This window comes from Budorcas taxicolor, chromosome 4, assembly GCF_023091745.1.
Source record: "Budorcas taxicolor isolate Tak-1 chromosome 4, Takin1.1, whole genome shotgun sequence".
NCBI lineage: Eukaryota > Metazoa > Chordata > Mammalia > Artiodactyla > Bovidae > Budorcas > Budorcas taxicolor.
The window spans coordinates 102,686,209-103,800,583 of record NC_068913.1 but is presented as its reverse complement, the minus strand read 5'-3'; the positions used below and the strand labels follow the sequence as shown (position 1 = coordinate 103,800,583).

General features: G+C 41.5%; 3 protein-coding genes across 3 annotated transcripts; 2 read left to right on the top strand and 1 right to left on the bottom strand.

Moving 5' to 3' along the window:
* Positions 1 to 345,609: 345,609 nt before the first annotated feature.
* AKR1D1 (aldo-keto reductase family 1 member D1) lies at positions 345,610 to 395,781 on the bottom strand. The gene is made up of 9 exons (XM_052638483.1): positions 395,689 to 395,781; positions 375,631 to 375,798; positions 372,144 to 372,260; positions 367,479 to 367,556; positions 364,215 to 364,337; positions 355,700 to 355,809; positions 353,367 to 353,532; positions 347,609 to 347,691; positions 345,610 to 345,652 (listed from the first exon to the last, which is right to left on the bottom strand). The coding sequence occupies exons 1-9, from the start codon at positions 395,779 to 395,781 to the stop codon at positions 345,610 to 345,612; spliced, it is 981 nt and encodes a 326-aa protein (XP_052494443.1).
* Positions 395,782 to 430,003: 34,222 nt separating this feature from the next.
* On the top strand, positions 430,004 to 554,783 carry CREB3L2 (cAMP responsive element binding protein 3 like 2). The gene is made up of 12 exons (XM_052638653.1): positions 430,004 to 430,477; positions 505,234 to 505,450; positions 523,071 to 523,246; positions 524,761 to 524,848; positions 529,570 to 529,754; positions 532,018 to 532,164; positions 533,310 to 533,368; positions 535,240 to 535,308; positions 548,843 to 548,942; positions 549,222 to 549,348; positions 551,007 to 551,223; positions 553,499 to 554,783. Exons 1-12 carry the CDS (start codon positions 430,376 to 430,378, stop codon positions 553,572 to 553,574), a joined length of 1,563 nt encoding a protein of 520 aa, XP_052494613.1. The 5' UTR covers positions 430,004 to 430,375; the 3' UTR covers positions 553,575 to 554,783.
* Positions 554,784 to 589,454: 34,671 nt separating this feature from the next.
* DGKI (diacylglycerol kinase iota) lies at positions 589,455 to 1,094,021 on the top strand. Its single transcript, XM_052638497.1, has 34 exons — positions 589,455 to 589,849; positions 771,800 to 771,908; positions 787,148 to 787,243; positions 812,895 to 812,969; positions 813,377 to 813,433; positions 823,631 to 823,696; positions 841,896 to 841,967; positions 845,954 to 846,070; positions 855,747 to 855,821; positions 856,317 to 856,415; positions 872,133 to 872,215; positions 874,060 to 874,120; positions 885,618 to 885,731; positions 887,407 to 887,544; positions 890,832 to 890,910; positions 896,503 to 896,558; positions 897,704 to 897,766; positions 901,982 to 902,055; positions 904,093 to 904,204; positions 924,739 to 924,938; positions 929,197 to 929,259; positions 957,760 to 957,860; positions 989,346 to 989,425; positions 991,677 to 991,721; positions 1,000,773 to 1,000,842; positions 1,003,334 to 1,003,374; positions 1,004,261 to 1,004,388; positions 1,007,152 to 1,007,274; positions 1,027,712 to 1,027,737; positions 1,062,651 to 1,062,688; positions 1,066,720 to 1,066,840; positions 1,087,181 to 1,087,217; positions 1,088,945 to 1,089,044; positions 1,093,849 to 1,094,021. Exons 1-34 carry the CDS (start codon positions 589,455 to 589,457, stop codon positions 1,093,963 to 1,093,965), a joined length of 3,231 nt encoding a protein of 1,076 aa, XP_052494457.1. The 3' UTR covers positions 1,093,966 to 1,094,021.
* Positions 1,094,022 to 1,114,375: the final 20,354 nt, after the last annotated feature.

Sequence of the window (1,114,375 nt, the reverse complement as noted above, 5' to 3'; positions counted from 1 at the left end):
CTGTGATAAGAGGGGAGGTTCTTTTGAAAGTCCGAAAATTTTAAAGGTTTTCCTCGTGAAAAAGGTGAAATTAATTTTTAAATAAAAGTGATTTGCTTTTTAGGTGAATAAAACTGATTTGTTCTTCAAGGGATTAACGAAGACTGAGTGTTTTATTGCATAAATATGGCATCATTACAAGATATGGAAATGTCAATACTGATATCCAAATAATTCTAAAATATTCTTTTTCATTTCTCCAAACCCTCACCACCCCTCCACAAACAAACTTTGATCAGAAGTTACAATATTTTCACTTTAAAAATGGCCAAGCTTTACAAAAGTATAGAAATAGGGTAGGGGAAACGAGCCTCTGTACCCATATGATTGTAGAAGTGCCATTTTAAAGAATACATGAAGTGATGCTGCACCTTTGCAGAGAGTAGGATGGGGTCAGAATAGGCTTTGTTAAAATGGAAATGATCCTGTGTTAGAGAAATAGTAAGTAGCCAAGATGGTGGTAGTCAGGCTCTCTTGCCCTACTTTGTGTGAAAAACAACTTTGCATGGTTATATAACAACTGAGATCATCTATAACAATGCACACGTGCATTGTGATGCAATAGCTTGTCAAATTGCCACCTTTATTTCTGTATACCAATATTAAGCCCACCTGAAGCATCCCTTGCTGCTGCGTCACCCACTGCAAATAAAGCATGTCTGCAGTTCCTATGGCTCCTCGCATTTTCTTCCAGCTTTGTTGCTCGCACCTTGCCTACCCTGGATTCAGTGATCAGCGAAACAGTTGGCATAGTGGGCAGGATACCTAGCAGGAAGGGAAGCCTGAGGCTCCAATAGATGGAGGAAGCCAGTGGCCACAGCATAGCATGTGGTACTTGGTCAGCGTGGTCCTCTCGGTGTGGGCCCTGGTGGAAGACTGGGAGGCGGCAGACAGGTCGCTGGATAGCCTTGAAAAGGTGTTACAGACGGTGAGTTCCCATTTGCCAGACAAAGTGGCATGTACTGCTGCTGGCACTATGTGGTAGATTTTCCTGACTGCTCAGAAGTCTAATATGGATAGTGCCTGCAGGCAAGCTGTCCAAGTATCCAAATTACAGAGACGAGACAGGAGGAAGAACTAGAGCAGAGTACATGCACACTGGAGTAAGAGACGTGTGGCCTTGATGAACCCAGTGCCTAGGGCAGTGAAGAGTTAAGAGACAGTGATGATGAATGTTGTGAGACCTTGGGTCCCTGCTTGTTAGCTAGGCCCATTGTACAGCAGAAGGTGAAATATGAACAGCCTGTGGCCCCCAGTGGGGCGGGGGGAGGGGGGCGGACATCCTCAAGGGGTCCCCAATATGACTGAGTTCACAACTTGTCCACCATATACCCAGGTGGAGTTTGTTAACTTGGGTAAGCAATTTCGGCAAAGCAAGGGGAACCCTTGGCCATGCGGCTTTTGTGACTCTGGGACACAGGGGTGGATGGTATTATTTGTTCTGGGGGATGACATAGAATGATTGGCATCTATAACCACTCACCCCTTGTTAGGACAAAGATTATAGAATGCTAGGAAACTCATGCAGGGGACACCTAGCCAAACACCCTGGTGGAATGGATTAATGCTGCCATCCGCACTGTGTAGACGAAAGCAGCAGAACTCCTAGACCCTGTAAGTGGCATACTTTTGCTGAGTTAACCCAAGTTGTGAGACAGCTAGGCATGAAACAGTCTATGTTTAACCTAAATACTCGAGGTCTAGCTGATGAGCATTTTACAGGCAGCATGCAAGATGGCATTTTGAAAAATGTGCCCCAATGGGGACATAGTGAACAACGCCCTATCTACCTCTTTTGAATCCCTGAATGCTATTCTTGAGACCTACGTGGGACACCCCACCTACGAGGAAGGACTTGAGAAGTGGAGGGGCAACACCAGGCAAAAGGCCTCAGGAATGTGAAGACCCCAAAGAAGGGCCAAGCTGGTAAAGTCCCCATCCAGGCCACATGGTTACAGATGTAGGCCAATTTTCTGGCAGTGGGAATTGACAGAAATAAAATTGGTAAATAGCCCAGTGCTACTCTCCTAGAGTTATGGAGGCAACTGAGACTGGAGCAGCAGCTTACCAAGTGTGGGAAACACCCACAGCAAGAGATACAGTTCAGTTAAAGATTATATGGTGCCCAAGGATGTTCCTTCAGATGTCCTTTTCCACTTTGAATAGGGCTCAGGCCAAGGTGCCTTCTTGAAGTGGAGGGCAGAGGCCCCAAGAAGAACTTGCCATTCACTGGTCGATTCATTAGTACAGAGAGTAATGGCTCTGGTTGACAACAATGCTGAAGGCAGCCTTCTTTATGGCAAGCTGGAGCAGTTCCTTGGTCCTAGTGCACAAATTGATGGCTATGGCAGCCAAACAGTTAAAGTAAAGGCTGTGTCCTTACCTTTGGAAATTGGACAGCTCCTTGTGTGGATGTATACTGTGTGTATCCCCGATTACAGAACATATTTTTGAGATACATGTTCTACAAGGCCTAATGTTGCAAACCTCTGTGTGGGAATTTTGTCCCTGAGTGTGTATGGTGAAGACCATTGTGAGGGGATATGTGAAGCATCCCTTACAGTTATTGCCAGCACCTCGGAGAGGAACAGCTGTGAGACAGTATTGTCTACCAGGTGGCCTGAAGAAATAGGTATTACCATCACTGAGCTGGTGAAAGTGGGCATTGTACAGCCCACTCATAGTCCCTTTAACTCCCCGCTGTGGTCTTTTCAGAAGCCTGATGGCTCATGGCGGATGATGGACTACAGAGAACTCAATAAAATCATGCTGCCCTTGCATGCCTCCATACCACTGACCTGTGACTTCATGGACACATTGACCACAGTGTTGGGCACTTATCACTATGTGGTGGACTTAGCTAATGCTTTTTTCTCTATAGCTATAGCTGATGAGAGTCAAGGTCAACTTGCATTTACTTGGGAGGGAAGACAGAGGATGTTTCAGGTCCTTCCCCAAGGATACCTGCATAGCCTAACTATATGTCACTGGCTGGTTGTGGAAGACTTAGTGAAATGGAAGCACCCAACATCAGTGAACCTGTTCCATTATATTGATGATATGTTATTAACCCCCGATTCTCTTGAAGATTTAGAACAGTGTGCACCAGAGCGCATTTGGAATCATGTGGGTTGGCTGAGAATGCCACAAAAATCCAAGGGCCTGGATTGTTTGTCAAGTTCTTGGGAAGACAAAAGTGATATCGGAAGGTGCTGCTGCTGCTAAGTCACTTCAGTCGTGTCTGACTCTGTGCGACCCCATAGACGGCAGCCCACCAGGCTCCGCTGTCCCTGGGATTCTCCAGGCAAGAATACTGGAGTGGGTTGCCATTTCCTTCTCCAATGCATGAAAGTGAAAAGTGAAAGTGAAGGTGCTCAGTCATGTCTGACTCTTTGCGACCCTGTGGACTGCAGCACAGGCTCCTCTGTCCATGGGATTTTCCAGGCAAGAGTACTGGATTGAGTTGCCATTGCCTTCTCCAGATATTGGAAGCAGTAATTGATAATATACAAATGTTCCTGCAACCTACTACTGTGGCTCAATTGCAGACCTATGAGGGACTTTTAGGATACTGGAAGGCATTATACCTCATCTTGGCCAACTGGCATGCCCCTTATATACTCACTTACAAGAAAGTGGGTGGCCCGGAATGGTTGGATACCATAGAACAAGCATTCTGAGCTACTAAGTGGACACTGTGGCAGGCCAAGGCATTTCAGGTTATAGATGCCATTAAGCCCTCTGAGTTAGATATACACATTACCCTTGAAGGGTTTGGATGGGTCTGTGGGAACAGCAAGAGTAGCTATGTGCCCCTATGGGGTTTTGGTCTCAATTACGGAAAGGGGCAGAAATGAGGTACTCCTTGATGGAGAAGCAGCTAACAGCTGTGTATGCCACTTTATTATCCACAGAAGTGATCACAGGGAAGGCTCTGGTACATATTAAAACAACCTACCCAATAGAGGGCTACCTGGGTGTGATGATCTTGGGTGTCATCTCCCAAGACCAGAGAGTGGCAAGACCCCAACCTTGGCTAAATAGGGAGCATATCTGGAACAAAGGAGCTCCCCGTCTGCCAGTCCTTTGTCACAGAAGCTGCAGCATATTTTAGAGCCTGTTACATTTACAGTAGAAACGTTGGGAGACACCCCGACAATGATGGAACCAGGACACTTACCATTTAAAGAAGGTAAACCACCAATACATGTTCAAGCCGGATACATTGATGGGTTCAGCAGAGGCCAGGCCTCCTTCTGGGCTGCCACTGATATCCAGCTGGTATCCAGGGATACCATATGGTTTGATTCCAGAGTTGGTCAAAGTAGGCAGTGGGCTGAATTACATGCTGTCTGGATAGTGGCCAAGAATGAAGCAGTGCCCCTCACTATCTGTACAGATAGTTGCATGGCTTATAAAGGTCTAATGTTATGGATCACCACATGGAAGGCACAGCACTGGCTGGTAGGCCATAGACCCCTGAGGGAGCAAGCCATGTGACAAGATCAGAGGGACTTAGGGCATGAGAAGGACATAACAATAATACATGTGACTGGGCATTTGCCTATGGCGAGCCAGAGGAATGATAAGCAGACACATTTGTGCATGTCTACGGGTAGAACAGGCTCCGCCCAATGAGGTAGCAGCTTGGGTACACCAGTGCCTGCACCATGCAGGGACAAAAACCGTGTGGGCAGTCCCTAAAAGATGGGATCTTCTCATTTCATGGAAAGAGATAGCAGATGCCTGCCATGATTGCCCCACATGTGACCAGGAGGAGACCTCTATCCCCATAGACTGGCAGCCGCCAATGGACAAGTGGTAAGGAGAAGGGTCCCCTTGACTCAGTGGCAAGTGGACTTGATAGGGCCTCTGCCAGCATCAGACAATGCCAGCTTTGCACTAACAGCTGTAGACCCAGCCACAAGTTTGCTTTTTGCCTGACCATGGAAGGCCACAGATCAACTCTGTAGATTCGAGGAGCTTAAAGCCATCCTCTAATCATAGAGAGTGATCAAGGTACCTATTTCACCAGAAAAAAGGTTTGGGAATGGGCACATAGACTGGGAATACAATGGATATTTCAAGTCCCAAACTATTGCAAAGGAGAAGCCAGTTCTGACTTCATGTTGGAACTGTTTCATTGACCTGCTTTTTGTTGCTTTTGTTTTTACAATCAGACATAATGACCTGCCTCAGAGGACTCTGTCCCTCTGCCTGACTGTAAACTGAAGTGCATTTGTTCAGCACATAGATAATCTGACCCTGCCCATCTGTGAATGTTGTTCTTCAGTCACTCAGTCGTATCCAACTCTGCGGCCCCATGGATTGCAGCATGCCAGGCTTCCCAGTCCTACCATCTCCTGGAGCTTGTTAAAACTCATGTCTACTGAGTCACTGATGCCATCCAACAACCTCATCTGTATTGTTCCCAGCACCTGTGAATAGCTACAACAAAAAGAACACATCCTTTCCAAAGGCTGGCCATCCCCTTGAAGATGTTTTGCAAGACTGAAGACCATTTCATCATTCAGTGTCCTATCTTTTTGCCTTTTCATACTGTTCATGTGGTTCTCAAGGCAAGAATACTTCAGTGGTTTGCCATTCCCTTCTCCAGTAGACCACATTTTGTCACTTTGTCAACAAACTGTGGAAAAAGCCAAGAATTTCCCCCCTCTCCCGCATCCCTCTGTGCTAATGTTAGCCTTGATCAGGATTATCAAGAAGCCTATAGTGTAATTCCTGTCCCTCATGGAACCTTGGGTATGTGGGCCGTATGGATGGCATACTTGCCCGGGACTGTAGACATGCATTATTCGCAGTGGACATATTCTTGGGTCTGACCGTTCCTACTCACCTCAGTGTATGTTACGCTTGCACACCTGCTAATAGGGCTGTGCATGGTACCATGTGAAATGGACGCCCTGGTGATACTATCTGCAGGCCATGTTTTTGCCCCAACAGGGAGCAATAGTTACTGAAGCACAAGTGACTGCCCTTGCCTTGCATGCTACCCGTGGTCTGAATTACACGCACCAGGACTTAACTCTGTTAGATGAAGAAGTATACCACATGAGGAAAACAGTCTTACTGAGCCCTAGACTTATCAACTGCTACACAGGACAGAGTGTGTGCATTACTATGTATGGGATGTTGTGTGTATATTCCAGATAGTCATAAAAATGTTACAACAGCATTATAGCACATGACACAGGAAATTCATGAGGTATAACAACTTACTGGAGACGCACTGCAGGAATGGTGGGCCAACCTGTCCAGTACCTGGCATTCGGTTTTGCTATGTACTGGGGTGGGGCGGGGGGGCGGGGGGGGATAGTTTGAGGCCTGGTAGGTGGTTGTTGTAGCCTCTACTGCTGTTGTGGGATGTGAGTTCCTGTGGCTGCATTATGTACTAAGAGGATGCCACAGAAGATGGAAATAGTATAGTTAATGCAGCAAGAAACCCTGAAGGGCTGGAATGTAGACAAATAGCAGTTAGCCAAGATGGCAATGGTCAGGATCTCTCATCCACTTCCTATAAACAATGACTTTGCATGGCTATGTAACTAAGGGCTGCAATCATTCATAGCAATGTGCACTTGCATCATGATGTGATAACTTGGCAAAGCGCCTCCTTTGTTCATATATACCTGTATTAAGTCAACCAGAAATATCCCTTTTTGCTGCATCAGCCACTGTGAATAAAGCATGTCTGCAGTTCCTGCAGTTCCTCTCATTTTCTTCCTGCTTCCTCACTCATGCCTTGCCTATCCTGAGTTCAGTGATCAACAAGACAACTGTGAAAAAAGAATTGTATGGAAGTGCCGTTTTTACAAATAAGTGAAGTGATGCTGGTTTTGTGCATGTGTAGAGTTTTCTTTTGTGTTGTTGGAAGACCAGGAGCTGACTGTGGTTCAGATCATGAACTCCTTATTGTCAAATTCAGACTTAAATTGATGAAAGTAGGGAAAACCATTAGACCATTCAGGTATGACCTAAATCAAATGCTTTATTATTATACAGTGGAAATGACAAATAGATTGAAGGGATTAGATCTGATAGAGTGCCTGATGAACTATGGATGCAGGTTCGTGACTTTGTTCAGGAGGCAGTGATCAAGATCATCCTCAAGAAAAAGAAATACAAAAAGGCAAAATGGTTCTCTGAGGAGGCCTTAAAAATAGCTGTGAAAAGAAGAGAAGCAAAAGGCAAAGAAGAAAAGGAAAGATACCTATTTGAATGCAGAGTTCCAAAAAATAGCAAGAAGAGATAAGAAAGCCTTTCTCAGCGATCAATGCAAAGAAATAGAGGAAAAGAACAGAATGGGAAAGACTAGAGATCTTTTCAAGAAAATTAGAGATACCAAGGGAACATTTCATGCAAAGATGGGCTCGATAAAGGACAGAAATGGTATGGACCTAACAGAAGCAGAAGATATTAAGAAGAGGTGGCAAGAATACACAGAAGAACTACACAAAAAAGATTTTCACGACCCAGATAATCATGATGGTGTGATCACTCACCTAGAGCCAGACATCCTGGAATGCGATGTCAAGTGGGCCTTAGGAAGCTTCACTATGAACAAAGCTAGTTGAAGTGATGGAATTCCGGCTGTTCAGTTCAGTTTTCAGTTGCTCAGTTGTGTCCAACTCTTCACGACCCCATGGACCACAGCATGTGAGGCCTCCCTGTCCATCACCGACTCCTGGAGTCCACTCAAACTCATCTCCATTGAGTTGGTGATGCCATCCAACCATCTCATCCTCTGGCATCCCCTTCTCCTCCTGCCTTCAATCTTTCCCAGCATCAGGGGCTTTTCCAATGAGTCAGTTCTTCACATCAGGTGGCTAAAGTATTGGAGTTTCAGCTTCAGCATCAGTCCCTTGAATGAACACTCAGGACTGATCTCCTTTAGGATGGACTGGTTGGATCTCCTTGCAGTCCAAGGGACTCTTAAGAGTGTTCTCCAACACCACAATTCAAAAGCATCAATTCTTCGGCGCTCAGATTTCTTTATAGTCCGACTCTCACATCCATACATGAACACTGGAAAAACCATAGCCTTGACTAGACGGACCTTTGTTGGCAAAGTAATGTCTCTACTTTTCAATATACTGTCTAGGTTGGTCATAACTTTCCTCCCAAGGAGCAAGCGTCTTTTAATTTCACGGCTGCAGTCACCATCTGCAGTGATTTTGGAGCCCCCAAAATAAAGTTAGCCACTGTTTCCACTGTTTCTCCATCTATTTGCCATGAAGTGATGGGACTGGATGCCATGATCTTAGTTTCCTGAATTTTGAGCTTTAAGCCAACATTTTCACTCTCCTCTTTTACTTACATCAAGAGGCTCTTTAGTTCTTCTTCACACTCTGCCATAAGGATGGTGTCATCTGCATATCTGAGGTTATTGATATTTCTCCCTGCAATCTTCATTCCAGCTTGTACTTCCTTAAGCCCAGCGTTTCTCATGATGTACTCTGTTAAATGTACTAAGTTAAATAAGCAGGGTGACAACATGCAGCCTTGATGTACTCCTTTTCCTATTTGGAAGCAGTCTATTGTTCCATGTCCTATAAAAAAAATCTGAGCACTGAAGAATTGATGCTTTTGAACTGTGGTGTTGGAGAAGACTCTTGAGAGTCCCTTGGACTGCAAGGAGATCCAACCAGTCCATCCTAAAGGAGATCAGTCTTGAGTGTTCATTCAAGGGACTGATGCTGAAGCTGAAACTCCAATATTTTGGCCACCTGATGTGAAGAATTGACTCATTGGAAAAGACCCCAATGCTGGGAAAGATTGAAGGCAAAAGGAGAAGGGGACGACAGAGGATGAGATGGTTGGATGGCATCACCGACGCAATGGAGATGAGTTTGAGAGACTCCAGGAGTTGGTGATGGATAGGGAGGCCTTGAGTGCTGTGGTCCATGGGGTAGTGAAGAGTTGGACACGACTGAGAGACTGAACAGAGATCAACTGAAGTAATGCTGGAACTTTGAAGAGACAGGGATGGGGTCAGAAAATCCTTTTTAAAATAAAAATGATCTTGGAAGAAGAGATGTCATTTGGGGAGGGCAAACTAGTAAAGTAATGCTCAAAATTCTCCAAGCCAGGCTTCAGCAATATATGAACCATGAACTTCCAGATGTTCAAGCTGGTTTTAGAAAAGGCAGAGGAACCAGAGATCAAATTGCCAACATCCGCTGGATCATGGAAAAAGCAAGAGAGTTCCAGAAAATCATATATTTCTGCTTTATTGACTATGCCAAAGCCTTTGACTGTGTGGATCACAATAAACTGTGGACAATTCTCAAAGAGATGGGAATATCAGATCACCTAACCTGCCTCTTGAGAAACCTATATGCAGGTCAGGAAGCAACAGTTAGAACTGGACATGGAACAATAGATAGTTTCAAATAGGAAAAGGAGTATGTCAAGGCTGTATACTATCACCCTGCTTATTTAACTTATATGCAGAGTACATCATGAGAAAAGCTGGGCTGGAAGAAGCACAAGCTGGAATCAAGATTGCTGGGAGAAATATCAATAACCTCAGATACGCAGATGACACCACCCTTATGGCAGAAAGTGAAGAGGAACTAAAAAGCCTCTTGATGAAAGTGAAAGAGGAGAGTGAAAAAGTTGGCTTAAAGCTCAACATTCAGAAAACGAAGATCATGGCGTCTGGTCCCATCACTTCATGGCGAATAGATTGGGAAACAGTAGAAACAGTGTCAGACTTCATTTTTTTGGGCTCCAAAATCACTGCAGATGGTGACTGCATCCATGAAATTAAAAGATGCTTACTCCTTGGAAGAAAAGTTATGACCAACCTAGATAGTATATTCAAAAGCAGAGACATTACTTTGCTGACTAAGGTCCGTCTAGTCAAGGCTATGGTTTTTCCTGTGGTCATGTATGGATGTGAGAGTTGGACTGTGAAGAAGGCTGAGTGCCGAAGAATTGATGCTTTTGAACTGTGGTGTTGGAGAAGACTCTTGAGGGTCCCTTGGACTTCAAGGAGATCCAACCAGTCCATTCTGAAGGAGATCAACCCTGGGATTTCTTTGGAAGGAATGATGCTAAAGCTGAAGCTCCATTACTTTGGTCACCTCATGCGAAGAGTTGACTCATTGGAAAAGACTCTAATGCTGGGAGCGATTGGGGGCAGGAGGAGAAGGGGACGACAGAGGATGAGATGGCTGGATGACATCACGGACTCGATGGACGTGAATCTGAGTGAACTCCGGGAGATGGTGATGGACAGGGAGGCCTGGCATGCTGCTATTCATGGGGTGGCAAAGAGTCGGATACGACTGAGCGACTGAGCTGAACTGACTGATCCTAGCTTTTCCTCAAGATGTTTCCTTTCCCAAATTATTCCTCTCTGAGCAGCCTCTTTTCCAAACAGGTCCTTAAATCCAATCTCCATAAGCCTCCCTGGTGGTTCAGTGGTAAAGAATCTGCCTGCAATGCAGGAGACATGGGTTCAATCCCTGGGTCAGGATGATCCGCTGAGGAAGGAAATGGCAACCCATTCCAGTATTCTTGTTTGGAAAATTCCATGAACAGAGGAGCCCGGCAGGCTTCGGATATGACTTAGGGACAAAATAACACCAATAGGCCTCCAGAGTGAAGTTTCCTTTTTAATGACTCTCAAAGGCTATTTATTTTGTATAGTAGTAGTTTCTTAGATATTAATTTGCATAAGAATCATCTGGCAAATTTACTTATAAGATGGTCCTTAGACCCCTCCACAAATTCAATTTTAGTAGCATCTCCTGGTTGTGACGTGGATGTCCCAGGAATACCTTTACCTTCTGGTTTTGTTTGGTTTTGTTGGTTTAGTTTGAACGTGCAGAGATCTAGTACAAACTGCTCAAGTTAAAACAGGAATTGCTCCCTCTAAGTTTCCACACCCCAACTGGGAACCCCTTGGAAAAAAATTTTTTTTAATGGTCAATCTATAGCTATGATCTAATGACAAGAAAAATGGCCTAAAAATATTAGATCTTTATTGACATAGGATAGAAAAATGGACTGAATTTCCTTATGTTCAGGCTTCCTTGGTGTCTCAGACAGTAAAGAATCTACCTGCAATGTGGGAGACCTGGTTTCAATCCTTGGGTTGGGAAGATCCCCTGGAGAAGGGAATGGGTACGTACTCCACTATTCTTGCCTGGAGAATTCCATGGAAAGAGGAGCCTGGCAGGCTACAGTCCATGGGTTCACAAACAATCGAACATGACTGTGCAACTTTCACTTTCACCTTTAGATAAACAAATTTCTTAACCCATCTGTCACCCCTCCGTGGTTTCATCTCCATAGACTACTCAGGCTGAAGCTCCCACTACTTTATGCTCAGCAATTTTAACTCTTCCCTGCTTTGCACATGCTTTTTCCTTTGAGATGCCCTTCCCTTTTTACACTATGTTTTTGAAACTGTACCTTGAAAAATTTCATATAGTAGGAATGCAAACTCTGTATTATAAACTAATGCTTTTAATATGCTAATAATTCATTATAGAGGTGGTATAGAAGGTTCACTGGAGGCAGGCATGGTAACTCACTCCAGTATTCTTGCCTGGAAAATCCCATGGACAGAAAGGCTCCTGGGAAGTCTACAGTCCATAGGGTCGCAGAGTCAGACACAACTGACTGCCTGGCACACACACACACACACACACACATACAAGATTTAAGCAGACTGAAAGACAGGTGCCTTTTATTCCTTCAGATGATGGTGGTTTAGAAGAAAAAGGAGGTAAATAGGGAAGTCTTATTTATAGAGTGTGTGTGTGTGTGTGCTCAGTTGCTCAGTCACGTCTGACTTATTGTGCCCTCATGGATTGTAGCCCACCAGGCTCCTCTGTCCATGGGATTTTCCAGGCAGGAATACTGGAGTGGGTTGCCATTTCATACTCCAGGGGATCTTTTTGACCCAGGGATGAAACCCATGTCTCCTGAGTCTCCTGTATTGAGAGGTGGATACTTTACCACTGAGCCACCTGGGGAGCCCTTTGTTTGGAGAGAATAATAAATAATAAGAGTTCAGTTTAGTTCAGTTCCTTTCAGTCACTCGGTCATGTCCAACTGTTTGTGACCCCATGAATCGCAGCACGCTAGGCCTCCCAGTCCGTCACCAGCTCCCGGAGTTCACTGAGACTCACGTCCATCGAGTCAGTGATACCATCCAGCCATCTCATCCTCTGTTTTCCCCTTCTTCTCCTGCCCCAATCCCTCCCAGCATCAGAGTCTTTTCCAATGAGTCAACTCTTCGAATGAGGCAGCCAAAATACTGGAGTTTCAGCTTTAGCATTATTCCTTCCAAAGAAATTCCAGGGCTGATCTTCAGAATGGACTGGTTGGATCTCCTTGCAGTCCAAGAGACTCTCAAGAGTCTTCTCCAACACCACAGTTCAAAAGCATCATTCTTCGGTGCTCAGCTTTCTTCACAGTCCAACTCTCACATCCATATATGACCACTGGAAAAACCGTAGCCTTGACTAGATGGACTTTTGTTGGCAAAGAAATGTCTCTGCTTTTCAATATGCTATCTAGGTTGGTCATAACTTTTCTTCCAAGGCATTAGCATCTTTTAATTTCATGGCTGCAATCACCATCTGCAGTGATTTTGGAGCCCCAAAAAATAAAGTCTGACACTGTTTCCACTGTTTCTCCATCTATTTCCAATGAAGTGATGGGGCCAGATGTCATGATCTTCATTTTCTGAATGTTGAGCTTTAAGCCAACTTTTTCACTCTCCTCTTTCACTTTCATCAAGAGGCTTTTTAGTTCCTCTTCACTTTCTGCCATAAGGGTGGTGTCATCTGCATATCTGAGGTGATTGATATTTCTCCTAGCACTTGCTTCCAGTTTGTGCTTCTTCCAGCCCAGCGTTTCTCATGATGTACTCTGCATATAAGTTAAAAAAGCAGGGTGACAATATACAGCCTTGACGTACTCCTTTTCCTATTTGAAACCAGTCTGTTGTTCCATGTCCAGTTCTAACTGTTGCTTCCTGACCTGCATATAGGTTTCTCAAGAGGCAGGTCAGGTGGTCTGGGATTCCCATCTCTTTCAGAATTTTCCACAGTGTATTGTGATCCACACAGTCAAAGGCTTTGGCATAGTCAATAAAGCAGAAATATATGATTTTCTGGAACTCTCTTGCTTTTTACATGATCCAGCGGATGTTGGCAATTTGATCTCTGGTTCCTCTGCCTTTTCTAAAACCAGCTTGAGCATCTGGAAGTTCATGGTTCACATTGCTGAAGCATGGAGAATTTTGAGCATTACTTTAGTAGCATGTGAGATGAGTGCAATTGTGCGGTAGTTTGAGCATTCTTTAGCATTGCCTTTCTTTGGGATTGGAATGAAAACTGCCCTTTTCCAGTCCTGTGGCCACTGCTGAGTTTTCCATATTTGCTGGCATATTGAGTGAAGCACTTTGACAGCATCATCATTCAGGATTTGAATCAGCTCCACTGGAATTCCATCATCTCCACTAGTTTTGTTCGTAGTGATGCTTTCTAAGGTCCACTTGACTTCACATTCCTGAATGTCTGACTCTAGATTAGTGATCACACAGTGATTACCTAGGTTGAGAAGATCTTTTTTTTACAGTTCTTCTGTGTATTCCTGCCACCTCTTCTTAATATCTTCCTCTTCTGTTAGGTCCATACCATTTCTGTCCTTTATCAAGCCCATCTTTGCAGGAAATGTTCCCTTGGTATCTAATAATTTTCTTGAAGAGATCTCTAGTCTTTCCCATTCTGTTGTTTTCCTCTATTTCTTTGCATTGATCACTGAAGAAGGCTTTCTTATCTCTTCTTGCTATTTTGGAACTCTGTATTCAGATGCTTATATCTTTCCTTTTCTCCTTGGCTTTTCACTTCTCTTCTTTTCATAACTATTTTAAGGCCGCCTCAGACAGCCATTTTGCTTTTTTGAATTTGTTTTCCATGGGGGTGGTCTTGATCCCTGTCTCCTCTACAATGTCACAAACCTCCATCCATAGTTCATCAGGCACTCTGTCTATCAGATCTAGTCCCTTAAATCATTTTCTCACTTCCACTGTATAATCATAAGGGATTTGATGTAGGTCATACCTGAATGATCTAGTGGTTTTCCTACTTTCTTCAATTTAAGTCTGAATTTGGCAATAAGGAGTTCATGATCTGAGCCACAGTCAGCTCCTGGTCTTGTTTTTGCTGATTGTATAGAGCTTCTCCATCTTTGGCTGCACAGAATATAATCAATCTGATTTCAGTGTTGACCATCTGGTGATGTCCATGTGTAGAGTCTTCTCTTGTGTTGTTGGAAGAGGGTGTTTGCTATGACCAGTGCATTTTCTTGGCAAAACTCTATTAGTCTTTGCCCTGCTTCAATCTGCATTCCAAGGCCAAATTGCCTGTTACCCCAGGTGTTTCTTGACTTCCTACTTTTGCATTCCAGTCCCCTATAATGAAAAGGACATCTTTTTTGGGTGTTCGTTCTAAAAGATCTTGTAGGTCTTCATAGAACCGTTCAACTTCAGCTTCTTCAGCATTACTGGTTGCAGCATAGACTTGGATTACTGTGATATTGAATTGTTCGCCTTGGAAATGAAGAGAGATCATTCTGTCAGTTTTGAGATTGCATCCAAGTACTGCATTTCAGACTCTTTTGTTGACCATGATTGCTACTCCATTTCTTCTAAGTGATTCCTGCCCGCAGCTGTAGATATAATGGTTATCTGAGTTAAATTCACCCATTCCAGTCCATTTTAGTTCACTGATTCCTAGAATGTCGACGTTCACTCTTGCCATCTCCTGTTTGACCACTTCCAATTTGCCTTAATTCATGGTCCTGACATTCCAGGTTCCTATGCAATATTGCTCTTTACAGCATTGGACCTTGCTTCTACCACCAATCACATTCACAGCTGGGTATTGTTTTTGCTTTGGCTCCATCCCTTCATTTTTTATGGAGTTATTTCTCCACTAATCTCCAGGAGCATATTGGGCACTGGGGAGTTCCCCTTCAGTATCCTATCATTTTGCCTTTTCATACTTGTCATGAGGTTCTCACTGCAAGAATACTGAAGTGATTTGCCATTCCCTTCTCCAGTGGACCACACCCTGTCAGACCTCTCCACCATGACCTGCCTGTCTTGGGTGGCCCCATGGGAATTGCTTAGTTTCACTGAGTTAGACAAGGCTGTGATCCTAGTATGATTAGATTGACTTGTTTTCTGTGATTGTGGTTTCAGTGTGTCTCTGCCCTCTGATGCCCTTTTGCAACACCTACCGTCTTATGTACATTATGCCTAAAATAAATAGTATGTACATATTGATCCCAAACAATAAATATTAAAAAGCAATGGGGGTATTAAAATATGTATATTTACCGCAATTCACACTCTTATTCTTCATTAATTACAGCTGTCTCTATTGCCCTCTGTTTTTCTATAATTTCTGTGGCTCACCACTGCATCCAAGGCTCTCCATAATTTCATTCCTTTCTGATATCCTTATCTAATCTTCCTGATTGACCCTCACTGCTTTCTCATACTCATTCTAAGGTTCAGCCTAACTGGATGGCTTGTCATTTTCTACACAGCACCAGGACCACCTCTACCACCACTTCTGAGAGAGGAGATATGGGTTGCCTGTGCTGGAAGAAAAGGGAGTCTCCAAGGAGAGCAAGAGCATTAGATGCTGGTGAGGATTTCTCATGACCACATCTTAAAAGATAGCAATGGACAGAAATTCTTGAACTTACAAGAAATTTAACAAAATTATTTTGAATAGAACTCTCAGAGTTTGTGACACAAATTTGAACAAGGAGAGGTTCAGATAACCCCCTCACTCAATCCCCTATAGATTTAAAGGAATAAAGAAAAGATTACTGTATCTTCATTAATAGCCCAAAGGCTTGGATAACTTGAGCTTTCATTGTTAGGACAAGGAGGATGCAGTGTGCAGGGATTATTTCAGTGACTTCCAGAGAGATGCCCGCAGTTGAGAGCCAAAGGAGGCAAGGCACATTCTGAGTATGCCAATATAAACCAAGGATGCCCAAGGACCAGTGTCTCTCCCACTTATACCATGACCCTATTATACCTGTGGTTCTTCCAACTGGCCCTGGATAGAAGGAAGAATGAATATTGTACTGATCGACTTAAATCTGAAATGATGACCAAAACAAAAATAGAAACAAAAACCTAAAGTAACTGAGAATTTGACTAGATTAGTTTTCTACTCAGAAAAATTTTTATTTTTTTAAATTAATTAATTAATTTTAATTGGAGGATAATTACTTTACAATAGTGTGGTGGTTTTTGCCATACATCGACATGAGTCAGTCATGGGTGCAAATGTTTACCCCAGTCCTGAACCCCACTCCCAACTCCCTCCCCACCTCATCCCTCTGGGTTGGCCCAGAGCACTGGCTTTGAGTGCTGTGCTTCATGCTTCAAGCTTGCACTGGTCATCTATTTTACATATGGTAATATACATGTTTCAATGCTATTCTCTCAAATCATCCCACCCTCACTTTCTCCCACAGACTCCAAAAGTCTGTTCTTTATATCTGTGTCTCTTTTGCTGCCTCACATATAGGATCATCATTACCATGTTTCTAAATTATATATATATACATTAATATACTGTATTGGTGTTTCTCTGACTTACGTCACTCTGTATAATAGGCTTCAGTTTCATCCACCTCATTAGAACTGACTCAAGTGCATTCATTTTTTATAGCTAAGTAATATTCCATTGTGTATATGTACTACAACTTCCTTATCTAATCTCCTGATGGACATCTAGATTTCTTCCATGTCCTAGCTATTGTAAACAGTGCTACAATGAACACTGGGGTACATGCGTCTCTTTCAGTTCTGGTTTCCTTGGTGTGTATGCCCAGCAGTGGGGTTGCTGGGTCATATGGCAGTTCTATTTCCAGTTTTTAAAGCAATCTCCACACTCTTCTCCATAGTGGCTGTACCAGTTTGCATTTACACCAGCTGTTTAAGAGGGTTCCTTTTTCTCCACACCCTTTCCAGCATTTATTGTCTACAGACTTTTTGATGGCAGCCATTGTGACCAGCATAAGATGATACCTCATATTGGTTTGCATTTCTCTAATAATGAGTGATGTTGAGCATCTTTTCATGTGTTTATTAGCCATTTGTTTGTCTTCTTTGAAGAAATGTCTGTTTAGTCCTTTGCCAACTTTTTGATTGGGTTTTTCCTTTTTCTGGCATTGAGCTGCATGGCCTGCATGTATATTTTGGAGATTAATCCTTTGTCAGTTTTTCATTTGATATTATTTTCTCACATTCTGAAGGCTGCCTTTTCACCTTGCTTGTAGTTTCCTCTGCTGTGCAAGAGTTTTAAGTTTAATTAGATCCCATTGTTTATTTTTGTTTTTATTTCCATTACTCTGGGAGGTGGGTCATAGAGTGTTCTGCCTATGTTTTCCTCTAAGAGTTTTATAATTTCTGGTCTTACATTTAGATATTTAATCTATTTTGAGTTTATTTTTGTTTATGGTGTTAGAAGTGTTCTAGTTTCATTCTTTTACACGTGGTTGACCAGTTTTCCCAGCACCACTTACTAAAGAGATTATCTTTTCTCCATTGTAAATTTTTGTCTCCATTGTCTAAGATAAGGTGTCCATAGGTGTGTGGACTTATCTCTGGGTTATTTGTTTCACTGACCTATATTTCTGTCTTTGTGCCAGTACGTACTGTCTTGATGAATGTAGCTTTGTAGTATAGTCTGAAGTCAGGAAGGTTGATTCTTCCAGTTCCACTCTTCTTTCTGAAGATTGCTTTAGCTATTCAAGGTTTTTTGTGTTTCCATACAAATTGTGAAATATTTCTTCTAGTTTTGTGAAAAATATTGTTGGTAGCTTGATAGGGATTGCATTGAATCTATAGAATGCTCTGGATGGTATACCCATTTTCACTATATTGATTCTTCCAATCCACGAACATGGTATATTTCTCCATCTATTTGTGTCATCTTTGATTTCTTTCACCAGTGTTTTATAGTTTTCTGTATATAGGTCTTTTGTTACTTTAGCTAAATTTTATTCCTAAATATTTTATTCTTTTCATTGCAATGGCAGATGGGATTGTTTCCTTAATTTCTTTCTGTTTATTCATTGTTAGTGTATAGGAATGCAAGGGATTTTTGAGTATTAATTTTATATCCTGCAACTTTACTATATTAATTGATTAGCTTTAGTAATATTCTGGTGGTATCTTCAGGGTTTTCTATGTAGAGGATCATGTCATCTGCAAACAGTGAGAGTTTTACTTCTTCTTTTCCAATCTGGATTCCTTTTATTTCTTTTTCTTCTTTGATTGCTGTGGCTAGGATTCCAAAACTATGTTGAATACTAGGGGTGAGAGTAGGCACACTTATCTTTTTTCTGATTTTAGGGGAAATGCTTTAAATTTTTCACCATTGAGGATAATGTTTGCTGTGGATTTATCATCTATGACTTTTATTACGTTGAGGTATTTTCCTTCTATGCCTGCTTTCTGGAGAGTTTTGATCATAAGTGGGTGTTAATTTTTGTCAAAGGCTTTCTCTGCATCTGTTGAGATAATCATATGACTTTATTTTTCAACTTATTAATATGGTGTATCACATTGATTGATTTGCAAATATTGAAGAATCCTATGTATCCCTGGCTGTCTGGGGGAGGCCCTACAAATACCTGTGAAAAGAAGAGAAGCAAAAAGCAAAGGAGAAAAGGAAAGATATAAGCATTTGAATGCAGAGTTCCAAAGAATAGCAAGAAGAGATAAGAAAGCCTTCTTCAGCGATCAATGCAAAGAAATAGAGGAAAAGAACAGAATGGGAAAGACTAGAGATCTCTTCAAGAAAATTAGAGATACCAAGGGAATATTACATGCAAAGATGGGCTCGATAAAGAACAGAAATGGTATGGACCTAACAGAAGCAGAAGATATTAAGAAGAGGTGGCAAGAATACACAGAAGAACTGTACAAAAAAGATCTTCACGACTGAGGAATCATGATGGTGTGATCACTCATCTAGAGCCAGACATCCTGGAAAGTGAAGTCAAGTGGGCCTTGGAAAGCATCACTATGAACAAAGCTAGTGGATGTGATGGAATTCCAGTTGAGCTGTTTTAAATCCTGAAAGATGATGCTGTGAAAGTGCTGCACTCAATATGTCAGCAAATTTGGAAAACTCAGCAGTGGCCACAGGACTGGAAAAGGGCAGTTTTCATTCCAATCCCAAAGAAAGACAATGCCAAAGAATGCTCAAACTACCGCACAATTGCACTCATCTCACATACTAGTAAAGTAATGCTCAAAATTCTCCAAGCCAGGCTTCAGCAATACATGAACCGTGAACTTCCTGATGTTCAGGCTGGTTTTAGAAGAGACAGAGGAACCAGAGATCAAATTGCCAACATCTGCTGGATCATGTAAAAAGCAAGAGAGTTCCAGAAAAACATCTATTTCTGCTTTATTGACTATGCCAAAGCCTTTGACTGTGTGGATCATAATAAACTGTGGGAAATTCTGAGAGATGGGAATACCAGATCACCTGATTTGCCTCTTGAGAACTCTGTATGCAGGTCAGGAAGCAACAGTTAGAACTGGACATGGAACAACAGACTGGCTCCAAATAGGAAAAGGAGTACGTCAAGGCTGTATATTGTCACCGTTTATTTAACGTCTATGCAGAGTACATCATGAGAAAAGCTGGGCTCGAAGAAACACAAGCTGGAATCAAGATAGCCAGGAGAAATATCAATAACCTCAGATATGCAGATGACACCACCCTTATGGCAGAAAGTGAAGAGGAACTAAAAAGCCTCTTGATGAAAGTGAAAGAGGAGAGTGAAAAAGTTGGCCTAAAGCTCAACATTCAGAAAATGAAGATCATGGCATCTGGTCCCATCACCTCATGGCAAATAGATGGGGAAACAGTGGAAACAGTGTCAGACTTTATTTTTCTGGGCTCCAAAATCACTGAAGATGGTGACTGCAGCCATGAAATTAAAAGATGCTTACTCCTTGGAAGAAAAGTTATGACCAACCTAGATAGTATATTCAAAAGCAGAGACATTACTTTGCCGACTAAGGTCCTTCTAGTCAAGGCTATGGTTTTTCCTGTGGTCATGTATGGATGTGAGAGTTGGACTGTGAAGAAGGCTGAGTGCCGAAGAATTGATGCTTTTGAACTGTGGTGTTGGAGAAGACTCTTGAGAGTCCCTTGGACTTCAAGGACATCCAACCAGTACATTCTGAAGAAGATCAGCCCTGCGATTTCTTTGGAAGGAATGATGCTAAAGCTGAAACTCCAGTACTTTGGCCACCGCATGTGAAGTGTTGACTCATTGGAAAAGACTCTGATGCTGGGAGGGATTGGGGGCAGGAGGAGAAGGGGACGACAGAGGATGAGATGGCTGGATGGCATCACTGACTCAATGGTTGTGAGTCTGAGCGAACTCCGGGAGTTGGTGATGGACAGGGAGCCTGGCGTGCTGCGATTCATGGGGTCACAAAGAGTCGGACACGACTGAGCGACTGAACTGACTGACTGATGTATCCCTGGAATAAAGCCTACTTGATCATGATGTATAATATTTTTAATATATTGTTAAATTCTGTTTGCTAGAATTTTGTTAAGGATTTTTGCATCTATGTTTATCAGTGATACTGGCCCCTAGTTTTCTTTTTTTGTGGCATCTTTGGTTTTGGTATCAGGGTCATGGTGGCCTCATAGAATGAGTGTGGTAGTTTGCATTCCTCTGCAATTTTCTGGAAGATTTTGAGTAGGCTAGGTGTTATCTCTTCTCTAAATTTTTGGTAGGCTCAAGTGTGAAGCCATCTGGTCCTGGGCTTTTTTTTGTTGGAAGATATTTGATTACAGTTTTGATTTCTGTGCTTGTGATGGGTCTGTTCAGATTTTCTATTTCCTCCAGGTTCAGTTTTGGAAGGCTAAACTTTTCTAAGAATTTGTCCACTTCTTCCAAGTTGTCTATTTTATTGGAGTATAGTTGCTCACAGTAGTCTCTTAAGATCTTTTTTATTTCTGTGTTGTCTGTTGTGATTTCTCCATTTTCAATTTTATTGATTTTATTCTTCTCCCTTTTTTCTTGATGAGGCTAGCTAATGGTTTACCTATTTATCTTCTCAAAGAATCAGCTTTTAGTTTCGTTGATCTTTCTATAGGCTCCTTTGTTTCTGTTTCTTTTATTTCTGCTCTGATTTTCTTGATTTCCTTCCTTTTACTAACTTTGGGGTTTTTCTGTTCTTCTTTTTCTAGTTGCTTTAATGGTAAAGTTAGGTTGTTTGTTTGACATATCTCTTATTTCTTGAGGTAGGCTTGTATTGCTATGAACCTCCCTCTTAACACTGCTTTTACTGAATCATATAGGTTTTGGGTTGTCGTGTTTTCATTTTCATTTGTTTCTATGCATATTTTAATTTCCTTTTTATTTCTTCCATGATCTGTTGGTTATTTAGAAGTGTGTTTTTGGCCTGCATATGTTTGTGTTTTTTATAGGTTTGTTTTTTTTTTCCCTGTAGTTGATATCTAATCTTACCTGCATTGTGATCAGAAAAGATGCTTGAAAAGATTTCAATTTTTTAAAAATTGACCAAAGTTAGATTTGTGGCCCAGGATGTGCTCTATCCTAGAGAAAGTTCCTTGTGCACTTGAAGAAAAGTTTAAATCTATTGTTTTTGGCTGAAATGCTCTGTAGATATCAATTAGGTCTAACTGGTCCATTGAATTATTTAAAGCTTGTGTTTCCTTGCTAATTTTCTGTTTGGTTGATCTCTCCATAGGTATGAGTGGAGTATTAATGTCCCCCACTATTATTGTGTTACTGTTAATTTCTCCTTTCATACTTGTTAGCATTTGTCTTACATATTGAGGAGCTCCTATGTTGGGTGCATATATAGTTGTTATATCTCCTTCTTGGATTGATCCCTTGATCATTATGTAGTGTCTGTCCTTTGTCTTTTATCATGGCCAATATTTGAAAGTCTATTTTATCTGATATGAGTATTGCTACTCCTGTTTTCTTTTGGTCTCCATTTGGATGAAATATCTTTTTCCAGCCCCTCACTTTCACTCTGTATGTGTCCCTAGGTTTGAGGTGGGTCTCTTGTAGACAGCATATACAGGGGTTTTGTTTTTGTATCCATTCAGCCAGTCTTTGTCTTTTGGTTGGAGCATTTAACCCATTTAAATTTAGGGTAGTTATTGATAAGTATGATCCCATTTCCATTTACTTTGTTGTTTTGGGTTCATTTTTATAAACCTTTTCTGTGTTTCCTGTCTAGAGAAGATCCATTAGCATTTGCTGAAGAGCTGGTTTGGTGGTACTGAATTCTCTCAGCTTAGCTTGTCTGTAAAGCTTTTGATTTCCCTTTCATATCTGAATGAGATACTTGCTGGGTAGAGTAATCTTGGTTGTAGGTTTTTCTCTTTCATCACTGAAGAGTTTCTATTGAAAGATCAGCTCTTATCCTTATGGGGATCCCCTTCTATGCTATTTGTTGCTTTTCCCTTGCTGTTTTTAATATTTGCTCTTTGTGCTTGATTTTTCTTAGTTTGATTGATACGTGTCTTGGGGTGTTTCAGCTTGGGTTTATCCTGTTTGGGACTCTGCGTTTTTTGGACTTGGGTGGCTATTTCCTTCCCAATTTTAGAAAAGTTTTCAACTATTATCACAAGCATTTTCTCATGCCTTTTCTTTTTGTCTTCTTCTCCTGGGACACCTATGATTTGAATGTTGGGGCACTTAACATTGTCCCAGAGGTCTCTGAGGATGTCCTCACTTCTTTTTATTCTCTTCTCTTTTTTCCTCTCTGCATCATTTATTTCCACCGTTCTATCTTTCATCTCACTAATCCTCCTGTCTGCCTCAGTTATTCTACTATTGGTTCCCTCCAGAGTGTTTTAAATCCCAGTTATTGCATTGTTCATTATTGATTGACTATTCTTTATTTCTTCTAGGTCCTTGTTAAACATTTCTTGCTTCTTCTTAATCCTTGTCTCTATTTATCTGTAACTCCATTTTGTTTTCAAGAGTTTGGATCATCTTTATGATCATTATTCTGAATTCTTTTTCAGGTAGACTCTCTATCTCCTCCTGTTTTGCTTGATTTGGTGGGTTTTTATCACGTTCCTTTACCAGCTGAATATTTCTCTGCCTTTTCATTTTGTTTAGATTGCTGTGTTTGGGGTGCCCTTTCTGCAGGCTGGAATGTTGTGGTTCCTTTTAATTGTGAAGTCTGCTCCCTGTGGGTAGGGTTGGACCAGTGGCTTCTCAAGGTTTCCTGGCTGTGAATACTTGTGTCTGTGTTCTGGTAGGTATAGCTGGGTCTTCTCTCTGGAGTAGAATGAAGTGTCTGGTAGTGATTTTAGGGGTGTCTATGGGTTTGGTAGGAGAAGGGAATGGCAACCCACTCCAGTATTCTTGCCTGGAGGATTCCAAGGACAGGGGAGCCTGGTGGGCTATGGTCCATGTGATCACAGAGTCAGACATGGCTGAGTACACAGCACATGGGTTTGGTATGGCTTTGTGTAGGCTGTTTTTTAAAAATGTTTTGAGTTGTGTTCCTGTTTTGCTGGAGAATTAGCATGGTGTGTCTTGCACTGGAACTTGTTGGCTCTTGGGGGGAGCTTGGTTCAGGGTAGGTATGGAGAATTTTGGGTGCACTCTTGCCTATTAATATTCCCTAGAGTCAGGAATACTCTGATTTTCTAAAGTTCTGGAGTTGAGCCTCCTGCCTCTGGGTTTCAGTCCTCTTACAGTAGCCTTAAGACTTCTCCATCCGTACAGCACAGAAGATAAAACCCCTAGGTTAATGGTGAAACAATTCTCCACAGCCAGGAACACCCAGAGAGATTCACAGAGTTATATAGAGAAGAGAGGAGGGGAGAGGGAGATAGAAGTGACCAGGAAGAGAAAAGGTAGAGTCAAAAGGAGAGAGAGTAATCAAGACAGTAATCAAATCCCTAAGTGAAAATGGATATTGAAGATTAGCTTCTTAAGGTACAAAATTGATAACAAATATTAAAAAGCAAAGATTAAAAACATAGAATTGAGGTTAGACTCTCAAAGATACGATATACAATGTATAAAAAAATATAAAAATACAAAAAAGCAATCACAAAAATTTAAAAAATATATGGAATTTGTTTTTTTTAAATAGGGGTTTTTAGAAATGTAATAAAATAGTAGGCTATAAAAATGAAAGTTAAAGGAGCAATAAAGAACTAAAATTTTGTAAAAATTAAAAAGTGATAACAGTAAAAATATATCTAGGAATTTCTCTGGAGCTGTTGTGGGCAGTGTGGGGTCAGTTCAGTGTCAGATAGTCCCTTGTTCTGGCTTGTACTTGTTCTCAGGGTCTATAATTGCCCCTCAAATGCACAGTCTCAGCATTAACTGCAGGGTTTTAGTCTGTGTCACCTGTCACTTCCAGGGCGGTTCCCCCTTCTTTGTTTATTTTGGCTTTCTCTCTTTGCAAGTCTTTTCAGTGTCTAATTTCCACTGACACAAGGGAGTGAAGGTGGCCACTTATTTAGGCTCACTTGTTGAGTTGTGCTGTGGAGAGGGAGTGAAACTGGAAATACTGCTGGCATGTGTAGGGAGTGTGTGCAGTGGATGGACCACACTGTGTTTGCAACAGCCAAGGCAGCATTTATTTCCCGAGTCCACACTGCTCAGGGGCCAGGGTGATCACAAGGACATTGTCCCAAGTGGGCCCTGCGTATCATGCTCTTCCCAGGGCTAAGCCACTCAGGTTCTCAGCTGCTCTGCAACAGCACAGTCCCTGATGGGCTGGGCATTTTGTGCTGTTCCCAGGTCCAAGCCACTCAGGCAACCAGGTGCTTGGTGAATGCACTGTCCCAGGTGGCCTGTTTTATGGACCTCCCTGGTCCCAGCTGCTCGGTTTCCCAGGTGCACTGTGAGGGCACAGTCCCAGGTGTACCATGTGTCTCCTCTGGGGAGTGATCTCAGGCTGTGACACTCCTGGTGGCTGTGAACCATCTAGGATCCCAGGAAGACATGGTGAGCAACAGGCAGCTTGCTCATAGTTTGGTGGAAGATGTGGTCTCTGGGTCTGATTGCAGTGGCCCCTTGCCTTCTGACTCTGGCTGTTGCACACCTGCCTCTCTGCTGCTGGGGAGGGAGGGCCCTAAATGGCAGCTGGCTTACTCTCCTTTGGTACTTGCTAGGGCACAATCCTTAGTTCTGTGATTGCACCAGGGGTCACCATGTGGTGTTAGAGCCTTTTGTGAGAAAGGTCTTTTTTTTTTTTTTTTTTTTAATCTCTCCGGCGATTGCAGTGTTTGGGTTGCTATCTCATATTAGCTTCCTCAGATTGTCCTCAGGGCATTCAGGCCCAGTTCTTACCCTACGGACCTATGACGCAACCTGCACCTCCCTGCCCAGCCCCCACTTGCTGCTGGTAGATGCGAGTGTCTGAGCTGCTTCTCCACTGGTAGTTGGAGTTAGGTACATATTGTGTGTGTGTGTGTGTGTGTGTGTGTGTGTTTCTGGTTAGGTTGCCCTCTAAAATTCAAAAGCTCCCCACTGATATGCCTGTGAGAGGGTTTCCTATTGTATGGAAGCTTCTCCAGCTTCACGACTCCATCCCCAGGACAGCTCTCTGTCCCTAAATCCTTTGTATCTATTTTCATCTTTTATATTTTGTCCTACCTCCTTTTGAAGAGATGGGGCTGCCTTTCTGGGTGCCTGGTGTCCTCCACCAGCATTCACAAGTTATTTTGTGGAAGTTGCTCAACATTCAAATGATCTTCTGATGAATTTGTGGGGGAGAAAGTGGTCTCCCTGTCCTATTCCTCTGCCATCTTGGGCACGCCTCCCAGAAAAACTTCAAATTCAGTGCAGTTCAGTGCTTAGGACTCCTTGCTCTCACTGTCAAGGGACTATTTTTGATACTGTTACTGAGTCCAGGCTCATTCTGCTCACCATGCAACAGTCCACTTAACCAAGAGATGAGGTGTTGAGTCAAAGAATACAACTTTATTTGGAAAAGCTGGCTGACTGAGGAGATGGTTTATTAATGTCTCAAAATAACCGTCTTGTTGGGGTTTGGATGCCAGGTTCTTTTAGAGAACACAGAGGCTGAGGAGCTGAGGAAATAAAGGCCATTATCTTGCAAATATCTCCTGGAATGATCAACTTCATTCCAGAAACACATCTACTTCATTGACTACACTGAAGCCTTTGATTGTGTGGATCACCACAAACTATGGAAAATTCTTAAAGAGATGGGAATACTGATCACCTTGAGAAACCTGTATGCAGGTCAAGAAGCAACAGTTAGAATGATACATGGAACAACTGGCTGGTTCAAAATTGGGAAAGGAGTACATCAAGGCTCCATATTGTCACCCTGATTATTTAACTTACATGCCGAGTACATTATGTGAAATGAATGAATCATAAGCTAGAATAAAGACTGCCAGTAGAGATAACAACATCAGATATGCAGATGATACCATTCTTGCTGGGAGCCAGCACAGGAGAGCCCACCCATGACAAGGTCATGTGGAGAAGACCTGACAAGCAATGTGGATCAGGACTCGAGGGACTCCCTGGACCTGCTCGAGCATCTACCCCAAACCAAAATCTGTCTGTCTACTGTTTACTATATTATGCCTTTCACCAACTCTTCTGACATTAACAGGGGGCTATCCCTGACCACCTTTCTCTGGAGAAAATCAACTTAGGGCTCTAGTTGATAAGTCTCCTGGGCATGAAAGGAGCATTTCAATTCAACCCCCTCATTAGCATTCTAGCTTGCTTGGCAGGTTTATCCAGATTCTTGCAACTACACATATGCTTGTTCACAACATCCCAACCATGACATGGGAAGCCTAAGCATTTTAAAAATATAGAGCCCTTCAAGGGGTGAAAAAGTTTTATTAAAATAATACTGGTGAAGGGTTTCATTGTTGAGCCAATGCTTGCTGCCAAGTTCCCATATCCCTTATCCATTGTGTGCCTGGGAGTGCATTAGTTAATATAGTTGGAATATAAGAAAAACAAGTAGTAGCCTTGGTATTAACCACATCAGACCTTTGAGCTAATAAGTTCTTTTTTTTTGTTATAACCCACTGCACCTTTGCTCCATGAGAATGTAACTTTGTTTAGTACTTTCTGAGGCTGACACAGATTAGAGGTATAAAGAAAAAACACTTCAAGGGAAAACAAGTTTTCTGGTTGATCAACCTTTATCAAAAAAGGGTCATAAAATGTCAACAGGCCTCCAAGGCCAGAAGATAATGTACACAACATAGGACCCTTGTTTATGGGAAAGGTATGCAGAAAAAATCCTGGTTTCGATAGGGCAAAACTGCTGGAGTGTTTGAGCTAACTCTGCATGACCTTGCATCTTTCATTTTCCTCTATGTACAAGTCAGGGTATAAAAGCCCCTTTTGAAAATCAAGTTATGGGCCTCGCTCACCGAAGCTTGGTCACCCCGTGTCATTCATTCGTTCACCAACGCCATTCATCCTGAGGGTATCCCTGGACTCTGCTAAGGCTGGACCCCAGCACATTCTAATGACAGAAAGGGAAGAGGAACTAAAGGGCCTCTTGATGAAGGTGAAAGAGGAGAGTGAAAAACACTGGTTTAAAATTCAAGTTTTCTATTACTGAAGGTGAGGCCCTGAGAGGTCCTGGGGCACCAGGAGCCCAAGTTCTGCTGCACTTTCTCCCACTTCCTTTTCGTTGCCCAGGTTTCCTGGCCTTGAGGTTCCAGGCCTGAGGTGCCATGGACAGAAACTCGGCATATTCTGTTTTCTGTTGGTATCCATGAAACAGTAACAGGCTCCAGTCTCTTCACATATCCTGAAACTACTTACCTAACTAAGAACTTCAGCATTATTGGCATAATCTCCACCTCTCTATTCCTTTTTTCCCATGGAAGGAAGCTGAAAGAAGGGATGAGTCAACTAACATAATAAACTTCTGAGAAGAGATCAAGCCCTGAGCATTTGGAGTGGGATCACTGACTCTAAGACCCTAGACCAGAGAACTAACCCTGCTGCTGCTACTGCTGCTAAGTCACTTCAGTCGTGTCTGACTCTGTGCCACACCACAGATGGCCTCCTACTAGGCTCCCCCGTCCCTGGGATTCTCCAGGCAAGAACACTGGAGTGGATTACCATTTCCTTCTCCAATGCATGAAAGTGAAAAGTGATAGTGAAGTCACTCAGTAGTGTCTGACTCTTAGCAACCCCATGGACTGCAGCCTACCAGGCTCCTCCGTCCATGGAACTAATCTTAGGGAGCATCAAACAGTGAGAACTCACACAAAGGAAACCACTTGAATACAAGACCCGGCATCGCCCAACCACCAGTAGCACCCTGTGCAGGATGCCTCAACCAAACAACAAACAAAACAAAAATACAAACCCAATCACTAGTAGACAGGATTACCACCTCACTCAACTTTGCCCATCAAAGGAAACAAACAAGAAACTCAGCACAAATCTCACCCTATAAGAAGCTTACACAAACCACTGAATTAACCTTAGAAGGGCAGAAGCCAAAAGGAAGAAAGAATTCAACCCTGAAACCTGTGAAAAGGAGACCTCAAACACAATAAGTTAAAAAAAAATAATGAAAATGCAGAGAGATACTGCACAAATGAAGGAACAAACTAGAAACACAGAAATTCAAATAAATGAAGAGGAAATAGGCAAACTGCCTGAAAGAATTCAGAGTAATGATAGCAACAGAATGGAGAAAATGCAAGAATCAATTAGCAAAGACCTAAGAGAATTAAAGAATATACACACAGAGACAAACAACACAATTACTGAAATTAAAAATACTCTAGAAGGAATCAATAGCAGAATATCTGAAGCAGAAGAATGAATCAATGAACTGGCAGATAAAATGGTGGAAATAACTTCTGAAGAGCAGAAGTAAAAGGAACTGAGGATAGTCTCAGAGACCTCTGGGACAAAATCAAATGCACCAACATTTAAACTATAGGGGTCCCGGATGAAGGAGAGAAAAAATGTGATGAGGAAATTTTTTAAGAGATTATAGTTGAAAAGTTTCCCCAAAGGAAAAGGAAATAGTCAATTTTACCAAGAGGTGCAGAGTCCCATACAGGATAAACCCAAAGAGAAACACACCAAGACGTACTAATCAAACTAACAAAGATTAAACACAAAGAATACTAAAGGCAGCAAGGGAAAAGCAAGAAGTAACACAATTGCACTCATCTCACTTGCTAGTAAAGTAATGCTCAAAATTCTCCAAGCCAGGCTTCAGCAATATGTGAAACGTGAACCTCTAGATGTTCAAGCTGGTTTTAGAAAAGGCAGAGGAACCAGAGATCAAATTGCCAACAACCGCTGGATCATCAAAAAAGCAAAAGAGTTCCAGAAAAACATCTATTTCTGCTTTATTGACTATGCCAAAGCCTTTAACTGTGTGGATCACAATACACTGTGGAAAATTCTGAAAGAGATGGGAATCCCAGACCACCTGACCTGCCTCTTGAGAAACCTATATGCAGGTCAGTAAGCAACAGTTAGAATTGGACATGGAACAACAGACTGGTTTCAAATAGGAAAAGGAGTATGTCAAGGCTGTATACTATCACCCTGCTTATTTAACTTATATGCAGAGTAAATCATGAGAAACGCTGGGCTGGAAGAAGCACAAGCTGGAATCAAGATTGCTGGGAGAAATATCAATAACCTCAGATATGCAGATGACACCACCTTTATGGCAGAAAGTGAAGAGGAACTAAAAGGCCTCTTGATGAAAGTGAAAGAGGAGAGTGAAAATCTTGGCTTAAAGCTCAACATTCAGAAAACAAACATCATGGCATCTGGTCCCATCACTTCATGGGAAATAGATGGGGAAACAGTGGAAACAGCATCAGACTTTATTTTGGGGGGCTCCAAAATCACTGCAGATGGTGACTGCAGCCATGAAATTAAAAGACGCTAACTCCTTGGAAGAAAAGTTATGACCAACCTAGATAGCATATTGAAAAGCAGAGACATTACTTTGTCAACAAAGGTCCGTCTAGTCAAGGCTATGGTTTTTCCAGTGGTCCTCTATGGATGTGATAGTTGGACTGTGAAGAAGGCTGAGTGCCGAAGAAATGATGCTTTTGAACTGCGGTGTTGGAGAAGTCTCTTGAGAGTCCCTTGGACTGCAAGGAGATCCAACCAGTCCATTCTGAAGGAGTTCAGCCCTGGGTGTTCTTTGGAAGGAATGATGCTAAAGCTGAAACTCCAGTATTTTGGCCACCTCATGTGAAAAGTTGACTCATTGGAAAAGACTCTGATGCTGGGAGGGATTGGGGGCAGGAGGAAAAGGGGGACGACAGAGAAAGAGATTGCTGGATGGCATCACCGACTCGATGGTTGTGAGTTTGAGTGAACTCCAGGAGTTGGTGATGGATAGGGAGGCCTGGCGTGTTGCTATTCATGGGGTGGCAGAGTTGGACATGACTGAGCGACTGAACTGAACACACAAGGGAATCCTTATATATTTAACAGCTGATCTTTCAGCAGAAACTCTGCAGGCCAGAAGGGAATGGCAGGATATATTTAAAATACTCAAAGGGAAAAATCTACAACCAATATTACTCTACCCAGCAAGGATCTCACTCAGAATTGATGGAGAAATCAAAAGCTTTGCGGACAAGCAAAAGTTAAGAGAATTCAGTACCACCAAACTAGCTTTACAACAAATGTTAACAGGACTTATATAGTTCAGAAATATGAGAAGAAAAAGATCTATAAAATCAAGCCCCAAACAATTAAGAAAAAGGCAATAGGAACATCAGTTCAGTCACTCAGTCGTGTTTGACTCTTTGCAACCCCATGGACTGCAGTATGCCAGGCTTACCTGTCCATCACCAACTCCTGAAGCTTACCCAAACTCATGTCCATTGAGTCGGTGATGCCATCCAACCATCTCATCCTCTGTTGTCCCCTTCTCCTCCCACCTTCAATCTTTCCCAGCATCACAATCTTTTCCAGTGAGTCAGTTCTTTGCATCTGGTGGCCAAAGTATTGGAGCTTCAGCTTCAGCATCAGTCCTTCCAATGAATATTCAGGACTGATTTCCTTTAGGATATACTGGTTGGTTGGAAATAGGAACATATATATTAATAATTACTTTAAATATAAGCAAATTAATTGCTCTAACCAAAGACACAGACTGAATGGATACAAAAACAAGACCCATATATATGCTGTCTACAAGAAATTCACTTCTGACCTAAAGACACATATAGATTGAAAGTGAGAGGATGGAAAAATATATTCCATGCAAATGGAAAGCAAAAGAAAGCTGGAGTAGCAATCCTCATATCAGACAAAATAGACCTTAAAATAAAAAATATTATAAGAAATAAGGAAGGACACTATATAATGATCAAGGGATCAATCCAAAGGGAAGATATAACAATTGTAAATATCTATGCACCCAACATAGGAGTACCTTAACACATAAGACAAACTCTAACAGACATAAAGGGAGAAATTGACAGTAACATAATAATAGTAGGAGACTTTAACACCCCATTCACACCAATGGACATATCATCAAAAGAAAATTAACAAGGAAACACAAGTCTTAAATGATACATTAGATGAGATAGATCTCAATCTTCAGGACATTCCATCCAAATGCAGAAGAATACAGCTTCTTCTCAAGTGCACATGGAGCATTCTCCAGGATAGACCACATCTTGGGTCACAAATCAAACCTCAGGAAATTTAAGAAAATTGAAACCATATCAAGCATCTCTTCTGACCACAACTCTATGAGACTAGATATCAATTACAAGAAAAAACTGAAAAACACAAAAACATGGAGATTAAACTATGTTTCTAAATAACCAACAGGTTACTGAAGAAATCAAAAGAGAAATAAAAAAATTTCTAGAAAGAAATGACAATGAAAACATGGCAACTCAAAACCTATGGGATGCAGCAAAAGCAGTTCTAAGAGGGAAGTTTATAGTAATACAAGCCTAACTCAAGAAGAAAGAAAAACATTGAATAGACAACATTTACACTTAGAACAACTGGAAAAAGAAGAATAAAACCCCCCCAAAATTAGCAGAAGGAAAGAAATCATAAAGATCTGAGCAGAAATAAATGAAAAATAAACAAAAGAAACAATGCTAAGAAACAATAGTAAAGATTAATAAAACTAAAAGCTGGTTCTTTGAGGAAATAAACAAAATTGACAAACCCTTAGCCAGACTCATCAGGAAAAAAAGAGAGAAGAATCAAATCAACAAAATTAGAAATGAAAAAGGAGAGGTTACAACAGACAATGCAGAAATACAAAGGATTATAAAAGACTATTATAAACAACTATATGGCAATAAAATGGTTAACCTGGAAGAAATGGACAGATTCTCAGAAAATTTCAATCTTCCAAGACTGAACCAGGAAGAAATAGAAATTATGAACAACCCAATTTATAAGAACTGAAATTGAAGCTGTGATCAAAAATTTCCCAAAAAACAAAAGCCCAGGACCAGCTGGCATCACAGGAGAATTCTACCAAACATTTAGAGAAGAGCTAATGCCTATCCTTCTAAAACTCTTCAAAAAGTTGCAGAGAAAGGAAAACTTCCAAACTCTTTCTACGAGGCCACCATCACCTTGATACCAAAACCAGACAAAGACAACACACAAAAAGAAAACTACAGGCTAATATTACTGATGAACATAGATGCAAAAATCCTCAACAAAATTTTAGCAAACAGAATTCAACAACACATTAAAAAGCTCATACATTATGATCAAGTTGTGTTTATTCCAGGGATGCAAGGATTCTTCAATATATGCAAATCAAACAATGTGATACACCATATTAACAAATTGAAAGATAAAAACCATATGATCATCTCAGTAGATGCAGAAATAGCCTTTGACAAAATTCAGTACCTATTTATGATTAAAACTCTTCAATAAATGGGCATAGAAGGAACCTTCCTTAATATAGTAAAGGCTGTATATGATAAGCCTATAGCAAACATTATTCTCAATGGTGAAAAACTGAAAGCATGCCCCCTATGATCAGGAATAAGATAAGGGTGTCCACTTTCACCACATTACTCAGCATAGTTTTGGAAGTCCTGGTTACAGCAATCAGAGAAGAAAAAGAAATCAAAGGGATCCAGATCAGAAAAGAAGTAAAAGCTCTCACTGTTTACAGATGACATGATACTATTCAAAGAAAACCCTAAAGATACTACCAGAAAATTACTAGAGCTAATCAGTGAATTTAGCAAAGTTGCAGGATACAAAATCAATACCCAGAAATCACTTGCATTTCTAAATACTAACAATGAAAAATCAGAAAGAGAAATTAAGGAACAATCCCATTCACCATTGCAACAAAAAGAATAAAATATCGAGGAATAAACTTACCTAAGGAGACAAAAGAACTGTACACAGAAAATTATAAGACACTGATGAAAGAAATCAAAGGTGACATAAACAGATGGAGAGATATTTCATGTTTCTGGGTAGGAAGAATCAATATTGTGAAAATTACTATATTACCAAATGCAATCTACAGATTCAATGCAATCCCTATCAAATTACCAATGGCAGTTTTCACAGAACAAAAAATGTCACAGTTCATACGGAAACACAAAAGACCTTGAATAGCCAAAGCAGTCCTGAGAAAGAAGGAATCAATCTTCCTGATTTCAGACTATCTACAAAGCTACAGTCATCAAGACAGTATGGTACTGACACAAAAACAGAAATACAGACCAATGGAACAAGATAGAAAGCCCAGAAATAAACCCATGCACCTATAGGTACCTTATTTTTGACAAAGGAGGCAAGAATATACAGTGGGGCAAAGACAGCCTCTTCAATAAATGGTGCTGGGAAAACTGGAGAGCTACAAGTAAAATAATGAAATTAGAACACTTCCTAACACCATAAACAAAGATTAACTCAAAATGGGTTAGAGACCTAAATGTAAGACCAGAAACTATTAAACTCTTAGAGGAAATATAGGCAGAACACTCAGTGACATAAATCAAAGCAAGATCCTCTACGACCTACCTCCTAGAGTAATGGAAATAAAAGCAAAAGTAAACAAGTGGAACATGATTAAACTTAAAAGCTTTTGCACAGCAAAGGAAACTACAATCAAGGTGAAAATAAAACCCTTCATTCAGTTCAGTTCAGGCGCTCAGTAATATCCGACTCTTTGCTACCCCATGAATCGCAGCACGCCAGGCTTCCCTGTCCATCACCAACTCCCGGAGTTCACTCAAACTCACATCCATCGAGTCAGTGATGCCATCCAGCCATCTCATCCTCTGTCGTCCCCTTCTCCTCCTGCCCCCAATCCCTTAGAATGGGAGAAAATAATAGCAAATGAAACAACTGACAAAGGATTAATTTCCAAAATATACAAGCAGCTCATACAACTCAATGCCAGAAAAACAAACAACCCAAAAAGTGGGAAAAAGACTAAACATACATTTCTCCAAAGAAGACATACAGATAGCTAGCAAACACATGAAAAGACGCCCAACGTTGCTCATTATTAGAGAAATGCAAATCAAAACTAAATGAGATATCACCTCACACCAGTCAGAATGGCAATCATCAAAAAATCTACAAACAACAAATGCAGGTGAGGGTGTGGAGAAAAGGGAACACTCTTCCACTGTTGGTGGGAATGTAAATTGATATAGCCACTATGGAAGACAGTATGGAGATTCCTTTAAAAACTAGGAATAAAACCACCATATGACCCAGCAATCCCCCTCCTAGGCAAATACCCTGAAGAAACCAAAATTGAAAAAGACCCATGTATCCCATTGTTCATTGAAGCACTATTTACAATAGCTAGAACATGGAAGAAACCTAGGTTTCCATCGACAGATGAATGGATAAAGAAGTTGTGGTACACATACACAATGGAATATTACTCAGCCATAAAAAGGGATGCATTTGAGTCAGTTCTAATGAGGTGGATTAACCTCAAGCCTATTATACAGAGTGAAGTAAGTCAGAAAGAGAAAGACAAATATCATATATTAAGCATATATATGGAATCTAGAAAAATGGTACTGAAGAATTTATTTGCAGGGCAGCAATGGAGAAACAGACATAGGGAATAGACTTATGGACATGGGAAGAGGGGAGGAGAGGGTGAGATGTATGGAGAGAGTAACATGGAAACTTACATTACCATATGTAAAATAGATAGCCAATGGGAATTTGCTGTATGTCTCAGGAAACTCAAACGGGCTATGTATCAACCTAGAGGGGTGGGATGGCAAGGGAGATGGGAGGGAGGTTCAAAAGGGAGGGGATATATGTATACCTATGGCTGATTCATGCTGAGGTTTGACAGAAAACAACAAAATTCTGTTAAGTAATTATCCTTCAATTAAAATATAAATAAATTTTAAAAATTAAACTTAAAAAATCTAAGATCATGGCATATGATCCCATCACTTCATGACAGACAGAAAGGGAAAAAGTGGAAGCAGTGACAGATTTTATCTTGTTGTGCTCCAAAATCACTGAGGATGGCAACTGAGGCCATGAAATGAAAAGATTCTTGCTCCTTGAAAGGAAAGCTATGACAAATCTAGACCTAAAATGAAGGGACATCACTTTGCTGACAAAGGTCCATAGAATCAAAGCTATGGTTTTTCCAGTAGTCAGGTACAGATGTGAGAGCTGGCCCACAAAAAAGGCTGAATGCCAAAAAAAAAAAAAAAAAAAAAATTAATGCTTTCAAATTGGGGTGTTGGAGAAGACTCTTGAGAGTCTCTTGGATTGCAAGAAGATAATACCAGTCAATCCTAAGGGAAATCAACCCTGAATATTCATTGGAAGGACTGATGCTGAAGCTGAAGCTCCATTATTTTGGTCACCTGATGCAAAAAGCTGACTCACTGGAAAAGACCCTGATGCTGGAAGAGAATAGGGCAGGTGAAGAAGGGGATGGAAACTGACTTTTTCCAGTCCTGTGGCCACTGCTGAGTTTTCCAAATTTGCTGGCATATTGAGTGCAGCACTTTCACAGCATCATCTTTCAGGATTTGAAACAACTCAACTGGAATTCCATCACCTCCACTAGCTTTGTTTGCAGTGATGCTTTCTAAGGCCCACTTGACTTCACATTCCAAGATGTCTGGCTCTAGATGAGTGATCACATCATCATGATTATCTGGGTCGTGAAGATCTTTTTTGTACAGTTCTTCCATGTATTCTTGCTACCTCTTCTTAATATCTTCTGCTTCTGTTAGGTCCATACAATTTCTGTCCTTTATTGAGCCCATCTTTGCATGAAATGTTCCCTTGGTGTCTCTAATTTTCTTGGAGAGATCTCTAGTCCTTCCCATTCTGTTGTTTTCCTCTATTTCTTTGCATTGATCCCTGAAGAAGGCTTTCTTATCTCTTCTTGCTATTCTTTGGAACTCTGCATTCAGATGCTTATATCTTTCCTTTTCTCCTTTGCTTTTCGCCTCTCTTCCTTTCACAGCTATTTGTAAGGCCTCCCCAGACAGCCATTTGGCTTTTTTGCATTTCTTTTCCATGGGGATGGTCTTGATCCCTGTCTCCTGTACAATGTCATGAACCTCCATCCATAGTTCATCAGGCACCCTATCTATCAGATCTAGACCCTTAAATCTATTCCTCACTTCCAGTGTATAATCATAAGGGATTTGATTTAGGTCATACCTGAATGCTCTAGCGATTTCCCCTGCTTTCTTCAATTTAAGTCTGAATTTGGCAATAAGGAGTTCGTGATCTGAGCCACAGTCAGCTCCCGGTCTTGTTTTTGTTGACTGTATAGAGCTTCTTCATTGTTGGCTGCAAAGAATATAATCAATCTGATTTTGGTGTTGACCATCTGGTGATGTCCATGTGTTGAGGCTTCTCTTGTGTTGTTGAAAGAGGGTGTTTGCTATGACCAGTGCATTTTCTTGGCAAAACTCTATTAGTCTTTGCCCTGCTTCAATCTGCATTCCAAGGCCAAATTTGCCTGTTACTCCAGGTGTTTCTTGATTTCCTACTTTTGCATTCCAGTCCCCTATAATGAAAAGGACACCTTTTTTGGGTGTTAGTTCTAAAAGATCTTGTAGGTCTTCATAAAACCGTTCAACTTCAGTTTCTTCAGCATTACTGGTTGGGGCATAGACTTGGATAACTGTGATACTGAATGGTTTGCCTTGGAGACGAACAGAGATCATTCTGTCGTTTTTGAGATTGCATCCGAGTACTGCATTTCAGACTCTTTTGTTGACCACGATAGCTACTCCATTTCATTCCAATTCCAAAGAAAGGCAATACAAAAGAATGCTCAAACTACCACACAATTGCACTCATCTCACATGCTAGTAAAGTAATGCTCAAAATTCTCCAAGCCAGGCTTCAGCAATACGTGAACCGTGAACTCCCTGATGTTCAAGCTGGTTTTAGAAAAGGCAGAGGAACCAGAGATCAAATTGCCAACATTTGCTGGATCATGGAAAAAGCAAGAGAGTTCCAGAAAAACATCTACTTCTGCTTTATTGACTATGCCAAAGCCTTTGACTGTGTGGATCACAATAGACTGTGGACAATTCTGAAAGAGATGGGAATCCCAGACCACCTAACATGCCTCTTGAGAAATCTGTATGCAGGTCAGGAAGAAACAGTTAGAACTGGACATGGAACAACAGACTGGCTCCAAATAGGAAAAGGAGTACGTCAAGGCTGTATATTGTCACCCTGCTTATTTAACTTCTATGCAGAGTACATCATGAGAAATGCTGGGCTGGATGAAACACAAGCTGGAATCAAGATTGCCAGGAGAAATATCAATCACCTCAGATATGCAGATGACACCACCCTTATGGCAGAAAGTGAAGAGGAACTAAAAAGCCTCTTGATGAAAGTGAAAGAGGAGAGTGAAAAAGTTGGCTTAAAGCTCAACATTCAGAAAACAAACATCATGGCATCTGGTCCCATCACTTCATGGGAAATAGATGGGGAAACAGTAGAAACAGTGTCAGACTTTATTATTTTGGGCTCCAAAATCACTGCAGATGGTGACTGCAGCCATGAAATTAAAAGACGCTTACTCCTTGGAAGAAAAGTTATGACCAACCTGGATAGTATATTCAAAAGCAGAGATGTTACTTTGCCGACTAAGGTCCGCCTAGTCAAGGCTATGGTTTTTCCTGTGGTCATGTATGGATGTGAGAGTTGGACTGTGAAGAAGGCTGAGCGCCGAAGAATTGATGCTTTTGAACTGTGGTGTTGGAGAAAACTCTTGAGGGTCCCTTGGACTTCAAGGAGATCCAACCAGTCCATTCTGAAGGAGATCAACCCTGGGATTTCTTTGGAAGGAACGATGCTAAAGCTGAAGCTCCAGTACTTTGGCCACCTCATGCAAAGAGTTTACTCACTGGAGAAGACTCTGATGCTGGGGAGGATTGGGGGCAGGAGGAGAAGGGGATGACCGAGGATGAGATGGCTGGATGGCATCACGGACTCGATGGATGTGAGTCTGAGTGAACTCTGGGAGATGGTGATGGACAGTGAGGCCTGGCGTGCTGCGATTCATGGGGTCGCAAAGAGTCAGACAGGACTGAGCGACTGAACTGAACTGAGAAGGGGATGATGGAAGACAAGATGGTTGGATGGCCTCACCAACTCAATGGACATGAGTTTGAGCAAAGTCCCAGAGATAGTGAAGGACAAGGGAGCCTGTTGTGCTACAGTTCATGGGGTCCCAAACAGTCAGAGAAGACTTAGCAACTGAACAGCAACAACATAACAAAATCAGTGACAATCAAAGGTTAAAGTCAAGGAAATGGATCCATTATGGAGTCAGAATTGGCTCTTCTCTGGTACAATCCCTGCTTGAAGAACTAAGATCCTACAATCGGAGAGGAAAGACCAAAATAAAAATAAATAAACAAATATTATTTTAATTTGAAAAGTTAAAAAATATATTTATGGTCTACATACTACTTGGGGATGCAGTAAAGGGTTAAGTCAGTGTTGATGGGTTACATAATCCTGCACATTCCAGAAAAAGCACTGGCCCTTGAGTAACTTCTGGGAGATGATCTCTGAACTGTTATCTTACCCAATAAGAGTAGTTTTGTACACTTGAAGTTTTGGGTCACACTCTGTGAGTTTGATCAGATAGTTTTTGCTAACAATGGGAACACCAATTTTTTGCATACCCATGGCCCTGGGCCATGCTGTGTCAGTTTGACCTCTAAAGGGCTGGATACTAAGTAGCTAAAGTCAGTCACATAGGGGCTGCATGTCTTTACAACTAACCCCCAATTAAAATCCTGGCTATCAGGGCTTGAGTGAATTTTGCTGTATTAGCTTTCCTGTAGCTCAGATGGTAGAGAATCTGCCTGCAATGCAGGAAACCTGGGTTTGATTTCTGGGTCAGGAAGATCCTCTGGAGAAGCGAATGGCAATCCACTCTAGTGTTCTTGCTCGGAGAATCCCATGGACAGAGGAGCCTGGCAGGCTATAGTCCATGGGGTCGCAGAGAGTCGGACATGACTGAGCGACTACTACTGTTAACTACTGGCAACATTTTGCAGGTGTTATTTCATAGTTGGCTAGGAGAACTAAGGCTGTGTTTGGGATGCCAGTGTGAGAGGACAGCTGGAATCTTGCGGCTGGTTTCTCCTGGACTTTGCACCTTTCCCCGTTGCAGATTCTATGCTGTATCCTTTTGCATAATCAACTATAACTGGTAGTACAAAAACTTTCTGAATCTTGGGAGTGTTTCCAGCAAATCACTAAAACTGAGGGTGGTCTGGGGATACCCAGTGCAAAGGGCATGCTATTTCTCCTACTAGGTTATAATTCCTTGAAGTTAAGAACCACTTCTTCTCTTCTGTATTCCTTTAATATCTCACATATTTCATGGAGGCCAAAAATCTAGACCTTGCTGTTTACCTATTTTATATATAGTACTATGTATCTGTTAACCCCTAAATCCTAATGAATCCCTCCCCTACCACTTACCCCATTGGTAACCATAAGTTTGTTTTGTATGTTGGTGAGTCTATTTATGTTTTGTAAATAAGTTCATCTGTATCATTTTTTTAGATTTCACATGTAAATGATATCACATGATATTTGTCTTTGACTTACTTCACTTAGTATGATCATCTCTTGGTCCATCCATGTACTGCAAATGGGATTATTCATTCTTTTTGATACTTGAGTAATATTTCATTGTATATACATCCAAATCTTCTTTATCCAGTCATCTGTCAATGGACACTTAGGTTGCTTCTAAGTCTTGGCTATTGTAAATAATGCTGCTATGAACACTAGGGTACATATTTTTTTTTTTCAAATTAGAGTTTGTGTCTTTTCAGGATATATGCCCAGGAGTGGGATTTCTGGACGATATGATAATTCTATTTTTAGTTTTCTTAAGAAAACTCCATACTGTTTGCAATTTACATTCCCACCAGCAGTGCAAGAGCATTCCCTTTTTACCACATCCTCTCCAGAATTTATTATTTCTAGACTCTTTTATGATGGTCATTCTGACCAGTGTGAAGTGATACCTCATTGTGGTTTTGATTTGCAGTTCTGTAATAATTAGCAATGTTGAGTATCTTTTCATGTGCCTGCTGGCCATCTGGATGTCCTCTCTGAAGAAATGTCTATTTAGGTCTTCTGCCCATTTTTTGATTGGGTTGTTTGTTGTTTTTTGATATTGAACTATATGAGCTGTTTGTGTATTTTGGAAATTAATCTCTTGTCAGTTGCACCATTTGCAAATATTTTCTCCCACTAGGTAGGTTGTCTTTTCGTTTTGTTTATGGCTTCCTTAGCTGTGCAAAAGCTTTTAAGTTTAATTAGGTCCCATTTGTTTATTTTTGCTTTCATTTCCATTACTTTAGAAGATGGACCCAAAAAATATTGCTGCAATGTATGTCAAAAGCTGTTCTGCCTTTGTTTTCCTTTAGGAGTTTTATAGTATCTGGTCTTATATTTACGCCTTTAATCCATTTTGCATTTGTTTTTGTATATGAAGTTAGAGAATGTTATAATTTCATTCTTTTACTTGTAACTGTCCAGTTTTTCCAGCACCACTTATTGAGGACACTTTCTTTTCTCCATTGTATATTATTGCTTCCTTTATTGCAGATTAATTGACTGTAAGTGCATAGGTTTATTTCTATCCTATTGATCTTTGTGTCTATTTTTCTGTACTGAGTTTTATTATTAGGTTAGGGATTGCAAAGGGGAAAAAAAAAGAAAAAAAGCAATTAACAATTTCGTAGATCAGGAGTAAGTCAATAAGAGGACCAAGAAAAAGAAAAGACAGTGAGAATAAAGAAGACAATAAGGGAACACATGAAGGAAGACAAACAGAATAAAAAGGCTCAAATCCCTCAATTCCTTCAATCCAGATCCCTGGAGAAGGGAATGGCTACCCACTCCAGTATAATTTTGCCTCGAGACTTCCATGGACAGAGGAGCCTGGCAGGCTACAGTCCACAGGGTTGCAAAGAGCTGGGCATAGCTGAGTGACTAATGCACACATTTGATGTTGGACTTTTTAGTCTCTTGAACTGTAAGAAATAAATTTTTGTTATATAAACCATTCAGTCTAAAGGATTTTGTTATAGCAACTCAAGCAGACTAAGAAACTCAACAATTACATGTAGACATCTACAGATTTATAAAGCCACTTTGAGGATTGCCCATGATTCCATTATTAAAAAATAATGGGAAAAGAACTATGTTGACAGACATTTAAACTTGTATTAGTTATGGGTTAAGTTGTATTAAAAGTTTGGTGGCTCAAACAAGTTATCTTTCTTTCATATAACAAATCCTACAACTCTGCTGCTCAGTCATACAAGAGTAGATTCTTTCTAGCTTGTTATTCTGCCTTCTCTCAAAATGTTGTTCTTGTCTACATGGCTAGAACTGACCCAAGCATCATGTTTCCACTTGGGAGAAGAGCACGCTTAGTCACTCAGTCATGTCCAATTCTTTGAGACCCCATGGATTGTAGTGCACCAGGCTCCTCTGTCCATGGGATTTTTCAGGCAAGAAATACTGGAGTGGGTTGCCATTTCCTTCTCCATGGGAGAAGAGAGGAACTGGCAATTGCCATCAGGTGATACAGAAGTTTGGAGAAGGAAATGGCAACCCACTCCAGTGTTCTTGCCTGGAGAATCCCAGGGACAGCGGAGCCTGGTGGGCTGCTGTCTATGGGGTCGCACAGAGTCAGACATCACTGAAGTGACTTAGCAGCAGCAGCAGCAGATACAGAAGTTAAGCACTTACTTCCACTGATATTATGTTACAGGGCCACATGAAGCTTCAGGGTCAGCTGGGAAATGTCTTCGGCAGTGGAGTAGTCATATATCTTCTCAGGGGAGTGGAGATCCTATTAGTAAAAGGATAAAGGAAGGTTGCGTGGGGCAGAAATTAGTAATCTGACATACAGTTTTTTGTTGCATTCCATTTATCTCTGTGACCTTAGGTTACATTTCTAGAAGTGAAATATTCAGATCAAGGGTTGCACAATTAGTTTCTTTATATATGTACTGATTGTCACACTGCCCTTCAGAAATAATTTATATTACATTCCCACTGACATTATGTGAATACCGAATTTCTGACATCTCTGCCAATTTTCGAGTTAATCTTTCCAATCTGAATGTCTAAAAAAGGTAAGTCATTATTAATTTTATCTTCATTTCTTTTATTAGTGCTGAGACAGAACTTATCTTCATATATTTAGGGGTCATTTGTATCTTTTTCATTTCAGATTGCCTGATCATGGTCTTGGCCTCTTTTTTTCCTATGGCATGCTCATCTTTTTTCCTATTGTTTTGAAAGGAATCATTGTTTATCACACACCATATGTTGCAAATTTTTTTCCAAGATGCCATTTGGGTTTTAATCTTGTGGATTTTTTTCCTTCTAGACAAAACTGTAAACTTTTTACAGTCAACTTTATCATTTTTTAATGATTTGATTTTGTCATATTCAGAAATGCCTTCCATCTCAAGATTATACAAGTATTCATCTGTATTACCTTCTTCCATCCTAAAGGAGATCAGTCCTGGGTATTCATTGGAAGGACTGATGTTGAAGCGGAAACTCCAATACTTTGGCCACCTGATGTGAAGAGCTGACTCACTGGAAAAGACCCTGATACTGGGAAAGATTGAGGGCAGGAGGAGAAGGAGACGACAGAGGATGAGATGGTTGGATGGCATCACCGACTCGATGGAGATAGATTTGGGTGAACTTCGGGAGTTGGTGATGGACAGGGAGGCCTGGTGTGCTGCGCTTCATGGGATCACAAAGAATCAGACACGACTGAGTGACTGAACTGAACTGAAGGTATAATTTTAATAGATACATATTCATATGGCTAAGAAAATAAAATAAATCCTCATAGTACAAAAATTACTCCTAATCTCTTCTGTCTCATCAACTTCATGACCCTCTTCCTCTTTCACTATAAACTTATGATAGAATGAGAACAACAAAGGCAAGTAACATATTAGCTTTTTTTTTTTTTTTTTCATTTATTTATTTGTTTCTGGCTGTGCTGGGTCTTCATTGTTGCTTGGGCTTTTCTCTAGTTGGAGCAAGCAGGGGCTACTCCCTAGCGTGACTGGACTTTTCATTGCGGTGGCTTCTCTTACAGTGTTTCAGAGCACAGGCTCCAGGGCATGCGGGCTTCAGTAGTTGTGACCATGAGCTCAGAAGTTGTGGCTCCCAGGCTCTGGAGCATAGGCTCAATAGTTGTGCGCAGGCTTAGTTGCTCCAAAGCAAGTGGGATCTTCCTGGACCAGACATCAAACCTGTGTCTCCTGCACTGGCAGGCAGATTCTTTATCACTGAACCACCAGGGAAACCCTAACATATTAGCGTATTTTAAAAACTGTTTTGACCTCACGGCTCCATTGAAAGGGCATCAGAGACCTTTCAGAGTCAGACTACGTTTTCAGAACCACTGTGCCAGCCTGATGTGTGTATGCTAAGTTGCTTCAGTTGTGTCTGTCTCTTTGCAACACCATGGACTGTAGCCCACCAGGCTGCTCTGTCCATGGTATTCTCCAGGCAAGAATACTGGAGTGGGTAACAGATTAATGCACTAAATAATTACACACCTTTTTTAGTGATTTAGAATTTTTACAACCTTTCTAAATAGCTGTTTTGTAGTATTATTTATTTTTAACTTAAGCAATTATGGAAGTTTGGAATAAAGAGTAATGGCTCCCACATATATACTACTTCTCCTTATGGTAACAGTGGTAGCAATTTGTTGTATATACTTCTAGATCCCTTTTCTATAAATGAGTATTCATATATATGTGTGTATTGGGGCTTCAGGTTTCAGGGGTGAGGCCCCCTTCCCAAACACACATATATAGGATTGTGTTGTATAGATATTTTTTCTGTAACTTGTCCTTTTTACTTTACAGTCTGGAGATCTTTTCGTATTGTTACATATAAATGTTCTTCATTTAAAAAAATAAACACAATATAGTAATAACTCTGTGACAGGGACATTTTATTAGTTGTGGGGAGGAGAGGAGGGAAAACCAAATTCATTCTTGTTTCCATATGGATGACCAATGTAACCAACCATAATCGTTTAGATTAAATGAATAATTTAATCTAAATGATTCATCCATTTCCTCATTTAAAATGCTACCTGCAGCTTATATCAGATTTCCACATATGCATGGATCTGCTTCAGATACCATTTTGTCTGTTCCTGAATACTAATTTAATTTCTATATCTTTATAATACACATTGCTATCTAAGAGGGTAAGTCCACTTTCCCTTCTCAACTTGTTTGTCCTTTTTTCTTTTACATGACTATAATTTATTGAGCAGATATAGCCATGAAAGTGAAAGTCTCTGAGTCATGTCTGACTCTTTGTGACCCCATGGCCTATACAGTCCATGAAATTCTCCAGGCCAGAATACTGGAGTGGGTAGCCTTGCTCTTCTCCAAGGGATCTTCCCAACCCAGGGATGGAACCCAGGTCTCCCACATTGCAGGTGGATTCTTTACCAGCTGAGCCACCAGGGAAGCCCAAGAATACTGGAGTGGGTAGCCTATCCCTTCTCCAGAGGATCTTCTTGATCAAGGAATTGAACCAGGGTCTTCTGCATTGCAGGCAGATTCATATAGTCATAGTTTCTTCTAATTTAAAAATTTTTTAAATTTGAAATATAGCTAGTGTACAATATTATGGTAGTTTCAGGGGTATTACATAGTTAGTTGATATTTGTATATATTCAGAAATGATCACTTCAGTAAATCTAGCAACCATCTGTCCCTATATGAAGTTATTGTAATGTTATTGATCATATTCCTTAGGCCATATATTATATGGCTGTGACCTATTTATTTTATAACTGGAGGGTTGTATCTCTTAATTCCCCTCACCTTTTCTGTCCCCACTCCCACCCACCTTGTTTATACTATTCTATGTTCACTATCCCATATACATTTTTTTCACAAGGAAATGAAGTACCTTTATTATCTTCCATAATGTATTTAAGGAGTTTTGCTCTCAAAAGCAATTTGAATATAATACATTTATATTCTAGTTAAGACCTATTGGACTTCCCTAGTAGTTCAGTTGGTAAAGAATCTGCCTGCAATGTAGGAGACCCCAGTTTGATTCCTGGGTTGGGAAGACCCACTGGAGAAAGGATAGGCTATCCACTGCTGTATTCTTGGGCTTCCCTGGTGGCTCAACTGGTAAAGAATCCACCTGCCATGTGGGAGACCTGGGTTCGATCCCTGGGTTGGGAAGATCCCCTGGATAAGAGAACCCACTCAAGGGGGCAGAAAACTACCCATTCCAGTATTCTGGCCTAGAGAATTCCATGGTCTGTATAGTTCAGTTCCATTCAGTCGCTCAGTCATGTCTGACTCTTTGCGACCCCATGGACCACAGCACTCCAGGCTTCCCTGTCCATCACCAACTCCCGGAGTCCACCCAAACCCATGTCCATTGAGTTGGTGATGCCATCCAACCGTCTCATCCTCTGTTGTCCCCTTCTCCTCCTGCCTTCAATATTTCTCACGATCAGCACCTTATCTTTCTTTCTTTTTTTAAGGGCCTTTTCTAATACATTGGCTCTTGGCATCAGGTGGCCAAAGTATTGGAGCTTCAACTTCAGCACAGTCCTTCCAATGAATAATCAGGACTGATCTCCTTTAAGATGGACTGGTTGATCTCCCTGCAGTCCAAGGGACTCTCAAGAGTCTTCTCCAACACAACAGTTCCAAAGCATCAATTCTTTGGCACTCAGCTTTCTTTACAGTCCAACTCTCACATCCATACATGACTACTGGAAAAACCATAGCCTTGACAAGATGGACCTTTGTTGGCAAAGTAATGTCTCTGCTTTGGGTCACAAAGAGTCAGACGCAACTGACTTTCACTTTCACTTTTCAAGACCTATTGTGTAAACTTTAAGCAAACAGGAAGCAGTTTTTAAGGATATCAATTCTGATTATTCATTGAAAGGATTGATGCTGAAGTTGAAGCTCCAATACTTTGGCCACCAGATGCCAAAAGCCGACTCATTAGAAAAGGCCCTTAAAAAAATAAAGAAAGGAAAGTCCCTGATGCTGGGAAACATTGAGGGCAGGAGGAGAAGGGGACGCCAGAGAATGAGATGGTTGGATGGCATCACTGACTCAATGGACATGAGTCTGAGCATGCTCCAGAAGGTGGTAAAGGACAGGGAAGCCTGGTGTGCTGTGGTCTGTGGGGTCACAAAGAAGTGGGTATGGCTGAGTGACTGAAAAACAGCAACAATCATATGAAAAAGTAAAAAGGGTATCATATCACTATCCACATACATTTTATACATGGCTTATCAAGTTGTATAACAAATCTAATTGAGACTTTAAAAAATTATCTTTTTTAAAAATTTTGCTTTATTTTATTTTACAGGAAATGCATGGGCCTGATTCAAAGTGTATTTGTACATATTGGAAAGCAGTCATAGCAGATAGTATGTGGATGCTAATGGCTAGTAGAAAATTAATTTATGATTGTCATACCCTTAGTCTGTGACATGACCATTATTCTGGCTTTGGTTTGCACCTGTAGTTTTCTCAGTCTTATTTGTATTGCAGTTAATTATGTATATAATTGTATCTCTTCCCAAAAGAAGTATGGGCTTCCCATGGGCAGCATTTGTGTTGACTTCTCTTTGTAGTCTAGGGCCAAGAATATAGCCCAGATCCTTGTGATGGCATTAAAGAGAGAGAAAAAGATTGGTTTTCATGTGTAGGAAGGTGAGCTTTATTAAGACTGGGCACAGCAAGAGTAGACACTGAAAACTGAAAACTATTGTCATTTGAAATACATAAACAATCATCCGCCTCCTAGAGGGACAGACTTGATTTACATCAAGGTCAATCATCCCTGAGTTCCAGGAAAACCTTTCTAATGTTGCTTTACTTGTGCAAAATGCAAAGTGTTTGGAATGGAGCTGTGGTCTAGGAGCTAGAATACTCCTTGTAATTTTATAACACTTGTCTTATTGCCAGGCAGAATTGGTATTATGTTTCCTTTAGACTCTTATTTAGAGAAATGTTTGTTTCCTAGATTCCAGTTGTCCCACGTAATCACTTCTGTGTATTCTTGTGCCATTCCTGTAGTTTTATCATTTATGCTCTTATTTGCCCACAGGAAATTACAGAGACCCTGAAGACTGTTGAAACAATATTCAGGCTTGGTCATCCTTTCATGCTAGAGGAGAAACTGTCCAAGGAACTGCTCTGATTTTGATGCTATTTGACATAAACTAGACTATCTATTTCTGCTTTATTGACTATGCCAAAGCCTTTGACTGTGTGGATCACAATACACTGTGGAAAATTCTGAAAGAGATCGGAATACCAGACCACCTGACCTGCCTCTTGAGAAACCTATATGCAGGTCAGGAAGCAACCGTTAGAACTGGACATGGAACAAAGACTAGTTCCAAATAGGAAAAGGAGTTTGTCAAGGCTGTCTATTGTCACTCTGCTTATTTAACTTCTATGCAGAGTACATCATGAGAAACGCTGGACTGGAAGAAGCACAAGCTGGAATCAAGATTGCCGGGGGGAAATATCAATAACCTCAGATATGCAGATGACACCACCCTTATGGGAGAGAATGAAGAGGAACTAAAAAGCCTCTTGATGAAAGTGAAAGAGAAGAGTGAAAAAGTTGGCTTAAAGCTCAACATTCAGAAAACGAAGATTATGGCATCTGGTCCCATCACTTCATGGCAGATAGATGGGAAAACAGTGGAAACAGTGTCAGACTTTTTTGGGGGGGGAGGGGCCTCCAAAATCACTGCAGATGGTGACTGCAGCCATGAAATTAAAAGATGCTTACTCCTGGAAGGAAAGTTATGACCAACCTAGATAGCATATTAAAAAGAAGAGGCATTACTTTGCCAACAAAAGTCCGTCTAGTCAAGGCTATGGTTTTTCCCAGTAGTCATGTATGGATGTGACAGTCAGACTGTGAAGAAAGCTGAGCACCGAAGAATTGATGCGTTTGAACTGCAGTGTTGGAGAAGACTCTTGAGAGTCCCATGGACTGCAAGGAGATCCAACCAGTCCATCCTAAAGGAGATCAGGCCTGAGTATTCATTGGAAGGACTGATGCTGAAGCTAAAACTCCAATACTTTGGCCACCTCATCCGAAGAATTGACTCATTGGAAAAGACCCTGATGCTGGGAGGGATTTTGGGCAGGAGGATAAGGGGACGACAGAGGATGAGATCATTGGATGGTATCACCGACTCGATGGACATGAGTTTGGGTAAATTCCGGGAGTTGGTGATGGACAGGGAGGCCTGGCGTGCTGCGATTCATCGGGTCGCAAAGTGTCGGACACGACTGAGTGACTGGACTGAACTGAACTGAGACTGTTGATAGCACATGTTTTTATTCAAGACTGAATATTCTGGACTTTGATAACTTTGCTAATATTGAATTATTGTATTCTTATGTACTATAATATCAAACATTCAGAAAACATTAAATATTTCTCAACTAATTAAATAAATAAACTATGTTTAGAGAAATGAAGAAGCAAGACCACATCTATATCTTAAAATAGAGATGGTGGTCACAGATTCTGTAGTCTCTTGGAACAACATCTATCCTGGGAAAGAAAACAGGAATATAGGATATGGGTGAAGGGAAACTGAATTCTACTCTGAGGGGACTTTCTTGGAGGCCTGATGGTTAAGACTTCATTCTTCCAACACAAGGGATGTGGGTTCTATCCCTGGCTGGAGATCTAAGATCCCACATGCCACACAATGTGGCTAAAGGGGAAAAAATAAAGATTGAATTCTGCGCTGAGCTTCAAAGAATTTGATGTCTGGACTGCAGGCATTAGTGTGTTAGAGCTTTCTGGCTAGTAAGAACCCATTGCTAGGGGACTTACCTGGTGGGCCAGTGGCTAAGACTCTGCATTTCCACTGCAAGGGGCCTGGGTTAGATCCCTGGTCAGGGAACTAGACCCCACATGTCGTAACTAAGAGTTCACAGTGGCCGTTAAAGATCCCTCATGCCACGACTAAGACTCAGTGCAGCCAAATAAATAAATATAAATATACATAAAAATATTTTTTAAAAACAAACAAATGCTAAATTTTCAGAAATCTTGTGAGCTGATTGTTAAATTGTCAGTAGCTAAAAACTGGACATGGTCAGAGTATTTACACCATGGAAATCAGCAGACACATAAATGGACACACTCCTGATTCCCCCAATCCCCAAGCCAGTTAGACCTGTACGAGCACGTCTCTTACTCCAGGTAAAGGAGACAGACTGACAGTATGGTGACATTCTAGACATTCCTCATCTGCTTGGGGCAGTCTCCCCAGTGGACACCGATTTCCCTGGTGTCATTATTAATAGTTCCCCTTCCACTGTTGAAAGTATCTAGTTTGGACAGTAAATATTTGTTTATTCTAGCTCAAGGGCTGTCCCTTCAGGAGCAGTAGGATGGCCCTGCAGTCTGGCAGATGGCCAGGTTCTGGGACTCCTAGTTCAAGGCCCAAATTGGGACTTGGAAGTGCAGAGTTTGAGAAACACTATCTACCACTATCCTTTTGTTTAACATCTTTTAATTCATTCCTTCAAACACTGGTGCTAATCAAAAATGCATTTTCAAAAAACCTTGTTTCATTCATTTTAAAGGGAAAAATTGTAACGCCTGAAATTTTAACCCAAGATCCCATATAATTTTTGCAGAAAACTATAATAACCAGGATTCCATCCCTGGGTCAGGAAGACTCCCTGGAGAAGGAAATGGCAGCCCACTCCAGTATTCTTGCCTGGGAAATCCCATGGACAGAGAAGCCAGGTGTGCTACAGTCCACAGGGTCACAAAGAATTAGATACGACTGAACAACTAACACTAACTATGATAACTAAGTAATACAAATAAATGAAAAAAAAGTAATACAAATAAATATAGATAAGTAATAAAAAACAATTTGAAAATATAGACACATGAATTGTATATAAAGTTGAAATGTAATGAAAGGTTATTGCACTTGCCCAAAGATGAATTAAGGATCTGGTGGTGGATGGCAGAGGAGGAAGCAGGGAAGCATTTCTGGGAAGGGAGTGAAGAGGGGCTAATGAACTTTAAGATATTCAAGATCATGTTGCAGGGAGGAAGCCAATTCTGACTCCATGTTGGAACTGTTTCTTTGACTTTCTTTTCATTGCTTTTGTTATTATAATCATACTTAATAGCTTCCCTCAGAGAACCCTGCCCTTCTGTTTCACTGTAAACTAAAGTGCCTCTGTTCAGCTCATACAGAGATACTTTGTCTCTACTTAACTGTGAGTAGAAGAGAGTTACAAAAGCTGGCCAGGGGGGCGGTCCTAAGATGGCAGAGGAATAGGATGGGGAGACCACTTTCTCCCTCAAAAATTCATCAAAAGAACATTTCAACGCTGAGTAAATTCCACAAAACATCTTCTGAATGCTGGCAGAGGACATCAGGCACCCAGCAAAGCAGATCATTGGCTTCAAAAACAGGTAGGAAAAAATATAATAAGACAAAAAAAGAGACAAAGGAGGTAGGGAGGGAGCTCCGTCCCAGGAAGGGAATCCCGTCCCAGGAAGAGACTCTTAAAAAGAGAGGTTTCCAAACACCAGGAAACATTCTCGCAGCCGAATCTGTGGCGAGCTTTGGAAGCACAAAGGGCAACATAACAGGAAGGAAAAATAAATAAATAATTAAAACCAACAGATTACGAGCCCAACAGTAACTCCCCCAGCAGAAAAGCAGCGCAGATGCCTGCATCCGCCACTAGCAAGTGGGGGCTGGGCAGGGAGGAGCGGGAGGCGCAGCCGGCAGTGCTTTTTAAGAATCGGGCTGCGGGAGGTGCAGGCTGCAGCGCTTTTTTGAGAATCGGGCTGCAACGCCCTGCGTGTGGACAGAGCGAACTAACTTGGGCTAGCAAACCAGACTGTGGGATAGCTACCACACAAAATGCTCGAACATAAGACGCCGCCAGGACCACGCACAGAACAAAGGATGGATGGGAAATAGCCAGCTGCAGACCATCTCCCTCCAGTGACAGGCAACCAGAGCCTTAAGGGCTGGAAGGGGGCAATCGCAGCCCAAGAGAGACATTACCTACCAAAATGAAAGCAGGCTTCTTTGTTAACTAAGACTTCTGGGGGTTCTGGACAGTCATCATCCACCTGAGAAGGAACGCCAGCAGTACACCCAGAAAACTGAGCAGCAGGGAAAGGCCATAGTCGCAGTGATTGCGCTCGCCAAACTCCCCGAGATACTCGGACCTGGGAAGGGCACAAAACGCAGGCCCAACCAAATCTGCACCTCTGAGGGCTTCCTGAGCGCCGAGCCTGAGCGGCTTAGACTGGGGAGGTGCATGAAGCCTAGGGCCGGCCTCAGGTGGTTCCCCGGCGGAGCTATGTAAGAGCCTGAGCGGTGTGCACCGTGAGCAAGGGCAAGCCCAGAGTGGATGAGACACTGCAAGCACACACCAGTAATATTTGTTTGCAGCATCCTTCCCTCCCTACAGCGCGACTGAATAGTGAACCTAGTGTGTCCACCACTGCCCTCCCTGTGTCAAGATGGAAATCAGACAATGAGAAGACCAGCAAACAGAGGAAGTTAAACAGAGGAAATGGCCTTGGAAATGACCCCACACAACCCACAACACCAGAGAAAGGGCCAGATATACCTTTACTACTTTTACAATCTTTTTTTTTTTTTTTGAGTTGATGGGGTTGCGTGATTGTTTTTTCTTCCTTTTTTTTGGTTTTGTTTTTCTTCTTTTTTTAAACTTTCTTAAATTTTTAAGTGCTCTATTTCTCTAATTATTATTTTTAATAATTCTTGTGCTTTGTTTTTGTTTTTTTGTTTGTTTTTTCTTTCTTATTTTCCTCTTCTTGTTCTTTTCTTTAATATTGTATTTTTGAAAATCCAACCTCTACTCTAGATTTTTAATCTTTGCTTTTTGGTTTTTGTTGTCAATTTTGTACATTTAAAAACCCAAACTTCCCTACCCAATTTTACCTGAGAGCAAGATTACTGGCTTGACCACTGTCCCCTCCTTTGGACTCTCCTTTTTCTCCACCAGGTGTCCTCTGTCTCCTCCCTCCCCCTTCTCTTCTCTACCCAACCCTGTGAATCTCTGTGTGTTCCAGACGGGGGAGAACACTCAGGAAACTGGTTACTGGCTGGATCCCTCTCTCTCCCTTTCATTTCCCTCTTATATCCTCCTGGCCACCTCTGTCTACTTCCTCCCTCTCCTCTTCCCTGTATAACTCCATGAACACCTCTGAGTGGTCCAGACTGTGGAGGTAATAAGGTTGTGATTACTGGCTAGCGTGCTCTCTCCTCTTTTGATCCTACCTCATCTCATTCCAGTCACCTCTAACTATCCCCTCCCTCTTCTCTTCTCTGTGTAACTCAGTGAACCTCTATGGGTGACCCTCAATGTGGAGAAACCTTTCATCTTTAACCCAGATGCCTTATCATCAGTGCTGTATAGATGGAGAAGTCCTGAGGTTAGGGTAAAAATAAACTGAAAACCAGAAACAGGAGGCTTAAGTCCAAATCCTAAGAACATCAGAGAACTCCTGAATCCAGGGAACATTAATCAATAGGAGCTCATCAAATGCCTCCATACCTACACTGAAACCAAGCACCACCCAAGGGCCAAAAAGTTCCAGAGCAAGACATACGACGCAAATTCTCCAGCAACATAGGAACACACCCCTGAGCTTCAATATACAGGCAGCTCAAAACTACTCCAAAACCACTGACATCTCACAACCCATTACTGGACAATTCATAGCACTCCAGAGAGAAGAAATCCAGCTCCACCCACCAGAACTCCAACACAAGCCTCCCTAACCAAGAAACCTTGACAAGCCACTGATACAACCCCATCCACAGTGAGGAAACTCCATAATAAAGAGAACTCCACAAATCCCCAGAATATAGAAAGGCCACCCCAAACGCAGCAATATAACCAAGATGAAGAGACGGAGGAATACCCAGCAGGTAAAGGAACAGGAGAAATGCACACCAAACCAAACAAAAGAGGAGGAGATAGGGAATCTACCTGAGAAAGAATTCCGAATATTGATAGTGAAAATGATCCAAAATCTTGAAATCAAAATGGAATCACAGATGAATAGCCTGGAGACAAGGATTGAGAAGATGCAAGAAAGGTTTAACAAGGACCTAGAAGAAATAAAAAAGAGTCAATATATAATGAATAATGCAATAAATGAGATCAGAAACACTCTGGAGGCAACAAATAGTAGAATAATGGAGGCAGAAGACAGGATTAGTGAAATAGAAGATAGAATGGTAGAAATAAATGAATCAGAGAGGAAAAAAGAAAAATGAATTAAAAGAAATGAGGACAACCTCAGAGACCTCCAGGACAATATGAAATGCTCCAACATTTGAATTATAGGAGTCCCAGAAGAAGAAGACAAAAAGAAAGACCATGAGAAAATTCTTGAGGAGATAATAGTTGAAAACTTCCCTAAAATGGGGAAGGAAATAATCACACAAGTCCAAGAAACCCAGAGAGCTCCAAACAGGATAAACCCAAGGTGAAACACCCCAAGACATATATTAATCAAATTAACAAAGACCAAACATAAAGAACAAATATTAAAAGCAGCAAGGGAAAAACAACAAATAACACACAAGGGGATTCCCATAAGGATAACTGCAGATCTCTCAATAGAAACTCTTCAAGCCAGGAAGGAATGGCAAGACATACTTAAAGTGATGAAAGAAAATAACCTACAGCCAAGATTACTGTACCCAGCAAGGATCTCATTCAAATATGAAGGAGAAATAAAAAGCTTTACAGACAAGCAAAAGCTGAGAGAATTCAGCACCACCAAACCAGCTCTCCAACAAATACTAAAGGATATTCTCTAGACAGGAAACACAAAAAAGGTGTATAAACCTGGACCCAAAACAATAAAGTAAATGGCAACAGGATCATACTTATCAATAATTACCTTAAACATAAATGGGTTGAATGCCCCAACCAAAAGGCAAAGACTGGCTGAATGGATACAAAAACAAGATCCCTATATATGCTGCCTACAAGAGACCCAGCTCAAAACAACGGACACATACAGTCTGAAAGTGAAGGGCTGGAAAAAGATATTCCATGCAAATAGAGACCAAAAGAAAGCAGGAGTAGCAATACTCATCTCCGATCAAATAGACTTTAAAACAAAGGCTGTGAAAAGAGACAAAGAAGGACACTACATAATGATCAAAGGATCAATCCAAGAAGAAGATATAACAATTATAAATATATATGCACCCAACATAGGAGCACCGCAATATGTAAGACAAATGCTAACAAGCATGAAAGGGGAAATTAACAATAACACAATAATAGTGGGAGACTTTAATACCCCATTCACACCTATGGACAGATCAACTAAACAGAAAATTAACAAAGAAATGCAAACTTTAAATGATACAATAGACCAGTTGGACCTAATTGATATCTATAGGACATTTCACCCCAAAACAATGAATTTTACCTTTTTCTCAAGGCTCACGGAACCTTCTCCAGGATAGATCACATCCTGGGCCATAAATCTAACCTTGATAAATTCAAAAAAATCGAAATCATTCCAAGCATCTTTTCTGACCATAATGCACTAAGATTAGATCTCAATTACAGGAGAAAAACTATTAAAAATCCCAACATATGGAGGCTGAACAACATGCTTCTGAATAACCAACAAATCACAGAAGAAATAAAAAAAGAAATCAAATTATGCATAGAAATGAATGAAAATGAAAACACAACAACCCAAAACTTGTGGGACACTATAAAAGCAATGCTTAGAGGAAAGTTCAGAGCAATACAGGCATACCTCAAGAAACAAGAAAAAAGTCAAATAAATAACCTAACTCTACACCTAAAGTAACTAGAAAAGGAAGAAATGGAGAACCTCAGAGTTAGTAGAAGGAAAGAAATCTTAAAAATTAGGGCAGAAATAAATGCAAAAGAAACAAAAGAGACCATAGCAAAAATCAACAAAGCAAAAAGCTGGCTCTTTGAAAGGATAAATAAAATTGACAAACCATTAGCTAGACTCATCAAGAAACAAAGAGAAAAATCAAATCAATAAAATTAGAAATGAAAATGGAGAGATCACAACAGACAACACAGAAATACAAAGGATCATAAGAGACTACTATCAGTAATTATATGCCAATAAAATGGACAACGTGGAAGAAATGGACAAGTGCTTATAAAAGTACAACTTTCCAAAACTGAACCAGGAAGAAATAGAAAATCTTAACAGACCCATCACAAGCACGGATATTGAAACTGTAATTAGAAATCTTCCAGGAAACAAAAGCCCAGGTCCAGACAGCTTCACAGCTGAATTCTACCAAAAATTTTGAGAAGAACTAACACCTATCCTACTCAAACTCTTCCAGAAAATTGCAGAGGAAGGTAAACTTCCAAACTCATTCTATGAGGCCACCATCACCCTAATACCAAAACCTGACAAAGACGCCACAAAAAAAGAAAACTACAGGCCAATATCACTGATGAACATAGATGCAAAAATCCTCAACAAAATTCTAGCAATCAGAATCCAACAACACATTAAAAAGATCATACACCATGACCAAGTGGGCTTTATCCCAGGGATGCAAGGATTCTTCAATATCCGCAAATCAATCAATGTAATTCACCACATTAACAAATTGAAAAATAAAAGCCATATGATTATCTCAATAGATGCAGAGAAGGCCTTTGACAAAATTCAACATCCATTTATGATAAAAACTCTTCAGAAAGCAGGAATAGAAGGAACATACCTCAACATAATAAAAACTATATATGGCAAACCCACAGCAAACATTATCCTCAATGGTGAAAAATTGAAAGCATTTCCCCTAAAGTCAGGAAAAAGACAAGGGTGCCCACTTTCACCGCTAGTATTCAACATAGTTCTGGAAGTTTTGGCCACAGCAATCAGAGCAGAAAAAGAAATAAAAGGAATCCAAATTGAAAAAGAAGAAGTAAAACTCTCACTGTTTGCAGATGACATGATCCTCTACATAGCAAATCCTAAAGACTCCACCAGAAAATTACTAGAGCTAATCAATGAATATAGTAAAGTTGCAGGATATAAAATCAACACTCAGAAATCCCTTGCATTCCTATACACTAATAATGAGAAAGTAGAAAAAGAAATTAAGGAAACAATTCCATTCACCATTGCAACAAAAAGAATAAAATACTTAGGAATATATCTACCTAAAGAAACTAAAGACCTATATATCAAAAAATATAAAACACTGATGAAAGAAATCAAAGAGGACACTAATAGATGGAGAAATATACCATGTTCATAGATCGAAAGAATCAACATACTGAAAATGAGTATACTACCCAAAGCAATCTACAGATTCAAGGCAATCCCTATCAGGTTACCAGCGGTATTTTTCACAGAACTAGAAAAAATAATTTCAAGATTTGTATGGAAATACAAAAAACCTCAAATAGCCAAAGCAATCTTGAGAAAGAAGAATGGAACTGGAGGAATCAACTTGCCTGACTTCAGGCTCTACTACAAAGCCACAGTCATCAAGACAGTATGGTACTGGCACAAAGACAGACATATAGATCAATGGAACAAAATAGAAAGCCCAGAGATAAATCCACACACCTATGGACACCTTATCTTTGACAAAGGAGGCAAGAATATACAATGGAGTAAAAACAATCTCTTTAACAAGTGGTGCTGGGAAAACTGGTCAACCACTTGTAAAAGAATGAAACTAGATCACTTTCTAACACCGCACACAAAAATAAACTCAAAATGGATTAAAGATCTAAACGTAAGACCAGAAACTATAAAACTGCTAGAGGAGAACATAGGCAAAACACTCTCCGACATAAATCACAGCAGGATCCTCTATGATCCACCTCCCAGAATACTGGAAATAAAAGCAAAAATAAACAAATGGGATCTAATTAAAATTAAAAGCTTCTGCACAACAAAGGAAACTATAAGTAAGGTGAAATGACAGCCTTCTGTATGGGAGAAAACAATAGCAAATGAAGCAACTGACAAACAACTAATCTCAAAAATATACAAGCATCTTATGCAGCTCAACTCCAGAAAAATAAATGACCCAGTCAAAAAATGGGCCAAAGAACTAAATAGACATTTCTCCAAAGAAGACATACGGATGGCTAACAAACACATGAAAAGATGCTCAACACCACTCATTATCAGAGAAATGCAAATCAAGACCACAATGATGTACCATTTCACGCCAGTCAGAATGGCTGTGATCCAAAAGTCTACAAGCAATAAATGCTGGAGAGGATGTGGAGAAAAGGGAACTCTCTTACCCTGTTGGTGGGAATGCAAACTAGTACAGCCACTATGGAAAACAGTGTGGAGATTCCTTAAAAAATTGCAAATAGAGCTGCCTTATGACCCAGCAATCCCACTGCTGGGCATACACACCGAGGAAACCAGAATTGAAAGAGACACATGTAACCCAATGTTCATTGCAGCACTGTTTATAATAGCCAGGACATGGAAACAACCTAGATGTCCATCAGCAGAGGAATGGATAAGAAAGCTGTGGTACATATACACAATGGAGTATTACTCAGCCACTAAAAAGAATACATTTGAATCAGTTCTAATGAGATGGATGAAACTGGAGCCGATTATACAGCATGAAGTAAGCCAGAAAGAAAAACACCGATACAGTATACTGACACATATATACGGAATTTAGAAAGATGGTAATGATGACCCTGGATGCGAGACAGCAAAAGAGACACAGATGTATAGAAGGACTTTTGGACTCTGAGGGAGAGGGAGAGGGTGGGATGATTTGGGAGAATGGCATTGAAACATGTATACTATCACGTAAGAAACGAAGTGCCAGTCTGTGTTCGATACAGGATACAGGATGCTTGGGGCTGGTGCATGGGGATGATCCAGAGAGATGATATGGGGTGGGAGGTGGGAAGGGGATTCAGGATTGGGAGCTTGTATACACCCATGGTGGATTCATGTCAATGTATGGCAAAACCAATACAGTATTGTAAAGTAAAATAAAGCAACAACAACAACAAAAAAAGCTGGCCAAAGGCTGGCCATTACCCTCTGACTCTTGGTGACCCTATGGACTATAACCCACCAGGGTCCTCTGTTCATGTGATTCTCCAGGCAAGAATACTGGAGTGGGTTCCCATGCACTTCTCCAGGGTATCTTCCTAAGCCAGGTATTGAACCTTTGTCTCTTACATCTCCTGCATTAGCAGGCAGGTTCTTTACCAATAGCACCACCTGGGAAGCCCATCTAGCTCTCCCTAAAAACATTGTTAGCATTTTTTTTTTTTTTTACTTTTTCATTCTGTTTACTGCACAGCTCTTTGTTCAATGGCTAGTGTTCTTTCCCCCTTCTTTCTGCACCATTACACCCCCACCCCCACCAGTATTTGAACCATTTGGAGGTTCATACTACTTTGGACTCAATATGTTCTTAAAAATAAAGTTATGACACAAAAAACCCCTAGGACAAAATAAAAGCTAAAGGTAAGTGCCCTTCAAAACAGACTGAAGAATCCCTCTCCCTGAAAGCACATGAAATCATATGCAATACAAAAGTCAAACATAGCATACAATTCAGATTTGTTCCATATGATATTCTTTAACTAGAAACTGTTGTGTCACGTGTATTAGTGAGTTGGTCTTTGTCTGAAATCATAATGTCAAAATATTGCTGCTTATAGAATATTTCTTTAGGATTTTTCTTTTAACATCCACACACTGCTGTATTTGTTTAATATTTTTTTATTTGTGGTTTCACTGGGTCTTTGTTGCTGCATGTGGGCTTTCTCTTTTTGCAGAGAATGGGGGCTACTCTCCAGCTGTTGTGCTCAGTCTTCTCCTTGCAGTGTCTTCTCTTCTTGCAGAGCAGGGGATCTAGGCACAGGGGCTTCAGTAGTTGCAGCATGTGGGCTTGGTAGTTGTGACTTGCTGGCCCTAGAGGGTGCAGGCTTCAGTAGTTCTGGCTCATGCACTTAGTTGCTCCAGGACATGAGGAATCTGCCTGATCAGAGATTGAGCCTGTATCCCCTGCATTGGCAGGCCAATTCTTATCCATTGCACCACCAGGGAAGTACCTCTTTAGGATCTTTTTGAGTGAAAAAACATTATACTGGAGAATGAGTTGTCAGGCATTATGGTTGCTGTGGTGAAATGTTATAAACTGAATAGCCTCTACAGGTTAAGAATGATAAATACAAAAAATTTTGCCTGTATAAAATAATGGCACTGATATGTTGCCATTCCATTTTGAAATCTTTCAGTATTTAGTAAAGACTTGTTTAAGGTGCCAGGCAAGTCTTAGCTTTCACCGCTGGAAACAGAAGGAAGGGATGCATGCCCATTCATAGGATAGGTGGGGATGGGGACTCTACAGAATACGAGGGTGATGAGACATGCTTTAAACTTCTAAAGAGGAAAAAAATCACACTTTTCAATAGCCACGAGAGAAGTTCTAAGGCAATGGGGGACAGCCTTTAGAAATATGATGAAAAATTATTCAGTTTTTCATCAATTATTCATTCACTCAGTTGTGTACGACTCTCTGCGACCCCATGAATCACAGCATGCCAGGCCTCCCTGTCCATCACCAACTCCCAGGGTTCACTCAAACTCATGTCCATTGAGTCAGTGATGCCATCCAGCCATCTCATCCTCTGTCATCCCCTTCTCCTCCTGCCCCCAATCCCTCCCAGCATCAGGGTCTTTTCCAATGAGTCAACTCTTCGCATGAGGTGGCCAAAGATTTGGAGCTTCAGATTCAGCATCACTCCTTCCAGTGAACACCCACGACTGATCTCCTTTAGGATGAATTGGTTGGATCTCCCTTCAGTCCAAGGGACTCTCAAGAGTCTTCTCCAACACCACAGTTCAAAAGCATCAGTTCTTTGGCGCTCAGCTTTCTTCACAGTCCAACTCTCACATCCATACATGACCACTGGAAAAACCATAGCCTTGACTAGACGGACCTTTGTTGGCAAAGTAATATCTCTGCTTTTTAATATGCTATCTAGGTTGGTCATAACTTTCCTTCCAAGGAGTAAGCTTCTTTTAATTTCATGGCTGCAGTCACCATCTGCAGTGATTTTGGAGCCCAAAATAATAAAGTCTGACACTGTTTCCCCATCTATTTCCCATGAAGTGTTGGGACCAGATGCCACGATCTTCGTTTTCTGAATGTTGAGCTTTAAGCCAACTTTTTCACTCTCCTCTTTCACTTTCATCAAGAGGCTTTTTAGTTCCTCTTTGCTTTCTGCCATAAGGGTGGTGTCATCTGCATATCTGAGGTTATTGATATTTCTCCCTGAAATCTTGATTCCAGCTTGTGTTTCTTCCAGCCCAGCATTTCTCATGATGTACTCTGCATAGAAGTTAAATAAGCAGGGTGACAATATACAGCCTTGACATACTCCTTTTCCAATTTGGAACCAGTCTGTTGTTCCATGTCCAGTTCTAACGGTTGCCTCCTGACCTGCATATAGGTTTCTCAAGAGGCAGGTCAGGTGGTCTGGTATTCCGATCTCTTTCAGAATTTTCCACAGTGTATTGTGATCCACACAGTCAAAGGCTTTGGCATAGTCTATAAAGCAGAAATAGATGTGTTTCTGCAACTCTCTTGCTTTTTCCATGATCCAGCAGATGTTGGCAATTTGATCTCTGGTTCCTCTGCCTTTTCTAAAACCAGCTTGAACATCTGGAAGTTCATGTTCATGTATTGCTGAAGCCTGGCTTGGAGAATTTTGAGCATTACTTTACTAGTGTGTGAGATGAGTGCAAGTGTGCGGTAGTTTGAGCATTCTTTAGCATTGCCTTTCTTTGGGATTGGAATGAAAACTAACCTTTTCCAGTCCTGTGGCCATTGCTGAGTTTTCCATATTTGCTGGTATATTGAGTGCAGCACTTTCACAGAGTCATCTTTCAGGATTTGAAATAGCTCAACTGGAATTCCATCACCTCCGCTAGCTTTGTTCATAGCGATGCTTTCTAAGGCCCACTTGACTTCACATTCCAGTGCGTCTGGCTCTAGGTGAGTGATCACACCGTCGTGATTATCTTGGTCGTGTAGATCTTTTTTGTATAGTTCTTGTGTGTATTCTTGCTACCTCTTCTTAATATCTTCTGCTTCTGTTAGGTCCATACCATTTCTGTCCTTTATTGAGCCCATCTTTGCATGTTATGTTCCCTTGGTGTCTCTAATTTTCTTGAAGAGATCTCTAGTCGTTCACATTCTGTTGTTTTCCTCTATTTCTTGCCATGATTACCAATTCTTTAACATTTTTTATATTATTTACTTTATTTTTAAAAAGATAACATCAGTTCATAATTTTATGATTATGTGTATTCCTAATCACTCTCCACGCTGAAAAGTATTCTCATGGTAACAAGGTCTCTGTCCTGTTTCTAAGATAATAATCATAATGTTTCCTGTTAGGGCTTGAATGACTAGATGCCCTACAAAGTTATGAGGTCTTTCTTGAGCAGCCCCACCCCTTCTCATACCTGTCTCCCAAGAAGAGTTTATTCTCCTTTCCAGAACTCCAGTGTTACTTATTTTGTATTATGTCTCCTCATTGTATTATGAGGGTCAGAAACTCAGTTTAATTGCCTTGCTACACTCACTTGCCAGCACAGGACCTTGAAACTGGTAAGTGTTGAATAGCTCTGTGTTAAAAGTTTCTGCACCTTGAGTAAGTTTATATCTTTGGAAATCTTTCTAAAAATTCTTCCATTATTTCAGACTCCCTCTCCAACAACATTCCTACCTCAAAGTAAAAAGAGAAAAAGTTCTTGCAAAACCACAGTTTCCTATCATTAGTTGCATAGAAAAAAAAAATCATGTTGAAATCATGAGGTCCAATCATATATCATCCCCTGAGAATATTTTCCTTCTTTCACATAAGTATCAATCATTATCAAGAGAAATAACTATTTATTACACTCAATTCATTATTCATTACTCATAAATATTTGAGTTGAATCACTCCAGATGAGATTTGGTAATAAAAAATGCAATTTGAAGTCTCACTTTCTGTTGGAATCCTTGATTTCAGAACTTCTTAGAGCTTCAAGTATACATTTTTTTTCTAAATTGTACAATGAATGAACCCAGTTTGTCCCTTACACTGGTGACCATCCATTCACTGGAAATGGAAAACAGTATCTATTTAGCTCCTCTAGAAGCTATCAGCTGCAAGATTGGTAGTTGCTATTTCCTATTTTGTTTTATAAAATCTTAATATTATTTTTAAAAGTATTAATTTACTGGTGGAAGTATAAATCAGTCCTATTTGAAATATGTACATTTATACATTTGACCTAAAAATTCTACTGTTAGGACTTTATGCTACATCTTAATGATGTGTCTATGTAGGTTCATTGGGGGATGTTAGTAACAGGGGTTATTAACGTGCATCTGTAGAGAGTTTGGTACATATGGAAGCTCTCCATGCCTTATGCTCAATTTTGCTGTGAAAGTAAAACTGCTCTAAAAACGAAAGTCTGTTAAAATAAATAGAAATGAATAAATAGGAAAGACTACAAGGGGAAGTTAAAGCATTAGTAATAGATGGCAAAGTAATGGATTCAGCAACTCATCTCCAGATTTTGTGAATCACCTCTATCCTTTTTCTTTCTTAATTACATCTTCTTTAAAATATTGGAAATAAGCATAATTATAACACATGTGTGTTCTATAAAACTAATATAAGGCTATCCTGCCTTTCAGGAAATTTATGTGGGAAAAATCCTCTTTATAGAAGAATTCTAGATTATAATACAGAAGAATTGATAAAATTAGTAGTACCACACATTCCTTAATGAGTGAATCTAGGAAATGATTGTCAATAGCTGCTAAAGCCATTAGGTGGAAAGTTGATGGGAAACTATAATGAATGGATTAGGTCAATAGCACCAGAAACCAAAATCAATCTTAACATCAGAAAAAGAGAGAAGATTATTACATGCCTTTTGATGTAATGCAATAGGGAATGTATAGTGCCACCAGTAAACTGTTTGGGGGAGGAAAAGTCAGACTTGAATCTGATCAAGCCCCTGAATCTACCTACCAGTCTACAGGAAATTCAGAGAATTGAAGAACATGTTAGGGGAAAAACATGGAGATTCTGTTGGCCAAATCCAGAGTATGGGAACTTCTATACAAATATAAACAACCTGGGTTCTTCAACATTAACAAAAATGAAGAGACAGAGAGAGAAGAGGAGAGAGAGACAGAGACAAAGAAAGAGAAAAAGTAGGAGAAAGAAAAAGAGAGAGACTATCTTAGGACATCAGACACATTTCTGTTGGGGAGGAAGCTTTTACTCTATCCTCACAGCTTCTCTAGCAGGCTTTACAAAATTTTCCTGTTAATCTAACAACAGATTAACAGGAGAAAGGGCATACACATTTATTTGATGTTAGAAGTTTTATGTGGCTTGAAGAGACTTCATAAAGAGAAGAGAAAACCCCTACAAGAAGCAGCTAGGCTTGTAAACATTTATACAATTCTCCAAAAGAGATTACATTAAAAGAGAAATGACAAGACAAAGGAAAGGGACTTTGAGCTTCAAGAGGTGGCAAGTTGTAGGTAGGCAAATATACAAGGCCACTAGTGGTGGATAAAGGCTAGTTAATAAGATGTGTTTATTGTAGACAGTTTTTTTTTCAGCTCCATCTCATCTTGGATGATAAGGTTGTTGTTTTCATCCTTGTATGGGAAGTCTTTCTTTGTCTCTGTCCCTTCATTTCTTGTTAATGTTGAAGAACTCAGGTTGTTTGTATTTGTATAGAATTTCCCATACTCTGGATTGGGCCAACAGAATCTCCATGTTTTTCCCCTAACATGTTCTTCAATTCTCTGAATTTCCTGTAGACTGGTAGTTAGATCCAGGGGCTTAATCAGATTCAAGTCTGACTTTTCCTCCCCCAAAGAGTTTATTGGTAGTACTATACGTTTTCTATTGCATTTATTTCAGAAAGAGAGGAGGATGCTTGAGAGCTCATCCTGTGTTTGCCTTTATCTCAAAATAATCCTCATGTCAGAGGGACATATTATGGGGTGATATATTCTGATCTTCTATACATCTGTAGACGAAATCTGGAATTCACATTAAAATTATCCAGTTTGGGAGGGAGTAGACAAGAATGTACGTGAATAAGATTGTGTATTGATACCCACTAAAGTAAGATGGACAGGGAGGCCTGATGTGCTCCAATTCATAGGGTCACAAAGAGTCCGAGATGACTGAGCGACTGAACTGAACTGAACTGAAAGTAAGATGATGTGTCTATTAGCTTCAATTTTGTATGTTATTGGCTTGAACAACACAAGCTTGAACTGCATGGGTCCACTTATACATGATTTTTTTTTTTCAATAAATATGTTCTGTACTGCAAAAATTGGGCTTCCCAGGTGGCGCCAGTGGTAAAGAACCCGCTTGCCAATGCAGGAGACATAGGAGAGGTAGATTCAATCTCTTGGTTGGGAAGATTCCCTGGAGGAGGGCATGGCAACACACTCCAGTATTTTTGCCTGGAGAATCCCCATGGACAGAGGAGCCTGGGGAGCTATAGCCCATAGGGTTGTACAGAGTAGGACATAACTGAAGTGACTTAGTACATGCATACTGTGAGATTTGAAGTTGGTTAAATCTGAAGATGTAGAATTGCAAATATAAATTTATACTTAAATTTTCAACTGCATGGAGGGTCAGTGCCCCTAACCCTGCACTGTTCAAGAATCAACTGCATATTTGGACCACAATAAGATATTTTAAAACAAAGAGTCTAGGTAATATTAGATTTCCCCACCCAGTTTTGTGAGAAGTAACTTGCACACAAGGAGCCTGAAAAGCTGTACCCAGATGTTTTTCCTTGTATTTAGTCTAAAAATGTCTAGCTATGTATTCTTGTTAGAAAAAATTTCTATGAAAGAAATCTATGAACTGACTTTCTTCAAGTTCCCTTGAGTAAGATTGAAAGAAACTTTGACTATGCTTGCAATAAATTGTTGCCTTGACAATTATTTGAACAACCCTGAGAGACAGGTAGTGTAAATATTAGCATGCCCATTTTTTAGATAAGGAATTCTGAAATTCAGAAAAGTGGACTTTCCCCAGGTCAGAGAGTTCTACCTGAATAATCGGAATAATGATTAGTCATGTGATACTTAGTTGGGTGGTATATCTTCTGCTCAAACTGCTTCTCCACTGCCCTCCACTTCCTTGAAAAATGGAGGGAGATGTCAATTATTTTAACCCCACAGAAGCCAAGCTGTCTGTGCTGCTGAGTATTAGACATCCTCTTTTTTATCTTGACACTATTGATTTGAGTTTAGATGTGCACAATCAAAGAACCATCCTCCTTTCTTTGTGGATCATTCTGACATATGATCACTATAATATCATACTACTAGAGCTTTACTAGGGGCTTCTCTGATAGCTCAGCTGGTAAAGAGTCCACTTGCAATGCAGGAGACCCTGGTTCAGTTCCTGGGTCAGGAAGTTCCCCTGGAGAAGGGATAAGCTACCTACTTCAGTATTCTTGGGCTTCCCGGTGATTCAGGTAGTAAAGAATACACCTCCTGTGGGAGACCTCGGTTCAATCCCTGGGTTGGGAAGATTCCCTGGAGGAGGGCATGGCAACCCACTCCAGTATTCTTGCCTGGAGAATCCCCTCGGACAGAGGAGCCTGGCAGGCTACAGCCCATGGGGTTGCAAAGAGTTGGACACAACTGAGTGACGAAGCACAAGAACCTTACTATAAGAAGATTGCTTCATGTATGAGAGGTTATTTTAAGGCCACTTAATGTTATTCATTTAGAGGAAAATACAGTACATTTCTCAGACTGGATGCGAAAGGAATATAAGACACTGGCTTGCAAACTATGATGTCTCTTCTTTGTCAGTCAGACCACTGGTATTCCTCGTATTCTATGCTCATTTTCCTTTTGTAAGTCATCTAAAATATTTTAGTCTGTTTCAACTCTATCTCAAAGAAATCAAAAAAGGCTTTTGTCCATTCTTGTTCCAGAAAATTAATGTGAAAGCAGAGTAGCCTTCTGGGTGAGGATGATGGTAGTTGTAACTAAAGTCATGTCAACTTGAAAAAACACAAAACACCACACAGCACAAGGGTTGTGAATTTCAGTTTTATTCAGGGACCTAACTGAGGACTATAACCCAGGAGACAGCCACTCAGTAGCTCTGAGGAAGCTGTTCCAAAGAGGTGGACAGAGCAGCCAGTTTCTATGTGAGTTTTGGCTGGGGAATGTGTGCAGTCAGGGATACCTCTTGGCAAAAGATGCTGCTAGTCACAAAGAACAAATATCTCAAGTTAATGATTTTAGTGCTTTTCTATGTATGGAAAGATACAAGCAACTGGATTCATTAAAATTGATCCTGAGATATACATCTAACCCTCTAAGGGGCCTGCTTGTCCCAAGCACAGAGAACTCTGTTCTCATCTTCATTTTCTCTGCCTGGAGCATAGAGTGTAATGTTGGTCAGAGACTGACGGGGTTAATCTTTATGTAACTGGGTGGTAAACAACACCTTTTGTTTTTTGTTTACAGTTTTTAAGACATAAGTAAAAGTATAACGCAAAAGGAAGCTCACACACCATTTAATTTTGCGACACCAAATTCTTTAAGTAGCACATAGGAGAATGAAATTGAAATGGAGCAGAACTCTATGGTCCTTGTCAGCCATGTCCTCTGCCTGCCTTTTGTCTGTGGAAAAGCTTTAGCCAAAGAATAAGTTTAATCGGAGAAGTGAGAACATGCAGAAACAAAGGAAAACAGTCAAAGGAGACCAAATAATAATGTTGTTTAACTGCTTAACTTATCCAGCTCGTTTGCAACCCCATGGACTGTAGCCTGCCAGGCTCCTCTGTCCATAGGATTTCCAAGGGAAGAATACTGGAGTGGGTTGCCATTTCCTTCTCCTAACCTTGCCTATTTATTGGCTTTTGAGAAGCATGCAGCCAGACCCCGGTTTCGGTTACAAAATGACATGTATGGGCTGTGAGTAGGCTTTCTCAGGGAATGCTTTTTCATGTGGAAAGACTAAAACATGCCCTAAGTATAAAGATAATAACAGAGCTTTCAGTCTATTAGCAAATATTGATTTTTGACAGTACCACGTAGGTCAGCACTCTGGCATTAGATCTCTATAAGCTGGAGGGAAACAGAATAGAAGCACAGTAATAACTTACTTCAGGTTATGAAAGAAAGGCCAAGAAAGGGTGAACTTCAGCAAGAAATGAAAAACCAGTTCTCCACAATCAAGGCAACCAGATTCTCTTCCAAATTTTACTATTTTATATATATATATATATATATATATATGTATATATATAATTTTTTTTTTTTTCCGCCACATGGCTTGCAGAATCTTAGTTCCCTGACCAGCGATTGAACCAAGGTCCTCAGCAGTGAGTGTGGAGTAATGATCACTGTACCACCAGGAATTCCTTCCTGCAATGATTCTGATAGCAATCTATTAGATACTGGTAAGTTTGAAGCAGAAGCAATGGAAGGATTATAACAACTTGGAACTCTAAACTGAGTTAATCAGTACTTAAAAAGATTAAGCAATTGAGAGGATAAGAGGGGGGAGAGGTAATATAAATGCTTTAAATTCTCATTTAACACTGCCGAAGTCAGTACATCTAAAACTAATTAATGATAAAAATAATAGTATAATGAAAATACTAGCAGCCAACCTTTTTTAAGTATTAATGGGGTAAGGGTGGAAAAATGAGTGAAAGGAGTCAAAAAGTATAAACTTTACTTATAAAATGAAGAAGTCCTGGGAATGTAATGTACAGCATGGCTACTGTAGTTAATACTGCATGGCATGTTTGAATGTTGTTTAGAGAGTAGGTCTTAAAAGTGGAATGGTATTACTATTGCTACTGTTCTTTTTAAGTTAATCAATGATGATTGTACAACATGTGATTATATTTATTGTCACTGAATCGCATACTTAAAAATGAATAAAATGATTATCCTTACATATATTTTATTATAATTTTCTGGGCAACTGATCAAGATTATTTCAAAATTTTATCAAAGACTTTATGAATTTAGGTTGGACTTCAAAAAAGAAAGCCATGGACTTGCCTGGTGATCCAGTCGTTAAGACTCTACAGTTTCAATATAGGGGGCACCGGTGCAAACCCTGGTTAGGGGACTAAGGTCCCATATGCCATATGATGTGGCAAATAAATACATAAGTAAACCATGATTTAGAAAGAAAAAAATCTGCAGAGTTTGGAAGACTATGATAAGAAATATTTGGAAGATAAAAGTAGGAATGTTGTATAAACATTTAATATGATCTGATTGATACAAACTGTTAACTAGTATAAAAAGTCTTATAGGTAGTAAATGGATTTGGAGGAAAAGATAGTTTACAAATAATATAAAATATAATTATAAAATACCCTAGCTTCAGGGCTATTATAACAAGAGTATTTTGTCTATGGACCACAAACAAAGTGCTAATAGAAGATAAATGAATCCTTACATCATACACAAAAATTGACTCAAAATGGATCAAAGACTTAAACATAAGACCTGAAATTATAGAGCTCCTAGAAGAAAACAAGCAAACCACTTCTTGATATTGGCTTTTGTAGTGATTTCTTGATATGACACCAAAAGCACAGATGACATTAGGTAAGTGAGACTATACTAAATAAAAAAGATTCTGCACAGCAAGGGAAACAATCAACCAGATGAAAAAGCAAGCTATAGAAAGGGCAAAAATATCTGGATATCATATATCTGATAAAAATTAATGTGCAAAGTATGTAAGGAACTCTTACAATTCAATAGCAAAACAAAAAAAACCCCACAGAAAACCAAAACAACAACAAAAAACACACTAAAGTAAAATAACCTGATTCTAAAATGGACAAAGGAACTGAACAGATTTTTTTTCCAAAAAGAAGACATACAAATGGCCAACAGATTTATAAAAGGTACCCAACATCACTAATCATCAGAGAAATGCAAATCAAAACTGCAGTGAGATACTGCCTCACACCTGTTGGGATAGCTATTATCATAAAAGACAAAAAATAACAAGTGCTGTGGAGTTGTAAATAAAGGAATCCTTATATACTGTCAGTAGGAATATAGATTTATATAGCTCTTGCCAAACCAGATTCACCTGTTGGATGTGCAGCAAGCTAAATGCAGAATCTTCCAAGATTTGCAGCAGAGGAAAGGTTTATCCACAAGGTAATTGAGCCAGAAGACAAAAGAACACATCTCAAACTCACCTCTCTCAAGGCTGGGGGCTCAGGGTATGTATGAGAGAAAGCTAAGGTGTGGAGGTTATGGAGAAAGGTGATTGAAGATAAGAAAAAGGTGAAATAATCAGCAGTCTTCACTCTTTCCTGGTGGCTCAGAGGTTAAAGCGTCTGCCTGCAATGTGGGAGACCTGGATTCGATCCCCGTTCAGGAAGATACCCTGGAGAAGGAAATGGCTAACCCACGCCAGTATTCTTGCTTGGAGAATCCCATGGATGGAGGAGCCTGGTGGGCTACAGTCCACGGGGTCGCAAAGAGTCGGACACGGCTGAGCGACTTCACTTTCACTTTTCTTTTCACAGGGCAACAGATGCACCTAAGCTACAAGCTTCTTCATAGGATGAAAATGTGGTGTTAGCATGTTCTGAGGGTGGAGTTTTTGGCTCTTTGACATCAGAAGGTCACCAATCAGACACTCATGCATGCCCAGTTGAAAGAGTGATGGTCTCAACAAGTCTTAACTAGCTCAAGCCCAAACTAGACACAGCTGACTCCAAGTTCCTGAAAAATAACTTGGGCAAATACCTTATTGTTTAGGCTTGGAGAACATGCAAGTTTCTGTTAAAATAATTAAAGAGAGCTTGATCAGCAAAAGCAGATTATAGTTCATTCTTTCTTCAGCAAGTTATGGTTAAATGGATCCAACTACTGATGACTACCCTTAGTAGTCACTATGGAAATCAGGATGAAGCTTCCTCAAAAAAAAGAAGGAAAAAAATGGTGATAGAAGACAGACACATTTGAACCTTATAATGGTAATGTGAGCACCTGGCACATATAGCAGAATTTTTAGGGAAAAGTCTACATATGGAAGGTGGCAAAAAGCCTGGTAATTTTTTACCCACACTAATGAGCAAAGACTTTCCACCATGAGTTCCCTCTACATAAAGGAGAAGTTTCATTTGCAAAAGATTCCAAAGAAGAATTTGTGGTTCTAAAAATGATTTAAGTATCTAAGGCACTCAGTTTAACAAGAATAATGGAAACAGGGAGCTCCCTGGTGGCCTGCTGGCTCGGATTCAGGGCTTTCACTGCTGTGGCCTGGGTTCAGTCCCTGATTAGGGAACTGAGATCCCATAAGCCAAACCAAAAAAAAAAAAAAAAAGAAGAAGAAGAATGAAAAGAGAAAAATATAATAAAATGTAGGCAGATAGACATTTCTAAGTATTTCAGGATCATAACCATTCCACAAATGCCCTGAGACACTATCACCCTAAGTAATAAAATTGATTCACTATTGGTCTTTTTCACCAACCTCTATAAAGACTTTGAAAAACCTTCAGGTTTATTGGTCTCCTAATATGATAAAATTTAAGTTTCATTCAGTTTAGAGCTTCAATTTTCTGTAGTTTGACTTGAAAAATAGACTTGACCCCCCAAAAAAGTCTACCTTTTATTATAAGAATGACTGAAGGATTTAAACTATTCATCTGGAAACTAATATAGAGTAAGAGCATATAGTAACTAATTGTGTATATATACATATATAGTAGATATTAGGACTTCCCTGGTGGCTCAGACAGTATAGCGTCTGCCTACAATGTGGGCGACCTGGGTTCGATCCCTGGGTTGGGAAGATCTTCTGGAAAAGGAAATGACAATCCACTCCAGTACTCTTGCCTGGAAAATCCCATGGATGGAAAAGCGTGGTAGGCTACAGGGTCACAAAGAGTTGGACACGACTGAGTGACTTCACTTTCATAGTAGATATTATTCAGACATGAAAAAAGCAGGAAATCTTGCTATTGGTGACTACGTGGATGGAAACTGTGGGCATTGTCATAAGTGAAATCAGTCAGGCAGAGAAAGACAAACATCGTGTGATATCACCTATACATGGAATATAAGAGAACAGGCAAACAAACAAACAAAAACAAAACAAACATAAAAAACAAAAGTCACAGATACAGAGAACAGGTTGGTGATTGCCAGAGGTAGAGGGTGAAAAGTTGGCAAAATGGATGAAGGGGATCAAAAGGTACAAACTTCCAGTTAAAAAATAAATGTCATGGGGATGTAATATACCACATGCTGGCCATAGTTAATAATACTGTATTGTATATCTGAAAGATGCTAAGACAATAGATCTTAAAAGTTCTCATCACAAGAAAAAAATTGTAACTATCTATGGTGACAGACGTTAACTAGACTTGTGGTGGTTATTTGGTAATATATATAAATGTTGAATTGAAATTTTTTTCAAATTAATTTATTTTTTATTGAAGGGTAAAAAAGAATTAAAAGAAAAGAAATGCCCACTGGTCAGATAACAAATGATATACAAAAATCTGCCCAGGCACTACTTAACTGAATAAATTCAGATTCAACTCCCTATAGGAATGACAAACAGAAAAGTCTGTTATAGAAAAAAAAAGTTATAGAAAGAACATGGACCCTTATATGTCTGAAACAGTAGTTTTAATGCACTTTTAGCTGGGTAGATCTTTTGGCAATATAGTTTGTGGGCAATCACTGAGTTGCAATTTTCTTTATCTTGAGAAAATTAAACAGCTTCCCACTCTAAATTTCAATAATTCTAGTCATTTAAAAAATAATGTATTTGATGTTCAACTTAGTTATAAAATAAAGAGGTGCTCTATTTTTGTTAAAGCAACTAGATGAATAAACTTCTAAAATTAGAGTTAGTTTATGCACACAAATGCCTCAAAATATTGAACATTTATAAAGTTTTTATAGCTGATGAATAATTAGTGAGTGTTTTACTTTAATAAGAAATTTAAAAATGGTTAAATCTTTTCATTTGTAGCTTTCATGAAATGCAGACTAGAGAGTATATAATTTAATACACATAATAATCTCATGGACAGCTGGGAAACCCAAAACTCATCTAAGAGATTGCATTTTTATTCATGTACGTGCAATTTACTCTAGCGTAGATTATTTTTTAATTGTATGTGTTTGAAGGAATTTAGTTATATCAAAAGAGATGAAACAATAACATATGCTTCACTCTGCAAGCTTTTACAAAAATACAGCAGACAATGAGATACTGCATTGTAGGCTTAACAGTTCTCTTTTTTAATGCTCCACAACCATCTGTCACATATTTCCTAGGACAGATCTGTTGTAATATCCTTTCTGATCATCTCCATAAACTTGTACAGTTCTCTAGGAATGCAAATATTTTAAATATTTTGGCAAGTGGGAAATGAATAAATCAAGTTAGTATCAATTAAAATGAAAACATACATCTATCAAAAAAGAAAACCCACAGGAAGTCCCAAGGGACATGGAATAACAGGTTTAGGAAACATCTTGGTTGTTTACAGGAGTGCATGCCTGCCGGTTAAGTATTTACATATAGCTAAGGGGAACAGGCCCTAATTCTGCTCAGCCCCTCAAATCTCCAGACACACTTTCTCAAATAAACATGGTTCCACATCTGTTAGTTGCTCCATTTCCGTCCATCTGTTTTGGTAATTGCTTTTCCTTCCTCATTATAGTTTCCAGTGTCTGGACAGGCTTATCCTGTTTCCTCCGGATGGTGTTTTTGTTTGTAGTCAGTTCCTGATTCCTCTTCCTGTTCCCTTTTATCCAGTTTTGTTTGACCTCTCATTTGCACTGTAGGCTCCTTACACAGAACATTCTAAGCATGATTCCAACAACCATCCAACTTTAGGCAAAATGGCTGGAATACTCTGGGATTTGACTTTAATATCATAATCATTACATACATAATCATTACATACATTACATTACAATGCATCATTACATACATACACACAATCTTGGAAAATTGAGAACAGGGTAGATGGGGGAGTGGCTAAATGCTTTAAAAGTATTATGGCATCTAAGTTGTATAGCTACATATAGACAACAATAGTCGATAAAATTCTACTTGAAAAGTCACAAAACAAGAGAGAGTATTTAACTCTGTTTTAGTGTTGGGACAATAGGGTGGAAAGGATATACATCACTCTGAAGTCCAGCTAATAAGCTGTGAACTAAAAGGGAAGGTATCAAAAGCTGAAAGAAGTCACTAGCAAAAAGTCCAACTTGCTGCCAGGAAAAGGGGAACTCGGTTATAGCTATGGAGATAGGAGGAAGAGTCACTGTAAAAGACTGAGGGACTTGTTGAGACAGGCTATTCTCCAAGGGTTTCTTGCATTTCTGCACAACTTGCAAACAGGGTACTGATTGCCCTTTGTTCTAAACTACGTTTCCAAGGATATTTGTTTAACAAACTGCCTTGGAAGATAGAGACAGTGTTTCTCTTCAGAGCAAAGGATAAGTTGGCTTATTTTCCAGTGTAGTAAAAATAATGTTTTCTTCTAGAAGGTCATGTGTGCTTATAGTTTTATAGTGCATTTTAAAAGAAATTCCTGTTCCCTAAGCCCAAGGTTCCTTTCCTATAAAGGAACCCATTGTATGCATGGGTATAAACTGGCCCTCATGTCATTCTGTGAACACTGGGATTTGGGCAAATGGTGCAAAAATGCCTTACTCTGGCTACTGCTTTTGCTGCGAGTAATAAACTACCTGCAGTCCCTACACAGGAGTCTCCTGTCTTCTATAAGCATCCATGAAATTGCAAAAGCCTAACTAGATAACTAGCACATACAGTAAAATCTCAGATCCTCTCAAGTTCTTGATAGGGGGCCAAGCTCAGATTTTAGGATTATATGAGCCCCTGATCCAGGGGAATCAAAGTAGGAGATAAGACATGGAGCCAGAGGATTCAGCTTCCAAATCAGTCAAAGAGGAACAGTTCTTGAGCCCTATTTCCTCATGAAATGGACACACAAGACTCCAAACAAGTGCCAATTCTCTTACTTGGAGTTGGCAGTGGTTTGGTGGTAGTCATGGTTAGAAACCCCAGGTATCCAAGAAGTCTGAATAGAAGAGTTCAGATAGCTCTGTAGACATCTCCATGGAGAATTCATGGGTGTTGCTGTCCTATCAGTTCAGTTTGGTTCAGTCCCTCAGTCGTGTCCAACTCTTTGTGACCCCATGAATCACAGCATGCCAGGCCTCCCTGTCCATCACCAACTCCCGGAGTCTACCCAAACCCATGTCCATCCAGTCGATGATGCCATCCAACCATCTCATCCTCTGTTGTCCCCTTCTCCTCCTGCCCTCAGTCTTTCCCAGCATCAGGGTCTTTTCCAAAGAGTTAGCTCTTTGCATCAGGTGGGCAAATTATTGGAGTTTCAGCCTCAATATCAGTCCTTCCAATGAACACCCAGGACTGATCTCCTTTAGGATGGACTGGTTGGATTTCCTTGCAGTCCAAGGGACTCTCAAGAGTCTTCTCCAACACCACGGTTCAAAAGAATCAATTCTTCAGTGCTCAGCTTTCTTTATAGTCCCACTCTCACATCCATACATGAGCACTGGAAAAACCATAGCCTTGACTAGACGGATCTTTGTTGGCAAAGTAATGTCTCTGCTTTTCAATATGCTGTCTAGCTTGGTCATAACTTTCCTTCCAAGGAGTAAGCATCTTTTAATTTCATTGATGCAATATAGCGCCATAGAAATCCTTGACACCTCAGTCTGTGGACATTAGTGGGTTGATAATTTCCAAGTTCTTCTCATCTATAGCTGTAGGCTCTACATATGCCCCACAAGATTTCTTAAAGGAAGAGAGGATCAAGATGAGCCTGCTGAGTGCCCATTTTGAATAGCAATTATGGGACAAAGACTGACATCAGACACTAGAGCAGGAGTCGGCAAACATTTTAAGGGCCAGATAGTAAACAGTTTAGTCTGTGTGGGCCATTCCCTCTCTGTGGCACTTATAGAGCTCTGCTATTATAGGGCAAAAGTAGCCATGAGCTACATTCCAACATAACTTACAAAAATAGGAAGCAGCTGAATTTGGACTGTGGGTGGTAGTTTGCTGACTATTGCACTAGAAGATTGCTCTCTGTAGGCTGACTTCCACAGTGTATGACCTCCGTAATCCTTCCGGTTTGATGCTCTGCTTTCACTGTCTTAAAATTCCCAGTACTTTTCAAATGAGGATCTCTATATTTGCCTATATCCTATGTAGCTGGTCACTGGTTATACACAATCTTTTTGCTATCATATCTCTGTAGGTCTGAAGAAAACCAAATCGATCTGAAATACAGAGAGTATAATCATGAGATAAGGTCAGATGTATGATATTAGTTATGTGCCAGAGGAGCCTTAGAGATAAAATATTTCCTGGTCTAGCAGCAAGAAAATTAAGAACCTGCCTTTTATCATAATAATACTGGCATATATAAAGAAGAAATGTGTCTGTCTGAAGAATGACTATCTAGGGGTCCAGTAGGCAATATTCCAGACTGCTGTGATGAAGGATTCTATGTGCATGGATTCAGAACACTTCCTAATACCATAAACAAAAATAAACTCAAAATGGATTAAAGACTTAAATGTAAGGCCAGATACTATAAAACTCTTACAGGAAAATATACGCGGAACACTCTTTGACATAAATCACAGCAGGATCCTCTTTGACCCACCTCCTAGAGTCACGGAAATTAAAAAAAAAACAAACAAACGGGATTTAATTAAACTTAAAAGCTTTTCCACAGTCAAGGAAACTATAAACAAGATGAAAAGACAACTCTGAGAATGAGAGAAAATAATTGCAAATGAAACAACCGACAAAGGATTAAGTTCCAAAATATACAAGCAGCTCATGCAGCTCAATATCAGAAAAACAAACAACCCAATCAAAAAGTGGGTGGAAGACCTAAACAGACATTTCTCCAAAGAAGACATACAGATGGCCAAAAACACATGAAATGATGTTCAACATCCCTCATTATTACAGAAATACAAGTCAAAACTACAATGAAATATGACCTCACACCTGTCAGAATGGCCATCATCAAAAAAATCTACAAACAATAAATGCTGGTGAGGATGTGGAGAAAAGAGAATGATTTTGCAGTGTTGGTGGGAGTGTAAATTGATAGAGCCACTATGGAGAACAGTGTGGAGATTCCTTAAAAAAACAGAATAAAACTACCATATGACCCAGCAATCCCACTACTGGGTATATACCCTGAGAAAATAAAAATCCAGAAGACACACATACCCCAATGTTCGTTGCAGCTATTTACAATAGCTAGGACATGGATATCTATTAATGAATGACTGAATAAAGAAGATGTGGTACATATATACAATGGAATATTACTCAGCCATAAAAAGGAATGAGTTGCAGTCACTTGTAGTGAGGTGGATGAACCTAGAGCCTGTTATACAGAGTGAGTAAGTCAGAAAGAGAAAAACAAATATAGTATATTAACACATATATATGGAATCTAGAAAAATGGTACTGAGGAACCCATTTGTAGGGCAGGAATAAAGACACAGATATAAAGAATGGACTTTTGGACACAGAGTGGGACAAGAGGGTGGGACAAAGTGAGAGAGTAGCAATTATGTACATATACACTACTATGTGTAAAATAGATAGCTATTGGGAAGCTGCTATATAACACAATGAGCTCAGTTTGGTGCTCTGTAATAACCTAGAGGGCTGGGTGAGAGGGAGGCTTAAGAGGGAGAGGATATATGTGTGTGTGTGTATATATATATATATATATATATATATATGTAGCTGATTCACATTGTTGTACAGAAGAAACCAACACAACATTGTAAAGCAATTATCCTCCAATTAAAAATAAATTTTAAAAACTATATTTAAACAATAAAAAGTACTCTAGTACTCTAGAGGGGCTATAACGTACTGCATATGAATATACTCAATGATATTGCAACAACTTTGTATAGAGACAGACGGTTACTAGACTTATTATGGTGACCAATCCATAATGTATCTAAATGTCAAATCACTAAGTTATATACCTGAAACTAAAATAACATTGAATGTCAACTATACTTCAATAAAAAAATTAAAAAAAAAAAAAGGATTCAATGTATAGTAAGAATCTGTTGCTAAAAGGTCAAGGCTAAAGTCAATCGGTTCCTAAAACAGATCACTTCTTGCCTTGTGTCCAAGTACTATAATTTCAATTATAATATGGTTTCTCATATAAGTCTCTCCAAGAATTTAATATTGAGTTGGTCAGAATAGCCAATCCTCTTGCCAGTTAAATTTCTCATTGTAGTTAAATACATTGGTACTGCCATTTACATATCAATCTGATACTTCAGTGAGCCTGGGCTCTTGGCAAATTGAACAAAATTAATCGAAACGAAGACCCTACAACAGAAGTGATGACTTCAGCAAGGCAGATGCTATCTTGAGAAACCATCTTCTTCACCATATGCCTTCTTTTAGTTTTCATAGTAGGTTTTATCCAGGCAATGCTAATCCATTAGAAACCTTTATGCAGGGAAGTTATAGGATTGACTCCAAATCTGGTGATAGTTTGAAAGAAGGAATGGATAGAGATAGATTGGTGGGATAGAGTGAGAAAGGAAAGTAAGGAGGGAAGTGAGAAGGGGGTGGGGATCGGAAACATTCCAACATGTTTGGGTCTGATAGTTTACATGAATTCTCTAAGAGTTAGCCTTTCTACTCAACCTAGTGATAGAGAGTGTAGAATTACCTCACATGTACCCTTCATCTCACCAAATGATCAGTGTGAAGACAGAATGAAAGGTAATCTTTTTCATATGTGGTGAGTTTGCCCAAGGACAGCTAAGATTTAGAGCAGCATACTTTAATTATGAGGAATGTTTCCTTAAAGATATTTGATTACTATTAAATACATTCCATAAGATCAATGTTCAATTTTAAAAAGGAAGTTTGCTTTTGATTCTAATAGCTGTAAAATTCTGTTAAAGAAAGAAATCAGAAGAATTTACTCAAATCCAAGCTTGCATAAATGAGATATGGAAAAGTAAGATACAAGAAAAACATTGTAAATGAAAACACATTTTCAACTTAAGTATGTCATTTTCTAAAAAAACATAGGATGACTTTCATAAAAATAAAAAGTTAAAAGATTATTTAAAAGTAAGTTACAAAAACCAAAGGGTAATTTACAAACACTGGTGACATGGCAAAGAATAAAATGAGCTATAAATATCTGGATTAGTATCTAAGAACCAAACAGTTGTTGAAGACTTTATATAAAGCAACCTACAATGCATGCTTTTTTGTTACTAAAAAGAAACTGTAGAAAGGTTCAAAAACTGCTAATTGATTACCTACATTGTTTAAAGGAACTATTGTAGGGAAATTAGAATATCCATATTATATTATGATGGAGTCTTTCCCTCAACTTTGGAATCTAGTTGAGGGAGAAAGGGCGCTCATAAAAACCAAATGAATTTTATGCAATACTGGATAAGTAAAATCATAAAAAGCAATGCTGATAAAAATTTAGCCCTTAAGCATTTTTATGCAAATAGAGCAATTTTTTTTTTAATTGAAAAATCACACGAGACTATTGGAGAGGAAAAACTCTCGTTTGACTTTTCACCTTTGTGGTCATGAGAGTTAAAATAACAAAAAGAATAACAGGAGAAAAGGCACATAATTTTTATTTATATTTACATGCATGGGAGTTACAGGAAAGAAGTAAAACTCCAGAAGTTAGACTCAGGGCTTATAAATCAAGTTAACAATAAAAAAGCAGGGAGGGTTTGGGCTTCAAGGGATGATAAATTGTGAGAAAATGACTAGGAAAATATATGAGGGAACTGAGAGAAGATAAGGGCTGTTTTAGTGAGGTCTATTTATGTTTCAAAAGTAGAGACATTACTTTGCTGACTAAGGTCCGTCTAGTCAAGGCTATGGTTTTTCCTGTGGTCACGTATGGATGTGAGAGTTGGACTGTGAAGAAGGCTGAACACCAAACTGATCCTTTTGAACTGTGGTGTTGGAGAAGACTCTTGAGAGTCCCTTGGACTGCAAGGAGATCCAACCAGTCCATTCTAAAGGAGATCAGCCCTGGGATTTCTTTGGAAGGAATGATGCTGAAGCTGAAACTCCAGTACTTTGGCCACCTCATGAGAAGGGTTGTCTCATTGGAAAAGATTCTGATGCTGGGAGGGCTTGAGGGCAGGAGCAGAAGGGGCCGACAGAGGATGAGATGGCTGGATGGCATCACTGACTCGATGGACGTGAGTCTGAGTGAACTCTGGGAGTTGGTGATGGACAGGGAGGCCTGGCGTGCTGTGATTCATGGGGTCATAAAGAGTTGGACACTACTGAGCTACTGAACTGAACTGATTTATGCAAAGGGGAACTAAGCGCGGGTGGCTGCGACCGGCGCACTAAGCACGGCCGAGAGGAGCTATCCCACGTCCGAGGTCAGGAGCGGCGGAGAGTAGTTACCCTGCGTCCAAGGTCAGGGGCGGCCAGGAGGAGCCATCCTACGTCCGAGGAGTGGTGGCTGCATGGGCGCAGGAGGGCCTAGAGGAGCTATCCCACCTTGAAGGTCAGGAAGGGCGGTGGTGAGGAGATACCCTTGGTCCAAGGTAAGGAGCAGCGGCTGCGCTTTGCTGGAGGAGCCGTGAAGAGATACCCTACACCGAAGGTAAGAGAAACCCAAGTAAGATGGCAGGTGTTGCAAGAGGGCATCAGAGGGCAGACACACTGAAACCATACTCACAGAAAACTAGTCAATCTAATCACACTAGGACCACAGCCTTGTCTAACTCAATGAAACCAAGCCATGCCTGTGGGGCAACCCAAGATGGGCAGGTCATGGTGGAGAGGTCTGACAGAATGTGGTCCACTGGAGAAGGGAATGGCAAACCACTTCAGTATTCTTGCCTTGAGAACCCCATGAACAGTATGAAAAGACAAAATGATAGGATACTGAAAGAAGAATTCCCCAGGTCAGTAGGTGCCCAATATGCTACTGGAGATCAGTGGAGAAACAACTCCAGAAGGAATGAAGGGATGGAGCCAAAGCAAAAACAATACCCAGCTGTGGATGTGACTGGTGATAGAAGCAAGGTCTGATGCTGTAAAGAGCAATATTGCATAGGAACCTGGAATGTCATGTCATGAATCAAGGCAAATTGGAAGTGGTCAAACAAGAGATGGCAAGAGTGAACATTGACATTCTAGGAATCAGAAAACTAAAATGGACTGGAATGGGTGAATTTAACTCAGATGACCATTATATCTACTACTGCAGGCAGGAATCCCTCAGAAGAAATGCAGTAGCCATCATGATCAACAAAGGAGTCTGAAATGCAGTACTTGGATGCAATCTCAAAAATGATAGAATGAAAAAAAAAAAAGATAGAATGATCTCTGTTCGTTTCCAAGGCAAACCATTCAGTATCACAGTAATCCAAGTCTATGCCCTAACCAGTAACACTGAAGAAACTGAAGTTGAACGCTTCTATGAAGACCTACAAGACCTTTTAGAACTAACACCCAAAAACGATGTCCTTTCATTATAGGGGACTGGAATGCAAAAGTAGGAAGTCAAGAAACACCAGGAGTAACAGGCAAATTTGGCTTTGGAATGCGGAATGAAGCAGGGCAAAGACTAATAGAGTTTTGCCAAGAAAATGCACTGGTCATAGCAAACATCCTCTTCCAACAACACAAGAGAAGACTCTACACATGGACATCACCAGATGGTCAACACCAAAATCAGATTGATTATATTCTTTGCAGCCAAAGATGGAGAAGCGCTACACAGTCAACAAAACAAGACCAGGAGCAGACTGTGGCTCAGATCATGAACTCCTTATTACCAAATTCAGACGTAAATTGAAGAAAGTAGGGAAAACCGCTAGACCATTCAGGTGTGACCTAACTCAAATCCCTTGTGATTATACAGTGGAAGTGAGAAATAGATTTAAGGGCCTAGATCTGATAGATAGAGTGCCTGATGAACTATGGAATGAGGTTTGTGACATTGTACAGGAGACAGGGATCAAGACCATCCCCATGGAAAAGAAATGCAAAAAAGCAACATGGCTGCCTGGGGAAGCCTTACAAATAGCTGTTAAAAGAAGAGAGGCGAAAAGCAAAGGAGAAAAGGAAAGATATAAGCATCTGAATGCAGAGTTCCAAAGAATACCAAGAAGAGATAAGAAAGCCTTCTTCAGCGATCAATGCAAAGAAATAGAGGAAAACAACAGAATGGGAAAGACTAGAGATCTCTTCAAGAAAATTAAAGATACCAAGGGAACATTTCATGCAAAGCTGGGCTCAATAAAGGACAGAAATGGTCTGGACCTAACAGAAGCAGAAGATGTTAAGAAGAGGTGGCAAGAATACACAGAAGAACTATACAAAAAAGATCTTCACAACCCAGATAATCACGATGGTGTGATCACTCACCTAGAGCCAGACATCCTGGAATGTGAAGTCAAGTGGGCCTTAGAAAGCATCACTATGAACAAAGCTAGTGGCGGTGATGGAATTCCAGTTGAGCTGTTTCAAATCCTGAAAGATGATGCTGTGAAAGTGCTGCACTCAATATGCCAACAAATTTGGAAAACTCAGCAGTGGCCACAGGACTGGAAAAGGTCAGCTTTCATTCCAATCCCTAAGAAAGGCAATACCAAAGAATGCTCAAACTACTGCACAATTGCACTCATCTCACATGAAAAGTAACGCTCAAAATTCTCCAAGCCAGGCTTCAGCAATACATGAACCATGAACTTCCTGATGTTCAAGCTGGTTTTAGAAAAGGCAGAGGAACCAGAAATCAAATTGCCAACATCTGCTGGATCATGCAAGAGAGTTCCAGAAAAACATCTATTTCTGCTTTATTTTCTATGCCAAAGCCTTTGACTGTGTGGATCACAATACACTGTGGAAAATTCTGAAAGAGATGGGAATACCAGACCACCTGACCTGCCTCTTGAGAAATCTGTATGCAGGTCAGGAAGCAACAGCTGGAACTGGACATGGAACAACAGACTGGTTCCAAATAGGAAAAGGAGTCCATCAAGGCTGTATATTGTCACCCTGCTTATTTAACTTATATGCAGAGTACATCATGAGAAACGCTGGACTGGAAGAAACACAAGCTGGAATCAAGATTGCCGGGAGAAATCTCAATAACCTCAGATATGCAGATGACACCACCCTAATGGCAGAAAGTGAAGAGGAACAAAAAAGCGTCTTGATGAAAGTGAAAGGGGAGAGTGAAAAAGCTGGCTTAAAGCTCAACATTCAGAAAACGAAGATCATGGCATCCGGTCCCATCACTTCATGGGAAATAGATGGGGAAACAGTGGAAACAGTGTCAGACTTCATTTTTTTGGGCTCCAAAATCACTGCAGATGGTGACTGCCGCCATGAAATTAAAAGACGCTTACTCCTTGGAAGAGAAGTTATGACCAACTTAGATAGCATATTCAAAAGCAGAGACATTACTTTGCCAACAAAGGTCTGTCTAGCCAAGGCTATGGTTTTTCTAGTGGTCATGTATGGATGTGAGAGTTGGACTGTGAAGAAGGCTGAGTGCTGAAGAATTGATGCTTTTGAACCGTGGTGTTGGAGAAGACTCTTGAGGGTCCCTTGGACTGCAAGGAGATCCAACCAGTCCATTCTTAAGGAGATCAGCCCTGGGATTTCTTTGGAAGGAATGATGCTGAAGCTGAAACTCCAATACTGTGGACACCTCATGAGAAGAGTTGACTCATTGGAAAAGACTCTGATGCTGGGAGGGATTGGGGGCAGGAGGAGAAGGGGATGACCGAGGATGAGATGGCTGGATGGCATCACGGACTCAATGGACGTGAGTCTGAGTGAACTCTGGGAGTTGGTGATGGACAGGGAGGCCTGGCGTGCTGCGATTCATGGGGTCACAAAGAATAGGACACGACTGAGTGACTGAACTGGACTGATTTATGCAAACTCATCTTGGTGTTGATTCCTTGTACTTCTCTCTCTCTGATGATGCTGGGGGGCTACCTTCCTTAAAGGAAATTTTATGCCTTGCTTTTAAGCAAATAAAGAGAAGGCAGAAAACTCTTCCCTAATCTGTTTGTTTATTATTATTATTATTATTGTTATTTTGGCCACATGCATGGCTTGTGGGATCTTAGAACCCTGACCAGGGATTGAACCTGGGCCCCAGCAGTGAAAGCACCAAGTCCTAACTACTGGACTGCCAAGGAATTCCCCTAAACCTGTTGATTCTTAATTGCCTTCAGCTCTAATTAATCCTCATTCCAAAGTGGTTTATAATGAGGTTACTCTTGCAGATTAAGGCAGTTCACCCAGATGGCTAGGCTAAATATTTGTGATAGGAATATTGACAAGAAAGATTACTCTTTGGGCTTCATGGACACAGGAAACTTTTCCTCAGGAAGCGATAACAAAATTGCTATTTCCTATTATGAAATATTGAAACAAGTTTATAACAGTTTTTTACTGATTATAAAGTATTACATGTTGCTCAAAATGGAAAATTAAGAAAGTTCAGAAAAAATAACTCCATCATCCAGAGATACCATCATTGTGACATTTTTTTCCACATTAATTTTTAATCAATTTTAATTGTTATATTTTATATATGTAAGAACATGTAGCTGGGATGGCAGAAAAATCCCTCTTGAATGCCAAGTCTAATTAGTATGTACTGAAGTATGGAATGGAGAAAGCAATTAAAGCTCAGTCCAGTTCAGTTCAGTTCAGTCACTCAGTCGTGTCCGACTCTTTGCAACCCCATGAACCTCAGCATGCCAGGCCTCCCTGTCCATCACCAACTCCTGGAGTTAACCCAAACTCATGTTCATCTAGTCGGTGATGCCATCCAATGATCTCATCCTCTGTCGTCCCCTTCTCCTCCTGCCCTCAATCTTTCCCAGCATCAGGGTCTTTTCAAATGAGGCAGCTCTTCAAATCAGGTGGCCAAAGTACTGGAGTTTCAACTTCAACATCAGTCTTACCAATGAACACCCAGGACTGATCTCCTTTAGGATGGACTGGTTGGATCTCCTTGCAGTCCAAGGGACTCTCAAGAGTCTTCTCCAACACCACAGTTCAAAAGCATCAATTCTTCGGCACTCAGCTTTCTTTATAGTCCAACTCTCACATCCATACATGACCACTGGAAAAACCATAGTCTTGAGTAGACAGAACTTTGTTGGCTAAGTAATGTCTTTGTTTTGTTATATGCTATCTAGGTTGGTCATAGCTTTCCTACCAAGGAGTAAGCACCTTTTAATTTCATTGTTGCAGTCCCCTTCTGCAGTGATTTTGGAGCCCAGAAAAAAAAAGTCAGCCTCTGTTTCCACTGTTTCCCCATCTATTTCCCATGAAGTGATGGGACCAGATGCCATGATCTTTGTTTTCTGAATGTTGAGCGTTAAGTCAGGTTTTTCACTCTCCTCTTTCACTTTCATCAAGAGGCTTAGTTCCTCTTCACTTTCTGCCATAAGGGTGGTGTTATCTGCATATGTGAGGTTATTATTTCTCCCGGCAATCTTGATTCCAGCTTGTGCTTTCCCCAGCCCAGCGTTTCTCATGATGTACTCTGTATATAAGTTAAATAAGCAGGGTGACAATATATAGCCTTGACATACTCCTTTGTAGCCGCCACCAAGAAAGCTCAGTCCAGTCTATGCTTTTTCATGACGAAAAATGCATCTTGTTGTTGTTCAGTCACTAAGTTGTGTTTGACTTTTTGCGACCCCATAGACTGCTTATCAAATCCTTGTTTTAAATGCTTGCCAAGGGGAGAGGTCAACTGATTCTCATTCCTTGTTAGAAACTTCTTGATTATATTGTAAACAGCTTTATTCAAATATAATTCACATACTATACAACTGACCCTCTAAAAACACGCAGTTCAATGGTTTTTAGTGTATTTGAGCTGTGCAACCATCACCACAACTAAACATAGAACATTTTACCTCAGCCCCAAAAGAAACCCAGTACCCGAGTAAGAGTCATTCTCTCTATTTGCCCCAATCCTAACAGCCTATTCTGTACATTTCACAGGAATGGTATTGTGCATTACATAGTCTTTTGTGACAGGCCTCTTATACTTGGCATGGTGTGTAAGATTCACTCACATTGTAGCATATATCTGTACTTCATTTCCTCTCATTGATAAATAATTTTCCATTGTATGGATATACCACATTTTATTTATCCATTCATCAATTGATACACATTTGGCTGGTTTCCACTTTTTTGCCAGTAGGAGTAATGCTGCCAGGATTTCCCTGATGGTCCAGTTCTAAGACTCTGAACATCCAAAGCAGGGCCCCAGGTTCAATCTCTGGTCAGGGAACTATATCTCACATGTCTTAATTAAGAGTTAGTGTGCTGCAACTTAAGGATCTTGCATGCTGCAATGAAGATTGAAGAGCTCGAGTGCTGCAACTGAGATAAATAAATATTTTTTAAAATATTTTTAAAAAATAGTAATCCTGGCATCAATATTTGTGCGTATGTTTTGTATAGACATATGTTTTCATTTATCTTGATAGATACCTAAGATTGAAATTACTAGGTCATTTGGTAACTCAATATTTAACATTTTGAGGGACTGCCAGACTATTTTATGAGGGAATTGGGCCATTTTACATTCCCATACAATGTGTAAGGGATCCAATTTCTTCACAACCTTGCCAAAATTTTTATTATCTGTTTGATTATAGCCATCCTAGTGGGGGTATGTGGTTTTGATTCTGCACTTCCCAGATAGACAATGATGTTGTGCTTCTTTTCATGCACTTTTTGGCCATTTGCACACATCCTCTGAAAAAATGTCTTTTAGATCACACCTGTCAAACAGTTTCAGCAAAAGGACCACAAATAACAAATGTCAGTAAGTGTATGGAGAAAAGAGAACGCTTGCACACTGTTTGCTGGTTGGAATGTAAATTGATGCAGCCATTATGGAAAACAGTATGGAGATTCCACAAAAAACAAAAAATAGAACTACCATATGATCTAGCAATTCTATTCCTGGATATATACCTAAAAGACACAAAAACACAAATTCAAAAAGATACCTGCATCCTGATGTTCATAGCAGCATTATTTAGCAGCTAAGATATGGAAGCAACCTAAGTGTCTGTCAACATACGAATGGATAAAGAAAATGTGGTATATATACACAATGGAATATTAGTCATAAAAATGAATGCTTCCATTTGCAGCAACATGGTTGGACCTGGAGGGAATTTGCACGTGTGTGTGCTGTCGTCTCAGTCATGTCTGACTCTTTGTGACCCTATGGATTGTAGCCTGTCAGGCTTCCCTGTCCATGGGATTCTCCAGGCAAGAATACTGGAGTGGATTACCATGCCCACCTCCAAGGGATCTTCCCTAACCAAGGATGGAAGTTCTCCTGCATTGGCAGGTGGCTTCTTAACCACTAGTGCCATCTGGGAAGCCCCTAGAGGGTATTATGCTTTAGCGAAATAAGTCAAACAGAGAAAGACAAAACGTACATGTTATTACTTATATGTAGAATCTAAAAAATAAAAGAAATGAATAAATATAACAAAACAGAAGCAGACACATAGACATTGTCACTACCAGTGGGGAGAGAAAGGGGGAAGGGCAAGATAGAGGTAGGGGATTAAGAGGTTCAAACTGCTATGTATAAAATAAATAAGCTACAAGGATATACTGTAAAACACAGGAAATATAGCCAGTATTTTATAATAACTTAAAATTTTTTTATTTTCAACAAATGAAAATTTGTTTTATTTCTGCTTCTTACTTTTGATCATTTCTAGGTTTGCTTTTGTTAACTTTTTAGGATTTTTTATGAATACTTATGAAGAACTAAAGAGCCTCTTGATGAAAGTGAAAGAGGAGAGTGAAAAAATTGGCTTAAAATTCATCATTCAGAAAATCAAGATCATGGCATCTGGTCCCATCACTTCATGCAAATAGATGGGGAAACAATGGAAACAGCGAAACTTTATTTTTTGGGGCTCCAAAATAGCTGCAGATGGTGACTGCAGCCATGAAATTAAAAGATGCTTGCTCCTTGGAAGAAAAGTTATGACCAACCTAGATAGCATATTAAAAAGCAGAGACATTACTTTGCCAACAAAGGTCCATCTTGTCAAAGGTATGGTTTTCCCAGTAGTCATGTATGGATGTGAAAGTTGGACACTAAAGAAAGCTGAGCACACAAGAATTGATGCTTTTGAACTAAGATACTGGAGAAGACTCTTGCAAGTCCCTTGGACTGTAAGGAGATCCAACCAGTAAATCCTAAAGGAAATCAACCCTGAATATTCATTGAAAGGACTGATGCTGAAACTGAAACTCCAATACTTTGGCCACCTGATGTGAAGAACTGGCTCATTGGAAAAGACCCTGATGCTGGGAAAGATTGACGGCGGGAGGAGAAGGGGATAACAGAGGATTAGATGGTTGGATGGTGTCACTGGCTTGATGGACATGAGTTTGAGTAAGCTCTGGGAGTTGGTGATGGATGGTGAGGCCTGGTGTGCTGCCATCCATGGGGTGGCAAAGAGTTGGACACAACTGAGTGACCGAACTGAACTGAAAGATGATTAGATAATTGTTTAATCTTTCTCTTTTCTTCTAGAATCTCATTACCACAATTAACCCACCATATATTTAGCTCACTTTCTTTGTGATAAATGTGAGCAAAAGTTTTATTGGTTCAGTTCAGTTGCTCAGTCGTGTCTGACTCTTTGAGACCCCATGGACTGTAGAAAGCCAGGTTTCCTTGTCCATCACCAACTCTTGGAGTTTGCTCAAACTCATGTCCATCGAGTTGATGATGCCATCCAACCATCTCATCCTCTGTCATCCCTTTCTTCTCCTCCCATCAGTCTTTCTCAACATCAGGGTCTTTTCTAATGAGACAGTTCTTTGCATCAGGTGGCCAAAGTATTGGAGTTTCAGTTTCAGCATCAGTCCTTCCAATGAATATTCAGGACTGATCTTTAGGATGGACTGGTTGGATCTCCTTGCAGTCCAAGGGACTCTCAAGAGTCTTCCCCAGCACCATAGTTCAAAAGCATCAATTCTTCAGTGTTCAGCTTTCTTTATAGTCCAACTTTCACATCCATACATGACTTCGGAAAAAACCATAGCCTTGACTAGATAGACCTTTGTTGGCAAAGTAATGTCTGTGCTTTTAAATATGCTGTCTATGTTGTTCATAACTTTTCTTCCAAGAAGTAAGCGTCTTTTAATTTCATCAGTGCAGTTATCATCTGCAGTGATTTTGGAGCCCCCCCAAATAAAGTCTGTCACTGTTTCCACTGTTTCCCCATCTATCTGCCATAAAGTGATGGGACCAGATGCCATGATCTTAGTTTTCTGAATCATCTTTAGAAAAGAGAAAAAAGAATGTCTAGATAAGGATCATTAGAATATTCATTGATTGGATGAATACATACTTTCTCAGAGGTCTTTAATTCCATTAAGGTTTATTAGAATTACCCAATCCTTTTATCAGGACTGCTAATTTCTTCCTAGGAGAAGACTATGAAGGAGTAGAAATTTTGCCCTAGACTTGGTTTAGGATTAAAAAAAAAACTATTGTTGTTATTCCTATCTCCTCAAACTTATTCAAAGCAAACAATTCTACATACAGCCAGACAGAAGTCATCTGATAGGGAAATCCATCAGCCTGGACTAAATTTCTCAAATAATATTTGAACACATAACAAATTCCAAAAAGGGGTTCTCCTGCTCAGTAGTTAAAAGCAAGAGAAAGATGTTCTTTTATGGGCAAATCCTCTAAAAATGCCCTCAGGACCTTTCCTTTAGGAACAAACAACAAAAACTGAACCACACTGTAGGGAAATACTTTTTAAGAATTTACATAATAAATTATTTAAAATAATTTTCCCTCTGCTATTCTGAGTTCTTGGCTAGAATCTTTGTAATAAAAGACATTAACAAATGAAAAAGAAATACAAGTTTATTAAATGTACACCTGCTGCACACATGGTTCATAGCCAGGAAAACTGAATAACTCCCTGAGATGGCCCAAGTCACCATCTTAAATACCACCCTCAGCAAAAGACAAAAGAAAATATTGAGGGGGTAGGGTGTGTGTAGGGAAATAGTTTCGGGAAGTTATGAGGAAAATTTCGGTAGAGAAGGGTAAGGTTTGTTCTGCAGATTTAAGTAGGTGTCCTCTCTATTGACCAAATTCTCTTGCGGTTTAGAGTCAACCTTCTGTTCCTAGTGAGACAGGAATTGGAGTTCTTGTCTGTGGAGCCAAAGAATGGAATCCACAAACACCCAGACACTCATGGTAGCAAGCGAATACGATTTACTACAAGAAGGAAGTACAAAGCTCTCAGCAGAGACACTGAGAGGGGTAAAGTGTCCCCCAAGGTGGGACTTAACGCAGTTTTTACATCCTTTCTTAAATCACATTATTTCTAACCTATCAATTTAAAGGTCAAGATACTTAACATCTTTGTGGCTTCTCTTGATCCTTGGATTAAATCACCAGCCTTTTTCATGCCCTCTGGCCATTTTACCAGGGACCAGATGTATGATCTTAAGATTAAGGATCACCAGTTGTTTTTCCCTCAAGTATGTGGAATAGAATTTAATTACTGCCCTTCCCTAGATCTGAGGGCTGATAATTTATCAGACTAAAGAGCATTACAAGAATTCAGGACAATGGAGTAGGAGGTTTACTGAAAATAAAACTGAGGGTGGGAGCTCTACACTGACTGTCTAGTAATTTCTACCTCATTGGGAGAGAGGGAGACACTTACCAATGGAGATTTCCTTTATAAATGCACATTTCCCTCACAAAAGGGTAACTTCAGTTCTTTTTTCAGAGCTTGTCCTGTGTCTGCAGTTTCTCAAAATAATCCTTATGCCAAAGAGGTACATTTTGGAGGTAGCACATTCTTCCACTCTTCAGCACAACCAACTAAATGACATAACCCAACAAGGAGAAGATGGGCACATAGAAAAGACAAGAATGGGAGAAAATTATGAGAAAAAAGGGTCTGTGTGTAATTGACGTACTTATCCATTGAACTTAGTCTAAATAGATATTTAGACTAAAAGGAAGTATATATGTTATGATTTTTGAAAGAAATGAAAGATGAATGAGAGCAGGGGTTATTATAGATTTTGTTTACTGCTGTGTCTTCAAAACATGGTAAATGCCCTCCCTCCCAACAATCAGTGGGCAAATTCCTTTAAAAGGGAGTTTCAGAGGTGTCTAGGCAGAGGAGGGGCTACATGCAGAAACAGCACAGTCAGCTCTGACAGTCATCTTGAATTGATGGTGCACTGATCAGAGTCATCTTGATTGTTTTAAGTACAGTTGGTCTTTAGTTCTGAAGTTGGTTTGTTCCCATTTCTTTAAGGCCAGCTCTCAGAATTGTGGCAGCTTATGTCACAGCTACAGTCTGATAGTTATGCAGTTAATTTCTTCCTTTTGGTAGGGGTTTAAGTATGCATAAGTCAGCTCAAGGGACATGGGTCAAAATATTATAGCCCTTGTGGAGGAAATAAAGGTCCTTGACTTTGTTTAATGAATAAACTATTACTATTTCATCTTGTTTGACTGCTTTATTTTGCTTCAACATTTTCTCACTTCTCTGATTAAGCTTGTTCTTTGGCTTAAATTTTTCTATAGACAAAAAGCAGGTGGAAGACATGAGAGGGGAGGACCATAGGGTCCTTCTCTATTTCAATATCTCAGGATACTTTCCCTTCCCCATCAACGCCCTTGCTTTAATGGAAATGTCCAGCACTGCAACTCTGCAACCCTTACAGTCTGGTCATGGCATTAGTCCTTGACAGTGACCAGTGAAGGATGTGAGGGACTCCTCACCACAGTCTTGGAAGCTTTCTAGTTCTCTTTGTGTTCTTAGTTGCATATGCATGGCTTTCAATATATCTTTGTCCTCTGGCATCAAAAGATGCCAAGTGACTTCAGTCTTTAACATCATTATTATTGTCATAATGACCAACTACCCAGTGCCTTCCCTTTCACTTGAATTCAAACATCTAAAAGATAAAGTAAGATACACTAAGTTTTTAAGAGTTTAAAATCAGTTGAAATCAGGCAGCACCAAACCAGAGGGCGTTACAAGTGTTCTGCCCACAGGAACCAGGAAAAGAGACTTATATAGAGAAAATGGGGAGGCAAAGAAAGGAAGTTCACTGAAAGAGGAAATGGCAAACCACTCAGGATTCTTGCCCGAAGAACCTCAGGAACAGTATAAAAAGGCAAAGAGATAAAAAGGCAGAAGAGCTCCCCAAGGTGGAAGGTGTCCAACATGATACTGGGAAAGAGCGGAGGGCAATTACTAATAGCCCCAGAAAGAAAGAATCTGCTGGGCCAAAACAGAAACAATACTCAGCTGTGGGTGTATCTGGTGGTGAAAGTAAAATCAGACGCTGTAAAGAACATTACCAAGTAGGAACCTGGAATATTAGGTCCATGAATCAAGTTAAGCTGGATGTGGTCAAGCAGGAAATGGCAAAAATGAACATAGACATCTTAGGAATCACGAACTGAAATGAACAGGAATAGGAAAATTTAATTCAGATGACCATTGTATCTACTATGTGGGTAAAAATCCCACAGGAGAAATGGAGTAGCCCTCATAATCAACAAAAGAATCCAAAATGGAGTATGTGGTACACTCTTAAAAATGACAGAATGATCTCAGTTTGCTTCCAAGGCAAACCATTCAACATCACAGTAATCCAAGTCTATGCCCCAACCACTGGTGTCAAAGAAGCTGAATTTGACTAGTTCTATGAAGACTATGGCATCCGGTCCCATTACTTCATGGGAAATAGATGGGGAAATAGTGTCAGACTTTATTTTTGGGGGCTCCAAAATCACTGCAGATGGTGACTGCAGCCATGAAATTAAAAGACTTACTCCTTGGAAGAAAAGTTATGATCAACCTAGATAGCATATTCAAAAGCAGAGACATTACTTTGCTGACTAAGGTCCATCTAGTCAAGGCTATGGTTTTTCCTGTGGTCATGTATGGATGTGAGAGTTGGACTGTGAAGAAGGCTGAGTGCTGAAGAACTGATGCTTTTGAACTGTGGTGTTGGAGAAGACTCTTCAGAGTCCCTTGGACTGAAAGGAGATCCAACCAGTCCATCCTAAATGAGATCAACCCTGGGATTTCTTTGGAAGGAATGATGCTAAAGCTGAAACTCCAGTACTTTGGCCACCTCATGCGAAGAGTTGACCCATTGGAAAAGACTCTGACTCTGGGAGGGATTGAGGGCAGGAGAAGGGGACGACAGAGGATGAGATGGCTGGATGGCATCACTGACTCGATGGACATGAGTCTGAGTGAGCTCCGGGAGTTGGTGATGGACAGGGAGGCCTGGCGTGCTGCGATTCATGGGGTCACAAAGAGTCAGACATGACTGACTGAACTGAACTGAACTGAACTGATGTAGACTTACCTCCTAGCTCAGTCAGTAAAGAATCTGCCTGCAGTTCAGGAGACCCAGGTTCTATTCCTGGGTTGGAAAGATCCCCTGGAGAAGGAAATGGCAACCCGCTCCAGTATACTTGCCTAGAGAATCCCATGAATAGAGGAATCTGGGGGGCTACAGTCCATGGGGTCGCAAGAGTCAGACACGACTTAGCAACTAAACCACCACCACCACCATGAAGACTTACAAGACCTTCTAGAAATAATACAAAAAAAAAAAGTCCTTTTTTCATCATAGGGGATTGGGATGCAAAAGCAGGGTATCAATAGATAGCTGGAGTAACAGGCAAGTTTGGCCTTGGAGTACAAAATGAAGCAGCAAAAAGGCTAACAGAATTTTGCCAAGAGGATGCACTGGTCATAACAAACACCCTTTTCCAGCAACACAAGAGATGACTATTGTGATGACACAGACCTCACCAGATGGTCAAAATCAGACTAATTACATTCTTTGCAGCAGAAGATGGAGAAGCTCTATACAGTCAGCAAAAACAAGACCTGGAGCTGACTATGGCTCAGATCATCAGCTGCTTGTAGCAAAATTCAGGCTTAAACTAAAGTAAATGGGGGAAACCACTAGGCCACTCATATATATCTTAATCAAATTCCTTATGATTATACAATGGACATGATGAATAGATTCAAGGGATTAGATCTGGTAGACATAGTGCCTGAAGAACTATGAATGGAGAGGCAGTGATGAAAATAACCTCAAAGAAAAAGAAAGGCAGGAAAACAAAGTGGCTGTCTGAGGAGGCATTACAAATAGCTGAGGAAAGAAGAAAAGCAAAAAAGAAGGGAGCAAGGGAAAAATGTATCCAGCTGAATGCAGAGCTCCAGAGAATAGCAAGGAGAGATAAAAAGGGCTTCTTCAATGAAAAATGCAAAGAAATAGAGGGAAAAAATAGAATGGGAAAGACTAGAGATCTCTTCAAGAAAATTGAAGACATCAGGGGAACATTTCATGCAAGGATGGGGATGTTAAAGGACAGAAATAGTAAAGACTTACGAGAGGCAGGAGAGATTAAGAAGAGGTGGCAAGAATACACAGAAGAACTATACCAAAAAGGTTTTAATGACTGGATAACCACCATGGTGTCATCACTCATCTAGAGCCGGATATCCTGGAGTGTGAAGTCAAGTGGGTGAAAAAAAAGAAAAGCATTATCACCAATAAAGCTAGTGTAGGTAATGATTTAAATTCCAGCTGAGGTATTTAAAATACCAAAAGATGATGGTGTTAAAGTGCTGCACTCCATATGTCAGCATATTTGGAAAATCCAGTGGCCATAGGACTGGAAAAGATCAGTTTTCTTCCCAATTTCAAAGAAGGGCAGTGATAAAGAGTATTCAGATTACCAGACAATTGTGCTCACTTCCCATGCTAGTAAAGTGAAAGTGAAAGTCACTCAGTCCTGTCTGACTCTTTGTGACCCCATGGGCTGTAGTCGGCCAGGCTCTTCTGTCAGTGAAATTCTAAGGTTATGCTCAAAATCCTTCAAGCTAGGCTTCAGCAGTATTTGAATTGAGAACGGCCAGATGTACAAGATGGGTTTAGAAAAGACAGAGGAACCAGACATCAAATTGCCAACATTCTTTGGATCATGGAGAAAACAAGGGAATTCCAGAAAATATATCTGCCTCTGATTCACTGACTAAGCAAAAACCTTTGACAATGTTGTTGTTGCTTGTGCTAAGCCTCTTCAGTCATGTCCGACTCTGTGGGACCCCATAGATGGCAGCTCACCAGGCTCCCCCTTCCCTGGGATTCTCCAGGCAAGAACACTGGAGTGGGTTGCCATTTCCTTTTCCAATGCATGAAAGTGGAAAGTGAAAGTAAAGTCGCTCAGTAGTGTCCAACTCTTCATGACCCCATGGACTGCAGCCTACCAGGCTCCTCCGTCCATGGGAATCACCAGGGAAGAATATTGGAGTGGGTTGCCATTGACTTCTCCGTTTGACACTGTGGATCACAACAAACTGTGGAAAATTCTTACAGAGATGGGAATACCAGACCATCTCACCTCTTTCTTCAGACACCTGTTTGTCATCAAGAAGCAGTGGTTAGAACCTTACATAGAACAACTAACTAGTTCAAAGTTGGGAAAATAGTAAGACATGGAACAATGGATTTTTCAAAATTGGGAAAGGAGTACATCAAGGCTGTATATTGTTACCCTGCTTATTAACTTATAGGAAGAGTACATCACGCAACATACCAGGCTGGATGAATTACAAACTGGAATTAAGATTTCTGGGAGAAATATCAACAACCTCAGGTACGCAGATGATACCACTCTATATGGCAAATAGAAGGGGAAAAAGTGGAAGCAGTAACAGACTTTATTTTCTTGGGCTCCAAAATCTCTGCAGATGGTGACTGCAGCCATGAAATCAGAAGATACTTGCTTCTTGGAAAGAAGGCCTAGGCTGTATATTAAAAAGCAGAGACATCACTTTACCAGCAAAGATCTGGACAGTCAAAGCTATGGTTTTTCTAGTAGTCATGTAAGGATGTGAGAAAGTGAAAGTGAAGTCACTCAGTCATGTCCAACTCTTTGCGACCCTGTGGACTGTAGCCTACCAGGCTTCTCCGTCCATAGGATTTTCCAGGCAAGAATACTGGAGTAGGTTACCATTTCCCTCTCCAGGGGATCTTCCTGACCCAGGGATCGAACCCAGGTCTTCTGTATTGGAGGCAGACGCTTTAACCTCTGAGCCACAGGGAGCCCCAAGAACTGGACCATAAAGAAGACCGAGTGCTCAAGAATTGATGCTTTTGAATTGTGGTGCTGGAGAAGACTGTTGAGATTTCCTTGGACAACAAGGAGATCAAACCAGTCAATCCTAAGGGAAATCAATCCTGATTATTCAATGCAAGGACTGATGCTGAAGCTGAAGCTTCAATACTTTGGCTACCTGATGTGAAGAACTGACTCACTAAGAAAAGACTGAAGCTGGGAAAGATTGAGGGCAGGAGGAAAAGGAGGTGACAGAGGATGAGATGGTTGGATGGCATCATTGACTCAATTAACATGAACTTCGGAAAACTGGAGATGGTGAGGGACCAGGAGGCCTGCCGTGCTTCAGTCCATGAAGTTGCAAAGAGTCAGACACGACTTAGCAATTGAACAACAACAAAAAGAAGGAAATGGGGGCAATTAGCTGTATAGTTGGCTGTTTGTGACTGGTTGAACTTAGTGCTTTGATTTAGAAAACTTGAGGCATTTTCAGGCCTAGATTTTGGTTTGGTTATGTAGGCTGTGTCAGACAGTTCAGTTCAGTTGCTCTGTCCTGTCTGATTCTCTGAGACCCCATGGACTGCAGCACGCCAGGCTTCCCTGTCCATCACCGTCTCTTGGAGCTTGCTCAAACTCATGTCCATCGAGTCAGTGATGTCATCCAACCATCTCATCCTCTGTCATCCCCTTCTCCTCCTGGCTTCAATCGTTCTCAGCACCAGGGTCTTTTCCAATGAGACAGTTCTTTGCATCAGGTGGCCAAAATATTGGAGCTTCAGCTTCAGCATCAGTTTTTCCATTGAATAGTCCGGGTTGATTTCATTTAGGATTGACTGGCTTTATCTTCTTGCAGTCCAAGGGACTCTCAGGAGTCTTCTCCAACACCGCAGTTCTAAAGCATCAATTCTTTGGCACTCAGCTTTCTTTATGGTCCATATCTCACATCCATACATGACTACTGGAAAAATCATAGCTTGGACTATATGGACCTTTTTTTGACAAAGTAATGTCTCCGCTTTTTCATGTGCTGTCTAGGATTGTCATAGCTTTTCTTCCAAGGAGCAAGCGTCTTTTAATTTCATGGCTACAGCCACCATCTGCAGTGATTTTGGATCCCAAGAAAATAAAGTCTCTCACCGTTTCCATTCTTTCCCCATATATTTTCTATGAAGTGATGGGACTGGATGCTATGATCTCTGTTTTTTGAATGTTGAGTTTTAAGTTGGCTTTTCAGTCTCCTCTTTCACTTTCATCAAGAGACTCTTTAGTTCCTCTTTGCTTTCTGCCATAAGGGTGGTGTCATCAGCATATCTGAAGTTATTGATATTTCTCCTGGCAATGTTGATTCCAGCTTGTGTTTCATCCAGCCTGGCATTTCACATGATGCATTCTCTTATAAGTTAAATAAGTAGGGTGACAATATGCAGCCTTGACATCCTCCTTTCCCAAATTGGAACCCCCTGTTCTTCTATGTCTGGTTCTAATTGTTTCTTCTTGATCTGCATACCGATTTCTCAGGAGGAAAGTGGTCTGGTATTCCTATATCTTGAAGAATTTTCCACAGTTTTTTGTGATCCACATAGTCAAAGGCTCTGGCATAGTCAATAAAGCAGAAGTACATATTTTTCTGGAACTCTCTTGCTTTTCCAATGATCCAACAGATATTGGCAATTTGATCTCTGGTTCCCCTGCCTCTTCTAAATCTAGCTTGAACATCTGGACACTCTCGGTTCACGTACTATTGAAGTCTAGCTTGCAGAATTTTGAGCATTACTTTGCTAGCGTGTGAGATGGGTGCAACTGTGCAGTAGGTTGAACATTCTTTGGCATTGCCTTTCCTTGTGATTGGAATGAAACCTGACCTTTTCCAGTCCTGTGGCCACTGCTGAGCTTACCAAGTTTGTTGAGCACATTGAGTGCAGCACTTTCATAGCATCATCTTTTAGGTTTTGAAATAGCTCAGTTGGAATTATATCACCTCCACTAGCTTTGTTCATAGTGATGCTTCCTAACGCCCATTTGACTTCACATTCCAGGATGTCTGGCTCTAGGTGAGTGATCACACCATCGTGATTATCTAGGTCATGAAGATCTTTTTTGTATACTTCTACTTATTCTTGCCACCTCTTCTTAATATCTCTGCTTCTGTTAGGTTCATACCATTTCTGTCCTTTATTGTGCTTGCTTTTGCATGAAATATTCCCTTGGTATCTCTAATTTTCTTGAAGAGATTTCTAGGCTATATAGATGAGTAGAATTTGCCACCCCAAAATATGTCTCTGGCATGAGGGTTATTTTAAAGCTGGTTATTTTTTAAGAAACTATAGATACAGGAAAAACTGCAAGCTGAGTAGTAGAAGTTCCTCTTTTGTTAGATACATTTACACCTGTAAGGGTGATCTCCATTTCTAAAATTGTGTCTCTTGCTTTAAGAGAAAGAAGATGACATTATTTTTGAAACTCTTATCAATGCAGAAGACAAAGAATTAAGTTTACATAACAATCTTATCCTTTACTGCACTTTTTCTGGTAGCCTCCCATAACTGACTCCACCCACCTTTAACATTCTTTCTTTCTTTCTTTTTTTTTTTTTTTTAGCAAAACAGTGTTTTTAAAGTGATTGTGGAACAGGAAGGAAGGGAGCTGGGCGCAACCTTTGAAAGACTGACACAGCCTGAGGACACAAAATATACTGAGTAGAATCAAATGGAACCAAGATGGCAGCCAAATCTACTTGACTAGACCTTGATAATCAGTAACACTCATAGGAACATATCAGCACCAAGAGATGCCATGACAATTTCTAAGTGGTTTAGTCACTAAATTGCATCCAACTTTTGTGACCTCATGGACTGTAGCCTGTCAGGCTTCTCTGTCCATGGGATTCTCCAGGCAAGAATACTGGAGTGAGTTGCCATTACCTTCTCCAGTGGATCTTTCCAACCCAGGAATCAAACCCAGGTCTCCTGCATTGCAGACAAGTGCCGAGGCCTAGCATCAAAGACCAAAAAGTGGGTGGTGGCCAATTCCTGGAAATCTCTGCTCTTTTCCCAAAACAGAATAATCCTATCACTCATTAACCTGTGAAATTATCCAGTCCATAGAAGCTAACCATACCAGTTTTCAAGGCCACACTCAGCCCTCTGTGATGGCCCACACCCTGTCTATGGAGTGTTTCTCTCTAAATAAATCCACTTCTTACCTATCATTTTGTCTTTCACTGAATACTTTCAGTGATGAGACATTAAGAATCTGAGCTTCATTAGGTCCTAAAACCAGGTGTGTGATCTCAATTGGAAGACCATGGATTTTGGCAGAGGGGGTTAGAGTCCCACACTGGATTTTGTCCAGGTTTGGAGTCCCAATCTGAGGTGAATGGTTTCAGTGGTTTTCCCCAATTGGGGGAGTTAGTTTTCCTGAATCTCTCCCATGTACATAGGAGGTATATATGTTATTAAACTTTGTTGTTTTTCTCCTGTTAATCTGTCTCATAGAAATTTGATTTTTTATTAGGCCAACCAAAGAACCTAGAAGAGTAGTAAGTGTGAAATAAAATTCAGATTTGATGGCACGATGAGACACACTTAAACATAAAAATTTTCTCTGCCCTTTGGCCCCCTTTTTCTCTTCTACTGTTCAATGTGTATCTGTATCACCCATTGATCAAACCTCCCCATGGGCAGAAACACCTGCTCAACCATATAGAGAAACATTCTTTTAGCATCAACATGACAACACCTTAAAAGATAACATTCCTTTTTCGTCTTGTAAGGAGTCACAACGACACACCACTCTGTACTTGCAGATCTGGATTGTACAAGGTGTCAATAATAATGTTGAAAGCTTGGCTTCTCTGCACTGGTGCTGAATTGAATCTTTGAGACAGAACTTGGGTGAAGTAGAAAAGGATAGCTTTATTGCTTGCCAGGTAAAGGGGGCCACAGTAGACTCCTGCCTCAGAAAAACTATGTATCTCAACTCAGAAGGATATGACAAGCAGTTTCATAACAATATTTCAAGGGTGGGGTTGCTGAAAAGATTAGGGTGTGTGCAGTGTTTCAGGCGATTTCAGTTCAGGTCAGTTGCTCAGTCCTGTCTAACTCTTTGAGAACCCCTGGACTGCAGCACACCAGGCTTCCCTGTCCAGCACTATCTCCTGGAGCTTACTCAAAATCATGCCCATTGGGTCGGTGGTGCCATCCAACCATCTCATCTTCTGTCATCCCCTTCTTCACCTGCCTTCAATCTTTCTCAGTCAGGGTCTTTTCTAATGAGCCAGCTCTTTGCACAGGGTGGCAAATGTATTGGAGCTTCAGCTTTAGCATCAGTCCTTCCAAAGAATATCCATGGTTGATTTCCTTTAGGTTTGATCTCCTTTCACTTAAATGGACTCTCAAGAGTCTTCTCCAACACCACAGTGCAAAAACATTAGTTCTTTGGCACTCAGCTCTCTTTATGGTCCAACTTTCACATCCATACATGACTACTGGAAAAACCTTAGCTTGGACTATATGGACCTTTGTCAGCAAAGTAATGTCTCTGATGTCTAGCGATGTCTATGCTGTCTAGGTTTGTCAATAGCTTTTCTTCGAAGGAACAAGCACTTTTTAATTTTATGGCTACAGCCACCATCTGCAGTGATTTTGAAGCCCAAGAAAATAGTCTCTCACTATTTCCATTGTTTGCTCATCTATTTGCCATGAAGTGATGGGACAGGATACCAAGATTTTTGTTTTTTGAATGTTGAGTTTTAAGCCAGGTTTTTCACTCTCCTCACTCACTTTCATGAAGAGGCTCTTTAGTTCCTCTTTGCTTTCTGCCATAAGGTTGGTGTCATCAACATATCTGAGGTTATTGATATTTCTCCTGGCAATCTTGATTCCAGCTTGTGCTTCAACCAGCCCAGCAGTTTGCATGATGTACTCTGCTTATAAGTTAGACAAGCAAGGTGACAATATGCAGCCTTGATGTACTCCTTTCTGAATTTGGAACCAGTCCATTGTTCCATGTCTGGTTCTGAATTTTGCTTCTTGACCTGTATATAGATTTCTTAGGAGGCAAGTAAGGTGGTTTGGTATTCCCATCTCTTGAAGAATTTTCCACAGTTTATTGTGGTCCACACAGTCAAAGGCCTTAGCCTAGTCAATGAAGCAGAAGTAGATTTTTTTTTTTTGGAGTTCTCTTGCTTTTTCTATGATCCAATGGATGTTGGCAATTTGATCTTTGGTACTGCTGCCTTTTCTAAACCCATCTTGAACATCTGGACATTCTCAGTTCATGTATTATTGAAGCCTAGCTTGCAGAATTTTGAGCATTACTTTGCTACCATGTGAAATGAGTGCAACTGTGCAGTAATTTGAGTATTCTTTGGTATTGCCTTTCCTTGGGATTGGAATGAAAACTGACCTTTTCCAGTCCTGTGGCCACTGCTGAGCCTTCCAAATTTATTGAACATGCTGAGTATAGCACTTTCACAGTATCATCTTTTAGGATTTGAAATAGCTCAGCTGGAATTCCATCATCTCCACCAGCTTTGTTCATTAGTGATGCTTTCTAATTCCTAAGGGCCACTTGACCTCATATTCCAGGATGTCTGGCTCTAGGTGAGTGATCACACCATCGTGGTTATCTGGGTCATTAAGATCTTTTCTGTGTATTCTTGCCACCTCTTCTTAATATCTTCTGCTTCTGTGAGGTCCATACTGTTTCTGTCTTTTATTGTGCCCATCTTTGCATGAAATGTTCCCTTGGTATCTCTAATTTCCTTGAAGAAATCTCTAGTGTTTTCCATTCTATTGTTTTCCTCTATTTCTTTGTTTTGATCACTTAGGAAGGCTTTCTTATCCTTCCTTGCTGTTCTTTGGAACTCTGCATTCAGATGGATCTATTTTTCCTTTTCTCCTTTGCCTTTTGCTTGTCTTCTTTGCTCAGCTATTTGTAAGGCCTCCTCAGACAACCATTTTGCCTTCTTGCATTTCTTTTTCTTGGGGATGGTTAGTTTCCAAATTTTGATGAGTTTCCCTCGTTCCTTTAATCTTGCCTCAGGTGGTTTCTTGGTTGCTCCTCCCTTGATAAGTCAAGCTTTGGAATCTGCCCTTTGGGACTCAGGGATTGTCATGGAGGTTGAAGTCTTGCCTACAAGGAACAAGGTGTCAAAAAAGGCTTCTGTCCCCAGGAGCTCTCAGTCCACTAGTTTCAATAATATGTTATTTAATATAGAGCCCTTTGTCTCAAAAAACTTACATAACCATGCTTTGACTTCTAACAGGCAGTTCTTAGAGCTTTCTGAGATGCTCTTTCCAAATTATAATACTCAGTTTGGCTTGAATAAAATTTTCCATTTCTTTCTTAGATTGACTGATTAATTTTTCATGAACAAAGGAAAAAATTTTTCCAGTAGCTATAGTGGCATTAAAACCACCTCAATCTAATTGCTTCCTTGTTTAGTTAATTTCACAACCCTAAGCTAATACTGATGATAACTTGAATCACTTTGATACAGTATCATGCAACGAATTACTAAAGTTCCATGCCTTCATCTGCCACTCTTCTCCACATCAGGAATCAGACTGGGTGCATTTACTGTTGGCCTGACCCTGAGAGTGAAGAAAGTTATTCTGACGTTCCTCAGATATATGAGCAACCTAATATAGATGTCTATTTTGAGGGTATATTTTCTGAGGTCACTCCTGGCACCTATTAATTCCACTGAAACAGGAGGAAGTGGGCAAGGCACAACCTTTCAAAGAATGACATAGTCCAAGGACATGACATAAACTGATTAGAAAAAAAAAACAGGTCCAAGATGGTTCATGAGTTGGCTTCTACTAGAATTTGAGCCTCAGTATACATGCCAAAGCTTCCCTAGTGGCTCAGAGGGTGAAGCGTCTGCCTGCACTGCAGGTAGACCTGGGTTTGATCCCTGGGTCAGGAAGATCCTCTGGAGAAGGAAATGGCAACCCACTCCAGTACCTTTGCCCGGAAAATCTCATGGATGGAGGAGCCTGGTAGACTGCAGTCCATGGGGTCACAAAGAGTCAGAGACGACTGAGCGACTTCACTTTCCTTTACTTTCCTATACATGCCAAAGAATGCTCAAACTACCGCACAATTGCACTCATCTCATACGCTAGTAAAGTAATGCTCAAAATTCTCCAAGCCAGGCTTCAGCAATACGTGAACCATGAACCTCCAGATGTTCAAGCTGGTTTTAGAAAAGGCAGAGGAACCAGAGATCAAATTGCCAACATCTGCTGGATCATCAAAAAAGCAAGCGAGTTACAGAAAAACATCAACTTTTGCTTTATTGACTATGGCAAAGCCTTAGACTGTGTGGATCACAATACACTGTGGAAAATTCTGAAAGAGATGGGAATACCAGACCACCTGACCTGCCTCTTGAGAAATCTGTATGCAGGTCAGGAAGCAACAGTTAGAACTGGACATGGAACAACAGACTGGTTCCAAATAGGAAAAGGAGTATGTCAAGGCTGTATATTGTCACCTTGCTTATTTAACTTCTATGCAGAGTACATCATGAGAAATGCTGGGCTGGAAGAAGCACAAGCTGGAATCAAGATTGCTGGGAGAAATATCAATAACCTCAGATATGCAGATGACACCACCCTTATGGCAGAAAGTGAAGAGGAACTAAAAAGCCTCTTGATGGAAGTGAAAGAGGAGAGTGAAAAAGTTGGCTTAAAGCTCAACGTTTAGAATACTAAGATCATTGCATCTGGTCTCATCACTTCATGGGAAATAGATGGGGAAACAGTGTCAGACTTTATTTTTTTGGCCCCAATCAGATGGTGATTGCAGCCATGAAATTAAAAGATGCATACTCTTTGGAAGGAAAGTTATGACCAACCTAGATAGTATATTGAAAAGCAGAGACATTACTTTGCCAATAAAAGTCCATCTAGTCAAGGCTATGGTTTTTCCAGTGATCATGTAGATGTGAGAGTTGGACTGTGAAGAAAACTGAGTGCCGAAGAATTGATGCTTTTGAACTGTGGTGTTGGAGAAGTCTCTTGAGAGTCCCTCGGACTGCAAGGAGATCCAACTAGTTTATCCTAAAGGAGATCAGTCCAGGGTGTTCATTGGAAGGACTGATGCTAAAGCTGAAACTCCAGTACTCTGGCCACCTCATGCAACGAGTTGACTCATTGGAAAAGACTCTGATGCTGGGAGGTATTGGGGGCAGGAGGAGGAGACAACAGAGGATGAGATGGCTGGATGGCATCACTGACTCGATGGACGTGAGTCTGGGTCAACTCCGGGAGTTGGTGGTGGACAGGGAGGCCTGGTGTGTTGCAATTCACGGGGTCGCAAAGTCGGACCTGACTGAGAGACTGAAGTGAAATGAACTGAACTGATACATACATTGTAACATATCATCAAGTTAAATGACACACCCACAGGCACTATGGAAGTTGTAAGGCTGACCATAAAGATCAAAAACTGGATGGTGGCCCGTTTTCTGGAAATTCCCACTCCTTCCCCAAAATAGTTGGAATACTCTTCCCACTCATTAGCCTATGAAATGAACCACTGTTTCAATAAATTCACTTCTAATCTATCACTTTGTCTCTCACTGAATTCTTTCTGTGATGAGACATCAGGAACCTGAACTTCAATAAGTCCTGAGACCAGGTGTGTGATCTCAATTAAAAGTCTCAATCTGGGTTGCAAGATTTCACTATCACCCAGAGTCCCAGGAGGGAACAGATGTTAAACTAAAATTAGAATGACTTGAAAAGGACTATTTGCAAATGTGAGGGCAAAGTTTAGAGAAACCACTACCTTCAGAAAAATGACTGCATGGACCTATTAGCATGGAGATCTAAATGGGTAAAGGGAGGGACAGAGAGGTTACCAGAGACAGGGAACTAGAGCTGAGAGGGTACCTGACAAGTTCCTAAGCTCTGATCAACTTCTTAGTGACCTGGCAGGGAGGGAGCCAAGGGAGTGAGTGCTCAGACCACTCCCTCTATGTGAAAATGAAAGACAAGTTGCTCAGTCATGTTGGACTCTTTGGGACCCCAGGGACTGTAGCCTGCCAGGCTCCTCTATCTGTGGGATTTCCCAGGCAAGAATACTAGAGTGGGTTGCCATTTCCTTCTCCAGGGGATCTTCCTGACCCAGGGATTGAACCTGCCTCTCCTGCATTGCAGGGAGACTCTTTTACTGTCTGAGCCATCAGGGAATCCCTCTATATACTGATGTGTTATTGGTTTTCCCCACTGGCCAGCAAATATTGATCAGCTTCCTGGAGTGGGTGTAGAAATGGGGAGAGTAAAATGAGTGGAGTGAACAAAGTATCTCCATCACAAGTGGCTAAAGTGAAAGTGAAGTCGCTCAGTCATGCCCGACTCTTTGCGATCCCATGGACAGCTCCACCATCCATGGGATTTTCCAGGCAAGAGTACTGGAGTGGGTTGCCATTTCCTTCTCCAGGGAATCTTCCCGGCCCAGGGATCGAACCCAGGTTTCCCACATTATAGACGGACGCTTTACTGTCTGAGCCACCAGGGAAGTAAGTGGCTAACTATATGCCAAGTAAAAGAGTATCAAAGTAACACAAGGAAGAGAGGGGTCATTGTATTCATATCAAAGTTGAATACAAGGAAAAAAGTGACAAATAAAATAAAGTAACTCAACAATAAGCCCCATACCACCTTCATGGACACTTTTTTTTTTTTTTTTTTTTGCATCTAATAGCATAGCTACAAAAATATGAAAAAACAGCTGCAAGAAATCTAAGGAGAAATCAACAGATGGAATATAGTGATGTTCAGACACACTTTTTGCAAGACAAGGAAACTTTAAACAAATTTTTTTCTCTGCCCATTGGGCCTTTTCCTCCCCTCTAGTGTGTATTATGCATCTGCATTAATCAGACTTCCTTAGAAGATAACTTCTTTCTCAAGCTTGTGTGGGGTCACAATGACCCACTACTGACTTTACAACTGTGCTTTTCCTGGTAACCTCCTATAACTTTTTTGTGTGTGTATAAGCCGTCAACATGTCCTTTGGCGTATAATCCTTTGTTTCAAAAAGGTGTTTAACTGTGCTTTAACCTCTGATGGGTGGAACAGTCCTCAGAGCTTTTTGGAAGACTATCTCTTGGGTTATAATCCTAATGTTAGCTTGAATAAAATTTTCTATTTCTTCCCTAGATTGACCAGTGGTGAATTTTTTTTTTCAACAGTGAGAGGCATTATACAATATTAATAGGAAAACCCAAGATACTTTTCTAGCTATGATTAGGCTGCAAAACTGGAAGACATACCGTAGAACAGGAGCTGGAGATCTCCATAGAAAAGATGTAACATAGACGTGACCAGAGTTACAAGCTAAGATCCAAGCACTGGTCTAGAGAATTTGTAGTATTACAGCTTTAAAAAGAGATGTTTATCAATTAGGATTCAATTCAGCTGCGATTAGCAGAAAGTCCCAAATCACATAGACTTAAACAGGATATAGTTCAATGACCAGAGGAAGGCAGTCTAAGGTTGGTATGGTGGCTCTACACAAAATCCTCAGGAACCCAAGCTACTTTCACGTTTCTGCCTCACTGTGTATAAAAGGTGGCTTTTAGCTTACAGTTAAAGATGGAGTCATGGACTTGTTCATACTGTGGTCAGCAAGGAGGAGGAAGAGGGGAAGAACGGATAAAGCAGAAGAGAAGGGAAGCTCTTGGGAGTTGCCCTACAATACTTTTGCTTATATTCCTGGGGCTAGAACTTTCATACTTCCATGTCTACATCATATAAAATATAGAATTCTTTTTCATGTTCTGGCTGGCTGAAAATCTATGACTAAGAAAAACGGTGAGAGAAGATACTGAGAAGCAACCAGCTGTTAGTCTCAGCCACAGCCAGCCCTTCACACACTTCCTGAAACACAGTCAACATTTCTTCTTTGTGGGAGAAATGTCAATGGTTTTTATTAGGTGAATATATGAGAAAAGAAAAATGAGAAAGTTGGAGTTAAGTTGGAGTTATATCCTCAAGTTCTGTTTTCAGTTTGAGCCATAAAGTTGGAAAACCAGGTGGCAAGATAGTGCAAGACCAAGCCTGAATTTTCTTCTCTTGTTAAAGTACCTGTCTCTGGTGTAGTAATACCAGATAATGGACATGAGAGTGATTGTGCAGTGGCCTGCCCAGTTAAAGACCAAGTGTGTTGGTTTTTTACTCTTCTTTATTGAGATGGTGCCAGAAATGACTTTGGACTCATTGATGGGACCTCTCTTAATGGTTCAGACACCCTTTTTCATCATCTGTCTTAAAAAAGTAAATAATTTTACTTGGACTAGGAATAACTCTTGGCTCCTAGTTTAGTAGTCAAGAGACCAATGAGTCTTATATGTACAGGTATATAAGAATTACCCAGTACATTTGTTGAAAATTCTTAGTAATGGACCTCATTACCCAGATATTCTGATGCAATGTCAAATATGGGTTAGGACTTGCAATCTATGTTTAAACAAGTTTTTCAGATAATTTCAACACATATACTTGAGTAGCACTATCAGAACTATATTGTGAGCCACATGTCATTTTAAATTTCCTAGTAATCACTTTAAAAAAAACAAAAAGAAATTGGTAAAATTAATTTGAATAATATATCTTATGTGGTGGTTTAGTTGCTAAATTGTGTCGATTCTTGCGACCCCATGGACTGTGGCCTGCCAGGCTCCTCTGTCCATGGGGTTTCTCCAGGCAAGAATACTGAAGTGGGTTGCCATTTCCTTCTCCAATATCTTATGTAACACAATATATCTAAAACATTATCATGTAGACATGTAATCCACCTAAAAAGTGATTAATGAAATATTTTACATTTTTTTCTACTAAGTCCTCAATACCTGGCCTGTGTATTTTATACTTAGGGTACACCTCATTGGGACCTGCCACCTTTCAAATGCTCCACCACCATGTGAGGCAATGGCTTTTACATTGGACAGGGCAGTTTTCGAGGATTAGACAGCACTAGATTGAAACTATGGAGGTCAGAAACTACATTTCATTCTTATATTTGTAGAGCCTAGCAAAGTGCCTAGAACACAGGAAGTGTTCAAAAAATGTTGGTCGGCCGGTTAGTTAGTCACAGTAACGGTCTGAGCTATAATCACACGAAGCTATGTGCCAATGGCTGTTACTGTGGCAGGGAAAGAGCCCCAAGGTTTTTTTTGGGGGTGGGGAGGTGCAGAAATTTCTAGGGTGTTCAGAAATCTGCTAGGACAGTTAATAGGTGGTATTTAGAATTCTATTAAGAATAACTTCAAAGGCATGAGGGAGGAGGAACTCACTTCAAAGGCTTTAAGAGGAGAAATAGAGCAAGTTAGCAAAGACTGTTGCTAGGACAACCTTCTTAGGATTGAAAGAGGAGATTCGGATACTGTAGACTGGGATTGGAATGGCTGTGATCTCTCCTTTTGTAATATACTCTCCTTTTGCCTGGCTCGAAGGAAGAACAGTGGCTATTAAAAGTGCAATTTTAAAATGGCTATTTAAAAGTGCAATTTGGAGCCACAGGGCTGTGTGGCACTAAAAGGGTTTAAGTGCAAAGAGAAGGAAAAAGGACTGAAAGTTGATTGGTAAAGGGCCACCCGAAGTGAAGCACAATCACAAGGGTTCCTATTAAATTACTGGAATATGCAGTTCAAGAAGAACTTTTATCTCCCAGTTGCTGGGAGACTCCATTTATGGGAATCAAAGATAGGGAACAAAGTAAGTTTTTCCTGGGGCTTCTCTGGTGGCACAGAAGGTAAAGAATCTGCTTGCAATGCAAAAGATCTGGGTTTGATCCCTGGTTAGGGAAGATGCCCTGGAGAAGTGAATGGCTACTCACTCCAGTATTCTTGCCTGGAGAATCCCATTGACAGAGGAGCCTGGTGGGCTACCATCCATGGGGTCTCAAAGAGTCTGACCGACTGAAGAACTAACATTTTCACTTTAGAATATCATTAGATCAAGCAGTTTAAAATTGTTAAGAAAGTAATTATTGGGAACTAAAGTGATTTTATTTTCTTAAGTCTTATTCTCAATTCATCATTGAAATGTTTATAAAGGTATTAGCTAATAATTAATATTTAAGTTTTTAAATAAATTCTAAATAGTGAGCTTTTGTTGGGCAATTATTATATGCCTGGTATTCAGCTGAAGGCTTTCCATTTATTTAATTTCCAGAAAAAATGTTTTCTTTTCTATCTACAATTTTCTGATTTTTTAAAAAAATATTGAAATTAAGAGAGATTAAGTGATTTGTCTAAGAACTGTTTTTATAGGAACAATAGAACTAGGGATAATTTTTATAGTGTGCTCACTTTAGGAAATACTTGTATTATTGCTCATAATAACCTTAACTAAGCTGTAAAATTCAAATTTGTACCATGACGGTAAATTCGTAGGGCCTTAGAGGTTCTGATATTAACAACAGGCTACAAACATATATAGTGAAAGTGACATTTGAGAAATCAGTTCAGTTCAGTCACTCATCGTGTCCAACTCTCTGCGACCCCATGAACCACAGCACGCCGGGCCTCCCTGTCCATTATCAACTCCTGGAGTCCACCCAAACCCATGCCCATTGAGTTGGTGATGCCATCCAACCATCTCATCCTCTGTCATCCCCTTCTCCTCTTGCCCTCAATATTTCCCAGCATCAGGGTCTTTTCAAATAAGTCAGCTCTTGCATCAGGTGGCCAAAGATTTGGAGCTTCAGCTTCAAATTCAATCCTAATGAACACAAGGGACTGATCTTTAGGATGGACTGGTTGGATCTCCTTGCAGTCCAAGGGTCTCTCAAGAGTCTCCTCCAACACCACAGTTCAAAAGCATCAATTCTTCGGCGCTCAGCTTTCTTTATACTCCAACTCTCACATCCATACATGACCACTGGAAAAACCATAGCCTTGACTAGATGGACCTTTGTTGACAAAGTAATGTCTCGGTTTTTTAATATGCTATCTAGGTTGGTCATAACTTTCTTTCCAAGGAGTAAGTGTCTTTTAATTTCATGGCTGCAGTCACCATCTGCAGTGATTTTGGAGCCCCCAAAAATAAAGTTGCCCGCTGTTTCCACTGTTTCCCCATCTATTTCCCATGAAGTGATGGGACCGGATGCCATGATCTTCATTTTCTGAATGTTGAGCTTTAAGCCAACTTTTTCACTCTCCTCTTTCACTTCCATCAAGAGGCTTTTTAGGTCTTCTTCACTTTCTGCCATAAAGGTGGTGTCATCTGCATATCTGAGGTTATTGATATTTCTCCTGGCAATCTTGATTCCAGCTTGTGCTTCTTCCAGCCCAGCATGTCTCATGATGTACTCTGAGTATAAGTTAAATAAGCAGGGTGACAATATACAGCCTTGATGGACTCCTTTTCCTATTTGGAACCAGTCTGTTTTTCCATGTCCAGTTCTAACGGTTGCTTCCTGACCTGCATATAGGTTTCTCAAGAGGCAGGTCAGGTGGTCTGGTATTCTGATCTCTTTCAGAATTTTCCACAGTGTATTGTGATCCACACAGTCAAAGGCTTTGGCATAGTCAAGAAAGCAGAAATAGATGTTTTTCTGGAACTCTCTTGCTTTTTCCATGATTCAGCGGATGTTGGCAATTTGATCTCTGGTTTCTCTGCCTTTTCTAAAACCACCTTAAACATCTGGAAGTTCACGGTTCACGTATTGCTGAAGCCTGGCTTGGAAAATTTTGAGCGTTACTTACTAGCATGTGAGATGAGTGCAATTGTGGGGTAGTTTGAGCATTCTGTGGCATTACCTTTCTTAGGGATTGGAATGAAAGCTGACCTTTTCCAGTCCTGTGGCCACTGCTGAGTTTTCCAAATTTGTTGGCATACTGAGTGCAGCACTTTCACAGCATCATCTTTCAGGATTTGAAATAGCTCCACTGGAATTGTATCACCTCCACTAGCTTTGTTCGTAGTGATGCTTCCTAAGGCCCACTTGACTTCACATTCCAGGATGTCTGGCTCTAGATGAGTGACCACACCATCTTTATTATCTGGATCATGAAGATCTTTTTTGTACAGTTCTTCTGTGTATTCTCGCCACCTCTTCTTAATATCTTCTGCTTCTGTTAGGTCCATACCATTTCTGTCCTTTATTGAGCCCATCTTTGCATGAAATATTCCCTTGGTATCTCTAATTTCCTTGAAGAGATCTCTAGTCTTTCCCAATCTGTTGTTTTCCTCTCTTTGTTTGCATTGATCACTGAGGAAGGCTTTCTTACCTCTCCTTGCTATTCTTTGGAACTCTGCATTCAGATGGGTGTATCTTTCCTTTTCGCCTTTGCTTTTCACTTCTCTTCTTTTCATAGCTATTTGTAAGGCCTGCTCTGACAGCGATTTTGCTTTTTTGCATTTCTTTTTCTTGGGGATGGTCGTGATTCCTGTCTCCTGCACAATGTCATGAACCTCCATCCATAGTTCATCAGGCACTCTGTTTATCACATCTAGTCCCTTAAATCTATTTCTCACTCCCACTGTATAGTCATAACGGATTTGATTTAGATCATACATGAATGGTCTAGCGGTTTTCCCTACTTTCTTCAATTTGAGTCTGAATTTGGCAGTAAGAAGTTCATGATCTGAGCCACAGTCAGCTCCTGGTCTTGTTTTTGCTGACTGTATAGAACTTCTCCATCTTTGGCTGCAAAGAATATAATCAATCTGGTTTTGGTGTTGACCATCTGGTGATGTCCATGTGTAGAGTCTTCTCTTGTGTTATTGGAAGAAGGTGTTTGCTATGACTAATGTATTTTCTTGGGAAAACTCTATGCACATTTGCCCTGCTTCATTCTGTACTCCAAGGCCAAATTTGCCTGTTACTCCAGCTGTTTATTGACTTTCTACTTTTGCATTCCAGTCCCCTATAATGAAAAGGGACATCTTTTTGGGGTGTTAGTTCTAAAAAGTCTTGTAGGTCTTCATAGAACCATTCAACTTCAGCTTCTTCAGTGTTACTGGTCAGGGCCTATGCTTGGATTACCATGATATTGAATGGTTTGCTTTGGAAATGAACAGAGATCATTCTCTTGTTTTTGAGATTGCATCCAAGTACTGCATTTCAGACTCTTCTGGTGACTCTGATGGCTACTCCATTTCCTCTAAAGGATTCCTGCCCACAGTAGTAGACATAATGGTCATATGAGTTAAATTCACCCATTCCAGTCCATTTTAGTTCACTGATTCCTAGAATGTCCATGTTCACTCTTGCCATCTCCTGTTGACCGCTTCCAATTTGCCTTGATTCATGGACCTGACATTCCAGGCTCCTATGCAATATTGCTCTTTACAGCATCAGACCTTGTTTCTATCACCAGTCACATCCACAATTGGGTATTGTTTTTGCTTTGGCTCCATCCCTTCATTCTTTCTGGAGTTATTTCTCCACTGATCTCCAGTAGCATATTGGGCACCTGCTGACCTGGGGGTTCATCTTTCAGTATCCTATCTTTTGGCCTTTTCATACTGTTCATGGGGTTCTCAAGGCAAGAATACTGAACTGGTTTGCCATTCCCTTCTCCAGTGGACCACATTGTGTCAGACCACTCCACCATGACCCGTCCATCTCGGGTGGCCCCACATGGCATGGCTTAGTTTCACTGAGTTAGACAAGCCTGTGGTCTGTGTGATCAGATTGGCTAGTGTTCTGCGATGTGGTTTCAGTCTGTCTGTCCTCTGATGCCCTCTCTTAGTGCCTATTGTCTTATTTGTGTTTCTCTTTCCTTGGAAGTGGGGTAAGATGTATTTGAGAAATACATTGCCCTAATGATATTAGGAGAAATTGAAATAAGCAGAGACTGGAGGCAAATGCAGTACTACAAGTTATTTATCGTAATCCCAGCAGGAGGTGGACAGAGCCTGGAGTATAAAAAGGCATTTAGGGGACTTGCCTTGAAGTCCAGTGGTTAAGACTCTGGCCTTTCTCTACAAGGCGCGCAGATCCAATACCTGCTCAGGGAACTAAGATCTCACATGTGTGGCACAGCCAAGAAAAAATTTTTTTAAGGCATTTGTACACAGAGAAGGGAAGGTGCTGGTGATGATCTTTAGTGACTGGTCTCAACTACTCTTTTCTCTTTTATTTTCTATAGGGTTCTCTAATCAGATCAGTGTGATTATTTTTTCTATTCCATTTATTGCCACTTTGGTATTGAATACTGATTTCTCCAGCCTCATGTACCTTCCTTGTTTTCTGTAGAGGAATAATTGGGTGAAGAATAGATTAATTCCACTCCCTTTGTCGAATGTGAAATCAATTTGCCCATTTTGTAAGATAATGCAGAAAAGATTCAAAATTCAAGGAGGTAGACATGAGTCAGAGGATTTTTCAAAGGAATATTTTCTAACCTAATAGTAAGCCATCATCAGAAGTTATCTGTACTTCTCCTCAACCCTTCTTGGTGAGGGTGGCTTTTTTAATTTGAAAGTTCTAATAGTGAGGACAACCCTCTTCACCTCTCCTCCACCCCAAGTTCTCCTTCTCCCATCTAAGGAGAAGGAGCTTGAGAGTCCTCCAGAGTCAAATTATACAACGAAGGGATTGAATACTCTAACTTTCTTTTCTGATCTAAATGTTTTTATCCTATTTAAAATTTTGTTTTGTTTTTGACTGTGCCACACAGCATGCAGGGATCTTAGTTCCTCAACCAGGGATCAAACCCATGCCCCCTACAGAGGAAGCATGGACCACCAGGGATTTCCCAGGCCTAAATTTTTGACACTGATACCCATTTATGGTATTCAAATGTTTCTGCCAAAATGAAAAGGACTAGAAAATCTAGAAATTTGGGGATTTATAGGCTTGGAGAACAGATTGCTTTTCAGCCTGATGACATAAAATTTAGATATAAAGGCTGATAACAATCCTCTTTTCAAGGATTAAATCAGAGATGTGACCATCACACCATTAACAAAACTCTTTACCATATTAAGGTGAAGTCAAGCAAATCTTTTTAGTTAGACCAAATGGCCTAGGGATGGTAGTGGGTGAAGTAGGGATATTAAAGGTATGGTTCTGTCACTGGAGCTTGATAGTTAAGCCAGACAGAAATATGTGGTGAGAAAGCCAAAAAATATAGAATGCCCCCTCCCCCCAAAAAAGTATAGCTAGAAGTAAACTGTGTTTGGCATTATTGGTGCTTTCAGTTAACTGTAATCAGAAAAGAAGCTGACTGGAGTAGGTGCCAGAAGAACTGCCATCATGGACTAAAAAGATACAAATGTTGAAGATATAAAATCATACTTAGCCCCCAACCTTCTATCAGCAGGAAACAGGTTAAAAAAGTTACTCAGTCCCTAAGGAAGACATATTCTCCAACTCTCTTTTCAATTATAGCTGAGGAGCAAAATAGAAAAGGAAGGAAATTCCAGTGGGTGGAACTGCAGAAAGTCATGGACGGTGGAACCTTACCAAGGAGTAAACAGGAGCTAATATGGACCTGTCTCTGCAGTGTATCTCCTATTCATTCCCTTTTCAAATGAGAGTATTTTGTATGTATACTGCATCTGTTCCCCCATGGTCCCTTAGTTGTATAAGGGATAAATATTTTGTACTTTTAATTCATAGGCATGATGTCTCAGATTTTTGTTCATCAAATATTCACTCCTCTCCACTCTTCTTTGTGTGGCAGTGTATTTCCATTCTTAACACTTTAAACATGACCTTCCTTTGTGACTTGTAAACCTCTAACTTGCTTTGGCTAACAGAATGCAAATGTACGCAAAGTCTTCAAATATTGAGCATTTATTTGGTTTGTGCTCTCTTGTGCTTAAAAACTGCCACTAATTGAGCATATTTCTTCAACCAAGAATACACGAAGACACCTGGAGAAGAAGTGAACCAAATCCAAGAAAACCAGAAATGTTTGTTTTAAACTACTGAATTTAGGAGTGGTATATTACACATCACTATTGTATTAAAAGCTGACTAATACATTCATTCTTTGAAGGAAGAGAAGCTATATCTGGATATGAAGTAAAGAAATAGCAACAATCTCAGATATGCAGATGATACCACTCTAATGGCAGACAGCAAAGAGGAACTAAAGAGCCTCTTGATAAGGGTGAGAGAGGACAGTTCAAAAGCTGGCTTAAAACTCAACATTAAAAAAAACTAAGATCATGGCATCCAGTCCCATCACTTCCTGGCAAATAAACGGGGAAAAAGTGGAAGCAGTTACAGATTGTCTTTTCTTGGACTCCACAATCACTGTGGATGGTGACTGCAGCCAAGAAATTAAAAGATGCTTGCTCCTTGGAAGAAAAGCTTTGACAAATCTAGACAGTGTATTAAAAAGCAGAGACATTACTTATAAAACAAAGGTCTGTCTAGTCAAAGTTATGGTTTTTCCAGTAGTTATGTATGGATGTGAGAGTTGGATGTAAAGAAAGCTGAACACCGAAGAACTGATGCTTTTGCACTCTGGTGCTGGAGAAGACTCTTGAGAATCCCTTGGACTGCAAGGAGATCAAACCAGTCAATCCTAAAGGAAATCAACCCTGAATATTCATTGGAAAAACTGATGTTGAAGTTGAAGTGCCAATACTTTGGCACCTGGTGTGAAGAGCTGACTCGCTGGAAAAGATCTTGATTCTGGGAAAGATTGAGGAGAGGAGAAGGAGGTGGCCGGGGATGAGATGGTTGGATGGTATCACTGATTCAATGATCATGATCTTGGGGGAATTCTGGGAGATGGTGAGGGACAACAAGGCCTGATGTGCTGTAGTCCATGGGGTTGCAAAAAGTTGGACACAACTTAGTGACTGAACAACAACAATGATGTTGAGAGACCACATATCACGCCATATGTAGAGTCTATCCTGACTTGAGGTTGATACTCTAACTAGTGCAGACTTTCAGACTGTTAACTTGGGGAGGCTGTGAATGCACTTGGGGTTTAGGAAGAAGAGTGAATTAAATAGTTAATGACCATAAGGTATACGGCAGTTGTCTGTACCGCCTCCTCCAACTTGCAGGCACACAGTAGAATTGTATTTCCTGACCTCTCGTGATTTTGAAGGGTCAAATAACTAGTTCTGATAAATGAGTTGTGACCAGAGTGACATGCACTTGCTAATATGAAAACCTCCAGGGCTTTCAGGCTTTCTTTTCATTTTTGCACAGCGATTGGTATTCTAGATTATGGATGCTCTGTCAGCCTGGGGCCTGACTAAGAACATAGATGACGTAGACCAGAGCCCCAAAAACACTCAACAGAAGTGTAGTGTTAGTAAGAAATATTAGTCTTTTCTGTGTTAAGCTCACAAGGGTGCTGTAGTGGGAGGTAAGATCTTTCCCATCTATTTTTGGATTTGGATTTGCTGTCTGGATGTGGAATAGCTGGACTGATATTTTCCTAGCATTCATACTGAGTTTTTGTACTGCCCATTCACATTCTACTTGTTCAATGCCCTTGTTCTGCTAGTTATTGAACAATTTGAGAGAATTCCCTAATGGTTCAGAGTTTAAGACTCAGTGCTTTCACTGAAGTAGCCTGGGGTTCAATCCCTGCTTGGAAATTAAGATTCTGCAAGCTGCACTGCGTGGCCAAAAAAAAAAAAAAAAAAAAAAATTGAATACCATCCCCTTGGCTGGCCAAAAATAATGGGAAATGCACAGGATAATGTTGCAACAAACATTTTGATTATGGAGAATATTAATTTATTCATAAAAATTTTAATTCTTAGATTACATCACTGGTACAGACTCCCCAAAGAAAGCATATGATCTTACAGTATCATTGTACTGTGCGAGCATGCCAAGTTGCTTCAGTTGTGTCTCACTCTTTGCGACACTGTGGACTATAGCCCACCAGGCTCCTCTGTCCACGGGATTTCCCAGGCAAGAATACTAGAATGAGTTGCCATTTCCTTCTCCAGGGCATCTTCCCAATCCAGGGATTGTACCAGCGCCTCCTGCAGCTCCTGCATTGCAGGCATGTTCTTTACCACTGAGCTACCAGGGAAGCTCCTGTCATTGTACTAAGTAAGGTAAATATTTGCCTGAACCAGGAAATGCCTTATGAGTCAACTCATGTTTATTTATTTAGACTAAAATATACAAGTCAAGACTCACTTGCCTCACTGTGCCCACCAATCCACAGTTACTTTGTGATGAATGATGCCCAGTCCTCAACAATTCCTCACCTTGTAAGATCTGCTTTAAAAGTCTCCAAGACTAAAACTCTAAAAATCAGTTCAGTTCAGTCAATCAGTCATGTCCAACTCTTTGCCACCCCATAGACTGCAGCATACTAGGCATCAGTGTCCACCACCAACTACCTGAGCTGCTCAAACTCATGTCCATCCAGTCAGTGATGCCATCTAACCATCTCATCCTGTGTTGTCCCCTTCTCTGCCTGCCTTCAATCTTTTCCAGCATCAGTGCTGGGAAATGAGTCAGCTCTTCACTTCAGGTAGCCAAAGTACTGGAGCTTCAGCTTCAGCATCAGTCCTTCCAATGAATATTCAGGGTTGATTTCCTTTAGGATTGACTGGTTTGATCTCCTTGCATTCCAAGGGACTCTCAAGAGTCTTCTCCAACACTACAGTGCAAAAGCATCAATTCTTTGGTGCTAGGTTTTCTTTATGGTCCAAATCTAACATTCATAAATTACTACTGGAAAAACCATAGCTTTGACTAGACAGACTTTTGTTGGCAAAGTAATGTCTCTGCCTTTTAATATGCTGTCTAGGTTGACCATAGCTTTTCTTCCAAGGAGCAAGCATCTTTTACTTTCATGGCTGCAAGTGATTTTGCAGCCATCTGTAGTGACTTTTTAGCTCCCTAAAATAGAGGCAATCACTGTTTCCATTGTTTCCCCATCTATTTGCCATGAAGTGATGGGACTGGATGCCATGATCTTGGTTTTTTGAATGCTGAGTTTTAAGCCAACTTATCCATTCTTCTCTTTCACTTTCATCAAGAGGCTCTTTAGTTTCTCTTTGCTTTCTGCCATAAGGGTGGTGTCATTTTCATATCTGAGGCCATGGATATTTCTCCTGGCAATCTTGATTCCAGCTTGTGTTCATCCAGCGTGGCATTTTGCATCATGTACTCTGCATGTAAGTTAAATAAATAATGTGAAAATATACAGTCTTGACATCCTCCTTTCCCAATTTGGAACCAGTCCATTGTTTCATGTCCAGTTCTAACTGTTGCTTCCTGACCTGCATACAGATATCTCAGGAGGCAGGTAAGGTGGTCTGGTATTCCCATCTTTTTCAGAATTTTCCACAGTTTGTTGTGATCCACATAGTCGAAGGCTTTGGCATAGTCAGTAAAGCAGAAATAGATGTGTTTCTGGAACTCTCTTGCTTTATTGATGATCCAACACATGTTGGCAATTTGATCTCTGGTTCCTCTGCCTTTTCTAAAACCAGCTTGAGCATCTGGAAGTTCTTGGTTCATGTACTGTTGAAACCTAGCTTGGAGAATTTTGAGCATTGCTTTGCTAGCGTGTGAGATGAGTGCTACTGTGTGGTAACCTGAACATTCTTTGGCATTGGCTTTCTTTGAGATTGGAATGAAAACTGACCTTTTCCAGTCCTGTGGCCACTGCTCAGTTTTCCAAGTTTGCTGGCATATTGAGTGCAGCACTTTCACAGCATCGTCTTTTAGGATTTGAAATAGCTCAAATGGAATTCCATCACCTCCAGTAGCTTTGTTTGTAGTGATGCTTCCTAAGGCCCACTTGACTTCACATTCCAGGATGTCTGGCTCTAGGTGAGTGATCGCACCAATCTGGTTTTCTGTGTCTTTAAAATTTTTTGTTTAGTTTTTCTGTGTATTATTGCCACCTCTTATTAATACCTTCTGCTTCTGTTAGGTCCATACCATTTCTGTCTTTTATTGTGCTCATCTTTGCATGAAATATTCCCTTGGTATCTCTAATTTTCTTGAAGAGATCTCTAGTCTTTCCCATTCTATTTTCCTCTATTTCTTTGCATTGGTCACTGAAGAAGGCTTTCTTATCTCTCCTTGCTATTCTTTGGAACTCTGCATTCAGATGGATGTATCTTTCCTTTTCTCCTTTGCCTTTCATGTCTCTTCTTTTCTCAGATATTTGTAAGGTCTCCTCAGACAACCATTTTTGCCTTTTTGCCTTTCTTTTTCTTGGAGATAGTTTTGATCACCACCTCCTGTACAACGTTGCAAACCTCCATCCATAGTTCTTCAGGCACTCTATCAGATCTAATCCCTTGAATTTATTTGTCATTTCCACTGTATAATCATCAGGGATTTGATTTAGGTCATATCTGAATGGTCTAGTGATTTTCCCTACTTTCTTTAATTTAAGTCTGAATTTTGCAATAAGGAGTTCATGATCTGAGCTCAGCTCCTAGTCTTATTTTTGCTGACTGTATAGAGTTTCTCTGCCTTCAGCTGCAAAGAATATAATTAATCTGAAATCAGTGCTGATCATCTGGTGATGTCCATGTGTAGAGTCATCTCTTGTGTTGTTGGAAGAGGGTGTTTGCTATGACCAGGGTGTTCTCTTGTTAACCTGTTAGGCTTTGCCCTGCTTCATTTTGTACTCCAAGTTCAAACTTGCTTGTTATTCCTGGAATCTCTTGACTACTTACTTTTGCATTCCAGTCTGCTATGATGAAAAGAACAGCTTTTTTGGGTGTTAGTTCTAGAAGGTCTTGTAAGTCATCATAGAATCTTTTAACTTCAGCTTTTTCAGCATTAGTGGTTTGCATAGATTTGGATTACTGTGATATTGAATGGTTTGCCTTGGAAATGAACAGATGTCATTCTGTCACTTTTGAGACTGCACACAAGTACTGAATTTTGGACTCTTTTGTTGACTATGAGGGCTACTACATTTCTTCTAGGGGATTCTTTCCCTTAGTAGTAGATATAATAGTCATTTGCATTTAATTTGCCCATTCTGGTCCATTTTAGTTCACTGATTCCTAAAATGTCGATGTTCACTCTTGTGATATCCTGTTTGACCACTACCAATTTACCAGTTTCCCAAATAGATGGGGAAACAATGGAAACAGTTACAAAGTTTATTTTCTTGGGCTCCAAAATCACTGCAGATGGTGACTGCAGCCATGAAATTAGAAGATGCTTGCTCCTTGGAAGAAAAGCTATGACAAACCTAGACAAGAATATTAAAAAGCAGAGACAGCACTTTGCTGACAAAGGTCCATCTAGCTAAAGCTATGATTTTTCCAGTAGTCATGTATGGATGTGAAAGTTGGACCACAAAGGAAGCTGAGCGCCAAAGAACAGATGCTTTTGACTTGCGGTGTTGGAGAAGACTCTTGAGAGTCCCCTGGACTGCAAGAAGATCCAACCAAAAGGAAATCAGTCCTGAATATTCATTGGAAGGACTGATGCTGAAGCTGAAGCTCCAATACTTTGGCCACCTGATGCAAAGAACTGACTCACTGGAAAAACCCTGATGCCAGGAAAGATTGAAGACAGAAGGAGAAGGGGATGACAGAGGATGAGATGGTTGGATGGCATAACCACCTTTATGGACATGAGTTTGAACATGCTCCTGGACATAGTGATGGACAAGGAAGCCTGGCGTGCTGTAGTCCATGGGGTCACAAAGAGTTGGACACGACTTAGTGACTGAACTGACTGAATTTACCTTGATTCACGGACCTAATAGTCCAGATTCCTATGCAATAGTGTCCTCTACAGCATGGGACTTTGCTTCCATCACCAGTCACATCCACAACTGGGTGCTATTTTTGCTTTGGCTCAGCCTCTTCGTTCTTTCCTGAGCTGCTGCTCTGCTGTTCTCCAGTACAATAATGGGCACCAACTGACCTGGAAGGTTCATCTTTCAGTGTCGTATCTTTCTGCCTTTTCACACTGTTCATGAGGTTCTCAAGGCTAGAATATTGACGTGGTTTGCCATTCCCTTCTCCAGTGGACCACATTTTGTCAGGAGGTTTTTTAAAAGAGTCAACTCTGAATATTGCTTTATTAAATGTGATGCTTCTTGTACATGCACAAGGCTGATAGTAGCCCTTTATCGCAATAATTAATATCGAGTTAGGAAATCTTTGCTTATTTGAGGTGGGGGTGAAGGGAGTAGTATTGTTTTAATTTTGAACTTAGGTTACTCGTAAGTTTGAACGTATTTCAAGTTTTAAGTATTCCTTCTATTAAGTAATGCATGTGGTTGTACTTGTTGTTTTAGCCACTAAGTTGTGTCCGACTCTTTGAGACCCCACAAACTGTAGCCTGCCAGTCTCCTCCATCCATGGGATTTTCCAGGCAAGTATACTGGAGGGGATTGCCATCTCCTTCTCCAGGAGATATTCCTGACCCAGGGACTGAACCCCTGTCTCCTGCATTGGCAGACAGATTCTTTACCGCTGAGCCACCAGGGAAGCTCAACACATGTCGAGTAAGTCCTAAAATTAAGGTGCAGTATAATGTACTGCTTTGAAATCTAGTGAAATTGAGAGGGCTTTCAATGGCCTATCTGCAAGTTCCCCACCTGGCTCTGTTCTCGGAACTAGGTGTCTTTGCCAAACAACTTTCCTTTTCAAAAAGACTGGGGACAGTTGCTGCTTATCCCTGAGTAGTGGGACTTTAGTTCCCTGCATATAATTGGAATTATTCAAACAAACCAGTTGCATCCTTCCACAGGAACTGTGGGCACTCCACCCTCATGATCCTACAAGCCTGCTTTGCAGAGCACTGGTTGTTCACCCTGTTCCCAAGTACCAGCCTTGTGTGGCCTTGCCTGGTATGTCCTCCTTCCCAGGCTGTGATTATACACACTAGTAAACTGCTGTTGATCTCATCTGTCCCGTGTTGAGTGTTGTGTCTTCAGCCAACCTGTTAATCCTAAGGTAGGAATCCCTTCTTCACCAACCAGAAGAGGAGGTCGGTGATTAAAGAAATTAGACAAATATGTGCCTGCAAAGTGTGAAGCAGTATGTCAGTTGGTGAGGCCACCAGAGTGAACAAAACAGATTTACTCTGCCCTCAGCAAGCTTACTGGAGAAGGCAATGGCAACACACTCTAGTACTCTTGCCTGGAAAATCCCATGGGTGGAGGAGCCTGGTAGGCTGCAGTCCATGGAGTCGCAAAGAGTTGGACACGACTGAACAACTTCACTTTCACTTTTCACTTTCATGCATTGGAGAAGGAAATGGCAACCCACTCCAGTGTTCTTGCCTGGAGAATCCCAGGGACAGCAGAGCCTAGTGGGCTGCCGTCTATGGGGTCGCACAGAGTTGGACACGACTGAAGCGACGTAGCAGCAGCAGTAGCAGCAGCAAGCTTACAGTTTTTTGAGGGAGACAGACATTAAACAAATAGCCACATGATAATATTATAATCGTTGTTGTTGTTCAGTCACTCAGTCATGTCTGACTCTTTTTGACCCCAAGGACTACAACATGCCAGGCCTCTCTGTTCTTCACTATCTCTTGGAGTTTGCTCAAACTCATGTCCATTGAGTTGGTGATGCCATTCAACCATCTCATCTCACTCTTTTTCATTCTGATTTTTTTGTTGTTAGTTTTACTTTTAGATTTCTTCCCTGTCAGAAATTTGGTAACTATTCATTTTTGCACATAATTTTTTTTAAAGAAATACATGCACATGTGTTACATGCCCATGCAAAAAATGTCAATAGTGCAAAAGAATATAGAATGAAAAGTAGATCTCCTCTCCAAAACAAACCTCCACAATCTATGGATCTATGTTCTTTTAGAATTTTTTATGCACATACCCACGTATAGCCTTTACAAACTGTCTTCTGTCCCTTGTTCCTTTTACTTAAAGATATATATAGAACTTTCAGATTAGTGTGTGTATTGTAGCCCATTAAAAAAAAATAGCTACAGAATTTTCCACTGAGCATCTTAGGATAAAAAACTCCACGTCCTGTTTACTGTGTTACATATAATGTTGCAATGAACAATATGTTTCTGTGCACATATGCAAAAGTTTCAATGGTTAAGTTTTCAGAATTTGAATTGTTGGGTCAAGGTAATTGTTTATTAAGAACTTTCTATATATTAAGAAAAGTAGTATTTTGTCAAATATTTTGTAACTCTTTTTTCTCAGTTTGTGATTTAAGTTTTTGTTTAGACCATACAGAAAATTTAAATGTTTATGTCACCCAATTTGTCAATCTTTCCCTTTATGGTTTCTGTATTTTGTTTAGAGATATACCAAGATTAATTGTGTTTCTTTTCTACTACTTTAAAGGTTTAATTTTTACATCAAATTTTTAATTTATATGAAGTTTAATTTGGCACAAAGAATGAGCCAAGTCAGTTTTTTTCCAGATGGCTTCTCAGTGGCCCAATACCACTTATTACAAATCAGTTTTTTTGTTTACTATTTTGGTATGCTGTCTTTATCTTGTATTAAATTCCCATTTACCTTTAAATTTAGTTCTATAGTTTATACTTTGTTCTAGTGATCTGTTTGTTTATTCATGCATCAGGGCCAAATCTCTTAAATTACTATACTTTATGTGATATTCTATACAGTCATTTTTATTCCATCTGCAATTGATTTTGGTATATGATGTTATATGAGAATGTAAATGTCAAATAAAGTTGCTCTGCAGACAGAAAAAAAATAGAAGTTGAAGAAAATGGAGATGGTAGGTATAAGACCTCTCAAAGCTTTATGGATAATTATTTCATGAAAGGTGGAAAAAGAGAAAGGATAGTTTACAACTATGGTACTTTTGTCATTTTATTCCTAAAAATATGCTATGATATTTAATATTATTAACAGTATAATAGATAAATATTGTTGTTAATATATGACCCTTTTGATCATTATTTTCTGTCCTTGTAGTTCTTTGAAACCATTAAATTTTGCTATCTGAATAAATTATGGAAGGCCCTATTCTGTTATTACACTTCCCTACCCTTTTCCCTTTATGCTTTTTTCTTTCCTGTTTTTACAATTCTTTTTTAAAGATTTAAATACAAAATAATATGTTTGAATTTTGCCACAAGACTCCAGAGAGGAGCAGTACCATGAAGTGACAAATATCTGGAGCAGAGCCCAGCATTTTCCTGCCACAGATTAGACTTGACTATAATTATAAGCGTTAGCTTCCTTTTGGTGAAATACAAAGTGAACCACATCTCTAAATAATACAGAAGTTTTAAACACGGATGGGGTTTAAAAGTAAAACTACAAAAGAAAATGACACTTAGGTCACCTCCTCCTGTATGTATCTCCCAGAAATAGAGCTTAATTTCACAAGGAACACAACAATTTGGGTAGATTTCAGCTACAATTTTGTGGCAGACACAGTTCATGACAGCTCCTACCACAGAGACTTGAAAAACCAAATACTGCCTTCCTTAATCTCACTTGTAGCCAGCTGTGGTTGGTGTGACACATTGACTGTTGGTGAATACTGGATTTTTTTTTTTTTTCCTATGAAGGAGACAGCTACAGATCCAAAGTTTGTGCCTACCAACTTCCATATTGTTGCTGTTCAGTTGCTCTGCTGTGTCTGACTCTTTGCGACCCATGGACTGCAGCACACCAGGCTTTCCTTTCCTTCACTATCTCCCAGAGCTTGCTCAAACTCATGTCCATTGAGTTGGTGATGCCATCTAACCATCTCATCCTCTGTCGTCCCTCCTCTTGCTTTCAATCTTCCCTAGCATCAGGGTCTTTTCCAATAAGTCGTCTCTTCACATCAGGTGCCAAAGTACTGGAGCTTCAGCTTCAGCATCAGTCCTTCCAGTGAATATTCAGAACTGATTTTCTTTAGGATGGACTGGTTGGATCTCCTTGCTGTCCAAGTGACTCTCAAGAGTCTTATCCAACACCACAGTTCAAAAGCATCAGTTCTTTCTCACTTGGCCTTCTTTATGGTCCAACTCTCACATCAACGCATGACTACTAGAAAAGCCATAGCTTTGACTAGATGGATGTTTGTTGGCAAAGTAATGTCTCTACTTTTTAATACACTGTCTAGGTTGGTCATAGCTTTTCATCCAAGAAGCAATCTTTCCCAGTATTCATAGGCTTAAATCTAATCCCCAGTGTGGTGATATGAGAAGATGAGGCTTTTGTGAGGTGATTAGGTCAGGAAGATGGGGCCCTCATGAATGGCATTAGTGCCCCTATAAAAAAGGACCCAGAAAGCACCCTTGTCCCTTCTATCTTGTGAGGATATAGTGAACAGTCATATATGAACCAGAAAGTGGGTACTCAGACACAGAATCTGCCAGTGCCATAACCTTGGACTTCCCAGTCTCTAGAACAGTGAGAAATAAATATCTGTGGTTAAAGTCACTCAATGTATGGTATTTTTATTACATCAGGCTGAGCAGACTAAGACAGAACAGATGTGGTTGACACCATCTTTTCTTCCCTCTTTTTCTCTTGAAAGCCGTCTTGATGTCCAGAGTTCTGAAAACTATTTTTAAACCATGAGTTATATTACAAGAAAGTCTCAGAGCCTTACCCTGAACTTAGATGCCAGTACTTCTTATCTCCAAGTTTCTTGTTGTGATGAAACAAAAACCCTTTTGTGAGTCCATGCTGTTGTGAAGTCAATAACTCGTACCTGACTCTTTTGCAACTGCGTGGACTGTAGCCTGCCAGGATCCCCTGTCCATGGGATTTTCCAGGCAAGAATACTGAAATGGGTTGCCATTTCCATCTCCAGGAGTTCTTTCTGACCCTCTGGGTTTGAATCCCTGTCTCCTGCATTGACAGCTGGATTCCTTACCGCTGAGCTACTTGAGAAGCCCAGTTAACTGTTCTATAACATGCTGCCAACAGACTGCAAGGAGATCAAACCAGCTAATCCTAAAGGAAATCAACCTTGAATATTCACTGGAAGGACCGATGCTGAAGCTGAAGCTCCAATACTTTGGCCACCTGTTGCAAAAAGGCAGCTTATTGGAAAAGATCCTGATGCTTGGAAGGACTGAAGGCAAAAAGAGAAGGGGGCAGCAGAGGATGAGATGGTTAGATAGCATCACTGATTCAAGGACATGAATTTGAGCAAATTCCAGAAGATAGTGGAGGACAGAGGAGCCTGATGGGCTGCAGGACACATCATTGCAAAGAGTCTGACACAACTTAGCCACTGAACAACGATAAGAACAACAAATGTGGAACCAAGAACAGTAGATGATAAAGTCTTATAACATATGAAATGAAGCAATAATTTAAAGAACACAGTCCAGTAATAAACTTGTTGTAGGGAGAAGTCAATTCTGACTCCCTGTTGGAAAAGATTTCTTTGAGTTGCTTTTCATGGCTTTTTAAAAAATTACAATCATACATAATGGCCTACTTCAGAGGACCCTGCCCCTCTGCCTGACTGTTAAACTAAAGAGCCTTTGTTCAGCTCATAAAGAGATAATCTGACCCTGCCTGCATGCTAAGTTACTTCAGTCATGTCTGACTGTGCAACCCTATGAACTGTAGCCAGCCAGGCTCTTCTGTCCATTGGATTCTCTAGGCAAGAATACTAAGAATACTGGAGTGAGTTCTCATTTCTTTTTCAATGGGATCTTCCTGACCTAAGGATCAAGCCCATGTCTCTATGTCCCTTGCATTGGTTCCTTACCACTCACATCACCTGGGAAGCTCACTGCCCACAGATGAATGGCTTTAGGGAAAAAAAGGAGATTAGTATAACCTTTCCAAAGGCTGGCTATTCCTAGAGATGTTTTGTGAGACTGAAGACCCTTTTACTTCCTCACTGGCTCTCCCTTTCTATTCTCCCTTTTGACTTTAGTTCCTCATTGCCTCTCTTTCTCTGACTCTATAAAAAACCTGGCATCCAGACCCTGACAAGATGGTTATTTTAAGACATTAGTCTGCCATCTTTTTAATCAGCCAGCTTTCCAAATAAAGTTGTATCCCTCGCCTCACCACTTCATCTCTCAGGTTCATTGGCCTGTCATGCAGAAAGCAGAGCAATCTTGGACTTGGTAACAAATTGGCTTCTTGTCTACATAATTCAATGACTTTTTTCAATAAAGATTTTTTTCAACTGATATTCACAGGAGATGAGGTCCTATGAGAATAAAAACAAAGTGTCACTATATTTTATTTGAAGATTTAAATATGAAAACCCTACTCACAGGCTGTAGGTGATAATATTCTCTTTGAATTATTGAAGGTAAACATTAGTAGAATTCACAGTGCTGATGCTGAGTAGGATGCCTTGGGGCTCCTGGGCACAAAGCCTTTCTGTGCACCTCATTTCTTTGATTATAGTAAACAGCCTTCAGTCAACCTCCATGACCTTCCCTGAGTTCCAGTGGGTAGGTTCAAGCAGTTATTAATTTGGGATGAGAGAGGATGCAAGATCAAGGAGAAACAAACAGTCAAGAGCAGCCTTGGGGCATGATCCTATTTCCCCATCAAAGGATACACACAGCAATGTCTTTGAGCTATTTTGCAGATACTGAAACCCCTTCCAGGTGGGAGAAGTTAACGAGGGTATTCTGCCCACATGCATGTAGACCCCAGACCAGTTGGACCAGAGGGCTGATGATGCTGACTCCTACTTACCTCACCATCAACCCATCAGAAGAATGTCCACAAGCTGATTATGCCCTCTTTGAACAATTACTTTAAAACTTCCCACTATCTTCTCCAAGTTGGCACACCTGGTTTTGAGGGCATTAGCCCACTGTGGCCCCCATCACCTGGCAAAGTAATAAAGTTATCCTTTTTTACTTCACCTATAACTCAGTCTCTGAAACTTGATTCAGTACTGGTGTACAGAGAAGCTGAGCTTTTAGCATCAGAACTAAAAAACATTTCAAGAAACACTCTGTTCTAGCCACTCATTTTCTGTCTGATGCAGAATGAAATAAAATTTCTTTCTTTTTTTTTAAACTAAAGCTTAAAAAGTTATTCATCCCCAAATTGTAACAGACATTTGTCTCTTTTATTATTACTATTATTAATTAATTTATTTTTTGGCAGTGCTGGGTCTTTGCTGCTTTGTGAGGGCTTTCTCTAGCTGCAGAAAGCAGGGCTTTCTCTTCATTGAGGTGCATGGGCTTCTCATTGTGGCTGTTTCTCTTGTAGAGCACTGGCTCTGGGCACTCAGGCTCAGTAGTTGTGGCACATGGGCTTTGTTGCTCCACAGCGTGCGGAATCTTCCCAGACCAGGGCTTGAACCCATGTCCCCTGCTTTGGCGTGCATATTCCTATACTCTCTTATGTGTGCAATAGTCAACAGCATTATGTCTAATCAATGTACATATCTTAATTTAAAAATAATACTATTGGGAGAATGATGCCCATAGACTTGCTCCAAGGCAGAGTTGCCATAAACCTTCAATTCATAAAAAACACAGTATCTTAGAAATACAATAAAACATATACATGTGTATATATATAAAGTATATTTATATGTCTATGATCATTTTTACCCTTAATTATATACATGAGTACATGTACATACTGACATATTTATACACACATAAGTTACATATGCATGTATATGTATATATTCATTTATACACTCTGTATATATACTCATATGTATGAGTCTGCAATTACATTGCCACAATATAATTATATATTTGCAGGCTTCTATAATGTCATCTTGGGCTTCCCAGGTGGCTCAGTGATAAAGAATCTGTCTGTTAATGCAGGGGATGTGGGTTTGATCCCTGGGTCAGGAAGACCCCCTGGAGAAGGAAATGGCAACCCACTCCAGTATTCTTGCCTGGGGAATTCCAGGGACAGAAGCACCTGGCAAGCTTCAGTCCATGGGTTTGCAAAAGAGTTGGACATGATTTAGTGACTAAACAACAATTAAACCATCTTAGCCACTGTACCTTTGTCTTTAGCTTTCAGAAGTTAACATATATCTTGGTGTGGATTTCCTTTTTTGGGAATTCTCTTGGTTTCTTTCATCTGTAGATGTATATCTTTTCTCAATTTGTGAAGTTTTCAGCCACTATTATTTCTTTGAATTTTTCAACCATTCCCCCCAACCCACTCCACCCCCATTCTTTCTCTTCTTTCGAGAATCCAGTGATTAGATCTTTTGTTACTTTTCCACAAGTCCTCTAAATTTTATTTGTCCCAGAAAACTTTGTAATTCCACATAAGAGCAATTTTTGGTGATAGCTGCTCTAAAATCTTTGTCAGATAATTCTGTTTCATCTCAGAATTGGCCGTTGAATTTCTCTTCTCATCCAATTTGTGATTTTTCCTGATTGTTGGCATGATGGATGATTTTCTATTGCATCCTAGGCATTTTGGATAATGTTAGGAGACTCTGAACCCTATTTAATCATATTTTAGTAGGCAATTAAGATGTAGCTCTTGGCTTACTTTCATGGGCTGTGGTTCCAAGGACAATTTAATTTTTCTAGCTCTTGAAGTGCTGCTATGTTCTCCTGAGTTCACTTGGGGCCGCCTTGCCCTTCTCTGGTCCTGGTATTACCAGGTGTGTGGGGGAGGCATGAGCAGAACCTCAGGAAGGAGAGCAGTCCCTGGGCTGCCCAATGATGGCAGGATCCTGGATTCCATTTGTTTGACTTAGTATGGATAGAATGCTAGATTTCTAATTAAAAAAATAGATATGCAACAAGCAACAAAAGTTTACTGTATAGCACAGGGAACTGTAGTCAATATCTTTTAATAACCCATAATGAAAAATAATCTGAGAAATAACATATGTGTGTATGTGCAACTGAATCACCTTGCTATGCACCCAAAACACTGTAAGTTGACTATTCTTCAATAAAATATATACATCAAGAAAGAAAGATAACTGAAAATGGAGGTTTAGAATTTCAGTTTATACAGGATCTTCAACAAAGAACAACAACAATAAAAAGTCATAACAGGGCTTCCCTGGTGGTCCAGTGGGTAAAGAATTCAGCTTTCAATGCAAAGGATACCGGTTAGATCCTGGTCCAGGAAGATACCACATGCCATGAGGCAAGTGAGCCCATGTGCCACAACTAATGAACCCATGTTCTGGAGCCTGCGAGCCACAATTGTTGAAGCCCGAGTGCCTAGAGGCTGTGATCTGCAGCAAGAGAAGCCACTGCATTGAGAAGCCCTTGCACCACAAATAGAGAGTAACCTCCACTCACAGCAACTAGATAGAGAAAGCTGCCTCACAGCATCGAAGACCCAGTACTGCCAAACATAAATAAATAAATAGTACTTAAATAATAACGAATTTAAAGGGAAATGACAGCACAAAGGAAAGCAGTTCAGGCTTCCAAGGGCCACAGACTGGGAAAGTAAATATATGGGAGGGAACTAATGGACCAAAGATTGTTTGGGGATTCCTCTGTTGCCATCTCTGGGCTGATTAGAGTCTGTCTTTAAGAAGAGGAAAATTTAAATTTTGCCTTTAGTCAGACAAGGGGAAACACTTTCTGCCTTTCTTGATTTTTAGTTGCCTTCATCTTAAAAAACAAAATTCAGCTGAGTAAATTTGAAGCTCCAGTTGGTTGTATTAAGCAATTCATGAACTGGGCAGCATGCTGTGCAGCAACTAGAAAGGTACAAAATTGAAGGCATTGGTAGGCAGAAGGGTGGGAGTGGGGAGCTATTAACAAGGAAGAGAAGATTATTTTTGGCCGGGATGTCTTCTTCTGTGGGGATGCAGACTGCCTGTTCTTCTCCCTCTAAGATGGAGAGGGCCATGTGACAGTTGACTTTGCTGGGGCTGACAAGAAAATTTCATAGTGGTTGATTAAGACGCCATTTCTAATGAAGGTCGAAACTGCAAATTAGGCCAGCTCCTAAATATAGGTTTGGTATCATTGGCTTTAGCACAAGTGATGCCATTTTGGACCTGTGGTTTTCCTTTCACAACTTCAAAACAATATTTATGTCAATGAGGCATATTTTGGGGTGACGTTCTGGTTTCCTTCACGTGGAAAAAGTTGGGAAACACCAGGACTGGATTGCCTTATGCCAGAAGTGGGGGCTGGAAAAGTGGGAGCTCGGAAATGCCAGGCCTCCTCTGTCCTGTCTCCCCTGACAGCCCACCTGCTGCCAGTGAGTTTGGAGTCATGGGCGGGGATCTCTGTTAGGTGTCTGCTGGGCTTCCCTTTCCTGGTCCTTGGGCCAGAGGCAGCTTTTCTCAGGATTTCATTTTGGTCTGTCCTGTTTTCCCACATCCAGTTTAAGATACTTGGGAGAAAAAAGGTCGAACCCAGGGAACTCACGGCTTGTTGTTCCTCAATTCCTGAGGTCCTTAGCCAGTTAGCCTTCTCTTTTCCATTTTTCAGAGTCCTATTATGATTGTTTATTTTTATGGTTGTATTTAGAGGAGATGAGAAGAGCTTCCCTGGTAGCTCAGCAGTCAAGAACCCAGCTGCAAAGCAGGAGGTGCGGGAGACTCGGGTTTGATTCCTAGGCTGGGAAGATCCCCTGGAGGAGGGCATGGCAACTCACTCCAGTATTCTTGCCAGAAGAATCTTGGACAGAGGAGCCTGGTGGGCTAGGATTCATGGGGTCACAAATAGTCAGAAACAACCGAAGTGACTGAGAACACACACACATAGAGGACAGGAGCAGAGAAATGTATGTAGAGGAAAAAAGTCTGCCATCCAGGTTAATTTAGACTAGTTACTTTTAAGGTCCCAGGGACTTAGGAAGAAACTTTGACCTTCCCCTTAACTGTCTAACAGAACATAGACAGGACATGTTGAGGAAGTGTGGAGACAGGAAGGAACTTAGCAAAGTCCCTCTGTCTCTGGAAGGCCCAGGAAACATTTGTTGATCCAACCTTTGCTTTTCCATCTCTCTATGAACTGCCTTCCTCCCCTTGGGAAGTCACAAACCACTACCTCCAACAACCTCTTTTGTCTTCAGCTAAAGGTGGTATTTATGTGAGGGTTTCAACTATTTTGGTAGTTACTCAGTTTTCCTGGGTCTCTCCCATGTATATATGTTGTCTTGTTTTTCTCCTGTTAATCTGTCTCACAGCAGTTTAACTTTTAGACCAGTCCAGAGACCCTAGAAGGGTTAAGGGAGAATTTTCCTTCCTGACAAATGGAGGCATAAAGGAGTCTCTGGGAATTACTCCAAATAGTCAAGATAAAAATTAGGTGCATGACAAAGCCAGTGGACGTGATGGAATTCCAGTGGAGCTATTTCAAATCCTGAAAGATGAGGCTGTGAAAGTGCTGCACTCAATATGCCAGCAAATTTGGAAAACTCAGCAGTGGCCACAGGACTGGAAAAGGGCAGTTTTCATTCCAATCGCAAAGAAAGGCAATGCCAAAGAATGCTCAAACTACTGCACAATTTCACTCATCTCACATGCTAGTAAAGTAACGCTCAAAATTCTCCAAGCCAGGCTTCAACAGTATGTGAACCGTGAAATTGCAGATGTTCAAGCTGGTTTTAGAAAAGGCAGAGAAACCAGAGATCAAATTGCCAACATCTGCTGGATCATCAGAAAAGCAAGAGAGTTCCAGAAAAATGTCTACTTCTGCTTTATTGACCATGCCAAAGCCTTTGACTCTGTGACCCACAACAAACTCTGGAAAATTCTTAAGAGATGGGAATATCAGACCACCTAACTTACCTCTTGAGAAATCTGTATGCAGGTCAGGAAGCAACAGTTAGAACTGAACATGGAACAACAGACTGGTTCCAAATAGGGAAAGGAGTCTGTCCAGGCTGTGTATTATCACCCTGCTTATTTAATTTATATGCAGAGTACATCATGAGAAATGCTGGGCTGGATGAAGCACAAGCTGGAATCAAGATTGCCGGGAGAAATATCAATAATGTCAGATATGCAGATGATGCCACCTTTACGGCAAAAAGTGAAGAAAAACTAAAAAGCCTCTTGCTGAAAGTGAAAGAAGAGAGTGAAAAAGTTGGCTTAAAACTCAACAATCAGAAAACTAAGATCATTGCTTCTGGTCCCATCGCTTCATGGCAAATAGATGCAGAAACAGTGGAAACAGTGTCAGACTTTATTTTTGGGGGCTCCAAAATCACTGCAGATTGTGACTGCAGCCATGAAATTAAAAGACACTTACTCCTTGGAAGAAAAGCTATGACCAGCCTAGACAACATATTAAAAAGCAGAGACAGTACTTTGCCAACAAACGTTCGTCTAGTCAAAGCTATGGTTTTTCCAGTAGTGATGTATGGATGTGAGAGTTGGAATATAAAGAAAGCTTCAGTTCAGTTCAGTTCAGTCCTCAGTCATGTCCGACTCTTTGCAACCCCATGAATTGCAGCACACCAGGCCTCCCTGTCCATCACCAGCTCCTGGAGTTAACCCAAACTTGTGTCCATCGAATAGGTGATGCCATCCAGCCATCTCACCCTCTGTTGTCCCCTTCTCCTTCTGCCCCCAATCCCTCCCAGCATCAGGGTCTTTTTCAATGAGTCAACTCTTCGCATGAGAGGGCCAAAGTACTGGAGTTTCAGCTTTAGCATCAGTCCTTCCAATGAACACCCAGGACTGATCTCCTTTGGATCTCCTTGCAGTCCATGGGACTCTCAAGAGTCTTCTCCAACACCACAGTTCAAAAGCATCTATTGTTTGGTGCTCAGCTTTCTTCACAGTCCAACTCTCACATCCATACATGACCACTGGAAAAACCATAGCCTTGACTAGACGGACCTTTGTTGGCAAAGTAATATCTCTGCTTTTTAAATATGCTATCTAGGTTGGTCATAACTTTCCTTCCAAGGAGTAAGCGTCTTTTAATTTCATGGCTGCAGTCAACATCTCCAGTGATTTTGGAGCCCCCCTGCAAAAAAAGTCTGACACTGTTTCCACTGTTTCCCCATCTATTTCCCATGAAGTGATGGGACCAGATGCCATGATCTTTGTTTTCTGAATGTTGAGCTTTAAGCCAACTTTTTCACTCTCTTCTTTCACTTTTATCAAGATGCTTTTTAGTTCCTCTTCTTTTTCTGCTGTAAGGGTGGTGTAATCTGCATATCTGAGGTTATTGCTATTTCTCTCGGCAATCTTGATTCCAGCTTGTGCTTCTTCCAGCCCAGCGTTTCTCATGATGTGCTCTGCATATAAGTTAAATAAGCAGAGTGTCAATATACAGCCTTGACGTACTCCTTTTCCTATTTGGAACCAGTCTGTTGTTTCATGTCCAGTTCTAACTGTTGCTTCCTGACCTGCATATAGGTTTCTCAAGAGGCAGGTCAGGTGGTCTGGTAATCACATCTCTTTCAGAATTTTCCACAGTTTATTTTCATCCACACAAAGACTTTGGTATAGTCAATAAAGCAGAAGCAGATGTTTTTCTGGAACTCTCTTGCTTTTTTGATGATCCAGCAGATGTTGGCTTAACACTGAAGAATTGATGCTTTCAAAATAGGGTGTTGGAGAAGACTCTTGAGAGTCCCTTGGACTGCAAGGAGATCCAACCAGTCCATTCTGAAGGAGATCAGTCCTGAGTATTCATTGGAAAGACTGATGCTGAAGCTGAAACTCCAATACTTTGGCCACCTGATATGAAGAGCTGACTCATTGGAAAAGACCCTGATGCTGGGAAAGATTGAAGGCAGGAGGAGAAGGGGATGACAGAGTATGAGATGGTTGGATGACATCAGTGACTCAATGGGGATGAGTTTGAGTAAATTCCAGGAGTTGAAGATGGACAGGGAGGCCTGGCGTGCCACAGTCCTTGGGGTTGCAAAGAGTCAGACATGACTGAGTGACTGAACTGAACTGAGATAGTTCTCATTAATACTTAGTCCAAGCTATGAATAATTCAAAAAACAATTTTTTGATCAATTATGCAGAAAAGATCAAATTGTTTTCCTCTTCTCTTTACAAACATATTATAAAATATGAAGAGGCATTCAAAACATATATAACCATGTATTTTGAAGATATGCTGTTGTCTGGAAAATCTGGGACTGAGAAATCATTTTATTTTTCAATCTAGCAAGTCCTGAATATTTTATATTTCCTCTCAGTTTTCTGAAAAAACTGGAGAGTTCCCTTTTAAGCTGCCCTCTTTCTACCTGTTATAGGCAGGCACTGACAGCTTCCTCCAGGCTCTCAGCTCTCACATAATAGTCTACTCAATGTCCTTCAAGGAGATCAAACCAGTCAATCATAAAGGCAATCAACCCTGAATATTCATTGGAAGAACTGATGCTAAAACTTAAGCTCCAATACTTTGGCTACCTAATTCAAAGAGCTGACTCTTTGAAAAAGACCCTGTTGCTGGTTGGATGGTTGGATGAGTTTGGGCAAACTCAGGGAAATGGTGAAGGATGAGGAAGCCTAGCATGCTGTAGTCCACGGGGTTGCAAAGAGTTGGGCATGACTTAGCAACTGAACAACAATAACAAGGTCCTTCTACCTTCCTCCTGCTGCCCAGTCTTTAAGTCAATACGGTGTGTTTTTGGTTTTTGTTACAGGAGCACTTTACTTTTAGGTAAAAGTTTGCTCTGTTTATCCAATGCTGTGTAACAACTGAGAACTGCAAACTGCAAAAGAAACTCCATGCCTACTCCCTCCCCACTCCACTCTCTCCTCCAGACTCAGAGATCTGACCAAACTCAACCTGGCTTCCAGCAGCCTAAAGCCATGTCTTTGGGACAACGCTACATGCCTTAAGTTCCAGCCTGGAAAAGCTCAAGGCTGCCAGAAGAATAGGTTGTTTCTTCCAGTCAAAACCTCTTCATTTTTCTTAAATCGTTTGTTTTAGAAAATTTGCACTTTGCAATTTTAAGTCCTTTCTCTGTTCCTTTGAGATGTATATATTTCTTCTATAATCCAGGACTGTCTTTCTAGAGGACTCCCTTTGCAGTGTAATAGTCCAGAAGGTTAGGGTCTTAGCAGACAGGGATGGTCTAATCACATTCCTTAAAATCTTTAGCATGCCTCCTTTATCACAGCACATGTTTTGGGGGCTGGGGCGCAGGGCTGAAGAATCCTGGAGGGCTTGCTGGTTGGGTCTGGCTTGGAGTCTCTCACGAGATGCTGGCAGACAGTGGCTAAAACTGGAACAGCTGGGGGCTAGAGCAGCTGGATGAGATGATTGAGTCCATCATCGACTCAATGGACATGAGTTTGAGCAAATTCCAGGAGATAGTGAAGGACAGGGAAGCCTGGCGTGCTGCAGTCCATGGGGTCGCATAGAAGCAGACGTAAATGAGCGACTGAACAACAAAGAGCAGCTGGGGGCTGGGGTAGATGGGCAACTCACTTTCTGTGGTCACTGGGTCTGGCTGAATGAGCTCTCTGCACGGCTTGATCTGGGCCTCAGGACAGCTGGTTGACTTACATGCCAGCTGCAGACGTTCAAGGGCTAGTATTCCAGTGAGTAGAGGCAGAAGCTACCATGCTTTTTCTGATCTAGTCTTGAAATTCAGCATCTATTCCAGGCATTCTAAATGTTAATAGAATGTTACAAATGTTCCATGTGAATCAAACTACCTGGGGTAAGGGGGAGGAAAAGTAAAAAAGCAGACCCCATTTCATGATAAGAGGGTCAAAGTCACATAGCAGATAAACCCAAGGAATGGGGCCATTTTGGGGAAACACAGTTTGCCACAATTATCTACATTTAAAGGATTCAGATTGAATATGCTATAGTCTTCTATGCCCATAAATAGAAAAATAATTTTGTCCCTGTATTTTCTATTGGAACTTTAGATTTTCTTCCTGATTGATGAGAGTTTGCAAAATTGTAGACATTCCTACAAGGCCTCTCAAGCTGGGAGAAATAGGCTTTATAAACAGTTAGGAATCTGTGCTTTTGAGACTTTTCTTACCCAATTCATGCTCTGGGCAACTATGACTGCCAAACCACCTTCATTGTTAATGCTGGCATTCAAACCCAGGGATTTCAATCTCTTATGATTTTTTTTTTTTGGTTGCCATTTAAAAACAAAGAAATAAAAATTGGTAGTGAGATATAAAAAATAATAACACTGATCTTTCTATCCTTGAAAGTAATTACATGCTCACTGAAGAAACTTGAAAGAATAAAGATAAGTAAAAATGGAGAAAATAAAATCAGCCATGTGCAGTTTGAACTTCAAAAAAACTCTAATCTCAACAATTGCTGATAAAAGGCAGGGTTTTGGGGTTTTGTTTGGTTTTCTCCTGTTAAGCTATCTAGGGAAATACAATAATAACCAAAAAGTGCTTTTTTTTGCCCCCTGATGATGATGATGATGATGATGATGATTGGTCACACTGCTGCATGTGGGAGTTCCCTAATCAGGGATCTGTCTCATGCACCTTGTAGTAGAGGCATGGATTCTTAACCCCTGGACCACCAGGGAAGTCCCCCACTGATTTTAAAAATTCATACTCACTCCTGTCTTTAATTATTCAGAAAGTGTCAACAAAAGCAGATAAAGATAGTCACCCCCACACAGATAAAACCCCAAGTCCAAGTCTGAGCAACTTTGGGGAACTTCTAAGCAGATGAGCATACCTGGAAGGGTGTTTTCATGGATCTTGAGGGAAAAGTAGCTGTGAAGCCAGTTCACTTTACAGGGATCAGGATGTTGAGATGCTTAAACAGCTTCCTGCTTAGCTGGATGCGATCTATATATGATGGGGCTTCCCAGGTGGTGCTAGTGATAAAGCATCCGCCTGCCAATGTAGGAGGACACAAGAGATGTGGGTTGGATCCCAGTGTTAGGAAGATCCCCTGTAGTAGGAAATGACACCCCACTCCAATATGCTTGCCTGGAAAATTCCATGGACAGAGGAGCCTGGCTGGCTACAGTCCATAGGACCACAAAGACTTGGATATGACTGAGCAAACTACATATGATATGATGGACAGAAGCCTAGACTCTGAGGTGCAGCAGTTGGATCCTCACGTGGGATGGAGGTCTGAGCCTTCCCTATCTCCATCTGTCTGTGTCATACTCTGTGCTCCCTATATAAGAGTGTTAATTGGCACTACAGTTAGTCTCTTTTCAGCACTTTCTTCATTCTAGAGTCAGTTCAGTTCAGTTCAGTCGCTCAGTCATGTCTTACTCTTTGCCACCCCATGAACTGCAGCAGGCCAGGGCTCCCTGTCCATCACCAACCCCCAGAGTCCACTGAAACCCATGTGCATTGAGTCGGTGATGCCATCCAACCATCTCATCCGCTGTCATCCCCTTCTCCTCCTGCCCTCAATCTTTCCCAGCATCAGGGTCTTTTCAAATGAGTTAGCTCTTCACATTAGGTGGCCAAAGTATTGCAGTTTCAGCCTCAGCATCAGTCCTTCCAATGAATACCCAGGACTGATCTCCTTTAGGATGGACTGGTTGGATCTCCTTGCAGTCCAAGTGTCTTCTCCAACACCACAATTCAAACGCATCAGTTCTTCGGCGCTCAGCTTTCTTCACAGTCCAACTCTCACATCCATACATGACCACTGGAAAAACCATAGCCTTGACTAGATGGACTTTTGTTGATAAAGTATTGTCTCTGCTTTTTAATATGCTATCTAGATTGGTCATAACTTTCCTTCCAAGGAAGAAGCATCTTTAATTTCATGGCTGCAAAAAACATCTGCAGTGATTTTGAAGCCCCCCAAAATAAAGGCAGCCACTGTTTCCACTGTTTCCTCATCTATTTCCCATGAAGTGATGGGACCAGATGCTATGATCTTCATTATCTGAATGTTGAGCTTTAAGCCAACTTTTTCACTCTCCTTTCACTTTCATCAAGAGGCTCTTTAGTTCTTCTTCACTTTCTGCCATAAGGGTGGTGTCATTTGCATATCTGAGGTTATTGATATTTCTCCCGGCAATCTTGATTCCAGCTTGTGCTTCCTCCAGCCCAGCATTTCTCATGATGTACTCTGCATATAAGTTAAATAAGCAGGGTGACAATATACAGCCTTGCCGTACTCCTTTTCCTATTTGGAACCAGTCTGTTGTTCCATGTCCATTTCTAACTGTTGCTTGCTGACCTGCATACAGGTTTCTCAAGAGGCAGGTCAGGTGGTCTGGTATTCCCATCTCTTTCAGAATTTTCCAGAGTTTGTTGTAGTCTACACAGTCAAAGGCTTTGGCATAGCCAATAAAGCAGAAGCAGATATTTTTCTGGAACTCTCTTGCTTTTTCCATGATCCAGCGGATGTTGGCAATTTGATCTCTGGTTTCTCTGCCTTTTCTAAAACCAGCTTGAACATCTGGAAGTTCATGGTTCGAGTCTTATTGAAACCTGGCTTGGAAATTTTAAGTATTATTTTACTAGCATGTGAGATGAGTGCTATTGTGTGGTAGTTTGAACATTCTTTGGCATTGCCTTTCTTTGGGATTGGAATGAAAACTGCCCTTTTCCAGTCCTGTGGCCACTGCTGAGTTTTCCAAATTTGCTGGCATATTGAGTGCAGCACTTTCACAGGATCATCTTTGAGAATTTGAAAGAGCTCAACTGGAATTCCATCACCTCCACTAGCTTTGTTCTTAGTGATGCTTCTAAGGCCCACTGGACTTCACATTCCAGGATGTCTGACTCTAGATGAGTGATCACACCATCGTGATTATCTGGGTCATGAAGATCTTTTTTTGTACAGTTCTTCTGTGTATTCTTGCCATCTCTTCTTAATATCTTCTGCTTCTGTTAGGTCCACACCATTTCTGTCCTTTATTGAGCCCAGCTTTGCATGAAATGTTCCCTTGGTATCTCTACTTTTCTTGAAGAGATCTCTAGTCTTTCCCATTCTATTGTTTTCCTCCATTTCTTTGCACTGATCACTGAAAAAGGCTTTCTTATATCTCCTTGCTATTCTTAGGAACTGCTTTCAAATGGGTATATCTTTCCTTTTCTCCTTTGCTTTTTGCTTCTCTTCTTTTCACAGCTATTTGTAAGGCTTCCTCAGATAGCCATTTTGCTTTTTTTGCATTTCTTTTTCTTGGGGATGGTCTTGATCCCTGTTTCCTGTACAATGTCATGAACCTCCATCCATAGTTCATCAGGCACTCTGTCTAACAGATCTAGTCCCTTAAATCTATTTATCACTCCCACTGTATAATCATAAGGGATTTGATTTAGGTCATACCTGAATGATCTAGTGGTTTCCCCCAGTTTCTTCAATTTAAGTCTGAATTTGGCATAAGGAGTTCATGATCTGAGCCACAGTCAGCTCCTGGTCTTGTTTTTGCTGACTATATAGAGCTTCTCCATCTTTGGCTACAAGGAATATAATCAATCTAATTTCGGTGTCCACCATCTGGTGATGTTCATGTGTAGAATCTTTTCTTGTGTTGTTGGAAGAGGGTGTTTGCTACGACCAGTGCATTCTCTTGGCAAAACTCTATTAACCTTTGCCCTGCTTCATTCTGTATTCCAAGGCCAAATTTGCCTGTTACTCCAGGTGTTTCTTGACTTCCTACTTTTTTTCTAAGGGATTCCTGTCCACAGTAGTAGATAAAATGGTCATCTGAGTTAAATTCACCCATTCTAGTCCATCTTAGTTCGCTAATTCCTAGAATGTCGATGTTCACTCTTGCCATCTCCTGTTTGACCACTTTCAATTTGTCTTGATTCATGGACCTAACATTCCAGGTTCCTATGCAATATTGCTCTTACAGCATCGGAACTTGCTTCTATCTGCAGTCCCATCCACAACTGGGTGTTGTTTTTGCTTTGGCTCCATCCCTTCATTCTTTCTGGAGTTTTTCTCCTCTTATCTCCAGGAGCATATTGGGACCTACCGACCTGGGGAGTTCATCTTTCAGTGTCTTATCTTTTTGCCTTTTCATACTGTTCATGGAGTTCTCAAGGCAAGAATACTGAAGTGGTTTGCCATTCCTTTCTCCAGTGGACCACATTGTGTCAGACCTCTCCACCATGACCTGTCCGTCTCACTGGTTCTAGAGTCAGTTCAGTTCAGTTGCTCAGTCATGTCCAACTCTTTGTGACCACATGGACTGCAGCATGGCAGGCTTCCCTGTTCATCGCTATCTCCTAGAGCTTACTCAAAATCTTGTCCATTGAGTCAGTGATGCCATCCAACCATCTCATCCTCTGTCATCCCCTTCTCCTCCTGCTTTCAATCTTTCCCAGCATCAAGGTCTTTTCCAAAGAGTCAGATCTTTGCATCAAGTGGCCAAAGTATTGGAGTTTCAGCTTCAGTATCAGTCCTTCCAATGAACATTCAGGACTGATTTCCGTTAGTATTGTAAAGTGAAGTGAAAGTGAAGTCACTCAGTCGTGTCCGACTCTTTGCTACCTCATGGACTGTAGCCTACCAGGCTCCTCTGTCCATGGGATTTTCCAGGCAATAGTCCTGGAGTGGATTGCCATTTCCTTCTCCAGTATTGTAAACTCAGACTTAAATTATTTGGCAAGCATAATTTTCTCTCATCATTTTAGTAGTCTGTTACAGAGCTAAATTTGTATTACATATAATCTCTATATTTTGACTGTCACAATAAATCAGTAACATTTTTACATATAACAACCAATATAAACAGTCTTTGTACGCTGGTATTTCTGACCCAGAGATGCAGTCATTGAAAAATATTGGAAGTAGGAAATTTGGTGCCTTCAGGGTTTTCCCTAAATATTTTTCTACTACAATACTCCTAACTCCAGCTACAAATAGAAACATTGTTAACATTTGGTTCTATATTTTTCCACTCATTTTTTTCTCTGCAATTTTCTTTTTAACATAATTGAGATTATATTGAGTATACTATTTTGTAGCCTGCCCTTTTCTATGTCTTATATATACATATACACTTTGACAATAATTTCAATGGCTTAATAATAATCTGTTATGATATATTGCAATTTATTTCACTAATAAACTATTATCAGACATTTTTGATTACCTCCAGTTTTCACTATTTTCAAAAATAATGAGATGAACTTATTTGAAAAGGAACATTTTTGCACAGTCATGATAATTTCTTAGAATAATGTTAATTTGTTGATCAAAGAGAAAATTTAAGGCCTTTAATTTGTATAGCTAAATGGCCATCCAACTTGGTTTCATCATTTGCCCTTGCCTGTTGATACCTCCACGTGTCAATGGTGCCACATATTACAGTTAACAAACCTTTCTTTTAGTTTGATGAAAAAAAATAATCACTGAAAATTAAATCCAGTTCTTGTAAAGTTATATAGTCTTGCATGTTCTATATCATGCATGGTCCAAGTTCTGCCTGTCTCTGTTTATCTCTTCTATTTCATCTTATACTCTTCACTACCCTACTCATTGTTGTTCCAGCTACACTGACTTATTTTATGTTTTTGTTTCTGCTTTTTAGTTTATTTGGAGTTTGGCTGCACCACAAGGCATGTAGGATTGGAGTTCCCCACAAAGTATCAAACCTGTACCTTTGCAGTGGAAGTTTGAAGTCTAAACGTTTGGACCACCAGGGAAGTTCCTCCACTGACATCTTTTAATTTTCCAAGGGACCACCTCTTTCCTGCATCATGGTGCTCCTATATCTCTGCTCCCTCGATGTTGAATACTCACATCCCTTCCTTGAAATCTCAGTTTCACATTCCTCTGGTGTTTTCAAGTTTGATGAGGAAGATGACTAGGATGAGGGTGATATGACTAAGCTAATCATCTATTGTTGCAGGAAATAAACGTTACAATTAAAAATAAAGTTAGAAATTTGGCTCTTCTCTGCTCCCCATGGGCTTCATCTTCCAAAAGTCTAGTCCACATGGGCTTCTTCACATGATGTCCCTGGGATTCCAAAGAGTTGCAGGAAGGGGCAAGCCCCAATGCAGTGTTTGCTTGCATCTCATTCACAATGGCCTATTGCCCAAAACAAATGGCAAGGTCAAGCCTAGGTTCAAAGGATGTAGAAATAGACTCTACTTTTTGATGGGAGGAAGCTCAAAGTCATTACAAAGAGAGTGAAAACAGAGATCTGAGAACCTGTGGCTATTTTGTAAAGCATTGTGCAAATATTGCCATTTTGTAAACAATCTGCCTAGCTGTTTTTCTCCTCTTCCTTTTCCTTCTTTGTTCGTCTCCCTTGCCCTCCTTCTTTCTTTTGCTTCTGGGTATTTGTTTTTAAAACTAAGAGCTAGAAGGTTACCTTATTTGGTGTAACATAAAATAGTCAGAAATGGCCTGTCAATACTCTGCTGGCAAGAGTCATGGGGAAAGTTTCTTCTAAGTTCCTTAAAACAAAGCATCAGAAGTTCTTTAGGAGATTGAAAAGGTTATTCATAAATTTAGGGAGGCCCTTCTGTCAACTCAGTCTGTTTAGTGGCTTAAATTAAACTTAGAGTAACAATGAAGTTTTAAGCGGTCATTCTCTGTGACGATCTCAGATACCCACTTCAATTATGAGAGTGAGAAAAGAATAGCCATTAAACAATGCTGATCTTTAGCTAGCAAATATAAGGCTTTCAGTAAATTTGTTCTGAAGTCATTGTTCAACATTATTTCCAGTAAGTTATGTTTGGATAAGTGGATTTTTAAAAAGTTTCCATTTTGAATTATTTAGCTATTTCTTTTTTTCCTTTCTTTTTTAAATTTTTTGTATTTTGGCACATGGGATCCCAGTTTCTTTCTTGACAAGGTATCAAACCTCGTCCCCTGCATTGGAAGCTTGGCATCCTAACCCCTGGACCTTCAGGGAAGTCCTAGCTATTTCTAAAGTAGCATTTCTCAAAATGTTTTCAGATAATGCTAAATATAAGGCATTTATGCTGCTTGCAATAAAAATCAGTAAATTATGGAAAAGCTATATAGGACACTCCTCATTTTAAGATTCACAAATCTTTTCTAATCTTCCATATTAAAGTTTTAAGAAGTCCTGATGTACCTTTTAACTGCTTCACTTAGTGTTTCCTAAACTTATTTGACCATGGATATCTTTATTTTTCAAGTCACATGCAACAATATTCTTCTGAATACAATTTAAGAATTAATTCTGTAGAAGAATGGGCCTTGGACAAGCAGTATACCTTCTAAAATGATTAAGAATAGAGACTAAGTAATGTCATTACTTATCTAAGGGTTGAGATCTCCAGAAATATTAGTCATCAGAGTTTAGAACACCTATAAATAAAGAAAAAGATCATAATAAATAGTGCACTGCTTGGCAGGAAGTGTTTATTCAATAAGATATACCAAATTCTTTCCCAAGGAACCAAATAAGGATGAAAAGAAACCAGGTCTTACAGATGAATCATGGAAAATTTTTAAACGAGTCCCCTGAATTAAGAAAGATAAACATGTCTGATTCTTGCTGTATTCAAACAATAGTTTATCTCCATGCTGTTGGAAAATAAAAGGATGAGAGATTTAGAATGAGTGAATTGATATTCTAAAAATATAGATCCATAAAGGCATAAAGGCAGATATTCTTATGGCTCATGAGGGTGAGATCTTTTTGTTTAGAAACCCATCCTGTCATGTTTCCAGAAGGGGAATTTCAAACTGGAAAAATGTTACTCTACTGATCAAGTGATTATATGCTACTTGGGTAATATCGACATAATTAAATGGTTCCGGTTCATTAGAGTTAAACAGTCTGCAGGATATCAGCAGTTTCTACAATCTTCTTTGGGAATGAAATTGTGAGGGGAAGATGGGATGGCTATGGAACAACTTAATTCCTCCAAAGTGGTTTTGTCTGAAAGAGATGGTGAGAACAGGCCTGGATAGCAGATAGTAGATAGGATGTTGATTTAAAAAAAAGAAAAAAGGAATAATTTATATAGAATTAGGAGAAATGTAAATATTTATTTTTTAACACTATACCAATGTTTCTTTGCTTTAGACATATGAGTCAAATCTATCTGTCAGTCTTCTCCAGCATATTTTCCTATACATTGTAAACCTGGAGGAACTGATAAGCTGTTGTGGGGATTATTTTCTTGACATATCACACATCCCTTAACAATTTGAACTACAGTTTTTATTCATCCCTTTCCTTTAAAGAGACTTTTAGCAGGTTGGTCCAGTTCAGTTCAGTTCAGTCGCTCAGTCGTGTCTGACTCTTTGAGACCCCATGAATCGCAGCATGCCAGGCCTCCCTGTCCATCACCCGCTCCCAGAGTTCACTCAGACTCACGTCCATGGAGTCAGTGATGCCATCCAGCTATCTCATCCTCTGTTGTCCCCTTCTCCTCCTGCCCCCAATCCCTCCCAGCATCAGAGTCTTTTGCAATGAGTCAAGTCTTCGCATGAGGTGGCCAAAGTACTGGAGGTTCAGTTTTAGCATCATTCCTTCCAAAGAAATCCCAGGGTTGATCTCCTTCAGAATGGACTTGTTGGATCTCCTTGCAGTCCAAGGGACTCTCAAGAGTCTTCTCCAACACCACAGTTCGAAAGCATCAATTCTTCAGCGCTCAGCCTTCTTCACAGTCCAACTCTCACATCTATACATGACCACAGGAAAAACCATAGCCTTGAAAGTATTTTCAATTCCCAGACAGAATGTTTGATGTAATGTTTTAAGAACCTTTCATTAGCCATTGGAGAGTAATATAAGCTTTTGATGTTCTGTTTGAAGCCAACCTGATGGGAGTAAAATATCTCCTTGAGAAAGGGAATGTTGAAGTTCCCCAGGAGAACAGTGGGGTTTTATGTCAGTGGGAATTCTGTCCCAGAGGTGGGGAGCCTGAGTATTAAAAGCCTATGTTTCCATTTATGCTTGTTGATCTGTCGTCCTATTTCCCTCTGCTGTTTTCCAGAATCATCCATCTGATGACCTCGACAATGTATTACTGCCACCTCCTTGGGTAACCTTGCATCTAGGAGGCACATAATTTCTTGATAATATTTGATGGGACTGCCATCTGAAGTTTTAAAGGTCCTCTTTTTTCCAAATGGCAGCATGTGCATGAAGAAATAGGTAAGCACATTTGGAGTCAGTATATATGTTTACTCTTTTATTAGTCCCCAGTTCTAAAGCTGTGGTTAAAGCAATTAATTCAGCCAATTGAGCACTAGTCCCAGGAGGTAGGGAGCAACTTTCTAAGGTTCCAAATAAAGTTACCACTTCATAGACTACATTCTCCTTTCTCTATAAAGGAACTGCCATCAGTAAACATACTTACATCTGGATTTTCTAATGGCGTGTCTTTGAAGTCCTCCCTTGCTGAGTAACTTAAAGCTAGGACTTGATGACAGTCATGCTCTGATTTTTTATCTAATGACTCAGGAAGGAATGTAGCTGGGTTTAAAGTTGAGCAAGTTTTTAGCTGAGTTATGGGTCCTTCTAAGAGCAGGGATTTTTATCTGAGAAGCTGATTGTCTGATAACCACAATCCTCCCTTAGAGTTTAAAATTCCAGTGATATCATGTGAAGTAAAGACCACCAGATCTCAGTCTATAATTAATTTAGTCATTTCAGGAATGAATAGAGCTACTGAGGACACTGTTTGCAGACAATGAGGCCATCCTTGAGCAACAGAATTGAGTTCTTTCCTCAAATAAACAATAGGTTGTTGTGAGTTTCCTTTGGGTTGTGTTAGGACTCCCAGTGCTATTCCTGATCTAACTGTTATAAAAATGTTAAATTGGTTTCCTGTAGGCAGGTTGAGAGCAGGCCTGAAAAGAGCCTGTTGTAAAGGCTTGAATGCATGTATTTCTCCAGGTTCCCATTGTAATACCTTTTGTCCTAATTGTTTAGTCTCTTTTCATAACTTATGTAGAGGCTGAGCTAGCCCTCCATATCCAGGAATGCAAATTCAGCAGTAGTCAGTTATACCAAGGAAACCATGGCGTTGTCTAATAGTACTAGGGAGAGGATGTTATAAAATGGGCTTTATTCTTTCCTTCCCTAAAGCTTGAGTTCCATGTGAAAGTTTGAGTCCTTAATATTTAACTTCCTGCTACATATCTGAGCTTTAGATTTTGATAGTTTGTAACCACACTGGGCGACAGAATAAGACAATCACAGGTAGCTTGGTCACATGGTTCCTTTGAGTCACCGCAAAGGAGAATGCCATCTACATTTTGGATATTTTTTATAAGCTATGGTGCCTAAAAGGCAGTTAGGTCTTTAGCCAAAGCCTGCCCAAAGAAGTGAGGAGTATCTCTAAATCCTTGAGGCAACACTGTCCAAGTTAATTGGGTAGAGGAATCAGATGGATCCTCAAAAGCAAACAAAAATTGTGAACTTTGGGCTAGAGGAATACAAAAGAAGGCATCCTTTAAGTCTAGCACAGTAAACCAGGCTGCCATTTCTGGGATCTGGGAAAGTAAAGTATAGGGCTTAGGCACCACAGGATGTAATGGAATTACAGCCTCATTAATGGGACAAAGGTCTTGTACTAGGCTCCATTCTCCACTTTGTTTTTGTACTCCTAGAACAGATGTGTTTCAAGGGCTGTTGCATTCAATTAGGAAAAAGCCCTGTTCTTTGAGATTTTTAATTAGGGGAATGAATCCTTGTCATGCCTCCAGTTTTAGGGGATATTGTTTTTGATGGGGAAATTGATTAGAATCTTTAAGAGTTATCTGTGTTTGCTGAGCAGAGATTGCTCTTCCTATCTTTCCTCCAATTACCCAAAGCTCAGGGTTAATATCTATTTCTGTTAGGGGTAAACATAAGTTTTCTGTGGGTTTCATTTCATATGGCTTGAAGCTTGCATATTAGATAGTATATCTCTTCCCAGGTTGGGAGTTGGGCTTTCTGGTATTATCAGGAAGGCACGGGAAAAGAGAATGGACTCTCAGTTACAACTCAATGGTTGTGTAAAGAGTTTTGTAATCGACTTCCCGAAATGCCGCATATAGTGGTTGATTTAGTTGAGGGAGGTCCTGGATTAGAAAGGGGGGCTGAAAAAGTGGCTCTTAGATCAAGAGGAAAGTTAACAGGGCCATCTCCTACAGTCAGAATTGCCTGAAGCTCCTGTGCTGTGATGAGGACAGGAGCCAAAATGGGAAGCCCTGGACCCCATCAGTCTTGATTTTGGGTCTCAGGAACTGATTTCTGAGATCCTATGTCTCTGAGGGCAATTCCTCTTCCAATTATTACCTCAACAAAGGGGGCATGGCTTAGGTGGCTGTTTCTTAGCCTGGGGGCATTTTCCCTCCTTGCCACAGAGGAAACAGGCTCCAGGCTTTAGCTTTTGTCCTCCTATTTTGGAGCTCTAAAGTTAACTCCCTGTAGAGACGTAATGAGCAGAGAAGGCCATGGCACCCCACTCCAGCACTCTTGCCTGGAAAATCCCATGGACGGAGGAGCCACAGTCCATGGGGTCGCTAAGAGTTGGACACGACTGAGCGACTTCACTTTCACTTTTCACTTTCATGCATTGGAGAAGGAAATGGCAACCCACTCCAGTGTTCTTGCCTGGAGAATCCCAGGGACGGGGGAGCCTCATGGGCTGCCATCTGTGGGGTTGCACAGAGTCGGACATGACTGAAGCGACTTAGCAGCAGCAGCAGCAGAGACATAATAAGAGTTTCAGCCTTTTTCTTATCTCTCCTCTCTTTCTCCTTACATTTCTCCTGATCTCTCTTATAGAACACAGGCATGGCAGTCTTTAGGAGGCTCTCTAGATATTGTTCAGAAATTTTTGGAACTTCATCTTAATGAATGGGGCTGATTGAGTAATAAATTTATCCTTGAGAATAATTTGGCCCTACATAGATTTCAGGTCCATTGGAATATGTTCCTTCATTTTCTCCCTGAGCCTTTTCCAGAAAAGTTGAAGGACTTTGCTTTTCTTCCTGATTTACTTTGGGAAACTAAGTAGTTTAAAGGCTTAGTTTGTGCCTTCAAAATTTCCATTGTTGTTCAGTGGCTCAGTCGTGTCCGACTCTTTGCAAACCCATGGACTGCAGCACACCAGGCCTCCTTGTCCTTCACTGTCTCCCAGAATTTGCTCAAACTCATGTCCACTGAGTCCTTGATGCCGTCCAACCATCTTGTCCTCTGTCGTCCCCTTCTTTTCCTGCCTTCCATCTTTCCCAGCATCAGGGCCTTTTCCAATGAGTCTGTTCTTTGCTTCAGGTGGCCAAAGTCTTGGAGTTTCAGCTTTAGCATCAGTCCTTCCAATGAATATTCAGGACTTATTTCCTTTAGGATTGACTGGTTTGATCTCCTTGCATTCCAAGGGACTCTCAAGAGTCTTCTCCAATGCCACAGTTTAAAAGCATCAATTATTTGGCACTCAGCCTTCTTTATGGTCCAACTCTCCCATCCATACATGACTACTGAAAAACCACAGTTTTGACTATACAGACCATTGTCAGCAAAGTAATGTCTCTACTTTTCAACATGCTGTTTAGCTTTGTCCTAGGTTTTCTTCCAAGGAGCAAGTGCAAACACAATGTTTAACTTGACATTTGTATGTTTTCTTTTGATCCTCATATTCTCAGTTTTCTTAGGCATTAAGTCACCATCCCCTGACCATTTCTCATGACCCTGGGCCATTTTACAATGGACCAGATATATAGGCTAAAAATTAATGATCACCAGTTGCGTTTCCTTCAGGCATATGGAGCAAAAGTTAATTACTACCCTTTTCTGGCTCTGAATGCTGATAATTTATCACACCAAGGACACATTCCTCTGAGAGCCAGGAAATCAGGACAAAGGGTATAATTTCAGGTTAGTGGAGTGGGATGTTTATTGAAACAGAACAAAGTCTCAGAGTTCCTACACTAATTGCCTAACAATTTCTAACTCACTACCCCATAATTGCACTCATTTCATATGCTACCAAGGTAATGGTCAAAATCCTTAAAGCTAGGCTTCAACAGTGTGTGAACAGAGAACTTCCAGATGAACAAGCTAGACTTAGAAAACATAGAGGAACCAGAGACCAAGTTGCCAGCATCTGCTGGATCACAGAAAAAGCAAGAGAGTTCCAGAAAACACCTACTTCTGCTTCATTAACTATGCTAAAGACTTTGACTATGTGGATCACAGCAAACTCTGGAAAATTCTTCAAGAGATGGGAATACCAGACCACCTTACCTGCCTCCTGAGAAATCTGCATGAAAGTCAAGAAGCAACAGTTAGAACTGGACTTGGAACAACGGACTGGTTCCAAATTGAGAAAGGAGTATGTCAAGGTTGTATATTGTCACTCTGCTTATTTAACTTAAATGCAGAGTACATCATGTGAAATGCTGGGCTGGAAGAAGCACAAGCTGGAATCAAGATTGCCGGGAGAAATATCAATAACCTCAGATATGCAGATGATACCACCCTTACGGCAGAAAATGAAGAGGAACTAAAAAGCCTCTTGATGAAAGCGAAAGAGGAGAGTGAAAAAGCTGGCTTAAAACTTAACATTCAAAAAACAAAGATCATGGCATCTGGTCCCATCACTTCATGGCAAATAGATGGGGGAAAATGGAAACAGTGACAGGCTTTATTTTCTTGGACTCCAAAATCACTGCAGATGGTGACTGTAGCCATGAAATTAAAGATGTTTTCTCCTTGGAAGGAAACCTGTGACAAACCTAGACAGAGTATTAAACAGTAAAGACATTACTTTACTGACAAAGGTCCGCATAGTCAAAGCTATTGTTTTTCCAGTAGTCATGTGTGAATGTGAGAGTTGGACCATAAGGAAGGCTGAACTGAAGAATTGATGCTTTCTAACTGTGGTGTTGGTGAAGAGTCTTGAGAGTCCCTTGGACTACAGGGAGATCAAACCAATCAACCCTAATGGAAATCAACCCTGAGTATTCATTGGAAGGACTGATGTTGAAGCTGAAGCTCCAATACTTTGGCCACCTGATGTGAAGAGCTAACTCATTGGAGAAGACCCTGATGCTGGGAAAGATTGAAGGCAGGGAAAGAAGGGGATGACAGAGGACAAGATAGTTGGCTGGCATTGCTGACTCAATGGATATGAGTTTGCGCAAACTCTGGGAGATGGTGAAGGATAGGGAGGCCTGGTGTGCTGCAGTCCATGGGTTTGCAGAGTCAGATATGACTGAGTGACTGAACAACAACAAATTCCTTCGTGATGACGTCAGATCCTCCTGACTAGCAGAAAAGTTTTGTAAAATGGGTGCTTAACTGTATTGAACTCCCCCTTCACCAAAACCTTATATACTGACCTTCCCCCACTGCCTCTTTGGATCAGTCTCTCAGAGCTATCTGAAGTATTACCTCCTGGGCTGCAGTCCTCATTTTGCTCCAAATAAAACTTAACTTGCAACTCTCGACTTGTGTATCTTTTTTAGTCAAAAAAGCCTCTTCATTGAGGTATACTGAAGGAAAGATGGATGACATCTAGTCACCTCACTGGAAAAGACCCTGATGCTGGTAAAGAATGAGGGCAGGAGGAGAAGGGAGCAACAGAGGATGAGATGTTAGGATGGCATCATCAACTCAAAGGACATGAGTTTGGCACGCTGCAGTCCATGGGGTCACAAAGAGCATGAGCAACCGAACAACAGAGAGGGAGAGGCAGTGAGGAAGTAAAGAGAAAGGGTCTTAAGTCTTGCAAACCATCGAAGGGTCAGCATTTGGAAGGGGTGTGTGAATCTCTTCTGTTCAGATGTGGGCATGGTCAGATATCCTATGAGCTGAACGAAAGTACTTCTTCAGTTTATAGTCAGGCAGAGGAGCAGGATCCTCTGAGGCAGGCTCTTATGTGTGAGTATAATAACAAAAGCCACAAAAACAAGTCAAAGAAAGTTTCCAGCATGGAGTCAGAATTGGCTTCTTCTCTGCAACAGATGGCCATTCCAGGATATATCTGCATGATAATGGCCTTTTTACTTTATTTCCTCAACTTCTGTCCCTCTCTATTCTGTAAAAGAACCTGGCATCCAGACCTAGAGGGAGATGATTATTTTGAGACATTAGCCTGCCATCTACTCAGTAAGCTGGCTTTCTGAATAAAGTTGTATCCTCGCCTCAACAGCTCATCTCTCAGTTAATTGGCCTGTCATGCGGGGAGCAGAATGTGCTTGGACCCAGCAACAGGATATCTGAGACTGGATCATAAGAAGCCTTGCATCTTCCAAGTGGACATCTTGGAATGATTGCTCTGAGGTAAGCCAGCTACCACAAAAGTCTATCCTACATATAACCACTGTGCTGTGTGATCACCCAAGCCAGTCATGTGGCGATGCTGTGTGAAGAGAGGTATTTCTATACCTCTACTGTTTCCAACCCAGCCCAGTTACCAGACAGGCATAAAGATGCCATTCTGGCCATTCAGCTCTATCAGGCTCAACATGGAGGACAACTGAGGAGCCACTTGACAATCAAAACTGGAGGCCAGAAATATGACCCCACCCCAATTCTCCCTGGGCATTTTAGCCACCTAAAGTCCCAGTCATTATGCAGCAGAAGTGAGATATTCCCACTTGCTCTGGTTAAATTCCCGATCTAAAAAATCATGAGCATAAAGATTAAAAAAGAAAAAAAGAAAAGATCGTTAATTTACACCTCTAAGTTTTGGAGTAGTTTACTTGTGCATTCAGACTGTTCTCACAAAACGCCAAAGGATGAGTGGATGGGTGGGTCATGAAATGTAGAAATTTCTTTCTCACAATTTTGAAAGCTTGGAAGTCCAAGACCATGGCACTAACACCTTTGGTGTTTGGTAAGAGCCAGCTGCCTGGCATTTTCCCCTGTAACCTTTTATACTAGAAAGGGGCAAGAGACATTTATTAGGCCTTTTTTACAAAGGAACTAATTTTGAGGTAGGAGACAGATTAGCCATCCCAGGGTAAGCAGTTGGAGTTCATTCCCTGTGGACAGAAACTCCAAAATATGGATAGCAAGACAATCAGGGAAGGAGGCTGGGCCCTGCCCAGATAAAAGAGAAGAGACCACATATTTCTCATTCTTGTAGTTAAGGATGACAAGAAAACTCCTTCTTGACTAGAAATGTCATTGGAGATCAAAAGAGGAGTGATGTCAAAGCTTTTTGCTGGAATCCATGTTGGCTGACAGATGCACACTCACATGGGGGGGATCCTGAGATATAACAAATACAGACTCAGAATCAGGCCAATCAAAATGATTGGCTAAAGGAAACCCAGAGGAGATGCCCTAATATAAGTGATTTAAACTACCATGAGGGCGTGAATTTCTCTCTCTGAGTCCACTTGTGCATCTATCCATAAATACTGTACTCTTTTTCCTCCTAATAAACCTTTGTTTAATGATTTTCTGTCTCTGTGGGCATTCTTTTCTGCAAAACAGAGTGCCAGGGACTTGTCACTGACCTCTGATCTAGTGGCTAGGATTCAGCTCTCTCACTTCCATGACCTGACCTCAATCTCTGGTTGGGAACCAAAAGCCGGCTTAAAGCCTATGCAGGCCTAGGCCACCCGAGATCAATCCCACTCATGAGGGCACTAAGTGCTCATGATTTAAGCACTCCCTTAAAGCTCCCACTACCTAATACCACCATCTTGGGGGTAGGACTTCAACTTGTGAATTTTAGGGGGACACAAATGTTCATTGTACAGCAGCTACACAGCAAAAGATGACTGGATCAGGGAGAATGTTCTCTTACCTCCACTCATGCTGTCTGATGTTAACCAGGCTAAGAGCTGGTTCCCTGTGCTCTCATTGCTCTTCAGAGATTTTAAAGGAAACAGCTGTCCTGTGACCTCTGGCATGAGTCCCTGGGCTGGGGGCCGAGAAAAACTGGTTACAGAAGATATGAGTGACACACATCCGGTTTTATTCAAAATTGTTCAACTAGAAAATTACCCTCCAAAACAAGGAGAACCAGAAACACAAGTTCTAGAGAGTAAAAAACAAGTCATGAAGAAATGGGAATTAGAATGTCACCAGACTTTTCAACAATATTGGGGTAAGCTTGAAGGCAATAGAAGAATGTCTGTAAAATTCTGAGTGAAAATAGTTCTCAACTTAGAATTTCCTTCACTTGGGTGGGGGCCTTAGTTCCTGCAGAAGAAATCAAAGATATTGTTCTGTATATCCCTTGAGGAGGAACCAGGATCCTACTTTAATCCCTGTACTATAGTTTCCTGACTGGACATGGAACAACAGAGTGGTTCCAAATAGGAAAAGGAGTACGTCAAGGCTGTATATTGGCACCCTGCTTACTTAACTTATATGCAGAGTACATCATGAGAAATGCTGGGCTGGAAGAAGCACAAGCTGGAATCAAGATTGCCAGGAGAAATATCAATAACCTCAGATATGCAGAGGACACCACCCTTATGGCAGAAAGTGAAGAGGAACTAAAAAACCTCTTGATGAAAGTGAAAGAGGAGAGCGAAAAAGTTGGCTTAAAGTTCAACATTCAGAAAATGAAGATCATGGCATCCAGTCCCATCACTTCATGGGAAATAGATTGGGAAACAGTGGAAACAGTGTCAGACTTTATTTTTCTGGGCTCCAAAATCACTGCAAATGGTGACTGCAGCCATGAAATTAAAAGACGCTTACTCCTTGGAAGAAAAGTTATGACCAACCTAGATAGCATTTTGAAAAGCAGAGACATTACTTTGCCAACAAAGGTCCATCTAGTCAAGGCTATGGTTTTTCCAATGGTCATGTATGGATGTGAGAGTTGGACTGTAAAGAAGGCTGAGCACTGAAGAATTGATGCTTTCTAACTGTGGTGTTGGAAAAGACTCTCGACAGTCCCTTGGACTGCAAGGAGATCCAACCAGTCCATTCTAAAGGAGATCAGTCCTGGGTGTTCATTGGAAGGACTGATGCTGAAGCTGAACCTCCAGTACTTTGACCACCTCACGTGAAGAGTTGACTCATTGGAAAAGACTCTGATGCTGGGAGGGATTGGGGGCAGGAGGAGAAGGGGATGACCGAGGATGAGATGGCTGGATGGCATCACTGACTCGATGAACATGAGTCTGAGTGAACTCCGGGAGTTGGTGATGGACAGGGAGGCCTGGCGTGCTGCGATTCACGGGGTCACAAAGAGTTGGACACAACTGAGTGACTGAACTGAACTGAACTGATAGTTTCCTAATTGTTCCTCCTTTGTTTATGCATTCCCTTACTTCCCCAATTAACAACTGTTTGAATCTGTTCCTTGCAACCAAGGGAGGTCTAAGAGGCTTAGGACTCAAGTGGGTCTTAGGAAGCACCACAACAAACAAAACTAGTAGAGGGTGAAGGCATTCCAGCTGACCTATTTCTGTTAAAGTGTTGCATTCAACATGCCAGCACATTTGGAAAACTCAGCAGTGGCCACAGTTTTCATTCCAGTTCCAAAGAAAGGCAATACCAATGAATGTTTAAACTACCACACAATTGCACTCATCTCACAAACTAGCAAAGTAATGCTCAAAATTCTCCAAGCCAAGCTTCAACAGTACATGAACTGAGAATGTACAGAAGTTCAAGCTGGATTTAGAAAAGGCAGAGGAACCACAGATCAAATTGCCAATATCCATTAAGTCATAGAAAAAAAGCAAGAGAATTCCAGGACATCTACTTCTGCTTCACTGACTACGCTAAAGCCTTTGACTGTGTGGATCACCGCAAACTGTGGAAAATTCTTCAAGAGATGGGGATACCAGACCATCTTACCTGCCTTCTGAGAAATCTGTATGCAGGTCAAGAAGAAACAGTTAGAACAGGACTTGGAACAATAGACTGGTTTCAAATAGGGAAAGGAGTACATCATGGCTGTATATTGTCACCTTGCTTATTTAACTTATATGCAGAGTACATCATGTGAAATGCTGGGCTGGATGAAGCACAAGCTGGAACAAAGATTGCTGGGAGAAATATCAATAACCTCAGATATGCAGATGACACCACCCTTATGGCAGAAAGTGAAGAGGAACTCAAAAGCCTCTTGATGAAAGTGAAAGAGGAGAGTGAAAAAGCTGGCTTAAAACTCAATATTCAAGAAACAAAGATCATGGCATCCTGTCCCATCACTTCATAGCAAATAGATGGGGAAAAAATGGAAACAGTGACAGACTTTTTTTCTTGGGCTCCAAAATCACTGCAGGTGGTGATTGCAGCCATGAAATTAAAAGATGCCTGCTCCTTGGAAGAAAAGTTATGACCAACCTAGATAGCATATTAAAAAGCAGAGACATGACTTTGCCAACAAATGTCCATCTAGTGAAGGCTATGGTTTTTCCAGTAGTCATGTATGGATGTTAGAGTTGGACTATAAAGCTGAGCTCCAAAGAATGGATGCTTTAGAACTGTGATGTTCAAGAAGACTCTTGAGAGTCCCTTGGACTGCAAGGAGATCCAAGCAGTCAATCCTAAAGGAAGTCAATCCTGAACATTCATTTGAAGGACTGATGCTGAAGCTGAAGCTTCAATACTTTGGGCACCTGATGAGAAGAACTGACTCATTGGAAAAGACTCTGATGCTGGGAAAGGTTGAAGGCAGGAAGAGAAGGGTGTGACAGAGGATGAGATGGTTGGATGGCATCACTGACTCACATGAGCTTGAGCAAGCTCAAAGAGTTGGTGATATACAAGGAAGCCTGGCGTGCTGCATTCCATGGGTTCGCAAGAAGTGAACATGACTGCCTGACGGAACCGAACTGAACTGAAGAGGCTCAAGTCTTTATCCTGCAAATAAGTGACAGGGACAGGGAAAGGCCTTTGGACTCTGGAGGGCCCTGGAGGGTCCTGCTCAGTTTCACTATCAGTCAAGTATAAAAGCAGAATAAAAAGTTTCAAAATAGAAAAATCAGAAAAAAATTGTGATGCAAATTTTTTCAAGAAAATATTGAAAGATACTCTATGAAAACAAAGAAAAAGATAGGGTGCAAGAAATAAGAGATTCAAAGGAGAAGAGGTAAAGTCTTAAGACTGTGCATCTTCTAAGAGAAACAGTCTAGATCTAAGTTCCAGATCAGTTCAGTTGTCACTCAGTCGTGACCAACTCTTTGCCACCCCATGGACTGCAGCATTCCAGGCTTCCCTGTCCATCGTCAACTCCCAGAGTTGACTCAGACTCATGTCCATTGAGTTGGTGATGCCATCCGACCATCTCATCCTCTGACGTCCCCTTCTCCTCCTCCAGTTCAGGTTAAAAAAACATGTCTGTATTGGGGAGGGAGGTGGTTTAACCACATTAAAAAATGTATTGAAGGTATTTTACAGAACTACTGGAAACTATACGAAGAATTAGTCAGTCAAAGAGAATTAGCAAATTCACTCCAGATAAAAGAAAAAAATTATATCAGAAAAAAGCATAGTCTTAATATACCCTCTGACTCACCAGGGAACAATATTTACATTGTCACAGTCAGAAGAGGAAAAAAAGTAAAAATGGGGACAAAAACCATAAAGAGTGGAGGTGGGGAAAGAAAGCAAATATTGGAAATCAGTTAAATCTTTGCTATTATAATATACAGAGTTGTGGATATTGTTCAAAATAGATGACTCAGGATTTCCTTGGTGGCTCAGTGTTAGAGAATCCGTTTGCCAATGCAGGAGACACAGGCTTAATCCCTGATCCAGGAAGAAGCCACATGCCTTGGAGCAACTAAGCCTGTGCACAACTATCGAGCCTATGCTCTAGTTTCCAGAGCCGCAACTACTGAGCCAGTGCTCCGCAACAAGAGAAGCCATCACAATGAGAAGCCCATGTACTGAAACTAAAGCTTAGCCCCCCACCTCATCGCAGCTAGAGAAAAGCCCACACAGCAACGAAGACCCAGTACAGCCAAAAAATAAAAAAATAACATTTAGAAAAAAATACATGACTCAAAAGGCTATATGTATTTTATTTAGAAATAGGGACATTATTACCAGAAGAAACAGTTAAGTTGAAAGTAGTTTGTTCTATAGAGGGGAATGAGGGAAGAAAGGCAGAGGAGAAAAAAGAAATGCTGAGTCCTGTAAGCTTTCTGGTACTATATGAATTTTAAAATCATTCGTGTGATACTTTTATAAATGTAAAAAGTCTTTAGCTTGGGCCCTTGTTCAGTTCAGTCACTCAGTCATGTCCGACCCTTTGCGACCCCATGAATTGCAGCACGCCAGGCCTCCCTGTCCATCACCAACTCCCAGAGTTCACTCAGACTCACGTCCATCCATTCAGTGATGCCATCCAGCCATCTCATCCTCTGTTATTGCCTTTTCCTCCTGCCCCCAATCCTTCCCAGCATCAGAGTCTTTTCTAATGAGTCAACTCTTCACATGAGGTGGCCAAAGTACTGGAGTTTCAGCATTAGCATCAGTCCTTCTAAAGAACACCCAGGACTGATCTCCTTTAGAATGGACTGGTTGGATCTCCTTGTAGTCCAAGGGACTCTCAAGAGTCTTCTCCAACACCACAGTTCAAAAGCATCAATTCTTCAGCGCTCAGCCTTCTTCACAGTCCAACTCTCATATCCATACCTGACTACTGGAAAAACCATAGCCTTGACTAGATGGACCTTTGTTGGCAAAGTAATGTCTCTGCTTTTGAATATGCTATCTAGGTTGGTCATAACTTTCCTTCCAAGGAGTACTGTACCCTTTTCCTCCTAATAAACAGTTTTCTTGTTTTACTACTCTCCATCTTTGTGGCAATTCTTTCCTGCAAAGCTGAAGGGCCTGGGCCCCTGTCACCCATCACTTTGGTGCTCTCATCATCGTGACCTGGCCTCAATCACTGGCTGGGGAACTGACGCCCCACTTCAAGTGGTTGGAGGCTGAGGACACCCGAGATCACTGTAACTCAAAAAAGATTCCCCATGTCGCAACAATGGTGAAGATCCCACATGCCACAACTGAGACCAGCTAAATAAATGAATAATACATAAATACATAAATACATAAATAGATAAATAAAGTAGTATGTTTGTTGCTTATCAAAATGAAAACTATGAAACTGCCCACTGCAGAAAATAATCATCACCATACAGAGTATTTTTACAGAATATTTCCTAGTTTTCTTTTACTTTTTAAAAATTATCTGGCTGTGCCGGATCTTCGTCACCAGGCTCAGGCTTTCGCTAGTTGTGATGAGTGGGAGCTACTCTGTAGTCGTGGTGCTTGCGCTTCTCATCCTGGCGGTTTCTTTTGTTGCGGCTCGAGGGCTCTAGGGCTCAGGCTTTCGTAGTCGTGGCGCACTGGCTTAGTTGCCCCATGGCACATGGAATCCTTCCGGACCAGGAATGAACTGTGTCCCTCCGCACTGGCAGGCAGATTCTCAACCTCTGGAGCACCAAGGAAGTCCTGTATTCTTCTATTTTTATTGTGTACATAAATATTTTTATCTTATTACTATTTATTGAACAGTGTGAACCTGGGGGAGTCAAATCCTGCCCATGCTATTTTGAGTTATTTTTTCCCATCCCTGACTTAATAAGACCTTGAAAGATGCTGCAGTTCTCAACTTCAGTTACTACATCAACTTCCATTTCATTTTTCTTCTAAGGCATTATCTTTTTCTGTCTGGCTTTGACTTGAGAATTTGTAGAGTACAGGAAGAGGGATCCTCTCTTTCACTCTTTCTCCTCTCCTGTTTCAGTTCTTTCTTCTCCATTACTGGGGTCAGGAAAGAGATTTAGAGAAAAGGAGGAAGGGCACTGTATCTAACTGGATGTATGATGCTCTCTCTTCTCTCTTGCTTTCCTTGTATTGTGGTCAGCAGTTGATTCATGGCAGAAACTAGAGCTCTCCTGTGCTGGCTTTCCTGTGACAAAGATACAATTCCAACATGTTGTATATGTTGGTATTTTGAGAGGGAATACTTATATTACCTTTAAAAATTGCATATCCAGTGATACCTAACAACTGATATACAATATCAATCACTTTTGAAATATGGGACCAAATAATTCTTTAGCAGATCTTTTAAACCATTCCTTTTTTCTCCATTGACTCACTGTCATTCTATGTCAGAATAAAAGGAATATACACAGAATTTATACTATTGTAATATATTTTATGTTTAAAGGCCTTTTACTAATTGTAATACATATGTATATCTGTATGTGTATGCACAACCATCCCTTGGTATTGGAAGGGGATTGGTACCAGGACCACCCCCCAACAGACCACCCCCCAGCACCTCCATAGCTACCAAAATCTGAGGATGCTCAAGTCCCTTATATAAAATGGTATAGCATTTGTATATAACCTACACGCATCTTTCCATACACTTAACTCATTTCTAGATTACTTATAATACATAATACAATGTAAATCTATGTAAATAGTTGTAAATACAATGTAAATGCTATGTAAATAGTTTTGGAGTGATAAATTCAAGTTTTGCTTTTGGAAACTTTCTGGAATTTTTTTTCTCAATGTTTTTAATTTGTGGTTGGCTGAATCCATGGATGCAGAACCTGCGAGAACAAAGGATTGACTGTATATACATATATATAAATAATTTTTAAAGATTCTGATGATTTAGCTCTTAATGTGAAAAAACTCTTCTTGATTGGGTTATCATCTATAAATTCACAATCAGAGCAACATAAATATTTTACATTTTGATGAATAATTATCAAATATAAAAAGTAAAAAATTAATGGGAAGGAATCTCTTAATAAGATGGATGGTGCTCCTTCCCCAATTACTTCATTTATCTGTGTCTAAATTGCTACCTATTGCTAAAATGAGTGAGGGCTCAGCATCAATCCTATGCCTATTTTTTATCTTTATAGAAATAACATTGAGAAAATGTGATTACATGAATATGTAGATGAAAATGGAAGGGTTTTTTTTTTACAGTGATGCCAGTTAATTCTTTGGATGCTTTCTGAGTTATTTTTGAAAAAGTCATACAGGTCTCTTTGTTCTAAATTGTTTTTGATGAGTTACCAGTTGGCAACTCAATTAAGCGTTCTAATTTTGTTAGGTAAATAATTGGAAATCATCTGACTTGCTAAAAGATTTTTCTGTTTGTATTTGTTGAGTGCATCTAAGCTACTGTCCTGTAGACTATTCTATCTATTTGATTTATCTGACTGCTTCCTCATGTCATTTAAACTGTTGTACCCTGACCTCCATTTAGATCTGAAAGTTGTGAAGACTTGACTGTTTTTAGGTGAAATATAGTTGGGGAGAATAATTCATGAGAGATGCCATGCCTTTCACATTGCATCACGTCGAGAGGCCCATAATGTTAGGTGGTCACACTCTAATATGCCAATGTTAATCATGGATTAAGGTGATGACTTTGCAGTCCTTCATTGTGAGCTGTCTTTTCCTTGAAACTAGCTAGTAAATGGAGGAATGATGCTTTGGAATTATGGAATTATCCTTTCGGTCTATTGAACATCATTGATGATTCCTTCTTGAGTCAATTGCTTCCTTTTCTGGGCCTCTTTGCTTATTCTTAAAAATAAAATCCTAATAAAAACAGAAGAAAAATACTTTCCACGTTTCCTTTCATTAGGATAAGGAGATGATACAACAGTTCTCTCCAATGGTGATAAGGTTTTAATGTGCCTTTAGCTTTGTTTTGTTTTTAAATTTGCATTTTGGTTTTTTCCTTTTGAGTATTTTGATCAATTCAGTAGATTTTCACATATTCAAAAACAGTTAAATCAAGTACACATGTGTGCTAAATTGCTTCAGCTGTGTCTGACTCTGTGTGAACCTATGGACTAGAGTCTGCCAGGCACCTCTGTCCATGGGATTCTCCAGGCAAGAATACTAGAGAGGGTTGCCATGCCCTCCTCCAGGGGACCTTCCTGACCCAGGGATGAAACCTGCTTCTCTTATGTCGTCTGCATTGACACGCAGGTGTTTACAACTAGCGCCACCTGGAAAGCGCTTAAAAGAATCAAGAAAAATTGTCCCAATTTTAACCAGAGGTAGCTGTTAATCAGGTTTTCATAAAGTTTTGATATCACCTCAGTCCTGAAGAGAAAGTGTTAGTCTCTCAATCGTTTCTGACTTATTATGACCCCATGGACTGTAGCTTGCCAGGCTCCTCTGTCCGTGGAATTCTCCATACAAGGGTACTGGAGTGGGTAGTTCCCTTCTCCAGGGGATCTTTCTGACCAAGGGATAGAACCTGAGTCTTCCACATTGTAAGCAAATTCTTTACTGTCTGAGCCACCAGGGAAGCCCAGTCCTTGAACTCTTCTTTGTTTTTTATATCAACAAAATGTCTTTGGCATCAGTTAGTAATATTCCCTAGAATCAGTCATTTCCCTAAGGAATACTGGTTCCCTTTAATGTAAACCTGTATTTAGACAACAAACTCTGGATCCTGGAAATGCCCAGTGCTATGAGAGTATTATTGCTTCTTGGACTTTTAATTGGACAAATTAGGAAAAATATATATATAAATCATAAATGTATAGTAGTGCAATGAAAATGAACAAATGAATATATCTTTTACCTCTTACACTGAAAATAAAATTTGGTTTTATTTTACTTGCTTCCAAATAAAATTAACATTTGCTTTTTCTTATAATATGCATAAAACTATTTTATGCATATTTATATTATTATACATGATAATATGAATAATAATAATAGTAATAGTAGTAGTAGTACAACTACTGGAAATTAAACTGTCAAGTAAAATTTAAAGTTTCTTTGCAATCCTTTTTCTCTTCCTACTCTGAATATACATTCAAAGCACTGAGTATTAAGATATTTCAAAATAATCATTTTCTCATCAGAGTTATATTAGCAATTTGATTGGGAGTTAGGACAATTTATTTTAATTTGTTTTCAGCTTTAAGAAATGCCTTTTGTCTCCTGGTTTAATTTGGTTTTGGATTTTTTTTGTTTTTTTTTTTGCCACATTTTGTAGCTTGTGAGATTTTAGTTCCTCAACCAGGGACTGAACCCAGGCCCTTGGCAGTGAAAGCCCAGAGTCCTAACCACTGGAACACCAGGGAATTCTCTGTTTTTGGATTTTTAAAGCATTTAAGCATTCCAAGGGAGAAGGCAATGGCACCCCACTCCAGTACTCTTGCCTGGAAAATCCCATGGACGGAGGAGCCTGGAAGGCTGCAGTCCATGGGGTCGCTAAGAGTTGGACATGACTGAGCGACTTCACTGTCACTTTTCACTTTCATGCATTGGAGAAAGAAATGGCAACCCACTCCAGTGTTCTTGTTTGGAGAATCCCAGGGATGGGGGAGCCTGGTGGGCTGTTGTCTATGGGGTCACACAGAGTTGGACACGACTGAAGTGACTTAGCAAGCATTCCAAAGGTTGAGATAATATAAAAAAGATTTAGTCAAAGAAGACTTATTTTCATATGTGAAAGTGAAAGTGAAGTCACTCAGTTGTGTTTGACTCTTAGCAATCCCATGGACTGCATCCTACCAGACTCCTCTGTCCATAGGATTTTCCAGGCAAGAGTACTGGAGTGGGGTGCCATTGCCTTCTCCATATTTTGTATTAACTATCTTTTGCTGCATAATTAAGTACCTGAGGTTTAAGACAGCAATTATATTGCTTCTTGTCATTTTGTGAGTTTCTTTGACAGTTCTATTGTACTTGGTTTGGGATTGGGTCACTCATATGATAGCACTAAGCTAGCACTGTGCTGGGCTGGAATCTATAAGAAGTTCTCTCTTACATGTCTCAGGTCAGTTGCTCAGTCATGTCTGACTCTTTGCGACCATATGGACTGCAAAATGCCAGGCTTCCCTGTCTTTCACCACAACCCAGAGCTTGCTCAAACCCATGTCCATCCAGTTGGTGATGCTGTCCAACCATCTCATCCTCTGTCGTCCCCTTCTCCTCCTGCCTTCAATCTTTCCCAGCATCAGGGTCTTTTCCAATGAGTTGGCTCGTCACATCAGGTGGCCAAAGTATTGGAGTTTCAGCTTCAGCTGAAACTGAAATCAGTCGTTTCAATGAATATTCGAGATTCATTTCCTTTAGGATGGACTGGTTGGATCTCCTTGCAGTCCAAGGGACTCTCAAGAGTCTTCTCCAACACCGCAGTTCAAAAGCATCAATTCTTTGGTACTCAGCTTTCTTCACAGTCCAACTCTCACATCCATACCTGACTACAGGAAAAATCATAGCTTTGACTAGACAGACCTTTGTTGGCAAAGTAATGTCTCTGCTTTTTAATATGCTGTCTAGGTTGGTCATAGCTTTTCTTCTAAGGAGCAAGTGCTTTTTAATTTCATGGCTGCAGTTACCATTTGCAGTGATTTTGGAGTCCAACAAAATAAAGTCTGTCACTGTTTCCATCGTTTCCCCATCTATTTGTCATGAAGTGATGGTACTGGATGCCATGATCTTTGTTTTTTGAACTTTGAGTTTTAAGCCAGCTTTCTCACTTTCCTTTTTCACTTTCACCAAGAGCCTCTTTAGTTCCTCTTCACTTTCTGCCATAAGGGTGGTGTCATCTGCATATCTGAGGTTACTGATATTTCTCCTGGCAATCTTGATTCCAGCTTGTGCTTCATCCAGCCGGGCATTTTGCATGATGTACTCTGCATATAAGTTAAATAAGCAGGGTGACAATATGCAGCCTTGATGTACTCCTTTGTAGTCCATTGTTGCATGTCTGTTTCTAACTGTTGCTTCTTGACCTGCATACAGATTTCTCAGGAGGCAGGTAAGGTGGTCTGGTATTCCCATCAGTTTAAGAATTTTCCACATTCTGGGGCCTTGGAAATAAATGGAGGCTTAAGTACTTCAAATTTTTCTCCAAGTAGCTACTTTCTCCCTAAGATGATGTCACCTCTCACAAGTTTTCCCACACGGCTCTCTTCAGTGTAGTCTGGACTTCTTTATAACATGGCAAAAGAATTCCAGGAAAGCAGAATCTTGTCAAGTCTCTTAAGTTCTGGACCTGGAACTGACACAGTGTCACTTCTGTCACATTCCACTTGTCAAAGTAGGTCAAAGGGCATCCCACCTCTTGCTGGGAGTAACAACCTCAGTGTCCAGAGAAAAGAGGAATTGTAGGTGATCATGTTTAGAGACCACTGACCATATCATTCAGAGAAGGCAATGGCACCCCACTCCAGTACTCTCGCCTGGAAAATCCCATGGATGGAGGAGCCTGGTGGGCTGCAGTCCACGGGGTTGTGAAGAGTTGGACACGACTGAGAGACTTCACTTTCACTTTTCACTTTCATGCATTGGAGAAGGAAATGGCAACCCACTCCAGCGTTCTTGTCTGGAGAATCCCAGGGATGTGGGAGCCTGGTGGGCTGCCGTCTATGGGGTCACACAGAGTCGGACGTGACTGAAGTGACTTAGCAGCAGCAGCAGCAGCAGACCACATCATTGTTATCTTCTTCACCCTATCCCTCCACCACAAACATTTTTAAGATGAGTTTCTGATTTATCCTTATTATGACTCTTTTCACAAATACTAGCAAATGTATTTTCATATCTTGACTTCCTGTCCTTTTAAAATAAAAAGTCAAATGATACAGCAAGTTTGCAGCCCTTACTTTTTTCATTCACTATATCCTAGGGCTTTTTATTCTCCATTGTACATAGTGATCCTCTTCATAAAGGTAGTTTACAGAAAGTCAGAACAGAGCCTCCTAGATTGTACTTGGGGAACATTATAACCTATCCCCATACTAAAGTATGCTTTTAAGAGGAAACTTTAAATTACTTCATGGCACTTAACAGCAAAAAGAAAATTATTGGACCATTAGTAATTAGTGGAAAAGTGTAAGTAGTAGAAAAGTGTGTTAATTATTGCTGACATAGGGGAAGAGAAAGTTTTTTCCTTGACCCTCTTAGTTACCCTGCATGGGTCTAAAAATTAAACTGATGATAAAATAAATTAACAGAGAATAGCATAAAAATTCTATGAAATTTTTATACATATATGGGAGTCTTCCCAAGAGAATGATGACCCAAAGGAATGACCAGAGTATGAGCTTTTATACGTTCTAGACAAAGAAGCAACTCATTTGTGATGATTTGACAAGACAAAAAGGTTCAGGCTAGAGGCGATCAATGGTGAAGAAGTAACTAGAAAGATAATAGTATAACACGATTTGTTCCTTGGCCTCGAATTCCCTGTCTCTTATGATAAGAATGTCTTTCTGCTTCCTGGTAGAGGGAAGGTGCCTCTCACATGGGAGATTAATGACTTGTTTCAGGAAAGAAGGGCTAGCTAGGTAGCAGAGGTCAGTGTGACCTTCCTGCTTCTGCTATTTTCTCAAAATTCCTCAGCTATTTATATTCAATATGCCAGGGTACCATATTTGGAGATAGTGTGTTTTGAACACCATCACTGTAAAGTGCATTATTTACCACAAAATAGACAGCCTATTCCCCTTAAGATCCCTTAAATCCAAGAAGAACATGTCAGAATATCTCTTCAAGAAAATCGGAGATATCAAGGGAACATTTCATGCAAGGGTGGGCACGAAAAGAATAGAAATGGTAGGGACCTAACAGAACCTGAAGAGATTATGAAGTGGCAAGAATGCACAGAAGAACTGTACAAGAAAGGTCTTAATGACCCGGATAACAATGGTGGTCACTCACATAGAGCCAGACATCCTGGAGTGTGAAGTCAAGTAGGGATTAGGAAGCATTACTGGGGCTTCCCTGGTGGCTCAGACAGTAACGAATCTGTGTATAATGCAGGAGACCTGGTTTCAACCCCTGGGTCAGGAAGATTTCCTGGAGAAGGAAATGGCAACCCACTGCAATATTCTTACCTGGAGAATTCCACAGAGGATCCTGGCAGGCTCCAGTCCATGAAGTCACAAAGAGTCGGACATGACCGAGTAATTAACACAAACACTACAAACAAAGCTAGTGGAAGTGATGGAATTCCAGCTGAGCTATTTCAAATCCTAAAAGATGATGCTGTTCAAGTGCTACACTCAATATGTTAACAAATTTGGAAAACTCACCAGCGGCCACAGGACTAGAAATGATCAGTTTTTATTTCAATCCTAAAGAAGAACAATGCCAAAGAATGTTCAAACTACCATACAGTTGTACTCATTTCTCATGTTAGCAAAGTAGTGCTCAAAATCCTTCAAGCTAGGCTTTAGCAGTACGTGAACCAAAAAATTCCAGATGTACAAGCTGGATTTCAAAGAAAGAGAGGAATCAGAGATCAAATTGGCAACATCCATTGGAACACAGAGAAAGCAAGGGAATTCCAGAAATGCATCCATTTCTGCTTCATTGACTATGCTAAAGCCTTTCATTGTGTGGATCACAACAAACTGTGGAAAATTCTTCAACAGATGGGAATACCCAACCACCTTACCTGTATCCTGAGACATGTGTATTCGAGTCAAGCAACAGTTAGAATCAGCCATGGAACAACTGACTGGTTCAAAATTGGGAAAAGGATGCAACAAGGCTGTGTATTGTCACTCTGCTTATTTAAATTCTATGCAGAATACATTATGAGAAATGCTGAGGTTGGATGAATCATAGCTGGAATTGAGATTGTCAGGAGAAACATCAACAACCTCAGATATGCTGATGATATCACTCTAATGGGGCTTCCCAGGTGGCTCAGTGGTAAAGAATCTGCTTGCCAAGCAGGAGACTAGAGTTTGATCTCTGGGTCAGGAGGATATCCTGGAGAAGGAAATGGCAACACACTCCAGTATTCTTGCCTGGAAAATCCCATGGACAGAGGAGCCTGGCGGGTCACAGTCCATGGGGTCATGAAAGAGTCGGACATGACTAAGCAACTTAACAACAACATCCGTTCTAACGGCAGAAAGTGAAAAGGAACTAAAGAGCCTCTTGATGAAGGTGAAAGAGGAGAGTGAAAAATCTGGCTTGAAACGCAACATTCAAAAAACCAAGATCATGCCATTTGATATGATCAGTTCAGTTCAGTTACTCAGTCATGTCCAACTCTGCGACCCCATGGACTGCAGCATACCAGCTTCCCTGTTCATCATTAACTCCCAGAGCTTGCTCAAACTCATGTCCATCGAGTCCATGATGGTATCCAACCATCTCATCCTGTCATCCCCTTCTCCTCCTGCCTTCAATCTTTCTCCGCATCAGAGTCTTTTCCAGTGAGTCAGCTCTTCACGTCAGGTGGCCGAAGTATTGAGCTTCAGCTTCAGCATCAGTCCTTCATGTGAATATTCAGGACTGATTTCCTTCAGGTTTGACTGGCTTGATCTCCTTGCTGCCCAAGGGGCTTTCAAGAGTCTTCTTCAACACCACAGTTCAAAAGGAGCAATTCTTCAGTGCTCAGCTTTCTTTATGGTCCACCTCTCACATCGATACATGACTACTGGAAAAACCATAGCTTTGACTAGATGGACCTTTGTCAGCACAGTAATATCTCTGCTTTTTAATACACTGTCTAGGTTTGTCATAGCTTTTCTTCCAAGGAGCAATCGTCTTTTAATTTCATGGCTACAGTCACCATCTGCAGTGATTTTTGGAGCCCAAGAAAATAAAATCTGCACTGTTTCCATTTTTTTCCCCATCTATTTGCCATGAAGTGATGGGACCAGATGCCATGATTTTTGTTTTTTGAATGCTGAGTTTTAAGCCAGCTTTTCCACTCTCCTCTTTCATTTTCATGAAGAGGCTCTTTAGTTCCTCTTTGCTTTCTGCCATAAGGGTGGTGTAATCTGCATATCTGAGGTTATAGATATTTCTCCCAGCAATCTGATTCCAGCTTGTGCTTCATCCAGTCTGGTATTTCACATGATGTACTCTGCATATAAGTTAAAAAGCAGGATAACAATATATAACCTTGAGGTACTCCTTTCTCAATTTTGAACCAGTCCATTGTTCCATATCTGGTTCAAAGTGTTGTTTCTTGACCTGCATATAGATTTCTCAGGAGGCAGGTAAGGTGGTCTGGTATTCCCATCTCTTTAAGAATTTTTCAGTTTGTTGTGACACACACAGTCAAAGGCTTTGGCATAGTCAGTGAAGCAGAAGTAGATGTTTTTCTGGAATTCTCTTGATTTTTCTATCACTTCGTGGCACATAGAAGGGGAAAAAATGGAAACAGTGACAGATTTTATTTTCTAGGGCTCCAAAATCACTGCAGACAGTGACTTCAGCCATGAAACTAAAAGATGCTTGCTCCCTGGAAATTAAAAGACGCTTGCTCCCTGGAATATTTATTGGAAGGACTGATGCTAAAGCTGAAGTTGCAGTACCTTGGCCACCTGACATGAAGACCTGACTCACTGGAAAAGACTCTGATGCTGGGAAAGATTGATGGCAAAAGGAGACGGGGGTGGAAGAGGATGAGATGGTTAGATGGCATCACCGACTCAATGGACATGAATTTGAGCAAACTCTGGGAGATAGGGAACAACAGAGGGGCCTGGCATACTGCAGTCCATGGGGTCTCAGAGTCAGATGACTTACCTACTGAACAACAACAAGCAGAGTAGTGGGATTGCTGGATCATATGGAAGTTGTATTCTGTTCTCAGTGGCTATATCAATTTGTATTCCCACCAGTAGCTCAAGAGAGTTCCTTTTTCTCCATATCATCACCAGAATTTATAATCTGTAGATTTTTTGATGATGGCCTTTCTGACTGGAGTGCAGTGATACCTCGTGGTAGTTTTAATTTGTGTTTCTCTAACAATGAGGGATGTTGAGCATCTTTGTTTGTTGGTCATCTGTAAGTCTTCTTTGGAGAAATGTTTGTTTAGGTCTTACACCAACTTTTTGATTAGGTGTTTGTTTCTCTGATATTGAGCTGCATGAATTGCTTGTATATTTTGGAGCTTAATCCTTTGTCAGTTGCTTCATTTGCAATTATTTTCTCTCATTTTGAGGGTTGTCTTTTCATTTTATTTATAGCTTCCTTGCCTGCACAAAAGCTTTTAAGTTTAATTAGGTCCCATTTGTTTATTTTTATTTCTATTACTTTAGGAGGTGGGTAAAAGAGGATCTTGCTGTGATTTATGTCAAAGAGTGTTCTGCCTATGTTTTCCTCTAGCAATTTTATGGATTCTGGACTTGCATTTAGGTTTTTAATCTATTTTGAGTTTATTTTTGTGTATGGTGTTAGAGAATATTCTGATTCATGCTCTTTTTAAAATTTTTTATTTATTTTTAATTGAAGGATAATTGCTTTATAGAATTTTGTTGTTTTCTGTCAAACCTCAACATGAATCAGCATATATATCCCCTCCCTTTTGAACCTCTCACCCATCTTCCTCCCCAGCCCACCCCTCTAGGTTGATACAGAACCCCTGTTTGAGTTTCCTGAGCCAAGCAGCAAATTCCTGTTGGCTATCTATTTTATATATGGTAATGTAAGTTTCCATGTTACTCTTTTCATACATCTCACCCTCTCCTCCCCTCTCCCCATTTCCATAAGTCTATTCTCCATGCCTGTTTCTCTGTTGCTGCCCTGTAAATAAATTCTTTAGTACTATTTTTCTAGATTCTGTATAGGTGCATTAGAATACGATATTTATCTTTCTCTTTCTGACTTACTTCACTCTGCATAATAGGTTCTAGGTTCTTTCACCTCATTAGAACTGACTCAAATGCATTCATTTCTATGGCTGAGTAATACTCCATTGTGTATGTATACCACAACTTCTTCATCCATTCATCTGTCGATGGACATCTAGGTTGCTTCCATGTTCTAGCTATTGTAAATAGTGCTGCAATGAACAGTGGGGTACGTGTGTCTTTTTCAATTTTAGTTTCCTCAGGGTATATGCCTAGGAGTGAGATTGCTGGGTCATATGGTGGTTTTATTCCTAGTTTTTAAAGAAATCATCATATTGTCTTCCATAGTGGCTGTATCAATTTACGTTCCAAAGTGCAAGAGCCCTTTTCTCCACCCCCTCTCCAGCATTTATTGTTTGTAGACTTTTTGACTAGCCATTCTGACTAGTGTGAGGTGATCTCATTGTAGTTTTGATTTGCGTTTCTCTAATAATGAGGGATGTTGAGCATCTTTTCATGTGTTTGTTAGCCATCTGTATGTCTTCTTTGGAGAAATGTCTGTTTAGGTCTTTTTCCCACTTTTTGATTCAGTTGTTTGTTTTTCTGGTATTGAGTTGTATGAGCTGTTTGTATATTTTGGAAATTAATCCTTTGTCAGTTGTTTCATTTGCTATTATTTTCTCCCATTCTGAGGATTGTCTTTTCACCTTGCTTATAGTTTCCTTTGCTGTGCAAAAGCTTTTAAGTTTACTCAGGTCCCATTTGTTCACTTTTGTTTTTATTTCCGTTACTCTAGGAGGTGGGTCATAGAAGATCTTGTTTTGATTTATGTCATTGAGTGTTCTGCTTGTTTTCCTCTAAGAGTTTCATGGTTTCTGGTCTTACATTATGTCTTTAATCCATTTTGAGGATGTTCTTTTACATGTAGCTTTCCCCTTATTAAAGAAGTTGTCTGTATCATGCAAAACAGCAGAAACATGTACGGGGATATTCACCAAGCTCTTTCTTGTCACTGAAAATATGAGGATGTGCCTTGTAACATATTATTATTTCCCTCTATATTTTAAAATTCATAAATGTTAACTATTGTAATTCTAAGATAAAAAGATAGATGGACAGATAGTGTATGGAGTCAGGCCAGCCTTTGATGCCTAAATAATGCATTGCCTTCACTATCTCTTGCTGCATTGTCTTTGTTCTCAAAAGTTTTCTCCCTGGGAAGTGACACATTCTTTGAGAAAAGGAAAAGGCATGGTCACTATACAAAGATCAGAGCTATTTCTAGCATCTTCTTTTAAAATATACCTAATTTCAGGGCTTCCATGGTCACTCGGTGGTGAAGAGACCACCTGCCAATGCAGGGCTTGATCCCTGATCCAGGAAGATCCCATATGCCATATGCCGCCAAGCCGCCAAGCCACAGCTGTTGAGACTGCGCTCTAGAACCTGGGAGCCGTGACTGAGCCTACGTGCCGCAGCTCCTGAAGCCTGTATGCCCTAGAGCCTGTACTCTGCAGCGAGAGTAGCCCCGATCGCTGCAACAGAGAAAAGCCCGCAGAGCAACGAAGACCCAGCACAGCCAAAGACCCAGATAAACAAATAATAAAAGTACCTGATTTCAGAGCAGAGATGAGAAAAAAATCTCTTCCTCTCTCCATCCAGTGCTAGGGCCCTATACATTGAACTGACATGTGATAGATGAACGAGAGAAAAACAAACAAGTTTATAAACATGTGTCATACATGTAACACATGGGAGTTTTCAGAGATCAGTAACTCAAAAGGTTTGAAGTTGAACCTATAGAGCTTCTTAGCAAAGGGAAAAGAAATTCTTAGAGAAGTGACAAGACAAAAGAAAAGGACCTTGAGTCTCTAAGGGAAGATTATGAAGGCAAATATGTGGGAGACTAAGGATAGATCAAGGCTAGTTAGTAGTTTGTTAAGTAAACTCCTCTGGTGCCATCTCCAGCTGAAAAGGGTCTAAGTTGTATCTGGTGACAACTTTTATCCTTCCTGGTAGAAATGGAGGAGGGACACCTTTATAAATTTATGTCTTCCTCTAACACAAGAGGAAGGTAGAGAATTTTTCCTGTGTTTGCTGCTTCTTAAATGACATTAGCTAAAATAATTCTTACATCAAAGAGGAATATTAGACTTCCCTGGTCATCCAGTGGTTAAGAATCCACCTTTCAATGCAAGGGACGTGGGTTCAATTCCTGGTCCAGGAAGACCCCACATGCCACAGAGCAAGAAAGCCAATGTGCCACAACTACTGAGTCTGTGCCCCTAGAGCGGGTACTCTGCAGCAAGAGAAGCCACCGCAATGAGAAGCCTGTGCACCACAACTAGAGGAAGACTGCTTGAGCGATGAGGACCCAGCACAACCAAAAACAAATTGAAAGAAAAAAAAAGAGGACTATTTCAGGATGTGTAAAGCAAGATTAAAAAAGAACATTTTTGCTCTTTGCCCAATACTACAAGGATTAACCTGTTACAGTCTCTGACCAACAGTAGTAGTCTGTGCCTCAGACAGAGGAAGTGGTGAGAACAGAGTGCCTTGTGCTTTGGATAAGCAAGCCCCCTAGATAGTTAGATGTGTATTTCAGGAAAAGGTGGGTTTTTTTTGTTTGTTTGTTTTGTTTTAATACTGATTCATTTATTTGGCTGCATTGCGTCTTGGTTGAGTCATTGGGATCCTTCGTCATAGCACATGGACTCTCTAGTTGTAGCACCTGGGTTTCAGAGCACACAGGCTCAGTAGCTGTGGTGTGTGGACCTATTTGCTCTATGGCATATGTGAATCTCAGTTCCCCGACCAGGGATTGAACCCTTGTCCCTTGCATTGCAAGGCAGACTCTCAACCACTGGGCCACTAGGGAAGTTCCTCAGGAATAATTTTTAATGAACCAAGATACCTGCATTATCCCACGCATAGAAAAACACTGAAATCATCAACTAGAGATATCTGTGCTTTGTAACTAGCAGTAATCTGTACCAAGATATATACTTTATTATTCATTTCAGTTCAGTTCAGTCGCTCAGTCATGTCTGACTCTTTGGGACCCCCATGAATCATGATACTCCAGGCCTCCCTGTCCATCACCAACTCCCGGAGTTTGCTCAAACTCATGTCCATTGAGTCGGTGATGCCATCCAGCCATCTCATCCTCTTCATCCCTTTCCCATCTAGCCCCTAGTCCCTCCCAGCATCAGGATCTTTTCCAATGAGTCAACTCTTCACATGAGGTGGCCAAAGTATTGGAGTTTCAGCTTCAGCATCAGTCCTTCCAATGAACACCCAGGATTGATCTTTACAATGAATTGGTTGGATCTCCTTGCCACCCAAGGGACTCTCAAGGGTCTTCTCCAGCACCACAGTTCAAAAGCATCAATTCTTTGGTGCTCAGCTTTCTTCACAGTCCAACTCTCATATCCATACATGATCACTGGAAAAACCATACCTTGACTAGATGGACCTTTGTTGGCAAAGTAATATCTCTTCTTTTTAATGCGCCATCTAGGTTGGTCATAGCTTTCCTTCCAAGGAGTAAGCGTCTTTTAATTTCATGGCTGCAGTCACCATCTGCAGTGATTTTGGAGTTCCCCAAAACCAAAGTCTGACACTGTTTCCCCATCTATTTCCCATGAAGTGATGAGACCAGATGCCATGATCTTAGTTTTCTGAACATTGAGCTTTAAGCCAACTTTTCCACTCTTCTCTCTCACTTTCATCAAGAGGCTTTTTAGTTCCTCTTCGCTTACTGCCATGATCTTAGTTTTCTGAACATTGAGCTTTAAGCCAACTTTTCCACTCTTCTCTCTCACTTTCATCAAGAGGCTTTTTAGTTCCTCTTTGCTTACTGCCATAAGGGTGGTGTCATCTGCAGATCTGAGGTTATTGATATTTCTCCCGGCAATCTTGATTCCAGCTTGTGCTTCTTTCAGCCCAGCGTTTCTCATGCTGTACTCTGCATAGAAGTTAAATAAACATGGTAACAGCATACAGCCTTGACGTACTCCTTTTCCAATTTGGAACCAGTCTGTTGTTCCATGTCCAGTTCTAACTGTTGCTTCCTGACCTGCATAAAGGTTTCTCAAGAGGCAGGTCAGGTGGTCTGGGATTCCCATCTCTTTCAGAATTTTCCACAGTTTATTGTGATCCACACAGCCAAAGGCTTTGGCATAGTCGATACAGCAGAAATAGATGTTTTTCTGGAACTCTCTTGCTTTTCCGATGATACAGCAAATGTTGGTGATTTGATCTCTGGTTTCTCTGCCTTTTCTAAAATCAGCTTGAACATCAGGAAGTTCATGGTTCACAAACTGCTGAAGCCGGGCTTGGAGAATTTTGAGCATTACTTTACTAGCATGTGAGATGAGTGCAATTGTGGGGTAGTTTGAGCATTCTTTGGCATTGCCTTTCTTTGGGATTGGAATGAAAACTGACCTTTTCCAGTCCTGTGGCCATTGCTGAGTTTTCCAAATTTGCTGGCATATTGATTGCAGCACTTTCACAGCATAATCTTTCAGAATTTGAGAGAGCTCAACTGCAATTCCCTCACCTCCACTAGCTTTGTTGTAGAGACACATGACTTCACATTCCAGGATGTCTGGCTCTAGATGAGTGATCACACCACTGTGATTATCTGGGTCATGAAGCTCTTTTTTGTACAGTTCTTCTGTGTATTCTTGCCACCTCTTCTTAATATCTTCTGCTCCTGTTAGGTCCAGACCATTTCTGTCCCTTATGGAGCCCATCTTTGCATGAAATATTTCCTTGGTATCTCTAATTTTCTTGGAGAGATCTCTAGTCTTTCCCATTCTGTTGTTTTCCTCTATTTCTTTGCATTGATTGCTGAGGAAGGCTTTCTTATCTCTCCTTGCTATTCTTTGGAACTCTGCATTCAAATGTGTATATCCTTCCTTTTCTCCTTTGCTTTTCACTTCTTTTCTTTTCACAGCCACTTGTAAGGCCTCCTCAGAGAGCCATTTTGCTTTTTTGCATTTCTTTTCCTGGGGATGGTCTTGATCCTTGTCTCCTATACAACGTCATGAACCTCCATCCGTAGTTCATCAGGCACTCTATCTATCAGATCTAGTCCCTTAAATCTATTTCTCACTTCCACTGTATAATCATAAGGGATTTGATTTAGGTCATACCTGAATGGTCTAGCGGTTTTCCCCACTTTCTTCAATTTGAGTCTGAATTTGGCAATAAGGAGTTCATGATCTGAGCCACAGTCAGGTCCCGGTCTTGTTTTTGCTGATTGTATAGAGCTTCTCCATCTTTGGCTGCAAAGAATATATCAATCTGATTTCAGTGTTGACCATCTGGTGATGTCCATGTGTAGAGTCATCTCTTGTGTTGTTGGAAGAGGGTGTTTGCTATGACCAGTGCATTTTCTTGGCAAAACTCTATTAGTCTTTGCCCTGCTTCATTCCACATTCCAAGGCCAAATTTGTCTGTTACTCCAGGTGTTTCTTGACTTTCTACTTTTGCATTCCAGTCCCCTATAATGAAAAGGACATCTTTTTCCGGTGTTAGTTCTAAAAGGTCTTGTAGATCTTCATAGACCAGTTCAACTTCAGCTTCTTCAGTGTTACTGTTTGGGGCATAGGCTTGGATTACCGTGATATTGAATAGTTTGCCCTGGAAATGAATAGAGATCATTCTGTAGTTTTGGAGACTGCATCCAAGTTCTGCATTTTGGACTCTTTTGTTGACCATGATGGCTACTCCATTTCTTCTTGGGGATTTCTGCCCACAGTAGTAGATATAATGGTCATGTGAGTTCAGCTCATCTATTCCAGTCCATGTTAGTTCACCGATTCCTAGAATGTCGATGTTCACTCTTGCCATCTCTTGTTTGACCACTTCCAATTTGCCTTGATTTATGGACCTGACATTCCAGGTTCCTATGCAGTATTGCTCTTTACAGCATCAGACCTTGCTTCTATCACCAGTCACATCCACAACTGGGTATTGTTTTTGCTTTGACTCCATCCCTTCATTCTTTCTGGAGTTATTTCTCCACTGATCTCCAGCAGCATATTGGGCATCTACTAACCTGGGGAGTTCCCCTTTCAGTATCCTATCATTTTGCTTTTTCATACTGTTCATGGAGTTCTCAAGGCAAGAGTACTGAAGTGGTTTGCCATTCCTTTCTCCAGTGGATCACATTCTGTCAGACCTCTACACCATGACCCTCCCATCTTGTGTGGCCCCAACGGCATGGCTTAGTTTCATTGAGTTAGACAAGGCTGTGGTCCGTATGATCAGACTGGCTAGTTTTCTGTGATCATTGTTTTAGTGTGTCTGCCCTCTGATGCCCTTTCACAGCACCTACCATCTTACTTGGGTTTCTCTTACCTTGGTCATGGGGTATCTCTTCATGGGTGCTCCAGCAAAGTGCAGCCGCTGTTCCTTACCTTGGACGAGGGGTATCTCCTCATGGTCGGCCCTCCTGACCTTGAACGTGGAGTAGCTCCTCTCGGCCCTCCTGTGCCTGTGCCACCGCTGCTCCTTGGACATGGGGTTGCTCCTCTCGGCCACCTCCCCTGACCTCAGGCATGTGGTAGCTCCTCTCGGCTATTAATATACTTTATTAAAGTAATAATATACTTTATTATTATTATTATTTTGGTCATGCCACCTGGTATGCGGGATCTTGATTTCCTGATCAGGGACCAAACACCAAACCTCCTACAGTGGAAGTGCAGAGTCTTAATCACTGGGCTGCCAGGGAATTCCCATACAAAGATGCATACCTGACTACATGATTCCCTAGCCAGAAATCATGTATAAACTGGCCTCTGTCCTACCTCTTCTGAACAGCTTCCTCAGACCTTCTAAATAACCCATCTCCCAGGCTATAGTTCTCAGTAAGACCCTAGGAAAGACTTAAACTCACTGTTCTTATGTTGTGCATTCTTCTTTCAGTTGATAGGTGACATTCTTGTTTCCTTTAAGAGCATCCCAGAGTGGGCCAAAATACCCTGTGTGGCTGAACCACTCTGGGACCATTTTGTCAGCTTTGTTTCAAGCCCATAGTCCTACCCTCTCTCCTTTCTGCATGACTGAGCTTTAGCCTACTCACAAGGAAAGCACCCAAGCCTGATAAGCCCCTTATCAACCTCTACCCTTGCCTTCACCTGATGTGAAAACTAGGAGAATGCCCACTGCTGATGCTGATGGCTAATGGAGGCATGATGGTCGTGAGATCCCTGAGGGGGAAGAAGAAAGCTCAGTTCCCATGGGTGTGAACATGCTTTCCCCAGTAGTCAGATTCTATCTTTAGCTTTGGCCCCTTTAAATTCCCCTGTACCTACTTTGTGTGGCTTTTAGGGGTGCAGAGTGCAGCTGTGAATGCCTCTGGATTATCCTTCTCCTGATCCTTCCTATATGTAAATTACCCCAGATAAAGTACACTTCATGGAGTTGCCTGTTTTGTTTTTCAGTCTTAAAGTTCCTTCTCAGTCTGGAGCATAAATTCAATGCCCATGCTGTCCAGCATACTCCATTTCTCACACCATTTTTCTTTCTTTCCTAATATAAGTCAAGAAAAGACATGATGCCCTACTATGGGTTCATCATACTTTTGTTTAAGGACGTTTCACCAAGACCAATATTATAACTTGTGCCTTTCTTACATGTCCCATGGGTTTTCACATGCAGGGTAAGATTCAGGTATGCCTGTCCTTTCTAAAGCTGCAGAAGGAAGATTGTGAAAAGGAAAGCAGAATCACCTTGTCTGTGGGTACTTTCTCAGTATGAATCAGTTTAGGAAGTGGTACCTATGGAAACTGAAGATTCAGAAGAGCTTCGGAGGAGCTTATTGTATCTTTAATAGCATATGCCCTCCTCTAAAGACTAGCTCTGGAGTGAGGCAGCTTCATATATTTAGTGGGACTACAACAGGTCTGCCTAGTTATTAGGTTGATGTTTCTTCTAAAAGGGAGGCATATGAGTTGCCATTCTTAAGACAGATAGCCTCACATGAAGTTTTTCTATGAACTATCACCTCCTTTCATTGTATATTTTTGTACAACGTTCACTGATAGAAAAAATATCCACAGCTTCACCTAGGTAGTTTCTTCATGGACCAATAACCCATCAATTTGCTGAATGTGTTTCCTATTAATAGTGTTTCTTTCCTAAAATCCAATTGTTTCATTCACTTTAACACACATACATTTTTCATAATAAAATTAATTATAGCAACATTTCAGAGAAGCTGAACTCTTTCTACTTAAAAAATACTTGATTAATATTATACCTTATACTCTAATTGCTTATGTCATTTTTAAGATGGGAAATTATTCATCTGCCTCCAAATTACTGGCCTCATTAAACTGTTGAAATATCTTGAAATAGCATGTTAATCCTGCCAAGAAATTATAAAATTTGGCTTCTAAATTAAACATTTAGGATGGAACCAAGAAAGCAGTCTGTAATAGTGGGTAAGAGCAAGTGCTCTGAGAGACTGATATATGTCATTCAAATACCACTTCCACCACTAACTATTATAGTTATGCGAACGTGGGCAAGTGATGTCAGCTCTCTGAATCTCAGTTTCATCAATCGTAAATATGTAGCTAATCATACATATATAATGAGTTAGTTTTGAGGGTTAAATGAATATTTAACATATAAAGTACCTGATATATTGGAAGCATTTATTAGATATCTGGTAGACAGTAGTAATGTATCAGTGGAAATTCTTGCTACACTCTATCTCACTGAAAAAATGATTGACATATTTGTCTCATAATATTCTTAGATCTCTCTTTTTTTTTTTTTCTTTTTAGATCTCTTTATACTCTTTCATTTTAGTAACAGGAACTTTCTGTTGAATGAAGTTGTACAGCAGAAGTGAAATTGAATCCGTTACTACCTGAATACTTTTGCCAAAATGAAAGTGTACTGGGGACTTCCCTGGTGGTGCAGTGGTTAAGACTTCAGGATCCCAGTGCAGGGGGCCCAGGTTCAGTCCTTAGTCAGGGAACTAATCCCACATGCCACAACTAAAGATTACCCAGCAAGAGAGTGAGCACATTTACACTCTCCCAGACTCACAGGCTGGCAAGGGGCAGGGGGAATGGGCCACCACCTCTGCAAACTCTTTACCACCTGTTTCCACCTCACACAGTTGTCTACCTTGGATCCTGCCTCCCCGAAACCCATTGAGGAGTTTGGGCTTTTTGAGTATGGGCTGACCTAGACTCCTTGTGTGGCGCCTTAAATAAACGTTCTACTTTCCTTCACCAGTGTCAGCAGCAGACAGGCTTTATTGTGTGCTGGCAATTGGGACCAAGTTCAGTTTGGTAACACTATTATAGCACATACCACCTGGTTTTAGCTGCTCAGTTCTGTTCTCAACCAGTGACTAAACAGGAGCTTCTTGAGGGCAAGGATGATGTCTTTTTTATCTCTATTTTTCTGAGAGGTGCTTTGCAGTGCAGCCCAGGAGGTGACAGTGGAGGTTAGGTAGAGGTTATTTATGGAGTCTGTGGAAGAAAACTGCACATGTAGCTCATGTTACACAGCCTATTACTTAGCAAGGATATATCAGGAAAGCATTTACACAAGGCTGCATTGTGCATGTGCCAAGGCTGTTCATTAGCTGAACTGCTGAAGCATGAAAGGCAGGTTTATCCAGACATGAGCTATAATCTATGCTACAAAATCAGCCATGGAACAGTCTTCAGGTTGTCTGCAGCAGCTGAGGCAGCCTGGCCTACAGGCACATCTAAGAGCTGACTAATCCCCAGAGTGAAGCTCAGGGTCCAGGCAGATGACTCTGTGAGGTGGAAAGAGGCAGTAAAGAGTTTGCAGAGGTGGTGGCCCATTTCCCTTGCTCCTTGCCAACCTGTGCATCTGGAGATTGTGTGTGTGGTCATGCTCTTGCTTGGGGAGCTGGAATAGTTTGCTGTGCTTGGCAGAGTAACTGCAGTTAATTCTCAGTCACTGGCTACCATTGGACACACCTGTTTATAAATCTGTTGCTACCACATTGCTCGATCTTTTCAAGTCTTCCTATGCAGTTGGCACCACAAAATAATTCTTTTCAAATTTGAAGACTAAAAGGAAACTAGTAACTGTTGTATGTTAGTCAGCATTTTCCAGAGAAACAGAGTCAATAGGATGTGTGTACACAGTGAAAGAAGGAATTGCTCATGTGATTACAAAGGCTGACACGTCAATCTGCAGTGCAGGCCTGCAGTCTGATCACCCGGGAGAGCTGATGCTGCTGTTCCAGTCTGGAGGCAGTCTACCGAAGAATTTCCTGTTCCTTGGAGAGGCTGGTCTTTTTACTTTATGTAGGCCTTCATCTGATTGGATGAGGCCCATTTATATTAGGGAAGGCAAGCTGCTTACTCAAAAAGCTGCATACTGATTTAACCTCATTCCAATCACTCTTCGAGTTGACACATAAAATTGACCAACACATGTTAAATAACTTTTATGTGTCAGACTCTTCTAGATGCTTTGTCATCTAGTTTAATTTCCACAGAAACCCTATGAAATGTGTATCTTGTTTCATCTGTGAGAAAACTGAGGCTTACATGGCTTAATTCCCTTATTTAAGGATATAATGGGTAGGAATTAGAAGAGTATTCTAGGCTTCATTTATCTGCTTAAAAGCCTGTATTCCTCCCACTAAAAAAAAAAAAGCAAAAAACGATATATTGAGAGGTCTTGTCTGTTCTGACACTTTTTGCTTCAGGAAAAATACTCCAGTTTCAACTACTTTTTCAGAGGACTCCCTACTTGGGCTTCATTGGTGGTTCAGATGGTAAAGAAACTGCCTGCAATCAAGTGACCTGGGTTCAATCCCTGGGTCAGGAAGATTCCCTGGAGAAGGAAATGGCTACCCACTCCAGTATTCTTGCCTGGAGAATTCCATGGACAGAGGAGCTTGGTGGGCTACAATCCATGGGGCTGCAAAGAATCAGACAAGATTGAACAACTAACACTTTCACTTTCCACCTCCTTTAAAAAATCTTTTATATATTTGTCATTTATTTGGCTGCACCCAGTCTTGGTTGTGGCATGTGGGATCTAAGTCCCTGACTAGGGATCCAACTCCCTGCATCGGGAGTGCAAAGTCTTAGCCACTGGACCACCAGGGAAGTCCCCTCACCTCCTTATTTCTCCACGCACCCACACCCCACCTATATACCAGGTTTTTGGAGGCAGTCAGTTCAATTCAGTTCAGCCGCTCAGTCGTGTCCGACTCTTTGTGACCCCATAGACTGCAGCACTCCAGGCTACCCTGTCCTCACCAACTCATGGAGGTTACTCAAACTCATGTCCATTGAGTCGGTGATGCCATCCAACCATCTCATCCTCTGTTGTCCCCTTCTTCACCTTCAATCTTTCCCAGCATCAGGGTCTTTTCCAAGGAGTCAGTTCTTCACATCAGGTGGCCAAAGTATTGGAGCTTCAGCATCAGTCCTTCCAGTGAATATTCAGGACTGATTTTCTTTAGGAAATTTTCAAATCTCCACCCTCACCATCATATACTATAGATATGTATTTCTAGATGAAGTATCAGGGTTATTGTATTCAGTTCAGTTCAGTTGCTCAGTCGTGTCTGACTCTGCGACCCCATGAATCGCAGCATGCCAGCCTCCCTGTCCATCACCATCTCCCGGAGTTCACTCAGACTCACATCCATTGAGTTCGTGATGCCACCCAGCCATCTCATCCTCGGTCGTCCCCTTCTCCTCCTGCCCCCAACCCCTCCCAGCATCAAAGTCTTTTCCAATGAGTCAACTCTTCTCGTGAGGTGGCCAAACTACTGGAGTTTCAGCTTTAGCATCATTCCTTCAAAAGAAATCCCAGGGCTGATCTCCTTTAGAATGGACTGGTTGGATCTCCTTGCAGTCCAAGGGACCCTCAAGAGTCTTCTCCAACACCACAGTTCAAAAGCATCAATTCTTCGATGCTCAGCCTTCTTCACAGTCCAACTCTCACATCCATACATGACTACTGGAAAAACCATAGGCTTGACTAAACGGACCTTAGTCGGCAAAGTAATGTCTCTGCTTTTGAATATGCTATCTAGGTTGATCTTTTTCTTCCAAGGAGTAAGTGTCTTTTAATTTCATGGCTGCAATCACCATCTGCAGTGATTTTGGAGCCCAAAAAATAAAGTCTGACACTGTTTCCACTGTTTCTCCATCTATTTCCCATGAAGTGATGGGACCGGATGCCATGATCTTCGTTTTCTGAATGTTGAGCTTTAGGCCAACTTTTTCACTCTCCTCTTTCACTTTCATCAAGAGGCTCTTTAGTTCCTCTTCACTTTCTGCCATAAGGGTGGTGTCATCAGCAGATCTGAGATTATTGATATTTCTCCTGGCAATCTTGATTCCAGCTTGTGTTTCTTCCAGTCCAGCGTTTCTCATGATGTACTCTGCATAGAAGTTAAATAAGCAGGGTGACAATATACAGCCTTGACGTACTCCTTTTCCTATTTGGAACCAGTCTGTTGTTCCATGTCCAGTTCTAACTGTTGTTTCCTGGCATGAATACAGATTTCTCAAGAGGCAGATTAGGTGGTCTGGTATTCCCATCTCTTTCAGAATTTTCCACAGTTATTGTATTATACAGCTGATATCCTGAAATGGCTTATAAAATAGACTGTATCTTATAACATTTTCCTCCCCTGCCTTGATAGAATTTCCTCTGCAATTATCCAAGGAAGTCAGGTCCATGGACTGGAGGTGAGGCAGGGTCCTGCAACTTCCAGCAACTAAGTATAATCAGGTATATGTGACTCCATCTGAAATTCCATTTGGTTATACCTTAGCCTTTAGTGTTGCATAAAGTCTTCCATCTCCTTTTAATAGTGTCGTGGGCTATTAAGGGCAGTTCCAAATGGACCAGAGTGTTAGAGCTGCAGCTGTGTGAGGTTGGCAGCTCTAAGTAATGAGTGATTGCCAGGGAGAGGGCTAATCTTGGAGACAGAGCAGAAGTTCAGATCCTAACTGCAGCAAACCACGCTGAGGATCCATTTCCACTGCCTTATTTGGAAGATCTTCATTTTCTGTCAGTAAGACAATAGCTTTCTTATATTTCTCCTATTATTAGGTACATAGGTCATCATATCCTGGGAAATAAAACTCCCAACTTTCTGTTCTCATATCATATTATTGGTCTCAGAAATGGCCAATGATAACTTGTCTTCTCTCTTGAAATTTCCCAGAAGGACCTCTTAGGAATCATAGCACGGACAGCAAGAGCTTATGCTACAGATTTGTCTTTAACTTGAGTATTTTCAAGTTAATAAGAACAAAGAAAAATGAAATTTGCCCTTTAACTTCAACTATTTTTCTCTGCCTCATACAATTAAAATCGATGACCAACCACGGTCTTTTTTTTTTTTTAAGGGAATTTTATTTATTTATTTTTGACTGTCCTGGGTCTTCATTGCTGTGTGGGTTTTTCTCTAGTTGTGGCAAAAGGGAGCTACTCTCTAGTTGCAGTGCATGGGCTTCTCATTGCAGTGGCTTCTCTTGTTGCAGAGGACAGGCTCGAGGGCATGCAGGCTTCAGTAGTTTCAGCAGGTGGGCTCAGTAGTTGTGGCTCCCAGGCTCTAGAGCACAGGCTCAGTAGGTGTCACACACAGTCTCAGTTGCTCCATGGCATGTGGGACCTTCTGGGACCAGGGATTGAACCTGTATCTCCTGCATTGTCAGGCACATTCTTTATCACTGAGCCACCAGGGAAGCCCCTAAGAACAGTCTTATCATGGCTTTTAATTCATGTCATTAGAATTTGTGAAATCATTAGGTTTGTGAAAACAAAGTCAGGCGCAGACATAAGAAATTCACATCATTCATTTCAATGTACTATGAATCTAAAAATCTTATCTTACCAGATGGAAAGGACATGGAAATCATTCAGAGTAGAATAAAAGAGTAAACTAGGTTACCTGAATCCAAACAAGCTTAAATTATCAATTTTGGTGGAAACTATAGACAAATCTGACCTGGTAATTAGGTAATGTAAGTAAGTGAGACTGGGAGCCAGGGCTGTAAGTTTACCCATCCAAATGGCGTACTTTTAAGGGTCCCTATTGACTTAGAGACAACAGAGAAAGACTCAAAATGGCAGTGCAAAAAGTGGGAAAACTTTCTCCCAGGTATTTGAAGCTCTGCATCTCATGCATCTTATGGCAGAAAACAAAGTAGAACTAAAGAGCCTCTTGATGAAAGTGAAAGGGGAGAGTGAAAAAGTTGGCTTAAAGCTCAATATTCAGAAAACTAAGATCATGGCATCTGGTCCCATCACTTCATGGCAAATGGATGGGAAAACAGTGGAAACAGTGACAGACTTTATTATTTTGGGCTCCAAAATCACTGCAGATGGTGACTATGGCCATGAAATTAAAAAAAAATACTTGCTCCTTGGAAGAAAATTTATGACCAACCTAGACAGCTTATTAAAAAGCAGAGACATTACTTTGCCAACAAATGTCTGTCTTGTCAAAGCTATGGTTTTTCCAGTAGTCATGTGCAGATGTGAGAGTTGGACTATAAATAAGACTGAGTGCTGAAGAATTGATCCTTTTGAACTGTGGTGTTGGAGAAGACTTTTGAGAGTCCCTTGGACTGCAAGGAGATCCACAGTCTTGAATATTCATTGGAAGGGCTGATGCTGAAACTGAAACTCCAATACTTTGGCCACCTGATATGAAGAGTCATTGAAAAGACCCTGATGCTGGGAAAGACTGAGGGCAGGAGGAAAAGGGGACTACAGAGGATGAGATGGTTGGATGACATCACCAACTCAATGGATGTGAGTCTGAGCAAGCTCTGGGAGTTGGTGATGGACAGGAAGGCCTGGCATGCTGCAGTCCACAAGGCCGCAGAGTAAGACACGACTGAGCGACTGAACTGAACTGATCTCATGTTACAGTTAAACATCTTGTTGATATAAAATCTCAGCCAGCCTCGAAGATAACACCAAATGTGTCTCCTCGGTGTGTACTGACTTACCCCATGAAGACACAGAGTTAAACATAGAGCGGATGAAGTAGACCAAATCAAATACAGTGAACATTTTTGTCTTAAGTTTGGAAATTATATATGCATATGCACTGTTTTAATAACTTATTTGGTGTTTTAGAGAGTAATTTGGCATATCAGCTTTGGGATTACAATTTAAAATATGTGATTGTGTACTTTCTTGGTATAATTGATAGGATTTAAGAGTACATTCCAAACATGTAAAAATTTACAATATTAGATTTATAAATTATAGGGGTGCTTAGAAAGTTTGTTTTTATCAGACAGTTGAAATCCTTTTTTAAAAAGTGAAAAATACTGATTGTAAAAGGGCAGTTAAAATGATTACAATATTAAGTGTTTTTAAAAAATCCTTAAGTAATTGCTTAAATTTGTGGATTTATAAATAGCATGATAAGATTTACAAATTTAGGTCTAAGAAGCAACTCAATTTTTGAATTTGTAGCTTTAAAAAATAAACGTTGAATTTGAAATAGAAGTGACCTCTGAAGTAATCTTTTCACAAAAGCTACCCTCAAGGGCACCAAAAAACTCACATTGACTTTATTGGAGATATTAATCTCATCTTTTCATAGAATACATTGTCAGGCCTAACATATTGTCAGAAAGATAAAACTTAAAATTTCCTTTTTCCTCACTCCTTTATTTTGAAACTTGACCTTCAGTTTCCTTCAAAATCTCTATTTCTGAACTTTCAATATAAACATGGCTATGTAAGTCACATACTTGCCCTTCTATTTCTGAGAATAATAAGAAACACAACAGGAGAATAAAACAAGCTCTATAAATTACATTTTCAGTGAAACTATGGCTCAGACAGTAAACAACTCACCTGCCAATGCAGGAGACTTAAGAGACATGAGTTCTATCCCTGGGTGGGGAAGATCCCCTGGAGGAGGGAATGGCAGCCCACTCCAGTATTCTTGCCTGGAGAATCCCACGGACAGAGAAGCCTGGTGGGCTACAGTCCATGGGGTTGCAAAGAGTCGGACACGGATGAACTACTAACACTTTCACTTTGTGAGACATATATAATTGGCATACCCTAAAATACTCTAAAATTCTGAAAATAATATAACTTCCTAAACTTAGGAGGGGAAGTGAAAAATGAAAGTCGCTCAGTTGTGTCTGACTCTTTGCAACCCCATGGATTGTGCACAGAATTCTTCAGGCCAGAGTACTGGAGCGGATAGCCTTTCCCTTCTCCAGGGGATCTTCCCAACCCAAGGATCGAACTCAGGTCTCCTGCATGGTGATTCTTTACCAGCTGAGCCACAAGGGAACCCCAAGAATACTGGAGGGGAAGAGGGGACAGAAATTCTGAGGTAGTGTAAGCTTAGTGACTACCTTATCCATGTTCACTAGGAGTCATGCACATAATTTAAAGATGACAAACCAAGTAAGAAAATTATAAGCATTAAAATAGCAGATATGTTAGGAAAGGTAAAACTGACTAATATTAGCAGTAGAAATGGAATGGGAGAAAAGAAGGAAAACACAACAACAAATTTATTATCTCACATTTTAGGTATATGAATCAAGTAAGAAAAAGGAATTTTCTCTATGTATTTTTAAATGTATATTTAAAACCAAAGAAATGAGATAAGAATTTGAAATGAGATCATTTAAGTAGGTGGTCAACTTCACTAGTTATGAGAAAAATGCAAATTTAAATCATGATGCAATGCTACTACATACACATAAAAATGGTTAAAATGAAAAAGGGAGGCAATACCAAGTATTGGTGAGGATGTGGAGCAATTGGAACTTTCATCACTGCTGATGGAAATGTAAATTGGTATAGCCACTTTAGTAAAACCAGCAGAATACGCTAAATTGCACATAAGCATATCTGTGATTTCAGCAGCTGCACTCCTAGATATACAGTCTCAAGACAAATGCACAGTATGGTCACCAAAATAAATGTACAAGAATGTTTATAGCAGCACTATTCAAGCCCAAACCTGGAAACTACTCAAATATTCATGACCCAGAGGATGAATAATTGATGTATTCACACAATTCTATACTATATAGCAGCTAGACTGAACAAACTACAAATAGACACAATGCTAAATCTTACAGGTATATTTCTGGGCCAGGAAGTCAGACACAAGAAAAGAACATAATGTAATCTTCAACTTATATAAAATAAAAAGATGGGTGAAGTTAATTTATGGCCTTAGAAGGATAACCTTAGCAGAACGGTGACTGCAAAAGGACCAGTGAGGGTTTTCTGTGATGTTGATCATGTTTGTGATTCTTGATCTGGATGATGATTACATGGAGGTGTTTTCACTTGGTGAAAATTCATCAAGCCTAGGATTTTGTACTTTTCTGTAGGTATGTTACACTTTATAAACAAGTATAACAACAAAATAAAAGGAATGTAATGCAGGAATTTGATTACACACGTGATGGAAGAGTTGAGAAACCAAAGGCTGGTGAGGTAACTCAGAGACTAGCAACAGCATGAAGCAACAATGCCTCCACAGCTGGAGGAACAAAGGCAGTATTATTAGCGTCTAGTTATGATTTCCTTTGAACTTATTTTTGACTAGTTCTCCACTTGGTCTTCTAAGTCTTTGGCCTGCTAAGCCAAGTTTTAACAAGAATTTTGTTAAATTAGTCTATTGATAATCCTTCACAGCTGATCAAATTCTCCAGTCCTCATTTGATAGCTAAGTCCTTGGTCTGCCTTTAACAAAAATTCTATTAGGCCAGTTAAGCAACAATTCCCCCTACCAGTTGAGTAAGAATTCCCCCATCCTTTTCCTTTTAGTACTTTTCCATTCTCTATTCTTTTGGTTACTCTTCCATTCTGCTTTTTGGTTATAAATCCTCAGTTGTCTTTGCTGTATTTAGAGTTGAACTCAGTTCTATATCAAGGTCTCTGTATTTCTACTGCAGTAGTTTGAATAAAATCTGCCTTACCATTTTTAACAAGCATCTGGTGAACATCTTTTCTAATTTTCCTATGTACTAGGGTCAGGCTGCAGAAGCTGAAATTATAGCAGCTAGATTTGGAGACCCAGAGGAAATGAAGCCAAAGCCAGAGCTACTGCAGATAGGAGAGAGGAAAAAAGTATTTTTCTTCCCACTCTCTTAGATTTTCTAGCTGTGGCCCTGTAAATGAGACTGGCCAAAAACAGATCAATAAAGAAAAACAAACATAAGTTTATGACAATATGCATGGTTCTTACATTAGGGGAACCACTGACCGAAACTACTCGCCCTGGGCAGACAAGATAGTAACCACTTGCATGAGTTATCTTACAACAGGAGGTCTTGGTAAGAAAGAGGGAACTAACAAGCTACCACCAACTGGAAGAATTTGGGAAAGGTCAAAACGAGAGAAGAGATGCCACTCTGCATGTCCTCCTGAAATGGGAGGGAAGGGGGCATGGCACAACCTTTAAAAGACATAGCCACCAGACATGACAAAGATTGGTTAGCACCAACTAGCTCCAAGATGGCGGAAGATTTGACTTTCAGTGGACTTTGTGCCTCCTTATACACTCATTGCAATACATTAGCATAAGCTAAGTGACATACCCATCAGTGCCCGGACAGTTCAGAGATTGACCAACAAAGATCAAAAAGTGAGCGGTGGCTCAATTTCTGGAAATCTCCACCCCTTTCCCAAAATACTCCCACTAATTAGCCTATGAAATTATCCACCGCATAAAAGGTAACCACCCCGTATTCCAGGGACTCTTGCCTCTGACATGGCCCCCACTCTGTGGAGTGTATGTCTTTCTAAATAAATACGCTTCTCACATAGCACTGTTTCTCACTGAATTTGTTCTGCAATGAGACGTAAAAAACCTGAATTTCATTAAGTCTTGAGACCAGGTGTGTGATCTCAATTAAAGGTCATGGGTTCAAGTCCCAGTCTGGGTTTTGGTCACGTTTGAGTCCTGGCACATGGTTCAAGTCCTATTTTGAGTTGCACAGTTTCACTGCCAACCCCCCCAGAATCCTTCTCACTGCACTCTATCCTGGTTGAGCCATGTGCGTGCCACCAGGAAGGACCCTGAATCAGCACAATTAGCCAGACACAGCCTGGAAACTATCCCTATTATCATAAAACCTGAGACTGACAACCATGGCAGAGTAGCTCTTCTGGGTTCCCCTATACTGCTGCTCTGTCTGGGTGCCCCTTTCCAGTAAAGTCTCTTGCTTTGTCAGTACATGTGTCTCCTTGGACAATTCATTTCTGAATGTGAGAATGTTGGATAACACCCTGGAAAGGTTTCCCTTACATAGGGAAGTGCCTAGTTCAGTCAATCATCAGTCGTGTCCGACTCTTTGCAACCCCATGAATCACAGCATGCCAGGCCTTCCTGTCCATCACCAACTCGCGGAGTTCACTCAGACTCACGTCCATCAAGTCAATGATGCCATCCAGCCATCTCATCCTCTGTCGACCCCTTCTCCTCCTGCCCCCAATCCCTCCCAGCATCAGAGTCTTTTCCAATGAGTCAACTCTTTGCATGAAGTGGCCAAAGTACTGGAGTTTCAGCTTTAGCATCATTCCTTCCAAAGAAATCCCAGGGCTGATCTCCTTAAGAATGGACTGGTTGGATTTCCTTGCAGTCCAAGGGACTCTCAAGAGTCTTCTCCAACACCATAGTTCAAAAGCATCAATTCTTCGGCGCTCAGCTTTCTTCACAGTTCAACTCTCACATTGATACATGACCACTGGAAAAACCATAGCCTTGACTAGACAGACCTTTGTTGGCAACGTAATGTCTCTGCTTTTGAATATGCTATCTAGGTTGGTCATAACTTTTCTTCCAAGGAGTAAGCGTCTTTTAATTTCATGGCTGCAGTCACCATCTGCAGTGATTTTGGAGCCTAAAAAATTAAAGTCTGACACTGTTTCCACTGTTTCCCCATCTATTTCCCATGAAGTGATGGGACCAGATGTTATGATCTTCGTTTTCTGAATGTTGAGCTTTAAGCCAACTTTTTCGCTCTCCACTTTCACTTTCATCAAGAGGCTTTTCAGTTCCTCTTCACTTTCTGCCATAAGGGCGGTGTCATCTGCAGATCTGAGGTTATTGATATTTCTCCTGGCAATCTTGATTCCAGCTTGTCTTCTTCCAGCCCAGTGTTTCTCATGATGTACGCTGCATATAAGTTAAATAAGCAGGGTGACAACATACAGCCTTGACGTACTCCTTTTCTGATTTGGAAGTAGTCTGTTGTTCCATGTCCAGTTCTAACTGTTGCTTCCTGACCTGCATATAGGTTTCTCAAGAGGCAGGTCAGGTGGTCTGGGATTCCCATCTCTTTCAGAATTTTCCACAGTTTATTGTGATCCACACAGTCTAAGGCTTTGCCATAGCCAATAAAGCAGAAATAGATGTTTCTCTGGAACTCTCTTGCTTTTTTGATGATCCAGCGGATGTTGGCAATTTGATCTCTGGTTCCTTTGCCTTTTCTAAAACCAGCCTGAACATCTGGAAGTTCATGGTTCACGTATTGCTGAAGCCTGGCTTAGAGAATTTTGAGCAGTACTTAACTCGAGTATGAGATGAGTGCAATTGTGGGGTAGTTTGAGCATTCTTTGGCATTGCCTTTCTTTGGGATTGGAATGAAAACTGACCTTTTCCAGTCCTGTGGCCACTGCTGAGTTTTCCAAATTTGCTGGCATATTGATTGCAGCACTTTCACAGCATCATCTTTTAGGATTTGAAACAGCTCAACTGGAATTCCATTATCCTCACTAGCTTTGTTCCTAAGGTCGCTTGACTTCACATTTCAAGATGTCTGGCTTCTAGGTGAGTGATCACACCATCGCAGTTATCTGGATCATGAAGATCTTTTTTGTATAGTTCTTCTGTGTATTGTTGCCACCTCTTCTTAATATCTTCTGCTTCTGTTAGGTCCATAATATTTCTGTCCTTTATTGTGCCCATCTTTGCAGGAAGTATTCCCTTGGTATCTCTAATTTTCTTGAGATCTCTAGTCTTTCCCATTCTATTATTTTCCTCTATTTCTTTGCATTGATTGCTGAGGAAAGCTTTCTTATCACTCCTTGCTATTCTTTGGAACTCTGCATTCAAATGGGTATATCTTTCCTTTTCTCCTTTGCCTTTAGCTTCTCTTCTTTTCTCGGGTATTTGTAAGGCCTCATCAGACAACCATTTTGCCTTTTTGCATTTCTTTTTCTTCTGTCTTTAGGTATCATTATTTATTTTAAAACTATGGTTATTATAATAGTGTGGTGTTAATGCTATGTAGAGAATGGGAAAAATGATATAGAATAGAAAATTTAGGCATAGACTCATATATATATGGGCACTTGATTTGTGAGATAGTTGGCACTGAAGAATTGGTCCATTTAATAAATAGTACTGGGTCAATTGCATAGCCATAAAAAATGAAATAAAATTGAACCCCTACATGGCATGATACCAAAATTCAATTTTAGGTGGATTATTGACCCAACCATGATGAGCAAAACTAGAAAGCTTTTAGAAGGTGATATAAAAGTAAATCTTTATGACCTCAGCATTGGGAAAGTTTTCTTTAAAATAAAAAGAAAGAAAGCAACAGAAAACACTCACTATAAATGTTAAATTTGATTTAAAAGGACACAAAATTTGATAAAATATTTAAAGACTTAAAACTGACAAACAGTCATATCTAAAAGACATGGCCTTCTGTAAATTAATTAAAAAAAAAAAAACTAGTTAAAAAAGAATGAGCTAGGGCTTCTGGTGGTCCAGTGGTTAAGAATCCACTTTGCAATACAGGGAATACCAGTTCAATCCCTGGTCCAGGAAGATCCCAGATGCCATGGGGCAACTAAGCCTGTACACCAGAACTACTGAAACCTGCATGCCCTAAAGCCTGTGCTCCTCAACAAGAGAAGCCACCACAATGAGATGCCCATACACTGCAGTGAAAAGTATCCCCAGTCATTGCAACTAGAGAAATCCCTTGCACAGGAATAAAGACCCAATGCAGCCAAGAAATTAAAAAAAAAAAAAAAAAGAGCTCCAGAAGATCCAGAAGAGAGGTTCTTAACTGAAAAAAAAAGGGGGGTCGGGAGGAGGGGACTAAATGTGCAGACGGTTTCTTCCTGAAGAAGAAATTCAAATGGCCAACGAACATATGAAAATATGCTCTCTCTTTATTAATCACAAATATGTAAATGAAAACCACAAGGATATACTACTGTGTACCTACTCAATTGATGAAAATTGAAAATCTGACAATAACATGTTGAGTGAGGAGATTTGAGTAACTGTTAGGGGACGTTCAACTTTAAGGGATCCAATATGTTTTTTTCTTTCTTTATGTGCCATTTCTCAAGGACTCTCTGTTTCTTATTAGTTCCTGGATAACAGGAATGAGCAGAGCTGCACGCAGTTCTCAGGACTGACATCATGGGAAAGGGCACCTGCTTGGACTCCCTTCAGTGACTCCCTTCAATGACCTTTTAGGACTATCCATTTTGCTGCAACTGGTGGAATTTCATTCTTTTTAATGGTTGAGTAATCATTTCATTGAAGATATATAAGCATGCATTTCTGCAAATAAAGTACCCTTGTTTCACTTGAGACTTGGGTCCCCTGCGTCCTTCTTCTTGTCGACTCCAGTCTCCAAGTCCCGGTCTATGAAGACCATGACAAATAACTACTTTGGAAAACCATTTTTCATTACCCTGTCAAGTTGAATATGCTTGTTTTATCTTTTATAATGGCTTTCAGACTAGAAATAACACAGATGCTTATTAATTGTATATTCATACAATGAAAATGAACTACAGATACAGGGAGTGTGGATGAATCTTACAAACGTAATGTTGAGAAAAGATATCTAGATATGATTGAATACAAAGAGACTGTTTCCATTTTTTGTAAAGTACAAAACAGGTAACACTAAACCATGGATTTTGGGATGGCTTCTGTGGTAGGCATAATAATTCTTCCCCAGTCCCCAAGATGTCCATCTGGTTTCCCAGAATTAGTAAATATGTTACTTTATGTGTCAAAAGCAACCTTCCAGTCATTCTCAAAGGTAGCTGTCTTGAGATGGGGCAGACTATCCTGGATTATCTAGGTAGACTGGATGTAATCAAAAGGGTCTTTTGAAGTGAGAATTGATAGCCAGAGAAAGAGATGTATGGACACTCTTTGGAAGGAAGACAGAGGGATGGTACACTGCTCATTTGAAGAAGGAGGAAGGGAGCTGCAGTCGAAGAATTTGGACAGCTGCTAGAAGCTGGGGAGTCAAGGAGATTTTCCCTGAGAGCTTCCGGAAAAGAACACAGCCCGGCTGATACCTTGACTTTACTCAGCAAATTGCACTGGACTTGTAACTTACAGAACTCTCAAATGATAAATTTGTACTGTTTTAAACCTTCAAGTATGTGGTCATTTGCTACAGCAGCAATAGGAAACTAATACAGGTACACAAATGATAAAATTTTAAATAAAAGTAAGGAAGTGATTGCTGTAAGTCACAATGGAGATTGCCACTGAGAAGGGGTTGAAAAGGCAGTGTGAACAGGAAAGGGTCCTTGTAAGGGTGTTGGGTGTTGGCAGGGTCTTGTCTTTCCTGATCTGTGTTGTAGTTACCTGGAACTTTGTTTTCTAATTACATTGTGTACTTTATACACTTCTATTGTGTGCCCTTTTGTGCTCATGGGTTATATATTACAATTAAAGGGGAGAAAAATTTTCTACTTTCACAGGTTAGAAATAAAGTTCTTTTTTTTTTTTTTAAAAAAAAAGAAAAGATGACCTTAGATGCTGAAAATCTTGAGAATGCTTCCTAGCAGAACCTTGGAAAGCTCCAGGCATTATTACTCTTGTGCTCCTAGAAGTGCTAAAGAAGAGTAAAGGCCATCAGTTTATCCAAGTAGGCTATTCATCTATCCACTGACTGCTCAGTGGTTCTTATGCTGTAAATCCTCTAGCCAATATATGTGCTATATATTTTAGCACATATAGGTTTGATGCCACCATCCTGCTGAATGTAGCTTGGAATGGTCCTACTCCTGCTTCTTTGAATAGTGTTTTCACTGGCCCTTGTGATTGCAGCCTTTTTCTATTTCAACAGACTCTATTTTGGTAACTGCTTAGTTTGCAGAATGGTTGGCTTCAGTAGTTAAGGTTCATTCATTCTTCCCTGTAGTATCCTCTCTGTTCCAGGGACCCTGTCCGGTTCTTGGATACACAGACGAATAGACCATAGTCCTTTCCTCATGGGAACTCTTGAGTCATGGAAGGAGATTTAAGAGTGGATAAATGGTCATGTGAGAATTTCCCTTTGAGTAAGACTCTACAGGAACACAGAGGAAAGAGAATCTAATGTTACCTGAGAGATTAAGACAGGCTTCCTATAGGTGACAAATGAAATTAAAGAGTCAGTGTGGGCCCACTAGGGCTTCCCAGGTGGCTCAGTGGTAAAGAATCCACCTGCCAACGCAGAGGACACAAGAGACTCAATTTCAATCCCTGGGTCGGGGAGATCCCCTGAAATAGGAGATGGCAACCTGCTCTAGTATTCTTGCCTGGAAAATTCCACGGACAGAGGAGCCTGGTAGGCAATAGTCCATGGAGTTCCAAAGAACAGGACACGACTGAGCAACTGAGCATTCACATGCATGTGGGTTAACTAAGAAGACTAAGTAGGAAAGAAGGTATTTCAGGCAAAGGAAGAGTTTGTGACAAGTCAGTGAGGTAAGAAGAGCACGGTCCATTTGGGGATCTGTTTAATTCTGCTGGCTAGCTGGCACTGAGAAGCTGGAGGAGAATGCAGGGAAGAAATCTAGGCATCAGGATCCTAATCAAGGTTTCAGTGCCAAAGCACTAGGCACAAGAGAATACTGGTTAGAAGGAGAAGCTAGAGGCATTTAACATGAATCTGAAGTCAATATCAAACATGCAGCCAGGAGAATTTTTATAAATATCAGGGGTCATATAACAACAGACACAGAGCCTTTTCTTCAGAGATGGTTTTCTAGCTATTTACATAGCTCCCTTTAGTTTTCCCTGGCTTACTCATCCAACAAATATTTGTTGAATGTGTTCTGTATACTAGGCATTGAAGTCGCTAAGTCGTGTCTGACTCTTAGCGATCCCATGGACTGTATAGTCCATGGAATTCTCCAGGCCAGAATACTGGAGTGGGTAGCCTCTCCCTTCTCCAGGGGATCTTCCCAACCCAGGGATCAAACCCAGGTCTCCTGCATTGCAGGTGGATTCTTTACCAGCTGAGCCACAAGGGAAGCCCAAGAATACTGGGATGGGTGGCCTATTCCTTCTCCAGTGGATCTTCCCGACCCAGGAATCGAACCGGGGTCTCCTGCATTGCAGGCGGATTCTTTACCAACTGAGCTCTGAGGGAAGCCCATGTTAGGCACTAGGCACTGGATATACAGTTCATGGGGTCACAGAGAGCTGGACATGACTAAGGGACTGAAAAACAACTGGATATACTGTAGTGACTGAAGCATTGAGCATCTATTCTTGGGCCTTGCTTTTCATTTTGTGCAACTGTGGGCCATGCTGGATTTGAACCCTATGAGGATGGAATAGAGGCTTCCCTTGTGGCTCAGATGGTAAAGGGTCCTCCTGCAATGCTGGAGACCCAGATTCAATCCCTGGGTTGGGAAGATCCCCTGGAGGAGGGTATGGCAATCCACTCCAGTATGCTTGTCTGGAGAACCCCAGGGACAGAGAAGCCTGGGAAAAACAGAGCAGACTGGTGGGATACAGTCCATGGGGTCACATAGTTGAACATGACTGAGCAACTAACACACACAGGATGGAACAGGTGTGCCAAATCTAAAAATGCTGATGAATCAGCTTCCACCAGTGAATGTGGTTATTTTGAAAGCAGTGATGTTAGCATTAAAAAAAAAATAAACCTGTTGTGTATGCATTTGGTCAATAATTTAACAGTGGGTAGAACCTAATCATAGTAACTATGATTCTAATACCTGAGATCTCTGGAACTGCCTTTCTTCTTCAGAAGTGTCAGCTTAATTGGGAGATCCTGTAAGATAGGATCTTGTTTTGTAGGGCTAGCAGAGGGGATCTTGGGCACCTCAGCGAGTACTGAAGATAACTCTTGAGAATTGAGGAAGTTGTTTTTACTCTGAATGCAATTTAGTTAAGCTAGCTACAAAAAGGGGATACAAGGATACAGAGAAAAAGGTTTGGGTACTTTTTTTTCCCACACCACGCACCTTATGAAATCTTAGTTACCCAACCAAGGATTGAATCTATGCCCCCTGCATTGGAAGCACAGAATCTTAACCACTGGACCACCAGGAAAGTCTGGTTTCAGTACTTTATACATATCTCCTTTTTTTCCCCTTTTTCTCTTCCAGTGCATAAGGAGAGTATAAACCGTTGACTAAACTTCAAACTGAAGCGTTGTAGGTTAAGCAATAGGAAAGACTTTTTTTTTTCAGTACCATTTAAAATGTCCTGTCATAGGGAAGCTATCCATTTTAGATAAGATGGTTACCATTGGCCCAACTGGCAGGCAGAGTAGACAGTGGAGTGGGCAGGACTAGGATGATTTATATTGAACCAAATGACTGCCAGGAATCCACTGCTCTCAGTGGAGCTTGGAGAGGGTGGGGGTGGGGAGGAGAGTGGAAAAAGAGGGTAATAGTATCTCAAGCTCAGTCCACAGATCTCTTTTATAGTAACTCTCTTGGTGATGCTCATCCTTCTAAATGATATTAAATATCATCAGTGGACTGACAATTTCCGTGTTTATAACTAAGGCTCTGATCTCTCTTTCAAACTCCAGACTCATATTCAACTTCAACATCTCACATGGATGTAATAGACATCCTAATCCAACATGTCCAAAACTCAACTACTGCTCTCCTCCACCTCCCTGCAAAAAGTCCCCCACTTCGCTTTAGCCTTCTTTATATTCTCCATTTCCTATGTCATTGTTCCAGTTGCTCAAACCAAACCCTTGGAGTTATTCTCCTGTTCTTACTTTCCATCAGACTTCACATATAATTCATTCATAAATCCTGCTTACTTTTCCTTTGCAGTGTATCTAAAGTCTGATTACTTTTCATGACCCACTGCTACTACTCTGGTCCAAATCCTATCGTTTCTTGCTTTATTACTATTTCCTCTCCTTCTCCTCTTGTCACTCCACCCACTCCTCAGCCACCCTCAGCCCAGCTAGAGTAACTTTTTTCAACCACTGAATTAAGTCTTGTTATTTCTCGGCCCCAAATCCCCCTTATACTGGTTCCCCTGGTCTTGGATAAATTTGCAACTCCCTTACCTTTCTGTTATATCTTCTGGACTCTCCCTTTTGACTCCTTTGTTTCCGTCATAGCAACTTCCTGGCTGATCTCAGATCCCGTCATTTCCTCACATGCAGCTTTCAGTGGTGACTTGTATGACATACTTTATTAATCAGCTTGGGCTGCCATAACAATATACCATAGACTGGCTAGTATACACAATAGGAGTTAATTTGTTCACAGTTCTGGAGGCTAGAATTCCCAAATCAAAGTGCTGACTAACCTGATTCCTGATGAGAGCTCTCTTCCTGGCTTGCAGCATCTGCCTTTTTTGCCAAGTGAGTCATCACATGGGTTTTCCTGTGTAGTGCACACACACAGAGATGCACACACACACACAGTGAGGTCTCTTCCTCTTCTTATGAGACCCCAGTCCTAGAGAATTAGGGTGGGGCTAGTGGTGGAACCCGCATGCCACTGCAGTAAATGCTGGAGACTTGGGTTCAATTCCCGGGTCAGCAAGATCCCCTGGAGGAGAAAATGACAATCCACTCCATTATTCCTGCCAGGAGAATCCCAAGGACAGAGAAGACTGGTGGGCTACAGCCCATAGGGTGGCCAAAGAGTTGGACATGAATGAAGTGATATAGCACACATGCCTTATGACAAAATTTAGCTTTTCTTACCTCCTAGTGACCCAATCTCCAAATACAGGCACATGAGAGGGTTTTAACACATGAGTGGTGGTGGGTATGGAGAGGTTGGTGGGCAGAAACCAGTCCACAGCATTAGCAGGAAAAACACCAAGCCCAGAAACCTGGGGGCCTTATATGATCTAGTTCTTTTTTGCATCTCCAGGTCTCTCCCTTAACTCTCCCTCAGTGTTACTTCACAGAGGCTTGTTGTTGTTCAATCGCTCAGTCATGTTCAACTCTTTGTGATCCTATGGATTGCAGCACAACAGGCATCCCTGTCCATCACCAACTCCCAGAGTTTACTCAAACTCATGTCCATTGAGTCCGCGATGTCATCCAACCATCCCATCCTCTGTCAGCCCCTTTTCCTCTTGCCTTCAACCTTTCCCAGCATCAGAATCTTTTCAAATGAGTCAGCTCTTCACATCGGGTGGCCAAAGTATTGGAGTTTCAGCTTCAACATCAGTCCTTACAATGAATATTCCTGACTGATTTCCTTTAGGATGGACTGGTTGGATCTCCTTGCAGTCCAAGGGACTCTCAAGAGTCTTCTCCAACACCATAGTTTGAAAGGATCAGTTCTTTGGCGCTCAGTTTTCTTTATATTCCAACTCTCACATCCATACATGACCACTGGAAAAACCAAAGCTTTGACTAGACTGATCTTTGTCAGCAAAGTAATGTCTCTGCTTTTAATATGCTGTTTAGGTTGGTCATAACTTTTCTTTCAAGGTATAAGTGTCTTTTAATTTCATGGCTGCAGTCACCATCTGCAGTGATTTTGGAGCCCCCAAAATAAAGTCAGCCACTGTTTCCCCTGTTTCCCCATCTATTTCCCACGTAGTGATGGGACCAGATGCCATGATTTTTGTTTTCTGAATGTTGAGCTTTAAGCCACCTTTCTTACTCTCCACTTTCACTTTCATCAAGAGGCTCTTTGGTTCTTCACTCTCTGCCATAAGGGTTGTGTCATCCGCATATCTGAGGTTATTGATATTTCTCCTGGCAATCTTGATTCCAGCTTGTGCTTCTTCCAGCCTAGCATTTCTCATGATGTGCTCTGCATAGAAGTTAAATAAGCATGGTGACAATATACAGCCTTGACATACTCCTTTTCCTAATTGGAACTATCTGTTGTTCCATGTCCAGTTCTAACTGTTGCTTCCTGACTTGCATGCAGATTACTCAAGAGGCAAGTTAGGTGGTCTGGTATTCCCATCTCTCAGAATTTTCCACAGTTTATTATGATCCACACAGTCAAAGGCTTTGGCATAGTCAATAAAGCAGAAATAGATGTTTTTCTGGAACTCTCTTGCCTTTTCAATGATCGAGTGGATGTTGGCAATTTGAGTTCTTGTTCCTCTGCCTTTTCTAAAACCAGCTTGAACATCTGGAAGTTCACCGTTCATGTATTGTTGAAGCCTGGCTTGGAGAATTTTGAGCATTACTTTACTAGTGTGTGAGATGAGTGCAATTGTGTGGTAGTTTGAGCATTCTTTGGCTTTGCCTTTCTTATGGCAACCCACTTCAGTACTCTTGCTTGGAAAATCCCATGGACGGAGGAGCCTGGTAGAGTACAGTCCATGGGGTGGCGAAGAGTTGGACAGGATGAGCGACTTCGCTTTCACTATTGCTTTTCTTAGGGATTGGAATGAAAACTGACCTTTTCCAGTCCTGTAGCCACTGCTCAGTTTTCCAAATTTGCTGGCATATTGAGTGCAGCATTTTCACAGCATCATCTTTCAGGATTTGAAATAGCTCCACTGGAATTCCATCACCTCCACTAGCTTTGTTCATAGTGATGCTTTCTAAGGCCCACTTGACTTCACATTCCAGGATGTCTGGCTCTAGGTGAGTGATCACACCATCGTGATTATCTGGGTTGCAGCTAGTGAAGTCCTTTCTCAGCAACTCCCTCAAGGCTCTGGTTATGGAACAGTCACTAATGGTTTTCCATCAGTCACATCAGTACTTCAACATCTTGTTTTCAAGATGTCTTTCCAAGATGTACATTTTACTGCTCCCAGCCCTTTGCCTGGTGGTGATGAGAAAGTCATTCTTATTTTTCAAAGAAGCTCTTTTAATTATAGTACAGGCCTGTGCATAGCATATTCCCTTCAAGTGTTAGTTGCTCAGTTGTGTCTGACTCTTTGCAACCCCATGAACTGTATGTAGCCTGCCAGGCTCCTCTGTCCCTGGAATTCTCCAGGAAAGAACACTGGAGTAGGAAGCCACCCCTTTCTCCAGGGGACATTTCTGACTCAGGAATTTAACCTAGGTCTCCTGAATTGTAGGCAGATTCTTTACTGTTTGAGTCATTAGAGAAGACATTGCTTATAAATTATAAAGTACCAATATGTTGGAATATTTTAGTCACTGAAATAAAAAGTATGATTATTGTATGATACATGAAAACATTTTTGAAACAAATCTAGATGAGAAATAAACTTAGAACTCAAAGCATAGCTTATATTATATTTCAACCAAGTAAAAACTCTATATACTTTCATAGTGCTAATGGTACCAGCTGCACTGTGGCAGCTGCCGAGAGGAGCAACCCCACGTCCAAGGAGTGGCGGCTGCACGGGCCCAGGAGGGCCAAAGGAGCTACTCCACATTCAGGGTCAGGAGGGGCAGCCGTGAGGAGTACTCTCATCCAAGGTAAGGAGCAACAGCTGCGCTTTGCTGGAGCAGCCGTGAAGAGATACCCCACGCCCAAGGTAAGAGAAACCCAAGTAAGATGATAGGTGCTGTGAAAGGGCATCAGAGGGCAGACACACTGAAACTGTACTCACAGAAAACTAGCCAATCTGATCAGATGGACCACAGCCTTGTCTAATTCAATGAAACTAAGCCATGCCATGTGGGGCCACCCAAGACAGGAGGGTCATGGTAGAGTGGTCTGACAGAATGTGGTCCACTGGAGAAGGGAATGGCAAACCACTTCAGTATTCTTGCCTTGAGAACTCCATGAACAGTATGAAAAGGCAAAATGATAGGATACAAAGGGGAACTCCCAGGGTCAGTAGATGCCCAATGTGCTCCTGGAGATCAGTGGAGAAATAACTCCAGAAAGAATGAAGGGATGGAGCCAAAGCAAAAACAATACCCAGTTGTGGATGTGACTGGTGATAGAAGCAAGGTCTGATGCTGTAAAGAGCAATATTGCATAGGAACCTGGACTGTCATGTCCATGAATCAAGGCAAATTGGAAGTGGTCAAACAAGGGATGGCAAGAGTGAACGTAGACATTCTAGGAAACAGCAAACTAAAATGGACTGGAATGGGTGAATATAACTCAGATGACCATTATATCTACTATTGCAGGCAGGAATCCCTTAGAAGAAATGGAGTAGCCATCATGGTCAACAAAGGGCCCGAAATGTAGTTCTTGGATGCAATCTCAAAAACAACAGAATGATCTCTGTTCATTTCCAAGGCAAACCATACAATATCATGAAGTCTATGCCCCAACCAGTAACGCTGAAGAAGCTGAAGTTGAACGGTTCTATGAAGACCTACAAGACATTTTAGAACTAACACCCAAAAAAGATGTCCTTTTTCGTTATAGGGAACTGGAATGCAAAAGTAGGAAGTCAAGAAACACCTGGAGTAACAGGCAAATTTGGCCTTGGAGTACAGAATGAAACAGGGCAAAGGCTAATAGAGTTTTGCCAAGAGAACGCACTGGTCATAGCAAACACCCTCTTCCAACAACACAAGAGAAGACTCTATACATGGACATCACCAGATGGTCAACACCAAAATCAGACTGATTACATTCTTTGGAGCCAAAGATGGAAAAGCTCTATACAATCAGCAAAAACAAGACCGGGACCTGACTGTGGCTCAGATCATGAACTCCTTATTGCCAAATTCAGAATTAAATTGAAGAAAGTAGGAAAACCACTAGATCATTCAGGTATGACCTACATCAAATCCTTATGATTATACAGTGGAAGTGAGAAATAGATTTATTGAAGGGACTAGATCTGATAGAGTGCCTGATGAACTATGGACAGAGGTTCATGACATTGTACAGGAGACAGGAATTGAGATCATTCCCATGAAAAAGAAATGCAAAAAAGCAAAATGGCTGTCTGAGGAGGCCTTCAAATAGCTGTGAAAGGAAGAGAAGCAAAAAGCAAAGGAGAAAAGGAAAGATATAAGCATCTGAATGCAGAGTTCCAAAGAATAGCAAGGAGAGATAAGAAAGCCTTCCTCAGCAATCAATGCAAAGAAATAGAGGAAAACAATAGAATGGGAAAGACTAGAGATCTCTTCAAGAAAATTAGAGATACCAAGGGAACATTTCATGCAAAGATGGGCTCGATAAGGGACAGAAATGGTCTGGACCTAACAGAAGCAGAAGATATTAAGAAGAGGTGACAAGAATACATAGGATAACTGCACAAAAAAGATCTTCACGACCCAGATAATCACAATGGTGTGATCACTCACCTGGAGCCAGACATCCTGGAATGTGAAGTCAAGTCGGCCTTGAAAGCATCACTAAGAACAAAGCTAGTGGAGGTGATGGAATTCCAGTGGAGCTGTTTAAAATCCTGAAAGATGATGCTGTGAAAGTGCTGCACTCAATATGTCAGCAAATTTGGAAAACTCAGCAGTGGCCACAGGACTGGAAAAGGTCAGTTTTCATTCCAATCCCAAAGAAAGGCCATGCCAAAGAATGCTCAAACTACCTCACAATTGCACGCATCTCACACGCTAGTAAAGTAATGCTCAAAATTCTCCATGCCAGGCTTCACCAGTTCATGAACTGTGAACTTCCAGATGTTCAATCTGGTTTTAAAAAAGGCAGAGGAACCAGAGATCAAATTGCCAATATCTGCGGAATCATGGAAGAAGCAAGAGAGTTCCAGAAAAACATCTATTTCTGTCTTGTTGACTATGCCAAAGCCTGTGACTGTGTGTATCATAATAAACTGTGGAAAATTCTGAAAGAGATGGGAATCCCAGACCACCTGACTTCCCTCTTGAGAAACCTATATGCAGGTCAGGAAGCAACAGTTAGAACTGGACATGCTTCAGTTCAGTTCAGTCCTCAGTCATGTCCGACTGTTTGCGACCCCATGAATGGCAGCACGCCAGGCCTCCCTGTCCATCACCATTTCCCGGAGTTCACTCAGACTCGCATCCATTGAGTCGGTGATTCCATCCAGCCATCTCATCCTCTGCTGTCCCCTTCTCCTCCTGCCCCCAATCCCTCCCAGCATCAGAGTCTTTTCCAATGAGTCAACTCTTCACATGAGGTGGCCAAAGTACTGGAGTTTCAGCTTCAGCATCATTCCTTCCAAGGAACACCCAGGACTGATCTCCTTCAGAATGGACGGGTTGGATCTCCTTGCAGTCCAAGGGACTCTCAAGAGTCTTCTCCAACACCACAGTTCAAAAGAATCAATTCTTCAGCACTTTGTTTTCTTCACAGTCCAACTCTCACATCCATACATGACCACTGGAAAAACCATAGCCTTGACTAGATGGACCTTTGTTGGCAAAGTAATGTCTCTGCTTTTGAATATGCTATCTAGGTTGGTCATAACTTTCCTTCCAAGGAGTAAGCAGCTTTTAATTTAATGGCTGCAATCACCATCTGCAGTGATTTGGAGCCCTCCAAAATAAAGTCTGATACTGTTTCCACTCTTTCCCCATCTATTCCCCATGAATTGATGGGACCAGATGCCGTGCTGCTAAAAGCTCATGGACTCATCCCAGTGAAGTCAATGGTATATAGAATGATGAGAAGTTTCCCTGGAGAGGTTGATATGTGTGCCCTGAAATCTGGGAGCATCCATGAGTCTAGAAACTTGTGCCTCCTCCACTGGAGAACAGACAGAAGGTAACAGAATGGTGAACTACATATCCACCATCTTGCACTACAAGTTTGCATGTGTTTCCCTTAGGTTAAATTGACCTCAAAGAATGGTGACAGAATTCTGGGTGACCATCTAATTATTCTATCCCAGCAGGAAGCCTTCCAGGGTGAAGGGACCATAGCAATAGGAGACTTGATTTCCACCACAACAGGCACTTGCTTAGGGGGAGGCCTTTACAAGACCACAGGTAGACAGTACGTGGCTGGTGTTAGGATCCAAGCAGAGTCTTTTATCTTTAAGATGCAGTTCATAACCTGCATCCTAGCAAGAAAGCCAGTGTTTGGGCTGCACCGGATTACACAGCACCAATTAGGTAAGTTATTAGCCCCCTATTTTCTAATTCTCCTTCCTTGGAGAAGGAAGAAGAAGCCAGAGGCTGCAAAGGGGATAAACAGATGTATTAGTTATCTATCCCTGCCTAACAAATTATTCTAAAACTTGCAGCCTAAACCAAAAATGTGTGTGTGTGTGTTATTCACTCAGTCGTGTCTGACTCTTTGTGACCCTGTGGACTGTAGCTCACCAGGCTCCTCTGGCCATGGAATTCTCCAGGCAAGAATACTGGATTGGGTTGCCATTCTCTTCCCCAGGGGAATCTACCTAACCCAAGGATCAAACCTAACCTCCTGCATTGTAGGCAGATTCTTTACCATCTGAGCCACCAGGGAAGCCCAAATGAAAACTAAATATGTCTTATCTCACAAGTTTCTGTGGATCAGGAATCTGAGAGCGGCTTTGTTGTTGTTGCTCAGTTGCTAAGCTGATTCTTTGCAATCCCATGTATTGCAGCACACCAGACTTCCCTTGCTCAAACTCATGTCTATTGAGTCAGTGATGCCATTCAACCATCTCATCACCTGTCATCCCCGTCTGCTCTTGCCCTCAATCTTTCCCAGCATCAGGGTCTTTTCTAATGAGTCAGCTGTTTGTATCAAGTGGCCAAAGTACTGGAGCTTTAGCTTCAGCATGTCTTTCCAATGAATATTCAGGGTTGATTTCCCTTAGGATTGACTGGTTTGATCTCCTTGCTGTCTAAAGGACTCTCAAGAGTCTTTTCTAGCACCACAGTTTGAAAGCATCAAATTTTCAGTGCTCAATATTTTTTATGGTCCAATTCTCAGAGAGTGGCTTATTTGTGTGTTACTGGCTCAGGGTTTCTCAAGATATTATAGTCTAGATGTTGGCAGGGGCTGCAGTTATCTGAAGGCTTGATTGGGTTTGGAGAATCTACTTCCAAGGTGTTTCACTCATGTGTCTGGTGAGCTGAGGCTGGTTGATAGCAGGAAGCCTCAGTTCTTTGCCACATGGAACTCTTCATAAGGGTGCTTGAGTGTATTCAAGACAGGGTTGCTTGTATTCCCAGAGCTAGTAGCAGTAGTAGTTTAGTTCCTAAGTCATGTCTGACTCTTGCAACCCCACAGACTGTAGCCTACCAGGCTTCTCTGCCTATGGGATTCTCCAGGCAAGAATACTGGAGTGGGTTGCCATTTCAAAAGGAACCAGTCAGTAGCCAAAATATCATCCTTGAAATTTATGTGGGAGGGGGTTGCACAAGTTTATTGAATACCAGGAGGTGAGAATTACTGAAGGGAGGTATAGTTACTACAAAGTTAAACGTGGAAGAGGAGAAAGGCTTTGAATAGGACATGTGACTAAATGTGTGATTTATTTTTTAATATTTATTTATTCTGTGCTTGGTCTTAGTTTTGGCATGTGGGAATCTTAGTTCCCAGACCAGGGATTGAACCCAGGCCCCCTGCATTGGGAGCTCAGAGTCTTAGCCACTGGACAACCAGGGAAGTCCCTAAATATGTACTTTAGACTGCACTGGATTTTTTTAAGATCTGAGAGTGAACATAATTATTGAAATGGACTTATAGCTGGAAGTAACTGAAAAAACATGGCTGGAATGGCAGCTAGTATTGAGGTCAGTCTGTAGGAATAGAAGTCTTGGCACTTTGACTGAGATTCGCTCCTGAACATGTATAGAATCTCCTCCAACTATTACAGTAACATTATCTAACATTTGAGTGACATGGTAATGTTGTATAATATTTGCTACCAAGTCACACAGTTTAAGTTGCTTGTATGTAGCATTTTAGATGATTTAGGCTCCTGGCAATGTGATATGGCTACTGTCTTCCAATGTCCAGCACCAGTAAATAGAAAGAGATATGGACTCCTGGTGTATGGATTGGAAGCTTATGGAGACCCAACTGTTGTATGATTACTGCCTGGATGGGAAGTTGGTCAGGAAAGTAGGGCCTATGAAAACTGAGAACCAGTCAATAAAAGGAAGGACCATCCAGAAGCTAAGAATTAGCAGCAAAGTAGGAAGTTAAGATTCAGTTGGTCATGTCTATTGGAGGTTGTCACCTATAGGCTGGATGATCCCTTAGACTGCAAATTGTGCTGGACCTTCCTCCATTGGAATCTTGACCCTCTTGTCTCCAAGCTTCAGAGACATGCATACTCCAAGGAAACAGCATTTAATATCTCCAACCAAAGAACAAAGGAGGGATATTTGCCTAATACTTGTGTAAGTACAGAAAGTACATCAGCAAAATCTATTTGTTTCCACCTCAGAAATAAATCAAGCCCCACAAAGTCAGAGTGGTTCTTTGAAAACACATCCAGATCCTGTCACTGCCCTACTAAAAATGCTTTCATGGCATTCCTTCACACTTAATAAAATCTAATTTAAAAAAATTTTTTTTGGCTGTGTGCGTTCTATAGGATCTTAATTCCCTGACCAAGGATTGAACCTGGAGCCTTCACTGTAAAAGTGTGAAGTCCTAACCACTGGGCCACTAGGGAATTCACCATAAAATCTAATTTTTAAAATACCACTCCTCAGGGGATATCACTGGTGATCCAGTGACTAAGACTCCCTGCTCCCAGTGCAGAGGGCCTGGGTTCAATCCATAGTCAGGGAACTAGACCTCACAGCTAGGAGTTCACATGCCATAACTGAAAGATCTCACTGTTGCAAACAAGAACCCATACAGCCAAATTAATAAATTAATTAAAACAAATACTTAAAACATACCATTCTTCTGATTCAGAAAGGGCTACCCAGGTGGCTCAATGGTAAAGAATCTGCCTGCCAATTCAAGAGGCACCAAAGATATGGGCTCAACTGATCCCTGAATCAGGGAGATCCCTTGGAGAAGGGAACTGTATCCTGCTCCGGTATTCTTGCCTGGAAAGTCCCAGGGACAGAGGAGCCTGGCAGGCTGCAGTCCATGGTGTTACAAAGAACTGGACATGACTAAGCATTCACTGACTCAGAAATTCCACTTCTGGGTGTATATGCCAAAGAATTGAAAGCAGAGATCCAAACAAATATCTGTACACCGATGATCATAGTAGGATTATTCACAAAATTCAAGAGGTAGAAGTAATCAAGTATTCATCAACAGATGTGTGGATAAACAAACTATGTGATACACACGTAATAGAACAGTATTCAACCTTAAAAAGGAAGGAAATTCTAACATGTGCTGCATCATAAATGAACTCTGAAGACATTATGCTAAGGGAAATAAGCTAGTCAAAAGAGGGAAAAAAAAATGTTACTCTCTAGCCAGAGGAAAAAAAAATTTCTTACCAAGTACCCTATTACACAACCCTCTGTCAAAATCTTTCAAGAAGAAAACTGGACAATATATTTCTGTTGCAATGCCTCATCAATGATCAGAAAAACTTTAAACCTTAGAAATCAGGCAGAAAGCCACTTGCATGATTTTTTTCAATGTCCAAAAAGCCCACTGAAGGATCCTTAAGCTCTGGGATTACAATGCATGTTGATTTAGAACCAGTCTTTTTACAATTCTGTCAACTTGCAAATTAATTTATAGAAAACGCCAGATAAGGTGAGGTTCTTCAAAGGTTTGGGTTAATTTCTTTGTAGCTCATTAATCAGTTTTGTATCTTATACAACAGTATTATTTTTGGCATTCCTTCTTTCACGTAATCCATTTCCTCCTGTTCCCTGAGAACTGGCATTGCCACCCAGCTGGTTCTGTCGTTAATAAATTGATTAAAAGTTTTATGTGGGCTATTTGTATGAGAAGTGTGTTTATAACATTTTTTCTAATCACCTAATTTTTATTTTCTGTTAGATTTCTGTTAGAAGTCAAAGACTTTTCTTAGATTTATTTAGGCATAGTTTTTTATTTTATATCCCTCTGGATCAGACACAAAAGGGAAATATAAGTGAATGCATTTGGTTAAGGAATTTCTGAATCCTTTTTATAGTCAAACGCTAGATCTACTAAACTTTCCAATGCAGTGTAAATGTCTGTGTTTTTCCACAGGCAGTGGTGATGTAACATTCATTAGAACTGTGCTCCTGAATTCAGTTGTCTCCTGAATATTCCAATTCAGCAAGTTTGGATGCTTGCATTTTCTTGCTTCACATGAAAGGTTTAACTCTTATTCAAATTTATCAGTAACAAGGTATAATACAGCTTCATCTGGTGGCTCAGATGGTAAAGAATCTGCCTGCAATGCAGGAGACCCAGGTTTGACCCCTAGTTTGTGATAATCCCCTGGAGAAGGGAAAGGCAACCCACTCCAGTACTCTTGCTTGGAAAATCTCATGGACAGAGGAGCCTGGTGAGCTACAGTCCACAGGGTCGCAAAGAGTCGGACACGACTGAGCAACTAAGAAGCAAACACAGCTTCAGCTATAAAATCTTTTCTTAGGTTCTATAAAGCATTTTATTATTGCTTTGCAGAAAAATATGAAATTGTCTTTTTTGTTGTTGTTTCTCAAAAAATTTTTTTGCTTCATTATCATTGTTAACTGAAAACAAAACTCACAATGTGAGACTTGTGATTTAAGTTTTATTTGGGGCCAAATGAGGACTATAGCCCAGGAAACAGCCTCTCAGATAGGTCTGAGAGATTGCACAAAAGAGGCAGTAGGGTCAGTATATGCATGATTTTAGTGAAGGAGGGGATACATGTAATTAAATACACTAGTGGCAGAAAGTTGCCACTAGTCATAAGAAGGTTGCTGCTAGTCACATGGAGCAGATGTTTTCATTAAGATTTTAGTGTTTTTCTAGATAGGAGAAGGTGCAAGAAATTGGGTTTATAAAACCTTCTCCTGAAAATAATAACTACAGTATCTGAAAGCCTGTTTTGCCAGTGCTTCCTGGAGGACAGAGTGACTCATACCTGGTTTCTGCCCTGAACTCCTTTCAAGCTGTGTTGGAGATCAGCCACTGCAGTGGCTAGTGACTACGTTCTTATAGAAACAGATGGAGAGTGACAATTTTTAGTTGGCACAGGCCAGGAATCCCTTGGGATTATGGGAACCATAGAGTCACCAAGAATGCAGAGGGAAGTGGGGCAAAGCCTCTGTGTCTAGGTGGAGTGGTTTCTGTTGGTGACTAGTTCTCAGGTATAGACGTTGAGGGTAAGACATTTCTTCCCCAAGGAAGACTCCATTCTAGCCTTGGATGTGAGGAAGGAGATAGATGGGCTCCAGACTGGACACTTACAACTAACCTCCTGTTTGCATTTCCTGATACAGGAGTTAGGCGGGCTCCAGGTTAGATATTTACAACCAGTCTAACTCTAAGTGAAGAGGAACTAAAGAGTCCTCTTGATGAATGTGAAAGAGGAGAACTAAAAGCTGGGTTAAAACTCAACATTCAAAAAACTAAGATCATGGCATCTGGTCCCATCACTTCATAGTAAATCAGTTTCAGTTCAATCACTCAATCGTGTCCAACTCTTTGTGACTCTATGGACTGCAGCACACCAGGCCGCCCTGTCCATCACCAACTCCTGGAGTTTACCCAAACTCCTGTCCATTGAGTCAGTGATGCCATCGAACCATCTCATCCTCGGTCGTCCCCTTCTCCTCCCTCCTTCAATCTATCCCAACATTAGGGTCTTTTCAAATGAGTCAGTTCTTCGCATCAGGTGGCCAAAGTCTTGGAGTTTCAATTCAACATTAGTCCTTCCAATGAATATTCAGGACTTATTTCCTTTAGGATGGACTGGTTGGATCTCCTTGCTGTCCAAGGGACTCTCAAGAGTCTTCTCCAACACCACAGCTCAAAAGCATCAATTCTTCTGCACTCAGCTTTCTTTATAGTCCAACTCTCACATCCATACATGACCACAGGAAAAACCATAGCCTTGACTAGATGGAACTTTGTTGACAAAATAATGTCTCTGCTTTTAATATGCTGTCTAGGTTGGTCATAACTTTCTCCCAAGGAGTAAGCATCTTTTAATTTCATGGATGCAATCATCATCTGCAGTGATTTTGGAGCCCCCAAAATAAAGTCAGCCACTATTTCCACTGTTTCTCCATCTATTTGCCATGAAGTGATGGGACCAGATGCCATGATCTTTGTTTTCTGAATGTTGAGCTTTAAGCCAACTTTTTCACTCTCCACTTTCACTGCCATCAACAGGCTCTTTAGTTCTTCTTCATTTTCTGCCATAAGGGTGATGTCACCTGTATATTTGAGGTTATTGATATTTCTCCCAGCAATCTTGGTTCCAGCTTGTGCTTCCTCCAGCCCAGCATTTCTCATGATGTACTCTGTATAGAAGTTAAATAAGCAGGGTGACAATATACAGCCTTGATGGACTCCCTTTCATATTTGGAACCAGTTTCTTGTTCCATGTCCAGTTCTAACTGTTGCTTCCTGACTTGCATACAGATTTCTCAAGAGGCAGGTCAGGTGATCTGGTATTCCCATCTCTTTCAGAATTCTGCACAATTTATTGTGATCCACACAGTCAAAGGCTTTGGCATAGTCAATAAAGCAGAAATATATGTTTTTTTGGAACTCCCTTGCTTTTTTGATGATCCAGCAGATGTTGGCAATTTGATCTCTGGTTCCTCTGCCTTTTCTAAAACCAGCATGAACATCTGGAAGTTCAACATTCATGTATTGTTGAAGCCTGGCTTGGAGAATTTTGAGCATTACTTGACTAGTGTGTGAGATGAGTGCAATTGTGCGGTAGTTTGAGCATTCTTTGGCATTGCCTTTCTTTGGGATTGGAATGAAAACTGCCCTTTTCCAGTCCTGAGGCCACTGCTGAGTCTTCCAAATTTTCTGGCATATTGAGTGCGATGCTTTCACAGCATCATCTTTTAGGATATGAGATAGTTCAACTGGAATTCCATCACCTCCACTAGCTTTGTTCATAGTGATGCTTCCTAAGAACCACTTGACTTTGCATTCCAGGATGTCTGGCTCTAGGTGAATGATCACACCGTCATGATTATCTAGGTCGTGAAGATCTTTTTTATATAGTTCTTCTTTGTATTCTTGCGACCTCTTCTTAGTATCTTCTGCTTCAGTTATTTCCATAACATTTCTGTCCTTTATTGTACCCATTTTTGCATAAAAAGTTCCCTTGGTATCTCCCTTGGTATTTTCTTGAAGAGATCTCTAGTCTTTCCCATTCTGTTGCTTTCCTCTATTTCTTTGTATTGATTGCTGAGGAAGGCTTTCTTATTTCTTCTTGCTATTCTTCGGAACTCTGCATTCAAATGTGTATATCTTTCCTTTTCTCCTTTGCTTTTCACTTCTCTTCTTTTCACAGCTATTTGTAAGGCCTCTTCAGATAGCCATTTTGCGTTTTTGCATTTCTTTTTCTTGGAGATTGTCTTGATCCCTGTCTCCTGTACAATGTCACAAACCTCCATCCATAGTTCATCAGGCACTCTGTCTATCAGATCTAGTCCCTTAAATCTATTTCTCACTACCACTATAAAATTGGGGGTGGGGAGGTTGGGGGAGGGGGGCGGAATTGAAACAGTGACAGACTTTATTTTCTTGGGCTCCAGAATCACTGTGGATGGTGACTTAGCCATGAAATTAAAAGATCCTTGCTCCTTGAAAGAAAGATATGACAAACTAGACAACGTATTAAAAAGCACTTTGCTGACACAGGTTTGTCTCCTCAGCACAAAACAGGCCAATGAATCCAGGAGATAGGTGTTGAGGCAAGGAAAACAACTTATTCAGAAAACTGGCTGACCAAGAAGATAGCAGACTAATGTCTCAAAGTAATCATCTTGTCGGTGTGTGAATACCAGATTCTTTTACAGAGCCAGAGAGAGATAAGCAATTAAGAACTAAAGTCAAAAGGCAGAAAAGAGAGGAAGAGGCTGTGAGGAAGTAAAGGGCCATCTGTCTTGCAAAACATCTCTGGGAAGTGCTAAGCCTTTAGCAGCGTTTGTTAATCTCTTTCTCTCACTCTTTTTTTTTTTTATTTTTAATTTTTGTAGCCTTTCACATGTGGGCTGAGAAAAGAAGAGAAGCAACGGACAAAGGAAAGGGAAAGATATATTCATCTGAATGCAGAGTTCCAGAGAATAGTAAGGAGAAATAAGAAAGCCTTTTCAAGTGAACAATGCAAAGAAACATAGGAAAACAATAGAATAGGAAAGACTAGAGATCTCTTTTCAGCAGTGGCCACAGTACTGGAAAAGGTCAGTTTTCATTCCAATGCCAAAAAATGGCAATACCAAAAAATGTTCAAACTACCATGCAAATGGTGCAAGGTAATGCTCAAAATCCTTTTTAAGTAGACTTCAACAGAACATAAACCAAGAATTTCCAGATGTACAAGCTGGATTTAGAAAAGGCAGAGGAACCAGAGATCAAATTGCCAACATCTGTTGGATCATAGAAAAAGCAAGGGAATTCCAGAAAAGCATCTACTTCTGCTTCATTGATTATGCTAAAGCCTTTGACTTTGTGTATCACAACAAACGGCGGAAAATTCTTCAAGAGACAGGAATATCAGACCACCTTTCCTGCCTCCTGAGAAACCTGTATGCAAGTCAAGAAGCAAAACTTAGAACTGGACATGGAACTGTGGACTGGTTCAAAATTGGGAAAGAAGTCCTTCAAGGCTGTAGATTATCATCCTGCTTATTTAACTTATACACAGAGTACATCATGTGAAATGCCTGGTTGGATGAAGCACAAGCTGGAATCAAGAGATATTGAAGGCAGGAAAGCCTGGAATGCTACAGTCCATGGGGTTGCAAAGAGTCAGACACAACTGTGTCTGAACAAGAACAACAGGTGGGCAGGGTCAAATTATCTCTCTGTGTACTAAACAGAAGCACTTTAGTTTAACAGTCAGGCAGAGGGGCAGAGTCCTTTGAGGCAGGCTAGTATGTATGATTATAGTAATAATAGCAACAAAAAGCAAGTCAAAGAAAGAGTTCCAACATGGAGTCAGAATTGGTTCTTTCCTGCAACATGATGAAGATTTCCCCTTCCATTAAAAAAATTGTGGTTATATATATATATATATATATATACACACACACACACAAGTTAAAATTAACCATTTAGCCATTTTAAGTGTACAATTCAGTGGGATTAATTATATTTACCATGTTGTGCAATCACCATCACTATCAATTTCCAGAACTTTTTCATCACCCCAAATAGAAACTCTGTACCCATTAAGCAGTAGCACCCCCTAACCCCTCTTCTTAGCCCCTGGTAAAATCTGAGCTTCCCAGGTGGCTCAGTGGTAAAGAATCCACTTGTCAATGCAGGAGACACAAGAGACATGGGTTAGATCCTTAGGTCAGGAAGATCCCTGGAGGAGGAAATGGCAGCCCATGCTAGTATCCTTGCCTGGAGAATCTATGGGCAGAGGAGCCTGGTGGGCTACAGTCTATATGATCACAAAGAATTGAACATGACTGAGCACACCCACATGCAACTTCTGATCTACTTTCCGTCTCTATGAATTTGCCTATTGTACCTATTTCACTTGTGGAATCAGACAGTATTTATCCTTGGATATCTGGTTTATTTCAGTTGACATAATGTTTTCAAGGTTACAATGAGTCTTTTTCTTTTCATTTTTACTTGTTTTTTGCCTTTTTTTTTTTTTAATATGAGGGGAAATGTTTGGTCTACTACCCACTTAGAAATAAATCAGTGCAATGATGTCTTTTATTTTTGTTTTTGCTTGAAGCATCTTTTATAACATGGAGTAAATGCTTAAAAATCCTAGTTGTGTTTTCTCCTTCCTTTGGTTTTGGCTCATGCACTTTCTACAGGCACCTTATTCTATCTTCCATACCCCAGAGTTTCCCCTGCTCCAGAGATGTTTGCATATACTTACCAGAGTAACAAGAGCTCTTGACCTTGCATCTGGTGAAGCAGATGACATTATTTCTTGGATATCTTGTTCTTTCTCCCCAAATCTGGAATGGGAATATCTTGAAGCTTGGGTGTCAGGAAGCATTTAACAGGCGGCTTCCTGTGTGCTGTTTTGGATCTGTCAGGAACTCTCTGTTCCTTACTAATTCCTGAATATTCAGAAATTAAGAGGAGAGGCAAGCCTCTCCTGGGGGCTGAGGAATCCAGGCATTTCCTTCATTAGTTTTTCTATATGGTGATAAGTAACCTTTCCCTTTTTATGAACCATATGGTAAAAGTGATAATTTACAACTCTCTCTCTTTCATATGGATGACCTCATGTTTCCTTGTAAGTTTTGATTTTATCTCAGCTGAAAATAGCTATCTTGTAAGACAGTATAAATACCTATACAATGTTGAATAAAACACCTTTGCTCCATCAGAGCTCTGGTCCCCGTGTCTTTCTTTCTCTCTCTCTCTCTCCCTCTCTCGCTTTTTCAGGCTGATCCCCTGGAGTGCAGGGGCTCTCTGAGTTCACTTTCCTGCCCAGGCTTCTAAGATCCTCTCGAAAAGGCGTTATGCACCTTCACCCCATAGAGAGGGCGCCTGAGGCCTTTGTGAGCAGAGCAAGCCCTGTTCAGGGGCTTTATTGGCTTTCTGTGTAAACCAAGGACTATCAGCCTCTTTCTCTCTCCTTTTCTTTCTTATTGGTCAACTCCAGACCACCAGGTTCCAGTCCATTAAAGGACCTCAACACTGGGGTAAGAAAATATTTTGGATTGCCTGTTGTTCACTGCCTTCTAGTTTTATTTCATATTCAGTCATTATTTTTCTCTCAGTGGTCATAGGCAAGATTGTGACTATTCCTTCAAGTTCCCCGATAGCTCAGTTGGTAAAGAATTTACCTGTAATGCGGGAGACTTCAGTTTGATTCCTGGATTGGGAAGATCTGCTGGAGAAGGAATAGGCTACCCACTCCAGTATTCTGTCCTCGAGAATTCCCGTAGGGTCGCAAAGAGTTGGACAGGACTGGGTGACTTTCCTTTCAAGTTCCTCAGTTCCTTTTAAATATTTTATATCACTTTTCATAAGCATGGCCCAGCAATGGCTCAGGTTCCTCCATGGCTCCTTCTCAGTTGGCTTACCCTGGCCTCTGCTTTCTTTATCTCTTTTGGCAACATCAACAAAATAATAGTATTGTTGAGGAGAAAGACAATGTTACTCTTCTAGGTTCTTTTGGCTGGTCTAAGAATTAAAATGCCAGGAAAAAATCAAATCTAATTTCATACAGACTGAAGCTCCACATACATGAGCAGGTCAGAGAACGATATACTTGACAGGTTTAAAGGCAGAGAGATAAAATGAGGCATATATGTGATTCTAAAAACTAAGGAGCCTGAGGCTTACAAGGACATTCCAAGATCACTCACAGGATGATAAAGAAGATCACCAGATATTTGGTGATTAGCTATGTGCCCTGCCATACTGATGGGGCCACATAGATAATAGTTATCTCTGGTAATAATTCTTCCCTGGGCGGGGAGGGAATCCCCAATTTAAATTCTTTTGGGTAGTTAAGGGAGGGGTAGCTGTTTCTCTTGAATCCTCAGGGTCTTGATTCAGTTCAGTTCAGTTCAGTACCTTTAGCTAAAAAATAATCTTCATACAAAAGTGGCACATTTGGTGAAGACTGGTTCTGAACCCTAACAGTTTTATAGTTGTATAGGGGAAGCTACTGGGGAAGGCAATGGCACCCTGCTCCAGTACTCTTGCCTGGAACATCCCATGGATGGAGGAGCCTGGGAGGCTGCAGTCCATGGGGTCACTAAGAGTCTGACATGACTGAGAGACTTCACTTTCAATTTTCACTTTCATGCATTGGAGAAGGAAATGGCAACCCACTCCAGTGTTCTTGCCTGGAGACTCCCAGGGACGGTGGAGCCTGGTGGGCTGCCGTCTATGGGGTCGCACAGAGTCAAACACGACTGAAGCGACTTAACAGCAGCAGCAGCAGGGGAAGCTACACAAACTCTTGGCTCAAACACCACCCCAGATTATAAAGGACAGATTAATGAGAGAAAAACAAAAGTTTAACAAACATGTACACTTCATGTATACATGCGAGATATCTAGGAAAACTGAGTAAGGCTCCCTGAAATGGTCCAAGACACAAACTTGAACAATATTTTCAGCTAAAGACAAAAGAAAGATGTAGGGGAGGGTGGCAGTCTAGATGTAGGAGGTTAGCAGGAAAGAAAGGTAAGATTTGTTATGCAGATTTAACTGGGTGCCTTCTCCATTGACAAGGTTCTGCTATTTAGAGCCAATCTTTCCCCCCAGTACAGAGAAAGAAAAGAAAGAAAGAAAGCAAGTGAAGTTGCTCAGTCATGTCTGAATCTTTGCGACCACATGGACTGTAGCCTACCAGGCTCCTCTGTCCATGGGATTTTCCAGGCAAGAGTACTGGAATGGGTTGCCATTTCCTTCTCTAGTACAGAGGAGACACAAATAGAGACTTCCTTTGTAAGTATAAATTTCCATATAAAGAAAATGCTTTTAGGAAGTTTCCTGGTGGTCTAGTGTTTAGGATTTAGAGCATTCTTTGCTGTGGCCTGGATTCAGCCCCTGATAGGGGAGAACTTAGATCCTGCAAGCCTCATGGCATGACCAAAATTAAAAACAAAACAAAACAAAGCAAACAAACAAAAACACCAGTTTTTATAGTTTCTCCTGTTTCTGCTTTCCCTCAAAAATAATCAGGTGAAAATAATCCATATGCCCAAAGACATATTTTGGGATTGCATACTCTGTTACCCTTCAATACCCATTTATTTTATCCTCAAGACAATCTTGCAAAAGAGATAGGGGTGGGGTTTATTTTTCTCACTTTACAAATGAAGAAACTTAAGGTATAGAGAATTTAGATGATGGCACAAATTCATGGCACTAATAAGTGGCAGAGCAGGCACTGCAACCATGATTAGTGATAGGTTGCTAGGCCGCATCTCAGCCTGACAAAGAAAACACTCAATAAATATTTGTTAAATGAATGAATGATTTTCTTGTATTTGTTCTTGTCTGATTAGCCATTCTGTTGACAGGCTTGACAAAAAGCCAGCTATTTCTCAGAGTAAGCAGAGTTTTCCCACACCTACTTACTTCCAGGTGTCTCAGTAAGGCTATTGTTATTTGGACAAATTTTCAATGGATAATTTACTTTATCCAAGTGTAGGAGATCTTTAATTTATAAACATTCTCAAAATAATGTTAGAGGAAAATAACACGTGAAAAAGTGGAGGACTTGGTTCACTGTTCATTCACAAAATGCATATTTAGTTACATTTATCTAGCACATTAAAACAGGAAGGAAGAGGGATGATGAAAATTGAGTTTGGGCCTAAAGGATGAAATATTTTTATAATTAAATAGAAGAAAGCCACTCATGGATTTATGGTGATAGTGAACCATGAATTGAAGAATATGATAAATTCTTTTGCACCTGAGATTCAAAAAGAAAAAAATATTCTACAGTATATATTTCTTTCCATGCAGTAATAGAGGAGACAAACAAAAGATCTAAGCCCTTCTAAAGAAATGTAGTTTTTGAATTTCACTTTAATTTTGTAAGTCGCATTCTTTTGGAGAAGTGCAATCTCCAAAGAAAGAAAATTCTTTTCAGAGTTGCAGTCCTCAAATGCAAGCCATTTCTGCCAGTTGCTTGCAGATCTTTTCTGCCACCCGGGGAGTTGCTCTCAATTGTATTGATTTTCTGTGACCTTCCTTTATCATGTAAACCAAGGCAGTCAAATTGGCTGAGCTGGGTCCTCCTCAGTCCCCAGCAGATGGTCATTACTCATAGCAAGTGAATGGTAGGATTATTGCTGGGCTCTGGTTCTGCCCATCACTCTATAAACCAGTACACAGGTTCAAGGTCCCAAGATTAGACTGATATTTGCCACGGCTGATGTTCTGTCATTGCCTCTGGAATGAATTCCTAGTTTGAAAACTTTAAATGTTTCCACATCACAAGTGAGGGCTGATCCAAAATATTATGCATTATGTAGCAGTTGGTTTAAGTTCTTAAATCACTTACATGTAACAGGAAAAATGCTATTTCAGTGCTAGTCATGAGAGAAATAGAAAAAATAAAACTTGTTAATAAAAATATCTTGAAAGTTTTTTTTAATGAAAAGCCATTTTTTTTTATGTAAAGATAATATTTTCTGATTCTAAAATATTCTTTAGGAAAACTGGAAAAGAAATTACAATAGAAAAAATCTGTTTAAGAATCACATCTCCCAGAGATCAGACAAATAACTCTTGGTTGAATTGTATTTACTTCCAATCTCTTATCTGTACACTTGCATTTTCACTAAATTAGGACTTGATAAATATACATTTTTAATTTTTGCATTATTTCACTGAATAATGTTTCGCAAATCATTGGCAAATTTCATTACTAATAATTCCATCAAAGTGTTTTTGAGTACCAATATAATTTGTCATATAGATGTCTAATTTTAAAAAAATCAAGTTATAAGGTGTGAAAAGAAAAATTTCTATAGACAATTTACTGATCTGCTAGCTTTTACTCAGTGATTCATAGTCGGGAAGCATCCATTCTGGCAGATAGGAAGGGGCTGCAAAAAGCTGTAAAACAAGAGAATTTAATAGCCTAATGTGAGCAGAAACAAGCACTGTATTCTGGGCATGTGCTGATTGGTTAGAACAGGGTTACTTCCTTATTTGTAGCCAAGGTAAGTTTCAGAGTAGGTTGGATAAACTGTGCTGAGGAGGCAAGCACTGACTCGTCAGTCTGGACCTTCCTTCTCTGGGAGCAGAGCATAGAAAGTTAAATTTTAGTTTATCGTGAGTGACTCCATCCTGGGCCTACTTTAGATATTTTAACATAAGGGGAATTTCTGTGCAACTGTTAAGGGCTTTAGAGTTTGATAATGGTACACATTTATTACATCTAACTTCAGTTAAACATTTATGACTTTAATTTTCACCCTTTTATTAATTTTTAAAAAATAGAATAGTATAGAGAATAACAGAACCAATATCTTTGTATTCATAACTCAGAATTAACTAATTCCAATATTTCATCATTTGTCTCTGAAAATTTTAATAAATAATTGGGACATTACTGAGGCAGCTGAATTCTGCTTTATATCTCCCTGCATTTCCGCATTACAAACCTTATGAGTAGAGTCAATCTTTTTTTTTTTTTTACTTTCTGTATCTATTGTCAGCATTGTCTTTTGAGATCTTTTGATCCATACAGATTGATTCTTTCCATAGAAATGGTAATCCATATTCTATTCTGTTGTTGTTTAGATGCTAAGTCATGTTGGACTCTTTTGCAACCCCACAGTCTGTAGCCCGACCAGGCTCCTCTGTCCATGAGATTTCCCAAGCAAGAATACTGGAGTGGGTTGCTGTTTCCTTCTCCAGGAGATCTTCCCAACCCAGGAATCAAAATCCGAGTTTCCTGTTTGGCAGGCAAATTCTTCACCACTGACCCACCAGGGAAGCTCATTCTACCTTGTGAACATGCCAAAGTTTGTTTATCCATCTCCCAAGTGACTGATGAGCTGTTTTAAAAAGAAATTCTCTTGTTGCAATTTAGCATATTTAAGTCTCCTTGTATACATATGTTAGAGATAATAAAGAGTGAAAAAAATTCTGTGTTGTAAGGTATGCTAATTTCAAGTTAATAGCTATTATTCCAACAATTTTTCAGACAAGTTCTAGCAACTTACATGTTTCTGTTTCCTCACATCCTTGTGAATACTTGATACTATATGACTTTTAAATTTTTGTCAGTCTGATAACTATAAAATATCTAATTACATTTTATTGTGTACTTTCCTGAATATTGAAAAGATTGAAAACTTTACTGCATGTTCTTTGGTTATTCTTCATTTGTGAATTGCAAACTCAATTCTTTATCTTAAGAAGAAACACAAACCACGACTTTCCTGGTGGTCCAGTGGCTTGGACTCTGCACTCCCAATGCAGAAGGCCTAGGTTCCATCCTTGGTCAGGGAAATAGATTCCACATGCCACAGCTGAAAATTCTACATGCCAGAACAAAGATCAAAGATCCTGCAGGCCACAGCTAAGACCCAGCACAGCCAAAATAAAACAAATGTTATTTTAAAAAAAAAATGTAATTTCAATGTTCTCTTTGGCTCTTTTCATTGATTTGTTCTCTTTATATTCTGAATACTAACTGTGAAAGAAAATTCATATTTTATGGCAAGACAAAGATTTAAACATAAAAATTTTTCTCTGCCCTTTTGCCTTCTCTTTCCTCTCTGCTGTGCATTGTGTATCTGCATTATATATTGACCAGACCTCTCCCATCAGCAGAAATACCTGCTCAAACATAAACAGCAACATTCTTCTGGCATTAACAAGACAACTCCTTAAAAGATAACATTCCTCCTTAATCTTGTAAACGGCCAGATCTGGATTGCATAAATTGTAAATAATACATCATTTATTACATAGCCCTTTGTCGCAAAAACTTATACAATAACTGTGCCTTGACTTCTAATGGGCAGAACAGTTCTCAGAACTTTCTGAGATTATAATTCTCTATTTGGCTCAAATAAAATTTTCCATTTTTTTAGATCAACTAATTTCTTTGTTGACATAATTTTTTGTGGTTTGTCTTTGAATAAAAGCTTATGACAATGATTTTGTTTGAAAGTTTTAATATTGAAGTACCAAATTTTATATTTTTTTTATGATTTCTGTTTAAAAAATTTTTTATTTTGTTTTTAAGAAATCCATCATTGCTCCAAAGTTATAAAAATATTCTACATTTTCTACTGAATTTTAATTTATATTATTTTTATGAAAATGTAGTTGATTTATAGCATTGTATTGGTTTTAGGTATACAGAGAAGTGATTCAGATATATATATACACACACACACATATATATATATATACATACATACATATATATATACATACATATATATTTTCAGATTATTTTCCCTTACAAGTTATTATAAAATATTGACCAGAGTTCCCTATTTTACACAGTAGGTCCTATTGGTTATCATTTTATATATAGTAATGTATATGTATATATTAATCTCAAACTTCTAATTTATCCCTCCTTGAAATTTTTAAATAATTATTTTTACAATTAAGTTTGAAATTCTTTTGGACTTTTCTCATGAAATGAAATCTAACTTTACTTTTCCCATATGGTAATCCAGTTGACTCAGTGTCATTTACTGAGTTATCTATTATTTTCCTAGCAATTTGCTTTAACATCTAACACATTAGAGCCTCATATGATTGATTGTGCTTCTGGGGCCTTTTATATATTTGTTGGGCTTCCCTGGTGGCTCAGTGGTAAAGAATTTGCCTACAATGTAGGAGACCTGGGTTTGATTCCTAAGCTGGGAAGATCCCCTGGAGAAGAAAATGGCAACCCACTCCAGTATTCTTGCCTGGAGAATTCCATGGACAGAGGAGCTTGGTGGGCTTCAGTCCATGGGATTATAAAGAGTTTAACATGTCTGAGCGATTCAGTCCCTATATAATATTGTCTTCATTTATATGGCTTTATAGTAAATTTAAGTATCCCCTCTTTTACTTTTCAGTATTATTTTAGACTTTTATTCTTTTACATGAGTTTACTAAACTGTTGACCTGAAACAAATAGACAACCAGATATTTTTCCAGTAAATATTTGTTTATCCTGGATAGCAGAGAATTGCAATTCAGGGTCTGTAATTATGGTGAGTCACATGCAAGTTCCTGAAAGACAAAGATAGGAACATGCTTTTTATAAGGAGGAAAAGGAAGATGGGAGGGCTATAGTAACCAAAGAACCCATGGCTTTTGATTGGCTGAGTCCCTGCCAGGAAAGGAGTCTTTCTTTTTCCCGTTGGCCTCTGTTACCATCATAGAGCATCTGGTCTTCTAATTCTATTTAATTCAGGTTTCTGTTGATTAATGTTTTACAAAACCATTGAGGAGTTTAAAGATGTTGTCTTCTATTCCTACTTTGCTAAGAGCTTTTATCATAAATGAATATTGAATTTTATGATGAGTTTTCATCTAAATCTATTGAAAAGATTTAACAAAGACTTTCTTTTTGTTAAATCTAACATGGTAAATTATACTGATGGTTTTTAAATATATATATAGATAGTTTTGTGTTAATCATCCTTGAACTGACAAGAGAAAGTTTGCTTGATCATGATATATTGTTTTGTGGCCACACACACCATATTTATACTACACATCCTTCTGAGTTATATTGACTGCTCGCCTTTGTTGTTATCTATTTCGTTAGTTTTCTTGAATGTTTTTATTCTGTCATTTTCCACATTTTATTTTAGTTTGCTTCCTTATTGTTATTGTTATTATCTTGAGAGGAAATCTTAATTTATGTCTTCAAATTAGAGCCTTCAAGACTACAGATATTCCTCAGAGCAATCAGTTCAGTTCAGTTCAGTCGCTCAGTCGTGTCCAACTCTGCGACCCCATGAATCGCAGCACAGCAGGCCTCCTTGTCCATCACCAACTCCCGGAGTTCACTCAGACTCACGTTCATTGAGTCCGTGATAATCATGGCATATTTCACAACTTTGAAATGTAGGTTTTTCAGGTTGTTTTTTTTTTTTTTAATTTCAGTGTTAAATACTGTCACTTTGGTTTTCTTTTCAAATCATGTCTTTTCCCAAAAAAAAATATGCAATTATCTCTTTTTTAATTGGCACTCTCCCTAACACATACACAAAAATAAACTCAAAATAGATTAAAACCTAAATGTGAGACCAGACACTATAAAATTTTTGTGAAAAACATAGGCAGAACACTCTTTGACATAAATTACAGCAATATCTTGTTTGACCCATTCAAAACAAAAATAAACAAATGGGATTTAATTAAACTTAAAAGCTTTGGCACAGCAAAGGAAACCACAAACAAGATGAAAAGACAACCATCAGAATGGGAGAAAATATTTGCAAATGAAGCAACTGACAAGGGATTAACCTCTAAAATATACAAACAGCTCATGCAGCTCAATATTTTTTAAAAAAGAAAACCAGAGAGCCAAATCAAAACATGGGCAGAAGATCTAAATTGGCATTTCTCCAAAGAAGACATATAGATGGTCAACAAACATATGAAAAGATGCTCAACACCACTAATTCAGTTCAGTTCAGTTCAGTCGCTCAGTCATGTCCGACTCTTTGTGACCCCATGAATTGCTTCACGTCAGGCTTCCTTGTCCATCACCAACTCCCGGAGTTCACTCAAACTCATGTCCATTGAGTCGGTGATGCCATCCAGCCATCTCATCCTCTCTCGTCCCCTTCTCCTCTTGCCCTCAATCCCTCCCAGCATCAGAGTCTTTTCCAATGAGTCAACTCTTTGCATGAGGTGGCAAAAGTACTGGAGTTTCAGCTTTAGCATCATTCCTTCCAAAGAAATCCCAGGGCTGATCTCCTTCAGAATGGACTGGTTGGATCTCCTTGCAGTCCAAGGGACTCTCAAGAGTCTTCTCCAGCACCACAGTTCAAAAGCAACAATACTTCAGTGCTCAGCTTTCTTCATAGTCCAACTCTCACATCCATACATGACTATTGGAAAAACCATAGCCTTGACTAGATGGACATTTGTTGGCAAAGTAATGTCTGTGCTTTTTAATATGCTATCTAGGGTGGTCATAACTTTCCTTCCAAGGAATAAGTGTCTTTTAATTTCACGGCTGCAATCACGGTCCTCCTGCAGTGATTTAATTAGAGAGATGCAAATCAAAACTACCACAAGGTATTACCCCATACCAGTCAGAATGGTCATTATCAAAAAGTCTACAAACAATAAGTGCTGGAGAGAGTGTGGAGAAAAGGGAACCCTCTTATATGATTGGTAGGAATGTAAATTGGTTCAGCCACTATGGAGAACAGTATAGAGGTTCCTTAAAAAACTAAACCTAGAACCACCATATGATCCAGTGATCCTACTCCTATTCCCAGTGTATACTCCGATATATACTGGGCATATACTTGGAGAAAACCATAATTCAAAAAGATACATGCACCCCAGTGTTCATTGTAGCACTGTTTACCATAGCCAGGACATGGAAGCAAACTCAATATCCATAGATGGAGGAATGTATAAAGAAGATGTGGTATATATATACAATGGAAAGTTATTCATCCATAAAAAAAGAAATAATGCCACTTGCTGTGACATGGATGGACCTGGAGATTGTCATACTGAGTGAAATAAGTTAGAGAAAAATATATGATATCCCTTATATGTGAAATCTAAAAAAATGATAAAAGTGAACTTATTTACAAAATAGAAATAGACTCATAGATATAAAAATCAAACTTATGGTTACCAGAAGGGAAAGATGGGGGTTGTAAATTGGGAGATAGGGATTGACATATGCATACTACTATATATAAAATGGTTAACTAATAAGGATCTAATGAATAGCACAGGGAACTCTTCTCAATGCTCTGTAATGTTCTATATGGGGAAATAATCCAAAAAGAATCTAAAAATGTATATACATACGTATATGTATCATGTACAAGGCATTATCACAACATTGTAAAGCAACTATAACCAATAAAAAAATTTAAAAAGAAATTGGGGGTGGGGGGTGGGATAGGGAAAGGTGTTCTTTACATCAGAATGCCAGCTAATAAATGCAGAACAACTGATTCAATTAGAAAATTGCCATTTGACAATGAACATAGAATAATTACCTTAGAGGAGAGTCAAGAAAGGAGACTAAAATGAATGGGTAAAATGTGATGACAAACAGGATTCTCACATAGTGTCAAAATATCTCTCTGGGAGTGCTAAATCACTTCAGTCGTGTCTGACTCTTTGCAACCCCATGAACTGTAGTCCTAGTCCACCAGGCTCCTCTGTCCATGGGATTTCTCAGTCAAGGGTACTGGAGTGGGTTGCCATGTTCTCCTCCAGGGGATCTTCCTGACCCAGGGATCAAACCCACATCTCTTATATCTCCTGCATTGGCAGACAGGTTCTTTACCACTAGTGCCACCTGGGAAGTCCAAAATATCTCTCTAAAAGGTATACATTATGTCAACTGAAAGAAAAACACACAACATAAAAGCTGTAAGTTTAAGTTTTTTCAGGGTTTTACTGAGAAATATAGCCTGGGAGATAGCTGTTCAGTACCTCTGGGAAAGCTGCTCTGAAGAGGTAGAGAAAGAAGCCAATTTAACTGTGATTTTTGGCTGGGGAATACAAGCAGTCAAGGATATATATAGTGAAGTTGTTCAGTCTTGTCCGACTCTTTGTAACCCCATGGACTGTAGCCTACCAGGTTCCTCTGTCCATGGAATTTTCCAGGCAAGAGTACTGGAGTGGGTTGCCATTTCATTCTCCAGCAGTCAAGGATACATTTTGGTAAAAGATTTCTATTAGTCACAAAGAACAAATATCTCAACTTAATCATTTTAGTGCTTTTCAATGAATGAAAATATGCAAGAATCTAGGCTCAATAAAATTCCTTCTGAGATTATATGTCTAACTATCTAGGGGAACTGCTTGTCCAAAGCACATAACATCCTGTACTTACCATCTTCTGGAACCAAAATCTTCATCTTGTTTCACCTTAATTTTCTGTCAGAAGCCCAATGTACACTATTCGTTAGAGACTGCAGTAGGTGGATCTATGTAGAATTAGGTAGTGAGCAAAAATGCTCTTTTGTTCTTTGTTTACAGCTAAAAAAGGGAAAACAATAACAAGCGGAGAAATTTGGCAGATAATTGTCTTAACCATGGAAGAGCCCCTGGAGGAAGCAATGGGAACCCACTCCAATATTCTTGCCTGGGAAATCCCATGGACAGAGGAGCCCGATGGGCTACAGTCTATGAGGTCGCAGAGTCAGACACGACTGAGCACACACAAGCACTATCTTAACCATGTGATCAAGTTGAGTTCATAGAAATGGTATGGGGCAGGTGGGGGGTGGGGAGGGAGGAACTTCCCTGGTGGTTCAGTGGTTAAGATTCAATCCTTTCTGTGGAGGGGCATGGGTTCAGTCCCTAGTCAGGGAACTAAGGTTCCATGTGTGGCAGAGTGAGACAAAAAAAAAAAAAAAAAGAAAGAAAGAAAGAAAGAAAAACGGGATAAATCAATATTTTGTCAACTAGGTCATGAACATCTGCAATTTATAATCAGATGGTTTTATCCATTACATAACATTTTCCCTTGTCCCATGGATTCCTGGCTTGTTTATCAGAAGCAATCCAAACCAACCAGCTTCTTCCTGTTAGAAGCATTCCATAGATAAGGACTCTTTTGATAGCAAACCCCTTTAGCTCTTTTGTTAGGAGGTAATTATTAGCATGTTTACAAGGATATGTGGTCTAGTCTTCTGCCTGACTATGTGCCTGACTTCTGCCCTCACCCTCTTTCCCCCCAATCAGAAAAGAGGAGAGACTACAGGCTTATCACTTAACCCTTTCTTTCCCATTTGTGCTAAGTAGGTTCAGTCGTGTCCAACTCTATGCAACTCCATGGACAGTAGCCTGCTAGGCTCCTCTGTCCATGGGATTCTCTAGTCAAGAATACCAGAGTGGGCTGCCATTCCCTTCTCCAGGGGACTTTTCCAACCCCAGGATAGAACCCACATCTCTTACATCTCGTGCAATGGCAGGCAGGTTCTTTACCACTAGTGCCACCTGGGAAGACTTTCCTTCATAGACATCACAAATATATTAATGTATTCTCTTCTATTCAGTTTTCACCCTAGCTTGCTTCATTAAATAGAAATTCTTGGTCTAGATATAAGAGCGTTTATCAATAGTTTGCTTTTAAGTTTCTACTTTTGAAAATTATGTTTATGAAATCGCTTCCAACCTCCAGTCACAAAGATATTCTGCTTTATCTCTTTCTAGGATCTATATTGGATTCAGTTCAGTTCAGTTAAGGCCCTCAGTTGTGTCTGACTCTTTGTGACTCCATGAACTGCAGCAATGCCAGGCCTCCCTGTCCATTGCCAACTCCCAGAGTTTACTCAAACTCATGTCCATTGAGCCGGTGATGCCATCCAACCATCTCACCCTCTGTCGTCCCCTTCTCCTGCCCTCAATCTTTCCCAGCATCAGGGTCGTTTCAAATGAGTCAGCTCTTCAAATCAGGTGGCCAAAGTATTGGAGTTTCAGCTTCAACATCAATCTTTCCAATGAACACCCAGGACTGATCTCCTTTAGGATGGATTGGTTGGATCTCCTTGCAGTCCAAGGTGCCAGAGTCCAGCTCCAGCAGCCAGGGAATCAGCCTGAAAGGATGGGCAGTGTCGGTGAGTAACGATGTAGCCTCTCATTTAGTTTTCTTGGACTGCATATTTATTTCAAGCTTTAGGTTCTCTTTTATACTTTGACAAAAGCATTAGGTCAGAGGTTTGACATTTTCAATTTCCTCTCACCCAGATTTATTGTCTCCATAAATCATTGTTGTCCTTCAAGCAGAGTTTCTGCTTCATCGGTTCTCTCAGAATTGCGTTTACTTTAACTTGCGATTACATTGTAACTCATGGTTATATCTGGGCTGCATACCACAAACCTCAGTTTATTTCTTATTTTTATAAATCCTGTTTGCCCCTAGTATCCTGACCTCACTATCTCTTAAAAAGGCTTCTAGCTATTAATATCTCTAAAATTCCTAATCTCTATAAGCTATAGTAAAATATTCTAACATTACAACACTCCTTAAATCATTAGCTTCTAACTATTTCTAATTATTCCTAACTCTTAAATTCAGCAAACTCCTTTGCTATAAACATTTCCTTCACAAATAAGTTTCAAATAACAATCCTTCCCACGGCCTCCAGCTGGGGCTTACGTGCTCATCCTGGAACACTCTTTTGTAAAGATCCTTGAACAAATGTCAATGATTAACTTTATGAATTATTCTCTGAGCACAACTGCAGAAGGCTTTGTGCCTTCTCACGCTCCTCTTAAGAACAATAAGCACCTTAATATTCTTTTCAGTCAACTCAGCTGAGGAAAGGAAAAAAACAAATCAGAATCACAAAACCTAGCTCCTTCATCCCGGGTCCATGCCTGTGGGACAAGGAGAGGGAGTTGGGGCTGTGCCTCCATTTTGTCAGTAATGCCTAACGCGGCTCCCGACACCAAGGGACTCTCAAGAATCTTCTCCAACACCACAGTTCAAAAGCATCCATTTTTCGGCACTCAGCCTTCTTTATAGTCCAACTCTCACATCCATACATGACTACTGGAAAAACCATAGCCTTGACGAGATGGACCTTTGCTGACAAAGTAATGTCTCTGCTTTTTAATATGCTGTCTAAGTTGGTCATAACTTTCCTTCCAAGAAGTAAGTGTCTTTTAATTTCATGGCTGCAGTCACAATCTGCAGTGATTTGGGGGCCCCCAAAAATAAAGTCAGCCACTGTTTCCCCATTATTTCACATGAAGTGATGATCTTAGTTTTCTGAATGTTGAACTTTAAACCAACATTTTCACTCTCCTCTTTCACTTTCATCACGAGGTTCTTTAGTTCTTCTTCACTTTCTGCCATAAGAGTGGTGTCATCTGCATATCTGAGGTTATTGATATTCCTCCCAGCAATCTTGATTCCAGCTTGAGCTTCATCCAGCCTGGCATTTTGCATGATGTACTCTGCATATAAATTAAATAAGCAGGGTGAAAATATACAGCCTTGATGGACTCCTTTTCCTATTTGGAACCAGTCTGTTGTTCCATGTCCAGTTCTAACATTGCTCCCTGACCCGCATACAGGTTTCTCAAGAGGCAGGTCAGGTAGTCTGGGATTCCCATCTCTTTCAGAATTTTCCACACTTTATTGTGATCCACACAGTCAAAGGCTTTGGCATAGTCGATAAAGCAGAAATAGATGTTTTTCTGGAACTCTCTTGCTTTTTCAATGATCCAGCAGATGTTGGCAATTTGATCTCTGGTTCCTCTGCTTTTTTAAAACCAGTTTGAACATCTGGAAGTTCATCAAGTACTGTTGAAGCCTTGATTGGAGAATTTTGAGCATTACTTTACTAGCATGTGAGATGAGTGCAATCGTGCAGTAGTTTGAGCATTCTTTGATATTGCCTTTCTTTGGGATTGGAATGAAAACTGCCTTTTTCCAGTCCTGTGACCACTGCTGAGTCTTCCAAATTTGCTGGCATATTGAGTGCTACACTTTCACAGCATCATCTTTTAGGATTTGGAATAGCTCCACTGGAATTCCATCACCTCCACTAGCTTTGTTCATTGGGTAATGTTTTCTAAATAATCTCAGAGGTGGAACAACCCTCCAAAACTCTTAGGTTTATGCACAGGTCCCTGGTCCAATTATCTGTGCATAGAGCATGGGCTAAAGGATCTTTCCTGAGATTTTGTCCTCACTTAAAACTCAACATTCAGAAAACGAAGATCATGGCATCTGATCCCATCAGTTTATGGCAAATAAATGGGGAAACAATGGAAACAATGACAGACTATTTTGGAGGGCTCCAAATTCACTATATATGGTGCCTGCAGCCATGAAATTAAAAGATGCTTACTACTTGGAAGAAAAGTTATGATCAACCTAGCCAGCTTATTAAAAAGCAGAGATATTACTTTTCCAACAAAGGACCATCTCGTCAAAGCTATGGTTTTTCCAATAGTCACGTATAGATGTGAGAGTTGGACTATAAGGAAAGCTGAGTTCAGAAAAATTGATGCTTTTGAACTGTGGAGTTGGAGAAGACTCTTGCGAGTCCCTTGGACAGCAAAGAGATCCAACCAGTCCACCCTAAAGGAAATTGGTCCTGAATATTCATTGGAAGGACTGATATTGAAGCTGAAACTCCAAAACTCTGGCCACCCGATGTGAAGAGCTGACTCATTTGAAAAGACCCCGATGCTGGGAAAGATTGAAGGTGGGAGGAGAAGAGGACGACAGAGGATGAGATGGTTGGATGGCATCACCAATTCAATGGACATGAGCAAGCTCCGGGAGTTGGTGATTGATGGGGAAGCCTGGCGTGCTGTTGTCCATGGAGTCGCAGAGTCGGACAGGACTGAGTGAGTGAACTGAACTGGACTAGCCCACAGCGTTTAGGGAGCCATCCAACTCCAAGAACTCTGTGAGCCATTTTGGCTTCAGCTTCCTCATGCTCTTTAGACTTTCAGTTCACTCTCTTTTTGGCATCCGGGTTTTGTTTATAGCTTGACTCTGTACCCCACCCCCACCCCTCATTTTTTTAAAGTAAAACATTTGCAGCACTTCTAGTATGCAGCCTTGGCGATAGGCCATCTTTTTACCAACCTTGTCTTCTGTGTTAACCAAGCAGTTATAATTCCTCTCCCTTGTGATGACATGTTTAAGATAACTTAATAATAGCAATGGAAGAACTATGGTTCAGGCATCCAAAATGCAGCAGAGTGGCCATTGTGGGTGTGGTTTCTGATACTTTCTTGCATCAATTCCTGAATTTTCTGAACTGTATCAAACTCAAGGATACCACAAGCCATTTTTCAAAACAATATCTTCTAGCCAATTATAGTCTTATGGACTCAAGTTGTCCCTTTGTAACTATGCAACAATTTCAGACCCTGTTGGAGTCCAGCTCAAGTAGTCAGGGAATCAGCCTGAAGGGGTGAGTGGTGTCGGCGGACAATGATGTAGCCTCTGACTCACAGTACAGAACTACATGTTTATTTCAAGCTTCAGGTTCTCTTTTATACTTTGACAAAAGCATTAGGTCAGAGGTTTGACGTTTTCAGTTTCCCCTACTCAGATTTACTGTCTGCAGAAGTCATTGTTTTCTTACAAAGAGAGTTCCTGCTTCAGCGATTCTCTCAGAATCTGCTTTACTATCTATTATCTATTTATTCTTATGTGTCCTATACTTAACTTGTGATTACATTGTAACTCATGTTACATTCCTCAGTTTATTTCTTATCTTTCTAAAACCTGTTTGCCCCTAGAATCTTAAGATCAGTTCAGTTCAGTTCAGTCACTCAGTCGTGTCCAACTCTTTGTGACCCCATGAATTGCAGCACACCAAGCCTCCCTGTCCATCACCAACTCCTGGAGTTCACTCAGACTCACGTCCATCGAATCAGTGATGCCATCCAGCCATCTCCTCCTCTGTTGTCTCCTCTCCTCCTGCCCCCAATCCCTCCAAGCATCAGAGTCTTTTCCAATGAGTCAACTCTTTGCATGAGGTGGCCAAAGTACTGGAGTTTCAGCTTCAGCATCATTCCTTCCAAAAAAATCCCAGGGCTGATCTCCTTTAGGATGGACTGGTTGGATCTCCTTGCAGTCCAAGGGACTCTCAAGAGTCTTCTCCAACACCACAGTTCAAAAGCATCAATTCTTCAGTGCTCAGCTTTCTTCACAGTCCAACTCTCACATCCATACATGACCACTAGAAAAACCATAGCCTTGACTAGACAGAACTTTGATGGCAAAATAACGATCACTATCTCCTAAAAAGGCTTTCAGCTATTCTTAATTATTTCTAAACCCTAAACTCGACAAACTTCTTTTGCCATAAATATTTCCCTCACAAACAGGTCTCAGATAACAATCCTTCCCATGGCCTTAAGCTGTGGCCTATGTGCTCATCCTGGGACATTCTTTGTAAAGATCCTTGAACAAATGTCAATGGTTATTTTATAGATTTTTTCTGGACACAACTGCAGAAGGCTTTGTGCTTTCTCATTTTTCTCTCAAGCACCTTAACATTCTTTCCAGCCCACTCAACCGAAGAAAGGGAAGAACAAGTCAGAATTACAAGGCCTAACTTCTTCATTCCAGGACCGTGCCTGCGAGATGAGGAGAGGGGGTTGGGGCCATGCCTCCATTTTGTCAGTAATGCCTAAGCAGCTCCCAACAAGACCCTAAGGAATCCTTGCTAAACAAGCACCCTTACTTCTTATCAGCTATATTCCTAATTTTTTTTCCCCCTGCACTGCATGGCATACAGGATTTTAATTGCCCAACCAGGGATTGAACCTGTGCCTCTTGTTGTGGGAGCTCCGAGTCCTAACCACTGGCCCTCTAGGGGATTGCTTCCAATTCTAATTCTTGATGAACAACATACTAACTTGGCAGTTTTTGCCTATTAAGCCTCCTTCATTTTGTAAAGGATCAGAACACAACTCAAGTGTTTCATGAATCTGTCTCTTCCAGGCTATAGCCCTCAGCTTGAATAAAATTCTGTTCTCTCCTTTATTATGGAGTGCACATTGATTATTTGCATTGCTACTTGTAACATCATAGAATAGAAATCTCTGAGGATAAGAAACTTTTGCAGGGATAACAAATACCTAAAGAAGAATTTTACTAAGGTTTTGCCTAATGTTATATGTGATATGAATTTTCCTCAATGTATACTTTAAATTGTCAGTAAAATATTATGTTTTGTTTTGCTCTTTTTGGTTGCCTGTCATATGGGATCTTAGTACCTGACCAAGGGTTGAACCTGCACCCTCTGCATTAGAAGCAAGAACTCCTAACTGCTGGACTGCCAGAGAAGGTCCAAAACATTCTCTTCTTATCAATGCCTTTCATCAGTAGTCTGAACTTGGATATGGCTAAGGATTGAGGCTGCTCATGGAATCCACTTAGGTTACAATTTGAGATTCAAATTCCTCTTCTTATAGTATCTGTGTGACCTTGGACAAATTATGTAACTCCTCAGAGTCTCAGAAGACTCTGCTTTCTCTTTTTCATTAGAGTAATATGTATCTCACAAGACTGCTGTGTTGAATGAAGAAGGTTATGCATGTGACTTTCTTTCCTCTCCCACCTTGGAGAAGAATAGTAAGATGGAGAGATTTCAGGGAGCACTGATGGACTTAAATAACTCATGCTCCAAAACTGGGTAAATAACTCAGCCTCAATGTACCTTAGTCTCACTGTGTATGAAATAGTCTTTAAGATTTATTTCAAATAAAAAAGTTTATAATTTAAGATTCTGCAACTATATTTAGGATAAAAGCTTGATAAGGCTTCTGGGCAGTTGTTTTTCTTTGCAAATGTTTAATTAGATTTATAAATTTACAAAATGAAAGAAGTGATTTATGAATTAAATATTTCACAAGTTAGCATAGGATATTTCTTAAATTATCTGCCTTATCTTTGAACACAGTTATGTCATAACCAATGACAAGAGATGTATCAAATAATTTAGTCCTAAAATGACTAATTTGAGTGGTAAATACAATGGAAGAAAAGAGGAAATCCAGAAGAGGAAGATCAGAATTGTTGGAAAAATGTTGAGGGTGCATTGATACAATCTGTTTTTACTTTGGAAGTTTATTTATACATTTATTTCTTAAAAAGCAACAGTAGACTAACTTAAATCTTCTTTTGTTAATCTGCCTAATTTGATGATCATGGGAAATTTATAGTTACTAGTAGAGACCAGTTTTATTCCTCTAGCTCAAAATGACAAAGAACCAAGGAAAGCAGAATGGATAAAGGCTCTCTCTGAGTATATTTTTACTTTTTTACAAGTCATTGATCTTCAATAAGCTTCTTTCTGTTACAGGCAATCTAAATTGATCCATGGTGAATGGAAAATAATAGTCTATTCTTAAATAACTGTGAACAGGAGGTTCAAAACTAGCTCTTGTTGGAAGCAGTTGCAGAATGTTGAAGAAATCTGTACAGGCACACACATAAAGAGATCTCTCTCAGCAATGGAGGAGCAGCTGAGCTACGTTGCTACAGAAGGCCATCGATCACATTTATTATACTGCAGACAGCAGCAATTTTAAGTGAGGCTGGGCTTCCTGAATGAATTCTAATAATTCAAGTTATGATTCCTAAACTGTGTGTCAGACTAATTCAATATTACTTTTAGGCTAAATAAATAAATAAAGGTTAAAATTATAAGCCCCATAATATGGGTAAAAGAACATGATTTTATTACCCTAATCATTAATAACAGCATTACAAACCAAGTGATGATTTTTTTAAAAAATGAAATAATGAGAGAAATTGTGCAAATCCAAATTACTGCATTACAGTTTCACAAATGGTAAGTTTTTTGGTTTGTTTTTACATTAGAAATAAATTTATTTTGGAGTATTATTTGAAACTTGAAAAATAACTATTTTTTTCCAAAATGGAAATGCTTTTCTTTTGTTTTTGTTGATTTTAAGTCATTCATGGTCATGAAAAAGAAACAGAATTTCCCTCACATAACACCTTTTGGGGATGTGTTTTTAAAAAGTTATATATTTTTCTGACTTTTAATACAGAGCTTTCTTTCCTTCCTTCTATCTGTCCATCCATCCATCCATGCCATCTTTTCATATTTAGAGGTAGAGAGGTGGAGTTGAGGCAGGACAGAGGAGTTTCCTGTTCCCAGGAAGTAGAAGACTCACAAAACGTATCACCAGGGCACTGTTCAGGCTCCCCTGAGGACAAAGGCAGGCAGACCTGCTATAGGGTAGGGAGAGCTAAGTGCTGGGAGTTTGGGTCTGCATGCCCTTATTTCAGGTCAGTTTCTGACTAATGTGAGACTATGGGCAAATCATCCCATCCTCATTTATAAAATATATGTTCTTTGCATGTTAGTATACTTTGAATTAGATTCTGCTTTATAACTTTGTTTTGAAAAAGGGATCATTAACCTTTGATAAAAGGTAATTTTTAAATTTATGGAACCATTTCATTGGTGGATGCTCTGAAATACTCTAGCCAATATGTGACACTGTATATATGTTTTTAAGCCCCGTAATGACCATTTAGCTAGCTTCCTTTAGGCCTTTAAAACACTTAAATTTTGTTTTTGAGGAATAGAAATGAAACAGATGTTTCTGTTGGCTCTGAGAAAATGCTTTAAACAACTGATCATGCCTTGTCATTGATAAAATGATACTAGCACTGGGATCAGTAACACAGACAAGAGCTTGGGAGTGGTTGTCTATGCATGCAGAATTTCAAAGATGTGGGCTTCAGGAATACAGGGGGTTTTGTATGGAGCTGAATGAACCTTCCACAGTCTGAAAGACCATCTTTGGGAAACAAATATCTGGTTGCCATGGAGACACTCAAGGTGGATGAAGGATGGATTAATCAAAATACAGTAAATCCTTTTTACGAGCTTCCTAAGAAATCTAGTATGACGTGCACCCTCTGGTCTGTCTCCTCTTATTCTTCCCTCCATTGCACAGGAAATCCACCATGGACTACAATGACATACATTGATTGTTCTGAGTTCTATGTACACACTAACAATACTCTCTCTTGCCTGAAACGCATGATCAAACAAGCACAAGTGCTCTTCAAACATTTATTTTTTAAAATAGTTTCTGAAATTTAAGGAAAAAATCATCCTATCTTCTCTGCTGTAAAAAGAAAAGAGTGGTTAGAAATAGCCTCTGAAAATTGATTATTTATTAACTGAACTACATTCTCTGGGAAATAAAGGATATGAAATAATTTGTGCCGAGATAGACGCTGCATCCAGATTGAGTCTAAATGCACAACTGATCTGATAAATTTAGCTTTTCAATTCAGTAAAAAAAATTTTTTTTAAGCCTTATCAGTCCCAGTATCAGTTAAATAAAGCAATGAATCTAAATAAATTATTAAGTTGAATAAATTAAGTGAATAAATAAATTAAATGGCTATTCCCCTTCCTTCCCAACAAACTGACAGGCCAAATTAATCAAAATAGTTAATCCAGTTGTGGGGGACATTTCCAGAAGCCTCCAGTAAATCATCTGGGGGCAGCCAATTCAATTTTAAGCCTGGTCTTGAATAGTCTCTGCATCAAGTAGATTGGATAAGCTTGCACAGAATCAAGACAATGTAAGTAGGTTTTGGATGCTCTCCAAGAAAAGATAGAAGTTCACAGTGAGGATGTCAGTTACTGCAGGTGAGGTACCCTGTACCTCTGTACCAGTACAGGGTACAGGCAGAGAGATTTTCCACATCAGCATACCATATTTGAGACTCCAAGTGTTCTCACAGACTGAAGGGAACCAAAGATGCAAATTCCAAAGGAACTCAGCACAAAGTAGAAAAGTGATTCTCCATTCAGGTTGATTTTGCATGATTAGGGTTAGGGAAGGCTGGGAGTGGGTGCTACTGAACTCTGGTGGGTAGAAGCCAGGGATGCTGCTAAATATCCTACAGTGCACAGGACAGCCTCTTGAGGAAAAGAAAAATGTTGACAGTGCTGAGGTTGAGAAATCCTGCAGAAAAAGAAATAGTTAATAGATTCTAAGCAGTACCTTAGAGTAAGCACAAAATCATGGATGTACATAAATTCTGAGCTAAGCAATAGGAATCAGCTCTGAGCTTGGAATCTGAAGACCTGAATCTCAACTGAAGCCTTGCTATTTATTTTTACCTATGACTTGTCAAGCCTCTTTGAACCCAGTTGTTTAATTTGTTAAATGTTGATAGTAATATCAGTAATTATAGCAAGGATTGAGAGAGATAACAGATATGAAAAGATGGAACACAGGGTTAGTACCCAGGAAATAATGATTGGAAACAGACCAGCCAGCTTATCTTTTATGTTTTTTTTTTTTTTTTTTTTTTTTTTTTTTAGGCAAGGCTGGTCAGTTTTGGCCAACAGTGACAATAAAAAGAAAAAAAAGTTGGAAATTTATTATTCATTTTGGCTCTTGATGTACTACAGAGGAGGAAAGTTTTCTTCAACACTCTTAGGGTCCCTGGCTAGGTCTGAAAATTAAAATCAGGTACTTTGGCCACCTCATGCGAAGAGTTGACTCATTGGAAAAGCCTCTGATGCTGGGAGGGACTGGGGGCAGGAGGGAAAGGGGACGACAGAGGATGAGATGGCTGGATGACATCACTGACTTGGTGGAAGTGAGTCTGAGTGAACTCCACGAGTTGGTGATGGACAGGGAGGCCTGGCGTGCTGCGATTCATGGGGTCGCAAAGAGTCAGACACGACTGAGCGACTGAACTGAACTGAAGACAGATTAACAGGAAAAACATACACATTCTACTGAATTGTTACAAATACATGGGCTCCTCTCCTAGAGAATGAAGACCCAAAAAAAAGGACCAGAGTAGGAGCTTCTATACTTTGTAGACAATGAAACAATAAATTTGTGATGAATTGAGAAGACAGAGATATTTGCACTATGAGTAGTCAATGATAAAGGAGAAATTAGGAAGATAAGAGTTAGTTTTCGAGGCTTATTTATACATATTTCTCAGCCTCCATTTCCCTATCTATGGTAATAAGGGTGCTTTTCTTCCTCCTGGTACAGGGAGGGTACATTCATGTGGGGGATTGCTGACCTGTTTCAGAGAAGAGTAAGACAGGGGAGATCAGAATGATCTTCCTCTTTCTGCTGTTTTTTTCCCCTCATACTCCTGTTTAAGATATTCAATACACCAAAGTGCCATATTTCAGGGTCACATGTCTTTTCTTTTTTTCTGGCTATGTAGGTGATATGTGGGATCTCAATTCCCTGACTAGGAATCAAAGCCACTCTCACTGCAGTGGGAGCATGGAGTCTTACCCACTGGACCCCCCGGCAAGTCCCATGGGGTCCCATATCTTGAATCCCACTAGTATGACAGAGAATGAGATGGTTGGATGGCATCACTGACTCAATGGACATGAGTTTGAGCCATCTCAGGGAGATAGTGAAGGACAGGGAAGCCTGGTGTGCTGCAGTCCAGGGGGTTGTGAAGCACACCCAAGCAGACACAAGCAACTGAACATTAGTAAGAAATGGTTTTTTTGCTTAAAGCCTGCTGGATGTGAGGCTACAACACAGCAGAAGGCTTGTGTATGGCTGAACCACACTGACTCCATTTTGTCAGCTCAGCCCCTCCCCTTTCTGCATGACTGGGCTCTAGCCTACTCACTAGGAATGTGATAAGGAGCCAGATTAGTTCTCTATCAACATTCAGCTTTGCCTTCATCTAATATGAAAAGAGCAGGAATGGCTTCTGCTGATGTAGATAGTTAATGCCCTGCAGGACATGATGGTCATGAGACCCTCCTTAGGGGGAAGGGGAGGAATAAAACCCAGATCCTATGGACGTGTTCCTCCCTCAGTAGTCAGATTAAATTTTTAGGTTAGGCCCCTTAAATCCTTCATACTTCTTTCAGCAGCACAGAGTGCAGCTTCAAATGCCTCTGGATCTTCGTCAGCCTGATTCTGCCTGCATATGAGTTACCCACAATAAACTGTAATTGCACTTCATGGAGTTGCCTGCTTTGTTTTTCTGCCTCAGAGTTTCTTCTCAATTTGGAGGATGTTACTCAATATTCCCTCCATCTAACACTTTGCTTTAAAAAAAAGAAGAGCTAAGAAAGGTGTTAGGGGAGAGGCAATGTGGAGGAGTGTACCTTAGGAAAGATAGATAGGAAGTATGGCATGCAGGTATCTGATGGAATTTCAAAAATGAGGTTTTGCTGTGAGACAGGCAATGTAGAGAGAAGCCTGGAGGGCCACGGTCCATTGGGTCACAAGAGTCAGATACGACTGAAGCGACTTAGCATGCAAGCATCCATGCAGGCAAGGTAACCCTCTCTTTTATATCACTGAACAACCTTTAGTAAAGTGTTACTCACTCCTTTGTGAATTGTGGGTTTGAATTCTTTTTGTTTTGTTTTTGATACAACAAAGTGCAGCATCCTGCTCCAGAGTGAATATAAAGGACTGACACTGCTGCTGCTGCTGCTACTAAGTCGCTTCAGTCGTGTCAACACTGAACTAACGTTAATGTGGACACTAGTCCATGTTAAAAAAAAAAAAAATTATCCCAAACTTGGATATAAGTCAAACAGTAATTAATGTCATGGGCTACCCTGGTAGCTCAGTGGTAAAGAATCTTACACTGAGAACTTAAGCTTGTTGGTACAATTAATTAGAGCCCAGAGATTTAATAATTTATAATTTTTAAAGCTAATCTCTGGCAATTATTTTCTTTTTTGCTTGATAGGAAAGACTAACCTGAAGGTGATGGCTTTATTACCCTACAGGATTTTAACCACTGTATATTTTTATCTAGCTTTGTTGTTGTTGCTGTTCAGTTCCTCAGTGGTGTTCGACTCTTTACAACCCCTTGGGCTGGAGTATGCCAAGCTTCCCTGTCCTTCACTATCTCCTGGAGTTTGTTCAAACTCATGTCCATTGAGTCAATGATGCCATCCAATCATCCCATCCTCTGTTGCCCCCTTCTCCTGCCCTCAATCTTTCCCAGCATCAGTGTCCTTTCCAGTGAGTCTGTTCTTCCCATCAGGTGGCCAAATGATTGGAGCTTCCACTTCAGCATCACTCCTTCAAATTAATATTCAGGATTGAGTTCCTTTAGGATTGACTGCTTTGATCTCCTTGCAGTCTGAGGGACTCTCAAGAGTCTTCTCCAGCTGCACGGTTTGAAAGCATCAATTCTTTAGTGCTCAGCGTTTCTTACTGTCCAAATCTCACATCCATACATGACTACTAGAAAACCCATAGCTTTGACTATTCAAATCTTTGTCAGCAAAGTGATGTCTTTGCTTCTTAATACTCTGCCTAGGTTTGTTATAGCTTTACTTCCAAGGAGCAAGTGTCTTTTAATTTCATGGCTATAGTCACCATCTGCAGTGATTTTGGACCCCGGGAAAATAAAGCCTGTCACTATTTCCATGTTTTCCCATCTATTTGCCATGAAATGATGGGACTAGATGCCATGATCTTACTTTTGTGAATGTTGAGTTTTAAGCCAGTTTTTTTTCACTCTCCTCTTTAACCTTCCTCAAGAGGCTCTTTAGTTTCTCTTCATTTTCTGCCGTTAGGATGGTGTCATCTGCATATCTGAGGTTATTGATATTTCTCCCTGAAATCTTGATTCCAGCTTGAGCTTCATCCAGCGTGGCATTTTGCATGATGTACTCTGTATATAAGTTAAATAAGCAGGGTGACAATATACAGCCTTGATGTAATCCTTTCCCAATTTGGAACCAGTCTGTTGTTCCATGTCTGGTTCTAACTGTTATTTCTTTACCTGCATACAAGTTTCTCAGGAGGCAGGTGAGGTGGTCTGGTATTCCCATCTCTTTAAGAGTTTTCCACAGTTCATTGTGGTCCACACAATCAAAGACTTTATCTAACTTAGCAATTTTATTTCAGCATTAACTTCCCATTTATCATAAAATTCTCAGTTTCTTAAATTCTCCTTTGGTTTTATTCTGCTAGTTCCTTTATAAGTCTGATCAATCTCTGACATGTGCTGAGTAAGAATTATGCTTTTTAACATTTTGAGGCTATACTTTGGCACCTACATACTGACTTTGTGTGTTAGGAAATTTGTTCCTTCCTTCAGTTCAGTTCAGTCACTCAGTCATGTCCAACTCTTTGCTACCCCATCAACTACAGCATGCCAGGCCTCCTGTCCATCACCGACTCCCGAAGCTTGCTCAAACTTTTGTCCATCAAGTCAGTGATGCCATCCAACCATCTCATCCTCTGTCATCCCCTTCTCCTCCTACCTTCAATCTTTCCCAGCATCAGGGTGTTTTCCAAGTAGTCAGTTCTTCACATCAGATGGCCAAAGCATTGGAGTTTCAGCTTCACATCAGTCCTTGCAATGAATATTCAGGACTGATTTCTTTTTGGATGGACTGATTGGATCTTCTTGTCGTCCAAGGGTCTCTCAAGAGTCTTCTCCAACACCACAGTTCAAAAGCATCAGTTCTTTGGCACTCAGCTTTCTTTATGGTCCAACTCTCATATCCACACATGGCTAATGGAAAAACTATTTTCTTCAAGTACAATTTCTAGAAGGTACTATATTATTTATTTTTAATAACAAAATTACAATAAGCCTGAGGTCATCCTATATAAATTCTACAAATTAACACCCTTATATTCATTGTGGCATCATTTACAATAGCCAAGATATGGAATATTCCAAATGTTCATTGATGAATGATTGGATAAAGAAGATGTGAGATATATATAGATATAAACATATATATATATATATCATATACATTTGATACCACTAAGTCATAAAAAGGAGTGAAATTCTGCCACTTGTGACAACATGGGTAGACTTTGAACATGTCATGCCAAGTAACATAACTCAGACAGAGAAAGACAAATACTGTGTGATCTCATTCATATGTGGAATCTGTAAAACAAACCAAACAAAAAACTTATAGATATGGAGAACAGATCAGAGGTTAACAGAAGGGAAGGCGGTTTGGTGGTGGGTGAAATGGGTGAAGGGGGTCAACTGTATGGTGATGGATGATAACTAGACTTGTGGTAATCACTCTGCAGTGTATACAGTTGTTGAATTATAACACTACATCTGAAACTTACATAATAATTCTGAAAATCTACAAATTAAATTCCTGAACATACAATAAAGCACAATTTTAAATCACAATTATTTCTAGAATACTCAAGGTATTATGACTTAATAGTATGCTACAAAATATTTATACATTTTACTTTCACAGAGACAAAATTTGTTTTATACCAATTTCAATGCATACTTCCCTTTGTCTTATATCCTATAGAAATGCAGTTTTTTTGGTGACTGTATACTTTAATAAGTTTTATTTTTGTGAAGCTATAAAACTTCATTGACAATTATAACTGTAAGGTAACATTTATCCCAAGAGCTACAAAAAGTTATTGGAAATGTGTCCTGCAAATTGTTACTGCAAATATACTGCAATTCTTAAACTGGAGTATTATAAGTATAGATTTTAGAAATCAGTTTAGGATTTTACTCTTTATACATTGAATTTCCATCAGTATCATTGTACTTACTTTGTTCACCAATTTCAACTATTAGAATTTACATAGTTGCAGCAGTTTATTCTTTAAGTTGTGTTTGCCATCTATGACACTGAAAGGTATATTCTTTCAGTAATTTAAAACTCTTCTTTAAAAATAATGTTGTTGTATGTAATAGAGAGAAAAGAAGATTGAATTTGTATTTTAGTTTTGAATGATAAATGGGATTCTCAGTTGAATTGAAACTTCTTACTCTTTCTGGTCCTGGAGAAGGGAAAGGCTACCCACTCCAGTATTCTTGCCTGGAGAATCCCCAAGGACAGAGGAGTCTGGCAGACTTCAGTCCATGAGGTCACAAAGAATCGGACATGACTGAGCAACTAAGAACAACACTCCTTTTTGGTATTGCTGATATTGGGAAAGTTATCAATGTCAAGAGATTCTGCAATTTGTTTAGTATCAACATATTTTTCATAAATAATATTGCTTCATTTGTCTTTCAAAAAAGTATTAATTCCCTTGATGCTTCTAAGTGCATCATGTACTTGGAATTTTTGTTCCTGCATCATTTTTAATTTAATGTTGGCTTTACCAAAGCTATTACAAGTTAGTAGTAACAAAATAAATGTTAAAATAATTATTTTCAAAATCATACCTTTGACTTGTGTTGCAGAAAATGCACCACCATAATGGTTTTTAACAGAACACTGCATTTTTCCTTTAAGTAAGTTTCCAGTGTCATGACAACTTCACTTTCTCATGTGTGTTTTTTTTCCCCCAAATGGCTTCAAATTTCTTTCCTAAAATTGCTTTCAATAAACTCCAATATTGATGTCAAACAAGTTGTATGTTTTCTATCAATTTTAAACAAAACAAACAATACAGGATGCTTTCTCTTTTTTTTCAGGGATTTGTTGCTATGATCCCTTATGTTTTCCATGTGTAGTTATGACACTGTCATACTTCTAGTCATTCAAATTATTTTGTCTATTTTGTTTATTACTTGTAGATTTGTCTAGATTATTTTTGTAGGCATTCTACTGAGAATTGATAATATCTGTGTCAATAGAGCTTAACTGTTTTTACTCAGGAAATTCTAGCCCAAGGAGATAAGATTGCTAAACAGTAAATAACTAACTTCATCATTTGCTTCAGGAAATTTCTGCACACCAATTTATCAAGGCAAACAGTTATCTCATAGTGGAAAAGAGCAAGTCATAGTGAAAAGAACTGTGTGCTCACATGGGCAAACAGTTTGCTTATCAGAACAAGAGTTTGTGCTTACAGACTTGATTCAGTACTTTATTTGCCCACTAACCCTAAACTATTAGGTTACAAAGTTTGTCTAATCCTTACCAGTTCCCTATTTGGAAGAGCTTGCCTTAAGTTACTTGAACACAGACTGTTGAGACACTAACATTCTGTCAAGATGGTGCTCTCACTTGATGCTGTAAGTCCAATACGCTTGGTTTCCCCTGACCAACAGATCTTTCTGATAGTTCTTGCGGAAGGAGTCAACAGTGTAGGGAATATGCTATGCACAGGCCTGTACTAAAATTAACAGTGCTTCTTTGAAAAATAAGAATGACTTTCTCATCACCTCCAGGTGAAGGGCTGGGAGCAGTAAAAAGTATATTGTGGAAATACATCTTGAAAACAAGATGTTGAAGTACTGATGTGACTGATGGAAAACCATTAGTGACTGTTCCTGGAAAACCAGGGCCTTCAGGGAGTTGCTGAGAAAGAGTGTCACTAGCCAAAGGGTTAAACAAAGTCATGGAAGGCTTGAAGGTTTGACATTGAGGACTGTGCATTGTATATCTTTATCCCCGATCTATAGGCAATGCCAAAGAATGCTCAAACTACCGCACAATTGCACTCATCTCACATGCTAGTGAAGTAATGCTCAAAATTCTCCAAGCCAGGCTTCAGCAACGTGAACTGTGAACTCCCTGATGTTCAAGCTGGTTTTAGAAAAGGCAGAGGAACCAGAGATCAAATTGCCAACATCTGCTGGATCATGGAAAAAGTAAGAGAGTTCCAGAAAAACATCTATTTCTGCTTTATTGACTATGCCAAAGACTTTGGCTCTGTGAATCACAATAACCTGTGGAAAATTCTCAAAGAGATGGGAATACCAGACCACCTAACCTGCCTCTTGAGAAATCTGTATGCAGGTCAGGAAGCAACAGTTAGAACTGGACATGGAACAACAGACTGGCTCCAAATAGGAAAAGGAGTACATCAAGGCTGTATATTGTCACCCTGCTTATTTAACTTATATGCAGAGTACATCATGAGAAATGCTGGGCTGGAAGAAACACAAGCTGGAATCAAGATTGCCTGGAGAAATATCAATAACCTCAGATATGCAGAGGACATCACCTTTATGGCAGAAAGTGAAGAGGAGCTAAAAGGCTTCTTGATGAAAGTGAAAGAGGAGAGCAAAAAAGTTGGCTTAAAGCTCAACATTCAGAAAACGAAGATCATGGCATCTGGTCCCATCACTTCATGGGAAATAGATGGAGAAACAGTGGAAACAGTGTCAGACTTTATTTTTGGGGGCTCCAAAATCACTGCAGATGGTGACTGCAGCCATGAAATTAAAAGACGCTTACTCCTCGGAAGAAAGTTATGACCAACCTAGAGAGTATATTCAAAACAGAGACGTTACTTTGCTGACTAATGCCTGTCTAGTCAAGGGTGTGGTTTTTCCTGTGGTCATGTATGGATGTGAGAGTTGGACTGTGAAGAAGGCTGAGCGCTGAAGAATTGATGCTTTTGAACTGTGGTGTTGGAGAAGACTCTTGAGAGTCCCTTGGACTGCAATGAGATCCAACCAGTCCATTCTGAAGGAGATCAGCCCTGGGATTTCTTTGGAAGGAATGATGCTAAAGCTGAAACTCCAGTACTTTGGCCACTTCATGCGAAGAGTTGACTCATTGGAAAAGACTCTGATGCTGGGAGGGATTGGGGGCAGGAGGAGAAGGGGAGGACCAAGGATGAGATGGCTGGATGGCATCACGGACTCGATGGGCGTGAGTCTGTGTGAACTCCGGGAGATGGTGATGGACAGGGAGGCCTGGCTTGCTGTGATTCATGGTGTCGCAAAGAGTCAGACACGACTGAGCGACTGAACTGAACTGAACTGATCCCCGATCTGAGAGTGTAAAGAACAGATATCTCTAGAGCACCAATAAGGAAGCAGAGTTAACAATAAAAGGCATGCAAGGATTAGGATCTGGGCTTTTGCCTGCGAAAGGCATCAGCCCCATTTCTGAGTCTTATTTTTCCTTATTCTTCTGCAGCACTGCTCCCTCAGCTTGGTTCCAACAAATAGTCAACATTGTTAAAAATATATATACTCTTTTTCTAGTCATATAATGTGCTGAACACATTCTTATAAAATTTTACATACGTGTGTGCCTTTTTGAAATAGAAAAAATTTATATAATCTATTCTACATCGCGTGTATCAGGGGTTGTATCTAAAATAGATGAGAGACTTCCTTGGTGGTCTAGTGGTTAAGAATCTGCCTTGCAATGCAGGGGATATAAGTTTTATCCATGGTCGGGGAACTAAGATCCTACATACATGGAGCAAGCCTGTGTACCACAACTACTGAGCCCACGCGTCACAACTAGAGAGTCTGTGTGCTGCAGCAAAGGATCCACATGAACCAACGAAGATTGTTGCGAGTGAAATTACACAAAGACAAAACACGAGACATACAAGAGACAGACAATACACACTCCAGCTGGAGGAACAGAACTGTGCAAAACTAATTGCGGTTTATTATTATAAAAGCCCCCTAGGCAGAATTCCAGACTGCATGAATAATCCTTTTCAGTACAGCACAGGTGCATACATGTTATCGTACAGCAAAGGGGAGTGAAATCCCTGTCTGCTGCAGAGTCTGTCCAAAGCCCTCTTCTCCTTATCACAAGAAGGGAATGCTCCCTCGTATGCAAGGGACCATTAATCTCAAGGCTGTGTCCGTCTCCCTGGCAGAACATCTTGTTTGCAAGCAGCACATCTCCACTTTCCCTATTATGGCTGCATTAACCCTTCATCTCACCCTTTTTTAATTTTATTTAAGCCCTTGAGACATTTGTATTGATGTTCTGTAGAGCAAGGCGTGAAGCTGTAGGCGGCCAACCTCCAGCCTCGCCAGCCCCTCTTGCGGCTGTGCCTGTCTTAGGTTGCCCTCTTCTGAGGATCTTACCCATCATTGGCTATCCAGCCACCTCCTGGGGGCTAGGTGGAATCTGTCTAGATGATGGACATCTAGAACTCTTTTTATTTATATGTCTCAGTTAATCTCTTGAAGGGCTCATGTTAAATGGTACAGGTGTTATACAAAACTGAGAAGAATTCCAATCACATTTCAACACACTTCATGTAGATGAAACAGCTAATTGATCTCCAAGCCAGGAAACGGTGTGTTGAAGATTGAGCACGTCGGTAGCAAGTTGTGCATCCAAATCTCGCTGTTGTTGCCATAACAAATGAGAGTCTTTATGCCAGTCCTGAATAAAATCAGCTGTTTGAATTCCTTGGTGTAACGCAAGACCTGCTACCACCGCTGTTGCAGTTACTGACGTGACTGCTAGAATTGAAGCAATGACCACACCAAGCATACGTCGAGATCGGTGTAGCAAAGTCTGTACAGCGGTTACTATATGAGAAACAGCAAAAGAATCTGACCACGGCTGAGTAAGATTTATAGGTAACCATACTTCTGTCTGAGCCTTAACAATTACTAACGAGAAACTGGAGTTATAGGCTCGTCTTTCAAATTCTTCCCACCAAGACTGATTTACACATTGAGTTAGATTACAATAGTCACATGACACAGACCCCACAGTATTATTCCAGGTCCAATTCCCATATAACAATGCAAAAGGGTATTTTACACATGCCATTGCGGAATAAGATTTATTAACAAGTAAATTAACATGGAATGGACCCAAAGAGTCACCACTGTCCAAAGTATAGTTTCCTGACCAGATAGCAAGATTACCAGAAAACTGCCCATAGTTTCCAAATATCTCCTTGAATGTGCGGATATCCTTGCAATTGTAATTGAGGAGGGACAAGTGCAAATTGCTGCCATTTAACTGTTTCATTACCATTGCCCATCAAAGTGCTATTTGCACAATGCCACCTAAGAGATTTATTTGACCATTTTTCTAAGAATTGCCCATGATCTGGACTCCAATCTACAATAATGTCCCCAGAATAATTCATGACTTTAAAGGGTCGATGACCTCAGCAACATTCCCACTCCAAAGATTCTAGAGAAGGAGCAAAAAAGTTAACAGGACACAGCGACATGTGTTTTCCATTATGAATGTCTATCGGTTCTGTCGAGGTGTTAAATCCCCTGGTGGAAACAAGCACAGTAAAAGTAGCAAAATGGTAATAATTATACTTTACCCCCCATGTATTGTAAGAATGATGAGAATGTTCCTTGGTGGACAAACAAAAGGGGTGTCCTCCTATACACAAAGGAATACCTTCCACTGCAATGGTCAAATTACTAATATTATATTGTTGTTTATGATGAGATAGTTGTTCTATTCCCCCGCAAGCTGGTGGGGGAAAGAAGGCAGTCTCATTAGTATATACCTGCACTTCTGGTTCCCCCCAGGAAACTGCTCTTACTAATGGGGGATTAGGTATATATGCCCAATATGTATGATTACTTGCCGATACACCGATTACCTGACATGTCACCACCGCCATCATGGCAAGCAAAAGATTGGTAGGATTCAGAGGTTGCCCCGCCTTCATTAACGTCTTCTCTGCTTCCTGGGTCAACCTCTTCATTTGACCCCACGTAGGAGGTGTTGCTTCCCTTGTACGGAAAGTAAAGCTTCTCTGCATAGTAAGCTCTTCAAATTTTTAAACAAAGGGATCAGCCATTGTTGATTTTGATCAATCTTGCTGGGGTCCAAAACCTGTAATTATTAACAGAAATGAAAGCATACCCTCATCCCAAATATATTAATGATGCTGGGATACAACCTTTCTCTTTCTCTTTATACCAAATAGGCGTATTCAAGATCTTCTTATCCTCTTCTTTCCCTTGAAAATGCAACTCCGCTGCTGATAGATTTCCCTTGCTCCAAACATTCAAAAAATTTAGAGTAAGTAAGGTTTTATTCAGAATGTCTTTAGGTTTCATAAATCTCTCTTGTTCTCCCTTTTTTATTTTTTCAAGATAATCACACAAGGTATGATTAGCTCTTTCAATGATAGCTTGCCCTTGACTATTATAAGGAATACCAAAAGTATGAGTTATATGGTATTGAGATAAAAAGTGAGCTAATTTTGCGGATTGGTAGGCAGGTGCATTATCAGTTTTCAATTCAATTGGCAATCCCATAACTGCAAAACAAGATAACAAATGAGTAATAACAGCGTCAGCCTTTTCAGAATGTAATGCAGTGGCCCATTGAGAATGTGTGCAAGTATCTATAGTATGATGCACACATTTTTGATGTCCGAAAGAAGAAATGTAAATTACATCCATTTGCCATATCTGATTTGCTTGTTGTCCTCTCATGTTGACACCTGGTGGGGTAAATGGCAAAGCGAAGTGTGCACATATGGAACAAGAACGAACAATATTTTGAGCTTGTTTTTGAGTAATAGCATGAGATTTTTGTAACCCTTTGGAGTTGGTATGCTATAAGAGATGTTCTCGTTTTGCTGCTTCTATAGGATAAAGTAAGGCATCAATTGTAGCATTTCCAAATGATAAGGGTCCAGGAAGGGCAGAATGTGCACGGATGTGAGTAAAGAAAATTAACTCTGAACGCTGCAAGAGCAATTGTTGTACTTGGTAAAGTAATTTATCAATAGCTGTTTTAAGGGTCAGTGTAAGGGAGACATGGGGAAGCTGTAGGCAAGAGAGAACAGCATATCGAGAATCTGAAACAATGTTAATAGGAAGTTGGGGAAAATCTTGCAAAACTAAATAGCCCACAATTCAGCGGACTGTACAGAAGAAAATGAGTGGGGGAGAACCTTGGAACTTTCTGGGGTCCAATATCCAGCAGTATTTTTATTTGCATCTGTAAAAATAGTGGGTCCCTTAACTGGAACATCTGAAGTTGGGGAATGAGATATCATAGTGTTAGTCCAGAGAAAATCAATCAATTTAGATGATGGATAATGATTAGAAAACAAACCAGGATATGAGGCAAGAGAAATTTGTCAGTTTTCATTAAATTGTAAATATCGAGATATTTGAGCAGTTGTTAACTGAGTAACAATCTGGTGTGGTTCACATCCTGACAGTTGTAAAATATGATGGTGACCTTTTTGTATAAGGAAGGCTAATTTATCCATATATGTAGCCAATTTTTTGGAAAAACTGTTAGGTAAGAAAACCCATTCTATTAATCCTTTTTCTTGAGCAGTTACACCAGATGGAGAATAAGGGGTATGAAATAAACGAAATAGGTTGAGACGCATGTAAGTAAGTCAAAAAGCTGTCATTTAGTCGTTGCTCAACAAATTGCAGTTCCTGTAAAGCCAATGGTGTTAAGGTCCGGGGGCTATCCAGAGCTGTATCTCCTTCTAAAGTAGAAAACAAATGTCGTAATTGGTAAGTAGGAATCCCAAGTACCGGGCGTAGCCAATTAATATCTCCCAATAACTTTTAAAATCATTTAAGGTTTTGAGACGGTCTGTTCTAATTTGCAACTTTTGGGGCCTTATTCTATGTTGTTCCAATATTGTCCCCAAATACGAAATAGGAAAGTCCTTTTGAATTTTTTCTGGGGCTATTTGCAAATTGTATAGTCTTAAAGCCTCCTGTACTTTTAAAAAGAATTCATCACGTTCAGCAATACTAGGAGCTGCTAATGGGAGATCAACCATATAATGATATAGAATATAATTGGGGTATACTCGACGGAGGGATTGTAAAGAGTGAGCTACGAATTCTTGGCATAAGGTAGGACTATTTATCATTCCTTGTGGTAAGACTGTCCATTGATAATGCTCAACAGGCTGAGCATGATTAAGAACAGGAACTGTAAAAGCAAATTTATCTCTATCTTGCAATTGTAGGGGGATGGTAAAAAAACAGTCTTTAAGATCTAGCACCATTAAGGACCAATTCTGAGGAATAAGAGCTGGAGAGGGGAGTCCCAATTGTAATGCTCCCATAGGTTCAATACATTTATTAACTTCTCGTAAATCGGTTAACATTCTCCATTTTCCAGATTTCTTTTTTATAACAAAAACAGGAGAATTCCAGGAGGAGGTAGAGGGCTCTATATGACCAAGTTGGAGTTGTTCTTGTACTAATTGTTCCAACGCCTCGAGCTTCATTTGTGGTAATGGCCACTGCACAACCCGTTTTGGAGTATTAGTTAACCATTTTAATGGGAGTGCTCAAGGAATTTGAGCAGTGGCTACTAGTTTTCCAATGGAATGGTTACAGAAGCCCCCAAAGGAGAGAGAAGATCTCCTCCCCATATATTAATAGGTATGTTTACAATATAAAAGGTAACAGACACTGATCTTCCATTATGGAATTGACATTGCAAGGGATGGGTACTCTTCCAGACATCTGCAATGGAGCCCAATCCTGTCAGCATTAAAGGGCTTTTTTCTTTTTCCCAATCTTCGGGTCATTGTTGAGAAGAAATGACTGAAACATCCGCCCCTGTGTTTACTAGTCCCTCAAAGTTGTTTCCTTATATAATCAAGGAGAGAACAGGGTGAGAATCTTTGATAAGCATTTCCCAAAATATATGTCGCCCAGTACTTCCAAATCCTCCTGTTTGTTCATTAGGAAGAGCCAAAAAGGGGTGATAAAGTAGGAGAAGCGTTTGAGCAATACGTTCCCCAGCTAACAGTGAAAGCGTGGTAGAAGTAGAGATCATAATTAAAATTTCCCCAACATAGTCAGAGTCTATTACCCCAGGAATTATGGTTAAACCTCTCAAAGCTGCGCTGCTACGGCCTAATATCAAGCCAAAAGTGCCCTTTGGCAGTGGTCCAAATACATTTGCTTTTAATTTATAAATGCCTCCCCCTGGTGACAAAAGAACATTATCAGCTAGTGGCAAATCAGCAGCAGCACTCCCTGAAGTAGCAGACCATAAGTCCAAAATCATCATCTGAGGTCCTTTTAATGGGGCATCAACTCGTAACGGTTGCTGGGAGGGAACAGGGTTGGGGCAGGTGGGATGGCAGGAGGGCAGGGAGGAGAAGTCCCGGTATTGTTCCTGGGCCCCAAGGACTCAGGCCTGCAGGATAGTTTCCTGGTATCGGGTTGCCCATTTTGTCTGTTTTAGATCTGCATTCATTAGTCCAATGAAACCCCTTCCCACACCGATGGCAAAGTCCAAGAGGAGTCTTATTCTTCCCAGCAAGAGATCTGTCTTTAGGAATTGCACCTTGATCAGCTTTTAATTTCTGACACTCTCTTTTCATATGACCAGGTTTTCCACAATGGAAGAAGTTACCTTCCTTTTGTGGTCTCATAGCCTTGGCCAAGGCTGTAGCAAAGACAGCCTGATGCTCAGCTCCTCCTACTCCCAAGCAGGCTCTGATATATTCAGCTATAGATGCACCCTGTCCCTTTAAAGGTCCCAGTATACGCTTGCATTCAGGATTTGCATTTTCAAATGCTAAAGTTTGTAATAATATCTCTGGAATTTCATCCCTCCCTACAGCCTGTTCCACAGCTACCCTCAATCTTGCTAGAAAATCAGTATATGGCGCATTGGGGCCTTGCATTGTTTTAACAAAGGAGGGCTGGGCATGGCCCGTAGGCACCACACAGCACCATGCTCGTGAAAAGACCTGGCAGACTTGTTGTAAGTCCTGACCAGAGTACTGAGCCTGTTCTCTTAAAGCCCGATAAGGGCCCTTTCCCATTAGCTTGTCCTCGAGAGGACCAGGGGGATTCTGTCCCTCATTAATCCGAGCCTGCTTTCTAGCTTCTTCTTCCCATCAGCTATGAAGTTGCAACCATTGAGAACCCTCCAAGACAGCTTGGGCAATAGATTCCCAATCTAATGGAATGATCAATTTGCCTTTTCCCAATGATTCCAGCATAGCCGAAACAAAGGGAGATTGAGGACCGTATTGCACTACTGCAGCTTTAAGATCTTCAAAAAATTTATATTCCAAAGGAGTGTATTGAACATTTATCACATTGTCATTTTGCTGTCTCTGGATGGGAAGTAATTGTGGAGAATCGATAAACCCACCAGGGGGAGCAGGCAAGTCATTATCATGAAGCATAGACAAAGGAAAGGAGAACTGACAATGTTCCCTGCCCACATCAGGCCGATTAACCGCAGTGGGGAAAAGAGAAGCACAAGGAGGAGCAGGTGTAGATTTTTTCTCCTCCTTACGGGATTTCCACCATTCCTGGAATAGATGGGTCATTTCTTTAATCTCTTTGCCCTCCTCTGAAGAAACCGAAGAAGCCTCCGAATCTGATTCTGAACTATCAGATGTTTCACCATTTACAGGAGGAGGCTCATTTGTATCCTTGCCTTCAGGCGATGCAGAAACCCCACCAGCATTTGACACATCCTCATAAATTATTTCTCCCCTCCTTGAAGCATTAGATTTAGTTTCATTATCAGTAGAGAGCAAGGTCAAAGCCTGTGTTATAGCACTACACAAAGTCCATAACTTCAAAGGGATCACATTACCCTTCTGAGGCTGCTTTCTCAATTCCTTTTGAATTATTTTCCATTCCTTCAAGTTTAACTGTAACTTAGTCTGATATTGAAACTAATGACAATATTGCTCCACCAAGCGAAAGAGCTCACTCAATCGACGAGTCGAGGCTTTAACGCCTATGGAGTGGAGAAGTCCTTTGACTATCTCCATGTATTGTGTCCATAATGATGATGAGGAATTCCCCATGATTTTCCCGAAAGTTCCCCTGCTATGGATTTAAAATCCCCCCGGGGTTATTCACCCTTTCGCTTTCACTCGTGCCCCACGTTGGGTGCCAGATGTTGCGAGTGAAATTACACAAAGACAAAACACGAGACATACAAGAAACAGACAATACACACTCCAGCCGGAGGAACAGAACTGCGCAAAACTAATTGTGGTTTATTATTATAAAAGCCCCCTAGGCAGAATTCCAGACTGCATGAATAAGCCTTTTCAGTACAGTGCAGGTGCATACATGTTATCATACAGCAAAGGGGAGTGAAATCCCTGTCTGCTGCAGAGTCTGTCCAAAGCCCTCTTCTCCTTCTTATCACAAGAAGGGAATGCTCCCTCGTATGCAAGGGACCATTAATCTCAAGGCTGTGTCCGTCTCCTTGGCAGAACATCTTGTCTGCAAGCAGCACATTTCCACTTTCCCTATTATGGCTGCATTAACCCTTCAGAAGATCTTGAGTGCAACAACTAAGACCCAATACAGACAAATAAATAAAATAAAACAAGTAAGTGATAGTTAGCACTTCTCACTGCAATCACTTTATTCAAGGGCTTCCCTTGTGGTTCAGCTGGTAAAGAATCCACCTGCAATGTGGGAGACCTGGGTTCAGTCCCTGGATTGGGAAGATCATGTGGAGCAGGGAAAGGTTACTCACTCCAGTATTCTGGCCTGGAAAATTCCATAGACTGCATAGTCCATGGGTTCACAAAGAGTCAGACACTACTGAGCAACTTTCACTTTGCCAACTGCTTTACTTTTACTTTACTCAAATAATGTTTGATTTGCTGTGATGTTTGTATTCTAAGAAAATGTTCTACATTTAATATTATCAGTTCTTATGATTTCTGACAGATGAAGAAAATTCTCATTTATTATGCTTATTCAGTTCAGTTCAGTTGCTCAGTCATGTCTGACTCTTTGCGACCCCATGAATCGCAGCACGTCAGGCCTCCCTGTCCATCACCAACTCCTGGAGTTCACCCAAACCCATGTCATTGAGTCGGTGATACCATCCAGGCATCTCACCCTCTGTGGTCCCCTTCTCCTCCTGCCCCCAATCCCTCCCAGCAACAGGGTCTTTTCCAATGAGTCAACTCTTTGCATGAGGTGGCCAAGGTACAGGAGTTTCAGCTTTAGCATCAGTCCTTCCAAAGAAATCCCAGGGCTGATCTCCTTCAGAATGAACTAGTTGGATCTCCTTGCAATCCAAGGGACTCTCAAGAGTCTTCTCCAACTTCACAGTTCAAAAGCATCAATTCTTTGGTGCTCAGCCTTCTTCACAGTCCAACTCTCACATCCACACGTGACTACTGGAAAATCAATAGCCTTGACCAGACGGACATTTGTTGGCAAAGTAATGCCTCTGCCTTTTAATATGCTATCTAGGTTGGTCATAACTTTCCTTCCAAGGAATCAGCGTCTTTTAATTTCATGGCTGCAGTCACCATCTGCAGTGATTTTGGAGCCCCCCAAAATAAAGTCTGACACTGTTTCCACTGTTTCCCCATCTATTTCCCATGAAGTGATGGGAGCAGATGCCATGATCTTCGTTTTCTGAATGTTGAGCTTTAAGTCAACTTTTCCACTCGCCTCTTTCACTTTCATCAAAAGGCTTTTTAGTTTCTCTTTACTTTCTACCATAAGGGTGGTGTCATCTGCATATCGGAGGTTATTGATATTTCGCCCAGCAATCTTGATTCCAGCTTATGCTTCTTCCAGCCCAGCATTTCTCATGATGTACTCTGCATATAAGTTAAATAAGCAGGGTGACAATATACAGCCTTGACATACTCCTTTTCCTGTTTGGAACCAGTCTGTTGTTCCATGTCCAGTTCTAACTGTTGTTTCCTGACCTACATTTAAATTTCTCAAGAGGCAGGTCAGGTGGTCTGGTATTCCCATCTCTTTCAGAATTTTCCACAGTTTACTGTGTTCCATACAGTCAAAGGCTTTGGCATAGTCAATAAGGCAGAAATAGATGTTTTTCTGGAACTCTCTTACTTTTTCCATGATCCAGCGGATGTTGGCAATTTGATCTCTGGTTCCTCTGCCTTTTCTAAAACAAGATTGAACATCTGGAAGTTCGGGGTTCACGTATTGCTGAAGCCTGGCTTGGAGAATTTTGAAGATTACTTTACTAGCGTGTGAGATGAGTGCAATTGTGCAGTAGTTTGAGCATTCTTTGGCATTGCCTTTCTTTGGGATTGGAATGAAAACTGACCTTTTCCAGTCCTATGGCCACTGCTGAGTTTTCCAAATTTTCTGGCATATTGTGTGCAGCACTTTCACAGCATCATCTTTCAGGATTTGAAATAGCTCCACTGGAATTCCATCACCTCCACTAGCTTTGTTCATAGCGATGCTTTCTAAGGCCCACTTGACTTCACATTCCAGGATGTCTGGCTCTAGGTGAGTTATCACACCATTGTGATTATCTGAGTTGTGGAGCTCTTTTTTGTACAGTTCTCCTGTGTATTCTTGCCACCTCTTCTTAATATCTTCTGCTTCTGTTAGGTCCAGACCATTTCTGTCCTTTATCGGGCCCATCTTTGCATGAAATTTTCCCTTGGTATCTCTAATTTTCTTGAAAAGATCTCTAGTCTTTCCCATTCTATTGTTTTCCTCTATTTCTTTGCATTGATCGCTGAAGAAGGCTTTCTTATCTCTCCTTGCTATTCTTTGGAACTCTGCATTCAGATGCTTATATCTTTCCTTTTCTCCTTTGTTTTTCACTTCTCTTCCTTTCACAGCCATTTGTAAGGCCTCCTCAGACAGTCATTTTGCTTTTTTGCATTTCTTTTCCATGTGGATGGTCTTTATCTCTGTCTGCTGTACAATGTCATGAACCTCATTCCATAGTTCATCAGGCACTCTATCTATCAGATCTAGGCCCTTATCTATTTCTCACTTCCACTGTATAATCATAAGGGATTTGATTTAGGTCATACCCGAATGGTCTTGCAGTTTTCCCTACTTTCTTCAATTTAATTCTGAATTTGGCAATAAGGAGTTCATGATCTGAGCACCAGAATGTACTCCAGTCAGCCACAGTCAGCTGACAGAATGTGGTCCACTAGAGAAGGGAATGGCAAACCACTTCAGTATTCTTGTCTTGAGAACCCCATGAACATTATGAAAAGGCAAAGTGATAGGATACTGAAAGAGGAACTCACAAGCTCGGTAAGTGCCCAATATGCTACTGGAGATCAGTGGAGAAATAAATCCAGAAATAATGAAGGGATGGAGCCAAAGCAAAAGACAATACCCAGCTGTGGATGTGATTGGTGATAGAAACAAGGTCCGATGCTGTAAAGAGCAGTATTGCATAGGAACCTGGAATTGTAGGTCCATGAATCAAGGCAAATTGGAAGTGGTCAAACAAGAGATGGCAAGAGTGAACGTCGACATTCTAGGAATCAACGAACTAAAATGGATTGGAATGGGTGAATTTAACTCAGATGACCATTATATCTACTACTGCAGGCAGGAATCCCTTAGAAGAAATGGAGTAGCCATCATGGTCAACAGAAGAGTCCGAAATGCAGTACTTGGATGCAATCTCAAAAACAACAGAATGATCTCTGTTCATCTCCAAGGCAAATCTTTCATATCACGGTAATCCAAGCCCATGCCCCAACCAGTAATGCTGAAGAAGCTGCAGTTGAATGGTGCTATGAAGACCTACAAGAGCTTTTAGAACTAACACCCAAAATAGATGTCCTTTTCATTATAGGGGACTGGAATGCAAAAGTAGGAAGTCAAGAAACACCTGGAGTAACAGGCAAATTTGGCCTTGGAGTATGGAATGAAGCAGGGCAAAGGCTAATAGAGTTTTGCTAAGAGAACGCACTGGTCATAGCAAACATCCTCTTCCAACAACACAAGAGAAGACTCTACACATGGACATCACCAGAAGGTCAACACCAAAATCAGATTGATTATATTCTTTGCAGCCAAAGATGGAGAAGCTCTATACAGTCAGCAAGATCAAGACTGTGAGCTGACTGTGGCTCAGATCATGAACCTCCTTATTGCCAAATTCAGACTTAAATTATGCTTATTAAATTCTTGGATAACCTGAATATGAGTACTGTCACACCAAAACTGTATCATCTATATGTTTTTAACAATTTTGTGAGATATTTTATCTTATTTCCACATAGTTTCTATTTTATAGCATTAATAATTATAGTATATTTTAAAATCACAGTTCAGTTTCAAATGTATAACTCTGCCGTTGATATGCATTTAATTTTGTTCATGTTTGTTTAGAGCATGTGATAAATGCTGTCAAACTTTCCAGGTTGCCCTAGTGATAAAGAACTTGCCTGCCAGTGCAGCAGATGTAAGAGACGTGGCCTTATTACCTGGACTGGGAAGATCCCCTGGAGAAGGGAATAGCAGCCCATTCCAGTACCCTTATCTGGAGAATCACATGGACAGAGGAGTGTGATAGGCTACAGTTCATAGGGTCACAAAGAATTGGGCACAACTGAAGCAACTTAGCACGCACACAAGGAATCCATATATACCCATGCACACACAACTGTTAAAACTAAGAAACAAACCCAACAGGATTGCATGATACAAGATCAATATGCAAAAATTCAGTTGTGCTGGGGCTTCTGATGTGGCTCAGTGGTGAAGAATTCATCTGCCAGTGCAGAAGACGTGGGTTCCATCCCTGGATCAGGAAGATCCCTGGAGAAGGAAATGTCAGCCCACTCCAGTATTCTTGCCTGGAAATTCCTATGGACAGAGGAGCCTGGTGGGATAGGAAAGGGTCGGACATGACTGAATGACTAAGCACGCAAACTTTGTAATCTTATCAATCTTGTCAGTTTTTCCCCATTCTCAATGACTTTGATATAGAAATAAAATATAGACATCTTGGAAGCTGAAAGTTCTTGTACTCTTTTTTTTGTGTGTGTGTTATTTGGAAGAATTTTTTTGTAATGGTCCCTAAAATTTATTATTTGTAACTTGAGGTAGATAATTATCAACCAGAGCTTCCTTTGGATATTCACATTATATGGATTTGTATGTACCTGCATTCACATTGGGTTTAATAGAGTCTTTGGGTTTTTTCTCTTCCAACTTAAATGAAAATTTATCAGTTGTTATTGATATGGAGAAAGACAGCAAGTGCATACTGTGTCTAATCAGTGACATCTCAGAAATACCTTCTTTTGAAACTGGTAACTTTAAGTTCTCCTTTTTCCTCCTGTATTTCACTTACTTCCTCCAATAATTTGTGCAATTATACAACATTTCTTTCATTTTCTCTAATGGAGCTCTATTTTCTTATACTGATAACTTTTTAAGAATTCTCTTTTGACATCTGGGAAGAAGTTATGAATAACAATATCTTACAATTTGAAACATTTAAAAATAACAGGTTTGGGGAAAATATAGCTATACAATGTAGAAATCTGGCAGATAATACCTTAACTAAGAGATCAAAGTTAACATTCTAGCAATGAGTGTAAAGGAATAAAATTCACCATCTCAAATTGCCTCTTTGGCATTTGGATTATTTAGAGATATAAATGATCAAAAACCAAAAGACTCAAGAAGAAATTTTGACCTTCTCCCTAACTGCCTAAAAGAATGTAGATGGAGAACTTATTCTATGAAAGGAATTATCACCACAGATAACGTCAGTACAAACTAAGTATGGTAGACAGGGAGGAACCTTGCAAAGTCTATCAAAATTCCTCTCCATGTTTCATTGTCTCTGTTGATCAAATGTTTGCTTTATCATCTCCCTGTGAGTTGCCTTCCTCCTATTTGAAGCCCCAAACCTCTACCCATAGCATCCATTTTTGTCTTTAGCTGAAGGTGGTATTTAAGGTGAGGGCTTCTGCCATACTGGTAAATTACTCAGTTCTCCTGGGTCTCTCCCATGTATCAGTTCAGTTCAGTCGCTCAGTTGTGTCCAATTCTTTGCGACCCCAGGGACTGTGGCACATCAGGCCTCCCTGTCCATCACCAACTCCCAGAGTTTACTCAAACCCATGTCCATTGAGACAGTGATGCCATCCAACTATCTCATCCTCTGTTGTCCCCTTCTCCTGCCTTCAATCTTTCCCAAATTCAGGGGCTTTTCAAATGATTCAGTTCTTTGCATCAGGTGGCCAAAGTACTGGCCACCTTCAGCATCAGTCCTTCCAATGAATATTCAGGACTGATTTCTTTTAGGATGGACTGGTTTGAACTCCTTGGGACTCTCAAGAGTCTTCTCCAACACCACAGTTCAAAAGCATCAATTCTTTGGCACTCAATTTTCTTTATAGTCCAACTCTCACATCCATACATGACTACTGGAAAAACCATTGCTTTGACTAGATGGGTGTTTGTTGGCAAAGTAATGTCTCTGCTTTTCAATATGCTATCTAGGTTGGTCATAACTTTTCTTCCAAGGAGCAAGCATCTTTTAATTTCATGGCTGCAGTCACCATCTGCAGGGATTTTGGAGCCCAGAAAAATAAAGTCTGTCACTGTTTCCATTGTTTTCCCATCCATTTGCCATGAAGTGATGGGACCAGATGCCATGATCTTAGTTTTCTGAATGTTGAGTTTTAAGCCAGCTTTTTCAGTCGCCTCTTTCACTTTCATCAAGTGGCTCTTTAGTTTTTCTTCACTTTCTGCCATAAGGGTGGTGTCATCTGCATATCTGAGGTTATTGATATTTCTCCTGGCAATCTTGATTCCAGCTTATGCTGCATCCAGTCCAGCATTTCTCATGACATACTCTGCATATAAGTTAAATAAGCAGGATGACAATATATCGCCTTGACATACTCCTTTCCTGATTTAGAACTAGTCTGTTGTTCCATGTCCAGTTCTAACTGTTTCTTCTTGACCTGCATACAGATTTATCAGAAGGCAGGTCAGGTGGTCTGGTATTCCCATCTCTTGAAGAATTTTCTACAATTTGTTGAGATCCACACAGTCAAAGGCTTTGGCATAGTCAATAAAGCAGAAGTAAATATTTTTCTGGAACTCTCTTGATTTTTGGATGATTGAACAGATGTTGGTAATTTGATCTCTTGTTCCTCTCCCTTGTATACATGTTGTTGAACTCTTGTTTGATTTTCTCCTGTTAGTCTGCCTCCTGTCAATTTAATTCTTAGATCAGCCAGAAGAACCTAGAATAGTAGAGAAAATTTTCTTCCTCCCCGAGATGAGACATGACATCATCATGTGCCTGCTGACTTCATGAACTGAGAAAGAGTCAGTATCACTTGGAGACAGGAGATATCTTGGCCCCAGACTGAGCAGCTGGAACTTGTCCCCTGTTTTCTCTTGAGATAAAGATAATGGCAGGAGCAGAACTCTGCTTGCGTAAAAGATAAGAAGGACACATTGTGGGGGGGGGGGGGGGGTGGATCAAGGAGGCCTCCCAAACCCCACATGCAAAGAAATACTCCTTAGGGGTCAAGGAAGGAAGGGAGAACCAGCCTATAATAGGTCCTGCCAGCCTCACAGAAAACCTTATACTGAAATTCATCCTGGCTAAAAGATGTGTGTGCACATCAGGAAGGACCCTGAATCAGGCCAAATGTGGAGAGCCAGCAAGATGAATAAGAACCTAAAAAACTGGCTCTGTATAAACAATTTAAGTCAATCCAAAAGCATATGGCTCATTCCAAGCCTGCTCATGTCTTCTTCCACGGGTACTTTGCTTTTGATAAGTGCTTTACCCACTTCACTATCTCCATTTCTTTGCTGAATTCTTTCTTCAAAGAAGGCAAGGATTGAGATCCTGATTCAAGTCTTCTGGGCCTCATGTTCTAGTGGCTGGGTTTTGGTGCTGTTATCACTGCAGCCTGGGTTCAATTCCAGGCCAGGGAACTAAGATCCTTTTCAAGTTGCTGCACTCTGTAGGCCCCATGAGATCAACTTCTGTGGTTTTCATAACAAAAATCTTAACCTGAATTTATCATGAGGACAGACCAGATAATGCTGTGTGTCATTTTCCAAGATGAATTTTGCAATACCAGATGGTGTTCTATAACTCATTTCAGTCCAGATACTAATAACCTGGAATTAGTACAGATATGGTGAAATGGGATTCCAAGTTCATATTCTTGGAGCCAAAGAATGAGCTTCATGAATGCACAAACGGTCACAATAGAAGTAAATAGGATTTTAGAGAAAATTAAAGTACAAAGGCTCTTAGCATAGATACTGAAAGGGTGTAAAGTGTCCCCCAAAAGGCAGGACTTATAGCAGTTTATATCCTTACTAGTATTGATCTGTACATTTTTGGTTGGCTTCTGTCCTTAAAATATGTCATTTCTAACCAATCAGTTTAAAGGTCACAATGTTTAATTTAACATCTTTATGGCTCCTCTTGATCTTCAGATTAAGTCACCACCCTTTTTCATGCCCCCTGGCCATTTTGCAATGGGCCAGATGTATGAAATAAAGATTAATGATTGCTAGTTGTTTTTCCCTCTAGCATATGGAACAGAAGTTAATTACTGCCCTTTCCAGGATCTGAGTGCTGATAATTTATCAGGCTAAGGACACATTCCAGGAATTCAGGACAAAGGGTATAGTTCAAGGTTAATGGAGCAAGATGTTTATTGAAAATAAGACTGTGGTCTCAGAGTTCTACACTGACTTTCTAACAATTTCTACCTCATTGGAAGTTATGGGACACAGTCCCACAAGACTGCCCCTACTTCAGATAGCAGCTGCAATTCTTGGGCGTCCTCAAAGCACAAAATTTCTCCCTATCCAATCACAGATTTGGGAGTTCCCACAACTATGCTCAGTTTTGAAGGTTCTCTAAAATAGCTCACAGACCTCAGAAAACTGCTATACGTACAGCTACAGTTTTATTAGAAAGGATACAACTCAGAAACAGCCAAATGGAAGAGTTGTATAGGACTAGTGTTGAGGAGGGACTAGGGTGCACAGAGCTTTCACATTTTCTCCTGGTGGCTATCCTCCCAGCACACTGAAGTGTTCACCAACCCAGAAGCTTGCAGAACCTTGTTGTTCAAGAGCTTCTATCAAGTCTTCATTACCTAGATGTGGTTAATTATGCCAACTAAAAGTTGAAGTTGTCATTCACCATCTGCTTCTACAGGAATGAAGTCACTAGCTACTGCAGCCACTGATCTCCAACACACCCTGAAAGTTCAGGGCAGAGATCAGAAATGAGGCACTCTGTGTTCTGGGAAAAACTGGCAGAACAGACTTTCAGATATTTGGACATTTTTAGAAGATTTTATGAGCCTGTTTTCTTGCATCTTTTCATATCTGGAAGAGCACTGAAATCATTAACATAGAAATCTCCTGGTGACTAGCAGCAACCTTCTTGTGACTAGGAGCAACCTTCTGCCAAAATGTGTGCTTGATTGTGTATATCTTCCCTTCATTAAAATCACATATATATTACCCACCACCTCTCTGGAGCAGTTCCCCAGAGCTATCTGAGAGGTTGTCTCCCAGGCTATAGCCCTTATTAGGTCCCAAAGAAAACTTAAATCACAACTCTCACAATGTGCATTTTTTTCAGTTAACAAACATTGGTTTTTGGTGATTAAACTCAATCTCAAATGCCTCTTTACAGAGGCTGAATGTTCTATACTTCTAATCAGATGGGGTTTTTTTGGCAATAAGTATCTATCCAGATGCTAGCTAGGGTCAGGAGTAACCTTATTAGCATAACAGACACTTCTATCACTCAGGAAATCTCAAGGGTTTTAGGAGCTCAATGTCAGGAAAAAGGGACAAAGACTGAATATGTTTTCTAATCACAATATAGATGATTTACAGTGTTGTGTTAGTTTTTGGTATACAGCAAAATGATTCACACATATATGTGTGTGTGTGTATATGAAAGAAATTAATCCTTTGCCTGTCACATCATTTGCAAATATTTTCTCCTCTTCTGTAGATTGTCTACTCATTATGTTTATGTCTTTTCATTTTGTCTTTGCTGTGCAAAAGCTTTTAAGTTTAATTAGATACCATTTGTTTATTTTCTCTTTTAGTCCCATTACTGTAGGAGACGACGCCCCCCTCCCCCACCAAAAAAAAAAAAAAAGAAAAAAACATTGCTGTGATTGATGTCAAAAGTCTTCTGCCTAAGTTTTCCTCTAGAAGTTTTATTGTATCTGGGGTTATAGTTAGGCCTTTAGTCTATTGAGTTTATTTTTGTTTATGGTATTAGAAGATATCCTAGTTTCATTCTTTTACATGTAGTTGTACATTTTTCTCAGCACCACTTATTGAAGAGACTGTCTTTTCTCCATTATATATTGTCTCCTTTATTTCGGTTAATTAATCATTAATACATGGGTTTATTTCTAAGACCAAACATAATGTTTTGTCATACCATAACCCCAAACTGTGGGATGTTTCACAAAATAACTTGCCAGTACTCTTCAAAACTGCCAAAGCCATGAAAGCAGCAACAATAAAACAAAACAGAACAAAACAAACAAAACCAAATTGCCCTAGATTAGAAAAGACTGAGAAGCCATGGTAACTAAATGCAATGTGGGACCTCAGACTGGATTCTGAACCAGAAAAAGACATTAACTGGACAATTGGTAATATTTGAATAAGATCTTTAGATTAGTTAATAGTATTGTTTAACAAAGTTAGTTTCCTGGTTTTGATCATTGTATGATGGTTACATGTTTCACATTAGGGAAAAGTGAGTGAAGTATATACAGAGAATGTCTTATACCATTTTTGCCACTTCTTTGTAAGTCTGATATTATTTTAAAATAAAAATAAATGTAAAATAGTGTGCATGCTATACACTCTACATGTTAATAGCAGTTATTTTTATCCTGATGAAATTTCCATAATATTAAGGAAATTCTTCCTATAAAATATATAGTGTGTAATCATTTAGTGATTTCTAATTTATGTCTATGAAATGCTGCTTTGTGAACTTTTAGTGTTAAATGAATATTAGTTATTATTACATAATGATTCACTTCATAATGAAAGAACTTAAGAGATTTAAATTAGAAGCTCAATACCTTTCTAGTACAACAAACACAAAGCTGATGATATCAATTACAATATGAAATTAGAGCCAGTGCTCTGGTAACAATAGTGAATTTTATTTTTACTTTTATTATGCTCCCAGTCAACATATTATTTAGTGAAGTATATTTAAAATGGATTCTGTAAACAATTCAAACAATTTTAGCCTTACTTTGTTCTTCAGGGGACTTCCCTCATAGCTCAGTTGGTAAAGAATCTGCCTGCAATGCACGAAACCCTGGTTCGATTCCTGGGTCAGGAAGATCCATTGGAAAAGGGATAGGCTACCCACTCCAGTATTCTTGGGCTTCCCTTGTGGATCAGCTGGTAAAGAATCTGCCTGCAAGGTGGGAGACATGGGTTCAAACCCTGGGTTGGAAAGATCCCCTAGAGAAGGGAAAGGCTACTCACTCCAGTATTCTGGCCTGGAGAATTCCAAGGACTGCATAGTCCATGGGATTGAAAAGAGTACATGACTGAGCAACTTTTACTTTCACTTTCTTTGCATTATGAATAGCAATTGCTCAAAGATCAAAGAAATACTCTTTTTAATCAATTATACTCATTATACCTATATGTTATATTTCTGCCATGGCAAATGTAAATCATCACTTTCAGGCTATCTACTTTATAATTATTTTTCCAATGCCATTTTCCAATCATCAGGTGTATGTAGTTTTCTACAAGGGTAAGCTGGTCTTTTAAATGAGTTTTCCAGTGGTCCCTGCTAAGTCACTTCAGTTGTGTCCGACTCTGTGCAATGTTATGGACTGTAGCCTGCCAGGCTCCTCTGTCCATGGGATTCTCCAGGCAAAATACTGGAGTGGATTGCCATTCCCTTCTCCAGGGGATCTTCCCGACTCAGGGATTGAATCAGTGTCTCTTATCTCTGACCGGCACTGGCAGCGGGTTCTTCACCACTAGCGCCACCTGGGAAGACATTTGACACTAGTTTTTTGGAGGACAGCATTTGTGTGAGTCAGATTGGGTGAGGTGACAAACTAGACCGAGAAACTGAGGATGGTGGGGTCTCTGAGGATGAACGTTGACTAGAAAGTGCTGGAGACTGAAGTTAAGGGTTAATGTAACTGGGAAGTCTGGAGTTTGTCTTCAGAGCGGCCAGGAGAGGTTTATGGCAGAGATTTCCGTGACAACTGCCAGAAGTCCTCTATCTTTTTGTGCAAAAACAGCTCAAACGCGTTTGCTTTTTCTCACACTCACAGGCTATGCTCTGGAATTGGAGTCCTCTGTGATTACAATTTTTCATGGGTAACATGCTTCCTTCCAGTGTGGCCAGTGTCCTTGGGAAGCCAGGTCCATGGCAGAGCCTGGGCTAGGGAGCCAGACCATTCAAATGACTCTGTTTGTATGGGGTTACACTACTACTGGCAAAAATAATGTGAGATACCTATATTCAGACATTTAATAAAGGCCACGAGGGAACCATGAGGTGAGAATAACCTAAATTCACAGCTGCAATAGAAGGGGAAAGACTGGATTATGGTCTAATGGCACCTCAGTTCAGTTCAGTTCAGTTGCTCAGTCGTGTCTGACTCTTTGCGACCCCATGAATCACAGTATGCCAGGCCTCCCTCTACACACCATCTCCCAGAGTTCACTCAGACTCAAGTCCATTGAGTCCGTGATGCCATCCAGCCATCTCATCCTCGGTCGTCCCCTTCTTCTCCTGTCCCCAATCCCTCCCAGCATCAGAGTCTTTTCCAATGAGTCAACTCTTTCATGAGGTGGCCAAAGTACTGGAGCTTCACCTTTAGCATCATTCCTTCCAAAGAAATCCCAGGGCTGATCTCCTTCAGATTGGACTGGTTGGATCTCCTTGCAGTCCAAGGGACCCTCAAGAGTTTTCCCCAACACCACAGTTCAAAAGCATCAATTCTTCAGCGCTCAGCTCTCTTCACAGTCCAACTCTCACATCCATACATGACCACAGGAAAAACCATACCCTTGACTAGATGGACATTAGTCGGCAAAGTAATATCTCTGCTTTTGAATATACTATGTAGGTTGGTCATAACTTTCTTCCAAGGAGTAAGCGTCTTTTAATTTCATGGCTGCAGTCACCATCTGCAGTGATTTTGGAGCCCCAAAAAATAAAGTCTGAGACTGTTTCCACTGTTTCCCCATCTATTTCCATGAAGTGATGGGACCGGATGCCATGATCTTCGTTTTCTGAATGTTGAGCTTTAAGCCAACTTTGTTGCTCTCCTCTTTCACTTTCATCAAGAAGCTTTTTAGCTCCTCTTCACTTTCTGCCATAAGGGTGGTGTCATCTGCATATCTGAGGTTATTGATATTTTTTCCTGGCAATGTTGATTCCAGCTTGTGCTTCTTCCAGTCCAGTGTTTCTCATGATGTACTCTGCATATAAGTTAAATAAGCAGGGGGACAATATACAGCCTTGACGTACTCCTTTTCCTATTTGGAACCAGTCTGTTGTTCCATGTCCAGTTCTAACTGTTGCTTCCTGACCTGCATACAGATTTCTCAAGAGGCAGGTCAAGTGGTCTGGTATTCCCATCTCTTTCAGAATTTTCTGCACTTTATTGTGATCCACACAGTCAAAGGCTTTGGCATAGTCAATAAAGCAGAAATAGATGTTTTTCTGGAACTCTCTTGCTTTTTCCATGATCCAGCAGATGTTGGCAATTTGATCTCTGGTTCCTCTGCCTTTTCTAAAACCAGCTTGAACATCAGAGAGTTCACGGTTCACGTATTGCTGAAGCCTGGCTTGGAGAATTTTGAGCATTACTTTACTAGCATGTGAGATGAGTGCAATTGTGCGGTAGTTTGAGCATTCTTTGGCATTTCCTTTCCTTGGAATTGGAATGAAAACTGACCTTTTCCAGTCCTATGGCCACTGCTGAGTTTTCCAAATTGGCTGGCATATTGAGTGCAGCACTTTCACAGCATCATCTTTCAGGATTTGAAACAGCTCAACTGGAATTCCATCACCTCCACTAGCTTTGTTTGTAGTGATGCTTTCTAAGGCCCACTTGACTTCACATTCCAAGAAGTCTGGCTCTAGATGAGTGATCACACCATCGTGATTATCTGGGTCGTGAAGATCTTTTTTGTACAGTTTTTCCGTGTATTCTGCCACCTGTTCTTAATATCTTCTGCTTCTGTTAGGTCCAGACCATTTCTGTGCTTTATCGAGCCCATCTTTGCATGAAATGTCCCCTTGGTATCTCTATTTTTCTTGGACATATCTCTAGTTTTTCCCATTCTGTTCTTTTCCTCTATTTCTTTGCACTGATCACTGAAGAAGGCTTTTTTTATCTCTTCTTCCTATTCTTTGGAACTCTGCATTCAGATGCTTGTATCTTTCCTTTTCTCCTTTGCTTTTTGCTTCTCTTCTTTTCACAGCTATTTGTAAGGCCTCCCCAGGCAGCCATTTTGCTTTTTTGCATTTCTTTTCCATGGGGATGGTCTTGATCCCTGTCTCCTGTACAATGTCATGATCCTCCATCCACAGTTCATCAGGCACTCTATCTATCAGATCTAGGTCCTTAAATCTACTTCTCACTTCCACTGTATAATCATAAAGGATTTGATTTAGGTCGTACCTGAATGGTCTAGCGGTTTTCCCTGCTTTCTTCAATTTCAGTCTGAATTTGGTAATAAGGAGTTCATGAGCTGAGCCACAGTCAGCTCCTGGTCTTGTTTTTGTTGACTGTATAGAGCTTCTCCATCTTTGGCTGCAAAGAATATAATCAGTCTGATTTTGGTGTTGACCATCTGGTGATGTCCATGTGTAGAGTCTTCTCTTGTGTTGTGGGAAGAGGGTGTTTGCTATGACCAGTGCATTGTCTTGGCAAAACTCTATTAGCCTTTGCCCTGCTTCATTCCACATTCCAAGGCCAAATTTGCCCGTTACTCCAGGTGTTTCTTAACTTCCTACTTTTGCATTCCAGTCCCCTATAATGAAAAGGACATCTATTTTGGGTGTTCGTTCTAAAAGTTCTTGTAGGTCTTCATATAACCATTCAACTTCAGTTTCTTCAGCGTTACTGGTTGGGGCATAGACTTGGATAACTGTGATATTGAATGGTTTGCCTTGGAAATGAACAGAGATCATTCTGTTGTTTTTGAGATTGCATCCAAGTACTGCATTTCGGACTCTTTTGTTGACCATGATGGCTACTCCATTTCTTCTGAGGGATTCTTGCCCACAGTAGTAGATAGAATGGTCATCTGAGTTAAATTCACCCATTCCAATCCATTTTAGTTCGCTGATTCCTAGAATGTCGATGTTCACTCTTGCCATCTCTTGTTTGACCACTTCCAATTTGCCTTGATTCATGGACCTGACATTCCAGGTTCCTATGCAATATCACTCTTTACAGCATCGGATCTTGCTTCGGTCACCAGTCACATCCACAACTGGGTATTGTTTTTTCTTTGGCTCCATCCCTTCATTCTTTCTGGAGTTATTTCTCCACTGATCTCCAGTAGCATATTGGGCACCTAATAACCTGGGGAGTTCCTCTTTTGGTATCCTATCATTTTGCCTTTTCATACTGTTCATGGGGTTCTCAAGGCAAGAATACTGAAGTGGTTTGCCATTCCCTTCTCCAGTGGACCACATTCTGTCAGGCCTCTCCACCATGACCCACCCGTCTTGGGTTGCCCTGCAGGCATGGCTTGGTTTCATTGAGTTAGACAAGGCTGTGGTCCTATTGTAATTAGATTGACTAGTTTTCTGTGAGTATGGTTTCAGTGTGTCTGCCCTCTGATGCCCTCTTGCAACATCTACCATCTTACTTGAAACAGTGCAAATATCCATCCTTAATAGAAAGTGAAAGTGTTAGGCACTCAGTTGTGTCTGACTCTTTGTGACCCCATCAACTATAACCTCCCAGGGTCGTCTGTCCATGGAATTCTCTAGGCAAGAATGCTGGAGTGGATTGCCATTCTCTTCTCCAGGGGATCTTCCTGACCCAGGAATTGAACCCAAGTTTCCTGCATTGCAGGCAGATTCTTTACCATCTGAGCCACCAAGAAAGCTCTGTATTTACATACAATAGAACACTATATAGTAATGAAAGTGAAGTTTATATACAGGCAAGTTTAAGACTAAGGCAGCATCATAAAAACTGTTCATTGAGAAAGAGCATTGAGAAAATTGATTTTAAAAAATTATAAAATTCCAAAATTTTTAAAAATTTTAATTGGAGAACTGCTTTGCAATGTTGTATTGGTTTCTGCCATACAACAAAGCAAATCAGCTGTAACTATATATATATATATATACACACACATATATATATCCCCACCACCCCCCAAGTTCCATGTTTACACACTCTAAAAAGTTTGAGACTACACATAATTTTTGTATACACATAAGCTCCCTAAGTAGATTAGAAACTTCTTGAGGACAGACAAGGTATATTATACTCATTTAATTTCCCTCTTCAATGCAAAGCATGTGGATAAAGGAATAGGAATGAAGTAATGGATGAAAAAATAAATGTAAAAGTGGTAGAAATGCTCCATTTTCTCCTCGTCGTTGTCATCTGCAATTGTCCTGGTCTAGTAGGGTCTTTTTAGTTTGTCTGGATAATGTCTAGTATGCATATCAAAAGCTAGAGTGAGGTGAAACTACTGTCTTGAGCTGAGCTGTTGGCTGAAGTCTAGAAAGGAGGTTAGGGCTCCTGGGAAGTTCTGTTACATTGAAAGCCTTCTTTAGTTTTAAAATATAATGATATCAAAACAAAGATTAAGTGTTGAGTGAAGGGAGAAAGCAAAGACACTGAGGACCATAAGCCAAAGACACTGGTTCTCTTTCTGGTATCCCACTTAGGGGACAAGTGGCAAGTGGCAACACTCAATCTCCCTTGTGCTCAGTCATGTCTGACTCTTTTGCAGACCGTTGGATTATAGCCTGCCAGACTCCTCTGTCCATGGGATTTTCCAGGCAAGAATACTAGAGTGGGTTGCCATTTCCTACTTCAGGGAATCTTCCCGACCCAGGGATCAAACCTGTGTCTCTTGTGTTTCCTGTACTGGCAGGCATATTTTTTACCATTAGCAACACCTGGGAAGCCCATTCCTCAAATGGGGTCAATAATACAATAATTCTCATGAGGATCACCAAGACTATGCATGCAGAAATGAATGGTTAAAAAATGGTTAGACATTTCTTAGTTGGACAGTGGTTAGACATTTCTCCTTCCTTATGTTAGGGAGAAAGAAATTTCCCTCTAACCTTCTAGGTTTCTCTGACTGGTAAAAGAATTAAACCAACATGACACAGAGCAATAGGAGAAAATGAAACAAAAGTCTAATAACATGTATACATGAGAAAGAGCCAGGGAAACTCACCAAAATGGTCAAAGCTCTCACCTTATACACCACCTTCAGCTAAAGACAAAAGAGAATTTTGAGGGTGGGGAGAGTCAATTATAGAAGGTGACCAGGAAAAGCACAGTAAACAAGGGTAAGGTTGTTAAATACATATTTGAGTCAATGGCTTCTCTATTGATATATTTTCCAGAGATTTGGTCATTCTCCTCTTCCAGGTACAGTGATGGAGATACCCTTACAAAAAAAGATTCCCCTCACAGATATAAATATGTCTTACAAAAGGGCAACTCCTACTGGATTTTCAGGCTTCCCTGGATCAGACAGTAAAGAATCCACCTGCAATGTGGGAGACCTGGGTTTGATCCCTCTGTTGGGAAGATCCCCTGGAGGAGGGCATGGCAACCCACTCCAGTATTCTTGCCTGGAGAATCCCCATGGAGACAGAGGAGCCTGGTAGCCTACAGTCCATGGGGTTGCAAAGACTTGGACACAATTGAGCGACTAAGTGCACACTACTTGGTTTTCAGAGTTTTTCTAATGTCTGTTGTTTCTTAGAAAAAAAGCTAGCTTAAAATAATTGATATGCCAAAGAGATATATTTCTCAGTGGCAAATTCTGCTCCCTTACATTTGCAAAGAATTTCACTTGTATTCCTGGTTTTTTTTTTTTTTTTTTTTTTTTGTCTCAGGGTAACTTTAAAGATTGGAAAACAAAGGAGTTCTTCGCAAAAAGTTAATACAAAGAAACCATTTATGATTGCTGGGCAGTAGAGCATGATTTACATTTTCCAAATTCTAAACTGAGAGGTCAGAAATGGTTTCTGGACATTTCAGCAACACTAGCAGCCCCCGCAGATATCAGATTTTGTGTCTCCTTCTCACTCATTTACTGTATAGATTCCCATCATTGCTTTAAAGAAAAAAAAAAACCTGATGGATGGAATACATATATAGAGAGGGACATAAAATATAATTATGCTAGCTTGGAGTTCTAAAAGAAGCTGTTGCTCAGAGCACCTGGTTGTTGTTGAAATTTCCTGGTCCAGACGTAACAGGTCACCCACTGCCAGTAGCAGGTTTTTACTGGGATAGGCTCCAGTCCACCGGGGTGAGTGGTGCCAAAACTAGGCAGGACCCTGTGGGGCCCTCCTGGGTACAAAAGCCCCTCTATGTGCTTAGTTTCTTGTTTGTAGAAAAGGACTTTAGTTTCCTAAGACTTCCCTGAGTTCCAAAGAGCAGACTTAAGTAATTACTAATTAGGAAAGTAAGCAAATACAAGGAAAAAAAAGGAAGTGCAAGGATAGTTTAAAGAATAGGTCAGTGATAGAAGAATCCTAGTTCCTCCTTGAGGGATATTCATAACAATCTGATGTGTTTATTTGAGTTGTTCTGAAGAAAATGGATGGGTGAATTTAACCCAGATGACCATTATATCTACTACTGTGGACAAGAATCCCTCAGAAGAAATGGAGTAGCCATCATGGTCAACAAAAGAGCCCGAAATGCAGTATTTGGATGCAATCTCAAAAATGACAGAATGATCTCTGTTCATTTCCAAGGCAAACCATACAATATCACGGTGATCCAAGCCTATGCCCCAACCAGTAATGCTGAAGAAGCTGAAGTTGAACAGTTATATGAAGACCTACAAGACCTTTTAGAATTAACACCCAAAAAAGATGTCCTTTTCATTATAGGGGACTGGAATGCAAAAGTAGGAAGTCAAGAAACACCTGGAGTAACGGGCAAATTTGGCCTTGGAGTATGGAATGAAGCAGGGCAAAGGTTAATAGAGTTTTTCCAAGAGAATGCACTGGTCATAACAAACAACACCCTCTTCCAACAACACAAGAGAAGACTCTACACATGGACATCACCAGATGGGCAACCCCAAAAACAGATTGATTATATTCTTTGCAGCCAAAAATGGAGAAGCTCTATAGAGTCAGCAAAAACAAGACTGGAAGCTGACTGTGGCTCAGCTCATGAACTCCTTATTGCCAAATTCAGACTGAAATTGAAGAAAGTAGGGAAAACCACTAGATCATTCAGGTACGACCTAAATCAAATCCCTTATGATTATACAGTGGAAGTGAGAAATAGATTTATTTAAGGGACTAGATCTGATAGAGTGACTGATGAACTATGGACAGAGGTTCATGACATTGTACAGGAGACAGGGATCAAGACCATACCCATGGAAAAGAAATGCAAAAAAGCAAAAAGTTTGTCTGAAGAGGCTTTACAAATAGCTGTGAAAAGAAGAGAAGCGAAAAGCAAAGGAGAAAAGGAAAGATATAAGCATCTGAATGCAGAGTTCCAAAGAATAGCAAGGAGAGAAGAAAGCCTTCCTCGGCAATCAATGCAAAGAAATAGAGGAAAACAACAGAATGGGAAAGACTAGAGATCTCTTCAAGAAAAGTGGAGATACCAAGGGAACATTTCATGCAAAGATGGGCTTGATAAAGGACAGAAATGGCATGGACCTAACAAAAGCAGAAGATATTAAGAAGAGGTGGCAAGAATACACAGGAGAACTGTACAAAAAAGACCTTCACAACCCAGATAATCATGATGGTGTGATCACTCACCTAGAGCCAGACATCCTGGAATGTGAAGTCAAGTGGGCCCTAGGAAGCATCACCACGAACAAAGCTAGTGGAGGTGATGGAATTCCAGTTGAGCTATTTCAAATCCTGAAAGATGATGCTGTGAAAGTGCTGCACTCAATATGCCAGCCAATTTGGAAAACTCAGCAGTGGCCACAGGACTAGAAAAGGTCAGTTTTAATTCCAATCCCAAAGAAAGGCAATGCCAAAGAATGCTCAAACTACCGTGCAATTGCCCTCATCTCGCACACTAGAAATGTTCAAAGTTCTCCAAACCAGGCTTCAGCAATATGTGAACAGTGAACTTCCAGATGTTCAAGCTGGTTTTAGAAAAGACAGAGGAACCAGAGGTCAAATTGCCAACATCTGCTGGATCATGGAAAAAGCAAGAGAGTTCCAGAAAAGCATCTACTTCTGCTTTATTGACTATGCCAAAGCCTTTGACAGTGTGGATCACAATAAAGTGCAGAAAATTCTGAAAGAGATGGGAATCCCAGACCCCCTGACCTGCCTTTTGAGAAATCTGTATGCAGGTCAGGAAGCAACAGTTAGAACTGGACATGGAACAACAGGCTGGTTCCAAACAGGAAAAGGAGTACGTCAAGGCTGTATATTATCACCCTGCTTATTTAACTTATATGCAGAGTACATCATGAGAAACGCTGGGCTGGAAGAAGCACAAGCTGGAATCAAGATTGGCAGGAAAAATATCAATAATCTCAGATATGCAGATGACATCACCTTTATGGCAGAAAGTGAAGAGGAGCTAAAAAGCCTCTTGATGAAAGTGAAAGAGGAGAGGGAAAAGTTGGCTTAAAGCTCAACAATCAGAAAACTAAGACCATGGTTTCTGGTCCCATCACTTCATGGGAAATAGATGGGGAAACAGTAGAAACAGTGTCACACTTTATTATTTGAGCTCCAAAATCATTGCAGATGGTGATGCAGCCATGAAATTAAAGGACACTTGCTCCTTGGAAGGAAAGTTATGACCAACCTAGATAGCATATTAAAAAGCAGAGATATTACCTTGCCAACAAAGGTCTGTCTAGTCAAGGCTATGATTCTTCCAGTGGTCATGTATGAATGTGAGAGTTGGACTGTAAAGAAAGCTGAGTTCTGAAGAATTGAGGCTTTTGAACTGTGGTGTTGGAGAAGACTTTTGAGAGTCCCTTGGACTGCCAGGCGATCCATCCAGTCCATCCCAAAGGAAACCAGTCCTAGGTGTTCCTTGGAAGGACTGATGCTGAAGCTGAAACTCCAATTCTTTGGCCACCACATGGGAAGAGTCAACTCATTGGAAAAGACCCTGATGCTGGGAGGGATTGGGGGCAGGAGGAGAAGGGGACGACAGAGAATGAGATGGCTGGATGGTATTACCAACTTGATGGACATGAGCTTGATTGAACACGGCAGTTGGTGATGGACACAGAAGCCTGGTGTGCTGGGATTCATGAGGCGGCAAAGAGTTGGATATGACTGAGCTACTGAACAGAACTGAACTGAAGGAAATAAGGCCCCTACCCAAGTGTAGAAAGAGATTACATGATGACCATAGGCATGTAGACTCCAGACTAGTTGGAAACAGAAAGTTGATGGTTAAGATTCTCAAAACATCAGCCTGTTACCTCATTACCAATTAGTCAGAAGAAAGTTCCTGAGCTGCAACCCACACCATAAATGTTACCTTTAAAAACCCTCCCCTGAAAGCCATCAGGGTATTTGGGTCTTTTGAGAATGAGCTGCCCATTCTCCTTGCTTGGCAACCTGAAATTAACACTGTAATTTCCTTTACCACAACCCAGTGTCAATAGATTGGCTTTGCTGCATGGCAGGCAATTGGAAACAAGTTCTGTTCAGTAATATTTTGAGACCTACAGTTCAGGCCTGAGGGGCAGTGGAGCTCCTGGGCAGGGCTGCATGTACTTCACAATATATTTCTTCCAATATGCCTCTCTTCCAGTTCTAAGAAGGGGTTTTTGACTTGCACCAGTGGGACAAGCAGAATGCAGAGGTGTGGAATGTGTTGTCTTCAATGTCTAAACAACTCTATCAGGTGCTGTGCTTTTGACTGAGGTCAAGAGTACTAGGTGTGAAACAAAGCTAATATTTTATGGCAAGACACAAAACATTTAAACATGAGAAGTTTTCTTTGTCTTTTGGCCCCCACATAGCTCAGCTGGTAAAGAATATGCTTGCAATGCAGGAGACCTGGGTTCAATCTCCGGGTTGGGAAGATCCCATGGAAAAGGGAAAGGCTACCCGCTCCAATATTCTGGCCTGTAGAATTTCTGCAGAATTCCATGGATTAGTCCATAGGTTCACAAAGAGTCAGACACAACTGAGCAACTTTCACTTCACTCTGCTCTACTGTGCATTGTGTATCTGTATCACACATCGACCAAACCTCCCCAAGGGGAGAAATACCTGCTCACCCATATAGAGCAACATTCTTCTAGCACCAAGATAACTCTTTGAAGGTAACATCCCTTCTTAATCTTGTAAGGGGTCACATGACCCACCAGTCTGTATCTGCAGATTTGGATTGTGTAAACTGTCAATAATACATCATTTAATATATAACCCTCCATTAAAAAAAAAAAGTATATGACTCTGCTTTGACTTCCAATGGGTTAAACAGTTCTCAGAGTTTTCTGAGGTGCTGTTCCTAGCTTATAACAAGTCCCTTGAACTGCAAGGAGATCCAACCAGTCCATCCTAAAGGAGATCAGTCCTGGGTTTTCATTGGAAGGACTGACGTTGAAGCTGAAGCTCCAATACTTTGGCCACCTGATGCAAAGAGTTGACTCAGTGGAAAAGACCCTGATGCTGGGAGGGATTGGGGGCAGGAGGAGAAGGGGACGACAGAGGATGAGATGGTTGGATGGCATCACCGACTCGATGGACATGGGTTTGGGTGGACTCTGGGAGTTGGTGATGGACAGGGAGGCCTGGCATGCTGTGGTTCATGGGTCGCAAAGAGTTGGACATGACTGAGTAACTGAACTGAACTGAACTGAATCTTCAATTTGACTCAAATTAAATTTCTCTTTCTTTGTTAGATCAACTGATTAATTTTTCATTGACATAGGTATAGTCAGAAGGTTCTCCTTAAAGTCAGTTGGGATGTCTCATTGGACTCTATCCCAAATTGCACCTAAAAAGACATGTTGAGCTGGTCCTACAAAACCTTTGGGGTTAATGACCCAACCAACTGAGGTCATTGCCTGGACTATGTTGTCCCAGATCAACATAGATGAGTGACAACTCATAGGCTATTACCATGTGCTAGTACAGACAATACCTGACTATGCATCTGTGGTGTTGCCAAGGTCTGACAAGCCCATCCTAAACTGGATTAACATTAACTCAACCAACAAAATGAGGCAGGCACAACAAAGTTCCATCTCAAATGGAAAAATATATACAAGACTAAAATTACCTGGGACCCCCAGGGGTCACATGCTTGCATAAACATGTGACCCCCACTTTAAAAGGACAACTTCTGGGTGTAATGAAGCCTCTGCTTACCCCAGTAGTCTGTTGGGGACCATGTTTTTAAGAGATTGCCACAGAAGGTATGGCCTGGTTCATAGGTGGAAGATGAAAGTTTGATGGGGTTCATTAGCAGCTGTGAGAATGGACACATCATCACCAACCAAGGATCAGACCCAATGAGCTGAGCAGGTGGCTGTGTGGCTAGCTATGCTGGTTATCATCAAATCCCCTCCATGATACACCTTCATGGACTCCTGGGTCACTGCATGGTCTCTACTATGTTTTTTTCCTCTAATATTTAAATGTACAGAGCTGGGCACAATTTTGGTAGGCTTTTAGCACTGAATGAAACAAAAGAAAGTTTAAATTTTCTTCCTTTAAAGCCATGAAGAGATAAAAATTAAGGTTTGGGGCAGTAGATGGGAGAGAAAGGAGTGATGGAGAGTAGTGGACAAGTAAGTCAGGGACCTGGGTGCTCATCCTGATGCCATAGCTCACCCAGGGTGAACTTGTACCTGCCTTTTTATTTCCCTGAACCTCAGTTTCCTCATATCCAAGGTCCCTCCCAGCACAAACATCCTATGATTGAGAGTAAAGTAACTAATAGCAATTTTTATCTTCTTAAATCTTACTCTAAATGTATTTTATGATGTTTTTCTCATTAGAATTTTAAGATGCTTTTCATGCATGGGTGCAACTGGTGTGTTTCTGGGATGTGGCCTGGTTCCTCATTTGTGAAGCAGCAGCCTAGTGGAGGAGGTTGGTCACCACTACCCAAGAAGAGCCTGAGGCAGGAGGAGAGCAGGGATCATGTTGATTTGAAGGTGGTGGATGCTAGAGGAAGTCATGGAGAAGAGTTCAGTTCAGTTCAGTTCAGTTCAGTCACTCAGTCATGTTCGACTCTTTGTGACCCCATTGACTCCAGCATGCCAGGTTTCCCTGTCCATCACCAACTCCTGGAGCTTGCTCAAACTCATGTCCATTGAGTCGGTGATGCCATCCAACCATCTCTTCCTCTGTTGTCCCCTTTTCCTCCTGCCTTCAATCTTTCCCAGCCTCAGGGTTTTTTCCAGTGAGTCAATTCTTTGCATCAGGTGGCCAAAATATTGGAGTTTCAGCCTTTAGCATTAGTCCTTCCAATGAATATTCAGGACTAATTTCCTTTAGGACTGACTGGTTTAATCTCCTTGAACCTCAGTTTCCTCACCTCCAAGGTCCTGAGTCCTTGGAGAAGATGTGACCACCAATTGACCTTTGAGCCGGACCAGGGTGGTGGGAGGCTTCTCCCTCTCTCCCCTGTCCTTGGAATGTATGCTCTGTCTACTGTTCTTACAGTTGGAACTATTTTCAAGGATGCATCCTGGATAGAGCAATGTGGTGTTGAGAACAATTGGACTAAATGTGTGACTGAAACTGTTAAGGTCTCTACACAAAGTTATGCAATTTTGGCAGTGGGTGCAAAGCTGTATTGTCTCTCAGTGCCCAAGACAAGCCTCACAAGTTAAGTTCCCTTTCTTATTCAACCCAATATCCACCAGTATGGATTGTTCTGCCTCTTTCTTCAGTCACTTCTTGCCCTCCATGCACAGGGGCCAGTATGAGAACCAACATGGGACAAGGCAATTCTGTGGCACCATCAAAATTAAGAAACATATACCATGAAGTAAACTAGTCTGATGATTTATAGTAAGAAATATATATTAGGTTTTTGTCCCTGTTTCTGTCACAAAGGGCCTAAAACTCTTACATTTCCTAGGTGATAACTCTCCATAACTTTTGTTATACTAATGAAGTGACTTTTGGAAAGCCCTGGGTCACCTAAGGATGGGAGCTTGTCGCCAAAAGAATCAACTAAATGCTTAGAGGGCTGGGTACCTGACCTCTAGGGAGGGCAGAAGAGCTGGAGCTTGAATTTAGACACCAATAGCCAATGATTTAATCAATCATGCCTGTGTGATAAAGTCTCCAAAAAACCTCACAAGGACAGGGTTTGGAGACCTTCCAGTCGGTGAACACATGGAGGGACTGGGTGGCAAGTGGAGCATTCAGAGAGAGTATGGAGCTCTGAGCCCCTTCCCACATACCTTCCCCTAGGCACCTCTTCCATCTGGCTGTTCATGAGTCATGTCCTTGTATAATAAGTGGACAATCTAGTAAGCAAACTGTTTTCTTGAGTTCTGTGAGCCTTTATAGCAAATTAATTGAATACAGGGAAGGAGTGGTTGCAACCTCCAATCTGTATCCAGTTTGATGCACAGCTGACAAACCTGAACTTGCACTTGGTGTCTGAAGGTGGCTGAGAGCTAAACTCTTAACCTGTGGGATCTAATGCCAGCTCCAGGTAGATAGTGTCAGAACGGAAGTTGAACTGTAAGACATCGAGTTGGGGTCAGAATTGCTTGGTGGTATAGGAATTCCCTTCCCTTGTACACACACACACACACACAGGAACTGGGTGCAGAATCATTAACTAGTTAACAGGTACTCAGAATAACATAGGTTGTCAATGACTGATGGAAGCAATCAATGTAAGGAACACACATATCTAGTTAGGAATGCTGGATGGGAGGAGCTATGTCCCTGCAGCAGGTGGTGTCTACTACAAAGGGGCTCTACTTCTGAACTGTGCTCCCTCAATGGCACACGTTCAGGTAACAAGTTTGACACCCTCCCTCCACACACCCTGCCTCCTATTCCTTGACTACTCCAGACTAATTTTGTTAAGTCTTTCATTGTCCCATACTCCGTTCCTTAGTGTATGTAGAGAAACGGGTATATGTAAACATACACAGTGCCTTTTTCCCCATTGTGCTTTTGTTTTTAACTAAATGTCCAGTGTTGTGCTTTAATCAAATGGAGGTGTGTTGGGAAAAACACCCTGACAATGAAAAAAAAAATATCCTCAATGCCTTGTTTTTTCCATTAGTGGTATGTCTTAGTTAATTTTTACTTTATATGCCAAATGACTATTCTGTAATGGCAGTAATATAAACAATTCCAACAACAATCCTAGGGAATCTTGTTTGATTTGATAATTTAAATATTTTTATTGATTTATTATAAAACCAAAGACAAAGTTATTACTTCTTTTGGTATGTAGCTGCTATCTGCAGAGCAATCTGCCCTTACAGGAGGAAGACATTACTTTAGAACAAAGGAACCCTACATAGGTTTCTCTTTAGGTCAATTGTCTTATTACTTAATTACATTTCTTGTCTTTAAAAAACTTCACATTTGCTTATTTTGTAAAGGAATGATTAAAATGTGAATTGATCATGTTAAACCTAAGTTTTCCTTAAGATTAGCTATTGTTAGCTGTTTCAAAAAAGATCTCTATTTTTGTAATTTGATATTTTAAAAAATTATTATTGGAGTACAGTTGATTTATAATATTGTTGTAATCTGATATTTGAATGGGAAGAATGCCCAGTTAACTATTTTCAGTTAAAAATCTCTAAGGGATACATGACTGCTTCTCTGTCACAGCCAAAATCTTTCACCTGATATCCCTTCAAAACAACAAATCTAAGGAGAAGTAATCAATCCTTGTTTTAGTCACAAATCTAAAACTGTGACTGCGTGAGCACTGGGTCAACTTCAGTGCATCCAGTTTGCTGATTTTGGCCTGGATATGTTGACTTTCAGAAGCCAAATCCTTGAAAGTTTTGGCATCAAACATTTTGGGGTTTTGTTTTCTGTTTGTTTGTTTGGCATATTTGGGGGCATCTGAGATTTTTGGTATCAACATTTGCAATGGTTTTATCCATAAGTACAATCAATTTGCATGAATATCTTAGATTTAAATTTTTAAGTTAAAATTTATGTGCTTATTGAGTAATTATGATAAGATGAGGAAAAATACTTACTAGTATTACTAGTTGGAGAAGGCAACTAGTTAAGGTTAAATTCGAGTCTAAAATTTTTGCTCAAAACACATATGAAGCACAATTAAATTATGCTTCAGAAGAAAGATTTTTTTTTAAAGCGGGATTTTTTTCTTTCTGTTAAATACTCTCGTATTCTATGTTTAGAATGGAAAGATGGGCGTTATTGCCCAAGTGCAGATGGAGGAACAATTAACAGTCAACCTGCAAAGGAGAGGGAGGATTTGTCTTAGCCCTTTCAGGATCATAGGGCTTTGTAAGGATACTCATCAGACCTTCTTGAACTTTGGTGATGTCAGTGAGAAATAAATATTCTGTCACTTTGAAAACATTCCTGAGGTGGGTCAAGCATGACCTAATCATAACACAATGGATTCTTTCTATTAGCATTAGGAGAAAACACTCCATGCTAAAATGAATGCCTTGCACTATCTTACTCCCATTTAAAATGGAAAGCCTGGGAAATTCACTACCAGCATGTATGACTCATCCACTAACCAAAATAGCATGAAGTTGATGCTGGTGACAGCCAAAGTCTTCTTTCCATTCATCTTTAGGAAAACTCTAAGAGTGAGTCTGTTTTGAAATTTTTATCTGTATATTTATATAACAATCATTTAAAGAGATTTTGTGGAGACTGTATTTCGCTATTTCCTCTTCTTTCTTCTGTTCCTCTTTCTTCCCCTCCTCCTTTTCTTTCCCCTCAGGAGTTTCCATTTAAATGATGGTAATATATTCAGTGCCATCTCTGGTTGCCCTTAGTTTGGAAATTGAATTTGGGTCACAGGTAGAGCTTTCTAGCCTTGCAATCATGGAAATTTAAGCCTGGGTTTGTCCTGATTTTTTAGGTATCTGTCTATCAAAATTGTAACTCTGGTTTTCTGATTTCACAACCTGTACTCTTTCAATCACACCATTATTCTATTTTTATGATGGGATCTTTGTGACATTTACATATCATCTTCAATTGGGAACTGCTAAGTATCGTGGGGGTCCCCATCTGGAGCAACAAGGTTAACCCAATGGAATGTACAATTTTTCTGGGCCAGGTGGGTTTGGGTTGGGACTCATTTAGAGGAGCCATTTTCCTTAAGCAGTTACATTACTGAGAGAAGCCTAGTTTAGCCTTACATAAGCAGGGCTAAGGTAAAGTCTGGAGGGAAACGAAAGAAAAACAGTGCTACAATAAACAGCAAAATTAGCTGGGAAGGTGTTGTGGGTTGAATTCCATTCTCCCAAAAGATATGTTCAGGTCCTCATCCCTGTACCTATGAATGTGATCTAATTTGGAACTCAAGATAAAATGGGCTTCTGGTTCAAAATGGCAGAGTAGAAGGATGTGAGCTCATCTCACCTTGCGAGAGGATCAAAACTGCAACCAACTGTTGAACAACCATTGACAGAAAACACTGGAACCCACCAGAAAAAGATACCCTGCATCCAAAGACAAAGAATCTACAGTGAGATGGTAGGAGGGCACAATCATGATAAAATCAAATCCCATACCTGCCAGGTAGATGACCCACAGAATGGAGAACAATAATACCAAAGAAGTTCTTGCAGCATTGTAAAGGTTCTGAACTCCAGGTCAGGCTTCCCAGCCGGAGGATCCAACAAAGGGACTGGGAATCTCCAGGGAATCTGGCCTTGAGGGCCAGTGGGATTTGATTACAGGCATCCCAGAGGCACAAACAAAATTGTGAAAGCACCAAGAGCAGTGACTCCCCCAGGAGATAGAACCAAAACTTCCTGCTAGCGTTGGAGGGCCTCATGTGGAGATGTGGGTTGGCAGGGGCTCACCACAGGGATGTGGGCACTGAAAGTTTCCCCTTGGCAGAAACCCTCTTGGAGTTTGCAATTAACCCTACCTTAGACCATAGGGCTGGGTTGCCTCAGGCCAAGCAACTACCAAGGAGGGAGTACAAGCCCACCCATCAGTAGATAATTGGATTAAAGCTTTACTGAGCAAGGCCCTGGCCACCAGAGCAAGACCCAAGTTTTTCTCATCCCCAGTTCCTTCCATCAGGAAGCTTATATAAGCCCTTACTTAGCCTCATCCATCAGAGGGCAGACAGAAGAAGCAAGGGGAAGCACAGTCCCATAGTAGCTAAAACAAAAACCATATTACAGAAAGTTAATCATGAAGAAAAAGCAGAAAGTTATGTGCCAGATGAAGGGACAAGATTAAAAATCCCAGAGAAACAACTAAATGAAGTAGAGATAGGCAATCTTCCAGGATAAGAATTCAGAATAATGATAGTAAAGATGATCCAGGATTTTGGGCACAGAATTGAGGCAAAGACTGAGAAGATGCACGAAATGTTTACCAAAGACCTAGAAGAACTAAAGTCAAACAAACAGAGATGAATAATACACTAAAAGGAATCAATAGCAGAATAACTGAGGCAGTAGGACAGATAAATGACCTAGAGGACAGAATGGTGTAAATCACTGCTGCAGAGCAGAATATAGAAAAAAGAATAAGAAGAAATGAAGACAGTCTAAGAGACCCCTGGGACAACATTAAAGACATGAACATTAGCATTATAGGGAACCTAGACGACAGAGAGAAAGGACCTGAGAAGACATTCGAAGAGATAATAGCTGAAAACTTCTCTCACATGGGAAAGGAAATAGTCAACCGAGTCCAGGAAGCACAGAGAGTCCCAGGAAGGATAAACCCAAGGAGGAACATACTGAGACATATAGTGATCAAACTGACAGAAATTAAAGACAGAGATAAAATATTAAAAGCAGCAAGGGTGAAACAACAAATAACATACAAGGGAACTCCCATCAGGCTATCAGCGGATTTCTCAACAGAAATTCTACAAGCCAGAAGGGAATGGTGCAATATATTAAAAGTGATGAAAGGGAAGAAACTAAAACCAAGAATACTCGACCCAGCAAGACTCTCTTTCAGATACGATGGAGAAATCAAAAGCTTCCCAGACAAGCAAAAGCTAAGAGAATTCATCACCACCAAACCAGCTTTACAACAAATTCTAAAGAAACTTCACTAGGCAGGAAACTAAAGAGAAGGAAAAGACTTACAGAAAATAAACCCCAAACAATTAAGAAAACAGTAATAGGATCATACATATCAATAATTACCTTAAATGCAAATGGATTAAATGCACCAACCAAAAGACACAGACTGCCTGGGTGGATGAAAACATGTACATCTATGCACTTCTACTTACCAACATCACTCTGCTGGATTCCCACCCCCGACCTCAAGTAGTATGTAATTATTTTATATTGGTGAGTTAATCATGTTCCCATTATGGCTTGAAATTTTAATTATCTTTTATTTTTTGTCTAGCTATTGATTGTGAAAACTGATAAACATATTTTATTATTGTGATTATGTAACGATTACTCACTTAATACCATTGTATCATGATTGGCCAACAGAAAAATAATAGAACTCTATATCACCAACACTAGGATCTACTAGAAAAACCTGTAATCACTTTTTAAAATCCAGATGCATATCAGAAATTATCTTGAAGATTTTTGAAAAAATACAAATGCTCAGGTTTTTTTTTTTTTTCTCAAGAGCTCCAGATATGTTTCCAATGAGCAGTCATGTTTAAAAAACAACTGGACTGTATGGAGATCTTTCACTTTAACCTAGTTTGTTTCAATTTTTCTATTTCATGTTCAGTGCTTCCATTTCATTTATGTTCTCCGATTTCCAAATAGAAATTTCTCCATCTCTTCTCTTTTTCTTTAATGTTCTTTCTCAAACTTTTATCAAGTGTAGTAGAAAATCTTTTGTATCAGTTCAGTTCAGTTCAGTTGCTCAGTTGTGTCTGACTCTTTGCGACACCATGAATCGCAGCACACCAGGCCTCCCTGTCCATCACCAACTCCCGGAGTTCACTCAGACTCGCATCCATCGAGTCAGTGATGCCATCCAGCCATCTCATCCTCTGTCATCCCCTTCTCCTCCTGCCCCCAATCCCTCCCAGCATCAGAGTCTTTTCCAATGAGTCAACTCTTCACACGAGGTGGCCAAAGTACTGGAGTTTCAGCTTTAGCATCATTCCTTCCAAAGAAATCCCAGGGCTGATCTCCTTCAGAATGGACTGGTTGGATCTCATTGCAGTCCAAGGGACTCTCAAGAGTCTTCTCCAACACCACAGTTCAAAAGCATCAATTCTTCGGCGCTCAGCCTTCTTCACAGTCCAACTCTCACATCCATACATGACCACCGGAAAAACCATAGCCTTGACTAGACGGACCTTAGTCGGCAAAGTAATGTCTCTGCTTTTGAATATACTATCTAGGTTGTATACATATATATAAATATGTATAATACATATTTTAGAAAACATGAGTTTTTGCCTAACTAAAAAATTATGACATTTTGATTCCACTTATTTGACTTAGTATGAATAGAATGCTAGTTTCTAATTTAAAAATAGATATGCAACAAGCAAAGAAAAAAGATAAAATGGTATCATGCTAGATTAGGGTGAGCCCCAATTCAGTGACTGGTATACTTATAAAAAGAGGGAAAGAAGGATGCAGAGAGAGACACACAGAGAAAACATCATGTGATGATGAAGGCAGAGACTGGACTGATGCTTCTACAAGACAAGCAGAGACAAGAATTGTCAGCAAACATCAGAAACTAGGAGGAGGTGTGGAAAGATCCTCCCCTGGACATCTTTGGGGGACCGTGATTCTGCTAAGACCTTAATTTAGGCCTTCCAGCTTCCTCGTTTTCTGTGAGACAATACATTTTTATGGTTTTAAGCTACTCTGTTTATCAGCTTAGTTCAGTTGCTCAATTGTGCCCTACTCTTTGTGACCCCATGGACTGCAGTATGCCAGGCCTCCCTGTCCATCACCATATCCTAGAGCTTGCTCAAACTCATGTCCATAGAGTCGGTGATGCCATCCAATCATCTCATCCTCTGTCATCCCCTTTTCCTCCTGCCTTCAATCTTTCCCAGAATGAGGGTCTTTTCCAATGACTGTTTATAATTCTTAAAGTTGGTCTAGGATACTAATACAGAGGGTTAGAAGTAGGATGAAACAAAAATACATGAAAAGGGTTGAATGAAGTGGTTCAGAACTATGGAAGAATGGAGCTTCGTGCTGTGTTTCTATTTGGATCTGTCAGATACATTTCTTTCTTTTGCCAGTTTTATTGAGATATAATTGACACAAGACATTGCTAAAGTGTACAATGATGATTTATTATAAATATGTTGCAAAATGACTGCCACAATAAGATTAGTTAACACATCTACAACCTCATATATTTGCCATTTAGTTATTTTTTGTGATGAGAACTTGTAAGATTTACTCTCTAAGCAAACTTCCAGGTATACAATATAGTATTGTTAACTATAGTCACTATGTACATTAGATCTTTAGAAGTTATTCATGTTATAACTGGACGTTTGTGTACTTTGATCACCTTCACCCTTTCCCCCGACCCTCATTCCATCAATGCATTTCTTTATTAGCTTGCATTTTTCACACTTGGGAATTTGTGTCAGGGACCTGAGATTGTCTGATAGCAAGAAAAAATTCTCTATTAATCATTATCAGTAGACATAAGAGGATTTTGTATAAAAAAGCAGAATATGCAAACATTAATCTTTAAAAAATATTTTTTATCAAATGATTTTTAAGTCTTTTAGTGGTTAATGATCATCCCCTGCCTTATTTCTGCTTTATCTTTAATTTCCACTCTTCAGAGGAAGTCATTTTAATTCATTCAATTGTTTAATGTTTTTCCCACGTTTTAATATGACTGTTAAATTATTAAAATACTATTTCTTGACTTAGGAATGTTAGGTATTATTTATAAACCTCCTAGTATGGAAAGCAGAGAAGGCAACGGCACCCCGCTCCAGTACTCTTGCCTGGAAAATCTCATGGATGGAGGAGCCTGGAAGACTGCAGTCCATGGGGTCGCTGAGGGATGGACACGACTGAGCGACTTCACTTTCACTTTTCACTTTTCACTTTCATGCATTGGAGAAGGAAATGGAAACCCACTCCAGTGTTCTTGCCTGGAGAATCCCAGGGACAGGGGAGCCTGGTGGGCTGCCGTCTATGGGGTCGCACAGAGTTGGACACGACTGAAGCGACTTAGCAGCAGTATGGAAAGAGACATTAGCCCTTAGGATCCTTCCACCTTTGTACCCCAATGTCTTCTTTCTCTATCCCCAATATTATTATTCAATTTTGACTCAGATAATACAGGTATATAAGCAACTTTAATTTTCCTTTATCATGTAACATACCATATTCACAGGTCCATGGATTAGAATGTGGACATCTTTGGGGGACCATTATTCTGCCTACCACAGGGGCATATTCTTGGTTACCATTATTCTGTAAGACAGATAGGAGAAGGGGCCTGGAAAGTAGAGTTATACCTGGTGTATAGACTAGTACTGAGTTTCCCTTATTCAGATCGCATCCTCGTCTATGCCTGTTGTCCTGAGTCCAGAGTTCAAAGCAAGATCTCCAGAGAGTAAATTCAAGTCTTCTGCCAGGGTGGGAGAAGGGTAGAATCCTAGCTTTGTAGGGATAAGGAGGGCATCAGTTCAGTTCAGTTCAATTCAGTTGCTCAGTCATGTCCAACTCTTTGCAACCCCATGGACTGCAGCACACCAGGCTTCCCTGTCCATCACCAACTCCCAGAGCCTGTTCAAACTCATGTCCATCAGTTGGTGACACCATCCAACTATCTCATCCTATGTTGTCCCCTTCTCCTCCCACCTTCAGTCCTTCCCAGCATCAGGGTCTTTTCCAGTGAGTCAGTTCTTCACATCAGGTGGCCAAAGTATTGGAGTTTCACCATGAGCATCAGTCCTTCCAATGAATATTCAGGACTGATTTCCTTTAGGATGGACAAGTTGGAACTCCTTGCAGTCCAAGGGACTCCCAAGAGTCTTCTCCAACACCACAGCTCAAAAGCATCAATTCTTCAGCACTCAGCTTTCTTTATAGTCCAACTCTCACATCCATACATGACTAGAGGAAAAACCATAGCTTTGACTAGATGGACCTTTGTTGGCAAAGTAATATCTCTGCTTTTTAATATGCTGTGTATGTTGGTCATAGCTTTTCTTCCAAGCAGCAAGCATCTTTTAACTTCAAGGCTGTAGAGACCATCAGGAGTGATTTTGGAGCCTAACAAAATATCTCTCTCAGTTTCCACTGTTTCCCCATCTATTTGTCATGAAGTGATGGGACTGGATGCCATGATCTTAATTTTTTGAATGTTGAGTTTTAAGCCAACTTTTTCACTCTTCTCTTTCACTTTCATCAAGAGGCCCTTTAGTTCTTCTTCACTTTCTGTCATTAAGTGGTGGTGTCATCTGTATATCTAAGGTTACTGATATTTCTCCTGGCAATCTTGATCCCAGCTCGTGTTCATCCAGCCTGGCATTTCGCACGAAATATAAGTTAAATAAGTAGGGTGACAATATACAGCCTTGACATGCTCCTTACCCAATTTGGAACCAGTCTGTTGTTCTATGTCCAGTTCTAACAGTTGCTTCTTGACCTGCATACAGATTTCTCAGGAGGCAGGTAAGGGCGGGCTGGTATTCCCATCTCTCAAAGAATTTTCCACAGTTTGTTGTGGAAAGTCACAATAGAAGGCTTTGGAGAAGTCAATAAAGCAGATTTTTTCCGGAATGCTCTGACTTTTTTGATGATCCAACGAGGTTGGCAATTTGATCTCTGGTTCCTCTGCCTTTTCTAAATCCAGCTTGAATATCCAAAAGTTCATGGTTCATGTACTGTTGAAGCCTGGCTTGGAAAATTTTGAGCACTACTTTGCTATCATGTGGGATGAGTGCAATTGTGTAGTAGTTTGAACGTTCTTTGGCATTGCCTTTCTCTGGAATTTGGAAGAAGGGTATATGGAGATCTAAATACTTTTTCATTTTCATTTACTTAACAATATTTTAATTTCTCTAAGACTTCTTTGATTCATTTGTTTTTTTAGAAGCATGTTGTTTAATATCCAAGTATTTTGGATTTTCCAGCTACTTTAATTTCTAGTTTAATTTCACTGTGGTCTGAGAGTGCACTTCATATGATTTCTATTCTTTTAAGTTGGTTGAGGTGTGATTGGCAGTTTAGAATACAGTAATCACTGGTGAATGTCCCATATGAGCTTACCAAAAATGTTTATTCTGTTGTTGTGGATGAAGTAGTCCATAAATGTCAATTAGAACCAGTTGATTGATGATGCTGTTCACTTCAACTATGTCCTTACTGATTTTCTGTCAATTACTGGTAAAGGAGAGTTGCAGTCTACAACTAAAATAGTGGATTTGTCTATTTTTTCCTTATAGCTCTATCAGGCTCTGTCTTATGTATTTTAATGCTCTGATATTAGATGCATACACATAAATAATTGTTATGCCTTCTTAGAGAACTGACCCCTTTGTCATAAGATTTATGCCTTTCTTTGTCCCTGATAATTTTTGTTATTCTGAAATCTGCTTTCTCTAAAATTGAGACAGTTACTGCAGCTTTATTTTGATTAGTGTTATGGTGTATCTTTTCCTTCCTTTACTTTTCATCTATTTTTATCTGTATAGTTAAAGTAGATTTCTTGTACATAACATGGTTGGGTCTTATTTTTTTTTAACTATTCTGTCATTCTGTATCTTTTAATTGGTATATTTAGACCATTCATATTTAAAGTGATTATTGATACAGTTAGATTAATATGTGGCATATTTTGAACTGTTTTCTATTTATGTACTTTCTGTTTTTAATCTTTCCCTCTTTTCTGTTTCCTCTGGTTTTGAGTATATGATTCCATTTTCCCTCCTTTAGGCATATCAATTATACTTCCGTTTACATTTTTCTTCAGTGTTTGCCCTAGAGTTTAAACTATGCATTTACAACTAATCTAAGTCCACTTTCAAAATGATATACATACCACTTCACATCTAGTGCAGATATATTATAAGAGAGTATTCAGTTTCTCCCTCCCATTCCTTTTAACAGTGCTGTAATTCATTACACTTATTCATACACTATAATCACTTAATACATTGTAGTTATTATTATTTTGGATGAACATTAATCTGTTAGATCAACAGGAATAATAAAAAAAAATTTAATTATCTTCCCTTGTTTTTTTTCCCCCTTTTAACTTCTATTCCTTTCTTTATCTGAGTTCTTGACCTAAATAATCCTTTTTGCTACAGAACTTCTTTTAACATTTCTTAAAAGATAGGTCTATAGGCAAGAAATTCTTGTTTTTGTTTTTCTGAGAAAGTCTTTATCTCTCTACTTGTGAAGGAAATTTTTGTTGGATACAGAATTGTAGGGTCTTGGTTATGTTTTTTCAATACTTTAAGTATTTCATTGACTCTCTCCTTGTTTGTGTGGTTTATGAAAGAAGTTGATGCAATTCTTACCCTCGTTTTTGTATGTGTGCTGAGTCGCTTCAGTTGAGTCCAACTCTTTGCAACCTTATAGACTGTGTAGCCTGCCAGGCTCCTCTGTCCATGGGATTTTTCATGCAAGAATATTGGAGTGGGTTGCTATGCCCTCCTCCAGGGGATCTTCCCAAGCCAGAAATCTAACCCATGTCTCTTAAGTCTCCTACAACTGAACTGGAGTGGGTTGCCATTTCCTTCTCCAGGAGATCTTCTCAACCCAGGGACTGAACCTCCCTCTCCCACTTTGCAGCAGATTCTTTACCATCTGAGTCGCCAGTGAAGCCCTCTGAACTACCAGGGAATCTCCTCCTACATTGGCAGGCGGAGTCTTTACCACTAATGTCACCTGGGAAGCCCCCATTCTTGTACAGGCAAGGGTTTTTATCTCTCTGGTTTCTTTCAAGAATTCGTTTTGCTTTCTGCTGTTTGAATGTTGTCCCTTGGTGTAGATTTTGCTATTTATCATATTTGGTGTTCTTTGAGCTTTCTGGATTTGTGGCTTGGTGTCTGTCATTAATTTTGAAAAATTCTCAGCCATTATTACTTCAAATATTTCTTCTTATCCTTTCTCTCCCTCCTCTGGTAATTCCATTTTGTGTATTCTACACCTTTTGCAATTGTTCCCCATTTGCTGAATTTTCTGTTTTTTTTTTTTTTTTTCTCTTTGCATTTCAATTTTAGAAATTTCTCTTAATATCTTCAAACTCATCAATTCTTTCCTTTTCTGTATCCAATTGACCAATAAACCCATCAAAGATAATCTTCATTTCTTCATTTCTGTTACAATGTTTTAATTTTTAATTTTAAACATGATTCTTTCTTAGAGCTTCCATTTTTCTTTTTTGGGGGTGGAGATAAACAGTCTTTATTTCACCAGCAGATGAATTCAGGTCATCTCAGGTTTAGTAACTGCATGGATTACAATTTTTAAATTGTAAAATTTGAAAAAAGGGGGGGATTGTGAATATAAATATACACAGGCCTTAGAAACTTATATAAGTATAAATGGACAAATACAAATCTTTGTTGTTGTTGTTTAGTCACAAGTCATGTCTGACTATTTGCAACCCCATGGACTGTAGCCCACTAGGAGCCTCTGTCCATGGGATTTCCCAGGCAAAAATGCTGGAGTGGGTTGCCATTTCCTTCTCTGAGCTTCCATTTTTCTTCTGACATTATACATCTGTTCTTGCATGCTGTCCACCTTTTCCATTATAGCTCTTAGGAGAACAATCATAATTATTATTTCTGCCTGGTAATTCCAATATTTCTCCTCTATCTGAGACTGGTTTTGATGCTTGCTTTGTCTCTTCAGACTGCATATTTTCTTGCTTTATAGCATGACTTTGAATTTTTTGTTGAAAGTTGAACAAATTACCCAATGTATTGGGTAATAGGAACTGAGAGAATTGGTCTGTAGTGTGAGGTTTTATGTTTATCTGAGTAGGTGTTAGGTTGTGTTTAATATTTGCTATAACTATAGGTGTCAGAGAATTCAATTTCCTCTAGTCTTTTTGTCTTTCCTGTTCCTTTGGGCTTCCCTAGCAACTCCTTCTTAGTAAGAGTCTGTTTTTTACAGTTCTGTCAATTGCAATCCCTACTTTTATACCAGAATCCTGTTTATATGGTGATAAGGTGTTGCCTAAAGGAAGTATCCTGTAATTTTATGATTGAATCTTATTTTTATTTTCTTAGTGTGCCTGTGTCCCTGGATTGCAACCTTCAGAAGAATTTTTATAGCTTTCCCCCTCTCTTTTTAAGTGAGACAGGAAGGCTGGAGAAGGACAAGAAGGCTGTCTAATTGCCTTTTGTCTAGAACACATTAAACTCTGACAAAGCACTGGTTTCTCTGAGAGTGAATTCTTTTTTTTTATGGAGAATAAAACTTTTTGTCTGGATTTATTTATGGTGGTTAGTTTTCTCCTCCCCCTACCCAAAGCATGAGATTTTTCTGTGATTTTCATTATGAGGATCTGGTGGGGCTCTTGGAGATAAACTCATGAAAGTATCAGGGGGCACCCTGAGACTGGGTCCCTGCAAGTTTTTAACTCTCAAGCCAGTCCTTGTTCAATCTCTAGTAATTAGTCAATAACATCTGAAGTATTCCTACAGGCTTCATCTCTGGTGGCTTCTGCTCCTTGTAAGCTGTGACCCACCTGTATCTCCAGATTTTGGAGTGCGAATTTGTCCTGAAACCTCAACTTTCTGATGGTTTTAAGAAGAAAGATGGATTTTCAGTATGTATAGCTTTTTTCCTTGTTTTGAGGATGGAAATGATGACTTCCAAGCTCTTTGACACATTGGAATGGAAACAAAACAGGCTTGCATTTTTCTGCATAAAGTCTTTCTATCAATTTCTTTTTGAGGTCACCATTGGCAGGGCTTGGGCTCAAACAACATCTAAGGGTAGCTTTCCAAGGTGCTGTGATCTACAAGTAGGAGTTTGGGGTTTTTCACTTTCAAGCAAGTGGCTTTGCCAGATGGTGGTTCTCTGCCAGGTATCTCTGAGCCATGGCTGTGTTGCAGCTTACATCTGAGGCAAACTCCACAAATAGGATCACTGCCACTTCACTCATTCATTCCCACTTTTATTCAACTTTTCATCTATTTTTAGACTCCCTGCATCCCACATATGGGGGGGTCCTGGTGCCTCAAATCCCTTAGATTGTCTGGGTTTCAACCTTATGAATCAGGAGAACTCCTAACCACTTCCGGTTTGGCACTGCCTGATATGAATCCATTTTTGCTTAAATAAACTCTTAAATTTAAAAAGCAAATAAAACAAAACCACTGTAAATCAGTTTGCTTAAATTCAGCTTCCACGTACCCTTGTGCCCTCCCTCGCCCTTCAGGTCCTCTCTGGCTTGGTAAACCAGTTACTCAACTTTCATTTTCATTCCAGCTCCCAAATTTTGATTGACATCCTTTCCCCCCACCCCCACTCTACTATTCTTGTTGCCCTTTCAAGTTTATGACTCATAGGGCTTTACTATTATTCAGTGAAGTTTCTGGATGAGCAGAGGCAAATATATATTCAATTCACATATTTAATTGGAAATATTTTTTTCACTAAACTGACCTAACAGCATTCTTGATGAAGACAGGCTAGGGCAATGTTACCTGGGGGATGGTGGGGAATGAGGAATCTCATCAGACAAGATATTAAGGGTAGGGATTCTGGCTAAACTGACTTCACAGGGTTCTTGTTAAAATTGGGCAATTTAAAGATGTACATAGAAGGCCAAGGTCAGCAGGTGTACTTGAGATGAAGTTTAGTCAAGGAGAGAATCCTTGTCATGAGTTTTTTTTTTTTTTTTTCCTTTTTAAAATGGTTATCACCAGAATGTAAATATTCTTTAGACAACTGTTTATCATTTGCACTGAGAAAGATAATGGCCAGTCCAGCATTTTTAACTTCATCAAGCTTCTTTTTAGATATAACTGAACTTACATTTCTGTCATTATTGTCAGTCTGATAAAATAAAATTTGATATTTTCTGATTTCCACAGAATTCTGTCATTCATTGTCTAGTGTTTCCTAGAGCCCAAAGCTCTGCTTTTATAATGTGTTTGATGGTTTTGTGTAAGAGAAAGAGGAGAATTTTCAGGTAAAAATGGCTCTGAGATTAGGTGCTAGATGAAGGGGCCAAGGAACCTCATAAATTCTTCAGCAGAAAGCTGCAGGCTGAGTCCCTGCTGCCTTTGTGTTTGGAATTTAAAACTATTCCCAAGGTATGTAGGAGCATTGCTCTCTGTTCACAGCCTCCCTCCTCTATAACATGGTGATTTCTCACAATGCATTATCAGTTGCATTTTGCTTCTGTTCTATTTGTTCTGATTTTTTTTTTTTAGTAATGCCTGCTTTTCTTTCATCTTTATCATCTCTTTATCTATCCTAGTTCAGCTGCTATCTTTTGTTGTCTCTTTTATGAAAGTCCATTCTGGTGTAATAAAGGAAAGCAATGCTTTCTTTTGTCTCCTTGAGAATAAGCTGAGTATATTTTATTTAAAAATCTTGTGCTTTGTGAAATAACTCAACTGGAGATGGGGTTGTGTGAGATTTTCACACGCATCTTTCCTGTCTTAATCTTCTATTGTTTGTAATATTGGGTTATTTTTGTTTGCAATACTAGGTTAGTTTGTTTTTTGTCGTATGTTTTTATTTGTTTATCTTTGTTGAAATTATCTAAGTGTTTTCCTTGGTGGGGAGAGTGGGTACTGGTTTTAAGACTAGTGAATTTAAACCTGTTTGACCATAGAGAGAGTTATCCAGGGACAACTGAAAATTTTGTTTTGGGGTTTCCTTTCACTTTGAGGTCTCATCTCTTTCAAAGTGGAGGCAAGATTATCCTAAGGAGTGCCTCCACAGTGTTTTCTAAGAGCCATTCAGCATTTTTTAGTTCCCTTTGTAGATGCAAATTATCAGTTCAAATCATCTAAGCAAAGAAAAAAGACCTCTCCAAATCTCATCTGAGTAGAAAATCTCCTTGGGAGTGAAGTCCCAGTTCAGAGAACAAAGAAAGAATAGACCAGAGGTTTATTTACCTTTCACTGCTTCGGGGATTCAGAGGCCAGCAAGCACAGAGATGCAAAAGAAAGCTTAGGGCTAGACATTCTTTTTTTTTCAATTCTTTCTTTCTTCTTCTTTTGTGAGATGCAATAAACAGATCTGCCCAGAGGCAAGGGAGCTAAGGAGTTTATAAACTTGGGATGGGGGAGGGGTGGGGAGGGAGCAATGCCACGGTAATATTATAAGGACCTTTGTTACTGATTAAGGTCAAGGGGATGGTGAAATACAGACTCCAGAGAAGAGTCCTATGGGAATGCGATCTAAGAGTTGAGCTTGGGAAGATGAACAGTAACTTTCCCTCTTGGGGGGATTAACAGAATGGAGAGGTCTTACCCTTAGGAGATTCTGATAAGCCAGACTTGGAATGGGATCCTTCCCCAATATCCCATCTCCTCTTGAGAATCACGGGTTACATTGAGAGGAGAGTAATATTCATAACAGCTAAGGTTAAGACAAAAGAGGACTTGGGCTTCTATGGAGACTTCCAAGCCTGAACCAAAAGTCATTCTAAAAGGCAGGTGATGAGTCTTATTTTCATAATCACAAATAATGGTATTGCTGTCACTGGTAAAGCCTATTGATAATTCCCAGGAATGTTAATAAAAATAGAATCTGGGTAATAAAATAAAAAGCTTAACCTTTTCCCCTTTGTGCTTAGTGTATTTTCACTTGTTCATAGGGTACCACATGCAGAGGCTTTGCATCTGGCACTTCAGACCAGAGTTCCTGTGTGAAATGGCTGTGCTTGACATCTCAGCTTAGCAGGCTGTATGCAGAAATGCTGCACCCAGCACTTTGATCTGGAATGCTGTGAGCAGCACAGCTGTGCTGGCCCTCAAGAGCTCCAATCCCCTCCTGCTGACAAGAACCCTATAAGGCAGCCCTACCAATGGTCTTTGAGGGAGAACATGGACTGTAGAGTGCAAGCTCACACCTCTCCATTCTTTGATCAAAGAATAAAGCTTTCCTTTGCTTCTTAACTAAACTCAGCCTCACTATATTGGTGTGAGTGACATTAGGCAGGAGAACCCTTTCGGAAGAGCCAGGGAGGGTTGATAACAAATTTTTGGTGACTCAGATGGGACTGATTGTAGCCCTTCCACCTGGACCCACCCACCAGGCTCTGAACTCACTAGACACTGCAGGAATTAGAAAGGATAATGGTTATATCCCTGAGACAGTCCTGTCAATGTAAAAATATAACTTAAAGGGAATTCAGGTGGCAGGAAAGGAACTGGTCAATTGGAAAAAAATAAAGGAAATCAAACAGGAGCCAATGGAAAACGCTTTGGCGTTCCTAGAGTGTCTCAAGGACTGTCTCCGAATTTATACCATTGACCCTGAGTCATTAGAAGGGAATGCAATCCTGATGTTGTATTTCATTTCCCAAAGTGCCACTGATATTAGGTATAAAATTCAGAATCTGGAAATAGAACCAGATAGTCCTACCTCTTGTCTGGTGGAGGTTGCCTGAAAAGTGCAAGTATTAGTCACTCAGTCACGTCCGACTCTTTGCAGTCCCATGGATTGTACCCCGCCAGGTTCCTCTGTCCATGGAATTCTCTAGGAAAAAAATACTGGAGTGAGCAGCCATTTCTTTCTCCAGGGGATCTTTCTGACCTAAGGATCGAACCCAGGCCTCTTGAATTGCAGGCAGATTCTTTACCATCTGAGCCACAAAAATAAGACAAAAGTAGGAGATTGCCGACTGGGTGTTTAAAAACAAAGCTATATAGGAGGGAAGAGTCAGAGGATAAAAACAGTTGGAGGCAAGCTCAAACACTGGCTGTTGCCCTCCAATGTGAATTAGTCAGCATGGGAATCTGAACTAACTGCCCATAGAGACCTCTGACTCTGGTGAGTGACCACTGGCCCTTACTGAGGGAGAGCAAGCCAAAGCAACTGGGTCCCAGTCTGTGCACCATATGTAAACAAGAGGGACACTGGAAGAGATAATGTCCTCAGTGTCTTTGAAGGGGGACACAGTCATTACCATAAAAACCTGTCACTCAAAATCATGCCACCCTGCTACCAACAGGAACAGGGCTTCCTGAGCATGATTATACAAAACACCATCTATTCAAGTTGCTCTGACTTAGGAAGTGAGTTTCTCTCAGACACCAACGAGGTATCTGGTTCACAGTTGGGAACAATTTTATGAGAGAAGAAAAAAAGATAGTGGAATAAGCAGTGACATCTCAGACAAAGTCACTGAGGCACAAAGCCTACCTCCAGGGACTTCAGCCCAAAAGGCCAAGCTGATGGCCCTCACCTGAGTCTTAGAGCTCAGGACAGGGAAAATCTTAGATATTTACACAGACTGCTAGTGTGCATATGCCATCCTACATGCACGCAGGACTATTTGAAAGTAAAGAGTTGTGCTTAATGTAGAGAAGGAGCAAGGGAAACATGGCTTAAACATATTGAGACTCCTAGAAGCAGTGCAATTTCTGAAACAAGTGACAGTGATTCACTGTAAGGGGTCATCAAAAAGGCCAAACAGAGGTAAAAAAGGGAAACAATGAAGCAGATGGAGCTGCCAAAAGGGCAGTCTTAGAACCAATAACCTGGCAACTACCCCTCATACCTAAGAGGACAGATCTATCCAATTACTCCCCAGTCTATACAAATGAAGAATTAGACAAAGCCCAGAAATGGGGCTTCAGTAGAGACCTAGGAGGCCATGGGTGGCTAGTTAATGGGCATAAACAATACTTCCTTCCCCAAACTGAAGCTTATCAAGCCATCGGAGAGGCTCATCAAGAAACTCACTACAGGAGGGAAGCCTTATATAATTGGTTAGTAGAAGTCATGGAAACTCTTGGCATGAAAAGTATGATCAGTTGGATAGTTGAGACATGCCCCAACTGCTCGAGGAATAACCCCAACACTGGATCCCCAGATAAGGCCCCCACAATATGGCTCATTTAGATCATAAGGACATATCCTGGGGAAGATAGTCAGATTGTTTTCACTGTCCTTCTGAGAGTACCAGGCAATTTCAGGTATCTCTTAGTGCTAGTGGACACATTTCCAAGGTAAGTAGAGGAGTTCCCCACTGGAACTGAAATGGCAGCAGTACTGGCTAATGCATTACTAAAAGAGAAAAAAGCCAAGATCCCGACTAAGTGATAATGGTCCAGCATTTGTGTCTCACGAGGCAAAAGGGACAAGTGCCCTGGGTATTACATGGACCCTACACTCAGCCTCTGCAGGCATGAAATTAAAAGATGCTTACTCCTTGGAAGAAAAGTTAGGACCAACCCAGATAATATATTCAAAAGCAAAGATATTACTTTGCCGACTAAGGTCCGTCTAGTCAAGGCTATGGTTTTTCCTGTGGTCATGTATGGATGTGAGAGTTGGACTGTGAAGAAGGCTGAGTGCCAAAGAATTGATGCTTTTGAACTGTGGTGTTGGAGAAGACTCTTGAGAGTCCCTTGGACTGCAAGGAGATTCGACCAGTCCATTCTGAAGGAGATCAGCCCTGGGATTTCTTTGGAAGGAATGATGCTAAAGCTGAAACTCCAGTACTTTGGCCACCTCATGTGAAGAGTTGACTCACTGGAAAAGACTCTGATGCTGGGAGGGATTGGTGGCAAGAGAAGAAGGGGATGACAGAGGATGAGATGGCTGGATGGCATCACTGACTCAATGGGCATGAGTCGGAGTGAACTCTGCGAGTTGGTGATGGACAGGGAGGCCTGGCATGCTGCGATTCATGGGGTGGCAAAGAGTCGGACACGACTGAGCGACTGAACTGAACTGAACTGAACTGAACACTCAGCCTGGAGACTCTAATCATTGAGGAAAGTAGAGAGATTTAATCAAACCTTGAAATGAACTTTAGTCAAGCTATGCCAGAAGACTTGAGAAAATTGGATTAAATTATTCCCATTCGCTCTGATATGCATGCCATTAGTACCCAGATATAAGTTAAATTTAAGTGTGTTTGAACTTGCATATGGTAGGCCCATTCCCAAAGCCTGAGATAAAGGACACCTTAGCTCCCTTGAGATGGAACCACTTCAGTAAGTCCTCCAGGTAGAAGAATCCATGAAAGCCCTCACAAAATATGGTTATCAGGTGTGTCTGCAATCATTGACTTAGCCCTCGACTACTAAAGGGGAGGAGACTGAGTGTAACTAAAAATCTGGAAAATGAGCAACCACAAGACTGCCTCATTTTTTTTTTCTTTAAATGTTTCCTTTATTGAGATATAGTTGACATATAATAAACTGCACATATTTTAAAGGGTGCCACTTGATACTTTTAACATATATATATGACTGTGAAGCTCTCACCATAATCAGGATAGAGAATACACAACACCCCTAAAATTTTCCTCATGCTGTTTTTAATTCCTCTTTCCCCTTACTCCCAATGCAGTTACTGCTCTGCTTTCTGTTACCATAGATTAATTTCTATTTTCTGGAAATCATCCTGTTTTCTAGGAATCATCGATCATGTACCATGTTTTTTGTTTGTGATTTGGTCTGGCTTCTTTCACTCAGAATAATTATTTTGAGGTTCATCCATGTTGTTTCCAGTATTCACTTATTCCTTTTTATTGCTGAATCACATTTCATTGTACTACAGTATGTTTATCCATTCAACCATTCAATTTTTTTTAAATTAATTTTTATTGGAGTATAGTTGATTTACAACATTGTGTTAGTTTCTGCTGTACATCAAAGTGAGTCAGTTATACATATACACATATCCACTCTTTTTAAGATTCTATTCCCATATAGGTCATTACAGAACATTGAACGCTCGGTTGTGGATAAATGAAACATTTGTGTTGTCTCTAAATTTTGACTGCTACAAGTAAAGCTGCTATGAACTTTCAAGTGTGTCTATCTTTTTACATTTGCTTTTCTCTTAAATTGACACTTAAGAGTGAAATGACTAGATCATATGGTAGGTACATGTCTAACTTTTACCATTGGCATCACCTGGGAAGCCCTTATCTAACTTTTAAGAAACTGTCAAACTGTTTTCCAAAGTGGTTGTACCATTTTACACTCCCTCAACAGTGTATGAGAGTCCCATTTCTTCCATATCCATGCCAAGACTTAGTATGATCAGTTTTTTTTTGTTAGTTTATTTTAATCAGAGGATAATTACTTTACAATATTGAGTTTCTTTTTTTTAAATTTTAGCCATTAATTAACCTATGTATGTTGTGGTATCTCACTGGAAATGCACTTTAATTTGCATTTCCTTAATGACTAATTACTCCTTGGAAGAAAAGTTATGAACAACGTAGATAGAATATTCAAAAGCAGAGACATTACTTTGCCGACTAAGGTCCGTCTAGTCAAGGCTATGGTTTTTCCTGTGGTCATGTATGGATGTGAGAGTTGGACTGTGAAGAAGGCTGAGTGCCAAAGAATTGATGCTTTTGAACTGTGGTGTTGGAGAAGACTCCTGAGAGTCCCTTGGACTGCAATGAGATCCAACCAGTCCATTCTGAAGGAGATCAGCTCTGGGATTTCTTTGGAGGGAATGATGCTAAAGCTGACACTCCAGTACTTTGGCCACCTCATGTGAAGAGTTTACTCACTGGAAAAGACTCTGATGCTGAGAGGGATTGGGGGCAAGAGGAGAAGGGGACGAGAGAGGATGAGATGGCTGGATGGCATCACTGACTCAATGGGAGTGAGTCTGAGTGAACTCCACGAGTTGGTGATGGACACGGAGGCCTGGCGTGCTGCGATTCATGGGGTGGCAAAGAGTCGGACATGACTGAGCAAATGAACTGAACTGAACTGAACTGAATGACTAATATTGTTGAGCATCTTTTCATGGGCTTATTTGCCATCCATATATCTTCTCTAGAAAATATCTTTTCAAATCTTTTGCCCACTTTTTATTAGGCTGTTTTTAAGAGTTCTTTATATATTTCTAGATACAAGTCCTTTATGAGATATGTGCGCTGTTTTTAAGAGTTCTTTATATATTTCTAGATACAAGTCCTTTATGAGATATGTGCTTTATAAACATTTTCTTGTGGTTTTAAAAATAAGCTTTTAGTTTTAGAATAGTGTAGATTTACAGAAAAACAAGGCAGAGAATTCCCACATATCCCGCACCCAGTTTTCTCTGGTGCATTAATGTGATACATTTGATACAAGTAATAAACCAATTGTTATTCAGTGGCTAAGTCCTGTTTGACCCTGTGTGACCGCCATGGACCATAGCCTGTCAGGCTCCTCTTCATGGGATTTATCAGGCAAGAATCCTGGAGTGGGTTGCCATTTCCTTCTCCAAGACTGCCTCAACTCTAGAGTGGAATCCATCCCAACTGGTAATCCTAACCCACTCATTCTGAACTCGCAGGGAACACTCCATGGGCACTTCACACTTGAGTAAAGAGGGGCCCCCAAGGCTGGACCTCAGAGAGATAACCTGGGGCCATGCACACCCTTGACTACTTGTGTGAATCTCTCTCAGATATGAAGCTTCTTTTCTGAAAAACAACAAAACTGTGCCTCCCAAAGCAGACTACTAACTGCAGGAATCATTGCTCTCTTGAGGGTTCTAGTGACCTTGGCCAGGGGGATCTTATAAAACTCGGTCACCATAAAGAGGTAACAGCCAACATGGTGTTGGTGGCTGATGAGACCAGCCTTGACTTCAGGTTGAGTCAGTTTGCTCCTGACTGGTACAGTCCTGGGTAATCAGATTGCCCTAGATGAACTGTTAGCTGCTGACAAGAGAGGAGTCTGTCCACCAGCCAGTATGCTGGGCTGTTTTTGCATTGATGCAAGTGGCCTGAATGAAGAAAGAGCAGGCAGACTGCTGGGAGAAACCACTTGGCTAGCAGAAACCTGGTTGCCAACTCTGGCTGAACAAACACAGACACCTGTGGGGATAACAGGACTTCGGAGCCTCATTTGGTTTGTACTTTTTGGCCCCCCTTCCCTTAACCATTATTCTCTTGCTAATATTTGGGCCTGCATCCTAAGCTGTCTGGTGTCCCATCTCTAAAAGGTCAGAATCTATAAAACTCCAAACTGTGGGTGAGGGCGTTACAGAGAGTTAGGCCTGGGGCCCGGTGACCACCACACAACTTGTGCTCCTCTAACCACGGTTATGACAACCGAAGCCCAAACGCAGCAGAAAGCGGCTGCAGATGACTCAGCGCCCCTCAGAATGAGGAGCAGGGCAGTAAAAGAGGGATTTGTCACCAGCAAAGCCCTTTAACAATTCCTGGAGAATAAAAATAGAATCTGGGTAATGAGTCTAACCTTTCCCTCCACCCCCACCCCCCGCTTGCGTTTCCTCTGTTTTCACTTGCTCCTAGGGTGCCAGGGTCAGAGGCCTGGCACGCGGTACTTGAGAGCTCTGTGTGAAATAGTGGGGCAGGCATCTCAGCTCACAGGCCCTGGAGAGAAGCTCTGAGCACAGTACTCCATTCAAGATGGCGGCATCAGAGACAGCAGGCTGTGTGCAGTCTTCGACGCAGCAGTCTGGTGCACCAGCCTCAGGAGAGCTTCATCCCCTCTCCACTGATGAGATACCTTCCTATAAAGCAGCCCCACCCGGAGCCTGTCCGGGTGTGTTCTTGAGCCTGAGCTTTCGCTTCTCAATTCTTTTATCCAAGAATAAAACTTGAAGACTCTCCCGGTCTCCTGTGGTTAAGACTCTGCACTTTCACTGCAGCGTCTGTGGGTTCCATCCCAGGTTGGGGAATTAAGATCCTGCAGGGTGTGGCTAAAAAAAGAAAAAAGAAAGCTTTGCTTCTGAACAGAAAGACGCCTTATTCTGTTCTCTTGAAGAACAGGAAGCAGGAGGATCGTTTTTTTGGAAAGCGACTGGGGAGCATAGGTAAGTTTTCCTTGTCAGAATAGGAGATATGAGTATCACCAGAAATAATAAGAAATACGTGTCCGTGATTAGAAGCTCTTCACGTTGAAATTAAAAATGTTTCGGCATACAAAATGTGGTACAGTATATTCAATTTTCTTCTCTTCTTAGAAATGGTTACTCGATATTTGAAGAACTCTAATTGTGAAAACACACTCTGGGTATGGTAGGTTAGTGTTTGAATTTCTCAGTTCAGAAGCCGTATTACAGAGGAGTTTGGTTACAGGTTCCAGCCATCTTTATCTTATATCCGTTCTGGGGGTTTTGTTAATTAGCATAATGAGTTAGAAATAATTTCTCATTGGTGAGATAATTTCTCATTGGTGAAATGATTTTCAGACAAGTTTCAATTATGTGGACTGACTAAACATGTTTAGATGAATTCCTGGCCTTGCATAAACAGCATGAAAGAAATCTAGGCAGCCTAACAGTTTACACACCTTGGATTATCTCTCCATGTTTGGGATGCTAAACTGTGTCTTGGACTGTGATGGAAGGATTCTTGCACCTGGCTTTGATTTGTGAGCTCAGTCCTGCCCGAAAGCTGGAACCTTGTTCTGTTGACCTCTGGTGCCTGTCGAGTGCTGTTGGGCACTTACAGACTGGAGTACTGCGGCTTCATCAACTTACTAAGCTGCTCATGTGATTTTCTGGGACCTGGTTGCTAAATATTTATATATGCGGCAGAATGAGACTTGTTTTCATTACCACATACCATCTGGAAGTGAGGTCCCTGTAGGTGTCACCTGCCTCTAATTATTGAAAAGGATGGAGATCTATCATAAGGCCAATAATAACTGGGCATGACCAAATTGACCGAGATGCACGTGAAACAGCACTGTAGCCCCATTCCTTGTATCCTTCATGGTCTTTAGTCACAAATGCACGCAAGTGATCGGATGAGTATCTTAATATTTGTATTTCTTTTGAAAGTCATTTCTTCTTTGTAAGATTCCTCCTTCATAGTACCAAAAAGAACCTAATATATGTATTTGATTCAGGGAATTTGGCAGAACTACAAGAGAAAGAACAAAAATCTAGAAAAGGTCTAATAAAATAATTATAATAATAGCATTGAGGAGGAAAAAAGGCTTCCCTTTTACCCTTCTAGCTTCTGTGACTGGTATAAAAATTAAATTGACATAAAACAGCTTAAGAGGATTAAAAAAAGGAAAACACTTAACCACATATATATACACAGAAGCCCCATAAAAATATGAGATTTCAAATGTGGCCAGAGGATTGATATTTATATAGCATTTTGAGATAAGGAAAGGGACTGGCAAATGGTGCATCTAAGTGGGGAGGAGGCAATTCCCAGGATAGTGACAGGAGGAAATGTGTGGTGGATGAAGTTTGCCCTTTTTGAAAAATGTTATCTCTGATAGTATCTCTCTTCCTGGTACAGACATTCTTTCTAATGGAAGTTTCCTTTATTAATGTAGATTTTTTTTCTGGCAAGTGGGGAGATTTATACTTTCTTTTAGGCAGTTAAAAGTTTTTCCTTAGTCTGCTGGCTCTTGATTGCCCAGCTCAAAACAATCTACATGCCAAAGTGGCATAACTTGGGGTGGAATATCCTGAACCCCTTCAATAATAATAACTTTTTCCTTATTGCAAAGTTAACTCTTCCTCTTAGTACATAAAAATACATTCCATGTACATTAAAGAAATAGACATAAACACTTTTAAAAAGTTATAGAAGAAAGTGATAATATTTAATTATGGAATTCTTATCGAGAATCACAAAAAGATATGATTGAGAGACTTCATCAAGTAAAAGCAAAACACTGAGGCAGGACAAAAGATATCAGAAAAAATGTTAAAAAGCAACAGTCTGGCAGAAAATGTTTGTAATGTGTAAAAATAAAATCAGAAAATAATGACTTGCAACTGCACTAATTAAATGACAGAGATGATGGTTCTTAATCACTTGGAGGGTGTGTCTATCTGTCATCGATCTCAATATCATAATTTTTCCTCATTTAATAACATAATTTGAATATATTTCCATGTTATTAAGTACACTTCTAGATGTAATTGTTAAAAGCCCCACAGAATTCCACTGTGCTGAGTACAAAGTACAAATTGCATTTCCTGCTGTGGCTCTGCTAGGGAGGAAAATGACCGGGTCACTTTGCTCAGGGACCTTCCTCCATCCTTCCCCCAGTCAGTGACACAGGCTCCTGTAAGTAAACACTGGAGAAATATTTATGAAGCGGTACCAAATTATTGGCCTTCATGAATGGTGTATTCTTGTCTCTTGACCCAGTACTGCTCTTGGTTCAGTTTCATCAAAATCTTAGATAAAAAGATAGGAAAAGTGCAACAGTATAAAACCAGCAAATGCATGAAAGTCCCATGACTAATTTTCTCAAATTACTTATTTTCTCAAATCATCTTTCTTATCAATAATTTCATAAAATTACAGGAAACTGAATTTGCCATATAATATTTATTAACTGTCCTCTTCTGATACCCTTAATTAATACTTCAATTCATAGAGAATACTAGGTAAAAATTGTTTTGAGTATTTTTTAATTTATAAGTTTTAAGAGTTTATTGTCTGTTATCACAAATATAATTAAAATTTATTTAACATTAAAATGAGTTAAAATTATTTTCTTTGGGAAGTTCATGATTTCAAATAATTTTTTCAAATAAAATGTTAAAAGATTTTACATTTTTAAGTGAAAAATAAGATTGTTTTAATGAAATTAAAGTACATTCTAAAATACATTTTATTGTTTTTATGTTTATGACATAGTAGTAAATTTTCTTGATTTAAAACTAGAAAATACATAAGTGTGGAAGAGAAAAAATTCCAAAGTCTCACAGCTGTTAATATTTTTTGTATTTCTTTTCAGTCATTTTCTTAGCTGAGGTTCCTTTCTTCCAGCCTTGATGATTATTATTACATTACTTATACAGTGTAAATTCTTCATTTTTCATGTCATAAAATAATGTGTTTTTAACAGAATTTAAATTTTCTAAGAAGGATCTTTCATCCGAAGAATGCACATTTAAGATATGGCTGCTCTATCTAACAGCCAGAAACAACACCAGGCTGCAATAGATGTGTTTATAAATGAGTCCCCGTTCAGAACAGAACCTTTTAGGAATTTAGAGAAGACATTTGGATAACATAACTCCTTTCAGCTCTGTTCCCAATGGCAAAGAGAATGGCTTTTGGCAGCCTGGCTTGTGATGTACTGCCAATCACTAGAGGCAATGCCTGGTGATTAATTTAGAAAATCTCATTACTTTTGACTGATAGAAAAGGAAAAGGATAGTCTCCATTTTATAAATATTTGGTTTACTATTGCATGACATAAAACACATCCAAAACATATTTTATGGAAAATACTATTTATGTAAAATACATCCTTCCAGTAGGTTGGCAAACAGACATCTTCTGTCTACAGATCAGTGACAGTTATGTACATCCCTTTTGTCCAGGCAGCTCTCAGGATCAGTACCTACAACTGGCTTCAAACACTGAACTGGGCATTTTTATTTTGTTTTAACCCAAATCTAGAGAGGAGTCACTCACACCATCATGCATTTCCCTTCAATGAAGTCTAGCCTCCCTAGAGAAAGCCTGCTATGGAAGGCGTGGCCTTCTCAAATATCACTGCATAGTCTGCTTTCTGCAGATGCAATGAATAATGCACATAAAATGTAATTAATGCAACTGACCCAAAGTATATATCTCTGACATTGGGATTCCCTTCCCAGAAGTAGAAACCCTAACTCTGTGAAGAATGAAAAGCACATAGTACAACCATTTCAAAGCAAAACCCCCAGTGTGCACAAAACACAGCTTTGGATAAAAAATGGCAGCTGCAGGAGCTGGAATGGTAGCTGGTTGCCATGGTTACCAAGGCTCTGATTCAGCCACCATATGCCACCTGGTGTTCTCAGCCTGAAAAAGCAGGTCTATGGTGTCCTAGATTGGAGATGGAGCTATGGCCACAGTTCTCAGAGAAGTAGTACTAGCTTTGGATGTGAAGCACTGTTTTATCTATTGTTAGATTTAGTGTCTAAAGCCTTATCATTTAAGGCGTGGTTTCAACTGGGGAGAGGAAATAATACACTCTCTCCTCCTTTGTAAATAATCCATTTTCTCTCATGGAAACACTACTATATGGATATTCATTCTCAAAGATCTTTGTCCTCTCCTCAGGGAAAATTTGCTCCCCAATATGCTAGGTCAATAGTATTGCAATAGCAACAAACTCAATAATTATTGCAGAGCACTAGATGATACTAATCCTTAGGCATCCAGAATCTTTAGTACCTTATTTCCTTCTAAAAGTGCTAATGGCAGATAATAGCTCTATGACTTCATTTTAATGTCAAGTTTTGTCCAAATTTTATTTATATAAATAGATGATTAGTATATTAAAAATTTATAATAATTTTTATCTTGTTCTACAATAGAAGATAGAGATTCTTAGTATCTGTCTTGGGCTTTATTGAGAATGTTCATAGTCACTGGGTAGTTGTCTTTATGCACTAGTAAATAAATATATAACATACTGTCTAATAATAATGTCATATAAATTTTCAGTCCTTACCATAAGTTTTGAAGACTTCATGTTTGATTTTATATATTGTTGATAAGGACACAAACTGAGTTTAGCAATTGCCAGTGATTTAACTTTGCAATCAACATTTCATGTTGTATTACTTTCATGTTTCAAGAGCTATTAAAAAATGATTATTGACTTTATATCAATGATCTGAGCATTCAAAATTGTATATGTTATTTTGCTGTCATTTTTGCCATAGCTGAGGAAATGATTATCAATATAATATAGTGGGGTGAAAATAGCAATTGTTACTCTTTACAACTATTACTATATTGTGTCAGGGTTTTTAATACTGTGCAATTAAAAAAATTTGATATAGAGATTGCTGTAACCTAGATAGCATATTAAAAAGCAGAGACATTACTTTGCCAACAAAGGTCCATCTAGTCAAGGCTATGGTTTTTCCACTCGTCGTATATGGATGTAAGAGTTGGACTGTGAAGAAAGCTGAGCACCAAAGAATTGATGCTTTTGAACTGTGGTGTTGGAGAAGACTCTTGAGAGTCTCTTGGACTGCAAGGAGATCCAACCAGTCCGTTCTAAAGATCATTCCTGGGTGTTCATTGGGAGGACTGATGCTAAAGCTGAAACTCCAATACTTTGGCCACCTCGTGCAAAGAGTTGACTCATTGGAAAAGACTCTGATGCTGGGAGGAATTGGGGGCAGGAGAAGGGGACGACAGAGGATGAGATGGCTGGATGGCAGCACCAAATCGATGGACATGAGTTTGAGTGAACTCCGGGAGTTGGTGATGGACAGGGAGGCCTGGCGTGCTGTGGTTCATGGGGTCGCATAGAGTCGGACACAACTGAGCGACTGAACTGAACTGAACTGATAACACTTGATAAATTTTAAAATTTGGGGGTTCATCAAAACATCCTCATTATTCTAATTAATTGACTTTGATAGTAAATGGGCTTCCCTGGTGGCTCAGATGATAAAGAATCTGCCTGCAATGCAGGAGATCTGGGTTCGATCCCTGGGTTGGGATGATCCCCTGGAGGAGAGCATGGCAACCACCCTAGCCTTCTTGCCTGGAGAATCCTCATGGACAGAGGAGCCTGGCAGGATACAGTCATGGGATTGCAAAGAATTGGACGTGACTGAGTGACTAAGCACACACACATATATGAGACTAAATACTACAAATTTGAATTTATAAACTGTATTATGTCAATTAAAAATAGATTTGTTTTTCTTATATATTGGTCTCTCAAACTCAATTTTTCCCCCGCAAATGGGTTCTACTGCTAAAAAAAAAAAAAAACAAGTTTGAAAATCACAGACTTGATAATGTCAGGGCCCTAGTTGATTATGAAAAACACTTTTGGAGAGAATTAACCCAATCTCAGTAAACAACTTGGTTGAGGGAATTTAACAGAATTTAACCTCCCTTCTGGTCCAAGTAGAAGTGCCAGTAGTTGTAATCATCTCCCCCTAAAAACTTCATTAACAGCCACTCCACATTTCCCTAAATCTCCCAAGGCTAGTCAACCACTAATCTGTTTTCGGTCTTTATGGAATTACTCTGGACATTGCATATAAATGGAATCATATTTATGATTAGCACATTGAAAACAGAAAGAACAAAATGTTGGTATTTGATCCAAAGTTAGAAGAGAAATATTATAATTCTCCAAAATACATGACAGATACTTGCTCTGTATCATAAGTTAGGTGAGAAATAGGCAAAAACTGTTCAAACTACCTTTGACTGAGATTTTTACAAAGAAATAAAACATTTTAATTCTCAGTGTTTCTAAAATTTTAAATTATGGCACAATTACTAAATATTAGTTCTTTTGCAATTATCATGTATTTATAATTAAGGATAAGAGAATTTTCAATATTTTGACAAAAATTTTAGACATCACAGACAATTATAATTTTTTTCTATTGATTAATAGATTTTTTTGCACAGTTTTACCTTGCATGTACTTTTTATTTTACACCCCCACATGCGAAGAGACTTCTCTGGTGGCTCAAATGGTAGAGAATCTGCCACAGTGCAGAAGACCCGGGTTTAATCCCTGGGTCAGGAAGATTCCCTGGAGAAGGGAGTGGTAGCCCACTTCAGTATTCTTGCCTGGAAAATTCCTGGACAGTGGAGCCTGGTGGGCTACAGTCCATGGGGTCCCAAAGAGTTGGATATGACTGAGAAACTATCGCATGCAAAGGGAAGATTACCTGTAGCTGATACACTGTTGTTTATTGGTATAAATTTATGTACATTTATTATTTAAAATGCTGTGCTGTGCGAAGTCACTTCAGTCATGTCCAACTCTTTGCACCTCTATGGACTGTAGCTCACTAGGCTTCTCTGTCCATGGGATTCTTCAGGCAAAAATACTGCAATGGGTTGCCTTATCCTCCTCCAGATTATTTTTTAAAATGTAGTGTTATTAATGTATTTCTACATCAAACTTCAAGCTTCTGTTATGCCTGGCCCACAGAATTTGCTTAATTTTATATGTAAATATTTTCTTTTTCCTGATTACCTCATTTCATTGTATGTGTTTGTTTATATTTACTTTTGGATACAACATTTACCTTATATATTGGTAAACTAGATGCTTTAAAAATTTCCAATTTTTAAAAGCTATTGTAGGCATTCTGCTCACTGTGTGTATGTATGTGTGTGTAAAATAGAAATAGTTTGAATCTAAATTTCTTTTTTTTCTCCTGCTCACTCTGAAAGGAAAGCAATCATCTATCCCTTTCTAAAAATTGAAAATTTAAGATATTAAAAATATTGTTACATATAAAAAGATAATTTTGAAATGATCTCTAGATACAAAGTAAATAGTCAAAAATCAACAGCTTTTCTTTATAATAGCATTTCAGTTAGGAATGGACATTTAAAAATATTTATAGTAGCAACAAATTATAAATTACCAAGTATAAATTAAACAAGAAAGATGGAACACATATCTGAGGAAAACTATTTTACTGCAGGACATAAAAAAAAAAAAGCTGGAATACAAAGATATATCTTGTTCCTGGGTGGGAAGATATGATACAAAGCTGTCAATTTTTCTCAGAAAAGCATATAAATTGTATGCAATTCCAAACAGAATCACAGTAGAGCATTTAGGAGGATTTGTTTTTTATCTTAAGGGGAAAATGTGATAATTACCAAGAAATTGTTGAAAAAGAATAATAGGGAACCCCTAACTCATACTAAGTATACTAAAATATAAAGCGACACTAGTTAGTAGTTTGAGTAGAAGAATAAACAAATAGATCAGAGGATTAAAAAGACCTAGAAATAGACTCATGTACATGTGGGAATTAAGTGTATAATAAATGGAGCATTTAAAATTGGGAAAGGATGGCTCTTTGAATATGACGCATTGGGAGAGTTGTATTTACATAAAAAATATGGTTAGGACTATTCTGCATAGCAAATGCAAAAGTATTTTCAGATGAATTAAAGATCTAAATGTAAGCACACAGAGCCACTAGAAATGATTAGAAAGATTGAGGTGATTTATATAATTTTAGGAAAGGGTTACAAAGTCAGAATGTCTAAAGGAAAATACTGACAGGTTCAACTGTATGACATTTTATTTCATATATGTTCTTAGTTGGACTTTATGTACAGGGGTTGAGTTAATCACAAGCCTCGTTTTATGGCACATTGTTAAGGTATGTGAGGCACTTTTGTTTTTTTATATGTACATATATATGTGTGAATTATTTATCCCTTTTCATTTTCTTACTCCTCTCTCTCTATAAGTAACCATTCTAATATTTAAAATGCTTATTCTTTGTTTGTATTGCTCTAACATGGGTAACACTGTTTAGAATCCATGTCTCTAATTATGTAAATTGAATCATTACAGATCTCATCTTGTTTCTTATTTTTTATTTATTTATTTTTCTCTCTCAGTACTGTGTTTTAAAGATCCATATTGCTATGTTTACATTAGGCTGTTAAAATTAACCTGTTGCGTCTTCTGGCTGCATTAGTACTCCATGTATTTAACTGTATTTTACTCATTCTCTCCTCTGCCATGGGCGTCCAGATTGCTTTTGACACCCAACTAAAACAAACAATGCTTCTATGAATATCCTCGTGCATAAAACCTTATGGACACGAATGGGGATTTATTTCAGATAAATACTTAGATGTTGTATAGCTGAACACAAGATACTGCAGACTTGAGGAAGTGCCAATATCACTATACTGGTAGAATACACGTCCATCAGTTCAGTTCAGTTCAGTTGCTCAGTAATGTCCGACTCTTTGCAACCCCATGGACTGCATCACGCCAGACCTCCCTGTCTATCACCAACTCCCAGAATTTACTCAAACTCATGTCCATTGTGTCGGTGATGCCATCCAATCATCTCATCCTCTGTTGTCCCCTTCTCCTCCCACCTTCAATCTTTCCCAGCATCAGGGGCTTTTCAAATGAGTCAGTTCTTCGCATCAGGTGGCCAAAGTGTTGGAGTTTCAGCTTCAGCATCAGTCCTTCCAATAAATATTCAGGACTGATTTCCTTTAGGATGGACTTGTTGGATCTCCTTGCTGTCCAAGGGACTCTCAAGAGTCTTCTCCAACACCACAGTTCAAAAGCATCAATTCTTCGATGCTCAGCTTTCTTTATAGTCCAACTTTCACATCCATTACTGGAAAAACCATAGCTTTGACTAGACGGTCCTTTGTTGGCAAAGTAATGTCTCTGCTTTTTAATAAGCTGTCTAGGGTTGGTCATAACTTTTCTTCCAAGGAGCAAGTGTCTTTTAATTTCATGGCTGCAGTCACCATCTGCAGTGATTTTGGAGCCCCAAAAATAAAGTCTGTCACTGTTTCCACTGTTTCCCTGTCTATTTGCCATGAAGTGACAGGACCAGATGCCATGATCTTAGTTTTCTGAATGTTGAGTTTTAAGCCAACTTTTTCACTTCCATCAGCAGTTCATTAAGGCCACTATCCTCCAATTTTTCTAATTTGCTAAGTATAAAATGATCTCATTACCTTTACAAATATATATTTAAAATGAATATCCTATGCACAGTATATAGTTGGGTCTTATGTTTTTACCTAGTATGACAATCTCTTCCTTTTATTTTGAATTCTCAAAAAATTACATTAACTATAATTATGAATTTGACTGGGTTTGCATCTACCATCTTGCTATACAGTTTCTATTTGCTCCATCTGTTTTTTGATTCCTTTTTCTTCTTTTTCTGCCTTTTGAATTTACTGAATATTTTTTATTACATATATCTCTACTATTGACTTATTAGCTCTGCACTGATTGTTTTAGAGTTTAAAATATGCTTGCGAGTTTAACTTGAAACAGGCTATTGTCAAATGACTTCATTTTCAATATAAAAGCTTTATTACAATATACTTTCATTTCCTCTTTGGATAGCTAGTTGGCAGCTAGTATAGGGGTTTGGTCTGCATATTCTGTCCTTGACAAGGCTGACTATTGGTACCTGAGAACTTCATTGGTTTGTGGATTCTCCAGAAGAATTTGGGAGATTAGTCATGGAGTGTACACAATAGCTGTCTCTGTGTACCCTCTGCCTGGGTTTCTCGGCTAGCCACCACCTTTTGGCTGTCACTTCCTTCACAGAAAGTTCTCAGCTTCCCCCTGTTGGTAAAATGAACTCTAAGTGAAGCAGGTTTGTCCATAAGGGGTTAGACTCTTCCAGTCTCTGCCAATCTTATCAGTTGAGTCAGTTTCGGATAATGGAATGACTGTATAGCAACATTTTCACATCCAGCTATCAGGTAGTGGAGGAGGGCATAAAGGGACGAGGACAGCTACAGACATTACAATTGGGAACATAAAGCCTAGCGAGAGAAGTAGCTTCACTAAGTTTAAATAAGCTCTTTTTGGTGTGCCTGTCTTAATGGAGTATTTTAACTGTTTGATTCATCATCAGAGATAAATTATGGCTCACACACTGGCAGTTTTTGAAACTTCTCACCAGAGTAGAATCCTTGCAGAAATCAGTGAAATCCAGTGTCCTAGATCCTCTTTGATGAGTTTTGATGTCAGGCTTTGTTTCTGAAACTTCGAAAGGTTGAAGAGCAAATTTAATAGTTGAAAAGTGGTAGTGTTGCCCATAGAAAGGGTTAACCTGAAAGGAAATGGAGGTGAGATGATTATTAAACTTAAGCTTGAATGTGAATCCTGTATCCTGGTGGTGAGTCTTGATTTGAAGGCTTTAGCAGAACACAGTCTATGCCCAGTGTCATTTTTTTTTTTTTTTTTTTTTTTTTTTGACTGCATGGTGTGTGGGATCTTAGTTCTCCAACCAGAGATTGAATCCACACCTCTTGGAGTCTTAACCACTGGACAACCAGGGAAGTCCCACCCAATGGCATCTTGAATCAGAGAATCTCAAATTACAGAATTCATGGGAAACTGTTTGCTTTGGTCATGATCTGTTTCTGAAGCTTTTTTAGTGGGTCTCAAGGTCAGGTCCCTACCCCGTTTGTGTGGCCAGTTTGTAGAATCTTAAATTCTTCCCTCTCCGTCGACCTTTCCTTCTTGTGGTATAATAAATACAAAATGAACTTTATCACTTTCAGTTCAGTTCAGTTCAGTAACTCAGTCATGTCCGACTCTTTGTGACCCCATGAATCGCAGCATGCCAGGCCTACCTGTCCATCACCAACTCCTGGAGTTCACCCAGACTCACGTCCATCGAGTCCGTGATGCCATCCTGCCATCTCATCCTCGGTCGTTCCCTTCTCCTCCTGTCCCCAATCCCTCCCAGCATCAGAGTCTTTTCCAATGAGTCAACTCTTCGCATGAGGTGGCCAAATTACTGGAGCTTCAGCTTTAGCATCATTCCTTCCAAAGAAATCCCAGGGCTGATCTCCTTCAGAATGGACTGGTTGGATCTCCTTTAGCCACTTTTCAATGCACAGTTCAGGGGTATCACCCACATTGTTGTGCAATCATCACCACTATCCATCTCCAGAGCTTTCATCTTCCCAAACTGAAATTCCATATCCATTAAACACTAACTCCCCATTTTGCCATGTCCCTACCCCAGTCCTCTGGCAACCATGCATCTATTTTCTATTTCTGTGAATTAACTATTCTAGGTACCTCCTCTAAGTGGAATAATTCAATATTTGTTTTTTGTGACTTTTACTTAACATGATGTCCTCACAGTTCATCAACATGGTAGAACTTCTAAACTAGTCTCTAGAGGTGTATTATTGGTTTCCTTTTTGAATATGTGGCTGGCGGCTCATGGATATATAACTGAGCACATAAAGTAGCTTAATAAAATAATAATGCTCAGTGAGGTCAAAATGCATCAATGTGGAATCTGTCAGCAGAGAGTGCAAGGCAAGTCTCAAGGGAATTTTAATAACAATCTAATGTAGTGAGAGTTTATGGAGATTTTGAAATATGATCTCATTATCACTGGGGCTAGAGTAAGCTTCTTTAGAGCTGGGCAGTATTGACTTTGATGTTTCATTCAGTTCAGTGGCTCATTTCTGTCCGACCCTTTGCGACTCCATGAACTGCAACACACCAGGCCTCCCTGTCCATCACCAACACCCGGAGTCCACCCAGAACCAATGTCCATTGAGTCAGTGACTCATCCAACTATCTCATTCTCTGTTGTCCCCTACTCCTCCTGTCCCCTACTCCTGCCCTCAATCTTTCGCAGCATCAGGGTCTTTTCAAATGAGTCAGCTTTTTGCATAGGTAGGCAAAGTATTGGAGTTTCAGCTTCAACATCAGTCCTTCCAGTGAACACCCAGGACTGATCTCCTTTAGGATGGACTGGTTGGATCTCCTTGCAGTTCAAGGGACTCTCAAGAGTCTTCGCCAACACCACAGTTCAAAAGCATCAATTCTTCGGCTCTCAGCTTTCTTTATATCCCAACTCTCACATCCATACATGACTACTGGAAAAACCATAGCCTTGACTAGATGGATCTTTGTTGACAAAGTAATGTCTCTGCTTTTTAATATGCTGTCTGGGTTGGTCATAACTTTCCTTCCAAGAGTAAGCATCTTTTAATTTCACAGCCGCAATCGCCATCTGCAGTGATTTTGGAGCCCCCCAAAATAAAATCTGACACTGTTCCACTGTTTACCCATCCATTTGCCATGAAGTGATGGGACCGGATGCCATGATCTTAATTTTCTGAATGTTGAGCTTTAAGTCAACTTTTTCACTCTCATTTTTCACTTTCATCAAGAGGCCCTTTAGTTCTTCTTCACTTTCTGCCATAAGGGGAGTGTCATCTGCATATCTGAGATTATTGATATTTCTCCTGGCAATCTTGATTCCAGCTTGTGCTTCTTCCAGCCCAGCATTTCTCATGATGTACTCTGCATATAAATTAAATAAGCAAGGTGACCATATGCAGCCTTGACATACTCCTTTTCCAATTTGGAACCAGTCAGTTGTTCCATGTCCACTTCTAACTGTTATTCCTGACCTGCATACAGATTACTCAAGGGGCAGGTAGTCTGGTATTCCCATCTCTTTCAGAATTTTCCACAGTTTATTGTGATCCACACAGTCAAAGGCTTTGGCATAGTCAATAAAGCAGAAATAGATGTTTTTCTGGAACTCTCTTGCTTTTTCCATGATCCAGCGGATGTTGGCAATTTGATCTCTGGTTCCTCTGCCTTTTTTAAAACCAGCTTGAACATCTGGAAGTTCACGGTTCACATATTGCTGAAGCCTGGCTTGGAGAATTTTGAGCATTACTTTACTAGCATGTGAGATGAGTGCAATTGTGTAGTAGTTTGAGCATTCTTTGGCATTGCCTTTCTTTGGGATTGGAATGAAAGCTGACTTTTTCCAGTCCTGTGGCCACTGCTGAGTTTTCCAAATTTGCTGGCATACTGAGTGCAGCACTTTCACAGCATCATCTTTCAGGATTTGAAATAGCTCAACTGGAATTCCATCACCTCCACTAGCTTTGTTTGTAGTGATGCTTCCTAAGGCCCACTTGACTTCACATCCAGGATGTCTGGCTCTAGGTGAGTGTGAGTGATTATCTGGGTCATGAAGATCTTTTTTGTTCAGTTCTTCTGTGTATTCTTGCCACCTCTTAATATCTTTTGCTTCTGTTAGGTCCATACAATTTCTGTGCTTTATCGAGCCCATCTTTGCATGAAATGTTCCCTTGGTATCTCTAATTTTCTTGAAGAGATCTCTAGTCTTTCCCATTCTATTGTTTCCGTCTGTTTCTTTGCATTGATTGCCGAGGAAGGCTTTCTTATCTCTTCTTGCTATTCTTTGGCATTCTGCATTCAAATGGGTATATCTTTCCTTTTCTCCTTTGCTTTTCACTTCTCTTCTTTTCACGGCTATTTATAAGACCTCCTCAGACAGCCATTTTGCTTTTTTGCATCTTTTTATTGAGGATGATCTTGATTCCTGTCTCCTGTACAATGTCACAAACCTCTGTCCATTGTTCATCAGGCACCTCTGTCTATCAGATCTAGGCCCTTAAATCTATTTCTCACTTCCCCTGTATAGTCATAAGGGATTTGATTTAGGTCATACCTGAATGGTCTAGTGATTTCTCCCACTTTCTTCAATTTAAGTCTGAATTTGGCAATAAGGAGTTCATGATCTGAGCCACAGTCAGCTCCCAGTCTTGTTTCTGCTGGCTGTATAGAGCTTCTCCATCTTTGGCCTCAAAGAATATAATCAATCTGACTTTGGTGTTGACCATCTGGTGATGTCCATGTGTAGAGTCTTCTCTTGTGTTTCATTAGTTGATCTTTTTCCTCTGATAGCTTTGAAAATGACATGAACTTTTCAGTTAAATGTGAGTACTTTGCATACATTTATAAAATAATTTACCTGTAGAATGAACTTTCACTATTATTGATTATTGAAGGTATTTCCAGACAAGAAAATAAAATCTATAAGCTTTTGTACCAGCATGTTGGAGTTTTGGGAAGTTTATTTCAGTTCAGTTCAGTCTCTCAGTTGTGTCCAATTCTTTGCGACCCCATGGACTGAGGCATGCCAGGCCTCCCTGTCCATCTCCAACTCCCAGAGTTTACTCGAACTCATGTCCATTGAGTCAGTGATGCCATCCAACCATCTCATCCTCTGTCATCCCCTTCTCCTTCTGCCTTCAATCTTTCCCAGCATCAGAGTCTTTTCCAATGAGTCAGTTCTTCATATCAGGTGGCCAAAGTATTGGAGCTTCAGCTTCAGCATCAGTCCTTCCAATGAACACCCAGGACTGATCTCCTTTAGGATGGACTGGTTGGATCTCCTTGAAGTCCAAGGGACTCTCAAGAGTCTTCTCCAACATCACAACTCAAAGGCATCAATTCTTCTGTGCTCAGCTTTCTTTATAGTCCAACTCTCACAACCATACGTGATTGCTGGAAAAACCATATTTTTGACTAGATGGACCTTTGTTGGCAAAGTAATGTCTCGGCTTTTTAATATGCTAGCTAGATTGGTCATAACTTTTTTTTAAGGAGCAAACATCTTTTAATTTCATGGCTGCAGTCACAATCTGCAGTGATTTTGGAGCCCAACAAAAGAAAGTCTGTCACTATTTCCACTGTTTCCCCATCTATTTGCCATGAAGTGATGGGACCAGATGCCATGATCTTTATTTTCTGAATGTTGAGTTTTAAGCCAGTTTTCACTCTCTTCTTTCACTTTCGTCAAGAAGCTCTTTAGTTTGACTTAATTTCAATCAAAATATTTATTTATTAGTAATTATTAAATGTATATCAAAACTTGAAACAATAAAATGAAGTTCATTTTAAATGTTCAAATGGTTCATTTGGTAGGGGCTTTGGGTCTCTTGCTACAGTTTCAGCTTTTTAGGGGTTTATGAAATTACAAATAATGCAAGATTTATCAGTAATTTTTTTCTTCCAGAATCTAGAGTACATAATTATCTTTCTATTGACTATAAATGTTTAATTTATTTTGGATTCAAACCAGTAAGAGTTACTTGTTTGCGTAATAATAGACAGTGCATTTTCTTCAGTGGTTTTAAGCTTAATAATGTGTGTTGGTTTTTTTTTTTTTGGATGTTGGACTACCTCCAGTAATTTTTTTGGGCTTCACAAAGACATAGAAAATGTCTTTATTTTTGTAGCATGGCAAATTCATAAGCAACTTTAAAAGCATAATATCTAGTATTAAGCATAGATGTTAATTCTTTAACCTCTGATAATGTGGCATGCTCGGGTCAGTTATCTGAATGGAATGATTTGTTAGTAGCTTAATATTTTAAATAAAATATTTAGTTGTTGTTTGGTCCCTAAGTCATGTCCAACTGTGTGACCCCATGTACTACAAGATGGCAGACTTTCCTGTCCTTCACTATCTCTTGAGGTTTTTGCCAAACTCATGTTCATCGAGTCAGTGATGCCATCCAACCACCTCATCCTCTGTCATCCCCTTCTCCTGCCCTCAGTCTTTCTAAGGATCGTGGTCTTTTCCAGTAAGTCATCTCTTCACATCAGGTTGGCCAAAGTTTGGAGCTTCAGCTTCACATCAGTCCTTCAGAGTTTAGTATCAGACAAATTAGAATGAGAAAAGTTTAGGTTTTTTTGCCCCACCATGTGGCTTATGGGATCTTATTTTCCAGACAAGGGATTGAACCTGGTCCTCACTGGACTGCCAGGGTATTCCCAAATTCAGAGTTTAAATTGAAGCTACTACTCTAAACCATAAACTTGACTTTCATAAATTAATAGTGAAAGAGGCTTATCGCAGTTTGAAATGCCCAGAGTTTGGGGGTTGCTATAATACCTGTTAGGAAAGCAAGGTCCGTTTAGGATCTGGCTTTTAAGAGGTGGCTTTAGAGATTTTCAGTTATAGCAACCAAAATTTGTATCTAATTGACAGGGAAAATTAAAATGAGAAAAAACAAGAACTAAGTAGCTATGTTTATCCATGATTACTAATTATCTGTTGTCAACAGAAAAAAAAAAAAGCACAATGTGAGAGTTATGAGTTAAGTTTTACTTGGGGTAAGATGAAGACAACAACCCAGAGACAGCCTCTCTGATAGCTCTAAGGAACTTTTCTGGAGGTAAGGGGTGGGTGGAGAGAGAATCTAGGCAGTAGAGGAAATCTAGAAAACTCAAGTTAATTGTATTTTCGTTAGGAAATATGTGATTTTAGTGAAAGGGGAAGTATGGCAATCAAGCACACATTTTCGCAGAAGGTTGCTGCTAGTTACCAGGAGCAGATGTCTCTGTTAATGATATTAGTGCTTTTCTAGATATTCAAAGATGTATGAAATTGGGCTCATAAAATCTTTTCTTGAAAACATATCTGAAGGCCTATTCAGCCAGTTATCCCAGAGCACAGAGTGCCTCATTGGTGATCTTCTCCCTGAATTCCTTTCAGGGTGTGTTGAAGGTCAGTGACTGCAGTGGCTAGTGACCTAGTCCCTGTAGAGGTGGATGGTGAGAAACAATTTTTTATCTACACTATCATCTTATCAAATCTTCAGTTGACAAAAATAGTCCTGTATATTTTCACTTAAAGGTATCTTTGTCCTTGAATTTGCTGATCACCATTCTGTAATTTTTGTAAAAATAAGAGAGGGTAAATTAATCTGTTTAGTGACCAATGCTTCATGTCCTTATCTTACTTAGTAATTTTTCATGTATCCAAAGATGACTCCATAATTAATACAATTTAATATTAGTTTAAGTACTTAAAACTAAGGATTTGGATATTATAATTTATGCTGACACATTAAGCCTGTAAGATTTATAGCACTATAAGAATTCCTCTTATAAAGAATTATCTATAATAATCCAACTTATTTTGACACAGTTTTAATATTTTATAATCTTATATGAATTGGCTTATTGTTCATTCAAATCAGTAGAGTAAATCTAGAAAACTCAAGTTAACTAGCTCTTTTTATTAAAAAATAAACCAAAGAAAATATTCTAAATAGTTTTATACTGGTAAAATCAGAGAAAAGATAGCTCTTTCTCTCTTTCTTTTTTTAAGTATTTATTTATTTGGCTGCACCAGGTCTTAGTTGCAGCATGTGGGATCTAGTTCCCTGTCCAGGAATCGAACTCAGGACTCCTGCATTGGGAGCACAGCCAGCGAACCACCAGGGAAGTCTCAAGATATTTATTTCTTTTCTTTCTTTTTCAGTTTTGTTTTGATATAAATTTATTTATTTTAATTGGAGGCTAATTACTTTACATTATTGTATTGGTTTTGCCATACATCAACATGAATCCACCATGCGTGTACACGTGTTCCTCATCCTGAACCCCCCTCCCACCTCCCTCCCCATACCATCCCGCTGGGTCATCCCAGTGCACCAGCCCCTAGCATCCTGTATCATGCATCGAACCTGGACTGGCAATTCGTTTCACATATGATATTATACATGTTTCAATGACATTCTCCCAAATTATCCCACCCTCTCCCTCTCCCACAAAGTCCAAAATACTGTTCTATACATCTGTGTCTCTTTTGCTGTCTCACATACAGAGTTATTGTTACCATCTTTCTAAATTCCATATATATGCGTTAATGTACTGTATTGGTGTTTTTGTTTCTGGCTTACTTCACTCTGTATAATCAGCTCCAGTTTCATCCACCTCATTAGAACTGATTCAAATGTATTCTTTTTAATGGCTGAGTAATACTCCATTGTGTATATGTATCACAGCTTTCTTATCCATTTGTCTGCTGATGGACATTTAGGTTGCTTCCATGTCCTGGCTATTATAAACAATGCTGCAATGAACATTGGTGTACACGTGTCTCTTTCAATTCTGGTTTCCTCAATGTGTATGCTCGGCAGTGGGATTCCTGGGTCATATGGCTGTTCTATTTCCAGTTTTTTAAGGAATCTCCACACTGTTCTCCATAGTGGCTGTACTAGTTTGCATTCCCACCAAAAGTGTAAGAGGGTTCCCTTTTCTCCACACCCTCTCCAGCATTTATTGTTTGTAGACTTTTGGATAGCAGCCATTCTGACTGGCGTGAAATGGTACCTCATTGTGGTTTTGATTTGCATTTTTCTGATAATGAGTGATGTTGAGCATCTTTTCATGTGTTTGTTAGCCATCTGTATGTCTTCTTTGGAGAAATGTCTGTTTAGTTCTTTGGCCCATTTTTTGATTGGGTCGTTTATTTTTCTGGAATTGAGCTGCAGGAGTTGCTTGTATGTTTTTGAGATTAATTCTTTGCCAGTTGTTTCATTTGCTATGATTTTCTTCCATTCTGAAGGCTGTCTTTTCACCTTGCTTAGAGTTTCCTTTGTTGAGCAGAAGCTTTTAAGTTTAATTAGGTCCCATTTATTTATTTTTGCTTTTATTTCCAATATTCTGGGAGGTGGGTCATACAGGATCTTGCTGTGATTTATGTCGGAGGGTGTTTTGCCTATATTCTCCTCTAGGAGTTTTATAGTTTCTGGTCTTACGTTTAGATCTTTAATCCATTTTGAGTTTGTTTTTGTGTATGGTGTTAGAAAGTGTTCTAGTTTTATTCTTTTACAAGTGGCTGACCAGTTTTCCCAGCACCACTTGTTAAAGAGATTGTCTTTTCTCCATTGTACATTCGTGCCTCCTTTGTCAAAGATAAGGTGTCCACAGGTGTGTGGGTTTATCTCTGGGCTTTCTATTTTGTTCCATTGATTTATATTTCTGTCTTTGTGCTGGTACCATACTGTCATAGCCTGAAGTCAGGCAGGTTGATTCCTCCAGTTCCATTCTTCTTTTCAAGATTGCTTTGGCTATTCAAGGTTTTTTGTATTTCCATACAAATTGTGAAATTATTTGTTCTAGCCCTGTGAAAAATACCGTTGGTACCTTGATAGGGATTGCATCGAATCTATAGATTGCTTTGGGTAGTATTTTCATTTTCACTATATTGATTCTTCTGATCCATGAACACGGTATATTTCTCCATCTATTAGTGTCTTCTTTGATTTCTTTCACCAGTGTTTTATAGTTTTCTATCTATAGGTCTTTTGTTTCTTTAGGTAGATATATTCCTAAGTATTTTATTCTTTTCGTTGTAATGGTGAATGGAATTGTTTCCTTAATTTCTCTTTCTATTTTCTCATTATTAGTGTATAGGAATGCAAGGGATTTCTGTGTGTTGGTTTTATATCTTGCAACTTTACTATATTCATTGACTAGCTCTAGTAATTTTCTGGTGGAGTCTTTAGGGTTTTCTATGTAGAGGATCATGTCATCTGCAAACAGTGAGAGTTTTACTTCTTCTTTTCCAATTTGGATTCCTTTTATTTCTTTTTCTGCTCTGATTGCTGTCGCCAAAACTTCCAAAACTGTTGAATAGTAGTGGTGAAAGTGGGCACCCTTGTCTTGTTCCTGACTTTAGGGGAAATGCTTTCAATTTTTCACCATTGAGGATAATGTTTGCTGTGGGTTTGTCATATATAGCTTTTATTATGTTGAGGTATGTTCCTTCTATTCCTGCTTTCTGGAGAGTTTTTTTTTATCATAAATGGATGTTGAATTTTGTCAAAGGCTTTCTCTGCATCTATTGAGATAATCATATGGCTTTTATTTTTCAGTTTGTTAATGTGATGTATTACATTGATTGATTTGTGGATATTGAAGAATCCTTGCATCCCTGGGATAAAGCCCGCTTGGTCATGGTGTATGATCTTTTTAATGTGTTGTTGGATTCTGACTGCTAGAATTTTGTTGAGGATTTTTGCATCTATGTTCATCAGTGATATTGGCCTGTAGTTTTCTTTTTTTGTGGTGTCTTTGTCAGGTTTTGGTATTAGGGTGATGGTGGCCTCATAGAATGAGTCTGAAGTTTGGAGTTTCCTCTGCAATTTCCTGGAAGATTTTGAGTAGTATAGGCATTAGCTCTTCTCTAAATTTTTGGTAGCAATTAGCTGTGAAGCCGTCTGGACCTGGGCTTTTGTTTGCTGGAAGATTTTTTTATTACAGTTTCAATATCCATGCTTGTGATGGGTCTGTTAAGATTTTCTATTTCTTCCTGGTTCAGTTTTGGAAAGTTGTACTTTTATAAGAATTTGTCCATTTCTTCCAAGTTGTCCATTTTACTGGCATATAAATGCTGATAGTAGTCTCTTATGATCCTTTGTATTTCTGTGTTGTCTGTTGTGATCTCTCCATTTTCATTTCTAATTTTATTGATTTGATTTTTCTCCCTTTGTTTCTTGATGAGTCTGGCTAATGGTTTGTCAATTTTATTTATCCCCTCAAAGAACCAGATTTTTGCTTTGTTGATTTTTGCTATGGTCTCTTTTGTTTCTTTTGCATTTATTTCTGCCCTAATTTTTAAGATTTCTTTCCTTCTACTAACCCTGGGGTTCTCCATTTCTTCCTTTTCTAGTTGCTTTAGGTGTAGAGTTAGGTTATTTATTTGACTTTTTTCTTGTTTCTTGAGGTATGCCTGTATTGCTATGAACCTTCCCCTTAGCACTGCTTTTACAGTTTCCCACAGGTTTTGGGTTGTTGTGTTTTCATTTTCATTCATTTCTGTGCATATTTTGATTTCTTTTTTGATTTCTTCTGTGATTTGTTGGTTATTCATCAGTGTGTTGTTCAGCCTCCATATGTTAGAATTGTTAAATTTTTTCTCCTGTAATTGAGATCTAATCTTAGTGCATTGTGGTCAGAAAAGATGCTTGGAGTGATTTCAATTTTTTTGAATTTACAAAGGCTTTATTTATGGCCCAGGATGTGATCTATCCTGTAGAAAGTTCCGTGTGCACTTGAGAAAAAGGTGAAATTCATTGTTTTGGGGTGACATGTCCTATAGATATCAATTAGGTCTAACTGGCCTATTGTATCACTTAAAGTTTGTGTTTCCTTGTTAATTTTCTGTTTAGTTGATATATCCATAACTGTGAGTGGGGTATTAAAGTCTTCACTATTATTGTGTTATTGTTAATATTCCCTTTCATACTTGTTAGTATTTGTCTTACATATTGCAGTGCTCCTATGTTGGGTGCATATATATTTATAATTGTTATATCTTCTTCTTGGATTGATCCTTTGATCATTATGTAGTGTCCTTCTTTGTCTCTTTTCACAGTCTTTGTTTTAAAGTCTATTTTATCTGATATGAGTATTGCTACTCCTGCTTTATTTTGGTCTCTATTTGCATGGAATATCTTTTTCCAACCCTTCACTTTCAGTCTGTATGTGTCCCTTGTTTTGAGGTGGGTCAAATGGTAATCCACTCCAGGACTATTGCCTGGAAAATCCCATGGACAGAGGAGCCTGGTAGGCTACAGTCCATGGGGTCTTGAAGAGTCGGACATGACTGAGAGACTTCACTTCACTCTTGTAGACAACATATATAGGGGTCTTGTTTTTGTATCCATTCAGCCAGTCTTTGTCTTTTGGTTGGAGCATTCAACCCATTTACGTTTAAGGTAATTATTGATAATTATGATCCCATTGCCATTTACTTTATTGTTTTGGGTTCGAGTTTATACTCCCTTTTTGTGTTTCCTGTCTAGAGAAGATCCTTTAGCATTTGTTGGAGAGCTGGTTTGGTGGTGCTGAATTCTCTCAGCTTTTGCTTGTCTGTAAAGCTTTTTATTTCTCCTTCATATTTGAATGAGATCCTTGTTGGGTACAGTAATCTTGGCTGTACGTTATTTTCTTTCATCACTTTAAGTATGTCCTGCCATTCCCTCCTGGCCTGAAGAGTTTCTATTGAAAGATCAGCTGTTATCCTTCTGGGAATCCCCTTGTGTGTTATTTGTTGTTTTTTCCTTGCTGCTTTTAATATTTGTTCTTTGTGTTTGATCGTTTTTAATTTGATTAATATACGTCTTGGGGTGTTTCGCATTGGGTTGATCCTGTTTGGGACTCTCTGGGTTTCTTGGACTTGGGTGATTATTTCCTTTCCCAATTTAGGGAAGTTTTCAACTATTATCTCCTCAAGTATTTTCTCATGGTCTTTCTTTTTGTCTTCTTCTTCTGGGACTCCTATGATTCGAATGTTGGGGCATTTAACATTGTCCCAGAGGTCTCTGAGATTGTCCTCATTTCTTTTAATTCATTTTTCTTTTTCCTCTCTGATTCATTTATTTCTACCATTCTATCTTCTACCTCACTAATCCTATCTTCTGCCTCCTTTATTCTACTATTTGTTCCCTCCAGAGTGTTTGTGATCTCATTTATTGCATTATTCATTATATATTGACTCTTTTTTATTTCTTCTAGGTCCTTGTTAAACCTTCTTGCATCTTCTCAATCCTTGTCTCCAGGCTATTTATCTGTGATTCCATTTTGTTTTCAAGATTTTGGATCATTTTCACTATCATTATTTGGAATTCTCTATCAGGTAGATTCCCTGTCTCTTCCTCTTTTGTTTGGTTTGGTGTGCATTTATCCTGTTCCTTTACCTGCTGGTTATTCCTCTGTCTCTTCATCTTGTTTATATTGCTGTGTTTGGGGTGCCCTTTCTGTATTCTTGCAGTTTGTGGAGTTCTCTTTATTGTAGAGCTTCCTTGCTGTGGGTGGGGTTGTATGGGTGGCTTGTCAAGGTTTCCTAGTTAGGGAAGCTTGTGCCAGTGTTCTGGTGGGTGGAGCTGCACTTCTTCTCTCTGGAGTGCAATGAAGCGTCTAGTAATGAGTTATGAGATGTCAAGAGAAGACTCTACACATGGACATCACCAGATGGTCAACACCAAAATCAGATTGATTATATTTATGCAGCCAAAGATGGAGAAGCTCTATACAGTCAACAAAAACAAGACCAGGAGCTGACTGTGGCTCAGATGATGACTCCTTATTACCAAATTCTGACTTAAATTGAAGAAAGTAGGGAAAACTGCTAGACCATTCAGGTATGACCTAAATCAAATCCCTTATGATTATACAGTGGAAGTGAGAAATAGATTTAAGGGACTAGATCTGATAGATAGGGTGCCTGATGAACTATGGAATGAAGTTTGTGACATTGTGCAGGAGACAGGGATCAAGACCATCCCCATGGAAAAGAAATGCAAAAAAGCAAAATGGCTGTCTGGGGAGGCCTTACAAATAGCTGTGAAGAGAAGAGCAGCAAAAAGCAAAGGAGAAAAGGAAAGATATAGGCATCTAAATGCAGAGTTCCAAAGAATAGCAAGAAGAGATAAGAAAGTCTTCCTCAGCGATCAATGCAAAGAAATAGAGGAAAACAACAGATTGGGAAAGACTAGAGATCTCTTTGAGATCTCTTCAAGGGAACATTTCATGCAAAGATGGGCTCAATAAAGCACAGAAATGGTATGGACCTAACAGAAGCAGAAGATATTAAGAGCTGGCAAGAATACACAGAAGAACTGTACAAAAAAGATCTTCACGACTCAGATAGTCATGATGATGTGATCACTAATCTAGAGCCAGACATCTTGGAATGTGAAGTCAAGTGGGCCTTAGAAAGCATCACTACAAACAAAGCTAGTGGAGGTAATGGAATTCCAATTGAGCTGTTTCAAATCCTGAACGATGCTGCTGTGAAAGTGCTGCACTCAATATGCCAGAAAATTTGGAAAACTCAGCAGTGGCCCCAGGACTGGAAAAGGTCAGTTTTCATTCCAATTCCGAAGAAAGGCAATGCCAAAAAATGCTCAAACTACAGCACAATTGCACTCATCTAACATGCTAGTAAAGTAATGCTCAAAATTCTCCAAGCCAGGCTTCAGCAATACGTGAACCGTGAACTTCCTGACGTTCAAGCTGGTTTTAAAAAAGGCAGAGGAACCAGAGATCAAATTGCCAACATCTGCTGGATCATGGAAAAAGCAAGAGAGTTCCAGAAACACATCTATTTCTGCTTTATTGACTATGCCAAAGCCTTTGACTGTGTGGATCACAATACACTGTGGAAAATTCTGAAAGAGATGGGAATACCAGACCACCTGACCTGCCTCTTGACAAATCTGTATGCAGGTCAGGAAGCAACAGTTAGAACTGGACATGGAACAACAGACTGGTTCCAAATAGGAAAAGGAGTACATCAAGGCTGTATATTGTCACCCTGCTTGTTTAACTTCTATGCAGAGTACATCATGAGAAATGCTGGGCTGGAAGAAATACAAGCTGGAATCAAGATTGCCAGGAGAAATATCAATCACCTCAGATATGCAGATGACACCACCCTTATGGCAGAAAGTGAAGAGGAACTAAAAAGCCTCTTGATGAAAGTGAAAGAGGAGAGTGAAAAAGTTGGCTTAAAGCTCAACATCCAGAAAACGAAGATCATGGCATCCGGTCCCATCACTTCATGGGAAATAGATGGGGAAACAGTGGAAACAGTGTCAGACTTTTTTGGGGGGGGGCTCCAAAATCACTGCAGATGGTGACTGCAGCCATGAAATTAAAAGACACTTACTCCTTGGAAGAAAAGTTATGACCAACCTAGACAGCATATTCAAAAGAAGAGACATTACTTTGCTGACTCAGGTCCGTCTAGTCAAGGCTATGGTTTTTCCGGTGGTCGTGTATGGATGTGAGAGTTGGACTGTGAAGAAGGCTGAGCGCCAAAAAATTGATGCTTTTGAAGTGTGGTGTTGGAGAAGACTCTTGAGAGTCCCTTGGACTGCAAGGAGATGCTCCAGTCCATTCTGAAGGAGATCAACCCTGGGATTTCTTTGGAAGGAATGATGCTAAAGCTGAAACTCCAGTACTTTGGCCACCTCATGCGAAGAGTTGACTCGTTGGAAAAGACTCTGATGCTGGGAGGGATTGGGGGCAGGAGCAGAAAGGGACGACCGAGGATGAGATGGCTGGATGGCATCACGGACTTGATGGACGTGAGTCTGAGTGAACTCCGGGAGATGGTGATGAACAGGGAGGCCTGGCGTGCTGTGATTCATGGGGTCACAAAGAGTCGGACACGACTGAGCGACTGAACTGAACTGAAGTGGGTTTGGAGTGACTTTGGGCAGCCTGTATGTTGACACTCAGGGCTATGTTCCTGTGTTGCTGGAGAATTAGCGTGGTATGTCTTGCTCTGGAACTTGTTGGCACTTGGGTGGTGCTTGGTTTCAGTGTAGGTATGGAGGCATTTGATGAGCTCCTGTTGATTAATGTTCCCTGGAGTCAGGAGTTCTCTGGTGTTCTCAGGATTTGGATTTAAGCCTCCTGCTTCTGGTTTTTAGTCTTATTTTTACAGTAGTCTCAAGACTTCTCCATCTATACAGCACCGTTGATAAAACATCTAGGTTAAAGATGAAAAGTTTCTCCACAGTGAGGGACACCCAGAGAGGTTCACAGAGTTACATGGAGATGAGAAGAGGGAGGAGAGAGATAGAGGTGACCAGGATGAGATGAGGTGGAATCAAAAGAGGAGAGAGCAAGCTAGCCAGTAATCACTTCCTTGTGTGTGCTCCACAGTCTGGACCGCTCAGAGACATTCACAAAGTTATACAGTGAAGAGAAGAGGGAGGAAGGAGACAGAGGTGACCAGGAGGATAAAGGGGGGAATCAAAAGGAGAGAGACAGATCCGGCCAGTAATCAGTTCCCTAAGTGTTCTCCACAGCCTGGAACACACAAAGAGATTCAGAGTTGGGTAAAGAAGAGAAGGGGGAGGGAGAAGATAGAGGCGACCTGGTGGAGAAAAAGGAGAGTCCAAAGGGGGAGAGAGCAGTCAAGCCAGTAATCTCGCTCCCAAGTAAAAATGGGTACTGAAGATTGGGTTCTTAAAGGTACAATGTTGATAACAAATACCAAAAAGCAAAGATTAAAAATTTAGAGTAGAGGTTAGATTTTTAAAAATACAATATTAGAGAAAAAAAAGTCACAAAAATTATAAAATATATATATATATGAAGTTTGCTTTTAAAAACTTCTCTTTTTTTTTTGCAAAGTAATAGTAGGTTATAAAAATTAAAGGAATAATAGAGGACTTAAAAATAAAAAAAATTTTTTTTAATTAAGGAATGATAGTAAAAATAGTAAAAATATGTCTAGGACTTTCTCTGGTGCTGTTGTGGGCAGTGTGAGGTCAGTTCATTTTTGCATAGTTCCTTGATCCGGCTTGTATTTCTCAAGACCTGTAGGCCCCTTCCTATGTAGTCGGTACTAACTACAGGGTTTTAATCTATTGCACCTGTCACTTCTAAGGAGGTTCCTTCTGTTTTAGCTTCTTCTGTTTGCTGGTCTCTTCAGTGTCTAATTTCTTCCCTGACACAAGGGGGTGGTGGTGGACACTTTCTAAGGCTCACTTGTTCAGTCGTGCTGTGGGGAGGGAGGGAGGCTGCAAACAAATCACTGGCATGTGCTTACAGTGTCTCGGCCACACTGGGTTTACCCCTGCTCAGGGCGTGTGTGCTTTCCCTGTCTACACTGCTTAGGCTCTGGGTTGATCTGCCGGGAACTGTCTGAGGCCAGCCCCAGGTCTAAGTTGTTCAGGTTCAGGTACTCAGGTAGTCCTCAGAGGTGCAGGTTCGGTTGGGCCTGCATTTTGTGCTCTTCCCAGGTCCGAGCAGCTCAGGTGACCAGGTGTTTGGCGAGCGTGGTCGCTGCGACTTATCGCCTCCCCCGTCCCTGCTGCTTGGTTTTCTGGGTGTACAACCGGCACACCTTCTCAGGAGGATGTTGACGGCCCAGAATCCCAAGAAGTCTTGGTTAGTGATGAAGCCTGCTTGCAGTTTGGTAGATAATGCCTCTCTGGGGCTGCGACTGCCCCCTTCCAGCTCTGGCTGCCCTCACCTGCCTGTCACTGGAGAGGGATGGGCTGGTCTGCATCCAGCTAGCTCTGCTCAGTCTTTTTTATTTTTTTTATTTTACTTTATTTTACTTTATAATACTGTATTGGTTTTGCCATATATCAACATAAATCCGCCATGGGTGTACATGAGTTCCCAATCCTGAACCCCCCTCCCACCTCCCTCCCCATACCATCTCTCTGGTTCATCCCAGTGCACCAGCCCCAAGCATCCTGTATCCTGCATCGAACCTAGACTGGTGATTTGTTTCTTACATGATATTATACATGTTTCAATGCCATTCTCCCAAATCATCCCACCGTCTTCCTCTCCCACAGAGTCCCAAACTCTGTTCCATACATTTGTGTCTCTTTTGCCGTCTCGCATAGAGGGTTATTGTTACCGTCTTTCTAAATTCCGTATCTGCTCAGTCCTTTGTTCTGTGAGCAGGCCTGGTGGTGTCTTAGGTTAGGGCTTTTCACGTGGTAGCTATCCCACAGTCTGGTTTGCTAGCCCAAGTTAGTTCCCTCAGATTGCCCTCGGGGCATTCAGGCCCGGTCCTTACTCTAAGCAATGCAGCCCGTGCCTCCCTGCCCAGCCCTGGCTTGCTAGTGGCGGATGCAGGCATCTGCGCTGCTTCTCTGCTGGGGGAGTTACCACTGGGCACGTAATCTGTGGGTTTTAATTATTTATTTATTTTTCCTCCTGGTTATGTTGCCCTCTGTGGTTCCAAAGCTCGCCACAGACTCGGCGGTGAGAGTGTTTCCTGTGTTTGGAAACCTCTCTTTTTTAAGACTCCCTCCTGGGGACGGACCTCCGTCCCTACCTCTTTTGTCTTTTATCTTTCATATTTTTTCCTGCCTCCTTTTGAAGACAATGGGCTGCTTTTCTGGATGCCTGATGTCTTCTGCCGGCATTCAGAAGTTGTTTTGTGGAATTTACCCAATGTTCAAATGATCTTTTGATGAATTTGTGGGGGAGAAAGTGGTCTCCCCATCCTATTCCTCCACCACCTTAGGACCGCCCCTTCCCCCAAGATAGTTATTTCTAAACCAAAAGGTTAAACCAGTCTAATTTATCCAAGGTGTCATCTTGGATAAAAAAACTTTATAAAAATAAACATAAAAGTTTTCCCTATGTGTGACTGTGTGTCAGATATTAAAGTTTTTAAGTTCTTTAAAAACAGTTTTTACTCTTGACATGTTTCCAAGTAACCAATGATCATGAGCTTCTTTAAAACATTTTTTTCTGTTCCCACTCTAGCAAGACATTTTCCCCTTAGGGACAGTGCATATAAAGCATAAAAAAGCAAAAACTTCCCTAGATATCTTTACCTTCTTGTCAGATTTATATTAATATTTGATATATTAATGTTATATTGGATAATTAGAATAAAAACTTTCTCCATTAAATTTTAATAACTCTAATAATATGGTTTATTAATCCTTTCTCGAGGCAGATAAGATATATATTTCCTCAAAAATTATATTTATAATATGGGAAACTTTAAAAAATTATTTAATTGGAGGCTAATTACTTTACAATATTGTAGTGGCTTTTACCATACATTGATATGAATCAGCCATGGGTATACATGTGTTCCCCATCCTGAACCCCTCTCCAACCTCCCTCCCCATCCATCCTTCAGGGTCATCCCAGTGCACCAGCCCTGGGCACCCTGCCTCATGCATCAACCCTGGACTGGCGATCTATTTCACATATGATAATATACATGTTTCAATGCTATTCTGTCAAATCATCCCACCCTCACCTTCTCCCACAGAGTCCAGAAGTCTGTTCTTTACATATGTGTCTCTTTTGCTGCCTTGTATACAGGGTCATCGTTACTATCTTTCTAAATTCCATATATATGCATTAATATACTGTATTGGTGTTTTTCTTTCTGACTTACTTTGCTCTGTATAATAGGCTCCAGTTTCATCCACCTCATTAGAACTGATTCAAATGCATTCTTTAATAGCTGAGTAATATTCCATTGCATATAAGCACCATGGCTTTCTTATCCATTCTTCTGCCAATGGACATTTAGGTTGCTTCCATGACCTTGCTATTGTAAACAGTGCTACGATGAACGTTGGGGTACACGTGTCTCTTTCAATTCTAGTTTCCTCAGTGTGTATGCCCAGCAGTGGGATTGCTGGGTCATATGGCAGTTCTATTTCTCTTACACTGTTGGTGGGAATGCAAACTAGTATAGCCACTAAGGAGAACAGTGTTGTTTTTAAAGGAGTCTCCACACTGTTCTCCATAGTGGCTGTACTAGTTTGCATTCCCACCAACAGTGTAAGAGGGTCCCCTTTTCTCCACACCCTCTCAAGCACTTGTTTCTAGACTTTTTAATAGCAGCCATTCTGACCGGCGTGAGATGGTACCTCATTGTGGTTTTGATTTGCATTTCTCTGATAATGAGTGATGTTGAGCATCTTTTCATGTGTTTGTTAGCCATCTGAATGTCTTCTTTGGAGAAATGTCTGTTTAGTTCTTTGGCCCATTTTTTGATTGGGTCATTTATTTTCCTGAAATTGAGCTGCAGGAGCTGCTTGTATGTTTTTGAGATTAATTCTTTGCCAGTTGTTTCATTTGCTATGATTTTCTCCCATTCTGAAGGCTGTCTTTTCACCTTGCTTATAGTTTCCTTTGTTGTGCAAAAGCTTTTAAGTTTAATTAGGTCCCATTTATTTATTCTTGCTTTTATTTCCAATATTCTGGGAGGTAGGTCATAGAGGGTCCTGCTGTGATTTATGTCAGAGAGTGTTTTGCCTATGTTTCCCTCTAGGAGTTTTATAGTTTTTGGATCTTTAATCCATTTTGAGTTTATTTTTGTATATGGTGTTAGAAAGTGTTCTAGTTTCATTCTTTTACAAGTGGCTGACCAGTTTTCCCAGCACCACTTGTTAAAATCCCTAGAAATCTTTACCTTCTTTAACAAGACAGTTTCCCCTTAGAGACAGTGCATATATATTATATTTATAATATGGGAAATTTTGCCACCTCTTGTACAAGCTGGAGTTGCAATGGTAACAAAGGAGGAGACTCTCACATGGAAATAGTGTCTATTTGCTGATCTATCTTTTAGGAATATTGATCAGTTAAAGAAACAAAGATGTAATTGTGTACCAGCAGATCTCTTGGGGTTTTTTTAATAACTTTTTTTCTGAGTATAGTAGCATAATCTCTGTTTAAAAAATCAGCTTCTGTGTCCCTGTGATAACGGCAACCTCCTTCCTTTAGTCTCTGGAGTAGGACAACAGCAAAACAAAAGGGTCCAGATGACTGCAACATGAATGATGGTCCATCCTATTGCTGAAGGGCCACTGCTGTGTAGCTGCTGATGCACCTGATAGTCTGCACTGGATGCCAGGGGCTGCATCAGAGGCCTCAGACCTCATCAGAACCTGGGAGAAGATGAGATACTGCCTCGCTGTGGGCTCCTCCTTGGTTGATAGGGAAGTAAGTGAGAAATGGTCTGGTGGGACCTCCTCACACGCCTCTAGCACACTCTTGTTTTCAGAGGATCCAGAATATTCGGTCAAGACTCAGATCAGCTGCAGGTCAAGCTTTGTCTCTGCCTCTGTGGATATGTGCCTGGTTCTGAGGTATCAGCACAGAGCTGTTCTTTTACATTGCATGATGGTTTAGTGGCTAAGTCGTGTCTGACTCTTTGTGATCCTGTGGACTACACAGTCCATGGAATTCTCCAGGCCAGAATACTGGAGTGGGTAGCCTTTCCCTTTTCCAGGGGATCTTCCCAACCCAGGGATTGAACCCAAGTCTCCCATATTGCAGGCAGATTCTTTACCAGTTGAGCCACAAGGGAAGCCCAAATGAAAGTGAAAGTTGCTCAGTCCTGTCTGACTCTTTGCAACTCCATGTACTAGACAGTCCAGGGAGTTCTCCAGGCCAGAATACTAAAGTGGTTAACATTTTCCATTCTCCAGTGGATCTTCCCAACCCAAGAATTGAACCAGGGTCTCCTGCATTGCAGGTGGATTCTTTACCAACTGAGCTATCAAGGAAACCCCTAAAAATCTGTGTTTGGGGAATTATTCCAGAGGATATATGTGTAAGGCATTCCTGGTGGGGTCTACCACCCAGTCAGAATGCAGTTTCCTGTTTAAAAAGCCTGGGAATGGGGGTGGTAGAAATTGATGGTGTGACAGTTAGGTGCAGTGTGACTGATGACACCCCTGCATGGGGCCATCCTTTTCATGCCACACACCCTTGAAGAATGTTCCTGGAATTTGGAACATCAGTAGTGCATTTGGAGTCTTATAGTTATCTGGTTCTGCCTCGTGGACTGCTGATTGCTCAAGGTCATTTTAGGCAAAGCCCTGTGGCTGTCTTCTTTGCTGATGTAAACTATGTTCTGCTCTTATCTGTCAACTTTTCATAGTTCACCTTGGTGTTTAACTTCTCTGTCAGAGGCTGCTTTCCTAGAAGGCAGGTGGAGTTGGCAAGAGGAGACAGCTGATCTGTTCTTACCTTTGGCTTCTTTGCCTCGCTTATTAAAAGGATACTACCAACTACTACCTGACATAGTCTCATTGTTGTTCAGTTGCTGCTCAGTTGTGTCCGACTCTTTCTGACGCTATTGACTGCAGCACGCCAGGCTTCCCTGTCCTTGACCATCTCCTGAAGTTTGCTCAAACTCACGTCCATTGAGTCGATGATGCCATCCAACCATCTCGTCCTCCGTCGTCCCCTTTCCCCCCTGTCTTCCATCTTTCTGAGCATCAGTATCTTTTACAATGAGTTGGCTCTTTGCATCAGGTGACCAAAGGATTGAAGCTTCAACTTCAGTATCAGTCCTTCCAGTGAATATTCAGGGTTGGTTTTGTTTAGGACAGATTGGTTTGATCTCCTCACAGTCCATGGGACTTTCAAGAGTCTTCTCCAATACCACAGTTCAATAGTCTTATAGGCAAGGACAGATTTCTTCCTCTACCCATCTTAGGTTCTCCAGCTGGAGTCCTGTAGATTGGACTGACAAGAAGACAGATTAACAAGAGAAAAACAAACAAGTTTACAAACATGTGTATTTATGCATGCTACACAAGGTAGATGAGTAACTCAAAGGCTTAGTTAGAATTTGGTCTTACATAACCTTTTTTCTTTTCCCCCTTGTTCAATCGCTCAGTTGTATCCAACTGTTTGCAACCCCGTGGACTAAAGCACACCAGGCCTCCCTGTCCTTCACTATCTCCCAGAGTTTGATTTTTTTTTTTTTTACTGTTCATTTTTTAAAAATTAATTAATTGATTTGGCTGCATTAGCTCTTATTGTCATAGGAGGTGTCTTCATCGAAGCACATGAACTCTAGCTGCAGTGTCCATGGGCTCAGTAGTTGTGGCAAGTGGCCTTAATTGCCTGGCCAGGGATCGAATCTGTGTCCCCTGCTTTGCAAGGTGTCCTTAACCACTGGACTACCAGAGAAGTCCCCTTACATAGTTTCTTAACCAAGCAATAATAGATTATTAGAGAACTATCAAGACAAAAGGATTTTGAGTCTCTAGGGACAGCAAATTGTGGGAAGATAAATATATGGGAGACTAACAGAAGATAAAGTCCAGTTAGCAAAGTTTGTTGTGTAAATTCCTCTGGTGCCATGTGTTAGTCACTCAGTCATGTCCAACTCTTTGTGACTCCATGTCTGTAGCCCTCCAGGCTCTTTGTCCATGGGATTTTCCAGGCAAGAGTACTAGAGTGGGTTGCCATTTCCTATCCCAGGAGATCTTCTAGACCCAGGGATTGAACCCGGGTCTCCTGCATTGCAGGCAAATTCTTTACCATCTGAGCCATCAAGGAAGCCCTCTGGTGCCATATTTGGATTGATAAAGATCTGAAGTTTTCCCTAGCAATTAACTTTCATTCTTCCTGGCAGAGGGGGTGGAGGAACACCTTTGTAAGTTTATGTCCTCCTTTTGGGCAAATAGGAGGAGGACAGGAAGTTTTTCTTAAGTCTATTGCTTTTTAGTTGCTTTCAGCAGAAAATAATTCTTATGCCAAAGTGGAATAATTCTGAGGTCCAAGATCTGTTCTGCTTCAGTTATAATACACTGGTTCTCATGTAGCCTAGAGTAGCCTTTAATCCTCCCTCTATTATCACTTCTTCTCCCCATCCCCCATTTCATAGCTTTAACCTGAAAGTAAATGCCAAAATCAGCTTTGCTCTTTTCTTTTTTTAATCCTACCTTTTGTGTGATTTTTTGAAGTTTTTCAGGCTGTGATCTGTTTCTCCAGTCTCCATGTTGTGATACCTGCTCTCTACTGGCATAGTATTCACTTTGATAAAAAGAAGTAGGTTTCTGCCCAAGGAGCAAACAAGGCTATTGGGAAAAGGCGATGACACCCCACTCCAGTACTCTTGCCTGGAAAATCCCATGGATGGAGGAGACTGGTTGGCTGCAGCCCATGGGGTCGCGAAGAGTCGGACACGACTGAGTGACCTCACTTTCACTTTTCACTTTCATGCATTGGAGAAGGAAATGGCAACCCACTCCAGTGTTCTTGCCTGGAGAATCCCAGGGATGGAGGAGCCTGGTGGGCTGCCGTCTATGGGGTCACACAAAGTTTGACACGACTGAAGTGACTTAGCAACAGCAGCAGCACTGTTTATAAGGACGGGAGAGCCCTGTCAGGTGTGAAGTCATGGGAATTTCTATTATTTCTGTTTTACTCTAAATTTGAAGCATGTCTAAAATTGCTATTATCTTTGAAGCACTGTTTCCTGCAAGTACATCCAGTTACAGTTATCTACTCTTACTTCTTTGTCAATCCAATAACCTCAACTTTCTAATCTTAAGGATTTGAGGTTCAGTGATGGCACCCTTTCTTTATTTTAGAGGTGCTATAGATGTGCTCTATTTAATTGGTTCTCTGCCTAGCTATTTCAAGAAACTTGGGACAAGAACGAGAGTAGATTGCCAGGTTAATTTAATCTTTTGGATTACTTCTGTCTTTCAATGGTAGTCTGTTATTTATCAGAGCAATTTTCTCTTGATTCATAATGAAGAAATAATTTATAACTTCTGTTTTCTGCATTAACTCATTTTCATTAGAGGCTCCATACTGTTCACAGTTATGGCTGTACCAATTTACATTCTCATCAACAATGTAGGAGGGTTCCCTTTTCTCCACACCCTCTCCAGAGTTTGTGGATTTTTTAATGATCATTTTGACTGGTATGAGGTGATATCTCATTGTAGTTATGATTTGCATTTCTCTAGTAATTAATGATGTTGAACATCTTTTCATGTGCTTGTTGGCCTTCTGTTTATCTTCTGTGGAGAAATATCTATTTAGGTCTTCCACTCATTTTTTGATTAGGTTGTTTTGATGATAATAATCTGCATGAGCAGTTTATAAATTTTGGAGACAAATCATTTGTTAGTCATATCATTTGCAAATATTTTCTCCCATTCTGTGGATTGTCTTTTCATTTTTTAAATAGTTTCCTTTGCTGTTCAAGAACTTTTGAGTTTAATTAGGTCCCCTTTGTTTATTTTTGTTTTTATGTCCATTACTTTGAGAGATGAATCAAAAAAAGATCTTGTTGAGATTTGTATCAGAGAATTCTGCCTATATTCTCCTCTATGATTTTGTAGTGTTCAGTTTCATATTTAAGTCTTTAGTCCATTTTGAGTTTATTTTTGTGTATGGTATTAAAGAATCTTCTTCTTCTTTTTTTTTTTTTTTTGCATGTAGCTGTCCAGTATTCCCAGTATCATTTATTAAAGAGACTGTCTTTCCTCCTTTGTATAGTTTTGCCTACTTCATCATAGATTAACTGACCATAAGTGTGTGGGTTTATTCCTGGACTTTCTATCCTGCCCCAATGATCTATATTTCTATTTTTGTGCTGGTACTATACTATTTTGATGACTATACCTTTGTAGTATAATCTGAAGTCAAGGAGCCTGACTCCTCCAGCTCTGTTTCTCTTTCTCAAGATTGTTTCGACTATTTTGGGTCTCTTGTGTCTCCATACAGAGTTAAAGAATTTTTTGTTCTAGTTCTGAGAAAAATGCCATTGGTAATTTGATAAGGATTGCATGGAATCTGTAGATGGCCTTGGGTAATACAGTCATTTTGACAATATTGTTCCTTCAACCCACAAACATGGCATATCTCTTTATCTGTTTGTGTTGTCTTCAATTTCTTTTATCAGCGTCTTACAGTTTTTGGAGTACAGATCTTTTGTGTCCTTAGGTATGTTTATTCCTAGGCATTTTATTCTTTTTGATGCAATGGTAAATGTAATTGCTTTTTGAATTTCTATTTCTGATCTTTCATTGTTAGTATATAGAAATGCAGCAGATTTCTGTGTGTTAATTTCATAACCCAAAACTTTACCAAATTCATTTATGAGCTCTAGCAGTTTTCTTGAAGTATCTTTAGGATTTTCTTTGTATAGTATCATGTCATCTGCAAACAATGACAGCTTAACTTCTTTTCCAATTTGGATTCCTTTTATTTCTTTCTCTTCTCTAATTGTCATTGCTAAGAATTCCAAAATTATGTTGAATAAAAGTGGCAAGAGTGGATATCCTTGTCTTGTTCCTAATCTTAGCAGAAATGCTTTTAGCTTTTCACCATTGAGTATGATGTTAGCTGTAGGGTTGTTGTATGTGGCCTTTATTATGTTGAGATAAATTCCTCTATCCCCACTTTCTGGAGGTTTTTTTTTTTTTTTTTTTTAAATCATAAATGGGTGTTGAATTTTGTCTAAAGCTTTTTCTGAATCTATTGTGATAATCATATGGTTTTTATTCTTCAGTTGTTGTTTGTTGATTTGATGTATCACACTGATTGGTTTGTGGATACTGAAAAATCCTTGCATCCCCTGGATAAATCCCACTTGATTATGGTGTATGATCTTTTTAATGTATTGTTGAGTTCAGATTCCTAGTATTTTGTTGAGGATTTTTGCATCTATGTCATCGTGATATTGGACTGTTATTTTCTTTTTTTGTGATATCTTTTTTTGTGGTCTGGTTTTGTTATCAGGGTGATGGTGGCCTCATAGAATGAGTTTGGGAGTTTTTCTTCCTCTGAAATTTTTTGGAGCAGTTTTGGAAGAGTAGATGTTAGCTCTTTTCTAAATGTTTGATAGAATTTACCTGTGAAGCTATCAGATCCTGGGCATCTGTTTGGAGTTTTTATTTTTTTATATTTTATATTTTATTTATTTTTTATTTTTTTAAGTTTAATTGGAGGATAATTGCTAATTGCTTTACAACATTGCATTGGTTTCTGCCATAAAACAATGTGAATCAGACATAAATAAATATATGCTCCTTCCCTTTTTAAAATATTTTTCAAGTTAAAAAATTTTTTTTTACTTTACAATACTGTATTGGTTCTGCTACACGTCAACATGAATCCATTTGGAGTTTTTAAATCAGTTTCAATTTCAGTGCTTGTGATTGGTCTGTTCATATTTTCTATTTATTCTTGGTTCAGTCTTGGGAGATTGTAACTTTCCAAGAATTTGACCATTTCTTCCAGGTTGTCCATTTTATTGACATACAGTGGTTTATATTGACATACAGTAGTTTCATACGATCCTTTGTGTTTCTGTGGTGTCAGTTATAGTTTTTCCATTTCTAATTTTATTCATCTGAGTACTCTCCTTTTTTTTCTTGATGAGCCTGGCTAAAAGTTTATCAATTTTGTTTATCTTTTCAAAGAACCAGGTTTTAGTATCATTAATCTTTGCTATTGTTTTATTTGTCTCTATTTCATTTATTTCTGCTCTGATCTTTATGATTTCTTTCCTTTTGCTAACTTTAGGTTTTGTTTGTTCTTCTTTCCCTACTTGTTTTAGATGTGAGGTTCAGTTCAGTTCAGTTCAGTCGCTCAGTTGTGTCCGACTCTTTGCGACCCCATGAAGTGCAGCACGCCAGGCCTCCCTGTCCATCACCATCTCCCGGGGTTCACTCAGACTCACGTCCATCAAGTCCGTGATGCCATCCAACCATCTCATCCTCGGTCGTCCCCTTCTCCTTCTGCCCCCAATCCCTCCCAGCATCAGAGTCTTTTCCAATGAGTCAACTCTTCACATCAGGTGACCAAAGTACTGGAGTTTCAGCTTTAGCATCATTCCTTCCAAAGAAATCCCAGGGCTAATCTCTCAGAATGGACTGGTTGGATCTCCTTGCAGTCCAAGGGACTCTGAAGAGTCTTCTCCAACACCACACTTCAAAAGCATCAATTCTTTGGCGCTCAGCTTTCTTCACAGTCCAACTCTCACACCCATACATGACCACTGGAAAAACCATAGCCTTGACTAGACGGACCTGAGTCGGCAAAGTAATGTCTCTGCTTTTGAATATACTATCTAGGTTGGTCATAACTTTTCTTCCAAGGAGTAAGCATCTTTTAATTTCATGGCTGCAGTCACCATCTGCAGTGATTTTAGGTTATTTATTTGAGACTTTTCTCATTTCCTGAGGTAAGATTGTATTGCTATAAACTTTTCTCTTAGGACTGCTGTTGTGCATCCTATAGGTTTGGGAACATTGTGCTTTCATTCGTCTCTAGGTTTTTTTTTTTTAATTTCCTCTTTGATTTCTTCAGTGATCCATTGTTTGTTTATTAGCATATTGTTTAGCCTCCATGTGTTTGTGTTTTTTACAGTTTCTTATAGTTTATTTCTAATCTCATAGTGTTGTGGTCAGAAAAGATGCTTGATATGATTTCAGTTTTCTCAAGTTTATCAAGGCTTAATTTATGACCCAAGATGTGATCTGGCCTGGAGAATATTCTGTGTGCACTTGGGAAGAAAGTGTATTCTGTTGCTGATTCTATCACAGTTGTGCCCCTCCTACCATCTGGTCATGGTTTCCCCTTTGTCCTTGGATGTAGAGTGTCTTTTTTGGTAGGTTCCAGTGTTTCTTTGTCAACGGTTGTTCAGCAGTTAATCATGATTCCAGAGTTCTCATAAGAACAGGTGAGCACACATCCTTCTACTCTGCCATCTTGCTATGCAGATCTCTTAGGGACTTTTGTTTATTGAAATATCCCAACTGCCTAGGACAGAGTCTGCAGAGTGGCACGCAAAATAGCTTGTTGACTAAATGAACAAATATATCTCCATTTGCTAAATATATGGCATTGATAAATTTGCAAAATTGATTTGAGATGATACAGAAAACATACAGGTTCCCTATTGACAGAGATGCAATTCTCAAGTGAATTCTACCTGTACTTTAAGAAACAGATGATTTAAATTTAATTTGTTCTAGAGTGGAGTGCATGAAAGAAAATCTTGCTCTCTTTTTGACAATGAAAAAAGCACAATTAGATAATTGTGCTAATTAAAAAGAAAGCTGAACACCGAAGAATTGATGCTTTTGAACTGTGGTGTTGGAGAAGACTCTTGAGAGTCTCTTGGACTGCAAGGAGATTCAACCAGTCCATCCTAAAAGAGATCAGTCCTGGGTGTTCATTGGAAGGACTGATGCTGAAGCTGAAGCTCCAATCCTTTGGCCACCTGATGCAAAGAGTTGACTCATTGGAAAAGACCCTGATGTTGGGAAGGATTGAGGGCAGGAGGAGAAGAGGACGACAGAGGATGAGATGGCTGGATGGCATCACCGACTCGATGAACATGAGTTTGGGTGGGCTCCGGGAGTTGGTGATGGACAGGGAAGCCTGGCGTGCTGTGGTTCATGGGGTTGCAAAGAGTTGGACACGACTGAGTGACTGAACTGAACTGAATTAAAAAGAAACTAATTTTTAAAAGTTAGTTAAATACTAATTTTAAAAGAAACAAAAAGTATACACAAAGAAAACTGTGGAATAGTCTTATATATAAATCTCAATACAAGAATCCTCAATCAGTGTAGTTCAGTTCAGTTCAGTCCTCCTTGTCCATCACCAACTCCCGGAGTTCACTCAAACTCATGTCCATCAAGTCGGTGATGCCATCCAGCCATCTCATCCTCTGTCGTCCTCTTCTCCTCCTGCCCTCAATCCCTCCCAACATCAAGGTCTTTTCCAATGAGTCAACTCTTCGCATCAGGTGGCCAAAGGATTGGAGTTTCAGCTTCAGCATCAGTCCTTCCAATGAACACATAGAACTGATCTCCTTTAGGATGGACTGGTTGGATCTCCTTGAAGTCCAAGGGACTCTCAAGAGTCTTCTCCAACACCACAGTTTAAAAGCATCAATTCTTTGGCACTCAGCTTTCTTCACAGTCCAACTCTCACATCCATACATGACCACAGGAAAAACCATAGCCTTGACTAGATGGACCTTTGGTGGCAAAGTAATATCTCTGCTTTTCAATATGCTATCTAGGTTGGTCCTAACTTTCTTTCCAAGGAGGAAGCGTCTTTTAATTTCATAGCTGCAATTCCTAAATGCAGTGATTTTGGAGCCCCGAAAAATAGTTTGCCACTGTTTCCACTGTTTTCCCATTTATTTCCCATGAAGTGATGGGACCAGATGCCATGATCTTCGTTTTCAGGACGTTGAGCTTTAAGCCAACTTTTCCACTCTTCTCTTTCACTTTCATCAAGAGGCTTTTTAGTTCCTCTTCACTTTCTGCCATAAGGGTGGTGTCATCTGCATATCTGAGGTTATTGATATTTCTCCTGGCAATCTTGATTCCAGCTTGTGCTTCCTCCAGCCCAGCGTTTGTCATGATGTATTCTGCATATAAGTTAAAAAAGCAAGGTGACAATATACAGCCTTGATGTACTCCTTTTCCTATTTGGAACCAGTCTGTGGTTCCATGTCCAGTTCTAACTGTTGCTTCCTGACCTGCATACAGGTTTCTCAAGAGGCAGGTCAGGTGTTCTGGTATTCCCATCTCTTTCAGAATTTTCCACAGTGTATTGTGATCCACACAGTCAAAGGCTTTGGCATAGTCAATAAAGCAGAAATAGATGTTTTTCTGGAACTCTCTTGCTTTTTCCGTGATTCAGCGGATGTTGGCAATTTGATCTCTGGTTCCTCTGCCTTTTCTAAAACCAGCTTGAACATCAGGAAGTTCATGGTTCACGTATTGCTGAAGCCTGGCTTGGAGAATTTTGAGCATTATTTTACTAGCGTGTGAGGTGAGTGCAATTGTGCGGTAGTTTGAGCATTCTTTGGCATTGCCTTTCTTTGGGATTGGAATGAAAACTGACCTTTTCCAGTCCTGTGGCCACTGCTGAGTTTTCCATATTTGCTGTCATATTGAGTGCAGCACTTTCACAGCATCATCTTTCAGGATTTGAAATAGCTCGACTGGAATTCCATCACCTCCACTAGCTTTGTTCATTACTAGTCTGCAATGGTCGGAAACTGAAGTACCCAATGAGAGCTGAAAATTTTAAGGGAGTTTCAGCTAAATTTAGAATCTGGGATTTATTAGAATATTAATTTAGAATCTCAACCTTTGAATTCCCACAACTGTGGTCATGAATTGTGCAACGCATCACAGTGCTGAAGCATGCAGACTTGGGGTAGGTGCCTATGTGCCTCTCGTGTTTTCTTCCACTAACCTCTGTATCATTATCTATGGAAGATAGTGCTTGGGGGAGGCCCTCCAAGGAGAACAGTTAGTCACGGGCAAACAAAAAACTTTTAGCAGGCTGGGGCAGAGTGTCCTTGCTGTTCCCGTCCATGTGTTTTTATGGATCAGTGGACATGGTCTTGGCCTCCTCTCCTTTTCTAGTCAAGTTATGTAACTATTGATTTATCTTACTCCATATTCCATTAGAGACCTCTGATTAGGACAGAGATTGATTTGGATTAACAAACATCTCTGGGGTTGCAAAGGTCTCCAAGAAGGTAAAAAGCATTGGTCATCAATATTTGAGCTCAGTTAAGCATTGACTAAGGCCATTTTTATTGATGCTGTCAGCTTGAGAGGTTGGAAAACTTGATAGAGAGATGATGTATTTGTTTGCTATGGCTGCTTGAAGAAAGTGCCACAGACCAGAGACATTTAATAAAAATGTATTGTCTCACAGTTCTAGAGGCCAGAACTTCACCTTCAAGATCAAGCTGTTGGCAGTGCTGGTTCTTTCTGAGGGTTCTGAGGGAGAATCTGACCCAAGCCTCTCACCTAGCTTCTGGTGGTTTACTGGACATCTGGGTAGAAACATCACCCTGATCCCTGCCTCTGTGTGTAGATGATGCTCTCCCTGCGTGCTTTCTGTTTCCAAATTGCCCCTTTTTATAGGACACCAGTCATAGTGGATTAGGGCCTTCCCTACTCCAATAAGACCTCATCTTACCTAATCACATATGTAATGATCCTAGTTCCAAATAAGGTCACGTTTTGAGGTACTGAGGGCTAGGACTTCATATAAATTCTGGGGGATACAATTTACTCCAAAATAGATGGGAAGGAGTCAAGTGAATAGAGAAGTGACACGCAGAAACTCATGTAGACCATCACTCTTTCCTGATCTGTTTTCTGTCTCCAACGCTTTTTTCCTCTATTTCTATTTAGACTAAGAGAGGATTCCCTCTTTCAATCTAGAAACATTGGATTGTCCAAAAAGTTCATTTGGATTTTTGCATTAGATGTTATGGGAAAATAGTAACAAAATTTTTGGACAACCCAATATGTTTTCCCAGACAAATAGTGGGGCTCTTTTCCAGTGCCTATCTTTAAAAATTGGTGTGATAGGTGTGGTTCTTCTTCCACACCAGTCCCCTAAAGTATTTTGAAGAATTTTGACAATAGGAATCAGGAATTGAGTTTCTCTTCTTTCCCTACAGTATTTCTTTTTCTTCCCTATGTTCCCAGTGCTAAATGTATAGTAGGAATTCAGTCAAAGGTCTTTAATTTAAATGAATTCAGATGACTCTCCCCACCCACCTCAAGCAACAAAATAGAGATTCATGTGCTAGAATAAATCATCATTTTTATTATTTCTTATGAACAAGCTATTTCAGAATAGCATTGTAAATTTTAGAATTAGTGGAAACAATAAGTAAAGATCAATTTTTTTAAGTGATAATTCCTCAAAAATGTATGTCTTCAGGTCATAGAAGATTACCTATAAGCAATTGGCCTTAGACAAACATAAGTTTGTCTTGAAGTTTTAAAGAGCTCTTTTGCCCTGTGAGAATGACTTAATATGAATAAAATAGATTGCTCTGGGTGGATTGAAAATAGGCACATCTCTACTATGGAATTCTAATAATCTTTTTATTCACTTAAAAATTTACATACAATAAAATTATCAATATTCTTTTGAACTTGCTACTTTCTCAAAATTCACTTATCCCAATAACTGTCAAAGTCTTAAGTCTAATGAATTTACAAAGCCTCTTCTTTCAATATGTTTCCTAACACTTTCTTTTTTTATGACTTATTTTGAAATAATAGTCTGTGGGCTACTTTATAAAACAGAGTTTTATTTCTGTTGGTTGTCTCAAGTCACTTTGCACAATGGCAGTTGTATAATGAATGGGGACAAGAGTGATAGGCAGTGGTGTCATGGATCACTAGCTTGTTGAAGCTCAGGTCCTTTAAATCATGCGAGAGAACTACCAACTATCCATCTCTCAAGCTGGATAAAAGCTACACAAACACACTGGATGGAAACAGACAACCAAGTCAGTATGGCTTTGTTAACTGCTCTGGTGTTAAATTAGCTCTTTTAAGATTTTACTATGCTTAGCCCTCTCTTTCTACTCAAGATAAGATCAGTCACTTCCTCGTTAATAGTGCATGTGTGGATCTTAACTTGACTGTGTCTATATTACAGTCAGTGGTTCAAATCATCAAGCCCACTGCCAGCACGCTGGCATGGTCTAGCTCTCTATCCTCTTCTTGCCCTGTTAACAGCTGAAGAACTCAGACTATCCACGACAACAGTATCGAAATTCATGGGTTATTATCCTCATATGTTACTTCTGAAGTCTTTTCTAAAGCCTAATGTTTTTCTGTCTGAAACCCAGAAGACACTGATTTAATAAAACATTAGCTGATAATTTCCAACAGTTATTTCAATAGATTTAAACCTCCCCCCAGCCCCACATAGTTAAATCAAAGTCGCTAACACTACACACAAGTTCAATATCTCTATCACCACTTGATCTGAAGATAGTAAGCCATTTCCATGGCTGGAGCAACCACCAACCCAAAGTCCTAGCACACGTAGAAGGGAAAATATCTGCTGTGGAGTTCTCTGAAGTCAGTATTCATCATGGAATGGGTATTCGGGATGGTCACGCCACCTGCCAAAACAATTCCCCCAAAGGGGAAAAGTTCACTTCTAATGTTGCACATCTGTGTGTATTACTAGCATCCTTTGATAATTTCACCAACCACTCCCTCTTTTCTCTTACTCATTCCATTTTTATTTTGTGCCCAGCTTCCACCCAAGGTTCCTCTCAAGCTAGTGCCTTTTACTGAAGCCCCAGATAGCACTCTGGTGTAGGTATGTGTGTGGAATAGGGGGTGGGTAGAGGAAGGCTGTGTGTGTATATGTGCTCAGTCATGTGCAAATCTTTGCATCTCTTTGGACTGTAGCCTGCCAGGCTCCTCTGTCCATGGGATTCTTCAGGCAAGAATAATGGTGAAACAGTCTATAAAAGGACTACAGTGTGTATGTCTGTTCTGAAACACACCCAAGATTTAGTTCTCTGTAAGTATTATGTGCTTTAAATTGTCAATAAAATATTAAACAAAACCAAAAAGGCCCTCAAAGTTCACCCAGATGAAAAATAGAAGAACTGGGACCCAGCATTTCTAAATGATATATTTTTTAAATCAATCTTTGTTTCTCCTTGCTGATTTTTCTAGTTATTTCCTGGTGCAATGAGTTATTTTCACAGTGTTGCTAGAACTAGGTATGAAAAATGTCAAATGTCAAACCAATTAATGTCACCAACCAACTGTAAAAATAGCAACACATTGGTGGATTTTCTGTCTCCTACTATCTCTTTTTAATTTAGATATTTATTCAATAGAAATAGTTTATCTTTGAGACCTGTTAATTAACCTATAAATGTTTGTTAGTTATGTGTTTGTGTTTACTTTTTTGTTCTGGAGGTGCTTTTTGATGTCAATTAATTTCTTCCCTTGGAAAATTCACATTAGAAAGCTGTTTTATTAATTCAGAAATTGATTTAGAAATTCAGTATCAGCATAGTCAGCAGTTTCTGACTCATGAAAAATAGTGAGACCAATAAGATAAGTGCCCAAACTATATGAACCATCTTAATTAGCATTTTAAAAATGCTCACTTAAAGAGAAGATTGTAAAAAGAAGATTAGTATCCATATGATTTCAAGAACTGGAAATATTAATGAATGATTATTAAGAAAAAAAGGTATGTGTGTATACAAATATATACATGTATATATGCGTGAACTATTTTCTTTTTTAATTTTTAAGGCTCTATAATATTCAGAGATTAAAAGGTTATTTCTGTTGATAGGTGAACTTGACAACATTTTGAAGGAATTTTTCTGTGGGAAGTCAGGCAATTTCCCTGGTGGCTCAGACAGTAAAATGTCTGCCTGCAATGCGGAAGATCTGAGTTCCATCCCTGGGTCTGGAAGATACCCTGGAGAAGGAAATGGCACCCCACTCCAGTACTCTTGCCTGGAAAATTCCATAGATGGAGGAGCCTGGTGGGCTACAGTCCATGGGGTCGCAAAGTGTTGGACACGACAGCAACTTCACTTTCACTTTCACTTTCTTTCAAGTCAGGCAATAGGTAAACCAGATACTCCAACTCTTATAGGCAAACGTTTGTCTAAAACTTGTTTCTTGTCTCCCAACTTGGTGCTCTTTCTGCTACACTCTCATGCCTCTTTCCCAAGAATTGTTCTTGCTGACAACTTTGCTCTAATTTGTGCCCACTTTGATTTTTAAGGAAGAAATAAATACGTTGTTTGAATATGCCACCGTTGTATTAACATATGAACGCAGTGACTTATTTCTCCTCACTGTCTTTAACCTGTTATGCCTTAACCTAACCAATGGAAATGTCCTAAATGCCAGAATTCTTCTTTTAAATAAAAATGTAGGTTTGTATGAAGCTCCTAATCCAGGACATGCTGCCCACCGGCCTTTACCCTTGTTCCTTCTGTTGACATGGTCCTGATTTCTAAGAGCCTGGTGGTTGACTCTTGACAACCCAGCACCACTGGGCAGGAATTGATTCATGATCCCCCAGAACTCACATGAGCAATTCCACATAGCGGATGTTTTTATTTAAGGCTTCAATGTCCTTCATTTCTTCTTCAGTGAAAGAAAAGTCAAAGATCTGAAATAACAGAAACAAAAAAACAGACATTTGGAATAGGAGAAGATGAGTCGAGCTTGGGATCCGGGGGAGGGGCCAGCAGTGAGAACCCTTCAAAGATTTATGGGCATCTCTGAAAATGTCCTAGAGGAACTAGGCAGGTGCTGGGAGGCCACTCCACCTATAGGGAGCCGGAATTCTTTCTGCCCTTGGTCTATAAGACAATCCTGCTGGGGACATCTTGCAACAAATTTCAAGTGTTCTGAAACAATATGCATTCAGAACATTTCCTGAAATTCTAGAAGTAAGGAATTCTTACTACTTTGGTATAAGATGCTGAGCTTTTGATTCTGGACAGTGACCTTCATGCACTTTTTTTTTTTTTTTTTTTTACAAAAATATTCCTTGGTCTCTAAATTTGCTTATGTATTTTTTTAACTTTTAATTTGCTTTATTTCATCCTGTTAATTCTTTCATCACTTTTAATGTCTCTTCATCTACCTTTTAATTCTAATTACATTTTCATTGTTTTATTTTCTTTTTAGCTTATACACTTTATACATTGGTTTTATGATGGTCTTTTATGAACATTTAAATAGTTTGTTTTAGCTTATTTTTATTTTTAGCACTTGGCTTATGTGTTTACAATCTATCTTCTATTACTCTTGTATCTTTCTAAAAAGTATTTATTTTAGTAATTTACATTAATAAATTTTAATTATATAATTCATAAATATATGTAAAGAAATGAAAGACTTCTTTGTAAATGAAAGACTATAGAAGTACATCGACATTTATGGAGTAGAAAAAACAAAAAAGTGCATTGATATCCATCACATCAGTCCTAGTCTCCTTCCTACAGATTCCTTCCAAACATTCAGCACACCAAGAGCAAAATGCAAGAATTGTATCATATTTTTATCATTCTGCAGCTTTATCTCATTCGCATAATATGTCTGGGTGATCTCTTCTGTCAAAATATATAGACCATCTAGCCACTGCATCCATCATATAGATATGTATGATTTACTTCGTCACTTCCCCAAGGATCATTTCCAAGTGGTCTTTTCAGAGCATTCTTTCCTTTGATTATTTATTATCCAAGTATTAGAGCTTATGAGATTGTATAAGGAATTTTATTATAACATAAAACAGTCATGAAGAAATCACTTAAAAAATAAATCCTTACAAGCTTCCTTTCTCCTTAACACCTTCCCCCACTGAGAGTGGCTATCTGTCACATGACATCACCTACTTTAGCACAGGAAAAGGGATGACCCTCAGGGGACCAATCAAGGTATCTGGTTCATTGGACACTGATTATTATGAGGGTAGCAATGACCCATAAAGGGACAAGCAGGGATTGATAAGAGATAGAAGCCTTTCTCTGTGATTGTCCTTACTAAACATGAGTAATAGATTAACCTGGACTGTGTGTGCCATCATATGGAGAAAGGGGGTGGGGAGAACTCAGTTCTTTTATAAATCATTTGAATAGCTGTGTCCAGTCATGTCTGATCTATCCATGAATTTTCCAGTTATGAGAGTCAGTAAATTGTATCTTTTTTTCTTTGGTAAGTTTGAATTGCATTCCTTCATGTGGTAGCACAAAAGCCCTGAAAATAATTATCTAATATGGATGTCTTCCCACATCGGTATTTATAGTTTCACTTTACTATTTAAAAATGGATATAAAGGCACACATACTATGTAAATTCATTTATATGACATTCTAGGAAGTGCAAACTAGTCTTTAGGGATAGAAAACAAATCATTATTTGGCTTGGGCTTGGGGACCAGGAGGAATAGATTCTAAAGGGGCCTAAAGAGACTGTTGGAGATACTAGAGATGTTTATTCCACTGATTGTGGTGGTTTCATGGATGTGTACATATGTCAAAACTTTTCCAATTTTACACTTTATGTTCAGTTCATTGCATTTCAATTTAACCTCAATAGAGTGCTTTAAAAAAGAAAAATACAGAAAAATGGCTATATAATCTTTCATTGCACAAATAAATCATATTTTGTTTTCTAAGATCCTACTGAAAATTGTTCCCAGTTTTTTTTTAGCTGATAAAGTATGCTGTAATAAACATCTGTATACATGCACATAAACATGCAAATGTATCTATAGGGAGAGATTGTTGGGTCAGTGGATATATATATATATATATATATATTTGAATTTTGATGGAGCTGGGAAAAGGTCTTTCTCCAAATTAGTATTTCTGACAGCATTATATGAAAATGCCTGTTTTCCCACATATTTTCAGCATTCTGATTATTTCCCTATCTGAGGGGGTAAATACTGTCTCATTTTTATCTTTATGAGTAAGACAAAAAACAACTTACTTTTGAGATTTTAATTATCAACTGATGGGTAATGATTAACTTTACATGGTAATTTTCTACAGCTGCATTTATTAATGCCTAGCAGTTATTCTTTGGAAGTAGCATGGTAAACTAATTACTCCATTGTTTAGTGACATATTTTCTAATCTATAATTCATAATGATGGTTACAGATTACTTATAGAGGAAATAAAGGAGGTTGGCATTCACGGCAAGAGTGAACATCAACATTCTAGGAATCAGCGAACTAAGATGGACTGGAATGGGTGAATTTAACTCAGATGACCATTATATCTACTACTGTGGGCAAGAATCTCTTAGAAGAAATGGAATAGCCACCTCAGTCAAAAAAAGAGTCCAAAACACAGTATTTGGATGCAGTCTCAAAAACGGCAGAATGATCTCTGTTTGTTTCCAAGGCAAACCATTCAATATTATGGTAATCCAAGTCTATGCCCTGACTAGTAACACTGAAGAAGCTGAAGTTGAACAGTTCTATGAAGATCTACAAGACTTCTAGAACTAACACCCCCAAAAAGATGTCCTTTTAAATATAGGGGACTGGAATGCAAAAGTAGGAAGTCAAGAAACACCTGGAGTAACAGGCAAATTTGGCCTTGGAGTACAGAATGAAGCAGGGCAAATGCTAATAGAGTTCTGCCAAGAGAACACACTGGTCATAGCAAACACCCTTTTCCAACAACACAAGAGAAGACTCTACACATGGACATCTTATTCTTTGAGGCCAAAGATGGAGAAGCTCTATACAGTCAGGAAAAACAAGACCAGGAGCTGACTGTGGCTCTGATCATGAACTCCTTATTGACAAATTCAGACTTAAGTTGAAGAAAGTGCAGAAAACAACTATATCATTCAGGTATGACCTAAATCAAATCCCTTGTAACTATACAGTGGAAGTGAGAAATAGATTTAAGGGACTAGATCTGATAGATAGAGTGCCTGATGAACTATGGACGGAGGTTCATGACATTGTACAGGAGATACCATCCCCATGGAAAAGAAATGCAGAAAAGCAAAACGGCTGTCAGAGGAGGCCTTACAAATAGCTGTGAAAAGAAGAGAAGTGAAAAGCAAAGGAGAAAAGGAAAGATATAAGCATCTGAAGGCAGAGTTCCAAAGAATAGCAAGGAGAGATAAGAAAGCCTTCCTCAGCAATCAATGCAAAGAAATAGAGGAAAACAATAGAACGGAAAAGACTAGAGATCTCTTCAAGATAATTGGAGATACCAAGGGAACATTTCATGCAAAGATGGGCTCAATAAAGGACAGAAACGATATGGACCTAACAGAAGCAGAAGACATTAAGAAGAGGTGGCAAGAATACACAGAAGAACTGTACAAAAAAGATCTTCATGACCCAGATAATCACGATGGTATGATCACTCACCTAGAGGCAGACATCCTGGATGTGAAGTCAAGTGGGCCTTAGGAAGCATCACTATGAACAAAGCTAGTAGAGGTGAAGGAATTCCAGTGGAGGTATTTCAAATCCTGAAAGATGATGCTGTGAAAGTGCTGCACTCAATATACCAGCAAATTTGGAAAACTCAGCAGTGGCCACAGGACTGGAAAAGGTCGGTTTTCATTCCAATCCCAAAGAAAGGCAATGCCAAAGAACTCTCCAACTTCTACACAATTGCACTCATCACACATTCTAGTAAAGCAATGCTCAAAATTCTCCAAGCCAGGCTTCAGCAGTTCATGAACCACGAACTTCCAGATATTCAAGCTGGTTTTAGAAAAGGCAGAGGAACCAGAGATCAAATTGCCAACATCCGCTGGATCATGGAAAAAGCAAGAGAGTTCCAGAAAAACATCTATTTCTGCTTTATTGACTATGCCAAAGCCTTTGACTGTGTGGATCACAATAAAGTGCAGAAAATTCTGAAAGAGATGGGAATACCAGGCTACCGGACCTGCCTCTTGGGAAACCTATATGCAGGTCAGGAAGAACAGTTAGAACTGGACATGGAACAACAGACTGGTTCCAAATTGGAAAAGGAGTACATCAAGGCTGTATATTGTCACCCTGCTTATTTAACTTATATGCAGAGTACATCATGAGAAATGCTGGGCTGGAGGAAGCACAAGCTAGAATCAAGATTGCCGGGAAATATCAATAACCTCAGATTTGCAGATAACACCCCCCTTATGGCAGAAAGTGAAGAAGAACTAAAGGGCCTCTTGATGAAAGTGAAAGAGGAGAATGAGAAAGTTGGCTTAAAGCTCAACATTCAGAAAATGAAGATCATGGCATCAGTCCCATCACGTCATGGCAAATAGATGGGAAAACAGTGGCTGACTTTATTTTTCTAGGCTCCAAAAGCACTGCAGATGATGATTGCAGCCATGAAATTAAAAGACGCTTACTCCTTGGAAGGAAAGTTATGAACAACCTAGACAGCATATTAAAAAGCAGAGACATCACTTTGTCAAAAAAGTTCTGTCTAGTCAAGGCTATGGTTTTTCCAGTAGTCATGTAGGGATGTGAGTTGGACTATAAAAAAAGCTGAGGGCAGAGAACTGATCCTTTTGAACTGTGGTGTTGGAGAAGACTCTTGAGAGTCCCTTGGACTGCAAGGAGATCCAACCAGTCCATTCTGAAGGAGATCAGCCCTGGGTGTTCGTTGGTAGGACTGATGTTGAAGCTGAAACTCCAATACTTTGGAGTTTGGCCACCTGATGCGAAGAGCTGACTCATTTGAAAAGACCCTGATGCTGGGAAAGATTGAGGACATGAGGAAAAGGGGATGACAGAGGATTAGATGGTTAGATGGCAACACAGACCCACTGGACATGGGTTTGGGTGGACTCTGTGAGTTGGTGATGGACAGGGAGGCCTGGCGTGCTGCAGTTCATGGGGTCGCAAAGATTCAGACACAACTGAGAGACTGAACTGAACTGGCATTCATGAAGTCTAAATGATCGTCTTCAATAATTTCCGAATTTGTCCCCAACTTTTTCTAGAGCTATTAAGAAGGTGGAAAGTTGACTACTATGAATTTCAAATTTTATACCTTCTATTCCTGCTGTGCTGACAGAGAAGGGAGACAGTTGTGTCCAGAGTCAATAGGTAAGGAAACAGAAGGAACAAAGGAGCTAGATCGCATAGAAGCAGCAAAGCAATCCCTGAGTTACTAGGAACTATCACAAATTCAGCTAAAATTAAATCCAGACATGGGTGGAATGGGTTGAGGAGTTAGTATAAAATAACATATGAAGTCATTGCAGCTTTCTTATTGATCTGAACAGAAAATTCTCTTTTAAAAAACAAAACAATACAAAACACTACTTTTTACATTTCCAGAAGCAATTCTCTTACTTGAAAGTTTTCTTTGATCCTTTCAGGGTTAAAGCTTTTAGGAATGACAACCACTCCTCGCTGGATGTTGAAACGCAGAACAATTTGAGCTGCTGTTTTATTGTACTTTTTCCCCAGTGCGTTTAGAAATGGATCCTTTAGCAAAGGTGGGGCAGAGACATTCACCCTTAAAAAAAAAAAAAAAGAAATCAAGACATGTATCATATTTAGGCCGAGTAATGAAATTAACTTTCCTTGGAAGGAAAGTTATGACCAACCTAAACAGCATATTAAAAAGCAGAGACATCACTTTGTCAACAAAGATCCATCTAGTCAAGGCTATTGTTTTTCCAGTAGTCATGTATGGATGTGAGAGTTGGAGTATAAAGAAAGCTGAGTGCAGAAGAATTGATCCTTTTGAACTGTGGTGTTGGAGAAGACTCTTGAGAGTCTCTTGGACTGCAAGGAGATCCAACCAGTCCATGCTAAAGGAGATCAGTCCTGGTTGTTCATTGGAAGGACTGATGTTGAAACTGAAACTCCAATACTTCGGCCACCTGATTTGAAGAGCTGAGTCATTTGAAAAGACCCTGATGTTGGGAAAGATTGAAGGCAGGAGGAGAAGGGGACAACAGAGGATGAGATGGTTAGATGGCATCACCGACTCAATGGACGTGAGTTTGGGTAAACTCCGGGAGTTGGTGATGGACAGGGAGGCCTGGCGTGCTGCGGTTCATGGGGTTGCAAAGAGTCGGACACAACTGAACGACTGAACTGAACTGAATGAGAACCGGTGGTTAATCAATCACCCTCCTCCTCTGACAGCACCCACCCCTCACCTTCACCTGGTAAGCTATCCAAAACACTCAGGTCACCTGTAACCAAGTTCTCTGAATGCAGAGTATTCAGAAGACTAGTGCTGAGTATGGGAAGATCAAGACAGGCATGTTCATAGACCTGCCTCTTCCAGAGTGCTCAGTTATGTCTGACTTTTTGAGGCCCCTTAGACTGTAGCCTACCAAGCTCCTCTGTCCATGGAATTTCCCAGGCAAGGATACTGGAGTAGGTTGCCATTTCCTCCTCCAGGGGATCTTCCTAACCCAAGGACTGAATCCACATCTCATGCATCTTCTGCATTGGCAAGCAGTTCTTTATAACTAGCACCACCTGGGAAGCCCACTCTTCCAGAGGGCAAACAATACTAATATTTCTTTGCTGGATCTTAGAGAGAGAATGGGGTTGGAAGTAGGCACACAGGGAAAGGCAAGAAGACTGAAGGAGAAGCAGAGGCACAACTCTTAAAATCAGAGTGGAAAATTTCCTACTTAAGTCTGTGGAAGAGATCACAGTAGAAGTATTGCCACTGAATACAGAGATTTTAAAAATTCAAAAATTTCAGAATATGGCTGAATATTACTTTGGCAGGTAATAATCAAGGTACTGGTAGGCAATTTCATAGGTAGACTAAGTGATTATTACACCTCAGTGAGGAAGGTTTTGTTAGCTGTAATTTGTATATGTGAAGAATGACTTGAAGAGATTGTTACTTCCTCAAGATCACACAGATGAATAGTCATTTCAGTCAAGCAATTTACATTAGCCTAATACTCCAAAGGAAATGTACTTACTGAGGAGACAGACTGCATTACTTACTGTCAGGAAGCATTTAACAGGAGGCTTCCTGTGTGCTGTTTTGGATCTGTCAGGAATCCTCTGTTCCTTATTAATTCCTGAATATTCAGGAATTAAGAGGAGAGGCAAGCCTCTCCTGGGACTGAGGAATCCAGGCATTCCCTTCATTAGTTTTTCAATACAGCGATAAGTACCCTCTTCCTTCTTATGAACCAAAGGGTAAAAGTGATCGTTTACAACTCTCTCTCTCTTTAATATGGATCACCTATGTTTTGTAAGTCTGGAATTTTAATCTTTATCTTTGCTGAGAATAACTACCTTGTTAAGACAGTATATATGCCCACACCATGTTGACTAAAACACCTTTGTTCCATCAGAGCTTTGGTCCCCGTGTCTTTCTCTCTCTCTCTCTCTCTCTCTCTCTCTCTCTCTCTCTCTCTCTCTCTTTCTCTCTCAGCCTAATTCTTTGGCGTGCAGAGACCCATCATGCTCATTCTCCTGCCCAGGCTTCTAAGACCCTCTCAAGAAGGCGTACTGTGCCTTCACCCCCCTTGAGAGGGCGCCAGGTGCCTTCATGAGTGATGCAAGCCCTGTGTCAAAGGGCTTTATTGGTTTTCTGCGTAAACCAAGGAATATCAGCCTCTTTCTCTCTCTCTTTTCCTTTCTTATCGTTGACTCCAGACCACCAGGTTCCGGTCCATTAAAGGACCACAACAACTTACCAGGATGGATCTCTACAGGTTCCCAAAGGGCTGTATGCAACAATGACAATGTCATGTTTTTGGCAAAATTTCAAGAGTTTTGGCTGGGTGAAATATGGATGGCACTCAACCTATGTGGTTGGAGAGAAGAGCACAAAATTAAGGACTTGTGGATGAATGCAATGTTATATAGATTTTAATAATTCAACAAAATCGATTGCAAAGTAGTATGGATAGAGAGGCAAATCTTAGATATTCTTCCCAAAAAAGAAGTTTAAATTGTTTATATATGAGTGAGGTGAAGTAAAACAAGATTAGTAAGGTCACTATCTATGGGTTAATCCTAAAATAACTGGAAAACAAATTCAATTTTTACAGCTATCATTCTTTAAAGCTATAAGTGAATGGACTTGGTTATTTAAATATTCTAGCAAATACAATTTTCCATAACAGACACATAGTCTCAAGTTCACATTATAGTCTTAGTAAATAGAAATGACATGTTGCAAAAGCCCTCTATCCCTCACTATCAAACATTTAAGAATATTTTCACAAGAGATAGTGTGTGTATAAAAGGAAATTTAAAGATGCATTTTGTCTTCTTCGTGGAGAGTTCTTTACAGCACTAAATGTAGGCCTAATTTCATTTCCTGTATCTTATTGACAACATTCCTGCACTAAAAACACTTGTGTCAACAAAAGTTCTTCTCTAAGTTTCTTCTTAACTATGGTAGTTTTTGACCTATGTATTTCTTTTCTTTTTAATTAAAATCAACGAAGGCTTAATTAAAATATTTTAAGTATATAATTATGATTTTCACTACCTGGAATATTAAATACTTGACAGGTTACATTTCTAGAAGGCACAAGAAAATGCTATTGATAAAGTAAAAAGGTAAACCAGAGGTCTTAGAGGTGAGTCTATCTAATTTGAGAACCTTTTTTTTACCCCCTAGCAGTTTCTCTTATTTCTTCTCTTTCTCCTTTGTTGTTGTTCAGTCACTAAGCTGTGTCTGACTCTTTGTGCAGACCCCATGGACTGCAGCATGACAAGCTTCGCTGTCCTTCACTATCTCCCAGAGTTTGCTCAAATTCATGTCCGTTGAATTGGTGATGCTGTCTAGCCATCTCATCCCCTGTTGCACCCTTCTCCTCCTGCTCTTAACCTTTCCCAGAATCAGGGTCTTTTCCAATGAGTTGGCTCTTCCCATTGGGTGGCCAAAATATTGGAGCTTCATCTTCAGCATCAGCCCTTCCAATGAATATTCAGGGTTGATTTCCTCTAGGATTGGCTGGTTTGATCTCTTTGCTGTTGTCAGGACTCTCAAGAGTCTTCTCCAGCACCACAATTCAAAAGCATCAGTTATTTGGCACTCACCATCTTTATTGTCCAACTCTCAAATCCATACACGACTACTGGAAAAACCATAGCTTTGACTATACAGATCCTTATCAGTAGTGATGTCTCTGCTTTTAAATATGCTATCTAAGTTTATCATAACTTTCTCTTCAAGAAGGAAGTTTCTTTTAATTTCATGGCTGTAGTCACTGTCCACAGTGATTTTGGAGCCCAAGAAAACTGCTTCAAATTTTTACCCTTCTATTTCTCAGGAAGTGATGGAATTGGATTGCATGACCTTGGTTTTACTAATGTTGAGTTTACCCCCTCATTATCTTGATCTCTCCTTTTCCCTAAGACACTCCCCCTGACCCCGCATTTGGGAACATTTCTTCATTCTAAAAAGTGGCACATAGTGCCCATAGTACAGCAGACCCTAGGTATCTATGTAGGATTGGTTCCAGAACACCCCCCAGCAAACACCAAAATCCTCAGATGCTTAAGTCCATTCTGTGAAATGGTGTACTGCAATGGGACCTCCATATTTGCATCCAAGAATATGAAGGGTGGTCTGTTTCTTTCCTTTATCCTCTTCGACTCCCAGCATCACTCTCCCCCTTTAATATCTTTCCCTTCCATTTTTCATCTTATTGGCACACTAATGTTTCCAAACACATTTTAAATCATGTCACTCCATTGCTCAAAGTCTAAGTATGAATTCCTTAATTTCATGCCTGCCTGCTTGTTCCAAACACACTTAGTTTACCCCACAGAGACTCCTTTCTAATCAGGTTGGAGTCCTGTTACCTGTCTTTGGCCTAAATATGTATATTCACATGTGTATATAGCATATGTATTTACAACAGTCTTTGGTAATTCTGTAGTTTTAGATAGCTATCAGAATCTCGCAAGGTAAAGATAAGAAGCTGGACAGAATTCATGAAGGAAAATAGCAAAAGTCCTTTCATTAATTAACACCAACCTCTTCTGTCTTTCCACGAAAAACTGCACTGAATTTTCTCTTCATTGTGGAAGACACTCAACAAATATTTATTAATTTCCGTGTTAGGACATTTGTGACTTAGGCATAGTGAATAAGATCAGGAAAAATGGAAGAATTTGGAAATTTTCCTTACTCCTTCCTTTCTCCTTTCCTTCCCTCTGTCTCTCCATACTTCCCTTCTTTTCTTTGTTCCTAGAGTTATGTGATGGAACTGTGTATGAAATGAAACCGCTTGAGAGAGATCCATAGTTCCCTTTGAATTGGGCTGAGAGAGCGCCACTTGACACTAGGAAGATTTTCAGACAGTCTAAGCCAGGGGCAGAGTCCCGAGGAATATTACTCCAGATGAATGCCACAGGGAGTACTAAGGAAATTTGGATTGCTCAGGCTCTGAAAATGAGTACAGAGTGAGCTTATATTCTGTGTCAGTTTGTTCATGAAGTCAATGAAAAGTACAAATATTTGCAAACTTTATGTTAGATTTGGACTGGCGGGAAAATTCTCTGGAGCAGGAAATAGCAACAGATTTCAGTATTCTTGCTGGGATAATCCCATGGCTAGAGGAGCCTGGCAGGCTATAGTCCGTGGAGTCTCAAAAGAGTTGGAGGCAACTCAGCAACTCAACAATAACAATATCGGGAAAGTTAGTTTTGAAATACGTTAATCTTGAATTATGCAAGATGTTTGGATATGTATACTTTGTATATGAAGTGTGTCCACTCTGTCCCCATGGACTATAGCCTGTCAGGCTCCTCTGTCTATGGAATTTTCCAGGCAAGAATACTGGAGTGCATTGCCATTTCTCTTAATCTTCTTGGAGAAGATTCCTTCTACAAGGGATCTTCCCAACCCAGGGATCAAACTCGTGTCTCCTATAGCTCTGCATTGGTAGGAAGATTCTTTACCACTGAGCCAGCTGGGAAGCCCAAGGCCTGCATTATGCTCATTGTATTCCTGGGTTGAAAGCTGCTCATTTTGTGTCTCTGGAGAAGAGATGGTTCTACCAGGGCACAGGGTGATGGTGGTGGCCAGGGGACCTGCACTCTGATTTGTGTCAGCTCTACTCATATGTTCTGTGCCAATATTTGACATATTCAAACAGCACAGAACACATGAGTAGGTTCAGGCTATGATCTTCCTACATACCTTGCTTCTCTTTCAGGAAATGTTTGTGAAGTTAATCAACAGTCTCATGCCGACAGATCAATGTGTTTCGTGCTTGGCATGAGGAAACACACTGTCAAATTTTCATTCTTTTCCATTCTCAGGTCAAAAGTCACCACCTGTCTCCGTGCATTTGTAAGAAGAAAGCTGTTTGTCATTTCAACATTTTTATAACAAAATGTTGTTCTTAGGGATGCAGGAAGGATATGCTGCAGAGGGGATTGGTTAGAATAAAGGATTGGATTGAGATCAGTGAGGGAGGCAACATTTGTTGCTGTCTGTTCCTGACAGCTTCTGATAGCACTAGCTGAAGTGTCAGTTTGGAAGTGGTACTTCTAAATGTGGCAGCACTTCTATTTAGCTGTGGGTTACTGTCATGATGTAGGTGATGATTCATTTTTCTGTTATGAACTATTTTGAGTTTCTAAAAACAATGAATTCAACCAACAAGTCCACCATCATCCCAATATGTGAATATTTACCATATTCAAGAACATTTTTCAGTGCAGCTTCTTAAGGTTTTATGAAGTAGAGGGAAGAGGATATATAAGGTGGATTGTAGTATTTTGTTGTGAATATAGGAGTAATATACGCTCACTGCAGAAGACTTGAAAATACAGAAAAGCATAAAGAGGAGAACAGAATTTACTTGTAAAATTCACAGCCAGAGATAGCCACAGTTAGCATTTGAATATATTTCTTTCCAATATTTGTACTTTTTAAATAATATAATCACCTTTATACTGTAGTACATTTTGCATCCTGATCTTTCCACTTAGTATCATGGCCATGTCTCTTTTCCTCAAAAGTGATTCAACAACATCTTTTGTTGAGAGCTTACATATAAATGTTTTAAAATTTATTTAAACATTCCTTGAATTTTTCATATTTATGTTGTTTCCTTTTTTTGTTGTTGTTGTTTTTTTGCCATGATAAACAGTGCTGTGATAAACAGACACATGGATGTCTGATTTTTTTCCCCCCACAGGGATAGATTCCTAGAACTTGAAAAATGAACATTTTTTAAGGTTCCTGCTACTTATTGCAAAATTGCTTTTCAGTAAAGTTGAATCAGTTTACCAGTATTCCATCACTTGCTTACATGGAACATAATACTAAAAAATAAAATAAAAACTTTGTGAATTTGATACATAATACAAAATTTCACTTAAATTTAAATTTCTGTGATTACTAGTGCAGCTAAACATTTTTCATATGTTTACCAGTCTTGCAATTTGTCATCTGTGAATTTCTGTTCATTTCTTTTGAGCCATAGTATTTTTTCTCATTGATATTTTTTAGGTTTTTAACTCATATGGATATGACCTCCTCTTACTATTATATATTTTTTTCAGTTCTCAAACAATTAATTTTCAGCAAAAATACTTTATAAATTTTATTTTTTTTAAATTGAAGGACAATTGCTTTACAGAATTTTTTTTGTTTTCTGTCAAACCTCAACATGAATCAGGCATAGGTATACATATATCCCCTCCCTGTTGAAACTCTCCCATCTTCCTCCCCATCTCACCCCTCCAGATTGATACAGAGCCCCTGTTTGAGTTTCCTGAATCATACAGCAAATTCCCATTGGCTATCTATTTTACATATGGTAATGTAAGTTTCCATGTTACTCTCTCCATACATCTCACCCTCTCCTTCCCTCTTCCTGTGTCTGTAAATCTGTTCTCTATGTCTGTTTCTCTATTGCTGCCCTGCAAATAAATTCTTTGGTACCATCTTTCTAGTTTCTGTATATATGCGTTAGTATACGATATTTATCTTTCTCTTTTTGACTTTTACTTCACTCTGTATAACAGTCTCTAGGTTCATCCACCTCATTAGAACTGACTCAAATGCATTCTTTTTTATGGCTAAGCAATATTCCATTGTGTATACATACCACAACTTCCCTACCCATTCATCTGTTGATGGACATCTAGGTTGCTTCCATGTTCTAGCTATTGTAAATAGTGCTGCAATGAACACTGGGGTACATGTATCTTTTTCAATTTTGGTTTCCTCAGGATATATGCCTGGGAGTGGGATTGTTGGGTCGCATGGCGGTTTTATCCCTAATTTTTTAAGGATTCTCCATACCATCTTCCATAGTGGCTATATAAATTTACACTCCCACCAATAGTGCAAGAGCACTCCCTTTTCTCCACACCCTCTCCAGCATTTATTGTTTGTAGACTTCTTGATGATGGTCATTCTGACTGGTGGCCATTGATAGCTCATTGTAGTTTTGATTTGCAGTTCTCTAATAATGATCGATGTTGAGAATCTTTTCATGTGTTTGTTAGCCATCTGTATGTCTTCTTTGGAGAAATGTATGTTTAGGTCTTTTTCCCACTTTTTGATTAGGTTGTTTGTTTTTCTGTTATTGAGTTATTTATGAGTTGCTTGTATATTTTGAAAATTCATCCTTTGTCAGTTGTTTCATTTGCTATTATTTTGCTCCATTCTGTGCATTGTCTTTTCACCTTGCTTATGGTTTCCTTTGCTGTGCAAAAGCTTTTAAGTTTAGTCAGATTCCACTTGTTTACTTTTATTTTTATTTCCATTACTCTAGGAGATGGGTCATAGAGGATCTTGCTTTGATTTATGTCATCCAATGTTCTGCCTATGTTTTCCACTAAGAGTTTTATAGTTTCTGGTCTTACCTTTAGGTCTTTAATCCATTTTGAGTTTGTCTTTGTGTATGGTGTTGGGAAGTGTTCCTAATTTCATTTTTTTACATGTAGCCGTCCAGTTTTCCCAGCACCACTTATTGAAGAGGCTGTTTTTGTATATTGTTTCCCCATTGAATATTCTTGCCTCCTTTGTAAAACATAAGGTACCCACAGGTGCATTGGTTTATTTCTGGACTTTCTATCTTGTTCCATTGGTCCATGTTTCTGTTTTTGTGTCAGTACCATACTGTCTTGATAACTGTAGCTTTGTAGTATAATTTGAAATCAGGAAGGTTGATTACTCCAGCTCCATTATTCTTTCTCAAGACTGCTTTGGCTATTTGGGGTCTTTTGTGTTTCCATATGAATTGTGAATTTTTTTGTTCTAGTTCTCTGAAACATACCATTGGCAATTTGATAGGGATCGAATTGAATCTGTAGATTGCACTTGGTAGTATACTCATTTTTACAATATTGATTCTTCCTACCCAGGAACATGGACTATCTCTCCACCCGTTTATGTCATCTTTGATTTCTTTCATCAGTGTCTTATAGTTTTCTGTATACAGTTCTTTTGTCTCCTTAGGTTTATTCTTAGATTTTATTCTTTTTGTTGCAGTGTTGAATGGGATTGTTTCCTCAATTTCTCTTTCTGTTTTTTCATTGTTAGTATATGGGAATGCAAGTGATTTCAGTGTATTGATTTTGTATCCTGTGAGTTTGCTAAATTCATTAATTAGCCTTAGTAATTTTCTGATAGTACCTTTAGGGTTTTCTATGTATAGTATCATGTCATCTGCAAACAGTGAAAGCTTTACTTCTTTTCTGAACTTTATTCCTTTTATTTCTTTTTCTTCTCTGATTGCTGTAACTAGGACTTCCAAAACTATGTTGAATAACAGTGGTGAGAGTGGATACCCTTGTCTTGTTCCTGATCTTGGTTTTTCACCATTGAGAATAATGTTTGCTGTGGGCTTATCATATATGGCCTTTACCATGTTGAGGTAAGTTCCTCTGTGCCCATTTTTTTGAAGATTTTTAATCATAAATGGTTACTGAATTTTGTCAAAGGCTTTTTCTGCATCTATTGAGATTATCATATGGTTTTTATCTTTTAGTTTGTTAATATAGTGTATCACATTGATTTGCATATATTGAAGAATCCTTATTATATTTTTAAAATATAATCATCTAATTTTCTTTGCTCTTTGCTTTTAATATTTTTAGGATTTAACATTTTTATACTATTGCATGTATTGGTATTCTTTATAATTTTCCCATGACTTCCCTTTCTATCCATAGCTCCAGATAACTAAAATTCTTTTGTAGTATTCACAAATAATTTCTTACTTTTTCTCTAGCTCCTGCTCAAAGGGACACTTTGAAGTATAACATGAGGCAAAGATCTATGTTTGTTATTATACAACTATCAATTTTCCCCACACTATTTACTGAAAAATAAATTCCTTTGTCATCAGTTTACATTAGGCTTTTTATTTTATTTGAGATTGTTTCTAAGATGCTTCTTGCTTATTTTACTTTTGACTGTTCTAGGTCTCCATTGCTGCACAGGCTTTCCCAACTTGGGGTGAATGGGAGCTACTCCTTGTTGCAGTGTGCAGGCTTCTCATTGCAGTGGCTTCTCTTGTTGCAGAGCAGGGGCTCTAGGTGTGAGGGATTCAGTAGTTGGGGGGCATAGGCTTAGTTATTCCAAGGCATGTGGAATCTTCCCAGACCAGGGATTAAACCCATGAACCCCGCGTTGGCAGGTGGATTGTTAACCACTGAACAACCAGAGAAGCCCAATATCTCTTATTTTCTATTTATTTGTAGGTTTTCCTTGGGCTAACCCAAGTATGCATGTATGCATACTCAGTTGTTCAGTTATGTCCAGCTCTTTGCAACTCAGTGGACTGTAGTCCACCAGGCTCCTCTGTCCATGAAAACTTTCCAGGTAAGAACACTGGAGTGGGCTGCCATTTACAGGGATCTTCCTCACCCAGGGATCAAACCCAAATCTCTTGCATGGGCAGGTGGATTCTTTACCACTGTGCCATTTGCACTAATCTTACATTATTTTAAATACTGCGGATGTCAATATCCAGTAGGTTTTGTTCCCACTCAATAGTTTTCTTCAGAAAATTTTAGGTTACTTTTCCCTGGACTTGAAGTTTCTAATCTTGCTTCTTAAGAGACGTAAATTGACTTGCCCAGGACCTAATGATGAGATATGTGTGTAAAGTGACCACAAGGCTTCCTGACTCCTAATCCAGGATTCCTCTGTTAAGTAATGGATTCTCTCACATTCCCAACCCCCACACCCCCCTCACCTCCCTTCCCTTGTCAGTGCCATACCTGGTTGCTGACTGGCTTATACTTAAGCCCTGGTTTGTTCAGAATGAGCTCCAGCTGCCTATGGTTAAAATTGGATACTCCAAGGGATTTCACCAAGCCAGCATCTTTGCAAGCTTCCAAAGCCTGTAGGATAAAAGCCAATGGGTCAAGAAAAAAAGCCTCAACACAAGCAAGAATAAACATTTATACGGGTGACTGTGAATTCTTTTAAAAAGAAAGTCCCTGGGTATGTTAATAAGCATTCTGTGAACTAAAGAAAAGTGGAGGAAATAGGAATTCTGTAAATGAATGATTTGGGGGAATTGTTTATCATACCTTCCCCTTGTATTTTCATAATGTATGAACGTGAAAGTGATAGTTTCTCAGTATCTGACTCTTTGTGACCCCATGGACTGTAGCTCACCAGGTTCCTCTGTTTCTGGAATTCTCTAGGCAAGAATACTGGAGTGGGTTGCCATTACTTCTCCAGGGGATCTTCCTAACCCAGTGATCAAACCCAGGTCTCCTGCATTGCAGGCAGATTCTTTACCATCTGAGCCACTAGGGAAGCCCTTCATAACATATACCAGCACAATAATAGTGATTTTATTTCTTAAAATCTGTTGAGGTTTTCTTTTTAGTATAGTACCTGAAAATTTTATGTGTCTGGTGTGTGTGGAAAATGTATTTTCTCCTATTTTTGGATACAGGTCTTGCTTGTCTCTCTCACATACATACATTATTTAGAAGATTAAAAGTCAAGCTTTTCCTGTCTTTTCAATAATTTAAAGGAATATATCAGAAATCTCCTATTGTAATAGTGAATTTACCAATGTCTTTCTGTTTTCTACATTTTTGCTCTTTATATTTTGAATATATTTTATTTGACATGTATGTATATCTTCTTAGTAAATTAAATCTTTATCATTATGGTTTTTGCACTTCCCTATACTTTTTTTTTTTTTTTTTGGGCTGCACCAGGTCTTAATTGTGACACATAGCCTCTTTGGTCTTCCTTGCAGTATGTGGGATTTTTTCAGCTGTGGCATGTTAACTCTTCAGTTGCCACATGTGGGATCTCATTCCCAGAGCAGGGATCAAATCCAGGGGGTGCTCAGTCTTAGTCACTGGACCACCAGGGAAGTACCCCCCTATACATTTTAGAGTCAGCTTTTCAATTTCTTTTGGGATTTTGACTGGGATTGCATTGAATCTATCCATCAATTTGGAGAGAATTAACAACTCATCTGTATTCAGTCTTTCTGTCAAAAAACATGGTACAGCTCTCCTTTTATTTAGATTTAAAAAAATCTTCTCAGTAAAATACTGTCATTTTAACTGTATAAGTTTTGCACAGATTGTGTTAAATTTATCTCTAAATATTTAATTTTTTTTAACAAATCCCACTTCCCTGTGGTACATATATACAATGGAATATTACTCAGCCATAAAAAGGAACACATTTGAGTCAGTGCTGAGGCGGATGAACCTAGAGCCTATTATAAGAGTGAAATAAGTCAGAAAGAGAAAATAATTATCCTATACTAACACATTTATGGAATCTAGAAATATGCTACTGATCAACCTATTTGCAGAGCAGCAATGGAGACACAGACATTGAGAACAGACTTATGGACATTGCTTGGGTGGAAGGAAGAAGGAGACGGTTGGAGGTATGGAGAGAGTAACATGGAAAATACATTACCATATATAAAATAAACAGCCATGGGAATTTGCTGTATGACTCAGGGAGCTCAAACTAGGACTTGGTAACAACCTAGAGGGGTGGGATGGGGAGGGAGGTGGGAGGCATGTTCAAGTGAGAAGGGACATGGGCAAACCTATGGCTGATTCATGCTGATGTTTGGTAGAAAATGTAATACTGTAAAGCAATTATCCTTCAATTAAAAATAAATAATTTTTTTTTAAAAAAGAGTAAATCTGCTTTCAATTGTGCATTGGTAGCATATGGATTAAGTAAATGGTTTTTCAGGTGGAGAGGCCCAGACAGCAGAAACATAGTCAGTGCCTCCTCACCTCTCAAAACAATCCACAGTTCAGAGCTTTAAGCTGTTACCAACATGTGGGGAAGTCTATTAGAAAGCGATAATCACTCGATTATAATTTCCAGCCTTTGGATCTTGAATTGGCAGAGGCAGGAAAACAACTCCCAGAGGTCAGGCAGAGACTTAGGTTTTCCTAGCTTCCCACAAGTGCAAGATTTCAGTTCTACTCTGACTTGATTCCTGAAGATGTCTGAATATGAGTCCTAAGTGTCTACATGTGTGGAGTGAACAAGGCTATGTTGTTGTTTTACAGTTGCTAAGTCATGTCTGACTCTTTTGGGACCCCATGGACTAGAGCCCTCCAGGCTTCTCTGTCTGTGGGATTTTCCAGGCAAGAACACTGGAGTGGGTTGCCATTCTCTTCTCCAGGGGATCTTCCTGACCCAGGGATTGAACTTGGGTCTTCTGCATTGCAGGTGGATTTTTTACTGCTGAGCCACCAGGGAAGCCCCTCCTGAAGCTACATGGCCCCTTTTACCCAGAGTAAAATGCAGCCCAGCATCCAGTAAGATAGTATAAGAGAGGAACTGTTGGGATTATTTTTTCTTTTATTTATCCCAAGGCTATAACAAGAGAGAAATAAGAGCAAAAATAACCCCAGTAGCTCCTCTCCTAAATTATGTTACTGGTTGCTGTAATGCTTCTTACTCTGGGCAGAAGCTGCCATGTTACCACATAACAAACCAACTCATAATATCTGTACCCGCCTCCCCCTGACAGATAAGTCTATAACGGTTTTCTCATCATTGCCCACTACCTTCTCACTCTTTTAATCTTGGGGAAGGAACCAGCAGATTGCTCAGAAATGGAACCAGAATTATTTTTCAGTTTTTCATTTATTATTTTACATTTGTTTCTTTTAAACATCATATTACTGATTTTTAAAAATTCACTTTGAGAAACAAAAGAATTGTGAGTTTATCTCATTTATATATTTTTATTTACTGTTATAGTAAAGCTTATTTCCTTTACTTTCTTTTGCCTCCCACCTGTCTCTCCTCTTTATCTTTGGCATTCTTCTCTTCAATCAAAGTAAAATCAAACACTTTTCAGTGCCCAGAAATGGAGATTTTATGCATCTTTGCTCATGGTTAGAAATATCTGACTATTATTTTTCATTGGGAGTAAAGATCGCAACTCTCCATAAAGCTAACAGGAATAACCAGATCACAATTTTAAAACGTAATCTTTTAAGGTTAAGAAGCCCGTTTTAACTTACCTCCCAAGTGGCACATAGATTTGACTTGTGATATAACCATTTGCCATTTTCATCTTTAGGATAGAAATCATCTCCAGGCTGTTAAAAAAAAAAAAAAAAGAGCAAGTATATCTGAGGATTAAAATGATGGAATTTGAGTTGTCGATATTTCAATATACCCTGACCCTTGGAAACCAATTTAAGATATACATATAAATTTGTTTTTTCCCCTTTGTGGAGCTATCCAGAAATTCACTTGTCCAACATATATGACATTAGTCTTATTCTCTCGCCCTGGCATTTATTACTCCTTTATTTGTTGACAGATTATTGTTGTTAAGTCATGAAGTTCTCTCTTAATGATAACATTTCTCATTAGAAAAAAGTAAAAGTTGAGAATCAGGACGTTTAGACTCAGTGTTTGGATAGTATATCCTTGCCAAAGTTGAGGGCAGCAAACTTCTTACTCTTATGAGAAACCAAATGTCATCACTAAGGCTGAGAAGGAATTCTTCAACTAAGAAAAGCCTAGTTGATGAATGGAATGCTCCTTAAGTATAAGGGAAATGGACAGCTAATTACTTCTAAGGTCCGGCTAATCACCCTGTGGTTCTTTTCTTTCCCTTTTTAGCGGCCTCTAGGAGTTCAGCATCTTTTTTTCTACCTCACACACTAACTGTTGAACCTCCTCTTCTAGCTTTTTGGTGACACTTTTCAATGAAGATTGACTGTAGTTCAGTCGCTAAGTCGTGTCCAACTATTTGCAACCACATACTGCAGCATGCCGAGCTTCCCTGTCCATCACCATTTCCCAGAGTGTAATCAAACTCATATCCATTGAGTTGGTGATGCCATCCAACCGTCTCATCCTCTGTCATTCCCTTCTCCTCCTGCCCTCAATCCTTCCCAGCATCAGGGTCTTTTCCAATGAGTCAGTTCGCATCAGTTGGCCAAAGTATGGGAGCTTCAGCTTCAGTCCTTGCAATGAATATTCAGGGTTGATTTTCCTTAGGATTGACTGGGCTTTGGTCTCTTTGCTCTCCAAGGGGCCCTCAAGAGTGTTCTCTAACACCGCAGTTCAAAAGCATCAATTGTTCAGCTCTCAGCCTTCTTCATGGTCCAACTCCCACATCCATACATGACCACAGGAAAGACGATAGCTTTGACTAGATGGACCTTTGTCAGCAAAGTGATGTCTCTGCTTTTTAATGCACTGTGTAGGTTTATCTATTGACTATGGTATGGAAATTGTCTTTCATATTTCTCCTTTTTTTCCTATATGTAAAAATGGGACCCATCTCATATGAGTTTGGAAATGGGATAGAAAGAAATAAAAGATGATTTCTAGGTTCCTTGAGTGGATGGTGGTAACAATTTCCTGAGGCTGGACAATGAATTGAGAATTTTGTTTTGGATAGTTTGAGTTTGAAATGACTGTTAGACATTCAAGTGGATTTTTGAAGAGAACAGAGAGGTCTCAGAGGGTGGCTCAAAGAGAGATTGTGGGCACAGGTAAAATGTGGGAGTTCCTCAGCATATTAAATGGTATTCAATCCATGCAATGGGGTGAAATCACCTACAGAAAGAGTGTGGCTCAGTCAGGCAAAAATATTGAAGGAAGAGCACTGGGCAAAGCATTTGGAGTTTAGTGGGGAAGGAGCTACCAAAGAATCATCAGAGGATGACATCATCAAAGCCACAAGATGAAAATGTACAAAGAAAGAGTCAGTGATCAATTGCATTGAAAGAGGTCAAATAACATATGAGGACAAATTGTCTATAGGATTTGGTTGGTGGCATAGAAGTCTTTGTAGATCTTGATAATAGGAATTTTTTGTTATTAAAAAGGAGCAAGGAATTGGATAAAATCCATTATATTTTTTAAAATTTCTTGAATTTTCCCCTCTGCCATCTTACCTGAATGAAACTTTTACCTGGTGATCACACTTTCTCCCATGCCCTCTTTAACAAAGGGGGCATCTAAATTTCATCTAACATTTTCATCTAAATTTTCTTCTGTTATACTGAAAGTGGGAAAGGACTCCTTTCTCCTCAAAGACATGTAATCGTTCATATCAACTACCCTGTAAATCTCTGATTTCTAAGCCCTTTGACCTTCTTAACACTTATGATGCTTCCGCTCAGTTCAGTTCAGCTCAGTCACTCAGTCATATCCGACTCTTTGTGACCCCATGAATCACAGCACACCAGGCCTCCCTGTCCGTCACTAGCTCCCGGAGTTCACTCAGACTCACGTCCATTAAGTCGGTGATGCCATCCAGCCATCTCATCCTCGGTCGTCCCCTTCTCCTCCTGGCCCCAATCCCTCCCAGCATCAGAGTCTTTTCCAATGAGTCAACTCTTCGTATGAGGTGGCCCAAGTATTGGAGTTTCAGCTTTAACATCAGTCCTTCCAATGAACACCTAGGACTGATCTCCTTTAGGATGGACTTGTTCGACTTCCCTGCAGTCCAAGGGACTCTCAAGAGTCTTCTCCAACACCACAGTTCAAAAGCATCAATTCTTTGGCGCTCAGCTTTCTTCACAGTCCAACTCTCACATCCATACATGACCAATGGAAAAACCATAGCCTTGTCTAGATGGACCTTATGATGCTATTTCCACTCTATTCTCCCTCCATGTTTCTTATCTTTAGCATTTCCTAATTTTACTTCTGATCTGAAATGGCTTTATGCCTCCAACATGAACTCTGTTAATATTAATAGTTTTTACTCTCCCAAAATTTAATTCTTTATCATGTCTGAACCCATGTTAGATATTTCTATGATGTCTCCTTAAGCTTCCACTGTGCTAACTTTACTAATTTCTTCATCTGGACAAACCCATTGTCTTTTTCCTCCTTTCCTGCTCCTGACTATAAAGCATTATTAGAAGAATAATTCAACCTTCTAAAAATCCACCCTGTTCACTCTCATTCCTGTTTAGCAATAACTTTGTCCTTTTAAAATGTCTTACGCTTTTTTGTACTGTGTATTTTGTTCTGAAATTGTGTCTGCTTGTTAACTTGACATTAAAAAAATAACAAAGTGCTAAAACATTTTAGCAAGAAAGGTATTTGTTTTTTAAAAATCATGAGATTCAAAAAGCATTTGATATTTTGACTTCAAAGATTGATTTCTCAATTACAAGAAGTACAGGTTCAGTTGGGAGGTAATGTCACTGTGTTGTGAAATTTGTCACTGTTAAAAGTTTTACCTTCTCTGTGTCCTTGAGCTCTGATCTTATTTAAAAATAGAAATAGAATTTCTCTATTTACCTTCTCCAAAAGATTTTACAAGTCATTAGTCAGCTACAGAGAAGTAAATTTCATTTTCTCACTTTTAAATATAGCTTCTTTCCAAATCTGTAAGACTCAGCTTAGAACTCTGCCATTCGAAAAAAGAATCAAAGTTAGCTGAATGAAGAGAAGGGTTGAGGTCAAAATCCAAAGAGCCTGAAATCAAAACATCACTGTAGTCCACAGGACATTGGGATCATTAAGCTCATGAGGATAAGAGAGAGGGTAGTATAATGTAAGGGAACGAGATTGGGATTGGCATTAGGGACCAGGATCTGGTCCCAGTCCTGATGGACTTTAAGCCTGACCAAGTAGTTCATTGCTTGTGGTCTAAGTTTTCTCTTTGGCGAAATAAGTTATTGGGATATATAATTGCTAAGGTGGCTCAGTCACTAAAGAATCCGCCTGCAATGCAGGAGACCTAGGTTCGATCCCTGGGTTGGGAAGGTCCTCTGGAGGAGGAAATGGCAATCCACTCCAGTATTTTTGCCTGGAGAATCCCATAGACAGAGGAGCCTGGCAGGCTATAGTCCATGGGGTCACAAGAGCTGAACTCAACTTAGCAACTAAACCACCCCCACTAGGTCACATCTTGCATGTGACCACAGAGGAAAGTCAATAAGGAAGGTGCTTCTAGAGAATAGAGCAGGGGCAGCCAGGTTGGCTGTGTAAAGAAATTCTGGTCACTGCAATGGCAGAGAGCCCTTGTTTTTCCTGTTCAGCAGGACCTCACATACCTCATGGATCAACTTTTTCAGTCTTTCCTTCCCTCAGTGAAATTTTAAAGCTGTTGCTGATCTTCAGAAGTGTATAGTGGTTGTGTTGGTAGTGGTTAAATTAACAGTGAGCCCACAGATTGAGAAAGTTCATGGAAGGAGTGATTTGAACTAAAAGAATATATATCACACAAAAGTCTTGATCTTGGAGCTGGCTTCAAAAACCTGACTATTCTATCCAAAGGAAGAAAACCCGAAGGGTGGAGTGTAAGTTTTCAGTTGTATCTATTACTTTACATTATCTTATGCAGAGATGTTTTCGTGACTGTGTGAATGGGAAGAAGGGTGTGCTGGATGCTGGGTAACTACAGTATGGACTACAGTTAGTAGATTATATGTTGGTTTAACAAAGAAAGTTCAAAGTATAACTGTAAAGACATGATATAACAGAATACGCATTGGATTATGAATCAAGAAACTTGGGATCCAGGCCTGAGATGGATACACAGGATTGTTCTTGGCATTTGTTGGGCCTGGTCAGTACTATCTCATTTATGGTAACATAACAGCATTATATTTTATGGTGCTAAGTAATCAATGAGCTTCCTGCACAGAGCTTTTTGCTCATGGTTGCCAAAGAGTGAAGCATAACCTTTAGGCATCTGAACCTACCTTAAAAGCCATGGGTATTTCAATGATGTAAAGATCCACATAATCTAGCTGGAGGTTCTTGAGTGTCCTCTCCAGAGCTGGGCGGACCCTCTCTGGGTCAAGATGTGTAGCCCACAGCTGAAAGAAAAAAAGGGGGATAGTTAATATCCATGGTATTTTTGAAAATAATAATGTGCCCCTTTAAAAATATTTTTAACTTTTTTTTTTTAACTGCATTGCACAGCGCACAGGATCTCAGTCTCCAGACCAGGAATGGAATCCATGCTCCCTGCAGTTGAAGCATGGAGTTCTAACTATCAGATGGCCAGGGAATTCCCCACCCCAGCAGTCTTTACACTCATATACATTATATTCACTCATTTCATTTCACAGAAATATGTTTAAACTGCAGTGTCATCTGAGTATAGGTTGAACTGATATGTCTTGATACCCAGAGTATAACTTGATCCAAATGTAGTACCAGAGATTTAAAGATCCGCCTGAACCACAGAGAACCTAATTCAGCAATGAAGTCTTCCTCTGCCCTGCGCTAATTGCCGAAACCACCCTTAGCACTTTCATTTTTCCTCATTGTGTAATTAGGGAACATGTATCCAACTAGTGGTGCTGCCCTGGCCTGGTGCTTTATTTTCATTTCACTGATGGAAGGTATGACTCATCTGAGTAAGAAATATGGTTGTGTACGTGACTTCACCAACGCTTCACACTGTGATGGGTGGTGTAGATGCTGGTGAAATTTTAAATTATTGTAAAGGTTTAGATCCCTTTTGATAGCTCCTTTGTTCCCATTTGGTCCACTTCCTCATTTCCCCAGGAAAATTCTGCCAATCCCTAACCAGAAATTACTCAATCTGAACTGGTGATGTCACCAAAATGGTGGCATGGGAGACTCCTTTGTTGGAAATCTTTGTCCTCCAAAATGATCATCAGTTAAACAGCTATTCATGAATTAAAAACCAATAAAAATGTTGGTCAAAGGATGCCAACTCCCTGTTATGAGTGAGTTCTGGGGATCTAATGAATAGCATGGTGATTATAGTTAGTAATACTATTGCTAAGAGAATAAATCTTCAAAGTTTTCATCACAAAAAGTAATGGTAATTATGTAATGTGACGGAGATGTTAGCTAATTTACAATGGTGGTAACCATTTTGCAGTATATAATTGTATCAAATCAATGTGTTGTACACGTACACTTATATAGTGTCATACCTTAGTTATATTTTAATAAAGCTGGAAAGGTAAATAAAAGGCAAGTAGACAGTTTAACATATATAAGAAAAAAGAAAAAGAAATTACTCAGTCTCTAAAATGCTAAGTAATGAAAAATTAGGCCTTGGGTTGTCAGAATGGAGCATGTGTACCCTTGAGGTCTGTGAAACAGGGTACTGAGGGGTACTCAGAGCCTCAGGATAAATGATTATATTTTCTTGGAGCACCGAATTTGCTCACATATTTTTTTGGATAAAAAACAACTTTTGAATTTCCATACACATTTTGCCACAAGTAAGGGCAAGCAAAATTGTTAAAATTTTTTTCCTCTGTTGAACAATAATTTTTTTCTTGCCTTCAAAGCACAGAAAAGAGAAAACAGTGCAAGAGTAGTGAAAAAATGTGTTTTTGCTTTTAATGTGGGTCTTTTTTGTATATTATTGACATCCCATCTAATTGAAAATTCTGTTTTATATATTTTAATCTATCTTTATTCAACAGTTCTAGGTACTCTTTAAGTGCTTTGTAAATGTTAACTCATAGCAACCTTATGAAATGGGCAATTTAATTCAGTTCTTTTTCAGTGTGATAGGTATTGCAACAACTTTAACTGTTTACCAGGGAGATAAAAAGGAAAGTTTTTAAGTTTTTTTGTTTGTTTGTTTTTCATTTGTAACTTCAAAAATATTTCCATCTTTGGCTCACGGCCTCAGGATATGAGTTCAAGTTTATTCTTCCCCAGAAACTCTTGGTGAGTTCTCCTGAAAGACTCTGTAATAACAAAATCTATAGGAATCAGATTGCAAAGCTGTAATAAAGTGACAAGCTTCAGGCTGGTATTTTGGGACAGTGTTTCTACATGGCCCCTTGAAATCATAGCCTGTAAGTGGCTGGTGACTTGACTTGGGCAACTGCAGGCTCCCAGAGAGCTTGGAAAGGAGTTTGGAGAAGGGGCAGTGAGTGAAGTCTGAAGCACCATTTTGTTCTCTTTAGAAAACTTAGGAGAATTGTATTACAAGTTCTCTAAAGTTATTAAGTTTCATTCCTTCAAGGCTGCCTGTAAATATGTATTCAATATTTCCACTGGCTCTCATCTTATCATGATACTTTATATTTCTGATTGCTTTTCAATGGATAGTGATTTCTAACTATCATCAGTTGGAGATTTACACTTTTGAGATTTCTCAAAAGATGTAAACAAAACGTGATATATCCATTCAATGGAGTATTATTTGGCTATAAAAAGAAATGAAATCCTGATAAATGTTACAACGTAGATGAAAGTAGAAAACATAATAAGAGAAAGAAGCTACACAGAAAAGAATACATATTGCATGAATTCTTTTGTAAGAAATGTCCAGAATAGGAAAACTAGAGAGAGAAAAGTAGATCAGGGTTTACCAGTGACTAGTGGAGAAGGCAATGGCACCCCACTCCAGTACTCTTGCCTGGAAAATCCCATGGACAGAGAAGCCTGGTAGGCTGCAGTCCATGGGGTCGAGAAGAGTTGGACACGACTGAGCGACTTCACTTTCACTTTTCACTTTCATGCATTGGAGAAGGAAATGGCAACCCACTCCAGTGTTCTTGCCTGGAGAATCCCAGGGACAGCGGAGCCTGCTGGGCTGCTGTGTATGGGGTCGCACAGAGTTGAACACGACTGAAGCAACTTAGCAGTAGCAGGGGAGAGGGATAAATGGGAAGTGATTACTAGTAGGTGAGGGGTTTCTTTTTGGAGTGATAAAAATATTCTGGAAAAGGTATTGGTCATGGTTGTACAACTCTGTGAATATACTAAAAAGCACTGATTTTACATGGTGAGCTTTATGGTACACGAATTATATCTCAAAAAATTAGTGATCTATGGACAAACTGGCATATACAGGAGAAGAAAGGCTACCTATTTTAAAGAAAAAAGTTGTGGCAAATGCTCACTGTAATATGAACCACTTCCTCATGTCCCTTTACTCCTCAAATCTACTTTCGTTGTAGGTGTGGCTCTTCCATATTGTCTTAAATCAATGCCCAAGTATGAAGGAAGAAACTTGCCCTAACTTCAAGGGGCTATTTAGTCCCTAAATTCTTGGCAAGATTGAGGAATTTGTCAGTTTAGAACTCACTCTTTGGGACACCCCTGATGGTTCAGTGGTTAGGACTCTGTACTTCCATTGCAGGAAGTGTGGGAAACTAAGATCCCACAAGCTGGTAGCTTGGTGAGTTTCTTCAGCAGGGAAAAGTGACATCAGGCTCACCATGAGGTGAAGGGAAGACTCACCTTTCCACAGTAGAAGATATCCTCCCTCCGCACCTTTCCTTGGGCTATCTTCTCCCTGATGGCCTCCCCCACTTCATGCTCGTTCTGGTAGAGGTAGGCCCCATCAATGTGCCGGTACCCCATGTCGATGGCAATCTTCACTGATGTTGCACAGGTCCCCTTAGGAGTCTAAAATGATAGGGAATTGGGAGAGGGGAGAAGAGAAATACATCTTTCGTTTAGTTTAATCATTCCTAATCTTGCTCCTTGGAAGAAAGTTATGACCAACCTAGATAGCATATTAAAAAGCAGAGACATTACTTTGCCAACAAAGGTCTGTCTAGTCAATGCTATGGTTTTTCCAGTAGTCGTGGATGGATGTGAGAGTTGGACTATAAAGAAAGCTGAGCGCTGAAGAATTGAAGCTTTTGAACTGTGGTGTTGGAGAAAACTCTTTGAGAGTGCCTTGCACTGCAAGGAGATCCAACCAGTCAATTCTAAAGGAAATCAGTCCTGAATATTCACTGGAAGGACTGATGCTGAAGCTGAAACTCCAAAACTTTGGCCACCTGATGCAAAGAGCTGACTGATTGGAAAAGACCCTGATGCTGGGAAAGATTGAAGGCAGTAGGAGAAGGGAATGACAGAGGATGAGATGGTTGGATGGCATCACCGAGTCAATGGACATGAATTTGAGTAAACTCTGGGAGTTGGTGGTAGAGAGGGAGGCCTGGCGTGCTGCAGTTCATGGGGTCACAGAGTTGGACATGACTGAGCTACTGAACTGAACTGAACTGAACTGAACTGAACGGAATCAGGACACTTGGCACATACACTGTTTTATAGCAAACATGACAAATTGCCAATTCTATGCTGTTGTGACTGGAAGATGGAGTCTGAAAACTGGAGAAATTGACCTATCAGGTTACCTCTAACCCTTAATGGAAGATTCATTCATCCCAGGGCTGCCCTTGGCTTTGCAACTTCAGAAATGTAACTTGACCAATTGTTCCCAAAGACAAGAAATTTCACGATAGCCCTGTTGTGAGTGTATATTAGTTGCTAAGTTGTGTCTGACTCTTTGCAACCCATGGACTGTAGCCCACCAGGTTCCTCTTGTCTATGGGATTCTCCAGGCAAGAATACTGGAGTAGGTTGCCATTTCCTTCTCCAAGAGATCTTCCTAACCCAGGGATCAAACCTGGGTCTCCTGCATTAACCATTTGAGCCACCAGGGAAGCCCAGTCCTGTTATAGGAGGGCACAAGTTCATTGAAGAAGGCTCAGTTATAAGTTAAAGGCATGGGTAAAAAAAAAAAAAACTGAGATACATCCGCAGACTGGAATACCACTCAGTAATAAGAAGGAATGAACTATTGTTACACACAGCAACATGGATGAATATCAAAATAATTATACCAGAAGTCAGACAAAAAAAAAATAAATACTTTCTGATCCTATTTATTAAAACACTAGAAAATGAAAACTAACCTATAGTAACAGTGACAGATCAGCAATTGCCTGTAGTAGTGGGTAGGGTCTGTGAGCATGAATCATAGGGAGGGAAAACAAGGGCGTTCAAACAAGCTTGCAGTGATGATATGTTTACTGTCTTGATTATGATGATGGCTTCACAAATATATACATGTGTCAAACTCATCAAACTGTACACTTTAAATATGTGTGGTTTATTATATGTCAATTATTACCTCAGTAAAGCTGGGATGAAAAGATTGTCAGGGGTGTGTTACATTTTTCAAGATGCATTTTTATCAAATTTGGCAGCCAAAGCTTTGTTCGTTTCATAAAACTGCATGAAGCATAAGACTGAGGATATTCAGGACCCCAAAACCTGACAAATGCTTAGCACTTGAGATGTAAGTTATTCATTTTTCAAATCACATATAAATTACTGTTCTTTAGTTATGAAGACATTTAAATATACAAGAGTGCGCTCCATTTGCATTTTTTCTTAATGAGAAGTGAAGGACTTGATGGAGACTTTCCTTAAGACAAACAACTAATCTCATCAAATTAAAATTACAAGTCCTATTTTCAGTTTTGTATAGGGGAGAGGCTTAATGCTGTTTGTAGATTTTTATTGACCTCATATTCAGAGGATGATCATTCCCGTCTCATTCACAAATGTTGAAAACTACTTGTGCTTGTGTCTATATTTTCAGTATTCTAACCAAATGCTTGATAATGTCATATCAGACACGTGGTGACTTGTTGTAGAATGAATGAGACCAGGAATCTCTTGTGTATCTAGTGACTTTATAGTTCTGGGCTGGAAACAAAAAGCGTTGGGAGCATAAACTGTTTTCTTCCCCTATTTCAGTTAAAAGTCATTACTACTAACTTAAAGAGGATAGGAAAAATGAACCAGGTGGCTACACAGATGGTATTAGAAAAAAAAGAATTCATAGTCACAAATGTAAAATAGTTGGGAAAGGGAGACACACTTTTCAGGAATGTTAGAAACACATCTTAGGTGACTTAGCAATATGAGCTTGAACAGAAATTAAGCCCAAACCCCCCAAGCTGTAAAATGAGGTGTTATTGATGACAACTGTGACAACGAAAACACAGCGGGAAGAGGAGGGTTCGAGTAGAATCAGAAATTTACTGGGGAAAAGGTAAAAATACTGCTTTCTTTCTTGGGTATATGCATAGTACTAACAAAAAACAATAAAGTTCACTATGAGATAGTAAATATATCTCAGACATATCACTGAGATTCTGCGGGTTGGAACTGATAGTTTATGAAAAGTGACAGTGAAAAGTGTTAGTTGTTCAGTTGTGGCTGACTCTATGTGACCCCATGGACTGTAGCCCTCCAGGCTCCTCTGTCCATGGAATTCTCCAGGTAAGAATACTGGAGTAGGTTTCCATTCCCTTCTCCAGGGCATCTTCCCAGCCCAGGCACTGAACCCGAGTTTCCTGCATTGGCAGGCAGATTCTTTACCTCTGAGCCACCAACTATACAACTAAAGTAAATTTAATATAAGGGGGAAAGCCCCAAACAATGCATACTGAAATATATGATTGTATTTTCTTAAAAAATTTTTTTTTAATTTATTTGGCTGTGCTAGGTCTTAGTCACAACACGTATGATCTTAGATCTTCATTGTGGCATCGGTATGCTTGGTTGCGGGATGCTCGGTTGCAGCATGCAAACCCTTAGTTGCAGCATGTGGGACCTAGTTCCCTGACCAGGTACCGAACCCAGGCCCGCTGCATTGGGAGCACAGAATCTTAGCCACTGAACCACCAGGGAAGTCACTATATGATTGTATTTTCAAAGGTTAACCCAAGGAAAGAAACATTTAGTACAAAGAAAGGGTAAAAGACAAGGGCTAAGGTAGGAATGTGGTACTGATTCAGCCTGAATAATATATGGCTGGTGCTTTTTAAAATAAAGATTATGGCACAGCAGCAGGTTATAGTAGTGAAAAGTTTGATTATTCAGGTATCATTAAAGAGACTTTTCTAAAAGATCTTTACTTGCTAAAAACATTTTGTTAGATGGCAGAAGCAGCAGTGAGGTGAATTACTATTTTGGACTTAATTCTAATCAACATGGAGGAATTATTTGGAAATGTGGATGTGAGAAAAGTATTAATATTTCTCTGTAGGTGTTAAATGTAGCATAAGAGAATTCTATGTAAATTAAGACAGGTTCTCTGGGGGAAGTTAATTTTAGGGAAAAATAAGAAAGCTCAAATAGAATACCATGTTTGTAGACTCAAATAAGTGATAAGATCGGAGAATCTAAAATACAAAAAAATTGACTCCATACATAAGAACACTCCTAGTAAAATAAGAAATCTGTTTTCTGAAATGGACAGCAGCACCTTTTATTGACTTAAGAAAGCTGGGAGTCCAGTAAGGATGAGGTGTGACATACCCTAGGTCAACATCCATCATCCAGTGTTGTGTGGCCCACAAGTAGAATACAGGAGTCTGAAAACCCCACAGGCTTAGCCTCACTCCCTTTGACACCATTTAGAAAATGTGTGATTCCCATCCCTGAGTTTTAGGCTCCATGGATCCTAGTTTCCAGGGGCAAACCAGGCTCCTTATTTCTAGAGTTTAGCATTCAAGGTGAAAAGCTGCCATTCTGACAGGGATGAGTGAGTTTTAAAATTGAAGGCTGTAGGGCTCCTCCATATTTACCCAGTGGGACAGGGAAGAAAGTGTTTAGCACCCAGGTCAATGATATACCCTTTCCCAATTTTGATAGTTAACGGACAATGACCTGAGTAAATGATCTGAGAAGGATAAGTGGACAAGAGACTCACACAATTCAGAGATGAGAATCTGGGTCATAATACCACATAAGCCACCTAGACCAGCAGAGATGTAGGCTAAGGGTGCAGAAATCTAGATTGGGAGTCTCAGAGGGAGACAATAAGTATCGATTGCAGCTTGAAGACAGCTTTAATATTTACTTATTTTTTAGCTGCACTGGGTCTTTTGTGGTGCATGGGCTTAGTTGCCCCATGGCATGTGGGATCTTCCCAACCCAGGGATTGAACCCGTGTCCCCTGCACTGGCAGGTGGATTCTTAACCCTCAGACCACCAGGGAAGTTCTGAAGACAGCCTTAGTGGCAGGAGTTGTATTCAACTGATAACCTACCTCTTTAAAATTTTTTCCAGGAAAGAAACCAAATCATTCTGGAAGCGTTTTTCCCAGGGAAGAACTTAGCGCACAAAGCCAGTAGGTCTAGTTGGCACCATGGGTAGACTAGTGGTTGGCATGGGGTAGCCCCCAGAACAGAGGCACTCATTTCCTCAGCTGTTGGGAGTGCTGGCTGCTAATCATACATACCGATTCCCTCTACGGATGGTGCAAGTGTGTAAAAGCCTTGTCCCCTTGACTTAATACAGCTCTCTGGCACCATTCCCATTCTAGAGCTCTCTGTGGGGTTGATGAGCCGCTGTATCACAGTTCAACCCTCCCTTCTTCACAGACCTGCTTTTCTCACCTCCTTGCAGGTCTGGTTCCTGAGACTACGCCCCATTGAGCCTCCTGCATGCAAATTTCCTTCTCCCAGAGGCTGTTTCCCAGAGTACCCAAACTAAGACACTTGGGTAAAGGAGGATTTCTTAAACAAGCTAAAGAAAGTGCTAATAATAAATTAGAAGAGTGATGAATGTGACAGTATTAAAGTTGAGAAACTCTGATCATCAAAGTCAGAAGTGAAGTTGCTCAGTCGTGTGTGACTCTTTGCAATCCCATGGATCATCTGTCCATGGAATTTTCCAGGCAAGAGTACTGGAGTGGGTTGTCATTTCCTTCTCCAGGGTATCTTCCTGACCCAGGGATCAGACCCAGGGATCAAACCCAGTTCTCCTGCATTGCATCGACATCTGATCATCAAAAGACACTATTAAAAAGGGCAATTCAAAAGACGTAGTTTTACATGACATAATTGATAAAAAAAAACTCATATCCAGATATTTTAAAAATTCACCATATAAATAAAAAGAAAAATCCAATAAAGAATAATGCATAATAGGCATAGCCACTTTGCAAAAAAATATACAAATGGCTAATAAAATATGAAAAAATATGAAAAATTGACCATTTTCATGTAGGGTAAAGAATATGCAAGTTAAAACCACAATGAAAGATGATTTTACTCTTACCAAAGTCGAATAAATTAAAAAGACACCAAGTATTGGTGACAGTGTGGAGCAAGAAGTTCACCCATGAATTCTTAGAGGGAATGTAAATTACATAACTACTTTGGAAATTGTCTATATTGACATCATCTACTAGAACTGAAGATACTGATACTCATACAGTACATATCTTAGAGAAACTCATGTACTTGTGCAATAAAATGTGTGTAAGACTCTTTGTAGCGATATTGTCTGTGAAAGCCCAAACTGGGAGCAATACAAATGCCCACCAATAGAATGCAGATACTTGCCGGGGTCCAGCCCCGGTGGATCCAGGGTAATTTGAAGGTGGGGATGGAGTCGGCGTCCTGGAAAAAACTTATTTAATTACAGATATAGAGGGAGATTAGGAACAGATAGTGTAGTAGAAAAAAAGGCTGAATTCAGCCAGGAAAACGGGGAGCGAGAAAAAGATGACACGGGGGAATCAGTCTTTCCAGAAACTGATCCAATTTCTTTATTTTTCAGGTTTGTTTATATACCTTTTTGTTATACACAGGGATGAATACAAAGTCACGCGGGGGTCAGCAGACCTGACCCTTGTCACAATCATGTGCTTCATATAAAATTATACAAAGGTTTTATGGTTTCATCATCTTTTGGCCATGAGGTCTGCTGACATTTTATGGCCCTTTCTGATACCGGTCAGTTAACCAGAAAACTTATTTTTCCAGGGGTGATTTTTTCTTAAACCGGGCACCACCCTCCAAATAAAGTTGCATTCCTATAGGGTGAGGGTGTAGTGAGTTACAATCAAGAAAGAAATTTACTTAACCTAAGGTTTAACATGATTAATCTTAAAGGTTAATGCTTATTTTTCCTATATGCTAGTTATATTCATTATAAGGGCAGGAATAGGAAGTTTTAGCAGCAAATGTTGGCTCAACAAATGTAAACCCTTCACCAATGTTCCCCTTAAGATCTATTTTGTTTTAAGATAGTGATAAAGTTACATTTTTGCATAGCAAGGACACAGTGATTTATAGTGATTTATAACAAAGTACAGTGATCTATAACAAAAGAGAAGATTCATTAACTCAAAAAGTCTAGTATTGTTAACATCAAAAACTACTATATTTCCTTTTCCATATTCCAAATACATTGATTAATACAGTCCCAGGTGCCTAAGGATATGGAGGCCTGATGGCAATCATTGACTCATCAATGAAAAAAGCCCTATGCTAATACTCCAAACTCTCTGTGCTGTTTATGGCTGAGAGGCTGTCACACAAGCTAGTCTGTCAGCAGAGAGGTTTGACCTGAGACATCCTTGTCACACCCAGGGCAGGGAATTAGCAGTAATTATTGGCAGGACAAATGAAAAAACCCTTCACCAATATAATTCCTAATCAACCTACTAATACTATACTAATGATCTTCTAACTTCTCAAAAGAGTCTGTATTTAGAAAGTTTTAAAACATCCCGTGCCTCTCACAGTTGGGAGGCTGTAAACAATCACATGCGGCCGGACGAGCCTGATCAGGCAGGCCAGAGAACCTCCAGAGTTCATAAGTTGAAACACTCTTGTCACGCCCAGGAATTTTTACTAACTGGAGCTGCAAGTTAACTCCTTCTTTGAGAGAAATGGTTATGGGGGAGAGCTCCCCGTAAAGTACTCTGGTTTTGGGGGTAGATGCTCGGGAACAGGGGGTTTCCTGAGACTTGATCACGCCTTTGCGTACGCCAAGCTTCCTTCCTCGTGACCTTTGTCATGGGCGGAGTTTCTTACGCTGGCTCCCAACAGATACTGATATATTCTTTTAAGTAAATGTTATGCAGCAATAAAAATGGCCGATGAAGCAATAATACGGTGAATCTTACAACATAATATTAGGAAAAAGAGGCAAATCAAAAAATAGTGCATTCAGTATGTTTCCATTTCTAAGAAATCCAACAACAGTCAAAATTTGTCAGCAAAAGTCCATCTGGTCAAGGCTATGTTTTTTCTAGTGGTCATGTATGGATGTGAGAGTTGGACTATAAAGAAAGCTGAGTGCTGAAGAATTGATGCTTTTGAACTGTGGTGTTGGAGAAGACTCTTGAGAGTCCCTTGGACAGCAAGGAAATCCAACCAGTCCATCCCAAAGGAAACTAATCCTGAATATTCATTGGAAGTTCTGATGCTGAAGCTGAAATTCCAATGCTTTGGCCTCCTGATGCAAACCACTGACTCATTTGAAAAGACCCTGATACTGGAAAAGATTGAAGGTGGGAAGAGAAGGGGCCAACAGAGGATCATATGGTTGGTGGCATCACCAACGCGATGGACATGAGTTTGAGTAAACTCCGGGAGTTAGTGCTGGACAGAGAAGCCTGGCATGCTGCGGTCCATCGGGTTGCAAAGAGTTGGACACGACTGAGCAACTGAACTGACTGAGGCAGGACACTGAGACCTGCAGATGGTCTGTGCCACAACCTTGCGTGCCCCAGCCTGAGAGATGTGTTGCCAGTGCACATGAGGGCTGGGTGCTAAACTGGGGGTTTGGTGAGCAGGCCTGTGGAGAGCACTGCTCTTGGCTATGAGGAGACAGCCTAAGGGGGTGGGAGTGAGGAAAAATGCAGCGGAGAATGCTTGTGGAGGAAACGCAGACCACTGTAGAAGTGAAGCACCGTTGTTAAGTGACATGCAAGAGGTGGGACCACCACTGAAGCCTCTCTCCCCACACGTGGCCCTTGCCTCCCTGGGCACTAGGAAAGGCTTCCTTCTTGTGACCCTGGCCACCACTGCATCCGCACTCCCCTCCTCACTAAGGCTGACTTATGTGCACCAGGACAGCCTTGGGAGCAGACCCCTTGGGTGGTCCACACGTGGGGATGGTGCTCAAACTATAGCTGAGCCCCAAGGGCCATGCAACGAAGGAAGAAAAGCTGAAATCTCTTCTCATAACTGCAAAAACTGCAACTTGACACCCCTGAGACCAGCTTTGTAAGTTCAGTGCCTGCAAAACTTCTAAGCAGACAACGAGGGCTCCTATGTCCAAGAAGGGCCTAGCTTTAGCAGCTGTAGACTTTGTGGGCACTTAAACAGGGGGGTTGGGCCAGGCCAGAGTCTGAGCTGCCTCCATAGTGCCCACAGAGGGCCAAATCCATGATTACTGCAACCTGGGTGCTGACTTCAGTGGATCTGTCCTGGTGGCCTGGTGAAAACAATATCTGAGAGACACAAAGCCAGCTCCTGAAAGCAGTACCAAGTGTGTAATCTGAGAGCTTGCACAACAGGTGAAAGGTGACCCAACAGAGGACACCCATAGGTGACCAGCTCCAGGGGAGAAGTCGCTGAGTGGCTTCTCTCCCAGTGGGAGTGCTCCACTTCTGCCTCCCTCACACCACAGATCAGAAATACAACTAAGAAACAGATCTGGGGCGGGGAGGGGGGGGGGGGCTGGGCTCTACTACAACAACTAGGGAGCAGACCTCACCTTGACGGAGCAGGGACAACCACAGAGCAAAGGGGAAGCCCTGATCCATATCCAGTATAGCTCTGGTCACCACAGCATCAGCCACACACAGATATCTATACTAAAAGCAACCCTTGCATCAAAAAAATTAAATCCATGCAGGCTGCACAGGGAAGCTGCCACATAAAAAGAGCCCTCCGTGACAGTCAGAGAGTTTAATATTAGGAGGAAGAACCCCAGGAGCGTTTAGCTGTGAAGGCCAGTGAGACTTGAAAGCAAGAGCTCCACAGGGCTAGGGAAACAGAAACTCCACTCCTGGAGGGCAAGAAACAGTGACAGACTTTATTTCCTTGGGCTCCAAAATCACTGCAGATGGTGACTGCAGCCATAAAATTAAAAGACGCTTGCTCCTTGGAAGGAAAGTTATGACCAACCTAGACAGTATATCCAAAAGCAGAGACATTACTTTATTGACTTAAGTCTAAATAGTAAAAGCTATGATTTTTCTAATAGTCATGTCTGGATGTGAAAGTTGGCCCATACGGAAGGCTGAGAGCCAAAGAATTGATGCTTTTGAGCTGTGGTGTTGGAAAAGACTCTTGAGAGTCCTTTGGACAGCAAGGAGATCAAACCAGTCAATCCTAAAGGAAATCAATCCTGAATATTAATTGGAAGGTCTGATGCTGAGGCTGAAACTCCAATACTTTGGCCACCTGATGTGAAGATTCGACTCATTTGAAAAGACCCTGATGCTGGGAAAGATTGAAGGCAGTAGGAGAAGGGGACGACAGAGGATGAGATGGTTGGACAGCATCACCAACTGGATGGACATGGGTTTGAGCAAGCTCTGGGGTGTGGTGAAGGACAGGGAAGCCTGGCATGCTGCAGTCCGTGGGGTCACAAAGAGTCGGTAACTGAACAACAACAACTCTCGGAGGGCACACACAAGGTCTCATGTGCACTAGGACCCAGTACAAAGGAGCACCCCCATGAGAACCCGGGCTAGACCAACATACTGGGCTTGGAGGGTCTCTCGGGGAGATGAAGGTAGACTATAACTCACTGTTGGGGCAAGGACACTGGTAACAGAAGCCCCAGGGAATACTGACTGGAGTGAGCTCTCTGAAATGTCTGCATTTCAGCCCCAAGACAGCCCCATCCATCAACCTGCATGCTCCAGTGCTGGAAAGCCTCAAGCCAAACAACCAACAAGGTAGGAACACAGCTCCACCCGTTAGAAGACAGGTTGTACTGTCTTTTGAGTACTGAGCTCAGTTCAGTTCAGTTCAGTCGCTCAGTCGTGTCCAACTCTTTGCGACCCCATGAAATCGCAGCACGCCAGGCCTCCCTGTCCATCACCAACTCGCGGAGTTCACTCAGACTCACGTGCATCGAGTCAGTGATGCCATCCAGCCATCTCATCCTCTGTCGTCCCTTCTCCTCCTGCCCCCCAATCCCTCCCAGCTCAGAGCCACCTCAAAACACACCCATTGACATGGCCCTGCCCATCAGAAGGACAAGACCCAGCTCCACCACCAGAGGGCAGGCACCTGGCCCTTCTACCAGGAAGCCTGCGCAAACCCCTAGACCAACCTGCACCAGTGGGCAGTGGGACAGAGGCAAGAGGAACAAAGATTCTGCAGCCTATGGAAAGGAGACCAGAAACACAGGAAATTAGATAAAACAAGATGACAAATAAATATGTTGCAAGTGAAGGAACAAGATGACAACCCACAAGAACAACTAAATGAAGAGGAACCAGGCAATCTACCTGAAAAAAGTTGAATGACCTTTAGAAAAAAGCAAGAAAATAGTTGCCATTAGAGTTAGAAGACCAATTACCTCTTGAGGAAAGGAGGGCTTTGGACTGGAAAGGGCACACAGAGGGTTTCTGTGGGTGGGTATATCTAATTTTGGATCTGTGTGGTGGTTACTCAGACGTTGGCTTTAAAAGTATTCCCCTATTTAAAAAATACCCTATGATAAACCATAATGGAAAAAAAAATATTTAAAAGAATGTATATACATGTATAACCAAATCACTTTGCTATACAGCAGAAATTGACAACATTATAAAACAACTATACTTCAATAAAAATAAATAAGAATGAAGAAGTACTCACCCCTCTGTATATTTCAGATTTTAAAATTTTTAAAAAAAAATAAGGGAGTAGGTGAAAAATAAAAAGTAAGTCACTCAGATAAACTCAAAACCTTAGATCCAAAGAATGTAGTAACCTGGGCATGGAACATCCATGTTCGTCCTTGGAGCTACTATTCATTCTCCTTTTTTTGGACCCAATTGGTAGCTGGAGCTTTGTAGAATCTACTCCATGATTTGTATCCTTCAGCCAGGTTATTCCTTTTCTAGGCTCCAGCCAAATTATATTCCTCACAGCCACCAACCAAGTTCAAGTTCTTATTACCTTTTGCCTGATTTATTATGGAAGCCATCTCACTTGATCTCTGTATATTTCATCTCTGCTCATTTTAATCCATTTTAACGTTGGCAGGTTAATGGCTTTGAAATATGAATCTACGTTTTTCTCCCTGGTATTTTGTTTTATTACCATCTACCTCAACCACCAAGCCTTTTTCTTTTTTTCCAGTTTGATGCACAGTATTCATTGCCTCTGGAGAGGAATGATATAAAATGCAGAAGTCAGTTCTTGGTATTTGATTTCTAAGAACCAGGGTTTCTGTGACGGGAGTGAGTGTGAAGGGGTCACAAGTGCTGCATGGAACTCGGAATATTCACTCTACTAAAAGTAAAAACAAACCCCAGCTGAATTACTTTTTTTGACCCTTAAAATGCTAGCCCACACAGTTTTTTACAATAATATAAATGAGTTGCCATTACTTAAAAAATGTTAATTACTTTACAAAATTCTCTGAAAAATGTGAGATCAGGCCACACTGAACTTTTGTTTATGAATGACAACTGGCCGTAGTGGAGAAATTGCCATGTTCGTTTAGAACAGCACATGAAATCCCTGGTACTTTATTGTGTCTTGTACCGTCAGTCGTCTCCTGAGTGTTACGTGCATGTGTTTTTGTTTGTTTTTTGTGTGTTTTGGTTTTATTTTGTAGTGAAGAAGAAAGCATTTCTTGCACCCATACATATACCTGTGAATGTGCAACCATGTCCGAATCTTTGCAAACCCCTGGACTGTAGCCCACCAGGCTCCTTTGTCTATGGGATTCTCCAGGCAAGAATATGGAAGTGGGTTGCCATGCCCTTCTCCAGGGGAGCTTCCTGACTCCTGGATTGAAATCAAGCCCCCTGCATCTCCTGCATTGGCAAACAGATTCTTTACCACTGCTTGCACTCATATCTATTATCAAAATGGGAAAGCAGAACAAAGCTGAGAAACAGACTTGGCTCTCCAGGACCATTTACTTATGGTTCCTGCCTCATCCTTGGTCCCTTTAGGCAGAGACTGTGAAAACAGCCTCAACCCTGACAATGATTCTTTCATGGACCAGCCTCTAATCAGGCTCCTTTGAACTCTTTTCGAACATGGACTTTCATACTTATTTCTGCTCTGTCCAAGCATAGCAAGAATTCTGCTACGTCCATTTAACCATACCCTCTCACCATCTATATCTCTTCACTCTTGATATGAAATCATGTTTCTCATACTCCACTGAAATCATGTTTCTCATACTCCACTGTGCCCCAGGAAACAACTGGAGTAACAGGCAAATTTGGCCTTGGAGTACAGAATGAAGCAGGGCAAAAGCTAATAGAGTTCTGCCAAGAGAACACACTGGTCATAGCAAGCACCCTCTTCAAACAACACAAGAGAAGACTCTACACGCGGACATCACGAGATGGTCAACACCAAAATCAGATTGATTATATTCTTTGAGGCCAAAGTAGGAAAAGCTCTATTCACTCAGCAAAAACAAGACCAGGAGCTGACTGTGGCTCTGATCATGAACTCCTTATTGCCAAATTCAGACTTAAATTGAAGAAAGTAGGGAAAACCACTAGACCATTCAGGTATGACCTAAATCAAATCCCTTATGACTATGCAGTGGAAGTGAGAAATAGATTTAAGGGACTAGATCTGATAGGCAGAGTGCCTGGTGAACTATGGACGGAGCTTCATGACATTGTACAGGAGACAGGAATCAACATCCCCAAGAAAAAGATGCAAAGAAGCAAAAAGGCTGTCTGAGGCCTTACAAATAGCTGTGAAAAGAAGAGAAGTGAAAAGCAAAGGAGAAAAGGAAAGATATACCCATCTGAATGCAGAGTTCCAAAGAATAGCAAGGAGAGATAAGAAAGCCTTCCTCAGCAATCAGTGCAAAGAAATAGAGGGAAACAATAGAATGGGAAAGACTAGAGATCTCTTCAAGAAAATTAGAGATACCAAGGGAACATTTCATGCAAAGATGGACTCAATAAAGGACAGCAATGATAGAGACCTAACAGAAGCAGAAGATGTTAAGAAGAGGTGGCAAGAATACACAGAAGAACTGTACAAAAAAGATCTTCATGACTCAGATAATCACAATGGTGTGATCACTCCCCTAGAGCCAGACATCCAGGAATGTGAAGTCAAGCGGGCCTTAGGAAGCATCACTACGAACAAAGCTAGTGGAGGTGATGGAATTCCAGTTGAGCTCTTTCAAATTCTGAAAGATGATGCTGTGAAAGTGCTGCACTCAATATGCCAGCAAATTTGGAAAACTCAGCAGTGGCCACAGGACTGGAAAAGGTCCATTTTCATTCCAATCCCAAAGAAAGGCAATGCCAAAGAATGCTCAAACTACCACACAATTGCACTCATTTCACATGCTAGTAAAGTAATGCTCAAAATTCTCCAAGCCAGGCTTCAGCAATACGTGAACTGTGAACTCCCTGATGTTCAAGCTGGTTTTAGAAAAGGCAGAGGAACCAGAGATTGAATTGGCAACATCGGCTGGATCATGGAAAAAGCAAGAGAGTTCCAGAAACACATCTATTTCTGCTTTATTGACTATGCCAAAGCCTTTGACTGTGTGGATCACAACAAACTGTGGAAAATCCTGAAAGAGATGGGAATACCAGACCACCTGACCTGCCTCTTGAGAAACCTGTATGCAAATCAGGAAGCAACAGTTAGAAATGGACATGGAACAACAGACTGGTTCCAAATAGGAAAAGGAGTACGTCAAGGCTGTATATTGTCACCCTGCTTATTTAATTTATATGCAGAGTACATCATGAGAAACGCTGGACTAGAAGAAACACAAGCTGGAATCAAGATTGCCAGGAGACATATCAATAACCTCAGATATGCAGATGACACCACCCTTATGGCAGAAAATGAAGAGGAACTAAAAAGCCTCTTGATAAAAGTGAAAGAGGAGAGTGAAAAAGTTGGCTTAAAGCTCAACATTAAGAAAATGAAGATCATGGCATCTGGTCTCATCACTTCATAGCAAATAGATGGGGAAACAGTGGAAACAGTGTCAGACTTTATTTTTTGGGGCTCCAAAATCACTGCAGATGGTGACTGCAACCATGAAATTAAAAGACGCTTACTCCTTTGAAGGAAAGTTATGACCAACCTAGACAACATGTTAAAAAGCAGACACATTACTTTGTCAGCAAAGGTCCATCTGGTCAAGGCTATGTTTTTTCTAGTGGTCATGTATGGATGTGAGAGTTGGACTATAAAGAAAGCTGAGTGCTGAAGAATTAATGCTTTTGAACTGTGGTGTTGGAAAAGACTCTTGAGAGTTCCTTGGACAGCAGAGATCCAACCAGTCCATCCTAAAGGAAATCAGTCCTGGGTGTTCATTGGTAGGACTGATCTTGAAGGTGAAGCTCCAATACTTTGGCTACCTGATGCAAAGAGCTGACTCATTTGAAACGACCCTGATGCTGGGAAAGATTGAGGGCAGGAGGAGAAGGGGACGACAGAGGATGAGATGGTTGGATGGCATCACCAACTCAATGGACATGGGTTTGGGTGTTGTTGATGGACAGGGAGGCCTGGCGTGCTGCGGTTCGTGGGGTTGCAAAGTGTCGGACACAACTGAGTGACTTAACTGAACTGAACTGAACTGTGTCCCAGATGTCTAGTCACTCCCTCTTTTCAGCAAGAATCCTGTTAGGTTGCTTTAGCAAGAATTGTTCCTTATTCCCCGGAGAAGGCAATGGCACCCCACTCCAATACTCTTGCCTGGAAAATCCTATGGATGGAGGAGCCTGGTGGGCTGCAGTCCATGGGGTCCTGAAAAGTTGGACACGACTGAATGACTTCACTTTCACGTTTCACTTTCATGCACTGGAGAAGGAAATGGCAACCCACTCCAGTGTTCTTGCCTGGAGAATCCCAGGGATGGGGAGCCTGGTGGGCTGCCATCTATGGGGTCACAGAGTAGGATACGACTGAAGTGACTTAGCAGCAGCAGCTGCAGCAGTCCCTTATTCCCCAAGTTTCCTTTTAATAATTTTGTACTCATGGACCCAGACCCTACTCCTTGGTTTTAAATTCTCACTTGCCCATGTATTCAGGGTCGACACCAATCTCTCTTCCTCACTGCAGTATTCCATCACAGAGTCCCCTTGATGTTTTAGGCTCCTCCTTGGTTTGTACTTAAGGACTTGGACTTCCCTCTCTCTGCCCCATGTGCAAAGCTTTTGACTCACTCTTCAGAGTGTGAAAATTGTGTATAGTGACAGAAATCTTAACCTGGGCCACCCAGGAGGGGGTACTGCCTCAGTTATAACCCTGTAACTTTTGTTACTTTCATCTTCAAATAAGTGCTGTCTCTCTTAAAGCACTTCAGCTCTTCCTTATGTTTTATTTTTATGTGCATTTATTTTTTCTGCCTTAAGTCACCCACAGATTTTAAGTCCCTGTTTCTAACCCATAGTTTTCATCCCTGTGTTGCTTAGAAAAATGCCTCGTACATCTGTTGCTTAGTCACTAAGTCAGTTGGTAAAGAATCCGCCTGCAGTGCAGGAGACCCCAGTTCAATTCCTGGGTTGGGAAGATCCACTGGAGAAGGGATAGGCTACCCACTCCAGTATTCTTGGGTTTCCCCTGTGGCTCAGCTGGTAAAGAATCTCCCTTCAATGTGGGAGACCTGAGTTTGATCCCTGGATTGGGAAGATCCCATGGAGAAGGGAAAGGCTACCCACTCCAGTATTCTGGCCTGGAGAAATCAATGGGCTGTATAGTCAGTCCATGTGGTCGCAAAGAGTCAGACATGACTGACGGACTTTCACTAAGTTGTATCCAACTCTTTGTGATCCCATGGACTGTAGCCCACCAGGCTCCTCTGTCTATGGGATTCCCCAGGCAAGAATACTGGAGTGGGTTGCCATTTCATTCTCCATGGGATCTTCCCAACCCAGGAATCAAACCTGTGTCTCCTGTTTGGCAGGAGGATTCTTTACCACTAAGCCACCTGGGAACCCACTCATACATGGTTAGGCACACAAAATTATTTACTGAATTATTGCCCATTTTCCGAACTACTTGCAGTTGGTCTTATATTTGTGTCATTTACACACTTAGTAACATTCTTGAGTTTTATTTGAAGTTTTTGAAAAACATTGGTTATTAATTCATGGGCTGATATGTGTTAAAAAATCAAATTAATTTTTATCAAAGCAGAAAAAAGAACAGCATTCAAAACTCTTGCCTATCAGACTTTCTCCAACAGAGATATATATAGAGAGAGGAAGAAGAGTAATCTATTGGGAGGCTACTATAGATAATCTCATCCCTGTATGAAAACATTCTGGGAAGCTGTCTTAGAGAAACAGTACAGAGATGATGTGTACATTTCAGTTTTCATTAGTGATCCTCCAGTGAGGAAGTGCACAGAGAACTTGATGCTACTATATGTTTGTTTCGTCTCAAATCCCCTGACTGTACAGGTATGAACAATCTTTATAAGTTGGGCATATTACGAGAGAGAGAAAAAAGTCTTTGTAAATAAGAAGCTGGGCTGGCTGGCCTCACACAACGGCGTGGTAACGTTCCTCTGGGCTGCTGAGCTACAGTTCCTGCTGCGTGTGCAACAGTGGAGTCCCAGCTGGGCAGACGCCAAAGGAGAGCTTGCTGTTAAATCTTCTTTATCTCTGCCTTTCACCTCTGCACCCACCCAGCCTTCCCTCAAGATAAGCCTAGATCTTTCCCTGGCGCCTGCTGCTCTTTAACTCCTGTATCAAAATGGAACAGGATCCCAGGACAAATACTGACTGACTTGATTATATATACACAAACTGTAAAGGATTTCAGTTACTTCAGCCTGTCATTCTCCTTCCATCTCTTGAGAGATGAAAGGTTTTGTAAAGAACCTCAGGCCCAATAAGGGGAGAAGACTGAATCTGGGCCTCAGATTGCAGCCCTCAGACAAAGAGTCTGACATTAAATCTAATACGATACTTTGATTTCCCAGCGACTGACTTGGGCACAGGTACCCCTAGTGTCTGCCTCTTCAGTCCTGGGTCGGTAGTGAGGGAATTGTCTGTTGTGTGGCTTTGAACAGAATGTAAGGAGTGCTCTGGCTAAGAGAAACCTTGCTCCTTGTCTCTTCCTCCCCCAAATCTTCCATGGCGGGCTGTGTTCTTCACCTTTGAATTTTGTGAGACATAGGATTAGCTCTGCATTTCTTTTCGCAAACGCGGCTGGTGCACCGCAGTATAGGACGGCACTAACGCCATATTCTCTAATTGCAGTATGTCTTATCTTCTGAAATGAGTTGCAGCCTTTTGGGGGATGACACACGACTGCTTTTGAATGTCTCTAACCTGTAGCATTTAATCTTACTAGGCACTTAATAATTTTTATTGGTAAATGCAACACTTGGAGCCCCACTGAGTTTCAGGAGATAGGTAGAAAGAATGATAGATGCACAAATAAGAAGTCATATAATTGATAGGGAGTCACTGAAATAATTAAACCGAGGAGTGAAATAATCAGATTCATATTCTAGATCTATCATTCTACCCATCTACCTAACTATCTATCTACCCATGTATTCATCCTAAGTACTTTCTGGATATATAGACCTACATACTTTCATATATAGAAATACACAGAGAAAGTCATAAACATATGCAGCCTCACTGACATAACAGATAGTTATAACAGGCAATATAGTATAGAGATTCGGAAGGTACAATCTGGGACCAAACTACCTAGGTTCCCATTCCGGTTCTCTTCTTTAGGTTTGGGAGATTTTATTTTACATCTCAATGCCTCTGTTTCCTCATCTGTAAAACAGGATAAAATAGTATTTCATACTGTTGTGAGGATTAAATCAGAAAATGCATGTACTGTAAAGAACTAGTTCCTGGCACATGGTTAGGTATTAAGAAAATTTAAGCCATTATTATTGTAAACCTTTACATCTCCATGGCCTCTGATGCATGTATGTGCGTGCACAGAAACACACACTCACACACACACAGGTGTGCATGCACACTCAGCTGTGTCCAACTCTGTAACCTCTTGGACTTGTAGCCTGCCAGGCTCCTCTGTCCATGGAATTTTCCAGGCGAGGATACCGGAGTGGGTTGCCATTTCCTTCTCCAAGGGATCTTCCCAACTCAGAGATCAAACTCGAATCTCCTACATTGTAGGCGGATTCTTTACCACTGTGCCACCTCAGAAGCCATATATATATATATATATATATATATATATATATATATATATATGCATCTCCTTTCACAAATTCATTCACTTAACAAGCATTAGCTGAACACCCAGCACATGCCAAACACTATACTGGGAGTATAGAGCTGAACAAGAAATGGTCTCTTTCCTAATGGATTTTACATCTTGTGGGGAAGACTGCGGAGAAGCAGTGGTTACAATGCAGTGTGATAACTGCTTCAATAGAGTTGAGCACAAAGTGGTTCCTGAACACACAGGAGGGGCAAGCTGTGGTGGCTTGGAGGTAGGTTTCTAAGGAGAGGAATCCTTCAGCTGAGTCTTGCAGGTTTAGTAAAAATTAACCAGCTCAGGAGAAAGGATGTTCCAGGTGGAAAGCAGCATGTTCAAGGTCATGGAGATAGGTGAGTTATTCGAGGAGCTATATTTCACACGTGGGGAGAGGTGGAAGAGTGGTAGTGGATGCTGCTGAACTGACAGGTTTTGACTGAACCATAAAGTCCCAGGTGTGAATAAGGAGTGTGTCCTCTACCCTATAATTTATAGGGAGCCATACTGAGTGTCTGAGCATGCATGCACACACACATGCACATTGAAAAATTAAGCAGAGGCATTTAGATTGTTAACTTTGTGCTTCTGTGCTTCCCTCTCTGTCTACAATGTCCTGCCTCAACTCTGCCTAACTTATACTTAGCTTAACAGAGTTCATTCACTCAGGATCATTCAAATTTCAGTAGCATTTCTAGACATACTGCCCTTTATTTTGGTTCAGTTCAGTTCAGTTGCTCAGTCATGTCCAACTCTTTGTGATCCCATGACCCTAGCCTGTCAGGCTCCTCTGTCCATGGGATTTTCCAGGCAAGAATACTGAAATAGGTAGCTATTTCCTTCTCCACAGGACCTTCCCAATCCAGGGATTGAACCTGCTTCTCTTATGTCTCCTGTATTGGCAGGCGGGTTCTTTACCACTGTGCCGCCTGAGAAGCCCCTAGTGCTTCATATATGGTAGGTTTTCACTAAAAGTTTTGTTAGACTGAACTAAAAATTCTCAAATATGAGCTTAAAGAAAATCATAAACCAGAAACTCAGAAATTTTATGTGCTTCAGTTCAATCTAATAATCAGTATTCAGGCCGAATTTTAGTAAAAGAAGCAGAAAGGTCCCATTCGTTGTCAAGATACTTTTAAATCATAAACCGATTTAACCTCTGGCTCAGTACTCATTCAGCCAAATAGCTGTCCTTCAAGGTTCCATTCATTACTACAAAAATTAAATCAGTGAAGTCCACTCAAAATGAATGGCAGATTATCCTTTAGGAAAGCATTCATTTAAAAAAAAGAGGGAGAGACAAGCTTACCGATTTAGGTTCCGAGTAGGTACCAAGTCCAATGATAGGAATGCTGTTCCCATCACTTAGAGGTATGCAGTGATTCAGAGCGCTGAGGTGCATCTGGGAGAGTCTGAGGTTTCAAATTTGCAGAGATGATAGTGAACACCACAGAGCAGTCCTTTTGAGAAGGTGTGCTAATGCCTATTTAATCAAAGAAAGGACAGCCGGAGGGAGGAGCAGTGGGAGGGAAGAGATTTCTCAACTTGTTTAGTTTTTTTTTTTTTTTAAGGTTGTTCTGAAAATCCTAACTGAGATTGTCCTTTGAACTTATGAAAAGCATGTAGGTAATAACCCATTGAGATCTTATGCTTACGTCTCTACAAATAATTGATTTTAAAGATAAAAGGAAGCAATCTGACTTCTTACAGGATGCTTTTGTCAGCAAGTAACAGATGAATCACAAATTCTTTTTAAAAAATCTATGGGCCTTAAGGCTAGCTTCAGGTGAGACTGCTGCTGCTGCTAAGTCCCTTCAGTCGTATTCGACTCTGTGTGACCCCATAGACGGCAGCCCACCAGGCTCCACCATCCCTGGGATTTTCCAGGCAAGAACACTGGAGTGGGTTGCCATTTCCTTCTCCAATGCATGAAAGTCAAAAGTGAAAGTGAAGTCTCTCAGTCATGTCTGACTCTTAGCGACCCCATGGACTGCAGCCTACCAGCCTCCTCTGTCCATGGGATTTTCCAGGCAAGAATACTGGAGTGGAGTGCCATTGCCTTCTCCACCAGCTGAAACTAGAGTAAGTTTTCCAGGACTTCCCTAGAGATTCAAGCTAGCAGGACTGGGAAAGGGTTTGGAAATTTTATTACCTAGTTAAGTAGGAGTGCTTCCCAGGTGACTCAGTGGTAAGGAATCCGCCTGCTAATGCAGGAGACACAAGAGATATGAGTTTGGTCCCTGGATAGGGAAGATCCCCTGGAGCTCAAAGTGGCAACCCACTCCAGTACTCTTGCTTGGGAAATTCCATGGACAGAAGAGCCAGCCTGGCAGGCTGCAGTCCATGAGATCGCAAAGAGTCGGCCATGACTGAGCATGTACACAAGGAAGGAAGTTAAGTGGGAAACTGGACTGGAGGGGAAAATGATTTGACCAGGAACCAAATTCTCATTTTCCAATTCATTTCTCTGTCTCCTTACTCTCTCAGCAGACTTTTCCCTCATCACTGAAAGATGGTAGCCAGTCCTTAGAGTGATGTAATTCCAAGTTCAAACCTAACAAAAAAAAGGGACTTTACATCATAGCTCATGTGGTAATCCAGAAATAGGGTCCAGTGGCCTCAGCTGCCTCTTTTAGTTCATGGAAGCAACCACTAAGTCAATCATAGGTGTCAGAGAAAATAAAAGGCTGATTGCTTTAAATAAATAGAAGTCATTTCTAAATTTGAAGTTGGGCTTAATCCCACTTGGGGAGATTCTGAAGACTGTTAAAAATGGAAAGAAGTAACAGCAAAACAATTGACACAAGCTCATTATAGTCTTCCTCCAAAGGACTGTGCTGTAATATGAGAGTCTGGACCTGGTGATCTTAAAGATAACTGTGTCCATGTTGGTTAAGTAGCTTGAAGTTTGTCTCAAACTGTCTCTCTAGGACAACCTAATTCTTGCTTACATACACATGATCAGCCAGCCGACAGTAATTTCAACTAGGTTGGGGCAGGGTAGAATTTGGGGAATAGTGGTTTTCAATAATTGTTTGTAATTCAATCCAACAAACATTTATGGTGCACCTTTGTGTGCTGAGATGTTGACTATATATATGTTTCTTTTGTAAAAATAGTTTATTTTATTTTGGGGTGTGCTGGGTCTTCGTTGCTGCATGCAGGGTTTCTCTAGCTGCAGTGAATAGAGGCTACTCTATTCTTCTCACTGTGGTGGCTTCTCTTGTTGTGGAGTACAGGCTCTAGGTACCAGGGCTCAGTAGTGGTGGCGTATGGGCTTAATTGCTTCGAAGCATGTGGAGTCTTCCTGAACCAGGGATCAAACCGGTGTCCCCTGCGTTGGCAGGTGATTCTTATCCACTGTACCGCCCCTATGATTGACTTAGTGGTACAGACTTTTGTATGAACACTAGTTTTCATTTCTCTTGGCTAAATACCTAGGAGTGGGATTGCTGGGTCATGTGGTGTGTTTAACTATGTAGGAAGCTGACAAACTGCTTTTCAGAACAACTGGATCTTCTTGCATCCCCGCATAAGAATTGCTCTTTTTCCATATCCTTGATAGCGCTTAAGATTGTCAGTGTTTTTAAACTTTAACCATCCTGATAGCTTTGTCACAGTATCTCATTGTTAATGATGTTGAACACTTTTTCATATACTTATTTGCCATCTACATATCCTTGTAGTGAAGTGCCTGTTCAAACGTGGGTTCCGTGCCCATTTTTTAATGAAGTTGTTTGTCCTTGTAGTCTTGAGTTTTAAGATTTCTTGGTAAAGTCTTGAAACATGTCCTTTACTGAATACATGGTTTACAAATATTTTTTTCTCAGTATGTAGCTTGTCTTTTCATTCTCTTGACTGTGCCTTTCATGCAGCAAAAGATTTTAATTTGATAACGTTCAGTATATTTACATTGTATTTTGAATTTCATATAAAAGAACTCTTTGAATTCTAGGTCACAAAAGTTTTATTCTATTTTATCCCTAAAAGTTTTAGATAGTTTCATCTTCTCCATTTAGACCAATTTTGAGTAAATTTTTGTATAATTTAGCATATTTAAGTAGAAGTATTTTGTTTTATATAAAGGAATCCTATTGCTCCAATTCCATTAGTTGAAAATGTTATGCTCTCTTCACTGAATTTCTTTTGCATTACTGTTAAAAATCAAGGGTCATATTTGGGTAAACCTACTTTTGGACTTTCTACTTTGTTTCATTGATTTATGTATCTTTTCCTTTACTGACACCACATTGTCTAGATACTTCTAACTTTATAAAAGGCCTTAAAATCATATGGTGTAATTTTTCCAACCTTATTCTTTTCCAAAAGTGCTTTCAGTTCAGTTCAGTTCAGTTCAGTTGTTCAGTCGTGTCTGACTGTTTGCGACCCCATGAATCACAGCATGCCAGGCCTCCCTGTCCATCACCAACTCGCAGAGTTCACTCAGATTCATGTCCATTGAGTCAGTGATGCTATCCAGCCATCTCATCCTCTGTCGTCCACTTCTCCTCCTGCCCTCAATCCCTCCCAGCATCAGAGTCTTTTCCAATGAGTCAACTCTTCGCATGAGGTGGCCAAAGTACTGGAATTTCACCTTTAGCATCATTCCTTCCAAAGAAATCCCAGGGCTGATCTCCTTCAGAATGGACTGGTTGCATCTCCTTGCAGTCCAAGGGACTCTCAAGAGTCTTCTCCAACACCACAGTTCAAAAATGCCTTAGCTATTCTTATTTATTTAATTCCTACATAAATGTTAGAATCAGCTTTTCTTTGTCTTCAAATGTCCTGCTAGAGTTTTTTTTAATTGAGTTAAATCTGTAGATCAATTTCTTATTCTTTACTACACTGAGTCTTTGAATCCATGAAGACAGTATTTCTTTCTATTTATTTAGCTCATCACCATTTTGAACTTCAGCATACACATCCTATATTTGTTTGTTAGATTTATATCTAACTATAGGTATAAATACTTATTTTTTAGAGCTATTGTACATGGCATTTTAAAATCCTGTTTCCAGCTGTACATTGCTAATACATAGAAACAGGATTAATTTTTATGACTTCAGTCATTTTGAGTTTATTGAGACTTGAATTTGTTGTTGTTGCCTGACATACTATCATGAAGGATATTTATGCACTTGAGAAAAATATGTAATCTGCTGGTTTGGTCTTCTGTAGACGTCTTTTAGACATAGTTGGTTCATAGCATCATTCAAATTTTCTGTTTTTAAACTGATCTTCTGTCTAGTTGTTTTATCTATTCTTTGGAATGGGGTATTGAAGTTTCCAATTGTTACTGTAAAACCATGTCTTCTTTTAGTTACATCAGTTTTTACTTCATATATTTTGTGGTTCTTTTGTTAGAGGCATATGTTTATAATTAGTATATCTTGACATGTTGATCTTTTTTGTCAATATGCATTGATAATGCCTTTCTTTGTCCCGTAACAATTATTGTCTTCAAGTCTATATTAGTCGACTTATATTAGTCTGATATTAGTATAGCCACCCCAGTTTTCTTTTGGCATATTTTGCATTGCATGGAATTTATTTCTTATATTTTCGGTCTACTTGTGTCCTTGGATTTAAAGTGAGCTTCTTTTTAGCAACATATAGTTAGATCATTTTTTTAAAATCTATTCTTCCAATCTCTCTGTCTTTTTAAATGTATTTATTTATTTATTTTTATTTTTGGCTGTGCTATGTCTTTGTTGCTGTACTGGGGCTTTCTCCAGTTGTTGCAACTGAAGCTACTCCAGCTACTTAGTTGCAACACAGTGGTTTCTCTTGTTGAGTACAGGCTCTGGATGCAGGCGCTTCAGTAGTTGGAGTTCTCAGGCTTAGCTGCCTGGAGGCACGTGGAATCTTCATGGATCAGGGATAGAACCCATATCCCCTGCATTGGCAGGTGGATTCTTAACTCCTGGACCACCAGGGAAGTCCACTAATCTCTTCTCTTTCACTGGAGGATTCAATCCATTTACAGTTCACGTAATTATTGATAAGAAAATATTTACTTCTGCAATTTTGCTGCTTGTTTTCTGTCTTATTGTCTTTTTATTCTTCAGTTACTCCACTACTGCCTTGTTCTGTGAGTGATTTTTTTTCTAGTTTACTGTTCTGATTTCCATCTTGTTTCTTTTTCTGTATACTTTAAAAGGTGTTTGTTTTTATTTATTTATTTTTATACCCTTTAGTCTGATTGAGCAGCTATAACAAAATCTCATAAACGATGTGGCTTAAACAACAGCCATTTATTTTTCACAGTTACAGAGACTGAAAAGCACAATATCAAGGTGAAGATACTGGCAATGAGTTCCTGGTGAGAGTTCTCTTCCTGGCTTGCAGATGGCCAGCTTCTAGTTATTTCTTCATATGGTGGGAAAAAGAGAAAGACAGAGAGAAAAGAGGGGAGAAGGAGCACACTCTGGTCTCTTCTTATAAGGTTATAAACCTCATCAAGAAGACCTCACCCACATGACCTAATCTAATTACCTTCCAAAGATCCCATCTCCAAATGCCAAAAACATTGGGAGTTTTGGGGAGATGCAATTCAGTCCATAATAATAGTTACCCTGGGGTTACAGTTAGTATCTTAACTTGTAAGAATTAAGTTATTAAAAAAAAAACAAAAAACTGTAAGAATCAAGTTTGAATTAGTACCAAGCTACTCTCTGCTGCTGCTGCTAAGTCACTTGTGTCCAACTCTGTGTGACCCCATAGATGGCAGCCCACCAGGCTCCCCCGGCCCTGGGATTCTCCAGGCAAGAACACTGGAGTGGGTTGCCATTTCCTTCTCCAATGCATGAAAGTGAAAAGTGAAAGTGAAGTCGCTCAGTCGTGTCCGACTCTTTGCGACCCCATGGACTGTAGACTACCAGATTCCTCCATCCATGGGATTTTCCAGGCAAGAGTACTGGAGTGGAGTGCCATTGCCTTCTCTGATCCTTTACAACTCCATCTCCTCCTTTTATGCTGTTATTTTTACATCTTTATACATCAAGGATCAATTAACATGCATATATAATTATTGTTTTAATTATCTTACATTCATGTAGAAAAAAAGAGAAGTTATAAACAAAACATGCAATTCCACTGGTTTTTATATTTATCTGTTTAATACGTAGATACATTTACTGTTGTGTTGTTTATTTCTTCATATAGCTTCAAGTATCTCTTTATCTTGTAGCCTGGAGGACTCCCTTCAGCATTTCCTGTAGTGCAGGTCTTAATGATGGTTTTGCTAGATATAGAATAATTGGTGAAATTCTTTTCTTTCAGCTCATTAAATATTTCACCCTGGGACTGCAGGTTGCAGGTTCAATTCCTGGTCTGGGAATTCAGATCCCACACACCACCTGGTATAGCAAACAAAAAAAGGTAACTATGTCACCGCACTGCCTTCCGGCTTCCAATTTCCACAGAAAAATGGGCTATTAATTGCACACAGTGTTTCCTGTATGTGATGAGTCACTTTCTCTTGCTGCTTTCTAGATTCTCTCTTTGTCTTGGGGATTTGACAATTTGACTCTCCCTGGTGGCTCAGATGGTAAAGAATCTGCCTGCAGTACAGGAGACCTGGGTTTGATCCCTCAATTGGGAAGATCCACTAGAGAACAGAATGGCAACCCACTCCAGTATTATTGCCTGGAGAATCCCATGGACAGAGGAGCCTGGTGGGCTACACTCCATGAGGTCACAAAGAGTTGAACATGACTGGGTGACTAACACTTTGACTTCTTAAACTGAATATCAATTGATCTACCTGTTCTTTTAATCTCTAAAATTTCTAATTTTTTCATTTCTATAATTTCTCCTAATATTCTGTATTTGGTGAGACACATTCTCCTGGTTCCTCTAGTTCTTTCTCCATAATTTCCTTTGGTTCTTTGAGCATATTTAAGAGGGATGATTTAATGTCTATGTCTAGTAAATCTAAATGCCTATGTGTCCTCATGGACAGTCTATTAATTTCTTTTTTCTCCCCTGTAGATGAGCTATGCTTCCCTGTTTAGTCACTGCTTTGAATTCTTTTGGTTCATTTAGACCTGGAGATTTTTAACATTAACATGTGGCAACTCTGGAAGTGAGATCTTCCTCCTCCCAAGGGTTTGTTTCTGCTGCTACTTGTTGGCTGTTGCTGTTTGCTTGTTTTGTGATTCCCAGACAATTTGGGTGAAATTTGTATTATTTGTTACGTGAAGAAATCTGTGTTCCATTAACTTTGGGGTCACCTATTGTTTTAACAGTGTTTCTTTCAATGTTTGGTAGAAAAAGAAAAGATAAAAAATACTCTCTTAGTCTTTGCAGATTGGCCCTGTGTTGCAACACTCCTTGTGCTTAGCCAGGTTGCTTACAATTTTGCCTCAACCTTCACTCAAAGCCTGAAGGCCAGTCAGAGATAAAAGCTTGGAGTCTTTTCAAGCCTTTTTTTATCTTTAGCACACAGTATTGACACTATGTATATCTGATTCCCTGGTATGCACAGGAGCCTTTAAAAATTCCTTTACCCCTAAATACTTCTTTTCTCAATCTGTTGTTTCCTAGGCTTTTTGGTTTGTCTGTTGCTTGTCTCTTTAGCTCTTTGAGCCTACTGAAGAGAGTTGATTTAATATATATACCTAGTAAGTCTAAATGCCTAGATGTCCTCATAGACAGGATCTATTAATTTCTTTATTTTCCCCTGTGTATGAGACATTAATTGTTAATTGTTGTTTGTTACTATTATCCCTAGCCCATGGCTGCTACAGCCAATATTTCTGCCTTGAAATGCAAATAGCAAAAGCCTCCTGATTAGCCACCTTATCACTAGAAATGCTTTGAATCAAGCAAAATAAAGGCAAGCCCTTCGGGGAGCCACTAGATGGGCTGGAACTCAACAGCCAAAATTCTTAGAAAATTCTTTGAGAAATTCTGCATTGCTCTCTCTGGCCACTAGCATCCTGTACCAGGAATGTGGGTACAGTCCTCACAACTGGCACCACACATGGGATACAGTGCATGGTAGGTAGCAATTTGAATCACCATAGCTGTATCTTACTGCAAAGCAACAGCTTCTTTCCTTATCAAGCTTCCCCCAGTTGTAAATTTTGACTAGACACCAGAGTTCTGTAAAAAAAAAAAAAAGATTCTGACAGCTTTTACCAGCTCATCAGCTTTTTTTTTTTTTTTTTTGTAAAGGGACAGCATTACTGTAGTATTTTCATCTATTCACTTAAAAAAAATCTTTTTTATTTATCTTTTTGAGATGGGATTACTTCTGCTTTTCAAGTTCACTTTATCTTTCCCTGTCATCTACTCCATTCTGCCACTGAACTCATCCACTGAGTTCTTTTTTTCTTAAGTAGACTTTCTTTTTTAGAAAAGTTGTAGGTTCACAGCAGACTCAAGCAGAAAGTACAGGAGTTTTATGCTTCTCCTACTATCAACACCCCTCCCCCACCCCAGAGTGGTACATTTGTTACAATCAATGAATCTGTTTTGACACATCATTATCCACTGAAGTCCATGGTTTACATCAGGTTTGACTCTTGGTGTTGTACATTCTATGGGTTTTGAAAAATATATAATATTACGTGCTCATCATTACAATATGATACAGAATTGTTTCACTGCCCTAGAAATTCTCTGTGGTTTGCTTACTCACCCCAACCTCCTTCCTAGTCCCCCGCCACCACTGACCTTTTTACTGTTTCTGAAGTTTTTGCTCTCCCAAAATGTCATATAGTTGGAATCATACAGATTTTCAGATTTGGCTTCTTTTATTTTGTAATGGCTTAAAGCTCAACATTCAGAAAACGAAGATCATGGCATCTGGTCCCATCTCTTCATGGGAAATAGATGGGGAAACAGTGGAAACAGTGTCAGACTTTATTTTGGGGGGCTCCAAAATCACTGCAGATGGTGACTGCTGCCATGAAATTAAAAGACGCTTACTCCTTCGAAGGAAAGTTATGACCAACCTAGACAGCATATTCAAAAGCAGAGACATTACTTTGCCAACAAAGGTCCATCTAGTCAAGGCTATGGTTTTTCCAGTAGTCATGTATGGATGTGAGAGTTGGACTGTGAAGAAAGCTGAGTGCCAAAGAATTGATGCTTTTGAACTGTGGTGTTGGAGAAAACTCTTGAGAGTCCCTTGGACTGCAAGGAGATCCAACCAGTCCATCCTAAAGGAGATCAGCCCTGGGATTTCTTTGGAAGGAATGATGGTAAAGCTGAAACTCCAATACTTTGGCCACTCATGCGAAGAGTTGACTCATTGGAAAATACTCTGATGTTGGGAGGGATTGGGGGCAGGAGGAGAAGGGGACGACTGCCGAGGACCAGCCCCGGTTGGATCCAGGGTATCTGAAGCAGGGACAGAGTCGGCGATTAGGAAGGAATTATTCAGTTAGAGATATAAAGAGAGATTAGGAAAGAATAGTGTAGTGAAGAAAATAGAGGAGAGAAAGAGGCTGTATTCCTTGGTTTACATAGAAAGCCAATAAAGTCCCGAGACAAGGGACTTGCACAGTCTATGTAGGCCGCAGGTGCCTGCTTGAATAGCGGAGGGTGCCCCACCTTGGGCTCCCGCTCACGTGGGTTTTAGAAGCCAAGGCAGATAAGTAGACATGGCGAGCTTCTATGCTCCAGACGGGAATTCAGCCTGAAAAGGAGAATAAGAAAAGAAGACAAGGGGGGAGCCAGATTTCCGAGAAATTGGTCTGTCTCTTTATTTTTCAGGGCAGCTTTTATACTTTAAGTTGTACATAGAGTTAAATGGAAAATACAAAGTCATGCAGGGTCAGCAGTCCTGACCCTTATTGAGACCAGGTGCTTCTTTATGCATACAAAAGTCTTAGGTGGTTTTACATCATCTTCTGGCCTGGGGGGCCTGCTCACATTTTATGGCCCTTTCTTTCTGATAATGGTCAGTCAACCAGAAAACTTATTTTCTCCAAGGGTGATTTTTCTTAAGTCAGGCGCCACCCTCCGAAGGCACCAGATAAAGTTGCATTCCTACAGGGCAAAGGTGTAGTGGGCTATAATCAAGAAAAGAATTTAGTAGCCTAAGGTCTAATGTGATTAATATCAAAGGTTATTATTTCTTTTTTCCATACATCAGCTATATCAATTAATGTATATGGAGGGCAAGGGATATGGAGACTTAGCAGCAAATATCGGCTCAACAATGAAACCCTCCTCCGACATAATTCTAGCCATTCACTAATACTACACTAACAATTTCTAACCTCCCCAAAGACTCTGTATGTAGAAAGTTTAGAGCATCTCATGCCTCTCACGGTTGGGAGGCTGTGAACAATCACATGTGTGGTTGTGAGAGTCTGGATAAATTTGTCAGGCAGGCTTTTAGACTGAAACACTCTTATTACGTCCAGGAGGCTTATTAACTGGAGCTCTAAGTTAACTTTTTCCAGAGAAAGGTGGCGGGGGATAGCCCCCTGCTAATGTCAGAAATGTTGGTGACAGGCATAATACAATAAGGCAGACAGACTCTGGTTTTGGGGTAGATGCCCGAGAAAGTCCTGGGGGACCCCTCGAGGCCTGATCTCGCCTTTGCCCATCAGGCCTCTTCCTCATGACCTTTGCCATGGGTGAGAGTCTCCACGCTGGCTCCCGGCAGACGACAGAGGATGAGATGGCTGGATGGCATCACCAACTCGATGGACATGAGTTTGAGTAAATTCCGTGAGTTGCTAATGGACAGGGAGTCCTGGCATGGTGCGATTCATGGGGTTGCAAAGAGTTGGACACGACTGAGCGACTGAACTGACTGAACACATATAAGAGTGTTCTACATCTCCCCCCACCCTGGCCACCCGTGTCTTTTCACAGCTTGATAACTCATTTCTTTTTCAGTCAGTTCAGTCGCTCAATCGTGCCCTATACCTGCTACTATTTACTCTTCAGAGTCCTGAAATAACTTCCTCACATACTATTTCATGCTTAAAAGCTGTACTCAAGTGGGAGAGACAGATAGAATATGCTTATTTCATCTTACCTAGAGCAAGAACCCTCAGTTCAGTTCAGTCGCTCAGTCGTGTCTGACTCTTTGCGACCCCATGAATCGCAGCATGCCAGGCCTCCCTGTCCATCACCATCTCCCAGAGTTCATTCAGATGCACATCCATCGAGTCCTTGATGCCATCCAGTCATCTCATCTTCTGTCGTCCCCTTTTCCTCCTGCCCCCAATCCCTCCCAGCAGCAGAGTCTTTTCCAATGAGTCAACTCTTCTCATGAGGTGGCCAAAGTACTGGAGTTTCAGCTTTAGCATCATTCCTTCCAAAGAAATCCCAGGACTGATCTCCTTCTGAATGGACTGGTTGCATCTCCTTGCAGTCCAAGGGACTCTCAAGAGTCTTCTCCAACACCACAGTTCAAAAGCATCAATTCTTTGGTGCTCAGCCTTCTTCACAGTCCAACTTTCACATCCATACATGACCACTGGAAAAACCATAGCCTTGACTAGACGGACCTTAGTCAGCAAAGTAATGTTTCTTCTTTTCAATATGCTATCTGTGTTGGTCATAACTTTTCTTCCAAGGAGTAAGTATCTTTTAATTTCATGGCAGAGTCACCATCTGCAGTGATTTTGGAGCCCAAAAAATTAAAGTCTGACACTGTTTCCACTGTTTCCCCATCTATTTCCCATGAAGTGATGGGACCAGATGCCATGATCTTCGTTTTCTGAACGTTGAGCTTTAAGCCAACTTTTTCGCTCTCCTCTTTCATTTTCATCAAGAGGCTTTTTAGCTCCTCTTCACTTAGAGCGAGAACCCTCACCTATTCCTAAAATTAATTTTTAATTTATTACACATGTTGACTAAACTGATGTGACTTTACATATTGGATTGCTTTTCTTGTGAGAAATGGCTGAAATTACTCTTTATATATCGACACTTTCAAAATAAATTGACCTAATTTAAAATAACTCATTTTCATTCAGTAAATTAACTGCTTGTGAACTTTGCTGATATAAATTCACAAATAATTTTACTGATTACAATAATGGATTATTTTTGAGTATTTACTATGCCCTTTACATGGGTTTTCTCATTATTTAATTTTCACAGTTTTATGTGTCCTGAGTTGTACAGAATCCCCCAAAAGCTCATGCTCACCAAAGCCCTCAGTGTGTGATCTTATTTGGAAATAAAACTTTTGCAGATATAATTAGTTTAGTCATAAAGATATAAAATAACTTATTTACAAAACAGAATATAGAAATATATTTTATTTACAATAGAGAATATAGACTCACAGATATACAAAACAAACTTCTGGTTACCAGAGGGGATAGTGGGATGGGAGGAGGCAAATTAGGAGTTGGGAATTAATGTACACAACACTACTCTGTGTAAAAATAGATTTAAAAAAACACATACTTGCTGTATAGCACAGGGGACTGTATTCAATATCCTATAATATTCTATGATGGAATATATATGTCCATATATATACATGAAATTGAATGACTTTGCTGTATTCCTGAAGCTAACATGACATTGTAAGTTAACTATAAATTTTTAAAAGGTAAAAGAAAAAAAGAGAGAGAGAGAGGCATAATGGATTAGACTAAACTATAATCCAATGACTGAGTTATAAGAAAACAGATACACTTGAGAAAGAATGTCATGTATTGATAGGGGTAGAGATTGGAGTATGGATGTACAAGTTAAAGAATATCAAAGATTGTTGGCAAGCCTCCCTCACAGCTCAGTCGGTAAAGAATCTGCCTGCAATGCAGGAGACTCGGGTTTGATGCTTGAGTGGGGAAGATCCCCTGGAGAAGGAAATGGCAACCCACACCAGTATTCTTGCCTGGAGAATCCCATGGACAGAGGAGCTTGGTGGGCTGCAGTGCATCGGGCTTCAAGACTCAGACATGACTGAGTGACTTTCATTAAGAAGAAAAGCGTTTCTATCTAGAGCCTTCAGAGGGAGTACAGGCCTGCTGAAATCTTAGTTTTGGACTTTCAGACTCCAGAATTGTCAACGAGTAAGTTTCTTTTGTTTTAAGCTACTCAGTTTGTGGTAATATATAATGGCCACCTACAGAAATTAATGCAGTTGGTGATATTTTTATAGGAAGGGGCTTGAGGTCAACATGATTTACCTGTCAAAAACCACTGAATAACATGAAGAATTGTCAGTCTGTCTGACTCCAGGGCTCACGCTTTTATCTAATGCCCTCTAGTAACCCAAATGGAACTGTACTGTTGACAAATCAATCAGCCTCAGAAGGTCTTTTAAAGACAGTGTGCTAATGACTAACATATCTGACAGAAAGAGTGCCTGAAGAACTATGGACAGAGGTCTGTAACATTATAGAGGAGGGAGTGATCAAGACCATCCCCAAGAAAAAGAAATGCAAAAGGCAAAATGATTGTTTGAGGAGGCCTTACAAAGAGCTGAAAAAAGAAGAGAAGTAAAAGGCAAAGGAGAAAAGGAAAGATATACCCTCCTACATGCAGAGTTCCAAATAATAGCAAGGAGAGATAAGAAAGCCTTCATAACTGATCAATGCAAAGAAATAGAGGAAAACAATAGAATGGGAAAGACTAGAGATCTTTTCAAGAAAATTAGAGATACTGGGGAACATTTCATGCAAAGATGGGCTCAATAAAGGACAGAAATGGCATGGACCTAACAGAAGCAGAAGATGTTAAGAAGAGGTGGCAATAGTACACAGAACTAACTATACAATAAAGGTCTTAATGACCCGGGTAACCACAATGGTGTGATCATCTGAAACCAGGAATCCTGCAGTGCGAGGTCAGATGAGCCTTCGGAAACATTGCTACAAATAAAGCTAGTAGAGGTGATGGAATTTCAGTTGAGCTATTTCATCCTGAAAGATGATGTTGTGAAAGTGTTACATTCAGTATGCCAGCAAATTTGGAAAACTCAGCAGTGGCCACAGGACTGGGAAATGTCAGTTTCCATCCCAGTCCCAAAGAAAGGCAATGCCACAGAATGTTTAAACTACCACACAATTGCACTCAGCACACACGCTAGCAAAGTAATGCTCAAAATTCTCTAAGCCAGGCTTCAACAGTACATAAACTGAGAACTTCCAGATGTTGAAGCTGGATTTAGAAAAGACAGAGGAACCAGAGATTGAATTGCCAACATCCATAGGATCATAGAAAAAGCAAGAGAATTTTTTAAAAAATCCACTTCTGCTTCATGAACTATGCTAAAGCTTTTGACTATGTGGATCACAACAAACTGGAAAATTCTTCAAGAGATGAGAATACCAGAGGCACCATAAGTGCTTCCTGAGAAATCTATATGCAGGTCAAGAAGCAAAAGTTAGAACCAGACATGGAACAATGGACTGGTTCTAAATTGGGAAAGGAGTACATCAAGGCTGTATATTGTCACCCTGCTTATTTAACTTATATGTAGAGTACATCATGCGAAATACTGGGCTGGATGAAGCACAAGCTGGAATCAAGATTGCCAGGAGAAATATCAATAACCTCAGATATGCAGATGACACCACCCTTATGGCAGAAAGTGAAGAGGAACTAAAGAGCCTCTTGATGAAAGTGAAAGAGGAGAGTGAAAAAGTTGGCTTAAAACTCAACATTCAAAAAAACTAAGATCATAGCATCTGGTCCCATCACTTCATGGCAAATAGATGGGGAAACAGTGTCAGACTTTATTTTTTGGGCTCCAAAATCACTGCAGATGGTGACTCAGCCATGAAATTAAAAAATGCTCACTCCTTGGAAGGAAAGTTATGACCAACCTAGATAGCATATTGAAAAGCAGAGACATTACTTTGCCAACAAAGGTCCGTTTAGTCAAGGCTATGGTTTTTCCAGTGGTCATGTATGGATGTGAGATTTGGACTATGAAGAAAGCTGAGCACCGAAGAATTGATGCTTTTGAACTGTGGTGTTGGAGAAGACTCTTCAGAGTCCCTTGGACTGCAAGGAGATCCAACCAGGCCATTCTAAAGGAGATCGGCGCTGGGATTTCTTTGGAAGGAATGATGGTAAAGCTGAAACTCCAGTACTTTGGCCACCTCATGCGAAGAGTTGACTCATTGGAAAGGACTCTGATGCTGGGAGGGATTGGGGGCAGGAGGAGAAGGGGACGACCCAGGATGAGATGGCTGGATGGTATCATGAAGATTCTATAAATATTTCTATTCCGGAAGAAGTGCTGTGAGCAAGGAATGCATGTCTCAGCCAAAGTGTCAAATTTCAATGAGGACACTGTCCCCTCTTTGGTAGAAGGGGTCTGGTGTAGTCAATCCATTACCAATAAAACCAACACAGTCCTCCAGAGAACAGAGCAATTTCTGCCTTTGTCCTGTTGGGTACTAAGAAATAACAGCTCATTCTCTAGGCATCTATACAGCTAGCTAGACATCCCTCATGAGACTATTCCTCCTTTCACACAAAGTGGGCAACTAGATATATTTGCAACATTCCACCCACTGGGAGGATTTTCTTTCACCTATATCTTCAGGGCTACTCTGGAGTAAGACCACGGTGTGGCAGCCATCCTGTAAGCAGGCATCTTAACAAGGGCGCATTTTACTGTATTTAAATTATGCTTCAATAAAATTGATTAAAATATATCAGTTGTAACCTCTTCTAAGAGGTTTATTTTTTATTTATTTTTTTTTACTTTACAATATTGTATTGGTTTTGCCATACATCAACATGAATCTGCCACGGGTGTACACGTGTTCCCAATCCTGAACCCCCCTTCCACTTCCCTCACCATACCATCCCTCTGGGTCATCCCATTGCACCAGCCCCAAGCATCCTGTATCCTGCATCAAACCTAGACTGGCGATGTGTTTCTTATATGATATTATGCATGTTTCAATGCCATTCTCCCAAATCATCCCACCCGCTCCCTCTCCCACAGAGTCCAAAAGACTGTTCTATACATTGGTGTCTCTTTTGCTGTCTCGCATACAGGCATATCGTTACCATCTTTCTAACTTTTAACTCCATTTACCACTCTCGTGATTTTTATATCATTGTTATCATGTATTTAGAAGACTCTTGAGAGGCCCTTGAACTGCAAAGAGATCAAACCAGTCAATCCTAGAGGAAATCAACCCTAAAAATTCATTGGAAGGACCATTGCTGAAGCTCCAATACTTTAGCCACCTGATGTGAAGAGCCTGCCTCTTGAAAAGATGGCATTCCCCTTTGCTTTGGCTTTATATGGGCCTTCTCTTGTGGCTCAGCTGGTAAATAATTTGCCTGCAATGAGGGAGACCCGGGTTTGATCCCTCGGTTGGGAAGATCCTCTGGAGAAGGGAAAGGCTACCCACTCCAGTATTCTGGCCTGGAGAACTCCATGGTCTGTAGAGTCCGTGGGGTCGCAAAGAGGCAGATATGACTGAGTGACTTTCACTTGGCTTTATATGATGTTTATTAAGTAAATGTGACATTGATCTGGAGTAAATGTGAACCTATTCCAGGATTTGGGGGCCAAGGGTCAGGTAGCTGAATAAATATAATTGTGAACACTTTTTTTTTATAAACTCTGCTGAATAATGCAATGTTGTAGAAGAAGGAAGTGTATTGTTGAACATTACCTGTAATAATTCACTATGTCTATGTCTTCTATAGAAATGAACTCTTAGAGGTGAGTTACATGGTCTGTAAAGTTTTGTATGCTCATTGAGTGGCATAGTTTCTACTATATAAAAGAGGCTGAAAAAAAGATTTATTTGAATTCAGTTTACATAGATGGTCTAGCCTTTGAATAATGAAGCCTAGAACTTCAGAGTTGGAATAAACTTTGAAAATATGCTGTAATATTAACAGAATAACACAGAATTAATGTCCTAATTGTTATTCTTAAAATTTTTGGCTTCCTGACTGGTTAAAATTGGTTGCCTATATGCACTCAGTGCCTTTTGATTTTGAAAGAATTGTTGTTCAGTCATATCCACCTCTTTGCAACACCATAGACTGCAGCACACCAGGCTCCCCTGTCCTTAACTATCTCCAGAAGTTTGCTCAAATTCATGCCCATTGAGTCTGTGATGCCATCTAAACATCTCATCCTCTGTTGTTCCCTTCTCCTCCCGCCTTCAATCTTTCCCAGCATCAGGGATTTTTCCAAATGAGTCAGTTCATCGCATCAGGTGGCCAAAGTATTGGAGCTTCAGCATCAGCATCAGTTCTTCCAATGAATACTCAGGACTGATTTCCTTTACAAATGACTGTTTGATCTCCTTGCAGTCCAAGGGACTCAAGAGTCTTCTCCAACACCACAGTTCAAAAGCATCAATTCTTCAGCACTCAGCTTTCTTTATAGTCCAACTCTCACATCCATACATGACTACCGGAAAAAAAACAAAGCTTTGACTAGGTGGACCTTTGTCGGCAAAGTAATGTCTCTGCTTTTTAATATGCTGTCTAAATTTTCCTCTGAGGAGCAAGAGTCTTTTAATTTCATGGCTGCAGTCACCATATGCATTGATTTTGGTCCAAGAAAATGAAGTCTGTCACTGTTTCCATTCTTTCCCCATCTATTTGCCATAAAGTGATGGGACCGGATGCCATGATCTTAGTTTTTTTTGAATGTTGAGTTTTAAGCCAGCTTTTTCACTCTCTTCTTTCACTGTCATCAAGAGGCTCTTAAGTTCATCTTCACTTTCTGCCATAAGGGTGCTGTCATCTGAATATCTGAGGTTATTGATATGTCTCCTGGCAATCTTGATTCCAGCTTGTGCTTCATCCAGCCCAGCATTTCGCATGATGTACTCTAAATATAAGTTAAATAAGCAGGGTGACAATATACAGCGTTCACATACTCCTTTCCCAATTTGGAACCAGTCCATTGTTCCATGTCTGGTTCTAACTGTTGCTTCTTGACCTGCATATAGGTTTCTCAGGAGGCAGTTAAGGTGCCTCTGGTATTCCCATCTCTTGAAGAATTTTCCACAGTTTGTTGTGATCCACATAGTCAAAAGCTTTAGCATAGTTCATGAGGCAGAAGTGGATTTTTTTTTTTGGTGGTGGGGGGGAATTCTCTTGCTTTTTCTATGATCCTATGGATATTGGCAATTCAATCTCTGGTTCCTCTGCCTTTTCTAAATCCAGCTTCAACATCTGGAAGTTCTCAGTTCATGTACTGTTGAAGCCTGGCTTAGAGAATTTTGAGCATTACTTTGCTAGCGTGTGTGCTGAGTGCCATTGTGTGGCAGTTTAAACATTCTGCGGCATTGCCTTTCTTTGGAATTGGTATGGAAACTGACATTTCCCAGTCCTGTGGCCACTGCTGAGTTCTCCAAATTTGCTGGCATACTGAACATAGCACTTTCACAGCATCATCTTTTAGGATGAAAAAGCTCAACTGGAATTCCATCACCTCTACTAGCTTTATTCATAGTGGTGTTTCCCAAGGCTCACCTGACCTCACAGTCCAGCATTCCTGGCTTCAGGTGAATGATCACACCATTGTGGTTACCTGGGTCATTAAGACCTTTTGGTATAGTTTTGTGTATTCTTGCCACCTCTTCTTAACATCTTCTGCTTCTGTTAGGTCCATACCATTTCTGTCCTTTATTGAGCCCATCTTTGCATGAAATATTCCCTTGGTATCTCTAATTTTCTTGAAGAGATCTCTAGTCTTTCCCATTCTATTGTTTTCCTCTATTTCTTTGCATTGATTGCTGAGGAAGGCTTTCTTGTCTCTCCTTGCTATTCTTTGGAACTCTGCATTCAGATCGATATATCTTTCCTGTTCTCCTCTGACATTCACTTTCTTTTCTCAGCTATTTGTAAGGCCTCCTCAGAGAACCATTTTGCCTTTTTGCTTTTCTTTTTCTTGGGGATGGTTTTGATCAGCATCTCCTGTACAATGATAGGAACCTCTGTCCACAGTTCTTCAGGTACTCTGTCTATCAGATCTAACCCCTTGCATCTATTTGTCACTTCCACTGTAAAATCGTAAGGGATTTGATTTAGGTCACACCTGAATTGTCTTGTGTTTTTCCCTACTTTCTTCAATTTAGGTCTAAAGTTGGCAATAAGGAGTTCATGATCTGGGCCACAGTCAGCTACTGGTCTTGTTTTTGCTGACTGTATAAATAATTTTTTTTTAAAGGACACACCTCGAAGGACACAGGGCGGTCGAGGCAGGAAGCAGGCCAAGAGGACAGGGCAGAAGCTGGGGCACATGTTCCTATTAGGGTCTATGGGTGGAAAGCTTTGGGGTTCCCAGGCTGAGGCCAGACTGGTCAATTCAAACACAGAAGAGCAAGGTTTTGGTAAGCTTCACAATAATCTTATGTAATGGACACCCAATGGGAAGATGCTGGGAGGCAGGGAAAAGTGCTTAGCACAGGGTAGTTGGGGAAGTCTATCAAAAATTTAATTTGCTTGTGATTCTGCAGGCTGTTATCTAAGGCATGCACTCACAGGAAGGGCTGGTGCCAGTTCAAAGCCTGTGCAGCAGCTCAGCCACACATAATGGATACATCAACATCACGGACTCCGTTAGACTCAACACCTCCTCTCTGCTTTCATTACCCATCTGTTTTCCATCCTTCCCACTTTTCCCTTTACAGCCTTAGCATGTTAATATAGGTGTTTTAAACTCCTGGTTTGATCATTACAACATCTCTGCCAAGTGGGGTTGGCACTGGTTCTAATGCTTGCTCTGTCTCTTCAAAATGCATTGTTTTGTCTTTAGCATGCTTTGGAATGATCTGTTGAAAACTAGACACAGCATGCGGGGCTAAAGGTATGGGAGTAAACAGGCCTTTAAGGTGAGGTATTAGGTTTACCTGGCTGGGGGTTAGGCTGTATGTGCTATTCATTGACCCTGTAGTTGCCAGATGCTAAAATTTCCTCGGTGTCCTTGTTTTTGCTTCACCTACTGTCTTTTGGGTTCCCTAGATACGTCTTCTTAAATAAGGCCTGGGGCTTGAAGCTGTAATTTGTTATAAAGAGCCTTATGGAAGGGGAGGTAAGGTACTGGGGGAGAAAAGTTTCCTTTTGTTCCCAAAGATTATTGATTAATGTCTTTATTTTTGGCTGTGCTGGGTCTTCACTGCTGCGTGCAGGCTTTCATAGCTGCAGTGAGCTCTGGCTACTCTCTTGTTGCGGAGCACAGGCTCTAGGCCCGTGGGATTCAGTGGTTGCACTGTTCGGGCTCAGTAATCGCTGCTTACCGGCTCTAGAGTGCTGGGTCAGTAGCTGTGATGCGCGAGCTTAGTTGTCCCACAGCAGGTGGGATCTTCCCAGACCAGGGGTCGAACTCGTCTCCCCTACACTGACAGGTGTTTTGTTTTGTTTTGTTTTGTTTTTTAACCACTGAGCCACCAGGGAAGCCCAAGAGAAGCTTTCTGTAGTGGTATGAGTAGGTCTCCATGTTTTCGAGAGCCTGTGCCCTTGAGATGTGACCTTCACAAGTACATCTCAGTCTCCCTTCCTCCTTGGGTAAGACAGGAAAGCTAGAGGGGGCTGGCGTCCCTTTCCCCAGGTCAGTTAGGCTCTGAAAAAACAGTTTTGTTTTTTTGAGGTCAGGCTTGTTAAGAAAAACAGATTGCTTTCTCCCTCACCTTGCCAGGAGCATGAGAGAATTTTTCTCTTATCTTCACTGTAAAAATTTGGTTGGACCTCTGGACATAAAACTCATAAAAATGTGGGGATTCACCAAAGATTCCTCTCCTGCTCTGAGTTTTTAATTCTTAAACTTGTCCACATCGAGCCTCCGGAAATTCTCAGCTACAGTGCAGGCTTTCTTACCCCAGGACAGTTTCTTGTAAAAGATTTTTACTTTAAAAATTTGTGGTTGTTTGTATTTGCCTCTCTCTCCAATTTGAAGGACAGCAGTTTGCCCTGCTACCTCAGTTCTTTGATAGATCTAAGAAGAGTTGTTGAATGTCAGTTTGTTAAGCTTTTCTTTTTTTAGAATTCTTTTTTAAAAAGGTTGTTCTTTTAAAAAGCTCAATGTTGTGTTAGCATCAGGTGAATAGCAAAGTGATTCGGACATGTATGAATATATATATATATATATGTATGTATATATATATTTCAGATTTTTTTCCATTATAGGTTGTTACAAAACACTGGATATGTTCAATAGAGTTCCCTGTGCTATGGGTTAAGCTTCTTCTCGTGTGGCTAGGAATGATGACTTCTAAGCTCCTTACATGCTGGACTGGAAACCAGAAGTATCTCTACAATTTTTACTACAGTGGGACATTACATACTGTTCTCTTTAGCAATTCCATGTTGCTTAGATAGGTGGCAGTTTCACACATGTACTAGGGAACATGAATAAGAATAATCACAAGAGTATACAAAATAGGGGCCTTCCCTCGTGGTCCAGTGGCTCAGATTCCATGCTCCCAATGCTGGGGGCTCGGGTTCGATCCTTGATCAAGGAACTACATCTCACATGTCTCACCTGAAGATCTCGCATGCCTCAACAAAGATTGAAGATCCCAAGTGCGGCAATTAAGACCCAGTGCAGCTAAATAAATAAATAAGTCTTTTTTTTTTTTTTCTTTAAAGAGAGTATACATAGGAAAAACACTGGAAACAATCAAATGCTAGTGACAGAAGGATAAATGTCTTGTGGTATATTCACACGATGGAATAGAATACCTCAGTAAAACTGGGTGAACGGCAGCTACACAGAGCTGCATGCATGAGTCTCAGTAATATAACAGAATGGGAGGAAAAGAGCCTCAGAATAGAACAAATAGTCAAGATATCCTTTTTCTGAAGTTGAAAAGCCAGCAGTACTAAAATGTATATTACTTGGGGCAGATTACCTGTATTTCATTGGTTGTAACATGCAAACTGAGGGGACACTTTTGAAGAGAAGCACTGGAACAACAAACTAGAAACAAAAAAAAAAGTTCCTTCCAGTGGAGACAGGGATAATTTGGTGTCATGGTGAAAGGCTTTGGAATAAAAGCAAACCTCCTGTGAGTACGTATGTATTTTTTTCCACAATACAAGCTTCTGCATAAGAAAGAGGCTCTCCTGGTACTAGGGCAATTGGATGACTATATTAAAAAATTAATCTTAAAAAATTATTTTGCTTATTTATTTGTTTTTCCCAAAACTTTAAACTTTTTACTTTGTATTGATGTATAGCCAGTTAACAATGTTGTGGTAGTTTCAGGTGAGCAGCTAAGGGACTCAGCCATACATATACATGCATCCATTCTCCCCCAACCCCTCCTCCCATGCAGGCTGGTACATAATATCGAGCAGAGACCCATGTGCTATACAGTAGGTCTTTGTTGGTTATCCATTTTAATAGAGTAGTATGTACATGACCTTCCTGAAGTCTTCCCACCAGCAACCATAAGTCATTTTCTAAGTCTGTGAGTCTCTGTTTTATATGTAAGTTCATTTGTATCATTTCTTTCTAGATTCATATGAAGATCCTGATGCTGGGAAAGACTGAAGGCAGGAGAAGGGGACAACAGAGGATGAGATGGCTGGATGGCATCACCGACTCGATGGACATGAGTTTGAGTAAACCCTGGGAGTTGGCGATGGACAGGGAGGCTTGGCATGCTGTGGTCCATGGGGTCGCAAAGGGTCGGACACGACTGATCAACTGAACTGAACTGAACTGATGGAGAAGACTCTTGAGAGTCCCTTGAACTTCAAAGAGATCAAACCAGTCAATCCAAAAGGAAATCAACCCTGAATATTCATTGGAAGGACTGATGCTGAAGCTGAAGCTCCAATACTTTGGCCACCTAATGCCAAGAGCCGACTCCCTGGAAAAGACCCTGATGCTGAGAAAGATTGAGGGCAGGAGGGGAAGGGGACGACAGAGAATTAGACTGTGGGATGGCTCAATGGACATGAGTTTGAGCAAACTTCAGGAGACAGTGAAGGACAGGGAAGCCTGGCATGCTGCAGTCAATGGGATCTCAAAGAGTCAGACCAGACTTAGCAACTGAACAATTCTCCCAACCCATCACTGTTTGCTAGCTGCAATGTTCTTCTATAACCGCATGGTGGCAGTGTTGTAGAAGTGAACAAAATTCTGACTGAAACTTCAATTTTTGTCCTTTGGAAAGATTGAAGGCAGGAGAAGAAAGGGACAATAGAGGATGAGATGGTTGGATAGCATCACTAACTTGATGGACATGAGTTTGAGCAAGCTCCAGAAGTTGGTGATGGACGGGGAAGCCTGGTGTGCTGCAGTCAGTGGGGTCGCAAAGAGTCAGACACGACTAAACTGAGTTGAACTGTAGTTCAGATGTTTAGTTTCAGGTTGATTGTGCCTTCCATCCTCCTTCTGTCAATCTCTGGCCTCCACCACCTTCTCTTGTGACATATCAGAAAGAATATCCCAAGGTAAAAGCCCCTACACTGGTTTGAGGCAATAATCAGTTCAGTTCAGTCGCTGAGTCATGTCCGACTCTTTGCCACCCCATGGACGGCAGCACTCCAGGCTTCCCTGTCCATCACCAACTCCCGGAGCTTGCTCAACTCATGAGGCAATAATATAGTATAGCAAAGTCTTATCTTTTAGGCCTCTGTCTCTTCCCACCCCTTCAAGCCCTTCTATTTCCCTGCTCTTTTCTGTCCTCCACACCTGGCACCCCATTCCCTCTCTCTGGGAACTGGGTGTTCTATACGCTGTCAAATGCAATAATCAGAGCCTAATCTTCCATTACTAGAAGGTCACTTATCGGGAAATTCAAAAGAGAAAGGCACGTTAACCCATTTAATATCTGGAAAAGGAATAAATGCTCATCATTTGAGGAATAAAATGTGCTTTATCCTGTTAAAATAAGACAACAGGCCCAAAATGAAGTCACTTATGTTAAGCTTCACTAAAGTGAGACAACACAAATAGAGTTTCTGCTCACCCAGAAATGGAATCTCCTGATTAGTATTCGTTAGGTGAACTGCCTTATAGATCCCTGCCATCCCCTAAAGGAAAGTAACTTCACCATAACCAACCTGTTTTTTGGCTGAGTGTAACTTCCTTGTTCCTGCTCCCTTTTGTCTATAAAAGTCTTTTGTTCTGCACAGCTCCCCGGAACTCCTTCTTATCTGCCAGCTTCACTAATGCGAGGTTCAAATCTCTTTTTGCTCAAGCAAACTCTTAAAAATTTTAAATATATTTCAGTTATCTTTTAACAGTCCTGTTTGTGTCAGTCATTAAAAAAAATACATTAGATCTGTATTGGAAGAGTAGGAGGATTTTCAAGATCTCTTGTTAAGTAAGAAAAGCAAAATGCAGGGAAGTGCGCATAATGGAACAATGACCAAGTTCCTCCAGAGGCGTGTGTATTTGTACAGAACTATACGAGCACAACGTAAAGAGTGGAAAGATACACACAGGACTGTTAACACTGTTTCCATGTGATGGGATGGGAGTACAGGGAGAAGCAATTTTAAAAGACCTTCACTAGAAACGATTCAGGTTAGCAGCAGCATGTGTAACATCTTAATGACATTTATTTAAGTTACATACTCTCTGTGTATATATATGTGTGTGTGTATGTATATATTAACTATATATATATATATATATATATATTTTTTTTTTTTTTTTGAGCTTCCCTGGTGGCTCAGATGGCAAAGAGTCTGCCTGCAATTCAGGAGACCCTGGTTCGATTCCTAGGTCAGGAAGATGCCCTGGAGAAGGGAATAGCAACCCACTCCAGGATTCTTGCATGGAGAATTCCATGGACAGAGAGTTCTGGAGGGCTACAGTCAATGGAGTCAGGCACGATTTAATGACAACACTTTCACTTTTCATACATATATTCATGAGTGCCTGTGTGTGTGGCTCAGTCAGTTGTGTCCAGCTCCACAAATCCACAGCCTGTAGCCTACCAGGCTCCTCTGTCCATGGGATTATCCTTGAAAGAATACTGGAGAGGGTTGCCATTTCCTTTCCCAGGGGATCTTCCCAACAAGGGATGGAACCCATGTCTCCCGTATTGGCAGATGGATTCTTTACTACTGAGCCAGCCACCAGGGAAGCACACATATATTCAAACATACACACATCTAGCTTTTCCTATATGTTTTCTACCTTTTATATTGTGTCTCGCTCTCACACTGAAATTATAAAAGTATTTTATCTCAGAACAGCTCTGTTTCCTTTTACACTCATGTCCTCAGTCCATCTGAAGTTTATTTCCACATAAGTTGTAAGGCAGGGCTTATAAAATTTTATTTTCACACAGTTATACAGTTGGCTGAGAAAACATTCTCTCAAGTTTTAAAAGAAGCTGTAGTTCATTAGCCAGCTCAGTCTCAGTGGCAAATTGCCATGAGCATGAATTCAGATAGTGATTGGGAGGGAGGGTGTAGCTAAGATCTGAGGGGAGCAAAGGTGTAGCAGGGCCAGTGACACGTGGCTGCAGCCACCTGCATCTCTAGCAAGTCCTCTTCTTCACAGTGGCTCTGCCATCTCTGATCTTTCCAGGATGGGAAGAGGTTTACAGATTTATTAGATTTTCCAAGGGTAGCCTGCTCTCTGGGCTTCCCTAGCCCCCTCTCTCAGAGTTGAGAGTGAGAGACAGAGAGAGAGGGAGGGGGGTGGAGGGACCTGGGGAGGGGAAGGAAAGAGACACTGTTTCCTAGGCTTCAGGCAGAATGGCAGCACCAGGACCCCTCTCAGGGACTATTCTGTGTCAACAAGCAATTGTGTCTAATGCCAAGGGTCTTGTACCCTCCTGCCCTTTCCAGCTCACTGTCTCCTCAGGGCTGACGCCTGTGAGGTTTACAGCCTCTCCCTTCATCTTCTCTTCTGTGGGATTCTTTATCTCAGTGCTCAGGGTTTTCATACCTTTTTTTTTTTTTTTTTTCAGGATCTCTCAGGGCTAAAGGACTCCATAGCCAATCCTGTAATCCCTGGTTTTCTATGGAGAGATTCTCCCAGACATCATCTCTCTTCTGGGTGTTATGTGCAGGAAATAATAATGACTGTCAAATGGAAAGGCATCATTTCTAGTTAAGTAATGATAACTGAAAGAAATCCTCAAATCTGGACACTGTCTTTGTTAAACTGAATATGATTAGAATAGGGAGAAGTAAAAGAAGGGACATCAAGCAGCGGTAAAAGTTTGCTCCCTTCCAAACCAGAGTTAAGGGACAGAACAAATTAAAACAGGATGAAAACTCTTAAAGGATGGTAGAAAGTCAAGAGCGTTAGATAACAAAACAGATACTTGCTTCTTCAGAAACTTTAAAACCATTAAAATGGCCTATTCAGAGACCATTTATCTGTCAAAAATAGATGGGGACAAGATAATATGGACTAAGAATACATGCATGCTAAGTTGCTTCAGTTGTGTCCTACTCTTTGTGATGCTAGGGACTCTAGGCCCCCCGTCCATGGGATTTTCCAGGCAAGAATACTGGAGTGGGTTGCCATGCCCTCCTCCAAGGGATCTTCCTCACCCAGGGATTGAACCTGTGTCTCTTACATCTCCTGCATTGGCAGGTGGGTTCTTTACCATTAATGCCACCTGGGAAGCTCCATGGACTAAGAATGCCCCTGCCTTTAAGAGCAAACAGAGGATATTGTGGCCATCAAGCCATCAGCCAGTACAGCCCTTTATGGTGAACACTGAGGGAACTCAGGATTGGAAAAAAACAAGTTACTGGCATTAGATAAGGTGCATACCAAGGGAAGGATTTCAGTGAGTGCAGACCCTGGCATCTTCCCATACATAGAAATGTGCTAAAGTCATTACTTTGAGATATCTGATTTTCTTTAATAGTAATTTTTTGATGTTCTGACAACCTGGTTTTTGTTGTAAAACGCCTTGTATCCTGGCTCCTCCCTTGCCTTTTCAGAGCAGTCCCACAGAGCTATATGAGAGGTCGCCTCTCAGGTGTGAGTCCTCAGAAAGTTTGCCAGATAAAACAGGATTCTCAGCTTTTAGTTGTTAATTTTGTTATTGTTCAGTCACTATCATGTCCAACTCTTTGTGACCCTATGGACGGCAGCATGTGAGGCTTCCCTGTCCTTCACAATCTTCTGGAATTTGCTCAAATTCATGTCCATTGAGTTAGTGATATTATCTAACCATCTCATTCTCTGTCGCCCCCTTCTCCTTTTGCCTTCAGTCTTTCCCAGCATCAAGGTCTTTTCCAGTGAGACGGCTCTTCGCATCAGGTAGTCAAAGTTTTGGAGCTTCAGCTTCAGCATGAGTCCTTCCACTGTATACTCAGGACTGATTTCCTTTAGGATTGATGGTTTCATCTCCTTGCAGTCCAAGGGACTCTCAAGAGTCTTCTCCAACACCACAGTTCAAAAGCATCAATTCTTCGGCACTCAGCTTTCTTTATGGTCCAACTCTCACATCCATACATGACTACTGGAAAAACCTAGCTTTGACTATACAGACCTTTGTTAGCAAAATGAGACCTCTGTTTTTTAATATGCTGCCTAGGTTTGTCATAGCTTTCCCTCCAAGGAGCAAGTGTCTTTTAACTTCATGGCTGCAGTCACTGTCCATAGTGATTTTGGAGCCCAAGAAAGTAAAATCTTTCATTGCTTCCACTTTTTCTCTTTCTATTTGCAGCAAAGTGATGGGACTAGATGCCATGATCTTTGTTTTTTGAATCTTGAGTTTTAAGGCAACTTGTTCAGTCTCCTCTTTCACCCTCATCAAGAAGCTCTTTTTAGTTCCTCCTTACTTTCTGCCATGAGAGTGGTATCATCTGCATATCGGAGGTTGTTGATATCTCCCCTGGCGGTCTTAATTCTGGCTCGTGCTTCACCCAGCCTGGCATTTTGCATGATGTACTCTGCACAGAAGTTAAATAAGCAGAGTGACAAGCTTTTCTTTTTTCAGTCGACAATAACAACATAGGAGGATCCTAAACTCACCTCCTCTTATATATGCACAAAATCTACAGCTACACATGGAATAATTTCTTTCTGAAAGAAACCCCCAAAGGAGTTGAGTGACTCCTGCATGTTGAGCAAACAAGAAAAAACCCACATCAAAATGGGCAGGAGAGGCTGAGACACAATCTTGTCATGAACTCACACCCAATGCAGTGACCCACAATCAAAGGGGGGAGGGATCTCACAACCTGAGCTTCCTCTTGAGGAGTGAAGGGTTTGAACCCCACATCTGGCACCTCACCTTTTAAGACCAGCATCTGAGAGATAAGCCCTCAAAACATCTTGGCTTTGAAAGCCAGTGGGGTTTGTATCCACAGGCCCAACAAAATTATAGTGAACTGAGAAACAGTCATTAAAGGGCTCACATGAACTCCCCTGGCTCCCCTCCAGGACCTAATACTAAAGCAGCTCCTGAAAACAATCAAGCAGCTCATGAAGCCGTCCTGTTTTCTTATCTTAAAGCTGTGGAGTGAGGGGCAGGCATCTAATCTAACACTCATCTAGGGGGCTATGAAATACTTTCCAAGGACACTGGTCAGCAGGCACCATATTTGAGTTTTTCCTCTGCCTCACTCCAGTTGCCAGTATCTCCTGGAAAGGAGTTTGTGAACCTGTCTGATGGGTGCCCCAGATTTTGTGGTTGCACTGAGGAGATCCCTTCCCTTTGGGATATTGACAGGGCTCGGCACAGCTTCAGCCACTGTGAACTACTAAGAATAAAGTATGCTGCTTACATAATCACAATGGTTTGAGAGACCTCCAAGAGTTAAGGCAGAGTTGGACAATAACCTTCCTACAGGAGGCCGCTCTTGATCACCAGGCTCTGGTTGTTAGTGAGTCTTCCACTCTTGGGTCCCACAGAACTGTGTCAAATAGACAGCAAGTTCATAATCAGTTATAGCCCTCCCCCACTAGGGCACAGTGAGGAGACAGCAAACTGGAATGCATCTCCAGTCTTTCTAGGAGTTTACCTATTACCTTGATAGCTATGGCCTGAAAAGTAGGTTTCTAATTAAACACATCTAGGGAGAAAGCAATGGCACCCCACTCCAGTACTCTTGCCTGGAAAATCCCATAGACGGAGGAGCCTGGTGGGCTGCAGTCCATGGGGTTGCTAAGAGTTGGGCATGACTGAGCAACTTCACTTTCACTTTTCAGTTTCATGCATTGGAGAAGGAAATGGCAACCCACTCCAGTGTTCTTGCCTGGAGAATCCCAGGGATGGGAGCCTGCGGGCTGCCGTCTGTGGGGTCGCACAGAGTCGGACACGACTAAAGTGACTTAGCAGCAGCAGCAGGGACTGATTACAGAGACTAGGGAGGCCAGCAAGTGCTACCTTCACACTCATCCTCTGCTCCACCCCAAGCTGTTGAGTCTCTAAGCAAAGAGCTGTGCACATGTCTGTCTTACTGACTTTCTGTGATTGTTACCCAGAAAACACATCCCATGATAGCCAGCCCTAGTGGAAAGCGGGGCTTGTGTTCTTGGGTTCAGTGAAATGGTACCAAACAAAGAAACAGTTCTTAACTGGCTATTCCCCAAAGATCAGCGTACAGTGAGCAGACAGAAATGCCCAGCTCCGGTCTTTCTGTGAAATTTGCATACTTTACAAGTGCTGCCTGAGAGTCTGACTTCCAATCAGCCTGAATCTAGGTGCTGACTGAGATCCTTCCCTTTGGGATATTGACAGGGCTTGGCACAGCTTCAACCACTGTGAACTACTAAGAATAAAGTATGCTGCTTAGACAATCACAATGGTTTGAGAGACATCCAAGAGTTAAGGCAGAATTGGACAATAACATTCCTACAGGAGGCCACTCCTTCAAGACTGGGAGAGATGACTGCTCTAGCAAATGTATAGAAACTAGTACAGACTCAAAGAAAGAAAGAAGAGTATGTTCCAAACACAAGAATAAGATCAGACCTTAATGAAACAAAGATAAGTGACTTATCTGATAGAGTTCAAAATAAAGGTCATTAAACGTCTCACTGAGTTTAAGAGAAGAATGGATAAAGTAAGAATTTCAACAAAAATAAAATATAAGAAAGCACAATATTGAAATCACATAACTAAGAATACCTGAACTGAAAAAATAAAATAAAGGGCTTTAACAGCAGACTAGATGAAGTGGAAGAAAGGATCATTGAACTCAAGAAAGGTCAGTGGAACTCATCCAATCAGAGCAGCAAAAAGAAAAGAAAAAAAAAGAGTGAAGATAGTCTAAGGAACTTATGGAACAACTGCAAGTGGACCAACATTTGCATTATGGGGACCCAGAAGGAAAAGAGAGAGAGAGAAAGGGGCAGAAGCACATGTGAAGAAATAATTGCTGAAAAATTCCCTAACCTGGAAAAGTAACAGAATTCCAGATCCAGAAGCTCAGAAAGTTCCAAATAATATGAATGCCAAGAGACTCACATGATGAAACATTAAAATCAAAGTGTCGAAATTTAAAGACAAGGAAAGAATCTTAAAAGCAGCAAGAGAAAGTAAATTTGTTATGTACAAGGTAATCCCCATAAAAGTATTAGTAGATTTTTCAACAGAAACTTTGCAGGCCAGAAGGAAGTGGCACAATATTCAAAATGTTGAAAGAAAAAACTTCCAATCAAGAATACTCTTCTTGGCAAAACTGTCCTTCAGAAATGAAGGAGAGATAAACAGATTTCCAAAGAAGCAAAAGCAAAGGGGGTTCATTGACATTAGACTGGCCTTACAAGAATTGTGAAAGAAACTTCTCTAAGCTAAAACAAAAGGGCACTAACAGGAAAACATAAGACAGTGAAAGCACACTGGTTAATCACTTACAAAGCTAGTACAAAGGTTAAAAGACAAGAATAGTAAATAACTGTAACTACAATAAAAAGATGTAAACTGTGACCAAAAATGAAATGGGGGGGGGGGAGGTGGGAAATATAGAGATTTAGAAAGAATTCAAACTTATATTATTATCTAGAGTTGTTTTCTGTAAGCCTGATGGCAATCACACAGCAAAAACACAAAAGATAAAGGAATCTAAGCATTGCTCTTGTTTAGTCGCTACTGCTGCTGCTGCTAAGTCGCTTCAGTCGTGACCGACTCTGTGCAGCCCCATAGACGGCAGCCCACCAGGCTCCCCCGTCCCTAGGATTCTCCAGGCAAGAATACTGGTAGTCGCTAAGTCATGTCCACATCTTCTGTGATCCCATGGACTGCAGCCTTCTAGGCCCCTCTGTCTATGGGATTTCCCAGGCAAGAATACCAGAGTGGGTTGCCATTTCCTTCTCCAGGGAATCTTCCCAAACCAGCGTTTGAACCTCTTTCTCCTACACTGCAGGTGGATTCTTTACCACTTAGCCACCAGGGAGGCCCCATCTAAGCATGCCATTATAGGAAACCAAATAAAGAAAGACAAATACTGTATGACCTCACTTATGTAGAATCTAAAGAAACAAGCAAATTCATGGAGGCAGAGAATAGATTGGCAATTGCCAGAGGCAGGGCTTTCAAGTGGGGGTGGGTAGTGAAATCGGTGAAAGGGGCAAAAGGCACAAACTTCAAGTTATAAAATAAGTAAGTCTTGGGGATGTAATATACAGCATGGTGACTATAATTAAACATTGTGGTGATCCTTTCACAATAGATACAAATATTGAATCATTATGTTATGTTCCTGAATTTGATAAAGTGTGATATGTTCATATTAACTCAAAAAAACAAAAACCAATAACAAAACCCAACAACAACAGGCAGGGGAGCAAGGGCTGCTACTTTTTAAGGGATGCCAGAGAAGCTGAAAAAGAGTCAACTAAATTTTTTAAGTCCTAAGAATGAGAGGGAAAGGGACAAACTGTAAGCTCAATATGTAGAAGGAAAAATGTGCCAGTAAGAAGTCTTCTATACAGTGAACAGAAGGGTACATGAAATAAAGGACGCTGAAAAAACTCACCACTGGGGACTGGGATACTACTATGGCAATAGAGATAAGTTTAACCAAGCATTTAGGACACCAGTTATTACATTACTGATTTTATGAAGGAAAAACTCAGCAGCTTAAAACAATATAAACTTATTGCCTTTAGTTTGTGTGGGTCTAAAATCTGGGCATGGCATAGCTGAGTCCTCTAGATCTGGGTCTCTCAACAAGGCTGTAGTCATCTGATGGCTCAACTTGGGGAGGATTTGCTTCCATATTCACTCAAGTAGTTATATTAGCAGGATCCAGTTATTTGTGGTTATTGGATTGAGGGACTCAGTTCCTTGCTGGCTATTAGATGGACATCTTCCTTAATCCCTTGCTCTGTAGGCTTCTCCATAGGGCAGCTTGGAGCAAGCAAACAAAAGAGGAAGAGAGAATGAGGAAGTCAGGAGCCAGAATGTTTTTTGACATCTCATCACTTTTGCCAGATTCTCTTTGTTGGAAGGAAGTTCCCAGGTCTGACCCACGCTCAAGGGGAGGCAGTTATAAGAGGGTGTGAACACAGACAGGCTGGATCATTGGAGCCATCTTAGATGCTGCCAACTACATGGGCAAAACCAGGGACTGACTCCGCCTAAAACAGAAATGTTTGACAGATAAATATTCGTATTCCAGCATTAAGCAAGGTGTTCAGTTCAGTTCAGTTGCTCAGTCGTGTCTGACTCTTTGCGACCCCATGAATCGCAGCACGCCAGGCCTCCCTGTCCATCACCATCTCCCGGAGCTCCCTCAGAATCACGTCCATCGAGTCAGTGATGCCATCCAGCCATCTCATCCTCTGTCGTCCCCTTCTCCTCCTGCCCCCAATCCCTCCCAGAATCAGAGTTTTTTCCAATGGGTCAACTCTTTGCATGAGGTGGCCAAAGTACTGGAGTTTCAGCTTTAGCATCATTCCTTCCACAGAAATCCCAGGGCTGATCTCCTTCAGAATGGACTGGTTGGATCTCCTTGCAGTCCAAGGGACTCTCAAGAGTCTTCTCCAACACCACACTTCAAAAGCATCAATTCTTTGGCACTCAGCCTTCTTCACAGTCCAACTCTCACATCCATACATGACCACAGGAAAAACCATAGCCTTGACTAGATGGACCTTAGTCGGCAAAGTAATGCCTCTGCTTTGGAATATACTATCTAGGTTGGTCATAACTTTTCTTCCAAGGAGTAAATGTCTTTTAATTTCATGGCTGCAGTCACCATCAGCAGTGATTTTGGAAGGTGTACTTGTTTCTTATCTTGCTTGCTCATGTTGAGTGTTATGCTAAGAAAATTTGAAAAAGTCTTTAAAAATTGAAAGGGGGATCCATGAAAAGGATGTGGTGAAGGGGGTAGCAGATTATAAAATAAAAGCCAAGAACTAAGAGAAATAAAAAGAAAACTATTATACAAAGGAAATGCAGGCCAATAAAGTAGAATTTCTACTTAAGCATTGTTATATTAATTTATATGTTAAGCATTAAAATATTCTCAAGTGACCTAAGAGATAGGTCCAGACAAATGGAATAGTTCCCATGATAAACTGCCTCTTAAGGACACCCTAGAGCCCTAAGACAAAATTAGAATGACCCTATCCATCTAAAAATACTTATGAAGGGGACAAACCTCCACACTGGAATGTGTCATTGTAAGGAACTTTTAGGGACAATTTGCAAAGACTCCCTTATATTTAAAATGAGCAAACTATATATGCAAGCACTTTGTTTCTTTAAAAGGAGGAGTCTGACAGGAGGAAGAAAAATCACAATGTTGGGGAAAAATATTTTAGAAGAGGCTTTTTCTTTCCCAAACTAGGCCTGTTGGTCTGGGCCCCGCCCATCTCTGAGGTCCCTCTCCTCTCACTCGGTGCTTGGCACCTCAAACTGCAGCCACATGCGTTTCCTTGCCTGTCAGTAACAGCAGCTTCTCGCATAACTTCACTTCATTCAGGTCTGTTCTCAAACCTTACCTACATAGAAAGAACTTCCCCGACTACTATCTAAAATATCATTCGCTTACTTTGCTTTTGTTTTTCTTTGTAGCAGTTACCACTTTCTGACATGTGTTTCTTTCTTTACTTGTTTACTGCCTGTCACTTCCATTGACTTAAGACTTCTATCACCTGGAAAAGAAAGCTGTTGGCTCTCCTCAATAATGTATGTTGGGTAAATAAAAGAAAAAAAAAAGCCCATAAAAAACACGACAGAAGAGCCTAACAGAAAGTGGGAGAGAAAATGTGAGGAAGCATGAACAGTTACAATTTGCCAGATATATGCTAACATAAATTCATGAGAGAATATTTATATTTGTGTGCAACGTGTGACTTATTTATTGTTCTGAAAGAGTCAAATAAGCTAATCTACTTGAAAATACTTAAGACAGAATTTAAACCCGCGCTCACAGCACCGCGATCTCCCAGACGCGCGCCCTAATTTCTTTGACTTTCTCAGTAGACTGAGCGCACCCTCCCTCTTATAAAATGTATTCTTGTCGCTATCTGATTGGCTGTCCCTCCCAGGCTCTCCTTTCTCATTGGTTGTTCCCCCAGTCCTTCACTCGAGGATCCAAGCTGTCCATTTGTCTGCTGCCGCAGACGGTGGCTGCGGCGGCACTTCGGCCAGAGTAGTTCCCCGGTGACGTCAAAGGCGCTGCCTGCCCACATTCCAAGGCATGGGCGGGGACTTCCCGCAGTCCCTGCCTTTGGGCGGAGAGCAAGACTTTTGATTGGATAGGGCGGAGAACTGAGCATCCGATTGGTCCCCGTCCTGGAGGGAGGCGGAATCTTAGTTGCGTCCTGGAGCAGAGCTGAGGCGCCCTGGGGAGTCTCAAAGTTTTGAGTCTGGCGCAGTAGCGGAGAGTGGGCTTATTGAGAGGGGCTTTTCTTGGGATGAGAACTGATCTCCTGCCTTTCTTTTGGAGGCACACCCTGGTTTATTCTCCTCAGCCTACGATCTGATCTCTGGACAATCTCTCCTCAGGAGATTCTCAGATCTCCGAGGACACTGGACCCTTGGCAGTTCTCTCTGAGGCAGAGGAGCGAACCGTTTGCTTCCTAAGTGCATAAGCTACACGCATACGCACGCACACTCGGGCACACACACAGGCACACACCCTCACGCGGAGGCGGATCTCGCCCACCGAGGCCGCCCAGTCCGCTCCCCTCCTGCGCTCAGCATCCTCGGCCCATCGCGCCTCGGCCCACCATGGAGGTGCTGGAGAGCGGGGAGCCGAGCGTCCTGCAGTGGGACCGCAAGCTGAGCGAGCTGTCAGAGCCCGGGGAGACCGAGGCGCTCATGTACCACACGGTGAGGACTCGGTGGGCAGGGGAAGGGGCGGCTGGAGAGGGATAATTGTCATCAAAGGAACAGCTCGGGACCGCAAACTCGGAAGGGAGTATTTGGGGAAGAGCTTGCCCGGAATGGAGCAATCTGGAGAGAGGTGTGGTTTTTCTAGCTGAAAAGTGAAGGTGGGCCGCTGGCCCTTTTAAGTTTTTGATAACAGTAACGACCCTTTGTATTCCTTTAGCAACTTATACTCTTCCCCGGGGGCTTTTCACATCTGCTATTTCATTTCCTATTGCTCCATAAAGCTGGAGAACGGGTAGATGGTTTGATAATGTTTCGTTTGCTACTGATTTTTGTGGGCTGCTTTTAAAAAACTGGACAAAACAAAGTAGCAGTTTCTTTTCTTCGCCGTCATATTCTCTCCCTCTCTTCTTTACTTTTTAATTTGTATTTTAAGAAATATACCTCTACGTATGTGTGTATGTTTTGAAAAAAGGCCCCTTCCTTTTAGGAGAAAGATTGCTTTATTTGACTCCTTTAACCATGCAGCCAAGAAGTCTGCTTCCTCCTTCTTCAGAGGAAAGATCAGCAAAGGGGTATGGAAAATCTGAGACAGTGCACATTTCGGAAAGGGTTTGGGGAAGGTGGGACAGCTCACCAGTTCCTTGCTCAGCCTTATGCCCCAGCGACCCTTTTGTGCATTAAACTCTCATAGAGCACACACATTTCTTTAAAAGTTTTCAATTTCAACTAAGTGTTTAGCATTAAATTTGCAACATGAAATTGTGTTTACAACTAGCACTGAGACTGTGACTTTATTGTGAGATCTCTTTGTTTCTTTTTTTCTTTTTACAAATGCAGAGTTTATATTGAGAGAGAGAAGGAGAAACACTAATAAGAAAATGAGAAGCTTGGCTGTTTTTCCTTTATGATTCTTTTAGTGGGGTCAGTGCCAGGATATTTGAAACTTTTGCAAAATGGCCTGCAGGCTCCACCTCTCTGGCCTTGGCCTCTGGCTGACGTTATTTTGGGAAAAGGGAGGAGGGCCTCCCTGTGATTCCCACCAAAGCATTTGTGGTGGCTGAGAATGGCTTGTTGAAAACAGGCAGAGGGCGGGCTGAGAGGGAGTGGAAGCCCATGCTGGGTCAAAAGCCAGCTGTGTGGTGTGATCTTTTGGGCTGTGCTCGATCAGCCTGTCCCAAGGAGACCATGTGGACCGCATTTCGACTGGGGGCCCAGATGTGCTTCCTGTTGCCAAGACAGAGCTGAGAGCACATTGGCCCTCAAATATCTTCTGATAATATCTCCAGATGTTTCTCCTGACGTGGGCCACACCTGAACCATGTGCGAGGGGCAGCTCTTCTCTTTTGTCCTTGTGAATACTGTGTAAATGTCTCATCCAACAGCTGTAATGCTTTGGGTTATCTTTCAGCTGGTGGGATAAATTATGTGCAGGGTCCACATTCCCTTCCTTGGGCCTCGGGACTTGTATTTGTGAGATCTCAGGGTTTGAGATGCTACCTGTGACTGTGGCATTAACTCCAGGCAGAACTGCTCAGGCTGGCTCTCACATCTTTATGAACAGTTTCAGGAGTAAAGACCTTACCTTTCTCTTGGTAGTAAGGGCTTAGTTTTTCTCTCTTATTGTGATGAAGCAGTGACGGGTGATTATTTTTCTTCTAATTTGATTTTTTTTCAGTTATTTTTTATGTCTGCCACTTAGGGACTTGTCTCTCTTCTGGGCAGCTCTCATATAAAATACCACTTGTCACTGTTGCAAGTCATGGCCCACAAACTGAGTATATGAATTAGCGTTGAAAGATGAGATTTAGTAGCACAGACGACTGGATTATATTCCTTCTAAACTAAGGGGAGTTTGGCAGAGATTTGAAAATAGATAACTTTCCCATCTGTTTCTTGAACTCTGTTGAGTATCCAGTTGCAGAGCTCGTTATTATTGCCATTTGTCCATAATGTGAAATGGCCTGACCTCTAAGTGGAAAAAGGGTGGCCTGATTATGCATTCACTCAAAGATTTGTTCTTTCAGTGAATGGTTGTTGAGTAGCTTCTATGTGCAAAACACTGCTCTAAGCAGTTGTTGTTGTTCAGTTGATAGTCATTTTGAAATCTTTGTGACCCCATGGACTGCAGCACATCTGGCTTCCCTATCCTTCACTATCTCCCAGAGTTTGCTCAAACTCAAGTCCATTGAATCGGTGATGCCACCCAACCATCTCATCCTCTGTCACCCCCTTCTCCTCTTGCCCTCAAGCAGCTGGGGTATATCAGTGAACAAAAAAACCTCAAAATGCTTGACCTTGAGAAACTTACACTCTATGCGTGCATGTTCAAGGAAAGATAAACAATGAAACAAGCATAAGAAATAAGAGATATATTATGCTGGACTATAAAGTACTATGGAAAAAGTAAAATGAGAGTGAGGTAAGGGGGATAGAGTGTAAGGAGAATAGAGAGTAAGGTAAGGGGGATAAAGTGAATTGAGTGATCGGAATAAGCCTCCCATACAAAGTGGATCTGAACAGAGGCTTGAAGGAGGGAAGAAGGATCTCAGCAGGTTGAAAAACCAGAGCAAAGGCCCTCAGGTGGGAGTGCATCTGGCATGAACTTATGGTAACATCACTTTCTGTTTTAGATCCCCCCATTTGGGTCAGTTTCTTCCTTGTAAATGCAGGTTACTCCAGGCAAAGTGCCTGTTTTTGGAAAGGCTCACTGAAACTTTCCAAGTTGAGTAGATTAGGCATCACATAGGGAGTGGAGAGCTTGCAGGGAGGAAAATCGGTAAGGTAGTATAGTTACCATCTATTGAACATTTATCATCTGAAAGGGAGGGCTAGCTTCATAGGCCTGCCACCTGTGCAGTCCCACAGGGACCTGCAATCTGATGCTATGCTGTCTCCATCTTGAAATCCTTAATAATCTTTGAACAAGGGGCTCCACATTTGGACTTTGTATCAGGTCCCATAGATTATGTAGCTAGTTCTGATGAAAGGCATTGTACTTAGTGCTTTACAAAAATGATATCTCAATGGAACTTCCCTGTTAGTCCAGTTGTTAAGAATTCCTGCTTCCACTGCAGGGGCATGGGTTTGATCCCTGGACTGGGAACTCAGATCCTGCACGCCCTGCATTGTGGCAAAAAAAAAAAAAAAAACCTCTATGTTCTAATGAAGGAGTTGTTTTACAGATTAAAAAGCTGTGGCTTAATGAGTTTAAGCAAATTGGTAAAGGTCATTTAAACTCAAGTCTGGCTGCCTCCAGCGCCCAAGCTTTTGCCCACTGTGCTATATGAATGAAGGATCTAGACTTAAAAGGAACTGAGTCAGGGAATGGGAAAGGATATTTGGGGAGTCAGAAATTGCTGAGTCTGAAGGCAGCTAATATTTAACCAAGGTGGCAGTGCAGCCACCAGCCCTTCTTAGCGTGATCACTCTTTTGCTCTAAATAGGGATTTAGCTACTACATGCATGATTGCTACTGTCTATTTGGCAAAACTGTCACCTACCTGATTTTAAAAACATAGAAGTTGCCGGAGGCTGGGATTGTCACATCTCCCAGGCACCTTCTGTGAGCCATCAGGCGCAATGAAAGGAGTGCATAGATAGATTGAATTTGGAATTGCTCATTAAATCTTGAATTATTAGAGCCTTGCAGTTCCTCTTGAAGCTTAAAAATTAGTTCCCATACAGATGATGAGATATAATTTTAAATCAGTGAGTACTTCTTTTGGATACAGGCTAAAAGTGATTTCATAAAAGATGGCAGCTATAAAAATGAGGAGTGTGTATTTTATGGTTTCAAATCATTGTAAGACACCTTGTCAAACTCCCCTCAGCCTGCCAGAGTATTGGACATTTCTAATGTTGATGTTGTGTTTCCTCTAAGATTCTGTGCAGATTACACTTCTGGGAATTTACTGTGGGATTTTGCAATTTAAAGAGCAAAACAGTCTATAAATCTTATCTGTATATATTATTATATACCCCGACTAAATCTGGGGTATAGTCCCTTGGACAACACGGAGATCAAACCAGTCAATCCTAAAGGCGATCAGCCCTGACTATTCATTGGAAGGACTGATGCTGAAGCTCCAATATTTTGACCACCTGATGCAGAACTGACTCATTGGAAAAGATGCTGATGTTGGGAAAGATTGAGGGCAGGAGGAGAAGTGGGTGACACAGGATGAGATGGTTGGATGGCATCACCAACTCAATGGACATGAGCTGGAGCAAACTCCGGGAGATAGTGAAGGACAGGGAAGCCTGGCATGGTGCAGTTCATGGGGTTGCAAAGAGTTGGACATGGCTTAGCAACTGAACAGCAACAACAATATCTGGGAGGATGCTCAAGAAACATAATTAATGATTTTCTATTAAGGTGACTTGAGGGACTAGAGGTCAAGAGAGGGAGGAAGAGAGAGGGAGTTGTTTTTACACCATTCCTTTTGTACTGTTCAAATTTTTACCTTCTGAAAGTATTTAGGGATTGAATAGTGACAACTTAAAGGCACCACATGAAACTGGACTAGAGGTGATTTTGGCCTCCATTTCCTTGTAGGGATGGGGATCTGATGCTCGCTTAACACCACCAGGGTTGGGGGAGGCCTTGGGTACTGAATAGAGGAAGCAGGAGTGCTTGGGGGAAGAAGGGCTTTGAGGCTGGAAGATTAGCAGTGGATTTGTGTATGATGCTTCATGCTCCTGGTATCTTTCTTATGGCTCAGTTTAGCGATCTGAAAAACAGGAATTTTATCAATGTTTACAGTGATTTGTTTTTAAAGGTATACAGTTGGAACTACCAAGTGTTTGCAAAGATAATGACAGAGGTTCTGCTTAGTATTTTATTTTATCTTACTGAAGTATTTCTGAGCTTCCCTGGTGGCTCAGTGGTAAAGAATCTGCTTGCCAATGCAAGACTCTCGAGTTCGATCAGTGGACTGGGATGATCTCCCAGAGAAGGGCATGGCAGCCCACTCCAGTATTCTTGCCTGGAGAATTCCATGGACAGAGCAGCCTGGAAGGCCAGGGTCCATTGGGTCGCAGAGTTAGATGCGGCTTACTGCCTAAACAACTACAACAAAATAGTCGATTTACAATGTTGTGTTAGTTTCAGGTATACAGCACAAGATTTATTTATATATATATATAATTTTTTTCTTTTTTCAGATTCTTTTTTCTTATAGGTTATTACAAAATACTGAGTATAGTTTCCCATGCTATAAGTAGATACACACTACTGATTTATTTATAGCAGTGTGTATCTGTTAATTCCAACCTCCTACTTTAGTTCTGCTCATTTTAAATGCTAAATTTGTGTAAATCCAGTTCTTGGTAGAATTTTTTAGTGGTTATGCTGCTTAAATTTTATATCCAGTTGGTTCTTAAAGGTAAATGACTGAGCCCATCAGATATCTGTACCAGTTCAGTTCAGTTCAGTCGCTCAGTCGTGTCCGACTCTTTGCGACCCCATGAATCACAGCACGCCAGGCCTCCCTGTTCATCACCATCTCCCGGAGTTCACTCAGACTCACGTCCATCGAGTCCGTGATGCCATCCAGCCATCTCATCCATCTCCTTTATTCATTCATTCATGGCCATCTACCTTGCTTCTATGACCTGGCTATTGTGATACAGCTAATTCACTTTGTTGTACAACAGAAACTAATTCAACGCTGTAAACAATTATAATCCAATAAAAGAAAGACTGAGGCCAGAGGGTGGTAGGTGGGGAGTGAGTTGAGAGGAGGGTCCTCCTGCCTGGGGTGAGAATGTGAGGCCAATCTGGCTTCCGCAGCCACAGTGACTGCTGGAAGGCAGATGCTGATCTCCGAGGCTGGTGCTTTCCCCTTCCTTTTGGTGGCCCAGAGACTTGACGGGGCTCCAGTGGGATATGGAAGCTTTTGCTGTGATGTTCATCTCCAATTGTTGGTCCCTGGCCAGATTCTGTGTGAGACTCTGGGTCCTCATGAGTGAGAAGTCATTACTTCTGGTTACCTGACCTCTGGTTACCTGACCTCCACCAGCTGAATAAAGGTAATGAATTCCAGTAGGACACAGAATTGTGAAGTCAATAGATTATGTCTTGGAGGCCCTATGTCACCTTTCTTCAGCCCCACTCCTTTTGTGTTTCCCTCACTTCTTGGACCCCAAGTGCTTGCTGTAATGGTGTTCCCTTTTCAACCCCTTCTCTTTCATTTTGCTCTCAGGAAAGATTTGATAAGCTTAACACTAAAAATATTAATATTCATAATACTTAACATGTGAACCTCTAAGTGGGCATTTATTTTTAACAATAATTACTTCAGATTAAGAGGGTGAATCTCTAAATGCAGAACCCAAGGCGATAGCCAGGTAGTGGGCGAGAAGTATTTGGGGAACTCCCCCCCCCCCAAGGCAGCCTTGCATTGTGTTACTGATTTAGTGATGATTTAAAGAATTTTCATTGATGTGGTGAAAAGTCTTTGACTCAATTATATTATTTCCTACAAAGTTGTTCTTATGGGGTTGACATGGGTTGGGGGAAGGTGGGTTTGGACATGATTCTGGAAGATGAGAGGGCAATGCTGAGTTTTGTACTTGTTCTCTTTCTTGAGAGATCCCTGAGTGATAATCTTCTCTCGAACTCTGATGTGAAGTTGCTCTGACAGGAGAAATCAGGCCTTGCATCTAGATTAATAATCGAATTAAAGGACAATGCTCGCAGCTGTGAACAACTGAAAATTGATTCAGATTGCTTACATAATGAAAGTGAAAGTGAAATCCGACTTTTTGCGACTGTATAGTCCATGGAATTCTCCAGGCCAGAATACTGGAGTGGGTAGGCTTTCCCTTCTCCAGGGGATCTTCCCAACTCAGGGATCGAACCCAGGTCTCCTGTATTGCAGAAGGATTCTTTACCAGCTGAGCCGCCACCATTTCCTACATAATAAGTGAATTATTATGTTCTGTTGCAAGATTCCTAAAAGTATAGCTACATGTTTGGCTGATTCATGTGCTCCTCGGTCAGTGTGGGCCTAGATTCCATCTCCAGGTGTCATCTTCAAGTTGCTGGTGACCAGAAAGCAACTCATACCCATATGGGTCTCAAGTATTCAATATGACAATATCCAGAGGAAGAAGAGAGGTCGTGCCTTGCCTGTGTCTGTTTTTAGGATGAGAGAAACTTTCAGAAGCTCACCACCTGATTTCTCTTTAAGCTTTATTATTAAGGATTGGATGACTTCATCATTTCTAAATCCCAATGGCTAGAAAGGGATTTACTTGATTGGTTTAGACGCAACCAGCATGACCATGTGTAACGATCATTGCTAAAATAGTCTGAGTTGCTGGACCTTCCCTTAATGAAAAGATATGTTCCTTTAGCCAATGGTTGTTTTTCTCATAAAGATGGGCTAGCAAATGTAAGAAGTTTTGAGACATTTAAATATGAAATTGCTCTGCGTGCATGGGCTTTTCAGGTGGCTCAGTGGTAAAGAATGAGCCTGCCAATGCCGGAGACTCACGTTTGATCCCTGGGTCAGGAAGATCCCTTGGAGAAGGAAATGACAACCCATTCCCGTATGCTTGCCTGGGAAATCTCATGGACAGAGAAACCTGGTAGGCTATAGTCCATGGAGTTGTGAAAGAGTCGGATACGACTTAGCAACCAAACAACTGCAATGCATGTAAAGGCTGTCATGGAGACGGTACTGCTGTGTTCCAACTCACGAATGAGGAAATGTAGAATTACCTATATTATCTGAACTCTCTGCATCATGGTCAAATATCAGGGCTGGAGGTAACTAGCCGAGCCTTAATCATGATCACCGTGCAGGACAAGAAGGACTTGTTCTGTTTGAGGTCCACGTAACCTCATCTCTGCAGGCAGAAAGCTGGATGTGTTTTTCCGAAGAAGTTGTTTTTCCAGTTGCATATGGCTGTTCAAACAGGGATAAGGTCAGAGTGTGCTTGTTTGCAGCTTAAACTGCCTGCCTCAGCCTGGCATAGCTCTGAGCACTGTGTGGACTGTCTTGGGGCAAATGGCCTAAGGCCTTGGATGGGCATTTAATAGGACTGAGGACCTATGGGTGCAGGGTGTCTGAATTGCCCAAGTGAGTGAGTTTATGAATGAAGGAGTAGTGTTTACGTTCCCTACCTCAGTAGAGGCAAGACTGAAAGGAAATGGTGAAATCCATCATTGGTGTCAGCCTTGAGTATACTCCCCCCATGTGGCTCACCACATGCCCTTCACGGCTCTTCCAAGTGAAGTAGCATGTGACCTCATTTTTTCCCTGAATGGAAGTGTCTGGGTTACTCGCGAGGCACTTAGGAGGTGATGGCCTATTTATCTGGGGAGAATCTGAGGCCTTGAACCAAAATGAGAGATGCTTAGCTGTAACACAAGTTCCTTGAAGGCAGGGGACATGACTGTTTTTTCTCTGCTCCCAAACTGATGCTGAAATTGAAGCTCCACTACTTTGGCCACCTGATGTGAAGAGTGGGCCCATTGGAAAAGACCCTGATGCTGGGAAAGATTGAGGGCAAGAGGAGAAGCGAGTGACAGAGGATGAGATGGTTGGATGGCATCATTGACACAAGGGAGATGAGTTTGAGCAAACGCCTCAGTAGTGAGGAGTGAAGGACAGGGAAGCCTGGTGTGCTGCAGTCCATAGGGTCACATCACAAAGGTTTGGACATGACTTAGTGACTGAACAACCACCACCACCAAGTTTGCCATGCTCAAAGATGTGTAATGCTTGTTTAACATGCTGTTACATAGAGGGAGGCAGTCTTGGAGAAGCTCGGTGGCCTTGGTCTCTTCTGTTAATGTATTTTTTTAAAACTCTGGATGCTTGTGAAAGCCTCTGCAAGTCTGAAAACTTAATATGAAAGTGAGTTGGGTAGTTTGATGTCAATAACTTTCCTTGTTTAGTTTTGAGAACAAGATGAGAGGGGGCATGATTGTGTAACAGCCCCAGTTTCCACCAGAGTTAAAGGCAGAGGCCTTTGAGCCAGGCAGATTTGGAATCCAGGGCCACTGTGTCTGGTGACCTGTGTGCAAGTTCCCTCTCCTCTTTGGGGCTCAGGTTCTTCCCATGTATCTGCCAGGCCCATAGTGGGCACACTTTCCCACCCTCTCCCCAGAGTCAAATGTCTTTTTTCTGGGGAGGAGGTGTTCCCACCTCAGGAGTCTGACATCATTCAGGAAGCTCAGGGACCTGTAATTATTCCCTCTCACGCATTTTCATTTCCTCTCCTCCTCAGTTTCTGCCTTCTGCTGTAAACACAGGCCTCTGCCTTGAACACATGTTTGCCAGATGCTACTGCCCCTCCTTCCTCTGCTCAGTTTTTCTCTCTTGTTTACTGCCAGGTTTTCTCAGACAATAGCTGCAGTCTCCACTTCCTCACTTTCTACTTCGGCCTCCTGTATGTTCTGGTTCCGACTGCTGCCTCAGGGGTCTCCAACTTCTCTCTGACAATTCGATCCACTAATCTTCTCTCTATCCCTACCTGCAAAGCCTCATGGAGACATTTGGCGATATTGGCTGACCACATGGTCGTCTTGTAACTTATTTTTGCTTTGGCTTTGGTGACACCTGGAACGCTTCATGTTTCCTCCTTTGCCAGCTGCCTAACCATCTATTAAATGTGAGCGTTTGGTACTTGATCTTTTGCGCTCTCTTGGGCTCCTCTATCAGCTTCAGTACAGCTAGTCTCAGATCTTTACATCTGTTAGTTGTCAGTGGATGGAACCTGGGAGATCTTTGGAATATGACCCAGATTCTTCTGGGCCATCGTGAGCTGTTGAGCAGCTCTGGCTGGATGACTTTTGAATCTTCCTGATGTGGTACTTTGAGAAGAGCTGGGAACACTTTGATCCTCCTGGTCACTGCACCCCTGTGATCTTAGGGGATGTTTACTGACCCAACTCTACTGCAGGGTAAACCCATGAGAGGCTCACAAGTCACCGCCGGGACCCAGCTATTTCTCAAGTCAATGTCACCCATCAGATACAGGTTGGGGTGGGCTTGTGCTTATTCTTCAGCTTGGAAGCCCTTTGTGGTGTTCCAGTGGCATGTCTGTTTTTTTTCTGGGACTGAGTGGAAGTTCCATGTGAGAGTCAGACATCACCTCTTAGATCACGCGCCATTGATCCGTTGGGTGTGTGTAGCTGCTGTCGAGCCCAGTTACAATTGCCCCGTGTTGAATTGCCTGCCTTTGAGTTGCTCTGTTCTTGCGTCATTTATTTATCTAAATTTTATTGACATTATTGAAGAGCTTTTAAAGAGTTGAGATAGGTTACTCTGAGCTACTCAAACGTCTATGCCTGCTTCTTCTTACAAGTATCTTGGAAGAGAGCTTTTCTTTGGTAAAACTCACTATAGTACGAGTTACTCTACATCCTCCTCCTTGGTTTCTGCTGCTCTAAAATGCAGCGTTTGTATTATGGTCCCAGAGGTTCCTTTTAACTCCACCGCTGTTCTGTGCTGAGTATCATGCTCCCACTCTTGATCTTTAAAAAAAGTGGATGATTTAAAACAGCAACAACAAAGTTCAGTTGATTGCTTCTTTCATTTAGGTAACTTGGTGGATATAGTTTTGCATTTCATAGCTTCTGTCTTCTGACTTAAAAACCTTGCCTCAGTAAAATTCAGACAAAATAAAGAATGGAAAAACAGAGGCACAGAGGTAGGAACATTTTTTTTTTTAACATCAGAAACACACACACACACACACCCCTCTTCAGACTTCTTGGCAAGTAAGAGGAGTCTGGGGGAAAAAAAACCTACAAACAGTTTTCTAGTCGTCTGAGTGGAAAATCTTGTTTTGTTTTGTTTTTTTAAATAACATTTCATATCTTGGAAATGTCTGAATAGTTTTTGTTTAAAGGGAAATTCCTTTTGGCTGAGAAAGAGCTTGCAGGATTCAAACTGATAGGGCTGTGTTTTTAGAAAACTTGGAGGAAACAAGGATTTGTGATGAAAATGCTTTTTCACTGGCCAATTGTGATAAACAGAAATTTAAATCCAAGGTTACCAGTCATAGCATTTGAAAGGTTCAGCCATTAACTCCTTCCTTCCCCTTGCTTCCTGTCTGTACATCCTGGGGAAACATCTCTCATTGCTGGTCCTTCCTAAAGGAACTTAGTGAACTGCTTTTCTAAACCTGTGTGTTCTAGGCAGGAGGGTATGCATTCTTGGCCTTGTGGTTCTCCCAGACAAGTGGAAAGGAAGATATGTAAATAAGTAATTAAATCACAAGTCATTAAATATCTGGTGTATGCTTTAAAGCCATATTCAAAGTCTTTCTGGAGCACACAGGGTGGAGTAACAGATCTGAAGGTGATGAAGAGTTGGAGAGCCTCTCATGAAAAACGTGATGTTTGCATTGGATCCTGAAGTATAAATAGGACTTCTCTGGGCCATAGGAGTAGTAGGTGCCGAGTAGGACTGTATAAAATGTCATAGTTGATTCTGTGAATTCCAAGTAGTTTTTTTGTCATTTCAGGTAGGGTGTTCTGTGGGGAGTGTTGGGAGATAACGATAAGACCATACAAAGTTGGCCTGCTTTGTTAACCCATTTGGATATTCTTTTGTGGGCTGCAGAGTAGGAAGCTCTTAAGACTTTTAACCAAAAAAAGAGGGGAAGAAATGTGTTTTCGCAAGGAAACCCTAGTGGTTATAAAGGATGGATTGGAGGGGAGAATTTGTGGTAGCAAGATGGTCTGCTGGCTGGTTATGTCATCCATGAAAGTAGGACAGGGCACAAGGGGGCCTTGAACCATGGAGAGGAGCATACGGGTGCAAGAGAAGGTTAGGAGTTGGATGTAGGGACTTGGTGGCAGTGGGGCATAAAGGGATATGGGAGACATCCTGCTAGCTTTTTGTTTGTTGTGCTGCACAGCGTTCAGGAGCTTAGTTCCCCTACCAGGGATTGAACTCATGTCCCCAGCAGTGGAAGCTCAGAGTCTCAACCGCTAAACTGCCAGGTAAGTCCCAACATCCTGTTTTCTGATGTAGCAGACAGAGTTGATGGTGCTGCTCTTGGTGGAGGAAGGATGAGTTTGGTGGGGAAGATGTTGAGTTGAGTTTTATACATGGCAATCTGATGTGTTCATGGAACATTAGGGAGAGATATCTAAACGCCGTTTGGAAACATGGATCTGGAGTGTTAGAGAAAGGTCTGGTGATGCAGATTTGGGTGTTATGAGTCTCATGGGGGATAAGTGAAGCCAGTAGTCCAGGGAGGTCAGGGAGAGAGTGAGGAGAGAATGCAGCCCTGGGGAGGGTTAGCAGAAGAAGAGAAATCTGCAGATGGAAAAAGTGGAGAAAATCCAGGAAAATCTCATCGCAGGATCCAAAAGAGGGGAGGGTGGCTACAGAGTGGTCATGATAAAGAAGGACTGTGTGCTCTTCAGCTGCCTGCCAAGCCCTGGACCACTGTGTGGTGTCAGCTCAGGGTGGGACTGCGTCCGGAGTCGCCGAGGCCCTGGGGGTCTATACCTGTGGGCGGCTCTGTGGCTTTGGGCCGATGGAGTGGAGGCCTTACTGCCAGCCAAGAGCAGAAACTGCCGAAGGGCGGACACTGGGAGTAAATATGCATGGTGGATAATCTATACAACAGTGCCTCTTTCTTTCCCTTTGTTTTTGTAAATTTCATCCTCAAAATTAGCCTTGGAGACTGTCCTGGTGCCGGTACAATATTATGAAAGTCCTCTCTTCATCCGTCTCTTCTCACTGAATCCCTGTATTCCTGACATCTTTCTCATCCTTGAGGAGGAGTTCATGCTGGGGTCCCTTTGTGCATCTGTCATTTATGGGGCTCAGGCTTTGGGGCATGTAGAAGGAGGGTTCTCTGGACTTACGATATCTGTATAAGAGGGTTAACAACTGCAACATTAGTTGATCAGTCATGTCCAACTCTCGGGCTTCCCTGGTGGCTCAGCTGGTAAAGAATCCACCTGCATTGCAGGAGACCTGGGTTCGATTCCTGGGTTTGGAACATCCCTGGGAGAATGGAAAGGCTACCCATTCCAGTATTCTGGCCTAGAGAACAGTCCATGGGATCACAAAGAGTTGGACATGACTGAGCGACTTTCATTTCACTTCATTCAACTCTTTGTAATCCCATGGACTGTAGCCCGCTAGTCTCCCCAGTCCATGGAATTTCCCAGGCAAGAATGCCGGAGTGTGTTGCCATTCCCTTCTTCAGGGGATCCTCCCCACCCAGGGATCAAACCCAGGCCTCCTGCATTGCAGCCACCAGGGACTCAGAGAGTTGAAATTTATCAACTGCCTGTGAAGTTTGAGCATTTTCCTTTCTATATATCTGCTGGCTCTTCCAAATGAGAAGGTATCACGTGGACCCAGTAGTTGCCAAAGACGAGTTTGATCACAGAGACATCAACACTATTCACATGGTAGAAAAATACAAAAAAACCAAATTGGCCCCATTTTTAATGACATAGTAACAGGGGGAAGGTGAGGACAAGTGGTTTTTGTAATAAATGTATGAACCCAAGGGCTTTCCAGTGAAAGGGACATTAAAATAAATAATGCTGCTTCAAAGAAAATGTGCAGCTCCAAGCAGTGCCTGTTGGTTCAGGACCTACAAGGGGGACTCTGGGTGGGGGACATCCTGCAGTCCTCCCCATACCCACTGTGTCCTGTGGCTCAATGCTGCCTTTACTCTCTGCTGCCCTGTGTCTAGGATGTCATTTTCAAGGCGTTCAAACCTCCCCAGGAGGTGTAGAACAGGAATGGGAGGAGGACTCTGTCTCCAGGACTGAAGTTGGCCCAGGAAAGAAGAGGGTAGAGAAAAAAAGAGAAAAATTCTGCATCCTGACTGCACAGGGAGGAAGCAGCAGGGTCAAAGTTAAAAAAAATAGACAACTTTTTTAGAACAGCTTTAGGTTCACAAACTTCCCTGGTGGTCCAGTGGTTGAGAATCACCTTGCAATGCAGGGGACACAGCTTCGGCCCCTGGTTGAGGAACTAAGATCCCACATGCTATGGGGCCACTAAGCCCATGTACAGCAGTTAGAGAGCCTGGATACTGCAACTAAGATCCCCTGCAGCCAGATAAATAGATAAGTAAATCATAAAAATAAAAAGATTGATGGGTTTCCCCAGTGGCTCAGATGGTAAAGAGTCTGCCTGCAATGCAGGAGCCTGGGTTCAATCCCTGGGCTGGGAAGATGTCCTGGAGGAGGAGATGGCAACCCACTCCAGTATTCTTCCCTGGATAATCCCATGGACACAGTAGCCTGGTGGGCTACAGTCCATGGGGTCGCCAAGAGTTGGACATGACTGAATGAGTAACACACTTTAGGTTCACAGCAAAATTCAGCAGAAAGAGTACCATTTCCATATATTCCCTGACCTCTGCACACCACGCACAACCTACCCCAGCATCAACATCCCGCCATTACACACTTTTGGAATGTGGACTCATAAGCCAGGGTTACCTGTGACAGCTTTGATTTTAACTTTGTCTTTTAAAATTAGTCACAGACAAGCTTCCTTTCATAATCCAACAAGAAGCCAGGTTGGTCCAAAGAGCCTCAAACCTATATTTGTGAGAGTGTGTATAGGCTGTTTTTTATTTCGTTTGAATAAATATTTATTTCAGACAATTTAGGAGGAGACGTATAGATTTCAGTTCTTGTTGTTCAGTCACTCAATCATGTCTTACTGTTTGTGACCCCATGAACTGCAGCACGCCAGGCTTCCCTGTCCTTCCCTAACTCCCGGAGTTTCCTCAAACTCATGTTCGTTGAGTCAGTGAGGCTACAATTAAACTCTTAAAATATGGTGTGTCTCCCTCCCCAACCTCTGCCCTCTTCCATTTACAGGTGGCTTAGGAGCTGGACATTGGAAAGGAGGGTGGGATTGAGTGGGGGAAATACTGTATTTTTTTGTAACCATAGAACCTGAAGGCAATCTTTGTAGCTAGGACTTTTAACTGTGGTATTCATTTCTCAGGCAGTACCAGGAGTTGTTTTTCTGGTTCTGCTCTGGGTTTTCGAGTTTTCTTGCAGGGCTCCCCTGCAGCCCATGACCTACATTTGGGAGCAGTTGGTAGGCCTAAGACTGTGGGCTGAGGATGCCGAGGAGGTCAAGCCCAAACCCAGATGGAGACCAGCTTGACCCCCTGGGGTTCCAGGGTATCATGTTCTAACTGAAGGAGCCAGTGACCCTGGCGGTCTTAACATACACATACATTTTTGTCACATTTTCGTGTTTGTTGAGAAAGAAAGGCAGAGAAGGAGAAGTAAAAAAAAAATACTATTTGGTGTTTCAGCTGTGTTTACACCTTAGGAACATGAGGTGGGTTTTAAATAAAAAGGAACCCAGGGTTTCCTTTCGACTTATAGGAGGAAACTGAAATTAAGCTCGGCCCAGCTGAGAGGTGGATGGTTGAGCAGATTGAATATGATGAATTTTCAGCTTTCTTACTCTTGCTCTTCCTGTTTCTGTTGTGGATTCTGAATGTCCTGTTGTCTGCTGATTGCTCAACCACTGGGGCAGAGGGTTGGTAGGAAAAAACAAGGATTTTGTAGTCAGCACTGACTTCACAGTCCTCATCACCACCGACCAAATTATTTTTTCAGTGCTTCCCAGTGCTGTCAACTTGGCACCAAGAGAGAATGATGTTATCCACCCTGAAGTAGTGGATGAGGCCGGTCACAGCCCAGGGGCTCTGTGGGCTCCAGCCCCCACTCAGGGCATTCCATAGATGCACTCTTGAGAAGCTACCAGAACATTGGCAAACATGTCATAGGGATCCAGTGAATTATTTGCTGAGTGGATGAATGAATGATTCTGGGCTTACTATCTGGCACTGCCTACCTTGGGTATCTTTCTGAGGCTGTTTCACAAGGCCATGATAGAGGATGAGTGATATGATGTAAATGAAGTGTCTGTCTCCAAGCCTGGTACATGGCCTCTGCTTCATTTTTCTTTTTTAAATTAAAAAAAATTATTAAAACATTTTCTTTGGCTTCACCATGAATCATGTGGGATCTTAGTTTCCTGATCAGGGTTTGAACCTGTGCCCCATGAACTGGAAGCATGGAGTCTTCACTGCTGGGCCACCAGGGAAATCCCATTTTTCTCCTCTGGTAATTTCAGGGAGGCACAGGAAGGAAATACTTGCTAAATTCTAATCAAAAGGGAACAAAATTAGTAAATAGAATAAAGCCTCTCTAATGTGACCTAGTTATTTTGTTTATTTTCTCTAGTTTTATTGGGATATAATTGACATAAAACTTAGGAATTTCAGATATACAACGTAATATACACACACACACACACATATATATATATATCTCAAAATGATTACCAAAATAAAGTTGGTTAAATCATCTCACAAAGTTACAATTCTTTTTTCCTTGTGATGAGAACTTGTATGATCTACTCTTAGAAACTTTCAAATACCCAAGACAGTATCGTTAAATAGAGTCACCATGCTGTAAATTATATTCCTAGGACTTATTTACCTTTTAACTAGAAGTTAGTACCTTTTGACCACCTTCACCCTAATGTGGCCTAATTGTGATGACTTTTAGGTGTGGGGGGCGGGAAAGAACCCTAAAAGTTTAAAGGAAAAAGCCCTAAAAGTTTTTTCAGTTCCTATGTGAATCTTTTTAGGCTCAAGGCCTGGTTTTGATTTGCATGACTGGGTTCACAGTTTGATTTTTCAGGCACCTGCTTCTGCAGAACTGAAATTCTGTGTAGGTTTTGAGGAGGTGGGTTGGCAGCAGGTGTTAACATTCTTTAAGTCACCAGAGGGAGGGCATGCAGGGGCTGGTCCATTCGCTATTCCCGCCTTCGCCTGAAACAGCCATCTGTGACTGAGATTACTTACACTGCTTTTTTAAAAAAATACAAAGAGCACTTCTGGGGCTGATTGTGATAAAGCTGGGAATTCACTTAATAGGAAGAGAGAGGGAAAGAACGGTAAGTATGGTGTGGGGTAGCAGTAAGGCTGTCCACTGCGGCACTGCCGGGCCTCTGCGCCTCCCAGCAGAGCCACTGCGAGATCTGTTGGTAAGCTGCAGCAACAAAAGGTGTTTAAGCCATGGGCTCTCCTTCTGACCCACGACCTGAACTGACCTTTCAGAGGATTTAGTGTAAGCAGTTTAGTGAAGGAACTTCCTCTGACTTCGCTTTTTTGGGAAGCAGAATTCAAAGTTGGTTTTCTCTGACTGACTCTTTTTGAAAAGTTTTTATTGGAGTATAGTTGATTTACAATGTTGTGTTAGTTTCAGGCATACAGTAAAGTGAATCAGTTATGCATATAAATGAAATCATTCCTTTTTAGATTCTTCTCCTGTATAGGTCATTACAGGGTATTGTAAAGAGTTCCCTAGGCTACGCAGGTCCTTAATAGTTGTCTGACTGCCTTTTATGTGGACCAACTAGCATTCTGTCTATCAGAAGGTCCATAGACATTCTGGCATGTGAGTGGACTCACATCCATAATGCCTTGTTATTTTTGGTGGGGCAGTTTCAGTAAAACTTTGAGAGGGAGCTGTTAGAAAACCTGTGTCCAAATCTTCATCCCCTCTGGAAGGTATAATTTTTATTTAACAAACACGCACACAAAACCCATGGCTGATAATGAAGTGAACGCCACAGAGAGAAAAACCCTTAGCTATAGGGACTAACAAGTGTGAATAAGTTACCTGATGGTTCTTCTCTATAGAGCTGCTTGATTGTAAAACAGCTGGCAGTTTGGGAGACTGGTTAGCCCTTCACTGGTTTTTCATGAAATGCAGATGATTTCATGGAGAAGTTTGTTCTTTGGTTTTTGCCAACCAAAAGAAAAATATCCTGGTAGGTAGATTTTTTTTTTTTTTCCTGTTGCCCTTTTGAGAAACTATTGCCTAAGCCAAATTTAGAAAAAATAAAACCAGGAACAAAGGTTTCAAGATTGCAAGTATATATGTCACTTGGCTTCAAAATATAGTCACTGAAATGTGTCAGGGGGACCTACTTATCTTATGAACCAAGAGGTCTTTTATTATTTATTTATGGCTGTGCTGGGTGTTTGGTGCTGCATGTGGGCTTTCTCTAGTTGTGACGCGCAGGCTTCTCACTGTGATGACTTCTCTTGTTGCGGAGTGTGGGCTCTAGAGCTTTCAGGCTTCAGTAGTTGTGGTGCACGGGCTTAGTTGCTGTGAGGCATGTGGTATCTTCCTGGACCAGGGATGGCATCCATGTCCCCTGCACTGGGGATTCTTAGGCACTGGATCACCAGGGAAGTCCCCAAGAAGTCTTGATCAAGGCCTTCTAGGATTGGTGTAGTTTTTGAACAGTGTCAGTGGGGCCTAGGATTGTCCCATCTTTTCATTCTACATTGCCTCATGACTGCAAAATGATTACTTTATCTATGGCGTAAAATCAGCCTCCCTGGCAGGGAGAAAGTGAGAGGGCAAAGTAGAAGAGGGTAATACTTGTATTAGAAAAGCCAAGGGTGGCTGGACTTCCCTGTTGGTCTAGTGGTTAAGGCTTTGAGCTGCCAGTGCAGTGGGTGAGGGTTTGATCCCTGGTCCCGTAACTACGACCGCACATGCCGAGTGGCTCCACCGAAAGATAAAAATGAGAAAAGAAAGCCAAGGCTTGCTCTGAGGGCCCTAGCAGAATTCCTGTCAGGTTTCACTGGCCGCCTCTCATTGAAGAGAAGCCAGGAAGGTGCTTTAGCTGGACACCTTGTCACCCTGAACAAGATTAGCATGTCTGACTGTGAGGAGGGAGGGCAAGATGGATCCTGAGTGGTTAAGCAGCAGTGTCTGCTGTACCACAAAAGAACATTTTCCCAGACTTATAGGATCCTAGGTCTGGTGGGGCCTTTGAGATGGCCGAGGACAACCCTTCTTGCCAAGATAAGGAAGCTGCTTCATTTTCTTCTGTAATACTTGGCTCCGTGTGTGCCAGCCCCTCAGTTGGATTTTGGGCACCCCTGGGCTGAGCTTCTCATCCCCAGATGTATAAACTGTGCCCAGAACGTGAGTATCTGCAAAGTCCCTTTCACAGGAGAGGAGAGGGGCAGGGGCAGGGTAGTGTGTGCATGGGAATCCAAAATTCTGATTATACCCTCTCAGGAAAAGCAGCCAGCCAACAATTACTGGGCCGCCTCTGAGCGCGGAACCTGAGATCTGGCCTCCAGGAACGCTCTTAGCTAAAGCCACGGGAGACTCAGCTCTGCCCTAGGGGAGCGAAGCCTAGCAGGGCTCCCAGTTCAATGGCACATGTATGATGAGTGCTGGTGGTGGGCAGTGGCCTCGGCAGACCAAGGAGCCGGGCCAGGAAGACAGCCTGGAGGAGCTGGCTTTGAGCAGGGCTTTGTAAAGGTCTGTTATTTGGTGGAGAGCGATGGTGTGTAAAAACACTGATTTGAGGGTAAACAGCTTTGCCAGGTTGGAGCCATTTAATAACACTGGCCTGTGTAGCCTGGTGTGTTTCCTTTAGAAGAGCAGCCTTGAGTCAACAGAGTTTATGGTGTGTGCAGAGGGGGTGTTGTGTTAGGCAGATTTACTAGAACATGTCAGAAAGACCACTAGCTCTGTACTAACTTTCCCTGTGAATTTTCAGTTTCTGTCCTCCCATTTCCCAAGGACTGCCTGGCAGCCCTGGCATTTCACGTCTATCCTTGCTTCTCACTGTTTGACTATTCCTTCTTTCAGGGGTGCAGCCAGCCTCCATGGTGCTGTATCTGGGGGCCCGATAGTGCTCTGGAGGGCATCCCGTTCAGAGTCTCAGCCTCATCACCTCATCTCACCCCAATTACCTCTCAAAGGCCCTGTTTCCAAAAACCATCACACTGGGGTTTGGGGCATCACCATATGAGTTTTGGGATGGCACAGTTCAGTCTACAGCACTGGGCGTCCACTGGAATTTCACGAGGCTCCTGATTGACAAGTTGGGGAGGTGGGGACCAGGGCAGTGTGTTTCCTGCTGGAGGAAACCTGTAAGAGTTGAAAACCTGTAGAGTGGCAGTTCTTTACAGCTGAGATCATGGACTCGAGTGGGTCTGAGAACCTCCTGGAATGCTCTCCAGGGTATTGTAGGTGTACATTTTTCATCACATTTTCAAAAGAAATTCACGACCCCCAAATGTTAAGACCTACCGTCCTGGAGGTTGTATTTCTAAAGTGAAGGCTGAGAGGAGTCAAGTCTGTGCACAGCCATTGTCCACTGTCAACATCCCGTGTGCATGGATGAGGACCGCCCCCCACACTGCGCCCCTGCCCCATGCTTCCCCCCTCTCCCCCAGCCTGCTCCTGCTGCTGTGCACTAATTAGATGCTGACTGCTGACAGGGGAGCTCTTCTCCCAGAAGCTGCATTGTTTATACCCTAAACCCTTTGTCTGTTTTTTTTTGGGGCGGGGGGAGAGGGGAGAAAGCCATTTTTTTTTTTTTTTGAGCATGCGTGAAACATGAGTGGCTTGCATCATAAGCCAAAAAAAAAATCTTGCATATGATAAAGATATCTCATAGTATTCTCGAGATTCTGACTCAAAGTAGACAAAAGTTGAAGTAGTCTTTTCTGATCATAAGTGAAAGCCCATACATTCATTCATCACAGCCAGTGCCAAACCCTACATTGGTCTTAATTTTTTTTCCTTCTCTACTTCCTGATCCTCCCAGGAAGGATTTCTTCTCTACATACAGGAATTCTTCTCTACATCCATTTTGAGTTTTATTTGACTTCGTATTATATATTTCTTTCAAGCCATTTGAATCATTTTTGAAACATGGTAAACATAAATACATTTTTAAAACGCAGACCTGCCTAGAATCTGACTGGCTCACTCCTGGCCTGGGCACAGTCCCTGAAGGATGCTGGTGGCATTGGCCTGGGTCCTATTCCCCATCCCAGCTTCCTTCTCATCTCCTTCTTGTCCTTCTTTTTCTCCTTCTGTGTCCTTTGCTCTCCTGGGTCTTTCCTTTCTTCTCTGATTGTGCCCTAACTCTGCCACTATTTCCAGAGTTTTGTTTAGCCCTGATGGTATGAGGACCCCCAACTCAGGGTTTGGAATCTGTTATTTGATTCTCCTGCTTCATTGCCAGAACCTGTGGTCCCAGCTGATGGTGGCATTCAGGAGGTTGTCACATTAATGGTGTGCATTGTTAAAGGTGGACTGGAAATTGCAGTATTGACTTTCCAAAATATTCAGGAGCTGAAGACCCAGAAGGAGCATTGTGGAGTAACTGGACCAACATATAAATAAAGAGCAGAAGTAGCCAAGAGAGGAACTAGCTGCTCTTAGAGGTCGCTGAGGAGTTTTACTGGTTGACAGTGGAAAACTTCTTGCCTATTTTGCTTTCTTGTTATTTTCCCCTTTCAGTTGGGACACTGGGGACCTCTAGGTCTAACAGTTCTGTCACCTACATTGAGCAAGCCTGGTCCCCTGGTTTTGGAAATCTGGATCTAGGTTTGCTGGTTACTGGTGTCCATAATGCTTGGCCCTAGACATCAGCAACCCTTCCCTTTCCTTTCTCCAGTTGTGTCCCTCCAGACCTAGAGGTGTGGCTCACCAGTCTAGGTTCTTCTTATGGGGCCTCTGGCCACCTCCTTGGTTGGCCTCACTCCCCAAGGTGTTTTAGACCTGATGAATCCCTTGGAATCATGAGGTTCCTGCTGTGATCACCTCCATTGCCTGTAGCAATGGTTCTTGGTTTTTGCTACACATCATGATTACCTGGGAGCTTAGAAAATATCCACCCCTGGGTCCCAGCCTATGTGATTCTGATCTCCTTGGTTTGGGGATGAGGCCTGGGCAGCAAGATTTTTTTTAAACAGCTTCCCTGTTGATTCCAAAATGACACCAAGGTTGGGAACTGTTGGCTGGGGGCCTTGCTACTTGAAACTTGGTCCATGGACTGGCAGTATCAGCACCTCCTGGGAGGTTGTCCCTGATGCAGAATCTACTCCAGACTTTCCAAGTGATAATCTGAAGATCCACAGCTCCCAGCTGATTCCTGTGCACGGTTGAGTGTAAGAACTAGGGGCTAGAACATCCTCCTGCCCTACCTTGGAGGGGTAGGCTCCCCAGCCAGAACACCGCAGCAAGTACTGATGCCAGATCTGGTTAGAAGGACCTCAAGACACTGGCTTTCCCTCCATGAAACTTTCTTGGGGTTTGGTTCTATATCTGGGTTAGATTCCCTCCCATTCCTGACCAATCCCTTTTCTACCTGTCCCCTTGAAAGTCCCAGCATATTTTAACAACAGGGATGCAAGGGTCTGGTCTGAAGTTGGAGGCCAGTGGAATTGGTTGCAGTCTGTGCTTTGGGAAGCCTTGGCCTGATGGCCTGACCTTGTGGTGCTTTGCTTGGTCAGCCCAGCAGTTTGCCATGCCCTCACCCTGGGGGATGGAAGTAGGGAAATCAGACTAAAAACAGAAGGCTTACGAAAGACAATGAAAAAACAAAACAAAACATGCTAGAGCTGGGATGGTTAGAACGGAAATGACAGGTGCCCAGCGGAGATGTGCCTCTCCCCTCCCCCACCCCCTTGCCTGCGTTAGACATCGCCAGCTCCCTTACCTTCTGAGCTCACATGGGACCGACCCTAATTTCCCTGCCTAAAGGGCACTCCAGGTAGGCAGTGCCAATTCCTTAGGCTTTGCACTTAAGATACAACTACTGTGAATTTTCTTTTTCCCTAAGCAGCAGCATTTACTACTCCGAAGGTGATTCTTGGGTCTCTGAGCACAACCTTCAAGTTCTCACATATCATCCAAGATGCTATCAGCATCTTTTGCTTCAATTTGCTGCTCTTGTTATCTCTCAGCCCTCACAGGCAATTGGTAGAATGAACGTCCGAATCTCTGAGATTGTTGTTCTTGTCTCTATCCCACAGAACTTTCTGGGGCAGCCCTTGGCGCAGGGCTGCAATGGGCTGGGACTTAAGGAGGCGCACACTTAATGGAGACCCAGCCTCTTGCCTCATTGCCTCACCCCTGCCCGGTTCCTTTCTTTCCTCATCACTCAGTGGGAATAACAGTGGGTTGGGTCATTCTGCTTCCTGATCCCCAGGATCACTGCCTGACCAGGGTCCTCATTATTTGTGGGTTTTTTTAATACTTATTTTTTATCTGACTGTGCCAGGTCTTGGTTGTGGCACTCAGGCTCTTTGGTCTTCGTTGCTGCATGTGAACTCTTAGTTGAAGCCTGAGGGATCTAGTTCTCTGACCAGGGATCGAACCTGACCTCCCCTGCGTTGGGAGGTCAAGAGTCTCAGGCATTAGACCACCAGGGTCTTCATTGTTTGAACACAGTGTGATTTGACTCACTAACCTTCATGTATTATCCGAGCTGTCTATTACCACCTTTCTGGACCACCTGCTTTTATGTTGATTTGAGCTTAGGAATCTGGCAAATAAAAGACTGAAGCTGATCAGGGAGATTGTAGGGGCTAGCTGGGACTGGAGAGACTGGGGGGCAGGGTGGCAGGTGGGTTCGGGACCTGTTCAGTGGAATCGGCAGCCCCTCAGCTCTGATAGAAGGTACCAGATGGGAATGTGAACCCAGTATCGACAGATGATCTGGTTTTTAAAGAAGCCAGAAATACAGATTTTTTCTGTAAATCTCTTGCTTTTTAGAAGTTGCCCTGCTACACTCCACCACCAAATTAAACCAAGCAACAAACAAAAAACAGAGTAGAGGTAAATCCCTCTGAGATGGGATGGTAAATCCCTCTGAGATGGGCCCTCAGAGATAAATCCTGGACTCTCCTCAGATGCACAGAAATTGAGCAAAGGCTCTAACCTGTGTAAACTGAGCTGCCTTGGGTGAGACTGATTGAGACATGACTGTCTAGGTTGTAGTTTATCTGTGTTGCATTTTAAAAGTACTGTTTCTGCACCCATGGGAGATGCTTCCGAAATCAGAACCAGAAACGACATCAGGACATTTTATTTACTTTCTCCTGCTGGCCTTTCAAGCTCATCTTTTCCATTATTAAAAGTATGTTTTAAGAGAGATTATTTATCTGACCTTGCTTTTGACTTTTCTGTAAAGTGCTTTCAGATTACAAAATGTGGCCAGAAACCAGGTCATTTATATTTTGGATTCATTAAGCTCAATAGTCTCTAATTTATCTTGGCCTCATTTGCTCCATTTATAAAGTGGAATGATAATACCCACTGATTTCACAGAGTTGGCTTGAGGATTAAATGAGATTTTTATGTGGGGTCATTTGAGAAAAGGTTGAGTCCTCTCTAATTGTAAAGTACCAAATTCTAATTAAAAGGCACCGCTGAACACGGCTTTTGCATTTCTTAAACAAAACTAAGTTTGTCGGTATTGTTATTAATACATATAATCAACTTATCTATCCATCCATCTATCTATTGTTTATTCTATATCATGAAAGTAATATCTAGGCTTTTCTGATAACTGCTACTGATTAGATGTCCAGTGGGTTATACCAAGATTCTTGCCATAGTCACTGTCTCTCATTCCTTTTCCTGAATTCCTATAGGCGTGATCTGCGCCCACTGTTTTACTTTGAAACAGTCATGTTGCAAAACCATTTCCTGTGTATGCTCTGGGTCTCTGTGAGAGCAAAACCGGAGATGCTGCTGCCTCAAGGACTGCTCCCACTGGCGCCTTCTGCTCCTGGATCATCCGGACTGAAAAACCTAGGCAGGGTTTTTTGCTAATCCTCCATTCTCCCCTGTTGCTAGATTTTGAGAATGCCTACAACCCCATCTCCATGCAGACTTCCGCTGTACATTGGAGGCAGAGTGAGGGGGACAAGGACGCTATCAAGGATGAAGGGAGGCAGGGCCACGGCCCAGTGTGTCAGCTCAGGGAGCGTCTTTAGACCTGAGTTTCCCCTACTGCAGCCTCAGTTCTGAAGAAGTTGCGGCACATCATTCCACACCCCGACCCCAACATCCTGTGCCCTTTGTGTTTGTCTAGGTTGGTTGTGTGTGCGCACCCTTCTATAGGCGGTGCGGAGGGGGGTGAAGCTTGTTGCATTCTTTTGCCCCTGCCTGCTGGCTTCTGCCACCCCCATCTGTCAGGGCTCATGGGAAGCAGATATATGCTCTCACTAACCCTTTTCCTACATGTTTGAATTACCTGGGGAGACTGGAAAAAAAATACTGGTATCTGATCCCCATCCAAGATTAGCTAAATCAAAATTTCTGGACATGGGGCATATGAATTTTTTTTGAAAGCAAAAATTTTCATTGTTTTTGAAAAATGAATTTCGACTTGTAGAGAAGTAGAAAAAATAGTGCAAAAGTTAATGTCAACTCACATGGCCATAGTATAATTATGGGAACTAGGAAATTAATATTGATAAAATATTGTTAACTCGTGCAGATATTCAGATTTTACCAGTGTTTCTACTGATGTATTTTTTTTCTGGTCTAGGATCTGATTTTAACCTTCCACGTTGCATTTAGTAGTGATGTCTTTTTAGTTTCCTCTGGTATGTGACCATGTTACATTCTTTCATTTTACATTTCCTGACACTTTTGTAGATAACTGATAATTATTTTGTAGCACATTCTTCAATTTGGGCTTGTCTGATATTTTTTAGGACTAGTTTGAGGTTAGGGGCATAAGGCTTTTTCAAAATAGTTCCCAGATGAGGTCTGTATTTATCCTGGAGGTCTGTAATTTACTATATAACACATAAAAACAATAGTGACCGATGAATAGATTGGTGGGTAGGATTGTGGTCAAGCAGGGACAATGAAATGTTAATGAGAGCATCAAAGTGGTAAGCATACAGTATTCATTATAAAATTCTTTCAACTTAGCTCAGATTTACATTTTTCAAATTTGAATATTGGGGGGAAAGTTCCCTGCTTCTTCAGATGATGAATTTGGAGCTGATGCCCCCCAAGACTCGACGGTGAAGATGGGTAGAAAGAAAATGTGTCTGTCTAGTGGGAAAAGAATGTAGGGTCAGCAGGTCTTAGCCCATGCCTGGTGGCTGCGTGGCCACTGTATATTTAGATAAGTGACCCCAGCAAGGCTCCAGAGAGACAGTAAGTGAGAGCAGACTCCTGTCTGAAAAAATACCCATCTGCACCCCAAACTTGGTTAATTGGAATTCTGAGTGGCATTGATTCACATATGAGCACAGAGAAAATAGATGTTTTTGAAAGATGCTGACACTTTATAAGAACATCTGGTTCTTACGCTCAGGAGCAGAGTCTTGGAGCTGGAGAAACCATTGAGGGTCATCTGGTCAGCCTCCCACTCAATGTCTTTCCCAGCGGCCCTGCGCCGAATTGCATTTGATTTATGCAGCTGGATAGAATGAGTCTAAGGTCACTGTTTTGAGGATGAAATCACTTTTAATTCCAGCAAATGAATATAGTTTAAAACAGCTTTCCTAGGAGAAAAATAAAAGCTGTCTTGTGCAAAGCTTGCTCGCCTCTCTCTCTCCTGCTATTTTAAAACTGGGAGTCAAGGCAACAAGAAATGAAGAGTGCCTTAAGGAAAAGTGTGTTGTGTGATGCTTGTGTTTTACTTCTCACTGAGTCATGGGTCCTGGTCCTCCCTGAAATGGGCAGAATGAAGGCTCTCTCTAACTTCCCTGCTCCCCAAACTTCATTCCGCTTCTAAGGGCTACAGAAGCAAAGGTCCTTCTGTTCTGCCTGTGGGGCTGGGGAATAAGCGACAAAGGCCCTTTAAGAGAGAGAGAGAGCGAGAGCCCTGCAGATGTGAGGTTACAGTGTGTCAGCCAGGCCCCTGGGAGCCTCAGCCAGCTTAGTGCAGAGGCCTGCGTATGGGGCTCATTTGTGGGTTCTGGAAAAGAAATACCCTGCTGATTATGGGTAGTGCTGAGCTGCCTTCCCCAGCCTCTTGGGCTCACAGAGAACTCAGACAGTCTGTTCTCCTGGACTTTTTGAAGCTTTGTTATGGATTTTACTCCAGTCTGGTCCTGTCTGTACAACTCCTGGCCTCACTAAGCTTGATCTGTAACCTTTCTTTCAGTTTCTACACCTATAAAATGCAGAGAAATTTAGTTGGAGAAATGTTAGCCTGGAAGAGTCTCCAGCCTCCTCCAGAGTTTTGTTATTGTTGTTCAGTCGACAAGTCATGTCTGACTCTGAGACCCCGTGGACTGCAGCACACCAGGCTTCCCTGTCTTTCACTATCTTCCAGTACTCAAACTCATTGATGATCGCATTCAGCCATCTCATCTCATTTATCTCATCCTCTGTCACCCTCTTCTCCTCCTGCCCTCAGTCTTTCTCATCATCAGGTGTTTTTCCAATGAGTTGGCTCTTCGCATCAGGTGGCCAAAATATTGGAACTTCAGCTTCAGCATCAGTCCTTCCAGTGAGTATTCAGACTTCCTTTAAGATTGACTGGTTGATCTCCTTGCTGTCCAGGGGACTCTGAAGAGTCTTCTCCAGCACCACAGTTAAAAAGCATCAGTTCTTCAGTTCTCTGCCTTCTTTATGGTCCAGCTCTCATATCCGTACATGACTAATTTTTATAGTGTTTAAAGTTTTAAAATCCATTCATAGATGTTCTCGCTTTTTAGTCACCCAACCTTCTCAAAGGGTTTGAGGGACTTCCCTGGTGGTCCAGTAGCAAAGACTCCACGCTCCCAGCACAGGGGGCCTGGGTTCCATCTCTGGTCAGGGAACTAGATCCCACAGGCTGCAACTAAGAGTTCAAATTACACAACTCAAGATGCCTCAACTAAAAATCCCACTTGTTGCAACAAAGATCAAAGAGCCCTCATCCTGCAACTAAGACCCTGTGCAGCCAAATAAATAAATAAATATAAGAGTTTAAGTACCTCATGGCTCAATGCTGAAACATCATCTCTTCTCACTCTGTAACCGTTCCTTGGGCAGCTTCTGTCTTGTCAGTTACCGTCTATATTATGATAGGTCTATCATTTATATCTTTAGCCTGGATCTTTCTCTGAGACCTGATTATCCAGCTGCCAGCTTGTCTCTCCACCGAGCTATCTCAGAGTTTCCTCCATGAAATGCATCAAAGACTGAACTGATACTTCTGTCTCCCAGGCTCCACCCCAAACCTGTTCCCTGTCACAGCATGTGGTACAGCCATCCATCCACTGGGACAGGCCAGGAACCCAGGAGCCATCCTTGATGTCATCTTCCCCCTAAACCCTCAGATCCAATCTGTCACTCAGTCCTATGGACCTTCCTCCTAAACGTCTCGATTCCATCCACTTCTTTCCATCTCCTCAGCTGCCTTTTAAGACAATGAAGCCCCCATCTTTTACCAGGACTACTGCAGTAACCTATTTACAATTCTCCTAACATTTATTTTGCTCTCTTGCCTTCCCATCATCCCCGAATTTGGAAGAAATCTTTGCAAATTGTAAATCCAAATAGGTCACTGTCACTCCTTAAAACCCTCAATGGCTTTATATTGCTGTTGTGAAATAAACACAATCTCTAACAAGGCCTACAACTCCTTCTGTGGTTTGACTCCTGAAGAGCCCGGCCCTGGCAATTTGCGCTACCCTTTTTAAGTTCTTAAAATATGTTCCTTCCTGCCACAGGGGCTTTGCGCTTGCGATTTCCTCCATTTAAAACGCTCTTCCTCCCCTCCCGGCTCTGTCCAATTAACTGCTACTTAGCCTTTGTCATTGTTTAGTCGCTAAGTCATATCCGACTCTTTCGGTTGACCTCAAGCCTTAAACAAACTCTCCTTGCAATTAGAGATCTGGTTCCTTTCTTTCAGAGAAGTTATGACACTCTATCTTTCATATCCATTATTTTGATTGACATCTTGTCTCTGAGTAATGTAAGTTCCAGGTGAGTATGAGTCTGTTTGCTTTTCACTACCATTCTACCCCAGTCTTTGTCACACAGAAATATTTGTTCAGTGAATGATCCCAATAGGGTAGGTAGGACAAGCCTATTTATTCATATTTTTTTTTAACACAAGGAGATTTTTTTTTTAAGGCAGACACTTGGCTTTATTTCTTTTCTAACTAGTTCCTTCTACCATCATTTCTTTTTCCCAGCTGATACCAGCTTCATCCCAGTCATTAATGATGAGCAATCATTGGTTTGAAAATGCTCCCCAGAACATCAATGACAACTCATGACATGTTTTTAGATTGCTGGAAATCTTGTGAAAACTTGCTTCATTCACTATTGGAGAATTTATCTATGAATATGGATGGGAGAATCATTAATTAGAAGCTCAGTATGGATAATTGTTTAAGTTATGAAAAGTGGGTATTTAAGAGAAGGGCTTTTTTTTTCACTCATACCTTTCTTTCATTTCTTTCCTTCCTTCCTTCCTCCATCCATCTCTCTCTTTCTTTCTTTTCAAATATTTGTTTATTTGGCTGTGCCAGCTCTTAGTTGCACCATGTGAGATCTAGTTCCCTGACCAGGGATGGACTCTGGATCCCTTGCACTGGGAACGTGAAGTCTTAGCTGCTGGTCCTCCAGGGATGTCCTTTAAAAGGAGAGTTTTGAGACTGAATTGTGAAGCTCTGGCTGACTGAGACCTCTCTTGCTATTCTCACGTTTTCCCTGCATCCAGGGTCTCAAATCCCTCCTATTAGCTCTCCGAGCACAGCAATGCATCTGGTGCCAGTTGGGCCCTCAGTTGCTGCTTTCCTGATTTTGGAACGCCTCCCATTATCTTTTGCTGCTGGGTCCCTCCATAGACCATGGAGAATAATTTACTCCGGCTATGCTTTCTTCTAACTCCCAAGGGCCATGGCGATCTCCATTGTGTTCAAAGAGAAGAGGGACCTGTGGACCACTGTCTGAGAAACTCTGTGTTTCTTGCTGTTGTACTACACTGACTTAGTAAAAGCGCATCAACTTTTAGCATATGCCCACTGTGAGCTTATAGATTCAGAGAACAGCTGGGACCTCTACCCCTTAGGACCCAGGTCTCCTACCTAAGAAGAACATATAGGGGTAGGGCTCTTTATGGCTGAGTTTGTCCTTAGTTGAGGGATTTCAAACCATTTCAGTCCTCCATACTAGCCTATTTCTTCCCATTTTTAGTGTGTGTTCATGTGTGTGTTTTCTCATGTATAAATATTTTTGCCCCTTGCATTGCAGTGTTTTGGGGAACATTCCCCAAATCAAACAGGTGGACTCTGTTGTCAGAGTATCCATATGGGAACTGGCTGGTGTGAAAATACTCACTGTGCTGACTGATCCACAATGTATTTATTAATGACTCTTATGGGTTCCTGGTGTTTAGTTCCTTTGGGTGATTGTGGAATTCAAAATAAGAAATCTGCCCTTATTCTAGATTCATTAAGTTTTGCTTTTTCTTTTCAAGAAGAACTGTTACTGTTGTTCATTACAAAAAGAATATTACCCCATTATAGAAACTGAAAAATAAAAAATGACATCTCTTAAAAACTCACTCTCCCCCAACTACTATTAACTTCTGTTGCATTAGCATTCAGAGATATTTTTCTATGAATATTTCTTTTATATACTACAATTCAAGTTTTTCATAAGACTTTTGTGTCATATTCTTTTTTATTCAATGATAGACATTTTAAAATTTTAATACTTTTTATCTATTACTTTTTAATGCCTATTTTTTTCATTGTATTTGTATTTTATAGTTTCTTAACAAATATCCAAGTGTTGGAATTTTTTTCTCTTTAAAAGAGATTGGGGGACTTCCCTGGTGATCCAGTGGGTAAGACTCCATGCTTTCACTGTGGGAGCATGGGTTTGATCCCTGTTCAGGGAACTATTAATAGAATCCTTGCATACCAAATGGTGTGGCCAAATATTAGGATATATATATATATATAGGATTAATTTTAAAAATAATTTTAGAAAGGTTAAAAGAAACAGAATATACATTATAAACATCCTATGGCTTTTTGTGACTATCCAGAGAAGTCCATGATTAGGCTCAGAAGGACATATGATAAGGTGGTTTGCAGCTGGAAAGGAGACCCAGGGTGTTCTGGCTGTAGGATGTAAGGGCTGGAGTCCTGCGCATACCCAGACTTCAGAGCTTTGCCTTGGAGAGAGCGAATTCTGCCATGACTGCCACTTTCCTTCATGTCCTGTATGATAACCTGTGTGTCATCCAAAACTTTAAAAGTATATATATTACTCAAATTCTGGGAATAAGTGTGGTCACCTAGGCTCTGTGTAGACTTGATTGTTTTCTTTTAAATTTGCGTGTCTCAGTATTTCTGCCAACTGAATTCAGGGACTCGGTTGGTTCTGATGCAAACATTCCACTCTGGAGGCTTTTAAAAAGATACGGATATTTGGAAGAGTCTCACACTGCGGCCCTCAGTGTTCAAGTTAAGTGCAGTATAGGTGGATGTGCGCTGCCTAACAGCTCTTCTGTCTGCTGGAGAGATGGCTGGAGGAGAAGTCTGTTCTGAGAACAAGGCATGGGCTGTTGCTTCCAGACATTCTTTCTTCCTGGAGGACACAAACGTGGTGTTTAACGGCCACTGGCCACACGCCCACTCTCTGGCCCGAAGGAATGTGCTCTGTCTGGGCCTCACTCCAGTCATCAAGGCAGTTACTGTGGGGAGGGAGAAGCCAGCCCTCCAGGTCCTCAGCCTGAGCTTCTCCTGCCGAAAGAAGGAATGTGTTTCGACTTCGGACTTCACACCCTGCCCTTTCTCTGGTTCCATGAACTGTCCTGCTTGCACGGGAAGCTTCAGTTTTCTTTCTTACAGTTGCTCTTTCTTCACTGCAAGGGCTTCACCTGAATATAATGTTAAAATACAGAATTCAGAAGAAATGCAGTTTGGTGGAGAGGCATCAACCTACCTCCCTGTTAAGAGCTGTGATAAGTAGATCAATTCCAGTATCTGGCACATGCTATCTTTCTGGGCTTGCTTTCTCTGTGTTTTACTTAAGAGAAAGAGAGAGAGAAAGAAAATTTTAAAACAAAATAGTTTGTCCTGTAGAATTCTGTTTGGGCAATTTGCATAGGGATAGCAAGAGTAATAATGGTCTTCCCAGGGGGCCAGTGGTAAAGAACCCACCTGCCAATGCAGGAGACATAAGAGACATGGGTTTGAACCCTGGGTGAGGAAGATCCCCTGGAGGAGGGCATGGCAACCCACTCCAGTATTCTTGCCTGGAGAATCCCATGGACAGAGGAGCCTGGCGGGCTACAGTCCATGGAGTTACAGAGTCAGACACAACTGAAGTGACTTAGCACACAGCAACATGCAGTAATAATAAAATTAATAGTAGTGGTAGTGTTAGTTGCTCAGTCATGTCTGACTCTTTGTGACCCCATGGACCATGTAGCCCACCAGGCTCCTCTGTTGATTGAATTCTCCAGGCAAGAATACTGGAGTGGGTTGCCATTCCTTTCTTCAAATAATAGTAATAGTTTTGTGAATAGCTAAATTTCATTTAGGTCTCACAATCAACCCCTGGGGTTAGGTCCTAATTTTGGCCCCATTTTACAGGTGAGGTAATTGAGGCTTGAGGGGGGTTAGGTAACTTATTCTGCTCATTAGTGATAGATGGTGTCCTAGCCCAGGCAGCATGAATCCGGGGTTGGATGAGCCTTTAATCCCCACAAAGTAGTGCCTTCAAGGCTAGTAGGTGAGGCTTATGGAAGTTTTGCCCCTTAGGTAGGGGCTAATTCATAATTTTTTCCCCTATACTTTCTGTTTTGAAAGTTTCAGACCTGAGAAAAGTTATAAAAGTAGTGTGATGAAGTTACTAAGCATCAATATTTTACCCTTTTAGCTTATTTGTCTTTCTGCATGTATGTGTATGTTTTGTTTTGTTTATGCTGACCTTTAAAAGTTAACCAAGACATTGACATTGTCGCTCTAAATACATTAGCAGGTATCTTTGAAGAACAAAGACATGCTTCTAAACAACCTCAATGAAAATCCTATCACTCCAAAACATTTAGCATTGATTCACTGCTGTTTTCTAATCTGTCCATGTTTAAATTGCCCCAGTTGTCCTCCAAATGACCTTTATAGCTGTTGTTTTTTTTCTTTTTTTTTTTTAATCTAATATCCAGTGAAAAATCAGACTTTGCTTTTATGGTTTGTACTCTTGATATCAGGCACATTCTCTTCTCAGACTAGGAACAGTTTGCTTTGGCTTAACTAAAAGACTGGGGACTCTGCAGCACTTCCAGATTTTCCTGCCTGTCCTGACTAAGCAGTCTCACAAATGACCTTATTTGACACATGTTGTTTTACTGGGTACCCTGTCTCCTCCTTCCTTCTCTCTCCTCAGCTCTGCTCTTGTCCTATTTCATCTCCTTCTCTTTTTCCCTTCCTCATTTTCTTTTCTCCCTTCTTCTCCTCTTCCCTGACGCTTCCTCCACCATAATGTACACAAGACGTGGTGTTATGCACTATAATTATTTCGTGCCTCAAACTAGAAGCTGATTGTGTAGCAGGTGGGAGCTGCCAGATTGGATCTTATATAGGGGTTGGGATAGAGACCAGATGATGGGGTCGAGGAGGGTGTGCTGGGGGACTGAGCTTGGGTAGACTCTGTTGCAGAGGCTCAGTCAGCCTCTTGGCACCACAAGAGGCTAAGAGGAGGTGAGAAGCATCAACTCCAGTCCAGGGAAGTGTCAGCAGTGGGAGATAGGAAGAGAATGGGGTGTACCAAACTGGGAAGAGATAGCATAGTGGTGTATTGGGAGGACTATAGACTTTAAAGTCAGATGGAGAGCTTAAAATAACAAGACTTTACCGATGAGCTATGTGATCATAGGAACATTATTTAACTTTCTAAGTCTTGTGTTCTTTACCTACAAATGGAAAGAGTAATATCTATCTTACAGCTCTATGTTGAAGGTTAGAGATAATGCATGTTAAAGCTAAGATCTAGCATAGAGTTGTTACTCAATAAACTGCATTAAAAAAACCTGCCTGGCAATGCAGGAGATGTAAGAGATGTGGGTTTGATCCCTGGGTTGAGAAGGTCCCCTAGAAGAGGAAATGGCAACCCACTCCAGTATTCATGCCTAGAGAGTCCCATGGGTAGAGGAGCCTGGTGGGCTACCGTCCTTAGGATCATGAAGAGCTGGACATGACTGGAGCAGCTCAGCACACAGCACAGGTAATTACAAGGTGGTCCTATAAATGGAGTGCTGCAGTGAAGGGAATCCCTGCTGGGTGACATGCAGATGTTGATAAGTTCATGCAGATGATCAATTTGAGGCTGACCTGTCAGTGGGTAGAAGAAGGTCCTTTGAAATGGATTTCATGGCAGGCTGCCTATGATATAAGGCAGGTTCCAGTGATCAGAAGCATGATTCTGTGGGGCCTGGGATCCAGAAGAGAATCCAGTTGCCAGAACCAAACTGTCCCATTAGGTTCAAATGAAGGGTGAGGGTGATTTGTTGTTGAGCCATCTGGAGCATCTTTTTTTGGGGTTAGCATTAGGGAAGAACTGGGGGTTTGGGTGGAGCCACTGTGAGGGGGCTGGGGCTCACACTAAGCCTGGGATGTATTCTCTTTTAGAACTGCTGTTGATGAGATGACATTATTACATTAAAGAGGCTCTTCTTCCTGGGTACTTGGCCCAAATTTTCACTAGATCGATGATGATACCTTGATAATGAGTCCAGAGACCAAATTGGGTTGATCTAGGTTTATTCCCCTGCCGTCTTAGTGAGAGTTGCCATAAAAATATACCATAGTATGGGCTGGTTAAACAACAGATGTAATTTTTCCGAGTCAAGAGAGAGAGACAGGGAGGAGGAGAAAGAGAACAAGCAAGCAGGCTGTCTGGTCTCTTCTTATAAGGGCACTAATCCCATCATGAGGACCCCACCCTCATGACCTCATCTTAACCTAATTGCCTCCCTGAGGCCCCATGTCCAAAAAACATCACGTTGAGTGTTTGGACTTCAACATATGAATTTTAAGGGGATGCAGATATTCAGACTATATGCCCTGTCTTCCATGCTCCCTTTCCTAGACACTTAAGGGTCTGTATATAATGAGAGATGTTACTTGGTGAAGAGTGCTACTCATAGCGTTACATGGAAACAGAAAAAATGTTCAGAACCACAGTTCTTGCAGCTTGTCAGTAAAAAGCCTTTAGAAGGAAGCTCCAGTTAACTCTGGTATAGATTCTTTCCTCTGATCTTTCTTCTTATATTTTCCTTATTTTTATTAGTATTCATTCCAGAGTCATGAAATTTTGGCAAAACGTGTTATTGCTTGTTCTTTGTAAAATCTCCAGATTAAACTTTCTATGGCCCAAAGTGAGGCATTGTGCCACTTCTCTCCAAAAGATTAGCTTATTCCAAGCTTTTCCTCTTCTATTTGAAGCTGGCAAGAATCAACAACCACTTATGTTTTTAATTTAAATTTGTTTATTTTTAATGGGATGATAATTGAATTGCTTTACAAAATGGTGTTGGTTCCTGCCATATATCAACAAGAATGAGTCATGGTTCATACATATGTCCCCTCTCTCTTGAATCTCCCTCCCACATCCTACCCCTCAAGGTTGTCACAGAGCACCTGATTTGAGCGCCCTGCATTTTACAGCAAGTTTGCTCTGGCTAATTTTGCATGTGGTAATGTATATGTTTCAATTCTACTCTCAGTTCCTCCCATCCTTTCCTTCCCCTACTGGGTCCACAAGTCTGTTCTCAATGTCTGTGTCTCCATTGCCCCATTGGCAAGTGTTTTGGGAGCCAGCATATACTCTTGCTGGTCCATTAAGTACCAGTTTGTTTAATGGTAATTTTAAAGAAGATAAGGGGACTATTTACCCTTTATAGGATCTGTTTCTGCTGGAAATTGTGATAAATTTTTATTTTGATATTGTCATCATTTGCTCACTTTTATTTTTTCTTTCTTTCTTCAACAAATGTGCCAAACACTGAGCAAATAGTCTAAAGCAAACACCCCACGAAAAATAAGAGGGGAATGATCATTTCTATTTTAAGACTATAAAAACACATCAAGTAATATTTGAACATAATTTTGCCTGTATCAGAAATTGCATAGCATGTCTAATGATCCAGGGGAAAAAATTAGGTAAGCTCCATGGCCAAAGACTAATATAAATAAAATTTGTGAATAATGGGATTAGAAAACAAATTTAATCTATAAAAAACATGAACAGTAAAACACAGATAGGGAGTCATGTGACACCAGAGAGTTGTTAGAGAATTTCAAAGAATGTATCCAAAAAGACGGAAGGATTGCCGTTTATTTTAGGACAAATATAGGGAGGACCGTTAAATTGTAATGAGGAATACCAAAGTGAAGTATGAGTTTCCAGAGAGCTAGAGAGAGGTACGTCCAGTACAGATGTTTGAAAAGTGAAAAGCTTAACATTCATCACTGGGGAACATCTAGAGCTTATGATTAAGCAGGTTCCTAAGGAATGAAAGAAAGTAGTGCTGGCTGAGTAGTTGCATGGATTTGCTAAGAGACAGTCAAGAGAATGTATGTGCGCCACGTCTCCTTTACCTGTTCCTCTGTTGATGGACATTAGGCTGCTTCCGTGTCCTGGCTATTATAAACAGTGCTGCTGTGAACACTGGGGTGCATGTTTCTTTTGGGATTATGAGTATATGCCCAGGAGTGGGATTGCTGGATCATACAGAAGCTCTACTTTTAGTTTTCTAAGGAACCTTCACACTGTTCTCCGTAGGGGCTGCACCAATCCACATTGCCACCAACTGTGGAAAAGGGTGGAATCTAGAAAAATGGGACAAATGAACCTATTTGCAAAGCAGAAATAGAGACATAGATATATAGAGAACAAATTGTATAAGGCAACGAGGCGGGCAAGGGGAATGGGATGAATGGGGAGACTGGGATGGACGTATATACTTTATTGATGCTATGTATAAAACATAACTAATGAGAACTTCTGATGTAGCACAGGAGACTCCACTCAGTGCTTTGTGGTGACCTAAATGGGAAGGAAATCCAAAAAAGAGGGGATATATGTATAACATATGGCTGATTCACTTTGCAATATATCAGAAAGTAGCATATTGTAATGTTAACTATACTCCAATAAAAAATAAAATAAAAATTTACATCTAATACAATTTTTTTCTAAGTAGAAGAAAGAGACTGTAGATTCTGGCTTAAAACTAAAGACAAGAAGGTTCTTTAGGAGGGCTATGTCTATGCATCTTTTGTTTCAGTAAATTATAAAATGACATAGACCATATGCTTTTTATGACTTTCTCTGGGGGAGAAGGTTCTAGATCAGGAAGAGGCGTAAAGGAGGGGGCCGGTGTGAGGGAGGGAAAAAAGGAAGGAGAATAGAGGACAGAAGACCCCAGGGTCTCACAGCTGAAAGGGACTGCTCACGTGCCAGAATCAGTGTTCAAAGTCCCCGGCTGGGTTGGCAGGTAGGATACACAGGCCCGTGGGAGAGAAAGCAGATGCGTATGTGAGTGATGCGGAATGGTGAGCAGGGGAGGGGTGGGAATTCATCTATTGAATAAATATTTATGGAGTACTCACTTTGTGCCGGGTGCTGCGTTCTGGATGCTGGAGGTGCAGCAGACGAAGGTCCAGCCCTCCTAGGCCAGTGAGAAAGAGAGAAAAGAGACAAAGATAAATAGTTAATTTCTGGGGCTTTCCGAGTAGCTCAGTGGGTAAAGAATCTGCCTGCATTGCAGGAGACTCAGGCAGACACGACGAGTTCAGTTCCCGGTAGGGAAGATCCCCCTGGAGGAGGCCATGGCAACTCACTCCAGTATTCTTGCCTGGAGAATCCCATTTCTCAGGAGGTGCTAGTGTTATGGAGAACTCCATAACAGCAGAGTTGGGAGGGTCGGGTGGCTCATTGCCCAGGGTGGTCTGGGAAGGCCTCTCTGATACTGTGGCCTCTGAGTTGGAAGCTGTGAGGATGAAGGAACACTCAGCGTGTTGTCTGTTTCCCCAGAGGAGCCACAAGATCAGAGAATACTGAATCCTTCTGTAGGACAGTCTTCAAGGACGTTCTCAAGTCAGAACCACAACCAGAGTTAGAGGGAGATGGCTTTTAGTTTATCATGTGACAGTGAAATAATTCATGCTGCTCTGCTCAGCCGTGGTCCACTCAGCTCCGTGAGGGCTTCGTCTTCAGGCTCGGTATTGAGCCTGGGTTTACACTGGAAAACTGCAAGATGCCCTTTGACTTGAGCACTCTCTGGTTCTTTCCCACTTGGAGGACAAGAATTCCTTGACTTTGGCATTGACTTTTGATGTGGTGGCAGGTGGGAAAGTGGAGTGGGGCCTGGAAGTGAGTGGGGGTGATGGGAAGGAGAAATGAAGAGCTGGAGACAGGTTTGTGGAGCAGATTGAGTTTCTGAGAAAGGGGCTCTGTGGGTCAGATAAATTAGAGCGTTAGGCATAGAGGGGTGGAGCGAGCTGAGCAATCCGGGAGAGAGGAGGGCGTCACTGTCATTATAAGATCAGATGAGAGAGGCCTGGAGAGTGTGCTGCCTGGGAGGGGAAAGGGGGTGGGGGTCTTTCAGCAAAGGATGAGATTCCCCAAGGTTTTGGGCCTTGATGTGGGCAGAAACCGTTTACTCAACCAGAGAGGCTCAGACTCATCTTTACTTTGTCCATAGAGGGGGACATCCCCTGCCCCCCTCGCTCTGCTGGGGCAGTGTTCTCTCCCTGATTTTAATTCAGAGGATTTGTACACTTTCCCCCACACATGCTGGCCTGATCCCCAGAAGACTGGACTAATCAGTTAAAATTGGGAAAATTGGGGACAGTCAAACGTTTAAAACGTTCACATCTTTCCCCTCTGGTTTGTAAATAATTTGGAAGAAGGAAATGAATTTAATACAGAACATAAGATTCAACTATGTTATTGTTTAGTGGTAGATTTACTCTTTTAAAGCTGCCCTTCTTTTGGAGTAAAAGAGATAATTTACTTTTAAGTTTAAAATAGTTGATAGAGAAGATTATTTTTTAATTTAAATGTATGCTGGAGTTTAGTCGTGGTTGTATTATGCAAAACCTTTCATAAATATGCATAGTCGGCAGACTGCATTTTTGTGAATTTTAGATGATTCCCGTTCTAATGTCTTCACACAAGTATACTTCACGTTCAGAGATAATTGGGCCAATGATGTCTTTTACTGATGGTTTTGGACAAACACACCATGAATCCTAACCATCTTATATTCCTGCTTCTTTCTTTCTAAGTGATAAAAAGGTTTTGGCCAAAATCAGTATAACCCCAGTTCTTTTGGTAGAATTGTAGTTTGCACAGTCACTTCTTTCTCTTTTATTCTTTTTCACACACACTCTCTCCCTGTACATATATGCATACATTTAGATACTTATTTTGAATTAATTTATAGTCACTGAATTTTATTTATTTATTTACTTTTGACCACACCACCGGGCATGTGGGGTCTTCGTTCCCCAACCAAGGATTGAACCCACATTCCCTGCATTGAAAGTGTGGAGTCTTAATCACTGGGCCACCACTATAGTCCCTGGATTTCAAGCTTCCTTGCTCATGAGAGGCCTGTAGCAGGTTTCATTGTCCCATGGAGGCAGTATTACATAATGGAAAATTCATGAGCTGTGTAATCACACAGTTAGTGGTTTAAATTCTGGCTCCAGCACCTTCAAACCAAATGACCTTGGCAAGGTAAGTAACTTCTTTGAGCCTTGGTTTATAGCTCTATAAAATGGGTCTAATTATACTCATCAAAAAGAGCGGTTGTGTGACTGCACAATGTCATGTTTTTAAAGCGTCTATTGAGGTGCCTCCATAAGTGGAAGTTACTGCTGTTCCTTTTGTTCACATTAGAAAGTACAATGGGGAGTACGAAGTAATGGGAATCGGAAAAACTAGGGAAAGGGAACACAGAAGAGCACACTTCTGAGAAATAAAGGGAATGGAGTGAAAGCGAAATGTTATTGAGGCAAGTAGTTTTTCTATTTGATTTTCTGCTCCACTGGTAAGTTAGTAGTAAAATTACTTAAAATTTTAAAATATTGTACCTTCTTCCCTCACTGGATAGTGAAGGAAGCACTTTCCCTAGGATCATTTAAGTTGGTCTTTGTGACTTTGATTTTCATCATGATTTCATTCACCCAAGTTTGTAGACTGTCTGAGAAATCAGTGGTCTGGTTCGCTGTTTTCAAGGAGTTGAATGCCATTCAGACATATGTTCATTTCTCCTAAAAAGTTTTTGAAACTGATGTATGAGTTTTTGCTGCTAATAACTGATCAATAAATTAAATGATTTAATAACATACAGCCATTTTATTTAGTCCACAGTTCTGTGGACCAGCTCAGATGGATAGTTCTGCTCATCTCAGTGGGGCTCACAAGTGAGCCCATGGCCAGTTTTTGGTCGGCTGGGAAACTCTCCTAGATGACGAGCTGGAGGAAAGAGGAGAGGAGTGGTGGGGACACGGGACCACGGGGTCTCCCATCATCCGACAGACGGGCCCTGGCTTGTTCATATAGTAGATCGAGTTTCCAAGAAGGAGATTGGTGGAACCAAAGACTCTTGAGTCCAGTTCTGCCCAGTTTCAGAAGTTGGACAGTATCACTTCTATCACATGCTCTTGGCCAGAACAACCTAAGAGGCCATTCCAGAATCAATGAACAGAGAGTGCTTGCTTAATCGCTTCAGTTGTGTCCGACTCTGCGACCACATGGACTGTAGCCTGCCAGGCTGCTCTGTCCATGAAATTTCGCAGGCAAGAATACTGGAGTGGGTTGCCATTTCCTGCTTCAATGAATGGAGAAACTGAGGCCATTTCTTCATGGGAGGATTTGCCCAGTATTGACATTTTTGCACCCGTCTCCAGATGAGGACGCTGCAGTCCTCATTAGTAGCTCAATTACAGTTCCTTGGAGTCAGTAGGTTTTCTCAAGTCTACCACAGTATCTTCTGCTTTACTTTTTGTCCTTTCTTTCTTTTTTTTAAGAAACGATTTGTGTATTTATTTTTGGCTGTGCTGGATCGTCGTTGCTCGAGCTCTTCTCCAGTTTCGGAGAGCGGGCGCTGCTCATTGCGGTCGTTTGTTGCCTCTCGTCGCAGAGCACAGGCTCTAGGACACGTGGGCTGAGTAGCTGCAGTTTCTGGGCTCTAGAAACTATTGGGCACAGGCTCAGTAGTTGTGGTGCATTGGCTTAGTTGCCCCGCAGCCTGTGGGATCTTCCCGGATCAGGGATCAAATCCTGGTCAATGTCTCCTGCATGGGCAGGCAGATTCTTTACCACTGAGACACCAAGGTTGCCCACTTTTTGTTCATTTTGTGTTTTGCATGAATTGGTATTCTGAAGACTGAAAAAAGATGCTGAAGTGATTATTTACCTCTGATTGCAGCCAGAGCTCGAGTTTGTAAAATTCTGGCACTGGGAGATTTTGACCCTGACCCTGCTTGGATTTCATCCCTGAGCAGATCCGCTCACCCGTATCTAAGCAGAGGCGGGGCAGAGGCGGGCAGAGTCAGCTGGATGGCCTCGCTGGAGGCCGCTCAGGTGGCCCAAGTTCAAGAGCAGCTGTTTCATTGTCCTTTGATGCAGGAGGTGTGTGGGCAAAAGAGCCTCCCTGCATATTTTACTGGCTTTCTTGGAACATTTAGACATTGCTTTGCAGCAAATGCTAAGCAGATAAGTTAGTTCCTTAAATAAAGTTAGAGTTCTTTTAAATCCACCAGATGATCTCAAGGTGCTGGGTGTGTTTTGAGTAGCTAAAGAGTAACTTTCTGATCTTTTTGAGGGGGTAGAAACTCCATTCATTTTCCCCAAATACTACACTTGAGCGTAGAGCCAAGCAAGAGCCAACCTGATGTGAAGAGCCGACTCCTTGGAAAAGACCCTGAGGCTGGGAAGCATGAAAGCAAAAGGAGAAGAGGATGGCAGAGGATGAGATGGTTGGGTGGTGTCACTGATTCAGTGGAGTTTGAGCACACTCCAGGAGATGTGGAAGGACAGGAAAGCCTGGCGTGCTTCAGTCTATGGGGTCGCAAAGAGTTGAACACAACTTAATGACTAAACATCTCAGTAGTTTGTCTCTAATTCCCAAACTTAATGGAGTTCTCTCTCTCTTTTTTTTTTTTTTTTTTTGAAGCAGGAATACACTTTTCTACTTTGTGTTAGACCATCAAGTATGTTAGCTGTGGCCTTGGCCTTGTATGCCTTGGGTAGCTCAAACTCCCTGATTGTCTACTGACCTATACTCTAAACTCCATGGTATTCCTACCAACCGCAGGGAAATTCATGATCAAGGAAGGAAGAGGAAGGATCAAGGGGTTGCTTGATTCTCTCAGTGACCATGTGGGTCAGGTACAGTGATGACCTGGATTAGGAGAAAACCAGGAAGTGACTGATCCAGTTTAACAGCTCGTCAAGAAGGTCAGGCCAAATAGAGAACATGCCAAACGTTGTGCTTTGAACATTCTGGGAGGAGATGCTGTATTGTGATCTTTATTCCTCCTCGTATGACAGCAAAAGTTAGTAAGCACTCATCGGAGGTGTTTTTGCTTAATGATCATTAACTCCTTTGCAGAGAAAGGAGATACAGGTCACTGCATTTACCATTCCCCCTTCATACGTAATTGTCCTTTTACAGGTGTGTTCTTTGAAGAAAACTTACGAGGCAGGTAAATTGAATGGATTAAGAATTATTTGAATTCGCAAAGTATTCTTCACTTTGCAAAAATGAAGAAAAACTATCTGTCACCATTTGAATTTAAGGGTTTTTCATTAGTTGAAGGGATGGCCTGGTTGTTTAGGTCGCAATTGCTGTACATTTTTCTGGTGGGAGGTTGTCAGGGCTAAGTCGAGATTTTCACGGTGAAGGTAACACCCACTTGTGGAGCTAGGCAGTTCCATGAATGGTCAGGAGGCAGTATAGAAGGGTAGGGAAGACAACAGGGCATGACTTTTATTGGGCTTATCAAGCATTGATTCTGCCCATGTCGAGGCAGTGTGTGAGATCCTGTGGTCACATCCTTGAGGTGGGGCGGGGCGGGGGGAATAGTAAAAATGCACAAATGATAAAGGTAGTGAGAAAAGTATATGAGGGGCTCTGTATGCACTTTGAGTGTGGATAGTGACAGGGGTGAGTGGGAAAAGACTGGGTCACGAAGTCGGAGTTTCCAAGGAGAGGAGGGAATTCTGGGATACAGAAATCTTATGTCTAAAGTCAGACAGATGGGGGACTTCGTGTATAGTGGCTGTCTCCAATGCAGAGGGCCCGGGTTCAATCCCTGGTCAGGGAACTAGATCTCACATGCTGCAATGAAGATCAAAGAGCCTATGTACCATAGGTAAGACCCAGTGCAGCTAAACAAATACGTTTAAAACATAATAAAAAAGTCAGACAGATTTGATGAGCACTGTGGTTGGGACAATCCACATCACTCTGGCCGGCTAGACCAGAGCAGGGCCTATGCCAGTGGAGGGGCAGGAAGAAAAGACAAAACATTCTGAGAATTTTAATGTGTATAGGGTTGGGGGAGGGAGGGGGAATTGGATTAAGGTCACATACACATTCTATAGAAAGGTCTCTATTTTACGAATTGAAATGCTGCTTACATTTAAAAGCAGCTCTTCAACAACTAGGCTAATTGAATTTGACTGCTTCCCTGTAAGCAGAGAATTCCTTTTCCTAGAAAAAGGGGAACAGATTATTCTAGCCTTGGGGAATGTTATTTCACCCATTAGATGGCCTGACTTTTCAGGTGAAGCATTGTACTGTATGTACTGATCATAACATTCACAACCTGAATATTGTGAAATGTGAATTAAAATGGAGTACCTGTCATTGTTTTTGCTGTTTCAATGTGGCATTTCTGGGTTTGGGGCTTCTCAGAAAAAATTCAATGACACTCCGTTTGATAGCTTGTCAGGGCCCCCAAATGAAAAATGCAGAGTGACGTGGCAGCGCGCAGTGGCCCCGGTGGGCCTGAGAGCTTTGGTGAATAAGAGAACGCTCAGTTTTATAGAGAGGAAATTTGAAAACCAGTTTTATGGTTAAACCATTTGAAAAGTGATATATAATTGAACCAAAACATTTAATTATGTTGAAATTGTACACACCTAGCGATGTCTTACTCTCTTTACACAATGACTGCTTTTTCATTTTCCACTTATAAGCAGGAAACAACTGTGTGTAAGTAATCATAAGGCCTTCTGGGGCTTTTCTGACTCAAAATTTTACATGCCTAAGGTGAATTGACTGTTCCGTCTCGCCACCAAATACCTGGCATCTTTTGGTATTCCGTGGCAGCGGAGTCTGAGTCCTGGAATCACATGCTTTGGTTTGTGTTGGAAGCATCCAATTAGGAATGCTTTCAGGTAAGGAATCTGCCTGCCAATGCAGGAGACCCGGGTTCAATCCCTGGGTCAGGAAGATCACCTGGAGAAGGAAATGGCAACCCACTCCAGTATTCTTGCCTGGAGAATCCTATGGACAGAGAAGCCTGGTGGGCTATAGCCTGGATTGCAAAGAGTTGGACATGACTGAGCACGCACACTCCAAGTGAATTGCAAGGTACACTGAGAGAAGAGAAATCGTACTTGCAGCTGGGATGTGAGTGTTCCCAGAGACCCTTCCTGTAGCTTCGGGGAGTTGCTTAACCTTTCTGAGCTCCTGTTTCCACTTTCTATGGCCTCTGCCTCTTTGAGTGGGGATCTGGTGTTACCTGCCACATTTCTGTGCTTTTTTGAAAATCTGAAGCCAACACAGCAGATTGGAAAATCTGGTGGTACAACATTGTTCATCAGCTATACCCCAGTACAAAATGTTTTTGGTGTTACAAAAAAGAAAAATCTGGTGGTGGGTTTCAGGGGCGTCCATGACATTATTTTCTGAATTACTCTTTTTCAAATTATTTCTTAACTGAAATAAACTTTCATCAGAAATTATAAGTAAAAGTGCCAAATGCCTTCATTCATGTTTCTAGACTCAGTAAGGATTTTTGGATCCAGTGTTTATGTTGAGCTTGTGGGCCTTTAGGAGATGAGAGAGGTGGCAATGCTGAAGAATCAATTCCGTAATTGTCATTGTCACACTTATCCTGTGGCTCTTAACAAACTACTGTGACGCTTTGCTTCTATCCATCAGGCCTTTGGTGCTTGCTTCTTAAAGGAAATGTCTGAACATGTGCTTTTTCTGTCCTGTTTGATGGCTTCTTAGTCTACAAAGATGGAAAATGGGCAAAGATTTCTAAGAGAATTCCTAATGATGGCTTGGTAGTGTATATGCTTAACCATTTACGAGAGACTTGCCAAGTGAAAATTAGGGGTCAGGAAGGTAATTGGTTTCTCTTGGCCGTTGATTGTTTACCTCCAAGTTTAAAGTAAAATGGGCTTCCCTGGTGGCTCAGTAGTAAAGAATCTGCCTGCCATTGCAGGAAACACAGGTTCCATCCCTGAGTCGGGAAGATCCTCTGGAGAAGGAATGGTAACCCACTCCAGTATGGACAGAAAAGCCTGGTGGGCCATAGTCTATGGTGGGCTATAGTCTGACGGGATTGGACACGACCTAGCGACTGAAGAATGACAGGGTAAAATTGTGAAAGAATGATGTCTTCAGTGGCTCGGTCAGAGGAACGCTCTGCTTTATTTGATATCCAGAAAGAACCCAGATGCCAAGTGTGGGGAGCAGGGTGTGGTGGCTACATCGTTGCAGATGCTGGCTCCCTGTAGTATTACAGCAGGGACACCGAGGAACAGGCTTCCTGAGTCTGGGTTCTCTGTGACTAAGAGTGTGGAATGACTAAGTACGTCTGCACTTAGGCAATGTCTGCAATGTTCTTTCTGCTTGTTTGTAAGCTGAACCATTTTCCCAGTCTGCCTGGGATTGAGGAGTCTTCTCAGAGGCAGGATTTTTAGCACTAAAACCAGGAAAGCCCTGGGCAAGTTTGGGCAGTTGGCTCCTTTCCCTTCCGGCCCCACTGCCAGCCCCATCTCTCTGGCCTCCTGTCACTGCCACACCATGCAATGAGCCTCCCGACAACTCTGTTCACTGTTTCCAGGGGCTTTGCACATGGGGGCCTGGTGGTTGTTGATCAGTCACTCAGCCATATCCGACTCTTTGTGACCCCATGGACTGCAGCACGCCAGGCTTCCCTGTCCTTCACCATCTCCCAGAGTTTGTCCAAACTCATGTCCATTGAGTCGGTGATGCCATCCAACCATTTCATCCCCTTCTCCTCCTGCCTTCAATCTTTCCCAGGCCTGGGGAGCTTGATAAAACAACCAGTTTTTAAAGATGGGTGCTTCTTAATATTTCAGGCTGAAGTCTGTCTGTCTTTGTAGGGGGTGGCACCACCCTGTGATGCTTGGGTTATTTCTTTGCAGTGCTTTTCCTATTTCTGGACATTTGTGAAAATAGAAAACTGCAGTTAGAGCAAGGAGCAAACAGGTCCCTGTTCCCCTCCTTTTTCTCCTGGAGAACATCTGCTGTCCTACCTGCAGGTGCAGGTAGAGTTGTAAACTGTGAATTCTGTCCCTAGCATTGATGCCTAGTCTTTTCCTCTCACGAAAAGTAATATGCAGTTGTAAACCTGAAAGTGCTATACTTCTGTCCCTGGTGAATGTTAAATGCTACCGCTCATTTCACAATTTTAGTTGCCATTTTCGTTATCCCTCAAGCTTAAGTAGAACAAATACAACCTGCATCTTGAGATCAAAGGGCAGAATTAGTTATGCTTGTGGAACTTTAAAATCCCAGTCCACAAGGGGCCTCTCAAGGGTTTGATCTCTCTTTTGAGAGCAACTGGATTTTTTTCTTTTTCTCTGTACGATTCATCAAGAAAGTTCTGTTTGTTCTTCCATGTTTGCTGCTCACAAACTCCTGCTTCTTTTCTCCTCCTGGCAAAGTGATATGGCTGTGTGATCTTACTGGGCCCTGTGAAAACCCATGATCTTATCAAGCATTAAGCAGTTGCCTAGAAACCATCATGCAAACAGGATTAAATGAAGCCTTTTTTCTATATTACAGCTGCTTTCTGATTAAGACGTGATGTCAGAAATAGCTCAGTGTGCACCTCTTCATGGTCTTAAAACACAGATAAGTGAAAAAATTTTTTTCAACAGAGGTAAAAACAGAGGTGCCATCTTGAGATGGCACCACCAACCCGAATCGCCCCTGCTCCACCTCCTTCTCCCCTCACAGACCTCTCTTTCTGGAGGGTCATGTATTGGAGATTGTGGGCCCTTTTTAAAGAACATGAGCATAAACCTATCCAAAGCTCAGACTCTTACTGGCCCATCGGTCCCTTGGACCTCAGCCAGACTGGAGTGTGTGTAGAAGGGTTTTCAAAAGCCTGTTGCAGGAATTTGGTCATGGGGAAGGAATGTGTTCTGTGAAGCAACTCAGTGATAAGCAGGTTTTCAGCAAAACATCACCAGGAGCTAATCCTACTTTAAATCAACTTCAGTGAATTAGAGAGAACTAAATCTCTTAACTCTGGACCCTATTGTCTCCCAGGAAACAAACTGGGATGGAATCAAGCAACATGGAGAAATATGAATTGAAAGGACTTGTTACAGGATTGAGGTATTCCTAAACTCTCTTTGGATTAAGATAGACAAGCAAATGATGACGGCTGGCTTGGGGTTAAAGGAGAAAAAGGAATCAGGAAAACCGGAGTCAGTAAATCAGCAAATATTTATTGAGCTCCTCCTATCTACCCCGAGGCCCTTCTAGGTGTGGTGGGGGGTGGGGTGGGTAAAGTGACTGTCAACAATGAGTAAGATGGACAGTCCTGTATGTTCCAGTGAGGGGGCAGGGGTCAAGCAATAAAAGCTAGAACAGATAAATAAGTTCAGTTATTTCAGATAATGGTAAATTCCATGAAGAAGATAAAACAAGGTCTGTGACTACAATTGGAGGTTATGAGCCCTGTCTTTCCAGGGTGATATTTGAGTTGAGGCGCTGAGAATATGAAGGTCTTGGAGCGATGCCGTATTGGCAGTGGGGGAGCAGAGCAGGAGGTTGAGTATATAGTAGTGAATGGTTTGTAGAAATCAAAACACCAAAAGAACCTTCAGTGTCGTTGGATGATAAATCAGGTCCATACTAAGAACATCTTTTTCCAGCTTCTCAGAAAAGTGAATCAAACCTCACCAGTCCTCCAGATGGTTTTAATTACCTCTGGGGGCTTGCCTAACATAGATTAGTTTTAGAATTGACAATGTGGACTTTTGTGTTATTCTAGATATTAATGGTGGGAGCTTTTTGTATTTAAAATTTTATTGTTAAACCATGAAAATAACATATTACCACAGTTGGAGAAACAAGAAAGCTCTTTTATAAGTATACAAACCCAGAAATACTTCTATGTTCATATCCCCTCCCAGTCTTTTTCATGTATCTGGTTTTAGATAGTTAACAGCTAGCTGTTTACTTGTAATGTATGACATGATAAATATAAGTAACAATGAGATATGTTATATATGAAGCTTGTTAAGAGAGTAAATCCTGAGTTCTCATCACACAAAAAAATTTTTTTCTGTTCCTTTAATTTTGTATCTGAATGAGATGATGGATGGTCACTAAACTTACTGTGATAGTCACTTCATGATGTATGTAAATCAAATCATTATGCTGTATATCTTATACCTATGTCAATTATACCTCAGTGAAACTGGAATAAAAAAATACATAGTCCTGTAAATACATAGCAGACATTTTACCGCTCTTCCTCAAGTTTATGTTAATACTCCGTATTTACAGATTTTAGTGACTAAATATAATCTGTTCTCAATTGACATGGGTTTGGGTGGACTCCGGGAGTTGGTGATGGACAGGGAGGCCTGGCATGCTGTGGTTCGGGTCGCAAAGAGTTGGATACGACTGAGCGACTGAACTGACTGACTGATAATCCATTCTTGTTTGGGAGATAGTTATGTTCTATAAAGTCCCTGTGAATAGTGAATTAGTGAATACTGAATCACTGCTCCTAGGGGAAATATTAGGTTAGATTCCTGTGAGCCTCTAGTTTCACATTTTCATGAACTGATCAATACATTGCCTTGTTTCCTGTGTATGTTTAAAAAAACCACCTTACTCGAAATACATACATATATGTTTTTAAACTTTTTTTTCCATATCATGTATTTGGCTGTGCTGGGTTTTAGTTGTGGCATGTGGGATCTAGTTCTCTGACCAGGAATCAAACCCATGCCCCTGCACTGGGAGTGCAGAGCCTTAGCCACTGGCCCACAAGGGAAGCCCCCAAATACATATATTTTCAATTCATTAACATTGACGTCATGCCAAGAGAACTATAATTCATAGCTGAACAAAGCTTATCTAACACAGGCAGTTTTTCCACAGGGAATATCACAGCTTTCTTCAGTTTAGAAACCCTAGCCAGCACTTCAGCACTCTACATGGGGGCCGTTTTAAACAGCGACATCACCCACAAAAAGAACAAAAGTGTGAAAATGTGGCACTGAATACAGCATACTTGTTTATAGTATGAGCCAAAAGAAGGCAGAGTATGGCCTTGTTCAACCTCAGCTGAAAATGTGCAGTTCTAGAAATTCAGATTTCTGTTTCTCTGTGCCTATTAGTGAATGACCATGAAAGCAGCACAAGTGTTGATTCGGGGGTTACAGATAAATGTTAGCAGGTAGGCAAATTTGCAAACATGGAGTCTGTGAGTAATGAGGGTCAGCTGTATGCTGTTCTGTTGACTGACCATGCCATGATTAACTGGAGCGTAAATGACTCACCGTGGATGTATATGCAGACATGCTTCTGCTCTGGCATTTATGGAGCCTCCCTAATTTCTCCTTACTCTCCAGCCCCAAAGAAGCCAAATCCTGAAAAAGTCCTGCTAAAGAATAGCTCAGAAGCCCAGGATAGGTGAGAAACAGTCCCCTGTCTGAAAGGGGATAATGGTAGTCATATCACCTTTCAGTTACAAGGGCTTTACAGTTTGTGAAGTTCTTTGATGTGATCTGTGTAATTGGATCTTTACAAGGACCCAGTAAGGGAAATGGAACTGTTATCTTCATTTTCCCAGAAAAAGACACAAATGTGAATTGATGGTACGCATACTTGGCCTTACTTGGCTTTCTGAAATGACTCAGGCATTTTGCCCTCAGCAGATGCCCAGAGAATAGATACCGCATTGGGAAACAGTCTCTCTCCTATGTCCTACAAGTGCTTGACAACATCCACCTACATTTTCACCAGGAGGGTTGAGAGGCAGATAGTGTAGTGGAAAGAGTGTAGCTTTCACAGTCAGAGGAAGTGGTTTGATTCCCTGATTCTGCTCCTTCTTTACCTGTGCAACATCGGCTAAGTTGTCAAACCTCTTTGAGCTTACATTTTTGCATTGGTAAAATGGGGGTAATAACATTACTATTACCTAACTCACGCGTTTGTTGCGAAGATTTAATGAAATAATATATTTAGCCACTTTCCTCATTATACTTCTGATGGTAAGAACTGTGTTGACAAGACGTTTATTGGTAGATCCTTAGATAAAATTAATAATTATCTTGACAATAACCTCTGTTTCCTAACAATTCTGCCTGAAGATTACCCAACCACTAATAGACCCATTAGCGAATAAACAGTGTGCATTGACTTCTGTATCAGTGAATGTCTAAACTAGTGTCATTTCCATAAAACAGCATTTTCCCCTTGTGGAAGAAATATCAATGTTTCAAAATAAACATTAATGAAGTCTCCCTTTAATTTTTTTCTAATCTTGATTGGGGTGTTGATAAGATTTATGTACATGTTGAACAAAGGGATGGGAGAGGCTTGCTGCTTATAACCGACTAAGGTCAAATACATGATATGGGAAGAGGTTTATGCAACACTGGTAGCTGTTTTATTGATGCGAAAGTGACATATAGGGAAGTGACTTGTGCAGCAAGACCCCCAAAGTATATTAAGCTTTCCCAAGCAGCCAGTCTTTGGAGTATTAGAGTTGGGGGGAAGGGGAATAGGAGAAGATTCTCTTCCTGATAGCTTTGCAATGAAATGAATATGTGGGTCCTTTGTAAAACGTTTTGAGATCCATTTTACACTTGCAGCACAGTTTCCAGCACATTCTTTTTTAAACATCTGTGCAGCATCAATAGAAAATGAAACCATCTGTTAGAGTGCTCTTCTAAGGTCCCTGTTGACCCCACCGTGGCAGGGGTGATGAGGTCAGCAGTCTGAATGCTAAACTCCACGTCCAGGTGGCTGTTCTTTCTGAACTTTGGTAACTGGTATCTGCCTGAGAGAAAATGACGTCTGCTTTTGCTAGTTTGGCCTTTGAGATTCCTCTGGGACCAGTGATCTCTGGACTCTGATGTGAGCTCTTGATTAGATAAAGGAATGCCTTCACATATAACTTGTTTGGGACTTTCCCCATTTTTGCATGGCATGTGCTATCTTCCTGGACTGGGGATCAAACCCATGTCCACTGCATTGGCAGGTGGATTCTTAACCACTGGATCACCAGGTAAGTTCCTAGGGAATTCTCGTATTGAGGCTAGCACACATTTGAATAACCGAGAAGACCCTCTTAGGGGTTAATGTTTACAAAACTCTATGGATTGACACTGGCCAAAGCAAATCAGTATCCTATTTTCTCCTGTTACATGCAATGGGATTCTGCAAATAAACAGTAATAGTGAGAAGTCTAGTAGGGAGATGAAACTTAGACACTGAAGTTCTAGTATATTTATTTTCTTACAACTTTATAGGGTATGATTATATAGGAGACAGAGGAGCTGCAGGTAAGTTTTGGTCCCTACCATGGTGCTCCTTTGGCTACTAGTTAGATGCCACTTAGGCAGTAGCCAAGAAAAATAGGTTGGGCATGAATCTATTAGTACCAGTTATGAAAATCATATAGAACCTTAATGGACTAGTGAATATGTTTTAGGCAGTTTTCATAGGCCCTGGGCTGCATGATAGCATCACTGTTATGCAGAGCTCTGGAATTCAGCACAGCTGCTTGACACACAGTGAATTCTTACCCTATCTTGGGTGAATTGAAGCCAGGGGGACAGAAAGTAAGAGTAAGACACAGGAGCACAGAGGTGTGGAAGATGGTGAGTGAAGCACAAATGCTCTATAAGGTCCCCAGCATGAGGGCTCAGGGAGGAATCATTGAGGTCAGATGGGGAAGTTCCTTGTTCATCCCTGGAGCCAGAAACCAGAGAGGGAGGACCTGGGAGGGAGGCTCCAGGGCTAGTAAGGTGCCAACTCAAATGCAGTTCAGGCCAGAGGGAACCTGGCCCAATTGCAAACCTCCTGCAAAGATCAGGCTGGGGAGGGAAGCGGATGTGGACACGAACGTTCCAGGAGTGACACCAGCCAAGCCAGGCTGTGCCCAGCCTTTAGTTAAGTTAGAGCAAGAAATGTGTCCTATATGTGTCTACTTTCATTGCAAAAATTCCTTCTTCTTCCTTCCCTTTGTTTTCTTCTAAAAGTTTCTTTAAAAAAAAAATCAATTTGACCTTGGCCCATCTGTCAGGATAAAGAGTTTTATCCAGACCTAGAGCCGTTATCTGGGAGGTCAGGTATGAATTCACAGCCACTGAAATCTAAGCCTAACTTCCGAAAAGGAGTGAACAGAGGGCGGGGAAGCAGAGCTTTAGGTTCAAGAAACAAGGGTGGAGTGCCTCTGACAAGTCATCACCGGGTGGGCCTCACTCCCTGGTTTGAGGCTGCCTCCAAAGATCACAGAGGATTTTTTTCCTCCACATAAATAGCCTCACAGAGGGTGGACAGGAAGAAGAGAGAGCATGGGTGGAAGCTTGGACAGCCACGTGCACATGGCCAATCGTTTTCTATTGCCATGTAACAAATTATCACAAATTTAGTGGGTTAAAACAGCAACATGTATTATCTCACACTTTCCTTGGGTCAGGAATCTGGGTAGCACTTAGCTGGTTCCTATCTGAGACTCACTCACCACACTGCAGTCAGGTGTCAGCTGGGAGCTGGGCTGCAGTCCCTCTGAGCTTGTGGTTGTTGGTAGAATTCAGTTTCGTGGATCTGTAGACCTCTCGGTGGCCTGTTTCTTCCAGGCTTGCTGGAGAATCTCTGACTTCTAGACCTTCTTTGAAAAGGCTTGCCTGATTAGGGCAGACCCACCCAGAATAATCTCCCTTTTGGGTAGAGACCTTAATTACATCTGCAAAATTGCCTTCCCCACAGTGTAACCTGGCACTCACAGGAGCCCATCCATTATATCCCTGGGCCACACCAAGAGGACCTTACGAGGTGTGTCCAGCAGGGAGCAGGAATCTTGGAGTCATCTTAGAATTCAGCCTCCTACAGAGGGCAAGAGAGAAAGTGACCAGTGCTTGTCTGTTCTCTCCATTTAGTGACTGTAATTTGGGAAGGGGTTGGAGAGCAGGATCAAAGATATTATTTTAGGTGTTTGTGGCCCCAAGTCATGAGAGAACAGAAACTACAGCTAAGTACAATCTAAGGATAAAAACTTAATTGTGGTAGCGCACAGTGGAAATTTTTATTTATAAAAGAAAAAGTGTTATTGATTGGGCAGATTGTTAGGAGCTGTTTCAGGGCCCAGCCTGGTGATGAGAGGAGCTCTCTGCAAGTGTGAGGAGGTTTTATTGCATACAGAGTTCCTGATGAGAGCTGTTTTTAAAGACAAACCCTGCACATGACTTGTGGGTAACCATGCTCTTTGGACAAAGGCCCAGCTGTTGTGGGTCCTAGTCATTCTCAACAAGGAGGATAAAATTAGAGGGGTGGTTTCTGTCCATTTAACATGTAAAGTGTCAAGAAAAATGGGGTATGACTGTCCTGCATACGGGTTTGTCTTTTAAGCCTGTGCCTGCCAGTGGGTTATTTTTTTTTAAATCAGGAATGAAATATAGACTATCTATCTTCTGTGCAGAAAATGTTGTCTCTAGTAAGCTGTCCTTACTATTTTAGTTCCCTGAGAACTATTTAAACCAGTTCTCACTTAATTTAATTAAATAGTCTTTTTTTTTAAAAAAGCAAAACAAATGCTTTGACCCTCATTAGAAACTCATAGGTTTTTATTATACAAAATATATCTAAGAACAAAAAACCACGGTACACTCTGCAGAAGTACTGTCAACATTTTGCCAGATATCCATCCATACATTTCTGCATTCTAGCATTTACAGACAATTCTACTATATAATAAGGAATGGGAAATTCAGTTTTTGTAGTATATTTTCACTTTGATGTATATTATGAACATTTATTAACAGCCTTCCACAGTAATGTTTTTAACTACTACTTTAACAACTGCAACTAACTAGATATACTGTAATTTGTTGAAACAATCTTACATGGGCTATTTAAAGCTTTAGGTAGATAGATGAAAGCTCTTGAGTCAGGGTTATTCACCTCTGATCAGTAAATGTTTCTTAGAGGTTGTAATGCTGTTGGCTTCATCCAGCGCTAACTTCATTTGCCTTCATTCGTTACGTGCTCTAATGTCATTGATGCTGCGCTTGCCGCTTATAAAGGCAAAACTTGAGCTTTATGTTTACTTTTCCCCGGGTCTGTTCCCAAGGCTACGCGCAGAGTTTTTAAATGCCTCTTTTGTGAGCTAGAAGCCCTAATAAACAAACCGCTTTGTTGAGACTGGAGCATTAGTACTGGCACAGTTTATTAATTTTACTGCACGTTACAGACATCACGAGTCAGCGAGGTGGTCCACCTGCACCTCCATCCTCTGCACAGGCTGTGTGCAGCTTTGTGAGTTGCTGTTTTTCTTTCCCCTTCCCTTCCAAATGGGCTGCTGGTGGCAAAAATCTGTTTAAACAAAGGTGAGGAAAGGATCGGTCTATTACAAACCCAGACTTTAAAAGCTAGTTACAGGTTTAACCTATTAGAAACCTGAGCTTTGCAAATGTTGAGAGTATTAGGATGAATAGGGAAAGGGGCACTCAGATCTTGGTGGGGCCTTAGGCAGGGGAGGGAAGACAATTCAATGACCCAGATGGTTATCAAGAGAATTTTTTTTATAGTAATGTAAACAGAGCCATGGAAAGCTCTTGAGTCAACATAGAGATTCCTTATAATCCAGCTGCTATCTATTGAAAGTCAGCTTGTTTTGCTTTTAGAAACACATGGTAGCATTTTTGGTTGGCATCATGATGGGGAAAGGAAACCACTAGCATTTAGTGCCCAGGAGACCTGTGATGTTCGGGAGAAGGCCAATCAAGGAAGAATCTTTTTACCTAAAATTCCAGCATGGTCTGGCTAGAGCCTCAAGCCCTTTGGAACTTTGAGTTCTTGAAAGGAATGGAAAAGGTAACAAGAATTTATGGCCATACATTTTTTTTTTCTGGAGCTTTCTAGAAATTCTCTGGTCCTCTTTCTCTCTCCCCCATTTCTCATAGAGAGCCTGCAGAGCTAAGGCTAGAAGAATATTGGTCCATGTAAGGAGATGTGGGTCAGGAGAAAGCAGCACAGAGCTTTTTAAGTCTATTTTTCTCCATCTATACTTGGCCTGTAAAAGTTGAGTCACATTTTCTGACAAAAGTCTGTCTGGTTGTTTGTCTCATAGACCAGCTGTTCAAAGGCAGAAATCAGCCAATACTGCCCAGCTGTTAACTCAGCCATCCTCAGGGGAACTCATTTTTTGCCAGAAGAGTCTCGGAAAAGGCCAGAGAGCGGGGAGTTGCAGGGAACACTGACTCAGGCTCAAAATTTGTTTTCAAGCTATTTTATTCCCTTCGGTATATGAAAGCAGAGGCCACCTACATCATAACTGGTCTCAGAATTTCTGTCAGAGCTACAGGAGCTTGGGATACTAGCTGGTCCTCCTCTTTTATTTTATATTCTAAGAGACCCAGAGAGGGTAAATGACTTGCCTGAGGTCACAGAGCCCATGTAATGTTACAGAGCTGGATCTAAACCCAGGCTTTTTGATTCCAAATAGAGTGTTCTTTCTACTACACCAGCAGCTACCCTTTTGACTTCTTATATTGTTTATTCATGAAGTTTTGCTGACTTCCTTTCTAAAATATTCCTCCACCCCCAGCAAGGCCTTGCATCATTGTTTCATTCAAACCTTATGTCATTTCTGAGACCATTGGGTTCATGGGCAACAGAAAAGAATCTGTGAAGACCAAAAAGCAAAGGCTCCCTGTTCACGATGCAGTAAGCAGTTATCCACTGCTGTCCAGTCATGAAAAAAAAAAAAAAAGAAAGAAATGTAGAAGCATTGTTCTGTATTCTCTGTGGGAGAAAAGGATTCAATTAAGCTATTTGTTTTAATATGTGGTGTTTGCACAGTTTCCCAAAGGGACTGCAGAATATCTTCACTTTGCTTATTCTCGTAACAACTGTTGACTGGGAAAAAAAAGCACAACCTAAAAGTTGAGGGTTATGTTTTATTCAGTGGACAAAAGTGAGGACTTAAGCCCAGGACACAGCAAGAAGAGGCAAGAAGGGGAGTCAGGGTATTCAGGAGTTTTTGCAGCAAAAGACCAGGTAGTCGAACATCAAAAGATTACCGTTAATTAAAGAAAACCAGAAATCTCAAGTTAAGGAATTCAGCACTTTTTTTTGTGTGGGAAGATGCGAGAGGCTGGGCCCACTGAAATGACTCCTTTGAAATGCACCTCAACTACCTGGGGCCAGTATCCTGTGTTTTCTCCTGCCGGGTTTCCTCTGGTGTTCTGTTGGGGATGCCTGCAGCAGCTGGCTGCTAGCTGGGCCTGGCCATGAGCAGCCCATTTATTTCCATCCAGGTTTGATCCCTGGGTTGGGAAGATGCCCTGGAGAAGGGAATGGCTACCCTCTCCATGGAGAATCCCATGGACAGAGAAGCCTGGAGGGCCACAGTTCGCAGGGTTGCAAAGAGTTGGACAAACTGAGCGACTCAGAGAAGGGACTGGCACCCCACTCCAATACTCTTGCCTGGAAAATCCCATGGACGGAAGAGCATGGCAGGCTGCAGTCCATGAGGTCGCTAAGAGTCGGACACGACTGAGTGGCTTCACTTTCACTTTCACTTTCATGCATTGGAGAAGGAAATGGCAACCCACTCCAGTGTTCTTGCCTGGAGAATTCCAGGGACGGGGGAGCCTGGTGGGCCGCCGTCTATGGGGTCGCACAGAGTCGGACACGACTGAAGCGACTTAGCAGCAGCAGAGCGACTGACACTGTCAGTGTCCCTTTTTTTCTTTGAGTTCCCTCAGGGCTCAGCGTCCCGGCAGCTGTAACATGCTGTCTTGATGGCTGCAACATCCTTACTTTACTGATAAGGCAGGCGATGTTTTGGTTCACACAACTCTGAGACCCGATTCCATTTATGGTCTTTCTTAGAAAGAGAATATAATGGCCTCTGTTTTTTTCACCTTCTGTAGATGGTCTTCAAGTCTTACAAGGTCAGTTGAAGAGGAGGGGCAGGGCTCTAGCTGGGTGACAGGGACTATCTTGGTGGCAAAGGTACTTAGAGGGATTCCTTTTGGAGCACCTGGACTCCAATTCCAGAGCAAGATGAGAACCCGAACCTAGCCATCTGTGGAAAAGGATTTGGCCGGCTGCTGCTTAGACCAGGGTCAGGAGTCTTTGAGCATGTCCAGGATGTTTTCTCACAACCAAGATGCTCTATTTTTCTCCCTCTCTGTTGATGCTTCAAAATCATGGACTCTGAGCTGCCCACTGGATGATGATCTCATTCTTCTTACTGGCCTACTTGGGATTTTCTGGGCCTTTTATGTTTTCCTTGTCAACAGTACAACCAAAGGGGGAACTTGATAATTCATTTTGACTGTGACCAGTTTTCTTATAAACATTTGAGAAAAGGTTTAAAAAAAAATTGTAATTGCTGGTGAAAAATGAAGAAACGGCACTGAAGAAATATATAAATGTGATCAAAGTGATGATGGTCTACGGTGGACTCACAAGGAATGTGAGAGGTGTTTGAGACTGGAGATATGGGCCTGGTCTTCAAAAAGGGGAAAAGGAAGAAATATCAATTACGAATGATGAGGACTTTGCTGGTGGTCCAGTGGCTAAGACTCTGTACTCCCAGTGGAGGGGGCCCAGGTTTGATCCTTGGTCAGGGAACCAGATCCCACGTACCCCAACTAAAAGAATCTGCATGCCACAACTAAGACCTTGGTGCAGACAAAGAAATAATTTTTTTAAAGTAAATATTAAAAAAAACCATTAGAATTGTGAATGATGAACTGAACTTTAAACCTCTTGGTAAGCAAATGGGAAAACTAGAATCTAGGATGAGATCACTACAAATAAATGGTATTTAATGAGCCTCATAATCTTTTATAGTGTTAATAGGCTGACCAGAGACATGCTTAATAATTTGTCCCAATTTTAGCAGGGCATGTGTTAACAACTACAATAAAACAGCTATCATTTACTGAACTCTTGTTAGTGAAGGGAACTTTTCTAAGTGAGTAATGTCAAATTTCGTTTCATTTTGGAAGAGGAATGGGTGATTTAGAACCTCTTAACTATATCTTCTTTTTAAAAAATAATGGAGCTTGCCTTTCTAAATGCTCTGGTTTCTAGTGATGGGACTGGAGTTAATGGCCCAGCTTGAAGCAAACGGTGTGGGTAACAGAGAGCTATCCGGTGATTTTTCATTCCTTACTTTCCCCAGATGTCCTGTCCTGACCAGGCTGTTGAGTTCCTGTATTCTAGCAGCATTTGAAGAGGAAAAAAACAGAGCTGAATACCTAGTTGGTTGAGTTTTATAAGAGGAAGGAACATGCAGGAGCAGACGGCCAATGGGTACCATGCTTCCGCTGGTGGCCACTGCTAACTGACTGGTCAAGATGGACGTGACTCTGGATGACTGAAGTAACTTTCATGTTCACAGCCCACTGATGGTTCTCTGCCAGTTTTCACTTACTATGGCACCATGTTGTGTCTGGATCAGACTATATCTCCATTTTATCTTCACAACAATTTTGGAAGGCAGAATGTATTCTCCCTAATTTCGAGTGGAACAGGAAACATGGGTGATGTGTCCAAAGTTATTGCTGATAACTACAGAGCCAGTCCAGCGTACTTGTCTTCTGACTCATGACTTCAGTACATAAAATACTCCTTCAGATGGTTAAGATTCTCTGGTGTGTTTCAGCAGGCCAGCGGGAGCATGAGTGTGAGATCTGACAGACTGAGAATATAAGTGGCTTTAAGCCAGAACCTACCTGGGTCTCCCAGTTTGGATTCTTTTCCTTGCTCTTATCTCAAGGGGAAGGAGTACTTTCTGGCAGTGAATCATCCCTGTCCATTTATGAAACAAGGCAGACAATTCCTCCTACGTCTGAAGTGCTTTCTCTTTTCTCCTTCATGCATTCTAAGGATGAGATTACCTCAGTAATTCTTACAACATATCTGGCTCACAATAAACAATAGCTTTCGAGGGAGTATGCCATTTCTTTTCATAAAAACTTTATGGGCTCTTCTAATTTTTCATTTCTGATATCTTTGGCATTGGATCTTGATTTGGAGACAGAATTCTCTAATTTCAAAACATACGTCCTATTCAGAGAATTCTATGGAAGACATTTATGGGACCCTCTTCAGTTATCTATTTGGTAATTCTTAATGATTAGGCACCATCTTTCTTATTACAGAATCTATAGTATCAAGGGGCTTCCCAGGTGGCACAGTGGTAAAGAATCTACCTGCCAATCCCTGGGTCAGGAAGATCCCTTGGAGCAGGAAATGGCAACTCACTTCAGTATTCATGCCTGGAAAATTCCATGGACAAAGGAGCCTCGTGGGCTACAGTCCATGGGGTTGCAGAGTCGGACATGATTGAGCGACTGAGTGCACGTCACACACACACACTCTCTCACACACACACACAGTGCTAAGAGTTCAACCTTCCACTCTTTGATTTCATGTACCACCCTGTACCTCAAGGTCATTTCTCAAATTAGAATGACCAAGAAGCCTCACATGACTTCGTGTTTCTTCCCGCTTCATCAGTCCATGATATAGAGCTTGTTATAATAATAGGAATTGTTTGTGGAATAGCAAAATTCCAAGTTTTAGTTATTTTAGGGTAGGACCTCAGTTCAGTTCAGTTGCTCAGTCGAGTCCAATTCTTTGCGACCCCGTGGACTGCAGCACACCAGGCATCCCTGTCCATCACCAACTCCTGGGGCTTACTCAAACTCATGTCCATCGAATTGGTGATGCCATCCAACCATCTCATCCTCTGTCATCCCCTTCTCCTCCTGCCTTCAATCTTTCCCAGCATCAGGGTCTTTTCCAGTGAGTTAGTTCTTCGCATCAGGTGGCCAAAGGATTGGAGTTTCAGCTTCAGCATCAGTCCTTCCAGTGAATATTCAGGACTGATTTCCTTTAGGATGGACAGGTTGGGTCTCCTTGCTGTCCAAGGGACTCTCAAGAGTCTTCTCAACACCACAGTTCAAAAGCATCAGTTCTTTGACGCTCAGCTTTCTTTATAGTCCAACTCTCACATCCATGTATGACTACTGGAAAAACCATAGCTTTGACTAGATGGACCTTTGTTGGCAAAGTAATGTCTCTGCTTTATAATATGGCATCTAGGTTGCCCATAACTTTTCTTCCAAGGGGCAAGTGTTTTTTAATTTCATGCTTGCAGTCACCATCTGCAGTGATTTTGGAGCCCAGGAAAATAAAATCTGTCACTGTTTCCATTGTTTCCCCGTCTGTTTGCTATGAAGTGATGGGACCAGATGCGATCTTAGTTTTCTGAATATTGAATTTTAAGCCAACTTTGTCACTCTCTTCTTTTATTTTCATCAAGAGGCTCTTTAGTTCTTCTTCACTTTCTGCCATAAGGGTGGTGTCATCTGCATATCTGAGGTTATTGATATTTCTCCTGGCAATCTTGATTCCAGCTTGTGCTTCATCCAGCCCAGCATTTCTCATGATATACTCTGCATGCTGCTGCTGCTGCTAAGTCGCTTCAGTCGTGTCCAACTCTGTGCGACCCCATAGACGGCAGCCCACCGGGCTCCCCCATCCCTGGGATTCTCCAGGCAAGAATACTGGAGTGGGTTGCCATTTTCTTCTCCAGTGCATGAAAGTGAAAAGTCAAAGTCCAAGTCGCTCAGTCGTGTCCGACTCTTAGTGACCCCATGGACTGCAGCTATAAGTTAAATAAGCAGGGTGACAATATACAGACGTGACGTATTCCTTTCCTGATTTGGAACCAGTCTCTTGTTCCATGTCCAGTTCTAACTGTTGCTTCTTGACCTGCATATAGATTTCTCAGCAGGCAGATCAGGTGGTCTGGTATTCTCATCTCTAGGGTAGGACCTAAGAGGGTACAAACAATGAATATCTTAGCCTTCACTGAGGACTATGAGAGAGTGCCCTGGGTGTTTCCTGGTGGCATAAGTGAAGTGTTGATATGGAAGGTGTGTGATGAAGGAGGGAAAATGGAGTTGTTTTCTGCTAGGAGAGTGGAGGGAACCTGGGAGGAGAATTGTTATGTTTGTAGCGGAGGCAGGAGACCCAATTAGAAGAGCCTGACTAAAAGCAGCCTCTGAATTTGCTCATATAATGAGTACATAAAAGGGTTGAAACCTGCACATTGAAGGTACAGGACAGGAGGAGTATCAAAGAAAGGGTGAGACGTTAATAAAGAAGAAATTCTTCAGGGACTTTGGGAGAGAGTGAGTAAGAAATTTAAAAAAAATTTTTTTAATCTATTTTAACTGTGGAGAGTTTGGACTTTTGAGTTATGTTGGAGAGTGTTAAGTGTGGAAAGTTAAAATCAAATGTTTTGTTGGCTTTGGCATGTAGGATAGATCAGGCGGAAAGCCCTGCTGGGTCACCAGCACTATCATTGAGAGTGTGCAGGTGGACTCTGGATTAGGGGTCAAAGTGGAGAGGGCAGAAGGGAAGACTCATTCGTCGAGATAGCTGGCTCTCAACATCCCAGGCCTCTGTGCTCTCCCACTGCAGCTGGCGAGAACAGAAGGTCAGACTCTGTACTGCCTCAGCCTTGAACAGTTCGCCTGATCATGGTTTTGAAGGGCTTGTGTTTGTCAGGGGAATTCAGCTGTTTAGCATAAGGAAGAGGCAATAGAAGGACTCTGGAGGACAGTTTGAGTTTCTCAAAACAAATCAAGATGACTACTCCATCTGATATGGACCATGATTTATTTCTAGAATGGTTCTGTCTGCTCTGAAAGGACCCTAAGGATTTCCTCCCTTAATATAAGGAGGGAATTGCGTTGATCTCAGCCCTACATTGCCATTCAAGAAGCATTTGACCATCAGGAATCTGGTCCCTGAGTTCTCTGTGTTAGTGATGGGGGAGGCAGCAGGCTATGCTGAAAGTATATGGGAGCCAGAAAGCAGGAATCTTGCCCTATTGCACTCTGCTCCACAATCTCCAGCTGTCCACTCTGGATAATCCTTGATCTTGCCAAGATCAGATACAATAATGATGTGGAAGTGTTTTGTCATATGTAAACCATTATGTGTTGAGCGTGGGAATATTATTATTATTATATTTTCTTGCTGTTTTTGTTCCTATGAGGGCTGGTTAGACTGTTAAGCCACAGAAAGGGAGACCTTTACCAAGCTAAGTCTAGTTTGGGTTCAGAAAGAACAAAGAATTCATTTGGAGGCATTTGCAGCAGTATATATAAGTAAGCCAAGAAATATGTAGATTGAGTGTCTTTGTGCCAGCTAACTCTGAATCTCCTAGTTTTCCTTTGCCAGCAGGACCCACCCATTGGTGTTTTTCTCTTAATCTCATTAACTGACTTGTTTGTATAAAATGAGACCATGAATTTTTTTCACGTAAAATGTTAAGCTAACAGCTGCTGTAGACTATTCAGGATTGATTGCATTTGGAGAAAGGGCATCATTACCTTTGCAGTGATGAAGAATGATGTAGTTCAAGAGGAATTATTTAGTAGTATGGGTGCATCTCCCCTGACACACACAGTGTATGTAAGACTTCATACTTCATAATTAGTAAATTAGGGGTAACTCTTTTTCCAAAAAAAAAAAAAGAATATATTCTACCAATGGATTTATAGCAGGTTTCCTTTTAGTAAGCCTCCCCAGTGCCCTTATAATTTGATTGATCTTTTCCACATACTTTTTTTTTTCTTTTTATTTATTTATTTTTTAAATTTTGAAAGCCACATCTGGATATGATAAACCAAAATAAGCATGTTATGGATTTGGGCTCTTTAAAAATCAATTTTTGCTACTGCTTGTAATAGTTCAGTAAAGTAAACATCCCTTCATCAAAGAGGCAAAAACCTCCCAAACTCCCAAACCTCTTGTGTAATAGAGGCTCAGCTCTCCCCATCCCCCTCTTTTTTAACACTTAGAGAAATATGTAATGTACTTGAATTTTGGTATCAGAAAAAAATTGAGTCCCCTTGAAATTTTACTGTAATAAGGTTTGACTTGTGAGCCTTTTTAGTTTTTTTCCTTGTGACTTTCACCAAATGACCTTTTCTTCTTCGGGTGATCATCTGGCCCTTTCCTATGATGTGTGCAGGGCAGGAATCCCCGCATGTGTAAGGTGGCTTTCCTTGAAGGTGGACCCCTGGGAAAGGAGGAGACTTTGGGCTCGGTCAGTAGTCACTCCTCTCTCCTGCCCGCTTCTTCCTCCTCCCCCCTTCCACTCCCTCCTTCTCCCTTCCCTTTTCCCTCCTCCACAATACAGGCGAACAGTGTTCTGCTGGAGAGAAACCTTCCTTTCTAAAGTGAATTTGAGGTGTGCCGTCAAAATTACTTCCCTGTATTTCTTTGAGGCTTTGAGGGTTGTCAGCTTGCCCCCACCGTACTCACTATATCCGTGACTGATGTTTTTGTAGCTTGCTGTGCTCTGGGCAAGGCTTCTGGCTACGATTTTTCAGTAAAAACTCTCTTCCCGATGGAGCCTGCAGTCAGAGGCCGGCAGCACAGGCAGCCGGTTTCCCGGCGGGCCTGGAGAATGGCATCTTTGTGGGGCGCGGGGGGCGAAGCCCAAGCCTTGGACCAGGGCCCCTCGCAAGGAGCGGCCAACTTCTGCTTGCGGAACCTGCGCCCCGCCCGATTCACTGCCCACGGGCAGGGAAACGGGGCAAAGCTGAATAAACGCAGGGAGCAGCAACGGGGGCGTTTCCCCTCGTCTGTCCTTTTCCTAAGTTGCAGTGCTTTTCCATTTTAATATCGCCTGCCACATTTTAGAAAATTAGTGTAGCGGAGCCGAATAGATTGTTAGCGACAACCGATAATGCTCCTTGTGTTATTACACTCCCTCTGTTGGGAGTGTCTGCCTGGAATCCATGGACCCCTCCTCTCCACGGACAGGCTCAGGGGCTGAGTGAGTCGTCCCCCCACCGCCCGCCTCAATCCTGCGCTTGACGTGTAGCGCCCGTGGACATTTTTCCACCAGGAAACTTTCATTAGATTCTCAAAAAGGTCCACACATCAAAAAAGGTGAGAAACCACTGCTCAAGTCCAAACTCTACTCCATCACTTCCCCTCACTTTCCAACACACACACACACACACACACACACACACACACACACACACACACACACACACACACACACAGAGTTTTACAGACGAGGAAACAGAATCCAGAAGAGGTGGGGGTGGTAACCAGTCAGGTGTGGGCTGGGACCAGATCTCCTGTCCGTGCTCTGATCTGGCACAAAAGATGACTTTGGACCCAGCTCAGGGGAACAAAATTGTTTAGAACCTGTTCTGCGAGCACAGCAGCCACAGGATATAGCTAGATAACTCAAGTCGCACCTCAGGACAGTCCTCTCTTTATAGATGCCCTTTAAGCATCTTCTGTTCATCCCTTGCCCAGCCTGGGTCTCACTCACAGTAGTTGCTCGCTCTGTTGACTGAGTGAACCTCTGTGGTGAGCAGCATAAGGAAGACAGATTCTTAGTTTTATACTTTAGTTCTTTGAGCTCAAGAATTATGAATCCTTCATCTTCCTCCTACTCTGCTTGCCCTCCTCACCCCATGATCCTGGTTCCTGGGGCAGTTGCCAGCAGGAGACAGCCCAGACTTAAAACCACTCACTCTTACCTTGTAAGCTCCTTCTGACAACTACTGACCTGCAAACACAAGTGTCAATGCTTAGAGCTAAGGGTAACTTTGCATAAAATTAGCAATTTATGTAAGGTTAACAACTTTAAAACATTTTATTTATTTATTGACTGTGATGGGTCTTTGAAGCAGAAGTAGATGTGTTTCTGGAATTCCTTTGCTTTTTGTGTGATCCAGCAGATGTTAACAATTTGACCTCTGGTTCCTCTGCCTTTTCTGAATCCAGCTTCAACATCTAGAAGTTTTTGGTTCACATACTGTTGAAGCCTAGCTTGTAAGATTTTGAACATTACCTTGCTAGCATGTGAAATGAGTGCAGTTGTGCAGTAGTTTGAATGTTCTTTGGCATTACCCTTCTTTGGGATTGGAATGAAAACTGACCTTTTCCAGTCCTGTGGCCACTGCTGAATTTTCCAAATTTGCTGCCACATTGAGTGCAACACTTTAACAACATCATCTTTTAAGGTTTGAGATAGCTCAGCTGGGATTCCATCACCTCCACTAGCCTTGTTCGTAGTGATGCTTCCTAAGGCCCACTTGACTTCGTGCTACAGGATGTCTGGCTCTAGATGAATGATCACACCATCATGGTTATCTGGGTCATGAAGATCTCTTTTGCATAGTTCTTCTGTGTATTCTTGCCACCTTTTCTTAATATCTTCTGCTTCTGTTAGGTCCATACCATTTCTGTCCTTTATTGTGCCCATCTTTGCATGAAATGTTATCTTGGTATCTCTAATTTTCTTGAAGAGATCTCTAGTCTTTCCCATTCTATTATTTTCCTCTATTTCTTTGCATTAACCACTTAAGAAGGCTTTCTTATCTCTCCTTGCTATTCTTTGGAACTCTGCATTCAGGTGGGTATAGCTTTACTTTTCTCCTTTGCCTTTAGCTTCTCTTCTTTTCTCAGCTCTTTGCAAGCCCTCCTCAGGGCTTTCCCTTTTTGCTTTTCTTTTTCTTGGTGATAGTTTTGATCACCATCTCCTGTACAGTGTTACCAACTGTCTGTAGTTCTTCAGGCACTCTGTCTGTCAGATCTAATCCAATCAATCTATTTGTCACTTCCACTGTATAATCGTAAGGGATTTGATTTAGATCATACCTGAATGGCCTCGTGGTTTTCCCTACTTCCTTCAATTTAAGTCTGAATTTTGCAGTAAGGAGTTCAAGTTTTGAGCCACAGTCAGCTCCCAGTCTTGTTTTTGCTGACTGTATAGAGCATATCCATCTTCAGCTGCAAAGAATATAGTCAGTCTGATTTCAGTATTGACCATCTGGTGATGTCCATGTGTAAACATTAAACCCTATTTAATTTTGATGGTTTTTATAAAAAAAGCTTTTCAAAATATTTATTGCTATGCCAGTGAAGCATTTGGTGCTTTACATGCATTATTTAATTAAATTGTCATAACAGGAAGCGGATACTATTGTTATCCTAACTAAGGAGCAAACTGAAGTTTAGAGAACTGAAGGACCTTCATCAGGTTTGCACAACTAGGAGCCAGGATTCAAATCCAGTTGTCTGGCCTCAAAGCTGTGTTGCTTCAGTATCATATGGACACTGTTAGGGCTGGAATGAAAGTGTCAGGTATTAGAATAAAGGAAAACAAGACTTCACAGGATGATTGGGTCCAGGTTGGAGCATTAAATGTCAGGTCTTCAGTAATGGGGAGACAGAAATGAATTCATAAAAGAACTTGCATGTATCTTCATTGACGAGATGAGGACCACTCATGTCATGAGTCAGAGGTTTGACCCAAGCAGGAAGTTTCTTCCAACTTGGAGAGTCTGTGACTTTGAACCCTTTGGCAGAACCATGCTCTGAAGCAAGTAAATATGTCCATCTTTATTGCTGACACCCCATGGAAGTGATACCAGGAGACTCTCAATCTAACAATCCCCTGACACAGTTCTAGACTTTGAATGTTGGAGACTGTTTGGGTGAGGGAATGGGCTATCAGTGAGTCTGTCTTTCTTTTTTTAAACTTTGGTCTCTGCTATGTGCTTTGGTCTCAGCTTTAGAGGCTGACCTAAACAGTGGGGCCTTCTGTGGTAGAAAGGGTGTAGACTTTGGGACTGGCTAGACTAGGGATGGAATAGTAATTCAGCTATGCAGCGCTAAGCTTGGGCAATGTACCTAACTACAGTGAGCCCTAGTTTTCTCATCTATAAATGGGGACATGCCTATCTTATCAGAAAGCACCTACCTTATGTTCCGAAAGTCAAGACTTAGTCTGTCGGATGAGCCTACCACCTGATCCTGTCAGCATCTTCATTAATGATCAGCATCTTCATTAATGATCAGCATCAGCATCATGTTTTCACCCTTGTTAGAACTTCTCCATGGGGTTAGATTGTGAAGCTTAGATACCTCTTTCCTAGGAGAAGCAATGTGGGAAAAGTTTGTTCAATTTGCAGTAAGAAGATCTATGTCAAGTCCAAGCTCAAAGAGTGCACGACTCTGACCCTGGACAATAGGTTTAAAACCAACTTCCCAGGATTGTTGTAAATGTTGGTTGAGGGAAAAGCTATGAAAATATTATAAGCCCATAACCTCTTAGACAGAATGGTAAAACTCCCTTATGCCATAGCTTTGAAAGAATTCAACTGACATTTCATAATCCTTGATCTACTACACGAGTAGTCCTTTGCTCAAGTGTTTCTCAGCAGAAAGCCTCCATCTTTGAGGCTCACTTTGCTCCTTTCTCTGGTGTTCAGCCTCCAGGACTGTATGCCTTTCTCTCATTGGCATTAAAGGTGGTATGATTCTGGCCTGATCCCTGCGTGGACTATGGTGTCTTGACCTGTCGAGTGAGTCCTAGGGCCCACTGCTGCCAGGGAGACCCAGCTGGAGCTAATTTGCTGGGTTGAGTCACTGTGTCTGGTTGGGACAAGTTGGGCGTATTTTTTCAATCTCAAGTGTCTCTCTGGGACCTTCTCCTGCTTACCACTTTGCTAAGTGCCTCAGCGTAGGTGGTGGTTAAGCACTGTTGCTCCCTTCTTTTGAGGAGCTTCGGTTTCCAGAGTGGAGGTTGTCATAACGTGCTTGGTAACAGCCATGAGTTCTTCAGGACTCCCTATCATTTCGGGCTAAATTGTTTGGTGACATGATAGTACAGAATCCAACGTGAAGGGAGGTCAGGGTTGGTTAGCCGAGTGAAAGAAGGTTTATGACTGCTTATCCAGGAGATGTTCATGAAAACACTCATTAGTGCTGCTCAGGAGAAAGTAAATAGTGTCAGCAGAGTAGAGCAACCTGGCAACTTCCATGGGAAAGCAGGGACAACCAAAGAGAGCCTTGCCTCAGGATAAAGTGGGATTCCAGAGGCTTAGCTGGGCTTGCACAGCTGGCCAGGGCTGACACTGCAGCACAAGGGTGGAATCGTGGCTTGAGAATGCAGGGGTTGTGAGTTCAGGACTTGCTTTTGCATTCTACATTGTGTCATTTATTTCTCTTTTAGTTTCCTTAATTTCCATCTTGAATTCTGTCAGATGCTTGCAGAGTATTTGCCATTAGGCAACAAGTAAATTTGTCTTTGGGGAGCTGCTTAGGGAATCAGACCCTGGCTTCAGGTCATCAGTGAATCAGGGAATCTGGGTTCTAGTCTTTTCTCTTCTCTTCTTTTATGGCTGTGTGGTGGCTTCTCTTGCTGTGGGACATGGGTTCTAGAGCAGGAGGGCTTCAGTAGTTGGGGTGTGCAAACCCATGTCCCCTGCATTGGAGGCAGATTCTTAACCACTGGGCCACCAGGGAAGTCTCTGGGTTCTAGTCTTAATCTTAAAGCTGTCCCACTCCTTGCCGTGCAAGGTCTGGTCCATGGGTGAGCAGCATTACTTGGGAGCTGATTAGTAATGCATAATCTTGGGCCCAGCTGCATTTGTGAATCATCTTCTATGTCTTATCCCCAGCTACCTCATCTGCACATAAAAGTTTGGTTAAAGTAATATGGCTTGAGAAGGCAGGGCTCTTTCTATCTTCTTCCTTTTTTTAATATTTAGCCTCAGGTCTTCGTTATGGCCCTTGAGATATTGCATTGTGGTGCGTGGGTTCTCTAGTTGTGGTGCACAGGTGTGTATGGGCTTAGTAGCCCCAAGGCATGTGGGTTAATAGTTTCCTGACCAGGGAACCAAGAACTTCCAGATGTTCAAGCTGGATTTAGAGAAGGCAGAGGAACCACAGATCAAATTGCCAACATTCACTGGATTGTAGAAAAAGCAAGAGAATTTCAGAAAAACATCTACTTCTGCTTCATCGACTACACCAAAGCCTTTGACTGTGTGGATCACAACAAACTGGAAAATTCTTAAAAGAGATTGGAATACCAGACCACCTGACCTGCCTCCTGAGAAATATGTGTGCAGGCAAAGAAGCAATGGTTAGAGCCAGATATGGAACAATGGACTGGTTCCAAATTGGGAATGAAGTACACCAAGGCTGTGTATTGTCATCCTGCTTATTTAACTTATACGCAGAGGACAACATGAGAAATGCTGGGCTGGATGAAGTGCAAGCTGGAATCAAGGTTGCCTGCAGCACGCCAGGCCTCCCTGTCCATCACCAACTCCCAGAGCTTGCTCTAACTCATGTCCATTGAGTCATTGATGCCATCCAACCATCTCATCCTCTGTCAATAACCTTGGATACGCAGATGATACCACCCTTTGGCAGAAAGCGAAGAGGAACTGAAGAGCCTCTTGATGAAAGTGAAAGAGGAGAGTGAAAATGCTGGCTTAAAACTCAATATTCAGAAAATTAAGATTATGGCATCTGGTCCCATCACTTCATGGCAAATAGATGGGGCAACAGTGACAGACTTTATTTTCTTGGTCTCCAAAATCACTGCAGATGGTGACTGCAGCCATGAAATTAAAAGATGCTTGCTGCTTGGAAGAAAAGCTATGACCAACTAGACAGCATATTAAAAAGGCAAACACATTACTTTGCCAACAAAGGTCCTTCTAGTCAAAGATATGGTTTTTCCAGTGGTCATGTATGGATGTGAGAGTTGGACTATAAAGAAAACTAAGCGCTGAAGAATTGATGCTTTTGAACTGTGGTGTTGAAGACTCTTGAGAGTCCCTTGGACTGCAAGGAGATCCAACCAGTCCATCCTGAAGGAGATCGGTCCTGAATATTCATTGAAAGGACTTATGTTGAAGCTGAAACTCCAATACTTTGGCCACCCGATGTGAAGAACTGACTCATTTGAAAAGACCCTGATACTGGGAAAGATTGAGGGCAGGCAGAGAAGGGGATGACAGAGGATGAGATGGTTGGATGGCATCACTGACTCAATGAACATGAGTTAGAGCAAGCTCTGGGAGTTGGTGATGGACAGGGAGGCCTGGCGTGCTGCAGCCCATGGGGTTGCAAAGAGCCAGACACGACTGAGTGACTGAACTGAACCAACCAGGGATTGAACCCTCATTCCCTGCACTGGAAGGAAGATTCTTAACCACTGGGGTACCAGGGAAATTCCTCTATCTTCTTATTTATTTTTTTGTATCCACAGGACCTATCTAAAGTTTAGCACACAGTGGCTGCAAAATCCATGAATCTTTCTCTGACTTTGAGCATATCCAAACTGCTAGGGACTTCCAGAGACTTAATTGTAAAGTGTGTAAAGAGAAGGGTGGTGAATGGAGTTGGTGTCAACCTTCAGTGTTTGAAAAACAGACATGAACATCTGAATGACTGATGATGGCAGTGATGGTTTTATTTTTTTTTATTTTAATTTTTAATTAGAGGATAATTAGTTTACAATATTGTGATGGTTTCTGCCATACATCATCATGAATTGGTTTTAATATGGCTATCTTTGACCTAATAAGTCAAAAGCTCTGAAGATGGGTCATAGGATTTCTATGTTTTAAAATTTCCTGTTAGGTTCAGTAATTTTTATTACAGTATCATATATAAAAACAATCTTTAAATGTCCCTTAAGAGGAAATGAATAAATAGAATGTAATACAACTCACAAATCTAAATGAATGAATAGAGCTACACATGTAAACATTAATAAGTCTAAAGAATTTTTTTGAGAGAAGAAAGTTGCAGAGGAGGTGTAAAGTATGGTACTATTTAAAGTTTAAAAAAACCTGTGTGTATGTAATGGAAACGTACTTATGTAGTAGAAGTGTCAAGTTCTAGATGGGAAAAAGAAACACCAAGTTCAGGGCATTAGTTAACTTTGAGAGGGAAGAAGGGGATTAAATGGGAACTTCATGTTTTATTTTTTAAAAAATAAAGAGTAAAGAAAAAAAGGTTGCAGTAGCAAACATGGAAAAAAAGATTTTTTTTTGAAAAGGTATTATCTCATTATTACTCATTATCATCATTATTCATGTTAGTATTCCATTTAATTTTTCTGAATGCTTAAAATATTTCATTATAAAACAGCTAAAACAAAATCCTGCTGATAATTGTGATGCAGACAGCTGGCATTCTTGCTAAGGGGGTTTTAATATATATATTTTTTCACTTGGCTGCATCAGGTCTTGGATGTTGCACACAGGATCTTCGCTGCTGAGTGTGGGATCTTTGTTTCCGCATCAGAATCTTTTTAGTTGCAGCCTGCGAACTCTTAGTTGCTGTATTGTTGTTGTTGTTTAGTTGCTAAGCCACGTCTGCCTCTTTTGTGACCTCATGAACTGTCACCCACCAGGCGCCTCTGTCCATTGGATTTCCCAGGCAGGAATACTGGAGTGGGTTGCCATTTCCTTCTCTGGGGGATCTTCCCGACCCAGGGATCGAACCTGCATCTCCTGCATTGGCAGACGGATTCTTCACCACCGAGCCATCTGGGAAGCCCCCATCTTGTTCAGTCGCTCAGTCATGTACTCTCTGTGACTCCATGGGCTGCAGCACGGCAGGGAAGCCCTCATGCTTGCTCTCAGTTGTAGCATGTGGGGTCTAGTTCCCTGACCAGGGAATGAACTGGGCCTGCTGCTTTGGGAGCACGGAGTCTTATCCACTGGACCACCAGGGAAGTCCCTGTCAGGGAATTCTTGCCTTAGATATGTCTAAGGACCTTTCAGTTTTAAATATGTCTGTGCACAGAGAACTCTTACCCAACCACCCTCTTTTGTTCTCTTGCATGACACATGCCTATTAGGACGTACCCGAGGTCTGTGGCTTCTCTGCATTTTGTCCTGATGAGATGCAGCTTTTCTCATGTTTGTGCTGTTGGTGGAACCCACCCATCTAACGCTGCTTTAAGGATCTACCCTACAAGGCTTCTTCTCTGTTGTCTACTTCTGTTCTTTCTGGAAGGGAGCAGTTCTGACCTACAACTATCCTGATGTTAGAGCTCTAACCTCAGGATCACCTCCTGCCCCCACCTTCCCTAAGCTGCATTCATTTTCATAACACCTTCACTGACCCTTCAGTTCCATGGTAGGACTTAGTTGCCCTGTGAATCTTAGAAATTTTCATCACCTCCCCTGAAGTATCACCGTTTGCAACCAGTTCTCTTATTACTGTACCTGCTTTCTGAACTTCCTTAAGTGTCCCTGAAGTTTAATCAGTAGCGGTGACACTTGTTGGTCTGTGACTCAGGGAACGTTAAGAAGGTAGAAGTGGCTCTAACAGCTGGTGTCAACCAAACTTTTAAATTAAATTATTTTAGAATTATTTTTAATATACTCTACAGCATGAGTTCTAAACCAAGGGTAGGGACTTCCCTGGTGCTCCAGTGGTTAAGCCTCTGTGCTTCCATGAGGGGCTCGGTTTCCATTCCTGGTGTGGAGCTAACATCCCACATAACCTGCAGCCAAAATATTCTTTAAAAAATTATAATAAACCAAGGGTGAGGAGCTTCCCTGGTGGTCCAGGGGTTGAGACTTTGCCGTCCAATGCAGGGGGTGAGGGTTCAGTGCCTGGTTGGGGAGCTAGGATCCCACATGTCTTATGGTCAAGAAACCAAAATATAGGACAGAGACAATATTGTAAATTCTGTAAAGACTAAAAAAAGTGGTCCACATACCAATAAATAAATAAGTAAACCAAGGGTAATCTTCCCTTTACTCCCCCCAGGGCCATTTGACAGTGTCTAGTCTAGTCAAGGCTATGGTTTTTCCTGTGGTCATGTATGGATGTGAGAGTTGGACTGTGAAGAAGGCTGAGCACCGAAGAATTGATGCTTTTGAACTGTGGTGTTGGAGAACTCTTGAGAGTCCCTTGGACTGCAAGGAGATCCAACCAGTCCATTCTGAAGGAGATTAGCCCTGGGATTTCTTTGGAAGGACTGGTTTTGAAGCTGAAACTCCAGTACTTTGGCCACCTCATGAGAAGAGTTGACTCATTGGAAAAGACTCTGGTGCTGGGAGGGATTGGGGGCAGGAGGAGAAGGGGACGACCGAGGATGAGATGGCTGGATGGCATCACTGACTCGATGGACGTGAGTCTGAGTGAACTCCGGGAGATGGTGATAGACAGGGAGGCCTGGCGTGCTGCGATTCATGGAGTCGCAAAGAGTTGGACACTGAGCGACTGAACTGAACTGAACTGAAAGAGACATTTTTGGTTTTCACAACTAGGGGAGTGCTACTGGCCTGGTGAGGGTAGAGGCCAGGAATGCTGCTAAACGCTCCAATGCGCAGAACAACTGTACCCCCCATAACAAGGAATTTGCCATCTAAAATGGCAGTAGTGCTGAGGTTGAGAAACTTGGCTCTATAGACCCTCATGTCATGAATATCCCTCTATCAGTGAGGCAGAATGGTTGGGGCTGTGGAACAGGGCATGCAGGACTCCCCGGGGGGCTATGCATAGACCATTCCTGTATCATCATCCTGGCAGGGTGGCTGCTAGGGAGGTGATGCTGTTGGAGATGGAAGATGGGGAGAAATGAAGTAGATTAAGGAAAAACTAGAGAGGAACAAAGTCCAGATACTTGGGAGAATAGAGGAAAGCTTATTCAGATGCCTTTGAACTTGACACTTGGCTATGAATAACACTTTCATGCTACAGAAATGCAGGATAGCTTGCTTATTTTCAGATATTCCCAATGTAAAAGGTGGTAGATAGTTGCAATCATGGCCCCGAGTGAGTCATGCCATCCTGTTTACACCTGTCTGCAGTGTGATTTTTGCCATTCCTCTGTTCAAGAGGTGGTGTCTCTTTTCACCCCATGAATCTGGGCTGGCCTTGTCACTTTCCTTGACCTGAAGAATTTGGAGGGAGTGATGTTGTGTGACCTCTGGAGCCACTCAGCTTTGGCTTTCTCCCTCCAGGAACATTTCTACCGTGATGCGAGGACTCCCCTCCTGATAAAGCCTCTTTGAGGAAAAGGCCTAGGCATCCAGTGTCCCAGCCCAGCCCAGCCCCTGCCAAAATTCCAGCTCATTCCATCTGTGTTAGTGAACACAGATGAATCAGTGTATCCACCCAGCCAACCCATAGCATAGTGAGAAACAACAAATCGTGGCTATTTTAAGCCACTTCTCTTTGGGGTGGTTTGCTACATAGCAATAGATAATTGGACATTGTGTATGAGTGACTTCGTTTGGATGTTGTTAGAAGTTGTGGATAATATTTTGGTGTTAGAACGCATGCGAATGTACTAAGTTGCTTCAGTTGGGTCCAACTCTGTGCGACCCTGTGGACTGTAGCCCACCAGGCTGCTCTGTCCATGGGGTTCTCCCAGCAAGAATACTGGAGTGGGTTGCCATGCCCTCCTCTAGGGGATCTTCCCCACCCAGGGAATGAGCAGCGCCTCTCGTGTCTTCTACACTGGCAGGCAGACTCTTTACCACAGGCACCACCTGGGAAGCCCTTGAGTTAGAATATGTGTGTAAATATCAGATCATAGTTAAAAGAGTTCTTCCTCCTTTGCACTTGCAGCACTTCTCGGAGCTTCTGGATGAGTTTTCCCAGAACGTCTTGGGCCAGCTCCTGAACGACCCTTTCCTCTCAGAGAAGAGCGTGTCGATGGAGGTGGAGCCGTCCCCGACGTCCCCGGCGCCCCTCATCCAGGCCGAGCACAGCTACTCCCTATGTGAGGAGCCTCGGGCCCAGTCGCCATTCACCCACATCACCGCCAGCGACAGCTTCAATGATGGTAAACCCAGAGCAGGGGAAGCAGCTGGGACCTTGGCATCTTTGACCTTGACCTCCTTGAGGGCGCAGCTCGTGTGTTACAGTATCATCAGCACCCCCTTCAGCCACATACCTGCTGTGTGTGGCCTGTGCTTGGGGCCTGGGGAAATGCAAAGAGGCACAGAATGTAGCTCTGCCTGAGACTGTGTGCTCTGGGAATTTGTTAGAACTGAATGGTACTAATTGCTCTCTTTGACCCTGTGGACTGGGCAGCAAAGCTTCCTTTTACACATCAGACTGCCGTTTCTGGTTGATAATTCCAGTACATCCACCATTTCAAGAGGTCATGCCATGTTTTGTTTTTGTTTTGTTTTTTTCTGAGAAAAAATTTTTATGACCACTCTTCTCCATAAACACTTCTTGGGTATCCTCTTGACCCATTTCTGACATGTTTCCTTAACCCCGTGTATGGGAGATCTTGGCAAACATTCCTAGACTTTCTCGTTGGTTACCCTTTCATGCCCATTATCAAGGCCATTAGCTTGGTATGTGTTGAGAATTTAGTTTTCCGGGTCTTAGAAATGTTCACATGTTTTGACCATTACTCCACAGGCCTTGAATTAGTATAGACTCTATGAAACTTTTAAAATTGAATTTTCTATGTTTGTTTTCCTAGAAGTATAACTACCTGTTTTAGTATCTTGAGTAAGTTTTGAAAACTCTATCCTCTAATGCTAGTTTGGCATATGCTCTCTTCTCCCACGAGGAAGGTCCCTAACTTGATGTCCTCTGGCTTGACCTAGATGTCCCCTCTCCTCCTATATGACTATATGCTAAGTTGCTTCAGTTGTGTCCAACTCTGTGTGACCCCATAGACGGCAGCCCACCAGGCTCCCCCATCTCTGGAATTCTCCAGGCAAGAACACTGGAGTGGGTTGCCATTTCCTTCTCCAGTGCATGAAAGTGGAAAGTGAAAGTGAAGTCGCTCAGTCATGTCTAACTCTTCGTGACCCCATGGACTGCAGCCAATAAGACTCCTCTGTTCATGGGATTTTCCAGGCAAGAATACTGGAGTGGGGTACCATCGCCTTCTCCAATATGACTGTATACATGACAGCATCTTGTGAAGTGACTACCTAACAGGACAGGATGCCTCCTGCTTCCTTGGGTTAAAGGCACATTCCTGTGTCCACTTCACAAATAGGCCATTAGCTTTGTGGGGGAATCCCATCTCCAGTTGGGGTTCTTAGATCTATCACATGCTTGCATGTGCAAGCTCAGTTGTGTCTGACTCTTGCGACCCCCAGGCTGTAACCAGCCAGCCTCCTCTGTCCATTAAATTTTCCCAGCAAGACTACTGGACTAGGTCGCTATTTCCTCCTCCAGGGGATCTTCCTGAGCCAGGAATTGAACCCACAACTGCTGTATCTACTGCCTTAGCAGGCAGATTCTTTACCATTGATCCACCTGGGAATCCCTCTTAGATCTACTGTGCTGTGTGTGTGAAACCCAGGTTTCCCATATTGCAGATGGATTCTTTTACCGACTGAGCCACCAGGGAAGCCCAACGATACTGGAGTGGGTAGCCTATCCTTTCTCCAGGGGATCTTCCCAACCCAGGAATCAAACCAGGGTCTCCTGCATTACAGGCACATTCCTTACCAGTTGAGCTGCCAGGGGAGCTCCTTAGATGTACTGCTGCTGCTGCTGCTAAGCTGCTTCAGTCGTGTCCGACTCTGTGCAACCCCATAGACAGCAGCTCACTAGGCTCCTCTGTCCCTGGGATTCTCCAGGCAAGAATACTGGAGTGAGTTGCCATTTCCTTCTCCAATGCATCAAAGTGAAAAGTGAAAGGGAAGTCGCTCTGACCTCTGAAAGAACCAACTCTGGGATCAGTAAAACATCGTATCTTGGGACAGAGAATGCTGCAGGTTTTTTTCTTTCTCAGGCTTATACTTCTTTTGATTAGAGGTCTACCCACAAACAGCCCAGGAACTTTGGCCTTCTGTCCTCAGTGAAGGGAGGGTCCCAAATCTGTGGGTGACTTCTTTCCTGACTGGACCCTTTGGAGCCCTAAGTGTATTCTCAGATTTCTCCTGACAAGAGGTTAGGTGCATGATGACCTAATCCTTCTCTGTGGTTTGTCTACTTTCCCTGCTTCAACAAGGGAACAGGGTGAGGGGAAGTCCCCTGGGAGGGAAGGGAGGAAATACAGCTGAAATAATTCGAGGCTATGGAGTTGTTCTGAGGGTAACATGAGATGATGAATTTAAAGAACCTGGGGCAGTGCCCACCACATAGCATTTCAGTGAATCAGTGTTTCTTCCTTCTCTCCTCACCTCCTCTTTCTTCCTCTGTTGCTGCAGAGTTGTTATTGTTCGTTTTCCTGATCCCCTTCTTTTCCTCCTGCTTCTCCTCATTTTAGTCTTTCTTCTCCCCTCCCCTGCTCTCCATCTTTTTTCCCCTTTCAGTTTCTTATTAAATCATTTCCAGGAATGACCTCTGTTCAAATTCAGGGATATGGTCTCTGTTATGACTATATACCCTTCATTTTATTATAACATGGAGGACAACTATAGGGAGTCAGCCTTTTTCTGCATTTTAGCTTAGATTAAACTCTTGCAGTCCCTGCCTTAATTGCTTTTTTTTTTTTTTTTTAAGTGGACTCTAGCACTAGATGGGAGATTGGACTAAATGACCTTTAAGATTTCTCCCAGTGCTGAGGTTCTGTGTGGGTGTGGTGTCTGTTTAACGTTTGTAACTGCCTTTGTATATGGTTTTCCCATACTCTCTCTCTCTCTGTTTTTAATATTCTTTTTGCTATGGACTATTTTAAAAGTCTTTATTGAAATTGTTACAATAATGTTTCTGTTTTATGTTTTGGTGTTTTTGGCTGTGAGGCATGTGGGATCCTAGTTCTGCAATCAGGGATCGAACCCACATTCCCTACATTGGAAGGTGAAGTCTTAAACACTGGACTACCGGGGAAGACACTACCCATATTCTCTTTACTGGTTTGCCTCTGTTATTCCTATAGCTCCTTTGATGCCTCTATTTCAAGCCCGAATTCCCTTTGTGGAAGTCATTTCTAATACCTCTTGTATAGTTCTCTACTGCTGTGTAACAGATCTCCCCAAATTTGTGGCTTAAACTAGTAATAATCATTTATTACCTCTCATGATTTCTGTGGATCAAGAATTTAGGACTTGCTCACATACGTGGTTCTGGCTGTTGACTGAAAAAAACACACAACTTAAAAGTTGAGAATTATGTTTTATTTGGTGGACTTTCTGAGGACTGAAGCCTGGGATGCAGCTTCTCAGATAGCTCTGAGGTTCTGTTCCAAAGCAGTAAGGGAGAAGCCAGGTTATATAGGAGTTTTAGCAACAAAAACCAGGTAGTCAGAACATCCAAAGATTACTGTTAATTAAAGAAAAACCAGACAAATCAAGTTAGTGAATTTAGCATTTTTCTCTGTTTTGGGAAGATTTAAGAGTCTGGACTCATTGAAATCATTCCTCTGATATGAACCTTAATTATCTAAGGCCAGTAACTTCTTTCCCATCCTGAGTTCCGTCATGGCTCACTGTGTCCTCAGATGGTAGAAAGTACTGGAGCCCTGTGGGGATTCTTTTATAAGGCATTCATTTCATTACAGAGGGCTTCACCCTCATGACCTAATTATCTCCCCAAGGCCCCACCTCCTATGACCATTACTTTGGGCATTAGAATTTCAGCATGTGAATTCTGGGAGGACACAAACATTCAAAGCGTAGCAGAAGGCAAGTTGACATTTTAACTAGGATAGACAGGGAAGGCCTTTCTTTGAAGGTAGCATTTGAGCAAAGATCAGCAGATGAGGAAAAGAACTAGGTGTATGCGTAAGAGGCTTCTAGGCAGAGGGAGTGGCCCTGTGTCAGGGGTGCGATAACAACACAGCAAACCTCTGTTGTGTTCAGTTATCATCTGTGGAGCTAGTCATCCATGCAGCAACCTTGGTGCTAGAATATGCAGACTAGAGCTGGCCTAAACAGTCTGGGTAACTTTCCCCTTCAAATCCGTGTTTGCTGAGCACTTACCATGTGTTCTAGATACTTGTGAGACAATGATAGTAAAATGGTGTGTACTGAGTCACTTCAGTCATGTCCGTCTCTTTGCAACCCTATGGAGCCCGCCTGGCTCCTCTGTCCATGGGATCCTGCAGGCAAGAATTCTGAAGTGGGTTGCCGTTTCCTACTCCAGGGGATCTTTCCCACCCAGGGATCGAACTCACGTCTGTTTGTTTCTCCTGCATTGGCAGGTGAATTCTTTACCACTAGCACCACCTGGGAAACCAAGTAAAACTTAGATTCTTACCTCAAAGTAGCTCATAGGGAAGATACCATGTACCCCAATACTTGATCAGACTGAATATGAGCAGTGTCCTGAGAGGAAACTGTAGTATCTTGGAGGAGAGAGAGCATACCCAGTGATGATCACAGGAAAAGTTGCAGGAACGAGGCAGAATTTCATGTGAGCCCTTACGTGTTGAGTAGCGTTGAAACGGTGGTGATGGTTGGAGGGAAGCAGATAGTGGACACAGGGCTGGGATACTGATTCTTCTAACACAAGACCCTGAGTGAAATGATTGCCAAGCAGGTTTCCAAAAGTTCAGGATCCCTTCCTCTTCCTGATAACACTTTTTTGATTTTTTTTTTAGCTTTTTAATGCTTATCAGTATACATGTAGCATAAAGAAACCACCTATACTTATAGTTTAGCGTGGGGAGAAATGATCAATCTTTTTCAGGAAGCTTTCTTATTAGACCAAAGCACAGAACATTCAGCTTCCCCATCTGGCCCCTCCTATTTAGAGGTGCTATAGTGCCATACACAAGGAACGTTCCCTGCCATATCAGTCAACAAAAGGTGTGGTCATCAGCCGGACTATGCCCCCTAAGGAGGTTCAGGATGGAAAAAAGCAGGATATTGGCCCTAAATAGTTAAGGTGCATATCAGAGGAATGATTTCAATGAGCCCAAACTCTTGCATCTTCCCATATAAAGAAAAGTGCTGAATTCATTTACTTCAGGTGTCTGGGTTTCTTTAATTCACAGTAATCTTTTGATGTTCTGACTACCTGGTTTTTTCTGCAAAAAATTCCTGTACATCCTGACTTATCCCTCACCTCTTTGGAGCAGTCCCTCAGAGCTGTCTGAGAGGCTGTCTTCTGGACCTAAGGCGTCAGAAATCCGCCAAATAAAATAGGTTTCTCAACTTTTAGGCTGGTTTTTTTTTTTTTTTTTTTGGACCACACTGTAATAGGCTGTGCTGGTAATTTGCTGAGAATAGGTACAGTGGGTCAGATATATTTTGCAAAGAGTTTCTGATCCACAGTTCATCTTAAGTATCAGTTTTTCTCTGAGTAAAGGCTTCCTATGCTAGCAAAAACCCTTTTGTATGCAGGGAATAATGAGCGTGAATAGTAACTGTTTGGAGTATGTGAAATCGGAGGTAGGCAGTGTGCATGAAGGACCTGGGGAACTTGCTGAGGAAAGCATTGTGCAGGTCTTGGCTTCAATTGTTTTTCTGAGTTTTGTGTGGATAGGCAAATGTTTGGGAACAGAACGATTTGATTCATTTGAATCCCAGTTGGCATCTGCCTTAGGGAGGATTAATTCACCTAGATCCCTCTGGAGTCTGTGTTCTGTTAAGCAGATTGCTTTCCTGATCCAGGAGGATGATATTTCTTTAGGAGATGCATAAATAGGCAGCACTTTAAACATTACTGTTTGCATTAAATTTAATATTCTTCATCATTTGCACTGTCTAAACAGCCTAAAGCCCGGAACTAGGAATCCTTGTTTCTAGTGATGGTTAGTATTTCATTGTACCTCGCAAAGTCAGTGATTCCAATCTTCTTGTCCAGTTTTAAAGATTAAAAGGAATTCTTCTGTAAATGCTTCTGAGCTTGAAACAAAGTGATAAGCTAAACAGTTCAAATGAGACTTTCAGTTTATTAGGATTTTTCTATCTTCCTCCCTTTTCCCTTCTCTCTTTCTCTCTCCTACCACCATCCTTCTTTCTTTCTCCCTTTGTTTTCTCCCTACTAACTTTCTTTTCCCTCTTCCTCCCTCCTTGAACCCTGAGCAACTATATTGGGCAAATGTAGGTGCTCTTGTCCTACATTTTGGTGTTTGTCTATCATGTTCTTCAGATGGACGGTGGACCCACCCCTAAAATTGTGTGCAGAATTTGGGGCTGACAATATTTGTCAGTTTTTCTGCTGGGGACATTTATAACTTTTTTTTTTTTTTTAGATCCTCAACAGAGCCTGTGACCAAAAAAAGGTTGAGAAACACTAGTCTAAGATTACATAGAAGTCTTCTGTCTTCGGGGCTGAATTTGACTGTGGACTCCTCTGAAACACTTGAACTAAAGAACTTCACATGGTTCGGCAACCACAGGAGCCAGTCCTAGGAATGTGGGCTCGGCCTTTTAAACCGCCAGAGAGACATCCTGCTTTCAGCTTGTCTGTTTCTGCCCAGGATTAAGGCTGCTAAGCAGGGTTTTCTGTTCTTTTTTTAAAAAAGATGAAGACTTTATAAAGAGATAAGCAGAAGTACCCAAGTAGATTGAGGAATGAAAAGCTTATATTTAAATGACCAAGTCTTGCTCCTTACCAGCTGGAGGGTATCTTCATGAGTTACTCTGTTTTGTTCATGTTCCTTTGTAATTGGGGTGCTAGGTACTTTTTTTTACTTTTGTTCCTTAATTTCTGTCTTCCTCCTAATGAGGAAACCTCTTGCTGGATGAAGGCTGTTCAGAGAGAGCTAGACATGGCCCCTGTCCTCCAAGATGGTATAAGAAACAAGTCAGAAAATATACAAAATGTCAACAGACTCAGAGTAGAATATACTCATCCAGAAGTGATCTACTGGCCCCAGGCACAAGTCAAGTTAACTTTATTTTGGCTGGAATAAAGAACTGTAACTGTGACTCTTCCAGTTCTACAGACAGTGGGACCAGAACATGAAAAATAATCATCTTCCTTCTGGCTGGCCTGGTTAGGCTTCTAGAGTCAGCAGGGCAAGGAGTGACCAGGTGCACTGGCTTAGTATGGATATCTTAAATTTATGGTGTTGTTTCACAGGTGTCTGTGAAAACAATAGTCTGGGAGCTAAAGATGAACAGATGCCTGATGGAAGGCGGAGACTCAGCAGTTGATGAGAAACAGGGCCTTAGTAAAGTGGAGTGGTGTTTTTTCAGAGACTTGAAGAAGAAAAATGATGGCTGATGATGCCAGAGCAGGGAAGGTATGCTTAATATAGCAGTCCAGGGAGAAATGGAAAAGTGTATGCCATGCAGGACAAAGGAAAAATGGATTTTGAAAGGATTCGATGAAACCCAGAGCCGGACTGCATCGGGTATGCTGAGTAAAGGGTAGAGATGAGTCATGGGTGACTTAGGTTTTCTGTTTGCAGTGGTGAAGACATCTTGATGTTGAAATGTTCCAAGGCCTTGGGACCTGGGAAAGAAAGTCCCAGAGAGATGACAAAGAGCTTTGTTTTCATCACATTTGATTAGAGCTGCTGACAAGAGCATGGGTCTAAGCCGTCTTAGAGGGCGTAGATTCTAGGGTTAAAAAAATTCAGACATATCTGTCATTTACCTACGGGAAGTAGCTGGGTCCCCTGGCAAGGATAAGCTACAGAAAGAACCTGATGTGTTTGGTGTGGACAAGTAGAGGAACAGTCTTCTTTTCAGAGTCTGAAACCTGGGCTAGTGATGTACATTCTTTCGCTCATCATCCATTTGAGATTACCTTTTATTTTCTTTTTCTAACTAGTATGGAAAATACCCCCTCAACTTTTTAAAAGAGAAATAATGACTTCTTTGTTTTCTTGGTCATTGAAATGTTAGACTAGTATAAGAAAGCAATATTTATAGCTCAATTCAATCACTCAGTTGTGTCTGACTCTTTGGAACCTCATGGATGGCAGCATGCCAGGCTTCCCTGTCCATCACCAACTCCTGGAGCTTGCTTAGACTCAACATCCATTGAGTTGGTGATGCCATCCAACCATCTCATCCTCTGTCATCCCCTTCTGCTCCTGCCTTCAGTTTTTATCAGCATCAGGGTCTGTTCCAATGAGTCAGTTCTTTATCAGGTGGCCAAAGTATTGGAGCTTCAGCTTCAGCATCAGTCCTTGCAATGAATATTCAGGACTGATTTCCTTTAGGATGGACTGGTTGGATCTCCTTGCAGTCCAAGGGACTCTCAAGAGTCTTCTCCAGCACCACAATTCAAAAGTATCAGTTCTTCAGCCTTCTTTATGGTCCAACTCTCATATCCGTGCATGACTACTGGAAAAACCATAGCCTTGACTAGACAGACCTTTTGTCAGTAAGGGGATGTCAGTAATGGGGATGACAGTAATGTCTCTACTTTTTAATATGCTGTCTAAGTTGGTCATAGCTTTTTTTCCAAGCAACAAGTGTCTTAATTTCATGGCTGGAGTCACCATTTGCAGTGATTTTGGAGCCCAAGAAAATAAAATCTGTCGCTGTTTCCCTATCTATTTGCCATGAAGTGATGAGACCAGATGCCATGATCTTCGTTTTCTGATGTTGAGTTCTAAGCCAGCATTTTCACTCTCCTCTTTTACTTTTATCAAGAGGCTCTTTAGTTCCTCTTTGCTTTCTGCCATTAGGGTAGTGTCATCTGCATATCTGAAGTTATTGACATTTTTCCTGGCAATTTTGATTAAAGCTTGTGCTTCATCTGGCCTGGCATTTCACATGATGTACTCTGCATATAAGTTAAATAAGCAGAGTGACAATATATAGCCTAGATGTACTCCTTTCCCAATTTGGAACCAGCCTGTTGTTCCATGTCTAGTTCTAACTGTTGCTTCTTGACCTGCGTACAGATTTCTCAGGAGACAGGTAAGGTGGTCTGGTATTTCTGTCTCTAAGAATTCTCCACAGTTTGTTGTGATCCACAGAGTCAAAGGCTTTGGCATGTCAGTAAAGCAGAAATAGATATTTTTTCTGGAACTCTCTTGCTTTTTCTACGGTCCAGCAGATGTTGGCAATTTGATCTCCAGTTCCTCTACCTTTTCTAAATCCAGCTTGAACATCTGGAAGTTCTCGGTTCACATACTGTTGAAGACTCACTTGGAGAATTTTGAGCTTTACTTTGCTAGCATGTGAAATGAGTGCAATTGTGTGGTAGTTTGAACATTCTTTGGCATTGCCTTGCTATCTAGCATTAAACTTAGGAGAGACTCTGATGCTGGGAAAGATTGAGGGCAAGAGGAAAAGGGGTAGACAGAAGATGAGATGGTTGGATGGCATCACTGACTCAATGGACATGAGTTTGAGCGAAATCCAGGAGATGGTGAAGGACAGGAAAGCCTGGCATGCTGTAGTCCATGGGGTCGCAAAGAGTCAGACATGACTGAGCAACTGAAGAACAAAAACAAAGCATTAAACTTACTCTGTTTACAAGTAAGAGTCATAATTTTGGTGAAGAAAAGTGTACACATGAGGGTTTTTTTTTTTGCGTGTGTACACTAAGTAAATCTTTTGAAATCAGTCATTTGCTCCACAGATATTTGTTAATGCATACTCTAAACACAGTTTCCTATGGGAGGACCTGAGATACCAAATGCAGACCACAGATAGAACTTAGCAGTTCATCTCTGGGATCAATTTGCTTGAATTAGAATCTGGGTTCTGCCACTTCCTAATGGTGTGATTTTGAGCAAGTGGCTCAACTCTTGTCTTTCTTTCCTGATCTTTAAAATGGAAATAATATTCATGATACTCAACCTTGTACTATTGTTGTAGGGATTAAGTTAATATATACTATACATTTATAACAGTGCCTGGCAATTAGTAAGCACTAAATAAATATTAGCTCTTGTCATTATTGCTTTGCTCTTGTTATTATTGCTTTATGCCAATTGCCACATAATTCAGTACATAATTTACCAACTGACCACAATATTAACAACCAGAATAAGTGAAAGAGATTGTAAACATAGGCACAGAAAGAACACGAAATCAGGAAGGTAAACATGAAGAACGGGGCCTGGCACACAGCTCTGAAAACATTTGAGCTGTCACTGGCTGGTCTTAAATTGGAATACTTCACCTTAGCAACAGTGGATTAGGAGTCCATATAAATGAAGGTGAGAAGTATAGAAAGAACCGATATTGCACTTTTTTTAGTGGCTAATTAGGGGCTCAAAATAACGTTAATTGAAGAATACTCACTTTTGGCAGAGATGTTTCATCATTGATCTCTTGCAAAGCAATATCCCACGGGCTGTGTGACTGGTTGGCCTGGGTGTGCGACCCTGGTTGGCCATATTCCAGCTAGGGGCCGTATGCCAGCTGGAGGCTGTATATCAGCTGGGTAACGTAGGTTGAGGGGTTTAATCTTAGTATCCTTGTCTAGAAAATGAGAACAATCATAGTGCTTGCCTTCCAGGGTCACTCTCAGAGTTAAATTAATTGTTATATATCTAAAGCACTTAGAACAATGTTTAATATGTAGTAAACACTCATAGTTAAGTGTTCACTGTTTTCAACACTTCCCCATACAACTCACACTGGAGGTGATTTCATTGTCCAGGCACTCAGGGTGGGACCTTGGGCAGGCTGGCGTCTACCTTCTGTCTGAACAGTGAGCTCCAGCTTAGTATGACTCTTTGATACATTCACCTGCTTTCCTCCCCTCTCCTGGCCTCCAGAACCCAGCCTTGGAGTTTTCCCTTAAGAGATGTTTACACCAAAAATCAGTCAAGATTTGCCAATTCTGTTGAAGAAATTCACAGGGCAAATGGTGAAGTATGAAATACTGAAGGATTTAGATGAGGCATGCTTATTTAATTCACAAAAATTTCCTTTTTACTTTAGACATATAAATAGCTAATGGGTGCATATGTGTATATCATATAAGTGGTATTGCCCTATGTAATTTCTCTTTTTAAGAGTACAGACATACGATATAGATATATGTATATCTGTGTATGTGCATATATAGATACATATGTATTATTTATATATATATAATGACACACACATATGTATATATAACTCATATATATATATAACTCATATATATCACATAAAGATACTTTCTACTCTCAATTTAATCTCTTCTTTCCCCCTCCCAGGAATCAGTTTCTAGTCAGTGCAGTTATTTATGGAAGTGATTGAGGACCTGCATTTTGGTGTTGCGTCTATGTTGGCTCTAGTTTGTGGGCTTTTTAGCTGCTGTCTTGATAATCTCAGCATCTAGCCCCAGTGCTCACAGCTGCTCCATTTCGTCCTTGGATGTGAAGGACTGGTCATCATGAGACAGCAGCTTGTTTTTGTTTTCTTGCTGACAGCTAAATGGTGATGCCCAGGAAATCCACCAGTCGAGTTTGACCTCTGATAGCAAGCTGTTTAAATAAAATTAGAAGATATGTCGGTTGTGCTTCTTACTCTCCACAGTGCACTACTGGCCTTATTGGGTCATGTTTTCCTTCTTTTTTCCTTTTTTTTCTGGCTGTGCTGCATGGCATGTGGGATCTTAGTTCCCTAACCAGGGATTGAACCAATGCCCCCTGCAGTGGAAGATCAGGGTCTTAGCCATTGGCTGGCCAGGAAAGACCTAGGTGATGTTTTCCTCCTGAAAGGAAACTTAAAAAGCGTATAGATATAGTTTAGGGAAAAAACATTTTTTAAATCAAGATCCGAGCTTCAGAAGTTTTGCAAATTGGAGCATGTATAGAGTGTGTACTGACTGTTATTTTTGTAGTTTATGAAAGTGACTCAGCCATCTAAGTTCTAAGCTATGGTGCTCTGCTGATCTTTTGCCAGTGAAATAAGGCTGTGAAAGTAAGGTCATATGGAAAAAGTATAACGTGTTTTCTACTGATTCCCTTTCACTTTATCTTCTGTCATACCTCAGAGGTTGTATTTGTCATTTTGTTTTCTCAGATTTATTTCCATTGGCAGACAGAGTACAAGCTAATACCTAGTAGTTCAGAATGAAAGCTCCTGTTTTTCTAATTTCAACTGCTGCTGGAATGTTGTTCTCAGCAACTTCTTACTGGCTGACCTTCTTCACCTGAAGTCATTTATTTTATGATTTAACTGGTAGATCGAATCAATCTACAAATATTTATTGATATGGTTTACAGTTGGTGGTTTAGAGGAATTATTATGGGAATGTGGTTCAGCTATTGTGTTGCCATAGGTTCTGATGTGATGGATTTAATTTCTTGTATATATTGATACTTTCAGCTGTGTTATATCAGCCAGCTATATTCCTGAAAAACAAACCACTCCTAAACTCATCAGCTTTTTTTAAAAAAAATTTTTATTGGAGTATGGTTGTTTTACAATGTTATGTTAGTTTCTACTGTACAACAATTAAATCAGCTATAGGTATACATGTATCTCCTCTTTTTATGGATTTCCTTCCCATTTAGGTCACCACAGAGCACTGTAAACAATCCCTTGTGCTACACAGTTGGTTCTCATTAGTGATTTATTTTATATATTGGTGACTCAGATGGTAAAGAATCCACCTGCAATGCAGGAGACCTGGGTTCAATCCCTGGGTCAGGAAGATTCCCTGGAGGAGGTCATGGCAACCCACTCCAGTATTCTTGCCTAGAGAATCCCCATGGACAGGGGAGCCTGGCGGGTTGCAAGTCCATGGGGTCACAAAGAGCTGGACAGGACTGAGTGGCTAAATACCCAGCACACACATCAACAGTGTGTATATGTCAGTCTCCCAAGTCATGGCACTCCTCTTCCTCTTTGGTATCCATACATTTGTTCTCTCCATCTATATCTCTATCTAAACTCATCAGCTTTGACAACAGTCATTTATTATTGTAGTTCACACATTTGTGCCTTGACTGGAGGTTGGCTCACTTCGGTGGGGTTAGGGGCAGTGACTTGTTTTACTGGTTTCAGCTAGATTCACTCACATGTCTAAGGCTGAGAGTTGGCTGATCTTGGCCAAGCCTGTCTGGGGACAACTCTGTTTCCTGTGTCTGTCCTCCTGGGATCGGTAGATTGTCCTAGCACATCCTTCGCACTGTGATGGCAAAGGCACAAACGTGTGAGTTCAGTTGTGCATTTCAAGACTGTACTTGCGTTAGGAAGCGCATATCCTTTTAACCAGAGCAAGTCAGGTGGTCCATCCCAGGATAGGAATTAGTCCCCAGTGGGAGGATAAAGGCACAAATGAAGAACTGTGGAGCCAATTACGTGATTTGTAACATATGTTAAGGTGCTCATTGACTCTATGTTGAGGGACTCTGAATGGGCCCCTTGACCCACTAAGGCTTCTAGTAATTACTGTTTTGAGGTATAAAGTAGAGCAGCCAGAAGCAGGCCATTTCCATGTGCAGTCATCCTGGGATGATAATATTCCCTGTGTAGGAAATTTAGAAATAGTATGAAATTGTGGGAAAAAAATTGCTCATGTTCCGAGTTATTCTCCAGAGATCATTCTGTCACTTTCCTTATTAATAGTGCACACATTTATATCTTTTTTTCTTAATACTCTATCATAAATCTTTGCCTTGTTATTAAAAAGGCTTTAACATGTAACATTTCTGGCTGCATAACATTTCCATTGTATGAGTACACCCTAATTCATTAACCTTGCCCTTCCTTTTGACTGTTTTACTTTCAGTGTCTTGTGATTATAAATAATGCTGTAGTGAGCATATCTGTGCAGAAATGTTTGTCTATGTTTACTTGTCTTTTTCACGGATCGAGAAACCTGAGTTTTGCCACTCGTTTGCTGTGTGGTCTAGACCTGTCTGTTAGTTTCCTCATCTTAAGATCACATATTGAGCTTGATGGCCTTAAACTTCTTTCTAATTCAGAAAATATCTTTCAAGGGAAAGTAATAAATTGCTGGTTTGAATTGGAAGCAGGCAAGCAACTCCAGTTGTTTGTCACCAAAAAGCTCAGGAAGCTTCTTTGGGCTTCTTTGGGCTTCTTTGGAAGCTTCTTTGGGCTTCTCTCTTGGAAGAGTTCAGGGGAAGTTTTATTTCATAGTTTGCATGTCATTTGTCCTTCAGCCTCCATCTCTGATATAACAAAGATTATATTTACATAAAATTTTTTAAAAACAAGAGTATAGGGCACTGAGCATTAGGGTTATAAACTCTTGACCTACTTAATGGATGTGTGCTTTGAGAATGGCTTAGCTTATTGGAAGGACTGACCTGTCTTCATTTTGATTGTAATTTTATGTTTAAATAATTTTATTTATTTGTTTATAGTTGGCTGTACTGGGTCTTCATTTCTGCACGGGCTTTTCTCTAGTTCTGGGTAACTAGCTGGCGTAACTCTCTAGTTGAGGTGTGGCCACTTCTTGTTGTGGTGGCTTCTCTTGTTGTGGAGCGTGAGGCTTAAGTAGTTGTGGCTCCCCAGCTCTAGAGCACAGGCTCAACAGTTGTGGCCCACGGGCTTAGTTGCTCTGCGGCGTGTGCGATCTTCCCTGATCAGGGATCGAGCCCATGTTTCCTGCAGTGGCAGGAGGATTCCTTACCACTGAGCCACCAGGGAAGGTGCGCTTGTAATTTCATATCTGCTTTTTGTATTTATGTTTGCCTTTTCTTTTGTGCCTTGTGATTTACCTGTCATCACAGAGATCATAACAGCACAACCATGGGGTCTGGCCTTATCTCACCATTTCCTGATAATTGCATGTGCCCTTTTTCTCAGTGATGCCTCCTTACTGTTCATTTTCATATGTACTGAGGCTGGATTTCATCTTGCTGTCTCTCTTCCAGCCTCTGCTGGGGATCGATATTGCTCACTGTGGACAGGCTGTAAGTGCTGACAGGTGGAGGTATGAACACATCACTCCTGAGTGGAAAAAAGTGTGATCTGTGCTCTGTCTGTCTCTCTGGCCACTCCCCACATCGGTCCTGAGCATGTCCTCCTTGCAGCTGACAGAGACTTCTCATTCCGAACTCCTGCTGGGAGTGGTGTTAGAAACTATTTGGGACTTCCCTGGTGGTACAGTGGATGTACCCTGCCAGTGCAGGGGACACAGGTTCAATCCCTGGCCTGGGGAGATGCTGTACGCTGTGGAGCAACTAAGTCCATGTGCCGCAGCTACTGAGCCTGTGGACCCTAGAGCCTGTGCTCCTCAGCAAGAGAAGCCACCCCAGTGAGAAGCCTTTGCACCACGACTGGAGCGTAGCTCCTGCACACTGCAACTTGAGAAAGCCCACACGCAGCAATGAAAACCCAGTGCAGCCAAAAGTAAAAAAAAAAAAAAAAAAGATACTTGGTTTGGCTCCTCATCCAGTTGCCCCCGCTGCCCTCAAGCTGAGCTGGGGTGCCCATCTGGCCAGCAGGACTCTGCACCCAGTACAGTGTGGTCTCCATCCTCTGACCGCCTTCAAGAGGCCTTTTGTTTCCTGCCCCTCCCGCTCGGCCAGGATGTGGTCCCCAGTCCCCTGGGAATGATGGGACTCCTCCACCGCCCCAGAGTGCTCAGCAGCTCCGGAGAACCAGCTCTAAAAGCAAAACATCTTCAACCGACTGAAACCTTGTCTGTCTTTATTTTACCCCAGGAAATATTAATACATTGGGGCTGGAATATTTAATTGAGTCAGTTATAAATTGGATTTGGGGGAAAATCATTTTCTTCGATGCAAGTGAATCTAACCTTCCCCTGAAGGAAGTTGCTTACAAAGTACAACCTTCATCACTGCAAGCTCTAGTTTTTGGCTTCTGTACCCACTCTTCCACTGCCCCTTGATGGTTGAGTGATGTGGTGTTCATGTACCTTTTCATAAGAAAACTTGAACCTGATTCTTGAGTGTGAAATAATTCATAATGTGAATGACTTTGCTGCCCTCTACAATAACAGTTCACGAAGGTGTGAATGTCTATGTACATTTTAATAAAGCAAGGGAGAATATCTTGGCTTTATTTCAGTCTCGTTTTGGTAAACTGGCATCGGGTGAGGAATGCTGACTCTGGGAACCTCTGACTTGTTTTCTCTTGTTCTGCACCTGCTTGCAGCCGCCTTGCTCTCCCCTGCCCTGCCCTTCCCCCTTCTTTTCCAGGGCTGTGCCGAAGTACCTCCTCTCAAGTAACTTGGTGAGGAGTGCAGGGTACCGTGCGGGCTCCTGGGAGAATGCTGCTGAGTGATGGAGGTGCTTCTGTCTGATCAGTGCTGTTCCTTCGTTGCGATCCCCAGGCCTGTGATCATCACGAAAGCCAGAGGCCAAGACCAGACTCAGCAAGAGGCTGCCCTTCCCTCTGGATTTCATGCATTTCAGAAACATGTTTTACAAACTCTGAAGTTTCTGAGAGGGCTAAGTAAAGTTCTGAAAGTCTAGGGCTGGTGTAAGGCTTCAGTGCAGTTGTAGGAGCAGTCTGGGACCAGCATGGGGAGTGAGAAGAAAACAGGAAGCAGATAAGTACCCACTGGGGAGAAGGGCAGAGGCCTTCTAACCATTGTCTCTGGTCCTGTCTCCTGAGACCCTGGTTGCAGTCATTCACTCTCTCCTGCTTGTTTTTATTTTTAATTGTAGAATTGGACAAAAAGTTTGTTGGGGTTTTTCTGCAAGATGTTATGGAAAAACCCAACGAACATTATGATATTTTTTTATTGGAATATAGTTGCTTTACAATGTTGTGTTAGTTTCTGCTGTACAGCAAAGTGAATCAGTCACACGTATACATGTGCCTCCTCTTCCTTGGATTTCCTTTCCATTTAGGTTGGCACAGAGCATTGAGTGGGGTTCCCTGTGCTATACAGTAGATATTAGTTATCTATTTAATACATAGCAGTGTATGTGTGCCAATCCCAATCTCCCGATCCGTCCTCTCCTTCCTTCATATTTTTAGATGTACTTATTTATTTATGAATAGATAATAGGTTCATTTGGCTTGAAAACCAAAAAGTATAAAACACTGCACACTGGAATTGTCCATCCTATCCTATTCCCCATCCACCCAGTCTCTTCCCACTGTGCCCAGGGAGCTTAGTTTCTTTGTTTCATGTGCGTGCTTCCAGAGTTGCCTTAGGCGTCCTTACACTCAAGTGAATGAAAGCATCGATTCTTGTTCTGCCATTTGTTTGTTCATCCTTTGATCTCCTCTCTCATGTTCTCATTTTATTTCTTTTAATTCTACTCTCAGTAATTTTTTAATTAATTATTAATTTATTATAGTTTTGGTTGTGCTGGGTCTTTGCTGCTGTGTGTGGGCTTTCTCTAGTTGGGGAGCACAGAGGCTACTCTCTAGCTGCAGGGTGAGGGCTTCTCACTGTGGCGTCTTCTCTTGTGGAGCACAGGCTCCAGGCACATGGGCTTCAGCAATTGCAGCACATGGGCTCAGCAGTAGAGGTTCTCGGGCTCTAGACCACAGGCTCAGTAGTTGTGGCTCAGGGGCCTAGTTGCCCCGAGGCACATGGGATCTTCCCAGACCAGGGATCAAACCCGTGTCCCCTGCATCGGCAGGTGGATTCTTATCCCCTGTAGTACCAGAGAACTCCCTCAATAATTCTTTGTTGGAGGATTTTTTGAGGAGAAAGGTCAGTGGTCACTTGTTTTACTTATACCTGATGCCCTGAGCAGATTTCACAGTGTGCTTGTCTTTTTCCCATAGATGAAGTGGAGAATGAGAAATGGTACCTGTCTCCAGACTTTCCACCAACAACCATCAAGACAGAGCCCATCACGGACGAGCCACCCTCGGGACTCGTCCCCTCTGTCACGCTGACCATCACTGCAATCTCCACCCCATTTGAAAAGGAGGAAACCCCTCTGGAAATGAACGCTGGGGTAAAGTCACTTTTCTTCCAAAAAAACAGATTAGATCGAGAGATAACAGATCCTCATTCTCCAAAAAGGCATTTAATCTTTTTGGAGCCAGTGGTTGTATATGTTTAAGGATATGTAACTGTATATATATGTGTGTGTGTGTGTGTGTATATGTATATATATATATATATATATATGTAAAGGTATATTTATGTCTATATCCAGAGCATGTTGATTTGGTGTCAACATTGGTTATATCACTTCCTTTAAAGGCATTGTCCAGAAAAACTGGTAGAAAGTCTCATTTCGGTTTTTCTGCGAATGCTATTACAAAATTGAAAAAGTTCAGGGATATCCATGTTGGCAAAAAATTCTCCCTGGAATTGATTTTTAAGCCAGTTGGAAGGGAGTGGTTTCAGCGATGGTGCTATTCATAGCTTTCTGGGCTGTGGCAACAAGGATTGCTTGTTCCTGTGTCTGCTTTATTCCCCTAGTGCTGTGCGAGTTGCCCTGACTTAATTCAGGGATTTCCCAGCTACCAGCTCTCGTATTACCTGTGGAAAACGTAAGAAACTGGGAGTTGCTCGGTTCCGTGCCTGTAGCAAGTAGGATTTAGTTCTACTCCACCTTCTCTTTAGGTGTTTCGATGTCTGGTGATGGACCAGGGGCATACTTGTACATCTTCTTCTGGATATTCAGAATCCAGTCCTAACTTTCCTTGTGCTCAAAGCCACAGGTTATGTTACAATGACTCCACTGGCATTCTCTAAGTCTTTTCTCCTCTGAGCAAGGTAGAGGAATCAGGAAAAGGTAACACAGCAGTGGTGGCACCACCAAGGCGTGGCTGCATCCTCACTCCTTGTGCTGTTTACCTTCCATCCATCGGGAAGCTGAGGGCCGATGGAGATGAGGTGAACGGAGCATCTGTATGCTGCCCTCTAGAATTCCTTTCTCAGTAGCTACCTGAGTCTGTTTATAGGATGAGGCTTCTGGAGTCTGTATTAGTCTCCTTGCTCTGTGATGTTTTAGTTTGAATTTTGAGCAAGTCACTAAGAAAGATCAGAGTCATGGCCTTTCTCCCACGCGTGGACCAGATACCTGTCCTCCTTTCCCTACCCAGTGTTTCGTGGTTACGTGTTGTCAGTTGTCAGGAACCTGGAGAGAATGCACGCAATTGGGTTCACACAGTTCCTCTTGCCAGAGGCCCGTGACCCTTTAGGAATGTGCCAGACTAGTTTTGGGGTAAAATGCCTATACAGTACCATAAACACAATAGAATGAAGCACTGACAAGTGAGCCCTGGCTTCTTCATTTGAGAATTCTGAGGGCTCCCTCACCTGTACTGCCAGAGTTGGCAATGGGTGAGGGTTAAGGACTAAAATACTTCCCGGTCCAAGAAGCAGCCTGCGCTCAGCCAGGCCTCACCAGCCCTAGCACAGCCCTGGGAGGGAGACAGGATGACAAACAACTCCCCGGGGTGTTGCTTCGGGTTTGTTACTGGCTTTTAAAAACTGTGTTTGAATTTCTTTCTTTAGGTTGATTCCTCATGCCAGACCATTATTCCTAAGATTAAGCTGGAGCCTCATGAAGTGGATCAGTTCCTAAACTTCTCTCCCAAGGAAGGTCTGTCTCCTCTCCTCTTTGGGCTAACAGGTGTGGGTGTGTCACCCCAGGGAAGGTGGGGGCCGTTGATTGTACTAAAAGCAGAGCTTGTTTTATGAAATAGCTGTTCTTGACTCTAAATACAAACTTTAAAGCTAGATTTTATCTTCCCATATATGTGTATGCTTAATTGTCAAGTTAAATCTTCAACTTTTATTCCAAGCCAGGGTGACCTTTCAACATGTTTATAGACTCTTCTGACTTGGGTGCTAACAAGGGAACATGGGAACCCCTGCCCTCAAGCCATCCTATGAGTAAAAGACAGCTCCCTGCCCTGGCAAGATGATCAGTACAGACCTAATGGGCATTTACAAAGCCAACTTGCCGGCTTAAAACAAACTCTAATTTTAAACCCTTTGTGAAGTGGATTCACAGTTTCTCTGTCTGGCAATTCAGTATTTTTAAATGTTGATTTTTGGGTGGCTCAGCTATGGGGTCTCACAGAGTTGGACACAACTGAAGTGACTTAGCAGCAGCAGCAGCTGGTAGAGAATCTGCCTGCAATATAGGAAATGAAGGTTCAGTCTCTGAGTCAGGAAGATCCTCTGGAAAAGGGAATGACAACCCACTCTAGTATTCTTGCCTGGGAAATCCCATGACCAGAGGACCCTGCTGGGCTACAGTCCATGGAGTCAGGAGAGTTGGACATGACATAGTGACTGAATCACCACCAAGTACCACCACTCCTCTATTCCTGCGTCCTTCAGGCATCTTGCATCTGTTTAGAAATAAGTGGTGTCAATACTTGAAATGGGCACACTCTCACCTTTTTCTTTCCCTGTGTCAGTTTTTCCCTTGACCCCTGTGAAGCTCATGGGTAGGAATTCTGAACGCAGACCCCTAAGTCTCAGAGAGTCTAAGAAGCTCTCTCAGCCTTTTTAATTGATATACTTTGCCCAGCTCCTTAATTCAGTGCCTTAAGACACACTATCCCCTCCCTTTTTATTTATACTTTCAGCACATGGTTAGAAGGACAGCTCATCGATGTGACCAACAAATAAGAAACTAGAATACGCGCTGGTCATGGGAAAGGTATCCGTGCTATGGTGTGGACATAATGTGCAGATGTTACAATATATAGGAGCAGTGCTCACAGAAACAAAGTCTACTTCATCCCACCAGAAACATACTCAAGATTTAACGTGACACTTTAATCAAGGTTGGCATTTACCTTTGTCATCAGTAAAGAAAGGATTCAATTATTTTTTTATACTTTTTTGGCCACACAGCACAGCATATGGCATCTTAGTTCCCTTTGAATCCATGCCCCTTTGGAAGTGTGGAGTCTTAACCACTGGACTGGCAGGGAAGTCCCAGGATTCAGTTTTTATAATTAGTAATACTGACTAAAATCCATATATTTATTTTAACTGAGTGATACACATTTTAGTGCCTTTCAGCTTTAAAGAAAGTAATTCCTTTCATTTTTGTGATACTGGTAACAACTATCAAATACATTTTGCTCTTTCAATCTGTGTTGCCATATGCTTCCGAAAATGTCGTCACCGTACCAGTAAGCCCCGTGGTGGCTTCAGAATCTCCGATCTCTAGAGGAGAAAAGTTTCAGGGTCCTTCCTTGAAGTGCCCATCTTTCCTCATTATCCTAGATAAACAGGGAGAAGGAAATTCAATATGCTTGAATGTAGCAGGGCTTCTAGGCAAAGTGGCTTGTTGTCCCCAGCCCTGTCAGGAAGTAACCCAAGAGCCACATTTCAAGTGAATTTAGAAATCTGATACTGAGGCACTTGTGACCAGGGCAGTAGCTCTCAATAAGTGGGTAAGAGGAGATTCGAGTTTGCTTCACTTTTCCTGCCGTGCCATTTCCATTTTCGTGTGTGTGTGGAGCACCTTCTTCTTGGAAAGTAGAAAAGTACTAGAATAATTTGGACTGTGCCCAGCCAAAGGGAAAAGCAAGCTCTAGTACTCTTGACTAATTCTCCAAGACTAATAGCTCTGCATGGCAGACACTGGAAGCCCCTGTGAGGTTTGTCTGCTCCTGGGTTTTGTTTTGCTTTTGTTTTTATTTGCTTGTTTGTTTACCATGGCTAAAAGATAAACATTGTTAAAATTCCGTTCAGTAGCTCAGTCATGTCTGACTCTCTGTGACCACATGGACTGCAGCACTCCAGGCCTCCCTGTCCATCACCAACTCCTGGAGCTTGTTCAAACTCATGTCCATCAAGTCTGATGCCATCCAACCATCCCATCCTCTGTTGTCCCCTTCTCCTCCTGCCTTCAATCTTTCCCAGCATCAGGGTCTTTTCCAATGAGTCAGTTCTTCCCATCAGGTGGCCAAAGTATTGGAGCTTCAGCTTCACCATCAGTCCTTGCAATGAATATTCAGGACTGATTTCCATTAGGATTGACTGGTTTGATCTCCTTGAAGTCCAAAGGAAACATTGTCAAAAGATAAGCTCTGAAAAATTAAAACTTTCAATCGTTTATTTGAGCAAAAATTAATTAGACTTTGCAGCGCCAAACTGGTTAGAAGTTTCCTCTGACAAGAGCTGGGGGGGAGACTTTTATAAAAAGAAGGTGGAAGCAAAGTAAGGAGATTATTTATGAGCTATAACTTAAAACTTAGTTGGCTGTTTGTGACCAGTTGTCCTTAGATTCCAGCCTGGTAACCTTGAAGCATTTACAGGATTAGATTTTGGTTTGCCTGTGTAAGTGGCCAGAGCACTGGAGACACCCCAGGGTAACAGCTTCCATGCTTATTAATTGACCTGGCACTACAGAGTCCCATAGGTCATCATGGGGTTGGGAAAACCTTACTTAACACTCTTAGGACTCCTTTCTAGGTGAACAGATATTTAGGACACCTACCTACCCTCCTTAGCTGCCTGGAAGCTGTGGCCAAAGAGTTGACAATAGAGATGTATGGGATTGTTTTAGAATATTCTTTAGCTTTAGGAGTGCCTGTGGGCTCTTAAAACACCAGGGAGCTCTACGGCAGGGTAGGTTAGAAAGAGAAAAGAGAGGGGTTAGTGTAAGAAAGAAAGAGGAAAAAGTATGTGCTGTTAGTGGGGGTGGGGCAAGGTGGGGAAGTGACTGAGAGAGATGGATCGCCTGTGGTTCCCTGGGACTGTCGGTGTTTCAGTGAGCAGAAGAGCCCCATGCTTCCAGCTTCTCACCTCCAAAGGCAGCTCTGAGGGTCCTTTTTCTGAGGTGAGTAGCTGTGTCTCAGAAAGGCTCCTTCCATCTACAGTATCTCAGGCAGGAGGCCTTTCCATGGCCCCAGGCTGTTCTCTGGTCGAGCAAGTCCAGGTGTGTATGCGGCCCCCGGGCTCTCCTCGCCCAGTTCAGAGCTGCTGCACTCGGGGCTCTGTTGTCGTGGGGGAATGCGGAGTGAAAGGCTTACCCAAGGTCACGTCCCTTGGCTCAGTAACGGTGACTGGCCATCAAGGGATTGCAGCACAACGTGAAGATTCACAGGTCAGGAAAAGAGCGAGACCCCCAAAGCACATTTGCCAGGTTGAACTCGGAGACAGTTCTTCCTTTGGAACCTGCCTCTGCTGCGCTGGAGGTGCATGAGCGGCACTGACCCAGGCTCCAAGGCTTGGCAGAGTATGAATGTCTCCCTGGGGAGAGGTGGAGGATGCTTGATGCTGGGGAATGTTGCGGGGACACCCCGCTCCCCCTCATTTATCTTCCAGTGCCTGCTTTTCTATCCACAGATGGACTGGGTGTTATCTGAATCAAGAATGCCTGGCATCTGGCCTGTGGGCCCTGCCATGCACATTCCTGCAGAAACAAATGAGCTTTTCTCAAACCCTCATGGGCTCCCTGCTTCTGCTATTTCTTTTCTTTTCTTCTTCTTTTTTTTTTTTTAAGATACATTAACGTGGTGGTTTACAATCAAACTGTGGAAACTATATGAAATGAAGCGAGGGAACATTATGCCAGCACCATCCCTGCCTACTGTAATTTCCCATGTCCCCATTTTGTCATAATTTGATTACTTTCTTACATATTTTCCCGAGTTTCTTTATGTAGTTACAAGCAAATAGGCTCTGTATTCTCTTTCTCTCCTTTTTCGTACAAAAAGAAGTCTACTCTACACACTGTCTCGCACCTTGATTTATTTCTCTCGTTTATAGGTTGAGACCAGCATACACTTAAGTCACATCTACTGAAACTCCTGTTGACCAAAGTAAAACTCAAAAGTCCAGTCCAAAAACGTATCCACAATGTGCTGTGCTAAGTTGCTTAGTCGTGTCCGACTCTTTGCGAACCCATGGACTGCAGCCCTCCAGGCTCCTCTGTCCATGGGATTCTCCAGGCAAGAATACTGGAGTGGGTTGCCATGTCCTCCTCCAGGGGATCTTCCCAACCCAGGGATCGAACCCAGGTCTCCCCCATTGCAGGCAGATTCTTTACCAACTGGGCCACCAGGGAAGCGCATTATCCTCAATAAAGCCAGAAAATCAAGCCAAGAAAGCGCCTGCTTGAGGCTGTATCAAGAACTGCAGAGTTGGAACCCAGAAATTGAATCTACTGTTTTTCGAAAGAAACACTTAACTTTTGCCTTCACAGTACATCTTGGAGGCCGTTCCATGTCCACTAGGAGAGATTCCTCGTCCGTTTGTTCAACTGTCCCTGGTTGGATGTTGGATGTTTAAGTGCCCCCACGTCCTGCTTCGTTGCTCCCTGATGGATGCAATCCGTTCTTTTCCCCTCAGCCTCCGTGGACCACCTGCACTTACCACCCACTCCTCCCAGCAGCAACAGCAGCGACTCCGAGGGCAGCCTGAGTCCCAGCCCGCGCCTGCACCCCTTTGGCCTTCCGCAGACCCACAGCCCCGCCAGGGCCCCGGCGCGGGCCCCCTCGGCGCTGGCCAGCTCCCCGCTCCTCACTGCCCCTCATGTGAGTGTCCCTGCATCCCTGCAACCCGATCCCCCATCCTGTCATTTGGAGCTTCACGCAGCGTGGCTGCCATTCCGGGCCACTTGGCTTTTCTTCCTGTGGGAAGTTTTCAGTCTGATTGCTAAAGCTGGGGGATGACAGACTTAGAGAACATTTTCTAAAAACTGCCTGTGATCTCATCGTGCTAACACATTCTTTTCCTTTTCTGTGCATGCTTCCGGTTTTTATTCCTGTGCTTATTTTTTATAGCTACAACCATGAGGAATAAAAATGGTGTCATTCTTCTCAAAATTATATCACAAATATTTATCGTCAATTTAGGCAGTCTTTGTGACCTAGGATAGGAAATAGCTAATTTTTTAAATAAGCAATCTTCGATGAACTGAAAAATTGCCCTGAGATTAAATGTTTTGATGTCTAAAGCACAAGCATATAATTTAACCCTTTTTGTCTGTGGTTCAGCTCTTAACCCAGTGACTCAGGATGGAACTCATGAGTCATTATTCATCCCTCACATATATAATTTCTCCAAGTAAAAAATAGGGATATATAATTAATTTTGTATTGTTCTGATTAGTCAATTGATTTCTCTGAGGATTTAAAAATCATAGTCAACCTTACTGAATTTATAATATCACATAGAGCAAGTTTGAATGAAGTTCAGTTCAGTCACTCAGTCGTGTCTGACTCTTTGCGACCCCATGAACTGCAGCGTGCCAGGCCTCCCTAACCATCACCAACTCCCGGAGTTCACCCAAACCCATGTCCATCGAGTCGGTGATGCCATCCAACCATCTCATCCTCTGTCGTCCCCTTCTCCTCCTGCCCCCAATCTTTCCCAGCATCAGGGTCTTTTCAAATGAGTCAGCTCTTCGCATCAGGTGGCTAAAGTATTGAATGAAGTGAGATATGTAAAAATTCTAGAAAAGCCATCTATCAATTAGCATAACTTTGAAAAGTTGAATGCAGTCTGTCTCAGAAACTCAGCAAGTTCTTAGATCTGTGGCCATGTTCTTATTTATCACTATTACTGAGGGCCAGTGGGTTACCTCTTTCCACTCCATCATTACCTGCTCACCATTAACCCTTCACTCTTTTGATTACTGAAATAGTGTTCGTTCTATGGGTCTGTGGGTCCTGCCACAATCAGTTCATTCTACATGGTCATGGATTAAATCCTCCCCATGTCAGACCTTGGTTCAGCATCCGTGCTGTGTCTCCCTACTATCTGTTGGCATCAAGCTGTCATACCTCTGCTGGGTACTAACACCCTCTGTATGTGCCCAACCTGCAGCAGCTTCAAGAACTCGCCCCCTCCAGGCAGAGCGGCTTCTTCTGTTACTCTTTACAAGGCTGCCTTTTGTTGGAAAGTCCTTCCCTGTGTAAATCACCCCCTTTCTTCCAGGAGGCCCAGTTCAAGTCTTATCTGCTACCCTAAGCCTTCCCTTATCGCAGAGACTCAAACAAGTGTTCTCTTTCTTCATATTATTAATGCACCTGGAGTGAGTATCACAGTCTAGCATTTAATTGCTCTCGTTCTTTCGTGTGTTTCAATTCAGCCTTGGTCTCGATCATTGGCTGCTTAAGAGACAGAGTTCGTTTTGATTCCTGCATGCATTTAACACAGAGTTAATATGCAATAGGTCCTCCATTTATTGACTCATTATAAACACATTGTCCTAGTGTGGATGACATGGGATGAGCTACAGTGATCATCTCCACTGACGATGGACAGTATAGGACAGTGCTAACCAGAGGCTGTCGTGGAGCAAGCCTGCCAGTGTGCCCCTGGGAGTCCTAGCCCTTTCGCTGGACAAGGAGGTTGAGAAGCAGCTCCTAGTGTATAGAGAGCATCTTGCAAAATGGCCTTTTCAGGAGAACAACAAAACTTTCCACAGAACTCAAGTGAATTCCTCATCACTCCACGGACAGGAAACCTCCAGGGATGTAGGAAATGAATTCTATCCTTTAAAAAATTTCCATGTTTTTAGCCAGTGGGGTACTTTGTGGGAAATAACAGGTAGAGGTTTCTTTACCTGTTCCCTTCAATTATAATCCTTGGGTTGTAACACTCACACGGGTATCTTCTCCATTTTTTTGCTTCCACTTCAGAGTGCCCATTTCTCACCCAAACAGATGGGCCTCCTTTTTCCTTAGTTGTTTGCAAGACATCATATCAGACCCTCCTCACCCCTCAGGAGGCTTCCCTCCAGTGCACCCGGCTGCTCCTCTTTGACCCTTTTCTGCTCCTTGGTCTACACAGAAGCTGCAGGGATCAGGCCCCCTGGTCCTGACGGAGGAGGAGAAGAGGACCCTGATCGCCGAGGGCTATCCCATCCCCACCAAGTTGCCCCTGACGAAATCAGAGGAGAAGGCCCTAAAGAAAATCCGGAGGAAAATCAAGAATAAGGTGGGTCCATCAGATGCAGGCACTTCTGCGAGCAGAGGTGTGAGCAGAACCAAGCCATGTGCCTGTCCCACCTTCCCGGTGGCCAACACTGGCCCAGCCCTTGGTGTCGGGACCAAGGCTTGGCCCTGTCTTCCTCCAGCCCTGCCATCCATCTTCTGGGCAGTGGGCCCCCAAATTGGGTGTGCATGCTCCATGATGCTCAAGATAACCTATTCAGGCATGGGAGGAAAATATTAGAACTCCCATTTACATTTAAAAACATCTCAGCCTTTAAAATTTCTATTTTATAATATATACAATATATCCCCTAGTAGGCATCTATGCAATTTATAAATATTTATAAATTATAATATTATAAATACATAACTATCAATATATTATGGGTGCTTGCTTAATTTTTTTTCTTGATAGGGGTTTTTGTTAAAAAATTCTGCTGGCTCTTCTATACCTGGGTCTAGCAGTTTCCTGGTGCTGGGCCCCTATAGTGGGAATAAGGGACACAGAGGCCCTGGGGCATAGCTAGGGTGTGGATAGAGCAGGAGGGAGGAGACTAAGAGAGGAAGAATGAGAGGGATTAGAGTCATAATTCTTCACCCACGTGCAGAACCACCAGGGAATTTTTGTGTAACTAACCCCAACTGGCTTATATTATGTATTACAGTGACCCAACTAGGTCCACAGAATTGAAATCATTTTTCTGACCCCATAGAAATGGTTCATGATGTACATGTTCTGGTCTGACTCCTGGACCACCATCCTTCTCACTGGGGGCCTAGTTTGTTGGAAAGTAGATGAGAGCATAGACTGATTGAAACCAGGGGGAACAGAAGAGGCGATTAGTAGATGAGCCAGCAGGTTAAAGAAATGGGAAATGGCCACAGAAGTGAGCAGGGCTTCTGTGATTACTGTGCTCACGGCCTCCAGTCATCTGGGTTTACTGCCATGTTGTTCAGTCTCTAAGTTGTGTCCAACTCTTTGCAAGCCCACGGACTGCAGCACGCCAGGCTTCCCTGTCTGTCACTGTCTCTGGAGTTTGCTCAAACTCATGTCTGTTGAGTCAACGATGCCATCCCACCATCTTATCCTCTGTTGTCCCTTACTGATACAGCTGGAGCGTAATCCTCTTTTCTCCCTTTCCATTGCAGATCTCAGCCCAGGAAAGTAGGAGGAAGAAGAAAGAATACATGGACAGCTTGGAGAAAAAGTAAGCCTCCTGCCAAACTGGTTGTGTGTATTGAGCAATTCATGTAGAGAAATGTGAGTGCCAGGGGGCCCCTGATTTCCATGACAAGGGGGTTCAGTTTCTCACCTGGCTCCCAGCAAAGGCTGTTGGTTTATCAGCCTGTGTTTTGCCTGCCACCTAGTGGTTGTTAGAGGAGAAGCTTATAAATCTAGCAAGAAATGAAAAGTACAACTTCCTTGGTGGCTCAGATGGTAAAGAATCCGCCTGCAATGCAGGAGACCTGGGTTCGGTCCCTTGGTCAGGAAGATCTCCTGGAGAAGGCAGTGGCTACCCATTCCAGTATTCTTGCCTGGAGAATCTCATGGACAGAGAGGCCTGACGGGCTATAGTCCATGGAGTCACAAAGAGCTGGACTTGACTGAGTGACTAACACATTTCCACTTTTCGATCTTAGTAGGCATTTGTACAGAACTGTTTTCAACCAAGGGTCCATAAGTCCTTGAAGGCTTACTTTCAAATAAGCACAAATACAAACCTGCATGTGCATTCCTGGACTCCTCAGAGGAGGGGTGCTATTTTGGCAGAAAAAAGCAGGGCTAATTAATCAGTTACCCTTGGCCACACTCCCTCACACCCTAGAGAGCAGCAGGGGATATAAGACAAGTTGGCCTTCTTTATTTTCTGTCTGCTGTGATTGGTGTTATAGGTGAGTGACTTTGCACAAAACACTTGAGGATACCTTGTGTTATTCTGAATAGCTTGGAATATCAGGAGGGCTCTTAGAAAAACATAAATTAAAACACAATCTTGTATTACCCTAGAAAATAGTTCCCATCTGACAAACTAATATCAATTTAAAATGGGAATGAGTCCCTGGATCTAGAAGTGAATCTTTATGTATATGTGGTGAGAGGAGCAGTTGGTGGATCCTGACTGGTTCCTGAAGTTCCTACTGAAAGTCAGTGTTTCTTCCTCCTGATTTAGGTTTTGGTAATAAGAATTATTGGAGAAGGAAATGGCAACCCACTCCAGTATCCTTGCCTGGAAAATCTCATGGACGGAGGAACCTGGTGGACTGCAGTCCATGGGGTCACAAAGAGTCGGGCACGACTGAGCGACTAACACTAACACTAATAAGAATTGTTACCAATCATTGTTGAGGTATCTGGGGTCAAGATGTTTCGATGAAAATTTCTTTATGGCCTCTTGGGGCATGCCTCCTCCAGCACCTGTGTTCCTTGCCCTGAGGTCCTAAGGTCTTGTCCTTTCCTCTCCCCCTACCCCAAGCCCTGTCAGTCTTTCTGGCCAAGAGCACAGCTAGCAGCATTCAGATCCTGTAATATGGAGGGAGAAGTGTGATGAGCATTGAGAGCCATAGGGAAAAGTCAAGAGAAATCAAGTTTGAAAAACCCTTTAAGAAGTTTGGGCTTCCCTGGTGGCTCAGATGGTAAAGAATCCACCTGCAGTGCGAGAGACCTGGTTCGATCCCTGGGTTGGGAAGATCCGCTGGAGGAGGGCATGGCAACCCACTCCAGTGTTCTTGCCTGGAGAATCCCATGGATAGAGGAGCCTGGAGGGCTACAGTCCATCAGGTCGCAAAGAGTCAGACATGACTGCGTGACTAAGCACAGCACGTAAGAAGTTTACATTGTGTGCCATTCCAACCCATTTTCCATTATTGAGCCATTTGTTACTTATCTCTTTTTTTTTTCTTTTGTGTCCTCACCCTTTTCCCCTACTCAGGTTAGCCTAGCTCTCTTTCTGATCTCCCCAGAGTAGCTGCTTCTCTGTTTATTTTTCCTCTGAACCCCACCTGCTTCCATCCTAGCTCCTGGTTTAGTGCTTGCTCCCCTGATAAAACTCAGGTTTTTCTTTTTCTCTCTCCTCTGTAGGGTAGAGTCTTGTTCAACGGAGAACTTGGAGCTTCGGAAGAAGGTGGAGGTTCTGGAGAACACCAACAGGTGAGGGTCCCTGGAGTGAGGATGGAAGGTGGGGAGAGAGGGGCAGATCAGAAAGGGAGCTGGGAAGAAAGGGGAGGAGATGCCATTGAAAGAGTAGTTGTGCCAGGATGCTCAGGGTGGCTGTGCTCCATGCACCTGTTCCTGCTGCCTCTGTACATGTGTGTGCACGCGCGCACATGCGCACACACACACACACACACACGAACACACATGCCTGTGCATGTCCTTTACTTTTCCTAAAATACGTGAGATTGATGAATCTGACTCTGACAAGGGCTTTCATGAAGAGGGAGTTAAGAGGAGGCTTGGGAGAGAATATGGTCAATGAGTCTGATTCTCCTGAAAATGACATCAGACTTTATAGAGGTGGCTAAGGAGGGAGTCGGAGAAGGCAATGGCAACCCACTCCAGTACTCTTGCCTGGAAAATCCCATGGACGGAGGAGCCTGGTAGGCTACAGTCCATGGGGTTGTGAAGAATTAGACACGACTGAGCGACTTCACTTTCATGCATTGGAGAAGGAAATGACAACCCACTCCAGTGTTCTTGCCTGGAGAATCCCAGGGACGGGGGAGCCTGGTGGGCTGCAGTCCATGGGGTCGCAAAGAGTCGGGCACGACTGAGCGGCTTCACTTTCACTTTTCACTTTCATGCACTGGAGAAGGAAATGGCAACCCACTCCAGTGTTCTTGCCTGGAGAATCCCAGGGACCGGGGAGCCTGGTGGGCTGCTGTCTATGGGGTCGCACAGAGTCGGACATGACTGATGCGACTTAGCAGCAGCAGCAGCAAGGAGGGAGTGACCACTTTGTTGTCACCCAATTTGAGTAAAATAAATTAGTGCTTATTAGTGGAAAAAAAAGGAGGGAAAACCAAGTTTGTTTTTTAAAAAGTTTTTAATTACTGTGTTTAAAAGTTAATTAATTGATTACGTTTTAAGTCCATTTTGAAAAACAATTGTAGGACAGATGGATTAATGAGTTCATCTGACACCTCCTGTGTCAGGTACTGTTTTCAGGACTTTATAGATATTAACTCATATAACTTTCTAATGACCCTACGACCTAGTCCTATTACTATCCCTATTAAATGGTCGAGGTAATGGAGACTCAACAGGGAGCCCTGATGTGCTGCAGTCCATGGGGTCGCAAAGAGTCAGACACAACTGAGCAACTGAACTGAACTCAATGGAGACTCAGAAAGGTTAGGTGACTTGCCCAAGGTCACAGAGTAAATGCCAGAGCTGCATTTGAAGGCAGGCAGTCTGGCCCTAGAGCCTTGATGAGCTTTATCCTGGGTCATGTTAAGGTATAGGGCTGAGAAACGGTGGTTGAGGCGTTTCGTCATGTGTGTGTGTGTTCAGAGTCTGCTCATGCTTTGAAAATTATTCATTAGTCAAGGGATCCTGTTGCCCTTAGCTGTTATAGATCCAACAATCCAAACAGAGAAAAATTGACTTTGAGGTAAGCAAAATATTAATTCATCCTTTTAAGGCTTAGCATTAATGCCTAATAACAGGTTTGCAAATGTTAAGGGGTCAGGGTAAATCTACTTACATGTCATCTGATAATAGTGTAAAATTTGGCTCCCGTTTCCCAAATCTTCATGGTCTATTGCTCAAACAGCAGGCTAATTGAGTCATCAGTTAAAAATACCATCAGTAGGAAAAGTGGACTTTGTGACCCCACTAGGTTTCTCTCTGCATTTCTGGGAACGTGTGCTCATATGGCAGGTCAAGGACAGTCACCTCCAGCCCTCTGTAGACAAACAACGGAAGTAAGTAAATGCCACCAGCTCCATGTGATATCACCTTGATCCCCCATGCAGAAGAACTGGTTTCCAGTGGCACTTCAGGGTTCCGGTTTTGCTGTTGTCTTTGGCGATTAGTCTCCTGAGGCTTCATGCCTTCTTATCTCCACCTTTATTCTTGCCAGAGTGGTTCTCTGGGTCCTAAACCCCCACCAGAGTCTGTATACATTTTGTAAGCATCCTGAGCAGATTCTAGTCCCACCTCCTGTCTTAGCCATCGCTATTGAAAAAACCCCATGTTCATGAGTGGGACAAATCCAGGCCATGAAATGGTGAAAAGGGAAAGAGGAATCCATCCAAGATAATGGAGTTTGGTCCAGGTTGGGTCTTGTCTAGGGGTTCCGGATGTCAGGTCTTCCTGCAGCCACACGGGGGCAGCAGAGGTGCAAAGAGCATTGGGTGCTTGTGATGAGAAGGGCTCTATGCCTGCCCCCTTTACTGGGAAAAGATCTCTCCTCCCTTCCCCAGGCTGACCCTGCTGTATCATATATTTTAAACCTAAAAAAGAAAACCCACACACATGTAATATATGCCCATTGTAAAATAAATTTAGAAAATACAGTTAAAAAAGAAAAGAAAATCCCCCCAAATCTTTTCACCCAAAGAAATGTTTACATTTTGAAATGGGATATTTTATATGTATGTACTTATGTTGTACATCCTCTTCTGTTAAGAACCTTCCCCATTTAACAGAAATCACTGGCCATACTGGCCATATATTTTCATATCAGTAAATGTATTTCTACATAATTTTATTTCTGTCAGATTTTGATAAAGAGCTGTTATCTGCAGAGCATGGACATAAAGCACATATGGTTATGTGTGTGTCAAGAACAATCCATGCTTTTCCAGTTGTTTTTATCTTTTAAAATAATGAGTGTTAATTGCTTAGTCGTGTACAACTCTTTGTGACCTCCTGGACTGTAGCCCGCTAGGCTCCTCTGTCCATGGGATTCTCCAGGCAAGAATACTGGAATGTGTTGCCATTTCCTTCTCCAGGGGATCTACCCGACCCAGGGATTGAAACCAAGTCTCCAGCATTGCAGGTGGATTCTATACTGTCTGAGCCATCAGGGAAGCCCTTTAAAACAATGGCCACGACTATATTAATATGATGTCAGTTATTATATAATATGAGTTAGAGAGTCCCTGTATATTTGAGCTTGGGTCAGCATATCTTGAGTTCTTCCCTGAGAGCCAATGGTAGTTTTCCTTCTATCTTCTTCACTGTGGGAGCTCTTGCCAGCAATTCAGGAGATTCCACTGAAAAAACAATCTACTTCGTGCTTATGGTGCTCTGCTTGCCCCTTGACTGGCAGGAGCTTCCACTGTGGTTCCACAACAGGCTGCGTTCAGTCTCTTCCTTTTCCAGACTCCTGGTAAACAACCAACCCTTTATGGTGAAAATGGTTAATACTTAATTAACCTGCCATCCTCCCACAAGGAATCTGATGAGGGGCCTCCTAGGTCATAGTCTCTCAGTTCAGCAGCTTTTCATGTGTTTTGGCTTGAGAAGCCAGGGAATAAAGCAAAGCTGCTCTTGTGCAAACAGGGAAGGGCCTGCCTTCCCCCCGACTTCCTCTCCCTTCTCCTTCTGTTCCTGCCAAGGGCCTCTCCTTGCTCAGATGACACCATGGCCGGAGTGACCAATTTGAACCTTGGCAGTCTCTGCCCTAAACTGGTCAGGAGGAGATGATGGTGTGGGCCTGTGGGAGGGGGAGACATTCGGACCCTTTCTTCATGGCACCTAGTAGGCGACCCAATGTTTGAACTAAGTACAGAGTGGGGCCCAGTGAACACACACCTGTGTTTGTGTCCTGTTCGTGCTTCTGATGTTACTATCCTTCAGAGGTAGGCGGGTAGAGGCAGAAATGCTTACCAGACGTGGACAGGATCCTGGCTACCCAGAAGTGGGTGGGATACCTGGGGTGCTGCTGTTTCATTTGGCATGACCTGGCAGGAAAGGCAAGTGGGTGCTTCATTGTTGGCCAAGCTAAAGAAAAGCTGCCCCTCTTAACATTTTACCACTTCCGTGCCATACCCCACAGGGACTTTCATGTGTATCCAGATGAGAACGAGCACTCGAAGCTGGAGTAAGTCCTGAATCTTAGGGTAGTACTGGCCCCAGCAGCAGCCAGGTAGCATGTTGCTGGCTTCGAGGTGAAAAGGCCCTTTTGCCTGAGCTCAGCAAGCTGGAAGGGGGTGGGGACAGAAGAGGAGACTTCCGCAGCGTTTACCACTGGAACCTTGGGCAGCTGGAGCAGTGGGAAGTCACTTTCACACTTGTCTGTAAGGCGATCTGCTAATCACCTACCACCAGGAAATGTGTGAGCCAGAGAGAGACGGTTTCCCAGGGGGCCCTCCTTCCTGTGCTCAGTCAGGAAATGCTTTTGCTTTTACAAAGTCCAAGAGAGACTGCATGTGACGTCTCCTGGCCTTCCTTGCTTCTCATTCGTCTCCAAGCTGCATGACTCATTCTTGAGAGACCCTGTCTTTCCCCCACTTTATAGCCTTTTCTTCTGCACAAGTGCTTCAACTAGCCCATTCGTTGTAGGCGTCTGTGGCTCAGTTTGCTCCGTTCATGTCTAATTTTGCCCTTGAACATCTATAGGGCTGATCTGTAGACTCATAGGAGCTTAGACATGAGAGCTTGTTTGGAGGTTCTAGCAGGGGAGTGCAGCCACTCATATATTCTTGATCGAAGACTGGTCCTCCTCCATTGGAGGTGGTTGTCCTCTTCAGCTAATCTCGCATCTTTGAGAGGGTCACATGTGGAGTGATGAGGGAGGAAGTGGACACCTGCCTAGCCAGCCAGATCGGCCGAATCAACCCTGGCAATCAATGGAGAGATGGGAGTCGCAAAAATCCATGAAGAGACAGATGTCTCAGACTTCAAAAATACTTTAGAGATCATCTCATTTAACTGCTAATCACTTCATTTCACAGAGCGGGTGAGGTCAAGGTCATCCATCCTTGTAGAGGTAAGATGGGAACTGGGAGTCAGGCAGTTCGTTTTTCCAGTGGTCCCTACTGCAGTCATTCCTACCCCTGTTGTGTGCTCTCTCCAAGGACCAATGCCTTCCCTATCACAGGGCCAACCTTGGATCCAAATGAGAGGGCCCTGCTCAGGACCCACATTTTAGGGCGCCTGCTCCGGTTTCCCCTAGCACGCCCCTCCCAGTGGGATGAGGAGTCAGCAGGACCAAGGCGATATGTCTGCCTGGAGCTCTTAACCTGGCCCGGAGGGAACTCGAGGGAACAGGCCTTGGGGGTACCTGTAGGCGGTGTTTGCCAGCTAGGGCTAGGATATACGACATGGGATGTGGGCTTCACTGGTTCCCTTTCCCTGGACCTCACAGAAGTGAAGGATGTGCTTGTCTTGACCTATATTTGTGTTGTTTTCAGAAACGAGGATTCCTTGGTTTTCCTCTTCGACCTTCCTCGCCACTCTAGTCCTCCTCTCTGGCTCTGCTCTTGTTCTTTGCAATCTGCATGCGATTTCTGAGCGAGGTCTTTCCAGCCAAGCCCCCTGGGCTGTGGTCATGCTCTGCCTCTCCTGATTTGCTTGTTGAGCCACACTGTCATGCCCCTTTGCACCAGTTTTGTCTGCTGGCTCCCTCCGAGCTATTATGGTTTTCCCTGTGTGATGCCTTCTCTTCCACTGACTGTAACCAGCTGGTCCCCCTCTCCTGCTGTGCCCAGAGAGGCTGTTAGAGTGCTGACGAATGACCTGAGTCCAGGAATGACCCTCTGTAGACCTATATCTTGGTTTAAATCACTTTTCATTTCTCCATTATCTCTAACTTCTGGCTGTGTGAAGAGTATAAACTTTTTTTTTTTCAGGTGAAAACATTACAAACTTGAAAGGATTGTTGATACAAGGCTGAGTTTCCCAGAGAGTTTAAAGAGGCATTTTAGTATGATTTCATGGTGAAGTTAGACATTCCTCAGCCCCAGAAAATGTTCTAGAACTCTCTTTTTTGTGTTCTTGGGCAAGTCGGTGATAGAATATTTCAAAAGTACCCCTTGGTCCCTGAAAAATAAAGCTCCTTGGAATGTGGCAGTTGCACAGTGAGAAAAAGGAGACAATTTGTATTTTAAAAAACTTAGACCAGAACCCCATAAACAGCCTGCAAAACTTAAGTAAAAGATCATAAATAAATGAATATTTATTCAAAGCGTAGGATTTTAGCAGAATGTGATTATCTTTTGTGTAAGAGTTTGCACTTTAGTATTTAAAAGTCTTTGTGGTAGTTCACGAGCCTCCTTGGAGAAGGAAATAGCAACCCACTACAGTGTTCTTGCCTGGAGAATCCCATGGACAGAGAAGCCTGGCGGTCCATGGGGTCACAAAGAGTTGGACACTACTGAGCAACTAACACATGCACGAGTCTGCTTAAATATTGTTATGCAGTATTTTGCGTTGTTATTACCAATATATCCTACCAGCTCGTCTCTCTCCACCTAAGGACTTTGAGGTACATGTTTCAGCTTTGTAACACCTCCCTCCTATCCCTCAGATCTTTGACACTAATTCTGGAAGATTGGGATAGATGGGGAGGGCTTTAGGTGGGATTTTGCTTCAGAAGAACATGGATGCCTACCTCTTCCATCATGAAGCCACAGAATAGTCACTCATAATAATTTTTTTTTTTTGCATAAGCACTATAGTTAAATAACACTTAGACTTTTTGATCATATCATTTTACATGTTGTGTAACAACCCAGATACACCACACATACATCACATACATGACTAATACGAATGTTTCACAGATAATTACTTATTTACTATGTGTGATGCCCTCAGATAGTGTGTGTTTTATTCGATTCTGTTTCATGGAGAAGGCAATGGCACCCCACTCCAGTACTCTTGCCTGGAAAATCCCATGGACAGAGGAGCCTGGTAGGCTGCAGTCCATAGGGTCACTAAAAGTAGGACAAACGACTGAGCAACTTCACTTTCACTTTTCACTTTCCTGCATTGGAGAAGGAAATGGCAACCCACTCCAATGTTCTTGCCTGGAGAATCCCAGGGACAGGGGAGCCTAGTGGGCTGCCATCTATGAGGTTGCACAGAGTTGGACGTGATTGACGTGACTTAGCAGCAGCAGCAGCCTTAGAAAATACACCAGTCACACCCCAGTTGTTTCCACAGCCCAGGAATGGTTCATGGTTTGGAATTTAGAACTCACTGCTCTAAGTCATTCCATAAGGGTGTAAAAAAAGTTTCTTCATCCCCGTGGGAGGCCGATGCGCCCGGAGTGGTTCACTCACACACACAAATGTGCACACACACATCCTAGCGCAGCTGGTTTCACTTCTGAGAAAGGCATGTCACAGGATTTGATGGAAAGTGTGTTTACAGAGAGGACCTGCTTGGCAGCTCCTGGCACAGCAAGTAATTGGGAACCAGCAGTTTATCCTTTTCCCTGGGTCCTAGTTTCTGACTCCAGTGGGAAATTAGATACTAGAATGTTCAGAGCACAGGGTGCAGCCGCTGCATCCCTCTTGTTCTCTCCTGCTCCCTCCTCTCCTCACCCCCACTGTTTCTCTTAAATAACAGAAACAGAAGAAAACAAAATGAAACCAACTACAAGAAAACACATGAGGCTGTTGATGCATTTCCCAGTTTTTATGAGACTGTGTCTCACACTGTCGGCTACTTTCGAATGTTTTGCCCAATTTCCTTTGATCTGTCTCCCAAGATACAGGGTGATGCTTTATTTTGGGCGAGGCTGGCAGCTGCCTTCAACTGCTCTTTTCCTTGGAGCTATGCGAGCACAGCCGTAAAGTTGATTTTTACATCTCACCACAGGACAAAAATCCACATTCTCAATCGAGCTTTGGACACTTCGATTTAACAACTTGTGAAAAATTTCTTGGCCCAGATAAACGTCTCTCTAAATTAAGACCTTGCTCCCGGAAGCCCGAGAATTCATTAAGCCATAATTAGCCATGATCACTGATGATTTAAAGTACAGTAATAAAGGAGAAGTTTATACTGAGCTCTGAATGCATGGCTGGAGAGTCTGTACTATGATTGACTTTATATAGGTTTTGTTTTAAAATAATTCTTCCATTTCATCTGGTGCCTGCCTTTTCTCCAGCCAGCCCTTTATGCAAGCAGAATAACAGCTGTCATCCAAGCTCCCAGTGCTGCAGGGCATGGCATCTGTCCCAATGCCACCAGGGAAAGTACCACGTCATCTCAGACCAGCATATCAGCCCCGAGGTCCTAGGCTTTCCCATACAGAGTCGTCAGTGGAAAGAAAACAGCAAGCACTCTGCAAAGGTGTATTTGTTCCAGCAAAGCCAGAGTACCCCAGACAGGGATTCTCTCATTATTCTGTTAGCTGGTCAAGGGAATTAACTTTGACCATATTATTCAAGTCCTGAGTTCGGGCAGCAGTTCAGAGGACATTGTTGAACATTGAACTGCTGCCTAAAGTCAGGGCTTAAGTAATATGATTAAAAGCACACAGCCGTGGTACTGAGATCTAAATTCAGGTTTCTTATCCTGAGAGTTCATCGCCCTATTCTGGTGAATATTACTGACTTAGTAATTCTGAAGCCATCTCATCAGCTCTCTTGGTATCCATTGTAGGGACAGGGCTTATAATTTCCATTTTCCTAAACAAAGCTCAGGTTTGACTTCCTGACGCTTGACTTAGGCTAAGGAACACCCATTACTCTTTTATCCGTCTCTTGCATTTTATCTTGTCATTTCCAGAGATCTGCCAAGAAATGTATGTTTTACCTTGTTGCTTTTATTTGTATCAACATCACGGAAACTTTGTTGGTACGTATCTCATTGCCATCAGAGTCGTTGGGGCCCTTCTGTCTGTAGTTTAGTCACTGCTGAAAGTAATCTTTCCTTGTTTAACAGTGGACATAGCTCTTGACTGTGCTGTTGTCAATATAATATTTTTTCAGGGGGCCATGCCATACAGCTTGCAGGATCTCAGTTCTTTGACCAGGGATCAAACTCAGGCCTCAACAGTGAAAGCACTGGGTCCTAACCACGTGACCACCAGAGAATTTCCTCAATATGATATTAATGTCACTGATTTAAGAAGAATCTACTTAACTGAGAAGTCTTTTGATCATTAATTTTATTAGGTTATAGGTTGGGGTCCCATGCTGTACTGAATTGGGAAGTACATGAGCTATGGAGTCAGATGGATTTGCGTTTACATCTTTGGTCTTCTAGTTACCAGTTACATGTCTTTGAGACATTTATGTAGTGCCTCCTATGAAGTTCTAGAACTCAGTCGGTAGAGACTCAATCATTGATAATTTTCTTTGGTTGTGACAAAAAATGAATGTTTCTATTGTGTGAATGTTTATGAATTTCCCAAACTTTATCTCATCATGGAAATCTGTTTCAGTTTTGGGGATGGATGAGCTAACTTGCTTTCCTTGGGTAGAATCCCTCTGTTGCTGACGGATGGGGCCTTCAGAGCGTCAGCCTTCCCACCAGTTTACCTTCACTAATCTGAGCGGGAGAAGCAGCAGCAAACAGCACATTGTAAATTACTGTTGCTTTCCACAGAAATTTCAAACTGAAAAATCTATTTTAGACTACATGTTTGCTTCTCTTAAAGAGTTGCATTATAAACTGTTAGAAATCAGGGGCCATTAAACAACAATTTTCATTTACAGTGGATTCAGCACACAATTATCTTTGAGTTTGGAAAGGATGTGCTGATGAATGCCAAGTAAAGCATCGTACACCTCTAAAGATGCAGGCCTCCGTGCTCATCCAGTCAGACCTAGATGGTCCTTCTTCCAAACTGGCAGCAGTTTACACCTGTGGCTGGGGGCCCAATTTGAGCTTCAGGCACTATACCATCGGGGCTTAGGTGCATCGGCCTGTTAGAGGTTTGCCTTCAGGATGAACTCTTGAGCCTCCTGGGAGACTCTTCATCTTAGGGAAAGGGTCCCAGACCTCATGATCTCAATCAGAAATTGGAAGGGAGGAGTGATTCCAAGTATTGCGTGGAACTGGTTTCCTCAGTGATTCATGCTCTCAAGACTGGACAAGAGGCAGGGAACGGGCGGGAAGGTTGTAGGAACTGTTGGTAAAAATGGAAATGGCTGTTTCACTTTAAAAAACACCTTAAGAGGGACTTTCCTGGCTGTCCAGTAGTTGAGACGCCATGCTTCTAATGCAGGGGGCATAGAATCGATCCCTGGTGGGTGAATTAAGATCCCCCATGTCTGCCTCCTGGTGCAGCCACCCCCTAAATAAAATAGAATAACAGGACATTAAATTAAAAAAAAATACACTTTAAAATGTCAGAGCAAAAGTGAATGGCTTTGATGACATCTGGAAATCTGCTGTCTAATGGAAGTCTGGATGGAGGGATGACCCCCCACCCCACCCCACGCACAGAGCACAGCTGAGCTTCAGCACCTTGGTGCTGCAGTGCAGGCAGCAGGGTGCCCCGTGGAAGCGGGGCTGCCCATCAGGAGTGGCAGCTAGTGGTATAGACATGGCCTTCAGCAGGCCACCAGGGAAACAGCGAGGCCCCCTTCTGTAGTGTAGCTGCTGACAAAGAGCCTGTTAACTGGTACATGAGAGGAGGCCAGAATACGAGAGAAAAGGCTTGTGCCATGCAGTCAAATGTGGCTCTTATCTGAGGGCTCGCCTTTGCCTCTGCCCCCAGGATTTCCAGAAATATAGCAGGGAGAACCCAGAGAGGGCTTTGGGGCTGGCACGACAGACGGTCGTCAATAAAATGCGTGCCACTGCCTGCCAGATGTCAGCTCTGCCGGAAGGAACGTTCATCCAGGAGGAGCGTGTGTCAGAGGTCACTGAGCTCTAAGCTTTGAAAAGGCAGCCGTGCAGGAAGGCGGTGCTCTTGGGAGTTCTTGGGAGAAGAGAGAAAGCGTGAGGAAAAGAACTTGCTGCATCAGAAGATCCTTTAGCTGCAAACTTCTGATTATTTTTTCTATCTTATTGATGTATAATTAACAAGTAAATTTGTGAGATATTTAAAGTGTACAGCATAATGATCTGATATACATATACATTGTAAAAGGTTCCTCACACTGAGTAATGACCACATCTATCCCCTCACCTACCTTGTTTTATTTTTATTTTTTGGTGAGCACATTTAAGTTCTACTCCCAGCAATTTTCAATTATATGATACAGTGTTATCCTCTGTGTGTGTGTGTGTGTGCGTGCACGCGCACGCACACAGTTGGTCATGTCTGTCTTTGCGACTGCATAGACAGTAGCCTGCCAGGCTTCTCTGTCAATGGCATTATCTTGGCAAGATTACTGACGTGGGTTGCTATGTGCTCCTCCAGGGGTTATCACCTGTAGTCACCATATTTTGCACTAGATCCTCAGACCTTATTTATTTTATAGCTGAAAGTTTGTACCCTTTTACCAAACTTCCTGTCTCCCATTCCCCCAGCTCCTGACAACCACTTTCTACTATTTCTATGAGTTCAACTCTCTTTTTTTAAAGATTCCATGTGTAAGTGACTCCATATGGTATTTATCTTTCTTTATCCAGCTTATTTCACTTAGCATAATGACCTCCAGTTTCACCCATGTTGTCACAAATGACACAATTCCCCAAAGGAGAATTTAAAGTCATCACACCATTAGTATTACTCAGCCTTGAGTAACACACAGAATTCTTTTAAAAAACATATTGCATATTGCTTGAATATATATAAATGTAAACCAGTCTATACTACTTTTGATTATACTTCTGGATTACTTATAAAGCAAGAAAACTTACAACTAAGTACTGAAAAGACCTCCATATTAATAGAATTGAATGATATTAAATAATGAGATGAATGATTTTGTTTTGCTTACATTAAGACCACCGTTGGGGCTTCCCTGGTGGCTCACACAGTAAAAAATCTGCCTGCAATGTAGGAGACCTAGGTTCAATCCCTGAGTGGGAAAGATCCCCTGGAGAAGGGAGTGGCAGCCCACTCCAGTATTCTTGCCTGGAGAATCCCATAGACAGAGGAGCCTGTTGACCTATAGTCTATGAGGTTGCAAAAAGTTGGACACTATTGAGCAACTAAACACACACACACATACAAGACCACTGTACAAGGTAAAAATAGGGTGTAGATGGAGCCACACAGGGGTTGTTAGGACTTCCCTAGTGGCTCAGACGGTAAAGCATCTGTCTACAATGCGGGAGACCCGGGTTCGATCCCTGGGTCAGGAAGATCCCCTGGAGAAGGAAATGGCAATCCACTCCAGTACTATTGCCTGGAAAATCCCATGGACAGAGGAGCCTGGTAGGCTACAGTCCATGGGGTCACAAAGAGTCGGACACGACTGAGCAACTTCACTTTCACACACACACACACAAGACCAGTGTACAAGGTAAAAACAGGGTGTAGATGGAGCCACACGGGGGTTGTTCAGTTCAGAAGGCCTGTGCTGCCTGTGCTGTGGGCTCCAGTTCTGGCCCTACTCTTACCCATTTAACTGCTAGAGCAATATCATTCTTACAGCCACCTGTCCCTACCTGGCTTAAACCTGGGAGAACTCATTTAATTGGTACTGGTCACGGGTGGGGAGGTTGAGGGAAGCTGTAGACTTGGGAATGTTTTGCTTATCTGCAGAATGCGCTGCAGTGGGCGGCAGCTTATCTACAAATGCCTGGAGTTCTTCTGCCAATGAGTGATTTGCTGATGTTTTCCAGTGAACTTGTCTGGCTTTCTCATGTCCCCCTCACAGCATGAATTTTCTGAAACTCTTGAGACTCAACAAATTATCTTTACACTGCTCACACAGAATCCATCCCCAAGGCTCCAGTTTGGGAGCCTGGGCTGGAATATCCTCTTCTGTGGCTGCGCTGTTCAGAATTTGCAAAGAATGTCACCGTCTGCTTCTTTTGTGACCTGTCACACAGACCAGAACATACTATTCTCATCCTGAACCCTTCCCCTTTGAAGGCTGTGTGCAGTTGTCCCCTTTGGGGCAGAACAACTTTTTTTTTTTTTTGGCTCCCGTTCTCTGTCTTTCCCTGGAGAAACATCAGAACCTGCATCAGAGCATGGCTTCTTCAGTCCTGGCTCTGAACCTGTGTCCAGCTGAGCCGGCTTCTTTGCTCCTTCGTATTTGGGCTTCATTTCTGCCTGTGGAGGTGCTGCGAGCCTTCAAGGACCACAGTCTTGAGAGGCCCATGGCTGTTGGCCTCCCTGCCCTTCCTGTTTTCCTCTCTGTCTCTCCCCTTCTTTTTAGATCTGCTATCTGAGCACCTGCTGCTCAGTGATGCTGCTGGCCACCCCTTCAGTTGTTCTCTGCTGGGCATCTCTTTCTCCACGCTTTTCTCCTTTCTTGCATCTTCTTTGGTATTTCTCTTCTCTTGGGTAAATGAGTTCTTCCATGTCAACATCCCTAACCAATTCTTGCTTCTTTTTTTCTCAGTGGCTGACAAACAGATCCCAGGATGATCAGGGGTGATTTGGGAGCATTGAGGTGACTCTTAGAACAGCATAGAATGGACAAGCTGCTCATGGGGGTGGATTCTGAGCCCCATAAGCTCTGTGAGTCCGGTGCTGGAAGATAGTGGTATCTGTGTCTTCATCAGAGGAATCTTTTTCTTGGCACTGTGTTCTAATTCAGACACAAAGCCACAGGAGCCTCCCTGGAGCCTGGGGTGGAGATCACTGACAAGCGTTCTCTCTCGTCTCTGAGACGCCCTTCATGGTTTTGATTTGTTGTGTTTGCAGAACTCTCCTGCAGCAGCTGCAGAAGCTTCAGACTTTGGTGATGGGCAAGGTTTCTCGCACCTGCAAGCTGGCCGGCACACAGACTGGCACATGCCTCATGGTGAGTTTCCCAAATGAACAGCACCATCACCAACCCGGCCTACTCCCCAGGCTCCAGCCTCTCCCCAGCTTGCCACGTCCAAGTGCTGGGGGCTGGAGGAACCACAGCTTGCTCCGAGGCTGCTTCTCTCCTATGATGTGACAGCGATTGACCTGGGTGCGGTCTGCTGGCCTGACAGGAGAGAGTCGTCTTTCCAGACCTCCCAGGAGTCGCAGGTCTGCAGGCTTGCTCTGTGCATCTTGGAACTGATGGCTCCCACGTTCTCTCCTCCCCCTGCAGGTCGTGGTGCTGTGCTTTGCCGTGGCGTTCGGCAGCTTCTTTCAGGGCTATGGGCCCTATCCTTCTGCCACCAAGATGGCCCTGCCCAGCCAGCATTCCCTGCAGGAACCCTACACATCCTCCGTGGGTAAGACAGCGCTCAGCAGCTGGGGAGGGGTCTTGTTTCTTTTCTCTTTCATTTCTCAAAGCTTAACTTTCTGAAAGAAGTCTTATGTGAAAGTCTAAATTTTTTTTTTTTTTTTTTGATGGGAGAACTGTATTAAATCACTTGGTTTGAAATAGCTCTACGGTAAGCCTCCTTGGGTACAGAGCAGTGGTCTCAAAATCATTTCTCTATAAAGACGCATATATATATATACACATCTCCATTCCTTGGGAGGAGACAATTCAATGTCACTGTTCCCTCTCTCCCATAAAAAACATCGGTTGAAGAGCATCAACACAAATGTCTGCCCCCAAATTACTGAGTGTGTAGTTAGCTGTCATCACTCTGACCTCCAGGATTTTGCAGGAAGTATTCTTGGCTTCTGCTTATGTATGAAAGCCTAATGTTTAAAAGGTGGTAAAAGTGTAACTTCTCCATGGAAGGGAGGAAGAGGGCCATGGGAAGTCTGGTGCCCGGGCCACTTGTTGGGTCTCCCCTTCTGCACCTCACACACTGGGCTGAGACACCACTGGGAATTCTCTAGAGCTCCACAGAGCATGGCTTTCAGACTTCTGCTCTAGACTGTGTTCCTGGCAGATTCTGACATCCGCTTTTTGAGTTCTGACGCGGGGTGGGATGGGCATTTGCAGGGAAGGGATGGGGCAGCCGTAAGTTTTCCATCACATTTTAAAGGAATTCCACTTAGTGGAAATCATGTTACCACAGTAAGCATCAGCCCGTGAGACAATCAGCCCGTGTTACAAAGTATAATGCCCAAGATTTAGATAATTTTGGAGACACAGGTGTTAGATGTGATAGTCTCATCTAGATCAATGGTCTCTTTTAAGTATGTGGTAAATAAAGGGATGGTATGTAGGGATCATGAAACAGATACATACACTAGTAAGAACAAGTGTGAAATTAGGGGGACTGGATTTTGAGGGTAGGCATAATTTTGTGGTTCTGAAACATCTGAGGTAGGTGTGTCTCTGCCAGGTATGTGACAGAGGTCCAGCATTTCAGCAAATAATTTCAGTGGTCTCCTAGGGAATTCTCTCTCTTTTTTTTTTCCTCCAAGGGAATATATTTCTAAATTTAAATGGAAGTTGATGAGAGCAAAGTTTCTATGTTGTAGAAAGTTGCTCCCAAGCCATCTAGCTATGCAACTGTTCTATGAAACAAGAGTGTGTGTCTCCGTTGTTTGATTTATGGCTTTGGCCTTGTGTCTCCTCTCTAGATTTTAAATGAAAATACAGTTTTCTGCCTTTGTACCTTCTCCCTGTGCAAGACCTACTCATTGAGGATGCTTACTTTAGCTGAGTCTGGACACCTCCAGAAATTTGACTCCTCCAGATGGTTGTGAGGGGGTGGTGGTAGCCTGGAGGGGAGTTTTATTTTCAAAGCAGTGGGGGTGGCCGTTTCCTTCCTGGTATTTGTTCTCCTATTGTTCTTCCAGCACTTTATAATTGGTATCATTTTTCAGCACACCAAACTCTGAAATCCTAACGCCTTTATAGAAAGCCAACTCCAGTTGGCACCAAGTCCTGGGCAACAAGGACCCGTGAATTATCATCTTCTCCCCGCCCTGAGCATCTAGGGGGAGGTGTGATGTAACACCTGTTACTTTGCTTTGTTCTCAGTGAGATCCAGGAACCTGCTGATCTATGAGGAACATTCTCCCTTGGAGGAGCCGCCCAGTTCTGCCTCAGCTGGGGAGCTGGGACGCTGGGACCGAGGCTCTGCTCTGCTTAGGGCAAAAGGGCTGGAGTCCAGGCCAGACGTGGATCTTCCCCATTTCATTATCTCAAATGAGACCAGCCTGGAGAAATCAGTGCTTTTGGAGCTGCAGCAGCACATGTAAGTCAAACAGACACGGGTTCACCTCCTCTAAGGCACCAGTGATGGATTATGAGTCAGCAAACTGCAGCGTGCAGACTAGACTTTCTCATTGGCCTGGTCCAACCCTCAGCTTTTTCAGGACCTATTTCCAGCACCTGGGCTCTGGAGAGTCCATTGTCTGTCAACAGCTGGCCCTCACAGAGACTGGGGAAGAGACATGGTGAAAGCTGGCCCCGTATCTGCTATGCCACTGGGGAGCTGGCAGTGGAGGCCCCAAGAACTGGGGAAAGGGCTTGACTCCCTTCCTCCCTGTCTTCTTCCTCTCCTCAGAGTCTCACAAGTAAACATACAGTCCAGTAACAGCAGTGTACCTGCTATGCAAATGCTGCCTCAAGGCACATTTCCAAGCTTCCTTCCACCTAGAGATACATATATGTCACGTTATATGTCAATATGTAGTTTTCTGATTTACATGTAAATAAACATGCATTAGGGCTTCGGACACAACTGAGCGACTTCACTTTCACTCTTCACTTTCATGCATTGGAGAAGGAAATGGCAACCCACTCCAGTGTTCTTGCCTGGAGAGTCCCAGGGACGGGGGAACCTGATGGGCTGCTGTCTGTGGGGTCGCACAGAGTCGGACATGACTGAAGCGAGTTAGCAGCAGCAGCAGCAGGGCTTTCCAGGTGGCATTAGTGGTAAAGAACTTGCCTGACAGGGAAGGAGACATAAGAGACCTCGATTCGATCCCTAGGTCAAGACGGTCCCCTGGAGTGGGACATGGCAACCCATTCCAGTATTCTTGCCTGGAGAATCCCATGGACAGAGGAGCCTAGCGGGCCACAGTCCATGGAGTCACAAAAAGTTGGACACGACTGAAGTGACTTAGCACACTTGCAAACATGCGTCGTGTCCGACTCTTTGCGACCCCATGGACTGTAGCCTATCAGGCTTCTCCGTCCATGGGATTTTCCAGGCAAGAGTGCTGGAGTGGGGTGCCATTTCCTTCTCCAGAGGATCTTCCCGACCCAGAAATCGAACCTGGGTCTCCCGCATTGCAGGCAGACGCTTTACTGTCTGAGCCACCAGGGAAGCAATACTTAGATAGTTATATATGAATACTGAAGCACACTTTGAGAGGCACTGTTCTTGTGTTTCCATTATTGAGAATAACATATATTTGTCTCCAATTCTCCATGAGTCGTTTCCTTTAGATAGTGACGAGGAAGAGTCCTTGTATAAACATAAAGACTTGTATAACTGCTGGGGATTGTTATCCTGCAGGGGAGGTACCTGGGTACACTAAATGGCACGGGAAGGAGTATCTGCATACAGTCCTGGTTATACGTGGTGTGCTTGGTGGTCTGGCAGAACTCGTGCCTCCTAGAGATAACGCTATTCCAATACAAGTAGGAAAGTTTTTGTTTCAAATTTTTTAGCTTTCTTCACCTAATGCTGCAGGGGAAACTTTGTAATTATATATACTTTTATATATTTATATTCTACATGCATATTTAACATTTATAGCACTTATTAAGAACTAGGTAAGTGTGACATATAAATCCTCTGAAATACTTTAGAAGGTTAGACATTACTATTATTTCCTAGAGAGAATTGTAGAAGCCAGGGAAGACTTAGCCATTCAACAACTTGGCTCATGACAAAAGTCTTCTCTCATCTTGTCTCCGCTATTCAAGGCCCCATTGAAATCCCTCTTGTTCTGGGATGTCTCCCTGATACCAGAGCCCTCATCACCTTCCTCTGGACGCCTAGGAGATGTTCTAGGCTGTTACACAATGTAATAATGCATTTATTTTCTGTGATATATTTATTGTTATTTCATGATAGTTTGGGGTTTGTTTTTTTTTAACCTTCATCTAGAATCTTTTAATCTTTATAAAGGTTTCATCTTTATCTAAATTTTTTTAAAAATGTTTATTCTAGACTAAAGATCAGCCTTTATCCTTTTATTTTCTCCTTCCCAGGGTTTAGCATGGGGTATTTATTTATCCTCAATAAATACAGTGATTGTAAGCAACATACAGGGAATCGGTGTCAAGCCACCATGTTTATCCTCTGGGTTGGGATGTCTCCTTTGGCATGGGGATAAAGGAGGAATGTGGACGGTGGACAGGCAGGTAGCAAGAGGCTTGGAACAGAGCAGTGCTGCTGGGAGGGGAGAAGACAAGAGGCATGCGTGGGCCAGCCGGCTGAGTCCAGTCACGGGGTGATTGCGCCCTCCTGCCAAGCATGATGGTGAGACTTCTTTCCCCTTCTGATGCCTTCGCAGGGTCAGCACCAACCTGGAGGGGAATGAGACACTAAAAGTTGTAGAACTCGACAGAAGAGTGAACGCCACCTTTTAAAGAGGCTATCGCCACCTCCCTCTGTCTCTTCACTTTGCCTTTACCTCTCCAAACCACCTTTTGTCATAAGCTTTTCCTTTTTGCCCACCCAATCTGGACGAAGACCTGGACCAGCAGTCCTGGCTCTGGATGGGAGGACGGACGGCCTGGAATTTCCGCCTGCGGTGAGAGAGCGCCTCCCCCGGTCCCACGTCCCTCCCTGCAGAGGAGCCCTCGCTTACTGCCATAGGCAATTATCTTCGGTCGGGGTGGGACAAGCAGGCTTGTTTCTACCGACAGTGCCAAAAAGATACGGCCCGAGTCTCACCGGGGTGGGTGTGACTGCCTCCTTGAAGAAGAGCTGACTGTTGTTCACTCGAGACCCCACAAAAATTTACCAGGATGCTCGTTGGAATCTGGCGAAGCACTGACTGACGTCCTGCCTTCCTCAGCCTGGCTCTGCGGTGCCCCGCGGGCGCCCCCTGCCGCTCTGCCCTGGGCCCCGGCCCAGGGTTCCTTCGCCGGAGCAAGGCGCCCCCTTCGTACTCTCAGGCCGCAAGTGCAATGCCTGAAGGAATCAGGCTTCTCTACTCCAGGCAAACCTGCCCCGTCATGTTGCTTGTAGGATTTCTCCACAGTCTGTGTCCCCACACGCCCCTAGTTCTGCCTCCCTGGCTTCTCCTCCCCATTTGTAAATAGTATTTATTAGCTTGCAGAGGCTTCCCCGGGCGACCACTGAAGACATCGGGACGCCTCCCCTCCAGGCTCACAAGGTCCTCTGTTGGCCTGTGGAGCGAAGAGGGCAGCCTGGACTCTGGGATTCCCCATTCTTCCAGGCCGTGTTTTGTTTTGTGTTTTCTTCTTCTTTTTTTTTTGGCTGGAGGCTTCTAATTATAGTTGGGGAACCTCCCTAAGCACGTGTCCTCCTGGAGCATGAACTCAGAGAAGAGGGAGCAGGGCTCAGGTCTGAGGCTCTGTGGACAGGTGCTTTTTCTGCCCTGTGCCCATGCCAGGGAAGCCCTGACCCCAGGCGTTTCAGACAGCCATGCTAGCTCAGTTTTCCCCACCTGCCCCGACTCGTCTGCCTTCCTTTCCTCTTCTGCCTCCATACAGAGGCTGGGCCTGAGGCCTGCTCCTGGGGTCAGAGCAGGTGACATTTGTGTATCTGTGTCTTACCTTTTCTAGTCAGGTTTGGCCACTTTGCAGCTCACCCAAAGAGACATGACCTAATCCCCCAACCTACTTCTTTTTTTTTTTTTTTTTTTAATGATTAAGAGTAACTTTTGTAGTTAAAAAGAAAAGCTTTCCTTTTTCATACAAATAAGAAATAGAAATAGACTTTTTATTATATAATGTAGAAGGCTCCCCTTAAATGTTTTCCCCTAGCTTGTAAAAGATTTTGTGTAAGAAATTTGCTCACATTTTGGTTTTTTATTTTTAGAAGTAGCTGAAGCACTTTTAGTTTGAACTCTCTTGTCTCTGGTTTTCTCATCTCTTTTGTCATTGGAACCTGTACTTAGGAGAGATTAAGCCACTTCTGGGCCTTGGGCCTTCTGTTCCATATCAGCCACAGAATTTGGCGTCACTAGCATTTGCCATGAGACCGCATAAGCAGCGGACTCACTGGACATGAGTCTGAGCAAACTCTGGGAGATAGTGAAGGACAGGGATGCTTGGCGTGCTGCAGTCCCATGGAGTTGCAAAGCTTCAGATACGACTTAAAGACTGAACGACAAACTCATAAGCAGATCTGGTACCTTCAGGGCTCACCGTCAGTGATTCCTCTCACTCCCTACTGTGATGGAGAAAGTTCCCACAGGGAGATGGCCAAGTTCCCTTCTTGGCGCTGTGTAAAGCTGGATCAGGATCACAGTGGTCACCTCTCACTTCCCCATACCTTGGCCAGCAGAGGGTGAGACCAGACAGGCTGGGCTGTGTGGGAGGAGGGTTGCTAGTACATGCCCTGTTCCCTTCTGTTTCTCTCTACTTTCCTCTCTCCTTCTCTTCTGCTCTCGACCTTCCTGGATCTGGCTGGTGTCTGCCAACCAAGAGCCATTACTGACCCATCCCTCTCTTTAATATGTCATGTAATTATCAGGCACAGGCAGCCCATGGGGTGGGGTCAAGGGTGGCTAAGAAGGTGAGAAGGTAGTATTAACTCTAGTATTTGGATGATTAGAAAGTGAAGCTTTTCCTGTGTCCATGAGAATGGGTCAGTTTACCCACCTGACACACTAGAACCAGATTGGGTTTTTAAGGCTCCTGGATTAGCCCAAGTGGAAAACCTCTTCTTCTGAGTAAAGAGGAAGAAGGCAAAGGAGAACCAACTCCTAGGGCCCATCCTTAGTGCCTTGAGGATTTTATTTCCTCACTTGACCTCACTCTTTCCGGTCCTCCAAACAGCAGGGTTTGATCTTTGGGCAGCCATTCTTCCAGAACTGAATCTGTGTCTAGAGACCGAGGACATCAGCCTGAGGGCTCAAATGGCCATTGTAAGGGGACCCAAGGACCAGTTGCTGCTATTTTGAGAAAGACCTCCGCTCCCCACTCCTTGCTTAGGCAAAGAAGAGGAACTAAACAGTTACCCCTTTAGGAGAATGTAATGGAGTTCAGAGGATGCAGAAGAGTTGGATAACACCAGATTGGTTCTAAATAGTTAATGTGCACCTTTTCTCTTCCAGGGTTAAACTCACAATGTCAGTGGATTTGTTTTCCCCCTAGAACTATCCCATACCATAGATGAGTCAGTAATACTTGGTTAGCCCTGAAGATGTTAAATAGTGAGTGGCAGGCTTTCAGCTTCGGAACTTTAGTTTTGGAAAATTTGAGACTGTTAGCACAACCATCAATCATAAAGAATCAATGTTCATGATAAATATATTAATATATTTTCCATCATGTCAGCAGATTTTCCTCTTCTCTTTCTTTGATTAGCCTAGTGGAGGAGATGTCTTGTAAAAAGTTCAGAGAACACGTACCTTTTTTACTGGGTGAGACCTGAGTAACCCAGACTCCCCAGCGTGGTTCTATTCACAGCTCTGGACTTTGCACTTAGAAATGGCTACTGTAAATGAAAGGCCTCAGTGCCAAGTTTAAGAAAGGATTTCTGTGAAGTGTTAGGACTCTGGAGCCTAGCTCACATAAAGAGAGTGTTACATAAAAATCTGACAGCTGAACTAGGTTGCTCCTTTTGGGCAGGAGGTGGGGATGAGTTTTGACACCAGTACAGGCAAAATTAGATAACCTTTTTATTAGTATAAATGATTTTGATTTAGAGACCTAATTTGTAGAGTGTGAAAACAACTTTTAGTGCAACTTATTTACAAACCAACTATAAATACTGTGGGGTTTTTCCTTCCTCATGCCTGAATACCAAGAGAGGGCTGTGATTTGTCATGTGTCCTTGAAGCAAAAGTGTTGAACTGGTTCACCTTTGTTCTGGCAGTGAGTCAGTGTCCAGAATTTTTGACACAAGTGTTTTATTAAATTTTTTTTTTTTTTTGCACTTTGTGTCTCCTTCCTCTGTATTCTCATACTGAGCAAAAGACAAGGATCAGAGACCCTTCAGGGCCAGCTCCTCTGAACACACATGTTGTTTGTGTGCAGGGTGCATGCTCAGAGACCTCCCACTTCCCATCGGGGAGATGGAGCATCTGTGCGGCCTTGCTAATGTGGGGAAATGGGAGATGGAGGCTGTAGTCTCCCCCTTCTCTGCCAAGTGCTCTTGTCAGTAATTCAGTTCTTTGGAGTCCAGTCTTTATTCCAGACACTAGCTCTCCTGCTTGCAGTGCAGACAGGCCATTAGCAGGTAGTGCTCTGGTCAAGGTCATTTTCTTTGAATGCTTTTTAGCGGAGACAGTTAGGAGACATGTGATCGGTTGAGACCCTCTGGGAGGACAGCTCTGGGAGAGAGTAGAGGCCTATGAAGCAGCCAGAGACAGAGTTCAGATTCTTCTTTCACTCACTCATCCATCCATTCATTCACTGAGTTGTCATTCATTCCCAAGAAAGAGTGTTGCAAGAGGCCCTAGTGAGTGTTGGGGAATAAGGGGCCTGAGGAAGCTTCATTAATCAATAACTATTCAAACGGCCCAAGTGGCAGCTGTCTCTCTTTCCCTCCCTGCCCCCACCCCTTGCATGGGTGCACACACAAGAATACCTTCCTCCCTTGTCTTGGACACTCATTTGTGCATTACATGTGTCTTATATTTGAATCCAGGATGACTGAGGGCCACCTTGTCATTGGGAGATTTTGTATACATCCTTGTAGTACTAAATTGAAGTGGGTTTGGACGATGAAACTTCCAAAGCCTCAAAAAATGGTTTCTTAAAAGTGAGCCTTGATCACATCTATACATCAGGAGAAAAGAAACAGTAACATCCATTAGGAAAATCCCATTTTTCCAAGGTGCGGTCACATCAAAAAATGGCCAGCCGGGATTCAAGGTATTATAAATCCTCAGAGCAGAACATTTTCTTGGCACAGAAGAATCCAATGCCTTTGAGGATTCAGGCTCCATGTCTCCGAGGCCAAAGGGTCAGTACCACCTACTACAGGACATATTTCATGTTGTCATTTTGGGTAACAGAAAATTCAGGAATGCTATGTCTGGGTTTCTAGAAGGAAGGAAAATGATAATTCTTGAACACTTACTAAATGCTGGGTGCTAAGTAAGGTATTCCCTGGTGCCTCAGCAGTGAAAACATCCACCAGCAATGTAGGAGCTGCCAGAGACATAGGTTCGATTCCTGGGTCAGGAAGATCCCCTGGAGGGGTGGGGGGTGTTTATGGCAATCCACTCTAGTGTTCTTGCCTGGAGAATCTGGTGGGCAGAAGAGCCTGGTAGGCTACAGTCCATAGGATCACAGAGTCGGACACGACTGTAGTGACTTAGCATGCACACATATACTAAATAAGTCTTTTAATGTTATAGAAAGAGAAATCAAGGGCAACTAATTATTATGAGATGATAAACAGCCAAGTGATATGGGAGGTGCAGCAATTTGCGGAGCACACTATAAGCCTTGAAGTTCCTCTGGGCGGAGAATGCAGTGCCTCCTACTCCCTGGGCTGGCCCCGCTGTGCAAAGTTGAGGGTTTTTTGCCTCATACTGTAGATGTTCATCTCCTGTTCAGTTCATCCCATCCTCTGTGAGTTCCAGCTAGCAGCCTCTGCATCCTGGGAAAGCAACACCAGCAATTTTAGCTGTTTCTCTGCTCCTCTCGCTTGCTCACCAGCTGACTGAGAACATGAACTTTTTACACCATGGACCCATGGCCTACACTGTTCGGCAAATCTCCCTTTCAGACGGAATATTTTCTGAGTCTACAAAAAACACCAGCACTCTTTGACAAATTGTGGGTGACCATTTTTAAACAATGCTGAACAGACTCTGGACTATAATCACCCTTGAGCTTTAATATTTGTGCTGACAGTCTGGGCTTTCTCTCTTTGGTAACAGGTTATATAGACCAGTAATGTTTAAGTCTAAATACATTGTGAGTCTATTATCTGTCATTATCACGCTGTTTTTTTTTAATGGCTTTTTATTCTTTATCATAGCTAAATAAATACAAAAAAAAAAAGCAGATGCTTTGTAGGATACTTGTATTTAGTTTGGAAAAAAATGAATTTAAATTGTTATGCTTTTGTATTTCCATTTCTTGCAAATAAAAATATTTTTTCTTAAATAGTAAAAAGTTGTCCAGTCTTGAAAATCCTTGATATTCTTCTTTTAAAAGTTTTTCTGTATAAGCTTGGATCTGCCTATGTGTGCCTAGCCATTCTTTCCTATCTAGTGCAATTGAAAAAAGAGCTTCAGCCAGCAATTTGTATGTTATCAAGTGCTGAATCCAAGTCTCAGTTAGAGGAATATTGAGAAATATAATTATTTTTTTAGTCAGTCATAGAAAGAAAACTCATATTCTCTGGAGATTTACGCTGCCTGACTGCTTTTTCGTTGTCTCCTACAACTATTCTTTAAGTAGATTTCAGAACTCCATGGATTTTATTTTTCTTTCCCTGTCTCAAGATGCCTGAGAATGATGGCTTGGACCTAAGCCAGAAGAGAAGGATCCTTCTTTATAGGAACAGTCGCAGAGGATGCCTAACATTGGATTCATGCTCCAGAAATTATGGTGAAATGGTTGATAAAGGTCAATGCACTCAAGCAGAATTACCTTCATTCCATTGCAGTCTCTGTATTCAAATTTAATTTTCTCCACTCAGAGAAAGTGGGGCTTCACTGAACCTTAGAAAAAGTAGCCAAGATGTTAAGAGACTAAGGCCATGGACCACGCTTACCTGGAGCTCCATCCACCCCCAAGACTTTCTTTTTCTTAGCAGCGCGTGGAAACTTTCTTTGAGCTCCTGGGTGCGTTACTGTCTTGCTGCCTTTCGTCCCTGGGCGCCTTGACCATCTCTTCTTCTGTTCCTACACAAGGGTCCTTTCCCAGTAGAGGATTTTAGTCACCCTCCCTCTTTCTTATTCTGCGAGCCTATTATGGAAACTTCCTCTTTGACATTCTGCTGTCTTTCCAGGGATATGTGGAGGGGGCAATACTCACTAGTTTGAAGTTACTCTGTATTAATCATGCCTTTGTATTTTCTGTATTCCTAATACTTGGACATCTGGGACCTTGGTGACCCAGAAAGGGACTGCTCCTCACAGGGGTAGCCAAGACATAGTAAAGGACTTGCCTGTAAGCACAACTTTCATATGCAAACCAGAGCTGGTTCCTCAAGCATCTCCTTTATGAGCTCTCAGGACCTCACTGTCCCCCTGGCCTAATCACCACGACCAGGTACCAGACCACGAGAAACAACCTGTACACCTCCGAGCCCACTGAAATTCTTCAAACCAGCCACCCCTAAAGCTACTTTCTTTGCCTTGCTGGTTCCTTTCTGCAGAAACTACAGTAAAGCTTCTGGCCTAATTTTCCTCTGCTTCTCAGCCAACCCTGGTGCTTCTTGGGAACTGAAAGTAACAAACTACCTTTTCTTTTCTAAAAATTTTCAACAACTTTAATTAATATTAATAATCATTATTGCATATTTATTAAGTACTCATTGTCCCTTGAAATCTGTTAAATGTTATAGAAAAATTATAGCATAAAACAAACTATAACAATAGCATAAAACTGGGAGAAGCTAGGAAACTAAAAGACATAGAAACATTAGAAAATACTCACTGTTTATTAGTGAATATGTTGATAATGTTCCATATTCTTTCAACTTGATTCACCTCCCTGCTAATTAACAGGTAATCTGAATCTTCTTGTAGATTATTTTTTGGATAAAGATGAACATTTTTTAAGCTTCCATTTTTTTATTTCTTTACAAACTATCTTTTCAATAGCAATCATCTCTTTATCTGTTGGCCTCATTGTATTTGAATAATAATAAAATCTATATTTTAAAACATATTCCTTAGGCATCAGGCTGTCAAATCAGAAGCTGATCTCGGGCTCACAGGCCTTTTCATGGACGGGTTTCACGGATGGGCCTACTATGATTTAGAGCAATGGAACACAGATTTATTGTCTCATCTTACATTGGTTGTCACTTTTGTTCCAGAAAAAATAAATGAGACCTACACAGGTTGGTGGGGCTTGTGCTTAGGAAAGGAAAGAATCGGAAAGCAGGCGTCTATAAAGTGCCGCTGCTGTGCTCAGTTCTAGGCAAATCGTGCCTCACATCTCTGAAAACGAGAGCTGTCCAGGTGAAGGAAGGCTGGGATACAGTGGGGAAAAGAACCAGTGGATTCAGGAGATAAAAGTTATGGGCTCTTGCTTCGTAACCGTTAACTTGTTGGCCTTGAGGGAAAAGGAGACACTGAGTGCCTGGGCTTCCCTGGTGGCTCCGTGGCTAGAGAATCTGCTTGCAATGCAGAAAACACGGGTTCCATCCCCAGGTCAGGAAGATCCCCTCGAGGAGGGCATGGCAACCAACTCCAGTATTCTTGCCTGGAGAATCCCTGTGGACAGAAGAGCCTGGTCGGCGACAGTCCATAAGGTCACAAAGAGTTCGACACGCGAGCATGCACACGCACAGTGTCTATTATCTACCAGGTGATTTTCATGCATTATCTGTGATCTTGTTCATTTTCTCTAGAACGTTTATAGAGGATGAATAATTACCCCCTCTCACAGTTGAGGAGACTGGGGTTCCAAAATTAAGACCCCTACTCAAATGATCGTGTGGTAAATTAACTGCTAATGAGAGATTTGAGCCCTGGTCTTCACTGGTTCCAAGTACATAGTCTGTGAACTATACCATGCTGTTTTTTAGGACTTGAGGATTTGTACTTGTAAAAAATATAGGAGTTAGCCTAGATCAAAGGCTGCAAACCTTCAGCTCATGCACAAATGCTTCTGATTTGGCCCTAGGATGATTCAAACATTTAAAAATTGTTGGCTGCCTCTTGAGAAATCTGTATGCAGGCCAGGAAGCAACAGTTAGAACTGGACATGGAACAACAGACTGGTTCCAAATACGAAAAGGGGTACGTCAAGGCTGTATATTGTCACCCTGCTTATTTAACTTCTATGCAGAGTACATCATGAGAAATGCTGGACTGGAAGAAACACAAGCTGGAATCAAGACTGCCGGGAGAAATACCAATCACCTCAGATATGCAGATGACACCACCCTTATGGCAGAAAGTGAAGAGGAACTCAAAAGCCTCTTGATGAAAGTAAAAGAGGAGAGTGAAAAAGTTGGCTTAAAGCTCAACATTCAGAAAACAAAGATCATGGCATCTGGTCCCATCACTCCATGGGAAATAGATGGAGAAACAGTGGAAACAGTGTCAGACTTTATTTTTGGGGGCTCCAAAATCACTGCAGATGGTGATTGCAGCCATGAAATTAAAAGACGCTTACTCCTTGGAAGAAAAGTTGTGACCAACCTAGATAGCATATTCAAAAGCAGAGGCATTACTTTGCCGACTAAGGTCCGTCTAGTCAAGGCTATGGTTTTTCCAGTGGTCATGTATGGATGTGAGAGTTGGACTGTGAAGAAGGCTGAGCGCCGAAGAATTGATGCTTTTGAACTGTGGTGTTGGAGAAGACTCTTGAGAGTCTCTTGGACTGCAAGGAGATCCAACCAGTCCATTCTGAAGGAGATCAACCCTGGGGTTTCTTTGGAAGGAATGATGCTGAAGCTAAAACTCCAGTACTTTGGCCACCTCATGCAACAAGTTGACTCATTGGAAAAGACTTTGATGCTGGGAGGGATTGGGGGCAGGAGAAGAAGGGGACGACCGAGGATGGGATGACTGGATGGCATCACTGACTCGATGAACACAAGTCTGAGTGAACTTCAGGAGTCAGTGATGGACAGGGAGGTCTGGCATGCTACGATTCATGGGGTCACAAAGAGTCAGACACGACTGAGCAAATGAACTGAACTGAACCTTTCAACATTCAAAGATTTCTCATACAACTCCAGGTCTCCATATTTTCTTGAAAGACTTGAAGACAAGGCAATTTCAGGAGCTAAGTAATGGTGGCCCCTTAGATGGTGTAGGCCATTTTCTGTGTGGCCGCATTTCCCACGCCCAGGCTAGTTCATGCATTTATATCACTTACCTGGTCCTTCTGTCATCTGAATTGACAGCCTCTGGACTAGATGGTGGCTGACTTTCTGGGAGTCATGAGAGAGGGCATAAAGGGAAAAATACTGTGTTGGTGGCAGTGGGGAGTGTGGTTAGTTTCCCCCTGAGGGACGGGGAGAGGGGGCTGAAGAGGGAGGCACCTCGGCTAGGAGCAGAGGGGGCGTGTATACAGCAATCGCCTTTATTTGCACACTATATGAAAAAAATGCAATCTGGGCTCTGTTCTTAATCCTAGAGAAAAATCTTCATTATCTCAAAATTTATATGAAAAATCTTTTAAATGATCCCTTTTATATAGGACCCTGTGCTTTCCATAAAGCGCTTCCATATTCCCTCTAATGTGACTTGCTGATTGTCCATGGGGAAGGTGGAGCAACTGTTATTGTTTCTGTCGCTCAGCTGAGGAGGTGGGGGCTGTAGAGAGGCGGATGGCTCCACGTTAGGTTACACAGTGGGTATGTGCACAGCAGAAGCACAGACCAGCTGTCCTAATTTCCAGCCTAGTCCTAGTTCCATGAGCTGTCCCTGATCTGGGGCAGGTGACAGTAGCTGTCATCCATGACCCCTCTTATGGAACTTTACAAGATGGCACTGGCATATTCTTTCGCCTAGAATTCTCAGCACTGAGTTTGAATCCAGGATTTGGGACACTCCCAAAGGCTCCTGTCTCTACAGGGAACGGAAAGGAAGGAAGATGACTCATCTTAGTCCTTTCCTGCAAAATAATCCAAGCCACCGTTTGCAAGGAGGCTGGTTACAACTTGATCCCTCATTTTCTGATAAGTCTGGGCAGGTCGCACAAGTTGATATTGTCTTCCAGTGGGCACAGCTGTTGCTAGATTTTTTTTTGGCAATTTTAAAGAAGAGTTCTGGCCCCAGGAGGAGCCCATGTGTTCTCCTCCTCCTTCTATGCTGTTGTTTTTAGATGGAGGAACAAAAATAACCACTGAGGGATACCATGAAAGCTGCCGGAGAGGCTGTTGTGCTGTTTTCCAAGAAATCTGTTTCAAAATGTTTAATGTCTCTTAAGAGAAAAGTATTCAGGAATCGAGGCTGCCAGCGTGTTCATAACTAATGTCCTCCCCAATATTTCTGGAAAAAAAAAAACAGATGGCATTTTGATGGGTATATAAGAGATGCCATGTGCTGAGGCTGGTTCAAAGAAAAAAAACCTCCCACGTGATGAAGAAATGTAAATATACAACCACCTACATGTTTAGAGACCACCAGGACAGAAAAGGTGCCTCTAATTCCCCTAATATACCCTTTCTTGTCTTAACCATCATTTAAATGCTTCCAGTGGTTAATACAGCTTTTGAAATCCTGGTTTGAGATTAAGTTGTAAATGAATGCAGAAAATAAAATACAGTTGAAATAGTATGTGCAGTATCGCATACATAATTCCATGCAGTCCTACCTCAGGGGCAGTATTTGACAGAGGATATAGGTTGAACCAGGAAAGATGCTTTGGAAAAAGCCAGTTAGAGTAAGAGTCTGCATGTGTGACAAAACAGGGAAAAGAGTGGGGGAAAGAGTGCTATTGAAACCCATGACAAAATTTTCCTGCAATAAAATTAAATTTTGAAATACTGTTGCAGTGATATTGTCCATAACTAAAAAAATTAGGGTACTGAAAAGCTTTTATTGAAAAATGGCAGTTCATTTTTTCTGTATCTTTTCCACCCACTAGTCCTACTTCTTGGAGGTAACCAAATAAAATTTCTTCTTGCATCTATTTCTCTCTATATAATGCATTTATGCTTTCAGTTCAGTTCAGTCGCTCAGTCGTGTCTGATTCTTTGCAACCCCATGAACCGCAGCACACCAGGCCTCCCTGTCCATCACCAACTCCCGGAGTTCACCCAAACCCATGTCTGTTGATTAATGCTTTAATACTTTATATATCAATTTTTGACTCTTACGTTCTTTCGTGTATATAAGAAGTTTTCCACCACCACCGCTGCCACACACACACATATTTCTCTCCCCATTTGATCTCTCTTTTGTATTACCAACCTTTCTCAAAGACCTAAATGGCTTTTGTTGCCCATTCCCATAGATAAAAGAACACTGATGATCTACAGTGATTAGTTGTAAATTTGAAAGTTAGGGCAAGCAAATGTTTCTTTTCTTTTAGCCTAGTGTTCTTGAAACTGGGGGCCACGGGGCTGAGAAATCAATTTTGTGTATTTTTAATCACCAACTTACAAAAGAGAAACAATGGAGTGGAGTAGCATGGGGTTGGGACGGAATGGAATTTCATAGAACAAAATAGAAAATAGCAGACTGCATTTAGAGTTTAATGCTGTTTAACACTGTTTAACTGGAGAAGGCAATGACACCCCACTCCAGTACTCTTGCCTGGAAAATCCCATGGGCGGAGGAGCCTGGTAGGCTGCAGTCCATGGGGTCGCTAAGAGTCGGACACAACTGAGAGACTTCACTTTCACTTTTCACTTTCATGCATTGGAGACGGAAATGGCAACCCACTCTGTGTTCTTGCCTGGAGAATCCCAGGGACAGGGGAGCCTGGTGGGCTGCTGTCTCTGGGGTCGCACAGAGTCGGACACATATGACTTTAATTTCAGCTCTATTTGTGTGTATAAAAGTGCTGTTCTGGGTCACAATTTAAAAGTTATGTCTTTCTGAGGGTCACCATAAAAATGTTTTAAATTCTCAAAAAAGAGCATTCATGTATAGCACATGGAGTATAACAAATATATTTAACTTTATATGGAGTATAATCTATAAAAATACTGAATCACTATGTTTTAAACCTGAAACATAATATTGTAACGCAGGGACTTCCCTGGTGGTCCAGTGATTAAGAATCTGCCTTCCAATGCAGGGGATATCAGTTTGATCCCTGGTCAGGGAATTAAGATCCCACATGCTGTGTGGCAACTAGGCCTGCACACGTCAACTAGCCAAACAAATAAATATTTAAGTATACATATATATAGTAAGACAACTATGCTTCAGTTTAAAAAGCTGACTGAATTCTCTCTATATAATGAGATAGGATGATAAGTTAGTGTTTCTTATTAGGCTTCTCAAAGGGTAGTGTATGGATATCTGGGACCATTCAAGCTTCTTGAGTGTTTCCATGTCCTGACTCTGCAGGTATTCTGAGATCATGGTGGGAAATGGGACCTAGAAATCTGATCATTCGATACGTGGTTTACTTCATCGTGTTTTCACCCCATGCCTCCCCTCTGCTTCCCTCTGTCTCTGGTGGCTTAAACTATGTTCTATTTGGATTATCTCCATTAAAGAAGCTCCAAGAACCTTCTCGATGACCCAGCACTTGCTCTCACTCACCGTTGCCTAACTGATTTATGAAAGGCTGGTGCCAAGGACTGGCCGGGAGTGAGTCTTTTTTTCTGCTCAAATTCCACCTCCCTCTGACATCGCCAAGCCTGCAGTGGTCTCTGATTCTGTTTCCATTGCTCTAGAGGTACCTGAGTTTTTGCACAAACCAAGGTCAAGTAGCACTGCATATCTGAAAGGGAAGATGTTGTCAACAAGAGCCAGAACTTGGAACCCGAATTTTCCAACAGTTTCCAAGCTGGGATTAAACATGTATTTAGAAACTGAACATGTCCTACGTGAAAAGTGGGAGAGGATGCTGTGGCAGAGAGGAACCCTTCCATCAGGACTGCATGGCATTTCACACGTGTAAGGGTCGCTCCCTTTGCCTTTCCTGGGTACCTGATCACAGCAGCAGTGGAGGCAGAATTTAGAGGGAGGCTCAAGAGGGAGGGAATATATATATATATATATAATTGTGACTGATTCACGTTGTTGTACGGCAAAAACCAACACAACATTGTAAAGCAATTATCTCCCAATTAAAAAAGAGAAAAGGATAAAGTAGGTGGTAGCAGATAGAGGCAGAACACTTGGTATAATGGAATGTCTATTTTTAGGTCTAAAACCTTGCCTTTCCAATAATAGACTGAGGAAGCTCTGGCTTAGCCTTGTTTCTTAGAGTTTCTGTTGATGCTTTAGAATGTGGCTTTTGTGAAGTGAGTGCAAAGTCAGAACCTGCCTCAAGCCATAGAAAGCAAGAGTCCACTCTGCCCTGACATAATGGATTCCTGTGTGGGATAGTCCATCCTGGGGTACCATTCTGTTCTGGGTACCACACTTTAAAATACATATCATAAGCGTTCTTAGGTTATTGACAAGCTTTGTCAAAATGGTTCTATCAATTTACACTTCCACTTGCAATATATGTGTTTCTGTTTGCGAATACTCTCACCAAATGCTTAATGTGAACTGATGTTAATTTTTACTACTCTGATGGGTATAAAATGACATCTTGTGGTTGTGACTGTTGGAAGTAAAACACACTTTTTATTCTTCACATACTGCTTTTATTCTTCTCATGAACATTTAACTTACACATGTAAAATGTATCAATGCGGTTGCTCTCCTGAGCCATCTAAGGACCTCAGCCTGCCTTAATTCTGAGTAACTCTCCAATTCTCATGGAATTTCTGTGCAATAATTCAGTTGTACAGTTGGTCCTTGTGTTTTACAGAGTTTACTTATGAATTTGTCTACTCATTAAAATTTACTTGTGTCCCTGAGATCAATCTGCACAGCACTTTGATGAGAATTCATGAACTTGTGCAGGACAGCGTAAAAATGGGAGTTGCCTGATGCACGTGAACAAGCTGACCCTCTGCCTTCTTAGCTCAGCTCTCATACTCTAAACTTGTCCTTTTTGTGATCTATTTAGTGTTATACTTTCCACATTTTTGTTCTTTTGGGGGGTGATTTTGCTGTTTAAAATGGCCCCCGGGGCATAGGGCTGAAATTCTGCGTTCCTAAGTGCAAAAAAAAAAAAAAAAAAGTTGTGATGTGTCTTATGGAGAACGTATGTGTTAGAGAAGCTTCATTCAGGCATGAGTTATGGTGCTATTGGTCGTGAAGTCAGTGCTAATAAATCAACAACACAGTTCATTCAGAAAAAGGAAGAGGAAATCCTGATCCGGACATGAGTCTACTCTGAAAAGCGCTAAAGTAACACCTATAATGAGTGATGAAGCTATGGAGTAGGTGGAAGAGCAGCTAAGTTTCTGGATTCATGAGATGAGGATTGAATAATAATAATAATAATAAAAGTGGACATCGTTGCTATGAAGCTGGAAGCCAAAGAAATTTATGGTCACATTATCCAGGGTTATCCTCTCAGCTGATACAGGCTGGCTCACACATTTCAAAAAGCTATAAGGTGTAGAAAAATATTTAAGTTGCCGGAGAAGCAGCTACTTGAGATGAGGCAGCTATGAAAGAATTTTGAAAATACCTGCTCAGGGTTATCCACCCTGAATATTCATCGGAAGGACTGATGCTGAAGCTCCAATACTTTGGCCACCTGATGCAAAGAGTCCACTCTTTGGAAAAGACCTTGATGTTGGGAAAGACTGAGGGCAGGAAAAGAAGGGGACGACAGAGGATGAGATGGCTGGATGGCATCACTGACTCAATGGGCATGAGTTTGAGCAAACTCCAGGAGACAGTGAAGGACAGGGAAGCCTGGCGTGCTGCAGTTCAGGGGGTCACAAATGACTCAGCAAAACAAAACAATCCATCAGGGAGTGAATATTTCCCACCAGAGCTGTCTTGCATTGGGGTGGAACCATCGGGGTCTTTGTATCCTTCATCGGTCACTGGATACAGGCTACTCTAATAACATTGGCAAAGGCAGCTTTTGGCACCTGAGGCAAACTCTGAAGGAGACGACAGCTGGAGGCTGTCTGATGAATACACCCCTTGCAGCTGAGTTAAGTCCTTCCTTAAAGGGGAATCTTGATGGCTCATCTTTGAATCTACCACATGTTGCTTAATCTGCTTACGACATTTCTAATTTCAGTTATTATTTTTTCCTGAAGTGCTTACTTAGTGTTTTTCAAAACTGTCTAATTGTTTTGTCATTTGTTTTTACATCACAATTTCAGTATCTTCTTTTATTTTTAAACATATCAAGCATGATTATTTTATATTCTGCATTCAAGTTTCCAGATCTGAATGTTTGGCAGGATGATTCTGCAGTTTGCTCTTCTGTGGACTCTGGCTTATGGTGCCTTTCCTCTTGATGGGTTTTGTGGTATTTGATTGTGAACTCATCTTTTTTTTGAAACTATCTGTGGAAATTCAGTGAGATCTAGATTTGAACTGGGTTCCTCCAAAGGAAATCTGCTTTTATTTCACCAGGTACCAAGACGCTACCTACCTCCAATTACTTGAAATGAAATCTCCAGTTTGTGTTCAGATAATTATTAATAGCTGTGCTCATTTAATTAGTATGAATTCTGACTCCCAGTCTACATCAATGTGATGAGACATTTCCTGAGGAGATGCTCTTCTTCTTCCTCCTCTGCCACATTTCTCTTCCTTTTCCTATTTCTCCTCCTCCTTTATTGCATTTAGCTCCTCACCAAGCATCTTTACAGTGCAGTCAACCCTACCAACTTCCTCTGTGGTGTGGATTTTTTCTAGCTCTTACTGTAGATGCAATGTTTCAGGGATTTTGGCCGTGTGTGGGTCTTTAATCCAACTTGTCAACCTGTTAGGGCTTAATTTTCTGTTCCCCAACTGCACAGACCATTAAACATCCATTCTATTTAACAGGGATCAGTTTAATGAAGGATTTTAATGAATAAATCAGACATTCATTAAAAAAGTTATCTGTATTTTATCCAGAAATGTAGGCTATCTGTACCAAGGGAATGTCTTTGGCGAGTTAGTCCACCATATTGCCAGGAGTTAAGTTGATTAGCTGTGTAGTCTTGAATATATTTCAAACGTTCTAGCCCTCAGCTTTGACATCTATAAAATGCAGAGGTAACACTGATTGTGTTGATTTATGAGGCCTTTCCAGCCCTAATCCTAGATTATATGTAATCCTATAATCCTAGATATATAAATCCTTTATTACAGGCATACCTCAGAGATATTGCAGCTTCAGTTCCAGACCACAGCAATAAAGCAAGTTACACAAATTTTTTGGTGTGACCACTAGATATAAAAGTTATGTTTACACTGCTCTATAGTCTGTTAAGAGTATAATAACATTACATCTTTAAGAAAGTCCTTACCTTGATTAAAAAATACTTTATTGCTAGAAATTGCTAACCATTATCTGAGCTTTTGGTGAGTCATAGTGGAGAAGGCAATGGCACCCCACTCCAGTACTCTTGCCTGGAAAATCCCATGGACGGGGGAGCCTGGTGGGCTGTAGTCCATGGGGTCGCTAAGAGTCGGACACGACTGAGCGACTTCACTTTCACTTTTCACTTTCATGCATTGGAAAAGGAAATGGCACCCCACTCCAGTGTTCTTGCCTGGAGAATCGCAGGGATGGGGGAGCCTGGTGTGCTGCCGTCTATGGGGTCACACAGAGTCGGACACAACTGAAGCGACTTAGCAGCAGCAGCAGCAGTAGTAATGTAATATCAAAGACTGTTGATGACAGATCACCATAACAAATATAAGAATACTGAAAACGTTTGAAATACCATGAAAATTTCCAAAATGTGACACAGAGATGCTAAGTGAGCAAATGCTGTGGGAAGAATAGCACTGAGAAACCTGCTCCACACAGGGTGGCCACGAGCCTTCCATTTGTGGAAACTCTACCTGTGAAGCACAATAAAATGAAGTATGTCCGTATGTGAAGCAGATTTGTCTTCAAAAGGCAATATTAGAACCCATTAGTAGAGTTGGAAAACAGAAAATGTTTAGCTCAGCTTAAAGAATCACAGATAATCAAGTGGTTCTATAATGGAATTTGGCCCCAGATCTGGTCTCCTGTCTTAACAATTAGGGTTCGAAATCCTGACTCTGCAATGCACAACCTTTATTGTCCCAGGCAAGTCTCTTAGCCTCTCTGCTTCAGTTCCTTCATGTGCAAAATGGGGATAAAAATACTACCCACCTTACAGGTTATTGTGAGTATAGAGTGAGTTAACAGAATATGTTAATAATTGTTACATAGTATTCCATATATTACTTGTAATTATTGTTACTGTGTATGCAAGGTTTCTAGATAGAAATTTCTCATAGAATAGAAGTAGAACTATAATTTTAAGCTTTCTATGAGTGCCACTGCTGCAACAAAACTTTCCTTAATGACCCCATGCACCACACAGCAGGGGCTACCCCCTGCCCCCCGGAAGTGACTAAAACACCCTTTGTTTATGCTGCAAGAGCCTGGGAGGATGATGCTACTTTATCAGTTACCAACAATCACTTCATGGCAACTGCCAAGATGGTTGTGCCCAGGAGAAACCCACAATCTTCCAGATCAGTGGTTCTTATACCTGGCTATATGTTAGAGCTGCCAAGGAAGTTTTTCTCAAAATATTGATACCTGGACTTCATTTCAAGAGAGTCTGAGTAATTTGGTCTGGGGTAAAGTTCAACCATAAGTATTTTTTACATGCTCCACTGAGATACTCACATTTTGAAAATTATCACAATTCCTATTCAGCATAATGGTGACCTATGTGCAAAAACATAAGCAGGTAGGAAGAAGGAAATAATCTGTAGGATTTTCATTCTCTCTCTCTCTTTTTTTTTTGCTTGGAAAAATGATTAGTTGAATGGATAGGTAGGTGGCACAAGACAAGCATGAGAAAATGAAAATAGGTATGTGAAACTGTAGGTGGAACAGAAAATGAAAAAGCCAGTAAATTATTTAGGGTTACAAAGAATTTCTCAAAACCCATGTAAAATTTCCACATCATTTTCTCAAGCTCTGGGTTGGGTGAATGTGCTGAGGGGTTTAGGGATATGATGACTTGACTGCAGAGTTCAGACTGCCTAATCTTTCTGGGTTTTGCATGGGCAACTTAGTAGCTAAAGTAATTGTGGCCAAACATTGGAACTTGGCGGACAGACCTGTTACAACCATCCCCTAAGTTAGGGAGCTGGGGGACAGCTCAGATAGCTGTACCAGATAGGATGGCCCCTAAAGCAGGAAGTTTGCAGGGGAGGCCTGCCGTCTGCTTAGCTGCCTTGGACAACCAACTGGCTGAGCCAATGGACCTTTTTGGAGCAGAAGTTTGCTGGCTGGGAGAGAGGCTGTCTGTTCTTGTTTACTCTGGCAGGATCTCTCAGCACTACTCCCTTCTTGACCAGCCTTTTTGCTGCAGGCCTCCTGGAGGAAGAATTGATACATTCCTTACCTTTCACTTCTTGACTACTTATACCTAAGAGGCCTGAGAGCCTGACCACACTGGTGTTAAGGACATCACAGACTGGCTGGCACAAGTAGGTGAAGAAGAAACATCATCAGATGTTTATCACTAGCCACTGAAGGAGATAGAAATGTTTGAAAAAGGGACTTCAGGCTGAATAATCAGATTAGGTTCTTTCTGTGGAAGAACTGAAGACAATGTTAATGAAAATATAATGAGAGCTATTAAGGTTGTTTGAGTAAAGAACAAATTAGAGTTTGTGGAATCAAAAGAAATTCTGAATTTAATAATTTATTAGAGGAATACAGAAAGTTTGCTTTCTCTTGCTCTGTCCCCTGATGACTCTACAGACATTCCCACAAGACAGTAATTGAGTCAGCCATTAGCTTTATCCTTTTCAAATTCACCAAACAGGTCCAATTCATTTCATTTTCTCCACTTTTTAAGTAGTCTTTGTTATATGCCTCTGAACTCTCTTAAATCTCTCCATATCTTCTCTCAAAGGTTACACACAGTGGAACTAGTGTGTTCAGTTTTATTATACATCCCTATAGAAAGGCAGAAGTTTCTACCTCATTACCTGCCAGAGTAACACTCAAAGCAAATCAGTTCAGTTCAGTTCAGTTGCTCAGTCATGTCCGACTCTTTGTGACCCCAAGAATCGCAGCACACCAGGCCTCCCTGTCCATCACCATCTCCCGGAGTTCACTCAGACTCACGTCCATCGAGTCCGTGATGCCATCCAGCAATCTCATCCTTGGTCGCCCCCTTCTCCTCCTGCCCCCAACCCCTCCCAGCACCAAAGTCTTTTCCAATGAGTCAACTCTTCACATCAGGTGACCAAAGTACTGGAGCTTCAGCTTTAGCATCATTCCTTCCAAAGAAATCCCAGGGTTGATCTCCTTCAGAATGGACTGGTTGGATCTCATTGCAGTCCAAGGGACTCTCAAGAGTCTTCTCCAACACCACAGTTCAAAAGCATCAATTCTTCGGCACTCAGCCTTCTTCACAGTCCAACTCTCACATCCATACATGACCACAGGAAAAACCATAGCCTTGACTGGACGGACCTTAGTCGGCAAAGTAATGTCTCTGCTTTTGAATATACTAAATGGCAACCCACTCCCGTGTTCTTGCCTGGAGAATCCCAGGGACGGGGGAGACTGGTGGGCTGCCATCTATGGGGTCGCATAGAGTTGGACACGACTGAAGCGACTTGGCAGCAGCAGCAGCAGCAGCAGCTAGGTTGGTCATAACTTTTCTTCCAAGGAGTAAGTGTCTTTTAATTTCATGGCTGCAGTCACCATCTGCAGTGATTTTGGAGCCCCCCAAAATAAAGCCAGTTTCTGACACTGTTTCTACTGTTTCCCCATCTATTTCCCATGAAGTGATGGGACCAGATGCCATGATCTTTGTTTTCTGAATGTTGAGCTTTAAGCCAACTTTTTCGCTCTCCTCTTTCACTTTCATCAAGAGGCTTTTTAGCTCCTCTTCACTTTCTGCCATCAGGGTGGTGTCATCTGCATATCTGAGGTGATTGATATTTCTCCCGGCAATCTTGATTCCAGCTTGTGTTTCTTCCAGTCCAAAGCAAATCACCAAGTCCCTTTCGGGCTATGGGGAACAAACGCATCTCCTTTTGTATGAGTTACAGCTTTCTGTGTGATGTGTTCTCTTCTCTCCCTTCCTCCTTCCTTCTATCTTAATAATTCTTCCAGAGTGGCCTTAACAGTAGCATTTCTGTTAGTGTTATTCAATGCTTATTGAGTGATGGAGCAGGAAACACATCAGTGCACTCTTGACTACCAGACACAGTTACCCATTAGCTTTGATGAAGTGATCTTTTGGAAATCATTCAACATTCAGATTGGCAAACATACTCATAAAATTACTTTCAGAGACAGAAAAACATCAAAAGAATCCATATCTATTTCTGAGAGAAGGGAACATGTGCCTATGTTTAAGGAGGTCTGTGGTTATACCCTTTGACCGCATTCTTGATGCCATTCCTCATTCTTCCCTGAAGTTGATCACCATCTGGAGGGGGAAGTGAGGAAGAGGAGAAGGAAAGAGGAGAGAGAGAGAAAGAGAGAGACTGGAGAGAAAAATGACACAGCTGAGCAGTGAAAGTGTCATTCAGGTTGCTCTAGACAGCAAAATGGGCTTCCCAGGCGGCTCAGTGGCAAAGAATCAGCCTGCCAATACAGGAGGCACAAGAGACCTGCATTTGATCCTGGGGTTGGGAAGATCCCTTGGTGTAGGAAATAGCAACTCACTCCAGTATTCCTGTGGGGAGAATTCCATGGACAGAGGAGCCTGGCGGGCTACAGTCCATGGGGCCGAAAAGAGTCAGACACGACTGAGCACACACAGAGAGCAAAACATGTGATGAGACGGCAGCCTACCTCAACTCTTACATTTCCACCTCACACTTATTAAATTCTTGGAATGAGAAAGAACCTTATGGAATTTGTATTTCAACTCTTTCACTTTGTAAATATGGTAACCAAATATTAGAGGAGTTAGGTGACTTGTCTAAGGTCACATAACTTCTTGAGATAAATACAGGGCAAGAAGGGCTCTGGCTTTCTCACCCAGCATCCTGATTTCCACTACAAGGGCCTTCTGCAAAGGGCTTTGACAATGGAAAATTTGGTATAGGTTTTCCCATACTTGTCATTCTTGTCTAGATCCCATTTTCTAAGTGAAAGAAGTCCAGAAATTTGAGTGATCAGGTGGTATAGTCTGAATGCAGGTGGTCAATGGACACTATTTTTGGTGAGCCAAAAGACCTTCTTTTCATGCCTCAAAATGGCCCACACATGGACTGAATGTATTTCCTGGTCCCAATAATAATAGTGTATCCTTTAATTCAACAAATTGGTACCTATTTTAAACCTTAAACGTGGACAATGTTATCTGTCACTTGTATCTCAATAAGCTGGAAAAAAATAAATTGGGTGGTATAGGCTCCAAAGGAGTGAACATTCAGGAAACCTTAATCAATCAGTTCAGCAACCTCTGAAGCTGGTCGGTTGGGATTTGTAGCAATGGACACAGCTTTACTGGCTTCAGCCATAGAACCATAGGACTTAGTGCCTTCAAGTTGCTATCACTTTAACTTGGTAGTGATACATAGGAAACAATAAAGCACTTTATTTACTAATTAAGTAGATGCTAAGGGAAGTGTGCTGTAGAGTAATGTTCCTCAACAGATTCTAAGAATCTAAATCTTCTGTCATTTATCTCCAAAGTTTATTTTTTCATCTTTATTTAGATGGTTGTCGAAAAAATCAGTGTATATCAATTCTGCACGACCTGGATTACCTCTTATTACTAAATGACCTAATTTCAGGAGCCCCCATTCACAATGATCACCAAGTAGCACTATTTTGTAACTATGGGCTAATGAGTAAAGAATAAGGATGGAATTATCACATATATGATGCCCTTGTGCTAAGTAAGGCGAAGTGGCAACAGAACAGGCTGTATGAGCAAAGGCTTCATCATAACTGGAGTCTAGAAATATGACCAGAGAGCTGAGTATTCACAAAACACCCATCTCAAGAGCCTGCTCTGAAGTGCAGAAGACCATATTCCTATTGAAGGTGGTGATTCATTTTGAGGACAACATGTCCATCATACAAATAAAGATTGTGATTTTGAATATTTGGATTGTGTCCCTTTGAATTGTATTTCAAAATTATTTGGGGTATTTTGGGTCTTTATAACCGACATAAGGACTGACTTTTGGCTTATTTTGCAAAAACATAATTAAAATGATAATCGAAAGAATCTAAATGAATCTGTGAGACTCTATAAGAATCTTTTTTTTCTTTAAGATAGTTCAGTATATGAGTGAAGATTGAGAAACAGTAGTGTAAACTATGAGTTGAATAAGAGCTCAGAGAAATGTAGCAGTAGCTGCTTTCTCACTGCTTGGATGACAATGTTGGACAAGGAAGGTTACATTGAGTGTGTGTGTGTGTGTGTTTTGCCTGCTTAGTTGCGTCCGGTTCTTTGAGACCCCCATGGACTGTAGCCCGCCAGGCTCCTCTGTCCATTCAATTTCCCAGGAAAGAATACTGGAGTGCATTGCCATGTCCTACTCCAGGGGATCTTCCTGACCCAGGGATTAAACCTGTATCTTTGGCGTCCCCTGCGTTGGCAAGCGGATTCTTGACCACTAGCACTACCCAACTGGCTAGAAACCAAAGGGGAAAAGCCCATGTTCTCATGTGCGGTTCCATAATGGCGGATGGGCCTGGGGTAGTATTGCTGACTGTATTCAGTTCAGCAGAGGTACTCTGAGTAATAACAAAACCAGACCTCTGAGCACTCTGTTTTTGCTGCAAGCAAATTCTGGTCCTAAGAACAGAAACATTTGTCCTTAGGGAACTTTTCTCATTCCAATCAGCATCATCTGAGAGAGGCAGAAAATGGAAAACTCTGGCAAGTAATTCCATGCTGTAATTCTGCATTATCTTTGATTAATGAAGAGGAAAGGGCAAACTCCAATGTCCCAAAATCTGGTACAGGGATTGGCATCTTAGCACAGATGCCCCATCAAGAAATTATTTCTTCCCTTGCCTCACAATTGCCCCTACCTGACTTCTATGCATTTAGACTGATTTTCACAGCAGAATTTTATTTTCCTTGCTCATGGTCTGAGGCATAAAGTCAAAAACATATTTAATAATTTGTGATCTCAGCATAAATTTATTTAAAAATCCCACCCCAACATAGTTTTTTAAACCCCTTGCTTCAGAGAATTTCTACAAGTAGTTTTTAAAAAATTTTTATTATGGTAAAAAATGATAACATAAAATGTACCACCTTAATCATTTATAAATATATGGTTCAGTAGTGTTAGTATATTCACATGTTGGGCAATCACTCTCCAGAACTTTCTCATCGTGTGACACTGAGACTCTGCATTCATTAGGCAATAACTCCTCATTCCCCCATCCTACTAGACCCTGGCAACCATGATTCTACTTTCTGTTTCTGTGAATTTGACCATTCCAGGTACCTTGTATAAGTGCAATCATACAGAATTTGTTTTTTGTGACTGGCGTATTTTGCTTAGCATAATGGCCTTAAGGGTCACCCATGTTGTAGCATGTGCCAGATTTTCCTTCCTTTTTAAGAGTGAATACTATTCCATTGTGTGTGTAGATGATATTTTGTTTTTCCATTTATCCACTGATAGATACTTGGGTTGCCTCCACCATTTGCCTGTTGTGAATAGTTCTGTTATGAACATGTATGTGTAAATATCTCTTTGAGATTCTACTTTCAATTCTTTTGGATATATACTAAACTCAGAGTTCCAAAAAATAGCTAGAAGAGACAAGAAGGCCTTCTTCAATGAACAATGTTTAATAATAGAAGAAAACAACAAAAAGGGAGAGACCAGAGATCTCTTCAGAAAAATTGGAAACATCAAGGAAGCATTCCACCCAAAGAGGGGCACAACAAAAGGATAAAAATGGTAGAGACCTAGTAGGTGCTGAAGAGATCAAGAAGAGATGGAAAGAATGCATGGAAGAGCTGTATAAACAAGATCTTAATGAACTGGATTACTATGATGGTGTGGTTAGGCACCCACAGCCAGACATTCTGGAGTGCAAAGTCAAGTGGGCCTTAAGAAGCACTGCTCTTAATGCTAGTGGGTGCAAAGAAATTCCAGAAGAATTATTCAGATCCTAAAGGAGGATGCCACTAAGGTGTTGCATTCATTATGCCAGCAAATCTGGAAGGCCCAGCAGTGGCCACAGGACTGGAAAAGGTCAATCCTCATCCTCATCCCCAAGAAGGGTAATACCAAAGAATGTGCTAACCATCAGACAATTGCATTCATCTCCCATGCTAGTAAGGTCATGCTTAAAATCTTCCATGCTAGGCTTTAGCAGTATGTGAACCAAGAACTTCCAGATGTCCAAGTTGGGTTTAGAAAAGGAAGAGGAACAAATTCGCTGGATTATAGAGAAAGCAAGGGAATTTCAGAAAAACATCTATCTCTGTTTCATCGACTACGCTAAAGCCTTTTTTTTTTAAGTATAAATTTATTTATTTTAATTGGAGGCTAATTACTTTACAATATTGTATTGGTTTTGCCATACATCAACATGAATCTGCCACAGGTGTACACGTGTTTCCCATCCTGAACCCCCCTCTCACTTCCCTCCCCATACCATCCCTCTAAAGCCTTTGACTGTGTGGATCATGACAAATTGGAAAGCTCTTAGATGGGAATACCAGGCCATCTTACCTGAGAAACCTGTATGTGGGTCGAGAAGCCAAAGTTAGAACCCAATATGCAAAACTGATTGGTTTAAGATGAAGAAAGGGGTACAACAGGGCTGTCTGCTATTACCCTGTTTGTTAATCAATATGCTGAGCACATCATGAGAAATGCCAGGCTGGATGAGTTACAACCTGGAACCAAGATAGGCAGGAAAGCCATCAATAACCTCAGATATGTGGATGATACCACTCTAATGGCAGAAAGCAAAGAGGAACTAAGGAAACTCTTGATGAGGGTGAAGGAGGACAGGGAAAGAGCCGGCTTAAGACTAAATATTAAAAAACAACAACAACAACTTTAAGATTATGGTATCTGGCCCCATTATTGCATGGCAAAAAGAAGGGGAAGAGGTGGAAGTAGTGATAGATTTCCTCTCCTTGGGTTCCAAAATCACTGCAGTGACTGCGGCCATGAAATCAGAAGATGATTGCTTCTTGGCAGGAAAGCAAAAGCAAAGCTAGGCAGTGTGTTGAAAAGCAGAGACATTTTTCTGCTGACAAAGGTCCATATGGTCAAGGCTATGGTCTTCCCAGTGGTCATGTGTGGTTGTGAGAGCTGGACTGTAAAGAAGGCAGAACACCAAAGAACTGATACCTTTGAACTGTGGTGCTGGAGAAGACTCCTGAAAGTCCCTTGGACAGAAAGGAAATCAAACCAGTCAAGCTTAAAGGAGATCAACATGAATATTCACTGGAAGGCCTGATGCTGAAGCTGAAGCTCCAGTATTTTGGTCATCTGATGTGAATAGACAACTCATAGGAAAAGTCCCTGATGCTGGGAAAGATTGAGGACAGAAGGAGAAGAGGGCATCAGAGGATGAGATGGCTGGGTGGCATCACTGATCCTATGAGCATGAACTTGGGAAAACTCCAGGTGATAGTGAAGGATAGGGAGGCCTGACGTGCTGCAGTTCATTGGGATGCAAAGAGTCTGGGCAACTGAACAGCAACATGATTATTTAATTTTTAATTTTTTGAGGAACTGCTACAGTGTTTTCCATAGTGCCTATACCATTTTACTTTCCTGTCAACAGTGGACAAGTGTTCGTTTTTCATATTCTCATCAACAACTTGTTATTTTCTGGGCATAAAAATTTTTTTTACAGTAGCCATTCTAATGAGTATGAGACAATATCTCATTATGGTGTGAAGCATTCTGTAGGTTGCATTTTCACTTTGCTGATTATGTCCTTTGATATACAGAAGTTTTAAATTTTGACATAGTCCAATTTATCTATTTTTACTTTGTTGCTTCGACTTTTGGTGTTATATCAAGGGAATATTTGCCAAATCTGATGGTATAAAGCTTTTCTCCTGTGTTTTCACAGCATCAGGGTCTTCCCCAATGAGTCGGCTCTTGGCATCAGGTGGCCAAAGTATTGGAGCCTCAGCTTCAGCATCAATCCTTCCAAGGAATATTCAGTGTTGATTTCATTTAGGATTGACTGGTTTGATCTCCCTGCAGTCCAAGGGACTCTCAAGAGTCTTCTCTAGCACTGCAAATTCAAAAGTATCAATTCTTTGGCACTCAGCCTTCTTTATGGTCCACCTCTCACATCTGTACATGGCTGCTGGAAGAACCATAGCTTTGATTATATGGACCATTGTCAGCAAAGTTTGGAATGTAGAACATGGAGCACTTATGTCAATATAGCTTATAATTATTATCCTGTTGTTCACCCCACAAGACTCTGATGCTTGCAGAGCAGTGTATCATCCTCAGCTTATTCTTTGAATACAGTGCCTAGCACAGTGTGCAAGCAGTACAGAGTAACTACTTAATAAATTCTTATTTAATGAATAGGTGTTTATTCTTGGGAATGAATAACATCAAAGAAAACCTGGACACTATCCTTGTTCTCGACTGACTACCTATGCGAACTTTGGTGAGTCACTTAACTTTTCTAGGTGTCAGTTTCTTCATTTGTGAAATAAAAGGTGGAGGCAGATAATCTCCTAAATTTCTCCCAACTCTGACATTATTTTGCTGCCATTTTTATTTGTGCAAAATACAATTTTAATCATTAAAATAATTTTGTTCTCCATGACTTGCAAGGGAAATGAAAACAAAGCCGAATTTCTTTAAATCATTTGACTCCATACTTCTTGTTTATTCTTGAGAGCAACCATTCTAATCTTAATGAAATTTCCCAATATTATAAAACTTCACTTCCCTTCTGAGCTAAAATGTTTTATGCCATTTATTTAAGTTATATATCTGTTTATACTTCCAGTGAGTCTAAGTCAAAAGTTTATGATAACTCTGTCCCTGGTAGGAGTACAAAAAGATATTTTTGAAAGAATATAGTATTTAACAAAATAATATTTGTCATCTAAAATGTCTTACCATTATAAGTATAAAATCATGAGTATAAATAATTTTGAAAAAATTTTGAGTCATCTCAAAACCAATTATTTTTTAATTTGTGGCATTCCTTTTCTGAATATAGATCCATATTTTATATAGTTTCAATAATGATGTTATCCAACTTTATATCTCGATGTTTTTCATTTAGCACATCATCAGCAATTTGTATAACAAATTTGCATGGATCCCTAAATATTGTTTTGGTGGTCTGCATAAACATTCCTTCAATGGACATTGGAAATTTTACTTACTCATTTCCTTATTGTTTATCTGTTAGGACACTTCCTCATCATTATAAATCACTCTACAACAAATATTTTCCTTTCTTTACATCTTCTTACTTGGGATTTTTAATTAAGATGCATTTTAGATGTGGAATGCTTTGATTAAAGAGTAATATTGTTAATTTTATAGTTAACCTTGCAGATTATTCACAAAATACAATTGGGGGAAGTCTGTAACCCAAACTACCCCACTTGATTTAGGTTATGAATATTTCAACCAGCATATTTTTTTTTCTAAATTCATTTGTTCCAGTTAAAAGTTAGGGATGTATTTAGCTGCGAGCAAAAAACAAAAAACCAAAACCAATCAACAGTGGCTTAAACAGATTGGAATTTAATTTTCTCTTGTAATAAAAAGTCTAGTGGTAGATGAGCTGTCCTGAGCTAGCAACTATTCAAGGAAGTCATCACAGACCAAGGTCATTACAGCTGACTTTTTCATTCTTAGTAAATGATTTTTGTCTTCATGGTTGCAAAATGGCTATTACATGTCTAGCCACTGAATTGAAAAAGAAAGGTAGGCAACGACTGAAGAGGCATATAATTTTTCTACAGTCAATAAGACACTCTCCCAGTAGTCTCATCTGGTTATTTTGTCTTCAATCTCATTGTTTAGAATCTGATCACATAGTCACATTTCACTGCAGGGCAGTTTGGGAAAGAGTATTTTATCTTTTATATCTTTGTTGTCTAGGAAGACGAGGGAGAAAGGGGACATGAATGACTTTTGAGTAAGAAGACTTTGGAGTTGCCACATGACTTTCATCACTGTCAGTAAAAATGAAAGGAAATAGTTTTCAGTTATTACAATGAAATACCAACCTCTTTCAGGGAATTTACTGAATTATATCTGTCTTCGAATCCTCACCATTAGCTTACTGTTTATATAGGAAAGGGTCAAGAAATGTTGGTAACATGTTGAAAAAGCAAAGATACAATCTCTGAAAATTAGGATGGGTTAATTAAAAAGTCACATGAAACTAGCCTCATTTTCTTGGATAGATTTTCTTATCTGATACTTTGGGGGAATGTGATAGAAATAGGGTATTGGACATAGCCCTGCAACTGAAATTTGTCCACAAATAGAGAAATGTAGATTCAGTAAAAGTTCAGCTCAGTGTTTTAATTTGGATTTTAATAACTATTCATAAAAGTTATTGATAAATAGACCACTTGAATGTTTAGCACCAAAACAGCAGAGAGAGAGAAAAGTCTTTAGTTTTTCCCTGATGTATCGCTAGTGCCTAGAACAGAGCATATCACATGTAGATATTTAGTAGCTGCCTGTAAAACACTGTCAGCCTGAATTGAAGTTTCTAGACGTACACCATGCATTCTGACCATATCCTTTTTAGGAAGTTTATTGGCAACTTCACAGTATTTTGCAGATTGAATCTGCTCTTGATAATCAGGAGAGATAGTGAATACAATGAATGACATCCTTCAGATCCCCAAGATTCCTGGATGGGTGAATGATTGTCAGAGCACAGTAAGGGAACATTTAATGAAAATAAATGTGAATTTCTTCTACTTGGCCCCAAACCAGCTGCTCAAGTACAGAAATATTGTAAATTATATTATTTCTTTGAGGTGCACCTACCATTGGCAAACTTTGAGCAAACTCCAGGAAACAGTGAAGGACAGGAAAGCCTGGTGTGCTGCAGTCCATGGAGTGGCAAAGAGCTGGACACGATTTATGGACTGAGCAACAATGAACAACAACAACAATGAGAATAAGGAATTACAATGAAAAATGAGAAGAAATTTAATGAAATAGCCTATTGAAAATGATTGAGTTGTATTAAGAAGTAATGACTCCTTATAACTTCAGTTGTTCAAGGCTGAAAAGGATCATGTCAAGGGATGCTATGGGAGTACCATGCATAGATGGAAGCTGGAGTTGATAGAAGGCTGGATGGATGATTTTAAGATCCCTTTCATCCTGGAGAAAGAATAGCTCAATTTTAATTTAAATCTAGTTAGAGACTGCCTGAGCTAATAAATTCATCAGTAGAACCTAAAATATTGTTCTCCGTTCTGCACTTGATCTCAGCCAAAAGGCCAAGAAGAGATTGTTCTCCATTCTGACTCAAACAGGTTCCCACTTCAGCCTCATATTTTGTATGACAATGGTTTAAGCATGAGAATCTTGGGCTTAACACACGGTCCTCATACAGATCTCTCCTTTCCTTATTAGCTAGTAAATTTACAATCCTAGCACCCTCCTGACTGGCCCTCTGATTTTCTTTCTAGGCGAATGATTGTTAGATAACATTTATTCATTCATCCAATGAGCATAATGTATCTACTGTGTATCTAGTATAGTTTCGTTTAAGACATTAGCTAAGAGGATGCTCATATTCTAATAAGAGGAGAAAGACAAAGAAGTAAATAGACAATACAGTTTAGACAGTGGCAAGTTCTATGGAAAAACACACACATACACACACACACACACACAGAGCTTTGTGTCAGCTTTGTCTGAGAAGGACATTTTAGGAAATGTCAGAAAGGCTTCTCTGAAATGGTAACGTGAGAAGTAAGACCTGAATGATGAGAAGAAGTAGAGCATACATGACCCAGAATGGCTTGGCCCCTGCTGTCCCCTCACCCTCTTGTTTCTTTGTTGCTTAATGGTTGACATTCACAATGCCTCATATCGTACCTCTTGCCAGCTCCCTCCACCTCCCCAAGAAGGGCTGGACTCTGGGATTGGCAGGAAGCTCAACAACTTGATGCTCAGGCTCAGCCAAGCTCTAAATAGAATTTCCTCCCATTGCTATGAGAAAGGGCTGAGGAGTCGGGCTGTGCAGCAGGAGGCTGGGTTCCCCAGTGACTTAACCTGGAAGTGAGAGTGAGTCAATTCCCTAAGGGACAGACTTGAACCAGTGAGAGACAGAAGTCAGGAGACAGGAAGAAACCAACAGAGAAATTCCCCTTCTTTCTGCAGACAGTATGTTCCCAAATCCAGTGATGATGTAAGTTCTGTCTGGATCAAGTTCTGGTGACCAAGCAACCAGGTATGTTTATTTGTGAGGATGTAGCCATCTCATACTCACCACCTTGAATTTATTTTCCCCTCTTTTTCTGCCTTACTTCTCTTTTTCCTTCCTAAACTTCTGGAACTACAATTCTCCATCAAACCTTGGTTTATAAGGTTTGCCTAAGAATCTGTTTTCTAAGGAATCTGTGCAAAAACAAACATCATGTAAAAATATTAAGGTGGAGACATGGTTTCTCAACTCCATGGAGGTGCTCAGGTCTCTGCCATGAATTCATAGGGATACTGCAGGATATTTGAAAATTTCAGGGCAAACAGTGATCAACCTCTGTTAGATACCATGCAAACTACCAGCTCCAGGTAGTTGACGGTTTCAACAGTATATCATGCTACATTTTTTCAATGACATTATTGTGGCATAGCTGGTTTTTCAGTGGTTGCTCTGAATATGAAGCTAAGTAGTGTCTAACATGATTCCAAGGTTTGCAAAGTTGTGCTGTGCCCATTACTGTCTCATTTGTAAGTCACTGGGGCTATTTAAGAATGAAATACAACCCTTTTTTCCTTTCAAATTTTATGTATCACTTTTTAAAAATGGCAACTGGAGTTGTTAAGACATAAATACTTATTAAATTGTTAGCACTTAACTACCTAATAAACCTTAATGTTAGGTTCTTCTTTTGGTCTAGAGGTGCCAGGAAAAATAATTTCTGAGATGCTAAAGGGTTCTGTGAACTGAGTAAGTTTGGGAATCTCTGGTGCATTCCAGGCAGCAAAAGTAACAGGTGTAAAGGTGGGAGGCAGGAATAGGCTTATGCATATCAGCTTGACCCTGTACACTTCCATTTCTTTTTACCTTTAGTGACAGTATTTTCCAATTAGATTGGCATTTAAATAACCTGGACCCTACATGGTGTGTGTGTGGTTTATTTGTGTATGTGTGTGGTTTGTGGGTGTTACTTGCTTTCTAAAAAACAACAAAAAAAATGATTCTGTGTTATTTCCTGAAAATTTTTAATCAGTACATACATTAAAACTTTTTAAGATATAATGTCCTTTTTATTACTGGCCTTACAGTCTAAACTCTAATTTTTTTTTCTTTCTTTAAAATTTCATGCTTGAAGATTTTTTGATCAGACCTAGTATTGGGGAAAACTGGAGAAGGAAATGGCAACCCACTCCAGTGTTCTTGCCTGGAGAATCCCAGGGACAGGGGAGCCTGGTAGGCTGCCGTCTGTGGGGTCACACAGAGTCGGACACGACTGAAGCGACTTAGTAGTAGTAGTAGTAGTAGTAGTAGTAGTAGTAGTAAGTTTGGTATCTAAGACTGTGATGATCCCTGCTTTAGAATGAACTGAATTAATAACAGAAAGATGAGGTAAAGAGTCCACCTAGAAGGGGCATGGCTCTGGGTCCAGTGATGGAAAAATTTTCTAGGGGAGGTCTGAGATGAGAAGCAGCATATTTCAGTATATCCAGAGAAGCTCATTTTATTGTTTATGTACTCAACCTCGGTCAAAATCATACACTTGGTTTTTTTTTTTTGATAAATTTTGGAATGCCAACATCAATTTCCTTTCTTGTGATTGGAGTGCTTTTGACCTATGCCCACAAATTCCACTTTTTAGAGTCAAGGTAACTGAGAAGTTGAATGAATAATTACAAAGTTGCTTAGTGATCACTGGAAAAAGGAAAATAAATTGTTTAAAAAGATAACTGCTATTTTAAGTAATTTCTTAGAAGGCCACCCCACAACAAGAATTCATTTGCCTTATGCTAGAATGATTCCTTATTTGGAATTATGCTTCTCAAGTGTAGGTTTCCCTCTCTCTCAGTCTTAAATTCAAGTGAATGTTCAATGGTCTTTTTTAATTTACCCTATTTTCCTTTATATAGTAGCCCATCTTTGTTGATAGACTCTTTAAACATGCAAATACATACCTGATTGGTACAGACGGCTTTCCTGGTGGCCTGGGACAGCGTCAGCCTCCTGTTGGTATGTATTTATTTAATCAGGCAAAACTCAAAATTCTAGGTAAGGTCACTTAACTCTGAGAGATTATCACTGTTTTTTTTTTTTTAATTTATCTCCCCTTAAATCTTATATCTGTAGCTATTTTCTCTTTTTCTGTAAATGGTAGCATGCTAAGTACTCTGAACCCTGGTTATTCTTTTTAGTTATATTTTTGAGATTGTTTTATATCAATACCTCATCAGTTTGCCTTATTCCTCTTAATGGCCGCAGAGAATGCCATTATTTGGATGAATGATAATTTAGGTAATTAGTCCTATACTAGCAAACATTTCAGTTATTTTTAGTCTTAAATTTTTAGTGTATATTTTCAAGGACATCAGAGAGCAAATTCCTAGAAGCATAATTGCTAGGTTAATTAGGCTGGTGTTTCAAATATTGACGGGTATTTCCAATTCCCCTCAGAAAGACTAAACCAACAATTTGAGATAGTGTTGGCTTTTCTACCCCCTCAACCAATATATCATCTATTTTCAAACTGTTTATTCTAAAAATGGCATCTTATTACAGTTGAAAATTGAGTTTATTTTTACTTTTAATTTGAAAGTTTTAAAATTAAAGCATAGCTGATTTACAGTGTTGCACCAATCTCTTTGCCATGAAGAAGAGTTATTCAGCTATACAAATATAGACAGTCTTTTTTTTCTTTCCATTATGGTTTATCACTGGATATTGAATATAGTTCCCTGGGCTATAGAGTAGTAACTTGTGTTTATCCATCTTATATATAGCAGTTTACATCTGCTAATCCCACACTCCCAGTCCTTCCCTTCATCACCTCTTTCCCTTTGGCAACCACAAGTCTGTGCGCTATGTCTGTGAATTTGTTTCTGTTTTGTCGATATGTTCATTTGTGCCCTATTTTAGATTCCGCATCTAAGTGATATCATAGTATTTATCTTTTCTTTCTGACTTACTTCACTTAGTATGATGATCACCAGTTGCATCCATGTTGCTGTAAATGGCATTATTTTGTTCTTTTTTATTGTGCGTATGTACCATATCTTCTTGATCCATTCATCTGTCAATGGACACTTGGGTTATTTACATGTAGTTAGCTGGGCTAATATTAGGGATGGGAGGAGTTTGGAAAAGGAGGCGGTGGACCCATACACGCAAAGATGGGAGCAGAAGGAGCATCAGGGATGGCTACATAGTGGAGTTCAGATTGGCACCATCAGGACACACCAGATGGGAAGTGGACAGGGCTGGCATGCCACCCACTCATGTGGCCTTGAAAATCAGTGAAGGGGTTGTTTGAACTTGGTCCAATGACAATATGATATAATTGGAAGACTTTTAGGTAGAGGATAACATATCAGAAGTGTCTGGGGGGTTGAGCTAGAGAATTGTTCGGAGGAGGTATGGAGAGCAGTTAGGAAGCTGTCTAGTAATTCAGATAAGATGATGTTTTCTCAGTGTTAGCCATACACTAGATAGTGACGGATCTTATTTAACATGTCTGTTGAAACACCTACTATGATTCAGTCTCCTCTGAAGATGGGGCATGGTGCACCGGGTGAGGCGGGGGGAGAGGGAGGGGAGTGAAGACCTGCCAACAGGCAGCCTGGGTGTAATAACTCCTGGTTCTGCCAATGTCTAGTTGAATAAGCCTGAGCAGTGGGGTAGGTACTCACATTCGACGGTTACTGTGAAAAGTACAGAGATAGGCAAGTGAAGTGCTTAGCACAATATGTCATGAAAATGAGGGCTTAATAACCACTAGCTGTTTTTTAAATTATTATTATTATTATTACCTTCCCTTATGCCACTATGGAAAAGCCCTGACCCTTGACTTATTATAATGTACATATGAAGAGATACAGAATGTGGCACTTGAGAGAGATTTGAGATATCTTATTCGACCTCCTAATTCTAGTCATGAGAAATAAAGGAAAAAAAGAATCAAGCAACTTGCTTGGGGTCGTGCAACACTGACCTGAAATTCTTCGCTGCCCGTCTGTATTTTGGTTATTCCACTTAGCCTTAGGTACGCATCTTCCCCGTGTTTGTTGACAGCAGCGATTCTTGTGTGGAAATCCGTAATTTGGAAAACTGTCTCACACACTTCATAGCACATCATTCAAACCTCATAGAGTTTCTGATAATTTTTAGAAACAAAAACAAGAGACCGCTGGGCAATTAAATCTGCAGAGCCTGCAAACTTGGCTTTGTTCGGCAGTGGGGTCTGGAGAGGTTGGAAGCCCCCCTTCGGGCTGCCCATCCTCCCCTCCCTGCTCTGCCGCCCGCAGCAAAAACCAGCGCTCGGTCCTCACTCTGCCTCCTGGTTCTCTCGGTGTTTCTACTTCGCTGAGCGGCCTGTGATCTGATTCAGTCTATGAACAGCTCTTTAGGAAGATCTTTCTATGCGTAAGGAAGGCTCTAGGCTGGGGGATTTAGGGATGAGGGGATCCCAGCCCTTGCCCTGAGAGAGGAGGCAGATTTCCGCCTGCATGTTAAACTTACCTCCTCCTCATCCCTCATTTACCCTGCGCACGAATTCTCTCCTAGGTTCGCACAGACCACGCGCGCGTTGCATTCCCCACAAGGTTTCCCGCGTAGGACGGCTTTTGCCGGGCTCCGCCGTGCAGGGTCGGGCAGCGGCGGTGGGAGAATGCCGTCCCGAACCTCGGACGTCAGGCACGGGGACGGGGACCAAGGTGGGCGCTAGCGCTCCCGGGCCGGCAGCCCGGTCAGGGCACTTCTCCCTTCCTGGTCTCCGTTTCCTCGTGTAATAACCAGGGCGAGGCACGCCGTCCTCCGAGTTTCCCTTTGGAGCTCTCCTCTTTCTGCTGCCCCTGTCTGCGCGCCCAGCCGGGCAACTCCTCACCCTCCTCCCCTCACCACCCCCCCACTCCGTCCTCTGTCCACCTCTCCGGCCACCCGGCGCCTCAGGGCGGAGTTCAGGTGCAGCGGTGGCAGGTGCTCCGGATTTCGGAAAAGGCCAGAGGGGCGGGAGGGCGCGGGTGTGCAGCGGGGAGGGTGAGGGGAGGTGGAGGGAGGTGGCCTCTGATTGGTCGGGGAGGGGGAGTGGAGGCACGGAGTTTCCCACAATGCCCCGGTGCGGGGCCGCCGCGGATGGATGCTGCGGGAAGGGGCTGCCATTTGCCGCCCCTGCCAGCGGCGCGCGGACCTGCTCGCTCTCCTGCAGTGGCAGCAGCCGTCAGCGCCGTCCGCCGGCCCGGCCTCAGCAGCGGCGGCGCTTCGGCTCCCTCCGCGGCCGCCGGAGCGGTCGCCATGAACCCCAGCTCCTCGGCGGGAGAGGAGAAGGGGGCGACAGGCGGCAGCAGCAGCAGCGGAAGCGGCGCCGGGAGCTGCTGCCTGGGCGCCGAGGGCGGCGCGGACCCGAGGGGCGCGGGGGCAGCGGCAGCGGCTGCCCTGGAAGAGCCCGGGGCCGCCGGCCCGAAGGAGAAGGACGAGGCACTGGAGGAGAAGCTGCGGAACTTAACTTTCCGGAAGCAGGTCTCTTACAGGTAGGCGCGCGAGCCTGGGCAACCGGGAGGCAGGTGCCGCTGCGGGGCGCGAGACGGGTTCTACGCCCTCGGAGAGGCGCTTCTTCGGACTGGGGGCATCTCTCTCTCTCGCTCTTTCTGTCTGTCTCTCTACTTCTTCCTCCCCCTTCTGGGCTGTGTGTTCACTTCCCATCCCATCTTTCTGGGCTGGAGGGAAGCTACGTTTGCCAGGTTTCCCTCCGGAACTGGAGAGAAGACTGGTTCTCTGAGGTCAGAACAACAATAAAAATGCGTGTGTGTGTGTGTGTGTGTGTGTGTGTGTGTGTGAGGCGGTGCACACACAGGTGCCAGCTTTCTTGAGAGAAGTCCTCGAAGTTGTCCCTAAGCCTGGGTCATCTTCACCCACTTTCCCTCCGTTCCTGATTTCACTGAGTGAACCTTTGGCACAAAGTTGATACTTGAGATCACAGACGGGTAGAAAAGAACAGCGCTCTACACTGGAGAGAAATCCTTATGGAAGTTGGTCCTGCTGCGTTGTGAATCTGTACGTACGCAACTAGTTCCCAGGGTACCTGTACATGTGACACCCCCCCCCCGCCTCCGCGCCGTCCCCGGGAACTAGTCATTGGCACATATGTATCTGTTGCAGCACCATAATTTGCAAAGAAAAAGGAAGTAGTAATTTTATCAGAAAAGTACCACTTCTCTTGGGTGTGCCCAGAAGGACGACCTGGGGAGCCTGTTGGCACGCAAGGTGTGAGGGCAAGAATGGGGCCATGCTTGTGCCCAGCATGGGTGTATTTGCAAGACAAGGACAGTGTGGGATAAATGGCCCCCAAATGATGCTTTAAAAGACTACCCCACACTGTTTCAGGAGTCACAGATAAGAAAGGAGGATTCAGTAAGTTCTCTCCTCTGCCCTGCCCAGTCTCCCACCCAAGGCAAGAATAAAGATATTGATAGGTTTGGAGAGTTTGGGAGACTACCCTTCCTGCTTGTTAATCTTAAAAGTTGAGGTGATAAACAAGCATAGAATTGCAAAGATGTTCACTTGCTCAGGCTCGGAGTACTCCTTGAAAAGAAAGCAAGGGACCCTCATTTTGAGTTAGCAATCCTCTCCAGAAACCCATATAAAGTACTAAGGCTGTTACACCATGTGCTGTTATGTAAGCAAAAGCAGATGACAGAGGTGTGTGGGTTTGTGAGGATGTGTGTTGTATTTCTGGGGGCATGTGTGTGAATCATTGGGATCCCCATGGGCATCACCTGGACTGGAGGACCTGGTCACTAGGGCATGTGCTCTGTGTCTAAGTATTTAGTCCTTGCAACTCCAAAACCATCTTCCTGGGGAAAGTGTTGCTCCCTTGTCCCTCAAGGGCATTTTGTTCATTTGTGCATTTAGGGAGTTTCCCACCTGACTTGCTCTTTTAGTTACTCACGTAGATCAGGACAAAATGGATCTTTCTCTTGATATTTTTGGTTTCTAAAAATAGACAAGTGGTGGAAAGTGAGGCAGCTCTGAGGAGGTAGGCTAGGACACAGGCAGTTCTACTTCCTAGCGAGGATGGCTTGTCTGGCCCTGAGGGGACCAGGGACTACATTCAGCCTAATTTAGGAATTGTGAGTTGGAGGCTGTGGAGCAGTTGATTACATGAAACATATTGTGTGTCTGGGCTCCTGGGCCTAGAATCGTTCCTGTGTCATTGGTATTCATCATCAGACTCCTCCTGGGTTGCAAAGCCAGAGTTTGCAAGGGAAATCATTTCAGCTCGTCTCTTGGCAGGAGTCATTCCCTGAGCCTCTCTCTCTTGGAAAAGAGTACTGTGTGGGACTGTGGCTTTCTGGGTTGCATGCTCACACATACATGTGTATGGGTGTTCACAGGCAAACACAGACGTAGACCCAGATAGTGGTGTTTTTTTTTTTTTTTTTTTCCTGTAGAGAAAGAATAAGACTGCATCTGCCTTAGAGTCCACAGAAGTGGCTTCTGCCTTGTGAACATCATTTCCTTTTAAATAAAGCTTTACAGTCTCCAATTCAGGAAGCCTCCTGTATCATCATCATCTCAGGAGGCTGGTTAAAGATGCCCCCCACCCCACACTTTCAAAATCAAACTCTCCATGGGTGGGCATTTTTAACAGGCTCCTCAGGTGATGCATAAGCACACTAATATCTGAGGACTGCTTTCTGTGTTCCCCCCCAAAACCCCCAGTTGATCTTTAAACTCATAATCCATGCTCAGCCAAACATGGCTAGCAGTCCCAAAGTCAGAGGAAAGACAGAGAAAGGTAGGTATTTCATCAGCATGTGTTTGTGCTGGTAGCCTGGAGAGTGTCTCTGTTTTGATGAGGAGGAGGATTATTTTTTTAGAGACATGGTGAGTGGGTGGTGAATGGCGTACCTATTCATCATGGAAGCCATTTATGCTGGACTCAGATGTAGCTAGGCCTGGCCATTTCACTGGTGGGTTGATGAATGGTCTGTAAGAAAAGGGACTTTGACTGAAGTTGAGCGTTGTCTCCTCAGTGAGGACCGACCACATCACCTCACTTCTGTGGGGGAGGGGACAGCCAAGGACGGTGACTGGAGAAAGATAATGGATGGGGGTCAAGAACACCTCACAGAATGGAATCTAGGTGAAAGGGTTGAGTTAGGGTGTGGAATATGGCCACGGTGTCAGGGGGGTCAGTTGAGGTGGGGAGGAAGAGATTTGCAGGTGGTCAAAAATAAATATCTTTTGAAGAACATGGGTGTTTACAGAATGACATGACAGGAGAGAAGAAGGGGGCTAGGGGAGAGGGTGTGTGTGCGCCTGTGTGTAGGGGGTCTCATCTGCTCCTTCTGTTGCTAAGAAACATATAAGCTAGGGTTTAAAAATAAATGAGGAGTGGGTGGGCATATGCAATGACTCCTGTCTTTTTAGGAACCAGAGCCCTTTGCAAAAAACCTTTAAATAACCGTTTCTGGAGGCAGATTATTCATTTTGCTTAACTTTTACTTTGTTAAGTAAAATAAATTCCTTTCTATACCCCTCGATTTCCCCTCATTATCTTCTCTTTCTTCTTTTGGGAACCTTTTTTCCCACGAGAATTTCTCCTTTATTTCACATTCTGCTCCCCTAGAGCAAATAATCTCTGTAGACCATGAAGCTGAAGGCTTTAGAAGGCAGTGCAAGTGAACTAGTACTTTTCTGTTAAAATTGCTACTTCCTTATTCTTTGCAAATTATGGTGCTGCAACAGATACATATGTGCCAATGACTATATAATGTGTAGGAACTGTTTTTTTAACCACTGTAAGAGTTCCCATTTAAGTCAGTATAACAACAAAAAATATCTTTTAGAAACACACAGGGGAAGGGAAGGAGAAGGTAGCTGATGTTCATTGTCTCCTGTGTACCAGGAATGGCACTAAATTTGTCCTGTTGTTCCGTTGCTCAGTTGTGTCCGACTCTTTGTGACCCCATGGACTGCAGCATGCCAGTCTTCCCTGCCTTTCACTGTCTGCTGGAGTTTGCTCAGACTCTTGTTCACTGAGTCAATGATGCCATCCAGCCGTCTCATGTTCTGTCTTATTTACTCTTCATGACGGTCATGATGTGATTATTCAGTTCAGTTCAGTTGCTCAGTCATGTCCGACTCTTTGCAACCTCAGAGACTGCAGCACACCAGGCTTCCCTGTCCGTCACCAACTTCCAAAGCCTGCTCAAATTCCTGTCCATTGAGTTGGTGATGCCATCCAACCATCTTGTCCTGTGTCATCCCCTTCTCCTGCCTTCAATCTTTCCCAGCATCAGGGTCTTTTCAAATGAGTCAGCTCTTTGCATCAGGTGGCCAAAGGATTGGAGTTTCAGCTTCAGCATCAGTCCTTCCAATGACTATTCAGGGCTGATTTCCTTTAGGATGGACTGGTTGGATCTCCTTGCAGTCCAAGGGACTCTCAAGAGTCTTCTCCAACACCACAGTTCAAAAGCATCAATTCTTCGGTATTCAGCTTTCTTTATAGTCCAACTCTCACATCCATACATGACTACTGGAAAAACCATAGGTTTGACTAGATGGACCTTTTTGGGAAAGTAATGTCTCTGCTTTTTAATATGCTGTCTAGGTTGGTCATAGCTTTTCTTCCAAGGAGCAAGTGTCTTTTAATTTCATGGCTGCAGTCACCATCTGTGGTGATTTTGAAGCCCCCCAAAATAAAGTCTCTCACTATTTCCATTGTTTCCCCATCTATTTGCCATGAAGTGATGGGACTGGGTGCCATGATCTTAATTTTATGAATGTTGAGCTTTAAGCCAACTTTTTCACTTTCCTCTTTCACTTTCATCAAGAGGCTTTTTAGTTCCTCTTCACTTTCTGCCATAAGAGTGGTGTCATCAGAGTATTTGTGGTCATTGATATTTCTTGATTCCAGCTTGTGCTTCATCCAGCCCAGGATTTCGCATGATGTACTCTGTATATAAGTTAAATAATCAGGGTAACAATATACAGCCTTGATGTTCTCATTTTCCTATTTGGAGCCCTTCTGTTGTTGATATAATTATTGTTATTTCTATTTTATCAACAAACCTAAGGATTAGAACTTGGGTAGGAGACAGAATTTAAACCCAGATCTGACTCTAAATGACATTCTCTTTAGACCTCATCCTTCTCCCCTAAACATTCACTTCTGTTTTGAATGTGTGCCTTGGATGTCTGTGTTCTTATGAATGTCAGCTGTTCTTTTACCTCTTCCGCAGTATGCCACAGGTCATTATTTATTCTCTCTTATATAATTTATTCTTTGGACTGTGTCCCTTTGGCCGTATAATTTTAAGGAACTCCTCTACTCTTTCAGAAATAGAAATGAATCTAAATTCACAATCACCAGAAAATACATTGGTTTTGCTTCTGAGAACAAAACCACCTACATGACACCTGCTATCTCTGAAGATCTCCATGTTTAGAGTTTTATATGACTTTTAATAAAAACTACACAGGTGTTGTGTAGGTGAACCTTGATCCAGGGAAGAGGTGGCCTGTCTGTACCTCTATGAGCAGCACGGAATAAATGATCAAGTGTGATTTTGTTTGTAAGGAGGACTGGGCAGTTGCTGTTACTTATGAGTTATTAATGCCTGTGCTTCAGTTTCTCTATTTATAAACCTGGATGGTAATATCAGACCCTCCTGAAAGGGAATTTGGGATATGAGATAAAAGTCACAAGCAGCATTTAGCTTCTTATATTATGCTGCATGGTAAAAATGGTTCTGTTATTCTTTACATGTTGATAAGAAGACAGTATTTCCATTTCGAGTATTTCCCTGAAACACAACATTGTGATGTTAGGAAAGACTGTTGGCATGTTGAAAGCTGAGTAGGAGAACATGGAACTTGTTTTTCCTTGCTTGGGGATGTATAGTATATGGGGGAAAGTTTTCTTTTCCTGAACATCAGTACACAGCATCCTCCTTTGTAAACCACTTTTATTTATATTATTTATTTTCATCTGTGCTTCACATACTTGTTTGATATTTAGAGGCTTCTGGATTAGGTAAAACCTTGGTTCTAAGTTACTGTTTCCTTCCTCAATAATTACTTAGGACTTGGCTAATTGTAGACTTTCTCCATCAGGATATACACTAGGCAAGCTTGCACTTGAACCGCTGTCCAGAGTACTTAAGCTGCTCTAGCTGATCTTTTCAAGGCTTGGTTTTCACATGGTAGCGTGACAACACTGGGTCCTGGGGCATCAGGGGATGAAGAAGTGGATGGGAGCTTTGCTGGTGTTCGCTTCTGCTCTGGCAACAACAGTGTTGCCTTGTAGGGTCAGATTTAGTTAGACTAGAGCTGATTCTTTGGAACTTGTTACTTTTTTTTAAACTTTTTATTTTATGTTGGAGTATAGTGAAGAATTGATGCTTTTGAACTGTGGTGTTGGAGAAGACTCTTGCAAATCCCTTGGACTTCAAGGAGATCCAACCAGTCCATCCTAAAGGAGACCAGTCCTGGGTGTTCATTGGAAGGACTGATGCTAAGGCTGAAACTCCAATACTTTGGCCACCTGATGTGAAGAGTTGACTCATTGGAAAGGACCCTGATGCTGGGAGGGATTGGGAGCAGGAAGAGAAGGGGATGACAGAGGATGAGATGGCTGGATGGCATCACCGACTCAATGGCCATGAGTTTGAGTGAACTCCGGGTGTTGGTGATGGACAGGGAGGCCTGTTGTGCTGCGATTCATGAGGTCACAAAGAGTCAGACATGACTGAGCGACTGAACTAACTAACTAACTATAGCCAATTAACAATGTTGTGATAATTTCAAGTGGACAACAAAAGGAGTCAGCCTTACATATGCATATATCCATTCTCCCCCAACTCCCCTGCTATCCAGGCTGCCACATAACATTGAACAGGGAACACTTTACTTTCTAATCTGAAAAAATAAGGACTCCTCATGAGGGTCTAGGCTAGCTGCATCTTCCAGAGTCTTCTGGGCTGGAATACACATTCCTTATGCAACCTTGAGGTGTCCTTGAAGTGGATTCAGAAGCACTCACCCTGAGACAAGAAGTATGTGAACATTTTCCTACATGTTGGGCTATGTGACATTTGCTTTCTTACAAGGGTTTGCATTGGATAACATGGATCCTAATTATTTTTTTCTGAGACCCTATAATGGTAGTTTTAGTACAGTATTTACTGCATTAATGTGGAATGTGAATGGGTAGCTCAGGGAAGAAGGTAAGGAGCAGAGTAAAAATCTAAGCTATTAGGCTTTTTATGTTTCTTTGAAGTTGAATTTGCTCAAAATCACTATGAAAATGGACTAATTTCAAAGTGTTTGAACTGGTTGTAACTTTTTGAACTTTTGGAATTGTTTGAACTGGTTGGAATGTTATGCCTATTGCAAGGCATAACAGACCAGCACATACAGAAGGAGATTAATGGAAGAAAAACTCCCAAGTTAGGTCTGTCTGCACATAACGCTCCCCAGACTCATCTCTGGCTTGTTCCCCAGACACACCCCTTGTTAGGCTTGAGCTCAAGAGGGTCCGCTTTCTGTGGTTCTCTCCTGTCCTCACATGATGCTTTCAAACATCTGTTTTAGGGCTGAGTTGTCATTTTCTGTCCTGGGAATTAGACTAGGATTTGAACCTGGCATGTTCTAGCTGACCTTGGGAATGTTATGTCACCCCTTTGAGGCTCATGTGGTAATAGTAATACTTCTCTTAGGAGTTTGTTAGGAGAATTAAATGAGTTATTTTATGGTGAGAACTCAGCACAGTGCCTTGTGCAGAGTTAACTTTAAATGTCTATTTAGGCGCTCATTTTGGTTTATAATGTGTTTATTTATGTATAGAAAATATCCTGGAAACATGTACATCAAACCATCATCACCAGTTACTTTTGAAGAGTAGGATCTTGGTTGGAGAGCCAAGGGGATAATACACTTCTGTGTCATTAGAATTTTTCATATATTTCTTTTGTAATTAAAAATGGAAGAAATATTGAAAAAAAAAAAAGTCTTACTCTTCCCTGCTAGGTCGTGAGCTCCTTTGAGGGCAGAAATTGCACCTTATCATTGGAATCTCTGAATCCTGTTCTTATTGCTCAGTAGGTATTAGATAAATATTTATCGAATGAATGAATTTAATTGGCTTCTTTAAATAAGCTGCTATGTTATGTGCTCCCTGTCCATCTCAACTGTGGCTTTTTTTCCTTTCTACTCAGAGAAGCGTCTGCCTTTTTCTCATTTACACTTTGTCCAGCTTCCCAGGACTGTTTCTGTTTACAGTTTCCTGTGTGAGTACCTGTGCCAGCCATTTAGCCAGCTGTTGGAGGCTGGAGAGGGTGGCCGAATATCTTGCTTAACCAGCTATTTGCAGCTCATCACAGAAAAGGCCTTAATTTGCCTTCTGAGTAGCACTAATTAGCTCTCCGGCTCTCTGTCTGTCTCATCCTTTTCCAAGGGGCATCATTGATTTTCTCCTTAGGGAATTTTCTGCTGACTTTTCCTTCTCTGAGTAGAACTTAGAAAGCTGGTTGCCCCACGTTTTCGGCATCTGCACCAACCGTGGTCCAGCCAGCCCGAGGTCACCCGCGTGGCCCCTCTCCTGTACTACCGTACTCGCTCTCTCCTCCCAGCTCCCTTGACTGACTTCGGATAGAAAAGTTATTTTAGGGAGAATTCCTCAATCAACGTTGTGACTCTAAACTAAACCTCTGTTTTGTTTTTAACGCGTTTAATCCCAAAGTCTTTGAGAAAGTACCAGCTACTTTTTATTCGTATAACACATAAAGCACCTGAAGAATGCTGGTGAGTTTTCTGACACCAGTAGTGTTCAGAGAGGTGGAATGAGCACTGTTTGGCTAATTTTAGAAAAAAAAAAATTAACCCATCAGAGGTGTGTGTATCGGCTGGGGGAGGGGGCTATAGCTGGGTAGAGGTGGGAAGAAGGATCTTTGCATATTATTTTAGTTCTTTCCTTCCAGCCCTTTGTGAGTTGTTGAAGTGGAGTGAATACTGTTTTTTTTTTTTTTTTTTTAAGGCAACAGCTCTTAGATGGGGACTTCTGGAGTTCTTGTGGCTAACTTCCATGAAGTTAGCAAACTTCATTTGCTCCAGTGGAGAATGGTCTTTTAGGTTTTTCAGACTCATATATAATGCTCTGATACGGAACAAATTCTGAGTTAAGCTGTAATATTAATGGTCTGGCTTTTGTTAGATGGAGGGGGAGACATTCAAAGCTTAAAAACAGTAATAATTAAACTGCAGTCAGCTCTCATTATTCTTATTCTTCAGTTCCTTGAGAGTCAGAGTCGAGTAGTGGCTGAGAGCCCTGACTCTGGAGCCCTACCTCTTTGGTTCAGATCTCTGCCTCTGCCTACTGTGGGGCCATGGACAAGTTACTTAACCTCTCTGTGCCTTAGTTTCCCTGTCTAATGGTGATGATAATAGTCCCTACCTTGTGTGATTATTTGAAGGCTAACTGATAACGGTCTCTGTAACAAAGGAAGCAGTGTGAGTATTTTATTAGGGTGGTATCAGCCATCAGTTCAGTCACTCGGTCGTGTCCGACTCTTTGCGACCCCATGAATCGCAGCACGCCAGGCCTCCCTGTCCATCACCAACTCCTGGAGTTCACTCAGATTCATGTCCATCGAGTCAGTGATGCCATCCAGCCATCTCATCCTCTGTCGTCCCCTTTTCCTCCTGCCCCCAATCCCTCCCAGCATCAGAGTCTTTTCCAATGAGTCAACTCTTTGCATGAGGTGGCCAAAGGACTGGAGTTTCAGCTTTAGCATCATTCCTTCCAAAAAAATCCCAGGGCTGATCTCCTTCAGAATGGACTGGTTGCATCTCCTTGCAGTCCAAGGGACTCTCAAGAGTCTTCTCCAACACCACAGTTCAGAAGCATCAGTTCTTTGGCATACTTATGTCCAACTAAGGACCAGATTTTGTTTTTCATTCTTCAAAATATTGAACATTCATTGAATGTTGATAGCAAGTGATAAGATTATTCAGATAATATGAAAATGAGATCTATTATACACTTTAATTTACAGGTTTTGACATTCAGTGGGGGTAGAGAATATGTCCTTTTCCTTTAACAACTTATTAAAAACTAGTTCACCCTTCCTAGAGGATGTGAAGGCTGCTTCCGAGTGCTCTGGAAATCGGCTCAGGCAGAAGGCCAAGGTCGGAGAAGACGGGCGCAGTGAGCAGAGTGATCCGGGGGCAGTAGCCCACAGCCCAGCTGCCATCTGGGAGCAGGAAGCCAGTCATGGAGGGAATGGGGGTCTCAGAGCTTTGTAGTGCCAGGAATAGATATGCAGATAAAGGCGGAGGTGCTAGAAACAGAGTTGTCGCCAGGGACCCCAGGATAGAGGTTATCCCTCTTCTGGCCTGACTGGATGATGTCTTCTCTGTATGTGCAGACAGTAGCTGGCCGCCGCGTCCTGGCAGTGAGAGAAAAACGCGTCCTAGGGGCAACCTGTCCCGGATTATTTCAGAAATGGAAGGCTCAGCCTTCTGGGACATGCTGTCAGTTATCTCAGCCAGACCAAATAGCAGATTTTATTTTATTTTTTTTAATTTTAGAAGATTATTAAATATTTGTTGAGCAAATAAAACTGGCTCAGGATGTTGAGGTAAGTGCTGAGGAAGTAAATCCACTTTTTTTCCTTTGAAAGGCAGTTTAATTGCTTTTTTGTGTCTTGAAGATCTTCAGGAAATAGCCAGAAGATAGACTTCTTGCATGGTCCAAAGAACATTTTAAAATGTGTCCTTCTTTTGTATATAAGATGTCAAAATTCTGTGGAAAAATTAATTTTTGTTCCAAAAACACTTGAAAGCAATTTCTTTAAAGATTTTTTAAAAATTATTTATTTTCAACACCAAAAACATTTCGTACTGGGGTATAGCTGGTTAACAATGCTGTGATTGTTTCAGGTGAGCAGTGAAGGGACTCAGCTAAACATATATATATATATCCACTCTTCCCCCAAACTCCTCTCCCATCCAGGCTGGCACATAACATTGAGCAGAGTTCCATGTGCTTTACAATAGGTCCTTGTTGATTATCCGTTTTAAATATAGCAGTGTGTACATGACCTTCCCAAAGTCCTTAACTGTCCCTTCCCCCTAGCAACGTAAGTTCGTTTTCTAAGTCTGTGAGTCTCTTTCTATTTTGTAAGCTTATATCATTTCTTTTTAGATTCCATATATGAGGGATGCCATATGACATTTCTCCTTCTGTGTCTGACTCACTTCACTCGGTATAACACTCTCTGGGTCCATCCACGTTGCCGCAAAGAGCATTATTTCATTCTTTTTAATGGCCGAGTAGTATTCCATTGTATACATGTACCACATCTTCTTTAAAGATTTTTTTTTTTTTAAAGAGCTTCATGTAAACTTAACTGGAAGCTTTTGGAAAGGGTTCCATGTATCACTTTGAGATAAACTTCTGGAACAGTCTGCAAACTGAAAGGACTGTGTTCTCATCGTTGTCCATCCATACATGACAGGGTTTCAGGCTGTCTCTCTCAGGCAGAGCACTTCCTGTAGAGGTTTTTGAGAAGAGAGCCTGCTTTAAAACAGTTTCTTCCTTTTAAATTGGGCCCCTCTCAGTCAATAAGCTGTAGTGTTTGTTTTTTTTTTCTCCAGCGGGGAAACACTGTCCTCAGCTTCTGAAGTTAGAAAGAAAGCAGAGGAATCTTGAACCCCAGAAGCTGGAGAGAGTAGTCTTCCCTGGCAGAATGAACACCCAGAGAGCCACCTGCTTTCCCAATGCACCCTGCCTTTCCTCCCAATGACCAAAAAGCAACACGTCACTGTTCTTGTCCTTCCCAACAACCTCCGATAGACTACTCCCCAAGTCTGCAGAGGCAGCCTGTATACTTCCAAAGAGCTGGTGACGTGCAGCTAAGAGAAGGAAAAAGCTTTTCTTCATTTGGATTTGCACATGTGTACATGCTCACTTGTTCAGTCACGTCTAACTCTTTGTGACCCCAACCCGCCAGGCTTCTCTGTCCATGGTTTTCTCTAGGCAAGAATCCTGGAGTGAGTTGCTATTTCCTCCTCCAGGAGATTTTCTCTACCCAGGGGTCAAACCTGTGTCTCCTGCATTGGCAGGTTTTACCACTGAGCCCTTTGGGAAGCCCTCAAATTTGGACTGCAAGTATTAGTTTATTCACATACCTACTTGTGTGACTATTAATCAGTCGAAGTTACTGATTTTATGAAATGCTTAATCTGTGCCAAGAGCTGCTAAACATTTTATAATAGTATTTCATTTAACCTTCAGTTAAGTAGCCCTGGAGAAGGGAATGGCAATTCACTCCAGTATTCTTGCCTGGAGACCTCCATGGACAGAGGACCCTGGTGGGCTACAGTCCATGGGGTTACAAAGGGTTGGATATGACTGAGTGAGTAACACTAACACACTTAAGTAGGGCCTATTATTTTTTCCATTTTACAGATGAAGACATGGGAACTTAGAGTGTAAGCTACTTGCCTGAGGTCACAAAGCCGCTTAAATGGCAGAGCTTAGATCTATGCCTGTATTTGCTTATTGCTTCTCTAATACAATTTTTCAGCCTGGTTCTTTTTCACCTGTTTCCATTTCCTGTGTACAAATAGCCATGTTTCCGCCATCTCGTAGCTTATTAGACCGAAATCCCCCGAGAGGAGAGAGCTGTGTGTTTCATCTTAGTGTGTACAAGCAGTCTTGACATAGAAGAAGGTCTTAACAAAGGTTGATGGGCTAAGAAAACAAGAATTCTTTTCTTGTTTAAGCATGGACTCAGCTCTGTGAATAGCTCTGTGCTACTGGCAATTTTAAGAAGGCCAAGGTTGAGCTTTCCTTGGTGATTCTTTTTCAAACTATATGAATTTTCCATTGCATGAACTGAGGAACAAATCCAGTTTCCTGGGGCCAGGAAATGATTTGTAAGGATTATAGCCTGGAACTCCCTGATTCCAATTCCACCTCCAGTATAAGATCTTATGAGTTGTAATCAGAGTAGAACTTGAAGGGAGGTGGGTAATATAATACTTGAGATGAAGAACTTAGGAACAATTCCCGTGTACTTTGTGTGGCCAAAATGGCATACTAGGTACCATTTGATTTAAAAAAAAAAAAAAAATATATATATATATATATATATATATATATATATATATCCTAAGAAGAGTCTTTTGCCTTTAACTAAAGGGCCTCTTCAGGCTTCAAGTTCTTGTAATGCAAGTTTTTCCATAGCAGCATATTTTAGAATTCATAAGTATATCTGTGTGCACAGTTACAGACCCCTAGAAAGTTCCAAAGGATCAGTTAAAAAACCTGAGTCATTCTTTCACATTTGAAGAAAACCTTCAGAATTTCTTAGCAAAATAAATCTCAAGTTCAAAAATAAACGTCCAAGCTATTTAAAGATTAAAACAGAAGCTTTCTATGAGCTAGTACAGAATTATAACAAGATCTAAGGGATTTTTTTTTTCTACAAAAGACAAATTTCTGGAGATTTCTTAAATTGTTAATACTGACTAAATTTAGGTACATATAATAAAGATGTGTGTGATGCTTTTTTAGAGCTTTACCATTTAAAAACTGCTTTCACATAATTGATCTAATTTTACCTTCCAAACAGGTAGAGGAGGTATTGTCTTCAGAGCCCTTGTACAGTTCAGAAAGCAGGCATGGCCGCTAAGTACCTGCCCTAAAGCTACATGCCAGTGACGGGCACGGCCAGGCTCAGTCTAGTTTTGGGATCTGAAGTCCCATGTTCCCTTCCCTTCAGCACCCTGACTCCTCCCACTGCTCTTTGGAAAGATGGTTCTCAATATTTCCCCCTCGTTAATGTTACTGACTTGATCTCAGCTGTTCATTGTGATGAACAAAGTTGGACTCCACCACTGGCTAGCGTCCCAAATCCATGTCTCATTGACGAGGACAATGACCTCGTCGTCTTTCTCATGACTCCCCCTGTTTTAAGTGCAAACCATACAGTGACACCACCAGTGTGACGGCAGATGTTTCATATTCTTCCTACTAGGGCAGGGGTTGGGGGTGGGGGGAAGATAGAGAACTCTGCAGGCTCTTTCCTTGCATTAGTTGCTAAGCAGCAGCCATTTCATTGTAAAGGAGATTCAGCTCAAGTAATGACATAGGTATTCCCAGAATAGCATTTCATTTTTACAGCAACTGCATTTCACGTCTCCATATAGCATATGCTCAGTGATTTTCAGAGGAGAAATAGGCGCCTCAACACATTTGTTGAATATATAGAGAAAATTCAGTAGAGCTGATCACCTAATAGCCACACTCCTACATCCTGTGATTAAGAGTGAGCAGTGATTTTAAGGATGAGGAAGCTCGACCACCAAACAGGTATGTTTTTTGAGGCCATATCTGATGTGGACCGATAACATCTTGATGGAATGCTCTGGAGAGTTGGCAGTTCTGTTATTTGAAGTAATATGGCAGAGAGCAAAATGTGATTGCAGCCAAGGGGTTGGATCTAGGCCAGGATTTCATTGTATTGAGATTTTTGTTGGCAACCCAAGGCCCTTAAAATGAAGACAAAAGACAAGTGATGGATAGGTTTTCATTGCTTTAAACTTTGTGCAGTATTTTCTAAATTTTCTGCAACCACCACATATTCTATTTGAAATCAGCATAAATGTCTTTAACTGAAAACATAAAAAAAAATGAAGGCAAAAGAAAGTATTGTACAAAACTAGCGCGTGTTGTGGAGAGTAACAGGAGGAAAGGTGTGGGGTAGAGGAAGATATCGAATGGCCTGATAGATATGTGTGTGAAAGGGGAGATTCTGAGTACAAAGTTGGCAGGTGGTCTGTTTCTTCTAGTTGCACTGGCTTTAATTTGGAAGGCTGCATGGTGCACGCGTGGGAGATCATGGTCCTGCCTTTCCAAGCACTTCCGCCATCTCTGTTGTAGCTCAGACGGTGGAGAAACTTGCATGTCTCTAGACAGGGATTTTGTCTCCCAAGCACTGCTTCCAAGGAATTATTAAGGGAGTGAAGTTTTCTGTTTTCTAAGAGTGCGCTGCACACCACCACCCCTTAGTCCTTCCCTCCAAACTGTTTGGGAGAAAGTGCCTTTTTCCAGGAGGAGATGGAATGCTTGGAAGCTGACCTTTAACTTCCAGTAAATTGTTCTGCCATTTATGGCAAAGTACCTCTTCCAGGAACTGAAAGTCATGTTCGGAAGAAATAACACATGGGTGAACCCACAAATGGTGAGCAGTTATTCCCACTGAGGTGCTGGATTCCATAGCGTGGGTGTTCTCAGCATCTCTCCAACAATTAGTGCTTCTCATGTATTTCATTGTGGGCTTCTGACAATTACCCGAAATGGCTTTGGTGAAGCATCTCTGGTGTTATAGGAACTCCTTATCCACTTGGGAGAATCAAGTCAAAGAGGATTGGGGAGGAGAAGACTAAAATCGTTGACTTCCTGGCCTAGAACCATAGAGAAGCCAAATGCTAAGTGTCTCTCAGATAAAGCGTATCTGGGAGGTGCTCAGTGGTGTGCTCTCAGCATTGTTAATAGTATGTTAATAATAATAACAGCATTTACTGAGGCTTTACTGTGTGTGCCAGGAACGGTGCTGAGTGCTTTACCTATGTATTTCAGGTAATTCTTACAGCAGTCTTATGAGGTAGGTGTCATTACTATTTAGTTTTACAGAGGCAGAAACTCAGGCACAGAGGAACAGCTCAGGGTCTCACAGCTGATGAACGCTGGAACCAGAATGTAAATGCAAAAAGAACTCCCTGGCAAGTGCACTTAAGAACTGCTCTGGGCCACGGACTTCCCTGGTGGCCCTGTGGTTGAGAATCCACCTTTCAGTACAGGCCACATGCATTTGATCCCTGGTTGGGGGTCAGGAGGGGCTAAGATCCACACGCCTCAGGTCAAGTAAGCCTGTGATCCACAACTAAAGAAACCCCTCTGCAGCAAATAGAGGAACCCCCGAGATGCAGTGAAGACCCAGTGCAGCCAGGAAAAAGGAAAGATTACTCTGGGCTATATCTCAGTGTGTGTGTGACTCCACCCTGTTTGCCTTGGGAGTTATCTCTACCCTGTTGTGTGCAGGGGTGTGGGATTGTACATTGCAGTGCCTGGCTCTGTGCCATGGAAACCAGGGAGGTCTTTGGGAGCTGTTGTAGCTGATTCCCCTCACCACCCTGATTCCTCCTTGGGACTTGGGGCATGAGCTTGGACACCAGACTCTTCCACCTCACCTCTTAAAGGGCTGTCAAAGGAAGTACCAGTTTGCTCATTTCCATGCCCCGTAGGGTGGTTCCTCCTGCCCTGGATCCTGTCCTTTTCAAGCAGGAATCACCAGCCCTTCTAGTGAACTGTGATCTATCCAACATCTTCCCAACGAGGTTTCTTTTTGTTTCCATTAACCAGGATTGGTTTCTATTGTTTGCAGCTAAACAAACAAAACCCCAAAAACCTATCTGACAAAATATCTTTGCAAATGGTCTACCAGCCTCTGTTGGCAAGTGTCTTCCATGTCAGAAGTTCTTGGCCACATTAGGGCTATCCCACTGGTCAGATTAATGGGTTTCCCCGGTGGCTCAGCAGTAAGGAATCTGCAGCCAATGCAGGAGGCATGGGTTTGATCCCTGGATTGGGAAGATCACCACGCCAGTATTCTCGCCTGGGAACTCCCATGGACAGAAGAGCCTGGTGGGCTACAGTCCAGGGGGATCACAAAAGAATTGGATACAACTTAGCAATTAAACATCAACAATTGGTTATATATAATTGTTAGACAGTTTTGTTATAGAAAAAACTAAAGTATTATCATTTCATGTATCTTTAGCATGAATTAGATACTTTGTGCCTCTGTTTTGATTGTTCTCTTAAATGTCCAAACTCACTGAGTTAGTTATTTCTATTATACAGATGAGGACACTGAATCTTATAGAGAAGAACCAATTTGCTTCAAGTCAGAGAGGTGTTAACTGATGGAATCAGGATTTAGACTCAGTTTGAGGTCACCCAAAGCTCACATTTTTTCCTATTATATCATGCTGCTTTCATATTAAGTCCAAAACGGACTCCTTTATTTCTTACTTACTGGTATGACAGTTTCACTTCTGGGGAAGAGTCAGGATAATTCTCCCTCTTTTTCTGTATGATAGGTCTTCAAATATTTGAAGTCTGGTATTACATTTTTCTTTAACCTTCTTTCCTTCAGACTAAACCATCTCCACTTTTATTGTTCCCTTATCTCATATCAAAGGTGATTTTCAGTCACCTTCCTGTTTCTGGGTGTTCCTAGTTTGACAGCATACTGGTTTATCCATGGCCTTCTCCATAAGAGTTGAGCAGTTGGGACTCCCTGGCAGTCCAGTGGTTAAGACTGTGTGCCCCCAACGCAAGAGAACTGAGATCCCGCCTGCCACCTGGTGTGGCCAAAAAAAAAGAAAAGCATTGAGTAGTAAAGTGAAATTGTGGTCTAACCAGGGCCACCACTAGTGAATAGGATGTCTCTGTTAGAATTAGAAACAGGTCCAAGTGAACAAGTGAGCAAGTGAAGCTCTTTTACCCCCGAGCTCTGTCAGCCCATGAACTAGGATTTAGCATGTGGTGGGTGGTACTTAGGCTGGGTTTTAGTCTCTGCGTGACCCTTCATGCAGTACACCATCTGCACAAGTGTAGGTATGGCTTTGGGGGACTTAGTTCTCTTGTTGTGGCCATTGTTTGCCACGAGTATGTGGATTTGCCTGGGTGCAGGCCAGTTGCTGTAAAACTCATTTCAAAAGCCAAATTTCCAGACTGCCAATTCAACAAATTACTGATGACATTTCCATGGTTTTGCTTAGGTTGCAGACATTTCACTTAAGATTCGTCATTTCAGTTTGGCTAAATGTTTGTTTGGCTTGTTTTATATTTACTTCAGATACCAGACACTTCTAGAACATTCCCGATTCCTCCTCTTGCCCTCCCTTTATTTCTCTCTTTTTTCCTAAATAAGAAAGGGGAAGCTCTCTCTTAACTACAATTGACTGTTATCTCCATTTTTCAGACTTTGTGCCTGTACTGCTCTTCTCTGGGCCCTACTGCTGATGGACAGATGCCTGTGTCCAGCTCTTCTAAAACTGGCTTAAGCTATTTGTCTGAGAGGTTTGGGTGAGCTTTGTTTTAGTGAGCTGACACAGAGCTGATAAAGAAATCCATCTATATTTTGGCTAAACCTATATTTGGTGGTCAAGGAGATTGCTTATTTTATCCAGAAGAGAACATTTTGCTGTTTTAAGTAGGGTTGTTCAATATGGTGTTCATATGGAGCCACCTGTGTCTATCAAGAGAAAATAAATTAAATTTGAAATCCAGTTCCTTGGTCACACTCCCTGCATATTAAGTACTTAATTGCCATAGGTGCTAGGACCCACCCTATTGGAAGTACAGATGCAGACCATTTTTATCACTGCAGAAGGTTTTATTGAATGGCACTGCTTTGAGGGATTAGTGTCAAGGCACTAATTTATCAAAACTACAGAAAAACCTCTAGCTAATCATCCTTAAACAACAACCTTGAATGGCACAGTTCTTGAATTAAGTTGTCTAATTCTGTAATTAAGAAGTTACATCTTAGGGGTTTTCCTGGTGGCTTGGTGATGAAGAATCTGCCTGCCAATGCAGGAGACTCTGGTTCTATCCCTGATCTGGGAGGATCCCACCTGCCTCGGAGCAACCAAGCCCATTCACCACAACTACTGAGCCTGTGCTCTAGAGCCCAAGAGCTGCAGCCACCCAGCCCCTGTGCGGTAACTACTCAAGTCTGTGCACCCCTGAGCCCTGCCCTGTGACAGGAGAGGCCACTACAGTGAGAAGCCCATGCACTACCAGAGAGTAGCCCCTGCTTGCTGCAACTAGACAAGAGCCCACACGGCCACGAACCCAGCGTAGCCAAACGCAAATACATGAAGGTGTGTGTGTGTGTGTGTGTGTGTGTGTGTGTGTGTGTGTGAGTGAGTGTGTGTTAGGGCTTCCCTGGTGTCTCAGATGGTAAGGAATCTGTGTGCAATGCAGGAGATCCAGGTTCAGTCTCTGAGTTGGGAAGATCCCCTGGAGAAGGGAATGGCAACTCCCTCCAGTATTCTCGCCTGGAGTATCCCATGGACAGAGGAGCCTGGAGGGTTACAATCCATGGGATCACAAAGACTCACTCATGGCAGAATGACTAACACTTCCACTTCAGGAAAAAAAAGTTACGCTTAGAGGTATAGCTAAGTAGGAGAGAGCACTGTAGACAGGGGGAAAGAGAAAGGCATTCTGGGTGTCCCCATCGGCCGGCTTGTCCCCCACCAGCCTGCTTGTCATGTGTTCCTCCCCTCCTCACTACAGTGGTGGCTGATTTCCATAACAGTAGAGATGGGAAGTTTGTCTTCTCTTTCCTTTGCAAACTGCGTCTTCCTCTGCCTTGCCAGACATACGTGGCTCTGTGTGGGAGTGAACATATTCTGTGACTTTAGGGTGCACTGGCGTTTTTGTCATTGAAAGTATCAGTACTTAGCTCAGTACTAGTTGCATCTGGGGGTAGAGTGGAGGGTATGGAGAGAGCAGTACTGCCTCTCTACAAGTAGATTCCTGAAATTCGGGCAAGGGCGTGGCCCGAGATACAGGCTGTAAACTTGGAGTATGGACATGTAGCTTCAGGTTCTGTCTGTGTCACGGAAAGTTCTCAGGATGCCCTGTTTTAGTCTCAACGTTAGTTCCCATTATGTTCAATAAATATTTATTGTACATTCAGCAGGGAGACATGGAATTAAAAGCCTGGATTTAAACCTTTAATGTGGCTCACCTAGTTCCTACAGGAAAGACCTTAGAAAGCTGCGGAAAGAGCTTCAAGGGCAAAGCAAAAGCCCCAGGAGAATCCTTATGTGTTTGTGTGGATTCTCTCTGGTGTTTTGAACTACCAATACTGCACACAAGGGTGTTCTAAAAATAACCCGGGTAATGTGCATCTTCTGCCGAAGGGAGTGAGATAATTTGTGAGGATGATGAGAAATGGAAAAGGAGAAAAGCTTTGGAAGATGAGAAATGAAATACACGAATCTCAATGGCCTCTGAGGCTCTCCCACGCACTGAGCACTTTCTTTGAAGTCTTCATATTGAAAACCAAGAAAAAGTACAAAAAGAAAAAACTGTCACTGGAAGAAACATTGGGTTTTTCTCACCTCTGTTGTATAATCCAAGCAGTTCCCTGGATAAAAAATGTACCTGTTTGATAAGAATAGTTATGGGATGCTCATACTGTTTATGGCAAACAGATGGGGAAAAAGTGGAAACAGTGACAGACTTTATTTTCTTGGGCTCCAAAATCACTGCGGACGGTGACTGCAGCCACAAAATTAAACGACACTTGCTGTTTGGAAGAAAAGGTGTGACAAACCTAGACAGCGAATTAAAGCAGAGCCATCACTTTGCCAACAAAAGTCCATATAGTCAAGGCTATCGTTTTTCCAGTAGTCATGTACAGATATGAGAATTGGACTATAAAGAACACTGAGTGCTGAAGAGTTGATGCTTCCGAATTATAGGGCTGGGGAAGACTCTTGACAGTCCCTTGGACAGCGAGGAGATCAAACCAGTCAGTCATAAAGGAAATCAACCCTGAGTTCTCAGTTGGAAGGACTGATGCTGAAGCTGAAGCACCAATACTTTGGACACCTGATGCGAGGAGCCGACTCAGTGGAAAAGATGCTGATGCTGGGAAAGATTGAGGGCCGGAGGAGGAGGGGGTGACAGAGGATGAGATGGTTGGATGGCATCACCAACTCAATGAACATGAATTTAAGCAAGCTCCCTGAGATAGTGAAGGACAGGGAAGCTTGGTGTGCTGCAGACCATGGGGTCACAAAGAGTCGGACTCGTTTAACAACTGAACAGCAACAGTGGGGTACTCACTTGTTACAAGTGTGAAGCACAATTTCAAGCCCTCCGCCAGGAATCCAAAATCAAACAATATATCATTTCTCCCTTAAAATTGGTTCAAGTTGCTTATAACTTACTGGGGAAACAAAAACTGCTTTGAGTGCCTACTGTATGCTAAATACTACGCTAAATGCTAGAAATAAAAGAGAAATAAGAACCATTGTTATCAAGAATTTATGGTCTAGGGAGAGAGATGAAACGATTTGATCTGAAACAATATAGATTGATAAACACAGAGTTAGAAGGATTTGGGGCCAGGTGAGAGAGGCCAGAGGAGAGGTTTGACAGAGATCTTATAGAGCAGCTGATGGTTAAATGTGCCTTGAAGAAGGAAGAGGAGATAGCTGGGTAGAGATAGCTAAGTAGCTTTGTTCACCAATTCAATGCAGAAAACATGCCTTAACTTCTTTTTTTAAAAAATTAAGTTTTTTAAAGTATAGTTGATAAGGAATCTGTTTGCAATGCTGGAGACCCAGGTTTGATCCCTGGGTCAGGAAGATCCTCCGGACGAGGAAATGGCAACCCGCTCCAGTATTTTTGCTTGGAGAATCCCATGGGCAGAGGAGCCTGGCAGGCTGCAGCCCATGGGGTCACAAGAGTCCGACATGACTTAGCAACTAAGCCACTACATAGTTGATTTACAGTACCGTGTCAATTTCTGTTGTTTTGCAAAGTGATTCAAATATATACATATACGTATATACACTTTCATTTTCGTATTCTTTTCCATTATGGTTTATCACAGGACACTGAATAGAGTTACCTGCGCCATGCAGTTGGACTTGTTTAGCCATTCTGTATGTAATAGTCTGCATCTGCTAATCCCAAGGTCCCAATCTGTTCCTCCCCCATGGCAACCACAAGTCTGTCTTCTCGGTCTGTGAGTATTTCTTTTTGTAGTCAGGTTTATTTGTGTCATGTTTTAGATTCCACATGTAAGTGGTTTCATATGGTATTTGTCTTTTATCTTTCTACTCACTTCATTTAGTAGGATTATCTCTAGGTCCATCCCCGTTGTTGCAAATGTTGTTATTGCATTTTTTTAATGGCTGGGTAGTATTCCATTACACAAATACACCACATCTGTAGTCATTCATCTGTCGACGGACATTTATGTTGTTTGCATGGCTTGGCTGTTGTGAATAGTGCTGCTATGAACATAGGGGTTCATGCACATATCCCAAGTTCTAAATGGCAAACTAGAAACAGAGTCTCAAAACACAATCCATTTACTTTTAATCTCTTGTGAACAGCACCCCCACATTGATCATTTGAAGTTTTTGAATGAGGGAAGCTTTAAACAGGGTCTGCTACCTGTTTCCAATCCACACATAAAGGACCTTTACTAAGAGCTCTGTCTACTCCATCCTTGTTAGACATCAGCTTCTTGGGCAAAGGTAAACAGCAGGCAGTGATGGACATGATCATGTCTGGGGGTGGTAGGAACACAAACGAGGGGAGAGTGGTTAGTCTCGATTGGAAGATGTTTTCTTGAAGTTTGAAGGAAGAGATGGGGCACAGGAGGTCAGGTCTGGAAGACAGTCAGGCCACAGGAATTGAATGAGAAAGGACTCAGTGGGGAGAAATGCATGAGTATTTGGGAAGCAGTGTTGCTTTATGCGTGGAGGTATGTAGTAGAAGTTTAGACCAAGAAGATGAATTGCATGCTCATTACAGAAGACCTGGAAGGCAATCAGAAGAATTCGGATTTTGTAGTTATTAAATAATGGAAACCTATTGGAAATTTTGGGGCAGAGAGTTGACTCCGTACCCAAAGGTGAGGAAGTCCTCCCTGGATTCATTGCCAGGGACCCTTGTAGAGCCACTGTCAACACCGCACTGCCTCTCAGCATCCACACTGGCTGAGAGCTTCCCTCCCTCCCTCCCCCAGGACTTGAAGAGTGAAGGGAGGCCCAGTGGCCGTGGTGTCTCAGAAGCCTCTGGGACAGTTGGAAGGAGGAAGGGGAGTGACTCTAAAATTCATGAGAGTTTGAGAAAGGAGAAAGGAAAAAGGAGAATGTGGGATACCCTCAGAGTCTGAACACAAACTCATTTTTACATAAAGTAGTGTAATACATGGTTAGATTTCATGTCATTCATTAATACTTTAGCTAAACAATCTTGCGTTAAGTTCAAAGCAGTGACTACACAGAAAACTTGGGAACTGGGCTTGCCTCTAAACTGGAGACTTCCTCTCTAATCTATTTGGAATAACTGCCCACATTCACATCATCGATTTTTTTTTTTTTAATGGAGTGGAATGTTTTATCCCCCAGATTCTAAGACCTGGAAATCACTGAACAAATTAATGGATAAATATGTGTTCCGAATGTACTAGAAAATAGTTGTCAAGCAGCTTAAATGTTGTTCCCTATCAGAGGGCTGTGTTCCTGCCTAACACTATCACGTGAATGGCGATTGGTCAGACCAGTTAATAGAAACACAGATAATTTTGCAGCTAGGAAAGAGTGGCTTTCGCTGCAGACTGCACACTCCTTTCAGACCTAGTCTTCAGCAAATGGAGTGCAGCATTGTGGTTGAAAGTCAGTGTGACCAGTTCAGTCCCCTGGCTCTCACGCCTGTTCCTGGAGAATTAGGATGATGTCCAGCTTACATTCTGCACTATGTACATCGCATTGCAACACCCGAGAGCTAGCTTGTGCCCTGCATTTTGGAAAATCATCATTTTTTGTCATATAAATGGAAAATAGAGGAAATAGAGTAGAAGAGGGAGCCACTTGGAGATCAAAGTAATATTAACATGCAAGGAAAGAATAGGATCTTGGCTCCAGGCCACCCAGAGTGATGAGCACTCTTGGGCTCACAGAACCATGTGAGCTGTCTGATGGGGAGAATGCAGCCTGCAGACTAATTTCAGGATTAAGATTAGGACCCTCTCTTTACTTTCCAACCAAATCAAGTTATTCTTAATATAGTGACTACCACAGTATCATCATTCTGTTCGATTTACTAAACTCTAAAATGCAGAACTTCCTACTCTGTTCTGTGTTACTCAGTGAAGCCAATTTTTTAGTACACAAATGTTCATCACAGCTTTATTTGTAACCACTGTAAGCTGGAAGCAACCCAGTGTCCATGAACATGAGGAGAGAAATAAATCCCAAAGTCAGTTTTGTTTGACATGAAATATACTACTCGCAGTTCCCCCCCACCCATAGTTTTCATTCAAAAATATTTACCATCATGCCCTAGATTAAATAAGGCATAAACAAAATTAAAAACCAAATAGGTTAATGTGTCCCTGTCCATTCATGTTAGAAAATAGTACTACCTGCTTCAGAATGTGTGTGTGTGTGTGTGTGTGTGTGTGTGTGTGTGTGTGTATGAGTGTAAATGGGGTTTGCTTGTTTACTTGTCACTTACTAACCCTCATATAGGCCTCATTCTCTGCAGTCCCCAGTGTTGTCATCTGAACAGTGAGGCTGGTGATGCCTCGTACACAACATAATTGTTGAATATATTCATTCCATTCCTGAATGGAATAATGAATGTACCCTCTACACTGTAAGTGAGGTGAAGTGAAAGTTGCTCCATTGTGTCTGACTCTTTGCAACCCCGTGGACTACAGAGTCCATGGAATTCTCTAGGCCAGAATACCGGAGTGGGTAGCCTTTCCCTTGTCCAGGGGAATCTTCCCAACCCAGAGATTGAACCCAGGTCTCTCACGTTGCAGGCACATTCTTTCCCAGCTGAGCCACAAAAGAAGCTCAGGAACACTGGAGTGGGTAGCCTATCCCTTCTCCAGGGGATCTTCCCAACCCAGGAATCGAACCGCGGTCTCCTGCATTGCAGGTGGATTCTTTACCAACTGAGCTGTGAGGGAAGCCCTCTAAAGTCTTATGTAAATGCCGGAAGTGGCTGCTTTGCCACGGTGCTGAATTGTGCACGTGCTTCTGCCATGGGTGATGTGAAGACTTTGTGAATATCTCAGGGCAATTCGGTCTCTTCATGGTGGCCTTGGAGCTTTTGTCTGCTAAGGGGACATGTCATTGTGGAGATATGCAGATGTGGGTTTGTGAGGGTCAGCCGGCTTTTTGTTTAGTTTTAAAATAAAGCACAGAGCTTCCCTGGTGACTCAGTCTGTAAAGAATCCACCTTCAATCCGGGAGACATGGGTTTGATCCCTGGGTGGGAAAGATCCCCTTGGGAAGGAAATGGCAACCTACTCCAATATTCTTGCCTGGGAAATCCCATGGACAAAGGAGCCTGGCGGGCTATAGTCCATGGAGTTGCAAAGAGTTGGATACAATTTAGCAACTAAACCACCACGAAATATAAGACATATTTAATCAAAGTAATCCTGGAGCCATGAAATTAAAAGAGGCTTGCTCCTTGGAAGAAAAGTTATGACCAACCCAGACAGCATATTAAAAAGCAGAGACATTACTTTGCCAACAAAGTTCTGTCTAGTCAAAGCCTTGTTTTTTCCAGTAGTTGTGTATGGATGTGAGAGTTGGACTGTAAAGAAAGCTGAGCACCAGAGAATTGGTGCCTTTGAACTGTGGTGTTGGAGAAGACTCTTGAGAGTCCCTTGGACTGCAAGGAGATCCAACCAGTCCATCCTAAAGGAAATCAGCCCTGAATAGTCATTGGAAGGACTGATGCTGAAGCTGAAACTCCAATCCTTTGGCCACCTGATGCAAAGAGCTGACTCATTTGAAAAGACCTTGATGCTGGGAAGGATTGAAGGCAGGAGAAAGGGATGACAGAGGACGAGATGATTGTATGGCATCACCGACTCAATGGACGTGAGTTTGAGTAAACTCTGGGAGTCGGTGATGGACAGGGAAGCCTGGCATGCTGTGGCCTGTGGGGTTGCAAAGAGTTGGACACGACTGAGTGACTGAACTGAATCCATAGCATGGATTAATACGTGGCTCATAGTTAACTAGAACTGCAGGCTATAACCCAGGCCAGCAGTTCCCTTCTCCCTCTCTCTCCTGTACTCTCATTTCCCTGAAGCAGCTATGATACATTAGCTGTTTCCTCTGTAGCCTACATTTATGTTTTTAATAATATGCCACTGACTGCTGTTTTATAATTTTTCTCAACTGTTTTCCTACGAGAAGGTGGGGATTTAGTTCTCTTTTATCCCGTTTGCACATATACCTTCTATAATCCTTCCGCTATCTTCATATCACAGTCTTATTTAAAGCATTCATAAATGCTTATATTATTGGCATTGTAAATCTCATGCACAGCTGAGCCACCCAGTGTGCTAGTGAAGGCATTTTCTTTCTTATATTATTGATGTCATTTAAAAAATTATTTTCACATGGGCTTATTTCTCAATCTTCTACATACTTCTTAACAGAACCATAAATTCTCTGTTACATTTAAATGTGTAAAGTAATATATCTGTTTCATTATTTTTTTTTGTCAGCAGTCCTCCTGGACTGTTTGAAAGCGTAGTCCCCATCTCTCTCTCTCTTTAAAATAATTTTCTTGGTTTCTCTTTGCTGTTTCTCATAGTTGCATCCCCTATTGTCTAGATTTCCTGGATTTCACATCTTCTTCGTTTTCTACCTCATTTGGTGGAACAATAACAATTTCAAGAACAATAACACCACATTCCTGGATAGGTTTTTTTCCAGGAACTTTCATCATATTTTTAGATGACTAAGTTAAAAAGTTTCCCAGGAAGTGGGATACATCCTGGAAAAGGGTACATAGGAGGGAGGTATTTTGAGTCCCTTCATGTCTGGGAATATCTTTTTTCTACCTTCACACACGACTGAGAGTTTTTCATGGTATGGAGTTCTGGACTAGAAAGAGTATTATCCCAGAATGGTATAGACATTTCCTTTTTACTGCTCTGCTTCCAAAATTGCAGCGGAGAAGGCCAGTTCCATTCTGATTCTCAACAACTTTGTGTTTTTATTTCTCTCTAGGTTAAACACTGTTTTTTTCCTCCTTGGATCCTGGTGGGCAACAGTCTGTGGGGTCACAAGAGTCAGACATGACTTACTGACTAAACCACCACCACCATCTTCTGTTTAGAAATATCAGAACTGCAGTGATTTAGCATGGCACATTTACTTATGGTACTGGGGACTTTTTAGATCTCTTCAATCTGAAAATTTTGAGTTCTAAGAAATTTCTTGATATTAATTTTGAGAGTGGAAGAGACTATCTTCTTCCCCTCCATTTCACTGATTGCTTTTTTCTGGAATTAATATCATAAAACTATTATATCTACTGAACTATTCCTGTTGTTTTCTTTTCTATTGAAGTTGTTTCTTTTTATCCCTTTCTGGGGGTTCTCCTCATTTATTTTCCATTTTTAAATTGGATTTTCACTGTTTTGTGATCACATTTTAATTTCTAAAAGCTCTTGGTTTCTAGTGCTTGTTTTTCTGGCATTCCATTCTTGTTTTGTGGCTTTAATATGTCCTTATATCTCTGATGAAAGGGGCTCTTCCTTACCCAGGGAATAAACCCATTATCTCCTGTATTTTAGAAGGTTTCCTGCATTGCAGGTGGATTCTTTACCAGACTGAGCCACCAGGGAAACCCTTAATGACATTTGTGGACGTTTTATTAACCCTAAACAATTCTGTGTTCTTCAGATTTTTTTTTTCTATGTAGTATCTTCTCTTCTTGTTGGAGACTCTGTTCAAATGTCTGATTGTCCAGTCATGTTGAAAAGAGCAACTCCAAAGGCTGGAAGGAAGCACCATGTGGTTACGTTTGTGATTCATCAGCTCGTTCACCTCCACTGTGGAGTGACTGGTTGGGGATCGGGTTTGTTTTCCTGGAGAAACACTAAACATTCATATTTTCTGGTCAGTTTCCTCAGAGGAGAATGCTCCCCTTTCCTCTTCAGAGGTTGATGTCTAACTATTACTTCTCTGGGGCTGGAATTTTCCTTATTCGATGTACAGATTTTCAGTTGATCTCTTTGCTGGCAGTGGAGGGTCTCCTCCTCAAACCCAGCTGTGGTGGGTGTTTCTAGTTCATCTCTGGCTTAGCTTCTTTAGAAACTACATCTACAGACTCTGGGCTGTGTGTGGCAAGAGGAACCCCCAGGCTGCTTAAGATGGTACTCTCGTCTCTGGAAAGACTTTTAACCTCTTCTCGCACCCTCCTCTTCAGTGGTACTTGGTGCCTCCAATTCGTGCCCTTTTCTGGAGCTCTGCGGGGTGAATCCACCTCTTGATTGCTCCTCTGTCCATCCTGCACTTATTTCCCAGCCTTCTCTGCCCTGCCTACTCAGGCTTACCTTTACCCAGTTCACTCCCAGCCCCCCAAATCTTGTTGTCACCCCTTTTGCTATCATCACGCCTTTTTCTTTTTTTCTTGTAGACATTGTGTCTTTTATTTCTTTTACTTTCATTTCAATGGGAAGTTTTAGACAGAGTTGGGATAAAGGTGTGTGTCCATCTTATCATGGAGACCTGAAAATTCTCGCTGTTTTTTTCTTCGGTAAGAACAACATAAAATTGTTCGTACTGAAGAAATCAGTGTATTCCTTTAGAATTTTTGAACAGACCATAATGTCCTTAGTGCCTCTTGCTTCTGAAAGACTTTTAGGAATTTCACAGGTGTTTCATCTCTCCTAACTTTCCCTGTGTTGGAGGAAGAATGGGTAATTGTACATCAGTTTTCAAGCCTCCAAGAGGAAGAGGTACTCTTGTGATCTCTGTCTGGCATTTTGCACAATACTGTTGCGTTTATCAGCTCGCCATTTGCCTTGCAGCAGTCAACTAAAGTTTCAGTCTAGCCCTTTGATTGCTGGCCCTTCCCAACCTCAAAGGGAAGCCTTGGAAGGAGGAACCCGCCTGTCAATGCAGGAGACTCCATTTTGATCCCTGGGTTGGGAAGATGCCCTGGAGAAGGAAATGGCAACCCACTCCAGTATTCTTGACTGGTAAATCCCATGGACAGAGGAGCCTGGAGGGCTACAGTCCATGGGGTTTTAAACAGTTGGACATGACTGAGTGACTAAACAACAACAACCCAACCTTGAACAGCTGGTTTCCGCCAGACACGAGGTTCCTGGCTCTCTTCCTTCTGTAGCCTGTGCTCCACTGGCTTTCCGGGAAGCTCTCAGACTTGTTATTCTCCTGACAGCTCAGATGCCATTCTCCCCAAACACCCAGAGTTCATTTAGCACCAATGAGGTGCTCAGTCTGGGATTTCTGAAGACCCATCACTGGGGAAAGACTGTTGCTAATGAGGTGCAAATTGGCAGCGACTGGGGAGGGGCTGCTCTCTCTGGGCCAGGCCCCAGGGGAGGGTGGATGTCTCTGACACCTGCAGGGGAGGCTGGCTGTGGGCTGTGAAGCCTGATTCCCGGCCAGGGAGGCCCTTGCACAGTGCCTGGAGGCTGCTCTGAGCTCGCAAAGGCCCAGCCCCGGAGCTCCCGCCAGCTGGCTAATCTCTTGGCTGGGTTTCCTGGCTGGCTTTCCTTGCAAGTAGGAGAGGCCGTGCTCATTCTTGGGGCTTTCCCAGACATTGGAGAGGGAACCAAGAAGACTCGTGGTCCGCAGAGGTGCTGTCCTTGGGGTTGGTATGCTGGAAGGTTAAGTGGTTGGGGCTTTGGTGGTGGAGCCCTGGTTCTGGTAGCAAGGGAGAAGGGCGAGTGTCTGTTCCTCCCGAGTATCTGCCTGGCAGCCTTGCTTGAAGACTCCCATTCACCCGAGAGCCCTCGTCAGCAGCTCTTCTTCTCTGCTTCCAGAAGGTTCAGGCTTCTCATTTGTCATTTGCAAGTGTCCCCACCTGAGTGTGACATAGCAGTGGGTGGGAAACTATGCTCAAAACCGGAAACTGTCCTGGTGGAGAAGACGCGGGGAGGTGGCGGATGTGGGTGTTTTGCATAAGTGCCAAACTGACCTTGTGTCTCCTGGTCTGTGTGACCGCGTGTGACAGGGCCCCTGATGTGGAATCCAAGTGTCCATTTGGGTGATCTCGAGCAAATTTCTTAAATTCTCCAAGTTTCCATCCCCTGCCTTTCTTCTTTCCCCCCCTATTTCTCTTTATCTCATTTGTCTGATTTTTTAAAGCAGTCCCTGAGTGCCAGCCTAGACACAGAGATGACAAAAATGAGTGAAATAGAGTCGCTATCTTCAAGGAATTCATCCTCTAGTGAAAGAAGACAGACTGCAAACAGCATATTTGGACCATAAAGAAAGCTGAGTGCGGAAAAATTGATGCTTTTGAACTGTGGTGCTGGAGAAGACTCTTGAGAGTCCCTAAAGGAAATCAGTCCTGAATATTCATTGGAAGGACTGATGCTGAAGCTGAAACTCCAATCCTTTGGCCACCTGATGCAAAGAGCTGGCTTATTTGAAAAGACCCTGATGCTGGGAAAGATTGAAGGCAGGAGAAGTGGATGACAGAGGATGAGATGGTTGGATGACATCACCGACTCGATGAACATGAGTTTGAGTAAACTCTGGGAGTCGGTGATGGGCAGGGAGGCCTGGTGTGCTGCAGTCGATGGGGTCACAACAAGTCGGACACAACTGAGCAATTGAACTGAACTGAAACAGCATAGAGTTCCATGATGAGAAATAAACTAGGTCAGAGGCATGTAAAAAGTATCATGGGTGGATGGAAGAAGAGCTTCTGAAATGGTCAGAGAATGCTTTATAGTGATGATGACATTCAAGCCAGTTTCCAAAGCTTGATTGATGGAGGTTTGAAAAAGTATGGTATGTTCTAGAAAAGGTTGGTTGTTTGTTGGTACTCAGGTACAGGTGCAAAGCGGGCTGGCAAACTGGGCATCTGGAAATAAATGGGGCCAGAGGGTGGAGGGTGCTGTCACCTATAAGGTGAGCTTGGACTTCTCCTTAGTGGTGGTGGCGGTAGAGGTGGGTTGGAGAACTGTACTGATTCTCTGCTAGTTGAGGAGGCTGGCCTAGATGGTTTTAGGATCCCTTGTCGTCTGAAATTCTCAGATTCTCTGTGTGGGCATGAATATGTGGGTCTGGGAACACAGCTCTGTTGAGGAGTGTTATCTGGTGTAGCGTCTGTGAGTAGGTGTTTAAATGTGGGCTGGACTCAGTAGCTATATTAAGAGGTAATGTCAGGCGGGGCTTGGAGCACCAGGTCCTGAGTGAAGCTGGAGTTGAAATTTCCAAATCTTATTTCAGCTTTTGATTAGGATTTTTGAACCCAGCTCAAGCACTTGACCTGTCTGTGTCTCAGAATTGCCACATGTAAAAGGGACATTTTCACTTTCTTGCAGCTGGGAGGGTTTTGTTTTTTGAAATAGTTTTATATGCTAATGACTTGGCTGTGGGTTAGGACATTGGAGGGGAAAAATTTTATTTTAAAGCTTAGCATTTTTCTAATTGAGTTATTAGCTGTCAGCAAGTATAGAAACAAATAACCTGTACATGAATTTTGTGTGATGCACTTGTGTTGAGTTTTTCCTGAGTTTTGGAGGAGGAATCAGATGAGAGTTGAGGATGACTTGAAAATGTATGCAAACAACAACATTGCAGGATCTATCTTAGGGACGCACTTGGACAGCAAAGCCTTAGCCAAATGTTCCAGCCGGGCCATCTTAGGACGGCACTTGTGTTGATGACAGACACATCCCCAGACTTCCAAGTGTTAGCTTATGCTTGCTGAACTTTGAAACCCCAAGGGGATTATTGTTTTCTGGAACCACATGGCACTTTGACCAGACTCTACAGCAGTTTCCAATCTCTGAGTTGCCTGTTTTGGATTTTTTTTAAAATTTTTGTTGAGTTTTTAGCTCACTAGCCAAGCAGGCCTCTCAAAATGCTTTCCAGTTAGCTCATCTTTGTAATCGAAGGGGTAAAGGATTCCCAGGTGGTCCAGTTCATGGTTCAGTTTCTGATTCAGTTCTCATGCCTTGAGACAATGTCACTGATCATCTGATTGCTTAAGACAGGTGAAGCCAAGAAGGGTATTGGAATACGGAATGACTGGTAACGTGTGGATGTGGGCACTCATTGTCACTACTCTTGCTTTCATACACGTGCACACGTCTGATGTTAGAGAGGCTTGGACATGCACACATACAGGGAAGAAACTTGGCAGACTTGACATCTTAAAGAGACTGGGCAAGAAAGAGATCAGAAGGTGCCTTTGAGTACTGGCCTCACTCAGACATGGAACTCAGATGCCTACATTCTTCACCCTCTTAGCACTGAAACAATTGGCTGGTACCTGCAGGTAGGCTTTCCAGTAGGAGTGAGGGTCAGTATGAACCACAAACATCCTCACGCCTGGTCTGTGAGGCCTTTATTGGTCACTCTTAAAATTATGATCATAGTCTGTGACTGTAGGACCAAGGTGGGGAGGGGGGAGTCACAATTTAACAACGTATAGTATTCATTTTGTTCTATGCAAATGAATAAACTACCTAGTGGAAAGGCAGTTTTCTTGACTGTGAACTCTAACAACAGTTATTTCTCTTTATGTCACATACCATTTTGGGTATTCCTGGAGAGTGTTGTCTGTGAGTATCTTGTTGGCTTCAAAATGATGGTAATATTCTTGAGGACACAGCAATGAATTCATTCAACAGATGTTTCTTAAGCACCTGGGGTGTGTCAAGCAACTAGTGTGTGTTTTAGGCACCAAACACAGATGAATAAGGTCCATCCCCTTACCGTGAGAATCTCACAAAGAGACTGATAAGCAGATGATTACAGTATATGTGTTGGTTATGAAAAGGTGAGGAGGAAATTATTCAGTTAAAGAGGGGTGGGAAGGGTCTTCCACAAAGGTCAAGAGGTCAATACAAGCAAAGATGGAGCTGTGGGAAATGATTGTATGGAAAATTAAAAGTAAATTGAGAATCCTGGACTATAAAACAATAGATTGGGTCAAGAAATGAGACCAGGATGGTAACCATGTTGTCACTGTATTTCAGTGTTTTTCAGTGAGGGCGGTCATGTCTTGTCTTTGGAGATGCTGCTGGCATCAAATGGTTTGAGGTCAGGGATGCTGAGAAATGTCCTATGGTGCACAGGACAGCCCCTCACAGCAAATAATTCCCTGGCCTAGAATGTCAGGGGTGCCACGGTTGAGAAACCCTGCTCCTGATCTTTCTACCGTGTCTGGGTTGAATCATTCAAGTCTTAGCTCAAAAGTTCCTTCTGCAGTGGCTGTGCTACCCACCCCAGCTGCCGCAGAAACGTTTGCCTCCTCATCTGTCACTCCTTGTTGCATAGCCCTGTTTTAATTCCTTTGTGCCTTCTGATGCCATCTGATATCACATTCTATATTTTTTTCACTATCTGTCTCTCCTCCCTAAAATATGAACGCCATGAGGTCTTTGATTTGTTGGTTGTTATTTCCCTGAAGCCTAGCATAGTGCAGGGCACATAGGCAAATGCTTGGAAAAATTTGATATCTGAAAGTTCTGGGTGGAGGAGTGCCGCATGTTGGATACAGATTCTGTGGTGCCGGAATAATAAGACTAGGGAACATTTATTTTTACTGTGTCTACCAGGCACTGTTCTAAGTATTTTACACACATCAGCTCATTTATCCCCTAACAACCTCAGGAGGTAGGCATCAGGATTATTTTCATTCTACACGTGAGGCAGCTGGAGAGGTTAACTGTTTTCCTGAGTTATGCATCTAGCAAGTGGCAATATTAAGGTGGTGTAACACCCGTTGTTTATTTGCACATGTATGTGCATTATGGCTATTAGTCTGAGTTTTTGCTGTGGGGGGTAGATAGGGGACTTGTGATTGGATTTAAGGAGTTTCAAAGAATATGCCCCAAATCAGAGATGCCAGGTTAGATAGAAATCAGAGAGTGGGGCAGTTGGTGGACATAAAAGATTTAATAGTGAAAAAATTGGAGTCTTACCAGGGATGGAGTGTGCTGTCCTAGTGAGGATGTCTAGTGACCCAGAGAGATCAAAGCTGAGGACCAGGATGCTCTGACTTAAGGAAACACTTTGGTTTAGAGGGAGACACGAGCAGCCCTGGCCTCCAAGGCATCCTTTGGGTGGTATCCCCTGTGGCCGGTGGTGGAGGTACTTCTTCATTATTGTAAGACTGCTCAACCTCACACCTCCTGTCCTGGTGGCTCTGGCACTCTCAACTCTTGTCTAACTTGAGTTTCCAGACATTAGAAGACCACACTGCAGGGTCTTTTTCTAGTTCCTGCCCAAATAATCCAACCTATGCTTTGTGGGAGCCCTGACCTGCCCTACAGATACCATGGCTGGCCTCGTGTAGCCAGGCTGGGGTGCCAGGTGTCAACCTGGATACGAGGGAGGGAGATGACCACCCTGTTTCCTTCTCTTTCTTCTTTCTTCCCTGATGGTGGAACTCTACATTGGAGCTCAAGGAGTCTTGATGTACACACACCTTATGGACAAAATAGGGGAGGATCTCTAGGTTTTGAATACATCTCACCGCTGTGGGAAGGTCCATTGGCATTAATGGGGGCAGAGCATGTTGGGTTCTGAGCTTATGGCTTCTTCACATGCAGTTGGATTTCCTGACACTGGAGAGCACTGTTAGGTTATGAGGAGTGGGGTGGGGCTGGGGTTGCTGTTCTTGTGTCAGTGGGGGCTGGTGGGGTTGGAATAGAAAGAGCTTCAGTTCAGTTCAGTCACTCAGTTGTGTCCAACTCTTTGCGACCTCATGGACTGCATCACACCAGGGTTCCCTGTCCATCACCAACTCCTGGAGCCTGCTCAAACTTAACGTCTATTGAGTCAATGATGCCATCCAACCATCTCATCACCCGTCATCCCCTTCTCCTCCTGCCTTCAATCTTTCCCAGCATCAGAGTCTTTTTCAATGAATCAGTTCTTCACATCAGGTGGCCAAAGTATTGGAGCTTCAACTTCAGTATCAGTCCTTCCAATGAATATTCAGGACCGATTTCCTTTAGGATTGACTGGTTTGATCTCCTTGCAGTCCAAGGGGCTCTCAAGAGTCTTTTCCAAGACCACAGTTCAGAAAGAGCTTGGGGACCTGTTGTTGAAGGCTTTGGTTTCCTCTACATCCAGCACAGGATGGTTCCAGCTGGGGCAGTGTGTAGATGTAGGTAAGAGCAGACTAGGGTGCTACCATATTAGGCTGGAACCCAGAAAGAAATGGTCTTGGGTTTTTTCTTCCATAGTAGGGACTTGGCACTCTTGTCCGTGTTGTTTCTAGAAGCTGGAGCTGGCACGAGATTGGCTGGAACTGATGTCTAGCAGAAGAAGATGCTAACGCAGCAGAGGCTTCTAGTTCGAGTTGCCGGTGAAGCTGTATCTGGACGTAACGACTTGAGTCCAACTGAGTCTGTGAAACAGAGGTTGGAAGAGTAGAATTGGGAAGGAGAGACTGGATAGGTCTCATGAGAAAATTATGCTGAGAGAGAGGACCTTCATGGGGTCTGATTACTAGAGCAAGAGCCAGTGCCCGAAGTGGAGGACTTGTTGCCATTTTATGATGAAGAACAGGGAAGCCTGGTGTTCTGCAGTCCATGGGGTCGCAGAGAGTCAGATGTGACTGAGTGACTAAACAACGAATGGACTGATACTGACAGGTTTTAGATAAGGGAGTGGATTTTTCAGGCTTGTCTTTTAATTAGACTATTCAAATGGCTGCACAGAAGATGGGTCAACAGAGACTCTTATGCTAGTCTAGGTGTAAGAAAATGGGCAAGGCAGAGCTAGGAGATGGAAATCTTTAGGATTTAAAATTAAGAGGACTTAATGATTAAGTGTGACTTTTTGGGAATGAATAACAAATCAAGGATGACTTCGGTGTTTCACATTCAGTTGGTTAGTGGAACTAGCATGTCAGATAAAGAACAGAAGATGATGAGCTACGCTGGATGGGGAAAGGATGACTTTTCAGTCTTATTGCATACGAGATAATGTGTTGCCATCAGGACACCAAAAACCAATGTGAAAGGGACTCTGATATTCAAGGGAGTGGTCCAGGCTGGATGTGTAGATTGTACAATGGGAACAGAAATCAAGAGAGCGAACATGATAATCGACAGATAATCTATAGGATAAGAAAAAAAGAGGACACATGGGACACTGAAGTCACGTGCCGTATAAAGGCCCATAAGAAGGAGTCGAGTTATCGTTCAAGGTCTGTGTTCGATGTGTGCTTCTGTCTGAAGTCGTTCTGTTGTAGAATTACTTCTTTCTCACTGGTCCTCTAGTTGTTGCTTTTGTTTAGCTGCTAAGTTGTGTCTGACTCTGTGACCCCGTGAACTATAGCCCACCAGGCTCCTCACTCCATGGGATTTACCAGGCAAGAATACTGGAGTGGGTTGCCGTTTCCTTCTGGTCCTCTAGTATTTTTAATTTTCAATGTAGTGAGTGATGTTACAGAGGCAATAGTTGATAGCTAGTACTATGACTGCCAGGTAAACTATAAGCTTCTTTGGCCTGGATCCTCACTTTTTTTCACATCTGTGTCCTTAGTGTGAACTTCAGTGGCTGATGTGTTGTAGGATTTCAATACACAGATGGTATTGAATACATGAATTAGAAAATGTTTATTGAAAGAAATAATGTGCCATTTTGTTAGAGAATTTTTTTTAAACCACGTCAGAGGACGACGACATTTGTAGACCATTGGGTTTTTTTTCTCTATTTCACAATAGACTGGACCCCCCAACTTCTTAAGCAAACAAGTTCACTTATTTCTGAAAAGTGAGCACTTACATTGGTGCCATAGCCACCTGCAGAAGCTGGACCCGTAACTTGAGAAAATATTTGCAAATAACGCAACGGACAACAGATTAAGCTCTAAAATATACAGACAACTCATGAGCTTCAATATAAAAACAGAACAACCCAATTAAAAAATGGGCAGAAGACCTAAGCAGACATTTCTCCAAAGAAGACACACAGATGGCCAACAAGCACACGAAAAGCTGCTCAGCATCACTCATTATTAGAGAAATGCAGGTCAGAACTACAATGAGGTATCACCTCACACCCATCAGAATGGCCATCACAAAAAGTCTATAAACAATAAGTACTGGAGATGCTGTGAAGGAAAGGGAACCCTCCTACACTGTTGATGGGAATGTAAATTGGTACAGCTGCTATGGAGAACAGTATGGAGGTTCATTAAATCTAAACACAGAACTACCACAGGGTCCAGCAATCCCTGGGCATGTACTCAGAGAAAAAACGTAATTTGAAAAGGTACATATACTCCTGTGTTTGTGGCAGCACTGTTCACAACAGCCAACAGATGGAAGCAACCTAAAGGCCCACTGACAGAGCGTGATAAAGGAGATGCAGTCCATATATACGGGGGGAAAATGACTCAGCCATGAAAAGAATGAAATAAAGCCATTTGCAGCAACATGGATAGACCTAGAGAGTACCGTACTGGTCAGACAGAGATATCATATGATATCACTTATAATGTATACTCTAAAAAAAAGAAAAAGATACGAATGGACTTATTAAAAGTAGACCCACAGACCTAGAAAACAAACTTACAGTTTCCAAGGGGGAAGTTGGAGGGAGGCATACATTAGGAGGTTGCTGGGGGTGGGGAAAGCTGGACCAGTAACTCAAACAGATGATTTCCTAAGAGGGTCAGCTGCATGGGCTTCACCTGGGGTGTCTGTGGAGGGGACGGTTCTTGTGTTCTCCTTGCTCTCAAGTGCACACACACACATCCTCTTGTCTGTGCTTCCAGGGAGAAAAAGGAGGATGACTCTTTGAAAGACTAAGGAAAAGAAATGCAGATTCTATAGATAGCCAACAAAAGTAATAAAACAATTCTACTTTTATGAATGGAAAGCCAGTGTTATTTACTACTGTTTTTCAGCGGGAGGCAAAAAGAGAGCAAATCTTTTGGGTAATTATTGATATTTCCATGTTTGCAGTGGGAATTCAAGATAGCAAAGGAGAAGCTCCATTGTCCAAACTCGGAGTCGTCTTGAATAACCCAAAGACAGGAAACTGCTGCCCAAAGATTTTCAGTTTATAGACCTGTTTGACCTAAAACCCGTGTGCCATTTGTTTTTAAGTGTAAGTGACATATCCACGTAGTTCGTCCTACCTCTGGACCATTCGTAGGCTCAGAATTTTCTCTATTCTTGTTCTGTAGGGAGTTTTGCACTATTTAATAATGCTTAGGCCAGAGCATTTCTTATCTAATTCCAGGCCTTGGTTATGGGTCAGGTTGCTTGGAGCAGCTCAGATCCACGTAGCCAGAGAAGCTGGAAGCTGTCCAGTGTTCAAGAGTGTGAGAGACTCACCCCTTCTAAGAGCAATGAAGTTGGTGGTGGAATTTGAATGCTCCTTCGTAATTTCGCTCCTTTGTAAGAACACTTGAAGGTGTTCCATTCCAGTGCGGAGAGTTTTTCTTAACCCTTGAACTGAGAGTCTTATTAGAAAAGGCCTCGTAATGGCTTTTGTAAGTGAGGTCATTGTGCTCCGCTGGTGGCTGCTTGGCTTCCTTTGTCTTCATCCCATGCGGAAAGCTTTAAAAAAGGAGGATTGAAAGGACAAACCATTGATCAATCCAGGTAGCCAGAGCTGCCCTTTGGGGTTTATTAGTGTGCCCTACACTGTTTATGGGTTTAGCAGAAATCCATTTTTGCCTCATTATGAATGTATTTTTCCCCTGGGCTTTCACTTCAGAGATTATTTCAAGAAAAATCATATGCAGGTATTAGCCTCATTTGCCTGTATTGCACTCAATAACGATTAGAGTTATTAACTATCTTGAACCAAGAAGTTGCATTTTGCCAGCATTAAATGCACAGCTTGAAATGCCAAGATTCAGTTTGGAGAAAAATGACTACATTCGAGTGGGTTAGAATCTTGCCAAAAATGCATTTTTTCCGTCTGTCTCATGGTAAGAGCTATCGTACGATTTGAAATTTATAGCTAAGGACTTTCCACCATCTTTGCAAAGTGGTCTGGAACTGGGGAGTGCAATAAACAGGGTGAGTCCTTGGGCACAGTCCCACAGGTGGAAGGTAAAGTTGAATGGAGGTTCATTTCTTTCTGCTTCAGTTCCTTGAACGGTAGATAAAGTCAGCACCAGCACACTCAACACCTGAGGCTGTGGTTCCCAAAGTGTTGACATCCACAGCCCTGCAAGCCCCAGTCTGACATGACACAAAGTGATGATCATGGTCCCTTCTTGTCCCTCCCCCGACCTGAATCTGCCCTGGGATATGAGCATCGGATTCATCCTTACTCACTCACTCTAATACACACAAAGAAAACTTTAAGTTTGCCAGAGCCAAATAAGAAATCAAAGACCAAGCTAGGAATTGGTTTTCAGTTTTTTCTCTCTGATTTGGGCCCCTGTGCAGTTGCTCTGTATTGTCTGGGTGCCCCTGAGAGAACTCTCTTCTGTCTGTCTTGGCACTGATGATGAGATCCGTGGACTACCATAGTCCCTCATGAGCTCTGTAGACGGTCTGCCCAAGTCTCTGTTCTTATGTGGATGGTGCCTATCAGCACCATCCTCGTCCTGTTTAGTTTGCTTAAAAAGAGGGGCTCCCTTCCTTCTGATTGCTTGTTGAGTTGTGTCTCTTGCATGCCTCCCCAGAGTCATTGTTTGAGCCCTTGCTATCTTGAATTCTTTACATTTCTCACAACTCACATTGTTGACTGATCTCACAGTTGTGCTTGCCTGCTTCAATTCATCATGCATCAAAGACTTGGGAGGCTGCAGCCTTTCTTGTTAAACACATAATGCATCCTGTATTATTAATGCCTCAAATATGACTGTGCACTTAATTAATATTACACAGGGGCAGTGTGACTTAGTGGGTGGCACACAGACTTTAAGATGAGGCTTCTTGGGTGTAAGTCTTGACTCTATCCCTTCCTAGGTCTATGAAGTTAGGCCAGTTATTCAAGCTCTCTTGACCTCATTCTCCTTATCTGTAAAATGGGTATGTTAGTAGAATCTGCCACATAGGGTTATTGTGAGTGACGATTAAATGAATTAATAAACACAAAGGGCTTGGAATGGTGTCTTTTATTATTTATTTATTTTAATTTTAATTTTTAGTTGGAGGATAGTTGCTTTACAATGTTGTGTTGATTTTGAAATGGTGTCTTTTATACATTACGATTTCAAGTTTTAGTTATGATGACCATGCCAGGGGCTCAGTATCATGACCTTGAAATTGAAAGAGCAGGGTTTCTTCAGTAGTCATTTTCCTTTGGCACTTTACTGTCTTTAAGACTCCAGGGAAATATATGTGAAATTGCTTGAGAGGTTAGGAATAACCTTTGCTACAGTTAAATGCCTCTTGGCTTTATAGGATATAGAACCTAGGTGATGATGATGATAGCCAGCATTTATTGAGTGCCTATGAGGTGCCAGACCTAATTTTACTTATTCTTCATAAAAACTATATGATGGCAGGCTTATCTCCATTTTACAGTTAGGCTGAAACTGTGACATAAAAGGCAACCAAAGACTTGGAGCTGGGTTGGTTTCCAGACCTATCTGCCCAGAGCCCAGACTATTTATCATTATTATAAGCTGTCTCTTTTACAACAACTGACTGATTCTCTTGCCAAGGAGAAGCCTTGGGGAATGGGAAGTAAAGAGGATCTTCCTGGGATCAACCACTTGTGAGATATTGGATCTTGAACAAGCCACTCAGCTTGCTTGAAGTTCAGAGTGCTCATCTGTAAACCAAACCACGATAGCTACTGCACAGGGTGTTGGGAGCGATTCAGAATGAAGTGAAATCTGTAACAAAGCAAGCCCAGAGAGATGCTTTGAGAGCTGCTCCCTACCTGGCTTGGCCAGAGCAATCGGAAATGATGTAGATTCCATTTTTTTTAACATGCGTTTAACATGTAATGAAGGAGGGACCGTTCATTCTGAGGTTAGGCTGCTTTTCTCTTCACTGTGCAACCAGAGCCGCAGTCACTTTTAACCAGTGTGTCTTGGTCCAAACCGGTGTTTATGTCATTCTTGTCCTGCACAGTCTGATTGATCTGAAAGACTGCATCACAGTCTTTTTACTGAGTCTCAGTTTATCCCAATGTCCAAGGGATTTACACGGCAGATTTCAGTTCTTCCCCATAAGCTGTGCAAAATACTGGCACTTGGTGGTCTTTCTGACACAGTATTTTGTGCTTATTTTCTTCTGACTTTGGTCAAGAGATTATTTTGGGGGGGAAGTTGGCTTCTGCAGGCTGTGATTATGGGTGGGAATGATGGGAAGAGGTATATAAAATCCTTTTAGTCAGTTCTTGGTCAGATTGGTGCTTAGAATGGCTCTTGTCATTTGAGAAACCCCATAACTCTTCCAGTGTAATGCCATTAAGGAGCCTCCTGACGGCAGTAGGTAGGGAGTAGCTCAGGGGTGTTACTGTTTAATCACTTTAAGCTCAATTGCGTGTGTTATTAGATCCCCCTTCCTTATCACTTCATCTTTGGGTAGCACACCATTGCTTCAGGAGCAGAATTCAGGAACAATTTTAGTTTATCTGCTGAAAATAATCATGTTAGACTGCCTGATCAAGGCTGATGCATGAGCTCAATCTCTGGGCTCATGGTGAGTTAAAACAGGGCCCACCCTGCCATGTGTCTGTGGTGGTCACTGGTGCTGTTCTCCAAATATTCCTGCTCTTCCCACTCAGGGAGTATGGTTGGTTGTAATTCCTGGATCCCTTATATTTGGGTGACTAGTTCTGGACATATGTTGCTATTCAAAGTGACGCGTGCCGCTTTCTGGCTGGAATGTTTATCCTCTTTCAGGGATGCCTTTTTCTTCTGCCACAGTTACTGGCAACATTCCCCATCATCAGCTTGGGTCCCAGAGACTCCTGGCCAACCCTGTATAGACAGACAGTGTGGGCTAGAGATAAATTGTCGTTATTTTAACAAAGGAGACACTGCTTATGTGTCTGCAGTGTATCCTCCTCTCTCCCAGCTAATGCAATGATCCAGGTCCAGGACTTGCACTTTGGGTGACCAGTCAAGATGTAACCTAGAGGGCACTTGTTTTCTCTGTTTTAACTTTATTATAAAGTCTGTCTAACCGTCTGAGAAAATGTAAGGCTTTAATAATAAATGTTTTAGAGGGGGCAATAAAACTTGTTTAGTAGCTTCAAAGTCTAGGTTTTTTTCCTTAAATTTTTTCCCCTTCTGTTTTCTTCTTGCTGAAGCCATGTTTTGCTTGGTGCATTGTGTCCACGCAGAAAATGACTGATGAGTGAATTTTATATAAGTCCAATAATTTGAAGGGAACTTGCCATTAGCTTTATCGAAATATTTTGACTCTCTCTGAACTCATTGTTGCCAATTATTCTTTTATTTCAACTCTTAAGTCCTACTGTTTTCCATCATCATCAGGGCTCCCTGACGAGAGAGAGTCCCTGCCCCCTTATCAGTGGCTGCAGTGTGGTCACTGGGAGAGCCCCAGAGGGCCCCCAGCAAACCCAGGAAATGCCTGGGACTCTTGCTGGTGAAAGCAGGAGATCTTCTTATCCCTGCATCATTTTTGGCCCGGGCCATAGCATCTGAACTGCTTCTGGCTCTGAAAAAAATTTTCACTTTCTTTTTTTTTTTTTTCAAACTTAGGTGGTTTCAAATAAACTATAATTTTTCTGACCCTGGAGACTCTCCCCATTTCTAAACTTCAACCCTTCAGGACATGCCTAAGATATATCTCTCATCATTATTAAGTGCTGAAAGGGCAAGGGGCAGGGCTTAGGACAGCCTGAGACTTCAGTTTGATACCTGGTGACAAAATAGCCATCTTTGTAACTCTAAGCCCATATCCTACCCAATTAGACATCTCTTTTGAAACAGTTTCTTCTCTTCATTCCTCCAGACATTGCTTCCGATCAGGCTTTTAAATCTGTGATTACACCATTAAATTAGAACAGTGCCTGGGACATCGATAAGAATCTGCTATTATTATCTTTATTATTGCTATTTTGGCAGCTTCACGTTCTCCCTGTCTCTACATTTTCTCTACTCCGATCCATACTCTGCATCTTTTAAAAAGAGATTCAATCCTGTCATTTCCCCATTGCCAAAGCCTTCTTCCCCCATAGCCCAGGGGATAAAGCCCTCCATCCTGAGCCTGTAGCCCCTCTTCTGCCATGATTTCCCCTCATGTTAGCAGTATCAGAACCACTGATGGCACTTGCCAAACTCCCATTCCCAAACTCGCTTCCCTGGAAAATTCTGATAAGCTGATGAATGATGGGGAAGGGAGACAGCACACTCCTGGGCTGGGGATGTGCAGTTTAAGAAAGGTCCCCCAGTGATTGAGAGACTGCTTCTTCCGCATCTAGTCATCCCCTTCTCCCTGGAGAGATTCACCACCGTTAGTTGCTCTCTCCCGCCATCCCACCACGTGCAGCGTGGGTTCCAGACACCCCAAACTTCCCGGGCTGCCTCAACCCTTCCTTACGCTCTGTTATATCCCCTTGCTTTTTGTACATGCATTCTCATCCTTTTCCCACCCTTCTTTCTTCCTCTGCTTGAGTCTGTGCTTTTTAAGACTTAGTTTAAAAGTCAGTTCTTAGGCCTTTTCCAACATTCCCAGATGGCTCTCTCTGTTCCTGTGGCACTTTGCATTGATCTGTATTATTACTGTTGTTATTATTTATTGAAGTACAGTTGATTTACAATGTTGTGTTAGTTTCTGGTGTACAGCAAAGTGATTCAGTTGTATATATTCTTTTCCATTACAGGTTATCACAAGATATTGAATATAGTTCCCTGTGCTATAAAAAGGACCTTGTTGTTTATCTGTTTTATATATAGTAGTGTGACTCAATGGACATGAGTTTGAGTAAACTCCGGGAGTTGGTGATGGACAGGGAGGCCTGGCATGCTGCGGTCCATGGGGTCACAAAGAGTCAGACACGCCTGAGAGACTGAACTGAGTGTGTATCTATTAATCATAAACTCCTAATGTATCCCCACCAACCCCTCACCCCCTGCCACCTTTCCCAGTTGGTAACCATAGGCTTGTTTTCTATGTCTGTGAGTCTGTTTCTGTTTTGTAACAATATTTGTTTGTGTCATTTTAAAAATTTCGCCTGTAAGTGTTATCATATGATATTTGTCTTTCTCTGTCTGACTTCACTAGTTTGATAATCTCTCTTGAGAGTCCCTTGGACTGCAAGGAGATCCAACCAGTCCATTCTGAAGGAGATAAACCCTGGGATTTCTTTGGAAGGAATGATGCTAAAGCTGAAACTCCAGTACTTTGGCCACCTCATGCAAAGAGTTGACTCATTGGAAAAGACTCTGATGCTGGGAGGGATTGGGGGGCAGGAGGAGAAGGGGACGACCCAAGATGAGATGGCTGGATGGCATCACTGACTTGATGGACGTGAGTCTGAGTGAACTCCGGGAGTTGGTGATGGACAGGGAGGCCTGGCATGCTGCGATTCATGGGGTCGCAAAGAGTCGGGCACGACTGAAGCGACTTAGCAGCAGCAGCAGTCTTACCATTTGTGAATATTTTCTTCTAATCTGTAGGTTGTCTTCATTTTGCTTATGGTTTCCTTTGCTGTACAAAAGCTTCGAAGTTTGATTGCTGCTGCTGCTGCTGCTAAGTCACTTCAGTCGTGTCCGACTCTGTGCGACCCCATAGACGGCAGCCCACCAGGCTCCCCTATCCCTGGGATTCTCCAGGCAAGAACACGGAGTGGGTTGCCATTTTCTTCTCCAATGCATGAAAGTGAAAAGTGAAAGGGAAGTCTCTCAGTCACGTTTGACTCGTAGTGACCCCATGGACGCAGCCCACCAGGCTCCTCCATCCATGGGATTTTCCAGGCAAGAGTACTGGAGTGGGGTGCCATTGCCTTCTCCGTTGAAGTTGGATTAGGTCCCATTTATTTATTTTTGCTCTGATTTCTATTGCCTTTTGACCCGTATTATTGTACTTACCATATTGCAGCCTCATTACTTGTACCTGCAACTGCCTGGAGAACAGGAGAGTGTTTTGTTCCCTGATCCTATACCAGGTTTTAACTGTGTTTTGGTGCCTAGGAGACACTTAATGAGAGGCAGCACTCTGTTGACATATGGGCTTTGGAGTGTTCCTCTTAGGGTCCTTGTGACATTAAATGAGATCATGTAAAGGGCACTTTGCTCAGTGGCCTGACTCTAAGTGCTCAGTAAATGGCACCTATTATTTTTTGAAATAAATATTAGTGATTAATTTGGGGGTATGTTTCTTTCACTCACATGCTGGATTGTTTCATATTCATGTCCATACCAGTATGCATCGATTTCTCACCCAGAGACTTTATGAACCAGCCGGCATTTACTGAGCAAATGTTAGTGACTGTGGACATATATACTACTATGTCATCCTTGCTCTCAAGGAGATTGCAACTGAGTACCACCAATATCCACGCACATGCATGTAAAACAGCAGTGAGACAGTCCTAGGCAGAAAGCTTAATTGGCTGTGTAAATGCAGTCTGGTCTGCAAGTGAAGTGGGAATGAATGGGATTTTGCAAGGCCCAGGAGATGAGATTCACTTTCTGGGGAGCCACATTCACATACACACACTCATTTTTCCTTTAGGAAAAATGGTGGCAAGAGGGTGTATGACTTGATGAGTAGAGGAAATGCGGTTGAGTGGACAGGTAGGTGGGTGAGAGTCGGGCTCGGTGTGAGTGGCAGGGTTGTTCTACTCAAAGTGTGTCCACATGCAGCAGCAACAGCATCATCTGCTAGAAATGCAGAGTCTCAGGCCAGGTCCCTGGGCTGCTGAATTAGAATCTGTGCTTTAAAAGGGTCTTCAGAGTCATGAGTGGGGGAAGGTTTGAGAGGCACTGGCCTAGAGGATGCTGGGGGACTTCACTTTCACGGTGACTCACTTAGGCCTCTCCTGTGAGCTGCTGGATCATTCCAGGGGGTCCATCAATCCATCTGCACTTCCAATAGAGTCTGAAAACTGCATAAACAGTGTATCTCATGCATAAATGTAGTATTTCTTTGTTCCAAATGTACCTAGATGCTATTATGACAAAATACAGCATTCATTTGGAAGGGTTACTGATTCCTAGTAGCTTTTTTCATCATTATGTATTTCTTCAGGCATCTAAACCTGAAAACAAAGAGCTCTTTGGTGGAGGTTTGGAACATTTTATATTAAAAAGAAGTCCTACTATTTGCAAACCAGCATTTGGCAATAATATACTTTAGTATTGCATGATACACATTTTGGATCTTCACAGATAGAATTGAAAAGTGAAATGCCCCTCTTTTAAACTGAGCAAATCACCTGGCACAGAACAGGCTATTCCAGGGTCCCGGGGTTTAGAGGTTTGGTGTAGTTCTTACACTGTGCCTTGTACTGTATGAGCATTGTCTTCCCTAGGACTCGTAGGTTAGGGGAAGCGAGTACCTGTAGTCCTATTCATTCCCTTTTCCCACATCCTTCTGACAAATAGGCTGCTGGTGATGATTGATGTGTGGGGTGGAAATTGAGCCCTGTAGTGATTTGATACAGTTTTTATTCCAATGCTTGGCCCCTGCTGGGTTCCTGACTTGGATGAAGTCAGGCCTGGTGGGGAGGAAGGCAGACGAGAAGCCTGGCTCTGTTACTCATCCCAGTCTTGTGCACAGAAGCAAAGGTCCAGTGCCTGGTTCTTCCTGGTCTAGTGTAGCTTGACTTGGGAATCAGCTAGGTCTGGATTCCAATTCTGTCTCCATCACTTTGGGCAACCTCTCTAGGGCTTGGTTTCTTCATTTGCAAGTGGGGGAACAATAACCCCTGACTATTGCAATGCTGAGAATAAAATGCTTGTTGCAAGTCACTGGGCACACACCCCGTCAGTGACAGCCCCCTTGGCTGCTGTCCCCAGTGTCCCTAGTGTCCGTCACCTGTCTTTCAGGTGAGGAGCTGCATCTGGTAAATCAGAATGCTGAAGAGGGGGTGTTCAAGGTGGGTGGTAAAGGGAGGCAGCACCATTGTTCTTGCTCATGTGTGGTTCATCATAGATGAGGTTGAGAAGAGGAAGCGAAATCCCCTGTCTTCTTGCTCTGACTCAATTCAAGTGCTGCCTGTGTTATCACTTAGCATCACAGAAATTAGCTTATGCTTTGTTTAGCCCCCTCTAACTCAGGGCCGGGAGAAGGCAATGGCACCCCACTCCAGTACTCTTGCCTGGAAAATCCCATGGACGGAGGAGCCTGGTAGGCTGCAGTCCATGGGGTCGCTAAGAGTCGGATACGACTGAGCGACTTCTCTTTCACTTTTCACTTTCATGCATTGGAGAAGGAAATGGCAACCCACTCCAGTGTTCTTGCCTGGAGAATCCCAGGGACGGCAGAGCCTGGTGGGCTGCCGTCTATGGGGTTGCACAGAGTCGGACATGACTGAAGTGACTTAGCAGCAGCAGCAACTCAGGGCCAAGGTTGTTGACCCAACCTTGGCTGACCTGTGGGAACTCCAGTGAGTCCCTCAACCTTTCTTAGCCTAAGTTTTCTTATCTTTAAAATTTGAGCATCAACCTTTGTGATCTGGAAGGTATTTCCAATTATAAAATTCTAAGAGATTTGGCCCATCTGAGAACAAGTGGAATGAATTATGAAGGGCGGAGAGGGGGAGGGCTCAGAGGAGAAACACTGGAGACAGGAGGAAGAATGGATGTAAATCATTTCCGTTTCTGAGCTCAGAAGAGCTTCTAGCAGGTGTTTCCATCTGCCTGCCTGGTTGCCTGCTTATGCATTCCCCTTGTTTAACCTTGAAGAACGTGGTTTTTTCCATTGTTTCGAGTAGGGACAATATTGTATGGCCACAAGTCATTGTCTCACGTCTGCTGAGGAACCAACCACAGCTGCTTGTCTTTGGAACCTTAGCCAGGAAGCTCTCAAGGCAGTAGGTTGTCTCAACAAAAATTCATGATGACTCTGGGTGGCTGCCTTTTGGCCAGGGGCCTGTTTTGCCCACCCCTCTGGGTACCAGAGGGATGATAGACACTTTCTCTCCATTCCGACCCTCGCCAGGAGTGGCACTGGAGATTGTCAGACAGGTAAGGGAGCATGTGTCACACTCAGTAGGGATGTCAGAATCTGACGTGAGTCAGCATTCGCTTCCCCCAAGCACAGCTGAAAGACAAAGAAGCAGATTTACTAGAGATGTACACAAGCCAGCACCTATTATGTTAAAAAACATAAATAAAACAAGAGAGAAGGCATACAGAGTGAAATTATCTTTGTAAAGCATCTAGGCAAAATAGCGCTTGATACACATTAGTACAATAGTGGAGTCATCCGTGTGTGTCAACCTGTAGTTTGTAATGACAGGGATGTGTAAACAAGTAGGTAATATACAGCCCAGGTGCTTCTGGGGTTTTTCTTAACTTACTCTCTTTGAGAACGAGTTGGTGGAAACACAGCTGAAGATTTAGAGAACACGTTATGTAAGTTGAACACAGAAAAGGAGACATGGATGAGGGTTTGAATAGTCATTCAACTCCACAAGCCTACAAAGTAAGATTAGACTAAACACACAGGCATTTTGCTCTGCCCTCAAGGGAGAAACATCATTTTCCATTTCTTTTGGTGGATAGGCAAAGCCTTGCTGTGAATAATTTTTTAATGCATGATTCTTTACTAAAAGAAAAATACACCTCATTTCCTCTCCTTCCTTACATCCACCCAAGCCCTTAATCCAGGAGATTTTGTTGTTATTGTTGCTCGGTTGCTAAGTTGTGTCCGACACTCTGTAACCCCATGGACTGCAGCACGCCAGGCTTCCCTGTCCTTCGGTATCTCCCAGAGTTTGCACAAACTCATGTCCATTGAGTCAGTGATGCCATCCAATCATCTCATCCTCTATTGCCCCCTTCTCCTCCCAGTCTCAGTCTTTCCCAGCATCAGGTTTTTTTCCAATGAGTCACCTTTTCATATCAGATGACCAAAGTATTGGAGCTTCAGCATCAGTCCTTCCAATGAATATTCAGGGTATAATTTCCTTTAGGATTGACTGGTTTGATGTCCTTGCACTTTCAAATCCTAAAAGATGATGCTGTTAAAGTGCTGCACTCAATATGCCAGCAAATTTGGCAATACCAAAGAATGCTCAAACTACCACACAATTGCACTCATCTCACACACTAGTAAATAATGCTCAAAAATTCTCCAAGTGAGGCTTCAACAGTATGTGAACTGTGAACTTCCAGGTGTTCAAGATGGATTTAGAAAAGCCAGAGGAACCAGAGATCAAATTGCCAACGTCTATCGGATCATTGAAAAAGCAAGAGAGTCGGAAAAACATCTACTTCTGCTTTATGGACTATGCCAAAGCCTTTGACTGTGTGGATCACAACAAACTGGAAAATTCTGAAAGAGATGGGAATACCAGAAAACCTGATCTACCTCCTGAGAAATCAGTATGCAGGTCAGGAAGCAACAGTTAGAACTGGACATGGAACAACAGACTGGTTCCAAATAGGAAAGGAGTACGTCAGGGCTGAATATTGTCACCCTGCTTATTTAACTTATATGCAGAATACATCATGAGAAACTCTGGGCTGGATAAAGCACAACAGGAATCAAGATTGCTGGGAGAAATACTAATGACCTCAGATATGCAGATGACACCACCCTTAGGACAGAAAGCGAAGAACTAAAGAACCTCTTGATGAAAGTGAAAGAGGAGAGTGAAAAAGTTGGCTTAAAACTTAACATTCAGAGAATTAAGATCATGGCATCTGGTCCCATCACTTCATGGCAAATAGATAGGGAAGCAATGGAAACAGTGAGAGACTGTATTTTTTTTGAGCTCCAAAATCACTGCAGATGGTGATTGCAGCCATGAAATTAAAAGACACTTACTCCTTGGAAGAAAAGCTATGACCAACCTAGACAGCATATTAAAAAGCAGAGACATTATTTTGCCCACAAATGTTCGTCTAGTCAAGGCTATGGTTTTTTCAGTAGTCATGTATGAATGTGAGAGTTGGACCATAAAGAAAGCTGAGTGCTGAAGAATTGATGCTTTTGAGCTGTGGTGTTGGAGAAGACTCTTGAAAGTCTCTTGGACTGCTAGGAGATCCCAGTCCATCCTAAAGGAAATCAGTCCTGAATGTTCTTTGGAAGGACTGATGCAGAAGCTGAAACTCCAATACTTTGGCCACCTGATGTGAAGAACTGACTCATTTGAAAAGACCCTGCTGCTGGGAAAGATTGAAGATGGGAGGAGAAGGGGAGAACAGAAGATGAGATGGTGGTATGGCATCACTGACTCAATGGATGTGAGTTTGAGTAAACTCTGGGAGTTAGTGATGGACAGGGAGGCCTGGCGTGCTGCAGTCCATGGGGTCACAAAGAGTGGGACATGACTGAGTGACTGTTCTTAATTGAACTGATGTCCTTGCAGTCTAAGGGACTCTTAAGAATCTTCTTCAGCACCACAGTTTGAAAGCATCAATTCTTCAGCCCTCAACCTTCTTTGTGGTTGAATTTTCGCATCTGTACATGACTACTGGAAAAACCATAGCTTTGACTGTATGGATCTTTGTTGGCAAAGTGATGTCTCTGCTTTTAGTTCATATCCTCTCCCAGCCAGTATTGATGTTAAACATGCAGAATACAAACACCAAAAAGTTAAAATTTTTAGTTTTTTCTGGAAGAATCCAAAATTTCCCTGCCTCTGTTCATATTTCTTTTTAAATCTTTATGGGAGTATATTTGCTTTACAATGTATTTCTACTGTACAGCAAAGTGAATCAGCTATACATGTACATCTCTCCCCTGTTTTGTGGATTTCTTTTCCATTTAGTTCACCATTGAGTAAAGCTTCCTATGCTGTTCAGTAGATTCTCATTAGTTAGCTGTTTTATTCATAGTAGTGTATATATCTCAATTTGAATCTCCCAATACCCTGCCTTTGTTCTTATAGATAATTTATACTAGCAGATATAGTTTTATTGATGTTCAATGAATGAGCAGGGGGCCTATGAGATTTCCTAAAAGGCAAGAATGAGCATTTTCAGAAAGGAAACAGGGCAAAGAGCCAATAATTAAATCCTATTAAAGCACAAAAAATTTGCCTTTATGTATATGCCTAGAACATTCTAGATACTTTAAAAAATAGAATCTCTTTACAATAACTGTAAAGTGGTGATTTTCGTCTTTTGTTAGAAAGGAGATTAATGCTCAGAGAGACAAATTGTTCAAGCTTACACATCCAGGGAGAGAGAGAAGTCCAAAGTCCGTGCTCCATTGCTTCCTTTTTTTCCAACAATATCAAAATCAGACATTAAGTGCCCAGTGTATTGCTAGGTGCTGCAGCTGTGAGAGAAAGTGAACCACGTACTTCTTGTTGAGTGCTTCACAAAGCATTTGCTGGGTGTTCACCGTCAGGTGTTTTAGAAAGGAGGTATGGCAGTCAGGTCTCAGAGTAGATGATACTGCGAAGTGGGCTTGCTCTCCAGCTTCGTTTTCAGATAATGAAGCACAGACTGTGGTTTTCTGTTTCCCTTATTCAGCTAACATCAGTCAGTGAGTGTTCAAACTGGAGTCTGGACCCAGGTATGCTTAGCTCTTAAGCCATTGTGTTTTTCTTCCAGTGTACATTTAATGCTTACTAAGTTCTCCAAAGTATTTGATGTGGACTTAGCATGTTACATATGCAGAAGTGTTTGTATTTTAATAGGAGATCCTACAGGTAAAATGGCATTTGTGGAAGAAATTCATTGGTAAACGGGGGAAATACTTTTGCTCAGGGAAAAATTTCCAGAGCCTTCAGTCTGTCATTCTCTAAGTCTCTGTCTACAAATGGGAGAGGTGAATTTCTTTAGTAGGTAGACAACAGAGAGAAAAATAATGTCAATAAAAAGTGAAATATTGGTACTTCCCTGGTGGGTCCAGTGGTTAAGACTTCACTTTCCAATGTAGGGGATATGGATTCCATTCCTGGTTGGGCAGCTAATATCCCATATACCTCATAGTCAGGAGATGAAAACATTAAAATAAAAAAACAAACAGAAGCTATTTTAGAACAGATTCAATAAAGACTTTAAATATGGTCTGCCTTAAAAAAATCTTTAAAAAGTAAAATATTGTACAAATAAACTTTTGGTTGTATAAATAGTATATTTAACTCTTGAAAAAAATGTGAAATCAGTGCTGAGGACTCCTTTGAGGATTGATTCAGTACACTTATTGATATCAGAATCACAAAACAGAGCCCCAGTTTTTGTTATTTCCTCGTATGAAAACTTGATCTAACTCTGTTACAAAACTCTGTCTCATCACTGTGACCTGAATTTCACGTTGTCTCACTGGCATTCTCTGCTAGAATCCCTCCATCCCGTCTTTTCAAATGAGGCAGTATTTTAAATGCCCGCTATGTCTCCAGAATGTCTTGGCTGAAACTTCCTTAATGCAAGTGACCTGACCCACACTGGGACTTTCTTGTGTGTTGGTGTTGTTGTTGTATAGTTGCTAAGTCGTGACTTTTTACAACCCCGTGGACTAGAGCGCGCCAGGCTCCTGTGTCTTCCACTCTCTTGTGTGTAGTGTTGCTCTTTATCTTGTGATCCTTAGTTTTCTTTGCCTTCCTTTCCTTTTTATTTCATTTATTTTTGTCTTTTCTCTTGTATGTTCAAAACAACATCAAGAATGTCTTTGAAGGTTAAGAGAATTATAAAAGACAGTCCATGTTAGTAGTAGAGTATGAATGTTGCTTAGTTGCCAAGTTGTGTCCAACTCTTTGTGATCCCATGGACTACCGCTTACCAGCCTTCCCTGTCCTTCACGATCTCCTGGAGTTTACTCAAATTCATGTCCATTGAGTTAGTGATGCTATCTAACCATCTCATCCTTTGCCACCCCTTCTTCTTTTGTAGGAGAGTATGAATGTACAAGTAGATAAAATTTGACTCTAAAGTTGGGGAGCGTTGGACCTTCTGGCTTTTTAAGCACCATCTGATACTTCCTTTTCTTCTCTTTCTGACCCATGAATCACGTTCTTTCAAAACTTTCTCAGGATTAGATGGATAAGAGTGATGGGATAAGAAACACAAGGTTTCATTAGACAGAGTAGAGGGCTTCCCTGGTGGTTTAGCAGTGAAGAATCTGCTTGTAATGCAGGAGACCTGAGTTTGATCCCTGGATCTGGAAGATCCCCTGGTAAAGGAAATGGCAATCCACTCCAGTGTTCTTGCCTGAAGAATCCCAAGAACAGAGGAGCCTGGCAGGCTACAGTCCACAGGGACTGCAAAGATTCGGATATGACTGAGTGACTATCACAACATGATACACAGACAGAGTAGAATGAAACACTTTGCAAAATGAAAAATTGCAACGAGTACTGATGCATGTACTACAGAAAGGGCATCAACTAGATTGGGCATCATGGGCCCTGAATGGGGGCAGAATCATTAAAGTAACATGAGTACACAGTCCAGAAATAAGACTTGAATACCAGTAAGCATGAGCTGAATCTCTGCTCTGCCAGTCTTGTCTGGGTCTAGATTTTTTACCTATTAAAAATGGACATCAGTCTGTTTTACTCCTTTCATGAAACTGATGGGAAGTCACCTGGGTAGTGTATCATTCCAGCCTGTCATAAGGATGTAATAGCTGTCTTCGAATTCTCTTGAGCAATAAGCCCACTTCCAAGCCTGCTGCCTTCTCCAGTGGGGAAACCCTGGGGTACCTGAGAGTTCTCATTACCCTTATGAAGGCTCTGGAGCAATTTGACTAAGACAACCATGTCCTTCACTCCTGCTGCCTTTGGTATTTCCTTCCTGCTCTATTGCCAACAGTCATCTGACGATAAACGCACTGAAGAATAGAACCAGGTGTTTTCTGATGTCATTGAACACTTTCAATTAATCAGTACAGAGGGAAATGTTTTTTAAAATCCTTTTTCAGAGAGATGTTATGGGGAGGGAGGCGGGAAGGGGGGTTCATATTTGGGAACGCATGTTCACCCGTGGTGGATTCATGTCAATGTATGGCAAAACCAATACAGTATTGTAAAGTAAAATAAAGTAAAAATAAAAATTAAAAAAAAAATAATCATAGTGAGTTTGAAAGCCAGTTAGAGATTCAAAATGGATGTATCTGAAGCAGCAGTAGACAATACCAGTGTTATCTGGGAGGCATTGTAACTCATCTCTCATTTGGTTGTTCTTTAATTCAGGTGTTCCTTTGAGATGGGTGAAGCTGATTGCCTCACTATTTTAGACTGGGTTCCTGAATATTCTGGCTTTAATTCTTGGAGGTTCAGAAATGTTTCGTTTTGTTTTGTTTTTTCATTTTTCCTTAGGAAAGTAGGTGATTGATTTCTTAACGGTACAGCCAAAAGCTGATGGACCGTGATGTCAAAGTGATTACTTTTAAAGGAATACATTCTAGGCAGGATAGCTGAACTCAGTATGTTCTTAAGAGGAGTTGGACTGGTTTTGTTTTTATAACAGCTTTATTGAAATATAATTTACATACCAGAAAATTCACCTTTTTAAAGTGTATATTTTAGTAGATTTTATAATACTCACAGAGTTGAGCGATCATCCACACTATTTGTGGAACATTTTAACCATCTCCCAAAGAAATCCTGTACCCATTAGCAGTCACTCTGCATTTCCCTGTTCTGTGCAGCCCTTGGCAATCACTTCTCTACTTTCTTTCCATGTATTTGCCTGTTCTGGTCATTTTGAATAAATGGAATCATACAATATGTGATCTTTTGTGACTTGCTTGCTTTCTTCCTTTTTCTCTTTCACCTAGTGAAATGATTCCAGGGTTCATCCATGTGGTAGCATGTATCAGGCCTTCCTTCCTTTTAATTGTCAGATAATAGTCCATTGAATGGATATACTACATTTTGTTTGGCTATAAAGAATAATGCTGCTGCAAACATTTGTGTGAAAGTTTTTGTCTGAACTTATCTTTTCATTTCTCTTGGGTTTAAACCTAACAGTAAAAATGCTGGATCTCTATGTTTAACAGTTTGGAGAACTAGCAAGCCGTTTTCTAGTGTTGCACCATTTTATAATCCCACTAACAATGAATGAGGGTTCAAGCTCTTCCACATCCTTGGCAACTTGTTATCTAATTATCTGTCTATCTATCTGTCTATCTATCTATCGCCTATTGTTTCAATTTCTCTGGAGAACTCCAATATACAGGGTAATACTAGACATAAAGAGTATGTTGGAGAGTGTTCCTTACTCTTCTAGTTTTTTAGAAAAGTTTCTGCAAGATTGGTATTAATTCTTTCTTTAAATGTCTGGTAGATTTCATCAGCAAAGTCATTTGAGTCTGAGGGTTTCCTACATGAGAAGTTTTAAATTATTAATTCTGTCTCTTTACTTGTTATAAGTCTATGTAGGTTTTTTACTTTTTCTTGAGATAATTTCATTAGTTTATTTCTAGGAATTTTCCTATTTCATCTAGGTTATCTTCATTGGCATAGAGTTGTTTATAGTATTCTTTATATTTTTGTAAGATTAGTAGTGATATCCTTCTTTTGTTCCTGCTTTTAGCAATTTTCTTTTATTTTCCTTGGTCAGCCTGAGCGATGTTCAATTTTATTAGTCTTTACAAATAAATCAACTTTTGATTTTGCGTTTCCTCTTATATATAGTTGACTGTTCCCTATTTCATCCATTTCTGCTCTACACTTTATTATCTCCTTCATTCTGCTCACTTTGGGTTTACTTTATTTTTTTTCTTTCCCTTTTTTAGTTAAGATGGGAGGATAGGTTATTGACTTGAAATTTGTCTCTGCGTTTCTTTGTTGTTGTTGTTGTTATATTTCTTCATTACTGCCTTCTTTTTTGTTAAATATACATTTCTTTGCATGCCATTTTAATTACCACCCCTTTTAATTATACATTTTTGGGTTATTTTCTAAATGGTTTCCCTGGGGGTTACCTTTGACATATTTTCTTTTAAAAAATCTAGTTCTGATTAATACTAACTAAATTTCAGTAGTAGGAACAAACTTTGCTCACATGTAACTCTGTTTCCTCCCTCCTCCTTTGTGCTAGTATCATAAAAAATCACAAAAGTTATATCTACACCAGGACCATTTTATCATTATTAGCTGATGCAGTTGTCATTTAAATCTGATAGAAAAAAAGAGTTAATAAAAAACATTAATATTGCTTCTTGTATTTACCTATGTGGTAACCTTCAGCGCTGGTCTTTATTTCTTCATGGGTATTCATGTATAACATGCTTTCATTTCAGCCAGGAGGACTCCCTATAGTATTTCTTGTAGGGCAGGTCTGCTTATAAAGGGTTCTCTCAAAATTTGGTTATCTGGGAATGTCTTAATTTGTCCTTCAATTTGAAGGATAGTTTTGCTAGATTTGATATTGTTGACATTTTTTTTCCTTTCAGTTCTTCTAATAATTTGTCATCTCTTGGCTTCTGGCTGCCATATTTTCTGATGAGGAGTCAGCTGTTAATGTTATTAAAGCTTGCTTGCATTTGATGAGTCATTTTTCTTTTGCTGCTCTTGAAATTCTGTTTTTTGCTTTGTTTCATTTTGTTTTCTTTGCTTTTGACAGTTTAGTATCTATGTGGATCTCTGAGTTATCCTCCTTGGAGTTCACTGACTTTCTTGAATGTGTCATTAATATGTTCCATCATTTGAAAACCTTTCATCCATTACTGTTTTTTCCAGCCATCCTTTCTACCCTACTCCTCTTCTGAAACTCCCTTTTTGTATAACTGGGATGGCTGTCATGTCCCATGGGTTTCTGAGGCTTTATTTTTCTTCATTTTTTTCCCTCTTTCTGTTCCTCAAATTGAATAATTTCAGTTGACTTATTTTCTTTCTGTTCAGCTGTGCTGTGGATCTCTTTCAGTGAATTTTTCACTCATAATATTATATTTTTGAACTCCAGAGTTTCTATTTTACTCTTTTTCATAACTCTGTCTCTTTGTTTATACTGCCTATTTGGTGAGTCATCAATAGTTATGTTTTTCCTTTATTCTTTAGGCAAGATTTCTTTTAGTTCTTTAAATATACTTATAAGAGCTCATTTATAACTTTGTGTAGTAAGTTCAACATCTGGGCTTTTCCAGGGAGAGTTTCTACTGATTCATTGATTTCTCTTCTCTGTTTCATTATGTGTCCCCTGTTCTGTTTTAATTGCTGAAAACTAGACTTTTAGCACAGCATAATGAGGCATCTCTGGAAATCAGATTTGCTGCCCTTCCCCTTAGTTTGTTTTGTTCCTGCTTGTAGTGGTTAGTTATCAGTGTTTAGTGACTTCATTAACTTTTTAAGGTCTATATTCTTTATGTATGCAGATTCTGAAGTCTCTGCTTGATTAGTTTAGTGGTCAGCTATGATTGGACAGTTATTTCCCTAAATTCCTTCAACTAATGGATCTTCCACCCTTTTGCATGTATGTGTGTGAGTTAGGGTGTGCCTTCAGGGCTCTGACACTTTACAGGTCTCCATACCTTCACCCCCACTCTGTCACCCATAGATGAGAGATTAGGGGGACTTCTCAGACCTTTCCTGTGAACATATAATGCCTAGCACATGCATGTGGCTTTTTTGATTCCCGGGAATGTGTCAGAGCTTTCCAAAGCCCTCTACGGATATCTCATTCCACAGAATTTTAGGTTTTTGGTCAGCTTTCTGTTTTCCCCAACTGGTATCACCACTTCAGTTAGCTGTGATGTTAAACAGTTCCTGATTCCTTTGGGAAAACACCGCAGAGATAGGGATTTCCTCACTTAATGATATCTGCATTAAGTCAGATAAAGATATTAATAAGTTCTGTGAATGGGCTTTTCCCAGAGAGCTGCCAGACAGTAGTGATTGTTCTCTAAAAATGTGGCATTTTGGGCACCTCCAGAGCCATTCTCCTGTCTCCAAGAGCTGGTAGTTTTCACAGCTACCCTGTCTCTAAAGCTGCTTGTTTTCAGAGATACTGCAGAGATGAGAAGAGGGAGAAGGGCACAGGGAAAGTTTAAATGCCACAGAGTTTAGTTCTAGAGAATCAACCATTTTCTTGCAACCCTTTGGTTAATTTCTGTGTTTTGAAAAAGTTAATTTTGACTATGTTTGCCAATGTGCTATTGCTTTCAGGGAGCACCATTCTAGAAGTGCGCTTCTTCTTTCTAGGTGGTTTTAATGTCAGGACTATTTTTGAGATGCAGATTTCAGACCAGAAAGTTGTTCAGGGAGTACAGCATCAGAAAAATGGAAATGGATGTGCTCCAAGGCTACACGGTGATTAAGCCTGGTGCTTGTTTCCACTTTGGAGAGATGGATACTTATGTCTCCAGGGGAATGTTGTACCTCATCTTTCTGTGTACAAGATCGAACACGATGAGGCCTTTCCCTTAAGCCTTGAGCTCATGAAAGAAGGGAGGGCTGTTTGCTGTGGATAATAAAGTTGGAGTGCATGTCTCAGCTTAGAACCCTAAAAAAGCCAGAGGAACCTAATTGTGGCAGTAGGGTTTGGGGATTGACTGGTTGATAGTGAGCTGTTAGCTGGGGACCCTTAAGATGTGCCTGCTGTTGACTTGCTACTTGAAGTGCATCTCAGGAACCATAGCATCAGCACTGCTTCAAAGAGAGCTTGTTAGAAATGTAGAACCTCAGATTGCTCTCCAGACTTACTGAATCAAAATCTGCATTTTAACAAGGTGATTTATGTTCACATTAAAGTCTGAGAAGTACATGCCTATAGAATTTTTACATCTTTATGTGGTTGTCCTGGGAAGATCCCTGCAATTGACTAGCCTCATCTAATTCATGTTGATATTTCTCAACCCAAATCTCAGAAGTATATTATCAGCTTCCCTAAAATTTTGGAGGATTCTAGTCTTTGTACTATCTTGTCTTTCCTGTAGTTCTTTATAGTGGAGATAAAGAGTTGAATTTGAAGAATATCAGAGAAAGAGACAGTTCATCTGAGCTGGAGTAGTCCAGAAAGGCATCATTTGAGTTAGGCTTTGAGGAAACTAACAGGAGGAGGTGCGCACATATCAAGTGGATGAAAGAATATGGGCCAACCTACAGAGGTGGGAGTTATTTATTATATGCAGATCTCCAAACTGTGAAGTTTTGAAGGCCTGAATTATGTCTCTCTCTAGATCCTCAGTGACTGGCACAGAGTAGGCGCACTGTAAACTCTCTGTGAACTGAACAGTGGGAGGATTAGCTTGACTGGAGGTGAGGGATTATATAAAAATTATGGGAATTGATACACATTTTGGGGGTAAGACTAGATTATGGGGACCTTGAAAGCTTGGTAAGGGTTTGTATTTAAATTTGTTGAGTAATTTTCAATAAGGCATGATGGGGTAGGAGGATGCTTATTTGGGGTTGTTTTTAGGAAAATGGTTAACAGGTTTAAAAGACACTTTCAAACTCCAGAATATAAAGCCCTTCAATATATTCTTGGCTATTCCAGATATGCAGATGTTTGAGGTATACTGTAGAGATCACACTTGAAGAGGAGAGGAAGCTGGAGCGATATCGTAGATATTGGTAGCACCTATTAATTTTTTAAATGTTGCAAATTCTTAAGCAGGAGAACCATGTGAAAAAAGTAGTGTTTGAAAGTTATTAAAGCACAGTGAAGTGCTAGGTGAACTGGAAGAGGAAGAGAAGGGAGTCAGGTAGACCAGGTAGGGGTCTGTTTTCGTAGTCTAGGAGATGCAGGCAGGTAGGTGTAGACCAAGGTAATGGCAGGAGAGAGGTTGTTTGCTTCTGAAGTTTCTGTTATTATAAAGGAGAGAAATCTCATCAAGCAGTTGAGGCCTTATATTGAAGAGAAAGAAAAGAGGATAAAAGAAATAAGCCACTTGAGGCCATAGTAGTAATACCAACTCTCATAATCTTCATGGTGAGGATTAAATGAGCTAATTCTTACAAGTTGCCTGGGAAAATGCCTGGCACATGGTAAGCACTCAATACGTGTTAGCTATTAGCTGTTATTTCCTGGAAGAAAGGACCTCCTGGTGCTGTCAAGTGGCACTTCTGTTCCTCAAAATCAGCACCCAACGCCGTGCTTATTTGTAACAGATGCTTAATAAATGTTTGATGAATGGATGAATGAGAAATAAAATCTCTCTCAATGTAGGAGTGAAATATATTGATTCTAAATAAAATCACCTTTTACCGTTGATTTCCATTCTAAATATAATCCCCATGGAGAATTGGGGGAAAGTGGTTATTGATCTCTCATCTTTTACTCTCCCAATTAGCTTTATCTCTCATTCTCTTTATTTTTTCCTTTGCCCACTGCCACCCTAATGGATATCTATCTGTATATTCATGATTCTTGGAGACCAGCACCGCTTGTCTGTGTTTAATAGCAGATGCTCAGTAAATATTTGTGTCCATTGATAAACCAATGTGTTCTAGGCCTATGGCTCATACTTCAGAGCAATGCTGTTAGTGAGAAAGATACTCTCTTTCCTTCACCATATTTAAATCAGCTTTTAAAAATAATTTGTCCTCTCTAAGTGATCACTAAGATGTTTGGTGGTGGTTATTCAGTTGCTAAGTCATGTCTGACTCTTTGTGACCCCATGGACTGCAGCATGCCAGGCCTCCCTGTCCCTTACTATCTTCCAGAGTTTGCCCAAGATCATGTCCATTGAGTCAGTGAGGCTATCTGACCATCTCATCCTCTGCTGCCCTTTTCTCATTTTGCCTTCAATTTTCCCAGCATCAGGGTCTTTTCCAGTGAGTTGGCTGTTCACATCAGGTAGCCCAAGTATTGGAGCTTCAACTTCAGCATCAGTCCTTCCAATGAGTTTTCAGGGTTGATTTCCTTTAGAATTGACTAGTTTGATATCCTTGCAGTCCAGTGGGCTCTCAGGAGTCTTCTGTACATGTGTGTGCTCAATTGCTGCAGTCACGTCTGACTCTTTGCAGCCCTCTGGACTCTAGACCACCAGGCTCCTCAGACCATGGGATTCTCCAGGCAAGAATCCTGGAGTGGGTTGCCATGCCCTCCTCAAGGGGATCTTCCCTACCCAGGGTTCAAACCTGTGTCTCCTGTGTCATCCTGCGTTGCAGGCGGGTTCTTTACTGCTGAGCCACTGGAGGAACTCCCAAGTATCTTCTCCAGCACCACAATTTGAAAGCATCAGTCCTTCAATGTTTGATACAGTCTATTTAATTGTGGCTAAACTACTTTATTTTATGCTGAAATACATTGAACATTTATGCATGAGCCGATATCCCTAGAAATCTCATCATTATTTAACAGAAGAAGTGAGAGGAAAAGGATTGAGTGGTTCATATTTCACTTATATTTCTTCACCCACCACTAAATAAAATATTCCGGAGAACATTTTGCTCCAGAGAGCAAAAGTCAGGAACTTTATCCACCCCATCACCATGTGACAGCAAACCAGAGTGGAATTAAAACAGCAGCAAGTTGGAGAGTGGAATTGAAATATCTAGCATCTCTTTTCAAGAATCCAAAAGTTCTTTTCAGTTATCACTAGGGCTATGTGATAGAAAAGAGAAGTGTCTGTAAATCAGTTCAGTCACTCAGTTGTGCCCAGCTTTTTGCCACGCTATGGACTGCAGCACGCCAAGCTTCCCTGTCCATCACCAACACCTGGAGCTTGCTCAGACTCATGTCCATCAAGTCGGTGATGCCATCCAACTTGTCTCCTTCTCCTCCTGCCTTCAGTCTTTCCCAGCAGCAGGGTCTTTTCTAAGGAGTCAGTTCTTCATGTTAGGTGGCCAAAGTATTGGAGCTTCAGTTTCAGCATCAGTCTTTCCAATGAATATTTAGGACTGACTTCCTTTAGGATTGACTGGTTTAATCTCCTTGCAGTCCAAGGGACTCTCAAGAGTCTTCTCCAGCACTACAGTTCAAAAGCATCAATTCTTCGGCTCTCAGCTTTCTTTATAGTCCAAGTCTCATTTTCATACATGACTACTGGAAAAGCCATAGCTTTGACTATATGGACTTTTGTCAGCAAAGTGATGTCTCTACTTTTTAATATGCTCTCTAGGTTGGTCATAGCTTTTTTCCAAGGAGCAAGCGTCTTTTAATTTCATGGCTGCAGTTACCATCTGCAGTGGTTTTGGAGCCCAAAATAATAAAGTCTGACACAGTTTCCATTGCTTCCCCATCTATTTGCCATGAAGTGATGGGACCGGATGCCATGGTCTTCGTTTTTTGAATGTTGAGTTTTAAGCCAACTTTTTCAGTTTCCATGTATGGTGATGACATTTTCAGCTTTAAGGAATCTTTTTTTTGTTGTCTTTCTTTTTTTTTTTGGCCACATACCACATGGCATGCAGAACTTCTTTGATCAGGGATTGAACCCGATTCTCCTCCAGTGGAAGCACAGTCTTAACCACTGAACCACAGGGCAGGTTTATACTTAAGGGATCTTATCATTGTTTAGTCGCTAAGTCTGTCTGACTCTTTGCAACCCCATGGATTGTAGCCCGCCAGACTCTTCTGTCCATGGAATTCTCTAGGCAAGAATACTGGAGTGGGTTGCCGTTTCCTCCTCCAGGGAATATTTCCCACCCAGGGATCGAACCTGTCTCTTGGTTGGCAGGCTGGTACTTTACCACTAAGCCCCCAGGGAAGCCCAGGGGATTTTATAGGGGCTTGCAACTGGTAAAGGTCTTAGTTTAATTGGAAAAATCTGTAGAAATGCAAATACCAGTTCTTCCGACATCTTTGGGTCCTTCTGAGTTGGCGTGCATTTTGACATTAAACAAGCCTTTTCTTTGAAAGTGAAAGTCGCTCAGGTCTCTGCATTGCAGGTGGATTCTTTACCAGCTGAGCCACCAGAGAAGCCCAAGAATACTGGATTGGGTAGTCTATCCCTTCTCCAAGGGATCTTCCCAACCCAGGAATTGAACCAGGGTCCCCTGCATTACAGGTGGATTCTTTACCAACTGAGCTACTAAGGAAGCCCCTTAAGAAAGAGCAATCTAATTTAGGTGATTTGAGAGGGAATGTGAAACCATTAAATAAATGTACTAGCTCACATCATGGCCCATTGGTGAAGATGAGGGAGGGCACATAGGGGAAGAAATAGGATGGGTTAGAAGAAGAAAAGAAGGAGAGAAAAACATGCACACAGAGGTAGACAGATGCCCATGGAAATAGAGAAGGGTAAGAACCTCTTGGGCTTCCCTGGTAGCTCAGCTGGTAAAGAATCCGCCTGCAATGCAAGAGACACTGGTTCGATTCTTGGGTTGGGAAGATCTGCTAGAGAAAGGATAGGCTACCCACCCCAGTATTCCTGGGCTTCTCTGATGCTCAGATGGTAAGGAATCCTCCTGCAAGGTGGGAGACCTGGGTTAGATTCCTGGGTTGGGAAGATCCCCCGGAGAAGGGAAAGGCTACCCACTCCAATATTCTGGCCTGGAGAACTCCATGGACAGAGGAGCCTGGTAGGCTACAGTCCATGGGGTCACAAAGAGTCGGGCATGACTGAGCGACTTTCACACTTCACTCACAAGAACCTCTTGGAATTCTGTATTAATTAAACACTTGTGAGCTATTTTTGTTAATGGCTAAAATAATTGTTTATCTGAAAACCTTATAAGCCTTTTATATGTCTTGTATGTGTTTTGTCTTGTCAAATGTGAAATAATGTAATGTGTGTTTAAAATTTTTACCAGGTCAAAAAAGAAATAGAAGGATAGAGAAGGGGGAGGTTTGCGAGTTTTGAGGTGCTTGTCATATGCCGTTGCTCACTTGCACTGGTTTCTGTACAGATGAGTTGTTTAAACATTTGCCAGAAGAAAACTCCTCCTATAGCAGTTTGCCAGAAGAAAAACAAATTCTTCTTTGGACTATAGCAACATTAACCCAAGTGATGTCTTTCTAAGAGAACAGATACAATTAAGCCAAAGGCTGGAGGTTTGCCTGCTCCCTTGAAGAGAATGCAACTAACATTAACTGAATCCTTACTCTGAAGCACATGTTCTTTATAGATTATCTAATTTAATCCTTCACAAATCCAGCCACAGGTCCTGTTATACTTATCCTACGGATCATAATATAGTCATTCAGGGATTTTCTGGGTAACATAACCAGGTAGTGGAGAAGCATGCGCCATCCATCTCCTGAATCCTGCTCTTTCCGTTTCACCAGCTGCATCCATGTCTCTTTCTAGAACTTAAAGGAACTTCGGAAAATCATCCAAGGTTCCAAATTGGTTGAAATTGCTCCAGGCTTCAGACTGATAATAATTTGCTTTACTGAATAGCAGTGCGTCACTGGGCTCCATGCCAGTCAGCCAAACTTCTTATCCATTTAAAGTAGAACAGCATCCAGTTGGTTGTAGGGAGCATTGTATGTACCCTCCCCTGACAGATGGTTTTCTCTTTGGCTTTTGAAATTCCTACAGGAAGGAAGTTCACAGTTTCTCCTGATAACTTATTATGGTTATTGCCAGAGTCAGTCGTAGGATCATCAATACCATGGACCCTTTCCCTTCCTTTTAAGTGTGGGGTATTCTCTAGGGCCTACCTTCCCTGCTGGCCAGAGATGGTGCTACAGCTTTTCCTGTAATACATAGAAATTACATGGAATTTCAAGGAATTACATTACAAGGAATACTATGAATAAGGAGTCGGCAAGCTTCTGCCCTGGGGCCAGATTTGTGTGGCTGTTCTTAAAGTTTTACTGAAACACAGCTATACTTATTTGTGTATGTATTGTCACTGGCAAACCAGTCAGTCCTAGAGGAGATCAACTCTGAATAGTCATTGGAAGGACCAATGCTGAAGTTAAAGCTCCAGTATTTTGGCCACCTGATGCGAAGAACTGACTCCTTAGAAAAGACTCTGATGCTGGGAAAGATTGAAGGCAGGAGGAGAAGGGGTCAGCAGAGGATGAAACAGTCGGATGGCATCACCGACTCAATGGTCATGAATTTGAGCCAGCTCCGGGAGACAGTAGAGGACAGAGAAGCTTGGTGTGCTGTAGTCCATGGGGTTGCAAAGAGTCGGACACGATTTATTGACTGGACAACACGACAGTTGTCATTGGCTGCTTTTGTCCTTTGATGGTGGAGTTTAGAAGTTGCAACAGAGACCACATGACCTGCAAAGGCTAAATATTTATTACTGGCCTTTTACAGGACAAATTTGTGACCTCTGTTATAGATAAGTCACCAGGAGAATTCCTGCAGTGATAAGGTAGCTGTGGCAAAGTGAGGGTGTTCTCTAGGCAGTGATACTATGAGGGTCAGCTGCAGATGCTTTCCGTGTCGCCCTAGTTGTGTCTGGGGGGAATCTGAAAGGGACAGGGCTCTTAGTTATATGATGAAAAGACTCCTCAGAGTAGGAGTTGGGAGTCCCTGATAGGAAGATTGCTTGTGCATCAAAATATAGACCCATGCGTCTCTGTTCTGACTGCGTCCAGGCGAGTCTGGAAATTGTGACTCCTTGAAACCATTCAGGCAGCCAAGTATTCCAGCTGATGTTTTGTGATTTTTTTTCTTTGTTTTAAAATAAACTTTGTAGAATCTTTTTCTTTACCCCTCACAGCTCTCTAAATATTCTGTTTTGAAACATTTAATTACCCAGGTTATTTATATGGAAAGGTCTGATAATGTTTCTATGGGAGTCTGTTATTTATTCCTTTTGCTAAATTTTATCTTATATTAGGGGAAGGGCTGAGGTTGGTTACTATGGTAACATTCTCAAAACTGCAACAGTCCTATTAGGGATGCAGAAACTATAGTCATTCTGGTGGGAAGGCAGCATGGGTAGTGGGTGGCAGTCTCTTTATTTTTATTTTATTTTATTTTTTTAAAGAAAACCTCTCCCACTTCCATCCCTTTTGCATTCATTTATTTTAAGCTTTGCAGTGTAAAATACCAGAGTAAGAAATGAAAAGGAGAAAGGGCTCTTGTCTCTCTTCATTAAATTTCTGTCATCTTTATCTGCTCCATTTTAGGTATACCCTACTTTCTATATGATCTTTTATTCATTTTTGTGTTCATTTATTCACCAAACTTACAAAGAGGCCTACTCTGTGTTAGAGATGAATTAGAGAATCCCTGTTCTCATTTTTCTTTCAAATTACAAATTCCTTGAAGTCACTAAGGACTTTAATTCAGTTAAACAAATATTTGTGAGCACTTGCTCTGTACCAGGCATTATGCTGGCAAACAAAAAGGAGGTTTTTGTCAAAGAACATTGTTTTGCTTGGTTGAATAGCAGAGGGACGGGCAAATGATTAAGCACTGAGCTGTTTAAAATAAAATTTGATAAATGCTATTGCAGAGGTGTGTAACCCACTTAACTCTCCAGCCTGGAGAGCATAGGAAAGTTTTTTTTCAAGGGAGGTGACATCTGGGTGGCTTTGAAGACAAAGAGGCATTTTCCAGGTAAAATGCTGGGGTTGATAAGGCATTCCAAGCAACTCTGGACCAGCAAGAATAGAGGTGTGGTGGTGAGGGAGCCCTTGGCTTTGCGCATGAGACCTCTAAGAACATGCAGATGAGTGGTGGTTGGACATGTAGGCAGGATGTCACCAAGAGAAATTGTGTCTGGTAGCCACTGAGAAATGCAGGCAGGGGAGCGACTTGAGTGTTCTGGTTTAAGATCTTTCTGTTGGCGGTGTGTGGGATGGGTCGATAATGAAGGGCAAGGAGCAGATTGGGTTGAGAAGGATATGGAGACCTGTAAAAAGTGAAAAGGGTCTTCTTGGGACACAGTGAGTTGAGGATGAGCCCCGCCATGTTGGGCTGTCTAGCAGGCCGCTGGACTATGGGCCCAGGAATGAAGGAACTGTGGATGGGAGCCAGAAATCTGGGTGCCATCTGAGAAGGCTTGTGGGGAGGCGCAGCGGCCTCCTGGGAGATAATCATGAAATAGCCATTCCTTCTTTAAACCTGCCTGGTGGGGCGTGTCACTCATAGGTAAATAAAGTAAAAAACCCCAAAAACAGCTTTCAGTTGTAAAACACCACACTAACTCAGTCACTAAGACTTCCAGAGGTTGGGAAGAGTAAAAACTCTAGACTTGAATCAGAATGGAGGCTTCCTCCCTCCCCAGCTCTGGCCTGCCATTGGGCCTCCTGTAGTCAGGGAGAAGATGAGTGGTCAGGCCCCTGTTAACTCCACGCTGCTCTTCCACCATTTCTTCCTATTTGCTGGCCTCAGTTGCAGACCTCTCTCTCCCTTTTGTCTTTTTTGTTGCTTTACACTGTTATGTTAGTTTTTGGTGTACAGAAAAGTGATTCACATATACACACACACATACATACAAACATGTATATAACTCTTTGTCATATTATTTTCCATTGTGGTTTATTACAGCATTTTGAATTACTTCCCTGTGCATATAGTAGGAGCTTGTTGTTTATTTTGTGTATAGTGGTTTGTGTCTGCTAATCCCAAGCTCCTAATTTATCCCTTCCTGACCCCCTTTCCCCTTTGGTAAGTTTGCTTTCTATGTCTGTGAGTCTGTTTCATAAATAAGTTCATTTATATCATATTTTAGATTCCATATATAAGTGGCATCATAGGACTTCCCCGGTGGCTCAGAAGGTAAATAATCCACCTGCAATGCAGGAGGCCCAGTTTCCATCCCTGAGTCGGAAAGACCCCCTGGAGAAAGGAATGGCTACCCACTCCAGTATTCTTGCCTGGAGAATTCCATGGACAGGGGAGCCTGGTGGGCTGCCGTCTGTGGGATCACAAAGAACTGGACACAATATGTACCACGTTTCTTTATCCATTCCTCTGTCGATGGGCACATGAGTTGCTTTCACATTTTAGCAATTGTGAACAGTGCTGCAGTGAACATTGTTGTGTAGTCACTCAGTTGTGTCCAACTCTTTGCGACCCCATGGCCTGCAGCCTGCCAGGCTCCCTTGTCCATGGGATTTCCCAGGCAAGAATATTGGACTGGTTTGCCGTTTCCTTCTCCAAGGGATCTTCCTGACCTAGGGATTGAACCCATGTCTCCTTCATTGGCAGGCGAATTCTTTAGCACAGAGCCACCAGGGAAGCCCAGTGAACACTGGGGTGCGTGTATCTTTCCCAGTTAGACTTTTGTCTGGATGTATGCCCAGGAGTAAGATTGCTGCATCATGTGGAAGTCCAAGTGTTAGTTGCTCAGTCGTATCTGACTCTTTGTGACCCCATGGACTGTGGCTCGCCAGGCTGGATCATATGGCAACTCTATTTTTAGGTTTTTAAGGAACCTCCATGCTGTTTTCCAAAGCGGGCTCCATTGCAGGCCTCTCTAAAGTTGAAACTGGGTTGGGAGAAAGGAGGAGGGAGGAAGCAGGTAAGTACCTATGTGACTCATGGTTGTGTTTCTCGTGTCAGTGCTCTGAATCTAGCAGGTGTTTAAGGTGACTTCTTCTCTTTGAAGATTTTCTATGGCGTTTTTGCAGCCTCTACTCCCTCATTGCTAAGGATCCCTATTTGCAGTTCCTGGAGACAGGGCAATGCATTGCTCTCCTGGCTGCAGTTTTCTCAGCCCCTAGGCTCCTGGTAACACATCCAGGTAATCTCAGCCAAGGGCTGTGGTGGAGTGTGTAAGCCAGCCCGGACATGGCTGTCTCTAGCACATGGTCCACACTGTGTTCCATGGGGGACCCTCAAGCATCCTTTGCTTCTGCAGACTCTGGGAGTGTAGCCGCCTCTCCTGAATTCACCATCAACGCAACCAGCAAGCCCATCTCTATTTCTAGGTTTCAGCTGTGAATCAGACGCAAGTTTGTGTGTCTCCCAAATTGCTTGAACTGCTGAAGACAGATGTGTGTTTGCCTGTTCCAGCTCCTCTGTCTTGATGTGAGATGGAGAGGCAGGCAAGCCTAATCACCGCCTTCCTTGTTTGGAGGGATGTATACTCTCCACTCATCAGTAGCTGCCTTGGAAAGTCTCCCCCACCCAAGATGTCCAAATCTTGAGCCTTTGTCCCCTTACTGTGGTAAAGGAATTATGAATTTCACAAATAGTTTATAGCCACTTTCTTCGGTAAATTTTGCAAATGGTCTGTCTCCCCTTTTGAAATTTACTGTCGGTTGTTCCTCGAGACTTCAGAAAGAATATTCATTGGAACATCTTGTTACATAGGTAAAATTTTTTTCCCCTCCTTTCTGTCAAACTTTCCTGTCCTGTTGTGGAGAGAATTCTGCTACATGGAGGCAGGATTTATGGCCTCTGGGATGGGTTTAGTGGATAACAAAGGTGGAACCAGGCCGTGTTGTGGTAGACAAGGAAGTAAAAGTCGCTCAATCGTGTCTGACTCTTTGCGACCCCTTGGACTATACAGTCCCTGGAATTCTCCAGGCCAGAATACTGGAGTGGGCAGCCTTTCCCTTCTCCAGCAGATCTTCCTGACCCAGGAATCAAACTGGGGTGTCCTTCATTGCAGGCGGATTCTTTACCAACTGAGCTGTCAGGGAAGCCTGGGTCTCTCTTGATAAGAAGTTGGGCATCAACAGGATCCCAGTTTACAGTCATTGATCTCCCCCATCCTGATGACTCCCCAGTGTCTCTGTAGCCCAGACCTCTTCCTGAAATGCAGGCTCTTAGATCTGGCAGCTTACTGGGCTTCCCTGATCAAAATATTACAAACTTACCTCACATCATTATCTGAACCCCACCCTCCATCCCAAATACCCATCCATCTTCATGTCGTTTCTCTTCAGTCTTAATAAATGGCACCTAGAAAATCTACCTAATTGCCCAAGTCAGAAACCTGGGAGTTTGAGCATCTCTAGGTTCTTAAGCTTGTATGTGCTGCCGGCATCCCTTTTGCAATCTAGTGATGTCTAGTGACACCTTTCAAAATCATGTTTTTACCTCTAGGGGGCCATTATGGAAACCAGTGATATGGAAATACAGTTCTATGTGGATCATTTGGAATCTGTGAATTTTCCCTCTCTCTCTTACGTCTCACAGTTGTTCAGTATCAGTCATCAGTCACCCTCTGGATAGTATACATGCATGCTAAGTCATGTCCGAAACCATGAACTGTAGCCTGCCAGGTTCCTCTGCCAATGGGATTTCCCAGGCAAGAATACTAGAATAGGAGGCCGTTTCTTCTTCCAGGGGATGTTCCCCAGCCAGGGATCAAATGTGCCTCTCCAGGACTGGCAGGAGGATTTTTTTACCGCCGAGCCACCTGGGAGGCCCTTCTGGATAGCATTCAGTTTCATCTTATCTAACTTAACTGCTACTTCTTTAATCCAGGCCTTCATCATCTCTCACTTGAATTACTGCAAAAACTCAGGAAAATAAAATGGAACCCCCACCTATTCAGAACCTAGTTTTGACAGTTGTCAACATAACAGCTCAACTAACTTTCCAGTCATGCTTGCTAATGATGAGGATGAGGTTAGGAGTTTTTTTTTTTAGAGTAAAACATATATTCATTGAAATGCATAAATCTTAGATATACAGTATGGATACATGAATCCTCAACCCATCCTTCAGAGCTTTTCCATTTTCCCAGAAGTTCCCTCTTCCTGTCTTACTCTCTTCCCTGTCAAGGCAAACAGTGTTCTGGGTTTTTTTTTTTTTTTTTTTTTTAACTCTTAGTTCAGTTTTACCTCTTCTAGAATGTCATAGAAATGGAATCATACAGCATATATTCTTTTTGTGCCTGACTTTCATTCGCTGTAATGTGTATGAGATTCATCTATAAAGTTGCCTGTATTACTAATAGTTTGTTCATTATTATTGCTGAATGTCAGTCCATTGTATAAATAAACCACAGTTGCTTGTGAATCTCCTGTTGATGGACATTTTGGTTGTTTAGATCTTTGACGATTGTGAATAAAACTGCTTTGAACATTCTTGAAGTTTCTTTGTGGGCATATGCAGTCATTTCTCTTGGATAAATACCTGGCAATGGGGTTGACAGTAGGTTATGCTGACTTTTATAAGAAAACAAAACAAAAAACTGGTAGATCTTTTCCAGAAGTACCATTTTATTTCCTGCTAGCAAAGTGTGAGCATTCCAGTTGGGCTGCATCCTCTCTGACATTTGTGTCGCCAGAGTTTAAAACCTACTGTTTTGGTAGGTTCATAATGATATCAGTATGGCTTTATTTTGCATTTTCCTGGTAACTGATGCTATAAAGCATTATTTCTCATTCGACATTCACATGTTTTCTTTGGTGAAGTGTATAAGTGTATGTCCGGGCTCTCTCTCTCTCTTTTTTTTTTTTTTTGCTTGTTTTGTTAAATTTTTTTTTTTTTAATCTCACACCCTAGTAAAGTAATGCTCAAAATTCTCCAAGCCAGTCTTCAACAATATGTGAACCGTGAACTTCCAGATGTTCAAGCTGGTTTTAGAAAAGGCAGAGGAACCAGAGATCAAATTGCCAACATCTGCTGGATCATGGAAAAAGCAAGAGTGTTCCAGAAACACATCTATTTCTGCTTTATTGACTATGCCAAAGCTTTTGACTGTGTGGATCACAACAAACTGTGGAAAATTCTGAAGGAGATGGGAATCCCAGACCACCTGACCTGCCACTTGATAAATCTGTATGCAGGTCAGGAAGCAACAGTTAGAACTGGACATGGAACCACAGACTGGTTCCAAATAGGAAAAGGAGTACGTCAAGGCTGTATATTGTCACCCCGCTTATTTAACTTCTATGCAGAGTACATCATGAGAAACGCTGGGCTGGATGAGGCACAAGCTGGAATCAAAATTGCTGGGAGAAATATCAATAACCTCATATATGCAGATGACACCACCCTTAGGGCAGAAAGTAAAGAAGAACTAAAGAACCTCTTGATGAAAGTGAAAGTGGAGAGTGAAAAAGTTGGCTTAAAGCTCAACATTCAGAAAACGAAGATCATGGCATCCGGTCCCATCACTTCATGGGAAATAGATGGGGAAACAGTGGAAACAGTGTCAGATTTTATTTTTTTGGACTCTAAAATCACTGCAGATGGATACTGCAGCCAAGAAATTAAAAGACACTTACTCCCTGGAAGGAAAGTTATGACCAACCTAGATAGCATATTGAAAAGCAGAGACATTACTTTGCCAACAAAGGTCCATCTAGTCAAGGCTATGGTTTTTCCAGTAGTCATGTATGGATGTGAGAGTTGGACTATAAAGAAAGCTGAGTGCAGAAGAATTGATGCTTTTGAACTGTGGTGTTGGAGAAGACTTTTGAGAGTTCCTTGGACTGCAAGGAGATGCAACCAGTCCATCCTAAAGGAGATCAGTCCAGAGTGTTCGTTGGAAGGACTGATGCTGAAGCTGAAATTCCAGTACTTTGGCCACCTAATGCTAAGAGCTGACTCATTTGAAATGACCCTGATGCTGGGAAAGATTGAAGGCAGGTGGAGAAGGGGATGACAGAGGATGAGATGGTTGGCTGGCACCACCGACACAACGGACATGAGTTTGGGTAAACTCTGGGAGTTGGTGATGGACAGGGAGGCCTGGTGTTCTGTGGTTCATGGGGTCTCAAAGAGTCAGACACAACTTAGCAACTGAAATGAACTGTATAGGATTTAAAATTTCTAGATATAAGTCTCTTATCAGATATATGTTTGCTGACTATTTTCTCCCAATGTGATACATGTTCATTAATTTTCCTAGTGTTATTTTTCTTAAGCATAAAAATTTTCATTTTTCTTTTATGGTATTGCTTTCTGATTCCCATCAGAGAAATCATTACCCTGTCCTCTGTGAAGATATTCTTCTATGTTTTCTTCTGTAAGTTTTATATCTTAACTTTCATATTTATATCTAGGAGCAATTTTGAATTAATTTTTGTGCATAGTATAAGATGAAGATATCTTTTTCCATATGGGTATCTAGCTGTTTCAACATAATTTGTTGGAAGACTCTTCTTACTTTATGGAATTGTGTTGGTTACTTTGTCAAAAACCAATTGCCTATATAATTGTGTATTCATTTCTGGACTCTCTGTTCTGTTTCTTCATCTGTCTGTCTTTATGTCAATTTCATCTTCTAGATTAAAGGTATCTTGAAGTCCTGTAGTCTAACTGTCCAGTCTTTGTTCTTTTCTAGTGATTATTGTACTGTTCTTGATCCTTTACATTTTCAATTAGATTTTAGAATTATGTCAGTTTTTATTTATAAAGCCTGCTGGGATTATGACTCGGTTGCATTGATTCATCTGGTTAATTTGCATGCATAGTTTCTTGGTTAGCTAGGGACTGAGGGGGTTATTTGCAGATTTCAGTATTCACTCCCTTTGTGACTTCCTTACTTCCAACTTTTCCCTGTAACTTTCTGGAAGTTCTGCCTTCCCTGAAATTATCTGACATCCTAGCCCAGTAAGAAAGCTGAGGCTTTCTGCAGGCCCAGCTATCTGTGGAGTGAGAGTGCTCTCAGGTAAAAATTTGCAAACTTGCAAACTTCATCCGTTATGGTTTGCCTTTTAATGGCAATCTTTTCCAGTTTTTGCCATACCTCGGTCACTTTTCAGTATTTTTTAGTAGCTAAAAACAATTGCTCAGATTATAGCATTGTTATTTGTGGAACGGTTGTTTTGAGCTGTTAGGAAAAGACTGAACATCTCCTTCAACTGCCATGCTGTGGTTTCCCTGCCTTTTATTTCAGCTTCATAATCCATCTGCCCATGGTCTCCAGAGCTATCTTCCAAAAATGCAAGCATGAGCAAACCATTCCTTAATCAGTGGCTCTTCATTGCTTTCATTGTTCCTCATTATTTTCTCTTCCTAGATTTTCCTTATTTATTTCATGTGCTCTTTGATTTTACTGACCATTTGGCGTTTCCCTAGAGAGACCCTTCCCTGGAACAGTCTCCCCTTCTTTGCATATGTAATGGTTCCTTTCTGAAATGCCTCTCCCTTCTTTATAGCCTGGCTAACTCTTAGGGTTCTTTGAAAGTCAGCTGAAAGCATTAACGCTCATGGGAAACTACCTAAAATTGTGTTACTCATGGTTTCTTATTTTCCCATTGTTCTTGCTATGTCTTAGTATCATAGAGCTTATCAACTTGCGTTTAATTATTTAGTCACTGATTTGTTACCTCAGGTATGAGGCTTTGAGCTCCTTTAGAGAAGGGTCAGTGTCTTAGTCATTTTTGACTGTCCATCACCTAGTATTCTTGTCAAAGGACATAAAGGAAGATGGATGGGCATTATAGTCAAATTATGGTTGCCTTGTAAATGCAAACTGTAAAATGTAGGTACCTGATCAGGCTTCCCAGGTGGCACTAGTGGTGAAGAACCCGCCTGCCAGTGCAGGAAACGTGAGAGATGTGGGTTTGATCCCTGGGTCAGGAAGATCCCCTGGAGGAGGAAATGGCAACTCATTCCAATATTCTTACCTGGGAAATCCCATAGACCGAGGAGCCTGCCGGGCATGAAGAGTAGGACATAACTGAAGCAACTTAGCATGCATCTGACCATCCTAAATTACTTCCCCTCAGTCGTTTTGTTCATGGCCCTGGATATTTTTGTTTTTGCATGCATGCTCAGTTATGTCCAATTCTTTGCAGTCCTATGGACTGTAGCCTGCCAGGCTCCTCTGTCCATGGGATTTCCCAGGCAAGAATACTGGAGTGGGTTGCCATTTCCTTCTCCAGGGGATCTTCCCCACCCAGGGATTGAACTTGTGTCTCCTGCATTTGGCAGGCAAATTCTTTATCATATTTTATTGCCAGTGTGACATTAAGGTCAAAGTAGAGCCATAGAAATGCCCCCGTTTATCCAGAGCAAAGCCTTTCAGGAGCCTTAGAATATGTGTATTCCTTAGATACATGTATATAATCCTTTAAAGAGACTAAAGGACAATTATGAGTAGAGAGCAGTGACAAAGAGCCAGTGATGCAACGGTTTCACTTATTGAGAAGTGATTTAAAGTTCTGTGAACATAAGGGAAAGGGCTGATTATGATTTCAAAACTCAAGCATCTCCTGAAGCTACATGGTCAGCAGTATGGCACAGGGGACACTGGCAGAAGCTTGACCATAACTGCTCTGGCTCTTATTGGACACGGGGCTGAATCCATGCATGTTTATTTGGACACGTCAGCCAGCTTCTCTTTCTCCTTTTCTCTCTTTCCCCTTTCTTCTCTCCTTCCTCACTTCTTCCCTTCCCTGTTTCTCCTCTTTTCTTCTTCCTTGCTTTCTTCCCTCCTCCTTCCCTCCCTTCTCTCAGTTCCTTCCCTTCTTTCTCCCTGCACCCACCCCCTCCCCTGCATTTTCAAAGATTTTTCCTGCAATTAATGATTATTTCATTATCCTCCCTTTCTTTTTCTGTTTTTTCCTCTCCCCTGGGATTAATCTGCAAAACATTGCCTTCCCGTATTCACTGCACTTTTGCTCCAAGCCTCCCAGCAGTAAACCTGACCCCTCAGATACCTCTCCTTTCTCACAAGGCCGCCTCCTTTTATCGATCCTTAAGACACTGATAATCCACTTCCTCTGTTCAATTCCCTCAGACTCGTTATTTGCATGTTTACAAGTGTTTATATACATGTATACTCTTTTTTTTTAACTTTTAATTACAAAAATAATAAATGTATTATTTCCCAGGTGGTACAATAGTAAAGAATCTGCCTGCCAGTGCGGGAGATGCAAGTGATATGGGTTCTATCCTTGGGTCAGGAAGATCCCCTGGAGGAGGAAATGGCAACCCACTCCAGTGTTCTTGCCTGGAAAATTACATGGACAGAGGAGCCTGGTGGGCTACAGTCCATGTGGTCATCGCAAAGGGTCAGACATGACTGAGCAACTGAGCACACACACATTATTCCTACAGAATACAGTATAAAAATGAAACATTTCTCCTTTAAATACACCTGCTCCCCAAACACCTCTTTCCCCCAACCCAGAGGTAACTGCACGTAATGATTTGCTGTGTTGTGTGGGCTTCCACATTTTTTCTAAGCATCTGTGAATGTACACACGTGCTTACATATAGCCAGATGATGAAAATATTTGCCCACTAGTATGGTAATGTAAATAAATCCAGAATGCATCACTTAAAAATAGGTTCTATTCTTTAAGTGAACTAAACTCTATTTAAATGATATCAAGTGATAGGTTAGTGGGCATATCACTATATCACTGTCTACCAAGTGATATGCTAGGGGGCAAATCATGCATCATATCATTCTGATAATACTCAAAGCGTTTGTGGATTCCTCGTTGGTATAGTGCAGCTGTCTCTAGCTAAGTGATAGCCCTGTATGATCCGTGGGTTGAAATAGGAAACGCATCAGTCTGTTCCACAGTTCGCTTGTGGCATTGATAAGTATCAGGTCATTGAGCCCAGGGCTTTGTTTCCGACAGAAGGTAGCTGGACACACACCTGACTGTGTGGACGTGGAGAGCTTGTGCTTTGGCTCCCAGATGAGGCCCCTGGAAGCCACCTGCTGCGCCTCCTATCCATGTTGGGCTCCAGGTGCATCTGCACGAGCTCTGTTTCCTGGTCCAGTCACCCACCTCTGTGACCACCACTGGACAGTGTCGTTGAGTTATCTGTGGGCTTTTTAAGTGGAGGATTTCTCTTTCCCCATCGCTATGGAAGTCTTTAAATAGTTTAACAAAGGATGTGGCTGTGGAGCTTCAGTGACTCAGCAATGAAGAATCTCCCTGCTGTGTAGGAGACGTAGGAGACGTGGGTTTGATCCCTGGCTCGGGAAGATCCCCTGGAGGAGGAAATGGCAACCCACTCCAGTATTCTTCCCTGGAGAATCCCATGGACAGAGGACCCTGGTGGGCCACAGGCCATGGGTCGCAAAGAGTCGGACATGACTGAAGTGACTGAAGACACACACAGCTGTGCCAGTTAATGTGTATCAACACAGTATATTCCTCACACATATTAAATTCATTATATGTGCGTATGTGTACACTCAAGCATTTACGTACCCATGGACCTCAAAGCACAGGCACAGTTAGGTAGGCAAGAAATAAGAAGGGCAGAGGTACCTTGGTAGAAAGTGAGGAGAAGAGGAAAGACCGCAGGTCCAGAGACGTGTCCACATTTACCCTCCTGGAATGAGTATCTTTCTGCCAGACTTGAAGAAAATCCCTTGAGTGTTGTTTCCTCATCAGTCTTCCCAAGGATATTTAGCATTTGCATTTTTCTGAGCACTGAAGACCACAAACTGCCCTGCTGGATCTTGCACTTGGCTCCCCAGCTTAAATGAGAAGAACTAATCCCCATTGCCAAGAGCCAAGCAGTTAAAAAAAAAAAAGAAAGAAAGAAAAGAAACAAAGAAAAGCAGAGAAAGAAAGAAGGAAGAGAGAAGTGAGTCAGAGGACTTCTGCCTGGGCGTCTGAGTCAGCTTAGTGTGTTAAGAAAAAAAAAAGAAGCTATGCGTGGAGACCTGCCTGGAAAAACTGCTGAATGGAAAGCTTGAGGATGGCTGATAGACTTTGACAGCAGACGAAGAATTTTCGTGCCTCTTTGGAAATGGTGCTCCCGTGACATCACAGAAATCTTGACACGCGCTCATCTTGCTCATCCTCTCATGAAGCCTATCCCAGCTCCTTTTCATACAGGACCTTTGCTTAAGGGGGTTGAGGGAGAAGAGGCGACAAGAAGACAGGTGGAGGTGCTAGTCTGCCCAACAACCATGTACCCCAGCAGTCTTTCTGGAGACTCTGATGGCCTTTTTGGAGAAGAGGCCATTTGATAAAGGTGACCTGTGAGCAGTCGGCTACTATCGGCAACTCAGACAATGTGGGACCGCTGGAAAGCAAAACACCCCTGGATGGGGGGAAGGTGGAGTTCAATTTTATTTTTTATTGTGTGTGTGTTGGGGGAGGTGATGATAAATGTGTGTGTTGTGGGCACAGATGCAGTTTTATGATATTCATGCATATGAGGGTGAATGTTTTAGTTTTGTTTACAGTAGGGGGAAGAAAACCCTCCAGTTACAGATTGGATGGGGTAGAAGTTGCACCGCAGCTTCTAGTTTTACTCAGTTTTCACAAACTTGTGACTTTCTGAGGAAACTCTCCATCTGACTGACCCATTTCAAAAGCAGTTTGGAAAATGGGAGGTTTTTTTAAACTGCTTGTGATGTGCTTTTCATGTTACTCAAACTATGATTGTGAATTCTGTTTGATTCACTATTGGATCTGTTGGAGAGTTTAAATACAGTCCACATGCAGGCCTCTATCATAATGCTCTGTGTATTTTAATATTTTGTTTTCCTAAAAAGTGGAATTTGTCTTTTTTTGTTGTTTAAATAGTAGCTTCTTTCCCCTCTGGTATTAGTAAACGCGTCTCTAAGGCATAGGTGAGCACAGTTACAATCACCCTGTCAGTGGCAGCTGGAGATACCAATCTGGGGCACGGACCCACCAGGCAGCATACTCACAGATGTGTTCTTATTACTGTATCGCTCTGTAAAGCAAAGGTCATTTTCTAGTACTAAAATTCCAGTTGAATGTCAAGGATCTTTTTACCAGACCCTAGTAGTATTTTAAAACATGGACCTAAATTAGTCACCCAAGAAGTATTTGAAGGTACCCAGTTAAGAAAATAAGATTAGTACTTCCCTCATGGTCCAGTGGTTAAGACTCCGAGCTTCCAATGCAGGGGGTGCGGGTTTGATCCCTGGTTGGGGAAGTTCTGCAAGCCGTGTGGCTCGGCCAGAAAAAAAAGAAAGTCTAAGTGACTGAAAAAAGTTTGGTCATGTTTGCATCCCCAGACTTGCTTACTCATTTGTAAACCTCAGAGGTCTCACCATGTATAATGTCTGTGCATTGAGATACAGGATTTTTCTCACCTTCTGGACATTCTCCCTGTCATGATAGAAAGAACATGGATTTAGAGTCAGTCTTAAATTTGAATCCCCTTTATGACTCCTGTGGCCTTCAGCAGGTTACAGAGGCTCTGAAGATAATGGCTACAGGTTAGTACTGGAGTGAGGATTAATGCAGATTAATTTCATAAAACCTCAATCCACATTAAGGATGTGGAAAACATCAGTTTCTCCATTTTTCTTGTTCCCTGATTGTCATTATTTATGTGTGTGTGTGTGTGTGTTTTCTTTCTGAGCCTTGGGTTTCTCCTCAGTTTAGACAGAAGGTGATCTTGAAGTATCTGAATCTGGCTTCTGCCAACAGGATTTTTTCTAAATTGGTCTCTCGTCTTGATAAACAGCCACCCATTCAGCCGAGCTTCTTGATCAGTATCTTGTTTCTCAGTTCCTCTGTGCTCCCCTGGGTGCACAGAGGCCCTGTCACATAGGTGACCCATCACTTGGGAACCCTTCGGGGTCACTATTTCAGGGCTCCAGCATCTCCTGGGGGTCAGGTCACCTTTGCAGGCAGACTCTTTAAAGCAGTAATCTGTTTTTTTGGCGAAGAGCCTAATAGCATCTTCTCTGCAAGTTAATCATGTTTATTCACTCTGATCAGAGTGGGGATTTTCCCGAATTGTTATGTCTTTGCAGAGTGTTTCCAACCATTATGTGCTATAAATGTAGCATCATTTTATGCCTCTACTTGTTTTTGCTAATATAAGAGAAATCCCGTTATAAATAATTCCAACGGATTTTGCAGATTATTTCACTGGTTCAAAATAAGAGGATGGTTCCCTAGATCGTGGAGCTGCTGTCATAGATGGAGTCTCTCGATGTAAAATGGGGCATAATGTGATTGCCCTGTGGCACCATCCTTGTACAGAATGACGTCTGCTCAGAGAAAGCTAAAGCTAACAGGGGAGCAGGTCTCTGCATCTGGCGTTTCCCCCCATCCTGCGACATTAACTCGGAGCATTTCACCGCACTGTGACACTGATCACCCATCCTCTCTCCACCCCTATTGTCTAGTTCTGATGTGCTCTGGCCCCGCTAATTCTAGGGCTATACTGGCTTATGCCTCTCATCCTAGGAGGAAAGAAAGCTGGTCTTTACTAATAAAAGTGTGAAAACTGAAATGTCACCACTTTCAACACAAACAATATATATTTGTTGAACGTATGACTACAACAACTTGGAATAACTGCCAGCCGTGTTTCCAAATATTTGAGGCCTATTTAAGTAAAGAGGCATGAATAATTTGAAACTGGAATCTTTTTTTTTTTTTTTTTTGCATTAGCAACAAATATGATGAAACCTTAAAAACAAATTCTCATCCTTAGGAGTGGTTGCCTCTGGGGAGTAGTATCAGGAACTGGTCTGGGGACTTAGGCTGTTCAGTATAAACCATTATGCATGCTTTCTTTTTAAAAATCAGATGTATGTATTACTTTGACTTTTTAAAAATCCCTCCCTTAAGTAGGCTTAGTTCAATTTAAATAAAATTTGCTGAATGCCTTGTGCCAGACATTGTGCTGGCCATCTCAGCTCAGCAGCGAAGAAGGACCAGCTTTTGCTTGGGAGTTCATAGTCTAGTTGGAGAGACAGAACAGATCGTAGGCATATTAAAATAATATGATGCCAGCTTAGAGGGAGGTAGCCATGGAGTTAAGTGTCTCCCTCCCCAGATATTCTATTCATACATTTATTTTTAATTTCTGTCTTTATGATGAGTGTATCTGAACAGCATTCTAATGATCACAGTTTTGGTTTTAGTGGAAAAAGAATAGATGAGACTTGATCTAATCTTACTCGATATGGAAGCCTCCAAAATGAGTCAGAGAGAGAGGCATAAAACCAGTCATGAGTTTTATTTTGCTCCTTTCTCTCTGGACATGAGTGCAAACAGCGTATACTGGACCAAAATCATAAATAGGAATAGGCTGTGCTTGTCTCAGGACATTTTTCATTCCCTTAAGCCCACAGCTGCCAATTTCTGTGTCCACATGCACAGAATTTTTAGTGACTTCTAATGATTCTAGTGCACCCAAGACCAATGCCATCTTATTATTAGAAGATGTTTCCCAGCTTGAGTTAGACGCAAGCTGAGCATCTGTCTCAAGCCCTAAGTCCTTCTGGTTTTACTGACAAAGCTTCCAGATTCATCTGGGGTCTGGTAGACAGATTTGAGTAAATCTCTCAGCTTGTTCAGTAGCTCATGAGGTTGTACTTTCCTCAAAGAGCAAAGCAGCATTACTCTGTGTATCACCAGAGTGTCCTGAGTCATTTTGATTTTTTAAATATTGTTGAACTATAGCACTAAAATAGCATTAAAATAAAGGTTCTTGTTTTGTAATATCTAGCTATTCCTCTGTCTTGTTCAAGAGAAAATTTTCTCAGTTCAGTTCAGTCGCTCAGTCATGTCCAACTCTTTGCAACCCCATGGACTATGGCACGCCAGGCTTCCCTGTCCATCACCAACTCCTGGAGCTTGCTTAAATTCATGTCCATGGAGTTGTTGATGCCATCCAACTATCTCATCCTTTGTTGTCCCCTTCTCCTCCTGCCTTCAATCTTTCCCAGCTTCAGGGTCTTTTCCATTGAGTCAGTTCTTCACATCAGGTGGCCAAAGTTTTGGAGTTTCAGCTTCAGCATCAGTCCTTCCAATGAATATTCAGGACTGGTTTCCTTTAGGATGGACTGGTTTGATCTCCTTGTAGTCCAAGGGACTCTCAAGAGTCTTCTTCAATACCACAGTTCAAAAGCATCAATTTTTTGGTGCTCAGCTTTCTTTATAGTCCAATTTGTACATCCATACATGACTACTGGAAAAACAATAGCTTTGTTAGGCTAAAATTTGCTTAATTTTGTACAAAAGTCTTTTTGGCTTAATTTTGTGGGTTTGTGATGGCCACAGCACAGATCTGATGCAATAGATATGATGCATATCATACAATATGAATTCTTTTTCCCACAAACTAGTAGGGTAAATACTTTATTAGGGATTTAAGAAAAATGATTTGTATAAAAATGGATGAACATGATTTCAAAGATAAAATATAAACTCAGATAGGGAATAAAAAACAGAATTATTCAGGACTTCCCTGGTGGTCTAGTGGTTAGGATTCTGTGTTTCCACTGCAGAGGGCACAGGCTTGATCTCTAGTTGGGGAACTAACACCCCGCATGCCATGTGATGCAGAAAAAATAGATCAGAATTATACCAAAATAGAAATTGATGATCATATAGATTCAACTTCTATGTATTTCATTCAACAATTGCCTTAAATAAATGGAGTATGTAACTGTCTATGTTTTATTAATTCACTCCAAGACTATAAGATGATATTAAATTCTAAATACCTAAACAAACCTTAAATACTCCTAAAATATGTTGTTAAAACCCACCTGGGTATAACTAATTACTTTTTAAAGTGATTATTTAGTTTTTATTAACCAGTGAATGGCACTGCTTTCATCTTCACTGATTAGAACTAATTCTTTAAATTTTTTTTCATTGAAATACAGTTGATTTACAATATTGTGCATGTAATTTCTACTGTTTAGCAAAATGATTCAGTTATTATATATAAATATGTGTGTGTGTGTGTGTGTATGTGTGTGTGTGTGTGTGTCTGCTTCCTAGGTGGCTCAGTGGGTAAAGAATCTGCTTGCAATGCAGGAGACAAAGGAGCTGCGGGTTTGATCCCTAGGTGGGAAAGGTCCCCTGGAGGAGGAGGGCATGGCAGCCCACTCCAGTATTCTTACCTGGAGAATCCCATGGACAGAGGAGCCTGATTGGCTACCGTCCATGGGGTTGCAGAGAGTTGGATGTGATTGAAATGACTGAGCACACGCACACATGTGCGTGTTACATATATAACACATTCTTTTACATATTGTTTTCCATTATGGTTTATTGTAGGATATTGAATAAGGTTCCCTGTGCTATACAGTAGGACCTTGTTGTTTATCCATTCTATTTATAATAGTTTGCATCTGCTAATCCAGAGCTCCCAGTCCATCTCTCCCCCATGTTCCCTCCACCTTGGCAACCATAAGTCTGTAGGGTAATTCTTCATAGCTCGCTTCAGTTGAGATAGCTTTTACTTTAGCTTCAAATTTTCAGGAACATTTGGGGTCAATCTTTTTCCAGCACTTCATCCTCAACTGCCACAGTTGGGTTCTACCTGAAGTGGAGTTGGTCTGCTGTATTTACCGTAACCTGCTCTGGCTTCTCCTGCATCTGCTCTTCTTTCTCCCTTGAAAGTGGCAGAAGCAGGAAGCGTGACTATTACCATGTAGTACGGCTCCATAATCAGCGTGATGAATCCCTATGTATAAATGCTTTCTTTTCTCAGCTTCTCCTGACCCACTTTCCATTTTTTTAAGAAGACAAAATTGTCTTTCTGTTCCTCCTGACTTCTTCAGAAATCTCTTACAGTAACTGGTATTTTCATCTTCTGGCACCTCGAACGATTACAGCGTGCCTCTCGGGTAGAATACAGAGTGCCCACATGTCATCTTATAAAACAAGTGCTTTTCTGCAAGAGTTAGTTTCTCTGATGAAACCACCATATGGATCATTTAATAGAAAACTCAGAAGATTTGAGAGCACAATTTAGCAGCCATTCAATCAAGCCACAGCAATTTCTTTTGTCCCTTCGTGTAAAGGAGGGCTGGAGGAAGGTTTGGCTTGGGGGTTGGAAGGCAAGAAGACAAGGCCTGGGTCTTAGGAGGGAGGGGAGAAAACTCAAGGTACCTGTGTGCGTCGGAGTGCAGCAGGACTTTACCTGGGTAGGCACGTAGGGGAGGTGGGCTGTGCCCCAAGTCTGGTTGCCTCCCTTTCTCCTAGAACATGGCCTTCACTTACTTTTTGTTTGAAGCAGCTGGAAGGATATTTTTTGTTGTTCTGAGTCAGTGCTTAGCTTTTGAAGAAGCAGCTTGGGGAGAGTCATCTATTGTCATCCCTTCTGGGTTTCAGCTCAGTGTGAAGGTTACTTAAACATGTGTGTGTTTTAAATGGCTATGAAAATAAACTACTCATATCCACATGTCTGCCCTCCTCCCCACCGTGGAGCCCTGTGAAGGGTTGCAGGGAACGGCAACTTTCAGTTCTAGCTGTTCCTTCTGGTGTTTTTGTTTTCCTCTTCATTTTTAAACACCTTGTTTGTGCTACTGTTGATTTGCCCTTTGAAGATGTTATTAGACATTATAGTACTGGCTTCTTTCTATGAATGATAAGGTTTGAGACTAACATCCCTGAGTCCCATCTGTCATGCTTTCTCTTCCTTTTTCTCTTCCTCATATATTTACATCAACGTTTTGGGTTAAATTTAATGATTATACTATTTGTTGTTGTTTAGTCACTAAATCATGTTCTTTTGTGACCCCATGGATTGTAGCCCACCAGACTCCTCTGTCCATAGGATTTCCCAGGCAAGAATACTGGAGTGGGTTGCGATTTCCTCCTTCAGGGGATCTTCCTAATCTTCCAGGGATCGAACCTACGTCTCCTGCATTAGCAGGTGGATTCTTTACCAGTGAGCCAGGAGGGAAGCCCATATTATTTATACTGTAATATTATGTAACAGTGTAAATAATAGCTGACATGTTGGGCACTTTCTAAATGCAAGACACCATTTAAGAGCTTTAGACACATAATAACTTACCTTTATAGCAACAGTATCAAGTTGCTACTGTTATTTTTTTCTATTATGCAGATGTGGACATTGAGAAACAGATTAAGTAACTTTTTCAGTCATACAGGTTGGAGTTGGTAGATTTCAGGTTAAAGGAAATCTGGCTCTGCTGCTGCTGCTGCTGCTAAGTCGCTTCAGTTGTGTCTGACTCTGTGCGACCCCAGAGACGGCAGCCCACCAGGCTCCCCCGTCCCTGGGATTCTCCAGGCAAGAACACTGGAGTGGGTTGCCATTTCCTTCTCCAATGCATGAAAGTGAAAAGTGAAAGTGAAGTCGCTCAGTCGTGTCTGACTCCTTGAGACCCCATGGACTGCAGCCTTCCAGGCTCCTCCGTCCATGGAATTTTCCAGGCAAGAGTACTGGAGTGGGGTGCCATTGCCTTCTCCGAATCTGCTTTAAAAATCCTTTTTTATTGGAGTACAGTGGGTTAATAATGTTGTGTTTCAGGTGCAGTGAAGTGATTCAGTTATACATATACATATATTTACTCCTGCTTTTCTTTTTTAGAGTCTTTTCCTTTATGGGTCATTACAGAGTATTGAGTAGAGTTCCCTGTGCTATACAGTAGGTTCTTATCAGTTTTCTGTTTTATATAAAGTAGAATATAGATGGGGGCTTCTCTGGTGGCTCAGTGGTAAAGAATCTGCCTGCCAGTATAGGAGACTTAGTTTCCATCCCTGTGTCGGAAAGATCCCCTGGATAAGGAACTAGCAACCCACTCCAGTGTTCTTGCCTGGAAAATCCATAGACAGAGGAGACTGGTGGGCTCCAGTTCATTGGGTTGTGAAAGAGTTGGACATAACTCAGCAACGAAACAGCAAGAAGTGCGTGTATGTCAGTCCCAGTCTATCACTGCTGCCTTATCCCTGGGTAACCGTACGTTTATTTTCTACGTCTGTGATAGAGTCTGCTTTTAATTACATACTCTTTAAGTTACTATGATTTTGTACATACTGTTCGTGAAGGAGTCGTATGTGCATTATCACTTTTTTTCTTTCCTTTTAATTACTGTCATTTCCTTCTTTTCACTGTCACTTTTTTTTTTTTTTCTTTTTGGAGCCCCTGATACCTGGAAGTTAGGTGTCTTGAATTGATTTTCTTTTTTACCTTTATCTTCATTTTCTTTTGGCCTGAATTTTGCCTGAGTTTTATCTTTTAACTTTTCTGTTGACTTTTTCTTCTGTGATGTTTTTAAATCCCAAGAACTATTTATCTGGACACATCCCTTTGTTCAGTTCCTTCTTCCTGACTATCTGCTGTGGTCCTGTCTTGTGTGTTAGTGACCTCCTTTGTCAGGAGATCTGTGGCACTTCACAGGTCACATTGATGGGGACCTCTGAGGAGCTGCTGAGGGGGGCACAGGCTCTTCAGTTAGCAGGTCTCACTGTCACATGTTTTGGGATCTGCTGATCTGTCCAGTGGAAGGATCCCCAGTTAACTTCACCTGGAAGCTTTTCCCATGGGCTGGTCAGATTATCCAACATAGAATCTTCCAGACTTGTTCCTGGGGACATGTGCCTGCTGCATGTGTGTGGGAGCCAAGCTTGGGGCCACAGACAGAGAGATCTCCTGATGGGTGTTGACTTTCAATTCTCCCTTTTCAGACTCACATTTACCCCTGCACCATCCTCACATTCACACCAGCCCTCCCCACTTGTACCCCTTGTTCCTGAAGACCCTCTTTTAATTTCTCTAGAAAGAGACTCGCACGTCTCCTGCACTACGGGGGAAGGCACGCTCTTATGTCGAGTGCAGGCCAGGCGGGCTGTCTGCACCTTGCAGGACCTTCCATGGTGCCACTTCTCATCGCTGAGCCTTGCTGAGGGGTCCAGTACAGACTGTCATCTCTCCTTGGCTTTGCCCTTTGAGAGTTTTCACTTTGTTCTCATAGGTTCGTAATGACCTGCTTGTGCGATGTCAGTCTTCTGGAAGACTGGTGACATTTCCTTCTTTCTGTTATCACTTCTCCCTTTCTCTTTGTCCTTGTGGAACTTTACTTTTTAAATTTAATTACTCTCCTTACGGTGCATTTTGGGAAGGGAGCAGAGATAAGCACCACGTTAATGTGGCGTGCTTAATGGAAGCCTGATTATATCACTGTTGAAAACATTTATTTTCTGGAGTTTGCTTCATTTTCCTATTAGGCTAGAAAATCCTGCAGAGCAACAGAGAAGGGTCCCTGTTCTTCCTGCTGGAGCCTCCCTGAGGTAGCCCTTTCTTTCTTTTCTCTCAACCTTCTGTATTCCTGTCTTTATCTGTAAATGAAAAGGACTGACTGTCAGGACTGAGGAACTAGATCTGACATTCAGGGAAACCTGTGTTCAGCCAGGCTTCTTTTGGCCTTTTGCTTTCAGGCATCGTCTCTGAAAACCTTTCTGTAGCACAGTGAAATACAGATGCCTGATGTCAGCTTGAGGTCTAAGTGTAACTTCTCTTAGAAACAAGGATAAGGCTTTGGGAATGAAACTCTAATAGAGACCTTTTCTCTTCTTAGCCAGTTGGAAGAAGGGGCTTTGGGGCTTAAGGGCCTTTCTGGTGGTGGTGGTGGTGGTTTAGTCGCTAAGTCGTGTCTGACTCTTGGGACCCCACGGACTGTAGCCTGCCAGGCTCCTCTTTCCATGGGATTCTCCAGGCAAGAATACTGGAGTGGGTTGCCATAAAATCCTTCTCCATAAGGGCCTTTCTGGAAACCTCCACATCACACTCTGCCTGTCATTAGAGTCGGCCCAGGCCTGAGGACTACTTGGCTGAATCACTTAGTCATGGTGTGATTTAAGGCCTGATTTCCAGGAAGATTCTTGTGTTTACATCTCACTGCAGAGAGCTGGGGTGGGATGGTTGTAAACTCTGGCAAGGGCATGCTTTCAGTAGGAATGCCCAGTGGAGGACTGTGATCACACAGACAAGACAAGGAGTGTCACTGGTAAAATCATTTTGAGATTCCCAGTTCCTGGACTTGCCCTGGGCAGTCACCTTGCCAGCAAGTTGGAAGAAGACGCGGGAGGCATGTGAATATCAAACTTTAAACAGACGCAAAGCTGGAAAGAATGGTCAATGTAATCATTGACAAAAACCTGTCTCAAAATGATCTAAATACACTGGAATGCTGGGTTAAAAATAAGCAGATGACGTTACAAAGAGATAAATGTAAAATGTTACTTGGGAGTTTAAAAAAATCGATGGTGATAATGGGAGGAAAAAAAAATTTACTGGCAGTAGTTCTGGTAGAGAAAAGACATTTAGGTTTTATTTGACTAAAAGCTCAATATAAGCTGCTAAATCTGGGGAGGCAACTAAAAAGCGGCATTAACGGAACCGTAATGTATTGATCCTGGGAGGTAGCACCCTATTCAATGGTTAGACTCACCTGAAGGCTCATGTTTGTGTATCTTTTATTAGATGGAGCAAAATGAGAGTTTGCCAGAGAAGGGCAATTAGCAAAGGGCCTGAGGGTCTGGAAGCAGCATCTCTGGAGAAACCATTGATGGAACTGGTATTTAGATGGGAAACGGTCTTCTACTTGTTAGCTGCAAAGCGTTAGGCGAGTCACTGCCTGTTCCTCAGTGGCAGCGTGTCTGCAGTGAAGAGAGGAGAGCATTTCTGTGTGAGCCAAGGAGGAAGTGTTGGGTGATGAGATGGGAGAGAAAGGACGTGGGGTGGGGGGAGGTTGGGACTGTCTCAGGGTAAGGAATCTCAAGTTTATCCTGAGCTGTAGGTAGGTTGTGTGCTCATTCTTGTTATCTTCCAAACCGGGATATTGATAGCAAAAGGGGGTGCTTGTTAAATACACCAGAACAATAGATGTGAAATGGGACTGTGGCTAGTACCCCAGGCCAGCCTGGAGGAGAGACCATCCTTGTCATGGGTGCTATTGGAGAGGAAAACGGCCTTTGGGGTGGTAAATGACCTGCCCTTGGAGGCACTTCGAACTTGGATGTACTTCTGTTATGGACCAGCATGTCTGCCGTGGGTGGAAGTGAACTAAATGCACTTTTAAGAACTTATTAACCACTGCTGCAAGTGATGCTCCATTGGGGGTATCTGAAACAAGTTAAACAGAAACCATCCTGGCTTTCCCCAGATTCTTTTAGATGTACATATTTGGCAAAAAGAGGGGGGAAAGTTCCTTCTGAATTACGAAACTAAAGTGTGAAAGTCTGTTCACTGGGAACAATAATTCTAGTGTCCTTTAGGGAGCACCTTAAAAATACTGAATCCCGGGGTGCCACCCTGAACTTGTGTAGTCAGAACAGGGGTGGGGCATCTTAAGAAACATGAGCTCTGCTAGGGTGACACCATCCACATGGGGGCTGAGCAGCAAAACACATTTATTAAATACTTGCTGGATCTGTGCTAGGACCCCATCAGAGTCAACCCAGAAGCCCTCACTTGGCACCTTTAGAGGCTTAAAAATCAACGTTTTGATGATAATACAAACACAGAGCAAATGCCAAAGCGGGTAGATAGCCGGTCACTTATTTAGAGCCCTGGTCCTCACGCTGCTCTGTCCTTCTGGTCAGACATATTACAGCAGACTTCTATCATTGGTACATGAGACTGACAATTGCTTCATGGTGGGTGGAGGCCTTACTGGGGACCAGGGGCAGATGGCACGCGTGTTGTGCCCGCAGTCCCCATGGAGAAGAGTCCTCCTCTCGGATAGGCAGGTCCCTCTGTTCTTGCCTGGAGGGGAAAGTAAACACCCCCGCAGATCAGGGAGGAACCCTTCTCTCCCTCTGACTTCCCTCCCACTGACCCTGAGTCACTGCTCTGCTCAGGAAACGGTCAGTGGACCTCAAGACACGCGAGGGTCCCCTAGTCCAGGGGCTCCCAAAAGGGAGATGCTGAGTGATACTCTGTTGTGTGACAGTGACTCTTCTTACAAAGGAAGAAGTCTGCCCTGTGAGAATGGATGACCCCAGACCTAAGAATTCTGTGCTTTCTAATTGTCCAAATGGAAGGATTTTATCTTGGAGGCAAGAGAGAAGTGTGAAAGGGGATTAGAGAAAAAGGTTAAATTTACTGAAGAAAATACAAGTCTCATGAAAGGCAGATCAAAATTCTTGGGCTAATTATAATATAGTTTCTGTTTCAGAGGACTGAAAAATAAGTGCTATTTTTTTCTTGAAACTTGAATCCACCTCAACAACCATAGTAATGTAGAAAGTTAAGAATCAAGAGTGCCTCCCAGCTGATGACTGAGCAGCTGACTCCTATGAGGACTTGTGCTCCTTCCTCTCTCCCACTATTTAACCCACCCAAGTCCGATCTGAGCCCAGTAAGAAGTGAGGTCGTTGAAGGCCTGCACGCCTTGAGTAGGAGCTAATATACGTTTCCGCTGTTCATGTCTAAAACCAGAAACAGGAAGCAAAATATCGTAACAGGAATCGAAAGCCAAGAAAGGTTTGAGTCTTTCCATCACAGTTGTTGCTTAGAATGCCTCCAGATATGTGGGGACCAGTATGTGGGGGCATGCACATGGGAAACCAGTTGATAATAGAAGTCGTTGATAGAGGCCATCAATGGCAGGGAATGGAGAGATGCGTTATGTAGTTTCTGGTTGAAATGAGAATGAAGTGCAGCAGGATTTGCCTGCTACCTAGAAACTATACCCAGTTCACCTGCTCTTTAAATTTTGGCTTCTAGGCCATATCTGAGCGCTCTTGGCAAGGTCTGACCCTAACAGGTCTGCTTCTGCCAATGCCTCACTCTGTTCTAGGTTGTCTCTGTTTTTCTACAGAGCATCTTTGCTTTCCCATGATTCAAGAGGGTGTCCTTTACTCTTTCAGTCACACAGTGTGGAACTCACATCAAATGTATAAGGAGGGTAAGATTTATAAGCAGTTTTCAACAGCGCTTATAGGTGAATCCTGCATCACTGTGCTTGATTGATTTAATTCATCCTACCACTGGATTACTGACATCATTCTGGACTCTCGCATCGGGGATCCCATGCTAAAAATTACTCATAATAGGTTGGAAAAAAAAAAAAGCCTAATGGTAGTTTCAGTAACAGGTACTATTTACAGATGCCTTTGTATTAACACATTCATATCCTTTTTGGGGGGCTGCATGGGGTCTTTGTTGAGGCACTGGGCCTCTCTCAAGTTGCAGTGCAAGGGGCTCCTGAGTGCTTGGGCTCAGTAGATGCTGGGTTCAGGCTTAATTGCCCCATAGCATGTGGGATCTTAGTTCCCTGACCAGGGATCGAACCCACATTCCCTGCTTTGGAAGGCAGATCCTAACTATTGGATCCACCAGGGAAGTCCCCAATCCATTGGTATCTTTAAGCTCTTCTGAAAATGGCATTATTGTTCTTCTTGTTTTGAATTGAGGCTCACAGAGGGTAATAGTCTTGCCCAGGGGTGAAAAGCTACTAGATAATAAAGCTTAGATTCCTACTTTTGGTCTTTCCAGAACCTGTGTGTGTGTGTGTGTGTGTGTGTGTGTGAGAGTGTGTACCTCTCTGTTTGAAAATAATCAATAAATGATTTATTTGTCCAAGTCTTTAAAGGACATGGCAAGATACACCCCCAGTAACCATAGGAAAAAGCTAGTCCTAGTTCTGTTTTTTCAAATTCTCTCCAGATGAGGAAGTCGTAAGCAGACACCGGCCTGAGCTACATGATTCAAGCCCTGTGGCCTGGATGAATTACATTCTAGGTTACAGAGAGAAGCTATTGAATTACAATTTAGAATCTTCAGAGAATCATGGATAACAAATGGGACAGGAGCTGGAAAGCTAAGATAGGCAAACATTTTCTAGGTTTTGAAAAATGGGAGGATGATAGATGAGAGAGCCTGAGATCATTTCCATAAAGCATTCTTGAACAGGTTATGAAACAGACAATTTGTGAGTGCTTGGATAGGAAACCTGAGTGGTCCCTAAGTGCAAATATTGGCTCACTGAGAGTATCTTGCCTGAATAGTACAATTCCTTTTCAAGAAAGTTTAAAGTTGTGAAGCCTTAAGAAAGGAAATACAGCGGATATGGTCTATCTGCGCTTCAGCAAGATGTTTGATGGTGTCTGTGTCAGTTCTCTTTCCACCCAGAGCTTCCTGGACAATGTCAATAAATGCGAGCTATATAAAAGGACGATCAGATAGCATCACCCCTGTTTGAATGACTTCTCCAGGGTCCTTACAGCCAATACCTGACCTGCACGCAGATAGATTTCTCCCGTGGGCTCTGCATTGAAACTTTTGATCATAACTTAGATGAGGATAAAAAGAACATGGAGAGCAAAATTTTAAGTGATCTGAAGTTAGGAGGGATAATGAGGACTTTGATTTCAGAGAGATCCGAATGGTTGAGAGAATGGAGCTAAGTCCTACTGAAATCATTCTTTGCCACTCCCTTGACAATATAAAGTTCCCTGGTTGCCAGGAGTTGGACTGGTTGCTGGGTTTTGGAATCACAGCCTGTAGAAGGAGAATAAGAAGCAGACAGTGTCTTTAGTGGAGGGTTGATGAGGGTAAGCCAGGATTCTGGAGGGGCCCAGAGCAGATGAACTTTATGAAGGCTTGGGATGGGTGGGGATGGGGAGAACTATTGAACCAAGCACAGCCTCCTGGAGAAGACACTCTTTGAACAGTTTTGAAGAATGAGAAGGAATTGGCTGTGTGATCAATGTTGGGCTAAGGGGTTTCACATTTAGGGAGCAGCATTTAAAATGGTGCAGTGACCGGGAGCAGTGGGACTAGGTGTGAGGCAACATGGAAAACCAGTTGATAGTGGCCATCAGTGGCGGGAGACTGGGACAGAGAGTTGCGTTATGTACTTGCCTGATTTTTTTTGTTCCCTGTTGCTGGATTATAGAATATGAGAGACCTTAGGAATTCTCTAAAGAGGGACAGCTATAACACAAAGGGCACACTCTGTGATCTTAGAGGTCAGCCTTTTCCTAACTTACTGATCATGACAATCACTGGACACTTGTTAAAAATGCTGTCTCTCTTGGAATCTGATTTCTGTTAGAATGGGACACATGATATTAAGAAGAGGTGGCAAGAATACACAGAAGAACTTCATGACTCGGATAATCACGATGGTGTGATCACTCATCTAGAACCAGACATCTTGGATTGTAAAGTCAAGTGGGCCTTAGAAAGCATCACTACGAACAAAGCTAGTGGAGGTGATGGAATTCCAGTTGAGGTGTTTCAAATCCTGAAAGATGATGCTGTGAAAGTGCTGCACTCAATATGCCAGCAAATTTGGAAAACTCAGCAGTGGCCACAGGACTGGGAAAGGTCAGTTTTCATTCCAGTCCCAAAGAAAGGCAATGCCAAAGAATGCTTAAAGCACCATACAATTGCACTCATCTCACACGCTAGTAAAGTAATGCTCAAAATTATCCAAGCCAGGCTTCAGCAACACGTGAACTATGAACTTCCTGATGTTCAAGCTGGTTTTAGAAAAGGCAGAGGAACCAGAGATCAAATTGCCAACATCTGCTGGATCATAGAAAAAGCAAAGGAGTTCCAGAAACACATCTATTTCTGCTTTATTGACTATGCCAAAGCCTTTGACTGTATGGATCACAATAAACTGTGGAAAATTCTGAAAGAGATGGGAATCCCAGACCACCTAACCTGCCTTTTGAGAAATCTGCATGCAGGTCAGGAAGCAACAGTTAGAACTGGACATGGAACAACAGAGTGGTTCCAAATCGGAAAAGGAGTACGTCAAGGCTGTATATTGTCACCCCGCTTTTTTAACTTCTATGCAGAGTACATCATGAGAAACACTGGACTGGAAGAAACACAAGCTGGAATCAAGATTGCTGGGAGAAATATCAATAACCTCAGATATGCAGATGACACCACCGTTATGGCAGAAAGTGAAGAGGAACTAAAAAGCCTCTTGATGAAAGTGAAAGAGGAGAGTGAAAAAGTTGGCTTAAAGCTCAACATTCAGAAAACGAAGATCATGGCATCTGGTCCCATCACTTCATGGGAAATAGATGGGGAAACAGTGGAAACAGTGTCAGACTTTATTTTTGGGGGCTCGGAAATCACTGTAGATGGTGATTGCAGCCATGAAATTAAAAGACGCTTACTCCTTGGAAGAAAAGTTATGACCAACCTAGATAGCATATTCAAAAGCAGAGACATTACTTTGCCGACTAAGGTCCGTCTAGTCAAGGGTATGGTTTTTCCAGTGTTCATGTATGGATGTGAGAGTTGGACTGTGAAGAAGGCTGAGCGCCGAAGAATTGATGGTTTTGAACTGTGGTGTTGGAGAAGACTCTTGAGAGTCCCTTGGACTGCATGGAGATCCAACCAGTCCATTCTGAAGGAGCTCAACCCTGGGATTTCTTTGGAAGGAATGATGCTGAAGCTGAAACTCCAGTACTTTGGCCACCTCATGAGAAGAGTTGACTCACTGGAAGAGACTCTAATGCTGGGAGGGATTGGGGGCAGGAGGAGAAGGGGACGACAGAGGATGAGATGGCTGGATGGCATCACTGACTCGATGGATGTGAGTCTCAGTGAACTCTGGGAGTTGGTGATGGACAGGGAGGCCTGGCGTGCTGTGATTCATGGGGTCGCAAAGAGTCAGACATGACTGAGCGACTGAACTGAACTGAACTGAACTGGGACGCATGTATTTTTTTTTTTTAAGAAACAAGTTTGGGAAATACTATTATAGGTCATGATGAGCTATTTAAGATTTAATGCAAGGAAGAAACACTATTCTATTGGGATTAAAATGAGTTGTTCTGGCAACAGTGAAAGAAATTATTTCAGAGGGGCTGTTGTTGTTCAGTCACTAAGTTGTGTCCAACTCTTTGTGACCCCATGGACTGCAGCACGCCCAGCTTCCCTGTCCGTCACTGTCTCCTAGAGCTTGCTCAAACTCATGTCCATTGAGTCGGTGATGCCATCCAACCATCTCATCCTCTGTCGTCTCCTTCTGCCTACAATGTTTCCCAGCATCAGTGTCTTTTCCAATGAGTCAGTTCTTCCCATCAGGTGGCCAAAGTAGTGAAGCTTCAGCTTTAGCATCAGTCCTTCCAATGAATATTCAGGGTTGATTTCCTTTAGGATTGACTTGTTTGATCTCCTTGCAGTCCAAGCAATTCTCAAGAGTCTTCGCCAGCACTGTAATTCTAAAGCATTACACTTGAGAGCGGTAAATACTTTTGATAATCTAGGCTTGAAATAACGAGTCCCTAGTAAAGGTCATTAAAAGTAGACAGTTTAGATGGGCTTGCAAGAGACCGAAGTAAAGGTCATTGGATTTGCTTCTACCTGGATGGAGGGGATGAGGGAAACCACTTTTCTGGCTTGGGCCACTGCATGGTATCATTCATTGGGCTAGAATACAGTAGACAGATGGAGAGTTCTACTTTGATTAAACTGATTTCAAGTTGCCTATGAAATAGCCAGGTGGAGATATCCAGCAGTTAGATACATATCTAACATATCTATCTATCTATATATAGATATAGGTCTGGCATCTAGCAGAGAAGTTTGGCTGAACAGAGATTTGATGCTTGACCATGCACCATGGTGGTTAACACCTTGGATATAACTGAGTTTGCATAGGGATCATGTCTAAAGTCAGAAGAGCAGAGGTCCAGAGCAGAACCCTGTGAGTCATTCAGAAAGCTGGTGAAGTATTCACAGAGGAATAGGGGAAGGAGGGGAAGAAGGAAAACGTGGGAGTGGGTTTCAAGAAGAGGATGAGCAGCAACTCTGAATGCTGCAGGGGCTTCAGGTAATGGGAATGGTCAACAGTCATTCTTCAAGTGCGTTCTATGAATGGACCCTACCTGGTTGTTTTACATGTACTGCCTCAGTTAATCGTCATCTTAACTCAGTGAGGTGGGTATTGTTACTGTGTCGTTTGGTCACTAAGTTGGGTCCAACTCTTTGCGACCCCATGAACTATACCCAGCTCGGTTCCTCTGTCCACGAGGTTCTCCAGGCAAGGGTAGTGGAGTGAGTTGCCATGCCCTTCTCCAGGGGATCTTCCCAACCCAGGGACTGAACCCACGTTTCCTGCCTCTCCTGCACTGCAGGTGGTTCTTTACCCACTGAGCCACCTGGGAAACCCACTAACATAAGAAACTTATACAAAAGACTATCTCACGTATCACAGGATTCAGGATACATAATATTAACCTTGTGGGGCCAAGGCGATAGAGCAAGGCTCACCCACAGCTAATTATTTTTATGAAACCCAATAAGGACTTCTGAATCCAGCGTCAGAAAATGGAAGAAAAAAATAGGTGGAGCTGGAAGTTGCTTTGGTGCTTCTCCTGAAGACAATATATTCCAGAGGTTTTCCTATCAACATCTCCTCCCACCTCACTTATGTCTCCTGCATTGCAGGCAGATTTTCTTTACCACTGAGCCACCAGGGAAGCCCCGGGGAATGGTTAATACCTCTTCTGAAATCAGAAGAAACTGAGGCAACAGAGATAAATAACTTGGTTAAAGCCATACAGCTGATAAATGCTAGGGCCAAAGTTGAAAATAAGTAAAAGGACTCTGGAGTCCTGTGTATTAACTATCACAACCACTTTGTTAGCCATCACTTCCTTGTTAGGAAGTGCAAGGGCTGAAAGACTAAAGGGTTTCCACTGAATTTGACAATAGGAAAGTCCTTCATAACCTGGGCTCTGCCTTGGTCCTGGAGGAAACTGTTGTTCATGGGTTGAATGCAAAGCAAGGAAATAGAGACAGGAAGGGGAGATGGCTTTCTAAAAGGAGGACGAGTGGGCAGGAATTAGAGGGTAATATGAGGTCAAAAGGGAATTTTTTTAAGATGGAAAATTGTGTTTACATGCTGAGGGGAAAGAGTAAGTACAAAGAAATTGGTTTAAGATTAAGGAGACTGAGGAAATGTTGGTTGAATTAAGAGTTCTCATCACAAAAATAGAATAGAAGAAAGAAAAAATAGAAAAATGCAACTATGTGAGTTGATGGCTGTGTTGATTAGCTTGATAGTGGTGATTATTTCAGAGTGTATATACGTATCAGAACATCAAGTTGTACACTTTAAATATATACAATTTTTGTTTGTTGGTTACAACTCCATGAAGTTGAAAAAAGAGACCCCTAAGGCGGCAGGAGGTTACAGAATCCAGAGCAGCCTGAACAGCATTGGCTGGACCAGAGGAGGAGTGTCATCCCTCTAACCGGGAGAGAGGAGGGTTGTGATGTGAGGATGTGGAAGGGAAGTGAGGGACAGTCTGTTTAAAATAGGGCACAAGGTCTTACTCTGGGCATCGCTTGCTGGGTGCACTGGCATCAGCCAATCTCAACCAACTTTTCTAGACACCAGCCTCTTTTTGTCAACCCACTGAACTCATCCCTTCTGGCTCCTTTTCCTCCTTTCCTCCTCTACTTCTAGAATTTGTGTAGAACCTTCATTTTCAGTCACTGGTTATTTCTGTCATGAGTGGTACTTTTCCATTTAGGAGCGTGAAAGAAAACCCTCCTGGTAAGATCTGGTGGGCTGGAGGGGTGGGAAGGGAGAAACTGGTCATGCCCATTCCTTTCATCCCCGAGGAGAAGGAGGACCGGAGGATGGTGAGGGAGGGAGGCGGGAAGCCCTGAAGGACGTGGAGCTGGGGCCACCAGGAGACAGGCTGGAGGGAAGAAGTCAGCCTGTTTAACAAGCAAAGCAGACAAAGATTAGAGTAACCATGACAACAGGCTCCCGGCTGAGGCACTCAGGATTTGGGGAGGAGGCAGGGAGGTGGAAGGAGTTGGCTGGGTATGAGCCCAGAGTTTTAGAAAATGCCATGCCTCCCTTCAGGGCTTCTTGGCTGTTACAGAAATCACCAGTCACCAACAGAACCTGGAAGGGAAGAGAGGTGGGGTGGGGCCAGCTGATTCAGGGAAAGGGAGTCACCTCTGAGGACAAGCAAGGATCTGGCTGGGGGTACAGAAGAGGACTGGGTGTGGTCAGCTTAGAGTGTGTGTGTGTGTGTGTGTGTGTGTGTGTGTGTGTGTGTGTGTGTGTGTGTTGGTGAGTTTGCATTAATGCAGCATTTTTGCCCAGCCCAGGCCTGTAATTACCTAAGGATTCCTTGAAAGTCTTTTGCCCTTCTTCTTTGTCCAGCCACTTTCTAGCTGCGTGAGATTCTCTGTCAAGTTGAATGCAGATTTTTTTTTCACTGTTCACAATTTCTTTTATTGGAGGATAATTGCTTTACATGCTGTGTTAACACATGCTTTGTTAGTTTCTGCAGTACTGTGAAGTGAATCAGTTATATGTATACTTATGTCCTGTCCACCTAGAACCTCCATCCCACCCACCGCTCCCCACCCCAGCCCTCTGGATCATCACAGAGCACCGAGCTGAGCTCCTTGTCCTCCTGGCTTCCGTCTTAGCTATCTGTTTTACACGTGGTAGTGTATATGGGCTTTCCTCGCGGCTCAGATGGCAAAGAATCCACCTGCATTGCAGGAGACCCAGGTTCAATCCTTGGGTTGGGAAAATCTGCTGGAGAAGGGAATGGCTACCCACTCCAGTATTCTTGCCTGGAGAATTCCATGGACAGAGGAGCCTGGTGGGCTACAATCCATGGGGTCACAAAGAGGCAGACATGACTGAGCAACTGACACGGTGTGTACTTGGCAATCCTAATCTCCCAGCTCGTCCCACCCTCTCCTTTTCCCCGTGTCTGCATGTCCCTTCTCCACGTCTGCATCTCTATTTCTGCCCTGAAAATTGGTTCATCTGTACCATTTTTCTGGATTCCATGAATGTATTTTTTTTTAAAGTATGTAAATGCAGCTGTCCCTTTCTGAATAAGATCAGAACACCTAAATAGGAAAGGTAAGAAATTGTCACAATTACAAGTGAGGCCTATAGCTTAACTGTCTCCTCATCACACCCCGTGTGGTCTCAGAAAACATGGTACCAGCACCTCTGCTGGGGAGGGACCTCTCAGACCTCCTCTCCATCTAGCAAAGCACATTGCAAATAGGGCTTTGAGAGTCCACTCCCGTCCTCCCTTTCTAACAGACTTTTCATTTCAAGCTCTCCATATGGAAACGCATGCTGGACTCATCCCTGGGATGGGCGGTGGCCCCCAGTACATAGTGAACCTCAGGGAGATCTGAGAGCCCCAAGCCTCACTCAGGGGCTCTTAGAATCATGTTGTTGCCACAGACTTGACTTTCACAGACTTGGTGTCACTAGCAAGATTTTGCAGTTTTCATTGGGTAGGTGGTGGTGAAGTGGATTTGTATCTATTTCCAAATCTCTTTACCTCCAAACAACCAGGTATAGTTCTAGCTATTGGGAAAAGAAGGTTCTTTTGCACAAAGGATAGTTGAAACAAGAGGTATGGAACTTGAACTCATTGTTCCAAGCTGTAATAAATAGCTGTGGAAAGAAAAAAGGTAATGAGGACTGATGTCCCCAGGAGGCGAGGACATCTATCTCCAGGCTGGAGAGAGGATGTGCACAATTCTCCAGTTTTGCAATAAACCTACAACTCTTTTTTTTTTTTTTTTTTTTTTTGAAAAACTGACTTCTGCCAGATGAGAATATCTTGTTCTCAGCTGCGTTATCACTTGTAAACATGTCGATCTGTCCAGCAGTGATGCAGAGTTCCCAGAGCCCTGGGGAAACAGGCTCTACGTTGAGATCTTGTTGGTTTAGAGAGATTTTCTGAACCAGTGACTTCATTCTGGCTTCATGTCATCAGTACCAGCCAAAGGGGATAAAACTGTGTGCAGCTGTACCCCAAATTTGTGGGAAAACAAGGAAGACCCAGATATAAAAATGAGGTCAGGCGATTTCTTTTAAGTGGGAACTGCATTAGGAAAATTCAAGAGGATTTGGGGAGGAATCTCCAAATGGAGAAACGGAGAAATGGTTCTACAGTTGAGTATGAAACAGCTTGATTTAGTCATATGGTCACCTCTTGCAAGTAAACCGTCTCGTCGCATAGGCGTACATGCACATACAAACCCCTACACAACATCCACACGTGTAAATGCCTGCCTGTCAACCCAGATGCAAACAGGAAGTTCAGCTTTAGTCATGTCATGTACTAGTTCATAATTCATCTCACAGGCATTTACTGAACATTCACTGTGGCTGGATCCTGTTCTAGAAGAGAAGGAACACAGAAGTGGGTAAGACATTGTTTCTGCCCTCCAAGAGTTTATGGTTAGCTGGCAAGAAGGCTATGTGAACATACATCAGATTACCGGATGGTGGATGCTGTCATAGATGGATAGTTGTGTGATAGGAAGTCGAGTGGTAGGAAGGATGACCAGCTCTCTCCAGAGTGAGAGGACAGGGGATTCAGGAAGATGGATTAGACTGCTTGGGCTGCCATCACGAAACACCATAGACTCAGTGGCTTCAGCAACAGAAATTTGCTTTGTCGCAGTTCTGGAGGTTGGAAAACTCAAGGTGACGGTTCCAGTAGGGTCAAGAGCTCTCCTCCTGACTTGCAGAGTGCTACCTTCCTGCAGTGGCCTTTTCTCAGGGTGTGCACACGATGGGAGGGAGGGAGGAGGAGAGAGTTCCCTTGTACTTCTTTCTTCTAGTTTTATGGGATCATGGGCACCACTTTTACTATCTCCTGCATGCATGCTAAGTCACTTCAGTCATGTCTGACTCTTTGAGACCCTATGGACTGGAGCCCGCCCAGCTCCTTTGTCCATGGGATTCTCCAGGCAAGACTACTGGGGCAGGTTGCAGTGCCCTCTTCCAGGGGATCTTCCCGACCCAGAATCGAGTCCGTGTCTCTGGCATCTGCTGCACTGGCAGGTGGATTCTTTACCACTAGCGCCACCTAGGAGGCCCTTTATAACCTCACCTAACCTTAATTCCCTGCCTTCCCTGGTGGCTCAGGTGGTAAAAGCATCTGCCTACAATGCAGGAGACCTAGGTTTGATTCCTGGGTCGAGAAGATCCTCTGGAGAAGGAAATGGCAACCCACTCCAGTACTCTAGCCTGGAGAGAATCCCATGGATGGAAGAGCCTGGTAGGCTACAATCCATGGGGTTGCAAAGAGTTGGATACCACTGAGCGACTTCACTTTCACTTTCTTTGAACCTTAATTAGGGCTTCCCTGGTGGCTCAGAGGGTAAAGCATCTGCCTGCAAGGCGGGAGACCTGGGTTTGATCCCTGGGTAGGGAAGATCCCCTGGAGAAGCAAATGGCAACTCACTCCAGTATTCTTGCCTGGAAAACCCCATGGACAGAGAAGCCTGGTGGGCTACAGTCCATGGAATCACAAAGAGTCGGACATGACTGAGCGACTTCACTTTCTTTCACTTCAACCTTACTTACTTTCTTAAAGGCCCCATCTCCAAATACATGCATGCTGAGAGTCAGGCTTTTTGCATATGAATTTGGTCCATAACAGATGGCTTCATGGAGCAGATGACAATTGAAATATATTGTAAAGAGTTAGTCAAAGGAGAGGTGGATGGATTCCTTCCACTCAGGAAGGGATGGAGGAGCTTTCTGCCTTTCAGTGCAGTTCAGCTCAGTCGCTCAGTCATGTCTAACTCTTTGTGACCCCATGGACTGCAGCATGCCAGGCCTCCTCGTCCATCATCAACTCCCAGAGCTTACTCAAACTCACGTCCATCGAGCTGGTGATGCCATCCAACTATCTCATCCTCTGTCTTCCCCTTCTCCTCCCGTCTTCAATCTTTCCTAGCATCAGGGTATTTTCCAATGTCAGTTCGTCACATCAGGTGGCCAAAGTATTGGAGTTTCTGCCTTTGGGAGACCACAGATAACTCAGGAAAGCTAGCAGGTGGGAGAGAAATGTGAGAAAGGACATATCCGAGGGCTTAGGTTTACTTTGTAGTTGGTGTGGAGCCACTGGTTAATCTTACAGCAGGAGTGGTGTGTTCAGCAAGAAGAGCTGGGTCGTCTGGCCACGTCCTAAACCAGCCTGGCAGCTGCAGAAGGGGAGAGGGAGTTGGCTGGATTTAGTGACTGGATGTAAACAAGAAAGAAGAGGGGAGTATTGGCCTGATTTCCAGTTCTTGGATTGAATGATTTGTTCTCCTAGGAAGCCCAGGTCAGGGGACTGATAGTGGTAGTTTTAGACATGTTGAACTCAAGTTGTTCCCTTCTAGCTGTCTGGAGAGAGGTCTCAGACAGAGATGGAAAGTTAGGTCTCCTCATTGCAGGCAAGTTGCTCCAGCATGTAGTGGGTGACTTCTAGGGAAATTATGGAAGGAAGATAGGAGGGCTGAGCACACATTCCCAAGAGTTAAGGAAGGAAGACCAGAAGCCTGGGAAGGAGAGGGGATCAAAACATCAGGAGTGAATCATCTAGGAAAGTCAAAGGAGGAAACTGTGGTCAAGAGAAGGATGCGGTTACCCAAGTTGGTAGCTGCAGATGGTACTGAGAGGTTGACAGAGTCTCGCCTTTGGGACAGAAGGGGTGGCTTTGGTGGGAGGTTTCCCCAGAGTGGGGAGGAGAAGCCTGTGGACCTCCTGGGTGAAGTGTTAAATGGGAGTGGAAGAGAGTGTGGGTACCCAGGAAAGGGAAGGAGTTTTATTGATGAACTCCAGGAAAAAAAGAAATACAAAAGGGAAATATAAAGAAATAAACTTCATGGCAAATAGATGGGGAAACAGTGGAAACAGTGGCTGACTTTATTTTTCTGGGCTCCAAAATCACTGCAGATGGTGATTGCAGCCATGAAATTAAAAGACGCTTACTCCTTGGAAGGAAAGTTATGACCAACCTAGATAGCATGTTCAAAAGCAGAGACATTACTTTGTCAACAAAGGTCCATCTAGTCAATGGTTTCTCCAGTGGTCATGTATGGATGTGAAAGTTGGACTGTGAGGAAAGCTGAGCGCCGAAGAATTGATGCTTTTGAACTGTGGTGTTGGAGAAGACTCTTGAGAGTCCCTTGGACTGCAAGGAGATCCAACCAGTCCATCCTAAAGGAGATCAATCCTGGGTGTTCATTGGAAGGGCTAATGCTGAAGCTGAAACTCCAGTACTTTGGCCACCTGATGCGAAGAGCTGACACATTTGAGAAGACCCTGAGGCTGGGAAAGATTGAGGGCAGGAGGAGAAGGGGATGACAGAGGATGAGATGGCTGGATGGCATCACTGACTCTATGGACGTGGGTTTGGGTGGACTCCGGGAGCTGGTGATGGACAGAGAGGCCTGGTGTGCTGTGGTTCGTGGGGTTGCAAAGAGTCGGACACAACTGAGCAACTGAACTGAACTGAACTGAAAGAAATAAACAAGCAGGTTATATATATAGAAACACATCCAAAATATAGGGAGCCCACATGGTTGACAGAAAAAGAAGCTAGGTAGATGGATTTGACTGAGAGGAGGGGAAGACTGAAAGAGGGTAAGTTGTGAGAAAGGGAAGAGAGAGGGGAGGGGTGGAGAGAGATGTTAAGCAGATAGTCTTATGAACACTATCAATCAGCTCAAATCTACTCAATGTAGTTTCTGAGGGAAGTTCATTTTAGAATTGAAATTTAAATAATAATAATAAAAAAAAAACCTTCGCAAGTCTGAATACCTAGTCTTTCAGATCGTAGAGATGGATGAAGTTAAATAGCTCTTTTAAGAGCAGCTCTGCATGGAAAATAACTAGGTTTACCCAGCTAAGTTTAGCATATAAAGCCCTCGACTGAATGGCTTCTTTGTCAACCTCAGGCTGGAGGAGTTCAGTTCCTTTTTATTTGGTGAATTCCTTAATTGGATTTTGTTTGCCGATCTTACTTTCTCACATTGTAAGGTTTTAATAAATCATTATAATCATTCCCTTATGTCTTGCAAAAATAACCTTTCTGATGGCTCCCGAATGATTTTTTTCTCCCCCCACTGTGTTTGCATCATGGGATTATTAGTGTAGCTTTCAGATGAATCAGAAAAGGGCTGTGCAGCCAAGGGTGAATTTCCATTGTCTCCTAGGTGTGAACTCAGGGCACGTTAACCGGGAGCCCTGAGGTCGTGCTTGACGGGGAGGGCACAGCCGGTCTTGGCGTATTATCTCCTGTCTGGGTTACTGATGAGATGCTCTGCTTGGAAAAAGGCGAGAGATCTCCTATCTGCTTAGCTGTTAAGGCCTCTGCAGGAAACAGGTTTATTAGTGATGTATGTACGCTGGTGACTCTTTTGCTTCCTTGGCTCTGATGCTGTTTTGCCACTTATTGTTGGTAACTGACCGGGTCGAGGACGAACTTCTGATTCTGTTTGACTGCAGTGCTTGGTGAATGTCTGGCTCAAAATATACCTCTCCTACGAACATTGCCCGATGGACCTCCGTTCATAAGGTTGAGGGGCTCTCTTGGTCATGCGTTTAGGAGCTAGACCATGCACTCAAGCCTTTTCCTTCACATTTCCAGTGTTTTCCAGCTGGCTGCTTTGCTTGTCCACCCCAACACTTGGAGTTTATACGGTTCTCTTCTGCGAGCCTGAAATATAGTGATTTCTTACAGTGATTGCAGTTGGTTGTGTCTCTTTCTAGTTTCCGTCCACTTTCTTTTTCACCTGCTGTTTTCCAGGACACTTCCGTGAAGGGGGCCAGGAGAACAGTGACTTTCCCCAGGGCCTGACAGCTTTCACAGCTGGAGCTTTGGGGGAGCTGGGGTTATGTGGAGGGTGGGCAGTTATAGGATTTTTCAGACTAGACTTGTTTATTTGGCAGTCCAATGCCCTCAGAGAATTAAGAGCATTCAGGCTGATTTGTTTCCAGTTTGTTCCATGAGTGAGTAACCAAGACAAAGATCTCAATCTAGACACAGAAGTAATACTAAAGCCTGAAAAGCTTCGTACTCTTGCTTTTGTTCTCTGTCCCTCCCTCTCCCCTTCTCTGTCAGTGGCAACCATCATGAAGCCAAATGGAAAAAACATAGGCTTGGATAGGAAGGCAACCCCCTTCATCAGATCCCTGCCATGGGCCGGCTCCCTCATTTGGTGGTGAATCCTTGGGAGGAAGTGTTGTGAAAGGCCTTGCATCCTTACCATTTTCCCATTTATATTTCTACTTTGAATAGGTTTTCGCTACTTGAGACAACAGGATTCTTTTTAAAAAAACTTTTAGAATGTTTAATTGGCGGATCAGTGCTTTACGGAGTTGTGTTGGTTTCTGCCATACATCAGGATGAATCAACCATAAGTGTACACATGTCCCCTCCTTCCTGAACTTCCTTCCCACCCCATCCCACCCCTCCGCACCCCTTTATGTTTCACAGAGCACTGGGTTGAGCTGCCCACGTCATATAGCTAATGCCCACTGGCTATCTACCTATTCTACATAAGGCAGTGCATGTATTTCCATGCCGCTCCCTCGGTTCATCCCACACTCTCCTTCCACGCCTGGGTCCACAAGTCTCTTCTCTATGGCTGTGTGTCTACTGCTGCTCTACAAATAGTTTCATCCATCCCATTTTTCTAGATTCCATGTATACGCATGAATGTATGATATTTGTTGTTCTCCTTCTGACTTACTTCACTTGGTATAACAGGCTCTAGGTTCAGCTCCCTCACTAGAACTGACCCAAATTTGTTCCTTTTTATGGTGGAGTAATATTCCATTGTATGTGCCACAACTTCTTTATCCATTCATCTGTTGGTGGGCATCTAGGTTGCTTCCATGTCTTGCTTATTATAAATAGCGCTGCAGTGAACACTGGGGTACATGTGTCTGAGACAAAAGGATTCTTGCTTAATGTCTCACGAGCCTGGAGACCTTCGTTTATTCTCCCTCTTTGTATCTGCAGTGTCTGACCTGCCCCTTATTTATATCTACGTAGGTGCCAATTGGAGAAGGCACTGGCACCCCACTCCCATACTCTTGTCTGGAAAATCCCATGGACGGAGGAGCCTGGTGGGCTGCAGTCCATGGGGTCGCTAAGAGTCGGACACGACTGAGTGACTTCACTTTCACTTTTCACTTTCATGCACTGGAGAAGGAAATAGCAACCCACTCCAGTGTTCTTGCCTGGAGAATCCCAGGGACGGGGGAGCCTGATGGGCTGCCATCTATGGGGTCGCACAGAGTTGGACATGACGGAAGCGACTTAGCAGGTGCCAACTGGGCTTCCCTGGTGGCTTGGTCAGTAAAGAATCTGCCTGCAAGGCAGGAGACCCGGGTTTGATCCCTGGGTTAGGCAGACCCCATGGAGAAGGAAATGGCAACCCACTCCAGTATTCTGGCCTGGGAAAGCCCATGGACAGAGAAGCCTGGTGGGCTATAGCCCATAGGGTCACAAAGAGTTGGACACGACTCAGCCACTAATACAGGCTAGGTGCCAATTACTCATGGGTTTACTCATGTGAGTGGATGTATATAAAAACCTGGAACAAGAAATGCCCTCAAGAGCAAAGTACAGAAATGAAATGCCTAAAACGTGAAGAGAAAAGGGATAATATGAGAGGAGAAGGGAAATGTTTTAAAGTATGTGTCATTTGAGCATTCCTGCTGCCTCTATCTAACAAGCCTCAAACTGCCGGCACGTGTGATATTTTTACTTTTGCTCCCAACGGGAGCGGCGTCATCGGCCCGCCCTCCGCTGTCAGTGGAAGCTGCCGGCATGAACGAAGCCAGCTCTCCCGGGGACCCGGGGGAAGCTGCCGCCTCCTGCTTCTGCTTCTGCCTCCTTTGCTCAAAAGTTGGCAAATGCTGGTCATGTCATGGGTCTATTTATAGTCGGCACACGTCTAACCACCTTGTGCTTTTCTTAGCATCCGCTTGACACGCTATCAATTATCCATGAGGTGAATGACAACACTGGGGAAGTTATTTGAGGCAGGTGCCCTGAGGTGAGAGAGAGGGGGCGGAGGTCACCTGGGGACAGCTCCAGATAAAAAGGGTGAAATAGACATTTCTTGCTGCACAGAGGCCAGAGAAGGATTCCAGATGGCTGGAGGGGCGGATCCAGAGCTGGTTGGCAGGCAGACTCCTGCCCTTTTTATTTACCTGTGCCGGCTTACCTGTGCCGGCTTACGTAGGAGAAGCCCTTTTGGAAAACTGCAAGTTGCAACCTGTGTGATCTCTGGGCCAAAGAGGTCATTTTTGTTATTCTCTCAAAGCCACAGGATGTGTGCAGATGAGGCCCAGTTAGGGAGCTCCTGGGAGAGGAAATGGAGGAGGCGAGAGGGGGATGGGGGGTGTGCTGGACCCCCTCCCTCCACTGGAAGCATCTCTGGTGGATGTGAGGCAGAAACAGGGGCGTGCCAGGGTGGGGGGCAGGTGTTCCCTCTGGACCCGCAAGGATGCTGGCCCTTTCTTCCCCCTTCTCTTCCTCCTTCTTCCCCCCATCCTCTCCTCCTCTTCCTCCCTCGTCTCCTCCCCTCCCCTTCCCCCCTTCCCCCTTCTCTCCCTCTTCTTTCTCCTTTAACAAAAAATTACTGTAACAGAAACATCCATTATCCCATTTCAGTGTGACTAGCTGACCTGGTGTCATTTTCTCCTTTATCTGCCACCCACTTGGCTGATGGAATCTGCTACCAGAGCTGCTGTACTATAATGATGCCGATGTCTCTATTGTCTTAGCCCCAGAAATGGAATTGCTGGGGAAGGTGGCGGGACGGGGGCTCCTACCTGTTCTATAGCCTCTTGGGACCACCTTCCAGGCCCTATATCCTCTGTACACCTCAGACTGTGAAGTGAGGGAGAGGAAGACGGAGCTTGACTCAGAGAGAACCGAAAGCGCACGCACTCAGCATTCTCCCCGCTTTGCCCTTGGTGTGAACTGGCTCAGACCTCACACCCCATGCTATCTGAAGTTTTCTTCACTCAGTTTCTTCCCCCTGCTTCTCCTGCATTTCTTTCGGCAACGAGGAACTGAACTGTCCCCTGGATGTGTGTATGTGTGTGTGTGTGCAGACAGCTGGGTCCCGGGAAGCCTTGGAATTCTTGCTGAGTGTGTGTGGTGGGTGCTCCAGCAGTCGCTGGCAGGCTGTCCCAGGGATCCGGGCTCTGAGGCGTTTACCATGTGCCCCTAATCCACTTTCTGGGCCAGTGTCTAGCGCCTGGGATTGTCTGGGTCTCTGAGTGGCCTGGTGCCGTTTAAACCGGCTCCAGGCTCCTGGGGATCAGTTTGCAGCCTCTGTTATCTTCTGGCGCAGCCAGCCCGTCTTTTCCTTTCTCCTCTTCTCACTCGTCAGACCACTCAAGTTTAACTTGGTTTATTATTTAGGGACTCACGGGGGAGGGGAGATGATTACTCTGAAGTAGAGCACCAAGCTTCCAGATGATGTGTGTGTGTGTGTGTGTGTGTGTGTGTGCCCGAGCACCTGAGAACACATGTGTGAGTCCAAGAGTACTCCTGGCTGTCTTGGAATGATGAATCCCACGTGGATGGGTCTCTTTCATCGAAACTACAGGAACCGAAACAGGTGTCCAGGGCCAGGGTCAGAGTCCTCAGGTGGCTGGTGAGTAAAGAGGAACTTCCCACCTTCTGTAACAGAAAAATATAGTTGATAAATATTATACCCTCCTGTTCCTTCTTCACGGACTGAAGTTCCTGAATGAGGCCACCCCTATTTACACCCTTGTGGGGATCATGAGATCTGGTTTTTCTTTTCTCTTTGTGTGGGTTATATTATTCTTGAGTGATGGGAGTTTGCCACCCACCATTTTTATAATTTGGCCACATCCTCCTCTTTGTTTTCCCCCAGTTTCTATTATTAAGGGAGCAATCTCTTTGGAACAGGTTAGGGGTAGTTTCTTATGGGGATACATTTTGGAAGTAGCCGGGTTTTTAGTTCAAGTTATTGTAGTAGGACTTATGATTTTGAAACACAGGGATAGATTGTATGTGGTTATATATTTGAAGGCATATGTCATATCTACATAGTATAAAATACAATTAAATGATTGAATAGTGCCCAGACATGGTCAGTAAACTGAAAGATGTTGCTTTAGTTTATCTCTTCATTATCATCATGTTATTATTGTTCATTTTCTTAACTTGTTCCTTCAGAGTCCATATAAGATCAAATGTTTCTCAATAACACTGGCAAGATGACAATAAATTGTTCTTATGTTTATTTTTATTTTTTTAGTCCAAAATTTAATTCAGAGTTTGCAAAGCTGCAGCCCACAGGTCATTCTGGCCTGGTTTGTAAATAAAGTTTTATTGAAACACAGACATGCTCATGTATGCAAAAATGAATTGTCTGTGGTTGTTCAAAAATGAATTAACAACTGCAGAGTTAAGTAATTGTGACAGAGACGCCATGGCCCACAAAGCCTAAAAAGTTTAGTATTTGATCGTCAGCATACATAGGTTGTCATGGTCTGGCTGGTTTCCTCATTTCCTTTGTTGTTGTTTCCTTTACCTGCTTTCAAAAGGTCTGCAGTGATACTAAATATTTAGGGGATCTTTCATGAAAGTATGAGCATTACCAGTGCTCAGGGAGATTCTAAAGCAATCAGACAAGGAAGAGAGAGACACCTAAAACAAGTATGGAACGCATATGATAAAAATGTGTAAAAGATGCCCAGCAAACATTTAACAGTGCCATCCCCCTAAGTGCAAATGCAGCCTGTCGGGTGTAGTGAGAGACCTTCAGTAGGTGGAAATATGGTCCTATTCTCAGAGAGTTAACTGTCAGTGGGAGAAATCTGATAAAATAATTAGATCTGACAGGTTCTCATAAGGGGCTGTAGAAAAATACATACTGTTTTGGTGTTCAGAGGAGACAAAATGACTTTTCTAGAGCAGGCTAGGAGGTAGGAACTTTGGGATGGAAATTAAGAAATGATTGTGAGGCCTGCTCCTTGTAATAGTGAAGGAGACCTTTATCTGCAGCCTCCAGTTCTTCACCAAAGTAGACCTTTGCATCTGTTGCTGAGGGAGGCTTGTTTTCTCCAGAGGAAGCATAGGAAGAGCCTTAACCACTTAACTGCTGGCAGATTCACAGTTCTAATAGATTCAGAGATGTCCCATTTCAGACCTTAGATAGGAACAAAACTATAAATTAAAACCCAAGTGAGTTCGGAACTAGGAGTGGGCTTTAGAGATCACCTACTGATGTCCCCAACAGCTGAAGAAGTTGGGGCCCAGACATCTAGTTAGTTGTATAAAATTATGTCTGGAAACTAGGACTTCTGACCACCTGGTCTTTATTAAATTTTATTAGCTTATCTTTTTTTTTTTCCTCAAATTTTAAGCCAGATTCTCTGTGGATGTGGAGAACATCTCAGAAATATCAGCATAAAGTCTTTCATTGTCTTAAAGACCTTCATTAACATGCCCGGCCTTTCCCTGATCCTCCAGAATCCCCAGGGGTCATAGATGATGGAGTGAAATATTGACGAGCTCCCGAGGACTGACCTCCTCCTGGCTGCCCGGTGTGACTGCCTGTGGCGGCAGACCTTCCAGGGCTGGGCTGGGCAGGGCACTGTGATCTTTTTGGAGTGCCCTCTGTATTTCTACAGTTGCTGAGCGGAGCCTAGAATACCAGTGTTAGGGGGTTTTTGGGAGCGGGGAGGAATCAGATAGATGAGAAAATGACACACAGGTAGCAGGATGGGGCATCTGAACTTCCCTTTAACTGCCAATGAGTAATCATTTGTTCATTCATTCTATGTTTATTAAGTACCTGCAATGTTCCAGACTTTGTCCCTTGCACATGGGATGCAAGGGATTTAAAACAGACAAGGGGCCACCCCTTGGGGGTCTCACATCTCAGGTGTGTGTGCTTCACCAGGGGAGAGGATGTTTTCTGGGGGAGCAACTTGGGGCCTGGACCTGGAGCAGGGAGGCCCGGGTCCAAGCTCCTGTACCACCTGCCACTCCTTTTCTCGTAGCCGAAACCCTGACTGTAATACCTTCCCCCGCGTTCTTCTAGGACTAGGGTCCCTTCCTTTGCCTCACCGAGGCTTGCCTTCTCTGCTGTCTCTTCTGATTCTGCTGACTTCAGGTTCTGCCGTCACGATCTCCTGTCCTGTTGCTTCTTGCTAGGACTCCCCTTTGCCAGTGCCGTGTCCTGGTGCTGGCCTCTGCTCTCCCGTGACACTGTGCTGTCCTCTGTGGCTTTCCACCTCCTACCTGGCCCCACTGATCCAGATTCAGCTCTGCATCGTGAGTTCCGCCTGAAGACCCATTCACTTCTGTGAACAGCCCCACCCCCGCTGTGTCTGGATCGGGAACTTTCCACTTCTTTGAAGATTTAACAGGGTTTCACACTGTTCTCTGCAGAGACAAAATGATGAAGACCATGTCCCTCTTCTTATAGCTCTTAGATTTGCAGGCATGGAGTCAGATGGGATTTTGGCCAACCTCACAGACCCTGATTCTTCATAGGCAGAATGATGAGTTGGGAGTTGATGAAGTTTAACATCTCTTTTAGCTCAAACTTCCATTCTATAAAATTTCTCCTTTTCAGTTTCTTTTCCCCCTCCCTCTCACAGCTTTTGCCTGTCGCTGAATGTAATGGCACCCCACTCCAGTACTCTTGCCTGGAGAACCCCATGGATGGAGGAGCCTGTTGGGCTTCTTTCTGTGGGGTCGCACAGAGTCGGACACAACTGATGCAACTTAGCAGCAGCAGCAGAATGATTATTATTATTTAGCTGAAGTTATAAAAACAACCAGGATTTGTTTAAGCAATCAAAAAGGAGTTGAGAGAGAAGGAGAGAGAAAATAAGAATTCTTTAGACTCTGAGTAAGATGGCCCAAGTGAGTCCTTTGAAGTCTGCTGCCTGTGAGCTTGAAGTTCGGCAGTGGTTTGACAGGAGAGCTTGCTTGGGGAAAGTTAACAGTGTCTGCAGAAATGATAGCAGATGTAGGAACTGAGGAAAGGGGAGAGGAAGGGCAGAGAGTGGCAGGGTCTGCCCCTCATTTTAGTGTTCTCTTGTGAGCTTTTCAAATTGAGGAACAAAGAACAGGTATTTTATGATTTGAACATGGAAGGACAGAAGACAAAGGAGCTGTTTTCATGTATCTTACATGAAGTTGGGAATCTTGTTTTACAAATTTGTGGATAATAGAGTGCAAGAGTCGGAAAAGGTGATTCCATTCATAAATATTTGATGATCATGATGTGGATATGGTAACCATACATCCCAGTTGCAGATAGTGTATTCTCTTGATTCCATAAATAATTCCGTAGTCATAACCTGCATGTCAGTATAATTATGGGTTGCTGTTATTGTCTACAAGGCATGACAGTAAATTATCTTGTCATCCAACTCAGCTTTTATCGTTAGCTCTTTGCTAGTTTTATTGGAAGAAACCAGTAACTTGTAAATCATAAAAAGTTAATAATTCCAGTCATAATTTCCTTTTATTATCAGGTATCTTTAAGATGCTCTCTCTTAATTTTGATAGATTTTTCTAAAGGTTTTTAAGAAAGTGGATCATGCTTTGTATGGTGGGTTTAGACTAGGAATGGTTGGTTTTAAATGAATTTCTAATAGTGTATAAAGAGTATACATACTATCAGACTTTGTGGAAAGAAAGCAGTCCAAAGTCATTCCACATATCATGCTGTTTTCATTGTATTTTCTTCTGATCCCTCTAAAAACTTTCAAATATAAATGCATCTAATGGCTAGAATGAACAAAAGGAGTTACAAAACTGAAATACAGAATGTGATTTAAAGATGTAAATGTAATCATTATTATAAACACTTCATACATATGTGTATAAGAAAAAAAGACTTAAAGGAAATACACAAAATTGTCATTTATTCTTTCCACAAAGGAAGCATTATTTACTGTCTTGTTCAATCGCTAAGTCGTGTCCAATCCTTTGCAGTCCCATGAACTGCAGCATGCCAAGCTTCCCTGTCCTTCACCATCTCCCAGAGTTTGCTCTAACTCACACTTATTGAGTCAGTGATGTCATCCAACCACCTCATCCTCTGTCGTTTATGCCAAATATTTTTGGGGACTGAAACAGAGCATGAGAATGACCTCTTACGTTCTAGTATGATTTCTTGGGAGAGGAAACCATGAGGAATTTTTACTTTCTTTTGTGTATTTTGTCTGTGTTCCCAGTGTTTTTAAAGACCTTATCTCCCTGTCTGTCAAATGTGGTGGCATTTGTTAGTAAAGATGCCTTAGAGTATGTTGCAGAACAGATAAACCCTGGAATCTAATTGGTTTAGCACAACAAAAGAGTTTTCTCTCCTCACACAAACTCTGAGTCAGGTCTGGACCAGCTCTTGGAGGAGGGAGGCAGGGGTGGTGAGAGCCCTCTTCTCTCTGAGGACTCAGGATGCAGGCTACCTTCTTCTAGTGATGCTGTGTTCCATCTCAGCGTGCATGCATGCTCAGTCATGGCCTTCTCTCTGCAACCCCTTAGCCCACCAGGCTCCTCTGTCTGTGGGATTCTCCAGGCAAGAACACTGGAGTGGGTTGCCATTTCCTCCTCCAGGGGATCTTCCTGACCCAGGAATTGAACCCTGGTCTCCTGTGGCTCCTGCATTGACAGGCAGATTCTTTACCACTGAGTCTCCATCTCAGCATGTGATCTTTAATGTCGGTGCAGCAAGGGAGAAGAAAGCTGGGTGTTGGCATCCAGTTCTTAACTGCCTCGACATCCAAGTTACACATTAGATGTCACTTCTGCTCATGTGCCTTTGTGCAGATCTAGGCATATAGCTGCACTCAAGTGCAGGGACTGGAAGTAAAGGTTTCAAACACCGAGGAAGAAAAGGAGACCCGGGAATGGGTGAGCACGCATAGTTTTTATGACAGAGTCTAATAATAGTAACTCCAACAAATGTTGGGAGAATCCACACTTTCACCAGCCTGTGATGAAAAAAAAAAACAAAACAGATTACGTTTAGTTTTTAATCTTAAATTATTATGACAAGGAACCTGACTAGCCAAATTACTAGAAATAAATTCTGCATCAAAATATCTCTCCGTGATTTTGAGGAATTTGCTGAGTCCTGGCTTCTGGGGATTCTTTAAAACAGGGGTCCCCAGTCTTCAGGATCTAATGCCTGATGATCTGAGGTAGAGCTGATGTAATAATAGAAAGAGAGTACACAGTGAATGTGATGCACTTGAATCATCCCAAAACCACCACCTGCCCCCAACCCTGGTCTGTGGAAAAACTGTCTTCCACAGAACCAGTCCCTAATGCCAGGAAGGTGGGAGATTGCTGCTCTAACGGATCTTCTATATTTCTGACCCCCACATCTTGCCTGTTGGCTGATGCTGGTGCTGTTGAAAGGAGCTGCTGTGTCTGCCTGTCTTCCCCTGGTAACCACCACTGCATCCCTTTCTCATATGCTCCCTAGCTCCCATCAGGACAGCCGTGAGGCTCAGTTCATAAGAACATTTTGAAAACTTGACTATAGCACAAGGAAGACCCAGAGAACAGCTCACAGCTGGTACCAGATGTATTTGGACTCATGGAGCCTCAGACCTAGACTTCTCTTTAGGGTCTCTCACTCTGTTGGGTCTGGGCTCACCTCCACCTCCATCTTGCCCCTAGTTCAAGCTCCTACACACTTAATAGTCTCTGAACTTGAGCGGGTTGCTGAGAAAGCAAGGAGGACTTCCTTGACCTATTTCAAGGCATGTATTTTTATAAACTCTGGAGTATTTCTCCCCAGGATGACTGCCAAGGAGAAACTCATTTTTTTTTCCCCCAGGGGAGATTCACGGTGTGGCTTGGCCCTCTGTCCCTGAAAATATAATTTGTTGTTCAGTCATTAAGTTGTGTCTGACTCTTTGCAGCTCCATGGGCTGCAGCACGCCAGGCTTCTGTGTCCTTCACTATCTCCCAGAGTTTGCTCAAACTCATGTCCATTGAGTCAGTGATGCCATCCAACTGTCTCATCTTCTGTCACCCCCTTCTTCTCCTGCACTCAATCTTTCCTGGCATCAGGGTCTTTTCCAGTGAGTCAGGTCTTCACATTAGGTGGCCAAAGTATTGGAGCTTCAGTTTCAGCATCAGTCCTTCTAATGAATATTCAGGGTTGATTTCCTTTAGGATTGACTGGTTTGATCTACTTGCCATCCAAGGGACTCTCAAGAGTCTTCTCCAGCACCACAGTTCAAAAGCATCAGTTCTTCAGCACTCAGCCTTCTTTATGGTCTAGCTCTTACATCCATACATGCCTACCGGAAAAACCATAGCTTTAACGACAGGCATTTGTCAGCAAAGTGACGCCTCTGCTTTTTAATATGCTGTGTAGGTTTGTCATAGCTTTGCAAGGAGCAAGCGTCTTTTAATTTCATGCTGCAGTCACCGTCTGGAGCCCAGGAAAACAAAATCTGTCACTGTTTTCATTTTTTTTCCCTTTCTACATGCCATGAAGTGATGGGATGGGATGCCATCCATGACTTAATTTTTGAATGTTGCATTTTTAGCTATCTTTTTCACTCTCCTCTTTCACTCTCATTAGGGTGAAAATCCCATGAAAACCCTCAAGAGGCTCTTTAGTTCCTCTTGGAGAAGGCAATGGCACCCTACTCCAGTACTCTTGCCTGGAAAATCCCATGGATGGAGGAGCCTGGAAGGCTGCAGTCCATGGGGTCGCTGAGGGTCAGACACGACTGAATGACTTCTCTTTCACTTTTCACTTTCATGCATTGGAGAAGGCAATGGCAACCCACTCCAGTGTTCTTGCCTGGAGAATCCCAGGGACGGGGGAGCCTGGTGGGCTGCCATCTATGGGGTCACACAGAGTCGGACACGACTGAAGTGACTTAATAGTAGTAGTTCCTCTTCGATTTCTGCCATTAGAATATTATCATCTGCATATCTGAGGTTTCTGAGTGGTATCATCTGCATATCTGAGGTTGTTGATATTTCTCCCAGCAATCTTGATTCCAGGTTGTGATTCATCCAGCCTGGCATTTCACATGATGTACTCTGCTTATAAGTTAAATAAGCAGGGTGACAATATACAGGCTTGACATATAATTGACAGTGCTTTAATCCAAGTCTGGATTATTTGGGCTCAGATCATGCCCTGTGGGGACCAGCAGCCTATCCAGACTATGGCTTGCCAAGTCTGTACTGCCTTCCTGTGGCCTGTCCCCCAAGGGCAGGGGAAGGAAAGTGAAGCCTTACCTCAGTCCTAATAGTCTAACTCCAGCTCCATCCAGGCTGATGATACAAACACAGTATCTTAAGAATAAACCAGAATTTCAAGGATTGATCAATTCTCAATCAAACTTTGGGAAAAAAGCAGAAATACAATTCTGCCTCTGCAGACATAGTTCTGTTAGAGCAGCCAATTTTCATTATTAAATAGACACTTAGTATGTTGTGCTCACTGGTGGCTCATATGGTAAGGAATCTTCCTGCAGTGCAGGAGACCTGAATTCCATCCCTGGGTTGGGAAGATTCCCTGGAGAAGGGAATGGCAATCCACTCCAGTATTCTTGCCTGGAGAATTCCTTGGACAGAGGAGCCTGGCAGGCTATACAGCCCATGGGGTTGCAAAGAGTTGGACATGACTGAGCAACTAACACTTAATATGTTAGTCTAGAACTTTTACAGTGGGTTTCTTTGAATTCGGTCTTTCCAAAGATGAGTGGGAAGGTGCTTGTTGCCTTCCATCAACCTGAATAAAAGACCTGCTAGCAATCCTTTCCATAACAAAGGCGAATTTTGCTGGTACTCTGCCCCCCTCCGCCATGCCTTCATCACTTTATAAAGCACAAATTCATACAAGTGGATGTTTTTCAACAATTTTAAAGTCTGTTCCCACTGAAGTCCCTTATATTAGGTATTGTGATTATAAGGAAACAGTCTTCCATTTTCTATTCTGTCTCTTTCTTTGTGTTATTTTATTTAGTAAGCGCCTTTATGTATTGCATTTTAGTCCTGTTTGTGGTTACTTCTGGAATCAAGCCCTTTTTACTCACACACTTAATTCTTTCTTCCCAAGTTCAGTTGTTGTTTTTTTTTTCTCAGTAACTTATTTTGTTTCTTGCAGTTCTATGTATCGAGTGAAATATAGGCTTATTGTATACCTGGGCTTTCATTCCATGAGCATGTGTTCGTGGTTTGCATATTAATCTCTTCATGCCAGTCTGAGCCAGTCTCTGCCTCAGAAATGGTTCTTGCATGCTCAGAGCCCTGGTTAAGGTTTCACCTGTCCGTGGGGCTGAGTGGAGGTGTGCAGAGCATCCTTGGGTTTCCTTATGCACACCTGGCCATGGCAGTGAGTTCTAGGCTCACTTGCTGGCACTTTTTCTTTTTTAAATTTCTTATTTTTTGCTGGCACCTTTAAAAATTGAAGCTGTATTTTCTACCCAGAGCAGCGCTGAGATTCTCTGTCGCTGTTCTGCATGCCAGGGGACCCTACCTAGGAAGGATTTTAAAGTTCTGTTTCTTGCTTTCTTCTTTTTCCTTGTGGAGACCATAGCTGACAGAATTGAAGTGGCAGTAGGTGGGTGAGGGGGGTGGGGGTGGCAGGTGGAATGGCAGTCGTCAGTTTGGGAACAGTCTGTGAGCCAAACAACTGCCTTTGGCATATGAGAGCGTGTGAGAGAGTTTGTCTCTTTGCCTCCTTGAAAGGAGGTGTGCTGTAAATCTGACTCAAGCAGGAACTATTTATGGGAGCTCATTATTATAAAGAACAGATATTTGATTTTCCAATTAGCACAGCCTTGGTGAGATTTGTGAGTTGGGCCACTGTCTTGCTGTACACAAATAACTTTTCTCCAGCTATCCATAAAGTGAAAGTGGCTCAGTCATATCTGACTCTTTGCGACCCTATGGACTATACAGTCCATGGAATTCTCTAGGCCAGAATACTGGAGTAGGTATTCTGGAATCCTGGAAATATTGGAAAGGGTAGCCTTTCCCTTCTCCAGGGGATCTTCCCAACCCAGGGATTGAACCCAGGCCTCCCACATTGCAGGTGGATTCTTTACCAGCTGAGCTGCAAGGGAAGCCCAAGAATACTGGAGTGAGTAGCCTATCCCTTCTCCAGTGGATCTTCTTGATCCAGGAATCAAATCAGAGTCTCCTGCATTGCAGGCGAATTCTTTACCCACCAAGCTATGAGGGAAGCTATCCATAAGGCAAATAGAAATTCTCAACAGGAATCTTTTTAAGAGGGTAAAGATGATGCTTGTATATAGTGTTTGTAAATGTAAAAACACTAACAAAACATAGAACCTCGCTATAGATAGTGACTTCTATGGTTTTCAGCATTGCTACAATCAAGAGGTTTTTTTAATCTATACTATCTATTGGCTGTGTTTTCCATGTCTCCCAATGCTGCAACTTCACGACATTGGAGAGAGTGTCCAGATTTGTCGAGATAGTTAACACAACTGGGTTCAACCCGGAGCCCAAGAGGGACTGTGCTTAGTGATTCAGATAATTCTTCGGAAACAGGTGGTCACATCTGGCTCACAGGCTCCATGCACATTTGGCACCTGTGGTTTGTTTGGTTTTACCATCCAGATACAGGTGCTTCTTGGAGCCCCAAGTAGTGCTTTCCAACGAAATCTTTCTGCATAAACCATGACCTCTCCATGATCTCTGCAAGAAGGAATCAAAGTCCAGAGGGACATAACATATGAAGAATCAGAAGCTGGGATAAGCCAGAAGGAACCTCATGGTATTAATTTTCTTCTTTAGGTCGGCTAAGGTTTTTTACATACCCTCTTTTCAAACCTCCATGTTTCACTTGTCCATCTGCATTTTCTCTAAACATTCCAGATTACCTGATGGGTGTGAAGAGGTATCTGTAAAACTGAGCTGGAATGAGTACTACCTCTGATATTTATGTACAGAATAGTGTGCCTGTGGTAGGCTGAATTTCACATATGTGCTGTCTTTCACTAAATAAAATCAAGAAGGAACTTCCCTGGTGGTCCAGTGGGTAAGACTCCATGCTCCCAAAGCAGGGCTCTGGGTTCCATCACTGGTCAGGGAACTAGATCCCATATGCCCCAGCTTAAGATCTGACATGGTCAAATAAATAAAGTAATTAATTTAAAAAATTGAAATAAAATCAAGAAGTATGACCTTCCACGTACACTGCTCCTGCTGAATGGGTTATCTCCTTTTTTGGATTTTTGATCTGATGGGAGGTGAGAAAGAAGAGCTGAAGACTTTATCAAGAGATGATGGTGATGTCTTACCACTCTGGGACAGACTCTTCACTGATCATTTAAATGTATTTTTTAAATTCTCAAAATAACCCTTCTAGCAGAGATTTATTGGCCCGTTTTATAGATGAGAAAACAGGCTCAGAGAGGCTAACTCATCTGTCCAGGTACTCAGAGGATGACAGACTAGGATTGGGACCCAGAGCTACTTCTCAAGCCCACTCTCCTTCCAGTATCCTGGCTACCTTACAAGCAGGGCATGGCTGAAGAGTCCAGTATTTCTTGCTTTTGCACGAGAGCATTCTCATCCTGTGTGGGTTTAGTATGAGCTCCATGTGCTCAGCCGCTCGGTCCTCTTCAGCTCTCTGTGGCCCCATGGACGATAGCCCGCAGGCTCCTCTGCCCATGGAATTGCCCAGGCAAGAATACTGGAGTGAGTTGCCATTTCCTTTTCCAGGGAGTCTTCCCAACCCAGGGATCTTCCTGCATCTCTTGCATCAGCAGGCGGATTCTTTACCGCTAGTGCCTCCTGTTCGTTTAGAACTAGAGTCACAGGTTGAGCATTACAACACCAGCAAGTCACAGAAGCTTTCCAGAGATGTTTCCGTGATTTAGTATTTGCACCACTTTTGAACACGTTGAGCCGCCAAGGTTGGGGCTGATTGTTGTGGAGGGAGAGAAAGGGTTGGGCCGGTCTAGGTAAATTTCCCTGTTACTTACAGCGAGACAGTCTCTTGAGTCTCCAGTTGTGAGGCAGGTCGGAGCAACTGTGGTGAATCCTTGGAGAGAGCCTGATGCATGTTCCTTGTGTGCCGCTGCTGCTGAAACACTTTGGCGGAGGCTGAGGTGGAGACACAGGGCAGCGCGGCTGGTGTCCTGGGGGAATTTCTTCTGTAGCCTGGCCTCAGGCACCCTCCCTGTGGAGGTTCCTCATGTCACACATCTTGCGTTCGTGCCAAACAGTACTGATTCAGGCTCACTTTTCCCCAAGAGGATGGGAACAAAATCAGGACAGAAGAAGGGAGAGAGAAGCTGGTCTTTGATCCAGGATTAATACATTGAGGTATTTTACGTTTATTTCCCGAGAATGTGAATTTCTGCAGTGTGTCTCTCAGACTGCATGAATAGAGTATGTGCTTAAATTTGCTAGTCTGTGATTTCCAAATCCTGTTGTAGGGCTTTAAGTAGAGAAGACGCGGTGAAATATGGCGGTGGCCTTACTCTTTAACGTTATTCCAAGGCAGCTGATTGGCTGATGTTCTCTGTTGCAACAAGGAGCTTCTGCTTTCCTACTCTAACGTTGATAGTTGTGGTGGACCAGCATCACTGGGCAACACCAGGAGGAGTAATGAAGACCCCAGTGTCAACTTTGTCTGATGGCCAACTCAATCCTGGCAATGGCAAAAACAGACTGGAAAGCAGATGTTCACTCTCATAGGCTCTACTGACAAATAGGAAGAATAGGAGAGAAGGGCGCTGGGAGGCATATAACCAAAAAGAACTTCCCCTGGACAATCTGGAGGATAAACACCTCTGGGAGGACCCAGCAGATACGTCTATGGAACACATTTTACATTTGCCAACGGCTTTCACAGCTACCCTTTCATTGCCATTCCCATACACTGGGGGCTAGACAGATGGTTAAAGAGACAGATAAGATATCTAAGGCAGCCCCTTAGGAAATTAGCAAGAGAGCCAGAGCTGGAGTCTACAGAGAAGTCCTGCCTGAGGTTCCATAGGAAGCCTCTAGGATCGCTTGCTCCTGCTTTTTTTTCCCTCTTAGGCAGATCACACTGCATCTCTAAATAATCCAGGGAAGCCTAAACCTTTATATTTAGAGTTTTAAACATGAGAGGAGCCTTGGAATTTATTTTGTCCATCTTTTTATTTTAGAGATATAGGCAGTGAGACCCAGTGAGATGCAACTTTCACAGGGTTGAGTAATTCTATAGCTCCAGCTAGACTTTAGAATACTGAGTGTGAATTTATGAAGATGTGCAACAGGAAAACAGAGCCCTCAGGCACCTGGCTGGGCGACCTGAGGTCTGAGGTGGATACACAGTCAGGTCAGCATGTGGCTCAGAGGGTGGAGCCCAGGCTGGAGATCAGCTTCCAACCCCCTGTTTGTGATGTACTAATTGTACGTTGTATGAAATGGCTCTACGTGGTTTTCCCAATTCATTTAAAACAGATTTGGATGGAAAACGTGACTGCGTGAGGGAATAAACTTTCCATTAGGTAGATGAGGTTGTCCATATGTCTACTAATTGCCCTCCTTTGGCAGAAATCAAGCAGACCAGGGGATGAGAGGTGAATCTTTCTTTTTTCTTGCAGTTACGGGCGTGGATAACTCAGATGACACCAGGCCTGCATGGGCTGGCCTGATGAATGATGGGCATTGTCAGAGTTGTAGGAAAGGAAAAAGACTTAATGAAAGTCTGGCAAACTTCACCTTGAGTAGCTAGTGAATTGGATGTGAAAAGAAAAGAGAAAACCCCACCTTCTCTATGATTTAAAAAAAAAAAGTATTCAAACATGACAGGGCTGGGTGGCTTCAAGAACCGTTTTCAAGCTTAAAAGAAGACATTTCCTCTGGCAGCCAGAATTTGAGTGGACAAAATCAGATTTGTTTCAGTGGTTAATGCTTAAAGCTTATAAACATACCTTCCCTCTCCCATTACTATAAATGTACTTTACTAACATGGCATTTTGTATTGGAAGGTAAATGTCACTGTAACACTGACAAGTAATGAACAAGTCTGGCGGTGAACAGAGCCCTGGATGACAATGACTAGATCCTTCTTGTAAAGAATCTAGTAACTTAAAAGTTCCCCTTTGTGCAAGTAACTACACTTGTAGCATAAGTGATGATTTGCAGATATGTGTTTAATGTGCGTCTCCTCCACTCTCTTGGAGTCAGTCCAGCATACTGGCTAAGGGTGGAAGCCTTGAAGCCTGGTTTCTAATCCCACTTTTTTCACTTAGCAGCTGTGTGACATTGGTGAAGTTACTCAGTCTCTCTGTGTTTCCTTCTGGAGCTGTAAAATGCTGACCACCGCAGGACGTATTTCATCAGACTTATATTGGGTGTGTTAGGTGAGAAAATCCATGTGATTGGTTAGCATGGAAGCCCTCGATAAGTATTTCCTGCCGCTGTTGATGGATGGTGAAAGACTGCTTCTGACTTATTCTTTGTGTTACTCTCAGAGCTTGGAGCACATAGACAAAACAACAGATATTGGGTGAATAAATTAATGGTCCCGTTTCTTCATGGCTCCCGCGCAGTGAAGCCTCAGTGAAGATGGCCAGGGATGTGTGTGAAATGAGCTCCCATGTGGCTGGGCCTTTTCAGTTTGGCGTATCTTTTCTGCCACACTTCATTTACCTCCAGATTGATCTGCCCTTTCCTAAAGATGGTAATTGATAGGAGACTTGAACTTTGGTTCTTAGCTTATTAAAAATTGACAGTTGATATTTAGAAGCATTTCAAAATACAGTGTCCAGATAATCTGTAAGGAAAAAGGCATGCAGTTTGGGGTGATGAAAGGTACCTAGGGGATGAAGTCATGGCTTCTGCATCTAGTCCCCAGGTGATGAGTGATAGGATATCACTCCACCTGCTGATGTGGATGAATTTTATAAAATGAGAGGATTAGCCTTTGTGATTTTCAAGATATTTTCCTGCTTTTCCACTTTATGATAATAAGATTTTGGTTATTTTTGCTAATTCCTTTAATGCATTGATGCAGATACAGTTTTATAGAGTACAAGCAGATTCAGTTTCTGGACTTAGTGTTTCTATATTCTAAGGAATTTTTCCAAGAATATTTCTAATGCAAGTCATTATCTTCTGATGTCTCTGCTTTGAAAATTTGCATTGTTGCTGTTGTTCAGTTGCTAAGGTGTGTCCAGCTCTTTGCGACCCATGGAATGCAGTCTTCCAGGCCTCCCTGTCCTTCACCATCTCCTGGAGTTTGCTCAAATTCATGTCCATTGAGTCAGTGATACTATCTAACCATCTCATCCTCAGTCACTCTCTTCTTTTGTCTTCATTCTTTCCCAGCATCAGGGAAAATAATTTGCATGGTTTTTCTTTTTTCTTAAAATAAGGCACATTGAAATCTTTTCAAGTTAAAGCTAGCATGTTTAGGTGACTGTCCACAGGCCCAGTGTAGGAAACTAAATATTTTGGGGTCTATATTTTAAAAACACTGTCTTGTTACCTGTCATCCAATCATGTTCTGCTCAGTGGTGTTCAGTCCAGTTTAAACTAATTAGCCTTAATTTTTAGGGGTTAGTCCACAGATTGTTCACTTATGTTTCATCCTGACTTACAAGAGATAACAAACAAAGATCATTACTTAAAGCCACTATTATTAATGATCTAAAGGCAGATATTAGCAAAAAAAAAAACAAACAAAAACTGAATACAATGTTTGTCCTGTCCTGTGGGCCATATGACCTCTGATTAAGTTAACCACAATTCTGTATCAAATGTGGAGTCTGACACAAGGGCTTGATTGACAAAATCTATTTCCTTCTCATATGTATTCAGACCTCTTGGAAGCTGAGGGTTTCTGATTAAATTAAGCTATTTTTATAACCTGCAGAAGATCCCATATGGTCAATCTCAAGTTCCCATTGCATCCAGTGTTTTCCCTAGATGTTTGTTTTGCTGAGGACAAACAGGATGCTATTTGTGGGTTTGTTGTTTGACCTTCCCTTACCATTTGCCTGAGATGCTATAGAAAGGCTTTAAGTGTTTTCCCTTTCAGCTGACCACTTTAAAAGTTAAATTTATCGATTGCTAAGCCCTTCAATAAATTCTCTCATTTATCCTTCACAGCAACCTGACAAGGTAAGAACTACTATTCATCCCATTTTGCCTTTTCAGATAAAAGCCGCAGAGGAACTAAATGACTTTCTCACTGTCACACAGTTAGTAAGAGGTTGAGCACGTCTGCAGTTCAGCTTGATTTGTCTCCAAAACTCTTGCCTAACCCTCACTTAGGCTGCCCTTTGTCAACACGTGGCATGACAGAGATTGTCTGCTGCATATATTCTATTTTAGTATTGGAAGTGGTTTATCGATGTTCCCACTATCCACATTGCTCAGGCTGCAAAATCTATTTGGACATTTATTAAGAGAGTAAGGGCACGTTAATGATGTCTCCTCTGACTTTTCCTTCTGCTTAACTTTGCAGAAGTTGGGATGAGCTGAGATGGGAATGGAGAGGAGAGAGCTGTGTGGAAAATTAAACAGATGCTGGGTTCCCTGGTCTCAGTCTCTGTGGGGTCCCTGGGTCCTGGTCCAAGGTTTGTTTGAGCCTTCTGAGCATCTCTGGTGGGAATGGGGTTTAATTCTAAACATGAATTTGCCCCTCCTACCATCTTGCTGGGGCTTCTCCTTTGCCCTTGGACATGGGGTATCTCACAGCTGCTCCAGCGCCTGCCATCTTACTGGAGTTTCTCTGACCTTGGACGTGGGGTGTCTCCTTATGGCTGCTGCTCCTAACCTTGGACATGATCAGGACCACCTGACCTGCCTCTTGAGAAATCTGTATGCAGATCAGGAAGCAACAGTTAGAACTGGACATGTAATAACAGACTGGTTCCAAATGGGAAAAGGCTATATATTGTCACCATGCTTATTTAACTTCTATATAGAGTACATCGTGAAAAATGCTGGGCTGGATGAACCACAAGCTGGACTCAAGATTGCCGGGAGAAATATCAATAACCTCAGATATGCAGAGGACACCACCCTTATGGCAGAAAGTGAAGAGGAACTGAAAAGGCTCTTGATGAAAGTGAAAGAGGAGAGTGAAAAAGTTGGCTTAAAGCTCAACATTCAGAAAATGAAGACCATGGCATCCGGTCCCATCACTCCATGGGAAATAGATGGGGAAACAGTGGAAACAGTGTCAGACTTTATTTTTGGGGGGCTCCAAAATCACTGAAGATGGTGATTGCAACCATGAAATTAAAAGACACTTACTCCTTGAAAGAAAAGTTATGACCAACCTAGATAGCATATTCAAAAGCAGAGACATTACTTTGCCGACTAAGGTCTGTCTAGTCAAGGCTATGGTTTTTCCTGTGGTCATGTATGGTTGTGAGAGTTGGACTGTGAAGAAGGCTGAGCGCCGAAGAATTGATGGTTTTGAACTGTGGTGTTGGAGAAGACTCTTGAGAGTCCCTTGGACTGCAAGGAGATCCAACCAGTTCATCCTAAAGGAAATCAGTCCTGAATGTTCATTGGAAGGACTGGTTTTGAAGCTGAAACTCCAGTACTTTGGCCACCTCATGTGAAGAGTTGACTCATTGGAAAAGACTCTGATGCTGGGAAGGATTAGGGATAGGAGGAGAAGGGGACGACAGAGGATGAGATGGCTGGATGGCATCACCAACTCGATGGACGTGAGTTTGAGTGAAGCTGATGATGGACAGGGAGGCCTGGCGTGCTGCCGTCCATGGGGTTGCAGATTTGGACATGACTGAGCGACTGAACTGAACTGAACTGGGTTCTCTGGTGTCAAGCTGCTCCATGTACAACACGTGATGTGTGCGTGGAGCTCCCCGCAGAGGGCTCAGGCTGCAGCCATCTGCTCATTTCCAGCTGTGGTTCCCGGTGAGGAATTGCCGTGCTAGGGCGTAGGGTCCAAGAACATCCTGCCTCACTGACACGTGTACTGCGGCCAGAACAGGGGCCCAGCGCCCACCCCCCAGCCTTGGGTTCTGTTCCTAATCACCGCCTTCCTCGGGAATCATTCCTTGCCTTGTGGCAGGGCCTTGAAAGGGCTCACTTGGTCTGTCCCAACCGGTGTCCTTCACTTTAGATTTGGACGGTGGAGAATTGGAGTTTTACTTCCTTTCTTCCTCAAATTCCCCTGGGCTCACTTTCTTCATAGTGACTAATTTTATGTTCTGGCACTTCTTAATCTTAAGAAAATGACTTGCCACTCAGTACACATTTAAATACCTAAGAGGTGCCTTTACATCATCAAGGAAAATTAATTTATTTTAGGTAAAAAATTGAAGGGAAAATCTTTCTCCCTTACCGTTTGCCTCAGAAATGCTGTAACTATACAGCAGTAAACCCTAAAACACAGGTATATTACAGGGATCCGAGGAAGCACAAGAAAGCGCTAGTTGGCCCAATGTGGAACATGCAGAGAATGTTTTCTGGAAGGATGATTCCTGATGTGAAGTCGTAAAGAATGGGTAAAATCTAACCAGATAGAGGTGGAAAGGGTTTTTAGGTAAAATCACAATACGAACAAAGGAAAGGAGAAAAAACCTGATGGTTTGTAAAGAAAAATCAAAATAGATAAATATCACTAAAGCGTGATTTATAAGGTAGTGAACGGCAGAAGGTAGGTTTGAAAACATAGTCTGAAGCCTTGATATGGAGCCCTAAAATGCAGTGCCAATGATACTGAATTTTATTTTAGGCAACAGGGCACCCTTGAAATGTTGAAAATAGGACAGATGTTTTTCACACAGACAACTCTAATTGCAGCATAGAAGATCAATTTTGGGGGCAGTAGCTAGAGTGAGGGCTTTAGCTCAGTGGGTAAAGAATCAGCCTGCAGTGCAGGAGATGCAGGAGATGTGCGAGTTCAGTCCCTGGGTCAGGAAGATCCCCTAGAGTGGGGAATGGCAACCCATTCCAGTATTCATGCCTGGGAAATCCCATGGACAGAGGAGCCTGGTGAGTATAGTCCTAGGGGTTGCAAAGAATTGGACAGACACCACTGAAGAGAATGTACACAGATGCAGCTTGAGTGAAGGCAGGGAGACTTAGTTAAGAGATATTGACATGGTTTAAGTGTGAGATGAGAAGGGATCCACCCAGGATAATGGTAATAGGGGTACAGACAATTTCTCAACTTTTGTAGAAGGGCACATTGACAGGCCTTGATGATTGATAGTGATGTGTAAAAGAGAGAGAGTAATTAACTGATATTTATTGATCACCTACTTTGTGCCAAGCACTTTCAAGATCTTGGGGTGTGGAAGTCTGGAATTAAAAAAAAAAAATCTAGAGAATGGTTGCAAGGCCTCTTCTTACAAATTAGTTATTGACTGCTGCTTAAGAGATTATACTAAAACTGGGATCAGAATTTATTATGTCCCACGTTAGTGGGTTGGGAAGCTCAGAGTGGCTTAGCTGGAGGTCTTTGTTTCAAGGTCCCTCGTGAGGTTGTAGTCATTCTGTTGGCTGAGGCTACAGTCATCTCAGAACTTAGCCCTATCTGGGGAATCTGATTCTAAGAGTGCTTACATGGCTGATGACTGGTCCCTTGTCACAGGGGCCTTTCCATAGGGCTTCTTCATAACATGTCAACTGGTTTCCCACATTGAAAGCAATCTAAGAGATGTGAGAAAGACTGCCCAGGTCAGAAACTACAGTCTTTAAAATACTCAGCCTTGGAAATGACCTTACATCACTTCTGCTATATTCTGCTTGTTAGGAGGTCCCTGAGTCCAGCTTACAGTTAGGGGAAGGCTATTATACAAAGGCAACAATTCCAGAAGACAGGAATCCTTGGGGACCATCTGAGAGGTGCCTACCACGTACCACATCTGCATGACTGGGTAGTGGCAACATATTGATGAAGATCAGTAATATGTAAAGAATAGATTTTAGGGGGTTACTGAAGACAGAAACTTATCTATTCAAGCAAATATATCTAGCAGCATTGGTACTGCAGATGTAGATGGGGGGTAATACTCATTTCACAAATGCTGTGTGAAACCATCAAAATAATGACCACCTTCAAATCTTTGCTGAGAGGCCACCCTTTCAGTGAGGTCTGTCTTCACCAGTCTACTTAAAATTTCAGCCTTCATGTTAATGCTTTATTGTTATTCAGTCACCCAGTCATGTCCGACCCTTTGCGACTCCATGGACTGCACAAAGCAAGGCCTCTCTGTCCCTCACTATCTCCCAAAGTTTTCCCAAGTTCATGTCCATTGCATCAGTGATGCCATCCAGCCATCTCATCCTCTGATGCCCTCTTCTCCTTCTGCCCTCAATTTTTCCCAGCATCAGGGACTTTTCCAATGAGTCAGCTGTTCGCATCAGATGGCCAAAATACTGGAGTTTCGGCTTCAGTGTCAGTCCTCTGGGTTGATTTTCCTTAAGATTGACTGGTTTTGTCTCCTTGCTGTACAAGGGACTCTCAAGAGTCTTCTCCAGCACCACAGTTCAAAACCATCAATTCTTTGTCACTCTGCCTTCTTTCCAGTCCAGCTCTCACAACTATATATGACCACTGGGAAGACCATAGCCTTGACTATATGGACATTTGTTGGCAGAGTAATGTCTCTGCTTTTCAACACACTGTCTAGGTTTGTCATAGGTTTCCTGCCAAAAGCAAATGTCTTCTGATTTCATGGCTGCAGTCACTATCCGCAGTGATTTTAGAGCCCAAGAAGAGGAACTCTGTCCCTGCTTCTAACTTTCTCCCCTCTATTTGTCATGAAGTAATGTGCCGAGATGCCATGATCTTAGCTTTTTAATGTTTAGTTTTGAGCTGGCTCTTTCACTTTCCTCCTTCATCCTCATCAAGAGGCTCTTTAGTTCCTCTTTTCTTTCTGCCATTCAAGTGGTATCATCCGCATTTCTGAGGTTGTTGATGTTTTTCCGGCCTATCTTATTCAGCTTGTGATATAACTCATCTATCCTGGCATTTCTTATGATGTGCTCAGCGTATAGATTAAACAAACAGGGTGACAGCAGACAGCCCTGTTGTACTCCTTTTTCAATCTTGAATCAATCAGTTTTTCCAGTTCAGTTCAGTCGCTCAGTCATGTCCGACTCTTTGCGACGCCATGAATCGCAGCACACCAGGCCTCCCTGTCCATCACCAACACCGGAGTTCACTCAGACTCATGTCCATCGAGTCAGTGATGCCATCCAACTGTCTCATCCTCTGTCGTCCCCTTCTCCTCCTGCCCCCAATCCCTCCTAGCATCAGAGTCTTTTCCAATGAGTCAACTCTTCGCATGAGGTGGCCAAAGTACTGGAGTTTCAGCTTTAGCATCATTCCTTCCAAAGAAATCCCGGGGTTGATCTCCTTCAGAATGGACTGGTTGGATCTCCTTGCAGTCCAAGGGACTCTCAAGAGTCTTCTCCAACACCACAGTTCAAAACCATCAATTCTTCGGCACTCAGCCTTCTTCACAGTCCAACTCTCACATCCATACATGACCACAGGAAAAACCATAGCCTTGACTAGACAGACCTTTCTTGGCAAAGTAATGTCTCTGCTTTTGAATATGCTATCTAGGTTGGTCGTAACTTTTCTTCCAAGGAGTAAGTGTCTTTTAATTTCATGGCTGCAGTCACCATTTGCAGTGATTTTGGAGCCCAAAAAAAATAAAGTCTGACACTGTTTCCACTGTTTCCTCATCTATTTCCCATGAAGTGATGGGACCGGATACCATGATCTTTGTTTTCTGAATGTTGAGCTTTAAGCCAACTTTTTCACTCTCCTCTTTCACTTTCATCAAGAGGCTTTTCAGTTCCTCTTCACTTTCTGCCATTAGGGTGGTGTCATCTGCATACCTGAGGTTATTGATATTTCTCCCGGCAATCTTGATTCCAGCTTGTGCTTCTTCCAGTCCAGCGTTTCTCATGATGTACTCTGCATATAAGTTAAATAAGCAGGGTGACAATATACAGCCTTGATGTACTCCTTTTCCTATTTGGAACCAGTCTGTTGTTCCATGTCCAGTTCTAACTGTTGCTTCCTGATCTGCATACAGGTTTCTCAAGAGGCAGGTCTGGTGGTCTGGTATTCCCATCTCTTTCAGAATTTTCCATAGTTTATTGTGATCCACACAGTCAAAGGCTTTGGCATAGTCAATAAGGCAGAAATAGATGTTTTTCTGGAACTCTCTCGCTTTTTCTATGATCCAGCGGATGTTGGCAATTTGATCTCTGGTTCCTCTGCCTTTTCTAAAACCAGCTTGAACATCAGGGAGTTCACGGATCACATATTGCTGAAGCCCGGCTTGGAGAATTTAGAGCATTACTTTACTAGCATGTGAGATGAGTGCAATTGTGCAGTAGTTTGAGCATTCTTTGGCATTGCCTTTCTTAGGGATTGGAATGAAAACTGACCTTTCCCAGTCCTGTGGCCACTGCTGAGTTTTCCAAATTTGCTGGCATATTGAGTGCAGCACTTTCACAGCATCATCTTTCAGGATTTGAAATAGCTCAACTGAAATTCCATCACCTCCACTAGCTTTGTTTGTAGTGATGCTTTCTAAGGCCCACTTGACTTCACATTCCAGGATGTCTAGCTCTAGATGAGTGATCACACCATCGTGATTATCTGGGTTGTGAAAATCTTTTTTGTATTGTTCTTCTGTGTATTCTTGCCACCTTTTCTTAATATCTTCTACTTCTGTTAGTTCCATACCATTTCTGTCCTTTATCGAGCCCATCTTTGCATGAAATGTTCCCTTGGTATCTCTAATTTTCTTGAAGAGATCTCTAGTCTTTCCCATTCTGTTCTTTTCCTCTATTTCTTTGCACTGATTGCTGAAGAAGGCTTTCTTATCTCTTCTTGCTATTCTTTAGAACTCAGTTGGTCCAAGAAAGTGAAAAGTGAAAGTGATTCAGTCGTGTCTGACTCTTTGTGGACTGTAGTCTGCCAGGCTCCTCTTTCCATAGAATTCTCCAGGCAAGAATACTGGACTGGGTTGCTGTTCCTTTCTCCAGGGAATCTTCCCAACCCAGGGATTCAACCCAGGTCTCCCACATTGCAGGCAAATTCTTTACCATCTGAGCCACCAAGGAAACCCTACAGGGTTCTCACTTTTGCTTCTTGACCAGCATACAGGCTTCTCAGGAGACAGGTAAAATGGTCTGTATCCCCATCCCTTTAAAAGTTTTCCACAGTTTATTATGATCCATACAGTCAGAGACTTTAGCATAGTTGATGAAACAGAGGTAGATGCTTTTCTGGAATTCCCTTGCTTTCTCTATGATCCAGTGAATGTTGGCAATTTCATTTCCCGTTCCTTTTCCTTTTCTGCACCCAGCTTGGACATTTGGAAGTTCTTGGTTCATGTAATGCTGAAACCTAGCATGCAAAATTTTAAGCATGACCTTACTAGCATGGGAGATGAGTGCAATTGTCCAATGATTAGCACATTCTTTAATGTTCTACCTAATTATTATTTATTGTTTGTCTCTTCACATCAAAACGTAAACTCCACGAAAGTTGAATTCGTGATTTTGTACCTGATTTATCCTTAGTGCTTAGTTGAATACCGAATGTTTATTTGTCTTTCAATGGTTATGGAGAAAAGGTTAAAAGTGTTCAAGATAGTATACTCAGGCCAAAAGGTGGGAGCACCCCAAGTGTCCACAGATGGATCATAAGATGTGGTATATACATCGAGTGGAATGTTATTCAGTATTAAATAGCAAGGAAATTCTGACACATACTGTACTGTGGATGACCCTTGAAGACATAATGCTAAGTGAAAATAAGCTACTCACAAAAGGACAGATATTATATGATTTTATATGAGAGTCCTAGAGTAATCAAATTCACAGAGACAGAAAGTGGAATGAATAGTGGTTGCCCAGGACTAAGAGGAAGGAGGTGGATGGTGGTGAGGGTTATACACAGTGTGAGTTTACTTAATGCCACAGAATGATACACTTAAAAGTGGCTTAGATGGTACATTTTATGTTATGTATATTTAACCACATGCACAAAACATTTCCAGAGTTTGTAGAGATGAAACTACAGGAGCCTTCTTCATAAAGGATGAATGAGATTTGAGAATGTCTTCAGGCTGGGAGGAGTAGTGGCCGTTGTGCAAATGTGAATCTGTCTATGTTTGTGTGTGTTATGGAGAGAATCTGTGCAGTGGGGAGTCATCTGGAGATACAGTTATTAAATAATAAATAATGATACAAATGGTGGGTTGGGAGAAGTGAGAAAGGACACTGAAGCAATTCCATCCATATATAAGAACAATGTCTGAAACTTTCCAGAGAGATAAAAATGTGGTACATGGGCAGGTTTGGAACAGACATTATAGTGGCTTTGTACGGCACCCATTTGGCATCATTTAGTTTGGTGTCTGTCCGATCCAAGAAACGTCTTTTAAGACTAAGCTCTGCTGAACTATGGAGAGGGGTCAATGATTTAGGGCAGTTAGGATTGCAGGCTCTAGGGAAGTTATCATAGTGAAAGGCATTGATGGAAGGAAATCAGCCAATGAACAGTCTTTCAGTGTATTATATTTGTGAGAGCCTCTGAATTAGAATATTTGACTATAACAAATATGTTGTATGCAAAGTACTCAGGCAATGCAAATCAGGCAAGGTGTCAAATGACCCAGGATTATGTATCAGAGCCCTGTCACACAGATTCTACAACACCTGCAAACTCAATTTCATATATCTTCATTGAATACCTATACAGCCCCCTGGTATGAAAGGCCCACAGATGTGTATTTACAGATATCTATTGAAAAGTGATTATACATAATATTGTGAGACAGATCACTGTTTCGTTTGCTAGTTAGTATTTGTGTACCCATATCAGCATAGCATTTGTCGTCTAGGCAAATAAATCGATATTACACATGACGGAATTGCAGGTTTTTCTCAAGAACTGTGAAAGTATTGTGAGAAGATGGAAGCTTTTACTGAGACAGAAAAGTACTTATATGAATTAAAGATTGTTTCTTAAAAATATATAATTCATTTAAACTTATTGGTCCAACTAGAGCATGAACAGTTCTCTACATGAACAGTTCTCTACAACGAGAAGGCCTGATCAAGCAGAGCTTAGGGTGACATATGGTGTGGATTTTTATTTTGGGAAACAAAGTACGGGGTTAATTTCAGCAGATCCTTAAGGGTCAAATGGGCCATGCTCTGAATGGAAAGTCTGTGGTTTATTTAGTGTGAGGCCAGATTTAGGAAGCTGAGAAAGAAAACCTTACGGGAAACAGCTGGCTCCAGAAATCAAGGTCGGGCGAGGTCAAGAACTTTGGAGAAATGTGAATTCACACAGTGGCGTTGTCCTCAGAATGCAGATGTGGGCCTGGTTTGGGGAGGAAAGGGTTTGGCCTACAGTTTCATTTAGAGGCGGAGGCTGTTCACTGGGTATGGTGGTGCTAGGGCATCTGTGATGATGATGGTGAGGACAATCACATTACTGGTAATAGCTGCCATGTGTTGAGTCTGCACTGTGTGCCAGAGGCCCTGTTAATTCGATAAATGTTTTTAGTATCTAGTATGAACCTAGTGCTAGAGAAACAATGAACAAAATAGGCAAAATCTTTGTTCTCATGGAGCTAATGTTTTCATTAGCTGGAGGGAGAGAGTGGAGGGAGACAATAAATACATGAGCAAATATATAGAAAGTTTGAGGGTAAAAAGAACTTTGGAAAGTGGAGTAAACAGCAAAGGGATGGGTAAAAAATTGCACAGGAAAAGCTTGGCAAATTTGTATCTCTCTACAAAATTGTATCTCTCTACAGAATTGTAGCTGCTGCTAAGTCGCTTCAGTGGTGTCTGACTCTGTGCGACCCCATAGACGGCAGCCCACCAGGCTCCCCCATCCCTGGCATTCTCTAGGCAAGAACACTGGAGTGGGTTGCCATTTCCTTCTCCAATGCATGAAAGTGAAAAGTGAAATTGAAGTCGCTCAGTCATGTCCGACTCTTAGCGACCCCATGGACTGCAGCCTACCAGGCTTCTCCGTCCATGGGATTTTCCAGGCAAGAGTACCGGAGTAGGGTGCCATTGCCGTCTCCGACAAAATTGTAGAGAGATATAATATTAGTATGAGAAAAAACTGGGCAAATTTGTTGTTCAGTTGCTTAGTCATGTCTGACTCTTTGCCCTCCCATGAATTGCAGCATGCCAGGCTTCCCTGTCTTTCACTGTCTGCTGGAGTTTGCTCAAACTCGTCCACTGAGTCAGTGATACCATTCAGTCATCTCATCCTCTGTCAGCCCCTTCTCCTCCTGCCCTCAATCTTTCCCAGCATCAGGGTATTTTCCAGTGAGTCGGCTCTTCATGCCAGGTGGACAACGGATTGGAGCATCAGCTTCAGCATCAGTCCTTCTCATGAATATTCAGGGTTGATTTCATGTAGGATGGACTGGTTTGCTCTCCTTGCTGTCCAAGGGACTCTCAAGAGTCTCCTCCAGCACTATAATTTGAAAGCATCAATTCTTTGGCTCTCAGCCTTCATTATGGTCCAACTGTCACATCTGTATATGACTGCTGGAATGGGCAAGTTTGGAGGAGAGTATTTTGGGCCGAGGGAAGAATGGGCATAAAGTCTCTATGGTCAGCAATTGCTCAGCGAGTATTATTAATACAAGGAACGGCGATGTGGCAGAGCAGAGTGGTAGGAGTTGAGAGCTAGATCATGCGGTCTCTCTTGTGGTCACTTTAAAGGATCTAACTCTTAGTCGTGAAATGGGAGCCACTGGACATTTCTCTTAGCATTCTGAAGTTTTAGCTGTATTTTCCTCACCATACATATATGACAATGGTAGTATTATTATTCCCTTTTTACTTTAATTGAGAAGTTGAGACAGAGAGAGATTAAGTGACTTGCCCAAACTCAGTCTTGAAGTTTTGGAATGGAGATTTTACCCAAGTGGCCTGATTTTAGCTCACATACAGGCTGCATAGGAGGGAATACAATGAGATGCAAGAAATTTGGAAGGCAGTGGATATGTTCATTATCTTGATTGTGGTGATGGTTTCCCATGTGCATATGTATTAATACTTTGTCTTGTTGCTGCTGTTTAATTGTAAAAGAAAAGAAAGAAAGTGAAAGTTGCTCAGTTGTGTCTGACTCTTTGCGACCCCATGGGCTATACAGTCCTTGAAATTCTCAGGGTCAGAATCCTGGAGTGGGAAGCCTTTCCCTTCTCCAGGGGGTCTTCCCAACCCAGGGACTGAACCTAGATCTCCCGCATTGGAGGTGAATTCTTTACCAGCTGAGCCACAAGGGAAGCCCAAGAATACTGGAGTGGGTAGCCTATCCCATCTCTAGTGGATCTTCATAACCCAAGAATCTAAGCAGGTGGATTCTTTACCAACTGAGATAAGCTATGTCCAACTCTTTGCAACCCCATGGACTGCAGCCCCCCAAGCTCCTCTGCCCATGGGGTTTCCCAGACAACAGTATTAGAGTGGGTTGCCATTTTTTTTTCTCCAAGGGATCTTCTTGTCCCAGGGATCAAAACCATGTCTCCCTCATTATCAGGCATATTCTTTACCCCTGAGCCACCAGGGAAGCCCCACATACGTTATTTTCCAGTTCTAGTTCAGTCACTCAGTCATGTCTGACTCTTTGTGACCCTGCCAGGCCTCCTTGTCCATCACCAACTCCTGGAGTTGACCCAAACCCATATCCATTGAGTCGGTGATGCCATCCAACCATCTCATCCTCTCTCGTCCCCTTCTCCTCCTGCCCTCAATCTTTCCCAGCATCAGAGTCTTTTCAAATGAGTCAGCTTTTCGCATCTGGTGGTCAAAGTATTGGCGTTTCAGCTTCAACATCAGTCCTTCCAATGAACATCCAGGACTGATCTCCTTTAGGATGGACTAGTTGGATCTCCTTGCAGTCTAAGAGACTCTCAAGAGTCTTCTCCAGCACCACAGTTCAAAAGCATCAATTCTTCAGCTCTCAGCCTTCTCCACAGTCCAACTCTCACATCCATACATGACTACTGGAAGAACCATAGCCTTGACTAGACAGACCTTTGTTGGCAAAGTAATCTCTCTGCTTTTTAATATACTATCTAGTTTGGTCATAACTTTCCTTCTAAGAAGTAAGCGTCTGTTAATTTCATGGCTGCAATCACCATCTGCAGTGATTTTGGTGCCTCCCAAAATAAAGTCAGCCACTGTTCCCACTGTTTACCCATCTATTTCCCATGAAGTGATGGGACTGGATGCCATGGTCTTAGTTTTCTGAATGTTGAGATTTAAGCCAACTTTTTCACTCTCCTCTTTCACCTTCATCAAGAGGCTCTTTAGGTCTTCTTCACTTTCTGCCGTAAGGGTGGTATCATCTGCATATCTGAGGTTATTGATATTTCTCCTGGCAATCTTGATTCCAGCTTGTGCTTTTTTCAGTCCAGTGTTTCCCATGATGTACTCTGCATATAAGTGAAATAAGCAGGGTGACAATATACAGCCTTGACGTACTCCTTTTCCTATTTGGAATCAGTCTGTTGTTCCATGTCCAGTTCTAACTGTTGCTTCCTGACTTGTCTACAGCTTTCTCAAGAGGCAGGTCAGGTGGTCTGACCTGCGTATTTGAGAACTCATCAAATAGTCTGCTTTTGATATGTGCCATTTTATTTTGTATCAGTCATACCTCAGTAAAGTTATGAAGAAAACATATTTTCAAAATATTAGGAAAGGGCTTGAAGAATTTTAAAATGAAGAAGTGATGTTCGTATTTTGTGAAGGATGAATTGGAGATCAGTTAGAGAACCATCACGAAACTGCAGGAAAAAGCTGATAAAGACTGAGCTAAGGTGATGTAGAGAGGAAGGAGGAGAGGAATGTGACGGTAAAGGTGACGAGACCTGGGAACCATACAGAATAAGGAGTGAGAGCAAAGCCTAGGATGACTGCCAGTTTGAGGGCTTGGTGAGAAGTGCCATTAACCAAAGTGCAAAATTCTGGAGGAGCAAGATGTTCTGGGGAAAGATGATGTAGTTACAGACATGCTGAGATTGGGGGGCCCATGAGATATTCAGGTTAATAGATAGTTTAACACAAGGAGATGTCCAGTTTAGAAACAGAGATGTGGGAGACAGTGTGTGAGAGGTTCTTGATGCCGTGGGCACAGCTGACATGATACAGGGATGAGAAGAGAGTGAAAGATAAAACTTTGGGCGGTGTCAGTTCTTAACAGGAGATGAAAAGCTCTCTGGCACACGTTTTGTTCTGTGCCTCCTTTCAACCTCATGGGAAACGCTGTTCATCAAGCCCAGCACTCCTGGGACTCTCTCAGCACAGCGTTCTCAGTCATTGTCTGTCGGTCGCTAAGTAGTGCCTGCCTCTTTACGATCCTGTGGCCTGCAGCGCGCCAGGCTTCCCTGCCCTTCACCATCTCCCAGAGTTTGCTCAAGCTCATGTCCATCAAGTCGGTGATGCCATCCCAACATCTCATCCTCTGCCACCCTCTTCTGCTTTTGCCTTTAATCTTTCCCAGCATCAGGGTCTTTTCCAATGAGTCGGCTCTTCGCTTCAGGTGACCAACGTATTGGAGCTTCAGCTTCAACATCAGTCCGTCCAATGAATATTCAAGGTTGATTTCTGCTGGTGGTCTCAGAACCCACTGCAATAGATCAGTGTCAACAAGGAAGATGAATTCTCCTTTCCATCCCTTGCTTATTTTTATTTTTTATTTAAGATATTTTTTTGGTTATGTGGGCTCTTTATTCCAGGGTGAGGGCTTTCTCTAGTTGCAGCTCATGGGCTCTAGAGCACATGGGCTCAGTAATTGCAGCATGTGGGCTTAGTTGCCCTGTGGCATGTGGACATCCCTGATTTAAGGCAGTGAATGTGAAACCATTAAGGAGATGAAGGAGTGTGTCTGGGAAGCCAAGAAAATTTTAAGAAAAAGGAAGTAGTCAGCATAGACCTTAATCTTATAAGGACTGAAACACTTTCATTGGATTTTGCCATTAAAAGGTTAATAATGATCAACTGAGGGCTATTTTGGTAGCATGAGAGGGCAGAGGCCAGATGAGAGTGGATCCAGGCATGCACGCAAGGACTGTTCTTCCCAGAAGTTCAGCTCTGAAGGAAGGAAGTAGGCATTTTATTGAAATAGTCTGTTATTATATTTTTATAAATTTCTTCCAGAATCGAAGACTTGTATTAGTTTTTGTAGGTTTTCCCTTTTACTTCTTATATATAGAAGGAGCTTTGGAGTCTCTTTGTTAGGAGACTTTGGAGCACGAGGCAGGTCACCTTATTTCTGGGTCACATCCTGCCTGAGCTCTAGTAGGAGACTCTCTGAGTGTTGGAGCTATGGAGGATGGTTTCCCAAATGCTATTCTGCCAGCGCATGCCCGCCTGACAATGCTGGAATAAAATAAGGTGCTCATGGTGGGAAGAAAAGTGGGGAAACTAAGGGAACCATCCTAAAGGTGCTGTTTTATCCTGAGACTGTCTTTTCCCTTATATTTGGGTTGAAACATCTTTACTTTCAAATTGTGGTGCTGGAGGAGACTCTTGCGAATCCCTTGGACTTCAAGGAGACCAAACCAGTCAATCCTAAAGGAAATTAAACCTGGATATTCATTGGAAGGACTGATGCTGGAAGCTCCAATACTTTGACCATCTGACACGAAGATGGTCCGACTCATTGGTAAAGATCCTGATGCTGAGAAAAATTGAAGGCAAAAGAAAAAGGGGCTGACAGAGAATGAGATGGTTAGATAGCATTACCAACTACATGGACAAGAATTTGAGCAAACTCCTGGAGATGGTAAAGGACAGAGGAGCCTGGTGTGCTGCAGTCATGGGATTGCAAAGAGTTGGACATGACTTAGTGACTAAATAATAACAACAAATCTTTACTTAGTATTAGTAGATGGTATATTTTTCTTTTAAATGCTCTTAGCAAAATAAGTTGACAACTCTCTTATCAGTTATTTCATTTTTCCTTAATGATTTTAATTTCTCACAAACAGCCATGTTTTTAAAAAAGCTTTATATTTTCTGGGTCAGACTCAATTTGGACAATGTGAACTAGCTGGAATCATGAGATTACTTAGTCCTTGGTAGTTACAGACCTGTTGGTGTAACCCCTGAGCACTTGAGAAAATCAAAGACATAAGATGATCTTCTGAAATTAAACTTAAAAATCAGTTGTAATAGAGAAATGTACAAAGTCACCTGAAAGATACAGAATGGCTCCCCTCCCCACCAGACTTAATCTGAATATGATTAAAAGTGTTAATATATCTAATGGAAGAATGTGTTGCTGAGCACTGAGGTTGATTAGCCATGGGAAAACAGAGAAGAAGCTGGGGCAAAGCTAGAAGTGCCTCTCTGAATCCTGATTTGCTGAGAGGGAACCTTGATAAATAGATGCGCACTTGGGTTGCATTGGCAGAGACAAAATGGGTACATTGGGCTTCCCTGATAGCTTAGCTGGTAAAGAATCTGCCTGCAATGCAGGAGACTCCAGTTCAATTCCTGACTTGGGAAGATCCCCTGGAGAAGGGATAGACTACCCACTCTAGAATTCTTGACCTTCCCTGGTGGCTCAGATGGTGAAGAATCTGCTTTCAATGCAGGAGACCTGGGTTCAATCCCTGGGTTGAGAAGATCAACCATGGATGAGGGCACGGCAACCCACTCCAGTATTCTTGCCTGGAGAATCCCCTTGGACAGAGGAACCTGGTGCACTACAGTCCATGAGCTCGCAGAGAGTCAGACACGACTGAGTGACTAAGCACAGCACAGATGGGCACATTGGATCAGGCAGGCTGGGCTGTGTGAGATGAATGTCAACTCTTACATTCACTGCCTCATTTCTGTCCACCCTACTTCTTTCTTTCTTTTTTTTCTTTCTTCCTTCCTTCCTTTCTTTTCTTCTTTCTTTCTCTTTCCTTCCTTCCTTCATTTCCTTCCCAAGGAAGGAAAAAACCACCATCGTACTGGGGTAAAATGCATTTTTTCATACAGACTGAAAATTGAAGTCACTATTTGTATCTTTTCTCGGTAGAAATTCCTAAACTAGCATCCTGGATTCATCTTCAGTCTCAGCTATGGGAGAAGGATTCTTTGATGTGCTGGGTGTGTACTAAGTCATTTCAGTCATGTCTGACTCTGCAACCCCATGGACTGTAGCCCACCAGGCTCCTCTGCCCATGGGATTCTCCAGGCAAGAACATTGGAGTGGGTTGCTGTGTCCTCATCCAGGACATCGTCCCAAACCAGGGATCGAACTCATGTCTCTGTGTCTCTTGCATTGGCAGGTGGGTTCTTTACCGCTGGCACTACCTGTGCTGACAAAGTCTGATTTCTGAGCCTGCAGGGTTGAGGGTTGGTTGCATCCCTATGATGCTGGCCAGCAAGACTGATCTGTGACTTTCCCCAGGTGGGAACAGACTTTGATGTTGCCATTGTTTTTTTTTTTCTTTTTTTCCCTCTCCAGCTTTATTGAGGAAAAATTGACAAATATAATTATGTATATTTAAAGTGCACAATGGGATGATTTGATACACATTGTAATGATTACCAAGATGAAGATAATTAATACATTCATCACCTCACATAATTAACTCTTTTTAAACTATCTGTTTGCTTAAAACCTATTCTCTGTAGCATTAAAGTGCACAGTGCTCTGTAAGTAGCTACAGTGACCATGCTGTATATTAGATCCTCAAAATTTAGTCTTCTTATAAGTGAAATTTGTACCCTTTGATCTATGCTCCTTGCCATTACCGTCCTCTCCTCCCTTTGGCCCTGGCAACCAACCACCATTCTAGTCTCAGTTTCTATGAAATTGATATTTTTTAAAAAAGGATTCCACACGTACTTGATGTCATACAGTAATTGTCTTTCTCTTTCCCGCTTATTTCACTTGCAAAATGCCCTCCAGGTTCATCCATGTTGCTGAAAATGGCACATTTCTTCTTTTTATGACTGAATAATATTCCATGGTGTATATATACCACATTTTATTTTTTTGATTCATCCATCAAAGGACACAGGTTGTTTCCATATCTCAGCAGTTGTATATAATGCTGCAGTGAACATGGGAGTGCAGAGAGCTCTCTAAGATACTGATTAGACAAACACACAAAACTGTTGATGCAAATATAAATTGGTGCAGACACTAATGGAAAACAATATGGCGTTTCTTCAAAAAAAAAAAAAGAACTACCATGTGATCCAACAGTCTTACTCCTGGCTGTATATCTGAAGGTTGTGTTGCTACTGTTTTGGACCACATTATGACATGCCGTAGTTTTTCCTTTAAAGATTTCCTCAAATTATCGTTTTGAAGAGAATGCCAAATTAATAGCATGTTTATTGACCAGATATTCCAGAAAACTGTGTTGAGGAGTAACATTTGCTGTTTTCACCGTGTGATTTTTAGTCGGTTCAACATTTTTTGTGAATGTCTTACAAGAAGTAGTTCCAAACTTTTGTAAACTTTTTATTCATTAAGTTGTTTTCACATGATTTTGGATCATCCTGTGATGATAGACAAACTCCAAGCCAGTTCTTTGTCCTTAATTCTGGTCTGACGGATTATTTGTTTTGCATATCTTGAAAGAAGTGGATAGAAAAAGGTTTAATCATAGCAGGATAGTTTCATAGCTTCCCAATTCTGGCCACAAACAATATGTTCTGTTTTAAGATTTTGCTATGAAAAATTATATGTAATTTTTCTCATGGTTTGCAAATTATTTCACTCTTGAGACTCAAGGCTACTGACATGACAGTGAGCACCTGGGGAACATTAAAAGAAAAAAAGTAGTTATTTGATTGTTGGATGTATAGTTGGAGATGTTCATAAATTTATAAACATTCTGATTTGAGTTATTTGAGCTTTTCCTTTACTTCTTTCATATGCTCCTCTGTCACTGTGTAAATAGAGCTCTACAGAGGTCTGTACAAAGAAATTACAAGAAATACATCTTTGCCCAAATCCTTTACTTCTGCATTTGATCAGATGCCCTCTGTGTTTGGCTCTGGGGGGCGCACGATGGGTGTGGAGAGGCTTCATAGAGGAACGGTGGGATTAAGCTGTGCTTCAATTGTTGCTTGAGTGGTTTTCCTCAGAATCCTCTCTTTGGATGGCAACTTTTTTTGTTGTTGTTTTCATACAATGTATTTAGAAACAAAAATGAGATGAAAGATTAACTTGTTGAACATCTATTCTTGTCTTAGATGAGGGTCATGATTGTCGTGTTCCCCACTGACATAGGAAAGATTGGCTGGTAATTTCTGTCCTCTTTTCTCCCCTTTGTATGACTTTAGACACTTGATTATTAATGTCATTGCAGTTAAGGGAAAATGTCCTGTTTCCATGGAAATGGCACTAGGAAGTAGCTTTGGGAGCTAAACATCTCTTCACGAGATAGCATTTTGTTTTCTCTTGCACATCTTGAAAACAACAGCACCCTTAACTAACAACATGCATAAGTAGATGCTTTGATAAATAAAATAGAAATATATAAGAAGTGTTTCATCAGAGTCTTTATCAGATCTGTAATAACAAGAGTGAGATTGTTTAGGAGTGGGGAATAGACTCCCACCGCTTTGCACAAAATAGGACTTTTTTTTCAGGAAATTAATACAGGAAGTGATGCCGTCAACATCTTTCATAAGACTCTATGGTTTGTAGAAGAGGTCAGTGGTGATATACCAAGAATTCTTGAACCCCAAAAGCTAGTTTTTAAAGGGACAGAACTTTAGAAACTCTTTCCTCATCCTTAGCTGACTTCTTCAGGAAAAAAAGAAAAAAGGTTGTTGATGCTTTTGCCTCATGTGTGAATCCTTGATCCCTCCATGGAAGAAGAAGTTAGAAGAACAAAGTTCATGACCACATCATGTGTGGATTATTAAATTAAGAGCTGCATTTTTCTTAGATTTTTGGAACTCTCAGATCTTTTTGCAACTGGCATCATAATTCAGTATCATTATATTTTGATGAATAATTTTGGTCTAACAGGGTTGTTTTGATAACCAGGGAATTATTTTACCTGATTTTATTTTTCAGAATGATGTCTATGCAAAAAAATATTTTGAGATTGGGCTTGGATTGGAAGGGGAAATTACAGGAGAGGAGAGACCAAATAGGAGGCTTTTGCACTTTATAATTGTAGGTGAGGATGCCTTGGGTTGGTGTGGGAGCAGAGGAGATGCAATGAATGGAGAGCTTTATGACATACTGTAGGGACTTCTTTGGTGACCCAGTGGTTAAGACCTCACCTTCCAGTGCAGGGGGTACAGATTTGATGTCTCATTCAGGAGCTAGGATCCCACATGCCTTGTGGCCAGAAAAACAAAATATTAAAAAATATGTATTGTAACAAATTCACTAAAGGCTTTTTAAAAAAAAATTTAAACTTTGTTTCAACAATAAATTTTAAAAAGGCATGTTGTAGAAGTGGACTTGACTGAATCTAGCAATAATTGGTTGTGGAGGTTGAGGGTGATGGAGTCCACGGGGAAGACTCAGCAACTGAGGGGATGAAACAACCATTGAGTTCTTCCCAGGTGGCGTGAGTGGTAACACACTGCCTGCCAATACAGGAGACTGGAAAGATGATGGTTTGATCCCTGGATCAGGAAGATCCCCTGGAGTAGGAAATGGTAACCCACTCTACCATTCTAGCCTGGAGAATTCCATGGGCAGTGGAGCCTGGAAGGCTACAGTCCTTGGAGTCTCAAAGAGTCAGACACAACTGAGTGACCGAGCACACAGCAGTAAGAACGATCGGGATGAAGAAAGAGCCAGACCTTCGGTTTAAAGCATGGTAGGTATGAGGAATCTTCTAGGTGAGATATAAAGCAAGCAGTAGGAAACATAGCTTAAAATTCAGCATTCAAAAAGTGGAGATCATAGCATCCCATCCCATCGCTTCATGGCAAATAGATGGGGAAACAGTGGAAACAGTGACAGAATTATTTCCTTGGGCTCCAAAATCACTGCAGATGGTGACTGCAGCCATGAAATTGAAAGATGCTTGCTCCTCAGAAGAACAGCTATGACAAACTTACACAGCATATTAAAAATCAGAGATATTAATTTATCTACAAAGGTCCATATAGTTAAAGCTATGGCTTTTCCAGTAGTCATATACATATGTGAGAGCTGGACAGTGAAAAAAAGACTGTGTGCCAAAGAATTGATGCCTTTGAACTGTTGTGCTGGAGAAGACTCTTGAGAGTCCCTTGGACTGCAAGGGGATCAAACCAGTCAATCCTAAAGGAAATCAACCCTGAATAGCCTTTGGAAGGACTGATGCTGAAGCTGAAGCTCCAGTACTTTGGCCACCTGATGCAAAGAGTCAGTTCAGTTCAGTCGCTCAGTCATGTCTGACTCTCTGCGTCAACTCATTGGAAAAGACCCCAGGGCTGGGAAAGATTGAAGGCCGGAGGAGAAGGGGACGGCAGAGGATGAGATGGCCGGATGGCATCACCAACTCAATGGACGTGAGTTTGAGCAAACTCTCGGAGATGGTGAATGGTGAAGAACAGGGAAGCCTGGCATGCTGCTATCCATGGGGTCGCAAAAAGTCAGACATGACTGAGTGACTGAACAAAAAGGAAACATGAGTTGAGGCTTAAAAGAGTCTGTTGGACTACGGATATGGCACGTTACAACAGCTAACATTTGATGAGGATTTGGGTATTTTGTATAATAACTAATTTTAGGTACTGTATTACAGTTATGTAAAAAGAGATGATGTACTTGAAAATACCCCCTGAACAAAGGAAAGATATTAGACTGGGGCCAATAAAAATCTGTCAATAAACTTAAAGAGTATAATAAGAGAATTAGGCTCAGAGAGAAATTTAAAACTTTCCCCTTTTTTTCTCTTGTGGTTTAATTTACATGGAAATGTATCCTTGAAAGGGAAACAGAGGCTGTTATCGGAACTCAGGTTATAAAAGTATGGGAAGAAAGTAAACAGATTAGTTTACCACCAATTTTAATTTTCTAGGGCTAATTACATCTATTTATGTTTTATAATGAGAAAAATATCACAAAAGTCATTTCACAAAAATCACACAACATTTAAAAAGTTATTTTAAATAGAAATCCGTCTGGTTAGAGTCTGTTTTTTCAAGCTGAAGGGAAGCTTTCCAGCAAGGTCCAAGGATTTAATGTGGCTTTGATTGTCTCCAGGTCACCTCAGGGACATAGTGACATAATAAAGAAAATGAAAAGGAGGATGTTATAGGCCTGAAATTTTAAATAATTGAGAGAAGCTTAATTTGACTAGGGGAAATTTGGCTATTTTGACCATTTGTCAAAATGGTTTGACTTGTATTTCTGCCCAGAAGAATATATTTCCGGGATCTTGAACTGTAGAGTTTTTTTTTTTTTAATTAAATTTTATTGCAGTATAGTTGATTTACAATGTTGTGTTAGTTTCTTCTGTGTAGCAAAGTGAATCAGTTATGTGCATGTGTGATAAATCACTTCAGTCATGTCCTCCTCTTTGAGACCCTATGGACTGTAGCCCGACAGGCTCCTCTGTCCATGGGATTCTCCAGGCAAGAATACTGGAGTGGGTTGCCATGCCCTCCTCCATGAGATCTTCCCAACCCAGGGGTTGAACCCACATCTCTTATGTCTCCTGCATTAACAGTAAGGTTCTTTACCACTAGCCCCACCTGGGAGGCCCGAATCAGTTATACATATACATATATCACTCTTTTTTAGATTCTGTTCCCATATAGGTTATTACAGGGTATTGAGTACAGTTCCCTGTGCTATCCATAGGTTCTTATTTGTTATCTGTTTTATATGGTAGTATGTATATGTCACTCCCAAGACTTCTTAAGCAGCAAAACCAAGAAGACCCAACAGTTCCACTGATATATTTCTCCTCTTGGTTGAATATCTTTTATCCAGTTCTTTTCTTGGCTGCCTAATGCAAGTGTTTCACATATGAACACACACACGCACGCATGTTTGTTTCAGCAGAAATGCAGACAGGAAGGAAGCCTAGGGGGTAGGCATGGAAGAGAAACCACGGCTCTGGGAGGGGGTGGTATTAATAAAAGGGGGAGATGCCAGCAGAATACTTGTGATGAGTTCATCAGGAATCCTTTGTGTCCTTTTTTCCCTTCCACCCCGTTTTCCCTCTGTGACTTAGTAACTGTAATAGTTATTCTCTTTTTGAATTTGATTTTCTCCCTACATCACTAGCTGCTGCTTATTAGCCTCCTTTGCTAGAACAGTCTTGCCTTTGCAACTTGCCATTGTTGAAAGCCCCGGGGTGCAGGACTAGCTCTTCTTTTCTTCTCTCTTCCCAGCTGCTCCCCACTGGGACCTCATCTGGCCCAGTGACTTTAAATACCATTTGTATGCTAAGGACTCTCAAATATCATCTCAGTCCTGATGTCACTCCTGAACTCCAGACTCCCTGCTTGACATGTTGGTTTAGATACTTGATTCCACGTCTCCAACACTTGGTCCTCCTTCAGTATCCCCATCTCACCATTTTGTTCTAAAACCTTGAGTCATCCTCAGCCTCTCTTTTTTACTCATAATCCTCCTTCAGTCTGTTAGCAGATGGCTCTGCTTTCAAGATGTGTCTTCAGTCTGACCACTTCTTCTTCATTGTTTCTGGCTGTGCCCTACAGCATGCCGGATCTTAGTTTCCTGACCAGGGATCAAACCTGCATCGCCTGCATCGGAAAGCAGATTCTTTACTACTGGACCACCAGGGAAGTCCCAAACTTACCACTTCTGACCGCCAGCCCTGTTCCTATTCTCACCCAAGCCGCTGTTTTCTGGACTACTTCAGTAGCCTCCTAAATAGTTTCTCTGATTATACCTGTCCCTTTCCACATACATTCAGATCTGTTCTCCACACGCCAGCTAATGTGATCTTTTGCAATGTAAGTTTGTTCTGACCATCTCTTGGCTCAAAAACCTCTAATGGTTTTCTTTCAGACTTAGGAAGTGCGCAGTCCTCATCTTGACCTAGAGAGCACTGCGTGTCCTGGCCCTCGCGGCCTCACTGGTCCCCTCTCCTGTCACTCCCACCCTTGCTTATTGAGCTCTAGCCCCACTGACATTCTTGCTTGTCCCTGAATAAGACAAAATTCCAAGGGACTCTTCACTCGGAATTACCACTGTCTGGAGCTCTCTTTCAGCAAACAGAACTTGGTGCTCTCTCACTTCATCTAAGAGCCTGCCCAAGTGTCGCTTCCTCTAAGAGGAGTTTATAACACTTTATCTAGAACAGCATCCCTTACTCCATTCTCGTGATCTCTGCTATCACAGTTTTATTGTTCAGTCACTCAGTTGCGTCCGACTCCTTGTGACCCGATGGATTGAAACATGCCAGGCTTCCCTGTCCTTCAGCATCTCCTGGAATTTGCTCAAACCCACGTCCATTGAGTCGGTGATGCCATCCAACCATTTCATTCTCTGTCATCCCCTTCTCCTCCTGCCTTCAGTCTTTCCCAGCATCAGGGTCTTTTCCAGTGAGTCAGCTCTTTGCATCAGGTGGCTGAAGTATTGGAGCTTTGACTTCAGCACCAATCTTTCTAATGAATATTCAGGGTTGATTTCCTTTAGGATTGACTGGTTTGATCTCCTTGCAGTCCAAGGGACGCTCAACAGTCCATCACAGTTTAACTCTATGTTAAAACTGTCTTTGTTTTATTGTCTGACTCTACTCCACAGTAAACGCTCTCAGTGAGGGACTTAGTTGGGCTTTCCTGTTCTATGTCTTTCATCCTGAAGATTGCCTGGCCACAAGGCATAGCTATTAGCTCCATAAATGTTAACTGACTGAATAGTAAGATCATTAATCAGGGAGATTAGTTCCTTACTTTGGCAGCCCTGGGAAGGGCTGTGAGCCTGATCAATGCTCACAGGTGTGCATCATGGTTGCCTGGAGCAGAATTTTCACATATAAATATGTATTGAGTAAGTGAATAAATGATTAAGTGAATGGATGAAGCCACATTAGTAAGTTCGGTTCAGTTCAGTCGCTCAGTCGTGTCCGACTCTTTGCAAACCCATGAATCGCAGCACGCCAGGCCTCCCTGTCCATCACCATCTCCCGGAGTTCACTAAGACTCACGTCCATCAAGTTCGTGATGCCATCCAGCCATCTCATCCTGGGTCGTCCCCTTCTCCTCCTGCCCCCAATCTCTCCCAGCATCAGAGTCTTTTCCAGTGAGTCAGCTCTTCGCATGAGGTGTTCAGAGTACTGGAGCTTCAGCTTCAGCATCATTCCTTCCAAAGAAATCCCAGGGCTGATCTCCTTCAGAATGGACTGGTTGGATCTCCTGGCAGTCCAAGGGACCCCCAAGAGTCTTCTCCAACAGCAACGTTCAGATGCATCAATTCTTTGGCGCTCAGCCTTCTTCATAGTCCAACTCTCACATCCATACATGACCACAGGAAAAACCATAGCCTTGACTAGATGGACCTTAGTCGGCAAAGTAATGCCTCTGCTTTTGAATGTACTATCTAGGCTGGTCATAACTTTTCTTCCAAGGAGTAAGTGTCTTTTAATTTCATGGCTGCAGTCACCTTCTGCAGTGATTTTGGAGCCCAAAAAAATAAAGTCTGACACTGTTTCTACTGTTTCCCCATCTATTTCCCATGGAGTGACGGGACCGGATGCCACCTCCTCTACTTTTTAGATCCGCTCACATGGCAGTTATTATGGCGAAGGGATCTAACTTTGTCTAAGGGGTCCATGAAGACCTCTGAAAGGATGGTGTGTACATGCGTGTTAAGTCACTTCAGTCATGTTCGACTCTTTGTGACCCTATAAACTGTTGCCCAACAGGCTCCTCTGTCCATGGGATTTTCCAGGCGAGAATACTGAAGTGGATTGCCATGCCCTCCTCCAGGAGGGATCCCTCCCCATCCAGGGATCAAACCCACATCTTTAGCATCTCCTGCATTGGCAGTCGGGTTCTTACCACTAGCGCCACCTGGGAAGCCCCCCTCAAAGGAGGGTACATAAAAGTAATCATACCTGTCCCTTACAGAGCATTTACAGTGAGCCATCGATTGTGTTTAGTGCCTCATGCACACGAACCAGTTTAATCTTCACAGCAAATCCTTGAGGTTGATACTGTTGTTAGTCCCATTTTACAGATAGGGAAAATAAAGCATAGAGAAGTAGATTAAGTGGAGTATACAGCTAATAAATGGTAGAAGCAGACCCAGGCAGCCTACCTTTAGAGCCTGTGCTGTTAGCCACTATGCTGTGTGTTTAGGCTGAGGACTGAGAACAGTGGAGTGGCTGGCTAGATAAGGGGCTGAATTAGGCAAGAGCGAGTGTTCCGGGCAAGTGGAGTCAGATGTGCCAAGGGTCAGATCATGACCGGTTCCTCAGGACATGACAGAGGTTCAGTGTGGCTGGAGCATAGACGGCAGTAAGAGGGCAAGAGATGAGCCTGATTATTGCCAAGGGCCAGAGAGGCTGTGAAAGGAATTTGGACATTCTTCAGGCAAAGGGAAACATGAAATAGCTTGAAGCAGAAACTCGAAGTGCATCTACTGGTAAGTCACTTCAGTCGTGTCCGACTCTGTGAGACCCCATAGACGGTAGCCCACCAGGCTCCCTCATCCCTGGGATTCTCCAGGCAAGAACACTGGAGTGGGTTGCCATTTCCTTCTCCAACGCATGAAACTGAAAAGTGAAAGTGAAGTCGCTCAGTCATGTCCGACTCTTCTCGACCCCATGGACTGCAGCCTACCAGGCTCCTCCATCCATGGGATTTTCCAGGCAAGAGTACTGGAGTGGGGTGCCATCATAGATTTATACTTTTAAGCAGTCAGAGTGGTGACCCGGTAGAGAATGAGCTGAAGGCAGGCGGGCAGAGGGCAGGGGGACCAATTCGGAAGGTCTTGCAATAGCCCAACAAAGGGGTGATGGTGACCTGGTCCAGGGTGGTGGTGATGGGAAGGTACTATAGATCTGAGGTGCAAAGGACTCAGTGATGAGGGTGAGGAAGCAGGAGGTATAGACGGCTTCATTTAGAGGGGTCAGTTAATCAGTCACTTCACTTCTAAGGCTTCAGTCTACAGATCGACTAGTTAGTGGGGCATATACACAGGCCCTGTTTCCAAAGATCGTCATTGTAGGGCTGCATGTAGAAGGGTTAGAAGCAATGTAGTGCAGGGCCTTGCAGAAGCCCAGGAGCCGCTGCTCATGGAGAAGACAGCGTAGGGAGCACCTTGAATGTGTGCTCCTGGCAAAATAATGACCGGATCACAATGAACTGTGATGCAGCAGTGAAAGAGCAGGATGCAAGCCTTTAAGTACTGATAAAGACATACCGATTACCAAGATATATTACAAAGGGAAAAGGAAAAGGTTCACAACAGTGAATAGTCTGCTGTGATTTGTGTTATAAAAATTCTATTTGTACACACATATATACACTTGTAAAGGCATAACACAGTTCTGGAAAGATACGTAAAATCTTTTAATGTAAGTATTGATATTTTACATAAAATTGGAAAAAGAATTGGAGGAATGGAGGCTAAAAGTAGTAAGGAAACATGTTTTTTAAGCTAATTTTTAAAATCTTTGTGTATTAGCTCTTAATAAAATTAAAAAAATAATTCATGGAGACTTGATAATGCAGACAGTTAAATTCATTAGCAAATGGAAATAAAGCAAGCATGATGCTGGTTTATGAGCATTTAGAAACCTCTGAAACAATAAAGATTTAGACCATAAGTGTAAATTCCAAGGCAAAATTAAATATGAATATAATAAATGTGGAATTTGAAATAGTATGTGGGGGGAGGGAGAGTGTATGAATGTCATTAATTGACTTTAGAAACTAATGCACACATGTAGGATTAAGGTTTGAAAGCCGAGATCTGGATTTAGAAATACCATCACAGAAACTTTAAATATCTAATAATTTTACCAAAAATTTCACTTTGCAAATTACTCTAAGGACTTGATGGTAAATGTGAAAATTTGTAAGATTGATGAGTTTCAGATTACACTTCCAGTTCTCAGATAATATTAGTCCCTTAAAAAGTGTGAGGAGCTTCGTGTCCTATAGCAGGTGCAGAAACACTGGGGTAGCTCTCAGGATTTTCTCCTCCCACCAGGGCACATGAGAACACTCTGCATAAAGAGCATGCAGTGTGATTGAGAAGATTCACGGGCAGGACCAGAATATTAGATGGAGTTTGTCCTTCTGGATTTCTCTCCACTCTAACTCTGTAAGTCACCCAGGTCATTTGAGATGGGGCAGACTTCACCAGCCCTCACTTACCTGTGCATCTCACTAAAATGCTTCAGGGCCGCATGGTGGCTTTTCTTAGAATGCGCCAGGGCTTTAGGTGAGCTTGGGATTGGAACATTTTCTGGTTGCAGTTATCAGATTCACTACTGACATTATTTGGATGTCAGAAGACCTTAAAAATAAGTCTTGAGGAAAAGGAATGACGCACTAGAGGCAAATTCCAAGTGGAGCATGCTTTTATTCCTTTTCTATCTGTGATAGTGAAAGTCATTCCGTCATGTCTGACTCTGTGACTCCGTGAACTATACAGTCCATGGAATTGCCCAGGCCAGAATACTGGAGTGGGTAGCCTTTCCCTTCTCCAGGGGATCTTCCCAACCCAGGAATTGAACTGGGGTCTCCTGCATTGCAGGTGAATTCTTTACCAGCTGAGTTACCAGGGAAGCCCAAGAACGCTGGAGCGGGTAGCCTATCCCTTCTCCATTGGATTTTCCCAACTCAGGTATAGAACAGGGGTCTCCTGCATTGCAGGCAGATTTATTACCAACTGAGCTACCAGAGAAGCCAGAAGATAGATATTTTCTATCTGTAGGAAACCAGTAACTCAAACAATTGAGAGTATAGTTCAGTTCAGTAGTGTCCAACTCTTTGTGACCCCATGCACTGCAGCATGCCAGGCTTCCCTGTCCATCAACAGCTCCTGGAGTTTTCTCACACTCATGTCCATCGAGTCAGTGATGCCATCCATCTGCCATCCCCTTCTCCTCCTGCCTTCAATCTTTCCCAGCATCAGGGTCTTTTCCAGTAAGTCAGTTTTTCGCATCAGGTGGCCAAAGTACTGGAGCTTCAGCTTCAATATCAGTCCTTCCAATGAATATTCAGGACTGATGGGCTTTAGGATAAGGATTGTCTAGTTGGATGTCCTTGCAGTCCAAGGGACTCTCAAGAGTCTTCTCCAACACCACAGTTGAAAAGCATCGATTCTTCAGCACTCAGCTTTATATATATGTATAAAGTGATCATTGCATTGTCTGATTATCATTCCTCTCTAATCATCCTCTCAGAGACAAGAGTCCTAGCATTGTGATGTCCTTGCTGGAAAGCCCAGCTTAATTGTCTCTGAAGAGGATGTTGATTTACACCGTTCTAACTGCAGAGTAAAGCAGGAATGGAGTGTAGGGTCTTTCCTCTTATCTTGACGGTGAGTCCAAATAGAATGCTCAGTGAGGTTTATAGATGTCTAGCTTCAGAACTTTCTGGGGAGTTTATTGGAAATATACATTTATGCCTCCCCACCCCCGCACCCTTCCTCAAAACCACTGGACCAGAAATCTCACCAGGAGCTGGGAATTTTTTATGAACAAGCTTCCCAGGTGAATCTGATTGAAGTGGATTGGGAACCTTGGTGCTGAGGGGTGATGCCACCCCAGCCAGCCTCTGACGAACCCTTTAAGTGCCTCGTTTGCCCCCTCTTCCTCCAGTACCATTCAGCAGGGGCCCTGTGGAGGAGCGTGGCTCCATGGGAATCCCTGATGAATGCAGCTTAGAAAATGATAGACTCGTGTTCAAGGGGAAAATGGAGATATACAGCTCTTAAACCCTGTGATTTATTGATCAAATGCAGCAGGGCTCACCCAGAAAATCATCTGGCTTTAAGAGATGTTCCTAAAATACTTGAGGGAGTTGTAACTAATTCTTGGCCGAGAAGACAGCTGTGAGACCCTGGTGCCCCCACTTCACCCCGTGCAGCTCTGAGTCCATCCAAGGGCTCTGAGAGCACACACCTTTCAACATAGTATTTGAGCCCAGCGTGCTAGTTGGGCTGCAGACAGTACTTAGGTGATTTTAGGGCACTTTTCAAGTGGATTCAGGTTTTATGTTCTGTTTAAGTTTCAGCAGCATCTTTTAAAGGTGGATACAGAATAGCAAATGGATGCAGAAAATCTAACTGTCCAAGAAGTTAAAATACTATGGGCCAAGGCCAAGGACTTTCTGCTGACCAATATATCAACAAAGTGAAGGACACGGTGTCCCTTGTGTATTTTATACAGAATCCATCCCATTGAAAGTTTGGGACCGCTTTCATTGTAATCACATTTATAAGTCTCTCCGAATGGGCGTGGACAGCTTTTTTCTTTCTTGTTTTTGTGCAGACTATTTTAAAAGTCTTTATTTGAATAAGAATTTGTTACAATATTGCTTCTGATTATTCTTTTTTCTATGATTTTTTTTTCTTTTTTTTTTTTGGCTGTGGGATCTTAGTTCCCCAAGCAGGGATTGAACCTGTACCCGCTGCCCTGGAAGGTGAAGTCTCAACCACTGGACTGCCAGGAAAATCCCCAAACAGACAGTTTTTATTCATGTCAGACCGCTGTTACCTTACATGGCAGAGTACGCTTCCCAGCTCTCTCAGAGTCACTTATGCCCCCAAAAGGAGCTTCTTGTCCCCATCATTGCTCAAGGCTGGGAGGTCCCCTGGCAGAGTCTCAAAGATCCCTGTGCTCACTTGTAGGAATTGCAAGCTGCCTGTGACTGTGATGTTCCCGTGCTTCCTGCGCTCCTCCTTGGACTTCTAGGGTTTTCAGAGGGCGTTCCCTCTATGTCTGTGTGGGTGTTGCCGCTCTGAGCAAGTCTCACAGTCTTTTGAGGCAGTCACACTGTGACTGGAGTTGTGTTGGCTGGAACCTTGTGAGTCCTACAGAGAAAGCTCTCGAGTCCTGCAGACTGGGCCTGCGTCAGAAGGAAGTCTTCGGCCTACATTTTTAGTCACAGAGCCTCTTCCTCACTGTGGCTCATTCTTCAGCCGCCCCTGTCAACACTCACGTTACATCTCCTGGCAGGGTGGGCATCTCTTCCCCGAGGGGCCGCCCTTTGGGTTTGAATCCCAAGTCTAACCTTGATTTACTTGTGATTTTAGTGTTAGCCGCTCAGCTGTGTCCGACTCTTTGTGAACCCATGGATTGTAGCTCGCCAGACTCCTCTGTCCATGGGATTCTCCAGGCAAATATACTGGAATTGGTTGCCATTCCCTTCTCCAGGGGACCTTCCTGACCCAGGGATCCAATCTGGGTCTCTTGGATTGGCAGGCAGATGGTCATCTGAGCCAGGCAAGTTGTACACCCTTTCTGGGCCTCATCATAGTCATCCACAGAACTGCTCTAATAATACTAACCATACAGCCTAGTGTCTGCTTTGAAAAAACAAAAGCCTCCTGCTCACCACGTTCTCCTGCCAAGGCTGGGAGCCATCGGCCAGTCCTGTTGGTTTTCGTTTCATTCACTGGAGATGCTGTGAGTGGGCAGGACCCCTTGGTGAGTTACCACTTCCCATTCCGGGTGGGCCTGTACTCTGAGCACTTCTGAGAAGGCTGTCTTTGCGCAGCAGTGCTCTTCTGGTGGAAGAGAACAGGGCTCATGATTTCTCCTTCCCTAGTGGATCGCAACAGCCGTAAGATGGAGCGGTAGTTTGCACTGAAGACGCTAAGGGGGAGTTTAATACCGTCAGGGGTAGTGTATGTGGAAATGGTTTGACAAGTACATGCTGAGTTGTTTTTCAGCCCGGAGTGGCCATTCTGGGCAGCAGGTTTTATATGAGAAGTCTTCAGGAGAAGATGAAGTGTGAACCTCCTTGTTCCCTTGTTAGAATTTCGTGTTTTCCTTTTCCATGCCTGCTTCCCACCTACATAATATGCCACTTTTCATTAATTCTTATGGAAATTTGTCTGAACACTTCCAAATATCCAGATAAAATGTTCAAAGTAAAATCAAAGTTAAAAAAAAAAAATTCTGTGCAAGTGTGTGTCCACACACACACATACACACTCATAGAATGTTACTGAGCTGTGCCTGCATTTCCTGTAAATGAACAAACAAGACCCACCATTAAGCCTTAGAGAGGTCCCACTGCATCTTAGAAAATACTGATGTCACTTAAAATGTGCTTGTCTACTCCTAGATTTTATTTTGTTTACCATCTTCCTGAGAAATGCTCCCTACAGCCAAAATGCCAACTACTTATTTTAAATAGAATGTTGGTTTCTTCTAAGTTACAGAAAGAGAGAAAAAAAAAACCACACACACACACAGAGTCTTTCATTTGTTTCCTTCTTGAAAGCCAAGAAAAGCATGTCAAAGCCATTTCTGACCAGGATTAAATAATAGGATCTTTCACATCCCACAGGTTCTAAACCAACAGATTGAAGAAAGCAATCTTTTTGGAATTTTTCTGTGTATGAGGTGAAATTTCTTCCTTCAGTTCCAATCACGTGAAAGAATACTGGCTACCTACTATTTGCTGGTATGTTAGGGTCCCAAATAAAACACAGTCCCTGTCCCCTAGTGTTCTAGAATTTAATAAAGGTCAGCAAGATGGACTGACCTTATGGGACAAGTGGAATAGGACAAGTTTCATAAGATAAGAGCTGGTCTGGAAGGAGAGTGTGCGGTTATCAGTGAGAAAAAGCTTGTTGATACAGCATTGTGCAAGAAATAAGCAGAATAAAATCAACACTGGGGAAATTTGCTTAGGCTGAGAGTTTTCAGAAGGAGAGGAAAAGGGATAGGTCAGTAATAGAACTTGTTTAAACTAGAAGATGTCATACAGAGTGAAGTAAATCAGAAAGAGCAAAACAAATATTGCGTATTAACGCATATATGTGAAATCTAGAAAAAGGGTACGGATGAATCGATCTGCAGAGCAAGAAGAGAGATGCAGATGCTGAGAATGGACACATGGACGTGGCAGGTGGAAGGAGGGAAATGGATTGGGAGATTGGGGCTGACATATATTCACTAACATGTGTAAAGCAGAGAGTTAGTAGGAAGCTGCTGAATAACACAGGAAGCTCAGCTTGGTGCTCTGTGATGACCTAGAGGGGCAAGATGGGGAGTAGGTGAGAGAGGTTCAAGAGGAGGGGACGATGTGTGTGTGTGTGTGTGTGTGTGTGTGTGTGTGTGTGTGTGTGTGTGTGTACGTGTGTGTGTGTGTGTGTATCGGCTTCCCAAGTGGCTCAGTGATAAAAATCCACCTGCCAGTGCAGGAGATGAGAGTTTGATCCCTAGGTTGGGAAGATCCTCTGGAGAAGGAAATGGCATTCCACTCCAGTATGCTTGCCAGGGAAATCCCATGGACAGAGGAGCCTGGTGGGCTACAGTCCATGGGGTGACAAAGAGTCGGACATGACTAAGTAACAATATTTATATATGTACACATATAGCTGATTCACTTTGTTGTACAGCAAAAACCAACACAGCATTAGAAAGCAACTGTACCCCAATTTAAAAAACGTTGAGGAGTGAAAGGCTAAGGAAGTACCCACTTTGACCTTTGGGAATTTGCGTCGTCTTTTCCAGAGAGGGCAGGGATGGAAATGAAGTTGGGAAAGGGGGCCCTTTCTTGGTCAGTGGTAAGATGTTCACTCCTGGTGTCCCTTTCAGTCTTTCAACACACGCTGCTTGTGTTCAAGGGGCTACATTATCATTTGCTTTTAAAGATCATTAAGAGAATAGTGATTTCAGTTTTAATTACCTCCCTGCTGAGTTTTTCTCCACTGGCATCTTTTGCTTTATGTTTGAGTTAACCTATTCTGGATCCAGCTGTCTTTGGGTTATTGGTATAAAGTCGAAATGAGTGGCAGGTTGTTATAGCAACTGAATGGAATAGCAGTTGGGGATACCTGTGGGGATTGCTTGTGAGCCTGAAGAGTCTGCAAGCTTTTCTTAGGAAATTTTGCAGTCATTTAAAGATCTTTCTTGTGGTTTTTATTCTGATAGTGAACCTTTTCATGAATGTTCAGATTGTCTGAAGATGTTAAACAAAATTATAATGAGACAGTTGTAGAAAGGTTTCACGGTTTCCAGAGAACTATCATATTGAACCTGCTATTAGGATTCTATTAAAGCTGAAAATAAGGAATATTTGGCAGAGGCCAGAGTGGTAATGGACGCTCTGATATAAGAGCTTTGGCGATACGACCTCTTTAGTCGGCCATTCAAGGCTTCGTGCTCTTGCCCTCAGTCATCCAGCTTCGTGCTGTCTCTTTCCTTTGTATTCCTTTCATGTAAGCTCAGTGGTGATTCTTGGTACCAGCACAAGGCTGTCACTGTTACTGTTGCAGCTCTGGGCCTTTGCTCTGCTGCACCCTCTTCCTAGCACGCTTTGAATCTAATTCTTCATCTGGTTAAGTCCTTCTCATACTGAGCTTAAGTGCCACCTCCTTGGTGAAGCTTTACCTGTACCCTCTTCAAGGCAAAATTCACTCCCTTTTCTGTGCTCCTTGCAGACTGGCTCTACCACTGAGATAATGAGTTGTGGGCTGTTTCTTCATGGTGTGATTGGTGTTCACGGTGCACAGAGTATTTCTGAGTAACATGTTTTTCCTAGTTGCTTTGCATATTTGCATATTCCTCCTTTTTTTCTTCTGCACAAAAACAGGCCACTGTTGCAGGTGTCCACACTTGTTTGTTGTTGGGCCTATTGTACTATAGACACACCCTAGGTGAAGCTGGGGCTTTCATCATGACCCACCTCTAGGGCATCATAGAATACCCAAGTGATGTTTTGGATGATGCTAAAAGGGGCATTGCTGCTACACTTCGAGGGACTTTCAAAATGGGAAGAAAGAGGGCAGTGGGCCTGAGCACCTTCTGTCCTGCTCCACCATCAGGCTAATGTACTGTTTGGGCCTAGGTTTGTCAAGAGCTGTTTAATAATACAAATGCCTCAGCCTCTGAGCATCTAATTCAGTAGGTCTGTTCACTGACTCCTAATTAAGATAATGTTTCCAGAGCTTGGCCTGAGACTCTGTGCACAGCTAGACCGAGAGGCGGCTTTCATTCCTGGATGCACATTCAGTCCCCCAGGGAGGTTTTCCAAATATCAAGGCCCGGGTCCTATCCACACCATTTGACACAGAATCTGTAACACCAACCGCTGAGCTAAGCTCTTGTGCACCTGCCTTTCGCCAGGGAGCAAGATGCAAAAGGGAGCAGGGCAGCATTGGCTGACTCTCCTATGGGAAATTGCAGAGAAGGCTTGTATTTATTAGTTTTTATGGTGGTTATTTTTATTTGTGTTTTCTGATGAGGAGGGAGGCATGAAGGAGAACAATATAAACAGCCAGAAAGGACGGGCAAGGCCATTTCAGGTGGAAGAAGTCATATTTGTGAAGGCACGGAAATGAGCAATTTACTTTAGCTGATGGAAAGACTGCCTGTGTGGAATAATGAGATACACTTGCATGACTGGACACAGGGAAGGTGGGGCATCTCAACTTTAGGGTGAGGATGTGGGTTTAATGTTGAGGAGAGCAAGGAGTTACTTCATTTCTAAGTAGGAAAGTCATTTTATTTTGTTCTTTTTTTTTAATTGCAGTATAATTGCTTTACAATGTTGTGTTGGTTTCTGCTGTACAACAGCATCAATCAGCTCTATGTATACCTATGTCCCTCCTCTCCCCTTTGAGCGTCCCTCCCACCTTCCCCTGTTTCACCCCCTGGGTCATCACAGAGCTCCAAGCTGAACTTGCTGTGTTACACAGCAGCTTCCTACTAGCCATCTGTTTTACGCATCATTGAGTCACTCAGTCATGTCCAACTCTTTTCGACCCCATGGACTGCAGCACACCAGGCTTCCCTGTCCTTCACTATCTCCCAGAGATTGCTCAAACTCATGTCCATTGAGTCCATGATGCCATCCAACCATCTCATCCTCTGTTACCCCCTTCTCTTGCCCTCAATCTTTCCCAGCATCAGGGTCTTTTCTAGTGAGTCGGCACTTCACACCAGGTGGCCAGAGTATTGGAGCTTCAGCATCAGTCCTTCCAGTGAATATTCTGGGTTGATTTCTTTTAGGATTGACTGGTTTGATCTCCTTGCAGTCAAAGGGATGCTCAAGAGTCTTCTCCAGCACCACAGTTCGAAAGCATCAGTTCTTTGGTGCTCAACGTTCTTTATGGTCCAACTCTCACTTCTGCACGTGACTATTGGAAAAACCATAGCTTTGACTCTACGGACCTTTACGTTAGCAAAGTAAATGTCTCTGCTTTCTAATACACTGTTTAGGTTTGTCATAGCTTTTCTTCCAAGGAGCAAGTGTCTTTTAATTTACACTACAGTGTAAATACGCCACTGTATATACACTACAGTGTATATATGTCAGTGCCGCTCTCCCAGTTCATCCCATCCACCTCTTCGCCCAAGTGTCCATGTCCATATTCTATCTGTGCATCTCTATTCCCTCAGCAAGAGAGTGATTTTATAGTTAGCATTTAATTTCAGTAAGATGTCTTCTTTCTGTGCTTATGGTGTGTCTTAGCTTGGGCTTTAGAAAGACAACAACAGCAACGGACAAACACAGACTGGGTGGCTTAAGCAACAGGGGTATATTTCTTACAGTTCTGGAGTCTGGGACGTCCAGGGCCATGGTGCTCATTGATTTGGTTCCTGATAAAGGTCCTCTTTCTGTTCTGCTGACAATCTTTGTATCATGTCCCTGTGAACTCACGTTGTGTGTGTGTGTGTGTGTGTGTGTGTGTGTGTGTGTGTAGCTCTTATCTCTCTCTCTTCTTAAATAAAGGCACTAAATCTCATCACGCGAGCCCCTCTGTCATGACCTCATTGTCTTCCTGAGGCCCTGCCTCCAAATACCATCACACTGGGAGTTCGAATTTGGGTGGGGGGACACAAACATTCAGTTTATAACAATGTGGATTGACATAAGTAGTAATGTGGAAGGATTTTATTCAGGGCCTGTTTGTGTGATAGTTGTGATATACCGGCTGCCTCTTATTTTATGGGCTCAATGTCATGAACCAGGGTCTCATGTGGAATTTGCACAGCTCATGCTGCTCCCCCCTGCCCCGCCTCTGCTTCCCTGTCCTTTCCAAGTCTCTGTTTCCAGTTCTGGATATGTCATTGTCCTTTTTCTGGGGTAAATGTCTACATATTGGTGCAACAAAATAGAAGAAAAATTTAAAAGTAACAATTACGGACATCTAGTCTTAAAGGTGAAAATTGCTTTAAAACACTCTGCATTGTTTAAAATGTATACTTAAAAGCAAGTATGTGTTGGATGCTTTTAACATTTTTATATACCCTTCAAAGAATCTTAGAAGAAAATGATGTTAGAATTTTAGATCTGTGAAAATTTAAAATTGGATTTTTGCCTAATGTTGCTTCAGGGAATTCCATGAAGGAGAATTACCTTCAAATGGGAAGAAATGAATAAATATGGATGATAGAAAAGAATCTAAAATCAAAAATAACAGATTTTAAAACAACCTAGTTTCTTTGAAGAGGAAAGATTTCCATATTCAACTAAATTGTGTCACAGATAGTGAGAGATCTTGCAGATGTGATCACAGAGCCTTGGACCAATAATGTCTGAGAAATGTTGCAGATGGCAGCGTTTCTGGAAGATTGGTTATGAGAAAAGGTTCCATGGTCAAAATTGTGCAGGTGAAATTATAACAATAAGTTTAAAGACAACCTCTATTAAATTCCCCGGAGTTCTTCAATAGATATTTTATGTAGACTTATAAAAGGAAATCACAGTGAACTAGCAGGAAATAAAATGTATGTAAATATATATTACATACATTACATAAATAAATAAAATATCTATTATGTACATATATGTAAATAATATAATGAGCCTCATTTCATTTATTGGGTAGGGTTATTACAGTAACAGATTTAGGAAATTCTATAGATAATTTGTATCTAAATTTTAACAATGCATGTGATCCTTTTTCATGATTTCCCTATGGTCAAGAGGAAACCACTTCCACAAATATTACTAATTACTTCCAAACTGGAGGCCAGGTCCTGTTTGAGCAGGATTTCTGCACTTGGTCATAATCTGGTTGCTACTCGCGTCAGTGTCTTAGGTGAATCATAAATAATATTTACCACCTTATTCTCCTCTGGAAAAGAACTGATGCACCTGATATTAAGATGTCAGATATCTGATATCTGTCAGTGGAAACAGTGGTCCAGTATTGACCAGTGAAATGTAACAGAAGGCTATCTACTTAGGAAATGTGGCAATTAGATTAATGAGTAGATATCGGTGCTTATCACCACCCATCTTCTAGGGTGTTCTGTCTGACTTTGTGTTATTTGTAAATTCTGAGTCAAAGCTGCCTAGCCATTTGTCAGAGTCCTGGCAGATCCAGTTCCTTAGTTGTGAGGGAGGTTGGATTTGATTACTCTGCTAAGCCTGGAAGTCCATTATGTTTTGAAATTACTTTGAGAAACTGTTTTATGAAACACTGTTACCTCACTTATCTGTCAGAGAGCAAAATCACCCATCTTATCTATCAAAGTTGGTTTCAAATCGCTTGCTGCTATTTGGAGAAAAATTAAATCTCCCTTCAAAGGATGAGAACTGTCAGCATTCAGAATGCTCAAAAGAAGGGCTGCAGGCTCTGGAGGCATTTCCAAAAAAGAAAAATCACTAATATTTTGAACAAGGTACTGAAATCTCAGGAAAATGCCATCTGTTACTGAGAGATTTTTGTGTGTGTTTTCTAGGGTGGTGGCTTTGAATGGACAGCAGTAACGTGGCTGTTTGAACTCCCCTACCCCCTTTATTTCCAATTTTACAACATTTAAAAGTATTTTTCAGTGGAAGGAGGAAACAGAATGCAACAAAACATTTATCAAATGTTTGTAAGTTATAAAGAGTAATGACACAAAAAACACCGGAGAATTTGCTACCCATTTTAGTAACAAAGAGCACTACCATAGCCTTTGATGTCCTTAATCCATCCTTGCACCTCCTTTAAGTGACCTGAATTTTTTACTTATTATTCCCTGTGTTTCATTATTCTGTTAACCAAGTATAGATATCTTTAATTGTGGCAGCATAAAACTTTATAGTGATTTCCATATGGCAAACATGTGAGGTGTGAAATATTCACTTAATCCTAAAACAGTCCTCGGAGGTACCCATTGTCCCGTTGAGGAAATGAAGTATTTAGAATCCCAGAGTTAGTACTAAGTGTGGCGGCCTGTATTTCGACTCCAGTGGGCTGTTTGCAGGTCGTGTGCTCTTACCCTCCACACCACACCACCTCTCAGGAATACAGAGTGTAGTCCTACTTGTAGTTTTTTAATGTCATATAAGTAGACATAACTGTACATCTTCTGGGATTGGTGTTTTTCAATCATCATTCTTCCCAAGTTGCATCTGTTTCATTCTGTGGAGCTGTAGCTCATTCATTTTCATTGCCATGGAGTGTTATTTCTCGTTATGAGTGTATTTATCCATTCTGCATTCACTGGACATTTGGGGTGCTCTATTTTTTTTTTAATAATAAACAGTGCTGCTGTAATATTTTTGACAGCATCTTGTGTGTAGGTGCCAGAGATATCTAGGGTCTGTACCTTGGCGTGTCGTTGGTAAATATTGTGCTGTGTTTACCTCCAGGGGCTTCCCAGGTGGCACTAGTGGTAAAGAACCCACTTGCCAACACAGGTTACTTAAGAGACGCAGGTTTGATCCCTGGGTGAGGAAGCTCCCCTGGAGGAGGGCATGGCAAGCCACTCCAGTATTCTAGCCTGGAGAATCCCCATGGATAGAGTAACCTGGTGGGCTTCAGTCCATAGGGTTGCAAAGAGTCAGACACTGCTGAAGCAACTTAGCACAGCACGCACACATGCACATATACCTTCCGTGTCCTAGGTAATGCCAGGTGTTTCTCAAAGTGATTGTGCCTTATTGTACACCTTTTAACAGTTTACAAGCTCCCTCTCTCTCCAGTGGTTAATCTTTCCAAGAGTTAATATTAGAAATAAACTTTAAAAATTTTGCCAGTGTGTACAAAGTGGTTTGAAATGGTAGAGAAAAGAATGAGTGGGGGAGGATATGAAATTCCACTTCTTTTTCTTCTCTTTTCCCCTTCCTTCCTTCCCTCTCTTCATTCCTTCCATCTTTCTCCACTTTTTTTCTATTTTATCGGTGGGGGGAGGGGTTCTTTTTGTTATGGATTGCTACTAATGCTTTGTCAGTTACACTTGTGGAAGACATCTTTTTTATTTTGTGGTTTGTTATTCACTCTCTTCATAGTGTTTTTGATAAACAGAATGACTTAATTAAACTTGTAAAGCATTTCTAGGATATCTGCATTTTTGTATAAGTTTATTTAGTAAATGCTTCGCTCCACTTTGATAAAAGGATGCTTTCCTATATTATTTTATGAATGTTACCTGGTTTTTTGGTTTACTTTTCCATCTTTAATCTACTTGGGATCAATTTTTACGCATCCTTTGAGGTAGGGTCTAATTTCTTTTTTTTTTCTGTCTGGATAATAATTTGTTGTGGGATCATTTATTGAAAAATGTATCTTTTTCTCACTTTTCTGCAGTGCCAGTTCTGTCATAAATCAAGTTTCCGTATACTTTTTGCTTTGTTACTGAATCACATTTTTTGTTTCGTTGGTCAGCTTGTCTATTCTTGTGTCAATACCACACTGTATTATTTGTCAACATGTTATAGCAAGTCTTGATGTCTGTTAATGCTAACCCTACTTCCAGGGCTTTTTCTGGAACCTTGGCTACTCTTGTTCTTTGCTCTCCTATGTAAATTTTAGAATGGGTCTGTCAAGTTCACCCAAAAACCTGTGGGAATTTTGATTGGAATTTTATAAATCCTTAAATCATTCAGGGGCAGAGAAGGCAATGGCACCCCACTCCAGTACTCTTGCTTGGAAAATCCCGTGGGTGGAGGAACCTGGTAGGCTGCAGTCCATGGGGTCGTGAAGAGTCAGACACGACTGAACGACTTCACTTTCACTTTTCACTTTCATGCATTGGAGAAGAAAATGGCAACCCACTCCAGTGTTCTTGCCTGGAGAATCCCAGGGTCGGAGGAGTCTGGTGGGCTGCTGTCTATGGGGTCACACAGAGTCGGACACGACTGAAGTGACTTAGCAGCAGCAGCAGCAGCAGCAGATCATTCAGGGGAGAACTGACATCTTTAAAAATTCTTCCACCATATAGACAAAGATCTTTTATTTGGATGTTTTGATTGCTTTCTAATATGTCTTTAAGTCCCTATCAAGCTACCAGCCATATTTTTCACAGAACTAGAACAAATAATTTCAAGATTTGTATGGAAATACAAAAAACCTCGAATTGCCAAAGCAATCTTGAGAAAGAAGAATGGAACTGGAGGAATCAACTTGCCTGACTTCAGGCTCTACTACAAAGCCACAGTCATCAAAACAGTATGGTACTGGCACAAAGACAGACATGTAGATCAATGGAACAAAATAGAAAGCCCAGAGATAAATCCACACACATATGGACACCTTATCTTTGACAAAGGAGGCAAGAATATACAATGGAGTAAAAACAGTCTCTTTAACAAGTGGTGCTGGGAAAACTGGTCAACCACTTGTAAAAGAATGAAACTAGATCACTTTCTAACACCACACACAAAAATAAACTCAAAATGGATTAAAGATCTAAATGTAAGACCAGAAACTATAAAACTCCTAGAGGAGAACATAGGCAAAACACTCTCCGACATAAATCACAGCAGGATCCTCTATGATCCACCTCCCAGAATTCTGGAAATAAAAGCAAAAATAAACAAATGGGATCTAATTAAAATTAAAAGCTTCTGCACAACAAAGGAAAATATAAGCAAGGTGAAAAGACAGCCTTCTGAATGGGAGAAAATAATAGCAAATGAAGCAACTGACAAACAACTAATCTCAAAAATATACAAGCAACTTATGCAGCTCAATTCCAGAAAAATAAACGACCCAATCAAAAAATGGGCCAAAGAACTAAATAGACATTTCTCCAAAGAAGACATACGGATGGCTAACAAACACATGAAAAGATGCTCAACATCACTCATTATCAGAGAAATGCAAATCAAGACCACAATGAGGTACCACTTCACACCAGTCAGAATGGCTGCGATCCAAAAATCTGCAAGCAATACATGCTGGAGAGGGTGTGGAGAAAAGGGAACTCTCCTACACTGTTGGTGGGAATGCAAACTAGTACAGCCACTATGGAGAACAGTGTGGAGATTCCTTAAAAACTTGCAAATAGAACTACCTTATGACCCAGCAATCCCACTGCTGGGCATACACACTGAGGAAACCAGAACTGAAAGAGACACATGTACTGCAATGTTCATCGCAGCACTGTTTATAATAGCCAGGACATGGAAACAACCTAGATGTCCATCAGCAGATGAATGGATAAGAAAGCTGTGGTACATGTACACAATGGAGTATTACTCAGCCGTTAAAAAGAATTCATTTGAATCAGTTCTGATGAGATGGATGAAACTGGAGCCGATTATACAGAGTGAAGTAAGCCAGAAAGAAAAACACCAATACAGTATACTAACGCATATATATGGAATTTAGAAAGATAGCAATGATGACCCTGTATGCAAGACAGGAAAAAAGACACAGCAGTGTATAATGGACTTTTGGACTCAGAGGGAGAGGGAGAGGGTGGGATGATTTGGGAGAATGGCATTCTATCATGTATACTATCATGTAAGAATTGAATCGCCAGTCTATGTCTGACGCAGGATACAGCATGCTTGGGGCTGGTGCATGGGGATGACCCACAGAGATGTTATGGGGAGGGAGGTGGGAGGGGGGTTCATGTTTGGGAACACATGTAAGAATTAAAGATTTTAAAATTAAATAAAAAAAAAATTTAAAAAAAAAATAAAAAAAATAAAAGTTATCTATAGTCTTTTTAAAATTTTTCTTTAACTGTAATAGTCTCTTATCAATTTTAATTTTACTCCCATTGTTTATTTCTTTAAGGACACCAAACATGGTTTTATATTCTAGTCATGACAGTTTTAGTATTCTAGAGTCTCTTGCTTTTGCTGGCTTGTACTCGTTGATTCTTCTGTGTTTGTGATTTCTGATAAGAGATTTCATGTGTTTTGGTACTTTCTTGGAATACTTTGAGAACTAGATTTAAAGAATTGGTTTTTCTAGGGAGGGCTTGTATTTACTCCTTGGACACTTCAGTTCAATTCAGTTCAGTCGCTCAGTTGTGTCTGACTCTTTGCGACCCCATGAATTGCAGCACACCAGGCCTCCCTGTCCATCACCAACTCCCAGAGTTCACCCAAACTCATGTCCATCGAGTTGGTGATGCCATCCAGTCATCTCATCCTCTGTCGTCCCCTTTTTATCCTGCCCCTAATCCCTCCCAGCATCAAAGTCTTTTCCAATGAGTCAACTCTTCACATGAGGTGGCCAAAATATTAGAGTTTCAGCTTTAGCATCAGTCCTTCCAAAGACCACCCAGGACTAATCTCCTTTAGGATGGACTGGCTGGATCTCCTTGCAGTCCAAGGGACTCTCAAGAATCTTCTCCAATACCACAGTTCAAAAGCATCAATTCTTCAGTGCTCAGCTTTCTTCACAGTCCAACTCTCACATCCATACATGACTACTGGAAAAACCATAGCCTTGACTAGACGGACCTTTGTTGGCAAAGTAATGTCTCTGCTTTTGAATATACTATCTAGGTTGGTCATAACTTTCCTTCGGAGGAGTAAGCGTCTTTTAATTGCATGGCTGCTGTCACCATCTGCAGTGGTTTTGGAGCCCCCAAAAATAAAGTCTGACCCTGCTTCCACTGTTTCCCCATCTAATTCCCATGAAGTGATGGGACCAGATGCCATGATCTTCGTTTTCTGAATGTTGAGATTTAAGCCAACTTTTTCACTCTCCTCTTTCACTTTCATCAAGAGGCTTTTTAGTTCCTCTTCACTTTCTTCTATAAGGGTGGTGTCATCTGCATCTGAGGTTGTTGATATTTCTCCTGGCAATCTTGATTCCAGCTTGTGTTTCTTCCAGCCCAGCATTTCTCATGATGTACTCTGCATATAAGTTAAATAAGCAGGGTGACAATATACAGCCTTGACATACTCCTTTTCCTATTTTGAAACCAGTCTGTTGTTCCATGTCCAGTTCTAACTGTTGCTTCCTGACCTACATATAGGTTTCTCAAGAGGCAGGTCAGGTGGTCTGGGAACATTTATTAACCCATAACTACCTTATACTAAATATTTGGGTTGAATCTTTGGGACAACTCAAGGAGCAAACCTATGTAAGGGCTAGTGAAAGTGAAGTGAAGTCGCTCAGTCGTGTCCGACTCTTTTCCTGGCAATAGTACTGGAGTGGATTGCCATTTCCTTCTCCAGGGGATCTTCCTGACCCAGGGATCAAACCCAGTTCTCCTGCATTGTAGACAGACGCTTTACCATCTGAGCCACTAGGGAAGTCCTATGTAAGGGCTGGCTTACAGCCTAATATTCAAGGAAGAGTTTTTTTTTTCCTTCTATCATCGAGTACCAATATCCAAGACAGATATATTTTCTGTAGACCCATGAATGGAGTCTTTGGTATGTAGCCCCTATTTTTCCTGAGTTCTCTTTAGACAACACACCAGGAATGTTTACATGTAAATCCTTCCTCACTATATCATGTCTCACACCCCCACATGCAAAGTTCTGTGACTCCTGGTACTCACAGTGACCCATACAAGTGAGAGGCCCTAAAATTTAAACTTCATTAATTTCATGATAAATCGAACCATGCTTAAGAGTGTATATTCATTACTTTATCATATCAAGGACATTAGAACTTTACAAGGAAATATTTTTATTTGAAAGGTAGTTTATAGCCTCATACAGTCTGTAAGATATTGCCTTCTCTCTTTTATAGTTGAGGAAAAGGAGGCTTGGAGCTTGTACATGGCTTGTCTAGAGTTATAAAGTTAATCCTTAGATGCCTTTTTAAAAAACCTTTATTGTGTTCTAGGAAAGTAATAGGAAAAAGATGTGTTTAATATTCTTAATTAAATTTTAACAACAACCCCAATGTGGTGTAAATTATTCTTCCTGTTTTACAGATGAAGAAATTGATTCTGAGACATTAAATCATGGTAGATCGTGTATTTGGCAAGTAGGAGAGCAGGACTTCCACTCCAGGTTACTTTAAATCCTGCTTCTGTCATCTCCTCCTGGTCGGATCCCTCATCACTCTCATTCCCATTCTGCACCACTTGTTCCTATCATCCCCTTTATAACAGTTGTATCTCTCAGCAATAATTCATGTATTTATTATTTATTATCTGTTGCTTAACAAGGGGAGGGACCATAAGTGCTGTCCTTCTGTACAGCCAGCAATTCATTGCACTGCTCTGTAGTACATAGAGGCATGTACTACTATGAATATAAGTATTGAGTGTCTAAAAGTCTGATTCTGAAACATTTTATTTTTCCTAAATATAAACTGCCTCCCCCTTTCTGAAAAACCCTTAGTGGAGGGTTTTTCCTGTTACCTTGGACTTATGGTCGAGTGTCAAAGCTGAAGACTACAAACATAGTAAGGAGGACACATTCTAAAGTTGCAATGCTGCCAGAGCTGCCTATTGAGAGGGCTAGAAAATTGTCCCACCCAGCCCTTCTTTCCGTTCCTGCAAATCAGTAAACACAGAGGATAGGCGGGAACATGTTGCTTTGTTCAGACTATGGTGTTAGTAAAGAAAGTTTCATGATTTCTTTCATTCTCTGGCTGCCACTAGGGGTTGAGGGGGAGGGCTCAGAGAGAATAGTCCTGCAAGTTAAGGGTGTCTGCACAAAGGCCTTACAGACAGTGCCCATGGGGCATTTGCTTAGCCCATGGACTTGGCTGCTGGGCCATCCCAGCAGAAGAAACAAAATCACAAACAGATGACTTGGTGGGGATTGGCCAGGCAAAATGGAGCAAATATTGGGGTCCTTTCAAGTTCTTGGTTCCCTGAAATTTCAGAAAATTGACCTCACTCAGGCTCTCAAGAACAGGTGGTTGAAATTTGGGGCTGGGGGTGAGGGACAAGTGCAGTCTTACCAGCATCATCACAGTCCTGGGTGAGTTGGAGGCAAACAACATCAACAGCAAATCCTGGACGTTAGAAGACTGCAGGCTGATGCACTTTCCATCCTGCCGTCGGGTGGACGAGAAGACGAAATCTTGGTCAGGATGGTCAGTGCTGACGGAGTGGGCTTTGACTCCTGAGTGGGCTGCACCGTTAGTCAGTGGAGCAGATTGAAGCTACCATTGGCATAAGACGAGGGGCTCAGCCTTCCCTAGTAGCTAACCAAGGGCAGCGCTTCTGCCAGTCTCATCTAATCAATTGGTAATTTCCAGAGTTCTCAAAAATAATGATTTTGATGATTTTGCAAGTGTTCTCATTGCTATTTATGAAGGAGAAGTTTTTCAGAAGTTTTGACACAACCTTTTTTACTGTTGGCACAGGAATGAAAATAGTGGAGTAAGAAGTACCTTTTAATATGTTTTTGGATAAGTAGGAGTTTTTAATTTTGATGATTTCCTATTCATCAGTTTCTTCCTGTGTGGTTAGAACTTTTTGCATCCTATATAAAAAAAAAAAAAATCATTGTCTACTCCAAGGTCATGTTTTCTTCTAGGAACTTAATAGTTTCACCATTTAGGTTTGTATCTGTGATTCCTCTTGTAACGTTGTTTGTATACAGTATGTGATAGGGATCAAGGTTAAATTTTTTAACAGTATGAATAACCTTTTTTTTTTTCCCCAAGATTATATGTTAAAAGGGTATTCTTTCCCCCACTGAGTTAACTGCCTCTTTTGAAGTCATACATGTGTAAGTCTATTTTTGAAGTCTCTTATTCTTTTCCATTGACCTAATTATCAATTCTTTCTTTGATATCGCATGTTCTTAATTTGTCATTATAGTAAGTCTTAAACTGAGTAGTGAAAGTCCTTCAACTTTTTATTGTTTTTCAAGGTTTTTGACTATTTTATGTATTATATATAAACATTTTAATATCAGTTGGGTTTCAGAAGATTGAACATCTTAACGATATTGAGTCTTTCAATACACAAAATGATCCCTTCGTTCATTAACAATTTCTTTAATTTCTCTCAGTAAAGTTTTATAGTTTTCAGTATAGGTCATATACATATTTTCTTAGATATATACCTTCATAGTTCATTTTTTGAATGTCATTTTTAATGATATTTTAAATTTTTTCTTTTTCAATTTGTAGTTGCATATATGTAGTAATACAGGAGATTTTTGTATATGGCTTCTGAACACTATGACTGCAAACTCACATATTAATTCTGGTAGATTTTTGTAGATTACTTGGGATTTTACACAGTTAAGTCATCTTCAAATTATAATTTTATTTTTTCCTTCCCAACATTTTTTTTCTTTACTTATTTTTCTCTTTTACTCCACTAGCTAGGACTTCTAAAACAATGTTGAATAGAAGTGGGGAAAGTAGACAAACTTTGTTTCAATATTAGGGAGAAAATCTTATGTATAATATTACTTGTAGATTTTTCAGACAACTCTTTTATCATATTGAAGACTTTCTTTCTCTTTCTACCTTATTGAAAATTTTAGTCATGATTTTTTTGTTGTTATTGGGGCTTCCCTGTGGTAAAGAATCTACCTGCAATTTGGAAAACCCAGGTTCAATCCTCAGGTTGGGAAGATACCCTGGAGAAGGAAATGGCTACCCACTTCAGTATTCTTGCCTGGAGAATCCCATGGACAGAGGCGCCTAGTGGGCTATAGTCCATGGGGTCGCAAAGAGTTGGAAGTGAGTGACTAACACTTTCACTTTTTTTCTTTTTTGTTAGTCCCGAAGGACACATGTGAAGCATGAAGATCTGGGTGGTGATGAATTAGTTGCTGGGTGTGTCGGGCAGGAAAACTATAAAGAACATGTACACATGCAAGCCAAACTGGGTGGGATGGGTGATAGCCATACAGTGATAATGTAGATTGGCTGGGCTGAGGTGAGGCCTGATTTCTGTTCCTGGCTCCACCACTGACTAGTTATTTGACCTCAAATGAGGTACTTTGCTCAGATGCAGTAAAGAGTCAAGTCGATTTCAGAAAGCCTGGTAGAGTTGCAAATGTGACTGAAAGATTTGAAAATAAGAAACGTGAGAAGAGATCGATGATCCTGGACTTCCTTTGTCTGCTAAAGAGAAGGCTGAGATACACACTGCTTTGTTACTGATTGTGGTTAATTGCACCACTCAAACATTCACCTGCTGTCTAGTCTCTGGGTACCTTGACATCTCTTTTCTTCAATGCCACATGCTCTGGATTCTTGAGCTTTATTGTAAGTCTTGAGTTCAGGGAGTGGTTTAACTTTCCTCTTAAAATATTTATTTATTTGGCTGCCTTGGGTCTTGGTTGGCACACTTGGGCTCTTTCATTGTGGCACACAAGCGCTCTAGTTGTGTTGCCTGGGCTCCAGAGCACACAGGCTTTAGTGGTTGCGGCAGGTGGGGTCTTAATTCTCTGACCAAGGACTAAACCTGAGTTCTCTGCATTAGAAGGCAGATTCTTAACCATGGGTCACCGGAGAAGTCCCTGTAATCTTACTTTAAAATAATTCCTTTATGAAAGTGTTTTTGTCTGAATTATCTGAAGTGAGCTTTCTTTACGACCAGGAACCTTCTCTCCCTGATACCAGTTGAGAAGACATATCTATGTTCTTAAGCCTCTCTGTAAACCTAGCATCATCCTAGGACTGGTCTCAAAGTAAGCAGTAGGTTGCTGCCTCTGACCCCACCCTCCACTCGTCTGTTTTGAAGTATTTTGGGTTGTAGCTTAGGGAAATTATTTTGACCACTTTGAATATCATTTGACTCCATTCCTTTGGATCATGAAGGTTTTTGCATTTTCACGAGTCTCTTCAGTTCAGTTCAGTTGCTCAGTCATATCCAACTCTTTGCCATGGACTTTAGTACACCAGGCTTCCCTGTCCTTCACTGTCTCCCAGAGTTTGCTCAAACTCATGTCCATTGAGTGCATGATGCCATCCAACTGTCTCATCCTCCATCACCCCCTTCTCCTGCCCTTGATCTTTCCCAGCATCAGGGTCTTTTCCAATGAGTTGGTTCCTCACATCAGGTGGCCAAAGTGTTGGAGCTTCAGTTTTAGCATCAGTCCTTCCAATGAATATTCGGGACTGATTTCCTTTAGGATGGACTGGTTTGATCTCCTTGCAGTCCGAGGGACTCTCAAGAGTCTTCTCCAACACCGCAGTTCAAAAGCATCAATTCTTCAGCGCTCAGTTTTCTTAATGGTCCAACTCGCTCATCCCTACAGGACCAGCTTTAACTAGATGGCTCTCTTGTCGACACCCTTCTTAGGGACATGTCCTAAACTGTTTTCAGTTGACAAAGCTGTGTTGTGTTATCTCCTCAGTGACATTACCAGCTGAACAAGATTGTGGTGGAAGCAGCAAAGGTGCCGGGAGTGACGAGAAACTGAAGGCAGTCGGAAGGCGTCCTAGCCTGGGAGCAGAGAAGGGGAGGCTCTAAAGATAAACAATTCCTGTTGCCAGTTTTACTGGGAACAACCCTATGGAAATCTACATCCTTTCCCCTAAATTCTGTGGTTTCCCAAAGGGCTTACGTTCGTAAAGTTATTTCTGTTCCCAGGCTCATGCTTTTTCTAAATTGGTTCAATTTCGGATTATCTTTCTATCCCAGTAGGCAGTCTATTCTATATTCATTGACCTAGATGTAAAATTCAGCCTCTTCTTCAGTTTCACGTTCATAAAACCCAAGTGCCTTGAAGCCAGGAGTAGGCTTTCCTGAAGACATAAGAGCAGGAGGGAAACAGAGAGGAGGGGCATTTCCATGACAGCAGCTCAACTTCCAGTTGGACATTAGACTGTGTCCTTAAAATGCCCTTCTGCCCTCCACGCACCAGAGCATCTCATGGGTCGCTTCAAGCCACCGTCTGCCCAGCCCCTGTACCATCTTGTCCATCCTTCTCTCTCCTTCTATGCCTTTCCTTCCCTTCCCTCCTCCCTTTCAGAGGGAATGCAGGTGGGTGGAGCCATTGGAGCCAGACATCTGGGCTTTAGTTTTGGCCTCATTACTTCTGAGCTGGATGGCTTTTATAATTTCCTTAAACTTTCCCATGTTAGTTGTTCCATCAGAAAAATGGGCATAATAAAATGATCCATTTCCTAGTTTGTCGTGAGTATTACAGAGGTGTGTGGTGGATTTTGTGGGTTGCTGTCTGCACGCCTTCTCAGGACCAAGGTGCTTATATTTTTCAGCTTTCAAGAGCGCTGGCTGCTGAGAGTCTGCAGCTGAGCCCCTCCCCAGGCATTGCCTCAGTGTAAGAGAGTCTCTTGACCATGTTATGTTTGGCCAGGGGGCTGCCTGCACCCAACAACTGGTTGATGTGGAGGTTCAAAGTCACGTCTCTGCCTGAAATTGGGACAGCTCTGAAGGGCATTCCAGCTCCAGATTGTTATGTGCAATCAACTGAAGTCTCTAATTGCATCACGGTTCAGCTTCTTACTTTGCCAGTCCTGCTCCTCTCACCCCCAACAAGCTCTCTAGTAAACTTGCAAACATCTGCTTCTAGCCTCAGAGAAAACCGTTAAAATAATGTCCAAGGCATACTGGGTATCTAGCAGATTGCTATTATTATTGTTATTTGGAGAGTCAGATCATATATTTTATGAGATTTTTTCAAAATATTCTAGAAATATATAAAGCTACACAGCAAATTCTAATTAATAGTTTAAACCATGAGTAGCCTGCCAGGCTCCTCTCTCCATGGGATTTCCCAGGCAAGAATACTGGAGTGGGCTGCTGTTTCCTTCTCCAGGGGATCTTCCTGATCCAGGGATTGAACTCACGTCTCCTGCACTGCAGCCAGATTCTTTACCACTGAGCCACCAGGGAAATACCAACAATAGCAACACAACAAATTCTAGTTTGTAGTTTGAACCATGAGTAGGGAATATAAAATTATCCTAAATTCTGACAATGGATAAAGGTTACTGTTTGATTTTTTTTTAATGTTATTTTACTAGACCATATATATTCTAATTAGTCTGCTCCAAAAGAAGTAGAACCTTGCTTCTTAGTAATGTGACTCTTACCTGATATTCTTGGGATACTATATTTTTGTCTCTGTATATTGATTAATTGTCCACAAATGATAGAGGTGCTGGCAGTTTATATCCCCATAAAAAGTTAGAGGTTGACCTGCGAAAGATTGATGTGTCATGATTTTATAGACCAAAGAGAGGTTAATGTCACAGAGGCTAAGGTCTTATTAACCTGTAGAAAGTTATCTATTGTTATAGCGGCTTTAGGAGTCTTTTTAGGTACTTTCCTCCTGATTATTATAAATAGTCAGTTTGTCATACCCCGTTTCTTATACAGACTTTGGATTTTGCATTTGTCTCCTCTGTTCGTTACTTCATTGTTGAATCAAATAGAACTTTATCAGATGCTCGCTATCTGTGTGAGACTGTTGTTCTTAACACTGATTTTTCCTAGGAGTGTGTTTCTGAAGTATTATTAGTTTCTGAAGGGTAGAATTATAATTGAAAGGTACCCAGCGTTTCATGGGGACAGAAGTCAACGTTTTGGAGTTAACTTCTCCAAAGCCTTTGACTGTGTGGATCACAACAAACTGTGGAAAATTCTGAAAGAGATGGGAATACCAGACCACCTGAGAAATCTGTATGCAGGTCAGGAAGCAACTGTTAGAACTGGACATGGAATAACAGACTGGTTCCAAATCCGGAAAGGAGTATGCCAGAGCTGTATATTGTCACCCTGCTTATTTAACTTATATGCAGAGTGCATCATGACAAATGCTGGGCTGGAAGAAGCACAAGCTGGGATCAAGATTGCCAGGAAAAATATCAATAACCTCAGATACTCAGATGATACCACCCTTATGGCAGAAAGTGAAGAGGAACTAAAAAGCCTCTTGATGAAAGTGAAAGAGGAGAGTGAAAAAGTTGGCTTAAAGCTCAACATTCAGAAAACGAAGATCATGGCATCTGGTCCCACCACTTCATGGGAAATAGATGGGGAAACAGTGGAAACAGTGGCAGACTGTTTTTGGGGGCTCCAAAATCATTGCAGATGGTGACTACAGCCATGAAATTAAAAGATGCTTACTCCTTGGAAGGAAAGTTATGACCAACCCAAACAGCATATTACAAAGCAGAGACATTACTTTGCCAACAAAGGTCCATCTAGTCAAGGCTATGGTTTTTCTAGTAGTCATGTATGGATGTGAGAGTTGGACTATAAAGAAAGCTGAGTGCTGAAGAATTGATGCTTTTGAACTGTGGTGTTGGAGAAGACTCTTGAGAGTCCCTTCCACTGCAAGGAGATCCAACCAATCCATCCTAAAGGAGATCAATCCTGGGTGTTCATTGGAAGGACTGATGTTGAAGCTGAAACTCCAATACTTTGGCCATCTGATGTGAAGAGCTGACTCATTTGAAAAGACCCTGATGCTGGGAAAGATTGAAGGTAGGAGGAGAAGGGGGCAACAGAGGATGAGATGGTTGAATGGCATCACCGACTCAATGGACATGAGTTTGAGTAAACTCCCGGAATTGGAGATGGACAGGGAGGCCTGGCGTGCTGCAGTCCATGGGGTCTTAAAGAGTTGGACATGACTGATCGAGTGAACTGAACTGAAAAACCCTGGTATACTAAATCAAGATTGTGGATCTAGCTTTGAAGTATATTTGCTATTAAAGCACGTATATTTGCTAGAGTTGTCATTAACAAAGTACCAAGCACTGTTTTAAGCAATAGGAATTTATTGTTTCACAGTTCTGGAGGCTGAAAGTTTAAGATCAGCTGCTGATTCCTTCTGAGGCTGAGGGAGAATGTGGTCTAGGCCTTGCTCCTCTAGGTACTGTGGTTTTCTGGCAATTCTTGGCCTTCTTTGGCTCATGCATACATCCCTGAATCTCTGCCTTTATTTTCACATGGTGTTCTCCTTATGTGTGTATCTATCCAAGTCGTCTCTTCCATAAGGACCCCAGTCGTATTGGATTAGGGCCCACTCTAATTCCCTCTTTTAACTTGATTATCGCTGTAAAGACCTTCTCTCCGATTAAAGTCTCTTTCTGCTGTGTCCTGGGGATTAGGCCTTCATCAGATGAATTTGATGCGGGAACACAATTCAACCCCAAATAGTATGATTACTTCTTATCCATCCCCAGGGATTACCTCAACTGATATCTTAAGGAGAAGAATGTCATTAACTCCTGAGAGAATCCCAGTTAAGAAATGTTGCCTCATGTCTACATCATTGCCATATTGCACACCAGCCCTGTGCCAGCACTGCTCTAGGAATGCACTGATGATGAGCTAGGCTGGGGAAATAAATCCTAACAGTGGGTTCCCAAGTTCCCAGGGGCATTTAGCAGCCAGTCTGCTTTACAGATTAAACAAACAAACAGTTGCCTTTTTGGTATTGCAATCATTTACAAGAATATCATTAAATACTTCCAATGTCATTTGGATTGCATTTTTTTTTTTTAATATGTTGGTAAATTTGTCTGAGGGGAGTGAGTGCTGCTGCTTAATTTTGCTCTAGGCAGTTAGGCAAGTCAGGGAAGAAAAGTAATTCATTCCTTCGGCAACCGTGGAATTATTTACGGTGACTGGAAGAAGAATCTGTTTGAATAACCCCTTTGAACTGCCTGACACATAATGGAAGCTTGTTAAATGTGTATCGAAGGAACAGCGGTGTCCAGGGAACTTGGAATATTTGAGAGCAATCGAATAAAAAGCACATATTTATTCAGAGATTTACCATATACCTCGTCTTGGCTGGATGCTTCTGAGGACGGCTGAGGCATATGCGAGACCGGTAACAGCCGTGACTATTTATTGTGCTTGTCATGTGCCAGCCATCCTGCACATGTTTAAGAAAATGGCCAGAGCTACTCTCTGAGTTGGATAACATTGTTTTGATTTGAAATACAAGGAAAGGCTAAGAGAGGTCACGCAACTTGGTGACGGGTGAGGTAGGGTGTGTTCTCAACCCGTGTGATCAAATGCCTCTCTAATCGGCCTCTCTCTGAAAGCTTGCACTCTTGTTGTAGAGATCAGACACTTACAATTGCAACAATTACAAAAGTAGCATGGCAAGAGGCTGATTGTGTCATATGTCTCTTTTGCTGTGTAAGGTTGTGCTGTTACCATTTCATATAAGCGTGGGTTTGGGTAATGGTTAAGTATGTACATGGTTAAGTAAGATGCCTGGATTCAAATCTCACTTGAACCTCTTCCCATCTCTGTGATCTTGGACACGTAGTTTAACCATTCTGTGCTATATATTTTTTTAAATTGTAAATTAGGAGATAATAAAAGTACCTGCCTCGTGAGGGATGTATAAAGAATGTAAAATGAAGCAGTGCCTGGCAAAATATATTTCCTGCTAGAAGCTTCACAAAGGCAACAGTTTATGCAAGCTTATTTCATTCATGTATCTTAAACATGTAGAACAGTGGTTGGTATGAAACAGACATTCAGTAGTAAATACATTGGTGAATGAATAAATGTGTTTCAGTATATAAATGCTATGGCTTAGTCACATTAGCAGACATAATGAAGTGGTCAGATGTATGCACCTTTATATAGAACAGTAGTTCTCAGCTCACAATTCATGTTAGAAATACCTGGAAGGCCTTTAAGTAGACTGATTCTCCAAGTCCCATCATAGGCAAAGGTTGAGAATCACTGTGAAAATAACAGATACCAGTGTAGACTCATCCATGTATAACATGTTGAAGATTCAACACCAGTGGTGATTTTCTGAATGCCTTTCAACCCTTAGGTACCTAAACCCAACCTTTGTTTCAGTAATGATTATATTCCTGAAAAATGTTAATAGATGTTAAGATGGTCAAAAAATACTGTTTTCATATTAAAATGAATTAAGGTTTAGGCTCAAATAATTACACAGTTTTTTTCTCTATATAAATCTCTGGTAAGATGTTTGAAATTTGTGTGGGTTTGAGACAACTTTTTTTTATTGAGTAGACTCCTCTTAACATGACAGGCAGTTTGTCTGGATCAACCAAGAAGCACTGTGGGCTGCTGTGAACACAGGCAAAGTTAGTGCAATTAATGGAGGGAAAAACACCAACAGGTACCATAATTAAGATTTTGCTTGAGGTACTTGGGGAATTAAACCAAGGTACAGAATGACTTTTGAGGCAGCTGGTTCCTTTTCTAGAGCAAGGACATGAGTCCACTGATCTCTAGTGTGAAAGTTGCCTGTCTTTAGAGACTTCCTGGCTAAGGAGACCTCCTAACTCTTTGGTGCTTCTCCCAGCAGTTGGGCTCCTCATTCTGTGCCCGCAGGTAGCATCACTCGGAGAGGGAGTTTGCAAGAGGGGGATGGATCAATTCTGGGAGCCACATCACCCTGGAAGAACAGGAGAACCAACCTGAACCGAGAGAAATTTGAAGAATGGATAATTAAAAAGGATTCTGGCCCAGTAACCACTTACATGTTTTCCCATAAATTAAAAAAAAAGATCCTTTCTCTTTATGAAGAGTACATGCTGCATGTTTATTTCAATAATTTGTATTAAGAACGTATTGACTATCATATGCCTTTTACAAATGCTGTAGCAAAAGATTCCATTTTAATGTTGATCACAAAGCCGTTTCGAGGTCTCTTAGGCTTCTTAACACTGGATTCTCTCTCTCGTTGCCTCTATCTTTAAAGAGCTTCTTTGAGGGATTTTTGGCTTTCTCAGGAAAGAATATCACTGAAATGGAAGGCCTGAGATATAATTCAAATCATCCTAATCAGATTTCTCAACCCTTGATCTAATCAGCAAGCTGTTTGGCTTAGCTTCTTGGTCAAGTTCATTCATTAACTCAGAAAGCATTTATTGAATATATGCTGTGTCTACCCCGGGCTAGAATATAATAAGATTAGTAGATGAATTGAGCCCTGTCCTTTAGGAGTTTATAGTCTTATTGAATGAAGTGAAGGAAATAATAGAATGCTATTTAAAATGTATGATGGCTTTTGTACTTTAAATATGTTCACGGTTTTCCATGGCAGATAATTGACATCAACTGTGACTTTGTGTGCCTGAAACTGCACTTTAGAATATTTTGGTTTTGTATCTGTTTCACCATTAATATCACACTTCTTCTTTTCAAACACTCTCTTGCCATTATAGTCATCACCTGACAAAGTATTGTTGTAAAGTTAATAGAATTATTGCCATTTCATGGTTTTACTTACTGTGGATTTGGGAGGGTTCTGAGCAGGAGGAAACAATGAAAGTTGAAACTCCATTGAGTTTTTTTTTTTTTTTAATTGTAGTAAACTGCAGCATAAACCCCCTCAACACACATCAAATTCTATCAGATTCTTAAATGTCATCTTTTGCAGCCAAGATGAATCCAAATAGAAAAATAACTTATACTAATGTTATTTGAGGTCTGAGAAATAATGAAATTGCTTTCTTATTTTGGAACAAAGTGTGTATACATGTATGAACTACTGGAAAAAAAGGCTTTTTCTCCCATGGTTATTTGGAAGAATGGGAAGCTATAATCAGAAGTTACCTCCCACCCCCTTTATTACCTCTATATATTTTTCCTGTTCTCTCTCTTATGTAATATCCTTTTGTGAGGCCCATTTACAGTTACAAACTGGCAGCCACTTTGAAGTTTCTTATTTATTTCCCCCCTAATTAATGTTTTTATGTGTGGTAGATATACAATTTTCTTCTATTAATGTTACAAAAAAGCCAACCTTAAATTTGCATCCACAATGGGGAATAATCAACAAAAGCTCTTAATCATTTGTATTCAGAGGCTGGGTGAAAGTGTGATTTGACTGAGGTTTCATTGCTGGGCTTATCCAGGCTTAGGGCTTCCCAGGCGGTGCAGTAGTAAAGAATCTGCCTGCCAGTGCAGGAGACGCAGGTTCGATCCCTGGGTCCAGAAAACCCCCTGGAGAAGGAAATGCCAACCCATGCTAGTATTCTTGCCTGGGAAATCCCATGGATAGAGGAGCCTGGTGGTCAACAGTCCATGGGGTTGCAAAGAGTCAGACACGAGTGAGCAGACATGCAGCCACGCGTCCAGGGTTAAATGTTAGTATGTCTCTTGCCTTATAACCACATTGCTCTTCTAGAGACATATGTATTCCTTGCATCCTAATTTCACTCTCTGAGCAATTTGCTGGCAGTCCTTATTAGCAAGAATAATCAGGTTTTGGGGGTCAGTCTCCAGCTTCTGATGAGTTAAACTCATTTGTCCTGTGGTTTCCTCTGTGATAATAGAATTTTGTTCCCCCTCTTCTATTTTCTGATCACAAATCTCTGTGGCTATTCACGGAAAAATGAAGGATCTGTGTTTTTCTCTTCACCTGAAATTCAGGAATTCTTCAGCTGTCCTAAGACTTTGTGTTTAGGCATCATTTTTTTTTTTTTTTTTTTTTTTTTTTTTTTTTTTGCTAGAACACTTAAATTTAGATTGTGATAGCTGTTAGGGAATCAAAAGTGGAACCTGTAGCTGTTGACTCCACAGAGATCTGACTTTCTTGTGATAAAAACTGTGACTCAGAATCACCATACAGGGTAAATCAGAGAAAAGTCCTAATGAGAAATGCTAAAGAAGTTCTTTGAACTCAGCTGGAGGAAAAAATGCCTTGGGGGAGGAAGTGAAGGCTCACCATGTAAGAGTCATCTAGTATACTTTTCTTCTGGCTCAAGAAAATGGGATCTACTTTGGAGTCAGGGGCCAAAACTGATGTTATTCCTTATTTGTCTTGATGAAAGTGAGGCGAAAAATATTGTGTCGTCAGACTGTCTTTAAAGGCCTATATATGTGTGATGACTGTTTTGGGGGGCTTATGTAAAGCACGTACATTCCTTGCTGCCCAGTGGGAGCTTCTGTAGGCTGCTGGCAAGCCTGATACGATCACTTTCAACTACTGAAGACCTGTCCAGTGTTTCTGGGACTTCCTGTGTAGGAATATAAGAGAAAGAGAAGACGAAGGGAAGGAGCAGGAGGGGGAAGGGGAAGGAGAAGAAGAAGAATCTTCCAGTGTTCTTTTCTTATGGCTCAACAAAAGGGAATATATAATGGAGGGAGGGGAAGAGGGACGGGTGAAGAAGGCTGGACACTGGCTGAACTCTCAGACGTGCTTGATCCTTGATGACTGACTGGCTTCTTTTCTGGAGTCTGCTCAGCCTTTCCTTGGGTTTGGGGGCTGCTGTTCACCTTGCTCACCTTTGCAAGTGACATGACTGGGTGGAGCTTGCAGAGGTCAGGGGACAGTGCAGGGAGATCATCTGTCATTAGCAAGATTCTGCTGGGCTTTGATGGGATCCCATCTTACTGTCGGCGTGTCGCCTTGCTCCTCTGTGTGAGGATCTGGGCCTCCCTGGGGACTTGGTGCATCTGCAGGTCCAGTGTCAGAGGTGGCAGGTTCCTTCAGTCTTGTTCACGTCTCGTGAGACAGGCTGTAGGGAGCTACGGGCAGTCAAGCGGGCAATGAAGTGGTTGCTGATTTCCTCCTCCTGGATAGGCCTGGGGTATTCAGTGCCCCTCACCTGCCTAAGATACTTGTTCCGTCCACCTAAATAAGGAAGTGAACTAAAATGAGCTTGAATGGCCAGATATTGAGTTTATACAGGAATATCAGAGGAAGTGGGGCTTCCCTGGGTGGCTCAGTGGTAAAGAATCCGCCTGTGATACAACAGGAGATGCAGGAGGCATGGGTTCCATCCTTGGGTCAGAAGATCCCCTGAAGAGGGGGCACAGCAGCCCACTCCAGTATTCTTGCCTGGAGAATCCCATGGACAGAGGAGCCTGAGGGGCTACAGTTCATAGGGTCACAAAGAGTTGGACACGACTGAAGCAACTGCTCACACATGCACTCAGCAGAGGCAGTGCAGTGTGGGACACGCAGACTGTAGCGAGCTGTGGGCAAGTCTCCTGATAGTTTGGGATGCAGTGTCCTTATGGTCAAAGAGAGTAAAGTGGTGAGAGTCCAGACAGATTCTAAGCAGCAGGTTCATTGGCTTGAGGATGGGGAGAGATGCTTGTCAGATATTCTGCATTGGAGGGATAAGCTTCTGTCTCCTGGAAATCAGGCATTTACTGGAAATCAGTCTCTTAGTGCTTACGTTTTGTTTGCCTGGGGCACTTGTGGGAGATTCTTCATTTCATAGTGTCTAGATCCATTTTAGATTAAAATCCTTCCACACTCCTGTGCAGCAGCGTGAAGCCTTGAGAGACAGAAAGAAGCACCTGGGAAGCATGTGGAAGCTCGGATTCCTGCCCTCCCCACCCCCGCCCCAAGCCCACCCCAGACTCAGGACTCAGAGCCGCAGCATCACAAGGCACCCCTTATTCTAGTTCAGGTTGTTCTCAGAGCAACACATGGACACTCCCAGAGAGGACTGCTCCTCTCCCTTCCAGGGAGCCACTTAGTTAAGCCACAGATCAGCACTCCTGTTTAAGCTTGAGACCATTGTCTGACATTTCTGATGGAGCTGTTCAGAAATTGGCCTTCTATTATTCATGATGGAACCATAAGCTCTCCGTGGGTGATCCCTGCTTTCTTCCTTTATCTTGCTCTCCTCATTCTCTCTACTCTGCCCTTACCTCCTCCCTCCCCTTGGCTCAGCAATAGGCATGTTTGCTTGCTAAAGCAACTCCTCTTATGTCTTATCTTTGCCTAGGTCAGTCTTGACTTTCTCAACCTCTCCTGATTCCATCCCTCCTTTCTGACCCACATTCTGTGACGTTCCACTCAACAAACCTAAAATCCAACCAACGTGTTTTCGAATTTTCTTACCCCAGACTTTCATAAAATATTGGTCTTGCATTGTGTGATTTCCAGGATACGAATCAGTCTTTTCCCACTTAGAACCTCAAGTCAACTGTAGACATCCTCTGCAAGGGCAAGGGAGGATGTTCTTGAGATGTGTAACAGTGAACTTGGGGGTGGTAACCAGCTTGGAGAGCTCTTTGCTGGGAAATGGAGGAATTTTAATCAAAGACCTCACAAGCCTGCTTTGCTTGCTTTTAGTCTCTGGCAGCTTTTAAATTGTCCAAGGACTGTGACCACCTCAGCCTTAGGTCTTTTTCTGCCAACAGAGACCTGCATTCTGCTATCTCCCCTGAATGTGCCTAAGGTGGCCCCCTCAACCTTCCTGTCTTTTGAGACCTGCCATCCTTGGTTCTCACCATGCACTTTAGAGATTCCAGTACATTTGCAAAGGTTTTCACACATGCAAGACTAACTCAGGCATCGTTTCTACCCCGTGGGAAATTTTCAGCTCTGTATTACCTTCTGATGTTGGTTTTTGTTTTTTTGTTTTCTTTTTTTTTCCTTCTTGCTGCAGGAAAGCAATCTCTCGGGCAGGCCTGCAGCACTTGGCTCCTGCGCATCCCCTCAGCCTTCCTGTTGCAAACGGTCCAGCGAAGGAGCCCAGAGCGACTCTGGACTGGAGCGTAGGTGTCGGCGTTTTCATGTAACGTCATTTCACTGCATGTGTGTCTTTCTCATTCTCAGGATTCCTGTAGCTCCCAACAAGACTTGATCATTTTCAGTATTGTTCACTGACCCATCTTTGAGTATCTAAGCCCCGGCTCCATTTTCAGATTTCCAGGAACATAGCTCCTTTTATGAAGTCAAACATATTGAAGACTAGGCTAAAAACTTCAGGAATCCTTTTAAGCACTATTTGCCTGGGATTGCAGCTGTGAAACTGAGCAACTTCACTTTCACTTTTCACTCTCATGCATTGGAGAAGGAAATGGCAACCCACTCCAGTGTTCTTGCCTGGAGAATCCCAGGGACAGAAGAGCCTGGTAGGCTGCCATCTCTGGGGTCACACAGAGTCAGACACGACTGAAGTGACTTAGCGGCAGCAGCAGCAGCAGCAGCTGTGAAATAACAAGTACTTCTGTGCACATGCTTCATTGGTCCCTGCCTGCCAAGTTGGCGATGAATAGAGTTTACTCTTAGAGACTAAGTTGTAAAGTCCAAGTTTGATTTCCTTAGCTCAAGCTGCTTTTCTTTCCTTTTTCATTTTTACTGAGAGAGGATGACCTCACTTTACATTCCAGGCACTCCATGTCCTCCTGTCTGCTATGTTTCCTCTCCTAACCCAAAGGTAATGGGTCTTGTATCAGTGGGGTGGGTATATTAGCTGATTTTTAAAAAATTTATTTTCTTGAAGTCTAGTTTGTTTACAATGTTGTGTTCATTTCTACTGTTGTTGTTATTGTTAAGTCACTAAGTCTTGTCTGATTCTTTGCAACCCCAAGGACTGTAGCCTGCCAGGCTCCTCTGTCAGTGGGATTTCCTAGGCAAGAATACTGGAGTGGGTTGCCATTTCCCTTTCCAGGGGATCTTCCTGACCCAGGAACTGAACCTGTGTCTCCTACAGTGGCAGGTGGAATCTTTACCACTGAGCCACCAGGGAAGCCCAGTTACTACTGTATGGCAAAGTGACTCAATTATACATATGTATATATTCTCTTTCATATTCTTTTCTGTTACAGTTTTTCACAGGATATTGAATATGGTTCCCTGTGCTATACAGTAGGACCTTGTTGTTTATCTATTCTTTTATATAATAGTTTGCATCTGCTGTATATTAACTGATTTTAATGTTTTATCTAAGAGACATCTATAAAAACTGTTAAATTGAAGATTGCAGTGTGAATTTCTTAAGTCAATTAGAATACATTTATTAAGAGTCTTCGGTGAGCCAAGTTCTTGGTTGAAGGCATGTCTAACTATGGACTGAAAGGCCTGTCCCTTCCTGAAGCAATGTAAGAAACAATATGAAGCCAGGGAGGCTGCTCTGAGATTATTCCAGTCTGGTCCTGATGAATCTTGTCTAGCCTTTCTGGTTGAGTTGAACAGAGGGAATAATCCATGTTCTCTTCCTCCCATAAGAAAGACCATCTGGCGGGGTGCCAGAAAGGAAAGGACTTTGTAAACTAAATTTTGTTTTTGGCACATATGCCATAACTTAATATCATTTAATACTGTAATATTTCTCCCTCTTCCCCAAGAACACACTTACTAACATCCTTATTTTATATTCTGGACACACAGCAGTGTACGCAATACATGAAGTACCTGGCAAAAGACTGAATCTAATTGAAATGAAACTTTCTTCCTTGATGAAGTCTGCTATATATATTAGCTGATTTTAATGTTTTATCTAAAAGACATCTATGAAAGCTGTTAACTTGAAGATTGCAATCTGAATTTAAGTCAGTTAGAGTGTTCAGGTCACACCTGTGTATGTTGAGTTGGTATTTGGGAAGACCCTTGCCCTCCTGTAAGTTTCCCTTTATTCCAGGACAGTCATTTAATAAACCCTTAAAAGGTTAGAATATAGAATATGTTGACACCAGTGCTTACATAATTTAAAAGAATTAAATACATAAACAAACATAAGTTAAATTTATTTATTTATTTTTTTCACATTTAAATTTTTTTTTCTTTTATTATTATTATTATTATTATTATTTTAATTTTAAAATCTTTAATTCTTACATGTGTTCCCAAACATGAACCCCCCTCCTACCTCCCTCCCCATAACATCTCTGTGGGTCATCCCCATGCACCAGCCCCAAGCATGCTGTATCCTGCGTCAGACATAGACTAGCGATTCAATTCTTACATGATAGTATACATGATAGAATGCCATTCTCCCATATCATCCCACCCTCTCCCTCTCCCTCTGAGTCCAAAAGTCCGTTATAGACAGCTGCGTCTTTTTTCCTGTCTCGCATACAGGGTCGTCATTGCCATCTTTCTAAATTCCATATATATGTGTTAGTATACTGTATTGGTGTTTTTCTTTCTGGCTTACTTCACTCTGTATAATCGGCTCCAGTTTCGTCCATCTCATCAGAACTGATTCAAATGAATTCTTTTTAATGGCTGAGTAATACTCCATTGTGTATATGTACCACAGCTTGAAAGAGACACATGTACCCCAATGTTCATCGCAGCACTGTTTATAATAGCCAGGACATGGAAACAACCTAGATGTCCATCAGCAGATGAATGGATAAGAAAGCTGTGGTACATAAGTTAAATTTAAAAAGGAATATACATGGACCACTGATGAGGATGTGCTAAGAATCAGGGACCCAAAAAATGTTAGTTTATTATCCATGATGTTCCAGATCCTCTGATCCAAACTCGTAGGATTCTATTTGAGGTGCAAGATTCTAATGAGAGTTTACGTCATTTAGATAGAAACATCCATTAAATCAGGCTACCCAGGTGGCTCATTGGTAAAGAATCTGCCTTCAGTGCAGGAGACGTGGATTCGATCCTTGGATCAGGAAGATCCCCTGAAATCAGAAACGGCACCCGACTCCAGTATTCCTGCCTGGAGAATCCCATGCACAGAGGAGCCTGGCGGGCTACAGTCCTTGGGGTCGCAAAAGAGTCAGACACAACTGATTGTGCACACACACATCCATTAAATCATTTCTCTGCCCCTCGTGTGACATTAGGTAAGTCACTTGATTTCTTTCAGCCGCAGTGCCCTCATCTATATATGGGAACAATGGTGACTTCTCCCTCAGGGGGACTTCAGGGCTGTTGTTAAGATCAAATTTGGCTGTGAATGTAAACGTTCTTGTAAACCGTACAGCCGATAGGTTTATTTATTCAGAAATTAAGTCACTGATGAATTCATTGATCGATCACCATTTGTTGAGTAACTGCTTTGTTCTGGAACCTGTTTGGTTCCTTGGGATTCTGGGTGAGGAAGATATGGTTTCTGCTTTCAAGAAGCTTAGAATGCAGAAAAGACATTGACACCAAAATATGGGCAGTGACACCAAGCATAGTGGGGTTCAAAGAGTGCCATGGGGGTGTGAGGAAGGACACTCCATCCCTGTTTGATGCTGGAAAGAGTTACCAGAAAAATGCTTTTAGAAAAAGTTTCCTTCCTGAACCAAAGCTTGACTAGAAGGTGTTATTTTCCAGATTACTGTAAAGAGGTCTATGCTCTAATATCTCATCAAAATGGTATTTTTGGCTGGTGGTGGGAGGCTGCGGTGCACGTTTCGGAAAGAGTGAGTAGGAAGTAAGGCTGCGTTGTGTGTAGCTGATCCTTCATCTTTCAGCCCCTTCGGTTGTGGTCACTTCATCTTGGTGGCCTGATGAATTGTCACGGTGACAGGAAACACTCTGGGGATGTTTAACAGTAGAGGGAAAATTGAAAGCCTTCCCTGAAGACACTCTTATCTCAGGGCTTATTTAGAGATCTTATATGGAAGGAGTTATAAGATGTGACTCTAAAAAACCCCATAATTGTGGGCTAATATTGCTGAAGCCAGACAGCAACCAACCCTACACATTCTTATTACAGTTACCTAAAAGATTTTTCTCAGAAGAGAGGAAGAAGCAGATTGTTCAAAACATTTAAATGCCTTTTTTTTTTTTTTTTGCTGAGACTTCCCTTGCTTCCAAATTTTTGGCTTTTACTAACCAAACTGCTTTACACCAGCTTCATTTATGCCACTTTGGTTTGCCTGCTTGTGCAGAAAGCTAAACCAGGATTTTCTTTGTTCTAAACTTTAAAATATAAAAGTAGTCCTACTAGGCTTGACCTACCACCATTGCCTTATTCCACCTCCTTGTCTGCTTCCCTGCAAAAAAGCAGTGTGACCACCTCTCTCCTATCAGCTCCCTCTTCTGAACTAAATGCATTAAAATGATCAATCATTTTATTGCTCCTGATTGTTGAGTGCTGATTTGGGTTGGAGCCTCTTATTAAGAGTTTCTCAAATGAGAAGAAGAGTGGCAAAAATGCCAAAATAAAGGTAAAAGAGGAAGAACTTCAATTTCTTGTCTTGGATGAGATCAGAGTCCCCAGTAGAGCTGAGGATGCATCCAGCTTAACAGGGATGGACAGGGCTGTGGAAATTCACCTTGCTCTGCATTCAACCCCCTTGACTCATACATTGAGATTCTCTTTGCCTCAGAGGGTCAGAGGTGGAAAGTCATCTCAAAAACCTGTAGTACGATGACCCCTAACTTATGTCACCTCCCCTCTCCTCCTTTCACCAGTGAGAAAACAGATGCAAAAGCTGTCCATGCTGCATCTTAAGTTGAAGACAAATCAGGGTGAACCTGGAATTTCAATCTTAGTCCCAAGTTTCTACTTACTGTAGAAACCTCAGAGGGCCCCATTCTGACTGTGTGTGTGTGTGCTCAGTTGCCCCAGTCATGTATGATTCTTTGTGACCCTGTGGACCCTAGCCTGCCAGGCTCCTCTGTCCGTAGGATTCTCCAGGCAAGAATACTGGAGTGGGTTGCCATTCCCTTCTCCAGGAAATCTTCCTGACCCAGGAACTGAATCTGGGATTCCTGCATTGCACCTGGGAAGTCCCGTTCTGACTCTAGTATGTACCAAAGACTTCAGAAGGGGCACAGTTGTTTCCTAAACATCCTCTTGCAGAGGATTTTGAGGAGTGGCCTGCTTGTGGAGTGCCTGAGACCCAGGTGAGATTAGACTATAGGCCCCTCTGCATTCGGCCAGAAAAATCCTGTTGCAGGAGTCAGTTTTTCTGCTTTGGGTCAGTGAACTTAATAATTTCCTTGAAGTGTTCCATTGTCATATTCCCATTTCCCTGCTTAGTGATGCGTACTATCTCTTATTTTTAGTCTGTTCCTCGAAGTTCGGAAACTTCTCTTTTGCTGTGATTCACTCACATATTTTATTTTGACTTATGGGATTCTCTGCCCCACACAGGGTCATTTCCTTGATGACTCTTTGCCAGCCTTTGGGCCTGCCACCTGCACACACGGCCTCCTCTCCATTCATGTCAGGGATGGAAGCCTTAATGATGGGGAACAGCCAGGTCCAGCCTCAGTACAGGGCTGGGGTCTTCTGCTGACTACAGTGGACAGTCGGCTTCACTTGAGGTGAATGTAGCTCTTTTCTACAAAGACTTGACTCCTGCTCCCTGCCAGGCTGTGCTCATTTGTTTGCTTGAACTAGCTCTGTTTATTTTGGTTGAACTAGTTCTGTTTATTTTGGTTAAACTAGTTTCTGTTTATCTGTTTTTGATTCCACATAAAATTTCTACCAATAGGGCATTGTCTTAGAGCCAAATTCGTGTTCTGGGTTGACTTATTCTAGGTCATAGTTCGATTTGAGGCACTTTGAAGGGAGGAACAGTGTTCTCTGCTAGCAAGCAGAAATATGTATCTTCTTCACAGTAGATTGCACAGTATCATTGGCCTAGTAACTATCTGGTGGATGTCAGGGATGAATTGATTACAGCTTTTCTGTTCAATCAGCAAGAAAGGGACACATCTCTGGGAGCCGATGGGCACTCAGATGATCTCCAGTTCCAGAAGGGCATTGGAAGATAAAAGTCAAAAGCCTGTTTGAAACGTCAATGAGTTTATGCCATTGAGTTCCGAGTAACTCTTTTAAAATTTCCTTCCTAATCCAGTACATTGTGTTAAGACTTGAAGCTTGCACAGTTTTTGATCTTCCCATTCACCCCAATGGCATCCTCTCTCCCCTTTCATGGTGAAAACCTACAGGGCTGCTCCCTTTGACACCATGCCATGAACATCAGCCAAGCCAGTTTTGGGGAAAACAGGCTAAATTGCTAGAAAGGAAGGGAGTAATGCTCTAACAGGGAAAAATAGTCCCATCTCCTGGGCTGGAATCCAAGCTCCCAGTTTAGGGGGAGTTAATCCACTTTGAAATATTGCATAGATAATGCATATCTTCTCTTAAATGTCACATGCCTCTTGTGGGATGGAGACTTATTTAGGACATGGAGATTTCTTCCTTGTTTTTATCCTTAAAGCTGAAAACATAGGATGTGGGTCTTCACTATTCTGAGGCTATTCTGTAATTTGCTTTTGCTCATCACACTGCCTGAAACAGTTCTCCAAGCAATGGTGAAAAATCCACCAAAATCTTTCTTTAAAAAAACTATATTGATTTTCAATCTGACATCCTTGATTTCTGTTCATTTTCTCTTTCCTCATTGGAAAATTTCCTCCAATGCTGAGGGCTGTGGAAAACAGCCTCAATGCAAACAAACCCAGACTTTATATCCCGACCACCTTTCCTGTCCTCTGGATGATGATGCTTGAAAAGGAGTTCTTTTAGGCAGGTAGAACATGGAACAGTGGGTACACTCACCTCACAGTTTGGTTCAGCAATAAGATTAGGGAAACAGAGTCTTCATATGGGATTGGTTAAACTGGGTTATAAAACTAGGTCGTTTTATCTTTGGAAACCTTGAATGGAAAGGCAGAAAGAGGCAGGTGTGTGTGTGTGTGTGTGTGTGTGTGTGTGTGTGTGTGTACACCCATATGCACATGAGCATGCTCTCATTTTAGCCTTGTTTACAATGAGAGGTCCTCACAGACCTGTGCCTTCTTTACAAGCTCTAGGCCTTTGCTCTTTAACTTCAGGCTTAGGTGTCATCACCCATAGTGACACAGCCTGATATCTTTCTTCACTTCCATCCCTCTTTTGGAAAAACATTGTCAGATTAATCAAGATGTCAGATTGCTGAGCCAAGCAGGAGGAGCTGACCATCTATGAATTAGTGAAGGTCCTGGCTGTGACCAGTCATCTTAATAGTGGACAGATCTAGCATGATTCAGGCACCCTCACTAGTCTCTTATTTTCTAAAATTATGAAAATTTTAAATGATATCACATTGGCTGCTGGGAGAAATCACAGAATTGTACAGCTTCACAGCTCACTGAGAAGTAACTAGGTCTAATCTTTTGCCTCTTAGTAAGTGATTATAAACTAATAAAGGTAAACAGAAGAAATATATGTGAGCCATAAAGTAAGCCTCATTTTATAGTGGCCATATTAAAAAGCAAAAAAGGCATAGATAAAATTAATTCTGTTTTCTAAAAAAATTTAAAGGACAGAGCTAGCTTAAAAAAAAATTAATTGAATTTGGCTGCACCGGGTTTTAATTGTGGCATGCAGGGTCTTTGGTTATGGCATGCAAACTTTAGTTGTGGTGTGTGGGATCTAGTTCCTTGACCAGGGATCAAACCTGGACCCCCTGCATTGAGGGTGCAGAGTCCTAGCCACTGGACCACCAGACAGAAAGACAGAAAGTTGTACTCAATCATAGCTGACTCTTTGTGACCCTATGAACCATAGCCTGCCAGGCTCCTCTGTCCATGGGATCTTTTCAGTAAAAAATACTGGAATGGGTTGTGATTTCCTTCTCCAGGGGATCTTCCTGACCCGGGGATCAAACCTGGGTCTCCTGTATTGCAGGCAGTATCCTACATTTCAGATGGATTCTTTACCAACTGAGCCACCAGGGAAGCCCCTAAAAGTAATTTTAGTATTATATTTTATTTGCCCAAATATATCAAAAATATTACTATTTCAACACATAATTGATATAAAAATGATCAATAAGAGAATTCACTTTTTACAGAAAGTCAGTCTTCAAAGTCTGCTATTTATTTTATTTTACACTGACAGCACATCTCAATTAGTGCTTATCCCATTTCTAATGTTGAATCACCATTTGCTTATTGGACAGCACAGATCTAAACCATCCAAGACAGATTTTACCTATTATTACCTTAAAGATTTTTAGGGGGAGGCAGTCCAGATTTTTTCCATTTCTGAATTTGTAAGGATATTTATATTTGATACATATTTATAATTTTCTTACTGTTTTAGAACTCTTCTTTTTAGCCAGTAAATGGCTTCATTTTGTGTGGATTGTTTGCTTCTGGTGTCAGTGTATCCTGTTTGTGTCATTCATTCACAACTTGCATCTTTTTACCCATAGCTAATTACTACTAAGAGTTCAGGTAGAACTTGAGGGCAAGGAATCATATCTATATTTACCTAGGTGGGTCTTTACTCTTAGGTAACTGAATCTATCCATAGATAGGCTGATCTATATAAATCTATGTATATCTATGGATACATTGTTTTAACACTCACTCAGTTCAGTTCAGTTCAGTTGCTCAGTCATGTCCGACTCTTTGCAACCCCATGAATCACAGCACGCCAGGCCTCCCTGCTCATCACCATCTCCCAGAGTTCACTCAAACTCATGTCCATCGAGTTGGTGATGCCATCCAGCCGTCTTATCCTCTGTCGTCCTCCCCTTCTCCTCCTGCCTCCAATCCCTCCTAACATCAGAGTTTTTTCCAATGAGTCAACTCTTCGCAAGAGGTGACCAAAGTGTAGGAGTTTCAGCTTTAGCATCATTTCCAAAGAACACCCAGGACTGATCTCCTTTAAAATGGAGTGGTTGGATCTCCTTGCAGTCCAAGGGACTCTCAAGAATCTTCTCCAACACCACAGTTCAAAAGCATCAATTCTTTGGTCCTCAGCTTTCTTCACAGTCCAACTCTCGCATCCATACCTGACTATTGGAAAAACCGTAGCCTTGACTAGACGGACCTTTGTTGGCAAAGTAATGGCTCTGCTTTTGAATATGCTATCTAGGTTGGTCATAACTTTCCTTCCAAGGAGTAAGCGTCTTTTAATTTCGTGGCTGCAGTCACCTTGCGCAGTGATTTTGGAGCCCCAAAAATAAAGTCTGACACTGTTTCCACTGTTTCCCCATCTATTTCCCATGAAGTGATGGGACCAGATGCCATGATCTTCGTTTTCTGAATGTTGAGCTTTAAGCCAACTTTTTCACGACTGCTACAGAAGAAATGCTATCTTCATTTAGAAATAGAGCTATTGTTTCTGTCTGGCACAGATGGGTACTCTGAGTTGTATAGTGTTTGAGATGGAATTTCAAGATGCATGTGTAGAGAAGAGAAAGAGGTCCCTGGGTGTGGAGAATGGGGTAAATAAAAAACATGACACAGAAAAGGAAAATATGACTATACTGAGATGCATAGCCTCATACATTCTATGAAACTGTGTATGAAGGTGAATAAGGAAGACAGCCTGGTAGCATTAATGGAAGGTCTAGTATGTGGGATTAAGTTTGGAGTTTGTTTTATAAATAATAGAGAATTTTTTTAGCATCCTGAGCAAGAGAGAGTCATAATCACAGCTGTGTTTTTAGGAAGTTAATTTTATAGCAGTGTAAAATATCAGAGAGGAGATGTGGATGGACCTAGAAACTGTCATACAAGTGAAGTAAATCAGAAAGAGAAAAACAAATACTGTATATTAATGCACTTATGCGGAATCTAGAAAAATGGTACTGATGAACCTATTTGCAGCACAGGAGTGGAGACACAGACTTACAAATGTATGAGTGCCAAGGGTGGGGGGAAGCAGGGTGTGGGATGAATTGGGAGATTGGAATTGACATATATGCACTACCGTGTATAAAATAGATAACTAAAGAATCCACCTGCCAATGCAGGAGACGCGGGTTCCATCCCTGGGTTGGAAGATTCCCTGGAGAAGGAAATGACAACCCACTCCAGTGTTATTGCCTGAGAAATCCCATGGACAGAGGAGCCTGCTGGGTTACAGTCCATGGGGTTGCAAAAGAGTCAAGACATGACTTAGCAACTAAACAACAACAACAACGAGAACCTACTCTATAGCACAGAGAACTCTGCTCAATGCTCGGTGGTGACCTACATGGGAAGGAAATACACCCAAGAGCAAACCAGGACTGTTCCAGGTTGGGGTGGGGGTGGACTCTGTTCCACACAGTTATTCAGTGACCCAGACTGACAGTTACTCTTACAACTTCATCAGAAGACTTTTAAATCATCCCAAAGACCAACTGCCCAGGTACCCAGTATGAGAACAGAGTATTGAGGAATGCCCATGAGAGGCTTAGTGGACCAAGTCTGAAAACAGTATACATCACTCTTGTTCATGGTTAGAACTGGGTCATGTGGCCACACTTGTTACAGGTGAGACTGGGTAGCAAACTCCAACTGTGTGTTCAGGAAGAAGAGGAGAATGAATTTGGTGAATGGCTAGCAGTCTTGACTACAAAGGCCCAGGAGAGAAATTTGGATGATACCAATATCTATGGATTAGGAAGACAGGAAAGGAAAACTGCAGACCAACCACAAAGATAATAGTTAAGAATTACGTTGAACTTGTATTAACTTCTCATTGTGGGGAAGGCATTGAATGTTATTCATTTTCACATTTAAACATCTTTGTGACTTTGTGAGAGAAGTAAAATCATTATTGCCACTTCAGTGGGGAGCGAACTGAGGTCTAGCAAAGTTAGAGAGACCCTAGGTCCTAGAGCTAGTCGGTAGCAAGTCTACCTGACTCCAAAGCTTATGTTTACTGATACTGAAGTGAATTAAGATTTACCAGAAATGTAAGAAAAAAACAATATTTTATTTGTCTACTCTATTTATGGGTGAATGCCACCCAGCTGGATACCTTTATACAGAATTCAGGAGTTCCCAAGGTCACCCTCACCTGCAGCTTCTGGAATTCAAAAGACCACACTTACGTTCAGTCATTCATTAGAAGGACTCAGAATTTAGTGAAGGCTGTTTTACTCACATTTATGACCTTTTACAGTGAAAGGAAAGTGAAAGTGTTAGTTACTTAGTCATGTCCTACTCTTTGCAACCCCATGGACTGTAGTTTGCCAGGCTCCTCTGTCCATGGAATTCTCCAGGCAGGAATGCTAGAGTGAGTAGCCATTCTCTTCTCCAGGGGATCATCACAACCCAGGGATCAAACCCAGATTTCCCACATTGCAGGCAGATTCTTTACCATATGAGTTGCCAAGGAATCCCAATACAGTGAAAGGACACAGGTTCGAATCAGCCTAGAGAAGAGGTGCATGGTGCAGAGTCCAGGAGATTCCTGTACAAGGAGCTTCCAACTGTTCTCTCCCAAGCAATTTGTGACAGAGCTAACTTCTCCCAGCAGCCATGGTGGGAATGTACGTATGGTGTATCGCCACCAAGGAAGCGCATCTGAACCTTGGTGACCAGAGTTTAGTTGGGGCTTAGTCATATGGACATGGTTGACCACCTGCATGGTTGACCTTAGCCACTTGACCCTCTGGAGGTTGAGTTGATATATACCCCACCACAAGTCAGTGCTATTTTAGTATATCTAGTAAAACCCAGGGTCCCCAGGTAAACAAAGATGCCGTTATCAGGCAAGACATCCCAGGCACTTAAATTACCATTCTATAGTTGAGGGCCAAGGCCAAACCTCTCTTTGGGTAAGGTTACTTCTTTCTGATGCATTGGACAAGACAGATGTACAAGAAAAGGATGAGACGGGGAAAATATAGTCTAAGAAAGGTATGTTTCATGTTTTCCTTGCATGACTGGCTTTTTCTTGCATGCTTCTGTTTCTGTCGTGATTTTGAAAGATTGTCAAGTCTCTCAGGCATCCATGTTTATTTCTCACGGTGTATGACTCTGAGCTAATGGACAGGTAAAAAAGTAATTATCCTTTCTACTCCTTGGAACCTTATATAACAAGAATGTGATTCATTCATTGATTCTTGGTCTCATCTTTTCAGTTCCCTAAATGTATTCATCGTCTACTGTTAGCAAGGTGCCAAGTGCTGGACAGTTAATGTCCATATGAAGGTTAGAATCTAGCATAAGAAGGAAACATAAATCAAATAGTCATGCCAATGAATGAATAATTGCCATCTGGGATAAATGATGGGAGATAAACATAGTTTTATGAGAGCAGCTAACAAAATGACTTCAATTTGAGGGTCAGTGTTGGCTTGAGAAGGTAACGCTCGATTTGGTGACCAAAGGGTAAATAGAAATTAACCACATAAGTCAGAATGGAGAGGAGTAAATAACTTGGATACAGTAGACAATATACAGTGAAACAATTTTTAGTTAAGAAAGCACCAAATTCAGTGGACCTGGGATGAGAGGCTGCTTAGTCTCCTTGGGAAATACGAGGAGACCAGTGTGACTGCATGTCAGCAACCGAGAGGGAAAGAGAGAGAAGATGAAGTAACTGGACAGGGAAAGGAAGAGATGAGCGGGGCGGGGACACCAGGCAGGGGCTGTCGGGAATGTTCCAAGCCAGGGGGGTGGAGGATCAGGTGGTAACAGTAGAGCTGGTGAGCATTAATTGGGTCTCATATACATTTTGAAGCTAAAGTCAGTACCATTATTTCCCGAACCCAATTCCGTCCGGCTTTCTTCCTGCTCGTTCACTGTCACTACTTTTGTCAAGATCATCAGTGACTTAACATGTTCACATAGAGAAACCCAACGGCCAGTTCTCAGCCTTCAGCTTTTGACGCAGACCTTCTAGGGGCACTTTCTTCCTGGAAACGTTACTCTCTCTTTTTGCTTTCCTTGTACTTCAGTGGCCACTCCATCCCAGTCTCCTTTGCTGGATCTTTCCTATGTTCTCAAACTCTTAAATGTTGGAACGTTCCACGGTTCAGAAATCAGAGCTTTCCATCCACATTCCGTCCGTAGGGTTTTCCATTCTTGGCTTTAGATCAGTTAATGGTTGCCTCCCAAATTATTCATACAGTACACACCTCTTCTTTGAACTTCAGACTTATAAAAAACAGCCTTCTCAACATCTTCACTTGAAGGTCTAAAAAGCATCTCAGAATTCCACATCCTCAAAACTGAACTCTTATTGCAGTGATCATTTCATAATGTATTAAAACATCAAACACTATATTATACACCTGAAACCAACATAGTGAATGTTAATTATAACACAATTGAAAGTAGAATAACAGAAGAACCTGAACTCTCCCTCCCTAAATCTGCTTTTACTCTAGCCTTCTCCCTTCATGCTTAGTAAATGGTGTTCCCATTCTTACAACTGCAAGTATTTGCTAAAAACTTCAGACTAGTGAAAGCAGACTCTCTGGGGGTGGGATGATAGTCAGGTATTCGTCAAAGCTCATCAGGTCATTTTAATGAGCAATCAGATTTGAGAAGCAGCGTGTTTGACCCAGCACCTTTTTCTTTCCTTCTTCTCTTACAAGTGTCGGGCTTTCTAATCAGGTTCCCCACTTAGGAGTGAAGCTAGTTCATCTTAGCAGTAGCAGTCCTTGCTGTGCATGGATAGTGATCAGCAAGCCCCTGAGTGCTTGCGGGGGTCGGGGCGGTCTTTAGTGCAGGAACACACCAACTGGCCTAGCATGAATGAAGCCTCCCAGCCCGGTGAGTTACTGATGTCCCTTACATCTCTGACTCCCAGGTCTTGCCTGCTCCTACCCAGCTTCCTTGACCTACCAGGACTTAATTGCTGGCCTGCCTAGATTGGTATTATCAAGGATTTTTGACCTTTCCCCCACTGCAACATTTTATACTTCACTTTTTAAGAGTTGGTGGGATTTCTGCTGTAGTAAGTATTCCTAGTATTTGCTGCTATAATTATTTGTTTAGTTTCCACGTTCGTTGGTAGGTTTTACTATACCCTAACTCTGTGCCTGGGCTTCCCAGGTGGTGTGAGTGGTAAAGAAGCCGCCTGCCAATGCAGGAGACGTAAGAGATGCGGGTTCAATCCTTGGGTTGGGAAGATGCCCTGGAGAAGGAAATGGCAAACCCACTCCAGTATTCTTGCCTGGAGAATCCTAGAGGAGCCCGGTGGGCTACAGTCCATGGGATTGTAAAGACTCAGATATGACTGATGCGACTTGGCATACAACCCAGTGCCTGGCACCAGGGGTATGGAAAAATGCTTGCTAAATGAATTGAAGAATAAAACAATGGAAAGAAATTCTACAGATGATTATAAGTTACAGCTGGATACTAAATTCCCAGTTGTAGAATATTTGTTTGTTGAGCTTGATTTATTTAGGATAACTGGCAGAGCATTTCCTTTTAATTAATTTTTTATATTGTTTTCATCCATCACTGAGAACTTTTAGGGTTTCAAGTGAAGTGAAGTGAAAGTTGCCCAATCATGTCTGATTCTTTGTGACACCATGGACTATACAGTCCATGGAATTCTCCAGGCCACAATATTGGATTGGGGAGCCTTTCCCTTCTCCAAGGGATCTTCCCAACCCAGGGATTGAACCCAGGTCTCCTGTATTGTGGACGGATTCTTTACCAGCAGAGCCACAAGGGAAGCCTATAGGGTTCCAAACCTACAGCTATTCTCTGCTACTGGAAGTATGAAAATATTTTTAGAAGCAAGGAAATCATTCAACTTGGAGGACTTAGAATTGGGTGAAGGCCCTATTGAACTGGTAATAGGTTTAAATTGGTAGAAATTTGTTATGCTTTATCTATACAGTGACTTAAAACTAACTTTTAAGAAGCTTCTGGTTTAGAAGCATAATTTACCCATTAATAACATAGATGTGTTTTCAAGAAGTCTTTAAAATACTTTAATAATACTACCCTCCATAGCTAACTTGTTAAAAAGAATCAACTTTTAATAGAATTTTGGTTTCAGTTGTTGTGGACTCTGCAGTGGGCCTGGATGAATAAGGCTTTAGGTTGAATAACTTGAGGGTTTTTCCCCCTTATTTACTATATATTTCAAAGATGACCACCGGCATTGTTAAAGCATCTTTGGAGCTAACATATTCATTATCGCTCAAAATTTTTTCAAACACCTTTTCCATTTCTAGAATGTCAGTAGGACCAACTCCAGCAGTATTGTCAGAAGTGAAATAAAAAGTCTTTAGACTGCTGGGATTCACTAGTGTTCTTCCAAAAATCTAAATTTGAGATCCATTCTCCCCACCACACCCCACTGCCCCCACTTATGCCTGAAAGGAAAATTGAAGTCAGGTTTGTCTTTTCTCTCCAGGAAAATGCCGTGAACGGGGAGCACCTGTGGCTGGAGACCAACGTCTCGGGAGACCTGTGCTACCTGGGGGAGGAGAGCTGCCAAGTCAGATTTGCAGTGAGTGTGCGCCCGGCTCCCCTGTGGTCTGGCCTTTGTGAGGGAGCCTTGTGGGTAATTGAATCTGGAGGCAGCTGGGGTCACCTCGCCTGAATTTCCAAGGAGAGGTTTGAAAGAGCCCGTCCCTGTGAGACAGCCAACAGGGTTTATCAAATTAGCATGGCATTTAAGGGCTCATTTGAATGGTTTTAGGTGTTTTTCTTGACTCTGCAGGTGGAACCATGGAGTAAGGTGCTACTTTGTGATGATACCCGGGGTGGGTATTTGTTCGTGTCTGGGGGTGGGGTGTCTTGTGGGGAGAGGCCTGTGTGTGGAGGAAGGGTCTCTGTGGGAGGGGGCTCTCCTTTGTAGGGGAGCATGTGTGGTGGAGGGCACTACTCTTGGGCAAAGCTGGAGATGAGTGCAGACCTTGGTCTGGTGGTGGGTGCAGGCTCACAAATAATTAAGACTAGGCTCCAGATTATGACATTCGAGGAACTATTAATATATATGTGAATGACAGTCAATTACATTAAGAGTATATGTGGCTTTTAAGTGTTTGAATGTTAAATCCTCTTTATGTTCTGTGAAAAGAGCATGGTTGCCAGGCAGTAAGTTGGGAGAAACTAAAATTTTAGTATTGAGAAAGTGAACTTAAAATTTTTGTGTGGTTTCAAATGACGGTTCCAAAAAGAAAGTGATAGGAAACTTAGAGTAGTAAAAAAGAAAGAAAGAAAAGATGTATTATTTCTTATTTGGAGGAAATTGGCATCATAATTGACCTAATAATATATTTTTTCTTTTTGATTATGCTTGTTTATTATGTGAAAGAAGGATTGGGGCAAAATGTAGAACCTAGAAATTGCGAATGACTATGTTTCTGTGAATAATGAAGAAGGAAGAAATTGAGTTTCTGCCAAAGTTTCTGGAAGCATATAGACCTCAGGGACTTTTATTAGGCTGCCTGGAATCACAAAGCTGGGGAGCAAAGATCTTTAAAATTACATTAGCTGTTTTGATACCTAGTTTATAGGTTTTGTTTGAAAAACTTTATGAGAGTTTGGAGGACCAAGGTTTGTTTGAGTGAGGGTGGAACAGTTAATTATCAGTTAAAGACCCAGCTGTACAGGCTATCAATCCAAAGTCAGGAAACCTGGATTTGAGTCTCAGTGTTACCACTGGCTGTGTGACGCTGAGAATGCCTGACCTTTGGGTGTTGGTCATCTTCAAAATAGAAAAATGGAGAAGGATTAAATTAATTTTGTTTCCAACTCAGATCTGTACTTTGTTGTTTGCATTTTTTTATGTAGTTGTAAATTCAGTTGATTTAAACATCATTTCAGCTTTATGCATATGCATTTTCAATTAAAGTATAATTGCGTGGAACTCGATTAAATTAACCAAAACCAAGAGAAGCTCAGCTGTTTGGACTAAACTGCTATAAATGATGAATTAGCATTTGGATCTTAGTTAATTGCATAAATACTGGTCTTGATAATGGAAAATGGAAAAAATGAAAGCAATTCTTCCTGCATGTGTACTTTTGAACTGTTATCTACTGATGTTGCTGCCAACTAATAGACTGTAATTTTATGGGGTTCTGCCTTATTTCTAGATTACTCTTTGATCTTTTTCTGATGGTCTTTTAGGGTCAGCCATACATTACCTCTCTTGACAAAAATATGAACAGGTACCTACATCCTCCTTAACCTTTGTTTCAGTAAATAGCACTAATTGATTATAACTTGGTCACTATTACCTCTAGGCCAGGAAAGTAATAAAAAAAGGAAATTTTAGGGAGATGTAAGTAAATAATGGAGTTATGAGACTTTCTAATGTTCTTTTGAACCTTCCTTATGCTTGCATCCCAAATACTTGGCTCTCTTAGCTCACTTTACAAAGTGTCTGGAAGATAAAGATCTCTCCTCCCAAAAACATTAATTAAATGAAGGCATAAGTTGGTGAGGAAGCTGAAGATCTGTGTTTCCTCATTTCATGTTCTGAAGGCTCAGTTTCTTTACCTGTAAAGTAAGGGAAATGTTTTGCGGATTAGGTGAGATAATGCATTGAATCAGCTTAGTTGCCAGACAGATGTAATGAATTAAAAGAGAAAAAAAAAAAAAAACCTACAAAGGAGAAGAGCAGATAATTTACAAAGGAACAACTAATCATAAAGGCACCCAAATTAAAACAACTATGAAGAGTCAGCATCATGTGTCTGTTAACAAAGAGTTACAGAATGATACTACCTCGCTGGCTTGTTTGGAACAAAACTGGTTTTCTCACTATCAAAATTGTCCATATGTATTCATAATAAAAGCATTGGAGCTTGCTCTCTCTAGCTTGCTCTCTCCACCTCATTTTGGCATCACGTTTTAGGAAGGACGTTGACAAAGAGAAGACCCGGGACAGTGTAGGAAACTTTGTAGTAGAAGAAAGGAGAGGAAACTCTCCTATAGAAGAGATGGGGAAGTTGGGAGGGGCTATTATAAACAAAAAGTCCATTGAAGGAGTCTGACAGTTTGAAGTATAGTGGTTTTTCATTGGCTAAGCTGTTGCCAGGTAAAGAGAAAAAAAAATCTTTCTTCCTATTTATGGTGATAGTAAAGCAGTGTCACTTCCTGCCAGAGATGCAAAGTACATCTCTTTCTGTTGGGATCTGAGAGGGGGCTTTCCAGGTGTCTTTTCCAATAGATGAAATCTCCATGTTGCAAGGTTTGATGCTTAAGGTCTTCATTTCCATGACTATGTTTTCCCTTTGGTGACCATGAGTTTGTTTTTGAAGTCTGTGAGTCTGTTTTTGTTTTGTAAATAAGTTCACTTGTATCATTTTCTCTAGATTACACGTACAAGTGATATTGTATGATACTTGTCTTTCTCTGTCTGGCTTCCTTCACTTAGTGTAATAATCTCTAAGTTCATCCATGTCGCTGCAAATGGCATTATTTCATTCTTTTTTATGGCTAAGTAATATTCCATTGTCGGGGCATCCCAGGTGGTTCAATGGTAAAGAATCCACCTGCTAAGCAGACCTGGGTTCAATCCCTGGGTTGAGGAGATCCCCTGGAGAAGGAAATGGCAACCCACTCCAGTATTTTTGCCAGGGAAATACCATGGTCAGAGGAGCCTACCGGGCTACAGTCCATGAGGTAGCAAAGAGTCAGACACGACTTAGCAACTAAACAGCAACAACAAATATTCCATTGTATATAAGCACCACATCGTCTTTATCTATTCCTCTGTCAATGGACATTTGCACTGATTTCATGTCTTGGCTATTGTGAATAGTGCTGCAGTGAACATTGAGAAGAAAAGGGAAGTGTCTTGCTCTCCACTGTTAGAAAGGTAGACCTAAGTTCTAGATATAGAATCCACTGACTCTAAGAGTGGATCTTACACTTTGGTATAATAAACATCACCTGCGAAACCTGTTAACAATGTAGATTACTTTTTAAATTCCTTATTCCAAATGCTGATTCAGTATGTCTGGAGTTAGACTTGAAAACCTGCAATTTTCAACAAGCACCTCAAATAATTATGGTACAGATGGGCCACAACTTAACTTTGACAAATACTGTATTATAAGGAAGACCATCCCCATGGAAAAGGAATGCAAAAAAGCAAAATGGCTGTCTGGGGAGGCCTTACAAATAGCTGTGAAAAGGAGAGAGGCGAAAAGCAAAGGAGAAAAGGAAAGATATAAACATCTGAATGCAGAGTTCCAAAGAATAGCAAGAAGACATAAGAAAGCCTTCTTCAGCAATCAATGCAAAGAAATAGAGGAAAACAACAGAATGGGAAAGACTAGAGATCTCTTCAAGAAAACTAGAGATACCAAGGGAACATTTCATGCAATGATGGGCTCGATAAAGGACAGAAATGGTCTGGACCTAACAGAAGCAGAAGATATTAAGAAGAGGTGGCAAGAATACACAGAAGAACTGTACAAAAAAGATCTTCATGACCCAGATAGTCACGATGGTGTGATCACTCATCTAGAGCCAGACATCCTGGAATGTGAAGTCAAGTGGGCCTTAGAAAGCATCACTACGAACAAAGCTAGTGGAGGTGATGGAATTCTAGTTGAGCTATTCCAAATCCTGAAAGATGATGCTGTGAAAGTGCTGCACTCAATATGCCAGCAAATTTGGAAACCTCAGCAGTGGCCACAGGACTGGAAAAGGTCAGTTTTCATTCCAATCCCAAAGAAAGGCAATGCCAAAGAATGCTCCAACTACCACACAATTGCACTCATCTCACATGCTAGTAAAGTAATGCTCAAAATTCTCCAAGCCAGGCTGGTGCACGGTGATGACCCAGAGAGATGTTATGGGGAGGGAGGTGGGAGGGGGGTTCATGTTTGGGAACGCATGTACACCCGTGGTGGATTCATGTCAATGTATGGCAAAACCAATACAGTATTGTAAAGTAAAATAAAGTAAAAATAAAAATTAAAAAAAAAAAGAAAGAAAAAAAAATAAAAAGGAACTTGGATTGCAAAAAAAAAAAAGAAATTAAAATTAAACACAACTTCAGGTCTAGCAAAAGACAGAGGCTTGAACTGAGCTGCAAAATAGTCAATTTTACCAACTACTCAGTTCCAAGAGCCGAATAAGTTTAGAGGTACATGCTATCAGACAGAATGCAAAGCCACATCTGTTTGAGGAAGATGTTTGCAACATCACAATTACATAAAATAAGATTCTTTCCCAGACTTCCTCAAGAAACCTATGATCATTTGCCAAAACAATCGCTCAGTAGGAAAGGGATATAGATATAACTAGATTTTTTTATTATTATTGGAGATGGACACTGAATTATTGCTAACCTCAAGAAAGTCATTTTTCCCTTGTTCAGGGACAATTAAGAAGAGTAAGGTAACAAATGAAATTTAGTCTTGATTGAAAAGATGTAGGCATCTTGATCTATTTCACATAATTCAGGTCAACTGTTTGCCTGTGTAGGAGATATGTTGGTATTAAATAATGAAAATAGATTATTGTAAAACTATGCATTTAATATCTCATGTGCTGTGTGATTTTTTTTTGCTGTATTTACTACTTTTTAAAAATTTATTTATTTTAATTGGAGGCTAATTACAATATTGTAGTGGTTTTTGCCATACACTGACATGAATCAGCTCTGTGATTCTTTAATAAAACAAATAAGCATAAAAAAAAAAAATTCTCCAAGCCAGGCTTCAGCAATACATGAACTGTGAACTTCCTGATGTTCAAGCTGGTTTTAGAAAAGGCAGAGGAACCAGAGGTCAAATTGCCAACATCTGCTGGATTATGGAAAAAGTGAGAGAGTTCCAGGAAAACATCTATTTCTGCTTTATTGACTATGCCAAAGCCTTTGACTGTGTGGATCACAATAAACTGTGGAAAATTCTGAGAGAGAGGGAATACCAGACCACCTGACCTGCCTCTTGAGAAACTTGTATGCAGGTCAGGAAGCAACAGTTAGAACTGGACATGGAACAACAGACTGGTTTCAAATAGGAAAAGGAGTATGTCAAGGCTGTATATTGTCACCCTGCTTATTTAACTTCTATGCAGAGTACGTCATGAGAAACGCTGGACTAGAAGAAACCCAAGCTGGAATCAAGATTGCTGAGAGAAATATCAATGACCTCAGATATGCAGATGACAACACCTTAAGGCAGAAGTGAAGAGGAGTTAAAAAGCCTCTTGATGAAAGTGAAAGAGGAGAGTGAAAAAGTTGGCTTTAAAGCTCAACATTCAGAAAATGAAGATCATGGCATCTGGTCCCATCACTTCATGGGAAATAGATGGGGAAACAGTGGAAACAGTGTCAGACTTTATTTTTTGGTGCTCCAAAATCACTGCAGATGGTGACTGCAGCCATGAAATTAAAAGACGCTTACTCCTTGGAAGAAAAGTTATGACCAACCTAGATAGCATATTCAAAAGCAGAGACATTACTTTGCCGACTAAGGTCCGTCTAGTCAAGGGTATGGTTTTTCCAGTGGTCACGTATGGATGTGAGAGTTGGACTGTGAAGAAGGCTGAGCGCCAAAGAATTGATGGTTTTGAACTGTGGTGTTGGAGAAGACTCTTGAGAATCCCTTGGACTGCATGGAGATCCAACCAGTCCATTCTGAAGGATGTCAGTCCTGGGATTTCTTTGGAAGGACTGATGCTAAAGCTGAAACTCCAGTACTTTGGCCACCTCATGTGAAGAATTGACTCATTGGAAGAGACTCTGATGCTGGGAGGGATTGGGGGCAGGAGGAGAAGGGGATGACAGAGGATGAGATGGCTGGATGGCATCACGGACTCGATGGACGTGAGTCTGAGTGAACTCTGGGAGTTGGTGATGGACAGGGAGGCCTGGCGTGCTGCGATTCATGGGGTCGCAAAGCGTTGGAAATGACTGAGCGACTGAACTGAAGGAAGAACTTTAATAATCAGAGCTAGGACAACCAGCAAGAGCACAGGTGCCTGGAGAGATGGGTTCAAAAAGGGTGTTTATGAGTAAGTTAGTGGCCATCTTTCAAGGATGCTACAGTGGGGTGTACCTCTGCTTTGGATAAGGGTTTAGGCAAGGAGATCTCCAAGAGAGGCTCCAGTTTGAATATTCTATTTGTAGCTCTCTTAGAATTGAGCAACAGTTTTGAAAGGAAAAAAAATAAAAGCATGTGTAAGCAAATTATGTATTCTCATTTCTTTTAAAGAACCACCTTTGAAGAAAGCCAACCTGTCAGGTTTAGTATCAAATACCATAACCAGGTGCTACCTGCAGGCTTATAAACAAAGTCCAGGCAGAGCATGGAGGAGGAGTGAAGCCATCACTGAAGAGGTGCTTTTCACTCCATACCCTAATTTAGCAAAGCAAATGCCACGGGTGGAAGTTAAGAGAAAGGAGGAATCAGTGTGGGCTGAGTAGACAGAGGAGGCTTCATGGAAATGGGGCTTGAAGGCAGTATTGAAAGATGGGTTAGACTTATGTAAGTAGGGTGGGGAAGGAGAACTTTTCAGGCAGGGGGAGGAACATGGGCAGACTCAAAGGCAGGAAGATGCTTTGTATGAGGGAGGAGACAGTCACGAGACACCATGAACACAGCAAAGGGCATGTGTTAGGTAAGAATGGAAATCAGGATGGCTGGGGGTGTCTGTCTATGTTTTCTCCACTGAAACTCAGAGTGCATGTTGTAAAAAATGGCTGGGTGCTGATGGAGCCTGGCCCTGTTGTCTAAAGCAGGACGGACTTGAGTGTGAAACTGACTGCCATGAACCTGTCACCCCAGCTTATGGGGACAGTGCCATAACTTATTTAAAACCAAAGCCATCCTGCAAATTCGGACCTCCTTCTGCCATGCATGGATGGACCTGGGGGCCTGATGTTGGAGGACATTGCAAGTGAGGCAGAGATGATCTAGGACATGAAGACTGTCGTCGGAGCATTTGCTCCAGAATCTCAGGGCTGAACCCAATTACCTTTAAACTTCTTCCCTTCTTATTTCCTCCAGTGACAACATTTAATACTGTAGAATGTCTGTGAGTAGATATTTAATGGGATTAAAGTTGTTCCCAAATCAGCAACAGTCCCCAAGCTAGTAATGGCTTCTTTTTCTCATCTGGAGAGAAGACAAGGGTGCAGAAGTAATAAAATTGGAGCAGAAGGATCATGATTTCCCATCATGATTATAAGGTGAAAAACTAAAAAAAAAAAAAAAAAAAAAAAATTCCAGCAAGGACCACTTTTATTTCATGACATTTCCTTAAATGGATGTTTCTTTATTCATTTGTTCTACAAATATTTATGAGATGAGTACCCTGTACTAGAAACTTCAGACTGAGTTGAGAGTGACAGGTGACAGTTAATTGTAAGTGACAACGTCATGACTTAGTCGGGACACTCTCTAGAAGTCATTCTGGTGTGTGGCTGATCGGATATACAAAGATATTCAGCCAAATACATACCTCATCCCAAAGACACTCATGCCTTCACTAAGAATCCACAGAGGACATAGATGTGCACACTTATTTTTACACCTAAAAATACTTCCTGTATCACTGTGTAGAGGTGCAGACAACCGTGGTCACACTTGGGTGGTGGAAAGGATGGGGGCTGTCAGTGAAACTGACCTGGGTTGGAAAACCTTTTGTTTCATCCAGGTACTGAGTGAATTTTGGACATAGCGTTTCACTTCCTTTTTGCTCCCATTTCCTGATTTGTTGTATTGTTGTTAAGATGGACCCCAATGATTCTTATTCCTGGATAAGCATTGTCATCCCTTTTGAAACTTTATTTCTTAATTTTACTTTGTAAAATGGTTGGTTCCCTGCCACATCAGGATCTCTGGAGAGTGGGACCAGACATGAGTATTTTAAAAACAAACTCTACAGCTGATGTTATATTCTGTCACACAGAGTGGGTAGGGAGTCACTGATATACTTCATAGAGTATCAGGACCAAATGAAGTGGCCTGGAACCCATGTCTGGCGTACAGTAGCGGTTATGGGGTCGATTGTGTACCCCCCAAATATGCTGAGGTCCTCACCCCCACGACCCCCAGATATGACTTATTCAGAAATAGGATTGCTGCAGATATAATTAAGATGAGGTCACACTGCAGTAGGGTGGGACCTCATCCATTTTGACAAGCGTTCTTACATAAGAGGAGATGGCACACAGGGGTAGACAGGGAAGAAAGCCACGTCCTGGTGCAGGCAGAGACTGGGGTGACAGAGCCGCAAGCCAAGGCCTGCACCTATTACCAGAAGCTAGGAGGGAGGTCTGGACAGATTCAACCTCAGAAGGGTGCCAACCCTGTTAACACCTCGGAGTCAGGCTGTGCGAGAATTCACATTTCTATTGCTTTCAGTTCCCCAGGGTATGATACTTGGCTAGGGCAGCCCTAGGAAGTAAAGGCAGTATTCATTCTGTTAAAGTGAATTACCTTACCTGGCCACACAGGTGCCTGCATGTGGCTCTCAGATGCCCTCGCACAGGTACATTTAAATTGGGCTTGCTGGAGGATTTCAATTGACAGGTATGTGGCTTTCTGGAAACATGAGCAGACAGACAGGTAGGTGCCAGAAGCCAAGAACTATGGGAAAAGAAAAGGTAGAAAGGTGAGGGAGACTGCGTAGGTTGGGTAAGAGGGAAAAGGAGCTGACAGACTTCAGAGTGCTGTTACCAGATATATCTTCTCTATTTTTAAACGTGCTTGTGTTGCCTTCTTTTGGTGGGTAGGCTAATGGGTACTGTTCTGCTTTTGTTAATTGTTTTGTTGGTGTGTTTGGTGGTTTGCATTTGGCAAAAGTGGCCAACCCCACCTGTGACACCTGACCTTGATACTGTTTGGCACTAAACAAATATAGTTTTAGGGAATGAAGGAATTGCATTAAGGAGGCCAGGTGAGATGGGGAGGAGGGGGAGTGGGGAGAGAGGAGCCACTCGGATGCAGAGACAAGTAGCTCTGGATAGACATCCTGGCTCTGTCCTGCTGCTCTGCATCTCAGGTCTCCCTGTAAAACAGCGATGGTTACATCTGCTTCTCGGAATTGGTGGGAGGATTAAATTAGTTGATAAAGGTTAACCTCCTCCTTCTTTGTCTCCTGTCCCTGATTGTACTTCAATATCAGTTGAATGAGCTAATCAGTACTTTGGTTGGACTTTGGTTTCAGCACGGCTTCTGTTCAGGAGGATTCTGCCTAGCCCCAACAGTGAGGGGCTCACACTTTCCCTTCAGGAGGCTTCTGCCTAGCCCCAACAGTGAGGGTTTCATACTTTTCCTGTCCTTTTGCTGCTGTGGGTAGTACGCATAGTCTCCCCAGGTCGTGGGTGGAACCAATTGACTGCTATAAACCAAAGTAACTCCTTCTGGACTATATCTCCCAGGCCATATCTTCTTCTTGGTCAGAAGCCTCATCCTTGTGATTGGGCACCACGGCATCTGCTCACGAGGATGCTGGCTACATCCCTGGGTTTTTGAAAGAAACTTGTAAGAAGAACGGGGACTTCCCTGGTGGCTCAGAGAGTACCAAATCCACCTGCAATGTGGGAGACCTGGGTTTGATCCCTGGGCTGGGAAGATCCCAAGAATACGAGGGCAGTAGCTCTCTGTCCTATTTGAAGGAAACTTTCAGCTTTTTGCTTTAAAAAGGAAAAAAGCTGGTGACAGTCCTGTCTGTTTCATTTCTGGAAGATGCGGGTACCGGACAGCAGTATGTGCAGATGCTGGTTTGCGTGCATCTGTGTGCTGGGAGCGAGAAGAGAGAGCTGGTCCCCAGCACAGGTGGCTGACGACCTCTGACCATCTGTGCATTCGGGTCTGGGGGGTGGACACCCCAGAGCATCCACAATGGACGGGAGCTTCAGACTGCACTGGGACTGCCTGCTTGCTGCCTCTGGTCATCCAACACAGCAGACTGATGCTCTGTACCTCCAGATGGTGGCCTGGCTGGGCGGGTGCGGGCTCACAGAGAGAGAGAGCTGGGAGTGTGGCAGCGAAGCTCAGGAGCCCAAGCCAGCCTTGCAAGCTGTTTGGGTGCTGGTGCAAAGATGCCATCTCCGTGGAGCCTCTGAGGCCGCCGCTCTCTGCCAGAGACGCCTCCCACCATGAGGATGCTGGGGAGCTCATGAATGCAGATGACTCAGAGAGAACAGAGCCATTAACCAGAATAACTCTGAAAAAGCATTTGCTCAGACGGACTCTCTGCTTTTGACCCCTGAGTCAGGGGATGTGAATGGAGGAAGAGGGCAGGGTGTTCCCGTGGGTGCAAGGGGTGTTGCCCATATGTGTCTGGCCAGATGATTGGCAATTTCCATGAGGTCATCCAGGTACACACACAGAACTGAGACCAGCATGTAGCAGGTCCTTAGTAAAAGTTAGTCATTGTTGTTGTTACAACTATCATTATCACTGTGATTATTTCGCATAGAGTGTTATCTGTATACCTGAGGAGCATATAATACAGATCCCGTCCACTTTATGCACTAGAGACAGTGATAAGATATGGAGCCCAGGAAGCTACAGGGTTCTGTCACTCTCCTAGCTGACCTGGCATCAGCAGCACCATTGTCTATTTGTTCAGTGTGCTTAAAAAAAAAATTAAAATGTTCTAGAGAGCACTGAACTCCTATAAAAGCAATATGGGATATCATTCCTTAAAAGAGCCTTGTGATAAAAAAAGAACCTTGTAGTCAAATAAGCTTAAACACCTTTAACAATCAAATATTTACTCTGAAACTCTAAGAAGGGCACTTGTTTAGTCACTAAGTTGTGTCCAACTCTTTTGTGACCCCATGGACTGTAGCTCGCCATGCTCCTCTGTCCATAGGGTTTTCTGGGCAAGAATACTAGAGGGGGTTGCCATTTCCTTCTCCAAAGAAGGGCTGTGGTGTGGAGGATTTCCTATATGTTTGCTTGGGGGATGGGATGATTGTTGAAAACTCGTTATTTCCCCACAGAACACCTGTTATCATCTTGTAGGATCTCAGTATTCAGTAGAAAACTATTTGAGAAATACCTACGCAGTGCAGTTTTCCTCTTGTCAATATTGGTCAGTAATAGCAACCCTTTGGAATGGTCATTGGGGCAGTTTACTCCCATGTAAAGAAAAGAAAACTCAGATACTTAATCACTACCCTGGGGCTTCATTCATAACTTTTATGTATCTTTATGTAATTCTTTTGTGTTTGTTTTAACCTTCCATTAAGCCGTGTGTGTGTGTGTTTGTGTGTGTGTGTCCATCTTATTTTTAGAGTTTGAGCCTCTGAGAATAGGTTCTGCGGTAATACTTTATTTTTGTTTTTTGGCCACACACAAAATCACTGCAGATGGTGACTGCAGCCATGAAATTAAAAGACGGTTACTCCTTGGAAGAAAAGCTATGACCAACCTAGACAGCATATTAAAAAGCAGAGACATTACTTTGCCAACAAAGGTCCATCTAGTCAAAGCAATGGTTTTTCCTGTAGTCATGTATGGATGTGAGAGTTGAACTGTAAAGAAAGCTGAGTGCCGAAGAATTGATGCTTTTGAACTGTGGTGTTGAAGAAGACTCTTGAGGGTCCCTTGGACTCAAGGAGATCCAACAAGTCCATCCTAAAGGAGATCAGTCCTGAATATTCACTGGAAGGACTGATACTGAAGCTGAAGCTCTAATACTTTGGCCACCTGATGTGAAGAGCTGACTCATTGGAAAAGCCCCTGATGCTGGGAAAAATTGAAGGCGGGAGGAGAAGGGGATGACAGAGGATGAGATGGTTGGATGGCATTACTGACTCAATGGAAATGAGTTTGAGTAAGCGCCAGGAGTTGGTAATGGACAGGGAGGTCTGGAGTGCTGCAGTCCATGGGGTCACAAAGAGTTGGACACGACTGAGCACCTAAACTGACTGTGCATCATGTGGTATTTTAGTTCCCTGACCAGGGATCGAACCCATGCTGCCTTCAATGGAAGCAGAGTCTTATGTGGACCCTTTTCTGTTTTTGCAATGATACTTTTAGATTGAAGCTGCATTTGTGTGTGTGTGGTGAGGGGTGGTTTATGAGCCTGTGTGGCCCAGTTCAGTTCTTACTTGACATTGGCATGGTTCTGTTACTTAATAAAAATAATTTACATGTGATTTGGCATAGGATTTACATATCATCCAGGCAATGCCCAGGTGTACAGAAAATCTTTTTCTTCCTTCAGTGTCCCTCAGTGTGAAGGACCCAGAGCACTGGGCTCTAACCAACCCTCTTGTTTCTGAGAGGCCCCAGTCTTGGCTGAAGCATTTTTCACATTAGCAGTTACCCCAAGGTGACATTGACTGTATTTTAGATTTTTTTGGTTTTGTTTTTCCTACCTCATATGCCAGACAGATACAGATTGCAGAAGGTGATGTTTTAAAGATGCAAGGAATTGGCAAAGTCGGCTCTAAGGTCTTTGTTTGAGAAGATATGCAGGCTTTGGAATCAAGTGACCCGGCTTCAAATCTAGTCTTTGGGGTTTTCTAGTTGTGTGTTGTCCTTCATTGTTTTAACCTCTTTAGGCCTCAGTTTCATGTCTGAGGCCTAGATATACCACATTAAAGTGTGGATAATACCTACCGCTTATGGTTGCCATGAACTATCAGTGAGATAAAGCATATGCAGCAATGAATGACATAGCCAGTTACATGTGCTCAGTAAAAACTGGTTGCTTTGATCGTTACTCCTCAAGTGAAAGTGGCTTCAGGGGGTTGTCAGAAACTGAAACCCAACAGGCAGTGCCAGGGTATTGGGTACCCTGGGTATCCAGGTATTAACTTCACGGCCACATCATCATCTCCTCTCTTGCACTGAATAAAAGAGGGTGAAACAACCAGCCCAGCTGAGCCCTTTCTCCAGTCTCTAGATCTTTCACAGCACTCATCACTTTCTAGTCTTTATAACAGCATCACTTCTTACGTATGTCTGTGTCCTCCATTAAAGCATGAGCTTCATTTAGCATGGGACTCTGCCTGGATCCTCAGCACTGAGAACAGTGTAGCACTGAGTGATTATTATCCTAGCCTTTTTCACGGAATGAATGAATGGGTTCAATGATGAGAGTGTTGGAAGACACACACAGACACCTATCCCCAGATCAGCCCTGCTGTTTAAGTATCGTTATACTTAGAATCCAAGATGCTTGAATTTCTGCCCTATTTTTAAGGCTCTTCATGGGGAGATGCCACACTCACTACTACAGGTATTGTAGGGTTTTAAGTCAAGTTTTGCCTGTGTTGTGCCCTTCTTATTTGATTCTTCTGGAAGATGGAGACTGCTATTGACCATTCTTGGCACAGGGGGTCTTGGTAGGTTGTCATTAATCATCTCCTTGGGATTCTCATGAGGACAGATCATCTAAGGCAATCATGTCAAGTATAACGGATTCCTGGCTTCATTAGTCTTGTTCCCCTAATCCATCACTAGTAAAATGAAAAGTAAGTAGTAAGATGTAATAGAAGGATATGGTTTTGAGTCAGAAAGACATAAGTTCCACTCCTGGCCAGTGTCTCTTGGGCAAGTTGCTCAGTCTCACTGGGTCTCAGCTGCTTATCTGTAAGGCAGATAAATGGTACCCACATTGTGTGGCTGAGCTGAGCGGTATGTCTCAGATACTTGGTGTGTATATCACACCGCCAGCCTTCTGGTAAATACTCTTGTGATAATGGTATCCTTATTGAAAAATGGTATCGGTAGTTGTGTGTATATGAAGGAAAACCACATGGCCAATTGGAGATACAGTTTTGGGTGAACTGAAATTGAAATGGTGGTCTTCTGGGTCAGATTGACTGAAAGACTGTCTTCATTATGTCCTCAACAGCTTGCTGCTGCTGCTGCTGCTAAGTCGCTTCAGTCGTGTCCGACTCTGTGCGACCCCGTAGACGGCAGCCCACCAGGCTCCTCTGTCCCTGGGATTCTCCAGGCAAGAACACTGGAGTGGGTTGCCATTTCCTTCTCCAGTGCATAAAAGTGAAAAGTGAAAGTGAAGTCGCTCAGTCATGTCCGACTCTTCGCGACCCCATGGACTGCAGCCTACCAGGCTCCTTTGCCCATGGGGTTTTCCAGGCTTGGGATGTTGGAAATGACAGTGAAGGGATAGGTAATTTACCACAGTTTGATACGGCTTTTTAAGTAGATGCAGTCTTCTGGATTAAAGTAAATGTCTCTAGATTATTGTTTAGAGATCTTGTGCTGTGAACTTTAGAAAAAACAAAAAAAACAATTGCATGTATTTCCACGGAGTAAACTGATAATGCAAATATATTAGGAATCATGTTGCAAGTAAGATGGCATATATAGTGCTATCAGGCTGGCAGATATTAAAAGGCAAACTGTGGTTGGTGTTTCCTAGTTTATGTTAAGCTTCAGATCCCTGCTTTGCCCTTGATACACTACCTTAAAAATGAAAGTGAAGTCGCTCAGTCGTGTCTGACCCTTTGTGACCCCGTGGACTGTAGCCCACCAGGCTCCTCCATCCATGGGATTCTCCAGGCCAGAATACTGGAGTGGGTTGCCATTTCCTTCTCCAGGGGAATCTTCCCAACCCAGGGATCGAACCCAGGTCTCCCACATTGCAGGCAGATGCTTTAACCTCTGAGCTACCAGGGAAGCCCAATACACCACCTTAGAACAAGACAATTAAGAGAACACTGAAACACCGTTTCCTGTTGTCTCTACTATGACTTCTGTAATATGTCCAACTCATACCTGACTGATGGAAAATTGTGAGTACACATGTGTTTATGTTTTCTAGTTGCATGAGTATCTACTTATTAGTGCCTGTACACTTGTAATTGCCTTTATGTACATTTTTGTGTACGTACAGAAGCACTTCAGTCTACAACAAGATACATGGCAGCTTTGATCTGAGATAGCTTTGAAGAGAGTACAAACATTGAGCAGGGAACAGCCATAAAAGCAGCTGAGAACCAAAGCAGAAAGATAACACATGATGAACTTAAAGCTATTGACCAGCCACTGTTAGAACCTGCTAACATCAAAGCTGAGAGGCACAGAGGAAACAAATGGTAAAGAAGAAATGAGGCGAAGACAAGCAGGCAGAAGAAAATACACAGCAAAACAAGAGATGAGAGTAACAGAGTGCATAGACAGTCAACAATAGTCGTCATGGAAATATGGTGTCTCCTTGGGTAAAATGAGAGTCAGGAATAGGAGATAGAATTATGGCGTTTTGGTGATTTCTTGGGGTTCATTAGTCAGAAGTCCCCATGCAAAGCTGGTAGAAGGAACACCAGACTTGGACCAGTCAATGAGGGGTACCCAGAGCATAATCAGCCTGGTTCTGGGGGCAACCAAGTGTTGGTATGTTTCCATTAAACTTGTACCAGCCAATACAAACTTAGCAGGCCATTCATCATCCTTTTCATAAGTAACAGCTGCAATCTATGTTTGGTTTATGTCTCAATAACTGGACCTGAATTTTATGTAGATGTACAAAAGGTAGTAGATGTGTATACCAGTTACCCAATCAAATTCTAAGACGTAGACTTCTCCTAAGAGTCATGTGGCAGTTTTTTATTAAAGCCTATTACAGAAGGCTGTACCTATCACTTTCTTCTCATTTAAAAAACAAACAAACAAAAAAACACATTGCAAATAGAACTGCCTTATGACCCAGCAATCCCACTGCTGGGCATACACACCAAGGAAACCAGAATAGAAAGAGACACATGTACCCCAATGTTCATCGCAGCACTGTTTATAATAGCCAGGACATGGAAACAACCTAGATGTCCATCAGCAGACGAATGGATAAGAAAACTGTGGTACATATACACAATGGAGTATTACTCAGCCATTAAAAAGAATTCATTTGAATCAGTTCTAATGAGATGGATGAAACTGGAGCCGATTATACAGAGTGAAGTAAGCCAGAAAGAAAAACACCGATACAGTATACTAACACATATATATGGAATTTAGAAAAATGGTAATGATGACCCTGTATGCAAGACAGCAAAAGAGACACAGATGTGTAGAGCGGACTTTTGGACTCTGAGGGAGAGGGAGAGGGTGGGATGATTTGGGAGAATGGCATTGAAACATGTATACTATCATGTAAGAAACAAATTGCCAGTCTATGTTTGATGCAGGATACAGGATGCTTGGGGCTGGTGCACGGAGAGATGATATGGGGTGGGAGGTGGGAGAGGAGTTCATGTTTGGGAACTCATGTACACCCGTGGTGGATTCATGTCAGTGTATGGCAAAACCAATACAATATTATAAAGTAAAATAAAGTAAAAATAAAAATTAAAAAAAAAATTCTCTAGCATAAGCCACTTTTAAATCACTCTTAAAGAGACTGATTTGGTAGAAATTTCACTGTTGAGTCCCTAAGTCATGTCCAACTCTTTGCAACCCCATGGACTGGGCCCACCAGGCTCCTCTGTCCATGAAATTACCCAGGTAAGAATACTGGAGTGGGTTGCCATTTCCTTCTCTAGGGAATCTTGCTGGACCAAGGTTCCAACCTGTGTCTCCTGCATTGCAGGCAGATTCTTTATTGCCTGAGTCACCAGGAGTTTCACTGTAAGGATGAACTATTGAAATAGGGACATGGACCTTTTTTCCCCTCTTAAAATGAACCTAGAGACTTCCTTGGTGGTCCAGTGACTAGGATTCCACACTCCCACTGCAGGGGACCCAGGTTCGCTCCCTACATGTTAGATCCTACATGCCGCAACTAAAGATCCTGCCTGCCACGACTAAGATCGGAGATCCCACTTGCTGTAGCTAAGACCTGGCACAGCCAAATAGCTATTTAAAGAAACAAAACCAAAATGAGCCTGTGCTGTTCTGACCACAACTTGTTCCAATCCTAATCCAATGGTCAAAACGCAGTGAGGTTTCAGTTGATAACCAGCCATCAACTTCAGCTTTGAATTAACTCACTAGCTAGTAATTTGGTTCTTTCCAAATTGTTCCTCCTGTGAGCCCTGATTGGCTGCTTTTCTGGATGAGGTAAGGTTTCCAGGTGGTAGTCTCATTTTTCCATGTGGTTCTTCATATTCAGCTCCCTTCCCTTTGGCTTCCTGCTCTAAGAGTTTGGTTTTCTTTCTCTTCACATGAAAAATATAAAATGCACTGGCTGTTGGGGAAATAGAAAAATGTATCCATGTCCCAACAATGGCACTTTTCTCCTACTGTCGGTGTCTCTAGGGGCGCTGTGGAGCAGGCCCTTCTGTGTCTTAGCTCGGATGGGTCCTGCCTACCTGAGATTTACAGGCTTATCGCGGTTCCTCAGGGGAGGTGTCTCTGGAAACATAAACACTTTCACATGCAAAGTGCTTCAGATAATGTGTGCCTTAGTACGGAACAAACTCTACTGTTTGAAGAGCGCATTCAGTGAGTTCTATTGCAGTACTTCAAAGGCAGTCCCTACCGTAACAGGGCACGAGAGACAAGGGCATGTAGTGAGCTGCTGCACACACAGCGGCTTGGAGTGCAGCCATCCAGGGCTGGTCTGCTCCTGAGAGGCACAGAGCCCAGGCTGGGGCCTCCTTTTGGGAGACCTGCATGGGATGGAAAGAGGGCCCCACTCTCTTGGTGGCTCATCACTCTAGCTTTCCCGCTTTTCCTTCTGCTCCATTCTTTATCATTCCAATTCGGGGCCTCGTTGCCTAATACGTGAATTTTCACTATGACCTCTCATTACTTAAAAAATCACCTTTTAAAATTAGAGTATGGTTGCTTTGCCTGCAGTGGAGACCTGAGTTTAATCCCTGGGTCTGGCAGATCCCCTGGAGAAGGGAATCCCCTGGAGAAGGCTACTCACTCAGGTATCCTTGCCTGGAGAATTCCAAGGACAGAGGATCCTGGTGGGCTACCGTCATGAGCTTCAGTCCGTGGGGTTGCAAAGAGTTGGACATGACTAAGCAACTAATACTTTCACTTTCAGCCTTTGGCAAAATACCCTTCTTGTCTGATGTCTCTGAAACTCCCCCAAAGACACCATTTGTGGTCACAAAATTTGTTCAGCTGTCCTCCCCATGAAGCCTCTATCCCATTTTCCCTCTAAGACTTATAAAGGTCTTCTGTCCCTCAAACACCTCTAGGTCCCACTTTCTCTCTCCTTTCAGGGTTACCTACCCTGAGAATGCCTGTGCCTTGGAGGGGGAGGAGGTTTCTCTCATCATTCCAAAGCCACCAGTTCTCTAGCCTGAGGTTAGTCTGGGGGCTTATGTTGAGGAGAAAGGCCTGTTCTGCAAGCCCATTCTTCTCCCCTCCATTCCTCTCTCCCTCCCTTCCAGAACATCTCTTGAGCTCCTATTATGTATCAGGCAGTGTTTCCTGGTGTTGGATTAGAGCAGTGTGGAAACACAGGGGACTCTCCCCATCTCCTGGTAACCTCATCCTTTTTAACCCTGGGCCTCTCGGGAATGGTTTTGCTCTGCCATTTCTCTTGAGTTCCTCGTAACCCACAGCAAGCGTTCCCACTCCTCACCTCTGTGAACCTCCACCTGATTGCCTGCCCCGACACACAGAGAAGCCTCCACACTCCACCACGAAATGCAATGCCCAGTGACTCATGCAAATGGACACCTGTGAGCCCCTGGCTCGGGGCCCCACTGGACATGCAGAAGCCAGATCAGTTCCTCTTAGGAGGCATCGATGCCTACTGTGTAAAGAGACTCTGGATCTTCTTCCTGCAACAGTGTCTTCAATTTTTCAAATATTTATATATCTTTTAAGGCCCAGTTAAAGAATTGTGTGTGTGTGTGTGTGTGTGTGTGTGTGTGTGTGTGTGTGTTTCCTGTTAGGTGCTTTTTACTGATTCAGCCTCTGCTCTGAATGACAGCTTTTATTGTCCGAGCTGTTCATTTAGCATTTAGCCATGCAGGGCCTTCTCCTGTTAACGACCTTCGTCTCGAGTCCTCCTTGTCTCAAGTGGCTCGCCAGCTTCTCCCAGGAAGGACAGAAGCTTCCTTTGCTTCACTTCCTGCTTAGCGCTCCGTGTTTTAGCAACATGCAGACCTCAGACCGCACCGATTCCAGTGAACCGCAGATTTAGGTTTACTGGTGTGTGTTTCAGCATTGCATGAGTACTTCTGTTACAGTTTATCTGATCCCTGACCAAGCCTCCTGTTGGTCTTGATCCTTTTGCTTTCATCTATTCTGAGGCACTTCTGGCATCTTTAGTATCTCAGACGGTGGTGATGGGTTGTGTCTCAGAGGACCCCAGCCCCTGTACTGAGCCCTCTCCAGAGGACACATGGTCCAAACAGGTGGCGCCCTGACACATGAAGGCCTGGACTCTCCGACATGCACAGTGGTGCCCAGGGCGAGGGCTGGCACCTGTCACACCAAGCAAGGTCTCTCTCCAGGAGACTCTTGAGAGAGAGAGAGGGCTCGGAGACTCTCCCTGGGCACAGACTTGTCCTGACATGTGGCCTCTCTGCTCCCAGGTCCAGTCTTGTGAAATCCTGACATCACCATGGCAATCCTGCCAAGTAAGAAAGGCTTACTTATGTACTGAGGAGCCAAAATAGGGGTGTGCTGGCACTTCAGCTACCCACCCTCTTGATTTGTCCAAAATGTCCCATCTTTCTATCTGAGAAAGAGAGGCTCCCTCACACGTGGCCATGAAGCCTTTGCGTTGGCCCTGAAGCCACAGTAATGAAGCCTCCAGATAATGTCATTCTTCTTTTTTGCCTAATACCAATTTGCAGATTGCATCCTAGACGCCCCAGAGGAGCAGCACTTGCCAAGGATGCTTGTCATTTCTTCTAATTAGGTTTTTAAATAAATCAAAGAACTCTTGCTTTCCATTTACCTAGGATTAGACAGCAGCAGTGTTCTTGTTCGCCTTGCCCAGAGAGGCAGTCCCCACTGAAGGTTTGCCGGATTCCTGACCCTCGGAAGGCTTAGGAGGTTTCCTTTACCTCCACCCTTGGAGAGGAAGAAGGGATGGCCTTGTCTGGGCCCGATCGCCCCATCTCCCTTTTCCATCAGAGTGCCCCCCTGTAAACAGAGCTTTGGGTCCAGAAGTGAGGATAAAATTCTTCTCACCCTGCTTGCTGTTTCTCCTTTACCTGACTCCCAGCACTCAGCTTCTCTTTTTCACCATGATTCTTGTGAGGTGGGAAGGGTGAGGAGGTAGAGAATTACTGGGGAGAAGACAGCTGGGGGAGCCTGAGTTTGGAAGCTCAGCCCACCACCTCATCCAGCCTTCTGCTTTTTGTTTATTTATTTATTTTAATTGGAGGCTAATTACTTTGCAATCATCCAGCCTTCTTCTCCCAGCTTTTCACCACTCAGCTCCTCATCCTGTCCTCCCCCCAGGACCTTCTCTGCCTCCTTCCCCTCTCCCCATGTGGCTGCATCCCTGCTCAGAGCCCCTTTCCTGGCCATTCGTCCTTTTGTCCCTGTGGCCTTGTGACAGGGATGGGGCTGATGGAAACACTGGTTTCTTGCATTTGATCTGGGAGCCTGTGTTCTGCGGACTCTCTGCAGTGAGGTGCTGCCAGGCCCATACTACTGTTTGGCCAGCAGTAGGCTCTGGCCCCTGAGGTCTCTTGAGACAGGAAGCTGAGAAAGAGTGGCCACATGGGCTCTGGAGACTACATTTTCCCTCCTGCTTCTCTGCTTCTGACCTCTGTGATTAAACCTCTGTGTGTGCGTGCGTGCGTGCATGCGTGCGTGTGTGTATGTGTTGGGGGAGGGTGTCTTTAAGAATACTGCAGGAGAGATGTGGTCAGAGGCAGGATGACTCGCTTATCTTCAGGGAAGCATGAGATTTGGTGGATGTTTATTGGGGAGAGGCTCAGTCAGCCTTGTCATACACACTTCTTGGGTCAGATTTCACATTATTAGGGGTGACATTTGAATTAAGTTACCTTGCCGTGTGGTGGCCTTGACCTGTCACAAATCATAAACCTGTGAAGCTAGGTTCCTTTTCTTTCTCCTCTTTTCCTTCTCTCCCTTGCTTCTCTCTCTTTCTATCAAATGCTATTGCCTACCACCAGATCTTTATTATTACTTAGTAGAAATTGCATCTCTTATTCAAAGGAAGCAAACATAGCTTGCTTGGTGGTACAGGTGAATCAGGGACTTGTGACCAAAGGGAGTGGGTAGGTGGGATAGGGTGAGATATTAAACTCTTTCTCGGGGACAGTCACATGCTTTCCACCACTATTGCCTCTGGTCCTTTCGGCCCCTCTCCAGCATCCATCCCCAGTGCCAGTGGTCTAAGGCTGTTTTGCTTCTGTGCCTGAGATGAGCTGAAGTTTGGAGAGGAATTGTTACTGCTTAGAGTGCCAGCAGTGCCTGCAGTGTGGGAAACGTGTAGGGCCAAGTCAGAACTTGGAAGGTGTTCTTTTACGTCACTGTTGGGTCTGCTGGTTAGGTTGTGCCCACCCTCCTAAAGCACAGTGTATTTTCATGGCGTCATGATTATATAAGTAAATTACGGTCACTGTGCGTGTGCTCAGCCCCTTAATCATGTCCGACTCTTGCAACCCCATGGGCTATAGCCTGCCGGGCTCCTCTGTCCATGGGATTTTCCAGGCAAGAATAATATGAGAGGGTTGCCATTTCCTTCTCCAGGAAATCTTCCTGACCCAGGGAGCCAACCCACATCTCTTGTGTCTCCTGCACTGGCAAGCCACTTCTTTACCACTAACACCACCTGGGAAGCATTGTATAATGGGATATAATTTATAGTATAGCCTATAGTGTCTTAGTTTTCCCAGGTGTCCCTGCCCACTAGTGTTTACAGATGTCACACACATGAACACACACACAATTACAAATTCATGAACCTCCTTTTACGAAATGAGGAAACCCTTGGTAAGGTACTGAGGTCACTTGATATTTGAAACAATAAGCCTAATTGGCCTTTAAATCAAAAGAGTGAATTATTAAACTTCTATAATTTTTAAGCATGTTTACTTCCCAGGTCATGTTTATTTTTGAATTTCCATTTTGGTGCTAGGTTCTATCACAACTGTCCCACTAAGAAGGACAACTAATCTTCTGACTTAATTGGAATGACTTTTCTTGCTTTATCATTTTTTATAGTTAAGAAAGTATTGACTTAAATTAAGAGCTTTTAAAGAAAATTGAATACTTACAGTATTTAGAATATCTACATTCCTGCATTTTATATTTATATTTAGTTTGAATCTTGCAAATAAAAATTGGAACATAACCAAGCATGAATTGAGCATTTTTGCGCAGGAGCTTATTATTCAGCTGCTTCAAGGAACTTGAACCAATTGAAGCACAGTGATATACCAAGAAGTCAGCAATTCAGACTTTTGATTCACTGAAACAGTTTTCATCAGTTGAGAAGCAAAAATCGATATATTTTTCTACTATGGAAAAAGAACTGGGGCCTTCAATCAGAATTTATTTGCTTAATTTTTCATATGATTATATATGGATCTTAATTATCTAATTTATCAGATTATAAGCTGTTTAGAAACTGTCATTTAGGAAATTGAGGGCAACTAAAGTCAGACACAACAACTTCTAGCCTGATAGAAAGACAGGAAGCAGAAAAATGACTGTTCTCTATAGTAAAATGTATCATGTTGTGATTATAAAGACAAATTCAGATTATGGTTTATATATTCCGCCTCAGAAGGCATAGAAGCACATATTATATTTTATGAGGGCCTTTAAAAATTCAATATTGTTTAAATAAAATCAGTTTTATAGTGTAAGGCACTTTTCCTATATTATCATCTGTAGTACATTGCACTTGAATTATTACACATGAATGGTATCTGTGTGCATGCATGTGTGCTAAAGTCACTTCAGTCATGTTCAACTCTTTGCAGCCTTATGAACTGTAGCCCACCAGGCTCCTCTGTCCATGGGGTTCTCCAGGCAAGAATACTGGAGTGGGTTGCCATGCCCTCCTCCAGGGGATCTTCCTGACCCAGGGATTAAACCTGATGTATCAGTGTAACTGCATGTTATCCTAGGAAAATGAGAGAGAACAGTCTTTACCTACTGGCTCTCAAACTTTTCCAGGCAAAATCCCATATTCAAAAAAGATTCTGACTTGAAATCCAGATGGAAAGCAAGGCAAGGAAGAGGTGCTCTGGCTTCGATGAGTGCATGTTTGTCCCTTCCCACCATCCCCAGTGGCTTCTTAGGAGCCTCATGGAGCCCTTATGCAACCTTAGGCAGACTCCAGCGCAGAGCACACGGTCAGGCGCAAAGCTCGACCAGCGCAGGACTTCACTGGAGGGAGGCGCTTCAGGTGGCCTTGAATCAGCCTGTACGTGGTTGCTGCCATGAGAGTGTCGCTTTGCTTGCTTGCTGTGAAATCTCCTAGGGCGCTGATGGATAACGAGTAGAATGAGATTGACTCTCAAGCGTCACTATAACTCTTGAGCAACAGGACTCTAGAGCCCCATGCATTTGCTCCAGGTGACGCTAAAGCGGTGGTCCCCACCAGGAGTTCCAGCTAACAGGAGCACATCAAGAGTTTGCTAATGGGCACTCAGCTCATGAAAAACCACAAACCTAGAATTTTATTACTGTTGCCTTGAGTGATGTTGCCCCTGCTGGTGCTGCCGCTTCTACTTGTCATTCTTCTTCTCTCTCCCCTTCTCCCACCCTTCCTTTTTCCTCGTACCCATCATCCCCTCTTTTTTTTTAGTAGTGAAGCCAAGACACTTTTCAATAGTGTAGCTAGATGCTTGGGTTTCCCTTTATCCTGTCTTTTTGCAAAATCAATTGATTGCCAAACTTGCTTAAAGTTCCAGACTATGTCCTTTCCTCAGGCAGAGGAAAACCAAGAATGATGAAAGCATTTGCAAGCACAGTACCTAAACCTTAGTCAGCGGGCATTAGGATGGCACATGCCGTTGCTGCAGTACTGATTGCAGTGTTCTTGGTGCTTGATTGGTGTCTGATGACATTGTGGAGACCCTGTGTTTGAATGAGTAGAGCCGTCTAGGAGGCAGGAGGCTGTAGTTTCTTTGCCAATTCTGTCCCTCCCAAGGTGCTGGTTTGCATTTCTTCCAGGCTCCTTTTGTAGGAGCATCACCTCAATTTTTAGTTCAAAAAATCAAATCCCAGTAGGAGAAGCCAGTCCTTAGAATGTACCCTGTGGCAGTGCCTTTCTTGAGGACAGGGACTCGGGGCCTTTCACACATGGATGCTTTGATGGGCTATTTCACAGATTGGCTTTGCTATAGTAAGTTTCTTTCAGCACTCAAACCCCAAAATTATTCACGCAATTCTGCCTTTTAGCTTGTCCTTTGTAGAGAGACCTGAGCATTGGTAGCTTACACCTTCCATGGCACTAGGAGCAATGAATCAAGATTTCCACGCCTTACTCTCCCTCTCTCTACTGCTTGTTTTTTAGTTAGAGAGAAGATCAGCCTCAGAGAGTATTTTTATTGTGAATTTTTAACTCGGACTGAGTGTCAGCGAGGCCAAACTATGTAATGCTTTTAAGCACGAGTCTGCTTTCAGACTACCTGGTCCTGCTGTGCTCTAAGTGTATAACTTCCTGTGCCTCAGCTTTCTTATCTCTATAATGGAAGCAAGAACAGTATCTTATTTCTCAGGGTGGTGAGGATTAAATGTCACTGTTTGTGAAGTGCTTACTAGAATACCTGGCACATGGCAGGTAGTACATTCATGTGAGTTGCCCTTACTGTTACTGTTGCTGCTGCTATGATGATGATAATGATTAGTAAAAGTTGGACTTGTCTTTTTACTTTCCAAACGATCTGGGCAGAAACCCAAGTAGGTTTGTTTAGGTTTGTGCTGGGAATAAAAGCCCGAGGTGATGATGCTTGTTTTGAACCTGGGATGCTGGCCCTACCCCTTAGAGTAAACATGAAAAAAAAAATAAATTAGAAGATAATCATGCCTACCATGTTAGGTTATGAAACTTAGAGGAGAAAAAAACAGCAGAATAAAGAACTTGGCTCATAGTATATACCCAACAGATAACATCTAGTATATAATTATGTTGTAAAGAGAACATCTCGGCCACCCTAAGTCCTGACTGTGTAGCTGCTTAGTAGATCAAAGGACTACTGACAAAGTTTGTCATATTATTGAATGTTTATGATGAAGTTTTAAATTGGTTTATGTTTGCCTTATTTCTGAATGTTCTCTTTACTACCAGGGAACCCTTCAGAGCAGACTGTTAACGTTTCTCCTTGTCTTCTGAATTGTCTGTTGTAGAAATCAGCTCTCAGGAGGAAGTGTGCGGTCTGTAAGATTGTCGTCCATACCGCCTGCATTGAACAGCTAGAAAAGGTGAGACAGCGCCACCTGCTGCAATCTTTGCTACCCTGCAAGTGTTTGGACTTCAAAGACAAAGCATCAGTTTTCATTTTCAACTTCTTGACAACTACGCTCTTTTAAAAACCTCGAAGTCCAACGTTATCACCAGGTTAATAATGGGAGGACTATGCTTAAGGTTTACATCCACTCTATTGTTTACTGAGCTTTAATTTGATATCATTTCATGTTGACTCTTGGGTAAAGGAATAAAAAGGTTAGAGAGAAAAGCCTGGTATGGGCCTATTTCTTCACAATAATAGCAAGTGTTGTCATTCACCCATGGGATTTGTTGGTTTTTTAGGGTAACTCTAGGTAATTTTTAGGGTAATTCTAGTTGAGTGTTTTCCCTATTATAATACACTTTTCTTTTAAAATGACAGATTAATTTCAGATGTAAACCAACATTTCGAGAAGGAGGTTCAAGATCACCAAGAGAAGTAAGTATTTCAGAGCTCTAGTGCAAATACCACCTTTTATTTCCCATTGATTCATTGGATTCATAGTCATCAGGGATTTAAAAAAATCTGTCTCCCTCCATTTCACATTAGTATCTTATCAGTATCTCAACAAATACAATCAGTAAACCCCCCAAGTCTCTTCAGTGTGTGTCTGCTACCCTTTCTTCTTCTCATAGAAGGCACTGGAAAGCTGAGGTCTATTGAATGAGCCAGAAAGTAGGGAGAGGGAATGGTGGTGGAATTGAAAAGGTAAGAAAGACATAGTATTTTTTTGGCTTTTGGTCTGTTTTAATTCCACCTGGAAGAGGTGGCAACTAAACTGAGACCCAAAGGATTGATCTAAGTGAAGGTCTGGGGGATAGTTAGCTCGGGGGTGAGTGAGCACAGGCTCAAAAGTGAGGTATATTCGAGGAAGGCATGAGGCCCAAGAGATAAGCAGACGCGAGACCACGAAGGCTCTTGTAAGCAAGGATGCAAGTTGCATGTCTCATCATCATAGTAATTAGAGGGGGCATTGAACAGTTTTAAGCAGAATATATTAATCTGGCTACAGTGTGGAGGGGATGCCATGTATTTCAAGAGCAGCAATGTTAGAGGCATGGAGGATATTGGCTATTCTCTTAGTCTAGGGAAGTGATAATGGTGATCTGAACTAACAGTAATACTGAGATGGTGAAAATTGGTAAATGTGAATTTGAAGGAAATAAGATGGTCAGGATATATTACGGAGAAGGCAACGGCACCCCACTCCAGTACTCTTGCCTGGAAAATCCCATGGATGGAGGAGCCTGGTGGGCTGCAGTCCATGGGGTCACGAAGAGTCAGACACGACTGAGCAACTTCCCTTTCACTTTTCACTTTCATGCATTGGAGAAGGAAATGGCAACCCACTCCAGTGTTCTTGCCTGGAGAATCCCAGGGACAGGGGAGCCTGGTGGGCTGCCATCTATGGGGTCGCACAGAGTTGGACACGACTGAAGCGGTGCAGCCGCAGCAGCAGCAGGATATATTAGTTGATTGGATTTTGGACACAAGGACAGGGGTTGTTGTTTTCAGTCACTAAGTGGTGTCTGACTTTGTGATCCCCATGGACTGCAGCACACCAGGCTCCCCTGTCCTTCAGCAAGTCCCTGAGTTTGCTCACATTCACATCCATTGAGTCCCTGATGCCATCCAACCATCTCATCCTCTGTTGCCCCTTCTCCTCGTGTCCTCAAACTTTCCCAGCATCAGGGTCTTTTCAGTGAGTCAGCTGCTCACATCAGGGGGTCAAAGTATTGGAGCTTTAGCTTCAGCACCAGTCCTTCCAGTGAATATTGAAGATTGATTCCCATTAGGATGGACTGGTTTGATCTCCTTGCTGTCCAGAGGACTCTGAAGAGTTTTCTCCAGCACCATAATTTAAAAGTATCAGTTCTTCAGCACTCAGCCTGCTTTATGGTCCAACTCTTACATCTCTGCATGACTACTGGAAAAAACAGCTTTATGCCAAGCTCCCCTGTCCTTTGACTATAAGGACAAATGTGTTGGCAAATGAATTGCCTTGAGGATATGGTAGAGAAGTAATGAGTTCAGTTGTAGAACTCTCAAGTTTGAGTTGTCCTGAGGCTCCCAGCTGGTGATATCCAACAGAAAGCTAAGTGGGTATGTAAGTTTAGAGTTTATGAGGAAGATTGGGCTAGAGGTTAGACATTGGTGAATTGTCAGCATTTCAAGGTAGCAATTAAAGCTAAAAGATTGATGACTGGGTAAGATAGGAATAGAAGACGTCTGAGTATAGATTGATGTTAATGACAGTTAATGAATGAAGACACAGTGAAGAAGAAGAATATTGTTACTGATTAATACAAGGAGATTAGGAGAAAACATGGAGAGAGAATAGGCTGGCAGTGGAGGTTATAGAGAGAGATAAAAATAGCTGTTCCCGTTAGCTGTCCGTTCCCACTGTGCTTGTCTATTATGTCAGCAAGAGGTTGGTTACGGGTCATATGTAGGGTGAGAAAGTCGTAAGAAAAATAATAGGGTTGTGTTTACCCTCGGTGTCATTGGAATACACTATAGCATTGGCCAAGGGATAACTCAGCGATAGCTCAAATGAAGGAGACAGTTTATCTAGGGCAATAGAAGAAATCGTTTTGAGTTTTTTAAGATGGACTTTGTAAATTTCTAACCAGGGCATCCATATGTCTACATTTGGCTCCCTGTCCTTTGATTTCTCTTTTTCCATTTGGATAGGTAATTGTGATTGTTTCTAATTTCTAACACAAGGATTTGGGGGATGTGTTTGCAGTAGCTGTATTATTTCTCCTCTGTGAAGCCAGACCCCTCATAAGTGTTTTCAGTGTCTTCCTTTGTCTTCATATCAAGGACTTACTATTTCTTCCATGCCTACATTTTCAACTCCTCACCTTCCTTATAGATTATTTCTATCACCATTAACATGCTCTGAGAGCTCCCATCTTTAAAGAACAGACAAACAAACAAAGAATATCCCTTAACTACCAACTGTGTCTTAATTGCAGCTGTGATTCTCAGTGTTGTGTTCAGAGAGAGCTAAAGTTCCAGAAAATGTTAGCCAGATAAATTGTTTCTAGCGTGTTTCCCTCCTGGGCATTTTAACCTGTTCTGATCTGGTCTTACTCTACCCATTCACTGGAACTGCTTTTTAAAATCTTGCTCATATCTCCTTGATGCCAGATTCATTAGGTATTTTCTGTTCTTATTCAGTCTTTCAAATGTGTTTAAACTACTCAGTAGTTCCTCCTTCTTGAAATGCTCTCCTGTTGTGATAGCTTTCTTAATGTCTCTCTTCAATATTTCACTGGGTAGTCCTTCCACTGTTCACTCCCTGATTTCTACGTATTTGGTGACTTGTTAGCGTTGGACTACACTCTGCCTACTGGCATTGGGAGAACTCCTCCAGTCCTTTGGTTTTCAATATCGTGTCTGGGTTGACGGAGTTCCGTTTGATATGCCCATGGAATGTGTCGGAGTCAACTCAAATATAATACATTACTAACTAAACTCTATTGCCATCCCCATAAAAACTATATTTTTCAATTGTTTTGTATCTGAGAAAATGAGATGAGTGTTGGTCCAACTCCCCAAAATGAGAAAACGAGGGGTCATAATGATGCTTCTCTCAGACACTCCCCACACTTAATCCATTTGCCAGCCCTATCAATTTTATTTATAAAATATACTTCAAATCATGCATTTATCTCCATTTCTGTTGCCAGTGCTCTGGACTGAGACACCATGATGATCCCTTGCTTTTGACCCCTGCAGTAACTTCTCCAGGATTCTTTAATTTCCCCCATCGATCCACCATGATATAAGAGAGTGATCTTTTAAAGTGAACATTGGGTTATATAATTTTCCAGCTTAAAACTCGGCAGTGATTGCCATGTCATTTAGAGGAAAACCTCACCCCTTGGCTTGGTATGAAAAGTCAAAAGTCCTTCATAGGCTGGGCCAGCCACCGTCTTTGAACCCATCTGTCTGCCACATGGATTTAAGTTCTTGAGGCACACATCAAGATATTCTTCACCTTCTGATACTTGTGTGTTTTATCATGGTACTGGAGATCTCTATTCATGACCAGCTGTTTCTTACAGTTAGAGCCCCTCAGAGGTCTTTGTTGATTTCCACCTCTAAATAGGTCGCACATTGTTCTTTATCAAAGCACCTTGTTCTGCCCTTCAGAGCACTTTCTGTGTCATAATTATTTACAAGCATTACTCATTTGCTTGTGTGTTGCCATCCTCCTGTTGTGTAGGCTTTGGGAGATCACTCATGAAATTTGTTCCAAACTCGTTGTACCAGGCAGGATGCAGAAGATGTGATCAGTGAATATCTTTTGACCTAATGAATGTACAGAGGAGTGAAAGTGTTAGTTGCTTAGTTGGGTCTGACTCTTTGCGACCCCGTGGTCCCTGCATGGAATTCTCCAGGAAGGAACACGGGAGTGGGTTGCCATTCTCTTCTTCAAGGGAGCTTCCTGAGCTAGGGATCAAACCTGGGTCTCCTGCATCACAGGCAAATTCTTTACCAATGAGCCACCTGGGAAGCCCATGAAAGGGTTAATTTCCCCCTCCAAATCTCTAGGAACTCTTATTCTAAGAGTACAATTTGGAAATGATTCTTAGGTCACATGCTATGTGCTGTACTTAGTCATGTCTAACTCTTTTCAACCCCATGGACTGTGGCCCACCAGGCTCCTATGTCCGTGGGATTCTCCACACAAGAATACTTGAGTGGGTTGCCATGCCCACCTCCAAGGCATCTTCTCAACCCAGGGATCGAACCCAGGTCTCCCACACTGCAGGTAGATTCTTTACTGTCTGAGCCACCAGGGATGCATGACCCACGGGGATTCTTAATTAAGAGACTTAGATACTTTACTTCATGTAAGCGAAAGAGACAGTCACTTTAGAATTAGTTTGACCTGTGTTCAAAGGCCATCTCCGCTTCTTTTTCCCTCAGTGGTATCTCTAGGCCTGGGACCTGGAGTGGGGTTGTTAATCACTGTCTCCTAGGCTTTGTAGGGTGCTTGATACCTGAAGTTTTTTTTAATGAATGTTGGTTTGACTCCTCTAAGTTGAAACCTTCCAGATGGACTCAGTTTCCTTAGATGTAAGCTGCTTGGATTGGTCTATAATTTCTAAGATACTTTAAAAAACTCTTTGAGTAATGCTTTGCCAACAAAGGTCTGTCTAGTCAAAGCTATGGTTTTTCCCGTAGTCATGTAAGGATGTGAGAGTTGGATTATAAAGAAAGCTGAGTGCTGAAGAACTGATGCTTTTGAACTGTGGTGTTGGAGAAGACTCTTGGGAGTCCCTTGGACTGCAAGGGGACCCAACCAGTCCATCCTAAAGGAAATCAGTCCTGAATGTTCATTGGGAGGATTGATGCTGAAGCTGAAACTCCAATACTTTGGCCACCTGATGCGAAGGGACTGACTCGTTGGAAAAGACCCTGATGCTGGGAAAGATTGAGGGCAGGAGGAGAAGGGGATGACAGAGGATGAGATGGTTGGATGGCATCACCAACTCACTGGACATGAGTTTGAGTAAATTCCGGGAGTCGGCAGTGGACAGGGAGGCCTGGCATGCTGCAGTCTACGGGGTTGCAAAGAGTTGGACACAACTGAGTGACAGAACTGAACTGAACTGAATATTATGAATTGAACTGGCTGCTTTGGACAGTAATTGAGCAATTGTGTTATGCATTTTTGCTAACCAAACTGAAAATAATCCCTGAAATAACGGATCACCAAGATTTTAACACCCATAAGTAATAACCCTATTCTTACCCAGTACTTGATGGTGGTATATGAATAATTCAGATTATTGATGAACAATAAAAAGATGTTACAGTATTAGAAGCCTTGCTCTGCTATCTTAACAGCATGTATCAACACTCACATTTGCAGTGTGAGGCTTCTGAGTCTAATTTCAGTTCAATAATTTAGAAGAAATGAATAATAGTCAAAAGGAAATAGTATGAAAAATTTAAGTGCTTGGGAAAGATGGATGATAAAACAGCAGTGATTCTCTAGAAGTGTTCTTTTTCCCCTAACTGATAAAAAACAATAGATGATCCTCCAAAATGGTAGCTGTGTGATTTGTCAAGGAAATTAGGTTGAGAATTTCATTCAATTCAACACACATTTATTGGCTTTCACTTTGTTCAAGCTATGTTTAAGCAGCATAGAAAAAAATTTATATCAGATCTAAGAAGACCTCTAAATAGATGGATACGTGACATCTCAAATCAGACTCACAGAGACAATTACTCAGTTTCTACAGTGGTGATTTGTATGAATTATTTTATCTGTGCCTCAATTGCCTACCTGTTTCCTAGGAAGGGTGATATTAAAAATATTCAACAACTTGCAGAGTCATAAGCATTTAAATAAGAAATTTAAAAATGTTCTCTCTTATTTTCTAAATAAACTAAACTACATGGTTTTATAAATCTGTTTACCAAACAATATATGTCGCTGCACGAATGATTCATCGTCAGCCTCATAGTTTCTCAATAATTGTTGATTTGTGGAAATTACTGGTTTAATCTCTTGATTAGGGTTGTCACTCACTAAATAATCCCGTGAGTCAACCATGATTTCTCATAGGTAATTGCATCAAATTCTTCCAGTGTTTCCCGCCTTCAGTTCTTAAATGGAGAGTCATTAGGTGATTTATAATCTCAATAAGCAGAGTTTCTCTTAACATCAGTGTTATTGTTCATTCTCCCCCAGCTTCTGCTACACTAACAGCAATTATAGTAAATTTTTCTATCTCTCATAATACCGCCTGACATTTTTATGTATTCAATATTTCCACTACTGACTGTCATTGAAATCATTTATTGAAAGAGCTTGAACTTGATATTTCAGAGCAGAGAAGAGGTCCTGCAACAGAGTCCTTGAGGATACAGGCTCTTTTGCCAGCCTGCCTGGGTTTGAATCCTTGCTCGGCCCTTGACATTTGCAGTCACCACTCTATACCTTAGTTTCATCATCTGTAAAATGAGGATGATGATGATAATTCAAGTCAAACCTTTTGATAAGCTGCCCTACAATGATGTGATTTGGGATAGAGTACAATTAGCAGTTGGCCACTGTCCTTCCAGGCAGTGGGCTAAAGTGCTTCTCACCTGGGTGGGCGGAAAAGCTGGAGCAGTCTGCCTCATCTGTGAGGTGAAGGGTCTGGTACCTTCATCCCAGTAGAGTTTTTGCACTGACCTGGAGGTATGGACAGTAAGCAGGTTCCTAGACTTGTAGCCATAGGCCCCTGAATTGTTTATATTGATACCTGGACAGACAGCTGCCATCAGTGGGGCATAGCCCAGTTTTCTGACTTTGTGGTGGAACCCAATGGCATTGTCCAGGCAACATGGTTTATTTTCAGAAGAGAGCTCCAGAATCATAAAGACCTGTTATGCCCAGAATTAACATTCTAATTTCTTAATAATGAGGAGGTGGAAATGGTGTGCAGTGTTGAGGGCATGGGGGTGCTATGGTAGCTATGGAGGAGCCAGGGGGATGGTAGAAGCACCGAACTGCAATTTATCAATCAGTATAGACATATTTCAATGTTTTTATCAACTCAGGATTTTACTAGTAATCAACTCTATAGCACCTCTATTCATGAAAATTCTCATGAAAATTAAAATTATTATTATATGTAAGTCATTTTTTAATTAATTAGTTTAATTGGAGGATAATTACAGCATTGTGATGGTTTTTGCCATCCATCAACATGAATCAGCCACGGGTGCACATATGTCCTCCCCTCCTGAATCCCCTTCCCGCTTCCCTCCCCACCCCATCCCTCTGGGTTGTCCCAGAGCACTGGCTTTGCGTGCTCTGCTTCATGCATCAAACTTGTACTGGTCATCTATTTTACATATGTTAATATACATGTTTCAGTGTTATTCTCTCAAATCATCCCACCTTCTCCCACCATTCGCCTTCTCCCACAGGAGTCCAAAAGTCTGTTCTTTACATCTGTGTCTCTTTTACTGTTTTGCATATAAGATCATCATTGCCATCTTCCTAAATTCCATATATATGTGTTAATATACTCTATTGGTGTTTCTCTTTCTGGCTTACTTCACTCTGTGTAATAGACTCCAGTTTCATCCATCTCATAAGAACTGACTCAAATGTGTTCCTTTTTATAGCTGAGTAATATTCCATTGTGCATATGTACCACAAGGTCCTTATCCTTTTGTCTGCCAATGGACATCTAGGTTGCTTCCATGTCCTAGCTATTGTAAACAGTGCTGCAATGAACATTGGGTACACGTGTCTCTTTCAATTATGGTTTCCTTGGTGTGTATGCCCAGCAGTGGCATTGCTGGGTTGTATGGCAATTCTGTTCCCAGTTTTTTAAGGTATCTCCACACTATTCTCCATAGTGGCAACAGTTTGCATTCTCACCAACAGTATAAGAGGGTTCCCTTTTCTCCACACCCTCTCCAGCATTTATTGTTTTAGACTTTTTGATGGCGGCTATTCTGACCGCCGTGAGATGGTACTCATTGTGATTTTGATTTGCATTTCTCTGATAATGAGTGACGTTGAGCATCTTTTCATGTGTTTATTAGCCATCGGTATGTCTTCTTTGGAGAAATATCTGTTTAGTTCTTTGGCCCACTTTTTGATTGGGTTGTTCGTTTTTCTGGTGTTGAGCTGCGTGAGATGCTTATGTATTTTGGAGATTAATTCTTTGTCAGTTGTTTCATTTGCTATTATTTTCTCCCATTCTAAAGACTGCCTTTTCATGTTGTTTATTGTTTCCTTCATTGTGCAAAAGCTTTTAAGGTTAATTAGGCCCCATTTGTTTATTTTGTTTTTGTTTCCATTACGCTGAGAGGTGGGTTGTGGAGGATCTTGCTGTGATTCATGTCAGAGAGTGTTCTGCCTATGTTTTCCTCTAAGAATTTTATAGTTTTCTGGTCTTACATTTAGATTTTTAATTTACTTTGAGCTTATTTTTGTGTATAGTATTAGATATGTAAGGCATTTTAGAAAGTGCCTGACACAGAGATAGTTCTCAAGAAATGTTAACTATTATTATTAGCTTCTTTCTGAGAACAGTGTAAGAATTGTGTCCTTATTTTATTAAACTGCCACAGTAGAAAAAGCAAGACAAAAACTAGACTAATTAGTAGGACCATTATACTTCTTTATATCTTATTATAGTTAAAAGACCATTGTTCCTCCAGGATCTTTGTTAAGTTTTAATTTAAATTGGTTTGACATAATGAAGAGAAATAGAGGCGACAATTTGGAATTGATAATGCTAATGCTTGTTAGAGGTATCTTTGTCACTCTGAATTTCCTGTCTTGACATAACGTTTTTTTTCTCGACACTGAACTGTTTTCTGTGTCCCTCCTTACTTAGAACAATGCCTGGATAGTAGGCATTTGGTAAGTATTTGCAAAGTTGAATATATATTAGAGGGCCTATTTTAAAGGGAAAATATAGACTGTGGCCTGACAATACAAATGTTAATTTTAGGTAAAGTATGTGTTCTTAGAAAAGGACAGGAGAAAAACATTAACAAGTATTTTAGGGGAATTGGCCTAAGAGAGATGAATTGTGTGTAGGTTACTAGGGTTTACCTGTAGTATTAGGCCTGAAGACCACTTTCCCTCTTATAAAGCATCCCAACAGCTGGGTGACATGTGCTTCTTGAGTGATTATCTATTTGGGAGGAAAAGGACCTTCCATGTTTCCTACAGCACAAGCCAAGAATGGGGGCTTCCCAGGTGGTTCAGTGGTGAAGAATTCACCTGCCAGGGCAGGAGATGCAGGAGACATGGGTTGGATCCTGTGTCGAGAAGCTACCCTGGAGAAGGCAATGGCAACCCATTCCAGTATTCTTGCCTGAAGAATCCCGTGGACAGAGGAGCCTGGTAGGCTACAGCCCATGGGGTCACAAAAGAATTGGACACAACTAAGCAACTAAGCACACACCTTGGAAGACCTTGGAAGCTGACTGCATTCAGAATACCTAAGGACAACCTCATTACAGAATTTCACGCTAGGCTCGTGTCTCTTGTCTTTGTCATCAGTTTTCTTTGGTGTTTCTCTTCCTTTACTTTCGCTAGTTAACAAACAAACAAACTCTCAAATCATGAGATCTGCTTCTTTTTGAGAATTTGATTTCTTTAAAATTCTTTCTAACACAAATGTTGAGTAGGATGCTTGCCTGGCACTTAATAAAGCATTAAGTACACATTTGTTTTCTAAAATGGATGTCTTTGTCCTTCTCTCCTTCACCTCCTTTCTTTAAGAATATTTCTTACCTGCCTCAGTTACCTCCCAGCCCAAGGTCAAAACGTAAACCATGTTTTTACTAAGAAGAAAGCAGAGTACCAGAAATTCATTACAGGCCTTTGTCACCAGGAAGCTGCAAAGAGAAGGAATAACTAATGGTTTCTGCAAACATGAAAGATCACCAAAGATGGAGGCTTAGCTTTGTTTTCCCAAGTGGATTTGTGTTTATTGTTAAACAAATCACACAGGCACATACTTGGTTGTGTGCTAAGATGGGCTTAAATGATTGTTCATGGAAATCTCTACTCTTAAAACAGTTTTAAAAAAAGAATCCTGGAGTTTGCATACTGAAACATATTCGTTTACTTTTGTTTTCCCACAGAACTTTGTGCGTCACCACTGGGTGCACAGACGTCGGCAGGAAGGAAAGTGTAAGCAGTGTGGTAAGGTAAGGCGTTGCCCTGCACGGCTGTGATCGCAGGAGGGTGCTCAGGCCTTGGCAAGCGCCTGAGGTCCATGAGTCCCATCACCTGAATCCAGGGCTCAGTACGTCACTTCCCTTCCAAAGGCCTCCTTCCTTTAAGCCTCCTTCCCTTAAAATGGGCTTCCCTGGCGGCTCAGATGGTAAAGTGTCTGCCTGCAATGCGTGAGATTCGGGTTCAGTCCCTAGGGTAGGAAGATCCCCTGGGGAAGGAAATGGCAACCCACTCCAGTACCCTTCCCTGGAAAATCCCATGGATAGAGGCCACAGTCCATGGGGTCCCAAAGAGTTGAATGCAACTGAGCCATTTCATTTTTTTTTTCCCCTCTCAGAGGTCTTCTTTTTGTTCTCGGATTCCCTCAAGAGGCAGTGGTCTTCATAGCAGGGATTGGCACGCTTTGAGTGCTAATCCCTGGTATGAAGGGATTTTTATTTCACTGTTGACAGTTAAGAAAAGGAGACTTCCTCTCTTGTTTAAACTCCCTCCTGAGGATTGTGGGTACATCACACACTTCTTCAAACAACAACAGAAAATCAGCAGGTGGCTGAGCAACGTGGCTCGTGTTGATATGTTGTGGTTGAGCAGAACTGGGTAGAAGGGCAACATGGAAGCAAGAAGGGTGTTGCTCTCCTGGGATATCACCCACTTCCTAGAAAGAGATGCCCTTCTCATATGTCGTCATTTATGTCCACTCCTTGAGTGTCACGGGCTGTGAGCCCCTCAGGGTGCAGGGCCACGTGTAAGAGTGAGGCAGGGCTCTTGCAAGCTGCATGCTCTGTAGACTGCCCGATATTGACCCTAACAGATTTGGGTTATGGCTTTTTTCAACGTACAAAGATCTACTTTAGGAATGGAAGGATCCTCTGAGAAGGTTAATCCGGTGGTAAATCCTACTACAAAGATTTTTTTAAAAATCACATCAACATAAGCTGGTCATTTGATATTTCCAATTTTCGTGACATGATCTCTAGTCTTTCCCCTTCTGTTGTTTTCTTCTAATTTTATGCACTGTTCATTGAAGAAGGCCTTTTGTCTCTCCTTGCTATTCTTTGGAACTCTGCATTTATTTGGATATACCTTTCACTTTCTCCCTTGCATTTCGCTTCTCTTCTTTCTTTAGCTGTTTGTGAAATCTCCTCAGATGACCACTTTGCCGTTTTGCTTTTCTTTGGGATGGTTTTGTCCACTGCCTTCTGTACAGTATTGCAGACCTCCGTCCATAGTTCTTCAGGCACACTGTTTACCAGCTCTGATTCCTCAAATCTATTCCTTACCTCTTGGAGAAGGTGATGGCATTCCACTCCAGTACTCTTGCCTGGAAAATCCCATGGGCGGAGGAGCCTGGTGGGCTGCAGTCCATGGAGTCGCTAAGAGTCGGACATGACTGAGCGACTTCACTTTCACTTTTCAGTTTCATGCATTGGAGAAGGAAATGGCAACCCACTCCAGTGTTCTTGCCTGGAGAATCCCAGGGACGGCAGAGCCTGGTGGGCTACCGTCTATGGGGTCGCACAGAGTCGGACACGACTGAAGTGACTTAGCAGCAGCAGCAGCAACATTCATTACCTCTACTGTAGTTTCATAGGGGATTTGATTTCAGTTGTGCGTGGCTGTCCTAGTGGTTTCCCCCCTTTTCTTTAAGCCTGAATTTTGCTATGAAAAGCTGGTGATCAGAGCCACAGTCAGCTCCAGATCTTCTTTTTGCCAATTGTGTACAGCTTCTCCATCTTCAGCTACAGGGAATGTAATGTTTGATTTTGATGTTGACCATTTGGTGATGTCCATGTGTAAAGTCGTCTCTTGAGTTGTTGAAAAAGGGTGTTATCTATGACCAGTGCATTCTCTTGGCAGAATTCAGTTAGCCTTTGCCCTGCTTCATTTTGTTTTGAAGATTTCACCCAAAGATAGGCATAATAAAGGGCAGAAATGGTAGAGACCTAGCAGATGCTGAAGGGATCAAGAGGAGAAGGTAAGAATACACTGAAGAATTGTACAAAAGTGATCTTAATGAATTGGATTGCTACAACTGAGTGGTCAGTCACCCTCAGAAAGACATTCTGGAGTGTGAAGTCAAGTGGGCCTTAGGAAGCACTGCTGTTAATAAAGTTAGTGGATATGATGAAATTCCGGTAGGAGGAGGATGCCATCAAGGTGTTGCATTCAGTATGTCAGCAAATCTGGAGGACCCAGCAGTGGCCATGGACTGGAAAAGGTCACTCCCCATCCCAATTCCCAAGAAGGGTAGTACTAAAGAATGTGCTAACCACTGGACAGTTGCACTCATTTCCCATGCTAATAGTTCAGTTCATCCATTCATTCAGTTGTGTCTGACTCTTTGCAACCCTGTGGACTGCAGCACACCAGGCCTCCCTGTCCATCACCAACTCCTGGAGCTTGCTCAAACTCATGTCCATTGAGTCAGTGATGCCATCCAACCATCTCATCCTCTGCCATCCCCTTCTCCTTCTGCCCTCAATCTTTTCCAGCATCAGAGTCTTTTCCAATGAGTCAGTCCTTCGCATCAGGTGGCCAAAATATTGGAGTTTCAGCTTCAGCATCAGTCCTTCCAATGAATATTCAGGACTGATCTCCTTTAGGATGGACTGGTTGCATCTCCTTGCAGTCCAAGGGACTCTCAAGAGTCTTCTCCAACACCACAGTTCAAAAGCATCAATTCTTTGGTGCTCAGCTTTCTTTATAATCCAGCTCTCACATCCTTACATGACTACTGGAAAAACCATTGCTTTGACTAGATGGACCTTTGTTGGCAAAGTAATGTCTCTGCTTTTTAATGTGTTGTCTACGTTGATCATAGCTTTTCTTCCAAGGATCAAGCATCTTTTAATTTCATGGCTGTTGTCACCATCTGCAGTGATTTTGGAGGCCCCCCACTCCCCCGCCAAAATAAAGTCTGTCACTGTTTCCATTGTTTCCCATCTATTTGCCATGAAGTGATGGGATAGGATGCCATGATCTTAGTTTTCTGAATGTTGAATTTTAAGCCAACTTTTTCACTCTCCTCTCTCACTTTCATCAAGAGGTTCTTCAGTTCCTCTTCGCTTTCTGCCATAAGAGTGGTGTCATCTGCGTATCTGAGGTTATTGATATTTCTCCTGGCAATCTTGATTCCAGCTTGTGCTTCATCCAGCCCAGCTTTTTGCATGATGTACTCTGCATATAAGTTAAAATAACCAGGGTGACAATATACAGCCTTGACGTACTCCTTTCCCTATTTAGAGCCAGTCCTTTGTTCCATGTCCGGTTCTAACTGTTGCTTCTTGACCTGCATACAGATTTCTAAGGAGGCAGATCAGGTGGTCGGGTATTCCCATCTCTTTAAGCATTTCCACGGTTTGTTGTGACCCACAGAGTCAAAGGCTTTGGTGTAGTCAATAAAGCCAAAGTAGATGTTTTTCTGGAACTCTCTTGCTTTTTTGATGATCCACTGGATTGTGGCAGTTTGATCTCTACTTCTTTTGCCTCTTCTAAATCCAGCTAGAACATCTGGAAGTTCACAGTTCACACACTGTTGAAGCCTGGCTTGGAGAATTTTGAGCATTACTTTACTAGTGTGTGAGATGAGTGCAATTGTGCGGTAGTTTGAGCATTCTTTGGCATTGCCTTTCTTTGGGATTGGAATGAAAACTGACCTTTTCCAGTCCTGTGGCCACTGCTGAGTTTTCCAAATTTGCTTTCATATTGAGTGCAGCACTTTCACAGCATCATCTTTTAGGATTTGAAATAGCTCAACTGGAATTCCATCACCTCCACTAACTTTGTTCGTAGTGATACTTCCCAAGGCCCACTTGACTTTGCATTCCAAGATATCTGGCTCTAGGTGAGTGATCACACCATCGTGGTTATCTGGATCATGAAGGTCTTTTTTGTATAGTTCTTCTGTGTATTCTTACCACTTTTTCTTAATATCTTTTGCTTTAGTTAGGTCCATACCATTTCTGTCCCTTATTGTGCCAGTCTTTGCATGGAATGTTTCCTTGGTATCTCAGATTTTCTTGAAGAGATCTCTAGTCTTCCCAATTCTATTGTTTCCCTCTATTTCTTTGCTAGTAAGGTCATGCTTAAAATCTTGCATGCTAGGCTTCAGCATTACGTGAACCAAGAACTTCCAGATGTCCAGGCTGGGTTTAGGAAAGGAAGAGGAACCAGAGATCAGATTGCCAACATTTTACTGGATTATAGAGAAAGCAAGGGAGTTCCAGAAAATCATCTATCTCTGTTTCATCAACTACACTAAAGCTTTTGACTATGTGGATCATGACAAACTGTGGAAAGCTCTTAGAGAGTTGGGAATACCAGACCACCTTACTTGTCTCCTGAGAAGCCTGTAGGTAGTTCAAGAAGCAACAATTAGATCCCTGTATGGAAGAACTGATTGCTTCAAGATTGAGAAAGGAGTATGACAGGACAGTCTGCTGTCACCCTGTTTGTTTAATCTATATGCTGAGCACATCATGAGAAATGCTGGGCTGGATGAGTTGCAAGCTGGAATCAAAATAGGCAGGAGAAACATCAACAACCTCAGATATGCATGGCAGAAAGCAAAGCGGAACTAAAGAGCCTCTTGATGAGGGTGAAGGAGGAGTGTGAAAGAGCTGGCTTAAAACTACATATTAAACAAAACTAAGATCATGGCATCAGACCCCATTACTTCATGGAAATAGGAGGGGAAAAGGTGACGTAGTGGCAGATTTCCTCTTCTTGGGCTCTAAAATCACTGTGGATGACGGCTTCAACCATGAAATCAGAAGATGATTGCTTCTTGGCAGGAAAGCTATGACAAAGCTAGACAGTGTGTTGAAAAGCAGAGACATTACTCTGCTGAAAAAGTCCCTATAGTCAAGGCTATGGTCTTGCCACTAGTCATGTATGATTCTGAGGGCTGGACCTTAAAGAAGGCAGAGCACCAAAGAATTGGTGCCTTTGAATTGTGGTGTTGGAGAAGACTCCTGAGAGTCCCTTGGTTGCAAGGAGATCAAACCAGTCTATCTTCAGTTCAGTTCAGTCACTCAGTTGTGTCTGACTCTTTGTGACCCCATGAATTGCAGCATGCCAGGCCTCTCTGTCCATCACCAATTCCCGGAGTTCACTCAAACTCATGTCCATCGAGTCTATGCCATCCAGCCATATCATCCTCTGTCGTCCCCTTCTCGCCTTGCCCCCAATCCCTCCCAGCATCAAAGTCTTTTCCAATGAGTCAACTCTTCGCATGAGGTGGCCAAAGTATTGGAGTTTCAGCTTTAGCATCATTCCTTCCAAAGAGCACCCAGGACTGATCTCCTTTAGAATGGACTGGTTGGAACTCCTTGAAGTCCAAGGGACTCTCAAGAGTCTTCTCCAACACCATAGTTCAAACGCATCAATTATTTGGTGCTCAGCTTTCTTCACAGTCCAACCCATCCAAACATGACCACTGGAAAAACCATAGCTTTGACTAGACGGACCTTTGTTGGCAAAGTAATGTCTCTGCTTTTGAATATGCTGTCTAGGTTGGTCATAACTTTCCTTCCAAGGAGTAAGTGTCTTTTAATTTCATGGCTGCAATCACCATCTGCAGTGATTTTGGAGCCCCCCAAAATAAAGTCTGCCACTGTTTCCACTGTTTCCCCATCTTAAGGGAGATCAATCCTGCATACTCGTTGGAAGGACTGATGCTGAAGCTGAAGCTCCAGTATTTTGGTCATCTAATGTGAACAGCCAACTCTTTGGAGAAGTCCCTGATGCTGGAAAAGATTGAGAGCAGAAGGAGAAGAGGGTGTCAGTGGATGAGATGATTTGATTGCATCACTGATGCAATGGACGTGAACTTGGGCAAAGTTCAAGAGATGGTGAAAGACAGGGAGGCCTGGCATGCTGCAGTCCATGGGGTCTCAAAGAGCTGGACGTGACTGAGTGACTGATCAACAACAACAAGCTGGTTTCAATAAAGGAAGTTTTGATTTGGTAGAGTGGAAGATAATTTGGGAAATTATAGTCCTCATCAACTCATTTCTAATATGTGTATTTATTCATGTGACTCCTTTGGGTCAAGCACTGGGGTGAGCTGACCAGTACGCATTTTTGACAATAGAGGGAGACCACCTAAGTTGTGTGCAGGGTGAGTGAGACAGGGAAAAAAGTTTGATTAATTTTGTTGTTTGCCCAGTGCCTGGAAAGAAAAAATGCTGCAGCCATTGGTCACCAAGCTCTTCTTTGGAAGGCCACATTCTTTAGCCTCAAGGGTATGCCCCTCCCTCCATTATAACTGGTAATATCTCCTCCAATTCAACACAGTGACTTCCAGCTGGTTCCTTTCTAGCCTGGCATCTTTCCCAGCTAGAAAATAGATTAAAAGCAGACAAAATAGATTAAAAGGGGAGGAGGAAAAAAGGGGGGAGGGGAAGAGGTAAAAATAGAAGGAGGAGGGAGGGGGAGTTGAAAGATGCTTACCAGCCCTTTTCCACAGCTGGAAACAAAAAGAGGTCAGCCCTTTGCCCTCACATGACCTCCTTCGTTGGGTCCATCTCCTTCCCTTGCTAGTGTTGCCCTAGTGGTGGTGGATTAGTCACTAAGTTATAGCCGACTCTTTACAGCCTCATAGACTGTAGGCCACCAGGCTCCTCTGTCCATGGGATTTCCCAGGCAAGAGTACTGGAGTGGGTTGCCATTTCCTTCTCCAGGGGATCTTCCCGACCCAGGGACTGAATCTTTGTCTCCTGCATTGCAGGCGAATTCTTTACTGACTGAGCCACCAGGAAAGGCCTGGTGTTGCACTCCAGCTTATGAATTTTCTCTTAGTGAAGTATAGACTGTCTACAACTTTCCCATAAGAATGCACACATGTGTACACATAAGAGAGAATGAACAGGTAGGCACAGCCAGTTTTAAGGTCGGAGATGTGAACAGTAGGAAGGATTTGGAAAAACTACCTTCACTGGACAGCCTAGTAGCTGGCACCCCCTCAGCAGTTTTCAAGCCATAATAGATTTAGAAATTTTATTAAAAGAAAATCAATAAGCATTGTATATCTTGTGACAAATATTCCCTAGCGTCATATGCACGCCCCTTTCTGGCCCTGCCTTCTGTTGGCGTGATCAACCGCAGAGGAGGAACTGGACACCCGCAGTCTGACTTGCTGTGACCATGTCTCTCTTCCCGGCCAGCGTCCCTGGGCAACCATCTAGGAGTGCTCACAGGGCGCTTCTCATCATGGCTGTCTGTGGTGAAGTCTGTGGTCCCAGCTCTATAATACTGTTCTGTTATATTCATCTCCTGTGTTTATAATATAGCTGCTTATGGATTCTCACAGGCTCAAGCCATTGTGGCATGGGGTGGTCTTAAATCCATCTCCTTGCTGGATAATAAGTAACGCTTCTTTGGAGCCTGGTTTATCCCCTGGATTAGAAGAAACCTAGTGACTCTCTTTCTGTTTGCAGACCAGGTGTTGACGGTTCATTTCAGATTTTTTGTGCTCTGCATAGTTTTCATCAGTATGGTTGGCTGTACATTCTTACATATCCAGAGATTTCTAAACCACCCCCCCCCACACACACACACTTCTATGCAGATTATTCCATAGTTTATCCATTGGGATGGGGTAATAAATAAATATTCACTAACCGAAACCAAATTTTTAAACTGATGGTTTAAAAACATTTGGGCTTATTAGTAAGTGTTTATAGCTAAGAGTGTTTGTAGTTTCACTTTCTGCTTTTTTCAAAATTAACAGTAAATATTTGGACTAATTTTCTTGCAGTCCTTGAATGTGTTTGAGTGTGTGTGGCATATAATGAATAGCAAATGAGACTACTTGTGATTCAGTTGCTTTACCACTCACTCACCACCAGGCTGCATGTTTACGATCACTGCATAGAGTTTTCATTCATAATCCTACATTGTGTAAGAGTTAGGGTCCAGGCTTCCCTGCTAGCTCAAACAGTGGAGAATCTGTCTGAAATGCAGGAGACCTGGTTTCATTTCCTTGGTCAGGACGATCCCCTGGAAAAGGGAATATCTACCCACTCCAGTATTTTCGCCTGGAAAATCTCATGGATAGAGGAGCCTGGCGGGCTACTGTCCAGTGGGTTACAAAGAGTCAAATACGACTAAGCTACTAACACTTTCACTTTCTTTTAGGGTCCAGGAAGGAAAGAGATCTCACACTCAAATTATGTAATTTGATGTGTTTAATAGAGAGAATCTTTAAAATGCATGAGCAGAGGAGAAACCACAAGGAGAGTATAGAACTCTATTCATCTGTCCCTGGAGTGCCATGGCAACTCTAATGTGCCTATTTCTGTATGATTTTGATTCCTTCTTCCTCTGTCACAGCAATTCTGGCATTGCTCCTTCACTTAACACTCATTTTTCATTCAAGTTTTCAGACACCATTCTAGTATTGATTCTAGCATCCCAGTGTTAGTGCTGTAGTCTTGGGGTCCTGATAATGTGTTAAATTCTTTGTTGTAGAATGCTCCCACATTGAGAAACTCTCTTTTATTCAACATTAAGTCCTGCCCCACTTTGTCCTGCACCCCCAGGACCTGGTCCCATGCACGCTTTCCCTTTTCTTGTTGGTATATATTGGTTAGGTCCTACAGCTAGATTTTTTGAGATGTATTCCTTTTTCTCTCTGAGCAGCCTCTGCACATTCCAGACTGGGTATATTGGTGTGAAAAGATTATTAGGTCATCTTAGATACTAGCAAGAAGAGTCGATTTTCATTCCAATTCCAAAGAAAGGCAGTGCAAAAGAATGCTCAAACTACCGCACAATTGCACTCATCTCACATGCTAGTAAAGTAATGCTCAAAATTCTCCAAGCCAGGCTTCAGCAATACGTGAACCGTGAACTCCCTGATGTTCAAGCTGCTTTTAGAAAAGGCAGAGGAACCAGAGATCAAATTGCCAACAGCCGCTGGATCATGGAAAAAGCAAGAGAGTTCCAGAAAAACATCTATTTCTGCTTTATTGACTATGCCAAAGCCTTTGACTGTGTGGATCACAATAAACTGTGGAAGATTCTGAAAGAGATGGGAATCCCAGACCACCTGACCTGCCTCTTGACAAATCTGTATGCAGGTCAGGAAGCAACAGTTAGAACTGGACATGGAACAACAGACTGGTTCCAAATAGGAAAAGGAATATGTCAAGGCTGTATATTGTCCCCCTGCTTATTTAACTTCTATGCAGAGTACATCATGAGAAATGCTGGACTGGAAGAAACACAAGCTGGAATCAAGATTGCTGGGAGAAATATCAATAACCTTAGATATGCAGATGACACCAACCTTATGGCAGAAAGTGAAGAGGAGCTTAAAAGCCTCTTGATGAAAGTGAAAGAGGAAAGTGGAAAAGTTGGCTTAAAGCTCAACATTCAGAAAACGAAGATCATGGCATCTGGTCCCATCACTTCATGGGAAATAGATGCGGAAACAGTAGAAACAGTGTCAGACTTTATTTTTTGGGGGCTCCAAAATCACTGCAGATGGTGACTGCAGCCATGAAATTAAAAGACACTTACTCCTTGGAAGAAAAGTTATGATCAACCTAGATAGTATATTCTAAAGCAGAGACAAACCTAGATAGTATATTCAAAAGCAGAGACTTTGCCGACTAAGGTCCGTCTAGTCAAGGCTATGGTTTTTCCTGTGGTCATGTATGGATGTGAGAGTTGGACTGTGAAGAAGGCTGAGTGCTGAAGAATTGATGCTTTTGAACTGTGGTGTTGGAGAAGACTCTTGAGAGTCCCTTGGACTGCAAGGAGATCCAACCAGTCCATTCTGAAGGAGATCAACCCTGGGATTTCTTTGGAAGGACTGATGCTAAAGCTGAAACTCCAGTACTTTGGCCACCTCATGCGAAGAGTTGACTCATTGGAAAAGACTCTCACTGGGGGCAAGGGGAGAAGGGGACGACAGAGGATGAGATGGCTGGATGGCATCACGGACTCGATGGACGTGAGTCCGATTGAACTCCGGGAGATGGTGATAGACAGGGAGGCCTGGCGTGCTGCAGTTCATGGGGTCGCAAAGAGTCGGACACGACTGAGCGACTGAACTGAACTGAACACTAGAATGGCATTTGAAACTTAAACAGCAGCAACAGCAACAAATCTATCCTCCAATTAAAAAAAATTTTTTAAGAATGACATGATGGTTACATATCCTGACTGCGCAGAGAGAGGACAGTGATATCTATGTTTCAAACCCTTCTAGATATTGACCTATATATCTCTCCTTTTGACTGATTCTAATTTGTATATTTTTGCTATAATAATGCTATAATTATTAGTTTAAAAAATCCATGTTAAGTGAGGTAAAGATACCAGAATTGCTGTGATAGAGGAAGTAGAAATCAAAATCTTACAGAAGTAGGCCTGCTAGAGTTGCTATATCAGAGACAGCTGGAAGACCCATCAGTTTACTATTAAAATCCCAAAGTGAAGTCAAAGCTGTTTCTAGGTAGCAGAATCTTTAATTTCTCTAAAGCATGCATTATATGGTGGTATTCCTTTGTCATAAATGCATGAAACCAGAAGGAGCACAATCTAAATAATTTTGGCAGTATCTTTCTCCGTTGTCTGGGAGCTGTTACAGAAAAAGTCTAATTTTGCACCAAAAGAAAGTGCAATTAGTTTTACCAGCAGAATAGCATTTTCCTCCATTAGTTAAGGGTGGAGACTATAGCCAGTTATGTCCTGAAATGTCATACTGTCAGCAAGATTATAGACTATAGGACTTCTCAGAATATATGTAATGATTTGTAGTTGGTAACTGTGATAACATCAGTCCTGCCTTTTAAAAAACGTAGTTTTGGTTAGAAACAAATTTTCCGGAAAATGACCTGCTTGGTGAATATTATCAAGCTTCCCTTGTGGCTCAGCTGGTAAAGAATCTGTCTGCAGTGTGGGAGACCTGGGTTTGATCCCTGGGTTGGGAAGATTCCCTGGAGAAGGGAAAGGCTACCCACTCCAGTATTCTGACCTGGAGAATTCCACAGACTGTAATAGTCCATGGGGTCACAGAGAGTCTGACACAATTAAGCGACTTTCACTTTGGTGAATATTATCAACATTAAAATTATAATTTTTATTGGGAAGGTTATCAGTTATGGGGCAGAGATGGACATTAATTTTTATGGAAGACCATTATTATTGTAATTGTAGCTAGTTGTACCATTAGATAAATATTTTCATGAAAGGAACTTCCCTGGTATTCTAGGACAAAGACATAAAACTAACAGTTAATGTTTTGTATGCCGTTTTGGCCATATTGAATAAATATCTGTATCAAGCATTTTTATCCTAGAATCAGAGTGGTCATAAACATATGAACACACAGTTAAAATAGTTAATGTGTAAACTGAAATGTAGATCTGTGCCCATTGTTATAGGCTTAATTTCAGTTATACTTTAATTACAAGGTTAAGCCTCCTACTTCGATGAAATAGCTGCATCTGATGACAATATTCTGGACATCATGCCTTGGGCACTTCATACACTCTCACAGGTTTGTGGCAACAGTATTATGTTGAGCATCCTGTGCTTTGAATTCTGCTCCTCCCACCCCACCTCCGCCACTAGTCCGGATACTCAGTTTTTGACCTGTAGCCTGTATTAATAGCAAGGGCCTTTGGATAAATTAATAAAGCAGAAACTATCTGAGAATAAGGAGACTGGCTCTGATTAATAAATTGTAATTACAAAATAAAAGGGACATAAAGGCTCTATCGAGGAATAATAAAATATCAGTCTTTGTACATGAATCAGTGATTACCCTTGAATGAGAGTTTATTATGACCAATAAGGACATAAATTTTCAGAGCTCTTAATACCACATAGTTAAACCCAGTGGACAAAAATTTCGATTTTTCAAAGATAATTCTAATAAAGTAACTGTAGATTCATATAATTTGCAGCACTGTCAGAAGTTAGAAAAATTGGTTACTGTAATTCAGTTTATAAAGCTATTATTTATTTTAACTCAGTTTTACTTCAGTTTATGTCTACATTTTGAAAATCTTGACTGTTTATGAAATGTGTGAATTAAAACCAGTAAAATCAGTACTGGAGGCTTTAGGATGCTCAAGTAAATTAGATTTTTATGAGTAAATAAACCCTGCTGCTGCTGCTAAGTCACTTCAGTCATGTCCGACTCTGTGCGACCCCATAGGCGGCAGCCCACCAGGCTCCTCTGTCCCTGGGATTCTCCAGGCAAGAACACTGGGGTGGGTTGCCATTTCCTTCTCCAATGCAGGAAAGTGAAAAGTAAAAGTGAAGTCGCTCAGTTGTGTCTGACTTTTTGAGACCCTGTGGTACCATTTTTACACTGTGATAAAGCCAAGGAAAAGCAAATTATAAAACTAGTCTAATATCTAGTGATTTGCATTGCTAGGCAAGGGTATACCTATTCATGGAAAATTGGGCTGAACAGTTTGTTGACGGGAAAAAGTTAACAATTTGCACTTATGAGGAAAGAGATCAGTTCATGAAGACTTTGCTAATTAACTATTGAAGGTTAAGCTCTGTACAGGACAATTTGTAAGTCTGTAGATCATCAGTTAAATAGGTTCCATGTTTTATTAGTCAGAAGTTTTCAGTTAGGCTGGTGTGAGTTTGCCTGTGGGTCACTCAAAAGTCAAACGTCAGTTTTTCCTGTTTAGAAAAAAGTTTTCAATTAGGTTGGTTGGTGTGGGTCTATACCTGGGTCACTCAAAAGTCTCAGTTACTTAGCTTCAGCTGGTGAAACTCTGAAACATCATCACTGGTTGTCAGCTTCCGCTGGTTAAAAGTTGCATGGGAATGGCACAGCCAGTTTGAGATCTGCTCCAATGGGAAAAATTTCCTTCTACGTTGTGAGTATCAAATAGCTATAGTACTTCTATCCCACTGGATAAGTTTACAAGAGTGCTATAATAGTTTCATTTCAAAGTTTTAATTAAAACATGGTAAATTTTCAACTTTGTTTTTCTGGTAATAATGAACATTGCATCTAATTAAACTTAGGATGAACATTTTATTAGATATTAAACATAATATGTGTAAAAGAGGATATACAGTTTTCAAAAATGAAAGGAAATATTTGAGCAAAAATGAAGTACTCTGTGTTAAGATGGATATTGATTTAGCCTGAAATAATTCCGTTGGGTTTGCTTTTGTAATACTTTGTGAGTTTTGAATATGCAAGTGGACATGGTGAGGTTTATTTTGCTGTCAGTGGTTAAAGTTTTGGAGGCAAGAGCAGTATCTCTTGGGTTGAATCAAATCATACAGGGACTGGGACTACAGTCAGGAAATTTCCCTCTCCCAAAACTCAGTTAAATAGATAAAACAATAAGAAAGTTTGTTTCAAGTAAAGCTCCCTTTCCTGGTTTCAGCCAAGGCTATAAAACTGAGTGCTATTTGGTGTATGCCCTTGGGTGCACAAGAAAGAGAGGCAACAAAGTTCTAGATGCTCAGAATAAATGTTGTTTAAACTTTATTCTAAATAACTCAACTGTATCCCTCAAGGTTCTTGGTATTTATAATTCTGAAGTTAGTTAGCTCCAGCGCATCTGACCTCACACCCCTATTTTCCTTGTGGATAGTGATGAATGAAGTAGCCCTTAACAATCAGAGTCAATTGAAATTCAGTGAGGGCATCTATCGGTATCATAATATCAGATTTGGGCCAGCATTTATAAGTAGGTAATTAGGCATCTGGCTTTTCTTACTGTGCTGAGATCCCAGCCAAAACCTGCCCGTGGGATCATGGAGGCTCCAGGGTGTTCTCAGTCACTTCAGTCGCTCAGTCGTGTCTGACTCTTTGTGACCCCATGGAGTGCAGCACGCCAGGCCTCCCTGTCCATCACTGACTCCTGGAGTTTACTCAAACCCATGTCCATTGAGTCGGTGATGCCATCCAACCATCTCATCCTCTGTCGTCCCCTTCTCCTCCCGCTTCAATCTTTTCCAGCATTAGGATCTTTATAAATGAGTCAGCTCTTTGCATCAGGTGGCCAAAGTACTGGAGTTTCAACTTCAGCATCAATCCTTCCAATGAATATCCAGGACTGATTTCCTTAGGATAGACTGGTTTGATCTCCTTGCAGTCCAAGGGACTCTCAAGAGTCTTCTCCAACACCATAATTCAAAAGCACCAGTTCTTCGACGCTCAGCTTTCTTTATAGTCCAACTCTCACATCCATACATGACTGGAAAAGTCATAGCTTTGACTAGATGAACCTTTGTTGGCAAAGTAATGTTTCTGCTTTTTAATATGATGTCTAGGTTGGTCATAACTTCTCTCCCAAGGAGTAAGCGTCTTTTAATTTCACCATCTGCAGTCATTTTGGAGCCCCCCAAAATAAAGTCTGCCACTGTTTCCATTGTTTCTCCATCTAATTGCCACGAAGTGATGGGACCAGATGCCAATATCTTTGTTTTCTGAATGTTGAGCTTTAAGCCAACTTTTTCACTCTCCTCTTACACTTTCATCAAGAGACTCTTTAGTTCTTCAGCTTCTGCCATAAGGTGGTGTCATCTGCATATCTGAGGTTATTGATATTTCTCCCAGCAATCTTGATTCCAGCCTGTGCTTCCTCCAGACCAGAGTTTCTCATGATTTACTCTGTGTATAAGTTAAATAAGCAGGGTGACAATATACAGCCTTGATGTACTTCTTTCCCTATTTGGAACCAGTCTGTTGTTCCATGTCCAGTTCTAACTGTTGCTTCCTGACCTGCATACAGATTTGTCAAGAGGCAGGTCAGGTGGTCTGGTATTCCCATCTCTTTCAGAATTTTCCACAGTTTATTGTGATCCACACAGTCAAAGGCTTTGGCATAGTCAATAAAGCAGAAGTAGATGTTTTTCTGGAGCTCCCTTGCTTTTCCGATGATCCAGCAGATGTTGGCAATTTGATATCTGGTTCCTCTGCCTTTTCTAAATCCATCTTGAGCATCTGGAAGTTCAGGTTCACGTATTGTTGAAGCCTGGCTTGGAGAATTTTGAGCATTACTTTACTAGCATGTGAGATGAGTGCAACTGTGCAGTAGTTTGAGCATTCTTTGGCATTGCCAGGGTGTTCTACTTAGGTCTTTCTGTTAGATAGTAACCCTGAAGCCATGGCCACTGTGACTATGCCAAACTAGAGTCTGAAACAGAGAGCAAATTGCCACGAGGCTCATTTCCAAGGGACCCACCACAACTACATAAACACAGTACCCAGCGCCCCAGTTGTGGCTGGCCTGGGGGCTTGTGTCTGCTCTCAGCCAGGCTGTCAGGGCCACACTGGACAGGCTCTGCTTCCCCCTGAAGTCAGAAGGCCAATAGTCGGTAGAGAGATGAGCTAATACAATTGAATAGAGCATTGCTAGTCACACATATGAAAGTGGAGGACTGTTAGCAAGATGTTAGAAGAGGTTCCAGCAGTAAATATGCTCCTTCTGTGTACTGTGTTATAAAGGACTTTTCAAATGCATTGCTTTATTGGATGCTTATAACTACTCAGTGGTGTTGGAGAGGTTTGTATTTTTATGACCACTTTTATGACCACAGATGGATGAAGGAAGAAGACAGAAGGGTTAAGTGATTTGCCATGTCTGTAGCCATTGGAGGAGAGTTTAATGAGGAGGGGCATATTTTCAGGTGTTTTGGGTTAGGGTTTTAAAATCTGGATAGCATGAACTTTGTAGTTGGATCATAGTGTGGTAGCAGTGACTTTCTTGTTCAGGTAATCAGAAAATATTCCTGCCATCCCTATGCTAAGTTGTAAAGATTTATTAAGAAATGTTACAAGGACTTCTCCCAGAGAATTTACAGTTCCACTTTAGAACATACATGCACGTAAACTATTTCTGTTAGGCAGTAATAACACTCAGGTGCCAGGGACTGTGTGGGTCGTGGCTGACCGGTACAGCAGTAAGCCTGTGGATGCCAACCTGTCCTAATAATTCTGTCCCTGTTTGTTTTACAGACGTGCATCCTTTACTGGGGAAATGCTCTGTCACCTCTGTCAACAAGAATATCAAGACTTGTTGTTTTTAGGGGTAGAGGGGGATGAGTATGTTTGTGACCATTTTCAGTTATTCACTAGGAGGGCTCATTGGGCTCAGAGTATATTCCCTTCTCCAGGAAATCTTCCCAACCCAGGGATCGAACCCAGGTCTCCCACATTGCAGGTGGATTCTTTACCAGCTGAGCCACAAGGGGGAAGCCCAAGAATACTGGAACGGGTAGCCTATCCCTTCTCCAGCAGATCTTCCCAACCCAGGAATCGAACCGGGGTCTCCTGCATTGCAGGCGGATTCTTTACCAACTGAGCTATGTGGGAAATATTACTCACAGCTGTGCTTTATTATAACAAACAGCTACAAAGCAGAGTCAACAGAGGAGAGGAACGTGGGATAAGGTCCTGCCAAAACCAAGTGTAAAGCACCAGAAGCCTTCTGACAGTTGCAAAGGACGCACTTAATTTTTCCAACACAGATTGTGACAACTTGTGTGAAATACTATCTCCTGGGTATAACCTGAGACTTGGTGGTCAGGTTTTTCTTGGGGGTCTGGTGACATAATCACCTCCTGCCCAGCACAGACCCAGCCTCCAGACTCCAGAAGGAAAGCAGCTGTTCATACACCAGGGGGTTTGTACCAACAATTCAGGCACAGTGAGCCACCCTCAACTGGGGAACCCCTCCTGAAATTCAAGTTCCTTAATGCCAGCCAAGGACCCACACTGCAAGCAGGCTTTTGTGAAGATAGCAGACTCATGCTTGTTTTGTGAATGCCTCTGAACTGAGCGATTCTATAATCGCTTAAGTTGTTGAGAAAAGGATATTGATGGAGAAACTTTTCGGAATCCAGGGAAGTCCGATGTTAAGAAGAGGTCACATTTCTTGAAGTGGGATTTGAGGTTGGACAAAAAAGAGAAGGATTCAAGGTGGAATTGCAGAGCACCAAGGTTTGACCCTGGTCCCAGTCTCCTGTCCACGTGCAGGAGATGGAGAGGAAGAAGGAGAATTGAGATGTGTTTTAGGAAATCAGGAGAGGCTAGAGGACCACAAAGGAGGAAATGCTCATTAGTATATAAAATGCTGCAAGCAGGTAGGAATTACGGGGACTGCAAAAATGCCGCTAGGACTTCTTTTAATAATGTGTACATTGACTTTCTTTAAACTTAAAGTTATCTGTACACATTAAGCAAGACATGCAGCTCGTTGCCTTTAAAGCTTTCCTGCCCATCACATCTTTCTATTTGCTTTGGGTCACTTAAAAAGCTTTAAGAGTTTTGGGTCATTGATCTGCATTAGTTTGTTTGGCTTAGATTTCACAGGCAGATAGAAATGGGTGAGCTTTGGGAAAGCTAAAAAAAATTTCCTTGAGAGTTACTGCGTACTTCTCTCTGGTAATTATTTAGGGACAACAGCGGCCAAAAAGCGTCTCTTCTTTCCTTGATGGAAAAGTAATTCTGTTTGTTCATGAAGAGGATTGTGTTTGCCATTCCATTAATCTCATTGCCGTTTGCTGGCGAAAAATGGAAATTGAAAGCTGCTTGTTTTGAGTCCTGACATCCCGAGGGGATGATGAGAGTGTTTGAATTTCCTTTTCCACTCTTGGACGTCTCCCAGACTCTCGCTTCTAGGTCACCTGACTGTCTCCTGCTTCCTTTCTCTCTTCGTGGCTTCTTGATGGTATAGTTGTGTAGGACCTCTGAGATGGATAACCACTGTTTAAAAAAAAATCACGTGAACCAATAGAGGCTTCTTTTTAACTTAAAATAAAAATGCACCAGAACCTCATTTACTTGGTGAAGGGTTGATGATTTGGGGACTTCCCTGGCAGCCCAGTGGGTAAGACTCTGCCTTCCAGTGCACAGGGCACAGGTTCAATCTCCGGTCAGGGAACTAAGATCCCACATGCCACACAGTGCGGTCAAAGAAAAAAAAGTTTTTGTGGCTGACTTTGAGTGCTAGTGATAAAGCGAATACTGGTGCCTCCTCTCTCACACTTCAGAGAATTTGGTGATAGGAAAGGTGGTAGAAGGTGGAGATGTAGGTGCCTGCGGTGGCATTTGCTGTCTCAATTCCCTTAAGGCCAGGGCCTTACTGACTTCCTTGGACTTCAGGAGGGCAGATGCATACTCGATTGGAAATGGTTTTTAATTCTCTGTCTCTTGTTCTAATATTCTAGGGCTTCCAGCAAAAATTCTCCTTCCACAGTAAAGAGATTGTGGCTATCAGCTGTTCCTGGTGTAAGCAGGCGGTAAGTTTGGGGATAAGATAAAACAAAGTGGGCTCCTGTTTTCTCAAAGTAGAATTATGTCATGGCTGGAGTTCCTGTCTGTAAGTGGAACATTATCCTAATTTATGTATTATTTCTCTCATAGGATCTGTGGAGGAAGAAAGACACATTAGAACTGTAGAATCATAGGATAAATGAGCTGCAAGAAACTAGAAATTAACCCCTTTATTTATATACATTGAAACCTGGAATCCCAGGTCAGAAAATTCCCTCCTGATTCTATCTCTGAGTCTAGAATGGAGGGATTTTCACTCCAGGGCCACTTGCCCCGTAGTACACTAGGTCATCGATGACGACTTGTATAGAAGGAAGTTGCAACCTTAGATAATCCCTCTGGCAAAGCAGTTCAGACATCTTGGTTCTTCTGTTTTTGATGTGGGTGAATTTTTTTCTTAATGGGACTGTGTTAGGATTAGAGCGGGCTTATATTCTTCCTTAGGTTTGGATGTTGTTATAGTTGGCTGTATGCTCATTGAAATGTTACTCTTTCTTATACTTGAACATGGATACTCATATGGATCCAATGATAATTTCCCTTTTTACTTTTCCTCTCTTCTCTTTTTTTCATTTTTTAACAGCTCTGTCCCAACCAGATGGTTCTTTTTTTTTTTTTTTTTTTTGGTCTATGAACCTATTTTTTTTTCTTTAGCTAGACAATGGAGACTGACTCACAAGTTAGCAAACTGTGGCTTATAAACCAAATCTGACTGCTGCCTGTTTTTGTAACTAAAGTTTTATTGGAACGCAGCCATGCCCATCCTTTATGTATTGCCTCTGGCTCCTTTTTTGCTCCAGCAGCAGAGTTGAATAATGCAGCAGAAACAATATGGCCCCATAAGACTAAAATATTTACTATCCAGTCCTTTTATAGAAACAATCTGGACCCCTGCTCTAATCTCTCAATTTACTGGTTTTTTAAACTGTCTTTGTAATTGGGATATATTGTCCCCTCACTGCACAGCCAACCTGGAAATAAAGGACTGTGCTGTTTAAGCTTAAGGGTTAAGGCTGTGCAGATAAACTTCAGACTTCCAGGTGGCTTAGGGGTAAAGAATCCGCCTGCCAACACACAAGAGACGCAGGGTGCATTGGTTGGAAAGATCCCCTGGAGGAGGGTGTGGCAACCCACTCCAGTATGCTTGCCTGGAGAATCCCATGGGCAGAGGAGCCTGGTGGGCTACAGTCCATGGGTTCACAAAGAGTCGGATATGATTGACTGAAGCAACTTAGCCCATGCACTGCACACATCGGCTTTATCTAGTCCCCAAGGCAGGAGTGGAAGATGCATTTACTTGAAACATAGGAAATTGGCTTTTTTTTGTGGGTGAAAAACCTTTGCATCTTTGCAGTTCCATTATGTTCAATCTAATAATTTCTCTGGCATATTTTCACTAGCCCTCTCCTGTCAGGAGGATCTGCTGTTACTTGGTAGGGACACCGTGGTCAGGAAAGTTCAGTGTTTGCTGCATCACCCTCCGGGCACGTTTTTTGTTCTTGGCATTTCTATCTCCTTTCAGTTAATTGTTTTACAAGTAGTCTTCGTGCTTCTGTTCAAGAACATGTTCACAAATATAAGGGAACATGTTTCCTTTCACTCAAGGAACTGTGCAAATGCCAGTTGCGCAGTTACAACTGGCCATCAAGACAGTGCCTTTGCTTGGAAAAGAAGAAGCAGATTTAGGCCCTTGGGGTCCCCAACACTGTCTATGCTTGTTGTTTCCCTGATCTGGTGAGACGACACTTGCCAGGTAGCATCCACGCAGCCTTAGATAGGCTGCACATGCTGCTACCCTGTAGCTGCCAGGTTGTGGTTAGATGGTTGATCCCAGGTCATTTAATTTGGGAACTGTCGTGCTTAACAGGGAACTCATATGCTTTCTTTTCTTGAATCTGTAGTCCAATCAAATCACTAAAAAAACAACTTTCACTTGACCCTTGTGGCAGAGTTTTGATCAGTTCTGTGTATCTTTGGGGGCTTCCCTGGTGGCTCTGTTGGTAAAGAATTTACCTGTAATGCAGGAGACCTGGGTTTGACCCCTGGGAAGACCTGGGAAGATCCTCTGGAGGAGGGCATGGCAGCTCACTCCAGTAATCTTGCTTGGAAAATCCCCCTGGACAAAAACCTGGCTAGCTACAGTCCATGGGGTTACAAAGTTGGACACAGCTAAGCGACTAATCACAGCATGTGTATTGTTGAGTTTCCCAGGGCCCCACGTTGTAGAAGTTGATTTTTCAAGGACTAAAAATATAAAACCTTTTAAGACAGATTATGATGGTGGTGTATTTTAACACTATAGGTAGTTCCTTCTAGGATATATGATGTCAAACAATTAAGTGCCTTCTGTGGGCACTTCCTGTAGCAGAAAATAAAACTGTATTTGGGAGCTGGGTTTCATGTATTCGGGTCCTGACTCTACCCCTTAAAGGTCATGCAGTTTTAGACACATGTCTTAGTCTCTCTAGAGTACTCAGGTGTAAATTGTGAGAGTTGGAGTCGGCAGTCTCTGAGATTTCTGCCACGTTAGAAATGCAACGGCTATTCATATGGGGGTTTACTTGAATTATTAAAATTATTTTTTTAATTATTTCAATTGGAGGATAATTACTTTGCAATATTGTGTTGCCAACAATACTACATGCCGGGCAGCAAAGGAGACACACATAAAGAACAGACTTTTGGACTCAGTGGGAGAAGGAGAAGATGGGATGACTTGAGAGAAAATGACTTTTTAAAGAAAGAATTCGAATGACATTTCTCTGGTATATCAAATTGTTTGCAAATCACAAACAATTTAGGGAGAATTATTTATTATCTTATTAATTAGTATTTCATGCTTAATTGATTTAGTAATTTGCCGCTGGATCATGTCAGATCTTGAAGCTACTCAGTGGTAGAGATAAAATTGCCCTGATGTGATGTAATTGGGGTGGCTATATTTGACAGTTTTCCTGAGACAGCCCTAGTTTATGTCTGCTGTTCCAACATAATTATTGTCTCTGCTCCCTTTCATTCTTAAAATTGTTTCAGTTAAGATGATAAATTATGTGGTCACATTAAGTATAATCTAAGTAGCAGCTACTGTTAATTTTTTTTTTAAATCACTATGATTAAAATTTTAAAGCCCATAATTGTATAATGGGGATTTGATGTCTATTAGAAAACAAATGCTACCACACATTATTGTCACTTTACAGTCACAAAAAAGAAAAAAAAAATTACTGGAAATGTAATTGGCCTAAGGTTACTCAGTCCATTGGGGTATATAGCTAAGCCCCTGGAACCTAGGTATGGTTATTATCATTAGTCTATATTGACTTCCTTCCTTTCAAAAATCAAAAGCACTTTAGATTTGCCAAGTGTGCTAGGACCATTATTTTTTCAGCAGCTTTAGACAAACCCGGCAGAAGCAGTCTCTTTGTTTCCTCTCTAACAACTCTCTAGGAGAGACAGTTTTTTTTCTTCTGGGTCCCTTACACAGGAGGAACTACTGGGAAGGATTGATGTCTGTGGATAGAAAAACGAGAGGCAGATAGGAGGAATGTCACTCTGCTCGTCTTCATTTCCTTCTCAACATTATCCCAAATCAGCCAAGTCTGTGAGGAGCACAAGCCAAGTGAAACAAAATTATGTGCAAAGTTAGCCTTTCTAGAATCCTCCAAGTCTCTAACATTTTTAATGTAAATATCCTATAAAAGGTTATCAAGTTTCAGCTGGTCTATAAACTGAGTTCTTGTAATCAGTTGCTATCAGTTTATAAAGTAGAATGAATTTGTAATCTGGTCTCTTAAGTTCCTGGGGCTGGTTGGGCAGTGATGGGGAGCGTGGGATCTCTATGTGTGTGTGTGCACGAGAGCGTGTGCTTAAGTATACACACATGCACTTGTTCCTTCTTGCAGCGGCATTTCCTTCCGTGCAGAATTGTTAACTGGCCTGTTTTTCCCTTCAGTTTCACAATAAGGTGACCTGCTTCATGCTGCATCAGATTGAGGAACCCTGCTCCCTGGGGGCTCACGCTGCTGTTATTGTTCCACCCACCTGGATCATTAAGGTGAAGAAACCTCAGGTAACTGCCGGGACCCTGGTGTTGCTGGGCCAGCTCAGAGAAAAAGGAACTGCTGCTTCTTGCTTTTCTCCCCCCAACGAGGCTCTGGGTTCCTACAATCTCTGCTCACTCCTCCCCACAGGCCCATGCTTAGCTTCTCAGTTCATCCCATTAGCCCATCCCTGTACTGCTGTTGGGCTCTCTCATGGAACCAGCCTCTTCTTCCTAAAGAAATCAGAGTTTCACAGCAGGAGTGCTTGCTCCCCATTCAGATGCTAATATGTATTCTCTCGCCCGGGCGCTCTGCTGAGTTCCTTAAAGCCCTTTGGTGAGCGGTGCGTGCAGCTGATTCTTACACAACTCTCTTCTCTTGCAGCCTGGGCAACCCCAGGGAGTGACTGTGAGGGCGCACGGTGGTGCAGGCTTCAGTGTTGGGTTGCGATTCCCACCACTTCCAACCCCAACGCAGACTGTGGGTCATGACCTTCCCCAGTACACGAGGCCTGCTTAGAGAGCAACACTCTTTCCTTAAGGCAAAGTAGAATTTATCCTCTTAACAGCTAATCTTATTCTGTATTCAAGCCTCCTTGTACTTTCTGCATTGCAGGCTGATTTTTAGGTCTGAGCCACCAAGAAGCTCTTTTGTACGTGTGTTTCCCCTTAAAATTCAGCACTCTATCCAATTGTTTTAAAGTAAACATTCAGCTAAATCAACACGTTTTCATCAAAAACCTTGATGGTATCAAGAAGGCTGCTAAGCACTGTGAATGTAATACCTGATCTTTGCTCTGAAGAACCATGTAATTACTTTAAGGAAAGATCAGGGAGAGCTTCATGAAGCAGGTGGGTTTTATTCTGCTTCCTTAAAGGTGAATGGGACTTAGATCAGTGGAGAAGAAAATGACATGCAGGAGAATGGCAGGAGCAAGTATACTTTGTCCAAAATTATATCCATGGGGCTGTGAGACTAGATTGACTGCAGAGAAGGTTTATGTAGGGGGTGAGTAAAAGGGACGAGCATAAGATTGTTCAGGCCTGACTCAGAGGAGATTTTTGCTCCGTGCAAACTTTATCCTTTAACAAAGGAATGATTGAGTAAAATTATATATATATATATATTTTTTTTAAATATAATTGTTTAACTAGCACGAGTATGTAGGATGACCTAGTGGTATGGGATTTTGGATGACTGAAGATAAAACAGGAAAACCAGAAGACACTATCACTCTGCAGAGAAACTCTAAGTTTACTTTTGTAAACTTTAAAAGATCTTTAGGTTGTGGAAATTTGCAAACAAGTGAAGAGAAAGAGATGATCATAATGAATTCTATAGCCATGAATGTTTCTGCTGCTGCTGTTTCATCTGTCCCTTGCCACGCTGTATTGTTCTTTTCATAATTGAATTTGTTTTGAGATTCCCATGCAGTTCTAAGAAACAGCACAGAAGGAACCCGTGTATCCTTTACAAACTTTCTCCTCATGGTGCCACCTTGTAGTATCAGGGCATAACATCAGAACTAGGATGCCGACATGATCAGTGGAGACAGAACAATTCCATCACCATCAGTGGCCTTCTGTTACCCTTTCGCTGCCACATCCGTGCTTCCTCTGGCCCCACCCCATTTACTCTGTCTTCTTGAAAGTGCAAGTCTCCCTTTTTCCCTTTTGCTAGGGTATTTTAAAGCAAAGTTTAGCTTACCATTTAATCTATAAATGCTGCCTTTTGTTTCCCAGAAAGATAATACTTCAGAAAGACAATTCCATACCATTACTTCACTCATCAAAATTAATTAATTTGAGGTGGCATCTTTAAATTATTTTCTGATTGTTTTAAATATATCTTTTTTACAGTTATTTTTTCAGACTAAGATCCAAAGTCTACAACTTCTTTTTTGTTGACTGATCTCTTAAATCTCTTTTAATCTATAGCACTCTGCTCTCTTATTTTTCCTGCCAGTTATTTATTGAATAAATAGGGTCACTTTACCTACAGCATAGCTCATATTTTAATTTTGACTGATTGTATCCTTATTGTGCTTTAAAATCATTTAAATCCTCATTTAAAATCATGGCCCATATTTCTTACAAAAATATTTAGATGTAAGGACTGAGATTCCGGTTTAATTTCTTGGCAAAAGGACTGTATGGGTATTGATGTCTTTTTCTGTAGTGTTGCTTTTAATGGAACATAATACCAGATTGTTCACTGTTAGTGGTGTTAGGATTCAGAAACTGTCATCCTAATCCATTTGTTATAAATTTGTCCTTCTGTCTTTCATCTGTAATTTTATCCATTACAGACTGTTGCCTAAATCTTTTATTTCATTGGGTTTTGTTAAAGGGTGATTTTCCAATTTTTACTCTTCAATTTTTAGCTACAGGTTTTCTATGAAGAGACCTTGACCTTATTACCTGCAAATATAATACATAACAGATGCTTTTGTGTTTGCCTTTGTTTGTAAATTTTCATAATAATAAGTTGGTATCTTAGCAACTTTTATTAGGTTGCTGATTGGTAGCAATGGTTTTTGGAAAGTAGTTCAGAGTCAGGATGCTAAAGTCCAAAATTTTTTAATAAGCCACCTTTTTATTCCCATCTATGATTCAGGACATTGTGATAATAAGAATAAAAGCTAACATTTATTGAATGCTTTGCATGTGTTACATATTTTAAATACTATACATTTAGTATCTCATTGTTACAGTGCTCTTATTAGCCCCACTTCACAGCTGATGAAAGTGAGGAATAGAAAAGTGAAACAAATTAGCTGGGGCTATACAATTATTGGTGTGAGATGTATTTGAACCCACAAATTGTGATTCTGAAATCCAAGCTCTTAATGATATATCATGCTACTTTACCATGTTGCTAAAACCAGCCTTGATGAATTAGATAACTTTAAAAATTTTGGTGGTCCCTTCTCCCCTGGGTCCCAAAGTCATCAAGTAATTTAACTAATCAAGTTCTGTATAAAAGGTGGTGTATAATGAGCCTGAGGGGCAGAGTGGCAATAGGGTAGTGGTGAAGCGCTCTGGTTTGCGAACCAGGCAGCCTGGACTCATAACTTTGCCCTGCCACTTAATAACTTATTTCATCTCAACTTAATCTCTTCTACTTCAGTTTCTCCTCTGTAAAGGGTAAATAATACTCGTACCTATTTCATAGAGCTTTTTTGAGGACTGGTGAGCTAAAACACATAAAATAACATGCAGAGAACAGTACCTGGCTCATTGTAGCCACTCAGATTTTAGCTCTTGCTGTTTTCCTTCTTATTGACTTTTAGGAGCACAAGGTGTCAGGTGAAGCTGTGCAACAACAGATGACAGTGGGACAGTCAAACAGGGGTCAGGATAGATGTTACTGATTCCTGAACCTTCTGTGTTACAGTGAAAGGAGACGTGAAGAGGGTGAGAGAGAGACCCAATGCAAGGGGTAGAAAGAGTCAAGAGTAGAGGCCATAGCATCGTATCTACGGTGTTTCCAAGTGCACCTCGAAGTCTTACTGTAGCTGTTGTATTTCACACCAGAGTGGGATTGTATATTCACTAGCCCAATTTTTCCCAGGGGAGACAGTCAAGACCTGCTCATTTACTAAATAAAAGAATAGAAGAAGACAGGGAGAACATCGACACCTAGAAAATGGAAGGAGGAGGAGGAGAATGTTTGCTAGACAGAGAACTATGGTAGCATGAAGTTTCATTATTAAAAAATGAAAAGAAAAATGGGGCAGTCATCAGTGTTCAATTCTGTAGACATGAAAAAAATACCAAGGGTTGAAAGAAGTCCTTGTGTTTGGAACCAGATCATCGATAAGTCAAAGCTGTAGTTTTGTAGAGTATAGGGCATGGGTGGCAACCTGTTACAAATGGTGTGGAAGCAATAAGATTAGAGAATTTATTTGGAGACATTGGGTGGGAAATCTTTTTTTTTAAAAGGAAAATTTGGAAAGTAGATGGAAAACAGCAGATAAAATGCTTTCTGAGCATTTAGAGCTTTATGTATCTTTCCACCTGTACCATATATTTCTGTGTTTTCCCACTGGGGCTTCCCTGATGGCTCAGTGAGATAAGAATCTGCCTGTAATGCAGGAGCTGCAGGAGGCAGAGGTTCGATTCCTGGGTCAGGAACGATACCCTGGAGAAGGAAATGGCAACCCACTCCAGTATTCTTGCCTGAAAAATCCCATGGACAGAGGAGCCTGGTGGGCTACAGTCCAAAGGGTAGCAAAGAGGCAGACACGATTGAGCACAAGCACCTACCTACCTGTTTTTCTGACACTGCTTAATGATGATAATGGAGAAGAGCCTTAATTGAATTAAATAACTGTTTAATTAACCACATTCGAAGATGCTGTTACCTGCGGCAGGAGGTCCAAAGATGAATCAGATGTTCATTTGATGTCCACAAAGAGTGTACTTCCCAGGGAGGAAAAAGACACAACAGTCTAAATCATTGGTTGGAGTCTTTGTGAATTTGATTCTGGAGAGGAATTCAGCCACAGGTAAATCCTTAATATTGGGTTGGCCAAAAAATTTGTTCAAGTTTTTTCCCTAACATCTTATGGAAAAACACAAATGAGCTTTTTGGCTAACCCACTGAAAGTGTAGTTTTCAGATGTCTGGGAAGGGATATCTATTTGACCGGTGTGCATCTCATGGGAGAGACACACATATGGAGGTGAAAGGAAGGGGCCAGAGAGTTGGGTTGCATCAGCCCTGCTCACTGAGACGCGTACACATCTAAGGCACAAAGGGGTATATGCCACCTAAGATGTAGAAACACGGTGGAGACCTGAAGCAAAATTGAGCTGCCTCAGTCATGGAGAACAGTCTAGGCTCAGTGGAAAATCTGGCCTGTGTGCTTGGTCTTGAAGGATGTGGGCCACATCCCTGGCAAGAGGGATGAGGAAGGGTGATGCGAGCCAACAGGATCTAACTGAGAACAGCAGTGAAGATGGGTCATGAGATAAAGTCGGCTTTATTTGTGATGTTTGTGTCTAAATAAATGGCTCTAAAGAAGAGTAAAGGAAATTTACTGGAGCGTATTATGGTCTGAAAAAGTGGGTTGTAAAGAGATGGAATTAAACCATATATTTTCGTTCACTGTGGAAAGACGGTGGATTCTGAGTGGATAATGACTCTGTGACCAGCTGTGGAGTTGGGCTCTGTGTGAAAGCTTGCTGGATGATTTGCTAGGTTCCATCACCAAATTACTTGGCGAGACCTGGAAGTGAAAAGATGATGGAAGGTAGATAACTGAAAGGAGTTAAAATGAAAAAAAAAAAAAAAATTTAGTGACCAAGCCTCAATCAGTGAATATAAAGTCCAAGTTATATTTGAAGTTACAAATGTCAGTGTTTGTCCTCTGGACTGAAAATGTTAGAGGATAATGCTTTGGATGAATGAATTAAAGATATTCAAATACTAGTGCAGGCACTTGGAGCTGATGGAGCAAGACTCATGTGGCATGAACTTTTTGTGAGGTCAGATTTGTGGGGGACCCTAGAGGTGTGTGTTTTTAATAAATAACATTGTTCTCTACTTAATGCTTCAAACTTTGGCTTTTCTATTAGAAAAATCATAGGGAAAAGTCTATATTAATACATATATATTTGATTCCTTTTAAACTGCTGTGGATATTTTATAGTTGATTTACGCAAATTCCCTCCCAATGGATATCTATATTATTTCTAATGGTCTGTTTATAAAAATGTCACAATCAACTCCTACCCAGCCTTGTATGGGCTTTCTCCATGCTAGTCCTTATCCCTTATGATTGGATTATCTTAAAATGCTAGGGCTCCCATGGTATGTAATAGCAATGACCAACAATCTCCCTCAATGCCCAGTGCCAAAGACTTCCTTTGGTCAATCTAAATGTCACACTTGCTGTGTGAAACAAGTTGCTGTGATTTGGCCAGATATGCTTGAGAAGCTGCTGAGACCCTGTCCTTAACTTTCGGAGGAAGTTTTCCTGATTCTTCTGCTTGCCTGTCCTTATAACAACCATTGCTGCAATGCTAAAGCTGGAGCAGGGCAGAGTGAGACTATCCTTCCATAGACAAAGTCCACGGAGTGCCCTCTTGTTATCCATCAGAGTTTGGTCCAGTGTGTGAATGGAGGAAGACGTCATCTGGGATGATGAAGTGAGATATGGTATCTTTAGACCTGTTATTATAATTGATCCTTTGCGATCCTGTCACCTGAGGAAATCCCAAGAGTTAATAAGAGTAGTAAGTTGGGTTTCATTCACAGTGGAATGATTCATCCGTAGGATTTCATAACAGCCCAGGAAGGCGTCATAACTGTGATAAAGACTGTGTTGATAGGATTATTTTTGTGGCAAGGTAATCCTGTGCCACAATACCTGGGACAAGAAAACAAAAATCCTTTATGTTAGGAATTTCACAAAAGAGTGGGCACAGAATGTACGGAGTGAATGCTGTTGGGATCAGAAGAATGTAAAAATCCAGAGAAGAGCACTACGTTTTGCTGTTTGGACAGTTGAACTTGTAGAATGAACCCTTTGCACCACTGAGTTAGCTGCTTTTGATAACAGTGCTGCTTTGTTTTAGAACCCAGGAAAAGTATTAAAGGTTTCTTGGCTGTTTTGTCAACAATTCTAGATAATAATGTCTCGGTATAATTTTTTCATTCTTGGGAACCATGTTTATTTAACTCTCACAAGACTGACCAGGCAGAGTAAGTGATATTGTGGATTAGCAAGGCTTGAAGACTTGCCTTGGCCAAAACACAGCCTGAATCTGCCTTCGCATCCATCTGTTCCTCACTGAATTAAGCTGCCTTCTAAAAGAAGTGATGTCCTGAGACAGAGATACATGTTTACACAAGGACAGAAAGAAGCCTGGGGAACTTGGAGGTGTGGAGTTCCATAATGCTTATCGTTTGCTCTTTGACCATCTGTAGGGAGGTAAGCTTACTCAGAGCTCACGTACAAGCGTCCAGGTACTGTAAGTCAACCACTGTGCTTGAGCTTTCCCCCTTCTTGTTCTGTGAGACGAAGGCCTCAGGTGCGTGTGGCTTGGTGAGGTTTGGAAGCATTTGCATCTGTGTTTAAAACAAAGGCCATTTTTGTCTGTCTGTTCCCTATGAGAGCTGAGTCCCCTGCCTACTCCTTTTTCAGACATGCAGCCTTATTTTGGTATGTTTTTCTAACCCTCTTCTCAAACACACTTGATCAGCAGGATCACCTGAAGAACTGTGATTTCTGTGATCAAGCAAGTTGAGGAAACAGTCCCTCAACTTGGTTCATGTGCCCTGTCTCTTGGAGTTTAATTATTGAGTCCTGTCCAGAGCCGAGGCCCATAGTATGTTCCTGTAAGTGTTGGTGTCCCACATTGCTCTTGGCACTAAATCAATGAAAATGAAATAAATTAGGAAACAGTCACCACTTCCTAAGGACCCTTTATGAAATTAGGGAAGACTCAGTCAGTGTCGTGAATTATAAAAATACTGACTTATTATTTCCGCAATGATGTGGGTGCCTACTGTGTGCCAGGCATTGGTGCTGGGGATATATAGCCCTCAGAGGCAACTGATAACATTGATCAAAGTGTTTCTCACGGGATGGATACCAGGTTAACTACTTTACATGCATTTTTTTTTTTTCATTTAAACTCCACAACTGTCTTTTGAGGTAGGTATTCTCACCTTCCTTTGAAAATTAAGAAACCTAATTCAAAAGTTTGACTTGGCCAAGGTTATGGAGCTAGTAACAGAGAGGTTCAGAATTCAGTCTGTCAAATCCCACATCTCACAGTTCTTACCCCAGTGATTGGCTTTACTCTATGCAGTACATACAGCTCCTCATTCTACCTTTTGTACTTCAGACAGAGGTTCTCAATGCTGGCCACACTAGAATTCCCCAGGAGCTTTTATTATTTTATTTTATTCTATTCCATCCTGTCGTAATCTATTCTATTCTGGGGAGCTTTTAAAAAGTATCTTTGCCTGGGCTTCACCCTAAACAAATTAAATAAGAATATTTGTTGGGGCCCAGGTACCAACACTCAAAGCATCATGAATTGCCATAAGTAATAGACGCTGCTTCTGCCAATCTAATAGTTTTCAGCACTCTCCTTGGAATATTTGACTGAGTAAGCATTTAAAAGTTCCAAGTAATTGTTCTTCCCTTTTAATAAAATTGGAAGTAGTCAAAATATAGCAAATACTCAAAGACTGCAGAAGTTTCCCAAAGAGGGACATGATAATAGATCCAGTTAAAGAGGAATTTGGAAACTTGGAGATCTATTTGCAGGAGAAATATAGTCTAAAGTGAGTGAGGAGAAATATAGTCTAAAGTGAGTGATGAGAAATCACCTGGCATCGGGAACACCCATGAACTTCTGGATTTCTTTTCTGGTGAGATTCAGAAAACCTGAAGACTCTTTTAATCTGATGAGGGAAGAAAACCTTGGGACAAATGGTGGTTCAAGAAAGTTTCCTTCATCCTTGGTGAGCACAGGCCACAAATCAACTCTTTTTTTTCTTGGTCCAAATGCAAATAAAAGCTAAATAGTTTCAGTCTTACTAACTTCGATGTGTTCATATATGATGTACTCTAGACTAAAAGGTTTATTTTGAATGTTCAAAGAAACAATACAATGTTGAAAAATAGATATCTAAGTTTCTTCAAGCTGTTTGAAAACATTTAATTGCTCAAACAATGCATGTGTCTATGCTTATGTAAACTTTTAAGTTAAAAATTTTGTATTTCAGGCTTTCAACACTTTGTAAAACATCTACGTCATGGTAGTAATAGCTTGCCTTTATGAAGATGGCCATCTAATTAATGACTGACTCTCCACTAATTAAACCTGATTTTGCCTTGCCTTCAGCCAGGGAGCTGTGACTGTTCCCAGAAAAAGGTTCTTCTCAAAGCATCTGTATCAAATATTAAGAGTAAATAGCTGAAATAATCAGAGTTGTGGTCCATACATTCCCTAGAAAGAGAAAGACAGGGAAAGTAAATTTGGGGTCCCTGTGTTTCAAGTTGGATGCGCTTCTGTGAGAGGAAAAAGATCAAGGTTGCCAAGGGAGGGAGGACTTTTTTAAACCAGTGGGGCCTTAGCCAGGAAAAGGAAGAGCAGTGACTGCCACTCTGCATTTTGAAAACCAAGCCATGAATGCTGATAGAAGATTTGGATCATAACATTTCAGTGGCGTTGAGTCATTTCATATGAACAGGTCATCTCCTATAAAAAGTAAACAGAGGGGGAAAGAAAGAAAAAGAAAAAAGAAAAACGTGAAAAATGGCCTCCTTTTTTACATTTCCACATAGGTGATCTCCATACCAGGAGATGAACTTCTTGAACTTGGTTGGGCGGGAGACGGACCTGGTTGGGCGGGAGACTGGAGCCCCTCAGAGAATTTGGGATTCTTCCATATTTACTGGGAGGGTTGGCAGGTATAACATGTGTTGTTATGTGAGTCCATGAGAGCCTCCAGGGTTCTAACTCCGTGCCTCTCCGTGGGGTGGGGAGTCAGTCGCTCACTCGCCAGCACGCGACTGGGTTCTGTGTGTGGCTTCCCCATGAGCAGTGGCTTGGAAGTGTCAAAGCATGAGAAGCATGCCCTGCCGAACAGCATGCGCCGCCGTCGCCTTCTCCATGGTCCTGCATGGGCGCGCTCGCGGCCCGGCGGCCTGCCGGCTCAGGGCTCCCTTCTTTCCCTGCAGAACTCCCTGAAGGCGTCCAATCGGAAGAAGAAGAGAACAAGCTTTAAAAGAAAAGCCAGCAAGAGAGGAACCGAAGTAAGTGCTTGAGGGTGATGGTCCAGGGAAATCCACCTTCCTCTCCACCGTCTCCCCGTCTGACTTGACCTGGCCTGAGCTCCTTTTGCTGATGTATCTCCCGCCACTCTCCTTCGCCATACCCTAACCACACTGGGGTTCTGCCGGTTCCTTTAAAATACACACATAAAACCTCTTGCCACTTGAGAGTCAGAGCATTTGCTTTTGTCTATGGAAGTATTATCCCAAAGATGATGAAGATGAGAGCTAGAATGTATCTAGTGTGCTTCAAGCCTATAGAAAAAAAAAGATCATGGCTAAATTCTTGGGGGCAAGTTACAGCTTGAGACACTTTCTCATGTTGAGTGAGCCCTGTGAAACAAGATGCAGTGTATTTGGGGGCATATGTTGATTTGGGGGGATGGGGTGGGGAGTGGCAGTGGTTCTAGAAATATCTCACTTTCATTGCTTTGGGGCTGCTTTTCAAGTCTCAATAGTGCTGCTTTCTTTCTTTAGCAGGAAAACAAAGGTCGTCCTTTTGTGATAAAACCTATCTCTTCTCCGCTCATGAAACCTTTGCTTGTGTTTGTAAACCCCAAGAGTGGAGGCAACCAGGTAAGTCGATTTTCATGCGTTTCACTTGGAAGTTTCAACACTTTCTTGAAAACACATTTCCTGACACCCAGTAAAATAGCACTATGTGGGACTCCTAGCATTGGAAGACAGCCAGTTTCTCCAGTAAGGCACAGCTTTACAGTTGATGGGGCCAGGCGAAACCTCGAGGTTCTAGGATTTATCCCTCTGCTTCCACGTCAAGCTTCACTAGAGGTGTCAAAAACCGAATTGCTAACATTTTACTTACAGATTTTCAAGAAAGTTCATGCTACAAACTCTCAGTGTTTCAGCTTTTGTAACTCTTATAGTTAGGAAGCCCTTCATGAGCTTGTGTGTTTGAGTTAGTCGCTCAGTCATGTTCAACTCTTTGTAACCCCATGGACTGTAGCCCACCAGGCTCCTCTGTCCATGGAATTCTCCAGGCAAGAATACTGGAGAGGGTAGCCATTCCCCTTCTCCAGGGGATCTTCTCGACCCAGGAATCGAACCCAGGTCTTCTGCATTGCAGGCAGATTCTTTACCATCTGAACCACCACCTGTGTTTCTTTCTGCTGTAATTGAGACTCAACTACATTTTCCCCTGTCTTCAGAGGAAAGAGAGAATAATGATTTATTGTCCATGATAATCATGAACAACAGACACCACCAAGGCTACCAAAAATATATCAGCTTTCACAGGTTTCATTTGGTCTTTGCCCAAGTCCTATAGAATGATTAATATCAACCTCATTTGAGGATAACGAATAGCCTTAGAGAAGTAAAATTTAATAACATGTTTAATGTACACAGCTCTTTAAAGGATAGAAATTGTTCCAGAATCCAGGTCTTTGTCTCCTCATCTAATTCTCGTCCCACTCTCAGGCTTCTTATCAATACTCCTCTGTGGGTTCTGGTTTTGCTGTGACTTTCATGTGAGTTTGGATGATATTTCCTGTGTCCGTTAAGTGCACATTTTACATTTTGAGACAAGGTTCCCTGAAGTGTCACGCTAAGCAACTTAAAGATTTAAAACTGTTTTAGTCACCTCGTGTAAGTAGGCAAATCATAGAATTAAGATTGACCCAAGATAATGCTTGTTCTTATTAGTAAAGTTAATGGGTATTTTCCAGATCACATTAATTATAGTAAAGCTTCTCATTTAAAGAAATATTATCCCCCTTTCCTTTCTTCAAAATTATTATTATTATTATTTTAATTTGTGCATTTACTTAGTTTTTGGCTGTGCTGGGTCTTCATTGCTGCACGTGGGCTTTCTGTAGTTGCAGCATGTGGGGGCTACTCTCTAGTCGCTGTAAGCTTCTCACTGTGGTGGCTTCTCTTTTAGAGCATGGGCTCTAGGGTGCAGGCTCAGTAGTTGTGACAGGTGTTAGTTGCCCCGTGGCATGTGGGATCTTCCCGGACCAGGGATCAAACAGGTGTCTCCAGCATTGCAAGGTGGATTCTTAACACTGGACCACCAGGGAAACCTCCAAATTCTTTTTCTTTTTTAAAGATTTTTTTTTTTAATGTGGGCCATTTTTAAAGCCTTTATTGAATTCGTTGGGGCTTCCCAGGTGATGCAGTGGTAAAGAATTCCTGCCAATGCAGGAAACGCAGGAGACTCAGGTTTGATCCCTGGGTTGGAAAGATCCCCTCGAGTTGGAAATGGCAACCTGCTCCAGGATTTTTGCCTGGAAAACTCCATGGACAGAGGAGCCTGGTGGGCTACAGTTCATGAAGTTGCAAGGAGTTGAGCAAGACTGACTGACTGAGCATATTGAATTTGTTATGATATAGCTTCTGTGGCTTATGTTCTGGTTTTCTTTTGGGGGATGCCATGAGGCATGTGGTATCTTAGCTCCCTGACCAGGAATCCAACTCATGCCCCCTGAATTGGGAGGCAATGTCTTAACCACTGGACTGCCAGGGAAGTCCCCCCAAAATTCTTAATATTAATTCTTCTGTTAAAAGTCTATATTAACATTGTAGAGAATAGGAAAAAGAACTGTTGTAAGTAGAGAATTTATTTTTAACATCCTACTCTTTTGATTTACTGAGTGATGATCTTCATGTTGTAATGATGGTGATCCTAAAACTACCTCTTGAGAAATTCTTGGGAGTGAAGTTCAGTTTGCTCTGAATCTTACTCCCTCTCTAGGTCTAGTCTTTCCATAGCCTAACTAGGGTTGAGGGTGTGGTTGGGAACCATGGAACACAGCACAGTTATTTAATGTAAATGACTCCATGAATTTGGCCACCTGAGCTCCACATGCTAATTAATCTCAGGTACATTTTATCTTACAAGTCTATGTAAAGTGCATTAATTAAATTCTTATAAGCTTTTCCTTTAAGGCATTTAGAAAATTGTAGATGATCTCTGGTTTGGAGAAGGAGGCAGTCCAGTTAAGATACATCCTGTTCCTGTTTCAATCTCTGTATAAATTATTAAAGACAGGGACTTCAGAGATGATCTAAGATTGTTTCTTCTTTCACTAAATAGAAAACAGCTCAAGGAAGCAGAAGTGAATTTTCTAAGGATATTGTGTTTGTTAATGACACAAAAGGGGCGAATGGGAAAACGAATCTGAGCAACATTAAGGAAATGTGAATTCTCAATTGAGTGGATCAGACCACAGGTGCTGTGAAATTTCAGAGGCAAGCAGTCACTTGGGAGTGATAAGGAAATGGTGTCAGGGAAGTGGCTGAAACAGAAGATGGACACCACTTAGTTGTGCAGAGGAAACTGGGGTCATGCCCTCTTCTTCCTCTCTCTTGCATCACGTTCCTGTTCACCCTTTACTGCTCAGTAGCACCTTTCTGAACAGTTGCTCAGAACTAATTGGCTTGTCGGCTATGCTCCTGAAGGCCATGGCGCACATGTGTACTATGTAAATTGCAGCATTAAGTCCTGTACTGTGTATATTCTGTGTGTCTGTTCCGAAGAGATACAGGCTTAGTTAATGCCAGGGGCTGCCCCTCTGAACCTATGATTTCTAGTGCACAGTGCACAGGAATGAACTATAGTTGTTTAACCAGCAGTAGGTGTAGAAGGTGGGATGTTGTGATGAAAGTGATTCATTTTGAGCACAATATAATGGGTAGAGCATACATATTAAGTTATTAGAAATGTGACTAAAGATTAGAAAGAACTTGTGGAGCAGTGTCTTAAATCCTGGCTGAGGATTTTGGATTCATATTAAAAATTTTGTTTTTTGATATTTAAAGATTTTTTTTTTAGTTTTGAAAAATATTTTTTTTAAATAAAGGAGTAATATGATGGCAGATTAATTAGGCACATTGAGAATACATATAAGTCAGGAGGCTATTCGTTAGCATAAATTAGAGGACCTTGTTCATCCATTCTATATAAAATAGTTTGCATTTACTAATCCCAAACTCCCAGTCTTTCCCTCAACAGCAAGGTCCTACTGAATAGCACAAGGAACTATATTCAACATCCAGTGATGAAGCATAATTGGAAAAAAATATGAAAAATAATATATATTATATATGTATATCTGAGTTGCTGTGCTGTATAGCAGAAATTAACACAACATTGTAAATCAAATATGCGTTAATAAAAGTTTTTAAAAATTGGATGGAGAGCACAATGGATGGGCCAGTGAATAGACGGGTAGACCTGTGGGTTAAAGGATGGATGTGTGGATGAATGAATGGACATGGGGATGAACAGATGGGCATGGGGATGAATGGGATACTTAAAGGGAAGCAAGGCATCAAGATCTTCCAGCCGATTATCTGGAAAGTGGCTTTGTTATCAATGGATTTTTCAGGAAAGGGAAGAATTATTTTGGGAAAGATGTCGAAATGTGTTTGAAGAATTTGAGATCACAGTGAGGTATTCAGGTTTTAAAACTGGCCTGTTATTAGAAGCAAAAAGCTTCCTGACTTTGCTGTCACTTGAGGCACTTTGGCTTATGAATTGCCCTAATGAGGTCACCTCCAGAGTACCTAGGATTCTCAGAAATGTGACTAAGCAAATCAAAATGAATAGTGTGTAACTTTAAACTTCTGTGTATTTCCTCTGTAAAGTAGAATTCTTTTTTAAAAAAATAGTTATTTATTTGGCTCTGCCGGGTCCAGCTGTGGCGCAGGGGTTTTCATTCTTCGCTGTGGCGTGTGGGATCTTCTGTTGGAGAGTGCAGGATCCTTTCTTTCAGGATCCTTTTTCAGATCCTTTTTAAGCAGCTTGTAAGATCTAGTTCCCCGATCAGGGATGCAACCCAGGCCCTCCCCCCACTCCCCTGCACTAGGAGCTTGGAGTCCAGACACAGGACCACCAGGAAAGTCCCTCGAATTCTTTACTAAGCATGATAAATACAAAGAACCTTGTTTCTAAGCACAACATGAAATGTTGAGAAAGCTGTAGAGAAATCCAAACACCCGTCTATAATTAGAACCTTTCAAACTGACCTCCATATGTTTATGGTTCCTTCTTCAGTGTTAGGATGGTACACCTCTAACCACCCCCCACCCCCAGCTGGGGTGAGCAGGGCAGAGTCATGGTCAGGGGTGACCTAACTCCTCTTTTAGGTCTAGCTGTGGCCATACCGTGCCCTTCACACTGCACACGAGTCAGCTGCAGGATGGGGGCAGTCAGACAATGAAGTAAACCACCCCACTTGGCAGAACGGAATCAGAGGAACGGAGTTTCTTATTCCTCAGCTCCCTTGGCTCTCTGACCCAAATGAGCCGCAGTTGAGACCAAGAGGCAGAGAAGAACAGAGGGTGGCAGTGAAAGCAGGCTATCCCCAGGAAGGAGGAAGGGGGAGGATGTGCGCGTGCTTTCTGACCTGGGGCTTCTCCTTGGGGGGCATTCTGTGCTCAAACCTGACATGATGTGGTGTTCTCCTTCGAGAAGGAGGCCATTCACGTTTATTTACCTTAGAGACAAATTGAGATTAATAACATGACCTCTGTGTGTGTTTGACATCCTCAGATAGCCTTTGGAATGCCATTCATCAGAATCTTTATCTGGAAATTTTCAGTTTGGGGAAAATTCAGGAAATTTCATCCTGACGTTAGGGTTCAGTCCGGGGAATTTCTATCTGAATGTGTGCCTCTTACTCTCCCCTCTTATAGTCCAGTAGTTTCCCAATTTCTGTGTAAATGAAACCCATGGAAACGCTTGTTAGACATATTCTACCCCATAAAATCTGGTGCTGTGTGTCTGGGGTGAGGCCCGGGAATGCCACTGGTGAGCATCTCAGGTAATTCTGATATCAGTCTTCTGTGGGACTCATTTAGGGACACATCATCAGAGTCCTGTCAGGGTTTCTGGGATTACCTGGGCCTTGTGTGAGGAGCACAGCAGGTGAGAATTTATTGGAGATGAAGGTTTATTTTTTTTGTTTGAAAAATAGCGTCTCAGTTTGTCCTTATTGTCTTCAAGGAGGCTCATCTCTTAGCCCAGAGAAGTGGTTCTCAACTCCCACTGCCTTTAAAGACCCCAGCAGCCTTTAAAGACAGTGATGTGCGCTCCACCCTATGCTAAGACCTGTGAGTACAGGGCGCCTTAACTAGTCTAAGCTCCTAGATGATTTTCTTGTCTAGCAAGTGTTAAGAATCATGGCCTTTTTTCCTCTTAAGCTTCTGTGTGCATGAATCACCTAGGGATCCTGTTAAAATGCAGATTCTGATTCAGTGAGTTGGGGTGCCTATGAAATCCTGCTTTTCTGACAAGCTTCCTGGTGCCACCATTGCTGCAGCTCGGAGACCACACTGATTCACAGGAGTTTACAGCAATTAGTAGAGAAATGGGGCTTCCGTTTTCTAAAGAATCCTGCCAGTGCAGGAGATGCAAGACACGTGAGTTTGATCCCTCGGTCATGAAGATCTCCTGGACTCTGTTTTTTGATTGTTAAATCAGGGCTTTTGCCTTTTAAGAATTGATTTGTCTTGCTCATCTGTGTCTAGATATAAAGTACTCCCCCCACCCCTTTCTGTTCTTGAAGGTTAGGCTTCAGACTTAGACACTCACACACACACACACAACCTTCTTAAATATCTATTCTTCAAATAACTCGACTACATCGCCATCTGGTGGCAAGTAAAATGCCTATAGCTCTTTTTTTTTTCTTCAGTATTTTTTCAGAAAATTTCCAGCACTTGGCAGGAAGATACTGAGCTGAACATGGGGGCGGTTTTTATTTCTTATTTTTTAAACAATGACTTCTTTTAAACAGATGTGTTTGTATGTTAGTCGCTTGGTCTTGTCCGACTCTTTGCAACCCCATGACTGCAGCCCACCAGGCTCCTCTGTCCATGGAATTCTCCAGGCAAGAATACTGAACTTGGCTGCCATTCCCTTTTCCAGGGGATCTTCCTGACCCATGGGTCAAACTCAGGTCTCCCACATTGCAGGCAGATCCTTTAATGTCTGAGCCACTAGAGAAGCCTCCTTTAAACAGGTGCTTCACAGTAATTGTCTCTCTTTCTTCCCCTTCAGGTAGACACATGCTGGGTGTTCTGCAAAGCTTTGGAGGTTGAGGGTATGGCTGTTCTTGGTGGGATGTGAGCTGTGTGAGGGAGCATTCACTAGAGTTAGGGGTTGCGATATCAACTTTAGTGTTGTCTCCTGCAGAAAAGAAGAAAGATAAACTTTACTCCTGCGTGATCCCTTCCTCAGTGTGGAAACCTGAGGGCTCGAGAAAGGGCCCGACTGCTCATGCGTATCTCTGCTTTAATTTCAACACTTAATGTTTTTTTGGATGCCCCTGACTCAGTAGCACGTTTGTGCCTGAGTCTTATGGGCCTTTCTGATGCCTCTCAATGCTTCCTGCTTTCCCACTGGGTCTCCTTCACAAATTTCATCTTCAGTGACATATTATACAGGCATGGTTAGGCAGATGTCTTTCTTTTAACTGAGCTGTAGCTGACTTATAATATTATATTGGTTTCAGGTGTCCAACATAGTGATTCAATGTTCTTGTAGGTTAGGCTTCATTTCAAGTTTTCGTAGAATATATTTTGTAGGCTTTATTTCCTGTAAGCAGGGGATCTGACCACTAGTTATTCTAGCCAGGCAATCCTTAGAGTCAAGGGTCTGTCCTTGGGTGCTTACACTGTTCAGTGTGAAATCCCAGGGTTCAGACGTGGCATGAGTTGGACCCTTGGATGCGAGTTCCCAGGGAGCTTATCAGCAGGTTATAGGAGGAAAGGATGTTCAGTCTGTGGACAGGCTCATATTGACCGAGTTCGCACCCCTATCCTTGGGCAGGCGTTCCCACATCAGGGACACCTGTCCTGACTCAGGCCAGGGAAAGTCAACTCAAGTAGGAGGAAAGAGGAGACAAGAAGAAGTAACTTCAAATCCGAATCCCCAAACTACTTCTAAATACTGAACAAACAACCTCAAAGAAGATGTTGTTTTCTACTGTGCCCAACCTAAGCATAAATCCAAAACCATTATGATTTTTTTATTGAGATATAGTTGATTTACATTGTTGTGTGTCTACTGTACAGTGAAGTGATACCGTATGTGTATATTTTTTCCATTATGGCTTATTAAAGGATGTTGAGTAATAGTTCCCCGTGCTTTATAGTAGGATCTTATTGTTTATCTGTTTTATATAATACTTTGTTTATTGACTATACCAAAGCCTTTGACTGTGTGGATCACAATAAACTGTGGAAAATTCTGAAAGAGATGGGAATACCAGACCACCTGACCTGCCTCTTGAGAAACCTATATGCAGGTCAGGAAGCAACAGTTAGAACTGGACATGGCACAACAGACTGGTTCCAAATTGGAAAAGGAGTACGTCAAGGCTGTATATTGTCACCCTGCTTATTTAACTGCTATGCAGAGTACATCATGAGAAACACTGGGCTGGAAGAAGCACTAGCTGGAATCAAGATTGCCGGGAGAAATATCAATAACCTCAGATATGCAAATGACACCGCCCTTAGGGCAGAAAGTGAGGAGAAACTAAAAAGCCTCTTGATGAAAGTGAAAGAGGAGAGTGAAAAAGTTGGCTTAAAGCTCCACATTCAGAAAACGAAGATCATGGCATCTGGTCCCATCACTTCATGGGAAATAGATGAGGAAACAGTGGAAACAGTGTCAGACTTTATTTTGGGGGGCTCCAAAATCACTGCAGATGGTGATTGCAGCCATGAAATTAAAAGACGCTTATTCCTCAGAAGGAAAGTTACGACCAACCTAGATAGCATAGTGAAAAGCAGAGACATTACTTTGCCAACAAAGGTCCATCTAGTCAAGGTTATGGTTTTTCCAGTGGTCATGTATGGATGTGAGAGTTGGACTGTGAAGAAAGCCGAGTGCCGAAGAATTGATGCTTTTGAACTGTGGTGTTGGAGAAGACTTGAGAGTCTCTTGGACTGCAAGGAGATCCAACCAGTCCATTCTAAAGGAGATCAGTCCTGGGTGTTCTTTGGAAGAAATGATGCTAAAGCTGAAACTCCAGTACTTTGGCCACCTCATGCAAAGAGTTGACTCATTGGAAAAGACTCTGATGCTGGGAGGGATTGGGGGCAGGAGGAGAAGGGGATGACAGAGGATGAGATGGCTAGATGGCATCACCGACTCAATGGATGTGAGTTTGAGTGAACTCCAGGAGTTGGTGATGGACAGGGAGGCCTGGCGTGCTGTGATTCATGGGGTCACAAAGAGTTGGACACAACTGAGCAACTGAACTGAACTGTATCTGCTAATCCCAAACTCCTAATGTGTCCCCTGCCCACTTTCCCCTTTAGTAACCATAAGTTTGTTTTCTATGTCTATGAGTTTCTGTTTTGTAAATAAGTTCATTTACATTACAGTTTTAGACTTCCACATCTAAGTATTATCACATGATATTTGTCTTTGACTTACTTCACTTAATATGATAATCTCTAGTTCCATCCTTGTTGCTGCAAATGACCTTAGTTATGGATGAGTAATATTCTATTGTGTGTGTGTATATATATATACACACACATACATACACACACACACATATATATATGTATGCATTTATTCAGAAAACTAAGATCATGGCATCTGGTCCCATCACTTCATGGCAAATAGATGGAGAAACAGTGGAAACAGTGGCTGACTTTATTTTGGGGGGCTCCAAAATCACTACAGATGGTGATTGCAGCCATGAAACTAAAAGACGCCTACTCCTTGGAAGGAAAGTTATAACCAACCTAGACAGCATATTGAAAAGCAGAGACATTACTTTGTCAACAAAGGTCTGTCTAGTCAAGGCTATGGTTTTTCCAGTAGTCACGTATGGATGTGAGAGTTGAACTATATAAAGAAAGCTGAGTGGCGAAGAATTGATGCTTTTGAACTGTGGTATTGGAGAAGATTCTTGAGAGTCCCTTGCACTGCAAGGAGATCCAACCAGTCCATCCCCAAAGAGATCAGTCCTGGATATTCATTGGAAGGACTGATGTTGAAGCTGAAACTCCAATATTTTGGCCACCTGATGTGAAGAGCTGACTTTTTTGAAAAGACCCTGATGCTGAGAAAGATTGAAGGCAAAAGGAGAAGGGGATGGCAGAGGATGAGATGGTTAGATGGCATCACCAACTCAATGGACATGAGTTTGGGTGGACTCTGGGAGTTGGTGATGGACAGGGAGGCTTGGCGTGCTGCGCTTCATGGGGTTGCAGGGAGTTGGACATGACTGAGCGACTGAACTGAATTGATATATATAAAACATCTCTCTTATTCATTTATCTGTGATGGAATTTAGGTTGCTTCTATGTCTTGGCTATTGTGAATAGTATTGCTATGAACGTTGGTGTCCATATATATTTTCAAATTAAGCCATTCTCTGGATATGTGCCCAGGAATACAACTGCTATATCATATGGCAGCTCTATCTTTAGTTTTCTGAGGAACCTTCATACTATTGTTCATAGTGGCTGCACTGATATACATTCTCACCAGCAGTGTAGGAGGGTTCCCTTTTCTCTACACTCTCTCCAGCATTTATTCTTTGCAGACTTTTTGATGATGACCTTTCTGACCATTGAGGTGATAACCTCATTTTGGTTTGTATTTGCAGTTATCTAATAATTAGTGATGTTGCATGTTGCGTGTCTTTTGTGTGCCATTTCCAAAGGCCCTACCTTCATGTTGAGTGTGAATTTTAAAGAACAGACATCAGTGTATACCACAAACCAAGCCATCTAGCCCCTTTCATAGGGCCTGGATGTCTAGCTCCTTAGTCTGTAGTTATACTGATGTATCAAAATGTAAGTCCTATTCTCCTGATTCAAGCACTTCAGGGACTCTCATTTCCTGCAAAACAAAGCCCAAGCTCCATAGCCTGTATCAGCGGTCTCCAACCTTGATGGCACCAGGGACTGGTTTCGTGAAAGACAATTTTTCCTTGGACTGTGGGGTGGTGGAGTTGGAGATGGTTTCAGGATGATTCAAGTGCATTACATTTATTGTGCACTTTATCTCAATTATTATTATGTGTGATATATAATGAAATATTTATATAACTCACCATAAATACATAATCAGTGGGAGCCCTGAGCTTATTTTCATTTAACTAGATACTTGAGCTCAGGCGGTAATATGAATGATGGGAAGCAACTATAAATACAGATGAAGCTTCCCTCACTCACCTGCTACTCATCTCCTGCTTTGCTGCCTGGTTCCTGACAGGCTGTGGACAGGTGGTCCATGGCCTGGGAGTTGGGGACCCCTGGTCTATATGAATTAATCTGCAACTCACTTGTGCAGTTTCATGTCCCACCACCCCGGCCTTATGGTCCAGAGACTGAAAGGAATATAGTTTTTCCGTGATACGTCTTGCTGCTTCACATGGGTTGTGCCTAAAACATTTTTGTCTACTTCATCTAAAAACAAATGGTTAACTCTACTCATCTTTCAAGACAAAGTTCAAGTATCATATATAGGACGCCTTCGTCCAGTCCCCACGGCTGGGCTTTGAGTATCTCCACTGGCCACTCACGCATTTCAGTTGGCATCTTCAACATAGCACTGACCATCGTTAGTGAGTGACTTTATTTTGTGTTGAGCTCCTGGGTGCACACATGGGTACAGGTTAGGAGCCTAACGCAGATTTATTGCATAAGTTAGGTATTCCTTTGGGATTGTTTGGGTTAAGAGATTTCTTCACCTCTTCCTCCTGCTGTTAGATTTTCCTCAGATGTTTCTTGTGGACAGTTCTTTTCATGATCTAGAAAATATTTCTGTGGTATAAACCAAGGCTTGCTTAGTAGCATAGACCAGTCAGCCTTCCAAGAGAATTTCAGTGCTTGATGCGCTGCTGTTTGAACTGCCCATTCTTAGTTGATTCTTTTTACCCCCAAATTACTATATTCTATGAATAATTCAGAGAATTCCCTTTTGAGAACAAGAATCTTCTCTGTCTTGCCCATCTCCTTATTCCCTTACCTAAAACTGTACCTGGCCCTTAGTAGGTGAGTGGATGAATACTGCTTGTTTCTATCTAGAGAAGTGTATCTATTTTCTTGAAAGTTGTTCTATGATGCCCCATTCTGTTTCCTGACACCTAGAGCTGGAAGGAACAATGTTTTAACATTCGATGCTGCTGCTGCTGCTGCTAAGTCGCTTCAGTCGTGTCCGACTCTGTGCGACCCCATAGACAGTAGCCCACCAGGCTCCCCCGTCCCTGGGATTCTCCAGGCAAGAACACTGGAGTGGGTTGCCATTTCCTTCTCCAATGCATGAAAGGAAAAAGTGAAAGGGAAGTCGCTCAGTCGTGTCCTACTCTTAGTGATCCCATGGACTGCAGCCCAGCAGGCTCCTCCATCCATGGGATGTTCCAGGCAAGAGTACTGGAGTGGGGTGCCATTGCCTTCTCCACTTTAACATTCCATAGGAATATCAAATCTCACAATATCTTAAAAAATATTGAGGTATTATAGCTACAACCTTATGTCTGAGAATACTCTTCAGAGTGTATTAGAATTGATGTATAATAGCCTTTTTTTTTAATGTAGAGAAAACGAAAAAAGAACCTCTTGCTCAGAAAGTCAGCTTTTGCAAGGCATATAGCATGTGATGACCATGAGAGTGTTTGGAACTTGCTAGTGAATTGTGTAAATGAAGGAGTAGACTTACTCTTGTCTGTGAGAAAGAAAGAAATCACCCTTTTCCTGGGGAGTTGGTACTTGTCCACTCATTCAATTCTATTGAATAGACTGTACCTATTAACGCCCTAAAGTAGCTCATCCTAGCGGTAACAGTAGAACTAATAGAACTGACTTGAATGTGTGCCTGGCTTCTTTTCTTTACCACCAAGATTGACTTAATACAGTGCAATGCGTTATTCAGACACTGACCATTTTCGCAAACGAATGTATTTTAGAAAGGTTACTGAAGAGTTGACTCATTGGAAAAGACTCTGATGCTGGGAAGGATTGGGGGCAGAAGGAGACGGGGACGACAGAGGATGAGATGGCTGGATGGCATCACTGACTCGATGGACGTGGGTTTGGGTGAACTCTGGGAGTTGGTGATGGACAGGGAGGCCTGGCGTGCTGCGATTCATGGGGTCGAAAAGAGTTGGACACGACTGAGCGACTGAACTGAACTGAGCTGAAGGTAAACACTAAAGGGCAGCCTTGCGTGTTTATGCCAATGACCCCTGCTCAGTTCCAGAGTGCCTCATTCCAGTAGACTCCAGTGTCAGTGGCGCCTCCTAGAAGCATGGGGTGCAAAATTTACCAGCCTTAAAAAATAATCCTTCTTCAAAAGGATAACTATAGACAGTTAGGTGTTCTACCTTACACAGAATGAGCAAAAGCCAAGACAGTGTGGACACCCAAACCTTTTAGAGAAATTTGAAGATTAGAAAAAAGCTTTCTCAGTGCTTCTTATTTGTATTTTTGAAAGGTGTGAATTACCTAGTATTATATGCGTAGAAGAAGTTGAAGTTGAAATGCACACTCTACCAGAGCCAAAGGTGACAAGAAGGGAGTAATTAACACTGACAATACACGTTGCCCTAGGAACCTAAAAGTGAGAATTTAATTTTCTAGCAAGTCATTTGGAAGTTTTTAATAAGCCAATTGGTCATTCAAATGACTCTGGTGTTACCTATGAAACATAAAAGATTACCTGAAATAATCCCAATTGACTTGATACCAAGGCCTGGTATGGAAAGGAGAGAGCAGTCTCCTATTTAGTTGCCATTATGTATCGAAACCCATGTTTGAATTTTATAGGAAGGGAAGCATGTCATTTGGTGAAACTGAAGGATTGGGTTAGTTGTAATAATTAAGGATAGAGTGTTATTCCTAAATTTATAGCAAGCACATGATAAAGCAGAACTTTTAAATTAGAGGTTTGGATGAGATGTGGAACAAAAGACCTACAATGGCCTCTGCAACAACTGGCATAACAATGTGATAATTATAAACTACATTTTAGCCCTCACACCCTCAAGTGTAATTTAATGAATAGATTAACAAGGAGCAAAAAAGAAAGGGACTAACATTTACAAAGGCCTATTTTGTGCCACGTACTGTGCTGGATATGTAACTATTACTGATCCATTTAATTCTCATAATCACCCTGGGAAGCAGACATTGCCGTATTTTACATGCTGAATTTCTACAAGATTATAAATGTCCACAGTAACCCAGTTAGAACATCCAGGTTAGCTCTGACTCAAATATCATGCTATTTCTACTATAATAGGATGACTCTCAAATACAGAATCGGAGAAGGCAACGGCACCCCACTCCAGTACTCTTGCCCGGAAAATCCCATGGATGGAGGAGCCTGGTGGGCTGCAGTCTGTGGGGTCGCAAAGAGTCGGACACGACTGAGTGACTTCCCTTTCACGTTGCACTTTCGTGCATTGGAGAAGGAAATGGCAACCCACTCCAGTGTTCTTGCCTGGAGAATCCCAGGGACGGGGGAGCCTGGTGGGCTGCCGTCTATGGGTCGCACAGAGTCGGACACGACTGAAGTGACTTAGCAGTAGCAGCAGCAGCAAATACAGAATATAGGAATATAAACAGGAATATTTTTAAGAAAGAGCCATTATGATAGCTAGTTAAGGGACTATAATAAGAAGCAACAGATGCTGCCCAACCAATCAAATATTATTTGCCGTGGTTGAGGGTGATCTAAAGTGAAGCACCCTACTCAATTTTAAACCTCTTTTGATACTGCCTAACCTCTTGGACCAGAGAAGGCAATGGCACCCCACTCCAGTACTCTTGCCTGGAAAGTCCCATGGACGGAGGAGCCTGGTGGGCTGCAGTCCATGGGGTTGCCAAGAGTTGGACATGACTGAGCAACTTCACTTTCACTTCTCACTTTCATGCATTGGAGAAGGATATGGCAACCCACTCCAGTGTTCTTGCCTGGAGAATCCCAGGGACAGTGGAGCCTGGTAGGCTGCCATCTATGGGGTCGCTCAGAGTCAGGCACGACTGAAGCGACTTAGCAGCAGCAGCAGCTTCTTGGACTGCAAGGAGATCCAACCAGTCCATCCTAAAGGAGATCAGTCCTGGGTGTTCATTGGAAGGACTGATGCTAAAGCTGAAACTCCAATACTTTGGTGACCTCATGTGAAGAGCTGACACATTGGAAAAGACCCTGATGCTGGGAGGGATTGGGGGCAGGAGGAGAAGGGGACGACAAAGGATGAGATGGCTGGATGGCATCACCGACTCGATGGACATGAGTTTGGGTAAACTCTGAGAGATGGTGATGGACAGGGAGGCCTGGTGTGCTGCGATTCATGGGGTCGCAAAGAGTCGGACACGACTGAGCAACTGAACTGAATGTAAAAATTATTCTTTTATTGTTTTGCTCAATTCACTTTAAGAGATGACCTCTGGAAGTGCCTTGTATTTGCCATGATGACAGCTCTATAAATGTTGCAATTACTCAAGACACTCCGGAAATGGTTTTGAGAAATAGACACAGGTACAGACATGGAAATTGAAAAATGTCAAAGTAAGATTTGAAAACACCATATATTATAAATAATGGGGAGCCTGAGATACTTGTGCTGTGGTTAAAAACATTTATTTCAAGAAAATTATATTTAGTTAATACTGTCCATATTTCATATTATGCAAAGACACTAGTAATCTGCACAATAAAATAAAAATTAATGTTAAATTGCATAAGTTGACTAACTTTCCTATGTGGATTTTCATGAATTAGATAATGATGACAAAAGCTAATAGGGCTCAATCATTAAGCACTTACTGCATGCCACACTGTATTTAATCTTTGCAACAAGTCTGTGAAGGGCTCCCTAGGTGGTGCTAGTGGTAAAGAACTCTCTTTCCAGTGCAGGAGACGTAAGGGACACAGGATGGATCCCTGGGTTGGAAAGATCTCCTGGAGGAGGAAATGGCAACCCGCTCCAGTATTCTTGCCTGGAGAATCCGATGGACAGAGGAGCCTGGTGGACTATGGTCCATAGGGTCACAAAGAATTGGACACGACTGAAGTGACTTAGCACACAGCACACTGTGAAGTAGACATTTTTATCTCTGCATTGAGAGCTGAGCTTAATGAAATTAGAGAAATTGCTCAGAGTTTCATGAGTTAACAGCGTGTATGTAAGCATTCAGCCTATGTGTAGAGATGGCCAAAGCCCATGACTTTTAACTACTAGTCTGTATGGTTCGACATTATTTTTCAGAACAGGATTTATTTTTATTCTTTAAATGAGGAGCTAATATTTGGAAGCCGCCTCCTCTTATTGTCTTTCGTTGCTGTTGTTGCAGGGAACCAAAGTCCTACAGATGTTCATGTGGTACCTGAATCCACGGCAAGTCTTTGACCTTTCTCAGGAAGGACCGAAAGACGCGTAAGTCTGGAAATACCCTCTGTGCTTCATACCGCTTTAGGCGAGTGAGAAGGTCTCTCTGCTTTGGGGTCCTGCTCTATTATTTGATTACATCGTGAAGCATTCTCTGTCTTTCATCTACTTGCTCACCTCTACTACTCTCCCTCTAAAACTTCACCTGATGTTTCCCCTCTTCCCTGGCTAAGTTTCATTCAACACATATCCTGTGTGTTACTAACTCCTCATGTGTTTGTTGCTTAGATGTGTGTAACTGTGGATAAGGGGCAAGTCTGGATTGAGAGAGGATCCATCCTTTTTCTACTTCTGCATGTATGGCTTTGGAGATGTCCCTTAACAGGAACAAGTGTTTCTTTGTGGAGAATGGCCATGATCTGTTTATGAATGTGTTTGTTTATTTGATTTAGAGATTGTGTATATATATATGCATCCATGATCACTTGTGAAACGAGTGAATTGATTATACCTATAGATTCCATAGCAGAGTGGGGGAGACATTCTATTTCCTGTTTAATTCCTTGTTTGAGCCTCTCAGAAATTTCATTCTCTATTTTTCATTGAAAGGGGTCAAAAATAAAGTCTACTTGTAGGTTACATGTATCTCATATCTTCCTTTTGGTGGAAGGGTGTATGGTAGGAAAGAGCCAGGGATGTTTCTGCTGTTGTCTGGTTCCCTTTTGAAAACCCATCTAATATGATAGTTCAGATTTCATATGTTAAACCTTAGAGCTAAAGAGATAATAATTACTTTTCAATAAGTAATATCAGAGGCAAAGAAGCACTCAGATAATTTCTGAGAATTTATCAGATAATTTCTAAAAAAATAATATTCCTCTATGAAATGGATAAATTATATATTTTAAGCATGCAGGAGAACATTAATTATGAAAATTAATTTCTGTTGTCATTCTTCTAATCTATGAACTTCTTTGCCACTAGAGTTTGCTATAAGACTTCTATTTTTTTTTCTGCATTCAGATGTATTAAATCAAATCTACTGTCCTGGGTTTTGCCCTTTTATGTTTACTTTCCTTAAGATTTTATCATTTTCAGTTAGACTTTAGGTAGATAACTTCATAAATCACCATAAAGAATATGGCAAGACAGGAACTGTTTTCAGAAAAAATGTCATTTGATGTAAATAAGGTGATGTTTCTGGAATAGAGCCATTAGAATCTTCACTTCAGCAGACAGTTTCGTAGTGGAAGTGTCATTACATTTTCTTCAGAGACAACAGGAAAGATCTATTTTCAAGGAGACAAAATAAACTTCGGTACATCTTCCCTCTTTGGGCTGAGAAGTATAAATGGAGGTTTTAGTATTAGCAAGTGAGTGGAATTGTGGGTGCAGTTGTAATAATGCTAGTGGGGTGTCCCTCTCTCTGCAGAAGGTCTTCTAGGGTTAAGAGTGGGAAGTATAACTCTGAAAAATAAATAGATCTGAGGAAAGCTAATCAAATATAAGGAAGAGACTTATAAGGACTATTGATTAATGATGGTTTTCTGTGAGAAAGGAGGAGGAGAATGACTGGAAAGAAAAAGAAGGAAGTTGACACGAATGAGGGAAATAATGTGAGTTGACACATTAATAGGAGTTATGGGAAATAAGCGCCAGGATGTTCCAATACCGGCCACTTGAAAATGGTCATCTGATTGTTGGAGTCAGTCCTCTTGTGATCACTCAGATCGGGTCACTTTGTAATTAGTTTTGAGGGTATTACCATCCTCATGATTATACATTCTCTTCACCTGCCCCCTCGCCCTCTTTTGTGCTGTGTGTTGGAATAATGCTCTCTGCCATGGCCAGGGATAGGCTCTTTTGTTAACTTTTTCCTGTTTCCTCCACAGGCTTGAGTTGTATAGGAAGGTACCAAACCTGCGGATTCTGGCCTGTGGTGGGGATGGAACGGTAGGTCCTTGAAAGAGAATCCGGTTCTCTTCCTTGTTTCTTCCGTCTGCCATTTGTTCTCCTGAAAACATGTGTCTTTCTTCATTCCCACCTCACAGTCTTTCCAGTCCCCTAAACAGGGGTCCCCGACCTCTGGGATCTGATACTCCATGATCTGAGGTGGAACTGGTATAATAAGAATAGAAGTAAAGTGCACAGAAGGTGTAATGCACTCAAACCATCCTCCCCTGACCCTGGTCCTTGGAAAAATTATCTTCCATGCAACCGGTTCCTGGTGTCAAAAGGTTGGGGACCACTGCCCTAAAGCATTTGTCTCTTATGTGAATCCAAGCCCCTAAGGGTTAGGAGGGACTCTTGTTATTGCCCTTAAGGATTCAGTCTTGATCTTTCTAAATTCTGTTTCCCCCGCTCCTGCCCTGTGTCTCCCTGTTCCACAAAGTAAGGATCACTAGAATGAAGATCACTAGATCACTAGAATGACCTTTTGATCACTAGAAGTGATCTTCTAGCCACATCACTAGAATGAAGATCGTAGATGACTAAATGATTTTTAAAACAGAAACTGACCTATTTCTGGATATTCTTAATAGTTGGTCACAATTCTGGAAGAGAAATATGCATACACAATTGAATTATTGCTTTTTATTTTTTACTTGTGGAAATAAAAGAATATTGACCAACGTTTTGTCTTAAAGATCACAGTTGGTCCTCTTTGGAGTCATTTTAGGAGAAAAGATGGAATTGGGCTGACGTTTAATATCATGGGTGTATTTCCCCCAGTTTGTCTCATCTGTTTCTCAGTTTGCCCTCTACTTATGTTGCTATATTTAGCAAAGGCAACTAATTGAGAATGGTGACATTTAGATTTTGCTGTTCAGTATCTTTTCTTCTGTATTTAGAGTCTGATCTCATAGGATTTTATTATGAACTATCTTTGGCTTTTCTCTAATTTTCCTAATTAGAATGTTTTATTCTCAAAGGTAGCAACAGAATCTTCTAATTTTATCTCTCACAGCACGTGAGCAGTTAATGCTGCACTGAATACACATTATATACTAATAAGCACAACCAGAAAGAAATTAAACAGTGATTCCCTAGTCCTTTAAGATTTTCTGCAGAGAGGAAAACAATTTTCAGTTGAGAAAATAGTGTTTACTATTCTTTGAAACTCTGATACACATTATTAGCTTATAAGATTCATTCTAAAGTCTTAAAGAAGCCAAACCTATTTTGCTTTGTTTAACCTGGTGCTTTCCAGAATTGTTTGACTGTTGGGATAGCCCTGGTATCCTGAATTCAGGGTCCTTTCTCTCTCTTAAATGACAATTACCTCCAATCTGTGTTGGCTGCCTGTGCCGTCTTCGTATATCAGGCTTCATCATGGACTGGCTGTCCCACCTTCCAAACTTCCCCTTCTCCCCTGAGTCTCTCATCACCTCTCTCTGCCCGCACCCCCCTCCCCCCACCTCACGGCTTTTCTCCCCTAATTCAGCAGGTATGTGTAGAAAGCACTGTTCTAGGTCCAGACACATGTGAAACATTTGTAATTATGGAGTCAGAGCTGAATTTCAAAAGAAGAGAAAAAGATAGAAGGAGAAGGACCACCAGTAGTCTTATCAAGGAAAACAACCCCCAAAGAAGTTTCAAGACAGTGATTATATTGTTAAGAGACTGAAGGATTACTATGGATTTGGAGACTAGGAGGTAACTGGTGGTTTTCAGGAGAATAGTTTTAATAGAGTGCCTGACACATTTTAATAGACAGAACCCAGAATGAGAGATTTATCATTGTCGCTAAGTTGTGCCTGCCTCTTTGCAACCCCATGGATTGTAGCAGACTTCCCTGTCCTTCACTATCTCCTGGAGTTTGCTCAAACTCATGTCCATTGAGTCAGTGATGCCATCAATGGGACAAAACCCATAATGAATGAGATTTGGTACCACCCTTATGATTTCTGAGCTTCCCTGGTGGCTCAGATGGTGAAGAATCCACCTGCAATGAAGGAGGCATGGGTTTGATCCCTGGGTTGGGACGATCCCCTGAAGATGGGAATGGCAACCCACTCCAGTATTCTTCCCTGAAGAATTCCATGGGCAGAGGAGCCTGGTGGATACAGTCCATGGGGTTGCTAAGAATCTGGACATGATGGAGCAACTACTGAGCAACAACACACATAAGGAGTTCTAATGAGCAGATCCAATCACAGTGTTGAATTTCTAGAAATACTTTCTGGTGTCATTAATGCCACCTTCTTGACTTGCAGACTACCTGGTTCTCCTGCTTTTCTTGTCTTTTCTAGCATCTCTTCTTTAAATATACCATAATTAGGTATCTTTTTAATTGGGTATCTGGAAGACCTAGACCATGAGCTAGGTCTTCCAGAAGCCTGGATGTAACTTCTCATTTGTGTTCTAGGTGCTGTTTCCTCCCTGGTACCTTATCTATGATCCTAGCTTCAGTTTTTACATCTTTCTACATAGTTCACAACTGCAGTAGACATTTATATGTATAACAGCTATGAAAAGTGGTATATTTCCCTTAGAATTGATGCATTCTTTTGAGCTAATTATTTTTGTCAGTGGTAACCTCTGTAGTCCAATCATGTAGAATCAAAACTTTGCATATCTTCTACCTTATATAAAACCAGATTTTATTTTATTTTACCTTGTTAAAACAAGTTGTCCTGTGAAAGGTATCTGGGGTTTATGATGTGTTTATCAAGGTACGTGATTAATGTTTTTAATTTGATCAGTTTAGAATATGAAACTTTTAATTTTGAGTGTTTGTTTGAAGGAGAGGCCTGCTGATGGAATCATGAAGAGAACCTCTTGGCTCTTGGCAAATGAAGGATAATTCCTGAGTGCCGGGTATATGTTTGACATCAGGTGCTCAGCCTTCATTTAGTGAGTATGTCTATCACTGCAGAGGTTGTCAGAATTCTAAGTGACAGGGTTCTAGGAGGAATCAGAAATGGAATGCTTTGGACTGGTTGGGATGAGGATATGTTAATCCTTAATCACATCTGTTTATATACAAAGTATTATTTAATATACAGACATCTTACATTAATTTGAAAAAAGTTCTTAGGCTTCAGTATGAGTTACTTTAATTTGATGCTGTTAAAAAGTACAAAGGCATATACTGAACTTGGAAGAGGAAGAGATACTTGTGCCACCGTTGCTGTGGCTTTTGGCAAGTTCCTTAACCCCTTCTGAGATGTTCTAAGTCTGAAAACAGATACATTTGGATCCCTAAGGCTCTTCACAACTGTAGCATTATATTACTATAGACCATTGCTGTTTAGGAGAGCTGTTATATAAGCTGCAGTCTTTAAGTTTTCTAGAAGACACTTTAAAAAACTAAGAAGCAGGTGAAATTGATTTTATAATATATTTCTTTAACCCAACCCAGTATATCCAAGATACTATCATTTCAACACACAGTCAGTGTAAAGTTACTAATGGGATGTTTTAAGCTCAGTTTGTATTGTCTCCAGAACCAGCCTATATTTTAAATTTACAGCGCCTCCAGTTTGGATCAGCCACGTTTGAGCAGTCTGTGACCACACCTGGCCAGTGGCAGCTGCGGGGGACAGCGCCACAGTATCAGGCTCTGGTTTACAGAATCCCAAGATGGTCACATAGTTGCAGGCATCCAGTCGGCTGGTCCCATCTTTGATCTCTAGGCGGAGAGAAAATAACTCAGAATGATCTCAAATTTTCATGTTTTAAGCTAGACATATTCTGTCTTTGGGGTAGATTTGCGTTCTGTGCTTTCTGCGGCCACATCTCCACCCATCGAACTCCCCATGGCTGCTGCGTGACTAGCAAGGAGTCTGTAAACTGAGACACTAAAGTCACAGGTCCCCTCCCCTCCTGAAGGAGCCTTAAGGTGTAATGTGATCTGTGGTTACCTGCCCTTGGCCTTGATGAACTGAGCTGGACCCAAAGGTCCACCCTTAACCCTGTTGACGTCTTTCCCAAGGGCTGGAGTTAAATGGGCTCGAACTACAGCATGCCTATTTCCGGTTCAGTTGGCATCCCCAGGTGAGGATACATGCTAAACAGAAGGCACGCCCATGCCCTGGCTCACTGCAGCCACAGAACAGGGAAGAAAGGTTTATTTCCCTCTAACTGACAGGACAAGTAAATTGTTCCACATGCCTCTTCTCTCAGCCTCTCCACATCCCAGAGTCTCTTGAGAAACAGCCCACGGTGTAACCTCAGTTATCTTCATGCCAGTGAGAGAATGGACAGCCTAAAGTCTACACTGTATTAAAAAAAAAAAACAAAAACTCATATTTTGGCTTTTTTCTCAATTCCTTTAGCGTTGATTTTAAACATTTATCTTACCATAGAGTGACTTTGTAAACTATTAAGTGCAAATATAAAAATATCAAGAGGACGAATGGCAGTGTACATGTTAGAAAGGAAACCTAGTTGTCAAATGCTGCCTTTGGATGGTCTTTCAGGGTGCAAAAACGTTCCCCTTGTTCTTTTGATTTCTTCATATGAGAATCCTTTACTTTTCTGCCTGCAGATAATATGAGGAAAGGCAATTGTGCACCTGCTCTGTTCGAAGAAAATGTCAATTCACGGTCCTGTTCGCCCGCCCCTCAGTCCATTCACAAGCTAGCATGTTGCTGAATGAAAACGCTGCTCCTCCTGTACTTGGGAAATTATCTGGTGATAGTTATAGCTGGATGTGGCCAGGAGGTGGCAGCATCGGGCAACTGCTGCAGCCTCAGGGCTGAAGCCGGGGACCCTGGTGAGCTAGCTTTGTCAGCCTTGCTTTGCCTAACAGAAGGCAGGAGGAGCTCTGCTACCTGCAACATGACAGCCCATTCTTCAGTTGTGATGCGAAATATGCTCAGTGTCCTCTGTTGCAATTACTTAAGTTTAATTGAAGAGGTGCTTGTGGAGATGATTTGGGATAATGCAAAATTCCCAGCAAATACAGTCCTGCCCACAATATGCATCTGGGCTTCCAGCAGGAGCAGAGTCCTGGGTCCTGGGAAGGGAGAGCCGCTGATAACGGGCTTTAAGACCTTTTATATAGTTTTGTTCTCATAGGGGCGGAGACACGGACTATTCCTGAAGACCTTTTATGCCTCCTTCTCTTGTAGGTATATAGTCTCTCCCCACCACTGCCCTGCCCCCTCTACCCCCATCCCCTGTCTCTTTCACCTTTCTGCTATAGTACAGCTTGGGTTTTACTTTTTTGATAGTCTGTGAAAGACTTTGTGACTTGTTGGCAGTCAGCATTGGGATCGATCTGTAAAATTCAAGGCTCAACTTCGAAGTGGAGACACAGGAAAAAGGCATTTTGCTTCTAGGAAACTAGACCATTTTATGGATGAAGTAAAGAAAAAAGAAGAAAAATATATAGCTTAAGTCAGAGCAGTAAATGTTAATTTTAGGGTTTCCTATTTGTCAGGCACCTGCTAATCAATGTCTTTATGTCATTTAATTGATAAAATGCTCATATGAGGCAAGTACTGTTGCCCCTTTTTACATAGGAAGGAATTAGGTTAACTGACTTGCCTAAGCTCACCTGGCCAGTATGTGATGGAGCCAGCAAGTCTCCCCCATCTCTGTGCCTTTCCTAGGTTATGTTGCCTTTTGGGGAAGATGGTTGTTGGGAAGATGTAGCTCTTGGATGAGAAAAATTATTCAAGAGTTGTGTGAAAGAAAGAGCAAGAGCCACGTTAGCCAAAGAACTGTGAGCCAAATATGGATTCAAGACAAAAAAATCTGTGCTGTGAAAGGCAGGAGACGTTTGATGACTCCAAGGGTTATATAATTGATGATGCCTGCTTGTATCAGGGGAAAATTAAATGGTTGATTAACTGGCCATTGGATGGCATCACCAAATCAATGGACATGTGTTTGAGCAAACGCTGGAAGATAGTGAAGGACAGGGAAGCCTGGTGTGCTGCAGTCCATGGGGTGGCAAAGAGTCAGATACGACTTAGTGCCTGAACAACAACAAACTGGCTATTGGGAAAAGGAGAGAGAATCTATTTCTGCAGTTTTTTTGTTTTTTGTTTTTTTTTTTTAAACCAGATCAACTGATAAGAAAGGGGAAGATCCTTTACATTCAAATCAACTGTATGTTTTCCTTTTATGCTTGAAAGTGAAGCAAAAGTAGCTCAGTCCATGTCCGACTCTTTGCAACCCCATGGACTATAGCCCACCAAGCTCCTTTGTCCAAGGGATTCCTCTGGCAAGAATACTGGAGTGGGTTGCCATTTTCATCTCCGGGGATCTTCCCCACCCAGAAGTCAAACCTGAGTCTCCTGTTTTGCAGGCAGATTCTTTACCATCTGAACCACTGGAGAAGCCTATACTTAGGCCAAGTCTAAAACAGAAAGGGGATGGTGACAAGTCAGAGGGTCCAAAGGACTCTTGCCATTTTGTGGAATCACACCACAGTGTCATGTGGAATCTTGGCAGCCTTCCAAGAAAAAGAAAGGACCAATTCTTAAAGTTTGAATGAGGACAATTATACTGATCAGAGATCTCTTCAGTTCAGTCGCTCAGTTGTGTCCGACTCTTTGCGACCCCATGAATCACAGCACGCCAGGCCTCCCTGTCCATCACCAACTCCCGAGTTCACCCAAACCCATGTCCATCGAGTCAGTGATGGCCATCCAGCCATCTCATCTCTGTCATCCCCTTCTCCTCCTGCCCCCAATCCCTCCCAGAATCAGGGTCTTTTCCAGTGAGTCAACTCTTTGCATGAGGTGGCCAAAGTATTGGAGTTTCAGCTTCAGCATCAATCCTTCCAATGAACACCCAGGACTGATCTCCTTTAGGGTGGACTGGTTGGATCTCCTTGCAGTGGAAGGGACTCTCAAGAGTCTTCTCCAACACCATAGTTCAAAAGCATCAGTTCTTCAGCACTCAGCTTTCTTCACAGTCCAACTCTCACATCCATACATGACCACTGGAAAAACCATAGCCTTCACTAGACAGACCTTTGTTGGCAAGTAATGTCTCTGCTTTTTAATATGCTGCTGAGATTGGTCATAACTTTCCTTCCAAGGAATAAGCGCCTTTTAATTTCATGGCTGTAGTCACCATCTGCAGTGATTTTGGAGGCCCCCCCCCCAAAAAAATTTTGACACACAAAATAAAGATCTATTTGTAAGGCTGGACCCCGGGGGGCCATAATGGGCCGCCCCTCCTCTCCCTCTCACCGGCGGGGGAAGTCCCTAATGGAAGGAGCTGCCCAGATCCTGGGGACCAGTGACAGCACACCTCGCCAGCTAAAGCCACGTAAAAGGACCTATCAGCCCGCGACGCCTCGGCCTGGCGACCTATCCGAACTCCCGCTCATTAACCTGACCATCCTTCGCAACAAACTTATATAAGCCGCTTCTAACACGGTCCAGTCCGAGCGCTGACTTCCTCGACCTGCCTCGTTCAGTCGGGGAACCCCGCCCGGGAGCGCTTCACCATTAAAAAGCCTGTTAGATCACTCTTTTCGGGGTCCTGGTTGTCTTTACCTAACACTATTAGGAGACACTTGATCAATTCATGGAAGTTATGGGACACTTATTTCAAAGTTACTCGACAATTATTTGTGTTTTATGGGTTGTAAATTATTCTCTGACCTTCTGCTCTGTCTTACTCTTAGTGTTCTTTCTGGTATTTAGAATTTCTCTCTGCAGGCTCGACTGCAGAGGAAGTTTTTTGCTGTGTGATTTTTCCCTTTTCTTTCTCTGCACCCTTGTGCTAATCTTTTTTAGGAGTTTGGATGGTTTCCAGGATCCTGAGACTCGAGTTGGGTTTTCTATAAGCGGTTAGGGCTCCCATCCTGACCCTGGGTCAGGGGTGTTTCAGGTGTGTCAACAAGCTCATGGGCATTTCAATTCACTAATAGAAGCTTTATCCCTCCAGCCCTAAGGCATCACAGCTTTCTGCGGATGATGGCCTCAGGCAGTGGCTCCTCACTCTCTCTTCTTGGCCTCTTTTCTTCTGACCACATAGGGAGTCTGGTTCATACACAGCCTCCTGCCAGCAAGGGGTGAACTTTTATCCCCTGTCATCAGACAGAAGCCAAACGCCTGGCTTCCTCTGCTTGCCCCTCTGTGCTTTCTTTGTTTCTGACCCATGGAGACTCTTTTTTTTCCTCTTATTTTTATGTCTAGAGGGAAATAGAATGTTCAAAGTGTGAACTCATAGCATTATCTTTATCCAGAAAAGACAGACCTATTTCAAAGGACCGCAAGAAAAATATTTCTAATTTAAATCTATCTAAAAGAACTTTGATTTGACTTGTGAGTATAAATCAGAATAGGGGAGCTGCCAGGGCATGTCTCAGAGAAGTTAAAGAGTCTGTATTCTTTTCCCTGCTGTATATGGGATATTGAATTAGATTTCCAGTAAGTTCCACCTCCTCTCTCAGAGTCTCTGGTTCTACTCAGGGCTGTTTACAGCTGTAGTCAGGGAGCCCAGATTGTTGGGATTTCTGAATTTTCATGTCCGTTTTCATGACCTTTAAACCCCCTGCTCATCATTTGTTAGAGGCCTCTGCTTTGACTCGATCTCGTTTGTGTTTTCAGCGGCTGAGGAACAACCTCTAACAGAGTCATTAGCACTACTTTAGCATCTGGCTTTTTTGTTTTTCTTTTACTTTGATAGCAAGCTTAGTGAGCTTGCTAAAGAAGAGCTAAAGAAGCCCTGGGTGGGAATCTGAGAACTTGTCTAGGGATTCTTTGCTCAGTTTGGGGGAATGAGGGGACTTGTGGACCCTCATGTAGATCTAAATTTTTAGTTTCCCACCTTGGGCCAGCCTTGTGTTGCCCATTTCTAAAAGGTGAACACAGTTTTAGGCTTCTTGATGGATGGGCAAGTTTGACATCCTAAAAAATAGTCACTGTGGAGGAGAAAGGGTTTTAGATAAGGGGTCAGCAGAACTGGTTATGACTCTTGTTTATTTCACTTCTGATTATTTGGTCTTGAGCAAATACCATAGCCTCTGTGTACCTCAGTTAATAAATCTGCAAATTAACTGAATTTGATTAAGCAGTTTCCAAGGATTCTGCATCATTTCATGGCAAATAGATGGGGAAACAGTGGAAACAGTGGCTGACTTTATTTTGGGGGGCTCCAAAATCACTGCAGATGGTGATTGCAGCCATGAAACTAAAAGATGCTTACTCCTTGGAAGGAAAGTTATGACCAGCCTAGATAGCATATTCAAAAGCAGAGACATTACTTTGTCAACAAAGGTCCCTCTAGTCAAGGCTATGGTTTTTCCAGTGGTCATGTATGGATGTGAGTGTTGGACTGTGAAGAAAGCTGAGTGGCGAAGAATTGATGCTTTTGAACTATGGTGTTGGAGAAGACTCTTGAGAGTCCCTTCCACTGCAAGGAGATCCGACCAATCCATCCTAAAGGAGATCAGTCCTGGGTGTTCATTGGAAGGACTGATGTTGAAGCTGAAACTCCAATACTTTGACCACCTGATGCGAAGAACTGTCTCATTTGAGAAGATCCTGATTCTGGGAAAGATTGAGGGCAGAGGAGAAGGGGACGACAGAGGATGAGATGGTTGGATGGCATCACCAACTCAATGGACATGGGTTTGGGTGAACTCTGGGAGTTGGTGATGGACAGAGAGGCCTGGCGTGCTGCAGTTCATGGGGTCGCGAAGAGTCAGACACGACTGAGCGACAAATTGAACTGAACTGAAGGATTCCCCAGTGCTCCAAAGATCACAAAGGTCCATGGTATTGACTCTGGGATGGTCAGGCCACTTGGGAGCTGAGTTTAGTTCTTTACTGAAACATTTCTTGCACCAGAGCGGCTCAGAGGTTGGCCTTTGATGTGTGGCAAACCTAGCTTTGAATGTCAGCTCTACCGTACAAATGTTGTGATGTTAAGGCAGTGGAAACTTTCAAGCCTTGGTTTCTTTGTCTACGAATTGGGAATCAAAATTATATCTATTGTAGAGAGTTGTTTTGAAGTTTAATAATTCAGTAGAAAGCTTAGCTTAGGGACTAGCACACAGAAAAGATCAGTATGCCCTTCTTTTTGTTAATTGGAAAATCCTTGAGAGCAGCCATGCTGCCTTATCTTAAGTGTCTCACTCGTCTTTTTATTTCAGTTCCTTATTTCCATGCTTTATATATAGTAGTGTTCAATCAATGTACTGTCAAAATACAGTTCTAAAAAATTTGAAACATGATTCTCAAACAACTTTAGAATCAATAAATGTTAAAAACTTTATTTAGGTTTGTAATAAAGGAGTTAGCAAGGTAATACCGCCAGTTTATTGGAGAAGAAGAGGAAAAGAATTATGTAGTTTATACCAGAATAATTTTTTCTAAATTTGAGACAAAATTGGTTTATGTTCTGATGGGGGAATAGAACCAGAGCATTTAAAGTGATCTTCTCTTCTCAATGTTTGTAACTCTCTACAGGACAAAAATTCTCCCAGTAACTTACACTCATAAAGTTCTTAGATAAGCCTGTGACGCCGCTCTAGAATGACATTGTGAGGATAGTCAGGTTTCTTTTTTGCTGTTTCCAAGTTTGGGGTAATTTTTCTAAATAGTTATAATAAGACAAAACACCAAGTATTATTTATCTTAGAAAAAGATTGAACAGGAATATGATTCTAGTATATAAGTATCCACTTTCTGCCTAAGCTTGTAATAAGTACTAAGTTCATCCATAATTATGTTTTTTAATGTTTCATTAAGAGGAATGTAGGGATATTTAGGAAAGCACTACTAATTTCTAAGATGATAACGTACAGAGTAACCATTTAATGAGTACTTCCATAAGCTATGCACCATATCAAGGTTTTTATGTATGTTTTAGTTTTAATCTATAAACAGTCTTGTGAGGTAGGTATTATTATCCTCATTTTGAAAATCAAATAAATGAGTCTTACTGAGGTCAAATATTTAATCAAGATGACAAAGCCAGTGTGAGCCAGAATTGAGATTTAGTCTGATTTCCTGAAATGCCCTAGGGATAAACCAACCTCCCTAAATTGTAAACTCTCCTGAATTTTAAAGTAGAGCTCTAGTTAAACACAAGAGATGTGGGTTCAATCCCACAAGTCAAGAGGATTCCCTGGAGAAGGAAACGGCAACCCACTCCAGTATTCTTACCTGGAAAATGCCATGGGCAGAGGAGCCTGCATTTGACTCTTTGCAACCCCATGGCTCCAGTCCATGGAGTTGCAAAGAGTCAAATATGACTGAGAGCACACACATACTAGTTAAACACATGATGAACGGGTCTAGTTTTGTTTAGATGAAATGGTGTATACAAAATGGTTCTTTTTCCCTTTGAAGAGACTTGGCACATTGAAACTGCTTGCGATAAGTGCCCTTTCTGTTTCCTGGTTGCTGGATTTTTAAAGAAAAATATGCCTATTCTGTTTTGCTCCTTGTAAAGCCTCCTATTCTCAGGTTGTTTTCTTTGTAACTTATTTATCTTTCTTCTATCTCTTCTGGCCCCCAAATGTCTGTAGGTGGGCTGGATCCTTTCCATTCTGGATGAACTGCAGCTGAGCCCTCAGCCTCCCGTCGGGGTCCTTCCTCTGGGGACTGGGAATGACCTGGCTCGGACTCTCAACTGGGGAGGGGTAAGCATGTTCTCAGGGGCTGCCCACGTCATCAAGCAGTGGGGTCCCCGAATCCACAGATGCTCTAGTGGAGGCACATGTGCTCCTCTTGTTCAAGCAACAAGTTCGAGTTGAGGATCAAGGTCCCCATGAACCATGGCTTTATCTTCAGTTTAAATCTATAGTCAGCTAAAGAGGAAGTTTTATTTTTATAAATGGGCTTTAGTACGCATGTCTGGGTCTTTTTGAGTTATCCACCAAAAGACAGTAGTCACAGGTATCCAGGGGGTGGGTTGGTCCTCATATTAAGCAATTACAGAGACTCAAATTGCTCCTGACCCCTGGTCTGCCCTGATGAACCTGGTTCAGATTTCTGATTCTTACTTTGGAAGAGTCATGTCTATGTTTGAGCATTTAGTGTTCTGGTCAGCGTCATGAGAGTTTTCGCTATACAGGTAACCAATTTTCCTTTTCGCCCAGGAGTCAACTTCAGGCAAGCTTGTTGAAAGTAGTTTATCTGCCACTAACCAGCCATTTAAAAGGGGCTTCCCAGGTGCCTCAGTGGTAAAGAATCCTCCTGCAAGATGAGAGATGCGGGTTTGATCCCTGGGGTCAGGAATATCCCCTGGAAAAGGAAATAGCAAACCAACTCCAGGGTTCTTGCCTGGTAAATCCCACAGACAGAGGAGGCTGGTGGGCTACAGTCTATGGGGTTGCAAAGGGTTGGACATGACTTAGTGGCTAAACAACAACAGTCATTTAAAAACTGTTATTATCCTCATCATCATTAATATTTTTTATAATATTAGGAAAATAAGTAAGCACAATATGCTAACATATGCTGCCTGACTGGCTTTTTAACTGCTCATATGAAATTATTGCCTGGGCTGGGCTCGATGAAAATTATCTTCAGATATTAGCAGGTATTAATCCGGCTTTTGGGTGTATTAACCTCCCATGGGTGATAATTATGTCACTACATCAGCAGATATTTATTTGGCCTTGGGTGAATTAACTTCCCAGAGGTCTTTTTTAAATTTTATGTAAGCATAGTATAAATAATATATTCTTATGAGGCAGCTAGTGTATTTATCAGTATTAGTTCCTCTTATCTAAATCAATGACTTGATCATCCTTAATAATCATGCTATCAGTCATGTGTGTTCAAGGAGTAAGTAGATAGCTCCCTAGCAGGGCTCTTCATCAGTCAGACTTGCCTTAGGTCATGAAAGGAATGGTGTCTTAGGACAAGGTCAGGAAGAGGTGAGTGAAATGGAATATTAGAAATCACCTAGCAGATGTCGCTTGATTGTTTTCCTGCTTCACCACGTACACTTGTTCTGTGTATCCTCCAAATTTCTCTAGAGGGAGACGTGGGGAAATCTGTTTTCACTCTGATAAAAACAGCCATCCAGCATGGCTCTCAAATGACTGCCATTGACTGTTAGTTCTTGGTGCTAACAGAAGTCATTCTTCCGCTCTAACCAACTAGGCATAGTATTTCCGTGTACGGTAACCGTGACTATTGTCTTAAATTCTAAATATCTCAAGGGAAACAGTTTACTCTCAGCCTTGTTAATTGCAAAATAAAGAGAGAGCTATAGCAGAAGGTCTCCGCCTGGCATAAACTATCAATACCTTTGGCTGTTCTGTCCACTGTTCCAGACAGCAGTGTGTTCGTTCTTCGATTCCTTAGGGCTACACTGATGAGCCTGTTTCTAAGATCCTTTGCCAAGTAGAAGATGGGACAATTGTACAGCTGGATCGCTGGAACCTCCACGTGGAAAGAAACCCAGACTTGCCTCCTGAAGAACTGGAAGATGGCGTGTGTAAGGTTAGAGAGTTTTCCCTTCTGCAGAAAGGGAACCCTGGAGTATTTTCTGCCTGAGCCACAGGAAATACGTTCCTGGCCGGAGAGTTAATGTCTGATTCCCTCCTATAGAGGTCATAGCTACTAGGGCTGTGAGAATAATGCTGTCCAGTGATTCTGCCCTATAGACTTCTAAAGATCAAGATTTCCTAAGGGCTTCCATAGCGCAGGGAGCTATTCTCTGTCCTCAAATTCAACACCAGAAAGAAATGTATCAGTTTTCTAATCTTTCAAATTCATTGCAAAATCTTAAACCCATGAGGAGATTAAAAAAAAAAAAAAAAGTCATATGGCCTGAAACATTAGGCACAAGGTCTTTCAATAGAAAGATACCATCTGATATTTCTGGCCTGATAGCAAAAATTCCAATTTCATCACTTGTTTGGGATGCGAAGATACACCTAAATAAATGTTTGACTTAGTGTTTTTCCTTCAGTGATTAAACTTGTATCTCACAAACCAAGGGATGTAATTATAAAAATGCTACTATGGAGCTTCAGGGGAGAATTCAGTTTTAAGTTCTGGCCTCAATTTCATATAAATCTGATAGGTTTCTGAGTAGCCACTTGCTTTCTATTACTTTGCCTTTTTCTTCTATGATAGTGTTTTCACATTTTCATTGTGTAAGAATCTCCAGGCAGTGGTCCTCTGAAATGCAGATAGCAAGGCCCTGTTCCCAGAGATTCTGATTAAGTAGATGTAGGGTGAAGGCCCAGCATCTGTGTAGCATCCCTGCTCTATTGGATCACACCATTGATTGAAGCCAGGATTTCATGGTGCTTCGGCCTTTGAATCCGGTATCATTTTAGACCAAACCAGTGCACCTTTCCTTGGAGAAGGAAATGGCAACCCACTCTAGTATTCTTGCCTGGGAAATCCCATGAACAAGGGAGCATGGTGGGCTATAGTCCATGCGGTTGAAAATGAGTCAGATACAACTTAGTTTCTAAACAACAACAAATGCACCTTTATTGATGAGCATCAAGATCCCGACCAATTGTGGTAGAAGCTCAAGTTACTTATTTGACTAAAATTGGTTAAAACATGTTTTGTCTTACCTTCATAGTTTTTTCACCTAAACTATGATCCAGAAGCTAAGGTTTTTCATAGTTATCATGATTGCTCAGTTGATCTTAAGTTCGTAACGTCACAGTGTTGTTTAAGGAAGTATCGTCTTGGGATGTAATACTTCTTTGTAATGTATTTGACTTATAGAAACTGGGCGTAAAACAGCTAAAGTACAAAGAAATGTGCCAGATGGAAATGTTAAGGTCCTATCCCCACTCAACTTGGAATGGTTAGGCCCTCAATAGCAATCTCTATTTAATTCTTTTCCCAACAGCTTAAGAAATGGAAAGACTTCTTGATGTAGCCTGGGGACATTAATCCAGATAATTAAAGGGTTTCAGAAGTGGATTTGTAAGGAGATGTGTAGGAAATTGGGGCAATTTTTCCTGGAAAATGTGAATAAGAACTCTTAAAACAGATTAAATTGTGATGTTATTTAGAGGATGGTGACCAGATGTTCTCCTACGTTATCAGCGGATGCTGAGCCATGGGTTAGAATTATAGCCAAAAGAACATAAATGGTAGAAATGGACATATCTGTGCTTTTGGCAGGATCACCAACCCTTGCTGTCGTTCCTAAGGACTTGTATTTTTGTTTAAGTGCAGGAACTGGACATTCTCAAATGTGAAGCCAGGAGAGTGAGACATGTTTTGGCATTGTTCTGTGTGTTTAGTTTCTCTCCCTGTTCTCCAGTCACTTGTAACCACTTCTAAGGGCTGAGCTGACCTCTGAATCAGTACATGCTCTGAGTCAGCCTTCCATGGATGGGTTCATCGTTTATTTCAATTTCTGTGTTTCTGTATTATTAATAATCTCTCTCTTGCTCTCTCTCTGATTCTCCCTCTCATTTTATTTTTCTCTTACTGTGACAAGATTATTGCTCTAGTCAGAGAGAAAAATCTTACTGATCAAGGGCATAGGAAACCCAGTAATTTTTGAAATCTTGAGGCTAAACACTTATTTCTAATAGAAGAGGAGTGCATTTCTCTCTGGAGGAGAAACCTGATCATTATCTGGAAACATCATCCAGGCTGAGATAATATTTCCCCTCTGTTTACTTTAACATTTACCTTCCAATCTGAGTTGCAGAAGAAAAAGTGGAAGAACCACCATATGCCTTCTAGCATTTCCCACATGCTTTCCTAATTGTTCTCACGTTAACCCAAAGGCCTTCAGATCATGTCAGCTTCATAGTTTTAATGCAGGACTTCAGGCTACGTAGTTTGTCCTCCCGTTACTCAACTTGCAGCCATAACAGCCAGGGACCCAGAGGACTCTGGCAAGGAAAGCTGAGGCTTCTGTATATTTCTATGTGTCTGTGTTTGCGTATTTCATGGTCATATTAAAGACGTAAGAGTTAATAGAGTAAATAAAAATCTGAACGCTAATAAATACACACACATATGTTTTATTTCTAATTGGAGGATAATTGCTTTACGATGTTGTGTTGGTTTCTGCTGTACAACAGTGTGAATCAGCCATAAGTACACATGTGTCCCCTCCCTCTTGACCCTCCCTCCCATCCCATCCCCTGCCTAGGCCGTCACAGCTGAGCTCCCTGTGCTATGCAGCAGCTTCCCACTAGCTGTCTCTTTTGCACATGACAGTGTGTGTATGTCAGTGCTACCCTCTTAATTAGCTTTTAGTTTTTCTCTCGGTTGAGAATAAGTAAATGGCTCCCACTGGCTTATTGCTTACATGACTTTTGTTGAAAATATATAGAATTTTAGAAAATAAGGGTAAATAAATTAAATGGTATTTATTTTCAGTTGCCATATTAATTTGCTGAACATAAATTCTTCAAAAAATGTGCATCCACTGATTAAGAAGGTTAGATGTGATCCTTACAATTAAATTTATTTGCAGAGTTTGTTTAGTGAATCATCCCTTGTAACTCTTACAAATGTGCATCCTTCAGCCCTTAAGATTCTCGGGTTATAATATCCATGAGAATGGTTCTCATTTAACAATTTGTGTTGTGTCTCTTGTTTCCTAAACTATTTAAAATTCTTGGGAGTATCCTATGAGTTGAGCTTTCCCTAAAGAATTAATTCAAAAATCCCTTGTTCCTTCTATGTAGACACCCCTACATTGGGTTGTGACTGGTCTTTCTCCCAGGGACTTGCCCCACAGACCGGTGTCTGGCTTTCAACTTCACCTCTGCCTTTGTTCGTCATTGCAGCTTCCTCTGAATGTTTTCAATAACTACTTCAGCCTCGGATTCGATGCGCACGTCACATTGGAGTTCCATGAATCCAGAGGTGAGGACAACGTCCCATTTCCATCTCCCAGGGAGGAAGTTTCCAGCAGGTGTTTTGCATGCTCCCTTTTGTTTGCATATCACTTAAGCGTCCACAGTGTGCTCTACTGCTGTTTCTCCATATGAGCTTCATGGTGACCGTGGGAGCTCAGTAAGATAGGAACTTGGGACAGATGTTACCCTGAGACCTCGTTGTTTAGGGTCTCAAAGACAGTAAAGGTCAGGACCAGATGTGTGCTCCAGGACTCAAGACTGCTAATTTTTAGGTAAGACTAGAAACTAAAGTCAGTGAATGACCAAGAAGTGATTAAAAAAAAAAAAAAAAAGGAAAAACAGTGACTAAAGAGCTGGTAAGGGAGGATTGATGCTGACTAAGAGTAATGAATACCATATTCATGGAGAGGATCTAGAGATGGCGGTACACAATATACACGAAATGGTGAACCAGGTTGAAACAGATTGAAACAGATGGCTGACGTGTCTATACCAGAGGTGTGGACTTTTTAGTATCTGTTAGTCTATCTTTTTTGCATTAAGTAAAAAAGAAATCATTATTAATGATGAAAGGTATAATTACTCAAGCTGTGTTTTTAATGTAATTTATTTTTGGCGATGCTGGACCTCCGTCACTCCGCAGGCTTTTCTCTGGTTGTGGTGAGCCAGGGCTACTGTCTAGTTGCGGGGTGAGGGGCTTCTCATTGCGGTGGCTTCTCTTGTTGCCTAGCATGGGCTCTAGGGTATGTGGACTGCAATAGCTGTGGCACCTGGGCTTAGTAGTTACAGCTCCTGGGCTCTGGAGAACAAGGTCAATAGTTGCGGTCCACGGGCTTAGTTGCTCTGTGACATGTGGGATCTTCCCAGATCAGGAATCAAACCAGTGTCTCCTGCATTGGCAGGTAGATTCTTTACCAATGAATCACCAGGGCAGCCCATCAGGCTAATTTTTTTTTTTTTCTGTTTTCTGTTTATTGGGGTTTTCCCCATGATTTTACCTGGATAGTCAAGAAATCTCAAGCTCCAGTGGAGGAGGAGGAGGAAGAAAGTGAGGCTTCATTTTCATTAGGGTCATATGTACTTATTTTTGTTGATAGATAGTGGCTGGAAGCCATGCAAACCACAGTTGAGACTCCAAACTGTTCTCTAATGCAGCTGCTCAGGGACTGTGACTTCATGACAAAGCTTGTATCATTTGCATCCAATACTTGCAGAATGATTCAAAGCCTCAGAGAGCCATTCCAAAAAACATAACCTTGCATAGCATAACCTACTAGATATTAGTCAAAACATACAATAAATTGGGAATTATGCCAATCCATTTACATGGACTGGGTAATAAATACAAATCTCACTAAAGCAGAATCCTAAAAAATTCAATTGCAGAAAGTTTTTGGCATAGATATGAAATAGCCCATCAAATTGACATGGGACAGTTGCAGACTTTTATTAGTATCTGTATTGTATTTCTTTTAGAAGGGACAATTAAAATGACATTCATTTTGAGACAGTTTATTATTGGCATTTTCTGTGTAAATGCTTTTAGAATTACCAGTAGAAAAGCAAATAAGGAGTAAAGAAAGGCTGAACATTTTGATTGACTTTGTATGTAAATAATGCAAACATTTGAATAATTTGATCTGAAAGAAAGTATATTGGACTTCCCTGCTGGGCCAGTGGTTAAGACTCCATGCTTCCAATGCAGAGGATGTGGGTTTGATCCCTGGTCAAGGAAGTCAGATCCAACATGCCGCGTGGTGCAGCCAAAAAATAAATTTTAAAAAGTGATTTTTAAAAGAAGAAGGTATACTTTATTTGATAGGGAAATAGATGCTGTTTTATTCTTCTCAAAGTGGCTAAGCCATATCTGGCTGAACTGTTGTATAACAGAACATGTAATCATTTGGAACAAAATTCAGAGATTTGATAGGATTGGTCATTCAGTTTTCAGTTGGAATCTTGCCCAGTACTTTACACTATTGCATTATGACAGTACTTGAGGAAGTACACTGAAAATACTCTAGTCCACTATTAGCTGAAACTCCAATATTTTGGCCACCTGATCCGAAGAGTTGACTGATTGGAAAAGACCCTGATGCTGGGAGGGATTGGGGGCAGGAGGAGAAGGGGATGACAGAGGATGAGATGGCAGGATGGCATCACCGACTGGATGGACATGAGTTTGAGTGAACTCCGAGAGTTGGTGATAGACAGGGAGGCCTGGCGTGCTGCGATTCATAGGGTCACAGAGTTGGACATGACTGAGCAACTGAACTGAACTGAACAATGATTATGGTTATCAGGTAGCAAAGCTGGGTCTCACTTTGCCAGCTATGTGAATTAGATAGTCGTCTTTGGGGGACATGAAGGATATTAAACACATCAAACTTTTAGTCTGAGATTGGACACTCGAGTCATACCCTCATTGAAATTGCTTATTATTCAGGGGATTTGAACCTTACACTACAAGGTCAAGGAAATACAATTATGACTCCTGAAGAGGCAGTATTTAAATTTGATTTAGGATTTGCTATTTTCTCTGAATATAAAGAGGCATGCAGATCAGCATGTTTCAAGGATTATGAATGTTTCATGATTCATATGGTGAACTGACAGGTTTCTTTGAAAAAGTGTTATTTTCAGTGGACTGCTAAATTTCACCATCACCATCACTGCAAAGGACACACTGCCAGGCTCTTTCCCAGGGAGTAAGACTCAGGCACAGTTGACCTTTGAGAAACCCTGTCCAAGCTTCTGTAACCTTCTTTTCCATCTTGAACCTCAGTGTGACATCTACTCATCATTCTAGATTCAAGTGTACTTGGCTCTGGAACACTTTTGATTTTTTCTATGTATAGACCCCACTCCCCCATGCTGCCCCCACTTCATCTTATATGGAGAAGGAAATGGCAACCCACTCCAGTATTCTTGCCTGGAAAATTCTTTGGACAGAGGAGCCTGGCGGGCTACAGTCCGTGGAGTCGTCTTATATAGACATCTTTTTATGGCATATACAAAATGACATTTTTCATTTTCATGTTCAGGTCTGTCTTCCCCTCTTAAAACAACACAAGGGCAAAAGACTCTCTTATTTTTATCCTCCTGTGCCAAGTCCAGTGGCTGTCTCAAATGTCTGCTATAGGAATGGAATGTTAAATTGGAGAATAGGCTCATATATAAAAGATAAACAAAAGTAGAGGGAGTATATAGTAAGAGGAAGATGTATAGGCAGTGAGTAATATGAAAGTTTGGTGGGGATCGTTGACAGAAGAAAAGTATCGGGAAAGTTTTCAGAAAGGGTAGGAGGGAATATGATGGGAAATAAAGAAGGAATGTGATGCAGACAAGAAGTGAAATGGGTAACGGCATTTCAGACAGGAAAGAAAAGTACAGAGGGACAAAGGAGCTTGTGATAAAGATGGGTTAGATGACTGGTTAATACAGAGTGAAAGATTTTTGCCATGGTGTTAGAAAAATGAAGATAATGCTGGTAAAAATATTTGTCCTTAAGGTGCAGTGACTGAACGAAAAGATTTTTACAACACATAGAATTTTAATTGAAGGTGACACTGTCACTGTAGGCATAGATTTTTAAGTCATTAATGTATACATAACCGATGTCTTAAGATTGGGTTAATATCCAGTGCAGATAATTTGGAAGATGTATGAGTTGTATGGGCTTCCTAGGTGGCGTTAGTGGTAACGAACCTGCCTGGCCATGCAGGAGAAGTGAGAGACATGGGTTTAATCTCTGGGTTAGGGAGAGTCCCTGGAGGAGGGCATGGCAACCCACTCCAGTATTCTTACTTGGAGAGCCCCATGGACAGAGGAGCCTGGTGGGCTACAGTCCATGGGGTCACAAAGAGTTGGGCACGGCTGAAACAACTTAGCATGCACACATGAGTTATATGACGTTCAAATTGCTTATTGGCTTTTATAAACATAGCATTAAACTTATATTTGCTAATATCTCCCTAATAGGCAAGACCAATTACAGAAAAAAGTAGAGTTTTGGATTCCATTTTAACGGCACATATGTTATTGTGCTGTACACAAAGATGGGATTAATATGTTAAAATATGGAATGGGTTATACCCAGGGTTTCATTATCATTATAAATGGATTACATTCAGAGCCAAATCATTTAGATGATTTAGATGATGAGATTTGGCAAGTTTGAACTAATGAGATTTAGATGAGGTCTTTGGATTTTGAGTTGATGCTGTAATGGGAATGAGACCTTTTGGGACCTCGGAGGAAGTGAATGAGTTTTTCACATGTGAAGGATGTGAATTATAGGGGCCAGGAGGTAGACTATTGTAGGTAAAATTTTGGTTTCTGTGAACTTTGCCATTTGGTGTCATGCTTACCATTCAAATACAGGGTTGGGATTTGGACACTTTTGGCCAGTCAGCCAGCTGTCTGATGAGCAATGACTTGGAGAAAGATCTATTCCTAAAAAAAGGATAATGAACAAAATAGCAAAAGACGAACGTTGACAGTGGGTTCCTTTGGAATGTCTTGGAATTTTATCAGAGTGTAAGGAAATAGTATTTCATTTGGGGATTTTATCATCCCTTGAATTCATGTGAACATTCTCTGATGGAGATTCTTGTTTAATCTATTTATGGTCTTCAATCTATATAACATCCAGGAACAGACACAAAATTAAACCCTTCTCAGTCAGAGTCTGCTGTCTTTTGCCCTGAGTCCATTCTGCAGGTCATCTGTATATGTCTGTATCTGCCTATATGTGTGTGCTCACGTGTGTCTGACTCTGCAACCGCATGGACTATAGCCTCCCAGGCTCCTCTGGGAGGAGGGATTCCCAGGCAGGAATGCTGGAGTGGGTTGTCATTTCCTTCTCCAGGGGATCTTCCCAACCTCGGGATCAAACTGCATCTCCTGCATTGGCAAGAAGATTCTTTACCACTGAGCCATCTGGAAGCTGCATAGATAAACACACACACACACACACACACATATAATATAATATTTACATATCTTCACTAAATCAAATGGTTTTTCGAGGCCTGTCACAAACAAGAGTGTAGATGGTAGTTAGGAGTTTTTGCAAAATGTGACCGCAAATTCTTCATTGATTTTTATCCAAATTCCCTATATTAGATTTGAGCTGCATACATAGTTTATGGAAGCTGTGCTCCATGGAGGTCAAAGCAGACAGTAGACCCTCCTCCTTCTCCCTTCCCTCTTTCTTCTCTCATCGCTGCCCTGTATTCCAACCACTCCTCTATTTTGAATAGAGTCCAGAGTGTCTCAGCCTTTAATGTGCATGGGAATCACCTGGAGAACTCGTTAAACCAGATTCCTAGACCCCAGCCCCCAGACACTCTAATTCAATAGGAGTAGGCTGGAGCCTAATAATTTGCATGTCTCAGTTGATACTGCCACTGATGACAGTTTGGGGCTACATTTTATATCTCTGGGCTATTGTGCCAACTGCCTATAAATGAGGGAAGCACGATAATGAAGCTGTTGGTTCCTTGGGATGGGGAGGGACAGAGAGAATGTGGAGGAGCTAATCTAACTCACTACTTCTAATGAAGTCTGTAACAAAACCACCTTTTCCCTTTCACAGAAGCAAATCCAGAGAAATTCAACAGTCGTTTTCGAAATAAAATGTTCTATGCAGGGGTAAGTATACATTTCATTTTTTAATGATTACATGTGATTTATACTAATTTACTGATGGTAATAAAGATGCTAATATACTATGCTAATAATTATATACACATCACAGATGCTTACATGTGTGTCTATGTGTGTGTGTGCTCAGATATGTCCAACTCTTTCCGACCCCATGGACTGTAGCCTGCCAGGCTCCTGTATCCATGGGATTCTCCAGGCAAGAATACTGAAATAGGTTGCCATTTCCTTCTCCGGGAGATATTCCCAACCCATGAATCGAACCCAGGTCTCCTGCATTGCAGGCAAATTTTCTACCACTGCACCACCCAGGAAGCCCTATGTTTATATATGGTTAATGCTTAATGTGTTGGTTGAAGGATAAAAGTAAGGTATATTTCTTAAGTTGGTTGGCAGAGAGTTCATTATCTTTGAACTCTAAAGCCCTTATGCTGAATGGGAATGATATTCAAGAAGTGGTGTGAAAAACAAACATCAAAGTCAAGCTAGAGAACTGGAAAATTAGGTAGGCTGAAAGATGTATGGCAAGTCTTGGGTAAGAATGTAGTTTTCATAAAGGTATGTATCCTATGCATTGACATTTGGATGCAAAATGAAGAGACCATGGAGAGGTTTTTCATGGAAGCATATATGAGATAAAGGGGCACTCTTTTCACTTCTTCTTCTCAGGGACATCCCTGGATGTGAATGGCTAGAAAGAAAAAAAAAAACAGAGGGACTCCAAAATATTGATTTTTAAAGTGTGCTTAAGTTTATACCACTGGATAGAGGGGATTAAAGTAAAAAAGAGGTGAAACAAGACAGTTTCAGTGGCGAGTTAAAGATTTTATCAGCGTCTACTGGATGAACAGGAAGGTCAGGAAAGGCCGTCAGATCTCCAAACTGACCCTTGAAATTACCTACATTTTCTCTCTCCTACTGCTATCTTAAGTTTTATTATAAGTTACATTTTGAAAACAAAGAGAGAGATTTCAACTTGACAGCCTCTGCACTACTTTACTCCAGAGAATTTGTTTTATATTTTGTATTTTTGCATAACTCAGAATTCCTAGGATCTATCTATCACATAGAATCAGGGCTTTGGCATAACTGTGTAATAAAGCATTTTTTTTCTTTCTTTTCTTATGATATAGGCAGCTTTTTCTGATTTCCTACAGAGAAGCTCTAGAGATTTATCCAAACATGTTAAAGTTGTCGTAAGTATTGCGTGTGTTGACTCATTTCCCTTTGAATGTAAATATCATGTCCTTAACATAAACCCCAAATACCAGTTTATGTACTTAATCAGTGGGCTGCATAGAACTTGAACTGAATTGAGTATGGTGTGTTCAACCAACATTTAGGAGCATTCAGTTATGTGTGGCCACTGAACAGAGGATGAAGTTAAATAAGATGGATGGATTTTGCTCCTGAAAAAACTCATGGTTTGGTCATGCTGAAGGGCACCTAACTCATGGCAGAACAATAGAATAAATGTTGCTATTCGACTGTTTGTGTCATATGCTGGTGGTACAAAAAAAGAAATGCAAACTGCCCCTGGTGTAGTCAGGGAAATCATCAAAGCAAGGATGTTGAGCTGGGTCTTGAAGTAGAAATAGATGTTCACCAAACAACTAGCTTGCTATTCCCAGGCTATCTGAAGAATCTTCATTTTTAGAGAAATACTTTGATTTTAGTATTTTGTGGTCACTTACTCTCTAGCCTGGTCAAGGTCCCTTACCACTTAGGAGTTTTTTTGACTGCTGTTTACTTCTGAATCTCTATCCCAAGTTGGGGAATACTCATCTTGGAGGCAAGGGAGATGGGAAGTCATTTTTCTCTAAGAGATATATTTAAAAATAGCATATCATTAATTATTAAGAAGACAGAGTGTTTCCTTGAAGTAAACGAGTTGAGAGAGGGAATGAGCATGACTCTGTTGCACATCCCTGTATAAGTGAAACAGGAAAGACAGAAAAAATGTACAGATGAGGAAAGAGAAATGGGAACACAGCAATGCTTGGGTTTATTGTGGAAAAGATAAGAATAGCATTTGTGACAGAAGGGGGCAGGATAAAAGGTATACATGCAAATAGAGAAAAATATATGACCTTAAAGTAATGGATTTATAGAGGAATACAGAGGAGCCTAAGATAATTATTCAATTTTCTTGACACCAATAAACCATATAGGAGACACAAATCTCCTAAATCATTTGAAACAAAGACATTACCACTAACAGCCTTTGGCATCACTTTCAGATGTTTCAGTTCTCATAAAATACTAATGAAAAGCCAGTATCCTTTAGTCGTAGCAACTCTTGAAAACTGGAATACTGCCTTTTTAAATCTAGATACGAGAAAGAGACATAGTCCATTAAACTGTGAAGATCTTAATTTTGATAAAGCGATGGTTATTTAAGTAGCAGCAACCTTGCCTGAGACTTATCCTGTTTCTTCTCTAGCGGCCTGCAAACAGCCAAAAATAAACTTTCCTTCTTCTCCCAGTATTTTTTGCATTATTGGGAACATTGTAGCACCTGCCTGGAGAGCCAGTGAGTGGAGGGCAGTGGCTACATTGAACCATGTTCACTGTCTAACTCAGCTGGGTGGAAATTAAACTCCACGTGTCTCCACACCACTGGAGAGCTTTTCTCCCCCATCTGGCAGTCTTCCTGTTGCGAAATGTCTCAGGCATGGGTGGCCATAGAGCAGGGATTAAAAAAAGCCTGCAGAGAGGCCAAAGTGGCAGCCGGAAACTTAGAAAGGTTTGATATCAGCCAGTAGGTATAATATTCCAGGTGGGTTGGTCTGTGTAATCATCTTTTATTTATGAAGAGAAAAAAAAAAAACACACACAATAGAAACTAAGTCTTAACAATTGGGATTCAGTCCTAGGTCTAGGTCTATCGTTATGAGGTCTGTCTATATGACTAAAAGCACATGCATTTGAAACAACAGTTACCATTGTGCTATGACACAGAAATATACAAGGGTGTTTCTACAATTACGTCACTGACAGTGAGACTGAAAAGATGGGAAGTCAGAGCAAATAGATGTACACATAAAAGCAGACTATCTTATCTTTGCCATGGGGTGAAGTCAGTGTTTCTGATGTAATAGTTAATAATCTAATCTCACAGAAATATAAAATATGTGCACAAATAATACACACACACACACATATACACCCAGAGGATAGTAACAAAAACCTACATACATCCTTTTGTTCTACTGCACATGTGTTCTTCTTGTTTTGATTCATCCACATGGGAGCTTGTACACAGGAAGAATTTTTTTTTATGGAAATATTTTCCTTTGTGTGTTTGAAGTAGGGAGAAAGTTGAAAACTGCGGTCCTAAAGATTTGTGAAGTTTAAATGCAATAATATTTAGGAAAAATTTGTAAAATATTGTAAGGCATGCATCCTCATAGAATTTGCTGAGTTTCCAGAATCACTATTTTTTTTTCAGGTGGAAAAAGTAGAAAATTAAAAAGAAAATTCTGTTCTAAATAACGTAATATAGAAGTATAGGATTTTTGCTGTAATGCAACAGTGCTGCTTCGCATACTATTAAGATATCACATGCTGTTTTGGGTTTTTTTTTTTGAAATTTTTAGTTGCTTACAACACTCAGTTTTGATCATTTAAGATGTGTACATTTTTTCTTCACTGGTAGAGCCATCTATCAACTCAAGTCCTTAAATTGGGAGACCTTATGAGTGTTTAAGATTTTGAAAGTGTTGTGAAAACACCTTCAATCAATGTTTAGAACTTCATTCCAATCTAAATAACATTTGAGAATAGTTTGCTTGTTTATGATTATAAGATTTTCCAGAAACAGTTTTTGAGAATGCTCATGAAAACTAGTCTGGGTTAAGATCAGCTGGGAGGAGGAGAATGAGACAAGCCGGATGGCTAGCAGAGTCATCGTAACCTGGATTGCAAGTCCCTCTGAGGAAAACTTCAGTAATTTGCAAGGATCTTGGGAATGCTTTAACCCTGTCTCCCAAGGAGAAGAAGGAGGGTGGGGGGGTGAGGTGGGGGTGGGGTACATTCTGTGATGAGGGTGTGAGGAGAGCAGATGAAAAGCAGGCTTTATACCTTTGACCTCAGGAGGCCTAGAGTCCTGAGCAGAGAGCTCCTCTTTTGGCATTTGTCCCCAGTGGGTCATGAGAAAGGGAAACGAAAAGCCTCTTCCTTGATCAGTCAGAGGGTGCTCTTGAGGAAAGCCCTAGCCAGTCAGGCAAAGTGAAAGTGCTGGTCGCTCAGTCGTGTCTGACTCTACGGCCCATGGACTGTAGCCCGCCAGGCGGCTCTGTCCATGGAGATCTCCAGGCAAGAATACTGGAGTGGGTAGCCATTCCCTTCTCCAGAGGATCTTCCCGATCCAGGGATTGAGCCCAGGTCTCCTGCATTGCAGGCAGATTCTTTACCATCTGAGCCACCAGGGAAGCCCCAAGCGGGTCAGGGAAACCACACACAAAGGTATTGAGGCCAAGCCAGCCTGAGGCCCTTGAAACCCAAAGTCACATCCAGAACCAATGAAGTGCTTTATCTAGGAAGACCAGTCACAGTCTATAAGAGATTATACTGATAAGAGTATATTGCTAATGGAGATAATGCTAATTTATAATAGATAATTTAAAAAATGCGGGATATATTCCTTTCAGACTGCTTTCAAAATATTACATTGAACATTTTCAAAAGACAAATTATGTCAAAAAGCAAGGAAAATAAATGGTCATATGCATGACTATTTTTGAATCAGATGATGGTGGTAGAGATTACTACTGCCTCACCTTGAGGCTTTGTCCTTTTGTTCTTTTAAGTGTTCATAAATCTTTTAAGGATTTACTGCATAGCACAGGGAACTGTATTCAATATCTTGCAATCCCTGGTGGCTCAGTTGGTAAAGAGTCTGCCTGCAATGCAGGAGACCCGGGTTCGATCCCTGGGTCAGGAAGATCTCCTAGAGAAGAAAATGGCAAACCACTTTAGTATTCTTGCCTGGGAAATCCCATGGATAGAGGAGCCTAGTGGGCTACAGTCCATAGGGTTGCAAAAGTCAGACATGACTTAGTGACTAAACCTACTTACCTACCTAAATCTTTTAATGTTGATACTATAAGCCTAAGTATCTAATCACAGTCCAAGGTTAAGAATAATGAGAGTTCCTTGGATTGTGAGACCAGAGAAAAACATTTTGGTCAAATGGCAGCTTTGTTTTTACATGAAGTCAAAGCAAAACCAAGCCCTGAACTCTGGAGCTGGGAAAGTTAGAATAAATTTTCAGTCACAGTAATGGCCATCAATGCCAGCAACAGACAATGACAAGGGTAAGACTTTGGTACCTGCCCTTGTCAGCTAAGTTGGCTTGTAGACTTGCACCTGCTTCAAAACCCTTGCTTTTTCTGCTTTGATTGTTGCAGTGTGATGGGACCGATCTTACCCCAAAGATCCAGGAACTGAAGTTCCAGTGTATAGTATTTTTAAATATACCCAGGTAAGCCCTGTTCTTATTGTCTTCCTTGGTTTGATGTGAACTCTGTTTGACCTAAGGTTCTCTGCTTTCATGATGGAAAATTTCCAGGTACAAGCGATGAAAAATAGTTCCTTTAATGACTTGTTAAGAGTCTCCAGGCCTGATCATTTTTTTCTCCTACTTGCTTTGTTTAATGTTCTCTATGGTATTTTTTCATGTATGTGGTATAGCATGCATGGTGTATACTTACCCATGCTTAAGAAGCCCAGGCAGCCCTCTGGACCGAGACATTTTAATGTAATTCTCAGTTACTGACCCCTCCACCCTGTCACCCTCCCCAGGAATGATGGACTTGAATAAATACGTGTTCTTAGTTTCCCAAAAGCTATTAGGAAACCTTCCAGCCTGATTTCAGCATGGAATTCATTCAAAATCGTTGCCAGATGATTGCTTTGAAAAAATAGGATCAATTAGAGCAGCATTTTCTAGCCAGAATGTCAGCTTTCTTTGGTGCTATTATATACCTCAGGAGAAAGGGGTATTTAGGATTAACTAGTCTCAAAATAAGCACATTTCTCAGTGGGCTTAAATTTAGATTCTAGGCTCCCAAGCCAAGATTTGAAAGGGATGGATCCCTGACTCTTTGTTATTTGCAAACCAGACAACTCAGACACAAAAATCCACAAGTAAGTTCTATTTAGACTGAATTTGGTTGAAATGAGAAGTGTATGCAAATCTATGTCTGGGAAAGCAGTCTCCTGATGATTTTTGGCCGTGCTCAGTTTAGCCCCTTACAACCTATTCCAGAAGTATTTTCATCTCAGTCATTGAAGTAGGGGGCCTAGATTCTCAGGAAACAGTGTTCGTTAGCTTGCTTTAATTTTCTTTTCTTCTTACTCTTCTTGCTCCTTCCCATCTCCCCTCTGGACTTTGTTTATTCTACTTTTCAGTTTCCCTGACTTCCCCTTCCCTTTCTAATCTCACATCTTTGTCTCATCCCTTTTTCACTCCTCCGTCTTCAGTTACTGTTCCCCCATCCTGGGGTACTCATTATCTTAATTATGTATTTACTGCTGATGCTTACCCAGCTCGATTCTCTTTTCCTCTCTTACTGGCATGTATATGTCTCCCTCCAAGACCAAATTTTGAAACCACCTATTGATAACTCATGGGATGTCATAGAAAGTAGGCCTCTGTGAATTATAGAGTGAGAAACACACACACACACACACACACACACACACACACACACACAGTTGATACTATGTATAAAACAGATAACTAATGAGAATCTACTGTATGCCACAGGGGACTCTACTTAAAGCTCTCTGGTGACCTAAATGGGAATAAAGTCTAAAAAAGGGGGATTGCTGCTGTTGTTCATCACTCAGTCGTGTCTGACTCTTTGCGACCCCATGGACTGCAGCACACAGGCTTCCCTGTCCTTTACCATCTCCCAGAGCTTGCTCAAACTCATGTCCATTGAATCAGTGACGCCATCCAAGCATCTCATCCTCTGTGGTCCCCTTCTCCTCCTGCCTTCAATCTTTCTCAGCATCAGGGTCTTTTCCAATGAGTCGACTCTTCCATCAGGTGGCCCAAGTAGTGGAGCTTCAGCATCAGTCCTTTTAATGAGTATTCAGGATTGATTTTCTTTAGGATTGACTGGTTTGATCTCTGTGAAGTCCAAGGGAAGAAAGCAGGGATGGATGTATACTATAGCTGATTCTCTCTGCTGTACAGTAGAAACTAACACAACATTGTAAGACAACTATACTCCAATAAAAATTTAAAAATAAAAACTTGATAAAGAATGAATTAGTAGAAAGTTGGACACCATGGGATGCTTTGTTGTTGAATTTTGACCCATTTTCATAAATTGATACTTGGAGGGGAAGGGGATAAACCCATTTTCTTTTCTGTTGGGAGACATGAACCAAGAGTAGAAAGCCATTCTTTTGTGAAATCAACATCAGATCAAACTATAAATTGTTGCCTGATGATGATCACGAGAAGATTGGCACAAACTCTAATTCTGATTTTACTCTTCTCTTGCAGATATTGTGCTGGCACAATGCCCTGGGGGAACCCAGGAGATCACCATGACTTTGAACCCCAGCGTCATGATGATGGTTATATTGAAGTCATTGGATTCACCATGGCATCTTTGGTGAGCAATACATCTGTTTTATTGAAGTAAAATGTGTTTTAGTCACAATGAGAGTTTATTCATTTTACAAGATTTTGGTATAATGTTGTCTCCTGGCTTAACTTATCAACTTATAAACTGTATGCAAGGTAGAGTTGCTAGGGGAAGCCAAAAGCAAAAAGTCATTCTTTGTGTCACTAAAAAAAGTTGATGCGTATTTGTTTGAACTTCAAAGGTAAATGAATATTATTTGTTACTTTTCCTGATACTTTCTATCAGAATGAAATGCAAAGTTTTTATGTTAATTACATAACATTATGCCACAAATATATCCCAACATTGATTAGAAATCTTGCCGTTTGATACTTTGTTGGTTCATGGAAGACTCAAATTTAGATAAAAAAGAACATGGTCATTTGCATTCATCTCCATTTTACCCACTTAAGCATAAAATGGGCATCTACATTATCACAGAATATCTGAATATAGAAAGACTTCTCATGACATTAATGAATATTCACTTGCCAGTTTTGATTTTGATGAGATCACCTTGCATTTTAATTTTGGTTCCTGGCATTAGACAAGTAAGTATATAGAATAAGGTCAATCGCAAGTAAGTTTTAGACTCGTGTTTTAACTTATTATTGAATGATAAACTAATTAAAAATTTTGCATATCATTTTATCAGATATAGATCAGCCATACTATCAGTTTGTAAAGCAAATGAAAATAAAGCTTCTTCTTGCACTTGGCTAGCACTTAGTTCATGCCGTTATATCTCAAGGCTAGAAGGTTGTATTTCTTGTTCTAAACAACCTAAAATGACTCTCTCTTTCATCCATCTCATGGATTTCAAGTGGCTTTTCCTCCATCACCTTGAATTGGTGAAATTTAACGGAATAAGTGCTTGTGATTATAAAAAGAATGTCCATCTCCTGAGATGGTGATGTTGCTCATTACATTTGATGTGTCTAGAATGAAATAGTCATTAAGTGTAAAAGATTGGTCTGGGAATGATGTAATTTTCAAGATCGTACATAGCTCATATGTAACTCTTTCTTTCCAAAAGTCTTTATTATGTTAATTATAGATAATGACTCAGCCAAGAGCAAACAGGAATAAGTTCAGTTAGGGTATGTGCAAGGAAGAATGTTTGGAGGTGCCCGAGAAAGTCACAAACCTGGTCGCGTGTTATTTTGCTCATTCATTTATTCACTAATCCAGTGAACATGTGTTGAATTTTTTGCTGTGAGAGTTTCCTAGTCCTGGCTGTGCTGTAGAAGGTTGCCAAGGAATGGCTAAAAGAAGATGATCCCTTACCTAGGCTTGCGAGGGCAGGAGAATATGAGACACTTTCCCATTGTTCTCAAGATCGCAAACTAAATCTTTACTGCAAAATTGAGTTTCTTTCCCAATCTCCCTCCTTTACCACTGCCCTCTGTACTTTGTAGCTTGTTGCCTCTCAAGTCAACTATAGCACTGGACATCCTTTGCTTCTTTGTACTACAGGACCATTGCCTATGCTGCCTATCACAAATGTTCTTTACCTCTTCATCTTATATAACTTTTCCGTCTATATTCTGTTAGATTCTTTTTAGAAGTCTTTCTTTGGTTTGGGGTGTTTCTGCTTACAGTTATATAATTAAAGTCTGAACAAGAAGGAGAAGGCAGAGTGAAACTGGGTAATTAGAGGAGAATTTAAAGGATGGACTCTTGCAAGTAGTGCACTGGGTTATGAGAAGCGACAATGGATGGTGGGGTATTCCTGAGCTGAAGATGCAAAGGTAAGGAAGCAGTCAGCTGTACCAGAAACAGAATGACTTAGGAAGGACCACCTGGTAGGAGAAGGGTTTGCTACGTGAAAGCAGTCATTCTGTGCCAGCCTGGTCAGGGAGAAAGCTGGAGACATCAGTACAGTTCTTGCCCTCCAGCCATTAAACAGTCTAACTGGGTCAGTTTCTCAGGGCAGGGAAGAGGGCATGGAAGGGGTGGAGTATCAGGTGGGAATGGCAGGTGTCTGGTATCCATCAGTCTAGCGTATTGCCAGTCCACAGCAGAGAACCTGAGACTTGTCTTTGGCAATAAGAAATGTGACAGGATGAATGAATTTTGCCAGGTGAAGAAGAATGGAACTTGACATTCTTGAAGGGAAATGTACAGACACTTGGTAGTCTAAGAGAGCGTAGTCGTCTGTGCAGACTACAGTCATTTTTATGTAGCTTAAAAATAGGTGAAAAGCGAAAGTGATGGAGATGGTCCTGGAGAAGCAGGCAGGGGTGACATCACAAAGTGCACTAGAGAATTTACCTAGGGGTTTTGACTTTGGGGCATCAGCAAAGTGTGTTTTCAAAATAAATATTTGTTCGGGGAAAGTTCACTGGAGAAATTGACAGCACATTGCAATCTCATTTACTATCACCCAGCCTCACACATGCACGTGTGGAAAGTCGCTTCAGTCGTGTCCGACTCTGCGACCATATGGACTGTAGCCCTCCAGGCTCCTCTCCCCATGGGATTCTCCAGGCAAGAATCCTGGAATGGGTTGCCGTGCCCTTCTCCAGGGGCTCTTCTCAACCCAGGAATCTAACCCATGTCTCTTATGTCTCCTGCATTGGCAGGTGTCACTTAACCTATTATCAGTTCATGCACAATCTTATTTCTGTCTCCAACTTTGGTCTCCTCTCTTACATTATTTTGAACTAAATATAAGACATTATATAATTTTACCCGTGAATATCTCTGAATATGTTTTTTAAAAAATAAGACTTCCTTTAATGAATACAATCATACCATCTCAAAAACAATAGCATCTTAATATTACTAAATATCTACTCAGTACTCAATTTCTAATTGTCTTGCAGATGTCATCTATTTTCTCTTGCTCTGTTCATTTGCATCAGGATTCAAATAAAGTACATTCATGGTGATTAGTTGTTATGACTCTTAAGTCTTTGTAGCACCCATCTCTCTCTTTTCTTTTTTTTTTCATTTATCTATTAAAGAGACCAGGCTGTTTGTCCTGTGAAGTTTCCCTGAGTCTGAACTGTGCTGATAATGTCCACAGAGTCTCAATAATGTGCTCTTCTCTTTTACTTGTTTTCGCTAAGTTGATAGTTGGATATAGATTCATCAGACACATATTTCTCCAAATCTCTTTTGTAAGAGGTGTTTTATTCTTCCAAAGGAGGGTATGTAATGTCTGGTTCTCTTTCTCTCTCTCTCTCTCGATAATAGTCTTTGATGATCAATGTCAGGATCTAGGAATCATCAGGTATTGCCCAGCACTGATATTCTGACTATTTTCTTCATTTGTTAACTGGGCTATTTCTATAAGGAGAAGTTTTTCCTACACCTGCTGCTTGGTTGGGGCTTCCCTGGTGGCTCAGTGGTTAAGAATCTGCCTGTCAATGAAGGAGACACAGATTTGATCCCTAATCTGGGGTGGTCTCACATGCCTCCGAGCAGCTAAGCCATGTGTCCCAACTTTGGGGGTTTCCCAGGCGGCAAAGTGGTAAAGAATCCTCTTGCTAATAAAGGAGACACAAGAAATGTGAGTTCGATTCTTGGGTTGGGAAGATCCCCTGGAGTAGGAAATGGCAACCTGCTCCAGTATTCTTGCCTGAACACAATGAATACAATACAATACAATACAATACATCTGATAAATCCCGTGGACAGGAGAGTCTAGCAGCCTCCAGCTCATGGGGTCGCAAGAGTTAGAGATGACTGAGCACGCACTCTTTGATTACTTATTCAGTTTGTTTCAGAGAAGCAGGACAAGCAAGTCTTTTATTTATATATTTTCAAAGTAATTTAGTTCATTAGTGTCCTTCGGTGACTGTGGGTTTAAACTGGCATCAGATTTTGGGGATTTCTCCCATCAAGGGTTGAAGTCTGTATAACCTCCCCTTGACTCTATGTGGGCTTACAAATACTTGGTGAATAGAGTACAGTGGAATTGATGCTATGTAACTTCTGAGGTTGGATCATTAAAGGCCATGCAGCATTTGGGAAATATGGGCAATATGCATTGGTTTCTAATTAATAGGGATTTTGTAAATGCTAGGCAATATTTATTTAAAATATCTCACTGCTTTCATTCATTTAGTGTCACTCATAAATATTTATTGAATAGTTGTTGAAACCACAAATACTTATTGAATCCATAAGTGATACTTGCTAGATAAAACAGGTGCAAAATGAACCAATAGAAAAGCAGTGTCTTCAGGGTGCCCACAGTCCAGTGTTGGGAGGGAGGTGAGGAAGGAAACAAGCAATCACAGACTGAGGTAATAAATTCTGGGGGAAAGGGATGTGGAATGAGGATAGAAAGAACCATGTTTACAGACTGGAGTCTTTTTGGGTGAGATTGCCAAGTGGCCACTTTCATAGAGGCATCAGTTTAAGAGAACATGGAAACCAGGAGGACCAGTGGTGGCTCAGAGTGGTGATGCAGATGGTGAATGAAGGGCAGAAAGAGTTAGATATATATTTTTTAATTGTTGTTTTAACTGTTATGGGGAGTTTGCAACTGATGGCATGGGATAGGATGGGATTAGTTACTCAGAAAAGTTATCTGGATATCGGTGTGAAAATGACGAGAATCTCCACTTCTGCAGACAGATGGACAAATCAGGATGTTGGTACCAAAGTCCAGGTGAAGAGATGAGAATATCTGAAAGCCTGAATAAAGAAAGTGATGATGAAGTCAGAAAGGGTTGATGAATGGATAGGGACTTATCTTGAGGGTGAGAAAGGGGTGGGTGGCCAGCGTAGGCCATTGAGTAAAGGTGACAATATTATATGAGAGAGAAAATATAAAAGAAGGATAAATGTGTCAAAAGTGAACCCTGTTTCATGTAAGTCAAAATTGAAATCCCTGTGAGACATCGAAGAAGATGTACAAATGTACAGTTTGGAATGTATGCTTGGAACTCAGGAGAACTCACTAGGTTGGGAGAGAGTGTTTAATATTCTATCTCTATTTATCTTCCTATCTTTCTCTCCCATCCTGTCATGAATAGGTTAAGGAGAAAAAGAATAGATAGGAGTTGGTGTAGAGAACACGAAATTGTAAAAATTATTAAATGTAGATTAAACTGCACAGTTTTGAGCATCCCATGTAATTTAAATAACGTTACTCGAGCTCCAATATTTTGGCCACCTGGTGCGAAGAGTCGACACATTGGAAAAGACCCTGATGCTGAGAAAGATTGAGGATAGGAGGAGAAGGGGGTGGCAGATGATAAGATAGTTAGGTGGCATCACCAACTCAAAGACGTGAGTTTAAGCAAACTCCAGGAGATGGTGAAGGACAGGAAAGCCTGGTGTGCAGTAGTCCACAGGGTCGCAAAGAGTCAGATATGAGTTAGCAACTGAGCAACAAAAACCACAACTCAATACTCATATGCATCTTACTGTTGACATATATGAGTATCAATTTGTTGCTGTTACTATCCATATAACATGGGCTTCCCTGGTGGCTCAGATGGTAAAGAATCTGACCACAATGCAGGAGACCTGGGTTCAATCACTGGGTTGGGAAGATCCCTTGGGGAAGGGACTGGCAATTCACTCCATTGTTCTTGCCCAGAGAAACTGATGGACAGAGGTGTCTAGAGGGCTACAGTCTATGGGATCACAAAGAGTCAGACACAACTGAGCGACTAACACTTATCCATAGGGCAGACACTGTGTATTTTTTTCACTGAATAATGAAAGTGCTTTATTTTCAGTCCTTAAATTTCACATTCCTTGAAATTATATTGATTATATTTGTAACCAATATTATATTATATTGATTACATTTCTGAGAAGGTAAATTATTTGAAAACGCACATCTGTGTAAGATGATTATATAAAGAGAACAGTATAGTTATTTGGGTAAAAGTACATCTGTTTTTGTGTATATAAAATATTCAGAGTGATCCTTTAAGAGAAATTTGAAATCGAATTACTAGAATGGGAGAAAAGATTATTTCTTTTAGACTCTTTATCTTATAATTGAACATTTCAAGACAGAAGTATTCCGTTCATTTTACTGGTTGAATTGCATTCCTGTTAATTAAGATGATTCTTCATTGGGTTCTCGGTAACCACATTACCTTTTTGGATTTCATTCAGATCATAATCAGACATTATAAGATGTATTTATTTCTAGATGGAGAAGCTCTATACAATCAGCAAAAACAAGACTGAGAGCTGACTGTGGCTCAGATCATGAACTCCTTATTGCCAATTTCAGACTTAAATTGAAGAAAGTAGGGAAAACCACTAGACAATTCAGGTATGACCTAAATCAAATCCCTTACGATTATAGAGTACTAGCCAAATAGATTCAAGGGATTAGATTAGAAATAATCTTTTCTCCCATTCTAGTAATTCTGTTTCAAGACAAGAGTGCCCAAAGAACTATGGACGGAGGTTTGCGACATTGTACAGGAGGCAGGGATCAAGACCATCCCCAAGAAAAAAGAAATGCAAAAAGGCAAAACGGCAGTCTGAGGAGGCCTTACAAATAGCTGTGAGAAGAAGAAAAGCGAAAGGCAAAGGAGAAAAGGAAAGATATACCCATTTGAATGCAGAGTTCCAAAGAATAGCAAGAAGAGATAAGAAAACCTTCTTAAGTGATTAATGCAAAGAAATAGAGGAAAACAATAGAATGGGAAGACTAGAGATCTCTTCAAGAAAATTAGAGATTCCAAGGGAACATTTCATGCTAACATGGGCACAATAAAGGACAGAAATGGTATGGACCTGACAGAAGCAGGAGAGATTAAGAAGAGGTGGCAAGAATACACAGAAGAACTGTACAAAAAAGATCTTCATGACTCAGATAATCACGATGGTGTGATCACTCACTTAGAGCCATACGTCCTGGAATGCGAAGTCAAGTTGGCCTTAGGAAGCGTCACTACTAATAAAGCTAGTGGAAGTGATGAAATTCCAGTGGAGCTATTTCAAATCCTAAAAGATGACGCTGTGAAAGTGCTACACTCAGTATGCCAGCAAATTAGGAAAACTCAGCAGTGGCCACAGGACTGGAAAAGGTCAGTATTCATTCCAATCCTAAAGAAAGGCAATGCCAAAGAATGCTCAAACTACCGCACAGTTGCACTCATCTCACATGCTAGCAAAGTAATGATCAAAATTCTCTGTTAAAGCCAGGCTTTAACAATATGTGCACTGTGAACTTCCAGACATTCAAGGTGGATTTAGAAAAGTCAGAGGAACCAGAGATCAAATTGCGAACATGTGCTGGATCATTGAAAAAGAAAGAGAGTTCCAGAAAAACATATACTTCTGCTTTATTGACTATGCCAAAAAGTCTTTGACTGTGTGGATCACAACAAATTGTGAAAAATTCTTCAAGAGATGGGAATACCAGACCACCTGACCTTCCTCCTGAGAAATCTGTATGTAGGTGAGGAAGCAACAGTTGGAACTAGACATGGAACAACAGACTGGTTCCAAAGAGGAAAAGGAGTGTCAAGGCTGTACATTGTCACCCTGCTTATTTAACTTATATGCGGGGTACATCATGTGAAATATTGGGTGGATGAAACTCAAACTGGAATCAAGATTGCTGGGAGAAATATCAATAACCTCAGATATGCAGATGACACTGCTGTTAAGGCAGAAATGGAAGAAGAATGAAAGAACCTCTTGATGAAAGGGAAAGAGGAGAGTAAAAAAGTTGGCTTAAAACTCAACATTCAGAAAAACTAAGATCAAGGCTTCCAGTCCCATCACTTCATGGCAAATAGATGGGGAAACAATGGAAACAGTGCTAGACTAATTTGGGGGGCTCTAAAATCACTGCAGTTGGTGAGCACAGCCGTGAAATTAAAAGACACTTGCTCCTTGGAAGAAAATTTATAACCAAACTAGACAGCATATTAAAAAGCAGAGACATTACTTTGCCAACAAAAGTCCACCTAGTCAAACCTATCGTTTTCCCAGTGGTCATGTATGGATGTGAGAGTTGGACTATAAAGAAAGCTGAGCGCTGAAGAATTGATGCTTTTGAACTGTGGTGTTGGAGAAGACTCTTGAGAGTCCCTTGGACTGCAACGAGATCCAACCAGTCCATTCTGAAGGAGATCAGTCCTGGGTGTTCATTGGAAGGACTGATGCTGAAGCTGAAACTCCAATACTTTGGCCACCTGATGCGGAGAGCTGAGTCATTTGAAAAGATCCTGATGCTGGGAAAGATTGAGGGCAGGAGGAGAAGGGGACGACAGAGGATGAGATGGTTGGATGACATCACCGACTCGATGGACATGGGTTTGGGTGGAGTCCGAGAGTTGGTGATGGACAGGGAGGCCTGGCGTGCTGGGGTTTATGAGGTTGCAAAGAGTCGGACACGACTGAATGACTAAACTGAACTGATTCCTGTCTTTAAAATATATATTTATCCAGTTTTTTTCCAGCACTATTTGTGAAATAGACTTTCCTCTTCTATAGAATTGCCTATAGATTCTTTTTTTGTGTAGAATTTCAATTATTTTCTATAGAATTGCCTTGGAGCTTTTGCCTCTTGATTGTATGTGGGTCTTTTTCTAAACTCTATTTTGTTTCATTGATTTGTTGATCCTATGCCACTTCCATACTGTTTTGATTGCTATAGATTTCTTTTAAGTCTTCAACCTGGTAATAGGAATCTTTTCACTCTGTTTTTATAAGAGTGTTTTAGTGATTATACATCTTTTGATTGTATACAGATTTTAGAATCAATTACTATCGACAAAAAATGTTTTGATTTTAACTGGGATTGCTTTGAGTCTATAGATAAGTTTAGGAAGAATTGGCATATTAACTTTACTGAGTATTCCAATCTATAAACATGATATATTTCTCCATTTATTTAGTTGTTCTTTAATTTCTCTTAGCAGTCTTTCATAGTTTCAGTGCAGTTCAGGTCTTTGGATACCTTTTGTTAAGTTCATTCCTGAGTATTTTATACTATTTAAGTAGTATTATTTTAAATTTCACATGTAATCATTATTGCTAATACGTAGAAATAACTCATATGTATGTGTACACATGTGTAGATATTTGTCTTGCAACTTTGCTAAATTCACTCATTGCTTCTAGTAGCTCTTGATATATTCTTTGGGTTTTTCTGACCTAATTGAGTGGTTTGTAAATAGGGACAAGTTTTATTATTTCCTTGGGGTATTAGTCACTCAGTCGTGTCTGACTCTTTGTGACACCATGGACAGGGGTCCACCAGGGTCCGCTGCCCAGGGGATTTTCCAGGCAAAAATGCTGGAGTAGGTCGCCATTTCCTTCTCCAGGGGATCTTCCTGACCCAGGCATCAAACCCGGGTCTCCCACACTGTGGGCAAATTCTTGACCATCTGAGCCACCAGGGAAACCCCACACCTTTTATTTTTCTTGCCTTAGTGAATGAGCTGGCAATATATAGAGTTACAGTGGTAAAAATGAACATGCTTGCCTTATTCCTGACTGTAGGAGGGAGCATTCAATGTTTCATTAGATATGAAAAACCCTGTATGTAATTAAGTAATTATGGTTCTATGAACAGTTTTCTGAGAGTTCTTTTTTTTAATCACAAATGAGTGATATATTTTATCAAATGCTCTTTTTTTTGGTATATATGAAAGTAACCTAATTTTCTCCTTTGTTTTCTTTATATCACAGATTCCACTGATTTTTTTGAAGAGTTACTAATCTTGCATTTTCAAGATAAGCCTCACTTGATGTATTATCATTTTTTAATATGCCGGATTCAGTTTACATGTATTTTGTTAAGCATTTTTGTGACTATGCATATGCAAGATACTAGTCTATACATTTATTTTCTTGTAATATCCTTTATGGGTCTTGGTATCAAGGTTATGTTGGCCCCCATACATTGAGATAGGAAATGTCTGGTTTTTGAAAGATTTATATAAGATTGGTATTACTTTTCCCCTTAAGCATTTCATAGAATTTAATTCTCAGAGCTTGAGATTTCTCTTGAGGCAAGAGTAGATATAGAGTTACTCACATTTTCTATTTTCTATTCAGTCAGTTGATAAACTGTATTTTTCAAGGAATTTGTCCACTCCATAGAAATTAAGTCTGTTGGCATAAAGTTGTTCACAGTGTTCTCTTATTATTCTTTTAATGTCTGTAAAATCCCCTCCTTTATTCTTGATAAAAGTAATATGTTACAGACCTTTTACTCTTATAATTCCATTTTTATCTCCCTTACTTTGTACTAGTTTTTTTTTTTTAATGTACTACCCTTGGACATATATATAAACCCCACATTTCAGTATTAACATTTTTGCTTTTATCATTATTTTGAAGAAATTTAGAAACGAAAGAACAGTCCATAGTCTGTTATATGTACCCACATATCCACCATTTCCAGCTTTTGTCGCTTCTTTCTATTGATCAAATTTCATCTAGTATCATTTTGCTTGAGTTTGAAAGATTTCCTTTAGCATTTCTTATAGGACAGTTCTCTTGGCAGTGAATAATTTCATATTTAACTTTTCTGAAGTGTCTGTATTTTATCCTCATTTTTTTTGAAATATATTTTTATGAATATAGAATACTGGATCGACTAGTTTCTTTTCTGGCTTGTCTCAGCATTTTATTTCTTCTTTTTAGTGCTTTGTTTATTTTTGGCTGAGCTGGGTCTTCATTGCTGAGAGGACTTTTTCTAGTTGTGGTGTTCGGGCTTCTCATTGCAGGGGCTTCTCTTGTTGTGGGGCACAGACTCTAGGAACGTGGACTCAGTAGCTGTGGCACACGGGCTTAGTTTCTCTGCAGCAGCTGGGATCTTCCCAGACCAGGGGTCGAGCCCGTGTGCCCTGCGTTGATGGTGGATTCCTATCCGCTGTACCACCAAGGTCGCTTTGGCACTCTCAGTATGTGCTTTCACTTTCTTCTGACCTCCATGTTTTAGGGATGAACAGCCAGTTACCATCTGTATCACTGTTCCCTTGGTGTAATGTATCTTTTTTCTCTGATTTTTAGATTTCTCTTCTGTTTTTAAGCCTCTCTGTGTTTGTTTTGCTTTTCTGTCCCTGCTGTAAACAAATCACCACAGGTAGTGGCTTAAGACCACACACGTTTATTCATAGAGTTTGGGAGGTCAGAAGTCGAAAGTGGGTGGTTGGGCTGTCTTTCTTCCAGAGACTCTGGAAAGGACCCAGTAAGAATCTTTTCCACTTGTTGAGGTGATCTGCATCCCCTGGCTTATGGCCCTGCCTCACTCTGACTTCTGTTTCTATACTCACGTCTTGTTCTCTGACTCTCGTGCCTCCCTCCTTTGCTTGCAAGGACCCTTGTGAAGACACTGGGGGCCCCTTCCTCAGATAATCCAAAATAATCTCCTATCTCAACATCCTTAGTTTAATCATAACAGAAAAGACCCTTTTGCCTTGTAAGTTTTCATAGTTTCTGGGCATTAGAATACAGACATCTTTTTCTTGGTGGTGGTTGTGGTGGGCATCATTCTAACTTCCACATGATTTTGTTTGTATTTATCCTCTTTTAGGTTCATTGGTCTTTTTGGAACTGAAGTTTGACTTTTTTCCGTAGATTTGGAGTATTTTCATCTATGTTTTCTGCTCCTTTATGTGTACTAAAGATTGCTTGTTGTCTCACAGATCCTGGAAAACAATTTCATCTCTTGTTTTTCAGATTAAATAATTTCTGTTGTTCTGTTTTGATGTTTACAGACCCTTTTTTATGCTGCCCAGTTTGCTCTTAAATCAATTTAGTGGCCATTTCAAAAATGTTTTCTTCATCATGGGTCACATTTTCTTGCTTCTGTGTCTAGTATGATTGATTATATGCTGGAGAGATTATGTGTTGTATGCAGTCTGGCTTTTTTTTTATTGTGACTTAGCTGATACAGTTTTAGCATATATTCTACTAAGTATAATGTAAGGGATGGATGCTACTAGACTAGTGTTAAAATGAAAAAATCAATAGGATGTGTTAGTTATACAAATTTGTTTGATCCCAGGCTATTGTTGATTGTTTGACTGTACTGTATTCACTCTGTCATAATACTGCAGATTTCAGGGGACTGATATGGAAATAGCTTGAACCCATGGAGGTGATGTTTTTCAAGCCTGCACCATTGAATCCCAGGCTAGATCTCAGCAGAGAAGCTGAAGAGCCCCCTTTGCAGCTTTTTTGCCTCTCATTTACTCACCTTAAGAGTTTAGTTCAGTTCAGTCACTCAGTCGTGTCTGACTCTTTGCAACCCCATGAACCACAGCATGCCAGGCCTCCCTGTCCATCACCAACTCCCGGAGTCCACCCAAACCCATGTCCATCGAGTCGGTGATGCCATCCAACCATCTCATCCTCTGTCGTCCCCTTCTTCTCCTGCCTTCAATCTTTCCCAGCATCAGGGGCTTTTCACATGAGTCAGTTTTTCGCATCAGGTGGCCAAAGTATTAGAGTTTCAGCTTCAACATCAGTCCTATCAGTGAACACCCAGGACTGATCTCCTTTAGGATGGACTGGTTGGATCTCCATGCAGTCCAAGGGACTCTCAAGAGTCTTCTCCAACACCACAGTTCAAAAGCATCAATTCTTCGGCGCTCAGCTTTCTTTATAGTCCAACTCTCACATCCATATATGACCACTGGAAAAACCATAGCCTTGACTAGATAGACCTTTGTTGGCAAAGTAATGTCTCTGCTTTTGAATATGCTGTCTAGGTCTTTTAATTTCATGGGTGGAATCACCATCTGCAGTGATTTTGGAGCCCAGAAAAATAAAGCCAGCCACTGTTTTCCCATCTATCTGCCATGAAGTGATGGGACCAGATGCCATATCTTAGTTTTCTGAATGTTGAGTTTTAAGCCAACTTTTTTACTCTCCTTAATAGTTAATCTACCTCAATTGAACAAAAATAGAGAAAGACATAAGTATACCAGGAGGCTTCCCTAGTGACTCAGACAGTAAAGAATCTGCCTGCAATGCAGGAGACTGAGGTTCAATCCCTGAGTTAGGAAGATCCCCAGTCCATGGGGATGCAAAGAGTTGAACACAACTGAGTAACTAAGAATAATAAATAATACAAGTAAACCACATTGAGAACGAGTACTTAGGTTTCTACATTATAAGACTGTTACCTGTTTCACAAAAACATTCTTGACCCATCAGTTCAGTTTGGTTGTTCAGTTGTATCTGACTCTTTGCGACCCCATGGACCGCAGCATGCCAGGCCTCCCCGTCCATCACCAACTCCCGGAGTTTACTCAAACTTATGTCCACTGAGTCAGTGATGCCATCCAACCATCTCATCCTCTGTCGTCTCCTTCTCCTCCCACCTTCAATCATTCCCAGCATCAGGGTCTTTTCAAATGAGTCAGTTCTCTGTATCAGGTGGCCAAAGGATCGGAGTTTCAGCTTCAGCATCAGTCCTTCCAATAAATATTCGGGACTGATTTCCTTTAGGATGGACTGGTTGGATCTCCTTGCACTCCAAGGGACTCTCAAGAGTCTTCTCCAACACCACAGTTAATAAGTATTCAATAATGCCTAGATTAATTTCAATGAGCCAGAAGGCAAGTTTTTCAAATAAAGCCCTTTCTTTTTCACCGTCTTCTGCTTCACACTGGCCATGCATTAGTCCTATGGCTAATACTGTCAAAGTAAGGCAGGGGACTCTAGATGGTATGTGGTAGAATTTGGGAACATGAAATTATTTCCTAGCATCGTAAAATGCTAGTGTGAAAACAGGCCACAATAGCCTACCAAAAACTCATCACTCAACATATACAGAAACTGAATCTACGGAGCTATTTTTGCTATAAATGGTGACTCATATGGACAATAATGAAGTGAATTGCAGTACAATTGCTGATTGTATATAGACTGCTTACATCATGCGTTGAAGTAGGATTCTAAAACATACCCATATCCTGAAATCTTAATATTTGATAAAATGGAAAACAATAAAGCTTATGGCATTGCTTCATGGCAATAAAACAGCATGTAAAAACTTGTATAGATAAATGTGGAGTGGATGATAATAGTGCCACTGCAAATTACTTAATAATTTCTCATTTTGATGACTAAGGTTGTGTGTCAGACAGGGAAAATAACCCATGTGAGGTAGTTCAATTGAGGAAATTTAATCCAGAGGACTAATCATGGGATGTTAGAAGAAGAACTGGAAGGAAGTAACCTATGTAGCGATCCATGGATTGGCAACTGCAGAAATTCTCTGCAACCTCCAAGGCTGGAGGGATAAAGGGAAGAGATGGTATTACCAGCACTCAGGAGCCAGGGCCACTAGGCAGGGGTGGAACCCTGGAGAAGTGGCATTGATGTGTTCTGCAGCAAGGGTCATCAGGCGGGAGCTGGGACTCCAGAGGACGAGTCAGGCCATGAGAGCTGGGCTCGCTGCTGTGGTTTGCTGCCTGTCTGGGCTGGTCATAGAGTCAGGGGTGGCTGGGCGAGAGTGCTTGCCTGTGGGAAATGGAAGCACAGAGAAGAATCAACCACAGTCAGATACTGCTTGAGAAAAAGAGAGCTAAGGAGAAAGATTTGCTTTCTCCTCTCTTTCTCCCAGCTAATTTGTATATTTATATTTTTGTTTCTTATTCCTAATCCTTTAATACATCTGAGTTGTAATGTGTATGAAGTAAGCTAGAATACTAATTTTTCTCTATTATAGGAAGAAGTATTCCCAGCACCATTTGCTAAATTATCTATGATTTCTCCAGTAATTTATAATCCCATATTCAAATATTTGCATCCTCATGCATATGGGTTTATTCTGTGCTTTCAATTCATTTCCTTTGACCTTTATGTCTTGTCTTGTGCAAACACCTCTATTTGAATTACATCTCAATATTTAATAAGGATAGTCTATTTTTCTTTATGTTTTCAGAAGGTTCTCAGTCATTTGTGGACCTTATTCTTTGAAATTAATTATAGAACTGGTTTGACAAGATTCTTCACAGTAGTATTTCTCATATTCACTTGGAATCACATTGAATTTATTATTTTGGAGGAAATTAATATTATTAGAGTACTAAATTGTCCCATCCATGAGTATGGCATGACTTTCCGTTTCTTTAAGTTTTCCTTTGTGTCTCCAATAGTTTAAAATTTTTCTGCCTAAAAGTCTCATGCATTGCTTTGTTGTTTTTGTTGATATTATATGACATCCTATTTTTTTATGTTTTTTATTATGATTTTGCTTAGTTTATTGGAAAGGGGAACACTATTGGATTTTTTTATGTGATAGCGTACCTTTCTTATGAGGTTTAATTCTTGGCCTGTGAATTTTCTTGGAATTTCTATGTATGGGATGATACCTGTGGGAATATTACCAGGTTTCCTTTTTTTTCTTCCAAACCTTTTTCTTCCAGTTTTATTTTCTTGACTTACTATGTTGTTCAAGAACCTCCACTACTATGCTAGAAACTTTCATTACTGGTGGAGTACTTTGTCCCTTGAAAGGAATGCTTTCATATTTTCTTAATTCCAAATAATGTTTTCTCTAGTTTTGATAGATGACTTTCTTCAGTTAAATAAGTTATGTCCTATTCCTGGTTTTCTAACAATTGATTCTAAAAGGCACTAACTTTATTTTTTTCTGCATCTTTTGGGATGATAATGTTTTTTCACTTAAAATGTAATGTCATGAAAGTATATTTCCTTTTTTGCTTTATTCTTATTAAAGTATAATTAATTTACAATGTTGTATTAGTTTCAGGTGTACAGCAAAGTGATTTGGATATATGTGTGTATATATATATATTCTTAGATTCTTTTCCACTTTACAAGATGAGTATAGTTCCCTGTTAAGTCCTCATTGTTTACCTGTTTTGAACATAGCAGTGTATGCATGTTAATCTCAAATCCTAATTTATCTCCCCCCCCAACATCCCCCACATTTTGCTTTCCCCTTTGGTCACCATAAGTTTGGTTGGTATGTCTATGAGTTTGTTTCTGTTTTATAAATAAGTTCATCTGTATCATTTAAAAAATTTCCACAAACTAGTGCTATCACATGATATTTAAAATTATATTGGTATGTGATATTGGTATAAAATTCAGTTAAAATTTTGTTTTCTGTTGCTGCCCTTATCTGGTTTTGTTATCTCAGCCATAACATCATTTTCTAAAACAAGTTTTATTAGACACTGTCTTTCTTTAAAACTTGGATAAACTTGTAAAACATCTAAGTCCACGTAGCACATTTTGGTGTGGGGTTGGAATGAGAAACATTTTTGATAACTTTCAATTTTTAAAACCAGTTTAAGGTATCCAATTTCTGTATTTAGTATACCAATTTTTGCAGTTGTATTTTCCCAGAAATTTATCTAGAGTTTCCAGTTTAACATATAGATCTTCATAACATGACTTCTAAACTTACACTGTGCAGATACACTCACAGCTTACAGTTTGCAGAACAGTAACTGCACGTTTAATTGATTAAAACTGCAGTGTTCATAACATATTCTGGGAGAAGAATTACAAATTTCCTAATGTAATATATCTCTTGACTTGAGTAGCTGCCCACAATATTCTTATTTAGAAAGACATTCATGACAGTTTTATGTGGGCCTCTATTAAAAATGTGTTTATGTTGCTTGCAAACTATAGAATATTCAGTTGCTCTGTTGATAAAATCTAAAGAGGAAGGAAAATACTTATTTCTGTTTATCATGCACATTAATGTCCTGTCTTATTTGGTTAGTATGTGATATCATGTACAATCACATAATATATTTATCTTCTTTTGTTTTGTTTTTTAATAAAACAAATTTTCCCTTTTTTGTTATTTGATATTATAAGATTACAAGATATTACAAGATTTGTTCATCTTAAAAAAAAAAAAGAACAGATTTTCATGTTGCTGATTGTCTCCTGTGTTTCTTATCCACGTCACTGACTGCTGCCTTGGGCATTTCTGTTCAGGGACTGGGTCTGGGAGTCAGTGCGCAGTCTCTCCCAGTCAGTGGGGAGAAGGAAATGTTGGAGGACTTGCCCTTGTTTCTCTTCTCCTCTCCTAACCCAGAGCTGTCCATCCTGTCATCTGGTGGCAGGTGGAATAAGGACTTGAGTAGTAAGAAGGAGGATGAGATTTGGAGAGAGATGAAGAATAGTATTCTGGGGAGGAGCATATTGTGGAAAGACAGAAGATCTCATGCTATTCCTGTGGACTTAAAGTTGTTAGTGACTGTAGGACAGTGAATGGCAACAGATGTGCTTAGCTTTGCTGCTGCTGCTGCTAAGTCACTTCAGTCGTGTCCGACTCCGTGTGACCCCATAGACGGCAGCCCACCAGGCTCCCCTGTCCCTGGGATTCTCCAGGCAAGAACACTGGAGTGGGTTGCCATTTCCTTCTCCAATGCATGAAAGTGAAAAGTAGAAGTGAAAGTGAAGTCGCTCAGTCGTGTCCAGCCCTCAGAGACCCCATGGACTGCAGCCTTCCAGGCTCCTCTGTCAATGGGATTTTCCAGGCAAGAGTACTGGAGTGGGGTGCCATTGCCTTCTCCGGTGCTTAGCTTTGTTTCCCTCCAAATTCATATACTACCAAAAAGGCAATATTTGACATTTTCACAACAATATAACACATGTTAGGTTGAACAGACAATTGAATATCTGTCTTTAAGATACCAATAGATATTTTATTGGTGGATTAAAAAATCCTGGACATATATAGTTGTTAGAGCCTGTGCCTTATAGGATGTGAAGCCTACACCCATCTGAATGATGAAAAATACCTATTTCTAGCAAGTCTTTTAAAAATTACTTTTAGTCTAGCTTCTTCCAAAAATAAATTACTGTGGTTGTGCTAACACTAATAGAGCTGTCTTTATTCTGAGAAGCTAATTACTATAATTCCTCTTGTGCCTGTGCAGCGATCTCGGATTGATTCTGAAATGCCAGTGGAACTGCCATTGACAGCTATCTACCTCTGTTTGTTGCACTTGCTATTGATCTACCATTGAGGCTGAGAATATGGTTTAAACATGCTCTATGGTACTGTGGAAGCCTTCTGATACCAAGGGGTTGGAAAGCATTTAAGTAGTTTCAAGTCCTGTCAAACCCAAGGAGTAACTTCTTACTTACTTGGCTGGTTCTGCATTTTTATTCGTCATTGAAAAATGAAAGTGAAAGTCGCTCAGTTGTGTCTGACTCTGTGCGACCCCATGGACTGTAGCCATCCAGGCTTCTCTGTCTATGGAATTCTCCAGGCAAGAATACTAGAGTGGGTAGCTGTTCCCTTCTCCAGGGGATCTACCCTACCCAGGGATCGAACTAGGGTCTCCTGCATTGCAGGCAGATTCTTTACCAGCTGAGCTACCAGAGAAGCCCTTTATTTGTCATTAGGCCTAGTCAAGACTGAGGAAAAAGGAAGAAACTGGTATTTCTCCCAGTGAATGAAGGGATACAGCTTTGTCAGATAAATATTGGACTGAGAATTACTTAAAGGAAAGGGAAATATATTGGGAAAGTCCTGGAGTTGCTAATAGTGCATCAAATGCATTGGTTAACTTAAATGGGTCATTTAAGTACAATCAGAGAAGCTTTCAGCTGAATAACAGGATTGGGTAATAGGCTAGAAATAATTTTAATAAATTCTCACTTCATTCTCCTCTGCCTCTTTGTTCTACTAATTGAATAAAATTGTGTGTAAGGGTTACAATTGAATGCTTTTTAACGTCAAAGGTGTTCAATAATGATAAGTTCTTTTCAGTTTTTGTTCTATTTTCTTTCCCTCCTTTCTGTTCCTTTGTGTTTCTTTTATCTTTGCATTTATACATAAACAGGTTTCTATTGTTCAGATTAATGTGAGTGCAAAAATAGTTCAAAGCACAAAATAAATACAAATACCTGGGAACCAAATTAGTGGAAGCTGATTTCACAAATCTGAGTTAACAAGTTTTTATTCCTCATTCATAAGATAGAGGTGAGAAGTGTGGAAACAAGCTGATAATATGTAGATTTCCCTTTTTGAGTGAACCTTTTAGATTTTGGGCTACAGTTAGTATTAACTCCTTTTAAAGATTTGTTTACTTTGTTATAAATTGATACTCAAAATGCATTATAATAGAACCTTATTGAACAACTGTTAGTAGTATCTACTATAGTTAAATATACATCTAAACTTACAGCATAGCAATTCTACTCATTGTAGGTATGTATCCACCAAGAGATACACACAAGAAAGTTTGCATCAATAATAGCCCCAAACTTGAAACAGCCAAATGTTTACCAGGAGAAGAGTCGATAAATATACTTTTCTATTACTCAGAAACACTGATAAGCAAAAGATGTCAGATATGAGACTACATATTATATGATTTATCTTATATGAACTTCAAGTTCAAACACACTGAATCTATGCTAATAGAAATCAGTTAGTGGGAGGTGAGAGGAGTATAAATAGATCGGGGATTGGACAGAAGCACTTGGAAACCTTCTGGTTGCTGTAAATTGCCTAAAACTTAATCTGGATGGAGATTCACATATGTGTATAAAAATGTTCATCAAACTGTATACGACAGTTTGGGCACTCTCTATGTATGCTGTAACCAAACATATTATTTGATTTTAGTTCATCCCTGTAAGGGTGAGTGATACTAAAATAATCTCTCTCTTTTTTTTTTTTTTTACTAAGGCAGAGAAGTTACGCTAATTCACTGCAGAATTTTAATGTTGGATTGACTTTTCATTTTGTGGCTACTGTAGTGAACCAAGCTCTTTTTGTGTTAGATTTTGATCCTCAAAGCTGCTTTACTCTTCAGAATGTTTTCAGCTGAGGATTATTATTTTGCATTTCATTGATCTTATACAGATTGGGAGTAGTTTGAGGAGGTTTTAGGTAAGAAGGAAAAGCTTGCCTGAAGTTTGAAAATTTTTCTATGGATGGGTAGCATATTTTAATATAATGCATATTTAATACATAACTATGATAATTATATATTATAAATATATAAATATATTTATATATTAGCTATAGTATAGAAGCTGTCTTAAACTATGTATTTTATCTTTTTTAAGATTCTTTCTGTTTTGCACACATTGGTTATTTAATGGAAGTAGATAATGAAAAGAGCTTTTGTATTAACCTAACATGATTAAGACTGAAAATACATAAAAGCAAAAAGTAGCTGTCAATGAGGATTTGCGATCAAGCTTTCAGTAGTTTAAACATTTTAGCTTATTTATATTCATGATTTACCTAAGGTTTCCCATTTTACTCAGGACTAACAGCTTTCACTAAGTATTTTTCAAAGACCTTTTGATTATATGCAGTGGACTTGGGGTTTCTGGGTTTCCTGAGTAGTAATTCTTTTTTTTTTCAAGATTTTTTTAATGTGGATCATATTTAAAGTCTTTATTGAATATGTTACAATGTAGCTTCTGTTTTTATGTTTGGGTTCTTTGACTGTGAGGCATGTGGAATCTTAACTCCCTGACCAGGGATTGAACCTGCACATCCTACATTGAAAGGTAAAGTCTTAACCACTGGACTACCAGGGAAGTCACTCCTGAGTAACTCAGGCACTAAGCTCTTGCTTCCTTTTGTCTCTTGTCTTTAGGCTGCCCTGCAAGTTGGAGGCCATGGAGAAAGGCTGCACCAGTGTCGGGAGGTCATGCTGCTAACTTACAAATCCATCCCCATGCAAGTGGATGGGGAGCCCTGCAGGTTGGCCCCGGCTATGATTCGGATCTCACTGAGGAATCAGGCCAACATGGTACAGAAGAGCAAGAGGAGAACATCCATGCCTTTACTCAATGAGTGAGTCTGCGCTCGCCCACCTTTGTGAACACGGAGACCGCGGTGAGCAGGGCACTGAGCATGTGCATGGCCGGAGGCCTCCCTGTGCTGAGAGAGGAGAACAGTCCAGGAACCTCAGCTGCCCCTTGGCCTCTCGCACATATTTCTTTTTCATGTTTACTATACGGTGACCATATGCTTCTTTCAGGAGTAATTGTTGTATGGTATGTTAGATTGATGAAGCTTTTTCGCCGACCACCCACTTGAGTATATATTGACTGGGACCAGCCGAAAATCATTGAGTGGTTCAGGGTCATAAAACCTGTCTGGTTAAACATGTTCGGTTTCATTTTAAGAAGGCCCTGTTGGCCTCCTCTTCTTGACCCTGGTTACTTGGAGAGTGTTGGTTTCTCCAGGGCAGAAGGTTGGCAGAACTGGGTTTTGGCTCACTGCTCCCCATATTGCATCCCCTTCTGCTTGTTAGTGGACTGTCCCTTTCCCGATGCTCGCAGTTTGGAGTCTGATATTCTCTGATGCTTCGACTCAGTTTTTCCAATGCTGGAGAGCACCCTATTGTCTAATAGATGAGACCTGACCCATGACTCAGTGCCTGAACAAAATGTACCCCTCCTGGACCCTTTCCTTTCTTGGGTGCTTTGATAAACTGATTTGGAAAAGGTGATAATGACTGGCTATGTTGAGTGCACATTCATTTTATAGAGTCCCTTTATCTAATTTTTGATTGAAAATGTCTATTTGGGCTTAGAGAAAGGGATGAAGAAACATGGGGACTTGGGGCATCATTTTGAGCCTCTTCTATATATCATGCCCCTGTGTCTGTCCTGACCTAAGGTAAGGCCATTTCCAGGTTTGAATTTTGGCCATTCTTGTGTCACAGTGAGGTACCCTCAGAGGTGCTCCTCCTGTTCGTGGCCCGTGATGCATGGTTATGTATTTGTACTGAATGGCTGGCTTCCTCTAGTGCCTGCGAAGCAAGGGCATGCTTTGCCAAGGTATTTTCTGAGTCAGTGTGACAGCTACAGAAGTGCCTAGAATGAACCCACGACACAGGGGTCATCACTCTCTGCCAAGGCTCCACCCCTGTTCTGAAAAGGCAGATGTTGAAGAGTAGCATTCGACAGGGCTCATAAAGTGTTTTCCTCTGTAGCCTCTGCTCCTAAGCTTGAGGGGTCTTCTCTCCTCTGCGCCCATTCGAGAATCACTCTGCACTTCCCCAGCATTTTTCCTAGATCCTTATCCAGAGGGCTGGTGTAGTTGCCTTCTTCATTTTCTTTGCATTCTGCAGGTAGAGAAACTCTTGGGTTATTTTGGTTGCTTTTTCTATCCTCTGCCTTTCCCTGCTATTAGGTTGGATATACACTTAAGCAGTTTCAGGCAAGGTGTCAGCAGTAGTATACAGCTGGCCATACTGTCTCTTAAAAATGTTCAGAGTTAAGCTGTGAACTATCGGTTTGAGAGAAAATCTGAACTACCAAGTGATAAGTCCTCTCTGAGATAGTCCAGGTTTTCTTGGGTCACTTGTAGATCACTTGTTAGCAGGGCTAAAAATTCTTAGTATCTACAGCCAAACAGCTCTCATTTTCATGCCTGGTGCTTCTACCCTTAATAGCCTTATCAGACATGTAATTATTTTGGGTTGTTTAGTTTCAAACAATTTTTGCCCTTGAGAAAAAAAAAATTTGTTTTTGCTCAGAAACTGTATTAAGAATTTATTGGGGCTTTCTTCATGTATTAAAATCAAATGTAAAGAGTTGAGTTTTTTTGGTACATGTGGTACGTATGATGTGACTTCACAGATTTAGCTGCGAGGGTGTTCAAGAAGCCATTTCATCTCAAAAATGCAGTCACGTGCCACTAGGGGGCAGTGGTGCCTCCATCTAAGCAGCCTCAGACTCGAAGCTAGACTTCTGGTAAATAGCAGTAATAATATTCTGTCCATTTCTTAAAAGGACATATATATATTATCTTAAAGATTAGCAAAGATCTTGATTCCTACTTATTATTAAAATTATCCTTCAACACTGCATTTTTAGAAAATCTGTCAGCCACTACTCTTATTCACCCTTTGTGATTAGACTGCTTCTTGCTGTTTGGAAATCCAGCTTTTTCCACTAAATTTCCAAGTGGCGTTTCCAGTGTAAGGGAAGCCTGGTCACTGATACCTTCCTAGGCATTTTCTTCTGCGTTCTGAGTCCTTCAAGCTTTTCGTTCTTTAGGCCCCCGTTGTGCAAAGTTCACCTTGGCAGTCAAGACAGAGAGCAGTTGGGCCTGTCTTGAACATCATCGTGTTTCTGCTCTCCTGTTGCTCTTCTCGAGTTTGTCCCTTCCTTCCTTTTCGTCTGTTGGCTTTTGCTCGAGTTCATATTCCCATCGACATATCACTTTCCCTGAGAATCCTTTGCCTTCTGCTTCCGGCCCTTAAATACAGCACTCAGCGTCCCTGCAGTGCTCTTGTTAGCTCTGTCACACCATTTATCAAAACTAGTGTCATTGCTGGCTGACTTGTCTCCTCTGCTCTGGGGGGAGACCCTGGGGTTTTCCTCGCAGGGTCCCCAGTGCCCGTCAGTGTGCTGTCTTAATGTTACATGTTGAACAAGGGACTCCCACATGCATCAGATCTATAATGTTCCATCTGTTGCATTTCTCAGAAATCGATTCCAAAATAACATAAATCTAAAACTTTGTGAGTATAAAAATAATATAGAAAATCTCTTGATCGTATTTTATGGTAGTAAATGGAAGATATATTCTTAATAATTTCAAGATCTGGTACACATGGATGGCTGGAGAAAATCCCATGAGAAACAGCTAAATGGCTTTCATGATGCCCCTAGATCTTTACTTCTGCAAAAAGAAAAAAAAATTCTAAAAAATATTTATTGGCTTGTGATCCCATTTGCTATTACTATACAAACTAAAAGACTAGCTAGGCCCATTAGGCTCACTACCCCCTCCTCTGCCCACCCCATTGATATAGGAGCATATGCCTTTATATGTCATTTATGGCTTATGAATCTACTTCAGATATGATTCTAATAGATATCATCCACCCCAAAAGTAATTGAGCAGGTTTGTCTAGGTTCATATTCATGTATTAATAACGTGGTAGCCAGATAAACCTGATCTTCCTATTTGAAAGGCACTCTTGAAGGAGATCAGAAGTTCTACATTAACTCAGGTGCTTAGGAAGATCTTAGCCTGAGATCTCTAGCAATTAAGACAGCAATGTGAAGGGCGACTGCATACTCCATGGAAAAGATTTTCAGTTGGCAGACTCTGAATTGGGCAACTGGGTTCCCCCATCCTGGGCTGCTGAAAAGTACTGTTGGTGATAACTGATAGCCCTTTGAGGATAATAAGGAGTTAATTCATGGGAGGCTTCATATGAGAATTTACATACCCAGCAGAAATGAGGGAGTAGGGTTATAGGGAAAGATGGATTGGGGAAGAGCGTTATACTGAAACCATTCAAATGGTCTGAGAGAGTAAGAGTTGTTACTAATAACATAAAAGTAACAGGAAATGTGGGGTTTCATTTCTTCAGTTCCACATTTCATCTTTTGTGGTAGCTACAGAAGGCCCTCTCTTTTATTTTAATTTTTAAAGGAGGGGTAGAGAAGAGAGAGAAGTCTATGGTTTCACTCCACTGCCAAGAGTATCAGTGGAATTATAGCATCACTGTGATGAAATTAGGCTTTCTTGGTATGACCTTTAAGTTTTTGTTGGGTGGCTCTGTTCAAGATGGTTTTTCTTTTGACATGAACATTTCAACAAAGCCCTGGAGTCATGAGGACTATTTGTTAAGCGATTCAGCTTACCTTGATTCTGCTCAAAGATGAGTTGACTGGGCCAGCCTGCCACTCGTGTGTCTGTGTATGTGCGTGTGTGTGTCTGTGCACATGCACAGATGGATGCTCTCTGAGACCTAGAGCCAGAGAGGACCGTGGTGCCCCGCAGCCCTGCGCAGCATCCGCGCTCCTGCAGCGGCTGCAGGCGCCCTGCCTCGTGCCCCGCTCTGCGGCTTGCCTGAGCACCAGCCCTGCCATGTGTCCCGTTGGCTTCGTCACTATCACTGGCTTTTTGGATTCTTTCTGTGACTGGCTTGGTTTTTCTTTTCTTTTCATTCACTGTTTGGTGACGCGCTCATTTAAGTTCTGTTTAAATTTTGTGTGTCTCTCTTTCTCTCTCCCGGCTTGTTCCCTGTCTGTCCACGCTGTTTTGCTGACTGTCTTCGCTGCTCATTCCCTGCTGCCTCTAGTATCCATCAGGTGCAAGCTGCGGACCTGCGGAGAGTGTCTGCCCCCCCAGGCTCCTTCACCATGTGAGTACAAAACCGTTCTGTTTTTACATTGTGTCTCTCAGCTTCATCTCCTCTTCAGGGCCAGAGGACCTGCATCCTCGTCCTTCACAGGTCTGCTTCTCAGACAAAGAACCACCTTGCTGCGATTGTCCACTTTAGCCCTTCTTTGATTTGAGACGCAGCTGTGAAGTTCTCTGTGTTCTGTTCATCTCAGTCTTCTATGAGTTCACGGTTTAAGTTTTTTGATTAGATACTTCAGGGTCCAAAGTTGCACGGGGTTGTATGAAATTCCATACCAAGCTTTGGTTTCTGTGGAAAGTAAACCCATTAGATCATTCCATCACCTATGGCTCTGACCTTGAAGCAGCGCCCGCTACTCTTGATTCTGTGGATGGAGCCCTGAAATTATGGCTATGTGTGGAGCTTTGAGTGTACATACGTGTAAAGAAGCACCCGCTACCCTTGATTCTGTGGATGGAGCCCTGAAATTATGGATATGTGTGGAGCTTTCAGTGTACATACGTGCAAAGATGCACCCGCTATCCTTGATTCTGTGGATGGTCCCCTGAAGTTATTGATATGTGTGGAGCTTTCAGTGTACATACGTGCAAAGAAGTACCTGCTACCCTTGATTCTGTGGATGGTCCCCCGGAGTTATTGATATGTGTGGAGCTTTCAGTGTACGTACGTGCATCTGTGCATTTTTCCAGGTTGAGCGTCCACAGTGGTAGTAAGTGATCAATGACCCAAAGTTGTCAGTGAGTTGGCAAAATGCATTTTATACATAGTAGTTTGTACTTAGCACACTTTATGCTTTTTTTTTTTTTCTGGTGAAGAACAGAAAGAAATTATTTTTTTTAGCACTTCAGGACTTTTTTATGCTGTTGCTTCTTTCTTGCCCTTGCTTCTTTTCTCCATCTTACATATACTTGTATTATGTTTCAGGTGCTGTTAAAGGTGCTTTACATACATCAACTAACTTACTCCCCAACACCCGTATGCTATAAGTGGTATTATTGCCTCCATGTTATATAAGAGCAGTTAAGTAACTTCAGGAAGGTCACACAGCTAATAAGTGGTAGGCTAGGATTCATACTTCTGCAGCCTGTTTTCAAAATTCTTGCTCTTAACAATTTATAATCTGCCGTTTTTTATCAATCAGTATCCTTTGTATTTCTCAGAGCTCAGTTGAATAACTGTCTTTGCTAAGAACTGTACCTTGATTATTTCTGGTGGAACTAGTTATGTCCTCATTGGAATTCACTATTACAATGTTGTACTTATTATAGTTCTCAAGGTATAATCCATTGGTACTAATTATATTAGCTCTGTATCTGTGTATATCCCGCATTACACTTAGGCCACTTGAAATCATTTACAGTATCTTCCTGTGACTTTTGTATCCCCAGTCCTGATCACAGACCTTAACACAAAGTATTCTGAAGTTAGAAAGAACTGTTTGTTGGTTGGTGGAATGAATGAATGAAAGAATGCATGTCTAAATAGAACCATGCCAATATCTAACATCCAGGGATGTGCCAATGTGACTCCTAAAGTTCAGTTATTATATAATTTTACTTTCAGCTCTAATCTTGTGGAACATGCTTATTTATTCATTTATTGCAAAATGTTTTTCTAAAAGCATTATTTTGTACTTGCTCTGTGTCAGATGCTATTTTCTGCCTAGTATTTAGGGCTGAGCACAACAACCCTATACTTTCATGGAACTCAGTATCGACTGGTCAGACAACAAGAAAATAGCATTTACTTTCTAATTTGGCAGCTGTTCCTGGGGTATATTATTCTACATAAGTCCTGTTCAATAAATGTGAGTCCAGAATGGCTCTCGGTATTCATTATTTTCAGCACCTTTGTTGATAGAGTTCAAACAGTTCAGAATATCAACAGCAGACATGCGGGTGATATTTGTCATATTTATATCATCATTTAAGCTTTGGTTGTGTTTGTTTTCATCATATAATTTAAATGGGGCCCTTTTTTCCTTTCTTTTCTTTTTCCGGGCATGTATGCTATGGGAAGGTGAACTGTCCTGTTAGTTTTCATAGAGTGTAACAGGACCCCAGATATGGCCACTTAAAACTTGACTATTGATCTAAAGTATTTTATACTTATATATGCTATGTTAATTAATGCATATTATAGATTTTATATCTGTATAACTGATGACTTACATAATAAGTATTTATTAAAGTATTATTTTAAAAATTCGATAACTAAACACTGTCCAATAGAGCAAGGAAAGTGGAGAAAAAAATCCAAGCACAATAATAAGCATTGTCTTTATATATTGGGCTGGCCAAAAAGTTGGTTCGGGGTTTTCTGTAAGATTGAATGGAAAACCCACACTCACTTTTTGGCCAAGCCAGTACTATGGCAGAGGTCGACCTGGCTTAGACCCGCTCTCACGCTGCGGTTTGCAGCAGTGTTTGAGAATCACACTGACCTGGCCTCGGTCCTCACGAAAGTCAGGATTCCAGTTTAGTGAGCTAAACTTTTTTTTTTTTTTTACTCTTGTATTGACTATTCTCTGCTCAGGACAACTCTTTTTTACAGATGATCGTTCCTTTGGGAGAAACCTCTTTATGCTGTTTCTAAAGCAAATGTTACTTTCCTAAAGCAACTTGAATTATCCTTTCTCTCTAACTTTCCAATGACTTTTTTTTTTTAAATTAGGGAGGAAGTCATGGTTTTGATGACATAATGCATAAATTATTAGGAATTGCAGCATACTATTAATATGTGCCTACAGGGGAAATTTCAGCTTTACATAAAGGAGAACCTTGAAATTTTTGTTTTGATCATGTATGACCATATATGAGGGTAAACTGAACTGAACTGGGGAGGGTAAAGCATCTGCCTGCCAATTCAGGAGACACAGGAGATTCAGGTTCAGTCCTTGGGTCAGGAAGATCCCCCCTGGGCGAGGAAAGGGCAGCCCACTCCAGTATTCTTGCCCAGAAAATCCCATGGACAGAGGAGCCCAGTGGGCTACATCCATGGAGTTGCAAAGAGTCAGACATGACTGAGTGATAACAACAAATCAAAGGTATTTAGTGCCTTAATCCAATAGAACACAATAAAGTAAATGAATTATTTCACTACAAGTTTTATGTTCTGTACCTTTTTTTTTTTTTCTACATCAGAGAAAAGCTATAATTCCCAGAGTTGGCTTCAGTTCAGTCGCTCAGTCATGTCCAACTCTTTACAACCCCATGGACTGCAGCATGCCAGGATTCCTGTCCATCACCAACTCCTGGAGCTTGCTCAAATTCATGTCCATTGAGCTTGCTCAAATTCACGTCCATTGAGTCGATGTTGCCATCAAACCGTCTCATCCTCTGTCATCCCCTTCTCCTCCTGCCTTCAATCTTTTCCAGCATCAGAGTCTTTTCTAATGAGTCCATTCTTGGCATCAGGTGACCAAAGTATTGGAGCTTCAGCTTCAACATCAGTCCCTCCGATGAATAATAGGGACTGATTTCCTTTCGGGTTGGCTGATTTGATCTCTTTGCAGTCCAAGGGGCTCTCAAAAGTCTTCTCCAACACCACAGTTGAAAAGCATCAATTCTTCGGTGCTCAGCTTTCTTCACAGTCCAACTCTCACATCCATACATGACTACTGGAAAAACCATAGCTTTTACTGGACAGATCTTTGTTGGCAAAGTAATGTCTCTGCTTTTTAATATACTGTCTAGGTTGGTCATAGCTTTTCTTCCAAGGAGCAAGCATCTTTTAATTTCATGGCTGCAGTCACTATCTGCAGTGATTTTGGAGCCTAAGAAAATAAAGTCTGTCACTGTTTCCATTGTTTTCCTGTTTTCCATAAAGTGATGGGACCATAGATGCCATGATCTTCATTTTTTGAATGTTGAGTTTTAAGCCAGCTTTTTCACTCTCCTCTTTCATCTTCATCAAGAGGCTCTTTACTTCCTCTTTATTTTCTGCCATGAGGATGGTGTCACCTACATATCTGAGGTTATTGATATTTCCCCTGGCAATCTTTATTCTAGCTTGTGCTTCATCCAGCCCAGCATTTCACACGATGTACCCTGCATATAAGTTAAATAAGCAAGGTGACAATATACAGCCTTGATGAACTCCTTTCCCATTTTGGAACCAGTCCATTGTTCCATGTCCAGTTCTAACTATTGTTTCTTGACCTGCATACAGATTTCTCAGGCAGGTTAAGTTGTCTGGTATTCCCATCTCTTGAAGAATTTTCCAGTTTGTTGTGATCCACATAGTCAAAGGCTTTGACATAGTCAATAAAGCAGAAGTAGATCTTTTTTTTTTTTTTTTTTCCTGGAATTCTCTTGCTTTTTCTATGATCCAGTGGATGTTGCCAATCTGATCTCTGGTTCCTCTGCCTTTTCTAAATCTAGCTTGAACATCTAGAATTTCTTGGTTCATGTACTGTTGAAGCCTAGCTTGGAAAACTTTGAGCATTATTTTGCTAGTGTGTGAGATAAGTGCAATTGTGTGGCAGTTTGAGCATTCTTTGGCTTTGGAATGAAATGGTATTGGGATGAAATACCTTTCTTTGGTATTGGAATGAAAACTGACCTTTTCCAGTCCTGTGGCCACTGCTGAGTTTTTCTAATATGCTGGCATATTGAGTGCAGCACTTTCACAGCATCATCTTTTAGGATTTGAAATAGCTCAACTGGAATTCCATCACCTCCACTAGCTTTGTTTATAGTGATGCTTTCTAAGGCCTTCTTGACTTCACTTTCCAGGATGTCTGGCTCTAGGTGAGTGATCACACCATTATGGTTATCTGGGTCATGAAGATCTTTTTTGTATAGTTCTTCTGTATATTCTTGCCATCTCTTCTTAATATAACATACCTTGTAACCTGGCCATTCTTACTTTTTTACTGAGATATAATTGACAGCTAGCATTATATTAGCTTCAAGTGTACCACATAATTATTCAGTGTTTGTTTATATTGTGAAATGATCATCACAGTAAGTCTAGTTAATCTTGAGTTGGCCAAAAAGTTCATCCAACTTTTTCCATAAGATGTTACCGTGAAACCCAGTATCTATCATCATATGTAGTTACAATAGTTTTTTCTTATGATGAGAGCTTTTAAGATCTCTTAGCAACTTTAAAATAGACAATCCAGTTCAGTTCAGTCGCTCAGTCGTGTCCGACTCTTTGCGACCCCATGAATCACAGCACACCAGGCCTCCATGTCCATCACCAACTCCCAGAGTTCACTCAGACCCACGTCCATCGAGTCAGTGATGCCATCCAGCCATCTCATCCTCTGTCGTCCCCTTCTCCTCCTGCCCCCAATCCCTCCCAGCATCAGAGTCTTTTCCAATGAGTCAACTCTTCTCATGAGGTGGCCTAAGTATTGGAGTTTCAGCTTCAGCATCATTCCTTCCAAAGAAATCCCAGGGTTGATCTCCTTCAGAATGGACTGGTTGGATCTCCTTGTAGTCCAAGGGGCTCTCAAGCCTTCTCCAACACCACAGCTCAAAAGCATCAATTCTTCGGTGCTCAGCCCTCTTCACAGTCCAACTCTCACATCCATACATGACTACTGGAAAAACCATCGCCTTGTCTAGATGGACCTTTGTTGGCAAAGTAATGTCTCTGCTTTTCAATATGCTATCTAGGTTGGTCATAACTTTCCTTCCAAGGAGCAAGCGTCTTTTAATTTCACGGCTGCAGTCAACATCTGCAGTGATTTTGGAGCCCCAAAAAATAAAGTCTGACAATACAATGCTCTTAATTCTAGTCACCATGTAGCAACCACATTACATACCTAGGATTTATTTATTTTATAATGGATGCTTGTACCTTTTGACCTCCTTCACCCATTTCACCCTTGCCTCCCCAGTGTTGCTCAAAGAATTATTAGAGCAGTCCCTCAATTAATAAATTCTTTATGATTAATGCCTTTACAGTAGAATCCCTGTTGAAGACTGCATACATGCACTATCTCATAAATCATAAATATTACTGTTACGTGGTCATGCCTCAAAAGCCCCCAAAAGTGTGTAACTATAAAATGAGTCTTTCTGGAACTCTTTCACTTTTAGGAGTTCTTTTCATTAAGTTCTGTTTCTCTCCTGCTCTTCCTCTACCAAAATGAAATAATGTGAACTGGTTACATCTAATTTATTCATTTTTTATCTTTCAAAAATATTATTCACTGTCTACTTCAGATGTCAGATACTCTGTGGGATTCTGGAGATAAGAGATTAGAAAGCTAAGGTTACTGCCCTGGAGAAATGGATGCACTGTAGGAATAGACCTACAGTGTTAACACAATTATGACACAATGTGAGAAGCATCCAAATAGAGATTCTGGTTGTACTTCATGTGAATAATCTTTTATTGAGTATTTATTATGTTTGTTGTTATACATAAATATTTAAAATTAATATAGGGTCAAATTGACTTTTTTGATATATAATTCCCACTTTTAAGACATGTATCGATCCATATAGCCAGCATCATAATCAGGCTATAGAAGGGTTCTATCATTCCAAAAAGCTGCCTTGTAATCTGTATCCTTTATGGTCACACCCTCTAATCCCTGTATCTCTCATCTCAACCTCTGGCAACCACTGATTGGTATAGTTTTGTGTTTTGTAAAAGTGAAAGTGTTAGCTGCATCAGTCATGCCTGACTCTTTGCAACCCCATGGACTGTAGCCCACACCAGACTTCTCTGTCCATGGAATTCTCTAGGCAAGAATACTGGAGTGAGTTGCCATTTCCTTCTCCAGGGGATCTTTCTGACCCAGGGATTGAACCTGGGTCTCCTGCATTGCAGGCAGATTCTGAGCTACCGTCTGAGCCACCAAAATTGGCAGCCCCAGTTTTATGTTCTAGAGAATGCCATATACATGGAATCACACAATATGCAACCTTTATAACTGGTTCCTTTGCATAAACATAACATCTTTGATATTTATGAGAGTTGTTTCATATATTAATCATTTGTTCCTTTTTGTTGCTGAATAGTATTCCCTGTATGGATGTTTTCATTTCTTTACCCAATAACCCAAAAGGATATCTGGGTTATTTCCAGTTTGGGGTTATTCTGAATAGAGCTGCGTTAATATTGATTAACAAGTTTTGTAAAAACTAAGTTTTCATTTTTCCAGGTTAAACACCTGGGAGGGAGTCCAGGGTCATCTGGTAACTTCATGAGAAATCAACACACTGTTTTCCATTGTGGTTGTACCATTCTGCATTTCCACCGACTGTGTATGAGAGTTCCTGTTGTCCCCCATCTCTTTCAGCACTGAATAATGTCAATATTTTAAAATTGTAATCATTTAATACCAGTGTCTTTTCAAGTGACTACTTGCCAGCTTTTATATATTCTATAGTGAATCAGCCTCTCAAGTCTATTGCACATTTCTTAAACTGGGTGGTTTGTTTTCTTCCTGTTGAGTAAGATGGTCAAGTATTTTGGATCCAAGCCTTTGTTAGATATGTGTTTTGCTTAATCATTTCTTCCTTTTAGAAAGCAGTGAAATCAGCTTTCAGACCACAACTTCTGACTCATCTTCTGAGTGTTAGTTGTATTTTCAGAGCCTTTGCAGTGCTGTTCCTGTTTGTCTGGTGTGTGCCCCACCAAGTTGCAGGGTGGAATCTGAGTGGAGGTCTGCTCTGTAGGTTTAGTTCCCAAAGTCTGTGGTACTATGCTTAGGGCCAGATTCACACATCTACAGCTGAGGGATGAACCCAAGTTCACGAACGTCCCTGTGGAGTTGCTTCCCTGAGCTCCCGCCTCTCTCTCTCTCTCGTTGCCCCCCGTACTTTCCCATTTCTTGAGGCTCCCTTTTCAGATCCTTCAGCTAGAATGCTAAGGTTTTAGTTACCTCATTCTACTGCATACCTCCTGAAACCATGTTCACCTCCAGGACCAGGGAAGGGAAGGACCAGAAGAGAAAGAGCAGCATGGTCATTTATCCCACCCTTTTGGGACCACAGCTCGTCTTATCAGAGAGGAAGATTCCCTTTCCTTAAAGTGTTTTTTCTTTTTTTTAAGTATAGTCGATTTACAATGTTTGTGTTAATTTCTACTGGACAGCAAAATGATGCGGTTATCCATATGTACATTCTTTTTCATATTCATTTCCATTATGGTTTATCCCAGGATGTTGAATATAATTCCCTGTGCTCTCCAGTAGTATCTTGTTGTTTATCTTCCTCTCTTGATAGTTTTAAGTACCTAAGACCTTTGTCATTGCTGCCGCCAGCACAGCAAAACTGCCTGAGTGCTAAATTGTGAGAAGATGGAGCAGGAATAAAAGAGGAAGATGTTCCCCAGTTTCCCTACTCATTCATAGTCCCTTTCCTATCCTCACATCAGTTCAAGGGCTCTCCTAGAGCTTTCTCTGCCTTTGCCTATGGTCCATTTTAGGCTTTGTACTGCCTGGAGTCCACACTAGGGTTGATTAGAGGTCAAAGGAGGAGAGAGCTTACCATTAGTTGGATGGTATTTTAAATTCTGGTCTTCTCCCCGTCATTTATTTTTCGAGTTCTTAAATGCCTGTTTTATGCATTCTGTCCAGGTTTTATGGCTGCATTCACTGGGGGAAAAGATTATTGGGTGCTTACCTTCCTCACCCAGAACCAGAACTTCTCTGCTGGTTTTTTCCTTGGCTGCTCTGGGTCTTAGTCACTGCACAAGAGGGGGATCGTCTCTGTGTCTTGCAGGCTCCTTCGTTTCTGGGTGCAGGCTCTCTAGCTATGGTACTCAGGCTTCAGTAGTTGCAATACGCGGACTTAGTTACACCATGACATGTGGGATCTTACTTCCCTGGCCAGGGTTTGAACCCGCATACCCTGAATCCCAAGGCAGACTCTCAATCACTGGACCACTGGGAAAGTCCATCTGCTGACTTTTAAAGCAGAGAGTTTTCACACTGTATCTTCTTTTTACCTGATACAGTCATTCAGAGGGTGCCATAGCTAAGCTCTGCAGAAAAACCAGTGTGTTTTGAACTGCAACCAACCAGTGTTAATTGTAATAGGCAATCTTGCACAACAGTCAAAATTTAAACATAAACAAGATGTTTCCCAATGCTAAATTGTGTGGATTTGCTTGTTATCTTGGGGAAGGCAGAGTTAGACACAGGTCCTTGAAAAAAGTATGAATTGTTACCTTTGACCACAACCCGACCATGACTCTGCATTCTAAACTTGCTTCCAATTAAGTGATGGCTTCTTGGTAAAGGATGAAAGCAAATTGATTTTTGTTTTAGGAAGAAAGGGAGTTTTACCAAGAGAAAGAGAAATATTTTTGATGTGTCAACTTTTTTCTTTTGAGTTGAGTTTAATAATTTATTTCTTGAGAAATAACCAAGAGAGAACCAAGAATCTTTAATCTTCATGATTGGAAAAAAAATAAATTGGCCACAGGTGGTTTAATATTTGCATGCCTCTGGCCAAGGAAGTAAATTAGAAAATTCTTTGAAATGCTTTCTAAAAATTTGGTCATTTTGTCTCCAACTAGTGACATGAAAACTTTTGTTTCAGCATTTTATTGAATTGTGTAATATGCTAAAAGTCCTATTTATTTTGTTTATTCAGTTCAGTTCAGTTGCTCAATTGCATCCGACTCTTTGTGACCCCAAGAATTGCAGCACACCAGGCCTACTTGTCCATCACTAACTCCCAGAGTTCACCCAAACCCACGTCCATCGAGTTGCTGATGCCATCCAGCCATCTCATCCTCTGTCGTCCCCTTCTCGTCCTGCCCACAAACCCTCCCAGCATCAGAGTCTTTTCCAGTGAGTCATCTCTTCACATGAGGTGGCCAAAGTACTGGAGTTTCAGCTTTATCATCATTCCTTCCAAAGAACACCCAGGACTGATCTCCTTTAGAATGGACTGGTTGGATCTCCTTGCAGTCCAAGGGACTCTCAAGAGTCTTCTCCAACACCACAGTTCAAAAGCATCAATTCTTCGGCGCTCAGCTTTCTTCACAGTCCAACTCTCACATTCATACATGACCACTGGAAAAACCATAGCCTTGTCTAGACGGACCTTTGTTGGCAAAGTAATGTCTCTGCTTTTCAATATGCTATCTAGGTTGGTCATAACTTTCCTTCCAACGAGTAAGCCTAAAAGGGCCTAGGTATGCACAAAATTGTGAATGTATTTGTTGTTAATGCTTGTGTTATTATTGTATCCCTGTGTGATTATCTCTGAGTAGGAGGTTTACATATCATTTTTTAAATTGACTTTAATTTTTGACTGATTTCAATGAGCACATGTCTGTAAAAGGGGAAAATAAATAGCCATTTATAAAAATGTCTCTGCTTTAATAGGCAACAGAGGAAATTCCCTGTGGCTCAGCGGTTAGGATTCAGTGCTCTCACTGCCAGGGCCTCAGGTTCCACCCTTGATCAGGGGAACTAAGATCTACGTGCCCTGTGGCATGGCCAAAAAAGAAAGGCAGTAGAGGATTCTGGTTCTGAGTCGGGTGGGTCAGCACACACTCCACCCCCCCTCCCCCAGTGAGTGCAGCTGTAAAACCAAAAGGAAAGAAATGAAATTTAAAAGAACAGGAGAGAATTGTTGAGTCCGCTGGTTGAGCAAGTGACATTTCTTTCAGTTCTACTTAAGAATCAAATGGCAAAGCGTAATAGTTTGGCTATTTGCAAAATAGAAATGGACTCACAGACATAGGGACCAAACTTATGGTTATCAAGGGGGAAAAGAAGGATGGAATGAAATTGGGAGATTGGGATTGACATATATACACTACGATGTATAAAAAAGATAACTGATGAGGGCCTACTGAATTGCACAGGGAACTCTACTCAATGGTCTGTGGCCACCTAAACGGGAAGGAAATCTAAGAAAGAGGGGATATATGTGTACATATAGCTGATTCACTTTGCTGAACAACAGAAACTAACAAAGCCCTCTAAAGCAACACTATTCCATAAAAGAAAGAGTTAGCTTCAGGCTTTCTGGAAGATAAAGCTATTTGTGCTCTGATCCTCTGAGCAGAGGAAACTGCTGAGCTTCACTGGTCTTTTCTGCTCCCTCCTTTCTCTCACTTCCACCCCCACACCTTCTGAATTCCTAGTGGTTTCACTCCCCACTGTCCACAGTTCCTAGACCTTCCGTTATGTCAGACTGTCCTGCTTTCCTTTCTTCCTCTGCCACCCTTCTCTGCTGGTTCCATAAGACCGATACACCAGAGAAAAGGAGAACTCCGTGGAATTCATCTTATTCCAGTTTCTACACTTGAATCCAGGCTGCCCCTCAGCACACTGGTTTCTTTCCCCCTGTGCTTTGCGAGTTTCCACAACAGCTCTTCGCCCCACCTGCACTTCTGTTCTCACCCAGGTAGCAGGGGCAGGGGCCTTTAGTGGCTTAAAGACCAGGGGGCTCAGGAGCTGACTCAGGCCTCTAACTCCAGGGTCTTCCTCATTCCGTAGACCCCAAGCCCCAGAAAGACAGCCTCTGTTTTGAGTGAATATGTGAGCCCTGCTTTTATCCTTGTGACATTGACCCGACTGTACCCTATAATAAACTTTTTGCATTTCAGTTTTTCAGATATTGAAAAGAAATGCAGTTGGCCCCTGGGATTCTTATCAGCTCTAAAGTTCTGTCATGTGAAAGTTCAGGGCATGACCCTAGACTCTATGAAGATCTGCCCCAAGGGGATCTAAGACATGAAGTAGGCGAGACGTGCCCTGGGATGGGGACAGGGTTGTTCTTTATCCTTAGTACCGATCAGGGGGCCAGGCTGTGTACACTTTCAACTTGCTCTCAGCAAGAACCTGGGTGGATTTTTTCATTTAGCCAGAGAGATAATATGGGCCTGATATTTGTGATCAAATCTAACATCCTAATAACTATATGTGGTAACGATTGCTCTCATTCCCACCCCATAGATGAGAAGACTGAGAATAAGAAATGTTGGGAAACTTGCCCAAGATCAGGTGCTATAAGTCATAAAAGGTAACATCCAGGGCTGTTTGAGGGTGACGCTTAAGGCACTGAATTGTGCTGTTGATATCACTTCTGGTCATTTTCTTGTGTGTGTACATTTTTATATATGTAACTTCTGAGTTTTAATCAAATCATACTATATAAACTCCCCCTTTTAAGAAAACCTCAGAGATAACACGTTAGGACTCAATTTTGAGTGTTTCAAATGTGTGAATCTCTAGGATTGCAGGTTTGAAGTTTGTGTTATTATATGAAAAATGTCAGAATGACAAACCCCAGTTAAAAATAAATTCTCGCACAGCTAAAGAAGGTGGAGAGTCTTTTCGGCTTGTTTGTAATGGTGTTGAGTCTGCAAAAGAGACTTGTAGGGGCGGGTCCTGCTCACATCCTCAGGGGACGGATGGTGCCAGTGTGCTCTCGGCAAAGGTGATCGTGGCTCCAGCATCTGCTGTAATTACGTAAAGGGGTATTAGGACTCCCTCAACATTTAAAGTTATATCTCACTGCTTTTAAAATTTACAGATGCATTATTCATGGCTGCGTAGGTGTAGAAACAGTCTTGCAAGTCAGCACTTCTTGTATAATAAAAGGTCACTTCAAAAGAAGAAAAACAGCAACAGCAACAAAAGTGAAGCTGATACTTAACTCAGGTGTTTGTACAAGGGGCAGGGCCTGGGGCCCAGTGAGCTTCAAGATAAAGAGGGAGGTTTTCAGTCGTGTCTGACTCTTTGCGACCCCACGGACTGCAGCCTGCCAGGCTCCTCTGTCCATGGAATTTTCCAGGCAAGGATACTGAAGCCAGTTCCATTCCCTACCCCAGGGGATCTTCCCAACCCAGGGATGGAATCGGTGTCTCCTGCCTTGTCAGATGAACTCTTTACCACTGAGCCACCTGGGAAGCCCTCGGGAAGGTTTGGGTACAGTCTTTTGGGGAGGAAAATTCATGAGTTGTGTTTGTTTAATCAAATTAAATTTTAGAAAATTAAAAATGAAAAAGCCTGAGGCTAGAGGTAACATTAGTCCAATAAACACAACAACGAATTTTTAAATATTATTCCACATACTCTGGCTTTGAGGAAAAGAAGCAGAAATTAAGATCTGATCATCCCAACAGTGACATTAAGCCAGGAGAAATTTCCAAGTCACAAATTTCGGAAAGTGAATAATTAGACTTCTCCCATTCTTCAGCCACAATTTTAGGATTAAAACAAACTGTGTTATTTTTCCTAGTGCATCTTTTCGATAGGCAACTGTATTACTTTGCTAGGGCTGCCATAACAGAGTGCCCAGATACAGAGGCTGAAACAGAAATTTATTTCCTTGTTGACCTGAAAGCTGGAAGTCTGACATCGAGATGCTGGAAAGGCTACTTGCTTCTGAGGCCTTTCCTTGGCTTATAGATAGCCATCTCTCTGGATCTTCACACTGTCTTTCCTCCCTGTCTGTCCATCTCCTAATCTTCTTATAAGGACACCAGTCAGACTGAATTAGATTTCATTCATATGTCCTCATTTTAACTCGGTTCATCTTTAAAGACTTTATCTTCAAATGCAGTCACTTTTTTCAGTAGTAAGGTTAGGACTTCAATGTGTGATTTTTGGGGTACACAATCTAGCCCATAACACTGTACTAGAAAAATTTGAATAAATTTTAGGAGTTTTCTTCTGTCACCAACTACATGAAGGCTGAACTTTGTGTATTTTACATATATTGATCATTTAATTCTTTAAAATCTTTTTTTTTTTAAGTAAACTGTCTAAGAGGCTAAAGGACATTGCTTTTTTAGTTATAGCATATTGTAAGTATTAATTAACTGTAATTTTCCAGGCAAGAGTATTAGAGTGGGTTGCCATTTCCTTCTCCAAGGGATCTTCCTGACCCAGGGATCAAACCTGGGTATGCAAACCGGGGTACGCGGCATTGCAGGCAGTTTCTTTACCATCTAAGCCACCAGGGAAGCTTCTCCTTTGATAAGGTCAGTGACCTCTCTAGGCCAAAATTTATTTTTTGTAAATTAAAATGGATTACAATATGAACTAAGATTCCTACAAGCCATGAAGCACCCTCCCCTCAAATAAGGTTTTTGAAGAGCTTCTGGTATATTTTCTAAAAGAGGAGAAACACCGATTGAAATTTAGCACACCTGTGATTTCTCCCAACATCCCCAGCATTTGGGGCTTTCTAGATGGCACAGTATCCGCCTGCAATGTGGGAGACCTGGCTTCGACCCCTGGGTTGGGAAGATCCCCTGGAGAAGGGAAAAGCTACCCACTCCAGCATTCTGGCGTGGAGAATTCCATGGACTGTATAGTCTGTGGGGGTTCGCAGAGAGTCAGACACACTGAGTGACTTTCACTTTCAGATGTCACAGTGGTAAAGAATATTCCTGCCAGTGCAGAAGATGCAGATTCAGGGAAGATCCACTGGAGAAGTTGAAATAGCAACCCACTCCAGCATTCTTGCCTGGAAAATCCCATGGACTGAGGAGCCTGGTGGTCTACAGTCCGCAGGGTTGCAAAGAACCCAGCACGACTGAGCACAGCACAAAGGAACTTTAAATTTTTTGCTCAGATCTGAATTCCTAAGGCATTAATGTAATAAAAAATAAAGTTAAATACTTTTAGAAAATAGTTATATCTTTAGATATACCAATACAACTCTGAAGTTAGTCATAAAATTGCTGCATTCAGAGAAAAAAAAGAAACATCTCAGTTTTTACTCCAGTACTGCTGTGATAACTCTATTATATTCTGCCATGGAGTATGAAGAACATATCAGTAACAAAGAAATCTGGACGTTTGCATTGAGTGTTGCAAGAGGGTATTTATTTCAGGTTGCTTTGCTGGGGTGGTAATGAAATGCAATGTGTATTTCATTTGTGAGAGTTTCAGTTGAATTATACGAATGCAGTTGAGTTTTTCTCATCTGTCATGATACCCTGAAATGCTTATATGAAATGAAAAAAGAGTATATTTTAAAAGACAAAAAAAGAAAATACTTCTTGATGCTAGATTTAATTAATCCGTAGAACTTTTGTGTCACACATTTTGTGTCAGAAAATGGAATTCTAAAAAGAATTCAGCATGTTCCAAAATTTGCAGCTAAGATATTTGATTAAAATGAATGTGGAGTTAGAATTACAAATGGAACAAAAAGGCCAAAACTTTTCAGCTTTATATTACAGAATGCTATAATTATTTTATTTTTCTTAGTTAATCACTTAGGCTTTACTGCTTTCAAGTGACTTATGTCCTCTTATTGGGGCATAAATAAGTCTTTTGGTCAGATGATGTTTTGTTTCCTAGATGAAGTAAAACAATTACACATTTCCTTGAAGAAAGGTTCTTAGTTTATGAGTATGTTAGGATACTGCCTTCAGTAAAGGCTCGATCTATCGGGTTGGTCAAAAAGTTCATTTGCATTTTTCTGTGACATCTTACAGGAAAGTCCAAATTAACTTTTTGGCCAAAACACTGGCCCATCTGGTACTTTAATGTGATAAGTGAGAGGACAGAATAAACTGGTCCGGCAAAGTACCCCAATTATTTCTCAACAGAAACCTTTTTCCCTCTCTTTTCTTATTCTCTTTTAGTACTGGTAGCAGTTATTTTCATGTTCATCATCATCATACAAGTAATTTGTCTACACACTAAAAGTTTATCTCAAGGAACTTTTTTCTCCCCAAGTTTACTGTCAAACTTTACAAAAATTGTCTGTATTGATGAGTAATTGTGGTAGTCATAGAATTGTTCTCTGACCTTTCCAAGTTCTGTTCTAGCAATATGTCTTTAGTCTGTCTGTTCTTATGCCATCAGAAAAAATGATTCCAAGAAAAAAATTTCTTTAGTTGTTGGATCAGAAATTAGAGAAAGGTGGTGAAAAGTTTCTCCCTAGTTGGCTGAATTTGCTGGATTGGAGAGCTGGATTTTAAGGATTTTCCAATTCTTTCTTGGATTTCTGACAAGGACACACGGGGGAGCGGGGACCCATCTGTGTCACAAGTGGGGGGCTTAGCTTTCTGCCAGCTGTAGCTTGGTGGATAGAAGGGTTATGAAGCCATGTCTCTCTCCTGAGCCCAGTGCAACCCTGCTGAGTGAGTATTGCAGACTTTCAGAAGCCGTAGTCAACCTGGGGGAAAAATGAGTCAAAACGTAGCACAGTGAAATACTACCTATTAAAAAAAAATGACTTTGCAAACATCCTTTCTCTGATATCCAGATTTCAAGAAAATGTATGTCATGGATGTTTTCTATAGAAGGCTAACACCATTTAAGGAAGTGTGTCTTAGGCAATGCCATTTATTGTAAGGCTAATACTTTTTATTTTCTTGATATGAAATAAAACATGGAATCCTCTGCTTACTGAGCCTGCTTCCTAGGGATGCAGAGCTCCTTCCACACAGTTTGCATGATAACTTTTCAATAAGAACACATCTTGTAATTCATGCAGCCAACCCTTCCTCAAATTAGAGTTACATTAATTAGAGTTACCACAGTAGATGGTTATGTTTATTTTCACTCCGTTTTTGCTTTATGCATGTTTGGCCATTGCTTTTTTCCCCCTTATAAACAGTTTTAAATTCTTGTTCTTTTTCTATAGTTTTTAGGTGAATTAAATGTTAAATATTAAATATTTAAATTATAAATATTATAAACATGCTAGGATTTTTTCTTTTTGGTAAAAAGTTGTTTTGATGTTACACAAACACCCACGCCGATACCTCCACTTGAATCATCAGAGTGCTTAGTTACTAGAGGATGACCAAATATGTTAGGCTTTAAGCCTGCTTTCAGTGTCTTTCAGGATATTTGTGAAAGGCTAGAAATGTTTTCTTCTGTGAAATGATACTTTTTGGACTACTTAACTCCCATTCCTTACTCCACACTATTTTCTAGGAAAGAAAGTGCTTTGTCATCAGTTGCAACTAAGAGCAGCATATTAACAACAGTTAGTGATTACAAACCCAAGGGAAGATTTTTGCCATTTAAATAGCAGACGCATATAAGGTTTTCTTTGTTTGCTATATCAACATTGAAACCTGAACTAAAAAGAAAAATGCTTCATGTTGGAGCACATGCGATCTGAAGCCATTTGAATGACCTGGGAGTAACATTATCTTAGTGTGTCTCAGTCTCATTGGTTCAAGCCCAATGATTCCTTGCTTCATTGGAGATAGTGATTGTTGGTCCTCTACAATCAGAACAGCAAAATAATTCTCTATGCTTTTGAAGGCTAGAGTACTCAGAGTAGCTCAGATTAGCGTTTTATGATAGAATCTTTAGTCACTTTTAAATACAAGACCTTCATTACGTGGAATTATTTCATTAAGTGTAAATGCTTTTGGCTGGGCGTGATGAGATGGCTTGAGTTCTTTACTCCTGTTACAAGCTGTTCTTCATCTCAGCCATTTGAATTTATAAAGTTCTACCTGGGATTTCTTTGGAGGGAATGATGCTGAAGCTGAAACTCCAGTACTTTGGCCACCTCATGCGAAGAGTTGACTCTTTGGAAAAGACTCTGATGCTGGGAGGGATTGAGGGCAGGAGGAGAAGGGGATGACGGAGGATAAGATGGCTGGATGGCATCACTGACTCGATGGATGTGAGTTTGAGTGAACTCCAGAGTTGGTGATGGACAGGGAGGCCTGGCGTGCTGCAATTCATGGGGTTGCAAAGAGTCGGACACGACTGAGCAACTGAACTGAACAAATATGTATGTTCCCCCTCTCTCTCTGATTTCCATCCCTCTTTTTAAAAAAATTTATTTATTTATTTTAATTGGAGGCTGATATTGTAGTGTTTTTTGCCATACATTGACGTGAATAAGCCATGGGTGTATGTGTGTTCCCCATCCTAAACCCCTCTTTATTTTCTGCGGTATTTGTTTATTTGCCTTTCATCGTGATAGTTTTCTCCTCTTCATATACTCCCATATTTTTAAGCATAAAATAGTATAAAAAGAGTGTAAGTGGGAACTTAAGTTCTAAAACTCCTAAAAGACTTTTTACCCCCAAAGGTTGTCATCCCTGGTTGCCAGTTCAGCAAATATCAGGTAAGGAGATTCTACTTTCATAGTTCTTACCTATATAGATGGTGTCTTATCACAAGTAGAAATTCTCCACTGGTATTAACCAGAGACACCCAGAGAATCAACTCCATGCATGGGGAGAGCACAGCAATGATGAGAAACGTGAGCACTGCAGTTATTTCCTGTTTGTTGGGTGTAGTAATGGGAACTGATTTTTCCTTTGAACCAAATTCTATTGAGTGGTCCCCATTCTGGATAACGATGCATCATATGCATCACACATGATTCAGTGGAATGAATAACACAGTCTGTTAACCATGAAAAATCTTGTTTCTCATTGCAAAATTAGCAAGTCTAGATGAGAAGCAGTAACTTAGGTGCTGAAAGCCTCATATTTAATACGTACTGTGAGAGATGTAAAGTTAGATATAGAGAGAGAGCTGGGCATTCTGTTCTTTTTTTATTGAGATTTACAGTGTTATATTCACTTCAGGTGTACAATGTATTGATGCAGAATTTTTATAGATTTTTTCCATTTGTAGTTATTATAAATTATTGGCTGTATTCCCTATGCTCTGCAGTATATCCTTTTAGCTTATTTATTTTGTACAGAGTACAAGGGAAGGTAACAAAACCATCATATCATGATCACATTGGCATTTCACGCTAACTGCTGCCTGTACAGTGTGATAAGGGCATGAATGGGTACAAGAGCATAGGTTGTCTAGTCACAGGATAATAGCAGTCTGGTCTTGGTCTGTGAGGGTTTCAGTGGAGGGGTAGAGAGCTCAGCTGGTAAAGAATCTGCCTGTACTGCAGGAGACCCTGGTTCGATCCCTGGGTTGGGAAGATCCCCTGGAGAAGGGAAAGGCTATCCACTCCAGTAATCTGGCCTGGAGAATTCCATGGACTGTATAGTCCATGGAGTCACAAAGAGTCGGACACAACTGAGCAACTTTCACTTTCAGAGAGCTCAGCTGGTAAAGAATCCACTTGCGTTGCAGGAGACCTGGGTTTGATCCCTGTGTTGGGAAGATCCCCTGGAGGAGGCATGGCAACCCACCCCAGTATTCTTGCCTGGGGAATCCCCATGGACAGAGGAGCCTGGTGAGCTACAGTCTGTGTGGTCAAAGAGTCTGACACGACTGGTGACAGCCCAGCACAGAGAAGCATAGGAGGCTTCCCAGGTGGCGCTAGCAGTAAAGAATCTGCTTGCAAATGCAGGAGGCACAGGAGATGTGGGTTCCATCCCTGGGTCGGGAATATCCCCTGGAGTAAGAAGTGGCAACCCACTCCAGTGTTCTTGCTTGAAAAAGTCCATGGACAGAGGAGTCTGGAGGGCTACAGTCTGTGGGGCTGCAAAGAGCTGGACACAACTGATCACGTGTGCACGCACACACCAGAAGCGTATGTATTTGCAAGACATTTAGAGGAGGGAGAAGGAGCAGGCAGAAATTTACTTGGGAAACCAGGAGAGTTTTTTCTATTGAAATCCAAGAGCAAAGAGCTTCAGGGAGCAGAGAGTTAACCACAGAGTGAAATGCTGCTGAAGGGGGAATTAGGGTGAGAGGTTAGAAGGGAATTTAAAATGCATGAATAAAGGGAAAGTGAGGAGACTGTGTGATCATATGCAGAGGAGAGTTTGAGCATTTATGACTTAAATAAATCTGTGTCTCTGGTACCGAGGAGTTGTAACATTAAGTTTATGTGCAGTGGTTCCACATACAATCTCAGCATTAGATGACTGAGCGCTAATTAGAACCCTTAGCATCTGTGGCAGTCATTGCCTCAAAAGCAAATGGGTGGTGAGGAGGATCTGACCTACTGATCAAAGCTGTTGGCCTGTTTCTTTTTCCTTTCAGCAGAAATGATGAAACCGCTGCACTGGTCTAGATGCTTTGCAATGCCACGGACTAAAACCACTACTAGTTTGTTCTCTGCTCTTTAAAATGCCAGGAACCTAATAATGCTAATTTTACTCTATTGCATATTCACTGATTACAACTTCAGAAGCTTAGAAATGTATTACAGTTTCAGTGGAAGCATGAAAATGTGCATTTAAAGATATCAAGAAAATTTTAAAATGAAGTTGTTTCAACCAGTGGCATAAAAATGCTTTGATCTCTGGTACTTGCAGCCTGTTTGTAAGGTATCAGCCATGAAGGCAGCACACGTTTCTTTGATATGTGTCTAGCTTTCATGCTTAAAGTTTACATATCTTTGCCATTAGTGCCAGTGGCTGATTACCTCAGTGACTTAATATCCAATTCTGACCCAAATAGCATAAGAAAGGTCAATAAACAGAAACATGGAGAGAGAGGTTTATATTCTTTAGGAAGAATTGACAAAGGCTTACAGCAATCTAAACCAGATATTGAATTAGATGAGATCTAACATCTCTCCCAACCCCATAATGCTTTAATTTCATTATCTTGTTGGGGTCTGGAAGGCTAGCTATCTCAAATAATTTGTAAGCTATGACATGTTATATGAGCCACCTCACAAATGGATGTCTTAAGGAGCCAAGAACTTAGTCAACTCCTATCAAAAAAGAATTAACAACCTATAAAGGGACTTTCTCCAGAAAAACATGTCAGACAGCAGGAAGTCATGATTGCTGCTAATGTGATTTTGGTTTATCCTTGATTCCAAATTCAAAAACCCTTTCACAATTTATTTCCCAGTCCTGACTTATTGTTCTGTACTCTAGGCGGGAAACAACTGAATTATTAGCACTCTCTCTGAACTCGGCAGGTGTCAAAAGTCCATTTTAAATCTCTGTTCAGAAGCTTTGACTTGATTTGGTTTTACTGCTCAATATACAGAGGCCCACTTGGATAAGTTATTATCAGTCATGGTTTGGATATGTTCTCAGATAAACAGGCAAATTCTAGGAAGTGGCTAAAGGCAAGGCCATTGAGTATATTAAATAAGGCCCAGCTTGATAGACAACAAGAGGATGTGGTAGTGAATGCTTCTGGTTCACCATTATTTAAAGAACAAGCAGCCTTGAAGTGGTTTACGTGCCTTTCTGGTGGGGACATTCTCTTTATTTGTGTGTTCTGCCCTCTTGGTTTGTATAGATCCCACTAGAAATAAGATGTGAGGGAGTGAGAAAGCATAACCCAGCATGGATTTACCTCCAAAGCTAGAGAGCCAGTGACAGACATGGACAGCCAAAGCAGGGTTTGCCTGGGGCTTCTGGAGACAAAATTCTGGAGTGAGCATCTCACAGATGGTCTGATTCCGAACTGTGCTTAAGCCTCAGGGCTGTTCAGAATCCCAGAAGGATTTGCCTTTCTTGCGATTCGCTCATTTATTTGTTCAAAATCAGTTATTGTAAACAACAGAGACTGACTCTATTTTTGGTGCTGGAGCCGCCGTGGGGAGGAAGAAATAGTCTTTCATGTCAGGAATTCACACTGGAAGTTAATATCTTAATCAAAGTCCATTCATCAAACAAGAGCTGAGCCGATTCAAATGGATTCTGTTAAAGTGAAAAGTGCAAGTGAAGTCGCTCAGTTGTGTCTGACTCTTTGCGACCCTATGGACTGTAACCAAGCTTCTCCATCCATGGGATTTTCTAGGCAAGAATACCGGAGTAGGTTGCCTTTTCCTTCTCCAGGATTCTGTTAAAGATTAGTTAAAAACATCCTTTGTCCTATCTGTGTTATGACTGAATAGAATCTCACATTCACTTTCTTGAAAGAAATTGAATCATCTGCTCTGGCTTCCCAGGTGGCGGCTGCTGCTGCTGAGTCACTTCAGTCGTGTCCAACTCTGTGCGACCTCATCGACAGCAGCCCATTAGGCTCCTCTGTCCCTGGGATTCTCCGCACTAGTGGTAAAGAACACGCCTGCCAGTGCAGGAGACGCAAGAGATATGCGTTCAATCCCTGGATCAGGAAGATCCCCTGGAGGAGGGCTTGGCATCCCACTGCAGTATTCTTGCCTGGAGAGTCTCATGGACAGAGAAGCCTGGTGGGCTACAGGCCATGGGGTTGCAAAGAGCTGGACACGACTGAGCGACCACCACCACCGCAACCGAGCAACTTAGCACGTGCACACTACTCCTGTCACTACTGCTGCTTCTCCCCGCTCCTCCTTCCTCTTCTCTTTCCTCCCTCCTCTTCCTCCTCCCCTCCTCCTCCTCCTCATTATTACATCAGGCTTCAAGAGAGAAAGGCAGGCAGAGCTGTGAGGCTTTTCTGCCTTGCAAACGAAAACTCTTTCTACGTGAGTAACATAGGCCCAGTTAAATTATAGTTCATTATACTGCTACCATAAACCACACACTGTGTAGACTCATTGGTTTCCATGATGAATTACAATGTAACCGGGCCTTTGAGTGAGTCTTGTGTATGTGTGTGCTAAGTTGCTTCAGCTGTGTCCAGTCCTTTGTGACCCTATGGACTATGGCCCACCAGGCTCCTCTGTCCACATGAAATGTTTAGGAAATGTTGAAACAGGACATTGCAAGGTACAAAATATAGAATCATTTTACAGCTTTAAGGCTGTCCTTTGTAATGTGACTTCCCCGGTGGCTCAGATAGTAAAGCGCCTGCCTACAATGCAGGAGACTGGGGTTCAATCCCTGGGTCGGGAAGCTCCTCTGGAGAAGGAAATGGCAACCCACTCCAGTACTCTTGCCTGGAAAATCTCATGGACAGAGGAGCCTGGTAGGCTACAGTCCATGGGGTCACAAAGAGTCGGACACAACTGAGCAACTTCACTTTCACTTTGTAATGTGAATTAGGATTTATATCCTTACTGTCTTTTAGTAGAATATCTTGCAAACATTCATAGTCCCCACTTGCATTCTCATCCAGCAGATAGGCTTGTAACTCTGATGAACCTTGTCTCCCAACCTGCATAAACAGACTTGCACCCTGCAAAGGTTAGAGATCTATTAACTGCTATTTGGAGTTATGACTCTGATTTCTTCTATGATATTATTCAGGACTAAATTAAACAGAAAAAAAGGGCCTGTGGAAATGGAAGGAGCATTAGTATGCTGTTAATAGTAACAAAACAACAATGAAACATTATGTTGAATACTTATTTACCAGGAATGTGCTAACTGTCTTACACACAGCTCCTCATTCAATGCTCATTTTTTAGATCAGAAAATGGTTTAGAGAAGGTAACTTCAGAGCTCTCAATGTCAAATGTATACTAGTTGCCAGCATTCAGATTGGACCTAAGATTTTTCTGATTCTATGTCCTTCTTTATGCACTGTGTTTTACTGTCTTAATATTAGGTGATAAAACTCTCAGGTGATTCCTGTTCCAAATGAGAAGACAAGATTCAGTTCAGTTCAGTTCAGTCGCTCAGTTGTGTCCGACTCTTTGCGACCCCATGAATCACAGCATGCCAAGCCTCCCTGTCCATCACCAACTCCCACGAGTTGGTGAGTTCACTCAAACCCACGTCCTTCGAGTCGGTGATGCTATCCAGCCATCTCATCCTCTGTTTTCCCCTTTTCCTCCTGCCCCCAATCCCTCTCAGCATCAGAGTCTTTTCCAATGAGTCAACTCTTTGCATGAGGTGGCCAAAGTACTGGAGCTTCAGCTTTAGCATCATTCCCTGCAAAGAACACCCAGGGCTGATCTCCTTCAGAATAGACAAGATTATATGGTGTCAGTTGTCTGGAAGTAGGAACAGAAGCACCCAGCTCATCCCTTCTGTCCACGAGGGGTGTCTGTACATAGGAGGTTGGGATGAGAGGAGTCTGTTACCAGCCTGAGAGACAGGGGTTCGTAAGGAAATTGACTGAGAGGATGAAGAAGCTTGGAGACACAAGGGAGGAATTTAACCCTAACGGATTGAAAGTTTTTGAAGAGTCTGTTTTAAAAATCTATTGACAGGAACTGCAGGAGAGCAGGTAGCAATGAGAATGAGATGAAAGTTGTGTTCAGGGAGTTGTCTTCGTGGCAGTCCACCTCTCCCCAGCCCTCTCGCCAGCATCTCAGGGTATGTGCAAGTGGAGGGGGAAGGTGCGGTCTGGAGTTCTTGGAGGCCCCTACTGGTGACTTTAGCAATGAGAGGCGCTCTCATTATGGTTGTTGAGAAAGTCATAACAAGGATATTTGTGACTTAAGTTCAGAGCATCAACTTCCAGTCTACACAAGGAGCTCATTCTTGATGTTTCAGAGGAAATCAGCGAGAAGGCAATGGCCTGAGGCCATTGTCCCCATTTTAGAGGACGGTCAGTGATTGCTGAATCCTCTGCAGGGACCTTGAGGGGTTCCTTGGAAGTCAGGGTTGGAACCCTTGATACAGAGCTTACATTAGTCCTGGAGGAACTTCAGGCAGATGTTGGCACAGAGGCACATCTGTTGTTACCAGGTTGTTAGTCTCTTCTCTGCTCTACTAACTTTCTTGGCAAACTTTAATTTTAGAAAACTAATGGCAGTGCTGTTCCCCAGAGTCCAAGGAACAGCTTTGTCATCTTCCACCTCCGGTCAGCCGTTAATGGGACACGATATATTTTGACGTCAAAGGACATAAACGAATTACTTGACTTTCATTTCCTCTCTGTGCACTTTTCTCGCCCCGTGTTCTAGTCGTTTATTTTCACGTTATCACTTGGCCTGTAAAATACCAAGTGCGAGAAGATCCGGGACAGTCAGGACACCAGCCAGGCTAGACAGTTTGCCCCCGGGGAAGCCCAGCAGCGTGTTAGACGTGTCTGGGGAGTTCCCGTGTGTGCCCTGGTCTCCTTTCTGTGCTTGTCTGCAGCAGGCGCTCGTGTTTATTAGCCAGAACCTCGCCTGAAAGAACAAGCTTCAGAATCACCATTAGACCGATAATAGCTTATAAGATGTGCTTATAATGTGCCAGACATTTTTCTAAGCACATTGCCTGTATTTATTGATTCACCGATTCTCAGAACACCCCTGTGAGGTGCATGCTATTGTTATCCCCACCTTTCCCACGAGGAAGCTGAAGCGCAGTTTTCTGATTGACCGGTAACTGGAACTTGACTTCTGAGCCAGTCAACCTAAGTTGGGGTCTGAGCTCTTAACCACTTGGTTGAGCTGTCTCCCATCTCTACTCTGTTGAAAAAATGTTATATTTTCACTGTATAACAAAGTAATCAGCTATACATGTATGTGTGTGTGTGTGTGTGTGTGTGTGTGTGTGTGTGTGTGTATCCCCTCTTTTTGAATTTCTTTCCCATTTAGGTCACCACAGAATATTAGGTAGAGTTCCCTGTGCTATGCAGTATGTTCTCATTGGTGTCCTATTTTATACATAGTATCAATATGGTATATATGTCAATTCTAATCTCTCAATTTCACCCACCCACCCTCTTTCCCACTTGGTATCCATGCATTTATTCTCTACATCTGTCTCTCTATTTCTGCTTTGTAAATAAGATCATTTATACCAAATTTTTTCAGATTCTACATCTATGTGTTAATATAGAATATTTGTTTTTCTCTGATTTCACTCTGTGTGATAGTTTCTAGGTCTTTACAAATTACCCAGTTTTGTTCCTTTTTATGGCTGAGTAATGTTGTATATATCTACCACACCTTCTTTATCCATTCCTCTGCTGATGAACATTTGACCTGATCTGAGGCACCATTTGATAGCAGCCCAGACTCCAGGAACCCTAGTCAGAGGCTGGAGTTAAGCCAGGTTCCCCAGTTAAGAGGCTGCTGCTTTTGGAAAGGTGGGAGGTGGTGTGGGTGCTGAGAGAAGATGGGAGATGATAGTAGGAGAGTGAATGTGTAGGAAATGGGAAAAACAGTATGTCCAGTGGTTAGTGGGGGTCTCCATTCTGGAGATGAAGTGAGAGAATATTTGAGAATTCGTTTGGGATCTGGAAAGTTCTATAAGATTGGTGGGACAGTAGTGTGTGGTGGGAATCAGTGGGTTTGGATGAGCACCTGGGAGGCAGAAGTGTATGGGCAGAGAGCAGATACTGCTGGCCTTTGAGAAAGGTGGCTCACACCGGTTAGCCCATGGGGAGCCCCCTGGAGGAGGGCTGCGGGACTGCTCCGCAGTTCCTCTCTGGATCCCATCTCCCGCTCCGCAGCTGTTGTGGTGGCCCAGCTCCTGACTCGACATCTCAGACCCTTGGAGAGGACTGGAGCTCGCAGCCACTAGCCCCAAAAGCAGTCTCGAAAAACATTTTGATGGAACTCTTCAACCTCTGCCCTCTCTCTTCTCCTGTTACAGAGTATGTTGAGCCGCCATATACTATGCTTCCATCTTCCCTCTTATCTGCTGAATACTTGCTAACTATAATTTTTGCAGTTCATTAAGGTGAACTCGACATTAAAAAGATCAAGCCCTTCTTAGGACTTCCCTGGTGGTCCAGTGGTTAGGACTTGATGTTTCCACTGCAGGGGCACGGGTTTGATCCCTGGTCGAGGAACTATCTTATATGCTGTGTCCTGAAGCCAAAAAAAAAGATCAGGCCCCTCTTAATTTCAAAATGAGCATCTGGTGTGAACATTGTGTGGTCACTTTGTTGATTCCTTCCTATCTGTGTAACACTAACACCTAACATTAATATAATCCTTCCTTTAACTCATGCCTTGAACTACCATCTATTCACATATTAATGTACTTTTAAAATAATTATATTAATATTATTTTTCTAAAAATGACAATACTGAGTAAAAAATAATCCCCAAAATCCCACCAGGTAGAGGTAACCATCTCAGACAGCCTATTGGACCTTTTCTTCAGATCCTTCTCTGTAAAACCCTGAATTCAGTAGTTCACATGGAAGAGATTATGCCATATATAAGTTTCCATGACTTTTTTTTTCACTTAACAATATGTTGTAGTCAGACTTTCTTCTAAATGAAGATGCTCGTTTGTACTATTTGTCCTGCATTTTCCTGTTAGTACCAAAGGTTTAGTTAACCACCCCACTGTCGATTATTCATTAACCAGAGTCTGAGCACCACGTACGGATCATCTGACTCTGCTAATCCAGGCTCTAGGGCTTGGCTGTCAATCTTTGTGATCCTTGGCATCATATAATAGAAGGAGCATGAAGGGGATGAGTAAAGAATCCAAGACTCTGCTCCCAGCTCTGTCACTCAGTAGCTCTGTGACCTTAAACTCACTTCATGTTCCTGAACCTCAGGCGCCCTCTCTGTAGATGGTGACATGGGGATGCGTGATACAAAAGGTCTGTTCTGCATATTCACAAATGTGCTTCAAACCACATCTCCCATCCCAACTTAAATATTCATGTCAGTTTTATTCATCAGTACTCGTTAAGTTAGAATCTGTATGGAGGGAGTTATTATACTTTTCCCTAAAAGGAATTTTTAGACAAGAGAATGAAATTATTTCTCCTTCTTTCAGAGTTGCAGTGAAATTGTGTATGTGTGGATGCATGTGTGTGTGTGGTGTGTGTGTGTGAGGCAGGGGTGGAGGTATCCTGACAATATTTTAAAAGCATCACTCTGTCCTTCTATCCATCTTTTTCCTCTTTCTTCCCTCTCCCTCCCCTTCCTCCTCTCTTCTTCCCTTTTTTCTTTCTGTCTATATTTTCCCTCCTTTTTTCTTCTCCTTCCAGTCCCTCCCTTCCTGAGGTGAACTGAGGACTGATGCTCTTCTTTCTGCTTTAGTCAGTGGGAACCTTCATCCCATAATACAAGATAGCAGAAGCCACAAAGACAAGTGGGATTGTGTCCTACTAATTTATCGAAGAAATGTGCGATTCCATAGTGGTGATGATGTAGATCAAATTATTTCACTCAACTGATGCCCATGATTAAACCATTTTGAAAATCTGAGTTAAAAACACCCAAAGAATCCAGGTAAAAATGTTCTGAGGGTAAATAGGATGCTTTAGAAAGTTTGGTATGACCCCCTTTTAATTGTTCACTATCTATTCTGAGCCAGTTTGGATTGAATTCTTTTAAAATGGATGAAATACTTCAGTCTCTTCCTAAAGAATATATTTTGTGCTTATTTTAACACTTTTTCTCCATTTGGGGGTGCTCAGTGGCATCATCACAGGCAACATTTATTTGTAGTTTGCTTTGACTGAGAAATGTTCTCAGGGGGGTTGAGGTGTGCAGAGCCCTTTCTTTTTCAGTCCTGTGCTTTCTGGCTTGTTGGTATGCTGTTCATGTTTTTCTGTATCTTCTCAGAGCCAAGCCATTCTGGGCATCTCTGCTAAAGCAGTTCTTTCCAGCTCTACACCACTTCTCACCATTTCAGATTAGCTACATCTAATTTACTGTGGAACTGAACACATGATATTATTGGAGTTTTTATTAAGTTAGTAGTAAAAAAACAAAAACAAAGGCTCCAGAAGCATTTTCTGCTCATCCCCATGTTATTACCTAAATTCCAGAAACCTGAGGTTTCCAGAGAGATTTCTCCAGATAATTGCTGTATTCTGGTCAAGAACCCATGATTCTGGTTTGAGTATTGACTCTTTTTCTTCGTAGAAAGAGTCAGTATTGCCTTTAGTCCAGCAAGGGGCTTATGACTCTCAGTTCCACGCTCTCCTTGATATCTGACCTCTTGGTTCTTGTTTTGCAGTCCCCAGTCTGTTCCAGACCGCCTGAGGATCCGGGTGAACAAAATCAGTTTACAAGACTATGAAGGTTTCCACTACGACAAAGAGAAACTCCGGGAAGCCTGTAAGTTGGAAGTGCCTAAGGGGTGTAATGGGATCAGCTCATTTTCAGTCTTTTGGTCCTCCTTGCTTTGATGGATAGATTCATCTCTGTCCAGAAGTCATGGTTAAAGAAATGTAGGGAAGCATAGTAACATGTGAACCCAAAGTGATGCCATATAGGCTGAAGAACATGGAACTAGGAAAGGAAATTAGAATAAAGTAGTTCTGCTCTTGATGCTATGTTAGGATCTCTTGGTTTATTAACCAGCTTAGTCTCAGGTTTACATAAAATGGGAAAAGCAGAAAGTTGGTGATACCCTATGGTATAATAACATCTAGGAAAATCTTAAGACAGCATGCATCCCTTCTTGGAGACTGTGTTACCAATTACTGTCCTCATTCTTCATGCTGGTGTGACAGTTATCTGTGAAGACACTTCCTTCACTTCTAGCTGTTATGTGATTATATGACATCTAAGAAAGATCCACAGCACTGTAAATGTCAGGGTAAAATGAGTCAGTGATGAGGTGCCAGTATTTCTGAAATCTTTAATTGAGTCAGTGTATGAATTCCTTCTCAATGTTTGTATTTTCCATATGCTTCTTTAATTAGTTCACTTTGTTCATCATTTCATATTTATTGGACATTTATTACATTCTAGTCACTATTTTAGATCCGTATCTGCATATGATATATGAAGTAATTGGGGAGGGTTGACCAGAAGCAGTTAAGACTATAGGCGTGTTAGATATTAGGGTTCTGGGTTCCTTCTTAACTGTGGGGGCTGATAGTCAAGTTCCATAAAGTTTGAGAAGATGAGGGCCAGTATCCAAGGGCACAGACAGGGATGCCAGCAGAAAGAAGTGTCATGTAGAACCAGAGATTTATGAACTAAAACTATCTCCAAGTGTGGACCTACCTGCAGGTGTAGAAGATACAGATAGTTAAAACTGGCAGGAATGGAGTAGGGGGCACATTTCTGAGCTTTGATTCTTGAACTTATAATCAGGAGTGTGGTGTATGGGAGGGAAGTCCCAAAATCCAGGACAGTCTCAGGGTGGGCAGGGACTTTGAGATCCGGATGAGGCAAAGAGCATGGATCCACACCGCCACCCCCCAGCCCCCATAGTCCAGACACTGGACCTACCAGGGCATCCCGTGTGGCGTTTCTCTCTCATCCCCTCACTGCTTCTTCATCTTCTTCAACCCTCTTCATCCCTTCTGTAAATGTCAGTACCCTTTAGCTTCTCCCCAGTCTTCTCACTCCATCCTTCTCTCTTGTTCCCTTTAGTAAGAATGCTTGGAGGTGAAGGAGGAGCAATTCCCTGGACTTCTGCATTCCCCCTTCTGCCAATGGCACATTGTATTTTCTAATGTAAATGAGATTACAGGGTAGTGCAAAATCTAGGTTAACCTGTAAGGTGGTGGACCTATTTGTTTGCAATGGAATGTGTGGCTACAGTGTAAATTAAACTGACTTTTAGAGGCTACTAATGATCAAGAATGGTGTTTTATGTTCTTTTTCTTACAAACTTCTAAACAAATAGCTTAGGTTTGAAAAATCAGAAAGATCCTGGATCTCAAGCCAGAAGTGTTTTGCAGCTTCCGAAGAATCCTGAGGAGAGTCAGTTGGGAGTGGGGAAATATTTGAACTTTTTGACCGAAATGAGATTTGAGGCTTATCTGTGGATTCCAATGATCTGTCTTTTCTGGGGCATTATCTGTCCACTATTGCCAGAAGTGATTGTGACTTGAGTTTTTACAAGATGACATTTCCTGGCAAGTGCTCTACTCATCATCTCTTATGTGATAAAACATCTCTGTGAGGGAACTTTTGATCTGAAATTGGAGGAGGTGACGTGGTATAAATATAAGCCCAATAAATTCAGCCATATCTTGGGACCCCAAAGAACAAAGAAACATTCAAAGAGGGAATTAAAGCATTATCTCATTCTAAAGATTTGAGGAAAACACCATATTAGAAGTAAAAGTGACCAGCTCAGTCATTCTGTTTTTAATAAGTGGTGATGATGCTTCTCAGTTGCAGTTGTTCAGGGAAGTTTGTCCTTGGGGGTTTGTGAATTTATTCTTATTCACTCTCACCCTTTTTCCCTGGCTCCAACTTGCAAGAGACTACAGATGCGTTGAAAGACCAACAGTTCAAATTGAGTACAAAGGGGAAAAACCAGTTCAAATCCAAATGCGCAGTACATACCAAAATAGGTGATTTCAGAAGCATTAATAAAATGAAATGCAGAAAACACATATGAGATAAAAGGCACTCTAGGAAGGTGCTCTGACCTGCATCCCAGAAGAACAAAATGGGTGAATCCCACTTTGGTTGTTCATTTATTGTCAACATCCAAGTCTAAACTAGAGCAGTCCTGCATTACTGGTTTAAAAAATTAGTTCTCTTTTTTGATTATACATCAAGTGATTCATCCAGATAGCATGTGGCTGTTTGCCTTTACTGTTTAATAGAATCTTGCTCATGTGTCTGGCTTATTATTCATATTAGATTATAAACTCAGATGTTTGTGTCTTACAAAGCCTTGCTTCTCTCTGTAAGGCAGGACTCCATGATAATCATAGAATGGCAGCCCTTTTAATGACTATGTTTATTTTGGCATAGAGAAAATTGGCTATATATTTTAAATACTTCCTATCCCCCTTCCATTAGGCCCAACTGACCTGGCAGCTTCTCCTCTAAAATATAACAATACAGAGAGGTAGAGTTTTTTGCCAGTCTCTCCCTCTGCCCTTGTTGATAAATTTCAGGCTTACTTATAACAGTTAAAGTCTTTTACCCTGGATTTATGAATTATTAATCCTCAAGATAATGGTTATGATGTCCAAGAGAAGAAATTCTATTCAACTTTAATTAAAATAAAAAGAAAGTGGCCATCTTAAAAAAAAAAATTCTTAATGTAAGGCTATAATAATTCTAGCAGAAACTCACTCCCATAATCTGAATGAAGTATATAAATGAGTCCTAATAAAGCATATAATCATGTAGTCTAGGCAAAGGGTAATCAGTTCAGTTCAGTTCAGTCGCTCAGTCGTGTCCGACTCTTTGCGACCCCATGAATCGCAGCACGCCAGGCCTCCCTGTCCATCACCAACCCCCAGAGTTCACTCAGACTCGCATCCATCGAGTCAGTGATGCCATCCAGCCATCTCATCCTCGGTCGTCCCCTTCTTCTCCTGCCCCCAATCTCTCCCAGCATCAGAGTCTTTTCCAATGAGTCAACTCTTCATTGGTGAGGTGGCCAAAGTACTGGAGTTTCAGCTTTAGCATCATTCCTTCCAAAGAAATCCCAGGGTTGATCTCCTTCAGAATGGACTGGTTGGATCTCCTTGCAGTCCAAGGGACTCTCAAGAGTCTTCTCCAACACCATGGTTCAAAAGCATCAATTCTTCGGCGCTCAGCCTTCTTCACAGTCCAACTCTCACATCAGTTTTTTTAAAATTTCTCATATTTCTAAGTACAAAAAGAGTTTCATTGACACATGGCATATAGGTTGGTTGGTATTTAGAATAACTTGATACTGGCCAAGATCTAACTCTGTCTCTGATAAGCTGACTAAACTCTACTTCTGGCTTCAGCTCCCTCTGTATGTTTGAATGGCCACAATGATTCATATGGGCCTAAAACACAAAAGTAAAAACCAGTTTGAAACTAATTGAAAACAGATGTAGCCTATAAAGGTTGAAGGTGCTAACATTTCTTGTATATCAAATACAATGTTCAACCACCCTTTTACAAACAGCATCCAGTACAATGGGTATTATCTGGCCATTTACAATTTAGTATATCTATATAGTTATAATATCTCAGTATATTATCTGACTGATGATTATGGCTAGTTAAATATTTAGGCAGTTGTCCTAAGGGACTTTCCTCATCTTCTGTTTAATGATTTAGTAAAAGACTTGAAATGTTTGGGTTTGCATCTTGCTTGCAACCTTGACAGAGTAATTTTACTGATGACCAAATCTCTCATCTCTCAAATGAGAATATAATTGCAGCCTCATAGGGTGCTGAGGGTTAAATGTAATGTTATATATGAAGCCCATGCTGCACAGCCTGGCAACATTAGCAAGTTTTCCCAAAATGGTAACTCTGATTGTTGGGGTTGCTGTTATGAAAGACACTGCTGGCATTGCCCTTCAATCTACAGCTCCGAAAGTCAGGCTCAGAGCTGCTGCCCTGTTTTTATGTATCTTCTCACCAAATTGCGCACATCATTGCCACCTTCCAACTCACTTCAAAAAGAGGATTGAAAACACTAGGATATATTACAGAAAGAAAATATAAGTAACCATTTGATTTACTTTTATTTGGGATGGCTGTGATGGCCAGATATTTCTACCGATGAAATCCTTATTTAGAGATCAGGTCAGATATCTACCAACTCTCTTAAGTCCCTATACATTTTTTTAAGTGCATCAACTGTTCTCCATCACAGAATATTTAAAAACAAACTTTACTTTTGAATAATTTCAGATTTACACAAAAGTTACAAGGATGGTACTAGGAATTCCTGTGTACCTCTTACCCAGTTTTTCTTGTTAAACATTTTATATTTTCATAGTGTATTTGTCGAAGAAACTGATACTGCTTTATTACTGTTAACTAATCCCAGGGCTTCCTGTTCTGGGGTCTAATCCAGGGTACCACGGGCCTCGGGTTGGCTTGGCTCCCCAGGCACCGCTGGTCTCTGGCCGTTTCTGTCTTTCCTCCCCACCCATCCCCCATGATGTTGCTTGTCTTGAGGAATACAGGCCAGTGTCCTGCACAGTATCGCCTATTGTGGTTTCTCTGTTGTTTTACTTATAATTAGGTTAGAGTCATAGGTTTTTGGAAAGAACCCTGCAGAGGTAAAGTACTCTTCCCCATCACATCAGGGGTTACCTGATGCCCACACAACATGTCTGGTGATGGTAACCACCTGATGCCCACATTTCATGCCTCGTGATGGCAACCTGATGTCCTGGTAGGCTGTATCGGCCAGGTTTCTCCACTGTAAAGTTCCTGTCTTTTTCCATTCCCTGTGCCATTCTTTGTGAGTCACCATACTTTACTCATCTTCAAAACAGGAGAATATGGATCGTTGGATTTTTTTTATTGTTTCCAGTTTTTATGTTTGACTCACTTGCCTTTGCTAAACATGCCAAAATGCTGGAGCCATTCACAAATCAATGCATCCATGCTTCCAAAAACTATCCGTTTGTGCCAGTTACATGCTGGATCTCACCCTAAATGCCAGGCACTGAAAGATGAAATCAGGGCATGTAATGTTACAGTGTCATTTATTCAGTACTCATGTATTGAGTGGTTTCACTGAGCAAACAGTGGTGGAAAAAGAAAAGCAGAAATAATCCCTGACTTGCAGGAGCTTTTCCTTATAAGATGAGGATTATGATAGAGCCATGGAAACACTATGTGTCTGTTTCCTTAGTAAACAACGTTTAAATAACTGCAGGAAGGGATGGAATATATAAGCAAGGATGACAAAAGCCAGGCTAACCAATAATTAGTTGAGTAACCTTGGGCAATGCATTCACCTTCTTTAGGCTTCAGTTGTCTTATCTCCTAAATGCAGTGGTTAAACTCCATATTTCCTCAGAACATACTGTATCATAATAAATGTTTAGCCCTATAGAAATTACACAGGACTGAAAATTTTTCCTCCCAATGTGTTTACTTAGGAAAGTTTTTAAAGCTCCAACATCATTCATTGTAGTGATTGCAAGTGTCAAAATGCGTTGTGCATTTTGCTTTGAGTTTGCTAAGAACATGGATTTTCCCCCCTATCGATTGCTTCATCTAAAATTGAATCTTTCCCCCTCATTTAACAAGGTGACAACAGGCTTGTTCAGTGGAGATTAGACCTCCATTTGGTGGATGTAGATGTTCCATTTTGCAATCTGTCTGAGGAGTTAAATGATGTTAGTCTGTCCCCTGAAGGACACCGTCCATTCCTTTGCCAGTGTTTATGCTTATTTCTATTTTCATGAGTTGAAATTTACTCAAGAGCTCTGTGTTTAGTTTCCTTTACTGTTCTACCCTATCTCCTGTCTGTATCTTCTATTTACCCTTAATAAAAAGTGTCTCTGTGTGTGTTAGTTGCTCAGTTGTGTCCAGCTCTTTGCAACCCCATGGACTGTATAGCCCACCAGGCTCCTCTGTCCATGGAGTTCTCCAGGCAAGGATACTAGAGTTGGTAGCCATTCCCTTCTCCAGGGGATCTTCCCTCTTGACCCAGGGATCAAACCCAGGTCTCTTGCACTGCAGGCAGATTCTTTACCATCTCAGCCACCAGGGAAGCACATGTATACAGAAACTGAGGTCCAAAAAACTTAAGGAAAATGTCTAAGGGTCTGACATTCTGATACCTATTTAATCACCATGCTTCTTATTTTTTTTCAGGAGTAGTTATTTTCTTTTATAAAATATTTTTTAATAGCATATTTGTTTTTAAATCTTTAGCAGCACTGTCTCAAATGCTTTTTTTGTATTTAAACTGATATTCTCTTAAGTGACCAGACTCTGGTTTGTTGTACAAGTTTCTGTTTCTGAATCTTCCTCAACCCCGCCCCGCCCCCCAAATAAATCATCCGTTCATAAGTTCAGCTTGTATTGGATTGGCTGAAAAGTCACTTAGGTTTTTCTGTAAGATCTTAAGGCAAAACCCCAAAAGAACAGTTTGGCCAACCCAATGTTTATTGGCTACTTACCATATTTCAGATGATGGGGATACTGAAAAGTGCCTGCCCTCATATGGCTTATACTCCATTTGAGAGACAGATAAGTGAATAAATTGTATAATACATCAGTAAATTCTATCAGGGGAAATAGAGAAAGTGATATAGCATCCTGTTTTTGCTAAGGTGATCAGGGAGGGACTTGCTGAAAAGGTGGCATTTAAGCAGAGACTTGAAAGTAAAGGTTGAAGCACACCAGAGTATGTGAGGGAAGAGTGTTTCTGGGCAGAGGGAGTAGCCAGTGCTAAGGTCCTGTGATGCCAACACCTTTGGACTATTTAAGGTACACGGAAATCCATGTGGCTGGTATCTCGTTAGTTGAGTAGAGAAAGGTATGAAGTGGTTTTGAAGTTGTAAGAAAGCGCTGGCCCACGGAGGGGGCTTGTTGGCTATGGAGAGGCTTCGGGTGTTATTCAGAATGTAATGAGAAGGTCCAGGAATTATTTGAGAAGGAGTTTCACATGTCTGCACTAATACCGAATAGTTCCAGCTGCTGAGTGGAGAATTGACTGCTGGATTGTGGAAGTAGAATTCAGGGCACCAGATACAAGACCTACAGGACATTCTAAGTGATATGTATGCTGAAAGTTGAGGGAAGTTAAAGCAGCAGAATTGGTGTCTGTTTTGGAGATAATGCTGGTAAGATCAAAGGATGGTTTAGCTGCACCATGTAGGAGGAAAGGGTGATTCAAGGATGCCTCTGAGGTTTTGACCTCAGCAATAGCTCAGTTGGTAAAGAATCCGCCTGCAACACAGGAGACCCTGGTTTGATTCCTGGGTCGGGAAGATCTGCTGGAGAACGGATAGGCTACCCACCCCAGTATTCTTGGGCTTCCCTTGTGGCTCAGCTGGTAAAGACTCCACCTGCAATGCAGGAGATCTGGGTTTGATTCCTCGGTTGGGAAAGTCCCCTGGAGAAGGGAAAGGCTAACCACTCCAGTACTCTGGCCTGGAGAATTCCATGGACTGTAAAGTCCATGGGGTCGCAAAGAGTCGGACAACTGAGCAACTTGCACTTTCACTTTCAACTTGGTGTATAGAGGTGGGGCTGACATAGAAGACCCAAGTGCAGCCAAGAAGCACAGAGTGAGCTAGTAAAATCCAAAAAAACTGGAGAGCTTGTCAGTTGAAGGCCAAGAGAGGAATAAATTCTTTTATTTTATAAAAGAAGAGTGACAATGGTGTCAAATGCTCTGTGGAGGTGGAAGGTGATGTGCGCTATGAACTGGCCATTGGATTTGAGTAAAGGGTGGTTATTAGTAACCTCACAAGAGGTTGTAGAGGAAAGAAGCTGAATGGAGTAGGTTCAGGTACAAGTGGGAGCAAAGGAATTGCTTCCATGTAGATCACCCTTCTGAACTGTTTAAATGGAAAGGAGAAATGGAAGGGGGGGCTGGATATGGAATCAAGGGAGGATCTTTTTTTGTTTTGTTTTCTGATTTGTAAGCTAGTTCAGCTCCATAGGCTGGTGTGTGTGCTCATGGGCCAGTCCAGGAGAGAGTGAGAACTTGAATCAGGAGAGAGAGGGCCAGGTACAGGAGCGATGCCTTGGCGTATCCAAAAATGGGGTCCAGTGCACAGTGGAGGGATGGGGCAAGTCCCCCAGAGGATACAAGGGAAGACAGAGGAGTAGGTGCAGAGGCATGTAGGTGGGGGATTTGGTACCAAGAAGAGGAAGAAGTTATATTCTGATTACTTTTATTTTCTCAGTGACATAAGAAGCAAGCAAGTTAATGGTAGGGAAGGGAAGTGTGTCAGTGGTCAAGGAAAAAAAGAGTTTGAAAGAGTCACTTGAAGAGCTGTACAGTGAGTGGCCTGGGAAGAATGCCGAGCTATATGGTAAATTTGGAACCTTGAACTCCTTGGCTTTTCGAAAGCACCGAAACCCCAATTTGTCAGTTTCTGGGGATCTTCTTGGCTTATACATGAGTGTACTCCTTGTCTTACAAGACTCAAATGCCAGGGGGATATTAGACTGAAGGATAATGATCTTATTTTTAATATAATCCCCTTCGTTATCTAACCTTATGATCCAAAGCCTTGCTTTGTCTACAAGAAAATAAGAAGTGATTCCAGAGCTTTGCTTTATTAGATGCTAATGATGCTAGGTCTTAGACAAGGAAGTAGCCTGAAGTGTTGATATTATTGTTGTTGTTCAGTTGCTAAGTCGTGTCTGAGGTTTGCAACTCCATGGACTGCAGCACGCCAGGCTTCCCTGTCTTTCACTATCTCCCAGAGTTTGCTCAAACTCATGTCCACTGAGTCAGTGATGCCATCCAACCATCTCATCCTCGGTCACCCCATTCTCCTGCCCTCAATCTTTCCCAGCATCACAGTGTTTTCCAATGAGTCGGCTCTTTCCATCAGGTAACCCAGGTATTAGACCTTCAGCATCATTCCTTCCAATGAATATTCAGAGTTGATTTCCTTAAAAATTGATTGGTTTGATCTCCTTGCTGTCCAAGGGACCCTCAAGAGTCTTCTCCAACACCGCAGTTCAAGAGCATCAATCCTTTGGTGCCCAGCCTTCTCTATGGTTCATCTGTCACATCTGTACATGACCACTGGAAAAACCATAGCTTTGACTGGATGCACCTTTGTCAGCAAAGTGATGTCTCTGCTTTTTAATACACTGTCAAGGTTTGTCATACTTTTCCTTCCAAGAAGCAAGCATGTTTTAATTTTGTGGCTACAGTCATCATCCACAGTGATTTTGGAGCCCAAGAATATAAAATCTGTCACTGTTGCCACTTTCCTCCCTTCTATTTGTCATGAAGTAATGGGACCAGATGCCATGATCTTAGCTTTCTGAATGTTAAGTCTTAAGCCAGCTTTTTCACTCTCCTCTTTCACCTTCATCAAGAGGCTCTTTAGTTCCTCTTTGCTTTCTGCCATTAGAGTGTTAGCATATATGAAGTTGTTGATATTTCTCCTGACAATCTTGATTCCAACTTGTGATTCATCCAGCCTGTCATTTTACATGAGGTACTCTGCATATAAGTTAAATAAGCAAGGTGACAATATACAGCCTTGACGTACTCATTTCCTAATTTGGAACCAGTCTGTTGTTCCATGTCCAGTTCTAACTGTGGCTTCTTGACCTGCATACAGGTTTCTCAGGAGGCAGGTAAGGTGGTCAGATACTCACATCTCTTTAAGAACCTTCCTCATTTTGTTGTGATCCACACAGTCAAAGGCTTTGGCATAGTCAATGAAGCAGAAGTCGATATTTTTTTAGGAATTCCCTTCCTTTTTCTATGATCCAGTGATTGTTGGCAATTTGATCTCAAGTTCCTCTTCCTTTTCTAAATCCAGCTTGTACATCTGAAAGTTCTCGGTTCACATACTGTTGAAGCCTAGCATGAAGGATTTTGAACATTACCTTGCTAGCATGTGAAATGAGCACAGTTGTATGGTAGTTTGAGCATTCTTTGGCATTGCCTTTCTTTAGGATTGCAGTGAAAACTGACCTTTTCCAGTCCTGTGACCACTGCTGGGTTTTCCAAATTTGCTGTCATGTTGAGTGCAGTACATTAGCATCATCTTTTAGGATTTTAAATAGGTGTAATCCTGTCGCCTCCACTTGCTTTGTTCGTAATAATGCTTCCTACAGCCCACTTAACTTCATGCTCCACGATGTCTGGCTATAGATGAGTGACCACACCATCAAGGTTATCCCAGGCTCTAAGAGCTTTTTTGAATAGTTCTTCTGTGTATTCTTGCCACCTCTTCTTAATCTCTTCTGTTAGGTTCTTGCCATTTTGAGACCCATCATTTAGAAGTATATTCTTAAGTCTTGCCCAAAGGAATATTTTTCCTTTTGGTTGGTTTATCCTGTGTACCCACTGCCCCCCGCCCCAAACACACATGGAGGCAAATAATGACTAATTCTCACTGCTTATAGAAAAGCTTAGCCTGCTTTGTTGTTACCTTCCCAGGTTACCAATTCTGGTATATGAACTCAGATGGTTGTTACATTTCTTTTTGAAGACTTTCTTCTAAGAGCTTTGTATGGACTTATTACTTTTTCATTCATCATGTTAATGTGTGGGTGGTGTGCTATTAGCCACAGCAGAGTCACCACTCTTATTATAATATTTAATAATAAATAACACTTAAGGGTCTTCATTATGCTTCATAGTTTACAGAGTGCTGTTGCATACACTGTCCAATGGTCACTGTTACAGGGACACTTCCAGCGGTGGCCTCACACAGGCTCACGTAGCTGCAACAGGATTGTAATAAGAATTTATACCTTCTCTCTCGTAACCCAGTATACCTTCTAATACACAGTTCCCCTTCTTTGTAAAGACATAGCTGTGCACTTACAGAAATGTGATGTGCTTTCAGGAAGAAATTTGGGATCATAGTTCTTGTTCTTGGTTGGGTTCCCTGGGAAACACACTTTGAGACTTTTGAGCTTAATGTGTAGGAGGTTCACTGGAGACGCTCCAAGAGGAGGATGAATGTGGAGAGCGAGGAGTAGAACTGGGCCGAGGAACAAACTGAGCCATGATGCCACTGTAACAGAGCACTCCCCGGACATTTGGACCTGGGATGGCCATTGAGAATGGTCCCAACCGAGGCAAGGGTTACTGGCGAGTGTTCAGGCTGTCCGCAGGGAGGAAGCAAGCCGTGCATGAGGTTATGTCCTTCTTAGAGAGGGACTCAGCTGTGAGCTGTCAGCAGAGCAAGCACTTTCAGCAGCTGAGAATGAGGGCTTCAGTTCCATCTGAAAGGCCAGTGTGGGAAACATATCTGTTCTGCAATCACCATCTGGTTTGCATAACCTGGCACCTGCTTTTGAACTCACCCAAATCCTTGAGTCCATTCATTCACTTCATGTGACAACTATTTATTGAACACTTACTATGTACCAAACTGTTCTAGGTACTAGGAATTAGGCTCATGCATCACTAACCTCCAAGCTTCTCTCTTCGTAGTATCTTTTGGCCTGTGCTTGCATATTCAGTCGTATCCGACTCTTTGTGACCCCACAGACTGTAGCCAGCCAGGCTCCTTTGTCCCTGGGATTATCCTAGCAAGGATACTGGAATAAGTTGCCCTTTCTTCTTCCAGGGGATCTTCCTGACTCAGGAGTGAACCCAAGTCTCCTGAGGCTCTTGCATTGGCAGGTGGATTCTTTACCACTTGAGCCACCTAGAAAGCCCAACCTCCCAGCTATTCCAAATTCAGGGTATTGGAATATAAGCTAATTGCTTTCTTTAGATGTTTTAGAATGAGCTAAGGAAAATGGAAGACTAAAATGTTAATGCTGACCTTTTCTTAAAGGTTCTGTTTGCCCAAACTACTATCAAGCTAAATAATTCTCCATTTGGAATTTGAGTAATTAAAACTGGAAACTTAAACACAGAGTAATATAAATTTCAGGCTATTTCTAGCCAAACATTATAGTCAGAGATAGCATGATAGTTTGATCTTCAGCAAGTTGGATATTTTTTCTGTATGTTGATCCAGTTTATCGGTAAAGATACTGAACTGAACAGAACCAAGGACAGAAATGTATGCTGGTCTGAAAATAACCTCTTTGTTGATTGATTCAGAACCACAATTTTATTTGCCCATTACAGAGATAAGAGCGTCAGGCCTTCCAAGTTCATAGTGGTGGAAAGCACTCTTTAATTCCTACTGGGCTTCCCAAATCCCTGGTGCACTGCACTCCTTCCGGAGCCACTGATAAGCAGGGTTGGAGTGTTCCCTTGGTTGTCAGATGCTGGCGGTGTGTTTTCTTAGAGGCCACCGCAGCTCACGTTGCTGCATGGCAGTTGTCTACACTGTTTACTCTTTCCTTCCACAGAGAGACTTGGGCCTCTACAGCAGATCTTAGGGCATCTTCTGTGACTGATTCTGCACGTGTACCCAGTCAGCTCAGTTCAGAGCTGCCTGACTGAATGTTCCTTCAGCATTTGTCAGTGACCTTGCCCATCACCATCATGTGTAATGGACAGTAGCATGTTAAACTTGTGAAAGAGATGTGAACCAGTGTCTCTAAACATCATTTTGAGTACAGTATTGAAATTTTGAGTATGGTTATGAATCCTTGCTTTTGAGCCCTTAATATTCCATCTTGATTTTCACATGTGTTTGGATAGCCAAACCACGTAGCCAGCATTTTCATGTCACTGTTAAGTACTCGTTGGTGGTTTAGCCCCTAAGTTGTGTCCGACTCTTGTGACCGCACGGACTGTAGTGCTCTGTCCATGGGATTCTCCAGGCAAGAATACTGGAGTGGGTTGCCATTTCCTTCTTCGGGGCATCTTCCCGACCCAGGAATTGAACCTGGATCTCCTGCATTGCAAGTCGATTCTTTACCAACTGAGCTACAAGGGAAGCCCTCCCTCCCAAATGCTGGAGTGCTGGCAGTAAATTATCAGTGGTGGTTCTTCCCTGTATCCAGGAATTTTGCAAATATTACCTTCTGAATGAACGTACCTGGACAAAAGTTACGTTATTTTCCAATGTCCATTGTCAGGCGCCTTCTGGAACCTCACAGTTAAATGCTTCTGTCATATTTAACACTGGCAGTGCATTCCAAGGAATTTTATAAACCACCTTGTTGTACTAGAATTTCATTGTATCAGATGTTAGAAATCTTCATTGAAATGAAATTCCTTTCATCAAAAATAGAACTTTACATCACTGTCAGTAAACTTTCAGATATGACACTTTCTAGAACTGTTTGACGTTGACCTTTGGTTTCTATTATTAATTAGAAGACTGTATTCGGACTTTTGGGTTTCCTTGGTGGCTCAGATGGTAAAGCATCTGCCTGCAATGCAAGAGACCTAGGTTTGATCCCTGGGTTAGGAAGACCCCCCCCCCCCCCCACCCCGGAGGAGGGCATGGCAACCCACTCCAGTATTCTTGCCTGGAAAATCCTCATGGACAGAGAAGCCTGGTGGGCTATTGTGCAGGGGGTCGCAAAGAGTCAAACATGACTGAGTGACTAAACACGTTGGGCCTTTTCCCTTTATTTGCTCCTGGATTATTCCTAGTAATGTGTTCAGTCTCTCAGTTGTGTCCAACTCTTGTGACCCCATGAACTGTAGCCTGCTAGGCTTTTTAGTCTGTGGAGATTTCCACACAAGAATATTGGAAATGGGCTGCCATTTCCTACTCCATTTAGCAGTAATACATGAACCACATTTATCCAAAGTAGGAAAAAAGAAAGCTCATGCAATGTTAAACATATTAGCCTTGATTGAGTTGCATTCTCCCTGACCCCTTTCATCTGTTCAGAAAACTGCTTCAGCGTCTTTTTTGTTTGTTTCTGAACTTCTCTTTCTTACCTATTCTTCTCCATTCATCATGTGCTGTATGCTGATGACTGGAAAGATAAGAAGAAAAGAATCAGTGACTCTTATTTCCTGAGATGACTCAGTCTGAGCCTTGGGTGGATGTCTGGGGAGTGACAATCTCCCCTCTCTCTCCCCTCACTCTGAAAGTGAAAGTTGCTCAGTTGTGTCTGACTCTTTGTGACCCCATGGACTATACAGTCCTTGGAATTCTCCAGGCCAGAATACTGGAGTGGGTAGCTGTTCTCTTCTCCAGGGGATCTTCCCAACCCAGATATCAAACCCAGGTCTCCCACATTGCAGGTGAATTTTTTACCAGCTGAGCCACAAGGGAAGCCCAAGAATACTGGAGTGGGTAGCCTACCCCTTCTCCAGCAGACCTTCCTGACCCAGGAATTGAACCAGGGTCTCCTGCATTGCAGGCAGATTCTTTACCAACTGAGCTATCAGGGAAGCCCCCTACCTGCTTCTTATTCTCCAGACTTGAGAATATTCTTTTCCTCAATTCTGCCTGTACCAACATTCTAACTCTCAAGTCCCTTTCAGATATTTTAGGTGTTATCAGTTGCCTTTGAGGCATTTATAAGTGCTTCTTATCAACCATCTTTCCAAGAGCCACTTACTTTTATGTTATTTCTATTCTCTCCCCTCCCCAGCCTCCCTCTCTCCTGCCTTTTTGGTTTTCCCACCCTCCCTGTAGCTCAGCAGGCCCCAGTCTGCTGTGTTGTCACCAAGTGTGTGCTGCTGCTGCTGCTGCTGCTAAATCGCTTTAGTCGTGCCCAACTCTGTGCGACCCCATAGACGGCAGCCCACCAGGCTCCCCCGTCGCTGGGATTCTCCAGGCAAGAACACTGGAGTGGGTTGCCATTTCCTTCTCCAGTGCATGAAAGCGAAAAGTGAAAGTGAAGTCGCTCAGTCGTGTTCAACTCTTAGTGACCCCATGGACTGCAGCCTACCAGGCTCCTCCGTCCATGGGACTTCCCAGGCAAGAGTACTAGAGTGGGGTGCCATTGCCTTCTCTGCACCAAGTGTGTGAGAAGGTGGTAACCGCCATGGCCACTCTAAATCCCCTGGTTCCTTTCTCTCTCACCATCCGGTTGATTATGGAGCTGGTTTGTCATATCTTCTTCACGTGTCTCTCTAGCCTTTACTGTCCCTCCTCTGTTCCAGACTCTAGCGTCGCTCATTTCATTTACTGCCCTAGCTTCCTAACTCACCTTCCTGCCACTCGCCTTGTTTTCCATTAATTTGCCTTCCACATTGCCAAAGGATTCTCTAATATGTTGTCAAAGAAAAATTGCACAGAAAAGTTAAACAGCCAAGGAAGACTTTATTCAAGACTGTTGCAACAGGGGTCAAGACAATGGCAGTGGGGAAAGAAAGTGAACTCTGCCGGAACAAAAGACCAAGACTTTTCAAGAACTGGGGTGAACAAGTGGAAAAATACTGGAGGACTTGAGTCAATTTGATTAGGCTGTCTGTGTTTGCTAAGTGTCACTTATTAGCCACCTGTTGAGGCTGGAAACAGGAGTACTGTCATGAATGATTATATTTCTTTTTTATTGGTTTATTTTTCATGTATCTGTTTCCAGGTGTTTTTTTTTTTTTTAATTCATCTTGTTTCTTTCATTTTCTTGTTATTTTTTGGCCACGTCACATGGCCTGTGGAATCTCAGTTCCCTAACCAGGGCTTGAACCTGGGCACCCTATAGTGGAAGCATGGAATCCTAACCACTAGATTACCAAAGAAGTCTCCAGCAATTACATTTCAAAGAGATGGGTCCTAGAGTCTTAGGGAGTGACATCCAGGGTTGTTCTTTGGAATTGATGTCCAGCGTTGTAGAACCAGCAGATAGCTGGGAAAAGATTTACCTCTCAAAAGGGCAGAGAAAGAATTTAATAATTGCAAGATTTCTAAAGTAAGTCCTGGGGACTTTGCTGAAGGTCCAGTAGCTAAGACTCTGCACTCCCAATGTAGGGAATCCAGGTTCGATCTCTGGTCAAGAAACCAGATTCAGCATGTCACAGCTAAGACCCAGTGCAGCCAAATAAATACATAATTTTTTTTTTTAAATAAAGTACTCTACAAATGGGAGATCAGGGCCATTCAGTCAGGAAGAAGCTTGTCCAAAGTTTAGTCAAGTTGAGGGCAACTTTAAGCCCCACTTTGCTGCTGCTGCTGCTGCTAAGTCGCTTCAGTCGTGTCCGACTCTGTGTGACCCCATAGACGGCAGCTCACCAGGCTCCCCCGTCCCTGGGATTCTCCTGGCAAGAACGCTGGAGTGGGTTGCTATTTCCTTCTCCAAAGCCCCACCTTAGTCAGTGTCAATCTGAAACCATTTTGTGCTGCAAACCTTTGCTCATCTGCCAATCCTTTTGAGAATAAAGTTCCAGCTCCTAACATAAACAAATCAACCTCTGGCTGTGGTCTCAGCCCTTTTTACTCTGCACCTCCCTAACAATCCCAGTCCTGAGCATTTGCTGCTTTTCATGCCTTGGTTTCTTAGAGTCTAAGGATGATCTAAGATTTAGAGAAGTCCGTTTGTCTAGAAAAACTCTTGTGTCTTCTGTCAAATGTCATTGTTTTCTTTACTTGGGAACTTACTCCTTAGGGGAGGAGATCCTGCACTGTGGTCCCAAGTGCACTGGGTTCTTGGCTATCAGCATTCTTCATACAGTGTGTATCATCACGAGGCTGTTCTTATTTCACTCCCCTTTCCCACTCTCCTATAACACCTTGAGGGCAGGAAATGTGTCTTTCTTGATATTATATGCCCAACTCCTGGCATGGGAGTCTGGCACAAGACTGTCTCTGGCATGAGAAAATCCTTAAAACTTGTTTGTTGACTAATTAAGTGCATGATTTGTAGACCTGAAAAATATTTTGGCACAATCCTTTATATATACAATACAAGTTTGCCAAATTAAATGAACATGAATACCATAAGTTATTCAAGATTATTACTGCCAGAGTATTTAAAAAGAAAAGTGACTTGCCTGTTCCTTGGATGGCCTTCTTCGGTTGTATACCATCAGAATAAAGAGCAGAATTTGACCTGTAGTTTGAAACCCAGATTGGTAGAGAACCTGCTGGTTTCTGGAAAGCACATCTTCAAAATATCATCCTCGAATCAAATGCAGTGGAAACTGCATAGTGACTTTTATCTTATGGATGACATTTTAAATTAACTGGGGAGAGGACTAGGTTCAGCTCAAGCTGTGAAGTTCAAACTCTAGGATCATTTTTCATCACGAGCACCGGGGGTTGTGAAACCTTTGACAGACCCAGGCACTGCACGGTGGGATGGAAGGGTCTGAGGGTGTTATGTTCCCTTTTGAATGCTAATATGCCCAGTAATTTCCCCTCTTGGTTCCAGGTGAACAGTGGGCAGGTAACAATGACAGGTTGTTGTACGATAAACCTGTGGGATGCGGGGAGAAAATTGGATTGAACTATTGCCAACTCATTCTGTCTAATTATCATCAGCCATCAAGTTAGAATTTTCGTGCCCTGATAACCCTGACACATTCAGAACTAATGAGGCAAATGGAAAGAGTCCACGTGGCCCCTGCCGTCCTCCCTCAGGGCTTTCCTTTCTCTGGTCCGCGACCTCCCCTCCTTGATGTTCCCCTCCAGCCCCTTATCATCTTGTTGATTTTTTGAATAGTGGTTACACTCTGGCTAAGAAAGCAAATAATCTTTGTTTTTCTGTGTGTCAGTATTCTCTGGTGACAGCAAAGCATCTGTCTGATGGAAACTCAGAACGGTTTCTATTTTCCCTCTTTGCTCTTGATTTTTTAATTTTTTTAAATCAATCGACATTACTTTTTTTCTTAATTTCTTATTATTATTATTTTATTTTAATTAGAGGCTAATTACTTTACAAAATTGTGGTGGTTTTTGCCATACATTGACATGAATCAGCCATGGGTGTACATGTGTTCCCCATCCTGAACCCCCCTCCTACCATCCCATCCCTCAGGGTCATCCCAGTGCACCAGCCCTGAGCACCCTGAAACATGTATATTATCTCATGTGAAACAGATCGCCAATCCAGGTTCGACGCATGAAATAGACGTTACCTTTTAGATAACTTTTAGATTTACAGAAAAATGAAGTCAAAGTAGAGTTCCATATATCCCCTCAAGCTCCCCCCAGCCTCCAGTACACATAGTTTCTCCTACTGTTCACATCTTGTGTGAGAGTGGTACCTTGTTAGAATTGATGCAAAAGCAGTAGTATGTTCTTATTAACTAAAACCCATACTTTACAATAGGATTCATCCTTTTGTTCTACAGTTTTATGGGTTTTCACAGAGGTGGGACATGTGTCCACCATGACAGTATCATACAGAACAGCTTCACTGCTCTAACTATCCTCTGTGCTTCACCCGTTCATCAGTCTCTCCCCGCAGGTCCCGGGCAACTACTGATCTGTTTGCTCTCTCCTTGGATTTGCCTTTTCCAGAATTCCGTATAGTTGGAATCGTGCAGTATGTGGCCTTTTCAGACTGGCTTCTTTCCTAACAGTATACATTCAAGTTTCCTCCATCATCTTTTATGGCTTGGAAACTCTCTTCTCTTTGTTGCTGGATAACATTCTGTTGTGTGATAACCACTGTGTTTATCCTTCCACCTATCAAAGAATATCTCGGTTGCTTCAAAGTTTCAGCAGTTAAAAATAAAGATGCTATGAACATTCATGGGCAGATTTTTGTGGGGGCCTAATTTTCAACTCATTTTGGTAAATACCAAGTAGTTCAATTGCTGGATCACATGGTTAGAGTTTGTATAAAGTTGTAAGAAACTGCTAAGCTGTCTTCCAAAGAGGTTCTACCATTTTGCATTCCCACCAACAACGATAGTTCCTGTTGCTCCAGGTTTTCACTGACATTTGAAATTGTTCATTTTTTTTCTATTTTATCTGTCATAGTAGATGTGTAATAGGGTCACATTGTTGTTTTAATTTTCAATTCTCTAATAACACATGAATGGAAAGCCCAGTGGTTTAGCGGTAAAAATCTGCCTGCTGTGTGGGAGCTTTGCAGATGTTGGTTCGATCTTCAGGTCAGGAAGATACCCTGGAGCAGGAAATGACAACCCACTCCAATATTTTTGCCTGGGAAAACCCATGGACAAAGGAGTCTGGTGGACTACAGTCCATGGGATTGCAGAAGAGTCAGACAGGACTTAGCAACTAATCAACAATATTTATGCTTTGTTGTCATCATATGCTTCATAGGCTTATTTGTCATCTGTGCATCCTGTTAGGTGAGATGCCAGTTCAGATCTTTTGTCCACTTTTTAATTGACCCTCTTATTGTTGAGTTTTAAGAGTTCTTTGCATATTTTGAATGCTGGTCTTTCATCAGGTATGTGTTTTGCCAATATTTTTTCCCCACTCTGTCTTGTCTTTTTGCTTTCTTAACAGTGCCTTTCACAGAGCAGAAGTTTTGATTTTGAGTCCAAGTCATCAACTTCTTCTATTATGGATCATGCTTTTGATGTTATTTCTATCATCAAATATAACTACCAAACCCAAGCTTACCTGGCTTCACTCCTATCTTATTTTCTAGGGAAAAAATTCTTTTTCAGACTATTTGCCTCTGAAGATGGCATATTGTTGTTTTTGTGTTGCTTACTTGTGTCTGACTCTTTGTGACCCATGGACTGCTGCAGCGTGCCAGCTCCTCTGCCCTTCACTGTCTCCCAGAGCTTGCGCAAACTCATGTCCACTGCATCCGTGATGCTATCTAACCGTTTCATCCTCTGCCACCCTCTTCTCCTCCTGCCCTCAATCTTTCCCAGCATCAGGGTCTTTTTAAAACTGCTTATAAATTGATAGAAAGATAGCAAAGCTTTGACAAACTGTATTGATTATGTCAGTAAACCTAAAATTAATGCTTAAGGGAATGTCAGCCTTTTAAAAGTGTATCTCTGAAGAGTGTTAGCATAAACTACATTCATTTTAAGATTATCTGTGCACTTGATGGTTTTGCCCATAAAATTCAGAATGTGTTTCTGTTTTACAAATTTTTAACCCCATTGTTACATTTATTGTTCTTTTCAGAAAGCAGCAACCTTTTTATTCAGCCTTAACAGAGCCTTTGAAATTCTGTTATTTTTCTGTGTATATTTAGAGCTTAAAATCCCATCTTTGTAAACCTTTGCAGTTTCTGAGATGCTTTTCCCTAAGGTCTCACACCTTCTTTTAATGATCCCATTGAAGATATCTTGTGATTTGAATAGGTAAATAGCTCCTTTAGCTGCAACTGTGTTTGAATGGGAATTGCACTATAATTGCTCATGTGTCATATAATTAAATCCTTTCTTTCCTTTTAACTGCTGAGCTTTCAGCCCTTTTTTTCCATCGTGATACCTTGTTGAACACATCACAGTGTCTTGCAGGGAATGAATTAGCTGCTGTGCAGTTTCTCCCTTTTATAAATCTCAGTAACAGGTTCATGTGGATTTTGTGGCAAAGGTGGTTCTTTCTTGCTTTGGCTCCAAGGGTCTTTACTTGTGTCATAAAGCAGCCAGCTGTGATTCCTTGCAGGTTTGGTTGATTCTTTCATTTGTATGCTTTGGTTTAGGCTTGGCCTTTAGAAGCTTTTGTGCACTATCATCTGCTGTAGAAGTCACTACATTTGATCTGCTGAAAGTGACTTTATGAATGGCTGGTACATGTTGATATGGAATTAGAAGAAATCCATGAATTTAATAAGGCTTATAGGAATGAATATAGAATTGATTTGCAGATACTGTGTTCTGCAGACACTGACATCTTTAATCCTCACCATGACTCAGGCACCATATCTGTCTTTGCATGGAGAATTCACATACTAAATGGGAGAGTAATCAAGGACAAGATAAGTTCATTGAGTGCTCAAAATGATCAAAAACATCTGCCATTCTGATTTTTCTAGTTAGTTATTTACCAAGAATAAATAAATATTAAAATGAATGTTTTAATGTAGTTTAAACCTATCCCAGCAAAACTACCAGATTAATGATATCAAATGTTGACAACCCAAAACTAATGTTAACTAAATGCTCTATCAAAAATCTGAGGGAAAGATTTGTAATATCTTGTGCATCTGACATAATGAACTTTTTCCACTTCAAGTGAGAACATGGTTTCACATTTATTTTATGATGTCAATTAGCTCATCAGCTCCGTACGGGAAATTCTAATGCAGTCATTTTAATAGCAAAACAAACCACATGATTGTCCATAATGACTCTGATTAAAGTCAGATATACTCTTGCTGCCTCTACTGCCCCCATAATCCTGCTCACAATATTTTAGTAGCATGTAGTTCTATATAAAGTAAGAAATAGTTTGGTTCTGTGACTCTTATATTGAAGATATGGTTAGAACTTATCAACAGCTTAACTTATCACAGTCTCAGAAGCTGGCCTATTGGGAAGGGAAGGGAATGGTGTGTCTTTAAAACTAAAAAGGGGAAGGGAATGGCATGTCTTTAAAAGTGATCCCGCCCCTGCCAGGTGTGTTTATGAAGCATGTGTGTATCTTGACTCATAGTTTCTGAGTCCCAGGGCTATACTCCTTTGTCCCAGGCTGAAATTGCTGGCCTTGGCCTTGCTTCTGGAGTATCACAGCCTTTCCCCGGTTCTTGTGTAGCTCTGGGTACAGGACTTGTCATTCTGCCCTCACTCCTCGGTCAGCCTGTCACCAGTTTCTGGCTTCGCTGCTCTGAACTCAGTGTTGAAAGGAGAGACTCCATCACCTGTGAGGCCCAGGATTAATGAGAAGGAAGGATAATGCAGGAGATGGGCTTTCCGGTCAGAGAAGCCTGGGACGAAGCCCGGGTGCTCCATGTGCTAGCCATGACCTTTCAGGGCATGTCACCTCATCTTCCTGAGACTAGGTTTCCTCATTTTAGAAACTGGACTAGTGATATCCACCTCTTAGGATTGTGGTAAAGGTTAAATAACACCATAAAACAAGTACGTGGCTTGTGTTCAATACCTTGTCTTCTCCTCCTCCGCCTCCTTCCCACCCTGCTCTTCCTTTCCTTTCTCTTCTCATTCTTGTTTCTCCTTCTTCGTATCACATAATCATTAGTCTTTTTCCTCTTTTGTTGTTCAGCCGCTCAGTCATGTCTGACTCTTTTTGACCTCATGGGCTGCAGCACGCCAGGCTACTCTGTCCTTTACTATCTCCCGGAGTTTGCTCAGACTCATGTCCATTGAGTCAGTGATGCCATCCAACCATCTCATTCTCTCGCCCCCTTCTCCTCCTGCACTCAGTCCTTCCCAACATCAAGATCTTTTCCACTGAGTCAACTCTTCACATCAGGTGGCCAGAGTATTGAAGCTTCAGCTTCAGCATTAGTCCTTCCATAAGCAGTCAGGATTGATTTCCTTTAGGATTGACTGGTTTGATCTTCTTGCAGTCCCAAGGGACTCTCAAGCGTCTTCTGCAGCACCACAATTCGAAAGCACCAATTCTTCAATGCTCAGCCTTCTTTATGGTCCAACCCTCACATCCGTACATGACGACTGGGAAGACCATAGCTTTGACTATATGGACCATTGTTGTAAAGTAATGTCTCTGCTTTTTTAATATGCTATCTAGGTATAGCTTTAAATATACTATGGTTTAGAGTATGCTCCCAGAATATACATATGCACAAAATCTGTCTGGCACAGCTGGCTAGTCCAAAGGTGGAGGTGGGATTCACTAATAGAAGAAAACGAATGACTTCAGCCACCCTCCTCCTGCTATCATTGTTGCTTCTCCGAACCACCAGGCTGAGGTTCAGAACAGCTGGGTGAGGTGAGGATGACCACTCCTCACTCAGTCCAGCAGAAGAGTTTTTTGTATGGGAACCCATGAAGTTTGCAGTTTTGTTCACCTCAGATTCCTGTACGTTGTGAATTCACCGACCTTAATGCAGTTTGTTCACACTTCTGCGGTGATACCAGAGTAAAATGGCTACAGAGATCTTGGGGAGTGGGGAGAGGTGTTCATTTCAGACCTGGTCCCCAAGGACCTTTTGTCTTCAGTCAAATAATTTATTGTCTTGAGGAAACAGTTGGGTTGTCTTTTGCATCGTATTTCTGACTCTTTAAAAATGTTTTTCAAGTTTTCTTAAGGTGGCTCATCTGTTAAAGAATCCACCTACAATGCAGGGGACCTGGCTTGGAAAGATCCCCTGGAGGAGGGCATGGCAAACCACTCCAATATTCTTGTCTGGAGAATCCCATGAACAGAGGAGCCTGGTAGGCTACAGTCCCTGGGGTCGCATAGAGTCGGACCGACTGAGTGACTAACATATGTACACACACACTCTGACTCTGAAAAATATTTTATAAGTTTTGTGAAAGCTATAGGAATTTTCTATGTAATTGCCTCTAAGAACTTTGGTTTTCAATGTTTTGGGCAGTTCAGTCCCATATATAGATATCTGAGCCTACATCAGATTTATTTCCTGACTCTGTTCATCAATTGTGCTGAAATATATATTTTAGAAACCATATTTCATATATTTTCTTTTAGTGCATATATACTTTAGAAGTTTCTTATAGATAAAAGAGTATACTTGTGTACTGGTTGCTAGAAAATTTTGAATTTATTAAAGATGAATGGTGTTAATTTATTCATTACTTGACATAAATTTGCATAATGACTTCAGGTAGTCCTAACTTCAACTGTAGAAGACAAAATTAATTATCATGAACTGTTGACATTTTATTTCAGACATAAAATCGAGAGCACGCGATGTGAAATATATAATGGATTTCTCAACCGATTAATTTAATCACCCTCTGGATTATGAGGCGTTTAAACAAGCACAGATAGGGAAAGGAGGTTAATGGAGGCCATGGTGAAGCCTGAGAAGGAAGCCAGGGTAGTGCCTGCGTTTCAGCTATAGAGAGGTAATTGATAGTATAATTTTCTCAGGGCTGAGAATCACCGGTCAACTCGACAATATCTTTCCTATTTCTGTACCTGCATTTGTCATAGTTTTGTCATTGTCTTAGTCTGCTTGGGCTGCTGTAGCAAAATACTAGCCTGGTGACTTAAACAGTGGGGATCTATTTTCTCTCAATCCCGGAGGCTGGAAAGTCTATGATCAAGGACTTGGTTGATTTGGCCGATTTGGTTTCTGGTAAGGGCACTCCTCCCGCCTTGTAGGCTGCTGGGTTCATGCTGTGTCCCCGAAGCGGGAGAGAGGGAGCATGTGAGTGCTCTGTGGCATCTCTTCTTCCAAGGGCACTAATCCCATCATGAAGGCCCCACCTTCATTCCCCATCTAACTATAATTATCTCCCAAAGAAGGCACATTTCCAGTTACCATCGTATTGGGGTTAGGACCTCAACATGTGAATTTGGGGGGCACAATCCTTCAGTTTATGACAATAATGTTAGCTCAGGTTTCAAACGTGTTAAAACTCAGATGCTTCTTAAAGGATTAACTCTTTAGTTAATTATTATTCATTTATACTAAAGTGCCAAGAAGGATCGGAAGGTATATTTTGATAGAAGGAGCGTCAGAGAAGTCATTAAGAAAGGTAGGATATAGAGTAAGGGAAATAAATTTGTCCTCAGTCAACCAAGGAATACTACTGTTAGAAATTAGGAAGCACATTAGATCCAGCTAGTAGGGGCGAAGACCAAAGAAGTTTTGTTTGTTGGATTTTTTCACTATTTGAGGGATGATTAACACATGGATGGTTTTGACATATATTACATCTGGTACTAAGGACATTCAATTTTCTGGTTCCACAGAGAACAAACCATAATGCTCATTAGCCACATATGTTTATTTAAACTTTAATTGCATAAGATAAAAATTCCGTTTCTCAGTCACACAAGCCACATTTCAAGGACTTAGTTTGATATGTGGCTGGTGGCTCCAGTATTGGACATACAGAAAGGTCTGTTGGACACTGCTTCTCTAGAGACTTCTGAGGCCCAGATGATGCAGCAAGGTGATCCTGCTGCTTATTATATACACACACCCACAAACAAATACACATGCCATGATGAGCCATGAAATTATGACTGTTCAATGTGCCTGGTGTCCATTACTAGAGATGGATTGCAACAGTAGGTTTCATTTGGGGGCTTTTGATGACTTCTCTACTTTTTCCTATTTGATACTAATATAGAATATTTTTAATTCACAGAAAACATTGGAGAGAATATACAGTGAACTTTGGCACCACTATCAGTAAAATCAATTGCCACAGATAGGTTGTATTTCTTATTTTCAATTCTGAGATACTGTACACAGAAATATACATAAACACACACACACATACTTGTTCTGTTCATAAATGTTCATATATATATATATACACCTATACCCATATACATATATGTATACACACATATGTATGTGTATCTAATGCATAGACTTAAAGATTAATAGTAAATGGACATTCATGTACCTCCCACTCAGATTAAGAAGCAGAACAAATACCTCACCTTATCCCTCTTCTACCAAGATAATCCCAGTATGCTAACTTCTCTATTTGCCATTTTCTTCATACATATGTATTTACCATCAATAAATGCATCCCTCATTCAGATACAGCAGTTTTGAAAAATCAAGTAGCAATCTTAAACCTCCCTGTGCAAGGAAGTGATGATGCTTTCACTTTTAGATGAAGGCTGTCAAGATCAGGAAAGAATCTCAGGAATAGTGTCTGGCTTCAGTTACCCTAGTGGCTCAGATGGTAATAGTGCAAGAGACCTGGGTTCAGTATCTGAGAGAACCCCTGGAGAAGGGAATGGCTACCCATTCCAGTATTCTTGCCTGGAGAATTTCATGGACAGAGGAGCCATAATCCATGGGATTGCAAAGAGTTGGACACAACTGAGTGACTAACACTTTTCAGCTTCCCCAAGAGTACCTGTGCACCCATTCTATGAGGTTTAGTGGGCAAGATCATGATTGCATTCTGGAAAGCATTCGGTAAGGTTGTTAGGGTGGGTTCTAGCTATCATGTGGAACTGTCGTTATAAGGGATGGACTTTTTTGAATTTTTCTCCTTCACCACGACCTAACTGTTGCTCTCAAGAACAGGTTAAGGCAGAGTAAATCTTGGAGTGACTGTTAGAAAACTGGTTCAGACTCACTTAGACATTCTGTCCTTAGGTGGAAAAATAACTCTCCTGTGATGGTGAGACTCGGTGATGACAGCTCTCTGCATCTTGGCCTATTGAGTCACTGTGCTCCAGTATACCCCTCACCCTAGAATCCTCTAGCCCCATCGCCTTGGAGGGTTTTTTTTCTTTGTTAGATTCCTCATTATATCCCATGCATTCCTCATTCTTGTTCCAAATTCAACTTTTGTTGGTGCAAGTTCTGCAGTAACTTTTTAGTAGAGGGTATGTCCTTTATTCAGTCCTTGAACTTGTTTGGTAGTTTGAATTAGTGTAAAAGTCGTAGAATTCTGAACCCATTGCTTCCTTACTTCTGTGACTGTGCAGTTGCTTTTGAGAAATTTAAAACTGTCTAATCCCCATTTTCTTTGCCGTCTTATTTTTCCTCTTTGGAACTTTGTAGACCCCTCTTTGTGTTCCCAATATTCTTAAATTTCAAGTAAAATGTCTTCCTGTTGTCCTTTAGTTACTGTGCTTGTTGGGCAGTTCAAGTTGGAAACTGATGTTCTTCGGTTCTAAGAAATAGTCTTGATTTTTTGTTTGTTTCTGTTAACTACTTCTATTTCTGATTTTTAGAACTCCTGTCATTCGAAAGTTGGACCACTGGGCCAGTCTTATTTTCCTTACCTTTTCTTATGCCTCCTTTTATTTCTGCTCTTCTTTTGTAAAGATTTCTTCAACTTCATCTTCTAACCCTTCTATTAAACTCCATTCTATCCAGTTTCAAGGACCTATTTGTTCTCTGAATAATGACCCATTTTCTTCTTCATATTCTTCATCTTTTAATATAATCATGTTTATATTTCATGGAGGGAATATTCTCTCTTAACTCTCTGAGGATTCCCCAGAGAAGACTCTTCAGATCTCTTTCTAAGAATGTGTGGTCTGACTGCCAGCTTTCTGGAAAGCCTAGTGAGAGGAACAAGTTGGGTATCTCTGCATTCTGAGATGATTAGTTAATCCCCGTTTTCTATAAAGTAACTGCACCTAACCAAGAGTAGGTGGTAGAATCTAGTGATTTAATATCCAGTGATTCTTATTTTAACTGCAAATGGTGTTTCTGGGTAGCGCATCTTCTGATGGTTTTGCAGTGTAAATTGTGTTGGTTCTTATCCACTCCCACGTATAGTTTAGAATTAGACTGTCTAGGGCGTTTGAGTCAGTTATGTATGAGTTTTCCCTCTGCTTTATCCATGGCCATTTTCTCCTTACTCTCTCTTTTTGTTGGTTTTTATCTTTTTTAAAATGCATGTGCTGTAATTTAGTAGCGTTTCTGGCACAAGAGAAGTAAGTATGTGTTAAATCTGCCTTGTTAACATAGAAACCAGCTTGTTCTTTATTGCTTAGTTAGAACTTGTAAATTCCATTTGAGCCCTGCAATAAAAGTTCCATTATGTAGGTTCAGTATTGGCTGATGCTTATTGCAGTCAAATAAAATCTCAAACACTAAAATAAGATGAATCATCAAGATCAGGAATAGTAATGCTAATGCTTGGGTGAGAAGTATTCTCACTGCTCCCAATTAAGATGAAGGAAGCTTCACTGAGGTTTGGCGATTGGTTGTCAGCAGTGTAAAAGAAAGGTGGCAATTTTACACAAGTTTCTGGTTTCTCTTCACCATTTAAAGCCTCAAACAGAAGTGTCAGATCACAGTATTTTTGTACTACAGTTATCTTTTCCATCAAAGAGTAAAAGTTAGTTTTAAATAAGCAGACTATAACTTACAGAACTACTACCAGCTAATCCTTGTGGCACAATACATTGAAAAATAGATTTTTGGTTTATCCAATTTTCTAGCTCAAGAGGCTCAAAAGTTAGTAAAAGTGAAGTGAAGTCGCTCAGTCGTGTCCGACTCTTTGCGAATCCATGGACTGCAGCCTCCCAGGCTCCTCCCTCCATGGGATTCTCCAGGCAAGAGTACTGGAGTGGGTTGCCATTTCCTTCTCTAGGGGATCTTCCCAACCCAGGGATCGAACCTGGTCTCCTGCATTCCAGGCAGACGCTTTAACCCCCGAGCCACCAGGGAAGCCTACAAAAGTTAGTAAAGGGAGTGAGGAAGAACTAATGTTGATGTTCTGGATATTCATTTTTAAATATAGTAATGCATTTAATCTTCCCCAAATCCTAGAAGATACCTATTCTAAATCCTATAGCCTTCAATCCAAGGATCAAGTTCAGTTCAGTTCAATCACTCAGTCATGTCTGACTATTTGTGACCCCATGGACACCGGGCTTCCCCATCCATCACCAACTCCTGGAGATTACTCAAACTCATGTCCATCGAGTTGGTGATGTCATCCAACCATCTCATCCTCTGTCATCCCCTTCTCCTTCAGTCTTTCCCAGCATCAGGGTCTTTTCAAATGAGTCAGTTCTTCACATCAGGCGGCCAAAGCATTGGAGTTTCAGCTTCAGCATCAGTCCTTCCAATGAATATTCAGGACTGATTTTCTTTAGGATGGGCTGGCTAGATCTCCTTGCAGTCTAAGGGACTCTCCAGAGTCTTCTCCAACACCACAGTTCAAAAGCATCAATTCTTCAGCACTCAGCTTTCTTTATAGTCCAACTCTCACATCCATACATGACTACTGTCTAGCATTAACTAGACAGAACTTTGTTGGCAAAGTAATGTTTCTGCTTTTGAATATACTGTCTAAGATCAAAGGATCAAAGGAATTAAGTTTCAAGACCAAACAGCTAACATGAATCATTTGTAAGACCAGAGCATTGGGCTATGAATCCAAGAGAAAATGACCATAAATTCTTTCTAGTGCACAGTAGTACTTTCATAGGATAAATTTGACAACAAATGCCAGTAACTGTATTATGAAATTGTGATATAGGATGCCTTTTTCCTTTTTTTAATCCTAATTGAATAGCTAATATCAATCAAATACAATTTCTCTTAATTAGCTTCTTGAGGAATCAGCAAAGTTGCTGATTTTGTACTCTTAGTAGAAATGAATGACACATCTTGGAAAACTTTTTCCTAGACATTCATTATTTTGGGTCTAGAATATCCAATATCTAAGTGTAGTTTAAAGTATCTTCTACCAAGTATATTGAATTTACGACCAGACTAACTCTAGGCATTGGTAGTAAGAAGGAGATCCGAGGTGTTGACCAAATTCCTGCATTCCCATATAAGATGCCTCCTCATTTAAGTAAATAGGTAAATATTAATGGGATTTTATGTCTCTGCATTTGCACATTTGAAATTAAGAGAAAATTTCATTAAACAAGATTCATATATGGATTCTCATGATAAGTATAGTTGTATTCTGTTTCCACAATGTGTGATTTACTTTCTAGGCCAAACTTCTAGGTTTTCCTCTGCATTCGTCAAAGATTAGAAATCCTTATTCTTCTCTTACTTAACTAGATCACCTTATTTGAACCTATTGAGTAATCTAGTTGAGGATAATTACTTTATTAACTACTTTTAGGAATCTCTTTATTGAATTTCCCTTTCATTCCTTTCAAAGAGGCATGATTGCCATACTGAAGACTTTTTTTGGATACTTCTAGCTATATACAAAAAAAAAGAGAGAGGAAAAAATATTTCCCCAGATTATTGTTCCCCCAAACATATGACACTTGCATGGTTCCTCACATACTTGCTTACTGTTCTCTTGCTTAGCTTCTGGAAGAACAGACAAAGGCAAGCTCCAACCTAATGCACACTGTCTACTCTCCCCAATTCCGTTTTTGTCTATCCTGTATAGACTTAGCTCTTAAAGACACAGTTTCTCTTTCATACTTGCACAGGCTCTAAGCTTATCTTCCTCCTCCCTCCACCCCTTTGTATAAAAAAAAAACAAAGTTTTATTACATATCTACCAGATATTGGGGTTGTAAAGGAAATAAGTCTTACTCCTGTGGTGAGAGAGTCCATATGATTCATAGGCTTACATAGCTCTACAGGGTGATGGATGTCTTCCAGTTTAATTGTGTGGCACTTTGGGAACCTAGAGGTATGACACAGTGGTATTGATCTTCCTAAGGAGCCAATCTAGGGCTAATGTTGAGAAACAAATTCTATTTCTTTTTCTCTAGACCACTCTTGCTTCTCTAAAAGACCAATGGGGCTCCATATCCTTCAGAGAGCCTAAAATCTACCCTCCAGGCAAGAATTAGTCCCTCTTGCCTAGTTTTCAAGTGACTTAAGTTCATACATTTACTATAGCCTATGTTCCATATCTTATTTTTCATATGTGTGTCTTCTCTACAACTTTGTGAATTCATGATTTTCCCATGAGTTTAAATGGATTTTATTGTCTGTATGGTTCATTTTTAAAGTCCTAGCACTTTGCATTTTCAGACCTACTTATCAATGATGAGGCTGTAAAAATTCAATGAGTGAAAGATTTTTAAAAATCTTTAGTGGATGCCATTGTCCTGTCATCTCCTTGTTAATCTCTAGTTGGTTGATTCAAGATTTTGAAATATTTTGTAAATCATGGGTTTAATAATATAACTATACTTATAAAATCAGAAATGTACACATACATTTTTTTGAAGTTTTGGGAAGGAGACTACTTTCATTATTTCAGACAATCTTATGGCTATATCTAAAGTAGGAGTTTCTATCTACTAAAGTCATCCTGTGACATTTACTACCACCTAGAAAAGATATTTAAAGCCCCTAACAGCTTCTCCTCATTGATTTCTGAAGCCCTGCTGCTACTACATTTACACTGACCATCTTTAAAATCAATTGGATTTTATAGCTGTGAACCTTCTAGAAGCATTTTTTTTTAAGTATTTCTTGCCTGTTTAGTTCTGGTATTGGCTACCAGGTAGCAACAGTACCTTGAGTAGCTTGAGTCTCTTATTAGACAACTAATATGTGACAGAAAGATTAAGACTAATGCATTTAAGAGGGAAAGGGGTAAGTGTCCAGAATCATGATTTTTTAATTCCTCCCTGGTACGTTGGCTATTGCAAATGCAGGCATAAATTAGCAGCTGGCTGTGAACAGCCTCTGGCCCTGTCAGTCTACAGTTTCCATGACATTATATTTCATGTCAGGGCCACTGAGACAAAATGCAGTGAAGGCTGGCCAGGTGGCAAGGGGCAAGATGGATCATGCAAGGAGAAAATATGAAAGCTGCGTAAGTAAAGAGACTGAGCTCATAGGAGAGGTGCCGGGAGAGAGTGAAATATCAAAAAAAGCAGTATTGTTTATGAGGGGTCTTTTTCAACCGTAAAAAATGCATTTATGCCAAAATAGAAAAATCAAATATGTTATTTTGGACTTTTCTCTTTCCTTTGCCCTCAGCCATCCCACTGGGCATTCTAGTTGTGCGTGGAGACTGTGATTTGGAGACTTGCCGTATGTACATAGATCGCCTGCAGGAGGTGAGTTTCTTTAGCCAATCATTTATGCTGCTCAGTTTTCCGTTTTTGTCAATTACCAGCCATCTCTATTTACTTCTAAAATGAGGCATTTGGGGAGAAATGGAAAAATGGTGGCCTCATCTTTCTCTTAAGCATACACTGCATCCTCTCTCTCCCCACCCCCACTGCTATTTCTCTGCCTCCGGTGGTTGGAATGGGAAAGGGTTGATAGGGTTAACGACAGCACGATGCTGCTCCAGTGTGATCCTTAACTATTGCTTGGAAGTCCTTGTCTTGCCAGACAGCTCACCTGTGTTTTTTGAACTCTACAGAATTTCAAGGGGCATGATAAATAATAAAGGGAAACAGAGATTTGTGGTTCCTTAGTGCTTTGTGTCTAGTACAAACTTCAGTCAGAGACAACTAGGTTTATTTTTTTAATGTAACTTCTACAGGAAAGAAAAACCTCTATCTCAAAAGAATTCGTGTCAGGACACAAAAGGAATAATCTATTATTTTTTTCTCAATCCAGTCTTAGCACTGAGAACAAGAAAGGGGAGTCTCATATGTGACATTCCCTTGAACTGCACCTGCAAAGCCCAGAAACCCAGATTCATCACTACAGTGGTCATGGGTTGTTTTTGCAGAACTTCAAGGGAGAGTATTCAGTATCTTATCCTGAAAATGGCAAAACACACACCACACACACACACGCAAATAGCCACTTCTTTATCTTTGTTTCTTGGTGAAAGATGCACATTAGAATCACTTCTGGGGATGTGGTCCAGACATTTTTATTTTTAAAGCTGTTGGGTGATTTTGATAAATATCCCAAGATGAGCAACTTTCTTCCAGACCACACATTATACTTAAATAAATATCACAAATAAAGAAGATGTATAGTGTTTAAAATCCCTTCAAATTTTGCAGTTTTGGGGCTGCAAAAGATTTAGCTTTGAACATTAGATTCTGTTCCTTTTGGTGGATATAAACTCAGGTAGGAGGCATAAAGTAATGTAATAATTACTGATTTTTCTCTTCAGCTTTGTTATGAATAGAGTTGGAATTGGGAATACAGAGTATTTTGAAATAGATGCCGAACTGTGAGTGTTAATAAGGGTGAGAGAAGAAAAGTCAACAAGGTTTATATTTGTGGCTTAATTTGGCTACATTTACCAAAGATAACTCAAGCATGTTAAAGTTAGTAAACTTCTTAGCATGTGACTCAGGTCCAAATCAATCCTAGAACATATAGTAGATTGTTCTTTTTTTTTTTTTTTCCAAAATAATATTCTTTTATTGTAGATCCTCCCTCAAAAAAACCTGTAATAAAAAAGTCGTAATTGATAACAAACTTTTTTTATATATAAAACACTTGGGTAACTTAAGATCCCACATTAGCAAAATATTTCACTGGTGAATTGACTTTGTTGAAAAATAACGGTTAGGCTCGTTGCACCAATATTCAACTAAAAGTAGGATTTTTTTTTTTTTTTTAAGTAAAGAGCAAGCACAGATAGAGGAAGAGTTTTGAACTTGGGCTTAGACAGTAAGTTGATAAAGCCTGTGGGAAGCAGGTGTGAGGATTACTGACATCTGTAAATAGAATCACTATGCTCATTAACAAGGAAGCCTGCAGGTCATGACAGTAGCAACGACTTAGTTATAAAACTTTATACAGGGAGCCTGGCTCTCAGAATCTTCCAGTAAAACCTCATTAATTTCAGTCCTGTTAATTTGCACTTCGTGATCATGCAGAGATGGTCAGCGATTTTCTTTTGAGTCTATGGAATCTTGTTTGCCAAGCAACTTATTGGTATAAACACAATTATCATGACAGTATGTTTTTGGTCTTAGGTAAATAAATTCTTCCTAAGCGCCTAAAGGGACCTAAGCAGCTTATTTCACAAGCCAAAAGTCCAGGTGCAAGTTAAATATGACCCCCATCAATTACAACAGAATCGCCTGTCTTTTACTTTGGGTCATCTCTCTCCTTGAAATTATACCACTCACCTCTAAACACTGTTTAGGATTTCTAAGTTTCAGTAGCTAAATGGCCTTTCTTCTCTCAGTCCTACTTAGTGTGCTTTTATTATTTTTGGCATTGTCTTCATTGCTTAGCCTTGAGGGATTGGGGAGAGTAAGATGCTTTCCAGATGGGTTTAATAATATAAAATTGGGCATTTAGTTGATGGAGTCGTGGAAGCAGCTTGTTCAAAATAATCTCAAGATATGTGGGTATTTTTTTTTTTTTTTTCCATTTTCTCATTAGGACCTGCAGTCAGTTTCTTCTGGCTCCCAGAGAGTTCATTACCAGGTAACATATAATTGACTCTCCTTGTTTCTTACCTTCTGGCCAAAAGAAGTCCATTTTTCAATTAATGTCTCATTTGAATTAGATTCCACATCTTCCTTAAGGGATAGAATTCACTCCGAGAGGCAAGTTGAAGCTGGCATTTTGATTCTTGGGCATTTTCCTGCAAAGTGGACAATTCTGGTTTAGCACAAATTTGAGCTGTGGCTGTCCTCCCAGATCTTTTAGAGATTATAAAATGAAGTGCTTTTAGTGACAAATACTAGAAAACGCAACTCTAACTAGCTTGACGGGGAGTCTTTTGCTTTACATCAGCACAAAGTTCGGATTCAGGGTGAATTTTGTGTACCATTTGACCACGGTTCAAACTCCATTCTTCTGTTGGTTTTTCTGCTCTGTTCTCTTTTCTGTGAAATTTCACCCCTGGACAAGATGTTTTCCTGATCAAAGATGGCTGCCGGGAGCAACCAGGAGTTGGGTTTCTCGTTTACAAACAAGAGAGTAAATTCTGTGCTTCCGCAACCATCAAACCAGCTTTCTAAAATGCAATCTGATTGTTCCATCCTGGTTTCATAGACAGAATCCAATAAACCCAGCCTGCCTCTCTCTAGTAACCCACCTCTAGTCCATGGGAGAACACTCAGCTACCTTTGCCTCAACATTCCCTGGGAGCGCGGTTGCTCCCTCACTTTCCCATCTCTGCTGTGTAGCACAGGCCTCTGCAAGCCATCCTCTTCCCGTTAGGTTTCCCAGGCATGATTTAGATACCAGTGCCCAGGGACGGGGGAGCCTGGTGGGCTGCCGTCTCTGGGGTCGCACAGAGTCGGCCACGACATAAGCGACTTAGCAGCAGCAGCAGCAGCACAGCATCACACCAAATTGTAAGGGGTGCGTGCAAAGTAGCTCTCAGTTGTCCCATAAAAGCCCTTATCCCTGGGAAGCCCGGTACCCTTGCCAGCTGGGAGGGGTATGTGGAAGTCATAGCATGCCAGTGACACCTTCCAAATAAATCTTATCCTAGACCCTATATACTTCCATGTGGGAGAAAGACTTAAAATGTCTAAATCGTAGTTCCTGGTAGCATCTCATTCTGGGTTTTGGTGTCTATTATACTAACTACCCCTGAAACTGCTGGTTAAGCATCATTTTGCAAAAACCATTTAAAGACCCCTGTGCCTTGTAGCATCCAGGTAACTTTCTTCCCCTGTAGGTCAATAGCTATGCCCTCAGTCAAAGCAGCCTAATTATCCCAAGGCTGGATGACAGAAGTGGTCCTGATGTTCTTATTTCTTTGTATGTTTATTTCTCAGAGAAAGTACCCCGCTATCCCAGAATCCTGCCCTCCATCTGGCTTCAAAAGAAAGGATAAAAATTCACTTAGATGTGTTTACTATGAGAAAATAAATTCTACTTCTGGGACTGTTTTTTTTTTTTTTAACACCAACTCTTAGAAGGCAAATTTCACTGTATTTTTTAGATAGAGCACAACCTTTCCTGTATCCATTATTTGCATATTTACCTAGAGTCACTACCTAGATATCATTTTCTTTTTAAGTGTTTTTAAAGACTAGACTAGAGTTGATTTCTACCCTTTAAGGATTGGCACTGCTAGCCATAGACTTCAAGTCTTTTTTAGAATTTTTAATTGTTACACATGGTATTTTAAACCTTTGCAGCTTTATCAAAGCATCTCAAACATTTCCTCTAATTAGTTTTATGATGCATTTATTTATTATCCTGACTTATTCAATGTAGTCATTTTGGCATGAGAGTTTTGATATATGGATATTTTGTACCATGTTTTCTTTATGCTGTGTTTGTGCAAGTCTGCAGATAGCAGGGGATGGTTGAGACTCTAGAATATGATAAGGACATTTATTTTATTGATTATTTGTTCATAACAACCTTCAGAAGGATTAATGGTACTTATCTGTATCAAAATCTTCCTGTTTTTGTTGTTTGTTTGCAGTCAGGTCAAACCCTGGTGTCAAAACGGCTGCATTATAAATGTCACTCGCAAAAGTTTGTGCACTGACCAGATAGGATGACCAATTCAGTGATCAAAGATGAGTGTCAGGGTGTTACTTTGCACCACATACTTCCTTGAAGAGTTATAAAAAGCAGGAGCCATTTGGGTATTAAGAGAAGGCTGGTATAAGGTTGTCTAGGGACGCCCAGAATCTGCTCATTAAATAGGTAGTTTAACTGAGGGAAATGATATTTGAACTAATATGGCTGGAGAGTAGGGAGAAGGTGGTGAGGAAATTTCCTAAGCAGAGCATCACAAAGCTGGTTGAGACAAGGAGTAGGGGGATATAAAACCGTTCTCATTTGGCTGAGATTTACAAGCACAGACAGACAGGACTAGGAATGAGTTGGAGGGATAGTGAATGAAGAGTTCTCTTTTAGCTGCAATAATTTTGATCTGCCTATTAGATGCAAGAAGTTTTGGTGAGTAGAAAATTGGATGTATGGCTTTCAAAGCTCATTGAAAAATTCATTCCTCGACACAGAAATTTGAGAGTTGTTAGCAAAGGAATGCTACTTCATTGAACCTATCAGGCTAGAGATCACTTAGGGAGAGTTTGCATAAAGAAAAGAGCTCAATGTCATATGTGTCTAGTGAGTGGTCAAGAAGAGCACAAGGTTAAGAGAACAATCAGTCAATAAGAGTCATGGAGACAGATGAGCAGCTGGATAGTTGGAAATCAAGGAGAAGATGATATCATGAAAGCCAAAACTGAAACATATTTCGAAAAAGGCAGAAGTGATGAAATAAGTCAAATGCTAAGGGGAGGCTGAGATGACATAGATTGATTCTGATATTTTCTTGTGTGTATAAAATACATGGGCTAGAGGTGCCATTTGTTTTATCCAGAAAGTGACCAAACCAACTGGCAGGAAATTTAATACTAGATCTTTTGTTTCCTAAAGCAGAAACTGGTAATATCAGCATCTGTGGTCTGAGATTAGTGAGTGATTAGGAGAAAGACCTGTAAGGTGAACAACAAAAAGCCTGAAATACTTTCTAATGACTTTTCTTATGTATGAGATGGAAGTAAATGTACTTGAGAATTAACTTGCATGGAATGAATAAACATCAGCAAGTTTGAAAACTTGCAAAATTCCTGTAGGCTCACTAACTTGCAGCTGGGATTTTAGCTGACTGTTTTCTAAGGCTAGAAAAACACTCAAGAGAAAAACCAGGCTTTGGAAAGGTGTGAAGTCCCCGAGACACCTTATTAATGAGCTGGATGGCAGTTCCTAGCCATTGAAGCAATGAAGTGCTTTGGTTTCTTCCCTTCCCAAATTCATAGTGAAATGCCAACAAAACGCTAAGCCTCAAAATGACACCTTGTATTAACCTAACAAGGCCTTACGAGTTATACAAGAATTTATTGGATATTTATAGCCTGCTGAAAATTCCTGCCTGTATCATCTCTGAGGTCTAAATACAAAGCCCATCCCCTGCCAATCCTAATGCAGCTCACGTTACCTGTAACTGGTAAGTTATAACTTGATAAACAAAATGCATTGTGCTAGCAGATTCAGGATATTCCTGAGCTTGCCAGATAAGCTAGAATTCGTAGGCAAATTGAACTTTGTCTCCCTATTTAATAAGATTCATCTTGAGGCCTCCTACTATGAAATGATTTCTTCTCTGCTCCTTCCCTGGACTTCATTATATCTCTTTTAAACTCCAAGTTGTAAGGTTAGTAAGGAATAGAGGCAGATTCAACCATCCTAGTGATTGTCAGCTGGGGGAGATTTGTCCCTCATATGGGACATGAAATTGAAAGATCCTTGCTCCTTGGAAGAATAGCTATGACAAACCTAGACAGCATATTAAGAAGCAGAGACATTACTTTACTGACAAAGGTCTGTCTAGTTGAAGCTATGGTTTTTCCAGGAGTCATGCATGGATGTAAGAGTTGTACCATAAAGAAGGCTGAGCACTGAAGAACTGGTGCTTTTGCATTGTGGTGTTGGAGAAGACTCTTGAGAGTCCCTTGGACTGCAAGGAGATCAAACCAGTCAATCATAAAGGAAATCAGTTCTGAATATTCATTGGAAGGACTGATGTTGAAACTGAAGCTCCAATACTTTGTCCTCCTGATGGGAAGAACTGACTCATTGGAAAAGACCCTGATGCTGGGAAAGATTGAAAGCAGGAGAAGGGGATGACAGAGGATGAGATGGCATCACCAACACTATGGACATGAGTTTGAACAAGCTCTGGGAGTTGGTAATGGACAGGGAAGCCTGGCATGCTAAAGTCCATGGGGTTGCAAAGAATTGGACATGACTGAGCAACTGAACTGATGGGACAGTTGGGCAATTTGAATATTTTTGTGTGTCATGACTAGGGGATGTGGAAGTACCAGAATCTACTGAGTAGAGGTCAAGGAAGCTGTAAACATGCCGCAACACACAGGGCAGTTCCCTGCAACAGGATTGCCCATCCCCAAATGTCCGTTGTGCAGGTTTGAGAAGCCCTGAGTCATTCTGATGGCCCTCAGGACTTCTGGGGACAAGGCCAATGACAGTGCTAGATGAAGAAAGTGGAAAGAGACAAAGAGGCAAAGGAAAGTATAAAGAGTTATCTATGGATGTGGTGGCGCAATGGAGCCAGGGACAATTAGGGATTTTGTAGACACTCAGGGTTTCACCATATGTATGGGTGAAGTTGGCACACAGAAGTAGTGTTTTCAAACTATTATGAGCTAATAATTTGAGGTTTTAATAAATACAATGTATGTGTGCGTGCTCAGTCACTTTAGTTGTCTCCGACTCTTTGTGACCCCACGGACTGTGGCCTGCCAGGCTCCTCTGTCCATGGGAATCTCCAAGCAAGAGTCCTGGAGTGGGTTGCCATGCCCTCCTCCAGGGAATCTTCCTGACTCAGGGATCAAACTCACATCTCTCATGTCTCCTGCATTGGCAGGCAGGTTCTTTACCACTAGCGCCCCCTGAGAAACCCTAATAAGTACAGTAGGACTCAATAATGGGTGAAAATGGGTCTGGTGATTCCTCCTCTTTAAGAATCAATTTAGTTAGGATAACTCTAGAATAGTTGGAATATTTCACTATAGATGTAACAATTTCAAAAAGTTCTTTCATCCTTTAGAGCCGTTATAGATGTCTTTCACTTTCATAAGAAAACACTCTTGGTCAAATCTGACTCTATAGCTGTTTGTTCATCCTCTGATCTCTTTCTTTTCTACATGCCTAATCTTCTCCTAGAGGATAGGTTTGTGCTGCAGTCCATCAGAGCTCTCTCTAGTCCTGGGCAAACAGCATGTGTCTGCAAATATTTGACTCATTCCTTTCCTGCTACTGGCTACCCTTACTCATCTCCCTCCTCTCTCTGAAATATCTCCTTCCTTAATTTGTGGTTTGGAGTCTAGAAGTGTCTGAATGGAGGAGTTGAAACCAGTTCAAGGGAGTCCTCCTGGGAATTAATTTATCTTGTCTTAGACAAGGACAGGAGTTAGGTAGAGAATTTGAAGAATGTTATTTTTTGGGTGCTAGATCAAAGCTGTCAGAAATGTCTCAAATGGGGAATTAAAGTAAGACTTGCCTGGGGCCAGGTTCTGTTTGCTATTACAAGTGAAAGCAAGATAGCTTTCTCTCTCTCACACACACACACATATACATACACACAGAGAATTGTTGTTGTTGTTAATGGAAGACATTCTCGCCAGAAAAGGGCTCTTGAAAATTTTGAAATATCTCTCATTTCCATCGTCTACCACACCATCACTATTTCATCATCTTTCAAAGCTGGATTTGCAAATGGGTATCCCATTTCTGTACATTTCTTCTGCAAGAATGGTGGGTAGTAAAGGAGTAGATTTGATAAGTAAGAGATATTGGTATATAGCCTGGTGATGGAAAGACAGGGAAAAATGAATGTGTAGATGGGTTAGATGCAGGAAATGTCAAGGCCAGCAAAGAAGAAATTTGGATGGATACATAAGAGAAATTTTAAAGTACCGATTATTGACAAGACATTATTAAATGAAACAGAAATTCCCAATTCAAAGGGACTTCTATTTTGTTTCTGCTTATATCTTCCCTAAATTTTATGAAAGAAAAAGAATTTCATTCCCAGTAAAGGTGTAGTTAAATGCTAGGTGAATATTGCTTAATTGGATAACCTAGTGGAGTATTTAATGGGGCTGCACAATCATGAAATTATGTGTGAATCAGCAGTGAGTAATTGAATGTAAATTAAGGGTAAGGTTGGTGTGTGTTTGCCCGATAGTGGTTAAGGTAATTTCCTTATCAATTACATATAATTCATGCCAGTTGACTTTCAGAAATATATATCTGAGGAAAGTCAGGTTTGCTTTTGTCCATGGTCTGTTTCTGGCATGAGAACAGATTTTCCATTAGAATATATCAAAAGAGAAAATTCACATATCAGGAATTTGGGGAATTAGCAGTATTTGTTAATATTACTCATTTAAAGAGCATGCAGTTTTGAGAGATAGAAAGCATAATTACATCCACGGTTATATCAGTCTGCCTACACTATAGAGCATTGACGGTTGCATTCATCTAAGTCCTACCATTTCTATGAAGAAAAATAACAAGTCACAAAATAAGCAAGTCAAGTAGCTTATCTCTTTGATGAATCATTGATTTGATTACGCTGTTTGAGAGGACAGAGAAGACAAGAAGCCCTAAACTAGTCCTGAAGGCTGTTGACACGGTGGTTAGCGGCACCGCTCAGGGGATTATGTGACTGTCTTTGGAAATGTAGCTGGGTTCAGACAATGACATTTCTAAGTGTCTACAGTCAGTGTTGAAAGGGGCTTGCTTTTGAGCTTTTGTGGCTCCATCGGAAATTCCCTTCTTGTACCGGCTTTACTGTGTGGCGTTCACAAAGCAAGCGTGTCTAGCCATCCTTTCGGCTGTCGCTGTTTGGTAGCGAGGATGCTGGCGTGTCTGCTGTAGTGGGTCCTTGTGCGAAGGCTCCATGGCCCCATGAAATCCTGGGGCCAGTCCTTGACCTCCTGGTGGGGCGGTTTGTGTCCTCACTCCCCCGTTTCCTGCTCAAGTCTGCCTCCTGGCCTGCACTGCATTGCTGTTCACCCTCCTGCTGAGCCTGAATCCAGGATCCTTCTTGCCAGGGTCACCCACTCCACCTGTGTCCAGGTCCTGTGTGAGGACACAGGCTATCTGATATAATACCCACAATGTGTTAGCAGTGAGAGTTAGTTAAGACAAAGTCACAGCAAGTTTTGTATTATCTCCATACTCACATCACTACCACTTCTGGTCCTCTTTTTTGGTTAGGAGAATTGAGGGTGTAGATAGACAAACTGAAAAAGTTATGTGAGTACGGAAGACCTGCATCACCGCTGTGGTCCTCACTTGTTTGGGTCCATCAAGAATGTGAAGAAGTGGACAGATCTTGGCTTTGGGTTATTATGCTTTCCTTTTTGACAATCTGTTCCTCTTTACTTCTGGCCCACTTTTAATCCATCCCAGTATACATTTGTCTTTGATGTTAAGATTCTCAAGGTATTTCTCTCTCTCTCTTATTTTTTTTTCATGGAAAGGCATTTTATTTTAAATATAGCAGTGTGTACATGTCAATCCCAAATTACCAGTCTATCCTCCCCCTACCCTTTGCCCCTGGTAACCATACATTAGTTCTCTAAGTCCGAGAGTCTATTTTTGTTTTGTAAATAAGTCATTTATATCAATTTTTTAAAATTATACAGTTAAGTAACATCGTATTGTATTTGTCTTCCTCTGACTTAGTATGATCGTTGGTAGCTTTAGTTGTTTTATAGAAATGCATTAAGAATCATAAGTTTCTTTAAAATAAGATATCACTTGTGTCAAATTATAATTCCCAAAATGTTAAACGCAGTTCTCATATAAGTAGGTCCATGTCAAGAGTTCATGTAGCCCAAAGCCAGTTCAAGAAAGAAGACTGTGTTTATCTCTATGTCCATGCTGTATCACTTCTACATCTCTACATGTAAATTTTGCCACCAGTCCTGAGTGAGACCAGATTTTCCTCTATTCATTATTTAATTTGCAGAATCCACTCATGTAAAAACTCCATCTACCCAAGATTCCTAATAATGGGCAATTTTAGTCCTTGTTACTTTAGGCCACTGGTTCTAAAACTTTGACATACATCAGTGTCAACCTCAGTGATTGTTGGGTGTCACCCCAGGGTGTCTGTAGATCTGGGGTGGCACCTGGGAATTTGTGTTCCTAACAACCTCCCAGCTGATGCTGCTGGCCCGGGGTGCGTGCTTTAAGATTCACTGATTTAAGCAGAAGCTCTGCCCCAGGACCATGTGGGACAGGTTCAACCTCCGAAGAAGTCAGCGCATAAACTGATTCACTCTCTTCTTAACCTCTTCTTTGTTTCCTCCGTATCTTTCTCCCGTCCCCCTCTGTACACACAAGGTCATGCACAGCCAGCCTCACTCCAAGGACGCTCCTTCTAGTCGAACATCTCAGATTGCTAATAAGGGTCAAAGTCCCAGTGTCTTCCCTACAGAGACCTGCCCTCCCTCCTAATCTGTCCCATTTCTGTCAGTTATCTCAATTTCACTGAGTCCAGTCCAGAATGCCCCAAATCCTCTTATAAATGAGCATTTTATGTTTTAAAAAATTGTGAGTGGCAGGGAGTCTTTTAGTAGGGGACATTTTTATACCTGTGTGGAGAACTGAAATGCAAATGACAGCCAGCTTGCCACTAGGTCCTCAGCTTCATAAAGGGAAAGAGAGAGAGTTCTCAAAGGAAGTACATGTCCCAAGTTACAGAATTTATGAATGCTTAATGGAAAAATGGAAAACCTTCTGGAAATTATATGCAAGAGTGGTTATGTGAAATAAATCATTTCCAAGCAGAGCCCCTGTGGGTGTTTCCAGTGAAAAGTATGCTTCGATCTCTCACCAATGCTTTGAGTAGGAAAGGATGCTCACTCTTAGAAATAGGTGATGGGGCAAAATGTGGAGTGAGGAACAGCTCTCAGCTCATTCAAATGGAGCCATGAGGATGTGTGTGTGTCTTTCCAGGACCACGAAACCTCCTTCCCTAGGGCGCTCTCAGCTCAGAGACTCTCCCCACGGTGGTGCTTTCTAGATGGTGAGTGTTTCTGTATTTTCGGAGGGGTGGGGGTTTGGGAAGCCTCAGGGCAAAGCATTGATGGCTTGAGTGGACTCTAATTTTCTGAAAGATTGTTCAGGAACCCTCCACGTGATTGGTACTTGCATCTCAAACAATGTGGGCTTTCTGATATTGCATCACACTTTTCTGAAGTTATCTCCCTCAAAGCAAGTCAGTTAACTCTGGCCAAACTTCTCAGCATCAAATTGCTCAAGCTAACACGTCCTTTCCTGTGCCCCCTTTTCCAAAAACGTGTTGAGTGCCTGTCTTCAATTCAGGCTGGTAGATGGATTTCATCAGCAGGGGGAATAGGTACTAATTTGCATGCTGTTTGCATATTATGGAACTTCCATATTATTTTCAGTAAGCCATCATCTCAGAATGAGTTACAAATTTTTGTGAAAGGGCGGGCATTTTCAGGTGCATTCACATCTGCTCTGACATGTTGAAGACATAGTAGGTCGGTCATTTTCTGATTGGTTAATGTGGTTAATGAGTCCATTTTCCATCCATCCCCCTAAAGGCTGTCTAATCCCACTTTAATGTGCAGTTACCCATTTTACAGTACATTTCTGCTTAGGTACTCCCAGTGGGTCTTCTCCGCAGTATCTCTCATCTCTGCAGACATTGGGCTCTCGCTGTATGCCTCTCTTTTGTTTAGCTCTGTGTACATCTGAAAGGTTATAAATGTGGACAAGAGAATGATGGGCTGTGTGAGGGTGTGAACATTTTATGAAGATGAACACCCATATCTGTATCAAATCTCATCCACACACATTATGATATCGGTTTTCATTAATGGCTTGTCAGCTGCCTCTGAAGATATTTGACACTGCTTTCCCTTCAGGTCCTTTATTCCCTCGTGATGAGAAACATAGTCATTTGTTTTTCCTGAATCCACAGAGGAATAACTTATATTTTAAAAAATTATGGGAATGTATATAAATTGTTCTATATGTAGTCTGTTTTGTATATAGTCTTAGATAAAATTCTAAGTGGTTAATGGTGTTAACCTAGATACTACATTTACTCTAGAAATAGCTGTGTTTAAAATGTTTAAAGACTGCAGTCATAGTTAAAGAACAAAGTAGGTTAAGTCCTTCTCAGGCAGGTATTCCCCCCTCTTGGTTTTAGAGGGTAAGAACCATGATTATCTTGCTTCTTAGCTTCGTTTGGAGAGAAGCTACTTGTTAAATATGTATGATTTTTGAACTATTATTTGCATTTTGAGTTTTTCCCTCTAGTACTATGTACTTTGTAGAAAATCTATTTATAATATTTGGACTCTGTTAGATAGATTTAAATGAGGAGGAACATAATTCTTTTGAATATTAGGAATAATCAGATTAATTTCTAGAAGCCCAGAGTTTATCATTAAGTATTTTTTCCCTTCAAACTACACACACAGCCCAATCCTTTATAGGAATGCTTAAATAATTTTCACTTTTTCTGTTTTAGCTTTCTTAAAACATGGCTCAGGGACTCAGTTTTAAACTGAAATGATTCCTTTAATACCAGAAGTGGTCCCTAACTCTGCAAATTCAAGCTCTTTTTTTCTAAAAGGAGAATCATTTCCTCAGAATTCAGGCAACCTACAGATTTTTTTTTTTTCTAGCTTTGTTTACTTGATAAATACATATCGAGTTTCAGCTCTGTTGAGGGTTCTGTGCTCATATCTTGAGATATAAAAGAAGAAATGAAACAGGTCTTTAAAGAGGCAGATATCTTGGTCTGAGAGTTCTCAGTGAAGAGAGTTTTATAAGAAGTGTAAACAGATTACAAATGTACATGGAGGTGGGAGCAACTGATTCTATCTGGAGCAGAGAGGAAGGGGCTGAGGAAGGGTTCACAGAAGAGGTGGCACTCAAGTTGGTTCTTAAGACATGATTCTTTTTTAAAGTTTTTATTGAAATATATTTGATTCACAATCTTGTAGTTTCAGGTGATTCAGGTACATATTATATATCTCGGATATACGTATATTCCTTTTCAGATTCTTTTCCATCATAGGTTACTGCCAGATATTGAGTATAGTTCCCTGTGCTATTCAGTAGGTTGTAGTTGATTGTCTGTATTTTACGTTTAGTAGTGTGTATAATTTTAATCCCAAGCTTACGAGTTAAATGATTTAGATAGTCATGTGTAATGGGGAGGGCCTTTTTAAAAATTTTTTTGGTTGAGCCACGGGTCATGTGGGATCCTAGTCCCCCAGCCAGGGATTGAACCTGTGTCCCCTGCCTTGGGAGCTCAGAGTCTTAACCACTGAACCTTCAGGAAAGTCCTGGGGAAGGGATTTCTAAGCTGTGGAACAGCAGCAACAGAGGAATGAACTCCTGAATTTTTCTAAGTAGATGTAGGGACCGGCCAGTTATCCAGCAAGACTGGAGTGTCAGGGTGGGAGAGAAGCTTGTAACTGTGCTGCCATAACACAGGGCTCTCTGAATGCCATATACTTTATTTTCCCCCCTAGCTACTTCTGCTGATCGCTTTTATCGAATAGACAGATCTCAGGTAAGATTTCTTGAACCTATTTGTGAAAGTGAAAAATTCCCAAGTAACTATACTAATCTTACACATTTTCCCCCCAACAAAACCACTGAAATGTGTACAGTTCTGGAATGATACTCATAGTCTCAGCCATGAGCTTGTTACTTGTCCTCACATGTTTGTGATTTGTGAGCTCAAGGTGATACGCTTTGACCTTGAAAATGAGTCCAGAAGATAAGTAGGCTTGTCGATGTCGTCACCAGCCTGCACTCCAAGTTTTCATTCATGCTACTCTTTCACTGCTTCCTTGCCAAATTTTATGCCTTTTTAACTTTATTTCTGATTGGCCAATTTGCAACCTCAAATGTATATGTAGGCTACTTAGTTTCAACTCACCACTTTCCAGAGTTGGGTAGTGAGAAAACAAAATGATTATGCCCAATGATGGCAAGTGGTCCCACTGTCCAAATTCTCATGTAAAAGAAGGTATAGAATGGAATCCATTGATAAAACCTGTTATTAGCCATGCCACTTAGCTTTGACCAGATCCTGAGGGTTTAAGTCCAGGTCATTGTATGCACATGCTGGACCAGGTTGCATGTAGCGTGTGAGTACTTTGTAGTATTTGGTAAAAAGAGGCAAGGCCATCTCTGCTTATACCTGACAGGATCCTGGTTAAAGAGTCCCAGACCAAGGATTCAACTCTCCCCTTCCTCAGCTTCTTGCTACCATGTTCCTTCAGGAAGGAATGCCACTGGTCAGCCCTCTGAAAATATAATATGCTGTGGTCATTTGCTATGGCATAAAATTTCAGTATTCATCAGGACCAAATAGCTTTGTTTAGTTATTCTTTAAATGATGGATTTGAGCATCCTATCAGTCATCTGAAAGATTTCTTTTCCTTCCTTAGGAACATTTGCACTTTGTAATGGAGATTTCTCAAGATGAGATTTTTATTCTGGACCCAGATATGGTGTTGTCACAGCAGGCGGGGACACCCCCAGGAATGCCTGACCTGGTGGTGGAGCAAGCCTCGGGGTAAGTGGGCTTATTCCTTGTGGTGAGGCTGGCTGCAGGGTGACATCTATGTCTGGTCTGGCCTTGTGCTTGGTATGTTTAGTAAAATCAAACTATTGTGATGTACAGGTGTTCTTGTGTTTCCTGAGGTTGCATTGTAAGTCAGCCTAAGAATGTCTGGGTAGAATCACTCTTTCCCACTCAGATCCGTGTCATGTCTGAGCCGTCTTTACCCACCACACCAACACTTCCTACCAAACTAGAAGGCACTAGTATTTGTGTCTGTGCATATACGTCTGGAGACGCTAGCGGTAAAGAACCCGTCTGCCCATTCAGGAGACTTAGGAGATCTGAGTTCCATCCCTAGGTTGGGAAGATCCCCTGGAGGAAGGCATGGCAACCCACTCCAGTATTCTTGCCTGAGGAATCCTGTGCTCAGAAGAACCTGGTGGGCTATAGTCCATGGGGTTGCGAAGAGTCAGACAAGACTGAAGTGACTTCCCACAGTACACAGCCCATGTATGTCTGGAATGCCTAGACTATCACATTGAAAAATGACACAGGTGGTCCGACTTCTTTTTTCCCTCCTCCTCCTTCCTCTTCTTCCTCTCCTCCTCCTTTCCTAATCCTTCTCCTTTTCTTCCTGTAACCAGGCAGCCTGAGATATATATATATATATATATATATATAAAATCATATAACAATAACAATAACTATGAAATATCAAGAACTTATTAAGAGCCACATACTATGCTAAATGCCTATTTTATATCTCTCCTATTATGTGCTCTAGGCTTATTTCCTCATCAGTAAAATGGAAATGATAATACCTACTCAGAAAATTCTTTTAAAATTAAATGAATTGAGGGATTTCCCTGGTGGCCCAGTGGTTAAGAATCTGCTTTGCAATACAAAGGATATAGATTCGATCCCTGGTCAAGGAACGAAGATCGACATGCCACAGAGCAACTAAGCCTGTGCACTGCCACTAAGATACAAAACAGTCAAAGAGATAAGTTAGTTTTAAAATAAACAAATGAATTGATACATGAAAAATTAAGGCTGTCTGTGGGACTTAGTGGATACTCATTAAATATTATATTACTGGACTCATCATCATTTCACAATGACCCTGCAAATTTGGTACTATTGCTGTCTTAAATTCATGTAAGCAAAATGAGGTTTAGAGAGTTTTTGCAACTTGGCCACTATTGCACAGAAAGTAAAGGGGAAAAAAATTGAGATTTAGTCCCAGCTTTTCTGAGGCTAGAGCCCATGCATGTTTTAACCACCATACTGAACCACCAACATATTAATATTTCTCAATTATTTTAAAACTTCAGAAATATTTCTTTAGAGTTTTCTATGTGGCAGGTTAAGAAACAGCAGTGCACAAGTGAAAACACAGAAACCTTTGCCCTCGTGAAGCTTAATAGTTTACTTTAGAGGTTTACTGGTACACAGAAGGTAAATAGTTAAAATAAGAATTTCCCCAGGAAGCAGACACACATGGACTCAAATGGCATGTGCAAATGTGTACACATACTTGTACAGTGTTAACAGGCATGTGCACTTGAGGTAAAACCCTCATGCCTGTTCACCCTGTTCACTAATTTGACCGTGGCTGCTATTTCTGGGTATCTCCCACTCTACCTGTATCTGTCAGGGCTACATACTGTCTCTGGGGAGCCAGGAAAAGATAGAAGTGGTGGCTGGAACAGATAGATGGCTGTGTTTAGGAACCAGAGCTAGTAATCCCAGAGCTGTCGTGTCGTGAAGGGACAGCCGACTGGCACAAAGGACGGCCTGATGTAACCCGGAGAGTCCCAGAAGGGCGTGGGGAAGGCCGGGTGTGATGTCACGGCTGTCAGCTGTGGTTCTGCTGGACTGCAGGTGTTCTCCCCTCGACGAGGTCTGGTTTGTAGTGTCCAGTCTGATGAAGTCTGAGCCTATTCCTGAGCTCTCCCTGGCTTTGTCCTCCCAGTCACTCTCTATTGGCTCTGGTTCCAAAGATAAAGTAACCTGCAAATCCACAAGAACTTGAATCAGTTCCTTTCTTATTTCTTTTTTGTTGCCCCCTCTGGAAATTAACTAGCAACAGGGATAGATGGCCTACGTTTCTATAAGACATCAGTCACCATTACTTTTTTTTTCACGTGGGCCATTTGTTATAAAGTCTTCATTGAATTTGTTACAATATGACTTCTGGTGGTTTTTTTTTTTTTTTTTAATGTTTTGTTTTCTTGGGCTACAAGGCATATAGGATCTTAGCTCTCCAACCAGGAACTGAGCCTGCACCCTTGCATTTGAAAGTGAAGTTTTAACCACTGGACCACCAGGAAAGTCCCCTGCCATTACTTCTTATCTGTGTCATATTAAAAATTACTTAATATCAAAATTCAGTTTTCTCATCTATAAAGAGGGCAGCAGTGTCCAAAGAGAGCCTGACTGTTGAAAAAATTAAGTGAACTAAAAAATGTGCCAAGTGGCTTCAGTCATGCCTGATTCTTTGCAACCCCATGGACTGTAGCCCGCAAGGCTCCACTGTCCTTGGGAATCTCCAGGCAGGAATACTGGAGTGGGTTGCCATTTCCTTCTCCACGGGATCTTCCCAACCCAGGGATTGAATCTGTGTCACCTAGGAAGCCCAAGTAAACGTGAAATGCTTATAAATACCCCATAAAGATTCATTGTTCTCCTCTCGTTTGGAGACAAAACTCATCCTGAAAAAGGGCAGAAGAAGTCCCATGCCTGACTTTGAGTGTCTGGTGTCCTTTCTCCCAGAATGACAGACTGGTGGAATCCTGCTCTCCGGAAACGCATGCTGAGTGACAGTGGGCTGGGGATGATAAGCCCGCATTATGAAGACTCAGATCTGAAAGATTTTAGCCACTCCCGAGCGCTACAGTAAGAGCATTCGATCTCTTGTCCTTGCGTCACTGGGCTTGTTGGGCGGGAGGGGATTCCGCGGGGCACTCACCGAAGGGAAGGGTTCTCTTCTCAGCGGTGCTCTAGCTATCTCCTGCTTGTATCACCCTGGTTTGACATTTTCTTCACCACGCACCCTTTTACCCACGTCAAGCTCTGATGGAGCCTCACTTTCCATTTCTCGTGCTGCTGAGCCTCAGTGAGACCTTGCACGTGGACCTGTCAGTACTTTGAACCTCAGCAGTGTTCCCTTCCCCAGAAGTGATCCCAGGGTTTACCAGATGCTATATCGCAAGGACATGCCTGAGTGTGACATGAATAGTCTGGAAATGATGTAAAGCATTTTATTTGTGTGAACGTTGGGGTGGACTGTTCGCAGTCAGCTTCGTGAACTCCAGTTCTGAGCCTCTGGCTGTGCTGTGTGATGTGGCCGGGCAGTTTCGGGGACTCGCCTGCTGCGTGTGCTGTGTTTTAGTCTCTCTGGGTAATTGATGAAGTGTTTGTTTATAGGCCAGAAGAGTGGGTGTGTTTTCGTCTGAGGGACGGGAATTGGGTTTTGCAACAGTGTTGGTACCCTCATGCCCTGTGAATCCTCCCTCCTGTCACCCCCTCTGTGCAGGACAGGCTCAGGGTGCACCTTGTGGTCATTTGCACCCATTTGTTTATGCTAAGATCATGGCATCCAGTCCCATCACTTCATGGCAAATAGATGGGGAAACAGTGGAAACAGTGACAGACTTTATTATTTGGGGCTCCAAAATCACTGCAGATGGTGACTGCAGCCATGAAATTAAAAGACACTTACTCCTTGGAAGAAAAGCTATGACCCACCTAAACAGCATATTAAAAAGCATAGATATTACTTTGCCAGCGAAGGTCCATCTAGTCAAAGCTATGGTTTTTCCAGTGGTCACGTATGGATGTGAGAGTTGGACTATAAAGAAAGCTGAGCACCAAAGAATTGATTCTTTTGAACTGTGGTGTTGGAGAAGACTTGGAAAGACTGATGCTGAGGCTGAAACTCCAGTACTTTGGCCACCTAATACAGAGAACTGACTCATTTGAAAAGACCCTTTTGCTGGGAAAGATTGAAGGCAGGAGGAGAAGGGGACGACAGAGGATGAGATGGTTGGATGGCGTCACCGACTCAATGGACATGAGTTTGAGTAAACTCCGGGAGTTGGTGATGGACAGGGAGGCCCGGCATCCTGCAGTCTATGGGGTTGCAAAGAGTTGGACACGACTGAGCAACTGAACTGAACTGATTTGACTCCAGGCCACACACTTTGTTGCAGGGAGGGGAACTCCTTTCAGCGACCAAGAGTTGGCTCTTGTCTAACACTTGGAAATGATTTTTCCAAAGACTCATACGTATTGACAAAGCAAGAAACTCTATTGGGAAGGGGTGCCCAGGCAGAGAGCAGCAGGGTAAGGGAACCCAGGAGGACTGCTCTGCCACGTGGCTCTCAGCCTCAGGTTTTATGGTGATGGGACTAGTTTTGGGGTTGCCTCTGGCCAATCATTCTGATTCAGAGCCCTTCCTGGCGGCTTGCGCATCGTTCAGCCAAGGTGGATTCCAGCAAGAAGGATTCTAGGATGTTGGTAGGACACATGGTCTGGTGTCTTCTCTCTCCTTTTGACCTTTCAGATCGTGGTGGCTTGTTAATTCCATGTTCCTTACCAGTACCTCCTGTTGTAAGATTATTCAGGCAAATAGTGACTGTGGTACCCTGGTGAGGGTGGGTGGTTTTGGTCAGTGGTTTCCCCTAACAACCCTATCTCGGATATTATACAAAAGTTCATTGTAATTCAGGAGATCAGGCTAATTTCCAGTCCTATTCAAGGTCCTAATCGAATGGGGACAGTGGCATTGTAACTATGCAGTTTTACCTTTTTTTATAAAATAATAAGGTTATTGAGATGCTCAGAAGCCTAGGGTTAACTGAAGAGGCAGGACAATGCATTGTTTATAAGACCAGAAGCAATTTCAGTATGACAAAGGGGAGGAAAATGAGAAATCAGAAGCTAATTATTTTGGTGGTAAAGGTTCTACTCAGACACCCTAAGGGCAAAAGGTGACTTCATTTTAATTGCTTCTCTGTACTACCTCTTATTCTGTTGTGTGAAGAATGGAAAGGAAAAAGTGAATTTCTATGGATTTTCCTTTTTAATTAAACCATGTTGTTAGTTTCTGATAGCATTTTGATTGCTTACAATTCAGGCTGTTTTTTCATTTCTTTTGTATATGGAATTAAGGTTTGTGAACCAGACTGAGTCAGCCACCCACTGACAGCTAAAAAAGTGGCCATCTAGCTTCAGGCAGATTTATTTGAAAATTAGTTTAAATTAGTCACAGAATAGAAATTAAGCCTAGACAAACCAGATGTGTGTTTTGGTTATTCTTGTATACAGGCTATTTGCAAAAAGTGAAGCATGACCTCACTCTCGTTTCCTATACCCTCTTTTTCTGTGTATAGTATGTTAGTGTGTCCATACATATCGTGATATGTGAGATTATTTCTAAGACAGTAAATATTCTTTCCAAGAATCACAAGTAAATGTACCACTTTATGTAAGAGCCAAGTTCTTCAAATCAACTCTTTTTTATTTGGATTTATTATCCTTTTAGTAATTCCTTTTCATTATTTTATTGATCTTCAGTTGGCAGCTACTAGTTTTCCTGAATATTTATGCAACTTAATTCTTAAATGGGCTTCCCAGGTGGCACTAGTGGTACAGAACCTGCCTGCCAATGCAGGAGACATGAGACGTGGTTCGATCCCAGGGTTGGGAGGAGTGGCTGGAGATGGAAATGGCAGCTCACTCCAGTATTCTTGCCCATGGACAGAGGAGCCTGGAGGGCTACAGTCCATAGGTCGCAAAGTTGGACGCAAACAAAGCAATGTAGCACACACACTGAGGTCTTAAGTGTACTAGAGCAGCTGACTCTTTTACATTTTTTTTTTTTTCCTTCTCTCAAGTGAATTAGAAAACAAAACAGCTTTGGAACCTGTAGCTTCCAGTCTTTCCAGCTGAATCTCCAGATACTGTGTAACAGAGACAAGTTGTCTTCACTGGACTCTATTTGAATCTCTGACTCACAGAAAGTATGACAAAATAAAATGGTTGCTTTAAATCGTTTGAGTACTTTTGAGAGAGAGAGAGAGAGTGAAGTAACTCAGTCGTGTCCGACTCTTTGCAACCCCATAGACTATAGCCTACCAGGCTCTTCCATCCATGGAATTTTCCAAGCAAGAGTACTGGAGTGGGTTGCCATTTCCTTCTCCATGGGATCTTCCCCACCCAGCGATGGAACCTGGGTCTCCCACATTGCAGGCAGATGCTTTACTGTCTGAGCCACCAGGGAAGTACTTTACCTTACTCAAGTTGTCTGTTAATTTGGAAAACGTGTACATGTGTTTATTAATTTCTTAGGAAGAACATCTCTTTATTTACTTCAGAGATCATCTTTGATACAAATGAGTATAATTGTAGTTATTCCATAACAATATATATATTTTATGTACATATGTATCATAAGGTCAGTAATAGCTAGTATTGATACTTCCTGTGTGCTTTGTTAAATTATCCTTAACTGTTTCAACACCTTTTAAATTTCACATTGCTTAACAGATGAGTAAACTGGAAGCTCAGAGAGTTTAAAACATTCATCTTAAGTCACTCGAGATAACAAATGTGGAGATTGCTGTTTGAATCAGGTCTTCTTGACTTCTGACTTCATGCTTTTCCTCCATACCACATTGTCTTCCTGAAGGGCCAGTGCAAAGGCAGGGTGCCCACAGCCCCAAGGCCCAAAAAGGATTTACTTTGGTATCTATCTTTTTTAGCATTTGTAAAGTGAAAAATTCTACAATCTAGGAAGGCTATGTATGCTCATTAAATATGCACAGCTGCAAATTTACCCACAAGTAAATATATTTGAGAATTAATTTTAAAGCATTTTTTCCTTTAAAAAACAGATTGAAACAAAAATTAGAGATAGGCTTTTATTTTATTAAATATATATTAATATGTTCCAGTCTAAATAGATACAAACATTATATGAAAAATCCTAATGTGCCAACAATGCTGAAATGTTATTGTTTTATGTTATTACTTGCAGAAGTCTTTCTATCCATAACATAGTACCATATCATAAAAATATATATTGTTTTACGGGTTTTTTTGGTTTTGTGTTATCTTTTTATCATTACCTGTAATGAACGTGCATACACCTTTAGAGCTTGCCACTTCATACAACATTGAATTTTTAAAAGTTACTTATATTGATGTTACCGAATGCAAGTTTGTGAGCCCAATGCACAGTGAGGCCAAAAAATCCTGAAACATCAGTTTGGAGCAGAGATAAGTTTATTGCAGGGCCAAGCAAGGAGAATGGGTAGCTCATGCCCCCCAGACTCCAAGCTCCCAGAGCAGTTTTATCAGAGCATTTTTAAAGGCAAGGTGGGTGGTGGGTGGTCCACCAGGTATGTGATCAGCTCATACACAGTTCTCTGCTTAATGATGATTGATTCTTAGGCACCAGAAAGTCTAAGAGCTACACCCTCATGATCATCAAGTAGTTAATTTCATCCATTTGGTGGTGGTTTTAGCATCTGAAAATCTCTGGAAATATTTCAGATACTGTTATCTAGTTACTTCAGAGGAGCTACAGCAGAGGATATGGGGGAGGGGGACCTGTCCTGGGAAGGCCTCATAGGGTTCTGCTTAGTATGTGATATATGTAGATTTTAAGTCATTTTATTTGGTATAGAATATTGTGTTATACAAATATGCCATAGTTTATTCCTCCATTTAAATGTTGATTTCTAATATCTTGTTATTTAAAAATACAGTGAACATTCTGCAGTGTGGGTCTGTTGCAGGGTAGACACGCAGATTCAGCTTTGCTCAATATTGCACAATTTACTTTCTCTTTGGGAACATTTAAAAAGCAGTATGTGAAGGAGCCTGAAAAATTAGCATAATATTGTAGGCACAATTGACATCTGTTGCTTTTAGCTTTAAAGTCCCAGTCATCTTGGAGATAGTAAAAGTTCACTTTTAACATCTTGTTCACTGTGTTAAATAACCCACTCTGTAAAGAAATGAAAAGGGAAATTTTAAATTCTTGGAACCGGAAATACTGTTTGTCAGAATTTGCAGTAAATGGTAGAAGTAGTATTCACAGCATGATTTATGACTTTAAATCATTTATCAAGAGAAAAATGATTGCATACAAATAAAGCATTCAATTTGATAAACTGGAGAAAGAGTCCCAGAGTAGAGGACAAAGAAACAAGAGGGAAGAGAAATAATAGAGATAGAAATCAGTGACAAGGAGAACAAAACAGACAAATGATTAACCAATAATAAAAATTCTAAAAATTGGTTCTTTCAAAACAGACAGAATTCTAAGAAGATTAAAATATAAGAGGCAAACAAAAATGCAACTCCAGTGCTTCCCCAACTCATTCTTCCTCCTGCTCGGGTGACTCTTTCCCCTCTAAACTCTAATTGACCCAGCCAACCTCTTCTCCGCCCAGGGAGAGGAGCAAGGCTCCATCTCAGAGTTTTAACTTTCACTTCTAAGATGCATCAAGCTCTCTCCCTCTTCAGGGAGTGCAAACAGAATGAACACATAGAATGAATTAGATTTCTGTTCTTACTGGAACTGATTACATTTATATTAAAATTCCATTGTAGATACATTGCAATTTTTAAAGAAAGATTTATAGAGTCATCTGTTGATGTCTGCAGGGAATTGGTTTTAGGACCAAAATCAAATGGATCCTTGAGTCTCATAGTCAGCTCTCTGTATTTGCAGATCAGCATCTCAGATTCAACCAACTATGGATTGTGAACAGAGTATATGGTCTGTGATTGGTTGACTCAGGATTTGGAAATCATAGATAGACAGACATAGGTATGTCTGTCTGGAATAGCTTCATCCCCCTCTTGTTTTCAGCTATTTCCTTTACCCATTTTTTTTTTAATTTGAAACTTTCAGTTCAGTTCAGTCGCTCAGTCACGTCCAGCTCTTTGCGACCCCATGAATCGCAGCACACCAGGCCTCCCTGTCCATCACCAACTCCCGGAGTTCACTCAAACTCACATCCATCGAGTCGGTGATGCCATCCAGCCATCTCATCCTCTGTCGTCCCCTTCTCCTCTTGCCCCCAATCCCTCCCAGCATCAGGATCTTTTCCAGTGAGTCAGCTCTTCACATGAGGTGGCCAAAGTACTGGAGTTTCAGCTTTAGCATCATGCCTTCCAAAGAACACCCAGGACAGATCTCCTTTAGAATGGACTGGTTGGATCTCCTTGCAGTCCAAGGGACTCTCAAGAGTCTTCTCCAACAGCACAGTTCAAAAGCATCTTTAGGTAATAATATATGTAGATACTCCGTGTGTGTGTGTGTGTGTGTGTGTGTGTGTGTGTGTGTGTGTGTGTGTTTTGTCTGCTTACACAGGTCCTCTAAAGGAGACAACAATTCCAAAGAAGGCTATACAACACATAGAAGATCTTGAAATCCTATGAACACAGTAAAAAAACACAAATTGATGATAGATAATTGACTCACATTGTTACTGCTATGACCTTAATGAATTTGTATTTAAAGATGTTTGAAAATGTTTTTCTCTTTGAAAAATGTTTTCAGTGTCTTAAGAAGGTGCTAGTAAAATAGCATGTTTCTGGAAACACATTTGCTGTCATTAATTGAACCACAACAATTCATAACAAGAATATATTTTGACAGAAGATTTGTAAGGAAGTAATTAAAATTTTAGCAGACAGAATCTGTTTGATTCCTAAGGAAGACTTTTCCTGACTTTAGGATCTACGAGATTAAAGAAAAAATAGGCACTGAGTGGAAAGTCTTATATGACCTTTTCAAGTTATCTTTGAGAAAGGACAGACTTACTGCTGAATTGAATAGGTTAAGGGAAAACAGGTAAAGGGGCCAGAAGATATTATTTAGTTTATGAATAAAAGTAGTATTTTCTAGGTCTTTTATTTTTTGGTTTATGCAAAACTCCCCAAAATTGACTGAAGGAGATATACTTTTTCTTAGTGTCCTCAAGTCCTGAGCTTGGAAGAGCTAAGGTGAAGGTCACACAGGTAAAAATAAAAGACACTGAGAGACAGTGTAGGGAACCACCCAAAGGCAGACATTCAGTCTAGACATCCACGTGCCCAGGTGTCTGTGACCGAGGCAGGAATGCTGGATCTTTATGATCAGTAGAGCATTTCTGTCTCTATCAAGAGACAGTGTTATCAAAAGTTGAATGATAAGGCATCTGGTCTGATTTATGATTTGGGTTTTTGGCATTGGAATTTAAATGGATTCCATTGGATTGATTGGAATCTAAAAACATGGGTTGAGACATTCATAGTCATTTATTTTTTGGGAAAATACATATTCAGCACCTTCTAGGTAGGAGCTATATATATGTGTCTGTGTGTGTATATGTGTGTGTGTGTTTGTATATATATATACACACACACTTAGGCATTGATGATGTAGAACTAAATGATAAATTATCACTTTTAAAGAACTTATATTCTAGGGGAAAATATATTTATATATTTAGAGGAAATACTCAACAAACCAATTATCATAGTTCCCTATGACAAGTGTTATAATGGATATATGCATAGAGTGTTCTGGAAATAAGAGGAAAAAGAATTTGCTTCTCCCTCTAGATTTCACTTTTCTATTTTTATGTCAAAAGGATGAATATTCAAAGATTTAATGAAAATGTAAGCCTCTAAGGAAAAAGGAGGCTTTTTAAAGGGCTCTCTGCTTATTTTCTTCATCTTTTGCCTGTGATCAGGTAAGTATCTGCTTTTCATCATTCAGTTCAATCGCTCAGTCATGTCCAACTCTTTATGACCCCATGAATTGCAGCAGCCAGGGCTCCCTGTCCATCACCAACTCCCAGAGTTCACCCAAACTCATGTGCATCGAGTCAATGATGCCATCCAGCCATCTCATCCCCTGTCGTCCCCTTCTCCTCTTGCCCCCAATCCCTCCCAACATCAGAGTCTTTTCCAATGAGTCAACTCCTCGCATGAGGTGGCCAAAGTATTGGAGTTTTAGTCTCAGCATCAGTCCTTCCAATGAACACCCAGGACTGGTCTCCTTTAGGATGGACTGGTTGGATCTCCTTGCAGTCCAAGGGACTCTCAAGAGTCTTCTCCAACACCACAGTTCAAAAGCATCAATTCTTCGGCGCTCAGCCTTCTTCACAGTCCAACTCTCACATCCATACGTGACCACTGGAAAAACCCTAACCTTAACTAGATGGACCTTTGTTGGCAAAATAATGTCTCTGCTTTTGAATATGCTATCTAGGTTGGTCATAACTTTCCTTCCAAGGAATAAGCGTCTTTTAATTTCATGGCTGCAATCACCATCTGCAGTGATTTTGGAGCCCCCCAAAATAAAATCTGACACTGTTTCCAGTTTCTCCATCTATTTCCCATGAAGTGATGGAACCAGATGCCATGATCTTAGTTTTCTGAATGTTGAGCTTTAAGCCAACTTTTTCACTCTCCTCTTTCACTTTCATCATTATATCACCAGAAAAGTGAGAGTGTTAGTCTGTCAGTCCTGTCAGACTCTTTGTGACCCCATGTACTATAGCCCACCAGGCTCCTATGTCCATGAGATTCTCCAGGCAAGAATACTGAAGTGGGTTGCCATTTCCTTCTCCAGGGGATCTTCCTGACCCAGGGATTGAACCCAGGTCTCCTGCATTACAGGCAAATGTTTTTTTTTACCATCTGAGCCACCAGAGAAGCCCTCATCACCAGAAATGCCTGTCAAATAATTGAACATTGCATGACAGTTTCACATCACTCTACCTAAAGTGTCCTTAAGGAAGTTTGTACAACTGGCAAATTATTTAGGGATAGCCTAAACACTTAATAATACTTTAAAAAATTGGTCTTTTTAGTGTAGTCTAGAATTCTGAACCACCGTATCAAGAAGATAGACCCCAAACTTCACCTTTTTCCAAAACTCAGAAGTTCTGGTCTGAGCATAGGAGTAATAGTTGCATGCCTGTCTTGTCTTCAGCTATTTACTTTACCCAATTTTTTCTTGGAACATTCGGTGATGGCCTGATTCTACCAAAAAAGATAATTGTGCTTGCTGTCAAAGCTCCAGATTCTCAACAGGAAGACAGACTATTGGGCAGCGATTTTGGTTGTGGAAATATCCTTCAAGCATCAAAATCAGATAAGAGGGAGAAAATTAATCCTCTTAGTGGGAGGCAGGTTTTGCTGGAATCTATCTCAGAGATGAGATCAGTGCTGTCAGGATAGAGACAGTCTCTTGTGTCTGCTTCACGAAGATAGTTGGGTCCCATCCCTACTTACCTTTGATGACTCTAAATTTTGCTCTCCCTGGCTAATCACTCAAGCTGGAAAAAGTGCAGTTTAGCTGACATGTATCTTCCTTTCTTCTTCTTTTTCTCCTAACTTACCTCCGGTCATTATCCTCTCTTGCCAAGCACATAATAATACTCTATCCTTTTATGTGTGCAAAATAATTAATAAAAAATTTTGCTCTGTTCTTTCTCTAATTGCTCCTCAATTGGATCCAGGAAATTAACATACTATAGTAATAAAGATGCACTGAATCTCTGACTCAGAGAGCTGTTGCTATTTTACAAGCTAGACAGTAAAAGGTGACTGGCAGTGGTAGGTGCTGTTAACGAGCACAGCAGTAGGGTGGAGCCGGGAGAAAGAATTGTTTCTAGAAGCCTATGCATGTCTCCCATGCCATGGTCATGTGCACTGTGTCTCAGTCACATCCGACTCTTTGTGACACTATGGACTGCAGCCCACCAGGCTCCTCTGCCCAAGGAATTCCAGGCAAGAACACTGGAGTGTGGTGCCATTTCCTCTTCCATGGGACCTTCCCTATCTGGGGATTGAACCCACGTCTCTTGTGTCTCCTGCATTAGCAGGTGGATTCTTTACCACTAGAGCCACCTGGGAAGCCCATGTCATATGTCTCAGTTATGTTGGTAGTGAAGTTTAGTTCTTGAAGAGGTTGTGATTATTCTTCGGACAGAAGGGAGAAACCTGGCTTGTGGGGCACCATAAACTATCAACATGTTATGGGTGGAAGAGAATTCTTGGATTTCCAACTAAAAGAGATAAGGCAAAGGCAGAGCATTGGGAAGTACAAGAGCAATTTGTGCAGGAAAGCACTTTCCTTGAGTTCGCTGAGAGGCAGAGATGAGTGGGAAGGGCATCTCAGGAAATTGTTGAGTCTTCTTTAAAATCAAATCAGGGGATTTCTCTTTCCTTGCAACAACACAGAGTGCCATAGCACACTAAGGAAAGCAAGTCAGATGACAAGAGCCTTTGGGGACAAAAGTCACTTAAGCACCATTCTAAAACTGGAAAACAACTCCCATCTCCTTCTGCACTGGAGGAGTTAGAGTGTTTTTATGGCAGTATAGGAATGGGGATTTGTTTGTTTTCAGTGGCGGTGCCAGAAGTGGAAGAAGGCACCATGATTTATCTATATCAATTTCTCCTTTTCTCCTACAGCTCCTTTCCTGTTTTGGGTTGCTTGTAATGTAAATGTTACATAGAAAGTGCCCTGGTTTTGGACACAGAGAGTGGGGAAGAGAGATTTTTTTTGGGTGGGGGGGGGGGGATTTTGTTTCTCATGCCAGTGTCTGGAATGTGAATTTCCTCTTCTGAGAACTGAGTGAGATGGGAGGAGATGTTGCCGGGAAAACTTCCAGAGTATATGACAGTTATCTTCAGGAGAAGCACCAAAGCCACTCCCAACTCTACCAATTTTTTTATTCCATTTTCTGATGCTGGATTCAGAAGTCCTTATGGCATTTCATAAAAATAATTAGCTGTGGATAAGCCTTGCTCAATCACCTTGGCCCCACAAGATAAATATTATCTATCCTGAATGTTGTGGTATGTGAGATAGGCTTTGTATAAGTTTCTTATTTTAATGGGCTTCCCAGGTGGCTCAGTGGGTAAAAAATCCACCTGCACTGCAGGAGATGTGAGTTCAGTCCCTGAGTCAGGAAGATTTCCTAGAAGTGGGCATGGCAATCCACTCCAGTATTCTTGCCTGGGAAATCCCATGGACACAGGAGCTTTGGTGGACTACAGTCTCTAGGGTCTCAAAGAGTCAGACATGACTGCAGCAATTGAGCACACTGGCTTGTGTTAATACTGAATGTAGCACTCAGATGATTTGCCCTCAGAATTGAGAGCTTCATGTTTCAATTTATGCTTAAAAAGAAACAAGTCCACATTCAGAAAACTCCAGATGGATCGGGTCTCAACAGGAGTTGTTGGCCAGGGTTCCCAGAGTCGTTAGGCTAAAGCCGGCAACACTTTCTAAAAGATATTCCTTGCTAAAGCTCTAGACAGCTCTCCGCAGGTATATTTCCCTTGATCAAATTTTAGAATAGCATGCCTTTTCTATCCCTTTAATCTCTTTTTAGAAACTAGGCAGGAAACTATATTGCAAAGCCTGGCTTATAATATGAACCGTCACATCTCTTTTTCTGCGTGATTGTACAATGTCTGATGCACAGGTTTCTTTTGTTATTTTTCCATTATCTTCAAAATGTTCAAGTATTTCCTTGGAGTGTTCAAATTTTACATAATAAAAAGTGTGATGGTCCAGTTTTCATGTTTGAGGAACTTGGACTGTATTAGACTCTTCCACATCATTTTTTTTTAATGTTTTTTTCTTGTATCCACTTCCCACTTTTGCCCCTTCGCCCTTGCATTTCCAACACCTTCCCTTCCCTTCGTTGCAGTTCTTAGTGATTAACGGTAGGTGGCAGTACAGTTTCAAGCTCAAAGAGCGCTTAAGGGCTTCCTGACTCTGCAGACTAATTAAGGAGGGTGCATAGGAGAAACTGAATTATACAAGCAAATGGTAAAACAGGGGTGTTTTCAAAACACCAAATATAACTAAACACAGGAACTTATTTAAAAACACAGGATATTTCAAGTACAGCTCACGTGGGGACCATCGGGTATATATTTGAATAGGAGGAAACTATGAGCATGAACAGAATTAGAAGAAATTTACATCAAAGGAGAAGAACTCACCAAACAGCCTTATTATTTGAGTCCTGGGACTTATTTCCCCACCTCCACACAAATGCCCATCTCTCTCCTTCCTCTTTCCTCACCCTCCCCTCTGTTGGTGGTGAATGTTACCTTTGAGGCTGTTTGGCAGTCCCTGAATGGGTTTGTGACCACTTGAATAGAGAATGTGTTTGTCTTTCTCCCATTTCAATGCCACTCTGTGTGGCTGCTGTAACTTTCATCTCTCTCACTCTCATTCTCGCCTGCTCCCTTACTGTATGTGCTTTGTTCATTGTCTTAATAGCAATTTTCATAATTAGCAGGGAGGAAAAGAAAACAAAGAGAAGCCTGTATAATGGATGGAGATTCTCAGTGCTAAGGGATTTCTGGTTCTGTTTTACCGTGTTGGAGATGCTTGGGGGCTGGAGTGATGGTGGTGAAGATGTCACCTATATCCATGATCTCACTGTTGCTCCCTCAAGCCCTCAAGATGATGTCATGGGCTGCGCATAGCAATCCTTAGGCAATGCACATCCTCAAGGGAAGCTCAAGGGAGAATGCTGTTGCCCAGAGATGATTACCTACAGTCATGCTTTGAGACCATATTAAATCATCCCTTGGCCGGCTTGATTTAAATTGAGTGTTCTTCGTTCATCCACAGTTGCAGGAAATAAATTCAATTTGTGTAGCCTCATGACTTTAACATAAAACAGGAGAAAAATAAAGATGGTGTTTCTGCAGCAGTGGTGTGTGGACCCTTGAAATGAGCCTGGACTGGATGTCCACCTGGGAAACCAGTTTCCACTCAGGCCATTTCTCAAGAGTTTGTTAACAGACAGCTAGCAATAATGGCCCAGGCAGGAGACAAGAGTCCAGCCTGGGGAACTTTGCCCAGGCCTGCATGTTGTCTTTTATTAAAATTGGAATACAGTTGCTTTACAATGTTGTGTTAGTTTCTGCTGTATAGCAAATGAACCAGCCACAAATACACATATGTCTCCTCTTCCTTGCCTTTCCTTCCCATTTCAGTCACCACAGAGCACAGAGTAGAGTTCCTGTACTATACAGTCAGTTCTCACTAGTTACCTATTTTATACATAGTGGTGTATGTATGGCAATCCCAATCTATCCCGCCCACTCCTTCCCTCCTTGATGCCCATATGTTTGCTCTCTATGTCCATGTCTCTAGATATGCTTTGCAAATAAGTTCATCTGTACCATTTTTCTAGATTCCACATATATAAGTTCAGTTCAGTTCAGTTCAGTTCAGTCACTCAGTTGTGTCCGACTCATTGCAACCCCATGGACTGCAGCACGCCAGGCTTCCGTGTCCATCACCAACTCCCGGAGCTTGCTCACACTTATGTCTATCAAGTCGGTGATGCCATCCAACCATCTCATCCTCTGTCATCCCCTTCTCCTCCTGCCTTCAATCTTTCCCAGCAAAAGGGTCTTTTCAGATGAGTCAGTTCTTCACATCAGGTGGCCAAAGTATTGGAGTTTCAGCTTTAGCATCCGGCCTTCCAGTGGATATTCAGGACCAATTTCCTTTAGGATGGACTGGTTGGATCTCCTTGCAGTCCAAGGGACACTCAAGAGTCTTCTCCAACACCACAGTTCAAAAGTATCAGTTCTTCAGCGCTCAGCTTTCTTTATAGTCCAATCCTCACATCCATACAGTTCAGTTCAGTCACTCAGTCGTGTCTGACTCTTTGCAACCCCATGAATTGCAGCATGCCAGGCCTCCCTGTCCATCACCAACTCCAGGAGTTGACCCAAACTCATGTCCTCTGAGTCAGTGATGCCATCCAACCATTTCAACCTCTGTCGTCCCCTTCTCCTTCTGCCCTCAGTCTTTTGCAGCATCAGGGTCTTTTCAAATGAGTCAGCTCTTTGCATCAGGTGGCCAGAGTATTGAAGTTTCAGCTTCAGCACCAGTCCTTCCAATGAACACCCAGGGCTGATCTCCTTCAGAATGGACTGGTTGGATCTCCTTGCAGTTCAAGGGACTCTCAAGAGTCCTCTCCAACACCACAGTTCAAAAGCATCAATTCTTTGGCGCTCAGCTTTCTTCATAGTCCAACCCTCACATCCATACATGGCTACTGGAAACACCATAGCCTTGTCTAGACAGACCATTGTTGGCAAAGTAATATCTCTGCTTTTGAATATGCTATCTAGGTTGGGCATAACTTTCCTTCCAAGGAATAAGCGTCTTTTAATTTCATGGCTGCAGTCCCCATCTGCAGTGATTTTGGAGCCCAAAAAAATAAAGTCTGACACTGTTTCCACTGTTTCCCCATCTGTTTGCCATGAAGTAATGGGACCAGATGCCATGATCTTAGTTTTCTGAATGTGGAGCTTTAGCCCACTTTTTCGCTCTCTTCTTTCACTTTCATCAAGAGGCTTTTTAGTTCCTCTTCATTTTCTACCATAAGGGTAGTGTCATCTGCATATCTGAGGTTATCTGGCATTCTTGATTCCAGCTTGTGCTTCATCCAGCCCAGCGTTTCTCATGATGTACTCTGCATAGAAGTTAAATAAGCAGGGTGACAATATACAGCCTTGACGTACTCCTTTTCCTATTTGGAACCAGTCTGTTGTTCCATGTCCAGTTCTAACTGTTGCTTCCTGACCTGCATATAGGTTTCTCAGGAGGCAGGTCAGGTGGTCTGGAATTCCCATCTCTTTCAGAATTTTTCAGTTTGTGGTGATCCACACAGTCAAAGGCTTCGGCGTAGTTAATAAAGCAGAAATAGATGTTTTTCTGGAACTCTTGCTTTTTCATTTCATTTTTCATGTTGGCAATTTGATCTCTTGTTCCTCTGCCTTTTCTAAAACCAGCTTGAACATCTGGAAGTTCACAGTTCACGTATTGTTGAGGCCTGGCTTGGAGAATTTTGAGTATTACTTTACTAGCGTGTGAGATGAGTGCAATTGTGCGGTAGTTTGAGCATTCTTTGGCATTGCCTTTCTTTGGGATTGGAATGAAAACTGACCTTTTCCTGTCCTGTGGCCACTGCTGCGTTTTCCAGATTTGCTGGCAATACATGTACATTACCATATGTGAAATAGATAGCTGGCAGGCTCTGCTGCATTGCACAGGGAGCTCAGCTTAGTCATCCGTGATGAGCTGCAGGGGTCGGATGAGGGGTGGAAGGGAGTCTCAAGAGGCAAGGGATATATGTATATTTAAGCTGATTATTTCATTGTACTGCAGAAACCAACACACAATTTTAAAGCAATTATATGCCAACTAAAAACAAAAAAAGGCCCAGCTCAGACAGTTCTTGAGTTTTGAAGCCTTCTTTTACTCTTTTTGAAAGAGCATTGAAAGAGCATTGGTCTTCCTGTCTTCTGTGCTCTTTACTCATACATGTTTTGATGATTGCATTTTTTCATTATAATCATTTGGTTAGATATTTCCCTCCTGCACTAAATTATGTGTTCCATGAAATTGATGTCTTGTTTCTTTTTCAATCTACATCACTCTTAGGCCTGGTGCTTAAGAGGGTCTCAAGTAACAGTTATTATTCAGGTTCAAATAATTATAAATGGAAAGATTCAGATCTGAATAATCATTATTCAGGGTTAATAAAATAGGTGAAAGATTCTTAAATGCTGGACTTGAATTTCTGTTTTCACTGTCTTTGCTGGATTTGCATGGAATGTAAATAAACGTGTGAAATAATACCAAAACAAACAAAACAGGACAAAATCAAGTATAAAGATCCTGTTGTTGTTCAGTCAGTAAGTCGTATCTGACTCATGTGTGACCCTGTTGACCGTAGCCCACCAGGCTCCTCTGTCCGTGGGATTTCTCAGGCAAGAATACTAGAGTGGATTGCCATTTCCTTCTCCAGGGGATCTTCCCACCCCAGGAATCTAACCTGCATCTCCTGCATCGGCAGGCAGATTCTCTGCCCTGAGCCACCAGGAATGCCCATCATAAAAGAAAATAGTGGTGAGGAAAAAAGTGAGGAGGCAAACTCTAAATCCTGGAGGTTATTTGAGCGCTAGTAAAGCTATAGTCAGCATTAAGAGAGTAGATGCTTTTTGCAGGATAAAGTGTTTGTGGAGGAGATATGAGCAGGCTGGGACAAAACTGCATGTCTTTCAGATGCAACTGGAGGAAAAGCAGCGCGCTTTCTTGCCTTCCTGCATTGTCGGGTTAAGGAAGGTTATCTCTTCCCGGGATTCAACCTCTCTGTTTTAAAAGTAACTGTGTATACTGCTGATTTCATGGTATTTCTTCTCTCCTGAGCTAAGTTCCATAAAACTTTTTATGCCCATTTCCAGCAATAATGGATGATGTGCCTGTCTCAGTGGAATAATTTAGTGACTTGCTCCGGTGAAAGGTGAAATGCTGAGTGAGGATTGAAATACTCCATATGTCTTAAAATTCCACAAACCTAGGCGTGTGGGAGACATTCCACACAGAAACTCAACATGACTAATCCTTAGAAAACAGTCTGAAATCGATCGTTCTTCCCTGCTGCCCGGACATACCGCAGAAAGCATCCCCCTGGGGTTCTCATGGAGCCATCTGGAATTTTTCAGGTTTAATATTAGCGCTTTGCTGCTACAGAAAGGCAGCAAAAACCCTTCCTCCTGGGTCTTCCACCTGAGACATCTAGTGGTCCATCCATCGGCATGGATTTTCCTTTATTCCTATAACTCTTTGAGAAATTAATTGTGAACCATCCAAGACAGGCTTTTGCTTACTTCTCATCAGAAAACACCAGGAATGAAGATGTTTGCTTGTTACTAGCTCTTTTTTATGTCCTGGACAGCTTAAAAAATTCTCCAGTTTCTTTTTTCCTTTTTATTTTTTATTTTGTGCAGGAGTGGCGTTGAGTAATGGTATTGTGTTAGTTTCAGGAGTGCAGCAAAGTGCTTGATATACATACACATATGTCGGTTCTTTTTCAAATTCCTTTCCCATTTAGGTTGGAACAGAATATTGAGCAGAGTCCCTTGTGCTATACAGTAGGTCCTTGTTGCTTAAGTTTTAAATATAGCAGTGTGTACATGTCAGTCCTGTTGCTCCTTTGTTCAGGCCCCTCTGGTCCTTTATTGGATGGTGGGCATGTCTGGGGTGGAGCCTGGAGAGTGCCCACATTGTCACTAATTTGAAGCTTCATATCACTCCCTGGATCCTTCCTTCCTAGCTGACCTAGGAGCTGGCAGACTTGAAGGTAATTTGAAGCTGATGTGATTTTTGAGGAGTTCCAGAATGTGTCTGAGTCCAAACTCTAGTGTATGGTGCCGAAAGTAATGCAGTTTAATACATTTTAATCAGGGGTCCTCTTTGTTCTAAATAAGACATGGTCCTAGTGTCCAAGGAGCTCACAGCCTAGTGGGGCTTCCCTGGTGGCTCAGTGGTAAAGAATCTGCCTGCCAAGCAGGAGATGCAGATTCGATCCCTGGGTCGGGAAGAAAGGATCTCCTTCCTGGGAAAGGAAATTGCACCCCATTCCAGTATTCTTGCCTGGGAAATCTCATGGACAGAGGAGCCTGGTGGGCTGCAGTCATTGGGGTTGCAAAGAGCTGGACACGACTTAGCAACTAAACCCCCGCCGCTGCCACAGCCTAGTGAGAAGGCTGGTGTGTGAAAGTATGAAACAGGGGCACTTAGGGAGAGGACAGGTCAGCTCCACCTGGGGAGGCCCAGCGGCATTTCTCAGGCAGATGCCTCAGAGCTGATTTAGGGTGGTGTCAGGGTCCCTCCCTGGAGAAGGCACCCCACTCCAGTACTGTTGCCTAGAAAATCTCATGGACAGAGGAGCCTGATGGGCTGCAGTCCATGGGGTCACTACTAGTCGAACACGACTAAGCGACTTCACTTTCACTTTTCACTTGCACGCATTGGAGATGGAAATGGCAGCCCACTCCAGTGTTCTTGCCTGAAGAATCCCAGGGATGGCGGAGCCTGGTGGGTTGCCGTCTCTGGGGTCACACAGAGTCAGACACGACTGAAGTGACTTAGCAGCAGCAGCAGGGTCCCTCCCTGTGTCTGCTTCCCAGATGCCAACTTTCTGTCCACCAGATCTTGGAACCCTCTGTAGTCTTCACATGCAGATGTTTACTTGAAGAAACCACTGAGGTTGAAATAATTTCACGCTTCGCCACCCAGTGAAAGTTAAGGCTGTCTCACCATTACTCCTATGTCTGTATTATTGTACTGTTTGTTCACATAATGGACAAAAGTATTTCTGATCAGTAGATAAAGTAAAATGGTATTGGGCATCCCAAAGTAGCTAAAATTGTCCTTCAACCACTGTGTCCCAATTGAATCATTCTTGCCTCAGTGTTTGCATCCTGTCTCATAAACATTATATTGTTGTTGTTCAGTTGCTAAGTCATGTCTGAGGCTTTGCAGCTCCATGGACTGCAGCATGCCAGGCTTCCCTGTCTTTCACTATCTCCCAGAGTTTGCTCAAACTCATGTCCACTGAGTTAGTGATGCCATCCAACCATCTCATCCTCTGTCACCCCTTTCTCCTCTTGCCCTCAATCTTTATCAGCATCAGAGTCTTTTCCAATGAGCTGGCTCTTCGCATCAGGTGGCCAAAGTATTGGAGCTTTCTCATCAACCTTGCAATGAATATTTAGGGTTGATTTTCTTTATTATTGACTGGTTTGATCTCCTTGCTGTCCAAAGGACTCTCCAGAGTCTTTTCCGGCACCACGATTCAAAAACACCACAGTTCTTCAATGCTCAATCTTCTTTATGGTCCAGCTCTCACATCTGTACATGACTACTGGAAAAACCATAGCTTTGACTGTATAGACCTCTGTTGGCAAAGTGATGTTTCTGCTTTTTAATATGCTCCTAGGTTTAGTTGTATTGTGACTGCATATAATATTAGTTATTTAAGTTTGGTAGCTTTATTACCAAACTCATGCATTAGCCTTTGGTCATCTCCCTGCTATGGGCTCCATCAGGCCCATCATTTAGAGAGGACCCCTCCCTCCTGGTTTCTCGCCTCTCGCTTCAAACTTCCAACACCTCTGAAGACAGTATTATACATCTCTTTCTCCCAAGTAAAGCATGAGTTGGTAATCAAGACAGTATCTTTCAAGCTTGGGGGGAATTCATCCGCAAGGTTGTGTCTGTATTGCCCCCAAGTAACTTAATTAGTAGTTAGCTGAGAAAGAAAAGAAGGTTTTTATTGTGAAAGGGATTGATGCATTATCCACTGGGATCTTTTGGCATCTTTATTCTCGTTAATGTTACTTTATTTTTGTTTTTTGGCCATGCCCTGTGGCCTGTGGGGTCTTACTTCCCTGACCAGAGTTGGTACCCACACCCCCTGCATTGGAATCAAGGAGTCTTAATCACTGGATCACCAGGGAAGTCCCATCCATTGCTATTTTAATGTCGTAATTAAACCTGAGCCTCAAATGATAGGTAAAATTCACCGATTTGTGAAAATTATGTGGGACCCCAGTGGTTGCCCTCTTGTCTAATCCTGGTTCTGATAGGTTTAGAAACACAAAGCCAACATATAAAGTGTCTATGTCATATCACTCAAACATTAAATTCCATGAACAGTGGAAGCAAAACCCAATAATGCTTAGGGAACATCATGGCTTTTTACTTTGGTTTCATTTTTTATTGTCCAAGTAGATTTCTTGTTACCGACAGACACTTAATCTAGGGCTTATTTACATCCCCAGCATTTTCTCTGGAGAGCTGGCCTTGGGCACTAGTGGCATCACAGGGATTTTGTCCATCGTCACATTTCTATGAGTTCTTTTTGTGTGTGTGATAAACCCAGGCAGTTTAATTAAGTTTGTTTCAGTCTTACATCACCGTGCTGACAGACTGTTTTTTAAATCTTATTTATTTGTATATGTGTGGCTGCTCTGGGTCTTCCCTGGTGCGCGAGGTCTGTCTCTAGTGGCAGTTCATGGGCTTCTGGCCGTGGTGGCTTCCTTTGTTCCAGAACGCAGGCTTTAGGCACGCAGGCTTCAGTAGCTGCGGTGTGCAGGCTCAGTTGCTCTGCGGTATGTGGGATCTCCCCAGATCAGGAATCAAGCTCATGCCTACTGCATTACCAGGTGGATTCTTAACCACGAATCCACCAGGGACGTCCCACTAATAGACTCTTAGTAACATCTACCGCTTAACTAATCCAGGTAAGCTTTGGGAGTTACTCGCTGGAACATACCATACAACCAACACATTAATTATACCATCTACTGTGTTGAATTTCTGTTTAACTGAATTTCGACAAGACTATTCTTGATCATTGTACTTAGAATTATCAGTATCACTTGCAAAAGATTTATCATGCTTATTGTCTCATTTTAGGTCACCAGTCTCTTCAGAAGATCACGGTAAGAACCTGTCTTACTTATACTAATTCAAAGGTGAAAGTTGAGCTGTGGGCCTTGCATTTCATTGTCAGCAGAATCATTTAAGAAAATGTCTTTAAGATGTTTGTCATGTGTTTTTTTTTAAGTGCCAATTATGAAGTGCTTTTAAAAGCTGAATTCACCCCAGCTAAATTTGGTATCTTGTACTATCTTCAGATCTGTTACAACTCTTTTTTTTTGACAAATATTGCAAAGTTTAATGTATTCTGATTTCTGTCCCATCTCTGGATACCGTTGACCCTTGAACCATGTGGGGATTAGGAGCACCAATCCTCCACACAGTCGGAAATTTGTGTGTGACTTAGAGTTGACCCTTCGTATCTGTGATCTCTCCATTTTCTTGAATTCAACCAGCTGTGATTCCTGTAGTGCTGTAGTTTTTACTGTTGAAAATAATTCCTCACACAAGTGGACCTGGGCAGGTCACACTCACGTTGTTCAAGGGTCAACTGTACTTTGTGACTTTGGGCTAGTTGTGTGGCTTCTCTGAGTCACAGATTTCACCTTTAAAATGGGAGTGGTAGTATATATTTCCTAAAGTCCCTTCCAGATGGGACACTGAGATGTGTGGAGGATGTTATAAGTCTGATATGAGGCTGAGTGGTAGTTGTCTGAGTTGTTACACAGTTAAGATGAGTTATTTACATTTTAAGAGACAACTGTCTTACTCAAAGGAGAATATGTATAGTTTTGTCTCAGCTAGCTTTGGAGTTGTGTGTGTTTTCAATCAGTCAGTCAAAAATGTTTACTAAGTGTTTACAGTGGGTCAGTTATATGATCATGTTATACAGATATGCTGTATGGGGCTATATGCGGGGACAAGATGATGCGTGACACACAGCTTTCTCCCTCAAGGATTTCTTTGGGGGATGGAGTTGGTGGAATGCCACATACCTACTGCTATACAAAACAAAATGCAATTCATCTTATAAAAGAGGGATAAACCAGGACTGTAACAGTACCATGGATGTTCTACTTCATGCTCTTCCTAATTCAGCTGAGGCACCATTATTTATTTAGGCAATCAAGTAAAAAAATAAAAGACATGTTTTAAGTTTTCCTCTTCACCGTCTATTTCCTACCTGGTCACTAAATTCTGCCAACCCTATTTTTTATACTACTTTTTTCTCTGTTTTCTTTTTCATTCCCATTCCTTTTGTTTAGGGCCTCTCTATGTCTTACTTGGACCTTTGACATTGTCTTCTAACTGATAGCCATTCCTCTAGAATTCCTTCTTTTGTTTCACTTTATAACTGCCTATCACCAAAACTGATTATGGCAAAAATCTACTCACATTGCCTGTGGGATGAAATCTTTTCAATAGACCAATAGTTGTATTCTTCTTTCAATACTGAACTTAAACCTGAACTAGAAAGTCCTGAAAGATGGAAATCTGTCTTCCTCTCCTGCTCATTGTTTCTTTGGGCATCTTTTCCCTTCTCTCTGTGCTCTAGCCATGAGGTACTATGTATAGTTTCTGAAACTCACCGTATTTATCATGTTTCCCACTTTTATCCAGACTGTTCTGACCTAAGTCCCTCCTCCTTTCTGTCAGTTTATACTTGTCAATCATCCATCCTCCAAGAGAGCTTTCTGCCCTGCTTAAAATTGCAATGCACATTTTTCTTCATTCTAGAATTTGACTTAAAAATTTGATGCTTGATTTACCTGTCTTCCCTGCTAGATTGTGAGTTCTTTGATGAAGATCTCAACAAATAGCAAACATTCAAAAGATGTTTATTAATTGACTATACTGACAAGAGAGCGGGGAGTTTTTAAGCAGACCTGTTCTGTTGCCATATCATAACGTCTTTCCCTGTATTGGAATAAAGTTGTGTTGTGTTTTATGAAAAATCATAGAGCAGTTATGTTCAGGCCTATCAAGTCAAGTATCGACCATCTAATGATGACCTACCGTTGTATGCTATTTTGTCCATCAGTGTTGGTTGACTGGGTTTTTTAAATTGCATATTTAGGAGTCCTTGGACTTCAAGTTCATAAGATAAACCAGAAATTTATGTTCGGTATTTATTTTGACTAGGGTGTACTGTAATGAACTTTGTTTGCATTTGCCTTCTTCTCTGTATAAGAACTTATTCCCTATTCCAGAATAAAAGGGAGTGAGACTTTAGAACTCCATGTCTATAGTCCATAGTCCACTGGACTATGAGCTATCAGTGAGCACTGCCCATATCCTGAGGAGTCCTGAAAGGTGATGACTACCAGAAAGTCTTGATCAGTATTAACAGCACTTCAGAATCAATTATTTTGAAAATGGGTGTCTGTGATCAGTTAAAGACACATTATCCAAACTTGGGGTTTTTCCATCCTCATGGCTTCAAAACATTTATTACATGTCATGCCTCTTAATTTGATTCTGCAACTTCCAAAAGTGATTCAAATATGTAGCATAAACTTACAATGATGATGTAACTAATCTCATCTGATTTTCATTTTCTGGCCCATGTATCCATGGAAAAATATTCTTTTCCTTTATCACCAAGATTTTCTACTAGTACTTAAAATGTGTTTTCTTATGTTTATACATTTTTACATGTTCATGTTTGCTGTGGTTTGCATAAAACCTTAAGTATCATGTCATCAAGCTGTGTTTGGATATAATAATAACACTGCAATATACTTGGAAGAGAAGTAAGAACTAGTAATTTTGCTTTCTCAAAGTTATGGGTAGAAAAATCAAGGCACATCGACAATCAGATCATGAAATCAGAAAGCTCAGTGCCTCTTGCTTTTCTGTTTTGTTTGCTTTCTGCCAGTGGGCTGGTCCCTCACTCTGACTGGTCCCTTTGGGCATCGCCAAAACAGACTTTGTTCTTGAGAAAATCTCATTTTCCAGAGTCCAATAGCCCTGACCTTCTCAATCCCCTCAGATTATCGCCCTTTTACAGAAAATGTGCTTGGTTAGCGTGGCTTTGTCATTTTCCTTCCAAGTTTCCGTTCCCTCGGCCGTAAAGCGAGGCTGTTCGTATCTACCTTGCCTGCCTTCCTCATGGGACTGTTATGAGTTCAGTCGTGAAATTGTCTGTGAAATCACTTTCCCATTTGCGAAAAGCAGCCCTAACATAATGCTGTTGCTATCCACAGTCGATGGGGAAATATGTGTTTACTATGATGTTTGCTCAGCGTTATGCCCTGCCTTTGACAAGTTAAAAGATGTGGTGGGAATGAGAGGGTGTGTGAGAAATGTTTCTTTCAACATTATCATTAAATATTAAATTTCACTGGAAAGTTTTTATGTCTAAGTGAGGAGGAGTAAAAAAAAAAAACCACAATTTAGCTTGCAGTGATAAAGTAAAGGGACAGTGTCTGATTAGATGCGAGGTCAGTAGATATGAGGAATTGATGATTTAAGGCATAAATGAAGTGTAGAACATTTCTAATTGCACCAGAATATCAGAGTTGTTAAGAATAAAGGCTGAAATCTATTGAGTGCTTCTTAGGCAGAAACACTCTGCTAAAGTGTTTCAGCCACGTCACTTCATTTCGTCTGTAACAAATCACAGGACACAGTAAAGTGTGTTCTCAGTTTTTAGGGGAGGAAACTCAAGCGCACTTATATAATTTGCTGATGATCACACAGCTAGTTAGTGGTGGTGTTAATTTTCACACCTAGTCTAAACACTCAGCTCTTGTTCATTTGCTCACCATGTCCCCAGAGAACAAAAGAAATGAGTGTCACCATTCAGGTGAATTGATAGAATTGTCGAAAGAAAAACATTTCCCTCTAACAAGAGTTTATTTACTACTGTGTGAGTAATTTCTTTTTAATGACAAACCAAAACAGACCAAAAATAACAACTTTCTCCCTCCTGCTGGGAATGATTTGTCCCTGTAGAAAAAGTAAATACCAATGTCACATTCTCTCATAATTAGTTAACTGAGTGAAACTGAAGCTTCAGGGAAGCCTGCCATGCTGAGTCCCAGGGGGAACATTACATTTGAATGTTACAGCTGGAAGCCGAGTCCTACTCTTTGTCAGAAGATAAGCTTGGCGATGATGGATTGCCCTGTCCTCCAAGTTTCCACTGCCTTGAATGCCTATCACTTCATCATTTAAATTGCCCCTGGAGCCACCTCCAGTGCCCAGGCTGCCTCTGCTGCTCTGAACTCTCAGATTTTGCCCTGTCGTCTTAACCTCTTGCCTTTCAGGCTACTCAGATCGCCTCTGTGCTGCTGCTATCTACACCCAGGCAGCAACCGAGGGTCAGCTTCAACCAGTGTCTGTTCACTTACAAAGTTAAGGACATCCATGGACTCTCCTGAGCAGCAGTGCCAAGCAATCTTGATTCCCCTGGCATGTCTGAAGCACGTGTCCCTCTCCTGTCCTTCCCACTAGACCTGTTGTTGGTAAAAAATGGTCCTCACACTACATGGTACTTCTGCTGTTGCAACAGTAACACAGTGAACAGAATGGGAGGAGGGGTTATCCGGAAATAAAAATTGTAACATCCACAGTCACTGGTGTAAGTGCCCAAGGATGAGCCGCTGACATGCGTGAGGCAGTTTTACTTTGCAGTGGGTCGTGGTGGGTCGTGCAGGGAAACAGTGAAGAGTGACCCAGAGCTCAGTACATCAGGGGCTGTCTCTGGCTCAAATACCATATTTTCCTTTTCCTCTCTAGTATAAATATATCCATGTACATAGATTTTGCTGAAATAGAAATACTCATAAAAATATATAAAATTTATTGGCTTGGTTTAAATTATAGCCAAGGGGCTAAGTACTCAGCCCCCAACCTAAACAGTAAAATATTTGTAGCAATCTGGAAGCTTTGTGTTTGCCTTTATTATACATTATCTTCCCTCTCCTATGGGATAACTACTGTTCTGCTTTTTTGTTAAGAACTTCCTTGTTATCTATCATTTTATTCCACATATGAATATTCTATATATGAATATATATGTATATGTATTCCACATATATGTTTGTATATATATATATATAGTTTTGCTTATTTTGAACTTTTATAAGTTGCGTCCTTTTGCAAACTCTTCTATGGTTTGTATCTTTTGTTTCACGATAGTGTTTCTCTGATTCATCCTGTTGATGAGCAGCTATCATGTTGATGTACAGCTCTACTGTATGAATACAGAACAGTTTACATGTCCAAATTTTGATTAATGTTTAGGTGGACTCTAGGGTGCTTTTGTTTGGTTTCATTCTTTTTGTAAACAATATTGTTATGGACATCTTTTTTATAACTCCTCCTGGTGTCCATTTGCAAGAACGTTCTGTGGTTTAAACACAGGGATGGCATAGGGTTGTTGTTATTTAGTTGCTACGTCATGTCTGACTCTTTGTGACCACGTGGACTGCAGCACACTAGGTTCCTCTGTCCTCCGTTCTTTCTCATATTTCATTAAAATTCATGCACATTGAGTTGGTGATACTATGTAACCATCTCATCCTCTGCAACCCCCATTCTTCTTTTGCTTTCAGTCTTTCCCAGCATCAGGGTCTTTTCCAATAAGTCAGCTCTTCACATCAGGTGGCCAAAGGGTTGGAGCTTCAGCTTCAGCATCAGTCCTTCCAATAAACATTCAGGGTTGATTTCCTTTCGGATTGACTGGTTTGATTGCCTTGCTATCCAAGGGACTCTTAAGAGTCTTCTCCAGCACCACAGTTCAAAAGCATCAGTCCTTCGACGCTTAGCCTTCTTTATTTCTCACATCCATACATGACTACTGGAAAAACCATAGCTTTGACTAGATGGACTTTTGTCAGCACAGTGATGTCTCAGCTTTCTAATATGCTGTCTAGTTTAGTCATAACTTTCCTTTCAAGGAACAAGCATCTTGTAATTTCATGGCTGCAGTCACCATCTCAGTGATTTTGGAGCCTAAGAAAATAAAATCTGTCACTGCTTCTGCTTTTTCTCCTTCTGTTTTCCATGAAGTGATGAAACTGGATGCCATGATCTTAGTCTTTTGAATGTTGAGTTTCCAGCCAGTTTTTTCATATGTTTTTAGAGTTCTAACTTCGATGGAAATCTTGATTATCTAGGAGTTACCTTAAATTTGTTCTTCATCCAGGGTGTCTTGATACACATGGACTTTGGCTTCTTCATATAAATTTTAGAATCAAGTTACCAAGTTTTTTGTTGCAATTCTCATGGCAATGGCATGAATCTATACATCTGTATTAAGACGATTGTTATTTTTATGATAATGAGTCTTTCCATCTCAAACCATCTCTGCATTTAATTTTTTAAGACTAATTAACCTTTTAAAGTGCCTGTCAACAGAGTTTTATAATTTGTTTCATGAAAGTTTTGACCATATTTTGTTACATATATTCCTAAGTGCTTAACATTTTTAGCGATATTTTATATTTTTAAAATTGTATTTTCAAGTGATTATTGTTGGCATGCTAAAAGGCAATTGCCTTAGAATCTTGTTTCAAAATCTCAACTCAAGATTCCTGCTAATATTTATACTCACAGGGAACTTTTGTAAGGAAAAATTTCTATAGGCAATAGTATCTACAAGTACTAAGAATTTTGTTTCATCCTTCCCAACCATTATGCTCTGTATGTGTTTTTCTCATTCCTGCTGTGTTGATTAGAACCCTTGGTACAGTATCGAGTAGATGTAGAGGTGGTCAGCATCATTGCCTTTTCCTGATTGACAAGTCAGTGCCATCCACAAGTCAGCGCTGCTTGTGAAGGTCACTGAGGGGGTCGTGGTGCTGCCGGTATGGTTGCTTTGTGGATAGACTTTTAAGGATTTCACCCTTCATTCAAATTTGTTAAATTCAACAAATACTGAATTTTATTGATTTTTTTCATCTTTTGAGATGATAATGTGCTTTTTCTCATTTAGTGTTTTACTGTGGTACACTTCATCAATTGATTTTATAATAGAAAACCTATTATGTGCATGAGATGAACTCGAATTGGTTATTACATATATCTCCTTTGTATATTGCTGGGTTCAGCTTACTAATATTCTATTTAGAATTTTTACATCCATGTTCATCAGTGTGATTGGTGTTTGATTTTTCTTTTTTATTGTATGGTATTCCAAGCTGCATAAAATGATTTGGAAACTGTCCCCTCATTTCCTAATATCTGGAAGACTTTGTGCAACACTTGAGCCATCTATTTCTGTTATATCTTGAAACATCCTCTTAGCAAAATTGTCTGTGGCTGGCATTCCCTTTGTGGGAATAAATTTCAATGACATTTCTATTTTTTAATGTTTACAGAAATAGATTTTCTGTTTCGTATTAAATCAATATTGATAACTATGTTTAAGGGGTTCATCCATTTTATTAAAGTTATTTCTCATTTTGGCATAAATTTTTAAGTACTGTCTTATTACCTGTGACGTTTCTATGAGATCTGAGGCTACAGCTGCCTTTTCATTTTTAATATTGTTTCGGCCTGCTTCTTGTGTGTATCTCCCCCACCTCTGTCTCTTAGATCTATTTATGTTACTGGCTTTTTAAGAAACTAGTGTTTACCTTCATTGGTCCTCTGTATTATATATTTGTCTTCTGTTTCATTAGTGTCTTATGTTTATAGCTTCCTCTCCTCTAATCATTCGTCTTATTTTTATTCTTTTTCTACTTTTTCACCCCCTAACACAGACATTTAAGTACAAACATTACCTGAATGCCTTCTCTTACTTGTGTAGCTCCTTCTGGAATTCCATTTAGATGCATGTTAGACATTTTTATGCTATCCTATATGTGCCTTACCCTCCTTTCCCTGTTTTGTTATCTCTTTGTTTCTCTGGAATGCATCCCAAATAAGTTCTTACGAGTTATCTTCATGTTCATTTTTACTAATTTGTATTCATGTTCACTTTAGACTGTTCTAGGTGAGATGCTCATTTCCTTGGCCCTTTATGCCTAAGAGTTCTTTAACACCTTCTGCGAGCTTTTCCAGTTGCCAGAGAAAACTACCAGATTCGATTAATATAAATTAAATTCTCCATTCCTGCATTTGTGTGTACGGATGCTTGTTTGGTTCTTGTTTAGAATGCATAGGAGACACAGAGATATTAATTCAAAGAGCGTCTTATTCAGATGATGTCAGTAGATTCGTATAAAGGTCTTTGTTTTTGTGTCTCAGTTCAGTTCAGTTCAGTTGCTCGGTCGTGTCCGATTCTTTGCGACCCCATGAATCGCACCATGCCAGGCCTCCCTGTCCATCACCATCTCCCAGAGTTCACTCAAACTCACATCCATCGAGTGGGTGATGCCATCCAGCCATCTCATCCCCTGTCGTCCCCTTCTCCTCCTGCCCCCAATCCCTCCCAGCATCAGAGTCTTTTCCAATGAGTCAACTCTTCACATGAGGTAGCTAAAGTACTGAAGTTTCAGCTTTAGCATCATTCCTTCCAAACAACACCCAGGACTGATCCCTTTAGAATGGACTAGTTGGATCTCCTTGCAGTCCAAGGGACTCTCAAGAGTCTTCTCCAACACCACAGTTCAAAAGCATCAATTCTTCAGCACTCAGCTTTCTTCACAGTCCAACTCTCACATCCATACATAATCAGTGGAAAAACCATAGCCTTGACTAGACGGACCTTAGTCGGCAAAGTAATGTCTCTGCTTTTGAATATGCTATCTAGGTTGGTCATAGCTTTTCTTCCAAGGAGTTAGCGTCTTTTAATTTCATGGCTGCAATCACCATCTGCAGTGATTTTGGAGCCCAGAAAAATGAAGTCTGACACTGTTTCCACTGTTTCTCCATCTATTTCCCATGAAGTGATGGGACCAGATGCCATGATCTTAGTTTTCTGAATGTGGAGCTTTAAGCCAACTTTTTCACTCTCCTCTTTCACTTTCATCAAGAGGCTTTTTAGTTCCTCTTCACTTTCTGCCATAAAGGTGGTGTCATCTGCACAACTGAGGTTATTGGTATTTCTCCTGACAATCTTGATTCCAGCTTGTGCTTCCTCCAACCCAGCGTTTCTCATGTTGTACTCTGTATAGAAGTTAAATAAGCAGGGTGACAATATACAGCCTTGATGTACTCCTTTTCCTATTTGGAACCAGTCTGTTGTTCCATGTCCAGTTCTAACTGTTGCTTCCTGACCTGCATATAGGTTTCTCAGGAGGCAGGTCAGGTGGTTTTGTATTCCCATCTCTCTCAGAATTTTCCACAGTTTATTGTGATCCACACAGTCAAAGGTTTTAGCATAGTCAATAAAGCAGAAATACATGTTTTTCTGGAACCCTCTTGCTTTTTCAATGATCCAGCGGATGTTGGCAATTTGATCTCTGGTTCCTCTGCCTTTTCTAAAACCAGCTTGAACCTCTGGAAGTTTACGGTTCACGTATTGCTGAAGCCTGGCTTGGAGAATTTTGAGCATTACTTTACTAGCGTGTGAGATGAGTGCAATTGTGTGGTAGTTTGAGCATTTTTTGGCATTGCCTTTCTTTGGGATTGGAATGAACACTGACCTTTTCCAGTCCTGTGGCCACTGCTGAATTTTCCAAATTTGCTGGCATATTGAGTGCAGCACTTTCACAGCATCATCTTTCAGGATTTGAAATAGTCCAACTGGAATTCCATCACCTCCACTAGCTTTGTTTGTAGTGTTTAGTTCCATACAATACCAAGTTTCTTGCTAAGTCCTTTGTAGTCTTTATTTCTTATTCATTTGCACAGCTTTTTTTCTTTGGGGACAGTTTTATTTGGGGGTCTACATGGGCAGGTTCCAGGTTGGAAAAGCTTCTGACTGTTTCTGCGGCTATGCTTACCTTGGCCCACTGTACTGTTCCATGAACACTTGGCTGTTGTGAGGCTTCCTGCTTTCAGGTCCATGCCCCATTCCTTTCCTGCACAGATGTTGATAGAATGCAGGTCACTTGACTTGTCAGTGTCTTCTCTCCAGCCACTCATAATTTTGAGGTTTGCAAGGATATCTAGTTTGTCTTAAATTTCACCATGTGTTTTTGGTTCTTCTAGTTTCTCTGTCTCGGTATATGTGGAGATTTGGGGATATTCAAAAAGTCTGCTGCAAGTATTACAAGCATCTTTCCACATTTCCTGATTTTTTTTTTAATCCAGCATTTTAGCTTAAAATGTTAAGAAAGTATCTCATTCCTCCTGTTATCTGAAGGAGAAACCTGTATTCATTTTTATTCAAATAATAGTTCCATGCCTTAAGAGTTATATTTTAAAATATTTGTTATCTTCTGAAATTAAAAAGAATAATTGATTTTTGAGAAACTAAGACTAGAGGGTTTAATGGTTTTGGTCCTTATGTTTTATCAGAAATAATTTCAACTACTTCTTTGAAATTATTTGGCATAATATGTGTGGTTAAAGCTAGAAAATTAAGGTTAGTACTTATTAAAAATTAGTAAGTTCTAGGCAGTGGCTTATGGCAGGGCTCCCCAACCTCTGGGGTATAATGCCTGATGATCTGAGGTGGAACTCATGTAGTAATAATAGAATTAAAGTACAGAATAAATGTAGTGCACTTGAATCATCCCCAAACCACCCCCTTCCCATCTATGGAGAAATTGTCTTCTGAAACCAGTCTCTGGTGCCAAACTGGTTGGGGACCACTGGCTTAAGAGACTTTCTGTTGAGGTTTAGAGAATTAAATAACTAAAAGCTCACACCAAACTATTATATACTGAACAAACTGCCCTAAATGTTTTCTGTATGTTTCATTTTCAGTACAATCATAGTACTACTACTATTCCCATTTTACTGATGAGGAAAGTAAGGCATGAACCTATTAGATGACTTGTCCAAGGTCACATGTGTCGGTGGTAAGGCTTAGAACTAGGATTTGAACTCAGATACTCTACATCCAGATCCCACATTTAGCCCATCCATACAATCTCTCAATAGCATGGCTAAGTGTTGAGCTAGTATAATAGGAAATCTTGATTCTTTTGGCTGAAAAGAAACCTCAAAATTATTGGGTTGGAGCTGATCATTAACAAAGAGGTTTTATTTTTTTCTTCTCATAGCAGTGAGCAGTTCCCTTAACAGAGAAGAACAATTTAAAGCTATATTCTTGTCCACTTATTTCACCTCCACACTTCCACAATCGAAGAAACAGGTATCTAATTTCCTGTCAGTAGCACTCACTCTTTAAAGAGGTAGAATTCTTGAAAAGTAGCTATTTCCTTAAGGAAATATCACATATAAAGACAGTTACTGGGTCGGCCAAAAAGTTCATTCAAGTTTTTTTATAACATCTTACCAAAAAACCCGAACAAACTTTTTGAACAACCCAGTATTTTATGACCAGAACAGAGAGTGGATTAAGAAAGTTAGATATTTTTCCCTTTTATATTCTACAAGCTATTTATTAGTAAAATGTAATGAGTAAACGTAGCCAATGATACAGATGGAAACATCTGCTGATCTTTAACTGCCTTACTGGGAAGAATTTTTATCATTCGCCATTGCAGTATGCCACTTTGCAGTGACCTTGGGCTAGCAAGTACAAAGTGGTTAGAGTGTTTTGTTTTTGGTCTGTGTATGTGTGTGTGTGTGTGTGGGTATGTGTGGGTGTGTGGGTGTGTGTGGGTGTGTGTGGGTATGTGTGTATTTGCCTCAGTTCACTTTGTGACATGGAAGCCTCTATTGGCTTTTTATTTAGATGCAAACTTCTTAGCGCTTGCTGTTGAGGTTCTTCCTCATCCTGGTTTTGCTTCTGTTGCCTTGATGAATTACTTCTACTCCCTGCTTGTGGCCCGTCTCCAGATCCCATCTCCCTCGTACTCACACATCTGTGCCGCTTCTATGCCCTCCTACCATCTCTCTGGCAGACCACCTTCCTTGTCCTTCATTCCAGCCCCTCCTCTGTGCTTATTAATTCGGTGTTTGGGAACCACCTCCGTCAATTCTAAGGACAAACAATGATGAATTTTTCTGACAGCTCAAATGCCCATGATTTCTCCTTCCCTATTCACTGTTTGGTTTTTTTTTTTTTTTTTTTGAGCGGATTCCAGTTTTTCTCCCCACAGGCAGTGCTGCCCTTCCTATTTAACTCTACACTCAATGAATAGAGACGTTGCCCCATTCTGTGCTGTGCCCTGGCACAGAGTTGATTCTCTCTGTACAAGTCTCACTGTTACATTTGCTGCAGTATGTGATGTTGGCAAACAGACCCTTCAGTACACATCTTTAAGTTCTATTGTAGCCTCATTAACATTGTTCCCTCTTATAGAAGATAGGTTAGTGCTGGTCCTTTTCCAAAGAAATTCATTACTACTGTGCTGAAAAGATGGCCTTTACTGGTGGTCTCACTGGGTGCTCCCCAAAGGCTCTGAGAAAGAAAAGGATCAGAAATGGCAGCATGCTTTTCCTTGGCTTGTCTTCTTTCACATTTCTTAGGAAAACAGACAATCACTGATGATTAAAAGCAAAAACAAAACAGAACCAGCAAGCAAAACAAAACAAACCCTTACCCTGGGCTTTCTGAAATCAGGTTATATTATTTTACTTCTTCCCTGACCCTACTGTTCTCTCTCATTCCCCCTTATTAAATCTGACTATTGACTGTAACTCTATAATCCTTTGAGCCTTCTGGATTCTTTGGAAGACTTTGCTGGTGATCATTATCTAATTACCTCTTGAAGACTAATTATAGATGTCTGTGTGTGTTGAATGGGGAGCATTCTTTACTAAGAGTTATGTACTTCACTTTAGATTGCCTTTGGCCTCAGAGAATATTTAAGTTAAAGGATTTAAAAACATTGCAAAATGAGAAAGCAACAGAAAAAAAGCAGAGAGCTAGGAAGGGAGGAAGGCTAACCTCCTGGTTTGCTTTTAAGTGGATGGGTGGGAAGAGGTCAAACACGGCTGTGTCATGGATCTTCCGGCAATGAGGGAAGCTTTCATAGGTCTCATTCCTACAGATACATCCCCTGTTCTACAGGTAAGTGTTTAAAAAGAAAGTAAGAAATGCCTGGCTGGGTCCCTATGTAGTCATATATGAGAGCAGAGATGAAGAAGTGAATTGTGCTTGCTTTTTGAACTAAAGTTCAAACTGTTTGTTTAAGCTTTTTACTCTAGACAATGATTTTATCTGGTTTATAGTGGTACCTATTTAACCGAGGGGGTAGCAGGTACATTGGCAGCTATGATAGTATTAATAATAGTAGAGTCTTTATATAAGGATCATGGTTAATGTCACACTATTTATCTGTGTTCTACTTGACTAGAAACCCTAAAAGCCAGTGAAAACTTTTCACCATCTGCTCTGTGTGTGTCTGCATGCTCGGTCGTGTCCACCTCTTTCTGACCTCATGGAGTCGGAAAGGCCCCTCTGTCCTTGGGATTCTCCAGGCAAGAACACTGGAGTGGGTTGCCATTTACTTCTTCAGGGGATCTTCCTGACCCAGTGACTGAACCTGGGTCTCCTGCATTGCAGGCAGATTCTTTACTGCTGAGCCACTGGAGAGCCCCCAATTTACTCTAGCTAAAACTTATTTTCTATTTTGATGGCTTTTTCTTGCAAAGAATTGAGTTAGTGCTGTTGGTGACTGGTATCTTTAAATCATGATCTTAGACTAAGCCTCTCATCACAAGTACCAGCTGCAAAATATTAGAATGCATTGCCCTTTCTTTCAGTTGGCTCCTGGAAGTTAGTTCTGGATGTGTTACTTCAACCTGTATGTTCCAGAATCTAGAAGCAATTTTCCAGTGTGTATTTCTGTCTGCCCACAATGCCCATTATAGCTTCTTAGGCCGGTGTTCTCCTGCACAGAGCTAGGAAAATCATCATCAGTCCAGCTCTTCTTTAGCAAAATAATGAAGTCAACTGAATGCTTCCTTCCTCTTTGCCAGCCTTCTATATCAGCCTCTTTTTCTGGGTCCATTTTGGATGCTCTGAATTTTAGGGGATGACTTTCTTAGCTTCATGCATCATCCCTTCTTCCAGTCATCACAGCTCCACACAGTACCTGTGAGAGGTTAATCACCTCTGCGTTTCCTTTCACCAGCTCTGCAGCTCTATTTTCTGCACTTTCACTCATCAGAGCCAGAAAAGTATGGGGCATGGAGACAACAAAACCTGCATCCCCCGTGGCTGACCAGGGGAATGGTGGGAAGAGAGGACCTGGTTTCATCACCATAGTGCCATCTGACAGTCTGTACAGCCGAATAAGGGGGAGAAAAGGCTTCTTTGTCAGCCTGGCTCTGTTACACGCTAGCTGTGTGCCCTTGAGCAGATGTCAGCCTCAGCCAGCCTCACCTTCTTCATCCTTCAGATGATGTTGATAGCCATAATACTACATATTACTGTCAACTTCCCATGAGGATCAAATCAGATAATGTAGGGAAAGCATTTAGCTCTATGCCTAGTACATAGTGTGCTTGCAAGTATTAACTAAAGAAAGAGACACAACAAGAGAGTAAAAATGCAGCAGAGAACAAGAGAAACTATCAATGTCAAATAACCAAAATGAGTAAACCTGCTGGATCCTATTAGCATGGGCTTATGACTTTATTTAAGGCTGTTTTATAAATTTACTGGAACTAAACAACTCCTTTAGGAAGCCCAACAGACAGAAAAAGACTTTATCTTTCTGGGCAGTGGTCAGGCGAGCATGGATGGTGGTATCAGGCAAAGACCAAGAGCCTTGGTCTTAGTGTGAGAAGGTCTAGGCACCACCCTTCACAGGTTGAGTACCCTGGGCAGAGCAATGCTTTCACGCCTTGGTCTCTTCATTGAGCTGGCCAAGCTGGCTGACACTGACACCGGAGACCCCTTCTGTTCTATAGATTCAGACCTCGGAGCCAGCAAAGGATATTGGACAATGAAGCACATGAGGCAAAACTAATAATGTCATCTTCCATTTCGGAAAAGTATTTTGGAGACTCGTATGCCCTGTTAGCGTGTGGATTCCTGCAACTGAGTGCCAGTCTGTTTCTTCTGTCTGGGCGACAAACAGCTCTGCTATTTCCATACCTCACCATGCACCCATCTTCCAAAAAGACAGGAACTTTGAAAGGGCATAAAGGCTGCAGGCAGCTTTCACATTGTAGCTTTTTTTTTTATGAAGGTAGCAACATACATTACTATTTAATTATGCAGCTTCCAGCTTCTCTCCTGACAAAGCAAAGCCTCATTGCTTATTGAAAAGGGGCCTTGTAATCAGCCAGAATCCACTCAGTTGTGCTTAGCCTGGTGGCATTCCCATCCCCTCTCTCCACTCCAGGAAGTGAAGGCATTTTTTTCAGCCACGGAAAAATCAGAGTGCTGTTTTATAAGGTAACACAAACGGCATTTCAGCCATACTATGTCAGCAGCAGTTTGCTCTGTTTGTCTGACCAGGTGTCTCTTTGGTCCTTGAATCTTCCTCAACTAACCCTGAGGGCTTCTCGTTCTCAGAAAACATGACCCATTCACAGACATTCTTCTTCTGGTATTGATTTCCCAGTGACCTTTCCTTTTTTTCCTCTTGTCTATATTTAAGCTCTTTTTATCTTCAAGGAAAAGAATGATGGTCATGGCCAAGGTTATATTTGGAAAATGGAATTGCTGAGTGATTTTCATTGACATTTTAAAAAAAAGTCGTTGACCTCACATTGCTCTCTGCTTATTGGAAGTGCCCTCTATTTATGACTCATTTCTCCCTGCCCCCATTTTAGCTCTCTCTCTTTTTTATTCTTGGCCTTGCTGCAGGCCATGTGGGTTCTTAGTTCCAACTAGGGATTGAACCCGAGCCCCTTGCACTGAAAGTGCAGCATCTTAACCACTAGACCACCAGCGAGGTCCCTCAGCTTTCCTTCTTTATCAAGTGAAACTGCTTTTTGCTTTGCCCTCCACACCTCTATGCCGGAGTGTCTTCTCTATATAAAACTTTGCTCCCATCATTTTTTGCCAGTGCAAATCTTCCCTTTTGAGACAATTTCTAACAAATTCCCTACAAAATTGTTCCATACATCATGCTGCTTTAGCAAGCAGGGCTCCCTGTGTCTGTGTCAATGTACATGTCACTTTGTAGTTACTCTTACCTTTCTGTCTTTCAGTTCAGTCGCTCAGTCGTGTCTGACTCTTTGCGACCCCATGAATCGCAGCACGCCAGGCCTCCCTGTCCATCACCAACTCCCGGAGTTCACTCAGACTCGCATCCATCGAGTCAGTGATGCCGTCCAGCCATCTCATCCTAGGTCGTCCCCTTCTCCTCCTGCCCCCAATCGCTCCCAGCATCAAAGTCTTCTCCAATGAGTCAACTCTTCGCATTAGGTGGCCAAAGTACTGGAGTTTCAGCTTTAGCATCATTCCTTCCAAAGAAATCCCAGGGTTGATCTCCTTCAGAATGGACTGGTTGGATCTCCTTGCAGTCCAAGGGACTCTTCAGCGTCTTCTCCAACACCACAGTTCAAAAGCATCAATTCTTCAGCGCTCAGCCTTCTTCACAGTCCAACTCTCACATCCATACATGCCTACTGGAAAAACCATAGCCTTGACTAGACAGACCTTAGTCGGCAGAGTAATGTCTCTGCTTTTGAATATGCTATCTAGGTTGGTCATAACTTTTCTTCCAAGGAGTAAGCGTCTTTTAATCTCATGGCTGCAGTCACAATCTGCAGTCACAATCTGCAGTGCTTTTGCAGCCCCAAAAAATAAAGTCTGACACTGTTTCCACTGTTTCTTTATCTATTTCCCATGGAGTGATGGGACCGGATGCCATGATCTTAGTTTTCTGAATGTTGAGCTTTAAGCCAACTTTTTCACTCCCTCTTTTACTTTCATCAAGAGGCTTTTGAATTCCTCTTCACTTTCTGCCCTAAGGGTGGTGTCATCTGCATATCTGAGGTTATTGATATTTCTCCCAGCAATCTTGATTCCGACTTGTGCTTCTTCCAGCCCAGCGTTTCTCATGATGTACTCTGCATAGAAGTTAAATAAGCAGGGTGACAATATACAGCCTTGACGTACTCCTTTTCCTATTTGGAACCAGTCTGTGGTTCCATGTCCAATTCTAACTGTTGCTTCCTGACCTCCATACAGATTTCTCAGGAGGCAGGTTAGGTGGTCAGTTATTCCCATCTCTTTCAGAATTTTCCACAGTTTATTGTGATCCACACAGTCAAAGGCTTTGGCATAGTCAATAAAGCAGAAATACATGTTTTTCTGGAACTCTCTTGCTTTTTTCCATGATCCAGCGAATGTTGGCAATTTGATCTCTGGTTCCTCTGCCTTTTCTAAAACCAGCTTGAACATCAGGAAGTTCACGGTTCACGTATTGCTGAAGCCTGGCTTGGAGAATTTTGAGCATTACTTTACTAGCGTGTGAGATGAGTGCAATTGTGTGGTAATTTGAGCATTCCTTGGCATTGCCTTCCTTTGGGATTGGAATGAACACTGACCTTTCCAGTCCCGTGGCCACTGCTGAGTTTTCCAAATTTGCTGGCATATTGAGTGCAGCACTTTCACAGCATCAGCTTTCAGGATTTGAAATAGCTCTATTGGAATTCCATCACCTCCACTAGCTTTGTTCCTAGTGATGCTTTCTAAGGCCCACTTGACTTCACATTCCAGGATGTCTGGCTCTAGATGAGTGATCAGACCATCGTGATTATCTGGGTCGTGAAGATCCGTTTTGTACAGTTCTTCTGTGTAGTCTTGCCATCTCTTCTTAATATCTTCTGCTTCTGTTAGGTTCATACCATTTCTTTCTTTTATCGAGCCCCTCTTTGCATGAAATGTTCCTTGGTATCTCTAATTTTCTTGAAGAGATCTCTAGTCTTTCCCATTCTGTTGTCTCTATTTCTTTGCACTGATCGCTGAAGAAGGCTCTCTTATCTCTTCTTGCTATTCTTTGGTACTCTGCATTCAGACGCTTATATCTTTCCTTTTCTCCTTGGCTTTTCGCTTCTCTTCTTTTCACAGCTATTTGTAAGGCTTCCCCAGACAGCCATTTTGCTTTTTTGCATTTCTTTTCCATGGGAATGGTCTTGATCCCTGTCTCCTGTACAATGTCATGAACCTCATTCCATAGTTCATCAGGCACTCTATCTATCAGATCTAAGCCCTTAAATCTATTTCTCACTTCCACTGTATAATTATAAGGGATTTGATTGAGGTCATACCTGAATGGTCTAGCAGTCTTCCCTGTTTTCTTCAATTTCAGTCTGAATTTGGTAATAACGAGTTCATGATCTGAGCCAGTCAGCTCCTGGTCTTGTTTTTGTTGCCTGTATAGAGCTTCTCCATCTTTGGCTGCAAAGAATATAATCAATCTGATTTCAGTGTGGACCATCTGGTGATGTCCATGTATAAAGTCTTCTCTTGTGTTGTTGGAAGAGTGTGTTTGCTATGAGCAGTGCATTTTCTTGGCAAAACTCTATTAGCCTTTGCCCTGCTTCATTCCGTATTCCAAGGCCAAATTTGCCTGTTACTCCAGTGTTTCCTGACTTCCTACTTTTGCATTCCAGTCCCCTATAATGAAAAGGACATCTTTTTTGGGTGTTAGTTATAAAAGATCTTTTAGGTCTTCATAGAACCGTTCAACTTCAGCTTCTTCAGCGTTACTGGTTGGGACATAGACTTGGATTACTGTGATATTGAATGGTTTGCCTTGGAAACGAACAGAGATCATTCTGTCATTTTTGAGATTGCATCCAAGTACTGCATTTCAGACTCTTTTGTTGACCATGATGGCTACTCCATTTCTTCTGAGGGGTTCCTGCCCGCAGTAGTAGATATAATGGTCATCTGAGTTAAATTCACCCATTCCAGTCCATTTTAGTTCACTGATTCCTAGAATGTTGGCATTCATTCTTGCCATCTCTTGTTTGACCACTTCCAATTTGCCTTGATCCATGGACCTGACATTCCAGGTTCCTATGCAATATTGCTCTTTACAGCATCAGACCTTGCTTCTATCGCCAGTCACATCTACAGCTGGGTATTGTTTTTGCTTTGACTCCAACCCTTCATTGTTTCTGGAGTTATTCCTCCACTGACCTCCAGTAGCATATTGGGCACCTACTGACCTGGGGAGTTCCTCTTTCAGTATCCTATCATTTTGCCTTTTCATACTGTTCATGGGATTCTCAAGGCAAAAATACTGAAGTGGTTTGCCATTCCCTTCTCCAGTGGACCACAATCTGTCAGACCTCTCCACCGTGACCCACCTGTCTTGGGTTGCCCCGCAGGCATGGCTTGGTTTCATTGAATTAGACAAGGCTGTGGTCCTAGTGTGATTAGATTAACTAGATTTCTGTGAGTACATTTTCAGTGTGTCTGCCCTCTGATGCCCTCTTGCAACATCTATCATCTTACTTGGGTTTGTCTTACCTTGGGCGTGGGGCATCTCTTCACAGCTGCTCCAGCAAAGCACAGCCGCTGCTCCTTGCGTTGGACGAGGGCTGTCTCCTGCTGCCGCCCTCCCTGACCTTCAGTGTGGGATGGCTCCTCTAGGCCCTCCTGCTCCTGCACAGCCACCGCTCCCACTCCTTGGACGTAGGGTTGCCCCTCCCGGCTGCCTGCTCCCGGTCACCGCCCTGGCCTCGGGCATGGGGTTGCTCCTTCCTGCTGCCGCCCTTGGCCTCGGGCACTGCCCCTGGCCTCGGATGTGGGGTGGCTCCTCCTGGCCACCGCCCCCGGCCATCACCCCCAACCTCGGACGTGGGGTAGCTCCTCTCAGAGCTTTTTCTGTCTTTATAATATATGAATCCCTAAGAAGGATGAGGGTTTAATTTTCATTTCCTTTCTTAGAAGCTGAACAGTAAAATCTGCTGTTTAATAAAGATCGTTGAAGTTCAACTCATACACTAAAGCCTATTCTATTTTGTATCTTACCTGTAGAGAAAGCATTAGAACTAACCAAGAACTTTATCATTCTTGCCTCTAAGGTGTGATCTTGCTTCATCAACTTAGCATAATACTTAAGTGAAAGATAAAGCTTATTTTTCATTCCTCTGAAATAAAATGTTTGATTTTTCTATGCTTCCAATTCACAGCTGTCCACGTACACATATCAGCATATGACAGGTGTGTGTGTGTGTGTGTGTGTGTGTGTGTGTGTGTGTGTGTGTGCTTAGTCATGTTTGACTCTTACGACTCCATGAGCTGTAGCCACAGTCCCTGCTGTCCATGGGATTTTCCAGGCAAGAATACTGGAGTGAGTTGCCACTTCCAGGGAATCTGGGAGATCTTCCCAACCCAGGGATTGAACCTGTGTCTCCTTCATTGGCAGGCAGATTCTTTACCACTGAGCCACCTGGGAAACCCACATGCTGATAAGGGAGGAGGCAAAATTTATGGTTTTATTATAACCTAATTCCAGCTATAAAGTTTCTTGTCTGTCTTCACATTTACAAGTAAGGACAGAATCTAAAAGTTTTATCTGTTAGAAAAATGGTGTCGTTTCTGATTCTTTGTGGCCCTATGGACTGTAGCCCTCCAGGCTTCTCCGTCCTTGGGATTCTCCAGGCAAGAATACTGGAGTGGGTTGCCATTTCCTCCTTCAGGGGATTCTCCTGACCCAGGGATCAAGCCCGTGTCTCCTTTGGCTCCTGCATTGCAGGTGGATTCTTTACCATAATGGTACACTTCTGTTAGACGTGCATTTCACTGATGTGTGTCCCTGAAAGTGACTTTTGCTGTGTCAACTCCTCCTTGGCTTTATTTTGTTACAGACAGGGGTGTTTGAGCTAAACCCAGTCTTCCTGTCAGTCACAAAGGTCTTCATCTGACAGAGTGGTCAGCATGCTGCTAGGCGATGATAAGGAACTCAACGGACATCCTGGTGACTGGATGACCTGTAGACCTCTCATCTGTTTGAGCTCAAGAGCACAATCATTCATTCTTGGATCCTGGCCTTAAACGCCACTTCCCATACAGTCTTGATGTTTGGTTAAAACCAATAACCATCCGTCACTTTCAAGCCCTGTCAGATCTGCTTGTGGCTATCGGTGAATGATACACGAGTGCACTTTTTCAACCTAAGTTCCTTTTAGAGGTCCTGAAGGACACTGCTAAAATACATCACATGCATTTAAGGAGACCCGTCACAGAAGGAAGGCAGCCTGACATTGAGGGAAAGAAGGAAGCCCAAGCCCCAGAGCTGTCACCCAAGATCCTCGGGGAAAGTTGTCAGGACTGTGGCCAGCAGCCCTTCTTCTCCTGGGCACCTTCCTCTCATCTGTGAGGCTAACAGCGACCTTATTTCTTAGATCTATCTCTCCGGCCCTCTCAGGATGATGCTTCATCATCCAAATGCCAGGAAAGAAAAAAAATCAACAAAGTTCATCAATCTAAATTAAATTCTCTCAGCATTCTAGGGATGAAGGACTTTTGGAAAATACGAGAACTTCCTTTTTAATCTCTGATATTCCTAAAGCAGTTTGCCATGCACTAAGTATTTTAATATGTATGACTTTATCCACATGATAAGGAGAAAGAGTGTTATTGTATACTACAGTTATTTAGGGTTCATGAATTCAGTGAGTTGTAATCAGATTAAAACTCTTGACTAATAGGAAAAATCCTCACTGTGGATGGAGGCTTAATATTTATTGAACAGAAATAGTTGAGAGGAGTCTATAATCTTGATGCTAAAGATGAATTTATATTTTTCTAGATTAATGGGAATAATTGGATATTACTTTCAAAGAGGGCACTACAAAAAAAAAAGTGTGTTGACCCACTTCATACAAAAAACATTAATCTGTCATCACTAGAGAAAACATTAATTTTGAGCTGTACAGACTGTCAAGAAGGAATTTTCAAGAACGTCTCTGGCCCCTAGTAACTGTCAGTGCATATTCACAGTTGGTAGAAAGTAACATATTGTGACTCTGAAAGAGTATGAACCCAGTTGGCCCTTTAACCTGTGAACTTTTCTCTAACCCCGTACCCAAAGCAAATTAATTAACGTGTGACATTTGTTTTAACAAGGAACTAAGCCCTGGAGAAGGGCATGGCAGCCCACTCCAGTATTCTTGCCTGGAGAATCCCATGGACAGAGGAGCCTGACAGGCTACAGTTCATGGGGTCACAAAGAGTCAGACACAATTGAGTAACTAACACAAGGCTTACAACCAGTGTTCTAGAAAGTAACATGTGTTGTTGCTTAGTGTAAGGCTCTGATTTGGCCCATATATAAACGTTTCTGGTTTATTGAGATACTTATAATGCTGTTTCACTGCATCTGGTAAGCACCATGATATAATTTTAAAAGACAGAGAAATACTTTCACCTCCAAAATCAACTGCCATGTGTAGCTGGGGCAGTAAAAGTAGGTTTTATTCTATTCCTTAGAACACCTCTCTTGACCCACAGTTTGAAGAGTGTTGAAATGATAGCCAGGTGAATCACCAGACCAAGTGGCTAGTAAGCATTACATATATTTCCTGAACTATAGAGTTTTCATTAAGAGATGGCATATGGATAAAGCAAAGAGAGAAAAAACTAAAAGCACCATCTCTGCTTGAGGCTTAATTGCAGAGATGAGGCTTAAACGCAAAAAACAACCGGAAAACAGTTTCACAACAAGAGATAAACAAATAGGATGTTTGGGAAAGACATCTGGTTCCTTCAGGTTTATGGTTAATTCCAGTGATCTGTAAGAGAAATGGAACTGACTGTGAACAGAGCACATCCTGGTCCTCTGGCAGCAAGGTGCACATACTCTGCCAGAGGGAATGCTGGACAGGGTGGGGGGCGAGGGGCTGTTTGTTTTTCTGCAAACAGGAGGCGTCTTCCATGCTAATAGCAGCTTCAGAAGGATTGCTGCAGCAGATGGAAAGAACCCATATACAGTCATGCATTCAGTTAGCAGGGACTAATTGAATTTGAGGGTTAACTGTCATTAGAGAGACACAAAACCTATTTATGTCTCCATCTATGGTTGCACATGCTAAAAGGAATTTGGCACAGGTGGTATGTGAGTCTTAGACCACTGTAGCATTGAATGGCCTTTACATTAACCAGTGATGGGTTCATCCCAACGAAGATGAGGTGATAACGGAATATGTGAGATGTGTGCTCTGTACCCCACACGCTCTATTTCAGCAGTGGAGGAGACACCAGTAGGCAGAATATGAGGAATATAAGACTCAAGATCTATGAGTGTTTGCCTGACTGGAGAAGAGAAAGAGGAGGCGCAGTCTTCTCTCACATTCAATGATTAAAGAGAGCGCCCCTTGGGTGGCTGTTGTACAGTCGCTCAGTCATGTCCAACTCTTTGCAGCCCCATGGACTGCAGCACACCAGGCTTCCCTGTACGTCACTGTCACCAGGAATTTGTTCAAACTCATGTCCATTCGGTCAGTGATGCCATCCAACCATCTCATCTTCCATCTCCCTCATTTCCTCCTGCCCTTAATCATCCCCAGCATCAGTCTTTTCCAGTGAGTTGGCTCTTTGCATCAGGTGCCCAGAGTATTGGAGCTTCAACATTAGTACTTCTAATGAATATTCAGGGTTGATTTCCTTTAGGATTGCTTGGTTTAATCTCCTTGCTCTTGCCTTAGGGACTCTCAAGAGTCTTCTCCAGCATCACAGTTTGAAAGCATCAATTCTTTGGCACTCTGCCTTCTTTATGGTCCAACTCTCTCATCCATACATGATGATGGCTACAGGAAAAGCCATCAGTTCAGTTCATCACTCAGTTGTGTCCAACTCTTTGCAACCCCATGGACTGTAGCACACCAGGCTTCCCTGTCCATCACCAACTCCCGAAGTTTACTCAAACTCACGTCCATTGAGTCAGTGATGCCATTCAACTATCTCATCCTCTGTTGTCCCCTTCTCCTCCCGCCTTCAATCTTTCCCAGCATCAGGGTCTTTTCAAATGGGGCAGCTCTTTGCATCAGGTGGCCCAAGTGTGGGAGTTTCAGCTTCAGTATCGGTCCTTCCAATGAATATTCAGGGCCAATTTTGTTTAGGATGGACTGGTTGGATCTCCTTGCAGTCCAAGGGACTCTCAAGAGTCTTCTCCAACACCACAGTTCGAAAGCATCAGTTCTTCCCTGCTCAGCTTTCTTTATAGTCCAGCTCTCACATCCATTCATGACTACTGGAAAAACCATAGCTTGACTAGGTGGAACTTTGTTGACAAAGTAGTGTCTCTGCTTTTTAATATGCTGTCTAGATGGGTCATAACTTTCCTTCCAAGGAGTGTCTTTTAATATCATGGCTGCAGTCAACATCTGCAGTGATTTTGGAGCCCAAAAAATTAAAGTCAGCCACTGTTTCCCCTGTTTCCCCATCTATTTGCCATGAAGTGATGGGACCAGATGCCATGACCTTAGTTTTCTGATGTTGAGTTTTGAGCCAACTTTTTCACTCTCCTCTTTCAGTCTAATCAAAAGACTTTATTTCTTCTTTGCTTTCTGCCACAAGTGTGGTGTCATCTGCATATCTAAGGTCATTGATATTTCTCCTGGCAATCTTGATTTCAGCTTATGCTTCATCCAGTCTAGCATTTCTCATGATGTACTCTGCATATAAGTTAAATAAGCAGGGTGACAGTATACAGCCTTGAGGTACTCCTTTTCCTATTTGGAACCAGTCTGTTGTTCCATGTCCAGTTCTAACTGTTGCTTGCTGATCAGCAACAGGTTTCTCAAGAGGTTTCTCTTTAAGAATTTTCCAGTTTCTTGTGATCCACACAGTCAAAGGCTTTAGCATAGTCAATAAAACAGAAATAGATGTTTTTCTGGAACTCTTTTGCTTTTTCCATGATCCAGCAGATGGTGGCAATTTGATCTCTGGTTCCTCTGCCTTTTCTAAAACCAGCTTGAACATCTGGAAGTTCACGGTTCACATACTGCTGAAGGCTGGCTTAGAGAATTTTGAGCATTACTTTACTAGCATGTGAGATGAGTGCAATTGTGCAGTAGTTTGAGCATTCTTTGGCATTGCCTTTCTTTGGGATTGGAATGAAAACTGACCTTTTCCAGTCCCGTGGCCACTGCTGAGTTTTCCAAATTTGCTGGCATATTGAGTGCAGCACTTTCAAAGCATCATCTTTCAGGATTTGAAATAGCTCAACTGGAATTCCATCACCTCCACTAGCTTTGTTCCTAGTGATGCTTCCTAAGGCCCACTTGGCTTCACATTCCAGGATGTCTGGCTCTAGGTGAGTGATCACACCATCATGATTATCTGGGTCATGAAGATCTTTTTTGTACAGTTCTTCTGTGTTTTCTTGCCGCCTCTTCTTAATATGTTCTGCTTCTGTTAGGTCCATCCCATTTCTGTCCTTTATTGAGCCCATCTTTGCATAAAATATTCCCTTGGTATCTCTAATTTTCTTGAAAAGATATATCATCTTTCCCATTATACTGTTTTCCTCTATTTCTTGCATTGATCACTGAGGAAGGCTTTCTTATCTCACCTCACTATTCTTTGGAACTCTGCATTCAGATGCTTATATCTTTCCTTTTCTCCTTGGCTTTTGGCTTCTCTTCTTTTCACAGCTATTTGTAAGGCCTCCTCAGCCATCCATTTTGCTTTTTTGCATTTCTTTTTCTTGGGGATGGTCTTGATCTCTGTCCCCTATATGGTGTGTCACAAACCTCCTTCCATAGTTCATCACACACTCTATCAGATCTAGTCCCTTACGTCTATTTCTCACTTCCACTGTATAATTGTAAGGAATTTGATTTAGGTCGTACCTGAATGGTCTAGTGGTTTTCCCTACTTTCCTCAATTTAAGTCTGTATTTGGCAACAAGGAATTCATGACTTGAACCATAGTCAGCTCTGTTCAACTTCAGCTTCTTCAGCATTACTGGTTGGGGCATAGGTTTGGATTACCATGATATTGAATGGTTTGCCTTGGAAACAAACAGAGATCATTCTGTCATTTTTGAGACTGCATCTATATACTGCATTTCAGAGTCTTTTGTTGACTATGATGGCTACTCCATTTCTTCTAAGGGATTCTTGGCCACAGTAGTAGATATAATGGTGAAAGTGAAGTCGCTCAGTCGTGTCCAACTCTGCGACACCATGGACTGTAGCCTACCACACTCCTCTGTCCATGGGATTTTCCAGGCAAGAATACTGGAGTGGGTTGCTATTTCCTTCTCCAGAGGATCTTCCTGACCCAGAGATCGAACCCAGGTCTCCCGCACTGTAGGCAGACGCTTTACCGTCTGAGCCACCAGGGAAGTCAGATATAATGGTCATCTGAGTTAAATTTACCCATTCCAGTCCCTTTTAGTTCGCTGATTACTAGAATGTTGACATTCACTCTTGCCATCTCCTATTTGACCACTTCCAATTTGCCTTGATTCATGGACCTAACATTCCAGGTTCCTATGCAATATTGCCCTTTACAGCATCGGACCTTGCTTCTATCACCAGTCACATCCACAACTGGGTGGTGGTTTTGGTTTGGCTCCATCCCTTCATTCTTTCTGGAGTTATTTCTCCACTGATCTCCAGTAGCATATTGGGCACCTACTGACCTGGGGAATTCATCTTTCAGTGTCCTATCTTTTTGCCTTTTCATAGTGTTCATGGGGTTCTCAAGGCAAGAATACAAAGTGGTTTGCCATTCCCTTCTCCAGTGGACCACAGTTTGTCAGAACTCTCCACCATGACCCATCTGTCTTGGGTGGCCCTAAACGGCATGGCTCATAGTTTCATTGAGTTAGTCTAGGCTGTGGTCCATGTGATTAGATTGGGTCATTTTCTGCGATTGTGGTTTTCAGTCTGTTTGCCCTCTGATGGAGAAGGATAAGAGGCTTATGGAAGCTTCCTGATGGGAGAGACTGACTGAGGGGGAAACTGGGTCTTGTTCTGATGGGCGGGGCAATGCTCAATAAATCTTTAATCCAGTTTTCTGTTGATGGGAGGGGCTCTGTTCCCTCCCTGTTATTTGACCTGAAGCCCAACTATGGTGGAGGTAATGAAGATAACTCGGCCTCCTTCAGAAGGTCGCATGCATGCACTGCTGTGCTCAGTGCCCCCAACCCTGCAGCAGGCCACCACGACCCACGTCTCTGCAGAGACTCCTGGACACTCCCCGGAAAGTCTGGGTCAGTCTCTTGTGTGGTCCCTGCTCCTTTCTCCTGGGTCCTGGTGCACACAAGGTTCTGTTTGTGCCCTCCAAGAGCCTATTTCCCAGTCCTGGGTAAGTTCTGGCAGCTCTGTGGTGGGGTTTATGGCCACCTCGTCCAAGAGGGCTTATGCCATACCCAGGCCTGCTGCACCCAGAGCCCCTGGCCCTGTGGCAGTCCACTGCTGACCTGTACCTCCACAGGAGACACTCAGACACAGTTCTGTCCTCAGTATCTGTGGGGTCTCTGGGTCCTGGTGCACATAAGGTGTCTTTGAGCCCTCTGAGCATCTCTGGCCGGAACGGGGTTTGATTCTAAATGCAAATCCACCCTCCTACCGTCTTGCTGGGGCTTCTCCTTTGCCCTGGACGTGGGATATCTCCTCACAGCCGGTCCAGCACCTACCATCTTACTAGAGTTTCTCTGACCTTGGACGTGGGGTATCTCCTCACAGCCGCCACTCCTGACCTTGGAAAAGCCATAGCTTTGAGTATACAGACCTTAGTCAGCAAAGTGATGTCTCTGCTTTTTAATACCTTACGTAGAATTCCTAATTCAACTCAACCAGGATTTGCTGTCTGCAGAGTCTTATACTTGCCTTTCCTCTTCCTACTCCAAAAACCTGGTCCTTCAGATAAGTAGTTCTCAGCCTTTTTTATTTATCTGCTGAGATGCTTAATGTAAAACAGATGACATTGTATCTGTCACACAAGTGTTCTTGGGCATCTCCCAACACTGACTGAAGGTCAGCACCAACCCCTTGACTCCAAGCACATCATGATGCAAGTGTAGGACGTGACAGATCGTATTTTTCCTAAAACAGCATTGTCTCCCATCCCACCCATTCTTCTTACAACATGTCTTTGACTATTTTTTCATTGCGCTATGCGGTGTGTATCTCCTTTCCTTAAATATGGACAAACTTAAGACTGAAGCAGGGCACACGTGATGCTGTGGTGGGATCCAAGGCAAGGTGACTTCTGCTGGGCTCCCTTGGAATGGTTGCTCTTGAAACACAGTCATCATTTCCAGAGGAAGCCCAGGCAGCCCATGGACGTCCACATAAGAGGAGTCAGAGCTCCCAGGTGAAGCCAGCTCTTACTTAGCAGTCATGTGTGTGATCATCTTGAAAGTGGATCTTTGAGCTCTCAGTGAATCTGCCCCAGCTGAGGCCAGATCGAGCAGAAACAACAGTTTCTGCTTAACCCAGCCCAAGCTGCAGCTTTTGAAAAAATTAATAATTGTCGTGTTTTAAGTCACTATGTTTTGGAATGTTTTGCTATGCAAGAATAGGGAACTGATACAGATATGTGTGTCATTGGAAGAATAATCTTAAATTTGTTCTAATATATTATTAAGAACCCTTAGTGTTTTGGCTATTACTATTAATAAATAACTTGGCAACATATGTTTTATTAATTGTCAAAACTTCCTTGAGGCCTCAGTTAACATGCAGAGGTCTTTAGCAATATCTAATTCCTCTTCTCTTTCACCTTATCTTGGGATTGTTCAGTAAGAGTATGTAAAATAATATTAATTAATATTAATAATATTTACAGTATTTTCATGAGCGGCTTCCTCCTTTATGTCTGATTAGCAAAATTCAGCATAGTTATCCATACCATGACATGTGTGTTAGGTTACCTTTGCTATTTTTGATGCTTATTTTAAATTCCATTTTGGGGAGCTGAGCCTTCACAGTTTGTTGCTGATGTACCAGGGTTTGCTGTTCACGAAGCAGAGAAATTGAACAGAATGCTGCTGATAAGGAAAATACAGGAAAAGCTATGCAGAAATATGGATCTCAGAGAAGTAAGCTCTCGGCCACCTGGAAGTGCAGCCTCTGTGGGGCTGAGCAACACTAAGAAAGGAAAAGTGTGAAGACACCTGTTGTGATCAGGTCAAGGGAACTGTGAACCTGACGTTCGTCAGAGGGGGGCTGGTTCTTCAGCGTCCGCTTTGGTGTAAGAAGGGTTGGAGCCTGAAGCCATAAAATGACTTCACTTTCTGTCTGATGCATCTATGAAGCTTTCGCGTGAGGTTGTTTTAATTTTTGCCACCCTGCTCCCAGTTACAGAAAAAACAGAGGGTGAAAGGAACTCTGACCTCAGATTCAGAGATAATAAAAGAAACTAGCATCCTTCTGTCTCAGCTGGATTGCTAACTGCCTGTGTGACCTTGGAGAGTTACTTCTCAAGCACCATTTTCCTCCTCTATTAAATGCAAGGGTTAGACTAAGGCTACATAGAGCTTTGGAATGTGGAATATGACTCCTGACACATTATTTTATGTTCTGATTCTTGCTTTGTAAATATTTAGGAGTAAAATGTATGCAGAACTTGCCAAAGTCAGATGTATATTTATGAATCTCAGGCAATCGGCTGATTTTTACCCCCTAGGCCTCCAGAAGCCATTTCTGTTCAACAGTTTTTCTTGTTACTTTTAATCTTTTTCTTCCATGATTAAAATAAAAGATTTAAATGGCCACTATCATTAGCAAGTGACAGAACATTAGCAGGAACAGAACATTAATTTTAAAACTGAAAAATAACATGAAAGGTTAAAATTTTTAAATAGACACAAGTGCTCAGAGTTGTGACTCTGTTTATAGTTATTTTAGTTGATTTATTGAGATTTACAAGCATTGTGGCTTTGCCAAGTTCTGTACACTTTTTTTTGCAAATATTTTTGTTGCAAAGCAAACTTTGCAACCTTAAACTATCCCTTTGGAATTCGTCACATGCTATTTGAGTCTCACCTTCTCATTTCACAGCTAAGAAGTGATTCATTTCTGTGTAATGGTGTTAACATCAGTATTCCATGGTGTTCTACACAGAAAACCACAGTGGGCACAGTCACTGTTCCTTGAGCTTACTTGCAAGGCAGAGTCTCAAAAGAAATGATTTTATCTTCATTTTCCTAATGAGAGACCTGAAGCTTGGTGAAACTAACTTGCCCAAGATTATAGCTAGTTAATGATGTGTGGACATACTAAGTCACTTCAGTCGTGTCTGACTCTTTGGAACGCTATGGACTCTAGCCCGCCAGGCTCACAAGCCTTAAACTCAGGCAATATGATTCTAAATTCAGTTAAAATATATCCCTTCCTAATTTGGATTTCTTGCCAAAATATCAGTTTCTGGAGAGGATGGAGTTTATTTTGTACAGTCAGCTTGGAATAGGGCCTGGCCTGGCAGAAGAAGCAGGTGGGCCAGCCCGTGGCCCACAGACTATTTTCTCCCATCATGATGGGAGGGAGTGACTTTTTTCCTTTTGTGCACAGATGTCTAAGGATGTCTGGGCTTCTGGGAATCCAGGCCAAAGAAAGAGAGGCTCTAAGAGGAAGACACTTGACTCCTTCCTGGTAGTCCTGACTTTTCCATTCCAGCTTTCTGTCTCAGGATGTTTACTGTTTAGCAGTTGATCAGGAGGCACAGTGCTGAAGGAAAAAAAAGTCATTTCTTATAAGCTAATGATTCAACTTCTAAACTCTCTGAAAATGAAAAGCTTTTCAGTCCTCTACCCCCTTACTTTCCTGTCTAACTATATAAGTTTATGTGATTTAATTGTCTAGAAAACTTAGTAGTCATCTATTCAATAACCCTTGTATCCCACTGGCCATTTAACTTCCCTTGTTCTTTTGAATTTGGGAGCATTGTTTACTCTATATGAAGGAGTTTTGGAAAAGGCCAGAAGGCAGGCTCTGAGCTGAAGAAATAATAAAAAAATAATGCTGTAATCATAACAATTCATTATTTGTTTTTAAGCTTGATCTTTCAGAAGGTTATTATCTGGAGTTGAATACTAATGGATTCAAGCTCTGTTTATGCAAAGGAAATCTTAAACAACAGTGTTCAGGAGGGAAGGACATTAATCAGCAGAGAAGAGGGCCTTGTGCCTAATAATGTTTGCATAATAGCTACCCTTGAGTGTATTGCTTGACTTAAAAATAAATATTCATGTTTTCCATCTCCAGTACAATTGGAAATTATGTGTGGTTATGATTCTTTTATATGCTCTTCTGTCTGTTCAGGGGAACTTTAAATTGGGAAGCTAGGAAACCAAAAGACATAAATAAAGATGTTGTGAGTGGAGTGAGGTAGCAATGGGAAGCTGCTGTGATGGGGGCACATGAGCTGAGAGCAGGTCGCAACTCTGTTCTCAGGAAGGGAGGGGCTGAATCAAACTGGCAGGTGTCAGGACATTTACGTGATTCTCTGATTTACTTTCAACTCCTCCTTAGCTTCTCAATACTCACAGGATAAAAATGTAGGTCCCTTCTCTGGACAAAGAGGTGCTCACCCGAGTGGTCCCACTGGAACGTCACAGTCACGACGTGTGACAAGCCAGCCTCAGGTGTGATCATGCAGACCTCCTCCCAGGGCCCTTCGGACAGTCTGTTAACTTCCAAGTCCTCATTTGTATTTTCCCTTCATCTTTTAAGGATTTCCCAAATGTGTTTGCTAATTAAACCACTGATTGTGGAAGAGTTGGCTTAACTTCACCTCCTCCAGCAATCCTTTGAACTCGGCAGGTAGCCAGTGAGTCCCCCCCCGCCCCCCCCCGCCCCGCCCCAATCTCTCATTCATCTGTTCACTCATGATCAGTACTCCTCCAATAATATTTATCCTGGAGAATTTTATCATCCTGACTTATTGCTTATATGCACCAAATGTTATTCACTGGTGCTTTAAGTTAGCAAATTCTCCTTTTCTCTCTCCTTTATTCATTCTTTTTTCTATTTAAGTGTCTGGGAAGTGTTTCAATGTGGTCTTAAAAATGCAGGCTCTATATTGTTAGGAACATCTGTGTGTCATTTTCAAGGCTTTTCACGAACTGCCTTCTCAGGCAGTTACCCTAACCTTCCTTCTCTCCTAAATGGATATAGAAGATCCTGTAGCATAAAAGCCCAAACTGAGTTATTCGCCCACGCCTGCAATTGCTCATACTTGCCCCTGCCTCCCTCTCCCTGTCCTCTCATGCAGAGTTGACATTTGGGAAAGCTCCACCGTTTCACTGGCAGCCCGGCCTCACCTCTGATGAAGGCCGTATGAACAGTGATATGCCCGATTGACTTCACACACCAATTCACCCTTCTTGCTAGGCTCCTTCTGAAGTGTGTGTATGTGTTTTTCATATACTTAGGCATAGTCACAGAAGTACTATAATCTATCCCTTCTGTCAATATAACTTATCCTATTTATAAAGTGCTTATTTGGCTTCATCTTTACTACAGAGAAGTGACCAGGACAGCTGTTAATCTTACTTTTAGATACGAAAGTTAATTTAAAACGTTTGACTTCTTAAGGCTGAGCGGTGAAGAATTGATGCTTTCAAATTGTGGTGCTGGCAAACTCTTGAGAGTCCCTTGGGCTGCAAGGAGATCAAACCAGTCAATCCTAAAAGAAATCAACCCTGAGTACTCATTGGAAGGACTGATGATAAGGCTGAAGCTCCAATACTTTGGCCACCTGATGTGAAGAGCGGACTCATTAGAAAAGACCGTGAGGGTGGGAAAGATTGAGGACAGGAGTAGAACGGGCTGGCAGAGGATGAGATGGTTGGATGGCATCACCACCTCAATGGACATGAGTTTGAGCAAACTCTGGGAGATAGAGAAGGACAGGGAAGCCCGGTGTGCTATAGTCCATGCAGTTGCAGAGTCGGACATGACTTAACGACTGAACAACAAATAAATTGCAGAGATCGGAATTAGACTCCAGTTAAAGATTATTTCCTTTCATTTTCCTTAGGCCCCACAGAGCCCGAAGAGCTACTACAGGGCGAACTCCCTGAGGGCACAGGACAGAGCCTGGGATGGTCCAGGGACCTGCATTGTGGGGTGATTGAGCTACACAGTCTCTGCGTGCCCTGAGAGAGACATTTCCCTCTGAATGTCAGTGTCCCATCTGTAAAAGGAAGAATGAGACACGTTTCTTAGGTTCTTTTGACATACACCATTTTATGAATTCCCTTTCTGTTATTTTTTAGAGACATGTATTTGTTTACTTATCTGTGCCAGGTCGTAGCTGCAGCACGCAGGATCTTTAGTTACGGCACGAGAACTCTTAGCTGTGACACGTGGGGTCTAGTTTTCTGACCAGGGATAGAACCCCACCTCCCCTGCATTAGGAGTGCAGAGTATTAGCCACTGGACCATTAGAAAGTCCCCTTTTCTGTTATTTTTATCTCCATTGCCTTTCACTGCTTTCCTCTTTGCTCTCTTTTCTGTCTGGAGAAGGAAATGACAACCCACTCCAGTATTCTTACCTGGAGAATCCCATGGACAGAGGAGCCTGATGGGCTATAGTCCAGGGGTCACAAAGAGTTGGACATGACTGAGCAACTAGCACTCTTTTCTATCATTTCATCAACTGATTGGTACACACTGACCATGTACAAAGAGCATTATTGCGCTTGGAGCCATAGTCCCAGCTTAAACAGCTTGTTATAGAAAAGAAACATTCTTCCCTCTCTTTCCTATTCTTCCTTTCTCGCTCTTCTTCCTTCATTCTTCCTTCCATGCTCAAGCAGCCATCATCATTTCCTACGGTTTCCAAGACTTCTGCTTTGGTCAGAGGGAAGGCACTCGGCCCTGGGCCTCTGAACAAGTTGAACATGTCTGTGGTTCTTTGCCTCTGATCACCCAGGGCCCATGAGTGCGCATGATGAAAGCTTCACAGGCTTTGTTCAGTGATAGTCAAGGGCACCATGTGCTTTGATACTGCATTTTTGGCCAACTGTATATGAGAGACTCCAAAATAAGAGTAAAATGATACTTTGAACAATAAACTTCAAACCTTCTGATTTTGAGGGGAGTGACTTTAAAACTTTAAAATGATCTTTTTCTTGAGCAGTTTTAAAATATAGGTATTTTTCTAAAGGGACCATTTCTGACCTAATACAACTGTCCCCTTTAGGAATCATAACCACCATTAGACAGTCATATTCTTTTCCTCTTTTATTAGTTATATTTTTTTCATTTTTCTTCTGCATCCCACATGACATGCACAGGTACTTAGATTATTTTCCCCTCAGCTAAGTAGAAGGAAATGGCAGCCACTCCAGTATTCTTGCCTGGAGAGTCCCATGAACAGAAGAGCCTGGCAGACAACAGTCCATGGGGTCGCAAGAGTCGGACACGACTTAGCAACCAAATCACCACCACCACCACCACCAAGTAGCCTTACAATTAGTTTAATTAAACTTTCAGAGTTCTTTCTATAAGAATCACCAATGAATTTTATGCTAAATGTATGATTACTTTCTTTAGAACATAATTAAAATATGTGTTTCTTCTTTATTGTCTCTAATCCTTCTTTCCATAGCAGTAGGTATTTATTTATAATTATAGAACACAAAATTGCTAATAATTTTTGAACCCCCAAAGGACAAAGTAGAAGGAATTAGAAAGAAGGGAGCAGAAACAATCCTAATGATCAGGCATTCTGCATCAGTGGATGAGATAAGAACATTTATATGATTTTATAAACCCTTTCAAAGATCTGATATAATTGAGACTTGCCGGTTTACAGATGTGGAAACTGAGGCTCAGAGGGGTTAAATAACTCACCTAGTATTCCACCGCCTGTAAGGGTCAGAGCTAAGATTGGAATCCAGTATGTGTGACTCTACATTTCATGTTCACTTTTCTGTACCAGGGCTGGAGGGGGTTCCAGTCGGCTCTAGAATGATGTACAAGATGAATGCTCAGGGAGGGAAGGGCTGAACAGAAGGCCTCAGTCTGTCACATGTTTCAACCTTTGGCATGCTTCTCCTCCCCTGATCCCCACCCCTAATGTAGACTGTGTCTCCCAAACATGGATCCAGCCCTTTGTAATATTTTCATGAGAGGGTCTTCTACTAATGGGACATCTCTCTTTTGTCTTTCACAGCAATTTTGCAGGCAGTAATAGCTGGTGATCTTATGAAGGTAAGATATCTTCCTACCAGAACTTTTGGTGATTCTTTAAGAACTCTAAATGAGCATAATTTCTCACCAAGTTTTCATGATCCCATTTATCATTTCCCATCCCCCTGGTGCTAGCTGGGTAGAAGGCAGAAGGATGTTCTTTTTGAGAATTGAGCAGAGAGGGTGAGAAGCGTCCTTGTAGCATCGCCATGTCTCCAAACAGCAAAGGGTCTGTGCAAAGGTACATGCTGGCTGTCTGCCTTGACTGGTTACAACTGATACGTGTCCCCAGGAGACAGTGCCTCGGGTTCCTGCTATCTGGAACTAATATTCAAAGTTTAAAGATTTATTTCACCCCAAGTCTTTAAATGAATGCGGCTATAAGAATAACCTGGACAATACCCAGATATACTTTCTTTAAGCAAGAGACAACATCATGCAACATTATTGCCGTTTTGAACTCTGGGGATCACAGTTAATCAGAAGATACTCTGATCTGCCTTGAATATTGTGATTTGTGCTCATGTTTTCCGGAGAATTTAGTTCAGAGGAAACTGCTGCCTCCTGAGTGAATGCAAATTCTGAAGTCAGACTGTCTGGGTTCAGATCTTGGCTCTGCCTTTGACTATATATGAGACTTTGTATAATTACCTAATTGTCTTTGGGCCTCCGTTTCTTCATCTGTAAAATAGAATCACATTGCTCTTCTCTTTGCTTTACTGTGAGGATTGAATATAAAATTCATGTAAAGCTCTTAAGATTGTTCCTATAACTTCATAGAAGGGACTCTCCCAAGATAGCTATTTTGTTAATACAGTGTTAATCTGTGTTCCTTTGATAGTTAAACATAGCAGGGAGACAAATATTTGTTATAAAGTATAATATAGTCCATGAATACCCGGAAAGCTATATTTGGTCCCAAGTTATTTTCAGGTGTCAGGACTTAAGACTGCCTGGGTATCCCTGTATATGCTGTAATGGCATTGATCTGCTCTGTATTATCAGCAACTTTCCCAGGCAGAGGCTCCAACTAACTCAAGTTCAGCACTATCCCAGATTGAGAACCCAGAAGCCTTAAAAGAAAGTTAAGAAGCACTAGCTCAGTTGATAAAGAAGCCACCTGCAATGCAGGAGACCCCGGTTCAATTCCTGGGTCGGAAATATCCGCTGGAGGAAGGATAGGCTACCTACTCCAGTATTCTTGGGCTTCCCTAATGGCGCAGCTAGTAAAAAAATCCACCTGCAATGCAGGAGACCTGGGTTCGATCCCTGGGTTGGGAAGATCCCCTGGAGAAGGGAAAGGGTGCCCATTCCAGTGTTCTGGCCTGGAAAATCCGATCTATGGACTGTATAGTCCTTGGGGTCGCAAAGAGTCGGACACGACTGAGCAACTTTCACATACACACAAGCTCTTGTATATAAGTTCTTTGGAAGCACATCTGTTGAATAAACTGAGAAACCTCAGAGCTACATTGTTAACAGGTTACTAGCAGAAAACAAGTGCTGAGAAGGTTGTCAGCATCTTGTTAAACTGTCATCTTCAGACACACATCCCTGGGCATGGTGCCCGTGCCATGACCAGATCACAGTGTCACTAGGAATTGTTAAAGAGGAAAGTGCTCTCTAAGCAACGTGTATACCTGAATTCAGTGCCATTTCCAGGCAGTGGATTAAACCAAATATTATCCTCTATTCCCTGAAAAGCCTTTTTGGATTCTGTGAGCAAGAGGCATGAGTTCAGACCTGATCCCTGCTCTTGGAGAGTTTCTAAGCCAGAAAATTTTGCAAAATGTTGCTGTACCTATGAAACCACTTCATTTTGTTTTGTATATACTTTTAGTCTAGGCAACAGATTTTCCAGGGCCCTGGGCGTGTTACTACACTTCTTTGGTACTTAACAGAGAATTATATGAGAGAAGGGAAATCACTATATTCGGCTGGTTGCCTTATTTCATTCTCTGTTATAATTCTTTCCTAGATGACTGAGAAATGACTCGGTAACATCTGATTTACTGAGAGGTGAAATATAAAGCCTGAGGGTTTTTTCTTTTTTACTTTTTTCTTTCTTTTCCTTCCCAAGTACTTTCCCCTCCTTTTCTTTATCTTCTTCCATTTCTCTGTCCCATGCAGAAAGTACTATAAATATTAAATACTCAACTGGGTATGTGTGTCACGAGTGTGAGGAAGGAGGGGGAGAAAGGGCGAGTTGAAGGGGGAAGCCAGGTCCAAGCACACCAATGAACTGAGAATAGACCCTGGATCAGCCCTGCATGCAGGATGTCATGAGTAGCTCCTATCCACCGGGCTGCACAACATACTCATGGCCTAACCTAGTGGCCACAGTCTCTCGGAACACCACAGCAATGCAAAATCAGGGCAGCTGATGGATTGGGTCTCTGCTACTCTGTGAGCCCAAATCCTTTGTGGATCTTCCCACAAAGAATGGATGTGTCATTGTGAGACAGTACAGTTGAACAGAACAGGATTCTTAGATTGTCGTGGAAAACAGTTAGCTACTTCTTCCTGTTCCTTTGCCTCTCAGTTTAGGCATGAAAACTCTGCATGTTCCTTGCGCACGCTCAGTCGCTTCAGTCATGTCCGACTCTTTGCATCCCTATGGACTGTAGCCTGCCAGGCTCCTCTGTCTATGGGGATTCTTCGGGCAAGAATACTGGAGTGGGTTGCCATTTCTTCCTCTAGGGAATCTTCCAAACCCAGAGACTGAACCCACGTCACTATGGGCAGGTTCTTTACCACTAGTGCCACCTGGGAAACCCCATGTTCCTTACTTCCAGTCAGCTGCTCCTGTTTGATCAGTTTCCTAGAAAGTCTTCCCTGATTTTTTCCATCCCGTACTTTATGTTTTCCTAGTGCCCTGTGCTATCCTCCTCATTGTCCTCTTCATCTCTGTGCAATCCTTTAAAAATCTCTCCCTCCCATGGACACTGAGGTCTTGGAGGCTTAGAGGTCAGAGGTCAAGCTGTATTCATGTTAGTTTCCCTGGCATCTGGCATATGGCTAATCTGTAGTTGTATTTGAGTGAACGTATGAATTATCAGTTTATTCTCTTTGACCTTAGGAGTTGTTTTTTTGTTTTTGTTTTTATAATGCTATGCCATCTAACTTCTTGGTGGTAGACACATTCCTTTTGCTTATTACATGCTGGATTAGTTGATTCTTATTTATTCTAAAGCTACATTTTAGAAGCTCCAGTAAGGCCCTTGTTCTGACTATTGCAGTTTAGAGAACAGAGATCCATTTTCACTTACATTACAGTTCGGTAATGTGCAGTATTTCACAAACTGAAGACTGTGTCCTCATTTAGCGCCTAGTTCTCAGGCTGCAAAATCTGTTTTCCCCCCAGTCTTTTGGAAGTCTTTTAGGTTTCTACTACTATATTCTCTGAACCCTTTTGGTTCTCATCCCATGGATCATCTCAAGCCTTGTTGGGTGGTATGTGTTGGATGATAAATAGAAGGCAGGCAGACTGCAGATCTGGACGAAGGAGGGAGCCAGACACGGCTGTGCATGTGTCTGCTGTATGCCTGTGCGTGTGATCTCATGCGGGGAAGGGGCAAGCAGCTTCTGTACTCAGTAGCTGGGCTCATTAGAGAGGGCAGAAACAATTAAAGGGCGGAGGGCACATCGCTACCAGACATCAAGCTCTTCCTGCCTATACACTTAATTGTTCTTTAACTCAAGAACACTCAGCCTGCATAGGGAAGCTTTCATTCTCCTCTCTTTCATTTTTTCAGTGCCCAGAGAAGAAAAGGACCAAAAAACCCAGAAAGGGAACAAATAATTTAGCATGCTTCCATTCCCTTAGGCTGTTCAGCACCCACTTACCCTCTCCGGAATTTGCGGAGACACTGGCCATCTATTTGAGTGATAACACAACCCAGGAATGTTACTTCATCTCTTTGGCTTTTCCCTGTGTCCTCTGAGGCTGGAGACATTTGTGGTTTGCTACATTACTTTTATTTTATCACCAGCTAGCTGCTTTCCTTGTTCCGGACTCTGTCTGAGTTGCTTTTCCTATGTCTCTTTTTCAGCTAATAGAAAGCTATAAAAACGGAGGCAGCCTGCTAATTCAGGGACCAGACCACTGTTCACTCCTTCATTACGCAGCTAAAACCGGCAACGGGGAGATTGTGAAATATATCCTTGACCACGGTGAGTAGGCATAGCAAACCAGGAATCAATTATCCATGAAACAGACTGCATTTTCGAAGTTGACTTTCATCCAGGCTGTCCTCAGAATGGTGGAGAGACCCTTGAGCTTTCGCTGACTCTCCTTGCTTGTATGACAGAGCCAGGATTCCAGATCCCTGGCACAGGTCACCTTAACCAAGTACCTTTACCTTAACCACCTTAACCTTAACAGAAATCATTTCCATATCAAGGCCTTTGCAGGGTATTTGGGGGCTGATTACTTACAAAATGAAAGACCAAACCGAACGTGGACTTGCCATCATGTACTGTTTGGGGAAGGGCTTTTATGTTTTGTGAAGTTAACTAGTTGGGACTAGGTACCTAATCCATGTTTATAGCTGATCATTCTGAGGAGTAATGCACATATTTATTTCCATCTTTCTAGTTTCCCCTTTTTTTTTCTATTTGAATCTCATTCACCTTTTCAACTCAAGTCACCTTTTATTCTCTTCAAAAATACCTGGTACTGCCGTGTCTCCTGTGGCAGGCCATGTTCACCCACTGGACAGCCTCCTAATGGGGTTTGTAATCTGGTGTTAAATGGTGACCTCAGCATCTACCTCTAATAGCCCTTCAGAGGCACAGACATGTCAGAGGAGTATCAAATCTTGACCATACTTTCTGCTTCCCATGTTTATAGTGTTTCTAGGACTGAAAAATAGCATAGAAGCGGGCAAACTCTCCCTGGCTTGGCTGTTTTTGAGGAATCTCTGGCTCTGCTGAATTCAGGTATATAGAGATCCTGTTTTCTGTGAGCCCTAGCACTGAGCCGATGGCCACCCTCATTGTATCCACATTTAGGCTGTAAATAGTAAGCATTTTAGTACACAGTCATATTCCCTTTAGTACGCAGTCACGTTCCCTTTAGTACACAGTCACGTTCCCTTTTTTAAAAAACTGAAGTATAGTTGATTTACAGGGTGTCAGTTTCAGCTGTACAGCAAAGTGATTCAGTTAAGGACATGTATGTTCAGTTGCTCAGTTTTGTCCAACTCTTTGCAACCCTATGGACTGTAGCCCTCAGGGCTCCTCTCTCCATGGGATTTTCCTGGCAAGAATACTGGAGTGGGTTGCCATTTCCGCCTCCAGGGGATCCTCCCAACCCAGGAATTGAACCCATGTCTCCTGCATTGCAGGCGAATTCTTTACTGCTGAGCCGCTGAGAAGTTATACATATATTTAATCTTTTCCAGATTCTTTTCCCATTACAGATTATTACAAGATAGTGAATATAGTTCCCTGTGCTATATAGTAGGTCCTTGCTGTTTATTTTCTATACAGTCGGGTGTATCTGTTAATTCCAAACTCCCAATTTATCCCTCCCCTTCCTTTTCCCCTTGGGTAACCATAAATTTGTTTTCTATGTATGGATTTACATTCCTTCTTCTTCCTCTTTTTATTCAGTTCAGCAAACATGTCTTATTCTATTTACTCATTCATTCATTCATTGAATATTTGTGGGGTGCTTCACAGGAACTATCTGTCATAAACCAGCACACACACAAATAAAATATAGTCTCTGTTATCAAGCAATTGCAGGATAAAAAATATAATCATATGCATCGTTAAATTGAAAGCAGTTGTATGTAGGACTCTTAAGTCCTATTGTAAAGTGACAAACAGAGCTGCCATTTCTCAAGCACTGGTTGTATGCCACATGCTTAGAATGAACACATCCTATCATTTAATCTCTACAAGGACCTTGTAAAGGATTAGACTCTCAGTCCCATTAAACTCGCCTTGCTTTTGTCTTCAATACGTTCTCACCATGGAGAGTTTGCCTGAACCCTTGGCCTGAATTATGGCAGAAAGAGTGGTTTAGGAAGAGGAAAGGGTATTCAAGTAGGATGGTCACCATTACAGGCTTTCCCCTCCCCTCCTCCACCCCCCCGCCCCAGTAGGCTAGATTGGATTGTCCCGAGCCTGTCTGCCCCAGAAAGCCTACATCTATTCCTGGCGCTGTGTCAGGGGTGTGTATATTCTGTCTCCCACTCCCCATTCAGCCTCCAGCAATTACAGCATGCCTCTTTAAACAATGACTTGAATAGACAATGGTGGCATAAATTCTATTTGTCTTTGGCACACACACACAAACTATAGGTGTTTTTCTGTAGTGACTCTTCCAAAAGCTGGTGACAGGCAGAACCAAATATTAGAACCCAGCCCCATAGATAGTGCATAAAGGTCACAAAGCTTCCATGGGTATTTTTCTCTTAATAGAAAAGATCTCAGAATTTCCCCTGGACAAAGTGAAGGTGAGCCTTAGATATATGCCCTCACCTTGTTTGCTTTAAGCTCAGGTTCAAGTTCTCCTGGTGGCTGTCATCTTGATTATTCTCAATTCTTCCCTCCTGTTTGGCTTTTACCCACAAAGTTGGGTGCTTGCCCTCACACCTTAATCTGCTCGGTACCCGAGTACCTCTCTAGGGTTGGTGAGATACTGGCTCTCTATTAGAGTGATGAGACCTCTTAAAAATTCTCTCTCCTCCCCGCTCTACCTCTCCTGAAGAACAGGAATTCCCCTCCCTGGTTCTGGGATCCTTTCTCCATCAGTGATCTGCTGGTATCTCACTTGGTCTTACCTGTCAGGCTGCAGGGAACTGCAGTTTTGACTGAGTCTGTATTTAAGATGGATTCTCACGTGTTCTTGGCTGTCAGCTGGGGTGGCTGGGACACCTGGGCTTTCATCCCAGGCTTTTTCACAGCACGATGATCCCCAGGTTTCAGGAGGGTGAGGATGGAAACTTCCAGACATTCAGAGGCTGGGCTGGAGAAGTCTGCCTCATCTCTGTGGCATTGTCAGCTAAAGCGGGTCATGGAGGCAGCCCCAGCTCCAGGGCTGGAGAAATAGACCTCTCTGCTCCATAATTAATGGACGTGTTTAATCTGCCTCCTCCCTTACTCTCTGTCTTCTTCAGCTGAAAATGGTGATCTTCTCAATATCCTGAACTACTGACTCACTTGGAATTCCCTGGTACTCAGCTTTTATATCTTCCCTTGGTGTAGGGTCCTAAGCTAGGGCTTCAAGATTTAGCAAATAAAAATATAAGACACGAGAACATTTTTTTAGCATAAGTATGTCCCATGCAATATTGGGAACATGCTTACACTAAAAACCAGAAATCCTCTTTTCAGCTGAGTCTCCCCAGGGGCTTGAATGAGGAGGCTTGAGATGGTATTGCTCAAACACTGTGGATTTTCACAACCTCCACCACCCACTTCTCTTTCCACTGCCTTAAATAAGACGGCCCCTCTAACTCGGGCTCCCAGGGCTTGGAGTTTCTAACCAAACTGTAGATCAGTGCACACGCTTTTCCTGCCATGAAATCCAACTGGCATGTCTCAGTGCTTGCACCAAAGCCTGACATTCCAACACCAGACTCCTTTCTCTTGGATCCCAAGAGTGAATCATGCAGTATAGAGAGAGATTTCGCAAAGAGTGAGTCGTGCAGGAAGAATTTGTTAGTAACTTGGGGAAGGGAGAAGCTTATTTTTCTCATTTTTTGGTTAACTTTTGTGAATTAGTCACTTTAATATTTACACTAAGGAGAAAACACGATATTCTTGTAATCACCTCCGCTTTGCTCACGGGCAGTTCTCACGGTCACTGCATCTGCCTCATGGGTCTCTAAATGGCCGATAGATATATGACTCTGAAGATCATGCAGCCAAACCTATCTCTTCTGTCTGAAAATAAAATCTTACTATGATCTACAGTCCAAAGATCACTGTATATTGATGGGTGGCTATTTTTAACCTTTTAGTACCACAGTCAAATAATAAAAATGGATCTGTAGCTGATTTTTATTAAAATTAGTATTTATCAACCTGATAGTCAATTCAGGTTGACTGAATTGATGGTCAGTTTCATTCATAACATCAACTTCATTATTTCTAGTTGTTGAGGAGCATGGATGTGAAATCTACCGACATTGTCAGCCTAATTCTCCATGTTGTTTAAGAGCTGAGCACTTTGGTTCAACCATTTCTGTTGTTATCATTTGTCTTAATATCTTTAGTTGCTGATATGATTTTATCAACTTGCACATTTAGAACTGAAAACTGTCTTTGCAGAACTAGTCATCTCTCTTAAATTGCAGCAAGCCCTTTGTGGTGTGTTTGAAGTCAGGGACACATACCCAGAAAACATGACACTTTCTCTACTTTATAATCATCTTCTTAGTGTGGTCTCTGCTCAGCAAATAGTCTTGCCTGATTAATAATGATGCTGACTCTGAAATTCCCCTGATTTGATGAAAAATAGCCTTTGCTGAGATGCCTCTGTAAGGCTGGGGTTCAGAGATGTCTACCAAACTATGGCATCGTATTGATAAGTTAACGTTAGATTTACGGTCGATGGATCTGATCAGTTTGAATTCACATAAATAAAAGAATAAATCCATGCAGATTTTATACTGTGGCAAAGATCAAGAGACACCCCTTCTTGCCATCTGAGTTGCTGCAAACCTCTTGAAATTGTAGTTTTTTAATTTTTGTGTTTTAAACTTGATTCAGGTCCTTCCTTGGCTTTATAGTATATAAATCCTAAAGACTGTTCAAAGACCTGCCTGTCAGGATGCCTTTCAAGACAAGGGTCCTAAGAAATCAGTGGGCCCTTTTCAAGGAGCATGACTGATGGGACTTGTTTGCCTCCTGCATCCTTACTCCAGGGAACACCTCTCTCCTCTCTGCTTCACCCTCTTCTTCATGTCTTATTGATGGTGGGGGTCCGCAGACAGGATGCCTCTTGAATGGGAGTCGTGAGAGCTTAGTCATTCTCCCAGGCACCACATTCAGCCATGAATTTCTCTTCTCAGGGCTCTTTTAAACACGGGCTGGGGGGCCATGGGACCTGTGGTTATTTCTCAAAAGCCACAGGAGGCTTGAATTTTTCTCGTCCCTCATCTTCTTTGGGATGTCTTCTCTTAAATACACAACACGCTGCTTCCCTTTATGAAAAACTGGAATTTGGGCAATGGGAGGGTTGAAAAGAGAATGGAGGTGGGAGAGAGAGCCTAAGAATACCACAAGGACCCGGTGGAGAGAGGAGGACGGGAGGGATTCCAGAGGAGAGCCCCCCACCCCCCAGCGGTTCCTGCTTTTCAACTCCTTTCAACCACATTTTTGCCCACTCCCTCCTCCCTCGTTGTACCCTCCCAGAGACTTTTGTGGCGTCTCAGTTTTTAACCACCGGGCACATTTTGCTCTTTTGTTTTTATTCTCCCAGCGCCTACCCCCCTCTGCCCCCTACTGTGTTTCCTGATAGAAATCTCACTCATGCATTTCCTTTCTGATTTCAATGGCTTACTTTGTCTTCCCTCTTTTTCTGCCTTCAGTCTTTCTTTTCTCTTTTTTTTCCACCCACCCCCATCTCTGCCTCTGGTCCCCAGGAGAAACGACCCCCGTCCCGCTGGGACAGGATGATGGTGCTGTTGAGAGTTCCCAGTGCCGGCTCTCCCCACATCTGTGCAGCTTTTGTCGGCGCTCAGGAGGATTTGGAATGGTCTGCTGGCAGCGTCAGGGAGACTAATGGGAAATGAGGTCCAGAGGGAGAGAGGCCACGGGGAGGTGGGGGGACAGCAAAGGGGATTTGGATGGCTCGGTGTGGGAAGCAAATTAAAGGATGCATGTGACAAAAGACACATCATATATAATACAAGCGCAATGGTGATGATACAATTGCATGGGTTCCTGGAAGAGCCTCTGGGATGAGCACTGACTGGGCAGTCGATTTGAAGTTTGGAAGGTTTGACTACTTACCACGCTGTCACTTTTTCAACGTTGGGAAATTTGTGAAGTTTTGCTTCTCTTTTGAATTCCCTGCCCCACATCCGAAAACTAATGTGTTTCTGCCCACAATATATTTTTCTTTCCCCTTTATTTTTCAGACCATTTCTCAGATAACATAGCTTTTTTTTTTTTTTTTTTAAATCCATGTTCCAAGGATCTTTCTCTCTTAGGAAAAAAAGTGTGATATTGGCCAGGATCCAAGTGGATTTTGAAATGTTATTCATTCATTCAAAAAGTCTGTCCCATACACTTTTAAAAGAAATATTATTGTAATAATCACTGCTCATCTTTATTGTTCTGAGTGCTTTATGTGTATTTATGTATTTGATTCTTACAACAAGCCCACAAGGTAAGTTCTCTTATCTCTACTTGACAGGTGGTAAAACTGAAGTGTAGTAAAGCTGGATGACTTGCAAAAGCTCATCCATAATATAAGATATGGTCTCTGCTGTGCGTATTCCTAAAACTCAGTAAGAGAAATAAAGCATGGATAAACAACCACAGTTCAGGGTAGTTTGAAATGAATATCATATACAGGATTCTACTGATAACTGGCATCTATGGAAGGGCGATCACCTTCTGAAACGTTCATGGAGAAATCTGTACCTATATCCCCTCAATAGAGATTCAGTAGTTGCTTCCTGGTGCAAGTCAGCTGGGGGCTGAACTGTAGGTGTTTTAGTAAACCCTGGGGAGACAGAAAGCCAAGACTTCTCTTCAGGGAACAATCAGGAATTCTCTGCTGATAATTTAATGGCATTCCTTCCAGTTCCTTAGGGGAGATGCACAGTATCCACAATCAGAACATATGTACACATGACAAACAAAGCCCAAACCCAAATGTTCCCCCATTGATCTGTTTGAAGGAATTCCATCCTTATTTTCTCTTTCTCCTGTTCTTTACCTATGGCTGAGGCTGAAATTAACTTTTCCAAAGATCACAGTTGCTACTTTTCACATGTATTTTTTTCTTTCCAGGGAATATACTTGTGGTCTTTGTTAATGGTTTTTGTTTTTCTGGACGTGCTCCCACCTCCAAATCTTACGCTTATGCTACGAATCTACACAGGGCACTATTAGACAGCATGACGCACTGGTTTTGTTCTAAGAAAACGTAGTTTTTATTGTTTGCAAAATGTAATTCTACTCATGTACAAAATTCCTTTTTATCTTTGAATCGAAGTATAGTTGATTCACAGTGTTGTGTTAATTACTGCTATACAACAAAGTGACTCAGTTTTATGTACCTGTATACACACACATATTATTTCATATTCTTTCCCATTATGGCCTCTCATAGTATACTGAACACAGTCCCTGTGCTACACAGTAGGACCTTGTTGTTTATCCATTCTGTATCGGTCAGTTTGCATCTGCTAATCCAAACTCCCAATTCACCCCTCTCCCAGCGGTCTCCTCCTTGGCAACCGCCAGTTTATTCTCTGTGTCCCTGATTCAGTCTGTTTTATGGATAGGTACGTTTGTGTCACGTTTTAGATTCCACATAGCAGTGATAGCTTGATACACTATTAAAAATAGCTCCCATTAGGTCACTGGAGACACACATAGGGAGGGAAAGCCCAGTTCTGTCTCAGACTCCACCTGGCATTCATCCTCTGTCCTTTCTTCTCCTAAATCTTCTTGCTGTCAGTTAAGTCCATCTTTCCAGAGTCCATCTTTCTAAAACCTTTAATTGAAGTTTCTTTGGGTATTAATTAAGAGCAAAAAGATACATCTTGTTTTAGTATCAGCACCTCTGTCAAGGACGGAGGATTGGAGAGGAAGGAGGAGACGATAAACAGCTCCAGGCATGCCTGACTCCCAGATAAGAGGATCAGCTCTGGAATCCTGCTGGCTTGGCTTCATTTATAGTGATTCTTGTCAGGAGTTTGAGGAACAAGCTTCTTTTCTTTGTCTCACTTTTTTAGCCCAGATGAAACTGCTTTATCATCCTCACACTGCACGGAGGCATGGACCCCGGAGTCCGCGGACCCACTGTGGTTGCAGCTCTGAGAGCACCAGGTGACAGTGCTGAGGAAATGAGATGAGACCCCCTCAGTTCAGCTCAGTTCAGTCGCTCAGTCATGTCCGACTCTTTGCGACCCCATAAATCGCAGCACACCAGGCCTCCCTGTGTTATGCCCAAGTCGTGAAATCTCTCAATGACCACCAGGGAGCCGGTATCCGATGCAAAAGCAAGAGAGTTTTTATTATCAAGCTCGAGCTGGGGCTCCCACCGTTACTGATGCAGCGGCTAAGGAGAGGAGCCCCAAGTTTTGGGTTACACTGCTTATATAGAGAATATTCAGGTGAAAGGGTAACAAAGGGGGTGTTCAGGCTGAAGGACTACTGATTGGTTACCCTCTTCTATAGGATTGTGTGTGGATTTCTGATTGTTTTTTTTTTTTACTTCCACGGTAAATCGTTACTTCCAAGGTAAATCACAAATTCTTGAACTTAAAGTCAGGAGGTTTAACCTAAGGGCTGATTGGCTCGTGCATAGCGGGGCAGGTTTAGGCAATATCCAAAGTCTAAGTCTGTTTGCCCGGTACCTTTGCAAAATGGAGCTCTTTTATAAGATGGAGTAGCTTAGGCTCTTCATTCCCCCCTTCTCAAGGATCCAAGACAGACCCAATCATGGGTCTGTGGTTAGCTTTATATTGTCTTTTACTGGGGGTGGGTTTAGTAGGGCTGCATATTGGGACCTCAGCACCCTAAGCTGCACCATGTTGATGCGGCCTTTGATAAAGTTTATCAGCTTGTTTAGTAGACACGGTCTGAAGGTGAATAGCAAGAGTAAAATGATCAGGGGCCCAGCCAGAGAAGGTATGAGGGTCGTGAGCCAGGGAGATGAACTGAACCAGGATTCAAACCAATTTTGAGACATTTCTCTTTCTCTTTTTTTCTGATTCAGCCCTTCTCTTATCTTGGCCAGGGACTCCCTGACTACCCCCGAGTGATTCACATAAAAACAACGTTTTTCCCCTAACGCAGCACCTAGGCCCCCTGAGAGACTTCATACTCAAGATACTTCTTGGGAATTGGGGCAGAGGTCTCTTTCTTCTGTAACTTCTTCCTGCTGTGCATGGACGTAGGACTGCCTAGCAGAGCAGAAGTCTCTCTTTACCTGATCTAAGTTGGGGTTTTCCACACCTGAAACAAGCTTCTACCCTTATAGTAACAATAATTTAGTTGGCCCATCTCAGAGATGAAATAGACAAGGGCCAAACAGGAGACCTAACAGGATGGTCATCTCTGGTCCCCAGAAACAGAAGGCAACATTTGGGGTGAGGGTTGCAGGCTTTGTGACCCCTTCTCGTGGGTTGGTGGTGAGGCAGCAGAGCTGTGCTCCATGAATCTTGTGTTCAGTCTGAAGTTACCATCTTCCACCTGGGTGGGGGCTCAAAGACATTGTTAAGCATATTTCTTTGAGTAGGAACCAGGACTCTGGAGGCTGTACCAACCTTTGATTGTTTCTGTTTTTGTATCCCTTCCCTTCCCTGATCAGCAATTATTTGAAACCATGATTTGGAGTTCAGGAAAGGTCAAGGAGGCTGAATAAAGTCTATATCCTACAGATAAGAAATGGAGAACACAGAACCGATCTGTACCCCAGAGCCCCACAGAGTCCCGCTCAGTTTTAATTTTGGGGGAACTAGGCAACTATGACTGTGATAACTTCCTGTCAAAATGGGGCATAGGACTGCCACAGCTTGGAGTATAGACACTGAATTGGAAGTATTTCTGAGTTCCAAGTTCTAGATCTGAGTCCTGTATGATTACAATCCTAATCCCTTGGTCTGCCACTTTGGTGTAACAGACTCAATTAGAAGTAGTTGGAGGAGTGATAACTGGAATTTAGTAGACAAAATAAATCTCATTTCTTTTTAGAAGAATAGGCCTGAAACCCAGTCTGGACCTGGCACTTCAGGGAGACTTGTAGCCATGTAGCCAGTTGCCTAGTTTTATAAAAAGTAAGGTTAGTAGCTTCCAGCAGACATTGTTTTGAAAATGGTGGCATCCAAGCCTGACACGACTCAGAAAACTCAAGTGTTTAGCAATACAAGGTCTAATCTGGAAGTACACCCATAGCATCACCTAGTTATTTCCCAGGATATCTGAACCACAGCTACTCTATTTTGACTTTTAATTGTAAACTTTTCCTTAATAGCCAAAGCAGATTTCACCATTAATGACGTCAGTGTTTCTCTAGGTACGAGAAGTTGCAAGAATTGGGATTCATAAAATCTTCTCCTGAAAAGATCTAACTATCTGAAGGCCTGTTCTGCCAGTTTTTTCCAGAGCACAGAGTGCCTCATTTCTGATTTTCACCCTGAACTCCTTTCAGGGGCGTTGAAAGTCGGCAGTTGTAGTGGCCATGATTTAATCTTTGCAGATGTAGATGGCAAGTGTCAGTCTTCAGTTGGCAGAGCCCCTTTTTGCTCATAAACTTGACCATGATTTTGAGAGGGGCATTTCATGACCATTTTATCCCATGGTGCTGAGAGTGTCCATTCTCAGATTTGGCAAAGATTCTGTTGACAGGCCACTCAATGTGCTGTTACTGGACTAGGCCATAAAACAGTATCCGAAATTCTCTGGACCACCTGTCTTACTAGCTTCTCGGTCCAGGAAAATATTCCCGCTTGTTGCTTCTTGCCATATCTAGAGTTACACTGTTACCATCATCAGTCTCATATGGGACTATATATTATTCTATTAGAGGCCTCACACATATATTTGACAGTGTAAGAAACAGCAATTTTGTAAAACAGGTGAAATACAAATAACATAGCCAGCAGTATTAGTAAAGTCACAAGTAAGACTTATGTTAAGAACTTCCATTAGATGTAGCCTAGTATATCTCAGGTCATCTGCACAGTGACCTGAATATGACTATAATTTTTTAAGTAAATTTTCTCAGGGCCAACCAGTTAGAGTCTGGTAGTAGAGAAATTTACCAAGGTAACCCAGAACTAGACACAGGTAATTGGCCACAAACCCAACAATTAGATTGATTTTTAAAACTAGCATAGGATCAGGCCTATGATAGAAAAGCATTTGATTTATATGCAAAGGTCTAAGAAGTGAAGAAAACATAAATGATCATACGAATCAGGTCCAGCATCTTGGGGAAGCTGTCTACCTCTGATGTCATCATCTTCTCATCCTGGTGTAGTGTAGTTTTTCTGATAAAAAAGTCCTTTCATACATGTTGGGGACAGTCCCTTAAATTATGTCTTTTTCCAGTCCTGGTTGCAGGTCATGAGGCATCTGATCTTCATCCAAAGATAGATTACTGAGATAAGCTTCAGACACAAACTTAGGGTGTTCTTCAAGAATTCAATTAAATTTTACATTAATATCACATAACAGCAAAGAACTACCTAAGAGATGAGTCTTACTAGATGCAGACCTCCATTAACAAGCTGGTATTAACATTTTGAAATATCTTTTTCTCCTTAAAGTTACCCTTATTTTTATTAAATATAACCAAATTAAGGCTAGTTTGTTTGCAAAATAGATCTGTTCTCACTAATTTTGGTCTGATGATTTTTATAACCATAATTGATTATAGGCTTTTTATTTTGCTGAAACATTTAGAGGCTCAGACTGAACTTTTAAAATAAAACAGGGCTGGGAAACTCACACCAAAGGCTTATCACAGATTTTGCCTAATAAATCTGGGTGAATTCTTCCCTTTTTAAGGTCTCAAAAATTTCTTGAGATTTTTGTACCCATGAGATAACCTTCTTAACTCATTTGATAAACTTACTGGAAACCTAAGAACTTCCAATTTTTGGAGGAGTCAGATAGAAAATATAATTGTTTTGTTTATAACACTTAATTTTACCAAAGTATTGTCATAATTAGTTTGAGAGGAAGATTTTCCCTACTCCCTGAAAACATAAGATTCAAACCCATAATTTTTCTGATAGAAACCATAAAAGTTAAAAGCATATTTGCTGGTTCATTCAGTCCTTTTGTTAACTTTTGTGAAGTCATCAGGTTTTCCATTAAAATACCAGGACATATCAGAATGTTAAAAACTCCATATAATTTCTAGGATATCTGTATTAGTTATTTTACCATACATTATAACACGAGCGGATTTATTACTCATTTGATAATCTTTTCCATGTAATTTAACCAACCAAATAAACACAGTTTAATATCTCTCTTTGGGATGTTCCAGGGGCCCTCTGAAGCATCCCAAAGTTAGCTAGAGATCAAAAGAACTTCAAAAGAATTCTATTTAGGAAGTTTTATCAAAAAAATCAATTAAAAGGGTTTAGAACATTTGGTCAGATTTTAAGTTACGCCAATCTGGAGAGAACTATTTTAGACGGATATTTCTAAAGAATAATTATTTTTGATAGAGTTTATATAAAAGCTCATATCTCATTTACATTTTTTAGAAGTTTTTTTTTCACTTAAGGTAATTTCCTTGTTAACAAACTTGTAACAGATAAAATATTTAACTTATATTAAACCTAGGTACAATGAAAATATTTTATTTAACGTTAATTACTCTAAGACATGTCTATATTAAATAGGTCAACAAACAAACGTTAATATCAGGTATTTAACATTGAATATTTCCCAGTTCACATGAACCTGGGATTTATTGTTTAATTTAGAATTACTTGATTTGTAAGCGCTTATCTTTTTTAAGCCAAATAAATAGAGCTCATATACAAATTAACCTCAAAAATATTACCCAGAGACAGAGACATACCAAGACACATTTAGACAGACACAGTGCAAATCTAGCTTCAAGTCTTTTTTGGTTTTTTAGTGTCAGGAGTTAGAGATGGTTGAACCCAGGTCTCCCATATTGCAGGCAGACGCTTTAACCTCGGCTCCACCAGGGAAGCCCTTAAACACAAGAATACAGTCCCTTAGAAAACCTCCTATAGAGACACAGAACTTCAGATCTAAGTACTAACATCAAAGATTTCAAGGGAGGAAAGGAAGCTAGGTTGAAAAAGAAAGGGGGAGAAGGCTTATTAGTTCCATATTCCTTATCAGGATCTCCTGTCATAAAACAACTCATGCAAATGGTTACTATGGTGTCTGGCCAGGGTGGGCAGTTTCAATCAGTGTGCTTCCCCTAACAATTCCCCCCTGCAAGATGGGGTATAGCGGCACCATTGGTTCAGTTTTCCTAGGTTTCTTCAGATTCTCTCCCACCCGTGTCACCAACACCCGAGTGGTAGAAAGTTCCTGTTGAGGCAAAAAAGATGTTACCCACGGAGGGGGGTGTACTATGATATTTTCCCACACTGTGATATAGGGGACTTGGTCAGGGTGTCTGGCCTGCGGTCAGAGGATGATATCTCAGACTCGGTGCACAGTTTCCAAGTCAAACGTGCCTTCCGAAGGCCAGCCCACATGGAATGATGGCCATTTGGTGCTGCAAAAAAGTAATTAGTTTATCTTTCTTAATTTTAACACTGAGGTCATGGGCACACTTCTTGACCTCTTTAAAATGCTCAGTCATCAGAGATAGAGGAGTAGGGCTAGATTGACGTTGCCCCATCGTTCCTGAATCAATCAGGCGTTGGTAAATTAACACAAACAACACAGACAGACAGACAGAAAAAACAAACCTTCATGAGTCCAAAGGCAAAACTGAAAGTAGGACCACAGCCTCCGGCCGTTCAGCGGGAGCGACCCGCTATTGTCAACAGAGTACAGGGGCACTCCGTCCCCTTTGTCAACAGAGAACAGGGGCTCTCCATCCCCTTCGGGAGGGTTGGGGACGTCTCCCAACGACCCCCACCGGTGATCCATCAGCGCGACTGCCTGAGTCATATACCGGTCTCAGAAAACAGGCCTTATCAGAGACAGCAGAAAAAACTTACCGGTTACAGATAACTCTCTGGATTGGTCTTCCCGGGGAGCCGATGGGACATCCCGGACGAGCCCCCAAATGTTATACCCAAGTTGCGAAATCTCCCAATGACCACCAGGGAGCCAGTATCCGATGCAAAAGCAAGAGAGTTTTTATTACCAAGCTCGAGCTGGGGCTCCCACCGTTACTGATGCAGCGGCTAAGGAGAGGAGCCCCGAGTTTTGGGTTACACTGCTTATATAGGGAATATTCAGGTGAAAGGGTAACAGAGGGGGTGTTCAGGCTGAAGGACTACTGATTGGTTACCCTCTTCTATAGGTTATGTGTGGATTTCTGATTGGATTTTTTTACTTCCATGGTAAATCATTACTTCCAAGGTAAATCACAAATTCTTGAACTTAAAGTCAGGAGATTTAACCTAAGGGCTGATTGGCTCATGCATAGCGGGGCAGGTTTAGGCAATATCCAAAGTCTAAGTCTGTTTGCCCGGTACCTTTGCAAAATGGAGCTCTTTTACAAGATGGAGTAGCTTAGGCTCTTCACCTGTCCATCACCAACTTCCAGATTTCACTCAGACTCACGTCCATCGAGTTGGTGATGCCATCCAGCCATCTCATCCTCTGTCGTCCCCTTCTCCTCCTTCCCCCAATCCCTCCCAGCATCAGACTCTTTTCCAATGAGTCAGCTCTTCACATGAGGTGGCCAAAGTAATGGAGTTTCAGCTTTAGCATCATTCCTTCCAAAGAAATCCCAGGGCTGATGTCCTTCAGAATGGACTGGCTGGGTCTCCTTGCAGTCCAAGGGACTGTCAAGAGTCTTCTCCAACACCACAGTTGAAAAGCATCAATTCTTCGGCGCTCAGCTTTCTTCACAGTCCAACACATCCATACATGACCACAGGAAAAACAATAGCCTTGACTAGACGGACCTTTCTTGGCAAAGTTAATGTCTCTGCTTTTCAATATGCTATCTAGGTTGGTCATAATTTTCCTTCTAAGGAGTAAGCATCTTTTAATTTCATGACTGCAGTCACCATCTGCAGTGATTTTGGAGCCCAAAAAATAAAATCTGACACCGTTTCCACTGTTTCCCCATCTATTTCCCATGAAGTAATGGGGACCAGATGCCATGATCTTAGTTTTCTGAATGTTGAGCTTTAAGCCAACTTTTTCACTCTCCTCTTTCACCTTCATCAAGAGGCTTTTTAGTTCCTCTTCACTTTCTGCCATAGGGTGGTGTCATCTGCATATCTGAGGTTATTGATATTTCTCTTGGCAATCTTGGTTCCAGCTTGTGCTTCATCCAGCCCAGTGTTTCTCATGATGTACTCTGCATATAAGTTAAATAAGCAGGGTGACAATATACAGCCTTGACGTACTCCTTTTCCTATTTGGAACCAGTCTGTTGTTCCGTGTCCAGTTCTAACTGTTGCTTCCTGACCTGCATTTAGGTTTCTCAAGACCCCTGCTGCCTAAATATTTGTGCAGTTGTTACCAAATGCAAGACTGTGTGCCTAACATACAACGAGGCCAAAACAAACAGAAACATCAGAGTTTGGAGCAGAGAAAGGTTCATTGCAGGGCCAAACAAGGAGAACAGGTGGCTTGTGTCCCCAAACCTCGAACTCAGAGGGTTTCAACAAAGTATTTTTAAAGGCCAGGTGAGGGAGAGGCATTGCAGAGTATATGATCAGCTCATCTGATGGTGAGGTCATGGTAGTGTCACAGAGGTTAACATTATCAATCCTTAGGAGCCAGTAGGTCTGGGGGCTCATGATCATCAGTTAACTTCTTCCATTTGTTGGTGGTTTCAGCATCTGTAAAACAACTCAGAAATGTGCATCAGATACTATTTTCTAGGTGCTCCAAAGAGGAGCTATGTAGGAGGGGTCTGTCCCCAGGAGAAGTCCCCATAGCGTCCTGCTTGATTACACAATTATCAGTAATGGTGGGAACAGACACTGGTGAGGCCACTGCTCATGTTCATGGAATTCCTTGCAAAATGAATGGCTTTTCTGAAGGTGACAGGAGCTCTCTAAAAGGACCATTAGGCTCTGTAAGCATGCTCCTGACCTTGTGGAGTCTGCCTCGTCCAAGATTGAATAGGCCTTGGAGCACTTGGTTCTCAGAACACTGAATTGGAGTCAACACTTACTTCAAATGTAAGTGGGAGCCAAGGCACCCTTTTATATCACCTTCCCTCATTGATGTTCCAGCACCTTAACTTAATGTAACCTGCTGTGTTATGTCAGAGAATAGAATGCTTAATTATACCTAAACATTACACATTGCATGTAGTGTCCCAGCTACTGTTTTAAGCACACTTTTTTGTATTAACTTATGAAACCTCATAACAAACCTATGCGATAAATACTATTATTAATTGTAATTTATGTGTGCAGTAATCAAGGGACTGAGAAATAAAATGAACTTGCCTGAGATCTCATGAGGGGCAGAGATAGCTGGGATTTGGGACCAAGGATGTTCAGCACCAAAGCCCTCAGTCTTAATCACTACACTAGACTGCTTGACACTTCAAGGGGATTTCGGTGGGGCAGGGGGTGGCGGGGGTGGAGAGTTATCACTCTAGTTTCCTTAGAATCATAGGACTGAGGAACAAACACGAATGAATAAAATCTTCGTTGAACCTGTGAAACAGGGAATGTGCTAGAAGGGTAAATAAAAGTGTTCTTACACTTAAAAGATGTCGAATAATTAAGGAGATAAGGCATACATTCAGAAAGCAAATACACAGTACAAGGGTCGACCCCAGTGTTATGGGAGTTCAGAGATGGAGTCAAAGGTGGCCTTTTCAGAGGACCTTGTCACACACTGGGCTTTTAAAGGGTGTGTGAGATTTAGGTGAGTGTGCGTGCTCAGTCGTGTCCGACTCTTTGTGACCCACCAGGCTCCTCTGTCCATACGGTTTTCCAGGCAGGAATACTGGACTGGATTGCCATTTCCTCCTCCAAAGATTTAGGTGTGTGGGTAGAAAATGCTGCTCTAGATAGCTGGAGGGAGCAAGCTCTCAGAGCTGGGAGAGTCTGAGAAATATTTGGATGATTGTGCAGCTACCGATTTAGCTTATACAAAAAATAAATAAAATGGAGCCTTGAGAACAAATTGAGGTGGAGTAGTTCCAAGTGAAAGACTGTGAACTTCAATGTTTTAAATACTTGGGGAGACAGAGGGCATATGATGAATTTGAAGCCTAGAAATCTAAATGTTAGATCTTTATATGTTTTCTTAGTAACAGTCCTGCACACTCATTATGTCGCTGTCAGAGACCTATTAGGACGTGTATTTGTCAAATAGGACAAATTGGAACAAGTAATAGGACAGACATTTCAAGAGAAGATTCACCTGTCCTAAGGACCATAGATGGAAAGAAAGGAGGGGAAGTTGGTGATGTAGCTCCTGGATGACCAGGAGGATTGTGAATATCTCCCTTCTCCTTGACCAGTGACTTTTGTTTTTATTGAAAAGTGTAGTGATTTACAATGTTATGTTAGTTTCAGGTATATAGTGCAGTGATTCAGTTTTATGTGTGTGTAACGCACTCACACACACACACACACACACACATGTATATTGAAAAGAAAATTTATCCTTATGTTATTTTTCAGTACTATGAAATGGTGAGTAAACTTCCTTGTGCTATACAGTAGGTCCTTGTTTATTGATTTTATATACAGCAGTGTGTTTAGGTTACTCCCAAATACCTGATTTATCCTGCCCACCTCCTTTCCCCTTTGGTAACCATAAGTTTGTTTTCTATGTCTGAGAGTCTGTTTCTGTTTTATAAATAAGTTTATTTGTATCATTTTTTTTTTAGATTCCACATATAAGCAATATCATGTGTTTGTTTTTCTCTTCTGGCTTAGTTCTTATACTCTCTAGGTCCATCCATGTTGCTGCATATAGCATTATTTCATTCCTTCTTATGACTGAGTAGTGTCCCACTGTGTGTGTGTATATATATATATAAATAAGTGAAATGAAGTCGCTCAGTCATGTCTGACTCTTTGTGACCCCCATGGACTGTAGCCTACCAGGCTTCTCCATCCATGGGATTTTCCAGGCAAGAATACTGGAGTGGGTTGCCATTTCATTCTCCAGGGGATCTTCCTGACCCAGGGATCAAACCCAGGCCTCCCGCATTGCAGGCAAACGCTTTACAATCTGAGCCACCAGGGAAGCCCAGCATATATATATATGCACCATATCGTCTTTATCCATTCATCTGCTGATGACATTCAGGTTGTTCCCATGTCCTGGCTATTGTAAATGTGCCACAGTGAATATGGAGGTGCATGTATCTTTTCGATTTACGCCCCGGAATGAGATTGCAGGATCATATGGTAGTTCTATTTTGAGTATTTAAAGAACCTCTATACTGTTCTCCATAGTGACTGTACCAATTTCCGTCACCACCAACAGTGTAGGAAGATTTCCTTTTCTCCACACCCTCTCTAGCATTTATTGTTTGTGGATATTTTTGATGGTGGCTATTCTGACTGGTGTGAGGTGATACCTCATTGTAGTTTTTATTTGCACTTCTCTAATAATTAGTGATGTTGAGCATTTTTTCATGTGTCTGTTGGCTATTTGCATGTCATCTTTGGAGAAATATTTATATCTTCTGCCCATTTTTTTTTTATGGGTTTTTTGTTTTGTTTTGATACTGAGCTCTATGAGCTATTTGCATGTTTTGGTTGCATTGTTGCAGATATTTCCCCTCATTCTGGAAGTTGTCTTTTCATTTTGTTTATGCTCTCCTTTGCTATGCAAAAGCTTTTAAGTTTACTTGGGTCTCATTTATTTTTGTTTTTATTTCTATTAGCCTAGGAGACAGATCCAAAAAGATATTGCTGCGATTTATGTCAGAGTGTTCTGCCTGTGTTTTCCTCTAGGAGTTTTATGGTTTCTGTTCTTGTATTTAGGTCTTTGATCCATTTTGAGTTTATTTTTGTGTATGGTGTTAGAGAATGTTCTAATTTCAAGTTCCTACATGTAACTGTCGAGTGTTCCCAGCACCACTTATTGAAGAGACTCTCTTTTCTCCATTGTATATTCTTGCCTCCCTTGTCGTAGATTAATTGACTATAGGTGCCTGAGTTTATTTCAGGGCTTTCTATCCTGTGCCATTAATCTATATGCTTTTGGGCGAGTACCAAACAACTTTGATTACTGTAGCTTTGTATAGTCTGAAGTCAGTGAGCCTGACTCCTCAGCTCCATCCTTCGTCAAGATTGCTTTGGCTACCTGGGGTCTTTTGTGTTTCCATAAAATTTTTAAACTTTATTGTTCTAGTTCTGTGAAAAATGCCACTGGTAATTTGATAGAGATTGCATTTGTTGGTTGCTTTGGGTAGCATAGTCATTTTGACGTCAAATCTTCCAGTCCAAGAACACTGTATATCTTTCCATCTGTTTGTGTGTCATTTGCTCAGTTGTGTCCAACTCTTCACAACCCCATGGACTGTAGCTTGCCAGGCTCCTTATTCATTAATTCAGACAAACATTTAAGCCTCTGCTTGGCACTGTGCTCTATGCCAGTAACCAACGAAGGACACAGAATTGGACAGGCATCTGCCACAACTTCAAGGGGTTTTCCAGCATCTAGTTGTGGAGAGAGACAAGACAGCAGGTGATTTTAATATGGCTTGACAAGTGTCATGATCAGTAAGGTGATTGTATATCCCTACTTGTTAGGGATACTCTGAGTTTTGATGGTTACTTATATTACCCTCCTAACTGTAGGAAATAGGGTTAACATACAAAATGAGGAAACACATGGGCAGGGCATCTGATGCAATATGAAGAATGCGGTAACAGAGTGCTTTCTGGAGAAAATGTGTATCAGCTGATACCTGCAGGTAAGAAGTTGCAGGAAGGGTTTGGAGGAAAGCAGTAGTGCAGCGGGGGGGGGGGGGGGGGGGGGGCGGGGGAAGGTGGACATTCCAAGCAGTGTTTACAGGTTGAATTGAGTAAATTAGTGAACAAATAAGAAGTTGTGAATGTGAAAGCTCAGAATGTTTCAATTCCTGATGAAGCATCTAGAAACAATTGATGTTTATATATAACATTTCTTCCAGGTTTGAGGAGGGAAATTTTATGAAAAATAGAATTTTACTCTATTTCTAAAATAAAGAAATTGGGGTAGATAATGTCTTGACTTAGTGTAAGCTGCTAAGTGTTATATCAGATAAGGAACACTTAATAAAACAGTCTCTCATAGTTTTAATGGTATGCTGTATTAGACCTTCCCAAACAACCTGTGCTAAAAGTAGTCTTTAAAGCCCACCCAATTCTCCTTTTCCTCCTTAGGTAGCCACTTAATTATTCTTAATTTATTCTATCCCTATTAATTTTATTTCTTCAGCTTGTTTCTTGAAGGCAGAGGCCATATTCTTTTTTATCTCCCATTCTCTACATATTGCCTGGTGATGATTGAGAGACTGATGAGGGGGAGGTGGAGGGAGCATTTCTCTTTTGGAGGGGGAGGTGGTCTTATTATCCCTGAAACTAAATACTCTGCTCTTATTCAGCCTCCCAAAGTATTTTAATTCTGTGACTACAATTTTGTTTTTTTTTTAATGGTAATTTTTTGAACTTTTTTTTTGATGGGCATCTTGCTTTTCCTCTTCTTTAGGACCATCCGAGTTATTGGATATGGCAGACAGTGAAACGTGAGTGTTGCCTTATATTATATAGTCCAGACTGTCTTCTTGAGATCATATAAAGACGTCCTACTTTCATTTGCCTTTATAACTGCAGAGCTAATCTTCTAAATCAAAGATTACACAGTAAAAATCGATGGTACCTGTCATGATGATTGCATACATAACCATTGCTGGTCTTCATTCAGGACTTCCTTCAAGGGAGGTACTTCTGCACTGGTGCACCTTGAATGCCAGAGAAGTCTAATGTACTTAGCTCTTAATTACCCATCCATTTACTCTTTCTCAACTGAGGTTTATAAGCCAATTAAGCCCTAATGCCCTAAGGCATCCTTTTCGTGCAGTGAGACAATTTCTCTATGCTAAATCTAGAATGGGACAAGTTATATGCAACCACTGGAGAACCAGGAACATAGTGGCTCCAACCATTTCCATGTTTTGTGCCTCAGAAGAGGAACCCTGGTTCAAAAACTCACCAGCTCTGCAGTTAGCCCCCAAACTGATAACATTTGTTGTCAACGTTTTTATTCCCAGAGTAGCACAACAGTTACAATTCCCCACGCAGGGACAAAGAAAGGCTGAAAACATCTAACCCTGGAAGCCAGGAGGAGCCTCTAGAGAACTGCAGTGAAATATAACAAGGATAAAGAATGGGTGGGGTGGAGTTGTGGTTGTTCAGTCTCTAAGTTGTGTCCGTCTCTTTGTGACCCCATGGACTGTAGCACACCAGGCTTCCCTGTCCTTCACTATCTCCCCGAGTTTGCTCAAACTCATGTCCATTGAGTCAGTGGAGTGGAGAAGGGCTAAGGAGACCGGAAGGAGGAAAAGTAGGAGGGGTTTAGCCATGAGTCGCAAGGAAGAAACCATCCGTTGCTATGGGAGCTTTGTTCACATACCACACATCTCGTTGGCAAGGTCGTCATTCACCCTAGCTTGGCATTAAGTGTCTTTCCAATTTCAGACTCAGGATGGGAATATCCTCCTCCCTCTGCTGTCCGTGGGGGTTGGAGAAATAGTCACTTTGCCGTGGCTATTCCCCATCCTGAGTGGGCTGACCTCAGGCCTGCCGCTACCCGGAGGTGACATGGGCTGCTGAACTCTCCCAGAGTTCTTACTGTCCCTCCCAGATATCCTCTGGGGCTGCCCCTCCCCTTCCACTCACAAGGAATCAGCAGGTCGGGCAGAGTGGGTGCCTCCTGGGTCTTTGAAGTCAAGGCCCAGGAGATGGTCTTCCCGGGGCCAGGTGGTCTACCGAGCCCTGCGATGTGGTGCTTTGTGCTGCTCCTGTGTGTACTTCATCTCATGTCATTCGGGCTATGTCCTGATGTCTGCGGGACATAGCTGGAATGTCTACGCAGAGTGGCTGCACACTGTCCAGACATGTCTACGCACATCAGTCTATTTCAGAGTGCCACTGAAGATTACTTACATCAGACTGTAGTCATTTAAAACAAAATCACTCAACCTACCTAACCAGCCAACACTGTTTGAAAAAGAGGCTGGAGTCAGATGTTATGGTGAGGTGATGACCAACTCAAGGTACTTTTAGGACCCCCGTCAGCCACCTCCCCTGTCCGTGCCCTGCAACTGTGGTCTCAACCATAGGTGGGAAAGTGGCCAGGGGGGCACAGAAGGTCAGCAGCAGGGGTAAGAGGCGACCCTCACTTCCCTCCCTGCTCCCTTTCCCCACCCCCACTCCCGCCTCCAGCCCTTTACCCATTTCATCTCTGATTTAGGGGTGAGACTGCACTGCACAAGGCAGCCTGCCAGCGGAACCGGGCCGTGTGCCAGCTTCTGGTGGACGCAGGAGCATCTCTGAGAAAGACGGACTCCAAGGTAACTTGATGAGTGAGTGCAGGCATCCTCCCCCAGGGCAGGATCTCTGGCTCCATTGCCTTGGAGCAAAGGCATCCTTTCTGTACTTATGGAAGTGCCTGGGGCTTTGGAAAAAGGAGGACAAAATAAAGTGTTTCATTTAGAGAAACTGCAGTTTAAATGTATAAGCACAAAGGGAGGGTGTGTGCTTGTCCAAGGGGCTTCATAGACCTCTGAACACTCTGACCTCAGGACTCAAGGGGAGAGAGAGGCAGAAAGAAGAGTTAATAGAGATCAACCCCATAGAGTAATTTGCTATGGTGATCTGAGGTCATGGTCATGGTTGGCTCTGAGTTTTAAAGCACCATCTAAGAAAGGACAAGCCACTTAACTGTAGCAGGTTACAGAGAAGAATTTTAATATATAAGTGAGGACTTTATTAAGTATGTGCTAAGTAACCTAAGTTTGGTGTCAATGAATGTAGACAAGAAAAAGGTAACTTAGAAGCCTACTGATGACTTCAGAATTGTTCATCACTTAAATAAATCTAATGGGAGCTGTGTGTGGTTTTCACTCTGGAGTTTCCTCCAACTGCAGTACATTGTGACATAGCTTTCTCTCTGATATGGACCTTTCTGTCCTTTCTGAACCAGTTGCAGTGCTTGATTCTTCATTTCCCTTGTGACCCACCAGATCCTTGCTCTCTGAGGTCCCTGGCTGTCTTAATTTTGACAAATCTAGACTATTGAATTCATTAAGCCGGTCTTCATTTCTAGTGGATCTATTACCTGTCTGGTTAGCTAACTGGGTGTAAGATTCCAAATGGCAGATAATTACTCACTGTGATATACTTCCCAGATGATATTTGCATTCAAGTGCTTTGATGTATAACCTTAGTGAGAGGCACAACCCAGGGAAGCAAGATCAGCAGAGGCCAAGATTTGAGGTGGGCTTGGCCTTCCTTGCTAAGGCCACTCAAACACTGCAGGGCCCTTGCCTGTGCACCAGAGACTGGTCTCAACTCAGGTGGTAGAAGGGAGGAGCAAGATGAAATAGAGGGACCAGGAAGAGACTGGGCAAGAGACTTGGCCCCAGAGCAGATGGTTCTTTTTTAATCTAAGTTTCTGAATCAAATAAAGGGACTCAATGTTCCTTGATATTTCTATATTGTATTATGTATGTATGTCCTCTTTTCAAAATGCAAAGTTTTATTATTTTTATTATAAATATAGTACAGCCTAACAGAAAACTCTAGCAATGCAAAAATTTTTTAAAAAGTAAAAATTCCTAGAAATCCCACAATCTAGACCTATATACCATTAAAATGTTAATGGTTTCTCCTCACATGTGGGCATGTCCATTTTTCTCTCTCATTTCCTACAAGTAGGTAAAGTCAAGCTATACTATATGCTATTGTATAACCAACATTTGCACCCAACATTTTGTTTTAGAGAGCTTAGCGTTTGGAATAGTAGAGCTATGCTTCATCCTTCTCAGGGATCCTCTAATTTTTTCCATTCCCTAATTTTATGCTTGGTGAAAGCTGAATATCATAATTATGACTGGATCTTCTCCTGGAAATTTTTGGAGAGAAGCAATATTTTGAGAGAATTTCTCTCGATAGAGAATGGCTCCTTAAAAATCAACTCAAAGGCCCACTCACTCCACCTCTATTTAGAAACTGGGAATCTCAACCTCATTAATGTTGATGACAAGATAATCTCTTTAAAAAATGATACAAAGAAACTTATTTACAAAATAGAAACAGACTCACAAATCTTGAAAACAAATCTATGGTTACTAAAGGGAAAAGGAGGAGTAGGGAGGAATTAGGAGTTTTGGTGAAAGTTTTGGAAAAATTGGGAGATTATCTATTTTATGTACATACTACTACATATAAATAAAATAGATAATCAACAAGGACCTACTGTATAGCACAGGGAACTCTACTCAATATTCTGTAATAACCTATATGCAAAAAGAATCTGAAAAAGAATTGGGATATGTGTGTGTGTGTGTGTATAAACTGAATCACTTTGCTGTATACCTGAAACTGACAAAGTATTGTAAATCATCTATATTCCGGAAGAAAAAAGATACGCTACAAGTAGTGTCACCAAATTGAATAAAATTATAGGAACTTGAAGCTATGGCTAAATATTAAATCCCAACTAAATAGATAAAAAGTTTAGAGCGTTTAGAGCCATTGTTACATCCCTTTTTTCTTCTATTCCACATGCCCTTGTAGGCTACTAGGATCAGACTTAATTGAAGTTGATACCGTCCATTGCAAAAGATAAGGCTGAGAAGTGTTTGATCGTTTCTGTAATACTTGTGTGCATTTTTATACTATTAATCTGGTACAGTGATCATGCCTCTATCCTTTCCTTAGAACTTAATATCATTTTGTACATATACACAATGGAATATTACTCAGCTATATAAAAGAACAAAGTAATACCATTTGCAGTGACATGATGAACCTAGAGATTGTCATACTGAGTGAAGTCAGTCACACACAGAAAGACAAATATCACTTATGTGGAATCTAAAAAGATGATACAAATAAATCTATTTATAAAACAGAAATAGAGTTACTAATGTAGAAAACAAACTTATGGCTACCAAGGGGGAAAGGGAGGAGGAAAAGGGTAAACTGGAAGATTGGGGAATAACATATACACACTATAATATATAGATAACTATAACTAATAAGGACCTACTATATAGCACAAGAACTCTGCTCAGTACTCTGTGATGACCTATATGGGAACAGAATCTAAAGAGTATATAACTGATTCACTTTGCTATACAGCAGAAACTTACACAACACTGTAAATCAACTATACTCCAACAAATTTTTTTTTTTAAATACCATTTTTAAGTAGATACCATTGAAAAAAAATTAGAAGTGTCAAAGACGGTCAAGTATGTCTATAAACATTCAAAATAATGGAGACCATTCCTCCTTTAACGGTTGACTTATGTTTATTGGCCTCATTTCAGAAATATTACATGTATAAATATACATCAGTTCAGTTCAATTCAGTAACTCAGTCATGTCTGACTCTTTGTGACCCCATAGACTGCAGCACACCAGGCCTCCCTGTCCATCACCAACTCCTAGAGTTTACTCAGACTCATGTCCATTGAGTTAGTGATGCCATCCAACCATCTCATCCTCTGTTGTCCCCTTCTCTGCCCACCTTCAGTCTTTCCCAGCATCAGGGTCTTTTCAAATGAATCAGTTCTTCACATTAGGTGGCCAAAATATTGGAGTTTCAGCCTCAGCATCAGTCCTTTCCAATGAATGTTCAGGACTGATCTTCTTTAGGATGGACTGGTTGGATCTCCTTGCAGTCCCAGGGACTCTCAAGAGTCTTCTCCAACACCACAGTTCAAAAGCATCAATTCTTCAGCACTCAGCTTTCTTTATGGCCCAACTCTCACAGCCACACATGACTACTGGAAGAACTATAGCTTTGACTAGATGGACCTTTGTTGACAAAGTAATGTCTTTGCCATAACTTTGGTCATAACTTTCCTTCCAAGGAGCAAGCGTCTTTTAATTTCATGGCTGCAGTCACCATCTGCAGTGATTTTGGAGCCCAAGCTCTATACAGTCAGCAAAAACAAGACCAGGAGCTGACTGTGGCTCAGATCCTGAACTCCTTATTGCCAAATTCAGACTTAAATTGAAGAAAGGGAAAATCACTAGACCATTCAGGTATGACCTAAATCAACAAAATACATATAGCATTATGATTTTTTGTTGTTCAGTCACTGAGTTGTATCTGACTCTTTTGTAACTCCATGGACTGTGGCCCATCAGACTCCTCTGACCATGGGATTTCCCACGCAAGAATACTGGAGTGGGTTGCCATTTCCTTCTCCAGGGGATCCTCCCAACCCAGGGATCAAACCCGTACCTCCTGCATTGGCAGCCAGCTTCTTTACTGCTGAGCCACCAGGGAAACCCAACATTATAATAGACTGCAAAAAGTTACAGTCATTTACAATGATGTAGAAGAACATTTCATGACATAGAACATTTCCTAACATTTCATCACTTGTATGTTATTAAGTGAAAAAGCACATTACCTAAGTATATAAACAAAGTATGGTTTAGTTTTCATAAAACTAATTACGTGTCGAGCTACAGAAATAAGAAAATAGCTACTTTATGGGAAGGTTAACAGCAGTTATCTTAATATAGTGGAATTACTGGTGATTTTTGCTTACTTATGCTTTTCTACTTTCCCAAGATTTCTTTACTCAACACCCATCACTTTTATTTTCAGAAATTAACTTACTTTTTAGGGAGATAAAATAGTTCTAAATTAGGGACAACCAAACTGAAGACTTTGAAACCAGCGAAGAAACCCCTTTAAATTGTTTCTGATCATCCCTCCTTTGTTTCTGCTTATTATTTCCCAGGATTTAGTATCACAGAAAGACTTCCAAACTAGAAATCAGAATGCCTGTTTCCCTATTTTCTGTTCAGTGATTTCTATCCCCCTCTGAAGAGAATCTGGGTTCTCATACTTCCTGTGCTACATAATTGGCTGCTGTGTGCCTAGTTACTCTATGAACCTCCCTTTCCTTTGATTGAAGCCCCACCTCTGAAAAGTGATCGTCTCTCTTGAACTTGCATATCTCACGCGTTTGATGCAATAATAGATTTAGAAAGTATCTCATCAACTCAAACAGAAAACATGGAAAGATCAGTTTTAGTGAGGTATCTTTGAGCAGCTCTGTTTCTATGATTTTTTAAAAAATGTTTCCCAAGTGTTCGTGTCTCTTTCCTCTTCTCTGTTACCTACAGGGAAAGACACCTCAAGACAGAGCCCAACAGGCCGGGGACCCAGACTTGGCTGCCTACCTGGAAAGCCGCCAGAATTATAAGCTCATTGGCCATGAGGACCTGGAAACTGCTGTTTGACCCTGGTAGACAGGCTGAGAGAACCTCAACAAGCATCTCACCTGTGCCCTCCTGGCGATCGGGCGGCTCCCCTGGAAGAAGCTGATGGAATCCATAACTCTGTCTCTCCTGCAAGAATCTATCTGAGACCATGCCACCAGTTTTAAGGGCTACCAAGATGTACTACAGAACATGATGGCCCACTGAGGACGAGGCAGGATACCTGGAGATTTGTGGACTGCGAGTTCCACAAAATTCGATCCTTATTGCTTCCAGCAAGTAGCATGAACTTCTGTGTTCACCTGTATAATTTATTTTAAAGATCCAAGGATGTTCATATAAATGGCACTGCTCCCTCGCCCCCCTATGCATTCACTTTTCCCCTGTACCGCACAATTCTACTGTAACGACCCATCGATTTAAAAAAATATATATGATCTGTTCTCTTTACATTCAGTCTTTGAAGACCACGAGACTCTGAAAGTCTTTTCAAACCCTCTGGATGTCCTGCAGAAATATAACTGTAAAACCGCTTCCACTTCCAAGACTAAATACACCGAGACTACTTAGTGACCTTTCTGCATGTCTCCTCTCCCTCCCTAACCCTTTTTCATTATATAGGAGCTGGGAGTGCCACGTAGATAGCGTCCGCTTGTGTGCAGTATCTCTGAGGTGCGGCAAGGTGGCATGGGAGTTGCCTGGGTTGAGTGGTACCTTGGAGGGGGGACCCAGGGGTCAGCCCAGGTGGCGGCACTGTTGCCAAGAGCCATGGAGGACTGGTTCAGCTTGGGCTGTTGGCCCAGCTCCGTACTGCCTACGTGTAGCCATCTTTGCCTTTTGCTGCAGCAGAGATGGGCAGTGGATTCTCACCAAGGCCCGTAGCGGGTTTGCAGAACCACCCCATTTTAAGTGCTGTTGAAACTGCAGAGCAGAGAACCATGAGTGGGAACTCTGGTGACAGGACATGGAGCACTCCAACAGCGTTTACTTTTAGATGTTTTGACTGATAGTAGAAAGCAGGCTAATCGACTTGAAATAAAGCAAAAGTAGCAACATATGTCAAAATAACTCACTTAAGAAGAAAACAGTCACCAGAGCTGCACAGAGGCTAATAGGTTCGGGTACAGTGCTGAGAGGGGGCCCGCTTTAGGTTTTCCTTCTAAGGTCTTGGTTTTCATTACCCTGAGGGAGCCTTGTCCCGAGGACAAAGCCTTGTTTCACGAGCTCCACTGCCAGACTTTCAAGATGCGTGGATCATTCGGCTGGATGCCTCACCTACTGTTATCAGATTCCAAGGTCATGCCTGATAGCACTGAAGCCCCACTGTTCATGTACAGGGTGGTTGAATATATCCTTTTCTCTATTTCCCCTGCCAGAATGTTCTTAGTGCCGACTACTGTTGGGAGTCTAACTGGAAGCATCATGCTGGCAGTAGAATTACAGCTTTTCATCCTGCCGCAGACCAATTGGTACTTACAGGTACCTCTGTTAGGGACTCTAAGATAACTAAAGAATCAGGAGAAAAAGTCTCCTCACTTTCAGAGAAAATATCTGCTTGACTTGGGCATAAGGCAGAAGTGAAAGTGGGTGGCCCTTTTTGCTTTAAACCAATGTCTTCTGAGCTTTCTTTCCATTTTGCTCTGAGACATAAGCCAAGTGTTTCCCTTGTGTTTCTGCATGTGAGCATAAATGATTGTCTCTCTGCATTTAAGTTAAAGTCCAGTGGTGCCACCTCACTTATCTGAACCACTTTGGTCACGTGTCATTTTGAAAGTACAGAGATGATACACTGTATTAGGTGGGAATAGCCTCTCAGTGGATGGGGACCACATCTGCCCTTAGTTGTTTCCAAATCAAACTGTTGGCAGTATTTTCAGCTGTGGAAAGCGGAATCTGTTTTCATACATCAGTCTTAGAAACAGAGCGATCTTTTGGGTTTTCTGGCAAGGGCAAAAGGGACTGCAGTAGATTGTTTCCAGAAGCTGGAAAGAAACATGCTCCAGGAGAATTTAATCACCGGGCTTCTGCTGGGAATTTTTCAGCTGGTGAGACTGTCAAGGAGATGTTGTGATGACGGAAATATAATCCTTACGACAGGCTGGAACCTGGCTTTGAATGGTGCCTTCCATGCCCTATATTGAGCCAAGCATTTGGCTACACAGTGACCGCTGGGATGAAGGACTGCTCTCACCAACCGCCATCTCATATTTCTCTGTGATGCTTCCAAACAGCCCAGAGAAAATTGAGGGTACAGGTGGCTGTGGGCCAATTCAAATAGCTCCAGCTGAAGTCACACGTAAATCTTCAGTATGGAAATAGATGAGGTAATGACTACTGTAGGGGTCCTGATGCATTTGGAAATTGTTCCAAACCAAAAAAGAAAGACATTAATGTCCTACATTATTGATGGGGGAATGACATAGGACAAAGGCAAATATCTCTTTGAAAAAGCAAACACCCTAAGAACTTAGGTTTTGAGAAAAAAAAAGCATCAGAAATGGTCAGAATAGTGACCTATTTAATGGTTTAAACATTAAATCTACCTCCTGTAGCTTTTTTAAAAAATTGGCCACTGCATGTGACAGTCCTGGGCTTTAGAAAAGAGAGAAGGGCATGTGTTCTAGGAGTCTCCAACGTAGCTTAGGTAGGTAGTAGCCCCTCTGCTGGGCCATCAGGAAGCATGGGAGCAAATACTCTGGCGCTGGTCTGATAATCCACGTAACTTTAAAAGACTTAAAACTGTACACCTATGGAAATACAATTTTCTACAAAACCTACTGAGACAGCACTGCCAAGTATAGCTGGCTCAGCTGCCATTCCTCTGTGTTTGGCTCAGGAGAGCTCTTCGCGTTCTGCTGCTGTCTGCTCTGGGATTCCATTTTTAGATTGGGCAGATAGAGGCGTGAGAAATGGAGAGTTATTAAAAGCCAACATTATATAACCTTGAAGCTAGTCATTTTTTGGTAGCCTTATATTCTGGTATGATGCATTTAATGAAAAATGACCCAGTTGTGCTGTGCTTATCACATTCAAGGGCTTGATAAAGAACAGAAGCTAAGAAGAAAATAAACACCACGACCAGGAATTTCACTTTGAGAGTTTCAGTTACCTCTATAGAGGTTATAGTCTATGGGGTCACAAAGAGTTGAACGTGACTGAGCACACACACACAGGTTTTAACCTAAAACGAATGCAGTGTCTGAAATGAAGAATTTAACTGGCGAGTACACAGCCTTGAAACTAGCACCAAGTGCTGGAAAGCCTCACACGTGCCCCGTTGTTCCCATCCTTCTGTTCTAGCTGGCCTGAGTGTGTAGGCAGGTCCGTTTACATTGAGAGATCCTCAACAAGCAAGTAGTTTCCATTCAGACCTAGTAACAGTTTCTTTGCCTAAAGGATTTCCAGGATTTATTGACTGGACACCTTATAATATTCATGTCTTAAAAAATGGGGGGCAGAAGTTTTTTTTTCCCATGTCAATTTCATTTTAAATGTTTAGGTTTTTTAAATTATAAAAGTTGAATGTGCTTTTTATAAGAAGTTCTAATACCACAGATGAGTATCACATGCAGTCTCAAGGTGTTGCTCTCTGCTGGTATAGAGTCCTCTGTTCGGCCCCTAGAGATAAACAGCGGGAACACGGATAACCACTGTTGCTTGTACATATGTCAGAAATACTCTGCATATTACAAGCCTCAGCGCACACATAGAGAGGTATTTATTTGTAGACATATATGTGTATATATCCTATACACACATATATTGCATAAGTTTGAAAAAACATTTTAGAAGCATGCTAGTCATCTGTGCCTATGTAGTTAATTCCAATGGGCAAAGATGAGGTAATAGAAAATTTTTCTTTTATTCTTTGTTATTTTTCCTATTACTAAGCCCAGTTCTGTTACTGCAGCACTTCAAATGCACATGACATTTGCTCTTGCCTGTGTCGTAAAATCTGTGACCAAGAGGTCTTATGATTATCTTTCTTACCTTCCATGAAGCATGCAGCCTGCCTGAGCCTCAAGACTTGTCTATGCTATTTGTGGATCTCGAGTGGAGAGTTTCTCTGTGACACGTACACACCTTTACAAGGCTGAGTTTACAGGACTGACAGTCAGTAGGCTGCCTAACGATACTTCATTTTGGCAAGTTCCTACCAAAAAGGTGTCATAACTTGGATATGGGTAGGGTCTGAGTAACTTGGCTTCCTTCCAGTAAGAGTAGCTAATGAAATCGCTGAAAACAGCATCTTATATTCAGTTATGCTATTTAAAAATAAAGTAGATTGTTGTTAAACTGGCTTATCGTAACCATCCAATAAAACTAATTAAATGGATTATTTTTATTTTAGGGGGAAAAGTGTAACAACCTTTAGAGAGTTTTCTGATCTTTAACATTTATTTAGTATGAAATTGCTTCTGCCCAGGTCTTAGTAGAACCATCTCTGAACACCTCAAGTTTCTAATTCTCTAAATGCCATGTTCAGCTGATTATTTTAAGTCCTATGTTTTTTATTTTGTTCCCTCTGCCCGGCCCCTCACACTGACTTTGGCACCGACCCATTTCTATTTCCTGGTCATAATCCCATCTCTGATCCCTCCAATTGTCTGACCATAGCGGTAGTCCCACTCCTGGACTTTCTGCCACTACCTTCAATAATTCCATTATACAGATGCCCGAGTCTCCCCCAGATATTATGTTCAAACTGGATCAAAATGAAATTACCCTCCAGGACAAGTATCCATTTTCCCTAAAGGACAAATAGACTCCCACTGACCTTGATCATCTTGCACAGTTACAAGAAGTCTTATTCTGAGAAGTAATTTCCCAGCTAGATTGAGCAAATTTCTGTCCTAGTCACACAATGAGAGTACACAATTATAGAAGCTTCTTCCATACCCAGTGATATAAACCGTGTGCCCCTAGGAAGTCACCTGGGTGGCTGGATTCTGTGTCTGTTTTACCCCTACTGGCCATTTATGGATTTAGGCTATCTCCCCACAGTTGAATGGGAAATCTCATGGGCTTCCCTGGTGGCTCAATGGTAAAGAATCCATCTGCCAATGTAGGAGGTGCATGTTCGATCCCTGGGTAGGAAAGATCCCCTGGAGAAGGAAATGGAAACCCACTCCAGTATTCTTGCCTGGGAAATCCATGGGGTCGCAAAGAGTCAGACACGACTTAGCAAACATAACCCCACAAACATAAACAACAAACAATAACCCCACAAAGAGAAACCTAAAAATAGGAACTAAGAAAGGAATAGTGCTCACGACAACCTGTTTGCCCAGGACACTGACAGTTACTGAACTTGTCTCCCGAACCCTCCCCCGCCTCCAAAAAAGGCATAAAAAATAATTCTTAGGCTGTTGAAGCATTATATTTTAAAGTAGAGATTTGGATATTGGATGGTATCTTCATGGTGGACATATTCCAGAATCTGTTTATACATATATTCAGTCATTTTACACACAGTGATCTGTTCACAAATCAAGTATACAATCATATATTTAATCATTCATTTGAAGATATGTTTACTCTGATGCAGGCACCATACAAAGGATATAAGAATGACTGCAAGAGAGAGAACTCTTGACCTCAACGGAACTAAGTCTAGGAGAAAATACAAATTCCAATCTGATAAGTTCTGTACAGAAGCCCATGGTACTGGGGAGCAGGCCCTGCAAGTTCAAGTCTAACCATGTTTTATTTCTATGAAATATGAAATGAGAATATGAAAGAAGCCACAGTTTGCATTCCCTTTCTCTTGGAGTCTTGTTACTGTTCTTAAAAAAAAAGGATCTGAAACCAAGACTTCAAGATGAGACTTAGAAACACTACTAAAATGAGAGCCCAAATGTTTATCCTATTTTCAAGGACAGAACTAGGAACAAGAGGCAAAACTTGCAGTTGGATTTTGACTGAATAGAAAGGTGAAGCTTAAGTATCATCAAACGGTGGAGTCATCCCAGAATTAGAAACTTTTAGTAATGGGGAGTATTTAAGCAGAGGCTACGTGGACCACCTGGAGGGATGCTGTGATTTTGGACATGTGTCTGAGGGGGCTGGATTCGATTCTGGGAGCTTTTTTAAATGTTCTTTTAAAATGACTTTGTTGAAAGGGAGGAATCCCTTTGAAAATTTTATAAAAATCTTGACTTTTAATCTTTTAAAATATCGCTTTGTGACAGTCTAAGTCTTAAAGAGAATGACAGTTATCATTTAAAAATCTTAAAACTAAGCATGAATTTAAGAGCTAATGAAAAGAAAGCATACTAAGAGGTATAACTCTACTTCTGGAAGCATCATGGATTCTGATGAATATTCTTAGGCATCCTTAAGTAAAGTCTTATTTGAAATCTGTTTTACTGTCTATTCAAATTCAGTATAAAAATGTGCTGCGGTTTGATATTCTTAGAATTACTTGTAATCTGGTATAATCAGAGGAGAAAGCGCTGCCTAAAAGATGTTTGAGGTCCAAGTAAATGTCCATGAAAGGCAATCCTAGAAAGCTCCCTGGCTTCTGCTCCTGGCATAGTAATTACAAGGGAGAGCTTACCCATGAAAATAAGTAATGATTCTGGTTTTGCCCATTTTTCCATAGTTTCAGTATTTTGAGCCAAATAGCATTTGACATGGGAGACTGTAGTGGTGGGAGCAACTGAAACTATCTTGTTTCTCAATCCTCTAGTGCGTATAGCTTTCAATAAAAATAATTTTAACCACTCAAATCTGTACAATTTATTAGTAACAGTTTCAATAATTTTAGAATGTTACTTTAGCATTTTGATGCATTTTTTATACTTTTGAGCCTCAATGCAAACCCCTGAGATTTAATGCATATAATGTTTTAACTAAATAAATAGAATCTCAGAGCAATGAATCTGACTAACACTGATACATGTAGTAAGTGGTAGAACTGTAGCACAGCTAAGATCTTCAGATATTCCAGACTAATGTGTCTACAATAGATGTTTTCTAAGTAAATAATTTTCCACCATTGCTTTCAATGCTGCTTTACATCCATCATTCAGATGTCCATCATTTACAAGGTGCCTCCTTGAAAAAATATTTACCTAAGATTCCATAGCATGGGTTGGTTAGGACTGAAGGAGAATATGAAATTAAAAATTTAGGGGTTTTGCTCTCAGACAGAGGCTTATCAGGTTGGACATATTTCAAGGGGAGAAAAGACCAAATGTTTTCGTACCAGGATGGATTTTATGAAATGACACTGAGGGGAGATTTCTTGGCTTCTCTGCTTTGTGATTCTCAGCATTTTTAATGTTGGTATTATTTTCTCTCCTTGAAAGTCACTACTGGAATAATATTATTTCAGAATACTGCACCAAAATGTGTCTTGCCATTCAAGACTTCAAAGATTAAAGTTTTGGGTGAGTATACAAGGCTAAATCCATCATACACATTCACGTATGGAGTTGGCCAAAATATTCTTTTGAGTTTGTCTATGAGATGTTATGGACAAACCCAGACTTTTTTAGCCAACCCAATACATAGAGGCCTAACACACTTACGGGAAGATGCCACACTTGAGGTAGAAAGAACAAATGGGCCTGAGATATCCTTCCATTCCTAATCTCATATTTACAAGGCACCACTATGGGCAGTTGATGAATATGTAAAAGAGGGGTGTTTGATCTGGAAGGGAGCCAGATGAATAGGAATGTTGGGAGAAGATGGCTTAAGTAGGACTATGAGGTCCAAATTCTGTAGGACAGACGAGATCAGGAACAGACATGGAGGAGAGGCAGCTTTATTTCTTATGTGAGGATTTTGTTTTCCCTAAACATTACATCCAGAAAAATGAACTGGGTTTTCTAAAAAACAGTGAACTTATCACAGCTGATGTTTCTTATAGCATATAAGTAAAAATTGAACAACCAGATCAGGGATCATGTTAAAGCAGTTGCTTGGACTAAAAGACTTCTGTGATGTTTTCCAGGTTTCAATTTCTATGATTTTAGACTGGAGCAGAATTCAATTAGAGCCCCCTTCTTTCAAGTTCCTGCCATATAGATGCAATGAAAGTATTTCTGTAAAAATACCAGACACTGTAAATATATCCCAGACCATTTAGAAGCCAGTATTTCATGACCTTAAAAAAAAAGTTGCTTTGCTTACACACACACACTCACCACTGCCAGCCAATTCCCAAATCTCTAAATAAGATATATATTTCTCCTAAGGCATAAGACACAAATTCTGGAATTAAAGTGGAAACAAAGGAGCTAGTGTTCACTCTCCTACTTTCTCCCCATTTTTTTTTGTTTGGGGTGTGCATTTGGAACTGGGGCTTGGAGAAGGGGCAGAAGATCTCTGTATTTTCTGATTACAAAAAGGCATGGGGGCAATTTCTGTTACCTGTTGTCATGAAACAGGACTTAACCTCTCATCCCTAGACTAATTTTCCCAGGATATTTCTGTTTGTGAACTAGTTTTAATTGCCTACCTTCCCTTACTTCCATGAATTCCTAGATTTCAGGTTGGCTGCATGGGGATGGGAGTCATTCCTGAGATAGTTGTTAACCGTGGACCCATATCTGGAGGCTTGCTCAGAGAATTGCTCCCACTCAATCTTGTCTCCCACCCTTCCTGCTTGCCTCTGGCTCAGGAAGGTAAGAAAAAGCAGAGTAATGGGGAAAAAAAAAAGATTCTCAGGAGTAATACAGTAATAAGGCACTAGTCTTAAATTGCTATGGCAACCCACAAATGAATAATATATACTCTCAGCAAACTTTGATCCTCATGGAAAGAAATTCAGAAGACATAGAGAAAAATTGTACTGGTTTAGAGTGGCTACAAAGAGTTTCTCAGTTGTGAAATAGTCAACATATATTGCTTAGAAGAATTAGATTATGTCTAGAATTTAGGAGAAAACGGGGTTCTAGTAATAGATGGAAGAACTTTCCAGTAGAGCTTTCCAAAGGGCTGGGTTGATTTTGAAGGAGTTTCTCCAAATGTTCAGAGATTAGACTGTGGACTCTTGCAGGACTCTGATAAAATCTGAGAAAAATAAAGGACAATTTAGAGACTTTTTCATAATCCTTATAAATACTGAGACTATGACTTTCTTATTTTGGGGTTTACATGTAACCTTTCCTCTTAAGAATTATAGAAATAGATTATTATGAATCTTCTTGTAAAAATAAATAGATGAAAGCCCTAAATTGTTTTACCTTGTATATATTTTTAAATTGGTGGGTAATTCTCTCAAATATGTTAGTGAAATTTATCAATTTTTAAGATAGAGCCTAGCTTTGATATTTGTTGCACTTTGTGTGATGAATCCAAATGATTCCTAACCTTTTAGGTTTTATTAACTGTAAACTTTTTCATTCCCTGTCCCCCTCCCCCATTAGTTGGACAGAGGCTTTGATAACATGTATAATTCCCAATGCAACTGGCACCTAGCTTAATGCTTGCTAACATCCTGATTGTGGGCTGGGACATGTGGGATTCTTGCCATCCTGGGGAGTGAGATTTGGAAATTTAATAGACAAAATATTCTAGGACAACAGAATATTTTGCAAAACACATCTTAGAAAAGGTAGGGTCCAAATTAGTCTCAGTTAAAAAGTTAGGCTGTGGGTTTTTTTTTCTTTAATTACCAATGATGAAGTGGGCAACCATGAATCTGAATATCATATGGACTAAAGCTGATTGAAAATGATGAAAACCACTCCTGTAAAGAATTAAGAAATAGAGGACAATCTCAGTTCCAAAAGAGTGAATACCTTTCATTTAATTTGATTTCTGAGTGGGATAATATTCCTGGGCATCCAGAGTACCCTTGGCTGTGGGAGTCCACTCTCGAAGGCTATGTCTGTAGGAAGCATTGCAGTCACATTATAAAGGGCTTTTTCATGATTTCTGCTTCTGCCCTACCGCATCCCACAGTCACGCCTTTGCAAAGCTGCCAGCTGGCAGGTGGAATCCAAACCAAAGTAGCATCTGCGGCAGGAGGATGAGGAAGTTTATTGCCAGGTAAAGTAGGATCCAGATAACACAAAATGGAGGGTGGGTGGGGAGGGTGGGCTGCGGGAGAATGGAGTTTTTGTACAAAGTCATAAAGTATTTTTCCCTAATTTTCTGGCATTTCCTATTTATACAAAGTATCTTGATCACCGCGTTGCTCTACAGAGATTTTCACTGGAATTAATTTGGGAGATTGAACTAATCTCTGAAAAAAGACATTGACTAGTTACAGTTACTTTTTGGACACTTTTTCTGTATTGTGAATTGTGTGGACATGTACAGAATAAAAATTAAGAACTACAATTAGTTTCTTTTCTTTGGTTAATGGCTGTTACGTGTAGTTGGTGTGAATATTATCCTTTAGGGGGTTAGATTAGATTTTCAAAATTTGGAAGCAAATGAAGCATTGCCTGTTTTGGGGATGGTAGAAACTAAAAGAGATCTCTGATAAGGCAGAAAAAAAAAAAACGTTTAGACTTCTAGTCCAGTAAATCTGGACTAAGAGAGACCAGATTTACTCTAACTGAATTTTTAAAATCTATATATAAAACTATAATTGTTAGGACACTAGACTCAGGCAAAGAAAGACAGTAATCCCTGAGAGATGGGAATTAAATAAAATTAGCTCTATGATTTCTTCATTTTTACAGACTTCAGAGAGTTTCCTGGCAATGGCTCAGGGAGTAGAAATTGAAGCAGAGCCTGGAAGATTTCCTAAATTGGTAAGAAAGAGCTGAGACCTTGGGAAACCAAGGCAGCTAGAGCTTCTAAAACTGAGTATCAGAGAGGAGAGATCCACACAGAGAAATAACCCTAGAGTTCTGCAGAGACCCCACCCCCCAACTCAAGTATTTAATGAAATACTTACCAGGGTATGCAAGGGAGGAAACTACCCAACATTGGAAAAAGAACCAAATGGTAAGAAATAGCAGTCAGCTCCCACAAGACTGGGGAAGATGCCTGTTGCCACTAGCCAGGTTGCACCTTTCCTGTCTATCCAGCTTTTATTTCTTAACAAAACATTACCATCTCCTGTGTTTTCCCACTTTAGTCCCATTTCCTACCCCCTCTCTGGTCACAGGGGGAACCGCAGTGATGGTTTTGTGTGAATCTCCCATCTTTTGTCCCTTCTTCTCCTTCTCAACATCTGTTAACAATATTCCCTGTCACCGAAGTAAGCTTTGACACCCTATGTGGTATCAATATTAGAAATTCTGTGTGTTGTCAGATTTTATTCTAATAGTTGAATGCAGGAGTGGGGAGTTTCGATAGCCTGGCAGGTTTGTGTGCACTGCAATGGGTCATAATGTGCGACAACCACATTCCTTTCTGATAGCATTCAAGGCCAGACCCCAATGCCGGTGAAAGACAATGTTCCTTTATCTGGGTCAAATAGTTTCTTTTCTGACTTCTATTTGGATCATTCTGCTTCATATTTGTACTCTCTGATTTATGAATTTCTTTCCCTTGGTGTTGGTTATTTTTATTCTTGTGGAAAGATAAAACACCCACATACACACATAATTTTTTAAAAATGTCACTAGTATCATCTAGCTCCCTAATAATTCTTGGAATCCATTCCAGTTCTTTCTCATGAAGGCATCCTTCTGAGTCCGCTGGCTTCCTGTTCTACTTTTGATTAATGGTTTCCTAGGGATAATGAAAAATTATTTCCTTAGGATGGTCTTCTTTGGGACTTCAGCATTTGTCTTATTATTTTTTGATATCCACATCTTAATTCCTTGATTTGCTGATGAATAGCCACAAATTGCTTATTAAAACTAGGAATAAGGGAAATTAATTGGGTTCTTGCATATCTAAAAATGCCTCTCATCTTTTAGAGCTTGTCTATCTTTGGAACTCTAGTTCCAAAGCCATTTTTCTTAGAAATGCAGAAAGTCTTAATGAGGAAAAAGAAGGCCCTGTACTTTGTGAAAAGTAGAAGTTCTTTCACAAATAGATTAAATCAGAGAGTTACATGTTTCAGTAGTAAAATGACTCCAGACACCATGGCCATCAAACTGCGTTGTGCAGAGGAGAAAACTGTGGTTCCAAGAGCTTAAAACACTACTCAGGATCACATAGCTAAATAGAGACAGGGAGACTTCACCAAAGCCTAGGGACTTCTCATCTGCAGCTCGTGTCACAATTGCAACATTCGAGTGCTTTAGATTCCAGCTGAAGGCAGTATGAGGATGAAGCAGATACTTGTGGTAGAAGAAAAATACACTGGATTCCAGGCCCAGTTCTGCTCCAGAGGAGCCCAGTTTTCTGACCTGTAAAACAAGACTGAACAACTGATGGTCTCTGGACCTCCTTCTGCTTTCAAGTGGTGGGATTCCCTGAAGGGAATCTTTTTATAGACGACTCATTATAAAGATGGGGAAAGCTTCACATTGATCACTGTTTAAAGCCTTCACTTTGGAAACCACTAAAGTCTCCCACAAAATATACTGTCTGAGCAGTATTTGTCATAGTAGTCATGCTGACTGGCATATTTAAATCTGCAATGTCTTTTTTTATAAGACATCTATGGCTTCAATCCCATACATCTTATAGGTTTCAACCCTTGGAATTTTGTGTATGTTTATTTCTAGAGATCAATATAGTCAGCCACAGGTTGCTAGTTCCTTGACTCTACAGGCTATCACTTGAAAGATGTAAAGATAATTAGTTCAGTTTTATACAGATGGAAAGGACCAGAACTTACCCACAGCATGGATGCTTAATAAGCATTATGTGTTAAAACCACACGGAGGATGTGGTCATGATAGCTAAGGAGGAAGGGTGTTTCTTTTTCACTGCTCAATGTAAGAGGGTCATGGTGGATTTCTTTCCTGCTTGGCATTTTCTGAATCAGAGTAGTCAGCCCTGGGTTTGGCATCTACGGTGCTGACAATAAACTGAGTCCATATAACTCTCTCTTTTTCTGAACCTCAGTTTCCTCATCAGAAATATAGAAAACACCACTGCCAACCAAATGGAGTTGTTATGGACATTAAGTGAGATATTGTCTAGAAAAATATTTAGAATAATGCCTAGCACATTGTAAGTTGTTTAGTCACCAAGTCGTGTCCAACTCTTTTGTGACCCCATGGACTATAGCCTGCCAGGCTCCTCTGTCCATGAGATTTCTAGGCAAGAATACTAGAGTAGATTGCCATTTCCTTCTCCAGAGGATCTTCCAGACCCAGGAATTGAACTCATTTCTCCTGAATTGCAGGTGGAGTTTTTACCGCTGAGCCACCTGGGAAGCCCACATAGTAAGTTATACCTATGAAAATATGCTGGGGAGGATACATTGGTGAAATGCATAATATCATATTTATAGCACTGTTCTAAGAGTCTGATGCTTGGAGGGGTTGGGAGGTAGGAGAAGAAGGGGACGACAGAGGATGAGATGGCTGGATGGCATCACCGACTCGATGGACATGAGCTTGAGTGAACTCCAGGAGTTGGTGATGGACAGGGAAGCCTGGCGTGCTGCGATTCATGGGGTCACAAAGAGTTGGACATGACTGAGCGACTGAACTGAATTGAATGCACTGTGGCATAGGGGACAGGCAAGATGCTCTCACTTTAGATATCTTAATTCATTAAATCTAGTTGGTTTGACATTGAAGTCCTAACCTTAAGTTTGCCTCAATCGTTTTTATTCCCTGTAGCTTAAAAATGTATCTTAAAAAGTTAAACATATACAAACTTTGACAGTGATAAGGTACAACTCTGAAAACAGATTGAGTGAAAATATGCAATAAATATAGCCAAAAGTTTGAAATGGAGAGGAGAGAGACAAGATGATGAAGTAGAGCTCTCCTCCTCTAACAAGCAAACCAAACCCACAACACAAGACTGAACAAGCATCCATTAGAAAAAGACTGGAATCTACAAAAAAGATATTTCACATTCAAAGACACAAAGAGGAAACCACAACAGATTGGTGTACTTGCAATGTAATCAAATCCCATACCACCCAGGTGGTTGACCCACAAACATGAGGATAATTATACTGTAGAAGTTTTCCCACAGGAATGAGAGCTCTGCGCCCCATGTGAGGCTCCCTAGCTCAGGAGTCCAGCTCTGGGAGGAGGAGACCCCAACGCATTTGGCTTTAAAGACCAACAGGGTTTGACTTCAGGAGCTCCTCAGGACTTGGGGAAACAGAGGCTCATTCTTAGAAAGTGCACACAAAGTCTTGCAGGCACTGGGGCCCAGGGTATAGCAGTGATTCTGCAAGAGCCTGGACCAGACCTACATGCTGGTGTTGGAGGGTCTTCTAAGGAGGTGGCTTTGGCTCTCTCTGGCATCATAAAAGCTGGTGGTGAACATAACAGGAAGTGTTCACCTATGTGAACTCTGGCTGAATGCAGCCACTGTGGGCCTTTGGCATAGAGATCTGGCCCTATCCAACAGCCTGTAGGATTCAGTGCTGGGACACCCGAGTCCAAACAGCCAACCAGGAGGGATGCAGCTCCAGCCATCAGCGGACAGCCTGCCCTAAAAAATTCTTGAACCCGCAGCCACCTCTTCACATGCCACTTGACACACACTTGCACACCAGAGGGCCAAGACCCAGCTCTACTCACCAGTGGGCAGGCAGCAACTCCTTCCACCAAGAAGACTTCATGAACCTCCAGACCAGCCTCATCCATCATGGGGCAGTCACCAGACAAGAAGAATATGGTACTGCAGCCTGAAAACTGAGTCTGAGTCTGAAGACACTGGTCAGAACCTGCAGTGGAACCAGCTGGTCCCTGGGCCTTGGTAATGAGAGGGGACTGTACTGCTGCGATACATAGGAAATCGCCTACAGAGGGTGACTTCTCCAAGGTCAAGAAATGTAATTCACCATCACATACAAATGTAAATAGAGTTTTAAACAAAATGAGACTACAAAGGAATATGTTCCAAGTGAAGGGAAAAAATAAAACCTCAGAAGAACTAAGTGAAGTGGAGAAAGACAATGTACCCAAACAGAGTTCAGAGTAATGATCTTATCATCTTTATAGATGAACCAGAAACTTGGAGAAAAAGATGGATGCACAGAGCGAGAGGTTAGAAGAAATTCTTAGCAAAGAGTTAGAATGTATAAAGAAGAACCAAACAAAGTTGAAGAATGCAATAACTCAGATGAAAAATACACCAGAAGGAATCAATGGCAGAATAAATAGGGCAGAAGAACAAATCAGTGAACCGGAAGACAAAGTGGTAGAAATAACTGTCATGGAAGAATAAAGAAAAAACAATGAAAAGAAATGAGAACAGTTTAAGAGACCTCTGAGACAATACCAAATGCACCAGCACTCATATATAGGGGTGCCAGAAGGAGAAGAGGGAGAGAAAAGGGCCTTAAAAATTATTTGAAGAGATAATAGCTGAAAACTTCCCTAGCACAGGAATGGAAACAGTCATCCAACTCCAGGAGTTGCAGAGAGTCTCATACAGGACAAACCCAAGAGAAACATACAAAGACATATAATCACACTGACAAAAATTAAAGACAAACAGAAAATACTAAAAGAAACAAGGGAAAAGCAACAAATAACACACAATAGAACCCCCCATAAGACCATCCAGCTGATTTTTCAGCAGAACCTCTACAGACCAGAAGGAAGTGGCATAATAAATTTAAAGAGAAAAAAGGAAAAAACCTACAGCCAAGACTACTCCACTCAGCAAGGCTCTTATTCAGATGTGACAGAGATGTCAAAAAACTTTTACAGTCAAGGAAAGGCTAGAAGAACTCAGTACAATAAAACCAGCTTTATGACAAATGCTAAAGGAACATAACTGAATTGAACTGAACTGAACTGAAAGGAACATTTCTAGATGGAAAAGAAAAAGCCACAACTAGATACAATAAAATTATGAAAAAGGAAAGCTCACCAGTAAAAGCAAACATACAGTAAATGTTAAGAAATTATACACACACCAATATGGTATCAAACCAGTAATTGTGAGCAGGAGAATACAAATGCAGGAGAATTAAAATGAGTTTGAAATTAAAAGATCAGCAACTTCAATCATGCATACACACACACACACACACACACACACATATATGTAGAGAGAGACTGTTATATCAAAACCTTAGTTCAGTTCGGTCACTCAGTCATGTCCGACTCTTTGCAACCTCATGGACTGCAGCACTCCAGGCTTCCCTGTCTGTCACCAAGACCCAGAGTTTACCCAAACTCCTGTCCATTGAGTCAGTGATGCCATCCAACCATCTCACCCTCTGTCATCCCCTTCTCCTCCCACCTTCAATCTTTCCCAGCATCAGGGTCTTTTCAGATGAGTCAGTTATTTGCATCAGGTGGCCAAAGTATTGGAGTTTCAGCTTCAGCATCAGTCCTTCCAATGAATATTCAGGATTGATTTCCTTTAGGATGGACTGATTGGATCTCCTTGCAACTGGTTGTATCTCAAGAGTCTTCTCCAACACCACAATTCAAAAGCATCAATTCTTTGGTGGTCAACTTTCTTTATAGTCCAATTTTCACATCCATACATGACTACTGGAACAATCATAGCTTTGACGAGACGGACCTTTGTTGGTAAAGTAATGTCTCTGCTTTTTAATATGCTCTCTGGGTTGGTCATAGCTTTTCTTCCAAGGAACAAGTGTATTTTATTTTCATGGCTGCAGTCACCATCTGCAGTCATTTTGGAGCCCAAGAAAACAAAGTCTGTCACTATTTCCATTGTTCCCCATCTAGTGATGGGACCATGAAGTGATGGAACCGGGTGCCATGATCTTCGTTTTCTGTTGAGTCTTAAGCCAACTTTTCTACTCTCCTCTTTCACTTTCATCAAGAGGCTCTTCAGTTCCTCTTCACTTTCTGTCATAAGGGTGCTGTCATCTGCATATCTGAGGTTATTGATATTTCTCCCAGCAATCTTGGTTTCTGCTTGTGCTTCATCCAGCCTGGCATTTCACATGATGTACTCTGCATAGAAGTTAAATAAGCAGGTGACAACATACAGCCTTGAGACAATATACAGCCTTGACGTACTCCTTTCCCAATTTGGAACCAGTCTGTTGTTCCATGTCCAGTTCTAACTGTTGCTTCTTGACCTGCATACAGATTTCTCAGGAGGCAGGTCAGGTGGTCTGGTATTCCCATCTCTTTCAGAATTTTCCACAGTTTGTTGTGATCCACACAGTCAAAGGCTTTGGCATAGTAAATAAAGCCAAAGTAGATGTTTTTCTGGAACTCTCGTGCTTTTGATGATCCAAAGAATGTTGGAAACTTGATCTCTGGTCCCTCTGCCTTTTCTAAATCCATCTTGATCATCTGGAAGTTCATGGTTCACATATAGTTGAAGCCTGGGTTGGAAAATTTTGAGCATTACTTTGCAGGCATGTGAGATGAGTGGTAGTTTGAGCATTCTTTGGCATTGCCTTTTTTGGGGATTGGAATGAAAACTGACCTTTTCTAGTCCTGTGGCCACTGTTGAGTTTTCCAAATTTGCTGGCATACTGATCATAGCACTTTTACAGCATCATCTTTGAGGATTTGAAATAGCTCAACTGGAATTCCATCACCTCCACTAGCTTTGTTCATAGTGATGCTTTTTCCTAAGGCCCACATGACTTCACATTCCAGGATGTCTGGCTCTAGGTGAGTGATCACACCATCGTGGTTATCTGGGTCATGAAGATTTTTTTTGTATAATAGTTCTTCTGTGTATTCTTGCCGCCTCTTCTTAATATGTTCTGCTTCTGTTAGGTCCATACCATTTCTCTCTTTTATTGTGCTCATCTTTGCATGAAATGTTCCCTTAGTATCTCTAATTTTCTTGAAGAGATCAAACCATTCAGTATCACAGTAAGCAAAGTCTGTGGATTTGACTTGGATTTCCAACCACTAATGCTGAAGAAGCTGAAGTTGAACAGTTCTTTGAAGACCTACAAGACCTTCTAAAACGAACACCAAAGAAACCCAAAAAAGTCCTTTTCATCATAGGGGATTAGAATGCAAAAGTAGGAAGTCAAGAGATACCTAGAGTACAGATAAGTTTGGCCTTGGAGTACAAAATGAAGCAGGGCAAAGGCTAAGAGAGTTTTGCCAAGAGAACACATTAGTCATAGCAAACACCTCCTTCCAACAACACAAGAGAAGACTTTACACATGGACATCACCAGACGGTCTGAAATCAGATCAATTACATCCTTTGCAGCCAAAGATGGAGAAGCTCTATACAGTCAGCAAAAACCAGAGCATGAGCTGACTGTGGCTCATATCATGAATTCCTTATTGCAAAATTCAAACTTAAAGAAAGTAGGGAAAACCACAACGCCATTCAGGCATGACCTAAATCAAATCCCTTATGATTATACAGTGGAAGTGAGAAACAGATTTAAGCAACTAGATTTGATAGATGAAGTGCCTCAAGAACTAAGGATGGAGGTTTATGACATTGTACAGGAGACAGGGATCAAGACCATCCTCAAGAAAAAGAAATGCAAAAAAGCAAAATGCTTGTCTGAGGAGGCCTTACAAATAGCTGAGAAAAGAAGAGAAGCAAAAGGCAAAGGAGAAAAGAAAAGATATACCCATCTGAATGCAGAGTTCAAAAGAAAATCAAGGAGAGATCAAAAAGTCTTCCTAAGTGAACAATGCAAAGAAATAGAGGAAAGCAATAGAATGGGAAAGACTAGTGATCTATTCTAGAAAATTAGAGACACCAAGGGAACACGTCATGCAAAGATGGGCACAATAAAAGACAGAAATGGTATGGATCTAACAGAAGCAGATACTGAGAAGAGGTGGCAAGAATACACAGGAAAATTATATTAAAAAGATCTTAATGACTCAGATTATCGTGATGGTGTGATCACTCACCTAAAGCCAGACATCCTGGAATGTGAAGTCATGTGTGGAGGTGATGGATTTGAGCTATTTGGATGGAGCTGAGCTATTTCAAATCCTAAAAGATGATGCTGTTGAAGTGCTACACTCAATATGCCAGCACATTTGGAAGCCTCAGCAGTGGCCACAGGACTGGAAAAAGTCAGTTTCATTCCAATCCCAAAGAAAAGCAATGCCAAATAATGTTCAAACTACCACACAATTGCACTCACTTCATATGGTCACAAAGTAATGTTCAAAATTCTCCAAGCTAGACTTTATTAGTATGTGAAATGAGAACTTCCAGATGTTCAAGCTGGTTTTAGAAAAGGCAGAGGAATCAGAGATCAAATTGCCAATATCCGTTCAATCATAGGAAAAGCAAGAGAATTCCAGAAAACCATCTCCTTCTGCTTCCTTAACTACACCAAAGCATTTGACTGTGTGGATCACAACAAACTGGAAAATTCTTCAAGAGAAGGGAATACCAGACATCTTACCTGTCTCCTAGGAAACCTGTGTGCAGGTCAAGAAGCAACAGTTAGAACCAGAAAGGGTACAACAGATGTTTAAAATTGGGAAAGGAGTATGTCAAGGCTGTATTACCCTGATTACTTAACTTATATGCAGAGTACATCATGCAAAATGCCAGGCTGGATGAAGCACAAGCTGGAATCAAGACTGCCGGGAGAAATATCAATAACCTCAGATATGCAAAGGACACCACCCTATATGGCAGAAAGAGAAGAGGAACTAAAGAGCCTATTGATGAAGATGAAAGAGGAGAGTGGAAAAACTGGCTTAAAATTCAACATTCAAAAAACTAAGATCATGGCATCTGGTTCCATCACTTCATGGCAAATAGATGGGGAAACAATGGAAACGGTGACGGACTTTATTTTCTTCAGTCTCCAAAATCACTGCATATTGTGACTGCAGCCATGAAATTAAAAGATTCTTGCTCCTTTTAATAGAAGGAAAGCTATGTCAAACCTAGATAGTATAGTAAAAAACAAAGACATTACTTTGCCAACAAAGGTCTGTATAGACAAAGTTATGGTTTTTCCAGTACTCAGGTACTATTGTGAGAGTTGGACCATAAAGAAGGCTGAACACTTTAGAACTGATGCTTTTGAATTGTGGTACTGAAGATTTTTGAGAGTCCCTTGGACAGCAAGGAGGTCAAACCAGTCAGTCCTAAAGGACATCAACCCTGAATATTCATTGAAAGGACTGATGCTGAAGCTCTAAAATATTGGCCATCTGATGCGAAGAGCCGAGTCATTGGAAAGGACTGATCCTGGGAAAGACTGAGAGCAGGAGGAGAAGGGGCTGACAGAGGGTGAGATGACTGGATGGCATCACCAAGTCAATACATATAAGTTTGAGCAAACTCTGGGAGATAGTGAAGGACAGGGAAGCCTGAGGTCAGAAAAGATTGGACAAAAGTTAGCAACTGAATAACAATATCTGAATCAGGATGCTATACACCTGAAACTAACACAATATTGTAAATCAAGGGTAGTGTTAGTTGCTCAGTTGTGTCCAACTCTGCGGCCGCGTGGTCTGTCCATGGAATT

Excerpts from the sequence above, each read along its gene's own strand:
- AKR1D1 (XM_052638483.1), bottom strand. The coding sequence starts at position 395,781 with ATGCACCTCAGCGCTCTGAATCACTGCATACCTCTAAGTGATGGGAAC. Across the intron at positions 347,692-353,366 it reads GGATCAAAGAAAACTTTCAA|ATCTTTGACTTTTCTTTCAC; the intron begins GTAAGAGAATTG and ends CTGTTATTTCAG. Across the intron at positions 345,653-347,608 it reads CGCTATGTGGAATTGCTCAT|GTGGCGTGACCATCCCGAAT; the intron begins GTGAGTTCTGGG and ends TTGTTTTGGCAG.
- CREB3L2 (XM_052638653.1), top strand. The coding sequence starts at position 430,376 with ATGGAGGTGCTGGAGAGCGGGGAGCCGAGCGTCCTGCAGTGGGACCGC. Across the intron at positions 430,478-505,233 it reads AGGCGCTCATGTACCACACG|CACTTCTCGGAGCTTCTGGA; the intron begins GTGAGGACTCGG and ends TTGCACTTGCAG. Across the intron at positions 535,309-548,842 it reads GTTCTGGAGAACACCAACAG|AACTCTCCTGCAGCAGCTGC; the intron begins GTGAGGGTCCCT and ends TTGTGTTTGCAG.
- DGKI (XM_052638497.1), top strand. The coding sequence starts at position 589,455 with ATGGATGCTGCGGGAAGGGGCTGCCATTTGCCGCCCCTGCCAGCGGCG. Across the intron at positions 812,970-813,376 it reads GCATTGAACAGCTAGAAAAG|ATTAATTTCAGATGTAAACC; the intron begins GTGAGACAGCGC and ends TTAAAATGACAG. Across the intron at positions 1,004,389-1,007,151 it reads GTGGTGGAGCAAGCCTCGGG|AATGACAGACTGGTGGAATC; the intron begins GTAAGTGGGCTT and ends CCTTTCTCCCAG.